General features: G+C 37.8%; 2 protein-coding genes and 2 long non-coding RNA genes across 6 annotated transcripts; 3 read left to right on the forward strand and 1 right to left on the reverse strand.

Moving 5' to 3' along the window:
* Positions 1-58,758: 58,758 nt before the first annotated feature.
* LOC131663214 (26S proteasome complex subunit SEM1) lies at positions 58,759-478,457 on the forward strand. 2 transcript variants are annotated; one of them, XM_058933465.1, is made up of 3 exons: positions 58,759-59,043; positions 165,034-165,130; positions 477,791-478,457. In XM_058933465.1, exons 1-3 carry the CDS (start codon positions 58,962-58,964, stop codon positions 477,834-477,836), a joined length of 225 nt encoding a protein of 74 aa, XP_058789448.1. In that variant the 5' UTR covers positions 58,759-58,961; the 3' UTR covers positions 477,837-478,457. The 2 variants fall into 2 exon arrangements, with proteins under 2 accessions (XP_058789448.1, XP_058789439.1); XM_058933456.1 differs by lacking the exon at positions 477,791-478,457 and adding an exon at positions 263,866-264,010 and having other exon boundaries at positions 58,772-59,043.
* Positions 394,431-901,226, forward strand: LOC131663209 (neuroglobin-like). Its single transcript, XM_058933441.1, has 4 exons — positions 394,431-394,677; positions 394,757-394,966; positions 788,516-788,747; positions 900,917-901,226. The coding sequence occupies exons 1-4, from the start codon at positions 394,610-394,612 to the stop codon at positions 901,082-901,084; spliced, it is 678 nt and encodes a 225-aa protein (XP_058789424.1). The 5' UTR covers positions 394,431-394,609; the 3' UTR covers positions 901,085-901,226.
* LOC131663218 (uncharacterized) lies at positions 763,147-764,572 on the forward strand. Of its 2 annotated transcripts, XR_009301835.1 has the most exons (5): positions 763,147-763,274; positions 763,376-763,611; positions 763,678-763,804; positions 763,886-764,044; positions 764,249-764,572. It is a non-coding gene; the product is annotated as an uncharacterized LOC131663218 (long non-coding RNA). The 2 variants fall into 2 exon arrangements; XR_009301834.1 differs by lacking the exon at positions 763,147-763,274 and having other exon boundaries at positions 763,294-763,611.
* Positions 767,776-768,924, reverse strand: LOC131663223 (uncharacterized). Its single transcript, XR_009301836.1, has 6 exons — positions 768,863-768,924; positions 768,768-768,801; positions 768,431-768,666; positions 768,238-768,364; positions 767,998-768,156; positions 767,776-767,793 (listed from the first exon to the last, which is right to left on the reverse strand). It is a non-coding gene; the product is annotated as an uncharacterized LOC131663223 (long non-coding RNA).
* Positions 901,227-958,024: the final 56,798 nt, after the last annotated feature.

The raw sequence follows: 958,024 nt of genomic DNA on the forward strand, positions 1-958,024 counted from the left end.
TTATTATATTGTTATTATTAGGAGATGTATTATTATGAATTGTTATTGATTTTCTTACGTTCCTCATCGTATTATATACCTATAATCCATGTATTACATTGATGTGCATATGAATATAATATCTTATCACCAAATGAATAATTTTGTATTTTGACAGCATTAATTATATATATAACAATAATAGTAATAAAAGTTTTGCAGACACTTTTTATTGTTATTCTTTTATTGACCACTGCAAATGCGGAAACCGCGATTGATTAATCATATTGATACTAATATGGGAAGCAGTGCCGCAATAGTTAACCACTGGATATTTTTGACAATGTTGTTCGGTTTTTGTTATCTTTATAATATTATTTTATTTTGCTCATAAGGAAAAATATAAAAACACGTTTTATGAAAGGTCGAGTTTAGTTTAAAATTGTACTTGTATCACATAACACCTGTCTATATTCAGTAAGTGCCAATGCATTTAGATATACAATTCATATAAAAGATTGTTCATAAAATTGTTTAAACTACTTGAAAATAATTAGTTTTACTATCATCGAAAATTCTGTGCTCAGAATTTGATTGCCTGACTTTTCAAATCAGACTTTTCACTATTCGTACATATTGGATACTATATATATTTAAAAAATGCCTGTTGATGCAAAAGTTGTAACAACCTTACTTTCAATGACATTTGATCAGAGCAATAATGGCGAACCAAAGTTTTTAATCATTGACGAAGAAATGCAATTGCACAACATACTGGAGAAAATAATAAGACAGGATGCAGAAAATTCTGATGTTGATGTTCAAGAAGAAACGACATTGTATTTTTGCGATGAAAATGAATTTATTTAGAAGCTATTGAGTACATGGAAAACGAAGAATCTGAGGATTTTCTAGAAGAATTAAATAATTCATGTGAGCAAAACAAAATTGACTTTAAATATAAAGAAGAAGCAGTAAAGTTTTGGTTGAGTGGAAAAGGTAAGCCTTATTCATTTAATACTGTAAAGCACAAATACAAACAAGTAACTAGCAAGCGACAATTACGACGATGGAAACAGCAAGTTGAAGCAGGAGGCAGTAGATATGATAAATTATTCAAGATATCAGAATATGTTTTTAATAATTTTAATGAAGCTGTGATATCGAAGATGACTGTACATGATATTGATTTGAAAAGATGGGCTTTACAAAAAAAAAGCTGAAATAGCTATGCCTTTGTTCAAAGCATCGAATTAGTGAATCTGGCAATTTAAAAAAAAACATAATATAGTATCTCGAAAAATCACTAAATTTGTTACAACAGATTTATTGAAAAATATTGATAAAATTGAAAATCAACGTGAAACTTTTAGAGTTGAAATTAAACAATTGCTTACAAGATACGGTGCAAGCAATGTATATAATTCTGATCAGAGCGGATTTAATTTGGAGATTCACAGTGGTAGAACATTAAATTATAGAGGACTGAAAGAAATTCAAAGCATAGCACAATCACTGTCTTCCTTAACACACAGCTACACTATTCAACCTGTTATATCAGCAAAGGGTAATTTACTTTCACCTTTATTTTTAGTATTAAAAGAAGCAAGTGGAGACTTTGGGCCTCGAGTTAGACAGACATTATTTACACCAGAAAATGTATTAATACGAGCTTCTACATCTGGAAAGCTTTCTGAGCAACTGCTTCAGACGTGGATGCAAGAAGTATTTTTAAAAAATACTAGGAATTCATCGGTCTTACTTTTAGACTCTTGGAGTGGGCAATGTAATAATACCGTACAAGAAGTTGTACCGGAACAAGTAAGTTTAATGGTAATGACAATTCCGCCTGGCACTACAGGTAAAATTTAGCCTTTGGATGTTTATGGTTTTCGATTCTGGAAGAATTTTGTAAGAAAGCTATCTGATTTTATTATTTTAATGCAATACAATATCAATTTACACGAAAGAAATTTTATCATAAAAATGCAATCCCTCGTACATAATCAGTTATCTTCTCCGAGGTATCATAATACTTTTAAGTATGCATGGTTCAAAAGTGGTTATATTAATAGACCTCCAAAATTTGATAATCCTGTTGAATTTTGCTTTGCCATAAAAGAAGAATCTGTATGTACCTACGAAGACAACATTGCAATTATAATTTGTAGTTGGTGTAAAAAAAAGTTATGCTTCAATCATTTTGTTACAGAGTTTCATTATTGTAAGAATTATATACTATAATTATATAAAATAATTCTCAAAAATATCAAACATATATACGGGATAAATAGAAAATTGTATTTTATATATGTTAATATGTATATGAATGTAATTATTAAAAAAAAATAAATAAATAATATTTATAATAAACAAAATATATAATAAAATGTGTTTTTATTGCCACTTTGGGACTCAAAATACAAATTTTTTCGATAAAATTTGATATCACGTTTGAACGTGTAATTTCCCCCATAATTCGAATCTGCCATAAGCAACAGTAGTTTCCATTTGAAATTTTCAAGTTGAGCCATATTTGGGCCAATTTTTGGAATTGGACCTAAAAAACTGAGTTTTCCATTTGAAAGAGCGAAAAACATTACAAAAGAAACACTATAAATCTTTTCAAGTGCAAAAAACACGACTTTTACACATAATTGAGGTTATGTAAGATCATAAGATAATTTTTTTCGGTAAAACTAATTAATATATCTTAAAGTATGAGTCTTTCCCTTCAAAATGAATTTTCCATCGTTCAGATATCTTTTTCTTTCCCCGAGGTATGATAATTTGAATTTAGCGTCTCGTCAACTTATGCACTTCAAGCGTATGTAGATAATTATAATTGGCAACCCTGTTTTTGCCACCTAAATTACCGTATGGGCCGCTACAAAAAAATACGTGTCTAATATTTTTCGATACTCTAATCGTATGCAAAGTTTGAAGAAAATCGGTGACGGACACCTCCCTGCCTTCCCTTGTTAGAGAAATAATGCATGGATATAATTCAATAATTAGAAACTATGAGTTGTGCGATACGGCAATCACGGATGCAGAGAAAACGTCTGTATTGATAGAAGCTATTAAAGCTGCATATCTTAGAATTATAGGAATAGACATAGTGACAAATCAAAGTAAAGATTGAGGAATAACATTAGATAAGATGAAAAAATTTATTCAACAGTTAGATCGAGGCAGGCAAGAGAAACTCTGCAGCGTTTGCAAATGTAGCGAGGCCGAGAAAATCGGAACTCATCTTCATCATGAGCAAATATTTCAAATGTAATCGGGTAAATCATAGTCACATGTCTGACACTTCTTCACTCTTATAACCTCTCATTCTGTTACATACGTAGAGATACTGTACACCACACTAGGAGATACTGTCTCAGACATAGTGGTAACAAAGGTTATGTAAAGAAGAATAAAAATAATGATTCAAATAATAGGGGGTTCAATAAGTCTTTACAAAAAGAAGGAAAAAAAAGTTTTGCAAATGTGTTTTTTTTTATTTTTCAACATAATCTCCTTGAAGATCGATACATTTTATTAAACGGCTTTCCGGTTTTTTTAAGCCATCAGAAAAATATGATTTCTGAAAACCCTCAAAATAGGCATTTGTTTCGGCAATGACTTCTTCATTCGACGTGAATCATTGTCCGGCAAGCCATTTTTTGAAGTTAGGAAATAAGAAAAAGTCACTGGGAGCCAAATCAAGCGAATATGGTGGATGATCAATTAATTTGAACTTTAAATTGTTAATTTATGCCATCGAAACTGCACACGTGTGAACTCGAGCATTGTCTTGAAGAAAGAGGCATTTTTTTTATTCAAGTGAGAATGTTTTTCTCTGATTTTTTCTTTTAACTGACCTAATAATGACGCATAATATTGTCCAGTAATCGTCTGGCCCTTTTCCAAGTAGTCGATGTAGATGATTCCATACGCATCCCAGAAAACCGTGGCCATAATCTTGCCAGCTGACTTTACTGTCTTTGCCTTGTTTGGGGCTGGTTTTCCTGCGGTAATCCATTGTTTGAACTATTCTTTAATTTCAGGAGTGTAGTGGTGTATCCATGTTTCGTCTACAGTTACGAATCGACGCCAAAAGTCTTCCGGATTACGAAATATGCGTGCCAAAAGAGCCTCAGAGGTGACCCGCGGGTTCATTTGTTTTCAACAGTAAGCAAACGCGGCACCCATCTTGCTGATATTGTTTTCATCCCCAATTTTTCATGCAAAATTGAAATGATGTACCCTTTGATACCCCTGTGGCCTCAACCCATTTCCCGCAATTTTAATCTTCTATCACTCAACACCATATCGTGGATTGTGTTGACCATTTCGGGCGTATTCACTTCTACGGGACGTTCTGAACGAGGTTCATCTTTTGTTGTTGTACGGCCGCGTTAAAATTCAATTACCCAATTATAAATTTATTTACCCAATTATAAATAGTCTTCAACACAGGGGCAGACTTGCCATGAACGGTATTCAACTCAACTGTGATTTCTTTTGGTGTAAGTCCTTTTAAATGAAAATGTTTTATCACCGCTCGAAACTCTGTTTTTTCCATTTTTCAAATAAACCAATAACTTTTTATTCAACCAACGCTCACAAAAAAACGACTTAATAAATCGAGCTGAAACTTTGTACGATATCTAGTTAGTAGTATTGCTTGCCAAGAACATCATAATTTAAGTGTGACGAGCGCCATCTCTTGGATTTTGTAGACTTATTGACCCCTCCCTCGTAGTTTCGAAAAGAAGAGGTTTTAAGAATAATAAAACCATTAGAGACAATACGAATATTAGAGGAAGAAATAGAGGTAGAGATCAATTTTTATCGAATTTAATTATCTTCAAACATATGCACTCTGAAAAAAAACTATAAAAAAAATGCTTGCTTGTGCATGTGGATTATGTATTTACTAAAAAAATTAAGTTTTGAAAAAAATATTTTAATATATTCTTATACAGGGTGTCCAAAAAGTTCCGGGACACCCCAGTAAGTCCTGAGATATAACTTTTTCCGAGGAGATTAAGGTCATTCTTGTATTAACATTGAACGAGGAATCCAGTGTTGACCTTGGTTTTGACCTTGGGCTCGACCTTCAAGGTCATTTCAGGGTCAACTTTTTTTTCAAATAGGAACACCTATTTTTGATAACGGTAATCGAAAGAGCGGGAAATGTTACGTCCAAAACGGTATTTTAAATTTTTTTTTCATGGCCTTGAGAAGGTCGATTTAAGATCAAATGCTTGAAAAACTGCCTAAAAGCGTTTTTTTAATTTTTAAGATATCGAAAAATGACCTCTACAATTTGTTCAGAACAGAGTGGGCTACCCAATGCACCAAAAACCTTTGACGTTTAACCTCATTTTGAAGGTCATTTCAAGATCGAAGTATTTTCTTAATGAAAACCCCTATTTTTGACCCCAGATTCGCACATAGCGCGAAATTAGAAAGAAATATTCAAAACGCAGTAAGTGGAAAAAACTTATCCGGCAAAAAACTGTACCTATGTCTCTGCTTGCTTCTCATTTAAAACAACTTGACTTTCGGTTTGGATAACCCGTTACTTTATTATTCAAACAATAAAAGGTGACCTTGAAATAACCTTAAAATGATCTTGAAGGTCAAAGATAAGGTCACTGTAACATGCCCCCAGTAGAATTTAATAAATTTACCCCGAAACATTTTGTAAATGTTTCGCGAATAATATTGGATCTAAATTTCACATGACCTTAGCGATGAACGTCGTGGATCAATCGAAACTCAACATAATACCTTATCCAAACGTCGGATGTCGCGCTATGTGCGAATCCGGGGTCAAAAAGAGGGGTTTCCATTACAAAAAACACTTCAACCTTGAAATGACCTTCAAAATGAGGTTAAAGATCAAAGGTTTTTGGTGCATTGGGTGGCACACTCTGTTCTGAACAAATTTAGTAGAGGTCATTTTTCGATATCTTACAAATTAAAAAAACGCTTTTAGGCAGTTTTTCAAGCATTTGACCTTAAATCAACCTTCTCAAGGCCATGAAAAAAAAATTTAAAATACCGTTTTGGACGTAACATTTCCCGCTCTTTCGATTACCGTTATCAAAAATAGGTGTTCCTATTTGAAAAAAAAAGTTGACCCTGAAATGACCTTGAAGGTCGAGCCCAAGGTCAAAACCAAGGTCAACACTGGATTCCTCGTTCAATGTTACTACAAGAATGACCTTAATCTCCTCGGAAAAAGTTATATCTCAGGACTTACTGGGGTGTCCCGGAACTTTTTGGACATCCCCCTATTGAAAAATTCCAGCTGGAAATCCAGGCTAGATTTCCACATGAAAATCCAGCGGGATATCCAGCTGGAATGCTATGGAGTCCATATAGATTTTTTCTGGATTTCCAGGATGGATATCCAGCAAGAATCCAGGATCGATTTCTCAGCAAATCCAGATGGTTTTCTCGGCAAATCCAGATGGATTTCTCGGCCAATCTAGATAGATTTCTCGGCAAATCCAGGTGGATTTCTCGTCTAATCCAGATGGATTTCTCGGCCAATCCAGATGGATTTCTCGTCAAATCCAGGTGGATTTCTCGGCCGATCCAGATGGATTTCTCGGCAATCCATGTGGATTTCTTGGCCAATCCAGATGGATTTCTCGTCAAATCCAGATGGATTTTTCTGAAAATCTAGATGGATTTCTCGTCAAATCCAGATGGATTTTTCGGCAAATCCAGGTGGATTTCTCGGCAAATCCATGTGGATTTCTTGGCCAATCCAGATGGATTTCTCGTCAAATCCAGATGGATTTCTCGTCAAATCCAGGTGGATTCCTCGTGAAGTCCACATGGGTTTTTTTACAGAATCCAGAGGGATTTCTTGAACAATCCATATGGATTTTTAATCAGAATCCAGGTGGATGTTTTGGACAATCCATATGGATTTTCGAACAGATCCCAGGTGGATTTCTTCGTCAACGTACGATTATATAGATTTTCAAATATAGATGAATTTTCATGTTCATTTCCAAAGAGATTCCAGATAGATTTTGGGCTCATTCGTGCATTTATTTTATGGACCGGTAGAATAATTAATCGCTGAAAGAAGGGGAGTTACGTTATTAAAAAATGAATGTTCAGTAAGTCAAGCTATTATTTATTAGATCGATCAATAAATTATTAATAAATATCTATGCATTTTCTTTATGAATACTTTAGAAGTTCTCACAATTATGAATAATATGTTAAAGATACCATTAAATTATAAAATTTTCTAATAAAATAAATTAATAAAGCTTCAGTTATAAGGCAGTCTAAAAAACTCAGTCATAAAAGTATGAATTAAAGTAATACATTAGACTTCAGCATCATGTTCAATCGACTTTGTTTCTTTCAATAATCTTTTCTGGTTCTTGATGCATACATTGATTTCTTCGGTTATGAAGCCATTTTTCTTCGCAAGGATTTTTTTTATATCTTCATCGCTCCATTTACGTATTTTCTTGCCATAATACCTTATACACTCTGTAAATTACTGAAATAAATCATTGTAGTTTTATAAAAGTGCGTAAACTTGACTTCGTAAATTCATTTTCCCTACTTTCTATTGTCATCAGTTCATACTCGTCAAGAGGTTTTCTTTTATTAACACCCCGCGGCGTATACGATACTTTTGATGATAAGCATCTAGTGCTTAGTTGCCTTTCATAACGATTGTTTTCCGAATGAAGTGCTCTCAAAATTCCCTTAGTAAATTTGCTGGCATCTTTCGCCTTCGTAATTATCTTCCAATCGTCATACAACATACGAAATGATTTATTTAACCAAATGTAATGTATCTAAAATTTCATAGATGAAAAATAATAAATTCAATATTTATTAGGGTGACTTTTTGGGAAACGAACTTATAAATGCAAACAAGGAATGCATATCAGAGATGAGCGCACGAAGCGCGCGGGACATCATAGTTATAAGATTTATTGAACTCACTGTGCCACCATCTTCATTAGTGATAGTCTCTTTATCTCCAAAATTTGAGAAATAATCATCCATTTTCTTTTGGCATTCATCACTAATTTCGGTTTTTTGTCCAAATAAATTTCTAATCAAGGTTTCTGTTTCTTTGGCCGATAGCTTTACTTGTGGGGTACGAGGCTGTAAACTACTACTATCATTTGAGGCAAAATCGAAGTCTCCTACCCCGGAATCAGTATTTATTGAAGAACGTGATGGTCGTGATTTTTTAAGTAAATCAGGCGAACATTCAAACGACAGCATCCCTGAAAAGAATTATTGATGTCAATGCAATTAAGTTACTAGGCGTGTGCTGAATCAATGTATTTGTAGTCTTAAAGATATTGAGTGGTTGTTTGTCTTGCGTTTCATGTTAAGGCGATGCCATAACGAAAAATAACCTATAAAATCGTAAAAACCGTTATGCGCAATTATTTTTGAGTTTGTATGGGATATTATAATTGTTCTTGGTTCTTTATATTGTTCCTCAACGCGGATGACTTCAATAATTGATAAAAATTAAATAATGAACGAACGTGAACGATCATAATAAAATTATGCTGCTCGGAGTGACCCCATAAACACGCTATCGTACTTTTCGTTATTCTTCTTTAGTATTCAGTTTTTGGTAATAACGAGGGTTATCCGCAATTCGTCATGAATGAAAGAAGTGCGGATAACTACGATATTTTATGTAAACTGCAAATTATTTCCATATAACGAAAAATACTGAGGTGTAAATTTGTTTTCCCTCATCCCCTTAAGGGGATCCAGTAGCTCTATTTAAACTCCATGTAAAATCCTAACCTTCCTACACTTCTCGAAGAATACAAACTGCTTATTCAGTTTTCAATTTTGTGTAATTATTTAGATCATCCACCATTCAGATTTACTCAAGGAATGCTGGATGATACTTCTATTAACAAAAAAAGGAAAACTGAATGCGCAAAATGTATTCTTCGAATCATAAGTTAGGTTAGGTTAGGTACGGTTCGGCGCTCTGGCTACTACATCCCCTTAAGCAACATCGAAATGGGGTAGGGAACTGGTAGGAGCGTTTAAAGCAACGGAAGGCGGCATCACGATCAAGCAACTAGCAGAAGGCAAAGAAGGAGAGAACCTAATAGAGAGACTAGATAAGATGATCGCGACAAAAACGGAGGAGGAAATACAGTTAAGCTGGAACAAGATCGACAGGTCGGGGTACTGGAAATAGTATAAAAGGTGGAAGACGAAAATCGTCATGGAAGAGTACTGGCAGGAAAAAGGAGTGGAAGGACGTCTCAAGGGACAACGGTCAAGATTGTAATTGTGAAGTGCCCGAGTGTGTATTATAGATATTGTAATGTTTATACTATTAAGTAATGTAGGGGATACAATCTGTAAAAAGGAGGGTAATGTAAAAGGCGATTACGCTGTACATTGTAGAAACAAATAAATAAATATAAACATCTGAGATTTAAACATAAAAAAAATATCAATGAAACAGTTACCTTCGCTCTAACTTCTGTAATTTGCTCTAGTTCTTTCACCCTTTCTTCAAGAAATAAATTTCTTATCTGTAACCTTTCATTATTAATACGATAAGTAACTAATTTTTCTTGGAGTATATCTAGAGAGTTCTTCAACTTGTCTTTGCTAAGACGTAGGTGCTCAATATCATTTTCTAGCTCTTTGATCTTATCATTTCGCTTATCCAGACTTGAATTCATCGTTGTAGAAACTCGTGGTATCTCCATAAAAGGTGATACAATAGTACTGCTTGACTTTTCGTCACATACATTATTATCAATAAAAAGAGTAACGATGACAAAGTGTGAGCCTCTATATAAGGCCTAAATTTTTTTACCGCAGAGAGTACCGCCAAAAACTCGATTTCGCTCACCGTGTAATTTTGCTCGTGCGCGATTAGCATCTGACTGGTGTAACATATGGGATATTAACAATTGTCAAATACTTGGACCAAACACGCATCAACCGCAAAGGAAGAACCATCGCAGTGCAAGTAGAAGGAGCGCGCAAAATCAGGGCGCGCGAGTACTGGGCGCCTCTGTTAACGCACGCTTCAACGTCTCAAATGCAACTTACTGTTTCTCTTTCCATTCAGACGGCTGGTCCTTCCGAATAAGCTTGGTCAATGGGACCTTTATCTCACTCTCGTGTTCGATAAAAGGCGCGTACAAACCTACCACACCTAGGAAACGGCGCAATTGAGCTACGTTGCTCGGCGCGGTGTAATTCACTACTGGCTTTACCTTGTCATCATCCCGACGCAAACCCTCGCTATCTAACCTGTACCCTCAATAAGTTACCTCGGTAAAAAAGAAATCAGACTTTTCTAAGTTGATTTCTAAATCTACGCTTACTAAGCGCTTCAAAACTTTCTCTAACCAGATCAGGTGGCTATCGAAGCTAATTACCAGCAAATCGTCGAGATATCAAAAAATGTGCGGATCGTATTCTGGTTCGAAAAGTGCATCCATAAGATGCGTGAAAGTAGCCGGCGCGTTTACCAAACCAAACTTTATTCACTCGAACTCCCATAAACCAATAGCTGGAACGGCGAACGCCGTATATTATTTGCTATTTTCCGAAAGCGGAATTTGCCAAAACGTCGCTCGCAGATCTATCTTCAATAGGTAGACTGCTCCGCGCAACCTGTCCAAGATAGCATGAATGCTAGGCATCGAATACGCATCTACTTTCGTAACCTTATTTACCGGTCTAAAATCCCCTTATAAAAAAGTGATGGAAGCCATGTTGTTGCCTTTTTATACGCGATCTGATTGGTTGAAACTGTCGTTATCTGTTAGTGAGTGAGTGAGAGAGAAAGAGAGATTAGATTAAATTAGTTCGTTTATTGCGCCAATGAGGTGGAACCCCGTCTGGCAGTTTAGAAAATGTACAATCAAACAATAACAACATTTAAAAATAACAAAAGAAGAGATGCAAGAGATGCAATATTAACGCATTTAACTATTTAAAGAAGATGATTTTAGATGAAATGCGTGAATTGTATATATGGTGAGCAGCGAGTTTACAATAGCAACAACAGTAAGATGACGCAGAATATGTATATAAAAATGAAAAATAATAAAAATAATAAAAACAATAAAAATAATAAAAATTGTAAAAAATAATAAATATAATAAAAGTAATGAAAGCGCGATGGCACCTATTTTACAGAAAACAGACTGAAAGGAGGAAGGTGTAAAAGTGGAGGATGGATAATTTTGGAAGAACGCGACTGGATTGATCTTGTTTGGTATACGAGTGTAATCGGACAGTGCCGGCATTTGCATTAGTTTTTCGCGAATCGCCCTCTCAATCCATGCTCTAGTCTCATAATTTTAAAACAGATCATGTGTCCAGTCCATGAAGTCAGAAATCCGATCGGTGGAGAACAGGGTCACGCTGAATGAGTTAAGTATCCTCCGTGCAACGATCGCAAACGAATGGTTCCAGGACTCAGTCCGAGGGGCCTTGTATTCAAACGCCGACGGTAGATGGCAACCCAAGCTCCGGATAATGACACTATCAAGCAGGACAGACAGGTTTTTAGCCAGGTAGTGCGGCGATTTTCTGGACACAACAGAGTAGGTCAGAACGGCAAGGGCTCTATACCTATTTGGGGTAAGGGATAGCCAGCCCAGGGCTAATCTATGGTGCGTGATGTGGCTGTTTAAGGATAGAGTAGGTATAAAAAGGATCCATCCTATTACGAAGCGTACGCAGGCGTTTTGGGCAATTTGAAGCTTAAACGAGCGCTTTCCAACTAGCTGAATACAGACCACTGAAAGGTAGTCGAAATGTGGGAAAATGAGCTGCTCGACAAGAACTTTTCTTGTGCGGAGTGAAGGCAGAGAGCCGTATGCCCTCCTCGTTACGCTTTTGACATGTTCGGACCAATTTAGCGTGGGAGTCATTATCACGCCCAGGTTATGAGCACTGGTAACATAGTCGAGTGGAACCTCGTTAATGGTGATCTTCGCGATATCGTTCAAGTTAATAGCCCTAACGTACTGTTCGCTGCCTAGTATCATGACCTTAGTCTTGGTGAGGTTGAGAGAGTTACCGTTTTTTAGGGCCCAGTCCGCTATAGCCTGCACATCAAGCTGCATCTTCTCCAAAGCCTCCGCAAGGCTATCGGGATGACAGTGAAGGTAGACCTGCGTGTCGTCGGCATAAAGCATATAATTCATGAAGAAGAAGATAAAGGGCAGATTCGAGATATAAATTGCAAATAGCAATGGTCCCAGAATACTACCCTGCGGCACTCCAGTAGCAGCCCTGAGCCAGTCCGATACCCTGCTGTCCTCCCCCACAATAGCCTGAAAACTGTTAGTCAGATAGCTAAAGAACCATCTCAAAACAGTATCAGACAGGCATAGGTCTCTGAACTTGACCGTCAGACGACCATGGGGGATAACGTCAAAAGCCTTGGAAAAATCCAGCAGGACGAGGATTGTGATTTTACTCTCCTCAATGGCCCTGCGGATGTCATCAAGGACACCCAGGAGTGCAGTCTGAGTGCTGTGAAACCTCACGAAACCGGCTGCCGTGGATCACGCAACTTGCAGCGGTCCAGATAGGACGAAAGTTGTACATGAATGAGTCTCTCAAGCACGTTTGATAGCTCGGATAACCTTCCTATCGGTCTGATATCCGATACAAGATCGGACGAAGGTACTTTGGCAAGAGGGGTGATAAGAGACCGTTTCCAAGAGGTCGGAAAAACGCCGCACAATAATGATTTATTAACAAGATGCGTGAGAGACGAGAGACAAGTAGAAGAGATGAGTTTAAGCATCTTGACAGACAAACTATCGGCACCGAATGTTCTGAATGAGGACGAGTTTAGTGCATCCATAACCTCCTAGCTAGTAACCTCACGAAATTCGAATGGGGAGTGGGTGTGAGGAATATTCGGGGGACTCGTTAAAAGGCTGTCAAAAAAGTCACATGTAATGGTAGGAGACGAGTTAACTATGTTGGCAAAGTGGGTGTTTAGTGCGGCTGGAGGAAAAATCAAAACGGGAATGGAAGAGCGCGTTTTGTTACTCCCAAGTTTCGTAACTCGGTCCATCTGACCTTACTAGTACATGCGGAGGACAGCCTGCTTGAGATGTAGGATTTTTTTGCTGAGTCGAAGGCATTTGAGACGTCATTTCGAAGTCTTCGGTACCCAGCGACGTCACTGACGTAGCGGAAGCGAGAATACTTGGAGTCACCCATGGTTTACGCCTAGAAGACAACTTGATATACCTGAGAGGGACTACCGCGTTGAAAGACTTTATAAGGACTTCAGTAAGAGAGTGCACCGAGTTGTCAAGGGAATGCAGGTCAGCATCTATCAGCGGGTCTGAAGTGCGCTTCAATCGTGCTGGAGATTTATCGACCAGACACGAGAGAAGACTGTTGAGGGTCTCATTTAAGGCCGATTCGTCTACCTAATTTAAACCACGGGACCTAATGACTCTGGTGAAGTGCTTGTTCGTGGTGAAACGATAGGTGAGCGAGATAAAATCATGACCATCAATAAAGGGAGTATCGGATTTTCCAAAGTTCTGGATGGCAATTAGGTGTTTTACTCTGAAGATGTCAAGTGTAGTATGGGAAGGGGGATTTATATCGAGACAGTGATGTGTGGGATCAGTGAATACGATGTGGAGATTGTGTTGGTCGACGAGAGATCTCAAAGCTCAAGCATCAGGCAGAGCTAGAACTCAGATCGGCGTTAAAATCGCCGGTAATAATGACATTTCCGTACAGGAGGAGATCAGTGGCCAATCAATTGAAAAAATGTGTGGGAGAGCCTGCAGAAGGACGTCTGTATACCACCGCCATCAAAAGCTTGGTCTTGTCGAACTTTATTTCGACAAGGATGAATTCAGGTGTGTTATCAAAAACTGGATCTGAAGTAGCTAGAAAACTAAATTTAATATGAGATCTGATGTACAGGCCAACCCCGCCACCCCGCTTTCCAATTCGGTTAAGTCTGAAAAAATTGAAATCGGGGAGGAAGAGGTGTGAGTCAGAGATATCAGGTGAGAGGAAGGTTTCAGTAATGGCTATGACGTCAAAATATGTATAAAGGACTTGTGCTTCGAGAAGAGTAAAGTGACAGGGGAATTTAGTCTATTTATATTGATGTGGCCGACAATGAAGGAAGCAGAGAGCAGGGTATGGTTCTGGATTAGCTGGTATCATGGACCAGAAACTGGAGGAGATGGATCGGGGACAGCTTCAGATAGCTGAGCCGGAAAAACAAACACTGTCGGGCTAAAACAACCGTCGGTTGCGTTAAGTTGCGGAGCAGAATTTTTTGGGATGACGACAGTGGGTCGCTGTTTGACAACCTGGGGCGCGAAGTTGAGGTTGAGCGGCGCATGTCTTCGAGTGCCGATCGGGGTGGTAGCCACTGACATGGCACTAGAGCGCGGAGCAGACGGCACAGGAGGCTGGTCGGGAGGCAAACGCGTACAGCATTCCAGGTCGCTCCCCGACATTATGGAGATAGGGGTGGAACGCGCATGTGGATGACCATACGCGAGACAAAAGGGCGCGCGAAACCCAGCTCGCGACTACGTGCAAGCGCCTTCACGTTTTTAAAAGATTGTGGACCGGCTGGGGCGACAGCTGGTGGATGAAGACGGGATTTCCAGACCGCACTTAAAGACGTCTCTCGCTTTCTTCCCAGCGAGCTTCCCAGAGCGCTCCAAAATAATATCACGCACCACCATTGAGTCGATACGCACAACGAATGCGGACGTAGTAGTATGCGTCTGACCTCGCAGGGCAGTCTCGGTCGGGTTAGGACGTGAGCGAGTGGCAGTCCATTTTCTGGTCACCGCTCTGCGACCCCTAGCGTTTGGGTAGCCAATCGCCTCGAAGAGCATGCCGGCAGTATCCTCCAGCAAACCCTGGAACTCCTGCGGAAGGCCCAGAATAAGGAGCTCGGAGCGACCCTTGGGACCCATTACAGACTTACGGCTCTTCACCTCGTCGGCGACACGATTGACTTTGGTCAGGATGGAAGTCTGAGTGGCTCTAATCTTGTTTCGAAACTCGGTAAATTCATTATTTACGAAACCGGAAAACCATGCTGGCGGTTTGTCGCCCGTTAGGAGCCATGCTATCGAGCAAGAGGATTTGGTCCGTACTGGGAGAAGAAACAGTGGAAAGAACAACCGATCAGGCAGTATTCAAGGAGTCACTCGGGATTCCACCTTCAACGTCTTCGACGGGAAAAGCTCGTAAGGTGATGCTTGTCTCTTTCGGCCTGAGGTTTCGACGAGAGGCAAAATACCAGTTAAAGCAGAGTCGATTTGAGTGGAAGGAAGGGATGGTAAAAACACGCCACCGGTTTGACGAGGGTTACGCGAGACCGCAGACTCAATGCAACAGGTACGGGAAATAAAGTTCGCAAGATCAGGGTTTGAGGTTATATCGGTACAGTGTGGATGGAAAAATCTATCACAGGCCTCGCACTGCGAGATATTGCCACCCTGGTAACTCAGTGCTTCACCACACTCGACACATAAAGACAAGACCATTTGATAACAGTGAGCAGTTTGAAATTTAGAACAAATTATGACAAAAAATAGAAATTCATATATTGTGTCAAAAAGTTACCCATCTTTCCTCCCCGGGTTTCGAAACTTCACAAGAAACTGTAATATAAGAGGTAATTTGAAAGGATAGATTGATACGACAAATTGAAAAATTTGAATTTCGCGCGATAATTTGAGTCACTGACCAGTCATAAACAGGAGCTGAGAAAAGTCAGGGTTTAAAAGATTTGAAAATTGGCGCCACAGTGACATCCATCTGTTAGTTATGGATCAAAATTGGCGGGAGATTCCGGAGTAAAATGATGCCATTCACAAGAGACGGTAAAGAGATTCGCAGATTAACCTAAAAATGACTAAAACGCAAAAAACAAACAAGCAACACATACGCAAAATGAAATGAGGAAAATGATTGATGAAGCGAACGCAGAAAATTACTTTAAAAATTAAATGAATTGTAAAAAAGGAACGCGATATGACACAGTTGATTGAATAAAATTAAAATTAAAATTAAAATTGTCTAGCGTGTAGATAGCGCTAGATGAAAATACAACAATATTAAAATTAAATAAAATTAAAAATTATAATAGCCATCGCGATGATTAAAGGTAAGAACAATTTAAGTTATGAGATGTAATGCAGCAAAGAAATAACACCGGCAGTGAGGAGTCTCTCCGAGTAGATTGAAATATGTGGATTAACGGTAAAATTGTTGATACAGGTACTTAGCAGCAAAAATTTTTAGAAGTGTTGCAATTAGTAAAGTGTATAGTTTGTAGTATGTAGTGTAACGGTCCTGTCTGATTTGTCTCCGATTTTCCTCTGCAAAACGGCAACCCGTCATACTCGAGACAATTAGAGAAAATCGGTAATTGAGCGTAGGCGCTTTTCACACGTATATGCAAATGTGTTAGGGCAACTCTGCGAAAACATTACCATATAAGGGGCGTGACGTCACGACCGTGGGAAAATTTATTGTTTACAACCGAAAATCGTAATTATAAAGTTTTTTAAACGAACAAAAGTATTTCTTAGTTAAATTTGATGCGCTGATCCTGAATTCCATGTTAATTTAACTCTCAAATCGATATTTGTTAGTCAAATCTAATTTACAAGTTAACATTGTTAGTTATTTTGCAATAAACAACGATATTGTTATTTCAAGTACGCGATTACAATCTCGACATATTAAAACAGAAAAGCAAGAATTTGACACTTTGATAACCCATTATTAACTGAGTTATCAATAAATAAACAATTTATAATTTTTTTAAACAATTAAAATGACACGGTTAGATAGAAAATCGATCATAAGTATCTGTAAAATTGATGATTGTGATTGTTACTAATTTGCTGATTTTTAAACCGCTAAAAAAGAAAATTGCAAATCTGTTTTTTAATTATCATTCAAAATTGGAGAGCAACATTAATCATCTTTTATATGGATAATAATCTTCTAACCACAAGCGATTTTTCCATGTAAAAATTTTCCATAATTTTATTGTGAAAATGGCGTAAATTGATTATTAAATTGTATAGCTTATAACTTTAAGATGCGATTTTTCCTAGAGATGCAATTTATACTAAAAAATTCATCTTTTCCAGATTAATTTTTTAAATCGCATAATTGTAAATTCGTTCGAGCCATTTTGCGATAAAAACGAGTATAAAATTTGCATCAAAAACAAAAATAGCGTTGTAGGGGCTACCAAGCGTAGAAAGGAGCCCATTTCGCATGTATAAATTCGCTCGTCGCTGCGGCAAAAGGACTCACTTTCCTACCTTGCTTAGCAGCGCGAGCACTGTTATTGAAATAAAGCCTCAGCTATTTCCTGAGACGAATTTCTTTTCAGTGGTTAGCCTGTTAAACTCCTTCCTTAACGATCTCTAAGAGTTCAACTCATGAGACTATTTCTCTCATGAGAAAAAAGCAGCCTTAGAGATCTTCCCTTCCGAAATACACTTGCTGTTAAGAGATCGGATTGAGCAGTAATTGCGGCGCTGTCGGGCCTTTCCCCGATAGATGCAATTGCTCTCAATCGCATCTCGAAAACAACTCATCAAGTTGGAAAGCCTCGTGGTTTTCCACTCGAAAGATTTCTTTTTTTGATCATTTAGATTGCGCGCGTGTCAAATTCTTGCTTTTTTCGGAAACGTTATTGCGAATTTACTGTAAAGAGTCCGAACTTTTATTAACGCGAGAAATACTCAAACGTTACAGTAGAGTATAGTGGTCCTGGTGTGGAGGCTTTGTTATTGTTCGCGTTATTAACAGAGATGTGTAACTCAAAACTCATCAAAGTTGGAGATTTGATGAAGGTTATGTTGTCACCACGCATGCGAATAATTAATCCACTGGCCAAAAAATTGACTAAAAGCCAAGATTTTTAGCAGGAAGCGCAGTGGCCAACTGGACGAACTCGCAATAATGACCTGCAATAATATGTTGCTCGAGGAAGTGGCAAAAGTAAGAAAATGTTAACAAAAGAAGAGCGCCTCAAAAACCAATATGCCGCTACTAGCCGAGTGAGAGAGAGATAGAAAGAGACGAAACAGTGACACTTAAGATTCGAGTTCAAGGAGGTTGTACGACTAATGACACGAGGGATAGGTAAGTTGATTAATCCATTATTAATCTATCATGATCTGAGTGATTATTAGTTGAACGGAGCTTATATTTATTTAAATATTGTATTTAGAAATCTAGAAAAGTAATTAATCTATAATATTTATGCATAATTTTATAATAAAGAAAAAGATATTCGACAGAATGCTTTGCCGAACTAAAGGTTAGGTTTTGTGTGTATTTCAGTGCATAATTGCTTTGAATTCGTATCAACGTAATTTGAAAATCGTATTAGAAATTTACACGGTGATCAGTGACGAAAGAAAGAAAAACACGTACAACGTTTTTAATCTTGTAATATATTATCTGTCTTTTATATCGCAGCTTTTTGAAATAACGACAGCATTCAATTTAACATGCAGTACAACGACGCTTCAATTTCATACACAACAGACGAAGAGTTTCTAGAAATTTTTTTTTTAATCTTCAGTAGTTTGTTTTAACTTAAATATAATAATAATTATTAATAATATTGAAAAAATAATATTTTTATTACCTGAAAAACATACTATATTATGTATAGTAAAAAATATACTCTATAGTGCATTATTCTGCGTAAGTCTCTTAATAAATTGGTTTCATTGAAGTTGTTGGCTACGTGGAGTCTATAGTTGCTTCAACTGATGTGGGTAGTAGACATAAGAAGTTCAAATTATTCAAGGTAAACTTAAGCAACGGCAGTAGGAAAATTACTCAACTTTTTGGGGTCAAGAGGTAATCGATAAACACCAAGCTGAAATTGATTTGAATCGTGTAAGTGCAATGTTAAAAAAATGAAAATATGAAGCTCTTAAAAATTTAAATAGAACTATATTTTTCAATTTCAGATACTACATGTTGAACGAGCTACCTCCGAGGCTGTGAATCCGAATTATCTCAAGGACGATTCTTTGTCCCCTTCGAACTCATTGTTGAAAACGCAACTAGCATTGAATTCCATGGATACCATGGTCAACGAAATGGTGAAGCAGCAAAGGTGCTTCCAAAAAAATTGGATTTTGTGGGTACGGTTGGTTATACAGGACCGATAAGTACGTACTTAATATTCAAATACTTTTAATTACCTTTATTTTTATAATCAAGCAACTAATTTTATGTGTATGTTTTTCCTATTTTTAGTGATCGAAGGATATTTGAAAACCGAATTTGGTAACAAACGTCAAAAAAACATCCAGTTCGGGAATCTGAGCCATCACTGATGGTGTGTTTAAAATAAATATACAAATTGCGTAATTTGAGGAGTTAACAATTAAGAAAAGGACCAAAATATCTGTTAGTGGTTGCATAAAAGACATTGGTAAGTATATAATCTTTTATTATTTATCTTATTATCTATACAATATTTTACTAATATATTCGATTTTATTTAGAACCACCCACTACAATCCATTGCATGAGCATGGTAGACATCTCTGTCCTTCCTGGAGAAAATCCAATGACATCAAAACAGGTGCACAAAGGTGTGAAATTTCCTTGCCGTCCATTGGCTCTTTTGCAAGAGGATAATACAGATAACTTGCACAATTTATCAAGAAAATCTGCTAAAATGGACTTCGAAAACACCGTTGACCGTACAAAAAAGAACGATTAATGAAGTTCATTATTTATTTATTTATTTCATTTTACTATTTATTTATTTATTTCATTTTACTATTTATTTATTTTTTTCAACATTTTAAAAGTTCTTTTTTTTTAAGATGAAACGTTCTAATATATATTAGAATATAGTTTGCTTCTTAAAAGTTGAGCAGTTGTAACACGTTCGTTTATAATTTCCAAGTTTCGCGTCGGAAATAAGCCCAAACAACGTCACCTCACAAATTATTTTAAAGGGGAAAGCACCGGAAGGCGTAATCGCTTCGTCGGGGAAAATTAATGAGGGCTTCAATCATCCGGCAATATCAATAATCGCGATTTACCGAATTACAAGTGAGAGACAGGTTATATACGAATCATTTTTTTCTGAATGGTCAATAACATTTTATTTCAATTCTCATTATCTACATCCAGCGTTCGACTTCTGCGTCGGCTAAGTCTGGGCTAGTCTGTTCCGTGCGAATTAACGCACAGGAGACAGAGCGTCGCTTTACAATTTTCCCGCGAGTTCCCGTGGATGCGATGCGAATTCTACGCACGCAACCACTCGTCCGCGTCCGGATGCCCAGAGAGAAAGAAATCGAAGCGCGCACCGAGAAAAGAACAAGGGTACCTGATCTTAGGAGGGAGCGCCATAGTGGAAGTCGACGTCCGCTGGTTCGACTACGCTGTCTTCGGAGAAGGTGGATGTGTCGATCACCACGCAGTTGGTCCTCTGTTCTAATGCCTTGTATTCTCGGTAATAATTGGTGATAACGTGTCACGCACTTTCACTCGTCGCGAGGCTAATCCAGCTAAGAATCCGTCGCTGGTCAAAGCCGTACTGCCCTCGCGATCTCACGCTTTCCGCGGCGTCTTCCGCGCCCCTCCCTATAGGTATCTAATCGGCCGAGCGCCACCGTCTACGCACACATGTGCGACTCGCGCCGGCGACACTATTTCTCTCTCTCTTCTTCCTTCTCTTCCCGCTCTCGCTCCGTCCCTCAAGTACCAAACGTTTACGTCAATCATGAATCAGATCTGCAACAAAGCCACATCGTGCGTCGATACTTGATTTTAATCAACCGAGACCGATGTGGCAGTGGCTCAGGGGAAGGTACGCGGAAAAGAGAGAGTGGCGAACAGGGCGAGCGAACTCAACGATCGCTCTGCCCGTCACACAGTATTAACTTTGTTATGCTATTAATCAGTTCCAAATAAAAATTTGTGATGTTAATTGTAGTTGAAAAGATTGATATTATTATTGGAAAAAGATTATTTATAAAATTTTTTTTTAATTTAAGAAAACACCAGATTCAAGCTCAACGTATAACATGATGTTTTTTTCTAAACAGTTGTCGAATAAATTATAAATTTGATGGTTAATTATCTATGTATTTTATTATTTTCAAAATCAAACGATTTAAGATTTCAAAATGTGATTTAAATGATGCTGCATACCAATGAGCAAATGATAATTTAATTATGACTTGTAAAGTATAGTATATGTTAAAAATAGTATGCAAGGATTTGATAATAAGATGTAATAACTAGAATTTAAAACTTCATATGAATCTCGTACCTCATAAATAAAAATATCACCTTTCCCTTCTTTTTTGTTTTAATAAAAAATGAATAACAGAAAATATTGAAAATATTTTTCTAAAAAAAAACATTACGGCTGAGATTTCTATTCCAAAGTTATACTCAAACTTATTGCTTTTTTTAAGAATAATTTTCCATTATTTCATCTAAATTCTTACAGTGAATTCTTTTTTTTTATCGTAACAAGAAAATCTATTAGTAAGTAGGATACGTAAATAAATTTATTCTAATGATCATCAGTTATAACATTTGCGCAGGCGTGTAGTGATCTATATGAGCCAACCTATTGTATATAATATCAACGAATATAGACGTATTCGTCGATAATATAGACTATACAGGGTGTCCCATTTTAAAGGAAACACCCCGAAATTTTCGACGGTTAGCGTTGTACAAAAAAATTGTTCAGACAACAGTTGTTTGGGACAATGGGTGCAACCTTTCTGTGAAATCCGATTTGACCTTGAGATTCATTTTCATGGTCATTTTAAGGTCAAAGTCATTTTTTGAATAGGAACCCATATTTTTGATCCCGGATTCGGAAAGAGCGGAAAATTCTACGTTCAGATAACGTATTATGTGTGGGGTGCGGTTAACCCCCCCCCTCGCCTAAGGTCATGTAGGGGTCAAATTTATGATTTTCTTCATCTATGCACAGGGATGATCGGGTAAGGGTAAGGTTAATTGTAATAACCCATTAACTCCAATACCCAATAACTCGATAACCCTGATAACCCCAATAACCCAATAACCAAGAGATATTTTATATATTACGCTGCCGTACAATAACAAAAGATGAAACTCGTTCAGGACGCCCCGTAGAAGTGAGTATGCCCGAAATGGTCAACAAAATCCGCGATATGGTATTGAGTGATAGAAGATTAAAATTGCGAGAATTAGTTGAGGCCACCGGGGTATCAAAGGATACAATCATTTCAATTTTGCATGAAAAATTCGGGATGAAAAAAAATATCATCAAGATGGGTGCCGCGTTTGCTCACTGTTGAAAACAAACGAACCCGCGTGGTCACCTCTGAGGCTCTTTTGGCAAGTATACATCGTAATCCGGAAGACTTTTGGCGTCGACTCGTAACTGTAGACGAAATATGGGTACACCAGTACACTCCTGAAACCAAAAAACAGTCCAAACAATGGATTACCGCAGGAGAACCAGTCCCAAAGAAGGCAAAGACAGTAAAGTCAGCAGGCGAGATTATGGCCACGGTTTTCTGGGATGCGTTTGAAATCATTTACATCCACTACTTGAAAAAGGGCCAGACGATCACTGGACAATATTATGCGTCATTCTTAGGTCATTATTAGTATAAAACGTCCTCACTTAAACAAAAAAAATGCCTCTTTCTTCAAGACAATGGTCGAGTTCACACGTGTGCAGTTTCGATGGCAAAAATTAACGATTTAAAGTTCGAATTAATTGACCATCCACTATATTCGCCTGATTTGGCTCCCAGTGACTTTTTCTTATTTCCTAACCTCAAGAAATGGCTTGCTAGACAACAATTCGCGTCGAATGAAGAAGTCATCGCCGAAACAAATGCCTATTTTGAGGATTTTCAGATATCATATTTTTCTGATGGCTTAAAAAAACTGGAAGACCTTTAAATAAAATTTATCGACCTTCAAGGAAATTATGTTGAAAAATAAAAAAATTATATACGCAAAACTTTTTTGTCCTTCTTTTTGTAAAGACTTATTGAACCCTCCTCGTACCGTTCATAGATGCCAAACAGTTTGTCATGTACAAAATGATGTCTTTTCCAGTTTTTCAATAATCTGAGACAATCAAGTCAACCGCTGCATACATTGAACCATAGAATGATTACATTGTTGTATCAGAAACTAATAACTCATATTTCTTCATGAGCGAAAGTACTGACTCGATTTATTGGATATTTGACAACTTTTGCCCCGCAGATGGGCTTCTTATAAACGAGTAATCAGAAGCTCCACTGAGCTCCTGCACCTCTCAAGATCGCGTGAGAGAGAGAGAGCGAGAGAGAGAGAGAGAGAGAATTATGTGCAAGATGTTGGCGTAATATATTTATATTAAAATATGATATTAAAACGGTTTTGATCGCTTTGCTATAAATGTATCTCAACAATAGCATGAAATGGTTTACTTGTAAACATTGAAATATCGACAACATGGACGGTTATCAATGAGAGAAATATTAGCTTAGTCAACTTATGGGAATCTAAAACGTCATCAAAGAAAAGTATGGATTATTAAATAATGATCCTACTGATATCAAATTTTTTTAGGTAAATATTCAGATAAATGGTTGATCCTTTTAAATTCATAGTAACAAAAGTAAATCGACTGAAAAATTTCGTGAATGAAAAGAAAAATGTCGAAATCAATTTGGAACCGTTCTGATAATTGGCAAAACGAGAATATTCCACGATTAAAAATTTAAAAATTCAGTAATGCATCCGCGTTATGAAATTATTTATACTGCTTCCAATTATTGTAATGATAAATATGAAACAACTATATGGTGTAATAATGAAGATACTGATACTATTATTACACACCATACTACATAAACGGTACTCCCTGTTAGTATAGTCAAAATGCCCTCCTTCCAGGTTCGGAAAACTAAGTTTATAGGCACGTTTTACACATAAAAACAACACATTTACCGCAAACCCGAGCTTCCTAGACTCCCCCTAAATCTCTATACGGCCTTATAGATCTATATCTCTTAAAAAACTATGTTTTTCAAGAATATTTTTTTCCTCCGAAACGGTGCATGATCGAGGTTCAGAAAAAATCACACATATTCCGTATAATAACGCGAAAACAAGTGATTTTTTTCGAGTCATAAGATTTGGTGCTTCTGCGTCATAAAAAAATTCTGAAAATATTCAAAGTGAAAAATTTTAGGTTTCTGAAAAATCTGCACATTTTTTTTTTTTTTCAAATTGTGTATTTTTTACGAGGAATCCATTGATGTGGTTAAAAAGTTGAATATCGTGGTAGGTGCTTGAAAAAAATCGAAAAAACTGGATTTTTTTTCAATTTTCTGGGTGGTTTCTGGACGCTACCACTTTGTATTCCCTTTCTATACAAAAACTGATAGCACCAATAAATTATATGGAAAAAGATACATGGAAAACGTATATCACAGTTTAATCAAGAATATAGGGTAATCGATGAAATATTCATTAAAAAAAATTATTCAAAGAAAATTGGCAATATTAAAACTGCGGGGCTGGAGATAGGTGCAAAAATAAATAAAAATGTTATAACGGGGTTTCTGCTCAGCTTCGCCTGGACAGGAACAGTTATATAATATCTAAATCGCGGGAAATAAATTAGGTTGCTCTCCAGAGCGGCACGGTGCTCCTGCACCGGGCGTCCTGGGTCCAGCAGCTCAGTTGCCTCCTTTTCGGTCAGAAAGCTTGGCCCGCGGAGAGTGTCGTAGGCTACGCGTGAAGATGCGCGACGGCCAAAGAGAGAGATTCGCGCGTGTACAGTCGCATACACAATCGCAATTCAAGGAACGGGGAGTCGGCGGACAATAAGCACTCGAATATAATTCAAAGTAGAGGCGTATAAATTTTAATCAGCAACAAAGGAATACATAGTATCTAAACGCGTCGATATAAACAATGTTAATTGCAACGCAACAAACTCGCAATAGTTTGACAGTGAAGCGAACGGAACTGCGCACGCACTACGCGGTTAAGGTCGCGCAAGCACTCGCTCTGTTGTGAGCTGTGCACACTGGCGACAGCGAACCGGCGCGCACGGTTCGAACGTGGAAGCGACAGCGCTTAACCTCGTCGAAGCAAGCAACAGCGAAATCGCCTCGTAGGAGCCGGGTGTTCGCGAACGGCAAACCGCACTTATTCGTCTCAGATACGACGAATATACAAAAGCGACAGCACGTTCGCGGAGAGAGAGGAATTGCCGGTACCAACCGTGGCCGCGGCGCAACGTGTACAAAAGAAAAGGCGAGCGTAAACGCGCGGCTTAGTTAACGCAAAAAGGGAGAGAGCGGTATAGAAAGAGAAGCCAGGTACTAGATCTGGTACTTACAGTATAGCCGCTTGTACACCTATTCTAACCCGCAAACCGAGGGCACACGATAGCGGGCTCGCCTCTGCTGCGTATTCGCTTCCGCTGGTCGGCTGACTCGCAATAACGCCTCTCTTCTGGTGTATGCAGCGTACGTAGGCGCGTGTAAGGCTGGATGTTCGCGGTAGGCCTCGGCTCGCCAGAAGGAAGTCGAAAATACTCCTGATGACTCGCGCGAGGAACGTTAACCCGTCGATCGTCAAAAACGGACTATATCAATTTTCGAAACTCTCTCTCTCTCCTCGCAAGGAAGCGTCTCTCCGCGAGGTCCGCGCCGCGAGTCGACATCGATTATCGTACGCAAGTCGCGTCGCTTACCAGTTCGCTGACGTCCGTAATGCTGTAACTATTCAAACAATATGGTAATTTATAATGATTATTAAATATATTAGTTACTGGCTTCTTGGGGAGAGAGAGACATAACGAATATACAAACGATTCGTTATAATGTAACATTACTGGAATCAGACAAATATTTATTGGAGTTTTTAAGTTCGTAGTATTTATATATATATATATATATATATATATATATATATATATATATATATATATATATATATATATATATAGGTAATTCCATCAGCTTTTTTTAAACTGGCTGTGAAAGGGAGGTCAGCCAATCTTCTTGACAACTTTTTCTACGATAGAGTATCTCAGAAGAAGAATTTTGCTATCTTAGATTTTCGTTCAAATATATATTTCATTGTGGGTCATTGGAAAAAAATCGAGAAACTAAGTTTTCTTACTTTTTTTGTGGTTTTTGTTTGCTAATTCTTCATAGACAATTTCAAGAACAAAACAAAAAGTATCATTCGATTCTACAGAAAAAAATAAGGAAAGAAAATAATCAAGACTATTGGAAGTATCTACTCAGAAATTTTACGTTTTATTAGAAAATGAATTGCTAAATAGTTGACCACTCCATATACGCGCACACGCAGATAGAGACAGACAGACACACACACACACGAGTGCATTTTATTATTTTTAACGTACTTCTAACTTTTAGAAAAATAAACAATAATGGTGTCTCATTTATGATTATCTAAGAATAAATTGTGACGGATGAGCAGCCGTTCCTGCTTGGGTAGCTCACGGCTGTCCTTTTTTTATAACACCGTACTTTTCATTGCTCAACGAAAATTTGCGTTTGAACTAATAGTCGCTTTTGTAGTCTAGATGAATATTTTCTTTCCTTGAATGGAATGTCTGAAAATAATAAATGATGAAAATTAATTTTTTTATTAACCCTTAACTGCTATGTGGGGTAGATTTACCCCAGACAATTTTTAACAATTAATAAAATTTATATTTTTTTATTAACAATTTTTTTCAGTGTATGTAACATTAAAAATTGTTAACCTGAATATTTTTTTGTAGTAAAAGGTTTGAAATATACTAGAAAAAATTTTCATAGCAAAATATCTAAAATTCTCTGATTTATTCGATGTTTTTTGGGCTGGGGTAGATTTACCCCACCGAGCAGTTACGTGGCTAAAATGAGGTGTGCAAGTTAAGGATTAAGTATGTATCATGAACAGCAACTCAACCACTTTATCCTAAGCTCTTTCTCCCTTTAATGAACATATAGTCTGGACTTCCAGGAATGAGGAAACAAACAGAGACATATTTTCCACTTTTAAATTTTCAACGGTTTCCGTTTGGAATTAGTGTGTATATGATATACTAATACGAAAAATAGTCTTGGCTTTGAAAGCTGACCGGAACATATTGCAATTTGCTATTAACTGGTAAAAGAAGACTTTTTTCATTCTTCGCTTCTATTTTTTATCATCACTTCTATTGAAAAATAATGCAGAAATTATTTGGTTTTTTAGAAAATTCTAGAAAAAAGGAATATACGAGGTGTGTTCAAAAAGTAAGGTGACTTTTCAAATTTCACGGGCAACGTACTTTCGATTATCGATTTTTTTGTTTTGTTATGTTGGTACACTCTTCCCGAACATCTGTACCAAGTTTCAAGTGTATAGCATTTTTTGTTTGCTTGTGAGAGGCGTAAAGGTTATAAGTGTTTTGAGTGCTCGGTGATTTCTTGCTATCGAAAAATATGGATCAAAGGATTTGCATCAAATTTTGTGTAAATTGAAATGTTGACGGTGGCATACGGTGAAACTGTTCTGAGTAAAAAAAATGTTTACAAGTGGTACAAACTCTTCCAAGATAGCCGGGAAGATGCCAATGACGAGCCTCGCTCTGGACGCCCAAGCACGTCAACAACTGATGAAAACGTTCAAGCAGTGAAGAAAATTGTTCTGGAAAATCGTCGAATCACTATCAGAGAAGTTGCTGAGGATGTTGGTATATCGCTTGGCTCGTACCATGAAATTTTTTCTAACGTTTTGGGCATGAGACGTGTGTCAGCGAAGTTTGTTCCGAAATTGCTAAATTTTGACCAAAAGAACCGTCGCATGAGCATCGCTCAAGAACTGTTGAATGACATCAACGACGACCCAGATTTACTCAAAAGGGTCATAACTGGTGACGAATCATGTGTATATGGTTATGATATCGAAACCAAAGTCCAATCGTCCCAATGGAAGAGCCCAGATGAGCCAAGACCGAAAAAAGCACGCCAAGTTCGATCAAATGTCAATGTTTTGCTCACTGTTTTCTTCGATTACCATGGCGTGGTGCATCAGGAGTTCTTACCATATGGACGTACGGTCAATAAACAGTATTATCTTGAAGTTATGCGCCGTTTGCGAAAAGCAATACGAAGAAAACGCCCAGAATTGTGGAAAAACAATTCATGGCTTTTGCATTACAATAATGCCCCTGCTCACTCATCTTTGCTTGTGAGAGATTTTTTGGCCAAAAACAACACCACAATCATGCCTCAGCCACCATATTCACCGGATTTTGCTCCATGTGGCTTTTTCTTGTTGCCAAAACTAAAGAGACCTATGAAAGGACGGAGATTTGCAACGATTGAAGAGATAAAGAATGCATCGCTGGAAGAGCTCAAGGATATACTGAAAAGTGCTTATGAGAAGTGCTTTGAGGATTGGAAAAACCGTTGGCATAAGTGTATTGTATTTGAGGGGGATTACTTTGAAGGGGACAACATAAATATTGATAAATAAATAAATATTTTTTTTTTTAAATACAAAGTCACCTTACTTTTTGAACATACCTCGTATTTGCAAAATGAAAGATATTTTTTTAGTTGTTGAAATTGAGCTATAAACATTGAAAAAATGAAAATGTTGTAAATTTTTCTTTTCATTGTGGTTTGTAAAATTTATCAACTGTTTCTTTTTAAATAACATGACACATACAGAAATTTTATGTAGAATCATATGCGCAAAGTTAAAATCGTTGAAAATTGAATATCTTGTAAAGTTCTTGCTTATGATGGAGATGCCGATGAATTGATGCCTGTAAGTTTTTAATTTTTGTTATTTATAAATTAAATAACTCTATGAAAATAGTTTCATGGATTTTTTTTTATATAGTGGTGTAGCAAAGCACTGTTTGCTCCACCAAACTTGCATAATCCAATAAAATTAAAAAGAGAAAGAGAAGAGTGAAAACATGTGTATTTCAAATGGACCAGAAAGAATCATATTAAGAATAAAATTGTCCGCGACTCAACTTAAAAATTGATTTGCGCGGGAATTCCAGAAATTACTCCGACTACTTAGCAGCCTGTCAAGCGCGCAAGTTGCGACGTGAGAGAGCCTAGAATAAGAAGAAAAGGTTGACATAGGAATAAAATCACGCTGTCAAATTAATAAATAACAAACTCTAATTATCGATGCAAAATAAAAAAAAAAGATAAATCAGCAACAACGTGCCCGCAATGGCAATCGAACACGGTGGCGTCCTCGGAGAAGGACTTAACTGTTACAGGCCTACACGAATGCTCACTCTCCCAACGGTGAATCTCTCCAATCGCTTTCCAGGACTATGAGTCGCCCAACGGTCGCACTAATGCTCACCGTTGAGCGTTACAGTATAGGCAATCTAGATTCGTACAATGTTACTTTTGAACAAATTTCCAGAGTTAATCTTATTTCATAACACGGTTCCAATATTGATGCTCAACACACTGCCAATTTATCCTCGATCGTAGAGGTGTGAAAATTTGTTTAAATAATGCGTTATCTTTGAAATTTTTTCACAATATCTCGAACGGTTATGAATTTAGATAAGAATCATTCAAACCCTTTTTTTCTACTAAAAATCCACATCGAATGAGAAGTCGCTCGTCAAAATCGGTAAATAATATAATAGGTTATTGACATGTTTTCCAATAATTTTTTTCTTTTGCAATAGAAAAAATAATTATATTCAAATAACTTCATACATTGCGTTCTTGTCAAAGAAGTAAATGTAATTCTTATTCTTTTATTTACGAAATTTCAAATATTGAATAAGCTGTGGCATTGTTTATATGAAAAAAGCTTGATTGCAAATTGACATAACTTTATCGATATACATCGTACAATGCTCATCGACATCTAGTTCGATTCCTTTTGAGTTATAGTTCTGGAATTTTATAAGAAACATTGTCATTTCTATTTTTTTTGTATAGAAAAATTAATGTCAATGAGGCAACAATTTTATGCGAAGTGTTACGTGACGGCCTATTATATTATTATCGAATAATATTTTGCTTTCGGGATTTCCGTTCGGACACAGTATAGCTAGCAGTATTCGTATGCGCGACTCGGCAGGAATGAGCGGCAGAGGCTAATTCACGCTGCGTCAGCATGCTGGGACAGCGTGCTGCAGTCGGCGTGCTTAGCTAGGTAAGACGAGCCGCTACGAGAAGCGTAAACGTCTAAAGCATATGCGCGAGAGAGAGACGGTATGCTCGGGACAAAGGCTATATAATAAACCAGCGAAAGCAGAGCGACAGAATTTAATCAGTCAGGAGTGAGCGCTCGACTAAAAAGCCTGCAATTTTCCTACTAAACTTAAATCCATAATTCAAGAGTTTGAGAATATAAGAGTTAGAGTTATAATTAAATAATCGAAATACCGAGTACCATTATTTCTAACAATTTTGTGTGAACGAAAATCATAGCAGTATTCACTTTATTGCCTATTGGAATATTATTGGATAAAGGAAATATATATTGGACCAGTTAATCTGACCGAATTCAAAAGGAGTGATTACCCACATAACGAACCAAACGATATTTCGGACCAAAACCACAGAGTGAGTACTTCTGGCCTCTATTCTCGATAAAGCGAAATCTCTTCCTTGTATTTTTTTTCTCTCTCTCTACTACTTACCATAATCAAGGTTTCCCTTTCGGTGAATCCACGTGATTGCGTACCGGGACCAGGAGTGTAAGGACGACCGACCGCGCATTTTAGAACATTTATTTAATAAATCGTGTACTAGATAGTAGTGCGATATCATTACTAGACGTGTTATCTTATGTATCAAAATATATATAAACCTATCCTATGTACCCGTGTAAGTTCATTTTAATAAACCAGCGAGCCCCCCCCCCTTTTTTCCCATTACTCTCGCTTACCGCTCGTGTGAACAAATTTCGGATATTATCGGCAAAAACGCGATCCATTCGCTGACACGGTCGGGGTACCGTACTGAAGGTGCAATTCGCCCGAGGCAGGACCACTCGGAGCTAAAAACGGTCTAACACGTGGCCGTTTTGAAAAGACATCAAAACTGTCACTTAACAAATGGTAGCAGAGCATGGTTAGTGCCTTCGATTAGTTGCCGATAAATCATTGTGTCTTCTTTTAATTCTATTGATTTCTTTTTATATATATATATACAGGGTGGTGAAAAAGTATGGAAACACCTGAAAATCTCAGAGGGTTGGTCATAAAAATAAAATTCTTAAGGTCAGGTCCTATATAACTTTCAACGAGGAATCCAGTGATGACCTTGAATTTGACCTTGGACCTCACCTTCAAGGTCATTTCAAGGTCAAATTTCTTTTGTTAAATGGGAACCCACACTTTTGACATCGGCAATTGAAAGAGAGTCAAATTGTACGTTAAAATATGCCTTGAGGTCCACGGTCGACGTGACTTCTGGAGGTCAAATAAAGATTAACAGTATATTTATATCGAAACTCCAAAAATGTGTCTATTTTGATTATTAAACAAGAAAACTAGTTTCTCAATCCAGAATCCTTCTTTTAGCGCTATCCAAGAACAACGACGTGGACGTAGAAGGATTCTGTTCCCTTTGGGGTGCTGGATTATCGTGAGTTCCCCTTGCCTCTCACGTCGGGGTGCTGGATTATCGTGAGTTCCCCTTGCCTCTCACTCAGGGCGTTTTTATGAATTATTATAGTAGATGAGTAAATTTATAACAGATGCTCAAATTGTTCTCCATTTGTTTCTTGACAGTAACCATTCCTGATGTAAAATGACTGAACTGCATGTTGAATCATATCTTTTGTAATGAGAGCAGTTTCCTCAATAATTCTACGTCTTAATTCATCAAGATTTTCTGGATTTGTTCTGTAAACGCGATCTTTTAAATAACCCCATAAGAAAAAATCCAATGGTTTTAAGTCTGGAGATCTTGGAGGCCACTCTATGCTACCTCGTCTACCTATCCATCTTTCGAAGAATGTTTCATTCAAGAATCCTCTAACATTAACTGCAAAATATGGTGCTGCATCGTCTTGCTGGAACCATGTATTTTCGAAATCGTCTCCTTTTACAGCTTGTATTGCTGGAACAATTTGGTTTCGCAATAGCTGTTCATAATTTTGTGCATTTAAATTTCCTTCGATAAAAAAGGGACCTATTATTGTGTCGTCTACAATTCCTGCCCACACATTTAGTTTTTGAGGATATTGAGTGTGAGTTGCGTCCATCCAGTGAGGATTTGTATCAGACCAATATCGAAAGTTATGTCGATTGACATTACCGTTTAACTGAAACGTTGCTTCATCTGAAAAGACAATATTTCCTAAAAATTGTGGATTGTCAGTTATCATTTCCATCATCGTCTCACAAAATTCAGTGCGACGATCAGGATCATCTTCATTTAATTCTTGCACGAGTTTAATTTTGAAGGGATGCAATTTGTTTCTGTTCAAAATTTGAAGAACAGATGTGTGATGGATGTCGTGTTGTAAAGCTGCAGATCGAAGAGTCTCATGAGGATTTTCTACAAAAGACTGTAAAACATGTAAAGATTTTTCTTCGTTTGTTGCTGTCGATGGTCTACCAGCAACAGGACGATTTCGAACAGATCCCGTGTCATCAAAACGTCTTATTGTTTTTGAAACAGTTCCTCTTGATATAGGAGTACCACCGTTTCGAAATGTTGCATTAAACAGATTAGTTACCTGTGTATATGACCTATGCATATCACCCCAACCTCTCATCATCAAAAGTGATATCCTTTCTCTTTCTGACAATCGAAACATTTTGGTTTCAAAATGACTTCTTCGTACAAAACTAATTTACAACAAAAATATTTGGTGATTTTGTCAAATTTTATCTCTTGCAACTACAGAGTGTTATTTATGTAGTAATACCAAAAATGTATTCGTCAAGCGAATTGAAATAAAAATTCATTCATTCATAAATTTATTTTCTATCTAAAGAAAACCTTTTTTTAACAATATCATTTATGTAACTACGCGGACATGAAAAAGCCACACATAATATTGAATTTTCGACTTTTAATGAGACAGCTATTTTGTTAAAGATACATTTCGTCAGTTTGGCGGAATAATCGGACAAGTTGAGTTTTTATTTGTAAAAGCGGACACGTCGGATTTTCATTTGAAAATGTGGATACGTTGGCTTTCTTTCTTTTTTTTCTTTCTTGTAGAAGCGGGCGTAACGAAAATAATTTTTTCTTGTCTAATTTAAACTTAGCAATACTTTTTTAATGTAACGGTTTGAATGGTAAATGAATGTTAATGAAAATAGAAACGAATTTTTGCGGGATCCAACTTCGTTTTCGCTATTTGTTTGAAAGGCTACGATTTAGAAATTTTTTGCAAATGAAACGTTTTACCAAATTTATGCAAATGAATCATTTTAGCAAATTTTCGTAAATGAATAGTTTTTGCAAATTTCTGCAAGTGAATCGTTTTTGCAAATTATAACAAACTACATATCTGATTTTCTAAATTATTTTCTTATTTTAGCCAACTTATTCAGTAGTTTTGGAAATCGCCGTGTTTCCGTGTAGCCGTGTATCAGGTATTCAGGTTCAGGGTATTCAGGTTCAGGGTAGCGTGATCGAGATCAGTGATACTAAAACCTATTCAACAAAGCACCCCAAGTGAAAGGCAAGCGGAACTTACTCTAAAAAAGCCCCCCAAAGGGAACAGAATCCTTCTACGTCCACGTCGTTGTTCCTGGATAGCGCTAAAAGAAGGATTCTGGATTGAGAAACTAGTTTTCTTGTTTAATAATCAAAATAGACACATTTTTGGAGTTTCGATATAAATATACTGTTAATCTTTATTTGACCTCCAGAGGTCACGTCGACCTTGGACCTCAAGGCATATTTTAACGTAAAATATGACTCTCTTTCAATTGCCGATTTCAAAAGTGTGGGTTCCCATTTAACAAAAGAAATTTGACCTTGAAATGACCTTGAAGGTGAGGTCCAAGGTCAAATTCAAGGTCATCACTGGATTCATCGTTGAAAGTTACATAAGACCTGACGTTAACAATTTTATTTTTACGACCAACGCTCAGATTTTCAGGGGTTTCCATTCTTTTTCCGACATTGACCTCTATTTGACCTCCAGAGGTTACTTTAACCTCATACCTAACCACGTATCCGGTCGTAAAATTTCCCGCTCATTTTGATTCCGGCATCAAAAATAGGGGTTCTCATTTGAAAAAATGAGGTTGACCTTGAAATGACCTTGAAGGTAAGGTCCAAGGTCAAATTCAAGGTCATCACTGGATTCCTCGTTGAAAGTTATATAGGACCTGACCTTAAGAATTTTATTTTTATGACCAACCCTATGAGATTTTCAGGTGTTTCCATACTTTTTCACCACCCTGTATATATACATTAACATGTTGGCTCTGGAATTTCTTTTTGGAGCGGCACGTGGAGTTGAAACCCGAAGCGTTTCTTCCGCCGTATAACTTGAGCTCTAGCGAGGAAGAAATTTTCGCTCTTTCTCACGCGTTTGATCTAGCTGAAGTCAACGGGAAATTTGAACGCCCTCGAATTTTCTTTTGCTGACTGAGTTTTTTTTTTTTCTTTCTTTTCTTTTATCCTCTTCGAGTGAATTCCTCGTGTTTTTTTTTTAATTAGCTTGCAAATATTAACAAAATTAAGCTAGAGGTTTTGTGGGCACTTATCTATTGTTCGATTTTAATTGAAATAATTACTTTCGCTAAGTACTTTTGTTTCAATACTTTTATGAAGGCGAAGTTTTTTTTCTTCTATTTTTCTCTTTTTGTTGATGAGTGGTTTGTACTAATTCATTTCACCCTTCTCTTATTTCTTTTAAATGATAAGCATTAGCGAAAAATTTAGATGGGATTAGTAAGACTCCGACACTTTTAACTAATGGGGAGCGACCGATAGAATTTTATTTGCAACTTTAGACCGCTTTATTGTCTTACACTTTGCTAGAAAATTTATATTATTCTCTCCTGTTAGGGAGGTCAGACTTAAAATAACGATTCAAATATGAGTTTACTCCTTTTTTACCTGGTGTAAATTCTATTTGAGTATTATTATCATCATTAATCGAATTTTGTTTTTCCCTTAGCTATAATAATTATTATTTACTCTTATATTATATAATCATTTTAGTTGTAATTTAGTGATCGTGTCTTATATTATTTTTTTTCCTTCCTTTCTCTTTCTTCCCCTTCGTGTATTTTTGTCTCTTACCACCTGACTCCAAGAAACGACAGAAGATGGCGACTGAACAAGCGACCTTAAATCTTCTAACTAGTATGTCAGCAAGTTTTACTTTGTAAAGTATTGTGTAAGGAATCACGGAATTCGATGGGAAAAATGTTGCCCTAAAAGACTTTATTCAGGACATCCGTAACGGAAAGGCACTTATAGCTGATACACAAGAAGCGAATTTTATTCGTTTAATCATAGCGAAATTAAAGGGACCAGCGAGAGATTGCATTTACGGTAAAACCGTAAATACAGCCGGGGGACTAGTTAAAATACTTAAGGAGCGTTTTGCCCCGTGTAAGGACTTCTCTTATTATGATTCAAAGATTCATAGTTTGCGAATGAAAAATGGGGACACGGTCGGAGATTTTCACGACCGTATCAATATCTTACTAAACTGCGCACAGAACGCGCTGAAAGAAGAACTTGGAACTGATTATAGTGATGTCAGCTAGTGTATGTGTTGTTTCACACTTTTCCGTTTTGAGGGTGGTATAGCGTAATCGATACATTTCCACCCCTCTCTCTGGGCGCCAATAAGTTGGCATAGCCCACTGTCTTTCACCTCTTCGCTTTCAAATACATTGGGGATCCGGAAGTCAAGTTTGCTACGACATCCCTGACGCACTCAGCGAGTCGGAACCTTTTTGATCTAAGGCGGTGACCTCCTCGGAAGGAGTACCGATCTTTTCACGGTTCGACGCTCAAGGAGAGCGGAACTAAAGGCTTGACCCACGGTTTGGGCGCGACGGGACTCTAGTTGCCCCGACGTCTGCCACGTTGGAAGCACGCAGCATACAAATCTTACGAGATTTGCATGACCTGGTACCACTACCCCGCAGAGGCCAACCCAAATTGGGATGTCAGAAGAGAGACTCAGTTAGGACAGCCAGAGGAAGATTCCTAAGACGATCAACCAACTAAGTCCCCCCTCCTGGGCTCGCGTTCGAAAAACATCCCACCCTGCGTACCTGTATTAAGGGATTTCTCCCACGACTCACAGGTCCATCGCTTCGACGTACCAAGGTACGTCTTCCCATTGCGTTTCGGTCATCCCCGCTCACGCTGGTGAGTATCCGTCATTCGAAAGGTTGTTGTTACCCAGTTTTGTCCCAAAGTCAGATCTCGCTTTCTAAAGAATGGTTTTTATGACTTGGCTGATACTGATATTTGCTCTTTCGATTTAGTTTTTGACTGTTATGTCAGGGCGGGGTCTCGTCTAGCCGACAAGGCGACTCCCCAGGCAGTTTTCAGTATTCTTGCCTGTCATGCCACGCATTCTGTTCAAAACTCCGTCGTTGGGTTAAATGGGGTTCATCGCGTTCAAGTATTCGAACTTCAGAATTTAGTTCTGAAGTTGATGTTCAAAAATTATCGTTCAAAAATTTCGAGCTTTATAAGCTTGTCTGGGTTCAAAAATTAGATTATTGTATAGTGATGCCATGATGACCCCGATAAAGAATTCCGCGCTTAAAACCTTTATTGACGGGTTCCCGAAAGAAATCGGGGACTTAGTCGATATTAAGCAGCCGAAGTCTCTTGAGGAGGCTTACAAGGAAGCGCTTCGCATAGAAATTAGAAATAAGAACAAGCCGAAAAATGAGGACCTTAATATGAGTAAGTAGCTGTTGATTAACCGTGGATTTAATGTTGGCTATATTCAGGATCAGCAAGTTGAAGCTGAGGAACCATATTAGGAAGAATGGGAAGAGTTACCCGCGGAAATCCAACAATTTTTTATCCAACGACAGAATGGACGATTTTATCAGAATAATCAACGACAGCAATACCAGAATCAGAACCAGGAAAGCCAGCCTCAACAACAGGAAAATCAGTCCCAGGAGCAGAGGCAGCAACAGGCGAAAACTCTGATAACGGAAGTTCGACAGATGCCGGAAGTGGAGAAGCCGGGAGTACCGCCAGCGAAAGTGATGACAATACTGAAAAATTCGGAGACGTTTCTTCCGAGTCAGTCGTCGCAGTTGCCGCAGATCGGGAACCTAGCGCAAGAGATAATAAAATCTATGCGCCTACAAGAGTAAGATTTCGAATACCCGAGACCGATAAACGGTGGACCGTATTTATGGTCGATAATGGATCGGCTGTAAATCTTATAAAATTTAATGCTTTACATTGGACTACGAGGTTCGACCCAAGAGAGTCGACTACGCTGAGTGGCATAACTGCACACACTGTTCCGACGCTAGGCACTGTATTGCTAACAATAAATGGCAAGCCTGCTAAATTTCATATAGTGTGGAATAATTTCCCCATTGAAGAAGATGGCATGCTAGGAAGGGACTATTTAATAGACACGAGTGCAGTTATATCGTATTATAATGGAACTCTAATGGTAAACAGTGATTTGATGAATCCGATACCATTTCTACCTGCTAATGTACCTATGGAGCGCTTACAAGACAATCTTATCAAAGCTATGCGCATAGTACCAGAAGACGATGAAATATCAGAACTTGGAGCTGATTCTGACCTGGATATTGCGATAGAGCAACTTGCAAACGAAGGGATTAGTGACTCTAAGCCCGGTCGAGTGAAGTACGATGTCAGTCACGGTACAGTCAGGTACACAATAGGATCAAGATCTCGTCAAGTTATTCAAATTAACTTGATTGAAACCGAGTTGACAGAAGGCTACCTGCCCAGGATTGACGTGAAGGACGAAAAGGTATTTCTTGGAGAGGGAGTAGTCGCAAATGCAAATAATACCTATAAAATCATGGCGATTAATACACATGATGACGAGGAAGTCACCATTGAAGTGGACCCGAGAGAAATTTTACCATTCGAGCAATTTAAATCGCAGTTTTCCAGCTCTGACGGCGAAGGTGTGTCGGAATCTAAAGTAGCCGGGCAGGTCAATGATTAATATAAGAAGAGGGGAGAGAACCTCTTACAATTGATTAGGACCGGACATCTTAGTCCAAGCGAGCTCCAAAGCGTTAAGCGACTATTAAAAAGGTACCCACACGTATTTCTACTACCCGGAGAACCATTGTCCTGCACGGACTTAATAGAACACGAAATTCATCTTGAAAATAGAATTCCCGTAAATACCAAACAGTATAGGCACTCTCCCGTTCATAGACAATTTATTTCCCAAACATTAAGAAAACGATTGGAAGATGGAATAATAGAAGAATCGAATTCACCATATAACTCGCCACTTTGGATAGTGCCTAAAAGCCCGGCAAGTGATGGAACCCCAAGGTGGAGAATGGTCATCGATTTCCGAGAATTGAATAAAAAAACTGTCGGTGACGCTTACCCTTTACCGAATATAGGGGATATATTAGATCAACTAGGGGGATCCCTTTATTTTTCAACGTTTGACCTTGCGAATGGATTTCAACAAATACCCTTAAGAAAAGAAGACAGGCCCAAGACAGCGTTTTCGTCGTTTGATGGGCATTTCCAATATAAGAGGATGCCGGAAGGATTAATGAACGCACCGGCAACATTCCAGAGAATGATGAATGTATTGCTGCGCGGGCTGCTAAATGTAGAGATGCTAGTGTACCTAGACGACGTAATAGTTTATGCTAAGAACCTTCATAAACATGAAGCGAAGGTTGGTAAACTTTTTGAGAGACTATCGGATGCGGGACTAGTCCTACAGCCCGACAAGGTGAATTTCCTTTGTAGGGAAGTAAAATTCCTTTGGTATATTGTAAGTGGTCGAGGAGTCGAGCCAGACCCAGAACTAGTCGAAGCTGTAATGAAGTTCCCAAGGCCAAAAGGATTGAGGAGCGTTAGGTCTTTTCTAGGACTGTCCGGATACTATAGGCGATTTATTCAAGATTATTCGAAAATTGCCAAACCCCTCAGTGATCTTACCAAAAAAGGACAAGAATAAGATTGGGGACCTGCACAGGAAGAAGCCTTTGAAAAACTAAAAAAACTCCTATGTGTAGCCCCGATCCTAACATTTCCGGACTTCAATAAACCATTTACGCTAACTACAGACGCCTCAGATTACGCGATTGGAGCGGTACTTTCACAAGAAGAAGATGGAGTCGAGAGGCCTGTAGCTTATTTGTCAAGACTGCTAAGTAAACCCGAAAGAAATTATACCACCACTGAGAAAGAGTGTATCTCAGTTTTATACGCGATGAATCAGTTCCGGCCATATCTCTTATGCAACAAATTCACGCTGGTCTGTGACCATGAACCTTTGAACTATATGCATACGCGCAAGGACCCTGGACAACGCCTTATGAGATGGATGTTCAAGTTTACGGATTACCAATACACCTTCAAGTATTAGGCGGGAAAATTGAATTGTAATGCCGATGCACTGTCAAGGAACCCGGTAAATTTACAAGAATACTTGGATGAAAAGGAACAAAAAGAGAAAGAACTGAATGAAAACATACCGAAAATTCAAGTAATGATGCTGAAAAACAAAGTGACTAAAAGGAAAGTCACTAAAGAACAGACCGAAGAAGATCCAGAACAACCGGTAGCGATACGAAGAAGAGCGCATACCATATCCAACGAGCCTAGACCGAAAGGCAGGCCAGTAGGGGCCAAAACGAATAAAGGAAGACTACAGCTGGATCATAGCACCGTAGCAGAAAGAACGAGAAGTAAAAGGCCTGTGCCTACGACCTCGAAATATACTAAGAATGTTCGCCCAAATGCCACCAATACTGAAATACACGAGAAAACCTGGGCGCCAGCCGATAAAGAAAAGATGCGATCGAAAAGAGTCCAAGAGTTAAAGAATTACGAAGCGGAACTTTCCACAGACGACTCAAGTACTATACAGAACCCATCGAGGAGACCCAACAGAGAAAACAACTGACCAACCAAAACTATGAGTCCGTGGCAAATACTTCCGGAATAGAAATAGTTGTAAATAAAAATGCAAATGAGGACGAGAAACGAAAATCGGCTCGTCCTAAATTACATTGGCGCGTGCAAGAAATTTTAAATCGATTGGACCAAGAGAGCCAAAGCTCGATTATGTCAGACTCTGAGCCGGATGTGAGCGAACTACGGCCCGGTTCTTCGAGACGTTCTGTGATATCCTCTACTGATGTAGAGGATAGGGACGCGAAAGAAGCTCATGACAGTACAGACAACCGGCCTCCCATAGAGGACCCGCGATATAGCGGACTAAGAAGAGGTAAAGATACGGAAATAGAAGCAAGTGAGGATCAATAATCCCAAACGAAGGGTCCGAAGATAAATAAGGCTAGCGGTACGACGACTGAGGAAGTTCTATCCGAAACAACCGAAGAGTCAATTGAAATACCGATCACTGGACCCCAAACTAGAGCAAGTTCTGAGAAACCTGAGGACGAAATATCCGAGGAAAACGCAAACAGCGCAGGTCGAGGGGACCACGACGGTTTAGAGAAGGGACCAAGGACCAGTGTGACACCAGACGAAGTCTGGACATCGGCAGAGAAATTCGAAGCCAGTCTACGTCAACATAGGAGCTTGGACAACGTATCGTACTTTTGGGACGATTTGGGTCTAGCCCAAGATAACAAAACCATAGAAATGCCTTCTCATTTTTCAAACGGTGATGAACCGCTTCCAGAAATACTGAAAACACTATGGGAACTCGACCCATAGGACGACGAAAACGAGACTAATGAAGAAATGGCTGGACGAATCAGAAAATTGGTGGAAGAATCTCAAAAGGTCGTTTCCTCTCAAATTGAACAGAGTAGTGATAGCAATGAAGAGTATCCAAGCAAAATCAATAAAGAGAACCGTGACGAGGTGGCGGAAGTGCCGCGTCATAGAGAAATTTCAGTGACTCCGAGCATAGAGGTAGGAGCACCAACTGCCAAAAGTACGCCCATGGTTCAGGGGCGACGCCCTGTAGTGAAATTCAAGGGACTAAACGCTATCACTGAGGAATCGGCTACGAAAGATGAAACGCCGGTAGAATTACACTTTTCACAAGCACCCGTAGAGGATGAATTGTTTCTCATGGTACCCCCACCCTTGGGACCATTAAATCAATATAAAAAACCCGAAAATTATCGAAATCCGACTTCTAGTAGCGAGGGTACTAGCGGTGATCAAAACGTTGGGACCTGCGAATTATATCCTTCAAAATAATGTCAGCACGAGCAACAGTGTTTGACTTATAAGAGGGATAACATTGTTCATTTTATTTCACGGAATTGCGACAATAAGACCTCCGTCTCCAAGCTATTAGAGGAAATCGGAGCGATCGATTTACGGAACATGAAGAATCAAAAGCCTAAAATTGGACAGATTTTAACAACCGAGTACAAAAACAAATACATCTTCTCAATTGTCGTTAAGGACAAGTACCACGACTCCACTAGTATAGAAGCCATTAAAATAGGGTTAATAAACTTAAAAAAATTGCTCCTGCAGAAAAAACTGAGCAGTTTTCGTATAGCTTGGAGAGGAGATTATTCTGATGACTTAGGGCCCGGACTATTCACCGAAATCTTAATAAGAATATTCGAAAACAGTCCTGTAAAGGTTACAATTTGCTATGGTAAATCCATTATACCCCCAGAGGACGAAAGAAAAGAGATTATCCGAACTTTACATGATAGTCTTGTTAGAGGACATAAGGGAGTCAATCAAACTTATCAAAAGATAAGGGCTCGGTATCATTGGACTGGACTACGCAATGATGTGCTGGATTACGTCAGAAGATGTCCAAGATGCCTCGAAAAAAAAATTGACCGGCATAAAACGAAAGAGCCAATGTTAATTACAGATACGCCGATAGAGGCGTTTGATAAAGTATCAATTGATACTGTAGGAAAGCTCCGGACCACTCCTGGTGGAAACTCTCACCTGCTGACGATGCAATGCAATCTGACTAAATACTTAATTGTAGTGCCAATAAAGGACCTTAATGCAACCACTATCGCTGACGCCCTAGCCAGACACTTAATATGCCAATTCGGTGCCCCTAGAGCAATATTGTCAGATCGAGGTATCAGTTTCCTGTCGGAAATTGTAGAATCGCTTCTACACCTATTCAAAATCCATCATTTAACCACTTTCGGTTATAGGCCCCAGACCAATGGGTCACTCGAAAGGAGCCATGCACCCTTGATAGACTTTATACGTATATATTCAGAGCGGTTTGACGATTGGGACCGTTTGACGCCGTTCGCGGTTTTTACATATAATACTAGTATCCATAAAGCGACCGGTTATACCCCGTTCGAATTAGTATATGGACGAATTGCTCGGTTCCCGATGAAAATACCGCGAGAAGAAAAATTACGAACATACAATCAATATTTGAAAGATCTTGTTTTACGTCTTACCGAATTAAAGATAGCGGCCGGCGAAAATCAAATACGTGAGAAGATAAAATCAAAAGAGCGGTATGACAGACATTCTAACACGTTCAATGGGAAGGTAGGAGACTACGCATGGGTCCTAAACGAACCGCGAATAGGGAAGGTCGATAGTTACTACAAACAACCTTTGAAAATGATCGAAATTTTAAATCCAAAAAATATTTTGTTAGAATTTCTGAATGGAAAGAAAGTACGCAAACACGTGGATAAACTGAAATTGAGACATTGACTATATGCTATTTACACTTGATCTTTTAAGGCTATAAATCTACACTTACTGTCTCGTACCTTCTAGGTTCTTCCTTTCCAACATGCGAAACTTTCTCTTTCTTCTCCTATGCTCTTTACTCGCATTATCTGTTACGGACCCCCAAGCTTACACAATAAAGAATTTGAGCCAAAACCCAGGACTATATTATGAAAGATTGAATCCCATGTGAATAAAAAGAGCAGATTAGAAAGTATATATTACAGTTGATACGAAGTACTTCTTGGCCAGGACAACTATTATACATAACTTTCATATATTACTTGGGAATTGCACCAAACACCTAGATGGAATGACGTGTAACAACATGCTAAACAAAGATATTTTGGATGTGAAAGAGCTCACGCTTCAACGACTACAAGCGGAAATTACTGAATCAATCGGAAACATGGGAAATACCCAACCACCTAAGGTTTGGGGGCCCGGAAGCATCAGGACCAAAAGACTAATACCGTTTGGAGGGATAGGAAGCTTAAGCCACAGTTTGTTTGGATTGGTAACTGTGGACGAAACAAATAAAATAGACGCAGACATCGATCAATTATACCAAGACCAGAAATCGTTAATCAATCTCTTTAATAAAAGGACACACATTATTACCACGGGAATAAACCAATTTATCAAAATAATAGATATACAAGGTGACAAAATCTTTCAGCTTGGGACCCAGATGCAGCAGAAATTCGAAATATTAGAAAGTGAAAACGTACGCTTAGAATATATGATTTCTGTACAATCTTTTGGAAGAATGTTGGAATCTAGACTAGATTATTTCATTAAAGGTTCAGAAAGATTTCTAGAAATTCTCCGTGCATTAAAAGAAGGAAAAGTGTACCCAGATTTAATAGACACTTATATGCTGCATCAAATAGCTAATGATATCAAACATACTGTAATGGACCTTGATTTCCCCATTCCAACAGAGTATCTTAGAGCGGAAGAAGTTGTTAGAATTTCAAAAATTGACGCATCGCATCGCGAAGGAAAGACATATATAGTGGTGCACTTACCCCTTGTGGACAGAAATTACTACAATTTATATAGGTTGCATTTTATATTAGTACCACAATTATCGATCTCAAAAAAAAGGTCGGCATACATAAAATATAATTACCCTTACTTAGCCTTGAGCTCGGATCAAAAACAATATATGCAAATGGACCATCAATCTCTATTAGACTGCATTCGAACTCACTACACCTTTGTATGCTCAGTAAAAGGACCCCTTCTAGATGTTAATCTAAATAAGAATTGTGAATTAAGAATGATAATACAACCATCCAACCATGGGCTGTACCATTGTGATATAGTACTGAAAAGTCAACGCACTGGAATTATATTTCGATGGACGGGTCGTGGATTTTCTCTCCTCATCAACTGGACACTATAAGAATCGCTTGTCCGGACCGAATGGACCAGATGATCCACATACAAGGGCTAGGGATACTCAAAATCGCCCCGGGCTGTATTGGATACTCGAGTGACGCGACTCTGCTAACAGAAGCAAAAACGAATGACACGAACATTTATCTATATAAACCAAATTTGAACCTCAACTTAACGATTCTATATCCTACCATACATCTCTTATTCGATTCAGATATAAAATTAGAAAAATGGGTCCCGTAATCTGGAATGTGGACTAGCCAGGAAAAAGCTTTAAATGACATTATGGAGAAGGCAAAAACTATAAGTCAACACAATAAAATTACTACCTATTAATCCTGACTGATCTACGGAGGACTAAGTATCAATATTATTATGATAATGTTACTAATTGCACTTGCGTATAAATGGTGCACTAACTGCACATGGACCTCGCATAACACCAAAACTCACAAATCACCCGACGCTCGTAGACCTAACCGAGACTCTATAGCAAGAACCACATCGATTTTCCAAAGTCTAAAAATGACTAAGACTAGGAAGGATTCTAAACGGACGGATGAACCAAGACAACCTATTGGTCATACGTTAAGCGACGGTTCATTGGACCAAAATGAAACAAAATCAAAAGCATCATCTACACAGAAACCTAACCCCCAAAAGCGACACGATAATACCCTTACACTGCAAACCCAAATCGCTGAATTAATGACTATTAACATATTTATATGACCAACTCACGATCTGTTTCAGAAAAAAAAAGAAGAAAACACGACATGAGTGAAATAATCAGTAATACGGTACAGGATCCTAAAAGTATAAAAATTCTTTACCCTGACCACCTGCTATTAAATGAACTTCTACGCAGATTGGAACAGATCGGACCAGTTCAGGAGTTTCATGCACTGAAAAAAAAGGCCAATAGTTGCATAAAAGTTGTGTTATGTAAATTCGATCAGATCGAACATGCTAGAATAGCTAGGAGGACTAAATCATGGACCCCTGACCTAATAACTAAACATTCATCGCGCATAGAAAGGACCAGAGTCTTTAGAAAATCATCACCAAGACCAACTGATAATACACGCTTATTCTGCAGACTACCGTGGATTATCGAAGAAAATCGAAGAGAAGTGGCCTGTTTCGAGCATTTCGTAGAATTCGGACCCTTGCTATATTATAAAGTATTGAAAGATTCGAGGGGATCATTGGCTCTGGGATATGTCCAATACTACGATGCGGCTGACGCTGACAGGGCAGTAGAAAAGTGTGACCGAATATATGGCGCAGAATTCGCGCAAGTACGGAAACGACGTTGGAATCAGGACCACGAAACCAAACACCACTGGTTATGTGATGAACAAATAGAGCTTACGATTTACAAAGACCATGACAAGACTTGCATGTGGCAGTATCAGAAAAGGATAAGGGAGAAAAAGGCTAACGAACGTTATCCAAAATCAGAAGTTAGAAGACCACCGTCACACCTTATAGTTGTAAGCACAAGCAATACCACAATTGATCCTGAACCCAAGCACGTGAAGTCCAAGGACCAAGCTGATACTCCACCTGAAGATGAAATAAGCACAAACATTGACCAAGAACGAGAATATTTAGAAACTTATGTATAAAATAGGGCAAAAAGGGGGAAAATTGATTACACTAAAGCGCTATCTAAAAAAAAAAAAAAAAAAATTTTATAGCCGACGATTAGATAATACCTTGAATAACTGCATGTTTGTAGATACTACCCGTGAACTAAGATAGAATATACTTCGAATCAGCCGTATAAATTATAAGTCATAGGTTTATTGACCCTTTAAATTGTATTATTACTATGTTATTTAGTGGACCCATAACTTTTGATCTGTGACCTATCTCTTTATTCTTGTCTATGTCTAGTCTTAAATCTATGTACTTTTCTCTTGACCACGCAACTAACCGGACCATATTTTACCTTAGGATGGAAGAAATTAACGGAATTCGCCTCCGATCTGTTGCACCGGTAGACGACTCCCCCACCGCAATCCGGGTCAAATTTGATGACCCGCAACAAGAAGCTGCGGTCATCAAACTATTCAGTACCGTGGGGACCATACGATCCGCTACAACGGTAGCAGGCCCATCCTCCTCACATTATGGAGAAACCATTATTGAATTCCTTCACGAGCATGATTACGTTGCTGCGGTATTACGATTCTTCCCGTGTACCGTAGAGGAATGGTCATCTTACACTCCAGATGAGCACTCTTCGGAGGACGAAGATGAAACAACGAGCCCGATTGGGTTCGCGCCACGATGGACCGCACCAACCTCCGTGAGAGAGGATGATGCCGATCAACGCCTGCATTTCCTCATACCGCATCGAGATGAACGAAATGAACCATGGCCGGAACAACGAATCCACAATGACTTTACGCGGTTTGGACCGGTTGATTACATCAAAACATGGCTAGGCTCTTGCGGGCCTATGGGAGTAATTAAATACATATTCGGTTGGAGTGTCACTGCAGCATTGAGTAACCTAAATAAACGATACAAGGCGAAACATTCGCCACCTCGTCGTTTCACAGCCAAACTCAGGAACAGGTCTATGTATGTCTATCATAGTGCCTGCGGACATTACGTTACTAAAACAGAAGTGGAAGCACATGGGACCATTTGCCGATACCAAAATAGAAATGTGCTGAGAACGCATTGGTTCTGTGGAAGGCCAGTGTACCTTTCCGATTGGGACCAACATTTACAAGAGTGTAATTTGGGGACCTAAGATTACAACGGGTCCCCCTTTGACAATATAAACAAACTGACCTTGTTCCTGCAAACTCCCTCAACCAATCCAAAGGACCAAGACTCGTTACTCCAGGATCCAGCTTCCTGTCTACTAGATTTAGAGGGACTAGATTTAACGGCCGGACACGATAACCGTCAACTTGCGTTGCGCAAGTAACAATTGGACCGAATCACCGAACTTTTGCCTTCCTCCATTAATCATTTTGTTCATATATAAATAAAGAGGACCATTTACATTATCTTATAATCATTTATATCATTTATAATTATTGTGTATATTATTATTTTATTTTTGTACTATCCTAATTGGACCCAAAGCATTACCGAGGACGGCAACGATTCTAAGGGGGGAGGGATGTTACGTGACGGCCTATTATATTACTATCGAATAATATTTTGCTTTCGGGATTTCCGTTCGGACACAGTATAGCTAGCAGTATTCGTATGCGCGACTCGGCAGGAATGAGCGGCAGAGGCGAATTCACGCTGCGTCAGCATGCTGGGACAGCGTGCTGCAGTCGGCGTGCTTAGCTAGGTAAGACGAGCCGCTACGAGAAGCGTAAACGTCTAAAGCATATGCGCGAGAGAGAGACGGTATGCTCGGGACAAAGGCTATATAATAAACCAGCGAAAGCAGAGCGACAGAATTTAATCAGTCAGGAGTGAGCGCTCGACTAAGAAGCCTGCAATTTTCCTACTAAACTTAAATCCATAATTCAAGAGTTTGAGAATATGAGAGTTAGAGTTATAATTAAATAATCGAAATACCGAGTACCATTATTTCTAACAATTTTGTGTGAACGAAAATCATAGCAGTATTCACTTTATTGCCTATTGGAATATTATTGGATAAAGGAAATATATATTGGACCAGTTAATCTGACCGAATTCAAAAGGAGTGATTACCCACATAACGAACCAAACGATATTTCGGACCAAAACAACAGAGTGAGTACTTCTGGCCTCTATACTCGATAAAGCGAAATCTCTTCCTTGTATTTTTTTTTCTCTCTCTCTACTACTTACCATAATCAAGGTTCCCCTTTCGGTGAATCCACGTGATTGCGTACCGGGACCAGGAGTGTAAGGACGACCGACCGCGCATTTTAGAACATTTATTTAATAAATCGTGTACTAGATAGTAGCGCGATATCATTACTAGACGTGTTATCTTATGTATCAAAATATATATAAACCTATCCTATGTACCCGTGTAAGTTCATTTTAATAAACCAGCGAGCCCCCCCCCTTTTTTCCCATTACTCTCGCTTACCGCTCGTGTGGACGAATTTCGGATATTATCGGCAAAAACGCGATCCATTCGCTGACACGGTCGGGGTACCATACTGAAGGTGCAATTCGCCCGAGTCAGGACCACTCGGAGCTAAAAACGGTCTAACACGTGGCCGTTTTGAAAAGACATCAAAACTGTCACATAACACGACGTATAAAACCTCCTATCTACGGCGCATTTTTTCACAGCAATTTGCAATAATATTTTTTCAATTATAGATCATGCATATTATAGTTTAGGCCACAATGAACTCTGTAGCTTTATTAGGAACGAAGTTACGATATATTTTTTTTTTAATTGCAGTGCCTTTAATTATTAAGATTAAGAAACAAAAATACTTTTAGCCTACATTCTCAATGTTAAACTTCATATCCTATACTTGAAACTTATTCATTTGTTTATATATATCGATAAATCATTGCAATACCATGACGCGGCCTCCACGCGGCCTTAACGTGGTGGGGAGAATGCGCTCTAAAGCTGAACGCGCCACTTCGAGTCGGTTGCGCGAAAAAAAATTGCTTTAACGCGGAAAGTTACTATCCGATTTCAACATTTTTTTATGAAGGGGTAGCATACAAAAAAATTAATAATTAGCAAGCTTTTGAGGTGGACTAACGAATGCTTAATTTTTTTATACATTACTATAATTTTTACGAATTTTTTTTTGTAAAAATACGTCAGTGTTACATACTTTTTAATGGATAGTTGGTATAATGTACAAATGTTTACCGAAATTTCAATAAAAATTCGTATTATACCCAACATTATACCTACAATCTCTGCTGCCATGATCTTTCATTTAAAGATTTCAGTATGCTACTGCCTATGACATCAGTGGAAAGTAGTGACAAATTCATCTATTACCATTTAACTTTCTATTATATTTTTTTATCAATTACACATACACCAAAGAAATAAAAATGTTGGAATATTAGGATAGATCGGAACAACAAACACTTTTAATTAGATATATATAAATGAAATTATATAAATGCTTTATTCTAATAATACAACAGTCTCTAATTACAATAAAGTAAGTCTCAACTCAAAAGGTGAAAAAATAGCAAAATGAATAAAAATCTAGTTGTAGAGTTCTGCGTCGTAGCGAGGGTACAGTTGGAATGCAGCACTAGTTAGGGCGGCAGTGCAGCAAAGTGAAGGTGGCGTGGTGAGCGCCCGCGCACATGCGCACAGTATTTCGAACACTCCCTCCACTGTACGCATATGCGCGTGAGCACAAGTAGCTCACTCAGACCCGTTGGTTTCCGCGTCTGCAAATAATCAAAGACATTCTCGAGCATAGTCAGTTATTAATTATATTATCTCTAAGAGCTCTAAAAAAATCGAAAGGAAGAGGTTTTGTAAATATATTTGCTAAATTTTCTTTAGATGGTACCCAAACCAATTTAACTTTTCCTTCAGTTACGCACTGTTTAATGTAATCACCATGTACTTTAGACAATTTATTTTTAGTTCCTGTTTTCTCTCTATTCTCTAAATTAACAATTATTTCTTTAACCGAATCATCAAAATTCTTTAGTTTATGATTTCCTTCTTTTTGTGTGCAGCTGATTGAGGACTTATTATTGCATCTTATAATTATAGGGTATATAGTTTTTCATAAAATGTCAGTAAGAGCCTTATCTAATGAGATCATTTCTTGACATGCTTCGCTCATTGCGTAATATTCAGCATGACAGGTCGAGAGATTGATTACACTTTGTTTGTGGCTTCTCCACATAACGGAGTCTCCGAATAATCGTGCAACCATTCCACTTGTTGAAGATGAATCAGCATTGTCTCTAAAACTTGCATCTGTAAATACTTCTAAGTTTTCAGTAACTCCTCTGTATGTTAGTCCTAGATCAGAACTTCCTCTAAGATATCGCATGATCCTCTTTACATCAATCCAATCCTCTATGGTGGGATTTGATTGTTTTCTAGCTAGTAAGTTTACAGCAAATGCAATGTCAGGTCTTGTGACATTCGCAAGATACATTAAGCTACCTATTGCTTCCCTATAAGGAAATTCTGGTTTTCTCAGTTGTTCCGCTTTCTCCATATTTTTATTGTTTCTAGCTTTGACTTGTCTAGTTATCATCGGTGTGTTTTGTGGTTTGCTTTCATTCATATTGAATCTCTCTAATATCTTTTCCGTATATCTGCTTTGACTTAACATTATTTGTTTAGCTTCTCTGTCTCTAGTGATTTGAATACTTAAGTATTCTTTGGGTTCTCCTAATTCTTTCATTTTAAATACAGAGCTTAAGTGTCTCTTAACTTCATTAATCTTGTTAGAGTTATTTCCTGCTAAAAGTATATCATCTACATATAAAATAAGTAATATCATTACGCCATTCTTTCTGTATGTAAATAAACAGGGTTCATTTATATCTCTCTGTAAACCTAGTTTTTCTACCTCAGTTGAAAACCTTTGATTCCATTTCTTAGGACTTATTTTCAAACCGTATATAGCTTTATGTAATTTACAAACTTTATTTTCTTTCGTGTGTTTATCTAACATTACTCCATCTGGTATTTCCATGTATATTTCTTCCTCTAGTTCGCCGTTTAAGAATGCAGTTTTCACATCCAGTTGACATACTTCAAGATCTAATTTATTGATTATAGCGAATGCAGCTCTGATTATAGACAGCCTAGATACAGGTGCATACGTTTCTCTTAGTTCGTATTCATTGGTATCTTTAAATCCTCTAACTACTAGCCTAGCTTTAAATGTTATTTTTCCTTCTGAATCAATTTTTCTTTTAAGTACCCATCTACTGTCTATTATGTTGGCTTTATTGCCTTTCTGATTCATCGAAGGTCTCTCTACTATACTCCATACATTATTTTCACGCATGGACTCTAATTCATCGTTTATTGCTTTAGACCAGTTCATTTTATCTTTAGTCTCCATAGCTTCTTTATAATTGGTTGGGTCAGAGTTTAGCGTAGCCATCAAACAATAACATTTTTCATCTTCTCCCAATACTTCGATTTCATTATATTGAGTTATAAAGGCAAAACTGTTATCTACTAAATTAGCCTTTCCTTCTGACATGGCTTTGTAGTCTCGTTTTATCTTGCTACTTCTTTTAGGCTGCACTCTATTATGTTTTTCTGATATGTGATCAATTATTCTTTTTCTCTTGTTGGTTTTATTTGTTTCTAATTGTTTTCCTATGGATTCGGTATCGTTTAATTGTTCTATGCTTTCCGAGTTACCCGTATTGAATATATCCATGGTTTCCTCAGGTGTTTCTTTATCATTGTCATTTGGAATAGAGTTTGAATCCTTATTACATTCTCTAGTGATTTCTTCATGTTTATCAATATTTTTATAAGTTAATTTTTCCCGGAATTTCACATGTTTAGTTAGAATTAAATTTCCGGATTGAGGATGCCATAGTATATATTCATTACTGGTTTGTCCTACTAAAATTCCTTTTATAGCCTTTTCGGATAATTTGATTTCAGATAATGGTTTCTTTGCATAAGCTATACATCCAAAACGCCTGATCTTTTCTAAATAATTTTTCTTATTAGGGGATATCGTATTCAAAGGAGTTTTGAATTCTATAGACGAATTTGGAGTTCTATTATATACATCTACAGCTACTTCCAGGGCTAAGTTCCATAAAGATTTTGGTAGTCCTGAATCTATCATTAGGGATCTTAATTTTTCTAATATAGTTCTGTTGAATCTTTCAGCAGTACCATTATGGGGAGGTGTATATGGATTCGAAAAATTTGACTCCAAATTTTCCTTTTTCAGGACTTCTAGAAATTCTCCTCCTGTAAATTCCCTAGCGTTATCTGCTCTTATATAGCAAGCTCTCAAATTCTTACCTATCAGATTCCTCATGGTATTTAAATAGTTTTCTAAGCATTCTCCTGCTTCAGATTTGTTTGTTATTGCATACGTTTTGGCAAATTTCGAAAAGTCATCTATGAAAGCTATTATATATTTCTTTCGACCAGGATAAGTAATTGTTTTAAATGGACCTATTATATCGGTGTGAGTTAGTTGAAGTGGATGATCGGCTCTAGTTCTTATTTCTTTAAAAGGTTGTTTACTCATTTTGGACATAGTGCATACTTCACAGTTCTTAATATTTTCATTAAATTTTACATTGCTAAGTTCTTTATTTATCTTTTGCAATTTTAATAGGTAATCATATGATGGGTGTCCTAGTCTTACATGCCACAACATCCCTTCATCTAACTCCTCTGAATATCTTTTCTCGAGTTCGAAAGACGTGAATAGATTATCCATTGGTTTTTCGTTCTTAAGGTCATCTAGTGAATAATTTTCGAAGTCTCTGTATTGGCTAAGTCTAGGTATAGATTCATTCGTAACTAACTCCCTCCCAACTTCTAAATCTATGTCTTTATTGTTTTCTGTTTCTACATTTTGTGGGTCTTTTGAAATATTTTCTAGCGTTATTAATCGTGCTCTACAATAATATTTATTGTATGTTTGTCTATCCGGGTTCTCTATTTTATTCTTTACTTCCAATTGTATAAGCCAGTTTGGTTTCTTATAGTACCCGGTTAGAAAAGTAGATCCGTCATTTTTATCGAATATTTTTAAATTTTTGTCATCTAGATATATACTAAATCCAGCATCGACAAATTTCCTAAGGGACATTAGATTTTCGAATATATCAGGGGCTGCTATAACATTGGATAGTCTAATGGTATGACCTTCATTATTTAAACTCTTTAGATATAAATCTCCTTTTCCGTCTATCTCGATATCAGCCGATTTGTTTTTGTTCGCACTCTTAATATAAGTTCCTGAACTTTTCTTAAAGTTTCGCAAGATGAACGCTTTATTTGTAATATGTTCCGTGGCTCCGGAATCTAATAAGAAGGTTATTTTATTGTTTATCGTATCAATGTTATTCTTACCTTCAGTAAGTGCTACTGCAGCGTTCGCCAGTTTCTGTTTATTTTTGTCTCCACTTGGGTAGTAGGTTCTGCTTGCGCCACGTTTGCCTACTCTACCGTTATTGCGACCTCTAGGGTTACGATTTTTGTTATCTCTATTATTATCGTAATAACCTTTGCCTCTTTTACTATTACCGTTACCTCTATTATGTTTTCCCCTGTTACCTCTGTAATTAACTCTTCCTTTTGATTCTTTTGGCTCTCTATTGTTATTATTATTATTTGCAACATACTCTCCACCACGGTGCGACCCGTCTCCACGTGGACAGGTTCTGCCCGTGTGATGGGCAAAGTCCCTGCATATATAGCAGAACCACAGCCCGTACTGGATCAGAGGGCAAGAGTCAGAGACGTGATCGACATTGAATCGATCACATCTAAAACACTTGCCCCCGGCGCTGGGACCAGCACCGGCCGTGGCTGCAGCACCCGGTCTGGCTACGTTAGCGGAGGCTCCCTTCGCAACGCCGGAACTTCGTAGATCAGTTTCGAGCTGTCGGGTGAAATTTTTCATTTCTTCAAAGTTCATTCCTCTACCTTTGGTCTGTTTCGTAATTATATCCATTTCTCTGATCCGTGGATATGTATCTTTCACAGCTTTCATAAAGGCAGACGTTTTCTCTGCGTCAGTGAGAGGAATGGCTGTATCGCATAGTTCATATTCTCTAATAATTGAATCAAATTTATCTATGAATACTGAAACTTTATCCTTTTTATTTATTTTAATACTGTACAGCTCCTCTCTCATTTTAGCATCGTCTGTGTTTGCCTCTATTCTTCTGTGTTCTCTGATTTTCGTTAATATTTCTTTAGGGTCATTTATGTTAAGAATTATTTTGTGATAGTTTTCATCTAGATGATTTATTATAATGTCTCTAACTAGTCTGTTTCTTTTATCAACTTCGTCAACATCGAAAATTCTTTTGGGTCTAGTATTCGAATCTATCACATCTAATAATTCTTTTGCCGATAGTTCAGAGTTCAATCGATCCAACCATACATTTATATTAGCCTTGGACGTAAGGGTATAATCCCTTTTAAAAGATGCTTTGGATGTGGAGTTAGTACTCTCTATTGTTTTGGCTAATGCACCAAAGGTCTGGTTTATTTGATTACCAATATCGATAGTAAGGTTGTTTCGGTGGATCTCTGGATACGTTGCATCAGGGTTAGTTACAATGTCTCGATCAGTTAATTCAGTAGCTCTAGTGTTATTATTATTAGATGTTGCATCGATATCAGGGTCTAAAATTCTTTCGATGGAGAACGGATGGTTTCCACCACTTGATAAAGGCGAGAAGGTTATCACGCTAGTATTAGTACGGACGTCTTTATGTTTTGATCCTACCGTCAGATTTTGGATCTCGAGTCGCTTTGACTCGAGTGAGGCGTCCAGTATGATTCTGGCTTCTTTGATGGCCTCGTTGATTTGAGGCCAGGCTTTGGCCTGCAGCTCGGCCACCTTTTCAGCGGAGGCCATTATGGACTCGAGTCGAGTGGCGAGGACAGCGTTGGGATCTTCCCTGGGCGGTGCGCAGGCCGAGCTAGCCCTTTGAGGAGGTCGAAGGGGCACTATCATGCGGAGGTTACGCGCCCTCGCACTGGTTGTTGCGGTGAGTCGTGAGGAGTTAGATGGGACGACGAACTCGGGGCCCCGGTCGTCTGTTGCCGTATCGGAAGCGGATGATGCAAGGCTTGACGACAATGCGTCACTAGTAACTGTTGAGGGTGCTAAGGAACAATATTTCCATTTAAACATTCGGTACTTAACTCTGATTAATCGCGGATCCGCACTCTATTACTCTAGGATTGTTCGATAGCTATCAAAGCTCTAGAAATTATCATATTTGTTAATATTTATGTATATACCTGTCTCATCCGCCCCCGTCTCCTGACCGACGAAGCGGTCCCCCTCCATTGCCTCCCCCATCTCCTGATTAGCCTCGCTGTTCATCTATAAATAAAAATTGACCGAATGTTTCTTCTAACTATTTATAAAAAGGCGGGCTAACAATAGGCTTCTTTCTTATATCTGTCGGGTACATCCGACAAATACAGTTAGAAAGCCAACAATTAATTGTCCAATAAACCGGTACTGCTCCCGTGATCCCTCATTTTCTATTGACCATACATAGCGCAAATTACTGGGGAGGAGCGATCGCTCACGTTTACAATACCAGGCTCATCACGCAATTAACCGTTAAAGTCGCAAGAGGTGTTGACTATACGTAGTGCAACAACCTCGACTTTATCAGGAGATATCACGAAATATATATACAAATTTTTGGCTCTTAATATCTCTAAAACGGTAAACTATTCTTCTAAGAATTTAAACTAATTTTAAAATTATAATTTGCAAGTACATACATAATTTAATATAATTATTATATATATATATATGTATTAGTGTAATATTTATAAATATTAAATGTTGATATTATGTGTATTTAATTTTATTTTATATATGGTATTAGTTTTATTTTGATCTACATTAGCTTAATCGTAGTACATGTCATGTACGCAGGCAGTCCTATACCGGGTCACTGTCTGGTATTTGACAATTCACTCCAAAGTTGCAACAGACCTTAGGTTGTGTCACAAGTACCGTTGTGAACACACCTTAGTAGCGCGCGCGCTCACTACCTCTACTTTTTCCTTTTCCTCTAGCTGTTTGTTGCGCGCGCATTCTCTCTCGTTATACTATTCGTTTAGCGCATGCGCGATGCTACTCTTTTATCGCGCGCTTTCTTGTTGCCTCGTGTTTTAGCCGGGTGTCATGGCGTCAAGCCCTTTGTTCAACTGTCACTCATGATACCGACTTTCAATTGCGTTTAATTCACGAACAAAGCTATGTCACTCGCGAGAAATCTAATGTTACTGTTTCTCTGTATTTACGTTGTTACTTTTAACCTTGATCCGAGCTATGCCTTTACGCCACTGCACGATAAAAAAACGCGACAGAAAAACCGCACTATTCTGCAATTTTATTCATGTCGTAAATTTACTCTAGAATTCCAGCCCTCTCTTATTAATTCGCTCTAATATATTATGCCGTTTCTTTTCTAATGATTACGCGCTCGATATTTTTATTAGTCTACGACTGACTAAGTGATAAATAAAAAATATTTGTTCTTCAAATACTTTGCGTACTCGGAATGCGACACTTTCCGTGTGCTTATTAGCTCACTTTGCTTTTGTTTGTTATTTATCGCGAGCTCGTGTTGCTCAGGTGAATTCTTTTCAGCTCACATTAATAATTTTTAACATACCTCTATGATTTATAATTTTTGCTGCGCAGTGGAAGCGTGGCAGGGCCGATAACCTGTTGGAATATTAGGATAGATCGGAACAACAAACACTTTTAATTAGATATATATAAATGAAATTATATAAATGCTTTATTCTAATAATACAACAGTCTCTAATTACAATAAAGTAAGTCTCAAGTCAAAAGGTGAAAAAATAGCAAAATGAATAAAAATCTAGTTGTAGAGTTCTGCGTCGTAGCGAGGGTACAGTTGGAATGCAGCACTAGTTAGGGCGGCAGTGCAGCAAAGTGAAGGTGGCGTGGTGAGCGCCCGCGCACATGCGCACTGTATTTCGAACAAAAAAAATTGTGAAGACAACTGAATTTAGCACGTATAAATCACATTCTTATAATATTTATAACTATTTCAATGATTAATTGAATAAATATTTCTGTATAGATTCACCTAAATGCATAAAAATAAATTTTTGTGAATTATTATTGAAATGTTGGTAAACATTAGTGGATTATATCAATTGTCCATTGAAAAATACGTTACACTGAGAAAATAAAATTCGTAAAAATTATTAAAAAGTCATTAAATGTATTAAAAAATTAAGCATATGCTAGTTCACCTCAAAAGCATGCTAATTGTTAATTTTTTTGTTTGCTACCCTTCAAAAAAAAAATGTTGAAATTAGATAACTTTCCGAGTTAAAGGAATTTTTTTCCGTGCGACCGACTCGAAGTGGCACGTTTCCTTGTACCTTTGCCTTCTCTTTGTTTCTTCTCTTTGTTTTCTCTCTTTTCTCTCCACGTAATTTCCCTTGTATAGCTCGCCGAATTTTGCGCCGCTCCTCTGTTTCAGTTCCATTAATCCGCACCTCAAACAGTAAATGTGAGCATGAGTGATGCGCTCACGTACATACATATGTCCGGTTTGTTAGAGGTGCGCGCTCAAATCGCGAGAGGCAACGATTGAAGTAGAAATCGCTAATAAAGCAGTTTCCTCCGTAACAATATGTATAATCAAACATCCCATGTAACTATATTCCCGATTAGCACAAAACGTTTTAAAAACGTCTTAAAAACGTTTTCTATTATATTGTATAAATTTTTCTATAATACGTTGTGACACCCGTTTTACAAACGTGTTATTGGGGATTGTGCAGGCACACAAAATTGAATTATTCTCGGGAAGGGAATAGTATATATTTTTTACCACGGATTAGAAAAGAGCGAAAAATTTTACATCAAAATAAGTATCTATAAATGTTTTTTCCTGAACCTATCAAGATCATATAAAGGTCAAAGTGTTACCTGATCTGCAAAGTTGTAATTCTGCATCTAATGAAAAATGAAATTTTTCTACAAATAACCCATTTGATCTTTATTTGACCTTGATCCTGATGAGATAGGAGAGAGTGAGCATTGGAATCACATTCAGCAATCTCAAAATTATGCAAACATAGTATTATCTAACAATGATAACTAATTTTTGCAATCTGACTTTTAATTAATCTCGTCTCTGATGTGATGGGAACAGATCGGCCAATGGATTTGGATTCAGCAATATTTCCTTTTCGGAAACAATTCACATTTTTATTTTATGTGCCTGTGTTATTACAGTTACACTAATTTATAAATGACGAAAACTTAAACTTATTGGCATCAAGCCATCCGCATCACTTTCATGAGCAGGAACATAGCAAAACATAGCATTGTTAGTAATAGTAACAACATTTCTATCTACTGATTGTCTTGATATACAGCATTTAACAACAATGACTCAATGTATTGTTACTGATTGCCATTCACTGTTTTTATAATGTCATGTATATAAGGTGTAGTAAATGTAGATTATAAATAGTCAATGCGCATGCGCAAAATTGCTTCGTCGTTGTAATTGAATAAACTAATTATGTTCTTTCAATTATTTGTAAAAAATATCTTAGCTTTTATGCATAATTTTCTAGAGCAAATTAATTTGAATGGCATGTAATTTTTTTAAATCTTCAGATTTACGAAATAATCATTTTTAAGGAAGCTATTATTATATAAAGTTAATTAAAAATTTTTCCATTTTGATATTTTTTTAATGTGTTATGCAAATGGGATGAATTATTTAAAATATAGAGGTTATCTGAGCAAAATCATCTTAATAAAAAAAAATGTTTATTTCTTAATTGTGAGCATTTTCCCGGGCTGATCTGCGGTGGGGAAAACTTCATGATAGCTGTTGCCATCTCTATAAACAAAAAATATAATAGAAGAAAATATATATTTTTTCATTATTGATCATTTTTCATAACAATTAATATAAAAATAACAAAAAATGACAGAAAAAACTAATAAAACCAAGATTGATTTAGGATTATTGGAAGAAGATGACGAGTTTGAAGAGTTTCCTGCTGAAGGTACTTTAATATTATGCTTGAAATCCTGATATATTAGTTATATGTTTATGCTTTGTGACTAAATAAATTTGTGTTACTAAAAGGATAACTTACTAATCACTAATGTAATAATATTATATTTATAACTATATTTTTGATTACAGTTTTCACAATTTTATTCATAACCATCTTTTTTAACTTATGAGAACTCCAATTTATGATAAATTATATAATCAAATCAGTGAAGTATAACCATAATTAAAATAAAAATTAATTAGTATTGTATTTGTGCTATTTGATGATTCTAAATGTATAGAATGATTAAATGAAGTGATAATTGATAAATTTCAAGGAATAAGATCATTTAAAATTATTTACAAAATAATAGAATGATTAATTAATCAAAATATATTGCATATTTGAGATATTAAATACTTGTTTTCAGTTTGAATTTATATGAAAGTTTTGAAAAATTATTAAACTGTAATATATACCTATCCATTACTGTTTAACGTTTATTTAAGCAGGTTTTCAAAAATTATTAACGTATGTTCATTTATGGTAATTTTAATTCCCTTTTGACATTTAAGTTTTTCAATTTATTTTTTACAGAATAAGAAAATTTTTTTTTACAAATAAATGATAAAATTTGTTTATAGACTTGAAATTTCATATTACTTACCTAGAATAAAATTTCTTTGCACCTGAATATCTTTCATTGAATGTATTACATTATAATATATAATAAATTTTTAATTTTAATTACTAAGTTTAGCATTCATATAAGATACAATTTTCAATTTAATAAACATTAGCTACAAATAGTGTAGGTACAAAATTATCATTATTAAATGTAATATTAAAAAAAAAACTTAATTTTAATGGTGATATATTAATTTTTTTAGTTTTTTTTTACTTTAAATAATGAGGAGCAGTAATAATTTAGTATAAACTCACTATAACAATTAAAATATAATCTGTTAGGTAATATCCAATTTAATAAAATTTGTTTATTTAAAGTAAGAATTATGGTTAATACAAAATATTTTATATAAGATAACTGCTCTTGTCACTAATAGTTTAAGATGTAAGTGTAACACTTAGCAGCAATTTAGGTTATACAAGGATTAGAAAGGTTTTAATAAATAAAAGTAAGATCAAATGATTTAATAAAATATTACGGCAGCATAATTTAGAAAGAATACAGAACTGATTTAATAAAATTTCCTTTATTCATGACTGCTTTATAGCTACAAATTAGTTTTATAAAAAAATACTTGGTCCCTTTTATAAATTATCATATAAATATTTATATAAATTTTTTAATTGCATCAAGTTTATTTATAATCTGTCTTATATGTTAGGATAATAAGTAAAAATTATTGCTATATGAAATATGTACAAAAGGTTCAGAAGAATCTAGCTGTCTTCTTTTTAGAATGTGACAAAACAATTAGGATTTATTCGTGCATTCATTAGTTTAGTTTCTTAAGTTTTGTGTTTTTAATGGTTGTTTTAAGATTTCTGACATGTTTATTTGGGTAGTTTTGTAATCTGGTGGTATATTTTATGTAAATATTTTGAATTTCTTCTATAACTGTTGGAACCTGTAGAATTTTTTGGATTTTGTTTGGAGCAAATCATGTGGCCTATATAATGTTACGTAGGACTTTCAATTAAAATCTTTCCAGGATTTCAATATTTAAGTTTGAAGTCGCGTATACATGAATACCATAAGTTCAAACTAGTTTGAGTACAATTTTGTATTGTGATAATGAGTTTTCAATTAATAGCTCCATTTTTAATTGAATGAGCCAGTACATTTTTCTCTGTATCAGTCCCAGCTGTTTACGTTATGTGGATATATGTTCTTTTGATGTAAGCCTCTAATTTAGGTATATACCTAAATATTTTACGTGATTGTTTTGCAGAATTTATTTGTCATTGGGTCTAATAGGTTGGCATAGACATATAAAGGATAGACTGCTAAAATCAGGTTATGAAATTGTCCACGAGAGTGAGAGAGATAGTAACAAATAGTGGGAAACTTCTGTTTCTTTCTAGTCAACGCTTATTGGCTGTTGCCGTGCATGCGCTTAGGCGCTCTTTGACTAGCGAATTTGAACTAAGATTCATAATGAGAATCAATTAATTTTATCATTATACCAAAAATCAATTTTACTGTTTTCTAAATAAAGGTAAGTGCTATAAATATAAGAAAATCACTTGAATTCTTGTATATTATTTTATTGTTAACATGCTAAGCAATAACAATTACTGTTTTAATTCTTTACATTATCACAGGTGTAATATATGGGGTCCAGGGTGCAACAAAGAGATGATCAACACTTCAAGTTAATCAAGCTTTACCTTTGTTCAAAGAACTAAGGCTAAAGATTACAATGGATACTGGGCTTAACTCCCGCGTGCTCGGAGTCTCAGTAACGTCTGGCGAGACGACGCACTTGCTCACATATCAGTCATTCCAACGCCATCTAACGAACTTTATCTCAAATGCAACAACAGGCAGCCATTTGAATCTTCTGTATAGTTGTGTGACGAAATTGTGATTCAAATCAGATATTGTCAAATTATTCTCGTCCATCATTCTTACAAGAGAATTGTACCTGCTCTTTACATGGCGATTATCTAAATTTTTTTTTAAAAAGTTAAACAGCACTCACATACACACATACACACACACACACACACACAGTTTTACATATAAATTAAATCAGTAATTGTTATTGTTTAGTTGTGAACAATAAAATAATATACAGGAATTCATATGATTTTCTTATATTTATAGCACTTACCTTTATTTGGAAAACAGTAACATTGATTTTTGGTATATTGATAAAATTGATTAATTTTTATTATGAATCTTAGGGGCAATTCTTGGCTATTTCAAACAGTTTCAAACATTAAATCACCAATTTTGTTCAAAGTTGGTAGACTTGTTACCTATACAGAGGTCAACATCTGTGCAGAGTTTTAGATCAAAATATTGATAAGGGAACGACTTATTAACTGTTGAAAAAATATTGGACTTTTTTTTTATTAATTCGATTTGTCGGAGACTAATAAAGTTATGGACATGATTCTTTTTTTAAAAGACGCGGAAAGAGTTTCACTTTTAAAATGTAAATAGTAAAATACCAAATCATTTATTAATGCCATTGTTATAAACAATTTTTTCAAAAAGTCAACGATATCTCAAAAAACGAGATTTTTTTTTTAATTTTTGCACCATCGTGTTTCTTGTCATTTTTTACATAAGAAACCGTTGAGAAAATCAAGTGCCCACTATTAGGATTAAGACAGCACTAAAATGAAACGAACCGCGCGCTAGCCGCTCGGCCGCTCGAGCGTCCGCTACTCGTGCGGTTCCAACGTTGCTTGCTGCAATTCAAAGACTTTTAAAAACTTCTAGAAGCTATTGAAAATTGGTGTTTATATTTTCTACCATATATTTTTGAATATACGTCATTCTCACGCCCGATCAAACGCACAGAATAAATGTTTCATTCAATGTTGTTTCAGATGGTACAAAACAATAGTTCATTTATATTACTTATATTACTTTACTTATATCACTTTATATTACGTTATATTAAGTAAATAAGTCATTAAATTTAATTTAAATTTAATCACTTATTTCATTAACTAATTTATATATTATTTAAATAAATACATATAGATAATAGAATATAAAATTATTTATTCGTTAAAGGCATTTGCCGCAAGCAACGTTGGAACCACACGAGTAGCGGACGCTCGAGCGGCCGAGCGGCTAGCGCGCGGTTCGTTTCATTTTAGTGTTGTCTTAATCCTAATACTTGATTTGGGCACTTGATTTTCTCAACGTTTCCTTATGTAAAAAATGATAATGAACACGATGGTGCAAAAATTAAAAAAAAAAATATCGTTTTTTGAGATATCGTCGACTTTTTGAAAAAATTGTTTATAACAATGGCATAAATAAGTGATTTGGTATTTTACTATATACATTTTAAAAGTGAAACTCTTTCCGCGTCTTTTAAAAAAAGAATCATGTCCATATCTTTATTAGTCTCCGAGAAATCGAATTAATAAAAAAAAGTCCAATATTTTTTTAACAGTTGATAAGTCGGACCCTTACAGTCACGTTACAATTTGACTGTATTGTAACGTGACTGGCTACGAGCTATTCGTTTTGCTGAATATAATTTAAATTAAGTGAATTTCCATCTCTCACTATTTCCCTTCTTTCCATTATTACAAAATTTATCATTTAAGAAAACTATAAGGGAATCAAGACAGTATGTTACGTATTAGAAAGAAATCTACTCCAACCAGGCACGACGGTTATAGTTTAAGAAAAAGAAATCAGGAGTTTGTTAAATACTTTTCAAAAGAAAATGAAATCGTTTATTGTAATGATATTTAAGGTCTAATACATTTTTATGATATAGGTTTTTATAAAGCTGAAAATTGGAGGCTTTTTATCGACTCTTTAACAACCAGCTTGAAAGCTGTACTTTTATACAACGGAATTAAATATGTAGCACTTCCTGTCTATCATTCAACTACACTGAATGAGTTATATGACAGCTTTAAATCACTTTTACTCAAATTGAAATACAATGACCACAATGGGCTTGTGTGTGGTGATTTCAACATAATAAACCTCATTGTTGGTTTAGAAAAAGGATACACTCAACACTCATAGTTATAGTTTTAAGTTTACAACACTGGATAGTTAATAAAGACAATGTTGAACATAAAAGCCTTCTTGATAGGAAAAAGGTGTTATTGCCACCACTACATATTAAGCTTGGGTTGATAAAGCAATTCGTGAAAGCTTCAAATATATAAGGTTTTCATTTCCACATTTGTTCGGTGTAAAAGTTAGAGGTGTTTTTGTAGGGCTTGATATCAGGAAGCTTTAAACGATAAAGCCTTTACTGAAACCATGAAAACTAAACAGAACAATGCTTTGATGAGTTTTAAGATTGTTGTGCAAAAATTTTTAGGTAATAAAAGAGATCCAAATACAAAACGATAGTGTCCAACCTCTTGTAAAGCTATAAAGAATTAGGATGTTTGATGAGATTAAAAATACATTTTCTCAAGTTTCATTTGGACTATTTCCCAGAAAATCTTAGGTCATTTAGCGAAGTAATGGGTGAACAATTCCATCAAGACTTTCGTGAGAAGGAAGGAATTTTGTCAAGATACTTTTTCGAAAAACCCTTTGTGTTACATAAGCAAAAATAGCAATCCGTATTGTGATCTTCTGGTTCACGCTAAATAGTTCATTCGATAATAATGTTCGTCTCCGTACATATTTCATCCCATTTTAATAAAACTTGTTTACAAGAACTACATATCTAGTTTGGAGTCCATGATTTGTTCAAATTGATCATGGAAATTATATAACATTTTAAATATAAAGCTTTAATTGATTTATTGATTGATCTACGATAACTGTCCGTATCGTACTTCCTGCATATACGAGGTGTGTTCAAAAAAACCCCGGAATTATCGTTTTTCCAAAAAAATATTTATTTATTCGTTTACATCAATGTGGTCCCCTTCAAAGTAATCCCCCCCAGATATAATACACTTATGCCAGCGTTTTTTCCAATCTTCGAAGCACTCTTGATATTCACTTTTTGGTATGTCCTTGAGCACTCTCAGCGATTCGGCCTTTATTTCTTCAATCGAGGAAAAACGCCGTCCTTTCATGGATCTCTTCAACTTTGGGAACAGGAAAAAGTCACACGGAGCCATATATGGTGAATATGGAGGTTGGGGCACGACTACGCTATTGTTTTTGGCCAAAAAATTACGAACAAGCAACGACGAGTGAGCAGGTGCGTTATCGTGATGCAAAAGCCATGAATTGTTTTTCCATAAATCGGGGCGTTTTTTTCGGATTGCTTCACGCAAACGTCGCATACTTCAAGGTAATACTCCTTATTAACCGTACGACCTTGTGATAAGAACTCATGATGCACCACGCCCCTGCAGTCAAAGAAAACTGTAAGCAAGACCTTCACATTTGATCGAACTTGACGTGCTTTTTTCGCTCTTGGTGAGGTTGAATGCTTCCAGGTGAACGATTGTGCTTTGGTTTCGACATCATAACCGTACACCCATGTTTCATCACCAGTTATGACCCTTTCAAGCAAACTTGGACCGTCGTTGACGTCGTTTAACAGCTCCTGAGCGATGTTCATGCGATTGTTTTTTTGGTCAAAGTTCAGCAGTTTTGGAATGAATTTTGCTGCCACCCGTTTCATGCCCAAAACATTTGAAAAAATGTTATGACATGAGCCAATTGATATGCCAACTTCATCAGCAACTTCTCTAATTGTGATTCGACGATCATTCAGAACCATTTTTTCCACTTTTTTCACATTTTCATCGATTGTTGACGTGCTGGGTCGACCGGAGCGTTCATCATCTTCAACGTCTTCGCGGCCATCTTGGAAACGCTTATATCACTCGTAAACACTTGTTTTTTTCATAACAGTCTCACCATAGGCTTTTTGTAATATTTTACAGACTTTGTTACACTTTATTTTATTTTCTACGCAAAATTTAATACAAATTCTTTGATCCATTTCTTTTAAAAAACGAAAATCGCCGAGCTCATAAAAACACGTCAAACCTTAACGACTACCGCAGACAAAGTAAACAGTGAATATAGCTGAAAATTTTATCATACTTCAGGGGCATGTCTACTGTGACGTCCGGGTCACTATCTCAGGTAAGTCTGAGGCGGACGTAATCTCAGGTGCTCTATTTGGTTTGCGTGCGTACGCTTAAACCGGGACGAGCAATTGGAGAATCAGAGCTTTTCTATTTCGCGTTTCGCGTTAAAAGAGTGAAAAATAAAATTTGACTGCAAGTCTTCCATCAAACACCAGGGTCCAATGGAATCGGGACTTGGATGTGAAAATCCCAAACCTTGCTAGAATTATCACATAAAAAGTATTTAAATTTTGTTTAACGGCGCGACTGTCTTATAGAAAAGTATCCCAATCGTTGTTGAAATACTTTTCGAAGACTTGCTTTTTTTCGAATTCCGGTCTAACTATTCTTAATAGAAAGGAAGAGGAGAGATAGCAATAAAAAATTTGTTTAAACTTACTTTTTCTTTATTCAATGTAGTTGACTGGTACTTGAAGAGTCCTGACACTTGATCGAACGAGGTAAACTTATGAAGCTTGCGAGGAGCGAGAGAGTGGTCGATTTTCGCTTGCGCACGCCCTTTTAAACCCTGGGGGTGGTTGGGAGGAAAATCCCTCTTTCAGTCCCTCAAAATTTGGGAAGAGTGGAAATGCCAGTAAATTCTAATTGGCTGACTGAGATTTTCCCTCCTTTTCTCTTTCAAATTTCGGGCCCTAATTCAGGGGCGTGGTGAGAATTGGGGGCCCGCGTTCAAGAGTTTGGGCCCTATCTCGTTAGATGGCTCTCCAAGTACCATTTTCATTACAGATTTTCTTATAATTATTAATTTATTTGTTACGTAAAATTGTTACAATTAATTCTTAATAATAACGCAAGTTTCTTAATATTTAACATATTTTACGCGAAAATCTCTAATCCTACATGTTTACAATTAGTAACTTAAATTCTTAACTCAATTCGTTGTTTAAATAATATGGAATGAAAAAGGGGCATTATTTAATTGTGGACTATATAATTGATTTGCTAAAGTTCATTCAGGTAACTGTTTTTCGACTATTTATGTCATTTTCTAATTTATAATTTCAAAACTTTGAGATATTTTCGATGATTGCGCGGTAACTATGTTTCTAATCAAAAAGTGTGTGAGAGGTTTCAAGAAGCTGTGAAATTTTCCTATCATGCTATTATTTTCCCGATTCATTTGTGTAAAATTAATTATTAAAATATTTTCTATATAGCAAAAGTTTTAGCTTCTAAAAGTGGAAAACTTTTGGGTGAAATCGTGTAACAGGATGCAGGCGGAATTTCGCTGCTCCTTTACTCTATATCTAAACCTACTCAAAAAAAACTTTACGATCTTTCGAGGTAAAATTTGGAAAGCGCGCGACAAAGGGACGGCTAATTTCACGTGTCCTCCAGCCGCTTCAGCTGAATGCTCTCCCTTTGCTCATTCACGGAGTTAAAATTTAAGCTACGCAAAAGTACACGAGGAAAAAAATTTATTGATAATAAACGGCCCGACGTTACAATACTAACACAATAAAAAAAAATTTTGACAATCGGACTCTCCAGACCCGCGAAATTTAAAAATTCCGGGTATTTTTTGAACACACCTCGTATAACAGAATGTATCGACCTTTCTAGCACAAAGAAGCCTAGAATTTGTTTTCTTATCTAACTTATTTTGATTAATCATTTTTATGTATCTTAAAATAATAATATAAATGATAATAATGATTTAGCTGATGATGTTGTAATAAAAATAAAAAAAACTCATTTAAATCTTATTTCAAAACTACAACTATAACTATAAAATATTAAGAATGTATGACAAAAAATGTGATTGCAAGAACGAAAGAAATAAAGTGGATATTGATCTTTACCCGTGCATTCAACCATTAGCCCGTTACTTAAGCATGATCTCTAACATGGACGGATTAGTTCAAAAAGATATATTTTGTCAATTGTGCACACATGGATTCATTTTCCACAAAAGCGTATACATGACCGGGAAGTATTTCAAAAAATGTTTAGATTCAATTTCGATCCAGAATAAATATCTTTGACCCTGCATCCAACCATGAGCCTATCACTTAAATATGAACATGGAAGAACATCCTAAAAAAAACGAGATTTTTTCACATGTGTTTACAGTAAACTATTTCTGTTTTTGAAGTAAATACCTAACAGGAAAAATCAGAATAGAACAATTTTCTGTTTTGGTTGCCCAAAAAGTTTCACATATCAAGCGTAGCTCGGACCCTAACAGTGACTAAGACAAATGAAAAGAAGAATGGGAATTTCCTGATCTTGATATTCATTAATTAGCCGGAAATCGAACGTATCCTACGAATCTGACCAGCAGCTGCTTGAACTCTATCTGATGGATTGAGTGTTACTTTATTGTTATAAAATTCTTGGATTATGCTTAACTTATTGAGGTATAATCGTGGTTATACAATACATAAAAAAGTTGGTTGACACTTCACAAGTTACAGACTTCATGGATAAAAAAATATTCTATGTGGAAAGCGTTGAGGGTCTTAAAGGTTGAAATATTTGTGATGTAACACTAGGCGATTGAGGACTTAATAAAAAATGGGATTTACGGATTTTGGGTTATAGTCTCGCAGGTTACAGGGTTTACGGTCACCTTATTTTCAAAATCTGACTTTGTACTCGAGATCAGCGACCCCAAAAAGACGTGTTTACATTTTTTCATATGAATGCGTTGACTTATAAAATTTTAGGTCCACAATATTGAATTGGCCATTTTGAATTTGCACAATCTGACCTTATATTTGTAATCAGCAACCCCGAAAACCCATGTACACATTTTTTCGGTCAAATGCTATCACTTATAAAATTTTAGGTCTGCCATATTGGATCCGCCATTTTAAATTTCCAAAATCTGACCTTATACTTTTAATCAGCAATCTCACGAATACGATCAATTGGGCTTGTAGCCTGATATAGGCTGTTTTAACGTTGTTACGAAACTGCGAAAATATTTAAATTCAATCAATGATATCTCAATGAAAAAAAAAGTTATCTTGAATCTGAAAAATGGATTTTAAAGGGCAAGACCTTTGTGATGCTCTGGCGCGTTTTTGAAAAAAAAATTTATTCAAGATGCTATGTAACCTTAAAAATAGCAAAAAACGGTATTTTTTGCACTTTTAGGTTAGAATATCTCGGAAACGTGACGTATAGAGAAAATTCTGAGTTTGGATTCAAATTCAGCGCATCAAAATCCTTCGGGTACATTACGTCTGACCACTGATTCTGGACTTTAAGAAAATTTTGTCGGCCTGTGTAATTAGCAGAGTTCAGCCCAAGGCCTACAGAGGTTAAGCACTCGCGCATGGGTATGTGTATTGTTTGGTCTGACTTTATTGATATTAGTATTTGCATTTGGCTGTACTGGTTTTGATTAAATGTTTTGTCTCATAATCTAGAAAATAATTTTTGCAGTAACTGTTTACGAATTAGGCATTCTTTATAGCTTGCTTATTGTGTTATTTCCTTCGCACCTTTCATAGATTACTTCTTTATTTTTTCTTTAATTGAATACTCTTTAGTTGTGTTATTTTTTGTATATTTTACACATACAGCATATGATTGTAGTGACCCTATTTTCGATATAAAACATCAATACGATGACCTAAATATATAAAATAACCCTCAATAATCCTCAATAGTCCTCCAAGATATCGTCCATACTAGGTCATATGGCATACTGTAAAGGTAAGTAATACCTTGTGATAAGCACCGTACATATAAATTTACTAGCAGCAAATATTTGAAATATTGAAAAAAAATTTCGATTTCTGTAGCAGTATTAGTAAAGATGTTATAGCCGTATAAGCAATTGAGTCGCGTGTTAGTATGGATTTTTTGTTTGCAAGGGAAAAACTCATTAGCTATGGTGCGCTACAGCTATGCCCCGCGATTTTGGGTCCTATTTTGGTTAAGGAAGCCGACGCTAACTCTCACAAACACAAATTCACCGCAAATGGCTAAGAATTTGAGCCGGTCAATTAAAAAATATTACACATCAATTTCATATAAATATGTATAAACAGCGATCTCTTTATTACGCCTAATAACAACAATTATAAAATTAAATAAATATCTATAGTGTGATGTTAATATCACCAGTTATTTATTATTTTATTCGTACTCTCGTGGTGTCGCGTTAATGAATAAGAATTCGTTTAACTTTGAAAAATATATATGAATATTGAATATGAATTAAAATTATAAATGAAATATCTGTAATTGTTAGGATTGGACTTAAGGAAAGATAGACTTTACCCTATTTTCTTATAGTGCGAAGTGTCCCATAAGCAGAGCATAAGTCTCACTTGAAAAAAGGATGTAATTCAGCCCAAGTTTCTGATAGCGCGAAATGTGCCACGCTCTCAGTCAACAACAGACGCAGTCAAGTGGTGGCCGCTGAAGCCCTTTTAACGTGCATCCACCGTAATTTAGACGACTTTCTGCGTCGATTTATACTTGTAGACGAAACGTGGATACACCACTACACTCCAGAGACGAAGGAACAGTGAAAACAGTGAATTGTGAAAGGTCAACCATCTCCAAAGAAGGCGAAGACAGTGAAATCGGCCGACAAGGTTAAGGCCACAGTTTTTTGGGATTCACGTGGAATTATCTTCATCGACTATTTAGAAAAAGGACAAATAATCACCGGAGAGTAATTATGCGTCGTTGTTGGACCGATTAAGTGAAAAAATAAAGGAAAAACGTCTTCATTTTAACAGAAGAAAATTCTGTTTCACGAAGACAATGCACGAGTGCATACTTACTTAGTTTCAATGGCTAAAATTAAGGAATTGAAGTTCGAATTTGTTGATTTTGAAGTAATTGTGTATGCTGTATATTGTATACAAGCGAGTATGAGTATGAGGATGCGCACGCAGCGACGTATGTAAATGTAAATAGAGCGCGAGCAGTTGAGTCTGCCACATTGCTAGAGCGAGCGCATCTCGTAATGGCTCTTATTTATTTTTACATTACGTAATGAAACGTAACATAACTAAAATATATAAAACTCTGTAGTTACATAATAAATATTATATTGTTTATTACTTAAAGCAAAAATATTAATCAATGAACATTTATTTATCGATCCTGCATAAAAATATTTAATATGGTAGCAGAGCGTGGTTGCCAAAAGTGCTGTTAAGATAACACGTGATTATGAAATAAGTGAAAAGAAATAAAATAGTTACAAATCAAAAAGGACTATAAACAAAAGTGTTATTTAAAATTAAAGATTAAACGATTTTGAAAAAAGGGGAACTTTAAATTAATGAACGATGAAAACGTGGCGATAAAAATTAAAGAGAAAAATCGAACTTCCGAACATATTAAAACAAAAATATTGATGAGAAGATAAACTAAAAAAGGTATAAATAAATTATCCAAAAGAAATTTTTCGATTTGAGCAAAATTGAATGAGATGCGCGAAGATTAAAAGTTGAAAATATAATGTAACAGGCTGCCGCCTAGCCGCAAACCCCGGGTAATAATAATCCTTAATACGGCCAGACGGTGCACTGTTAACTGTGTGCTTCTAGCACACTTGCTCACCTTGTCCCGGTGTGCGCCTGCGCCGAGTTCTCTTACCGATCTAACCTGGGTTCGTGATCTCTCTGCAAGGGGCGCTGCTGCGCTAGCTCACCAGCGCTCCGTCGGCCACTGCTGACAACTCGGTTGGCGGGCAGCTTCTCTTGTTGCTTTCGTGATTCGTGCAGTACTACCGGCGCGTTCGAATCAAACGTAAACAATAACACCGATGTTGAACAAAGGGAAGATAAAATAATGAGAGTGTTTCGTATCGATCTCTAACCAATTTATTTACTCAGCACGTATATAAGGGAGGGATTTGCCGAGAGACTTTCGCACGCTATTCCGACACAGTAATTCGAACGGAGAGAGAGAGAGTGAATCTCGCGATGGTCGTGGACTATTCGCTCGCACGATGTTAATAAATTCGCCGCGCACGCTGCGCGGGATCGCACGCTAATACGATCAAAAAGTGCTGTGCACCTACCGCGAAATCGAAGGGGATATGGTGGCCAACCGTATCCGACTATCTGCTGGACGACGAACTGCCTCTGCGCCTGCTTCTCCGCTGGGGCTGTCTCGTTGCTGTTGAAGCTGATGAGGTTGCTCTCGTAGCTGCCGAGGCCACGCACGTTGAGCAGTGCGCGCACTCGGCACTCCACTCGCAGCTGTTATTACCGGTGTCGGAGCCACACACGTTGTGCAGTGTTCCACCGTACCGATTGTTGTTGATAGTCCACCTCCACACTCACTAACAATGTACTCAACTCACTCAGAAAGAATAGAACACGTCGTTGCCTCTGACTCGTTAACTACGATGTAGCCGGACTGAAGGACACAGTCATACTAGCTAGCTAACTCTCCCCTCCCGGTCATTGCCCCTAACGCGTCCTCTCTCTCTCTCTCTCTCTCACTCAAACCGATCGCGGCTGTTACGCTCAGCCACGCTTAGTAGCTCACGCGAGTCCAAACTATTTTCGGCAATCGTTGCAATAAGTAAAAAAGGAACACGTGTTACGATAACAAAATAAAAATGATCAAATCAGAAGATGTTAAAGTACCGGTGTTTGACGGTCAAGACTACGCCTTATGGAAAAAACGAATTTTATTATATTTAGAGTGGAAAAAATGTAAGGACCAAGCGACGCGTGAGAAAACAGAGAAAGACACTGATGCAGTAGCGTGGAAGAATCGAACATTAAAGCGATGAACTATATATATTCGAGTATATCTAACAAACAATTGGAGTTTGTGGGTGATGAAACCAGTGCGTTTAAAATCATGTAAAAATTTGATAATATGTATTTAAAAACATCAACTGCTTTACAAATTATTGTGAGAAACAAACTTGATAGACTTAAATTGAAAAACTTTGAAAATTCAGAAACCTTTTTCCTAGAGTTTGAAAAATTAATTAATGAACTAAAAGGTGCCGGTGCAACTTTAAATGAATCTGAAAAACTTGATTATTTGCTAAAAACTCTTCCTGACTCTTTAAGTTATCTTGGTGATTTAATTGATACTTTAAAGGATGGAGATAAAACATGTGAATATGTGAAAAACAAAATATTTATGAGTGAAACTAAATATAAAATCTCAAATGACAATAATATAAAATCAAGTGCGTTTAAAACGGAAGCTCGTAACGTAGAGTGCAACAAATGTCACAAGAGAGGACACTATGCAAGAGAGTGTCGTAGTCGAGGAGGTGCAAGAGCACAATGGCCAGGAGGTGGCCAGTACAATCAACAACAACAACAATCTCATCAACAACAACAACAATTCCAACGGCGTCCGTATGACGGAAATTACCAAGCGAGAGGCTTTTTCAATAACGTCGGCCGAGGATACGACAACAATCAACAAAATCAACAAAATTTCAACAGAGGAAGAAGTTATGGTTTCAGAGGTAATGGGTCCAGAGGACGTGGTCGTGGTTGGTATCAACCCAACGCAAAGTATATGTACAGCGATCAAGAAGAAAATCGATGAAGTGAGACTTTCTTTACGCGAATAGAAATGAATAGAGAGAATGAGTTTGAATGTGTGAGTAAAGATAAGAATTGCAATAACGTTTGTGTGAATGGTTTTCAAAAGGTAAATTGGATACTTGACAGTGGCTGTTCAGACCACATTATTAATGATAAATCATATTTTATTGAATGCTCAAAATTAGATAAACCTGTATATGTTAAAGTAGGTGATGGCAGACTCAAAGTTTACAGAGATTGGAAAAGTTTTAATGTACTTAAATGTATATGGTATAGAACATGAAGTAAAAGTATCAAATGTATTTTTTGTTAAAGAAATGGACAAAAATTTACTCAGTTACGCGAAAATAACAGATAATTATAAAATTGTTTCTATCCGAAACCAGTCGTCAATTTATAACAGAGTTGGTAAAATTATTGGAATAGCAAAAAAGACAAATGGTTTATATGTACTAGAGAGTGAAATAAAAATCCAAAATTCATTTTCATATAAAACAAACAAAATGACTGGAAAAAAACAATTCCATAGAATGCTTGGCCATATAAATTTTAATTATTTAAATAAAATGTGTAAAGAGAATTTAGTTGATGGATTACCGAAAAATTTAGAAAATATTCACCTAAAATGTGGAACGTGTTTACAGAATAAAATGCATAATTTGCCATTTAACAATAATCGTAGTAGAGTAGGTAGAATTCTAGAGATAGTACATACAGACTTAAATGGACCACATAGAACTACTGGTTATGATGGCTCAAGTTATTTTTTGACATTTCTCAATGATTATAGCAAATTTTCTATTGTCTATACAATAAAAACAAAAGGTGAAGTTTATACCTGTTTTCTAGATTACATAAATAAAGTTGAAAATCATACAGGTAATAAAATAAAATATCTAAGATGTGATAATGGAAAAGAGTATTTAAATAAAGATATTTTTAACTTGATTAGAGAAAAAGGAATCATAATGGACAATTGTCCACCTTATGTACATGAGTTAAACGGTACAGCGGAACGCTTTAATAGAACGATTATGGATTCGGCTCGTTGTTTAATGTCAGAAGCAAATTTAAATAAACGATATTGGCCTGAAGTAGTTTTAACAGCTAGCTATCTTAAAAATAGAACAATTGCGAACACTATTGAGAATAAAAGTCCTTACGAAATATTTTGTGGTAAAAGGCCAAATATTGAAAATTTAAAATTGTATGAAAGTAAAGTTTTTGTAAGAACGCCCGAAATTAAAAGAGATTCAATATGTATACTTGTTGGTTACGAGAAAGTTGGTTATAGAGTATTAATAGGTAATAGAATAACTGTTGAAAGACATGTAGATTTTGTAAAAGACGATGAAGTTTTAGTTGGTTTTGAAGGAGATAATGAGAGCGAAAATGAAACAGATAACGATGAAGTATTCAAAAGTCCAAGTAAAAATAAAAATTTAAAAGAAAATCTAAGTCCAAAAGTTAAAAAAGATAAAAGTATTGATAATGAATCCGATGAGTATGTTGAGTGTGATGAGCAAATTACACCTCGTAGGTCAACAAGAGTAAAACAAAAACCCGACAGATACGGCGAAAGCCAAACATACTATATTTACGTAAATTATGTTAATGCTAATTGTCCAAAAACATATGAAGAAGCTTTAAGTAGTAATGAATCGGAATTGTGGAAAAATGCTATGCAAAAAGAAATAAATTGTATTAATAAAAATAAAACTTGGAAACTAGTCGAGAAACCTAAAGATAAAAAAGTAATTGATGTAAAATGGATATTTACAAACAAAGCAAATAATATTAAAAAAGCGAGATTAGTTGTAAGAGGTTTTCAACAAAAAGAAATTGTAAATGATATTTATTCACCTGTTGCAAGAATTCAAACGTTAAAACTATTATTAGCCTTCTATGTTCAAAATAAATATTTAATCGAACAAATGGATGTTGAGACCACATTTCTCAATGGAAATATTAAATCCGAAATTTACGTTAAACGGTTCTGATGATAAAACTGGTCGAGTTTATAAATTAATAAAAGCTTTGTATGGTTTGAGAGAGAGAGAGAGAGAGTCCACGAGCGTGGTATGAATGTTTTGATAAATATATAAGAAGTCTAGGTTTTGTAAGAAGTATCAGCGATTACTGTTTATATATTTTCCATGGAAAAGATGGAGAAAAGATTTATTTAATATTCTTTGTTGATGATTTGCTAATATGTGGCAAGAAAATTGAAAAAATAAACGAAATTAAAATTAAATTACAGAATAGATTTGCAATGAAAGACTTAGGTAAACTGAAAACTTATCTTGGCATAAATATTGAATACAATTTTGAAGAAAATAGAATGACATTAGACCAATGTGAATATATTGATTCCTTAACAGAAAATTACAAGATAAAAGATAGTAAATTGTATAACACTCCTATGGAACAAAATTTGAAATAGCACAATCAGCGTCAAATGATATAAAGTATCGTAATTTAATTGGAGCATTATTATATATCAGTACGTGTACAAGATTGGATATTAGTTATAGTGTGAATTATCTGAGTAGATTTCAAAACTGCTACAATGAAACTCATTACAGATATGCTCTGAGAGTATTAAAATATTTATATTTAACAAAAAATTTAAAATTAACATACATGAGGAATTTGAAAGCAGATACTAGAGTGCTATGTTGATGCTGATTGGGCTGGCGATTCGATAAATCGTCGTTCTACATCTGGTTATGTAATAAGTTTTTTTTTGAAATATAATATACTGGAAAACAAAGAAACAAAGTAGCGTCACAAAGTCGTCGACTTCTGCAGAATATGTAGCTCTGTCAGAAGCTGTAAGCGAAATTAAATTTATAAAACTCTTATTAAATGATTTCGTAATTGAAATAAATATACCCATTAAAATTTATGAAGATAATTCAAGTGCAATAGAAATTGCAAAATTTGGAAATTTAACTAAAAAATCAAAATACATAGAAATACGAGTACATTATCACTTCGTCAATGAATGTTATGAGCGCAAAGAAATTGATATAGTAAAAATAGACTCTGAAAATAATTTAGCAGATATATTCACAAAAGCTCACGTAATGAAACGTAACATAACTAAAATATATAAAACTCTGTAGTTATATAATAAATATTATATTGTTTATTACTTAAAGTAAAAATATTAATCAATGAACATTTATTTATCGATCCTGCATAAAAATATTTAACAGAATTAGTAGACCATCCATCGTATTTACCAGATTCGGCTCCTTGTGACTTTTTTTATCCCCAAACCTAAAAAAGTGACTTACCGGATAACGATTCATCTCGACCGAGGAGGTCATAATACAAACAAATGGCTATTTTTAAGAAACTTCCAAAATTATTTTTTCTGATGGCTTAAAAAAATTTGAAGGACGTCTGGAATAGTGTATCGAACTAAAAGGAGATTATGTTGAAAACACAAGCTCACCATCTCTAGAAACAAATGGTTAAATGGTGCAACTGTGACTCATTGAGAAGAACGCTAGAAGATACGTTTTCGGAACTTAGTTTCCTTCGTCCTGGCTACAGGTTTTGATTCTTACTCGATTAAATTTTCTTTTTACAAATAATTACACCTCTTCAATTATCTCAAATATTACAATAAATACTTACAACCTAAGCCTCATATTTAATCTTAAACCCATATGCTTATTTATGAACATATTATATGTAACTTTCATACATTTATGTCTAGTGCATTGATAGCGGATATGGTTAGCACATGCTGTTTTAATTCTTTTTTGCTGGCTCGGGTTCGAGACTTGTTTGGAACAGTTTTTTTTAATGGTCATAATCTAATCAATTTTATGTTAATCTACTCTACATCTACGGGTTATTACTACCTTTTCAATGTAAAATAGTTAGTAAATTTTTATTCAATACTAACCATCATTACGATTTGATATATTGCACAATTATTGTAAAATAACGAAAAAATCTCCATTCTATTCATTTTGTAGATCTTTGTAAAATAAAAGCTATGTATTTTTTCTTTTTCCGATTAATGAAAAATTGACCGAGTTACAAGGTGGCTATGTGGCCGTCTCTATACAGATACTATGCAGTTTATGACATTACGAATAACTTTTCCACCTGTATTTCAGCCAATTTTTTATTAAATAGAAAAAGAAAAAATACGTGTCTTTTAATTTTTTAAGATCTATTAGACGGATACAATCGATTTTTCTTTATTTTTATATGATCGAGCGATATATCAACGTTTTTTATATGGTTAATACGCATGCTACTTCACGTGATTTCTGTTCTGGGTTCTAGATCCATTCACGATAAATATTTTTTTTATTTGTAATCAAACTAATTACAACTTTTGTAGGTTTGAAATGGTATTTATACTTTAACACTTTAGCTAACTTATAATAATATTAAATTAGTAACTGTTGTAATTTCAAATTTTTATTTATCTAGAATTACAATAAATATAATATAATGATACAAACTACTCAAATAAATTCTTGAATCTTATTCTTAAGTTTTAGACACAACAAAATTTGCACGTTTATAATGAAACTCACCTTCTCGGGGGCCGCTACTCTGCTCCCTCAAACCCTCGACATTGGTATGTTCCCTATATTTGAAAAATATATTTTTCTCTAACAATGAGGGGGTGTTCAAGAGAAGGCAGTTTTCCGCGTTCTCTCTCCAACGACTGTTTCAAATATATTTTTGAAATGGGTTTTTCTAAAAATACAAGGTTGTTTGGAAAATATGAATACTGAAAAATGTTTCAAATAAAAGTTGTGTATCTCTGAATTCTCAACAAGATTCGTCTCTTATATTTTTTACGAAAACCCATTATTTTCCAAGATAATCAACAAATGCGATAATAACATTCAAGTATATTTTATAGCTATATACAGGGTGTCCAAAAAGTAACGATACACCTGAGAAATTTTCTAAGCCGGTTATTTTTTCAACCGGGTGAAGGTTGTTCTTGAAGTAACTTTTTACGAGGAATCCGATGGTAACCTTGGATTTGACCTTGAACCTCATTTTCAAGGTTATTTTGAGGTCAACCTTATTTTTTTAAACGGAAACCCCTATTTTTATGGCGGAATCGGAATGAGCGGAAAATTTTACGTCCAGATATGTATTGAGGTATGAGGTTGAGGTAACCCCTAGAGGTCAACTGGAGGTCAAAGTATGAATTCTTAAAAATCTCGCGAATTCAGTGGTTAAACAAAACAAACAAAAGGATAACCCCAGAAAACTTTCAACGGTGCTCTTTAATTTGTCCTTGAATCTCATTTTCAAGGTTATTTTGAGCACAACCTCATTTTTTTAATAGGTACCCCTATTTTTTATGGCGGAATCGAAAAAAGTGAAGACTCTCACGTATGGATGAGTTGAGGTTGGAGGTTAATGTGACCTCTAGGGGTCAGATGAAGGTCGAACTGTGGCTTTGTAATAGTACCGGGATTTTAGTGGTACAAGGAAGCAAATAAATGTCATGGAAACCCCCATTTTCGACAGCGGCAATCGAAAGATCGGAAAATTTCACATCCAAATATCTACTTAGATCATAAGTCAAGGGCGAACTTAAAGTTTAAGGTCAGTCGAAGGTCATCCAAACTTAAAGACGCCCTAAAATTTTTTAAAGTTTTTTTCATAATGGAGAAGGGTATTTATTTAGTAATTGCCCATCGGAGATCCGTGACCTTGAATTTAACCTTCAACCTCATTATCAAGGTTTTTTCAAGATCAATTTTTTTTACTTTTAGCGTTACCCAGGAACAACGACGTGGACGTAGTAAAATCTGTCCCCTTGGGGTGCTTTATTTTCGTGAGTTCCCCTCGCCTCTCACTATCGGGGTGCTTGATTTTCGTGAGTTCCCCTGGCCTCTCACGTATGATTTATCTTACATCAGCACATCTTATTTTAAGTGCTCGAATTGTTCACCGTTCACTTCTTGACAGTAAGCTAATCGGTGGTAAAAAGCATCAACAGCATTTTGGATCATTTCAGTGGGAATGAGAGCTGATTCGTCTATGATCCTTTGACGTAATTCGTCCAAGTTTTGGGGTTTAGTTTTGTATACCCGATCCTTTAGATAACCCCAATAGAAATAATCTAAAGGCGTCAAATCAGGGGACCTAGCTGGCCATTCAATTGTGCCTCTCCTTCCTATCCACCGATTATCAAACACCTCATCTAAGTAAATTCGAACGTCTCGTCCATAGTGAGCTGCAGTACCATCCTGCTGATACTATGTATTTTCGAAGTTGTCTCCGACTATTTGTCTAATTGCTGGAACTATTTGATTACGAAGCACCTCTTCATAATTTTGAGCGTTTAAGTTACCATCAATAAAGAATGGCCCTATGATTCGATTATTCACTATTCCAGCCCAAACATTCAACTTCTGCGGATATTGCGATTTATCTTCTCGCATCCAGTGTGGATTTTCCGCAGCCCAGTACCTGCAATTATGTCGATTTAATGTTCCGTCAAGTTGAAAAGTTGCTTCATCAGAGGAAACTATGTTTGATGGAAGATTTGGATTTTCAATTATGCGTGCCATCATATCTTCACAAAACTCAACACGACGATCGAAATCGTCTTCATTCAACTTTTGAACCAGGTGTACTTTAAACGGATGGAATTTTGCTGTTTTTAAAATGATATGTACGGACGATGTACTTATGTCATGCTCTTGAGCAACTCTGCGGATGGAATTATGTGGATTTTCAGTGAATGATAATAGAACATATAATAAATTCTCTTCATTTGTTGCTGAGCGTGGTCTGCCTGACTTAGGTATATTTCTGACATGGCCAAAATTTACAAACCTTGAAATAGTATTCTGAACAGTAGACACAGCAATTGGAGTTCTATTAACCCGAAATGTCTCATTAAAAAGATTTCTCACTGCCCTGTAAGATCTTTCTACTCCACCCCAGCCTCTCATCATAAGAAGTGATATTCTTTCTCGTTCAGTGAGGCATTCCATTTTAAGTCAGCGAATCGAAATTTACTCAAAAATCAATCAGAATTAAAAACAAAAAGTTTGCAACCCAAATAAATGTTTTCAAAAAATGAAAATTATAATTTGAGTACTTTTACAAAAAAGTTCTACTACAGTCCGACTAATGCACTAATGCTTTATGGAGATTTTCGAATGGTAAAATCTTTTCAAATATGTTGCTTTTTTAAATATTAATTTTTGAAAATGCAATTGTCCCGAAGAATAAGCTCAAAACGATAAAGTTAGGCATAGTACATTTCCTAAGGATAGAACCAAGTGAAATTGTTAGTGGATTTTCAATGAATAGGTATGGGATAGTAACCTTAAAAAGTTTAACCGGCTAATCAAGTTATTAAGAAAATAAGCGTAAAAAATCATTGTTGATAGGCGAGGGGAACTCACGAAAATCAAGCACCCCGATCGTGAGAGGCGAGGGGAACTCACGAAAATAAAGCACCCCAAAGGGACAGATTTTACTACGTCCACGTCGTTGTTCCTGGGTAACGCTAAAAGTAAAAAAAATTGATCTTGAAAAAACCTTGATAATGAGGTTGAAGGTTAAATTCAAGGTCACGGATCTCCGATGGGCAATTACTAAATAAATACCCTTCTCCATTATGAAAAAAACTTTAAAAAATTTTAGGGCGTCTTTAAGTTTGGATGACCTTCGACTGACCTTAAACTTTAAGTTCGCCCTTGACTTATGATCTAAGTAGATATTTGGATATGAAATTTTCTGCTCTTTCGATTGCTGCTGTCGAAAATGGGGGTTTCCATGACCTTTATTTGCTTCCTTGTACCACTAAAATCCCGGTACTATTACAAAGCCACAGTTCGACCTTCATCTGACCCCTAGAGGTCACATTAACCTCCAACCTCAACTCATCCATACGTGAGAGTCTTCACTTTTTTCGATTCCGCCATAAAAAATAGGGGTACCTATTAAAAAAATGAGGTTGACCTCAAAATAACCTTGAAAATGAGATTCAAGGACAAATTAAAGAGCACCGTTGAAAGTTTCCTGGGGTTATCCTTTTGTTTGTTTTGTTTAACCACTGAATTCGCGAGATTTTTAAGAATTCATACTTTGACCTCCAGTTGACCTCTAGGGGTTACCTCAACCTCATACCTCAATACATATCTGGACGTAAAATTTTCTGCTCTTTCCGATTCCGCCATAAAAAATGGGGGTTTCCATTTAAAAAAATGAGGTTGACCTCAAAATAACCTTGAAAATAAGGTTCAAGGTCAAATCCAAAGTTACCATCGCATTCCTCGTAAAAAGTTACTTCAAGAACAACCTTCACCCGGTTAAAAACATAACCGGCTTAAAAAATTTCTCGGGTGTATCGTTACTTTTTGGACACCCTGTATATGTACTGTATAGGTATACCAAGCGTGCTAACATATTTTCTCGATTATCTCAAAAAAATAATGATTGATCGAAAAAATTACAAGAGGAAAAAGTTGTTTGGAATTCAAGAATATACAACTTTGGTTGAAACTTTTTTCCAAAAAATCAATATTTTTCAAGTTGTGGCGAAAAAATTTGTTTATTTGAATTAAAATTCTATATAACAAATAGAAGAAGGAAATTTGCAATTTTGACAATTTTTCATCTCCTATAACATTTTTGTTGAATCGAATGGAAAAGATTGCGATCTTCTATCTCATCGGGAAGAAGTCGAACATTTGGGTCACTCACTCACAAGATCATCCCTCATCCGGGTGTATATGTAATAGATTAAAGTTATAACAATTATATATTTATTTAAATTATTGCAATCACAATATTCTACGTTAAATAATCTATCTTGTTATATTAAAGAAATTTATATAAGGAGAGAATCGGAAAATAACGTTTATCACCTATGCTATAATGTGTTTCAATTATAATAATTATTCAAATGATCGAATTGCAATCCCTATATCTTGCTATTAGTAATGTCATTATTGCTATGAAATAAAAGTTAGAAAAGGAATCGAATCTATGAGATCCTGACAAGAATGCTTTTTCCAAATTAATTATGGTATTTCAGCGTTGTATAACTTGTCATATTGATTAAGAATGAAAGTAAACAAGTAATAAAAAAAGTTATTTATAGCATCCGAACCACGTCTTTGGACAAATTTTACTTCTTTCAAAAACTTTAAAGCAATATTTAATCAAATTCGATACAAATAATTATTTAAAAATTAAGTAACGCAACATTTAACTTAGCAAAAATTTTTTATGCTTTTGAAATTAGATATAACATATTTTAAAGTTAGTATATTGTAACGAGGTGGTTATCCTACAAAAATGTGAAATTTATTAACGATCAAACTGTCACGATGCAGAGCTAACCGCCGCTCCGTTAAGCACGTATAGTTATACGTGTATTCGCCTTTACGTTTGATGATTTCGTTTCAGTGTCTTCTTTCCAACCGTGTTGAACTCACCTTAAGTCACTTGACTTGTGACACTCGATCTATTTTCAGTATGAATGACTTAATGCCTAATCCGCCTTATCCCCTAGACGAAATCGGATTAAAACTTGAGCCTTTATAGATCTATTAAGCTGATAGGAAACGAAATGACGTAAACGGCAAATAAAATTAACAAAGTTTAATTAACAAAAACTACAGTCTTTTATGGGCCGAAAGACTAATCCACGTGAAGAAGATTTACAATTATTAATTATAATTCGGTGAGAGAGAGAGAGAGATAGAGAGAGAGAATTCGAAAATTGCCGCGAAATCTAACGCTCGACGCGAATACAAAAATTACGCTCGCGATTGACAAAATACTTTCGAAAGTATTTTGTCGCGCAATAATAAAGGGAGGTGCACCTACCCTGCGGTGCAATTGCGATGATCAACCGTAATTGTTGTTGAGAAAGAAACGGTCGATGCTCCTAGAATATCAGCTGCGCTGCCTCGCTCAAAATACTGCTGCTGTTTTTGCTGCTGCTGCTGATTATCTTCCTCGCTGCACTTTCACATATCAAACGATATCCAGGAATTTTTCAGTAAAACACGGTGAAACACAGTCAAAATATTCGTCGGTACTTTCTCGAAAGCAGCTGAGGCTTAACTGCTTATTTTCAAACTCTCGCGCGCCATCTCTCTCTCTCTCTCTCTTAGTCGTTCGAACTAACATCACGAGTAAACGAATCGCGAACGGATCGATTAATCGAATCGACGACCGTTGCAATATACGAGGTCTGTCCGGAAAGTATCGGGTCTACCTTTATATTTTCGTGCTAGCGTTATTATTTATCATCTGGTGGGTGGCATCCTTCAAAGTAATCCCCACTTGATTGAATAACACGGTTCCATCGATGTTTCCACTTTTCAAAACAGTCCTGGAATTCACTTTTAGGGATATCCTTAAGTACACTCGTCGCATTGTTTTCAACCGCTGTTTTGTCATCGAATCGGTGCCCTTTGAGTGGTTTTTTTAGTCTTGGAAACAGCCAAAAGTCACAAGGGGCTATGTCGGGACTGTATGGAGGTTTTCGAAGCAATGCGATATTGTGTTTGCTCAAAAACTGCTGGACAAGATTGTATGAATGCGCTGGCGCATTATCGTGATGGAGAAGCCAGTCACCACTTTCCGAAAAGTGCGACCGTTTTCTTCTTACTGCATCACGTAAACGTTTTAAAATTTGAACGTGGTTTTCTTTATTGATTGTCTGACCTGTTGGTGCATATTCGTGATGTACAACACATTCACAATCGAAAAAAACAATCAACATTGACTTAACATTGTTCCGACTTTGATGTGCTTTTTTTGGTCTTGGCGATTCAAAATGCTTCCACTGTGAAGATTGTTGTTTTGTTTCAGGATCATAATCATAAACCCATGATTCATCACCTGTAATAACTTTTCTAAGCACATTATCATCATTATTGACCATTTCCAGACTGTCCAGAGCGATTTCTAAGCGAATGTTCTTCTGCTCTGCTGTGAGCAATTTTCGGATGAATTTCGCACACACGCGTTTCATTTCTAAATTTTCGGTTAAAATTTCTGGAATGATAATTTTTGGTATCCCAAGGTCTTCTTCTAGTTCTCGCACAGTCATACGACGATCTTGTTCGATTGCAAGTCGTACCCGCTCAATATTATCTGCGGTTTTTGTCGTCGAAGGTCGGCCGGAACGAGAATCACTATCGACAGAAGTGCGACCATCCTTGAACCGTTTATCCCACTCTTTTATTTGTGTTTTGCTCATACACTCGCTTTCGAAGACCTTTTGCATTATTTCAATAGTTTCCGAACTCGTTTTTCCGAGTTGAAAGCAAAATTTGATGCAAATTCATTGGTCTTGATTTCAGTCATTTTTGACAATATCAAAATCCGACGAACGCGAAAAAGGCACTGTAAACAAAGACACGCTGCGCATGAACTATACGTCCAGCAGGTGTCAGTAAATAACCAATAGATTTGTGAGGCTTTACTGGTGACGTTTCTGTCCGGTAGAGGTCGCTCGAACACTATGGCGCGAAGATATAAACGTACGCCCGATACTTTCCCGGATAGACCTCGTATATATCAGTTGTGATTGAGATTATTAAAAAATTTATTTAAGTTGTTTTTTAATGTATTTCAGTTATGAATTACATTTATGAATTATTTATACGTGAAACTACAACCTATATCATTCGTATTATAATAAGATAGATTACATTACTTTCAATAAGAATATGTAATCTTATTATTTGAATGTAGAGTAAAATGTCGAATTTAGTTATTACAAGTTTTAAATAATGAGCAATTCAAGAAATATAATTAATTTGTTGGATATTATATTTACAATATTTATGATATGTATGTTGGAAATTTATATGCAATTTATATGGTATTGTTTGAAAACAATAATTTCAGTGCCGTTTTTATATATTGATTCCACTACTTTCAAAAGATTAAAATCTCTATCTAAAGAGAACAGTAAAAACTGAGATTAAGGCACACATTTAACTATAATAAGAGCAACAGTAGTTAAATACAACAACTACATATAAATAAATCATTAATGCAACTTTTTACTTTGTAGAAATTTTTTATGGTATTAAATAAGATTGACAATAAATGAAATAAAAAGAATAAAATAATGTGTTGGAAATGAAAGTATTCATGATAAATTATAACAAAATATTTAGTACATTGGAACGGGGTGGATCAGCTACAGCAAATTGGATTTATTAAAGAACAAACTCCCACGATGAAGAGCTAACCGACGCTCTGTTAATCACGTATGAGGATACGTGTATTCGCCTTTACGTTTGATACTTTCGTTTCAATGTCTCTTTTTCCAACAGAGTTGAACTCACCTTAAATCACTTGACTTGTGACACTTGATTTATCTTAGGTATGAGTGACCTAATGTTTACTCGAATTATGCCCTAGATGAAATCGGTTTAAATAACCGGTGACGGATCCGTTAAACTAAAAGAAGCGAAATAGCATAATGCGGCGAATAAAATCAAGATCGTTTATCTCTAAAAAGCTACAGTCTTCGTTGGGCCGAAAGACTTGCGCACGCGTATAGGATTTACAATTTTACCACGGGGATTTTATGCGGGGAGAGAGAGAGAGAGAGAGAATCACCAATTCCGCCGCGAAAACGAACACTCGGCGCGAATGCACAAACGGTCGCGATTGACAAAGTACTTTGGCAAGTATTTTGTCGCGCAGAAAAAAGGGAGGTGCATATATCCTGCGGTGCAATAACGGTGATCAGCCGTAATTGTTGTTGGCAAACGAATTCTTCCCATGGAAAGGCTGCGCTGATTCTCCTCGCTACCAATTCGGCTGATGCTGCACAATGCTGCTGTTTTACTGCTGTTTCGATAAATTAATTATTATTAATATATATATATATATATATTATAATATATATTATTAATATATATTGCAACGGTAGTCGATTCGACTAATCGATCCGATCGCGATTCGTGCACTCGCGATGTTAGTTCGAACGACTAAGAGAGAGAGAGGGGGCGCGCGAGGGTTTGAAAATTCAGTTAAGCCTCAGCTGCTTTCGCGATGGTATCGCCGTGATTAGTTTTGCACAGTGTTTCGCCGTTATTTTTTATAAATCAAAAGTTTTCCTTGGATTGTTAATTACGTGCGAGTGCAGATAGGAAGTATCACAGCAGCAGCATCTAAAGCAGAAGCAAGCAGCAGCAGTATTTTGAGCGAGGCAGCGCAGCTGATATTTGAGGAGTATCGACTGTTGATTCTTAACAACAATTACGGTTGATTATCGCAATTGCACCGCAGGGTAGGTGCACCTCCCTTTATTATTGCGCGACAAAATACTTTCGAAAGTATTTTGTCAATCGCGAGCGTAATTTTTGTATTCGCGCCGAGCGTTAGATTTTGCGGCAATTTTCGAATTCTCTCTCTCTCTCTCTCTCTCTCTCTCTCACCGAATTATAATTAATAATTGTGAATCTTATTCGCGTGGATTAGTCTTTCGGCCCATAGAAGACTGTAGTTTTTGTTAATTAAACTTTGTTAATTTTATTTGCCGTTTACGTCATTTCGTTTCCTATCAGCTTAATAGATCTATAAAGGCTCAAGTCTTAATCCGACTTTGTCTAGGGGATAAGGCGGATTAGGCATTAAGTCATTCATACTGAAGATAGATCGAGTGTCACAAGTCAAGTGACTTAAGGTGAGTTCAACACGGTTGGAAAGACACTGAAACGAATTCATCAAACGTAAAGGCGAATACACGTATAACTATACGTTATTAACGGAGCGGCGGTTAGCTCTGCATCGTGACAATTTGATCGTTAATAAATTTCACATTTTTATAGGATAACCACACCGTTACAATATACTAACTTTAAAATATGTTATATCTAATTTCAAAAGCATAAAAAATTTTTGCTAAGTTAAATGTTTTTAAATAATTATTTGTATCGAATTTGATTAAATATTGCTTTAAAGTTTTTGAAAGTAGTAAAATTTGTGCAAAGACGTGGTTTAAATGCTATAAATAACTTTTTTTATTACTTGTTTACTTTCATTCTTAATCAATATGACAAGTTATACAACGCTGAAATACCATAATTAATTTGGAAAAAGCATTCTTGTCAGGATCTCATAGATTCGATTCCTTTTCTAACTTTTATTTCATAGCAATAATGACATTACTAATAGCAAGATATAGGGATTGCAATTCGATCATTTGAATAATTATTATAATTGAAACACATTATAGCATAGGTGATAAACGTTATTTTCCGATTCTCTCCTTATATAAATTTCTTTAATATAACAAGATAGATTATTTAACGTAGAATATTGTGATTGCAATAATTTAAATAAATATATAATTGTTATAACTTTAATCTATTACATATACACCCGGATGAGGGATGATCTTGTGAGTGAGTGACCCAAATGTTCGACTTCTTCCCGATGAGATAGAAGATCGCAATCTTTTCCATTCGATTCTTCAAAAATGTTATAGGAGGTGAAAAATTGTCAAAATTGCAAATTTCTTTCTTCTACACTCGGCAACAAAATTATCGCAACAAAGATTTTTCATCGAAAAATTGCCATTTTTCAAATGCTTGTAACTCGGTCAATTTTTATCGTATTGAGATCATTTTTTTTTGTTTTGTAGAAAATTATGTGTACTTTGAGAAACAAATGATATCCACCGTCTGCAAGATAATGTCACATTGCTATGTCTTAATCAGGCATACCAACTTTTTTTTCTTAAAAAATTCAATAGTTTGCACGTATGCCTGGATTACTAAATTTTTTTTTTCGAAAAACTACAGATTTCCTTTCAAAGTGCACTTTTCAACGAGTATTTTAAATCAAAATTCGACACTCCACGATTTTTTTCGACCGAGTTATGCCATTTTAAAGATATTCCAATGTTTTAGCCAAATACCGCCAACATCAGCATTACCCGATGCGTACCGCGAGGAGGTTGTTGGTCGGACTTACGCATCATTGTGGCCCTGAAAAGGGCCGATTGTGTAAACCGTTTTTAACATTAGGGATCCCGCGGCTCGTCACTTCCGCAGTATTTTTTGACTCCAAACCCTATGCGCTTAAAGCCTTTAGTATCGTGTATTGCCACCTCGCTGACGAATTACCTCTCTTAAACGTTTTTGCATATTAATGCATGCTCTCATTGAATCCTGAGGTATCTCGTGCCAAATTTCATTCAGAATTCTCCCAAGCTCTTGGAGGTTAGCAGGAGGTCTCTGTAAGTTACGTATTCGCCTACCCATCGTATCTCACACATGTTCTATAGGATTGAGATCTGGGCTACAAGCAGGATGAGGCAATACCTCTACGTTGTTTTCTGCTAAGTAAGTACAAGTTATCCTTGCAGTATGAGGGCGTGCATTATCCTGCATCAAGATAAAATTACGACCCATTTGCCGACGCATTGGAATTACGTGAGGACGTAAAACTTCGTTTATGTGACGTCCCGCTGTTAGTCCAGGGGTTGGGATAATCACTAAATCTGATATGGTTCATTGATATTTCACCCCAAACCATAATGGATACTCCACCAAACGCACGAGTTGGATCAACGTGATTTGGTGCAAAACGTTGTCGTCGACGACGCCAAATTCGAATCCTAGCATCATTTCCGTACAGACAAAACCGAGATTCATCTGTAAAAAATACATGTCTGCACTCTCTTGGTGTCCAATATCGATAATTTCGGGCGTAATCCCGACGAGCTCGTCGGTGGACTGCTGCTAAATTAGGCACTCTAGCACGAATTCGTGATCTCAAACCTCTGTCATGAAGGCGTCTCCTTATCGTCTGAGCGCTAATTCGTCTGCCTGGTAAAGCATTATTTCCAATTTGTCGCGCAACCTGCCTTGGATTGCGCAGAGCTTCATTAACAATGTTGCGATCCACTCGATTTGTAGTAATCCTATGTCGACCTTGACCAGGTCTCCGGCGATAAGAACCTGTTTCTTCATACCGACTAAGAACACGTGACACCGTTGAACGATGAATCCCCATTCTTCTGGATATTTCGCTTTGATTCAATCCCGCTTCTAGCATGGCAACAATTTGAGCAGATTCGATTTCAGTAAGCCGAGGCATTTCGATTGCGACGGTAATGGTTAATTGTTGTGGACGCTGTATAGTAAAATTAATGTTGAATGATTTTTTGCCTTAACTCTTGGCCAGTATGCCACCTTAAACTGTTATTTTATTTTTTTTAATTGATTTGTCGGTAAGGTTGACTAAAACATTGGAATATCTTTAAAATGGCATAACTCGGTCGAAAAAAATCGTGGAGTGTCGAATTTTGATTTAAAATACTCGTTGAAAAGTGCACTTTGAAAGGAAATCTGTAGTTTTTCGAAAAAAAAATTTTGGTAATCCAGGCATACGTGCAAACTATTGAATTTTTTAAGAAAAAAAAGTTGGTATGCCTGATTAAGACAGCAATATGACATTATCTTGCAGACGGTGGATATCATTTGTTTCTCAAAGTACACATAATTTTCTACAAAACAAAAAAAAATGATCTCAATACGATAAAAATTGACCGAGTTACAAGCATTTGAAAAATGGCAATTTTTCGATGAAAAATCTTTGTTGCGATAATTTTGTTGCCGAGTGTATTTGTTATATAGAATTTTAATTCAAATAAACAAATTTTTTCGCCACAACTTGATAAATATTGATTTTTTGGAAAAAAGTTTGAACCGAAGTTGTATATTCTTGAATTCCAAATAACTTTTTTCTCTTGTAGTTTTTTCGATCAACCATTATTTTTTGAGATTATTGAGAAAATATGTTAGCACGCGTGGTACGAGGTCGTTTCGTTGACACGAACGCACCGATGAGGGAAAGGAATTTTTATAACGGGTCAGGCAATGATTTTATTGCACACATTATTTATTTGTTTCTAAGACCTTCTTTATTGCTCATTATCTACGTATAACTTTTGGGCCTGCGCTGCTACCGCAATTTATTACACGTGGCGTATACGGACACCGCCATCTTATCCGCTGCCGCACATGAGTCACGTTTATTTAATTTCGCTACGTAATACGCATGATCGCCTTTTATCGTCTCGCGATCTCACATGAGATCACTGGCGACTTCGTCTGAACACGTGAATCTAATAATGCAAAGCTAACTAGCTTACCTTATTACCACGGCTCTTATCTACGCCGACGCTTAGATTAGCCTTGCTCATATTCTAGTCTCTCTGGGGAAATTGCCGATATCGATTCGGGCGTCCACCGTATCCATAGCGTGCGTCCTCTCAGTATGCCCTTTTGTTTCTCAGCTATAGTCCCTCGCAAAATATCTGCACACTTTTAAGAAGTGATGAAACGTTCGCACTTCGTAAGGGTCACAATCGTCCGCCGCGAGTGCTGTCCTAGACTCCCTCCTTTTCGCTATCCCTATCTCACTCTTCTCGAACAGAGCGCGCCCTTAACTCGTGTTCGGCAGGTGCTGCCCCTCACGGACAGTTGTCCTGACGAGATGAGAGCGCGAATATAATGTTACAATATATGGGTAATTCTAGGCTATTTCGATTGACTTGTAACCCTTAGGTTACGGATTTTTTTTTAATTTGGCACAATTGTTGTACACATAAAACTGAGATTTTTCCCAAATTTTGGAGACGATACATTAATTATATCAAAAGTTATTAACAATTAAAGAAAAATGATAAAAAATTTTCAAACAGCTATATTTTAAAAACTAATAAAGATATGGAAGTCGGATTTTTTTCAAAATACTTATAATGCCTTAAAATTTCGAAATAATTACAACAATAAACAATAAAAATTTTTTTTCGAAAGTTATTAACTTTTTGTTTAAACAATTGCTAATATCTCAAAAAGTATATTTTTTTTTTGAAAAATTCTTGCTCCTACGTATTCCTGAGGATTTTTGCTATCGAAATCAATCATAAAATTCAAGGGCCCGACATATCGGAAAGCGTAGCCCTAATTAAAAGAAGATGCCTCGGTGTCCGGTCGCTGAGGCGTCTTCTTTTAATTAGGGCTACGCTTTCCGATATGTCGGGCCCTTGAATTTTATGATTGATTTCGATAGCAAAAATCCTCAGGAATACGTAGGAGCAAGAATTTTTCAAAAAAAAAATATACTTTTTGAGATATTAGCAATTGTTTAAACAAAAAGTTAATAACTTTCGAAAAAAAATTTTTATTGTTTATTGTTGTAATTATTTCGAAAGTTCAAGGTATTATAAGTAATTTGGGAAAACTCCGATTCGGTATCTTTATTAGTTTTTTAGATTAAAGCTAAAGTACCTTTCGACCGTGAGTCCGCTGGAGCGCTACCGCAGCCTTACGCCGAGGCGTCTTCTTTTGATTAGGGCTACGCTTTCCGATATGTCAGGCCCTTGAATTTTATGATTGATTTCGATAGCAAAAATCCTCAGGAATACGTAGGAGCAAGAATTTTTCAAAAAAAAAATATACTTTTTGAGATATTAGCAATTGTTTAAACAAAATGTTAATAACTTTCGAAAAAAAATTTTTATTGTTTATTGTTGTAATTATTTCGAAATTTTAAGGCATTATAAGTATTTTGAAAAAAATCCGACTTCGATATCTTTATTAGTTTTTAAAATATAGCTGTTTGAAAATTTTTTATCATTTTTCTTTAATTGTTAATAACTTTTGATATAATTAATGTATCGTCTCCAAAATTTGGGAAAAATCTCAGTTTTATGTGTACAACAATTGTGCCAAATTAAAAAAAAATCCGTAACCTAAGGGTTACAAGTCAATCGAAATAGCCTAGAATTACCCATATATATATATATGGGATGTTCCATGTCAACCGGATCACCGCTACCGCCAAAATTTGGAGCGACGAAAAAAATCATGTCGCGGGTCATTTTGAAGCTTAGGATATCTACTTTCTGATGCTGTGTGCGCCTTTGCAAAATCTAACATGGCGGCTCCAATATGGCGGCTACAAGGGACAAACTAGTAAACAAAAAATTTTATTTTTCAAATTTTTAGTAATAAATGTTAAAAAAATTAATATTTCATATTTTTTTATGAAAATCTAGCTCATTTCCTACAAAAAAGTAACAGAGACCATTTTCGCTAAAATAAAAAATAAAAAAGTTATAATTTTTTGAAAATTTTCAAAAATAAAAAACTTTGCGATTTTTTTACTCAGAAGGAAATGACTTTGGAAAAAAAATTTAAGGAACAAAATTGCTTGAAATTCATCAAAACACAAGTGTGAACTTTTTCGAATTCCTTTCAGCGATTTTTTTGAATTTTTGTAAAAGATCTTGGGAAGTTTTTTAATTTTTCAAACAATCCGATAAATTCAAAAAGCAAAAAATCGCTCAAAGGAATTCGAAAAAGTTCACACTTGTGTTTTGATGAATTTCAAGCAATTTTGTTCCTTAAATTTTTTTTCCAAAGTCATTTCCTTCTGAGTAAAAAAATCGCAAAGTTTTTTATTTTTGAAAATTTTCAAAAAATTATAACTTTTATTTTTTATTTTAGCGAAAATGGTCTCTGTTACTTTTTTGTAGGAAATGAGCCAGATTTTCATAAAAAAATATGAAATATTAATTTTTTTAACATTTATTACTAAAAATTTGAAAAATAAAATTTTTTGTTTACGAGTTTGTCCCTTGTAGCCGCCATATTGGAGCCGCCATGTTGGATTTTGCAAAAGCGCACACAGCATCAAAAAGTAGATATCCTAAGCTTCAAAATGACCCGCGACATGATTTTTTTCGTCGCTCCAAATTTTGGCGGTAGCGGTGAATCGGTTGACGTGGAACATCCCATATATAACTTTAATATCATTGTAACACTTGAGAATCAGATTCAAGAATTTATTTCAGTAGTTATAATCATTATAAGTTATTGTATAATTCTAGACAAAGTTGAATTTGAGATTAGAAAATTTACTAATTAATATTATTACAAGTCAATCAAAATAATAAGGCATACATGCCATTTTAAATCTAGTAACATTTTATGGAGATTCTATTACTTTTCCATAGTATATACGAGGTGTGATCAAAAAGTAAGGTGAATTTTTATTTTTCTCAAAAAATATTTATTTATTCATCAATTTTTATTTTATCTCCTTCAAAGTAATCCCCCTCGGATATAATGCACTTGTGCCAACGCTTTTTCCAATTCTCAAAGCATTTTAAAAAATCATTTTTTGTGATCTTGTTTAGTTCATCCTTCGATGCCGTCTTTATCTCCTCAATCGTGGCAAAACGCCGTCCTTTCATGGGCCTCTTTAGTTTTGGGAACAAGAAGAAGTCGCAGGGGGCCAGATCTGGGGAATACGGTGCCTGTGGCATCGTTACTGTGTTGGTTTTAGCCAAAAATTCGCGCACAAGCAACGATGTGTGAGCAGGGGCGTTATCATGGTGCAAAAGCCAATTTTTATTTTTCCACAAATTCGGACGTTTCTGGCGGATTGCTTCGCGCAAATTGCGCATAACTTGCAGGTAATATTCCTTATTTACTGTTCTTACCACCCTGTGGCAAGAACTCATGATGCACCACGCCCCTGCAGTCAAAGAAAACTGTAAGCAAAACCTTTACATTTGATCGAACTTGGCGTACTTTTTTTGGTCGTGGTGATCCAGAATGCCTCCACTGGGACGATTGAATCTTAGTCTTGACGTCATAACCGTATACCCATGTTTCGTCACCTGTTATAACCCAACCCTGTTGAGTAAATCTAGATCATCGTTGACGTCATTCAGTAGCTCTTGGGCGATGCTCATGCGACGTTTCTTTTGGTCGAAATTGAGCAATTTCGGAACAAACTTTGCTGACACACGTCTCATGTCTAAAACACTCGTCAAAATTGATTGGCACGAACCAAATGAGATGCCAATATCATCAGCAATTTCTCTAATGGTAATTCGACGATTTCCCAACACTATTTTCTTTACTTCTTCAACATTCTCATCAGTTGTTGATATGCTGGGGCGTCCAGAACGAGGTTCGTCGTCGGTGTCTTCTCGGCCTTCTTGGAAGAGTTTATACCACTTGTAAACATTTTTTTGGCTTAAAGTAGACTCACCGTATGCCACTTTCAGCATTTCAAGTATTTTGGAACATTTGATTCCATTTTTCACACAAAATTTAATGCAAACTCTTTGATCCATGTTTTTAGACAGCAGCAAATCGTGGAGCACGCAAAACACTTCTAACCTTGATGCCTCTCACAAACAAACCAAACATACTACAAAGCTGAAATTTGGAACGTATGTTCTAAACGAGTGTACCGACATAACCAAATAAAAAAGTCGAAGATCGAACGGACGTAGCCCGTTAAATTTTAAAATTCACCTTACTTTTTGATCACACCTCGTAGATCGTTTGATTGTTATTAAGTTGAATTTTAGAAAAAATTAAAAAATTGCAAGTATATGATATACGACATTTATAAAAAGTACTTGAAATTGTAGCCATAAGATAACGGGTAGCTTAATTAGGAATGCTTTAAGATTGTGGATGCATCGATTTTGTATGTTGTTTACTGTATTGTAACAAGAGGCACTCGTGAGTATCCTCCGCAACCGTCGTTAAAAGTCGTGCCCAGCCTGTGCTGTCTTATCGTACGAGGTGGCGTTCTGTGCGTGCACCCACGAACGAGAGAGAGAGAGAGAGAGAGAGAGCGAAAGAGCGCGAATAGGTCAAAATCGTCGGCACTTATGTGACATCAATCGACGAAGGTAGATGACTTGGAGACCATTGACTTTGGAAGGGAATCCGAAAGGCAAGGCTAGACGGGGAGAGGTACGAAGAAAAATGATACGAGACGACAAGCGGCGAGATAAGCAAGAGCAGGAGACCCCGTTGTGCAGTCACCAAGAATCCTGATCCCTGACAAAGCAACACCATCGGTACCTTGGTGATAGATATTCTCGCCCGCGAGGGCAACGCCTTTTTCTGTCATCGGCAATTGCAGCAGTACTCGTCCGTTTTGACTCTTCCAAGTAAGTTTGGTGAAATCGTGGTCTAACGCTGTGTTTCCATACCGCACGGTCGCGTTGTGTGGACGGCTGTCGTCCTGCGAGATTATATTAGTTCCGTGACCATCTGCACCGATGATTCTCTCTCTCTCTTTCCTCGGCGTTGGTAATAAATGAGTAGCTCTTGGCAAATGAGTGTTAATCTCGGTGTAAAATTGAAAGCCATAATCGAGTGGAGTAATAAAATTTTACGCATTTGAATTTAATTTTCCCTATCCAACGCTCCTGATCCGTCGACGATACGAGTTTCGAACTCATCGTCCTCTCGTGCACGTATTGCTCGATTCACGCGCAACTGTTAATCCATTCATTCACGCAAGTGCGCTGATTCATTAACGGGGCACAGAGGAGCCAGCAAGGATAGTCGGCGATCCAGGAGCCGACGACGAATGAGAAAGGCGAATCATATCACCTTATTCCTCATTAATCAAATATTACCCCGTTATATTACAATGTTGACAAAGATGGTTTTACAGGCAAAATATTGAAAAAAATCACATATTTTCTCGCAACCGTTAAGTGTAATTTTACATATTATTTTAATGGTTCTGGGATGCCAAATAGTGGAACTATTTGCCTTTTAATTACTCAATAACGGAAGAATTTTGCAAATCAGCACATACTACAAATTACAAAAAACAATATGATAAAAATATGCACTTTTCCTATTTAATTTTTATCTGCTTATTTTTTACGACTTACGCGTAGTTAGATTAGCACATACTCATTTGACACTTTCTTGACATCGAAATTCAAAGGCGAAATAAATTGAAAAATGACACAATACCATGAATTTTTTATTTTAATCCCAAAGTTACACATATTATAATTAAAAGTTATTAAAATACAATAAAACATATTACAATTATAAATAATTTGACTCTAAATAGGTAGATATAACAAAATCGAGCATACAGGTTAGCGACCCGACATTATAAAGATTCACGAATTATATTAATGACACAAAAAAATTATATACTACAAAAACTTATTAAGGTTAATAGGGTTACTGTTTATTTCCAATTAATTTCTAAAATTAAAAATTATAAATTTAAACAAAAAATTAATACATTCATGTTATCTTTTTCTTTTGACACATTTCCAAACCACCTTAGAAGTACTATCAATTTGTGTATTAAGAGATTTATAAGTGTGCCTTTATCTCCTAACACTTGGCGCATTGTATTTTTCTTTTGTTTTACTTTAAAATATTACATAGAAAATTAAAATGAATAATTTAATCAATTGCATCGTATGCTACCATCCTATCTTTAAAAAATAATAAGTCACCGATATCCAGTGTTGTGATTGGTTGGAATTAAGAAAGAGCGTATAAAATTTGCATATACTTTGAAATATTTGTATTTATATTATATTCTACAAAAAAATAGTTCAGACAAAAGTTGTTTGGGACAATGAGGAACACCTTTCCCAAAAATTGGATTTTACTTTGAGATTTATTTTCAAGGTCATTTGAAGGTGAAAGTCATTTTTTTAATAGGAACCTATAATTTTGATCCCGGATTCGGAAAGAGCGAGAAATTCTACGTTCAGATAAGGTATTATGTGTGGGGTGCGGTTAACACCCCCCCCCCCCCTCCAACCCAATAACTAAACGGTAATATCTTGCTGCAGCACGATATCGGCCTTGACCGTCAAAATTACCCAGGGAGGCTTCAGTACCCAAACCACGTGAGAATCCGAATCATTGAACGAAGAGAGAGACGACGACCACGAATAAGCCCCGAGAGATAACAGAATGTCAACAATTAGGACGTTTACACGGCGTCTAAGCTAAAAAATGGAAAATAAGCTTTCGTTAATTAAATGAAATAAAATTGTACGTAATCTTCAATAAATCTTGAACGAATCCTTGAATAAAACCCTGAAAAATGGATAAAAATGGAAAATAAGCTTCCGTTATTATTAACAAGTTTGCCTAACTTGGCTGGCTACCAAGTCGGCTACTCAAAACACCTCATTTTTTATTTCGGATTTGGACAGAAAGTTAAACTGGGTTATTTGAGTTTTTGGGTTATTAAAATTAATCTTACCCTTGCCCGATCATCCTTGTGCATAGATGAAGAAAAAGATAAATTTGACCCCTACATAACCTTACGCGAGGGGGGGGGGGGTTAACCGCACCCTAGACATAATACCTTATCTGAACGTAGAATTTCTCGCTCTTTCCGAATCCGAGATCAAAATTATAGGTTCCTATTCAAAAAATAACTTTCACCTTCAAATGACCATGAAAATAAATCTCAAGGTCAAATCCGATTTCTGGGAAAGGTATTCCTCATTGTCCCAAACAACTTTTGTCTGAACAATTTTTTTGTAGAATGCCAACCGTAGAAGATTTCGGGGTGGTTCCTTTAAAATGGATCCCCCTGTATATCTAGGAGTGTGAAATTTGTATTCCAGCAGTAAATTTAATTTATGAATAATTAATATGGAAAATAATTTGCAACAATGCAAATGTCATTAATAAATCATTTACAAAAATAAGAAATTATCATTTTTAATTAGGCTATGATAATTAGTACGAATCGATAATTTAATTAAATGAGTGTAATTAATAGTATTATCTTCAAAATGTGTTTGAAAGAGAAAACAAGTGAATGGAAAAAATGAAGACAATTAAATTTTATTTTTAACATTTGAAAAGTGCGAGCTATGTGGAAAATCGAAAGTAATTATTAGAACGTTAAATTTGAACAATGTGAGTAGTAAGGGTTCTCAGCCACTTTTACCATGTGAGTTTAAATTCCTTCCATACCAGCAGAGGGTAACGTTAGCAATACCATGTTACAGACCTATGGGTTAGTTTATCGGCAGATTTTTTTTTGACGATTGATTGTTTGATCGGCATTGTAGCCGACCGTTGTGTGTGTGTGTTCCGATATGCAGGTTCCGCCGGCAGTTACCGAGTCTTGTATCAATGTGGATGGATGCCCAAGCCCCATGCCCACAATGATCGATGAATCAGATTGAAAAAATATATGATTAATGCTATCGACGGCGTACTGGCATGCCTAGATGGTATATCTTGTGGAAAGTATCTACCGGAGTACCGGTGTACTCGTGCGCAGCCCCGTACGCATGCCCCGTGAGATAAGGTTATTGGAAAGTCAACAAAACCACCAAATGATGGCCTATGAATAATTTGATCCTTACGTTGTCTTATTTATAATAGTTGACAATTATGTTAATTATACAGGCAAGAGAGTAATCTAGATTCTGTGGTAGATAATTTTCAATCTTGATTTTCAGAGTTTGTAGGACTGTTTATGCAGAACCATTTTCGATATTAGTAAACCGAGTAAACAGGAATAATTTTGACTTTTAAAAGTTTAACTTTGTATTTTGGATCGGAATCACGATGTAGATATAAAACTGTGAATATAAAACGTATATCCATAACCAATTCATTTCGGAGATAATTGTCAATGGTGATGCGAACATAATCAACAACATGTTGTATAAAAACGTTTAGTATGGAATGACTAATATTGATTACTACTTTTGTAGCAAACATATCAGTACTAGAACTAGGAATATCTTATGACAAAGGTCCATTAAATATTTAGATAAGTTGTTTGTTTTCTTATCCTTTGTCATGTACCAGATATCTCTCAATAAAACTATAGAATATTCAATTATTTTGAGATCATTCGTTTATAGGTTGAAAATGTTAGAAAAATATATCAGCTCTGCACCTTCGTCAATGAGTGACTGTACATAATCCATCGCTGTTCGAACCGTAGAATCATCTACATAGTACGGTTTAGTAAGATATTCACGCATGCAAGCTATTGCCCGATTTTGGATGTTGTTACTTAATGATTTCATGTGTCTACTGCTGCTGCAGACGGTAAATAAGCTGCAGCGAATAAATTGCGCTCCTTTTGTAACGGCAACTGAGTCATGGAGAGGGTAAATGGCAACTCTTTCAACTTATGAGTGTCAGAAAAAACTTCTATGATTTTCATATCAAGTTCTTCTCGATGAAGATCGATCAATGTATAAGTTTCTTTCAACTCAACTTTAAATTTTAATATAAAATCTTTAATATTTTGAATCTCTGTTAAAAGAATTTTGTGTGAAGCTTTCAAATTTACTTCGTCAGCTCCTCTAAGCTTGCTCATTGATAAAATGAATTAAAAAAGGAAATTAATGAAAGATAAATAGTAAATTGAAAATGGTTAATTTCTTTAAGTTTTTTTATGTTTATTGAATTATTATCACTTATATAAATTCTAGTAAACTGCCATTAAGGTACTTAAGCTTAATAATTCTTTTTTCAAGTTGACTGATCACAGTATTGTACGATCTCGGGTCCGCAATCAAGTGTTCGTTTAGTTTGTTCGGAAGGAAAACTTCAAACTCAGCCTCCAGTTTGATGACGACTCTTATTCCGAATTTCGTTTTAACTTTTTCGTGCCAGTGACTGTAAAGGATAGAAGGATTCAATTCTTTTCGGTTCTTTGTTGGCAAGTAGGATGGGGTACGAGCTACAGCGTAGCTTCCATGATGAAGATTGATACCTCCGACATGTAAAATTCGAAATATAAAAATTGAAAAAATTCTATGAGTAGAAGTTGACATACAATTTTTGATTAAAAAGAGTATTCAAGCTATATGAAATATCTACTGTAAGCATACACGGGGGAATGAATCTGTACCTTGATACTGTCGCATAGGGTTAAACCCCTCATTTTAGTTGAAGGTGTCGTACCAATTTCCCACCTCTACTTCATCTTCCTCATCGTCTAAATCCAACATTTTTAGTTTGCTGATTACATCTTGGTACATATCATCATCATCATCACTATTCAACTCTGACGTTGAAGAATCAATGAAGAATCAGAGAGGTCGTAAGACTGACTTAATTGTCGACAATAACTGTTTCTCAGCCAGTTTTTAAGAGCCACAACATTTTGAAGCGCACAGTTTTCAGTCCAACCTGGAGGATTATAATTGCAAATTATAGTTTCACAAAATCCATTTTTTGACGTCCCTTTACATAAATAAGGACTTCGTCAGTGTTAAGCGACCTAGGTCTTTCGAGTCTTATGAGAACTTGCACATGTGAACGTAATACGGTCTTAGCCGTGGAGCAGTGAGATGCGTTACACTCTCCCCCCCACAAGTTAGTCATGTTGCGCGTGGCTATGAGCTGTGCTCGCGCTCTTTCTCTCTCTCTGTCGGTGAGTCTGCACGTATATTTTATTTGTCCGCTATTTATTGCGTGGTACTGATATCTCGCTTTGCGAGTTAAGCAACTTTTGATCGCAGGTGGTGCGTTTCATACTGGCCTACGCTTTTGTTAATAATCTGTGCCACCAGGCCTTTTTATTTAAGCCAGTAAAGTCTCAAACACCACCGATAATTTTGTGTATTTTTGCTGAGCTCTGGAGCCATCTTTCTGCAAGAATTTACCGTCATTGGCCTTGTCATCACTTGCCTGCGCCTGTGATTACGTTCTTTTGATGACCACCGACTGATTTGCTCTATTTAAGAAGAGATAAGAAACTCAGTGGTCCAGTGAAATTTACTTTTATATACCTATTTGAGACTAGTGATGGTGTTTGTTTAGTTCATGTATGTATTTTGCGGTTTATCAGTGCTTGTTTATATTATAATCTTACGTTAAATCTATGCGTAAGTCACTCGTTTGTGACTGTTTACGTTGGCGTATTTGGATTCTTGTGCGCGAAATTTGAATATAATTTGCATACCGATTTGTCTAGCGAGAGGGCGCCGCGTCTCGATTACCGATTGTCAAGTGTGGGTGTTCCTTGAATTCATTACAGATGTCATTGCATGCCTTTATGAATGAATGAGTGAGTCTTCCGTTGTTTCTAATGCCTGATATGAATAAGCAGCGTAATAGAACTTTGTGTGCGCGTTGCTCTGGTAATATTGCCGGTGCGCTAAGATATTGTGAGGTTTGCGCTCGTATTTTTCATCCAGGCTGCATAACTTATTATCTTAAGTCGAAATCAGCGGAAGCTTGTTGCGCACTCCATTTGGATCGGACTATCACGAGACAAAAATATTTAGCGCTACTCAACGCTACCAACTCGGCTAGTTTATCTGCTGCGGCCCGTTCTTCCACTTTTGATAGCGTGCGTAGCGTTGTGGAGACCAATATGAATCTGTCATCTGATAGCTCATCCAACATGCACGCAGATAATAATGATCTCCCGCAGAATTGGGGCACACTTTCCCAATTCCGATCAATTGGCTGCGATTTTTCGTAACCAGAATGCTATTGCTGCGCAAACAAGTGCGAAGCTAGATGCGTTTGCTGAACGATTTGAAACGCAGGATAGAATAATAAACAATCTGGTGAATGAAAATATGGTTCTGCGTGGTGAGATCGACCAGCTGAAGGATCTCTACGCTCGAGCTGTGCCTAGTACCCAAATAAGAGTAACTGGTCTGCCATCGTCGTGTGCCGTGCCTCTCGATGACCTTGCTACACGAATTTTAGGAGTTCTTGGTATTAGCCATTTATCTGCGGACAATCATCGAGACAAGGCCCTTCGCGCGTCGTGTGATGCCGCAAGACATTTCAAGCCAGCTGGGTTCAGATGGTGGGGCGACTAACCGGCAGCGAAACACGCCCTCGCGAGTGGAGTCGTTCTTCTTCGTGATTAGGCTAAAGTCCCCCGAGGTGCGCAGATTCCTCCTTGAAGCTAAGCGTAAATTCGGCAGCATTAAGCTGTCTGCTCTTGTCGGTGGCTCGTCCCACAGCGAAATTGGGATTTACGAGTTGGTTCCAATGCCGGTGCATGAGTTACGCATGTTGACAAAATCACGTGCAGAGGCCTTAAATTATAAATATGTGTGGCTGTGACTGTGACTGCGCCGTGTGATTGTGACCAAAGCTGATCTTGATCGTTTGGAATGACGCCAACTACCCACAAGCCCTACCTGCCCAATTAGAGTTTTCTCGAAAGGGTTGCGTATAGCCCACGTCAATGCAAGCTCGCTGGATTGCCATCATGCTGAAATTAGGGCACTTTTAATAGATGAGAATATCGATATCCTTGGTGTTACGGAAACTTGGTTGACACCAAATCATGATGATGTTCCGTATTCCATCGATGGTTACAGCTTTGCTCGTAATGATCGGGGCCTTCGATCGGAGACGGGCAAGCGCGCTTATGTTCAGGGCGGTGGTGTGGCTATATGCGTAAAAGCATGAGTTTCAGTGTGATTGAGTCGTCATCCATCAAGGTTCGAAATGAGACCGAGTACATGATTTTAGATATAATTGTAGCTAATAAGAAAATTTTATTTTGCGTTGCCTACCGTAGACCTGAAGGTCGTGTCTTATTTGGCCTATTCAAGCGGATTCAAGAGCTTTCACATCGGTATACGGGTGTGATCATCGTTGGGGATTTTAATTCAGATGTTTGTGATCGGAACGATAGCTATGGAGTCCATTTGAATAAACTTATCTCGGACTATTCTCTGTTCTTGGTTCCTTTCAATGCGACTCATAGTATACGAGTATATACGAGGTGTGATCAAAAAGTAAGGTGAATTTTGAAATTTAGCGGGCTACGTCCGTTCGATCTTCGACTTTTTTATTTGGTTATGTCGGTTCACTCATCTAGAACATACGTTCCAAATTTCAGCTTTGTAGTATGTTTGGTTTGTTTGTGAGAGGCATCAAGGTTAGAAGTGTTTTGCGTGCTCCACGATTTGCTGCTGTCTAAAAACATGGATCAAAGAGTTTGCATTAAATTTTGTGTGAAAAATGGAATCAAATGTTCCAAAATACTTGAAATGCTGAAAGTGGCATACGGTGAGTCTACTTTAAGCCAAAAAAATGTTTACAAGTGGTATAAACTCTTCCAAGAAGGCCGAGAAGACACCGACGACGAACCTCGTTCTGGACGCCCCAGCATATCAACAACTGATGAGAATGTTGAAGAAGTAAAGAAAATAGTGTTGGGAAATCGTCGAATTACCATTAGAGAAATTGCTGATGATATTGGCATCTCATTTGATTCGTGCCAATCAATTTTGACGAGTGTTTTAGACATGAGACGTGTGTCAGAGAAGTTTGTTCCGAAATTGCTCAATTTCGACCAAAAGAAACGTCGCATGAGCATCGCCCAAGAGCTACTGAATGACGTCAACGATGATCCAGATTTACTCAACAGGGTTATAACAGGTGACGAAACATAGGTATACGGTTATGACGTCGAGACTAAGACTCAATCGTCCCACTGGAGGCATTCTGGATCACCAAGACCAAAAAAAGCACGCCAAGTTCGATCAAATGTAAAGGTTTTGCTTACAGTTTTCTTTGACTGCAGGGGCGTGGTGCATCATGAGTTCTTGCCACAGGGTAGAACAGTAAATAAGGAATATTACCTGCAAGTTATGCGCAATTTGCGCGAAGCAATCCGCCAGAAACGTCCGAATTTGTGGAAAAATAAAAATTGGCTTTTGCACCATGATAACGCCCCTGCTCACACATCGTTGCTTGTGCGCGAATTTTTGGCTAAAACCAACATAGTAACGATGCCACAGGCACCGTATTCCCCAGATCTGGCCCCCTATGACTTCTTCTTGTTCCCAAAACTGAAGAGGCCCATGAAAGGACGGCGTTTTGCCACGATTGAGGAGATAAAGACGGCATCGAAGGATGAACTAAACAAGATCACAAAAAATGATTTTTTGTAATGCTTTGAGGATTGGAAAAAGCGTTGGCACAAGTGCATTATATCCGAGGGGGATTACTTTGAAGGAGATAAAATAAAAATTGATGAATAAATAAATATATTTTGAGAAAAATAAAAATTCACCTTACTTTTTGATCACACCTCGTATACTCATAGTATATTTATATTTTATAGTATATTTCCATCATACGGCCAGCTCAGACAAATTGATTGATATCATCCTGGTTAATTCGCCTGATTGTGTAGCATTTACTAAACAATCACGTGCTCCGTACTATAACGGGCATGACTATTTAATTTGTGATGTCGACCTTAGCATTTGCGTTGATAAATCGAAGAGCTATACTTTTCGTTCATTCAAGCACTTTTCACCAGATCGTTTTGCTCGGACACTTGATGTTGCTTTGACGCCCCTGAATTCATCCCGACCAGATGATGTCGACCAATATTTGAGTTCATTTGAGGAAATACTCTCCTCCGGTCTTGAGGAACATGCGCCCTTCGTGACACGAAGAATCAGGACAAATTCTGCTCCGTGGATGTCGGCGGATCTTAAAGACCTGCGCAAGCATAGAGATCGACTATATAAGCGTGCCAAGCGTTCGCGAAATCGGCTCCATTGATCGTAGTATAAGGAGGTCCGTAGACGGCTTCGCAAAAGCATTGACTTAGCTCGAATAGAATATATCACAAAGTCCCTTGTTAGTGCGTGCAGTAAGTCGGAACTATGGCGTCTTTTAAATAGGTTTGGCATTACGAATGATGTAGCTGGCTCTCCACTCCGACTATTCTCGGCGCGAGATTTGTACTGTCACTTCAGTTCAATGGCTACGAGGCATCCGCTTTGTTCGAGTGACAAATTGCAAGATATCCTAGCTTTGCCATTGGTGAAATTTTTTCATTTGCGCCGATTACCAAGATTGAGGTTTTGAATTCTCTCAAATCCTGTCTTCCGAGGGCGAAGGTCCGTAGCTTTGATGGTTTGTCTCTTATCTACTTCAAGCAAGTTTTTCTTTCGCTAGTCCCCTCGCTAACAAATCTGTTTAACATGTCGCTGGAGACTAGGCAGTATCCCACCAGATGGAAGAGGGCTGCAATCATTCCCCTTAGCAAGGTCCCAAACCCTAAAACTCCGTCAGACACACGTCCGATTGTTAATCTTCCTCATTTTGCCAAGATTTTCGATAAAATTATTGACCAGCGGATCACTGATTTTTTGGAGGGAAACAATCTCTTTTCTGATTTCCAATCGGGCTTTCGCAAGCATTACAGCACGTAGACAGCTCTTTTGAAAATCACTGAGGATATTCGCCTTGGCTTTGATGAGGGTCATGTAACAATCTTGCTCTTATTTGATTTCAAGAAGGCGTTTTACTCTCTCGATCATACTGTGCTTCTTGTGATTCTTAGGGAGTTAAACTTCTCGGATGATGCTGTTATGTTTATCTATTCTTATATAACGGGCCGTTTCCAGGGAGTGCTTGATCTTAACGGTACCATCTCAGAGTTCCGCGTAGCCACTTCAGGGGTTCCACAGGGTTCTGCACCTGGCCCTATCATATTTCTGATATTTATAAATTCTCTTTTACTTGTCCTATTCCATTCTGTTGGTATGCTTTTCGCCGATGACCTCCAAATTTACATTCAGTGCAAACCTAATGAGGTAAACGATGGAATCTTGAAACTAAACCAGGATGAAAATCGCGTAGTAAATTAGTCAATCATGCGTGGAATTGATATCAACTATGCTAAGACGACGGCTATGCTATTTGGATCAGTCCAACAATTACGCTTTCTGGATCTGAGTGCACTATATCCAATCGTCATTGGAGATAACGTCATTCCGCTCGTGCCTACTGTAAGGGACTTAGGGCTCATCATGTCTAATAGTCTTCAGTGGAACTCGCAGGTGGCCCAGGTTTTATCGCGTGTGCACGGTGCGCTGCATAAGTTGCGGAGAAGAGATTCGATTCTGCCGTTAACCCTTCGCAAGGAGTTGGTTGTTGCCCTTGTGTTGCCACACTTCGACTATGCGTGTCTGGTCTATTGCAATCTGCCTGATTATCTCAACATTAAGCTCCAGCGTCTGCTCAATGTTTGCGTTCGCTTCGTTTTCAGACTTAAGAAAGACGCCTGTCTTAAGCCTTTCTACGACAAGTTAGGTTGGCTATCGATCCGAGCGAGAAGAAAGTACTTTATGGCCTCGGTACTGTACCAAGCCTTTACTACTCAAAAGCCGGAGTACTTGTATGCCTTATTCCCGCCGCCAAAAGGTGAAATTCGGCGCTCTGGGTAGTCTTCAATAATCTAGCTTTGCTATTCCTCTGGCTCGTACTGCCGCATATGAAAGTTCATTTACAGTACAAGCCATGATCCTTTGAGACTCATTGCCCGCTTCTTTACGCCTCAGGGAGAACAGTGCAAATCTTAGACTGGGATTGTTGGAGTACCTCAAAGCACGTGATATTTGTTTCACGGAATAGATTTGTTTCACGGAATAGATTGTTAAGATGGTTGCTGGTTGCAGTTGGCGCACAAGTTTGTTTTGGTCTGGCTTTAAATGTCTAGCGTTAACACAAGGGGTATACTGTGCTAATTTGTTATTTGCTGCTGAATTCTCAAACTGTCATGTCTGTCCCGTATTGCTTACGTTTTGCTCCGCGTTGTTATTAATTGTTGTAATTTCTGTCGGCGGCTCTTATTGTTATTACTGTTGTAAATAGTAGTCTGGTTCTACAACCGACTGATCGTTTTTGTTATGCGTTATTTATATTGTATTTTTATTTGTATGTATTACATTATGCAAATTGCCATAAGTCCTATGCCTATGGCATAAATAAATTCTCTATCAATCAATCAATCAATCTCTCTCTCTCTCTTTCTCTCTCTCTCTCTCTCTCATGGATACATACACACACACACACACACACACACACAATTTCCTTCATTCATGAATTGATATACGAGGTGTGTTCAAAAAGTAAGGTGACTTTTCAAATTTCACGGGCAACGTACTTTCGATTATCGATTTGTTTGTTTTGTTATATTGGTACACTCTTCCCGAACATCTGTACCAAGTTTCAAGTGTATAGCATTTTTTGTTTGGTTGTGAGAGGCGTAAAGGTTATAAGTGTTTTGCGTGCTCGGCGATTTTTTGCTATTGAAAAATATGGATCAAAGGATTTGCATCAAATTTTGTGTAAAAAATAAAATAAAGTGCTCCGAAACACTTGAAATGTTGACGGTGGCATACGGTGAAATTGTTCTGAGTAAAAAAAATGTTTACAAGTGGTACAAACTCTTCCAAGATGGCCGGGAAGATGCCAATGACGAGCCTCGCTCTGGACGCCCAAGCCCGTCAACAACTGATGAAAACGTTCAAGCAGTGAAGAAAATTGTTCTGGAAAATCGTCGAATCACTATCAGAGAAGTTGCTGAGGATGTTGGTATATCGCTTGGCTCGTGCCATGAAATTTTTTCTAACGTTTTGGGCATGAGATGTGTGTCAGCGAAGTTTGTTCCGAAATTGCTAAATTTTGATCAAAAGAACCGTCGCATGAGCATCGCTCAAGAACTGTTGAATGACGTCAACGACGACCCAGATTTACTCAAAAGGGTCATAACTGGTGACAAATCATGGGTATATGGTTATGATATCGAAACCAAAGTCCAATCGTCCCAATGGAAGAGCCCAGATGAGCCAAGACCGAAAAAAGCACGCCAAGTTCGATCAAATGTCAAAGTTTTGCTCACTGTTTTCTTCGATTACCATGGCGTGGTGCATCAGGAGTTCTTACCATATGGACGTACGGTCAATAAACAGTATTATCTTGAAGTTATGCGCCGTTTGCGAGAAGCAATACGAAGAAAACGCCCAGAATTGTGGTAAAACAATTCATGGCTTTTGCATCACGATAATACCCCTGCTCACTCATCTTTGCTTGTGAGAGATTTTTTGGCCAAAAACAACACCACAATCATGCCTCAGCCACCATATTCACCGGATTTGGCCCCATGTAACTTTTTCTTGTTCCCAAAACTAAAGAGACCTATGAAAGGACGGAGATTCGCAACGATTGAAGAGATAAAGACTGCATCGCTGGAAGAGCTCAAGGCTATACCGAAAAGTACTTATGAGAAGTGCTTTGAGGATTGGAAAAACCGTTGGCATAAGTGTATTGTATCTGAGGGGGATTACTTTGAAGGGGACAACATAAATATTGATAAATAAATAAATATGTTTTTTTAAAAATACAAAGTCACCTTACTTTTTCAACACACCTCGTAATGTGTGATCATAATGCACACGCGTTAATCGATGATTGAACAGTGTCATGACTGCACATTATCAATTACATAATCAATGCGCTCATTTTAACTTTGAATCATTTTTAAGCATTGCTTGGAACTTATTAATTAGCAGTGCTAATTATAATTGTCAATGCACTACATGTGATGTATTTGCTCTTGAAAATTTTTTTAAGTTAATGAAAAAAAGGTAATTAGAGTGTGATATGAGTTAGGAGTGTGTACGCATGAAAGAGCATAGCCACGTGCGAGAATAAGTGGTCTTAGTTGCGCGCGAGCATAAACACCTTGCACGAAAATTTTCTAAGTCCACAACCGGATGACGTCATTCTCTCGCTGAGAGAACTTAGAGTTAAATGACTGCGTGGAGCTCCCAGCATCCTGAAGTAACCTTTGACTTTCTATGCATTAATTGATCTGTAGGAACTTAGTCGCGCGCGAACATATTAGGACTTATTTTCATTCAAACATATTGTAGACTTATAATAAATTACAAATGTCAATGCTTTGACTTTGACCATTTTGTGAAAATTAAAATTTTTACATTTGTTTCAAAATTGTTTTTCAATCGTTATTTTTTTAGAATTTAAAATACTATTCAACGTTGAAACATAAAAAGAATTTTAAAAATTCAATGCCATACATGTCTATAATAACTAGTGCTCGCGTTTTAAATTACAAGTGTCAATGCCCTTACTTTTATATTTATAATTTATAATTTTTTTAGAGTCCTTGCCACGTATGCCTAAAAAAAATCGATGAGGAAATGAAGGAGAAGAATAATACTTCATATAAGTATTTAAAATGTAAAAACTCACCAAAAAAATATGTACACGTAACTATACCAAAAACAAATGGACAAAAACATAAGACTGATGACAAACCAATAACCAAAAAAGAATTGCCAAAAATAATAAGTGATGTTAAAAGGCATGTTATATGCAACAAACTTACAAATAAGACTAAATCGATACCAACAGACAAAAACGTAGACGAAAATAATAAATCGAGCCCGAAAACCAAACGGTTACTTCTTCCTCGTTTCACAACAAAAGAGTCTCTTCTAAAACGATCTTTAATAGACAAGAATACGGACAATTAGAAATCGAGCGCAACGACTACTACTTGTAAATCGCGACTGAAAATCAGACAGCAGAAACATACTTCTCGTTCAAAATCGATTACCAGTACCACGAGTTCTGATAAATTACCTCCTCTGAAAAAAATAAGTCCCCACCAAAAACATGTTGCGATATGTCCACAGGATAGAAAAAATTTTCTAAGTTCCTTAGCGAAGCATATTTTGCAAATTCGTTCATCGCTAACTTTATCGATATTTGCTTGTGGCGATGATGTTGTGTTTAAATCTGTAATTATTGTCTTACTAGTACACTCATACAACTCTGCAATCGGTCGATACTCAAGCTCATATATAACCTATACATCAAAACTTGGTGGACTTGGTAGAGGTACGGTACTCCAATCAACTCCGATCGGAATATTACCACAAGGCACGTTACGAATGAATCGACAGCGGTCACCCCATTGCTAGTGTTCCGTCTTAGGATCGTCACCCTCTTCCCAACAACAAATCTCTATGTTACACTCGAAGCATCGGATTTTGTCAATTTCATTCACAAAGTGAAATCCGGCAGCTGCTAAATCTTTAGGCTGCACATATGAGCATGGCCAGTTATCAAAGCTTTGCAGCCTAACTTGTTCAGATCTGGAAAAAATGAATTTGTAAAAAAAGAATTGCTAAGAATATTTGAAATAATTACCTATAGTCTGACATGATACTTCAATACGAGTATCATTACATCTAAATTAAAAAAGCACTTGCACACAAACTCAAAGTTGTACTTCCTCTCTTTTTAAATATGCATGTAAATGATGTTTCCTCTGCGAATGTGATCATTCTCTTGTCATCTATCAAGTAATTTCGAAGCTCAAAATGAGTTATCCAAAACACGCTTAACCCATTAACGCCTGAACGGACGCTCGACGGACGCTTTTTTGAGCGACAGGTTTTATCTGTTCATATATATGAAAAAAATTTGGGAAAAACATTTTCTTATGTTAAATTTCATCAGCTTTCCGATCTTGTCATTTGTTTTTCGATTAAACGAAATCTCTAATCGTTATAAACAATTTATTGAAAAAAAACATGAAATTTCGAGTCAAATTTTTTTTTGTGTCGCCTGAAAAACATGGAAATCGTTCGTAACGAACCCCGGAAAGTGAATTTCCAGCGTCCATGATGTTTGAACTAAAAGTTGACATGGTTGTATTTGTTTAAATAATTTTTGGAATATCCAAAATGGCGGCTGGAAAAAAAAATTCTGACTTCAAATTTGACGAATTTTTTTCTCAAAATCTATCGATTAAATCAGAAAATTCTTAGGAACAAAAAAGTCTTAAAAGCCAATGTTCTTCTGCTCTGCTGTGAGCAATTTTCGGATGAATTTCGCACACACGCGTTTCATTTCTAAATTTTCGGTTAAAATTTCTGGAATGATAATTTTTGGTATCCCAAGGTCTTCTTCTAGTTCTCGCACAGTCATACGACGATCTTGTTCGATTGCAAGTCGTACCCGCTCAATATTATCTGCGGTTTTTGTCGTCGAAGGTCGGCCGGAACGAGAATCACTATCGACAGAAGTGCGACCATCCTTGAACCGTTTATACCACTCTTTTATTCATGTTTAGCTCATACACTCGCTTCCGAAGGCCTTTTGTATCATTTCAATAGTTTCAGAACTCGTTTTTCCGAGTTGAAAGCAAAATTTGATGCAAATTCGTTGATCTTGTTTTTCAGTCATTTTTGACAATATGAAAATCCGACGAACGCGAAAAAGGCACTGTAAACAAAGACACGCTGTGCATGAACTATACGTCCGTCAAGTGTCAGTAAGTAACCAATAGATTCGTGAGGCTTTACTGTTAACATTTCTGTCCGGTAGAGGTCGCTCGAACACTATGGCGCGAAGATATAAGCGTGGGCCCGATACTTTCCGGACAGACCTCGTATAAGTTGGTCAGATTAGTAAACGCGGTAAATTAGTTAATTTGTTCCTTGTTCTTTTATTGTAGTATATGTTAAGAACACCGGTGTGTTCAATAGAGTTAAGAGGTGTTTGTAACACCGTTGTATTCATTAGAGGTTAAGGGTTTGTAAAGTTTGTTATGATCATAATTAAACGGTTTGTTCATTTAACGGTATTTGAAGTGTGACTTTGATTTGTTTTAATTTTTATTTTGTTTAATTTAATTTTTTTATCTTCCCCCCATTCTCCCTCCTCCTCGATTGCTATAAGCGTGTGCGCCTCACTTGCCCACCTTTAAAATTGATAATGAGCGAGCTTTCTTTACAGTTTTTACAATCTTAGTGTTTATGACGCTCATTTTATTATTCGTGATATATCCAATCACTTTTCTGGAAATATTGAAATTTTACCTTTGACGAAAGAAAAGTATAATATTGCATTCACAAAGACTGTTGAAGACACTGAAATTAAATTACGATTCATTGATTCATTCAAGTTTATGGCTTCATCACTTGACAAATTGGCTTCTTATTTGGGTAGTTATGAAATTGTGAATTCAAAATTTCAAGATACCGAAGAAGAAAAAATAAATTTTTTGACGCGGAAAGTAGTGCATCCATATGAATACATCGATTGCTGAGAAAAACTTTAAGAAATCAGCTTGCCTGAAAAAAAAAACTTTTACAGTAGTCTCACTGATTCAGAAGTATTGTATGCTGATTACGAGCATGCTCTCCAAGATTGAAAACCATTTAACATAAAAAATTAGGGTAAATATTGTTATTTGTACATGAAAATCGATATTAGTTAGAGAGTTACTCGCAGAAGTTTTTGAATAATTTTGCGAGCAATGTCTAAAGACGTATGGACTAGATCCAGCCCACTATTGCACAACTCCAGGTTTTTCATTGGATGCAATGCTCAAGTTTACAAAGACATCGTTAAGACTTTTGACGGATATAGATATGCATTTATTTATAGAATCAGGTATTCGTGGTGTTTTGAGTCAATGCTCAGGTCGATACGGTGCAGCTAACAACAGATATATGAAAGAAAAATTTGGTAGTAGCGTAGAACAGGAGTACCTTGTTTATCTAGACACTAATAACTTGTATGAATATGCGATGACACAATATTTGCCACGAGATAAAATTGACTGGGAAGAAAATTTTGATAAAATTAACTTTCTACAGGTTGCAGATGATGCTCCAACAAGTTATATTTTAGAAGTCGATTTAAATTATCCGCAATCGATTTACAATGAGTATACACACTACGCGTACTTGGAAAGGCAGTCAATAGCGCACAATATATACTTATAATTTTTATTTTCTCTTTTGTAGTATCATTTCAACAAGATCGATTTGCCATGTCTCGTTAATATCACGAATGTCAAATGATCTTTGTAAATAATTACGACGATCTGGCTTAAGAAGCTCATCTACAACTGTTTTATACTTGTTCTTTATTTTTTTTCAAACGCAACAGTTTTTCTTCAATAGTATCTAATTTTAAATTCAGTGATGAAATATTCTTGTTGATAGTTAACAATTTTTGTTCGATATCAGTGTATAACAACTGATTATTTAAACTTATTTCATCTATTTCTCGCTTCTGAGCATTAAAAATGATGAACATTTTTTCCAACTCGTTACTGATAACTTTTCGCAAAGCTAAGATTGACAGCCTCTTGAATGTTTGCAGTATTAACAACTATGCAGAGTCTCTTATTTTTATATCAAATTGACCATCATCGGTCAATTTGAATCCTAAGCCAGGTGGACTCTGAGGGGTAACTGTGGAAAGTGATTTTAATTGACGTTCAAAGAGATCAATGCTCATGATGATAATAAACTTGAAAGCTAACTAATACTATTAATATATTATTTCAGCTTCTCTTAATTCTTCGATTATAGACTGAAATTCATTCACATGATTTTGATTGTCTGCTGAAGTCCCTGCAATTATTAATACTCTAAGATGTTCTATAAGCTCATTGGGATCATTCCAATATATATAATCAGTAAGATTATTAGGTCGTGCAATTTTCTAAAATAACTTCAAAAAACCCTCTGCCACTTCGTGAATTATAAGGTGTAACTCTGATCAACTGAGATAAAACATCTCGAAATTTTTCACTTGATTGATAGCGTGTTTCCTCGTCAGGTTTGTAATATGTTTTTATATGTATTCGTTTTATTTATAGTACGACCGTAGGTATCCAAATCGTCTTGAGTTACAATGGAGCTCTAAGGCTTTTTTTTGAATAACAGTTCAATCAATCCAGGGCTTTGTTCGTAAGTATCTTTATCTATAATAATTTTATTATTTTCAAAATTCAATGACCTATCACCAATTTTAAGAGTACCATCTTTAATTTGACGTAATCCACAGATAGTATCTAATGTTGTTACTTGATTTTTCCGCAACCTTGATAAACACTTATTAAGTTAATCACCTTCAGGAGTATGAAATACATCATCATTATTTTTCAGTTGTTTATTAGCATTCAATGCTTCTTATAATACATTATCATATAATTTTTCAAATGGTTTTTCTTCTTTTTAAGATAATTCCTGTATGTTATATCTATTTTTTTCTTCTTTTTTAGGTTTCAATAATTTTTTACGTTTGGTTCTTTCTGCTGACTAAGTGTTGTTTCGTCAACCAACTTTTCAAGTGGTTCAATGACAGGTTTGAAAGTCTCTTTGACAAATTTTTCAGTTGCTAATTTGTCAGACTTTAACAAATTATATTTATGTTTTATTGCTTCGCGAGCTTTTTCCACTTGACGAAGAATACAATCTGTTGACCTAACTCAGTCATGTTGTCAATTTGCAATCTTGTTGCCTACTGTCCATTTTATGTTGAGAGATTTGCATTTATGATGAACTTATCAAAACCTTTTCTGAACTTTTTCTATCCTTGTCAATTACAAGAAAGCTGTAATCTTCTTTCCAACACGAAGAACAAATTTCTTTAAGACATTGGTATGACATATTCACATGGTCATTATAGATATGTTTTAAATTCATATCATCTTGGTGGAAAATTTATAAAAAAATTCACATTATCTCTCACTAAGTACTTAGGTACTTGAGCATATGATTGACGTAAGTAAAAACAATCAACATTTCTATGTCTTCCCATACAATAAATAATAATAGTCAACACCTTTGATGGATTCAAGAAGTTGCTCAAGAAATTTGTATTTTGGTTGATTAAGTGACTTAGAATATATGTACATATTCTCAAAGTTTAAACCATTAGGATGGGTTAAAGCTAAGAGCTAAGAGTGCATTCGTTTTACCACAATTAGATGCACCACAGCATACTGCACGTATGCTGTCTGGCAATAGATCTCCATGTCTTCTCTTTTTACTTTTGTCGGTCAACGCATCAAAGTTTATACAGGAAGCTGAAGAACCTGTTCCTCCACATCCATTTCACTACTAAACATTCGACCATGATCGCCCACGAGAGGAAAAAAAGGAAGAGTGTGAAAGGTTTAATAAAGAACTTGATAACTAATCTACCCTTTGAGGCTCACATACCAGGCTATCAATATTGCGGCCCTGGTACAAAACTATATAAGCGGTTAGTTCAAGGAGACCATGGCATTCATCCTCTGGACGCCGCATGTAAAGATCACGATATTGCTTACTTTAAAAATAAGTGTATTCAAGCACGAAACATTGCAGACCAAGTATTGGCTGAAAAAGTTTTGCAACGTGTACATAGTTCTGACGCTAACTCAAGTGAAAGAGCTGCAGCATATGCCGTTACAAACATCATGAAAGCAAAGTCAATGTTCGGAATGGGACTTAGCAGAAAGCGTTCAAAGAAAAGAAAGACTTTATCAAAAAAAAGTTCTAAAAAAATTTCTTTAACAATGAAAAAACTTATCAGCATGACAAAAAAATTTATAACTCCTAGCAATGATTCGAAAATTGTTATTAAGAGTGCTTTAAATGCAGCTTTAAACAAAAAACCATAAAAAATGTTGGTGTAAAGAAAAATATTAATTTACCAAAAATACTTCCAATCCCTGAAGTTAGAAGTTTCCTACTAGTACTCGTTCCTGTTTTCGCTGGACTTAGCGCACTTGGATCTTTGGCAAGTAGTGCAGTAGGGATAGCACAATCTGTAAACCGAGCGAACGCTGCTAAAAAATGTAATGCGGTGCATTACAAGGCCTTTTCAGAGAGTGTTGCGCTATTTGCAACACCTCAGAAAAAGCCATCCCTGTCCCTTGCCGCCCCGTAGCCAGCTGAAAATACTTAATTAAAACGCGCTTAATGCGAAAATCATACATTTTCCCTTACATGTTAACCACAACCGAGTAAATAAGGAAAACAGAGAGCACATGCACACACTCCTGACCACGTGTTGCCGGCGGGCAAGAAAAACGAGAAGACTTGACTGGGAAGTGCAGCGGAAATGCACGTAACGGCACGTGCCGACCCGTTACACTCCCAGACACTGACACTGACACCCGGAGCACGCTGACACTCCTGGGGCGAACAGAAAATCGCCGATGAAGCGGCAGCCGGCAATCAGCTGAGTCAGACTGCTGCGCACCATCGACGACATCCTGAACGCCACACACACACTTGAGATGAACCACTGCCGACACTCACACACAACACTCCGAAACCGCACACGACCGAAAAACGGAGCGCTCCAGGAGGCGCTACGATTACCGGCACCGAGACACGAGGTGCACGCGTTAAAGAGTAGGCGGCCATTTTGGAGCGCTAAGCTAGACAGAACGGAGCGCGGTAGACTAAGCGGGAGTGCGAGCGAGATAGACTAATTGAGGGGAAGAGAGAGAGAGATAGATAGATTATTAAAGGCGCGCCTATAGTTGACTCAAAATTACGATATTTATTTGTACGCGTATGCGAATTAATTGTAAATAAATGTAAGGCGATTTAAAACTTGTTTTAAATTTAGAACTAACTTAAATTAAATGCATTAATTATAGTTGAACCGTATCGTATGGATTAAATAATGTATGTAATTTCGCACGCTCTTATACACTTGAAAGCGATAAGCCGCGCATTTATTGAGATTAATAGCTAGCCGATGAAATTTGAAACTCTGACGAAATTCGCTGATGACGTCACGACCAATAGGCAAATCATTAGGATATTTGATTTCCGTCCTCATCAAAATTCCGACAAGAGTAGGGATAGATCTTTCTCTTAGATTAAATGCTGACCGACCTAGTGGGGGGTGAGAGAGGGTAAAAATTGATGCGTAATAGATAAGACGAGGGCGCTGTTACTTTCTTAATTTACATATTGACCAATAACGACATACTCGGAGGGCGCTACCGATATCCGAATTTGCATATCGGCCAATAATAGTGTTTCTTCTCGGAAAGAGGAGAGAATGAGAGATCTCTGACCGCGGAGAACCGTTTCTCTTCCATTTTGCCACTGGATCTCGCCATGGACAGTTCCGAGCGGAGTAGTGATAGCAAATAGTTCTGTGATTTCTTTTTGTGAAGGATTTATCGCCGCACAGTTTCCAAGTAAGTAGTGGAAGTGTGACTGACCTTCGCGAATAGTTAGGGCATTAGGATACGAGTAGACCGTAATTCGCCGAGGCGCATGGATCCGTCGCGGTCGCGATTGCGAGTTCTGACCGAAGCGCGTTGACCTTCCGCCATTTCAGTGCGCGGTGTATGGCTTTAAGAATAAATGAAGTTAACTTGATATTGCGTCCCGGTAATTTCACCTAAGTCCCAATATTTTCCTCTGCAAATTATTTTCAGCAGCGGACGGAATTTTATAAGTGAAATTTTGAATTAATTTTCTCTTTACGGTAACGAAACGTACGATTCGACGAAACACGACCTGAGACAAAGGAGTGAGAGCTAAGCGGCCGGATATCCTCTGTGATTCTGCTGGAAGCAGGATATTGGACATAAAGGATTGATTTGAACGAGTATATCAGGACGAACATCGTCGGAGCTTTAAGTGATTTTTCAAGTTTCGAACAGTTTTGGAATTTTGAAATTACATTGCCCGCTCTGCGCAGTCGCACGGCGGGCAATTCTACCGACGAATTCGCCGTTGACTCGATTTTCCAACAATCACTGTAGGTAAGGGCGGTGATCTGACACCCTGCTACCAAAGTTAGGAAAATCACGTCCAACGAAAATTGGTATTGGCGATTTTAGCTGGTGAGGCCTACGCCCCCCGAAATCCGCCTTCACAAAAATAATTAAAAAAACAGTCGAGGCACAACAAACGTGTCGAAGATTTAGCTCTTGATAAAGGTTTATATTTGAGACCACATTAAAAAGATTTTGGTTTAGCCTTCAATACAAATAGTAAAGTGAAGAAGACCAAAAATAAAGTTATTAAGAAAAAAAAAATACAAAGACATTAAAAAAAAAGTTTGATTTAAAACTACCACGTTGTGATGTTCGTATCACTTATAAATAAAATAATTCGAATTCTCGTAATCTAGCTAATGAGTAAGAATTTGTTTCCAATGATTTTACTCTAATTGTCAATAAAATAGATACATAAATCAAATGTAATCAATAAGTAAATCAAGTATACATAAATAAGTACAATATTTCGAGGAAAGTCAGACAATGCCCTAGTTTCTTATGGTGCGAATTGTCCCATAAGCAGAGCTAAAGTCTTTCTTTGATAGGATATAATTCGGCCCAAGTTTCTTATAGCGCGAGATGTTCTATAAGTCGAGCTCAAATTATAAGGAAGGGACAGTCTTGCTCAGTTAATCACAATGAGAGAAAGAACTTAGATATAATCCAAGTTTATTCAGACTCATGCGCTCACCTTGCAAGGCTAGAAGTGAATGCTAGCCTGTGCAGAGGTGGGCCTATTTATACACAGATTTTCCCGCTTATTATTGCAGGAGAGATTTCATCGAAAATTCGAGAGACATTCGCTAATTTTGAGAAATGAGTTTTCTTAATTTACAAGTAAATAACCATTAATATTAAGTTTTTAACACATGTAAACTTTACAGAATTTGTTATTTGTTGATTTTATACAATATACAATTATCGCCAATAGTGTCGTCAAAAGTTATTAACTAATAAAGTTAATAAACGCGATATTACATTATTTACAATAGAAAATTATAAAAATTTCATATAACTTTATAGTTGATTAATTTTGGAAGTATTTTCCAAAATTAATTATTTAAATTAATTAATAACATTTGAATTATGACTAATTTTTCATATTTGTAACGGTTTTTTCTAATCTTAATATGCAGTTATTAAATTAATTATATAAGATTTCTAAATTATAAAGTTATCATTATCAAGTATAAACTTAATATTTTCGTTCTATATGTAGCTTATTGTTTAAATAAATTATTAATTGTTTATTTATTAATAACAGTTATTATTTAGCTGTTATTAATGAAACCATTTCTTACTCATATTCTATGTTTGTTCACTGTGCATATTAATTATTTATATTTTTCTAATATTTCATATGTTAATAAATAAATTAACTTTGCATATTGATATTCATTATTATTTCATAGTTGAATGAGATTTTTGTTATAATATTATTAATCTACATGCTAAAATCTATATAATCGATACTTTGTTATATTAAAATTATCTATAATTAACATATTTTTCTTAATCTCATGAATCATTATATCTATGTCTATTATTTTGTGACGTCACGCTGTTTATTTTGATTCGACTCTTATTTGTATACAGTTGCGTAAACAGTGAGGTAGCGCCGCTTAATGTATTGTTTTGACTAAACAGATAGATACGTTAGACTAGTTGCAGTCATTAAGTGATTTAATAAATAGCTCATAAATAGGACCGTTACAACGTCGCCCTTTAACAGATTACGATATAAAAAAGTATGCTTATGAATTACGAATTCCAACCTTTTTTGGTGTTTTTATGAGAAACTCTCTACCCACGCAACCACGCATCATCGAGTGTGCAGTTGTAAACCTTGATAATAATTCTGGACCAGATACACATTGGGTGGCATACCGAAAAAATGGTAAAAATGTCTTCTACTTTGATATCTTTGGTGATTTACTACCACGTCTAGACCTCTTGAAATATTTCAAAGTTGATCAAATCAAGTACAATTATAACAAATATCAAAATTATAATACTTACACCTGTGGCCATTTATGTTTAAAATTTTTATGTAATTTGTTAGAACATCGTGACAATTATCATTTGTATAAATAGTAAGAATTGTAAATGAATTTTTGGATTGTGAATTTGAATTATGAATGAATTTTTGAATTGTGAATTGGAATTGTGAATGAATTGTTGAATTATGAATTTGAATTGTGAATGAATTTAGTTTTGTAAATCACTCAACATGGTTCAATCATTGACCCTCAGTTTGTCTGGTACATCATCTCTAATATAGACATATTATTTTTTACTTATAGAAGTGGATAAGAATAAAACTTATACTCTTGATTTGGTAGAATTACTTACATTTAATTAGATACCAAATATTGATATCGGACTCAATAAGTTCAAAGTTGGTGACATTGAAATTGAAATACCTACAGGTAGTTATGAATTTCGGGACATAGATTGATATTTGAATGAAAAGTTAAAGTCAACAGATATAAAAATTGTAATAAAGCCTAATGACAATACTTTATGCAGTGAAATAATTTGCAATGTACTTGTCGATTTTCGACCAATTAACTGTACGAGGTCTGTTCGGAAAGTATCGGGCCTACGTTTATATCTTCGCGCCATAGTGTTCGAGTGACCTCTACCGGACAGAAACGTCAACAGTAAAGCCTCACGAGTATATTGCTTACTTACTGACACCTGCCGGACATATAGTTCATGTGCAGCGTGTCTTTGTTTACAGTGCCTTTTTCGCGTTCGTCGGATTTTGATATTGTCAAAAATGTCTGAAAAACAAGATCAACGAATTTGCATCAAATTTTGCTTTCAACTCGGAAAAATAAGTTCGGAAACTATTGAAATGATGCAAAAGGCCTTCGGAAGCGAGTGTATGAGCAAAACACGAATAGAAGAATGGTATAAACGGTTCAAGAATGGTCGCACTTCTGTCGATAGTGATTCTCGTTCCGGCCGACCTTCGACGACAAAAACCGCAGATAATATTGAGCGGGTGCGACTTGCAATCGAACAAGATCGTCGTATGACTGTGCGAGAACTAGAAGACCTTTGGATACCAAAAATTATCATTTCAGAAATTTTAACCGAAAATTTAGGAATGAAACGCGTGTGTGCGAAATTCATCCCATAATTGCTTACAGCAGAGCAGAAGAACATTCGCTTAGAAATCGCTCTGGACAATCTGGAAATGGTCAATAATGATGATAATGTGCTTAGAAAAGTTATTACAGGTGATGAATAATGGGTTTATGGTTATGATCCTGAAACAAAACGACAAACTTCACAGTGGAAGCATTCTGAATCGCCAGACCAAAAGAGGCACGTCGAAGTCGGAGCAATGTTAAGTCAATATTGATTGTTTTTTTCGATTGTGAAGGTGTTGTACATCACGAATATGCACCAACAGGTCAGACAATCAATAAAGAATACTACGTTCAAATTTTAAAACGTTTGCGTGATGCAGTAAGAAGAAAACGGCCGCATTTTTGGGAAAGTGGTGACTGGCTTCTCCATCATGATAATGCGCCAGCGCATTCATCCAATCTTGTACAGCAGTTTTTGAGCAAACACAATATCGCATTGCTTCGACAACCACCATACAGTCCCGACATAGCCCCTTGTAACTTTTGGCTGTTTCCAAAACTAAAAAAACCACTCAAAGGACACCGATTCGATGACAAAACAACGGTTGAAAACAATGCGACGAGTGTACTTAAGGCTATCCCTAAAAGTGAGTTCCAGGACTGTTTTGAAAAGTGGAAATATCGATGGAACCGTGTTATTTAATCAAGTGGGGATTACTTTGAAGGATGCCACCCACTAGATGATAAAGAATAACGCTAGCACGAAAATATAAACGTAGGCCCGATACTTTCCGGACAGACCTCGTATAGGACGTTTATTAGGTTCCACTAAACGATTGTTGCCAACCAATATAAATAATGTCTTCGACATGCCTGTAACCATTCTCAAAATAAGCGCTGAATGCAAATGAAATGCCAAGCGCTGAATCAAAATGCGTTAAATGTAACATAATATCTGGAGCTCATATTAATCAAAATAAAGGACATATTAACCCTTAGCTGACACACTGGGGTCGTTCATGACCGGGCTTTATACTTTTCAAATTCCCCCCTCCCCCTCCCCTTAATTTTCGGAAACCGGTTCCGTAGTGCCATCTAGTTTTAGTTGGAGAATTGCTCTTTCACTTAGTATAGTTTTCGGTGAATCAAGTGCGTCAGTCTGTCTGTGACATCCATGTGAATTGGAACGGGGTAGTCAGTAACCCCAATGTGCCAGATGAAATTGAAATTGATTTTTTTTTTCGAATTTTTATTTCATGTGTTTTTGTGCTACAAATCGTCGAATAAGGTGATTACACTATATTTTAAAAATGTGAATTTTTTTTCTTCACAAACTAATAGTATTTTAAATCACGTAAGATAGCCTATAATCTTCGACGTCGCACGATTCAGCAAGAGCTCCTTGATGAGAAGCAAGTAGTTTTTGCTGAGGACGAAGAGGCTCAGGAGAGCGAAGGAAGTGAAAGTGGAGGAGTTTTCGAGCATGATTCCGAATATTCTAATGCTACGGATGCGTCTTCAGAATCGGATGTGGATATGGAAGACGCCACTTTGGACAAGCGTATTTTGGTGTCAAGGGCCCGGGGACGCACAGTGCTCAAAATTAGACAAAAATCGCTGCATGTCGTAATTTTTATCCGATTTAAGTCTTTCGGGTCTCAAACAAAAGTTATTTCTTTTTGGAATAATGTAGGGCTGCCAGGGTAATGATATATAATTCCTGACTAAGTCAAAATTTATAGTTATGTAGATTGAAAAAAAATACCCAAACAAGTCCAATATTTACTCGAACTAAATTTTCTCCACAGATCTTCCTGAAGTAACATTAAACCGGCAATACAATAGTAACCTTGACTTTAACCTTCACAATGATCTTCAAGGTCATTTCACGGTCAGACATTGTTTTTAAGAAAAAATCTCATTTTTAACATCGAAAAAATATTAAGCGATAAATCTTACGTTTAAATCTGTATTGAGCTCATATTTCAATTATTTAGTTCTTTATAATATCACTTAAACCTAAATAAGTTCTAAATATCTTTTCAAGATAAGATATTTTATAGGTCATGGTCATTCTTAAATTAGTTACAACGAAGAATTTTATACTAGTTTCGTCTTTGACCATGATGATGACCTTGAAGGTTATTTCAAGGTCTGATAAGAAATATTTCTGAAAGCACAAGTAAAGCTCTCAATGTACGTATTCAAATAGTCAGTATTCTAATTCAGCAACCTCGATAATATGTGATAATATCATTGAGTTTGAGGCCATTGTAATAAACTAAACCCAGAAATTCTAAAATACTAGAGCTAATTCCATTAACCTTTTTTTCATGAACCTAATGTTAAAAATGTTGATTATATATCATTACCATGGCAGCTCTATATTATTCCAAAAAGGAAGAACTTTTGTTTGAGACCCGAAAGACTTAAATCGGATAAAAATTACGACCTGCAGCGATCATGAATAAATAAATAATTTTTAAAAACATAAAAAATTCGCGATACTTTTTGAACAGATCTCGTATGTTGCCTGCACCATACAACGTGACAATTACTGGGACGCTGAGAAAGAATAAGAGAGAAATTCCAGCTGAAATGAAAGTTGCTTCCAAGTCACCGCCAGACTCCAAGTTCTGTCATGCAGATAATCTAACGCTCGTCAGCTTTACACCAAAAAATAAAATCGTACTGCTAATTTCTTCGTACATGCACGCAACAGAGATTCAAGATCGCAAGCCTAAAATTATCAACCTCTATAATGAAACGAAAGGAGGAACTGACATTTTTGATTAGCTATGCCATTCGTATTCGGTGACGAGAAGAACGAATCGCTGGCCAATAAGAATTTTTTACGGCATGCTTGTCCAGGCTGGCGTAAACTCTCGGATTTTCTTGAAGTGCAAACTCAAAGCTAATAATTCCAAAAATAAGTGTACGGCTATCAATTGCCTTGAAAAACTTTCATCGTACCTTATCAGACCGTATCTACTGAAAAAGTACAACGACACGGTTACTTTACGCCATGACTTAAAAGTCGGCATTGCCGGGATTCTGGGCCTCACCGTTCATAAAGAAGAAGAATATAAGTGGGTAAAATTGCCAAAAAGAATGAGATGTGTAGACTGCTCGCAATAAACAGATGGAAAAACAAATGAGGGTTGCGCAAGTTGTCAGCGCCCTATTTGCGGTGACCACCGTTTGATCTTTTGTAAAATGTGTTCTGGCATGTAATTAATAATATTTTCATCGGCTAAGTCATAATAAAGTTTTTTTTTTCGAATAACTTGACTATTTTTCTTCATTCCTTAATTTATTTTTGTGAATTTTCAGTATACAATGTGCAATTTTGCATGAAAAATTAGAGATAAAAAAAATATCAGCAAAATGGGTGCCGCGTTTGCTCACTGTTGAAAACAAACGAACTCGCGTAGTCACCTCTGAGGCTCTTTTGGCACGCATACGTCGTAATCCGGAAGACTTTTGGCGTAGACTCGTAACTGTAGATGAAAGATGGGTACATCACTACACTCCTGAAACCAAAGAACAGTCCAAGCAATGTATTACCACAGGAAAACCAGCCCCAAAGAAGGCAAAGATAGTAAAGTCAGCTGGCAAGATTATGGCCACGGATTTCTAGGATACGTATGGAATCATCTACGTCGACTACTTGGAAAAGGGCCAAACGATCACTGGACAATATTATGCATCATGATTAGGTTAGCTGAAAGAAAAAATCAGAGAAAAACGTTTTCACTTGAACAAAGAGAAATGCCTTTTTCTTCGAGACAATGCTCGAGTTCATACGTGTGGAGTTTCGTTGGCAAAAATTAACGATTTAAAGTTCGAATTAATTGACCATCTACCGTATTCGCCTGATTTGGCTCCCGGTGATTTTTTCTTATATCCTAACCTCAAAAAATGGCTTGCCGAACAACGACTCACGTCGAATGAAGAAGTCATCGCTGAAACAAATGCCTATTTTGAGGGTGTCAGAAATCATATTTTTCTGATGGCTTAAAAAAAATGGAAGTTCGTTTAATAAAATATATCGACCTTCAAGGAGATTATGTTGAAAAATAAAAAAAAATTACATACGCAAAACTTTTTTTCCTTCTTTTTGTAAAGACTTATTGACCCCCCCCCCCCTCGTATATTATATTAGGTTTTTGAACAAAACGCAAATCTGATCAAACTAAAAATCCCAGCAGATTTGATCATTGCAGTGGAAACAATGTTAAACTTTTTCTCCATTTTCAGCAATATCCGTATGGAAATTTAAATCTTGATATAATTAATAATTAATATTCTATGTTATATCACATGTATGCTAATTTTCAAGTGAACTATTATAACAGAGACTGTATGTTCAATCCACTTTTGTATCACTAAAAAAATTAGTCCTTCTCAGGATAGTTGAAGTGTAATTTTCTTAGTCGACTTAAAAGGAGGGAATATGTTGGATTATTCGAGAAACGAAATTGTTGATATTCTGTTGTCTATCGGTGCATGTCAAGGCCGATATCGTGCTGCGACAAGGTATTACCCGCAGCACCCGGCTAGGTAATCAATACCTTGCCTTCATTGGCTGGGTATTCGATACCTTACCTTCATTGGCTGGGTAATCGATACCTTACCTTCATTGGCTGGGTAACCAATACCTTGCCTTCATTAGCACATTAGCAGGGTAATCAATACCTTATTAACCTCACCCTTGCCCCGGTGGGATTGGGGGGGGGTGAACCGCTCCCCCTAACATAATACTTTATCTAAACGTAGAATTTCCCGCTCTTTATGAATCCGGGATAAAAAATGGGGGTCCTTATTCAAAATATCTCTTGGTTATTAGGTTATTGGGGTTATTGGGATTATCGAGTTATTGGGTATTGGAGTTATTGGGTTATTACAATTAACCTTACCCTTGCCCGATCATCCCTGTGCATAGATGAAGAAAATCATAAATTTGACCCCTACATGACCTTAGGCGGGGGGGGGGGGTTTAACCGCACTCCACACATAATACGTTATCTAAACGTTGAATTTGCCACTCTTTCCGAATCCGGGATCAAAAATATGGGTTCCTATTCAAAAAATGACTTTGACCTTCAAATGACCTTGAAAATAAATCTCAAGGTCAAATCGGATTTCACAGAAATGTTGCCTCCATTGTCCCAAACAACTGTTGTCTGAACAATTTTTTTGTACAACGCCAACCGTCGAAAATTTCGGGGTGGTTCCTTCAAAATGGGACACCCTGTATACATGCATATACAGACAAGTGTGGCACGGATCGTTTTTTTTTAAATTAAATGAGAACCTTTCCTTTTCCTGGAAAAGCCAGGTTGAGTGCCTTTTGTTTCGATCAGTTTTGTAGAGTTTACGTCTCGAAAACTGCAGGCCAGAGCCAAAAATTGGAAGACTTCACTATCTCTATATATAAAAAAACTCTCATAAGAAATGGATGGAGTCGCACTGGAATGCGCTCTCCTTGCCGTGCACTCTCACTGACCGCACGTCTTAGGAGTCGTAAAATACGATTTGCATCCTGCTTATCACATTGTCGCCAACTTTACATTTTTTTCACGGAACAATGCTTAAATGAAAATTTAATAATTGTAACTTTAATATCATCACCTACCACCGGTATGTCTGCGGCATTATAAGGGCAGCAGAGAATGTGGCTGAACAGCAGGGGCTTGCGTCTAATCTAGCTAAATGCGTGGCTACCTCCATTATACAGTGTGGTTGGGACAGAAAGGTTAAGGTATTAACTGTGTCGCAATTCACGCTGTCGGGTGGTATCGAACTTCGTCAGTTGAAACCATTTGACGAATGGCGGTACCTGGATGTTAACCTGAGCCCGGTGGGGTTGAAGATAGCGAACCCGACACTGGAGGTGGAACTACAGCGCATAACGCGAGCCCCCTTAGAAGCCACAGCAGCGACTCAAGATCTTATGCTGCTTTCTTATTACCAAGTATTACCATCTTCTGGTGCTGTTTGGGGCTACACTGAAGGTCTTACGACAGCTGAACCTTTAAGTCAGAGCTGCTGTTCGAAGATGGTTGCGTCACCCTAAGGATGTTCCGTTGGCTTACGTCTATATGGCATGCAGAGACGGTGGATTTGGGATCATTTCCTTCGTAACTACGATTCCTAGCCTGATGCGTAGTCGGCTCGAATACATGAAGGATTTGTCCTTCCGGACCATCAAAAATGTGTTCGAGTCTGATTGGGTCCAAAACAAGATCGCTTGGACCGATAGAGTTTTCAAAGCATGGCAGGGAACTCTATAACTCAGAAAAACGAGCGACGTATTGGGCCAACCGACTCTACGAGTCGGTCGATGGAAGGGAATTAAGAGACAGTTCAAAAGCCACCGCATCGACGATGTGGGTCAATGCGGGCTGTATGGGAGTTCCTGATAGGGACTACGTGTACAATACGCCAAGATAGAGTGCTGTCATGCACTCTATCTTGGCGAGGAGTATGTGAGGTGGAACATCTGCACGAACCCTCAAGATCGAATTGGGCATCCCAGGGCGGCTATTGAAAGGTATCACAACGAGGATATTACAAGGGTCCCACACCAACTAGACCCGATGGAATTAAATGACAGCTATGGTTCCATGTGCGCATCAGGGAGTTGAGTAGGATAGTTCAGCGTTCTCAAGCATCAGGGTAATCTGCGCCCTTCCATCATAATTCGGCAGCAGACAATAAAGCCGTCTCCGGAGACCATTGCCCGGAAAGACAAGGGGTTTTAGTAGGCATACACATTATGTGGAGTCGCACACACCCCGGCTTTTAGGCCGCTAGTGCGTAATTGCATTTCCCCTATTATAAAAAAAATACTGTCCCAAAGTTGAGAGATGTCTCTTCAAGGAAGAACCATTTTCATTCTTGTTTTCATTTATATCTCGTAATTTTTTTAATATACAAAAATGTTTAAATTATCCTTAATAATGCTGCGTCTTAATTTGATTCTAAATATATTTAATAAATAAACTCTAATTCTATGTATTTTTGGCTTATCATTCAATCGTTAAACTTTATCTTTTATTTAATTATTATGATATTGAAAACACAAAATTGTACATTGAAGTAATGATTTTTACTGTAATCATTTACATAGAATTTATTTTGTTTTCGACTTCAATTAGTAACTAGCGAGCTAAAATCATTCATTTTAATTATTGTTCATAAAATGTTTTTTTTTAATCTTTTTACTTAAATAAGTGTTGTACAATAAATTTAAAAAACTCTGAACTTAATTTTCTATCGCGTAATGGGCTTCAATAATCCCATTTACTAGTGTAGGAATATTTCAAACATTTAACATCTATTTCGAACATCTATGTATTCAACTTACTTAGCAAAAATAGTTACAAAACTTCGGAATATATTTATTATTCGTACTGAAACTATACGTCTGATAAAAAATACGCGGGAGGTTTTAGGAAACTATGATTTTTTTCTATCATTCTATAATTTTTTTTATTCATTAACTTAAAAATATAGTAGAATTTTCATACCTATGATAAATTTGTAGATTTCTAAGAAGGTGGAAACCGATAAGAAAATCATGAAGTAGAATAAAGATGAAATTTCACAGCCTCCTTGCGCTATATCTAAACCTACTCAAAAAAAATTTTACGATCATTCTGCGTAAAGTCGGTATGAGAGCGACAAAGAGGCAAGCATTCCTTTTTGTGCCATCTATTTTGGCTCTTGAATTATCAGCCTTTTTCTCTTTTCGGCGCAGAGAGATTTTTCCTATTTTATACATATAAAAACTACAATGCACCCGTAATAAATACGAGAGTGGGTCAATAATTCCTTAGAAAATCCATGAGATGGCGATCAAAGCATCCCAACTTATGTTGCACCAGCAACACTATTAAATATAGTGCTGCCAACGTTTCAGCCAGATCCATTGAGTAGTTCCGTTTTTATCGTCGATCAAAGTGAACTTTTGTTTCTTGTTAGCAATGAAGAAAAATGAATTCTAAGCGGTGATAAAACATTTCTATTTAAAAGGTCTTACACCAAAAGAAATCAAAGTTCATGGTGTATCTGCCCTTGTGTTTGCAACTGTTTACAATTGGGTAAATAAATTTAAACGTGGCCATACATTGACTGCAGATAAACATCGTTCAGGCCGTCCTGTAGACGTGAGCACTCCGGAAATGATCAATAAAATCCACGACATGTTTTTGAGTGAACGAAGAATATAATTGCACGAAATAGTTGAGGCCATAGGGGTTTTAAAAGGTACAGTCATTTCAATATTGCATAAGAAATTAGACATGAGAAAAATTTCGGCAAGATGGGTGCCGTGTTTGCTCTTAGTCGAGAACGGACGCAGTCGAGTGGTGGCCACTGAGTGTGGCGACTTTCTGCGTCGATTCATAACTGTAGATGAAACATGGATACACCACTACCCTAATGAGACGAAGGAACAGTCAAAACAGTGGATTGTGAAAGGTCAGCCAGCTCCAAAAAGGCGAAGACAGTGAAATGTGAAATCGGCCGGCAAGGTTATAACCACTATTTTTTGGGATGCACCTGGAATTATCTTTGTCAACTATTTATAAAAAGGACAAACAATCACCGGAGAGTATTATGCGTCGTTGTTGGATCGATTAAGCGAGAAAATAAAGGAAAAATGTCCTCATTTGAACAAAAAAAAATTCTGTTTCATGAAGATAATGCACTAGTGCACACTTCCTTAGTTTCAATGACTAAAATTAAGAAATTGAAATTTTTAACCAGTAGACTATCCGCCGTATTTACTTTTTTTTATTCCTAAACCTAAAAAAGTGAACGAGGTCATAAAACAAACAAATGGCTATTTTGTGGAACTTCAAAAATTATTTTTTCTGATGGCTTAAAAAAATTTGAAGGACGCCTGGAAAAGTGTATCGAGCTAAAAGGAAGTTATGTTGCAAAATAAAAAACATACTTAAAAAAAATTGTTTTTCTATCTTTTTCTAAAAAATTATTAACCCACCCTTGTAATTACATGATTTTTAGATTTGTTAATACGCTGGCGACATGTATGCATTTAATGGTCGCGCTTTTTGGTCCAGAGTTTGAGCCATTTGTGTTCTGGATATCTGGATGACGTCATAGAGGTGACGTCATAGAGATTTGTGTTTAAATATCTGGTGACGTCATAGGCTGCGAAAATTAGTTGAGACCAGGCTCGAAGAATGTAAAGAAATGGGAATTCGGATGCTCGGAGATGACGTTTCTCAGACATTGGCTGGATAGCCAGGCGCTGCGACTTGACGCAGACCATATCTAGCCACATGGTTGAGTTCTCTCAATCTCGAAAAGTCAAGCAACTGGGACGCTTCTTCGGCATGTACGGGTTGTATGCGTGATTATTGAGCACGAGAACGAGGTGAAGGTATCGCTCACGAAGATCACGCACAAGAACGAACGCTGGAATTGGCGGTCGGAGCAGGTCGAGGCATATGAAAAACTTAAGAAAGCGCTAACTAAGGCGCCGGTTTTGGCGAAATCTAATTCTGCGAAGAATTTATTTGTTCACTGCGATGCGTTGTCATGTGTGTTAGGAGCCTGCTTAATTTAGAAGGATAAGGATGGATTCGAACACCAAATTTGCTACGCATGCAGGATGGCGTAACTACACAGTTTTGGAATTAGAGTGTGCAGCGATTGTAATGGGCATTAACACTTTTTTTGAAAATGATTTAGTTAATCTAATGATATTAGCTCCAAACAAAGAGCTATTTTTTTCGATACAGCCTTATAAACTACATCACGTCGTCACATATTGTACATGTGTCCACCGTATCTAATTCCTCCGACTGTTTCACTTAACATAACATTAATTAAAATTATTTCAACGCCAACTTTCGATGCTATGTTTACTCATATACTACGTTCTTGTACCATTAATTTTCAGTAAATGGTTTGTTCTCCCTTATTTTTATGAAATACTTTGAGTTTTTACGAAGTTTGTATTATAATACTTGAATCTGGTTTATTTTTATTACAAAATATAAACTTGTAGGTGATATCGTGTCCACCAATAATACATATAGCGTACGCTAAAGTAGTATGATTATTGTGACGCACTTATCCGTAAAAACTTAAACATATATCATCTGAGTACGCGACAGTGCTAATTAAATGGTCACGCTCAAGCTTATATCCACTGTTGACGGTATTGCACGCAATATCCTGTCAACAACCAATAAGAAGATAACGGTACTCACTGGATCGCCTTGCCTGACTCCCTTGTTTACAACTATTCGCTCCGACCTCTGAAGGCTTGTGTTCTCGAGCGCCTGCCTCTCTTGGCTGAGCAGCTGTTGATATGCTGCTGTCTTCCTGGCGTATTTAACTCCATTAAAACTTCTTCCTGGGAAGAACTATGCCAGGAAGACATTAATAAACCTGACAGGATTGCCCTGTTTATCGCAGCCATACTTAGAAACATATGTCTCTTCAGCGGCTGCTAACCTGAGTTCCTCTGCCGATAGTCCTTTACGTGTGCGCTCAACGCTGATCTCAGCGTTAACGACATCTAGGTATTCATGCCGTCGATGAACGCTAAGACCAATTTTAGTCATAAACGGTCTGACTGGATTACAATCTGTGCACATAAACCGTCCCGCCGTAGGTGTTGTATCTGCAGGACAGGCAGGAGTAGATGTTGACTCCTGCGCGGCAGATGTTACGCCGCGGTGTGTACGCATATGATTTGCCAACCCGCGACTGGTGGTAATGTATCGCACAGGTTGGCAAATCGAGCAGCATATTGGTTCAGATCTTCCAACTGAGGGCATTAACGCGCCCGGGGATCGGGCATTCAAGACAGTGTTCTCAGTTTCTGGAACGAGACCGGCACTCCGAGGCTGATACCGGCGTGTGGGACATTGCTCCATATTCCTTGTTGTTAGTGATGCTCGTTCCTAAGACGACTTCCGGGTTGCAGGCCCGGAAGTCGCTGGGGTTGGATAACCCCTCTCCCTCCGGCTATTTTTAGGTGTCCCAAACTGTAGTAGCCGGATGGGCATTTGGATGAGCTGCACCCTTGAGACACCTTAGCACCGAAGTACGTAGCCTCCCCCGTTCGCTACCGATTCAAGGACCGGTACCCGGCACTCACCGCGAGGAGGTGGGCGTAGGCACTTGGCAACAAGATGTTAAAAATCCTTCGGGCAAAGGAAGCAACTATGCCTATAAGCAACTCCCCGCCACACGTATTGCTACCAGCAATTGACACACATTACCAAAGTACACGCCCATTGCTTTCAACAATCAGCGCAATCGAGGGTAGCTCAGGCTGGACTCACTGCTCCGACCATAATTTTTACACAAAGTGACCTAGCCAGCCGCGAGGCTGGCCAAATGGTACACAATATGCATCATGTCTTCGCAAAGCAAGCCAAGCAAGAGAGTCATAGTTACTCCTGCCCTTTAGGTACACGCCCTCGGTTTCCTCCATGCTTCCGCACCAATTAGGGTCAAAAAGAGAAAAATGGAAAGATCAAAAGAGGCTAATTAGGAAACTGCTGCCCATTCCACTCTTCTCGATTTTCAGGAGTCGAGAGAGGGATTTTCATCTCAACCACCCTAAGTTTTAAAAGGGCATGCGTGAGCGGAAAAGTCAATCTACCGTTTACTGTAGCCTTAATAAAAAAAATTCAATGAAGTCAATTTTACTTGGAGGAAAGAATATCAGAGTAAGCATTAAGCCATCATTTGTGCGATTAAATAAAAGTCGAACCAAATTAATAGACGTTATCCTTTCTCTCCTTTCCACTACACTTTAGTGAATTTCGCATATGTTCCTCTACGTCTTCGAAGGATACTGCGGCATATTCCGGGATATCTTTCAATAAAACAATCCCGGCATTTTCTCTTGCAAATTATTTTTCTGTGGGTATTTCGGGTAGGTCTGAGATACTCACCTACAAGACTCAATTCCACTGAGACACGGTACTCACTGAAAGTCTTGTAGTAGAGTAAACTTTTTCTTTTAAGATCCGTGTGGTTAGTAGCTCTCTTTTCTATCATTGTTCATCCTGATTAAGGCGCCGAAGCGCAAACCAAATCAAGCACCTGAGAAATTGTCTGCCTGAGACATTCTTGAGAAAGTGATCAGGACGTTATATATAGTAGATTGAAAATTTAATATTCTCCCAAAACATTTCGGTTTTTGAAACCAATTAATAACGATTGTATTATTTTTAATAATTAACGATAAGTCTAAAAAAATAAAACTGTTATTGAGTTGAATTTAATGTGTAAATTATATATGACTATTATAACTGTTGAAAATACCGAAAATTTATTGTACCTGATTTTTGTAGATAGATAAAATTGTGTTATCGACATATCTAAAATAAAAGAATGAAATACAATTATGTTGCTCTCTCAAAATTTTCATACAGTAAGTTTCCAAATCATTCATTACTAGATCAGCAAATAATGAAGATATAGTGAAACTTATGGGTGTACCAAAAATCTATATAAATTTTTCCATCATTTTGATAAAAAGTGTTGTTAAATAGTAATTTTACTGTGTCCACTATTTCTACAAACGGAATTTTAAAAAAAGAGTGAATCTTATCAAAACATTTGTCTAGGCTCTTAATGACTAAATCACACGGAACATTTGTTAACAAAGAACTGACATCCAGCGAAATCAACATGTAACCCTACGGTACACTTATATCATAAAGTTTTTCTATAAGTTCAAAATTATTGTTAATATGTGAATTTAGCCTTAAATTACAATTTTTCATTTCTTTGTCTAATAAAGTAGATAACAAATTAACCTGACCATTCACGGTAGAATTGGTGGCTCTGAGTGGGTATACAATTTTGTGTATTTTGGGAAGGCTATAAGCTCTAGATAACATCGTGTTAGCGTGTGCGAGTGCATATTTGTTGTAATTAAAAAATTTAGATAACCTTTTTTTAGTGAAATCAAGAACAATTCTATAAATGTTTTACTGATACTTGTACTTTCCAAAAATTTAACGTGTTCATTTCTTTTATGATTCTTAGCATTTAGTAAATGTCACAAGTATGAAAGAAGTGTATTAAATTTTGAAAGAAGAAAATCCAGGAATAAAATTTAGTAAATTGAAATTCTACTCTATGTGCCCAAAGTTTGTTCTGATTAATATCCATTCAATGTGTGTGCTTGTGTATTTATTGAGTAAATTTTGAATAGTTCTTGATTGGTTTGAAAAATTTTATCGGCCGCAATGCTGTCAATCTTTTAAATATACGTTCTAAAATTTTATATGCTTCTCACTAACAGAGGCATGTCACTTTCAAGAATCCAATTTATGTCTTGACATTGAGGGTATTACTTTTGAAATACTAGGAATAGATAAACTAGAGCTTAAAGATGATATAACTTTTGCACTTTAGAACAAAAGAAATTTGAAATTTAAAAGTATCTGTTTTTATTTTCAAAAACGAGATTACAAATTACACTGTTAGCTATATACGAGGGGGGGTCAATAAGTCTTTACAAAATCCAAGAGATGATGCTCGTCACTCTTAAATTATGATGTTTTTAGCAAGCAATACTACTAACTAGATATCGTATAAAGTTTCAGCTCGATTCATTAATTCGTTTTTTGTGAGCGTTGGTTGAACAAAAAGTTATTGCTGTATTTGAAAAATGGAAAAAACAGAGTTTCGAGCGGTGATAAAATTTTTTTATTTGAAAGGACTTACACTAAAAGAAATCACAGTTGAGTTGAAAAAGCTGAAAAAGAAAGTATCAAAACAAATTACCAAAATCTATTGTTGCACATCGATTTTGCAGGGAATTGGTCAGTGTGATATTAGAAAATTCAGTACAAGGCAATCATTGGGTAAATAAGCAACTTTCTATTTTTAGTGCGAATAAACTATATAACTAACGTTACGAAAAGTTTTACAGCAGTTAGCAAACATTTGAAGCACGATTATTCTCACGCTTTATTAGCAATGGAAAAATATTTGATGAACTAATTGATCTACTAGATATTGATTATACTTTGATTGATACAGTAAGTTTGATATCTGATGGTGCTGAAAGTCATTTGAAAAACCGCTTCCAATGACATCAATTCCAAAAATCGACTATTCATAAAAGATGGATATTTTTTGCTACTGGTTATTGCAAAGGTGCTGTTGATGGTGTAGGTAGTTCGGTAAAGCATTACGCAATAATGCATAATTTACGCAATTTATACATTGTAATGTTCGTGTCAACATTTATTTATATTATTGTTCGTACTCTCGTGGTCTGTCACGTTAATGAATAAGAATTTGTTTCGATTTTCAAAATGCTTTTAAATATTAACTTGGAAATAAAATAATAAATAATATATATAATTACATGAGAGAGATTTCAGGGAAATATAGACTTTACCCAAGTTTCTCATAGCGCGAAGTGTTCTATGAGTCGAGCACAAAGTACAATAGGAAAGAGAGAATTTACTCCGTTAATCATTTGAGAGAAAGAACTTAGGTATTAGCCAAGTTTATTCAATCTCATGCGCTCACTTTGCAAGGCTAGGAGTGAAAGCTAGCCTCTGCAAAAATCAGCGTATTTATACACAGATTTTCCCACCTATTTTCGCAGGAAAGCTCTCTTCGAGTTGTGTACGTAATTGTGCGAAATAATTTTTTCAAATTTACAAGAGAATAAACATTAATACTGAAATTTCAAAACATGTAAGCTTTACAAAAGTAGTTATTAATCATTTTATTATCGCAAAAAGTATCGTCAAAAGTTATTAATTAATAAAGTTAATTAATGTAATAGCACAACATTTATAATAAAATAATAATAAAATTCTGCATAAATTAATAGTTTATCAATAGTAGAAGTAATTTATAAAAGGAACATTTGAATTATAATAAATTTTTATATTTGTAACGGTTTTTTCTAAAATCTTATAATACAATTACGAGATTAATTAATTAAAATTAATGAATTATAAAGTTGTCATTATTATGTACAAAGTTAACGCTTTCGATCGATATACAACTTTATGTTTAAATAAATTATTAATTATTTATTTATTGATAACAATAATAATTAAACTATTATCAATGAAACCAATTCTTACTCATGTTTCTAAAATATTCATCATGAATTTAGAGTATTCGCATTATTCTAATAATTAATATTTACAATGTAATAAACAAAATAACTTTGCATATTAAAATTCAATATAATTTAATAATTAAACGCAATTAAAATTATTTTAATCTAAATCTATGTCCTAAAATCTATATAAAAAATGTTTTGTTTCATCAAAATTACTCTTAATTAACATATTTTAATAAAATAACAAAAACTATTATAACTATATCTATAAGTAGGTGACATCACGCTCCTTATATGGTCATGAAATTTGAATCTGGTACTAAGACAATCATATAATACACTAGTGGAAAAAATTAAAGGATCAAAAAACAATTCCAATTTTATGACGCTTTTTAACATGCTGTATTTCCCTTGAAAATGGTCGTACTAGAATTTAAAAAAAAGCGTTTTAAAGTTTGAAGTTTCTAGTTTTGAGATCTCATAATATAAAAATTTTTCAAGCAAGATGTTCTGCTCCATCCTCATGAATACCAAAAAATATTTTTTTATGAAATTTTTTCAGTTTTTTTTTTTTAGTCTACGAACTTGGAAAAAATTTTTCCAATTCAGCCACTATATGCATCGGATAACTTATTTCTTTAGCTTCAATTTGCATATTTGAAAAATTGAATACCACCACCTGTTGCTGAGATATCGAACTTTGAATGGAAAAGGATTTTTTTGACTTTAACCATCAATATCTCAGCAACCGCTGATTGCACAAAAAAATTAAGGTAGGTTTTGAAATCTTGAATAAATTTCCCAAAAAACTGAACCTCTGTTTTTGAAAAAAAAATTTTTTTTTTATTCTTTACATTAATTTGAAAAATCAAGAAAAAAGTGTATTTGGTGGCTTTTGGGATAATCAAGCTCTAAGTTGGAACTATCGAGAAAACTAGAAATGTTAAACGTGTCTTTTATAGTTCAATATGCCCATAAAAATCCCACAAAGTTTCAATTCAATCGATTAAGTCGTTTTTTTGTTTTATTCAATCGAATTTTTGAAAAAAATTAAAGGATCACGATTTTGACTTTAAATAATCATAATCTTGAAAAAAAGGCCAAAAAAATTTTTTTTTTATTATGAAACATTTTTTTTAATGACTCCAAAAAATTTTGAACAAAAATTACCGCCGGCATCAACATTACCTGAAACGTACCACATGGAGGTTGCCCGGTCGGATTTACGCTACATGTGTGTGTTTTTTTAGGAGAAATGAGACCCGGAGGCTCGTCAGTTCCTCCGTAGGTAATGACTCCAAACTCATTCTCCTAAGAATGTGTGTGTGTGTCTGCGTGCGTGCGTGCGTGCGTGCGTGCGTGCGTGCGTGCGTGCGTGCGTGTGTGTGTGTGTGTGTTTATAAAATGAGGGAAAAATAAAATGCTCTTTACGCACGTACTCATCCCACACACGAATGAGTACGACATTGGGCTCGGTCTGGCCGCACTAGGTCACCACCGTACAATGGTGGTGAAGGACCACGGATCGCAAGGATGGTGACAACAATCCGGCTAGATAAACAACTAGCAACCCATACCAAGTAAAAAACAACCCTCTTCATCTTGGCCTTTTTTACCCCTCACGGAACCGTCGCGAGGCATTACTTCGTGAGGGAGGCGTCAGCTTTTATAGCTCTTCCTTCTAGTATTTATTGGTTTCATTACCTCTTCTGCAACGGGTAATATCACTCGTCTTTTTCGTTGTTTCTCTTCCGTCAACCTGTCTTCCCTCTTCGTTATCTTGATCTAAGTCGTCCTCTTCTTTCTTCGTTCTTGCTCTTCGCTTCGTAAGTCTTTGAGGATCTCCGTCGCAAAGATTGTCGTTGCTTCCCAAGCTTCTTCTGATGATAGCATTGCCTTAACCAAAGTTTCGGGCCTAATGCTTTCGTTCACGACCGCTTCTAGGTCACGTCGTTGTGTTCCGTACCTGGGGCATGCAAAAAACATATGTTCGGCATCCTCTTCGAATCCACTGCAGACTGGGCATTCCGGGGAGTCTTCGTACTTGTGTTTGTACAGGTAAGCCCGGTAGCACCCGTTTCCGGAGATCATGTGCGTTAGATAGTAGTTCATGCTACCATGTGCCCGGTCGGTCCACTCACCCACATTAGGGATCAGGCGATGTGTCCATCTACCCTTGGAGGAATGATCCCACGTTTTCTGCCATCGGAGCATACTTGCCTGCATCTCTTCAGCCTTAATCTATTCACGATCCGCATTAGGGTCTCGTGTACGACGGTATATTTGTCTTCTTTCTGTAGCCAGTTCCTCGATTGGCATCAGTCCTGCTACAACCTCGGCAGCTTCCTTCGAGACCGTGCGAAATGCACTTGCAACTCGAAGGGCACTGAGCCGATAAATTGTCGTCGGTTTCCGGTGGGTTTCCTCCGTCCTTAATGCTTCAGCCCAGATAGCGATGCCATACGTCATCGCTGAGGTCATCACTGACGTCAGCAGTGCTCTCCTACTTAACTTGGGCCCACCAACGTTTGGCATGAGCCTACAAAGTGCTGCCCTGACCGATGATGCCTTGGCAGCAGCATGCCCTGCTTGCAACTTAAAGTTGAGACGAGCATCGATCATAACCCCCAGGTATCGTATTGACGACTGGGAGGTGATAATGTGCTGTCCAACATGTAGTGTGACTGTCTCAACTGTCTTTCTGCTGGTTATTAGCACAGCTTCTGTTTTGTGCTCTGCCAGCTCCTGTCCTAGGTGTTGGAGACACACCTGGTATCTCTTGTACGAGACGTCGAAGAAATTTTGCAAGTCCTCGATGTGCTTGCCCACAACCACCAAGACAACGTCATCGGCAAATGCCACCGGTGTAACGGCTCTTGGTAGCGGTACCTGGAGTAATTCGTCGTACATCATATTCCACAATAGCGGACCGAGTACGGAGCCTTGTGGGACCCCTTCAGTTACTTTGTACTCCTTAGGCCCATTTTTAGTGTCATACATCAGCACTCTATTGGTGAAGTAACTGGCTACTATTTTGAGCAAATAGCCTATCTTCATCAAGGCTTCCATGATGCGATCCCATCTTGCTGAGTTAAAGGCATTCTTAATGTCTAGCGCAACTATCAGGAAGTACTTTTTTTCTCCACCTTTCCACCTCTGGCCAGAGATAGCTTTTCTGGCAATACTTGTGACTAGGTCAATGGCATCGAGGGTTGAGCGGCCATTCCGAAATCCAAACTGATTGTCTGATATGCTGGTCTCTGTTACCTCCTCTATCCTTCCATGGATAATATGCTAAAATATTTTTCCTGCCGTATACAGCATGCAGAGTGGGCGGTAGGATGATGGTTCATCCGGCGGTTTGTCTCCTTTGGGGAGGAAGACCAATCTCGGGATCTCCCACTCTATAGGGACAATCCCTTCCGTTAGGCATCTGTCATACATCTGGCAAAACATTTCCGGTGCTGCATAGATTCCTTAAGTGCGATATTAGGGATGCCGTCTGGGCCTGGAGCCTTCAGGTTGCCCACTTTCATCGTAGCTTTAAGTAGCTCCTCCGTTGTAACTGGCGGTATCACTGGGTCATTTGTTTGCTTCAGTTTTTTCCCTGTTTCTGCCCTTCAGTACGACCAACACTTCATTTTTCCGTGTCCCCCGTATTCTCATTAATTCGCTTTCTTCTTCCTCTACCTGATTTTCTGAGAAAAACTCTTCCACTTTTTTGCAGAGTCTGGAGTCATTTTCACCAGGATTCCTGGCCCGAACTAGCAAGGCATTTGTTAGTTTTTGAGGGCCTCGTTTTGGTAAAGGGTTTCTCTTCTTTGGCTCTTCTTTCTTCTTCTCCTTCTTCTTTGCCTTCTTCTTTCTTCTCTTTTCTTCCCTGTGCTCTTCCAAATTCTCAGCCTTTCCTTCTTCCTCCCCGGTTTTACCTCGTTCAGTCTGCTTCTCTGCAAATACCGCCGTATTCTGCTGATTCCTCTTATTCCTCTTGATTGTCGCTGTTTCCATACAAGGCGGAGAGCCTGCTTTTCGCTTAGGCGTGCCGTCAGAGGAATTCGGCAGTTGTTTATCAGCCAGCGTCGAGAACAGTTTCTTTCTTATGCCAACGGGGTCTTCGACCCAACGGTGAGCAGGAGCTGGTACCTTGTCAATCTGCTCCTTTGGCATTTCACTTTTGAGGCTCCTGAACGCGTTTTTAACCTTTTTCGCTAGGCTGCGCGTGGTATTATTAACTGTTCTCTGGCTTTTATCGTTAAGCATCTCCAAAAGCTCCTCTATTGCCTCCTCGAGTTGCTGAAGCTTACCAGCAGAGCCATTCTCTACATCAGTTGTAGCATTAGGTACTACAGGGGCCGAGTGACCAACCCCTGCAGCACTGCGCTCATGAGATGACGACGTCAGGGAGCCCGCTTGCTTACTCCCACCAGGCGCCGGTACTAGGGTATCCCTTCCTTGCACCGTAAACGATTTACTTTGAGTTGTACTCGCCATGATTGGCTCATATTCGGAGCTCCTACTCCTAGTCCATGACCCTGGACAGGGTTTGTGTTTGGTCCGCGAGAGGTATTTTATTTCCCTCAAGCCCTTCCGCTATTTGCAAGCCAATAGCAAGCGAGCCTCCCTATTCGCCACCTGGGACGCGCCACGTCGGGGTTGATCTCCCCGTCCACTTAGACTACTAAGTAGGTTCATGGTGTGTGTGTGTGGGTGTTTTGGGTGGGTATGTGTGTGTGTGGGTGGGTGTGTGAGTGTGGGTGGGTGTGGGTGGGTGTGTGTGGGTGTGGGTGGGTGGGTGGTTATGTGATGAGGAAAAAAAATTTTTCGAAAAAAGCATTTCAATTCTCTTAATAACGGGTATTGCCACCCCTGTTCTCAATAACAGCTGCCCCAAGCCTTCAGTCATATTAATGCAGCGGGCAATCTGGGGTTGCGTAATGGTATTCCAAATTTGCAGAAGTGCACGCTTTAATGCGGCTAAGTTGTACAAATTTGGATACTGGACTTGGCTATGTGTGGACGTGCGTTATCTTGCAGTAGAATAAACACCCTCTGATGTTGTCGTCTGCGCAGTACAATCGGTCTCAAAATTTGGTTAATGTAGCGCTGAGCTGTTAGGTTTTCGCGTAAAATCAGCAGAGCTGTTCTCCAATTTCGTGAAACGCCGCACCAGACTATGACTCATCCACCGCCGTAGGCAACAATCGGACGAACAAAATTCTGGTGTAAATGTTCTCCACGACGACGCCAAACAAGGGGACGTCGGTCGCTCCCATGTAAAACGAACCGGGATTCGTCAGTGAATAAAACATTTTCCCATTGTCTTAATGTCCAAGCCCGATGTGCATTAGCATATGCTAAGCGTGCTCGGCGATGTCTCGCTGTCAAAAGGGGTACACGATTAGGATGTCGTGCATTTAACCCAATTTCGCGAAGACGGTTGATTACTGTTCGGGAAGAAATGTTTCGCACTTGATGCCGCTCTCGATGTCTTTGTCGCTGTTGTACCCGATTTGGGAAATTTTTTGCCACGATATTCGCATTGATGAAAGGTTTACATCGAACTTGTCGGACAATCGCCCGATCATCGCGAACAGTCGTGACACAATGGCGACCTTGTCCAAGGCGACGATTGTATTGGTTCGTCTCCCGGTATCGCGCATACGTTCGAGATATGACGGATTGACTAACACCCATCTGGATAGCAACATCACGTTGATTGTAACCTTCATCAATCAGGGTGATCAAACGAGAAACCTCCGGTTCTGATAAATGCCGTCTAACCACGATGGGAAATCAAAATGAATTTTTGATTTTTGCAAATTTATGAATTTTTTTTTGTAATGCAAAAGGAGTGGTTTTGAAAAAAAAAATTTTTTTTTTAGCGTTGTAAGAGTTCACGAAAATTAATGATAAGCAATTTCTGAAAAGCGTGCAGGTTCAGTTCGAACTTCGATTGGGTATATCAAATTTATTTGAAATTTAATTAAAATTTTAATTCAGTTGAAGTTTAAAAATCAGGAAAATCATGAAATGCGAATGACGCGGTGCATTGTCCGGGATGCAGGTCGCTCTTCCATAAGAGTTGTGCGAGTAAGGCCGTAAAGCTTTCTAACGGCTCTTTCAAAAAATGCTGTGGCGGTTTGGATATTCTGACCAGAGCATCAGTGGCATCGGTGTCATCTGTTGACACTATGCTTACCGGATTAGTAGCTAATCCGTCTTCGCCTAAGTCTAAGTCTCTAAATGGCTCTCACAAGTAACCCTACCCAAGTGTCACTCACCAATTTTAACCAAACTTGGCACATCGTTAGAGCACTAAAAAATATTGAACCCGTGTTTTTTTATTTTGGCCGAATCCACTGTTAAGGGGTAGAAACCACCCCTGATAACCCCTAACCAGGCTAACCCACCTAACTCTGGGTAGAGCGAGTTTGATTAATTATTTTTTCGCAAGAAAGTTAACTTCTCAACCCGGATAGGCTAACCCATTTATAACCTGATATAACCAATCCCCACAAATCACTATATCCCTTATAAACCATCCCTATCAACCCCTAAGCAGGCTAACCTACCTGGCCCTGGGTAGAGCGAGTTTCATCAGCTGCTTTTCTGTAAGAAAATTAAGATCATAACTACTGATAGGCCAACACAACCTTAACCTTGATGTACCTCATCCGCATAAATCCGCACAATCCTCATAAACCGCCACTATCAATTTCCAAGTATTAAAATGCTTCTATCTTTCAATACATAAAAAATATAAAAAACTTAATTTAAATTAACCTTTAAGGTGTACTATCCTAAAGCTTCAGTTTGGTACACTGTGGATGTATTTACGGTCTCTTTTACAATTCGTATCTTGATTTAATTTTCTATTTTATTAAATTTAAATATATTTTATATTTTATTAAATATAATATTTTTTAACAAAAGTAAATTTTTCTGGAAATATGACAAACATTTTTTTATTAAAGTATAAATATTATATTTAGAGATTTACAAGATCAAAAGTGAATTTTTCACACATTTTTCAATTTTACATCCGGGTATTTTAGTCCTGTATGTACCTTCAGGGTTAAGTTTACGCGCAATCAGATGATATTAATTGATTCTAAGGAATAATATCGAAACGTCAACCTTAAGCATCATTTAAAATACCTATACCAACTAAAAACAGAACATAATTTAAATTTATCTACTATCGTTTTTTATATCAACTTATAAGAAATAAATTCAAAGAGAAACAGAAGAACCGTGTGGAATAAATAATTTGATAACTTACGAGTATCTTTTTCTTTCTTTTTATTCAATAATAATTCAAATAGCCCACTATGCTGATGAACCCAAAAAATATTTTGAATTTATTGTATTCTGCATTTAATGACCCAGCATATAATATCCAAAGTCAAATAACAGATGAAGAACGATCTTTTGCTTCGTATTTAACAGACCTAATAAAAGTTTCATCGAATACTAAAATTTTTGTTGAAAATTACGAAACTTTATGTTACTATGATGATAGCGTAGAAGCTAATGCTATAAGCGTGGAAGATGAAGTAGAAGAAGATTTCGATGACTATGAAGAAAAAGAAATTTCTGACCAATCAGAGGATGTCGATTTGGATTATAAACAACGAGCAGTTACTTTTTGGCGTAAAAGTAGTACTAAAAAAAGGAGAAGTTTGGATTCAGTAAAGAAAAATTTTAAGATGGTAAAACATGAGAGAATGCTGTACAGATGGGAAAAAGAAATAGAAGAAGGAGGATCCAGATTAGAAAAGTTACGCAATATTTCAAAATACGTTTTACAGCAATTCAATAATACTACTGAAAATCGTTTACCTGTTCATGATATCGATTTAAAAAGATGGGGGTTATTGGCAAAAGAAAGTGTACAATTAGCTTCAAAATATTTTAAAGCGTCGCCAAAATGGGTGCATAATTTTAAAGTGAAACATGGAATAGTTTCAAGAAAAATTAATAAGTTTGTTACTACTGCACAGTTGACAAATCAATACGAATTGAAACAAGCAGCTTCTGAATTTGTAGACGAGGTATGGTCAGAAGTGGAAGCAAGAGGTAAAAAAAATATTTATAATTCTGACCAATCAGGGTTTAATCTAGAGGTTCACGCTGGCCGTACTTTATCAATCATAGGCACCCAAAAAGTAGAATGTCTAGCACAGTCGATAAATTCTTTAACACATAGTTATACAATTTAGCCAACCGTTTCAGCAGATGGAAAACTACACTCACCTTTGTTAATAGTTTTAAAAGAACCTGATGGTAAATTTGGACCATTGGTACAATCTACTATTTATAAAGCAGATAATATTTATGTTTTACCTTCAAAATCAGGAAAACTAACATCTGATATTGTAACTGAATGGTTTAAAAACGTTTTTTTACTTGCAGCTGATACGGATAGTTTGTTAATTTTAGATTCTTGGACTGGACAAAATGAAAAAGTGTTTGAAAAATTGGATACAGGTATGAAAAATATTCAAATTAAAACTATACCTGCTGGAACGACGGGAATGATACAGCCTTTAGATGTCTATGGATTTAGACCTTGGAAAAATTTTGTAAAAAACTTTTCAGATATAGTTATGTTGTACAATTTTAGCATTAACTTACATTTACGTAATAACATTTTAAAATTACAATCTCTTACGCATAACCAGTTTTCTTCACCACGATTTACAAACATGTTCAAATATGGATGGTACAAAAGTGGTTACGTACTTGAAAAACCAAATAGTTGGCAAACCCCTGTTCAGTATTGTTTTCAACATACTGATGTTAAATGCCACTTTTGTATGCTATTTGGGATTGTCACATGTGCATGGTGCACCAAATGTCTTTGTATAAACCACTTTTTTGCTCTTGACAATGTCGATAAACCACACTATTGTAAGCAATACGTTAATTCCACATAAATATTAAAATAATAATAGTAATTTCATTATGAATATTTTATATTTTAAATAATAGTACATTTTTTATTGTTTCGTGTTACTTTTGTCTTCACTAATTTTATGATATTTAAACGAACTCCACTTACTATAAAAAATCTTTTAAAATTCCAAACGGCCCTTTTCATGGCCAAATGATGTGCAAAATCCGATCGATAACCTCCACGCGCTGCACATTGGGTCACGCTAATGTCGACGGTTCTTCAAAAAGTAATTTCAAATCACAGTTACTGTTATTCTCAAAATATTTGAGGTCAAAAGATTTTTTTCAACTTTTTAAACCTTAAAAAAAATACAAAGATAATACAAGAAAAGTATAGTCGTTGTTACAAAAAAAAGCTTGCGAATGAACATTTTATTTGAAGAAGCTTACTTACAACGAGTTGGCTGCGGTTTTATTTATTTCTATGAAATTTACAGGTTTTAACTCATTTTTTATACAAAAGTTTTATTACAAACTAAAATTTTGTTGACCTTTCTCTGGTTATGATTTTTATTTTCCTATAGAAAAGCAGCTGATGAAACTCGCTCTACCTAGGGCTAGGTGAGTTAGCCTGCTTAGGGGTTGATAGGGATGGTGTATAAGGGATGTAGTGATTTGTGGGGATCGGTTATATCAGGTTATAAATGGGTTAGCCTATCCGGGTTGAGAAGTTAACTTTCTTGTGAAAAAATAATTAATCAAACTCGCTCTACCCAGAGTTAGGTGGGTTAGCCTGGTTAGGGGTTATTAGGGGTGGTTTCTACCCCTTAACAGTGGATTCGGCCAAAATAAAAAAACACGGGTTCAATATTTTTTAGTGCTCTAACGATGTGCCAAGTTTGGTTAAAATCGGTGAGTGACACTTGGGTAGGGTTACTTGTCAGTCAAATCAACGTGCTTCGTGTAGCTCTTGGGATGATGTCCGTGATTACTTTGAAGGCAAATTGGAGGGCATGTTTGGTCTGCTCACGGAAAGATGTGATGGTCTGCAGCGTGCTGCTGACAGCTTGATTGCTCGGTCGGATGCCATGGAGGCCCAAATTGTTTTGATGCGGCAGGAGTTATCATCGATCCCTATTCAGACTGCCCGCATTGACGTTATTGAGGATAGAGTCTCTGCGGTGGAAAGTAGACTCGATGACTCTTCTTCCAGGATCGATGACGCCACTCTTGCTGAAATGTATGAGCAGAGAAGAAGAGAGCGTAATTGTATTCTTTACAATTTCCCGGAGAATGTCTCTTCGTCACAGGATACAATGGCTTTGTCTGCGCTTCTTGTTGGCGTGAAGTTTGACACCTCTGGTATGACTACCTTGCGCCTCGGAAAGAAGGTCGATGATAAAATTAGACCTTTAAAGATTGTCCTTCATTCTGCTGCTGACGCCCAATGGATTATGCGGCACTCTCCGGATATTTTTAAATCAGTTCCTGGCGTGAAGTGCGGACCTGATCGTACCATGCACCAGCGACAGCAGTTACGGGAGACACTTGCTGAGATTAATACCAAAACGCGGGCGGGAGAAAATGATCTTAAACTTAAGTTCATTAATGGCATCCCCAGTATTTCATCGTCAAAAAACGCGTAGATGCAGCCAGGATTTCAAAACAACTGTCTATTTACTACCAAAATATCCGCAGCATCAAATCATCAATTACCTGCTTTGTTCATAACGTGATTACTTGTGCACAGAAATTTAACATTATTGCCCTGACCGAATCTTGGTTGGATGACCCTGTGGAGGATGCTTTGCTGAGGATTCCTGGCTATTCGCTCGTGAGACTGGATCGTTGTGGCATTCGGAGTGGCAAGTCGAGAGGAGGTGGAATTCTTGTTTGGCTGGAGGATGCATGCTCTTTTCAATCTCTTCAAGTCGTCAACTTTAATTTGGAGCATGTCATTCTAAAGCTTGATTACAGAGCACCCATAATTTTGTCTGTTGCCTATTTGTCACCTGTTTCTTCTCTCTCAGCTGCGACATTCGAATCATCTATGGACTCTTATTGTTGTTCCTTGGAGGAGTCAGTTGCCAGATTTCCGGGGTCTGCCGTTCTTGTTATTGGTGATTTTAATTTGCCTCGTTGCACGTGGACTGCTGTTGATGGTGTGCTTTCTGCTGATGCTACTGTGAGTGGGGCCATTCGTAATTCAGCATTACGATTACAGGATTGTATGGGCTCTCTTAAGTGTGCTCAGCTCGTCCAGTCTCGGAATAGTTCGGGAAATACTCTTGACTTGACCTTTTGCAGTATTCCGGCGTTTCTTTGTGCATCGGTGGATCCGCTTGCTCCGTCCGACAGATACCATGAGCCTTTGGTCATTGTTATCAACGTCGTTGTAACCACTTCGACTGATTCCTTACCTCATAGTGCTCTTACCTCCTTCAATTTCAAAAGGGCCAACTATAGTGATATTAATTCATCTCTGGTATCTACTGATTGGAATGATCTTTTTGATGGCCACCAGCATGATGTCGACTTGGTGGTTGATGGTTTCTACAGAAAGTTGTCGGAAATTATTGGCTGCAATGTACCTCTAATGGGCTCTTTTGTTGCTAAATTCCCGAATTGGATGTCTGCGGAATTGAGATCTGCAGTCTCTCAGAAGAAGTTGGCCCATCGGACATTTAAGGCTACGGGGGATGGTGGTGCACTGCATGACTTCAGGATCTTAAGGACGGTTTGTAAGCGCCTTGCGTTACGTGATTATGGCCTGTTTATTGAAGACGTTGAAGAGTCGTTGCAGTCTGATCCGGGAGAATTTTGGAAGTTTGCAAATTGTAAGGATGGTCGCTCTGGTTATCCTGATAATATGTATTTTAATGATGTTGCTGCTCATCATGGCCAGGATATTGTTAACTTATTTGCGGATCGATTCTCATCGGCCTTTTCTGCGGCCTCTCTTCGGGATGGCTTTAACGGACTTTCCTTCGACTCACATGCGCTGTCAGAAATTTTGTTCGTGCTCGAAGAAGTGAAGCTTGGTCTTGTAGGCCTTAAACCTTCATCCGCGGCTGGGCTTGATGGAATTCCGTCGTCTTTCTTTATTAATTGTGCTCATAATTTGGCTCAACCGATTCTTTATATTATGAATTTATCTTTACGTACAGGTACCTTTCCATCGGCCTGGAAACAGGCTTATGTTATTCCAGTGTACAAGAAGCGTGGTGACAAAAGAGATATTTGTAGTTACCGTCCGATAGCCAAGCTGAATGTCCTCTCCAAGTTGTTCGATCGTCTGGTGTCCATCAAACTATCACCCTTCCTTCTTCGCTCTATAAATGTCTCTCAGCATGGTTTTGTTCCCCACCGTTCCACAGTCACTAACCTCGCAGAGTTCGTAGAATTTCTTACTGATGCTTTTGATCAGGATCATCAAGTAGATGCTATCTATACTGATCTCACTAGCGCCTTCGATTGTGTCAATCATCAACTATTAGTAGCCAAATTATCATTTTATGGTGTCCATGGTCCTTTCCTCTCCTGGTGTTTCTCTTATTTATCCCATAGATCATACTCCGTAAAACTTCAAAAGTTTGTCTCTTCACCGTACTTGGCTGCTTCTGGGGTGCCACAGGGCTCGCACTTTGGTCCTTTATTTTTTATTATTTTTGTAAATGATGCTTTCTCAGTTATTAAGTCCTCTTATATCTCCTTCTATGCCGACGATGCGAAAATATTTAAAGTTATCTCCTCCTATAAAGATGCTTATGAATTACAGTTGGATCTGGATAGATTTTGTGATTGATGCTCATTAAATGGGCTCTTATTGAATATAGATAAATGTGCAGCTCTGTCGTTCTCTCGTAGTAAAGCGCCATACATTCATAACTATTCTTTCCTTGATGTTGTTATTGGTAGGGTTACTGAGTTCAAGGATCTCGGTGTGTTATTTGATGGTAGTCTTTCCTTCACTTCACATATCACTCAGTCATGTATTCTGGCATCTCGGGCATTATTTCTGTTGTTCAGACAATGTCGTGCATTCAAAAGGCCAAGCTCTCTTATTGTACTCTATAATGCTAATATTCGCTCTCGTCTTACTTATGCGTCTGTCATCTGGGCGCCGCGTTTTGACCATCAATCTAAATCACTTGAAATTGTTCAGCATCGCTTTTTACGTTTTTTAGCTTATAAATTCGGCCCACGTATGGATGCCTTTTCTCATGATTACTCTGTCGTGGCACGCTCATTTCATATTTGCACTATCACTTCGTTTATCAACTATCAATCAGCATTATTTATTTATAAAATTTGTCATAATATTATCAATTTGATGGCCCTTTCTAATCGGATTCTCTATACAGTGCCCCCGCGTATTCTTCGAGCCCGTCATCATACCTTTTTTATACGTCCCCGTAAACGTAATCTTAATTATTTGTCTGTTATCGATCGTTCATGTCATATCATCAATAACTTGTCATCTCCACTGGACGTGCACGCAGTTTGTATTGGCGCATTTAAAAAGATTGTTCGGGAGAACATAGCGGAGTTTCGCTAGTTTGTTTCTTTTGTCACGCGTCTTCTGGTTTTCGTTTGTTCGTTGCATTTTGTTTTTTTATTTTGGCTGCCTTTTTCCTTCTTTTTTTTTATTGTATTTTAATAAATTTTTACTTTAATTATTGTTTTTATTTACTTCTATTTTTCTTATACTGTTTATATTTATTTTGTATTGTATTTTGATTTATTTATATTTATTATTTATTGTATTTTGATTTATTTATATTTATTATGTATTTATTTTGTATGATTATTATTTGTCATGTTTTGATATGGGTTTTTACCCGTTTAATAAATGAAAAGAAAAAAAAAGAAAAGAAATGCAATTACAGAATCACGTTAAAAAGGGCAAAGATTATGATCATTTATGATCGTAAATCCGACCAGGCAACCTCCATGTGGTACGCTTCGGGTAATGCTGATGCCGGCGGTAGTTTTTGTTCAAAATTTTTTGGAATCATTAAAAAAAATGTTTCAAGATTAAAAAAAAATGTTTTTCAAGATTATGATCATTTAAAGTCAAAATTGTGATCCTTTAATTTTTTTCAAAAATTCGATTGAATAAAACAAAAAAACGACTTGATCGATTGAATTGAAACTTTGTGGGGTTTTTGTGGGCATATTGAACTATAAAAGACACGTTTAACATTTCTAGTTTTCTCGATAGTTCCAACTTAGAGCTTGATTATCCCAAAAGCCACCAAATACACTTTTTTCTTGATTTTTCAAATTAATGTAAAGAATAAAAAAAAAATTTTTTTTTCAAAAACAGAAGTTCAGTTTTTTGGTAAATTTATTCAAGATTTCAAAACCTACCTCTATTTTTTGTGCAATCAGCGGTTGCTGAAATATTGATGGTTAAAGACAAAAAGATCCTTTTCCATTCAAAGTTCGATATCTCAGCAACAGGTGGTGGTATTTAACTTTTCAAATATGCAAATTGAAGCTGAATAAATAAGTTATCCGATCCATATAGTGACTGAATTGGAAAAATTTTTTCCAAGTTCGTAGACTAAAAAAAAAAACTGAAAAAATTTCATAAAAAAATATTTTTTGGTATTCATGAGGATGGAGCAGAACATGTTGCTTGAAAAATTTTTATATTATGAGATCTTAAAACTAGAAACTTCAAACTTTAAAACGCTTTTTTTTAAATTCTAGTACGACCATTTTCAAGGGAAATACAGCATGTTAAAAAGCGTCATAAAATTGGAATTGTTTTTTGATCCTTTAATTTTTTCCACTAGTGTATCTAAAATATAAGCCAGCGCATTTAGACGTTTCTTACAGTGATCAATATGAACGCATAAATCCTTTATTTCTATTTTCAAAATTCTTTTATCTTGCATATCACAAATTGAAGTTAAATTTTCAAACATGACTTAGTGTAAAAATGAAAACCTTGAAAACGAATATTTCTTATATATGAAGGTATCAGATCATCTCGTCTGCAATTAATTAAATTAATTAATTAAAAAAATTGTGTTTGATGAAGCCAGATCATATCTAAATGCAGTCTATCTTCTCAAAATATTTTCAGTTTCGTAACAATATTTTCGAAAAATAAATTCAAACAAATTCCTTGTGCTTGGAACCTGATCTTGTTTACATTGGAGATCGTTACTAGATATCCATTTCATGTCACTCGTAATTTTAAATTAATTTTTAAATAAAGCAATTCTATATATCAACCTAAATCAGGTACAATTAGTTTTAGATATTTTCAACAGTTACAATAGTCGTCTAAAATTTACACATGAAATTCAACTCAATACAGTATTAATTTTTTGAACTTATCATTACTTATTAAAAATAATAAAATTGCTACTAATTGGTTTTAAAAACCAACATGTTCTGGCAGAATTTTAAATGTTCAATCCAATCATACATTACAACAAAAAAGAAATATTATGTATAATTTAATTGATAGGGCCGTGTTACTTCCTGACCATTCTTTTCACAATAATAATATCGAAATAGTTAAAAATATTTTGAAAAATAGCTACTATCTGGTAAAATTCATTAAGTCATGTATATTTCGTTGCATTGGAAGACACAATGTGACGGCGGGCCGAATACTCTAATTGAGAAAATATTTTTTATTATTTCTTAGAATGAAAACCAAAAACGGAATGAGAACCTTTGTCTGCGGAAAGGAGGGACTAGGTTGAGCATCGCAGAAAAAATTTTTTTTATAGTTTCCAAATGGCAATAAAATCTATACAGAACTTAGTACTGGCTTAAACACGCGACCCTCTTTTTTATATTCCTTCGCCACTAAGTTACGGATAATAGTGAAAAACAAATTGAAATTAACATAATCTGCTTCATGCTTATGGTAGTCATGGCAAAGAACAACTAAAGAGTTTACGAACTTGTGCCGATAGTAGTATATTTTCGATGTTAATACCTATAAATTAATAAAATAAAATATTCATAAAACCGATTTTCCCATTCAATAGTGCATTTATAATATGTTTCAAATCTTAATTTGAAATTTTTGTAAGTTATCTCTCAATGCGTTAAATTAACAGAAAGTAGCCTGGATACTATACAGCATGCATGATTGTGTAGACAAGATTTGGGAACTCTCAAGGTGGAGTAGCCAGTAACCTATGTTCGTCGCTATTTGAAGTAATTCAGAGTCAGAATTCTAAGCCTAAGTTGTTTTGAACTTGAAGTGCCTAACATCTTTGCAGTATATCTATAGACAGTCTAGAGGGGAGGCTTTCTGCGAAGTGATTGATTCCGCCATATTCAGAAATATTAGCCGCGGTGCGATAGATTGAAAAAGCTTGCTTTTGGCCTTTGTATGTGAATGTTCCATCCACCAAAATGTCCAAATCGTGAATAGCATGAAATTACTTTCCAGAATGTATAACTTAACCTTCGATTTTAATTAAATAAATCTCGATAACAAATAATTTATCTTGCGTATTTCATGAATTATGATATCTTATATAATTACATAATGTAAATCTTTTTAAATTGAATCTTTTTAAATGAATTTAGCAGCAAGTTATGTGCCTTGTGAAGGATATTAATTTGATTGGTCAAACACCTGATTTGGTGCTTTTGAACCGATGAATGGACTGGAAAACAAATTTTTTGTTTTAAATCGAAATGTGGAATTTTTCAAATTGTTATTATCAAAAATTTGAAAATAAATTTCAATATTTGGAAAATGTTATATGTTATGTAAAAACATATAACATATACTACCATAAAAAAAATAAATGAAAAAAATTTAATAGATTTTCTATTAATCTGTTTTGAAAATGGCCGTTTTTGAAAAAAAAAAAAAAAATTGGGTAATTTGGCGCTCTCTATCTTTGGTTATAATCCATTATATAAGATGTACCACTATCCAAATTAAAGGTCTTGACAGACAAAAATAAAGCTGCAAACAGTATTCAAAAATATTAAAAATTGACAAAGTCAAGGGTTTTCAAATACGACTCTCGCGAAATTAACTAAAGTGTGCATCTAGTAGTAGGCAATTTTTGGACATGAACGTTTTTTTATATAAGTACAGCAGTAGACAAATCGAACAGGTCGTCGCATGTCAAAAAATATTGAAAACTCGTTGCGTTACAATTCAAAAACTCACTAAAATATGCCATTTTTCGGACCTTTGAAAAAAATATATACATGCATATATACATTTTTAGAAAAACTGAGATATTTAAGTTTTTTTAAACATATTCTATCGTAGAAAAAACCGCCAACAAATTCGGCTGACTCATCTGCACAGCGAAAATTGAAAAATTGTTGGAATTATCTACATACCCACACCCACACACATACACACACACACACAGTCGATCTAATGGCAAGTCAGAGAGCGGAAAAGTATCGCAAAGAATAAAGTAATACAGAGAACCACAACAAAGAACATACCTACAGCGAACGTTGGTCACAAGAAACAATCTAAGAGTGGCAACAAAAATGGGATTAATCGATTAACAAGTGGATGAGTAGAAACCATGGTCATATTAACAAGTGGACGAACAGTAACCTTTTAATGACACAGGTGCTCACTGGCCATTGCTGCTTCCGCAGTTATCTCTATCTCATTGGCGTATACGAAAGCGCCAAATGTCCAGCCTACCGTGATATTGATGAGGACGTGAAACATGTCTTATATGCTTAACTCACTACAAGGATGGGAGGCGGTAGCGGCCCTTTCTATATCGTTGTGAACAAGCTATCAGTAGTAAAAGCAAAATGAGAGGCGGGTGTTATGTGGTGTTATGTGGTGCGCCAGACTATAAGAATACAAAAGAGCTTGTTATCCATGTCGTCGCTCTCCGGACGATAATAGAGTCAGTAACCATCCGACCACTCTCATTTATTTATTCACCAACTGACCGCAGCATTACTGTGTGCAGCAGCAATGTCACCACCCAGGTAGGCGATAATTACACAGGCCGACAATTTTCAAACCCAACGAACAGATCTAGTGTACCTAAAGGCTGATACGCTGAATCCTAATCTGCGTTCAGATTTGCACCATCACTCTAGATTTTTGAAATATTCTAAGCTAAATGCTTTCTATTACTCTGAGCTGTTCTCTCATAATAAATTTTTATTTTATTGCAATTCCAAACAAATCATTGATAAGAGCAAGTGTTCTACTTTAAAAAGTACTACCAGATTTCTACAAATTGAGATGTTGTGATTTCAAATAGAGAAAATTTGAGTTTTTAATGGTACTGTAATGCACTTTAAAAAAGTTTCTAGATATGTAGTAATAGGTTATATTGCTTCATTTTCGATCAATGAATCAAAATTTAACATGGAATCTTCTCAGACATCACTGCACATGTGAAGCAATCAAAAATTCAAAATAGTCGATATGAATAGCATTAAGTCACTATCCGCAATTGCTGAATTATCGAATAATACGATATAAAGTATGTGTGAAATATAAATGTCCAATATCAGGAATCTTATGGTATGGCTCTGTTAAATAGCTTTCAGGATCTCATCTCAAAAATTGTTTCGAAACATGACAATCATAACCTGATATGTACGACAAACAATAAGAGCATCAATCCTACAACTGGTATACTTTGAAAAACCTGAACTCAGAGACTCTATCATTTCACAAAAAGTTAAGTATGAATTCCAGAACATAAAAATCCTGATTACTGTGGATCTAAAACCTAGGACAGGTTAACATTAAACCTCAAGTTTGCGGGGACTCTACAGCAATCATAAGTTTACCTCGAACCCGAAACTCTAAGAACCCGAACTCTCAGCACCTCAAGCCCGCAATCCCAAGAAGTCTGAGTGCCTTACACCCAGGACAGGTCAATTGAGTATGTATAGTTTCCTTATCAAAAATAACCCGATAATATATATTGTATTCTCCATTTTTACCTGTTAAAAATTACGTTTGAGTTGTGAGATGATGGTTCAGTTCTTTGAGAATTTTTTATATTTCCTTTTATATTACGCATACTTTTATATTCATTAGGAAAAAAATAAGTTCAAGAAATCCCTGTACTCAAAAAATTGATAGGTTTTGTAACATTTATAGAAAATATGAAATAATATCTCAGCGTCAATCAATAAATGATTCGATTACAGATCTCGTGAATCGTTTAATAAATTCGTGACTTTAAATAAAAAAACCCTATTTATTTAAATTATTCCAATTTATTTTTCAACATTGTCCTCTTTCAACTGTATATATTTATTATAGTGGTGCTCAAGCTTTTTTTTATGCCTTCTGAAATGTAATTTTTATCAAACTCCTCCAAATACTCATTTGTCGCAGCAATTACCTCTTTGTAGGACTGAATCATGAAGGCACTAGATATTATTGGTACTTTTAAGTACCTACAAAAGTTAATAGTTACCTACTTTACTGACAAAATCTTGTAATATAATAGACAACGGACCAAAGAAAAGAGTACCACAAGGTTTTGCACTAGACCACCCTTATGGAACATCATGTACTATTGTGTCAGCCTACTCAAACTGAAGATCCCATGTTTCCCTTGTGGTTATAGGTGAATGCCTAGAGGATATCAAGAACCTATTACGAAAACTATTACCTATTACCTCGTAAACACAAAATGAACAAGTACGCTAGTTAGATAAATGAATCAGGATTATAGATTGCTAAAAATAACACAGAAAGACAGAAAAGTCTATAACGCTTGCAGGCACAGTAGAACAACTCCGAAAAGGACAGATGAATCTATTAGTTTATTTTACATATAGCGAAATAGGTCAATCGCAAACACAGAGATCCTAGCTACTACCTCACACAGATGCTCACTAGATACGGATGTTTCCAACAATATTCACACAAGTTAAGCATGATGACTACAGAATACCCAACATGTCATGAAATAGTAGGCATGTAATGTTCATATGTTATTGATTTAATCAACAATGATGGAAGCCTGAAAACACAATCGACATGGCGATTGCCATGTCGATCCTAATCTAAAAGTGCGAAAAACACGGGTATTTGCCATATTTCAGCATCCATAACAACGCCATTTTTTATTATTTTTCAAATCTAACATAATTTTCAGAAAGGGCTAATCTCCAATTTTCCATATCACTATTTATATGTATGATTATCATTTTTTTAACCGGATATATCATCAATTGAAAAGAACTAAATTACAGATTTCATAATGACCGATATATGAACGGCAAAAATGACAGCATACTGAGGTTTGAAACAGCAGAGCCTTACCTGTCATGGGCTTGATGTTATTGTATTTAAGGTTATGGGATTATAGCTTATTAAGGTTTTATAAAGTATTGAGCGCTACCAGCTATTCAAGATTTTTGTTAATATAATTCCTTATTCAATAAAGATTCATCAAAGGAATTTACATGTCTCGTCATTTCTTCTCTTCATATATCGGTCATTGCAAAACCTGTAATTTAGTTCTTTTTAATTGACGATACCTCCGGTTTGAAAAATGATAATCATCCATCTAAAATAGTGATATGGAAAGCTGGAGAGTAACCTTTTCTGATGCTTATATCAGATTTGAAAAATAATAAAAAATAGCGATGTTATGGATGCTCAAATATGGCGAATAACCTTGTTTTTCGCACTTTTAGGTTAGGATTACTCAAAAACCTGATGTGATGGAATAATTTTGAGCCCGGATTTGAATTCTATGCCGAAAACTACTTCGGAAATGACTATCGGCTACTCCATAACTATCACAATCTCATATTTTGCAGACCTGAATTATTAAAATAAAAAATCTTTTTTTTATTAAATTTGATTTTTCTTATATTATCTTCCAGGACGACCATAGTCGGCCTGGAAAAGATATGAGATCCAACTAACTGGTGGCATAAATGTCTAAGCATTAAGACTAAACTATTTTTCGATCGATTTGTTGCTTCGCAGTTTTCAAAATGGCGTCAGAAACGCAAAATTTTTGGTAGTGAATTTATGAAATTTTTTATCGAAAGCTAAAATTTTATAAAAAAAATGGTACAAAATAAAAGTTTTAGAATCATTCAAAAAATACACTTAAATTTTTTCAAAAAGAACTGAGCAACTTATTTGATTTTGCAAATTAACAAGTTTTCGAAATTTGAAAAATGAATCCAAAGTTTTCGAAAAAAATCAAACGAACTCTATGAATAATTTCAATAACTTTTTATTCTTGGACATTTTGAGTATAAATACGCTGTTCTTGAAAAAAAATTGTTGAAGATGAGAATATATTATTTTATTGGTGAGAATAATAAAATAACACAGGCTAATAAAATTTTACAAAATTCAACAACCTAGAACCAGATATACGAGGTGTGATCAAAAAGTAACGATAATTTTTTTTTTTCTGAAAAACTATTTATTTATTCATCAATATCGAATTTGTCCCCTTCAAAGTAATCCCCCCCAGATATAATACATTTTTTCCAACGCTTTATCCAGTCTTCAAAGCACTTTTCAAGCTCACTTTTTGATACAGCTCTTAGCTCCTTCAGCGATTTCTCTTTTATCTCATCAATGGTGTCAAAACGTTGTCCTTTCAATGTTTTTTTTAATCTTGGGAATAAAAAGAAGTCATAGGGAGCCATATCCGGTGAATATGGTGCCTGAGGTAACACAACAGTATTTTTTTTTGCCAAAAATTCACGCACAACTAACGCGTTATGAGCAGGAGCGTTATCGTGATGCAGTTTCCACGAATTGTTTTGCCACAAAATCGGTCGTTTTTGTCGAATCGCTTCACGTAAACGGCGCATAACCTCTAAATAGTATTCCTTATTGACAGTGCGACCTTCTGGTAGGAATTCATGATGTACTATACCGTTCGAATCAAAGAAGACAGTGAGAAGAACCTTCACTTTTGATCGAACTTGGCGATTTTTTTTGGTCTTGGCTCACCAGGTAGCTTCCATTGCGATGATTGCGCCTTGGTTTCAACGTCATACCCATAAACCCATGTTTCGTCACCAGTTATAATGCAATTCATAAATTCTGGATCGTTATTGGCTGCATTCAGACATTCTTTGGAGATTTCTACGCGAGTTTGTTTTTGATCAAAATTTAACAGTTTTGGGACGAATTTGGCTGCTACACGTGTTATGCCTAAAACTTCACTGAAAATTGCTTGACACGATCCAAATGAAATACCAGTATCGTCACTGACTTCTCTGATAGTGATTCGCCGATCTTCTAGAATCATTTGTTTAACCTTTTTGACGTTATCCTCGTTAATTGAAGTGTTAGGGCGGCCAGAACGATCATCATCTTCGACGCTTTCACGACCATCTGAGAATCGTTTATACCACTCATAAATCCTTGGTTTACTCATAGTAGAATCACCATAGGCCTTTATTAACATTTCACAGACTTTGTTGCACTTTATTTCATTTTTTATGCAAAATTTAATACAGGTTCTTTGATCCATTTCTTTAACAAACAAAATTCGCCGAGCTTTCAAAAACACCTCTAACCTTAGTGGCTGCCACGTAAAAAGTAAACAATGAAACCAGCTGAAAATTTTATCATACTTCAGGGGCGTGTGTACCAATATAATAAAAAAAAAATTTGACGATCGGATTTTCCAATCCCGCGAAAAAAAATAATTCTCGTTACTTTTTGATCACACCTCGTAGTATACTTCATAGATTTTCATGCGATGATTTCGAATCTAGACTCAAAATTGCTCTATCACCCTTAATTTTCCAGATATCTTAACCTAAAATCGTAAAAAATACGCTTTTTTGCTATATTTGACCACATTTAACATGACGAAGGATTTTTTCTGTGCAATTCTGACTACAGTTCCTAAAAGAGCAACTTTTGGGCTACAAAAAGCATTATTCAAAATTTATTTTATAATTTTTTCAACGGAAATAGGGTCGTTTGAAAAATCTTTGATCTGAACAGTAATAGTAGCATGAATTTCATTAGTGCCATCGATTCAAAACAAGTATCAATTTTACCTACGACAGCTGGTGTGACGCCACTGAAATCTATGAAAAGATATTCACGAATTGAAAAGAAGAAAACGGAAATTGGATTTCCATTCGCATTTTCTTTGTATAATAAATATATAGCAGAGATTTACATGACTTTTAATGTAAGAAAGCTTTTTCTAGTATTAGTTCAAAAAAATGGACGTTAAACATTTTTTTACGTGTCATGGAAGCGTCAATAACAAATAATGTAATAATTTGGAACAATTGCAACAAAGATGAGAAAACTAGTATGACAATCAAAGATATATGTAAAGAAGTGAGCAGAAAATAATTGTCACCATCGAAATTGTGCAATTTCAAATCTCATGCTCACGACACAAGAACGAGAGCTTCATGTTGTTAAGAAGGATGTAATCTAAGAACTACCAGGTTCTGCATAAATTGCAACAAATATTTTTATATACACTGTTCTACACAGCTGCATTCTGAACAATAAGAGTGCATGATAAGTATTTATTCTCTAAAAAAAATCTGAAACATAAAAGAAAAATTAAAAAATTCTAAAATGATAAAAAAATTGAAAATAAAAAGAATAAATAAAAAAAATAAGACTATTTCAGTCGATCTCTACGTTTGTGATAGTTAGGCAATGTAAAATGTATTTACGACTAATATACAAAAGTTTTGCAGATTCATTCGACTATTATATTATCGTATAAACCGGCACTACTTTAATCTTTTTTTTCGAAAATAGTGGAGTACTTAAAAAAATGTCCAAAAATTAAAAGTCATTGAAATTATTTAAGGAGGTTCAGGAGTGTCATGAAAATGCACAGATTTTCATTAAATTGAAAACTGTGGTAGTATATGACGTAACATTGATGTCTGATTTTCTTCAAAATTTTTGACCGCGTAGTTTTGGAGAAATTAATGCGTATAGTTAGCATTGTTTTAAATAGACTTCTCATGTAAATGAGTAAATTGACTTCATCTTATGGGAATAACTTGATAAAAAAAGCACAGATTTTGAATTTGTAAAGACGGTTTGAAAGAGAATTAATCGATGATTGTTTTTATGTGTTTAAACTCATGGCTTACCGTGATTCCGATTAAATAATAGTAATTTTAGTATAAAAATTTTCTAGCTTAATCCAAGCTCACGGTGCTAACTAATGAAGTGCGGCAACATTGCAAACACTATATTTACCGTAGCCGGTATTGATAGGTGTTTCGATACAATCACAATATAAACAACTGGAGGTTAGGATAGGTACACGCAGCTGCTCTAACCGCCTCGTGTCGTGTCACTCGCCTGCTCTGTGCACGCATGCGTAGTGCAGACAACTTAAGAAAAATAAATTTCGAAGTATGCTATGTTGCCAGATCGTTACCTCCAATTCGTACTTTCATAATTCAAATAAAAACATAAAAATTGACGACTAACACATATTAGGAGTAGATACTTGTGATGAATGTTCAATTCTCATCATTTTTACCAGTTCATACTCATCTAAGTACAACAATACAGAACATTGAATTCAGTTATCTATAGTTTGCGCCACTGATTTCATCCTATGTTAAAGCATAGGCACTTTCCCCTTACCCCAACCCCCCTGGTGACTGTCCCGAACCTCCTTAAAGAGTACGTGTGATTTTATTCGGAAATTTTGGATCAATTTTTCAAATTTTGAAAAATTGTTAATTGGTAAAATCAAAAAAGTTGCTCAGATCTTTTTGAAAAAATTTAGGTATATTTTTTGAATTATTCTAAGACTTCTTTTTCTTTACTATTTTTCTCATAAACTTATAACTTTCGATAAAAAAATGTATTAATTCGCTACCAAAGATTTTGCGTTTTCAACGTCATTTTGAAAATTGCGACGCAAAAAATCGATCAGAAAGCCATTTAGTCTTGATATCTAGACATTTATGTCACCAATTAGTTGAATCTTAGGTCTTTTCCAGGCAGAAAACTATTTGGAATATTGATTTCAAAAAACATTTTTTTTTAAATTGGTGTTTTTTTTCATACTGCATTTTTGCATAGTACAAGTTTTTTTTAAATTTTGATGCCACCATTGGAAAAAGCGCCACTTGAACTATAGAAATATGTTATTTTGAATTTTTTTTGTGTGCGCCGATAGAGTTAGTGATGAGCCGTGAAAGAATGACGTCTGACTAGGGTCGTTCTGAGCCGAAACGGGTTAAAATATATAAGCGCGTGATTTTCGAAAATCACTCCGCCAAACTAAAACATGAATTTTGTTATATAATGTTTTCATGATGTACAAATAAGATATTTTTAAATCCTTTGGCTTAATCAAAATTGTAAGACCTTTTAATTTAATTGTCCCTTTCAAGCATAGTGGTAAGTATACTTACCACCTAAATTCTTTCACTATTTAAATATTCACTTTCTTTACAATGGATCTAAAATGAGGGTTTTGCTTTTATAATGTTAAAGGACATGTAAAAAAATTCCACATATTTTGGACAACAATTTTTTTAGTTTATAAATAATTATATGTAAAAAAAACGTGATTTTTCAGGATAAATTCATTTTGACCACGTTTTTTTTTATTTATCTTTTTGAAAATTCGCACACAAGGATTTTTTAGGTCGCTGAATACAAAACGGGTGACATATTTTAAATCAAAAATCTTTGTGTATTAATTTTCAGCGAATAATTCCTAATACAAAAATGTTTGCTTCAAAAGGTTAAATAAAATATATTTGTCTACGCCGTTAAAAATCTTTCGTTTCTCACTGCAGGACTAGTCGCCACGCCGCTGAAAACGAGCGCAAAAGCACGAAACGAAGCAAGAGAAAAGGTGACAGATTCTTATTGTTAGCAAAAATTGCTAGGATGACAATACTAGCAGACACAAAACGTGATACAAAATGTAGAAAAAAGGGAAATATTTTTTACTTCTTTCAACAATAACAAAAAAAGTTTTGGTAAAAAGCTTTGGACGTAAGGTATTCTACTGACAGCAAGCAGCCGGACTTATTGATTGTCACGGAGAGTGAAACTAATGTAAGAGAGAACGAAAACAAAAACTGAGCACGAATTCTTGGCGAAAATGCGGCGAAAGCTTTCCTAACATAAGGATAGGTTATTTACAAAACACCATGTGCTAGTAAAATTCTCTAGTATTATCCCGAAAAAATACTATATGAACAATTATATATATGCATTTGGTTTTTTCTTTATATAAACACCAAGTTCGTTCTCTATCCAATATAGCACTTAAATATACAATAAGCAAATAAAACCAAAGCATCAAATAGTTATTCATAGTTCAAACATAAGTAATATTAAAAATGAATACGTTGAAAACAACTAAAAATGTAATTCCATGGGCTTCGTTCAGTTGATTACTAACAATTAAAGTATATATTTCTTGATCATTTCATATTCATCCCAAAGCTGAGAAAACTTTACTGTTGATATAAGTTAATTATTCTTCCATGTAATTTGTTTCAAGTCAGACCTACATCGCCAGTACCTAACTGTAAATTTCATTCTACCGTGGAACAGTTTTGTCGATTGAGTTATAAAAAAAATGTATTTCTTTAAAAGAAAAATAAGTGGTAATAAATTTTTTATTTTCTTTGGGGGTCCAAAGTTTCTGTTTATTTAGTATTTTTAATTTAAACACTAATGCATCACCGATTTCAACTCTTACAGTGAAGAGTGTCAAATATTTTAGAAGAAAACGTGTATTTCAGTTACATATAGGGTGTCAATTAAGACCCGGAACGGCTGAATATTTTCTAAAGTACATCATTTCTGAAAAAAGTCAAGATCATTTCTTTAATTATTTTGAACAAGGAATCCAATGGTGACCTTGGATTTGACTTTGAACCTCATTTTCAAAATTATTTCAAGGTCAACCTCATTTTTTTCAAATGGGAATCCCTATTCTTGACACTGGCAATCGATAGAACGGGAAATTTTACGTTCAGATATGTGCTTAGATATTAGAAAAAATTTGACCTTGAAGGTTACTCCAAGGTCATTTACCCCCAACAAGGTATTGAGATTTTTAAATATTTTTCCGATCGATAAAGTTTTTATTTTTGTAGTTTTTAATGAGGAATCTTGTAGCCACCTTCAACTTGACCTCCAATTCGATGTCCACTTGACCTTCAAGGTCATTTCAAGATCAACTGATTTTTTTAATTGAAAATCGCAGATTTAATACCGGAAATCGATAAAGCAGGAAACCTTAAATTGTGACAGTATTTTTTTAAATGATGACATGACTATCATCCGTACTCTTACTTTTAGCATTATCCAGAAACAACTTACGTGGATGTAGTAAGATCTATTTCCTTTGGGGTGCTTGTCCAGTGCAGTCCCCTTACCTCTCGCTTGAAGATTTAAAGTTTAATGGCGATGTCATCTTGGATTTGGATAAATTTAAATTTTGGCGGTATATTCTAAAGGAATAACCTTGACCTTTTTCAGAAATGAGTACTTTAAAAAATATTCAGCCATCTCGGAATTTAATTGATATCCGTTTCGGGGTTTTACTGCTTACGTTTTTCTCAATAAAATATTATTTTTGTAAGCCTTGTTACATCTCACTAATTATGAGACGGGAAAATTTTCTATCCTTTTTGGGTTGTGATTTCTCCCTTTACCCGGGTAAGAAAAGATTGGTGTTGATTATAAATACCTATTTTCCTTGAATCTAAAATCCAGTATTCAAGCGCCTATCTTTTCAGAAGGCTCAATGAATACTTGATAAAAGATTCCACTCAGACCTATAAAGATCCTAATGATCCAAGTTCTGAGCGTTAAACTAATGTATCAAGTCTATTTCGTTTTTCAACGAGAGGACCGAGCTATACGGAATTGTGAAAGGGGAAGAAATGTGAAAAATAAATACCTAAAATTGAATCTAAAAACTGACTTTCCAAAAAATAGAATCCTTGGGGTTCTTGAGAGAGTGAATCCTTCGAGCGTGGCACTTCTTGCTGTGGGTGGTGTAGCAGTGGCAAACAGTTCGCGCCTTACTTAGCACATTCCCTCGGAATGCGCTCTCTTTCAAAATAAGGCCGCAAGGGGCTCTGAAGGATTTGGGCATGAAAACTTCAAAACTAATTGGTGGAAATTTTCCCGCAATAGGGAAGCGTACAGTTTTCTTAAGATAGATGGAGTTACTCATGCCAAATCGCGTATAAAAGTACTATTATTTAAAATTTTACTTTGCAAAGACTTAACATACTTTTATTACTTAATTATTATCTATTATAAGTCATTAAATATATATAAATAACAATCTGAAAGTTATATTTAATTCTCAAATGTTATTTATTTACATCTTTAAATATCTAAAATAAAATGGAACTTAAATGAAACGTAGCTTAAATTGTAAACCGTACGACTTAATTTTATCTAACTGCACAAACTACTCAATAGAATAAAATAATTTTCTAACTTTATTATGACTAAACTAAACAGAAAAATGAAAACTCGGTGGGAAACGCATAAGAGGAGTTTTCTCTTTTTTTTCTGCGTTCCTTATAGGGTTTGGGCGTCGGCAGCCAATGCTGTTAGTGCAAAGACATCCTAATCATATGGACGCACATAACAAAGTCGTAAAATTTTTTATACCTATTTTCTAATCGCAGACTATTTGGTCAGCTTGTCTTTTCTTGGAATTTGAAGAAACCTTGAGAAGAGAAACTTTCCAAAGTATTTTCGTTTCTCGAAATTGTACAGTTTGATGCATTGAAGTCGTAATACAAAAAAATAAAAAAAATGTAATAGAATGGTATTATTAATTATCCGACGTTACAGCCTGAAAAACAATCTGTTTTTTAATAACTAAAAATAATTTTTTTAATATTATGTAAGCTTTGCCTAAAATGATACTTTCTTTCTAATAGAATTATTTACATAATCAAATTATAAAAATTTATATTTGAAACATTTTCTATAAGAATTTTTTTCTGTGTTTTGGTCGCTATTTGGAGGAACAACCATATAGGTTCCTGTATACCTTCAATGGTTGAATTGTGTGAATAATTTTATTAATAAGTTAGATGATGTATATAGTTCCATAATACAATTAATATACTCGTACAGTTTAAAGTCAATAAATCTACAATTTTCTATATGTTTTATATATAGTAGTATATTTATGATGAAAGACTAACAAATTGTAAGTGTTATGCTGGCGTATGATCGTAAAATCTAGAAGTAATAATAACATAATAATAATATAATATAATAATACCATTATTAGTACTTGATAAAAATAAAAATTGTTACTTAACAAACATGATGCATCATTTACTTCAGATTGATCTGATTTATAGTGTGGTATTTATTGTCAGTACGAGTGGAACTATTTGTTCTGTTAATTTGCAATAGCACTAATAGTTTTATTGAAAGATAATTAATAATTTTTTTTTTCAGATTGGACATCTAAAGATGAAGATAATGAAGATATTAGCGTATGGGAAGACAATTGGGATGATGACGATGTAGAAGATGATTTCAATCAACAATTAAGGTGATAATAAATCTCTTTATGACTATTCAAAATGACATTCTTAATGATATTCTTCATTATACATATTTTCTTCCTCTTTCAAATTATTGTACAATAAATCATTAAAAATACTAATAAAACCACAAATTTATATAGATTCCTAAAGAAGTAAGGTCATTGGCTGGTTTTCGGCCCCCTACATTTTTAGCCATAGAAATTTTTTTATTTATTATTATCTTTATTTGATAACTAATCGATTTCACAACAAATGGAACCTCTCCCTCTTGCTCCTAGTAAGAATCAATGTTAATTCAATGTTAAATTTCGTGAAAAAAATCACAAAATTTCGAAGTAAATATTTTGGTTGTTCGACTTAACTGTAATATATTTATAAATTTTTAGGGTCGCTGAATCCGTATACGAGATCATCTTGGCTATGTCAGACCAATTGAAGGTCATTTAAAGATTAAGTAAGAGAAAAACCGAACAATCGAGTTGAAACCCGTATTATATAGGTTTATATATTAGGTCTTTAGAATCTCATTTTAATGCTATTTCAAGATTGAATAGAGGAAAAGTCGAGCAAAAATGTCCATCTATCTTTTATATAACTTTTTAGGGTCTTTGAGTCTGAATATAAGGTCATGTTAAGGAAAAACTTAATTTTTGACCTACAAATGGATAATTCCCCATGATCTTGATCCATTAATGCCGAAGAATGCTGATTTTTACGTAGATCTTTGAGCTCTAAACTTCACAAGAAAAACCGAGTAAATATTTATTAGAATAGCATATCTAACTATTTTCTGGCATGTTCTTTCGAATTCCGGGGTTGGGTTGGGTTGGGTTAAATTTGCATTTCGGAAGCCCTGAAAAAAACAGTGGATTCAAAGAAAAAAATGCGAAAAAACGGAAATTTTTTTTTTCAAAATTTTTCTTCGAGATGAAAGGTTATTGGGATTGAATTCCAAATTTGATCAATCGTGATCATGGTAGTTAAAGTTGGCAAGAAAATTTTTTATCATACCTCAAATCACCATAACCTCTAAAAAATAGCCGAAATGACATAAAATTTTGTGCAATCCGGAGTTTCTTGTATATCTTATAACAAATCAATTATTCATGTGGTTTTTCCTATAAAAATATTATTTGACGATTAGTATTCCGAAAATTGAGATATAGTTTGATTTACATACATGTACATTGCTTTCTCCTATTCTACTCTTAGCATTATACAGAGATAAAGACGTGGACGTGGTAGAAATATGCCTGTCTTCATCGGGGTGCTTTATTTTTGTGAGCCCCCTTGCCTCTCACCTTTCGGGGTGCTTCATTTTCGTGAGTTCCCTTGCCTCTCACTGAGAAACTAAATTTCCTAGTGTTTTGCCTTGAAACACGCATCACGAAATATAAAATTGCATTTCCTGCCAGAAATTCTTGTTCTTATAAAACAATTTTAACTCTTTTTTAATTTACTTACATGAGATTTTTTATGTGGTTTTAGTCGTCTTGACTGACCTCTTTGGATGTAATATGTGGCAATAGAAACTGTAAATTCTTTTATCCCATTTTTTCTTTTTTCACCCTTCGCGGTATTGTACAGGGTGACCTATGTTAAAGGAACAACCCCGAAATTTTCTACGGTCGGCATTCTACAAAACAATTGTTCCGACAAAAGTTGTTTGGGACAATGAGGGACACCATTCCCATAAATCGGATTTGACTTTCAGATTTATTTTCAAGGTCATTTGAGGTCAAAGTCAGTTTTTGAATAGGAACATATAATTTTGATCCCGGATTCGGAAAGAGCGAGAAATTCTACGTTCAGATAACGTATTATGTGTGGGGTGCGGTTAATCCCCCTCCCTCCTAAGGTCATGTAGGGGTTAAATTTATTATTTTTTTCATCTATGCACAGGGATGATTGGGCAAGGGTAAGATTAATTTTAATAACTCAAAAACTCAAATAACCAAATAACCCCAATAACCAAATAACTAAATAACCTTTTTTATCATAGATTCGGAAAGAGCGGGAAATTCTACGTTCAGGTAAGGTATTATATGTGGGGTGCGGTCAACCCCCCCTCCTATCCCACCGGGGCAAGGGTGAGGTTAATAATAATAATAATAATAATAATAATAATAATAATAATAATAATAATAGTAATAATAATGATGATAACCTATTGGGTATTGACCCAAGATAAATAAAAGTTCGATTATCAAGGTCGTTTTTGATTTAATCATTACGTATGTTCGTGCTACATTTAGTAACGTGAACCAATCTAACCAATGTATGCCAAGAGGGAGTGTTCAGTCTATCTAGGCAAGGTGAGAATGCTGAGCCGATCAAGACAAGACGTTGGCTACCCAGCCAATGAAAGCAAGGTATTAATTACCCAACCAATTAAGACAAGGTGGGAATGGCCAGCCAATAAAGACAAGACGATGACTACACATAGAGTTATGGTCAAGGTTGTTACACAAATTTTTATCTCATAAAATGTTCAAAAATACCACCGTTCAAATTTATGCAGTGTTGAATTCTACGTTCGAAATTTTCAACTGTGGACAACAAAACGTGACGCGGAATAGCTCTACAAGCTTGTGTAATGCGTTGCATCATATCTTGGTGTGGGTTATTACAATTAATCTTACCCTTGCCCGATCATCCCTGTACATAGATGAAGAAAATAATAAATTTGACCCCTACATGATCTTACGCGGGGGGGGGGGGGGTTAACCGCACTCCACACATAATACCTTATCTGAACGTAGAATTTCCCGCTCTTTCCGAATCCAGGATCAAAATTATAGGTTCCTATTCAAAAAATTACTTTTACCTTCAAATGACCTTGAAAATTAATCTCAAGGTAAAATCAGATTTCAGGGAAAGGTGTTCCTCATTGTTCCAAACAACTTTTGTCTGAACAATTTTTTTGTAGAACGCCAATCATAGAAAATTTCGGGGTGGTTCCTTTAAAATGGGACACCTTGTATATCACGAACGAGTTCATTATAGATGCCTGTATGAGTCTAATAAGAACCACCCAAGTTCTTTTCGAACGAATGCTTGGGAATACGTTATTACAATGCCCGTCGTGAAGATCGATGCCTCCTATAAATTTGTTATAGAGATGAAAAGCTTGTGGGAAAGACACTTCGATTTTAGGACGTGCCTCCGAATTATATCTTTTTGAAGGTAATAATAGAGTTATTCCGCAGTTGAAACTATTGAAACTGGTTTTGAATACATTATGGTAACGTAATTGATGGCACTGTTTTTATCATACTTCACAACGTGAGTACCTCTTAGAGCTTTCTTCTTAAGTTTATTCTTTTCTTTGGTCCGATTTTCTCTAACATTACCTATACATTTCAAGCCTAGTTTCTACAAATGTAGAATTAAATCTATATTCGTAAAATAGTTGTCAAAGTAAAGGAGAAATTCAGTCATTTTTCTAAAAGAAACCGATTTAAACAATGGTTTCAATAAATTCAATACTACGCGGGAACCCAAAACTTATTTTCCTAATTTATCTGCAATTTTTTAATTTTTCCCATCATATAAATCTAAATTCAGTACGTAGCCGTTAGAAGTACTCGTACATAAACCCCATAATTTGAAACCAAACCATTTTGGTTTTCCTCGAATAAAATGTTTCAAAGTTGTTTTCGCCATCATTTCATCAGCGAACACGCCGTCCCTTATCATTAAGGTCATGATCTCGAGATCTTGAATATTTCAAAATTGACTTGATTTCTTTGAATTTATCTCTAGACATTGTAGACGATACTACTTCACACGATAAAAATGGATCTATTAACCAATAATCTTGTTGGAACTTCCTTTTATTGAACGAACTCAGGATAACAATCCCAAAAAAGTATTCAGGTCCTGCAACTTTAAACTATAATTATTTCCACGACATGCATCGATGATGTATTGTTTCATTTCAGCAGAGAAAATGTTTGGAATAATTTTACAGGCTCGCTCTCTTGTATAGTTTTTTCTCAATTTTTTTTTTTTTTTTAATTTTGTTTAACCACCCTTATTTCAAATAAATACATGATCTTTCTCAAGTTTGTCTTGATTTTCGGAGTGACTTTTTGAAGCTTTTTTATAAAAAACAATGGAAATATTCACATTTTGATCGGAATCTTCATCAGAATTTGAATTATCAGAACCAGAATCATCAGGATTCAGTATTATGAAATTTTCATCAAAATCATCTTCTAATGAATATGCTTCATGTTCTACATAAGATGAATTAGAAGATCTAAATCGTTTTCGTGACATCTCTTTGAAAAAAGATTAGTTCGATTGACAAGTAACTTGCAGTGGAAACGGTTATAATAAAATAGTAGACTATAATTCTTGTAATTCCAGTAATGATTTGGTAAGAAAAACACGTTGCAAAATATAAAGAATGGGAACTGATCCAGAGTCTAATGAAGAAGCTGTGGTAATACTGTTGTCAATTACTTGAAAAAATGATTACTTGGTCGACATACCGCTGATCATGGAAAATGTAGCAAAAAGTTATCAAAGGTACTTTATTACAAATTTCATACATATAACAATAAAATTCTATCTATTCAAAAAATAGGTTCTGCATCCATGTACATTCAAACACATGACCAATAGTGTACCCATACAGTACCTAATGCCTTGACAGTACCGAACTCCAACTTGATCCTAAGTTTTCACGAATCATTTTTTCAAAAGAAAAAATACCAAGCGTAAAAATACCAAAAAATTTTCCAAAAATTTTACGAAGAAAACAAAAAAAATTTTGTTCTTAAACATAATTGCATATAATATTTTATTATTATTTCTTATTAATATTACATACATTCTATTTACACGTTGAATCTTGCCTTTTTTTCTTGGTGTTAGAGATATAATTTCGCTATTATTTATATTTTCAAGAAAAATATTACATACTACAATATCAATGTCACTGTCATCGTCCAGCTCTTTTTCAAATTAAAATAATTCCGCATTTGTACATGAATTTTCATTTCAAAAAACATATAACTTGGAATATTTTAGATCATGTTTACGGTAACTAAATGCACTCTCGCAATCCTTTTGACATTTACATAAAATTTTGTCGGCAATATCGGGTGGCATCTTTTGATCTAAAGAAATTTATTCTTTCCTATTTGGTTATAATAATATTTTTCCATTTTGTCAACCGTAATCAAGTGGTTTTAAGTTATTATTGTGCCAAGCTTGTAGCTGCAGATATATTCATTTACAGTGCTCAGTGGCTTTACCATCTTTCGATGGTAAACTTTCAAGTTTAACTGATGATTTTGTTTGATACCGAAAATGGAAAAATCGTTAGTCAGCACAAGATAACTCCTTGGAATTTTTCTTTTGTAATATTTTATCTATGTTATTTGTATACAATAGTTTAATAATTTTTTTATCATTTTTAATAAAAGTTGTGCTATTAGATAGTGACTCATAAAAACAATTTGCTAAATTCATCAATTTATCGTTTTCTACTTTGTTAAAAATATCATTTTTCCTACTCCATAAAATGCAGATGTAGTGTTGCCACCAGTTAATGCATATAAGTAGTAACTATTGATTTTCATGCAGAAAATTTAAAACTATTGCAATGAAAATATTTGTTTGGTACTCGACCATGTGTTTTTTATGAAAAATTACTTTATAATTCAGATTATTGGCGCATAATTCTGTCTAAGTCTATATCGTTTGTCATAACATTTTGTTCATATTTCGAAATATTTATCGATATTTGTTTTATCTGCATCTTCACTTGCCAGTTGAGTAATATAGTCCTTTGCTTCCAAGCGTCTTTTAAATAATATTTAATTAATTGATGTTTATTTTTATCATTATAGAAAAATTCAGTAAATTTTAGTGGGATCTTTTTATTTTATACAACTTTAATTTCTCAACCAGTATATTTTTGTTTCTGACGAAGACATTCGAAAAATGTAGTGGCATCTTCTTCCTAGCCATCAAAAATTATAAAACTATTTTTTTCAAATGACAGTAAACATATTCTACATATTTCTGCAGTATATCTTCAATATTATTATTTACTAACCAAGATATTTGATGTAATAGAAAACCACCGTCAATCACGTAAATAACACAGGTTGACAAAATTTGACGAAAGTCCAGACCCAAAGACCAAACTTAGTATACCCGAAGGAATTTTATTTGCTGAATCCAAATCTGTCCTCAGAATTGATCCATTTCTTCCAGTTTCTGAGATATCCTAACCTAAAAGTGCAAAAAAGTCTGTTTTTCGCTCTTTTCACATCGCTAATTTCCATTTTAGTGAAAAACTGGAAAGAGCATTCGAAAGGGTAAGTTGTCTACTTTAAAAAGCACTACCTAATTTTTTTAATTAAAATTTTTAAAGTGGAGATATCTATTAATCTATTTTTACGCACATCGAATAATTTTTCATGTAATTTATAGTATCACTGAAAACTCAAATTTCCTCTATTTCAAAGAACGATATGTCAAAAATTTCAATTGAAAAAATTAGATAGTGTTTTTTAAAGTAGACAACTTACTCTTTTGAATGCTCTTTCCAGTTTTTGACTAAAATGGGAAATTAGCGACGTGAGAAGAGTTTAAAAACAGCGAAAAACAATATCTTTTGCACTTGTGGTTAGGATATCACAGAAACTAAGGGTGATAGATTAATTTTGAAGTCAGATTCGGATTCAGTGCATTAAATTCCTTAGGGTAAACTAAGTCTGATCTCTGGGTCTAAAAACTGTCGGCCTGTGCAATGGGAGATTGCAAAGGGCATTCCTCAACATAGTTAAAATTGTCGGCAACAACACTTTTATCCGTTTTTCTCTTGCCGATTTTATTAAATAATGAAAGAGGATGCTGAGCTAATTTATATCGTTTTTTTGTGTTAAATTATGTGAAATGCGTTGAAACATCAGAAGTGGCGAAACTCTGACAATGTTATTATTTACTTTTATCTTATTGTGCATAATGCACAAAGGTATTACTGAGTCTTTCCGTCTGCATGTAATTTCATTAAATAAATTTTTTTTATTAAGAAATTTTCTTTTAACAATAAAATATCAGTTTCATAAACTAAATGACAATTAACTCTAATATATCCAACATGACTGAAAACTATAGATTGAACTAAGTTACAAATAGGAAATGGATCATGTTTATTGTAAAAATCGAATAATAATTTTAAATCGGACACATCTCTCTTAATTCTACCGACACGGGAGTCAAAGTATTTTCCGGTAGTATCATACACATATGAACAGAAATTTTCCATCTATGTGCAGATTTCTATCAAAGTAATTGTACAAGCAATCTACTTTGCTATTGTACTTTCTGTCAGAGCACGTCCGTGCGTCATACCGCCAATACATTTCATGGCACACATGAGGTCTTGCTCTATAAGAATATTAGAGCAAACACCACTCTACATTTTTTTTTGAACGGCGAATAATAAAATACCCCTCATTTGCAAACATATGAATTTCATTCATATTAACCAACCATTGTAATGCAACCATGTCTTGTAAATATAAAAGTGCAGATTTAGCATAGTTATTATTTCCCGTCGCAAAAGATTAGTATCATTTGTTCAGTACAGTTGGAATGTAATTGAAAATTCTCTGACTTTTCAGCCTGATAAAAAATCATTATCAGTGTAATACAATTAAAATATTATAAAAAAAGTTGAGCAGTTGGTTCATTTTCTTTCAATTTAACGAGTTCTTTTTTAAATTTTAAGAATATCCCAGCAAAGATTGCATTATACTTAAATTCGGTTTCATCAAATTAATTTTTTTGATTTGAATTTTCAAGATATTGCAGTTCCTCATTTGTAAAGCTGCACTTTTTATTATTTATCGACTTATAGCAACAAGATTTAAGAGATGGCATCTAATCGATCCAGAAAAAACGTGTCCGGATAGTGCATTTTTAGCAGAAAGTTTAGCAAATAATAACGAAAAAATTTCCTTTATTCCAGAATCTTACATGAAATAATTTATACAATTTAAAACAACATTAAAGTATGAAACCCACCTATTCTGACAGTTACATTAACAATACCATACACATTGTTTCGGGAAGGTGATGAAATGGTGAATGCGATCATCATACCGTGTCTAAATTCCGCATTTCAAGTTCATTTTTTTTTAAAGAGGGAAAATAAGAAAATTCTCAATTGTACAATAAGTAGCTATTGTTTGATATAAATTGATGTCAGCCTCGGGAAGTACTGATTACTTATTTTCAGGTACAATTGGATATGTAGACTAGTAGTAAGAGCAAAAGTCCAAAGAAAGAGGTATTTTATCAAATATACGAGGTCTGTCCGGAAAGTATCGGGCCTACGTTTACATCTTCGCGCCATAGTGTTCGAGCAACCTCTACCGGACAGAAACGTCAACAGTAAAGCCTCACGAGTATATTGCTTACTTACTGACACCTGCCGGACATATAGTTCATGTGCAGCGTGTCTTTGTTTACAGTGCCTTTTTCGCGTTCGTCGGATTTTGATATTGTCAAAAATGTCTGAAAAACAAGATCAACGAATTTGCATCAAATTTTGCTTTCAACTCGGAAAAATAAGTTCGGAAACTATTGAAATGATGCAAAAGGCCTTCGGAAGCGAGTGTATGAGCAAAACACGAATAGAAGAATGGTATAAACGGTTCAAGAATGGTCGCACTTCTGTCGATATTGATTTTCGTTCCGGCCGACCTTCGATGACAAAAACCGCAGATAGTATTAAGCGGGTGCGACTTACAGTCGAACAAGATCGTCGTATGACTGTGCGAGAACTAGAAGAAGACCTTGGAATACCAAAAATTATCATTTCAGAAATTACAACCGAAAATTTAGGAATGAAACGCATGTGTGCGAAATTCATCCCAAAATTGCTCACAGCAGAGCAGAAGAACATTCGCTTAGAAATCGCTCTAGACAATCTGGAAATGGTCAATAATGATGATAATGTACTTAAAAAAGTTATTACAGGTGATGAATCATGGGTTTATAGTTATGATCCTGAAACAAAACAACAATCTTCACAGTGGAAGCATTCTGAATCACCAAAACCAAAAAAAGCACGTCAAAGTCGGAGCAACGTTAAGTCAATGTTGATTGTTTTTTTCGATTGTGAAGGTGTTGTACATCACGAATATGCACCAACAGGTCAGACAATCAGTAAAGAATATTACGTTTAAATTTTGAAACGTTTGCGTGATACAGTAAGAAGAAAACGGACGCACTTTTGGAAAAGTGGTGACTGGCTTCTCCGTCACGATAATGCGCCAGCGCATTCATCCAATCTTGTACAGCAGTTTTTGAGCAAACACAATATCGCATTGCTTCGACAACCTCCATACAGTCCCGACATATCCCCTTGTGACTTTTGGCTGTTTCTAAAACTAAAAAAACCACTCAAAGGACACCGATTCGATTACAAAACAACGGTTGAAAAAAATGCAACGAGTGTACTTAAGGCTATCCCTAAAAATGAGTTCCAGGACTGTTTTGAAAAGTGGAAACATCAATGGAACCGTGTTATTCAATCAAGTGGGGATCACTTTGAAGGATGCCATCCACCAGATGATAAAGAATAACGCTAGCACGAAAATATAAAGGTAGGCCCGATACTTTCCGGACAGACCTCTTACATATCGAATTGTACTTGAAAATATATAATCAGTACTTCCCGAGGTTAACATCAATTTAATATGCTGATGACCATACAATAGCTATATATTGTACAATTGAGAATTTTCTTATTTTCCCTCTTTTAAACAAAACTAATTTAAAACGCGGAATTCGGACACGGTATAATGATGGAACAGCCACAAGTGTACAACAGATCTAGATGCGTTATGAATAGGAGAAAATGAAGTTTGAGATGGGTGACCGAATGCTCATCGCTGCGCGGATGTCTTCTCCCTCCCTTCTCGGTAAAAACGCCCTCTCCCGTCAAATCTACAAAAAATCCCACTACCCTCGTTTCAAAAATGACCTTAAGAAGGTTTGAGCTTTCAGCTAGATCGACCCTCGGCGTTTGGAGTTGGAAGTCGTGTAAGTTTGACAGTAGGCGAACGTATTCTCTGGAAGTGGTTTTGACGATATCAGTGCGAACCTCGTCGTCTAGGCCGAGGTGCATAGCGATGATCCTCCCGACAGGCCAGCGTCCGTCTGGACCAAGCAGGAAGGGATCAGTGATGACGATGAAATCGTCGATCTGCAGATTGAGTTGTGGCTTCTTACATTTGGGTCACTAGATGAGTGTATTATAGTACTCTTGGCTCCAACAGGCCTAGAAATGACCCTGCATGGCCTTGATGAACTCCCAGTAGCTAGCTCGATCCAGTCTCTCGTCGAAAGAAATTGGCTGTGGGTAGGAGGTCGCCCAGATCGCCCGATAGCAGGAGGAGAGGTCGGTTGTTGAGCGTGGCCTCGACCGAAAAGAAGAGTTATAAATTCCTCGCAGGTGAATTGGCGAGGCGTAGTGACCCGTTGAAGGAGCCGTTTCATCGACTCCCTGCTTTTCAGACTCCACCGAAGTATAAGGCCGACGAGAAGATGAATTTTCAGACGATACCTTCCTTTGCGAGAAAACCTTCAACCAGGCACCAGTCGATCTCAGCCTCTCGTAGAAATCGATGTAACTCGAGAGTGACGAACCGTAGAAGTGCGCCGAGGAAAATATCCATGGTGAGGTTTCCGACAAGTTCGAGGTGGACAGCCTTGGTACAGGTGTAGACAAAAAATGCGACGTAGCCCTTTTCCGGGGGGATGCCTCGGCCCTTGTTGCGGCACAAATGGAAAAGCCCAGCATAGTCAACCTCGCACTAGGAGGAAGGCGTCACTGGAGCCGTCGAAAGAGAGGCTTTGCGTGGGGCCGAAGTACGCGCTGAGAGACGGACACAAACGGCTTAACGGTATAGGTACCGCCTGACGCACACCATGGAGCCTGCGATCCAGATCCTTTGCAAGATTCGAGCGTATCTCGCCCGGAAACCACTATGAAGACATCGCCCGTGAGCCCACCCGATGACTAGCTGTACGAGGTGCGACTTTCCAGGTAGTAGGATAGAATGCCGTTCATCGTACGGCAGGGAGGAGCTGTCGAATCGACCGCCTACCCAGATCACTCCGTCGTCGTAGAAGAATGGCTCTAGTGATTTTGTCTTGCTGCAGCCCTTTAGTTGGCCTCCTTGGCTCATCTAGGAGAACATCTCGGCGAAGGCATGACGTTACGTGATTCTAGAGCAAAGGTTGAAAGCTTGTCGGAGCTCGGCCGCGGTGATAGGCGACAGCAAATGTGCGGCCTCTCGTCATCTCAGGAGTCGAACCGCGCGCGCGGTGACTCACAACGGGACGTCCAGAGTAAAAAATCGATTGATGTGTGTCTACACCGGGCATGATAACTCATCTTCAGCCCATAACGCCGCACAAGCGATGATACCGCCCGATTAGCGCATCAAGCGGTCTCACAAAGCCGATCACTTTCTGACCGTACAAGCCAGCCCAGACCACGCCACGAGAATGGGTGCAGAACATGCTTGGCGGTGTAAGTGCCCCAGGATGCTACGTCGACCGAGTTGCAACTCGTTGGTATGTGGCGCGGAACGATGCCAGTGAATAGTTCCTGCACGTGGGATACATAGTTATCGATGATGTCGTGTCCCTTGGGTTTATCTGAGTGTAGCCAGTGGAGAGCAAATGTGAGCTGATCCATCACCGGGTCCCAAGTGATACCAAATTCACAAACTGGCTCGTCGATGGAGAATTAGATCTAATCCAGCCTCAGGCGATCTTCTGTGATGATTTCCTCAAGACGGTCGGGCTCGTTGGTCATCCACTTGCGGAGGTGGAAGCCCTCCGCCCTAAGCAGGTCGATGAGCTGGTCGATGAGCCGATGAGCTCGGAGGCACTTCGCTGTCTCCAGGTCAGGAACGCCGCTGAGGAAGTCGTCCATGTACCATGTAGGTCCCTTAGAACCAGCTCGCGTGCTAGCGAAAACCGATCCCCTTCATTCTCATCGAGTTTCTGCATAGTACGTAAGACGAGGTAAAAAGTGCAGACCGTGCCATAGGTGACAGTCCTGAGAGTGAAGTGCTGAGCGGGCAGGTTAGATGACGGGTTCCAGACGATATGCTGTAGTTTGACGTCCCTTTCATCTATAAATATCTGGCGAAACATCTTCTGGACATCCGCACATTAGCGGTATCTCCGCCAGTGGGTGATGATGGTTGTTATACCGCCTTGTAAGTTTGGGCCCGAGTGGAGCACGTCGTTAAGGCTGAGACCTGTAAAAGTGGCGCGGAACGCATTGAATACGACTCTCAGCTTAATTTCACCATCGCTGCGCTACTAGATTCCAAGTCACCGCAAACTTCTTTGGCAGTCAGTGGTCTCATGTGACCGAGTTGCTCATACGCCACCATGAATTTGTAGTAACTCTCGTGCGAAACCGGGTCTGAGCATATTCGCCACTGCATAGAGGTGAGCGCCGAGCGCGCTTGGGGCAGGTTGACCCCCGGGAGAGCCTTCTTTTCTAGCTTCAGAAGGAGTCAAATCATGTATCGACCATCGCATATCCGTCGGACTCCTGGAGCGAAAATCGCTTCATACTCCCGATCGTCGACAGAGACTCGTCTGACCGATGGGACTTCGCAAGCGCCCAAAAATGCTGTATGGACGAGTGGAGCTGCTTTTGGCTGATGTCATACGGCTGGATTGCTGTAGCGAGGGCTTGGATGTGGGAGTGATCCGTTGACGACTCAGGAAGGGAGTATGTGATAGACATCCGCACCTATGACGACGTCGATTCACTCGGGCTGGTCGAAAGTAGGGTGACCAGCAGTAGCCTGCGATGAATATTCGATACCTCGGGGTGAATTCGATATCTTCATTATTCACTGCTCCTTATCAACTCAACTATCCCACTTGCAGGTAAAACATGGGTATTTGATGTATCCACTTTGTTCGTCCAGAAAAATGGATATGTCTTTAAAATCATCGCATATCTTCCATTTATATTTTTTGTAATCTATTTTTTCAAGAATTAGTTTCATGTTTTCATATTTCTTATCTAAAACTGTTGAATATCCAAATGGAACGGACGCACGCAGATTTCCATTATGAAGGAGAACTGCCTTCAAACTGTGGGTAGAGGAATCTATAAAAAGTCTCCACTCATCTAGATTATAAGTTTTAAGGCCTAAAGAAGCCATTAAACCTGAAGCATCGTTGAAAACAGTTAATGATTCCACCCCTGTAAAATATTGTGGAAATTCTTCCTCGCGATTTTAGTACCAAGTAAAAATTACCTCGGGAAAAAGCGCACCTTTCACTTACAATCTTGAAGCTAACAGCATCAACTCTTTTTCTAAATTCCCTAAATCTTGATTTAAATCGTTCAACTCAGCTTAATTGAACGTACATTGTTTACCAAAAAATGAGCACAGTTCGTTGCTACTTGCAACTTCAAATTCATTTTCATCTTTTTTGATTTTTTAAACAGGAATGGTATTTTTAGGTTTATGAGGAGTAGGTCTTGTAACAGATTGTACGTTTGCATATTTAATAGTGTATTTATCTTTGCTATTGAAGGTACTGATTTGTTTACCGCCGTGGCATAAACACAAAATAGCAATCATCAACGGGATTTTTTGGTTCTTACTATACTGTGGGAGTGCCAAATAACATACACTTTCTTTTTCCATTTTTCCAATGTGTTAAGCCTATTTTGCACGTATCGCAAATCACGTTAGAAACCCAAGTTTTATTGGTCAATTTATTAAAATTTATTGGTCGATTAAAGTAATCTTTGTACAATAATTTGATATGGATTACGATGGTTGTTTGAAAAGTCCGTGCAAAGTCAGAGAGATGGCGCTACAAGTACGTATCAAGGTTATTTTCAGTTAGTGGCATATCTTGGAAGAGCACATACCAAGTTTCAGCCAGATCGGCCAATTACTTTGCGTTTTACATCCGTTTCAATCAAAGAAATCGAGTTGTTGTAAAAAAATGGACGAAAAAGAATTTCGTGTATTGATTAAACATTACTCTTTCAAAGGCAAAACGCCTCAGGAGATTTAACAGAAGCTTGATAAACATTATGGTGATCGTGCACGTTCGATTAGAATGGTTTATAAGTGGTTTCAAAATTTTCGGAGTGGCCATATGAGCACAAAAGACGCTGAACGTTCTGGACGCCTTGTTGAGGTTACCACTTCAGAAATTATTGATAAAATCCATGATATGGTGATGGCTGACAGAAGAGTGAAGGTGCGTGAGATTGCTAGTACTGTAGGCATCTCGAGTGAACGAGTACATAATATTTTGTACCAACATTTGGACATGAAAAAGCTATCCGCTAGATGGGTGCCGCGATTGCTCACGATTGACCAAAAACGAGATCGTGTGAAGTGTTGCAAGAATGGTTTGCAGCTGTTCCAGCAAAATCCGCAAGACTTTAAGCGTCGTTTCATCACTGTAGATGAAACATGGATACATCACTACACTCCTGAGACCAAAGAATAGTCTAAACAATGGGTTACCAAGGGGGAATCTGCTCTGAAAAAGGCGAAGACAATTTCTTCGGCCGGGAAGGTTATGGTGACTGTCTTTTGGGATTCGCAAGGAATAATCTTCATCGACTATCTGGAAAAGGGTAAAACCATTACAGGCGAATTTTATTCATCGTTATTGGATCGTTTGAAAACCGAGTTGCTAGAGAAACGTCCACGATTGGCCCACAAAAAAGTCCTCTTCCACCACGACAATACGCCAGCTCACACCTCAGCAGTTATGACCGCAATACTGATGGAGATAGGGTTCCAACTCGTTTCACATCCCCCCTATTCTCCAGACTTGGCTTCGTCGGACTACTATTTGTTCCCTAATATGAAAAAATGGCTGGCGGGGAAAAGATTTTATTCAAAGGAGGAGGTGCTTGCAGAAACGAATGCCTATTTTACAGACTTCGACAAATCCTATTATTTGGAAGGGATTAACAAACTAGAGCAGCGTTGGATGAAGTGTATAAGCCTAAAAGGAGACTATGTTGAAAAATAAAAAAGATTTATTAAAAAAAATCAAGCAGTTTTTATTTTTGCACGGACTTTTCAAACGACCCTCGTACATTATGGATTTACGTTGTTTAGTTGAGACGAAATCACCACAGACATAACATAACTTCTGCGGATCATTCACACACTGTCATGAAGACATTTTTTATGAAAATTTATTTTTCTGATTTATAATAATATCTAAAATCCTGTTTGATAAGAAGTACTAATAAAATATCTAGATTACGTCAATGTTATCTAAAAATTTTCAGTTTATTATATTGATAAGAACAGAACTACTATTTTCAGTTTTCAAACTAACGTAATATAAACGATGAAGGTCTGCCGTCAACAAAGATACTAGTATTTGATATAACGAAAAAAAAGTAAGAAAGAGAAATACAAAGTAAATAAATAAACGCTTGAAATATACCGTAAAACAAAAAAAAATTGACTTTATCTTTGCAAGGAGTTCTCGATATTTTCAATAGTTATCCGTTAGCCCGCCGTTCAAACATGATCTCTAACACGGATAGTAATATTTATACTAGTAGTATCAAGTCAGAACTATATCATTCGACTGCATCCTTTGAGCCCTCCAGCGAAGTAGAGCAAACTTTGCTATTTTACTAGACGAAGATGGTAGCCACCTATTGGATGAAGGTGAACTTGTTAGAATAGCGCTTGCCTCGAAGTTTCCGGGCTCGTCGGTCAATGAAATTGAGTAGTAAGAGTCTCTTGCATTGCGTTAAGTTAAAGTGTTCATCGTTGAACCGACGTCTGCTCAAATACTTACGGTATCAGTAAACATAGGTTCGGTATTTAAAAATGTCCAGTAATGCTTTGTTCTATAAAAAATACTATTTCAATCATCCATACTAGCTTTATACCTGCAGAAAAAACGTCTCATAGAGGTCCGTAATAGGGTATTCAGAGGTTATGGTGCAGTTTCGATAATCAGTATCAATTCGATGATCTAAATAACGATAAAATACGTTACATCAACTTTTTAAATGACTCACTCTATTTTCAGGCTATTGCTATAGCATAAACTCAGAAATTGCTATAGCAGTAAACTTCAAATAACGATATCTTGGACCGAAAAAAAGATATTCCAAACTTAAAAAATAGTACATTACGTAACTTGTGCGTGAAGTATGTGATCGTCGCACGGGTGTTGTCGCTCGCTTCGCTCGGGCGTAAATGCCACACGAGACAAGAATGTATTTTACCGTACTTGTATCGTAATGTATTATTAAAGGGTAAGAGTGCTCCTTTAAGATGGCGTACTCAGTATTCCAAAAAAAAAAAATTTATTCAAGATATTATCGTACCTTAAAAACAGTGAAAAACAGCATATTTTTTTGGTTAGGATATTTAAAAAACTTAATGTAATAGAGTGATTCTAAGGTCAGACTTCAATTCAGCGACCCGAAATCTACCGGAAATAACAAGTCTCATCTCATGAGCAAGTTTCACGTCGGGCAGTTTTCTTTGTTATAATTTAATCCACATAATAAAAACTTGTCTTCATCTTGTAATACAGTTTTTTCCTCGATTTCTTCACACATACTATTAACGGTATCCATAGTGACATTATGTTTACTACATATACTTCCGCCATCGAAATATTAATTTTCTTACATATAAAACAATTCATTTGAAAGTTAAATGATTTTACAAGTTTGATGTTCACAGAATGATTTTCAACATTCGTTAATTTATTTAGCTGTTTTCTTAATATTAGAAGGGTATATGTACATCGTGTTACAGCTATGATGTAATTGTAATGTAGCGTCACTCTGTATTTCTCTAAATTTGAAATCTTCTTTTCTTACTTGTCATAATAAAGCCATCATTAACTTTTGCACCTGAAGTTCTTGCTCTTATAGGATTCATATAGTATCTTTTAAGTACTCGTATATAAGACACACTTTGGTATATTTTATGCCACGAATATTTTATGACGATTCACCATGTGAGTCCTCATGCATGCTGCTATTGCTTCCATATAGATGTTCATAATTATTTCCTTGCACTTCACTCCACTTCAATTTTTTTGGAAGCACGATTCCAAGAAAGAATATTAGAATGAAATACCTTGATCCAAAATTTTCACAATATTTTTACGTTTGAAAACTAATGTGCATTATACATATTACTTACGATTATTTTGCAGCACAAATAAAACGAATGATTTTAAACTTTTGAAAAGAAATTTGTTGTAGCCCTTTTTTTAATGATAGTTTTCAAATAAACTCTGATTATTTTGCAACACACGCGAATTAAATGATGTTATATAGTCAAAGAGAAATTTGGACGAGAAAAACGATAAAATACGTCGTTACTTTCAAAGAAAGAGACGTTACTGAATCAGCAACAGCGACACATCAGCATCAGCCACACATCTGACAAAGCCAAACTTACTATATTTTGAACCATTCTTTTATTCTTTTATGAGGGATCCCCTCCTACAACATGTGTCAGTCCCAACTTTCTTAACGCTTCTTTACTTAGGTATTTTCTTAGAGAATTCTTATTACTTTTGGTGTTTTACCCTATTTTGTATAACTATTTCATGAAAACATTTGGTGACATGCTACCATTTGCTCGCTGACTGGCCGACCCGAACTTTCTTTTTTTCATTCTTTCTTTACTGGGTTTTTTTCGATCCAGATGAGCCAAATTAGTGGCAGTGTTGACCAACCTTTACCAAACAATTACATTACAAATAAAAATATCAAAACCTTTCTTATGTTCTTTGAAGGAATAATGTAAATAAATAGGATAAAGTTGATTTAAAAAGTAGTTGCACGTTATTCAAACAACACGTTTGATACTGGTATTAATCTTTTCGTTGAAATAATGTCTTGACATTGAAATAAATACATTAAAAATATGTTTACGCTTGCAATTAAAAAAAATAAATTTCCTATCGTTTATTCTTTCCATGAAATAAAATTAAGTTTCTTTCGTAGTTTTTGCCGTACAAGTTTAAGTTTAAAGCCGACTGAAAAAGAAACTATGATTTTCATTGTCGCGAACAAGAGCGGTAAGAACTCATAAATTTTATATAAATAAACTGCAAGTAACCGTAAAATACAAAATCACACCCAGCATCATAATCTAAAGTATACGATATACCACAGCCTCTCACCGTAAGCAGGTCAATAGCGAGTTTCGTTACGTATGAATGATAAATTTTGAATTTCATATATAAAGTACACTATATACTGCAAGTCCTCTATCGTGGATACGTTAAAATAAATGTTATAATTGCGAACTCGGAGAACGTTTCAAATTTTTAATCCGTACGATTAAGACTGCACTTAAAATGTCGTCACTCGTTCTGCAAATCTTTACAAATTCTTATCCCTTATAGTATTTTCTGTTTTTTTAATGTATAATTTCAATACTTGCCACTCACACTGGGTTGCTTGATTTACGTAAGTCCCCCTCCCTCTCGCGATTCTAGTGCTTGATTAATTTATTATCAAGCTGAACTAACTCCGAAGATCCTTATCCTAACTTATGTTAGATTATCGTATTTTGGTATTTCTTTATTTTTTCTTTAGAGTTGTAATTTTTTTTAAACATGCTATGGTGCGCATGCACACAAGCAAGTAAGCCGTCTCCCAAATGATCTTCAATTCCGTAACAATGAGAGAAAAAAATCGATAAGATTTATTAGTAAACAACGGAGTTATGGTTCGCTAAAGTTGATGAACTTACTAAACAGCAGTTTAATAACTTACTAAACTGCTGTTCAACACTTTAGTAAGTTATTGAAAAAAAACGTAGTCTGAATTAGCAAGTCAAGGTGTAGTATTCTACATTTCAGAATATAGTTACAGAGTTACAGGTTAGTCACTTAAAAATATAATTAAGTGTCAGTAGTTCTCTTGTCTTCTCATGATTTTCCGCGTATCGAAGAGGTGAAAGGCCGATAGATTATCAGTTACGCTTGTTCTAAACTTCACAGTGACTTTCAAAACCCGTTGTGCAACTGGAATTGAATTTATCTGTGGAGCTAAATGAAATAAAGACATCATGTATTTTAATTTGACAGTACTTTAAGAAATATATTAATATTTTAAATAGTTCACACAGGCCAACAATTTTAAGAACCTGAAACCAGACATAGTATACTTTATAGATTTTCATGCATTGATTTCGAATCTGAGCTTAAAATTGTTCTATTACCTTGGTTTTCCAGATATCTTAACCTAAAAGCGTCAAAAATACGCTTTTTTGCAATATTTTATCTCCTGTAACATGACAAAGGTAATTTTTTCTGCGCAATTATGACTAGAGTTCCTAAAAAAGCAACTCTTGAGCTACAGAAAGCACTATTCAAACTTAATTTTATAATTTTTTCAACGGAGATATAGTCATTTGAAAAATGTTGGATCTGAACATTCTATTATAGGCTTATAATAATAGGAAATTCAATATTTACTTCTCATGCCTATAAATGCACACGCATAATAGCATTAAAAATACGAGTGTCCGCGTATAGCACAGTGTTCAGTCTGCTGAAATCCCATAACCTCAAACTCGATATTTCCTAAGCCAGTAGGTATTCACATGTCATTTCTTAAGTAATCCTCCAACCAGAACATTTGATGGAATCACATCAAGTTGACGCCCAGTCAGACACTGCTTGTGGAGTTTCGATAGCATAGTAATATAGAGTTTCGTGTTATTATAAGACTATCGTAGAATGTTCAGATTTAACATACTTAAAACGACCAAGGTTAGAAGTGTTTTGCGTGCTCCACGATTTGCTTCTGTCTAAAAACATGGATCAAAGAGTTTGCATTAAATTTTGTGTGAAATTTTGAAAAATGGAATCAAATGTTCCAAAACACTTGAAATGCTGAAAGTGGCATACGGTGAGTCTACTTTAAGCCAAAAAACTGTTTACAAGTGGTATAAACTCTTCCAAGAAGGCCGAGAAGACACCGACGTCGAACCTCGTTCTGGACGCCCCAGCACATCAACAACTGATGAGAATGTTGAAGAAGTGAAGAAAATAGTGTTGGGAAATCGTCGAATTACCATTACAGCAATTGCTGATGATATTGGCATCTCATTTGGTTCGTGCCAATCAATTTTGACGAGTGTTTTAGACATGAGACGTGTGTCAGCGAAGTTTGTTCCGAAATTGCTCAATTTCGACCAACAGAAACGTCGCATGAGCATCGCCCAAGAGCTACTGAATGACGTCAACGATGATCCAGATTTACTCAACAGGGTTATAACAGGTGACGAAACATGGGTATACGGTTATGACGTCGAGACTAAGACTCAATCGTCCCAGTGGAGGCATTCTGGATCACCAAGACCAAAAAAAGCACGCCAAGTTCGATCAAATGTAAAGGTTTTGCTTACAGTTTTCTTTGACTGCAGGGGCGTGGTGCATCATGAGTTCTTGCCACAGGGTAGAACAGTAAATAAGGAATATTACCTGCAAGTTATGCGCAATTTGCGCGAAGCAATCCGCCAGAAACGTCCGAATTTGTGGAAAAATAAAAATTGGCTTTTGCACCATGATAACGCCCCTGCTCACACATCGTTGCTTGTGCGCGAATTTTTGGCTAAAACCAACACAATAACGATGCCACAGGCACCGTATTCCCCAGATCTGGCCCCCTGTGACTTCTTCTTGTTCCCAAAACTGAAGAGGCCCATGAAAGGACGGCGTTTTGCCACGATTGAGGAGATAAAGACGGCATCGAAGGATGAACTAAACAAGATCACAAAAAATGATTTTTTGAAATGCTTTGAGGATTGGAAAAAGCGTTGGCACAAGTGCATTATATCCGAGGGGGATTACTTTGAAGGAGATAAAATAAAAATTGATGAATAAATAAATATTTTTTAAGAAAAATAAAAATTCACCTTACTTTTTGATCACACCTCGTACATTGCTCTGAATTCATGAAATTTGACAGGTGAGTTTCGACATAGATTTCGTCAATTGGCAGCCAATAATCGCAGAAATTCCTACAGCAAGATTAACAGCAATAATCAAAAACAACTAATAGCAGCGGCAACTATTATAGTCAAATTGAATTTTGCGGCACGGTTACAACTGATCACTATAACCAGAACTTTAAAGTAAGTGTCGCCAATTTACGTTGCGATGTGATTGTTACCTGCGTAAGACGGATTTTCATTCTTTCGCTCTGGTTACATTAGGATAATTAAAATACATGTGCGTCAGCCTCTTGGCCAGTGTTCTATTACATATATTTTTTTGGAGAAAATAAATCCCGTTTTATTGACACACGATCACATGGTCAATTAGAATTTAGTAAGTGGGCACTCGACTAAAGTTGGTGCGAGTGCCGAATTACTTGATGAGTTTGCTAAGGAGTTGAATTCAGATAATAGGTCGGCAATTAAGCCCTGCTGCGTGGAACGATTAATCACGGATTAATAAATAACTCCTCGTATCACCCTTCTTCTGAATGCATCGAACGCGAAATTATTCCAAATAAATTTAATGAATCATTTTTTTTATAGAATTATTAAATATATAAACATATTTCATATATAAAATATGCATATTACAAATGAGTACAATTATTGAATTTGATTATTGTAAAAAATGCAATAACTATCAAAAAATAATGTTTATTTACAACAGCGTCTCTTGTAATTTTGATGTTAATTATAATAAGTCTTTCAATAATATCTTTTTTATTTCATATACACTGTATATTTTATTTGTATACTTCTAGCGGCAATACGTTTCACGTGATTATTTTTTAAACAACTAAAATAAATTTATTTCTTGAAGTACTATCAAAATCAGAAAAATGATATCTTCATCTTATTTAATTACTGAGATAAATGCAATTCTAGTTGCACAATGGATTTTAAATGTAAACGTCAATTTTTAAGCAAACGCAACTACTCATCAAAGAATTTTATTTTTTCTAATTTAGATCTAATTATTTCGTTAAAGATAATGTCTAAAAATACTATTTTTAGATTAAAATTTATTGATACGATTTAATTGTTTTTCAGCTAGTTATAATTATATCATTGAATTTTTATTTGTTCGTTCAAGAATATTAAATTCTTTGACTATGTAATAATATTCTTGATCTGCCCTGCCTGTCATATACGAGCTACAATCATGTTTGCTTTTCCTAGTGACAAAACCTTACGTTATAATAAAATTTTATAGGTGTTGACTATTTGTCGAATATTGAAACTATCTTAATTTAAATTATATGATTTTGGAATCAAGGTAGCTGAGACGGCGGGAAATTCCACCGCCTGAATATCCCTAATGGTTCCTCCCCCTAGTGGCTACCACTCCTATTGAATGCTCCTCCAGAAGATGCACCGTACGAGGGATAGTTGAAACGCCAGGACGTAATTAACGATAGGTTTATTACAAAGTTATAGACCAAGGATTGTGAATAACGATGAGTGTCACTAGACTAGACGAGTGCACACGCTATAGCTTGAACGTTGAGAACTCGACTATATTCGATGTGTGTTATTCGTGGTTCGGCTCTCAGCTCCCTCGCCGGCTACAACGGTTAGTAGTCGGGTAGGGGAACGAGCGTTTGTTTGCGCCTGCGTTGATGAACAGCCTTTTGGTTTGTCCTCACATGATGATCTACAAGTACGAATGTTAGACCTTTGATAAAGTTCTTGCATTTTGATAATTTAAGGTTGTGGAAGAGAATAAAATACATAAAAATAGTTTTCATATCGGTTTTAAATTATTAGAAAAAATACATAAATTCATAAGTTGAATAATTTATCTGATCGATATAGATATTACTTTATTTGTAATTTACCTGAGATATTTACAAATTAAAATGTTTTTTGAGAATCTTTCTGAGCTAAAATGTGAATTAACAGAACAAAAATAAAATTTCTTAACAGGTGACGGGTATAACATTGTGTGAAGAATTTTAAACATAATTATTTATGAATAAATTAACAATTGAATATAAGATGTTTTTTTAACGTTTTTTATATACGTTTTATAATTTTTTTATAAATAAAATCAATGCTATCTATTCTAGATAAGTCAAAGCTTGAAGAATTTCCTGAATCACGTATTCTAGTAGTGATACAGAATATTCTGATGGTTTCTCATACGAGGGTGGTCCGATAAGTACTTAGCCTACAAAAGAAAAACGAAAATTTTGGAAAAGTGGCGTTTTATTTTTCAACATAGTCTCCTTTTAGTTTAATATACTTTGCCCAGCGATGCTCCAACTTCTTTAACACGTCTGAAAAATACGTTTCCTCGAGGTCTGAAAAGTAGGCTTCCGTGGCAGCGATTACCTCCTCATTCGACTCAAATTTCTGCTCGACGAGTGACTTTTTCAAGTTTGGAAACAAAAAGAAGTAGCACGGAGCTAAATCTGGAGAATACGGTGGATGGGGCAGCAGTTCGTAGCCTAATTCGACCAATTTGGCCATGGCGACGGCGGAGGTGTGAGCCGGTGCGTTGTCATGGTGGAAGAGCACTTTTTTCTTCGCCAAATGGGGCCGTTTTTTCTGCAATTCGACGTCGAATCGGCCCAATAATTCGGCATAGTACAGCCCTGTGACCGTTTTGCCCCTCTCCAGGTAGTCAATGTAGATCACACCTTGTGAATCCCAGAAAACGGTGGCCATCATCTTTCCGGCCGATGGGGCAGTCTTCACCTTCTTCGGAGCACTTTCGCGCGGATTGCGCTTAAACAGCGTCAGACATTGCTCTGAAGTTGTCTCACGGTTGCGCTTGTTGTCCGGATTTAGCAAACACGGCACCCATCGCGCCGACAGCTTTCTCATGCCCAATTTCATGCAGAACATGACCCACGCGGTATTTTGAGATGCCTACGATCTTAGCTATCTCGCGCACCTTCATCTGCCAATACGAGATCGTGAATTTTTGTCACGTTATCCTCCGTGGTAGCGTTTTCGGAGCACCTGGACGTGGCTCTTCAAAAATCGACGTGCGACCACGTTGAAACTCGTTAAACCAATTTTTGACGGTCGCCATCGAAGGAGAAGAGTCACCGTACACAGCATCCAAGCGCTTTTTGATTTCGCTGCGCGATTTTCCTTCCACAAACAAGAATCGAATCACCGACCGATACTGCTCTTTTTCCATTTTTCAAAAATCAACGGACACACTTGCTTTCACACGCCCTCAAAAATAAACTACAACTCTGATCCGGCTGAAATCTTGACAGTAACCATCGAGAAGGTTGTACTACGTGATAGAATATTTCTTTTGCGAGAGTGGCGCCATCGGGCGGTGAGGCTAAGTACTTATCGGACCACCCTCGTACAAAAACCTATTTTGTTACTTCTTAATAATCAATCGCCAGCAATCCTTTTAAAAATACTATTCTTTTTAGTAGGTACAGGTGCAGCAGTCTCATTATTAACAATATTAAAGAAACTCAATCACGCTATCGTATCTACTTAAGAATTTTTAGAACTTAAAGGAATTACCCAAGAAAGCATATTAACTCTAGGTAAAATAACATTACAACTTTACAACCTTTGCTTAACTTTTCATCTAGTATCTGATAACTTTCCTATTCAAGAAGATAGAATAAACAGAAACGATACACTCAGAATATATAACGTCCAAATTGACTATCCAAAAAATTATATAAGAATAAATAATTGCTTTTTCAATTTTGAAACAAAATTAAATGCCTCACAGCAGCCGTATCACGTTCAAGTTATACCCTCCGTAAAAAAACAATAGTACAACACAACCAGATCGCAATGAAACAAAGAGAAATACCTAACGCCACAAGCACTAGTAATAAAAATTCAAGCTCGGCAATAGCAGAGCCAGAACATGAACAGGGAACACAGCAAGAGATATGAAGCGACGAAATATGTCAAGCGCTTGCGCCACCTCACCCGACACACAGAAAAAACGGTACCCTAAAAGGCCCTTGTCACATGGAAAGCAGTAAAAACTATAAGCTGCTTCGCCTCTTGAATTCAAAACAGCAACATAACGCCTCGAAGTATAGTATTCCCTGATAAAAGTAAAATCTGACCACTATTTTCTGAAGGAAACATTCGTAAATAATTATTCCAAAAACTCGGAACAATCAATGTCTGTTCTTAAAAAATCTGTAGAAACGAGTACTCATTCACCTGAGAAAAACTTACAATCAGAAAAAAATAAGTTAGTTAGTTTATTTATTTACAACTTATATGTTACATTTGGTTTACATTTCTTAAATTTCTATTTGTGTCTCGTATCCAGTTTGTGTAGTTGATTATGTATGTGTTTTGTGTGTGTGTGTGTGTGTGAGTGCGCGCGTGCGTGTGTGTGTTTATGTGTTGTGTAAATATGTGCCTTTGTAGGTGTGTCTGCAACTCTTGTGTCCCTGTCTTCTGCGCCTGCCTGTTCCTCTTTTCTTCTCATTTTTCTTCTGATTAATCTTCGCTTCCTCTTTCTCTCTCCAAGATCTGCCTTTTCCGCTCTTCTGTTTTTTTTTTCAGCTTTTCCTTTATTACTTTCTTTTGCCTTTTCACCTTTGCCTTTCCTTTGCTTTTGCTCTCCTTCTTGCTAATCATTTCATCTATCTTTCTCCTTATTAAGGCTTTGACACCTTTTTCTTGTTTCCTATTGCTCCCTCTGCCTTTCCTTTTCTCAACCTCACTTATTTTTCCTTAGTATCTTATGATTTGCCTTCTAGTTTACCTTTTTCTTCCTCTTCGATTCTTCTTCTTTTCCATTTTGCTCCATCCTCCAATACGTGCTTCCTCTCGCTTGTGTAGTTGCTTTTACTTGTGTCTTGTGTGTGTGTGTGCATGTGTATGTTTATGTTTACGCGTATGTTTGTGTTTTGTGTGTATGTGTGTGTATGTATGTGTGTGTGTAGATGTGTCTGCGAGTCTTGCTTCTCTGTCTTCTGTTTCCGTCTCTCCTTAGGGTCTTGTAGCTTCGTCTTCTTGCTTTTCTTTTTCTTTCTTCTCTTCATTTCTTCTTCTTTTCCATTTTATCTCCATCATCCACGCTAACTTTTCTTTGCTTCCTATTATTATTTTTTCCCATTCTTCCCCTTCCTTTCTAATTTTTTCACATTTTTCTACCATGTGCTTCCAATTTTCTTCCTCTTTCATACACATTTTATCTTTTTCATCTTTTTATCTTTTTCATTTCTTTCCCTTTTCTTTAATTCTCTCCCTGCTTCTTTTCTTATTGAGCCATCTCTTTCTTCTCTTATTTTGTTTTCATACTTCATTGCTCTTTCTAATGCTGTTTCTTTCATTTCTTGTCTTCCTGTTTCCCATCGTATTAGGTAACTTGACGTGTTTCTATCTAATCCTAATACCCACTTTATGTATTTTAGTTGTAGTCTCTCTATTTCCTCATATCTCTTCCATCCCCAGATTTCTGCTCCATACATAATCACGCTTTTCGCCAGAGCATCGAACAGGTTCATCCTTAGCTCCCAGTTTTCTCTAAATAGCTTTTCTCCTAGCCCCCATAACTTTCCGAGTCCCGTATTTATTTACCCTTCTACCTCCTTTATCTGCTTTTTATTTCCGTTATTTCTGCTTATCACATATCCCAAGTAGTTATACTCTTTCATCATCTCTATCTTCTCACCTTCCCATTCGAATTCTTCTTCCTTCCCCCTTCCTCCTACTCTCCTGCATTTCATCATCTTTGATTTTCCTACATTTAACTTTAATCCTCTTTCTTCCAGGTATCTTTTTAATTTTTTCAGCATTGCTTTCATTCCACTTTCACTCTTTGCCATCATCACTATATCATCTGCGTATCCTAATGTCCATATTTTCTTCCTTCCTATCACTACCCCTCCTTCCTGCACCTGCTTGATCTTCACTTCCAGGTCGGCGAAGGCAAGATTAAATAGCGTGGTGCTCAAAGGGCACCCTTGCCGTACGCCTTTGTAAGTCTCAAACTCCCCAATTATTTCTCCTCCAACTTTTACCTTACTCCGTTTTCTTGTATATTTCTTCTATTCTTTTCCTAATTTTTCTATTTATCCCTTTCTCTTTCATTGTTTCCCATATTTTCTTCCTCTTTATTTTATCAAAAGCGGCCTTCATGTCTGCAAAGAATATGAACAGTTTTCCTCCTTTTTCCCTTATTTCCTTCCCTATTATTGTTTTTAATATAAATATCGCGTCCATTGTTCCTCTTTTCTTCCTAAATCCCATCTGCGTATCACTTAGCGTTTCTTCAGCTTCGAGTTCTCTTTCCAGCTTTTTTCTCAGTATTTCCGCATATATTTTATATCCCGTATCCATCAGCGTTATTCCTCTATAGTTTCCTACTTCTTCTTTCCTCCCTTTCTTATATATTGGTACTATTATTCCCTTTCTCCATTCTTCCGGATATCCTTCTCCGTTCCATATTCCATTTAAGCATTTTGTCATATCTTTTATCAAGCCTTCCGTGCCTTCCACCCAAGCTTCATTTGCTATACTATCTTCTCCTGTCGCCTTTTTCTTTTTCATTTTTCTTATTACCTCTTTTACTTCTCTTTCTTTGATTTTTTCACCTTCCTCTCCTTCGCTGTCTTCGGTTTCTTCCCCTTTACTTTCTGCCTATTCTTTCTCTCCCAGTTGTTCCTTGAAGTGCTTTATCCATAATTCTTTTCCTATATTTTCATCTAATCCAATTCTTTTCTTCCTATTGCTATTCACTTTATCCCAGAATTTTCTTCTCGTCTTATCTGTTCTTATTTCTTCTGCCAATCTTTTCCCTTCCTCTTATTTTGCTTTACTTATTTCCTCTCTGTATTCTCTCTTTGCTTCTAAATATTTGGTTCTGTCTCCTTCCCCCTTTCTTACCTTATTTAACTCTGCCATCACCCTATCCCTTTTTGCCTTACATTCTTTTCTCCACCAGCTTTTTTTTGATCCTTTTTTTTCCTTATCTTCTTTTTTACAACTGTGTTCTTCACGCTATTTTTTATATCATTCCATTTATCTGTTCCCTCTATTGCGTCTATCCATCTCTGATACTCCCTTATACCTTCTTCACTCCAGTCGTCTATCATTCTTTCTTCCTCTTCTTTTCTTTCTTCCGCTATTTTGTCTCCCAGTTCCACCTCTATTGGTAAGTGGTCCGACTTTACCCTCTCCTTTATTTAAACCTTTTTTATCGCCTCATCACCTTCCTCGTTACCTACTACATAGTCTATCGTTGACATTCCTCTCGCTCCTATATATGTTATTTCTCCCTCTTCATCTCCTTCTTTTCTCCCATTCGTTATCACTAAGCCCATTTCTCCTAGCCATTTTATCATTTCTTCTCCCTCTGCGTTTAACACTTTATCCTTGGCCTTAATTTCTTCTAGGTTTTCTTCTGTCTCCCATTCCCTTCCTTCGTTTCCTGTTCTTGCGTTGAAGTCTCCTCCTATAATTATTGTTTTTCCTCTGTTCTCCTCTATCTTTTCACTTAGGTATTCATAGTTTTCCTTCTTCTCATATTGCATATACACCGATGCTATCAGGTATTCCCTCCCTCCGATCTTTATTTCTCCTACTATTACCTCACTTGTCCTTTCTTTCTTCCATTCAACCTTATTCATCCCTTTCCTCTCTCTTACAGCCATTATTCCTCCCCCTATTTCTCTCCCCCTTCTTCCTTCTCTTCTTGAGTCCCTCCACTCTATGCTGTACCCTTTCAGTTGTTTCTCCTCGCCAGTTCTTGCCCCTTGCCTCTTCACCCAGGTTTCCCTTAGCCCTATTATGTCAAATTCCCTAACATATTCCCAGTCATCTTCCTCCATGCTCCTCACCCCCGCCACGTTCCAGAATAGTATTTTTACTGCCTTTCTCCCCTCTCTCTCTGGTAAGTCTGCTGTACGCACGCATTTTCGTGCAGCTTCCGCTTTTTCGCCTTTTACTGCCGCCGATGTGCCTTCGGGCTTTTTTGTTTCAGTTGCTTGCATGCAAAATATTGCAAGTCGTTGCAGCAATTAACATCTTGGCTGCATTCGCGACTTGCAAAAAATCCAGGACCATATTAATTTTGGCGAGCAAAAGTGAGGTTGGAAGAATAGCAACTGGACAAATTTAACGCAGTAAAAACAGCGAAAGACGAACCCGGGAGTGAGTATGAGTGACTCGAGGTGTGAAGTGTGCGGGATTGCAGCCTCGCGCAAACTTGGTCGATGCGCGAGGTGTCAAAAACAGTGCCATTCGCAGTGCTCGGACAGGAAGAATCCGCGCCTTTGCAACCTTTGTAAAGGCGATAGCAGACAGGTGACTACTTCGCAGAGTGCGGGGATGCCTAAAAAGGGCACCTCCAGGACCTTGACGGAAGGGAATTCACCGGCGATTCTTCCTGGAAAGGCAAAGTCAACGGCATTTTCCACTCCGGGCGGTAAGGCGAGCAATTCCGCGGCATCAACGCATCGAGAACACGGCTCTACAAGATCCTGTAATCGCTCATCACTAAGCGGATTAGTGATATCGGGAAAATCGGCAGCATCGCTTAGGCGCTCGCCTCTCGCAATCTCGACCGTATCCCTAAGCCTGTCGAGAAAATCGTCGACTACCACCTTGAAAGTCGACGAAAATTCAACTCCAGCTGGGGAGACTGCCGGCTCGCGGGTGTGTACACCGGCTAGCCAAGGCGAGGTGCTGGTGATGCAACATGAGGAGGAGGCAATGACTTTCCAGTCGCCATTGCCCAATGACCATGACGACTGCGCCGCCGCAAACAACAACAAGCAGGCTGGCGTCAGTAATATATCTTCGGACGATGCTGGTGGCGGTCCATTATCAACGGCGCATCCATCCATCTCGCCATCGAATGCTTCTTCAGGCCGAAGAAGTATTTGCGACCACTTTTTAGGGACCGCCGACATACCAGCAGATATGAATGTACTGATTCTAGCGACCACCTTGGATTTGCTGTTCAAGCAGATTTCGATGCTCCAGAGTCGGTGTGATGATCTTAAGTCCCTGGTTAGCCGTGGATTCGGCATGCAGAGCGCCTCCACTAGACCAGAAAATACTGGTTGCGTGGGGTGTAATGATGCAAAGAGTCGAATTGGAGCCCTAGAGGATTTGATGCTCAAACAGAGTACATGCCTGCAAGATCTGCAAGGCAAGTGCGACCTGCTTCTGGATGACAATATGAGCCTCAAGGTCAAATTAGATAATGCATTGGCACAGCTGGAAAGCAGCCAGGTTGGTCGCGGTTTCAGCAAAAATAATATCAATTCTCCGTTACAAGCCGACAATGACCTTGGAAAAGCGGATCCAAGCTCACGTGATGACAACAGTACTGGTTTCGCAGCACTAGCTAGTAATAGCCACCCTCATCGCTCCACAGACACGATATCTTGTCCTCCCTTGGGGGTGGGCGTTGACGGTCGCGGCTTGGAGTGCGGGGGCAGTGTGGAGGACTGTGAACTCTTAATTAATGGCATACTGAAAGAGAACACCAGCGCCACCTCTGGACAGGTGGCTGACATTGCCTTCGCAGCCCTCAAAACACTGGTTCCCGCATTAGAACGTCAGTCCATCGTTGACGTGCGAGTCTTGCGACCTAGACGCAGGCCCGCGAGGCCGGAATGCGGAAAGTCGGGTGCTGGCTTGGGGTCGTGGTCTGCACCTCCTTCTTGCGTGGTTAGGCTGAGGGAGAGGGGGATGGTGTCCAGCGTTATGAGCGCTAAAAGGAGGTCATCGGGCGGGTACCTCACCACCGGGGATATTAATAAAGAGATGCTAGGCCAGGAGCTTGCCGCCCTTATGCCACAAAGAAAAATTTTGATTAATGAAATGTTGCCCCATAACAAATTCCAGCTCTTTAACAATTTGAAGCCCGTTGCACGGGGGCTGGGCTTCAAGTACATCTGGCATAGTGGAGGCAGGTTCCTGGTACGGCGTCGAACTGGCGAACGCGCGCATGTCTTCGATTCTTTATTTGATTTGCAGAACATTGGATCGGCATGCGCCGTTGGCACTCGCGTTGGGTCATTGCGGGCGGGGACCCCGCCGTTGGATTCGTGCGCGATCGAAACTGGGACGGAGGTTGCGGTGTGTAGGAAGGGTCAGCAATCGGCGTGCTGACTCGCATCGTCTCCGCGAGGGAGGGGGGGGGCCTCTGCGCTAAGAGCGGGGTTTCTCAATATAAACTCTATAAGAGCGCGGGTTGAGAGACTCCGTTTATTTCTGGCGGGGAATCCCTCTTACCACGTATTTGGCTTAGCCGAAACTTGGCTGGGACCCATAGTTGACGACCATCTCATAGGGATCGAGGGGTTTACCGTAATCAGGAACGACAGAAATGTGAATGGTGGAGGGGTAGCTCTCTACGTTCGGAACGAACTCAAGGTTAAACGCCTTGAGTCTTCTCTAACCGGCGGGCTCGGGAAGCCTAACACTCCCGAGTATCTGTTCTGTAGCATGGAATGGAGCGGACACCCTCCGGTACTAGTGAGGGTTATATATAGGCCCCCCAAGGTACCAATGCAGAAGAACGACGGGTTCTTTGGTGCCCTTCGAGACTTGTGTTGTGAGTATAGTCACAAAATTATTATGGGAGACCTGAATGCGGATCTTATGACCAATGCTGATGATGCTAACACCATCAGACGTTTGGCAAGTGAGTTATCGCTTCAGGTAGTTCGGCACGGCCCCACACATCGCACCGCAACATCGCGAACGTGGATCGACGTGATCCTTACCGATGAAAACGACTGTTTGTCTGGCTACACTAACGAGTGGCTACCCGGTTTTGGCGGGCATGCAATTATCGATGTCACCATCGATATGTTTCTGCCGAGAGTAGTGGGCCCTGTCTTCTCTTTCAGAGATTACAAGAACATCTGCCCGCACTCTCTGGCCGAGTTGCTGCGGGGCTACAGCTGGGTGGCTGCCGACTCCGTTGAGTCCGATCTGGAGGGTGCGGTGTGCAATTTAAGCACAAATTTAAGAATGGCGGCCGATGCGCTTGCACCGCTTAAAACTATTACTTGCAAGCGCAAGTATGCTCCGTGGTTTGGTTCAGAGCTGAGACTGCTTGTCGATAAGAGGGATGCGGTGCACCGTCGTTATAAACGCACGGGCCGTGCGTCACTCCTCGACGAGTTTATAAGACTCAGCAATGAGGTGGATGCTCGCGTTGAGCTAGATCGGGGCTCGTATCTCCATACCCGGCTCTCGAACGCACTTGATGCTGGGAAGGATGTCTGGGGGGAGATGCGCAGCCTCGGCCTTCTGCCAAAGGGCGGGGGAGGTGACTTGCATGGCTTCTTGGCGGATGAGCTGAACAGCTATTTCGCTGGGGTGTCCATCTCACCTTCAGAGAATATTGGCAATGCTATGGACTCTATTTTAACAGCAAGCGAGGACGGTTTTGTTTTCAAACCGGTAACCTATAAAGAGGTTGTCCAAGCAGTTTCTCATTTTTCCTCGCAAGCGAAGGGAGTGGATGGAGTCCTCCAGGGATTGGTGAAGAAGGCTCTGTCGGTAATAGGTGCTGCTCTTGTCATCATTTTTAACACCTCCTTCGCCGGGGGGTTTTTCCGGAGGCCTGGAAGCAGGCAGAATTAATTGCCCTGAAAAAGAGCGGCACACCATCTAATGCGTCGGATTTTCGTCCGATTGCGCTATTATGCTTCCTATCGAAGGTCCTGGAGAAGCTCGCCCATGACCAGATCACAGGGTTTTTGAACGCGGGAAATTTATATGATCCCCTCCAGACTGGATTCAGAAAGGGGCATAGCACGCAAACAGCCTTGTTGAAGCTTACTAATGACATGCGCATGGCCGTCGACAAAGGGAAGGTGACATTGCTGCTTCTTTTTGACTTCAGCAAGGCTTTCGACACAATATCACCTTCCAAGCTTCTGCGAAAACTTTTGACGATGGGATTCTCACGGTCGGCCCTCCTGTGGATAAAATCTTATCTGCAGGGGCGCACGCAAAGGGTCGCATCCGGGGAAGGTGGCTCTGAATGGTTGGGGACTAACCTGGGTGTTCCATAGGGATCTGTTTTGGGGCCACTTCTGTTTTGCCTGTACATCAACGATATGCGGCATAAACTTGATGGACTAGATGTTAAATACATCTTCTACGCGGACAACCTGCAGGTATACTTGCACACCACCAGGGAGGATCTTGCTGGCGGCATTGACAGGCTGTCCAGGGTGGCACACCTAATAGCGGACTGGGCGGAGGCGTCGGATCAGTGCCTTAATGCCAGCAAGACTAAAGCAATAATTTGTGGTTCCAGAAGGAACATAAACCTGATCGCTGAGTCGGGGCTTGCAGGTGTTGAGGTGCGGAGGGGTGTCTTCGTTCCGTTCAGCGACGAGGTTACCAGCCTTGGTGTCACGCTGGACAGTAAAATGACATGGAATCCGCATATAAATATGATTACCAAGAAGGTAAACAGGGCTCTTTACACCCTTAGATTCATCCGTGCCTATACCTCGGAAGCACTTAGGAAGAGATTGGTGGAATCTTTGATTCAACCACATCTTGACTACTGCGGTGGTGTGCCTGGATGCCTCGCAGGAACAATGTTTAAGACTACAGAGACTTAGCAATTCGTGTGTTAGGTACGTTTATGGTGTCAGGAGGGATGAGCATATCACTCCCTACAGGAGAAGTATGGGCTGGTTACGTGTAAACTCGCGCAGGGAATACTTCACTGCCGTACAATGTACAAAATTCTGAAGACGCGAGAACCAAAGTACCTGGCGGAACACTTCGAGGAAAATCGGCCCAGGTCTACTAGTAGGGGCGTGAGGGAGGAGCTCAAGGTTCCTTCCCAGGGTCAAGACTGAGACCGCCGCGGGGTCGTTCCGGGTGCGGGGTGCTCGTCTGTGGAACTCCCTACCAACCTCTCTTCGTCGCCTGTCAACCTTGGAGTCATTCAAGTTGGCGGTGCGCAAATATTTTTACGACCTCGATCTCTAGCCGCGCTGGAGCGATTGTAGGGGGGATTTTTTCTTCCGCATAGCGCGAGTGGAACTATGCGGAGGACTGATAAGTAGCATTAAGATGACTGCAATGCTCAGTAACTCAACATGTGATTTTTGTGATTTATAGTTTTAAGTTGACTGCAATAAACCTATTGCTAGACTTAACACTTCTCTATATGTTATAATGTTGCTGAAATTGGCCACATCAAGTACCAGTTTCAACATGGACTAAAAATATGTGTATGTGCCTGATGTATATATGTAACTAGGCAAAGTATACTATTTATAGTATACTTGTTGTAAATATGTTTTGCGAATGGCAAATAAACTTCTTCTATTCTATTCTATTCCCTCTCTCTCCCTTCTCTTCTCTCTCTCTCTTTTATCCCTATTGTTTTCGAAACCCTTCCACCCCTTTTCCTACCATTTTCCCTCTCTCTCCTTCTCCCTCTGATCTCACCCCGTTATGCCACATCTTTACCTCTTTACCTTTACTTCTTATTTCTTTCGCTTTCCTTCTTACTTCCTCTCTTATCTTTCTCTGCTTCCACGTCCAGTCCTGATATATGTATATCTTTTTCTGTGCCAGATTCTTTTTCTTCTTCATAATTCCTTCTTTTTGTTCCCATGACGCGTATCTAATTTGCCACATGTTTTTTCGTCTTTCTCTCCGATCATCTCTCTCCGCTGTTCCTCCTATTCTTCTCAGATTCACTATCTCTCCTTTCATTTCTAGTACCTCCCTTAACCAGACCTCTGCCTCTCCCTTCTTTTCCCATCTTAACTCACCCTCTAAGTCTGTTACTATTATATTGTTTATCCTACTTTCTCTATCCATTTTTTCTCTCACATGCTCTAATTCTTCCTTATTGCCTACTTCTGTTCCTCTTTGCTTCTTGTTTCCTCCTTCTATGCTTTCTTTTAGTTTCACGCACTCCTCTTCCAACTGGTTCATCCTCTCTCCCCATTTTTCCTGCAGTTTCTTTTCTCTACGTTCTGCTTTTTCCCTTTCTTCTTTCGTCTCTTTCTTTCTTTCTTCTCTCTTTCTCTCTTGTTCTTTCCTAACTTTTCCTATTTCCTTCTCACACCTTTCTTCTCTTCTTTTCCCCTCTGCCTCCATTCTTTCCATTTTTCCAATTATTTCTTTAAACATTTCTGTCCATTCTTTCCTTTCCTCCTCCCATACCTCTCTTAATTCCCTTATGTCTGTCCGTATCTTTTCCATTATTTCTTATGCACCACTACTTTTTCCCACTTCTCTTATCGTGTTATCCGATCCTTCTCCCCCCTCCCCATCCATCTCGCTTCCCTCGCTCTCACACTTGCATCTCTTTGCCTCTCTCATTTTTCCTCTATTATTCTCCCTCAGCCCCTCCCCGCTCTCTCTCCCCCTCACCACCTTTACTCTTTTCTTCTTTTCCTCCTCTGGGCCTTTCTTATCCAACCTTCCACCTTTATCTCTTAATTTTTCTGTTGTCACAAATCTTTACATCCTATCCCGTATGCCTTAATTCGACTCTATAACTACCCGTGATCCCAGCTTTATTCCCTGTCTTACTTTTTCTGTCTCTGCCTTTACTTCTTACCGCCCCTCCTCTCTGGCTGCCTTTCCCGCTTTCTGATTTTCTCTCTTAACCTCAACTTTTATTTTTTTCTTTATTCCTTTCTCTCTGCTTTTTCCTGCTCTTCTCCAGGCCTCTCTCTCTCTTCTCCACTCCTCCTCCACCTCCACGCTCTTTCCACCTCTATTTCTCTCCTCAAACACTTTTCCTCTTTGACTTTCTCACCAAAACTCGCGCTCACATCCAAGACACGTCCACACTCCCCTCGAGTGAAATCTCCCAGAAAAAAATAATAATAAAATCTCAGATGAATCAGACCTATTAGAAGCTCTGAAAAAATTATCCGAAATAATAAAAAAATCATGCAAATTAGTAAAATCAGAAAAATCAAAAAAATTAAATAAATCAAAAATATCAGAAAAATTAAATAAATTAAATAAATCAGAAATGTTAGAAATATTAGAAAAATCAGATAAATCAGAAATATCAGAAAAATCAGATAACTTAAATATGAGGCATTTCACGTCAAGTCTCCCAGCGCGGCGCACGGGCGCTCAAATACGGCAAATTTCCTATAACTTCAACTCATATTTCCACTACGTAAACTTATCTTTAAAAAATAGTTTATAAGTATTTTCTATGTGTTTTTTCCTCAGCTTTCCGATGGTGCGGTTAGTTTTTCCATATTTTTTCATTTACACCGTTAAATTTATAATTGTTTATAACAAATTGATATATCTCAAAAAGTATATTTTTAATATATTTTTTTATTGTTTCAATCGAAAGCTGAGCATTTTTTTCATAGAAAAACATCTTTTCCAGGAAGTGCTCAAGTTTTATATTTGCGAAATAGAACGTGAAAGAGTAGACGCAACGCCGCGCGATCCGATGCGCCGACTTGGCCCGGTCTGTCTTGTGACCTATTCAACATTCGACTTTTACCTTTTACTCTTAATTTATATTATTTTTATCTATTTTCTTATTTGGTTTTGACTTTCTCTTAGTCGGCGTTGCGTCGACTCTTTCACGTTCTATTTCGCAAATATAAAACTTGAGCACTTCCTGGAAAAGATGTTTTTCTATGTAAAAAATGCTCAGCTTTCGATTGAAACAATAAAAAAAAATATTAAAAATATACTTTTTGAGATATATCAATTTGCTATAAACAATTATAAATTTAACGGTGTAAATTAAAAAATATGGAAAAACTAACCGCACCATCGGAAAGCTGAGGAAAAAATACATAGAAAATGCTTATAAACTATTTTTCAAAGATAAGTTTACGTAGTGGAAATACGAGTTAAAGTTATAGGAAATTTGCCGTATTTGAGCGCCCGCGCGCCGCGCTGGGAGACTTGATGTGAAATGCCTCATATATCAAAAATATCAGAAAATTAGATAAATTAAATAAATCAGAAATATTAGAAAAATCGGATAAATTAGAAACATTAGAATTACAAGAATTAATTAACCAAATCAATCAAAAACTCGTCAACAAAATTAAGAACAGATCAATCATATTTGATCAAGTGAGCTGCTTAATAAAAATCTGCAACAAATTACCGATTCGAAAGAGAGCTTACAGCAAGCACTCGAGGTTAGTAATGCTTTGAACGCTCTAATAACAGCGCGCGCACTCATTAGAGACAAATCGCGAATTTTCCAATGCGCACAAAATCAGCCATTAACAACAAATACTATAAAAAATAAAAACGGAAGATTAGACCAACTATTACCGAGAATAAATAGAGCGACGTTAAACAAAATAAAAAAACAAAAACAGAACAAACTGGCAATGTTAAAAGTGACAAACAGTTAAATGAATATAAGTGAATAATTAAATGTAGCAGTAAATATGGAAGAATATAGACTCATTTATAGACTCACTTTTGCTTATACAGGGTGACCCATTTTAAAGGAACCACCAGTGATGAGAATCCGATGACGCTACGAAAAATTTCATTTTCACGAAATCGTATCACATCTGTATCGTTTATACAGCTATGACCGAGATGCTATGGGAATGCTGGTTGTGAATCTTGATCATAGTTATATAAACAATATAGATACGATACAACTTCATGAAAATAAAAGTTTTTATAGCGTCATCGGATTCTCATCACTGGGAACCACCCCGAAATTTTCTACGGTTGGCATTCTACAAAAAAATTGTTGAGACAAAAGTTGTTTGGGACAATGAGGGACACCTTTCCAAGAAATCAGATATGACCTTGAGATTCATTTTCAATGTCACTTAAAGGTCATAGTCATTTTTTTGAATAGGAACCTATAATTTTGATCCCGGATTCGGAAAGAGCAAAAAGTTCTACGTTCAGATAAGGTATTACGTATGGGGTGCGGTTCAACCCCCCCCCCCCCCCGCGTAAGGCCATGCATGGGCCAAATTTATTATTTTCTTAATCTATGCACAGGGATGATCGGGCAAGGGTAAGATTAATTTTAATAACCCTAAAACTCAAATAACCCAATAACCCCATTAATCAAGTGATTTTTTTAATAAGAACCCCCATTTTTTATCACGGATTCAGAAAGCGCGGGAAATTCTACATTCAGGTAAAGTATTATGTGTGGGGTGCGATCAACCCCCCTCCTATCCTACCGGGGCAAGGGTGAGGTTAATAATAATAATAATAATAATAATAATAATAATAATAATAATAGTAATAATGATAATGATAATAACCCAATACCCAAGATAAATAAAAGTTCGATTATCAAGGTCGTTTTTGATTTAATCATTACATGTGTTCGTGCCACATTTAGTAACGTGAATCAATCTAACCAATGTATGCGAAGAGGGAGTGTCCAGTCTATCTAGGCAAGGTAAGAATGCTAAGCCGATCAAGACAAGACGTTGGCTAAGCAGCCAATCAAGGCAAGGTATTGATTACCCAGCCGATTAAGGCAAGGTGGAAATGCCCAGCCAATGAAGGCGAGGTATTGATTATCCAGCCAATTAAGGCAAGGTGAGAATGCCCAGCCAATGAAGACAAGACGATGACTACAGATAGAGTTATGGTCAAGCTTGTAACACAAACATTTATCTTATAAATGTTCAAAAATACCGCCGTTCAAATTTATGCAGTGTTGAATCCTACGTTCGAAGTTTTCAACTGTGGATAACAAAACGTGACGCAGAATAGCTCTACAAGCTTGTATGATGCATTGCATCATACCTTGCCGTGTTCTTGGTTGCTGTGCATAAACAACACTTTTCAAATAGCCCCATAAAAAGAATTCTGGACTTGTTAGATCTGGTGATCTTGGACACCACTCAGTAATGTCACTACCAAGCCTATCCATCGTCTTCGGTATCGTTGGTTCAAGAAGTGACGAACTATTAGTGAGCGATGACACGGTGCACCGTCCTGTTGAAGCCATAATCGTCGTCTTATTTTCAAGTCCACATTTTCCAATAATTCTGATAATTCATTCTGCAGGAAATGAAGAAATGCTGCACCGTTGACTTTCCCGTCGAAAAAATAAGGATCTATCAGATAACCATTTATTATACCGCACCAAACTACGAGGCTCCATCTATGCTGATTATCAACATCACGTACACAATGTGGGTTCTGGATAGACCAATAATGACTATTATGGCGATTGAGTTGCTCATTATTATGAAATGTAGCTTCGTCCGAAAATATTACGTATCTGAAAAATTCAGGATCTTCACGAATCCTTGCTTGTGCCTAATTACAGAATTCGAGTCTGCAAGAAGATCATCTGGCATTAAAGCTTGAGTCAAAGTTATGTGATACGGATTAAATTTATGAAGCCGCAAAATTTTACCGGCTGTTGTTCTTGGGATTCCAGTACGTCTTTGAATTTGACGCAAAGAGATATGATGATCCAAATCAACCATTGCCAAAATAACGAGAATTCGTGGATCATCGTTGTTCTGTCTCATAATGCGACGACGATTTCTGCGTATTCGTGGTCGACGTCTCTCTCTTCGTTCAATAATTCGGATTCTCACGTGGTTTGGGTACCGAAGCCTCCCTGGGTAATTTTTACGGTAATATCTTGCTGCAGCACGATATCGGCCTTGACATGCCCCGAAAGATAACAGAATGTCAACAACTTTGTTTCTCGAATAATCTGGCATATTTGGTCCTTTTAAGTCGCTAGACACTAAGAAATTTCCACATGAACTATCCTGAGAAGGACTGTTCACGAGTCACCTCATTCGTAAATAATACTAAAAAAGTGTTATTTTCCGATTTAGTTGAAACTCTGTAGGCTTGTTCGGAATCACACCAAAAAAGAAAATAAAAATAATTTGTTTTCCTAGAAAATTATTTTCAAAAATTGATTCTACAGGTAAAAATACGAGGGTGGTCCGATAAGTACTGAGCCTCACCGCCCGATGGCGCCACTCTCGCAAAAGAAATATTCTATCACGTAGTACAACCTTCTCGATGGTTACTGTCAAGATTTCAGCCGGATCGGAGTTGTAGTTTATTTTTGAGAGCGTGTGAAAGCAAGTGTGTCCGTTGATTTTTGAAAAATGGAAAAAGAGCAGTATCAGTCGGTGATTCGATTCTTGTTTTTGGAAGGGAAATCGCGCAGCGAAATCAAAAAGCGCTTGGATGCGGTGCACGGTGACTCTTCTCCTTCGATGGTGACCGTCAAAAATTGGTTTAACGAGTTTCAACGTAGTCTCACGTCGATTTTTTGAAGAGTCACGTCCAGGTGCTCCGAAAACGGCTACCACGGAGGATAACGTGACAAAAATTCACGAACTCGTATTGGCAGATGAAGGTGCGCGAGATAGCTAAGATCGTAGGCATCTCAAAATACCGCGTGGGTCATGTTCTGCATGAAATTTTGGGCATGAGAAAGATGTCGGCGCGATGGGTGCCGCGTTTGCTCAATCCGGACAACAAGCGCAACCGTGAGATAACTTCAGAGCAATGTCTGACGCTGTTTAAGCGCAATCCGAAGGAGTTTCTGCGTCGTTTCGTGACAGTCGACGAAACATGGTATACACCACTGGTATACACCAGAGACCAAGGAACAGTCGAAAGAGTGGACTTTACCCGGCGAAAGTGCTCCGAAGAAGGCGAAGACTGCCCCATCGGCCGGAAAGATGATTGCCACCGTTTTCTGGGATTCACAAGGTGTGATCTACATTGACTACCTGGACAGGGGCAAAACGGTCACAGGGCTGTACTATGCCGAATTATTGGGCCGATTCGACGTCGAATTGCAGAAAAAACGGCCCCATTTGGCGAAGAGAAAAGTGCTCTTCCACCATGACAACGCACCGGCTCACACCTCCGCCGTCGCCATGGCCAAATTGGTCGAATTAGGCTACGAACTGCTGCCCTATCCACCGTATTCTCCAGATGTAGCTCCGTGCTACTTCTTTTTGTTTCCAAACTTGAAAAAGTCACTCGCCGTGCAGAAATTTGAGTCGAATGAGGAGGTAATCGCTGCCACGGAAACCTACTTTTCAGACCTCGAGGAAACGTATTTTTCAGACGGGTTAAAGAAGTTGGAGCATCGCTGGGCAAAGTGTATTGAACTAAAAGGAGACTATGTTGAAAAATAAAACGCCACTTTTCCAAAATTTTCGTTTTTCTTTTGTAGGCTAAGTACTTATCGGACCACCCTCGTATGAAAGAAACGTATGTAACGTTTTTTTGTCAGACTTCAAATGTTGCCTTTCGATAATTTGTTTAAATAACTTTAAATACAATAAATAATTGTGAATCACAAAAAAAACACGGGTATTTTTTTTTCGATTTACCTACGATTGGCATAGTTAGTTTAGCGCTATCTTGCCCAGGTTTGGCAAGGGCCTTGATGGATTAAGACAATGTGGGAATGACCAGTTTAACTTTCTTTCCAAATCTGAAATAAAAAAATGAGGTGTTTTGAGTAGCCGACTTGGTAGCCAGTCAAGTTAGGCAAACTTGTTAATAATAACGGAAGCTTATTTTCCATTTTTTATTCATTTTTCAAGGCTTTATTCAAGGATTCATTCAAGATTTATTGAAAATTACGTAAAATTTTATTTTATTTAATTAACGGAAGCTTATTTTCCCTTTTTTAGCTTAGACGCCGTGTAAACTTCCTTGTTGTTGACATTCTGTTATCTCTCGGGGCATATTCATGGTCGACGTCTCTTCGTTCAGTGATTAGAATTCTCACGTGGTTTGGGTGCCGGAGCCTCCCTGAGTAATTTTAACAGTCAAGGCCGACATTGTGCTGCAGCAAGATATTATCGTCCAGTTATTGGGTTGGGGGGCAAGATATTACCAGTAAGTTATTGGGTTATTACAATTAATCTTACCCTTGCCCGATCATCCCTGTGCATAGATGAAGAAAATAATAATTTGACCCCTACATAACCTTACGCGGTGGGGGGGGGGGATAACCGCACCCCACACGTAATACCTTATCTGAACGTAGAATTTCTCCCTCTTTCCGAATTCGGGATCAAAATTATAGGTTTCTATTCAAAAAATGACTTTGACCTACAAATGACCTTGAAAATAAATCTCAAGGTCAAATCCGATTTCTGGGAAAGATGTCCCTCATTGTCCCAAACTAGTTTTGTCTGAACAATTTTTTTGTAGAACGCCAACTGTAGAAAATTTCGAGGTGGTTCCTTTAAAATCGGACACCCTGTATAAAAAGGATTGAAAATTTTATACTGATGCAGATAAAAAATTAAAACCAATATTTCATAGATATTCAAAAAAATGACTATTATTTATCAGCTTTTGCTAGAAGCCTTCTTGATTTATGTAAGGATTTCCCATATTACGTTGATTAAAATCGCCAATTCATATGAGAGAACTCGTCATTCTCTCCTCGATCTGAAAATATATTTGGTGATCTGAAAAGAGGATTAAAAGATTATGTTGAACGTGTTGATAAATTTTTCATAAGACATTGTAATTTTATTGAAGCAGTTATTAATTTAGCAAGAGCTGCTTTGAAGAATTATAAGAAAAACAATAGCTAATGAAAATCAGTATTAATTAAAAGAAAATCTAACATAAAAAAATATTTCAAAGAATTGAAATCTTGGTATAACAAGAATATTAAAAACACATCTGACCATTTAGTAATTTAATCTTGAAGATACAATAATTGATCTTAATATTAACAACATTGAACAGGATAACTCGAATATAACAGATTATGCAGATAAAACTGATCAATACTTAATAAACACAACAATTCAAATTTTAGTTCTAATTTAAACAAACATTCAAGCTTATTATTGAATAAATTGAATACCTTAATTTATGACGATGCTGTTGTAGATGATACCAATTTTATGTTAATTTTAATAAATCAGACGAGTAGAGATTTCTATATTTTCTCTGATCCATAAATTAAAATAAGATTACAGTTGTTACATGCTAAAAAGAAGACAGATAAGTCTAATATCCAAAATGGCAACAAATTAAAATCTACTAAAATAAAGGGAAAGAAGATAATTTTCTTCAACACTTGCGCTATCGATTCTAACAGACAAATTTCAGCAAGTGCTTGTTGTAACATTCAACTCACTCTCGTTTAAATGCTCATTCAAAATAGACATGCGCCGAAAGCTCTTTGAAAACTAAATCTAAGCCGCATTGGAAATCTTATTTATAAATCTCATAATTAGTGTAAAATTAAAAAGAAACCATTAATATATCAAGTTGAAAACATTTGAAACCAATCATTATAGCTAAAAATAATTACAAAGTGTCAAAATTGCAAAACACACAATGGAATACTGTGTATAACAAAAGAACAAGAGATAGCCCAGAAGTAAATGGAATAAACAAAAAAAGTCAAGCAAACATCAAGGACCACTGGCTAGGAACTTTGAAATATTATAGCTGGTTTGTGATACAGAAAATGACCTATTATTTGTAGATCTGTGTAATCAATCAATTTCACAAGAAGACAAAGCAAAATATCTTGGAATATACCTAGATTGTCGACTGATATAGAGAAACCATATATGAACCAAACGGAAACAGCTTAATCTACAGTAAAAAAATATTATTAGTTTCTTGGAAGAAAATTCAATTTCTCGATTAAAAATAAACTACTTATATATAGATTTATAAGTAAGCCGATATGGACATATGCTGTACAGCTCTGGGGTATAGCCACAAAATCAAATATTGATATAATAGAAAGATTTCGAAATAAAATACGTTCTATTACAGTTGCACCATGGTTTGTCACAAAGAAGAAAAAATCATCCAAATCGCCTAACCAAGCAACTAATGCACACAACACCAACAACTTCAAGATTCAAAAAATATAAATTACCATTTATAAGAAACTAACATAGCATACAGTATTTAACGGACTGGAACGAAATATTGGTGTAGTACCTACATGTAATAATACAATTATTATTGTAATTAATCACTGATTATTGTAATACTATATACTCATTATTCAATAGACAAATTGTTAATAATATTAGAAAAAAAAAACAATAGATAACATTCAAGTATTCGTTAATTTTATTGCATATAGTAAAAATGATATTCTGGTGAGAAAAACTTATATTATGCAACTATGGTGTATAATATAAGTATTGTAGATGATAAAATTGGTATCATCTAACATTAGATATGACTACATCATTGTTTAACGTCTGTTATGCACACTATTTCTATTTGAAAATGATAAACTGTAACGTAAATGTTACTACACTCTTTACGAATTTAATGAAACTTCAACGAACTACACATTATAGCATATGTTATGACTACAATAACAGACTTACCATCCAACCTTTCCGATACCAAACTTAAATATCACCTGGAAACATCAATGTTCAAACCTAGAAGAATTCAATAATTAATTAATGCAAATTTACAAGTACTAACTGCTCATATATATTGGCATATATATTGGGGTCTTACCTGTCTATAGATACTGATGATGCATGCACAGATTCTTCTTATGCAAAAGAAAAAGGAGTCGATGGCAACAAATTTATGTAAAACTTGAAAGACGTATCCGATAATATTTTAATAAAAAATGAAATATACCATTTATGTGGAATTATCAAATACACACCACTACAGTGACACCTACAGGACATTATAAATCGATGATGACTGGAAAGAAAGGAATGATTTGTTGAAAAGTATAATCATCATCTTCATTTTGATCAATCCTCAAAAAGCTATCTTGTATATACGATAGTGCAAGATATACCTGATATGAACCTAATTGTAGGTTCCTTAAATATTGAATTGTAAACACTAGGAAATGTGGGAGATAATGAGCTGTTAAGTTAATGCATCTTGCTCTTTTCCCTCTTAAATTTTCTGTTTGTACCCTTACCTGTACAACATTTACTTCTGCTACTCGTATCAACATTTCATTAGCTAACATTTGCATTTGGTATTCTGATAAGTTCTTTATATTTGTTATATTATCGGGATTATATCAATTGTTGTCGTACAACATTCGAACTAAAAACCAGCGCGCCAGTTTTTTTATCACCGGTAAATATATTAGTAGCTGATCTTAAAAATGTAGTAGCTTTTTTTGACGATATAATCGTCTATTTTAAAGTTTTGGACGAAGATTACAAAACTATAACTGAATTAATTAAACGTTTACGAGAAGCTAATCTCGTATTACAAAAAAAAAATTTAGGATATTGAGACTAGAAATTGAATATCTAGGTGACATTATATCCAAAGACGGCATACGCTCTTGTAATAATAAATTACGCGCCATCAAAGAAAATCTTACACCACATACATCAAAAAACGTTAAACAATGGTTTGATCTAGCAGGTTACTATCGACTTCATCGAAAATTTAGCAAAAATCGCTAAACCATTAACTAAACTACTAAGGAAAGGGCAACCATTTATCTGGGGAGCAGAGCAAAAAAAGGTTTCTGAAACTGACAGAAAAGCTATGTGAACTGCCTGCGCTGAAACACTCGAATTTCGAGAAAACCTTTTTTCTCACAAAAGACGCATCCAAAGCCGATATCGCTGGATTTTTTTCACAGCTTGACGACGATAATCGCGAGCATCCTGTAACATACATATCACGTATCCTGACACCTGCTGACAGCAACTACGCAGTAATATTGCTCGAACTCCTACCAAAAGTATTGAGTATATTATAATTCAGACTATAATTATACGGACGAAAATTCGTTGTAATCACAGAACACAGACCGTTGGTTCACCTAGATTCCCTAAACGACCCAGGCTCTCAAGCCACATATCAACGACTACTATTACATAATTATAACTTCGAAGTCAGATATAGAAAAGGGTATTCAAATATAAACGTTGATGCTTCATCAATAAATTTGGCGCAGGAAATTGATGAGTTAAATGGACAATTACAACTCACCAGACATGACCTTAAATTTCAACGATCCAATCAACGTGTCTCGAAATAAGCCAGAAACACATAAAAATATGCTTGCCATGACTACGCGTAGAACACGAGACGTATCACCGAGTTTAAGATATCAAGAAGCCATTAATCAGACCGCTTCTTGAAAACGAAAAAGTCACACCTAATTAAAATACTGATATATGTACTAAGTAGTTAATGCTAACAGAAAAGGAAACGCACAATAACTCAATCAAGAGAAAAGAGAGAAACAGCACTAATACACAAACGACTATGCCGAAAATGAATAAAAATCCCACCTGCATCACGGAGATAAAAACAAACGTAGTCTCGACAGGAAACACAAAAAATTCAAAACTACTGACCTACAAAACCGATCGACCCTAACTCCGAAAGTATCCCATTAACGCTACAAGAGATATATTTTGTAGAGACGATTTATTTATTCATGAGAAAGGATAACTATTTGACTTCTTCGGAAAACCATTAAGTGAATATCCACTCAATTTGCATAAACAAAACAAGTTACATAGTATCGTAAATAATTTGATAATAGCAGTACCTAAACTAATCAAGGTAAGAAATTAATTTCATATTGTTATACCATTCCGTAATGAAAAAATAGAAACAACAAATAACATTAGAACAACCCTTGTTACGGCTTTCAAATTGCTTGCTGGAATACTGATGCAAAATAACATTAAAATAACATTAAAACATTTAGTATAGCAAAAAATGAAACTCTCGAGCTTGTAAATTTCTTTGATATATTACGCATGATGAAAAACACTCGGATCTTTTCAAGTTAAAATAATTGTTTGTCAAGCTCTAATTAATTTCGCACCTATTGAAAAACACCATCAAATAATGGAAGAAGCTCAGCTAGGCGAACACAACGGCTGCAATTGTAAGTATAAAAGAATAAAAAATAAACACTACTGAACACACCTAAAAGAAGATGTTCAGCAATTTATTCAAAAATGTTTACCAAGCCAATTATGAAAAGTCTACAAGCAAACTACTAAACAAAAATGATAATTACTGATGCACCGCCAATTCCATTTCTTAAAATCAGTATAGACATCGTCAGTGCCCTTGGAAAAACAAATGCATTCAATACCTATATGCTTACATGCATGTGTACTTTCACAAAATACTCGTACGCTATAACCGCACCTATGCCCGATCAACTTGCAACTAATGTGGCAGACAACCTTATTAAAAAGCTTATCTGCATGTTTGGATCATCTAGCGATATTGTTAATGACCGTGGTACAAACTTTTCTTCTAAATTTATGAAACGCATACTAGCCCGCTTTAAAATTAAGCATAGAACTATTACAGCATATCACCTGCAAGCTAATAATGTAGAAAAAATCCATTTGTCACTAATTAAATACTTAAAAATGTTTACTACCAAAACTAAAGAATGTGGCGAATACATAGAGTTAACTACTACGTTTAACTATAATACTAGCTGGCATAGCAGCCACCAGTTCTCTTCTTGGGAATTTTAGTTCACGCGCATGCCACGCCTACCAAGCGTTGACCCACCGATCGTGTAAGATTTATTGTCTACCTACTTAGGGTATATCGAAAAGCTAATAAAACAATTACACGCTCTTCATGAAATAACCAGAGAAAAATTACTAATTTCTAAAGAAAAATCTAAATTATATTGTGGCAAGAAGTCAAATGCAAAAAATTTCAAAATAGATTAATGGATATTTTTAAAGAGCGGACTTAAACTAAATAAACTAACAATCTATCGCTACTCGGGCCTGTACGTGGTCTTGGAAATCGGAGAAAAAGAAAATATTAAAATTAATATAAATGAAAATGAATCGCAAATAGTGCATGCAAACAGCTTACGCCTGTTGTACATAAAAAAATTACAATAAATATTAACAAAAATGCAGGATTAATTTGCTCGCTGCTTCTTCTTCTTCTTCTTTTTCTTCTTCTTCGTCCCCGTGGTTTCGTCCCAGTCCATCTTCTTCTCTAGTTCCTGCTGGATATGTTCCTCCTATTTTTGCTCACTATCAGAGCATATCTTGAACCCGGGGGTCTGGGTTCCGTGTGTGGAGCTTTTTCCCCTGGTGACGCGATTTCAGCAGCTCTTAGTCTGCCGAAGGTGGGAAGGAGCGCTTTTTCCTTTTCTTGGGAGTGTTCTAGAAGAGGCTCCTTCAGAGTCTCCCTCTCAGCGACTGAAATAACTTGTTCTGAACACTGCTGAACTACTGAAGTCTACCCTCAATGAGGGTTTAGCACTGTGTGTGTGTGTGTAAAAAATTAGATGTGTATTATGTACGTCAAATTCTTTGACATCGGCCTGTGAATTATGTTTTAGGTAACGTGGGGTGAATCCAACCTAGTAATTTCTTTCAGCTATAAAACGCTTATCTAACATTGAATCTTAACGTTCCATACGTTAGATTACAGGCAATATAAAGAAGTAACTTTTTTCAAAGTATTTTTTTTATGCTATCAATTGTTTTTAAGATATCCATATTTTCAAAAAAAGTTAATTTTTGCAATTTTCAAAAATGGTAGGGTAAATCCAACTCCCCATTTTTTTGACTAATTTTATAATAATTATAATAATAATTATATAAAATCGGAAAAAATTATATGTAATTATAATAAAGTATTTTTAAATATAACAAAAATTCACTTTATTTACATAAATAAATAATTCCACATCTATAAATGATAAAAAAATATGCCGTCAGATTTACCCCACCATGCCATTTTTCATTGAACACACATAGAAACAATTTATACGAAATTTTCAATAAAAATGATATATATATTGAATAGGTCACTAAATGCACTACAAAAATCACTTACCGTTTTTTGTAATCGTTTTATTGAATAAGGTGAAACTAGTGATGAAATTTGCACAAAAATTAAATTGAAAAAATCGAAAACACACTTATTGTCTTTTGAACATCTCAATGTCAATGCGGCAAAGCTGTCAAGCTGATATCGTTATTTCGAATACTCTATATGGGTAGTTCTACTAATAAGGCACAAATCAGAGTTTCGCTCTACCATGTATTCTGCAGAAATGTTTCCTGTTGTTAACTAACGATAATTATTAATAAGTAATGTTACGTGTTTATTATATGGAAATAATATGTTAACTACATTAATATATGAATAGAAAGTAAATAAGAAATAAAAATTAGAAAATATATGTAAAAAAATTCTTGGGAGATGAAATTTGGTTATATAGTCAAAAATGGGTATAATGGGTATAATAATGGTCCAGAATTTTGCGCAACTCAGGAAACTTCTTTTTAACGATATTAGATGTTATTTATGGAAGAAAAAAAGTGCCAAAGACGTTAATTTATTGTTTAGTAAAAAATTTGGTAACATTGTGCCTTTTCTGTAGAACTACCCATATAGTAACACTAATACGAAATCGCTCCGCTTAGCTATTTCTCACAAATACTGGGAGATTGGATTTATTCATCCGGTTGAATTTATCCTACCATACCCTACTAATATTATGTATAGTATGACACCTTTCTTTCAAACTCCTTTAGTTTTAATATTTCATCTTATGGCTTGTTAACGCCAATGTTGCAAACCTATACGTTACAATAATATTTGTATATTTCTTTTTCTGAATGTACTGTAAATATGCTTATTGTAGATACTTTGGGTAATTAAATTGAATCCTGCAAATTCTTTATATTCTTATTATATGAAGTTACGTTTTTCCGGTGTACGCTTATTCCTTATATTCGTATTATATTATACTTCGTACGTTATTTAGTTTTGATTCAATTAATTTTGTTTCATAATTTATTTAAATAATTGGGTATCGAACCAATTGTTACGTATTGGTTATTAAGTTAATAATAACACAGGGCAACAAAATTTGAAAAGTGAACTGACCTACAACCGTGAGTAGGTACTCCCGAAGGTTTTTGAGTTGCTGAATCCAAATAAAAGTGCAAAAAACACTGTTTTTGGCTAACTTTGAGGTTATGTAAAATTTCTAATGAAAGTATTTTTTTTAAACGACCGACGGCATCTCAAAAAAACTTTTAGTAGAGATTTTACATAACCTTAAAGTTAGCCAAAACAGCGTTTTTTGCATTTTTAGGTTAGAATATCTCGGGAACCTGACGTAATGGATAAAATCTGCCGCCGGATTTAGATTCAGCGACTCAAAAACCTTCGAGAGTACCTAGTCACGGTTCTAGGTCTTTTTGGCTGTTACCCTGTGTAATTAAGACATACTAATAAAAATCTAGTGGATGAGGCTTACTTTATGAAAATATTAGTAACATCTATGGTTTACTTAATTTAGAGACAATATTGTTTCTATCTTGAAAAAATGATTAGTAAACAATAAATTGAAGCGAATAATTATTTAGTACTGTAACTTGAAAGATCAGCAATGGATGTGTCTACAGTTCAAGTCAGGCGTTGTTAGAAGAATTCAATAACACTCTAACACTCTATAATAGATTTAAAATGAGTTATTGAAATTTTATCAAATATTCTTTTTTTACAATGAAATTAAGAATTGAATAAGTAAGTATAATTAACTGTAGAAGTATCGTATAAGCGCCTAATCATCGAATGGGCATGTGCATCTGAGTTCAAAACTACCTGCAAAAGCGTATGCAGGGCTTTATATGGCGTCTGTGTTACAGCATGTCATCTTCATGTTTCGAAAATATTATAATTTTTTAAGTAAAGTGTGTTTGCTACATCGTGTTTCTTTTATAACATAAATTGATGCAATTCTTTGATTTCTGTGAACGCACGCATCAATTAGGTCTCTTCAAGAGTTTAAATTCCAGAATTGTATGTGTCCATTTTAAAATTAAAAACTGTAAAAATACGTTGCAAAACGCAACATTGCGGGGGCTACGATAATCTGTTTAATCCTGTTTGCACGCCAAATGACGAGTTTTGAACTGTTCATTGAGGTATTTTATTCAGTCTTATGATTAATAGATTTAGCATAATGTCCATTAATTAGATTAACTTCATCATACATTTAAATTTATTTGTATTTTGATCGTTGTTATGTTTACTTTGCTCTGTCTGTGTATTTGTTTCTGTTTCTTTGTCTCACTCTGTTAGTTTTATATGGCTATTACTTGGGTATATATTTTGTTTGGTGTGATAGTATTTTATTTATATTTAAATTTGGTTAACCTGTAACAGAAAAAAAGACAAATTTTAAATCTTTACAAGTTCAAATGTGTCTAAACTTCACATTATCAAACTATTTATAAGTATGACGAGCCTCAAAGGGTACGAATGCATGCGAACCGTGAAGATCCCGTTTGGCTACGAAATCATACGCATATTCACGGATAAGAAGTAAAGGAAGCAATAAATTGACGATACTCGAAATTCATTACAGCTATACAATCCGATACTTTATTTTGCGTATGAAATGTTACACACCGTCAAACATCGGCCGAGCACGACAATCAAACTTAATTTATAATAATGGCACACCGAACGGATCTTGATACAGGCGACCAACACAAATTTACAGCCGCAACGTACCAATCTTAATTCGATAAACGAACACCTATAATTATTACAGCTTAGCAACGATTATTACAGGTTAGCAACAGTAATACAGACTAACGCGCACATTCGTAACACCTACGCAAGCATCATATGAGTGAGCGAGAGAAAACATACAATATAGTCCGTTGCCTTGCTGCTTTTAATCAAAATTGAAGACTGTAGCTGACGTATGTACACAATGAGCGGAAACGAAAAAAAAAATTTCGGTGACCTGTTAAACAAAAGTATCCGATTGGTCTCATTTCTAATACTTAGAATACTAAAACAATCGCTCATAGAAAATTGGATTTGCTTGTCTTTAGTTTTTAAAATATAGCCGTTTGAACATTTATTATCATTTTTCTTTAATTGTTAATAACTTTTGATATAATTAATGTATCGACATCAAAATTTGGGAAAAATCTCACTTTCATGTGTACAACAATTGTGCCAAATTAAAAAAAAATCCGTAACTTAGGGGTTATAAGTCAATCGAAATAGCCAAGAATAACCCATATGTTCAACAGTTTCTTCAATACAATTAGTTTCAGATATGTGGAGTTTCTCATGTTACAAGTGCTTTGAAAATAATTCCATAGTTGCATCTTTTAGTTTCTGAGGCTATGAGGAATCAGACATTCAGCTAATTTTACATTTTTCCTAAAATTTCAAAAATTCACGGTGTGCTGCTTCGCCAGCTTGTTCCAACCACAGACCTAAGCCGCGAGATTTATTAAACAATTATAAACATTTTATAGTATATGTCTTAGCAGGATGTGAATTTTTAATGTTCCGAAGTTAATGTTGTTAAATCATTAGATAATTCAACAATAAGATTGTCCATCTCCTCAATGGAGGATATTTCTTTAGAACTAAAGCGAGTATGTACAATTTTATTCTTAGTTTGCAATGCACTAACATAAGATACTAAAGCTAATGGTCCAATATTTTGATGAATGTCTAAATCAATTAGTCTATCGGTTTGTGGTAATAATTTTCTACACGCATTCCTTTCAAATACCACACCATGATAACTTTTCGAAACTAAATATAATTTTTGAGGTCACAACAATGCTTTTTCTCGACCAACTAACGGCACTAACCCATTCCAAAATAAATGATTCATAAATCCCAGTAAAATTATAACGAACGGCATGTAAGTTCGTTATGTCTCTCTCTCCCCAGGAAGCCATCAAATAATAATTATCTATAATAATTAATTATCATGTAAACATGTTTAAATAATTGCAGCGTGGACGTCAGCGAACCGGTAAGTGACGCGATTATAGTTCGATTATCGATATCGACTCGCGGCGCGAACCTCGCGGAGAGGCGAGCCCTTCGAGGAGAGAGAGAGAGTAGGGACAAATAGTAAGTCTGCTTCCGACCGGCAACGAGCAAGTAACCGGCAACGTGAGCTCGCTAATTACTCGAGAGAGCAATCAGGTTTGATAGCCACACACGTGACAACCATCGACGCTGTTCCCGAAAAGCCCAGCGAACACTCGGTGATAGAAGCAGAGAGAAAAAGCGTAAACGCAAGAAGCGATAACGCGATTAACAAATCCTTTGCAAGCGAGCGCGTCGAGAACTACTTGCGAATCTACTGTAGAGCGACTCGTCAGTTCCAGCATTGTAAGTACCAGTCTGTTAACTTGGCTTCTCTCTCTATGGCTCTCTCCTCCTGCGTTGCTTAAATTGCGTATCCTTGTCGATACCTTACCGCATAGTTGCTTATTTCTTTTTTGTTTTCGTTCGGCCTACGAACAGGCTTCCGTTATACGCGTATTGTCGCTTCGTCCGATTTACAACGAGCAAGTGCGGTTGCCGTTTTCGTCTAAGTCGAGCGACCGAGACATTTCGACCGGCTAAAGAGCCGACACGAGTAAGCGATGTAGGTTTCTCGTACGAACGGTGCGCGCCGGCTAGCCGTCGCCATTGTGCCTAACTGCTCTTACAGGGCGTGCGCGGGCAAGTTCCTCGCTGCGTAGCGTGTGCGCGGCTCGTCGGCTGCACTGAAATCTGACGCGAGGCTATCCACGCTGCTATTTGTACTGCGCGCGAACTACGCTATTCTATGCTTGTGTTGTGAATAAATGAATTCAATTCACTCCTTTGCTATGTGTCATTTTCCCTCGATTCCTAGTCGTATATGCGATTATGCGCTTTAGCTTCTCCTTGGCTGTCGCGCCTTGTCATACGAAAGCTTACGACACTCTCCGCGGGCCAAGTTTTCGACTCGAGAAGGAGGCAACTGAGCTGCTGGACCCAGGACGTTCGGTGCAGGAGTGCCGATCTGCTCTGGAGAGCCATTCATCTACTTTTCCGCGGTTACTTTTATATAGCGTGTCCCGCTCGAGCGAAGCTGAGCAGGAACCCCGTTATAAAATATGGAATTCGGGTATTGGAGACTTTTCAAGAACATAGAAATCATAGTTTTTATTAAAAAGAGACTAACTGATCATACTATGGCATAGTTTTGCCGATTTTTTTTCTTTCTTTGGCGAAACAAATTTTTGATAGTCTTTTCTTAACTGTCCATAAATTTTCAAATTAGGATACTTATTTTTATCAACTGGTTTTTCCAATTCTTCAGCTATACTTAAGTAGTAAGAGCTATAAGGGTTCGGGTTCTAAGCCACATTTTCCATATGAGTTTTTATTCCTTCCTTACCAGCAGTCGGTAACATTACCAATCGCATGTTACCGATATATGGGATGTTTTATCGGCAGATTTTTTATCGACAATGGACATTTGTGTCCGGCATTGTAGCCGACCATTGTGCGTGTGTGTACCGATATGCAGGCCCCGCCGGCAGTTGCCGACTCTTGTATCGACGTGGATGGATGCCCCAGCCCTATGCCCACGATGATCGATGAATCAGATTGAAAAAATATATGATTAATGCTATCGACGGCATACTGGTATGCCTAGACGGTATATCTCGTCGAAAGTTCCGGAGTTACCGGCTTACTCGTGCGCAGCCCCGTGCGCATGCCTCGTTGGATAAGGTTTATTGGAAAATCAACAAAATCACCAAATGATGGCTGATGAATGATCTGATCCTTATGTTATCTTATTTATAATAGTTAACAACTATGTTAATTACACAGCCAAGAGAGTTAGTTAATGTAGACGTTGTTCACACTTTTCTGTTTTAAGGGAGGCACAGCGTAATCAAACATTACCACCCCTCTCTCTGGGCGCCAAAGGTTGGCATAGCCCACTGTCTTTCACTCCTTCGATTTCAAATACTTTGGAGATCCAGAAGTCAAGTTTGCTACGACATCCGTGACGTTCACAGTGAGTCGGAGCCTTGTTAATCTAAAACGGCGACCTCCTCGAAAGGAGTACCAATCTTTTCAAAGTTCGACGCTCAAGGAGAGCGGAACTAAAGGCTTAACCGTCGGTTTGGGTGCGACGGGACTCTAGTTGTCCCGACGTCTACCGCGTCGGAAGCGCGCGGCATACAAATCTTACGAGATTTGCTTGACCTGGTACCACTACCCCGCAGAGGCCAACCCAAATTGGGATGTCAGAAGAGAGACCCAGCTAGGACAGCCAGACGAAATTCCTAAGACGATCAACCAGCTAAGCCTCCCCTCCTGGTCTCGTTCAAAACATCCCACCCTGCGTACCTGTATAAAGGGATTGTTCCCACGACTCACAGGTCCATCTCTTCGACGTACCGTGGCACGTCTCCCCATTGCGTATCGGTCATCCCCGCTCACGCTGGTGGGTATCTGTCATTAGAAAAAGTTGTTTCCCGGTTTTCGCCCTGATTTCGGATTTCGCTTTCTATGGAATGGCTATTATGACTCGCTGATACTGATATTTGCTCTTTCGATTTAATATTTTTGACTTTTGGGTCAGGGGCGGGGTCTCGCCTAGCCGACAAGGCGATTCCCCAGGCAGTTTTCAGTATTCGTGCCAGTCATGCTCTTCATTCTAATCGGGTTCCGAAATCAGGCTCAATCGGGTATTCTAACTAGCGTTCGAATTATTGAACTTCAGAATTTTATTCTAAAGTTCAATGTACAAAAATTATCGTTCAAAATTCAAGCTTTATTAGCTATTCAAAATTAAAAATTAGTTTAGTCATTGTGCGAGTTTTGTCCTCTGGTTAGGAACCTTGTAAGAGGCGGCGTCTTTCTACTGTAGTTAGTAACTACTTTTTTGCACTTTCTCTTTGTCATAGGTGTTCCTTCCCTGGGCTCTATGACTTTTCTAGCAAAGTCTTCAAAGACTTTGTAGATTTTCCTGCTAGATACTAGGGCTGTTTCAGGGCAAGGCCATGTGTGACCCTCCTCTTCAACAGCGTCTATTAATGGCTTTATTAGTTCCCTTAATTCTTCGCAGTTAAAGAGAATATGGCTTTTGCTTTCTATTTCTCCACAACTATACAGTTGGTCTTCGCATAATCCTCTTTTATGGAGGTATGACTTAAAAGCACCGTGTCCAGTCATGAACTGTACTGTATAGTGATTGGGATTTAGCCATCTCTTCTTTAATCTATCCTTGATTACTGGGAAATAGTAAGCTAAGAGAGTAATCTAGATTCTGTGTTTGATAATTTTCAATCTTGGTTTTCAGAAGTTGTAGCACTTTTATGCAGAACTATTTTCGATATTAGTAAGCCGAGTAAACAGGATTAATTTTCACTTTTAAAAGTTTAACTTTGAATTTTAAATCGAAATCACGATGTAGATATAAAACTGTGAATATAAAACGTATATCTATAACCAATTCGTTTCGGAGATAATTGTCAATGGTGATGCGAATACATTCAACAACATATCGTATAAAAACGTTTAATATGGAATGACTAATATTGATCACTACTTTTGTAGCAAACCTATCAATACTAGAACTAGGAATATCTTCCTGAATAAATTTATGACGAAGGCCCATTAAATACTCAGATAATTTGTTCGTTTGCTTATCCTTTGTCATGTACCAGATACCTTTGAATAAGGCTATAGAATATTCAATCATTATGAGATCATTTGTTGATAGGTTGAAAATGTTAGAAAAATGTATCAGCTCCGCACATTCGTCAATGAGTGACTGTACATAATCCATCGTTGTTCGAACTGTAGAATCATCTACATTGTACGGTTTAGTAAAATATTCACGCATGCAGGCTATAGCCCGACTTTGAATGTTGTTACTTAATGAATTCATAATGTGTCTGATGCTGCTGCAGACAGTAGATGAGCTGCAGCAAATGAATTGCACTCCTTTTGTAACGGCAACTGAGTCATGGAAAGGGTAAATGACTCATTCAACTTATGAATGTCAGAAAAAACTTCTATGATTTTTATATTAAGTTCTTCTCGATGAAGATCAATCAATGTATAAGTTTCTTTTAACTCAGCTTTCAATTTTAAAATAGAATCTTTAATATTTTCAATCTCTGTTAAAAGAATCTCATGTGAAGTTTTCAAATTTACTTCGTCAACTCCTCTGAGCTTGCGTCCAAACACATCAATGCTCATTGTTAAAATGAATAAAAAAAGGAAATGAATGGATGATAAATAATAAATTAAAAATGGTTAATTTCTTTAAGTTTTTTTTATATTTATTGAATTATTGTCACTTATATAAATTCTAATAAGCTGGCGCCAAGGTACGTAAGCTTAACAATTTTTTTTTCAAGTTGACTGAACAGAGTATTGTACGATCCCGTGTTCGCAATGAAATGTTCGTTTAGTTTGTTCGGTAGGAAAATGTCAAATTCAGTCTGCAGTTCGAAGAAGACTCTTGTTCCGAATTTTGTTTGAACTTTTTTCATACTAGTGACTGTGTAAAGGATTGAAGGATTCAATTTTTTTAGTTTCTTTATTGGCAAGTAGGATGGGGTACGAGTTACAGCGTTAGTAGCTTCCATGATGAAGATTGATACTTGCGACATGTCAAATTCGAAATACAAAAATTGAAAGAATTCTATGAGTAAAAGTTGACATACAATTTTTGATTAAAAAAAGTATTGAAGCTATATGAAGTATCTACTGTGAGCGTATACGAGCGAATAAATCCGAACCTTGATGCTGTCGCATATGTAGGGTTAAACCACTCATTTTAGTTAAAGGTGTCGTACTAATCCTCTACCTCTACTTCATCTTCCTCATCCTCTAAATCTAACATTTTTAGTTTGCTGATCACATCACGGTGCACATCATCATAATCGTCATCATCATCATCATCACTATTCGACTCTGACGTTGAAGAATCACTCTCAGAGAGGTCACAAGTCTGACTTAATTGTCAACAATAACTGTTTTTCAACCAGTTTTTAAGAGCCACAACATTTTGAAGCGCACAGTTTTCTGTCCATCCTGGAGGATGCAAACTCTAGGCTCGCAAAATCCTGGCTGATGTAAGGAAGGGTAACCTAGATCTTCGAGATCGATGACATGATCAAGAAATTTAGTGAGCCATTTCACTTTTTGACGTCCCTTTACATAAATAAGAACTTCGTCAGTGCCAACTGTTAAGCGAGCTAGGTCTTGTATAATAAGCGGATGGCAATCTTATGGTAAGTTTCCCGTATTCTAATCAAGCCCATGGAAGTTAATTGTAAGCCATTTCTTTGTTCACGTTTGTTCACACACAATTCCAATTTTCACGTTTGGAATGACTGGGAAGTTCTTTCCAAGGACATGGTAGCTTGAAAATTCAATGTGCGGGTTCAATATTGCCATTGACATTTATCATTGCAAGTTGTTTAAAAATTAGTTGATCATCGTACTTAAAGGCTTGTCATATCAACGATGATTTCCATGCCAAATTAAATCCATGAAAAACAAAATTAGACAGAAATATAGTTACATCAAAGGTTAGTTCATTGATTAAAATTTTTTCCCATACCTTGTAAAAGGACTACAACGTGCCATGATCGTTGTGTTCGATCGAATGTGATGAAGTATCGATTTTGACGCGTATTTGATACAATTACTTTCTTCAACTTTTGCATACTTTTTGAATATATATAAGTTTCTTTTTCATATATGTACACTGCCCGTCAATCACTTTTGCCATGCTTACCTCAAAATTAGGCAAACTTGAAAGTTTTGTATCTCGGTCGGAAATCATCGTATCACAAAAAACCGCAGGGCATTTTAAAGGTAATTGCAAAAGCTTCAATTTAAGACGTGCAGAGACTTAAAAATGAAAATATGTGTTTTTTACAGTAAAAAAACTGATTAAAAAAATTTCAATTTTTTTAACCTCGACTTAAATCAATGCCAATTTAGAACCAGGCGGTGGAGGGCAAATCGACCGGAGGGGTTCGGAGGGTAATGTCTTTCCCTTTAAAATTAGCCCCCGCGGGGTTCTATCCGATGTTTTTTAACCGGGTTACGGCGTTTTTTGTAAAAAAATAACCTTTTTTTCAATCCTCAATTACTTCGACTTGCGTACGTTTTGGAAAAGAATGCCAAGGAGAAAAAAGTTTCATTTTGTGCCCAACAATACGAAAATAAAGTCAAAATAAAGAAATAGAGAACAAAATTTTCTTTCGGTTTTTTAGCGCATTAAAAAAATAAAGGAATTTAATTTTTTTTTACGCTTGGTTTTAGTTTTTTTGTGATTTACTACGTCCCTAGACATTTTAAAATTTAAACAAAGTTTTAAAAAAACTAAAACTAAGCGTAAAAAAAAATTAAATTCCTTTATTTTTTTAATGCGCTAAAAAACCGAAAGAAAATTTTGTTCTCTATTTCTTTATTTTGACTTTCTTTTCGTATTCTTGGGCACAAAATGAAACTTTTTTCTCCTTGGCATTTTTTTCCAAAACGTACGCAAGTCGAAGTAATTGAGGATTGAAAAAAAAAAGGTTATTTTTTTACAAAAAAACGCTGGGGGCTAATTTTAAAGGGAAAGACATTACCCTTCGAACCCCTCCGGTCGATTTGCCCTCCACCGCCTGGTTCTAAATTGGCATTGATTTAAGTCGAGGTTAAAAAAATTGAAATTTTTTTAATCAGTTTTTTTACTGTAAAAAACACATATTTTCATTTTTAAGTCTCTGCACGTCTTAAATTGAAGCTTTTGCAATTACCTTTAAAATGCCCTGCGGTTTTTTGTGATATGATGATTTCCGACCGAGATACAAAACTTTCAAGTTTGCCTAATTTTGAGGTAAGCATGGCAAAAGTGATTGAGGGGCAGTGTAGTAACAGCGCGACAATCAAAATTTGCTCACACGTCTATGCCCAATCAAGAGTCTTTATGAACTCGGCTAAGTTCTTTTAATATGCTACAAGAACTCTAGCGTCGAGCGAATATAGTTAAGTCCCTTCAAACGAGCTTGTGTGGCACGCGACTATTTACCATCAAGACGCTAGATGACTTATACTATAGCCTTTCTTTCCAATGCGCACAAAGCTAAGTTTCATCTCTCTCTCTCTCTCTCTCTCTCTCTATTATCGACACTTAGTCTCTACAGCATCCAAAACAGAAAAGAACTTAGAGTGTGAATATTACATTTTGAAAATCTCGCTTTTTGTACTTCCGTCATAACATATGTTAGTAACAGCGCGATAATCAAAATTTGCTCACACGTCTATGCCCAATCAAGAGTCTTTATGAACTTGGCTAAGTTCTTTTTATATGCTACACGAACTCTAGCTCCGAGTGTATATAGTTAAGTCCCTTTACACGAGCTTGCGTGGCACGCGACTATTTACCACCAAAATGCTAGATGACTTCTACTATAGCCTTTTTTCCCAATGCGCATAAGGCTAAGTTTCATCTATCTCTATTATCGAAACTTAGTCTCTACAGCATGCAAAACAGAAAAGAACTTAGAATTGTGCGCCTACGAAGTGACATAGCTCCATTAACTATGTCGCACGCTGAGAAAGATAAATTTTTGAGTCATATGAGAACTTAAACGTGTGAATGTAATATGGTCTTAGCCGTGGAGCAGTGCGATGCGTCACACTTCCCTCCCCCCACAAGTTAGCCATGTAGCCCGTGGCTATGAGCTGTGCGCGCGTTCTCTCTCTCTCTTTCATGCACACACACACACACACACACATATATTTCCATCATTCTTGAATTTATATAATGTGTGATCATAATGCATGCGCGTTAATCAACGATTGAATAGCGTCATGACTGCACCTTATAAATTACAGAATCACGCGTTTATTTTAACTTTGAAAAATGTTCAAACATTCATGAGCATTGGAACTTATAAATTAGCAGTCGGATTATACCTTGCTAATTATAGGTGTCATTGCACTAAATGTGATGTTTGCTCTTGAAAATTTTTTGAAGTTGATGAAAAACGTAATTAGTGTTTGATATGAGTTAGAAGCGTGCACGCATGAAAGGACATAGCCACGCGCGAGTGTAAGTGGTCTTAGTCGCGCGCGAACATATTAGGACTTACATTAGTTACATGCAAGCATATTTAAGACTTATGATAAATTACAAGTGTCAATGCCCTCTCTTGGCTGACAATTTTCTGAAAATTAAAATTTTTATATTTGTTTTAAAATTATTTTCAATCATTTTTTCTTACAATTTAAAATACTGTTGAACGTTGAAACTTGAGAAAAATTGAAAAAAATCAATGCCATTCATATGTACAGTAACCAAGGCTCGCGTTTAGCTGATCCATACAAAAAAACATCTACATTATCTCATTTTTAGTGCATAGTTCGATTTGAAAGAAAGAAAAATCTCAGTCAGTGTAAAGCAGTGGTGCTGTTCAAAAGTCTGTGAATTGTTGAAAGTGAAAAAATGTCGCGTTACTCGAGGTGTTATAACGAATTTGACATCAACTCGTTATGTCTCTCTCTCTCTATATACGTATAACCATAATATTAAGAATATCATATATTTGTAAAGTTCCATTATTTGAACTATATTTCTCCTTAGCAGCAGCAGATGACGACTGCGGAGAAGGTAAGAGAGAGCGCCGGCAGAGAGAAACCGCTTTCGCGTGTAGGCTTAGCGACTGGTATGACGAACCGTGCTCCGCGTGCCGCGTAACGAAGGGCCAACAATTAGCCGATAGCTCGCGAGCCGTGCATTCGTTCGTGCGTGCACTTGTATTAGCATTTTTGTTTGAGAAACGCCTCATGGCAACAGAGAGACTTTCGACTGTGATAAGTGAGAGAAATGCAACTGTGCATGCGATACTTCTCCTGCTTCGCGACAAGCGACTGCACTGTTAGGCGAATTCCGCAATCGTGCCAAGCCGTAATAGAGAGGCTTCGATTAATGTAAGTACCGACCGTTCCTTAGATCTCTCTCTCGCTTTGCCTATCTCGCCGCTCTCTCCGAACCGCCCTGTACACTAACACGTACATAAACTTTATATATTCGTACACTATTAAAATTGCATGGCTTTTCTTTCGTACTACCTTTCCTTCCTATCGCTTTCCTTAACTTTCGCGATTTAAGCTGCGTGACCCACGATGCTCTCCACGGGCCAGTTGGCGATCTGACCTACCAGGCCGGTCTTGCGTAGCAGAAAACAAAGTGCCGCGAAGAGCTGCATTTGTGCCACCCACTACTCAATCTTGGTTAATTAATATATTGTAGCGGTCTAAATCCCCGTTAGAGTGTTATTTCATTCATGAAATTTGTTCAAACCAAAATTGTGATCGTGCAAATGAACATTTGCTTGATCCACGACTTCAACAATTAGAGTTATCACCGTTACATATGTGTGTTGTAAGTTTGTTAGTTTTTATGCATTGATACATGTGTTTTTCAAAAGTAGTTTTAACAGTGTAGTGATTGCTTTATTATTTTAGCCACTTCATTTTTATAAACAAAAAACAAAGAAATTGGAACGCAAACAGACGTAGAAGATTGTGAAAAATCTGTGACTTCGAAAGAACGTGTCACTATCGAAGTCATTGTTCCTGATGCTGTAAGTAAAAAAAAATTTTAACGTCGCAATGGAAACTGAAATTTTTAAGTTAAATTAATTTTTTTCTAATGATTTATTATTCTGATTGCAGAATGATTTTCAGAAATCGTGCATTGAAGAAAATAATGAAGAGTTGGCAACTCAATATTATCCCGTGCAACGATTGCCGAAAATCGTTTTGACTCGCGTAGGTTACTGAACGGCTGAGTGTAACAGCCGCGATCGGTTTGAGAGAGAGAGGGCGCGTAGGGCAATGACCGGGAGGGGAGAGTTTGCTAGCCAGTATGACTGTGTCCTTCAGTCCGTCAGCAACATAGTTTTTACGAGCGTGCGAGCAAGAGACAACTGTTTGTGCGATTTTCCCGAGTGAGAACCAGAGTGTGGAGTGCACCGCTAAAAGTGTGCGGCTTCATCAGCGAGTGGAGCAACCTCAGCAGCATTAGCAGTAGCAAGTCATACGATAGCAGAGCAGTAACCACAGGGGAGGTTCATCTGCAGCTAACTAATCGGATACGGTTGGCCACCGTATCCCCATCAAATCCGCGGTAGGTGTCTACTCCGATTAATCATAATTAGTGTGCGATCCCGCGCAGCGTGCGCGGTGAAATTATTTAAAGCGTGCGAGCGTTTAGTCCGCGACGATCGCGAATTTCACTCTCTCTCTCTCCGTTTATATTGTCAGTCGATTTAGCGTGCGTGAGTCTCTCGGCAAATCCCTCCCGTGTAACATATTAAAGTCAATAAAGCGGTCAGTGGTTATTCCTAAAGATCGTATTGTTTTATCTTCCCTTTGTCCGAGGTCCGTGTCATTGTTTACGTCCAATTCGAATAAGCCGGTAAAATAGCACGGTTTACGCAGGCGCAATCCCGGACAAGGTGAGTTAACGTGCTCACGGCACGTAGCTAACACGCCGTCGTTTGACCGAACTAATAGACACGTTTAATAGGTTCAAGGTAAAACGGCGGCCTGTTACACCCGTTTCAATGGTAAATTTTTTTTTTTTAATTTTAACGTCGGAATAGAAACCATGAATTTTATAAAGTTAAATTAATTTTTTTTCTACTTTTAGACACTTGGATGTTGACAATGTCACAGATTATGAAAAGGTACGTAGAAACACTATCTTATTTTATAAAAAAATTATTTATCTAATGACTTATTATTCTGATTGCAGGAGAATTTTGAAAAAATTGTACATGGAAGAAAAAAGCAAAGTGGCTGTAACTGAATATTATACCATATCAATAGTAAATTTGTTTCTCAAAATCATATTTTATTGAAAAAATTATTTGCACTTCGTTTCACAACAAAAAAGTCTCTTCTAAAACGATCTTTCACAGACAAGAATATGGACAATTAGAAATCGAGCGCAACGACTACTTGTTAATCGCAACTGAAAATCATACAGCGAAAACATACTTCTCGTTCAAAATCGATTATCAGTACCACAAGTTCTGATAAATTACCTCCTCTGAAAAAAAATAAATCCCCAGCAAAAACTTCTCCAAAAATATTTGTAATAAGCTCTTCAAGTTCCTCAAGTTCCTCAAGTTCAAGTTCTTCTAATTCTTTTAGTTCTTCTAGCAGCTCTCCTTCCGAAAAATCTCCACATATACAAGACATGAATGACGAACATACGAGGGTGGTCCAATAAGTACTTAGCCTCGACGCCCGATGGCGCCACTCTCGCAAAAGAAATTTTCTATCACGTAGTACAACCTTCTCGATGGTTACTGTCAAGATTTCAGCCGGATCGGAGTTGTAGTTTATTTTTGAGAGCGTGTGAAAGCAAGTGTGTCCGTTGATTTTTGAAAAATGGAAAAAGAGCAGTATCGATCGGTGATTCGATTCATGTTTTTGGAAGAAAAATCGCGCAGCGAAATCCAAAAGCACTTGAATGCTGTGTACGGTGACTTTTCTCCTTCGATGGCGACCGTCAAAAATTGGTTTAACGAGTTTCAACGTGGTCACGTGTCGATTTTTGAAGAATCACATCCAGGTGCTCCGAAAACGGCTACCACAGAGGATAACGTGACAAAAATTCACGATCTCGTATTGGCAGATCGACGATTGAAGGTGCGCGAGATAGCTAAGATCGTAGGCATCTCAAAATACCGCGTGAGTCATGTTCTGCATGAAATTTTGGGCATGAGAAAGATGTCGGCGCGATGGGTGCCGCGTTTGCTCAATCCGGACAACAAGCGCAACCGTGAGACAACTTCAGAGCAAGTCTGACGCTGTTTAAGCGCAATCCGAAAGAGTTTCTGCGTCGTTTCGTGACAGTCGACGAAACATGGATCCACTGGTATACACCAGAGACCAAGGAACAGTCGAAAGAGTGGACTTTACCCGGCAAAAGTGCTCCGAAGAAGGCGAAGACTGCCCCATCGGCCGGAAAGAGAATGGCCACCGTTTTCTCAGATTCACAAGGTGTGATCTACATCGACTACCTGGAGAGGGGCACAACGGTCACAGGGCTGTACTATGCCGAATTATTGGGCGCCGATTCGACGGCGAATTGCAGAAAAAACAGCCCCATTTGGCGAAGAAAAAAGTGCTCTTCCACCATAACAACGCACCGGCTCACACCTCCGCCGTCGCCATGGCCAAATTGGTCGAATTAGGCTACGAACTGCTGCCCCATCCACCGTATTCTCCAGATTTAGCCCCGTGCGACTTCTTTTTGTTTCCAAACTTAAAAAAGTCACTCGCCGGGCAGAAATTTGAGTCGAATGAGGAGGTAATCGCTGCCACGGAAGCCTACTTTTCAGACCTCGAGGAAACGTATTTTTCAGACGGGTTAAAGAAGTTGGAGCATCGCTGGGCTAAGTGTATCGAACTAAAAGGAGACTACGAGGTGTGATCAAAAAGTAAGGTGAATTTTTATTTTTCTCAAAAAATATTTATTTATTCATCAATTTTTATTTTATCTCCTTCAAAGTAATCCCCCTCGGATATAATGCACTTGTGCCAACGCTTTTTCCAATCCTCAAAGCATTTCAAAAAATCATTTTTTGTGATCTTGTTTAGTTCATCCTTCGATGCCGTCTTTATCTCCTCAATCGTAGCAAAACGCCGTCCTTTCATGGGCCTCTTCAGTTTTAGGAAGAAGAAGAAGTCACAGGGGGCCAGATCTGGGGAATACGGTGCCTGTGGCATCGTTATTGTGTTGGTTTTAGCCAAAAATTCGCGCACAAGCAACGATGTGTGAGCAGGGGCGTTATCATGGTGCAAAAGCCAATTTTTATTTTTCCACAAATTCGGACGTTTCTGGCGGATTGCTTCGCGCAAATTGCGCATAACTTGCAGGTAATATTCCTTATTTACTGTTCTACCCTGTGGCAAGAACTCATGATGCACCACGCCCCTGCAGTCAAAGAAAACTGTAAGCAAAACCTTTACATTTGATCGAACTTGGCGTGCTTTTTTTGGTCTTGGTGATACAGAATGCCTCCACTGGGACGATTGAGTCTTAGTCTCGACGTCATAACCGTATACCCATGTTTCGTCACCTGTTATAACCCTGTTGAGTAAATCTGGATTATCGTTGACGTCATTCAGTAGCTCTTGGGCGATGCTCATGCGACGTTTCTTTTGGTCGAAATTGAGCAATTTCGGAACAAACTTCGCTGACACACGTCTCATATCTAAAACACTCTTCAAAATTGATTGGCACGAACCAAATGAGATGCCAATATCATCAGCAATTTCTCTAATGGTAATTCGACGATTTCCCAACACTATTTTCTTCACTTCTTCAACATTCTCATCAGTTGTTGATGTGCTGGGGCGTCCAGAACGAGGTTCGTCGTCGGTGTCTTCTCGGCCTTCTTGGAAGAGTTTCTACCACTTATAAACATTTTTTTGGCTTAAAGTAGACTCACCGTATGTCACTTTCAGCATTTCAAGTGTTTTGGAACATTTGATTCCATTTTTCACACAAAATTTAATGCAAACTCTTTGATCCATGTTTTTAGACAGCAGCAAATCGTGGAGCACGCAAAAAACTTCTAACCTTGATGCCTCTCACAAACAAACCAAACATACTACAAAGCTGAAATTTGGAACGTATGTTCTAGACGAGTGTACCGACATAACCAAATATAAAAGTCGAAGATCGAACGGACGTAGCCCGCTAAATTTCAAATTCACCTTACTTTTTGATCACACCTCGTATGTTGAAAAATAAAACGCGACTTTTCCAAAATTTTCGTTTTTCTTTTGTAGGCTAAGTACTTATCGAACCACCCTCGTACAATATCTTCCGGCTAACATACAAGAAGTTGAAGTGGAATAAAATTTTTTCGAAATTTCGACTTTTTGAGACATGCGCAGAGTGAACTGAGTGGATCGTACAAAAAATCTGTAAACGTTACTTTTGAAGTACTCAGGAAGAGCTTACAAACGAGCTAAGATAAGGTCTTCTACGATGTGTAGTTCCAGAGATATCGAACTTTTAAGATTTCCCTTTTCTTTTCAAGGTGAGCTCAAATTTTCGGACGATAGTGTATATCATATCCAGACACTTTGAATCAAATTGCAAAATTTGAAAAACAAAACAGCATATCAATCAATGTGTTTGGTTTAGAGTTTGGTTTGGTAAAAAAAGCGTTCCTCTTTATCATACAGATGATAAAAAATTAAATCATGTCAACCTTTTATTGATAAATGATGAAATATCAAATAATGATCATTATATTTATTAAAGACCTTGCAAGATTAGGAGGAAGCAGTTTATCGTGCTGCAAAACTAAAAAATTTATTAGTGATCAGTGCTTGCATTGTTTTAACACCTCAGATAAACTCGTTGCACATGAAAGGAACTGTAAACAAATAAATAAGTGTATAAAAATACCATTACCATTACACCATGAAATATTTAGCATAGGCTGCTACTTGAAATGTAGTTATGATGACAATTTATCGAGATATAAATCTTATCGCGGGTCTGAGCCATCTACATGGTTCGCAGACGAGTTAAAAAAAAATTTCTTATTACATAAAAAATATTTATGATGATCCAAAATCTATGAATGATTTTACGCCAGACGAAATCACTCAAGTCGAGGCAACAATGTATGTCATATTTGTGAAAAATTATTTAACGAAAGTTCATGACCATTGTCACTTGACAAAAATTTATCGAGGTGCAGCCCATCAAAGTTACAATCTGAAATATCAAGATTCTCGTATAGTACCTGTAGTTTTTCACAATTTTAGTGGTTATGATGCTTATTTTCTTATTCGTGATATATTCAATCACTTTTCTGAAAATATTAAAATTTTACCTTGGACGAAAGAAAAGTATATTGCATTCACAAAATCTGTTGCAGACACTGGAATCAAATTACGATTCATTGATTCATTCAAGTTTATGGCTTCGTCATTTGACAAATTGGCTTCTTATTTGGGAAGTAATGAAATTGTGAATTTAGAATTTCAAGATACTGAAGAAGAAAAAATAAATTTGTTGACGCGGAAAGGAGTGCTTCTATATGAATACATCGATTGCTGGGAAAAACTTGAAAAAATCAACTTGTCTGAAAAAAAATACTTTTACAGTAGTCTTACTGATTCAGAAGTATTGGATGCTGATTACGAGCATGCCTTCCAAGTTGGGAAAGTATTCAACATAAAAAATTTAGGTGAATATTACGATTTATACATGAAAATCGATATTCTATTACTCGCAGAAGTTTTTGAACAATTTCGCGAGCAATGTTTAACAGCGTATGGTCTAGATCCAGCCCACTATTACGCAACTCCAGGTTTTTCATGGGATACAATGCTCAAGTTTAGAAAGACATCGTTAAGACTTTTGACGGATATAGATATGCATTTATTTATAGTATAACGGGGTTCCTGCTCAGCTTCGCTCGAGCGGGACACGCTATATAAAAGTAACCGCGGAAAAGTAGATAAATGGCTCTCCAGAGCAGATCGGCACTCCTGCACCGAACGTCCTGGGTCCAGCAGCTCAGTTGCCTCCTTCTCGAGTCGAAAATTTGGCCCGCGGAGAGTGTCGTAAGCTTTCGTGTGACAAGGCGCGACAGCCAAGGAGAAGCTAAAGCGCGTAATCGCATATACGACTAGGAATCGAGGGAAAATGACACTTAGCAAAGGAGTGAATTGAACTCATTTATTCATAACACAAGCATAGGATAGCGTAGTTCGCGCGCAGTACAAATAGCAGCGTGGATAGCCTCGTGTCAGATTTTAGTGCAGCCGACGAGCTGCGCACACGCTACGCAGCGAGGACTTGCACGCGCACGCCCTGTTAAGAGCGGCTAGGCACAATGGCGACGGCTAACCGGCGCGCACCATTCGAACGAGAAAGCGACACCGCTTACTCGTGTCGGCTCTTTAGCCGGTCGAAATGTCTCGGTCACTCGACTTAGATGAAAACGGCAACCGCACTTGCTCGTTATAAATTGGACGGAGCGACAATACGCGTATAACGGAAGCCAGTTCGTAGGCCGAACGAAAACAGAAAAGAAATAAGCAACTATGCGGTAAGGTATCAACAAGGATACGCAATTTAAGCAACGCAGGAGGAGAGAGCCATAGAGAGAGAAGCCAAGTTAACAGACTGGTACTTACAATGCTGGAACTGACGAGTCGCTCTACAGTAGATTCGCAAGTAGTTCTCGGCGCGCTCGCTTACAAAGGATTTGTTAATCGCGTTATCGCTTCTTGCGTTTACGCTTTTTCTCTCTGCTTCTAGCACCGAGTGTTCGCTAGGCTTTTCGGGAACAGCGTCGATGGTTGTCACGTGTGTGGCTATTAAACCTAATTGCTCTCTCGAGTAATTAGCGAGCTCGCGTTGCCGGTTGCTTGTTCGTTGCCGGTCGGAAGCAGACTTACTTTTTGTCCCTACTCTCTCTCTCTCTCCTCGAAGGGCTCGCCTCTCCGCGAGGTTCGCGCCGCGAGTCGATATCGATAATCGAACTATAATCGCGTCACTTACCGGTTCGCTGACGTCCACGCTGCAATTATTTAAACATGTTTACATGATAATTAATTATTATAGATAATTATTATTTGATGGCTTCCTGGGGAGAGAGAGACATAACGAACTTACATGCCGTTCGTTATATCCCCCTTCCCCAGACGCTGGTTGCCAGTGGGGTACCAGCTCGAAACCTGGTCTCTCTCTCTACTCATGTAAACTTATATTCAATTGAGGGAAACTAATTAAAGTGCGGGTCATCGCATCAAAAGCGGAATAAGCGCAGTCACAAGGATAGGAAGGGTGAGGGAGTTACAGTGACTCTCTCCTTTACAAAAAGAGGCGTTTATTCGCTGCGATGATACAAAAATAAATATTACATTTTGTTTATCGATTAGGGGCGCAGCCCTCGCATAGCGTTACGCGCATCGCGTAACAATCAGGTACGGAGAGGAACAAAACAAAAGAACATATGTGCGCAAATCGCTATAAGCGTATACGTCGAGCGTAATCGCTTATCGGCCGCTCCTGTGGTCGCGCAGTTCGCTAGCAGTGTAAGCGTAATGCGCTTGCTGCTCGGACAGCCACAACGGGTGGAGAGCGAAGTTCGGGCAGTCCGTGGAGCGCGCGACGCCGGTTAGGCCGCACATGCGGCAGAACCTCACGCCTATGAGGTCGTCGCGTGGCCCTTCCCACTTTCTGCAAGGCTCCGTGCGGAAAGCATTTCGGAGCGCCATGTGGCCAGGTGGCCGTCTGACGCTGCTTCTCGCGAAGCTCTGGGTCGCGCCTCCCGACCATGCCGGAGCTTGGGCAGTCACCATCTCCGAGGCCGGTCCTGTTCGGTCCGTTCGACGGGTCTGGCGATAATCCGCTTGGGACTCCGCGTCCCAAGACCCTACAGCTTGGCGGATCTGGAGCGCTTGACGATGGGGATCCGCTACTGAGCGATCCAGTTGCCTCATCTGGGCGCGGAGGTCGTCCACCTCCCGCAATCTAGCCTCGACGGCCTCAGCGAGCGCACGCTTCTCCTCTTCTACGAGGCGGAGGGCCATCCGTTCTGACCGGATTTCAGCGAGGTGCGCCTTCCAGTCGAGCTCTCGCTCAATCTTAGCGGCGCACTCTCCTGCCGCGCGTCTCGCTTCTGGGCCCACTACTCGGAGGAAGTCCGCCGCCTCCGTGAGGATGGCTGTCTCCTCCAGATTGGCGGCAATTCGGGCAGCGCGGACGTTCCTTACACGCTGGAAGAGGTCCCTCCAGGTCTCCTCCAGGTTTTTCGGACCGAAGGCAGAGCCCTGAGCGTCGTCGCTAGAGTCGATGTCGTTCTGGGCTGGCATCGACATGACATCTGTGGCAGCCTCCGAGCTTCCCTCGGTGTCGGTCTCTTCTCCGGGCGTTTCAGCTTCTTCTCTGGAAGCTACGGCGGCAGGGACCAGCTGGAGAGGCTCGAGCGGTGGCGCAAGCTCTGCTCCCGCGCTGGACGTCTCCTCCTCGGTCGCTTCAAGCGCTTCTACAGAGGGGGCAGCCTCAGCATATAGCGGTTGTTCGCTTCCGTCTATGCTGGGCTCTGCGCTTACAGCGACTTCAGCGACGTCGCTCTCGGTTGGAGTGTCGACTCGCTGGGTCTCTCCCTCCGCATTCTGTTGAGTAGATTCCATCTGAAAAATTCCAAGATTGATGTAGCATCTTTTCTAAGCGGCCAGAGCGGTTCAGCAAGCGAAGGAAGATCGAGCAACAGGAAGCGGTGAAGCGAGGCAGCAAAGCATAGAGCAAACAAGCAGTAAATTAAGCAGAAGCATAAGCAAGCAAAGCAAAGATAATAAAAATAAAACGCAATTAGGTCGCTTAATTACGGCGGGAACGGAGTCGTCTCGGCGACGGCGAGTTTGCATGCAACGCAGGTCTCTTCTTGCCTTTCGGTCGGCCGCGTTTTTTCCGCGGTTCGGCGTTCGCCTCGCTACTTCCCGGTCTATCCAACTTGGATATATCTTCCGCAGGCGCGGGGGAGAACAAATTATTGAGTTCCAACTCTTCTTCGGACTTGGGTTCTTCCTTCTCCTCTTCGTCCGCGTCCGGACATTGGTCCTCGCTGTGACAAGGCCGCAAGTCGCATACAGCAACCTTGCCTATATCTTGGCCCTCTTCATTGCTCAGTTGGTATGAGTTCATACCCAGGCGAGCAGTTACAATGAAAGGTCCCGCAAACTTTGGACTCAGTTTAGCAGCTATTTTCATTGCAGCTGAAGAAAGTAAGCGGTTTTTGGCCCAGACTTTATCTCCCACGCAATACTCTACACTTCTTCGCTTTACGTTGTAATACTTCTCTTGGCGATCTTGCGCGATTCGAGTGTTCTCTCTAGCGACAGCGCGAAAATCATCTAGCTTCTCCATCCTTGTGTGCCAGTGTTCCACGGCGGCGGCTTCAAGGTTACGGACTCGGTCCCTATCCTCCTTCCTTTTCTTGGTATCGGGGAGTTCGGGGTGCCGCCCGTAATTAAGGAAAGCGGGACTAGCGCGCGTCGCTTCATGTATCGCCGTGTTGTAAGCGAAAGCGAATTCCGCTATGTGTGCGTCCCAGGTGGTGTGATTCTCTTGAATGAAGGCACTAATCATGGTTTTGATAGTGCGATTCACTCTTTCAGTCGGGTTGCTCTTAAGTAAATACGGCGCACACGTGCTATGCGTTACACCAAAAGAGTCCAAGAACTCATCCACCAACTTATTTTTAAACGGCGTACCGTTATCCGATAAAAATTTATCGGGCACTCCGAATCGCAAAAAGATTCGTTCCTTCAACTCGCGGCGGATCGCTTTCCCATTAGCCTTGCGTAATGGAATACACTCTATCCAGCGAGTGAAGAGGTCGATGAAGATTAATAGGTGCTCATAGCCCTGCGCTGACTTAGGAAAAGGGCCCATGATGTCACCTGCCACAATCTCCCATGGCCGAGTGATTATGTGCCGTCCCATCAGTCCTGCTGGAGCAACTTGCTCCACTTTAGTCTGTTGGCAAATGAGGCAGTTGCGAACGTAGTGAGCTACGTCCCTGTGTATGCCAGGCCAATAGTACTTAAGCGCGGCTCGCTTTTGCGTCTTATAGCGTCCTTGGTGTCCCGCAGTAAGACTATCATGACACTCTGATAAGACTTGAGCTCTCTGTTCTCGAGGAAGCACAAGCTTCCAAGCATCTTCATCGGTACCCATTATATCGTCCACGATAATATCTGGTTTATAAATATATAACTTGTCTCCTATATACTTCCAATATGGGTGATCGGTAGGGTTTTCTTGAACTTTTTCCACCCATTTCAAGTACCATGGGTCCTTGACTTGCGGAGACGCTTTAAGCGAAGCCAGGCTAGCGATAGCCGTTTCTTCATCCTCTTCGTACATTCGCGATAAAGCGTCCGAGACTACGTTGTGTTTTCCTCTTCTATGCACGATGTCGAAGCTGTAGGACTGTAGAATCAGCGACCACCGTCCTAGCTTGCCATTTGGATGTTTAAGGTTTCGCAACCATTTTAAGCTATAATGGTCGGTTATCACCGTAAAGTGATAGCCTTCTATATAGGGTCTGAACTTTTCAACTGCCCATATTACAGCGAGACACTCTCTTTCTGTGACCGAGAGCCTTCGCTCGGTAACACTGAGTGTTCGACTCGCGAAGCAGAGTACTCTGTCTTCGTCTCCGACGCGCTGCAAGAGTACACTGCCTAGTCCTGTATCGCTGGCATCACATTCTACAATAAATGGAGCCGTAAAGTCTGGCCTAGCCAAGACGGGGGCAGTAGCGATCAGGCCTCTTATGCGCTCGAAGGTGTCTTGTTGCGCTTCGGTCCATTCGTACTTAGTGTCTTTTCGGGTTAGCAAGGTAAGCGGATCCGCTATGCTCGCAAAATCGGGCAAAAACTTCCGATACCATGACGCCATGCCGAGGAATCTGCGCAACTGCTTCAGATTCTTTGGCGGCGGATAGTCCAAAATAGGACGAACCCTTTCAGGATCAGGACGAGTCCCATCCTTGTTGACTAAAACACCTAAGTAGCGAACTTCTGTCATACAAATGCGCGACTTCTTGTAGTTGATGGTTAGGCCCGCCTTTTTGATCCGATTAAGGATACACGAAAGCCATTTCAGATGTTCATCATAGGTCTCGGTGGCTATGATCAAATCATCTATATATGCGACGGCGTAGGGCTCCATCTCAGGCGGTATCAGCATATCTGCCAGCATTTGGAAGGTAGCTGGTCCTCTAGCCACTCCATAGGGCATTCGCACAAACTCGAATAGCCCGAGGCCAGAAACAGTAAATGCTGTAATCGGCGTGGATCGCTCCGTAAGAGGGATCTGGTGAAAGGCCCCTGAGCAGTCAAGAGCGCTAATGTACTTAGCGTGCTGCAGTTTTCGCAGAATCTCGTCCATGAAGGGAAGCGGATATGCGCTAACTTTGGACACTGCGTTAACCTTTCTAAAATCTACGCAAAAGCGATACGAACCGTCTGGTTTTTTAACCATAACGACAGGGCTCGACCATTCGCTTTTCGAACGCCGAATTATCTTCGCCTCAAGCATCTTATATACCTGCGCATGCATCTCCATTTCGATAACATGCGAAACAGGATAGTATTTCTGCTTGATCGGCCGGGCATCTCCAACGTCAATGTCATGGGAAATCCATGAAGTACATCCAATGTGGCCATTCTTTGATTCCGGCAGTATCTCCTCAATTACTCGGTCGATCCCTTTTCGTTGCTCTGGAGTAATCTCTGCAATACCAAGTGCGGACAGAGCGAGCGGACTATCAACGCTCAAAGACGAGAGGGTAAGTGACACGTGTTGATCACACCCTTTTACCCGTAAGGTATTCGTCTCGGGATCAAGACAAGCGGAAAACGCACGAATGAAGTCTCCTCCTAGAGTACATTCAGACTCGGCTTCGCTTAAAATAAGGGCATCTATCATATAAGACGCTCCTGTGACTGAAAATGGTAATTGAACACTGCCAATGATGGGCACATAATGTCCATCGATAGCGCGCGTTCCTGGGCCGTCGTACAATGTGACCGGACGATCCAGAGCCGCAGCTATTTGAAGGCCAATAGGACTTAGTACAGTTCGAGAAGCACCGGTATCATAAAGTGCTCTAAAAGTGAAGTGGCCTACTTGTAATGGTAGCCACCACCGAGGGTATGTTTTAAACAAAGCACACGTCGCAGTACTTTGGTCTGGCAGAAGCGTAATCGCTTGATCGTTCTGTGCCGGCGAACAGACGACTTTTGCTGATTGCTGTGCCTGACGGTCTCCTGAGTCGGCGTTAGTTGATGAGGCCCTCGGAATCAGGGGAGCGATAGGGACCCCATCTACTCGCTCCTGTCTGCGTTTTTTGCAGGCTCATTTTTCGAGCATTCAGGGCAAGTAGCCTTAGTATAACCGGGCCAACTACACTCCCAGCAGAGTAACTTATCTGCGTCTGGTCCAGGAGTTTTATCTTTATTCTTGTCTGAGCGTGGTGTGATAACTCTTGCTCGACCTCCAGGCAGTCGATCACCTCCTCGACCACTTCTAGGGTTCCATCGCCCTCCATTCCTGCCCCCTCTGCCACGAGAATCGGATCCTCTTCGTGGAGAAGTAGGTGACTGTCGTGCTGCAGCTTTCATTGAAGTTGGAGTGGTGTCCACACTGGCAATGGGCAAGTTCTTGGGCGAGGTCATGGTAAACTCCTGGTATTTCTTCGTTAGATAATTATGAAGAGATTTTTCTAAATCAGCGTCTGACAAACTAGCAGTTTCCGCCATTGAAGCGACATTCGCCTTTGGCTTCATTGTCGTCTTAGTCTTTGGCTTATACGCGGCCTCTGGCAGCAAGCTTTGCTCTGGAGACGGCGGCGGCTTCCAAAGTTCGTCAGACTCAGCGATTTCCACTTCTTGCGCTCGGGCAAGGAGCTGTACTAACGATGTGATGGCATGTTGTTGTTTCTTCAGCTCCTTCTTGAGTCTTGGAACCATGTTATCGATTGCCAAGCTGACTTGGTCAGGGATACTCCATGGTCGCTCAAAGCGGCTGAAAATCGTATGTAAGGCTGATAAGTAATCTCTCACGGGTTCATCAGGTCCTTGCGTCCTTAAATGCGCTTCAACTGACAAGTTTCGGTTGTACCGACGTGACTTGCTGTAAGAGGTTAGCGCTGCATCTCGAAACTCTTGGTAAGTGTGCCATGTTGGTCTCAAGAGGCGGTACCAGTGGAGCGCTTGACCTCTGAAAAGAGTAGATAATGAGTCTAGGATTTCATCCTCAGTGATGCGATCCAAACAGCAGTTCTCTTCTACACGCTCTAAGAATTCCTCAATGCTGGTATTTGAGTCATTGGAGAACTGGATTTTCCAGTCTCTGACCGTTTTTCCCAGGTTTCTTGTTTGAATTCGTGTATTATCTGAGCTGTTGGCGCTTGTTCTCCAATTTGGGAGTCCATAACTAGTCGCTTGCCGTGTCGCATTTGTTGGTTGCGATCCCGTCGCATGCGAGAGCGAAAACGCTTCGTCTCTTAGGACCCCCCTTCCCCAGCTCGAAGCTGCGGGGGTAGAAGTCATTTCGCAAGGCCGAAAGTCTTGCGTACTTTTCGCATTAGCTGTGTCGATTGGCATCCCATTCCTTAGTATGCTTGTTCTATCGGTAGCTATTTGCGATCTTCTTGTTGATGAGAACACTGCTGCATCTGGGTTTAGTTTTGGCTTTTCAATTACTGTTAAGTCAAACTCTGGATCTATAAGACTATAGGTTTCTCGAAAATTTACATTTTTGTCCTGTCTTGTTGCTTTCCAGTTACCCATGGTTTCAGACAACGACTTTATCTGTTGTTGCTGTGACTCGATTTTGTTTACGAGTCTAGCGTTCTCGCTTTGCACTCTTGATAAATCGTTCTGTAAATTATCTACCTCTTCTTGAAGCGTAGTCGCATTAATCATAAATCTTTTTAGCTCTCTAGCCGTAGATTCTGGTATGTATTGTGTTTTTCCTGTTGGCAATAAACACCATACCATTCTTTCTGGTGTTTGTGACATTTCGCTTATCGATCGGTTTTCCGATGTTGATGCTTTTGGCCGTGTGTTGACAAAGCTTGTTGTTGTCATTGTCTGCGCCGTGTGTGTGCTCTCTGCGTTCATATTATTTGTTGAAGTCTCTCTTGTTAAAATTTGTGTTGTATTAGATGTCGGCGTTAGCGACATGTCCTCGTGTACGCTATTATCTTCAGTGTTGGTGTTATTTGTATTCTCAAAATCCTCTTCATTATCCAATTCTGCAATAAGCTTAAGGTCATCGCGTAATGACTTCGGTATGACTTCCGATTGCATCAGTGTCACACATAATCTATCGCGTCTTTCTTTCGCTTTTAGCGTTAAATTGTCGATCGTTTCCACGAAGTCATCCGTCGAATAGTCTCCTTGTAGTCGTCTGTAAAGTTTATTCGCGCGCTCGTATATTGAACCGTTATTATCTATTTCAAGGTCGTTTAAAATGTTATTTAACGTGTCACTGGGTAAAGATTTTATCCAATCTTTAATTTTGTTATCAATTTCATCTTTAAATATCGTTAAATCGCTAATATTTTCCATTTTTATTTAATTGGTTGATTATTTATAATTATTTGTTATTTATTATTGTTTTCTTGTTATAATCCTTGATTTGGTTCTTGTTATTCTTCTTTGTTAAATTCTTATTTTAATTTTGAATTATTTATTAAGAATTTTAGCGAAATACATGCGCGTTATAAATATATGATTATATATATACATATAAATTGTTGAGTATTTATGGATAATGTTATTATCGTTAATTGTTGACGATATATAAATTGGGATTGTCATATGTACACGGTACTTTCAAAATATTCGCTTATACATGCGGTGACTATATACGTAATATATAGCGCAAACACTTAAATTGAAAATATTCGGACTGTCGTATTAACATATATATACCTTTGCGTGGCGATTCTCGCTTCGAACGCCTTTATTACAGAGTATATCTGTACGATATAAACACTCTGAACTCCTCGATGTTGTTTATACTGTGAGAAGCCTTTGTGACTGTCCTCTACAATTTGTCGTGTTTACGTTTTTACACGTACGCTTCACTTAAATTTTCCGCGAAGGGTATCGCAGCAAAGTCATACGTAAATCGATGAACACGTTGGGCGCCAAAATATAACGGGGTTCCTGCTCAGCTTCGCTCGAGCGGGACACGCTATATAAAAGTAACCGCGGAAAAGTAGATGAATGGCTCTCCAGAGCAGATCGGCACTCCTGCACCGAACGTCCTGGGTCCAGCAGCTCAGTTGCCTCCTTCTCGAGTCGAAAATTTGGCCCGCGGAGAGTGTCGTAAGCTTTCGTGTGACAAGGCGCGACAGCCAAGGAGAAGCTAAAGCGCGTAATCGCATATACGACTAGGAATCGAGGGAAAATGACACTTAGCAAAGGAGTGAATTGAACTCATTTATTCATAACACAAGCATAGGATAGCGTAGTTCGCGCGCAGTACAAATAGCAGCGTGGATAGCCTCGTGTCAGATTTTAGTGCAGCCGACGAGCTGCGCACACGCTACGCAGCGAGGACTTGCACGCGCACGCCCTGTTAAGAGCGGCTAGGCACAATGGCGACGGCTAACCGGCGCGCACCATTCGAACGAGAAAGCGACACCGCTTACTCGTGTCGGCTCTTTAGCCGGTCGAAATGTCTCGGTCACTCGACTTAGATGAAAACGGCAACCGCACTTGCTCGTTGTAAATTGGACGGAGCGACAATACGCTTATAACGGAAGCCAGTTCGTAGGCCGAACGAAAACAGAAAAGAAATAAGCAACTATGCGGTAAGGTATCAACAAGGATACGCAATTTAAGCAACGCAGGAGGAGAGAGCCATAGAGAGAGAAGCCAAGTTAACAGACTGGTACTTACAATGCTGGAACTGACGAGTCGCTCTACAGTAGATTCGCAAGTAGTTCTCGGCGCGCTCGCTTACAAAGGATTTGTTAATCGCGTTATCGCTTCTTGCGTTTACGCTTTTTCTCTCTGCTTCTATCACCGAGTGTTCGCTAGGCTTTTCGGGAACAGCGTCGATGGTTGTCACGTGTGTGGCTATTAAACCTAATTGCTCTCTCGAGTAATTAGCGAGCTCGCGTTGCCGGTTGCTTGTTCGTTGCCGGTCGGAAGCAGACTTACTTTTTGTCCCTACTCTCTCTCTCTCTCCTCGAAGGGCTCGCCTCTCCGCGAGGTTCGCGCCGCGAGTCGATATCGATAATCGAACTATAATCGCGTCACTTACCGGTTCGCTGACGTCCACGCTGCAATTATTTAAACATGTTTACATGATAATTAATTATTATAGATAATTATTATTTGATGGCTTCCTGGGGAGAGAGAGACATAACGAACTTACATGCCGTTCGTTATAATAGAATCAGGTATTTGTGGTGGTTTGAGTTCATGCTCAGGTCGATACGGTGCAGCTAATAACAGATATATGAAAGAAAAATTTGATAGTAGCGTAGAAGAGAAGTACCTACTTTATCTAGACGCTAATAACTTATATGGATATGTGATGACACAATATTTGCCACGAGATAAAATTGACTGGGAAGAAAATTTTCATAAAATTGACTTTTTACAGGTTGCAGATGATGCTCCAACAGGTTATATCTTAGAAGTCGATTTATATTATTGGCAATCGATTTACAATGAGTATAATGATTTTCCATTTTGCCCAGAGCACATCAAGCTTCATCGTTTTAAGCATGAAAAATTATGTGCTACTATCAGGAATAAGAGAAATTATGTGATACATTATCGAGCTCTCAAACAAGCTATTAAACATGAAATCAAGCTTGTACAAATTTTAATTATTTAAAGCAATCTGCATGGCTAAAACTATACATCGACTTGAATAGTTCGATGAGAGCGAAAGCTAAAAATGAGTTTCAAAAAAATCTTTACAAACTCATGAATAATAGTATATATGTTAAAACTATGGAAAACGTTCGCAAACATGTTGATGTAATACTTTTAACAAAGTGGGATGGACGATATGGTGTGAAAGCTTTCGTTTCAAAACCTAATTTTCATAGTAGAGCTATTTTTGATGAAAACTTGGTACTGTTCAGTTGCGTAAAACTTAGGTATATTTGAATAAACCTATTTATGCCGATCTTACAGACGTATCCAAAACATTAATGTACAGCTTTCATTATGATTACATGAAAAGAATGTATAGAAAAAAGTGTATTCTCTATACGGATACTGATAGTTTCATATACTCCATAATGTGTCAAGACATTTATGCTGATATGAAAGGTAACATAAATTATTTTGACCCTTCTGGCTATCCTGCTGACAACGCATTCGATATGCTAAGGGTAAATAAGAAGGTAGTTGGTTTAATGAAGCACGAGTACAATGGAAATATACTAACAGAATTTATTGATTTGAGGAGTAAAATGTACTGTACTCGTGTCAATGGTATTGATGCTATGAAAAAAATTAAATGTGTGAAAGCTTCCGTTGTCGAGAAAACTATTGAATTTCATAATTATTTGGACTATTTACAAAATTTACATATTCATAAAAGACAGCAATATAGGATCAGATTTAAATTGCACAATGTTGAAACTATTCAACAAAGAAAAATTGCATTGAATCCTTATGATGACAAGAGATATTTATTAGCTAACAGTACTGAGACTCTAGCACATAGACATTATAAAATTAGGTAAGTAAAAAAAAACATTAATATTTTTTTAAATATAATCATGGAACAGATGCGTAATTAGTCTTAATCAGTGTTGTTTAATTTCAGATTGAACAAGAAAAAGAAAGTATCCAAGACTGTACGTTTTCAAGAAAAAATTCCAATACGAGAGATGATTACATGGGTATATGCACATCGAACTACTCGTCATAGAGAATGGATGCAGATGGCTCGTGATAGAGAACGGTTTAAAATGAAAATCAATCGTTTGAGTGAAATTATTACACCTGTACTCATAAAAAAATGTATAGAATTGAAAAAAAATACAAAAAACAGAATATATTTTATCATTTTATTTATTTAATACCCTTTACATGTCATCTTTATAAACATAACTATTATGTGATTCATCAAATTTTAACCATTTTACGTAATAATGATCACCATGTTTTTTTACAACTTTTTCTATCAAATAAATATCCGGATATTTTGACTTGAGTAATTCTTCTTCGTAAAAACCACCACCGATAGGTTTGTCTTAATAATCTTTCAAACGATAAGGAAATTTAACTGTTTTCATAATTTTATGAACTGTGAAAATTTCTGTTGACCAATTCGGTGTATAGCCTTTCTCAAAAATCTGTTTACTTTTGCTTACTCGTATTTTGTCACCAACTTTGAATTTTATACGTTCCGTTAGAGTACAGTAGCGTTCAAAATTATAAGGCACCCCTGATTTCTTTTTTATTTTATTGAGGATTTTTAAATTTTACAAAGCCTTGCAGGTTTGAATTTTCTAGTAGTCATTCCGAATATTTTTTTTAGTCAAAATTGGTGTTTGTCTAAATAAAGAAACGTTAATCTGATGTAGATTCCATCGACTACAAAATTTTAATGCAGATTTGAATTCAAAAAGTAATATTTTTTGAAACAATGAAATACGGTCGATTTCGTTGCACTTAAAAGACTTTACAAATGTTGTATCAGTTGTAACGGGGTCGGTGCTCCGTCTTTTTATTTATGCTCGCGATCGCATCGAAGAGCGCGCGGGATTGTGGAAACGTTCAAACACGTCAACCGGAGAGCAGGAAGGAATGGGAGTCAGTCAACCAAGTTGGTACTAACGAGAAATAATAACAGCGAAATTATAATCAGTATCACATGCGAGTTAGTTTATTTCCCTTTTCTCCACAGTATACTTGGCCCGCGTGTTTATGTTTACAAAGCGCGCGCGCGTCAATAACATGCAGCGTTGGAGCGATCATAGCTCTTTGTTCGCCGGGTTAGCACATGCACGCAACCGTTTCTTACAGAGTACGAGGTATTAGCAATTAATTCCGTGCAATCGTGAGACAAATAAAGCAAAGTCGCGATATAAAGCTAACCAGCTTACCTTTGTATCAGTCGTACTACTCGCAAGGGGGAAGGAGACAAGTTCGTTAATGTTCGTTAATGTCCTTCACCGGGACGGTCTGCTCTTGGTTTCGCCCTCGAAGGCGAAACACTCCACACACCCTCACTCACACACACTCGCCACTACAGCGACGATAACGGTTCTCACGAGCTCGGAGGTGTCACTTCGTCTTGTGTGGAAAATCGGCTCACTCACTCCTTACTTCCCACGGAAACTTTGGGGGTGAAAACTTTGGTTTTATGTTAGGCGGCTAGATGCTCGGATAGCTTATCCTCGACTGGTTCATTTATATTCGCGTGCGTTTCGTCCCGTCTCGTGCCGAATTCCCTCGTTACATTTTTCCCCAACCAGGAGATGCTGCCCTTGCAGGCAGCCGCGTTGTTTGGCTGCTAGTGTTAATGAGACGTTTACCGTCACACAGTATATGACGGCATGACTCTTTTTTTCTCATATTTTTTCAACTTTCTGCTTCAACTGATGAAAATTTCTAATGGCTATGTATAAAATTGTTTAAACCACATAAAAATAACGTTTAATTTTCATATTTGAAAATCGCTAATTTTATTGCATTTAAGGTCAATTTTCAAATACCCCAGTCAATTTTAAATTTACTGCACACAAATTGCAGGAAAATACATTTTCCATTCGTTTTAAACCAATTGGTTCTGAAACAAAAATATTATAGATATTCCAAAATTTTCTTTACGATTTACAGAAGTTAGCAGAGTTTTGGGAGTCGCGACACAAGACTTCAAATTCTTTTCAAGCAAACGCCTGTTGACTGTTTGTCTGGATATTTTAACCTTTAATTCTAGATCTAATTAACTTTTAATACTATTTGCTTTTATAGTACGATGTTGTTTGGCTTTTTGAATAATAATTCTATCAATTCGAGAACTTGTTGCGCGCGGTCTTTCTGTATTTTTCTTATTTCTCACCGTCTTACTTTTGTGGTAAGTAGTAATAGTATTTTGTATACAACATCTATTTACGTTCAATAATTTAGATATTTCAGTCTGGTTTTTATTTGCTTTGAACAAACCAATAATTTGCCATATTTTTGTTTCGGGCACTACTTTCCTCCCCATAATTATTTTTTGAATAAAGCCTACAAATTCATTAGTTGCGTTGACAAAAAAAAACAATAGGGGAACATAGAATAAAATATATCACACTTACCTAAATTTTTTATCGAACGAAATAAACAAGCTATGTAACAATATGAGATAAATTGTTATAAGAATGACCTCACTTTTGCCGAAAGATGAAACACGACGTGATCTACAAGGATCTGAAGGTATCATTCTATGACGTTTCATCTTTAGAATACCCAAGGATTGTAAAAATCTTATAAAAATGTAAAGAAAATTTTGGAATATCTATAATATTTTTGTTTCAAAACCAATTGGTTTAAAAAGAATAGAAAATGTATTTTCCTGCAATTTGTGTGCAGTAAATTAAAAAATGACTGGGGTATTTGAAAAAAATTGGCCTTTAATGCAATACAATTAGCGATTTGTAAATATGAAAATTTGACGTTATTTTTATGTGGTTTGAACAATTTTTTACATAACTATTTGAAATTTTCTTCAGTTGAAGCTGAAAGTTTAAAAAATATGAGGAAAAAAGGATTATACCGTCATATACTGATCCAACATTTGTAAAGTGTTTTAATTGCAACGAAATCAACGATACTTCAGTGTTTTAAAAAATATTACTTTTTAAATTTAGATCTACATGAAAATTTTGTAGTGAATCAAACCTACATAGGAATGACATTTTTTTGTTTAGAAAAACACCAATTTTGATTAAAAAAAATATTGGGAATGGCTACTAGAAAATTCAAACCTCCAAGGCTCTGTAAAGCTTAAAAATCTTAAATAAAATAAAGCGAAATCATTGATGCCTTATAACTTTGAGCACTACTGTAGAGTTTTTTTTCGCAGACAGTCTTTTCAATATTTCTAAAACTCTAGCAACAGTTACTTCGATAGGTTTCATTCCACTTGCTCGATGTTTGGAGTTATTGTATTGTGAAACTATATCAGGTAGTATATCCAACCATTTACGATTCAGTGAGAACTTTTTCCACATCTTATTTTTCAAATTTCTATCAAATCGTTCACAAATCGATGCTTTCAATTTTCTATATGTATAATACATATGTATTTTATATTTGGTCAACTTTCAAAATCTTTGTTATAAAATTCACAACCTCTATCAAGACATATCTTTTTTGGCACACGTCCATTCTCAAGTATAGTTTTCATAGCCTTTGCAACATCTTTACCAGTTTTTTGTTTGACTGCCTCACACCAAGCGTACTTGGAAAGGTAGTCAATAGCTCACAAGATATACTTGTAATTTTTATTTTCTCATTGATATGGTATCATTTCAACAAGATCAATTTGCCATGTCTCGTCAATATCACGAATGTCATATGATCTTCGTAAATAATTACGACGAGCTTGCTGATGAAGCTCATCTACAACTGTTTTATACTTCTTCTTTTTTATTCAAACGCAAATTTTTTCTTCAATAGCAACTATTTTTAAATTCAGTGATGATATATTCTTGTTAATAGTTAACAATTTTTGTTCGATATCAATCTATGTCAACTGATTATTTGAACTTATTTCATCCACTTCTTGCTTCTGAGCATTAATAATGATGAAAATTTTTTCCAACTCGTCACTGACAACTTTTCGCAAAACGTTAAGATTGACAGCGTCTTGAATGTCTGCAGCATCAGCAACTATGCAAAGTCTGTTATTTTCTATATCATCGGTCAATTTGAATCTCAAGCCACGTGGACCCTGAGTGGTAACTGTGGAAAGTGATTTTAATTGACGTCCAAAGAGATCAATGCTCATGATGATAATGAACTTGAAAGCTAACTAATAGTATTAATATATTATTTTAGCTTCTCTTACGTAATTTTTCGATTATAGACTAAATTTCATTCACGTTATTTTAATTGCCTGCTGATGTCTTTGCAATTAATAATAATCTAAGACGTTCTACAACCTCATTGGGATTATTCCAATATATATAATCAGTAAGATTATTAGGTCGTGCAATTTTATAAGGTGACTTCAAAGGAAACCCTCTGCCACTTTGTGAATTATAAGGTGTAACTCTGATCAATGAGATACACCTCAGGGATTGCAATAGTGTAGTTGTAATAAGAATTAGGAACAGTGAAAATTCAATCGATCATTTATAAGAATAATAAAGTAATGCTGCCCCTTAAAGTATTTAAAGAGACTTCAGAAAAGAGAGAAAATATGCGATACTTTTTGTTCAAAGAAAAAGATTTCATGTGGTTTTGAATTCGAACAATCGGATTTGGGTTTTAGAACAAAGGAAGTATAGTTAGGATAGGTAGTGATTGGGGGTTACTATAGTCGGGATTATAGAAGTTTTAGGAATTATTTTTATTTCTCTTAGTTCTGTTTCTTCATAAGTTTTTTGTATGTCTTCCTTTCTAACTGTACGTTTGATTTCATTCTTGTCACCTGATCTTTCAAGGGTAGTGAAAGGTGTCAATGTTTCGATATATTCTAAAGACGATCCAATTTTTGTATTGGGCCATTATTTTTGTTGGTGTAATTCTTTGGTAATTTTATAGTATGTGAGTACATGAATATACAAAGTTACAATTAACCTGAACTCTTTTCTTCTTTGAGATGTGTATTTTGGAAGTAAGAAACCAAGTTTCATTTTCTGAAGAAACTGGGAGTTTGCTGTAACATTCTTTAAGGCACATAATTTTAATTGTCTTTGGTATGTATTTTATGAGGTGTACAACTTTGTCTGCAATCCTGGCGATGTATTCTGACTTTTTCATAATATTGTAAGCAAATTCATCTGGGGAAAGGGTTACCATGTATAGCAAATTTTGAATTACCTTCCTTTTAACAAATTTTTAATTTACCCAAGTGAATCAGTCTAAGTTTACTCTGCCTCTGGCACCAACCAGATCGATATCGAATTAATAAGTGTTAAGGTAGGTAGTTTTCTTGTCAATGAATAATTTTGCATGCTCTGTGTGTTTAAATTCCATATTACTACGTCTTATTTTATCTTTCGCCGTTAAAGCAAATGTTATCTCGCTAGAATTTAATTTGTAAACTACTTCATCACTATTCACTTTATCACTAAAATACTTAGTTGCTATTTCCTTAAATAAAATATCAAATGTATTTTTAAAGTACTCTCCTTGTGGTAAAATTTTCCAAAATGTATATCTCTCTTTCATATCCATACAGAATTTATCTGAAAATTTCTACATAGTCCCTGAACTTAATCTTAACTTATCACTATTTAAATTAACCTTGGCACTCTTCTAAGTCAAAGTGATGTTGATTAACCCATGAACAAATACTTTATTCAGCGAACCAAAACTATTAGCATAGAATGTGTCAGAGCAAGAATTGCCTTCTGCGCTACCCACGAAATCAATATTTTTTATTGTTGTTGCATTTACTTTTGTTTGTTTTTCAATATCCATTTCCAAATTTTTCTAACAATATTTGCTCATTATACAATGTAATGTTCTACTTACCATAGAATGTCCTCTATTTTTGTAATATTCCCAAAATTACTTCGTTTCATTATTGAAACTACTTGTATTAGTTTGAAATTGTTGTACTTTTTTGATTACTCGATAAAACTTTGCCGTGTATCTTGACTCCTCGCATAACTGGTACTTATAATTTTACTAAGCTTTAATCATTTTTCTTTAAGTAACTATAAGTTATTTTTTATTTTATACCTATTCTTTCATATCTACACAGAGCCTGCATTTCATTTATTAATTGATTCTAAACTTTTGAAAGTGAAATCTATCTAAAAAAAAATTTATATAAATTATATGATATAAATTATATGATAATAAATCATTTTTAAATTACACGCTTAGTACATATTATATTTACTTATTTTCTTATTACTACTTTTACTATTACTATTCTTTCTACACGACAATATTTGTATCAATCATATTTAAACATTTTGTCAAAATTGTTTCTCAACTTTTCTTAAAAGTGAAATTCTGTTTACAAAACAACAAATATGCTCTAAATAACCTTTCATAAGGTTTCATAAATTGTCATCATACAACCACACAAAATATATTTTAAAGTACGTAAACTTTCAAAAACACCAGTATTTCTTACAAAAGAACAACATGATCTCTAAAGTGTACCCAGTCATTTTATATATACATTAAAATATTAATTATTATCAATATTTTTATAATTTTTACATAAATTTTAGTCGTGCTGGGCCTGTCAGACATGTCCTTCGTCTGTGACTTAAAGTGACAAACATGTCTAATGTTTGAAAATTCCTGATGGTAAATTAAATGAAATATCAGATTAAGTTATTCCCATGAGATTCACTGTCATAACTATAAATTGAAGATTGATTAGATAGTATTTTTTATCTGCTACGATTTGTTATATAGGATATTGATGTAGCTGAAACTTAATAAATATTTTATATTTCTGAGAGTATAACAAGAATTAATACACATCAGAAATCTTTTGTGACAACTCAACCTCGCGCCGAACTTCTAGCAAACAGATATATTTAATTTAGTTCTCGTCCCCACTAACTGAGGACTGCGCGCCTGTGTCGCACTTGTCTAAGACCCCGCTTGCCACTGTCGCGCTAGAGAAGTAGTCATGTATATCTAATAAGTAATCAATGTACAAAGAATAAAGGCACCACGACAGGGATCCCACCACAAGGACTCGGATACCGACGCCCACCGCCAGCACATGGTTCGCGACCGATGATCAGGTGTATTCGAGACCTTTCCTCGTTTCCTGACTCCCCTGTCATATCCTACCTAACACAACTTCCTCAGACGGGCCCCCCTCGCCGCCCTGGTTAGGTATCGAGGATGGCCGTCCTTCCATAAAACCTAGCATTTGTCCCTCCTCCGCTACCCCTCGGTGGCACCGTCGGTCCGCACGGCAAGGCGTCCGTGTGCACTACGGGTAACCTCGAGGAAAACCCTCTTCCCTTATCAAAGGTAATCCCCGTGACGATCTCGCGTTGTCTGACTCTAACGTGTTGCTCTTTCCTCCTAAGAGAGACCAACCTCACAAATGGCGCCCGAACAGGGACAACGCGTTTGAGGATTGTTTACGGAACGTTCTTTCTCTTGGGGAATGGATTTTTCTCATTAAAATAATAAACAATTTTGCATCTAAATGCATTTCGGTATAATACATTTTTCGCGAGTCATCATAGTTCTAGAAATTGTTTTTCGAAGCTATTATATAAATGCCCAGAACTAAAACGGCGTCTTTCATTTGAGAGAGCGTGTCAGTATAAACCTAAATTAAATCCGCTTCTGAAATACCATCAAAATGAGTTGTAGATCTATAACATTAAGCAATGCATTGCGTGATTTGTCATTTGAAATCGACGCGAACATATATTCAAACAAGCAAAATGAATTGATTAAAGCCTTAACTAACGAAGTTACGGATTTATACAACGCGCAAGTCGAAACTGAAAAGAAAATAGATAAAATTTTTGCGGCAATTTCATCCGATCCCGCAGATTTTACTACAATGCGAAATCATCTTCTTGAAACTCCACGTCGAGACGAAATAGACGCTTTGTCGGAATCTATGAGCAACATTAAGCAAGAAATAATTGCACTCCAACAGGAAGTGCAAGAAACAGATTACGACGGCTTAATCTGTAAAGTAAAATCTGACCTAATAAAGAAAATCGATGAAATTAGCATAGAATTTGAAAATCAAATCACAGCACTAAAAAACAGTTTATCTAGATTCGGCAGTAATGCAAATATTGACACTTCGTCAAAAATTAAAATACAAATCCCTACTTTCAAAGGTACTGATCAGAGAGACCTATAAAATTCTTGAATGAGTTAGACGGATATATTAGTTTAAAAAATATCACGCCGGATCAAAGCATTCAGATCGTCTCTTAAGCTCTTGAGTGTGACGCCAAAGAGTGGTGGTATATCCAGAATACTGAGCAGTTGGATTACCAACAATTCAAGCAATTATTTAAAGAAAGGTTCTGGAATACCACAATTCAACGGCAAACGAAACGCAAAATCGAGTTTGGTCAGTATTTTCCGGGGGGCAAACTCACCCGAGTAAGTTACGCGACGACGATTTGTGGGTACGCAAAAGAATTGGAACTACCGTACGACAAGGCTGAGTTATCAGAAAAAATTTGTGAGTACTTTGAAAAGGTTATTCGGCACGCATTTAACGGCTATCATGTGAAATATTTAGCTAACCTTCTTCAAATCTTGTTCGATTATGATATGGATGACAAGAAAGCTATAGCGCGTAAACAAAAAACGGAACAAAAATCTGCCGAAGACAAAGAAGAAAAACCCAAAGAAGGTGAAAACAAAATTGAAAACAAAAAGCCATGGCAAAAATCTATCAACACTCAACAATTACAATCTAACAAAACCAAAAATCAAAAAGAAATACGGAATCCACCAGTTTCTAATCAACAAATCACGGAATCACATGAGTCAATTGATATTTTAAATATCGACTTAAATCCGAGTAATGTCGCAAAAAACTAGAAACAGTTGCATTTTTAAACTCGGATACTACAGCAGTTCAAAATAGCAATAAATTGGAAAATGCAACTTCATCAAAACTACCTAACAAAATTAAATTGCTATCAGCGGCATTAATAGATATTCACGAAGATTTAGCGCACGACATTAATCCAGTAGGAGAAACAATGATCAATTCGTTATGCCCGGAAATTGATATCGAATTGAATAGTAAAAACGTGAGAGCATTCATAGATACTGGGAGTGAAGTAACTGCTGTCTCGGAAAGATTTTATAATGAAAACTTAGAATTTTTTCAAGATTGCCCAACTCTACCCGTTGACCGGAAAATTCATTAAGGCCGCAACCGGTAGCAAATCAACTCGTTTAAAAATACAAGTGTTAATTCCAACCGCAATTAACGGTTTAAAAAAGAATCTAATCTATATCATAGTACAAAATTAATAAAACATTGTATACTCGGTATCGAGCCGCAAGAAATTTTAAAAATGGTAATTCATATTAAAGCTAAGAGGGTTGAAATTACAGTAAACGATTGCACAATTGAAATGTCATACGGCACTAACTCGGTTACAAATACTTTGGCACTGAGCCTAATAGAACGCAACAAAGGCGATAATGACTATCACATGTTGCCTTCGGAAACGGATTTTCAGTGCCGGGATTATATTGATTCTGAGTTCGATATCTCCAATGCCGAAATTGAGCAAAAAATTGGAATAAGTGATAAACTTTCATTTGAACAAAAAATGCAATTGGGTAATCTCATACTCAAATATAAAGCTGTATTTTTGAAAAAACCTGGTTTGATTAACACTTATATTTACAAACTCCATTTAAAAGACGATAAACCTTTTTTTACTAAACAATACCCTGTACCGATTCATTATAGAAAAAAGGTAGAAGCGGAAATAAATAAAATGCTTCAAATGGGTATAATTCGACCGTCTCAAAGTATGTACATAAATCCAATGATAGTCGTACCAAAGAAAAACGACGAAATAAGATTATGTTTAGACGCGAGAAAATTAAATGAAAAATTGTACGATGATTATGAATCTCCTTCATCTATTGATGAAATTTTAAGTAGATGTACCAAAAAACCTTTCATATCAAGCCTTGATTTAACAAGTAGTTATTGGCAAATCGGTTTAACAGAAGACAGTAGAAAATATACTGCATTTATGATCTTAAATAGACTTTTCGAATTTAACGTATCAGCGTACGGAATAAAAACAAGTTCCGCAGCACTAATTAGAGCACTCGGTGAAGTGATTAATGACCTTCACGATTTTATACTAAATTTTGTTGATGATGTTCATGTAGGATCTAGCACGTTCGAAGAACATTTACAGCATTTGGTATTACTCTTTCAACGAGCACTGAAACACAATATTACCTTTAATTTTGCAAAGTCGAAATTCTGCCATGCAGTCATAGAATTTTTGAGATATCTCTTGACTCCAAATGGGATAATACCGGATCCCGATAAAATCACGTCTATCAAATGTTTCAAGGAATCAAAAAATATTAAAGAATTGCAATCGTTTCTAGGATTCGTAAATTTCTATACGCGTTTTGTAAAGAATTACGCTGAATTAACTTTACCTCTACTGGATTTGCTGAAAAAAGACGCAAAGTTCAAATGGAACGAGCAACATACATTAGCATTTCATAAAATATTGTGCGCGTTTGATATAAACATGATATTAGCCTACGTGAATAAGGATAAACCGTTCATTCTAACAACCGACGCGAGCAACTATGCGATAGCAGCAATTTTGTCTTAATTAAACGATGAAGACGAGGAACAAATAATTTGCTTCGTTAGTCGTACATTGAAGGGAAGTAAAACAAACTACTTTACAACTGAAAAAGAGTTACTGAAAATTAAAGAAAAACTTAAAAACAATGAAAAGAATATAATAAAAAATTATAAAATGCAAAATGATTTAATTTATAAAGTTGCACATTCTATAAACAAAGTAATCATTCCAGATAAAATATTTGTTGACTTTGTTAATGACATACATGAAGCTTATGGCCATGTAGGAGCTTTTAAAACCTACAAAATTATTAGCGAAGCATTTTTCGCACGAAAAATGCATAAAAGAATTAAAAAATTATTACAATCATGCAAAATTTGTCAACGAACAAAACACTTGACAGTTCGCTACGAGGAAATGTTTCAACCAATATTAATAGACAAGCCAAATCAATTATTATCTATAGATTTTTACGGCCCGTTGCCAACCTCAATAGGCGGTGTAAAATATATTTTATGGACAATTGACGTTTTCAGTAAATATGTAGTCTTATACAAATTAAAAAAAGCTAATACTCTAGCGGTAATAAACAAAATATTGAAAGATTACATAATAAAATTCGGAAAACCGGCCGGCATTATCACGGATCACGGCACCAAGTTCACGTCGAGTAAGTGGAAAACTAAGCTCACGGAAAACGACATAAAAGCAACATTCTCTTCAATACGCCACCCTCAATCAAATATTGTCGAGCGTATACATAAAGAGCTTTCAAGATTCTTTAGATATTACACGCAAAACTCGCACAAAGGTTGGGCTCGGTATACAGAAATCATTTCTAAAATAATCAATGAAACTCATCATGACACAACGGGCTTTACTCCGATTGAATTACATTTCAACAAACGACCCACTCGTGTATGGGAAAAGTATATAAAAATTCCAGTTTAGGACGAAATTTCATATGAGAGAAAGCTATTTCTAGCAAAAGAAGGAATGCACAAACGTTTCAAAGATAGAGCGAACAGAAAAAATAAAAATAAAATTCATAAAATCTATACAGTAAACGATAAAGTTATGATCAAAGCCTCCAATGTTTCAAGCGTGGAAAACGATAAAATCCACAAATTTTTTGACGTTTACATAGGTCCCTTCATAATAAAAAAGAAGATCGCCGAGGACACATACATTATCGTCGATGAGAAAAACAACGACAAAGGACAGTTTCACATGCGTGACCTTCGCCCATTCAATGAAAATAATTAAATTTAAAATTTTCATTTTCTAACTCTCTTGCATATAATTGTACTAGCGATTACACAAATATCTTAATTTGTAAAGGCGTAGCTACTCTTACGGAAACTAAAACATAGAAGAAGATTAACCGGAAAATCTCAAAACCAAAATTAAATTCATCAAACTTGACGTGACATTCTGTACATAACGTAATAGTTAAGTAACAGTCAACGCGCGACATACCCATGTAATATACAATTACGTAACCAAAACAATGCGCTTGACTTTGAGAAATAAAAATCGGATTATATACTCAAATGGGAGGGGGATAACATTCAATACCTCTTACACATAAACACAACTACAAATCTATATACCACGAGACCAATACAAAATCGTAGAACGCCACAGTATTCTTCCAACCAGCGCCGGACAACCATCGCGACAATGCCGAAACGCCAGAAAAGTGCGGTAACGTAAAAAAGTGCTGAAGGAGAAAAATACAATGTATCCGTGCAGGTGCGGAATGGCGAGTTGCGAGAACTCGCATCTTCGCCAGTGCCCCTGCAGCAGACTACTTCGCCGGGAACGGAGCGTATCATTTTTGGTCAAAGCCAGCGGTCCCTGAGATGTTGCTTCAACCTGCATGAAGCAAGAACAGCTACCCAGGTCAACATGGCTAAAAATGTGACCACCCAAACTCCGACAGCAGCAGCATGGTCGAGAAGATCAAAACCGACACCGGCGAAACGTGTTCTGGAACCAGCGTCGACAAGTCATCAGCTGGATATGTGGGAATTCCAAAACAAGATGATGAGAGGTATCGAGGCGTGCCGGGACGATATCGACGACCCGACGGCAGACATCGACGAATGGCTCGCCGAAATCGAACATAAATAAACTAAATGATTAAATATAACAAAATTTGATTTTATATGACCTCTACATTGCCCTATAGCGGGAGGCAATGAAAACATGTACTGTATCTGTAAATACACGATAGCTTGCTGAAAATTCGCTCGCTCTGGTCTCCTTTCTGCTTAGCAAACAAAGTTTCAGCACCAGCTTTTAATTTTGTTTGTGGGGGGCGTTGTGACAACTCAACCTCGCGCCGAACTTCTAGCAAACAGATATATTTAATTTAGTTCTCATCTCCACTGACTGAGGACTGCGCGCCTGTGTCGCACTTGTCTAAGACTCCGCTTGCCACTGTCGCACTAGAGAAGTAGTCATGTATATCTAATAAGTAATCAATGTACAAAGAATAAAGGCACCACGACCGGGATCCCACCACAAGGATTCGGATACCGACGCCCACCGCCAGCACATGGTTCGCGACCGGTGATCAGGTGTATTCGAGATCTTTCCTCGTTTCCTGACTCCCCTGTCATATCCTACCTAACACAACTTCCTCAGACGGGCCCCCCTCGCCGCCCTGATTAGGTATCGAGGATGGCCGTCCTTCCATAAAACCTAGCATTTGTCCCTTCTCAGCTACCCCTCGGTGGCACCCTCGGTCCGTACGGCAAGGCGTCCGTGTGCACTACGGGTAACCTCGGGGAAAACCCTCTTCCCTTATCGAAGGTAATCCCCGTGACGATCTCTCGTTGTCTGACTCTGACGTGTTGCTCTTTCCTCCAAAGAGAGACCAACCTCACACTTTTGAAAACTCGATTAATAAAAAGTGAAATATTCCTGCTTTTTTAAACTACATTTAACCCGGATAAACAATTTTTTGCAAAAATTTCGCGGGCATCATCAAAAAAAGTATCTCTTAAACTTATCTAATATAGCCCTTGATTTTTTTATTGCATATAACCTTAGTTATGAGCGCTGAGAGACCGGTATTCCGAGAATAGCATTTTTGGTCGAAATGGGTTAATGCGTTTACTCATAAAACTCGAACATTGATATATTTTTATAATAAAAATCATAAAAAATTGCGATTCCCTGCGAATACAAAATCTAAGTAGCCTAGCGCTACTAAACGAACGAAAAATTACAAAACTGTTTACCTGAACATGCGTAAAAAGAGATTGATGACAATACTGTCGGCGAATTTTCCACCGAACACCCATTACTTTATATCCAGCGGAGCAGGCAAGACTGTCTAGCCACACGCTTCGCGGAATGGCACCCTAACATACAAGAGAGAGAGAACAGATAGATAGATAGATAAGCTTTATTGAGCCTTGGGGTATAACCCCGTAGGCTATGAGGAAAATAAAAAGCAGATACAATAAATTAAAGCGCAGTAATAAGCAGTAAGATTACATAACCAATATTAATTTAAGGTGAACTTAGGTTAAGCGTAATATATAAATAATATGAGAGTAAACATACATAAAAATAGAAATAATACAATATTCGTGTGGGATAAAGAGAATAGAGCTAAATTAAATGAGAAAAGGTAGGGTGTCGAGATGAGGTGAGGTCGCAAATCGTGTCGTACAAAATGAAATGAGGTAAATTTAACTAGATGAGAACAGGCAAACATAATAGAATACAATTTACTCAAGAGAGCAGACCGAGCACTAAGTTAGATCACCGGCCAAGGGGTTATTTAAATCTGGCAAACAAGTTATTATATGTGGTGGTCAGGTAAATTCGATTTAGGAATGAATTCATTCAGCCTGGTGAGAGGCAAAGATGAAAGTGAATATCGACTATGGATCAAAGAGAAAATGGCGAACAATAATGGACCAAGGACACTTCCTTGCGGGACACCTGTCTGCACGTAACCACTAAAAAACGGAATCCTCAAGATCAATAACAGCCTGCACCCTATCGGCTAGGTAGCTAAAAAACCAACGAAGGATGGAATCACCAACATGACAAACTCTGATCTTAGTAACAAGCAGGTCATGAGGTATACGAGGGTCGTTTGAAAAGTCAGTGCAAAAATAAAAACTGCTTGATATTTTTTAATAAATCTTTTTTATTTTTCAACATAGTCTCCTTTTAGGCTTATACACTTCATCCAACACTGTTCTAGTTTGTTAATTCCTTCCAAATAATAGGATTTGTCCAAGTCTGTAAAATAGGCATTCGTTTCTGCAATCACCTCGTTTGAATAAAATCTTTTCCCCGCCAGCCATTTTTTCATATTAGGGAACAAATAGTAGTCCGACGTAGCCAAGTCTGGAGAATAGGGGGGATGTGAAACGAGTTGGAACCCTATCTCCATCAGTATTGCGGTCACAACTGCTGAAGCGTGAGCTGGCGCATTGTCGTGGAGGAAGAGGACTTTTTTGTGGACCAATCGTGGACGTTTCTCTAGCAACTCGGTTTTCAAACGATCCAATAACGATGAATAATATTCGCCTGTAATGGTTTTACCCTTTTCCAGATAGTCGATGAAGATTATTCCTTACGAATCCCAAAAGACAGTCGCCATAACCTTCCCGGCTCAAGGAATTGTCTTCGCCTTTTTCAGAGCAGATTCCCTTTTGGTAACCCATTGTTTAGACTATTCTTTGGTCTCAGGAGTGTAGTGATGTGTCCATGTTTCATCTACAGTGATGAAACGACGCTTAAAGTCTTGCGGATTTTGCTGGAACAGCTGCAAACCATTCTTGCAACACTTCACACGATCTCGTTTTTGGTCAATCGTGAGCAATCGCGGCACCCATCTAGCGGATAGCTTTTTCATGTCCAAATGTTGGTACAAAATATTATGTACCCGTTCACTCGAGATGCCTACAGTACTAGCAATCTCACGCACCTTCACTCTTCTGTCAGCCATCACCATATCATGGATTTTATCAATAATTTCTGAAGTGGTAACCTCAACAAGGCGTCCAGAACGTTCAGCGTCTTTTGTGCTCATATGGCCACTCCGAAAATTTTGAAACCACTTATAAACCATTCTAATCGAAGGTGCATAATCACCATAATGTTTATCAAGCTTCTGTTTAATCTCCTGAGGCGTTTTGCATTTGAAAAAGTAATGTTTAATCAATACATGAAATTCTTTTTCGTCCATTTTTTTACAACCACTCGATTTCTTTGATTGAAACGAATGTAAAACGCAAAGTAATTGGCCGATCTGGCTGAAACTTGGTGTGTGTTCTTTCAAGATATGCCGCTAACTGAAAATAAGCTTGATACACACTAGTAGAGCCATCTCTCTGACTTTGCACGGACTTTTCAAATGACCCTCGTATTATCGAAGGCCTTTGAGAAATCATAGAGGACAAAGACAGTAATTTTTCTCCTATCAATGGCAAACCTTATGTCATCAAGGATACCCACCAAGGCGATCTCCGTAGAGTATCTCTTACGGAAACCGGCCTGTTTAGGGTCTAGAAGATTATTTGCTTCTAGATGGTTAGAGAATTGTCGGTGTAATAGTCGTTCAAAAATTTGAGAGGGTTCAGACAACTGCGCGATGGGCCTAGTATCAGAAGGAAACTGGGGTGATCTGACTTTAGAGAGAGGACGAATGAGAGTACGCTTCCAAGTGACGGGATAAGTGAATATTTCAATAGACTTATTAAAAATTTCGATAAGGTTGCAGGCTAAAGTGTCAAGTTCAAGGAGAATCATCCCTCCCGTGAGTCCATCACAGCCTTTGACTCTAGAACGCATAGCCTTGATCTCAGTCTCAACGTCAGATTGTGTGATTTTTGAGAAAACAAAAGGAGAAAATTTATTATTATCATTATTTTTTATTCATTTTATTAGATCATTTGAAAATTTGGTTCAAAGAAGTTTTTTACCCAAATGTTGGACCTCAATTTGTACTTTTACTCGACTCTTGGAGTGGACATTGCGATAAAGCTGTAAGGGAAACGATGCCGACAAACAAAATTGTTAATATAAAAAAAATTCCCACAGTAACGACAGGGAACATCCAACCACTCGATGTTTATGGATTTCGTATCTGGAAAAACTTCGTTCGACGTTTATCAGATCAAGTAATTTTGATGGACTATGAAATGAATCTACATGTAAGAAATAACATCATAAAAATGCAGTCTCTTGTCCATAACCAGCTTTCTTCACCAAGATATACAAATATTTTTAAATACGCTTTGTATAAAAGCGGCTACATTGCTGAAAAACCAGCTAAAACAGGTAACCCTGTAGATTTTAGTTTTGGAGATTCTTGCAATATACATTGCGAAGTAGAAGCATGTAAAAATGTTGCTATAATACGGTGGGGCTGGTGTAAAAGATCATTATGTTTCAAACACTTTTTCGATGATTATCATTTCTGTAAGGAATTCGTTGAATGATACATTTTAATTTACCAATAAATAAAAAAAAGAAAAAGATGAAAATTATTATGAAAAATCAAAATATATGTAGTATCGCGTACGATGGCTCTTATGTAAATATATTTATGTATCTACATACGAATATAAATATATATGTATAGATCTATAAATGATAATTAGACTTCGTGTTATTCTCGTCTTTATTTTTTAGAGATATTTCTCGCCATTTCATTACTATTAAAATGAAATGTATTAAACATATTTTTATTCGTCATAAATTATGTTTGAGCTACAGATATATTTTATTAAAAAAAAAATGGGATACCCCACGTACGGTGTAGAAATCAATTATTTTAAGAAAAAGCAACTGATAAACTCAATTCTCCCAAAGTTAGGTCTATTAGCCTACATTTGGTTGGGTAAGAGTGGTTCATGGGGGTTTGGTGGGTTAGAGGCAGGTTGGTTAGTTGAGGTAGCTCGCTCATGCATAGGATTAAATTATTTCAAGAAATAACAAACGACTAAACTTGTTTATCCCAGGGTTAGGTGGATTAACCTGCTGATAGTTTGACGGGGGTGGTTTCTAGGGGGTGAAACACCCCTTAAATATATTTTTTGTTAAATCCGGAAACACGTCAATTTAATTTTGGTATTTTCTCATTATCAGTGCGATTTTTAAATCACTCGAGCTGATTTACGATATTACATGTCGTAGAACAGTACAAAAAATAGTGTATTTACCCCTATTAAAAAGGTGGTTGCAACCCTTCGGTATAAATATAATGTCCTGAAAAGCGCCTTGTTATAAGAAATTATTTAACGTTAAGTTTACTGAAAAATATTCATTTGATGCTGAGAACTATTAAAAAAACTGATTTTAGGGATTGATTTTCAGGGTTGATTTCACCCCTTAAAAGCCCTTATGGGCCGATAAAAAAAACACGTATCTAGTTGTTTTTCAAGTACTACAACATATCCCAAAATTATTTAAATCGGTGAGATCGGATTGGGGTGGTTCCCTTGTAAGATTCGGAAAAATCGACCATCCAGAAGGTTGACCATCCAGAAGATTCCCTTATAAGTGCACACTATTCATACTTAATCGTATGTACAATTATCACACTTGATTATATTGATTTTTTTTCGATTCTGTGAAACTTTTGCATAATAATTTAATGATCCAATTTTTATGAATCTAACTTTATAGAGTACTGACAGGATAACTCATCAACACAATTTAATCTGAAAAATCATTCGTAGTCAGTGTAATGATCGAATTATGTCATGAAATCGACTGTATATTAATCGGTTAGCACTTCCATGCTACTATTTTCTGTAGATAGATTATTTAACATTTTCTAATGTCAGCATGATTTGGTTTAATAGATAATATATTATTTTTTTTTTATTTCAGAATGCAGCTAGATAAGCAAAAGAACGACCGGTTGTCTACAAAAGAGATTTAATCCACAAAAAAAAAATGAATTTTGAAGATTTATATATCTCTGTATTATACACACGTATGAATGAATTTTGAAATAAAGAAATATATCATTTTATATACTAGTATCGTTAATATCTCTCTTTTATATTATAATAATATATTAATATTATATTGTTGTTATTATTATCATCATTATCATTATTATTATTTTTACAAGTAGTTGCGGAATCTTTTTTGCAGATTCCCCTTAGTCTTACTAACTAAGGGGTTATGTGGAACTCCCAAAAAAAACAGGTCTACCCACTAAACCTCCACTTCCTTGATGTCTTTCCCCCAGCCAGAGACTATGTTGATATTACTTTTTACTGAAGATTCTTTCCGTGTTCGTATCTCCGTACGTCGTCCTTCGTACCTTCGTATATCGTTACTCTCGCCACCATTCGGATTCATGCAGCATCACCTCTACAATTTTATCGGGGGTGATGCTGCCGACTGTTGCTTCTAGTTCCTGTCTGAGTATTGTTCAGCGGTTACACGCGAAAAACGTGTGTTCCGCGTAGTCTCATTCATGTCCACATACTTACAGTCTGATGTTCGTACTCTGTTCATATTATGAAGGTACCGTCGAAAGTACTCGTGACCCGTCAAGAGCTGGGTGACGTAAAAATTTACATCGCCAAATTTTCTTCCGAGCCACAGTCTCAATCCCGTATCAGTCGTCTCGTCCAGTTACCACCTCGTTCTTGTATCCATCGGCCTTGCTACATGTCAATTGCCCTGTCACGCTCGGCGATTGTCGCGTTCTTTCTTCCTATGTCCGCGCTGCTCCCGTAGATCCTTTTGCATTCAAAGACCAGGAGATCCACGGATATTATGCCAGCTACTACCAAAACAGCCTGCGCAGAGACTGTTCGGTAGGAACAAGCGATTCAAAGTGCGCCCTGTCTCTGTACCATCATCATCGACTTACAGTATTTCTTTGTCTTCAGTGAGTCTGCCTATATTTCCGCGCCGTATAGAAGGATCGAGTGAACTGTCGCCATTAACAGTCACCGTTTCCCCGATCTCGGTCCCGTCGTATTTGCCATCAGGCGACTCACGGATGCTATCCTCTCTGCCGCTTTCCGGGTTGTCTTCTGTATATGAGGCCAGAAGGTCATCTTCGTATATCGAGGGTTACCCTAAGGTACTTGACTTCCCTCTTGGTCTCCATCTCGCATGTCCCCACTCTCATGTGCAGTATCGTTTGTATGCGTCTTCTCGTGAGAAACATCAGTTCCATTTTTTCCGTTGCAAGTTGTAGTCCGTGGTTTGTCATCCATCGTCCGACTCGTCTCATGGTCTGGTTCAACGCCAGCTGCGCCAGCTCGGGGACCTCTCCGTAATCACCGCCGCCACGTCATCAGCATAGGCGACGAGGGTCACTCCGAGTGGCATCCCAAGCCGAAGCAAGCTATGGTATAAGCCATTCCAGAAGTCAGGTCCCAGTATCGACCCCTGTACCACCCCAGCGGTGACCTGTCTCGTTACTTATCCTTCGATCGTCTCGTACGCCATCCGTCTATTTTTTAGGTAATCCTCCACAACCCGAAGCAGGTATGGCTGGATCACGAAGTTGCTTTTCAGCGTCTCCAAGATATCTTTCCACCTGGCCGAATTAAAAGCATTCCTAATGTCGAGTGTCGCCAGCAACACTATAGGTCGCGCTGCGTGGCAGTGTCTGTCTAGTTCCAGGAAAGAGTCGACCACCTTTTGGATCGCTACAATCGTCGATCGACCCCTCCTGAAACCGAACTGCAAGTCTGATAAACCTCCTCCGGTCTGTATCGCATCCATCAGTCTCGGTCTCAGTAGTTGTTCAAAGAGTTTACCAGTCGTGTCAAGTAAACTCAACGGTCGGTAAGCCGATGGCGTGCCAGGATCGCTCCTATCTTTTGGGATAAGAACGAGCCTTGCCACCTTCCACCGGTCGCTGAACGTTCCTGTCGTCAAACACGTGTTGTACAAGTTGAGGAGTATCTCCGGCCATAGACGAGCCACAAGCCGGAGGATCTCGGATGGTACTCCGTCCGGTCCCGGTGCCTTACCCGTCTTCATCGCATTCGTTGCTCTGATGAGCTCCTCAGCGGCAAAGACGGGGGGCATTTGTGCGTCCACTTCATCCATCACGTTTGTCCTAATCGGGTGCGTCGGAAACAATCCATCAACAATTCGTCCTGCTGTTTCGGCATGTTTAAGTTGCGGTGAGATTCGGGCCCCTAGTTTCCCGATCACGTTCTTGTAGCCGGTTCCCCAGGGATCCTCGTTCACCTCCTTGCAGAGCTTCCTCCAGCATCGCGTCTTGCTGTCCCGTATTGCTTTCGTCAGCGTCTTCCGTGCTGTCTTGTATATGGCTTGGAGGTTTTCCCTTTCGGGTCCGCCCCCTGCCCTTGTCACTCGTCACCGATTTGTCAGGCATATCCTGCGTAACTCGGCTATTTCGTTCGTTCACCAATATTGTGGTTGACTTTGTTGTATCTATCGACGTTTCGGCATTGTGCCTCTGCACAAGCTGTCTATTAATTTGGCCGTCTTGTCTGTCAGTCTTTCCGCTCTTTGCCGGCTCGTTAGTTCGGGGGGAATTCTCCCCCCAGAAGCCGGTGAATATTATTATTATTATTATTATTTTTTATTATTATTATTATCATTATTATTTTAAGGTGGTTATATGAATGGCTACCATTGAATGGCTCTGTCCCTTTTTGTACGTATCGTTAATTCGTCTGTTTGTTCAACTGCAGGTCTTTTACATTCTCTCTCTCTTTCTCTTTCTTTCTCTCATGTAGTCGATGTTCTAAGAACCCTTCTCCTATCTTTCCTCTGAGTACAATCTTGATAAAGGTAATTATCAAAGTTTAAATCTTTTCGTTTTGCAGCATCGTCCCTACAATATTCAGGCGAAATGCCGCTTCTAGTAGTATTTTTAGTTTTCCCCTGTTCATGGTCTAACGTAGATATACGAAAAAATATATGTTCCCATCATCTTTGTCATAACTGGCATACGTATTATTCTCAATTTCAAGGGATAACTGCTTTAGTTCTCGTGATCGGTACGGTAAGAGAATAAAATGTTATCTTTTCCGATCTCCTCCCTATGGTCTCTAATCACCATCCCTCTCGTTCATTTTCTTTTCCGTGACAGCTTTATAGACCCGTATCGTGTCCGTGCTTTTTTCATAGATCCGCTTAGGTTCCTTGGCTAGCAGATCTATCGCAATCACCAGCAAGACCTTTTGCGAGACCGTTCAGTACGCGCACGTAATTCGAAGTGCCCCTATCTATTTAATAATCATTTCAGGTATTTCTTAGTCTCAAACACTTCGGCCCTAATCTCCGTCTCATATAATATATTCAAGTGGATCGTTCACATCAAAAGATTCCGTTTTTCCTGTCTTGATCCGTACGTATTAACTGTCAAGCGATTAAACGAATTACTCTTAACTTCAACTTCTCGGTCGTCTTTTGTATGTGGAGCCAGGATGTCACTTCCACATCTAAGATAACCCCTAGTTGCTTTACCATCTCCCTAGTCTCCATTTGTATTGTGCCAAGTCTCATCGATATGATCGTTGTTATTCTCTGTAACATCAGTAACAGTAGTTCCCTGTTGTTTAAAGTGAGTTTCAATGCATATTATTTCATCCATTTGTTTATTCATATCGTCATATTCACTTAACCCATTAATTCACGAAACAGAGAAATCGCAACTGTTTTCAGACCTAAATCTAACACATATTTTACGGACAAATACAAACTAAACAATTTTTTTCTAATGTATCTTTTTGTCTACTTTTCATTTCTGGTCTTAGAATTGCGAATTTCCCATCTAAAAATTTGTGACGAGAGCAGGCCGTGTGCCGGTCTCTCGTCTGCGTTCTCCCTCCTCCACTCGGCAAGGCGTGTTGACCAACGTTAGGCGCATGAAAGTATGTGCCTAACACTTGGTCTTTTTGTTTCAGCGCCAAGGACGAGCCAGCGCAGTTGAGCGCAAGAAAAAGTTGAGGAGCGCGGAGAGAGGAGAGTATTAGGCTCATGCAGGGATTGGCAGGCGCGCAACGCGTGATCGATAAGCGGCGCGTCGAGTGCCGCCTAACTAATAGGTCAAGGTAGGGAGAGGAGCGAGCGCCGCTGAGCGGCTGCAAGACGAGCGCAAGAATTAGTGCGTGAGGGAGTCGAAGCCTAGTCCTACTAGAGAGCAGTAGTCCAAGCCCAGTCCGGCTAGGAGGTAGAGAGTGCAGTTTGGGATAGCTGGAAGGAAGGTCAACCCTACCGGCAACAGCTTTGTCTGCGACCGCAGCCAGCCCACCCCTGCAAGGAGAGTCAACGTCGCCTGTGGATACCTGGTCAGCGATAGCAGCCAGCAGCTAGCAACGATTTGACCAGCGACGACGACCGGTACTTCCTGCGGCAGCACATCGCCCGGGATCCACGACGTTACTAGGAGCGATGAACAAAGGTCAAGCCTTCTTTTCTTCTTTCTCTCTACACTCTCTCTCTCTCTGGTGATACGACGGCCGGTGCGCGTTGAATAGGATAGCCAGGCATCCACGTGCCGGCTATCTAAAGGTCCGCGTTTAAGTTTAATTTGTAGTAGTGTAAGTTGCGACCGGCGAATTGTCCAGGCGCCCACGTGCCGGGCAGTTCATCCGGTATAGGTTCGCGTAATTTAAGTAAGTTTGTAATAGCTTAAGTGCGCGATTGGAGATTACGACGAGATGCGAAATATTCATTTGTGAATACTATGAGTAGTTTATTATTCTATTACGTAGTTGGTTAGTTAGTAATTAGACTATGTTATGCGCGCGTATGTTTAGTTTGAACAATGATTAATAATAATAGGTTGTAAGTGAGATTTGATTTCTGTCTTTCTATAATTCATTTATCAACCTCTCCTCGTTCTTCTCCCTCGATTACCTTGAGCGAAAGTACCTCACTTACTCCGCAAAGAATTGGTAACAAAGGATCGAGTTTTGTTACAAATTTATTATGGCGATATTTATAAAAAAGTACAAAATTTCGATGCCTCTTTTTTTTAATATAATTATTTATTGCCTTAACGTTAAGGACGGAACTTTTGCTTTCAAGTATGGGTGCATAAATTACTTAAACTTGAAAGTCAGTATGAATCTTGAAATTCAATATCACGGCTAGAAAATAGCACCTAAAGCACAAAATTTTAGCCAAATATTTACGAATTTTTTCCTCGGAAATAATGCAATTGATAAAAAAATTAATAAGAATAAAAAATGCTTAGAATCATCCGAAGAATACGTCTACTAAATTTTTCCAGCGAGCTTCGAGCAACTTTTTTACCTTTGCAAATTAACAATTTATGAAAAATTGCAAAAATTCATCGAATCATCTCGAAAAAATTCAGGTGTACTCTGTGGTCAATTCTAAGCAAATTTATTCCGAATTAGTGGCCGAGTATCTGTTACATTCCAGAAAATATGATTTTCTCATTGAAGAATTTTTATTTCTTAGCCGTTGATGTCCAACGTTGCCCGACACTTACCGCGTGGAAGTGATTGAGTCAAAGTGTCTTGTCTTGGTATTTTTTTAAAACTTTTTATTTTATTTTTTTATATCTTTTATTTTATTTTATTTTATTTTTTTATAGTTTCATTATTTTTATTTATCTTTCATTTATAATTTTTTGTAAAACATGATTTACAATAAAAATTATTATATATTTTACAAAATTTATTTGTCCTAATACATGGATTGTAACAGCATTTCTTCTGTTGTTTGAGGAATACAGTTTCATGTATAATATGTTTATCAATCTTAGATCCAGCCAAACAATGTTTCACAATATCAATAAGAAATTCTTTTGGACATTTTTTGAATTTGAATTAGCACAATTAAAAAGTACTACTGCATTGGTGATAGCAGCCTTAAGTAATCTAATGAAATCAACCCTCGTCTATTTTTTAATTCACTTCTTTGGAATACCTTTTCAAAGGTAAGAGTGGTATTACTCCAGATGCTGTAGAAATTATTGAACTCGGTTTAAAATCAATAATAGTAATTAAATTCATTCCGCTGTTTTGATCGTGCTTTGCAGCAAATGTGCCTCTTTTTGATTTTGTATCAATATCCTTTTTTTCCTTCATTCTATTTCATCTAGTAGTACCAGTGCTATGTATACCCAGATTTTTTTAATATATAAAAAGGTCTAAAATCGTGAAATAATTGTCCATGTAAAGATAGTAAAGGCTCACTTTACGAACAATTAGCGTTAAAAAGAAATTCTCTTATAAGTTCATTACTACTCGAGTTCCTAAAGTACATTTGGCTAATTTATCCCTAATAGTTGAATTTTTCCCACGGAAATTTCAGACCGAATCTAATTGGTTTGCCACCAATAAATTGTTTCATACTAGTTCTAGCGTAGCATTTGACTATCATTTCATCTACAGATACCGCGGTTTGAGAGTACCCGAACATTTTATGTTTTTACGGAACAGATTCATGACATGACGAACTCTCCAAACCTTATCATTGCGGTTTTTATTCCCTGGTTTTGAGAATTTTAATTTAGATTTCATATTTTTAAATATAATGCGTCCCACAGCAGATTTCACAACATCACTGGATAAGAAGGGATAATTAGACCAATAATCTCTTTGAGATTTCTTTTTGTTGAATGCTGAAAAAAGTATTATTCCTATAAATGTATCCAACTCTGACATTATTAGATCGTAACTGTTGATCTTAGTTGATTCAATAATATAATTTTTTATTTTTTTGCAAAAAAATTTCTCAAATAGGTTAACTAGACTCATATTCCTAATTTTTTTCTTATGATTATCAGATAAACTTCGTATGAACAATTCTTTTTTCGTCGATCCATTTATAAATATATTTATTTTCCAACTTAGATTGATCATTCGTATAGTTATTAAAAGCTTCTGCATATGTAGTCAGTGATAAGTGATCAATAGATTCATAGTCGGAATCATCACTCTCACCAGAATTGCCCGCATCACCTCGATTGTGTACCAAAATATTATGGTTATCATTATCATCAGAATAATCTTCGTCAGACTCTGACCGAGGTCTTACACTTCTGTGACGTTTCGACGTCATTAAAATTTTAAATTGAAAAGCTAATAGAATATGTAAAATATGAACACTAATACGTAGTACACTAACAGTACAGTAAACAAAGAGTAAAAAAGATATAGATTTCCAAAATAAAATCGATTTATGAACATTCAACAATTTTTAACTATACAAATTCAATTTGAATTTAAATTTGAATACAATTTTGAAATTCAGATGAAAACATTACAAAAGATTTTTTTATATTAGGTAACGTGTAAATCAAAAATAAATTTTATACTCATCCAAATATTAAAATTTTATGTCTCATGGGTATTGTGATATATATGTGATTTTGAATTAGGCCAATTTAATTTTGCAATAAAATTTCTGATTTTTTCAATATAGTGTAAGAAGCAATTGCAAAAACTGCATAATTCAAATTTTTTGAGGTTTTTTTAATTTTTTACTCAAAAACAATGCATATGTTAGAAAAAGTGAAAGAGTAGAAAGCGCTCAGAATTGACAATTTGACTCATTGTCAGTCACCTCACGCGGTAAGTGTCGGGCAACGTTGTACATCAATTGCTAAGAAATGAAAATTCTTCAATGAGAAAATCATATTTTCTGGAATGTGACAGATACTCTGGCACTAATTCGAAGTAAATTTGCTCAGAATTGACCACAGAGTGCACCTGAATTTTTTCAAGACGATTCGATGAATATCGATTTCTCATAAATTATTAATTTGCAAAGGTAAAAAAGTTGCTCAAAGCTCACTGAAAAAATTTAGTAGACGTATTCTTTGGAGAATTCTACGTACTTTTGTATTCTTATTCACATACTTTTCTATTCTTATTCAATATTTTTATTCTTATTAATTTTTTATCAAATGCATTATTTCCGTGGGAAAATTTCGTGAATATTTGGCAAAAATGTTTGTGCTTCAGTCGCCATTTTCTAGCCGCCATATTAAATTTCAAGATTTGGGAATCTACTGACTTTCAAGTTTAATTAATTAATGCACCCATAGTTGAAAGCAAAAGTTCCGTCCTTAACGTTAATGCAATAAAAAATTGTATAAAAAAAAGAGGCATCTAAATTATGCACTTTTTTTATAAATATCGCCATAATAAATTTTTAGGTGAGAAATTCGCAATTCTGAGACCAAAAATGGAAAGTAGAAAAACGGTATATTAGAAAACGATTGTTTGGTTTATATTTGTCCGTGAAATATGTGATAGGTGAAATATGTGATTTAAGTCTGAAAACAGAGTTGCGATTTCTCTATTTCGGGCTTTAATGGGTTAATATCATTCATATCATGTTAAATCTCAGCTGAGACAATTTCGAAGAATGTGCAGCGATTATTACTGTGACATCGTCCGCATAGAAGACAAGAGATGTACTCTCAGACATTCTGTCTCATCCCAAGCTACGTTTTATAAATCCAGTCCTAATATAGATTCTGCGCGACTCCTGTGGTTATTTCCCTATATTCCTGTATGACAACTATGTAAAAATTCGACTAATTCTGGGGAAGCATACTAGTTTTCTAAATAAACTACATGACTTTTTATAATTACCTATCGTCCATAAAGATTTGCCATCCCCTTGCTGAAATCATTAAAATTTTAGAGTTTTATGGCTCAGTTTGTATAAGAGCTAAAAAATCCAGCGGGGTCTCATTTGAAAGGTCTTGCCAAGACCTTTCAAATGTTGTAAAACATGATTGATTTTATTTGTTTTTTGTACAACTTGTGACGTCATAAACAAATTGTTTTTTTTTAATTTTTTCACATCAACTTCGACCCCGATTTATTTATATAACGGATTCTACGATGGAAAAACTGTATAAGCCATTCGATAAAGCTTTCAAAAAGCTACAAGATTCATATCCGGAAAATTTTTTTACCTTTATTTTTTATGAGGTATATGGTGTTTTATACAAAAACAAAAATTTTCAAAAAATGGGCTGTATTTTTTTTATTTTCAATTCTAAAGAAAAAACTCTCAGAAGAAAAAATGTAGTATTTTGCAAGAACTATCAAATGCGCCACTCAGAATTAAAAAAAAAAAATTTTTTTTTCACGTTTTTTGGAATTGAATCTTTTCTAGAAAAAAAACTGAAATTACATATATTTAATAAAATTAGTAAGTAACTAGTATTTATAACTGAATGGGCTTACAAACAATGATAACAAGATACATTTATTGAACCATAATTTATTACTTACTCAGAATAACTTAACATAATTTGGTTACAATTTTTCTACAAAATTTACAACATAACAATAATAATTTCATTTTTTATAATACTAATAACGCTTGTAATTAATATATTATCACAATCTGAATATAAATTTCAGTTGTAAACAAAAACGAAACAATACTAATTATTTAAACGTTTTTTTTATCGAAATGTCCACCTTTGTTTGCTATAACTACTTTACAAATTCGAGGCATTCATGCTACAAGTTTCTCTAAAGTTTCTGCACTTATTTTTCCACTCATTTTCTAAAATATTCCAAAGATCCTTCTGGGAAGTAGGTCCTACCTTCCTTACAGCTCTATCTAGATCATCCCACAACAGTTCGATAGGGTTAAGATCAGGAGAGTACGGTGGCCATTCCATCACAACTAATTTTTTTTTCTTCTCCAATTAAGCAAGATAACTTTTACATAACTTTGAAGTATGCTTTGGGTCGTTATCTTGTTGGAACGTAAATTTGCGACCAATTATTCTTGTTTCGGAAGATACAACATTTTTTTCAAGAATTTTTTTGTAACCTTCTTTTTTCAACTTGCCATCAATTTTAAGAAGGTCACCAACCTTAGAACCACCAAAACAACCCCATACCATTACTAAGCCGCCACCATGTTTAACCGAAGCACACATATTTTTCTCTAAATGCTTTTGCTTATTTTTTCTCCGCACAAAACATCTGCGTTTACTACCAAAAACCTCGAATTTGCTCTCATCAGACCACAAAACTTTTTTCCAATCATCAATGGTCCAAATTTTATGTTTTCTGGCCCAAGGCAATCGTTTCTTTTTATTAATCGGTTTTAGTAAAGGCTTTTTAATTGCTATTCGACCGTATAGTCCATCTTCATAAAGTCGTCTCTTTATCGTAGTAACACTAAGTTTAACATCATACGCTTTTTGAGTTTCAACAGCAAGTTCGGGTGCCGTGAGTCTTGGATTATGTGTACTTGTACTACAAATATGCTTATCAGTAGCGCCTGTAGTTTTCCTAGGCCTTCCTGAAATTTTTTTGTTTTTGATATTTCCTTGAGTTATGAATTTTTTAATTTTATAATCAACTGTTCTTCTTGGAATATTCAAAATTTTGGAAATTTCATTATTACTTTTATTCACTTTATGCAAGGCTACTATCTCAGATCGCTCTTCAATGCTTAAGTTTCTTTTTTTCGTCATTTTTAATGAACAAAAAATACATGCATAATTTACTGACTAGATTGGACACATTGATATTTCACTCATTAAAGCTGATAAGAGACTGAATTTCCATACGTATTCTCTGCTATATGTATACATTCATGAAAGTCAAGTAAATCAAAGCACGTAATCAGTGATTATCACAGTGATTATCGGTGAGCACAATACTGTAGAAAGTCATTAAAAATGAAAACAATGCAAATTCCTCTGTTACAAACGTCGAATACAATAAATGTATCTTGTTATCATTGTTTGTAAACCCATTCAGTTATAAATACTAGTTACTTACTAATTTTATTAAATATATGTAATTTCAGTTTTTTTTCCAGAAAAATTTCAATTCTAAAAAACGTGAAAAAAAAAATTTTTTTTTTTAAATTCTGAGTGGCGCATTTGATAGCTCTTGCAAAATACTACATTTTTTCTTCTGAGAGTTTTTTCTTTAGAGTTGAAAATAAAAAAAATACAGCCCATTTTTTGAAAATTTTTGTTTTTGTATAAAACACCATATAGCTCATAAAAAATAAAGGTAAAAAAATTTTCCGGATATGAATTTTGTAGCTTTTTGAAAGCTTTATCGAATGGCTTATACAGTTTTTCCATCGTAGAATCCGTTATATAAATAAATCGGGGTCGAAGTTGATGTGAAAAAATTAAAAAAAAACAATTGAAAAATTAAAAAACATCTTGGCAAGACCTTTCAAATGAGACCCCGCAGGATTTTCTAGCTCTTATAGAAACTGAGCCATAAAATTCTAAAGTTTTGATGATTTCAGCAAGGGGATGGCAAATCTTTATGGACGGTAGTGTATTTCTTAAGAAATGAGCTACAATGTCACCTGAAACACCTAAATCAAACATCTCATAATATGTATTCGCACCTGAATGAACTACAAAATCGATGAAAACTTCGGTATCACAATCAACTAGCTCAATTATTTTTATGCCAAAACGATTTCGTTTGGATGAAGCCTTCCTTTCCATAAGAATAACACGGTGGGTCTGAGCGACATTTAAATAAAAGCGAAAGCAGGTTCCAATTTTTTTGCATATTTCGGTAAAAATACTAATAATTAGAAGATCCCAGAAAGAATTAAAAAAAATCCCTGAGCCCTTTTTGAAAAAATCGATTTTTAAAAATTTTTATCAAACAAAAAAAATAAAAAAATAATTTTGGTTGTGGTTGATGGTATTAATAAATTAATCAATATTTTTTCGATATTTCCACAGATGCACATTTAATAATAATAAATTCAACACCAGCTTTTGTTATTCTTGACACTCTCCATTTTGTTAAGCAAAATTCTTTTAAATCAATTTTAGAGACAACCCGTTGTGAAAAAAATAATAATCAAACAATCATCTCAGGTTACAACACGTGTGTTTCGTTGGTAAATATCCAACCTCATCAGATCTCAATTCGCAAGTCACAATCAAATTAAATATCACAATAAAGTCAAAAATACACTGTCAAACATAATATTCGCTCAACTACAACACGTGTGTTTCGTTGGTAAATATCCAACCTCATCATTTATTAATAGTATACATACGATAAGGACATAGCAGTATTGTAAACATGTGTGTTTACAGCGCGCACCTGTATCTAAGGAAGTAGTAGCTAGAATAGCGTGCTCAAAAGTTTTCACAGTTGTCCCAGCTTGATTGACCGATCAACAATGAAATCTGCCAGTAATAGTGTTCTCGTGATAAGAAATACAATAAGAATTTTGTTGTAGTTAACGTTCTGTGTTTCTTCAAAATAATTGAATTAGCAACATGAAGCGACGTGCACTAACGCACTCTGAGAATCGTTCGAAAATTTGTTTGGTTGTAACACGTACGTTAATAATTTAAGCCCGAACAACGTTGCGTCACAAATTATTTAAGGGGAAAGGCTCGGAAGGCGCATTCGCTTCGTCGCGAAAATTTAACAAGGGCTATGTCGTCCGGTAATATAGATAATCGCAATTTAATCAATTACAAGAGAGACAGGTTCGAACAGAATAAACTCATCAATTCGAATATTTTACTCTTTATTGCAACAATACTATACATTCGGCTTTTGACGTGTGCGTCGGCCGCGTCCGGGCTAAGTTCGTTCCGTGCGAATTAACGCACAGGAAACAGAACGTCACCTTACAATTTGTCCCGCGAATTCCGCGAGGGCGATGCGAATTCACGCATCTAACCACTCGTCCGCGTCCGGCCTATGATGCTCGGAGAGAGAGAAATCGAGGCGCGCACCGATAAACCAAAAAGGGTACCTGACCTTGAGAGGGAGAGCTGCTGCGGAAGTCCACGTCCTCTGAGTAAGCGATATAGTTCTCGAAAGGCAGGATTCTCGATGCAGCCGGTCTTCCTTCTTGCTGATGGTCGCTATATGGTACTCAACCGCACAAACACTTGTTATGGTCGCGAAGCTTGACTAGCTGGCAATTAATTGCCGGTCAAAACTCTACTGCCCGCGATCTCGCGCCTTCCGCGCTTTCTTACGCGCCCCTCCCTGTAGGTACTCAAAACGGCCGAGCGCCGCCGGCTACGCACACATGTGCGGCTCATACCGGCGACACTATTTCTCTCTCTCCTCCTCTGCTCCCCGCTCACGCCTATCCCTCTAACGCCAGGCATCTCCGCCGATCAGGAATCAGACCTGCAACAAAGCCACATCGTGCGTCGATACTCGGTTTTACTCAACCAAGACCGATGTGGCAGCGGCTCAAGGGAAGGCACGCGGAAGAGAGAGAGAGGCGAACAGGGCGATCGAATCCATCGATCGATTCGCCCGTCACATGGTTTGTCAGAAAAAGAAGGCTAAACTGAAAAAAAATTGTGGAAAGTTAGTTAGAATTTCAACATGTTGTAACTCACTAAATTCTCCAATTTCTCGAGAAACTTTCTCGAGAAATTGGAGAGATAAAAATTAGTCAATAAATAAAAAAAAATTAATTTTCAAAATGCTGGTGTTGAATTTTTTATTATTAAATGTGCATCTGTGGAAATATCGAAAAAATATTGATTTATTTATTAATACCATCAACCACAACCAAAATTATTTTTTTATTTTTTTTGTTTGATAAAAATTTTTAAAAATCGATTTTTTCAAAAAGGGCTTAGGGATTTTTTTTAATTCTTTCTGGGATCTTCTAATTATTAGTATTGTTACCGAAATATGCAAAAAAATTGGAACCTGCTTTCACTTTTATTTAAATGTCGCTCAGACCCACCGTGATAAGCTTTCATCTATACAAAGCTCCTTCCCAGGTGATATACAATACGAAAATTTTCTTCTCAGCTAGTCTGTTACGTGACGGACCGTTTTGTTGTATTTGTGTTGTTATATGTCTGATTAGAATTTCGCTTTCGGGAGTTCCATAGGTTTGTGCGCCTTGGCGGGAGTGAGTGGGAGACGCTGATCCTGCTGCTACAGTATACTGCAACAGCATGCTGCACTCTCTCTGATTGGGACCATCATTTAAAAGTATATAATCTAGGGACCTATGATTACAACGGGTCTCCTTTTGATGATATAAAGCGGTTAACGCTATTTCTGCAAAATCCTTCCACCAAACCTCAGGAGCAGAATTTACTACTAGATCAAACTTCCTGTTTACAAAACCTAGAAGGACTATATTTAACGGCTGAACAAGAAACCTGGCAACTTGCGTTACGCAGACCAACGGCAAAGCCTGGACACTAAACTTTTGTTTTCTATCTCTCCGTTTTTTGTTGTTGTTTATATTCATAAATAAAGAGTATATATAAATAAATATACAGTATTTTCTGTTCTCTTCCTACACTACCCTGATTGGATTGGAGGACGGCAACGATTCTAAGGGGGCGGGGAGGGATGTTACGCGACGGACCGTTTTATTGTATTTGTGTTGTTATATGTCTGATTAGATTTTCGCTCTCGGGAGTTCCACACACACACACACACACACACATTCGTATGTGCACCTTGGCGGAAGTGAGTGTGAGACGCTGAGCGTGCTACTGCAGTATGCTGTGACAGCATTCTGCACTTAGCGTGTTAGGCTAAGTAATATGAATAATAAAATTTTAATTTATTAGAATATTTGAGTTGGATTTATTGAAGTTCGTTTTAAATGAAATTTGTGTTTCTAAAGTATAAAAGTCTAAAATTTACCGAAGATTGATTTAATTGAAAAATATTAGAAAAGTGCTGAGAGCAATTATTTGAGCCTGCAAAAAGTCGAATAAAAACAGAAATTTATATTGGATCGATAAAATTATTTCAAATATCCGTAAGAAGACCATAATTCCGTATTGATAGAGAAAATATTCTAAAGGACCAAATTACCAAAAGTGAGTACCACTCATGTTAATGTACAAAAAAAAATAATAGACTACACGTGGCGAAACGTACGCGTCTAAATCCATCCATACATATATATATATATATATATATATATATATATCCCCCTCGCTCTCTCTCACTCTATCTGCACTTGGTTACTTTATTTTTATTGTAATAATAATTAAAATAAAAATTATAAATACAGATACGACAGTAAGTTTATCCATATGTTTCTCGGTTATAGCTAAACAACTAATTAATTAGTTTACAAACGAGAAAATGAAGCTCGGGATCCAAATACAAGTAAAATTATTATTGACACGCGAACGGGCCGGGGTGCCCGACAGTTTGAGAGCCGCCCGAGTCAAAGACCGCTCGGCTGTTAAAAAGGCCTAAATACGGGGCAAGTTCGCCTCCAGCGAATTATTAGGTGGCAAATAATTGGTAGCAGAGCGTGGTTTCTCAGGCTTCTATCTTCTTTTCTTTTTTTTTCTTCCGCTTAAAAATCTTATGGCCGGCTTTATAATGTAGAATGCATCTTGGCGAGCATAAAGCGGCGTGAGAGCCGACATGCGTGCGCCGCAGACAACTGAAAACGGTGCTTAACTACATTTATATACGTAATGAATTTTGCTTTGCTACAAGTAATTTCATTAAACCCCTTTGTTTTTAGATACTTGAAACCATCGACGTCTATGTTATATTTGTCAAAAATCACCGTAAATTTACAAAGCGTGTATGATCCATTTCGTTCTTTCCGTAATCCATAAATCAAGTCCACCAAATTCAAATCACTTTTATCTAATGCATTCGTGTACTTATCGCCAGCTAAATTCTCATCCTCGCTCGGATCGGATAAACTGTTATCAATCTGGGTAGTATTGTGCGTGACAGTAGTATCGCTATTTTCGCCACTAGATTGAGCGGTGTCATGCTTATCGACGTTATCAGCAGAATAATTAATTTCGCATTTTGATTTTTTTTTGTTTAGAAATTTCGGCTTTTTAACTGTAATAAGAGCTTCGGGGAGATTTTCCTTCTCACTTATTAAATTTTTGATTGGATTTACTTCAATTATTATGGCTTTAAGAGAATTGACTATAGGTTTAAATGTCTTATATATATTATATCTTATATACTTATATACAATAAACTATATTTTTGTCTTATTGCGTCTTGCGCTTTTACGAGTTTAGAAAGCACATGTTTTTCCTGTTGATAATCAGCCATGTTGACGCTACAACTTCAGACACTGTGTACTGCATTGCTATCATGATATATTTATAACAAAACAATTTCGATATCTTCCGCATTTTATAGGTCTTTCTTTGTCGATCACTAAAAACCCATATTTATCATCCAACCAGTATTTTGCACAAAGTTCTTTAAATTGATTGTAAGTCACATCTGAATTTTACATGATCGTCATATATATGTTTCATATTTGCTTCGTCTTGTCGAAAAATTGCCAATAAAGTGACTTTATCTCTCATGAGATTTTTAGGAATACGTGCGTACGTTTGCGAGAGATAAAAACAGTCGACGTTTCTATATCTGCTCATACAAAAGAAAGCACATACGTTGTCCTGTTTTTCACAGGCGATGTCGTCGAATATCATAATTGAATTAAGCAGTACCTGCTCGGGATCGATCACGGATTCATGCTTCTTAAACGGAAAATACTTTACTCCATCTATCGGCTTTAACATCTCTTCCATAATTTATACTTTAACTGATTAAGAGATTTTGAGTATACGTAAACATTTTCGAATCTAACACCTTTGGGATGAGCGATAAGAGCCAAACGACTGTTGGTCTTACCACATATGGACGGACCACAAAAAATAGCTGTGATGCTATTTGGCAATAAATCTCCGTGACGCTTTGGTTGATTATCCTCCCGCACGATGACATCAAAATTTTCTACGAGAAGTTTCATAGTTTGTCCTTTGAAATTCATACTCACAAGACAAAGTTTGAACGATGAATATATTCCTGCTTTTATAGTTTTAAACGTTAGTTGTGTGTTGGACTTGCTCGAGTGATGATCATATGCAAACGTCAATGAGCAAAGAAAGGACGAGGATTGGTCAATGATATCATAAATGAACTTCCATTTGAGCTCCATATTCCAGCCTAACAATATTGCGGTCCAGGAACTAAGTTACAGACACATTTAGCTCGCGGTGATACAAGAATCAATTCTCTCAACGCAGCTTGAAAGCAACACGATATAGCGTACTCGAAAAATCGAGAAAATATACAGGCTAGAAATATTGCAGACAGAATTTTAGCTGAAATAGCATTCAACAGAGTCTTCGATAAGGATTCTAGTTTTGGTGAGAAAGCAGCTGTTACGCTGTACCTAATGTCATGAAATTAAAATCAAAGTTTGGTATATGGATCTCAAGAGGAGAAAAAGGACCAAGCCGAAAGGACGCAAGAAAACTAAAAAGTTAATTAATTTGAAAAGTTTGATCAAAGCTGCCACATTTAAATGATTCAAGGATAAATGTGCGCGAAAAATTCATCGGTTCTGCTTTAAAAAATGCTCGTACAACCGTTAAAAAAGCTGGTGGAAGAGCAAACATCGACGTTCCACGAATTCTGCTAATATCAAATAGGATGGGTGGAGCTCTGCCCTTCCTTATACCACATTTTGCAGGCTTGAGTGCAACTGATGCTCTAGCTGGCGGCACCGCAGGAATCGTAAAAGCTGTGGACGATGCAAAGACTGCAAAACAGCAGTTGGAAGAGAAGAAGAGATACAAGAAAACGATGGAGACCACTACTCTGGGAAAAGGCTTGTATCTCAAATCTTGTAAAAAAGACTATGGACTTTATCTCAAACCTTATCTGGGATCAGGTTTGAAAAAAAAAGTTCGAAATAAATCTACTGAATATAGCCCTCACAAACACTAACCTGATGAAGTATGCAAAAATTTTGAATATACCAAATTTTCGCAGGGTGTTCATGAGAAATGACTTACCGAGTTGTGGACCATATTATCACGAATCAGCTATAGTCAATCTTGATGACGTCGAAGGAACAGGAACGCACTGGGTGGCTTATCGCAAAATCGGAAAAAACGTCACATATTTCGATAACTTTGGAGATCTTAGGCAACCTATTGATTTAATGATATATCTTGGCTATATGGGTAATTCTAGGCTATTTCGATTGACTTGTAACCCTTAGGTTACGGATTTTTTTTTAATTTGGCACAATTGTTGTACACATAAAACTGAGATTTTTCCCAAATTTTGGAGACGATACATTAATTATATCAAAAGTTATTAACAATTAAAGAAAAATGATAAAAAATTTTCAAACAGCTATATTTTAAAAACTAATAAAGATATCGAAGTCGGATTTTTTTCAAAATACTTATAATACCTTGAACTTTCGAAATAATTACAACAATAAACAATAAAAATTTTTTTTCGAAAGTTATTAACTTTTTGTATAAACAATTGCTAATATCTCAAAAAGTATATTTTTTTTTTGAAAAATTCTTGCTCCTGCGTATTCCTGAGGATTTTTGCAATCGAAATCAATCATAAAATTCAAGGGCCCGACATATCGGAAAGTGTAGCCTGAATCAAAAGAAGACGCCTCAGCGTAAGGCTGCGGTAGCGCTCCAGCGGACTCACGGTCGAAAGGTACTTTAGCTTTAATCTAAAAAACTAATAAAGATACCGAATCGGAGTTTTCCCAAATTACTTATAATACCTTGAACTTTCGAAATAATTACAACAATAAACAATAAAAATTTTTTTTCGAAAGTTATTAACTTTTTGTTTAAACATTTGCTAATATCTCAAAAAGTATATTTTTTTTTGAAAAATTCTTGCTCCTACGTATTCCTGAGGATTTTTGCTATCGAAATCAATCATAAAATTCAAGGGCCCGACATATCGGAAAGCGTAGCCCTAATCAAAAGAAGATGCCTCAGTGTACGTCGCAACGACAGCAGGACGTCTTCGTGGTCTTACGCTAATTTGGGAAAACTCCGATTCGGTATCTTTATTAGTTTTTTAGATTAAAGCTAAAGTACCTTTCGACCGTAAGTCCGCTGGAGCGCTACCGCAGCCTTACGCCGAGGCGTCTTCTTTTGATTAGGGCTACGCTTTCCGATATGTCGGGCCCTTGAATTTTATGATTGATTTCGATAGCAAAAATCCTCAGGAATACGTAGGAGCAAGAATTTTTCAAAAAAAAAATATACTTTTTGAGATATTAGCAATTGTTTAAACAAAAAGTTAATAACTTTCGAAAAAAAATTTTTATTGTTTATTGTTGTAATTATTTCGAAATTTTAAGGCATTATAAGTATTTTGAAAAAAATCCGACTTCGATATCTTTATTAGTTTTTAAAATATAGCTGTTTGAAAATTTTTTATCATTTTTCTTTAATTGTTAATAACTTTTGATATAATTAATGTATCGTCTCCAAAATTTGGGAAAAATCTCAGTTTTATGTGTACAACAATTGTGCCAAATTAAAAAAAAATCCGTAACCTAAGGGTTACAAGTCAATCGAAATAGCCTAGAATTACCCATATCGAAATCAAATATAATACGAAAAGATAACAAGATTTCAATTCTCACGTATGTGGTCATCATTGTTTACAGTTTTTGCAAGAGGGTATAAAAGTAAAGGCAACATGAAAATATTCGTAGTAATGTTCGGACAGTTACGGAGGATTCGTTAACTCTGACTATCTCGGGTAATTCTTCACCGTTGGTAACGCACTATTTCCCATCAATTGAACTATCACAGCATAAAAATTACAAGTTGGGCTTAGTCGAGTTCCAAACGTTCAACTCGTCACCTAATATTGACGTACATAATTATAAATTTTACGTCGCAAATCAAATTATCGACATACCTGTCGGGACCTACGGGATCGAAAACATTGATAAATTTCTTCGGAGAGCTGTGCAGCATCTCCGCACTGATAATAATAATATAACATTAAGTTTGAAACCATACAACAACAACTTGCATTGTACAATTTTCGTCGCAGATTTTGGTCCGCAGAATTCTATTGGACTATTGTTGGGGTTTTCACAACGTATATTAGAGGTAAACTCTTCTCACAACTCAGATCTTCCTGTCAGTATTCTTAAAGTAAACGCTGTAAGAGTCCAATGTAACATAACCGCTGCCGTTTACTTGAATGGAAAAAACAGTTCACGATATTCACGAATTTTTTCCAGCGGTACCGCCTGAATATAAAATTATTGAAATTCCCTCTTACGTAATTTATCTTCCAGTTACGAAAAAGTCTTTAGATTATTTACAATTACGCATGGTTGATCAAGACGGAAATTTAATTCATTTTCGTGGTGAAGTCATAACCATCAGATTACACCTCAAAAGCATACGATGGGAATTGTTTACGATTCAAAGAGTGGTAGGGGCTATATAAGCACTGAAAAATGCAAACCCACCATCAGTCATCGACTGAAATTGCAAACGTCAACACGGCGAACTCCAATCATCAATCATCATCGGAAAGCGATAGCATTAACACGTCAAAGCATAAAGTTCCTAAAAAGTCTTGGGTTAAGAGTTGTTCCTGGTGGAAAATAAATTGCCTATTTTTTTTGCTGCTTTCAACGAAACAATTGAGAACATTCTAGAAATACAGTCTTTGATGAATCTTTGGCTCATTACGAGATCCACGTTCATCAACCTTACACCAATTCATCTGTCAAAAACAGTGACAAGATTGGTATATCAATTCAACATCAAGACTTGTCTCTTTTACCATATCGCAGCTCGTTACACATTTGTGGACGATTATTTAACAACAATAACACTTTGTTAACGAATACTAATTTTGTTAAAAATGCCATTTGTCACATGTTTGAAGAAATTAGGTAATTAAAATTAGGTATTAAATTAAAATTAGGTATTAATTTGGTCTCACAACAGTTATGAAGAACTGATTATATCTCACTCCAAGTCAAACTTTGATTTCCGAAAATGCCGGATGGATAAATATAGAACGAGAGGATCATAGAATAACTAATGCGAATGGCCACTTTATATATTGATTCCTCTGAGCTTCATACTCGTACTTGGATTAGCTGAGAACTATCGCAAAGTGCTAGTGAATATGAAATATGAATTAATTCTCATAATATCAAGTACCGATGTAAATACAGTTTATTAAACGATGAAGACCATCAACGACGTTAAGCTTACGAAGAATTCAAGATTGATGTAACACGTCTCGAATGGCTTGTGCCCTATGACTTTCTAAAAAGCGAACAAAGTATTTCAATCAGTTTTCGTAGTTGGGAACTGTACGAATATCCGTCGCTGCCTGCAAACACAAATTACGTTCGGACAGTTCAACGACAAATCAGTTGGAGAAACCACGCTACATTATCTTAGCTTAAATAATTTGTAGAATAACATGTATTTTTTAAGAACATATCTAATAAGATATATTTTTTATCAATAAAAAATTTTTTTCAATTGATACAAAAAAAATATTCTTTTATTTTTTATTAAACCATCCAAAAAAAAGACGAAATTCTTTGCTGGCTCTGATGACAACAGCAGCAGCAGAAGCAGCAGATCATCTTTTTATAATAAATTTTGTATTTTTATCAATAAAAAAAAATTTATACAGCATAGAATTTAGATGAAAAAAAAAATGTTTATTTATTGTAGTTGAGGTGATGTATAATGATAACATGTGTACATATGATTATTAGTCCTTCTTTTCGTTATTGAATTGCTGATAGCCTTTTTGTCCAAGAAAATTATTAGTATTGCTCGAATATTTGGAAATAGTTTATTTCCATGTCGATGTTTGTTTGTTCTTCTTTTCATCCGGGTCTTCTTGTGTAAGACAAGAGTACTTTATTTCAGGGTAGCGATCTATTTTATTGGTTGATGAATGATTCAATAATTCTTAAGCTGTGCAATTTATAGTAGCTAACAACCACGAAGGCTAAAAATAAAAGATAGTAAGCAGGATTTTGTGTTGCATTTTTTTTCATCTTGGTCTTCACAGATACTTGCACTTTTTTTTATTAAACTATCTTCGGTAGATGAGATACATACACACGCACACACACACATACGCGCGCGCGCGCGCGCGTTGCAAAAAGATTCATTTTATACTAATTATTAAATATATTGGGAGTACAAATAGAAAATCGCCGTTTTTTCTAATAATTTGAGGTTTTATTGTAAAAAACTCGTTAAAATCTCATTCTTCAAAATAATTTCCATCCTTAGTCACAACTTTTTCCCATCTTTCTGGCAGCTTCTGAATTCCTCTCCGAAAAAACTGTTCGTCTTTTGACGCGATCCACGAATCGATCCAATTTTTGGTTTCTTCGTAAGAACGAAAGTGCTGTTCGGCCAGGTCATGCGTCATTAATCGGAACAAGTAGAAATCAGAAGGGGCGATGTCAGGAGAGTACGGCGGGTGCGATGGGATGTCCCATTTCAAAGTTTCCAGGTATGTTTTCACGACCTTGGAAATATGTGGCCGAGCGTTGTCATGCAGAAATATGACCTTGTCGTGCCTTTCCGCGTACTTTGGGCGTTTTTCCTTTAACGCTCGACTCAAACGAATCAATTGCGTCCGATAGAGGGCTCCTGTGATGGTTTCGCGTGGTTGCAGGAGTTCATAGTAAATTACGTCAAGCTGGTCCCACCAAATACACAGCATCAGCTTCGAGCCATGAATGTTTGGTTTCACTGTCGAAGTTGATGCATGGCCGGGAAGACCCCACGATTTTCTCCGCTTTAGGTTGTCATAGTATATCCACTTTTCATCGCCGGTCACAATGCGATGCAAAAAACCCTTCCTTTTTTGCCGTTGGAGGAGTTGTTCGCACGTGACAAGACGCCGTTCGATGTCCCTCGGCTTCAGCTCGTACGGCACCCAACATCCCACTTTCTGGATCATTCCTAAGCATTTCAAGCGATGGGAAACGGCTTGCTGAGTTACGCCCAATAAATCCGCAAGTTCCTGTTGCGTTCTTCAAGAATCTTCATCCAGCAAAGCCTCCAATTTCGCATCCTCGAACTTTTTTACGGGTCCGGGATGATCCTTGTCATCTACGTCATACTCGCCATTTCTAAACTTTTGGAACCATTCCCGACACGTTCTTTCACTAATACAGTTGTTACCATAAGTTTCTACAATCATTCGACGCGCCTCAGCTGCATTTTTTCCCGAATGAAATGCAAAAAGCAACACTTCCCGCAAATGTCTCCTGTTCGGCTCGAATTTTGCCATTTTTGCGCACGAACAAAACAAAGCACAGTAAAAATAGACAAGCGAGGTGATGAAGAGTTGTTGACAAATACCTCAGCTGGCTATGTAACGTTCCTGTTAACAATTTTTTACCGACGTGCAATACTGACGCCACCTATGGTACTCCCAATATATATATATATATATATATAACCCAATATATATAACCCAATATATATATAACCCAATAACCCAATATATATATATAAAAGCATTATTAGTTTTATATATTAGCGCTTTTGGGCCCTATACCGATCGTGTAGCTAATATTCACAATAAGAACTGTCTGGGGTACTAGTAGCAGTGGTTCTAACGGTAGAGCATCGGCCTGCGGATCCAGAGGATGCGGGATCCTGTCTGATCGTTTTTTTTCGATAAAAATTTACCTTATTACGTCTAAAAAAATTTAACACATACCTACACACACACGATGAATGGAAAGCATGCGAACACACTGGCATCGGCTCAGAGAGCATATCAGCTCAGTAGGGGAGGGGGCACAATTAGAACGCACGAGCATCAGCTTAGTAAGGGCAGGGAGGTGAGTTGACAGTGCTGAGCTGAAGATGCACGGGCATCAGCTCAGGGAATCAGCTCAGTGAGCTGATACCCCCTGAGCTGAGGGCTCTCTTGTTTACCTACTGATCATTATACGATTACAATTTTAGATAGCGTAATTAGAAATAATAATATATTTGCTCAATCATATGAAATGATGAAGCAAGAAATAGGAAACCAGAGATTAATAAATATTATTTAAAAAGAACCTTAATTACAGCTATTATTTACTTCGAATCCAGGAACTGATAGACAAAAGTAGATAAGCAATGTTTGTTTCAGGACTGATTTGTCCCTAGATTCTAGTGACAATTGCCCTATGCTTAAGAATATATGTATGTTACAGGACAGATTTGTCTCTAGATTTTTGATAGTTGTAATTAATTTATAGATCGATTAATTTCTTTTGATAAGAACTAGAGGTACTATGATATAGGATCTGTCGCTTCGCTATGCTTAAGCATATATGAGGCATTTCACGTCAAGTCTCCCAGCGCGGCGCGCGGGCGCTCATTTCCTATAACTTCAACTCGTATTTCCACTACGTAAACTTATCTTTGAAAAATAGTTTATAAGCATTTTCTATGTATTTTTTCCTTAGCTTTCCGATGGTGTGGTTAGTTTTTCTATATTTTTTCATTTACACCATTAAATTTATAATTATTTATAGCAAATTGATATATCTCAAAAAGTATATTTTTAATATTTTTTTTATTGTTTCAATCGAAAGTTGAGCATTTTTTACATAGAAAAACATCTTTTCCAGGAAGTGCTCAAGTTTGATATTTGCGAAATAGAACGTGAAAGAGTAGACGCAACGCCGTGCGATTCGGTGCGACGGATCTGTCTTGTGACCTATTCAACATTCGACTTTTACCTTTTACTCTTAATTTATATTATTTTTATCTATTTTCTTATTTGGTTTTTACTTTCTCTTAATTGACTCTTTGTTGCTTGACTTGGCTCTTTTTTGCTTTAATTGGCTTTTTTTTCTACTTTACTTTACCGAGTAGTTTTTTTACGTTAGTTCGTTTTTTTTTGGCAAAAAATTCTTTAATCCAATTTTAGAGCCAACCCGTTGTAAAAAAATAATCAAACAGTCATCTCAGGTGGTTACACACGTGTGTTTCGTTGGTAAATATCCAACCTCATCAGATCTTTATTAAAAAACAAAACAAGAAAATAGTTACAGATATAAACCAAAACAAATAAAAATCACGCTAACAAAACATTTACCTCAATTCGCAAGTCACAATCAAATCAAATATCACAATAAAGTCAAAAATACATTGTTAAACTCATCATATAACTTAACATTCGTTCAAATACTCAAAATTAAAATCAGACAACGACTATGAAATAATGCAAATCAAACAGTGTCTACTACCTTTTATACCAAAACAAATCACAGGTAGACACACAATCAAATGTATCCCCTCTCCTATGCCAAGAAAACCGGTACATTAAGCATCATTATACATCAAAACAAAATTTTTTAAAAATTATTATAAATAAATGTGAGATCAGTCAGCTAAAACATCAAATAAACCTTTATATTGTTTACTCAATAAACCAGTGTCCTCTTGTCTATTTATAGTGTTATAAGACAAATTAATATATATCATTTCCGAAATTAATCTCTTACAATAATTAGACTCTCTATCTAAAATTATTGTGTTGTCCCAGTCAAACGAATATGTAGGATAATTTTTCAAATGCATAGGAACAGGAAGAGATTTATCTAAAGGTGTCTTACTATGCTCATCTATGCGTTTTTTTAAACTTCTCTTAGTTTGACCAATATAGTATACAGACGGGCAACTATCACAACAAAATTTGTATACTATATTTGTCTCATTCCACTTATCTGTAACATCTTTACCCAGTTTTATTATATTGTCCAGCTTATGATTAATTAATGGTATACAATGAATATTAAATTTTCTTAAACTATGGTTCATAAGTTGAAAAATCTTTTATGAAAAGGCAACGTTAAAACCATCGATTTAATATTCGTATTTTTTCTATCATCCTGAGCAGCAATACTATTGCAAAATATATGTTTACGAATGCGATCCAATATACATGTATTAACAAATTTTTCCGGTAATCATTATTTTTTAAAATACTCTTAACAATTTCTATATTATTTTCATGAAAGATTGCATCAGATAGTAATAACGATCTATCAATCAGATTATATATAATGTTTCTTTTTTGCTGAGTTGTATGGTTGGAATAAAAATTCAAAATTCTGCCTGAACAAGTCGGTTTTTGGTACCAATTAGTAACAATTTTACTGTTCTTAATTATTAACGAAATATCTAAAAAAGTTATACTATTATTAAATTGGATTTCATGTGTGAAATTTAAATGACTATTATAATTATTAAAAATATCCAAAACCAATTGTAAATTATCCCTTTTTATACATAAAATAGTGTCATCTACATATCTAAAATAAAAAAGTGGTGAACAATTATATTTTTCTCGCAAAACATTTAAACAATCTGTCTCCAAATCATCTATAACTAAATCAGCAAACAACGGCGATATTGGAGAACCCATCGGTGTATCAAAAATCTGTTTGTAAATTATTCCATTAAACTGGAAAAAAGTATTATCAAACAAAAACTTTACCGTATCAACTATTTCAGTAAAAGGTATCTCGGAAACAGAGTGAATCTTATTAAATCGCCTATCGAGACTCTCAATGACTAAATCACACGGAACGTTTGTAAACAAAGAGCTTACATCTAATGAAATTAGAATATAATCTGACGGTACTGTTATGTTCTGAAGTTTTTTTATAAGTTGAAAACTATTATTAATATGTGAAAGTGGACGTAAGTTACATTTTTTTATTTCTTTGTCTAAAACTGTAGATAAAAAATGAACCGGGCTATTAATAGTTGAAATAATAGGTCTAAGTGGATATCCATCTTTGTGAATGTTAGGAAGGCCATAAGCTTTTGAAAGTACCGTGTTAGTTTGCGTGAGAGCGTATTTATTATACTTAAAATGTAAATAACCCTTTTCATTAAAATCGCGAAGAATTTTATAAACCCTCAACTGCAACGATCTCAAAACATTTTTAGTAGTTACAATTTTATATGTATTCACATCATTCAATAATTCAATCATTTTTGATTTATACTCACAAACTTCCAAACAAACCGTTCAATTACCCTTATCAGCTCTTGTAAAAAATATATTGTCATTATCTTTAAGAAATTGCTTAGTGTGATCTATTTTTTGTTTCAATTCCCTCTCAAACTTTGATACATGCAAAGTATTGCTAGCAACTCCCTTCAAATTCTTTATTATAGTATCTCTAATTGTATAGCTATTTGTTATTCCTTTTTTCCGCGAAGTAGTATCATCCACAATATTAACATCACCAACCTCATTAACATGTGATTTATTTCGTAAAAAATACTCGACATTTTTTATTGTCAAAATAATATCTTTTTTTGTAAACTCAGATGTATTAAAATTAGGGCCCATCGATACAACATCTATTACTTCAGTAGGTAGCACAATATTAGTAAGATTTTTAACCCATTTTTCACGATGTTCAACATTACGAATAAAATATTTCTTTCTGTATATCATTTTAAACTTATCACTCAATGTCTTGTTCAATCTTTGAAAAATATTACTACTTTATATTTCAGTAAAGTTTCTAAATGAATTCAAAATATCACGATCCATCCGCAAACCATCCAACACATAAGCCAAAGAATTCGTCGTTGCTTAATATGATTCATATGAACACATAAATCCTTAATCTCCAATTTTAAAATTCTTTTAGACTGTGAATTACAAAATGCTGCAAATTCCGCCTCGCATGACTTACTATAAAAATGAAAACCCTTAGAACGTGGTTTTTTTTTTGCTTTATTTGATACTTTCGCTGTAGAAATTCGTTTTTTTTTCTCTTTTGGAAATATTTGATATTCAGGACTAGAAGATGTATTTTTCAGCATTAATTTAGTTTCATCTATTGGAATAATGGCATGAAATTGTAAAGTTCCTGGTATCATTTTAGCCTGATCTAGTCTTGTTTTCAAGTCCAAGACAGTTTGTTCATAAGTTTCGTTACTGCTATAAAAAACTTTCGTCTTTTTACAATAATTTTTAGCCCAGTTGTAAAGGTCTTCCGGAGTCAAAATTCGACTATTGGAAGAAAGTTGTAGACTTGCCCGTTTTGCACCTCTTTTTATATTCGCACCTATACCATCGCACGCACCTTTACCGTGCGCGGTGGCATAAAAATGCCATTCAGCTGGAATACCAAAATCTCTCTCGTGAAAAAGAAGATTGTAAAAATTCTTTTTATTTTTAAAATGTTGACTTGCTCCATCTGTAAAATAATAAATTTTCTTGACTGCAGAGAAACTAGCTTTAAGATGCGTCATTATAATTTTTTGATACTCATAAACTGAAACAGTAACATGGTTTAAATTATCGAAAATGATAGCAATGCTTACATGCTTAAGCTCATTACTTTCATTGTAATAAATCACCACTGTAAAAATAGTTGCTTGGTTGTTATTCCGATGGAGACTGCGTTGAATTTTGTATCACAAAATAATTTTCTGCGAAATCACAGCAAACAAGAAATTCTCCCTCTAACAGATTTTTCTTCAAATCATTCATGAAAAGTGACTGTTTCTTAGCGAAGTAATCATGAGTTTTTAACTTCATTAATTTATCGCTTAGTGTCTCCATGAATTCATGCACATGAACAATTTTCGAAGCTATTGTACATGGATCAGTTTGGAACCAAGATTCATATTGTATTTCGTAAATATTATTTTTTTCATAACATTCAAACAAATGTTTTCTCAATTTAGACATATTAGGGCAGTCTAAACATTCAGTTAGATAGCATTCTTCATTGGCGTTTCTACACACAAGTGCTTTAATGCAGTCGTGATAGTTTTTCAGAGGAAAAATAGTATTGTTTGTTAAATTCTCTAGATCTAAAGCAGCGAGCATGAGTTTAACATTTTCATGATGTACACATACGCATACGTTATGTGTATCACTACTTCCAGCTAAAACACAATGCAATGATCTTAATTGAGTAAATTTAGGAATTCCTATCTTGACATTTTCATTTTCCTTTTGAAATAAAGCAAAAAGTTCAATGAGATTACCTAACAGTAATCTTTTCGTAACATGTTCTCTTTTGCCATTCTCTTATTTTACAGATATATAATCTTTTATACCCGGCATAATCCGACTAACATCGTCTTTGTCATAAAACTGTTTAACTAAATTCACCGTTTCAGCTGTAAGTGCTTTACCGCTTTTCTTCTCAGGTAATGAAAAAATTCCTTTCTTATCAACTAACTCTTTCGCACTTCGAGCTTCCCACTCACTACAACCAAACTCTCTTATCAAATCCGCGCGTCCCTAAAATTTAGGAGCAAGAGTAAGTAATTGTATTCGGTCCTGTTTAATTGTTGACTATGAAAATTTTTTCTTTATTTGTTCAAGAACTGCCACACCTGCTAAGTGATATTCATTATCACAGTCTACTTTAGCTATTTTAGCATTAGATGGAGATAAATCCGGTTGCGGTCTGTACACTTGCCGTCGATAGTTGGCACAGATTTTTGCTTGCTCTGACACTTGAGGATATTTACATCTTAAAGCGTTTGGAAAATCAAATAAATCTTTGCTTGAGGAATGATTAATTTTATTCAAAGGATTTATGCATTTTAATTTCCACGCTGAATCCATTATAGTTGCTACAATTAGCAGATGAAAAAACAAGTAAATAAGTGCAGATGACTTAAATGTCGAATAGGTATCGAATTGAACTACTACAAAGTTTCTCGCCGTTGAAAGAAATTTGTAAAATTTCCAATATCAATAAGATACATAGTCGTCGTAATTATATGAATTTGCCGTGGAAATTGAAATACAGATAAACAATTTTAACGAATACAGCACCTAGTGACTAAAAAAGAAATCAATAAATAAACAGCCCGGGCGTACCGGATCGCGCGCCGTCGCGGCGTTGCGTCTACTCTTTCACGTTTTATTTCGCAAATATAAAACTTAAGCACTTCCTGGAAAAGATGTTTTTCTATGTAAAAAATGCTCAGCTTTCGATTGAAACAATAAAAAAAAATATTAAAAATATACTTTTTGAAATACGAGGTGTGATCAAAAAGTAAGGTGAATTTTGAAATTTAGCGGGCTACGTCCGTTCGATCTTTGACTTTTTTATTTGGTTATGTTGGTACACTCGTCTAGAACATACGTTCCAAATTTCAGCTTTGTAGTATGTTTGGTTTGTTTGTGAGAGGCATCAAGGTTAGAAGTGTTTTGCGTGCTCCACGATTTGCTGCTGTCTAAAAACATGGATCAAAGAGTTTGCATTAAATTTTGTGTGAAAAATGGAATCAAATGTTCCAAAACACTTGAAATGCTGAAAGTGGCATACGGTGAGTCTACTTTAAGCCAAAAAAATGTTTACAAGTGGTATAAACTCTTCCAAGAAGGCCGAGAAGACACCTACGACGAACCTCGTTCTGGACGCCCCAGCACATCAACAAATGATGAGAATGTTGAAGAAGTGAAGAAAATAGTGTTGGGAAATCGTCGAATTACCATTAGAGAAATTGCTGATGATATTGGCATCTCATTTGGTTCGTGCCAATCAATTTTGACGAGTGTTTTAGACATGAGACGTGTGTCAGCGAAGTTTGTTCCGAAATTGCTCAATTTCGACCAAAAGAAACGTCGCATGAGCATCGCCAAAGAGCTACTGAATGACGTCAACGATGATCCAGATTTACTCAACAGGGTTATAACAGGTGATGAAACATGGGTATACGGTTATGACGTCGAGACTAAGACTCAATCGTCCCAGTGGAGGCATTCTGGATCACCAAGACCAAAAAAAGCACGCCAAGTTCGATCAAATGTAAAGGTTTTTCTTACAGTTTTCTTTGACTGCAGGGGCGTGGTGCATCATGAGTTCTTGCCATAGGGTAGAACAGTAAATAAGGAATATTACCTGCAAGTTATGCGCAATTTTCGCGAAGCAATTCGCCAGAAACGTCCGAATTTGTGGAAAAATAAAAATTGGCTTTTGCACCATGATAACGCCCCTGCTCACACATCGTTGCTTGTGCGCGAATTTTTGGCTAAAACCAACACAGTAACGATGCCACAGGCACCGTATTCCCCAGATCTGGCCCCCTGTGACTTCTTCTTGTTCCCAAAACTGAAGAGGCCCATGAAAGGACGGCGTTTTGCCACGATTGAGGAGATAAAGACGGCATCGAAGGATGAACTAAACAAGATCACAAAAAATGATTTTTTGAAATGCTTTGAGGATTGGAAAAAGCGTTGGCACAAGTGCATTATATCCAAGGGGGATTACTTTGAAGGAGATAAAAAAAAAATTGATGAATAAATAAATATTTTTTGAGAAAAATAAAAATTCACCTTACTTTTTGATCACACCTCGTATATCAATTTGCTATAAACAATTATAAATTTAATGGTGTAAATGAAAAAATATGGAAAAACTAACCGCACCATCGGAAAGCTGAGGAAAAAATACATAGAAAATGCTTATAAACTATTTTTCAAAGATAAGTTTACGTAGTGGAAATACGAGTTGAAGTTATAGGAAATTTGCCGTATTTGAGCGCCCGCGCGCCGCGCTGGGACACTTGACGTGAAATGCCTTATATCTATGTTTCAAGACTGATTTATCACTCGGAACTATGCCCTATGCTTAAGCATGTATGTATGTTTTAGGACACGTTTGTTCTTTGGGACTAGAGACTATAATGCTCTCCTAGACTGGTAGTTTTTGATTAGGCCCGAGCGCCTGCTCTCTCTCTCTCTCTCTCTCTCTCTCTCTCACTCTCTCGTTCTCATTCAGCGTGCGCTGGTGAGAAGCGCATGCTAACTCTAGCTGAGAACTAGAGACTTCCAGCTCAGTTTCTGAATTGCTCCTGTCTTGAGCCGTTGCATTCTTCCTCCTCATCCCAAATCCCGTAATTAAATGGACTACAGCGCTATATATTTAAGCAAGCGCTGTAGTACCTTTATTCGATTTCGGAAGCCTTTCAACTCCGTAGTTAATTTTATTCGAATATTGATTCGTAAAACTCATAGAATTTTCATTCAATTACGAGGGTGAGTCAATAAGTCTTTAAAAAATCTAAGAAATGTCGCTCAAAGTATCCCAACTTATGTTGCACCAGCAAGCGTCACTATTAAATAGAGTGCTGCCGATGTTCCAGCCAGATCCATCGATTAGTTCTGTTTTTATCGTTGAACAAAGTGTACAACTTTTGTTTCTTGTTAGCAATGGAAAAAAGTGAGTTTCGAGCGGCGATAAATATTTCTATTTAAAAGGCCTTTCACCGAAAGAAATCAAGGCTGAGTTAGAAGCAGTTCATTGTGTATCTACCCCTGTGTTTGCAACTGTTTATAATTGGATAAATGAATTCAAATGTGGACGTACATTGACTACAGATGAATATCATTCAAACCGTCTTGTAGACGTGAGCACTCTGGAAATGATCAATAAAATCCACAACATAGTATTGAGTGACCGCAGAATAAAATTGCGTGAAATAGATGAGGCCACAAGGGTTTCGAAAGGTATAGTCATTTCGATTTTATATGAGAAATTGAATATGAATTTCGGCAAGATAGGTGCCGCGTTTGCTCTCAGTCGAGAACAGATGCAGTCGAGTGATGGCCGCTAAGGCTCTCTTGGCGTCCATCCACCGCAAACTTTCTGCGTCGATTCATAGCTGTAAACGAAACATGGATACACCACTGCACTCTTGAGACGAAGGAACGGTCAAAACAGTGGATTGTGAAAGGTCAATCAGTTCCAAAAAAGGCGAAGACAATGAAATCGGCCGGCAAGGTTATTGACACTGTTTTATGGGATGCACGTGAAATTATCTTCGTCGACTATTTAGAAAAAGGATAAACAATCACCGGAGTTTCGCGTCGTTATTGGACAGGTTAAGGAAAAACGTCCTCTTTTGAACAAAAAAAAATTTGGCCCTTGGTGCCTTTTTTTTATTCCCAAACCTAAAAAAGTGGCTTGTCGGACAATGATAAATCTCGAACGAGGAGATCATAACACAAATAAATGGCTATTTTCAGGAACTTCCAAAATTATTTTTTTCTGATAGCTTAAAAAAACTTGAAAAACGCTTGGAAAAATGATCAAGCTAAAAGGAGATTATGTTGAAAAATAAAAAAAAATTGTTTTTCTATCTTCTAAGGACTTATTAACTCACCCTCGTACATTTTTCTTCGCTGCCCTATGAATTTCTTAGATATACTTATACCAAAGAATAATCTGATGTATCAAACTTATAAAAATCTTCTGTCATAATTTGATATATATCAACGTTGTTACGAGGGTGGTCCGATAAGTACTTAGCCTACAAAAAAAAAACGAAAATTTTGGAAAAGTGGCGTTTTATTTTTTAACATAGTCTCCTTTTAGTTCGATACACTTGGCCCAGCGATGCTCCAACTTCTTTAATCCGCCTGAAAAATACGTTTCCTCGAGGTCTAAAAAGTAGGCTTCCGTGGCAGTGATTACCTCCTCATTCAACTCAAATTTCTGCCCGGCGAGTGACTTTTTCAAGTTTGGAAACAAAAAGAAGTCGCACGGGGCTAAATCTGGAGAATACAGTGGATGGGGCAGCAGTTCGTAGCCTAATTCGACCAATTTGGCCATGGCGACGGCGGAGGTGTGAGCCGGTGCGATGTCATGGTGGAAGAGCACTTTTTTCGCCAAATGGGACCGTTTTTTCGGCAATTCGATGTCGAATCGATCCAATAATTCGGCATAGTACAGCCCTGTGACCGTTTTGCCCCTCTCCAGGTAGTCGATGTAGATCACACCTTGTGAATCCCAGAAAACGGTGGCCATCACCTTTCCGGCCGATGGGGCAGTCTTCGCCTTCTTCGGAGCACTTTCGCCGGGTAAAGTCCACTGTTTCGACTGTTCCTTGGTCTCTGGTGTATACCAATGGATCCATGTTTCGTTGACTATCACGAAACGACGCAGAAACTCCTTCGGATTGCGCTGAAACAACGTCAGACATTGCTCTGAAGTTGTCTCACGGTTGCGCTTGTTGTCCGGAGTGAGCAAACGCGGCACCCATCGCGCCGACAGCTTTCTCATGCCCAAAATTTCATGCAGGACATGACCCACGCGGTCTTTTGAGATGTCTACGATCTTAGCTATCTCGCGCACCTTCAATCGTCGATCTGCCAATACGATATCGTGAATTTTTGTTACGTTATCCTTCGTGGTAGCCGTTTTCGGAGCACCTGGACGTGACTCTTCAAAAATCGACGTGCAACCACGTTGAAACTCGTTAAATCAATTTTTGACGGTCGCCATCGAAGGAGAAGAGTCACGGTACACAGCATCCAAGCGCTTTTTGATTTCGCTGCGCGATTTCCCTTCCACAAACAAGAATCGAATCACCGACTGATACTGCTCTTTTTCCATTTTTCAAAAATCAACGGACACACTTGCTTTTACACGCCCTCAAAAATAAACTACAACTCCTATCCGGCTGAAATCTTGACAGTAACCATCGAGAAGGTTGTACTACGTGATAGAATATTTCTTTTGCGAGAGTGGCGCCATCGGGCGGTGAGGCTAGTACTTATCGGACCACCCTCGTAATTTCACATGGAAAGCTATCTGTATCAATGTCTAATAATTTACATTTAGAACCAACTCGATTTAACATATAACCCTAATGAAACTCATACATGAGTGTTTTTGAAAGATTTAGAACACAAAATAAATCGATTTATTTATACTTATCCTTTAATTTAGAAAATTCTCATCAAAAAGAGCTACTATGAAAATTTGGTAGAGCGATACGAGCTTGTGCATCATATCGACCCTCCTTATGATTAATTATTTTCATATCTTTTCTTTTAAGACCATCTACCATTTTCTTGCTGTATACAGAATTCACCATAAGTTTATAGAACAGTTTTTTAAATTTATTTCTAGCTTGTTTTTTTTCTATATTTTGAATCTACATAAGGTTTCAGCCAGGATTGGGTTTTTGATTGAATTTAAGAGCTTGATGAATCCTTTTTAACTTAAGTCCATAATGTAGAGTCTATCCTACTGCTCGATAATGAATTACATAGTGCTCTTTATCTTATAATGTCGTGAAAAGTTGCTTTATATTTGAACCATGTGGTGTTCTCTATTCTACGTATAGAGGCTGTATCATAACCTAGCTATAAAGATGATTAACATCATAATACATTAAAATTATGCTTGGTTTGTCTTCTTTGAAGTCAGCTCCTATATATTTTTTACTAGCCTTTGCATAGCTATAACAACACCGGCTAAAGATTCATTGAATACTATTTGGATTAAATAGCACCATAACAATATCGATCACTAGTTCAAATTCAATTTCTGTATACTTTAACACAGCATCCCGCGTTAGTCCGGGAGTTGTATAATAGTGTGCTGGATCATGTTTATATGATCGTATACACGTTTTACGGAAATTTAAAAAAATATCTGCTAATAATAGTACATCAGTTTTCAAATATAAATTCGAATATAGTTCAAATATAAATTTGAATCTAGATCTGTAATATCAAAAATATTGGACATGCTGATATTCAGCTTCACTGATATTGCTATGTTAATCGATTATGAAATGCTTTCATGACAGGTAATTGAGACTCGATTAATCTAGTGAAACTATTTACATATTCACATATAAATATACCTTTTCTTGTTAATAATTTAATATGTTCTAGAGTATAGCCATCTTTCAGAAATTCTCATGTTATTACATCGAATTCTGTTAAATAGGATGCTAGTTTATTTCGAGACGATGAGATAAAGCGAAATAAATCAATAAATCGAAAGTGAATTCAATTGTCTTTAACTTCTTTTGTAAAAGATATATCTCTCTCTTTATTTTTAGCTAAAACTTTAATATCTTCAAAATTAGGATATGTGTAGTAGTTTTTTTTAATAAAAGGTAGGTCATAGCCACTAAACTTATGTCTAATTGGTAATCAAAGTTATGTATAACTGGTATATGTTGAAGATCTCTATGCTCTAAATTACATTTACTATGAGATATTGCTCCAAAATTTACATATGAAATGGCAATGATCTTTAACTTCTTGGCTCTTCAAATTTTGGTGATCAGATATGAAATTTTATAGCGGATTGAAAAATATTTAATTCGAATTCTGTTAGATTCATTTCTACAGCATGGTATTGTTATAAATGTGCTAATAATATTTTGAATTGCTTTATAAGCCATTGATCCCGATTCTCATCTTCATTTGTTTTTTTTTCTATATGTTATATACCTTCAATCACCATAACTACATTTCAAATACATTCCTATACTAAAAGCTTGACGCTCTTGGAATGCTCGATAATCATCAACAGATTTTAAGATACATTCAAAATCAGCATATACAGGGTGAGTCATTTTAATTTCCCCAGTCTAATAACTTTTGAAACAAGCAAATTACGCAAAAATGTTTCAGATCAAAGTTGTAGGGGTTCAAGGGAGACATCTAGGGGTGACTTTGAAATTGACCTTGAGCTTGACCTTGACGGTTTTCTCAAGGTCATTTCTATTTTTTTAATGGAAACCCCTATTTCTGATCTCAGGATCAGAAAGAGCGGGAAATTTTACGTTCAAGTATCTATTTAGTTTTTTTTCATAAGAACATAAACAATATTTCAGTTTTTACTTAAGAAATTGAAGCCGCTTTCAAACATCAAAAGGTTTAACGAGCATCGAAGACCTTTGTCGTACTTCTATTCTCAATGTGAAGCAAAGGTCAAATTCTTGAAAATTCTCTTATTTTTGTTACATTTCGAGGCGAAGCTTTTATTGCATATGACCGTTGTTAAATAAACTTCCAAAGAATAAGGGACTGGCCATGTACTAACGATGCTGATGTTTAAGATCATAAACTTCCTATCTTTAGCACTACCCAGGAACAACGACGTGGACGTAATAGGATTATGTTCCCTCTGGGGTGCTTTATTAACGTGAGTCCCCTTGCCTCTCACGATTCGGGGTGCTTTATTAACGTGAATCCCCTTGCCTCTCACGATTTGGGGTGCTTTATTAATGTGAGTCCCCTTGCCTCTCACAATTCGTGATGAAACTAGAATAAACTTATTTCCTATCGGTTTTGCTCGAAATTATTACCATTTACGTCGATGCATTGCCTGAGCCTCTGTTCGAAGCTTTCAATAGTGCGCAGTAAGATATCTCTAGAGATTTGTCTACATGCAACTCTAATCCTTTCTATCATATTCTCCCTTGTTGTGGGCGCTTCGACGAACACAGTATTTTTTAAGTATCCCCAAAGGAAGAAATCTGGGGAAGTTAAGTCCGGTGATCGTGCAGGCCAAGCAACTGGACCACCTCTTCCAATCCACCTTTGTTGGAAATTTCTATTTAAAAACTCTCGTACAATTAAAGCGAAATGCGGTCCTGCACCATCCAGTTGTATCCACATTCGACGTCTAGTCTCAAGATCTACGTCTTCAAGTAAAAGTGGGAGATGATCCCTTAAAAGTTCTAAAATAGCATTGCCGTTGACGTTTTCTTCAAAAAAGAATGGCCCGATGAGATGACCATTAACTATTCCACACCATACATTTACACTCCAACGATGTTGATTATCGACTGGTCTGTACCAGTGAGGATTCTGATCAGACCAATAATGACTGTTGTGACGATTCAATTGGCCAGTACTATGAAACGTAGCTTCATCAGAAAAAAGGACATAATTAAAAAAATTCGGATCCTGCAAATTCATCTGTAGAGCCCACCGACAGAAATTTACTCCGTTTCTCATATCATTAGCGTTTAATGCTTGCGTTAAGGTAATATGATACGGATGATATCTATTACTTCTTAAAATTTTAATAACGGTTCTCTGAGGTATTCCTGTTTTTCTCTCTATTTGTCGGCTGCTGATATGAGGATTTAGGTGAACCAATCCTAAGACAACCAAAACCCTAGCATCTCTATCATCATACTCATGTCTTGGTCGACTTCTTCGTAGATGCCCTTGTCGAGCTCTTTCTTCAAGACGATGAATGGTACGGTGATCAGGATGGCGCCTTTGTGGGTATCGAATTCGATACAACCTTGACGCTTCACGGTAATTACCTCTACATTCTCCTAAAATCCAAATCATATCAACTATCTCTGTTGGGGTAAAATCAGCCATATTTAAAAGATTTTTTCAAAAAACCTCAATACAAATCACCAAAGGCAAAGATCATAGAAAGATGATACAAATTAAATATTACTGAAAACAGAGGCAATATTGTCCAAATTAGATTTCATATGATCGATGGCAATAAGAAAGGTCTCTTATTCAAATATGAAGAAATAATGATAGTGATACAATGAACACAAGCATGGTTAAAACAAAAGTAATATTTAAAGCTTTTTCAAAATTGAAATCACGACTGAACGTATTGCGATTACTTTCTAAACGACTTCCAAATGTAATAGATTCTTCATTGAACATGAAATTTATCCTTATGTATTTAACTTTTACTCTTATTTCTTTGCAGAACATCAGATTGATACTGAAATAGTTTCATTAATTTAATAGACTTGTAATAGCAAATTATTAGCAACAACTTCCAATATTTGAAATTTATTAATAATAATCATACAGTCCGGTGAAAAATAAAAAAGGATAGGGAACGGAAACAAGAATAGTCCCGTAAAATTTAAAAAAATTAAATTTAAAAAATTTTAAAATTTTAAAAATTTAAATCCTGTAAATTTTCCTGCTCTTTCCGATTCCGAGGTCAGAAATAAGGGTTCCCAATAAAAAAATAGACTTGACCTTGAGAAAGCCGTCAAGGTCAAGCTCAAGGTCAATTTCAAAGTCACCCCTAGACGTCCCCCTTGAACCCCTACAACTTTGGTCTGAAACATTTTTGCGTAATTTGCTTGTTTCAAAAGTTATTAGACTGGGGAAATTAAAATGACTCACCCTGTATAACAAATGGAACCTTTTCTGCTCTTTTGAAATTTTTGAATTGAAGCATATTATTTTTAGGTAGTTCAATCGCACATGTAATTATTTTCGAACAGTCTAAATCATGACTTTTAAGCTTTTCTTCATATTGAAAATAGTGTAGATAACGATCACAAAAGTATACTGTAAGTGCCTAGTGGTAGGCATACGAGGTGTATTCAAAAATTAAGGTGACTTTGTATTTTTAAGAAAAAATATTTATTTATTTATTAATATTTATGTTGTCCCCTTCAAAGTAATCCCCCTCAGATACAATACACTTATGCCAACGGTTTTTCCAATCCTCAAAGCACTTCTCATAAGCACTTTTCGGTATAGCCTTGAGCTCTTCCAGCGATGCAGTCTTTATCTCTTCAATCGTTGCAAATCTCCGTCCTTTCATAGGTCTCCTTAGTTTTCGGAACAAGAAAAAGTCACATGGGGCCAAATCCGGTAAATATGGTGGCTGAGGCATGATTGTGGTGTTGTTTTTGGCCAAAAAATCTCTCACAAGCAAAGATGAGTGAGCAGGGGCATTATCGTGATGCAAAAGCCATGAATTGTTTTTCCACAATTCTGGGCGTTTTCTTCGTATTGCTTCTCGCAAACGGTGCATAACTTCAAGATAATACTGTTTATTGACCGTACGTCCATATAGTAAGAACTCTTGATGCATCATGCCATGGTAATCGAAGAAAACAGTGAGCAAAACTTTTGACATTTGATCGAACTTGGCGTGCTTTTTTCGGTCTTGGCTCATCTGGGCTCTTCCATTGGGACGATTGGACTTTGGTTTCGATATCATAACCATATACCCATGATTCGTCACCAGTTGAGTAAACCTTTTGAGTAAATCTGGATCGTCGTTGACGTTATTCAACAGTTCTTGAGCAATGCTCATGCGACGGTTCTTTTGGTCAAAAGTTAGCAATTTCGGAACAAACTTCGCTGACACACGTCTCATGCCCAAAACGTTAGAAAAAATTTCATGGCACGAGCCAAGTGATTTACCAACATCCTCAGCAACTTCTCTGATAATGGTTCGACGATTTTCCAGAACAATTTTCTTCACTGCTTGAACGTTTTCATCAGTTGTTGACGTGTTTGGGCGTCCAGAGCGAGGCTTGTCATTGGCTTCTTCCCGGCCATCTTGGAAGAATTTGTACCACTTGTAAACATTTTTTTTACTCAGAACAGTTTCACCGTATGCCACCGTCAACATTTCAAGTGTTTCGTAGCACTTTATTTTATTTTTTACACAAAATTTGATGCAAATCCTTTGATCCATATTTTTCGATAGCAAGAAATCGCCGAGCACGCAAAACACTTATAACCTTTACGCCTCTCACAACCAAACAAAAAATGCTATACACTTGAAACTTGGTACAGATGTTCGGGAAGAGTGTACCAACATAACAAAACAAAAAAATCGATAATCGAAAGTATGTTGCCCGTGAAATTTGAAAAGTCACCTTACTATTTGAACACACCTCGTATATGCTAGACATACACGTCGGGGTGTTTGAGAAGCATGTACAGCTTTCCCCTACTCTATCCGAGACTATACTTTGGGTACGAGCCAGCGGCTCTACGAGCATGCGCCCGGTAAGAGGTCTGTTCGGAGCGAGGAAACTAGACAAAGTTCGGAGTATGTGTGTGAAGGAAGACTCAAAAAAGGTTATCGCGGTGCTACCCATCTCTAATTACTCATCTCTTACAATATACTCTTTTGATTGTTACCTGGATATTTTATTTTATTGCATGCTCCCTTACCCCTACAATTCTAGGTGTGGGGTAGGCAATCGCGATCGAGTCAGATTTCGTGCATTAGAACCGAATTACTTTGTGTTAAAAAACCGAAACGGTTATTTCACGGAAGCTATTGTGCGCGACATAGTGTATCGACGTGAATATTGTTACCACATTTCAGTATTATCATTATTGTTGGATTTTATGGAAGCTATTGTGCGCGACGTAATGCGTTGACGTGAACATCTTAAACGATTTGTGCTAACCCTAAAAAAAAAATTTTTGTTTGTGAGCAAGATGGCTAACCTTGAGCCAACGGATTACACAGTGCTACAACTGAAAGAGGTGCTAAGAAGACACAATTTTCCCAGCAATGGATCGAAAACTGAACTAATCGAGCGATTGGTGCAGCATGATGAAAACATTTGGACAACGCTGAATGAAGAGCGGCGAATTCAAATGGAAGAGGACCAACATCGAAGGAACAATGATGATGATGCAAATAAAATGGACAATATTGAAAATCAAGAGGAAATGGCTCGAGAATTAGAGCTGTTGAGAAGAGAGAGCGATGTGGCTCTTCGCGAGCTTGACTTGTTGCGACGCGAACATGATATTCGTGGAATCAATGTGGCCAGCACTAACGGCTCTCAGAATGGCAAACATTCCACGATGTCAACAACGACGATGAGCATTCGTCAAATCGGAGACCTGCTCAGTAAATTTGAAGGACAAGACTTCCATATTTGGAAAGAACAGCTTTTGTTATTGAACCGAACATACGAATTAGAGGACAACGCAACGCGTGTTTTGATTACCTCAAGTTTGAAGAATCGAGCGATGACATGGTTTCACTCGAAACCAACACATTTGACAATTAGCATAGAAACATTGCTAAGTGAAATGGAGAAAATGTTTGACGATCGTCCCAAAAAGATGAATTTACGTAAGGAATTTGAAACTCGTTCGTGGCAATCGAAAGAATCATTTGCAGACTACTACTACGATAAAATTATTTTAGCTAACCGTGTACCTATCGCCGAAGAGGAAATTGTGGATTATCTAATTGAGGGAATACCAGATGACAACATAAAAAACCAAGGACGCATAATGTGTTTCAAGGAAAAAAGTGATGTTTTCGAAGCATTTAAGAAGATAACATTAAATAAAAAAGATACAAAAAGGGAAACAAAGATGACTTCTAAAAAGGATAGCAACGCACAAGGAAAACCCATCAAATGTTATAATTGTTTGGAAGAGGGGCACCTATCACCAGAATGTGAAAAAGAAAAACGACCCTATGGGGCATGTTTTTAGTGCGATAGCACTGACCATAAAATCAAGGATTGTCCGCTTGCTAGGAAGAAGAAGACGTCCAACACATCAAAGCAGCCGAGGTCAAAAGCGGCATCAGCGCAAGTTGCAACAAGCTCCACGCAGTCGGTAACATTCGTTTCTCCCAGCAACAGCAGCCCAAGCAGCCAGTTAAGCGAGCAGCCGATGCAGACAGCAACACCGGTTAGCGCTCCATATATGGTATCTATTAGTTGCGTGCTTGGCGATGAGAACGAGCAATTTCGAAAAATGTCGCTTAATGCTATTTTAGATTCGGGTTCGCCTATTAGCATAATTAAATCTACTTTTGTACCTAAAAATTTATGGAAACCTTGTATCAATAATTCTTTTTATGGGATGAACCGTTAGGTTCACAATTAAAAATTGTTGGAATTTTTGAAAACTGTTTTGAGATAGAAGGTATTCCTATTATAATCAAATTTTACATTGTACCAGAGGAGACAATGAGTCACGTAGCATTACTTGGTAGAGATTTCTCAACTAATCCAACGATAAAAATAACATTAACAGATAGAATATATATAAAAAAAAAGGTTGAGCAATCTCTACTTTTAATGCAAAAAGCTATTGATGAAATATTAAATATTGATTATTTGAGTAAACCAACGAATATAAAATCAGAATTAAACATAAATCCATATATTGATGTTGAAACAAAATCAAGAGTTGAACAAATATTCAATGATACGTATGTAACATTAAAATCAAAATCAAAAATTGAACATAACTTTGAAATGAAAATTGCTTTAACAAAAGACCAACCAATAAATTATCGAGTGAGAAGATTAGCTTTTAGTGACAAAGAGAAATTGCGTGTTATTTTAGACGATCTGCTTACAAGAAAAATTATTCGTAAAACCATATCACCATACGCAAGTCCAATTGTACTAGTGCGCAAAAAGAATGGTGAAATAAGACTTTGTATTGATTATAGGGAATTGAATAAAATTACAGTGAGAGATAATTTTCCGACTCCATTCATAGAGGACAATATTGATTAATTGAGAGAAAAGAAAATTTTTACTGTACTAGACATAAAGGATTCATTTCACCATGTAAAGATTGCTGAGGATTGTAAAAAGTTTACTGCTTTTATTATACCTTTTGGGTTATTTGAATATGAGACTTGTCCTTTTGGTCTGGTAAATGAAACCAAAATTTTTATTCGCTTCATTTATTTTATATACGGACAGTTAATTGATGACAAGAAGTTGATATCTTTCATTGATGATTTGGTGATTGCCACAGAAACAATTGAAAAAAATTTAAATATTCTTCAATCAGTTCTAAGACTTGCAGCAGAAAACCATCTTGCATTACGTTTAGACAAATGCAAATTTTTACAGACTGAAATGGATTACTTATGTTATCATATCAATGAGATGGCATTAAGCCGACGAATGAAAACATTGAATCTGTAAAAAATTATCCGATACCTCGTAATGCGAAAGAGGTACTGCGATTTGTTATCCTAGCAAGCTACTTTAGAAAATTTATTTATCAATTTGCGCTCATTGCAAAACCTTTGTATCATCTTGTAAAGAAAGAAGTACCATTTCATTTTGGCGAAAGTCAAGTGCATGTTTTTGAGACGTTAAAAAAACATCTGTCAGATTGTCCGATTTTAGCGATTTATTCGCCGCATGCTGAAACTGAATTGCATTGCGATGCGAGTGCGTCTGGATATGGCGCAATTCTCTTACAAAAGCAAAACGATGGCAATTTAAAGCCTATTGCATATTATAGTCAAAGAACAACACTGACTGAGGCAAAATATCATAGTTTTGAATTGGAATGTTTGGCAGTAGTAAATGCGATAAAACGTTTTGATATGTACTTGACTGATGTAAAATTCAAGGTTGTGACTGATTGCGATAGTTTTAGATTAACTCTGTCAAAGAAAAATATTAATCCTCGCATTTCACGTTGGGCCATGTTCTTACAGAGTCACGACTTTGATATAACACATCGCCCAGGTAATAGAATGAGTCATGTAGATGCTTTAACCCGATGCCACAGTGTACTATTAGTTTAAGGTAATACTTTGGAGCAGACTTTATCGATTTGCCAAGATAGGGATGATGAGATTGTAAAGCTACGTTCTGAATTAGAAAAGAAAGATATGTCATTGTTTGAATTACGTGATGGTTTAGTTTATCGAAAAGATAAATTCAAAAATCTATTTTTTTATGTACCTCGTTCAATGGAATCAAATGTAATTAGAACATGTCATGATGATTTAGGTCATATAGGTATAGATAAAGTAATCACAAACATTTCAACGGTTTACTGGTTTCCAAACATGCGTGAAAAAGTAAAAAATCACATAAAAAACTGTTTAAAATGTATTGAACTCACACCTCTCTCAGGTAAACAAGAAGGCTATTTGCACAGTATTCCTAAAAATGATTTACCATTTCATACAATCCATATTGATCACCTAGGACCTTTAGAAAAAACTAGTAAAGGTTTTAAACATTTGTTAGTTATAATTGATGGATTTACCCGATTTGTAAAACTATTTCCTTGCAAATCGACGAAGACTGATGAAACTATCAAACATCTCAATCAATACTTTAGAATGTATAGTAAACCTAGGCGTTTAATTTCGTATAGAGGCACATCTTTTACATCAAATGAATTCGAAAAATTTTTAAAAAAAATACCATTGAACACGTATTCATTGCAGTAGGGATGCCTAGAGCGAATGGGCAAGTAGAACGTTCAAATAGAGAAATTACACCTATAATAGCAAAATTATCCAACGATTTAAAAAAATGGGATCAAACTCTTGAAACAGTAGAATTTGCACTGAACAATACAATGTATCGCTCGAGCAAAAAATACACCTAGTAAATTACTATTTGGCATAAACCAGCTAGGAGAAATAAATGACAATTTGAAATTAATGTTAAATGACAACTTGGAAAATGAGAGAAATTTCGAAATATTCAGAAAAATGCTAGTGAAAGTATTACTAATAGTCAGATCAAAAATGAAAAAAGTTTTAATGCAAAGAGAAAAGATGCAAAAGTTTATGATGTTGGTGACTATATTATCATAAAAAATATTGATACTACTAGTGGAGTAAACAAAAAATTGATTCCAAAAAAGGAAAGACCTTATGTCTTTCAGAAAGTATTAGGGAATGATAGATATGTTGTAACTGACATTGAAGGTTTTCAAGTAACACAAATACCCTACAATGGAATTCACGCGGCAGAAAATATGTGACCTTATGTTTCGATAAATAATTAAACTTGCATAAAAAAAAAAAAAAAAAATTAAAATTAAATAACTTTAACTTTAATGATTTTGTAATAATTTCAACTATTTGCGAAATAAAAACCATTGTATTCTCTGAATATCTTGACGGCCGAGACGACCTTAGGTTAGGATGGCCGAGTTGTAAGTGCATAGTGGTAGGCATATATGCTAGACATACACATCGGAGTATTCAAGAAGCATGTACAGCTTTCCCCTACTCTATCCGAGACTACACCTTGGGTACGAGCCAGCGGCTCTACGAGCATGCGCCCGGCAAGAGGTCTGTTCGGAGAGAGGAAACTAGACAGAGTTCGGAGTGTGTGTGTGAAGAAAGACTCAAAAAAGATTATCGCGGTGCTACCCATCTGTAATTACTCATCTCTTACAATATACTCTTTTGATTGTAACTTGGATATTTTATTTTATTGCATGCTCCCTTACCCCTACAATACTTTGTTATGATTTTTTGTAACTTGATTTTTATTTAACGGAGACAAATTTTTAATTCATACGTAATGAAATTTTAAATTGAATGTTTCATCATTATCATATATTCTATTTTCTTGATTCTGCTTGCTTTCTTCATCAATATAAAAATTTTAAATTAATAAAAGGTTAATATGCTTATCTTGTTTCAACTTTGTTACATAACACAAAGACGTTTCAAATCATTTACTATATTTATTAGTACGTACATATTGATTAATATATTATTCAGTTTCTTAAATTTCTTGATATGTTTTATTTGAACTGGAAAACTTATACCGTCAAACATCAATTCATTTTCATAATTTTTATATTTATTCACATTATATCCATTCTTGTTTGAATGAAGTGCAGATAGGACAATCTATTTAAAACACTCATTATCATAATTTTTAACATTAATACAAGCTTTTTTTATTTATTATATACGATGGTAATAGAATATATGAACATGGTTTGATAGAATTATGCTTATTCATATTGATTGTTGAATCAAATATTGTTTTCAGAGTCCAACCTGAATCTTTTTCTTCAAATTGTTCCATACTATTTAATATTATTTATTTAAAATCATTTACAAACCAAGAATCAAGGTCTGTTGTATTATAGATACAGACATTTTTAGTATTAAAATATTTCATCTAAATCTCCTCTTCATATTGTTTTTTAGCAAGGAATCGAGCTCCCAGTATTTATTTTCAAAAAATCATAGATGAAAAGAAACTTTTTTACTTGTGGTTTTAATAGCTTAAACGCTTCAATTAAAAAAGAATTGATATCTAAATGAATATGATTAACTATGATAGCTGTTTGAATTCGATTCTTGAAAGCAGATTGCATAGATCACCATACAACGCCTTCAATTGCTTCAGATTATTGATGAGAAGTAGAAGACTATGTTACTGATACATTACCATTCACTTTTATTAGACTATTGAATTTGATTTCAAGTAAAATTAAATGTGATGAACAAGTTAGATATCTCTGAGAAATTGCTTTACTTAAATCAGGATTGGTTTGTATATATACCCTAATATTATCTTATGCAACCTTTACTATATATCACCATCGAATTAAATCTTTAATATCAGTAAAATTAAAGATTTCGTTGAAATTATGTTCTCTATAAATTTTTTATGGTATATTCAAAATATTTAATAGACAGCATATTATACTGATATATAAATTCATAAATATATCACAATTAAAGATAAAGCAACAACTTTTAGTTACCGTACTTCAGATCTTTATAAGTATCCAAAATCACCTGTCACATCAAAGCAAGTTTGGAAACAAAGTGTGAAAACGTAAAATCAATTGAAAAAGCCTTGCTTTGTCATCTTAGCCTTTCAGATAAATCGAAAAAATAATATTTGTGTTGATGCTAGTAAATTTGATCACGGTAGTATCAATAATGTAAAACTATTTGTCAATTCTCAATGCTATCCGTATGAAAATCTTAATCTGAATATAGAAGAAAATCAGTACGCAGTACTTTATAAGATGTATACTAATTTTCAAATCACTTACATGGAAAAGAAAATGAGCCATTGCTCAACAAGAATGATTTTATTAATAATATTCCTCTAATAGTTATTGATTGTTAAAAATAAAATGAATCAATCAAGAGTGCACCTGTAGATGTACGCCTTGAATTTGACACAAGAGATGATTTTCCTGACAATACTACTGCCTACTGTTTATTCTTCATGATGGAATGGTACAATACAAACCGATCAGTGGCGATGTGAAAACATTTATATAGTATATACGCTTAGTAAAGAAAAAGAAATAATTATATAATGTAAATGCATATCATATTATTTTTTTTTTAATTTTTCAATAAATATAAATCAAATCTGCAGATACGATTGTCTCTTTTTCTATAACACCCTGTAAACATTGCATATTATTTTATAGCATTTTATATTGTGTTATATTATATTATATTCATTCTCGACTTAAGAGTTGAGAAGAAAGGACGTGTTTTTGGCGCGGGACAAGAAAAGTGTGACAGAAGGTGGACGGTGTGAGAGTGGGGAGTGAGAGTGTGTTGAGGACCGAGACGGAGAGTTTGAAAAAGAGTGCAACACGCTCGTTTCCTTATTCAACTTCGCGCGTCAAATAAAATAGCCCAAATAACTTCACGTCACTAATTATTTATAAAAGGGAGGGTACGGATGGAGCATTCGCTTCGCCACGGAAGGCGTCGATGGGCTCTCGTCGTCTATCCTAAATGCTGCAATTTAAAATTATAAGACAGGCAGAGATACAGAAATTATTGGAAATTAGTTGTCCATTAAAATTCTTTATTTACTCTTTATTAATTACAATGTCTCGATGTGGTTTTGCACATAGGGAGGAAAGACCGTGCAAGCTCGTCTCCGTGCGAGTAAATGCACCGGAGACAAAGAATCACCTCACAGCAAATTGTCTTACCGCCCCGGCATGGCAGATGCGGTGCAATTTTAGCTTACTCGCATCTACTTGTCTTACCGTCCTGGTAGTTTAGTTGAGAGAGAAAAAAACGAAGGGCTCACCGAAATATAACCGGGCACCTGATCTGAGGGAGAGGCGTTGTCGAAGACCTGGCGAGCTACTGCTGCTGATGCTGTTCTGCCACTCGTTGACATCCTTCTAGCTGCCGCTGGTCGTCTGCCTCAGCTTCCCTGCCGCTTTCCGCTCCACAAGAGAAGGCCGATATCTGCTAACTCACTTGACTTCTCGCTTCAATTTTTCACCAATATCTCGCTTGCAATCACTCACGACGCCGGTCCGGCCAGTACAGCACGTGCTTTTCTTTTCTTCGCGGCTTTTCCGCCTCTTCCTTCCCATACATATGCTAAACACGCCCACGTCACTATTACTCTCTCTCTCTTCTCTCCTCTTCTCTCCCATTCTTCCTTCCGCCACTCCGACTACTGACGCTGATCAGAAATAAATCCTGAAATAAAGCCACATGGAGTGTCGATACTTGATTCCAACTACCAAGACATCGATGTGGCAGCGGCGAAGGAGAAAGCACGCGGAAGAGAGAGAGGCGAACATACGATCTCAAAGATTACATGGTCTGTCACAAGAGAAAGATGAAAAGAATGGAAGAAGCAAGAACAAAAAAGGTGAGAAAGGGTGAAAAAAGGAAGGGAAAAGTTGAAGGGCGAGTAATGAAAGAGGTAAAGAAGAGAGAGACAGCAGGAGTAGGGTCGGAGGGGCAGCGGGAGACGGCGAAGGCAGTGGCGTTGAAGATGCTTGTGTCGGGAAGCGAAGAAAATAGAAAAGAGAGAAAAATGAGAGCCGTGAAGAAACAAGGAAAGGGTAAAGAAAAAGAGACAGAAGAGAGAAGAAAAAAGAGGGGAAAGGGAGAACGGGAGAGGAAAGTGTTGGAAGGTTAAAGAGAAGAGGACATAAGTAAAGGTGATAACCAGCCAAAGAAGAAGTGTAGAAATGAAAGTGAAGAGTGGGGTTACAGTGTGGCAGGGTAACCAGATCGAGGGTTGATGAAATTCGGGGTTAAAAGTGTGGGGTTACAGCGTGGCCTGCGTCTCTTTGCCGCCTTGTACATTCTACGTCTGCTTCGTATGCATGTCTTCCTCAGACTACTCAGTTCATCCGACCACCAATGAATTGCCCTCTTGCTGTCCGGGTGCCCGCCTTTCATAGGCATGGTAGCATCGCATATCCTTTCTATCAGGGCCGAGGTCTCCTCTATTAGGAATTCCGCCGCCTGTCTGTCCATTAGACCATCTGGCAGTCTATCTCTAGGTGCCGGTGCCTCCAGAAGCAATTCTGAAAAGCGGTCTCTATCAAGATCCTTCAGGCTCCGCTGTGGGGGTCGCGGAGTAGCCCTTTGATCTTGCTCCGGCCTGTCCTTCACCTCAAAGGTGATATACCGATGGTCACTGGCATTATAGACGTCTATCACCCGCCAACCCTCTACCCGCTGCTGTAACCTCTCCGATACAAACGTCACATCCGGGATCGATTCCCCGTAACCCGGTCGGATGTAAGTCGATCTTTGACCTCTATTGGCAACTGCCAGGTCTAGCCTTGCAGGCATATCCAGCAGCAATCTACCCCTAGTCTCTGTCCTTCCCATCTCCCATTCCCTCGCCCTGGCATTGAAATCCCCCGCTACTACTAGGTAGCCGGGAATTTCTCTCAGCCGGTCCTCTATCCCTTCTAATTTCTTTGCAAAGTCCGCTATGACAAGGTTTGGGGAAAGGTATACGCTAACGTACGTTATATCCCCCACCTTAACCCAATTAAAGTCTTCGCCTGCGCCTGATCCCCTAATCCTTTTCACTTCAGAGCCCCTTATCCAAATTGTGGATGTGCCACAGGTATTTCTGACCCACGTCTTACTCATTGACCAGTCCTTGTGCTGCTCACTCAGTATGAGGATGTCTGTCCTGTTCTCCGTCGCTATCTATGGTAGTAATAGCTGTGCTGCCTCTCGATGTCCTAGATTACCTTGAAGTACCCCCGCCATTGCTTCACAGAGCCGCCCTGCGTTCCTCCAACGCCTCCCTGAAAACCTTGCACTTTCCTAACCCTGGTACGTGCCCCGCGTCCGTGTGACCAATCTCACAGCATAAGTAGCACATCGGATTTGCCTCCGTGCATTTATCGCTTTTGTGGCCATCCTTCCCACATTTCCAACAAGCGTTACTCCTGTCACTACCCGTACAACCAACACGCTTGTGGTTGTAGCCCAGGCAGCGGTAACACCTAGACGTCATCACCCTTTCTTTAATATAGCAGACGAGCCATCCAATTTTGATCCGCCGTTCTTTCAGCAGCTTTTGCGCCGCTTGCTTTTCCACCTCGCATACTACCGTGTACTGCTCCCTGGCATTCGGGCCGAATACGCGCACCTTCGTGTCTCGGGAGTCGCCGGTCGCTTTTTCCAGGGCGGCCTCTACCTCCTCTTTAGAAGCTGTACAATCTAGATCCAAGATCTGCAGGTGTACACTTGCCGTTATATTTCTGACACGAGTGTCCGCTCCCAAATTTTTCACCAGAGCCGCCTGGAAAGACTGTCTACCGATAGAATCGCCTTTCAGGCGGAGCAATACGCATCCGTCCTTAGTCTTCCTATGCCCTGGAATCTGGACTCTGGCCGATGTAGGATCCACACTATTCTTTATCCTTTTCATTATATCGGCGTATGATTTACCCGATTCTGGTCGGATCATAATCGCTCCCGTATCCTGCCCCCTTCCATAACGTTTCATCTTCGCCTTCTTTTTTTATTTCCGTGACCTCGTGGAAGTCCTGTGGTGCACCTGTCCCCAGAGCTGATGGAACCATTTCCTCACCCTTTGCTGCAGCCACCGTCCCGATTATCCCCTTCGTTGACGATTCACTGCTTCTCCTTATGGCCACTCCTCGGCCTATGTTCGTTCGGCTGTTAACCTTAAGGTTCGCCGAACTCTGTTCCGGGCTCTGTCCAGAAGCCTCCCTATTCCTCTTCCTTGCCAATAATTGACTCTTCTCTGCCCCTGATAGTTCTGTGACTCTCGGTAAGTTACGTAGCCTCTGACATTGTAATGCGGCACCCAACGTCGCGCCTCTTATCTTATCGACTTGAGTCCTGATCTCGCGACTAACATTTCCTATTCTGTCTTTGACCTTGTCGTATGCAGCCAGCGCGTCCTGAATCGCCTTGAGCTTTGCGCTAAGTTTCGTGGCGATGTCCATCATCGCCTCTTCTTCAATCCCTTTCTTGACTGTGGGAACTCGATCAACATCCATTCCGCTGTCTTCTCCGCTTCACGGCCCTTTCGCGTTTTCCATCGCACCCTCCGATACAAGCGCCTCCTTCGTCTTCTCACTCCCATCTATTACCCCGTCCATTACCCCCCCCCCCCCACTTGAATTGTTGAATGAAATTTTGATTCCCACGAGAAGCTAGGGAATAAAGGTCAAACCCTCGCAGAGCACCGCTTGCGGGGGGTAAGGCATTTGATACTCGAGAGTGCGCCAGGTGCTCCCGAGGTACCGTCCGCGACACCTATCGTGACCCTGGGTGCCAGAAAAGCCAGTTGGGCACGGTTACCCGCACCACCTGGTTCAGGGAAATGTTTCGTCTGTGTGTGTTTTAGTGTAGTGCTTGTGGTAGTGTGGTGAGGAATCTCCGGAGTAACTCCCCCGGGGTTAGGTGTGTCAGTGTAGTGCAGTATCGTGTGATGCATGTTGATGTGGAGCGTGTATGACTCGGGTACGCCAGGAGTGTCAGGTCCTGTCGGTACGCTTACCTCTAACCGCCCTAACCTAAGAGTTCGGAGTTACAGAGTGGCAAGGTAACCAGCTTGAGAATTGATGAAATTCGGATATAGGATTTCGGTGTTAGAGTGCGGCATGTTAACCAGAGCGAAGGTTCTGGATATTGGGGTTAAGAGTTTGGGGTTATAACGTGGCAGTTTAACCATCTCGAGGGTTGATGAAATTGGAGTGTAGGAGTTACGGTTTACAGCAAAGCAGGGTAACCAACGGGAGGGTTGATAAAATTCGGGTGTATGAATCACGGTTTACAGGGTGGCAGGGTAACCAGATCGAATGTTGATTTAATTGGGTGTAGGAGTTGCGGTTGTTAGCGTGGCAGGGTAACCAGCTCGAGGATTGATGAAATTAGGGTTAAGAGTTTGGGGTTAGAGCGTGACAGAGTAGCCAGCTCTATGGTTAATGAAATTGGGATTCCGGTTTTGGAGTTACAGTGTGGCAGGGTAACCAGCTCGAGGGTAGGGTAAAATTTGGGTTAACATTTTGGGGTTCCAACGTGGCAGGGTTACCAGATCGTAGGTTAGGGAAATTCAGGTGTAGAAGTATGGGGTTACAGGGTGGCAGGGTCACCAGCTCAAGGGTTGAAGAAATTAGGGTGTATGAGTTACGGGTTACAGGGTGGCAGGGTAACCAGCTCGAGGGTTGGGCAAAATTAGGGTTAAGATTATGGTGTTCCAGCGTGCCAGGGTAACCAGATCGTGGGTTAGGGAAATACATTTGTAGGTGTATTGGGTTACTGGGTGGCAGGGTAACCAGCTCGAGGGTTGATGAAATTAGGTTGTAGGAGTCGCGGTTCACAGGGTGTCAGGGTTACCAGCTCGAGGGTTGATGACATTCGGGGTTGAGTGTTTGGGGTAACAGGTGGCAGGGTAACCAGCTTGAGGGTTGGTGAAGTCGGGGTGTAGGTGTTACGGTTTACTGCGTAGCAGGGTAACCAGCTCGAGAGTTAAGGAAATTCGGGTGTAAGAGTTCGGGGTTACATCGTGGCAAGGTAACCAGCTTGAGGATTGATGAAATTCGGGTATAGGAGTTCGGTGTTAGAGTGCGGCAGGTTAACCAGCTCGAAGGTTTAGGAAATTGGTGTTAGGAGTTTGGGATTAGAGCGTGGTATGGTAAGCAGTTCGAGGATTGATTAAATTGGAGTGTAGGAGTTACGGTTTAGATCGTGTCATTGTAACCAGCTCGACGAGTTAGGAAATTAGGGTTAAGAGCTCGAGAATTGATGAAATCCGGGTGTAGGAGTTTGGGGTGTACGAGTTCGGTGTTTGAGCTCAGCAGTGTAAGCAGCTCGAGGGTTCAGGAAATTGCGGTTAAGACTTACGGTTTACAGCGTGGCAGTGTAAGCAGCTCGAGGGGTAGCAGCTGAAGTTATTTTATCTCAAATTTTACGTAGAATACGATGGTATTTTTTATTTTCCGAAAATAGCTATTTTTCAGGTTACGCTTCGCCATATTGGATCCGCTATTTTAAATTTTGATAAGCTAATAATGAATTTAGATCTAATGATTCAGAGAGTTTACTAAACGATCAAAAAAAGAGGATTGGAGACTATACAGTGGCTATAAAAACGTATAAATACGTTATTTCATCTGACTCTTGGTGGCTGCCATCTTGAAAATCATTTGATGCTTGAAAAGCATCAAATGATTTTTGATGCTTGAAAATTTTGCTAATATGCAGTGAGCTAATTTTGCTAATATGCATCCAATCTTTTGACATAAAACTCAGAAAAGTCACTTTGCCTGCTAAAACTTAGATTCGACTTCAAAAGTGCAAATTTCTGTGATTTTGCAATAATTTCGTGCATTCGGGCGCCATTTTGGATCGATTAACAGTCAAAATCGAAGTATCTAAAGATATATTTTTGAAGTACAACCTTCGGGTCCCGTATCCTGATGGGTTAGGATATATTGGAGTACCAAGAACATAGTTGAAAAAATTCCTCAAAAGAAAAAAATTTTGAAAATTTGCATTTTTTTTTGTTTATTGTTAAAAATAAACTGTTTGCGTTCATTTTTCAATAAATTTAACGATGCCATTCGAAAAATGAGATTTTTTTACACAAGAATATGTATCTCAATATTTTTTTCACATGGGTTATAATTGAAAGGTACGAGCTTGAAGTTGACGTTGAAATTTTGGCTATTTGAGCGTTAAAGGGTTAAACCAATTTTTGACAGTCGCCATCGAAGGAGAAGAGTCACCGTATACAGCATCCAAGCACTTTTTGATTTCGCTGCGCGATTTCCCTTCCAAAAACAAGCATCGAATCACCGACCGATACTGCTCTTTTTCCATTTTTCAAAAATCAACGGACACACTTGCTTTCACACACTCTCAAAAATAAACTACAAAAGTCCGATCCGGCTAAAATCTTGACAGTAACCATCGAGAAGGTTGTACTACGTGATAGAATATTCCTTTTGCGAGAGTGGCGCCATTGAGCGGTGAGGCTAAGTACTTATCGTACCACCCTCGTAATTGCTAGATTTCTCCATTTAATACAATCGTCCATATCTAAATCGTCCGAATGATGATAAGTTTTCCACAAATTTTTAATTGTTTCTTCAAAATAGGCGATAAAAGTCATGTTGTTAGTTATCTGGTTTTTATTGTTTTGTAGGGTCACTTGTCTGTAGTTATATAAAGGATTATTATGATGAAAGGTCGGAAAAGGTAGTGAACAGCTCTAAAGTGAACGTTCTTAGTTGGTAATTAATATTGATTTGTATAACAAATCAATAAGTATTTAACTAACTACTGAGGAACTACTTGCAAATGGAGTAAGGTAAGGCAAGCTTAGCTCGCAGGCTGTCTCGAGAGACTGCGCTCTTTTGCTAGGCCGAAGCGGCTTATAAAGGTTAAGTGAGGGCCCTGCTAGCAAAATGAGGGCACTGCAAGCAACACTATTATCTCTGTGGGCAGTATATGGAAGGGATAGCTAAAACGAAAGAGTGGGGGGTGAACCGACTGTAGCACCCTCTAACTTATTAATTTAGTATTAAAGGGTTTATATATAGATCTTCAGAATAAAAATATAGTCATTATTGCTTTGAGATACGATTCAGTTCACATATCACAGAGAATAATTGGATATACTCTAACTATACTTTAGATATTCAGGGCTTTCAGAGTCCTAATAATATTTTTATTTGTAAGGAGCTTGCCTATTGAATATCAAAGTGTTGATAAGTGGTTGGAATTACATCATCATGGTATTTATTTTTTATTATCGTTAATTAAAATTGATTTTATTTGAAATATTTAATATAATTAATTTTATAGGTATATTATGGAGAAATGGTATTTTACCATATAATTTTTTAAATTATACTATATGCAGTTATTTATATAATTGTAGAAATATTTATGTGAAAGTATTACAAAAGAAGCAATGGCTCAAAAAAATTATTCCTGAAAAGTAGGTTCAAATAATATACAATAGTACAAAATTCTAAATTCGAATTTAATTAGTTTCTTTTTTTTAATTACAGAAACATCAGATGTTTCTGTAATTAAATCTATAGATAGTTTTGATATCTACAGATATCAAAACTGAAATGAGGTGTCCGTGATTGGAAGATTTATGTCTTAAATTTAAATTATCATGCATATATCATAGTCAAAATCGTGAGAATATAGTATATGTTGCGGTAAAAACCCAAAAGATTGGATGATGGAAAGACAAAAACAAGCAAAAAGGGATCGATACAGTCGAAAGATTTACAGACGACTATAATTCATATAAAAATTGGACTGAATATTTAAAAATAGCTATATCGGACACTGAACATAAAGATTTATAGACAAAGTGTACTCTACTCAATGTATAATTAAAAAATAATAAATATTAAATAAATAATAAAATGCGAACTTGTTTAAATAATAAAATAATCATTACGATTGCAAGAAAGGGCGAACGGATGGGAATAAGGTTCTCTCCTAGCAGAGATGTTTAGGTGGAACATCTCAAGGAGGTGTCAGTCGAGCGACTGCACTCGTAGTCTCTAGCTTTCTCACGAAAACAGCTATGGTATTAAGTGAATTTCCGTTCATGGAGAAAGCACGCATTACTATAGACAGCATACGTTGAATTCCAACTTATTTTACCAGAACTAATTTCAAGAGCCATCATGAAACATTATGATCTTTATATATTACTTTTAGATTATGTATAAAAATATTGTTTAGAGATTGAATATCATAGTGCTGGTAGATTTTAATTTATTATTTAATGTTAACAAAAATGTATCTTTATTTCAATAAAGTATGTACAATAAATTTATTATAAAATATATTGTGGAGAGGTAAATGAGTCACAGGTGTTTCTACTAAAGCAGGTTTCGACTTGTTCTAATGGACTCACAAGTGATGATGCTCAAATGGATGTACCTCACAGGTGAGAGCGAAAGTTGGGACTCTTACCATTAAAAATGAAACAAAAATTATTTATTATTAATATGATATTTATTTGAATAAAAGTTACTTTACATAAACGTCTTTATTCTTTCATACGTATAAATACGTCTTATCTATCTATGAATTATGCGAGTTGTCGAATCCCAACCATTTAACGTATACTTGATTACCATGTTTCCTTAAAACTTTTTCAATGAGATAAATATCAGGATACATAGCTTTCTGTAGTTCTTGCTCGTGAAAACCTCCAACAATTGGATTGAATAGTAAAAATCTCAGTAGACCAGTTAGGAGTGTACCCTTTTTCGAAAACGTGTTTAGACTAAGTCACACGTACTTTATCGCCTACTTGGAATTTAGGGCTCTTAACGAAAAGACGTCAGACGTAAGAGAATCGTCTCAATACCTGCATTTCATTCTCTTTAGTTACGTCTTTAGGCTTTATATCTATTGTACGGTATTTTCGATTGTTCTAAGATTTCAATAAATCAGCTAGAATGTCCATCCATTTGTAATTTCCTTGTAGACTGAATTTTTTCCACATAATATTTTTTAGTGTGCGATTGAAACGTTCACAAATAAATGCCTTAAGATTGCTATAGGTTGAATATAGATTTATTTTATACTTTGTCTTTAGTCTTTGAAAATTTGAATTGTAGAATTCTTTGCCACGGTCCATATGTAGATTTCTAGGAGTGCGTCCTTATTTAATATAGACTCCATTGCATTAGCAACATCTGTAGCAGTTTTTTGTTTCACAGGAACTGTTCAAGCGTATTTTGAAAATATATCAATTACAATTAATAGATATCGAAAGCCTTTGTTCTCTCTCAAGTAGCTTTGGATCTCTACAAGATCAGCTTACCATGTCTCACCTATTTCACGAAAAATAAACTTTTCTACGGGGATAGTTTCGACGTGCTGGTTTGTGTAACTCATCCACCACTCTTGATGTTTTGTTTTCAATCTATTTGTTAAAATTAATGTAAAAAGTCAAACGGTATAATTTTTATTTCTTTCTCATTATTATTATTATTATTATTATTATTATTATTTTTTTTTTATGGTGGTAAAAAAAACAGGATAAATCCTCATGGACCATAACGGTTGGAGTGTAACGGCAGTTCACCGAAGCTACCCACCTACACTCTCCCACCCGCCGTGTGACGTGACTCGCTGATGATCTTCTCAGACCGGGCTGTTTCAAGCGATCTATCAATCGAACGCAAGGAGCCTCCGGGTCGTCGAAGACCAGCTGACCGCCCAAATCCTGCTTCTCTTCAACCGGAGGGTAAACCGTCCGGGGAAGAGTAGTAAAGTCCACCTACACCATTCTCCAGCGGGGAACCGCGTAAGCATTACTTCCCGCTGGAGAACCGCGTCAAGTCCTCTCGTTGTCCACGGGTCCTGTATCGTTTCGTTACGTCCGTTTATTCACATTCATCCATTTGTTTATACCATTTACTCTCGCATTCTTCTCGTCTAACACTCGACTTCCAGGCAACCGTCCGCCTTTTTCCCTCGTAGGATAGTCTCAACGTACGTTGCCGTTACCGTCCAGTAGTCTTTGTCTTGTAGCATCTTTGCCACAATGTTGTTGGGCGTGATGTTTCCAAGTGTCGTCTCCAGTCTTTGCCTTTCGTCGTTCCAGTGTGAGTATTTGAAAAATGTATGCTCTGCGTCATCACATTTGTGTCCACAGTATTTACAGTCGGCGCTGTTAACTTTGTCTCTGTCAAACAGATATTTCCTGAAGTACCCGTGGCCGGTAAGAAACTGGGTCAGGTAAAAATTCACTTCCCCAAATTGCCTCTCCGTCCACGGTCTCAGGTCGTCGATGAGTCGTCTAGTCCATGCTCCGTTCGTGCTCATCCTCCATTGTTTGTTCTAGTCCGTCATCGTCCTAGTTCTTTCGTCCTGGGCAGCTTCCGTTCTGGTCATGTCACTGTTTCGTTCGTACACGCGTTTCCGCTCTCTGGCGAGCATGTTTATCGGGATAACCCTCGCCACTACCAGGACAACCTCAGCCGAGACTGTCCTGTAGGCGCAGGCTATCCTCAGTGCTCCCTGTCTTTGTACGTTTGTCAGTCGTTTGCAGTATTTCTTGACCCCTAACGCGTCGGCCCACACCTCCGCCCCGTAGAGCATGATCGAGTGGGTCGTTGTCATCAGTAGTCGTCTCTTCCATTGTCTCGGTCCAAATATATTTGCCATAAGACGACTGAGAGCGGAAGTCCTCTCTACCGCCTTCCTCGCTGTCTGTTGTATGTGCGGCCAGAAGGTCATCTTCGTGTCTAGGGTCACCCCTAAATACTCGACCGCCCCACTGGTCCGCAGCGATACCTCTCCGACTGTCATGGGAATCAGGGTATTAATCCTGCTTCCCGTCAGAAGGATGAGTTCTGTCTTGGCCAGGGCAAGGCTAAGTCCGCGTTCAGTCATCCATCTATTGATTCGTAACATCGCGCGGTTCAGAAGCATTTGCGCCAGCTCCGGGGTACGGGCTATTATCACCACAGCCACATCATCGGCGTAGGCAACCAGCTCCACCCCCGGTGGCATCGGTAGTGTTAGTAGTGCGTCGTACAGTATGCTCCAGAAGTCGGGTCCAAGGATTGAACCTTGGGCGACTCCTGCTGTGATTCGTCTGGTCACTGTTCTGTCGGTCGTCTCGTATCGAATCCATCTGTCGTGTAGGTACTCCCTCACCACCCGCATCAGGTATTCGGGAACCCTGAAAGTTTGTAGGGCCTCCAGAATATCCCCCCACCGAGCGGAGTTGAAGGCATTCCTGACATCAAGAGTCGCGAGAAGTACTATTGGCCTCGCTCCGTAGCACACGCGCCCCGTCCGCCGAAAGGCGTCGGTCACTTGTCGAATCGCCCCTATAGTTGAGCAGCCCCGTCTGAATCCGTGCTGGTTTCCTGCAAGTCCTCCGTTTGCAGTTACCGCGTTCGTCAGTCTTGGTTTCAATAACGCTTCGTAAAGTTTACCCGCTGTGTCTAGAAGACTCAGGGGCCTATAGGAAGACGGACTATTCGGCTCTCCTTTTCCTTTATGCAGGAGAACCAGTCTAGCAGTCTTCCATCGTCTGGGAAAGATGCCCGCACGTAAGACCGCGTTATACTTATCCAGGAGGAGTCCTGGACGTACGCCCACGATCTGCTGGAGGATTTCTCCCGGGATACCGTCTGGTCCGGGTGCCTTACCAGGCTTGATCGTGGACACAGCCTTAGTGAGCTCTGCCCCGACAAACTCTGGCACTGTCGTCTCTTGTTCGTTCGTCATTTCTTCCGTCTCTGGTTGGTTTGGGAAAAGTCCATCTACTATTGCTTTCATGGTGTCTTTGTCTTTTGGTTCAGAAGGGCCAAGGGCCGCCAGTTTCTTGGTCACAATCTTGTAGCCAAGTCCCCAAGGGTTCCACTCCACTTCTCTACACAACTGTCTAGCGCATCGGTTTTTACTGTCCTTTATTTTAGTAGTCAGTCTCTTACGTGCCATCTTGTACGCTGTCGATAGTTCGTCCGCGTCTGGTCTGCTCTTTTTCCGTGCGCGGTTCATCCTCCGGCGGCAGGCAATGCATTCCCCACGGAGGAGGCCAATCTCGTCCGTCCACCAGTACATTGCTCGTTTGTACGTTCGGCCCTTGCGTCGAGTCATCGTGGCGTCGCACAGTTCCATTATCAGTTCCATTGTCTTGTCCGTTATCCATTCGGCACGCTCCCGCAGACTAAGCTCTGCCGGGACAGACTCGGCTGGTAACGGTGCCTCCCTTAGCAGTTTGTCAAACAGCTCTCTATCTTGTCGTCGTAAGTTCCAATACGTTGAAGTCCTGTCTCTAGTTTGTTCGTTTCGTACGTTCGTCGATTGATCTGTCACCTCAAAGACGATGTGCTGATGATCGCTGGCTGTATAGTTCTCGGTCACCCGCCATCCTCTTATCCGCGACGAGATCCTGTCTGACGTCATCGTCACATCGGGTATTGAGTATCCGAAGCCCGGTCGTCTATAGGTCGTTGTCGTCCCTTGGTTGACCACTACCAGATCAAGCCTTGCGGCCATCTCCAGAAGCAGCCTTCCTCGTTTGTCCGTCGTTGTCATACCCCACTCGACCGCTCTCGCGTTCATGTCTCCCGCGACGACAAAGTCACCCGGGAGACCTGTGAGGGCGTCTTCCAGCTTACTGACTTTTTCCTCGTACACTGCCATCGTGCAGTTTGGGGTCAAATATACGCTAACGTAGGTGACGGAATCTACCCTCACCCACGCGTAATCTTCCCCCCTGCCAGACGCTTGTATTCTCCTAGCCGGTTTGCCTTTGACCCATATGGCCGACGTACCGAGGGTATTCGAGAACCAGCCGTCCTGCTTTCGTAAGTCCCACAGTTGCTTGCTCAGTATCAGTATATCTACGTTTCGTTCCTTCGCTGTCTGTGATATAAGCAGCTGGGCTGCCTCACACCTACGCAGGTTTCCTTGTAAGATTCCTGTCATTGTCGTGTCTGCTTCCGGCACTCCTCCAGCGCTGCCCGGTAGGCCGCGCACGCTCCCGTTCCCGGGACGTGCGCCCTCTCCGTTGCACGCGCCTCGGAACATAGGAAGCACGTCGGCTGTTTGGTGGGGCAGGCTCTCCCGACATGGCCGATCCCCCCGCACCTCCAACAGCACTGTCCTCTGTCAGGTCCTGTGCAGTCCGTTCGTCTATGTCCGTATCCGAGGCACCGGTAGCACCTCGGGACCGTCAATCTTTCTCTCAGCCGACAGTTGACCCAGCCGATCTTGATTCTGCCCTTCTTGAGCAGTTTATGGGCCGTGTCTCTGTCTGCTTCGAACACTGCCATACAAACGTCGTGTTTATTCGGTCCGAAAATGTGGATCTTAAAGTCCGCATTTTGTCCTGTTTCTCGTTTCAATGCGTTCTGTACATCATTCGTGTCTGTAACACAGTCGAGGTCTAGTATCTCTAGCGTCTGTCCGTGTGTCATGTCTCGTACATTACCCTCATTTCCAAGAGTAACTTGGAGTTTCTCCTGGAACTTCCGTCTTGCGTCTGCGTTACAGCGAATGCGCATGAGGAGTCCTCCGTCCTTAGTCTTTCGATATCCCGAGATACTCACTTTAGAGCCCTCGGGATTGATCTCCGTCTTTAGTCGGCGCAAGGTATCCGCGTACGTTCGTCCGTCGTTTGGCCGTACCAGTATAACGTTGGTCCCCACCTTCCGGCGAGGACCAGCCGCCCTGGGCCGGTTCTTGTCTAGTTCGGACCGTTTGTTCCCGTGGGTAGGCGTCGCCGCTGCGGATGTCGAAGCTAGTGGCCTCTCCCTCCGCGCGCCCAGCGCCACCACAGGGGTGGTCTGTTGCGTCTTCTGTTATTATTATTATTATTATTATTATTATTATCATCATTATTATTATTATTATTATTATTATTATTATTATCTTCTGTTTAATAACTTCTCAATGCATTACTAATTCTGATCTTATTGTATTCAATGATTTTAAAAGAACATTTATCGTACTCGTAAGCGTAGTAACGTTAGCTTCACTAGTTTTTCGCAACGTTCGTAAGTTTATAGCATCGTTACTCTCCTGAGAATCGGCTATATTACAAATTCTTTTGTCATTCGCGTTGTATTGTCCGTCTTTAGTGATTTTATACCCTACACCAGGAGGACCTCGATTACCCTCCTTTTCATTCAATATACGTCCAAATACATCAACACTCATTTTAATACTGAGCAATATTTACGATTCTCTTAATATATAGCCAGCTTCACGTAATTCTTCAATAATTGAATAAATTTCATTAACATGACTAGTATTACCGACGGTTTGTTCGGTAATAAGCAATCTCAATCGATCAACGAGCTCGTTTAGATCATCCCAATATAGATAATCAAATGATGTTTCTTTTCTAGCTATTTTATAGTTAGGAAAAGACCTCTTCCATCAAAAGTCGATTTTCGCTTCTTAGCGCTACTGCTCAAAGATAAATTTGGACCAATATACTTTTTGAATTTATTAACATGCTTATTGCAATATTTTCCATTTGTTTCGTATGTCTTTTTATGAGTGTTAGTGATCTCAAGAATTTTTATATAATTTTCAATATCCGATGAACTGATTAATTTAGAATGAGGTTCTTTACGAAAGAGAAATTCCATTAAATCAAGCGTCTTGCTGTAAGCTTTATCATTCACAGTCACGTTATCGTTTTGGAAGGAAATTGGAGAATTACCTATGATATATGTATTTTCATGTAAGCGAACACCAAATGTCTTGTCTAAATTACTTTTCTGCTGAGGTTCGTGAAATAGTCGAACAAAGTTTCCTATAATCGAATCATCCAATAGCTGTTGTCTCTGTTCTGTAGTTACATTTGAACTACTTTTGTTCAAATTTATAGCAGTTGTATCAAGTGATGATTCATTAGTCTTATGAAATTCATCATCATCATCATCAATAGAAATAGCAGACTCAAATGCAGTATCAAGCGGTTGCAATGTAGAATTTAATTCATTAGCAGTACTATTGAAATATCTAGATTTGTAGGGAGTGTCAGCTGCTACTTCTGACTTGAAAACATTATCGAACGCGATTTTCTTTTTCTTTTTCGTTGGCTGTTCAGCAGTAGTAGTAGTAGTAGTAGTAGTAGTAGCGTTACTTTGATCAGTAGTTACCTCTACAAGTTTCTTCAATGGATCAATCATATGTATAAAAGTTTCATGCAATGTCTTTTCTAAATCAGCTTTACCGCGTTTTATTAGTTGATACTTGTATCTTATGCCATGACGAGCCATGGACAATTGCTCGAGCACCTTCTTTTCTTCTTCAGCCATGTTTACGTTTGTAATTTCTAAAGTTAAATAATCTTCATTCACTCACTCCGCTATATTTATAGCAAAAGAATCAAATCCCTTTCTATATCGTCCATGATTTATTGGTCTGGCTCTGTCGATAACCAAAAATCCATGATTATCGTCTCTCCAACATTTTGAACAAATTACTTTAAACTTCTCAAAAGACATATCGTGATGGGAATCATTCAGTTCCTGAAAAGTCTAGGACTAAAAGTAAAAGAAAATACATCAGCTGGCGCAAAGTATCGTGTATATTAGTGTGTTGCTTACAGCAAAATGGACGAAATTCTAAATATTCATTCAGGTGTCGCTTTCGATGAGTCGATAGCTCATTACGAAGTTCATGCGCATCAACCTTATTCATTATCACATTTCAATAACAATTATGAAATTCGTATCTCAATTCAGCATCAAGATTAATCCATACTTCCATCTCGTAGTATGATTCATGTTTGCGGTAGATTATCTCAGGAAAATGGAAATGTAGCAGTTAAAACTAAGTTAGTTAATAATGCTATGTCATTTGTTCGAAGAGGTACGATACGAGATAAATGCTATTGAAATAGTATAACGGGGTTTCTGCTCAGCTTCGCCTGGACAGGAACAGTTATATAATATCTAAATCGCGGGAAATAAATTAGGTTGCTCTCCAGAGCGGCACAGTGCTCCTGCACCGGGTGTCCTGGGTCCAGCAGCTCAGTTGCCTCCTTTTCGGTCAGAAAGCTTGGCCCGCGGAGAGTGTCGTAGGCTACGCGTGAAGATGCACGACGGCCAAAGAGAGAGATTCGCGCGTGTACAGTCGCATACACAATCGCAATTCAAGGAACGGGGAGTCGGCGGACAATAAGCACTCGAATATAATTAAAAGTAGAGGCGTGTAAATTTTAATCAGCAACAAAGGAATACATAGTATCGAAACGCGTCGATATAAACAATGTTAATCGCAACGCAACAAACTCGCAATAGTTTGACAGTGAAGCGAACGGAACTGCGCACGCGCTACGCGGTTAAGGTCGCGCAAGCACTCGCTCTGTTGTGAGCTGTGCACACTGGCGACAGCGAACCGGCGCGCACCGTTCGAACGTGGAAGCGACAGCGCTTAACCTCGTCGAAGCAAGTAACAGCGAAATCGCCTCGTAGGAGCCGGGTGTTCGCGAACGGCAAACCGCACTTATTCGTCTCAGATACGACGAATATATAAAAGCGACAGCACGTTCGCGGAGAGAGAGGAATTGCCGGTACCAACCGTGGCCGCGGCGCAACGTGTACAAAAGAAAAGGCGAGCGTAAACGCGCGGCTTAGTTAACGCAAAAAGGGAGAGAGCGGTATAGAGAGAGAAGCCAGGTACTAGATCTGGTACTTACAGTATAGCCGCTTGTACGCCTATTCTAACCCGCAAACCGAGGGCACACGATAGCGGGCTCGCTTCTGCTGCGTATTCGCTTCCGCTGGTCGGCTGACTCGCAATAACGCCTCTCTTCTGGTGTATGCAGCATACGTAGGCGCGTGTAAGGCTGGATGTTCGCGGTAGGCCTCGGCTCGCCAGAAGGAAGTCGAAAAATACTCCTGACGACTCGCGCGAGGAACGTTAACCCGTCGATCGTCGAAAACGGACTATCTCCATTTTCGAAACTCTCTCTCTCTCCTCGCAAGGAAGCGTCTCTCCGCGAGGTCCGCGCCGCGAGTCGACATCGATTATCGTACGCAAGTCGCGTCGCTTACCAGTTCGCTGACGTCCGTAATGCTGTAACTATTCAAACAATATGGTAATTTATAATGATTATTAAATATATTAGTTACTGGCTTCTTGGGGGAGAGAGAGACATAACGAATATACAAACGATTCGTTATAATAGATAAAGTAAAAACTGTTGGTTTGACAAGTCTTATGAAGAATTGGCTATCACTCAATCCGAGTCAAAGTTGAATAACTGTAAATGCTGGTTGGACTAGTGAAAAAGAAATATCACTTACATATGACGAAGGTTATTTCGATGTTACTATACCTCCCAGTATGCTGCTTGGATTTCCTGAAGATTATCGCAAAATTGTAGTAAATGTTAAACATGAGCTTATTATTACAATATCGAGAAATACAAATGGAGAGATTACTTATGAAAAAATTAAAATTACTCTGAATAAAATTAAATGGTTAATGCCATGTGTAGTAGCAGCTGATAGAGAAAAAAATCAAATTACTTAATCAAATTAGTCGTGATAGAGCGATCACTATAAGTTATCGCACACCGGAGTTATACGAGTATCTAAAATTACCTCGTACATCTAAACATTTTTGGAGTGTGAAGACATCCAATCAATTGGAAAAACGTCGTTTCGTTATATTAGCCTTTCACACACAACGAAAAAATGAAGTAGCTGTTTCTGCTAGTGACTTTGACCATTGTAACATTTGTGATGTTAAATTATTAACTATCCATATAGAAATCTTAATTTAAACATTAATCAAAACCAGTATGCGGTATTTTATGATATGTACGCTAACTTTCAAAGCGCATATTATGGAAAAGAAAATGAAACATTGCTTAATAAAATAAATTTTATTGAAAAATTACCCTTAATCGTGATAGATTGTCCGAAACAAAATGAATCTATCAAAAGTGCTCCTGTAGACGTCCGCCTAGAGTTTGACATGAGTGAAGATTTTCCTGATAATACTGCAGCCTATTGTTTAATTCTACGCGATCGAATTGTACAGTATAATCTTATCAGCGGCGATGTAAAGAAATTAGTTTAATATAGTTAATATACTCTCTAAATAAAATGTAATTAATACAATTAAATATAAGCTAAACAAATTAAAATGTATAGCATACTATACATTATGTTAAATTTTATGAATAAAAGCATTTAATTTTAAATAAATGTCTTTACTCAATACCTAATCATAACTCTCTCTCTAGCTCTGGCTCAGCGTGAACCATAGTGTGTATACTGTCTATAGTTCTAGCTTGGGGATGCGCTACTATAGTAGTAAACGCATGCTCTTTCTCCCTCTCTTCTTCGCTTGAGTTGACATCTCTAGTATAGTAGTAAACTACTGTGCTACATTTCCTCTCCAAGCTAACTATAGCTACACGCAAGCTCTATAGGGCTCTACACTGTATGCTACGTACTATATACATCGCACGTGTTCTCACAAAAGTAAATTAACGCATTATTTATTTTTTTATTTAGTTTATTTTATTAGTTTTTTATAAATTTTACAAGGTTTTTTTTTAATATCATTGTTTTAATTTTTTTGATCCGGCGACCTTCGAGGGGAGAGTAGGTTCCTCACTGTTCACCAACGGAATATTTCTCTGTAAAAAAAAAAAATTTTTAATTATAATTTTTAATTTATGTTTATTAATCATTTACTTATTTCTATAATTTAAGTACTTACAGTAGTAGTCAAATCGAGTGGCACATCGACTTGCGCTTCTTCCCTTTGATAGCATGTGGATGTTGCTCTTGATGATGACGATGACGTTGCTGTTAACAAATCCATTGCCTCATTCTGTAAAATTTCAAGTGAAGGCATCGATGATGTCGCAGACGTCGTAGACGACGCAGAACTCGCAGACGCAGACGACGTAGCCGACGATGACAACGTCACCGATCCTGGAGATGATGATGTTGATGAGGGCGACGCTGGGGAGGACGATTTTGTTGGAACTAATTGTCTTGATTTTATCCACCAATTTATCCTGCTCCATATTGGACAGCTCTACGTTTTGCTTTCGCTCTAATAGTGAGGACTCCTGTTTCTTCCTCATGATTTGAGCGCGCTACTGGCGACAAATCTGCGCCCTCACTCGACCTTCGACCGTTTTTTCTATTTGATAAGTTAATTACTGCGCAACCAGCCTTTCGATCAATGACTCTTCAATCCACTGAAAAATAAAAAATCTGTATAAGTATATGTACAGAGTTAAAATAATAATAATAAACTTACTTCTCGAGCAACTGCAATCATTTGTGTGAGTTGGGCAACACACTGTGTGTTGCCTGCACACCTGAATAACTGAAAATAAATATTTATTAAAATATTAAATATTAAATAATAAAAAAAAAAAGAACTTACTGCGTTTAACAGCGCGATAAGCAGCCGGTACAGCAGCTCACGCGGGATTGTGTTAGAATTCTATAAATTATAAAAATTATTAAAATTATTATATATATATATAATTATTTTTAATTTAAAAAAAATGATTATTTACCGTTTCAAGAAGTTGATAACTGTTAATTATATTTTTCTTTTTTTTACTAAGATCAATTTTTTTTTTTCACGATAAAAGAAAAACCAATTTCCCAATGAGCTATGACCAGCTCGAAGTTTCCCTTGATACTGACCATCGAAAATCCTACCGAACGCTTGTAATATTAACAGGTAATATTTTTCTACAATATGAGTATAAGATAAGCTGCATACGTTCCTATATTATAAAGAGGGTTGGTAGCAAAACATAGCTGCTCTCTCTTTCTCTCTTCCAGAAAGTAGTGGAGAAGCTTGATTACCCTCAAACCAGCTGTGATCTACATTTGCGATAGACATAGTTAACTTAAAATAAGGGGGTAGGTAGTAAGCATAGCTGCTCATGCGCTCTCCTACTCCTCCGCGCGCTGTGGTCCACGCTGAGTCAGAGCTAGAGAGAGGGAGAGACAGAGCACGCATTTACTACTATAGCATCGCATTCTCAAGTTAGAACAATAGACAGCATGCGCTCCCCTCCTCCGCACGCTCGAGCCCTATACCAAATGTATGTGTGTGTAGCTAATATACACAATATGCATCCTCTAAGGTACATGTGGCATTGGCTCTAGTGGTAGAGCGCTAGCCTGCCAACCCAGAGGACTCCCTTTCGATTTTCCGGTCTGTCTCTTCATTTTATTCAATCTTAGCTATTTTCTATTCGTTTCATTTCACTTCATTCATTTTCAATGTAGTAAGTAAATTGTCAATAATATTTATAACTTTTTCAAAATACATTTAATTAAATTAGACACAAAGCAATAGGTATAGCAATAGGTATAGGTAAGCAATATATAGAAGCCCTAGGAACCTTTCTCAAAAAATTATAAACAATTATTATTATTATCATTAATAATAATTAACATAGAAGGGTTAGGCCAGGGAACCAAAGGATTAAACCAGGGACCCCCACTAATATTGTTAATAATAATTATTAACAATAATAATAATTATTATTAACATGAAAGGGTTAAGCCAGGGGACCAAAGGATTACGGACCACCCGCAGGTGAGATGAAATATACATTGCTATACTACTCAAGTGGTTTGCGAGTGGGGCTAATCAGGGGGTTAATCAGGAAATTGATTAGGGGGTATGCGTATGGAGTTAATCACTGGGTGATTAAGAAATATACCAGAACGCTTTAGGTTTATTCATATTATTTTTCACAAGATCTCGTTTTTTTAATTTTTTATGATCTGTTTTTGAATTCGGACGGAAAAAATATATACTCTAAATACAGTTTCACCCCTGTACAACGTAGGGTTGGCAAATTCCAGTCACAAAACCTGTATGGTTATATTTCTCTTTTATATCGATTTTTTCAAATTTTTTTTTGTCGAAAACTAGTCATAAATAAGGTATTGCTTCGAAATATTGAATAACGAAAAAATTCCAAAGCTAGTCAATATTTTTTTATAATTTTCTAGATGAAAATTTATTTTTTAATTTTTATGGTAATTTCGTGATTTTTTACGCGATAAATCTAATTAAAAAGTTTGTTCTTTTCCTTTACATCCTAGGGGTTGTAACGCTCAAAGACATAACCTATATAGTTATATTCGATTTTTTATAACGAATTTTTCAAATTTTTTGTTATCGAAAAATATTAATATAAACCGAAGATATTGCTGTAATAGTGTTTTAGGGGAAGTTTTTGAGGCCCATTACATTTATTTTCCTACAGACTAACAGTGTCACAATCTTGCCCACTTTTAAACGTCATAGAATATAGAAAAGCAGCAAAATTGGTGATCAGCCAATATTTATATCGTCTTAATAGAGTTGAGGGGTAGTTCACCCTCGAAATACATAAAAATGAAATAACGCCGAAACACGTCATTTTTATTTTATCATTTCCTATATGAAAATTTATTTTTCAATTTTTTTATGATAATTTTGTGATTCTGTACACGAAAACTCCATTCAAAATGTAGTTTTTCCCCTGTACATCGTCGAGGTTGCAATCACCGAGTCTAACTATGCGGTTTTGTTATTTTTTAAGTAAGAAATTTTTTACATTTTGTTTCATCAAAAAAGATTCATTACAACTAAAGTTACTGCTGTTTAACTTATTTCAGGGGTGACTTTTAAGGATTGCTTTCACCCACTAAACAGCTATTTCCGCTGATAAAAAAATATGTGTCTCTTATTTTTTTTACAAAGTATAATATATATATCAATTGCAACAAAATTAAAGGTGGACGGTTGGAAATGTTCCCTTGTAAGTCGAAACTCAGCGGAAAGGACGTATAAGTAATAACTTCTACCTCTCAAAAAAAAAAAAAGGTTTTAAAAGAATAATTAAATTAGGATTAAAAACATGGTTAAAATTAAAAATATATTTTTAATACTTATTCGCTATATACATTTATACATTATTCTAAATTGATATTTAATTCAAAGTTGGACCCTTCTCGATGGTTTAGAAATAATTCGTTCTTCTCTGTGGCCTCGTATAATTTCTGTAGAGTCTCCTCATCTTTTTCTAATGCCAAGCTTACTCATTTCGATAGAAATACCTCAAATTCTTCATCTACAGTTACTGAAATCCGAAGTGAGTGTTCAGCCATTTTAAATTTAGTTACCATATATGTACAGGTCTTATCTGACTGTGACATAGTCTTTCTAGGTAAGAAAGCTGATTGTGCAATCTTATTGATTGATGAAAAATCCATTCTACAAAAAAAATCAATCATTAATTAACTATATACTTTTTATTACAATTAGAGTTAGAGTTAGAGAACTATACAAGAAAGTTACTTTTATTGAATTTACTGGAGATTTAGTGGAGGAAGAGGAGGATTAGGAAGAGACTGCTGTTTCAAGCGAATACTGAACAACTGCGTTAGACTGGAGCATATTCTCCGCTTTATAACCAGTATCCCCTCTCTTAGAGCTCACCATTACCTCTCTTTTCGCCCACTACTCTGTTTTGAGCGACATCTGTACAGTTTTTCTCTCTTCCAATTTTTTTCTTTTTTTAAGAGGTGCTTCTTCTCCACTACTATCTTCTCTCCCACTACTACCTCCTACTAAGCGACATATATTGACTATTGCTGAAGTAGAATTTTTGTGCTGCCCTGTATGATCATTTTCTTCATCTTCCACTTCTTTTCAACCTCTCTTTCGACGTAGCGCTGCAATTCTGTCTTTCAGTTTTGAGATTTCTACCGTTTTGTAATGTCCCCATGAAAGAGCGGGAAATTCTACCCAATTTTTTGTTTAGGCGTCATGTGTACGGTCTATTATGCTCTATTTATTCAAGGTCATAAATGAAGAAGATAAGTGATTAAAGTATTTTGGCTTTATTATTTATTTACCAAAATAACATTTATTACATTTATTTACCTAATTAGTCAATTGTTACAGTAAGTATTCAAAAACATTTCCATCTCCTTGAATGCATAATTCGATTCTCCGATGAAAATTATCTATTGTCCTCAGTAGTACATCCTGCGGTATGCTCTGACATGCGATCCTAATCCTGTCCATCATGTCTTCTCGGGTTGTTGGTTGTTCTTGATAAACGACATTCTTCAAGTATCCCCATAAGTAAAAGTCAAGACATGTCAAATCGGGAGATCGTGGTGGCCATGCAACTGGTCCACCACGACCGATCCATCTACCGTTGAATCTGATGTCCAGGTAAGCTCTAACATTTCTGTGAAAATGCGCAGGAGCTCCATCTAACTGCATCCACATTTTCAGTCTTGTTTGGAGGTCTACTTCTTCCAGTAGTCCATCTAGTTCATTTTGTAAAAATTGAGAAAAGTTTGCCCAAATGACATTGAACATGACCTCCAAGGTTAAAGGTAAGGTCATGGGAATATGGCCCCGTCGAAATTGAGTAACTTTTGTCTAAAATATTTTTCGCTTAATATTACCCTTACCCGGTTATTCAGGTAGAAAAATTAAGAAAAAAAAATAAATTGACATTCACATGACCTTGGGTGGTGAATCGGACCCCGCATGTGTTACATCATCTAAACGTAGAATCATCAATGGTTCTTTGATCGGTCCTTATTTTTTTGAAGAAAACGTTAACGGGAATAGTTATTTACAGCTAATAACAGATCAGTTACCTGCAATGATGGAAGATGTTGATTTACACACGCGACAAAGAATGCGGCTTCAGCAGGACGGTGCAGCACTACATTTCGCTCGAATTGTACGGGCTTTTTTTTGGATGAAAACTATAATGGTAGATGAATCGGACGAGGAGGTCCAGTTAACTGGCCTGCAAGTTCACCTGACCTCACATCCCCAGACTTTTATTTATGGGGCTATTTGAAAAATGTTGTTTTTGAACAGCAGCCGACAACTAGAGAAGACATGCAGGATCGCATTCGCCGAACATGCGCTGCAATACCAAGAGAAACTTTGTTTGACACTGTGCGCCATTTCCAGAGGCGGTTCGATTTATGCCTCCAAGCAAATGGAGGTAACTTCGAACATTTGTCTCGAGGTTAAATGAATGATATTTAGAATATGCTTAATAAATGACTTTGCAAATAGCAGACATAAGTTGTATTTGACCTTGTAATCCTCCGGTACAATAAAATAAACATTACAATTTTACTTTGTTCTAATTTCGAACCCTGACCCCACTCATATTACCTCATCTGAACGTAGAATTTTCCGCTCTTTTCGAATCCGGGGTCAAAAATAGGGGTTCCTATTTAAAAAAACAAAGTTGACCTTCAAATGACCTTGAACATGACCTTGAACATGACCTTAGAGGTCAAAGGCAAGGTCACAGGGATATGTCCCCCTCAAAGTTGGGCAACTTTCATCTGAACTATTTTTCGCTAACCCCCATAGTTTTCGAGAAAATCAACTGGGTCATTTAAAATGGCCCACCCTTTATATCCTATCTCACTATCATCATTAATATTGAAAAAATTTAAATCGCTATTATTTGAAATTCATTCAAATTGCCTATATGGTAAAGGTTATGTTATTGCCCATCCGTATAGATTATTTACATCAAAATACATCAAAATCTTGTTTTGTTCATTCTTATTGAAATCGGTAACCATACACTTATTATTTGCTTTTGAATGTCTGTTAGAATATTAGCTAATATCTTCACGAATGCCTTTCTGAATAAATAAGACCATATCAATATCACTTAACAGTTCGAGTTCAATATTTGTACAATTTAACATAGCATCCCATGTTAATCCTAGAGTTGTGAAATAATGTGCTGGGTCAAGTTCATGCGCATTCATACAGGTTGTATGAAAATCTTCGAAAATATCAGCTAATAGTAAAACGTCTGTTTTTAGATAAAGATCAGAATATTACCTAAATCTTTAATTGAATAGTATTCCAAACGTTTTGTGTGTGGATGTACCATAAATATATCACTACCATAAATATATCACTATCTGTTAATTGACTACGATATCCTTCAATAGAAGGTAACTGATTTTCTGTCAGACTATTTAAACTGTTAACGTATTCGCATGGGAAGACACCTTTTCTTTTAAGTAAATCAATTTGTCTTACAATGAAATCATCTTTCTCAATTTCTTTTTTTACAATATCTAGCTTAGGTAAATATGATGCTAATTTATCTAGAGATAAAGGCATAAAACGAAACGAATCAATGAAACATGAACTAATGACATAACCCTGAACATGTTTTGTAAAAGATATATATCGCTCTTTGTTCTCTGCTAGAACATAAATTTTTCCCTTGAAATCTGGATTAGTAGCAATATCTGTTACGATAAAATGAGTCATAACCTGTAAAATTGTGAAATACTACTGGAATGAAATGTGCCTGTTTTTAAATCAAATTACAATGATTATAAGCAACTCCTCTAAATCTACCGGTTAAATGACAATGATCTCTAACTTTCTTTTCTTTTTCCTTAAAAGTTTTATTACAAATATGACAATTCGTAGCCCATTTAAATGTATACTTATTTATAATGAAAAGATTCATTGCTAAAGCATTTTTATATACTTCTTCTAACTAAGCTAATAATATTTTGAATTGTTTTATAAGTCATTGAGCAGGCGTCTCTTCTTCAATTGTTTGTTTTCTATAAGACTTATACTCTGATTTACTATCATCATATCTATATTTTATATATAATTGAAAGATTATATATTAGCTTCGTGTTCTTAAAAAGCACGACTATTGTCGACTACTTTTAACAAACATTCTAAGTCAGCATATATGACATATGGAACCACTTCTTTACGTTTCGAATGTTTGAATTTTAATATTAAATCTGTGACGGTGTAGGCCCGTCATGGCTACATTGCTGTAGACTTTTATGTGCTTGCCTCCCTCTCCTTCTTAGGCAAAGGCGCACGGCCGGCATCAAGCGCACGTTATTATCACGTGCCTGATGCCTGCCCTTTTATTTTTCAGCAACGCACGAGAGTGGAAGGAGAAGCCGTGGACGCGACGACGCGATCGAGTATTGAGAGTGCGAGAGAGAGAGAGAAAGAGAGAGAAAAACTATAGTCTAAGTTGGGCTTGGCGCGCGGCACTTGTCGCGACCGGCATTGCCGCGTGCCGCCGATTAGGCGAGTGGTAGGGAGAAGGCGTGAGAAGCCGGCTCTCATGCACTCGCGAGAGAGTTACGCGATGCGCGCGACAGTAATCAGTCGTACGAGAGCTGGTGACCATCGCTGCCTGCCCTTTTGTCCGGAAGAAGTCAGCATTCTTCAGCAGATCGGCCGGACGGGACTTCCTCTGCCAGCGACGCGGCAGTTGCCCTGCAAGAAGCCGTCATCGAGGCAGAACCCGACAGCCTTTTCTGCCAGGTCGCCGGCCACGCAGCAGCCAGGGGTTTTCCAGCCTAGCCGCCGGTGGGACACCTTCAAGGCTGCCAGCAACAGCGACGCCCACCAGAATTTGGTCAGGTCACCGATTCCTCTCTCTCTTTGTATCTCTTCCTTTCCTCGGCGATTCTCACGGTTCGCGTTGCTACGCCAGGCTTTTCCGAGCCGGCGTAGCCTTCGGCATTGTGTAATTTAAGTAATTGTTTGAGCCGGTTGACGAGGTGACATGGCGCTAACGTGCCGGTCATCTCGTTTAGATTAAGTTTGCGCGTTATTGTTAATAAGTATTTGTACTTTCGCCGGCACTCGAGGTAGTGCATTTGTAATAAACGGTTTGTCAACGAGTTGTGTGTGTGAAATCATTTGCCCGCTGTTCTTCTTCCTGCTTTGCTTGGAGCGACACACCGCCTCCCTTGCCTTCCCCCTTTATAAATAATTGGTAATAGTAGTGAATATATCGGCGTTGCACGCCGACGCTATTACAAATCATCAGGTAGATTAATTCTGCACTTATTAATTTCTGAACAATCAATATTGTGAGCTATCAATTGATCCTTAGTGATAAAATAGTGGAGACAGCGTTCACAAAGATAGATTTTTTTAGTATGTGAGGTTATTTGACTTCTAACAAGAGCAGACAAATTTTTAATCCAAATATAGTGAAACTCATTGGAAATTGATTCTACATCGTGAATATTTTGGTTTTTATCATTATCATATTTATCAATATACTCTTTTTTAATTAAAAAAAGGTTAACATGTTTGTATTTCTTTGAGCTAGTTACATGACACTTCAAATATTTTTCTGTATTTTTTAAGATTGTGTACATTTATAGATATATCATTCAACTTTTTAAATTTCGGAATACTTTTTATATCTACAGGAAACGTTATATTATCAAATTCCAGTTCTTTTTCAAAGCGTTTATAATTACTATTTTTATAACTATGATTTTTATAACTATCAGTAGGATGAAGACAAGATAGTACAGCCCATTTGAAACATACAGGGCGATTCAAAAACATTAAAGGAAATTGGTATTGCCGGATTCGTCTCCAAAAGTTATTTAAGAATCAATTATTATTTTTTTTTTTGACAATCGAGTAATTAGATAATTAGTGTCAAAGATCGGCCAATCAGCGCGCGGCTTTGGAAGTATAGGCGCTCGGCGGCCAGCGGGGAGCAGTGAGACGGACTGCTATGAGCGCGCCACAGCTAAACAAAAACGGTGCTCAACCTTCATGCGTGGCATAATATTTCGATGCTAACGAATTGAAATACGTTTTCATAATATTAGAAATATGATAATAATGCTAATAGTAATGCCAAATTAATTAATCTATATTTATTTTTTGTCATTGAGAAGCTAGATTTTTTCAAAAAATGCCTCGTTCATAATGTATTTTCCAACATTGAAAACCCCTATGAACAAAAAATGCTATCTTTGTACATTTTTGATATTCACAAACGTGTCAAGTTTACATGGATAAAATAATTGAAATGAAACATCAAAAATGATAAATTTAAATATGATTTTTATATCTTTTTTCTTAAATAACTCGCTCTAGCTTCCTGAAGTATTATTAGAATTGATTCATTATTTTTTTCAAATGCGTATAATGGTTTTGCAAATACGTTAAACATATACAAAAATAATTGTGAAATAATATTATTTATTTGTTTAATTTTAAGTAAACGATTTCGAGTGACATGTTTTTAGTGTACATTCAACGATGATACGTATGCAAAGAAGTTGGAGACTAGAATAACTTTCAGTGAGACATTTATTTAATAATAATCAAGGAAGATTTCTGTAAAGTTTCAGATCGATTCATTGAATAATCACTGAAATAAAGCATTTTTAACACAAACGCGCGATCTTGCTCGCGGCATCGTTGTATGCTGCTGCCACGTAATCATTTCGTTGTTACCGCCAGGGCGCGGATTTGGTATAAAAGCTCTATTTCAGTGATTATTTGTTGAATTGATCTGAAACTTTGCAAAAATCTTCCTTGATTATCAATGAACAAATGTCTCGCTTAAACTATTTTAGTCTAAATTATTCAAGTATGATATTTATAATAAATGACAAAGACGTTATAATCAGTTCATTGCTTTCTTTGCGATAGTGCAAATAATTGAGGTATTTTTTCAAATTTAGAGTCAGTGATATTGGTATTTTGTATTTTCAAGTGACTGTGAAAGCTTAACAGTTGTAATAATGATTTTTGCTTAAAATATACATTGGTTAGAAATTAGATGGTGCACGATAGATTTTAATTATCGATAATATAATTTGTTGGTTTTTGGCAATATTAATGTTACATATTTTGCTGAATAAAATGGAGGTAAGTAGTCGCATTTTTATAATATTTATCAAATTTTGTTTTAATTGGCATACGGTAATTTTTAATATTTATAAAAAGTCTTTTATTATAATTTTTTAATGCATTATATTGTAGCAAAATAAAGTAAGTACAACTTAATATATTTAAGATTATGAAATAATAATGATTATTTAGCTAAAACAAATACTATTGAATTGAATAAAATTTTTCAATAATAATGTTATGATTATTAATGTGTCAAGGACTTCGTATTTCCGTTTAAAATGTTGTTATTATAAAATTATTCAAATTTATTCGGCTTCGAACTGAAATTTCTTAAAGCGCTCTTTTTTTTCGTTATTAATTTTGTTTCAAATGCCGTCAATATCGCTCAATCGTTGTTGTGTTTACATCAACGCGCATCTAAAATGCTTCGTATTAATTATACTGCTGAAGAGTATACAGATATGGTATTGTGTCTTGGTTGGGCTGAAGGAAATCGAGAAGAGGCTGCTCGTGAATATCGTCGCCGTTTTGGACACTTTCGGGAGAACATGCCAACAGCCGAGACTATCGGCAGAACCGAGCAAAGGTTTTTATAAGACAAAATTCAATTAAAAAAGCTACTAGCGAAGCCGTTTTTTAGTTGTATACTTTTATTTTGTTGCTTTATAGATAGAATATTGTCATAGTAATCAGTAGCGACGATGAATTTAACCTCTTTTTGTTGCTATTTATAAAAAGGTTACGGGAGACCGGGAGCGTTATCGTGTCCAACCGTCCTCGGTGGGCGACCGAGGGAGCTTCGAAATCAGATGCATGAACCTATAGTCGAAGCGTTTGAGAGGGACCCGACCACCAGCTTACGTCGAGTCGCTAGAATAATAACGGAAACTACAGGAATCATTTGCACGTACAGTATGGCACAACGGGTAATGAAGGACGATGGACAGCACGCCTATCATTATATTATATTCAAGCACTTCGTAAGTAAAAAATTAAGACTTGCACAAATGAGAGATAGATAGATTGTTCAGGACGGGAATAAAGCAATATATTATTAATAAATTAGTCTAAAATCTATATTGATAGAAATACACTCACTTAATCTCTAAAATACAATGAATATTAAAATTAAATTAATGCTAATTCCAAGTGAATAATAAATGATTAAACTATATAATTTTCTAAATATCGCACGCGATAAACAAAGGTTTGAGTTGCTGCAGTCAACTCGATCTTATAGTTCTTACAAGAAAATAAATCGACTCGCTAGTTCGGCTTACTAATGCGTTCTGAATCATGGGCGGCGAGCGAGTCGAAATCTCAAAATTTTCTTTTATCCCCACTACAGGGTTTTATGTTCTCCTCTCGTTAAAGGAACGTATAGGCATTGCTTTTACAGCATTTCCTATAGTTTTGGGTAGCTTGCCATCCCGCTCCTCGCTAACTATGAGAGTCGTGTTCGGCGTTGTCACATGACACCGCGCGTTAAAAATCTTTTTACGATCTTTTCTCGCTAAATGAGATTGGAATAAATATTCCAATCTGCTTGGCTGTAGCAAAGCATACACCTATTTATCGATGTGCTTGCTAGTTGAGCTTGTGGGATGGCTTCTGGTCTCTATTTGCGATCTATGGATTTTATTTTCGAGGCATTATTCTTCTTGATTTGTTTGTTCTGTGCCCTATTACGTGACAGTAGAGGAACTCTACTTCTCTTTCTGTCACACTCGCTTTACAACATCGCCTCGTATCGGCGCCCATCCTTCAGATTCACATTAGTTTTCTATTAATGTTAGTTAGTCGAGTACAAAACTTATAGCGCGTTTACATAAAATTCTCTTATCGCTCTATTTCTTGTTGATAAAACGAACAAGTCTACGCATGCAAGGAAGCTAGTAGAGCCGAGAACATACGGCGTTCATGACGTGTGCAGGTCAAGTTCCTATCGCAATAGTTTCACTTTTCGGCTACGGCTGATTTCAATAGTCGGCTGAAAAGTCATGAATCACGGATTGCGCGGTCCTGCGACCTTTTCTAGCGAATCCCCTTTCCGAAACAGATCAAATTAAGGTATCGTGTCAAATATGAGTCGAGCGCGCAAACGGCATCCGCGATATTGCCTCCGTCTGTTTATCAACGATTAATTTCTTATTTTAAACCGGCCGCGACATAGATAAATACGTAGATGTCTCATTATTTACTGATTAATAAAATATAACAATACTTTGAAACTACAACATTTAAATATCTCATTTTCGTATTCCGTTTTAGTTGATGTATCAATTAAATATATTAAAACAGTATCACATACAAGCATAATAAGAAGGCACGCACACAAAGCCACTCTCAAACGGCATACACAATGATTTCCTGTTTATTTAAAAAATGTTATCATTTATATTTTTATCTAAAGTCAAAACTGTATAAACTTATAAATTATGACAAATATTAATTAATTTCACTAGATAATAGACTCATGTTTCAGACTATAGTTAAAGACTAATACAATGATACATATAATCAGCAATAATTTTACTTGTTACTGCTTTTTAAAAAGTTTTGTTATCTTTGTACAAAGTTAAATTACGTACACGCGTCTCGATTTCGGCCGGAGGTAGCAGAAATTGCAGCGATGGAGCTTTGATTGTATTAATATCGACACATCCAGACACGACTTAATTTATTAATTAATTTCTACGCTTTTATTAATAATAGAAATACGTATTTTTTACTATTTATGTTTTTTTTCTATTTGGCAATAGTTTGATACTGATCTATCAAATCTCGATACTTCAAGGGTTAAAATAAATGTGTGTAAAATTAAAAAAATTTTGTAATTCAACGTTTTTACTATTCTTATATTGCTTTGCTTATATTTTTTTAATATCTTTATAACTAGAATAAATTTGAAGTAATTTTTCTATTTAAATGAAAAGTAATTCTTTTAGTTATTTATAGTAGTTCAAAAAATACTACTGAGTTTAGTATCTTATTTACTTCAAAGATGGTTTTATTATTACTGCGAGTTTCGAGTTTAATAGTAAAGAGTAGAGTTTCCTTCTTTGAAATTCTGCTATGAATGTTAATGATATTCATAGCTTTATATCCGATATCACCAAGTTCTTTCTTTAGCTCATATCTGTCGATTAAAGAGTAAATACCTCTCAATACCACTTAGTAACACTTACACTACATTTACATTTAGATGATAAATAATATTTAATCTGATTTATGATCGGCGCATAATCCACTTATTTACTCGTGCAACTTTCACTTTCTCTAATCTATTAGTTTTCAATGCTAAAGCGAATACGAATACGTCAGATCAGCATGGACTCGTCAAAAAATTATGAATTAACAAGTTACATATTTTGTGATATATTTATGCGATTATTGTCATTATCACTAGTTAAAAGTTAAGATTCCGGAACAACAAGCTCTTCAAAATCATTTTCTACGTTTGCCAATGACTCCTTATAATCGTCTTAACTCGTCATTTATTTCTTTATTTCTTTTATATTTCATGTTGCTGATATTAATTACAGAATAATTTTGCCAATATGTGGCCAATCCAATAATTAATCGATAAATTTTAAGGTGAAAGACAAAAATAATTAGTCGTTTATTCCTCGTGCTATTACAATCGCTTAACGAATACAATATTATGAATAGAAAAATATGTCAATCGCCTCAACGCTAAGATTACGTTCAGCTCAAACGTTCGGAAATTTATACTCCATGGAATCCTATCACGGAGATAAAATTCGATGATTATAACATGCCCATTTTTCTTAACATAGTTGCCAGATTGCAAATCTGGCTCTACTTCATTCCATAAAAAAAATTTAGATAAACTTACTGCTAGCACTTTATACATGAATAATTGTAGGTATACCGAATAATTTATTAAATATATTGTATTCTAAATTCTCTATTGCAAGATTACGTTGACAAAATTTTTGCAATGGTTAAAAGAGAGACAAAACTTGAATAATCTCATTGTTAAGACTCATACCACCATGGCATGGACTTCACGCTATTAACGATCAACAACAAAACCATGCTATAATAATCTGATTTTTCTCTCCGTGCAAATACCTCTTTTATCTCTAACCAAATAATCAAAATTTTTATTATAAAAAATGTAACAATTTTAAATATAACTCTTAACATTTTTCAAACATTTTTTCACCGATATTTCAGCAAACACCTACATAAACACGCATAAATATACAGCTTTTTGGCTATAAGAAACCGCCAAACAATTCAACAAAAATTAAATTGGAGCTAGATTAATTAAGTTAGGTGATTGTGATACAGATCCCGGAGATGCTGAGAATCGCATGCGGTTCTCTCAGTTTATTTTAGAACAGATTGGAGAAGATCCAGAATACATGGACCGAATTCTGTGGACAGACGAGTCGAGTTATGGTCGGGTAGGGCTGTTCAATCGTCATAACGAACATTATTGGGATTATGAAAATCCCTTCGTTATCCGAGAAGGTGAATGAAATACTAAATAAATGATTTTTCTAAAATTTAAAATATATGGTAATTGTGCTATTGAAAAATATGAAAAATTTCGACACAAACATACATTTTGATAATTTAGGTTATTGGGTTATTTAGATTTCGAGGTCATACGATATTGATGAATATAAATAAATCGACACAATTGCCAATATTTTTAAAATTGTAGTTATAAGATTGAGATGATATCTGTTGTGATCTTTAGGGCAAATTAACGAAAATGGTGTTAATTATTTTCAGATAATTTCCAGCATCGTTTTTCGGCGAATATTTGGACAGGCCTGTACCGCGACAGGATCATTGGGCCTGCATTGGGTTTGCAAAACGATTTGCCAGAAATGTTGGAGGATTACTTAACACGGCAAGAACTGAACGACATGATTTTCATGCACGATGGGGCACCTATACACACTGCCGCGATAGTTAGAAACTATCTAAACGAGGTAATTTTTTATTTATTTAATTTTAACCTTTAACCTTTTAAGGACGGGGATTTTTATGTTAAAATTTGACTTTTTTTTTGCACAATATTTGTGCATAAAATGAAAGAATATGTCACGTGGAGTGCCTGACAAAATTGGTGGTCGATATATCGACTAGTCCCGTCCTTAAAAGGTTAATGGTTAAAAATAATTAAACCATTTCTTAAGTGTCACTTATTAATTAAAAAAAAATTATATATATCAAGGCATATCCTGGTCGTTGGATCGGCAACAATGGGCCAATACAATGGCCAGCAAGATCGCCAGATTTGAATCCGTTGGATTATTATTACTTCGGAGCATCTAAGGAACATGTTTATCATGGCGACGGCCCTCAAGATCTAGATGAGATGCTCCGAAGTATACAAGAATTTGCGGATGATGTACAGCCTGAAGTGATCCATCGGGCTACACATCAAATTGAACGGAGAGCTAGGTTGTGTAGTGAACAGAGGGGAGGGCACTTTGAACAATGTTTGAATGGCGATAATGGTGATGATGAAGCTATCAACGAGGATGGAATGGATGAAGATGATGAAGATGATGAAGAAGATGAAGAAAATAGAGAAGAAGACGAAGAGATGGATGAAGAAGATGACGATGATCCAGACTGGGAGATGTGATTTGTTTGATGTGTGGGTTGTGTAATTATGTTTTTGATTTGTTTGTTGTATGATTGTGTGTATTATATGCGTGTAATTGTGTTTAACAAATTGTAACTTCATCTATGTAAATATTGTTAATTTCGTTTATAATTCTTATAGTTTATATTTGTTTCTCCATTTTGTTTTTGTTGTTTCGTTCTTTTATTTAATTTCATGATTACAATTGTTAATACAAATTTAGTTCACTGAAAATTTCTCTTGTTCATTATCTTTTTTTCCCCTCATAACAGCCATAAAACAATCTTTAAAAAACACATAATAAAACTCGACTGTAATCGAAAAAGTTACCGAAAAAGTAACCGAATAAGTAACCGAAAAAGTAACCGAATGAATAACCGAAAAGGTAACCGAAAAAGTAACTATAAAAGCAGTCTTGAGAGGAAACGGAAAAAGCAATAATAGTAATCTATTTTATAAACGAATAACTATTCCAGAAAGTATCCGTGAGAGTAATCGAAAACAAGACCTGAAAAGTAATAATAACATAGTCAAAAAAGTAACTGAAAAAGTAACCGTTAAAGTAACTTTCGGTTACTTTTTCGGTTACTATTTCGGTTACTTTTACGGTTACTTTTTCGGTTACTTTTTCGGTTACTTTTTCTGTTACTTTTTCGGTTACTTTTTCGGTTACTTTTTCGGTTACTTTTTCGGTTACTTTTTCGGTTACTTTTTCGGTTACTTTTACGGTTACTTTTTCGGTTACTTTTTCGGTTACTTTTTCGGTTACTTTTTCGGTTACTTTTACGGTTACTTTTACGGTTACTTTTTCGGTTACTTTTACGGTTACTTTTTCGGTTACTTTTTCGGTTACTTTTTCGGTTACTTTTTCGGTTACTTTTTCGGTTACTTTTTCGGTTACTTTTTCGGTTACTTTTTCGGTTACTTTTTCGGTTAATTTTGTGGCTTCTTTTTGTAATTTTGCGTTCGTTTTTTCGGCTACATTTATTTTACTTTGTCTAATTTTTTGTTATTTATACAGCTTATTGTCATAATATACGGATACATTTTTTTGTATTTATTTTTTAACTTTTGGAGAACTTTATTTAACTTTTTCGGCTCTGTATAATTTTTTGTACGTCTGTATATTTTTTGGAATAATTGGTGATATAATACTCTATGTTGTTTGTCTAATTAAAAAATATGTTTTCGATAGTCTTAACTCTTATATTTAAATCAAGACACGAAAAGGTTTTTATATTTTCAAGAACTATTTATTAACAATAACTCAATAAAAAGTAACGATATAAATAAAAATATACAAAACTTCGTTATCGGTTCCTCATATGATTCAACATCCTTGTTAATATTATCCTGTACCTTTTTTTAGAAATGTTCTGTTCCTCACTCAGTGCATTATTAACAAATTCTACAACAATAATAAACTCATGTATTTAAATATACGTATATATTTTCCAATTACACATTGTTTTTTTACTTACGTAGTACTCCCTCGAATATCTCCTTTGGAATTTCAGGTGTTTTTCCCTTGCCAGTAGCGGTCATGGCTATGAGTTCCTCTTTTTTAATCAAGGAACTCATTAATTTTGTAACCATTCTAGTACTGTTGGGAGCGTACGTTTCTATGATGCTGTCAAGCTCAACTTTTGAAACGTATAAATCAACATCAGCCACTAAACGTACCTGAAAATATTTTTAAGATTAAGTATGTATGATTTTTAAATGAAACCGATTTATATTTGCTTGCGTTATAGTTTTGGCGAGCTTACGTATGCGTGTGTATAATTTATATACAAACGTTCCGAGGTTACGCGTACACACCCAAGCTCATATTTTATATTTTATAAATGAAAAGATATAATTATACATACGCTTCTGTCATTTGGCACACAACTTGCAAAATCTGTCCTTAAAATTCGGACGAGTTTTGCCATCTGAGCTTCAGCATCTTTACCATCTTCATTCCTTTCATTTTCTCGCTCTTCCCCTGTTACCATTTCTTCAACCTCTCTCACTCGTCCATCTAAAAATATAAGATTCATTTATTTTATTTTATTTTATAATTTGAGAAATTAAAAATGAAATATAATACTATACCTTCTTCCTGATATTGTTCTTCTTCTCTTTCCCCTTCTTCTCTTCTTCCTTCATCTATCTCTCCTTCAGTTGGTCCTCTTTCTTCTTCGAATCCTTCTTCATTTTGTCCTCCTTGATCTTCATTCATCCCTTGCTCCTCTTGTTTTCCTTCTTCCATTTCTTTTTCTTCCATTTTTTCTCCCTCGTCTTCTTCTACTTCTTCCATACCATCACTCTTCTTTTCTCCTTCTCCTGCTCCTCCTCATAAAAATAAAAGGATAATCAATTAATATTATTAGATTTTATAATGCTAGAAATTAGAAGTTTAATATAAAAAATGGGAGTATAATAGAGTGTTAGTAAAGGAATAAATACTAACCTCGATTTTTTGGTAGCACTGTTGCATCCGTAAAAACATCAAAACTCAATAGGTATTCTTTATCATCTATAAAATAATTAATAAAGTGAGTATCTGCATGTGTATGTATGTGGAGTATATGTGTATTATTGGGAAGCCTCGATCGCCGAGAATTGTGTGTTCCAATGGGCTGGTGTAGACTGTCCGCACTCTTATACGGGACGTTGCGAATGCATAAATAAAATTCTATGTTGACAATTCTATTGCGGATATTAAATGGTGAAATACAAGAAAAAAATGCATTATTTTTTGCATTATTGAAAGAATTCCTCGAAACAAACAAACTTGAACTAAATAAACTTAATCTAGAACATAATAGCGATAATATAATAAGTCTGATCCCTTAAGAACTAACTTTCCATCCTTTGCAGAAATTAGGGAGTCTAAAACATTTAAAATAAATTATAAGCCTGCACTAATTATCAAGCAAAAAAATTTATAGCATAAGGATTAAATACTAAAAACGGTAGCGGACAAACTTCTAAATAATATCATAGTACCGACAGATAAATTAGTTGAAACTAAAAACGATAGTCGTTAACTGTACAAACAAAGAGGATATTAATATTGTTGAACATCATTTGAATGTTGAATTTGGTAAGGATTATAATATACTACAGGATAAATTAACGGAACCAAGACTGAAAATTTTAAATGTCAATAACCCAATAACTAGTGTACTTCTGTAAGATGTATATAATTACTTTTATCGAATGTATTTCTAATGGCAAAATAAATACAAAGATTTTTTTGTAATTGTGTGGTTCGAGTTTATAAAGTGTTTATTGTTAAATATAATATTCAAAGAGTTCATAATTAATATTAAAAATACTCACTGCTATTTTTTATAACGTCCGCCGCAAACCACTTTTTCCCAAATTTAACTTTAAATCCCTCTCTCATACGCTTCACATTCGTCGAACGCACCACACTAAACTCCCTCACAACACCCTTCCACAAAACCAAACAGTACTTCTTCATCTTACAGTTGATCACTACTGTAACAGCAACTAACGACTTTTGCAACTTGGTTATAATATGAGAAAAAAAATAGTAGCTGACAGATTTATTTGTTTTATATTTTCGTTCTGAATTCGATAAATGATCAAAATCGAACGATTTTTTAATGCGCGTCACTATCAAACGTGCACATCGAATGTGCAAAAAAGATAATAGGGAATAATATTAATTACAATTTATTTTTAACAATATCGAGTCATATTGGTTCATTAAATTCAATAAAAGAAATATACGAAGAGAAATATTATAGACTGAAATAAGTCCTAGCGAGACATTTGTTCATTGATAATCAAGGAAGATTTTTGCTAAGTTTCAGATCAATTTAACAAATAATCACTGAAATAAAGCTTTTATACCAAATCCGCGCCCTGGCGGTAACAACGAAATGATTACGTGGCAGCAGCATACAACGATGCCGCGAGCAAGATCGCGCGTTTGTGTTAAAAATGCTTTATTTCAGTGATTATTCAATGAATCGATCTGAAACTTTACAGAAATCTTCCTTGATTATTATTAAATAAATGTCTCACTGAAAGTTATTCTAGTCTCCAACTTCTTTGCATACGTATCATCGTCGAATGTACACTAAAAACATGTCACTCGAAATCGTTTACTTAAAATTAAACAAATAAATAATATTATTTCACAATTATTTTTGTATATGTTTAACGTATTTGCAAAACCATTATACGCATTTGAAAAAAATAATGAATCAATTCTAATAATACTTCAGGAAGCTAGAGCGAGTTATTTAAGAAAAAAGATATAAAAATCATATTTAAATTTATCATTTTTGATGTTTCATTTCAATTATTTTATCCTTGTAAACTTGACACGTTGCTGAATATCAAAAATGTACAAAGATAGCATTTTTTGTTCATAGGGGTTTTCAATGTTGGAAAATACATTATGAACGAGGCATTTTTTGAAAAAATCTAGCTTCTCAATGACAAAAAATAAATATAGATTAATTAATTTGGCATTACTATTATCATTATTATCATATTTCTAATATTATGAAAACGTATTTCAATTCGTTAGCATCGAAATATTATGCCACGCATGAAGGTTGAGCACCGTTTTTGTTTAGCTGTGGCGCGCTCATAGCAGTCCGTCTCGCTGCTCCCCGCTGGCCGCCGAGCGCCTATACTTCCAAAGCCGCGCGCTGATTGGCCGATCTTTGACACTAATTATCTAATTACTCGATTGTCAAAAAAAAAAAAATAATAATTGATTCTTAAATAACTTTTGGAGACGAATCCGGCAATACCAATTCCCTTTAATGTTTTTGAATCGCCCTGTATATTGTCGGTATTCCTAACATTAATACAAGCTTTTCTCATTTCTATGATCTTAGGTAATGGATTATACGAGCAAGGTTTGAGTGGGTTGTGTTTATTTATATTAACTGTAAGCCTAACAATTGTCTTTAATGACCAATCAGAGTCTCTTTCTTGGAATGCTTCTATATTCTTAAGTAAAACCTCTTCAATATTTCTTCCAAACCATTTAATTAGATCACTATTTTTATAAATGCATTAATTTTTAGTGTGAAATTATTTAGTTTGAATATTCTCCTCATTATTCTTTTTAATAATAAACTGAGCTGAAAATTATATATTTATCTTCAATGCATTGTGGATAGCTAGAAACTTTGGTATTTGCTTTTGTAAAAATTTGTTTGCTGCATTTGAAAACGACTTTATATCCATATGATGCTGATTTGCTATAACTATAGTATTAATACGATTTTCAAAAGCAGAATCAATAGGTCTCCAAACAACACTATCTGCATAGTTCCATCGACTTTTATAAAATTATTAAATTGTGTTTCTAGGGCAATCAAGTGTGTAGCACAAGTTTGACCTCTTTGTAGTATTACTCGAGAAAAATTACTCAGCTTGAAATATCGATTAAGAACAATGAAAGCAGAAATGGCTACATTTTTCCATCTAAGAAAATCATCTACGTCAACTCCTTTATCAAGAAATTTATAATAGTACGAACATAGATCATTTACAGTTTGTTCAAAATATGAAATTGTAGACATTTTTCTTGAGATACTCAGTAAATTACTTTGTAAATTAATAGTTGTCTTTAAGATACTTATAGAAATTATACATGGTCTCTAAGCTACTTTTTCTAACTACTAGTAGTCTATAGATATTACTGTTAACTACCAACTGTGGCTATAGACGGTCTTAACAGACTGTGTTCTTTCTTAGGGCGGATTAACTTTTAAAAGCAGGCGGTGGCGCTGTTCGGAGCGGTGCTATGGAGAGGATAGCTTCTATCGGAAAAGTGGGGAGGCGATTAAAGCGATACTGAACTAGTGTACGTAGTGTTGTGACCTATGGAAGGAGTAGCTTATACTGAAAAGTGGGGAGGCGATTGCCGATACATCTAACTAAATAAAGTATATATTAAATTTGAACTTTCTCATTTCGAGGTTAGCTATCGTATTGTTCGAATATATCTACGAGGACAAGTGTTCAAAATGGAGGAAAATAACTACTAATAATTACATTGTCTATTTACTACAAATGTATATATCTTAGGGAGGTGGGAGAATGTAGAGTGGGAGAGTGGGTGGGTGAAGAAGCGTAGGAAAAAATTAGTTGGTGAGCTGAGTGCGGGTGAGGCACTGACCTCTGTCTTTCAATGTAAGCTTGATGCAGTCCTAGCAAGCATTCTCCCCTCCATATACATCTCAAGCTAGAGAGAACGAAAGAGTCAGTATCAGCTGATCGGTCGATCGCGTCCTCTTATTGGGAGAGGATTTCCTTGCTTTGCGCGAGATTTGTAGGTGCAAAATTTTTCGTGATTATGCATCATCACAAACATTTTCTTTACTTCAGTGGATGATATCTCAGCTTAGAAACATTGTAATAGCGTCAGCCGTCCTTGGCAGGCAATCCTTTCCCGCTATCACCTAATTCTTTAAGGAGGAGGTAAGGGAGGCGGTATATCGCTCCCAGCAAGGCAGAAGAGGAAAGGCGATCGCAATAAACACTCTAACATTTTACCAACGAAATATATTTATTATAAAATCGATACCTTGTGCGATGACGAACAGAACAATCTATCAAATCTTAACCTAATATACAATAACTTCTTATCAACTAAATGAAGCGGCCGGCACGTGAGCGCCTTGCCATCCCATCACCTACTCGATACAGAATAAAGAAAACTTAACCACTAGTTCAGCCGTGCCGGCCGGAATAGCCAAAAAGGATTGTACCGATTAAGAAAGAGAAACGAGAGGAGAGAGAATGACCTGTGTAATTGACGAAGTCCGCTGGGGTGGCACGTTTATTTATGTTCGCGAGGAAATGACTCAATAGTGCGTGAGAGACTGCTTCTCACGCCCTCCTCACTCACTTGCCTAATCGGCGGCACGCGGCACCTCCAAGCGTGGCCAGTGCCGCGCGCCTAGCACTATAGTTGCACCCTCTCTCTCTCTCTCTCACTTTCGGTGACTGACGAGAGCGTATGTTGTTGCGCGCTCCTGCCCACTTATACTGCTGCTGCTCTCTCTTTCTTTCTTGATGAAGATAAAAACCGATGCTGAAACAAAAGGCTGGCATCAGGCACAAAAAATATACGTGCGCCAGATGCCCGCCATGAGCCCTTGCCGATGTCGGATAGAGAGAAGGGACGGTGTAGGCCATGACCAACCTGCACCATTACAATATATGTCTCCAAAAAAAGTGCAGTAGGTTTAGAATTAAAAGTTTTACCCTGTCTAATAAGTTCGCGATGTGAAAAGAGTTAAAAAATAATGATAACGTTTTCTGCACTTTAATATATAATATCTCAAAAAACTAGGTTGATGGAGCAATTCTAAGCCCAGTTTGGAATTCAGTACATCAAATTATTTCGGGTACACTAGGTCTGGTTTCTGAGTATCGAAATTGTCGGCCTGTGCAATTGGTATAATTCACTAACACGAAAGGCTTGAAAACGGCCTATGATCTTACATTATAACCTTGTTTTAGAGGGCTACTCAAATGTATGATTGCTATAATAAACTAATTTCGAAAATTGGAAATATATATTATAACGGTGAAAAAATTTCTGATTGCTCCGATCTGCACTTAATAAAAATTGGTCATATTAACTAAATAATAAAAGTTGGTAGAATTTAGTAACACGATGGGCACGAACAAGTTAATTTTTACATTTGCATTTTAATGGTATGTGTCATTTATTTTTTGCGCAAAATCATGTAAGATACATAAATAACGTAAACTGTATAAATACAATATAAATCTGATGATCAATTATATACCTAGAATACTCTAATGTGATTAAGTTGAGAAAATAGCTTAAACGGTAGATTATGAGGTTGGATAGCAAGAAATCGTGAGTTCAAGCCAGGTTTCGTTCACTAGTTCTTTTCTTTTTTTTTTTTAATATTAATATTTTGATATATTCAAAAACTATTTCAAACAATAATTTATACTACAGATAACTTTTATAAATAATTTAACAAAAATCCACTTGCATTTGTATTTTGTAGGAAATCTACCTGAAATGATGATGAAAAATTCAATGGAATCCACTTGGAATCCTTTTCAGTCTACATGGATCCAATTGAATTTTCATTTAGAAATCTAGCCTGGATTTTTAGCTGGATTTATCCAATAAGATCGTTGTTGTAGAGATATAAATGAAATTCTTTCTAAAATCGCTTAAATATCAATATCGCGGCATGCTATTGCTTCACTGAGTTGCTGGGCTAATTTTTTCTGATGAATATTGATAGGCGCGGATTCGCTTCACGCAAATTCGCCCCGTAGAATGTAGACCATTTTAGCAGCCAAGCAGTCTCGGACTCGGGCGATCTCCAAGTTTCACGGACACCTCGGCCCGTCCGCGCTTATATTGTCTGATATTTAGTTATAAAAGGACCAGCGAGATTGGGATCCAGATTTACAGGTCTTATTGTTCCCTACTGAAACCCAATAATTGCAAAAGGGAATTCCGTTGAAAAAATGTTTAAAAAAAAAGAACTCGATGTTAATTTAAAAAAAAATTAATCTTATTGAATTTTGCCTTATTATTACATTATTACACCAACGTAACCTTGTGATTACTTATGATTATGTAATTGGCGCTATTTCGTAAGATTAGTAACCAAACTTATAGTAATTTTTTTAACGTATTGTTTATTGAATTCTAAAAGATCAAATATCATATACACAACTGATTAATTAAAATATACGATACCCCCACTGAACATAACTATATATAAATTTTGTACAGACTTATACGAAATTCGTACAAGAATCTATAAAAAAGGCTATAGCGGGTTAACAATGTTAAAATTGCCTAAGAATGAACCGTTATGGGGGATCAGCCATCCGAAAGAGCATATTTTGAGGCTTTCTCACCTAAATTTTCAGACCCCTAGGTGGCAATAGAGTGCCACAATCGTAAAAAACTGGTTTTTGAGAAAATAATTTCTCCTGCTTTACTGTTTGCTCAAAAAATTCTGAAAAAATTCATGGATATTAAATTTTTTACTACAAAATAGTCTGATTTTTTTCAGATGTTTTGGATAAAAATCGGAGTCAGAAAAAATTATTGAAATTTTCAATGATTTTTTAGGTTATGAAGATCATATTTGGCTAACATCTACATAATCATTTTTCATGTATTTTTTCCCGTACTTTCGAATGCATTTATTCAAATTATCATATTTTGACCGGAACATGCTCAAAAACTGAAATAACCGTTATTTTTCGCGTTTTTCCCATGTTTTTCGCACATAACCTCAAAATTAGATACTTCACTAGGTATTAAAATACCTATAAATACTCTAGGACTCTTTGCCTGTATGCAAAAACACCAAAAAGTAGTTTAGAAAAATTTTCCAACTCCTAAAAGTTCATATAGTCAAGTATTACTTCCCTGTAACTGCAAAGAGCAAGACCAATCATTTATGATTGAGACATTTTTGTTGCTTAAAATTAATTCAAACCTTAAAGCTATAAAACATTTTGAATTAAAATAGTTTGAACAATATAAGCTAGACATTTTTTAATGAGCCTCTTATTATATTGACAATCTTGTGATCCACAAGTTATAGTTATCGTACTTAGTCATATGTATTTGGTACAACCCTTTATGCATAGTTTCATTGAATAAAACTTGTGACATTGCATACTTGGATTACACATTAATATAATAACACATTATATTACACATTAATGATTAAAAAAACATTGAATTTACTTCTGTGAGGTTATGAGAACGTTTTAGCACAACAACATCAGTTGTCTTCAGCTACGTCAAATTATCTCGACGACCTACTAAGTCGCCCGAAAAAACGCTCAGTATCACGCGGTGAGCTAACAGGTCGGCCTCAAAAAAAGTACTTTTTGGTTAGTGACCTACCCACTCACTCGATGGCACTACCGGGCTTCCATACTCCTCTCCCTCCCAGAAGAGCCTACGTGAACATACTGCGCATGACAACGAATCGTTGGTCATCTAGTCCAATCATGGCCGACGATTCTGACGGTTCGCTTCTGACTATTAGAATGGAATAAAAATTTACCTCAAATCTGAACGTGGATCCATTTCAAGTTTGTATTTTCATGACATTCAAGGCAAAAATTGAAGAATTCCGTTAGGCGCTTTTCAAAAAAAGTGAAAAAACAAAAATTGAAAAATGTATTATATTTTGATAACATTTCATAAATAAATATCCTTATAGATATTTAAAATCTAAATAAAATGAGATATTCAGTTAAATTACTGAGGATAGATGTTTCATGAATCACGTATGATGGTATAATATAAATTATTATAATTATGATTAATATTACTATTATTATCTAAAGAAATTATGATTATAATATTAAAAATGATTTCAATAAATTACGATATTTGACGGTTTTTTCATGCTGAGTTTTTCTCTGAGGTCCGTACTCGCTCTCTGCGAAAATTCTATGGGTACGTTCGACTATAGACTATAGTCCGACCATTCATCCGCCATCCGTTTGACACGTACGATGACCGTTGAGTGACCGCAGCAGTCGCAGCAGCAAAAGCTACCTCCGCAACAGATTATTCTCGTATTAACACCTTATAACGGGGTTTTGGCTAACCCGCCGTTACAATCGACAGGATGGATTAGTTGACAGCTCGGCTTAATAAATAACTGATGCCACAAGGCTAGTGCACTGGCACATGTGTTGCCATGCCTTTTAACCAGCCACGATATCAAGTAGCCTCGTGGCCCGCGTAGAGCGTCGCAGGTAGCAGTGGCTGAAAAGCTCGAAAAGTAGTGACGAGCGCAGAGAATTCGCCAAGGAGTGAGAATGAGAGTCGGGCGCAAAGTCAAAGAAACGCAGAGAATAAGAAGGATAAGAATAATTTATATAAAGCATCAAAGAGAAAGCGTACAGAGTAATAAATCGGTAAAGAGAGAGAGAAGCGAGCAAGCAAGCAAGAGAGAGCTAATCGAGTCGGTACTTACAATGAGGCGACAATGGCCAGGTCCTCCGCGCAATAAACGCTCGCTCGCTGAACAGCGTTCCCGGACGCCGGTTGCAGTGGTGACGAAGTGTGGGGCTAGAAAAAGAAGGCTAAACTGAAAAAAATTTGTGGAAAGTTTCTCGAGAAATTGGAGAATTTAGTGAGTTACAACATTGAAGATGATTGGTTACCGAATGCTGTGTGTAGTACTAGCCTTCTTTTTCTGACAAACCAAACAAATTTTCGAACGATTTTCAGAGTGCGTTAGTGCACGTCGCTTCATGTTGCTAATTCAATTATTTTGAAGAAACACAGAACGTTAACTACAACAAAATTCTTATTGTATTTCTTATCACGAGAACACTATTACTGGCAGATTTCATTGTTGATCGGTCAATCAAGCTGGGACAACTGTGAAAACTTTTGAGCACGCTATTCTAGCTACTACTTCCTTAGATACAGGTGCGCGCTGTAAACACACATGTTTACAATACTGCTATGTCCTTATCGTATGTATACTATTAATAAACACTGATATTTATATATACATGTGTTTCTTCATTAATATGATTGTGTATGGGAGAATAGAGAGATAAGAAATACAATAAGAATTTTGTTGTAGTTAACGTTCTGTGTTTCTTCAAAATAATTGAATTAGCAACATGAAGCGACGTGCACTAACGCACTCTGAGAATCGTTCGAAAATTTGTTTGGTTTGTCAGAAAAAGAAGGCTAGTACTACACACAGCATTCGGTAACCAATCATCTTCAATGTTGTAACTCACTAAATTCTCCAATTTCTCGAGAAACTTTCCACAAATTTTTTTCAGTTTAGCCTTCTTTTTCTAGCCCCACACTTCGTCACCACTGCAACCGGCGTCCGGGAACGCTGTTCAGCGAGCGAGCGTTTATTGCGCGGAGGACCTGGCCATTGTCGCCTCATTGTAAGTACCGACTCGATTAGCTCTCTCTTGCTTGCTTGCTCGCTTCTCTCTCTCTTTACCGATTTATTACTCTGTACGCTTTCTCTTTGATGCTTTATATAAATTATTCTTATCCTTCTTATTCTCTGCGTTTCTTTGACTTTGCGCCCGACTCTCATTCTCACTCCTTGGCGAATTCTCTGCGCTCGTCACTACTTTTCGAGCTTTTCAGCCACTGCTACCTGCGACGCTCTACGCGGGCCACGAGGCTACTTGATGTCGTGGCTGGTTAAAAGGCATGGCAACACATGTGCCAGTGCACTAGCCTTGTGGCATCAGTTATTTATTAAGCCGAGCTGTCAACTAATCCATCCTGTCGATTGTAACGGCGGGTTAGCCAAAACTCCGTTATAAGATGTTAATACGAGAATAATCTGTTGCGGAGGTAGCTTTTGCTGCTGCGAGTGCTGCGGTCACTCAACGGTCATCGTACGTGTCAAACGGATGGCGGATGAATGGTCGGACTATAGTCTATAGTCGAACGTACCCATAGAATTTTCGCAGAGAGCGAGTACGGACCTCAGAGAAAAACTCAGCATGAAAAAACCGTCAAATATCGTAATTTATTGAAATCATTTTTAATATTATAATCATAATTTCTTTAGATAATAATAGTAATATTAATCATAATTATAATAATTTATATTATACCATCATACGTGATTCATGAAACATCTATCCTCAGTAATTTAACTGAATATCTCATTTTATTTAGATTTTAAATATCTATAAGGATATTTATTTATGAAATGTTATCAAAATATAATACATTTTTCAATTTTTGTTTTTTCACTTTTTTTGAAAAGCGCCTAACGGAATTCTTCAATTTTTGCCTTGAATGTCATGAAAATACAATCTTGAAATGGATCCACGTTCAGATTTGAGGTAAATTTTTATTCCATTCAAATAGTCAGAAGCGAACCGTCAGAATCGTCGGCCATGATTGGACTAGATGACCAACGATTCGTTGTCATGCGCAGTATGTTCACGTAGGCTCTTCTGGGAGGGAGAGGAGTATGGAAGCCCGGTAGTGCCATCGAGTGAGTGGGTAGGTCACTAACCAAAAAGTACTTTTTTTGAGGCCGACCTGTTAGCTCACCGCGTGATACTGAGCGTTTTTTCGGGCGACTTAGTAGGTCGTCGAGATAATTTGACGTAGCTGAAGACAACTGATGTTGTTGTGCTAAAACGTTCTCATAACCTCACAGAAGTAAATTCAATGTTTTTTTAATCATTAATGTGTAATATAATGTGTTATTATATTAATGTGTAATCCAAGTATGCAATGTCACAAGTTTTATTCAATGAAACTATGCATAAAGGGTTGTACCAAATACATATGACTAAGTACGATAACTATAACTTGTGGATCACAAGATTGTCAATATAATAAGAGGCTCATTAAAAAATGTCTAGCTTATATTGTTCAAACTATTTTAATTCAAAATGTTTTATAGCTTTAAGGTTTGAATTAATTTTAAGCAACAAAAATGTCTCAATCATAAATGATTGGTCTTGCTCTTTGCAGTTACAGGGAAGTAATACTTGACTATATGAACTTTTAGGAGTTGGAAAATTTTTCTAAACTACTTTTTGGTGTTTTTGCATACAGGCAAAGAGTCCTAGAGTATTTATAGGTATTTTAATACCTAGTGAAGTATCTAATTTTGAGGTTATGTGCGAAAAACATGGGAAAAACGCGAAAAATAACGGTTATTTCAGTTTTTGAGCATGTTCCGGTCAAAATATGATAATTTGAATAAATGCATTCGAAAGTACGGGAAAAAATACATGAAAAATGATTATGTAGATGTTAGCCAAATATGATCTTCATAACCTAAAAAATCATTGAAAATTTCAATAATTTTTTCTGACTCCGATTTTTATCCAAAACATCTGAAAAAAATCAGACTATTTTGTAGTAAAAAATTTAATATCCATGAATTTTTTCAGAATTTTTTGAGCAAACAGTAAAGCAGGAGAAATTATTTTCTCAAAAACCAGTTTTTTACGATTGTGGCACTCTATTGCCACCTAGGGGTCTGAAAATTTAGGTGAGAAAGCCTCAAAATATGCTCTTTCGGATGGCTGATCCCCCATAACGGTTCATTCTTAGGCAATTTTAACATTGTTAACCCGCTATAGCCTTTTTTATAGATTCTTGTACGAATTTCGTATAAGTCTGTACAAAATTTATATATAGTTATGTTCAGTGGGGGTATCGTATATTTTAATTAATCAGTTGTGTATATGATATTTGATCTTTTAGAATTCAATAAACAATACGTTAAAAAAATTACTATAAGTTTGGTTACTAATCTTTTTTAATTCTTTCTGGGATCTTCTAATTATTAGTATTTTTACCGAAATATGCAAAAAAATTGGAACCTGCTTTCACTTTTATTTAAATGTCGCTCAGACCTACCGTGTAGTATAAGTATAAGAATTATGTATATGCATGTGTGGGAAGAGAGAGACATAACGTGTGACGGGCGAATCGATCATTAGATTCGATCGCCCTGTTCGCCTCTCTCTCTCTTTCGCGTGCCTTCCCCTGAGCCGCTGCCACATCGGTCTTGGTTGAGTAAAACCGAGTATCGACGCACGATGTGGCTTTGTTACAGGTCTGATTCCTGATCGGCGGAGATGCCTGGCGCTGGAGGGATAGGCATAGGCGGAGAGCAGAGGAGGAGAGAGAGAAATAGTGTCGCCGGCATGAGCCGCACATGTGTGCGTAGCCGGCGGCGCTCGGCCGTTGAGTACCTATAGGGAGGGGCGCGTAAGAAAGCGCGGAAGCCGCGAGACCGCGGGCAGTATAGTTCTGACCGGCAATTAATTGCCAGCTATTAGAACTTCGCGACGATAACGGGTTTTTGTGCGGTTAAGTGCTGTTTGGAGACCATCAGCAAGAGGGAAGATCGGCTACATTGAGAATCCTGCCTTGCGAAGACTACATCGCTCGCCCAGAGGACGTGGACTTCCACAACAGCGCTCCCTCTCAAGGTCAGGTACCCTTTTTAGTTTATCGGTGCGCGCCTCGATTTCTCTCTCTCCGAGCATCACATAGGCCGGACGCGGACGAGTGGTTAGATGCGTAAATTCGCATCGCCCTCGCGGAATTCGCGGGACGAATTGTAAGGTGACGTTCTGTTTCCTGTGCGTTCACTCGCACGGAGCGAACGTAACCCGGGCTCGGCCGACGCACACGTCAAGGCCGAATGTATAAAATTGTTGTAATAAAGAGAAAAATATTAGAATTGATGAGTTCATTCTGTTAAACCTGTCTCTCTGTAATTGATTAAATTGCGATTATCGATATTGCCGGACGATATAGCCCTCGTTAAATTTTCGCGACGAAGCGAATGTGCCTTCCGAGCCTTTCCCCCTTAAATAATTTGTGACGCAACGTTGTTCGGGCTTAAAACATTAACGTACGTGTTACATGGCATCCCTTGTGGGGAAATCGCGGAAAGCGGGATTGAGATGATCGCGAGAAAGAGAGACAGGACGCGAAATTCTAAATAGAAAAGTAATTCGCGTAGACAAAAGAATTTGAAAAGGTCGGTTGACGCCGAGAGGGGAGGTGATCGAACGATCGGCCGAGCTGCGTTGAGCCGCGGCTCGAGCGGTGTTTGTTTACATTCCTCATCTCGGGTTCACAGAGAGCGCCGATCGAGAGAGAGATACGAGGCCGAAATTGTAGCATAGTTGTGTTGCCGTCGCTATACTCAGGCACGGGCGAGTGAGTCATCGACCTAACGTGTCGAAGGCCACTATTCATCATACCCACGGTATACGGCCAGTAAAAGAACGGATAGACAAGTCCATTTAAGAAGCGGGTGTTGTTAGCGTAGTTAGATACTTATGCGATATGGCCACTGGGTACTAATCTGTTTTGATCAGCGGATTAGAAAGGTGCGCCCTTGCCTGGGAGCCGCGACGAGAGTGAGAGTAGTTAGTCTTTGTGTTTTTATTTTGAGTTTTATTTTGAAATTAAGGACGCAGAGCAGTGCGTATAATTCGCACTGCCTGAAAGTTTATTTTATATTGTTGATTGAGTAACGGCCGAACGAAAGAAAGCGAATGCGTAGAAGTCGCATTCGCCGTTGATGAGAATTGGCCGGACGATAATTTAGGGCAAGTTAGTGTTGGTCGCTAGTGTTTTTTTTTGTTTGTTTAATTTCATTTTATTATTTGGACAGCTGCGCGACGCGGTCGTCGGTTGTGCCCACATCGCGAGCGTGATATTGGATCGAGCGTTCGGGCGGTGTGAGAAGCAGAGGGGCTTGTAAGGATGCCGCCAAGCGGGACGGCAGGCGCGATTATGCGCGAAATATTAAAAGATAGGTCGGTGCGGGCTCTTAAGCGGCGAATCAACGAAACGCCGCCCGCGGAGTTGCTGAGTCTCCTTAAGAGCTATGGCCTTAGCGTGACGGGTAGCTTCGGGGTACTTCAGGAGCGCATGCTGCGCTACATGATATCGCGTGAGAGGCCGGAGCTTAATCCGCCCCTGAGTCCGAGTGACTTTGAGTCGGGCGTTATGCCGGGCCCGCCGGAGGCTATTCTGCGGGAGGAGTCGCGTGAGGTCAACATGGACCTGCAGCCTGATAGAGGCGAGGTGAGCCGCGGACGTCTGGAGGGCCAGATCGAGCCTGCGTTAATTCGCAGGCGAGAAAGCTTGGCATCCTCAGACGAGCGGCCGCCGCCGGTAGCAGCGCAGAGAAGCGGGCCAGAGCATAGGAGCGAGGACGGGCAGGATAACGCCCGAATTGCGTCACATTATGGGGCGACGGCTCTCGCCGATGCGAGGAAAGAGTTGGCGGCTCACGGAGAGGTGGCGTTCCAGGGTGCCGCGGGAGGGCCGAATGTTTTCGGACAGGCGTGGAACATCGTCGCAAGCCTGCCTGGCTTAGTTATGCGGAGGGAAGTACGTGCAGCATTATCGGAAAGCGCGAATAACTTATATCGCGTAGAAGAGGCCGCGTTGGAGATGCAGGCGGGTAGGCGGGATGCGCCGCGCGCCGAGGACATAGCGACGACTCGGACGCCACATAGACGGGCGCGAGAGGAGCGACGATCTCGCTCGGCGTCGCGCCGGCGGAGGGAAAGTAGCTCGCGGGAGCCGGTTTCGGAAGACGAATTTTTCTCCGAAGTGGAAAGCGACGCCACCGAGGAGAGAGTATTGGGGTCGTTCGACCGGAGAACGAGCACCCCGGCACTGCCACGCGAGGTTGGAGAGGCCATGAAGAATTGGGAGGATTTAGTTAGGAAACTGTTGAAGGACGGCGCGCGAGAAAATTACGCTGTGAAAACCGAGGGAACGTCGCCGCGGGCCAGGCCACGGTTTGCCAACCCAGGGGAATGGGGGGAGAGGTATAGGCCGAGGTGCCCATCGGCAAGCGAATGGGAAGATAGTTGGAGCGAGTCCCCGAGTTCGGATGAGGACGGGCCGGATGGGGCGGGGTTGGTCAGTCGCAGACCGAAGCGCCGGAGTACTTGCAGGCGCTCAGGTCTGCGTCAGCCCCGACGTTATAAACCGGTGGACGCGGTGAAGGCCTTTCGTTCTTGGTCGCTGAAGTTTTCGGGTGACGGGGGAGCGGATGTGGACGGTTTCGTAAGTGATATTAGGAAATGCCAGGATTTTTACAGGTTGAGAAATGAGGAAGTACTCCGGGCGGTAGGCATAATATTAACAGGGAAGGCGGCGCTCTGGTACCGTAACAATGAAAATACTTGGCGAACCCTCGGGGAGTTTCTTACCGATTTAAAGGAGGAATTCGGAAGGCATTATAAGCGGGAGGATTTATATCAGGAGTTACGATTAAGGACGCAGGCAGAGGGAGAGACGCTGGGTGACTACCTAACCGCCTTCCAATGTATCGTTCGCCGTTTTGATAGGCCTCCTTCGGAGAGAAGGCAGGTGGCGATTTGCAAAGAAGGTTTGCATCCCACCTTCGCGAGGTATTTGTACGGGAAGTCGTTTGCTACGCTCAAGGAACTGAAGAGGGTAGGCTGCGAATTCGAGCGTCAGCGGGCAAGGGAGAAGAGGTGGCGGCCACCTCCGGCGGCCGACAGCATGCTGGTTCAGGACGCGGCGTATCGGAGCTCGGCGGGACCAGCGAGAAAGGTGGCAAGGACCGCTGTGTTAGAGGCGGAAAAGGGCGCCGAGGTGACACCAGAGGACGGATCGGGTACGCGACGTTCTAAGAGGCGGTCAAAGGGAAAGAGTGGCGACGCGTCCAAGAGCGAGGTACTCACGGCTGCCGCGCAGCCCGGTGGGGGCGGGGGGCCGACCTCGGGTTCCGGAACCGGCGGGGGAATCAGTGCGAATAATTCCGCAACCTCGGCCGTTCCGGCGGATCCGGGTGCGGCACGGACACAGACCCCGGTTCCGCCAAGTTTAGTTCCCCAGCAGAGGGGCGCGCAGCGAGGCGGTGATGGCGCTGGCGCGAGTTCGCGCGCGTTCGGAGGTAATTGTTTCACGTGTGGAGGCAAGGGACATAGGAGTTCGCAGTGTCCGAATCGCGTTAATCGCGACGGAGGTAGGCCGCCCCCCACTTGTTATCGGTGTAGGCAGGCCGGACACTTTGCTAATGCGTGTCCGGGGGCCGTGGTTAGTTGCCAGGTTTGCGGGACCGCGGGGGCGGTCTTCCAGAACTGCCCCACGTGTGCGGCTGGCCTGGCGCAACAGGGAAACTCGCAGGCGGGGGCCGAAACTCGCTCGTCGACCCCTGCTTGAGTCTGCTCGGGCGAGCGCGGTTGGCGCTTGAGCTGCACCGGAATAGGGTGGCTCGCGCAACCAGAACCGGTAACGGGGAAATCAATGGGGGCGAGAAGGTCGGGCCTGGGGAGGCTGCGTTGTTGTTCGCGGCCGAGGCGCCGGACCAGAATAAGAGTGCCGCGATTGAGGGAACGGCGCGCGGAGTTGGAGGCGTATATCCGGAAATAGCTAAGAGTAGGTCAGAGGAATTCTGGGATAGTCTGTCGCGCCGTTATGAGCGGTTGAACGTGTCGGATCTCGAAGATGTCCAGTTCGGGAAAGCGATAGGAAGCGAAAGAAAGGAAGATTGCACCGTCGGGAAAGGGAAGTTAGGAGTAGTGAGAGAGCGATCCGATCGAGCACAGGATGAGCGCGTGGCTGAAGAGTCACCACGACGCTCCCCGCTGCTCTCGGATGCGCCAAAAATGAGTGAGCGATCCGATCGAGCGCAGGTTGAGCCCGTGGCTGGGGAGTCACCACGACGCTCCCCGCTGCTCTCGGATGCGCTAAAGATGAGTGAGCGATCCGAGCGAGCGCAGGTTGAGCGCGTGGCCGACGAGCCGCCGCGACGCTCCCTGGAGCCCTCGGGTGCGCCTCAGGTAGGAGAGGGGTCCGATGGAGCGCGAGGGGGGCGCGGAGAAGCAGAACCACCGCGAGCCTCGCCAAGGCTCTCGGACACCGGTGAGCGGTACAGTGGAGTGATGCGACAGGGATCGGTGGGCGAGGATCCGGCGAGCCGTGCGAGGGTGGCGGAGACGCCTTCCGTAGTAACGGAGGGAAGAGCCGAGCCAGGCTCGGGTGATCGGTTAGCGAGCCCGCGCGAGGATGATGACGTGGCCCAGGTGGCCGTAGTAGAGAACAGATTTTTTCTAGCTATCAAAATAAATGGGAAAAATTATCTCGCGTTGTTGGATTCGGGTGCGCAGGTTACGGTGGTGGGCCCAGGATTGGCAAATAGGTTTAGGTCACGGTTGAGGCCGCCAACGATATTTGTAAGAGGAGTGTCGGGTGAGGAACCGGACCCGTTGGGCGATCTGAAATTGTACCTCGAGATAGGGGGAAAGAGCGGGACGCTGATCGCGTGTGCCGTGGCGCAGTGCGCGCACGACCTAATCTTGGGCGCGGATTTTTGGAATGCGTGGATGCAGGATATCAGCATCGAGAGACGGGAATGGCGACCGAGGGGCGCGCGAGAATGGATTCCTTTCGTGAATAATGAGGACGGGACGGCGCATGTATTCGCTGAGTGTGCGGGACTCGTGAGTTACGTGAGCGCGCAACGTGAGCGAGTGTTGGCGTTGGTGCACCGCATCGTACCGGAACCCGGAATTGCTCCGGCTGTGACGAATTTGATTAGGCACGTAATAGATGTGGGGGATGCGAGACCGATCAAAACGCCTATACGTCGGATGTCGCCGCCGATCTTAAAGTTTACCCAGGAGGAGACGACAAGAATGTGGCATGCAGGGGTAATCCGGCCGTCAGATAGTCAGTGGAGTAGCGCGCCGGTCGTGGTGAAAAAGGCAGACGGGACGTATCGATTTTGTCTGGACTTCCGTCCGGTAAATAAAGTGACAAAGATCGATGCGTACCCGATGCCCAGTCTCGACTCGATTCTGGATCGATTGCGTGGCGCCGTATTTTTGTCAAAGGTTGATCTTAGGTCGGCGTTTTGGCAGATCCCTTTGGACGAAAACAGTAAACAATTTACGGCATTTGCGGTTCCCGGGTTGGGGCTGTGGGAGTTCGAAAGAATGCCTTTCGGCCTGGTAAACGCGCCCGCGACGTTCATGCGCTTCATGGACGCTCTATTCGGACCGGAGTTCGCGCATAACGTTTTCTGGTATATGGATGACTTATTGGTGGTGAGCGCGAATTTCGAGGACCACATGCAGTGGTTAGAAAGAGTACTGCGGCGTTTAGTTGAGGTAGGGTTGGAGATCAACCTCGAAAAGTCGGACTTCTTTTGTACGCAGGTGACCTATCTTGGCTATAGGTTGGACGGCGAGGGCCTGCGCCCGGACCCGGATCGGATTCAGCCGATTATGGACTACCCGGCGCCTCGTTCAATAGAGCAGCTTCGCAGATTCCTGGGTATGGTGGGTTGGTACGCGCGATTTATCGAAAACGAGAGCGATATAAAGGTACCGCTCACGAAGTTATTGAGGAAAGATCAGTCGTGGGTTTGGGGCGAGGAGCAACAGGAAGCCTTTGAGCGACTGAAAAGAGCGCTCACTGAGGCTCCTGTGCTGGCGAGGCCGGACTTCGAGCGGACGTTTTATCTGCATTGCGATGGTTCGTCATACGCGGTGGGAGCGTGTTTAGTGCAGATTTTTGAGGATGGGGAACACCCGATTTGCTAAGCGAGTCGTATGTTAAACGCGCATGAGAAACGATATACGGTGAGTGAGATTGAATTTTTGGCGGTTCGATTCGCAGTTCAGAAGTTTAGGCCGTATATCGAGGGATTTCACTTCGTAGTAGTGACGGATCATAGCGCGTTGACGAGGCTTTTAAGCAAGCGAGATTTGACCGGCCGACTCGAGCGGTGGGTGCTGGATTTTCAACAGCTCGATTGCGAGATAGTGCATAGGAAGGGTGCCTTGCATCATGTCCCGGATGCACTCTCGCGTGAGTTTGAGGACGAGGCAGAGGTCGGCGAATTTACGGCAATCAAGGACTCTTGGTACCAGCGAAGACGCCAAGAAGTCCAGGAGCGGCCGGAGAAATATAAAAATTGGAAGGTAGAGGACGGCCTGTTGTATCGCTACATGACAGACTATCTGCTTGATCCAGTTATCAATCGCGAGGAGTGCTGGCGAATGGTTGTTCCGCTCGAGTATCGGGAAAGGGTTTTGCAGGACGCCCATTGTGCGCCTTCGGCCGGACATTTTGGACAGGATAAGACGTGCGATCGGGTCATAAGGGAATATTATTGGCCAGGGGTGCGATATGACGTACGGACGTTCGTAAATCAGTGTCAGGTTTGCCAAAAATATAAAGTCGAGCAGAAAGTACCGAAAGGGTTGATGGGAAGGCGGATGATAGAGCGCCCGTGGGTGGTGGTTGCGACGGATGTGATAGAGTTGCCGCGAAGTAAAAATCGATTTCGGTACATGGTAGTATTCCAGGATCTCTTTACTAAATGGGTCGAGCTCAAACCGTTGAGCTCCGCGGACGGAAAGTCGCTCTCGCACGCGTTTGAGGAAATGATCCTGTTCCGATGGGAAACACCCGAGTATTTGGTTAGTGATAACGCGAAAGCTTATCAGAGCAAGGCGTTTCAGGATACGCTCCGAGAATACGGCGTTGAGCATGTGTTCTGTCCCCCGTACCATCAGCAGGGTGACCCAGTAGAGAGAGTTAACCGGACGCTGAAGACGATGATAGCTATGTTCGTGGACAACGATCACCGGACTTGGGACCGCTACCTGCATGAATTCAGGCACGCGATTAACACCGCGACTCAGTCTTCTACGAGGGTTACGCCGGCGTTCCTGAACTTCGGTCGGAATCCTCGGCCGGTGAAAAGTTTAAGGAGGGAAATGGAGCGGCGTTCTCCCGTGATCAGGATCAAACCCGAAATTTGGCAGGACCGATTAGAAAGACTTAATGCTTTGCGAGACTTGGTGGGACGTCATATCGAGAAGGCGCAGGAAAGACAGAAGAGAGAGTATGACAAGAGGCGAAGGGACGTAGTCTTTAGCGTGGGCGATTTAGTTTGGCGGAGGAACTACTCGTTGTCGTGTGCCGCGACGGGCAGGAACGCGAAACTGGACCCCGAATACACCGGACCGTATAAAATAGTGAAGAAAGTCTCGAACCTAATATACGAGTTGGAGACTGACAATAACTATCGGATCCCGATGGTCCACGTGAAGGACTTGAAGCGTTACGTTCCGCCGCGCGGTGTGGGCAACGGACGGCGACCGACCGCCGTCGGGTAACGAAGTAGACGGGTTGGATCGTGTTTTCGTTTTTCTTCTTTTAATTGTTTTTTTTTATTACTGATTTTGACCGAAGAGAGACCAAATAACTAATACGCCTTAAATTTACAGATGGAAGATGAAATTACGACGTTGGCCGCTCTGACAGCCGAAATAGGCGTCAGGAGCGAGCCTTCCCCAGAACCCGAGAAAACGGAGGCAAGCGTGGCCGAGCCCTCGTCATCTTTGGCTCGGCCCGAGCAGTCGCTTGCCGGCTCCGCGGAGGGTGATGGAGAAGAAGAGCTCCCGGATCCGTGCGGCCTGGAAAGCACGACCGAGGAGGCGGCTCCCGGGACTCTTGAAACCCGGGGTACGCGAGTGCTGAGGCGAGCCGTGGCTATGGTCGCGGAGCTTTCGGCCTATCGCGTCCTGAGCGTCGGCCCGGGGTTTCCTGAAGAGAAACCGGGCGCCGAGGGAGGAGAAGCGGCTAGCCTGATAGTGGACAGCAACGCCGCAGAAATGGAGCTGGAGGAGCTCTTGCTAAGGAGTCCTCCGGCGCAGCCGCAGGAGCTAAGGGGCGAGACGCCTGTGCGTGAATTCGCACGTCCGTCGAACCCTGGGGGCTCTGCGGACCTGCCCGGCCTACCATCATCAGCGGCAGCGGACCGACCCCAGGAGTTGGGCTTTACCAACGGGAGGCTGCAGTTAGAGGGGGAGCCGGTTCCGGGAATTGCGGCGGGCTCGGCAGCGGCAACGGCGGTGGTGCGGCCGGAGAGGCACATCCACGAGCCAATGGAGTGGGTGCCTATGCACCAGCAGCAGCTGGACCCAAGATACAGTTTCCGCCGACAGGGACCGCCGTCGAGCATCCCGCCTGCCGGGTACCTGGAGGACGAGCGGAGGAGGACCGCGGAGGAGCAGCGGGGCGGCGGCAAGAAGAAGAAGAAGAAGAACAAGGGCCCGGATTTCTCGGCGAGCAATTGGGTCTCGCCTCTGACCGAGGCCGGCGCGGAGGAACCGGAGCAGCCATCCAGGAGCCGCCGCCGCACCGAGGACGCTGGGCCGGGAAATGAGTGCGTAAATTCGCACCGTTTCCATGGCGAGGCGTCCGCGGAGGCGATAGCATTGGGGAGGCGTCCGCGGAGGCTAGAGATCGGACGAGCCCGTGGGCTGCACTGCCCCCGTCGCTCCAGGGAGGCGCGTGTTTCGCCTCCGCGTTCCGGTGAGACGCCGATGGCGGGTGGCCCTGATGACCGTGATGGGGGAGTCTCCGCGAAGCCTGCCCTGAGGCCTCGCGACTCGGCCGGTCAGGTGTCGGAGGCCGAGCCGCCGCGTCTGGTGCTCCGGGCTGGGCGGTGGATCCGGGAGACGGACGGGGCCCGGCCGGTTTTGGGTTTCTTTCCCCATCACCGCCAACTAGAGTGGGAGATTCCTGACGAGAGGCCGCCTCCGCCGGAGACCCCGCGCTTGTCTGCTGTTGTCCGACCCGAGCCGCGGCGAGGCGAGGAGGACGGGCCGATTGCGTCAAGTGAGGGCTCGCGGCCCCCGTTGCAAGACGCCGTTTCCGCCGAGACGCCAGCAGTGGGAGCCGGGGAGGAGGGCGTCATGATGGGCCGATTGACGGGCACCTTTCTGGCCGGCCTGAACTCGGTGCCGTTCGACCGGTAGTTGGACGTGCGGCCGTTTATATGTTTTAATTGCCGGACCGGAGAACATCGCCGCTCGAGATGCCCGGAGCCGCCGAACCCGCGGGAATGCTGCAGGAATTGTGGGCGCCTGGACGCGACGGTTGCTCATTGCGTGCGATGTGCGGCCGCTTACGCGAAGTATTTACGCGCTCGAGCGGGGGCCGACGCTGTAGCCAGGGCGCCTGAGGAGCAACAGCACAAGGAGGCGGACGGACCTCAACCACCGGGTGAAAGGAATGGAGGGGCTCGTAGCGAGGAGGCCGGGGAAGAGATGGCAACCGAGCCGCGTAAGAAGAAGCAGCGGCGTGGTGGCCGTCTCCGAAGAGAAAGAATGGAGAGGAGACGAGCTCTCGAAGCTGATCGGGCCGGTCCGGACGAGGCAGTTTTAAGGCTGCGAGAGGACGCGCGGCTGGAACACCAGGCTGCAAGTTCTCTTCAGCGAGACGCCGAGGTTGCCCTGCGGCGCACTCCGCCAGGATCCGGCGACGACGCAGAGAGAGCTGATCCTGCCCCTGGTCCCTCTGGGGAGCCTCTTCAGCCCCGAGCGGAGATGGTGGGGTCGACGCCTGAAGAGCCGTGGACGGACGAACAGGCCCAGGAGTTAGGTAGATTGGCTGGGGCGGTTAATCCTAGCCACCCCACCACGGCCGAATACATCAGGATGGTGCGGCTGCGACGCTTCGCGTTGCAAGCCAGCACACCTGATGCCCGGAGTGCCGATTAAGGCAAATGGGTGAGTAGTGGTGAAGGTTATTTAATTGGAATGAATGTTGAGTATGATTGTTGGCGTGTGCGAGTGTTGCCCTGGTATTATTCCGTTTTTGTCCCTCTGAGTTTCCGAGGCCGATGGCGGCGGTGCTAGGGAGGTCGAGGTGGTCGTCCACCGATGATCGGGGGTATCGTTGGACTTGGGAGGGGGTGTGACGGGCGAATCGATCATTAGATTCGATCGCCCAGTTCGCCTCTCTCTCTCTTCCGCGTGCCTTCCCCTGAGCCGCTGCCACATCGGTCTTGGTTGAGTAAAACCGAGTATCGACGCACGATGTGGCTTTGTTACAGGTCTGATTCCTGATCGGCGGAGATGCCCGGCGCTGGAGGGATAGGCATAGGCGGAGAGCAGAGGAGGAGAGAGAGAAATAGTGTCGCCGGCATGAGCCGCACATGTGTGCGTAGCCGGCGGCGCTCGGCCGTTGAGTACCTGTAGGGAGGGGCGCGTAAGAAAGCGCGGAAGCCGCGAGACCGCGGGCAGTATAGTTCTGACCGGCAATTAATTGCCAGCTATTAGAACTTCGCGACGATAACGGGTTTTTGTGCGGTTAAGTGCTGTTTGGAGACCATCAGCAAGAGGGAAGATCGGCTACATTGAGAATCCTGCCTTGCGAAGACTACATCGCTCGCCCAGAGGACGTGGACTTCCACAACAGCGCTCCCTCTCAAGGTCAGGTACCCTTTTTAGTTTATCGGTGCGCGCCTCGATTTCTCTCTCTCCGAGCATCACATAGACCGGACGCGGACGAGTGGTTAAATGCGTAAATTCGCATCGCCCTCGCGGAATTCGCGGGACGAATTGTAAGGTGACGTTCTGTTTCCTGTGCGTTCACTCGCACGGAGCGAACGTAACCCGGGCTCGGCCGACGGACACGTTAAGGCCGAATGTATAAAATTGTTGTAATAAAGAGAAAAATATTAGAATTGATGAGTTCATTCTGTTAAATCTGTCTCTCTGTAATTGATTAAATTGCGATTATCGATATTGCCGGACGATATAGCCCTCGTTAAATTTTCGCGACGAAGCGAATGTGCCTTCCGAGCCTTTCCCCCTTAAATAATTTGTGACGCAACGTTGTTCGGGCTTAAAACATTAACGTACGTGTTACAAACGAATGAATTAAATTCGTTATATGCCCCTCACCCAGACGTTGGCAGCGGGAGCGGTACCAACTCGAAAAGTAGTCTCTCTATTGAGAAAAAGGGGAAACTCCAATTGTGAAGAAAAATAACATTTTATTTTATAAAGGCTATAGAAAAATAAAAAAAATTAGTACATGAATATGTTGCTCTCTCTCTCTCTTTTTACAAGAGCAATTTTAAACTAAGGTATAGTTTATACGCGCAACGGCGCGGGGAAAAACATAAGAGTGCCAAACACAAAAGGAAAGGAACTAAATAGGCACGGCCATAAACAAAAACGAGCGCAGAAGGCGCAATCTTCTTTCTTCCTTCTTGACGACAGAGAGAAGACGGCGGTGGAATGGCCTTAGCGAGGAGCGCCTCGAGGCCCTAGCTCGGCGGAGTAATCGTACTTCTGCTCCAGGTGCTGTTCGAATTTCCAATGTTGAAAGAAATTCGGGCAGTTGTCTGACCTCGACACTGAAGTCAGATTACATCCGGAGCAGAAGCGTACTCCGTATTTTGTGGGAGTTGGGCCTTCGAATTTGCCGCAAGGCTGTTCCTCGAAACTATACAGCATGACGAAGTACTGCGGGACCAGGTTTCCATTGGCCGCGCAGTACGTCCGGCGGTCGTCTTGGGCCGCCCTGGCCGCTTCCAGGCGCTGCTCCTTGGTCCATGGTCCATTGCCCTGAGCAGCTGATCCTGCTGCATTCGGGGCAGTGCCAGAAGGGCGGGCGGTCCTCTGTGAGACCGAGCCGAAAGAGGACCGTCGGTTGCTAGAGGCAGGGTCAATGGAGGGGCGAGCCCTGGTCAAGGCAGTGCCAGAAGGACCAGGGGCGCCTAGTAAGGCCGAGGCCTGTAGGTTGAGGGCCTCGATCCTCTCTTGAAGGGCCAAAAGCTCTTGACGCTTTTGCTCCTGTTCGGCCGCAAGGCGAGCGCTCTCATCTCGGGCCCTTCTTGCCTCTGCCCATCGAGTGGCTGCCTCTGCCAAGAAGGCCTTCTTCTCTAATTCTCTTTCGACCTTCCTGATAAAATCCGAGGAGGCGCAGGCTCTGACGCGTGCGTCAGGATGTTCTGTGAAGTTCAGAACGTCCTGAAATGCCAGGCACTCGGCCTGGTCGGCGGCTAGCCTCGCTCGGCGGGCACTACGGGCAGCAGCCTCCACGGTGGCCCAGCGCTCCGGCCAGCTGATGTTTTCTTCATCCTGGGCTCCCTGGGCCAATGCCTCTGGAGTCGAGGAGGAGGCAGTGCTGCTCATCAGCATACGCCCTTCGACTGGGGCTGCTGCGGGAGTATTATTGTCCGCAGGTTGGTCTTTCCTTTGTGTCCAGCACTGCAGAAGGTCGCTGATGCTGGGAACTTCGGGTGCGGGAGCGTCTTGGGGATCGCCCAACGACAAGAGCTGCTGGGCGACCCAGTTATGGAGCCTCAGCATCGCTTCCATCGGTCCCTCCAAGGTGAGGGTGACTCTCTCCTGGTTCTTCTTGACAGGCAGCATCCTCTGCAAAGCGTTGGAATGGTGGAGCGATATAGGGCATAATAAAAAAAAATAGTGGCAAGGTCAAGCGAGCAGAAGCAGCAGGAAGCATAATCTGTGAGAAGGGTTAAAAGCAGAAGCAAGAGTAGCCGGGAGCGGCTTGAAAAAAAAAACATAGCTTAAGCGTCGCGCTTGTTTCTTGCGCGTAAGCGTCGGGGCGAAGCCACCCTTTTCGAGCCAAGTGGCCGTCCTCGCTTGCGCGGAACGGCTACTATCGGATCTGGCAAGGCCCGGCTCTTATTAAGCTGAATTGAGGTGTCAGCCGACGGAGAAGGTGAAGGGGCCACTACTGATTCATTGGCCTTAGACTGCTCAGCCTGGTCATCCAAGAGCTTTTCGGTTTCACTCTCAGAGGCGTCTCCGCCGTCAAATGTCTCATTTGTAGGGAACTGCTCGTCATCGAAGCAAGGCTTTAAGTCGCATACGGCCACCTTTCCGATATCAACTCCATTTTCCGTTTGGAGTTGATACGAGTTCATGCCGAGGCGAGTCGTTACAACAAAAGGCCCTGAAAGGCCCTGCGTATTTAGGACAAAGCTTAGCAGCTATGGCCTTGGCAGCAGAAGAGAGCACGCGATTTCTCGCCCATACTTTATCGCCCACGCCATAATCGATGTCGCGATGTTTCTGGTTATAGTACTTCTCCTGCCTGGCTTGAGCAGTCTTAGAGTTTTCGAGCGCGTTTGCTCGAAAATCGTCGAGTTTGCTCATGCGGAAGTGCCAGTCGGCTCGAGTGGCAGCCTCGAGCTGTTCGACAGCTGCGCGCTCCTCCGCGCGTCGAGCATTACTTGGCGGCTCTGGGTGCCGCCCGTAGTTAAGAAAAGCCGGGCTAGAGCGTGTAGCTTCATGGATGGCCGTGTTATAAGCAAACGCGTGCTCGTCAATCAGCTCATCCCATCGAGGGTGATTCTCGATGAATGCAGCAATCATGGTTTTGACTGTGTGATTGACCCGTTCTGTCGGGTTTGATTTTGGTGAATACGGAGCGCAGGTCCCATGGACAACTCCATGAGCCCCTAAAAACGAATCAACCATCGTGTTTTTAAAAGGCGTGCCATTGTCAGACAGGAATCGTTCCGGAATCCCGAAACGTAAGAAAATACGATGGTTAATTTCCTTTTTAATTGTCTTGGCATTGGCCTTACGCACCGGGTTGCACTCTATCCACCTAGTGAAAACATCCATGAAAATCAATAGATGTTCATGGCCTTGAGGCGAACGAGGGAAAGGGCCCATCAGATCGCCGCAGACAACCTCCCATGGACGAGTGACAATATGTTTGCCCATAAGTCCAGCGGGTGGCTTTTGCTCAACTTTCATTTGCTGGCAAACTTGACAGTTGCGTACGAAATGTGCAACGTCTTTGTAAAGGGCCGGCCAATAATAGCGGAGCACTGCCCTTTGGTGAGTCTTATAGCGGCCGAGATGCCCGGCCGTAGGATCATCATGGCATTCCGCGAGAACTTGCTCGCGCTGTTCCCGCGGAAGCACTAACATCCACGCTTCCTCATCGTGGCCCATCAAGTCGTCGACGATAGGGTCCGGCCGGTAAACAAACAAGCGGCTGCCGACGATTTTCCAATAGGGATGAGCCCGCGGCTCGTCGGCTACTTGCTTGAACTTGTGCAAATACCACTTATCTTTAGTGGGCTCGTCGGCATTGAGGGAGGCGAGGGAAGTTTCGACGTCCTCGTCGGTCTCGTACATACGAGACAGTGCATCAGGGACGACATTGTCTTTGCCCTTTCGATGCACGATGTCAAAGTCGTAGGCCTGCAGGCGCAACGACCATCGGCCTAGCTTGCCGTTTGGGCTTTTCAAATTTTGCAGCCAGACGAGGCTATGGTGATCGGTCACGACGGTGAAGTGGTAGCCTTCAATATATGGTCGAAATTTTTCTATCGCACAAATAACTGCGAGGCATTCACGTTCCGTCACCGATAGCCTTCGTTCAATGGCTGTGAGGACACCACTAGCAAAACAAAGAAGACGTTCTTCTCCGCCAATTTTCTGGAGAAGAACACTGCCGAGGCCGGTATCGCTGGCGTCGCACTCCACGATGAATGGCGCGTTGAAATCGGGCCTGGCAAAAACGGGTGCCGACGCAAGTAAGGCTTTTACTTGTTCGAAAGCCGCCCAGTGCTCGTCAGTCCACACATAAGTAGAATCTTTTTGGGTAAGTGAAGTAAGAGGCTCAGCCAAGGTCGCAAAATCTTCTAGGAATTTGCGATACCAAGAGGCCATGCTAAGAAAACGACGTAAATGTCGCAAATTCCTCGGCGCAGGGTAGTCTAAAATGGGCTGTACCCTTTCAGGATCAGGGCGACAGCCGTCACGATTAACTAGCACGCCGAGATAGCGAATCTCTGACATGCAAATCTGTGACTTCTTACGATTTATCGTAAGGCCTCTGTGTCGATTTCTTTTAGAATGAGAGCATCGATAATATGAGTCACCCCTCCGATCGTGAAGGGTAACTTTACGCCACCAACAATGGGCACGTAATGACCATCTACCGCTCTTGCCCCAGGGCCCACGTACCGATGTACACGCCTATTTAAGGCTGCAACCATCGAAATGGCACTCGGGTCGAGGACAGTACAGGAAGGTCCGGTATCCCAGAGACCTCTAAACTTATAATCGCCAACATTTACTGTCAGCCACCACCTAGGTGACTTATCGATCAGGGCGCTTGAGACAGTACCTCCATCGCTGGCTGGCTGCACGTCGGAAGGGCTAACCGGGGCTAGCATTGGGTCGCCCACCGTGTTGCACAGCGCCTGCGCTATAGTACTCCTGTCACGCCACTGACTTCAAAGCCTCAGCTTCTTTCCGCCAAGTTCTGTTTAACTCGCGCGCAATGGCCGGGGAGGCATATTCTACTGCACCGTATGGCAAGCCTATTCGTACTGTCTTGCTGTGTTCGGTTGTTGCTGTCGTCGTTGCATGTGTGTAAGTCGACACATATGTCGAAGCCAGCGCGCCTGTCATAAAAATCACTTTTTGCGCGCCGTGTGCTGTTGCGATTTCCGGGTCGGCCGAAACGTTGCCCTCATACAGGCCGATAGTCTGTGGTATCGTTGATTCTTGTTACTGAATTGTATCTGTTACGTTGCGCGTCGCATCCGCGCCTAACGTAAGTGACATATCGTCTTGTGTGCCTGTCGGCGGAACTCGTCTGAATATTCTTTCAAGCGCTATTGCCCGTCTCGAGCTTTGAATTTTCAAAAGACTCGAGCAGTTCATCTGCCTCCATGGCCGCGCGCGAGTCCGCGCGAACTTCTTTTGGCAGGGCCTCTGACTCGAAGAATATACGGGTGAGATCTTCGCGTCTTTCGTACGCCATGTTTTCGTCCTTGTTTTTAATCGCTACAAAATCTTCTGCAGTATAATCGCCGTTCAATCTACGATACAAGCGGTTCGCGCGTTCGAATAGTGTACCGTTCGTGTGTAGTTCCAGCTGAGTTAGCATACAATCCACGTCTGTACTAGAAAGGTCTTTTATCCACTTGCAAATTTTTTCGTCAATTTGTTCTTTAAATATTGTTAATTCGCTCAGCGACCAATTGGAAGCCATTATTATAGAATAGAGCTATGCTATTTGCAACAATAAAACAAAACAGAAGAAGAAAGAAGAAAAAAAAATGAGAGAAGGAACGAAAAAGGCAATGCCAAAATAACGTGGATTCTATAAGACAACTAGACTACACGGTACAGTCAGTGTAACACGAAAAACTAACGCGCAGGAAAATTTTATACTTGAACGCACCCGTAACAACAACAAAAATAGAGAACGAAGGAGAGGAAAAAAAAGAAAATGACAACAAGTTACTTTTAAAAAGAAAAAAAAATTCTAACTGTTGTAAAAGCTGAGCGCTGCAACTTACAAACTATACCTGTTATGTATGTATACGCATATATATATATATACACACACACATAACCGTGCGCACGCCGCATGAATTGACTAGTCGGCGAACGGAATTCGGTAGAGTTGATTATTGTACTCTACTCGTAATTCGGCCAAGCCTTGAGGACGTACAACTGAAATTTTGTTTCTGAATGCCTCAAGACCAAGCTCGGAGCTTATAAGTATAGCGTGACGTACACTTTGCTGCGTATATACTACTTTGCGCGGCCTGACTCTCGCGCGTAAACAAAAGGGGGGAAGGCGCGCACGTTGTTGTTGTCCGCGCCGAGTTTCGTATTCCATAGGCGCTGGAATTCTCGAAAAACGTCCGCGCTCACGAAGATTTCCTCTCGTCGCACTATTTGCCACACAAAGAAAAATTGCCAAATCAGAGGTTGGGCGCCAATATAACGGGGTTTTGGCTAACCCGCCGTTACAATCGAGAGGATGGATTAGTTGACAGCTCGGCTTAATAAATAACTGATGCCACAAGGCTAGTACACTGTCACATGTGTGGCCATGCCTTTTAACCAGCCACGATATCAAGTAGCCTCGTGCCCCGCGTAGAGCGTCGCAGGTAGCAGTGGCTGAAAAGCTTGAAAAGTAGTGACGAGCGCAGAGAATTCGCCAAGGAGTGAGAATGAGAGTCGGGCGCAAAGTCAAAGAAACGCAGAGAATAAGAAGGATAAGAATAATTTATATAAAGCATCAAAGAGAAAGCGTACAGAGTAATAAATCGGTAAAGAGAGAGAGAAGCGAGCAAGCAAGCAAGAGAGAGCTAATCGAGTCGGTACTTACAATGAGGCGACAATGGCCAGGCCCTCCGCGCAATAAACGCTCGCTCGTTGAACAGCATTCCCGGACGCCGGTTGCAGTGGTGACGAAGTGTGGGGCTACCTAGCGTTATGTCCTTGCATGCACACACAGTCTTGTCAAAATGCCACACCACTGCACGCACTCGCGAATAAGTTAAGGCAACGCCAGATCAAAAGTCCGAATACGCAAAAAAAGACGAAGAATCGCTGAACAACGGCAGCGGCCGAAGCAAATAAACAAAAACCTATTCAGCACGCGCTCAAAACACGTGTCGTCCGCGTTACGTCCGCCAGTCAATTCGCCTCCGAGGCGTCCCCACTCTTTCGTCACGCTTTTCGGCAGCGCGACGACACACACATACACGCGAACGCTACTCTCTCTGCCTATAGGCTCGTTAATAGACATAGCGCGCTCTCTCTCTTACCTTATACTTCGGCGTTGTCGGCTGCTGCAGGCTGCTGTATAATATAATATGAATCTGAATATAGTATAAGTATAAGAATTATGTATATGCATGTGTGGGAAGAGAGAGACATAACGAATGAATTAAATTCGTTATAACCTATAAGTACTTGGTGGTAACGATTGCAAGTCAGTAACAGTATATGTATACATTCCGACCTTAATGGATAAAAATTTTGGTTTTGTATTATTATAATCAGTATTATTAGTAACGTTCCAATTGTTACAGAGCATTATATTAATTTAGAAAACGAAGTCATTTTGCAGTATATAAGTAAGTATTTGAATCTATTGAAATTTTTGTAAATTAAAAGTATCTTAAAAACTAAAAATTCGTCGTATGATTCAAGGTTAATTTTTTTCAAATACCACCATTATTTTTAAATGTCGTGTACATAAATTGCAGGAAAATACATTTTCTATTCATTTTACACTAATTTGTTTTGAAAAAAAAGGGATATTCCAAGATTATTTTCAACATTTTCATGATATTTTTACAATCTTTGGGTATCAAGAAGGGCAAACGTCATTTTTGATGACGTTTATTGAAGGAAATATAATATTACACTTGTGGTTATCATTTATAACTATATAATGATATGATAATTTACTTTTTTCGATGGAAGCATGTAGTTTACCATAATATTGATATATTTATCACTATTCATTGTACCTTCTACAAAATGCAAGTCACCTGTTTCTTTTCCCGATAAACAACCCCAAATTATTACAGATCCACCACCTTTCTATACTTTTGCGGACTGACAATTACTCTTGAATTTTTCGCCAAAAGTCTCACTCGTTTGGGTCATAAAAATGTAAAAAAAATCTTGGAATATCCCAAATATTTTTGTTTTAAAAACAAATTAGTTTAAAACTGATAAAAGACGTATTTTTCTGCGATTTATGTATTCAAAAATAATAGAGATATTTGAAAAAATTAACCTTAAATGCAGTAAATGAAAGATTTTCGAATGATAAAAATTAGACGGTATTTGTGTGCGGTTTGAACAATTTTATAGCTATTTGAAATTTTTGTTAATTGAACTTGAAAGTTGAAAAAATATAAGGAAGAAAGAATTATGCAATGATATATTGATACAACATTTGTAGAGTGTTTCTAGTATAACGAAATCGACGATATTACGAGGTTACAAAAAATATTACTTTTTAAATTCAAATCTGCAAAAAAATTCTGTAGTGAATCAAACCTACATCGGATTGAGGTTTTTTTGTTTATAAAGACATTAATTTTGAATAAAAAAAATATTGGGAACGACTTCTTAAAAATTCGAAACTCCAAGGCTCTGTAAAGCTTAAAAATCGTAAATAAAATGAAGCGGAATTGGAGGTGCCTCATAATTTTGAGTAGCTTGTCTGACTACATTAAAATTTTTTTCTTTTTATGTGGTAAATCCACTCGTCCATTTTTTTACAATAACATCTATGTCAATTCTGTGATTTTTTTTGTAGACATAGATCTTATATAAATGCTTAAAATATTTACCAAGGATGACTCTTTAATAGATTTTTTCACCTTTTTCTTTAAAAATTAGCAATGAATTTTTTAATAATATGTATAATCCCTGTTACGTGACACTTCATTGTATTATAATTGTATTTTGTCGAATAATATTTCGGACCCGAGATTTCCGTTCGGACATAGTATAGCTAGCAGTATTCGTGTGCGCGACTCGGTGGGAATGAGCGGCAGAGGCTGATTCACGCTGCGTCCCAGCATGCTGCAGTCAGCGTGCTTAGCTAGGTAAGATGAGCCGCTACGAGAAGCGTAAATGTCTAAAGCATATGCGCGAGAGAGAGACGATATGCAAGGGACAAAGGCTATATAATAAACCGGCGAAAACAACACGAGAGAGGATTAGTCAGTTAGGAGCGAGCGCTCAATTAAGAAGGCCGCATATTTTTCCTACTGAAGTTAAAACCATAAAAGGAGTTTGAGAATATAATTGTTTGAGTTGCGATTAAATATTATTTATATTTAATACAATAGTACAAGTAGTATTTAATACATAGTACAATTGTTTTAATAATTTTGTGTAAACGAAAATCATAGGAATTATTATTTTCTTGCGTGTTGCTACACTATTGGATAAAGAATATATTGGACAAGTTGATCATAGGAATTATCATTTTCTTGCGTGCTGCTACAGTATTGTATAAAAAATATATTGGACCAGTTGATCTGATCAGATTCAAAGAAAAAGTGATTGGCCATATCAGGAAGCGAATAATATTTTGGACCAATTTATATTCACGATATTAATACAAAGTGAGTAATACTTCTTATGTAACCAAAAAAAATAATAGACATCGCGACGCGAAAATTATGCGTCTGAGAATATATATATATATATATATATATATATATATATATATATATATATATATATATATATATATATATATATATATATATATATATCTATTCCGCTTAACTTATTTATGTTGTGAAAGAGACTAGAATAAATATTATAATTATAAACACCTATAAGTATATCCATATGCTTCCCCACTATATTAAAGAAAATCGCTATTACATTTTTGCTTTTAATAAATAAGCGAAAAACGTTATAATCGTTCAATTATTTATTTTACAAAAACGATATCGAGTGTCCAATTATAATTAACAGAGATTTCATTATTGACGCGCGAACGGGCCGGGGTGCCCGAAAGCCTGACTACTGCCCGAGTCTAAGGCCGCTCGGCTGTTAAAAGAGCCTTCGTACGGGACAAACTCAACTCGCGCGAGTTGTCACTTATCAATTGGTAGCAGAGCATGGTTATCAGGCTTGGTCTTTTCTCTTTTCCCTCGCGTTGATAACATTTTCGATAGTTTATCGAATAACCATATAAATTTATTTATATATGTATATTGGGTAGCACGAGTATTAATGTAATAAGTATTAATACACTATATTATTAGTATATATATATATATTATTGATTAGTGTGTAATATATACTATTACATAGTGTTAATATACGTTGATGCGTATTAATTAATATTAATACATATTAATTAATCCGCCGTCTTTATCATATTATTAATATTATTTTTTTTTCCTCTCATATCTCACACCTTAGTCTTGTGTAATATTTACGATTAGAAAAATATAACTTCCTTCCCGTGCTGTACGAAACGCGAGACGGGTGAATAGGACGCTCGTTTTTTAGCAGGCTAAAGTCACGCTGGAGACGTGGAAAAATTGTTTTTCGCACGATCGGGCGCTCAGGAATTCATCGGAGTTTCGTTTTTTCGTCGCGTAAGCGTAATTAGAGCCTTCGCGTCTGAAACCGGGTGCGTCGTTTTTTTTTCTCCGTTCCCACATTTCATGATTAGTCGACGGAATAGCATTGGGAACGTGATCCTTTTGCTTAAAAATATTTGAAAGTCGAAACGCGGCTTAGGAAAATTCCCTTGGGGTATTATTTATGAACGATTGTTTAAAATTTTGATGTGCGCGTTTGGGAAATATTTTATTTCTTTTTTTATTCTGTTGTAATAGGGGACTGACACTTGGTATTATCCCGTACCATTCAGTTATTAAAATTTCCCTTAATTATTTTTACTTTTACTTTTACTACTAAAAGTATTTATTAATATAAGAATAATATATTTATTAAGAATAATATTTTATTAATATAATTTATTTATTGATTAATGGAACAATATAAATTAATTATTAAAATAAAAACTTATAAATATATATATATATAATAAATTATTACTGATTGATAATAATAATTGGTATTTTGTTGATAATAATTATTTGAATAAATTATTATCATTGTATTATCGGCTTTATTCATTTATTATTATTATTAAAAAAAAAAAAAAAAATATATAAGACCTAGGACAATAACGAAATGGAGTCGGCTACTCTACAGTTATTGACTAGTATGTCGGCGAGTTTTACCCTACAGAATATAGTACAAGGGATTACGGAGTTCGATGGGAAAAATGTGCCGCTCAAAGACTTCATCCAAGATATCCGCAATGGAAGAGCATTGATTACAGATTCACAGGAACAGAATTTTGTCCGGGTACTAATTGCTAAACTACGAGGACCCGCACGTGACTGCATTTATGGAAAATCCATTAAGGCAGTCCATGACTTAATCAGGATCTTAAAGGAACGGTTCGTACCTTGTAAAGACTTCGCATACTACGATTCCAAGATCCATAGTCTGCGTATGAAACAAGAGGATACTGTTGGAGATTTTCATGACAGGATAAACATTTTGCTGAACTGTGCATAGAATGCTTTGAAAGAAGAGCTCGGAGGAGACTACACCGAGACGATGATGACCCCAATGCGCAATTCGACTATCAAGATTTCCATAGATGGATTGCCAAAAGAAATTGGAGATTTAGTAGATATTAAACAACCTAGAACCCTGGAAGATGCTTATAAGGAAGCATTACGTATAGAAACCAGAAACAAATCAAGGGCAAGGCATGGGGAGTGGAACCCTAATAAATGGACAAATTTATTGCGCAGTCTCAATGTTAACTTCGTTCAAGATCAACAAAACGACCAAGAGGAACAATTAGAGGATGAGTGGGATGAATTACCCGCAGAAATCCAACAATTATTTGTACAGAGAAATCAAGGACAGCAATCGTATATGAATAATCAAGGACAGCAACAGAGTCGATCTCAAGGGCAGACACCGAACCAAAATAGGAATTGGAAGCCTCGTTACAAAAATTCTCAGGACAGTGGACCACACGCAGGACGGCTATATAACCCAGATACAGACTCTTATCATCATCCGTCTGGAAAACGCTATGGAACGATAGCTTACGACCAGCAGCAAAGAGGCGAGCTTAGGCCTAATCCAAAGTACCAGCAACACAATTATGCAAGTAATTTAAACTCAGATGGGGCTCGCCCAGCGGCAAATAGAACGGGCCCTTGTCAGACGTGCCGCCAGAATCAAGAGAAAGTTCAACCGAATGCGAAGACGATGTTGACCGAAATTCAGGAAGTATCGACGTCCGAAAAACCGGAAGTACCCCCAGCAAAAGTAATGACAATACTAAAGAATCCACAATCGTTAACGAACCAGTCATCGCAGTTGCCTCAAATTGGGGACTTGGCACAGGAAATAATCAGATCTATGCATATCTAACAAGAGTAAGATTTCGTATACCAGAGACCTGTAAAAAGTGGACCGTGTTCATAGTTGATAATGGATCGGTCGTGAACTTAATTAAGTTTAGTGCATTAAATTTGACTACGAGATTTGATCCGAGGGAGGTCACTACCTTGAGCGGTATTACGGCACACACCGTTCCGACCATAGGCACGGCGATATTAACGATTAATGGAAAATCCGCAAAATTTCACATAGTATGGAACAATTTTCCTATTGAAGAGAACGGGATGTTAGGCAGAGATTACTTAATCGATACCGATGCAGTGAATTCGTATTATCATAACAGCCTAATGGTAAATAGCGACGTAATGAACCCGATGTCGTTTTTACCGAATGATGTTCCCATTTACCGATTACAAGATGACCTAATACAAGCTATGAGTATTAGAGCTCGTGAAGATGAGGTATCGGATATTGAAACTACAGCGGACCTAGATCGAGGGATAGAACAACTGGGTTGTAATGAAAACGTGAATAATAAGATTACAAATGGCGAAGAGGGACTGCCGGTTGGCACGGTACGATATACATTAGCACCAACGACTCGCCAAGTTATACAGATTAATTTGCTGAAGAGTACACTCGCGGAAGGGTATTCACCTGTGGGGTATTCAAATGTGGCGGATGATAAAGTGTTTCTTGGGGAAGGTATAGTCATTAACGATCATGAGACCTGTAAGATTATGGCCATCAATACCCACAAGAGAGAAGTAACCATAGAAGTGGACCCAAAGGAAATTATTCCATTTGAATATTACAAGTCGGAATTCTCTAGTGACACGAATTCAGATCAGGAAGGTAGCCTTCAGGGATCGCGGACTATGGATCAACCCGAGAAACGGCGTAATCAATTATTGCAATTGATTAGAACAGGACACCTTAACTCGCATGAGCTCAAGAGTATTAAACGGCTATTGAAGAAATATCCGAATGTGTTTTTACTCCCTGGAGAAGCTTTACCATGTACTAACTTGATAGAACATGAAATACACTTAGAAAACAGAGTACCAGTTAATACCAAACAGTATAGGCATCCTCCTGTGCACCGAGAATTTATATCGGAACAAATAAAAAAACGCTTAAGGGTAGGAATAATCGAAGAATCTAACTCACCTTATAACTCGCCGCTCTAGATTGTTCCTAAAAGCCCGGCAAGTGATGGTACACCAAGGTGGAGGATGGTCATAGACTTTAGAGAATTAAATAAAAGACTAGCTATTGGTGATGCCTACCCTTTACCCAATATTGCTGATATTCTAGATCAGTTGGGAGGTTCGATGTATTTCTCGACGTTTGACTTAATCAGTGGATTTCAACAAATTCCCTTAAGGATTGAGGACAGGGAGAAGACAGCATTTTCAACTTTTGATGGACATTTTCATTATATCAGAATGCCGGGAGGACTAATGAACGCGCCAGCGATGTTTCAACGAATGATGAATGCGTTGCTGCGAGGACTGCTGAATGTAGAAATGTTAGTGTATTTGGATGACGTGATAGTTTACGCTAAGAAATTACACGAACATGAAGTTACGGTAGGGAAGTTGTTTGAGAGACTTACCGACGCAGGATTAGTCTTACAACCGGACAAGGTAAATTTCCTACGTCAAGAAGTAAAATTCTGGGGACACATGGTTAGTGCGCAAGGAGTTCAGCCGGACCCTAAATTGATTGAAGCCGTAAAGAAATTTCTAACGCCCAATGGAGTGAAAAGTGTCAGATCTTTTCTTGGACTCTCCGGATATTACCGTCGATTTATCCAGGACTACTCAAAGATAGCCAAGCCTCACAGTGACTTAACAAAAAAAATCAAGCATATAACTGGGGACCGTCACAGGAAGAGACTTTTGAAAGGCTGAAGCGGATGCTTTGTGAGGCCCCTATCCTAGCTTTTCCTGATTTTGAGAAGACTTTTACCTTAACCACAGATGCTTCGGATTATGCGATAGGAGCGGTTTTATCACAAGAAGTGGATGGTCATGAAAAGCCTGTAGCATATCTTTCTAGGTTGTTAAATAAAGCAGAAAGAAACTATACTACCACGGAAAAGGAGTGTGTTGCAGTTTTATACGCAATGAATCAGTTTAGACCTTATCTCTTATGCAAGAAATTTACCCTGGTAGCTGATCACGAACCTCTAAACTTTATGCATAATCGCAAGGACCCAGGACAAAGGCTTATGAGATGGATGTTTAAATTACAGATTACCAATATACATTCAAGTATAAACCTGGAAAATTAAACTGCAATGCAGACGCACTTTCAAGGAATCCGATTAACTTACAGGAGTATTTGGACGAGAAGGGTCGGAAAGAGAAAGAGCTGAATGAAAATATTCCGAAGATTCAGGTAATGATACTAAAACGTAAGACCGAAGGAAAAGAAATTGACAAACAAGAGACAGGAGAGCCACGGGAATCGATTGGTAAACGTAAGAGGGCTCATACGATTTCAAATGAGCCAAGGACAAGAGGAAGACCTGTTGGGGCCAAGACGAATAAGGAAAAACCAAATTTAGATCATAGTACCATTGCTGAAAGAACCCGAAGCAAGAAGCCTCTGAAAACCACAGAAAAAACTCTCCGATTACCGAATGAGACCAGACCCGGCACTTCTAAACTCAAATTGGGAGTTGAAAAAGGGACTAAATTAGACAAGGATAAACCCTTACCCAAGAGGCTAAAGGCGTTACGGAAAACTACATCGGATGCGGCAATAGATGATCCTGGATTGAAAACCGGTGAATCGGACAAGGAAACCTCGCCTAAAGTTACAGAGCGGGAAGGAGTAACGTCGACTGATGAATCTGCCATCGAAGTTGCCGTGAAGGAGATCGACAGCAGCGAGTTCGTTAAAGATTCGTCTTTTGGACAATATCTGCCGAGTGGACGACACAAACGGGTACAGGATATTTTAGATCGACTGGAGAAGGAAAACATTAGTGCCAGTGTTTCAGACTCCGACAGCGAAATTGGAATTAAACAAACAAGCTCCTCTCAGGGACCCTTGTTATCCTCAACTAGGATGGAGGATAAAGGTCCGAAAAATGTCCAAGACAGTACGGATGACAGACCCCCGATAGAAGATCCGCGGCATAGTGGGCTGAGAAGAGAAACCGAAACGGAAGGGGACGACTCAAGCGATGAAGGTCAGAGTGATAAATCAGAATTCACTGAACGAATAGAGCTAGAAGTTAGTGGACCTCAAACCAGCGGGAACTCTGGAGAAGATGATGAATTATCAGAAAATGAAAGTTCTACTAAAAGATGTGAAGAACGGGCCCCGGCACAGAGGACTAGTTTGTTGGCAAACGAAGTGTGGGAATCGGCAGAAAAATTCGAAGCCAGTTTGCAAAGACATAAAAGTTTAGATAATGAATCGTACTATTCGGACGATATGGGCCTTGCGCGAGACAACTGAACCATAGAAATGCCTTCTCATTTCTCAGATGGAAACGAGCCCCCCCAAGAACTGCAAGAGACACTATGGAGGCTTGACCCATATGATGAAATAAATGATTCTAATGAGGTAATGGCGAATAGAATAACGAAGCTAGTGGAAGATTCGCAAAAATTAATGGAAACTCATCTAGAACATGACAGTGGCTCGGACACAGATCGCCCGGATGAAGGTGAAAATCGACGTCTCTCGGATAGGACTAAGGAAGGAAGTCCCGAGAAAATTGAGAAAGCTGAAGAAACCTTAAGGCAGCCACGATATCGAGAGATATCAGTAACCCGACTATTAAGACAGGAATACCGGGAGCCAGAAGTACTCCTATGGTTAAAGGACCTCGACTCATGGAAAGATTCGGAGGGCTTGAGGGTATACCCGAAGAGTCAGACCCTAGAAACAAGAGCCCTGTGGAGTTACACTTCTCGAAAACACCCGTAGATGATGAATTATTCTTCCCGTTGCCGCCGATAGGACCAATTAACCAATATCGAAGACCGGAAGACTATAAGAACCCGAGTTCAAGCAGTGAAACCGGGAGCGGAAATTCTTCAATAGGACCTGCAAAATATATCTTACAAAATAATGTAAGCACGAGCCAACAATGTCTAACCTATCGACGAGATAACATTGTACATTTTATGTCACGAGACTGTAATAACCAAACTGCTATCTCGAAATTATTAAGTGAAATTGGAGCCATAGACCTACGCAATATGAAATCCTTGAAACCTAAGATCGAACAAATATTAACGACCAAATATAAAAACCATAATATTTTCTCTGTAGTTATAAAGGACAGATATAATGACTCCATTACTATAGAGGCTATGAAAGTTGGACTTACAAATTTGAAGAAGGTACTGATTAAAAGAAATATAGTAAGTTTCCGGATTGCTAGACGAGGGGACTATACTGATGACCTTGGACCTGGATTACTAACGGAAATATTAATAAGAATTTTTGAAAAGAGTCCTATAAAAGTAATTGTTTGCTATGGGAACATGGTTCTCCCACCGGCGAACCAGCGGATGGAAATAATTAAAACATTACATGACAGCCTAGTGGGTGGCCATAAAGGCATTAACCAGACATACCAAAAAATTCAAGCAAGATATTATTGGCCAGGACTACGAAAGGACATATTAAATTACGTACGGAAATGTCCAAGTTGTCTTGAGAAGAAAATTGATCGCCACAAGACTAAGGAACCGATGCTGATTACGGACACACCAATCGAGGCGTTCGACAAGGTATCAATAGACACCGTAGCAAAATTACGAACCACTCCTGGTGGAAACTCTCACCTGCTGACCATGCAATGCAATCTGACCAAATACTTAATTGTAGTGCCGATAAAGGACCTTAGAGCAACCACTATCGCTGATGCGTTAGCCAGACACTTAATATGCTAATTCGGTGCCCCTAGAGCAATATTGTCGGATCGCGGGACAAGCTTTCTTTCAGAAATTGTAGAATCATTATTACACTTATTCAAAATCCATCATTTAACAACTTCCGGATAGAGACCTCAGACCAATGGGTCTCTTAAAAGAAGCCATGCACCATTAATCGATTTCTTATGAATATACTCGGAACGTTTTGACGATTGGTATCGATTAACCCCCTTCGCGGTTTTTACGTATAATACAAGTATACATAATGGAACTGGTTACACCCCCTTTGAACTAGTTTATGGACGAATCGCTCGTTTCCCCATGAAGATATATAGGGAGGAAAAATTAGGGACCTATAACCAATACCTACGCGATCTAGTCTTACGTTTGACAGAACTAAAGATAGCGGCGGGTGATAATCAAATTCGTGAAAAGGAAAAATCTAAAGACCAGTATGATAAACACGCTATACCCTTTAAAGGGAAAGTCGGTGATTACGCCTGGATACTAAACGAACCTCGGGTAGGAAAAGCCCATAGTAATTATAGAAAACCTCTAAAAATCGTTGAAATTTTGAATCATAAGAACGTTTTATCAAAGTTACCCAATGGAAAAACAATACGGAAGCATATGGATAAACTTAAACTTCAGGCGTAGCTATATAAGTACAATTACTCACTTATCTTATCTGTTCTATATCCTTCGTCTATACTATTTATTTTGTTCTGTTCTTTCAGGTACTATTTCTTTTAATATATTTCCTTTCATTTAATATGTGTCTTATCTTACATTCCTTTCTCTCCGTATTCACATTATCTGTTATGGACTCCCAAGCTTATTCTATAGAGAAGTTAGACAACAAGCCAGGAATTTACTACGAAAAAATAGATCCAATGAGAATAAAGAGGGCGGATTGGAAAATATACATATCTATCAACTTCAATTTGTTCTTGGCGAAGACCACTGCTATAATTGACCTACAGTCACTACTGCAAAATTGTACTGGGCATCTCAATGAGGAAACTTGCGGTAATATAATCGGCATGGATCACGTTGATCTGAAGACAATCGCTCTTGAACAAATAGGAATGAAGATTCAAGGAGCTATTGAAAACATGGGACATATTCAGCCACCCGATGTCCAAGGACCTAAAAATATCAGGCCGAAAAGATTGGTACCTTTTGGAGGCATAGGAAGACTGAGTCATAGTTAATTTGGATTAGTGACCATTGACGAAACTGATAAAATAGACGCAAACATCGATCAATTACACCGAAACCTAACCTCCAAAATCGACACGACAATACTCTTGCACTGCAAACCCAAATCGCAGAATTAACTTAATGACTACTAACATACTTATATGACCGACTCACGATCTGTTTCAGAAAAAAAAGAGAAGAAAACACGACATGAGTGAAATAACCAGTAATACGGTACAGGATTCTAAAAGTATAAAAATTCTTTACCCTGACCACCTGCTATTAAATAAACTTCTACGCAGATTGGAACAGATCGGACCAGTTCAGGAGTTTCATGCACTGAAAAAAATGGCCAATAGCAGCGTAAAAATTGTGTTATGTAAATTCGATCAAATCGAACATGCTAGAATAGCTAGGAGGACTAAATCATGGACCCCTGACCCTATAACTAAACATTCATCGCGTATGAAAGAACCAGAGTCTTTAGGAAATCTTCACCAAGACCAACTGATAACGCACGCTTATTCTGCAGACTACCGTGGATTATCGAAGAAAATCAAAGAGAAGTGGCCTTTTTCGAGCATTTCGTAGAATTCGGACCCTTGCAATATCACAAGGTATTGAAAGATTCGAGAGGATCATTGGCCTTGGGATACGTCCAATACTACGATGCAGCTGACGCTAACAGGGCAGTAGAAAGGTGTGATCCAATATATGGCGCAGAATTCGCACAGGTACGGAAACGACGTTGGAATCGGGATCATGAACCCAAACATCACTGGTTATGTGATGAACAAATAGAGCTTACGATTTACGAAGACCATGATAGGACTTGGATATAGGGTTCTTATGCCCGCCTTGAAAGGGAAAAGGCCCAACTTGACAACATCTGAATCAAATGAATCTCGTTATGTTATAAAATTGAGATGGGTAGTAGAGGCCGTTCACGGTATTCTCGGGAAAAAATATAAACTTCTCTACCAGCAGTTGGATAACAAGCTTCTACCAAAAGCTGGCGCATATTGTAGGGTCGCTTGTTTTCTCAACAACCGTTTTGGAAAGCGTTTGAACAGCGATAAAGATGAAGATGGGTTGCAAGACATAATTATTGAAAGAATGTTGAAATGTAATCAAGATGAAAATACTTTGGCATCAGAAGTTGCGACAGCCAGATGGTCTACACGATCTACTACTATGACTAAACTAACGTCAAATGAATATACTATCTCAGTAATGCTAGATATCAATCGAAAATTATTAGACCAGCAAAAATTCTTTTTGATTTGTTTTCCTCCATAGATATTGATCCAGTTATAAATGAAGATAGTGATAAAGATTAAGAATAATATTGTAATTAAAATTGATAATGTTAAAGTTCTTGTAAATTTTAATTGATATGGATTTATCACATTTACGTTGACAATACATTTCATGAACAAATTGAATGCACATATTTATATTTTTTATAAACATTATTCTAATTTCTACTATAATTATATACTTACTTACTCAAGGATATTATTTCATTATAATAATTAATAATTTCAAAATGATACGGAGTTTTTCTGTACTTGAAGTTGGCTGAATAGGCTCTTTGCAGTTCCAGGGAAGTAATATTTGACTTTATGAATTTTTAGGAGTTGGAAAGTTTTTCTAAACTACTTTTTGGTATTCTTGCATACAGAAAAAGAGTCCTGGAGTATTTTTAGGTGTTTTGATACCTAGTGAAGTATCTAATTTTGAGGTTATGTGCTAAAAACATGAGAAAAACGCGGAAAATAACGGTTTTTTTCAGTTTTTGAGCATGTTCCGGTCAAAATATGATAATTTGAATAAATGCATTCGAAAGTACGGGAAAAAATACATAAAAAATGATTATGTAGATGTTAGCCAAATATAACCTTCATAACCTAAAAAATCATTGAAATTTGAATAATTTTTTCTGACTTCGATTTTTATCCAAAAAATCTGAAAAAAATCAGACTATTTTGTAGTGAAAAATTTAATATCCATAAATTTTTTCAGAATGTTTGGAGCAAACAGTAAATCAGGAGAAATTATTTTCACAAAAACCCGTTTTTTACGATTATGGCACTCTATTGCCACCTAGGGGTCTGAAAATTTAGGTGAGAGAGCCTCCACATATGCTCTTTCGAATGACTGATCCCCGATAACGATTCATTCTTTAGGAAATTTTAATATTGTTAACCCGCTAGCCTTTATAAGAATATTGCATAATGTTTTTTAAAACTTTAAACAAAATTTGCATTAAATTTGTTCAAATTTTGTCCTCAATAATGGATTTTTTCCTAAAAATTGAATAAATAAATAATATATGTGTATGATGGATAAAATAATGTGGGCAGCTTTCATACTCGTATAAAATGAACTATAAGCAGAAATGAAAAAAAAAAATAAAAAAATAACCAACCGACATCGTGATTTGAACCCAATACCTTCGTGTTATCAAACTTGATCTTTATCACTGGGCTGCTGATAATTGTTATAGTACTTACTAATTTAAATCTATTTTACAAATGATCTGAAAATTTTTACAATTATTCAATTATATTCAATGAACAATATGTTTGCTGATAATAGCGATGAATTTGATATTAACAATATATACGTAAGTTTCTTTTTGCTCATTTAAATTTTTTTGTTAAATTTAAGTTCAGCAATATTACCAGTAAAAATACAGTTTATTAAATAAGATCAAATAATTCACGATTAATTCTAACAATATTCAGATTACATGTAATATAAAATAAATAATCGTATATATCGTATGTCATAAGTAGCAAAATGGTAAAGTACAAGCCTGCCAACACGAAGATCTCTGGTTTAAGACTAGGTTAGATCGATTATTTTCTTTTACTTTTTTTTATTTTTCCTATATAGTTCATCTTTTATGGAATCTCTATATAGTCCATATGCTCACATCCATAATATACACGTATTTTTTATTCATTCAATTTTTAGGAGCATGTCGATTATAGAGTACAAAATTTGTACTGATTTCGTGCAAATTTTCTATAAAATTTGTACAAACCTTACGGAATATTCGTACCGAATTCGTACAACTTTTGTTTGAATATTGTACAAGATTTGTACAAATTTTGTATATATTCTTCTAAAAATTTCATACATATTCTCTATTATGTAAAAAATTTGTATAGTTATTTTCAGTAGGGACTATCCATACTACTGTAATCATTTACTTCACGTCAATTATGTTGATAAATCAAATAAAGATTATCAATGTTGAAATATTAATTATCCACAGAATGAAGTTTGTTTTAATTTTTATAATAATTGAAGTACATGTTAAAATAATAGTTATTAACTTATACGTATTGATTGAATATAATAATAGAACTGCCGAATAAAAAAACGTTTACATCGAATTGCTGTTCTTATTAAGAAAAAGTTACAAAAGAGAAAAAAATTCAACAAACAATTGCAAGTATCACTCGAAAAATTTTTATTTATTACTGTTATCGAGATATCTAAGAAACTGATAAATACCGTGAAACATTATTTGCATAAATTTCTAATTTCATGTTAAAATAATTTGGTATTAAGCCATTATTAAGTACTAAAATGTATGATAAATAATTTATATAAAAATTTTTAGAATTGGTAGTAAATTTTCTTCGACTATATATAATAATTTTGCAATTGACTCGGAATTAAACTACTTCATTATCGTCAAACTTATAAAAGACCTATAAAATTAAAATCATAATCACGTACAGTAATAATCATGATGATATTGAAAATAATGACCGATTGGAACTTTCTCATTATCACAATAATAATCCTTGGATAAATAATATTTTCAGAGATATATCTATATACATCCACTATTATTTTAGGAATATGTGATGTTAGAAATAATTAACATTATCTATAATGCTTATTAATACTATGTATAAGTAATTGATGTATATTAAATCGCACAAATATGAAAAATGTTAAAGAAACAACGAAAAGGAAATAGGAACAAGCGCATGCGTTAGCTACTACTGAAAGTGTTCCAATTTTTGACGTTTCTCTGAACATGTAGTCTCAACCTAGCTGGGGTAATAGTGTGAAAGTCGACGTTCTGCAAAATTGATAGTTTTATGCAAAATTTACATTTTTAATAAAAATTTGATATAAACTAAAAAAAATATTCAAATGGTCAACTTATATATTGTTAAAAATAATAACAATAACAGCAAGTAATAAATAGATGAGATTAATGATTGCTTCTTCTGAAAGAAAAATTTACGTATGGGGTGGACCTCGAGCAAGTTTCACGTGTGTATTAAATTACATCCAGTCCATAGACAGGACTTACAGTTAAGTAAGAAACAATCTTATCAATTATATATACTAGAAATAGAATGGGTTGTAAGCTGAGTAAGCTTGCTACCTCGGCAATATCACAGGCACAAGCTACTGGAAACTCAAACCGCGACAGTCCACCTCCACCTCCAAAAACAGACCCCAGACTTCCTCTCACTGCAAGACAAAAGTATTTATTAACAGCAAGTTGGAAAGCTATTGTCAAAGCGATGGAGCCGACTGGCATCTACATGTTTGTCAAGTAAGCTTAATAGTTTTTATTTTTATTTTCTTTATGGCGTATTTTAATAAACAGTCTAATAATTTTTAATTGTTTAATTTTGTTCATTCGCAATTATAGTTATACAAAGAGATAATATAGATTACTGTATTGATAATTTAATATCCAGTCTGTTTCGTTAATTTAATTATGTAGCAAATGATAGAATAATAATTAATTATCACTATAATTAACAAAATCCTTAGATTATTACGGCATTTAGCAAATTAATTTATCATGAAACAACGCATACTAAAATATTGTACTGTGATTATATATATAGTGTTTATATTTTAATAGTATAGTTATTATATCACAATAATTATTAATATGAATAATATTAATCATATTAATATAAGTCGAGTAAGGGTAGTAATAGTTATAAATATCGATAAAAAAGAAATTTTCTTGCTCTATTGTATTCGTTTATTTAGCAAGTATTCTGTCTGAAGTTTTTAGTTAGACTATCGAATAATAGTGAAAATATGCAATTTTTATTTATAATAATGAAGCAAAAAATAATTTCTTATTTTGTTTTATCAGTTTCAGTGTAACACTATAAAGTATTCATAACATTTTTATGAATTATAGTATATTTTTTTAATTAGCACATAAATATTCATTTTTCAAATGATACAATCAAAATCATAATATTGACAAAATCAAGTATAGGCGTGTTCAATGTAATAAAATTTTTTTCTAATCTAAATAGTTTGTAGAGCTAAATATTAACATTGAATGTTATCCTATTCAAACGAATTTAATACATGATTTTTTCAGGTACTTTAATTCAACTTAAAAAAAAGCAGAACTATCAGTAATTTAACTGGTTAGAATTCAAGTAACTACACGACGTCCAATATAGGATATATTTAGAAATTTTTTAAACTTGATTATCAATAGTTTATTGTACTTTTTGCTGTAATTATATATATATATATATATATATAACCATAATTTTTTGACTACTTTCTTTTAAAGACAAATGATGAAGAATCGATTACTTAATGCCGTAAAGCTATATTACCATGTTTAATTTACCTAAATTGTCCTATACTGTCCTCAAATTTTATTATTTATATTTTTCTATCTTATAGAAACTAATGTTTCTCTTGTCTGGACGAATACTAATAGAATGAGAGCTAGCGGGTGATTTAAAGATAAATTGATTGTAGGACGGTCGCAAAATTAGTTACACTCTATAAATTATGTATAGGTTGATAAGTCCTACTATCATTTATATATAGAGTGATCAATCCTACAATATATATAGGTTAATCCACGACAAACAGATAATGGCTTTGCCCAAGATTGTAGATCACCAAAAAATCGTGGATGGACTAAAAATTTTCGTCTTACACTCTAGTTTCTTTTACAATGTGGCAATTTTGAAAAATCTATGGTTCCAAAATGGCGGCTCAAACCTGGAGATTTCATAGAAAATTCGAAAAAATCAATTTTAATTCATTTAATTGTGATAAAAATATGAAGCCTCACTATGCTATGTGACGAGTTCAAAACAAACTAAACACATTAACTTAGTCTTAATACAAAATGAATATGTTGATGAATATGAGAATAATAGACCTTGTAGACAAAAAATGATAAAAATTTCACATTGAAATTCCACTAAGTATGGACTAAAAATTTATCTGCTCTTATACGCAGTCAAATTACTTGACATACAGAAAAAAATTATCTTTGTGAACGTTGTCTTCACTATGTTACTAACGAGGAAAATTTGAAATTTCACGAAGTTGACTTTTCGAAAATAAATATATGTCAAATTAATCTATCTGACGATGCCACTTTCAAATTCAAAAATTATAAACGTAAAGAGGAGGTTTCATTTGTCATATACGTAGATATTGAATGTTTGTTGGAACGTGTGGAGATTCGAATAGAAAACATAGTTTTGCGAGATACGCTTTTCAAGATCAGGAAGGCTTTAGTGTACGATTATATGTAAAATGTCGTTATGACAATAGTAAGTCTATGTATAAATCTTATAAAAAAGATTCCAATGAAGGCGAATCGACAGCATTATAGTTTATCAAAAAATTGAAATTTACTAGCTCAATTACCAGAAGTGTGTAACAATGCTGTAGAAATGGATTTGTCGTTTATTAATTAATAAACATGTATTCATAACAGCAAGAAAATGTCATATTTATAATAAACATTTCCAAGAGAAAGAAAATAGAGTTCGCGATCACTGCCATTGAATACGGCAATCTAGAGGTGTACCTCACAGTTGTATCAGTTTGAATTATAAAAATGCTGCTTTTATACCAATAGTATTTCATAACTTAATAGGCTATGATTCATTTTATTATAACAGAAATTGCTACTAATCCAGAATTTAAGGGAAAAATCTCTGTTTTCGCGGAAAACAAGGAGCGCTACATATCTTTCACAAAAGAAGTTACAAACAGTCCGATTAGCTTTCGATTTATGCCTTCATCTCTAATAAGTTGGCGTCTTACTTACCCCAGCTGGATATAATACAGCGAGAATTTGAGAAAGATAATTTTATTATAGAGCAATTTATTTTACTTAAAAAGGAAGGAGTTTTTCCATACGAATATGTTCAAAATTAAAATAGCCTAACTGAGACTGAATTGCCTTCCATTGAAAACTGATAGTTAATTGACAGACAGTGATATTTTCTCTGAAAACTATGAGGATGCATAAAACGTTTGGAATATTTTTGACACCATTTGGAAAAAGATAGATTTAAGACTATATTCTGATATCTATTTGTAGATGGATGTGCTTTTGCTAGCTGCTGTTTATGAAAATTTTCGCACAGACTATAAGAATGCATATGAGTTCAATCCCGCATATTATTACACTACCCCTGAATTAACGTGAGATGCAATGTTAAAATGCACAAATGTTACGCTTTAACTGTTAACAGACGTAGATATGGTATAATTCATTCAAAAAGGTGTTCGCGAAGGTATTAGTCAATGCTGCAATAGACTTTCAAAGCCAATAATAAATAATAGGAGAACAATTCAGTGAGGATCAGTTGTAAAATTTTAATATATTATCACGTGAATAACTTTTACGGTTGGGCTATGACTCAATTTCTATCATATGAGGAATTTTTTCAATGTCACTAATGAGAGTGACGTTGGCTATATTTTAGAAGTAGATCTACAGTATCCGCAAGAGCTATATGATTATCATAAAAATCTTTCTCTATGTTCTGAATATGCTAAATTGCCAAAACAGGAAAAACTTTTTACAACGTTTTATGATAAAGAACGATACATTATTCATTATAGAGCGTTAAAAAGAACTCTTAAATATAAATTCAAACTTGAAAAGAAACGTAGAGCACTAGAAATCAAACAAAAACTATGGTTCAAACCTTACGTAGATTTAAATATAGAGAAAATATGAAAGCTAAGAATAAATTTGAAAAATTATTTTACAAGATTATGATTAATGCAGTATATGGCAAAACGATAGAAGAAAGGAAATAAAAAGATGTCCAACTAGTTAATCAGTGGGATGGTTGATATGGCGATGAAGCATGAATTGTACGGTATAATTTTCATAGTAGTTCCGTCATATTTTATGAAAGTTGAACAGCAGTTTAATTATCGTGGACAACTATCAGTATTAGAAAATACATATACATTGGACTATGAGTACTAAATCTTTTCAAGGTATTCCAGGTACATCCATATAGATTTAACGAAGATCTGTAGATTCAAGACAAAATTCAGGTGGATTTCCAAGTGGATTTCTAGGTGGATTTCCAGGTGAATTTATACTACACAACCAGATGGATTTCGTACGTTCTATTAAACTAAAAATATTTATAAAAACCACATCTTATGTAACATTATTATTTTCAATATATTACTGCTCTCACAATAATGCTAATACAAAAAAAATATTGATCCGAACGTGGCTTAAAACCATGCTTGCTCATTAATCAGATTCTCTACCGCCTAAGCTGTGTTCTCATCTTGGTTTTAAAACCATCTTACATCAACATAGTTTATCGATTGGAGTAATTTGATAACTCTAGAGCATGTCATTATCTCAGATTTACATGAAAGTTGATAGATAAACAATTATAAATATTTTTTTGCTTATTCTCATTCTAATTAACGCGTGTTTATTCCAATAACTAGTTTTATTTTGGCAAGATGACATTAACATCAAACACATTTTCAATGATCACTTCAACTCAGATATGCCTTTCGAACGATTTAAGGAAATTAATTCAAAATATTGAAAAGATGATAATCTTGGATTTTTAGTTATCAACAGAGCTAGATCAAAAAATCATGGAACATATAAAAAAGGATTTGATCCTTTTGCTATAAATATCATAGACTGAGTGAACGAGCGTTATTTCTCTTTCATTAATTCATATGTCAAGAACAACAATAACATGGCTAATTTTGAACAAGAAAGGATAGTACTTCAACGACTAACTGAGGCTTATGGTGTACTCAGACGTAAATATCAGTTATTAAGACGTGGAAAAGAAAATTTAGATAAGACTCTGAATGAAACATTTAAACAAGTTAATGATCCAATGAAGAAACTTTTAGAGACAGTTACTGAAAAAACTGATACTACTACAACTATTATTGAAAAGCTATCGAAAAAGAATAGAATCAACTTTGATAAAATATTCAAGTCAAAAGCAGACAGTTCTAAAATACCTACATACTAGAATAGTACAATCCATGAGTTTGATACTACCGTTCAACAGTTAGATACGACATTTCAATCTGCTACTGATGGTGCTGATGTACTGTTAATGAACTTGATAAGTTGATGATGTTGATGAATCTATAGATACTACTTCATATTTAGATAAAACTTATCTTATCACAGCAGCTCGTTGATTCAATTTTAGGAAACTACGAGGTCTGTTCAAAAAGTATCGCGAATCTTATATGTTTTCAAAAATTATTTATTTAGTCATGAATATCTATTTTATTTCCTTCAAAATAATCCCTCTCGGATATAATGCACTTGCGCCAACGTTTTTTCCAACCCTCGAAGCACTTAAAAAAATAATTTTTTGTGAACTTGTTCAGCTCCTCCTTCGATGCCATCTTTATCTCCTCAATCGTGGCGTAGCGTCGTTTTTTTATAGGCCAGTTTTTAGAACAGGAAAAAGTCATAAGCGGCCAGGTCTGGGAAATACAGTGGCTACGGCACCATTACTGTGTTATTTTTGACCAAATATTCGCGCACAAGCATCGATGTGTGAGCAGGTGTGTTATCATGGTGCAAAAGTCAGTTTTTGTTCTTTCACAAATCCGACGTTTCTGGCGGATTGCTTCGCGCAAATTGCGCATAACATTCATGCAATATTTCTTATTGACCGTACTACCCTGTGACAAGAACTCATGATACACCACGTCCCTGTAATCGAAGAAAACTGTGAGCAAATCCTTCACGTTCAACCGAACTTGGCGCGCTTTTTTCGGTCTTGGCTCATGCAGCAACTTTCAGTGGGATGATTGAGTTTTGGTTTCCACATCATAACCATAAAACTATGATTCATCACCAGTTATGATCCTCAGGAGCATATTCGAGTCGTCACGGACCGAGTCCAACATCTCCTGAGCAATGTCAACGCGATACTGTTTTTGGTCGAAATTGAGTAGTTTTGGCATGAATTTCGCGGCGACCCGACTCATGCACAAATCATTGGTAAAAATCGAATGGCATGAGCTAATCGGTATGTTTAGATCCTCAGAAACTTCTCTAACGGTGATTCGAATTGGCCAACACTATTTTCTTCACTTTATCAATGTTTTCGTCTGTGGTTGACGTGCTTGGGCGTCCGGTACGTTGTTCGTCATTTACATCTTCTCGGCCCTCTGAGAATATTTTATACTATCGATAAACGTTCCTTTGGTCCAAGGTAGCTTCACCATATGCTACAGTCAAGATTTGGAATGCGTCCGCGCACTTTATTTTATTTTCCACACAAAATTTGATACTGATTCTTTGATCCGTTTTTTGCAATGGGCAAAAATCGAAGACGAGCAAAAATACATCCAAGCAAAAGAGCTGTCAAAAATTAACTAAACATTAAAAATGACCGACCTTGTCAGCATAAGTAAGGGACGTGAGTACCAACATAACGCTACAAAAAAATCAAAAATCAAATTTACGTAGCCCGCGGAAATTCAAAATTCGCGATACTTTTTGAACAAACCTGGTACATTCGACTATTACATGAGCCTAATATGAAAAGTAATCTAAATAAAATATTTGGTGTTTATCTAAAAGAAAATAAATATATGACTGGCAATTCGCATGTTTACTTCGAAAGTGAATGATAGTAAATGATGAAAGACATACCAAGACTCTTGGTTCAATGGAACTTCTTTTTCGTAAAGAACCTAATACTAAATTATTTTGCTCATTAAATGAAGAAAATTATATGAAAATTCTTATTAACACTAAGGTTCATCAGAAGCGACTTATCTCAAATGGAGTGTATCAAACTAAGCATTTAAAAATATTCAAAATCTACATTGGTCCTAAGTTACTTTTCAGCAACGGTGGTGCTAAGAAATATAAGTTTATTGGTGGAAATAGTCTTTTAACCTCGCTACAAAGTAGCAAGAAAAGAAACATTGTTTGACTATGTCCACTGGTATGACTCGAATGAGCTCGTTGATCGACTAAGATTACTTAATAAAATTCATTCTATCGTTAAAGAATTAAGTGAATCAGATAATATATATTGAGAGAGAACTCTAACTATCTATCTGTATTAGAATAAGCGTTCACGTGTTTGGTCGTATAATAACCAAAGAAAAAGGCTCTCGCGTTCTTCCTAGTATAGGGTATAAAATCACTGTAGATGGTCACTTGCATGCAGACGGAAAAACGATCTGTATATTGCTCACCCTCTGCAAGCTGAAGACGCAATGAATTTAGACTTCGTATCTCGATTAAATGATGCGGTGGTTAGAAATATTAACGAAAAAGTTGTTCAAGTACAACAGAAATGTGAAAAGGAATTGCAATAGTAAACTGCGTATTAGACCATCTGTTGATAAAATTTAATGTACTTCATAAAAAAATAAAATAATATTTGAATAAAAAATAAAATAATCAACAATCAATAAAACATGAATCATTAAAGAGTCGTTGATGAGCCACACAAACTAGTACGTCGTAACTATCCGCGTCGAAAAATTGATATACGCGGCATAGATGATACGTGGCAAGCTGATCTTGTAGAGTTGTAAGGTTACTCAACCGGTTTATGACCAACGTCTTTTCATCAAGAAACCGAAATTCCGAGTAGGCGATAAAGTACAACTGATCTACTGAGATTTTTACTATTCAACAAGTAGCAAAGACAAAGCCTGTCACTTATCATTTAAGTGATTACAAAGATAATCCAATTGATGGAGGGTTGGGTTATCGAGCAAGAACTACAGAAAGCTATGTATCCTGATGTTTATTTTATTGAATAAGTTCTTAAAATAAAGAAATTTATATAAAATAACTTTTATTCGAATAAATATTATAATTATACATAATTTTTTTTTTAATTGTAAGAGCCCCAACTTTCACTCCCAACTATGAGGTACTTCTATTTGAGCATCGTCTCTTGTGAGTCCATTATAACAAGTAGAAACGTGCTTTACTAGAAACACCCATGACTCATTTACCTCCACAATTTATTATATCGTAAAAGTTATTGTACAACTTTATTGAAATAAAGATACATTTATTACATTAAATAAAAAATTGAAATCTACACTATGATATTCAATCTGTAAATTATATCTTTGTACATTTTTAGTAAGTAGTATATAAAGTTCATAATAATTCATGATAGCTCTCTTGAAATTTAGTCTGGTAAAATAATTCGGAATTCGACTTGGACCTCAAGCATTCTTGAGATTATTCGATTATTATTTTCTTCCTTGAATTCTGTTACTAAATAAAAATGATATTGTTCAAGATAATAATGATTTTTCTCCGGTAGTAGATCAAAACGCTATATAGCAATTTTATTTAACATTTCAAAGTCCATCTTGTTACGGAAATTTAGTTTGAGAATAGAGGAAACGAAGGAGAACATACCGTGGGCGATGATTCTTCTAACAAAATAACGTTTTTCGAGCTCTTTGTTCTTTTAAGAACTTTACCACTCTGCTAGACTTTTCGAACCGCCACAATCACCTGCCTCTCCTTGCTTCTACTTCTTTCTCCAATTAGATTTTTAGTTTATTTGTACATATATTATACAATAATTTTTTGTATACGTTTAAGAATATAATTTATCATTATTATACGTTTTATGAATAGTGCCCGGGATATTATGTTACTTAAAAGGACAGGCTTTTGCCAGTAGAAAATCGATTTTAATAAAAATTTTTGAGTGTAAAAAAAATCTATGTAAAAAAAATATTAAACTCGTCTCTCAGTGTTTTGATCAATGGGCCATTTTAGCCCCAAAAAAAAAAATAATAAAAATTTGAATTTAAAATCCATTATTTACTTATGTGAACTTTTTGCCATTTACGCAAGCTGTTGTAGCTTTTCATCGGAAGCGAATTTTTGACGTGGTACATTTCATTTTAAATCTCTTCTTCGACCTCTTACAATGAATCTTCATACAATAAATTTCATAAAATCTGGTCTGAGTTATTACGTCTCAAAGAGAGTATTTTCCTTTTCGGCGGTCAAAAAATATCACTTTTTCATACGCAATCGGTTATAACTTTCGGCTAAAAGTGAATTTTTGGACGTGTAACAACCCGTTATAAAGCCCTCTTTTTACCCTTCATAACGAGCCCAGATACAATTAATTTGATTAAATTTGGCTTTAGTTATCGCTCTTCAAATCAAATTGCTTTCTACATCCTACAAACACACAAATACCCATTAGCATAAAAAAAATGATGGTCAATTCATACTTTCTATTTAAATTATTTGAATGCTATGTAAATGACCACCTTCAGACTGAAATTATACCTACATATATGGGTTGGGTTGAGTTATTCTTGGTTATTTCGATTGACTTGTAACCCTTAAGTTACGGATTTTTTTTAATTGGGCACAATTGTTGTACATATAAAAGTGAGATTTTTCTCCAATTTTGATGACGATACATTAATTATATCAAAAGTTATTAACAATTAAAGAAAAATGATAAGAAATTTTCAAATGGCTATATATTAAAAACTAATAAAGATGTGACGTCGTGGCAACGGCACATCTCAGGTGTACCTGAGGCTTGGCGCAGTCTCAGGGTTCCATTGTTGCTAGTCTACGATTTCTCGCATAAACTAGCGGGATCACTATTCGAAAATTATTAACACCGAAGGGGGCAGTGCCACTAAACCTGTGCTTCTGCTCTTGGATTCCAATCAATAGTTGTAATCCGAGAGTGGGAAGTACCTTGGATCCTATCAATAGTAGAACTCGGTTTTCCTAATATTAATTGTATTTGGAGCCTATCAAAAGTAGTCTCCAAATTCAACAAAGGGAAATTTTTGGATTGCGAGCTACGCTAAAAGAGAGGAGAGATAGATAAGTAAATAAAAATTAAAAACTTGATTGCTTACTCTTTTTTTATTGAAAACTTGACACTGTTAATTTGTCTTTATTCTGTATTGGTCGATCTTTTTATTTTATTTTATCTGTTCTGCTACTTCGCTGCTTGGCTGCTTGGCTCTTTCGTTCACTTCTTCTTGTCTAGACTCTTGGTTCACGGACTCCCGTGCTTTCTTCAATCTTTTCTTGATTTTCTTGTCTTCTTGGCTGCTTTACTTCTTGGTTGACTTATCCTTGTGCTTCCTTCAGCACTCTCTCACTGGTACTCAATATCTGTTTTGTACTCACACTACGATAACTGACAACTACGGGAACAACTGCAACTGCACCTCCAACTACTTTTCTAGTACTTCTCTAATAAGTTGAACTTTCTCTAATAACCTTTAGGACTTGAAGTTACTCTCTGGGTCTTGTGCAGCCCTTTTTATATTAGGTGGGTGTTTGGGTGATGAGTCCCTCTCTCAGCCTCTCGGTTTTGGGAGAAGTGGAACAGGCAATGATGTGTTAATTGGTCCGTTTGTTTCTTCTGATTTTCCTCGTTGGATTTTCGGACCCTGATTGGAGCGGGGGCGTGGAGAAAATCGAGAGTGCGGACGCAAGGGTACAGGCCTTAGCTCGTAAGATGGCTCTTCAAGTATCATTCGGAGCCAAGATTAATTAAAAATTTTGTAAATATTAATTAATTGAAGTTGGAACAACCATAATCGACCAATACATAACTTATACACTACTTATATTAACAATCAATATTATAATTAAATTCGCCGCAAAATACAGTTATCAATAATTATCTAATAATAAAATATAATAAAAATATAGCGATGCTTGTTATCTTGCACGCTATGTTGTATAAATTCGTAGATTAATTTCTTATAATAAAAGTTCGCTAAATAACAGTGAATTCATTTTATTAAAATTAACATATTTTTTTATTTTTTTCTATTTTCTGCTTAAACTAAGCTCCGGAGCGAAAACTCGTAAAGAGGTTTTGAGAGGCCAAAATTAGTTTTGATATATTGTTGAAATCAAAATATTCAAATTCAAAAAATATTATTTCATAATTTCTAATGTCTAATTTAATTGGAAAGGGAAAAATTCATTAGTTATGATGTGAATAGGATGCAGACGCGATCCCATGGCCCTCTTCTCTCATCGGCATGATAACGCTTCACGATGTATACACGATGATCGTAGGCTCCTGTCAACACATGCGCGTGGGACAAAGCAGGATAGAGCGTCGATTCTGAGGCCGAGTACGCAGGCTCGGGCCACTATCAAAGTTTATATAAACACTTTATTTCGAATGCGTTTTTATCGTGGGAAATCAGGAAGGTTCCCACTCCGTTCGTCATATTTAATAATTAAATTAATATAAAAAAAAACTATCTGGCCGTCACAAAGATGCCTTAAAATTTCGAAATAATTACAACAATAAATAATAAAAATTTTGTTTCGAAAGTTATTAACTTTTTGTTTAAACAATTGCTAATATCCCAAAAAGTATATTTTTTTTAGAAAAATTCTTACTTTTGCGTGTTCCTAAGGATTTTTGCTATCAAAATCAATCATAAAATTCAAGGGCCCGATATATCGGAAGGCGTAGCCCTGATCAAAAGAACATGCCCGGTGTACGGTTACAACGGCAGCGGGACGTCTTCGTAGTCTTACGTTGAGGCGTTTTCTTTTAATTAGGACTACGCCTTACGATATGTCGGGCCTTTGAATTCTATGACTGATTTCGATAGCAAAAATCTTCAGAAATACGCAGGAGCAAGAATTTTTCAACAAAAAAAAAAAATACTTTTTGAGATATTAGCAATTGTGTAAACAAAAAGTTAATAACTTTCGAAAAAAAAATTTATTGGTTATTGTTGTAATTACTTTGAAATTTTAAAGAATTTTAAGTGTTTTGAAAAAAATCCGACTTCGAAATCTTTATTAGTTTTTAAAATATAGCCGTATGAAAATTTTTTATCATTTTTCTCTAATTGTTAATAACTTTTGATATAATTAATGTATCGTCATCAAAATTTAGGAAAAATCTCATTTTGATATGTATAACAATTGTGCCCAATTAAAAAAAATCCGTAACCTAAGGGTTACAAGTCAATCGAAATAGCCAAGAATAACCCGAACCCATATACGAGTATACAGGGTGTCCGACTTTAACTTTCACAGCTAAATATTTCGGAAACAAGCCAGGAAAGCTAAAAAAAGATTCAAATGAAAATTGTTCAGGATCGAAAGGGGCCATGTGTTGATGAACTTGGATTTGACCTTGAACGCGACCCGTCAAGGTCATTTGTTTTTGAATGGGTACCCCTATTTTTGACCACGGATTCGGATTACTCGTGAAATTCTATGTTTAGATCATGTAATATCTGTGGGGTCCTCGGGCCGCCTTTCCTCAATTGCCCCCCCCCCCCCAAGGTTATTTCCAGGTCATTGTTGTTCTTTCAATGGAAACCTCTATTTTTTATCACGGATTTGGGTTTCTTGTCAAAATCTACATTCAGATAAAGCTATATGTGTGATGAATTATGAATCTGTGGTACCCTTATTTTTACATTTTCTAGCATATTTTGGATTGTTTCTTGTTTTCTACTGAACTAAACAAGCATGGGGATTTACTTTTAGAAAAAATTTCTGAAGCATCAACGTATCCGATCCAAGTGCAACTATTTTTTAAATAATAGGAAATTTTTTTTCTTAAAAACTCAAACTAAAAATTTTTAAAATAAACCAAGGTGTGAAAATAAAGAGTGAAAATAAGAGTGCAAGAGATTCACCATTCATTTACGAAATATCATCTGAACCTAGAATTTGACGCAGAATTTGAATCTCTAGTCAAAGATACGGGTTACAATTGAAAATGCAACATTGACCTGGAAATGCCCTGGAGGGGAGGGGATTATTAAGGAGATCATCTGTACCCCACACATATAGCTTTATCTGAACGTAGATTTTGACAAAAAATCCAAATTCGTAATAAAAAATAGAAGTTTCTATTGAAAAAACAACATCGACCTGGAAATAATCTTGGGGGGGGGAATTGAGGGGGGGGGACCCCACAGATATTACATGATCTGAACGTAGAATTTCACGAGGAATCAGAATCCGTGGTCAAAAATAGGGGTACCCATTCAAAAACAACATTAACCTTGAAATGACCTTGACTGGTCGCGTTCAAGGTCAAATCCAAGTTCATCATGGCCCTCTCGATCCTGAACAACTTTCATATGAATCATTTTTTAGCTTTCCCAGCTTGTTTCCGAGATATTCAGCTGTGAAAGTTAAAATGGGACAGGCTGTATATAATATGAATATTTGTGTGTGTGTGCGTGATATATATATATATATATATATATATATATATATATATATGTCATTCTTTCTTAACAAATGATCTCCTACAAGCCAAAAATGATTTTGTTTATCAATTTCCATACTTGGTAAATCGGAAGGTCTTGAAGTCTACTTTTGAAATCCGAGTGGCCTTTTCCTCGAAACTTCATATCTGATCCAATATGGCCGCCAAAACTTTATGTTTAATAAATTGATAATAAAAACAGCATCAAGAAGATGATTGAGTTCTAAAACGTCCCGAATGAAAGTTTTTGAGCTCTACTTTCAAAAATCATATGATAAAAATTTTTCCGAAATAAATTCCGAAATAAACGTTTCCGAGATATTTAAAAAATCAACCATTTTTTATCGTATTCGGTATATAGGGGCTTTTGTGGTTACTGATCATGAATCCAATGATTGATTTGCTGAATCTAAGATGGTGGATTCAATATATCGAAAAAATATTTTTTAAATTACGTATTTTTACCAATTTTGTTATATAGAGTTTTTTTTGGATTGTTGAGTAATAATACAAGCTCCGATTTGCATTCCAACTTTGCGGATCCAAAATAGGCATTATTTTATATATTTTTTTTACATTTTTATGTTAATTTTGCATGTTTTTTGTGATTTGAATTCTTTTTATTTATTTACTGAAATCGAAGATTAAACAATGATATAATTAATATTGAAACTTAGTGAATTTACAGTCAGTCGAATATCTTGTAATCATTAAGGATTCTGTACTAATTATGTACGTCTTCCCGAAAATTAATCCACGAAAGACAATTTTCGAGTACGAATATTGTTATTATAATTATGCTTCGTCGAGGATGTAATGTAATAATGACAATGCTTGAAAATGATTAAATACGAGGTGTGTTCAAAAAGTAAGGTGACTTTTCAAATTTCACGGGCAACGTACTTTCGATTATCGATTTTTTGTTTTGTTATGTTGGTACACTCTTCCCAAACATCTGTACCGAGTTTCAAGTGTACAGCATTTTTTGTTTGGTTGTGAGAGGCGTAAAGGTTATAAGTGTTTTGCGTGCTCGGCGATTTCTTGCTATCGAAAAATATGGATCAAAGGATTTGCATCAAATTTTGTGTAAAAAATAAAATAAAGTGCTCCGAAACACTTGAAATGTTGACGGTGGCATACGGTGAAACTGTTCTGAGTAAAAAAAATGTTTACAATTGGTACAAACTCTTCCAAGATGGCCGGGAAGATGCCAATGACGAGCCTCGCTCTGGACGCCCAAGCACATCAACAACCGATGAAAACGTTAAAGCAATGAAGAAAATTGTTCTGGAAAATCGTTGAATCACTATCAGAGAAATTGCTGAGGATGTTGGTATATCGCTTGGCTCGTGCCATGAAATTTTTTCTAACGTTTTGGGCATGAGACGTGTGTCAGCGAAGTTTGTTCCGAAATTGCTAAATTTTGACCAAGAGAACCGTCGCATGAGCATCGCTCCAGAACTGTTGAATGACGTCAACGACGACCCAGATTTACTCAAAAGGGTCATAACTGGTGACGAATCATGGGTATATGGTTATGATATCGAAACCAAAGTCCAATCGTCCCAATGGAAGAGCCCAGATGAGCCAAGACCGAAAAAAGCACGCCATTTCGATCAAATGTCAAAGTTTTGCTCACTGTTTTCTTCGATTACCATGGCATGATGCTTCAAGAGTTCTTACCATATGGACGTACGGTCAATAAACAGTATTATCTTAAAGTTATGCGCTGTTTGCGAGAAGCAATACGAAGAAAACGCCCAGAATTGTGGAAAAACAATTAATGGCTTTTGCATCACGATAATGCCCCTGCTCACTCATCTTTGCTTGTGAGAGATTTTTTGGCCAAAAACAACACCACAATCATGCCTCAGCCACCATATTCACCGGATTTGGTAGACAAAAGAGACCTATGAAAGGACGGAGATTTGCAACGATTGAAGAGATAAAGACTGCATCGCTGGAAGAGCTCAAGGCTATACCGAAAAGTGCTTATGAGAAGTGCTTTGAGGATTGGAAAAACCATTGGCATAAGTGTATTGTATCTGAGGGGGATTACTTTGAAGGGGACAACATAAATATTGATAAATAAATATTTTTTCTTAAAAATACAAAGTCACTTACTTTTTGAACACACCTCGTATAGTAGCTTTATTTCACTGCTACTATTTGCACAGCTTGTGTTGCTCGTTCAAGAGCTAACATTGAACTGAACCTTTTTTTCTCTACAGCGGTTCTTTCGATCAATTCCCTTGTTTTTGAAACATAAACGGATATATTGCTATCAAGTGTCGACCAGCGCTGTATTCGAGGTGTATGCTAGGAAAACTAGGCTCACGTTGACATTCGAAAAGTCATAAACAGCCATGTGTGGAGTATGACTATGAGTCTGCGAGCGATAACAAAAAAAACTCGGAAAGGAACATGAGGCATTCGAAAGCTTGGTAAATTAAGAAAAACTATATCCAAATTGTACGTTAATCGGGCCATGTCGACTTTTGATACATTTCGCATTCTACTGAAGATTTTTTGACTAAATAAAATATAATAACGTGAAAACTTAACAACAAACGTGAAATTATTGAAAGAGTAATTAATTCTAATACAAAATTATAAAATATTGAAGACATGATTAAATAGGCAACGTACAGATTCATTTTTAATAATTAAGGCATGATTTTTCATGATAGTATTTTACCATATGGTTTTTGAAAGTAGATCTTAAGACCTTTTATTTGGGACGTTTTAGGTGTTTCTGAGACTTGGCGTAATTTTAGGGTTCCGCTGTCACCAGAGCTGCGATTTCTCGCCTAAACTGTTATGGATCACTATCAAAATTTTTTCGAAAACAGAAAGTACCACTATTCCTTATATTTCTAACTTTTGGATTTCAATCGGTCGTAGTAATTCAAAGACGAGACATACCTAGGGCTCTATTAATAGTAGAACCCGGTTTCCCTATAAGTATCGTATCTAAAGCCTATCAATAATAGTCTCTAGATACCATAGAAAAGGATTTTTTTTACAGGTTCTCACGCTAATTGAGAGAAGTAGAAAAGAGACAGAGAGAGAAAGAGAAAGAAACTAAATAGATTTCTTTAGTTTATTACTTTATTTTTTCTTTCTTTTGGGCACGCTCTGGCACTCTAATCGTATCTGGCTCTTTGACTTCTCAGCTCATCACTTGCTTTTTGGCGGCTTCTTGGTTCTCTTGGGTACTTTTTGATGACGATACGAATGCCTTTTTCATTTCATACGGCCCTTTTTATACCCTAGGTGTAGTTGGGAGGCAAGTTCCTCTCTCGTCCCCCCATTTTTGGGAAGAGTGGAGTGGGAAATTTCCTGCTAATTGGCTTGACAAGCTTTTTCGATTTTCCCTCGTTTGGTCTCCGGACCTTAATTGGAGCGGGGGCGTGGGGAAAATTATGGGCGCGGGCATCAGAGTGTGGGCCTTGACTCAAGAGATGACTTGTAGAGTATCCTTTGCGCGCATTAATGACGCTTATTATTTATAAATGTTGGTGCGTAAGACTTTACAGTTTTACTCTTAATCATAACGATATTTATAAGCTATTTTATACTAACATAAAAAATATAACGTAAATTCGCTGTAAAATACAATTAACAAATAATTGTTTGTACTAAAATAAGGGGAAGAATTTGCAAGCTCACAAGCTTCGTTACAAATCTTCACTACAAGTTATTGTTATCTCAAACATGAAATTTAACTATTTATTAATCATATTGTTTTAACTAAATTGAATTTAAACAGAAACTATATTCAAAAATTTGCGCATTTCGATAGAACATTTATAAAATAATTTTTAACCTAATTTCCAAGAATATTAATCGGTTAAATCGCAGAAATCCCTATTAAAATAAAAAATTCCGTTTTTTCATCTTTGTTTTCTGGCTAAACCAAGCCTCGCAGCGAGAATTCGATGAGAGGTTTTGAGGAGCCAAGGTTATTTGCTACATAATGTGTAAGTTAAATATTTTGAATTTAGGCAATTTTTGATTATTACTTTATTCTGATGATAAATTTTTGAGCAGCTTAAAAGAAGAAAAATTCGTTAGGAAAAGTAGAGAACAGGATGTAGTCACAGTTTTATGGCCTTCTCCACTTATCGACATGTGTACGCTTACTAGACACGTGCGCGAAGGCTGTGTTCTTTTTGCATGCGAGCGAAAGAGCGTGACGGGCGAAGGGATTTAAAAAAGGGTGCCTAAGCCAGTACTAAATTTGGTATAGATTCTATTGCCTCTTGGAAACTCTAAAATGGAAAATTTTTGCGGTGACACTCAACTTAGTCCCTCCTTCTCAGAGACAAAGGTTCTCATTTCGTTCTTGGCTTTTTTAAGACATAAAAAAAGGTTTCACAATTAATGTATTCGGTCCGCCATCACAAAGGGGTCATTCGTTGAGGAACAATGACTCATATATATATATATATATATATATATATACACGAGGGGTGTTCAAAAAGTAAGGTGACCATGGTTTTCTGAAAAAATATTTATTTATTGGTCAATATTTATGTTGTCCCCTTCAAAGTAATCCCCGTTAGATATAATATACTTGTACCAGCGCTTTTTCCAATCATCAAAGCACTTTTAATAATCATTTTGAGGTATAGCCTTGAGTTCTTTCAGTGATGCAGTCTGTATCTCTTCAATCGTTGCAAATCTCCGTCCTTTCATAGGTCTCTTTAGTTTTGGGAACAAGAAAAAGTTACATGGGGCCAAATCCGATGAATATGGTGGCTGAGGCATGATTGTGGTGTTGTTTTTAGCCAAAAAATCTCTCACAAGCAAAGATGAGTGAGCAGGGGCATTATCGTGATGCAAAAGCCATGAATTGTTTTTCCAAAGTTCCGGATGTTTTTTGCGTATTGCCTGTTGCAAACGACGCATAACTTCAAGGTAATCCTTCTTATTGATCGTACGATCTTGTGAAAAGAATTTCTGATGAACGACGCCGCTGTAATTAAAGAAGACAGTGAGCAAAACGTTGACAATTGATCGAAATTGGCGTGCTTTTTTGGGTGTTGGCTGTCTGGGATCTTCTATTAGGACGATTGGACTTTCGTTTCGACATCATAACCACGATTCATTACCAGTTATAATCCTTTTGAGAAAATGAGGATCTTCATTGAGTTCATTCAACATCTCCTAAGCGATGGTCATGCGACGGTTCTTTTGAAAAAAATTAAGTAACTTTGGAACGAATTTCGCTGTCACACGTTTCATGCCCAAAACATTCGAAAGAATATCATGGCATAAGCCAATCGATATGCTAACATCTTCTGCAACTTCTCTGATGGTGATTCGACTATTTTTTAACACAGTTTCCTTCACTGCTTCAACATTTTCATCTGTTGTTGATGTGCTGGGACATCTAGGGTGAGATTCGTCTTTGAGTTTCTCTTGGCCTTCTTGAAACAGCTTATACTACTTATACACATTTTTCTTACTCAGAATAGACTCACCGTATGCAATTGTCAACATTTCAAGAGCTTTAGAGCACTGGATTCCATTTTTTACGACAAAATTTAATGTAAGCTCTTTGCTCTTTTCTTTTTGATAGAACAAAATCGCCGAGCACACCAAACACTTCTAACCTCTGACGCCTCTGCCAGAAAAACAACACGTACTGTATAGTCAAAACTGTGAATATATGATTGTAGCAAGTGTATGAACACAACAACAACAAAAATTCAAAACTTAAGTGTACGTAGCCCAGGAAAATTTAAAAGTCACCTTACTTTTTGAACACCCCTCGTATTTATGGGGCATTTTTTGTTAGAAAGGCTATTCAGTCTGTCTAGATATAAGAGGCTCAAAAATTTTAACTTAATTTAATTTAATTTAAATTTAATTTAACTTAATATATTTACTTTCTGTTACTGAGTGGCCTCTTGAAAAAATTCCAAATGGTGGGCTGGTGCAGCTCCAACAATACATTGATATCACTACGGACTAACAATTAAATATTATTAAAACTTGCAAGGGTTCAGAAAATATTAGTGAAAAAGTTTATTTACATGAAATTTTTCCGCTAAATACGAACACACCATTACTTTTGGTCTATGGAACCACCTTTCGTCCATAACCTCAAAAAATAGTCAAAAATGAAGTTATACGTGGGTGAGACTCGAAAAAGTGTACAAAAAAACTCATTATTTTTCGGTGGTTTTTAACAGAGGAATACAATGCTGTTCTCAGTCTTAACCTTGATTGTAAGCTCATTTTCAAGGTCATTTCAAGGACAACTGTTCAAAGACTGGGTCAAATTGTTTAAATTTGTCATTACTCTAGCTACTATTTTGACAGAAATGCTATGTTTATGATCGTATTTCATTCTTCTACAGGAAGCGTTGTAGTGGTAAAATTTTCTATATCATAAAAAACGGGTTATAATCATGTTTTGAGGTTTTGGAGTCCGAATTTCGTGTTTTTATAAAATGTTTGTATGGGCATATGAGTTTTTAATGTTGCAGTTGGATATAGCTCCTTTTCGAAAAATAAAATAAATATTAAAAACAATATTCAGTTAAATACTATGTTTCTAATCCTATTTGTTGAATTGCATCTTTCTCGCAACAGAAAGAGATGTTATTTTTCTTGATTTTATTAGTTTGGAAATAATTAGATTTTTATGTCTCATCCATAACCAATACGAATATATCTTACAGCATGAAATATTGTACATGAAAAGAAAATATGTATTTCCTCTATCTTTTCTTACTTTCATTTTTCAAAAAATCTTTCGAGGATAGTTAAACGATATACTTTTGTAGTGCATAATTGCTGCTTCAAGTAATTGTTTCTTCAACGGCTGTTGTAAGAATAGTTAAAAGTCATTTCTTTTCATTACGTAACAGTCCTATTTAGGATTGTCCACGAGCATTTACATCAGCCAACTCATTGTTTCTTTAACGGTCCTTGTGAGGATATTTAAAGGAAATTTCTTCTCGTTGCGTAACTGCTTGCGTAACGGTCCTTTTCAGAATAGTCGTCGAGCTTTCCTATTATTTCTAGTAATCATCTTTTCATAGTCCTTCTAAGGACACTTCAGGGATGTTCCTTTCCGGTATTACGCAACAACGTCCTTTTTAACGGTAATTTTAACATCATGTAAAAAAAAATCCGTACAGATAGATGGATCAATCCTTCTAACAATGAAGGAATACCTAATCATAAGGGTTCAAATTTAAGAAAAATATCAAAAGCATTAGTACAGGAGAAGCTTACGAGATCTGTCCGGAAATTATCGGGCCTACGTTTATATCTTCGCGCCATAGTGTTTTACCGACCTCTACCGTACAGAAACGTCAACAGTAAAGCCTCACGAATCTATTGGTTACTTACTGACACCTGCCGGACGTATAGTTCATACGCAGTGTGTCTTTGTTTACAGTGCCTTTTTCGCGTTTCGTCGGATTTTGATATTGTCAAAAATAACTGAGAAACAATATCAACGAATTTGCATCAAATTTTGCTTTCAACTCGGAAAAACGAGTTCGGAAACTATTGAAATGATACAACAGGCCTTCTGAAGCGAGTTTATAAGCAAAACACGAATAAAAGAGTGGTATAAACAGTTCAAGGATGGTCGCACTTCTGTCGATAGTGATTCTCGTTCCGGCCGACCTTCAACGACCAAAACCGCAGATAATATCGAGCGGGTGCGACTTGCAATCAAACAAGATCGTCGTATGACAGTGCGAGAACTAGAAAAAGACCTTGGGATACCAAAAACTATCATTTCAGAAATTTTAACGGAAAATTTAGGAATGAAACGCGAGTGTGCGAAATTCATCCCAAAATTGCTCACAGCAGAGCAGAAGAACATTCGCTTAGAAATCGCTCTGGATAATCTTGAAATGGTCAACAATGATAATAATGTGCTTAGAAAAGTTATTACAGGTGATGAATCATGTATTTATGGTTATGATCCTGAAACAAAACAACAATCTTCACAGTGAAAGCATTCTGAATCACCAAGACCAAAAAAATCACGTCAAAGTCGGAGCAATGTTAAGTCAATGTTGATTGTTTTTTTTCGATTGTGAAGGTGTTGTACATCACGAATATGCACCAACAGGTCAGATAATCAATAAAGAATACTACGTTCAAATTTTAAAACGTTTGCGTGATGCAGTAAGAAGAAAACGGCCGCACTTTTGGGAAAGTGGTCACTGGCTTCTCCATCACGATAATGCGTTTTTAAGCAAACACAATATCGCATTGCTTCGACAACCTCCATACAGTCCCAAAATAGTCCCTTGTGACTTTTGGCTGTTTCCAAAACTAAAAAAACACCTCAAAGGACACCGATTCGATGACAAAGCAACGGTTGAAAACAATCCGACGAGTGTACTTAAGGCTATCCCTAAAAGTGAGTTCCAGTCCTGTTTTGAAAAGTGGAACTGTGTTATTCAATCAAGTGGGGATTACGCAAATCTGGTCGACACATGTTGGGAAAAACCCAATGCATAGACCATAAAAAGAGGACCACATGACGCTCAGGTATCTGAGCGCCTGCTCAAACCCGGCGTGAGTATAATTGTATCCACTAATCCTAACTAAGGACGTTATCTAGGGTGAATGAGTGGGGGGGCCTGTGCGAGAAAACGAAGTCCAAATTTGTCACAGAGTTTTCAGTTTTTCGTAAGTCGCGCTCGACTCTCGTGAAAGGTTCACGCTCGATTTATAAAGGGCTCCGCGCGCTATACGATCATAGTTCCGCGCGGCAATTGTTTAATTGTATTCGTGAGGGCGTAGCCTCTGTCAGCTCATATAGGCTACCGGTGTTAACACAAAGGGCTAAGGACAGGGTATCCTGCTGCCTTAGCAGAGGAAGCGCTACCTCCTCTGGGGTATCCTCAGATCTTGCGGCTTTGTGCCCACATTCTTTGGCACATTCTCTGGCGAGAGCGAACACGAGGGCGGTTCCTGTTGGAGCGTCGTTCCTTCGTGACCTGGGGATACTTCCCTCGCTAGGTGTGGTGAGGCGAGAATCCTGACAAGTAAGCAACATGTGTGAATGACTATTCAACTTATAGCGTAACTAGTTTGTTTAATCAAGTATTCGTTTATCTTACTACTAATTATTCAATTTGATTACTTATTAATTGTTACTGTTTCATAACTAAAATCTAAATGGCTTTTCCGCCACTTGAGACTAGGGTTTTTTATACCGGCTATACTTATATTAATGAATAAAATATACTATTTTATTTATTCATGTATCTTTATTTACACAAGCCATATACCTGATCTGTAGTTTGAATTCTAACTTGTCACACTAAATCTATTAGTTGTTTTTTTATACGACAGTTTCATAAAATTAATTACCTAGATCATCGAGTTAGTTTTAGTGCTTCTGCCAAACTCTGACCGCAATATTATATTTTGGCTGGAGCAAGAGAAACTCACTCAATATGTGTATGTACGTTTCACTAGAACTGTAAATTGATGCTTGATGTAATTAAAATTAACAGCTTAACAAAAACCACTGAAAATCCAATTCGTGATTATCAGGATTATTTGAAATCAATTGTGTGCAAAACATCTACGGCCGATTGCTATCAATGTCATAAATGTCCAGATGTTTCATTTTTTTTCCATGATATTACTGGAAATTAAAAATAGTGCATTTATCGATCGGTCATGGCCTACACCGTGCGTTCCTTCTCTCTCACTGACGTCGGTAAGGGCTCATGACAGGCATCTGACGCACGTATGTTTCGTGCCTGATGCCAGTTTTTTGTTTCAGCATCGGTTTCACTCTTCATCAAGAAAGAGAGTAGCAGCAGTATTAGTGGCCAGGAGCGCGCAACAACATGCGCTCTCGCTAGTCACCGAAAGAGAGAGAGAGAAAGAGAGAGAGAGAAAGAGTGCTGCTATAGTGCAACTATAGTACGGCTAGGCGCGAGACACTGGCCACACTTGGCGGTGCCGCGTGCCGCCGATTAGGCAAGTGAGTGGGGAGGGCGTGAGAAGCAGTCTCTCGCGCACTGTTGCGTCGCTTCTCGCGAGCATTAAGGAAGTGACCCCACGAGCGAGAGCATACCAGTTAACGTACGAACAGTATTCTCAAGAGCGGCCCTTTGTCCACCAGTCACGCCATATCCAAGGAAGTCACCAGCCGGCAGAGAGAAGATCAACGTGCCAGCCCAGTGGACTTTGCCAATTAACAGGCCATACTCTCTCCTCTCGTTTCTCTTCCTTAATCGGTTTTAACCCTTTTTGGCTATTTGCGACTTGTGCGCTGTGCCAGGCTGTCGCGGGCCGCAAGCTGAATTAGTGGTTAAATTGTCTTTCTTTATTGTGTATCGAGTCGGTTGTGAGATGGCAAGGCGCTCTCGTGCCGATCATCTAATTTAGTTATAAGAAGTTATTGTGTATTAGGTTAAGGTTTAATAGATTGTTCTATTCGTCATCGCTCAAGGTAGCGATTTTATAATAAATGTATTTGGTTGGTAAAAGGTGAGAATATTTATTGTGATCGCCTTTCCTCTTCTGCCTTGCTGGGAGTGATACACCGCCTCCCTTACCCTCACCCCCCCCCCCCCCCCCCAAAGAATTTGGTGATAGCGGGAAAGGATTATCGGCCACGGACGGCCGACGCTATTACATAATATTAACAGTAATATTAATTTAATTACACAGGTCTGCAAGATTTTGTTATAGAAAAGCCATAGGTCATTTTCGAAGTAATTTTTGGCGTAGAAAACGAATCCGGAGTCCAAATTGCTCCATCACGACAGGATTTTGAGATATCCTAACCTAAAAATGCGAAAATAGTGGTTTTTTGCTATTTTTGAGGCTATGTAGCACCGCGGCATTCTCATTAATCAGAAAAAAACCAACGACACCTTAAAGTATAAGTCTGACACTTTCAAATAGTTGAGTTTGCTCAAATAGCTCATTTCTGCATCAAAATATTCCATCTTGAATTATTCAAGTTTCATGAATTTAGTTGTTTACTTCGTTGGTAAACTCACATAGTTCTGGAGAAAAAGTGTTTGACTAATCGCCTTTCTTTTAAAAAATAAACAACTTAACCTCAGATAGGCTAACATGACTTAACCCTCAAGTATTTTATCCAAATACATCTTATGAACCCTCATAAACCACCCTAGCACATCAAACAGACTAGCCCACCTAACCCTGGGTACACCAACTACTTTTCTTTAAGCAAACCGAATTCTCCATCACTGATGGACTACCCTATTTTAAGCTTTATAGACTTCATTATCACATACCCTTAAAACCCTTGTAACTGCTATACTTATACTTCTATACTCAAATAGGTGAACCCACCTACCCTAGGTAAAACAAGTTGGTGAATTTTTTTTTTTCAAAAAAAAAACCTAATTTTGTTATTTAGCAAATCCGATATTTTTGCAGTTTATCTAGTTGTAGATTTATACTTAAGATGTGATTCTAGTTTTAAATTTTGAATCGACTTTTTTTTTATTCAAAAGTTTTTAAAAGCCAAAATGACTCAAAGTTCAACATCCTAAAATACCTTTGAGTATCCTAAATTAGTGAAATTAGTGATATATTGTTATTCAGTTTATGTGTCTGTGTATTTCTGTAAACTTTTGTATTTTCATTACTAAATCTTCGTTTCCAAATTCTTTCGTAACCGTATTTTCATGGGATTATTAAACAAAATTCGTATTCAAGTTCATACAATTTATGATTAATGTAAATGACGAGTGTTAAGTACTTTATTTTAACCTTTATAAAAACTACAACGTGAACTGCTATAACTAACTTTTTTGATAATACCTATCAAGCTTAAATTCTTAAATGAGAAAAAAAAATTTATGCTGTAATCAATATTGTTATTTTTTTATTTTTATTGATAGAGTCACCTTAACCTGGTGCTAACAACTTGTAAAGCTATATACTTCTATCGTAATTTAATAAATTTTGGTAATAATTTGGTTGCTTGTCCACAAATCAGCCGTTATAACGGCTACTTTATTTACACAATGGGATTTCGTAAGTGTTCTAATGACCCTGATCAATTTTGCTATATTTGTGGCCGTTTTACGTTTGAGAACAAAAAAGTAGGTATCAATGAATCTATTAAAACTCAATATGAAACTTACTTTAATATGCCAATTTCTCATCAAGATAAGCCGTGGGCTCCACATGTTGCATGTAAGTCATGCGTTGCATCTTTAAATCGTTGGAATAATGCTACGAGCACGACGACACCAATGCCTTTCAAAACGCCTATGATTTGGCGAGAACAATCTACTCATGATGAATGTTATTTCTGCTTGACTAAAACTATTGGATTTAACAGTAAAAATGCACATAAAATAGAATACCCCAATGTCTTGAGTGTAACAAAAACCATTTCTTATGATTCTCATGATAAACCTCCGATTCCTCCTCTCTTACAGCAAAAAGTTAAAGATGATGAAATCCTCGATAAAAGTGATTTATATGATGCAGATTTTTGTGACTCTGATCCTATTCTCTTTGATCAAGCTGCACTAAATGATTTAGTTAGAGATTTGGATTTACCTAAAGATAAGTCCGAGCTACTTGGTTCACGACTGAAGGAAAGAAATCTTTTAACTTCTGGAACAACTTTTGCGTGGTATAGACATCGAGAAAAATCTTTAATAGAATTTTTTTCTCAAGGCGATAACTACGTCTATTGCAGTAATATTAAAGGCTTAATGCAAAACTTTAAACTAACTTATAATCCTGAAGATTGGAGATTATTTATTGACTCATCTAAGAGGAGTTTAAAAGCAGTTTTGTTGCATAACACAAATAAATATGCTTCTATACCTATTGCTCATTCCGTATATTTGAAAGAATCTTATGATAATGTAAAAACTATCCTGAATGCAATTGATTACAAACAGCATAAATGGAAGATCTGTGGGGATTTGAAAATCATATCGATGATACTTGGACTTCAATCAGGATATATCAAAATATCCGTGCTTTATTTGTTTATGGGATAGCAGAGATAAGGATCAGCATTATATCCAAAACAGTTGGCCTAGACGTAACTCTCTTAAAGCTGGAGATCCAAACGTTCTTGAAAACCCTTTAGTTGATAGCAAACAAATTTTACTACCCCCCCTTCATATTAAACTAGGACTCATGAAGCAATTCGTGAAGGCTCTTGATAAAGATGGTGCTTGTTTTAAGTATCTTGTACACACATTTCCCGGTTTAAGTGATGCAAAAATAAAAGAAGGTATTTTTGTTGAGCCCCAAATACGTCAACTGATGAAAACAATTGAATTTGAAAATGTGATGACCTCCGTTGAAAAGAATGCTTGGACCAGCTTCAAAAAAGTTGTTAAAGGATTTTTAGGAAATAACAAAAAAAATGATTATGAAAATTTAGTAAAAGACATGCTAGTTAACTATAATAAACTAGGTTGCAACATGAGTATTAAATTACACTTTTTGCATTCTCATTTGAACTGGTTCCCAAAGAATTTAGGTGATGAAAGTGAAGAACAAGGAGAACGTTTTCATCAAGATATAAAAGAAATGGAACGTCGCTATCAGGGAAAATGGTCTCCATCTATGTTGGCAGACTATTGCTGGTGTCTTCAACGTGATGAGCCAAATGCCAAACACAAAAGACGATCCAATACAAGAACACTAGAAGAAAAGAAAAAACGGTTTCACAAAGATGACGACAGCGATCAGCAAAAGGCCACACAAAAATCAAAGATTTCGATTCGTAAGCAACAAAAAGCAAACAAAAATCTAAGATACCAGTTCTCACGTAAATCCAGCACCCCGTAAATCCAGACTCACGTAAATCCAGCACCCTGATTCGTGAGAGGCGAGGGGACTCACGTAAATCCAGCACCCTGATTCGTGAGAGGCGAGGGGACTCACGTAAATCCAGCACCCCGATTCGTGAGAGGCGAGGGGACTCACGTTAATCCTGCATCCCTTTATGAAGACGTTAAACAGTGTTAGTTTACATATGATTGATATTTTAGTTTGCTTAAATGGAAAATGTTGATTGAACTCGCTCTACCCAGGGTTAGGTGGGTTAGTCTGCTAGAGGGTTGGTAGGGGTGGTTTATAGGGGTAGTGAGGGTGTGTTAAGGTATGTGGAGATACGATCCATCAGAATTGAGTCTGCTCATTTTATTTGTGATTGTGGTATCAACTTTTTCAAGGAAACCAGTCGATAAAACTCGCTCTACCCAGGGTTAGGTGGGTTAGCTTGCTTGGGGGTTTGTAGGGGTGGTTTATGAGGGTTCATAAGATGTATTTGGATAAAATACTTGAGGGTTAAGTCATGTTAGCCTATCTGAGGTTAAGTTGTTTATTTTTTAAAAGAAAGGCGATTAGTCAAACACTTTTTCTCCAGAACTATGTGAGTTTACCAACGAAGTAAACAACTAAATTCATGAAACTTGAATAATTCAAGATGGAATATTTTGATGCAGAAATGAGCTATTTGAGCAAACTCTATGGTATTTGAAAGTGTCAGACTTATACTTTAAGGTGTCGTTGGTTTTTTTCTGATTAATGAGAATGCCGCGGTGCTACATAGCCTCAAAAATAGCAAAAAACCACTATTTTCGCATTTTTAGGTTAGGATATCTCAAAATCCTGACGTGATGGAGCAATTTGGACTCCGGATTCGTTTTCTACGCCAAAAATTACTTCGGAAATGACCTATGGCTTTTCTATAACAATCAAAATTCTGATTTTGCAGACCTGTGTTATTTATATGTAGTTCAAGATGCTTCGCAAGCATTTCACTTCAACAGTCAACAATGTATAGTATTTCCAATTAGCTATAACTATAAAGAAAACTAAATTAAAATATATAAGTTCCATCTTCCTCTCAGATAATTTAAAATACGATACACCGGCCGTCTTTACAATTCAAAAGCAATTGATTCTAGGGTTAAAAAGAAATATTGGAAATGTTTAAAAATTGATATACGTCATAGACGGTGCAAAGCAATATTTCAAAAACCGATTCTAGATCGTTAATCTCATCAACCATAAAGAAGATTTTAGAATCGAAACGGAATGGCATTATTGCATAACAATACACGGTAAAAATAGATAAGATTGTTTAGAAGCTATATTTAAAATATATATTATATTATCTTATAAATTTTCTATAAAAACATATCAAATTTGCAAATACAATTGGCTTTTTTTTCTATAACGCCCTGTATACTTTTATTATGTCATAGAATCTTATATGATAGAGCTATAGTTAGTTAGATAGAGCTAGAGTTACTGTGAGCGGTAGTGCTGTAGACTCTTAAACGATCACGTTTTTCTCTGTCGCTATTCGAAATAAATAAATAGATATTATATTTTGTTTAACGATTTTATTTTATTTTTTAAAAATTAGAAAAAAATAGAAAAAATATTTTATTTTTAAATTCTTCTAAATATTTATTATGATTGTTTTATTTTTCTTCGGGTTTTTTTTTCTTTTTCAATGCTACTATTTTGGTAGAGCGAGTTGGATTTCGAATTATAGCTCAGCTGGTATTACGATAATTTTTCGAAGTACTGCCTTGACTTATTTGACTGACGATACCTTCAAAATATTTTCATTTGTTTTTAACAAACAGAAAGTTGAATATTAATTTCAATTTTTGAATTTATAAAAACATTTATGTATTTTCAATACTTACCCCAGCTGACAAATCAAGCGGCATGTCGACTTGTGCCAATGACACCGTTGACATAATGTTGATGACGATATTCAGGCTCGTTGGTGTTTAATTTTATGCAAACTTGAAAACATTCATTTGATCTTCTCGGAAAGGTCAGCCTACTCTGTTTCGGTCAGGTTAGTTTTTTTCCGCTCTAATCGAGCTGATCCTTGATGTTTTCTCATCGCCTTCGCACGTTTATACTGATGTAACTGCACCTTTACTTGATCATTAACTGCCTTGTCCATTTCATATAAAAAGGAAAAAGAGAAAAAGATTAAATTCATAAAAAAAATATAAATTTATATAAGTTTATATAAATCGATAATAAAAATACTTACTTGTTGAACCATAGCTTTCATCTGATGCGATTAAATGGCAGCGGTGTATTGTCGCCTGAGAAACTGAGCAACTGAAAATTGATATATATATATATATATATATATATATTGTAACGGGGTATGAATCCGTATTAATTCCGTTGTCTCACCTAATGCGCAGTCGTACTGGAATGCACGCGACGAGATCGAAATATTCAATTTTGTTATCCAATAGCAAAAGACAAAAGTAAATTAATGTTTCAATCTCACACAGACTAGTTTATTTACTATGTAATCTACAACGCATTTGGCCCGCGCATTTACGCTTATACGATGTGCACGATAATCTTACGCGCCGCCATTTCGTTTACAATCGCTCGTTCGAATTACTCGCCTGCATACTCGCTCGCTACTGATTTCCTTACGTTCACAGACTTGAGGGGGAGAGATACGACAATATGCGCAGACGTTTAATAAAAATCATAACGCGAAGCTGGCTAGCTTACCTTAATTGACTAGTCGCGCTATCAAGGGGAGCAATTCGTCGTCGCTTCTAGACACGTGGCTCAGGTTGCCGCTTTTCCAAATCAAAAACGAGGCTTTCTCTGTCGTCCTGCTGCTTCTGTCGGACCAGCTCGCTACTTTCGTAGCTGACCTACGATGGCGTGTTCGCTGCGTTGACGCAATAGCAGCAACAACAACTACTATTAGCTATGCACGAGTTCGTTTATCCGCACTTTTGATTTCTGGATACAATTCTCGTCTGCACTCGCACTGTTGCCGATTCTAGCGTTAATTCTCGACAACGCGCGCTGTTAACAAAGCTCGAGTTACTACTATCAAAAACTCGCACGCTGTTGACAAAGCCAGCGGTACTCCTCGACTCTAGCTGCTACTCAATCTCGCGTTACTCCTAGACTCCCTCACTTTGTTAGCGGCGTTAAAGGTACTCTCCCACTTGTCCTTTTTTCTTCGCGCCCGTTCTGCCCTATTTCGGACCGAGATCCCGTTTTTTACTTCCCCGGCCGGTAGGTGCTGCCCTCGCAGGCCTTATATATATAATAGGGAAAAAATAATAAAAATAAATGAATGTTTACAGTATTAAATATTGCAATCAGTAACCAATATAAAGGCGTTCATACTGAATTGGTCGGAGTGTGAGCATGCTGCAATTGATTTAATAAAAATTATTATTAAAAATACTAAAACTTAATTTCATTTAGCTTTAAATTATTTTAAAATATTTAAAAAAATTAATGTTTACAATATACTTACATTTTCTGAAAATTGGCAAGCACCTACGATATTTTCCATTTTTTGTCATGTATAACATTTTATGTATAAAATATCTAAAAAAATATATAAAAATATCAAAATACATAAAAATATATAATAATGTAAAAAAATGTATAAAAATATATAAAAATTTAAAGTTGAAATGAGGACACTTCACTATCGATAGCTCGAAGTTTTTCGCGAGAATATCCGTCGAAAATCCTACTGAACTTTCGCAATATTCTCTGGTACGATTTTTCTGCAATATGAATAACGCTATAGATATACGACATTCTTTGAATGAATGAACCTAGTTAACTTAAAATAAGAGGGTAGCTAGTAAGCATAGGTGCACTCTCTCTAACAGATTTTAAGGGTGTTGCCTAGTCGGCGGGGTAAAAAAATTGCTATTTTTTGGAATTTTTTTTTGAGTAGATTATGAAAGATATGGATATAAAAATACATAGGTATAATAAATTAGATCTTAAATTCCAAAAAAAAATTTTTTTTTATTCATTTTTTTCAAGTTTATTGTACGAAATACATAGTTGAATATTGAGCGGTAATTTCAAAACAGCTTAGTCGCAACATGATTTCTCAGCAACGGCTTATCTGAAACAAAAAAATCAAAGTGTTTTAGATTCGGTATGATAATAGCTACAGAATGGACCATAATTATTAAGTTTGGGCTAATTTTGTGGATTTTACTTAATAAAATGTGAAAAGTTGAAAAAAACGGCCTTTTTTTTGGCATTTTTTGGAAAAAAAATAGTAAAAATCAAATTTATAACTTGTAACTGGTCCACTTTGTGGATAATTATGTATAGAATATGTGGTCTAAATTTCAAAAGGATCGGTCCACTGGTTCCGGAGAAACCGTGTTGCAGGTCCGAAAAAACGTTGTTTTGAGAAAAATGCGTTTTTAAAGTTTTTTTAAACAAAAAATATAAAAAATATGATACCAAAATTTAATCTGCAATGCCTGTACCGTATGAAGTACCTTCTGATTGATCGAAACCTTGATTTTCTTCAAATCTAGCCTTTTTTCTCGCTGTTCTAGACTCTTTGGAAGTATTCAAGCTGTGGCGATTTGCTTCTTGAACACGCGTGGAATACGAGCGGTCGGGTAGGGTCGTTTCGGTTGAAAAAAAAATACACTTATACTGCTCCGATCTTTATAAAAATTTAACAGAATATTCTTACATACAGATACATTCGAAAAATGTAAAAAAAAATTGATTTTTTCAAAGTGCCCGACTAGACAACACCTTTAAAGGAGAGAGAGAGAGAGAGAGAGTCGGACAGAGAGAGAGAGAGAGATTAGATTAGATTAGATTAGTTCGTTTATTGCGCCAATGAGGTGGAACCCCGTCTGGCAGTTTGGAAAATGTACATAACAAAATAAAAACAAAATTTAAACATGAAAAAAGAGGAGATGCAAGGATGAAAAGTGACGCATTTGACTATTTGAAGGAGATGAATTACGTGAAACTGTGTGAGTAGTATATACGGTGAGCAGCGAGTTTCCAATGGCGTTAACAGTAAACACTAAGAGTATATATGTAAAAATAAAAATAGAATTAAATATGAAAATATTGTAAAATAAAATATATAAAGAACAATATAAATGAGTTATCAGATAAAACGACAAAGTTAACAATAATAAAAGATCAAAAATAATACTAAGATAATGAAGACAATAAAGGTAATAGAAAACAATAAAAATAGTAACAACAACAAAATGCTAAAAGTAGTAAAAAATAATAAAAAGAGCAAGAGTAGTAAAGACGCGAATGGCACCTGTTTTACAGAAGGAAGGTCTGAAAAGAGGAAAGGTATAAAGGTGGATCGACGTGCGTTCGGCTAGAAGATAACCATTCAATTAGCTATTTCATGAACCATAGGTCGATAGAGGGGTAAGTGTGGGACGATGGATAATTTTGGGAGAACGCGGCTGGATTGACCCTGTTTGGTATGCGAGTATAATCGGACAGTGCCGGTACCGGCATTAACTTCTCGCGAGTCGCCCTCTCAATCCATGCTCTAGCCTCGTAGTTTAGGAATAGATCACGCGTCCAATCCCTGAAGTTAGGGATCCGATCGGTGGAGAACAGGGTCACGCTCAGTGAGTTGAGTATTCTCTGAGCAAGGATAGCAAAGGAATGGTTCCATGCCTCAGTTCGAGGGGCCTTGTATTCAAACGCCGACGGCGGGTGGCGACCCGAGCGCCGGATAATGACACCATCGAGCAGGACAGACAGGTTTTTAACCAGGTAATACGGCGATTTTCTGGACACAACAGAGTAGGCCAGAACGGCAAGGGCTCTATACCTATTTGGGGTGAGGGATAGCCAGCCCAGGGCTAGTCTACGGTGCGTGATGTGGCTGTTTAAGGATAGAGAAGGTATAAAAGGGATCCATCCTATTACGAAGCGTACGCAGGCGTTTTGTGCAACTTGAAGCTTAGACGAGCGCTCTCCATCAAGCTGAATACAAACCACTGAGAGGTAATCGAAATGTGGGAAAACGAGTTGCTCGACAAGAACTTTTCTGAGGGTAGTCGAGAGAGATTTCCTGTGGAAACGAAGTGAAGCCAGACAGCTGTATGCCCTCCTCGTCACGCTTCTCACATGTTCGGACCAGTTTAACGTGGGAGTAAGTGTCACGCCTAGATTACGAACACTGGTAACATAGTCGAGTGGAACCTCGTTGATGGTGATCTTCACAATGTCATTCAAGTTAATAGTCCTAACGTACTGTTCGCTGCCCAGTATCATGACCTTGGTCTTGGTGAAGTTCAGGGAGATACCGTTTCCTAGTGCCCAATCCGCTATAGCCTGCACATCAAGCTGCACCCTCCCCAAAGCCTCCGCAAGGCTGCCGGGATGACAGTGAAGATAGACCTGCGTGTCGTCGGCATATAGCATATAGTTCATGAAGGAGAGAACAGAGGGCAGGTCCGAGATAAAGATTGCAAATAGCAATGGTCCCAGAATACTACCCTGCGGTACTCCAGTAGCGACCCTGAGCCAATCCGACACCCTGCCATCCTCCCCCATAACAGCCTGAAACCTGTCAGTCAGATAGCTAAAAAACCATCCCAGGACAGTGTCAGACAGGCATAGGTCCCTGAGCTTGACCATCAGACGACCATGGGGGATAACGTCGAAAGCCCTGGAGAAATCCAGCAGGACGAGGATTGTAATTTTACGCTCCTCAATAGCCCTGCGGACGTCATCCAGGACACCCAGGAGACCTGTCTGGGTGCTGTGAAACCGCACGAAACCCGTCTGCCGTGGATCACGCAGCTTGTGGCGGTCCAGGTAAGACGAGAGTTGTAAATGAACGAGCCTCTCAAGCACCTTTGATACCTCAGATAACCTTGCTATCGGTCTGATGTCCGATAAAAGAGCGGGCGAAGGTACTTTGGCAAGAGGGGTGATGAGAGACCGTTTCCAGGAAGTAGGGAAGACGCCGCACAGTAATGATTTGTTGACAAGATGCGTGAGAGATGAGAGACAAGAAGAGGAGACGAGTTTAAGCATCTTGACAGACAAACCATCACGACCGAATGTTCTGGATGTGGACGAGTTTAGTGCATCCATGACCTCCTGGCAAGTAACCTCACGAAAATTGAATGGGGAGTGGACGTGAGGAGCGTTTGGGGAACTCGCTAAAAGGGCGTCCAAAAAGTCACGTGTCAATGGAGGGGACGAGTTGACTATGTTGGCAAAGTGGGTGTTTAGTACGGCTGGAGAAAAAAATTGAAACGGCGATGGAAGAGCGCGCCTTGTGACTCCCAAGTTTCGTAACTCTCTCCATCTGGCCTTGCTGGTGGCTGCGGAAGACAGTCTGCCTGAAATGCAGGAATTTTTTGCAGAGTCGAGGGCATTTGAGACATCGTTGCGTAGTCTTCGATACCCAGCGACGTCACTGCCCGAGCGGGTGGAGGATGCCAGTTTATAGGAAGCGTCACGCTTTTTCATAAGCGCAAGAATGCTCGGAGTCACTCAGGGTTTACGCCTAGAAGACAACCTAATGCACCTAAGAGGGGCTACCTCGTCAAAGGATTTTATGAGGACTTCAGTGAGAGAGTGCACCAAGTTGTCAAGGGGATGCACGTCGGCTTCGATCGACGGGTCGAAAGAGTGCTGCAGTCGTGTTGAAAAAATGTCGACTAGATTCGAGAGAAGGCCCCTGAGGGTCCCATTTCAGGCCGCTTCGTCCACCCGATCCAAACTGCGGGACCTAATGACTCTGGTGATATGATTGTTAGTAGCGAAACGATAGGTGAGCGAGATGAAATCATGACCAGCAATAAAAGGAGTATCAGACTTTCCAAATGTCTGGATAGCATTTAGGTCTTTCACTATGAAGAGGTCAAGAGTAGTGTGGGAAGGGGGATTTGTATCAAGACAGTAATGAGTGGGAGCAGTGGATACGAAGTGGAGGTTGTGCAGGTCAACGAGAGATCTCAAAGCTCGAGCATCTGGCAGAGAGCTGGAACCTAGGTCTGCGTTAAAATCACCGGTAATGATGACATTTCCGTACAGAGGGAGGTAAGTGGCCAAGCAGTTGAAAAAGTGTGTGGGAGAGCAAGCAGAGGGACGTCTGTAAACCACCGCCATCAAAAGCTTGGTGTTGTCGGACTTTATTTCACCCAGGATGAATTCAGGCGTGTTATCGAAACCTGGATCTGAAGTAGCTAGGAAACTGAATTTAAAGTGAGATCTGACGTACAGACCAACACCGCCACCCTGCTTTCCAATTCGGTCAAGCCTGAAAAAATTGAAATCAGGCAGAGAGAGGTGTGAGTCAGAGATATCAGGTGAGAGGAAAGTTTCGGTAATGGCTATGACATCAAAATGTGTAGAAATGGCTTGTGCTTCGAGAAGAGCAAAGTGACGGGGGGAATTAAGTCTGTTTATATTGATGTGGCCGACAACGAAGGAAGCAGAGGGCGGGGTATGGTCCCGGATTAGTTGGCATCATGTGCCAGAAACTGCAGGAGATGAAGTTGGGATGGCTTGAGATAGCTGGGCCGGAAAGACAGACACTGTCGGGCTGAAACAACCGTCTGTTTTGCTAAGTTGCGGAGCCGGATTTTTTGGGATGGAGGCAGTAGGTCGCGATTTGACAACCTGGGGCGCAAAGTTAAGGTTGAGTGGAGCATGTCTGCGAGTGCCGATCGGAGTGGCAGCCACTGACATGGCACCAGAGCGCGGAGCGGCCTGGGCAGGAGGCTGACTAGGAGGCACAGGCGCGCAGGGGTCAAGGTCACTCTCCGACGTGATTGGGATAAGAGTGGATCGTGTGTTCTCCCGCATATGGACGACCATGACCCAGACGAAAGGGCGCATGAAACCCAGCTCACGACTGCGCGCGAGTGCCTTTACAAAGAGATTGTGGATGGGCTGCGGTAACAGCTGGCGGATGAAGACGGGATTTCCGTGACCGCACTTAAAAATGTTCCTCGCCGTCTTCCCAGCGAGCTTGCCCGAGTGCTCCAGTATGAGATCACGCACCACCGTTGAGTCGATACGCACGACGAAAGTGGACGTAGTGTCGGTCGGATTTGGACGAGAGCGAGTGGCAGTCCATCTTCTGGTGGCCACTATGCGATCACCAGCGTTTGGACAGCCAATCGCCTCAAAAAACTTCCCGGCGGCATCCTCCAGCGAACCCTGGAACCCCTGCGGTAGGCCCATAATAAGGAGCTCGCAATGATCCTTGAGACCCACCACGGACTTGTGGCTCTTTACCTCGTCGGCAACACGATTGACTTTAGTTAGAATGGAAGTCTGGGTGGCTCTGATCTCGTTCCGAAATTCAGTGAATTCATTATTCACGAAGCCAAAAAACCATGCTGGTGGTTTGTCACCCGTGGTAGATGCCATACTATCCATCAAGTGGGTTTGGTCCTCACTGGAGGGAGAAACAGTGGGAAGGACGGCCGATCGGTCAGCACTACGGAAGTCACTCCGGGATTCCACTCTCGACGTCTTCGATGGGAAAAGCTCGTAAGGAGATGCCTGTCTCTTACGGCCTGAGGTTTCGATAAAAGGCAAAGTACCAGCAGAAGCAGAGTCAAATTGGGTAGAAGAAGGGGATTCCAAAAAAACGCCACCGGACTGACGAGAGTTGGCTAAAACCGCGGACTGAAAAGAGCAGGCACGACAAGTAAAGGTCGCAAGATCAGGATTTGAGGTTAAGTGGAAACAGTGACGATGGAAAGATCTGACACAAGTCTCGCACCGCAAAATATTAGCACCCAGATCACTCAGCGCTTCACCACACTTGGCGCATGAAGACAACACCATTTGATAAAAGTGAAAGGTTTGAAAATTTAAAACTAGTTAAAACAAAAAATAAAAATTCATAGATTGTGTCAAAAAGTTTCCCATATCTCCTCTACGGATCTCAAAACTACGCATGAAACTGTAACAAGTGAGATAGTTTAAAGGACCGATCGACACGACAAATTAAGCAGTTTGAATTTCGCGCGAAAATTTGAGTCACTGACCAGTCATAAACGGTAGTTGTGAAAAGTCTGGATTTCAAAGATTTGAAAATTGGCGCCTCAGTGGCACTAACGCAGTTAGTTAAGGATTAAAATTGGCGGGAGACACGGGAGTAAAATGATGCCATTTACAAGAGACGGTAAGGGAATTCGCAAATTAACCTAGAGATGATTGAAACGCAAAAATAAATGAGTAACTTAGACGCAAGAATGAAATGAGAGAAAATGATTGATGACGCGAACGCAGAAAAATTACATTACAAATTACGTGAAAAAGCAAGAAAGTAAATGCGATTTGACACAGTCGATAGAATAAAATTAAAATTAAGATTAAAAATAAAATTGTCTAGCGTGTAGATAGCGCTAGATGAAAATACAACAGTATTAAACTAAATAAAACAAAACAAGATGTAAAATAAATATAAATTTGTAACACGTACGTTAATGATTTAAGCCCGAACAACGTTGCGTCACAAATTATTTAAGGGGGAAAGGCTCGGAAGGCACATTCGCTTCGTCGCGAAAATTTAACGAGGGCTATGTCGTCCGGCAATATCGGTAATCGCAATTTAATCAATTAGAGAGAGACAGGTTTAACAGAATGAACTCATCAATTCTAATACTTTTCTCTTTATTATAACAATTTTATACATTCGGCCTTGACGTGTGCGTCGGCCGAGCCCGGGCTAAGTTCGCTCCGTGCGAGTAAACGCACAGGAAACAGAACGTCACCTTACAATTCGTCCCGCGAATTCCGCGAGGGCGATGCGAATTTACGCATCTAACCACTCGTCCGCGTCCGGCCTATATGATGCTCGGAGAGAGAGAAATCGAGGCGCGCACCGATAAACTAAAAAGGGTACCTGACCTTGAGAGGGAGCGCTGTTGTGGAAGTCCACGTCCTCTGGGCGAGCGATGTAGTCTTCGCAAGGCAGGACTCTCGATGTAGCTGATCTTCCCTCTTGCTGATGGTCTCCAAAACAGTATTTAACCGCACAAAACACACGTTTTCGTCACGAAGTTCTACTAGCTGGCAATTAATTGCCGGTCAGAACTATACTGCCCGCGATCTCGCGGCCTCCGCGCTTTCTTACGCGCCCCCTCCCTACAGGTACTCAACGGCCGAGCGCCGCCGGCTACGCACACATGTGCGGCTCATGCCGGCGACACTATTTCTCTCTCTCCTCCTCTGCTCTTCGCCTATGCCTATCCCTCCAGCGCCAGGCATCTCCGCCGATCAGGAATCAGACCTGTAACAAAGCCACATCGTGCGTCGATACTCGGTTTTACTCAACCAAGACCGATGTGGCAGCGGCTCAGGGGAAGGCACGCGGAAGAGAGAGAGAGGCGAACAGGGCGATCTAATCTAATGATCGATTCGCCCGTCACACCCCCTCCCAAGTCCAACGATACCCCCGATCATCGGTGGACGACCACCTCGACCTCCCCAGCACCGCCGCCACCGGCCTCGGAAACTCAGAGGGACAAAAACGGAAATAATATAAGGGCAACACTCGCACACGCCAACAATCATACTCAACATTCATTCCAATTAAATAACCTTCACCACTACTCACCCATTTGCCTTAATCGGCACTCCGGGCATCAGGTGTGCTGGCTTGCAACGCGAAGCGTCGCAGCCGCACCATCCTGATGTATTCGGCCGTGGTGGGGTGGCTAGGATTAACCGCCCCAGCCAATCTACCTAACTCCTGGGCCTGTTCGTCCGTCCATGGCTCTTCAGGCGTCGACCCCACCATCTCCGCTCGGGGCTGAAGAGGCTCCCCAGAGGGACCAGGGGCAGGATCAGCCCTCTCTGCGTCGTCGCCGGATCCTGGCGGAGTGCGCCGCAAGGCAACCTCGGCGTCTCGCTGAAGAGAACTTGCAGCCTGGTGTTCCAGCCGCGCGTCCTCTCGCAGCCTTAAAACTGCCTCGTCTGGACCGGCCCGCTCAGCTTCGAGAGCTCGTCTCCTCTCCATTCTTTCTCTTCGGAGACGGCCACCACGCCGCTGCTTCTTCTTACGCGGCTCGGCTGCTATTTCCTCCCCGGCCTCCTCGCTATGAGCCCCCCCACTCCTTTCACTCGGTGGTTGAGGTCCGTCCACCTCCTTGTGCTGTTGCTCCTCAGGCGTCCTGGCTACAGCGTCGGCCCCCGCTCGAGTCCGCAAATATTTCGCGTAAGCGGCCGCGCATCGCACGCAATGAGCAACCGTCGCGTCCAGGCGCCCACAATTCCTGCAGCATTCCCGCGGGTTCGGCGGCTCCGGGCATCTCGAGCGGCGATGTTCTCCAGTCCGGCAATTAAAACAGATAAACGGCCGCACGTCCAACTCCCGGTCGAACGGCACCGAGTTCAGGCCGGCCAGAAAGGTGCCCGTCAATCGGCCCATCATGACGCCCTCCTCCCTGGCTCCTACTACTGGAGTCTCGGCGGGAATGGCGTCCTGCAACGGGGGCCGCGAGCCCTCACTTGAGGCAATCGGCCCGTCCTCTTCACCTCGTCGCGGCTCGGGTCGGACCACAGCCGACAAGCGCGGGGTCTCCGGCGGAGGCGGCCTCTCGTCAGGAATCTCCCACTCCAGTTGGCGGTGATGGGGAAAGAAGCCCAAAACCGGCCGGGCCCCGTCCGTCTCCCGGATCCACCGCCCAGCCCGGAGCACCAGACGCGGCGGCTCGGCCTCCGACACCTGACCGGCCGAGTCGCGAGGCTTCAGGGCAGGCCTCGCGGAGACTCCCCCATCACGGTCATCAGGGCCACCCGCCATCGGCGTCTCACCGGAACGCGGAGGCGAAACACGCGGCTCCCTGGAGCGACGGGGGCAGTGCAGCCCACGGGCTCGTCCTATCTCTAGCCTCCGCGGACGCCTCCCCAATGCTATTGCCTCCGCGGACGCCTCGCCATGGAAACGGTGCGAATTTACGCACTCATTTCCCGGCCCAGCGTCCTCGGTGCGGCGGTGGCTCCTGGACGGCTGCTCCGGTTCCTCCGCTCTGGCCTCGGTCAGGGGCGAGACCCAGTTGCTCGCCGAGAAATCCGGGCCCTTGTTCTTCTTCTTCTTCTTCTTGCCGCCGCCCCGCTGCTCCTCCGCGGTCCTCCTCCGCTCGTCCTCTAGGTACCCGGCAGGCGGGATGCTCGACGGCGGTCCCTGGCGGCGGAAACTGTATCTTGGGTCCAGTTGCTGCTGGTGCATAGGCACCCACTCCATTGGCTCGTGGATGTGCCTCTCCGGCCGCACCACCGCCGTCGTCGCCGCCGAGCCCGCCGCAATTCCCGGAACCGGCTCCCCCTCTAACTGCAGCCTCCCGTTGGTAAAGCCCAACTCCTGGGGTCGGTCCGCTGCCGCTGATGATGGTAGGCCGGGCAGGTCCGCAGAGCCCTCAGGGTTCGACGGACGTGCGAATTCACGCACAGGCGTCTCGCCCCTTAGCTCCTGCGGCTGCGCCGGAGGACTCCTTAGCAAGAGCTCCTCCAGCTCCATTTCTGCGGCGTTGCTGTCCACTATCAGGCCAGCCGCTTCTCCTCCCTCGGCGCCCGGTTTCTCTTCAGGAAACCCCGGGCCGACGCTCAGGACGCGATAGGCCGAAAGCTCCGCGACCATAGCCACGGCTCGCCTCAGCACTCGCGTACCCCGGGTTTCAAGAGTCCCGGGAGCCGCCTCTTCGGTCGTACCTTCCAGGCCGCACGGATCCGGGAGCTCTTCTTCTCCATTACCCTCCGTGGAGCCGGCAAGCGACTGCTCGGGCCGAGCCAAAGATGACGAGGGCTCGGCCACGCTTGCCTCCGTTTTCTCGGGTTCTGGGTCCACCGTCCGGTCTCGTCCTGGGGAAGGCTCGCTCCTGACGCCTATTTCGGCTGTCAGAGCGGCCAACGTCGTAATCTCATCTTCCATCTATAAATTTAAGGCGTATTAGTCATTTGGTCTTTCTTCGGTCAAAATCAGTAAAAAAAAACAATTAAAAGAAGAAAAAAAAAAAAAAAAACGAAAACACGATCCAACCCGTCTCCTTCGTTACCCGACGGCGGTCGGTCGCCGTCCGTTGCCCACACCGCGCGGCGGAACGTAACGCTTCAAGTCCTTCACGTGGACCATCGGGATCCGATAGTTATTATCAGTCTCCAACTCGTATATTAGGTTCGAGACTTTCTTCACTATTTTATACGGTCCGGTGTATTCGGGGTCCAGTTTCGCGTTCCTGCCCGTCGCGGCACACGACAACGAGTAGTTCCTCCGCCAAACTAAATCGCCTACGCTAAAGACTACGTCCCTTCGCCTCTTGTCATACTCTCTCTTCTGTCTCTCCTGCGCCTTCTCGATATGACGTCCCACCAAGTCTCGCAAAGCATTAAGTCTTTCTAATCGGTCCTGCCAAATTTCGGGTTTGATCCTGATCACGGGAGAACGCCGCTCCATTTCCCTCCTTAAACTTTTCACCGGCCGAGGATTCCGACCGAAGTTCAGGAACGCCGGCGTAACCCTCGTAGAAGACTGAGTCGCGGTGTTAATCGCGTGCCTGAATTCGTGCAGGCAGCGGTCCCAAGTCCGATGATCGTTGTCCACGAACATTGCTATCATCGTCTTCAGCGTCCGGTTAACTCTCTCTACTGGGTCACCCTGCTGATGGTACGGGGGACAGAACACATGCTCAACGCCGTATTCTCGGAGCGTATCCTGAAACGCCTTGCTCTGATAAGCTTTCGCGTTGTCACTAACCAAATACTCGGGTGTTTCCCATCGGAACAGGATCATTTCCTCAAACGCGTGCGAGAGCGACTTTCCGTCCGCGGAGCTCAACGGTTTGAGCTCGACCCATTTAGTAAAGAGATCCTGGAATACTACCATGTACCGAAATCGATTTTTGCTTCGCGGCAACTCTATCACGTCCGTCGCAACCACCACCCACGGGCGCTCTATCATCCGCCTTCCCATCAACCCTTTCGGTACTTTCTGCTCGACTTTATATTTTTGGCAAACCTGACACTGATTTACGAACGTCCGTACGTCACATCGCACCCCTGGCCAATAATATTCCCTTATGACCCGATCGCACGTCTTGTCCTGTCCAAAATGTCCGGCCGAAGGCGCACAATGGGCGTCCTGCAAAACCCTCTCCCGATACTCGAGCGGAACAACCATTCGCCAGCACTCCTCACGATTGGTAACTGGATCAAGCAGATAGTCTGTCATGTAGCGATACAACAGGCCGTCCTCTACCTTCCAATTTTTATATTTCTCCGGCCGCTCCTGGACTTCTTGGCGCCTTCGCTGGTACCAAGAGTCCTTGATTGCCGTAAATTCGCCGACCTCTGCCTCGTCCTCAAACTCGCGCGAGAGTGCATCCGGGACATGATGCAAGGCACCCTTCCTATGCACTATCTCGCAATCGAGCTGTTGAAAATCCAGCACCCACCGCTCGAGTCGGCCGGTCAAATCTCGCTTGCTTAAAAGCCTCGTCAACGCGCTATGATCCGTCACTACTACGAAGTGAAATCCCTCGATATACGGCCTAAACTTCTGAACTGCGAATCGAACCGCCAAAAATTCAATCTCACTCACCGTATATCGTTTCTCATGCGCGTTTAACATACGACTCGCATAGCAAATCGGGTGTTCCCCATCCTCAAAAATCTGCACTAAACACGCTCCCACCGCGTATGACGAACCATCGCAATGCAGATAAAACGTCCGCTCGAAGTCCGGCCTCGCCAGCACAGGAGCCTCAGTGAGCGCCCTTTTCAGTCGCTCAAAGGCTTCCTGTTGCTCCTCGCCCCAAACCCACGACTGATCTTTCCTCAATAACTTCGTGAGCGGTACCTTTATATCGCTCTCGTTTTCGATAAATCGCGCGTACCAACCCACCATACCCAGGAATCTACGAAGCTGCTCTATCGAACGAGGCGCCGGGTAGTCCATAATCGGCTGAACCCGATCCGGGTCCGGGCGCAGGCCCTCGCCGTCTAACCTATAGCCAAGATAGGTCACCTGCGTACAAAAGAAGTCCGACTTTTCGAGGTTGATCTCCAACCCTACCTCAACTAAACGCCGCAGTACTCTTTCTAACCACTGCATGTGGTCCTCGAAATTCGCGCTCACCACCAATAAGTCATCCATATACCAGAAAACGTTATGCGCGAACTCCGGTCCGAATAGAGCGTCCATGAAGCGCATGAACGTCGCGGGCGCGTTTACCAGGCCGAAGGGCATTCTTTCGAACTCCCACAGCCCCAACCCGGGAACCGCAAATGCCGTAAATTGTTTACTGTTTTCGTCCAAAGGGATCTGCCAAAACGCCGACCTAAGATCAACCTTTGACAAAAATACGGCGCCACGCAATCGATCCAGAATCGAGTCGAGACTGGGCATCGGGTACGCATCGATCTTTGTCACTTTGTTTACCGGACGGAAGTCCAGACAAAATCGATACGTCCCGTCTGCCTTTTTCACCACGACCGGCGCGCTACTCCACTGACTATCCGACGGCCGGATTACCCCTGCATGCCACATTCTTGTCGTCTCCTCCTGGGTAAACTTTAAGATCGGCGGCGACATCCGGCGTATAGGCGTTTTGATCGGTCTCGCATCCCCCACATCTATTACGTGCCTAATCAAATTCGTCACAGCCGGAGCAATTCCGGGTTCCGGTACGATGCGGTGCACCAACGCCAACACTCGCTCACGTTGCGCGCTCACGTAACTCACGAGTCCCGCACACTCAGCGAATACGTGCGCCGTCCCGTCCTCATTATTCACGAAAGGAATCCATTCTCGCGAGCCCCTCGGTCGCCATTCCCGTCTCTCGATGCTGATATCCTGCATCCACGCATTCCAAAAATCCGCGCCCAAGATTAGGTCGTGCGCGCACTGCGCCACGGCACACGCGATCAGCGTCCCGCTCTTTCCCCCTATCTCGAGGTACAATTTCAGATCGCCCAACGGGTCCGGTTCCTCACCCGACACTCCTCTTACAAATATCGTTGGCGGCCCCAACCGTGACCTAAACCTATTTGCCAATCCTGGGCCCACCACCGTAACCTGCGCACCTGAATCCAACAACGCGAGATAATTTTTCCCATTTATTTTGACAGCTAGAAAAAATCTGTTCTCTACTATGGCCACCTGGGCCACGTCCTCATCCTCGCGCGGGCTCGCTAACCGATCATCCGAGCCTGGCTCGGCTCTTCCCTCCGTTACTACGGAAGGCGTCTCCGCCACCCTCGCACGGCTCGCCGGATCCTCGCCCACCGATCCCTGTCGCATCACTCTACTGTACCGCTCACCGGTGTCCGAGAGCCTTGGCGAGGCTCGCGGTGGTTCCGCTTCTCCGCGCCCCCCTCGCGCTCCATCGGACCCCTCTCCTACCGGAGGCGCACCCGAGGGCTCCAGGGAGCGTCGCGGCGGCTCGTCGGCCACGCGCTCAACCTGCGCTCGCTCGGATCGCTCACTCCACTTTAGCGCATCCGAGAGCAGCGGGGAGCGTCGTGGTGACTCCTCAGCCACGGGCTCAACCTGCGCTCGATCGGATCGCTCACTCATTTTGCGCGCGTCCGAGAGCAGCGGGGAGCGTCGTGGTGACTCTTCAGCCACGCGCTCATCCTGCGCTCGATCGGATCGCTCACTCCACTTTAGCGCATCCGAGAGCAGCGGGGAGCGTCGTGGTGACTCCTCAGCCACGGGCTCAACCTGCGCTCGATCGGATCGCTCACTCATTTTGCGCGCGTCCGAGAGCAGCGGGGAGCGTCGTGGTGACTCTTCAGCCACGCGCTCATCCTGCGCTCGATCGGATCGCTCTCTCACTACTCCTAACTTCCCTTTCCCGACGGTGCAATCTTCCTTTCTTTCGCTTCCTATCGCTTTCCCGAACTGGACATCTTCGAGATCCGACACGTTCAACCGCTCATAACGGCGCGACAGACTATCCCAAAATTTCTCTGAGCTACTCTTAGCCATTTTCGGATATGCGCCTCCAACTCCGCGCGCCGTTCCCTCAATTGCGGCACTCTTATTCTGGTCCGGCGCCTCGGCCGCGAATAACAACGCAGCCTCCCCAGGCCCGACCTTCTCGCCCCCATTGATTTCCCCGTTACCGGTTCTCGTTGCGCGAGCCACCCTGTTCCGGTGCAGCTCAAGCGCCAACCGCGCTCGCCCGAGCAGACTCAAGCAGGGGTCGACGAGCGAGTTTCGGCCCCCGCCTGCGAGTTTCCCTGTTGCGCCAGACCAGCCGCGCATGTGGGGCAGTTCTGGAAGACCGCTCCCGCGGTCCCGCAAACCTGGCAACTAACCACGGCCCCCGGACACGCATTAGCAAAATGTCCGGCCTGCCTACACCGATAACAAGTGGGGGGCGGCCTACCTCCGTCGCGATTAACGCGATTCGGACACTGCGAACTCCTATGTCCCTTACCTCCACACGTAAAACAATTACCTCCGAACGCGCGCGAACTCGCGCCAGCGCCATCACCGCCTCGCTGCGCGCCCCTCTGCTGGGGAACTAAACTTGGCGGAACCGGGGTCTGTGTCCGCGCCGCACCTGGATCCGCCGGAACGGCCGAGGTTGCGGAATTATTCGCACTGATTCCCCCGCCGGTTCCGGAACCCGAGGTCGGCCCCCCGCCCCCGCCGGGCTACGCGGCAGCCGTGAGTACCTCGCTCTTGGACGCGTCGCCACTCTTTCCCTTTGACCGCCTCTTAGAACGTCGCGTGCCCGATCCGTCCTCTGGTGTCACCTCGGTGCCCTTTTCCGCCTCTAACACCGCGGTCCTTGCCACCTTTCTCGCTGGTCCCGCCGAGCTCCGATACGCCGCGTCCTGAACCAGCATGCTGTCGGCCGCCGGAGGTGGCCGCCACCTCTTCTCCCTTGCCCGCTGACGCTCGAATTCGCAGCCTACCCTCTTCAGTTCCTTGAGCGTAGCAAACGACTTCCCGTACAAGTACCTCGCGAAGGTGGGATGCAAACCTTCTTTGCAAATCGCCACCTGCCTTCTCTCCGAAGGAGGCCTATCAAAACGGCGAACGATACATTGGAAGGCGGTTAGGTAGTCACCCAGCGTCTCTCCCTCTGCCTGCGTCCTTAATCGTAACTCCTGATATAAATCCTCCCGCTTATAATGCCTTCCGAATTCCTCCTTTAAATCGGTAAGAAACTCCCCGAGGGTTCGCCAAGTATTTTCATTGTTACGGTACCAGAGCGCCGCCTTCCCTGTTAATATTATGCCTACCGCCCGGAGTACTTCCTCATTTCTTAACCTGTAAAAATCCTGGCATTTCCTAATATCACTTACGAAACCGTCCACATCCGCTCCCCCGTCACCCGAAAACTTCAGCGACCAAGAACGAAAGGCCTTCACCGCGTCCACCGGTTTATAACGTCGGGGCTGACGCAGACCTGAGCGCCTGCAAGTACTCCGGCGCTTCGGTCTGCGACTGACCAACCCCGCCCCATCCGGCCCGTCCTCGTCCGAACTCGGGGACTCGCTCCAACTATCTTCCCATTCGCTTGCCGATGGGCACCTCGGCCTATACCTCTCCCTAAATTCCCCTGGGTTGGCAAACCGTGGCCTGGCCCGCGGCGACGTTCCCTCGGTTTTCACAGCGTAATTTTCTCGCGCGCCGTCCTTCAACAGTTTCCTAACTAAATCCTCCCAATTCTTCATGGCCTCTCCAACCTCGCGTGGCAGTGCCGGGGTACTCGTTCTCCGGTCGAACGACCCCAATACTCTCTCCTCGGTGGCGTCGCTTTCCACTTCGGAGAAAAATTCGTCTTCCGAAACCGGCTCCCGCGAGCTACTTTCCCTCCGCCGGCGCGACGCCGAGCGAGATCGTCGCTCCTCTCGCGCCCGTCTATGTGGTGTCCGAGTCGTCGTTACGTCCTCGGCGCGCGGCGCATCCCGCCTACCCGCCTGCATCTCCAACGCGGCCTCTTCTACGCGATATAAGTTATTCGCGCTTTCCGATAATGCTGCACGTACTTCCCTCCGCATAACCAAGCCAGGCAGGCTTGCGACGATGTTCCATGCCTGTCCAAAAACGTTCGGCCCTCCCGCGGCATCCTGGAACGCCACTTCTCCGCGAGACGCCAACTCTCTCCTGGCATCGGCGAGCGCCGTCGCCCCCTCATGTGATGCAACCCGGGCGTTATCCTGCCCGTCCTCGCTCCTATGCTCTGGCCCGCTTCTCTGCGCTGCTACCGGCGGCGGCCGCTCGTCTGAGGATGCCAAGCTTTCTCGCCTGCGAATTAACGCAGGCTCGATCTGGCCCTCCAGACGTCCGCGGCTCACCTCGCCTCTATCAGGCTGCAGGTCCATGTTGACCTCGCGCGACTCCTCCCGCAGAATAGCCTCCGGCGGGCCCGGCACAACGCCCGACTCAAAGTCACCCGGACTCAGGGGCGGATTAAGCTCCGGCCTTTCACGCGAAATCATGTAGCGCAGCATGCGCTCCTGAAGTACCCCAAAGCTACCCGTCACGCTAAGGCCATAGCTCTTAAGAAGACTCAGCAACTCCGCGGGCGGCGTTTCGTTGATTCGCCGCTTAAGAGCCCGTACCGACCTATCTTTTAATATTTCGCGCATAATCGTGCCTGCCGTCCCGCTTGGCGGCATCCTTACAAGCCCCTCTGCTTCTCACACCGCCCGAACGCTCGATCCAATATCACGCTCGCGATGTGGGCACAACCGACGACCGCGTCGCGCAACTGTCCAAATAATAAAATGAAATTAAAAAAAAAACACCAGCGACCAACACTAACTTGCCCTTAATTATCGTCCGGCCAATTTCATCAACGGCGGATGCGACTTCTACGCATTCGCTTTCTTTCGTTCGGCCGTTATTCAATCAACAATATAAAATCAACTTTCAGGCAGTGCGAATTATACGCACTGCTCTGCGTCCTTAATTTCAAAATAAAACTCAAAATCAAAACACAAATACTAACTACTCTCACTCTCGTCGCGGCTCCCAGGCAAGGGCGCACCTTTCTAATCCGCTGATCTAAACAGATTAGTACCCAATGGCCATCTCGCATACGTATCTAACTACGCTAACAACACCCGCTTCTTAAATGGACTTGTCTATCCGTCCTTTTACTGGCCGTATACCGTGGGTATGATGAGTAGTGGCCTTCGACACGTTAGGTCGATGACTCACTCGCCCGTGCCTGAGTATAGCAACGGCAACACAACTATGCTACAATTTTCGGCCTCGTATCTCTCTCTCGATCGGCGCTCTCTGTGAACCCGAGATGAGGAATGTAAACAAACACCGCTCGAGCCGCGGCTCAACGCAGCTCGGCCGATCGTTCGATCACCTCCCCTCTCGGCGTCAACCGACCTTTTCAAATTCTTTTGTCTACGCGAATTACTTTTCTGTTTTAGAATTTCGCGTCCTGTCTCTCCCTCTCGCGATCATCTCAAACCCGATTTCCGCGATTTCCCCACAAGGGATGCCATGTAACACGTACGTTAATGATTTAAGCCCGAACAACGTTGCGTCACAAATTATTTAAGGGGGAAAGGCTCGGAAGGCACATTCGCTTCGTCGCGAAAATTTAACGAGGGCTATGTCGTCCGGCAATATCGGTAATCGCAATTTAATCAATTAGAGAGAGACAGGTTTAACAGAATGAACTCATCAATTCTAATACTTTTCTCTTTATTATAACAATTTTATACATTCGGCCTTGACGTGTGCGTCGGCCGAGCCCGGGCTAAGTTCGCTCCGTGCGAGTAAACGCACAGGAAACAGAACGTCACCTTACAATTCGTCCCGCGAATTCCGCGAGGGCGATGCGAATTTACGCATCTAACCACTCGTCCGCGTCCGGCCTATATGATGCTCGGAGAGAGAGAAATCGAGGCGCGCACCGATAAACTAAAAAGGGTACCTGACCTTGAGAGGGAGCGCTGTTGTGGAAGTCCACGTCCTCTGGGCGAGCGATGTAGTCTTCGCAAGGCAGGACTCTCGATGTAGCTGATCTTCCCTCTTGCTGATGGTCTCCAAAACAGTATTTAACCGCACAAAACACACGTTTTCGTCACGAAGTTCTACTAGCTGGCAATTAATTGCCGGTCAGAACTATACTGCCCGCGATCTCGCGGCCTCCGCGCTTTCTTACGCGCCCCCTCCCTACAGGTACTCAACGGCCGAGCGCCGCCGGCTACGCACACATGTGCGGCTCATGCCGGCGACACTATTTCTCTCTCTCCTCCTCTGCTCTTCGCCTATGCCTATCCCTCCAGCGCCAGGCATCTCCGCCGATCAGGAATCAGACCTGTAACAAAGCCACATCGTGCGTCGATACTCGGTTTTACTCAACCAAGACCGATGTGGCAGCGGCTCAGGGGAAGGCACGCGGAAGAGAGAGAGAGGCGAACAGGGCGATCTAATCTAATGATCGATTCGCCCGTCACAAATTAAAATACGATGTGTGTTCAAAAAGTAACGAGAATTTTTTAATTTCGCGGGTTTGGAGAGTCCGCTTGTATAAAATTTTTTTTTATTATGTTGGTACACATGCCCCTGAAGTACGATAAAATTTTCAGCAATATTCATTGCTTACTTTTTAAGTGGCAGCCGCTAACGTTAGACGTGTTTTTCGAGCTCGGCGATTTTCGTTTGTGAAAAAAAATGGATCAAAGAATTTGTATTAAATTTTGCGTAAAAAATGAAATAAAGTGTAGTAAAGTTTGTCAAATGTTAACAAAGGCATATAGTGAGTCTGCTATGAGTAAAGCAAGGATTTATGAGTGGTATAAGCGTTTCCAAGATGGCCACGAAAACGTTGAAGATGACGAACGACCCGGACGCCCAAGCACATCAACAACCGATGAAAACGTGAAAAAAGTGAAAGAAATGGTTATGAACGATCGCCGAATCACAATCAGAGAAGTCGCTGATGATGTTGGCATATCAGTTGGCTCATGCCATCAAATTTTTTCGAATGTTTTGGGTATGAAACGTGTGGCAGCAAAATTCGTTCCAAAATTGTTGAATTTCGAACAAAAACAGCGGCGAATGGAAGGCTCAGGAGTCGCTAAATGAAGTCAATAACGATGCAGAACTACTAAAACGTGTTATAACAGGTGACGAAACATGGGTTTACGGATATGATGTCGAAACTAAGGCTCAATCGTCCCAGTGGAGGCATTCTGGATCGCCAAGACCGAAAAAGGCTCGACAAGTGCGGTCGAATGTGAAGGTTATGCTCACTGTGTTCTTCGATTTTAATGGCATAGTGCATTATGAATTCTTGCCACAAGGTCAAACAATCAATAAGCAGTACTACCTACAAGTTCAACGTCGTTTGCGTGAAGCAATCCGAAAAAACGCCCGGATTTGTGGCAAAACAATTCATGGCTTTTGCACCACGATAATGCGCCTGCTCACACTTCATTGCTTGTTCGTGAATTTTTGGCCAAAAACGAAACTGTAACGATGCGTCAGCCTCCATATTCGCCAGATATGGCTCCATGTGACTTTTTTCTATTTCCAAAACTAAAGAGAACATTAAAAGGCCGTCGTTTTACAAGCATAGATGACATTAAAAGCGAATCGCTGAAAGAGCTAAAAGCTATTACAAAGATCGAGTTTCAAAAGTGTTTCGAGGATTGGAAAAAGCGTTGGCATAAGTGTATTGTATCCGAAGGGGACTACTTTGAAGGCGACAACATTAATGTAGATGAATAAATAAATATTTTTTTCATAAAACGAAAATTCTCGTTATTTTTTGAACACACCTCGTAAGCTTAAAATTAAAACAGCCATCGCGATGACTGAGCGCAAGAACAAATTAAGTGAAGAGAAGTGATGCGGCGAAGAAATAGCACCGGCTATGAGGAGTTTCTCCGAGAAGATTCAAATATGTGGATAACGGTAAAAATAGTTAACACTGGTACTTAGCAGCAAAAATGTTGGAAGTGTTGCATTCGGTGAGATGTGTAGTGTGTAGTGTGTAGAGAATAGCGGTCCTGGAGTGGAGGCTGTGTTGTTGTTTGTGTTGTATGCAGAAGTGTATAGATCAAAACTCGTTTAAATTTGGAGAATTGATGAAGGTTATGTTGTAACCAGGCAGGCGGTTTATTCATCCACTGGCCAAAAAATTGACTGAGAGCCAAGAATTTTTAGCAGGAAGCGCAGTGGCCAGCTGGACGAACTCGCCTGCAAAAATATGCCGCTCGAGGAAGTGGCAAAATTGAGAAAATGATTATTAAGGAAGAGAGCCTCAAAGACCAGTGTGTCGCTATTCACCGAGAGAGAGAGAGAGAGAGAGAGAGAGAGAGAGAGAGAGAGAGAATGAGCCCATGAGCCCATGGCACGTTGAGCCAGAGTGTGAGAGGGAGAGAGATCTGTTCCTACCATAGTGCATTCCCAAGCCAGAACTATAGACTACACGCGCTCCCTTCCTCTTCCGTATGCCGCCAACCCACACTAAGCCTTAGCGAGCACGTACTCCCCTCCTCCGAACGCTCGGGCCCTATACCAAATGTGAACCTCATGTACGTAATAACGATTCTTCAACCAACATGTGAGTGTAGCTCTAGTGGTACAGCACTGCCCTGCCAACCTACAGCATGTGGGTTCGACTCCCCGATCTTTCCGTTTTTTCTATTTTCCCTTTCTCTATATTTTCGATTTAATATTTTAATTTATTGATAATATTTTATAACTATTTACATTATCATAAATTACTTCACTATGATCCCTAGAGACTTTCTTCAACCACGTGGCTCTCTTCTAGCTTAGAACATACTCACCTGAAGGCGACTACCCGGAGATTGATTAGCCTGTATGACGGTCGTGGCTGTTTCGATCTCTCAGAAAGCTGTATTTTGTTATCGTACTTTATACGAGTCTACTACATCCTCTAGTTCTGCTGCGTTCTCAATAGAAATGAGCGTGATTCTGCTCCTCGCCAAAATAACTAAAAATTATTAAATTTCGTACATGCTTTATGAAAATTTTCAAAAATATTCACTAGCAATAATAAATAACTTTTCAAATATAAATTAGAGTACATTCTTAGGTCTCTAATATCAAAATTATTCCAAACGTTTTTTGCATGCTGACATTCAAATTCACTGACGTACTGTCTGTTAATTAACTAAGAAATTTTTATATGGTTGGTAATTGAGACTCATTTAGTTTAGTAAAACTATTCACATATTCATATGGAAAAAACGCTTTTTCATCTTAATAATTTAATATTTTCGAAAGTATAATCATCTTTTATCAACTCCCATGTAATTCTTATAAATAAGATACTAGTTTATTAAAAGATGATGGTATAAGCGAAGTTAATCGATAACTCGGAAGCGATTTGGACTATCTTTCACTTCTTTTATGAAATGTATATTTGGTCAATACATTCTATTTTTGATCAATACATTTAACTTCCTTCAAAATGAAGATACATAGCAATTTCTGTTATAATAAGATGCAAATTATATCAGTATACTTATAATATATATAAAAGAAGCATTTCTATAATATTAATTACACTTATTATGAGCAACTCCTTTAAATTTACAAATCAAATCACAATTATTTCTAATATTCTGGGCACAATCTTCAAATTTTTTTAAGCAGAAATATTATTTTCTAGCAGATTAAAAAATACGTTCTTTAAAATTCAATAGATTCATTTCTACAGAATGGTTATTTATCTCTTGTTAATGTGCTGACAATATCTACAGTCGGCAACAAAATTATCGCAACAAAGATTTTTCATCGAAAAATTGCCATTTTTCAAATGCTTGTAACTCGGTCAATTTTTATCGTATTGAGATCATTTTTTTTTGTTTTATAGAAAATTATGTGTACTTTGAGAAACAAATGATATCCACCGTCTGCAAGATAATCTCACATTGCTATGTCTTAATCAGGCATACCAACTTTTTTTTCCTTAAAAAATTCAATAGTTTGCACGTATGCTTGGATTACCAAAATTTTTTTTTCGAAAAACTACAGATTTCCTTTCAAAGTGCACTTTTCAACATTTTAAATCCAAATTCGACACTCCACGATTTTTTCGACCGAGTTATGCCATTTTAAAGATATTCCAATGTTTTAGCCAAATACCGCCAACATCAGCATTACCCGATGCGTACCGCGAGGAGGTTGTTGGTCGGACTTACGCATCATTGTGGCCCTGAAAAGGGCCGATTGTGTAAACCGTTTTTAACATTAGGGATCCCGCGGCTCGTCACTTCCGTAGTATTTTTTGACTCCAAACCCTATGCGCTTAAAGCCTTTAGTATCGTGTATTGACACCTCGCTGACGAATTACCTCTCTTAAACGTTCTTGCATATTAATGCATGCTCTAATTGAATCCTGAGGTATCTCGTGCCAAATTTCATTCAGAATTCTCCCAAGCTCTTGGAGGTTAGCAGGAGGTCTCTGTAAGTTACGTATCCGCCTACCCATCGTATCCCACACATGTTCTATAGGATTGAGATCTGGGCTACAAGCAGGATGAGGCAATACCTCTACGTTGTTTTCTGCTAAGTAATTACGAGTTGTCCTTGCAGTATGAGGGCGTGCATTATCCTGCATCAAGATAAAATTACAACCCATTTGCCGAAGCATTGGAATTACGTGAGGACGTAAAACTTCGTTTATGTAACGTCCCGCTGTTAGTCCAGGGGTTGGGATAATCACTAAATCTGATCGATGGTTCATTGATATTCCACCCCAAACCATAATGGATCCTCCACCAAACGCACGAGTTGGATCAACGTGATTTGGTGCAAAACGTTGTCGTCGACGACGCCAAATTCGAATCCTAGCATCATTTCCGTACAGACAAAACCGAGATTCATCTGTAAAAAATACATGTCTCCACTCTCTTGGTGTCCAATATCGATAATTTCGGGCGTAATTCCGACGAGCTCGTCGGTGGGCTGCTGCTAAATTAGGCACTCTAGCACGAATTCGTGATCTCAAACCTCTGTCATGAAGGCGTCTCCTTATCGTCTGAGCGCTAATTCGTCTGCCTGGTAAAGCATTATTTCCAATTTGTCGCGCAACTTGCCTTGGATTGCGCAGAGCTTCATTAACAATGTTGCGATCCTCTCGATTTGTAGTAATCCTATGTCGACCTTGACCAGGTCTCCGGCGATAAGAACCTGTTTCTTCATACCGACTAAGAACGCGTGACACCGTTGAACGATGAATCCCCATTCTTCTGGATATTTCGCTTTGATTCAATCCCGCTTCTAGCAGGGCAACAATTTCAGTAGATTCGATTTCAGTAGGCCGAGGCATTTCGATTGCGACGGTAATGGTTAATTGTTGTGGACGCTGTATAGTAAAATTAATGTTGAATGATTTTTTACCTTAACTCTTGGCCAGTATGCCACCTTAAACTGTTATTTTATTTTTTTTAATTGATTTGTCGGTAAGGTTGACTAAAACATTGGAATATCTTTAAAATGGCATAACTCGGTCGAAAAAAATCGTGGAGTGTCGAATTTTGATTTAAAATACTCGTTGAAAAGTGCACTTTGAAAGGAAATCTGTAGTTTTTCGAAAAAAAAATTTTGGTAATCCAGGCATACGTGCAAACTATTGAATTTTTTAAGAAAAAAAGTTGGTATGCCTGATTAAGACATAGCAATGTGACATTATCTTGCAGACAGTGGATATCATTTGTTTCTCAAAGTACACATAATTTTCTACAAAACAAAAAAAAATGATCTCAATACGATAAAAATTGACCGAGTTACAAGCATTTGAAAAATGGCAATTTTTCGATGAAAAATCTTTGTTGCGATAATTTTGTTGCCGAGTGTACTATTGCTCTATAATACATTTAGACGGTGTCTCATATTTATCTATTTCTTCTTCTATATTATATACATAGATAGATGTTGAATAATCAAAATTTTATTTCAAATACATTCCTATATTGAATCTTCAATATGCCTTGTCAGAATTATAAGAGTATGAAGCTTTTAGTATACGAATGTATTTGAAATGTATTTTTGATGGTTCAAGATCGATGTATGTAACATAGAAAAAAACAAATGAAGATGAGAATCGGGTTAATGGATTGTAAAGTATTTCAAAATATTATTAGCATATTTAGAAGAAGTGTATTTGTGATTATGCTGTACAAATGAATTTAACAAATTTCGAAAAAATATTTTTCAATCCTCTATAAAATGTCATATCTGCTCACATAAAAATTTTAAGATGGTGCCAAGAAGTTAGAGATTATTGTCATTTCACAGATAAATGACAGTGAGTGTAATTTACAGTATAGAGATCCTCTACTTATACCAGTTATACATAACTTTAGTTACCAATTAGGCATAAGTTTAGTGGTTATGACCTACATTTCATTATAAAAGAAATTGCTAGACATCCTAATTTTAAAGATATTAAAGTGTTAGCTGAAAATAAAGATATATATATCTTTTACAAAAGATGTTAAAGACAGTTGAATTCACTTTCGATTTATTGAATCATTTGGCTTTATCTCATCGTCTCGCAATAAACTAGCATCTTATTTAACAGAATTAGATATAATAACATGAAAATTTCTTAAAGATAACTATACTCGTACTCTAGAACAGATTAAATTATTGTCACAAGAAGGTATATTTCCATATGAATATGTGAATAGTTTCACTAGATTAAACGAGTCTCAATTGCCTGCTATGGAAGCATTTCATAATCGATTAACAGACAACAATGTCAGTGAAGCTGAATATCAGCATTTCCAATATTTTAGATATTACAGATATTGATATTACAGACAGATTTGATCTATTATATCTAGAACTATATTTAAATTTATATTTGAAAACTGATGTACTATTATTAGCAGATATTTTTGAAAATTTCCGTGAAACGTGTATACGATCATATAAACATGATCCAGCACACTATTATACAACTCCCGGACTAACGCGGGATGTTGTGTTAAAGTATACAGAAATTGAATTTGAACTGTTGTCCGATATTGTTGTGGTGCTATTTATTCAATAAGGTATTCAATAAAGCATTAGCCAGTGTTGTTATAGCTATGCAAAGGATAATAAAAATATATAGGAGCTGACTTCAAAGAGGACAAACCAAGGATAATTTTAATGTATTATAATGTTAATCATATTTATAGCTAGGCTATGATACAGCCTCTATGTGTAGAATAGAGAACACCACTTGGTTCAAATATAAAGCAACTTTTAACGACATTATAGGATAAAGAGCACTATGTAATTCATTATCGAGCAGTAAAACAGGCTTTACAATATGGAATTAAATTGAAAAGGATTCATCAAGTTCTTAAATTCAATCAAAAACCCTGGCTCAAACCTTATGTATATTTAAAATACAGAAAAAAACAAGCCAAAAACAAATTAAAAAAATTGTTCTATGAGCTTGTGGTGAATTCTATATATGGCAAGAAAATGGAAGATGATCTTAAAAGAAAAGATGTGAAAATAATTAACCATTTAGAAGGTCGATATAGAGTAGAAGCTTGTATCGTTCTACCCAATTTTCATAGTAGCTCTATTTTTTATGAGAATTTGGTTGCAGTTTAATTATCACAGGAAAGGATAGGCATAAAAAAATCAATTTATGTAGGACTTTGTCTTGTAAATGTATCGAAAACACTCATGTATGAGTTTCGTTATGGTCATATTTTAAATCGAATTGGTTTTAAATGTAAATTATCATACATTGATATAAACAGCTTTGTACATGAAATTAAAGATATTGATATGTGTCAAACTATAAAAAAAGCGATCTCATTTGTTTAATATATCAGATTATCCTAAAAATAATCGACTCGGTATACCTCGTGCCAACAAGAAAGTCTAGGAGTCATGAAAGATGAATGTAATTGAAGCATATTCAAGGAATTCATATGATCGTGAAGCAAAATATATAGGATCCAAATAGAAAATGAACAACCAATTAAAAAAAGAAAATGTATAAAAATCTATGTTGTCAAGAATAGTATTAATTATGAAGATTATAAAAGTTGATTAGAGCAATTAAAGATTATTAAACGCACACAATGTACTGTACGAAACAATCTATCTATAACTCCAACAGTTCAAGAAGAAAAAGTTGCCTTGAATCCTAATGATGACAAACGATGTTTGTTACCTAATGGTACCAATACTCTTCTTGGGATCACTATAGAACATTAGAAATATCTCATTTCAAAGTCTGGCCATCCATCTATTGATTCACATCATTGCACGGTTTAGTAGTGTTTATGCCAGTTCCGTATTTCATGTCGTTATCACTATTGCCACATCGTCAGCATAAGTGACTAGCTTAACCTCTGTCGACATGTTCTGTTTAAGTAGCGTATCATACAGTATGTCTCAAATGTCTGAAACCGAAACGGACCTCTAAACATTTACGGCAGTACTCCGTCTGGTCACCCTTCCGTGTATCGTCTCGTGTCTGAGTCATCTGTCTCGTAATTATTCCTTCATCACCCGCATCAGGTATGAAGAGACTCCGAAGGTTCGGAGCACCTCCAGAATATCTCTCCACCTGGTGTTAAAAGCGTTTCTAATGTCCTGGGCCACCAGATAATTATGGGTCTCGCCTCGTGACATACTTTTGTAGGCGTAGCATATTTATTTATTTATTTACCAGAGTATATATACATTAATTACATAGCCGCAAGAAATATGCATACATTATAAAATTAACAAATTATGTAATCCAGCAGAGGAAATAGTATTCCTTTTTGCCGGTCTGGACGTCATGAAACTTAATACTAATATAAAAGAAAAAGTAATAAAATAAATAATATATTTATATAGTCCGCTTATACATTAACAATCGAAGAATTATCAAGTCAAGCAAGCTATTATAATACTATTTTATGTATTTCACAATATTGCATACTTATCACCAAAATCGAATGAGCATTGTTCTGGCTGTAGTTCTATTGCTGTAAGTTGTTTTTCTATCACTTCCATAGCAGCTTTTCTCTATGTGATAAAGTCTGGCCGGGCATGTAAGTCCTACTGCACATGTGACTCTATAATAGGGAAACATGCTTTGACGTTGTTGAGAAGAGTAGCACTTACTGTTTGATGTAAAGACTGTCATTAACAACTATTGTATCTTTATGCTTAGGTTGGAATATTAGTACGTAAACCGAATTGGTATAAATTTGGGTACTTTGTACTCCTTGCAGAAGTAAAGAATAGCTTGATTATTGCCTAGATAGTTGATGTCAACATAAGTCATTCTAATGCAATTTGGTTGTTCTATTGTCTTGCCTGGGGCTGACTTAACTTTGTTTGTTAATGCTTTAATGTTGTTAACTTCAACCATTTGATCTATTATATCAAAAACCGTTTCTATGGGATTATATTTTGTAATGTTTTCATCAGGTGGTGATTCCGGTTCTGAATGTGATGGTTATCTTATTCTTAGCACTCTCCATTTTTTTAAACAAAAAATTTTTTATATCCAATTTTAGAGCCAACCCGTTGGTTGGCCCCATAACGGGTTGGCTCTAAAATTGGATATAAAAAATTTTTTGTTCTGAATGTGATGCTTTCACTAAAATTATTTGTTTAAAACCCTATATATAGAGCTTATAGAAGTCGTCATTGTTTGTATCTAGTATAGATTTATTGATTTTTGTATTATATTTAATTATGTTGTCTATTTCTTCGGTGGAGTGAGTTTCGATTCATGGAGAGATGTGGACGTGTCTTGGTTGTGAGTGCGAGTTTTGGTGAGAAAGTTAGAGAGGCAAAGTGTTTGAGAGGAGAGATAGAGGTGGAAAGAAGGTGGAGGCGGAAGAGAAGTGGAGTAGAGAGAGAGAGGTTTGGAGAAGAGTAAGAAAGAGCAGAGAGAGAGGGAAAAAGAAAAGAAAAAAGTTGAGGTTAAGAGAGAAAATCAGGAAGCGGGAAAGGCAGGCAGAGAGGAGGGGCGGTAAGAAGTAAAAGCGGAGACAGAAAAGGTAAGATAGGGAAAATAGGTAGGATCACGCGCAGATTTAGAGGCGAATTAAGGCGTACGGGTTAGTGAAGGAAATGTTTGTGACAGCAGGAAAAATGAGAGATAAGGATGGAAGGATGGATAAGGAAGGCATAAAGGAGGAAAAGTAAAAAGAAGTAAAGAGGGTGAGGGGGAGAGAGAGCGTAGAAGGGCTGGGAAGAATATTGGAGGAGAAATGAAAGAAGCAAAAAAATACAAGAGTGAACGTGAGGGGAGCGAAACGGCAAAGGATTGAACAATTTGATAAGAGAAGTGGGAAAAAATAGTGGGGCAGAAAATATAATGGAAAAGATACTGGCGGAGATAAGTAAATTAAGAGAGGCAAGGGAGGAAGAAAGGAGAGAAAGGACAGAAACGTTTAAAGAAATAATAGAGAAAATGGAAAGAATGGAGGCAGAGGGGAAAACAGAAGAGGAAAGATCGGAGAAAGAAGTATGAAAAGTCAGAAGGGAACGAGAGAGGGAGAGAGAAGAAAGGAAAAAAGAGATGGAGGAAGAAAGGGAAAAAGTAGAACTTAGAGAAAAGAAACTGCAGCAAAAATGGGGAGAGAGGATGAATTAGTTGGAAGAAGAGTGCGTGAAACTAAAAGAAAGTATGGAAGGAAGAAACGTGGAGCAAAGAGGAACATAAGTGAATAATAAGGATGAAATAGAGTATATGAGAGAAAAAATGGATAGAGAAAGCAGGATAAACAATATAATTATGACAGACTTGGAGGGGGGTTAAGATGGGAAGGGAAGGGAGAGGCAGAGGATTGGTTAAGGGAGGAACTAGAAATGAAAGGGGAGATAGTGAATCTGAGAAGAATAGGAGGGACAGCGGAGAGGGATGATCGGGGAGAAAGAGGAAAAAAGATGTGACAAATTAGATGTGCATCATGGGAACAAAAAGAAGGAATCGTGAACAGGAAAAAGAAGCTGGGACAGAAAAAATCTACATAGATCAGGACTGGACGTAGAAGCAGAGAAAGATAAGAGAAGAAGTAAGGAAAGCGAGACAAATAAAAAGTAAAGATAAAGAGGTAAAGGTGTAGTATAACGGGGTGAAGTCAAAGGAAGAAGAATGGTGGTGGAGCGAGAGGGAGGGAAAAATGGTTGAAAAAAGGGCGGAAGGGTTTCGAAAACAATAGGGAAAAAAGAGAGAGAGAGGGGTGGGAGAGAGAGGGAGGAGAAGCAGTAAAGATACTATATATCTGGAACGTGGCGGGGATTAGGAGCACGGAGGAAGACGACTGGAAAAATGTTAGGGAATTTGATATAATAGGGCTAACGGAAACTTGGGTGAAGGGGTAAGGGACAAAAACGGGGGTAAAGAAGCAATTGAAAAGGTATAACATAGATTGGAGAGACACAAAAAGAACTAGAAGAGAAGCTAGAAAAGTCGAGATATATAAAGGAGTGGAAAGAACTGAAAGAAGAAATGAAAAAGTATAGATTAAAGGAAATTCAAGGAGAGAGAAGAATAATAAGCCTAAAAATAAGGGAAAGGTTTAGGTTAGGTAATGAAATGAAAGGAAGCAGATATTGAGAAAAAGAAGAAAATAAGAGATGCAGAATGTGTATGAAAGAGGAAGAAAATTGGAAGCACATAGTAGAAAAATGTGAAAAAAGCAAAAAGGAAGGGGAAAAATGGGAAAAAATAATAATAGGAAGCAAAGAAAAATAGCGTGGATGATGGAGCTAAAATGGAAAAGATGAACAAACGAAGAGGAGAAAGAAAAAGAAAAACAAGAAGACGATATTACAAGACCCTAAGGAAAACAAGTGAGGCTGTGGAAAAGAAAGGTAGAGGGAAAAGTGGAAAAGAAGGCAGAGCAGACGGGAATAGACGACAGAGACATAAGACTCACAGACACACCTACATACGCACCCATATACACAAAACACGCACACACACGCAAACATACATACACACACACATAAAACACACGTACTCGCAACTACACAAGCGAGAGGAAGCAGGTCTTGGATGATGGAGCCAAAATGGAAAAGAAGAAGAAGTGAAGAAGAGAAAGAAAAAGGAAAACAAGAAGACAAAATTATAAGACACTAAGGAAAATATGTGAGGCTGAAGAAATGTAAGGCAGAGGGAGCAATAGGAAATGAGAAAAAGGTGTCAAAGCCCTAATAAAGAGAAAAACAGGTGAGATGATTAGCAAGAAAGAGAGCAAAAGCATAAGAAAGGCAAAGGTGAAAAGGCAAGAGAAAGTAGCAAAGGAAGAAGTTGAAAAGAAAATAAGCAAGAAAGGGAGAAACAGAAGAGTGGAAAAGGCAGATCCCGAAGAGAGAGAGAGAGGAAGAGAAGATTAAGCAACTGAAAAATGGGGAGAAAGGCTGAACAGACAGACACAGAAGATAGAGACAAAAGATTTGCAGGCATACCTACATACGGACACATATACATAAAACACGCACACTCACGCACATACACACACAAAACACATACATTAGCAACTACACAAACTGGACACGAGACATAAATAGTGAAGTAGGAAATGTAAAGTAAAATGTAACAAAAGTTGAAATAAAATAATATATATATATATATTTCTTCGGTGGGTCTCTTTAGCATTTTTTTTTATAATTGTAAATGGTCATTCTAGCGTGTGATCTATTAATGTGTAGGTTACAATTACCTTGAGCACATATGTGTGTTCTGATATCTAGTAGTATGTTGTTTGGGAAAATTGTATTCTCATGAGCTTCCAATGTCGGTTACTTAATTCTATTTTGCCATTTTTCCAATGATATGGGTAAATTCTTGAAGTTTTATTTATATTTCATAGTTTTCTTACACGGTGTAACATGTTTTATGGATTCTGTTGTATCCATAATTTGGGATCTGTTTTCCTAGTATGTAAATTGTTTATTGATTTAAGTTTTTTAGGTAGTTTGTTAAATAGTGTAATAGCCCTAATATAATTTGTTTTTCATATTGATATATATGTATTTATATTTATATACTTATATATATGGAATATATATAAACAATTTCCTTATTTATGACATATATTTATATACTTATATATACTGATTTGTCTTAATCTTTTTGGTACTTGTAGGCTGTTGTTTCTTGTTTTCTTTTTTTTATTGTTGAATGTAATAGAAAGTTCATCGTAATAGTATAGTAGTGATTCTAATGAGAAGGTTTTCCTATGTCAAGAGCTTGTTTCTTAATGATGAATTTACTTTTATTAACTATTCTAAGTAATCTCTTTTGTATATTTTGTAGTCCATAAAATGCAATGCTGTGGAATAGGGCGAAATAGATCATCCTGAGCACTTCCGTGCTCATTATTCTCGATAATTTGTAAAAGATAAAAGTTAAATACTTTCTTTCGTATAAATTTTGTAAATGTAGGTCCCATCTCATATTACTATCAAAAATTACACCTAGGTACTTTATGTAGTCTTCTCTGTGAAATGTTTTACCTTGCATAGAGATATTCAAGTTTTTGTGAGTGGTATTACAGTTATTTCCAAATTCAAGATAGGCTGTTTTGTCAATGTTTAGATAATCTATTTGAGGCTAACCAGTCACCTACTTTTTGGAGTTGATTATTCATCTTTCATTCAACTTCTATCCAACTTCTACCAGATGCGATAACTGCTGTATCATCTGCAAACATACGATTGCATTTTCTGACATATTCAAAAGAATATCATTTATGTAGAGTAGGAAAACTAGGGGTCCTAGGATTGTTCCTTATGGTACTCCCATGCATAATGTTTCTGGTTTACTAATGCGGTTATTTATTTTCACAATTTATTTTCTGTTGGTTAGGTAACTTTCAATAAGATTAATGTTTTTTCTCGTATTCTAAAGTGGTATAATTTATTTAGCAGTATGATATGATCTACTGTATCAAATGCTTTTGCTAAGTCAAGGAAGGTGATAATGATAGAATCACTTTGATTGAGTTGCTTGTTTATAATATTCGTTATGTGGTAGAATGCATTTTTTGTAATTTTTCTGGAAACCATATTGTTTGTTAGAAATTAGATTGCAATCATTTACGAAACTAATTATTCTTTTGTGCATTAATTTTTCAAAAACTTTAGCTAAGTTCGATGTAAGTGATATAGGTCTGTAATTTGTTGACAAATGTTTTTCTTTGGCTTTGGGAATGGGAGTTATCTCCGCTTCTTTAAGTGCGTGGCCATTTTTCTTTTTCTATACTAGTATTTACTATGTGGACTAGGGGTGCTGAGATGAATTTTGTTAATGTTTTAAGTACATCTGAGTTTATTTCGTCAGCACCACCTTTTTTGTTTTTCATTTAATGGATTATGTCTTGTATTTCGTATATATTTGTTGTCTTCAAAAATAAAGTTTTGTTGTTCATCTCTGGCATTTCTATGTTTCTGTTGTTAGGTGTATTAATTTTATTACTTAAATCTTTTCGTTAGGCTGGAACGGTTTGGCTTGTCTCTAGCTGGGAACTCCCGTCCACTAGATGTTGTCGGGACGTCGTGGCTCCAATGCCAGGTCGCGGTACTAGACCCGCACGCTTAGGCGCGAAATTGAGGGTTCGACAAGATAGGCGGAAGGACGAATTAGTATAAAGCGTAAAGAACAAACGTGACATTTATTAGCGTCACGCGGATAAATAATAATAAGAAATATACATACGAGAGCGGCGAAGCAAAAGGAGAGAGAGAGAAAGCAAGAAGCTAAATTGAGAGAGAGATGAGGTACGCAACAGTACTTACAAATCGCTGCCCCGTAAAAGTCGGTTCGCAGTAGGTGCTCGGTTCACAGTTAAAGGCCTCAAATAGGCAGACGCCGGTGGCAGAAGGCCGTTACACCACACACTCAGCACTCTCACTCGCTTTCTCAGTTCGTTTTTTCCCCTAACTCTTCTCCCTTGATCCTCGTAGACGAAGGCTTTTTGTGGTATAAGGCAAGGGTATCGAGTTGCTAACCGGGCACGTGCGCTCGGGTCAAAGACTACTCGACGAATCTATCGCGCCAAAAAAACCGAGCGCTTTCCTCGCGGTCCGCGCGTTCGATAATCGAACCGTCTCTCTCTCTCTCTCTCTCTCGGTGAGTAACGACACACTGGTCTTTGAGGCTCTCTTCCTTAATAAACATTTTCTCAATTTTGCCACTTCCTCGAGCGGCATATTTTTGCAGGCGAGTTCGTTCAGCTGGCCACTGCGTTTTCTGCTAAAAATTCTTGGATTTTAGTCAATTTTTTGGCCAGTGGATGAATAAACCGCCTGCCTAGTTACAACATAACCTTCATCAAATCTCCAATTTTAACGAGTTTGATCTATACATTTCTGCAAACAACGCAAACAACAACACAGCCTCCACACCAGGACCGCTACACTCTACACATTACACACTACAAATCTCATCGAATGCAACACTTCCAACATTTTTGCTACTAAGTACCTGTGTCAACAATTTTTACCATTAATCCACATATTTAAATCTTCTCGGAGAGACTCCTCATAGCCGGTGTTATTTCTTCGCCGCATCACTACTCTTAACCTAATTTGTTCTTGCGCTTAGTCATCGCGATGGCTATTTTAATTTTAATTTTATTTTAATTTATAGTTATTTTACTTCATCTTGTTTTGTTTTATTTAATTTAATACTGTTGTATTTTCATCTAGCGCTATCTACACGCTAGACAATTTTAATTTTAATCTTAATTTTAATCTATCGACTGTGTCAAATCGCGTTTACTTTCCTACTTTTTCACGAAATTTGCAATGTAATTTTTCTGCGTTCGCTTCATCAATCATTTTTTCTCATTTCATTTTTGCGTATTAGTTACTTATTTATTTTTGCGTTTCAATCATCTCTAGGTTAATTTGCGAATTCCCTTACCGTCTCTTGTAAATGGCATCATTTTACTCCCGTATCTCCCGCCAATTTTTGATCCTTAACTAACTGAGTTGGTGCCACTGAGGTGCCAATTTTCAAATCTTTTAAATCCAGACTTTTCACAACTACCATTTATGACTAGTCAGTGACTCAAATTTTTGCGCGAAATTCAAACTGTTCAATTTGTCGTGTCAATCGGTCCTTTAAATTATTTCATTTGTTACAGTTTCTTATGAAGTTTTGAGATCCGGAGATTTTTTTGAGATCCAAATCCGACCGATATTACGTCCACTTTCGTCGTGCGTATCGACTCAACGGTGGTGCGCGATGTCATATTGGAGCGCTCGGGCAAGCTCGCTGGGAAGACGGCGAGGGACATTTTTAAGTGCGGTCACGGAAATCCCGTCTTCATCCGCCAGCTGATACCGCAGCCGATCCACAATCTCTTTGTAAAGGCGCTTGCGCGCAATCGTGAGCTGGGTTTCGCGCGCCCTTTCGTCTCGGGTATGGTCGTCCATATGCGGGAGAATACACGCTCCACCCCGATCCCAATCACGTCGGAGAGTGTTCTTGATACCTGCACGACTTTGCCTCCCGGTCAGCCTCCTGCCCCGGCCGCTCCGCGCTCTGGTGCCATGTCAGTGGCTGCCACTCCAATCGGCACTCGCAGACATGCTCCACTCAACCTTGACTTCGCGCCCCAGGTTGTCAAATCGCGACCTACTGCCTCCATCCCAAAAAATCCGGCTCCGCAACTTAGCAAAACAGACGGTTGTTTCAGCCCGACAGTGTCTGTCTTTCCGGCCCAGCTATCTCAAGCCATCCCAACTTCATCTCCTCCAGTTTCTGGCCCATGATGCCAACTAATCCGGGACCATACCCCGCCCTCTGCTTCCTTTGTTGTCGGCCACATCAATATAAACAGACTTAATTCCCCCCGTCACTTTGCTCTTCTCGAAGCACAAGCCATTTCTACACATTTTGATGTCATAGCCATTACCGAAACTTTCCTCTCACCTGATATCTCTGACTCACACCTCTCTCTGCCTGATTTCAATTTTTTCAGGCTTGACCGAATTGGAAAGCAGGGTGGCGGTGTTGGTCTGTACGTCAGATTTCACTTTAAATTCAGTTTCCTAGCTACTTCATATCCAGGTTTCGATAACACGCCTGAATTCATCCTGGGTGAAATAAAGTCCGACAACACCAAGCTTTTGATGGCGGTGGTTTACAGACGTCCCTCTGCTTGCTCTCCCACACACTTTTTCAACTGCTTGGCCACTTACCTCCCTCTGTACGGAAATGTCATCATTACCGGTGATTTTAACGCAGACCTAGGTTCCAGCTCTCTGCCAGATGCTCGAGCTTTGAGATCTCTCGTTGACCTACACAACCTCCACTTCGTATCCACTGCTCCCACACATCACTGTCTTAATACAAATTCCCCTTTCCATACTACTCTTGACCTCTTCATAGTGAAAGACCCAAATGCTATCCAGACATTTGGAAAGTCTGATACTCCTTTTATTGCTGGCCATGATTTCATCTCGCTCACCTATCGTTTCGCTACTAACAAGTATATCACCAGAGTCATTAGGTCCCGCGGTTTGAATCGGATGGACGAGGCGGCCTTAAATGGGACCCTCAGCAGCCTTCTCTCGTGCCTGGTCGACAAATCTTCAGCACAACTGCAGCACTCTTTCGACCCGTCGATCGATGCCGACGTGCATTCCCTTGACAACTTGGTGCACTCTCTCACTGAAGTCCTCATAAAATCCTTTAACGAGGTAGCCTCTCTCAGGTGCATCAAGTTGTCTTCTAGGCGTAAACCCTGGGTGACTCCGAGCATTCTCGCTCTTATGAAAAAGTATGACGCTGCCTATAAACTGGCATCCTCTTCTCGCTCGGGCAGTGACGTCGCTGGGTATCGAAGACTACGCAATGATGTCTCCAATACCCTCGACTCTGCAAAAAATTCTTGCATTTCAAGCAGACTGTCTTCCGCAGGAACCAGCAAGGCCAGATGGAGAGAGTTACCAAAACTTGGGAGTCACAAGGCGCGCTCTTCCATCCCCGTTTCAATTTTTTTCCCCAGCTGTACTAAACACCCACTTTGCCAACATAGTCAACTCGGCCCCTCCATTAATACGTGACTTTTTGGACGCCCTTTTAGCGAGTCCCCCAAACGTTCCTCACGTCCACTCCCCATTCAAATTTCGTGAGGTCACTTGCCAGGAGGTTATGGATGCACTAAACTCGTCCTCATCCAGAACATTCGGTCCTGATGGTTTGTCTGTCAAGATGCTTAAACTCGTCTCCTCTACTTATCTCTCGTCTCTCACGCATTCTGTCAACAAATCATTATTGTGCGGCATCTTTCCGACCTCCTGGAAACGGTCTCTCATCACCTCTCTTGCCAAAGGACCTTCGCCCGCTCTTTTATCGAACCTTAGACCGATAGCAAGGTTATCTGAGGTATCGAAGTTGCTTGAGAGGCTCGTTCATTTACAACTCTCGTCTTATCTGGACCGCCGCAAGCTGCGTGATCCGCGGCAGGCGCGGTTCGTGCGGTTTCACAGCACCCAGACCGCTCTCCTGGGTGTCCTGGATGACGTCCGCAGGGCTATTGAGGAGCGTAAAATTACAATCCTCGTCCTGCTGGATTTCTCCAGGGCTTTTGACCTTATCCCCCATGGTCGTCTGATGGTCAAGCTCAGGGACCTATGCCTGTCTGACACTGTCTTGGAACGGTTCTTCAGCTATCTCACTAACAGGTTTCAGGCTGTTATGGGGGAGGATGGCAGGGTGTCGGATTGGCTCAGGGTTACTACTGGAGTGCCGCAGGGTAGTATTCTAGGACTATTGCTATTTGCAATCTTTATCTCGGACCTGCCCTCTGTTCTCTCCTTCATGAACTACATGCTTTACGCCGACGACACGCAGGTCTATCTTCACTGTCATCCCGGCAGCCTTGCGGAGGCTTTGGGATGGGTGCAGCTTGATGTGCAGGCTATAGCGGATTGGGCACTAGGAAACGGTATCTCCCTTAACCTCACCAAGATCAAGGTCATGATACTAGGTAGCAAACAGTACGTTAGGGCTATCAACCTGAATGACATCGTGAAGATGACCATCAACGAGGTTCCACTCGACTATGTTACCAGTGCTCGTAACCTGGGTGTGACACTTACTCCCACGTTAAATTGGTCCGAACATGTGAGAAGCGTGACGAGGAGGGCATACAGCTGTCTGGCTTCACTTCGTTTCCATAGGAAATCTCTCTCGACTACCCTCAGAAAAGTTCTTGTCGAGCAACTCGTTTTCTCACATTTTGATTACCTCTCAGTGGTTTGTATTCAGCTTGATGGAGAGCGCTCGTCTAAGCTTCAAGTTGCACAAAACGCCTGCGTACGCTTCGTAATGGGATGGATCCCTTTTATACCTACTCTATCCTTAAACAGCCACATCACGCACCATAGATTAGCCCTGGACTGGCTATCCCTTACCCCAAATAGGTATAGAGCCCTTGCCGTTCTGGCCTACTGTGTTGTGTCCAGAAAATCGCCGCACTACCTGGCTAAAAACCTGTCTGTCCTGCTCGATTGTGTCATTATCCGGCGCTCGGGTCGCCACCCTCCGTCGGCGTTTGAATACAAGGCCCCTCGAACTGAGGCCTGGAACCATTCCTTTGCTATCCTTGCTCAGAGAATACTCAATTTACTGAGCGTGACCCTATTCTCCATCGATCGGATCCCTGACTTCAGGGATTGGACTCGTGATCTGTTTTTAAATTATGAGGCTAGAGCATGGATGGAGAGGGCGACTCGCGAAAAATTAATGCCAGTGCCGGCTGTCTGATTATACTGGCATACCAAACAGGGTCATTCCAGTCGCGTTCTCCCAAAATTATCCATCGTCCCACACTTACCCTTCTATCGACCTATGGTTCATGAAATAGCTAATTGAATGGTTGTTTTCTAGCCAAATGCACGTCGATCCACCTTTATACCTTTCCTCTTTTCAGACCGTCCTTCTGTAAAACAGGTGCCATTCATGTCTTTACTACTCTTACTACTTTTATTATTTCTTACTACTTTTAGTATTTTTGTTGTTCTTATTATTTTTATTATTCTTTATTACTTTTATTGTCTTTATTATTTGGTATTATTTTTCATCTTTTATTATTGTTAATTTTGTTGTTTTATCTGTTAACTCATTTATATTATTCTTTATATATTTTATTTTACTATATTTTACATATTTTATTCTATTTTTATTTTTACATATATACTCTTAGTGTTTTACTGTTAATGCCATTGGAAATTCGCTGCTCACCGTATATACTACTCACGCATTTTCACGTAATTCATCTTCTTCAAATGGTTAAATGCGTTACTATTTATCCTTGCATCTCCTCTTTTGTCATGTTTAAATTTTGTTATTATTTTGATTTGTACATTTTCCAAACTTCCAGACAGGGTTTCACCTCATTGGCGCAATAAACGAACTAATCTAATCTAATCTAATCTCTCTCTCTCTGTCCGACTCTCTCTCTCTCACGCCACTAAAACTCAAATGACATATTTTATATACATTTAACTTATACAAGTGTATTATGACATGAGAGAGAGAGAGAGATAACGAGTAGCATTCGCACTCGTTATAAAATAATTGAATGTTTCTTATTAATTTCGTGATAGCTTGGTTAGGATCTGTTATAGTTATTATCTCTGACTAATTTATTGTTTCTGCAAAATTTATTTATTTGTGGTAATTTATTTTTGAACCGTTTTTAATGTACTTTAAATCTTTTTTAATAGATTTTAATGTCATTAAAATTGGATAATGATTATTAAAAGGTATGCTAAGTAGATAGGTATTGTAGTATATATTTTCTAGTTTTATGAAATAATTATCTATACATGAGCCCTTACTATTATCATCAATAGAAGGTTAGGTTATGGAGTTGTATCCTGGACAGTATTCATTTTCTAGTAAAAGTTGTAGAAATTCTTGGTTTAGTTATTCTTGACTTGTGACTTGAGTGTCACATTGAAATCGCCAAATAAAATACAATTTTTCTTATTTTTATGTTAACAAGAGATTTTTTATGCTTTATAGAAATTCTGTTTTGTATATGTCGTGTGATCTCTAGATAGCTAATATTACTAATTCTTTTTTATTTTCAAGCTTGACTGTAGTATTTACAATTTTTAGCTTGTTGATTTAGATAGTATCAAAGGTTTCTGTAATTTCATGGCTTATATAGACTACAAATCCATCTGATTTATTTAATTTACTATTATTGTAGTGCATAATATAACCATTTATATTGAAAAACTGACGATAATCAAGATTCCATGATTCTATACAAGCTATAATATTAGGTTTTTTTCTAAAATATTAATGAAAGTTAATAGTTTATTATCATTAGCGTTTAAGCTTCGTATATTTACGCGAAGTATTACATTTTCTGTTTGTAAAAATTCATTTAACGTAGTTGTGCTGTTGGCATTTGTTTCATTGGTGATAATTACATTGTCGGTCTCCATTATTTGGTTTTGATTATTTTATCGTTATTTTTTGAGCTTGGTATATAAAGAGGTGATTGGCGCACTGCTGTTAGTTCTTAGTCGCATATTCATTACCTCGCGTTGTGAATTATTGCGCTCTACTTTACTAAAGAATCTTTGATAATTAGGCTGTATTGAGTAATCTGTCATTGCTATACATTTTTTTATTTTGTTTTTAAGAATTTCATAATTTCGACTGTCATTTGCACAATAAGCAACATCGTAATTACTTTCAAATTTGATATTGTAAAAAGTGCAATTTTGACATGTGTGTGTCACGATTGCACTTATCTCTTGAGTGTTTACCAGCGCATTTCATACACGTGGCGTCGTTTTTACATTTGTTTGCACTATATCCAAATCTGGAGCATTTATAACATGATATTGTGTTAATGATGTCAAAAACTCTGCAATTCTGACAGCCTATAAAAATTCTATTTTTGTTTTCTTTTATGTGTTTGTATGAGTTGGCTGATAATTCAGGTATTGCTGTACTAGTACTTGTTCTTTCATTTGTGTAAATATGTAAAATTTTATATTTCTCCTCATAATTAGCCAAATTTCTTTGGTTTATATTTATTTCAATATCTTTCTCATTGATTGTGAATGATTTACATATACCTGTGACGTTGACTGTTGGTTTTTTGATTTGTTCTTTTTGTACTTTGCATGATTTTGAGAGTTTTTTAGTTAAAGTATCTTCTAATTTTTTAACATTTTCTTCATTCATACAGTTAATTATTATATTATCTTTGTTTTTTGAAATTACTTTTTTATTTTGTATTGTTTTGTCTTTGATCAGATAACGAGCCATTGTATTTTCTATATTCAAATCATCATCATTATTTATTTTTTTATAACTAGTCTAGGTACTCCTTTATTTTTAGATTTATTTTTTACAAAAATCTCAGCGTATGTATTTTTTAAATTGCTACTCGTTTTATTTTGTCTTCCTTTACTTCTTATCTTGTAATAATTCGTTCTTTCCTTCAGTTTCTTTGTAAAGTTCTTTTAATACGTTCTTTTCAAGTTTTAATGCATATAATTCATGATAATTTTCAAAAGTATTTATTTCCATTAGTTGTCCATCTGTATCTTGTTTTTCATGTCCTATTTCGTTTAGTATATCTTTTCTGATTAATTCTCTACTTACAGTTTTTATTTGTGCTATGAATTTTACTGCTTCATCTGTTAGTGTACCATATGGTAGCTGGGAGTTTAGTACCAGATCTGTATGGTCTTGACATATCACAAAAGAGTTATTTATTATTGTAATTAAGCTGCTAGTATTTATTTTTGCCACTATTTCTGATGTGTGAAAGAAATCTCCAAAGACCATGCAAACTACCGCACCTATTTTTATACTAGGATGACCCTTGTAATGCTTAAGGAGTGAGCCGTCGGACGACTCTATTCCACCAAATGTTACCATCAACTTTGACTCTTAATACGTTTTTCAAGATCATCTGAAGTTCAAAGTGCTTTTTATAATGGGAATCCTTATTTTTGACCCCGGAATCGTGTAGAGCGAGAAAAATTACGTCGAAAATGATATTTAAGTTTGCATTTATGACCCGAGAAGGTCTGTTGAAGGTCAAATTTTCAAAAAACCTCCTAATAACTAGTTTTTTTTAATTTTTTGATAGAATAAATATTGTCAAGATACCTTTTGAAAGTAACTATGTAAAATGACATGCTGTCTTTGAAGCCATTTTGCAAGGTCATTTGAAATTCACAGTGCTTGTTGTAACAGAAAATGTTTTTTATCAAGGATCCGAAAATGGAAAAATATACAATTTGAATATGATAATGTTCTGGACCCTATTATCGATATTCAAGGTCATTTGAATAGCAAATTTTTATTTTACCATTAGCATCACCCTGGAAGAACGACATGGACGTAATAAGATTGTGTTCCCTTTGGGGTACTTGATTAGAATGAGACCCCTTGCCACTCACTTTTCTTTAGAATTCAACGTAGGTTTTTAAAGATACCACCATTTTCTTGAATACATAATTGTTTTCGCTGATGAAATTGTTCTACTGTTCTGAGTAATACAGCCCTTGAGATGTTTTCACAAGCGGTTCGAATTCTTTGCATCATGTCTTCTCTTGTTGTTGGTTCGTGTTCATAAATAATATCTTTTAAATGTCCCCATAAATAAAAATCAGGTGATATTAAATCTGGAGGTCTTGGTGGCAATCGAACACCAGAATCTCCACGCTCGGTGCGTCCAATCCACCTGTCAAGATAATATTGATTGAGATATTGTCTAATTATTCGAGCATAGTGTGTAGGAGCTCCATCTAATTGAATCCACATTCTTAATCTTGTGTACAAATCTACTTCTTAAAGAAGTACTGAAAGATGATCTTTTAGAAACTGTAAAAAATTATGCATATTTGTATTTCCACCGAAAAAGTACGGGCCTATAAGGTATCCATTGACAATTCCACACCATACGCTAAGGCTCCATCGATATTGATTATGTATCTGCCTGTGCCAATGCGAATTAACATCCGACCAATAATGACAATTATGTCGATTAAGCCGATTATGTCGATTAATTGGCCATTGCTTTGAAAGTTTGCTTCGTCTGGAAACACTACGTATCGAAAAAAATTTGGATCCTTGGCAATCATTTGTCGTGCCCATTGGCAAAACTGTAGATGTAATCTCATATCAGCAGATGTGATGGCTTGAGTCAAAGTGATATGATATGGATGATAACGATGATTTCTTAGTATTCTCCAAACAGTAGCAATTGGTATACCAGTTTGCCTTTGAATGTCACGGGTACTGATATTACGATTTAAATGAACCAATAATGCAATAACCCATTGCCAGAACCACTATTACACGAATATCTTCTTCATTGTAATTACGACGTTCTCTAACTCGTGCTAGTTACCCGTGTTGAGCTCTACGGTAAATTTTACGAATTGTTGGATGACTCGGATGTCTCCTGTCGGGATATCGATTTCGATAAAGAGCAGCAGCTTGTCGGTAATTACACCTACATTCACCAAGAACCAATAGAATATCAACCCTTTCAACCGCTAGGTAATCAGCCATAGTGAAAATTTTGATTATAACAAAGTAAAAAAAAACGAGATAATTTTTCTGAGACTATTAAATTTAAGAAGAAAACAATGTTGAAGAATAGAAATTTAATTAGTTGAACTATTCAATAAGTAGTGCTATATTAAATATAAACTATATGTAACAATAAGCAGAGGTCAAAGTCAATATGAAAAATTATTTTTAACTGAAAAAATTATCTACTTGAATAATAAATAGGGGACAAATTCACAATAGAGAATCAGAGAATCAATTAATTTAATTAATAAATTGTTCAGAGACATCCGTATGACAAAAATACAGTTTTTGAGCATTTAACCTTCAACTGACCCTCTCGGGTCATAAATACAAACTTGAAATATCTTTTTGGATGTAATTTTTCCCGCTCTATACGATTCCGGGGTCAAAAATAACGATTCCCATTATAAAAAGCACTTTGACCTTTAGATGACCTTGAAAAACGTATCAAGGGTCAAAGTAGATGGTAGCATTTGGTGGACCCCTCTGTCTCCTGCAACTTTTGTAGAGGTCATTTTTTAATAACGTTTGTTTTTTACTAGGTTATGCGCGTGGTCGGATTACAATGAAACATCCTGTATGGTTCTTCTTTTTTAGAAGGAGTTGCGGAATCCCTTTTGTGGATTCCCCTTAGTCTTGTTGACTAAGGAATTATGTTGGACTCCCCCCCCCCCAAAAAAAAAGAAAAAACAGACCTACCCACCTAACCGCCACCTCCTTGATGTCCTTCTCCCAGCCAGGGACTATATTACTTCTGACTGGAGGTTCTGTCTGTATTCGTCCGTTCGTGTCATTCCTCCGTATCTCATTACGTCACGTCACTCCGTCTGCTCAGTTATCTGTCAAGCAAATGTCCGCGTTATTATGTCTCAGTAGTTTCTGTATTAGGTAGCAACTAAGCGCCACCATTCGGGGTTATGCAGCATCACCTCCACAATGTTATTAGGGTTGTTGCTGCCGACCGTTGTCTCTAGTTCATATCTGAGTCTTGTCCAGTGGTCACTCGCGATAAACGTGTATTTCGCGTCATCCCGTTTCCTTCCGAGAAACAGCCTCAAGTCCCGTATCCGTCGTCTCATCCAATTACCGCCTCGTTCTTCTATCCAACGGCCTAGCCACATGTCAACCGTCCTATCACGCTCAGCGATTGCCGCGTTCTTTCGTCCTATATCCGCGCTACTCTGGTATATCCTTTTGCGTTTAAAGGCCAGGAGATCCACAGGTATTGCGCCAGCCACCATCAAAAGAGCCTGTGCAGAAACTGTTTTGTAGGAACAAGCGATTCGCAGTACCCCCTGTCTCTGTACCATCATCATCATCTTACAGTAATTCTTTGTCTTTAAAGAGTCTGTCTGCATTTTCGCACCGTATAGGAGGATCGAGTGAGCTGTCGCTTTCAACACTCGCTGTTTCCGCGATCTCGATCCCGTCGTATTTGCCATCAGACAACTCAAAGATGCTATCTTCTCTGCCGCTTTTCGGGTTGTCTTCTGTATATGAGGCCAGAAGATAATCATCGTATCGAGGGTTATCCCAAGTTACTTAACTTCCCTCTTGGTCTCCATCTCGTATGTCCCCACCCTCATGTGTATTATCGTCTGTATGTGTCTTATCGTGAGAAACGTCTTTTCCGTTGCGAGTTGCAATCCGTGGTCTGTCATCCATCGTCCAACACGCCTCATAGTCTGGTTCAAAGTCAGCTGCGCCAGCTCGGGGGACCTCTCCTTAATCACCGCTGTCTTATCTGTCTCTTTACCTGTCCTTGATCATCTTGTACATTATCCGTCTGTTTTCAGGTAATCCTCCAGAACCCGGACCAGATATGATGGGATCTCGAAGTTGCTTTTTAGCACCTCCAAGATATCCTCTCACCTGGCCGAGTTGAAAGCATTCCTACTGTCGAGCGTCGCCAGCAACACTATAGGTCGCGCCGTGTGGCAGGGTCTGTCTAGTTCCAGGAAAGAGTCGACCACCTTTTAGATCGCTTCAATTGTCGATCGACCCTTCCTCAAACCGAACTAAAAGTCAGAAAAACCCCCTCTAGCCTGTATTACGTCCAGCAATCTCGGTCTCAGTAATTGTTCAAAGAGTTTACCAGTCATGTCAAGTAAACGCAACGGTCGGTATGTCGAAGGCGTGCCATGATCGCTCCTACCTTTTGGGATAAGAACGAGCCTTGCCACCTTTCACCGGTTGCTGAACGTTTCTGTCGTGAGCACGTGTTCTACAGGTCGAGGAGTATCTTCGATCGTAGAGGAGACATGAGCCGGAGGATCTCGACCAGTACTACCCATAGTCCCGGCGACTTGCCCGTCTTCATCTTATTCGTTGCTCTGGTGCTCAACGGCAAAGGCAGGGAGCATCAGTGCGTCTACGTTGTCTGTTACGTTCATCCTAATCGGGTGCGTCGGAAACAATCCGTCAACAATCCATCCTGCTGTTTCAGCATCTTTACGTTCCGGTGGAACTCGGGCCCCTAGTTTGCCGGCCACGATTTTATGCCCAGTTCCTCAGGAATACTCGTTCACCTCCTCGCAGAGCTTCCTCCAGCATCGTGTCTTGTTGTCCTGTATTGCTTTCGACAGCGTCTTCCGTGCTGTTTTGTATATGGCTTTGTAATAGCGTCGGCCTTCAATGCCGATAAACCCACTACTATTACCAATTTTTAAGGGGAGGGTAAGGGAGGCGGTGTATCGCTCCTAGCAAAGCAGGAAGGAGAAGGTGTAGACTCAATGATTTCACACACTCAACTTCGTTAATTAACCGTTTATTACACTTGCACTTCCCTGAGTACCGACGAGAATACATAACCACTTAACACTAGTAATGCGCAATACTTATACTAAATGAGATGACCGGCACGTTAATCCATGACATCTCATTAACCGACTCAAACGACTAAGTGACGAAGATACGTAGCGCCGGCTTGTGAAAGCCTGGCGCCGCACACAAACCGCGAGACAATGCCGAGGAAAATAGAGAGAGAGAAACGAGAGGAGAGCAAACTAAACCTGACCAAAAGTGATGGCTGCTTGGCAGGTGGGCTGCAGGTGAGGTGGCTATTGCAAGACGTGGCCCAATTCTCTTTTTGTCGTCACGGCTTCACGCTCTTTGTCGTCATGGCTCTCACACCCTCTCTCTGGTTCGAGGTCAAGAAAAGATGGCAATCCTTCCCAGTGCGGTCGATCTCCTTCGCGTGCGACGATCTAGTAGTGCGTTCGAGTCGGCTTCTCACGTCTTCCCCACCACTGTCCTCCTAATCGGCGGCACGCGGCGCTGCCCAGCGTGACAAGTGCCGCGCGCCGAGCCTCACCGCGCTACATATATTTTCTCTCTCTCTCTCTCTCTCTCCTACTCTTGATATTTCCTTCCAATTTCTCTTGCTCGCTGCCTTATCTCTCTCTCTCTCTCTCGCTACAATACTGAAAAAAAAATAAAGGCAGGCATCAGACACGTCAAATAACGTGCGTCCGATGCCAGCCGTGCGCGTATGCCTGAGATGGAGAGGGAAGCAAGCACACGGTGCAGGCCATGACCGGCCTACACCGTCACAGTTTTGAGGTTTTCCCTTTCGGGTCCGCCCCCTGCCTTGTCGCCGATTTGCCAGACGTATCCTGCGTAGCTCGACTAGCTCGTTCGTACACCAGTATTGTGGTTGTCTTTTTAGTATTTGTCGACGTTTTGGCATTGTGCTTCTGCACAAGTTGTCTATTAATTTGGCCGTTTCGTCTGTCATTCTTTCCGTTCTTCGCCGGCCCGTCAGCTCGGGGGGAATTTTCACCCCTGGAGCTGGTGCTGCCATCAACTCCTGCGAAAATTTTCGTCCGTCGAGTTTACGTAGGTTCTACCGCAGGGGTTGGTGGGTTCTCGTCTTGTTTCCGTCCGTTCCACCACTTCAAAGACGATGTACTGGTGATCGCTAGCTGTGTAGTCTTCGATCACCGGCTATCCCCTCAGCCATGGCAGGGTTCTGTCCGACGTCATCGTGACGTCGGGAATGGAGTCTCCGACACCTGGCCGTTTGTATGTCGGCGTATGTCCCATATTTACTACTACTAGGTCGAGCCTTGCGACCATTTCCAACAGTAGTCGTCCGCGCAGATTCGTTTCATTCGTTCCCCACTCGATCCCTCTTGCGTTGAAATCCCCCGCCACGATGACATCCTCGGACAGGCCCCTGATTCCGTCTTCTAGAAGTGCCGCCTTTCTTTCGAACTCCACTACGGTGCAATTGGGTGTCAGGTAGATGCTGAGATAAGTGACCGTCGACTGTAGTCCAGACGTAGTCGTCCTCAACACCACGATTGGAGACTCTAGATTGGGTGTCTCCCCTTATCTAGATAGCAGGCACATTCTAGACTATGACGATCAACTTTTCAGGGGTAGGTTTCGGATTTTCTTGAAACTTGGTCTACATATTGCCTATATGGTAGTGTATTCAAGTATGGATTATTAGATCATTATAACAAATTTTTCATCAAAAATTTTCAATTGTTTATAACTTTTGATATAATTATTATAATGATCTAATAATCCATACTTAAATACACTACCATATAGACAACATGTAGACCAAGTTTCGCGAAAATCCGAAACCTACCCTTGAAAATTGATCGTCATAGTCTGGAATGTGCCAGCAGTGATCTCTATCTCGTTCGTGATGTATGTCTTATACATAATACACAGGATTAGAATGTCCGCGTCATATTCGTCGTTACGAATACTACTACTAATACTACTACCACTACTACTATTATTATTATTGTTATGCCGCTTGTAAGAAATATCAAGAGCACTAGCTTCTCCTACTCTAAACACGTTTGGTTCACGAAGAACGTTCGTATTTACAATCTGCCTGTTAAACACAAGGATTCTAGGAAAAGGATATGGGAGTAGCTGGGACGAAACCATGAGTGCTTTCAACGACGTATTATGGAGCTTAGTAGTATAATATCATGTGTGCTACTCAAGAAACGAATAATCATGATGAATCATATGCTTGGACCTATACTTAAAAAAGATTGTACAATATGCTCTATAAAATGACAATCTAAATAGTTTTAGAAGGGAGAACTTCAGAAGTGTGAGACGACGCATAGTAGTAGGAGAACGATCTTGAAAGAGCGAAGCGCTCAATCCAATCTCATTTGTTAGAAGAATTACTTACGAGTATTTATAGTATCCCAGATCTCTGATCTCAAACTAAATCTCAATATCAAAATGAATTTTAAAATACTGAATACAATTAAAATGAAACCATTCGACCTTCTATAGAAAAGTTACTACGAGTTGAATGAACAAAAGAATTAATTAGTAACTTAATTAAGATAAGAGGATAATAATAAAATCATTCTTGAGCTCCATACTGAATTTAAAATTGTTATACCGGATCGAATTGCGAGAGAGATAAATACACATTATGAATGTTTTATTGAACTCCGTGAATACATACAAAGATACGATTTGTTCGTAAAATATCATGGTGCCAATCGATCTCAATTTAGTCATTAAAATTTAATATGCTTATTCCCATAAAACTTGAATCTATATATCAATAACTTTATTTCTTAATATAAAGGTTCACCTGATAATTTTTTTCTGGGTTTTCATTAAAGCAAGTCTCAACTAGTTTTGATTGATCCATAAGTGATGGATTCAAATGAAAGTACCTCGCCGTTAAGAGCATAGGTTAGAGTTTTCTTCGATAAAAAAAATAATAACTATGTATTGACTAACAGGAAAAGGTTGGTATCGATCCTTTCAAGCAAGGCTGGGCAAGTGGGTGCAGACAGTGATTGAAGTTTTACCCTTTTCATCACTACCTTTATAAGGTCTGCCCCATAGGTCTGCATCCACTTCTTCTTTCAGCTCTTGTCAGCATTGCTCCTTGCTGCTTTTGATTGCCTTAACCAGTTTGCGTCGTGCTGCTTTGTGAGATTCTTCGAGGTGACTTTTTCCTGGTTCGCGTGGCTTTTCTTCTTGCTTGAATGCTTTTCTTTCGATCCTTATTGTCGCTATTCCACCAGTTCATTGGCGGGTGGTCGTTGTTTGAGCGTTTTCGTGCCATCGTGGCATCATATACAACGGCGATTCTGCACATAACTTCTTCTGCCTCCTCTTGCATGCTATTGGTAGAAACAGGTTCAGTGTTGAAAATCTCTTGGAATAGTTCCACGTCAAATTTGTTTGCATTCCATCTTCTGAAGGACGTCCTCTTGAATTGAGGCCCCGCTTTTGCTTTTACGCTCAGCACTGCTCAGCTAATGAATGGATGGTCGCTCGCATTGAGGATGTCGTGCACAGTCTAGTCGTTTCCTCCTCTGGCTATACTAAGATTGACCAGATTTAGATCGATTATTTAGTTTCCTGTGTCCCTCTCGAAGGTGGGTAGGATCCCAGTGTTCGGTAGGGTCATATCCAGGCATAACATTGCCTGTAGTAGCTTGATTCAGTTAGCTTGGTGCAGTGGTAGTGTTTCTTGGCATCCTCGACCAGCCTGTTAAGCAAGTCCGTAAACTCGTTGATATTCAGACTGGGATGAGCCTATGTTGTAGAAAGAACGTCCCTGAGCTTGGCCCTAACAAAGCTTCTCTGTTTGGTGTCCGGCTGATTCTCAAACGGCCGATTGTTGCAGGACCAGATGGCAGCTTTGTCAGTAGCGTCTATCATCCATGCCTGCGTGTTCAGCCTTCTGTACGGATCAGCAATAATAGCCACATCTATCTTCATCTCACGGATCTTTTGGGTCAGCAGGTCGTTTACCGCCCCACAGTAGTTCTGGTTGTGCTGTACTACTCCCATTTTCTTCCAGGGGATTTGCTCTTATCCTTCCCGTGGAAAGCCGCACATTTGTAACTTCTTTCTAGGTAATGGTTATCTTCATCCCATTCACTGCATAAGGGACAGTGCAGGTCGTTGAGACAGTCGACGAATTTATGCCCTGCCTGGCCACACTTGATGCAGAGACTAGATCTGTCGATCTGGCTCGGGCATTTGCTGGCAATGTGCCCCATATTCCAATACTTAAAGCATTTCTACGGTCAAATGACCTCCTTATTTGGGCAGATTGCTAACCCAATCCATTCTGCTCCGTGCTGCCATGAACTTTTGGGCCACTCCTTCTGGCAATTTGATCGAGGCATTCTGCGTGCCCTTGTATGCCGGACGCAGCGCTCTTATGCAGCTGTTCTCTATTTGGATCTCGCTACCCGCTGCTTTCTACAGAGCCACCTTTACTTCTTGTGCCGTGGTAATCTCGTCGAGGTTGTTTATTAAGAGTTCGACCTCGTGAGACTTTTCAGTAACATCCGCATCAATTCCCATTACCTTAGTTACTTTGCTACGGAGGTCTATCATTTTATCGCCGTCACTCTGTTGAGAACTAACAACAGTTTGTCGTTGTTCGTCCTCCTAATTGTGTCGATAGTTCTTCTAGCTCCTCTTCGTTCAAATCGTCTTTGACTTTCTTGAGCACTTCCGCGTACGTTACGCCATCCTTGGCACTGACAAGAAGTGTTTTTGTCAGCATTTTCTTCTTATGCTATCTGGAAGGTTTCTTCTTCTCCTCCTCTTCCTATATTACACATTTCTTCTTCTTTTTCCTTTTTTTAGTTTGCTTCCAATCCATTTCTTAGACTGATAACGACTGCGGGCATTCCTTTTCTTTGTTCTCTAGCTTTTCAAGGGGAGAACTGCATTTCCATATGTGGAGCTTTTGCCGGGGGCGCTTTTTTCGGTGTCCGTGCTTCTTCTGCCGAGTGCGGGGAGATCACTTTCCTCTTCTCAGACCTTTGGTGGTCTGTCTCTCCTGGTGACATAAAGAGCTCTTTTGAACGCCTTTGAGCTGTTGGATTCTCGCAGGCGTTTGGGGTGCCATTAGTGTGGAGGAGAAATTGGTATTGTTCTTTGATGCGGCCTGTTTCAGCTTTCGGTTTTTTCCAAATGACTTCTTAATTTCCTCAGCCTTTTTATGTATATCGTTGTTAATATACCTGTCAGGTACTTTCAGCAGCTCTATGAGTTCTTCTACCAGCTTTTCATGTTTATCTCAAGCGGTAGGTATGTTCAACTTTAATTTAGATTTAGGGAAAGCATTCTCGGGCACCTTCTTTTGCGCCTCATTTTGGGATATTATATGCACGCTTCCATTCGCTAGCGTGCCTGTAGGTTGGTCCATTGCGGTACTCGCCAGGTTTCTTACGAGTGTGCTGGGTTTTTGTTGCTGTTGAAACAGCGTGCTGTTGCCTTTTCCAGATCTCTACGTCTGATGTTACTCCGACACAGGGAGGCGAGCGTCAGCCACCGGGGGTTGCACCTGATCGGAACTGACGGCAGGATTTCATATTTATATACCTGCCTGGATTACTTGTTCCATTATTTGGGAACACTGATCTTGGTTTTTTTATCCTTTTAACCTTTCCATCTTTTTTCTTCTTCATCCTCCGCGGTGCCGGGGTAAGGAAAACTTTCGCGACAGTACCGCCTGGGTGTTTCTTTCATGTAACTTGGTTTTATGCTGTCCGCTCTGCATATTTTATTTTTGCGGTATCCTCCACTGTTGTGGGGAGCATCGCCCTATCCGTAATCAGGGGAGGCGCCAGATGGGAATAAAACCAGAAAAACTTCCCTACTGGTGTGTATGTGTGTATGCGTGTATATGTGTGTATTCATGTGTATGTGTGTATGCTTGTGTGTGTGTCATTCTTGCCCAAATTTAGGCAAAGAAAATCGAATTTTCAAATTTGAATTATTGATAGAAACAATTAGAGGAACGCATCAGTCGTATTATATATATAATACAATTTATATAATATATTATATAAAATATGACTGATGCATTTCTCTAATTGTTTCTAACAATAATTCAACTTCGAAAATTCCATTTTCTTTTACCCAAATTTAACTCCTTCCTGTATCGTAAAGAAAAATCGTAGGAAAATTAAAAAAAAAACTTGTTACTTTTTTCAAGCCCTATCCTAGATATTCATTAGAAGTTTAAATTCCATAAATGTATGGTGTGCAATGTAGTTTTGAACAAAACATGACCATTTTCGTCAATTCAAAAAGTCTCGGTAAATATGAGAGATAGAAAAGTGTTTATTTGAAAAAAAAATGTTCACTAGTCTAAGTAGAATATGGTAAAATTTTTCTAAATTTGTTTACAAATAAATATTTTTAATCTTTGAAAATTTTCTTTAATTAACAAATGAGATATAATCTATGCGAATATTATATTTTCCATGAAGTAAAACAAAATACGGTCGCGTTGTACTTGTTCAAAAAATATAGCTTAATGATATAATTTTTTTACATACTATGGTATAAAAATTTGTTTAAGCATTTACAGTTGACGTTATATTGTCGTAAGTATCAGTATTATATTTATAAAATTGTTATTTATCGAAATTTTGGCAGATAGTCATTTATATTCAACGTTTAGTGATTGATAAGAATTTACACAAGTATTCAATGTATTAAATTAATTTTAAATTAGTATCAAATTACTTATTTCATATCTTGATATTAAAATGCAATTATATATTTCAGAGATTTTTGCTTTGATAATGGCAAAGAAGAAAAATGTATCTATTGACAGACGTGCGATGATTGTGGGCCTTCATAGAGTGGGGAAAACCAATCGTCAAATTGCAAATCACCTGAAAATTTCCAGATATACTATAAGTTAACATGTTAATAAATTTTTAAAGTATAGCACTACAGCTAATAGATTTGAAGGAGGTAAACCAAAAGTAACAACTAAACAAAATGATAAGTATATAGCATAAATCAGTTTACGTAATAGGCAATTAACTACTGCCGAAATCTAGTTTAACGTTCATAAACATCTCAAAATGTCGATAAGTGAAGGAACTATCAGAAGAAGATTTCGAGAACGAGATTTTTTTGTTAAGTAATATGAAGAAACCTGTATTCAGAGAAGTGAACAGAAAATAACGTTTGCTTTGGGCTGGAGAGCACAAAAATTAGATTGCAGCTGATTGGAAAAAAGTTCTATGAAGCGATGAATCTAAATTCAAAATCGTTGGAAGCAAAAGGAAAATTTATGTAGTTGTACGTCAAAGAATGAAAGAAAAATTTTCAGATAATTGTATTATACCGACAGTTAAACGTGGTGGTCGATCGATATAAGTGTGGAGATATTTTTCGGGTTCCCGTATTAATTCTTGTGATCTTATCAAAATAAATCGGATTATAAAAAAGAAAGGTTATTATATCATTATCGTAGGGCATATAGTTTTAACTCATTTTCTTTCTGTCTCTCAACACTTCTATCTTCTTTATTAATATATTGTGTTTATGGATTGTTCTTCCTTTGCATTCATACATGTATTTACAGTGTGGCATCTTATCCGGTTTGCGGAACTTCAGGCGTGCGTCTATGATCGAGTTTGATTCTCCTTGATGCCACCTTCTTGGTCGATGATCTAAATATGATTGCCGTTGTCTCTGTCAGCGTCGACTCCGACAATTTTGCTGTCATTGTCGCGGTTGCTATTTTCTTGATCGAACTGCACATTCCTTTGTTCGATTCGAGTGCCACCACCTCGCCTGCTTAGGTCCAGTGCATCGCTTCCTATACCTGCTCTTACATCTACGAGTTCTCTTTCGCATATTCCTCTTCTCCTCCTTTCCTCGTTCAATTGCTCTTGTAAATTAGTATTTTTGAAATTATTTTTTTTCAGTTTTTCATTGAATTCCGCTAATCATTCATTGATGTTTTTGGAATGCAGCTCTTTGTTTTCCCCATCTTTTTAATCATGTTAGTAATAAATTTCTTTGTCCGTTTATTTTATTCAACCAAGTATTCAATCATATTCAAATACATTCTTCGCAAATTTTTCGGCATATTCGCAGTAGTATTTATTAGATCTGTCTCCTATTAAATCTATCCTCATATTTCTTATGAATGCTTCAAAAGCACCGAATTACCCCTATTATTTTCCGAGTCGTCCACCTTGTTCACCTCGTGCAAACGTTTCTTTAGCATCTACAGTTAACTACTCTATGCCCTCGACGTCAAACGGCTCTACTTCCTTTCCTCCGTATTTACTTTCGATGAAAGTACTTCTTCCTCGTTCTCTCTTTCCTGGATTTTGGATTCTTTTTGTTGCTTCTCATTCTCCTTTTTTTTCGTAAGTAATAAACTGCGTGCCATGTAAGTCCTTGATCTTAGACGGTTTAGCTCAACTATGCCATGAAGTTTTTACTCTATTCTCTGATTCATCGCCAATATTAAAAAATATCATACCGTATGCTCGCATTCGAAATATTATGTTCTCTTCGCAACCTAATATTATCCCTTCATGACTAATAAGTTTTTTCTTTCTTTATCCATTTCCCTTTGTTATTTACACTGCCTTACTTCCTGATAATGTCCATGTAATCGCCAGTCTAATATCATTCACATATATTTTATCGTAGTATTATCTCAGTACATTTGTCCTTCTAATTTCTACCGTGATGAGTGGCTACGCCAATCGAAATCCAGGTGTATTTTCTCAAATCTAGGTGGACTATTTAAAACCTATATTGATGTTTTAAAATTCAGTTATCTTCAACAAAAATTCAACAAAATGCATTAGAATTTGCAATGAAATACCCAATGGAAATACATTTGGAAAAAAAAATACAGCCTATAAAAAAAATTTTTATAGGCCGTTTTTGATTGTTTTCATTTCATACACTTTATTTCTATTGTTTCATGACATTTTTATACTGTATATATAAAATTTGTTGAACAATAATTGGGCCATACGTGATTTATATCTTCTTCTGGTATTTTTACTATTATTTATTCTTTTACGTAATTAGTTCATTTTGTAATTGATAAAAGTCTTTATAACATTCAAGTTGTAGGTCATGAAGTTCAAGGTAACGAATTACTTATCAAAGCATTTTTTCAGGCTCCAATAACTGCATATTTGATAAAATTGGCAAAATATATTTGTTTTTAATTTAATTATACCACTGGTAAACAGAAAACCAATTTAAAGATATGTTCTTAGTATTCCAAGTACAAGACCTGTTCAAAAAGTATCGCGAATTTTGTATTTTTTAAGAAATAATTTATTTATTCATGGATATCTATTTTATCTCCTTCAAAGTAATCCTCCTCGGATATAATACACTTGTGTCAACGTTTTTTCCAAACTCAAAGCACTTAAAAAAATCATTTTTTGTGATCTTATTCAGCTCCTCCTTGGATGCCATCTTTATCTCCTCAATCGTGGCGTAGCGTCGTCCTTTCATAAGCCTCTTCAGTTTTGGAAACAGGAAAAAGTTACAGAGGGCCAGGTCTGGGGAATACGATGTCGGCGGCAAAATTACTGTGTTGTTTTTGGCCAAATATTCGCGCACAAGTAACGATGTGTGAGCAGGGGCGTTATCATGATGCAAAAGTCAGTTTTTGTTCTTCCACAAATCTGGACGATTCTAGCGGATTGCTTCGCGCAAATTGCACATAACTTGTAGGTAATATTACTTACCAACCGTACTACCCTGTGGCAAAAACTCTGTAATGAAAGAAAACTGTGAGCAAAACCTTCACATTCGACCGAACTTGGCGCGCTTTTTCCGGTCTTGGCTTATGCGGCAGCTTCCATTGGGATAATTGAGCTTTGGTTTCCACATCATAACCATAAAACCATGATTCATCACCAGTTATGATCCTCAGGAGTACATTCGGGTCGTCACGGACCGAGTTCAACATCTCCTGAGCAATGTCAACGCGATACTGTTTTTGGTTGAAATTGAGTAGTTTTGGCATGAATTTCGCTAATCGGTATGTTTAGATCCTCAGAAACTTCTCTAACGGTGATTCGACAATTGTCCAATACTATTTTCTTCACTTTATCAATGTTTTCATCTGTTGTTGACGTGCTTGGGCATCCGGCACGTTGTTCATCGTTCACATCTTCTCGGCCCTCTGAGAACATTTTGTACCACCGATAAACGTTGCTTTGGTCTAAGGTAGCTTCACCATATGCCACAGTCAACATTCGGAATGTGTCCGCGCACTTTATTTTGTTTTTCACGCAAAATTTGATACAGATTCTTTGATCCATTTTTTAGAATAGGCAAAAATCGAAGACGAGCCAAAATACATCCAAGCAAAACAGCTATCGAAAATTAACTGAACATTCAAAATGGCCGACCTTGTCAGCATAAGTAAGGGACATGAATACTCACATAACGCTACAAAAAAATCAAAAATTAAATTTACGTAGCTCGCGAAAATTCAAAATTCGCGATACTTTTTGAACAGACCTCGTATTTCCATGGTCAATGATGCAAATATTTATAATTTTTCGAAGAAATATAGAATACATTTTCAATGAATACGCTAACAATTAATGAACGGAGGTATGATTATATCAGGTAAATCACCTTAATATTCATATACTTGATATTAGTATCTTTGACATTTGCATTCAGAAAATGTTTTAAATTCTATGAAATATTTTTAAACATGCATAATATTTGTTAACCGTATGTGTTAATTTAAACAATTTAAATTTATTTTCATTTTCTTTATTTCTTCTTGATTAAATTTCAATTGCCAAATGTATATATCGTATTGTATTAAAATGGAATAGAAGGTCTTCGTGAAAATATTCTGTAATATTATAGAAATGAACTTTAATAACCTTATTATCATATTATTTCGAACGGCCTTTTCCTGTAAATATTTTTCTATAAGTATAAAGGGAAACTGATTCATATTTCATTTTTAATGAAAATGATAATGGATTTTTTAAATCATTTTAGACGTGTTTCTGAAGCATCAAGAGGTATAAAAATTAATGTCACATTTTCATTCATACAGCAAAAATTAATATATAATTTCAGAACGATTTTCAATGTGCCGTTAAGAAAATTCGGTCACTTTAGAAATAGAAATTATCGTAGTTTGTTCCTGATATAGCCGACATATTGATGCTGTTTATTGTAGTATGTCGCCGGTGTCCTCGATAAATTAATGTATTTACATAAAGCAACCCCTATTGCAAATAATGATGTTATGAAATGACGTAATAGATAGACGTTATGAAATGACGTAATTTTATGACATCATTGATCATGTCAGGGACAAAATTGTCGTTATGTTTTTCAAAATTTTGATCGATCTAAAATGAAATCATGTCTTTTTCGATTGATATTAAAGTATTTTTATGAAATGACGTCATGTAGAAACGTTAGAGTTTATTTATTAATATATAACAGAATTATCTGGCTGTTACCAATTTTTAAAAGGGGAAGGCAAGAGAGGCACATTTACTCTTAATAGTCAGGAATATCGAGAGGAAGAGGTCAGACAAATAAATTTAATGTGTTACTTTGTAACGGAGAATTCCGGCCGTACCCGTCTGGGTTGCTCGCGGCCGTCCGCACAAATTATTTATTCGGGGATTCGGGAAGCAAAAGACGTTCCCACGACTGAATATCGCGTCGAGCATAAACACGTTAAGCGCACAGATTCGAAGTCGGGATGAGGAGTGATACGGCGGCGAATAAACACAACAGCGGAATAACACTAATCCTTTAATCGTCAACAATGAGTTACAATACAGCGATCTCGCGCTTATACACTACGAACGGCACAACAATGAATCCGAACGCGAAAGGTGAATCGGCGGCTGATCAGCCTGCCGATTCTCTTTATAAATTAGACCGTTACAATAATGCCCGACAAAATACTTTTCGGTGATAGGCCATTAACGGGTAGCCAGCAGGTCTGCTGTGCTACCAACCACAGACCGACGCCCGAACATGCAAGAGAGAGAGATAAGAGGAAAATACGGCACCGACCTCGACCTTCAGTCTCTCCGACGGCTGGAGCGCTCTGCACTGTGACGTCACTGGTGTGCTCCCGACCGTATCGCTGGTACATTTGTTGTCGTCGCTATCTGTCCTCTGGCTCGCCCTCTTGCTCGCTCCGCAATATTGCTGCCTCGATCTCAACCCGCTCGCTGTTGTAGCACGTCACGTTCCTCGCGCGCTCACCCGCGCACCTCGCCGGTTACCCGCACGCACCGGTGCCGGGTATCTTGTGGGACACGGCTGGGCGCGACCCAGCCTCACGCTCTATCACTCGTCCGCGCACCGGGCGTGTCTCCGGAATGAACAAGACGTCGGCGAGGTCGCGAGGCCAACTCGGAAAAACCGCGACCTTTCGGTTTATCCGCGCGTGCGACTTTCTCCGCTCAATGCCTAGCAGAGACTCCCTGATTTTCCGCGGCGATCAGCAATTCGAGCGCTCTCTCTCTCTCTCTCTCTCTTTCTTTCTTCTTCTGCGCCATCTGCGTCGCTCCAGCAGTCAGCTCAGCCCGTGTTCAGCACCTCGTAAACAAAAGGTCCAAGCATGAGTGTGTGTGCCAAACGTACACACTCTCAGCCTGGCGCGGCGCACGGACATTTGCGAGAGCTAAACGGACGAGATCGGCCTAGCCGAGATTCTCCGTCACAACTTTTAAACCAACTTAACTATTATTTACTGAACCCACAATATTATCTATACTTAAGCTCGCAATACACTTAAACGCGCACTACACTAATGTCCGTACTTAGACTCGTATTTTATGAACTCGGAACTTAACAAGGAAAACTTAAACCTAATTACCTATGCATCAGAAGACGAATTGCCCGGCAACGGAATCGCTTCGACAGTTCGCGCCCCTTCACATTTGATCGGCTCAATCGGTACTCGGAATAGAGGTAGCCAGCAAACGATAGCTTGGCTACCTAATTGTTCGCGTAGCCGTACATCACCGAGAAAGAGAAATCGACCGAGAAAGAGAGATAACCTGACCTTTGTGGATGATCTCCTGGAAGGGGAAAGTGACAGCGGCGAACGAGTCAACCTACATACACGCGAGCTCTCTTTCTCTTTCTAACTCTCTTTCTCTCTCCGTCTAAATCTTTTTCTCTCTTCAGCTACAAATTTCTCTTTCTTTCTCTCTTCAGGCCATCTCGGTCAGGCTCGGCAATCTTCGGCAGCTGAAAAAGTACAAAGGCCATTAGTTAGGCGCAATACTAATATGCGTCTAACGCTGGCCACTCTACCTTGCCGAGAAAAAAGAAAGAGAGAGAGAGAGAGAGAGAGAGAGAGAGAGAGAGACAGAGACAGAGAGCAGATGGGAAGCAAGCACCTGACTTGCTCACGTTAAAAATAAAATAATCCATTTTTATATCTTATTACAATAACTTACAGTCAAGAAATATATAAAATGGTATATAATTATTAAAAAAACAAAAACGAAAAATTGATTTGACATGGGATTGAACCTCAAATCTTCGGATACCTTGACATATAGTTTATCTTTTTGCTACTGATGTTTAATGTGATGACTACGATTTTTATTCTATATTTTATAACTAATGTTATTTAGCGCGCGTTGTGCGCTCTTTCTATTATCTTTTTCGTTATTTATAACAAATTTAACCATTTTATCAGATAATTTGGAGATGCTAATAGCAGAAAATAAATTTAAAATACATTACATCCATCGACTTTTATTGATGAATAAAATTAGAATTTAAATCCATTTTTTACAAAATATGATGAACTTTTACTTATTTCAAAATGTATAGGAAAAATTATCTAAACGATTAAGTAAATCTATTATTAATAAAATGTCTAATGAATGATCACGGAACGCCGATTCGTCCGATGGCTCTTATCATCGTTTGTTTGCTATTTCAGGCTGTGAGTGTGCATGTGTACACCCTCATGCCGATTTTTTTTGTTAGATATGCGGCGAGTGAGATGATTGATGGAACCAGTAGCGTCCAATGACTGCTGTAGACTGAGAGATACGACAATCACGGAATCAAGGAAGGGAGGGAGCGGAGGGCTAAGAGAGAGTTGACGAGAGAAAGAATTGAGGGGCGATTTTAAGCTGGAATGTCAGATCAGGCGCGATGCCGATTTTCCGACGGATTTTAGAGTTTTGTTTTGTGTGCGGACTCATTGGATTTTAAGTATATTCATTTGCGGATACAAATCCGGAGTGTGGGACATATTATTTTGAGTTTTTTTGTTTGCAGTTTGTGGCTGGGTCGTAACCTAGATGTGAGGATCCCGGAGAGATTCCCCGTAGACGACGCGCGTGATCTTCAATCTGGTCGGAAATTGTCAACGGCTAGCAACCGGATACAAGAGGTAAAACTATCGTCTGACAGTAGCAATAGTGGTATTAAAATTAATTTCATTAAATTGAGTGTTATTGTGTTTCACTTAACATAAATTTTTGTCGTATTATTAGTTTCGTGCACGATTCATATATACACTCGGCATATTATTCAGCTGTCAAAGTGTTCGTGTTTTCCGAACCCATCTCTTATTAAATAATTTGTGCGGATAATCCCGGGTAAAACTTTTAGGGTTGTCTCTCGTATTTTTCCACTTACTAAGCTACAAGGCATCTGAATATATTATACAGGGTGTGTGAAAAATTCTAGGAGAGCATAATAACTCATGCTTTTCCTCATTTTCAGAAAAACTATTTCATACAAAAATTATCGGATTTTTTCCTGATTGTTCAATAGTGACTTTGAATTTGATCTTGGTCTTGACTTTCAACATTATTTGAAAGTAAGTTCAGTTTTTAAATGGAAACTCCCAAATTGCAGAAATAAAAATCAGGAAAATTTCCTTTTTAACTGTATAAGATATATGGCGGATCAAACATGATCCAAAGGTTATTTGAAGGTTAAATGTCTTTGGAATCGAAGAATTCCTAAAACAGTGTTATAGTTTGACTGGATTGTGTTTTCGGAAAAAATATTTCATTCAAAAGTAATACGATTTTTCCTTTTTTATTCAGTAATGACTTTGAATTTATCTTTGGGCTTAACTCTTAAGGTAACTTAAAAGTTAAATTGGGTTTTTTGAATAGAACTCCATCTTTATGACCTCGGACAAAAATAGAGCAATTATTCGATGTTAGGAAAATTCTGCATTTTTTCAATTAGACATTCTTAGATCGCATATTACTGAGATAAAACATCTGAAGAAAATAGTCATAACATCAGTTATGGCGAAACTCTTTATAGCTCAGCCAATCAAATCAAGATTCTGCAAAGTCCAGCGAGGAAGGTAAAGATTCTGTATAAACCAGCCAGTCAAGGTTAGACCATCCGTAGCTAAGCCAATCAAGGCAAAACCTTTCTCGATTGAGCTAGTCAAGATAAGATATTTCGTGATCCAACTAATCAAGGCAAGATCTTTAACAGTCCAATCAGTCGAGCCATGACCATTTACAGCGCAGCCAATCAAGACTCTACGCAATTGAATCATGGACGACCACAGCCATTCAAAATTATTTTGAACGATTTGAAAAACCTCAGCGCAGAGAAGCACAGCGACCATCTTCTAAGACTTATCAATAGGGAGGGAATAACCTTGACAAATATGTCAAGGACATTCGCCTGTCTTGATGAGGCCTCGGAGGTTGAAGTCAGTCGCCAAAAAGAGGATGACGTTATCCAAAGAGTTCTCCACACCCAGGAACAGGAGTAGAGGGAGAGAAGACGAAGCAACCCAGATCTGAAGTAGCAAGAGTCCTGAGCCAGGAAGAAGCCCCAAGGAAAACTATCCTTGGGCGAAGCCTTTCCCGGGAAATAGAGCACCTGAAGGAGGGAGTCGACCGTAACCGCAAGTTGGTTGGCCGGATCCTAGAGACCCTTAAGACTCTCCAGAGCATACAGGTGTGTGCGGAGCGAAAGGCACAGGACATGCACCAAAAAATACGGGAGCTGGAGGGTGGAATACATGAAATAACCGATGTAGTCCGTTCATCCCAGCGCGACTCGATTCAACCGCGCCCCAGACGCAATGTGGACTTCCAGGATACATTCACCTGCCACTACGACTCTGAGATTCCGGGAAGCACACCGGGTCCTCTAAGGCCCGTTCCCAGGAGAAAGGACGTTACCCCACCGGAAGTCCTCCAAAGAAGAGGAGGTAAAGAGGATCTAGAAGATTACGAAAGATCCGCCTTACCAGTTCGACGAAGAAGTATAAGCGGATCGTCTGGCACCGTTGCCCAATTATTCTTAGGGCTCTCCACAACCTATGATGTTGGAAAAATTGTCCGCGGATGGAAATTGAAGTTTGCGGGCAGTAGGGCACAAAGCGTGGACACGTTTCTGTCATAGTTGGAAGAGCTGTACGTGGGCGAAGGACTAACCGACGACGAGGTACTTTGATCCGTATCGGATATCCTAGAAGGTAACGCGAGGACCCGGTACGATAACAACAAGCACCAGTGGCTAAGTTACGCCGACATCGTCGCCGACGCCCGAGAATGGTTCAGCAACAGTATGCAACAGCAACAAAGGCTGTTGCAGGAAGCTCACAAACCGGTTCCAGGGCAAAGACGAATTGGTGAGAGACTACGTGTCCAACCTGGTAGCTCTTGTGAATTGATTGGAACCACCAATGTCCTTGGAAAGGTTATTGGACATGCTGCATGCAAACCTCCTTCCGAACATTCAGATACAGCTGCGTCGGAGTGAGTTAACGTCAATACGCGAATTTAATAGGACGGCGACCGAAGTACAAAACACTTTGTCTTACGATTAGCGTCCACGCGTATTCACGGACCCAAGCTCGACTATCTTCCCTCAGCCCGCATACCAGCCGAGCAAAAGAACGGCTAGTAATAAATTCCAATCCGCTGTAGTAGTCAGTGAAGAGAAGAGACGTGCAAAGAAGAAGCAGGGAGAAAGCCCATCATCGTAGCAGCGGCTGAAGGAAAAAAGCCGCTAAAAAGCACGGAAGATGGAAGAGAGTATGCAACTCGTGGTTACGACCCAGAGAATGAGACTAGATGGTGGTTGCGGGTAGACATAGGTGACTTTAAGATTAGAGCACTCTATGATACCGGCGCCTCATTTACGGTAATGGGTCAGTTAGGGCTGAGATTGGCATCGGAGATGAAACTCGGACTGAATGTGACCAGGGCGGGCGATGCAAGGCTCGCCGACGGGCGTCCATGCCCCGTCATTGGTCACGTGATGTTCCCCTTTAAGGTAGGGGGAATCACAAGAAAGATAAGAGTCGCCCTTACGCCACTGCTTACGGATAACTGCTACGTAGGCGCGAATTTTATAAGAGACTTCCGCGCAGTCTTGGATCCCGATGAGGATGAATTATGGTTGAAGGACGCCCAGGTAAAAGTACCTATGGAAGCGGCGGGAATTGATGGTACGGCATTTCTCGCACCGGTAGGACTGTGGGAGGCCACGGAAACACAGCTTGAGGAAATTGAGGATCTCGTCAGAAGATTGATTCCGGACGGAGGAGATGTTTTAGACTGTGCCCTGGGGGTTGATCACGAAATACTACTGTGGGCAAAAAGTAAGGTGAATTTGTTTGTAAAATGAAAAATCTTTATTTATTCTTCTACATCAATGTCATCCCCTTCGAAGTAATCCCCTCCCGATAAAATACACTTATGCCAACGTTTTTTCCAATCCTCGAAACATGCCAAATAGTCCATTTCCGGTATAGCCATCAGCGCCTTCTTCGATTCAGCTCTTATCTCCTCAATCGACTCGAAGCGCGTTCCCCGGAGTGGTCTCTTGAGTTTTGGGAATAGCCAGAAGTCACACGGAGCCAAATCAGGCGAATACGGTGGTTGCGGAACGATATGCGTCGAATTTTTGGCGAAATGGTCACGAAGAACGAGTGCAGTGTGAGATGGTGCATTATCGTGATGCAAAAACCAAGAGTTGTTGGTCCATAATTCTGGTCTTTTTAGACGAATTGCTTCACGCAAATGACGCATAACGGTCAAATAATATTCCTTATTAACAGTTTGGCCGGGTGGAAGGAATTCATAGTGCACCACACCACGAAAATCGAAGAAAACTGTCATCATGACCTTGATTTTTGAACGACTTTGACGTGCTCTTTTCGGTCTGGCCTCGCCTTTAGCACGATATTCGCTTGATTGGTCGGTTGTTTCAGGGTCGTAAGCATAAATCCAAGTCTCATCTCCCGTAATCATGCATTTGAGCTTGTCCTGATAGTCAGAAAGCATTGTTTCACACACATCAACGTGGCGACTTTTTTGCAAGAAATTGAGCGTTTTCGGTACAAACGAGATTTGACTTTTCGTAGGCCCAAATGGTCTTTCAAAATTGTTTTCACAGATCCTTCTGATATTCCGATCATATCAGTAAGGTCTCTAACAGTCAACCGACGATTTTCGAGCACTAATTCCTTCACTTTATTGACGTGTTGGTCATCTGTTGACGTCGATGGTCGTCCGGAGCGCTCCAAGTCATCAACACGTTCTCGACCCTCTTTGAAGTCTTTGTACCACTTATAAACATTTTTCTGCGACATGGTAGAATCACCAAAGGCCTTCCGCAACATCCTCAACGTTTCCGCAGCCGAAATTTCATTCCGCAAACAAAATTTGATGGCACTTCTTTGCTCAATTAAATCAGACATTGTAAAAATCGAAACATGCACTCTTGGTCGTTTGGTAAACACAAGCGTAAATATATTACTGATGATGACATTGACATGAAATTTGTCCCAGATGTCATTCGCAGTCCTACCAACTCAAGAAAAAAAGAACTAGCCCGAAATGTTAAGCCCGCGAAGTTTAAATTGAAAATTCACCTTACTTTTTGCCCACAGTAGTAGATGTTGGAAGTGCTCGATCCATCAAACAGAAGTACTACTCAGTTTCTGAAAGGGTGCCGGAGGAAATGCTCGCGCTGGTCAAGGATATGCTGGAAAAAGATGTAATCGAACCAGTGACCAGCGCGTGATCAAGTCCAGTGGTGATGTTAAAGAAGTCTGATAGAAAATATAGGTTCTGCGTAAATTACCAAAAGGTAAACGCAATAACTAAATCAGATGCTTATCCTTTATCATATATGAGCGACATCCTAAGACAGATAAGGGATGCCAAGTTCATATCCACGCTGGACTTAAGTAGGGCGTACCATCAGATTCTCCTAAAAGAAGAATCGCCTCCATTCATCGGCGTTTACAGTACCAGGATTGAATCATATTCAATTCAAGAGGATGCCCTTCGGACTGTTATACGCGGGAGCGATCTTCCAGAGGTTGATGGATAAGGTGATAGGCCTGGATATGGCTCCATTCGCTTTTGCCTACCTCGACGACGTAATTGTGGTTTCTTCGTCATTTGAGGAGCATAAGGGGCACCTGGAAAAGGTATTGAAGCGAATTCTGGGTGCGGATCTCACCATCAACAAAGCCAGAAACCACTTCTGTAAGATGAAAGTAAGGTACTTGGGAGTTCTCGTTTCGCGATTTGGTAGCACGCACAATGCTAGAGCGAACGTTTAAGAGAGAGAGTTCAAAGTTTCAGTTAAGCCTCAGCTGTTGTAGTTAGAACCGCCAAAAGTTTTGCACAGTGTTTTGCTGAATTTCAATAGAAAGGTTTTTTGATTTTGGATACGTGCGCGAGTGATAGCGAGGAAGCTAAGTAAAAGCAGCAGCATCACAGCAGCAGCAACTAAAGCAGCAGCAAATCAGCACCAGAGGAGCACTTTCAGGTATTTCTCTTCAACAATTACGGCTGATCACCGTAATTGCACCGCTGGGTAGGTGCACCTCCCTTTTTCTGCGTAAAAAATACTGGCGATAGTATTTTGGCAACTGCGACCACTTTTTGTATTCGCGTCGAACGTTAGTTTTCGCGGTCAATTTTTTAATTCTCTCTCTTCTCTCTCCGTATTATTGTTACACATTGTAAATCCTATTCCCGTGTGAAAGTCTTTCGGCCGATCAAAGACTGTAGTTTTCTAGTCATAAACGATTTTGGTTTTATTCGCCGCATTAAGTTATTTCATTTCCTTTTAGTTTAACGGATCTGTCACTAGTTAAATTTTAAACCGATTTCATCTGGGGGATAGTTGAAATAAACATTAGGTCACTCACACCTAAGATAGATAAAGTATCACAAGTCAGGTGACTTAAGGTGAGTTCAACTCGTTTGAAAAGAAGATCTCGGAACGAAAGTATCAAACGTAAAGGCGAATACACGTATACGTATACGTGTTTAATAGAACGGCGGTCAACTCTGCATCGTGGGAGTTTGTTCTTTAATAAACCTATTTTGTGCCAGCTAATCTAACCCCGTTACCATATATATACGAATAGGTTATAGCTCCTGATCCCTTGTAAAAGTAATACTTGTAAAAGTTTATTTACAGGATATAAAATACAGAATAATATAATATAATACAGAATGCAATATTTTTAAAGTAAATTTTATTATATCATTTTAAAACATCGTATACAGGGTATTTTGTTCTACACTCTTGGAGGATCTTTGATAATTATATGACATTGGCTTTGACCTTAAAAATGACACTCAAGACGACTAACTTTTATTTGAAACCTTTTTCTCTCTTTCTCTTATAGTTTTAGACCTCTTGGCGCGTAAGTTAAAATGGAACACTCTGTATATACAATCGAACATATTTTACATATAATTATAAGTTATAACACTTATTGATTTTTGGGTGTCATCAACTGGACATAATGTTATCATATACAGAGTGTCCCAGACCACTCGTCCACCTCTTCTAGTTTTTCAATAACGCATTTTCAGAAAATATGAAACATATAAAATTTGCAGTAAATCAGTCAAGGATTTCAGCGGTGACCTTTAATTTGACCTTAGGAATGATTTTCAAGGGCATCTCAAGGTCAACTTGGTTTTTTTAAATAGGAACCCCTACTTTTGACCTTGAATTCTTAAAGAGCACAACATTTTGAGTCAAAAGTGTTTTTATAATTTTTTTTATTAGGGGCACAGTGTCGGAAGAAAAGTTCATTAACATTTGCAATTAAACTCGTGAAACCGATGGCTTACTATTATCTGAAAGGCTTCACGTGTTAAATTGCAAATAATTTGGTATTACATTAATTAAATCTTACCTGCAGGTATAAAATAAAAATAGGTCAATGACGTTTCAGATACTACACAATTGAAATTTACTCCGTTAATTTCACTCCGTCAATTTATTATTTATTCCGTGACTAATAACCATTGTATGAACCAAGTAATGAAAAGAAATGCAAACTTAAATTAATGAATGTTTTTTTCTTCATTAAGATATCGACTTGAAGCCACGTCATTCGAATGGATATTCAAGTTTCATAGTTTTCGAACAAAAAAGTTCATTAACATTTGTAATTTAAATCGTAAACCGATGACTTGCAATTATCTGAAAGGCTTCACATGTGAAATGGCAAATGTTAATGAATTTTTTCTCGGAAACTGTGCCCCTAATAAAAAAAATTATAAAAACATATTTGACTCAAAATTTCGTGCTCTTTAAGAATTCAAGGTAAAAGTAGGTGTTCCTATTTAAAAAAACCAAGTTGACCTTGAGATGCCCTTGAAAATCATTCCTAAGGTTAAATTAAAGGTCACCGCTGAAGTCCTTGACTGATTTACTGAAATTTTGTATGTTTCATATTTTCTGAAAATGTGTTTTTGAAAAACTAGAAGAGGTGGACGGATGGTCTGGGACACTCTGTATAGAATAACAATTTAGAGTTAGATAAGTGTATCAATTAGTATTATCTAATATATATCATATTCAAAATACAACATTTATGTATTAAATACAGTATTATTTTATAGAATGTACATAAATTATATAGTGTTTTGTGTCGCATTCCTGACATATTGGTGTCATTTTAAACATAGTGGAAATATATGAATTTTATATGTCAAATTAATTGTCATTTACATTAAGTACATCAAAAAATATTATCAAATTTGAAAATGCTAATTGAAATGCTTTTTATAAACTTAAACTGTTCAAATTTGTAATATTTTTTCATAAATTTTTTTAAGAAAAATTTTATAAAGAATTTTACAATGTAGCGAATATTTTATGGAATATTCAACTAATTTGTAAATGTTTCATGTTCATGACATTCAAAATTATTTTCTATTAAGTAAGTATTAATTTACATGAAGTAGTGTTCATTACTGAATTCATGGTTATGATTATCTAAACTTATCAAATAATTTTGATAATCAATATAAAAATATACGTGATTTATGTTTTTCTACGTTTATATATGTATTTTAACTGTTCAAAGTTATTAAAATCGTCTATAGGAACATTTCGACCTACATATGGATTCCACACCAAATTCGTATCGTTATTGTCTCCTCCATTAGCCATTTTTCTAAAATAAATAGTATTATAAATTCCAAAATTAGACCTCTTATGATTTAGTAATTAACATAATTTAAAAACTTAAAAATATTATCAAAGCATAAGTAGTTCATTCCATACAACATTTTTCATATAATCATTGTTATCCAATATATTTAGTAGAAAATATTATTCTGATTTCGACATCTACTTAATGCACATAATAAAAGTAATGTGGAAATAAAGGTTTATAAATGACCGATTCCACCTCAAATCATGCAGGGCATTATTTAAGGTGACCGATAACCAAACAACATAAAACACTTGGTTATTGTTCTAGACTCAAAATAACAAGACCCATATTTTTTCTTTTATCTCCAAGAAGCATAGTTACTCCTATAATGCACTTGAAAGATGCACTTTTAGAAAATGAACTAACAAAAAAATAATATCGTATTCAATTTCAATCGCTTGGCATAGGCATATTTGTCATTGGAGGCGAATGAATATTTGTTGATATCATAGAAAAATACAAAGCTTTCAAATTTCTGTATTAAAATAAATAAATTTCTGGAAAGATTATGTACTTTTTTCCAAAAAATGCATCTCTTAAAAAATTCAATGTATTTCAGAAAACCCATATTTTTTTACGGTCAGAATTTTAATGGTGTATAGCTCCTATTTTGTTACAGAGAAAAAAATTATTTTCAACCACAAAAATTTTTATTCTGATAATTATGCATTCATACTCACAAGCGCATAAATAACATGATACTCGGCGGGTATTGACTTGTTATGAAGTCAGCTTTTCCCTTCAGACTATTACTTATGTAGTCAACTTTAATTAACTAATTTTATAGTGTATCTAACTTTGAAACATGAAATTCCGGGTATAACAGTTAGTAAATCTAAGTTCTATTCCATGCGTCCAAAGCATGTTCTAATCGAACCAATGAATGACGTATGCTTTTGTATTTACGAGGTGTTTTCAAAAAGTAAGAGAAATTTTCAAATTGGGCGGGCTACGTAGATTCGATTATCAATATTTTTTTTTATTATGTTAGTATACATATCCCTCACATATGCTCACAGTTTCAGCTAGTTTGTATGTTTACTTTTTTTTTGCGAGACAGAAACCTTAAACGTGTTTTTTGTGCTCGGCGATTTTCTGCTGTCGAAACCAATGGATCAAAGAGTTTACATAAAATTTTGTGTAAAAAATGGAATTAAGTGCTCCAAAACACTTGAAATGTTGGCAATGGCATACGGTGAGTCTATTTTAAGTCAAAAAAATGTTTACAAGTGGTATCAACTCTTTCAAGACGGTCGAAAAGACACTGATGACGAACTTCGCTTTGGAGGCCACAGCACTTCAGTAACTGATGAAAACATTGAAGAAGTGAAACAAATGTTATTAAAAAATCGTCGAATCACTATTAGAAAAATGGCTGAAGACGTCGGCATCTCTGTTGGCTCGTGCCATGCAATTTTTTCCGAAGTTTTGGTCATGAAACGTATAGCAGCAAGATTTGTTCCGAAACTATTTAATTTTGAACAAAAGGACCGTCGTAGGAGCATCGCTCAACAGCTGTTAAACGACGTTAATGATGATCCTGATATGCTCAAAAGAGTCATAACTGGTGACGAATCATGGGTTTATGGTTATGACGTCGAAACGAAAGCCCAATCATCCCAATGGAAGACTCCAGAAGAGCCAAGACCGAAAGAAGCACGTCGAGTTCGATTAAATATCAAAATTTTGCTCACTGTTTTCTTTGATTATCGTGGCGTAGTACATCAACAGTTCTTACCATAAGGTTGTACGGTCAATAAATAGTATTACTTTGAAGTTGTGTGCCGTTTAAGTGAAGCAATACGAAATAAACGTCAGGAATTGTGGAAAAACAATTCATAGATTTTACATCACGATAATGCACCTGCTCACTCATCGTTGCTTGTGTCGAACTTTTTGGCCAAAAACAAAACCACAATCATGCTTCAGGCACCATGTTCAGCGGGTATGGCCCCTTGCAACTTTTTCCTGTTCCCAAAATTGAAGAAACCCATGAAAGAACGGAGGTTTGGACGGATTGAGGAGATAAAAAAAAATCGCTGGAAGAACTCAAGGCTATACTAGAAAGTGCTTACCAGAAGTGCTTCGAGGATTGGAAAAAACATTGGCACAAGTATATTATATCTGAGGAGGATTACTTTAAAGGGGACAACATAAATATTGATGAATAAATAAATATTTTTTCATAAAAATAAAAATTCACATTTATTTTTAAACACACTTCGTATCGTGCTAACTTTGAAATGTACTTAATTGCTTAGAAAAACTTTATTGGTATAAGTAGTGTTGATCTTTGTAGTTTACATTTCACAGTTTTATCTTCTGTAGTATGTCCAGTACCTCAAGAATGTGTTACCATGAAGAATGCGAGATATGTTCAGGTGCTAATGGTATCACATTTAACATTTTACACGTTGATAAAACAGAGAATGATAATAATATAACGTTTGCGCTGTGGAATAAAGGAAATTCGAAAACCAGAACCGTGTCCGTCACTACGTTCAAGGAGAAATTCACTTAACATATAATCACAGTGACTTCACATTTACGAATCAAGAAAGTACAACGCTTAGCAATTAAAAATGATAAAGAAAAAGTAAAATTAGATTTCCAACATTTGCTAATGCATATAGATATTGGTGAGAATGAGCCAGTGATTTCAAAAAGTCCAGTTCAAGGCAATCACTAGATAAATAAACAAATCTCCATTTTCACTGCTATCTGTTATGTAGGCAATGTCACAAAAGGTTTTGCGGTAATAAGCGATGACTTAAAGCGCGATCATGCCAATGCTTTACTAACGATGTAAAAAATCCTTGAAATTATTAGCAAAATGGAGGAAATTGATGGTGTTTCAATCAATTCTATTAGTATAGTATCTGTCAGTCGTTTAATACGGGGCTGTCTGTCGTTTCAAAAACTGTTTTCAATTGCACGAATTCGAAAATTCAAAAATTTATAAGAAATACACTACCGTCCATAAAGATTTGCCATCCCCTTGCTGAAATCATCAAAATTTTAGAGTTTTATGGCTCAGTTTCTATAAGAGCTAGAAAATCCTGTAGAGTCTCATTTGAGAGGTCTTGCCAAAACCTTTCAAATGTTGTAAAACATAATTGATTTTATTTGTTTTTTGTACAACTTGTGATGTCATAAACAAATTGTTTTTTTTTTATTTTTTCACATTAACTTCGACCCTGATTTATTTATATAACGGATTCTACAATGGAAAAACTGAAGCCATTCGATAGAGCTTTCAAAAAGCTACAAAACCATATCCGGAAAATTTTTTTACCTTTATTTTTTATGATCTATATGGTGTTTTATACAAAAACAAATATTTTCAAAAAATGGGCTGTATTTTTTTTATTTTCAACTCTAAAGAAAAAACTCTCAGAAGAAAAAATGTAGTAGTTTACAAGAGCTATCAAATGAGCCACTCAGAATTTAAAAAAAAAAATTTTTTTTTCATGTTTTTTAGAGTTGAAATTTTTCTAGAAAAAAAACTGAAATTACATATGTTTAATAAAATTAGTAAGTAACTAGTATTTATAACTGAATGGGCTTACAAACAATGATAACAAGATACATTTATTGTATTCGACGTTTGTAACAGAGGAATTTGCATTGTTTTCATTTTTAATGACTTTCTACAGTATTGTGCTCACCGATAATCACTGTGAAAAAAATAAGTGCAGAAACTTTAGAGAAACTTGTAGCACGAATGCCTCGAATTTGTAAAGTAGTTATAGCAAACAAAGGTGGACATTTCGATGAAAAAAACGTTTAAATAATTAGTATTGTTTCGTTTTTGTTTACAACTGAAATTTATATTCAGATTGTATTAATATATTAATTACACGCGTTATTAGTATTATAAAAAATGAAATTATTATTGTTATGTTATTATTGAAACGTTGTAATAAATAAATTTTGTAGAAAAATTGTAACCAAATTATGTTAATCTATTCTGAGTAAGTAATAAATAATGGTTCAATAAATGTATCTTGTTATCATTGTTTGTAAGCCCATTCAGTTATAAATACTAGTTACATACTAATTTTATTAAATATATGTAATTTCAGTTTTTCTTCTAGAAAAATTTCAATTCTAAAAAACGTGAAAAAAAAAATTTTTTTTTTTAAATTCTGAGTGGCGCAATTGATAGCTCTTGCAAAATACTACATTTTTTCTTCTGAGAGTTTTTTCTTTAAAGTTGAAAATAAAAAAAATACAGCCCATTTTTTGAAAATCTTTGTTTTTGTATAAAACACCATATAGCTCATAAAAAATAAAGGTAAAAAAATTTTCCGGATATGGTTTTGTAGCTTTTTGAAAGCTCTATCGAATGGCTTATACAGTTTTTCCATCGTAGAATCCGTTATATAAATAAATCAGGGTCGAAGTTGATGTGAAAAAAGTAAAAAAAAACAATTTGTTTATGACGTCACAAGTTGTACAAAAAACAAATAAAATCAATTATGTTTTACAACATTTGAAAGGTCTTGGCAAGACCTTTCAAATGAGACCCCGCAGGATTTTCTAGCTTTTATAGAAACTGAGCCATAAAACTCTAAAGTTTTGATGATTTCAGCAAGGGGATGGCAAATCTTTATGGACGGTAGTGTATATATTTGCTGCGACTGTACAAGGTAAAGGTGCTATTAATGGTGTAGCAGGTTTGGTGAAGCACTATGCCACAGTACATAATTTATATAGTCGTGAACTTGAAACCATTCCAAATGCAAAATGTTTCGTAAAAAATATTGAAAAGTACACTACGTCGATAAAATTGATTTATATGGATGGATTTGGGGTTTAAAACTTTCGTAATGAGAAAATGGTAGAACGTAAGGTGTCAAAAATATTCGGAGACATTCAAGGATGCCAAATGTGGAAGTCAGTGATATCTGAGGGGAAATAGACCTACATCTTTCATAGCTCGCACACCTGTTCATCCTTGGGTAGAAATAAAAGAAAAAAAAAAATAAAAATATTTAAAGGAAACGCAAAACAAAGAAGGTTTTAGTTAAAGCTAGAAAAATTTCTAAGAAACCCATGAATTTCAAGAATGTTAAAAGAAAAAGAAATGTTAAAAAACACAACACTAACAATAAAAAAAGAAGATATAATCAATAACAACTAAGCATATTACTCAAAAAGTTTTAGTACTTTTTTATTTATGTACTTGTGAGTGTGAATGTATGATTGTCAGAATAAAAATTTTTGTATTTGAAACAAATTTTGAGAGGTTCAACTAAATGAAGGGATCAAGATATACCAAACAAGTAACACCGGAATCTGATTTAAATAGCCATGACGGGGAAATAGAAATAAAGGATTCAGAATTTCAGATACGCAATGAATCAGAAAAAATAAATAATCGTGAATATACAAATTATATTGAAAAATGAATGACCAGTCCTACCCTGGAGACTGTAAGGCTAATGAAGACATAGAGCTTTTAAGTCATTTCCCTGGTGTTAATAATTCAGCAAAGGACATATGAGCTATTTCATGAGATCTAGATCTAAAAGAGAATGACGTTACTGACGTATACGAGGTGTGTTCAAAAAATAACGAGAATTTTCGTTTTATGAAAAAAATATTTATTTATTCATCTACATTAATGTTGTCGCCTTCAAAGTAGTCCCCTTCGGATACAATACACTTATGCCAACGCTTTTTCCAATCCTCGAAACACTTTTGAAACTCGATCTTTGTAATAGCTTTTAGCTCTTTCAGCGATTCGCTTTTAATGTCATCTATGCTTGTAAAACGACGGCCTTTTAATGTTCTCTTTATTTTTGGAAATAGAAAAAAGTCACATGGAGCCATATCTGGCGAATATGGAGGCTGAGGCATCGTTACAGTTTCGTTTTTGGCCAAAAATTCACGAACAAGCAATGAAGTGTGAGCAGGCGCATTATCGTGGTGCAAAAGCCAAGAATTGTTTTGCCACAAATCCGGGCGTTTTTTTTGGATTGCTTCACGCAAACGACGTTGAACTTGTAGGTAGTACTGCTTATTGATTGTTTGACCTTGTGGCAAGAATTCATAATGCACTATGCCATTAAAATCGAAGAACACAGTGAGCATAACCTTCACATTCGACCGCACTTGTCGAGCCTTTTTCGGTCTTGGCGATCCAGAATGCCTCCACTGGGACAATTGAGCCTTAGTTTCGACATCATATCCGTAAACCCATGTTTCGTCACCTGTTATAACACGTTTTAGTAGTTCTGCATCGTTATTGACTTCATTTAGCGACTCCTGAGCAACTTCCATTCGCCGCTGTTTTTGTTAGAAATTCAACAATTTTGGAACGAATTTTGCTGCCACACGTTTCATACCCAAAACATTCGAAAAAATTTGATGGCATGAGCCAACTGATATGCCAACATCATCAGCGACTTCTCTGATTGTGATTCGGCGATCGTTCATAACCATTTCTTTCACTTTTTTCACGTTTTCATCGGTTGTTGATGTGCTTGGGCGTCCGGGTCGTTCGTCATCTTCAACGTTTTCGTGGCCATCTTGGAAACGCTTATACCACTCATAAATCCTTGCTTTACTCATAGCAGACTCACTATATGCCTTTGTTAACATTTGACAAACTTTACTACACTTTATTTCATTTTTTACGCAAAATTTAACACAAATTCTTTGATCCATTTTTTTTCACAAACGAAAATCGCCGAGCTCGAAAAACACGTCTAACGTTAGCGGCTGCCACTTAAAAAGTAAGCAATCAATATTGCTGAAAATTTTATCGTACTTCAGGGGCATGTGTACCAACATAATAAAAAAAAATTTTATACAAGCGGACTCTCCAAACCCGCGAAATTTAAAAATTCTCGTTACTTTTTGAACACACCTCGTAAATGCACGGCCATATCGAGACCTTAGTGAAAAAATTGCAAAACATCATAATATCTGAATGAAAACGAAAGAGGTTCAAAGAACATAGGAACACAAAAGACCTACTATATAATAAAAACATTTTAGCAGAGAAAAGTGACCGAGATAAAGTTTTAGGATCCGGAAAAATAGCAGTAGCCCCAGAAAGAGAAATTTACTTCAACGATGAGTGTCCAGATTCCGAAATAACAAAGCACACGTATGTAAAGGGAACGAAATTCTAAGACTTGAGATACCTGAAGCTGACGGAGAGTCTAAAAATGGATAGGAACTGTCATATGTGGAACGACATTTTTCTCAGGCCATAATTTTCTCAGGATGATAATTTATTTCTCATGCTACCCCCACTATCTGATGCTATCATCTCATGCTACCACCACATAGACAGAAACACATATGACTTATACAAGGTCTGCCCGGAGTGTATCGGGCCTACGTTTTCGCGCCATAGTATTCGAGCGACCTCTACCGGACAGAAACGTCAACAGTAAAGCCTCAGGAATCTATTGGTTACTTACTGACACCTGCCGGACGTATAGTTCATGCGCAGCGTGTCTTTGTTTACAGTGCCTTTTTCACGTTCGTCGGATTTTGATATAGTCAAAAATGACTGAAAAACAAGATCAACGAATTTGCATCAAATTTTGCTTTCAACTCGGAAAAACGAGTTCGGAAACTATTGAAATGATGCAAAAGGCCTTCGGAAGCGAGTGTATGAGCAAAACAGGAATAAAAAGTGGTATAAACGGTTCAAGGATGGTCGCTTTTCTGTCGATAGTGATTCTCGTTCCGGCCAACCTTCGACGACAAAAACCGCAGATAATATTGAGCGGGTGCGACTTGCAATCGAACAAGATCGTCGTATGCCTGTGCGAGAACTAGAGGAAGACCTTGGGATACCAAAAATTATCATTTCAGAAATTTTAACCGAAAAATTAGGAATGAAACGCGTGTGTGCGAAATTCATCCCAAAATTGCTCACAGCAGAGCAGAAGAACATTCGCTTAGAAATCGCTCTGGACAATCTGGAAATGATCAATAATGATGATAATGTGCTTAGAAAAGTTATTACAGGTGATGAATCATGTATTTATGGTTATGATCCTGAAATAAAACAACAATCTTCACAGTGGAAGCATTCTGAATCACCAAGACCAAAAAAATCACGTCAAAGTCGGAGCAATGTTAAGTCAATGTTGATTGTTTTTTTTCGATTGTGAAGGTGTTGTACATCACGAATATGCACCAACAGGTCAGATAATCAATAAAGAATACTACGTTCAAATTTTAAAACGTTTGCGTGATGCAGTAAGAAGAAAACGGCCGCACTTTGGGGAAAGTGGTCACTGGCTTCTCTATCACGATAATGCGCCAGCGCATTCATCCAATCTTGTGCACCAGTTTTTGATCAAACACAATATCGCATTGCTTCCATAACCTCCATACAGTCCCGACATAGCCCCTTGTGACTTTTGGCTGTTTCCAAAACTAAAAAAACCACTCAAAGGACACCGATTCGATGAGAAAACAACGGTTGAAAACAATGCGACGAGTGTACTTAAGGCTATCCCTAAAAGTAAGTTCCAGGACTGTTTTGAAAAGTGGAAACATCGATGGAACCATGTTATTCAATCAAGTAGGGATTACTTTCAAGGATGACACCCACCAGATGATAAAGAATAACGCTAGCACGAAAATATAAAGGTAGGCCTGATACTTTCCGGACAGACCTCGTACAGACTACACTCGATACCAATTTCGCAACCACTAATCAAGGCGAGCAATGTAGCTTATATTTGGTACACTTATCTATATATTGCTATAAACGGTGATTAAAAGCAGAATATCAAATTCAACAAAAATACGCTGACAGATTGTATATGAATACACTATGCGTTCATATACCTTATTCATGTACCACTATTATACGAGGTGTATTCAAAAAGCACCCGGAATTATCGTTTTTCCAAAAAAATATTTATTTATTCGTTTACATCAATGTGGTCCCCTTCCAAGTAATCCCCCCAGATATAATACACTTATACCAGCGTTTTATCCAATCTTCGAAGCACTCTTGATATTCACTTTTTGGTATGTCCTTGAGCACTCTCAGCGATTCGGCCTTTATTTCTTCAATCGAGGAAAAACGCCGTCCTTTCATGGGTCTCTTCAACTTTGGGAACAGGAAAAAGTCACACGGAGCCATATCTGGTGAATATGGAGGTTGGGGCACAACTACGGTATTGTTTTTGGCCAAAAAATTACGAAAAAGTAACGACGAGTGAGCAGGTGCGTTATATCGTGATGCAAAAGCCATGAATTGTTTTTTCATAAATCAGGGCGTTTTTTTCGGATTGCTTCACGCAAACGTCGCATAACTTCAAGGTAATACTCCTTATTAACCGTACGACCTTATGATAAGAACTCATGATGCACCACGGCCCTGCAGTCAAAGAAAACTGTAAGCAAAACCTTCACATTTGATCGAACTTGACGTGCTTTTTTCGCTCTTGGTGACTTGAATGCTTCCAGGTGGACGATTGTACTTTGGTTTCGACATCATAACCGTACACCCATGTTTCATCACCAGTTATGACCCTTTCAAGCAAACTTGGATCGTCGTTGACGTCGTTTAACAGCTCCTGAACGATGTTCATGCGATTGTTTTTTTCGTCAAAGTTCAGCAGTTTTGGAATGAATTTTGCTGCCACCCGTTTCATGCCCAAAACATTTGAAAAAATGTTATGACATGAGCCAATTGATATGCCAACTTCATCAGCAACTTCTGTAATTGTGATTCGGCGATCATTCAGAACCATTTTTTCCACTTTTTTCACATTTTCATCGATGTGTTGACGTGCTGGGTCGACTAGAGCATTCGTCATCGTCAACGTCTTCGCGGCCATCTTGGAAACGCTTATACCACTCGTAAACACTTGTTTTTTTCATAGCAGACTCACCATAGGCTTTTTGTAACATTTCACACTTTATTACACTTTATTTCATTTTTTACGCAAAATTTAATACAAATTCTTTGATCCATTTCTTTTAAAAAACAAAAATCTCCGAGCTGATAAAAACACGTCAAACCTTAGCGACTACCGCAGACAAAGTAAACAGTGAATATAGCTGAAAATTTTAATATAATATATTTTTTTATTATTAAATTATTAATTCTTTCTCGATATCAAGCTATGGAGACTTAAGTATGGGAATCTTAGCTTTAATTATTAGGACAATAATTTTTCGTAAAAGAGAACGGTAGAAATTTTTCCTTTTAGAAATAGCTGCTACAATGATTACTTGTATCTGAGCATTATTATTTGTTCCTAGAACATTGTGAAATAAGCAAAGTACATTAATATAAGTGTATAAAATCTTTATAATCTTCTCCGCACTCGCGAGGAAGCTGATTTAACCTAATAACATAATACTTTAACGAACATAATATAATCTATTTTGTATAATTACTATCAACATAATTGATTCGATATAAATTTAGTTATAACAAAAACTAACTATGTAACAAACAAGCTTCTAAGGACATCTGGATATAATAAACCTCTAGATATAACAATTATCAATTATGGCAAAATTCTGAGGGGCAAGGTTGTTATACGATGATTTGCTTATTCATTTTCTTCCTTTCTCTTTTCACAAGCGTTTTATAAAAAGCAAATACTTCGTATATTCCTTCTTTTTTGTAACGCCTTGCCATTAAGCCAGTATCTAGAATAAAATTCTAAAACTCAGCTCTTTTTCCTTCTTAAACAAGAGTATGAAAGACTATGGAGAAGAGATAGAGAGATAGAGAGATAGAGAGAGAGAGAGAGAGAAAGAGAGAGGGGGGGCGCTCGTAAGCCAATTAGCACTCGATAACTGTTCGGCAATGCGCAGTAACACTAGAAAGAATATATTATGCACTTACGTTTAGGAGTGTGATTGAGAGAGAGCATAATAGGTGTTTTCACACTATATTCTCTTTATCAATACACTTTCGCTCTTTTATTTTGTCGTATCTGCAAAAGAGGTCTAAAGAGCGGTCAATGGGAAAGTTAAATTATATATATATATAGATCATTCCAGTAATTTTTTAACTTTCGCTGTGCAGGTAGGTCAGACAAATTTTCTAGAGATTTTTTCTATGATAGAATATGATAATAGAAAGTTATCTTAGATTTTCCTAAAACTTATGTATATATATATATATATATATATATATATATATACACACACACAGACATTTATTTCTCTGACGAATAACTGAGGTTCTCGAAAAGCCAGGAGAACCCCAGAGGAATAAATAGGGAGACGATAAACGATGAACTGCAAGTGCCAATAGTGGAGACATCGGGAGCTAACACCCTAGCTGATCAGTATCGTCGACTTCTTTGTAACCGGTCCACTCAGCCCTGAGGGCGACGTTTCATTCTACCGTTGATCGCCGTAGCTTCTGGGAGTTCGGTTTTAATTCAATCCTGATTGAAAGCTCAAACCTAAGAAATATACACTCTTTAAACACTATACAGTGAAATTTTGACTATACTCAGTATAAAAATTCTTATTACAGTTTGTGGAATTTCACTTTAGCAGAAAATAAAAACATGGCTTTCGACGTATTTTGACCTGTAAAATCTCAATCTTTACTTAGATTTACGCTATAGATACATATTTTTTGTCAGATTTAAAAGAACCACGAAAAATCCATAAAATAGCATGATTTTAGTGGTTTTTTAGCTTTAAAAAAAAACTAAAAAAAAAAAAAAAATTCAAATTCAGCGATCAAAAATACATAAGGAATAAGTATTCTCTTTGGTAGGACTCAAAATTTTTTTTTTGAGTGCCTGTGTAATTTTTGTCGCTCTAGTATAGACAATTCTACGAGATTAAAAATTCTTTGCTCTTTCAAATATGGTTCTTCACTTTTAGATAAAAACCCTAAACTGCCATCCGATGTAGATGGCGTATCGTTATCTAGTCGTATACTACTTATGCATTGATAGCTTATGAATCCCGTTCACTTTAATTACAAGGGACAGATTTATTTTTAATTACTAAGTTCACTTTGCTTGCTTTTCCAATTTCTTAATTGCTTTTAATTTATATAAAATTTATATTTAATTAATATAGAACAATTTACATTTGTAAAAAAATTTCCTTCGAAGCGGTTTTAATGATAGCTTTATGTTTTTCATAGGGATCGCAGCATTCCTTTTGGTATTTGGGATAGTTTGTTAGAAAATAACGTAGGCATACAAAAAAGAGTGGTCTGAATTAAGAACATATATTCTCTGTATTGTCACACGTTGAATCCAAATCTGCAGTCAGTTTGTCCCCAGTAAGTCAGGTTGGAAAACATTTGAAGATCAAAATCAGGAAAAAGTCGTTTAAAAGAATGTAACTAGTATTCTATGCTTATGAAGGTTGCTATATCTCAATCTGAAGTCTGCTATGCAAATAGTTGAATTTTGACCGCAGATTTAGAAAGTACGAAAAATTTTCCGTTAAAATATAATATTTCGTATTTTTTTGTTATCACGATCTTCAATGTCATTTTAAGGTCCCTAAATATTGATATCTTGAGAATTAGTAGGGAGATTGCAAAAATACTTTCAAATTGATTGCCTTCATGAAACTGTGCAACTAATCTTATACATTTTGAGGGTCGCTGAATTCGAATCCGGGGTTTAGTTAATCCTAGTGAGTTTGGATTAAGGTAAATTTAAAAACAAATCATCCGAAAAGGTATACCCTAGTCCAAAAAATCACTCTCGTACGTTTCAAGGGACACTATAATTCGTGACATTGTTGTTCAGATATGCAATATTTTCATACAAATTATGATACTCTAAGATTACGTTTACAGCGACATTTTAGGATATTACAAGTGGTAAGATATATACTTTTCTTTTTTTCTAACGAACCCTTCTTTCATCAAAATACATGTGCAACGGAATTTTTTTCCTTTTATACGTTTTTGGTTCGTTTCCCCTTATAAATAACTAGCAAAAATCTGCCATCATATTTATATCCCATCTTTCTTGATAAAAACGTTTTATTTTCTTGATATTTTTATAAAACCATTTATCCCGTTATTTACTATAGTCTCCGCAATTTTATAGGTAATAATCAGGGTGAGAATAAACAATGTCTAAATTTTAACTCATTTAACAACCCAACTCTAAAATTTTTGAATAAATCTTCAATCAAAATTTCGTAGTTTTCATTTTTCTAATTTCCTAAGAAATTCTCTGTGGTTTTTTTGAAACTTGACCATGTAGACAACTCTGTAGGAATTATTTTTGTGGCAAAGTCATCATCTCTCATTGAAATTTGAATCAAAAAGATCTTCTTTTAATTTAAAATTTTAAGTTCCGAAAATTTTCTTCTAAGTGTTCGAAACCTTTTCCATTTTTGTTCAAAGCTTTGACCAATTGCTTCATAAGATCAAGTTTGATATGAAGGGGTAGAAGCAAAATTTTTAAAGGATCTATGAAAGGTTCACAAAGGTTGTTTTTTACCCCTGGATTAAAATATATCCTCCTTACCCACTCTTCCTGTACGTAATGATTTTTTCTATCTCTACTATCCTACAGACATAAGAAACAGGGATGTTTTGTAAAATCTGTTTGCTGTTCCAGAATAAAAGTAGAAATTTTAAGATCATCGCAAACTTTCCGTTAATATTTCGCTTAATTAATTTTCTCAAATATTAAATCTTACGAAATTATAAAGCAAACAAATACAAGAGTGACATTCAATAATGAAAAACTATCTTAACCTCATTTATTTTCGACAATCTTTCGTTGGTTTGTATTCCAGCCTCATCAGATCCTTTATTCAAAAAATACATCAATCGGTTGTACAAACATGATGGCAATTTCACGATAAAAATGATATTAAATTCAATAACAAAAAACTTATACCAACTAAAGAATTTTTTAAGATTACATTATCCATTGCAATAAGCTAACACAAAGTTCATCATAAAATTTGTTAAATAAAATAAACATCATAGTCAAGTTACTAGTCATAATATAATACATAGCAATCAGAAAACGCAATACAAACTACGAGCGAAAAAATACACGATGCAAATCATACTGCGAAACAATTAAAAAAAAACGAACAGAATACAAAAATAACTATATTAATATATGGAATTATTTGCAAAGCCTATTTTCAATGAAACAAGGATACATAAATATTTCATGGAACAATAGCTTATGAGATAATACGGTATCTGATAACCAATAACAATAAATCTATTTAAGACGTTTAAAAATACTATTATATTGTTTATTAAGATATTGATATCCTCTTAAATGATAAATTTTGTAATAATGGAAAGAAGGGAAATAGTGAAAGATGAAAATTAACTTAATTTTAATTAATATTCAGCAACGTTTCGTCAGCACATTTGTTGACCTCTTCAGGCTTTATTAACAGAAAAACAACAAATTATTAACAATAAAGTTGCAAATGTAATTTTAAAGGCATATAATTATATGTATATGTATGTACCTGATTTCTCTCGTAGTCAAATTGTTATAGGCTAAAACGAATAGCTCGTAGCCAGTCACGTTACAATACAGTAAGAAATCAAGTATTTAAACACACACAGATATATATATATATATATATATATATATATATATATATATATATATATATATATATATATATATATATATATATATTCTTCATCTATCATCCCTTCCTCATCGATCTTAATAAAGGCTTATAAATATGACTAAGATATTGTATATCCTCTTTTCTATTTAAGGTGTTTTTATGTAAGCCGATGTGCATCATTTAGGATATTCTGCGTTTCTTGTAATTCCTTTCATAATCCAATATCTTAGCTTTGTCCCAGTCAAATTCGTGTGAGAGAGTTCTTCTATGTGTAGCTACTACTACTGTATCTGAGTTAATGTTTTTTTTATGTTCATTTAATCTAATTTTTAAGGATCACTTACTTTCACCTATGTAGACAGCTGAACATTGATTGCAGTTAAAACTGTAGACAATACCAGTATTGTCTAATAAATATGACAAAATTAAAGAATATCTCTCTCGTAAATAGACATTCCAAAAATGAATGTAATACAGTCCTGTTAACTCTTGCATCGAAAATCTTAAAAATTGAATTACAAGATATAAATGGACATATTAAATTCTTGGAAAAACAATTAGACAAAACGACGTCCTTATTAAGGAAATCAAAAATTGACTTTAAAATTTTAGACTATTATTTCTACATGACTGAATTGAACTTCATCAATTTTAGAAAAAACTTGACTTATCACATAAAATGAAATTCCAGAACTTGATGTCAAAGAATCATAACAAGAAACAACATAAATTTACTGATTGCAAAAGTTGAATAAAAAATTTAACATACATTGATTTTCCTAAAGAGGTTTCTCAAATAATTTCACTTGGTCCAAAATTTTGTTACTCCATTGAGCTTTATAAACCACAAATATTAACTACTATAAAAAATGTAGAAGGACTATTAGAAACAGACTATATAAAAACGACTTATGATAAACAAGATATCCGCAGTAAGATAACGAGAATATTAGAAACTGCTAATAAAAACGTAAAACATATATCTATTGAACAAAAAGAATTCAACAAAAAAATTAAATCAACAAAAAATTTTTTGAAAATTTATCCAGATATTATGTTTACAAACGCAGATAAAGGTAATGTCACAGTAGTTATGTCGAAAAAAGAATATTTAGAAAAAATGAATACTTTATTAGATGATAATATCACTTATATCAAAGTTAAATCAAACCCTCTGAAAAAATTATAAGGAGACGTAAAAATAATCTTAAACGATTGGAATGATAAAGGTTTTCTGAATAAATATTGCATAATAATGATTTGACTCAAACCGACACATCTATAGCAAAATGCTATGGATTATGAAAAATACATAAAGAAAATGTGTCACTACGACCAATAATTTCATTAATTAATAGCCCTACTCACAAATAAGCAAAATTCTTATATAATGCTCTTAAAACAGTTATAAATAAACCTAACTCTCACATTTTAAACATTGGACAGTTAAAACAGAAATTAAAAGATATTTTCATTCCAAACGATCACATTTTAATATCATTAGATGTAAGTTCCTTATTCACGAACATATCTTGTGATTTAGTTTTAGAGGGATTGGATAAACGTTATGAACGAATTAAAAATTATGAGATTTCAATGGAAGAGATTCGGAGAGGTATAAAATTTTTATTTAATAACACATATTTTGTGTTCAACAAAATTTATTATAAACAAATATTTGGAAGCCCGATGGGCTCCCCCATCTCTCCTTTATTGGCTGATATTGTAATGAAAGACTTAGAGAAACACTGCCTGAACGTGTCGTGCAATAAATATCAAATGAATCCTGTTTTCTACTATAGATATGTTGATAATACTTTGATGTGCGTTCCGAATGATAAAATTGATTTAGTTGTCGAGACGTTCAATTCTTATCATCATAGACTACAATTTACGTTTGAGATTGAAATGAATAATTTTATTCCATTTCTCGACTTAAAATTGATCAGAAATAATAATAAATTAGAATTTGACTGGTTTAGAAAAACAACACAAACTGACAGAATTTTAAATTTTAACTCAGAACATACAAATTATCAAAAAGTTAATATAGTTTCAAATTTAGTTGACCCAGTGTTTTTACTTGCTGACAAAAAATTTCGTTCACGCAATTTCAAAATAGTTACTAATATCCTGAAAAAGAATAATTATCCATCTCAATTTATCAAAAAACACATACACACACGGATTAACAAACATAAAAAAGGGAAGAATAATTTTAAAACATCAATAAATCAAAAACTACCTACAGTTACTATTCTAAATAGTTGCAATATCATTAAAAAATGTTCTTTTATGATAAAAAAATTCGACATTACTCCAATATCGTTATTACAAAAACCATTACAAGAGTTCATACGTTCAGGAAAAGACAAATTTGATTTATTAGACAATACTGGTATTGTCTACAGTTTTAACTGCAAACAATGTTCAGCTGTCTACATAGGTGAAAGTAAGTGATCCTTAAAAATTAGATTAAATGAACATAAAAAAACATTAACTCAGATACGGTAGTAGTAGCTACACATAGAAGAACTCTCTCACACGAATTTGACTGGGACAAAGCTAAGATATTGGATTATGAAAGGAATTACAAGAAACGCAGAATATCCTAAATATTGCACATCGGCTTACATAAAAACACCTTAAATAGAAAAGAGGATATACAATATCTTAGTCATATTTATAAGCCTTTATTAAGATCGATGAGGAAGGGATGATAGATGAAGAATATATATATGACGCATTTCGCGTCAACTCGACCACCGAGCTTCGACAAAATTGAGAGCGTCCTAAAAAATCGCGCGACGGCTCAAAATGTTCGTCTTGACAAGTACTTTTGAAATAACTCTGGCGATTTTGAAATTTTAAAATGGCGGATCCAATATGGTCGCGGAAAGTAAGTTTCCTCGGGTTAACTTTTTACGTTTTCGGTTACAAAACTTGCAATTTTATTGCTATTTACTTGCAAACGTGTAATAAGGGGTATTTTTGGTCGGTGAATTTGAATTCGTGATCTGAGTTTCGAAATTCAAAATGGCGAATCCAATATGGCGCCGCGGGACCCGGAAACCCGAGCTAAGTCGAGAAAAAATTAACGAAATAGACTTCACATACATATTAGGGGGTTTTGGAGGTCGCTGAACACGAATCCATTGTCATATTTTCGAAATTTAAAATGGCCGATCCAATATAGCGGTTCGAAATTAAAAATAAAATCGAATAAATCGATGAACCTCGTTGAAACTATGTATACAGGGGTTTTCAAGGTCGCTGAACACGAATCCATTGTCATATTTTCGAAATTTAAAATGGCGGATCCAATATGGCGCCGAAGTAATATGAATATCCTGCTAAATTGTTTGAAGTCTATCAAAAGCGATTGGTATTTATGTATAGCAGTATTGAAAGCCATCAAATACAAATTCGGGGACAGATATTCATAATATTATAACGAACGGCATGTAAGTTCGTTATGTCTCTCTCTCCCCAGGAAGCCATCAAATAATAATTATCTATAATAATTAATTATCATGTAAACATGTTTAAATAATTGCAGCGTGGACGTCAGCGAACCGGTAAGCGACGCGATTATAGTTCGATTATCGATATCGACTCGCGGCGCAAACCTCGCGGAGAGGCGAGCCCTTCGAGGAGAGAGAGAGAGTAGGGACAAAAAAAAAAAGTAAGTCTGCTTCCGACCGGCAACGAACAAGCAACCGGCAACGCGAGCTCGCTAATTACTCGAGAGAACAATTAGGTTTAATAGCCACACACGTGACAACCATCGACGCTGCTCCTGAAGAGTCTTGTGAACACTCGGGGATAGCGGCAGAGAGAAAAAGCGTGAACGCAAGAAGCGGTAACGCGACTAACCAATCCTTTGTAAGCGAGCGCGCCGAGGGTTACTCACGAATTAACTATAGAGCGACTCGTCTGTTCCAGCACGGTAAGTACCAGTTTGTTAACTTGGCTTCTCTCTCTATGGCTCTCTCCTCCTGCGTTGCTTAAACTGCGTATCCTTATTGATACTTTGCCGCATAGTTGATTATTTCTTTTCTGTTTTCGCTCGGCCTACGAATAGGCTTCCGTTACACGCGTACTGTCGCTTCGTCCGGTTTACAACGAGCAAGTGCGATTGCCGTCTTCATCTAAGTCAAGTTACCGAGACACTTCGGCCGGCTAAAGAGCCGACACGAGTAAGCGATGTCACTTTCTCGTTCGAACGGTGCGCGCCGGCTAGCCGTCGCCATTGTGCCTAACCGCTCTTACAGGGCGTGCGCGAGCAAGTTCCTCGCTGCGTAGCGTGTGCGCAGCCTGTCGGCTGCACTGAAATTTGACGCGAGACCATCCACGCTGCCCCTTATACTGCGTGCGAATTACGCTACCGTTCGTTTGTTGAATAAATGAATTGAACTCATCCCTTTGCTGTCTATCATTTTCCTCGATTCCTAGTTGTACATGCGATTACGCGCTTTAGCTTCTCTTTGGCTGTCGCGCTTTGTCACGCGAAAGCCTACGACACTCTCCGCGGGCCAAGTTTCCGACTCGGGAAGGAGGCAACTGAGCTGCTGGACCCAGGACGTTCGGTGCAAGAGTGCTGATCTGCTCTGGAGAGCCATTCATCTACTTTTCCGCGGCTACTTTTATATAGCGTGTCCCGCTCGAGCGAAGCTGTGCAGGAACCCCGTTATAATATAAAATAACTTATCCTTATGTATGACATACCAACCAATAATTTCATAATCAAAATATAGTTGGTTCCTCTATGTTCGTCATAAAAAAATTAATTTTATATTTTCATCCTTAAAATAGGGGGGGGGGCCATTGTTCTCTTAAAAATACATAACAGATTTTATTAAGAGTTTCATATAATCATTTTAAAAAAGTGTCATCATTTCTTACCTTCCTATTGTAGATGAGTGAAAAGCTCTCTGCGTTTAACAAGATTGAGACTGTCATCATACTCAGTGCATCAAGCCCGAATTAGTTTTTTTTTTTCTTTTTTTCATAATTTTTGATTATATTTGCTGAGAAATCGATTGTCTCTTTTCAATTTTGGTGTATCACTGTCGCTACAGGTTTGTGATCTCCCGAATATTTAAATACTTTCAAAGTTTTTTCTGGTCCAACAATAAATGTATGTGAACTTTGGATCTGCGGTATTGCTAGAGCTTTTGAAAATCTTTTTGATAACTTTCTTTGTGTTCTATTATGCATTTCTTTACTGTAATAGAATACTTTCAAATTTTCAAACTTCGCTGCTGCCCACTCGTATAGAGCTTTCGAGTTTAGTATGGCTTCTGTTAGTTTTGCCTAGAGACTAGCTCGAACTGCCTCTTTTTTGAATATCGCTCCGACACCATCGCAAGCACCTTTTCCATAAGCCGTTGCATAGTAATGCCATTCTGCTTTTATGCCAAAGTCCTCGTGGTGATGCATGAGGTTGCACATTTGAAACTTATTTTTGTAATGCTGCTTAGCACTATCACTAGCGTAAATTATTTTCTTAACATTAGGACACACTTTCTTTATTTCTGGTATCATGTTCTCTTGAAACATGTATACTGATGCTGCATCATGGGTCGTGCTTTCAGACAACCCTATCAAACTTTGATGTTCAATCGTATCACCATTTCTATAATAAAAAATGCTAACGTAAACTGTGGATTGGTCATTATTAAAATGGAATGCTTGGGCGGCATTTTGAACAGCGTATTTCAAATTTTCAAAAAAGTCAGTACCAGTTAATACTTCTCCTGTTTTCAGCTTCTGTTTCAGTTGAGATAGATAAGCCGATCGATTTTTTGAAATAAAATGGTGAGGCAATAATATCTGTAATTGGGTGCACATTTCAGAGATAAAGTCTTTTGCAGGTAAACATTGCTTTATCAGTGTACACCTATCGGTTGACTGCCACACGCTGAAAATGACTTCCGCAATATTTCTTTCTTCTAGAATTTCCTGCACGTAATCGTAAAAAGATTTAATACCTGGGCAAGCTGTACAATTTCTTAAATAACAATCAACTATCGGTTCTTTGCACATAATAATTGAAAAGCAATCATTATAATTTTTAATTGGGTATCTCAACCCAAGCGTTATCCTTTCGAAATCAGCAGCCTCAATCATATTTTTGAAATTTTCATGAATAGTGCAAACACATACACTATGTGTGCCTTTGGCTCCAGACAGTTCAACGTATTCTGGTCGAAACTCTGAAAATTTGGTTAGTCCGATGGGATTATTCGGATACAATTTCTTAAATTCTCTATGTAAATACGCTATATCATATAATAATACTCGGTTTGTTTCCAATTTTGTAGTTTTATCTTCTGATACTACAAGGACATTTTTCAGATTTGGCATTGACCGGCTATTTAAATCACTTGTATAGAAATCTATCGCCAATTTCTTCGTATCATTTGGTAAAGGTTTTCCTTTCTTTAATGCTGGTTGCGCTAATACTCCTTCTAATTCCCTTAGTTTTTTAGCTTTGATTGCCATATGCCTGTCGTTCCGAATTCTTTAGCTGTTTTACGAGTACTCCATTCCTCGGGAGCAACTGTTAAAATTGATAAACGCAGAGGATCTGTTTTTTCTAGCGAATTGAATTTCTCTTTCAACCCATCTAACATGTGTTCTAGTTCAATTTCTCTTTCCGACTTAGCACTTTTATTATCTACTAAGTTTTCATTTGCAGATGGATGTACGTCTGACCTGGCTGTTACATGTGATTTATGCACCTTTGCCACTTTAGCAGGTGGCTCAGATGATTTTTGACGTGTAGATTCTGACAAATTGTCTCTGCAAGTTCTACAAACTTTTGCTTTATTAGTTATATGTGGGTACTCTTGGAGAACAGCTTTTGATATCTTACGTAAATCGGTCCCAACATGGCCCGTTCGTCCGAGCGGATTAGTACATCTATCTGATCGGATAGTTGACATAGTTTGAGAATCAAATGTTAAAAAAAGTTATTTTATTTTCGGGCAACTATTTCATGATTTTCCTATTATTATGTTAACTATTTCTACCAACGGTGTCATCAATACTCAATTTTTTTATATTTTATTATTTTTTTGTCTTTTATGTGATATTTCCTAAACTTTAATCTGTACTCAAAATAATCTGATAAAAGCTATAACTTAAAACAACGTGATATTGAAATTTCTTATTTAAATCATATTTGAAAATCAATAAATGTTTGGTTGTAAAATAAACTCACTGTTTTATAATTCAATGTTATTATTACTCAATCCAGCAAAAATAATTCCAATTTGCGAGTATTAAAATCATACTCATTCTGTCAATTTTTTTTGATAATATAAACTCTTTCGTTGTGAAAAACAAAATATATTACATAATTTGAAATAATGCAGAACATGTTAACTAAAAATATTAACGAATAATTTATTTTATGTACGAAATAAAATCATTCGCCAACTGATGTCAATACCGGATCTTTTTTAAATCTTCGTTGAATGGTGGAAAAATTTTGAAAATTGTATTCTGTTGGAGTGTATAAAAATCGTTATTTTCTGTAACTCTACTTAATTAATACATTATTTATTGTCTGATCAAACCGTTAAAGTAGATAAGCAATGTATGTTCTGGGACACAAAGGAGCCGACAAAGGATGCCACCAATGTATAAGGATACGTGTATGTTCTGGGACACAAAGGAGCCGCCCGATGAAGGTGTGAAGGTAGTGACACCTTTTAATTAATGGTCAGACCCCATGGTGAGTGCCTAAAAGGGATTTGATGTACCTTTGACACCTTCCGCGTGCCAGTGGGCCCCATGCTGAGTGTTAAGGGGCATTTGATGTTGGTTTGACACCTCGCGCGCGCCGCCAATGTATAAGGATACGTGTATGTTCTGGGACAGAAAGGAGCCGCCCGATGAAGGTGTGAAGGTAGTGACACCTTTTAATCGCGATAAGGTGAGACCCCATGCCGAGTGTTGCATTTGATGTTCGTTCGACACCTCCCGCGTGCCAGTGGGCCCTTCGAGGGGGCCAGTCCCCCCCCCCCCCGATAGTAGGACGCTTCACCCACCCACCCACCCACCCACCCAAAGAGGTTATTAAGGTAGGATGCTGTAGAAGTCGGTAGGGTGTTTGGTAAACTATATGCTTATGCTGGCTGAGTGAAGGACCCTCGGAGAGGGGGTAGCGTCTCTAGCTTGCTAGGCGCGTACGCCGTATAGTGAGGATGCTGTTTTCACTCTCTCTCTCTCTCTGTCTCTCTCTCTATCCCTCTCTCTCTCGCTCTCCTTCGATAGTAGGGCGCTTCACCCACCCGCCCACCCACCCACAGAGGTTGTTAAGGTAGGATGCTGTAGAAGTCGGTAATAGTGCGGATGCTGTTTTCTCTCTCTCTCTCTCGCTCTCCTTCGATAGTAGGGTGCTTATACTAGCTGAGTGTGGACCCTTGGAGAGGGGGTAGCGTCTCTAGCTTGCTAGGCGCGTACGCCGTATAGTGAGGATGCTGTTTTCACTCTCTCTCTCTCTCTCTCTCTATCCCTCTCTCTCACTCTCCTTCGATAGTAGGGCGCTTATGCTGGCTGAGTGTGGGCCCTCGGAGAGGGGGGTAGCGTCTCTAGCTTGCTAGACGCGTACGTCGTATAGTGTGGATGCCGTTCTCTCTCTCTCTCTCTCGCTCTCCTTCGATAGTAGGGCGCTTAGTAAGCTTATGCTAGCTGAGTGTGGGCCCTCGGAGAGGGGGTAGCGTCTCTAGCTTGCTAGGCGCAGCCACCACCCACCCACCCACCTCCTACCTTTTGTCTGACTACTCCCTCTTCAACCTACAGCGCCGAAACCGCTGCTTTCAGCGCCACCATAGTGCTTAAAAGCCGTGCTCGATGGGAAAAGAGCGCAGTCTTTCGAGACAGCCCGCTTCACTAGCTTTCTTAGCAGTGACAAGCAGTAGTAGTAGTAGTAGTAGTAGTAGTAGTACTAGTAGTAGTAGTACTAGTAGTAGTAGTAGTAGTATTACTAGTTGACCTACAGTGCCGGTCAGCCACTTTTACCCCCCCACGGGCAAAATCAGTCTAACTTCAAAGTTTTATATCTCTGGTAGAAATTAACGTACAGAGACGCGCGTGGGTGCGTTTGAAAGGTCTTTCGGAGAGCTTTCAAATGATATGGCTCACGGTTGCCATCGATTGTTTTTTTCAATTTTGCAACAATTATGCAAAATTGAAAATTCTGAAATTTTTTTATTATTTTTGACAATTAGCCAATTTTGGAAAAAAAATCGTACGAAAATTTGAAGTACACCATTTTTTAGCTATTACCAAGTCCTATCTGAATCACTCATCAAAAATTTATTTTCGTCAAATATGACGCGCGCACGGGCATTTTCTCCTGGAAGTGACAGTTTTTTTCAACATTTTTTATCTCCGTCAAATTGTAACAATCGAAAAAAATTTTATAGGAGAAAAAATGTTTGTTTTTTCACGTAGAATACTGCAATAATTTTTTTTTCGGTTTTTCGAAAAATTTTTTTTTTCGGTTTTTTTCAATTTTTTTTCTGATAGTCGGTACGCTAAAAAGATGAGAAACCACAAAAAAAAATTTTTTTCCACCCATTCAACAATACTACATAACAAGTATCGTAAATTACATCAAAAAAAAAATCTCTTTTTTTTCGACCTTGAAAAATAATTTAAACCGAAAAAAAAAATTTTTCGAAAAACCGAAAAAAAAATTATTGCAGTATTCTACGTGAAAAAACAAACATTTTTTCTCCTATAAATTTTTTTCGATTGTTACAATTTGACGGAGATAAAAAATGTTGAAAAAAACTGTCACTCCCAGGAAAAAATGCTCGTGCGCGCGTCATATTTGACGAAAATAAATTTTTGATGAGTGATTCAGATAGGGCTTGGTAATAGCTAAAAAATGGTGTACTTCAAATTTTCGTACGATTTTTTTTCCAAAATTGGCTAATTGTCAAAAATAATAAAAAAATTTCAGAATTTTCAATTTTGCATAATTGTTGCAAAATTTAAAAAAACAATCGATGGCAACCGTGAGTCATATCATTTGAAAGCTCTCCAAAAGACCTTTCAAACGCACCCACGCGCGTCTCTGTACGTTAATTTCTACCAGAGATATAAAACTTTGAAGTTAGACTGATTTTGCCCGTGGGGGGGTAAAAGTGGCTGACCGGCACTGTACGTGCATTTTCATTACAATGGCTTCTATTGCTTATTTTGATAATACAGTACGCGATTTATGGAAAGCCTATTACAACTCACACGCTAATAAGGATGATTTTATTAGATGGAAAAATATAATAATTACCGCTTTGCATTCTCTTGAAGAATATATGTTACAGCCTAACTTAAGTAGAGCAATACGACAGAGATGTCAAACATGCGCTACTCATTTAAATTCAATCGAAATTAATTTAAATAATTCCATAAAAGTCGGAGGAAATGTTAATTCATTACGAGTCATTCCAAACCAAATTGAAGGGGATGGAGTTATTTGGCGTGAAATAAATTCAGCATTTGAAAAACGTATCATTACTGCATTCATAGCCAATCAAGAACATAGAGATATAAAGTCATTCTTAAAAGCAGCAAATAAATTATTACAACTACAAATACCAAAATATCTTTCAATTCATAATGCTCTAAAAATAAATATAGAAATGTCACCTCAATTTACCGTAATAAAAGATAATGTAGAGGGCATTCAAGTAAAGTATTTCAACACCGAAAATGTTTCTATTTATAAAACGACAGATCTTAAATTATGGTTTACAGAAAATATTGAAGATGTTATACTTAAAAATTTAGAAGAATTTCAAGAAAAAGATTCCGGTTGGACATTAAAAACTATCATCGGTATTACTGTTAATATAAATAAATTTAATCCTTTCAAACCTGGCTCATATATTCAACTACCAAAACAAATAGCAGATAAAAAAGCAATTATCAACGTTCAAAATACAGATAATGAATGTTTTAAATGGGCTGTGCTTGCCTGTCTTCATCCAGCTAGATTTCATAGCGAAAGAGTTCAAAATTATATGCCCTTTGCGAATGAATTGAAATTCGATGATATAAACTTTCCTGTTAAGGTAAAGAATATTCCTAAATTTGAAAAATTAAATAGTATTTCAATAAATCTATACATACTAAAAAAATACGGTTTGAAATTCGAAGTCTCACCATATTATATATCAACTTTAAAACAAGATAAGCATGTAAATCTTTTGTTACTACAAAGCGATTATATTGATGAGAATGAAACAGAAAAATCTAATAGATCAAATAACAGTGATAATTTCAAATTAAAATTCCACTATGTATGGATTAAAAACTTATCTGCTCTTGTTAGAAGTCAAGTAACGAAACATACTGCACAAATTTATCTCTGTGAACGCTGTCTCCACTATTTTAATAATAAAGAAAAATTGAATATTCATGAGACTGATTGTTCAAAATTAAATAAATATAGAGTTAATCTACCTAATTTTCCTCTTCTGAAATTTAATCATTATGATCGAAAAGAAATGGTTCCGTTTATTATCTATGCTGATTTAGAGTGCTTATTGAAACCAGTAAATAACGGACGATCCTTCCAAGACCATGAAGCCTTTAGTGTGGGGCTTTATATAAAATGTAGTTATGATGATTCCAAATCAGTCTTTAAGATGTATAGAAAAAAACTGAATGAAGATCAATCACCCGCACAATGGATTATCAAACAATTTCAGATTTTGTTAGATGAAATGAATCAAATATATAAGAATGCAATAGAAATGAATCTTTCATGGCGTAATCAAATGGATTTCAAGATGAGCAAAATGTGTCATATTTGTAGAAAATATTTTCAACCTGATGAAACAAGAGTCAGAGATCATTGTCATTTGACGGGTCGATTTAGAGGTGCTGCTCACGCATCCTGTAATTTAAATTATAAGAATCCTTATTTTATACCAGTTGTCTTCCATAACCTTACTGGATATGATTCTCATTTTATAATAAAAGAAATAGCTACTAGCTCTGATCTTGAGGGAAATGTGACTGTTTTAGCTGAAAACAAGGAAAGATATATAGCTTTCACAAAACATGTGAACGGTAGTACTATAAATTTTCGATTTATTGATTCGTTTCGTTTTATGCCATCATCTCTCGAAAAACTGTCTTCATACTTAACCAAACTAAATATCGTAGAGCATGAATTCAAGATAGATAAATATACAAAAACACAAATAGAATTATTGAAGAGAAAAGGTGTTTTTCCATATGAGTATGTTAACAGTTTTGAAAGAATAAAACAGACTCAATTACCACCTATCGAAGATTTCATAGTTAATTGATAGATAGCAACATCTCTGAAGCTGACTATGAGCATGCTCAAAAAGTGTGGAATGCATTTGACATCATTGATTTAGGACAGTATTCTGATTTATATTTAAAAACTGACGTATTACTCTTGGCCGATATTTTTGAAAATTTTCGTAAAACTTGTATGGACGCCTATCAATTCGATCGAGCACACTATTATACTACTCCTGGATTAACATGGAATGCTATGTTAAAGTGTACAAAAATTGAGCTAGAACTTTTAACCGATATAGACATGGTTTTATTCATCCAAAAAGGCATTCGAGGAGATATTAGTCAATGCTGTAATAGATACTCAAAAGTTAATAATCGATATATGGAGTCAGAATATAATGAAAAAGAACCTATCAAGACTTTGATGTACTTTGACGTTAACAATTTATATGGATGGGCAATGACGCAATCATTACCATATAAAAATTTTAAGTGGGTCTCTAACATCGATGAGCCTCATTTTTTCAATGTTTCCGATAACAATGAGGTTGGATATATTTTAGAAGTTGATCTAGAGTATCCAAAAGAACTACACGACGAACATAAGGACCTTCCACTTTGTCCTGAACACAACACACCACCTGGGTCAAGACAAAAAAAACTTTTAACAACACTGTATGATAAAGAACGATATGTCATTCATTATAGAGCGCTAAAGCAGGCTATTAAATACGGACTCAAAATAAAACAAATACACAGAGCACTTCAGTTTAATCAAAAGCCTTGGCTTAAAACTTATGTAGATTTGAATACAGAAAAAAGAAAACAAGCTAGAAATGAATATGAAAAGTTATTCTATAAACTCATGATTAATGCAGTATACGGAAAGACTATGGAGGATGAAAGGAAACGAAAAGACGTTAAATTAATTAGTACATGGAGTGGTAGATATGGAGTAGAAGCACGGATCGCGCAACCCAACTTTCATAGTAGTTCAATCTTTGTTGAAAATTTAGTAGCAATACAGTTATCATGGACGTCTATTAGTATTAAAAAACCAATATATATTGGACTTTGTGTGCTAGATCTCTCAAAAACATTAGTATATGACTTCCACTATGGCTACATAAAAGAAAGACTACCTCATAAAGCAAAATTACTTTATACTGATACAGATAGCCTCGTATATGAATTTAAAGATGTTGATATATATGAAATAATGAAAGAAGATATCAATAAATTTGATACATCAGATTACTCAGAAAATAATCAGTTTAATATGCCGTTAGTTAATAAAAAGGTTCTCGGTATTATGAAAGATGAATGCAATGGTAATATTATGAGAGAATTCATTGGACTTCGAAGTAAAATGTATAGTATACTAATAGAAAACCATCAAGCAATAAAGAAAGCAAAAGGCGTAAAAACATATACTGTCATAAAAACAATAGATCATGAAGATTTTCGAAACTGTTTATTGGATTTAGAAATTATTAGGCGTGAGCAATGTAATATACGAAGTGTATTACATCAAGTAAGAACAGAAAGAGTGCAGAAAGTAGCACTAAGTCCATATGATGATAAACGATGTATATTCGATAAAAATCCTGATACACTTCCATGGGGTCATTACAAAACTATTGAAACGTCAAAGCTTAAAATCAAGAGTGCGGAAGAACGCAGGAAAAGAAAGATCATAGAAATGGAAGAAAATCCTCAAGAAAGTTGTAAGCTTCCTCTAACCTCCGACAGAAGTCTCTCAGAACAGAGTAGTATGAAAGAAAGTTGTAAGCTTCTTCCAACCTCCGACAGAAGTCGCTCAGAACAGAGTAGTAATAGTGGGGAGGAAGAAGGCTCAGTTAGGAAAAGACTAAGGATAGAATAGTGAGAGAGTGGGGGCAACGGTAGAGTGGGGGACAACGGCAAACATGGCGACTGAAGTCTGAGGAGTATGGGCAATGGAATCATATGAAAAATTACTCAAGTGGGGATAAGGCGAAAAGAGAGGGAAATTACGGCGGCTCGAGTTCTCCGAGAGGGGACGCATGGTACAAAACGGAGAACACACCTCAGTCCGGCGCAGTTATTCAGCAGTAGGTTGAAGCAACAGCAGTAGTCTCTCTTCCTAGTTCTCCTATTAGACTTCTAGATTTTCTCTTAAAAGTAAGTTTCTTGTATACTAGTAGCTCTCTAACTATATATCCTAGTAGTATTAATTATTGATTGATTTTTTTTATTGTAGAATGGATTTTTCATCAATTAACAAAATAGCCAAAGCCGGTATTCTTACCTAGAAAAACAATGTCGCAATTAGAAAATAACTGCACAAATATGATAACGAAATTAGGATGGCTGAATACTCGTTATGGATTCAGTGTTGTAATAACCGTAGACGACGAATTTGAAATTTTTCTACCTAAGTGAGTAAGCTTAGCGTTAGAAAAAGACGAAGATATGTTGAAGAAATTATTCGAGACTATGGATAAAAAGGAGTTGTTTATTTACCATCGAGAATGCTCGAATTTTGAATTTAAAAATTAATCTAGTATAATGTGTAAATGTATACATAGTAAATAAATTTATATTTAAATTTTAATTTTGTCTTTAATCCTAATTTAATTATTCCTTTAAATCCTTTTTTTTTTCGAGAGGTTGAAGTAATTACTTATGCGTTCTTTCTGCTGAGTTTCGACTTAGTGTAAAGGTCTCATAAGCAATGTTAGTAGTGGAAGCACCTCACAGGTGAGAGCGATGGTTGGGGCTCTCACCATTTCCTAATAAAAAATAAGAAAGAGAGGAGAGGGGGGGGATTTCGGCGGCTCGAAAAGCGAAGTAGTGGAGTTATATTCTAAAATATCGATAAGATGTTAATAGGAATACCATTCTGTTCGAAGCATTGGTAAGAAGAAGAAGTAGTAGTAATAGTAGAAGCTTAGCCATGCCAGTTATAAGAGACAACAGGAGATCTCACTCCTCTTCTAAGCATGTATGGTTTGCGAAGAATGTTAAAATACATCATCTTCCATACGAAGAAAAAGACTCTAGAAAAGGTATTTGGGAGCAAATAGCACGAGATCACGAACGTTTCCAAAGACGTATTGCTGAATTGAATAAAGTTATATCACGAGTATTACTCAAGAAACGTATATTGATGATGAATAGAATGCTTGGTCCTATATTAGAAAATCATCACACTATATATATGTTAAATAAAATGGAAATCTAATTTAAAGTAGAGGGAGGCGGTTGTGGCGGCTCGAAAACCAAAGTAGTGGGGAAAGGTTTTAAAAGAGCTGTGAGCCTCGAAGAGCTTCATTCTGCCTCAAGAATCGAGTAGTAGCAGTAGTAGCAGTAGTAGCAGTAGTAGCAGCAGCAGTAGTAGCAGCAGCAGCAGCAGCAGCAGTAGCAGCAGCAGCAGCAGCAGCAGTAACAGTACAAACAGCAGTGAGAGCAGTAGTAGTAGAAGTAGTAGTAGAAGTAGTATTAGAAGAAGAATACGTAACATTCTAGATTTCTTTACCTACAGCAAGATGAATTTTGAAATGTTGAATAACATTGGAATGAAGCTTTTCGATATACTTCCTGAAAAAAGTCATTATGAATTACATGAAGATGAGAATTATCTAATAACATTCATGAGACAAGATGAATCTCGAATTATTCTTGAACTCGATTGTGAGTTCGAAATTGTTCTACCGGACCGAATGTCAAGAGCGATAATTCATCATTTGGATCTTTTTATTTATCTTTCTGATAGAGTACAAAAATATGCATTATTTATTCAATATTATGGATGTGATCGATTTCAATTTAATATTAAGTAAATGTATTTGTATATCTTATTAGTTCTCAATAAAGATTGTATTATATAAATTTATTTTCAGGAGAGGTAAATGAGTCATTAGTGTTTCTATTAAAGCAGGTTTCGACTTGTCTTAATGGACTCACTAGTGTCGAATATAAAAAATGGAAGTACCTCACAGGTAAGAGCGAAGGTTGGGGCTCTTATCCTTAAAATAAAAAAAAAACAATGTAATATTTATAAATGAAAACAATTATTTATTTAAATACAAGCTAGATACATATAAATTTATATTTGTAATTCATTGTTGTATAGTCTCCTTATTTATCCAAGAATTGTGAGTATTATCAAAGCCAAGCCATTTTACATAGACTTCATTACCTCGTCTTCTGAGAATTTTTTCTACAAGATAAATATCAGGATACATAGCTTTCTGTAGTTCTTGCTCATAAAAACCTCCAACAATGGGATTTTCTTGATAATCTAGTAGGTGATATTTTACAGGTTTAGTTCTCGAAATACGATGAATAGTAAAAATTTCTGTAGACCAATTAGGCGTATATTCTTTTTCAAAAACGTGTTTAGACTTGCTTACTCGCACTTTGTCTCCTACCTGGAATTTCGGTTTTTTGAAAAGATGATGTTCGTAAGAGAATTGTGTCAAGACCTGCATTTCATTTTCTTTAGTCACGTCTTTAGGCTTCATATTTATTGTGCGATATTTTCGATTATTATGAGATTCTATTATACTGGGGAGAAAGTCAATCCACATATAATTTTCTATTAAACTGAATTTTTTCCACATAATATTTTTTAGTGTTCGATTGAAACGTTCACAAATTGATGCTTTAAGATTGCTATAAGTAGAATAAAGGTTTATTTTATATTTTTTCATTAAACTTTGAAAATTTGTATTGTAGAACTCTTTGCCTCTATCCACTTGGAGATTTTTAGGAATGCGTCCCTTTTTTAATACAGACTCCATTGCGTTAGTGACATCTGTAGCAGTTTTCTGTTTTACTGGAACTCCCCAAGCATATTTAGAGAACGTATCTATAATAGTTAACAGATAGCGAAAACCTTTATTCTCTCTAGAATAGTTTTGCATCTCAACAAGATCAGCTTGCCACGTCTCATCTATTCCGCGTATATCGACTTTTCGACGAGGATAGTTTCGACGTGCTGGTTTGTGTAACTCATCCACCACTCTTTGATGTTTCATTTTAAAGTTTTTTTTTTTAAATTTCAAACGGTCCAATATTTGTAAAAATGTCTAACGGTCCAATAGTTTTTTCTATCACTTTCTCTTTCTGTTTCTCTTTATGATTACTAATATTATCTTTTTCTAACTTAGCAATAATTACTTGATGCTTTACTAATTCTAATCTTATTGTATCCAATGATTTTGAGAGATCATTTATCATACTCGTAAGCGTAGTAACGTTAGCTATAATAGTTTTTTGTAACGTTCGTAAGTTTACAGCATCGTTACTCTCCTGAGGATCGGCTATATAACAAATTCTTTTGTCATTCGCGTCGTATTGTCCGTCTTTAGTGATATTATACCCTATACCAGGAGGACCTTGATTATCCTCCTTTTTTTTTAATGTACGTCCAAACACATCTACACTCATTTTATTACTGAGGAATATTTAGAATTGTCTTAATATATATAGCCAGCTTCACGTAATTCTTCAATGATTGAATGAATTTCATTAATATGACTAGGATTACCAGCGGTTTGTTCGGCGATAAGCAATCTCAATCGATCAACGAGCTCGTTTGGATCATCCCAATATACATAATCAAATAATGTTCCTTTTCTTGCTATTTTATAGTTAGGAAAAAGACCTCTTCCATCAATAGTCAATTTTCGCTTCTTAGCACTACCACTTAAAGATAAATTTGGACCAATATACTTTTTGAATTTATTTACATGCTTATTGCGATATTCTCCATTTGTTTCATATCTCTTACGATGAGCGTTAGTGATTTCAAGAATTTTTATATAATTTTCAATATCTGATGAACTGATTAATTTAGAATTAGGTTCTTTACGAAAGAGAAGTTCCATTAATCCAGACGTCTTGCTGAATGCTTTATCATTCACAGTCACATTATCGTTTTGGAAAGAAATTGGAGAATTGCCTATGACATATGTATTTTCATGCAAGCGAACGCCAAATGTCTTGTCTAAATTACTTTTCTGTTGCGGTTCATGCAATAGTCGAATATAGTTTCCTACAATCGAGTCATCCAATAGCTGTTTTTGTTGTTTTGAACTAACATTGTCTAAATTTATTGCGGTTCTATCAAGTGTTGATTCACTAGTCTTACTAAATTCATCTTCATCACCATCATCAGTAATAGACATAGCGGATTCAAATGTAGAATCAAGCGGATGTAATGTTGAATTTAAGTCATTAACAGTACTATTGAAATATCGAGATTTATAGGGAGTGTCAGCTGTTGTTTTTGACTTGAAAACTTTATCGAACGTAATTTTCTTCTCCTTGTTCGTTTCCTGTTCAGTATTATCGTTAGTTTTATCAATAGCTACCTCCACAAGTTTCTTCAATGGATCAACCATAGGTTTAAAAGTTTCATTCAATGTATTTTCTAAATCAGCTTTGTCACGTTTTATTAGTTGATACTTACGTCTGATGGCATCACGAGCCTCAGATAATTGCTCGAGCATCTTCTTTTCTTTTTCAAAATTAGCCATGTTAACGCTTGCAGTTTCTGAAGTTAAATAATCTTCATTCGTTCACTCCGTTATATTTATAGCAAAAGAATCGAATCCTTTTCTATACCGTCCATGATTGATTGGTCTATCTCTATCAATAACTATAAATCCATGATTATCGTCTCTCCAACATTTTGAATAAATTGCTTTAAACTTCTCAAAAGTCATATCTGAGTTAACATGATCGTTATAAATATGTTTAATATTCACGTCATCTTGTCGAAACAAAACTAGTAAATTCACATTATCTCGAATGAGATGCTTCGGTATGCGAGCGTATGATTGACAGAGATAGAAACTATCTACCTTTTTATGTCTTCCCATACAGAAGAATGCTCTCACGTTGTCCTGCTTTTCAGTGGCTATATCGTCAAAAATCATGATGGAATTTGGATTAGCTTTATCCGGTGAAACAACTGCCTCATGCTCGCTGAATGCATAATACTGTATACCATCAATCGGTTCCAATAAATCTTTTAAAAACTTATACTTTGGTTGATTGAGAGACTTTGAATAAACATAAATGTTTTCAAATCTAAGTCCATTAGGATGTGTGATTAGTGTTAGCAAACAGTTAGTTTTCCCACAGTTACTAGGACCACAGAAAACTGCTCGTATACTGTCAGGCAGTAGTTCACCATGTCTTTTTTCTCGTTTTTCCGTCTCAACCACATTATCAAAATTTATGACTTGCAACTTAAGTGGTTGCTCTTTGAAGTCCATATTGTTTTCTAATCACCGATCGAAGGACGAATGAGACTACTAACTATAAAAAGACTGTTTATATATTTTTAGTTTCATTAAGACTTTGTCTTCTGATGAGGTATGATCATTTGTTACAAAAGAAAGACTGGTGGTGCTGGCTTAGTGAATAAGATCATTAATAACTTACCATTCGAAGCTCATTTGCCTGGTTATCAGTATTGCGGACCGGGAACTAAATTGAAAAAACGACTTGCTCGTGGTGATCCTAGAAAAAATCCGCTAGACGCTGCTTGTAAAGATCACGATATTGCTTATTCTCAAAATCGAGAGAACATTGAGGCGAGAAACGAAGCCGACAAAATTCTAGCTAAACAAGCCTGGGATAGAGTGCAAGCGAAAGATAGTAGTTTTGGTGAGAAAGTTGCTGCATTTGCTGTAGCCAACATAATGAAAGTTAAAAGTAAACTTGGTATGGGTGTTAAAATTTTAAAACGAGGAAAGAAACGAGGTAAGGGATTAAAAAATCGCCAACAACGACGACAGCGACGAAAGACACATGTAAAAAGGAAAAATCTATCAATTGCATTGAAAAAAATTATTAACGCTGCCTCGAGAAGTGTTGTTCATAGTAATAAATCACTTTTTGTCATTCGTTCGGCTATAAAAGGCGCTAAAGAAGCTGTGAAGAAGGCTGGAGGAAGAAGAAAAATAAATGTTCCTCGTATTCTACCAATTCCTAGTAAAGTGGGTGGAGCTCTTCCTTTTTTAATTCCATTATTTGCCGCTTTGAGCGCCACTGGAGCTTTAGCTGGAGGAGCTGCTTCAATAGCAAAAGCCGTTAACAGTGCTAAGGCCGCTCAAAATGAATTGAAAGAGGCTCATAGACACAATAAAACTATGGAAGCTATTGCTATTGGTAAAGGACTTTATTTGAAACCACATCGTAAAGGTTATGGTCTTCATCTGAAACCATATTCAAGTGGAAAAGGTTTAAAAAAAAAAAGCTCGAAATAACTTTACCTAATCGAGCACTGACAGATCATGATATAAGAAAATATGCTAAAATACTAAAAATTGCAAATTTTCGAGGTGTTTTTATGCGTGATGCTCTACCGACCGATGGGCCTCGATATCAAGAGACAGCTATTGTAAATTTGGATAATAAACGGGGGCCAGGTACTCATTGGGTAGCATATAAAAAGAAAGGCGATGAGGTTATGTATTTTGATAGTTTTGGTAATCTACAGCCGCCTATAGATCTATTGCTTTATTTCAAAGTTAATAGAATCATGTATAATTATATTAGATATCAAGATTTTAATACATATAATTGCGGCCATCTTTGTCTCAAATTTCTTTTAAACAAACTATAGAAAAGACGACTAGTATATAAAATACTCATGCAAAGAATGACTGTCATTTGATTTGAATCTGTCATGGAGAATACACTAACATTGAGTCTCTCGGGAACATCATCCGTACTCGAATCATATTATTTTCCACCGATCGAATTGATAGCAAACAAAAAATTCGTTCTTGGTCTAGTTGAGCTATTGACATTTAATTCAATACCAAACATTGACGTTGGTTGTAATAAATTTTACATTGAAGGTCAAGAAGCTATCACTTTACCGACTGGTAGCTACGAAATAGAAGATATTGAAAACTTTCTCATAGACGAATTAGCACCTAAAGGTATATCGTTTAGCCTAAAACCAAATAATAATACTTTACGTAGTGTCATTCGATGCAGTCAAAAAATACATTTTGAACCAGAAGATTCTATTGGATCAATTTTAGGCTTCACTAAACGCACGCTCGTTGAAAACGAAACACATAGTTCTGACTTACTCGTCACTATACTCAAAGTCAATGCTTTACATGTAGAGTGTAATATTACTACAGGCTCTTACATAAACGATCGCAAAGTACATACTATACATGAATTTTTCCCAGCAGTCCCACCTGGATATAAGATTATAGAAGTTCCCTCTCACGTCATTTACCTTCCAGTCGCTGTGAGGAGCATTGATCATTTTCAAATTCGTATAGTTGATCAAGACGGAAACCTAGTTAACTTTCGAGGAGAAGTCATCACAGTGCGAGTGCATATAAAGACCATATCTTAGTAATGGGTATCATTTACAATATAAAGAGCGGCCGAGGCTATATTAAAAGACAAAAATGTCGAACAGCAATCAGTCAACAGCGAGCTATCAGACCGCTCACACCTCAGAACATTCAATTCCTGAAAAGCTTGAGACTAGAAGTCGTCGAAAATCGTGGAAGAAAATATTGTGCATATTAGTGTGTTGTATAAAACAACAACAACAACAACAATATGGAGGGAATTCTAGACATTCATTCAGCTGTCACTTTCGATGAGTCTATAGCTCATTATGAAGTTCATGCGCATCAGCCTTATTCATTATCATATTTCAATAATAGCGATGAAATTCATATAGCAATTCAACATCAAGATTTATCTCTGCTTCCATCGCGCAGTATGATTCATATTTGTGGTAGGTTAACCAAGCCGGACGGTACTACGCCAGTGGAGAACACTTTATTAGTCAACAACGCCCTCTGTCATTTGTTCGAGGAAATACGATATGAAATAAATGCTATTGAAATTGATAAAGTGAAAAATGTAGGCTTAACAACTCTCATGAAAAATTGGCTTTCACTCAATCCATGTCAGAGCTCTATCGCTGAAAATGCCGGATGGAATGGTGATAACAATGAAGTTTTAATATGTAACGCTCAAGGTTTTTTTGATGTGACTATACCTCTCAGTATGTTGATGGGCTTTGCTGAAGATTATCGGAAAATTGTAGTCAATATCAAGCATGAACTTATTCTCACAAGATCAAGAGATGATTTGAATGCTATTTTGTCTGCTCCAATTGGGAATCCTGCTGCTTCAGAAAAAACAAAAATTACTTTAACTAAGGTTGAATGGCTGATGCCATATGTGATGGTTGCAGACAAAGAAAAAATCAAATTACTCAATCAGATCGGACGAGATCGTGCAATTACAATGAGTTATCGTACTTGGGAAATGTATGAGTATCCAAAATTACCACGTACATCAAAGCATGTTTGGAGTGTTAAGACTTCCAATCAATTGGAAAGGCCTCGCTTTGTTATTTTAGCTTTTCAAACTAAACGTAAAAGTTCAGCAAGTGTTAATTCTAGTAATTTTGATCATTGTAATATTAGTAATGTGAATTTATTCCTCAATTCACAATGCTATCCGTATGGAAATCTCAATTTGAATATCAATCAAAATCAGTATGCTGTTCTCTACCATATGTATACTAATTTTCAAAACTCTTATTATGGTAAAGAAAACGAGCCTTTACTCAATAAAAAAGATTTCATTAATAAAGTACCGCTAATAGTTATAGACTGCTCCAAACAAAATGAAACATTAAAAAGCGCGCCAGTCGATGTTCGCCTAGAATTTGAAACTCGGACTGATTTTCCTGAAGATACTGCAGCCTACTGCTTAATATTACACGATCGTATTGTACAATATAACCCGATTAGTGGTGATGTTAAAAAATTAGTTTGAAATTAACAAGACATTATGTAATCAATGTATACGATGCTTTTCAATAAAAAAGAAAATAAATTATATATATTGTTGGAATTTAATAAAAACTACCTATAACCATACTATATAGTGTCTATGACGCCCTATACTTTCGATTGGTGAGGTATGCTGACTATGGCGCCCTCTACTTTCGAATAGTGAGGTATAGGCTTTATGTAGAACAAACACGTGCCTCTACTCTCATAACGGTTTTGGGAACTAGTAGAGTTCACATTAACTTCAGCATCTTTTAAAATGGATTTCGTAATAGATTTTCAAGGTTTTCAAAGTTTTAACGAGACTTTTGTTTGTAAAGAACTAGCATATCTACCATTAGATATAGATACTGTTCCAACTATGTTTTTCTTCAAACCACCATATTTTTGGTTTCAACTTCCTTTCAAGTGTCGAAAAGTGAATCATTTCTTAGAAACGTATCATCATGGTTTATTATGGAGATCTGACATTATTTCATATGAAAATTTAGCACGTGTACTAAACAATCATTTAAATAATTCTAGAAATATTTATGTAAAAGGATTAACAAAGAAACAATGGTTACAAAAAATTTTACCTGAAAAGTAAGTATTTTTATTTATTTATTTTTTTGTTAGAAATTAAAATCATTATTAATTAAAAATTTTTTCCTTTTATAGAAAAATTTTAGAACTTGAAAGCGAGATGAGATGTCCGCCAATGAGCGCATTACCTTACCCATTAGAAACAATATGTACATATCATTATAATAAACCAGTTAACTTTGTATGTGCCGTTACAAATGCACAAAGATTGTTTTCATGGATAAAAGCTAGACTGAAGCAATCTGAAATGGAAGGTATTGATGAAGTGGACAGTATTACCTATAAAAATTCAATTCAATATTTCAATATAGCGATGTCAACTACTGAAAATAAAGATTATAGACAGACTGTATTATATTCAATGTATAGTTGAATGAACAATAAATTAATAATTAAACGAAAATTCTATAAGTTTTATTAATTAATATTCGAATAAAATAATAATCGAGGTTGAAAGGTTCCCGAAATCTAATGAAAATACTATAGCGCTTGCTTAGAAAAAGAGAAAGAGAGCAGCATATAGCTTACCAAGCTATATGCTACCCTCTCTCCAAGGGCCCAAATACCCTACTATTAAAGGAGAGCGAGAGAGAGAGAGAGAGAGAGAGAGAGAGAGCAGCATCTACACTATACAGCGTATGCGTCTAGCAAGCTAGAGACGCTATCCCCCTCTTCAAGGGCTATACGGAGCACGCTCCTAGCAAGCAGCTAGAGACGCTACCCCCACTCCAAGGGCTATACGGGGTACGCTGCTAGCAAGCAGCTAGAGATGCTACCCCCTCTCCTAGGACATGCATCTAGTCAGCATGTTTACCGTTGAAGGAGAGTGAGAGAGGAAGGGAGAGAGAGAGAGAGATATTTTTTTTAAATTTAAATCAATTTATTTAATTTTATTACATTACACTAAATTTAATTAGATTACAAAAATTTTTTTAATTTTCAATTATTTTTCCTACCACATGGTTTGGTAGGTCGTGTTGGTTTCCTGCTAAAACAGGAAAATACACTAGGGTCCTCGATTATTTTAATACATTTTACCTTTGGCACCACTTTCTGCTTGCTCGTGGTAGGTAAAATTATACTGTTGTTGCTGCTGCTGCTGCTGCTGCTGCTACTGCTGGTAGCGATGACTGCCGGTGGAAGGGCATTTTCAATGCTACTCATGGGACATCTCGATGGTTCATTTCGATCCACAGCATCAGTAGCAACATTCATCTAAAAAATAATATTTATTTTAAAAAAAATTTAGTTATTAAATAAAAAAATGTATTTATCTATAATAAATAATCTTACCTTAAGAAATTTCTTCTTTGGCGGAAGAGATGTAAACGCTGCTAACGGAACAGCGTTTAGACATCTTTTCTTGGCTGCTTTTACGGCTGTCGTTTCGTTCGCAGCCCTCGCAGCCTTTTCGGCTGCAGACTGTGCAGCCCTCGCCGTCTTCTCAGCCGCAGCTTTAGCAGCCCTTTCAGCCCTTTCAGCTGCATACTTTGCAGCCTTTGCTGTTCTTTCAGCCGCGGCCCTTTCAAGCTCAGCGGCCCTCTCGCTTGCGGCCCTTTCAGTTGCAGCTTTTTCGGCTGCAGCTTTTTCGGCTGCAGCTTTTTCGGCTGCAGCTTTTTCGGCTGCAGCTTTTTCGGCTGCAGCTCTTTCGGCTGCAGCTCTTTCGGCCGCAGCTCTTTCAGCCACAGCTCTCTTGACTGCAGCCCTTTCTATTCTCTGAACATCGCTCTGTAACTAAGAAAACAATATATATATATATATATATATATATATATATATATATACTTATTTAAAAATACTTATTTAAATATAATTATTTATATAGATACCTTTATGACTACTGTTAATATCTGTTGAATATGTCGCCTATGCGACGGCTCCGTCACGATTATATTTAGCTGAAAAGCAAAAATAAAAAGATTAAAAATAAATATATTTAATATTATATAAAAAATACTTACCACTCTTAAAATGCCAATAATTAAGCAATAAAATATGCTAGTTGATAAACTAGCTAGCAGCATCGGAGGAGTCTGAAAAAATAAAAAATTTATTATAAAAACTGTCTTAAATAATTAATAGAATATATAGATAAAAATACTTACATTAACCATGAAAATAATCATGGCATTTATTGTACTTATTATTTGTACACTATCCATTTTAATTTTTTATAAAAAGCAAAGAATAGTTACTAAAAATATTAAATGCTTCGTCGATGTATACTTCTTGAGCACTACCGAACGATTGACTCCGGAAAAGATTTTCGGAAAAATCAGGATGATTCCTACTCTCCAAAAGAAACTCTAGTCAAATTGATAAAAATCTTTAAAGGAAGAAGAACATTGATTTCACATTAGACGCTCAGCATGTTGGAGGATGTTAACGCAACTAAACAAGGCTAACTCAAAAACCTTATCTCTAAGGCAAAAAAGCAGTAAAATGACTAACAGACAATTCATCATTAAGATTACTCTATCTCCAATCACCTGCTGCTTACATACTTTCGAACGCATCTTCATTGAAAAAGGAACATCGAATGCGTTTTAACCCTCAGCATGAGGTAAAGCGTTATTGGAGAAAGTGCAAGCTGGTGTGGGTGGTCGAAAGTTTCCTAAATTATATGTGTGGCCCTAAAAAAGGATAGTGCACGCTGCTAGAACGCATCTTCATTTAAAAAATCTTCATTTAAAAAAGGAACATCGGTTATGCTTTAGACTCTTAGCAACGACTTCTACAGCAACCTACCTTAACAACCTCTGTAGGTGGGTGGGAGAGAGGGTGAAGTCAAAGGTACATCAAATGCCTTTTAGACACTCAGCATGGGGTCTCACTCTGTCGAAGGGGCCCCATAGCGCCCTACTATCGAAGGAGAGTGAGAGAGAGGGATAGAGAGAGAGAGAGTGAAAACAGCATCCTCACTATACGGCGTACGCGCCTAGCAAGCTAGAGACGCTACCCCCTCTCCAAGGGTCCACACTCAGCTAGTATAAGCACCCTACTATCGAAGGAGAGCGAGAGAGAGAGGAATAGAGAGAGAGACAGAGAGAGAGAGAGAGAATGAAAACAGCATCCTCACTATACGGCGTACGCGCCTAGCAAGCTAGAGACGCTACCCCCTCTCCGAGGGTCCTTCACTCAGCCAGCATAAGCATATAGTTTACCAAACACCCTACCGACTTCTACAGCATCCTACCTTAACAACCTCTGTGGGTGGGTGGGTGGGTGGGTGAAGCGTCCTACTATCGGGGGGGGGGGGGGGGGGGACTGGCCCCCTCGAAGGGCCCACTGGCACGCGGGAGGTGTCGAACGAACATCAAATGCAACACTCGGCATGGGGTCTCACCTTATCGCGATTAAAAGGTGTCACTACCTTCACACCTTCATCGGGCGGCTCCTTTCTGTCCCAGAACATACACGTATCCTTATACATTGGCGGCGCGCGCGAGGTGTCAAACCAACATCAAATGCCCCTTAACACTCAGCATGGGGCCCACTGGCACGCGGAAGGTGTCAAAGGTACATCAAATCCCTTTTAGGCACTCACCATGGGGTCTGACCATTAATTAAAAGGTGTCACTACCTTCACACCTTCATCGGGCGGCTCCTTTGTGTCCCAGAACATACACGTATCCTTATACATTGGCGGCATCCTTTGTCGGCTCCTTTGTGTCCCAGAACATACATTGCTTATCTACTCGTTAATCACTATTTTTTCAATGCAATACTAATATTTTTATTTTACAAGCACTTCAACCGCATTCAATATTTGTATACCACTAACAGACTTTGCAAATCCACTATGTTACCATGTTAATATTGTCACGTGTGTGTGCTTCCCAACACAGCGACTTTAGTATATAAGCTGACGCAGCATGCGTATGACGAGGTGCAATAAGAAGCTCTGATTAATACAGGTGCACGGTGGCGGCCGTGGTCTAGTGGTTAAGACGTCAGACTTGCAAGTCCGGGGCCGTGAGTTCGAGTCCCCGTCCCGTCACTTTTTAATTTAGTTTTAAGGATTTATATTCACATGTAACAATATGAACAATATAGATTGAACCATATTTTTAAATATCGGGGCAGTTGTACATAAAAGAGTAGATAAAATTATATAGACTGAGAATGCCGAAATGTATAACATATAAGCTCTATTTATGTTTCATAAAAAGAAATTGAAAATTTTGAATAAACGGAAATTTTTTAAATATTATGTTTTTTAGTTCATCATTAATAATATTTTTAAAAATTGTTATACGTAAAATATCATGGAAAGTATGATATACAGTTGCATGTAAAATTATCCGGCCAATCATAATTTTGTAATCAACTGTGGTTGCAATAGTATAAAATAATAACTTTTATATACCGATATAAAGTACATTTATTATGCTACATTATTATACAGTTAGATAATTAATTATAACAATCAATAATTATTCATAACCAAAATGAAAATTTTTGATACTTCATAAATATCTGGCTAAACAGAAATTACTCACTATATGTACAAAAAACTTACAAATAAATAAAAGGATTTACGTTGTTCATCAATATTTAGTAGCCATACCTTTTGCAGCTATCACGGCAGCACATCGGTGAGGCATCGATTCAATCAATTTTATAATTTGTTCTTGAGAGATATTTTGCCATTCTTCTTGAACTTTTTCCCACAAATCAGATTTATTTACACAATTTTCAGTCCCTATTCTTAATTTTAATTCTTACCATAAATGTTCTATAGGATTTAAATCCGGAGATGGACTTGGCTACTCTAAAACTCGGATTTTTTTCTGAGTAAAAACTTGTTGAAGGAGCTGTGATCGATGTTTTGGTTCATTATCCTGCTGAAAGATATGCTCTTGGCATATTTTTACGTATATAAGGCAGCATTACATCTAATATAATGACCCTATACTAGATAGAGTCCATAATGCCGTCAATTTTGAAAATTGGACCAACGCTTTTCCAAGAGAAAGCTCCCCATAGCATGATTTTTCTGTTACCGTGTTTCATATTTGGTGTTTGATATCGTGGATCATTTCTGGTATCTTTAGGTCGTCGAACATATCTTCTCCCATCGTTTCCAAATAAGTTGATTTTAGTTTCATCCAAAAACAGCACTTTTTTCCAGTCTTCAACAATCGAGCTCCGATGTTTTGTAGCAAATTCTAGTTTGGCCTTCCTATTTTTCTTGCTGACCAATGGTTTCTTAACACCAACGCATCCAAAAAGTCCTACTTCGTTTAGTCTTCTAGACACGATACTTTGACTTATGCCAGCTACATTTTCTTCACGTAATTCACGTGCAATAATTGCAGCATTTTTCTTCACATCTGAGACAGCCTTTCTTTTTATCACTTTATCAATACGATAAGTCGTTTTTCTAGGTCGCCCAGGATTGCGTTTAACTTCTACAGTACCAGTAGTCTCAAGTTTTCTGAGTATATCATTAACTATTGATTTTCCTGTAGCCAAAGTTGCCGATATTTCACGTGAAGTTTTACCTTCATTGTGTAGTTTCAAAACCAATTCACGTTTGTCTAATGACGTCCGTTTCGGCATCTTGACGAATGATAACTGATCGGATAATACAGAGTAAATAGCGTACTCAATGTTTACACATCACACGGAGCGAAACATTATTTCCCGATTAGTAAATACTGTTATAAATTTTGGCCGGATATTTATGAAGTATCAAAAATTTTCATTTTGGTTATAAATAATTATTGATTGTAATATTTAATTATCTAACTATGTAGTAATGCAGCACAATAAATGTATTGTGTAATGGTATATGAAAATTATTATTTTATACTATTTCAACCACAGTTAATTATAAAATTATGATTGGCCGGATAATTTTGCATGCAACTGTATATCTACGTTACGGAATACTTCCTTCCAGAGATTCAGTAATAAAATTAATTATTACTGAATCAGATATCAGTAATAAAATTAATTATTGTAACGAATGTGATTTGATTAATTTTCTCTAATTACTATTTTGTACTATTTTATAGGTTAATCGATTTATTCGATTTTTTTTTTAATTTCGAACCGCTATATTGGATCGGCCATTTTAAATTTCGAAAATATGACAATGGATTCGTGTTCAGCGACCTCCAAAACCCCCTAATATGTATGTGAAGTCTATTTCGTTAATTTTTTCTCGACTTAGCTCGGGTTTCCGGGTCCCGCGGCGCCATATTGGATACGCCATTTTGAATTTCGAAACTCAGATCACGGATTCAAATTCACCGACCAAAAATATCCCTTATTACAAGTTTGCAAGTAAATAGCAATAAAATTGCAAGTTTTGTAACCGAAAACGTAAAAAGTTAACCCGAGGAAACTTACTTTCCGCGACCATATTGGATCCGCCATTTTTAAATTTCAAAATCGCCAGAGTTATTTCAAAAGTAATTGTCAAGACGAACATTTTGAGCCGTTGCGCGATTTTTTAGGACGCTCTCAATTTTGTCGAAGCTCGGTGGTCTAGTTGACGCAGAATGCGTCACATATATATATATATATATATATATATATGTTGAAATATTTGATTTCTTACTGTACGAGAGTCGTTTGAAAAGTCCGTACAAAGTCAGAGAGATGGCATTACTAGTGCGTATCAAGGTCATTTTCAGTTAGTGGCATATCTTGCAAGAGCACATACCAAGTTTCAGCCAGATCGGCCAATTACTTTGCGTCTTACATTCGTTTCAATCAAAGAAATCAAGTGGTTGTAAAAAAATGGACGAAAAAGAATTTCGTGTATTGATTAAACATTACTTTTTCAAAGGCAAAACGCCTCAGGAGATTAAACAGAAGCTTGATAAACATTATGGTAATTGTGCACTTTCGATTAGAATGGTTTATAAGTGGTTTCAAAATTTTCGGAGTGGCCTAATGAGCACAAAAGACGCTGAACGTTCTGGACGCCCTGTTGAGGTTACCACTTCAGAAATCATTGATAAAATCCATGATATGGTGATGGCTGACTGAAGAGTGAAGGTGCTAGTACTGTAAGCATTTCGAACGAACGGGTATATAATATTTTGCACCGACATTTGGACATGAAAAAGTTATCCGCTAGATAGGTGCCGCGTTTGCTCACAATTGACCAAAAACGAGATCGTGTGAAGTGTTGCAAGAATGGTTTGCAGCTGTTCCAGCAAAATCCGCAAGACTTTCAGCGTCGTTTCATCACTGTAGATGAAACATGGATACATCACTACACTTCTATGACCAAAGAATAGTCTAAACAATGGGTTACCAAGGGGGAATCTGCTCTGAAAAAGGCGAAGACAATTCCTTCAACCGGGAAGGTTATGGCGACTGTCTTTTGGGTTTCGCAAGGAATAATCTTCATTGACTATCTGGAAAAGGGTAAAACCATTACAGGCGAAAATTATTCATCGTTATTGGATCGTTTGAAAATCGAGTTGCTAGAGAAACGTCCACGATTGGCCCACAAAAAAGTCCTCTTCCACCCCGACAATGCGCCAGCTCACGCCTTAGCAGTTGTGGGGGCAAAACTTATGGAGATAGGGTTCCAACTCGTTTCACATCCCCCTTATTCTCCAGACTTGGCTCCGTCGGACTATTATTTGTTTCTTAATATGAAAAAATGGCTGGCGGGGAAAAGATTTTATTCAAACGAGGAGATGATTGCATAAACGAATGCCTATTTTACAGACATGGACAAATCCTATTATTTGGAAGGTATTAACAAACTAGAGCAGCGTTGGATGAAGTGTATAAACCTAAAAGGAGACTATGTTGAAAAATAAAAAAGATTTATTAAAAAAAATCAAGCAGTTTTTATTTTTGCATGGACTTCTCAAACGACCCTCGTATTGTAACGTGACTGGCTACGAGCTATTCGTTTTAGCTTATAATAATTTGACTACGAGAGAAATCAGGTACACACATATACATATAATTATATTACAATTACATTTACAACTTTATTGTTAATAATTTGTTGTTTTTCTGTTAATAAAGCCTGAAGAGGTCAACAAATGTGCTGATGAATCATTGCTGAATATAATTAAAATTAAGTGAATTTCCATCTCTCACCATTTCCCTTCTTTTCATTATTACAAAATTTATCATTTACTTGTGTTTCCTTTTTGTCTGCCCTAAATAAATAGCCGGACATTCGTTACATTGAATCTTATAAGTAATTCAAATATCTGATTATTTTTCACTTGTATCCTTACCAAGTTTAACAATACTATTTAATTTACAACTCATATGTCGAACATCCCGTACGTTGTACCTTTTTAAGGCAATATTACAATATATAAAAAATTGTTTATGATATGATTATGAAATTGTAAATTTAGAGATAGAACTATTATTTGAAATCGCTGAATTAATAAAGTCACAAGGATAATTATTATCAATTAAAATATTTTTCACTATCTTGATATTTTTTGTATAGAATATTTTATGAGACAAAAGTAATCGATGCTTCAGAATATTGACCTACCTTATTGTATATAGTTCATATCGTACTTGCAATACAGAGAAAAGGCTAAGCATAAATAAGTAAAAATAACTTGTGTGATAGAACTAAAGTTCAAATAGAATCTAAGTGAACGTAAAAATAAGTAAAAATGTGGTTTTTAAAATCTTTGGTCGCTTTCCACCAATTTCCAAAATCTGAAGAAATACACACATGCTTATAAAGTAAAAAAAAAACATAAAATTTCTTTTTCCAGAAATACGCCTCTCTCTGTTTTGAAAATATATTTTTTAATATTTTCAAACCGCTTGATAAATTGAATTTCAAGCGACAATTGTTTTTAATTAAATCAATTTTTAAAATTTAAAAAACCCACAAATTGAAAAAAAAGAAGTCAAAAATTGACGGAGATATGGTTATGTTACTCGGGTGGACCATATTATAGCTAAATGAAAATGGGTGCCTCAAATTCTGTATCTCATGTCATATAATGATGAATCCATACGAACCAGGACAAAACTAAATCAAAGCCAAATTAAAGCCAAATTAAAGTTACCCTACCAAAAAAATGGAAAGAACCAGAAGATGCAAGTGATTGCTACTTTAGTATGTGATAATTCATTGAAAATAATGTTAAACTTGAAAAAGTTCTTATATTGAACATTAAAATTGTTAAATAAATGGCGTATAGGTCGATGTTAACATGTTCTTCAGCGACGTCTTGCCATGAAATTGCTAATAATGTACCCATTGACAGTATACATTTATTTGCTGCTTCTTATTTGCGGCCTTATTATCTTTTAATTTATTATAATTTTCAAACATAAATTACACAAAATTATACACATGACATAAAAATCAATGTAAAAATAATATGAAAAACAAATGTAAAAACACTTACTATAATAACGATTTTCATCTAGAGCCTAATATTTTTATTGAAATTGAATTCCACATCATCACTTATTAAAAATTAACCAATCCAAAATCAGAACACTTATTCTGGAATAGTCTGGAAGTATTCTCACCATAGCTACGAAAGTAAATGAGACTAAGTAAAAGGAAATGGTGGTTTATCAAACATGCAAATTGATTACTGGAGGAAATAAAAAATAAAGTAAGGAGATTCTCTCGATTATAAATTTCATTATTGAGATTATCAAATATGAATAATTAGTAATCCAGTGCATTTTTTTAGCCGAAATAGTTAATATGAAAATTTCTACCATTTAAAAAAAACCGAGTTCCCATATTACTCGTAAAAATGCCGCACAATTAAAAGAAAAATATTAATGGCGCACAATCAAAAGATATAAAAATTCTAGATGACTTTAATTTATTATGGCTGGAATTCACGTCCTTATTTACAAATGCACCATGTAGAATGATTATCAATAAGTTAGACAAAGATTCTACAATTGCACAGGCCAACAATTAGACCAAAAACTAGATATGTTATACTAAATAGTTATTCAAATGCTAATTTCGAATCTGGGCTCAAAATTGCTCTATCACCCTTGGTTTTCCAGATATCTTAACCTAAATGTGTCAAAAACACGCTATTTTGCAATATCCGACCACCTGTAAAAAGACGAACAATTTTTTAAAAGACGAACAGTTCCTAAAAAAGTAACTCTTGGGCTACAAAAAGCACTATTTAAAATTAATTTTATAATTTTTTCAACGGAGATACGGTCTTTTGAAAAATGTTAGATCTGAATATTCTACTATAGGCTTATAACACGAAACTCAGTATTCACTTCTCATGCCTATAAATGCACACGCATCAGAAGTACGAGAGTCCAGTAAGGCACAGTGTTCAGCTTACTGAAATCCCATAACCTCAAACTCGATATTTCCTAAGCCAGTAGGAATTCACATCTTAATTCTTGAGTAATTCTCTAGCCAAAACATTTGATGGAATCACATCAAGCCGATACCCAATCGCGCACTGCTCATTGAGTTTCGAAAGTACGGTAAATATTGAGTTTCGTGTTAATATAAGCCTTGCAACGGTAGTCGAGTTAATTAATCGAACCGTTCGCGATTCTGCTTCTCGCGCGTTAGTTCTAATTAATAAGGCGCGCGATCTTTTGAATAGGCAGTTACGCCTCAGCTGTGAACGCGAATTTACCGCCGATTTGTGTTTCGCACTTATTTTCGCCAAAATAAAACTTCTTTGGGACAATTACGTGCGTGTGTGCAACGATAGTATTGCAGCAGCAAGCAGCGGCACAGAAGCAGCAGATTGCAGCAAATAAAGGCTGATTGATACAGCGCAGCTGATAATCAAGGGGCAGCGGCAGTTGACATTTCTTGCAACAACAATTACGGCTGATCACCGTAATTGCACCGCATGGTAGGTGCACCTTCCGTCATATTAACCCATTAAGGCCCAGGCCAAACCTGGGAAAGATAGTGCCAAACTAACTATGCCAATCGTAGCTAAATCGTAAAAAAAATACCCGTGTTATTTCTTTTGCCATTTTCAATTGTTTATAAAAAATTATTTAAACAAATTATCAAAAAGTTATTATTTTCAAAAAACTGCTAGGGGCAATCGATTCTACGGGAAAAAACATGAAAGAAATGTATATAACGTTTTTTTGTCAGACGTCAATTTGTTAGTGTAAAATGGCTATAGACAATTGCAAGTCTGTCAGGTACCTGTGTATACGCCAAATCCCAAGCAAAATCTATTGCCGATAGCGCCAAACTAACTATGCCAATCGTAGCTAAATCGAAAAAAAAATACCCCTGTTTTTTCTTTTGCCGTTTGCAATTGTTTATAAAAAATTATTTAAACAAATTATCAAAAAGTTATTATTTTCAAAAAAACTGATAGCGGCAATCGATTCTACGGGAAAAAACATGACAGAAATGTATATAACGTTTTTTTGTCAGACGTCAATTTGTTTAAGAAAATAGGACAGAAAGCTTTGAATTTTCACAAATTGTACATTTGGAAATTTGACTATCATAGTAATTGTTGGGTTACGAAGTTGCAAAGAGTTTGCAAAATTTTTTTTCTATTGAAACCGTGTTAGAGATCACGTTTGAGTGGCGGGCTAACGGCTTTATGTAATATTATGGATTCAGTTTTCATTACAAAAGTTTTTAGTATATTTGGACATTTCTAGTACATTTATTTTACAGTTATTTGTTTTTGGAAGAAATTATATACATTTCTTTCATGTTTTTTCCCGTAGAATCGATTGCCGCTATAAGTTTTTTAAAAATAATAACTTTTTGATAATTTGTTTAAATAATTTCTTATAAACAATTGCAAACGGCAAAAGAAAAAACAGGGGTATTTTTTTTTTCGATTTAGCTACGATTGGCATAGTTAGTTTGGCGCTATCCGCAATAGATTTTGCTTGGGATTTGGCGTATACACATGTACCTGACAGACTTGCAATTGTTTATAGCCGTTTTACACTAACAAATTGACGTCTAAAAAAAAAACGTTATATACATTTCTGTCATGTTTTTTCCCGTAGAATCGATTGCCGCTATCAGTTTTTTAAAAATCATAACTTTTTGATAATTTGTTTAAATAATTTCTTATAAACAATTGCAAACGGCAAAAGAAAAAACGGGTATTTTTTTTTTCAATTTAGCTACGATTGGCATAGTTAGTTTGGCGCTATCTTTCCCAGGTTTGGCATGGGCCTTAACCCATTAACGCTCACAGGACGGTTTTTCGAGACCTGAGTTTGAACTATTCTCATGTCATGAATTCTCGTGGAAAAAATTCAGGAACCATTGTTTCTTATGTTTTCGAGTGTCCTCTTTCCAATGATGCTGGTTAAAATTGTCGCTGAAAAACTTTTACAGTCCAAAAATCAAAAATAAATAAAAAAAACATGATTATCTGATTTAATTTTTTTTTTAAATCGACTTTTCGTTCCCTAAGCATTTTTTTTAATGCCTAAAACCCTTATAGATCGCGGCCTCGAGGTTTTAACTACAAGTTACTATGGTTCTCCGGATATGAAAATTTTTCGTATAAACAAAATGGCGGCCGAAGTGAAAATATTTATCTAAAACTTTACAAATTTTTTTCTCGAATACTATAGATTTTCATGAAAATTTTTAAAGAACAAAAATGTCTTAGAATTAGTTATAAAATACTCTCAAATTTTTTCAGAATCATCCGAGAAAATTTTGGGATTTCGGAAAAGTCTCTGAATTGAAAATTTTAAAATTATGTCGGAAAATTTTGAAATAATTTGAGAGCGTTCTTTGTTTGTTTTTAAGATATTTCTATTCTCAGAAAAATGTTCCTAGAGAGTATACTTTTCGAGAAAAAAAATGTTAAAGTTTGCTAAACAAATATTTTGTTTACCAAAAACCATGCACTTTACGAAAGTTTTTCTGAGAATAGAAATGTCTTAAAAACAAACAAAGAACGCTCTCAAATTATTTTAAAATTTTCCGACATAATTTTTAAATTTTCAATTCAGAGACTTTTCCGAAATCCCAAAATTTTTTCGGATGATTCTGAAAAAATTTGAGAGTATTTTATAACTAATTCTAAGACATTTTTGTTCTTTAAAAATTTTCATGAAAATCTATAGTATTCGAGAAAAAAATTTGTAAAGTTTTAGATAAATATTTTCACTTCGGTCGCCATTTTGTTTATACGAAAAATTTTCATATCCGGAGAACCATAGTAACCTGAAGTTAAAACCTCGAGGCCGCGATCTATAAGGGTTTTAGACATTAAAAAAAATGCTTAGGGAACGAAAAGTCGATTTAAAAAAAAATTAAATCAGAAAATCATGTTTTTTTTATTTATTTTTGATTTTTGGACCGTAAAAGTTTTTCAGCGACAATTTTAACCAGCATTATTGGAAAGAGAACACTCGAAAACATAAGAAACAATGGTTCCTGAATTTTTTCCACGAGAATTCATGACATGAGAATAGTTCAAACTCAGGTCTCGAAAAACCGTCCTGTGAGCGTTAATGGGTTAATGGGTTAAGCGATACAAAATACATTCGGTATTTTGTATATTCGTGATAGCGATATTTTTTGTATTCGCGTCGAGCATCAGTTCGCGGTATAATTCGAATCTTCTTTCTCTCTCTTTCTCACCGAATATAACTAATTGTAAAAATTCTATTCGCGTGCGTTAGTCTTTCGGCCCTACAAAGACTGTAGTAATTTTTATTAATTAAAGTCTGTGAAATTTATTCGCCGTTTTCGTAATTTAATTTTCCTAGTAGCTTAAGTAATTGAAAAAGGCTTAGGTTTTAATCCAATTACAACTAAGGGATTAAGAAGAAGAGGAGTAAAGTCGCTCACACTTAAAACTCAACGAGTGTCACAAGACACGTGACTTAAGGTGAGTTCAACTCCGTTTAACAGAAGACAACTAGGATAAATCATCTGATGTTAAGGCGAATACACGTACTATCATACGTGTTTAACGGAGCGGCGGGTTGCTCTGCATCGTGGCAATTAGTTCTTAAATAAATTTTCCATTTTTCAGATAACCTCCCCCGTTACAGCCTATAATAGAATGTTGAGATCCAACAATTTCCAAAAGACCATATCTCCGTTAAAAAAATTGTAAAATTAATTTTGAATAGTGCTTTTTATAGCCTTAGAGTAGCTTTTTTATAAACCGTAGTCAGAATCGCGTAGAAAAAAATCTTTCGTCATGTTAGAGGTGGTAAAATACAGCAAAAAAGCGTGTTTTTGACGCTTTTATGTTAAGATATCTGGAAAACCGAGGATGATAGAGCGATTCTGAGTTCAGATTCGGAATCAGTGCATGAAAATCTGTTAAGTATACTATGTCTGATTTCAGGTTCTTGACTTTTGTAAAATTTTGTTGACCTGTGTTATTGATAAAAATTCAAAAATACCATATACAGGATGATTTAAAAACATTAAAGAAAATTGGTATTGCCGAATTCGTCTTGAAAAGTTATTCGAGATATAATTTTTTTTTTTTCGATAATTAAGTAATTAGATAATTAGCTTCAAATATCGATCAATCAGCACATGGCTTTAGAATAACGTGCGTTCAGCGACAAGCGGGGAGCGTTGAGAAGGGCTAATATGCGTGCGCCAAAAGATAAAAATACAGCTAAACAAAATCGGTCCTTAACCTTCATGCGTGTCATAAAATTTCCATGCCAAGTAATTTAAATGTGAATCTATGTTAATTTCGTTGCGCATCAAAAATAATCTTACCGTATTTGCAAATGTTGAAAATCCAAATACATAAAAAATAAAATTTACTATCATGCTCTGAATCATTGCTATTTTTGTTACAGCTTTTATTTTGTAGCAATTTATCAAATTTACGATAAAGAATCAAAATGGAATTGAAAAATGAAAAATTAAATATGTGAATTTTATACTTTTTTCTCAAATAACTCTCTCTAAATCACCAAACACCATCTAAATCGATAGATTTTTTTTCCAAATGCGTGCAATGATTTGATGTACACGTTGAATAGACAGAAAAATTTTTGTGAAATAATGTTAATTATTTGTTTGATTCCAAGTAAACTATTTCGAGTTATATGCTTTTAGTACACTCAAAGATGAAATGTCTGTAAGGAAGTTAAAGAATGGAATAACTTTCAAAGAATCGTTTGTTCATTAATTACCAAGTAGATTTCTTTTAAGTTTTAGATCGATTCAATAAATAATCACTGTAATAGAACATTTTTACCACGAACGCACAGTCTTGTACGTGGCATCATGGTATGCTGGCAGCCACGCAAGCATTGTTGCAGCTAGTGCGTATACCGGGTGGTTGTATCCCTCGTCGATCTTCTGCATCAAACAGGCTCGAAGTGCATAACAGGACTTATACATTTGTTTATAGTACATTGCATTTAACATTGATAATGGGTTTCATTATATTCTAAGATTACATTTGTTCAAAAACGGTAAGATTATTTTTCATGCTTCAATATCCGGATTCGCTAATATAGATTCTTTGCATTGATGTAGTTGCAGTCTAAGCGTAAACAATTTCTGCAGTAATATTTTTCTTTGGTTGTTGTATAAGTTACATTTCCAAACAACATGATTACTGTTTTCTGTTTCTTCACCGCACTTGCAATTAGGGCTATTTATAATGTTCATCTTATATAGAGATTCGGCTAAGTGATAGTGGTTGGCTTTCGCATGATTAACTGACATTATCAGATCTCTGGGTAATTTTTTCCCAGTAAACCAAAGTTTACTTTTTTCTTTATAATGATAATTGAAGTATTGAATTTCTTTTGTGAGTTCTGATAGTATCATTTATACAGTCTGTTGCGATTTGTCGTAAGCGAGGGAATAAGTCGGTATATATTGACTTTATTGATTTGTTTGAGTTTTTCTTTCTATGGATTATTTGGCAAGATCAACATTTTCATTCACTGGAATTCCTAAATGTGCAGAGATCCAGTAAAATTTCGAAGTAGATGTTGAATATTTTATCTTGAACATTTCATATTTATGTTCGATTAGAAGTGTGTAATAATTTATTTTAAACTTGGTCTTTGTGCTAAACAAAAATTGGAGCACCCTCAGAGAGTCAAAGAATATTAAAATATTAGGCTCACTTGTTTCCAGCGTAATACCCATTGCACAGTTCAATGTTATAGCTTCTGATGTAAAGATTAAGGCATTCTTATTGATACTTCTATTAATCTCAAGTCTCAAGGCGGAAATAAAACAAGCTGATCTTACTCGTACATACGGTCTGTCTGGGTATTAAGTATCTATCGTCTGTAAATATGAAGAAAGCTTGATGTTCATTTAAAAAGCTTTTAAATAGTTGGATCGGGTTCATGGAATTTTTCAGATCATTACCCAACTCAAAGTGGACTGGAATAGTGATAAGGCTCGTATTATAGTTATGTTTGAAAAGGGTAGTTTCGTTTATTGCTGTTGATTCGGCCAGCGCAGCTACGTCCGTTATGCAATCAATATATAAACGTTTGTATTTATTTTTGTTTGGTACGTGAAGTATAAAATTTTTGTACATAGGATTTTGTTTATTGGATAAGTTTTTTAGAATGTATCTGCTATCCAAGAGTTTCGCTCTCTCTAGAATGAATGGGAATTTCGATTCTGCTAATAGGATATTAGTAGGTGTGCTTCGTTTGTAACCAAGTGCCGCTCTGATGGCTTGGTATTCCAGTTTTCAAAACTTAGTGATGAATTTTTTTTGTTTGTTAAGTATATAAAACAGCCATATTCAATTGAAGAGCGGACATAGCTCTTGTATAAAGATATCAAAGTACCCGGGTCTGCACCTCACCAAGTGCCGCTTAGACATTTGATGATATTAATAACAGAGTGACATTTAGCTGAAGTATTGTTCATATACGAGGTCTGTCCGGAAAGTATCGGGCCTACCTTTATATTTTCGTGCTAGCGTTATTCTTTATCATCTGGTGGGTGGCATTCTTCAAAGTAATCCCCACTTGATTGAATAACATGGTTCTATCGATGTTTCCACTTTTCAAAACAGTCCTGGAACTCACTTTTAAGGATAGCCTTAAGTACACTCATCGCATTGTTTTCAACCGTTGTTTTGTCATCGAATCAGTGTCCTTTCAGTGATTTTTTTAGTTTTGGAAACAGCCAAAAGTCACAAAGGGCTATGTCGGGACTGTATGGAGGTTGTCGAAGCAATGCGATATTGTGTTTGCTCAAAAACTGCTGCACAAGATTAGATGAATGCGCTGGCGCTTTATCGTGATGAAGAAGCCAGTCACTACTTTCCCAAAAGTGCGGCCGTTTTCTTCTTACTGCATCACGCAAACGTTTTAAAATTTGAACGTAGTATTCTTTATTGATTGTCTGACCTGTTGGTGCATATTCGTGATATCAAACACCTTCATAATCGAAGAAAACAATCAACATTGACTTAACATTGCTCCGACTTTGACGTGCTTTTTTTGGTCTTGGCGATTCAGAATGCTTTCACTGTTAAGATTGTTGTTTTGTTTCAGAATCATAACCATAAGCACATGATTCATCACCTGTAATAACTTTTCTAAGTACATTATTATCATTATTGACCATTTCCAGATTGTCCAGAGCGATTTCTAAGCGAATGTTCTTCTGCTCTGCTGTGAGCAATTTTGGGATGAATTTCGCACACACGCGTTTCATTCCTAAATTTTCGGTTAAAATTTCTGAAATGATAGTTTTTGATATCTCAAGGTCTTCTTCTAGTTCTCGTACAGTCATACAACGATCTTGTTCGATTGCAAGTCACACCCGCTCAATATTATCTGCGGTTTTTGTCGTCGAAGGTCGGCCGGAACGAGAATCACTATCTACAGAAGTGCGACCATCCTTGAACCGTTTATACCACTCTCTTATTCGTGTTTTGCTCATACACTCGCTTTAAATTTGGTAGAAAATTGTTAAAAGCATTTGATACGTCAAGAAAAGTTGCCATTGTTTCATTGTTACAGGGTATTGCTTCGTCTATTAGATAAATTAAGTGGGCCAGATTATCGTTACATGATCTGTCTTCGGATTTATCGTCATCACAGACCTAGTCGCACATAATCTTCACTCGGTGCCAGCAATAGTCTGACGATCAGGATGAATCATGTACTTCCTAGCAGCTTCATACGGGTTACGTTTAGTAGCGTAAAATTATAATAGTATGTCGGTATATTCTTCGTATATTATCATTATATACCACTTCATCATTATATACCACGATAAGTCATGCTCGTGTTGATCCAACAACAACAACGAACTCGCACGGAGAATGACTGTTGATAGTTGGAAATAAATAAACATTTTGCAGTGACGTAGAAGATCATTGACTTGGTTAATTTCCAATTGTTTTACAAACATCAAACTCTATTAATCTATTAATTGATTCTCCTTCTTCAAAAAATCTTAAATCAGGTAGGACTGCATAAAAATCCTAAATTAGCAGTTCGTGTAATAAAATTGTATTTGGTAAATTTGTGCAACAAGATTCTATCTCAAAAATTTACGCAACGAAATGCTAAGTGAAAAACGTGCACATTAAATTTTTATATGAGTAAATTATACTCGTGTTTAAATATTATATAAGTATGAACTCAAAACGAATAGATGAGGACTAAATTATATTTCACGCAGCATTGCTTAAAAAACTTTCTGACTTAATTTTTCCGAACTAGAAACTCTGCGTTCTTATAATTAAAGGTTCGAATGGAATAAACACTTTCGCGCATGATCTGAGTAAGAAAGTTGTTTGTTATGATGGTTTGTAATATAGTGTTTTTCCCGCTTAAAATCACCACAATACTTGGTTTTGTAAATGGCAATAAATTATTACAGCTATTATAAGAACCAACATCAAAATATCCGAGTCATTTAGAATGTTTAATATGAAGTGTTTCTATACAGTAAAATGTTTATATACAGTGGCTCAAATAGCTACTCAGTTTCTATTTTGAGTGCCAGATACTGTTAAATTTTAATTAATAAATAAGTCCATTCTGGAATCGCAACATTTAGTTGCGAAATTAAATAAATATTGATTTCAAGTTCTGTTATTTGAGGTCAGATCCTCACTAGTTAAGAGAAAATAAATAGAGCATTTATTTATCCATTGGGATTCAAATATGACTTGACTTAGTTACTGTACTATGAAATAAATGGATAAAACAGTCCAAGAGTTATCAGAATTATACATCTTCATCCTATCACTCTCATCAACAAATTCTGGTTTTTTCTCGTCTGTCAATTCACTTTTAGCCATCAACATCAATCAACGAACAGTATCATTTGATTCTACATGATTTAATAATAAATGTCCTTATAACTTAAAAATTGGAACAAATTAAATAAAATAGTATCGGAGCATTATTTTTCAGTAGCAGTAATACTTTATAAAAAAAAACACTTTCGCATGTGAATTAGGAGAAATCGGGGAAAATAATTTTGCTGAGTTTTTCCTTCTACACGGCTATCACCAGCGGTGCAGCCAGCCGGTTTGCGGCTTTACTTTTTGTTGTTGGAGACTAGCTACCGTCTTCGCATTAGAAAGGCGATCAGCGATGCGAAATGGCTGGTGCTAGGTCACTGTAAGCGGAAGGTTGACTGCCTTGTTCAGTTTGAACTGGCCTTATTGGCCACCTGTAAGCGTGGATAAAAGCATGAAAATCCTAATAACTGCGTTTGAACTAACGGCGGTCAGCTAGGTCGTCGGTAGGCAGCTCCGCTTAAAATCAGGTAGTCGGAAAAGGGAGCTCCTCAAGCCTTTATGAACAGTGAACGGTTGCTAAGCTATTCCAGCAATCGAGACGATCGGCACACGAATAAGATCGCATCAGCATGTTGACGTGTGCTGATCTGCCCTTTGTGGTCCGACCGTGATAGTTACCGGGAATGTGTAGGTTGCAGGTTTCGTCAAACAAGAGGCTATTAGAAAAGTCACTATTTATTGTGCCAAACAGAAGGAAACTTAAGCTTCCCATAGTCGGCTTAGGTCAATTACTCCGTCGCTATATGTCGAATTTATTCACTATCACTATCGGTCTGCGCTACTAATCCTCAAATCTTCAGCTAAAATTCGCCTCGCGATCACGCCTGTTCGGTCAACGTATCAGCTAGCCTATGTGCAGTCTGCACAAGCTAATCACGTCAATGCCAGTCTTTATCGCCCAACAAATGAACCACTTTCCTCTACAGGTGCATCGATACGCGATTGCAGCTCATATTTGCGATAACTACAGGTCACGTCGGTCGGTCGATCTAAAAGCACTCCAAAGAACATAGAACAGAGATACTAATTCACGATCGTGCTCAATTCGGGTAGCTCGCGGCCGTTCGTACAAAATTATTCAAAGGTGGGGGTTTGGGAAGCGCGAATGTTCCCATGACCGAATGATCTGTCAAGCTGAACGAATCAAAACGCGCGTTAATAAATTTCCCAGAATGAGGAGTGACAATGCGAAATAATATCACTTGGATTTCTTAATAACAATTTTAAGAGAAAAAAGTAATAAACGTATCTAACAGAAAACAAAGATTAACTTAACTAATAATAACAAATCGAAAACGCAAACCCAACAACAACAACAAAGATCTTATTCGTAACATGATCAACAAAATTCTCCGCGTCCGCGAAGAAGTATGAATCCATGGTAGGACTGTCACGATCCGCCTTCACACTACTATTTCCGCGCTTCTAAACATACTGTAAAATGACGCCCGTAACAAAGAAAATGGAAAACGATCGTGAACAGCGAGGTAGCTAGTAGGTCTGCCGCGCTACCTGCTTAACGAAAACGCCTGGAACATGCAAAATAGAGAGAGAGAGAGAGAGAGAGAGAGAGAGAAAACTCAACACTGACCTTGTCCACCTGCCCTTGTCTCCTTGGCTCCTCCTAACGTTTAATCTGCTTCTCTGTGTGTGTGTGATCCTCGTGTTGCCGGTGTTAGTATTTTTGTCTCTGTTGTTACTATTGCTGCTGTGGCTGTTGTTACTGTTCATGTTGTTACTATTGCTGTTGTGGTTGTTGTTACTGTTGTTGTTGCTGCACCGATCGCCTCCTTTCACTCCAAATTTGCAAAACTTCCACTTCCGACACTAATTGAGCCCTTTTCAGATAACGGCCGCTCACGCGCGCACGCTTGCGTCACCTCGCTGGAAACCTCACTTACACCGGTGTAGGTCTTGGAACGATAAGGGGCTGGGTGCGACTCATTTCACTCAACGAAAAAACTCCCGCACATCGGGTGCATCAAAACTTGAACGTCGGCGAGAATGCGGGAAAACTCAGCGAAAATGGCGGAAATCGATCGTCGAAAAGAAAAATCGTGACCGCGCGTGACGGCCCGTACAAATTTTTAGTATCAACTGTCTCCAAAATCGTCGCGAAGATGCGCGCGCAGCTTTTCCTTTCTTCACTCTTCTGTCTGTCTGTCTGTCTGTCTCTCTCTCTCTCTCTCTCTCTCTCTCTCTCTCTCCGTGGTACGTACAACACCTCCTTTTTTCGCTCTGGTGATACTCTGCCTTACTCATCTTTATTTCCTTCTCCGAGTGAAAACTCACTGTGCAGGGTATTCGCCGACTGCGGCTCTCATGCCTGGGCAATAAATCGCAATTTTTATTGCCTTTTTCGAGCTGCGGAGGCGATTAAATACCCGGCTACACAACATAACCTACAAAGATAAACAACAACGTCTTACACACACACGCTTCTGCACACCTGCACTTCTACACACTACGCTCTCATCTGCGCTACTACACATGACGCTCTCATCTGCGTCCACTGCATCAGCTGCATCTCGTTGCTGTTGCACCTCTTCAACACACTCGGCTTTGCTCCAACTCGCCGTAGTTGTCCTCGCCTGCACTCTATCTACATGTTGGTGAGAGAGAGAGAAAAATCCCAAATCTCGTGCATGCCTATCTGCATCCTCGTATGCGTTGCATAAATTTGCGCTATTGTACTCCCTTGCGTTATCGTGCATTTTCATATAACACGCTTTTATAAATATAGCCGAGTTTCCAAATATTGTGTTTATGTTTACATTTTGTCTGCTCGTTTGTTTACCTATTCAGCTGGGAAAAGTTACTAGCTAGAGTCTGTTTGGCACGCAATCACCCGCGAAATTCAAAATTTGAAATCTGCCCGTGGCGTCTCCGCTCTTTCTTGACTTCGTCAAACTCTCTACGGTCGGACAATTAACTTTTGCCTCTGCCAGCATCTCTCGCTCATGTAGCTTTCCCCTGTCTGTCCACACCGGTCTGCTTCTATGTCCAGTCAATGCGCTAAATGCCTGTTTCCCCTGCGCCGTATCGACAATACTTTGTTATGCACTGAATGCAACGCGCTCCTTCACATCGACTGTGTGTCGCCGTCACTGCGCCCCAGGGGATCTGAACCATTCGTCTGCAGGAGTCATCAACATACAAGTAGCAGCGACTCGTCGTTGGCGTCTGTCGTCGAGACTCTTCCCCAGTCTTCACCAGTAGTTCCACTGGCCTCTGGCGCGTCCCTCTTACCATATCTCTCCAAGAAGCGGCTAGCCTCGCCCACTCTGTCTAGTTTACACGCTCCGAAGCTCCGTTGCCAGGGTCCTCCATTGTTACTCCGCAATTCAACTACTATAAACAGATCTCCGCCTGCATCGTTGGAGAACTCCGCTACTGCCCCTCACCAGACTATACAGGTAGAGCCTACATCTGAGCCTATCATGTCTGAAAAACCACCTACTTGGTTTGTTGGCTTCCTCGAGGAATTCCTAGACCTCAGAAATGATATCAACTCTATTAGCTCCACTCTCCAGCATTTCGTCAAACAAAATGATCTCAACAATAAACTTGCTGCACACATTGATACTCCAGAGGTTATGGTTCGCGGGCTCCCCTAGCAGTTTAATGGCTCGCTGTATGATGCCGCTCGCTACATACTAAGCGCCCTTGGTTTTGGCCATGGCCATGACATGCTTGCTATCGAGGCCACCCGTGAATGGTATCAGCCAAACCGCTACCAAAATGCGCAACAAAATGTTGACGCCCCCGCAGAGTCTTCTAACCCACGCCCCCCTTTTCTCACCTTCTCATTCTACCTCTCATCAACCTCCTCTCGCGATCGTGTTATCGCTGCAACAGCTGGTATTCGTGAGCTCACTGCCTAATCCATTTTTGGGTGCGGTGGAAGCACCCCTGTCTACGTGCGCCCAGTCTACCCCAAAGCCATCTATAATCTCCTCACAAAAGCTAGGGTTGCCTGCACATCGCTTGGCTATCTCCGTCCTTTAGTCCGCAATCTTCGTATCTTCATGCGACCTACATTTAATTCTGAGCTTTTGCCGATTCTCTGCGAGGAGGATTTACACCTTCTCCCCCCCAATCAAAATCAAAATCGCTCAGCTAACCTCTCACTCAACGCTATTACCCCTACTCGTGGCTCTCGACCATTCATTCCACGAAAGTCCCAGCGACTGCAGCACCCACAAAGTAAACAGCAACAATATTCGCATCAGTTACCCTCACTTCTGCAATATCAACAAGCGCAGCAACCACCACAGCAACAGCAGCAGCAACCATCTCAACGACAGCAACAACAGGAACTTCAGCATAGTCAGCAGCTACCACAGCATCAGCCACCCCAATTATCTCAACAGCTCTATCAACAACCCCCGTCCCTGCAGCAACAATATCACTAGCCTCAAACTTTCTATGCCCAACCTCAGCATCAACCACTCCAACCGCCCCAGCTATCGCACTCGCAAGCCACGCACCAACATCATAATCAACCGCTTCCACCAACCTTGCAAAATCTTCAACACCCACTTTTGCCGCTTTTTACAACCGGGCCGCTCACACAGGCAAACGCCCCACAGTGTGTAACTAAACTACCGCAAAACGCACGCCCGCAAACTTCCCAAAAATGCTTGCAGAAAAATCGTGGCCGAAAACAGGCGCAAACCTCTGGTCTGCATCTGCTCCCTCTTCTGCCTGCCCATCCCTCACTCGCTGTTACAGCATCCTCCACTTCTCACACTAGCCAACCCTCACTTCAAAACCATCCGCGCATCAGTCCCGAAGTTGCCCCTTAAATGTCCTCACTTGCAATGGATACGGCGGAGCCATCACTCTCAAGTGGGACAAACTACTGTTCACCTTCCCACGTCGCAGACGATGCATCCCTCCCCGCTGAAAGCACTACGGGCAATCCACTTACCATCGATTGACCCTCAAGATCAACACAGCCCTCAACCGTTGCCCCCCCCCCCTATTCTCTGTGTAGCACATGCAAATGTGAACCGCCTGAACCACGGCGGCCATTTCGCCCTCCTTGAGGACAGAGTATCCCACTCACACTATGACGTTGTTGCCATCACAGAAACGTTCCTAAAGGATACTGTGGCTGACTCTCGCCTCTCACTGCCTGGATTCAACCTATTTCGACACGATCGCTCAGCCATGGAAGGTGGTGGTGTTGCTCTCTACATACGTGACAGTTTCTCCGTTCGCACAATCGCGAAATTTCATCCTGATAACTATAATGCGTCAGAATTTTTGGTGGTGGAATTACGACAACAACATGCAAAACTTCTACTTGCGGTAGTCTATCGTTGCCCGTCTGCGTTGGCTCCACTGAATTTTTTCCAAACCATTGTCCCTCTTCTCCCAAACTATCATGATGTGATAATTTGTGGGGATTTCAACTGCAATCTCTTATCGCACACACTACACTATGTCAATGTGCTCCGAGAACAAATCGAGCGCTACGCCCTAAAAGTCGTCTCCATGCTGCCTACTTGTCATCGATTCCAGGGTGGTCATGCCTCTCACACTCTTCTGGACCTCTTCTTAATTAAAAACGACACAAATATCCACTCCTTTTCAAAAACGCCAGCCCCTTTTATTGACTGTCACAACCTTATCGAGATGTCTATCTATGCCACGGTTCCACCCTCAGCCATGAAAATCTTCCTCACTCGCAAACTCAAAAGCATTGACACAGTGCAGCTAAACTCATTGGTTGCCGAGTGCGTTGCCGCACAGTACCCATCACCGCAGACTACCCTTACTGACCCAACTCAAATGTCCCTGGATTCACTCGAGCGCTCCCTCTCAAACGCCGTGCTGAAAGACTTCGACACCCTCGCCCCGGTTCGCCAGACAAAACTGTCTGCCAAGGCGAAGCCGTGGGTATCAGCTGACATTCGCATCCTCATGCGTGCTCGCACGGCGGCGTACAAGCGAGCAAAAATAACTGCGCTTCCAGGTGACATTCGGATGTACAAAGACCTTCGAAACCGCGTTTTGAACGAGCTTGACACTGCAAAAAATAATCATATCTCGGCTAAACTTGCATCTGCCACAGATCCCAAGACCAAATGGAGAGAGCTTCGCTGTCTCGGCATTGCCCAAAAATCCATGCCGTCTCCACTATCATTTTTCTTACCCACAGCGTTAAACTGTCACTTCGCCAAAATCGTCAACCAGCTTCCACCTATTACTCTTTCTTGCTACGACAATCTGACATCGATGCCACTCTCTCGCTCATTCTCATTTCCTCAATTCAATCTAAACCCGGTGTCGGTCAAGGACGTAGAGGCTGTTCTCGCGGATGCCCACTCAAAGTAAAAAGGAGAGGATGGGATCTCTCTGAGAATGCTCTCGATGGTTTCGCAAACTATTCTTCCGTACTACATCATGCTTTCTAACCACTCAATTGCCAACTCACCTTACCCCACGCTCTGGAAGCGCACGCAAATCGTCCCGCTCTCCAAAGTGAAGTCTCCGACCTCCCTTTCGGACACGCGACCTATCGCTAAGCTATGTGAGCCCTCGAAGCTCTTCGAGCGCCTCGTCCATCGTCAACTGTCAGCCTATTTTCAGCAGCATCACCTACTCGACTCCCGCCAAGCTGGGTTTAGAAAGGGACATTCCACCGAGACCGCGCTCCTTGATCTTCTCGACGATGTTCGGTTCGCTACCGAAAATAGGCTTCTCACCATCCTTGTGCTTTTTGACTTCTCAAAAGCCTTTGATCGTATCTGCCACTTGCGATTGATCACCAAGCTGCGCAACATAAACCTCTCCGACAAAGCCCTCAAGTGGTTTTTCAACTATTTGGCGGATCGCTTACAGGCGGTGGTAGATGAGGGAGGCGTTGTCTCCGAATGGCTCCGCGCTGCTACCGGTGTCCCGCAGGGGAGTGTCCTTGGCCCCCTACTCTTTGCCATCTACATCAACGACCTTCCGATGGTCCTGTTATCTGCCAAGTATATCATCTATGTGGATGACACGCAGATATATGTGCATTGTTCCCCGCGGGATATTGAGCGTGGCATCGCGGAGGCCCAGCGAGATGCACAGGCCGTGGCTGACTGGGCCTTGGGGAATGGCCTTGATCTCAACCTTGCTAAAACGAAGGCTATGATTTTGGGCAGCGAATTGTATGTGACTGCTCTTGACCTCACCACCTTGCCCCGCCGTCAATCATCATATCACCGTCAACGGACATATGATCCCCTTCGTGATGGCGGCAAAGAGCCTTGGGGTCACCCTCTCTTCTACGCTCCAATGGAAGTCACACACCTCAGACGTAGTGAGGAAAGTTTACGGCTCTCTCAGCTCTCTTAAGTTCTATCGCCGGTCTTTGTCGTTCGCTCTCTGCAAGACTCTGGTTGAGTCACTGGTACTCCCACTACTAAACTTCTCGTCCACCGTCTTCATGGATCTTGACAAGACACGTACTCGTGACCTCCAGGTGTCGCAAAACGTCTGTGTCCGATTCATCTCTGGTAACATCCCATTCCTACCAAATAACGACCTCACCTCTCACGTTACATTCTACCGCCTGAAACTACGCTGGCTCACACTCTCATCGACACGTCAACTCGCCCTCGCAAAATTATTTTATAAGATCGTTTTCAACAATGGTCCGTCGTATCTGACTGGCCACTTATCACTACTGAACCAACTTACTATCGCTCGCCGCCCTACCCGCAATATACCCGTGGCCTTCCATTTTCGCGCTCCACGCACTGAGTCCTGGAAGAGATCATTCGCAATTAGAGGTATGGATCTCCTAAACCAGCTTGCAGTGACCACTTTTTCCTTGGAACGACTCACTGAATTCAAATACTGGTTATTTGATCTTCTTTTACTCCTTGAAATCGACAGATTCTCTATTCGGGTTGCCCAGGAGCAAATGACAGGTACAGCTTCCCTCGCTTACCTACCCCATATCTCACGCCCGTATAATGTCTCTGCGTTCGCTCCTAATCCCTCATATCTACTGGTGGGCGGCAGATATTTGCATTATCGATTCCTGACTGATGGACCAAATCTCTCCCTCCAATCAAAACTGTAAATACACCTCCCCCCCTACTGCGTTAAATTAAGTTTATATATTAAGCTCGCGCGCACCTCTCTGAGGTTTTCTTATTTGTAATTCTTAGATTATACAATTAGCTTGAGTCTTTACACGTACATTTGCGCTGCCTTGCACTTCTATGTATCACAAGATTCGACTACTGTCATGCAACAACCGCTTGCTAAACAAAAACATGCCGTTTGTACACTTACAATACTGCTATTGTTACTATCACTATTATATATTATCAACGCTGTATTTCTTCCAACTACACGGGGTTCTACCCCATGGTTTAATAAAGATTAATCAATCAATCAAATCTCTCTTCTCGCTCTTTTCTACCTGTCGCCTGTGCTCTCTTTTTCCGCTGCCCCAGGGCCGCATCTTGAAAAAAGAAGAAGGCTTACATAAGTGTGTACTCTTTTGTCGCTTCCTGGTGCTCGTGAGATCGGTCTGCGCGTGTAAGTGTGTGTCGGAGTTGACTTTCGGGTGCGTTGATTGAACGCTGTTCAGTGCTAGTATGTGAGGTGCTCCCCATTGGCCAGCTATCCGGATCAACTGATATCTACCGCAGCTTTTCGCGTGGTCTAGCATTCTGGGGAGACATCAGTCCGTGTTTCTGAGCGTGGGAAGTAGTGTGCAGGTGTGAAGCTAGTGCGTGTAGATCAGGCAGTGCTTGAGATGCTTTTCACGAAGTCTCGAGGCAATACTAATACAACGTGTAAGCTAAGGTCGTTTATCAGCTGATCGTCCGTTCTCGTCTTCTTCCAGAACTTCTTTTTCGTACTTTTCCGAGATTACATGAATCTTTTTAAGCGCGAGATTTTTCCGTGATAACGCATCATAACACGCGCTACAGCTACAGCTATAATTTCAATTTACTGTAAATCGACAGTTATAAAAAAATAATGATAATCAAATTTATCCAGATAAAAGTAGTTATGATAAAGACATAAAATTTTTAGTACGGAAAAATTATGTAACATACAGTCAATAAATGATAGTTTTTACGTAAATTAAGCAAGCATCATCGTAAGAGAAAAAAAAGCTCAACTTTGATTCTACGATTGCAAAAAAATATAGTGTCTTGGTTCTGTTCAAGAAATTTATTTTCGGGATGTCTGCTAACAAAATCTGCAACTGTACTATGTATTCCACGGTAATCAATCGTTGTAAATACGAACTGTTGAAGAAATAAAGTAATGACTTTATTTCTTTATTACTTCTGATAAAAATGTATCAATCGAGAATTTACAAATGTCGTAGTATCTAAAAAAGTTAATGCCTTGTGATCAGTTATGATTTGAAAATTTTGACAAATTATAATTCGCATAATTTTTTTACACTGTATACTATTGGTAAAAGTTCCAATTCTGTTATCGAAATTGTATGTCGAAATTTAGTGGTTGTTAAACAGCCAAAGAAATTATTTTATACTAGCCTTCATTATTATTTTAATATAAAATTTCTGCAATACCGCTAATATATATGCCTGTATCAGTTGGAACTTTGAATGATACATTTGGAAGATACATTTGGAATGACGTGCTCAAGTAAATTTATTCAACGAAGTTTTGCTTGAATGCGTTAAATACGTTTGTATGCTCCTTGGTCCAAGACCAATCCGCATCGTCTTTTAACCCATTAACGCTCACAGGACGGTTTTTGGAGACCTGAGTTTGAACTATTCTCATGTTATGAATTCTCGTGGAAAAAATTCAGGAACCATTGTTTCTTATGTTTTCGAGTGTCCTCTTTCCAATGATGCTGGTTAAAATTGTCGCTGAAAAACTTTTACGGTCCAAAAATCAAAAATAAATAAAAAAAACATGATTTTCTGATTTAATTTTTTTTTTAAATCGACTTTTCATTCCCTAAGCATTTTTTTTAATGCCTAAAACCCTTATAGATCGCGGCCTCGAGGTTCTAACTATAAGTTACTATGGTTCTCCGGATATGAAAATTTTTCGTATAAACAAAATGGCGGCCGAAGTGAAAATATTTATCTAAAACTTTACAAATTTTTTTCTCGAATACTATAGATTTTCATGAAAATTTTTAAAGAACAAAAATGTCTTAGAATTAGTTATAAAATACTCTCAAATTTTTTCAGAATCATCCGAGAAAATTTTGGGATTTCGGAAAAGTCTCTGAATTGAAAATTTAAAAATTATGACGGAAAATTTTGAAATAATTTGAGAGCGTTCTTTGTTTGTTTTTAAGATATTTCTATTCTCAGAAAAACTTTCGTAAAGTGCATGGTTTTTGGTAAACAAAATATTTGTTTAGCAAACTTTAACATTTTTTTTCTCGAAAAGTATACTCTCTAGGAACATTTTTCTGAGAATAGAAATGTCTTAAAAACAAACAAAGAACGCTCTCAAATTATTTCAAAATTTTCCGACATAATTTTTAAATTTTCAATTCAGAGACTTTTCCGAAATCCCAAAATTTTCTCGGATGATTCTGAAAAAATTTGAGAGTATTTTATAACTAATTCTAAGACATTTTTGTTCTTTAAAAATTTTCATGAAAATCTATAGTATTCGAGAAAAAAATTTGTAAAGTTTTAGATAAATATTTTCACTTCGGCCGCCATTTTGTTTATACGAAAAATTTTCATATCCGGAGAACCATAGTAACTTGTAGTTAAAACCTCGAGGCCGCGATCTATAAGGGTTTTAGGCATTAAAAAAAATGCTTAGGGAATGAAAAGTCGATTTAAAAAAAAAATTAAATCAGAAAATCATGTTTTTTTTATTTATTTTTGATTTTTGGACCGTAAAAGTTTTTCAGCGACAATTTTAACCAGCATCATTGGAAAGAGGACACTCGAAAACATAAGAAACAATGGTTCCTGAATTTTTTCCACAAGAATTCATGACATGAGAATAGTTCAAACTCAGGTCTCAAAAAACCGTCCGTGAGCGTTAATGGGTTAATAACACAGGCCGACAAAAATTCAAAAATGGAAAAACCCAGAAACCAGACAGTACGTTCCCAAACGTTTTTGGTGCGCTGAAACCGAATCTGACCTCAGAATTGCTCCATCACCCTGGGTTTTCGAGAAATCCTAACCTAAAAGTTCAAAAAACACGATTTTTCACTATATTTCGCGTAGTATTACGTCGTAAGCCAATTTTATTTTAAAAAACGAGTAATGCTATCTCAAAGTACTACTCTTACTCTTCAAAATCCTTTTTTCAGATTTAAAAAATCTTTTTTTTCTATTGAGATATCATAGATTGAATTTGAGTGATTTAGCGATTTCGTTACAGCACGAAATAGTGGCGAATTTCCGAATAAGGAGTTATAGTGTAATTATATGTTTTTTGGGTCACTGAATCCAAATTTAACGTCAGAATGACTCTATAATCTCAATTCTCTTAACCCTAGAGTCCCATAACCTGCGACGCTGTAACCCCTGACCAATATACTCCAAAGTCCTTAACTCTCGAGCCCTTTAACCTGCTGCGGTATAACCCCCGACCCTCACACCCCAATTTCCTTAACCCTCGAGCCTTTAACCTGCGAAGCTATAACCCCCGGCCCTATCGAGGGTTAAAGAAATTCGGGTTTGGTGGACGGGGAATACTGCTGGGTCAATGGAACAACGATAGACGTCATTTCTGCGGTAAAAGAAGGTAGAAGAATTTGTGCCTGTGATAGGAAAATTCATATCCAACTTACGTACACAAGTACAATTTACGTTTACATACGAGTGTCTATAACTTGCGAAATCGATCAGCTAGGATTTTTAATCTTACATTTTTCTGGTCTACTAACGATGAAGAAAGTATCTACGTTAGCAGATATCGGATTCACTTAGGGCCTACATTTCCTTACTTGAGGATAACCGTGTATGACATTGCTCAAAAACTATAAATTTTTGTGCTTCGTTCTTCATCCGTGTTAGGGATCGTGTTTGAGCGACAGGCTAACGGATAAGTCACTGGAATTGAATTTTTGGTATTATTTCTCGTACAACACTGCGTGCAGTACTTTCATTGATTTTTATTATAACTTCATTTTTCAGAAATTTTATCATTACCCCATTGCGGTATTAGAATAAGTTTATAATATTATTCGTGTTTTAACACTGCCCGAAAAATCCAAGTTTTTGTGTTCTACTCTTCATCCGTATTAGAGATCGTGTTTGAGCGGCAGGCTAACGGAGAAGTCACTGGAATTAAATACTTTCTATTATTTCTCATATAAACTGCGTGCAATACTTTTACTGATCTTTATTATTACTTTGTCTTCTAGAAATTTAATTATACTCGTATTTACCCATTTCGTTATTAGAATAGGTTTATAATATTACTCGTGATTTCCAATTAACTTATAAGTTATTGAAGATGTCGGCATGTAGAATTCCATGCAAAGGAAAAATCGATTCCTTTTGTAATATTTGCGGTAAATTTGAGGTAGCTCGACTCCGTCGATCAATCACTGATATCATTAAAGATTAGTTTTAAGAATGTGACGAGACACCTATGAAGAATTTAGACAAACCATGGGTTCCTAAATATATTTGTGAAGACTGTCGCCGAAGTTTGAAAAACTGGAATCAAACTAAAACCGAAGTTGTTCTCCAACCAACAATATGGCGTGAACCTAAAAATCATCATGATGACTGTTACTTTTGTAAATGTGATACTTTAGGTTTTAATCATAATAACAAAGCTTCTCTCCTTTATCCGAACGTTTCTAGTGTAACAGCAGCTCAGTATGGAAAAATAGAAAGAAAAAAAAATCTGATTATGAGCCAAAAAAACTTCAACCAATAGAAGTTCCGGTAACAGACAAAAGCAGCAGTAGTGATGAAGAAGATTTTTCTGACTCAGAAAAGCCCAAACTTTTCAACCAAAATTCTTTGGATAATCTGATCCGTGATTTGAATCTTCCGAAAGATTCTTCAGAACTCTTAGCTTCAAGACTGAAAGAAAGAAATCTTTTATTACCTGAGACAAAAGTTTCTATTTACAAGAAGAGAGATATTAAATTTCGGCCATATTTTACTTGCGTGGATAACCTTTTTACTGCAACGATATAAAGCATCTCATAAGTTTATATGGAGTGCAAGGAGGTTATAATCCAGAGAACTGGCGACTCTTCATGGATGCATCTATACAAAGTCTCAAGGCAGTACTTCTGCACAATGGGAATGAGTATGCAGCTATTCCCATTGCTCATTCCACTGTGATGAAAGAGTCTCACGATAACTTTCGATTCCTTCTTGAGAAAATCAAATATAATGAACACAAATGGCTCGTTTGTGGCGATTTCAAGATGATCAATATATTAGTTGGCTTGCAATCTGGAAATACGAAGCACCCCTGTTTTTTGTGTCTCTGGGACAGTCGTGCACGAGAAGAACATTGGGTTCGGAAAGAATGGACGAAAAGAATCGGAATGATTGTTGGATGACACAATGTCGTCCATGAGAACCTTGTTGATACTAAACATATCTTGTTACCTCCACTCCATATAAAACTAGGCTTGATGAAGCAATTCGTCAAGGCACTAGATAAGGAAGGCGAATATTACTAGTATCTTCAGGGCAAATTTCCTAAATTGTCTGAAGCGAAAATTAAGGAAGGCATATTTGTAGGGCCAGACATTCGAGCACTTATTAATGATGATGAATTCCTCTTGACAATGACGATTAATGAGAGAATAGTGATACCGCAGCAGGTTAAAGGGCTCGAGGGTTAAGGAAATTGGGGTATGTCGGTCAGGGGTTACAGCGTCGCAGGTTATGGGGCTCTCGGGTTAAGGGAATTGAGATAATAGAGTCATTCTGACGATAAATTTGGATTCAGTGACCCAAAAAACATATAATTACACTATAACTCCTTATTCGGAAATTCGCCACTATTTCGTGCTGTAACGAAATCGCTAAATCACTCAAATTCAATCTATGATATCTCAATAGAAAAAAAAGATTTTTTAAATCTGAAAAAAGGATTTTGAAGAGTAAGAGTAGTACTTTGAGATAGCATTACTCGTTTTTTAAAATAAAATTGGCTTACGACGTAATACTACGCGAAATATAGTGAAAAATCGTGTTTTTTGAACTTTTAGGTTAGGATTTCTCGAAAACCCAGGGTGATGGAGCAATTCTGAGGTCAGATTCGGTTTCAGCGCACCAAAAACCTTTGGGAACGTACTGTCTGGTTTCTGAGTTTTTTTCCTTGTCGGCTTGTGTCATTTTCGAAATGGAGTCACATAATTATTATGTTGAATCACAAAGCGTCTATAATAATTACATACCCCTAATATATATGTAATTGTTGTTTATTATTCGGATTATTTTGATAATTTCGGAAATTTACTATTATTTTGATACGTTTGGGGTCAGGCGAAATGCCATTTTGTGAAAGTATAAATCCAAGAAAAAATATTTATTTTAACAGAAATTTACACTTTCTCAAATTAATAGTAGAGCTATTTGCTATCAATTTTAAAACAATTGTTTGAATAACTTGAATGTATCTTTTGAACGTAGGAGTTTCAACAGCGCGATTATCAATATACGAGGTCTCTCCGGAAAGTATCGGGCTTACGTTTATATCTTCGCGCTATAGTGTTCGAGCGACCTCTACCGTACAGAAACGTCAAAAGTAAAGCCTCACGAATCTATTGGTTACTTACTGACACCTGCCGGACATATAGTTCATGCGCAGCGTGTCTTTGTTTATAGTGCATTTTTCGCGTTCGTCGGATTTTGATATAGTCAAAAATGACTGAAAAACAAGATCAACGAATTTGCATCAAATTTTGCTTTCAACTCGGTAAAACGAGTTTGGAAACTATTGAAATGATGCAAAAGGCCTTCGGAAGCGAGTGTATGAGCAAAACACGAATAAGAGAGTGGTATAAACGGTTCAAGGATGGTCGCACTTCTGTCGATAGTGATTCTCGTTCAGGCCGACCTTCGACGACAAAAACCGCAGATAATATTGAGCGGGTGTGACTTGCAATCGAACAAGATCGTTGTATGACTGTACGAGAACTAGAAGAAGACCTTGAGATATCAAAAACTATCATTTCAGAAATTTTAACCGAAAATTTAGGAATGAAACGCGTGTGTGCGAAATTCATCCCAAAATTGCTCACAGCAGAGCAGAAGAACATTCGCTTAGAAATCGCTCTGGACAATCTGGAAATGGACAATAATGATGATAATGTGCTTAGAAAAGTTATTACAGGTGATGAATCATGTGCTTATAGTTATGATTCTGAAACAAATCAACAATCTTCACAGTGAAAGCATTCTGAATCGCCAAGACCAAAAAATGTACGTCAAAGTCGGAGCAATGTTAAGTCAATGTTGATTGTTTTTTTCGATTATGAAGGTGTTGTACATCACGAATATGCACCAACAGGTCAGACAATCAATAAAGAATACTACGTTCAAATTTTGAAACGTTTGCGTGATGCAGTAAGAAGAAAACGGCCGCACTTTTGGGAAAGTGGTCACTGGCTTCTCCATCACGATAATGCGCCAGCACATTCATCCAATCTTGTGACTTTTGGCTGTTTCCAAAACCAAGAAAACCACTCAAAGGACACCGATACGATGACAAAACAACGGTTGAAAACAATGCGACGAGTGTACTGAAGGCTATCCCTAAAAGTGAGTTCCAGGACTGTTTTGAAAAGTGGAAACATCGATGGAACCATGTTATTCAATCAAGTGGGGATTACTTTGAGGGATGCCATCCACTAGATGATAAAGAATAACGCTAGCACGAAAATATAAATGTAGGCCCGATACTTTCCGGAGAGACCTCGTATGTAGATGATTCTTTATAAATAATAACCGGTTTTTAGTTTCTATTTTTATTTTCTGTTTCTTCAGAAAATTCTGAATGTATTTTAAATATATCCATTACTTATACTTTACCCATTAAAGCTAGAGTAAATGTTTGAGTGAAAGCGCTACTCTTTATACCAAACGGTACGCGTATAAATTGGTACATGTGGCCTTTAATTAAAAAGGCTGTCAGAGTTAACGGTCGCGATTCATAATCTCGTAAAATTTGTCAGTATCTAATTACTATATTTGTTTTAGAGAAATAGTTACATTTGTAAAAAAAATTGCATTATGTCATTAATAATAACGGGCGGTAATTCATAGTCGTTTTCCAAATGTTTATTAAAATTTATTGCATCTCAACATATTCTAATCATACCATTATTTTTAGGAGCAATTCGTAATGGATTACAGTAAGAGCTCACTGCTGGTTCAATGATTTTATTTTTGAGCATTTTATTTATAGTAACTTCAACCTCGTCACGTAAAGCGTATGGAATGGAGTAAGTTTGCTTGATAATTGGATTGTTTGTTTTTAAACGGAGTATGTGCGTATAATTTATAACATAACCATTTTATTGGAAAAACAAATCTTTGAATTGTTTAATATTGATATAAATATGTGTTTCCTATTTTCATTCAACATTGTTAGATTTTTTGTGAAAGAATTGAATTGCTCAGAAAGGTCCTTGTGAAATACATGTGTTTATTGTATCTCTATCAAATTCATCGAAATATTCGTTTATGTTTAATATATCATTACTCTCTACATATTCTTTATTTGTTTCTTCTAAGACATCTACACTACATGTATTATATCTTATTTCATTTAAATCAATTAAGATGTCAAATTGAGAGTTTTCTAATTCTTTTTCGCTCAAATTTTCATTACATTTACTTATTTTTTCATTTTTAGTTATTTTTTCATTAACTCTAACTATATAAACACATGTCTCGTTATTTTGGCTTTTTAGGATCAATCTCTCCTAACTACTAACTTCAAACAATATTGATGAAGATTTCATTACTTTATTTTTTATTTGTATAATTCTTTTCCAATAATTAACAAGCTTGCTGAATTACTAAAAATTTGCTTATTAATGTAGGTACAAACAAGTGATAATAATTAAAAAATAAGAAAAATAAATTTTTTTAAAATTTTAATGTTAAATAAATATCATTTTATTTGCACGTTAATGGTAGCTTCTTTATATAAGGTCTATCATTACTCGTTGTAAAACGTGATAATAATCTCATAATTAGCGTAAAAATTAATTTTGAAACTAAGCAATTTTTTAGAAAAAATTTCATAAGTCGCAAATGAATTGTTAGTAGTTTTTAAATAGATCCGATAGTACACTCTGCTAAGTATCGATAAAAGAATCAGTGGCACTCTGGATAACGATCCAAAGTATGTACAATAACAATAATTATTACCTAAGATTAATTCACTAGCCAAGAAATGTACTATAAGAAAAACGAATTCTAAAATTTTTCCATCAATGTCAATTTTTAGAAAAGTACTTTTTAATAGATGTTTCTTTTCTACCAATTACAACAGAAATTATCATATTGGATCCGGGTAGTTCTAATAAATTTTATGATCTTTTTAATTCGCTGTAAAAATTTTCAGATATTATGCTGATTTGACTGTCGGTGTCAATTACTGATCATACTTTGTTGTTATATAAATTTCATAGAACATGAAGCGATGGAGGAACTTTTTCTAACAAATTTTCCTTATTTTGGAGATCTTTATAGTTAATGTCTTTACTTAATTCATCGGTAACATCCTCATAATATTGATGCGACGAAGGACCGCAGCCCAACTCATTGTAGTTTAAATGATTTTGCTGTTTGCTACTATCGTTATATATATTTGTGTTACTATTACTAATATCGGGCGGAGAAAATCGAGTATCTGGGATTAATGAAGATACTTATTGTGGATAATTTCTTGTCGCTTTCTTGACTTTTGATTTGCATGATTTCGAAATGATTTACAGCATCCACGACCGCAAGTCCACAGTTCTCAAAAATTATTTCTACGGTGAAAGTTGTCGTAATTTTGTTTTTGTTGCATTTCAAATTAATTGATTTGAACATCTTTCTGGGTATTGTGACAAGAATTGTCATTCATTTTCGATTTTTCATTAATAAGTAGCTAAATTCACAATTGCTTTCATAATATTTTATTGTAATCTAATTTTTCGTGCTTAGATAAGAAACTGTTTAATGATTAAGAAATTCTTTTCATATTGTGTAAGTTTTGGTATCAAGTCATTTGCTTGTTTAAGCTGTTTGTAATAAGTTAACAAGCTTCTCTCCTCTTCACTATTAAACCTTTTGCTAAGCCTATTATCTATGAAATTATCTGTTATAATATTATAATATTATATTATCTATGAAATTAATTTATATAGTAGCATTATAAAATTTATTTTAAAAAGTTGTTTTGAATAGATCAAAGTCAAGAATGTTTTGTTGCAGCTCATACCAATGTCTAGCTTTTCCATGTAATGCAGCATTTGAAACTTTCAGTTTATTATAACCTTCAATATTTTTTTGATTTGCATTCTAGTAATATTTTCTATGATCGCCCAAATTTCCGCGGAATAATCGCGCTACGTATTTGGATTATTGTTCGAATTAATGTGGGCTACCTGTATGCATTGAATTTCTCTCTCTTGTGCAGATATTTGATTTTGAAGCTCCCCGACAGTTTTATGCTATATTTAAATTTATTATATTATGATACAAGCATCTGATTGTAATTATATAATATTTTAATCTATTCAATTATTAAAACAAAAGGAGAGTTTAATGCCAAGTGGCCGTCTAAAGAAATCACTTTTTGTGACACGCAGAGTCGCTCTCTCTCTCACATTCCAACGATATAAAATGAAATTCTTAAATTAGCTTTATAATTTAACTATACATATAGTTATTTACGTTTGAGATTGCTTGCTCAGCAATCCGTTGACTCAATCGCTCGGCCCCGAGTAGACTCACGATGTATGGTGAGTCGCAAGGTCAACTATTGGTCAAGCCGAGGTGATGAATTTTCGTCTTCCATTATACAAATGAGTAGGTAAACTAGAGAGGCCTTAGCTCAGGGGAGTATCAGCTCAGTGAGTTGATGTCGTACCTAAGCTGATGCCCGTGCATTTTTACTTCGGCATTGTCACCTCACCGCCCCCCCTTTACTGAGCTGATGTGCTCCTTGGGTTGACGCCTGTGCGTTCTAGGTTCCACATTTTCAGTTCATTAGGCCCCCTCCACCCGCCCCTACTGAGCTGATGTGCTCCCTGAGTTGATTCCCGTGCATTTTGTGTTCCAAGCTTTCATTTCACTGTGTACTCGTATGTATGTGTGTGTATGCGTGTGTTAAAAATTTAGACGTAATAAAGTAAATTTTATTGAAAGAAATGAACGAACAGGTCAGGAGAACCCGCGTCCTCTGGATCGGCAAGTCGATGCTTTACCGCTAGTGCCACTGCCACTAGTATCACGGATACATTTTATTGTGTATATTGACTACACGATTGGTATAGGGCCCCAAGTGCTAATATATATATAAATAATAATGCTATTTATATATATTTATCATAAATAGTATATAATAAATATTTTTATATTATACACTAATTATAATAAATATTATATATATTTATTATAATTAGTATATGACAAATTTTTTTTTACAGTGTAACGTGTGTATCTGTGTGTGTGTGTGTCATCTACCGAAGATGGTTTAATAAAAAAGTGCAACTACCAATATGAAATAATAAATTTTTTTTTATTTATAAAAATACAAAAATTTATAAAAACCGTAATAAAATTTATTATAATTACTAACTACTGCTGCTGCTGCTGCTGCTGCTGTCGTCGTCAGCGAACAATTTTGCTATTTTATAGCGCGGTCCACCGTCTAGCCAATTACTTACAAATGTTAGCCACTTTTTGCTGGCGATGACGGTGCGTAATGATTGACTGATGATGGTGACGCCAAACGATGTTGAAAGCTGCTCGCTATTCGTCGATGTCGAAGGCTGCTGGCTGTTCATTGATATTGATGTCGACGGCTGCTGGCTATTCGTTTCCGTCGGAAACCTTGATCGGGATCGGAACAGCTGACGCACAAAGTGTCTGACGGGTCCGGTCCTGTCAACGTGTCTCCGACTTCCATACTGTGGAGGTAACTCCACTCATTACGGCCGCCGACTGCAACGATCAGCAGCGCAGTATGCGTACTCCCAGCACTCGAAGACAGGCATGGTGTCGTCGTGATTGTCGACCTGCAACAAAGAAACAAAAGAAACTTATAATAAACTATTCCGACGAACTACGTGTTCGACGCGTAACGATAACCTCGCACACCATCTCCACGTCATCATCGTCAGACTTGTAAAAAAATATATAGGAAAAATTAATTTATATATTGTGACGGTAAACGTCTTATTAGCGCTAACGGCCCAACCATGCGGCTGCCCGCGAGAGCAGCACCTACCGGTTGGGGAAAACGTGACGAGGGAATTCGGCACGCGACGGGACGGAACGCGCGCGTATGAAAATGAGGCAGTCGAGGATCAGCTATCGATATCGCCTGAGAGAGTCGAGGATTTGCTTTCGATACCTCCAGCCGAAATTAACAAGAAAGAGTCTTTCCCGAGTTTTCCGGAGTGCAGAGTCGAAAAGAGAGAAGCTGTGCTATAGCCTGACGGAGTGGAGTGCGTGCTCGTGTGCGAGTGAGCAGTTTCGCTATCGAGGGCGAAACTGAAAACGCGAGATACCTCGCAGCAAAGACTAACTTTTCCGCAACGAGGGTGCCGCTTTCGTGCTACCGTACAACTAATAACAAGGTAAGCTAGCCAGCTTAATTTCGCGAATGCGATTGAGTTGCTAATAATAAATCTCTCGTGCTCCCTAAAAAGCGTGCATGTAATAACTCGGCGAACAATGAGCGGCGAGCGATCCGACACTGCATGTTGTTGTCGTGCGCGCGGCATGTAAACATAAACACGCGGGCCAAATACAGTGTAGTATTAAGAGGCAATAAACGATTCCGTATGTGATGTTAACAGTATTTTCGATGTATTCATTTCACGTTAGTAGATAGTAATTCTTTTAGAAATCTACATTCTAGAGCATTTTTCAAGAATGATTTTAAACTATACCCCACGAATAGCCTATTTATTTTACAACTATCGCAAGTTGGACAGAAATAATTTTCAACCGAACTTATCCATTATCGTAGATTTTTCCACAATTCTTGCACAAATGATGTTTAATAATAATTTTTCTCATTTCAGTAATAGAGTAGCAATAATTTTAAACAAAAAATATTTTGATTTTGGTAAATTATTTGGATGTGGTAAAAATTAATTTATTATTTAGAACGAATCGCAAAGAGCTAATTTTGTTGTAAAATGTTTGAAATAATGATCAAATAAACAATAAACCGCTTGCTCTACCATTTTATCCCTTTGGTTATTTAGATTTTACTTAACTCTCTTTCATCCATCATTTCGTCTTCACCATTAGAAATTCTTTATCCGATAAGCTGCTGTCACCGTTATCGAAGGTGTTGGAGTCGTCGCTCTCAAATTAGCGGAAGACATAAAACTGCCGTCGTCTAAATCATTTTCCACTTCGTCTTCAACCACCGGAAGTATTTAGATTATTTTTCTAAACTGTTGGAAATCACCTGTAAAATTATTGAAAGTGGGTGATTTTCTTTGTAAACAAGAGCAAAATCGTATTTCGAAAAATAACGTGCTGCCTTATTCTATTATTATTATTATTATTATTATTATTATTATTATTATTATTATCAAGTGATTCACTAGACATAAAACACTCGATTAATTGTATTAGTACTGGAGTCGGTCAAGAACAACGAGACGAAACGACTAGCAGGACGTCGATTAAGTACGATGCGTAGGATGCGGTCGGAATAAATGAAGTCCAGCTTAACGTAGACTCTTCTATATCGGACGACGAAGTAGGCTCAGTAAATTCGCGAACAGAGCAGACTACCAGGGTAGAGCCGAACTCACAAACGGATAATGAACCTGCTGGCGCCGTAGTTTTAAGTAAGCATATGGTTGTCTATACCGATGCATCGTCGATTTCTCGGTGAGGAAAGAAACTGAGGGTAGCTCAGATGTATTATTACCAACGACAGAAGAGTCAAATCAATCGGTAGTAGCCGTGGTTGAAGATAGGTTTTTCTTAAAGGCGAAAATAGGCGATGAAGTTAATACTACCCGATTAAACTAGGGTACTCAGGTATCAGTAGTAAGACCGAATCTTGCATAAAAGTACAAGAAACGTTTGAGATTGCCTAGGATATTCGTGCAAGGTATTTCAGGTGAAAGGCTACGAACATTGGGCGAATGAGAGAAGAATCGCTTGGCTGTCGCGACAGCTGTGTCAATTTGTTAACTTGAAAACACGACCTTATTCTAGGCCAGGATTTTTGAAATAAATTAGACATTAACATAAACTTCGGGAATCGTGCTTGGTAGTCAGGTGATCAAAGTAATTAGTGTCAACCGTCTGACAAAAATAGCGAGGCTGTAACGGTCTTATCTATGAGCTCCTAGACTATTTTCTCATTTCCACTGTATTACGCAACCCGCTAAACTTATGAATGTACATCTATCAATTAGTACATTAAACGGCACCACTTCATATATGATATGATTGTATTAGAGCTAGAGTCAAATTTCATGACCATATAAGGAGCGTGACGTCACTCTACTTATAAATATAGATATGATAACTTTTATTGTTCAATTAAAAAGGGTTATTAAGAGTAATTTCAATGAAACAAAGTATTTTTCATATAGATTTTAACATAGATTGAGATTATCATATTTTCAAGTACTTTTAACTATGAATAGTATTGAATTTTAATGTGCAAACTTAATTTGTTTATAAGTTTGTAAATGTTAATTATTGTAATAGACCGGATACTCTGAGCTCAATATGACTATCGTAGAAACATGTGTAAGAATTCGTTTCATTGATAATAACTTCATTATTATTGTTATCAATAAAAAAACAATTAATAATTTATTTAAACAAATAAAAGTATATGAATCGAAAACGTTGATTCTGTACATAATGACAAGATTGTCACAATTTATTAATTTTGATTAACTGATTTTACATTTACATTATAAGATTTTGCAAAAAACGAAAATTAATTATTGCTTAAATATTATTAACCAATTAAAGTAGTTCTTTTTTGGAACTATATCTACAAACGATAAATTATTTTTATATGTGAAAAATTCTTATTATTTTATTATAAATTCTGCGCTATTATATTAACTAACTTCATTAGTTAAGAACTTTCAACTACAATTTTTGCGATATGTGCAAATTATGTTTAAATTATCTGTATTACCTTCTGTATTTCTTACACGATTTAAATTTTCTTTAGCACTGTCTATTTTATTGTAAACAAGAGAAAAGATTTTGCACATTTGTAGAAATGGCGTGAAAAGGGCTATTTTACGTAAATAGGGCTGTAACAATCTTACACATTACTAATTCTTTATAGGTGGGCAAGTGAGGCGCACCCGCTCATAACCATCGGGGAGGGAAAAGAAAGGGTCAAGAAATGATATACAGTCGCGTTTAAGAAATCAAACTAAATATTTTAATAAACTACGTGTACATAAAACCTTAATACTAACAAACATACACAAATCCGCGCTCACAATAGTGGACGCTTATATAAAACGACACTTGGTCAATCCGCGCTCAAACTATAAAAAATAATATTAGAAACGGTATCGCCCGGCGGATGACCGCCTTGGCGATACACTGACTTAACTAAATTCGCGCTAAACGTAATCGCTCAACGAATGATCACCTTGATGATTCGCAAACTTAATCTAATGCGCTGGCCGTGCGATTACCAGAAAGTGACGGATGCGCGAACGCCTTGCTACTTTCCTAAATCTCGCATTTTTGCCATACCGCCTTAGAGAGAGATAAAATACAAAAGAAGTCCTTAACCTTAATTACTGTAGGCCAAACATCAATGAAATCTGGCTGCCGTGCGGGTGATTGTCACTCGGATTGATAGCAAAACAGCTTCCCCCTGGCCGAGGTGATGGCGACAAACTCTGGTGATCGCTTACACTCCCTTTGTTTTGTCTTTCGCCTATCTGCTGTTGTACTCGTATTCGTCACAAATAGGCTGTTGCTCTGCTTTAGCTAAGCTGTCGAACTCCTACTGTGCGCTTGACTGCAATCGGCAGCGACTTTCCACTTTTCCTTTTATTCTACCCCGCTTATCCTACTCATTAGGCGGCTCGCGACTCAAGCGCTAATTGATTACGCGTCGCGCGCCTGCCTAAACCTGCGTGGGGCACGCGCGCCCGTCTCTTTCTCGCTTTCTCTTTTTAACACCTTCTATGGTTCTTCTCTTACGGTGTCGAGCCGGCTCGGTCTTGCTCGGCGATCACAAAGGCCATGCATTAGGCGTATTCTAAATGCGCCCAACGCTGGCTATCGTGCCTTGCCGAGAGAGGGGAAATGGAGAAAAATACTAATGAGAACAAGCGCAACGCTCGCTCTCGTCACAGGTTTCTAAATTTTGTGTATAAATAGGCTTATTTCGCATAGGTGAGATATACTCTCCTAGCCTTGCAAAATGACCGCTCGAGATTCAATAAACTTAGCTTATACCTAAGTCGTTTCTGTCTAGTGGTTAGCTAAACAAGCCTTACCTCTCCTATTGTGATTTACGCCCGACTCATAGAACATTTTACGCTATGAGAAACTTGGGCTGAATCACATCCTCTCAAAGAAAAGATTTAAGCTCTACTTAAGGAACACTTCAGGCCATGTAAAGTCTATTCTTAATTATATTTCAAATCATTATATATGTATTTAGACGTGTTCGGGGGAAATAATGTAGTCGACACTGAGCGGTATAAAATCTATTAAATATTTATTACGCTAACTAACTGTACAGCCGACATTGACGATTATGAAAGGCGAGTCAAATTGATACACGCAAGAGCCTTGGCCGTCCTCTTCTCATACTCCTCTCGCGGGCAGATTCGCGGTGCTAGCTGTTGCTTCCGCCGGTACTGCCGCGATACATCACTTGGTCGCGACTGTCATATCTCCACATATATATTCTATTGTATAATTTTCAAATTCAAACGAATTCTTATGCATTAACGCGATAATCACGCAAGTACGAACTATACAAAATAATAGATTTAACATAAATAATCATATTTGGCAACCCTGGGTAACTCCAAGCATTCTCGCTCTCATGAAAAGGCGTGACGCTGCCTATAAACTGGCATTTTCTTCCCGCTTGGTCAGTGACGTCGCTAGGTATCGAAGACTTCGAAATGACATCTCAAATGCCCTCGACTCAGCAAAAACTCCTATATCTCAAGCAGGTTGTCCTCCGCAAGAAATAGTAAGGCCAGATGGAGCGAGTTACGAAACTTGAGTCACCAAGCGCGCTTTTCCATTCCCGTTTCGATTCTTTCCTCCACCGCATTAAACACCCACTTTGCCAACATAATTCATCTCTTCTCATGACACGGGACTTTTTTGACGCCCTTTTAGCGTGTCCCCCAAATGTTTCTCACGTCTACTTCCCATTCGAATTTCGTGAAGTTAGTAGCCAAGAGGTTATACATGCACTAAACTCGTCCTCATCCAGAACATTTGGTCCTGATGGTTTGCCTGTCAAGATGCTCAAAGTCGTCTCTTCTACATGTCTCTCGTCTCTCACGTATCTTGCCAATAAATCATTATCGTGCGGCGTTTTTTCAACCTCCTGGAAACGGTCTCTCATCATCCCTTTTGCCAAAGTACCTTCGCCCGCTCTTTTATCGGACATCAGACCGATAGCAAGGTTATCCGAGGTATCAAAGGTGCTTGAGAGACTCGTTCATTCACAATTATCGTTCTATCTGATCCGCTGCAAGCTGCGTGATCCACGGTAGGCTGGTTTCGTGAGATTTCACAGCACTCAGACTGCACTCCTGGGCGTCTTTGATGACATCCGCAGGGCCATTGAGGAACGTAAAATCACAATTCTCGTTCTCATGGACTTTTGTAAGGCTTTTGACGTCATCCCCCATGGTCGTCTAATGGTCAAGTTCAGGGACCTGTGCCTGTCTGACGCTGTCTTGAGCTGTTTTTTTAGCTCTTTGATTGACAGGTTTCGGGTCTTTGTGGGGGAGGACGGCAGGGTGTCAGAGTGGCTCCCAGCTGCTACTGGAGTGTCGCAGGGTAGTATTCTGGGATCATTGCTATTTGCAATTTATATCTCGGACCTGCCCCTATCCTTTCCTTCATGAACTACATCCTTTATGCCGACGACACACAGGTCTACCTTCACTGTCATCCCGGCTGGCTTTGCGGAGGCATTGGAGAGGGTGCAGCTTGATGTCCAGGCTATAGCGGACTGGGCTCTAAGAAAAGGGATCTCTCTTTACCTTACCAAGACTAAGGTCATGATTCTAGGCAGCAAACAGTACGTCAGGGCTATAAACTTGAATGACATCGCGAAAATCACCATTAACGAGGTTCCACTCGATTATGTCACCAGCGTTCGCAACCTGAGCGTGATACTGATTCCCACGCTAAATTGGACCGAACATGTCAGAAACGTGACGAGGAGAGCATACGGCTTTCTGGCTTCACTCCGCTTCCACAGGAAATCTCTCTCGACTACCCTTAGAAAAGTACTTGTCGAATAGCTCATTTTTCTACATTTCGACTACCTCTCAGTAGTCTGCATTGAGCTTGATGGAAAGCGCTCGTCTAAGCTCCAAGTAGCCCAAAACGCCTGTGTACGCTTCGTAATAGGATGGATCCCATATATACCTACACTATCCTTAAACAGCCACATCACCCACCATAGATTAGCCCTAGGCTGGCTATCACTTACACCACACAGGTATAGAGCCCTCGCCATTTTGGCCTACTCTGTAGTGTCTAGAAAATCGCCACACTACCTAGTTAAAAACTTTTCTATCCTGCTTGATAGTGTCATTATCCGGCGCTCGAGTCGCCATCCACCATCGGCATTTGAATACAAAGCTCCTCGAACTGAGGCCTGGAACAATTCATTTACGATCCTTGCACAAAGAATACTCAACTCATTGAGCGTGACCCTGTTCTCCACTGATCGGATCTCTGACTTCAGGGATTGGACACGTGACCTGTTTTTAAATTACGAGGCTAGAGCATGGATTAAAAGAGCGACTCGCGAAAATCTAATGCCAGTGTCGACACTGTCCGATTACACTCGCATTCTGAACAAAGTTAATCCAGTCACATTCTCCCAAAATTATCCAACTTCCCACAAATACCTCACTATCGACTTTTGGTTCATCAAATAGCTAATTAAAATTAGCTGTTTTTAGCCAAATGCACGTTGCTCCCCTTTTATATCTTCCTACTTTCAATCTGTTTTATAAAATAGGTGCCATCGCGTTTTTATTTATTTTTTTTTAATTTTAATTTTTTTTTTTTATTTTTATTATTTTTATTATTTTTTATCTTTTATTATTGTTATTATTGTTGTTTATTTGTTATATTTTTATATATTTATTATTTTATTATATTTTATATATTTTATTCTATTTTTATATTTATATACATATTCTGAGTCACCTTATCATTATTGTCATTGTAAACTCGCTGCTCACCGTACATACAATTCAGGCATTTATCTAAACTTATATTCTTTAAATAGTTAAATGCGTTAATATTTATTCTTGCATCTCTTCTTTTGTCATTATATAACTTTTTGTTTTGTTTGATTTGTACATTTCTAAACTGCCAGACGGGGTTCCATCTCATTGGCGCAATAAACGAACCAATCTAATCTAATCTCTCTGCGAAGAACAGGACGTGGACGACAGGGTTTGACGCGTTTGATTCGCACCATACACGCACGATTTCCTGTAAGGCGTAGTCTTCTGTGCATGTATTCGCACGAAGACAAGTACGCTCGATCTTTGCTTGAGGCGTATAGTCGCATCAAGGATATTGTAATATTAGTCGTTATAATAAAGAAAATTTCACGAGAATAGCTGTCATAATTGTCCACTCTTGTTCTCTTTGTCCTTTCGATATTTAATCGTGACTATCGTGGATAGGCGACGAAATCCCCTCGACGCCATACACGCTGGAGCGAATGTGCCTTCTTCACCATCCTCTTTTAAATAATTAGTGGTGCAGAGTTGTTCAAGCTGGTCTTGATACGTAAATCGCGGAATCAATTGACGAATAAAACCAACGAACGTGCTACAGCATATTCACTTAAACGAAAGAAAATATTTGCGTGATAATATTCTTGAAGCACTAAAATATATTAACACGTCTATAGTATTAAATGGTCAAGAGATTTCGATTTTCATGTAAGCACTTTCGGAAGAGATCATTTGCTATGATAGATATAAAGATGAACAGAAATTTTCAGACAATGAATTTAGAGTCATTTCAAGATTATCTAGAGTACAATTTCTTGATCTGTTTTTATTCGTAGTCCTGCATTTGATGGGCGTAGATTTCGATATATTACCAAAAATTATTTTTTATGTTTTCTTTGTAAAATGTGACAAGCACTAAGTAATACATTTCTTTGTTCGCTTTTTCAGTACTTACGCAGACAAGCAACAAGTTTAGTGATTACAACAGTAAGACAATCTCTTGTAAAAAGATTTACTAATAAGAATATTAGTTTTGAAGCAATTACGAGAAGAGAGTATATCCAATGACATGTAACCGACATTGCAAATAATTTGTATAATAGAGATCATAGGAATAGAAGAGCAATAGTTTATACTAACTGCTCTTATTTAAAAACAGAAAAAAGCTCTATCTTTAAACGATTACGTCAAGCATTCATAAACATTAACATGTAGTAAAACTATTGATGTTTATTGCGCCAGATAGTTATATTTTGGATATACAGGGACCATATTTCTCTAATGCGGTAAATAATGATCCTAGAATTCTTATTGGTACTTTGGCTAATTGTAAGACTTTTTGTTCTTATAAATTTTTCCCTCAAAGCCTATAATTTTTGAACAAAATATTAACAAACATTGTGCGAATTCTTTCCAACCGTTTCAACTTTTGGAATTTCACAAAATAAGTTATGGTCTAAATGTATGGCATTTACATTTTCCAAGACTCCAAATAAAGATTTACCTAAGTACCTGTAAAATATCGGGGTCGTTTAATAAGTCCGTGACTTCTCGGAAGATGGTGGTGTTATCGTAACGTATTTTGCACTGCAAGATGGTCCCATCTGGTTGAAGTGCGTATACAAAGTTTCAAGTCAGTACATTGGTTCCGAAATTATTTAGTCATTTGAATTTAGTTTTTCATTGTGCAAACGAAATCATGGACAAAAATGAGTTTCATGTGCTTATTAAATATTATTTCCTACGGGGAAAATCAATCAAAGAAATTGAAGAAAAGTTCAGAAAATATTATGAATTTTCTGAATTTCGTTGTCGTAAGAGCACCAATGATGCTGAGCATTAAAAGAGGTAACTAAGAGCACCTAAAAGAGGTAACTACCCAAGACATGATATGTGAGATTTGTGAGGTTTTTAATATTTCAGTAAGAAACACATGGAACATTTTACATGTATGTTTTGGCATGAGAAAGTTGTTGGCAAGATGGATACTGCACTTGCTCACAGCTGATAACAAGCGAGCTCGTGTGGTTCCGTCAATTATTCCTGAGCAATTATTGAACATGTTTCAATATAATCCAAAGGAGTTTTTGCGACGCTATATTACTGTTGATGAAATATAGATTCATTATCATACGCCAGAAACAATAAAACAGTCGAAAATGTAGACAGGGCCAGATGAATCTGCGTTGAAACAAGCGAAGACCATATGATCAGCTGGAAAAGTCATCTCTACAGTTTTTTGACTCAAGTGATATAATATTAATCGATTACGTAGAAAATGAAACAACTATTACAGAAGAATATTATACTTCATTATTAGACCTATTTGATGCCATACTAAAGGAAAAGGAGCTCCATCTGGCGAAACAAAAAATTCTTTTCTACAATGACAATGCACCAGCTCGCACGAGTTCTATTGCAACGATCAAATTATTTGATTTACGCTATGAAATACTTGCTCATCCACCTTATTCTCCAGATTAAGCCCCTTCAGATTATTTTCTTTTTCTTGACGTGAACATTTAGCTTGAAGATTTTCATCTAACGAAGAGGTCATTGCTGCGACAAATGAGCATTTTGAGTTTGACAAATAAGGAGTTTGATAAAAATTAATTTTCAGAGAGCATAAAAAAGCTTGAGCACTGTTATAATAAATGTATAGAGTTGAAAGGGGACTATTTTGAAAAATAAATTGGAATTATTTAAACAAATAATGTTTTTTTATTTAAAATCACGAACATAGTGAACGACCCTTGTATACCTACTTTCAGTTTATATTTAGATTTTGCACTTAGCGTGATCTAGAGACAATGGCTTGGACATGGTAAAATTACGTCTCCTTCGGGGTGCTTGTTTATTGTGAGTTCCTTTGCTCTCACTGAACGGGGTGCTTATTTATAGTGAGTCTCTTTGCCTCTTACTGTTATTCAGATATTCAAATGTTTTATTTTCATACATAGAACGCGAATAAATACAAATTGCCGTTCTCACATTACATATATGTTCTTATCGGACAAATAGAACACTTCTATTGTTTATCATGTCGCATTGTTTTATGTTGTTTCTGAGTTTCTTTAGCATCATGAATGTAACTTTTAGTTATTGATATTGCAAATTCTTTAATTACAACTTTTTTTCCACTATCATCGGCAGCATTAAATATTACAACTGCATTTATAAATTCTGCTTAGATAAGTTTAATGAAAATTACCCATGTTGATTTTTTTAAACGAATACTTGGTAAAAAGTTATCACCGTGTCTATCATATACATTAACTCCACCCATGGGCTGGAACCGGAATATCGATTTTTTCTTTTTTAATTCAACTGTATCTCTTTGCTGATGATAGTGCAGTGACCCCGGCAACTGTAGATAATATTGACACCGGCTTCAAATCCATTACAAGATATAATTATTCCAAAGTTTCGCTCATACTTTACCTCATATGCTCCAAAAAACAGTGGCCGTAACCTTGCCGGCCGATTTCACTGTCTTCGCCTTTCTTGGAGCTGGTTGACCTTTCACAATCCACTGTTTTGACTGTTCTTTCATCTCAGGAGTGTAGTGGTGTATTCACGTTTCGCTTATAGTTATGAATCGAAACAGAAAGTCGTCTGAATTACGGTGGATGCGCGCCAAGAGGGTCTCAGCGGCCATCACTCGACTGCGTCTGTTCTCGACTGAGAGCAAAGGCGGCACCCATCTTACCGAAATTTTTCTCATGTCCAATTTCTCATGCAAAATCGAAATAGCGATACCTTTTGAAACTCCTGTGGCCTCAACTATTTCGCGTAATTTTGTTCTTCGGTCACTCAAAACCATGTCGTGGATTTTATTGATCATTTCCGGAGTACTCACGTCTATAGGACGACCTGAACGATGTCCATCTGCAGTCAATGTACGGCTACGTTTGAATTCATTTACAGTTGGAAACACAGGAACAGATAGACCATGAACTGCATCTAACTCAGCTTTGATTTTTTTTTGGTGTAAGGCCTTTTGAATAGAAATGTTTTATCACCGCTCGGAACTCACTTTTTTCTATTGTTAACAAGAAACAAAAGTTGTTTACTTTGATCGTTGATAAAAATGAAACTACTCAATGGATCTGGCTGAAACTTCGACAGTACTCTATTTAATAGTGACACTTGCTGGTGTAACATAAGGGATGCTTTGAGCGCCATCTGTTGGATTTTCTAAGGACTTGTTGACCCTCCCTCGTTTGTATCTAAATAATATTTGTATATAATGAAGTAGTAAATTAAAAAAAATGAAATTCTGTTCATGAAGCTTATGTTCAACTACAATATTTTGTACTAACTACAAATTCAAAAAACAGTAAATTGAATGCCAATTTAACCTATATGTAACCAACAATATACTTCTATTCACTCCCAGTTAAGCGAGCTTCAATACCATTTCCGGTTTATTGTCATTCCCTTGCAGTTTCTTTTGGCCATTCCTGTCTTCTCTTGGTTTCCTTGACATTTGTAAAATATGAAACGTAAAAAATTTTGTTTTTACTATACAGTTTTATTCACACTTGATACAGTAATGCTCAAAATTATAAGGCACCCCTGATTTTGTTTTATTTTATTTAGGATTTGTAAGCTTTACAGGGCCTTGAAGGTTTGAATTTTCTAGTAAGTATTCCCAATATTATTTTGAATCAAAATTGGTGTTTTTTTTAACAAAAAAACCTCAATCCGATGTAGGTTTGATCCACTACAAAATTTTCATGCAGAATTAAATTTAAAAAGTAATATTTTTTGAAACAATGAAATATCGTCGTTTTCGTTGCACTTATAACACTCTATAAATGTTGTATCAGTATATAAGGACATGATTCTATTTTCCTCATATTTTTCCAACTTTTAGTTTCAACTGATGAAAAGTTCAAATGGCTATGTAGAAAATTGTTCAAACCACATAAAAATAAAGTCTAATTTTCATATTTGAAAATCGCTAATTTTATTGCATTTAAGGCCAATTTTTTTCAAATACCCTAATAATTCTTTAATTTACTGCACACAAATTGCAGAAAAATAGATATTTTATTCATTTTAAACCAATTGGTTTTGAAACAAAAATATTATAGATATTCTAAAATTTTCTTTACATTTTTATAAAATTTTTGTAATCCTTGGATATTACAAAGAGGATACGTTGTAGAATGCTACTTTCAGAACCTTGTAGATTAGTCGTGCTTCATCTTTCGGCAAAAGTGAGATCATTCTTTTAACAATATATCCTATATTGTTACTTAGCTTGCTTACTTCGTTCGATAAAAAATTGAGGTAAGTGTGACATATTTTATTCTATGTTCGTCTATTGTTTTTTTGTCAACACAACTAATGAATTTGTAGGTTTTATTCAAAAATAATTATGGGGAGGAAAGCAGTGCCCAAAATAAAAAAAATAGCAAATTATTGGTTTGTTCAAAGCAAATAAAAACCAGACTGAAATATCTAAATTATTGAACGTAAGTAGATGTTGTATACAAAATAATATTACTGCTTACCACAAAAGTAAGTCGGTGAGAAATAAGAAAAATACAGTAAGAACGCGCGTAACAAGTTCTAGAATTGATAGAATTACCATTCAAAAAGCCAAACAAAATCGTACTATAACAGCAAATAATATTAACAGTCAATTAGATCTAGAATTAAACGTTATGGTATCCAGACAAATACTCAACAGGCGTTTGCTTGAAAAGAATTTGAAGTCTCGTGTCGCGGCTTCCAAACCTCTACTAACATCTGTAAATCGTAAAGAAAATGTTGGAATATCTATAATATTTCTGTTTCAAAACCAATTGGTTTAAAACGAATAGAAAATGTATTTTCCTGCAATATGTGTGCAGCAAATTTAAAAATGACTGGGATATTTGAAAAAAATTGGCTTTAAATGCAATAAAATTAGCGATTTTCAACTATGAAAATTAGACGTCATTTTTATGTGGTTTGAACAATTTTCTACATAGCCATTTGAACTTTTCATCAGATGAAACTAAAAGTTGGAAAAATATGAGGAAAAAAGATTCATACTGTCATATACTGATACAATAGTTGTAGAGTCTTTTAAGTGCAACGAAATCTACGATATTTCATTTTTTTTAAATATTACTTTTTAAATTCAAATCTGCATGAAAATTTTGTAGTGGATCAAACCTACATCGGATCGAGGTTTTTTTGTTTAGAAAAACACCAATTTTGATTAAAAATTATTGGGAACGACTACTAGAAAATTCAAACCTCCAAGGCTCTGTAAAGCTTAAAAATCCTAAATAAAAGAAAACGAAATCAGGGGTGCCTTATAATTTTTAGCACTACTGTAGGTTAGCTTAGTTTTAATTATGTTGCATATATTCTCGATAATTCAACAATTTCTTCTGATGATAAATAATCTTAAATTATTTAAATAAAGTAAAGTAGGTGAAAGTAATTTATTGAAATTAAAATAAGTTATCCGAATCAACAAAATCAATATAAATTACATTTGGCTGTGATCGTGATGGCTGAAGTTTACGAGTATTGAGTAAATTTCAACGAAAGCGGATTCTACATAACGCTTATTTACAGGTAAGTGATTGCAAAATCGGATTTATAAGTAATAAACTCTTAAATTTTGCCCATACTTAAAAATATATTATCAAATCAAGTTCCATTAAAGAGGTAGCATGATTTTTGCGTATTTTCGTGTGTTACCTGGCTGCTTGTAGCCACGTTAAGAACTACTTATAATCTGCTTTGCGTATTTAATTTCTTCAATCTTCCTTTTACTTCGTACTACTCCCGACTTTCACTTAAATTACTTGAATACTTTATAAATGTGAGAAAGTTAAAGTTCCCAAAGCTTCTCGGTTATACCCTGATGATCACTGTTATCCAATTTGTATATATCACACTTAATCAGTAGTCTATGGAATAAGGAGGTTAGACTTTTAAGTGGTTCACATGAGAAGATAAGTTAGGAAGGCACTAGATCAAGCGGGTTCCAGACGAGGTTTCGTATACCAAACTACATCGGTTAACATACGAGCTCACATCCAATGCTTCCTTATTACATATTTTTGTTATCTTTTATGTTATTTTTGCGATAAATAAGTTTAAATACGAGATCATGCAATGCTTGATGCGCCCTGACGCACATGATCTAGCATCATGATAGGTGCACTGTTCGCATTTCAAATTCTAGAGCTACACTCGGATGATTTATATAAAGATTTATATAAAAATATTATTTTTAAATAATATTTATATGTTATTTAAATAAATAATAGGCTTGAAAATAATCTGTGAATAAATAAGTTATTTAAATAATGTTTGAAAATAACATTTGTTATATAATATTTTTCTATCTTTTATGTTATTTTTGAGTAAAACAGTACTAGGTTTTTCCTATGAAAAATAATGGCTTTTTCGGTTACAACAGTACTTTCTTCATCAGTTTTCTCCGCATAAAATAATGGTGTTTTTTTGTCAACTATTGTTTTCGTATAAAATAATTTTTTTTTCTTAATGATTTTTCCGAAGTAAAAGTTTTCTCACTATCTATCATAATGGTCTTTGTTATCTGAATGGATTTTCTTTCTACCACCACCCACTATCACTAATCTAAGACATTAATTATTATTAGACGACTGGTCTATGAAGTCTATCATTTACTTAAAAATTGCTGAGTATTCAAAGCAATTAGCTTTATAGCTTTTGCATGCGTATCACAGAGCAAACGCTGGATATGTCAGCGCAGAAGACAATTGGTGATAGGTACATTGGTACTGTAAAAAGCAAGTAAGCTTTCTGGCTTTTAAAACTTACACGTATCCAGCAAACAAAACACGAAAACTGCAAACAGCTATGTGCTTGATCGGAACTGTTTTGCATTTGTTCGAAGATTATGTCCCACGTATGACTATGGTTGTTGTTGGTCTCGCACAGACCATTGTCTCAACATCAAATGCACTCGATCATGCAACTACAGATTCATAGTTCATTGGAGTGATATCAGTAGCGCCTTCAAAAATTCAAAAATAAAATCTAGTGAAATAAGTAATCTCTAACATCTAGATTTGTCTACGTTTTTACAACATACTAAGAAAATATTTTATGCTAAAATCAATGAGGTGCTAAAGAAGTATAACTCTATAAAAGTCAACATTGTATTGGAAGCAGAATTTCCGATCACGAAGCATGACGAAAATACGTTAGATGTGAAATATTTTAAAACAAAAATGGCACCATTATATTTGAACACAAACTTCGAAGACTATTTCGGTGATAACGCCGTCAAACGTCTCAATACTGAAATAGAGGAATTTCAGGAGCAGAATTCAAGATGGACTATACTATATTTAGTTGCCAATATCAATAAATATAATTCTATGAAAGCTGACTCTTATATTGAGTTACCCAAATACATAAGGAGGGGAAATCTTTGTTTAAATGTACAGAATAATGACAATTATTGTTTCAAATATATATATATATATATATATATATATATATTGTAACAGGCTGCCGTTTAACCTGTAATTCCTCTTGAATGTATCTACTCGATAGGTTAAACGACGCCTTGTTATCTATGTGCTAGTAGCACATTAACTCACCTCGTCCGGGAGTGCGCCTGCGCAGAGTTCCCTTACCGATTGAAGTTGGGTTCACGAACTTTCCGCTTGGAGGCGCTGGCGCGCTTGCTTAGCAGCGCACCGACGGCCGCTGCTGGTAACTCGGTTGGCAAGTCGCTTCTCACGATACTTACGTGATCCGTGCTATTTAACTGGCGCGTTCGAATCGAACGTAAACAATAACACGACTCGGATAAACGGAAGACAAAACAATACCTCAATTAAGAATAACTGCTGATCACTTTATTGAACTGAATCTAATACACGGGAGGGATTTGCCGAGAGACTCACGCACGCGAATTCGGATGACAATATAAACGGGGAAAGAGAGAGTGAAATTCGCGATCGTCGCGGACTAAACGCTCGCACGCTTTATATAATTTCACCGCACACGCTGCGCGGGATCGCACGCTAATTATGATTAACAAGGTCGTACACCTACCGCGGAGTTGTTGTGGATACGGTGGCCAACCGTATCCGACGCACTGGCTGCGGATTAACCGCCTCTACGCTTGCTGCTCTGCTGCTGTTGCACTCCGCTGCTTTTTGTTGCGTCGCTGTCGAAATAGTCGATGCCCAGTTCGCCGGTGCCGAGGTCGCCCACGTCCGACTATGAGCACACTCGGCACTCCGCTTGCAGTTCTGGTTATAGGTGAAGGTGCCACACACTCTGTACAGTGTGTGCACCCGCCTCACCGCACTAAATATCGTCAGTGGTCGATGCACACGTTGATCAGTGTGCACCTACACTTCCGCACTCTCAAACAATGTACCCTGGCTTCCTGGATTCCACTCAAAACTATACGCTCACGTTGGCAGCTCAAAAACGGTAGCTAAAGTGTAGCCGGACTGAAGGACACAGTCATACTGACTAGCAAACCTTCCCCTCCCGGTCATTGCCCCTACGCGCCCTCTCTCTCTCAAACCGATCGCGGCTGCTACGCTCAGCCGCTTCGTAACCTACGCGAGTCAAATGATTTTCGGCAATCGTTGCAATATATATACATATATATTTAATATTAAATGATGCACACACACACACATATATATATATTAAAAAGGCCCGATAGCAAGGTCAAATTAAAGTTAAAATTCGAAAATCATTAAAAAATTTTTTTTTATGATTTTAGTACGAAAAATGTTAGAAAAGACTTGGGACTAACAACCTTAGATTGAAAAGCTTAATGAATAATGAACATGGTACTAACAAAAATGCTTTGTATTGTTTGAATGTGTTTCAATTTGTAATAATGTAGAAGGTACGAGTACATAACTTAAATTAATTCATTAATCAATAGAAACGAAACAGACTGAAAATAATAATTTAAATAGATGAGGAAACTGTTATCGCAATAGATGTTCGAAAAGCTGCCCATTATTTTCGATTTGCTTCTTTTAAATTTTTGTTGAATTCTACTTTGTCCGTTATTTTTCATATTTTTCTTCTTTTTAATTTTATCAAATTCTTCTTTAATATCTGTAAATAATATGAAATCTTTCTTTTTTCCCTTATCTCTTGATTACTCCATTCACCACGTATATCGCGTATATTTTCCCTTTTTTTCTTTGGAAATCCATATACGTGATATTTAGTGCTTCTTTTTCCTCTATTTCTTTATCCAGTCTTTCTTTTAGATGCTCTGCATATATTTCAAATTTCGGATCCATCAGTGTGATTCCTCTATGGTTCCCTATGTCTTTTTTGCATCCTTTCTCGTACATTAATGTTATGATTCCTTTCCTTTATTGTTTCGGATATTTTTTCATCTCTCAAATTCTGTTTATTCATTTTGTTAAGACTTTTTTTTTACAATTAATTCTCTCTTGCCGTGCTTCGTTTTATATTTGGTCTTCTCATAGTGCCCTTTTGTCTTCATTTTTTTTATTATCTATTCAACTTCTCTTTCTTCCATTTATTGCGCTCTTTTTTCTTTTTCTTCTTCGTTGTTTTTTCCTTTTCACACTCTTTTCCCCCGTTCTTGTATTCAAATCCCCTCCTATTATTACTCTTTTATCCCTGTTGTTTTCTACCACTTCATTTAATAGCTTATAGTTTTCTGTCCTCTTGTGCCTCATATATATTACTGCTATCATCAATTCTATCTTTTTCACTTTTACTTCTGCCACAATCACCTTTTTCGTTTCCTCTTATTTTCTATCCTGTGTTCTCTTTATTACTTTTATTTCCATTTCCCATCTCATATCTCTCTTTTATACTTCTTCTTCTTCCATCTTTTCTGTCATGTGTGCTATCATTTCTCTTACCTCTTTTCTTTCTTTTTTCGTCTTCCTTAATTCATGCATCACTTTTTTAGTATACTTTCAACTCCTTCACTCCCTATCTTCTTCCTATAATTCTTTTCTTTTTCTCTCAGCATCTTCTTAAAGTCGAGCTTGTTACACTAAGTATGGTCATCGAAAGAATACATAGAAAGAATGCTGATTGACTTGAAAAGTATCTGTCGATTCTTGCACATGGTTTAATCGAACGTATCTAGTGAATTTTGCAAACAAACTTTACGGCAATCTCAAAATTAGATGAAAACGTTCGGTAATATTTTGTTTATATCTTAAATTCCGAGATTGTCGGAGAAGAGCTACTGCTGACCTCAGCTGTTCAGCAAGCTGCTGCTGCACATGGTGGTGCTAAAACACTAACCTTAAACATTAACATATGTTACATATGAATTAAACAATAGTCTGAGTTTATAGAAACTGTTAATAGATCTTTTAGAGAAAAACCAAATGATTATTATAATACTCTTTATTAGTGTTGAAAACATCAACAAATACAACAGAATTGAGTTCTGTCTCAGTATCGATCTAAACAGCTTATATAAAGGTTTATAAAGCCAGAGAGAGACTAGAGAGAGAAGAAAGAAAAAGAGAAGATAGAGAGAGAATACAAGGAGAAGAAAAAGAGAAAAGAGAAAGCCCATACCACTGGAGGCAGCGATACCGATAACCGTAGCGAATATTATTGCATTATCGGAAAAGATAATCTATATATAGAATCAGCTGTAACCCTACATGTAAAGTTACCTAGCTACCTGCATGGAGGTGAAGGGAATGCACTTGAAGAAAAAAAAATTAAAGGTTATAAAATTGGAGGCAAATAAAAACATTAATTCTAGAGTTTGCACCTCAATATTCAAATAGAGAAACTAATTTGCTCCAGTTAAACTTTAAAACTGAACAAAATTTAGAGAATAATGTTTTTAGAGTTGAAAATGAAAATCCAAATGAAAACAGTATGTCACAAGTAATTTAAAATGACGTAACTCATGAAACCGGTCAAAATAATGTTACAACTGATATCAGCAATCAATTGAATAAAAAATTTGCAGCTTTAACAAAAACAATATAGTCGAGCAATACAAATTCGAAGGCAACATTTAAAAGAGATCACATGTTGAAAGAAGTGGTTTAGTTATATAATCAATCATTACTGAGATGAAAAATACCATAGAATAATTTTAAATATGAATAATCCGAGAACAGTATTAAACAAAATTAGTGAACATAAAAAACTAGAGATAAATGCAGATGTTGCAAAGGTAAAATACGAGCTGTACTGTAATCTCTCCTATTGATGCAAAGAAAACTTTTGCATTCATGAAAGCCACTAAAACTGCATATCCTAGAATTAGAGAAATGGATATAATAACAAACTAAAATTAAAAAAATGACTTCAGATGAGATGAACAAATATATTCAACAGTTAGAGGCATACCAGAGAAACTGCAGCTTCGGCAAATGTATTGAGGCCGGGGAATGCGGGACACACCTTCACCGTAAACAAATGTTTTAGGAGTGACCGGGTAAATTCTGGTAACATGTCACTTGCCCACTGGTTCCGTACATATGTTGAGATACTGTGCAACATATTGGAAAAAACTGTCCTACGGAGAGTGGCGACAGAGGATATGTAAACAATAATAAAAATAATGGTCCAAATAATAGAATTTCGAAAGAAAAAGGTTTGAGCAATGATAGAGACACTATGAATTTCAGAAAAAGTAATGAAGGTAGAGGTAGTTTTAAAGGTTAAATTAACGGTGGTATAAATAAAAGTGGTCCTGGATGTACATACGTCTCCAGTAACAGAAGAGGAAAGCAGAAACTAGCAAATACGGCTGTTGCACACTTTAAAGCTAAGAGTAATACTAATATTTACATAAATATTTTTATAAGATTCAGATGCTATTGAGCATATGATAAAGAAAGGCTATATATTAGAAAATTCAAAAAAATGTTTTAAAGCTTTTATCAAATGTGCTAATAAAAAGAGATCAACTGTTATAAAAATAGATTGAAAGGGAGATTTGTATTTGAATAAATTACAAAAAAATGGCATTTAAATAAAAATGATAAATATCATAGCTGCTTCTAACGTCACAAACAATTTAATATCACTTGGACATTTTGCAGATATATTTATATGATTCAATACTTAGAATTTTTGGTAAAATGTATAGCTTTGAGCTTATAATAGGATTCTATGAAAAATGCAACTGGTTGATTGAATTAGACGTCAACGATTCTGCAAAAGGTTCAGATACATTCTGTATTGAAAAAGACGTTGAGGTAGGGAATAAATCACTTAATAATTTGAATGTCAACAACTTTATTTACTATATAACCGCAACACGAATTAAATATCGAGTATCGTATGCCTGCGTACGACGATGCGCTCAATGGCTACCACACACTGAGACTCAGAAGGGCGCAACGGCGTCGTTGTTCAATTGAATTAACGGAAGTGGGCCCGAGGTTAGAGGAAGGACCAGCCATGCGCGGAGAGTGTGTGCGGTGACCATCCCGAAAACAAACCCATTCAATTATAATAAATAAGTGCATTTCTAGAGTAAATATGATTACATTAGATGAGCTATCTACTTAATCTCAAATTATAGAAAAAAAACTCAAACAAAAATAGAAATCCAAAGGTTAGGAGGGAGCTTCATTTAAATTAATTTATTTCGAGACTTAGTCAATATAAAGATTTTGAGAGCTATTCATTAGATTAAAAAGAAAATAGTTAACAAATAAATAATTTATTTGCATCATTTGAATTAGAAAAGAGATATGCGAAGCACTTAGGTGATGGTATGCTGTGGTATATTCGATTAGGACATCCGTTATGACATTAATCTCCTGAAATCTTAAAAGATAAACGAGGTTTTAAAGAATGTAAAGTTTAATGAGAATTGCGAAGTATGTATAATGGCAAAAATGAGGAAGAAATATGAAGTAGAGCAGATCATCCAAGACAATTAATATATATATATATATATAGACATAATAGGCCTATTTACAATACTAGATATTCCAGAGAATAAAAGATTTATTGTAGTATTCGTAGATGACTTTTCAAAATTTGCCAAAGCATACGAAATTGTAAATAAATCAGAGTCAGGAGAATGCTTAGAGAAATACTTAACAATAATGCAGAATTAAATAGAAAAGAATATTAGAACATATTATATCAGAGCAAATAACACTAGAGAATTTACGGGAGGCAAATTTGTACCGGTTATGAAACAGAAAAAGTTAGAACCAAATTTTTCGAATCCATACACGCCACCCCACAAATGTTAGAAGTGGATGAAAAGATTTACACGTCAAATGCAGTGTTAAATTTAGATCCTTTAAACTTTAAAGAAGCCATGAGCACAAAGAACAGTGTCAAAAAAAGCAATAAATAAAGGATCAGAATCAATGAAATAGAATGATTTGTACAGTATTATGGACAGATTGACTATTACTTCAAAAGGTTGTAACGGGGATTTAGTCCGCTACAATATTTAATAACCGAGAGATGCGTAATAGATGACGAAGCGGGCTCGTGCAATGGCCTTGCACGACCGACCCCGTAGCACAGACTGCCGATGGACTTGCCGGGTGGTAACGGCCCGCGGAGAGCGTCGTAGGTCGCGTAGCTGAAATCGCGAAGGTGTAGGAAACGAAAGGAATGATAGAAGGCGCAGAGTGAAAGAGGCGATAGGTGTGATAGAAAAATATGTATATTCTACGTGTGTTTGTACAGGGCAGTGCAGAGAGAGAAGCAAAGCGGGTAATGCGAGAGAGACGCAAAGAACAAGTAGTACTTACATCGGCTGCCGTTGTCAGTGAGATTAGCCACGAGGCTCGACAGTAAAAGTTCGGCCTACCGAACGCCAATGCACGCCGCAACCGGTAGCACTCAATCTAGCACTCAATCTATCACTCAATCTAGCCACGAGGCGACGCAAATCACAAAACTAATGTCATCGCCAATGGCACAGCCAAGCTACGAATCCCTCACGCCGTCGCACGCGTGTCACCAGTTCGAGAGGCGTCAGCTAATTGCCTCCCCTTTGTCAAGCAGCACATGTCTTTCACGGCACCCGTGAAATTCGAGTATCTCTCTGCTAGCGTTCTCTCTCTTACCTTAGTTCAGCTGCTGTCGTCCGCTGCGGCTGCTAGTAATATAATATAAAAGTAGATACATGAATATGTACATATATTATTGTTATATAATTAATGTGGAGAGAGACATAACGAGTTGATGACAAACTCGTTATAAGGTCATAGAGCAAATGTATAGTAGATAGTAGATGGGTTTTGCAAAGAAAAAGAAACAGAGAAGGAAAGATTACTTTAAAAGCCAGATAAATTGTTAAAGGACTTAATTAAAAACTCTAACGAATATGATCCTAGAAAAACATATGCACTGGACTTGCAAAAATTAAAGCAGCATTTGCAGGCATAAATAAATTAGATTTAGAAGTATTTTAATTAGATGTGTAAATTGCATTTTTAAATGGAAAATTGGAGGGAGAAATGTATATCGAAATTTCAGAAAAAGTAATGGTAGGTGAATTGACAAGATAAAAGAAAGTTTGTATCTACGAATTAAAAATTAGCTCTGAGAAATGGAATCAAAGATTTTACATAGAAGTAAAAAAATTAAGTTTACAAAGAGATGTAAATGAACCTTGTTTATTTGCGTACATAAAACTTGGTATAGTAATTATATTTATTTTATATGTAGATGATATACTATTAGCTGGAAACCACTTATAAGGGAACGTTCCCAACTCTCCGCTTCGATTTTGCTGCAATTTGGATATGCTATAGCTTATTGAAAAATAAAAGATGCGTATTTTATTTTATCGACTGAAAAAGCTTTCTAAAGGATAAAAGTCATCCTCGAATATTATTCCTTAATTTAAGCATTCTTTTTAAAATGAAATATCATAGTGAACCCTAAATGTACTTTAGCTTACAATTTGTCAGAGATAGAATTAATAAAATAATTGAATTCAAGCAGAGCAGATATATAGAGAAAATATTAGAAAGATTTGATATTAAAATTTTTAATTTACTTTGCGTTAATTTAATTACTTTGCTTTTTACATTCGTTTCAATCAAAGAAATCGAGTGGTTGTAAAAAAATGGACGAAAAAGAATTTCGTGTATTGATTGAACATTACTTTTTCAAAGGCAAAACGCCTCAGGAGATTAAACAGAAGCTTGATAGACATTATGGTGATTGTGCATCTTCGATTAGAATGGTTTATAAGTGGTTTCAAAATTTTCGCAATGGCCATATGAGCACAAAAGACGCTAAAAGTTCTGGACGCCCTGTTGAGGTACCACTTCAGAAATCATTGATAAAATCCATGATATGGTGATGGCTGATAGAAGAGTGAAGGTGCGTGAGATTGCTAGTACTGTAGGTATCTCGAGCGAACGGGTACATAATATTTTGCACCAACATTTGGACATGAAAAAGCTATCCGCTAGATGGGTGCCGCAAATGCTCACGATTAAGTGAAGTGTGAAGTGTTGCAAGAATGGTTTGCAGCTGTTCCAGCAAAATCTGCAAAACTTTAAGCATCGTTTCATCACTGTAGATGAAACATGGATACATCACTACACTCCTGAGACCAAATAATAGTCTAAACAATGGGTTACCAAGGGGGAATCTGCTCCGAAAAAGGCGAAGACAATTCCTTCGGCCGGGAAGGTTATGGCGACTGTCTTTTGGGATTCGCAAGGAATAATCTTCATCGACTATCTGGAAAAGGGTAAAACCATTACAGGCGAATATTATTCATCGTTATTGGATCGTTTGAAAACTGAGTTGCTAGAGAAACGTCCACGATTGGCCCACAAAAAGTCCTCTTCCATCACGACAATGCGCCAGCTCACACCTCAGCAGTTATGGCCGCAAAACTGATGGAGATAGGGTTCCAACACGTTTCACATCCCCCGTATTCTCCAGACTTGGCTCCGTCGGACTACTATTTGTTCCCTAATATGAAAAAATGGCTGGCGGGGAAAAGATTTTATTCAAACGAGGAGGTGATTGCAGAAACGAATGCCTATTTTACAGACTTGGACAAATCCTATTATTTGGAAGAGATTAACAAACTAGAGCAGCGTTGGATGAAGTGTATAAGCCTAAAAGGAGACTATGTTGAAAAATAAAAAAAATTTATTAAAAAAATCAAGCAGTTTTTATTTTTGCACGGACTTTTCAAACGACCTTCGTATACACTTAAATGCGACAATAAGTCTACGATAAACTATGAACAAAAGTAGGACAATCAATAATTGAAAAACTTTAATAATGACTTAGAAACGATTAAAGTAGATTTAGAAAATAGAGAGAAAACTGGAATTAAAAATGAATTAGCAAAAATTCATGGAGATTATATAAAACAGTACGTTATAGAGAAAAAGGTAGAAATTACATGGGTTATAATTAATGAAAATTTAGGGGATATATTTACAGAACCGCTTCTTTTCGATGACTTTAAAACTCTTAGATATAAAGCTTTTAATACAAACCAGCAAGCTAACATTATATATAAATTTGTATCTTAAAAAAGGAAAATAGAATCTTAGAGGACCCTGAAAAGAAATGATCCTTGTTACTTAATCTACTAGCGCTTTCGTTTCTTTTATCTTAAAATTAATTTTATTTATATATAGTTTAAAATATTTACTTCTTTTAAGATATATTTTATATACTGTTTACTTTATAAGATTATTTGTTCAATTTATTATTGGAGTCTTATAAATCAGCAATAAAATACCTAGATTTACAGTAGGTAAAAATACGTGTAGATTTAGAGACAGGTATATAGCCCTTTCGTTGTTAAGACCCTGATTTAAGAGGATTTTCTTTGTTTCTCTAATCTTTATTTCTATTAAAATGATATAAGTGTACGAATTTTTAGTTACTTAAAATATACAATTTAACTCGAATTTTATTAAAATATTTATGATATTTTTATTTAGAGAAGATTAATTTTATAGATATATTAAGTTTTCTAAGTATTAATGTGGTTAGAGTATATATGTACATGAAAGGAAGGAAGTGTAAAAATAGATTGTAAATACATAAGTACTGTAGATCTGAATGTGCGTGTGCGCTGACGTGTGTAATTGCGTATGCGTTCGTGCCTAATACGGCACTTTTAGTTCTCGCGCTCAATTGAGAACATCTTTATATAAATTTATTTTGAGTAAGATCTTAACCTTTATTGTTTTGCTATCACCATGTTCTTATATCTATCACGGTTGAAAAATACCAAAATTGGATATATGAACAATGAAAAAAAGTTCTTTTCACTAATGAGTCAAAATATGAGTTGTTTTCACTAAAGCGCCGCATGTATGTACATTGGCATATACGTGAAAAGATGAGTGCACATAGCATTACCCCAATAGCATGCCTCGATAATGGTTCGGGGATATTTTGCTGGAACTGCAGTAAGCGATTTGCTAAAAATTCATGAAATTATGGATAAAACAGTATATCATAAAATTTTGTGGTACCATGCTATTTCGTCAGATACTCGATATGTTAGGAAAAATTTTGCAATACAGCAAGATAATAATCCAAAGTATACATCAAAGCTCTGTTGTAATTATTTATAATCCAAAGAAAAACAGAAATATCTTCAAGTCATGGAGTGGCCTTCTCAAAGTCCAGACTATAATCCCATCGAATATTTATGAGATTCCTTAGATAGAAATATTAGAGATGAATATGGACAATACAAAAATGATCTGTGAAATACGTTGCAGAAAAAATGGAAGAGCTGTAGGGAAAGTGTTTTGAAGAAGCTGGTCAACCAATGCTGACATTGAGAGTCTGTAAAGTAATAATCAAAGCGCGTGTTGGACGCTTTCATGAACTCGGATTTAAAAACATTTTACATAATAAAAACATAATTATTGTTGCTATGTTACGTATGTTGAATATGTAAATTTTTGCCTGAATATCCGAATCTGGTTTAAGAACTAATTTATCACTTAAGATTCTTAAAATATCTTAACCTAAAAGTGCAAAAATCACAATTATTTGCTATGTTTGAGATTATGTAACACTGTAAATATATTTTTTTTTCAAAACCAGCAAAACTATCAAAAAGCTGCACTCTTGTTCTTGAAGTCCCATTTTTCGATTAGAGATTTTTTTTTCATTAAAATATCATTGATTAATGCTAAGTATTTTAACTGTTTCGCAAGAACATGAAAATTATAGGTTGCAGTAGTAAGTATAGGTCAGGAGTTGAGATCATTGGGGTTCAAGGTATGGGGTTGTGTTAAGGCTAAGACGTTCAAGAATTTAGGGTTTTATGGTCAATGGTTGCAGAGCCAAAAGTTGAAGCAGTTAGAGTTCAAGGATCTGAGTTTATATAATCATAGGTTATGGGGGTTTATGCTGTTTTAATATTGTTGCGGAACTGCTAAAGTACTTGAATTAAATTAAAATATCTCGATGAAAAGAAGAAAGCTCTGACAAAAATAAAGTATTTCAATAAGTGAGACTGTTGCTTTGTTATGATTCTATTTGTTTAAAAAAAAATTTATTCACGGTGTAACATAATCTTGAATATAGCAAAATTTCGTGATTTTCGCAAATATATGTTAGGATTTCGAGAACTTTAGGTGATGGATCAGTTCTGAAGCCAGGTCCCGATTCAGCTCTTCGAAAACTTATGGAAATATAATATCGCGTTTTTAGATTTATTCATTTTCAAATTTTGTCGGCTTATGTTATTTATGATTTATGTTAAAACAAATTTGATATTATAATAAAATAAGAAGTGCAATTATGTTATTGACATTATGTTCATCACTGATTTATACTCTGCAAATTCAAGTAAATTGTATAGGTGTATAGGAAGAAAAATAAATTATTTTTGTTTCTATATTCATCGACTAACGTCTATTTATGCACATGTAACTATTTTAGTTGTCGAACATTTAAAAAAACGACGAGTAAAACATTTCATGAAAATTTTCTTTATGGTTTAAAATATATTTTTTTCTTATTGATTTCATAGAAACCAACATATATTTCCACTAACATATTTTTCTTGTAATAAGATTCCATAGCTTATTAGAAATATTTTTTGTAAAAACCCTTTCGTAAAAAACTCTCTACTGATTCTACGTAGCAACAACTCAGAATATTATAGAAAAAAATACAAGCGACACATTTTTTTTTTATTAACTCCATTTAAATTTACAATCTGTCTCACATAGTGAGACAATAAACAAATGTTTCTACTACTTGACATACACAATTTAAATAACATAACACTCCAGTGAGTATACTGTTTTTGTTTACAGTTTTTGCATAATTAACTTAATCTATTTCGTCGTTCATCAGTTTATGTTTCTTAAGTCTAGTGTTGGTAATCTCTTCCGAGAGCAGTTTGCTAATAAGTTCGTTTGAGTGGTTTTGTAGTCTGGTGTGGTATTTTTTGTAGAAATTGATAATTTCTTCTGTAAGTCTTTTCGAATGATCTCGTTTGGCACGAACCAAGGCGCGTTTGTTATGCTGCGTAGGACTTTCGATTGATACCTTTCCAGTATTTTGATGTTCGAGTTCGAAGCGGCTCCCTATAGTTAAATACCATAAGTCCAGACTGGCTTGAGTACTGCTTTGTATAACAAAAGTTTGTTTTCGATTGTTAGCTCGGATTTTGCTCCAATAAGCCAGTACATTTTTCTCCATTTGAATCCTAATTGTTTTCTTTTTGTAAATATATATTCTTTTCATGTCAGCCTTCTATCCAAGTGAATGCCTAAGTATTTAACATGGTCTTTTTGCGGTATGTATTTGTCATTTAGTGTAATAGATATACATGTTTTTTTACGGAGAGTGAATGTGGTGTGAACTGATTTACTTTCGTTAACTATTATACTCCACGAGTTAAGCCAATTTTTAAGGTGGTTATCTATGTAATTTTGAATTGTTTTCGATGCTGTTGTTGCCTCTGGTTGTACAGATAGAATTGATGTGTCATCTGCATATGTTGCTGTCACGATGTTATTTGATATTGGTAGGTCTGAGGTGTATAGCGTTGGGCCAAGAAGCCTTGTGGTACTCCTGCCTTTATTAGATGACTTTTTGACTTACACTTGTTTATTTTGACTTGAAAAGTTCTATTTTGTAGGTATGACTGAAGTAGCTCGTAGTGCGGCACAGGGAGAAATCTCTTGAGCTTGCATAACAATCCTTCGTGCCACACTCTGTCGAATGCTTGTGCGACAATCAGAAATATTCCATTGCAATACTTTCTGTCCTCTATCGCCTTCCTAGCCACAGCCACTATTCGGTTAACCTGCTCACAATCGTGGAGTGACTATTCCTGAATCCGAATTGATGCTCGGGGATAAGTTTTCTGTTTGCTATTGTTGGAGTGATTCTAGCTATTATTAGTTTTTCAAAAATTTTTGATAGTGAAGGTAGAAGGCTGATCGGTCTATAAGACGTTAACAGTTCTGGTTATTTTCCAGGTTAAGGTATTAATACAATCTCAGCTACTTTCCACTGGGAAGGAAAATAGCAGAGACGCAAGCATGCATTAAAAACAATCGTTAAGTATCTTATCGCAATTTTGGGCATTTTAATCATTTTTCCTGTAATATTATCAAATCCGGGAGCTTTTCTGTTTTTAATATTATTAATAATGAGTAATACTTCCTTCATTTTTATCGATTTGATCGGAGTGCTATCTTGTGAATCAGATACTTTTAGTAAAATTCTTTCTTCCCGTTCGGTAATTATTCTTTGATGTGGCTCGAATACAGTACTAAGGTGGTTTGCGAAGGTTTCAACTTTTTCCTCGCCTGATCTCGCTCAGTCACCATCCGGTTTTCTGATAGGCGGTATATACGAGGTGTGATCAAAAAGTAAGGTGAATTTTTATTTTTCTCAAAAAATATTTATTTATTCATCAATTTTTATTTTATCTCCTTCAAAGTAATCCCCCTCGGATATAATGCACTTGTGCCAACGCTTTTTCCAATCCTCAAAGCACATCAAAAAATCATTTTTTGTGATCTTGTTTAGTTCATCCTTCGATGCCGTCTTTATCTCCTCAATCGTGGCAAAACGCCATCCTTTCATGGGCCTCTTCAGTTTTGGGAACAAGAAGAAGTCACAGGGAACCAGATCTGGGGAATACGGTGCCTGTGGCATCGTTACTGTGTTGGTTTTAGCCAAAAATTCGCGCACAAGCAACGATGTGTGAGCAGGGGCGTTATCATGGTGCAAAAGCCAATTTTTATTTTTCCACAAATTCGGACGTTTCTGGCGGATTGCTTCGCGCAAATTGCGCATAACTTGCAGGTAATATTCCTTATTTACTGTTCTACCCTGTGGCAAGAACTCATGATGCACCACGCCCCTGCAGTCAAAGAAAACTGTAAGCAAAACCTTTACATTTGATCGAACTTGGCGTGCTTTTTTTGGTCTTGGTGATCCAGAATGCCTTCACTGGGACGATTGAGTCTTAGTCTCGACGTCATAACCGTATACCCATGTTTCGTCACCTGTTATAACCCTGTTGAGTAAATCTGGATCATCGTTGACGTCATTCAGTAGCTCTTGGGCGATGCTCATGCAACGTTTCTTTTGGTCGAAATTGAGCAATTTCGGAACAAACTTCGCTGACACACGTCTCATGTCTAAAACACTCGTCAAAATTGATTGGCACGAACCAAATGAGATGCCAATATCATCAGCAATTTCTCTAATGGTAATTTGACGATTTCCCAACACTATTTTCTTCACTTCTTCAACATTCTCATCAGTTGTTGATGTGCTGGGGCGTCCAGAACGAGGTTCGTCGTCGGTGTCTTCTCGGCCTTCTTGGAAGAGTTTATACCACTTGTAAACATTTTTTTGGCTTAAAGTAGACTCACCGTATGCCACTTTCAGCATTTCAAGTGTTTTGGAACATTTGATTCCATTTTTCACACAAAATTTAATGCAAACTCTTTGATCCATGTTTTTAGACAGCAGCAAATCGTGGAGCACGCAAAACACTTCTAACCTTGATGCCTCTCACAAACAAACCAAACATACTACAGAGCTGAAATTTGGAATGTATGTTCTAGACGAGTGTACCGACATAACCAAATAAAAAAGTCGAAGATCGAACGGACGTAGCCCGCTAAATTTCAAAATTCACCTTACTTTTTGATCACACCTCGTATGTTGTTGGTCTTTTAAGTCGTTTTGTGGCTTTCCATAGTGAATAGTCTGTTTCTTCTGTTGGACTCAGTGTTCTAAGATAATTTTATGTTTGGGTATTTTTTTCTTCTTGTATCATTTTCTTTAGGACTTTGCTTTGTTGAGTTTTGATTTATCTTGACTTTATCTGGTTATTTGGTATCTTTTTCTTAGTGATCTTTTTTCTTTGATTTTTTTGGCTGTTCTAGAGGAGTTGATTTGTTGCATATTATTTTTGGTTGTTATTGTAGAGCAGTCATTAATGGTATTAGATAAGAGTACGTTGAGTGAATTTATGCAGCTTTTTATATTGATAATTGTTTTAAGTGGGATATTCCCCGTAATGCGTTCATCTATGGAAAGAGCATATTTTTTCCAGTCCACTTTTATGTGTTTGTTTACATTGTTGTGTACTTGACGGTGAAAAGTAATTATTACCGGAGAATGGTCCGATGTAAGATCTAGGCATGATGCCGCTTCGAAATAAATTTTGCTTATCCCTTTTACTATTGCAAAGTCAATCAAGTCCGGAAGCTTTTTTAAGTCTGTAGGCCAGTATGTTGGCTCACCGGTGGATATCGGGGTGAATTTATTTTTTTGTAGTGCGAGGGTCGTTTGAAAAGTCCGTGAAAAAATAAAAACTGTTTGATTTTTTTCAATAAATCTTTTTTATTTTTCAACATAGTCTCCTTTTAGGCTTATACACTTCATCCAACGCAGCTCTAGTTTGTTAATCCCTTCCAAATAATAGGATTTGTCCAAGTCTGTAAAATAGGCATTCGTTTCTGCAATCACCTCCTCGTTTGAATAAAATCTTTTCCCCGCCAGCCATTTTTTCATATTAGAGAACAAATAGTAGTCCGACGGAGCCAAGTCTGGAGAATAGGGGGTATATGAAACGAGTTGGAACCCTATCTCCATCAGTTTTGCGGCTACAACTGCTGAGGCGTGAGCTGGCGCATTGTCGTGGTGGAAGAGGACTTTTTTGTGGGCCAATCGTGGACGTTTCTCTAGCAACTCGATTTTAAAACGATCCAATAACGATGAATATTTGCCTGTAATGGTTTTACCATTTTCCAGATAGTCGATGCGGATTTTGCTGGAACAGTTGCAAACCATTCTTGCAACACTTCACACGATCTCGTTTTTGGTTACTCGTAAGCAATCACGGCACCCATCTAGCGGATAGCTTTTTCATGTCCAAATGTTGGTGCAAAATATTATGTACCCGTTCGCTCGAGATACCTACAGTACTAGCAATCTCACGCACCTTCACTCTTCTGTCAGCCATCACCATATCATGGATTTTATCAATGATTTCTGAAGTGGTAACCTCAACAGGGCGTCCAGAACGTTCAACGTCTTTTGTGCTCATATGGCCATTGCGAAAATTTTGAAACCACTTATAAACCATTCTAATCGAAGATGCACAATCACCATAATGTCTATCAAGCTTCTGTTTAATCTCCTGAGGCGTTTTGCCTTTGAAAAAGTAATGTTTAATCAATACACGAAATTCTGTTTCGTCCATTTTTTTACAACCACTCGATTTCTTTGATTGAAACGAATGTAAAACGCAAAGTAATTGGTCGATCTGGCTGAAACTTTGTGTGTGTTCTTCCAAGATATGCAACTAACTGAAAATAACCTTGATACGCACTAGTAGCGCCATCTCTCTGACTTTGCACGGACGTTTCAAACGACCCTCGTATTTCATAGAGTACTCTGCCTCTGGGTGTTGGAGTTTCTGATCTAGATCGCCACCAGAGGTGCTTCGCATTATAATCCCCTCCTGCTATAAAACGGTTGCCTAGTGTTTTGAAGAATTCTGTTCATTTTTCCTTTGTGATTGTTTTATTTGGTAAACAGCTGATATTGTAATCGATCCCTTTTTATCTTTGATGATTATACTAGTTGCTTGAAGGAAGATTTCACTAGTATGTTTGTGAACGTGGTGATTTATATTTGTTTTGATTAGAATCGCAGTACCTCCGTGTGCTTTATCGAGTGGATGATTTGTTTTGTGTACTGAGTAGTTTGGTATGTGAAGAAAATTTTTTTCAGAAACAAACATATTATCAATATTTTCGTGAATTAAAAATGCTCTTAATTCGAGGTGTCTTCTCGTAAGACCATTTACATTCCAGATAGCAATTTTTAGATTTGACATGGTTATACTAATTTATTAATAAGTGTGGTTACTAATTCTAACAATATGTCCATTGTTTGCGTCATTTTTTCCATCAACTGTTCAAGTTTATTAATTGACTTTTTATCGTTACTGCAATTGTTTTGTTCTGTGTGTACTGCTGTTTGTTTTGGTGTTTCTGTTTCATTCTGGCCATTATGTTTAGCTATTACCTGTGCGTATGTTGCGTTCGGTATAACTCTATTGTTATTTGGATTTGAATTTGCATTTGTGATTATTTGTGTTTGTATGCTATTTTGTAATGTTCTTTCATGCAACTTGGGAAATAATTTTTGTTGTAATTGCTTACGTACCGGGCAACATTTATAATTTGTTGTATGATTTCCTTTGCAGCTTGCACATATTTTATCTTTAATTTTTTGTTTGATTGGACACTCCTTGGTTTGATGATATTCAGCACATTTAACACACACTGCACTTTTGAAACAGTAATTTTTCGTATGTCCGTACTCTTGGCAGTTTTGACACTCGGAAATTTCTCTTTTTATGTTTGGTGGTTCGAATTTGATTACTGTGTGAAGAAGTTTGGTTACATTGTAAATGTTCTGACTTTTATAATCATGTTTAATTTCAACTGTGAAAAGCGGTAATGGTGCTTTTGTGATGCGATGCCTTATGTTATGAATACTTAATACTTTGTGTCCGTGATTTTCTATGGCAGCTTTTAATTCTTCAGTATCAACTGACGGATGCATGCTTCTTAGAATTATTTTGAAACCTTTTTCTTCTTTACGCTGGTAGGTGTATCATTGTGTCTTTTTTTCTTTCAGCGCATTTATTATCGGGAGATACTTTTCCGATGTTGTTGGTTGAATTGTAATTTTATCTTGCTCTATTAATTTTAGTGTAAAATTATTTTTGGCTATTGTGTTTAATAATTTTTCTAACGGTTGGATATCTTCTATGTTGTAAACAAAGATCGGGGGCGATTTGTTACTTCCTGATTTTTCATCTTCACTATGATTATTTTCTTTATCATCTTGTAGTATTTCGAATCTATTTCTTGTATTACTTAGCCAGAAATCTAATTTTGCTTGTTTGCTAGTTTGAATAATTTGTGTTTCATTGCCTGGACTGCTTCGACTGCTTGGACTTCTTTTATTAGAAGCGATTTTCCATTCTCCAGGTTTATTTTTATTGTTAGATAACGAATCATCACTTACTTTTGTGGTCATTTCAGCCGTCTTGTTTTGTGGTTCTGTTTAAACGTGTTTCACCTTTAACTGTCACTTCACTTGATATGCTATTGCTATAACTATGACTTTTCCGGTAGAGCGCAGTTTTAACACATCTACTCACCTTAAGGTTCAAACGCTAACTGCGACACATTTTGAGCTACGTTATCAGTACTTTCAAATGAACCGATAGCGAATCTTCTACAACCCTTGTTTCTTAAGATATTAAAATTTTAAGGTTTGGTTTTATTGTTGATGAACTTAAAATTTGACCAGTAGTGTATGTAAATTATCGCAACAAAGCTTGAGGATTCAATATACGGGCTGTGCGCCTATGGTCTACGGTAAAGCATCAAATTGCCACATGGTCTATTATACTATACCACGTGCAGCTGGGTGCATCAAGTATTGCGTGATTTGATATACTAGACCAGGTGTAGCAGAGCGCATGAAACGTTGCATGGTCTAATATACTAAACCAAGTACGGCATGGGTTAGCAATCGTCATATATTCTAGTTTATTAGACCTGTTTGACACAAAAATAATATCTAAAATAAAACAATATTGTTTAAAAAATTTGTCTTTTTTAAACATTATCTACATAATTTATTTATTTAAATATTATTTAGACAAATTGTTTACTCAAATATTATTTGAGTAGCTTATTTATTAATATAATGTTAAAGTTTATTATTATTTTAATAAAATTCAAATATTATATAGAAATAATATTTTTATATAAATCAACGGAGTGAAGCTCGAGGATTCAAAAAGAGACGGTGCACCTATGGTTTACGAGGGCAATCAGACTTATTCAACACAAAAATAAAATAAAATACAAAAAATAATATTTAAAAATATATTTATTTAAATATTATTTAGAAAAATTTATTCATCAAAATAACATTTCAATATTAAAAAAAAAAAATATTTCATATGAAGTGCTGGAGGTAGGCCCGTATTGCAAGTCATGTGATCTGGTATATTAAACCTAATCTGAAACCCACCTGATCTAGTGCTTTCTTAACTTATCTACTTACCTGAATTATGAGGTATTATTGTTCGGTAATAACATTTTTCTTTGTTATATTTTCTTGACAATATTATTGCATTCCTTTTTACAGCCTTTAAAAGGGTAATTCATTATAATATTAGAACGTCGGACTCTAATTTATATGAAATATATCAATATTTTTTTTTACTTAAAAGAATCCTAAAAGAGTACGAGTTTATTTGTTTTGTTTTCTATTGAATTTACGTGAATAACTCGAAAGGGAACAAATTAATAATTTCATTTTTTTGATAACTGAATCGTATGAATAACAGACAAATCTACTGTTATGTGAAGGATATCATTTATAAAAAAATATAAAATATTACACTACTTATAAATTATTTTTATTTGTTTCAGGCATAAAAACAACAGAACAAAGAAATGTTAATGAATGAGAACATCAATATTCAACAGATCCAATAATTGCTTAATATTAAAATACTAAAGATAACAGAGAACTACATGATGACAACCCCAAGTATGAAAAAAAGCGCCTCCACCAGAGACGTTGCGGTAGATTAGGAGGTAATAACTCAATTTATTGGTTTTTATATGATGTAACAATCAAGTAGAGATATTGTCAGTTATAATATGAATAGCGGTAAACAGAGATTATACATCTAACAAAGAATTTTTTATTAAAATCAGAACAATATAAAAAGAAAATGAATAATTAAGTCGTATTATTACTCTCCATCATAAATATACATTACGCAGGACCATAAAATGTGAATTGAATATAATAAAAAATGATTCAGATATTTCCATATATTTTGGCATGTTAAATCCGAATCTGGTCTCCGTTTGTTTCCATCACGTCAGATTCAAGGGCATTTGAAGATCTAATTATTAATTTATGAATAATTAAATTTTTTATTCCAAATTCGCAAAGAGCGGAAAATTTTACGTTCAGATATATATTATTTATATTTTTTAGATGAACTTGCAAGGTAATCTGATGGTCCAATCTTATCATTACTGTACAGACAAAACCAAAAAGTTGTTTTTATATATCTTGACAAGCTGAAACCAAATTTATTCTTATTTTGACCTCATTACCTCAAATTCATGTTCATTTGAAGGTCATACAAAACTTTTAAGTAAAGATGTGAAAAAATTTCAAATCCATACATGAGATGAAATTCACACTAGTGAAAATTAAAATCCGCAATTTAATGAATTATTTACTTCCTGTAAAGTAAAAAAAGTTGCTTTACTTTTGATATTGATTTAAAATCTTATAACAATATTATTTGACAATTATACTTTTGTATTTGTATTATATCAAAACAAAACATTATGGTATCCTCGAAGTTATGTAAGAAATTTACGAGATTGTAAACATCTCAAAGTCGTGTAAATAATTCGTTTATTGATAATATTCGATAATTCGGCTTTTGTAGTACGTCAATTGAAGCTCTCCGTCAGTTTAAATTATCCGTCGCTATACTGGTTAACTGTTGTCTAAATAAATCACATGATAAATTGAAATCATAGACCGAATATAATACCATAGATTTTAATTCGACTCTTGAGAAGATTATCTCCGTATATTTTGTTACGATTAAAAATTCACATTTTTTTTACTTCGAAGAATATCTCAGCTTGCAAAAGACCATCTCCAGAAAATTTACAGTTTATTAAAAATTAAAAATCTTACTCATTCTACTAATTTTTAAAAAATGGCAATAAAATGAAAATTTACGATGTGAAGAGAGCTCAAAAATAACAAAAATATGTGTTTTCTGCATTTCAACGTTAGGATATTTAAAAAATCTAGGTTGATCAAGCGATTCTAACAAGAAAGGTATACCAAGTGTAAGTAACTGATTTTGATGAAACTTTGATATGTGGTAGAGGACTGAAAAATAATCGACACGTATTTTTTTATGTGCTAATACGTCGTTTCAAGGGGTGAAAACTGCCCATAAAGTTCTCTTCTTCTAAATAAGATATTCTCTTGGAACCAACGGGATATTCATTGTTACTCAATAACAGTGTCATGTAGCGTATCAAAGCTCCAGAGGGTTGCAACCCTTACTTTTTATAAGGATGGAAGTGATTTTTTTCCTACATTTTTGTCTGTTAATATTGTGAATTTAATTTAATCTTCTTCTACATTTTTTTATTTAGAAGGACATTAAGAATGAAACTTGACGTATTTTTTATTTTTTTCTAATTTAAACTACCCTTAAATAAATTTGTTTATTTTCATTGAAACTAAGCGCTTTAAGTTAACTGTATTAATGAAATTGATGTAACTAACATTGAAAGAAACCATTCAAGGGGTGGAAATTACTCATCACGTTCACCCCCAAGAACTTTTCTTTCAGTATATCTCCTTTTTTATAAAACATTTTTTCTTGAAACCAACTGAAAATTATTTGTTACCATGTCACAATGTTATAAGTTATACTACGGATCCACTGTCCAGAGGCTCTGCATCATGCCACGCCACGTGATAAAACGGTCCATCTGAAACGAACACCTACAGGAATCATTAGAAATATTTAGCCATTAGATGTTTTTGGATTCCCTGTTTGGAAAAATTTTGTCAAGCAATTTTTAGATAGTATTATATATATATAGATCATGATTTAGAATTGCACAAACGAAATAACATTATCAAATTACAGTCACTAGTTCATAACCAGTTTTCATCCCCACGTTATAAGAATCTATTCAGGTATGCGTGGTATAAAAGTGGGTATCTTACAGATAAACCAGAGGCATTTGAAAATCCCGTAGATTTCAGTTTCGGAGATTCATGTGGAACGCATTGTGAAATAGACGGTTGTACAAAAGTGGCTATTGTTCGTTGCGGTTGGTGTAAGAAATTTTTATGTTTCAAGCATTTTTTTGAAGAATATCATTATTCTTCTGCTTATAATCCGTAAATTTATATCGATATTCTCAATGCATTTTGAAAAAATTTTTTTTATTCAAAAAAATTAATAATGTTGATAGGTAAGTTTCCTAACAATAAGAAGTACTATGGAGTATCATCTAGTGTATTATTAAAATTTAATTCTGCTTGCTTATCGTAGCTATCTATTGTAATAAAAATAAGTATTCAACTGGAGAGGATGGATAATAAATAAATTTTCAAATAAATATTTAACTTTTTACCTCTAATATATAATTTGAAAAAAAAAATTCGGAATACATTACTTGTAGTTTTCAATGTCCTTCCGAATAAAAGAAGTTTTATTTACTTTGCAAGAATAAAATTAAAAAAAAATACTTTCACCCTTGTGAAAAATAAGAGATGCAACCCCCTGGATCCGTAGTATAACTTATAACATTGTGACATGGTAACAAATAATTTTCAGTTGGTTTCAAGAAAAAATGTTTTATAAAAAAGGAGATATACTGAAAGAAAAGTTCTTGGGGGTGAACGTGATGAGTAATTTCCACCCCTTGAATGGTTTCTTCGCCTCACGAATGAATACTTCTAGCTTTTTGTTAGTCGTACATAGTATATTGAAAAGATTCAATGTTAGTTACATCAATTTCATTTATACAGTTAACTCAAAGCGCTTAGTTTCAATGAAAATAAAAAAATTTATTTAAGGGTAGTTTAACCTTAAATTAGAACAAAAATAAAAAACAAGTCTACTTTGATTCTTAACGCCCTTCTAAATAAAATAAGTTAGAAGGGGATTGAATTAAATTCACAATTTTGGCAGACAAAAATATAGGAAAAAATTCACTTCCACCCTTATAAAAAGTAAGGGTTGCAACCCTCTGGAGCTTTGATACGCTACATGACACTGTTATTGAGTAACAATGAATATCCAGTTGATTCCAAGAAAATATCTTATTTAGAAGAAGAGATATTAAAAAAAAACGATTTTCGAGGGTGAACTTTATGGGCAGTTTTTACCCCTTTAAACCACGTATTAGCACAAAAAAAACTACGTGTCGACAATTTTTCAATCCTTTACCACATCTCAAAGTTTCATCGAAATCGGTTACTTACACTTGGTGTACCTTCCTTGTAAGAACAGATTTGGATTCCACATATCAAATTCCTTTGGATACACTAAATCTGATCTTTGAATGTAAAAATCGTCGGCCTGTGTAATTGGTGGAATTCAGTAACATGGAAGACTTGAAAACGGCCTGTGATTTTGATATCATAATCTAATTATTTAAGCAAATATTTCAAATCATGATTGTTATAATGAATTAGTTGCGGAAACTAGAAACATATATTTTCATAGAGAAGATATTCGAATTTACTTCCAATTTACCGCAAATAAAAAAAATTAGAAGAATTTACTAACATAAAGAGTGTGAATTATCTAATTTTCACGTTTACATTTATTAGATTATGCCCCTTATTTTCTGTGCAAAATCATGTGTGATACATAAATAATGTAATTAGTATATATAGTATATAACTGTGATTATCAGATACGCTAAATACTATAATGTAATTACATTAAGAAAATAGCTCAGGCACTAGAGTATGAGGTAGGACAACAAGAGATCCTATGTTCCAGCCGTGATCGATTCACTAGTTCTTTTCTTTTTTTGTTAATATTAATATTTTTATATATATTAAAAATCTAATTAAATCAGTAATTTTAAAAAAGATATGATTTTTACAAATAATCTAATGAAAATCTACTTGCATTTTATAAGAAATGTATCTGGATTTATTAAAAACCTATTTGGATCCAGCTGACTTTTCTGATAGAGTTTGGATCGTAAAAACATCACATCAATTCGAAAAACAACGGTTCTTTGTACTAGGTTTTGCAATTAAATACAAGTCTGACAAAATAAAAAACTGTAGCAATTTTGATTACTGTAATGTAATAAATGTAAAACTTTTTTTTAATTGGCAGCAATATCTGTTTGGTAATTTGAATCTTAATTATAATAATAAATATTACATGTTATACAATATGTATGCATAATTTTAATATGTGTAATACAATAAAGATTATATATTTAATCCAATTTTGGATCGAAAACAATAAAAACTGATACACCATTAATAGTGATAGATTGTTCAAAGCAACACGAGGCATTGAAAGAAATTGCCATGGACGTACGTCTAGAATTTGTAATGATAGATAATATTTTAGAGGGAACAAATGTTTATTGTCTGATTTTGTATGATTGTATAATTAAGTACAGTCTCATTTGTGGTAATGTAAAATTTGTATAACTATACTTATTAAAATGATATGTAATAATTTTGTTATTAAAAATAAATAAAAAAGCTTGTTACTGAATACTGTATATCGTCTTTATTATCTTCATCTTAACTATCACCATTAATCTATTCGGACGTAAACTGGGTGGGTCTAAGAGTAATTGTGGTCGACCTAGTATAGGATCAAGGGTCGCGGGAGCGACCTGCAGCATGAATTCCGGAGCCGCGGAAAGCGACATATACGAAATAGTTTTGCTATGGGTTCACAAGTCATACGTTTTTTTAACATATTATGCGTTTTATTATGCGTTTAATCTACAAAACTATTCATAGGTAACCTGTTAACCGAGCGGGACGTATAAATACGTCCAAAGTAAACAATATCGGGTACGGGTAGGACATATGAATACGTCCTCGATATTTATATTGCGCCCTGGAACATACGGGACGTATATTTTACTACTACTATGGTAATACGTCATTCATACACGTCTTACAAGGGAAGGCAGGGAGGTGTCCGTGACCGATTTTCTTCAAACTTTGCATACGATTAGAGTATCAAAAAATATTGGACACGTATTTTTTTGTAGCGGCCCATACGGTAATTTAGGTGGTAAAAACAGGGTTGCCAATTATAATTATCTACATACGCTTGAAGTGCATAAGTTGGCGAGACGCTAAATTCAAATTATCATATCTCGGTGAAAAAAAAAGATATTTGAACGATTAAAAATTCATTTTGAAGGGAAAGACTCATACTTTAAGATATATTAATTAGTTTGACCGAAAAAAAATTATCTTATGATCTTACATAACCTCAAATATGTGTAAAAGTCGTGTTATTTGCACTTGAAAAGATTTATAGTGTTTCTTTTGTAATGTTTTTCGTTCTTTCAAATAGGAAACTCAGTTTTTTGGGTCCAATTCCAAAAATTGGCGCAAATCTGGCTCAACTTGAAAATTCCAAATGGAAACTACTCTTGCTTATGGCAGATTCGAATTATAGGGGAAATTACACGTTCAAACGTGATATCAAATTTTACCGAAAAAATTTGTATTTTAAGTCCCAAAGTGGCAATAAAAAAACATTTTATTATATATTTTGTTTATTATAAATATTATTTATTTATTTTTTTTAATAATTACATTCATATACATATTAACATACAGGGTGTCAATTAAGTCCCGGGACGCCTGAATATTTTCTGAAGTACTTCAGTTCTGAAAAAGGTCAAGGTCATTCCTTTAGTAACTTTCAACGCGGAATCCGATGGTGACCTTGGATTTGACCTTGAGATTGACCTTCAAGGTTATTTCAAGGTCAACTTTGTTTTTTCAAATAGGAACCCCCATTTTTGACCCCGGATTCGGAAAGAGCGGGAAATTTTACGTCCAAAACGGTATTTTTAAATTTTTTTTCATGGCCTTGAGAAGGTCGATTTAAGGTCAAATGTTTGAAAAACTGCCTAAAAGCGTTTTTTTAATTTTTAAGATATCGAAAAATGACCTCTACAAAATTTGTTCAGAACAGAGTGGGCCACCCAATGCACCAAAAACCTTTGACCTTTAACCTCATTTTGAAGGTCATTTCAAGGTCGAAGTGTTTTTTGTAATGGAAACCCCTCTTTTTGACCCCGGATTCGCACATAGCGCTAAACTCAACACAATACCTTATCCAAACGTCGGATTTCGCGCTATGTGCGTATCCGGGGTCAAAAAGAGAGGTTTCCATTACAAAAAACACTTCAACCTTGAAATGACCTTCAAAATGAGGTTAAAGGTCAAAGGTTTTTGGTACATTGGGTGGCCCACTCTGTTCTGAACAAATTTTGTAGAGGTCATTTTTCGATATCTTAAAAATTAAAAAAACGCTTTTAGGCAGTTTTTCAAGCATTTGACCTTAAATCGACCTTCTCAAGGCCATGAAAAAAAATTTTAAAATACCGTTTTGGACGTAAAATTTTCCGCTCTTTCGATTGCCGTTGTCAAAAATAGGGGTTCCCATTTAAAAAAACAAAGTTGACCTTGAAATAACCTTGAAGGTCAATCTTAAAGTCAAATCCAAGGTCACCATCGGATTCCGCGTTGAAAGTTACTAAAGGAATGACCTTGACCTTTTTCAGAACTGAAGTACTTCAGAAAATATTCAGGCGTCCCGGGACTTAATTGACACCCTGTATATAAAATACAACTTTCTATTTATCCCGTACATATGTTTGATATTTTTGAGAATTATTTTATATAATTATAGTATATAATTCTTACAATAATGATACTCTGTAAAAAAATGATTGAAGCATAACTTTTTTTTACACCAACTACAAATTATAATTGCAATGTTATTGTTACGTGACACTTCATTGTGTTATAATTGTATTTTGTCGAATAATATTTCGGACCCGAGATTTCCGTTCGGACATAGTATAGCTAGCAGTATTCGTGTGCGCGACTCGTAGGAATGTGCGTCAGAGGCTGATTCACGCTGCGTCAGCATGCTGTCCCAGCATGCTGCAATTAGCGTGCTTAGCTAGGTAAGACGAGCCGCTACGAGAAGCGTAAACGTCTAAAGCATATGCGCGAGAGAGAGACGGTATGCAAGGGACAAAGGCTATATAATAAACCGGCGAAAACAGACAGGGAGAAATTAGTCAGTTAGGAGCAAGCGCTCAATCAAGAAGCCTGCATTTTTCTTACTGAAGTTAAAACCATAATAAGAGTTTGAGAATATAATTGTTTGAGTTGCGATTAAGTATTAAAAGTGTCGAGTACAATTGTTTTAATAATTTTGTGTAAACGAAAATCATAGGAATTATCATTTTCTTGCGTGTTGCTAAAGTATTGTATAAAAAATATATTGGACCAGTTGATCTGATCAGATTCAAAGAAAAAGTGATTGGCCACATCACGAAGCGAATAATATTTTGGACCAATTTATATTTACAATATTAATACAAAGTGAGTAATACTTTTGATGTAACCAAAAAATAATAGACATCGCGAGGTGAAAATTACGCGTCTGAGAATTTATATATATACAGTGCCGCTTACGCACTTTTACCCCCCCACGGGCAAAATCAGTCTAACTTCAAAGTTTTATATCTCTGGTAGAAATTAACGTACAGAGACGCGCGTGGGTGCGTTTGAAAGGTCTTTCGGAGAGCTTTCAAATGATATGATTCACGGTTGCCATCGATTGTTTTTTTTAATTTTGCAACAATTATGCAAAATTGAAAATTCTGAAATTTTTTTATTATTTTTGACAATTAGCCAATTTTGGAAAAAAAATAGTACGAAAATTTTAAGTACACCATTTTTTAGCTATTACCAAGCCCTATCTGAATCACTCATTTATTTTCGTCAAATATGACGCGCGCACGGGCATTTTTTCCTGGAAGTGACAGTTTTTTTCAACATTTTTTATCTCCATCAAATTGTAACAATCGAAAAAAATTTATAGGAGAAAAAATGTTTGTTTTTTCACGTAAAATACTGCAATAATTTTTTTTTTGGTTTTTCGAAAAATTTTTTTTTCGGTTTTTTTCAATTTTTTTTTCTCACAGTCGGTACGCTAAAAAGATGAGAAACCACAAAAAAAAATTTTTTTCCACCCATTCAATAATACTACATAACAAGTATCGTAAATTACATAAAAAAAAAATCTTTTTTTTTTCGACCTTAATAATTTAAAACGAAAAAAAAAATTTTTCGAAAAACCAAAAAAAAAATTATTGCAGTATTCTACGTGAAACAACAAACATTTTTTCTCCTATAAATTTTTTTCGATTGTTACAATTTGACGGAGATAAAAAATGTTGAAAAAAACTGTCACTTCCAGGAAAAAATGCCCGTGCGCGCGTCATATTTGACGAAAATAAATTTTTGATGAGTGATTCAGATAAGGCTTGGTAATAGCTAAAAAATGGTGTACTTCAAATTTTCGTACGATTTTTTTTTCCAAAATTGGCTAATTGTCAAAAATAATAAAAAAATTTCAGAATTTTCAATTTTGCATAATTGTTGCAAAATTAAAAAAAACAATCGATGGCAACCGTGAATCATATCATTTGAAAGCTCTCCGAAAGACCTTTCAAACGCACCCACGCGCGTCTCTGTACGTTAATTTCTACCAGAGATATAAAACTTTGAAGTTAGACTGATTTTGCCCGTGGGGGGGTAAAAGTGCGTAAGCGGCACTGTATATATATATATCTCTATTCTGCTTAACTTATTTATGTTGTGAAAGAGACTAGAATAAATATTATAATTATAAACGCCTATAAGTGTATCCATATGCTTCCCCACTATATTAAAGAAAATCGCTATTACATTTTTCCTTTTAATAAATAAGCGAAAAACGTTATAAACGTTCAATTATTTATTTTACAAAAACGATATCGATTGTCGAATTATAATTAACAGGGATTTCATTATTGACGCGCGAACGGGTCGGGTGCCCGAAAGCCTGACTGCCGCCCGAGTCTAAGGCCGCTCGGCTGTTAAAAAGGCCTTCGTACGGGACAAACCAATATTAATTAATCCGCTGTCTTTATCATCATTATTAATATTATTTTTTTTTTCCTCTCATATCTCACACCTTAGTCTTGTGTAATATTTACGATTAGAAAAATATAATTTCTTTCCCATGCTGTACGAAACGCGATACGGGTGAATAGGACGCTCGTTTTTGAGCAGGCTAAAGCCACGCCGGAGACGTGGAAAAATTGTTTTTCACATGATCGGGCGCTCAGGAATTTATCGGAGTTTCGTTTTTTGGTCGCGTAAGCGTAATTAGAGTCTTCGCGTCTGAAACCGGGTGCGTCCTTTTTCATTTCATGATTAGTTGACGGAATAGCATTGGTAACGTGATCCTTTTGCTTAAAAGTATTTGAAAGTCGAAACGCGGCTTAGGGAAATTCCCTTGGGGTATTATTTATGAACGGTCGTTTAAAATTTTGATGTGCGCGTTTGCGAAACATTTTATTTCTTTTTTTTATTCTGTTGTAATAGGGGACTGACACTTGGCATTATCCCGTACCATTCTATTATTAAAATTTCCCTTAATTATTTTTTCTTTTACTTTTATTACTAAACGATAGATATACACTAGTTAATGGGATATATATTTATTGGTTAATAAATTAATTTATTGATTAATAATTTATATATTTTATTAATATAATTTATTTATTGACTAATGGAATAATATAAATTAATTATTAAAATAAAAAATTTAATATTATATATATATATAATAAATTGTTGTTGATTGATAATAATAATTAGTATTTTATTGGTTATTATTATTTGAATAAATTATTATATTGTTAGGAATTATTATCATTGTATTATCGGCTTTATTTATTTATTATCTCTATAATATTAAAAAAAAAAAAAAAAAAAAAGACCCTTGGCCACATGAAATCCATAAACTATTGCGAGAAAATTTAGTGCTACCTTATAGGAAAAAGCAAGCAAGATACATAGCAAGATAGCAACGTATATAGGACCATAACGAAATGGAGTCGGCTACTCTACAGTTATTGACTAGTATGTCGGCGAGTTTTACCCTACAGAATATAGTACAAGGGATTACGGAGTTCGATGCGAAAAATGTGCCGCTCAAAGACTTCATCCAAGATATCAGAAATGGAAGAGCATTGATTATAGATTCACAGGAACAGAATTTTGTCCGGTTACTAATTGCTAAACTACGAGAACCCGCACGTGACTGCATTTATGGAAAATCCATTAAGGTAGTCGATGACTTAATCAGGATCTTAAAGGAACGGTTCGCACCTTGTAAAGACTTCGCATACTAAGATTCGAAGATCCATAGTCTGCGTATGAAACAAGGGGATACTGTTGGAGATTTTCATGACAGGATAAATATTTTGCTGAACTGTGGATAGAATGCTTTGAAAGAAGAGCCCGGAGGAGACCACACCGAGACGATGATGACCCCAATGCGCAATTCGACTATCAAGATTTTCATAGATGGATTGCCAAAAGAAATTGGAGATTTAATAGATATTAAACAGCCTAGAACCCTGGAAGATGCTTATAAGGAAGCATTACGTATAGAAACCAGAAACAAATCAAGGGCGAGGCATGGGGAGTTGAACCCTATTAAATGGACGAATTTATTGCGCAGCCTCAATGTTAACTTCGTTCAAGATCAACAAAACGACCAAGAGGAACAATTAGAGGATGAGTGGGATGAATTATCCGCAGAAATCCAACAATTATTTGTACAGAGAAATCAAGGACCGCAACAGAGTCGATCTTAAGGGCAGAAACCGAACCAAAATAGGAATTGGAAGCCTCGTTACAAAAATTCTCAGGACAGTGGACAAAAATTCGCAGGACGGCTATATAACCCAGATACAGACTCTTATCATCATCCGTCTGGAAAACGCTATGGAACGATAGCTTACGACCAGCAGCAAAGAGGTGAGCTTTTAGTTTTTTTGTGATTTACTACGTCCCCAGACATTTTAAAACGAAGCGTAAAAAAAAGTTAAATTCCTTTATTTTTTTAATGCGCTAAAAAACCGAAAAAAAAATTTTTCACTATTTCTTTATTTTGACTTTATTTTCGTATTCTTGGGCACAAAATGAAACTTTTTTCTCCTTGGCATTTTTTCCAAAACGTACGCAAGTTGAAGTAATTGAGGATTGAAAAAAAAGGTTATTTTTTTACAAAAAACGCCGTAACTCGGTTAAAAAACATCGGATAGAACCCCGCGAGGGCTAAGTTTAAAGGAAAAGACATTATCCTCCGAACCCCTCTGGTCGATTTGCTCTCCACCACCTGGTTCTAAATTGGCATTGATTTAAGTCGAGGTTAAAAAAATTGAAATTTTTTTAATCAGTTTTTTTACTGTAAAAAACACAAATTTTCATTTTTAAGTCTCTGTACGTCTTAAATGGAAGCTTTTGCAATTACCTTTAAAATGCCCTGCTGTTTTTTGTGATACGATGATTTCCGACCGAGATACAAAACTTTCAAGTTTGCCTAATTTTGAGGTAAACATGGCAAAAGTGATTGACGGGCAGTGTATATGTTAAATAAAATGGAAAACTAATTTAAAGTAGAGGCAGGCGGTTGTAGCGGCTCGAAAACCAAAGTAGAGAGGTTTTAAAAGAGCTGTGAGCCTCGAAGAGCTTCATTCTGTCATAAAAATCGAGTAGTAGCTATTATAGCAGCAGTAACAGCAACAGCAGCAACAGCAGCAACAGCAGCACCAGCAGCAGCAGCAGTGACAGCAGTAGTAGTAGAAGTAGTAGTAGTAGAAGATAAAGACGTAACATTCTAGATCTATTTACCTACAGCAAGATAAATTTTGAAATGTTTAATAACATTGGAATGAAGCTTTTCGACATACTTCCTGAAAAGAGTCATTATGAATAGCATGAAAATCAGAATTATCTAATAACATACATGAGGCAAGATGAATCGCGAATTATTTTTGAACTCGATTGTGAGTTCGAAATTGTTCTACCGGACTAAATATCAAGAGCGATAATTCATCATTATGATCTTTTTATTGATCTTTCTGACAGAGTTCAAAAATATGCATTATTTATTCAAAATTATGGATGTGATCGATTTCAATTTATTATTTAAATGAACTTGTATATCTTATTATATCTCAATAAAGATTGTATTATATAAATTTATTTTCTGGAGAGGTAAATGAATCATTAGTGTTTCTATTAAAGCAGATTTCAACTTGTCTTAATAGACTCACTAGTGACGAATATAAAAATGGAAGTACCTCACACGTAAGAGCGAAGGTTAGGGCTCTTATCCTTAAAATAAAAAAAAATGTAATATTTATAAATAAAAACAATACTATTTATTTCAATATAAGCTCGATACGTATAAATTTATATTTGTAATTCATTGATTTATAGTCTCCTTATTTATCCCAGAATTGTAAGTACTATCAAAGCCAAGCCATTTTACGAAGACTTCATTACCGCGTCTTCTGAGAATTTTTTTTAGAAGATAGATATCAGGAAGCTATGTAGCTTTCTGTAGTTCTCGCTCGTAAAAACCACCAACAATGGGATTTTCTTGATAATCTAGTAGGTGATATCTTACAGGTTTAGTTCTCGAAATACGATGAATAGTAAAAATTTCTGTAGACCATTTAGGCGTCTATCCTTTTTCAAAAACATGTTTAGACTTGCTCACTCGCACTTTGTCTCCTACCTGGAATTTCGGTTTTTTGAAAAGACGATGTTCGTAAGAGAATTGTGTCAAGACCTGCATTTCATTTTCTTTAGTCACGTCTTTAGGCTTCATATTTATTGTGCGATATTTTCGATTATTATGAGATTCTATTATACTGGGGAGAAAGTCAATCCACATATAATTTTCTATTAAACTGAATTTTTTCCACATAATATTTTTAAGTGTTCGATTGAAACGTTCACTAATTGATGCTTTAAGATTGCTGTAAGTAGAATAAAGGTTTATTTTATATTTTTTTATTAAACTTTGAAAAATTGTATTGTAGAACTCTTTGACACTATCCACTTGTAGATTTTTAGGAATGCGTCCTTTTTTTAAAACAGACTCCATTGTATTAGTGACATCTGTAGCAGTTTTCTGTTTTACTGGAACTCCCCAAGCATATTTAGAGAACATATCTATAATAGTTAATACGAGGGTCGGTAGAAAAGTCCGTGCAAATTAAAAACTGCTTGATTTTTTTTTAATAAATCTTTTTTATTTTTCAACATAGTCTCCTTTTAGGCTTATACACTTCATCCAACGCTGCTCTAGTTTGTTAATCCGTTCCAAATAATAGGATTTGTCCAAGCCTGTAAAATAGGCATTCGTTTCTGCAATCACCTCCTCGTTTGAATAAAATCTTTTCCCCGCCAGCCATTTTTTCATATTAGGGAACAAATAGTAGTCCGACGGAGCCAAGTCTGGAGAATACGGGGGATGTGAAACGTGTTGGAACCCTATCTCCATCAGTTTTGCGGCCATAACTGCTGAGGTGTGAGCTGGCGCATTGTCGTGATGGAAGAGGACTTTTTGTGGGCCAATCGTGGACGTTTCTCTAGCAACTCGATTTTAAAACGATCCAATAACGATGAATAATATTTGCCTGTAATGGTTTTACCATTTTCCAGATAATCGATGCGGATTTTGCTGGAACAGTTACAAACCATTCTTGCAACACTTCACACGATCTCGTTTTTGGTTACTCGTAAGCAATCGCGGCACCCATGTAGTGGATAGCTTTTTCATGTCCAAATGTTGGTGCAAAATATTATGTACCCGTTTGCTCAAGATACCTACAGTACTAGCAATCTCACGCACCTTCACTCTTCTGTCAGCCATTACTATATCATGGATTTTATCAATGATTTCTGAAGTGGTAACCTCAATAGGGCGTCCAGAACGTTCAGCGTCTTTTGTGCTCATATGGCCATTGCGAAAATTTTGAAACCACTTATAAACCATTATAATAGAAGGTGCACAATCATCATAATGTTTATCAAGCTTCTGTTTAATCTTCTGAGGTGTTTTGCCCTTGAAAAAGTAATGTTTAATCAATACACGAAATTCTTTTTCGTCCATTTTTTTACAACCACTCGATTTCTTTGATTGAAACGAAGGTAAAACGTAAAGTAATTGGCCGATCTAGCTGAAACTTGGTGTGTGCTCTTCCAAGATATGCCTCTAACCGAAAATAACCTTGATACGCACTAGTAGCGCCATCTCTCTAACTTTGCACGGACTTTTCAAATGACCCTCGTAGATAGCGAAAACGTTTATTCTCTCTAGAATAGCTTTGCATCTCAACAAGATCAGCTTGCCATGTCTCATCTATTCCACGTATATCGACTTTTCGACGAGGATAGTTTCGATGTGCTGGTTTGTGTAACTCATCCACCACTGTTTGATGTTTCATTTTCAATCTATTTGTTAAAATTGATGTAAAAAGTCAAACGGCATAATTTCTATTTTTTTCTCCTCATTGTTATTATCATTATCATTATTATTTTCTTCTAAATGTTTAATCACTTCTCGATACATTAGTAATTCCGATCTTATTGTATTCAAGATTATTTATGGTAGCCATAAGCGTAGTAACGTTAGCTTCACTAGTTTTTTGCAACGTTCATAAATTTACAGCATTGTTACTCTCCTGAGGATCATCTATATTACAAATTCTTTTGTTATCCACGTCGTATTGTCCGTCTTTAGTGATTTTATACCCTACACCAGGAGGACCTCTATTACCCTCCTTTTTTTTATTCAAAATACGTCCAAACACATGAGCACTTATTTTATTACTGAGTAATATTTAGGATTCTCTTAATATATATAGCCAGCTTCACATAATTCTTCAATAATTAAATGAATTTCATTAACATGACTAGAATTACCGGCGGTTTGTTCGGCGATAAGCAATCTCAATCGATCAACAAGCTCGTTTGGATCATCCCAATATACATAATCAAATAATGTTCCTTTCTTGCTGTTTTATAGTTAGGAAAAAGACCTCTTCAGTAGTATAGCAATGTATATTTTAGCTCACCTGCGGGGGGTCCGTAACCCTTTGGTCCCCTGGCTTAATCCTTTCATATTAATAATAATAATTATTATTGTTAATAATTATTATTAACAATATTTGTGGGGATCCCTGGTTTAACCCTTTGGTTCCCTGGCCTAACCCTTCCATGTTAATTATTATTAATGTTAATAATAATTATTTATAATTTTTTGAGGAAGGTTCCTAAGGTTTCTAGTTCTTATATTGCTACATTGAAAATGAATGAAGTGAAATGAAATGAATACAAAGCGACAATTGAAAAAAATGAAGAGACAGATCGGAGAATTGAATTGACGTCCTCTGGGTTGGCAGGCTAGCGCTCTACCACTAGAGCCAATGCCACATGTACCTTAGAGGATGCTTATCGTATACGAGGTGTGATCAAAAAGTAAGGTGAATTTTTATTTTTCTCAAAAAATATTTATTTATTCATCAATTTTTATTTTATCTCCTTCAAAGTAATCCCCCTCGGATATAATGCACTTGTGCCAACGCTTTTTCCAATCCTCAAAGCATTTCAAAAAATCATTTTTTGTGATCTTGTTTAGTTCATCCTTCGATGCCGTCTTTATCTCCTCAATCGTGGCAAAACGCCGTCCTTTCATGAGCCTCTTCAGTTTTGGGAACAAGAAGAAGTCACAGGGGGCCAGATCTGGGGAATACGGTGCGTGTGGCATCGTTACTGTGTTGGTTTTAGCCAAAAATTCGCGCACAAGCAACGATGTGTGAGCAGGGGCGTTATCATGGTGGAAAAGCCAATTTTTATTTTTCCACAAATTCGGACGTTTCTGGCGGATTGCTTCGCGTAAATTGCGCATAACTTGCAGGTAATATTCCTTATTTACTGTTCTACCCTATGGCAAGAACTCATGATGCACCACGCGCCTGCAGTCAAAGAAAACTCCACCTTTACATTTGATCGAACTTGGCGTGCTTTTTTTGGTCTTGGTGATCCAGAATGCCTCCACTGGGACGATTGAGTCTTAGTCTCGACGTCATAACCGTATACCCATGTTTCATCACCTGTTATAACCCTGTTGAGTAAATCTGGATCATCGTTGACGTCATTCAGTAGCTCTTTGGCGATGCTCATGCGACGTTTCTTTTGGTCGAAATTGAGCAATTTCGGAACAAACTTCGCTGACACACGTCTCATGTCTAAAACACTCGTCAAAATTGATTGGCACGAACCAAATGAGATGCCAATATCATCAGCAATTTCTCTAATGGTAATTCGACGATTTCCCAACACTATTTTCTTCACTTCTTCAACATTCTCATCAGTTGTTGATGTGCTGGGGCGTCCAGAACGAGGTTAGTCGTCGGTGTCTTCTCGGCCTTCTTGGAAGAGTTTATACCACTTGTAAACATTTTTTTGGCTTAAAGTAGACTCACCGTATACCACTTTCAGCATTTCAAGTGTTTTGGAACATTTGATTCCATTTTTCACACAAAATTTAATGCAAACTCTTTGATCCATGTTTTTAGACAGCAGCAAATCGTGGAGCACGCAAAACACTTCTAACCTTGATGTCTCTCACAAACAAACCAAACATACTACAAAGCTGAAATTTGGAAAGTATGTTCTAGACGAGTGTACCGACATAATCAAATAAAAAAGTCGAAGATCGAACGGACGTAGCCCGCTAAATTTCAAAATTCACCTTACTTTTTGATCACACCTCGTATATTAGCTACACGTGCATAGATTTGATATAGGGCCCGAGCGTGCGGAGGAGGGGAGGCGCATGCTGTCTATAGTTCTAACATGAGGATGTGATGCTATAGTAGTAAATGCCTGCTCTCCCTCCCTCTCTCTAGCTCTAGCTCAGCGTGGACCACAGCGCGCGGAGGAGGAGGTGAGCGCATACTGTCTATAGTTCTGGCTTGATGGGGATGCGCTGCTATAGTAGTAGTAAACGTGCTCTCTCTCTCTCTCTTCTACTCTCTAGCTAAGAGTGGATCACGGTGCGCGGAGGGAGCGTATGCTGTCTAGAGTTCTAGCTTGGGATGCGCTGCTATAATAATAAATGTATGCTTTTATTCTCAGTCTCTCTCTTATATTCTCACGCTCTAGGTTAGCGTGGCTTGGGACCATTCTCTCATAGATGAAATGTTTTAGTTCTCTCCATGGAGGAGAGCTATATTTGCTTGAATCCTCGCTAATCCTTGCCTACTATTCTAGTAATTTTCACCTGAATCTATTTAAAGAGAAAGAAAGAGAAGTGAGAGCAGCTATGCTTACTACCTACCCTCTTATCTTAAGTTGACTATGCCTATCATAAATGTAGATCACAGCTGGTTTGAGGGTGATCAAGCTTCTCCACTACTTTTAAAAAACTAGAAAGAGAGAGAATCTATGCTTACTACCTAGCCTCTTATCTTATGTTGTCTATGACTATCACAAATGCAGATCATAGACGGTTTAAGCATGATCAAGAATCTCCACAACTTTCAGGGGTAGCTATAACCTAGGAACGTACGTAGCTTATCTTATTTACAATGGATAGGACTGCTATTACGTTCTACATTATTTGTTTTACTGTAATATATGTAGTTTTAGAGGAAATGCAAACGTCCTATCTCACTCAAAGACTCTGTCTGCGTTTGTCTGTAGCGTTACGCATATTGTAGAAAAAATCGTACCTGATAATAATGCGAGCGTTCGTCGGTAGGATTTTCGATCGTCAGTCTTACGGGAAACTTGAAGCTGTTAATAGTGAAATGGTGTTCTTTATATAATTTAAATTTTTTTATAGTTTTTATACTTTTTTTATACATTTATTTAATAAAAAATAAAAAATGGAAAACGTTATTAGAGCATGTCAATTTTTGGAAAATGTAAGTACAATTTTTAAATAATTTAAAAATAATTTAAATAAATTTTAGAATTTTTTTTTAATAATAATGTTATTCTCAATTTCAGCTTACTAATCTCAACGTCCAGACCGTAGCAAAAGAGCCGTTATATCGGCTATTAATTGTAAGATTAATAATTGTAAGTATTTTTCACATTATATATATTATATATATATATTTATTTATTTATTTTCATTTATTTTTCAGTTACAATGATTTGTAGACGAGAGCAGTCCTCAAGCTCTACAAATACAACAAATAAAGGTAATTGTTCAACGAGTAAGTATTATTATTATTGATTTTTATAAAATTATATTAATTTATATTTTTATTATTATTTAATTGTCTTTTCTCTGTTTTTTTAGTGGATCAAGAAATCCATAGCAGCCAGAATGTTAGCACAGCAAAACGCGTATCAAATTGATAAGGTTGTCAACGATCGCGTGAAAGCGCAGTTACATCAACGTAAACGTGCGGACGCGACGAGGAGGCAGCAAGAATCCGCTCAATTGGAGCGGAAACGCAAAGCAGACTTGGCCAAGACAGAACAAGATGAACTTGCTGCGAAAGTTAAACGAAGGCTTCCAGCATAAATATATCAGCTGGACTATCATCAACCCCCATCATGATGGATTATGATGAACTATCTTCGATGACGTCAACATCATCATCAGCGTCGGTAACATTATCGTCATCGTTGTCATCATTAGCAACGTCAACGTCATCATCACCAACAACGTCATCGTCATCATTAATAGCAACACCCACATGCTGTCAAAGAGAAGAAGCACAAGTCAATGTTTGATTTGACTGCTACTGTAAGTACTTAAATTACATAAATAAGTAAATGATTAATAAATATAAATTAAAAATTATAATTAAAATTTTTTTTTATATAGATATATTCCTACGGTGAAGAATGTCGAGTATGTTCGACGAAAAGTTATCTTGATTCCGGTCCAACCAACAGTAAGCAAACCTTCTCGCCCCTCGAAGGTCGTCAGATCAAAAAAATTAAAAGAATAATATTAAAAAAGAAAAAAAACTATGTAAAATTTGTAAAATTTATAAAATAACATAACAAAATAAACTAAATAAAAAAATAAATCATGCGTTAATTTACTTTTGTAAGAACTCGTGAGATGTATATAGCATATATATATAGTACGTAGCATAGAACATAGAGCCCTATAGAGCTTGCTTGTAGCTATAGTTAGCTTGGAGAGGAAATGGAGAACAATAGTTTACTACTATACTAGATATGTCAACTCAATCGAAGAAGAGAGTGAGAGAGAGCATGCGTTTACTATTATAGTAGCACATCCACAAGCTAGAACTATAGACAGCATGCGCACTATGGTTCACGCTGAGCCAGAGCTAGAGAGATATATACTGTTATGGTAAAGTATTGAGTAAAGACATGCATATATTAAAAATTAAATGCTTTTATTCATAAAATTTAACATGATGTATAGTATGTTATACATTTTAATTTGTTTTGCTTATATTTAATTGTATTAATCACATTCTGATTAGAGAGTATATTAACTATATTAAACTTATTTCTTTACATCGCCGCTGATAGGATTATACTGTGCAATTGGATCGTGTAGAATTAAACAATAGGCTGCAGTATTATCAGGAAAATCTTCACTCATGTCAAACTCTAGGCGGACGTTTACAGGAGCACATTTGATAGATTCATTTTGTTTCGTACAATCTTTCACGATTAACGGTAATTTTTCAATAAAATTTATTTCATTAAGCAACACTTCATTTTCTTTTCCAAAATATGCGCTATGAAAGTTAGCGAACATATTATAAAGTACTGCATACTGGTTTTGATTAATTTTTAAGTTAAGATTTCTATATGGATAGCATTGAGAGTTTAGAAATAATTTAACATCACAAATGTTACAATGGTCAAAATGACTAGCAGAAGCAGCCACTTCATTTTTTCGTTGTGTTTGAAAGGCTAAAATAACAAAACGAGGTTTTTCCAATTCACTTGATGTCTTCAAACTCCAAACATGTTTAGATGTGCGAGGTAATTTTGCATACTCGTATAACTCTTAAGTGCGATAACTCATAGTGATTGCTTTATCACGTCTAATTTGAGTAAATAATTTGATTTTTTCTCTATCAGCTGCTACTACATATGATATTAACCATTCAATTTTATTCAAAGTAATTTAAATTTTTTCATTAGTAATTACTCCATTAGTATCAGAAGGTGTAGTTATTGTAGCGTTCATATCATTTCTCGATATTGTAATAATAAGCTCATGTTTAACATTTACTACAATTTTTCGAAAATCTTCAGCAAATCTAAGCAACATACTGATAGCGAGAGGTATAGTAACATCGAAATAACCTTCGTCATTTGTAAGTGATACTTTTTTGTCACTAGTCCAACCAGCATTTTCAGCTATTAAACTTTGACTCGGATTGAGTGATAGCCAATTCTTTATAAGACTTGTCAAGCCAACAATTTTTAATTTATCTATTTCAATAGCATTTATCTCGTATCGTATCTCCTCGAACAAATGACATGTAGCATTATTAACTAACCTAGTTGTAACTGCTACATTTCCGTTTTCCTGAGTTAGTCTACCGCAAACGTGACTCATATTGCGAGATTGAAGTATGGATAAATCTTGATGCTGAATTGAGATAGGAACTTCATGAATATTATTGAAATGTGATAATAAATAAGGTTGATGCGCATGAACTTCGTAATGAGCTATAGACTCATCGAAAGCGATATCTGAATGAATATTTAGAATTTCGTCCATTTTGTTGTGAGAAATACACTAATATACACGATACTTTGGCCAGCTGATGTATTTTCTTTTACTTTTAGTCCTAGAATTTTCAGGAACTGAATGTTCTGACGTGTGAGCGCTGACGACTGATCGCTGACTGACATTGCAGTCTATTCATATATCCTCGACCATTTACGAGGTGTATTTTAAAAATACCCGGAATTTTTAAATTTCGCTGGTCTGGAGAGTCCGATTGTCAAAATTTTTTTTTATTGTGTTGATATACATGCCCCTGAAGTATGATAAAATTTTCAGCTATATTCACTGTTTACTTTGTCTGCGGTAGTCGCTAAGGTTTGACGTGTTTTTATGAGCTCGGCGATTTTCGTTTTTTAAAAGAAATGGATCAAAGAATTGGTATTAAATTTTGCATAAAAAATGAAATAAAGTGTAACAAAGTTTGTGAAATGTTACAAAAAGCCTATGGAGCCTGTTATGAAAAAAACAAGTGTTTACGAGTGGTATAAGCGTTTCCAAGATGGCCGCAAAGACGTTGAAGATGACGAACGCTCCGGTCGACCCAGCATGTCAACAATCGATGAAAATGTGAAAAAAGTGGAAAAAATGGTTCTGAATGATCGCCGAATCACAATTAGAGAAGTTGCTGATGAAGTTGGCATATCAATTGGCTCATGTCATAACATTTTTTCAAATGTTTTGGGCATGAAACGGGTGGCAGCAAAATACATTCCAAAATTGCTGAACTTTGACCAAAAAAAAAATCGCGTGAACATCGCTCAGGAGCTGTTAAACGACGTCAACGACGATCCAAGTTTGCTTGAAAGGGTCATAACTGGTGATGAAACATGGGTGTACGGTTATGATGTCGAAACCAAAGCACAATCGTCCACCTGGAAGCATTCAACGTCACCAAGAGCGAAAAAAGCACGTCAAGTTCGATCAAATGTGAAGGTTTTGCTTACAGTTTTCTTTGACTGCAGGGGCGTGGTGCATCATGAGTTCTTATCACAAAGTCGTACGGTTAATAAGGAGTATTATCTTGAAGTTATGCGACGTTTGCGTGAAGCAATCCGAAAAAAACGCCCCGATTTATGGAAAAACAATTCATGGCTTTTGCATCGCGATAACGCACCTGCTTACTCGTCGTTGCTTGTTCGTAATTTTTTGGCCAAAAACAATACCGTAGTCGTGCCCCAACCTCCATATTCACCAGATATAGCTCCGTGTGACTTTTTCCTGTTCCCAAAGTTGAAGAGACCTATGAAAGGATGGCGTTTTTCCGCGATTGAAGAAATAAAGGCCGAATCGCTGAGAGTGCTCAAGGACTTACCAAAAAGTGAATATCAAGAGCGCTTCGAAGATTGGAACAAACGCTGGCATAAGTATATTATATCTAGGGGGGATTACTTTGAAGAGGACCACATTGATGTAAACGAATAAATAAATATTTATTGGTAAAACGATAATTCCGGGTACTTTTTGAACACACCTCGCAAATTGTTGTTAAAATGATTCCCATTACGATATTTCTTTGATGTGAACACGTACAGTGATGACGTCTCTTCGAAAATTGACTAGGTTTCCGTCTTTATCAGTTATAAGTATTTCTAAATGATTAATACTTCTCACGGCGACTGGTAAATAAATTATATGTGAAGGTACTTTAACGATTTTATATCCTGGTGATACTGCTGCAAAAATTCATATATAGTATGCACTTTACGTTCGTTTATATAAGAACCTGTAGTAATATTACACTCTACGCGTAAAGCGTTCACTTTGAGTATAGTTACAGGTAAATCAGCTATGAGTTTCGTTTGCAGATAGATCTCGTCTTGTAAAGCCCAAAATTGAACTAATAGAATCTATTGGTTTGAAATTTATTTTATGACTACACTGAATAACACTACGTAGAGTATTATTGTTTGGTTTTGAACTAATTGATATTTGATTAAGCGTTAACGTTTCTTGTAGAAAACTCTCAATATCCTCTATCTCGTAGCTATCTGTCAGTGAGACGATTTCGTGTTCATTAACGTTAAATTTATTATTACCAACGTTAATATTTGGTATTGAATTAAATGTTAATAGCTCCACTAAGCCTAGTACATATTTTTTATTAGGCGATAGCTCTCTTGGTGGAAAATACTTTGCTTCGAGAACTGATGAATTTCCTGACAGACTTATCGTTAGTATATTCTCCATCAGAGTTTTTTATTAAATGACTGTTTTCTCATTCATGACATCTATTTATAGTTTATTCGAAAGAAATTTTAGGCAAATTTTCCGCAGTTATAGGTATAGAAATCTTGATATCTCATATAGTTATATTTGACTCTTTTGACTTTGACATAGAATAATAAATTTAATGGAGGTTGAAGATAACCAAAACTATCAAAGTATATAACTTCATCACTTTTCTTTTTATATGCTACCCAATGCGTACCTGGTCCATTTTTATCATATAAATTGATAACAGCTGGTTCTTGATAGTGAGGTTCGTCAGATGATAAATCGTTACGTATGAAAACACCTCGAAAATTTGCAATTTCGTGTATTTTAGCATATTTTTTTATATCTAAATCAGTCAGAGCGCGTTTAGGCAAAACTATTTCAAAGTTTTTTTTTCTTAAACCTTGTTCGCTCACATGTGGTTTGAGATGCAGATCATAATCTTTACTATGAGGCTTCATAGATTGAAAATAAAACATCAAAGAGTGGTGGATGAGTTACACAAACCAGAACGTCGAAACTATCCTCGGAGAAAAGTTGATGTACGTAGAATAGATGAAATAAATGCAAGCTGATCTTGTAGAGATGCAAGGCTACTCGAGAGAGAACAAAGGCTTTCGCTATCTATTAACTATCTTTGATATATTTTGAAAGTACGCTTGGGCAGTTCCTGTGAAACAAAAAACTGGTGTAGATGTTGCTTATGCAATGGAGTCTATATTAAAAAAAGGACGCACTCCTAGAAATCCACATATGGACCGTGTCACTGAATTCTGCAATTCAAATTTTCAAAGACTAATGACAAAGTGTAAAATAAATCTATATTCATCCTATAGCAATCTTAAGGCATCTATTTGTGACCGTTTCAATCGCACGCTAAAAAATGTCATGTGGAAAAAATTCAGTCTACAAGGAAATTACAAATGGATCGACATTCTAGCTGATTTATTGAAATCTTACAATAATTGAAAACATCGTACAGTAGATATGAAGCCTGAAGACGTAGCTAAAGCTAAATTAAGATGTTGAGACAATTCTCTTACGCCCGACGTCTTTTCGTTAAGAGCCCTAAATTCCAAGTAGGCTATGAAGTACGTGTGAGCAAGTCTAAACACGTTTTCGAAAAAGGATACACTCCTAACCGGTCTACTGAGATTTTTACTATTCAACGAGTTGCGAAGACAAAGCCTACCACTTATCATTTAAGAGATTACAAAGGCAATCCAATTGTTGGAGGTTTTTATGAGCAAGAACTTGTATCCTGATGTTGTATCCTGGTGTTTATCTTATTGAAAAATTTTTAGGAAACGTGGTAATTAAGTATACGTTAAATGGTTGGGATTCGACAACTCGCACAAGTCATGGATAGATAAAACTTTATACGTATGAAAGAATAAAGGAGTTTGTGTAAAGTAACTTTTATTCAAATAAATATTATAATAATAATGAATAATTTTTGTTTTGTTTTTAATGGTAAGAGCCCCAACCTTCGCTCTCACATGTGAGATACTTCCATTTAAGCATCATCACTTGTGAGTCCATTAGAACAAGTCGAAACTTGCTTTAGTAGAAACACCTGTGACTCAATTACCTCTCCATAATATATTTTATAATAAATTTATTGTACATACTTTATTGAAATAAAGACACATTTTTGTTACATTAAATAATAAATTTAAATCTAGCAGCGTTATTATATTCAATCAGTAAACAATATTTTTGTACATGAACTGAAAGTAATATATAAAGATCATAATGTTTCATGATGGCTCTTGAAATTCGTTCTGGTAAAATAAGTTGGAATTCAATATCGAGCTCGAGAATGATTCGATTCTTATCTTCTTCCTTAAAGTTTGTCACTAAATAACAATGATTTTCTTCAAGTTCATAATGATTTTTCTCCGGTAGTGGATCAAAGGACTTCATAGCTATTTTATTTAACATTTCCAAATCCATCTTGCTATTGAAGACTTGAGAATAGTAGAGAAGGAAGTGGATACTACTGGTGATGATTCTTCGAACAGAATGACGTTTTCCGAGCTCTTCTCTCTCTTTTAAGACCTTTACCCCATTATGTACGAGACTTTTTTTTTCTAGCCGCCACGACCGCTTCCCTCCACTTGCTGCTTCTTTTTCCACCTCCCCTTAGACTTTTAGTTTGTTAAGTTTATATACTATACAATGATTTTTTAGTATAGGTTTAATAATATGATTCATGTAATATGATTCACATGTAAACAATAATCAAGCCATTAACGAATGACAACAAGACGGAAGCAATGCCGAGATTAGGGAAAAACGGACTAGTGATGTGTTTAAACACAAATATAAATAAAGCGCGCTGCAACGAAAAACGTATATACAAGAGCGGGCGAGCTTTATTAGGCACTCTTGCTTTGGGTCCCCAACCGATTCGACGCGACGATCTCTACTAGCGAGCGAATCTCGCCACTGAACGGGGGACATTGCACAAGTCGTTCATGCCTACTTTTTTTCCTAACCAGAGCGGAGTTAGATAGGATATAGGTGCTCCGCTAATTTACCGTGATCGGGGAACAAACGAGCCCAGTACAAAACATCATAAGATTAACTTTCCTTTGCCCAATTGATTGAGAAATTTCGAAGGCATTGCGACAAGGCTGTATGCTGGTTTACGGACGCTCAATCAATTGTATATACGTATTTTCTCTCTTGCACGAATATATCAGGTCGAAAATATCTCGACCTACCCGAAAAAGTCATACATGACTTGCTCGTCAACAAACTCAGATCATTTAACCTCACATATAAATCTCTCTAGTAGTTTTATAGTTATTTAACAGAAAGGTTTTAGACCGTTATTGACCAGGATGGATTGATATCCCAATGGCTGCAAATTCAAACCGGAGTCCCGCAGGGCAGTCTTTTTAACCCGCTGATTTTCTCTATTTTTATTAATGATCTTCTAGCTGTCCTGATTTTTTCCAAATATTTGATTTTTGCTGACGACACCCAAATTATCTTCATTGCCGACTTTCAGAGTTGTTCCAGGGACTCAGAAAAAGCTCAACTTGATGCCCGATCAGTTGCAGATTGGGCTCAGGATTACGGTCTTCAACTTAACTTTACCAAAACCAAGGTTATTCTTATTGGTCCCTTGATCCTGTCCTCCCATCCCTGATCCCTTGATTCCCTACTGAAAATTAGGGTAAACAATACTGAAATTCCCTTTTTCTAAGTTATCAAGAGCCTTGGAGTCACTATATCATCATCCCTCCAATGGAAACTCCATATATCATATATCACAAAGAAAGTATATCTTGCATTGATAACTCTTAAATTCCATAAAAAAGCTCTCACCATTGCCGCTAAGAAAAACTTTGTCGAAACACTCGTCTTGCCCCATTTCTCTTATGCTTTAATAGTCTTTTCTTATCTTGACAAAACAAAATTATCAACCTTTCAAATAGCTCATAATGCATAAGTAAGCCACATCCCCTTCATTCCTACAGTAACCATACAAACCTACGTCGCTTTCCATACATTTCGACAAGGCTGGCTCTCTCTTCAATCCCAGAGAAGGATTTCTCTTGCTCTACTTTAAAAAAATAGTATGCCCCAAGTATGCGCGGTACCTTACCACTTGTCTTTACTCCCCAAATCAACAATTCTCCAGACAATCAACCAGAAACCCACCTATGGTCTTCCATTATTCTGCTTCAAGAATTAAAGCTTGGAAACACTCTGCTGTTACAAATAGCATGAACCTCCTCAATCAACTCTCAGTCACTGATTTTAGAGCTGAGAGAATACAAGAACTCAAACGCTGACTTTTTTGCCTCTTCAGATTATTTGAATTTCGACAATTTCATACTCGAATAGAGACAGAGAACCTCACAAACTCCGCTGCCCTTTTCCTCTTGCCAACTGTTCCTCTTCTTTTTAACGTTAGTACTTTTACCAGAATTACAGATTATCTCCTATCTCCAGGCAACTACCTCAAATACAATATTCCCCCATTCTCAAGAAATTAAATTTCTATACTTACGCAGTCCTTTCTTGGGACTTTATCTAATTAAATGTACCTACGATGAAAACAGAATCATTGCAAAATTCATCGATCTACAAGCCATTGTAGGGGTTAGTTTTTAAGTTTTAAGGTTTTAAGCTTTTTAGTTTTAAGTATTCTATGTTAGTTTATAAGGCATGCTCGCAGGCTCTCCTTACTTAGTAACTGTGCCTACACCTAGTTTTCTTGACAATAACTCTATATTGCAAAATGGCATGTATGCTTGATTAAGTTGAGCTTCAATTTATCACTTATCAATTATATTACTTGTTAATCAAATTTAACCCATTTAAGCACTATTTCTTCTATGTTATGTTATTAATTAATTATCTAGCGATTATCAAATTTGTTCTACCAATCTAATTGCCTCTCTAAATGCTATCGTTATTATTATTATTGTATAATAAAATATGTTGTAACATTTGTATATCATGCAGTCTATGGGGCTAAATGAAGATTACTCTACTTTACTCTACTCTACTCTCTCTCTGTAGAGATTGTTAAGGTAGGTTTCTATAGAAGTTGGTAGAGCGCTTGGTAAACTATATGCTAGCTTGGCGTGAACCCTCGCTAGCAGCATGCACTCTTCTTTATTCAGGGTCGCATGGTTTTCCCAATGAATAAGATTTACGAGTACATTTTTTTACAATATACATCACACAAAAATATATCATATGCTGAACGTTTAAAGCGAAACCGATATGTCCTTTCCATTGAAGATTAGTTCATAATTTTTGGTAGAATTTCGAGAGTAAGAAACTTGTAGACGTAATAAAAATCATCCTGATTTTCAGAAAATTTTTCAACCTTACCAATACTCAAAGAGAAGATTTAAACTGACGTTTCTTTTTTTTCTTATAGTATAAAGTAATTTTACTAGTTAACAAGTGTATTTAAAATCGAGTGATTTTGTTTGTTAAACAGTGTATTTAAACTTTGTGTCTATTGAGTAATTTATCGAAAAAAAAATAGACTAAAATATGGATAGAGTAAGAATCATTAAAACAATGAATGCCATGATTATATTCATGATCAGTGTAAGTTATAAATTGATCTTTATCAATTTTTTAACTTCATAATTTTATTTTTATATCATTTTTTTCTTTTTAAACTCCCCCAAACCTATTGGTAGGAATTCCTCCAGCAGTTATTTATAATTTATTACAAGCAATATTGTCTGTTGTAAGTGTTTAAATCATATTTATTTATTCAACTTATTTATTATTATTATACAGGGTGTCCCATTTTAAAGAAACCACCCCGAAATTTTCGACGGTTGGCGTTGTACAAAAAAATTGTTCAGACAACAGTTGTTTGGGACGATGGGGGCAACCTTTCTGTGAAGTCCGATTTGACCTTGAGATTCATTTTCAAGGTCATTTGAAGGTCAAGGTCATTTTCTTAATAGGAACCTATATTTTTGATCCCGTATTCGGAAAGAGCGGAAAATTCTACGTTCAGATAACTTATTATATGTGGGGTGCGGTTAACTCCCCCCCCCCTCACCTAAGGTAATGTAGGAGTCAAATTTATGATTTTCTTCATCTATGAATAGGTATGATCGGGCAAGAGCAAGGTTAATTGTAATAATCCAATAACTCGATAACCCAATAATCCAATAACCCGATAATCCCAATAATTCAATAACCCCAATATCCCAAAAAAATTGTAGGGTCAAACAACAGTGACCTTGAGCTTAAATTTCAGGTTGATTTTCAAAGTCGACTTCATGTATTCAAAGCCCTCATGAGAAGTGTCATTTTCTATTTTGTGGGATAACATGTTATTTCAATCCTTTTTTCTGGTGTGATTCCGGACAAGCCTACAAAGTTTCAACTAAATTGTTTAATAACACTTTTTTAGTATTGTTTATGACAATAGTGATTCGCGAACAGTCCTTCTCAGGATAGTTCAAGTGTAATATTCTTAGTCGACTTAAAAGGAGGGAATATGCCGGATTATTCGAGAAACGAAATTGCTGATATTCTGTTGTCTCTCGGGACATGTCAAGGCCTATATCGTGCTGCGGCAAGGTATTACCGCCAAAATTACCCAGGGAGACTTCACTACCCGAACCACGTGAGAATCCGAATCATCGAGCAGAGAGAGACGTCGACCCCGAATACGTAGAAATCGTCGTCGCATTATGATGCCGAACAACGATGATCCACGAATTCTCGTCGTTTTAGCAATGGTTGATTTGGATCATGATATCTCGTTGCGTGAAATTCAGAGACGTACTGGAATCCCAAGATCAACAGCCGCTAGATTTTTGCGGCTGTACAGATTTCATCCGTATTACATAACCTTGACTCAAGCTTTGATGCCAGATGATCTCCGCCGCAGACTCGAATTCTGCAATTGGACACAAGCAAGGATTCGTGAAGATTCTGAATTTTTAGATACGTCATGTTTTCGGACGAAGCTACATTTCATGGTAATGGGCAACTCAATCGCCATAATAGTCATTATTGGTCTATCCAGAACCCTCATTGGGTACGTCATGTTGATAATCAGCATAGATGGAGCCCCGTAGTTTGGTGGGGTATAATAAATGGTTATCTGATAGGACCTTATTTTTTCGATAGGAATGTCAACGGCGCAGCATATCTTGATTTCCTGCAGAATGAATTACCAGAATTATTGGAAGATGTGGACTTGGAAACCAGAAGACGATTATGGCTTCAATAGGATGGTGCACCGTGTTATCACTCACTAATGGTTCGTCACTTCTTGAATTAACGATACCGAAGACGATGGATGGGCATTGGTAGTAACATTACTGAGTGGTGTCCAAGATCGCCAGATCTAACAAGTCCAGATTTCTTTTTATGGGGCTATTTGAAAAATGTTGTTTCTACATAGCAACCAACAACACGGCAAGATATGATGCAACGCATCATACAAGCTTGCAGAGCTATTCCGCGTCACGTTTTGATGTCCACAGTTGAAAATTTTGAACGTAGAATTCAATACTGCATAAATTTGAACGGGGGTATTTTTGAACATCTTATGAGATAAATGTTTGTGTTATAATCTTGGCCATAACTCTATCTGTAGTCAACGTCTTGTCTTGATCGTCTGAGCATTCCCACCTTGCCTTCATTGGCTGGGTAATCAATACCTTGCCTTCACTGGCTGGGTAATCAATACCTTGCCTTCATTGGCTGGGTAATCAATACCTTGCTTTCACTGGCTGGGTAATCAATACCTTATTAACCTCACCCTTACCCCGGTGGGATGGGGGGGTGAACCGTTCCCCCAACATAATACTTTATCTAAAAGTAGAATTTCCCGCTCTTTTCGAATCCGGGATAAAACATGGGGGTCCTTATTCAAAATATCTCTTGGTTATTGGGTTACTGGGGTTATTGGGGTTATCGAGTTATTGGGTATTGGAGTTATTGGGTTATTACAATTAACCTTACCCTTGATCACACCTGTGCATAGATGAAGAAAATCATAAATTTGACCCCTACATGACCTTAGGCGAGGGGTGGGGGGTTAACTGCACCCCACAAATAATACGTTATCTGAACGTAGAATTTTCCGCTCTTTCCGAATCCGGGATCAAAAATATGGATTCCTATTCAAAAAATGACTTTGACCTTCAAATGACCTTGAAAATAAATCTCAAGGTCAAATAGGATTTCACAGAAAGGTTGCCCCGATTGTCCCAAACAACTGTTGTCTGAACAATTTTTTTGTACAACGCCAACCGTCGAAAATTTCGGGGTGGTTCCTTTAAAATGAGACACCCTGTATAATCTTGTTATATTTTTTTAGCTTCACATGATTATGATTGAGCCGTCCCAAAAGCAGCGCATTAACCACCTACTACAAGTGGTAATACAGGTGTATATCATATTCTTGTTGTATATATATTGTAACGAATATCCCTCGTTTTGCGAATTGAGTCGCGCGGGCAGTATGAGATCGGCTGTGAGGCGAACAAAGCTGCAAGCAAGAGAGCGCAAGGCAGAGAAAGATAGGAGGAAAGCGTGCACATGTACCGGCAGTCTTTTCCTATCCGTTATAATCACCGCATTTAATATCAAAACTAATAAAACGTATCAAAGATTTTGATGTGTTGACTGATAGAGTGGGCAAGAGAAAGCAGATTTAGTGTAATATCTATTTATTTTTGTGTGACGATCTACTGACGAAGCCGCGGTCCACCTCAAGCACCAAAGTGGAACTCCAAGCTTGACGAGCTCGAGATCCGACAACGCGAGGAGGGCGAAGTCTTCGACGAGAGGCACATATACCAGCATCAGTACAGTAACAGCAAGCAGCAAGGGTGAGGCGATAAAGCTTTGTCGGCTGGCTAGCGACAAAGCTAAGGTAGCGTCTAAACTGTATTGTTAACTGAAAGCGTACGCGCGATTTTACCTAGCTTCGCGTATATTTTCTCTCTCTCTTTCGCGTACAGCGGCTTATCAGTTGCGATAATCCGGCCTGACTTTGTCACTCTTGTTAAGGTTTTGTGTAGTGATCGTTCGAAAGGCGATCTATGCCGTCTATCTGTGCGTTAGCCGCGGTCACGAGAGTTTTCGCAATCAATTTCTAGCACTCTTCTTGCTGTTTCTCTTGTGTGATCTTCTCTGCTAATCCCTTCTAACACTCTTGGATCATCCGCTTCTCGACATCTCATGTCGAGAGAGCAATTAACAGTGCAACAGCTACGTCGAACAGCTTCACCCAGATTAAAAGCCTGCCCAGCCATCAGGCGAAAATCCAGCACCCCCCCCCCTCCCCCCACATGTGTGAGAGAACGCAGCGTCCTTTGGGCGTGAGCACACACTTACGGTCACATACTCTGTGATGTTCCTTCGCCCGAATATTCGCCCCGTTACAATATATAAATATATATACATATTTATTTATTTATTTGTTTATCATCAGTTGCAGTGGGATTTAGAATACGCTCAGCATTCAACGAGGAAGCGGGCAGCGGCCGAAAAGGCTACGGCCGAAACGGTAAAAAAAAGAAATGTAAACGTTATGTAATTAGAAGCGTTTGTGAATTTACTGCCGAAAAAAAAAATTTATGAAGGTAAAGTTATTTATTATTATAGTTGCACGCGTATCAATTTTCATTTTATAATTTAACTAAAATTAATATTATTTTCAGATAAGTAGTGCTACTGATGCTAGACAGCCAATGAGCAACATTGAAAATGTCCCTCCTCCAAGGGCAAACACCGTATCTCCTACCACCGCAGCGACCCACGCCACCGTTACGACCTCCAGCACGCTGAAAGTAACGCCAAGAAGAAGAAAATTGAAAAAATAAATGATATCAACATTTATTCGTGCTTCATTCAAAGACCAACACGACCTATGAAACCATGTGGTAGAAGAAAAATGTTTTTTAATCTCGTCAAACCGATGGTCTCATACAATAAATAAAAAAATAAAAATCGAAAAAAATAGTTTTATACTTTTAACCAAATAATAACAATTATATTAACAAAATAAAATGTTTTTATTATTAAAAATTTTTTTTTATATAATTTATGTAGTAGTTGGATACAGAAAATATACATGCTAGTAAGTTTATCAAAAACATGAAATTTGTTATATTTCCGTTTAATTTCATTTTGGCCTCGTAAGAGGCCATTAGGCCTTACAGGAATAAAATTGTGAAAAAACGTTTGGCTCGAAAATTAGTTTATTGATCTTCTATAATAACATGTCGTGATTAATATTATATATATTGAACGGAGAATTCCGGCCGTACCCGTCTGGGTTGCTCGCGACCGTCCGCACAAATTATTTATTCGGGGATTCGGGAAGCAAAAGATGTTCCCACGACTGAATAACGCGTTGAGCATAAACACGTTAAACGCACAGGTTCGAAGTCGGGATGAGGAGTGATACAGCGGCGAATAAACACAAAAGTGGATTAACACACTAGTCATTTAATTGTCAACAATCGATTACAATACGGCGACCTCGGACTTATATACTACGAGCAGTACAATAACAAACGCGAACGCGAAGGTGAATCGTGGCTGGTCAGTCGGCCGACTCCCTTGCGAAAACTAAATACTATAACAAATGCCCGACAAACAATTTCCGCCGATAGTCTACCAACGGGTAGCCAGCAGATCTGCCGTGCTACTAGCCATAAGCTGGCGCCCAAACATGCAAGAGAGAAAGACAAGAGAAAAACCTTGACCTTCAGCCTCTCCGACTGGCTAGAGCGCTCTGCACCGTGACGTCACTGGTGTGCTCCTCGCTGACCGTCTCGTTGGTATTTTCTTTTGTCGTCGCTACCTTCCTCCTTCTCGTCCTCTCGTTCGCTCCACAATACTGCTGTTGTCTTCGCCGCCTCCTTATCATTAGGTACCGCAGCACGTCCAGACTGCTCGCGCGCGCACCTGCGCACCTCGCCGGTTACCCACACGCACCGGTGCCGGGTATACTTCGGGACACGGCTGGGCGCGACCCAGCCTTACGCTCCACTACTCGTCCGCGCACCGGGCGTGTCTCCGAAACGAATCATCGTCGACGAGGTCGCGGGGCCAACTTGGAAAAACCGTAACCGTCGGTTTTATCCGCGCGCGCGACTTCCTCTGCTTATCGCTTAGCAGAGACTCCCCGAATTTTTCGCGGAGATCCGCAATTCAAGCGCTCTCTCTCTCTCTCTTCTTCTGCGCCATCTGCATCGCTCCAGTCGTCAGCTTAGCCCGTGTTCAGCACCTCGTAAACAAAAGGTCCAAGCGTGAGTGTGTGCATCAAACGCACACACTCTCAGCCTGGCGCGGCGCACGGACATTTGCGAGAGCCAAACGGACGAGGTCGGCCTAGCCGAGATTCTCCGTCACAATATATATATATATTTATCGTGAGACCTTATTTCGAAGTTCGAGAGTTCATGTAAAAGACCAATAAACTAATTTTCAAGTCAAAATTTTTTTTCATAATTTTATTCCTCTAATGCCTAGTGGCCTCATATGAGGCCATGTGTGATATATACAAGGAAACCGTGTATTTGGAGAAGTTTTTTAATATAAATTTTCTTTTGGCCGTAAAAAAATTATATCTATGTTGAAAAAAAATTTTTTTTTTTCTATGGATAATAATTCAGCTCAAAAGAGGTTTAATTTGTTAAAAAAATTTTTATAATAAATATTATAGAAATAAATAACTTATAACGTTTTACTAAATGTAAAACCGAATTAGTCCTTTTTAGTTTGTGATTTCTCATTCTACCCGGGGAAGGAGCGATTGGTGTTGGCTAAAAATACAGGAAAGTTTCTATGCATAGCACGGGCGCTTAGCTAGTCCCTGAAACTAAAATTTATGATTCTAGTGCCAATCGTTTCAGAAGGCACAGAGAATTTCAATAATAAATTCCACTCAAACCTATATAGTTCCTAGTGGGGGTTATGTGGGATTCCCAAAAAAAACAAGCCTACCCACTAAACCGCCATCTCCTTGATGTCTTTCCCCCAGCCAAGGACTATGTTGATATTACTTCTGACTGGAGGTTCTGTCTGTGTTCGTCCGTTCGTGTCGTTCCTCCGTATCTCGTTACGTTGCGTTACTTCGTCTGCTGAATCATCTGTTAGGCAGTCGTCTGCGATCTTACGTATCAGTATGGTTTCTGTATAGGTAGCGACTAAGCGCCACTATTCGGATTTATGCAGCATCCACAATGTTATCGGGGATGATATTGCCGACCGTTGTTTCTAATTCCTGTCTGAGGTTTGTCCAACGGTTACACGCAAAAAACGTGTATTCTGCGTCGTCTCGTTCGTATCCACAGTACTTACAGTTGGGTGTTCATACTCTGTTCATATTGTAAAGGTACCTCGAATGACGGATACCCACTAGCGTGAGCGGGGATGACCGAAGTGCAATGGGAAGACGCGCCACGGTACGTCGAAGCGATGGACCTGTGAGTCGTGGGAGTAATCCCTTAATACAGGTACGCAGGGTGGGATGGTTTGAACGAGCCCAGGAGGGGAGGCTTAGCTGGTTGATCGTCTTAGGAATTTCCTATGACTGTCCTAGCTGGATCTCTCTTCTGACATCCTAATTTGGATTGGCCTCTGCGGGGTAGTGGTACCAGGTCAAGCAAATCTTGTAAGATTTGTATACTGCGCGCTTTCGACGCGGTAGACGTCGGGACAACTAGAGTCCCGTCACACCCAAACCGAGGGTCAAGCCTTTAGTTCCGCTCTCCTTGAGCGTCAAACTTTGAAAAGATCGGTACTCCTCTCGAGGAGGTCGCCGTCTTAGATTAACAATACTCCGACTCCCTGTGAGTGTCAGGGATATCGTAGCAAACTTGACTTCCGGATCTCCAAGGTATCTTCGAAAGCGAAACCAAGGAGTGAAAGACAGTGTGCTATGCTAACCTTCGGCGCCCAGGGAGAGGGGTGGTAATGTCTGATGACGCTACACCTCCCCCAAAACGGAAAAGTGCAAAACACAGAGACTACCTGTTCTTCCAGGTTTACCATTCATCTTGATCCTCATACCAGCAGTCGCCGAATTGAAAGAGAGCATGGTATACTAAGAAGAACATTTTAAATATTCTTAGAGCCCTTTACTACCATGCTTATCAAATTACTTTAATTCAAGAGTTGCAAGCTGCACATTTTCAACAACGACTTGTGTTTTACCAATAAGCCTTACATATAATACAGAATGATCAAATTTTGTTCTTTTTTCTGATGAGGCTGAATTTTAACATGACGGAGAAGTTAATAAGCATAATTGCCACTACTGATCGAATGAGAATTCTTATTGGCACAGAACTGTAAATCATGAGAGGCGTTGAGTTTGATGCTTTGGTATGGAATCATCAATGGTTATTGGACCGACCTTTATTTTATTGAGGTAAATGTTAACAGGGATGTCTATTTATAGTTAATAATATTGCAAATTCACTTCGGGTCGACTTGCAGTTATTTACTGCTTGTTGAGGGCAATCGGTGGTGCATTTTTCATACATCTGCTTTCCCCTGTACGGAAGGAGAAGTTTTTGACATTCTCACCCAAAACAATGTATTGTTTGTTTGACACGTCTTACTTTTCCTTTAAGGAGGACGATCATAACCTGCTACCTTGACCAAGATTTTTGCACAAAGTGACCTGGCCAGCCTCGCGGCCAGCAATTTGGTGCACTATGTGCATCATCTATGTTTTTGCTAAGGGGGTCCTAATCGAGCCTCCTGAGAGTATCGTGATTACAACCACCTGATGGCAAAAACAATAAGAATACGTACATTGTTATCGTCAAATTCGTGACACCAGCGTTAATGAACCACATGTCCACCACGAGCTCTCTGAGTTCAGCGACTTATTCCTCTATGACTTGGATGTCGTCAGTGACGAAAGCGTTCAGCGTAAAGTCTTGCTGCAGCACGATAATTATAAGTACTTCCCCTAAAACTATCAACATAATCACAATCTCATTTCGTTAATAGTCATTTTTATAGATTTTAGTCATGTATACAAAATTTAGATCATGCAATTTCGTTTTTTGATTTTCCTGAAAATTGTGCAAAGTATTTTGATTACAGTGGGAACGGCTAATTGTAATTTGTTCATTTGTGATAGTTTATCATGTTTAAATAAGCTGAGTGCACCTTCATCCAGGGGGTACCAAAGGTGTCAGTGAAGTATAAGTAATTGTCTCGCCTCATAAATAGTGCATCCCGACAATAGATAACGTCTTCATTAGGTAACGTAACGAGTTCGGTAGGCGAGTTGACTGAGTCTTTAAGCACCACGTCTTTTAAAAAGGTCATATCCTGTTTTGGTTGTGTATCCTGTTTATTTTTAGAGTCTTCATTATACGTATTATATTGTGTGCCAATTTTATTGCCTTCGGAGCAGTACGTGTTTTCAGTAACTGTAGGATAATTAGTATTCGTGTCTGTCTCCGTTACTGGCGTGTCTACTTCCTGAGGAGGCGGATTCTTTTTCTGATGCGGCAGAAGGGACTTGATGGCTTCCAAGTATTTTGTACTTGGTTGTCGGTCCCTCGCGCGTCGCGTGGTCATGGCGTGCGTATTTCCTGGCATTTTGGTGTCATCATCTAGTTGAGTTGTCAAGACCAGTGTTTGAACCGGATCTTGCCTAGTTGCTTGTAAATGCTTATTGAGCTGTTCAACTTCCTGTATAGGATTTCGAGAGAGTGCATCTACATTGACATTTGACGCGCCTTTTTTATATCTGACTTCGAAATTAAAATTTTGTAACAATAGTCGCTGATGAGTTGCTTGTGAATTTGGGTCGCTTATCGAGTATAAATGTACCAAAGGTCTATGGTCAGTAATGATGATAAATTTTCGGCCGTACAGATAAGGTCTGAATTGTGAAATACTCCATACTATTGCTAATAGTTCGAGTCGGATAGCAGGGTAATTACTTTCAGCAGGTGTGAGGATACGTGAGATATATGCTACAGCGTGTTCATGCTCTTCGTCATCAAATTGAGACAGCGACTCTGCGATTCCGATTTTGGATGCGTAAATGGTAAGAAAAAATTTCCTGTCGAAATCCGGGTATCTGAGCACCGGAGGTTCACATAATTTATCGTGTAGTGTCTTGAAAGTTCTTTGCTACTCTTCCGCCCAAACGAACGGCTGGCGTTTTTTTAATATAATAGTAAGTGGTTTGGCGATTTTATCAAAATTTTCTATGAATCGTCTATAGTATCCTGCCAGGCTGAGCCATTGTTAACATTCTTTGGCATGCGTGGGACCGGGAATTTTTTTACTGCGTGCAGTTTGTCGTTGCACGGGCGTAGTCCGTTTTTTGAGATTATATGTCCGAGATATTCGATTTCCGGAAGTAGAATTTTGCATTTCTTTGGATGAAGGCCCAGATTAGTTTCACGAAGGCGTTTCATTTACTCGATGATGCTTTCGCAGTGTTCGTCGAATGTTTTAGAATATAAGCAAATATCATTGAAAAATGCTATTACATTTTTAAAGTCTCATACTAGTATATTTATTACTGACAGAAAAACTGGTGCGTTAGTTTTCAGTCCAAAGAGCGAGCGACAAAACTGATATAGGCCTGACTCGCGATGGAATGCCTGGAAAAAAGGCTGATGCACAGTATGCGCTAGTTGAATTATCAATAATCCCTCTTTCTAATAATTCCTGCATTTCTTCATTTATAAATTTATTGATCTGCGGGGGGGGGGCCTAAACTGTCTGAGTCTGATTGGTACTTCGGAGGTAGTATAGATCTCGTGCTCGATAATACTCGTGGCTTCGAGCTTGTCGTCCTTAATAAAAAATCTGTCGCTGTAATTTTCGACAATTTCTTCAATTTATGTTCGTTGATTTTGTTTGATATGGTCCAATTTAATCAATTGAAGTAACTGTTTGACTCTTTCGTAACGATTATTAATTTCTGGGTTAACAAGCAGTGCTGCGCGATGAGCTCTAGGTACTTTTCCTCTAATTATCGAGTGGGCTGTTAATAATGCATTTAATATATTACTAACTACATTTGGTTTTTGTAAGTTACTTTGTGATTTAATAATTGGCTCGAGGTATCTATTTAGTATTTCGAGCAAGTATACGCGATCACTATTAATTTCAGATTCTTTATTATTTAAATAACTAATAATACTGTTAGTTAATTCTTGTATTAGCGGATAATCTGATTCTGATTTTTCTGAATTTTTAATCATTTCTGATGCTTTGTTTAAAGCGTAGAATAAATCGGATTCGTTTTTCAGAGTTTGCATGCCCATGCCAGAAGTTACAGATACATAGTTAATTTTTTTTGAGTTCTCGGAAAAGTCGTTAACAGACAGGTTGTACAGATTGTCGGAATCTGATTTTTTTGTGTTTCTCGAATTTTGTTTTCAGACAGCTGAAGTATATACTCTTTAGGAGTCGATGTGTCATTCTGTTTTATGGCATCGTGACCATTTTTTTTACATGGGTTTCGTATACAGGTGCGTTCGTCCTCTGAATTTCGACCGCTAGGTCCGGTAGTTTCCCGCTAGGGCCGTCGACCGAATACGACGAGTTATCGCCAGGCTGTGCTTGCCCTTCGTTTGCGAGAGGTATCTTGCTGGGTGCCTGGTTAATTTTTTTTGCTACGGGAATAGCTCCAATGTAACAGGATTTACTTTCGGTGAGAATTGGGAAAACCAAGTCGTTGATTTTTAAGAGATTCCTGGCGTAATCAATATGCGCTCTGTAATTCTAATGACTCGTTTCCTATTACACCGTCTTCTAATATAGGAAAATTTTCCGATACTAGGTGAAAATCTACAAAATTATGAAAGGTTAATGAAATTTTTCCTAATGGCGAGATACTTTCTTGCGAGATCCCTCGTAGTTCGTATCTGTCTAAAATATTTATGTGGACACCGTCTGGTTTGCTTGAAATTTTAAGTAGCGAGACTGCTGCCTCGGTGTCTACGATGAAGCTAAATTTTTGTTTAGTTGTATTTATTTCAAACTGTACTCGTATTGTGGGTGACTGACTGTTAAGATGTAAAAGGATGATTTTTTGTGCGTGCGACGTTTGAGGCGCTGTATTTACAGGGGCTCCGGGACAGCGCCGAGTGTCTGGGAACCCTTGTCTTTTTCCGCCTGTTGTAATTTTTGATTTCTGTGTTTTCGTTTTTCGCAATCACTCGTCCAATGTCCCGTTTCTTTACAGTAATTGCAAATCGAGGAATGAGTTTGTTGCAATTTTTCTTGCGAATTTAAATTGACTGGGGCGCTTGTTTTTACTTGATTTTGGGCGGCCTAATGTAGCTGATGGTTGGAGCGCGGACTAGTGCTATTGTTAGTTGCCGCGCGAGGCTCCGCCCACGGCTGCTGTTTGGGCTGCTGCCGTTGCTGTTGCGTAGTTGTCCGAGTCTGATTTTGATTCTGCAGTATTCGATACCAACAGTCGTTAGCTGTATGTTTTGGCCTATTGCAAATTTGGCAGGTGTTAGTATCCTCCGCTTTCATTAATCGAACCGGCTCTATTTTAGGTTGAATTAGCGCTTTTACTTTTTCGGTTATTTCCTCGGGTTCCTGTACGTTGAATTCTCGTTCAATTTCTATTGCTTTAGTTGTGGCTAATTCTAAATTTTCGGCTTCCCCCATACGCGCTTTGATGACCCAATATAAATCGCGGATGAAGAATTTTACTTTATTTTTTTCAAGTTGGCTTTTAAATCCAGCATAGTTGCGATTTTCCCTTACTGCTGCTTCAAAAAGTTCGTCAGCTACTATTTTCACTCTATTAGAGAATGTGACTATATTCTCACCACGTTTTTGTTTTAAGATTACTAATTCGCTTGTTAATTGATTACAATTTTTTGCTGATCCGAACAGTAGGTCTAAAAATTTAATAATTTGTTCTACATTATCAAACGTTTTTCCTTTCACACTTTTAAGTGCCTCACCGCTTAGTTTGATTTTAATTAACGTGGTGAGATCATTTTCATTGATTGTCGGGACTATGCTGCGTGCCTCTCGACAACCGTCGATAAATAAGTGTAAAGGTATGTTAAATCCATCGAATTTAGGTACGAAGTTAACAGCGTCTTTCAAGCTAAAATTTTTTATTGGTGATGTTATGTTTTGTGTGGAATTCATTAGTCCTGTTCTGAAAGTCCCCGGCGTATAATATGTAGTAAATGGGCTGCTTTCAAAATTAGTTTTGTTTATTGTTATATCGCGACTACGTAGCCGTGACGTGTGATTTTAGAATATGTATGATCATTAATTAATAATAATTATTAATTATATTAATCAATAATAATTATTATTAATCATTAATAATTATTATTATCGTTAATAATTATTATTGTGACAGGAACTTACATGGGTTTATTATTTCGAGTTAAATTGGCTGCTTAGCTCTATCTCGATGAAGTATATGTAAGGTCGGTCGGTAATGATGCACGAACACTTCAAGTAATTATTTATTTATTCAAAGGACAGAGATGATTTCTCAAAAATAACAATGGATAAATTGTACGTTATTCGGCCGTCGCGCATCGCGAATCAGCTGGTAAGAACTTTAACAATTTTTTTAGTGCTATTGAGTAGTCGCGCGTCGCGAATCAACTGCCGAAAAGTCGAGTCTTTGTTTGGACATTGACTTTTCGGCCCGTATTAATGTATTGAGTAATCAGAAAATCAAAGTGTCGTGCGCCTCCATTTTCGGACTACTCATCTTTTAATTTCGCTGAGTTTATATTTCGTAAAGATGCCGTTCGTCGTTTATACATTATTTCGTTTTTAATCGATTGTTGATGAAATCAAAATGAAGAAATATTTACATCTCAGGACGTAACATTGTAGTGGCAAAATATCGAGTTGGAGTAAAATCAACTTTTTCCGATTTATTATGAGCCATTTCTGGTGATTTGGAAGCGGATGGTGTATTAGTCATAGACACGTTTGTAGTGGGCGCGTTATGCGTGTCTGAATTTTCAATTGCTGTTTCGTAACCTGTTTGATTTTCAATGAGCTCAAGTAATGGAATTTCAGTTTTATCTAATTTTAAGTTTATATCCATAATAGCGTTAAGGAGGAATGCTGAATTTAAATTTTTACTAGTCATTTCAATCAGGATGACGAATATTAGGTCATCTTTACATAGAAAGTCCAATGGGTTTGTATCAATGTAGTCTTGTAAATTATATTTTAATCTTTGTAATTCCTCGACTCGGGTAATTTACTTTGTTTCGGTGGATGAATGTCTTTGATGCAGCTATGCGAGACATTCTGTAAGCGTAGGTTCCCTGTTTGTCGCAAAGTTTGGTTCTATTTCGCTAATTTGTTTAATTAGTATTTTGAGTGTAAGTAGTTTTCGTTCGTAAGGTGTTTCGACATTGTAATTTTTTGGCGATAAGATCCTAATTACCAAGAATGAGGAATGAGGGGCCCCTAATTGTTATGTCTAGGTGAGGAGATGTTACGGCTAGACGTAATAATGTTTAAAATGCTGTCGCGTTGGTAAAAGTTGGATCTTAGTCAGGAGTTAAGCAGAGGTTGGTTAAAGGGATAGCGCCTTTATTATATGTAGCGTGTTTAGGTAGATAACTTAGTTTCTTACCTTGTTAGGATTGGATTCCAGAAAAGGTTTTTACAAACAGTCTCAAGTCTTTGCGCTTGATTTAAGATTTATTGTTTAAAGATAGGTTTATAATGCCTAGCAGAGTATGATTCCGGTTCTGGGTAGCCGGATAGCAAGACTTAGAAATAACTAAATCAGTATAAGTACGAGTACTAGGGTATGATAATATAGGCTAATATAAGCGCTAATGTAAACTGTAATATGAACTGCACGAATTGTGTATTGTGTGAACTGAACTGAACTGCTCTTCGATCCAGCCTTTTTGTACTATAGGCTGATGTGCCCCTTCTTGTGTTTTCGCCGAATTAATATGCGGTGAGTAATATTGTGAATATTATAATAATATATAAATTATTCGCGAAAATATTATGGAGAACGTGCTTAGACTAATCTATCCCGCTAGATAGATTTACAAATGTTCCCGGGTAATCAAAGACCAGTAAATGCGAATCTAGTATCGCATTTACTGGTCTTCGATTACTTTTTATAATGTTTATTTAAGCTCCACTATCTACCAGTACGTTGAAATTAGCGTTTGAAAATGGATTCGGTATTTGTATGAATTGCAATAAATTGTCTAATTTTATAAGGTACTTTAATACTTTACTTTTAAATGTATTTTTGAATTCTACTATTCCTTTACATTCGAAACATAATTTTTCTTCTGTTTTGATTTTAACGTTGTCATGACTTGTTGAGCTAATTATATCAAGTTTGCTTGTGTCGACAGTTTCAACACTTGACGTTGTCGTTATATTGCTTCTCGTTTCTGTAGTGATTGGCTTACTATATCATTCTTCCGTGCACTCGATTTCGGAAGAATCTATTCGTTTCCCGGGCTATTGAGTCTGAAGTATTGTGAACCTGTATGATCTGTTCGTTTACAAATCGTGCAAAATTTTTCTTGGATGTTTTTCACCGATTTTATAATTCGACATGATTCAATTTTATGACCTGATTCTTTGCAATAGGAACATACAATACATTTTTCGCATTTTTTTCGAGTGCTTTTATTTTTAAGCAATTTTCGATTGTGTAGTTTTTCGTGTGACAATAGTCATATTTTGTATCGTTGTTTCTTCCAAAATTACTATATCGTGTAGGTCTGTTGTTGTAATCCTTGTTTTCTTTTCTACGTTTATCGTTATTAAAATTCGGGTTTGTATTAGATCTGTTTTTTTCGTTGTTTCCATTGTTTTTTTTATAAGTATTTAAAAATTTTACTAATTTGCAGTCATTCATTTCATGATTTTCTTCGTTGAAAAATGCACACGCTGCAAATCTGTATCTTCTTACTTCGTCTGAATTTGGGCAAAATTTTACTGAAAGATTGACTTTGTTGCAACGTTTCCATATTACATTTGAGCAATTTAGCAATGTGTGTCTTGTACTGTCGCAAGCTGTACAAGGGTCTGATGTCTTAAGTCATTTCTAGCAGGTGTATGAGCTGTGTTCACTTCCTTTACATTTCCAACATATTTCGTATTCTCTAATGAGTGAGCATTGTGGGACAGAATGGCCCATTATTTGACAGTATTGACAATGATTATCTTTTATTTTGTTAAATTTGCAACCATCTATTGAATGCCTTTTAGCATCCCAAAATTAGCATATGAGATCTATTTTTGTGTTTGCGATTTTGCAATTGTTTGATAGATGATCATCCGATTTGCAGTATACGCATGATCTGTTGTAGCAAAATAAAGACTCGTGATTATAATTTTCACAGATTTGACAATTGTCAATGTTATTGCTATTCGCTGAAGCAGTAGTTGAATCCGGTGTGTTCTAGAGAGTCAGTGATGTCTCCCCTTAATATTTTATGTTTTTGCAATTTTGTCTCAATTTGTATGGCTTCTTGCACAGTAGCACTTATATTATTATGATCTTTCAGTTTTATAATAATTCAACAGATTCGGGTGCAAAATAAAAGTAAGTAAAAAGGATTTTGAAACTACGTGGTTTATTCAACAGTGCCGCAGTACCAAATAGTGCAAAAATCTGATGAAAAATCCTACAGATTTTTTTCACAAAGAACATCCTAAAATATTTAGCACTTCGTCGTGAACAGGGAAATAATATTTTTTTATCATTATCAAGGTACGATTAGTAAACATAAGTCATGCATGTAGCCAGGAATAATAATAATATTGGGTTCAGCCTTTCAACGGAGTTTCAGAGATTAATAGTCGATTTCTCGTCGTATAATGATACTAATAATAAAGGTATGATGTATGTTTCTGATGTATTTTTGAACGTAGAACCCGATGGCGCGATTGGTTTTATCGTAGAATGTAATTGAAAAGTGCTATAGTCAAAAAAATATCGAAAAACTACTGGAAAGCAGCTGCTTTCCACTAGTTTTTCGCTTTTATAGTTTTCGGGATTAGGCCTACCATAAAACCAGTTACACCATTGTGTTTACGTTCAAAAATACGTCGAAAACATGTATCATACTTTCATCGTTAGCTCTACCGCGTAATGAAAAATCGACAATGAAACGTGCGACCTTAGATTTTCCATGTATTACATGTGGGCAGGCTAAGATTGGGAGTTTAGTCGTCGATTTCTTAGGGTGTAATGGGTCTGATGATAAAAGTATTATGCATGTTTTCGACGTATTTTTTAACGTAGAATACGATGGCGCTATTGATTTTATCGTGGAATGAAACCAAAAAGAGCTAGAATCGAAAAACTGGATTTTTTATTCGTTTTTAGTGGTTTTTATTTTTTTTAGGTACCTTCTACCACCTATAAAAATCTGAAAAAATTCACACATATACTCCTATCTATGAGAAACATTCAAGATTTTGTTCGGAGTTGCAAGTATGAATGGACAAAATTGGCGTTAAATTGGAATTTTCGAATGCTTTTAAAAATTTGAATTTCGCGTTAAAAAAAATTTGGTGTTTATAGGTTTGTAGCTCTTCAAAAACCCTACAACTTTTGTATTTACAGTTTTTAGGTATCTTCACAACCAACCGAGCTATTGTCAAAAAACCTAAAACCACAAAATAGTGTCCCATTTTGCCCTATGGGTCAATATGGGTCTGAAAATTTAGCAGAGGGGGTTTCATTATAAGCCGGAACATTGGGCTTTGTCACTTTTTCGAAAGGTCTAAGGGCACTTTTCACATGCTTACCCGGCTGGGCTCTTTACATATCAACACAACAAATGGTTCAAAATATAATACTTAATGTATATTAGTTTCATAAATAATCAATATATTTAAATTTTCTATCGTTAATTTTATAATAACAATTCTTCTATACAAAACAACGCGTAACACACTCGAATTTATGCCACTTCATAGCGATAACTATTTAATAATATAATATTTTGCAACGGTAGTCGATTTAATTAATCGACTCGTTCGCGATTCTGCTTCTCGCACGTTAATTCGAACTATTGAGAGAGAGAGGGGGCGCGCGATCTTTTGAATAAGCAGTTACGCCTCAGCTGTTTACGTGAGTTTACCGCCGATTTGTGTTTTGCACTTTGATTCGTAAAAATAATTAGTTTTCCGAACAAATAAGTGCGTGGGTGCAACAGTGGTATTGCAGCAGCAAGCAGCAGTGCAGAAGCAGCAGATTTGCAGCATATAAAGGAGAATTGAGGCAGTGCAGCTGATTAAGCGAGGTGCAGCGGCAGTTGATAATTTTGTAACAACAATTACGGCTGATCACCGTAATTGCACCGCATGGTAAGTGCACCTTCCGTCATATTAAGTGAAACAAAATACATTCGGTATTTTGTCTATCCGTGATAGCGTTATATTTTTTGTATTCGCGTCGTGCGTTAGTTCGCGGTAGAATTCAAATCTACTCTCTCTCTCTCTCTTTCTCACCGAACATAATTAAATTGTAAAATCCTATTTTCGTGCGTCAGTCTTTCGGCCCAACAAAGACTGTAGTGATTTTTTATTAATTAAAGTCTGTTAAATTTATTCGCCGTTTTCGTCATTTGATTTTCCTGGTAGCTTAAGTATTTGAAACAGGCTTAGGTTTTAATCCAATTACATCTAGGGGATTAAGAAGATTAGGAGTATAGTCGCTCACACTTAAAACTCATCAAGTGTAATAAGACACGTGACTTAAGGTAAGTTCAACTCCGATCGATAGAAGACAACTAGGATAAATCATCTGACGTTAAGGCGAATACACGTATTATTATACGTGTTTAACGGAGCGGCGGTTTGCTCTGCATCGTGGGAGTTTGTTCTTAAATAAATTTCCCATTTTCAGATTTATCTCCCCCGTTACAATTTCTAGAATTAAATATTTATAAGTGGAGGAATGAAAATTCAATAATAGAGACTTTCAATCTTCATGGATACGAACTGCCAGTAATTAAATTAATTCTTCTTTTTTTCCAAAATCGCACAAATTCCCTATGTCCCGACTTTCTAGTTTACTTTGATCATAAGCCTCAGCCTTCCGAAAAATCAATAAATTGTAATCATTCTTGAAGATGTTCCATAAGCACAAGTAACTTTAAAGTTATCGATATGTTTGTCGCAAGTAAAGAATTAGATAGTTCTTTTATTTGAAATCGGTAAACTATATATATAAAGGTTTATTTCTTCCGAAGCTAACATATGCCGCAGCAGGGTGGTGGTCCAGATTAGTTTATAAGACTCGAAAGGCATTGAACTCATCTCAATGCAAAAGCGTTGAAATAGACTACAATGGCGTACAGAGGAGCCTCTCTGGCTGCTATACAGATTATCGCTGCCGCAGGTCCAATCAAATTCGAGCTGGACAGAAAAATCGCCAAATTCTGCGCTAGAAAAGAGAAAAATGTATTGCTGTTCAATCTGAGAATAGAGTTTGATGAGTTAAATCCTGGCAGAATCAACATCAGAAAAGTATAACTCATGATTGATGAAGAAATCAACAGAGTCTGCCAACAGTCATAGAAATAGATTGGATTCTGCGGAGTAGTGGTTAAAGCGCTACTGAATTGACGGCATGAGCTGAAATTTTATCGCTATTATTATGCGGAAGACACCGTTCAGCTAGTTCGTCAACGAGCCGTCACCAAAGATCTGTGCTCTACGTTCGCTCTTCTTGCGTGATTTCTATAATGAGCTTAGTATTTCATTTGGAATGATGGAAGCTGATGCTCTAAGTGAATAGAGTTCATTCTTGGCGTATAATTGAGCACGTTCACGTGTAAGGTCATTGTATTGGGAGGGGAACGTGTGCCAGAAGACGGAAACGTCCCTAGATAAAATGTCTAAAACACATAAACTTACATTGTTAGAATTGACGTTGAGAAAATGAAATAGTTCAGTTCTGTTCAAATACGTAAAATTCAATAAATAATTAATCTACGAAAATTCTATAACAATGGTATCCAAGAACTTCAAAATCTATTTTTTTTTAGCTTTAAAAGTGACTAAGTTACGACGATTTTTGTCAAAAAAATGGTATATTTTAATATCGATTATATTTCCTACAGTAATTAACGCACAACAAAAATCCAAATAGAAAAACTTTTTTTAGGCTAAAGAGCCAATATACATTTTTTCAGAATTTTTTTCAAAAAACTTTTTTTCCGTTTGTGACGTTGAAGTTACTCTCAAAAACGCTTAGAGCAAGCATAGCTCAGGGTTGTTCTGATTTGGCTTGCGCGTACGCATTAGCCGGGACGAGCAATATTGTTGCGCCGAAAAACTCCTAATTTGGGAGACAATAATAACCAAATGTTATGATGAGCACACCAGACTCAAGCTGAATGGATCTCCGGAAAGGAACACTAGTAAATAAAAAAAGATAGATACGAAAGACTGTAACTTACTTTTATTCCAAATCATTTAATAGTGTTACTCTTGCTCTCTCTCTCTCTCTCTCTCTCTCTCTAATCCTCTGGCTGGTTTCACTTTGGCTGGCTTTTTTTGGACTGACTTTTCTTCTTTCTCTTTTCACTTTTACTTCTTTTTGATTTCTCTTGAACTGCCCCCACGGTCTGGTACAGAACTTTTTATGACCAGGGTATGGTTGGGTGAAAATCTCCTTCTTCAGAACCATGGAGTAACAAAGTCAAGGTTTTCCGCATTGTTCGACGAATTTTCTTAACCAAACCATAATATATAATTAGTCGCAGTGCGTGAGTTTTCAAAGAAAGAAGGTCGGTTCTTTCTAAACTTGGGCTCTTTTCTCCAGAGATGGCTCTTAGAGTGTCATTTTTTAGAGCAAAAGAGATGCTATGATTTATAATTAATTATCGCAAATAAATTTTAATCGTGTGATGGAGCCCTGGTCGGGATGGCCGGCCTTGTCTGGCTCGCTCTTTCTCGCGCGACTCGCTCCTTCACTGTGGCCATAGCGAGCGTGATGAAAGTCGAGAACCATTACCGATGCTCGCAACGCTTTATTTCAGGACCAATACCTGTGCTGGGCATCGTCAGTGGGGGCTAGTTGGGAAAGAAGCAGAGGCGAGAGAAGAGAGAGAAGTAGATGCGTCACGTGAGATGAGTAAATAAGCGCGAGCGACCCGCAGCGATCCGCTCAAGAGAGCGAAGCCGCCGGCGTTGCTCGAGCCGGCACGCATGCGATTGAGGAGAGAGGTCGAGTCGAAATTTTGATCAGGGAAGATCGACTGTGACAGCTGAGAGCGTGCGTTAGAATATAGAGCTACCAGATTTATAAATCGCTAGGCAGAGACAAGCAGGATTCGAAACGACGCTGGGCAAACTATGGCGAGGAAAACCTCAGAATGTCGCCTAGGGCATCAGGTAGACGTCTATCTAGCTTACCTTCGACCTGCCAGCCGCCTCAACAAGGGTTCCCGCCAGCAGCCTTCGTCAGGTCAGGTCATCTCTCTCTCTCTCTCTCTTTCTCTCTCTCCTTTCATTCGCTAGTGTGCAACGCGTTGGCGGAGCACACTAGCGTCCGCAATACTACGTCTACATTACTCATCCGCGAGCACGGCTTAGTACATCTCAATCTTATTGTTATACCGTGCCCCCGTGCATCTTTCCGCACGAGCAAAGGCACACGTCCGTAGAACGACATGTTAATCTACGTCGTCTCTCTCTAGTTTTGTATCTGTTAATTAGTAATAAATATAGTTAAAGGTTATTGAGAGTAATTTCTGTGTGCACCCATCAACTCCTTCGTCTCGAGCTATTACTCATCACACCAACTTCGTGACAAGACACAACGACACTGTTTCAGTGGACCGAAAGAGCCTTTCATACCTTCCCCTTAAAAAAAAACATGTCACGACGCTCGGGTACGGGCCCATTGCCCGGCTCGTAGCAATAATCAAATACTATTATTCCCCAAACGCGCATAGTGAGTGTCATAGTCGAGATACTTAATTGTAATTTTACATTATTACTTAATACTAGGGAATCAATAATAAATTGAGATAACGCTATATTAAAGAAATTCTATTAATAATTACACAGACCGATAGTTTTTTAGACCTAGAGACCAGACATAGTGTACTCGAAGGAATTCGATGCGCTAAATCTGAATCTGGTCTCAGAATTGATCCACCGCCCTCAGTTTCTGAGATATCCCAATCTAAATCTAACAGGAGACTGTTTTTCGCTGTTTTTGAACTCTTCTCACGTCGGTAATGTTCATTTTAGTTAACCTTTAACTGCTATGTGGGGTAGATTTACCCCAGACAATTTTTAACAATAAATAAAATTTTTTTTTTTTTTTCAACAATTTTTTTCAGTGTGTGTAACAATAAAAATTGTTAACCTGAATATTTTTTTGTAGTAAAAGATTTGAAGTATACTAGAAAAAATCTTCATAGCAAAATATCTAAAATTCTCTGATTTATTCGATGTTTTTCGGGCTGGGGTAGATTTACCCCACCGAGCAGTCACGTGGCAAAATAAGGTGTGCAAGTTAAGGGTTAAAAACTGGAAAAAGTTTCGAAAGCGTAAGTTGGCAGCTTTAAAAAACACTATGTAATTTTTTCAATTAAAATTTTTGAAGCGAAAATATCGTCTTTTGAAATAGAGAAAATTTGAGTTTTCAATGGTTTTCAATTATAAACTACATGAAAAATGATCTGACTGAAGTTTGTAAAAATTAATTAATAATAATTCATATAAGGTGACCCATTTTAAAGGACCAACCTTAAATTTCCTAGGGTTGGCGTTCTCCAAAAAAATTATTCAGACAAAAGTTGTTTGGGACAATGAGGGACACCTTTCCCAGAAATCGAATTTGACTGAGATTTATTTTCAAGGTCATTTGAAGGTCAAAGTCATTTTTTGAATAGGAACTTATGATTTTGATCCCGGATTCGGAAAGAGCGAGAAATTCTACATTCAGATAAGGTATTATGTGTGGGGTGCGGTTAATCCCCCCCGGCGTAAGGTCATGTAGGGGTCAAATTTATTATTTTCTTCATCTATGCACAGGGATGATCGGGCAAGGGTACAATTAATTTTAATAACCCAAAAACTCAAATAACCCAAGAAACAAATCCCAATAACCAAATAACCCAGTAAATTTTTTTAATAAAAACCCCCATTTTTTATCATAGATTCGGAAAGAGCGGGAAATTCTACATTCAGGTAAGGCATTACATGTAGGGTGCGGTCAACCCCCCCCCCTATCCCACCGGGGCAAGGGTGTGGTTAATAATAATAATAATAATAATAATAATAATAATAATAATAATAATAATAATAATAATAATAATAATAATAATAATAATAATAATAATAATAATAATAATAATAATAATAATAATAATAATAATAATAATAATAATAATAATAATAATAATAATAATAATAATAATAATAATAATAATAATAACAATAATAATAATAATAATAATTCAGTGTGCTCCGAGGCCGGGCACAGGGACGTCGCCCACCTCGCCGGAGGCGGCAGGTGTGCCGTGTTCCGGGCCGCGCTAGAGGAGAGCAGGGGATGGGCCAGAGAACGGACAGAATAATTCAGGGAAACCTGAATCGAAGTAGGACTGCAGACATGCTCATACCTTAGATAACCGACGAATATGACGCGGATATCCTGATTCTAAGTGAACCATACAGGAGAAGGACGACCCAGACATGCATTACAAACGAGACAGAGACCATTACTATCTGGGTACGGGGTGTCACCCAATCTAGTCTCCAATCGCGGTGTCGGGAACGACTACGTCTGGGTCACAGTTGGCGCTGTCACTTATCTCAGCCTCTACCTGACACCCAACTGCACCGCGATGGAATCCGAAAGAAAGGTGGCACTCGTAGAAGACGGGATCAGGGACCTGCCCGGAGATGTCAACGTTGCGGGGGATTTTAACGCGAGGGCGACCGAGTGGGCAATAAACGAAACGAATCGATGCGGACGACTAATGCTGCAAATGGCCGCAAGGCTCGATCTATCAGTGGTAAATACGGGACATACGCCGACGTATAGACGGCCAGGTGTCGGTGACTCTATCCCCGACATCACGACGACATCAGACAGAATTTTGCCACGGCTAAGGGGATGGCGGGTGATCGAAGACTACACAGCCAGCGATCACCAGTACATCGTCTTTGAAGTGGTGGGACGGACGGGAACGAGACGAACGAGAACCCATCAACCCCCGCGGTGGAATCTACGTAAACTCGACGGACGACAATTTTCGGAAGAGCTAATGGCAGCACCAGCTCCAGGGGAGAGAAATCCCCCGAACTAACGGACCGGCAAAGAGCGGAAAGACTGACAGACGAGACGGCCAAATTAATAGACAGCTTGTGCAGAAGCACAATACCAAAACGTCGACAGATACAACAAAGACAATCACAATATTGGTGGACGAACGAAATAGCTGAGTTACGCAAGATATGCTTGACAAATCGGCGACGAGTGACAAGAGCAGGGGGCGGACCCGAAAGGGAAAACCTCCAAGCCATATACAAAACAGCACGGAAGACGCTGACGAAAGCAATACGGGATAGTAAAGCGCGATGCTGGAGGAAGCTCTGCGAGGAGTTGAACGAGGATCCCTGAGGAACTGGCTACAAGATCGTGACCGGGAAACTAGGGGCCCGAGTCTCACCGGAACTTAAAGAAGCCGAAACAGCAGGACGGATTGTTGACGGATTGTTGACGGATTGTTTCCGACGCATCCGATTAGGACAAACGTGATGGATGACGTGGACGCACAAATGCCCCCCTGCCTTTACCGCTGAGGAGCTCATCAGAGCAACGAATGCGATGAAGACGGGTAAGGCACCGGGACCGGTCGGATTACCATTCGAGATCCTCCGGCTTGTGGCTCGTCTACGGCCAGCGATACTCCTCGACCTGTACAACACGTGTTTGACGACAGGAACGTTCAGCGACCGGTGGAAGGTGGCAAGGCTCGTTCTTATCCCAAAAGATAGGAGCGATCCTGGCACGCCTTCGGCTTACCGACCGTTGAGTTTACTTGACACGACTGGTAAACTCTTTGAACAACAACTGAGACCGAGACTGATGGATGCGATACAGACCGGAGGAGGTTTATCAGATTTGAAGTTCCGTTTCAGGAGGGGTCGATCGACGATTGGAGCGATCCAAAAGGTGGTCGACTCTTTCCTGGAAGAGACAGAGAGACAGACACTGCCACGTAGCGCGACCTATAGTGTTGCTGGCGACGCTCGACATTAGGAATGCTTTTAATTCGGCCAGGTGGAAGGATATCTTGGAGGCGCTGAAAAGCAAGTTCGGGATCCAGCCATACCTGCTTTGGGTTGTGGAGGATTACCTAAAAAATAGACGGGTAACGTACGAGACGATCGAAGGACATGTAACGAGACAGGTCACCGCTGGGGTGGCACAGGGGTCGATACTGGGACCTGACTTCTGGAATGGCTTATACGATAGCTTGCTTCGGCTTGGGATGCCGCTCGGAGTGACCCTCGTCGCCTACGCTGATGACATGGAGGCGGTGATTACGGAGAGGTCCCCCCAAGCTGGCGCAGCTGGCGTTGAACCAGACTATAAGACGAGTCGGACGATGGATGACAGACTACGGACTACAAATCGCAATGGAAAAAACGGAACTGATGTTTCTCACGAAAAGACGCATACAGACGATACTGCACATGAGGGTGGGGACATGCGAGATGGAGACCAAGAGGGAAGTCAAGTACCTGGGGGTAACCCTCGATACGAAGATGACCTTCTGGCCTCATATACAGAAAACAACCCGGAAAGCGGCAGAGAGGATAGCATCCATGAGTCGCCTAATGATAAATACGACGGGACTGAGATCGGGAAAACGACGACTGTTGATGGCGACAGCTCACTCGATCCTTCTATACGGTGCGGAAATATGGGCAGATTCCCTGAAGACAAAGAAATACTGTAAGTCGATGATGATGGTACAGAGACAGGGCGCACTACGAATCGCTTGCTCCTACCGAACAGTCTCTGCGCAGGTTGTTTTGGTGATAGCTGGCGTAATACCCGTGGATCTTCTGGCCTTTGAACGCAAAAGGATCTACGGGAGCAGCGCGGACATGGAACGAAAGAACGCGAGAATCGCTGAACGCGACAGGACCATTGACATTTGGCAACGCCGATGGACAGAGGAACGAGGTGGTAACTGGACGCGACGATTCATACGGGACTTGAGGTTATGGCTCGGAAAGAAATTTGGTGATGTAAATTTCTACGTCACCCAGCTCTTGACGAGCCACGGGCACTTCCGACGGTACCTTTACAATATGAACAGACTACGAATACCCGACTGTAAGTACCGTGGACAGGAACGATACGACGCGGAACACACGTTTTTCGCGTGTGACCGCTATACAAGACTCAGACAGGAACTGGAAGAAACGGTCGGCAGCATTACCCCCAATAACATCGTGGCTCTGATGCTACGTGAATCCGAATGGTGGTGCTTAATCGCTACCTATACGGAAACTATATTGAGACGAAAGAACGCGGATGGTTGCCTGACAGATGACTGAGCAGACGAAGTGATGATACGTAACGAGATACGGAGAAACGACACGAACGGACGAACACAGACAGAACCTCCAGTCAGAAGTAATATCAATAAGTCCCTGGCTGGGGGAAGGACACCAAGGAAATGGCGGTTTAGTGGGTAGGCCTATTTTTTTCGGGAGGTCCCACATAATCCCTCAGTCATAAAGACTAAGGGGAATCCGCAAAAAGGATTCCGCAACTCCTTGTAAAAAAAAAATTACCCAATACATAAGATAAATAAAAGTTCGATTATCATGGTCGTTTTTGATTTACTTATTACGTGTGTTCGTGCCACATTTAGTAACGTGAACTAACCTAACCAATGTATGCAAAGAGCGAGTGTCCAGACTATTTAGGCAAGGTGAGAATGCTGAGCCGATCAAGACAAGACTTTGGCTACCCAGCCAATGAAGGCAAGGTATTAATTACCCAGCCAATTAAGGCAAGGTGAGAATGTCTAGCCAATGAAGGCGAGGTATTGATTACCCAACCAATTAAGGCAAGGTGGGAATGCTCAGCCAATGAAGACAAGACGATGACTACAGATAGATTTATGGTCAAGGTTGTAACACAAACATTTATTTCATAAAATGTTCAAAAATACCGCCGTTCAAATTTATGCAGTGTTGAATTCTACGTTCGAAGTTTTCAACTGTGGACAACAAAACGTGAGCCGGAATAGCTCTACAAGTTTATATGATGCGCTGCATCCTATCTTGCCGTGTTGTTGGTTACTGTGCATAAACAACACTTTTTAAATAGCCCCATAAAAAGAAATCTGGACTTGTTAGATCTGGTGATCTTGGACACCACTCAGTAATGTCACTACCAATGCCTATCCATCGTCTTCGGTATCGTTGGTTCAAGAAGTGACGAACTATTGGTGAGCGATGCCACGGTGCACCGTCCTGTTGAAGCCATATCGTCGTCTTGTTTCCAAGTCCACATCTTCCAATTATTCTGGTAATTTATTCTGCAGGAAATTAAGATATGCTACGCCGTTGACATTCCCATTGAAAAAATAATGTCCTATCAGATAATCATTTATTATACCGCATCAAACTAGGAGGATCCATCTATGCTAATTATCAACATGACGTACCCAATGAGGGTTATGGATAGACCAATAATGACTATTATGGCCATTGAACTGCCCATTACTATGAAATGTAGCTTCATCCGAAAACATTACGTATCTGAAAAATTCAGGATCTTCACGAATTCTTGCTTGTGCCGAATTACAGAATTCGAGTCTGCGACGGAGATCATCTGGCATCAAAGCTTGAGTCAAAGTTATGTGATACGGATGAAATCTATCAAGCCGCAAAAATCTACCGGCTGTTGTTCTTAGGATTTCCGTACGTCTCTGAATTTCACGCAAAGAGATATGATGATCCAAATCAACCATTGCCAAAACAACGAAAATTCGTGGATCATCGTTGTTCGGTCTTATAATGCGACGAAGATTTCTGCGTATTCGTGGTCGACGTCTCTCTCTTCGTTCAATGATTCGGATTCTCACGTGGTTTGGGTACCGAAGCCTCCCTGTGTAATTTTGACGGTAATATCTTGCTGCAGCACGATATCGGCCTTGACATGCCCCGAGAAATAACAGAATGTCAACAATTGCGTTTCTCAAATAATCTGGCATATTTAGCCCTTTTAAGTCGCTAGACACTAAGAAATTTCCACGTGAACTATCTGAGAAGGACTGTTCACGAGTGACCTCTTTCATAAATAATACTAAAGAAGTGTTATTTTCCGATTTAGTTTAAACTCTGTAGGCTTGTCCGGAATCACACCAGAAAAGAGAATAAAAATAATTTGTTTTCTTACAAAATTATATTCAAAAATTCATTTTACGGAAAAAAAATATGAAAGAAACGTATGTAACGTTTTTTTGTCAGACTTCAAATGATTACTTTTCGATAATTTGTTTAAATAAGTTCTCAGAAATAATTGTAAATGTCAAAAGAAAAAACATGGGTATTTTTTACGAATTATCTACGATTGGCATAGTTAGTTTGACAAAGAGCGGGAAATTTTACGTTCAGATGACGTAACATACATCGGGTCTGGATCACTTTCTACGGTCCGACGAAGATAAGATAGAACTATTCGCTTTTCAAATAAAAATAATACGACTTGAAAAAAGACATGTTGTGATAGTCTCATTTTATCGGTAACAAGAAAACTTACTTAAAAAGTAACAAACTGATAAAGGTATTGTCCTATCTAATTTTATCCTCTGAATACTAGGACTATAACTCATATTTAAAAAAAACAAAGATGGTATCTAGATTAGGCTTCATTTATTTACCTTTCAATTGTGATTCGTACATAATTCATACTCTCGTATCTAGTTGCGTTAATGAGTAAGAATTCGTTTCTAGTAAATCTATTCTAATTGTCAATAAAACAAATTGATAAATCAAATATATGCGAATATGAATAAGGTTTCAAGGAAAGTCAGACTATGCCCTAGTTTCTTATGGTGCTAATTGTCCCATAAGTAGAGGTAAAGTCTTCCTTGGAGTTTCTTATAGATAGTTTCTTATAGCACGAGATGTTCTATAAGTTGAGCTCGAATTATAGGAAAGGAAAAGTCTTGCTCAGTTAATCACAATGAGAGAAAGAACTTAGGTATTAGCCAAGTTTATTCAGTCTCATGCGCTCACTATGCAAGGCTAGAAGTAAATACCAGCCTTTGCAATAGTGGGCGTATTTATACACAGATTTTACCGCCTATTTTCGCAGGAGAGTTCTTTTCGAGAAGTTTTCGAATATTCGAGAAACATTCGCGAATTTTAAGAAAAAAATTTTCTTAATTTACATGTAAATAAACATCAATACTGAACTTTCAACATATGTGAACTTTACAGAATTAGTTATTGGTCGATTTAGTATAATTTACAATTATCACAAATAGTATCGTCAAAAGTTATTAACTAATAAAGTTAATTAATGTAATATTACAATATTTACAATAGAATAATATTAAATTTTTCATATAACTTTATCGTTTATTAAGTTTAGAAGTAATTTCTAAAACGAAATATTCAAATTAGTTAATAACATTTGAATTATAACATATTTTCATATTTTTGCAACGGTTTTTTCTATAATCTTATAACGTAATTACTAGATTAATTATCTAAGATTTATAAATTACAAAGCTATCATTATTAAGTATAAAATTACCGCTTTCGTTCTATATAGAACTTATTGTTTAAATAAATTATTAATTGTTTATTTATTAATAAGAGTTATTATTAAGCTGTTATTAATGAAACCAATCCTTACTTATGTTCTTTAGTTATTCATTTTGAATATGGACTATTTACATTTTTCTAATAATTCGTATTTTTAGCGTATTAAATAAATTAACTTTGCATATTAAAATTCATTATTATTTAATAATTAAACGCAATTCGTATTACTATATTCTAAATCTACGTACTAAAATCTATATAAGAAATACTTTGTTATATCAAAATTGCAAAGGAGGAGAGGTATTGCACGCACAGTTGCACTTCTCTCACTTATCACAGTCGAAAGTCTCTCTGTTGCCATGAGGCGATTCACAAAGGAAATCTAGTACAGGCGCATGCACGACCGAATGCTTCTGCACGACTCGCGAGCTATCGGCTAATTGCCGGCCCTTCGTCACGCGACGCGCGGCACACGGTTCGTCATACATGTCGCTAAGCCTATACGTGCACGCGGTCTCTCTCTGCCGGCGCTCTCTCTTACCTTGTCCGCAGTCGTCGTCTGCTGCTGCTAAGGAGAAATATAGTTGAAGTAATATAACATTTGTAAATATATGATATTCTTAATATTATGGTTATATATATATAGAGAGAGAGAGAGACATAACGAGTTGATGTCAAACTCGTTATAGCATCAAACTGTACAATTTCGAGAAACGAAAATACGTTGCAAAGTTATTCTTCTCAAGGTTTCTTCAAATTCCAAGAGATGACAAGCTGACCAAACAGTCTGCGATTAGAAAATAGGTATAAAAAAATTGACGACTTTGTTATATGCGTCCATATGCATAGGATGTCCTTGCACTAACAGAATGGGCTGCCGACGCCCAAAACCTATACAGAACGCAGAAAAAAAGAGAAAACTTCTCTTATGAATTTCCCACCGAGTTTTTATTTTTCCTTTTAGTTTAGTCATAATAAAGTTAGAAAATTATTTTATTCTATTGAGTAGTTTGTGTAGTTAGATAAAATTAAGTCTAACGATTTACAATTTAAGCTACGTTTCATTTAAGTTCCATTTTATTTTAGATATTTAAAGATGTAAATAAATAACATTTGAAATTTAAATATAACTCTTAGATTGTTATTTATATATATTAAATGACTAATAATAGATAATAATTAAGTAATAAAAGTATATTAAGTCCTTGCACGCTAAAATTTTACATAATAGTACCTTTATACACGATTTGGTATGAGTGACTCAATCTATCTTAAGAAAATTGTACGCTTCCCTATTGCGGGAAAATTTCCACCAACCAGTTTCGAAGTTTTCTCGTCTAAATCCTTCAGAACCCCTTGCGGCCTTACTTTGACAGAGAGCACATCCCGAGGGAATGTGCTGAGTAAGGCGCGAACTGGTTGCCACTGCTACGCCACCCACAGCAAGAAGTGCCACGCTCGCAGGACTCACTCTCTCTCAGAACCCCAAGGATACTTTTTTGGAAACTTAGTTTTTAGTTTCAATTTTTGTGAGCGTCCAAGGCTCAAGTTTTACAATTAGTATAATTATGTTTTTTCAAAGGACTCCACCTAAAATAAACAGTAAGTTTTATTTCGTCTATATATTTTCACATTTCTTCCCCTCTCTAAATTCATCTTCCCAATTCCGTATCGCTCGGTCCTCTCGTTGAAAAACGAGTTGGATAGACTTGATACATTAGTTTAAAGCTCAGAACTTGGATCATTAGGATCTTTATAGGTCTGAGTGTAATCTTTTATCAAGTATTCACTGAGCCTTCTGAAAGGTTTGGCGCTTGAATACTGGATTTTAGATTCAAAAAAAATAAGTATTTATAATCAACACCAATCTTTCCTTACCCAGGTAAAGTGAGAAATCACAACCCATAAATGATTTTTCCGTCTCACAATTAGTAAGACGTAACAGCAGCATGAAGTTACTAGCCATGTGAATTCAATAAAATTTATTTCATTCTAAAGGCAACCGCCGAGATTGCATATAAATGTTGCATTCGGCGTAATTGAATTTTGCATTTTTCTCATAGAAATCAGCGATGCGCAAAAAAAATTTATAGAACTTTATCTCAATCAAGTAATGTGGAATCGGTTCAGATGATTATTTTAATGGAAAAATAAACAAATTATTTTTTAAAGGCCATATTCCAAAACCTAGAAACTAAGTCTTAGTATTACACAACGTAGAGAATGATATTTCGGACCGTAGTGATGTAGAAGGAAAATTTAATGATTTTTCAATGAATAACAATGAGATTCAAGATTTACAGATGCATATTAGCAAAATAGAAATGATATTAACTATAATGAAATTTTGTAATAAATATCTTATGTCAATAAGTGGAATAATAGATTTATTTAAGTTGCATAATGTTTCTTAATAAGATAGTTTTTCTAGAGAATTATTACCAAATCAATAAGTTATCTGAAAGGAGCTAGAAAATATCGCACTATATGTCCAGAAAATAAATAAAGTTTATCTTGGAAAATCTAGTAAGGTGCAACACAATATTTTGTAAAATGTGCAACCATAACATTAATTTAAGAGATCCTTCTACAGGGATTTTACTATTATTTATGTTATGAACGAAATTCAAAATTTTATCGAAGCTACAAAAATTCCTTTATTGATATTGTGCTAAACGAAATAAGAGCCTAATATTAGTTTTCAAGATATTTAGGTGGTCAAGAATGTAAGGAATTTGTGGAGTCATTGCCTACTTATAAAAAAGAGTCTTATTTTAGCGTTTCTTTTAATAGCGATTGATCACCCACATTTAAAAGTTAAAAATATTCAATATGGCCGATTTAAATAATTGTAATTAAAATTCTACAAAATATTAGTTCTAAGAAAACTATAATTTGTGCACTGCGGTTAGAGTGTAACGAACCAAACATAACATATTTCCTGAAATCATTTGTCAAATATACGAGTATGAATGAACTATCCGAAAATAATATGAAATAAAAAGTTGCAAAATTAATATAAAAATATATATTTATATGGAATGTGCTGTTATGTGGATGTTGTCAGGCAGGCAATTATGTAAGTCATTGTACAATTTAATGCCTATTATGGATACAATTGGTGTTTTTATAGCCAGGTGTACTCGTTTGTTTTGATACTGGATATTCTCTGAAGTATGCTATATTGGATGAATGGCCTATATTTTAATTAAGATTGGTTGAATAGAATACTCTTGTTTTCGGTGTAATATATAACGCAACTCCTTTACTGCTTTAGAATGAGTTTAACATGATTAACTGCTTGGTTCTCTGTCCAATGCATTGTTTTGGTTTAGATGAAGACAAAAAATTTGGTAACAATTAGTTTGCTTTATCTAATAAGTCTTTCTCGGTACTCAAGAGTAAACTATTAGTCCATACTTTAAAAAGTTTCAAAGTACCGATGCAGTTTGTACGACTGTCATGGTCTTTACATGATCGAACATATTAAAAAGTAGCAGTGGTCGGATTTAATACTTTTTTACCGTATTTCAGTATTAAGATTAATATCATATGAAATACTATAGTTGAAAGACTATATACGAGGGTGGTCCGATAAGTACTTAGCCTACAAAAGAAAAACGAAAATTTTGGAAAAGTGGCGTTTTATTTTTCAACATAGTCTCCTTTTAGTTCGATACACTTGGCCCAGCGATGCTCCAACTTCTTTAACCCGTCTGAAAAATACGTTTCCTCGAGGTCTGAAAAGTAGGCATCCGTGGCAGCGATTACCTCCTCATTCGACTCCAATTTCTGCCCGGCGAGTGACTTTTTCAAGTTTGGAAATAAAAGGAAGTCGCACGGGGCTAAATCTGGAGAATACAGTGGATGGGGCAGCAGTTCGTAGCCTAATTCGACCAATTTGGCCATGGCGACGGCAGAGGTGTGAGCCAGTGCGTTGTCATGGTGGAAGAGCACTTTTTTCTTCGCCAAATGGGGCTGTTTTTTCTGCAATTCGATGTCGAATCGGCCCAATAATTCGGCATAGTACAGCCCTGTGACCGTTTTCCCCCTCTCCAGGTAGTCGATGTAGATCGCACCTTGTGAATCCCAGAAAACGGCGGCCATCACCTTTCCGGCCGATGGGGCAGTCTTCCCCTTCTTCGGAGCACTTTCGCCGGGTAAAGTCCACTGTTTCGACTATTCCTTGGTCTCTGGTGTATACCAGTGGATCCATGTTTCGTCGACTGTCACGAAACGACGCAGAAACTCCTTCGAATTGCGCTCATATAACAGCGTCAGACATTGCTCTGAAGTTGTCTCACGGTTGCGCTTGATGTCCGGAGTGAGCAAACGCAGCACCCATCGCGCCGACAGCTTTCTCATGCCCAAAATTTCATGCAGGACATGATCCACGCGGTCTTTTGAGATGACTACGATCTTAGCTATCTCGCGCACCTTCAATCCTTGATCTGCCAATATGAATTTTTGTCACGTTATCCTCCGTGGTAACCATTTTCAGAGCACCTGCACGTGACTCTTCAAAAATCGACGTGCGACCATGTTGAAACTCGTTAAACCAATTTTTGACGGTCGCCATCGAAGGAGAACAATCACCGTACACAGCATCCAAACGCTTTTTGATTTTGCTGCGCGATTTCTCTTCCAAAAACAAGAATCGAATCACCGACCGATACTGCTCTTTTTCCATTTTTCAAAAATCAACGGACACACTTGCTTTCACACGCTCTCAAAAATAAACTACAACTCCGATCTGGCTGAAATCTTGACAGTAACCATCGGAAAGGTTGTACTACGTGATAGAATATTTCTTTTGCGAGAGTGGCGCCATCGGGCGGTGAGGCTAAGTACTTATCGGACCACCCACGTAAATACCAGGCTTTGTTAGTTGGCGGCAGCTATATTTTAAGCCGATTTTTTTTATCGATGATAAGATACCATGAAGAGGCACGCTTAGATTTTCTGGTTGGCTGATACAGTCATTTTTTATAAAAGGTGTTATTGCTATGGTAACCTTTTTATTGAGCGATTTTCGTCTTAAAAAAAAGGAGGTGCTCTTATTTTTTTGAATTAGGATCAAACAGATCAGAAACTGTTGTATAAATTTATCATAAAACGAAATTTATAATAGATCTAATAAAGTAATATTAAATATTTTAACTTTTATCTTTTTTTTTGTAAAAGTTATTGAATAGAACATTAGTAGAAGCATATTATATATTACTAGTATCGTCAAACGCATTGCGCGTGTTCATCTATTATTTGTATTTAGTAACATTCAGTTTCACGTTTGAATCAAATTCAACTCATTATAGACGAAATAATATTATTTAAAAATACACTAGAAAAAATTCCATGCTTTAAAATGCCTACATAGGTCGATATTAATTGATAAACAAAAATCCAATAGAGTTGATATTCGTCGATTTAGTAATTGCGAGGGTGATGCCGCACTGCCCGAAACTCGACCCAAAGAAAATCTTGGCGGTCACCTCTCTATCTCCAACCAGAACAAATTAATGTGAACAGCTATGTCTGCTGAGATTAAACAAGGGATACCACTCGAGAGTCATCAGCCTCCGTGCGCCTTGGGCTAAACTCTACGAAATTATTTATGGGTTCTGTCTCGGTGAAGAAAGCCTTTCACAGGTCAACTGATCGCTCTGGTTGTGAGAAAGCGATATCAAGAAATGTAATAGAGTAAAATTACAATAGACGATCTTTTATTTACGCCTTCGTACGAACAATACTTTAAAAGTTAATTACAGAGATACATTGGCGAGCGTGCTCGCTCAGCTCGAACCGCGACAAAACTCGCCGGAACACCTCAGCAAATTCGCTCAGCATGCATGTTATTTTAAACTTATGTTATTCGCGGTTGTGTAGACAAGTGAGAGCTGGCGCGAGAGAAAAGATAAATGCTCATGAGATCGATCCACCATGTTTTGTTGACTCGCTGGCGGAGAGGCGACGTTGGCGAAAGCGAAGTCCCGCTGGCAGGGGCATCTGCGTGATGACCTACACCGGTACGGGGCTAGCCGCACCGCGGCTCATCATGTTTCTTGGGCGTGGAATGGCTGCGTCCTTCGTCGGCTTTAGTCAGGTCAGGCAGTCTCAAGTGCTAGTGTCGACGATCTAACTATGCATTGAGGTTGCTTCTGCCTTCCATAGCCAATAGGTCAAAGGAACTTTTGTTGACCGTACTTATCTATGAGGCGGCTGTTCTAAATTTCAGCTCTCGCCTCCCTTAATTAGGCGGCCTTCTTAATCCTCAGCTCACGCAACTGCCCTCCTTTTTTCCACACTTTTTCTTTTTATCGCCACACGCCACTCCTCTCCCGACTCTTTTATTCCAAAATCTTTGTCGCTATCACTATCGCTCTCTTTCTCACTCTCTCTCTCGCTCTTCTCGCTCTCGCCTATGGCGCAAGTTTGCCGACCGCAACGTTCGCCTATCCTGGCCCTGCATCAACACGGGCATGTACTCTTTGTCATCATAAATGCTCGGTCGCTTCTTTATCACCAGGAGAGTACCGCGCACAGAGCCAGCGAAAACGCTGTAGCCCTGTCACACAATAATTTTGAATGTCATAACTTAACAGATTTTTAGGTGTGTAACTATACAGGGTGTCCAAAAAGTAACGATACACCTGAGAAATTTTCTAAGCCGGTTATTTTTTTAACCGGGTGAAGGTTGTTCTTGAAGTAACTTTTTACGAGGAATCCGATGGTAACCTTGGATTTGACCTTGAACCTCATTTTCAAAGTTATTTTGAGGTCAACCTCATTTTTTTAAATGGAAACCCCTATTTTTTATGGCGGAATCGGAAAGAGCGGAAAATTTTACGTCCAGATATGTATTGAGGTATGAGGTTGAGGTAACCCCTAGAGGTCAACTGGAGGTCAAAGTATGAATTCTTAAAAATCTCGCGAATTCAGTGGTTAAACAAAACAAACAAAAGGATAACCCCAGGTAACGTTCAACGGTGCTCTTTAATTTGTCTTTGAACCTCATTTTCAAGGTTATTTTGAGGTCAACCTCATTTTTTTTAATGGGTACCCCTATTTTTTATGGCGGAATCGAAAAAAGTGAAGACTCTCACGTATGGGTGAGTTGAGGTTTGAGGTTAATGTGACCTCTAGGGGTCAGATGAAGGTCGAACTGTGGCTTTGTAATAGTACTGGGATTTTAGTGGTACAAGGAAGCAAATCAAGGTCATGGAAACCCCCATTTTCGACAGCGGCAATCGAAAGAGCGGAAAATTTCACATCCAAATATCTACTTAGATCATAAGTCAAGGGCGAACTTAAAGTTTAAGGTCAGTCGAAGGTCATCCAAACTTAAAGACGCCCTAAAATTTTTTCAAGTTTTTTTCATAATGGAGAAGGGTATTTATTTAGTAATTGCCCATCGGAGATCCGTGACCTTGAATTTACCCTTCAACCTCATTATCAAGGTTTTTTCAAGATCAATTTTTTTTACTTTTAGCGTTACCTAGGAACAACGACGTGGACGTAGGTAAAATCTGTCCCTTTGGGGTGCTTTATTTTCGTGAGTTCCCCTTGCCTCTCACGATCGGGGTGCTTGATTTTCGTGAGTTCCCCTCGCCTCTCGCGATCGGGGTGCTTGATTTTCGTGAGTTCCTCTCGCCTCTCGCGATCGGGGTGCTTGATTTTCGTGAGTTCCCCTCGCCTCTCACGATCGGCGTGCTTGATTTTCGTGAGTTCCCTTGGCCTCTCACGTATGATTTATCTTACATCAGCACATCTTATTTTAAGTGCTCGAATTGTTCACCGTTCACTTCTTGACAGTAAGCTAATCGGTGGTAAAAAGCATCAACAGCATTTTGGATCATTTCAGTGGGAATGAGAGCTGATTCGTCTATGATCCTTTGACGTAATTCGTCCAAGTTTTGGGGTTTAGTTTTGTATACCCGATCCTTTAGATAACCCCAATAGAAATAATCTAAAGACGTCAAATCGGGGGACCTAGCTGGCCATTCAATTGTGCCTCTCCTTCCTATCCACCGATTATCAAACACCTCATCTAAGTAAATTCGAACGTCTCGTCCATAGTGAGCTGCAGCACCATCCTGCTAATACCATGTATTTTCGAAGTTGTCTCCGACTATTTCTCTAATTGCTGGAACTATTTGATTACGAAGCATCTCTTCATAATTTTGAGCGTTTAAGTTACCATCAATAAAGAATGGCCCTATGATTCGATTATTCACTATTCCAGCCTAAACATTCAACTTCTGTGGATATTGCGATTTATCTTCTCGCATCCAGTGTGGATTTTCCGCAGCCCAGTACCTGCAATTATGTCGATTTAATGTTCCGTCAAGTTGAAAAGTTGCTTCATCAGAGAAAACTATGTTTGATGGAAGATTTGGATTTTCAATTATGCGTGCCATCATATCTTCACAAAACTCAACACGACGATCGAAATCGTCTTCATTCAACTTGTGAATCAGGTGTACTTTAAACGGATGGAATTTTGCTGTTTTTAAAATGATATGTACGGACGATGTACTTATGTCATGCTCTTGAGCAACTCTGCGGATGGAATTATGTGGATTTTCAGTGAATGATAATAGAACATTTAATAAATTCTCTTCATTTGTTGCTGAGCGTGGTCTGCCTGACTTAGGTAGATTTCTGACATGGCCAAAATTTACAAACCTTGAAATAGTATTCTGAACAATAGACACAGCAATTGGAGTTCTATTAACCCGAAATGTCTCATTAAAAAGATTTCTCACTGCTCTGTAAGATCTTTCTACTCCACCCCAGCCTCTCATCATAAGAAGTGATATTCTTTCTCGTTCAGTAAGGCGTTCCATTTTAAGTCAGCGAATCGAAATTTACTCAAAAATCAATCAGAATTAAAAACAAAAAGTTTGCAACCCAAATAAATGTTTTCAAAAAATGAAAATTATAATTTGAGTACTTTTACAAAAAAGTTCTACTACAGTCCGACTAATGCACTAATGCTTTATGGAGATTTTCGAATGGTAAAATATGTTGCTTTTTTAAATATTAATTTTTGAAAATGCAATTGTCCCGAAGAATAAGCTCAAAACGATAAAGTTAGGCATAGTACATTTCCTAAGGATAGAACCAAGTGAAATTGTTAGTGGATTTTCAATGAATAGGTATGGGATAGTAACCTTAAAAAGTTTGACCGGCTAATTAAGTTATTAAGAAAATAAGCGTAAAAAATCATTGTTGATAGGCAAGGGGAACTCACGAAAATAAAGCACCCCAAAGGGACAGATTTTACCTACGTCCACGTCGTTGTTCCTAGGTAACGCTAAAAGTAAAAAAAATTGATCTTGAAAAAACCTTGATAATGAGGTTGAAGGGTAAATTCAAGGTCACGGATCTCCGATGGGCAATTACTAAATAAATACCCTTCTCCATTATGAAAAAAACTTGAAAAAATTTTAGGGCGTCTTTAAGTTTGGATGACCTTCGACTGACCTTAAACTTTAAGTTCGCCCTTGACTTATGATCTAAGTAGATATTTGGATGTGAAATTTTCCGCTCTTTCGATTGCCGCTGTCGAAAATGGGGGTTTCCATGACCTTGATTTGCTTCCTTGTACCACTAAAATCCCAGTACTATTACAAAGCCACAGTTCGACCTTCATCTGACCCCTAGAGGTCACATTAACCTCAAACCTCAACTCACCCATACGTGAGAGTCTTCACTTTTTTCGATTCCGCCATAAAAAATAGGGGTACCCATTAAAAAAAATGAGGTTGACCTCAAAATAACCTTGAAAATGAGGTTCAAAGACAAATTAAAGAGCACCGTTGAACGTTACCTGGGGTTATCCTTTTGTTTGTTTTGTTTAACCACTGAATTCGCGAGATTTTTAAGAATTCATACTTTGACCTCCAGTTGACCTCTAGGGGTTACCTCAACCTCATACCTCAATACATATCTGGACGTAAAATTTTCCGCTCTTTCCGATTCCGCCATAAAAAATAGGGGTTTCCATTTAAAAAAATGAGGTTGACCTCAAAATAACTTTGAAAATGAGGTTCAAGGTCAAATCCAAGGTTACCATCGGATTCCTCGTAAAAAGTTACTTCAAGAACAACCTTCACCCGGTTAAAAAAATAACCGGCTTAGAAAATTTCTCAGGTGTATCGTTACTTTTTGGACACCCTGTATAGTTACACACCTAAAAATCTGTTAAGTTATGACATTCAAAATTATTGTGTGACAGGGCTACAGCGTTTTCGCTGGCTCTGTGCGCGGTACTCTCCTGGTGATAAAGAAGCGACCGAGCATTTATGATGACAAAGAGTACATGCCCGTGTTGATGCAGGGCCAGGATAGGCGAACGTTGCGGTCGGCAAACTTGCGCCATAGGCGAGAGCGAGAAGAGCGAGAGAGAGAGTGAGAAAGAGAGCGATAGTGATAGCGACAAAGATTTTGGAATAAAAGAGTCGGGAGAGGAGTGGCGTGTGGCGATAAAAAGAAAAAGTGTGGAAAAAAGGAGGGCAGTTGCGTGAGCTGAGGATTAAGAAGGCCGCCTAATTAAGGGAGGCGAGAGCTGAAATTTAGAACAGCCGCTTCATAGATAAGTACGGTCAACAAAAGTTCCTTTGACCTATTGGCTATGGAAGGCAGAAGCCTTCTCAGTAGAAAATTTCTCAGGTGTATCGTTACTTTTTGGACACCCTGTATAGCGGATAGCACACCAAATTAGTTTTTTTTTCTTTTTTAAATCAATAAATCCATCTGCGCTTATCTATTTTATTTTCTTTATTTTCGAATATTAAATAAGATAATTTTCTATGATTGCGAGCTTTTCGTAGAATATCTACATATATAAATGGATGTTATTTTAACTAATTGTTATCTATTTTTTTCAGCAGTTTATCCATGACCATTTGAAAACTTTGTATAAATTTATAAATTATAATTAAATATTATATTAAATTATAATGCAATATTATATTAATTTATAAATTATAGTTAGTTAGTTAGTTTATTTATTTACAACTTATATGTTACATTTGGTTTATATTTCTTAAATTTCTATTTGTGTCTCGTATCCAGTTTGTGTAGTTGATTATGTATGTGTTTTGTGTGTGTGTGTGTGTGAGTGCGCGCGTGCGTGTGTGTGTGTATGTGTTGTGTAAATATGTGCCTTTGTAGATGTGTCTGCAACTCTTGTGTCCCTGTCTTCTGCGCCTGCCTGTTCGTCTTTTCTTCTCATTTTTCTTCTGATTAATCTTCTCTTCCTCTTTCTCTGTCCAAGATCTGCCTTTTCCGCTCTTCTGTTTTCTTTTCAGCTTTTCCTTTATTACTTTCTTTTGCCTTTTCACCTTTGCCTTTCTTTTGCTTTTGCTCTCCTTCTTGCTAATCATTTCATCTATCTTTCTCCTTATTAAGGCTTTGACACCTTTTACTTGTTTCCTATTGCTCCCTCTGCCTTTCCTTTCCTCAACCTCACTTATTTTTCCTTAGTATCTTCTGATTTGCCTTCTAGTTTACCTTTTCTTTCTCTTCTTCGATTCTTCTTCTTTTCCATTTTGCTCCATCCTCCAGTACCTGCTTCCTCTCGCTTGTGTAGTTGCTTTTACTTGTGTCTTGTGTGTGTGTGCATGTGTATGTTTGTGTTTGCGTGTATGTTTGTGTTTTGTGTGTATGTGTGTGTATGTATGTGTGTGTAGATGTGTCTGCGAGTCTTGCTTCTCTGTCTTCTGTTTCCGTCTCTCCTTAGGGTCTTGTAGCTTCGTCTTCTTGCTATTCTTTTTCTTTCTTCTCTTCATTTTTTCTTCTTTTCCATTTTATCTCCATCATCCACGCTATCTTTTCTTTGCTTCCTATTATTATTTTTTCCCATTCTTCCCCTTCCTTTCTGCTTTTTTCACATTTTTCTACCATGTGCTTCCAATTTTCTTCCTCTTTCATACACATTCTGCATCTCCTTTTTGTTTTTCCCAACACCTGCTTCCTCTCGTTTCATTACCTAACCTAAACCTTTCCCTTATTTGCAGGCCTTTTATTCTTCCCTCTCCTTGAATTTCCTTTAACCTATACCTTTTCATTTCTTCTTTCAGCTCTTTCCACTCGTTTATGTATCTTGATTTTTCTAGCTTTTCTTCTAATTATTTTTCATCTTTTTTCTTCAGCTCATCTCTTATATCTTCCCAAAACTCTTCCCTCATTTCATCTCCCTCTTCTCTCTCTCTGTATATTTTACTTTTTTCCAGCCTTTCCTCTCTCTTCTCCTTCTTACCCTTTTTATCTTTTTCATTTCTTTCCCTTTTCTTTAATTCTCTCCATGCTTCTTTTCTTATTGAGCCATCTCTTTCTTCTCTTATTTTGTTTTCATACTTCATTGCTCTTTCTAATGCTGTTTCTTTCATTTCTTGTCTTCCTGTTTCCCATCGTATTAGGTAACTTGGCGCGTTTCTATCTAATCCTAATACCCACTTTATGTATTTTAGTTGTAGTCTCTCTATTTCCTCATATCTCTTCCATCCCCAGATATATGCTCTATACATAATCACGCTTTTCGCCAGAACATCGAACAGGTTCATCCTTAGCTCTCAGTTTTCTCTATATAGCTTTTCTCCTAGCCCCCATAACTTTCCGAGTCCCATATTTATTTTCCCTTCTACCTTCTTTATCTGCTTTTTATTTCCGTTATTTCTGCTTATCACATATCCGAAGTAGTTGTACTCTTTCACCATCTCTATCTTCTCATCTTCCCATTCAAATTCTTCTTCCTTCCCCCTTCCTCCTCCTCTCCTGCATTTCATCATCTTTGATTTTCCTATATTTAACTCTAACCCCCTTTCTTCCAGGTATCTTTTTAATTTTTTCAGCATTGCTTTCATTCCACTTTCACTCTTTGCCATCATCACTATATCATCTGCGTATCCTAATGTCCATATTTTCTTCCTTCCTATTACTACCGCTCCTTCCTGCACCTGCTTGATCTTCACTTCCAGGTCGGCGAAGGCAAGATTAAATAGCGTGGTGCTCAAAGGGCACCCTTGCCTTACGCCTTTGTAAGTCTCAAACTCCCCAATTATTTCTCCTCCAACTTTTACCTTACTCCCTGTTTTCTTATATATTTCTTCTGTTATTTTCCTGATTTTCCCTAGTTCTCTTTCTAGCTTTTTCCTCAGTATTTCCGCGTATATTTTATCAAAAGCGGCCTTCATGTCTGCAAAGAATACGAACAGTTTTCCTCCTTTTTCCCTTATTTCCTTCCGTATTATTGTTTTTAATATAAATATCGCGCCCATTGTTCCTCTTTTCTTCCTAAATCCCATCTGCGTATCACTTAGCGTTTCTTTAGCTTCTAAAGAAGTCTTCTTTAGTTTCTTCCCGTATCCATCAGCGTTATTCCTCTATAGTTTCCTACTACTTCTTTCCTCCCTTTCTTATATATTGGTATATTATTCCCTTCCTCCATTCTTCCGGATATCCTTATCCGTTCCATATTCTATTTAAGGCACTTCCGTGCCTTCCACCCACGCTTCATTTGCTATGCCATCTTCTCCTGTCGCCTTTTTCTTTTTCATTTTTCTTATTACCTCTTTTACTTCTCTTTCTTTGATTTCTTCACCTTCCTCTCCTTCGCTGTCTTCGGTTTCTTCCCCTTTACTTTCTTCCTGTTCTTTTTCTCTCAATTGTTCCTTGAAGTGATTTATCCATTCTTCTTTTCCTATATCTTCGTCTAATCCAATTCTTTTCTTCCTATTGCCATTCACTTTATCCCAGAATTTTCTTCTCGTCTTATCTGTTCTTATTTTTTCTGACACTCTTTTCCCTTCATCTTCTTTTGCTTTTCTTATTTCCTCTCTGTATTCTCTCTGTGCTTCTAGGTATTTGCCTCTGTCTCCTTCCCCTTTTCTTACCTTATTTAACTCTGCCATCACCCTATCCCTTTTTGCCTTACATTCTTTTCTCCACCAGCTTTTTTTTGATCCTTTTTTTTCCTTATCTTCTTTTTTACAACTGCGTTCTTCACTCTATTTTTTATATCTTTCCATTTATCCGTTCCCTCTATTGCGTCTATCCATCTCTGATGCTCCCTTATACCTTCTTCACTCCAGTCGTCTATCATTCTTTCTTCCGCTATTTTGTCTCCCAGTTCCACCTCTATTGGTAAGTGGTCCGACTTTACCCTCTCCTTTATTTAAACCTTTTTTATCGCTTCATCACCTTCCCGTTACCTACTACATAGTCTATCGTTGACATTCCTCTCGCTCCTATATATGTTATTTCTCCCTCTTCATCTCCTTCTTTTCTCACATTCGTTATCACTAAGCCCATTTCTCCTAGCCATTTTATCATTTCTTCTCCCTCTGCGTTTAACACTTTATCCTTGGCCTTAATTTCTTCTAGGTTTTCTTCTGTCTCCCATTCCCTTCCTTCGTTTCCTATTCTTGCGTTGAAGTCTCCTCCTATATATATTGTTTTTCCTCTGTTCTCCTCTATCTCTCCACTTAGGTATTCATAGTTTTCCTTCTTCTCATGTTGCATATACATCGATGCTATCATGTATTCCCTCCCTCCGATTTTTATTTCTTCTACTATTACCTCACTTGTCCTTTCTTTCTTCCATTCAACCTTATTCATCCCTTTCCTCTTTATTACCGCCATTATTCCTCCCCCTATTTCTCTCCCCCTTCTTCCTTCTCTTCTTGAGTCCCTCTACTCTATGCTGTACCCTTTCAGTTGTTTCTCCACACCAGTTCTTGCCCCTTGCCTCTTCACCTAGGTTTCCGTTAGCCCTATTATGTCAAATTCCCTAACATATTCTAGGGATCGGCGATTCTACTCGACTCCTACAAAAGTACTCGATTCTTTTTTTCGAGAATCGATTCTTTTGTCGATTCTTTGAACAATCGATTCCATGACTATCGATTCTTTTCCAACTCGGAATCGAATCGTGTTGTCAAACACGCGGGAAAGTGCGGAAAAGTTTCTGTTGGATAGCTCTATCATTATTCATAACTGTTTTCATTGCGTCTACGTGTAGCACTATATTGTTGAACAATCTGTGATTGTATTTGTGATAATTCGATTAAAATTGAGGTTTAGTGCTACTATTCTAATTAGTTACTGCTCTACAATACTCTACATAGTATCCATGAAACTACAGTGACATTCGTAATGTCTTTTTCAGACTTTGAATCGGGTAAGAATAATTATTGTATTTATAGTTTATAGTACAATCATTTAATATGTGATGCATGTTAATTAGTAATAATTATTTCATAGCGTAAGTTTTCATTGAAGTTTTGGCGTTTGATATTGAGGTTATGTCGGATCATGCGGTGATTCTGCATTGTTATTTACAGTGATTTTTCAATTTTGTTTATATAGGAAGAACAAGGACGCCACCCCCAAACACAACAAGATTTAGTATTTATGTAAAACTAAATGACACTTGCCACCTTTTTCAATTGACGATTTGAATCTACAAGATTACCTTCGTTTAAAACGTGAGTTCGCACGTGTATTATGAAATTCATTAATAAATTCATTTTTTTTACTAATTTTTCAGGCAATGACGCTTTTACTGAAAGTTACATAAGAAAACATTATCTACAAGAAGGGGAAGAATTAACTGCATTATGGAGATCTCTAGATGATCTTGAATAGTATGTAGTAGATTTCTTATTTTATTTGAAATATCGAATATTATTATTTTTCCCTTTTCTGCAGTGGGAGAGTAAAATTATCAACTGACCCTGATGGGGAATACGATAACTCATTTGCAATACCAAAAGGACAAATCATCTACCCTATTACTTCAAATTCAAATAGAGTGAATACTCATATTACTAGTGAACGTAGTGAGTAATATTGCTTTGAGAACTTTTATTATTGATATTACTAGAACATTCCAAGCTATTTTTATTCGATTACATGTACTTTATTTTCATAGGCAAAACGAATAATGATTCTTTTTCTGAACCATTGAAAGCATTGAGTCCATCTACTTCTACTCATACTTCTATTGGAATGATTTCTCATGGTGATGATTTCAATTATCAGTCAGTTGTCAATCAAAATGATGTAGCTAATGTCAATCAAAATGATGTAGCTAGTGTTAGCAATGACTCCCAAACCAAAAACAAAACAAAGTATGTACAATATAAATTTGATTAACATAAATCTAGCTACAATGCACATTAATTTACAAAATATTTCAGCGAAAAAGTTGAAAAACACAAAAGTGGAATTTGGAATCACGCGACAAAAGTCAAGGATAAAGACGGAGAGTACTTGAAATGCTCATATTGTTTTAAAAAATTCAAAGACTGTGGCAATACGTCTAACATGATTAAACATCTGACTAACGTGCATCCACTCCTCTACAATCCCACACAAGGTAAATCACCAAAGAATGTTGTGTCAACTGGAACATCAAATTCATTAAAAAGAAAAGCTACCACTACTATGGTTAATTCAATACAATCTAGTGAGAAACGTTGTACTTCATTCACACCTGTAAGTCGAGAAAAAATTACAGGGTATTACTGTAATATTATTTAATTTCAAATGTATTATCGATTGTCATAAAATACGTTATTTTTAGAATATCTCCATTGCTTTCAAAAAGATCGAGTCATTTCAAGGTAAGATACTGACAGTTGAAAGCACAATTTATAATATATAGTTATAAGAGGTTTATAAAATTTTTTAGGGGGAAAGAAGGCTGAAGATTTGACAAATGCCGTTTTGTTCATGATTTGCAAAGGTATGCGTCCCATTTCCATAGTAGAATGTGAAGGGTTTCGATACTTAATGAGAACGGTAGCACCCTTGTACAAAGTTCCTTCGGCAAAAACCATGACTAGGAGATTGGAAGCTCGATATGCAGTATTACACAAAGCAATGGTAGATAAGCTCAAAGAAATAACATCGTATTCTTTGACAGCTGACATTTGGACTGATCAATCAACGAAAAGTTACTTGGGAGTAACCATTCACTATTTTGACGTTACACAAAATGATAGTGAAATGCAATCTTTTCGTCTAGGATGTGTACCTTTGCATGAACGTCATGCATCAGATCATCTAAAAAAGTGTTTTGAAAAAATATTTGAAGATTTTGAAATAAAATTAAATAAAATCTCAGCTTTATTACTGACGGGGGCGCAAATATTTCGAAAGCAGCTGAAGATCTTGTTGGCAAGGATAAACATATTATTTGTTTAGTTCGCAGGGCTGCTTACATTTTACCTGACTCAATAGACAGTGAGAAACAATTAGATGAAATAATTTGCAAGTTGAAAACTATTATAACAAGTATTAGGAAATGCGGTCCTGCTTCTGACGAGCTGATAAAAGGACAACAAGAAGATATTGACCGTCATAAACAAAGATCAACAGAGGCATCGGGTGATCAAGAAGTAATTCATATCAATGAAACTCCACTAAAAATAATCCAAGACGTGGATACAAGATTTACGTCAACAGTTGACATGATAGAGAGATATCTCCTATTAGAGAATTACATGTATAATGCTTTGAAACAAGTGAAAAATGGTAGGGATCCATTAAATAGAAGGGAAGTTGAGGTGCTTAGCGATGTTCTCAATATTATGATACCTATACGACAGATAATTACGGATTTAAGTACTGAAAAGCACGCTACCTGTAATTTAGCTATTCCTATGGTCAATTGCATGGTGCATGTGCTTGAAGAATATCAGCCATCTACAGCAATCGGTAAGAGTTTCAAGGATAAAGTATTGATGAACGTCCAGAAAAGACTGTCTAACTTAGAGTCGACTCCTATGTTGGCTGCAGCCACTATTTTGGATCCGAGGTTTAAAAAACTCCACTTTCAAAAAATACAATGTGCCTCTGGGACCTTAACTAAAATTAATAAGTTATTGCAAGAAACTGTATCCTCTAACAATGGAGCATCAGTGAAAGCTGTTAGTTCACGTGCTGAACCCTTAACTTCCTCAAGTAACATAAAAAATATTTGGAGTTATCACACATCTTTAATTAACAGTCAACAACAGAAGCAGCAAGACGCACATTTTCATAGGCAGGATGTACAAAAATATCACTGGGAACTTGAACATTATATGCATGCACCTTTAGCCGACAATAAGGAAAATATTTTAATTTATTGGAAAAAGAACAGCGCAGCATATCCAGAGTTAAGCAAAATTGCTTTACAAAAAGTGACGATACTCGCTACATCTATACCCTGCGAAAGATTATTTTCATTAGCTGGAAATATTAAAAATGACTTACGAAACCGATTAACTGGTATGCACTTAAATATGTTAACTTTTTTGAATTCGTTTGGCGTAGCTGATTGGTAGTTTGTTTTGCCTAATCTTGCTTTTATGTCATGCTATTTGGAGTTTTATCATATCATGATAATCATTCATATTTCATATATAGTCAATCGTTCTTAAAATAAATCTTGTGTTTGCATGAATGCGTGCTGTTTTATATATTTAATATTTATACTATTTATTGCGGGGTTGAGTATGATTCATTCATTTCTCATTTCTTTAGGATATTAAAATTTATTAACATTTTAACATAATGAGATTGGGTATCCCTTCATTGCTTTCCTTTCTCATTTTTCATCACTTATTTATGATACATTTCATGTGCATCTATTTTTTGATTAAAAATGCTGATGCTGGATTGTGTTTAATAAAGATAATTAAATTAAAGAATTTCTATGTTTAATTTTTTTCAGTATCAAGTGAGAAACAGTTACCTGCAATTTTGAGGTATATGCATCTATATAGAACGAGAAAATATCTAAAAAAAACACGAGGCCATTGCTGTTAGAGTGGTTGGACATGCGTTTTTCAGTAAAATATTTATTAAATATAACCAAATGAATTTTGTATATTCCTTTTATTTTCTAAAAAATAAATATAAATCAATATTTATTCAAATTCATTTGAAAAGCGGTCATCTTGGAGAGCGGGAAATTTGAATTTCAAATTTTAGAAAAATTTTGATTCCTACTCGATTCCTCGATTCTTTTCGTGGTCAATCGATTCTTCAGTATCGATTCTTTACGGCGCTGTACTGAGAATCGATTCTGAGTACTCGATTCTTTTTGGAGGAATCGCCGATCCCTAACATATTCCCAGTCGTCTTCCTCCATGCTCCTCACCCCCGCCACGTTCCAGAATAGTATTTTTACTGCCTTTCTCCCCTCTCTTTCCCTCCTCTTCTCTCTCTCTTTTATCCCTATTGTTTTCGAAATCCTTCCACCCCCTTTCCTACCATTTTTCCCTCTCTCTCGCTCCACCACCATTCTTCTTCCTCTGATTTCACCCCGTTATGCCACATCTTTACCACTTTACCTTTACTTCTTATTTCTTTCGCTTTCCTTCTTACTTCCTCTCTTATCTTTCTCTGCTTCCACGTCCAGTCATGATCTATGTATATCTTTTTCTGTGCCAGATTCTTTTTCTTCTTCATAATTCCTTCTTTTTGTTCCCATGACGCGCATCTAATTTGCCACATGTTTTTTCTTCTTTCTCTCCGATTATCTCTCTCCGCTGTTCCTCCTATTCTTCTCAGATTCACTATCTCTCCTTTCATTTCTAGTACCTCCCTTAACCAGACCTCTGCCTCTCCCTTCTTTTCCCATCTTAACTCACCCTCTAAGTCTGTTACTATTATATTGTTTATCCTACTTTCTCTATCCATTTTTTCTCTCACATGCTCTAATTCTTCCTTATTGCCTACTTCTGTTCCTCTTTGCTTCTTATTTCCTCCTTCTATGCTTTCTTTTAGTTTCACGCACTCCTCTTCCAACTAGTCCATCCTCTCTCCCCATTTTTCCTGCAGTTTCTTTTCTCTACGTTCTGCTTTTTCCCTATCTTCTTTCGTCTCTTTCTTTCTTTCTTCTCTCTCTCTCTCTCTCTTGTACTTTCCTAACTTTTCCTATTTCCTTCTCCCACCTTTCTTCTCTTCTTTTCCCCTCTGCCTCCATTCTTTCCATTTTTCCCATTATTTCTTTAAACATTTCTGTCCATTCTTTCCTTTGCTCCTCCCATACCTCTCTTAATTCCCTTATGTCTGTCCGTATCTTTTCCATTATTTCTTCTGCACCACTACTTTTTCTCACTTCTCTTATCGTGTTGTCCAATCCTTCTCCCCCTTCCCCATCCATTTCGCTTCCCTCGCTCTCACTCTTGCATCTCTTTGCCTCTCTCATTTCTCCTCTATTATTCTCCCTCAGCCCCTCCCCGCTCTCTCTCCCCCTCACCACCTTTACTCTTTTCTTCTTTTCCTCTTCTGGGCCTTTCTTATCCAACCTTCCACCTTTATCTCTTAATTTTTCTGTTGTCACAATTATTTCCATCCTATCCCGTACGCCTTAATTCGATTCTCTATAGCTACCCGTGATCCCACCTTTATTCCCTGTCTTACCTTTTCTGTCTCTGCCTTTACTTCTTACCGCCCCTCCTCTCTGGCTGCCTTTCCCGCTTTCTGATTTTCTCTCTTAACATCAACTTTTATTTTTTTCTTTATTCCTTTCTCTCTACTTTTTCCTGCTCTACTCCAGGCCTCTCTCTCTCTTCTCCACTCCTCCTCCACCTCCACGCTCTTTTCACCTCTATTTCTCTCCTCAAACACTTTTCCTCTTTGACTTTCTCACCAAAACTCGCGCTCACATCCAAGACACGTCCACACTCCCCTCGAGTGAAATCTAACCAATTTATAAATTATAATTATATATTATATTAAATTCCAAATTTTATAAAAAAAAACTTAACGGTCCCGAATGTACAGAAATCAATTCACAGAATTTCATATGAAATATAGATTTATAATTCTGTTCATTGTTGATAATATTATTCGTAGCTAAGGTTTACAATAAAAATAGTAAATAAATTTATATGTTCTATAAATAAATATAAATCGAGGGCATTAATTACTGTATTATTTTAGGGTTAGGCTGTTGAGAAAATATGTAAATCGTGGTCTTTTCAATGTCTAGCAATTATTTTAATTATTTGTGTTAATAGAACATTAATAGATCTAATATGCCTCCATCTATGATTTAGTGCCGATTTATTCATAACAGTCATCCACGTGACTACAAACAGTCAATCGGATAACGAATAAAATCACTTCACTCACAAGTAACCCTACCCAAGTGTCACTCACCGATTTTAACCAAACTTGGCACATCGTTAGAGCACTAAAAAATATTGAACCCGTGTTTTTTTATTTTGGCCGAATCCACTGTTAAGGGGTAGAAACCACCCCTAATAACCCCTAATAAGGATAACCCACCTAACTCTGGGTAGAGCGAGTTTGATTAATTATTTTTTCACAAGAAAGTTAACTTCTCAACCCAGATAGGCTAACCCATTTATAACCTGATATAACCGATCCCCACAAATCACTATATCCCTTATAAACCATCCCTATCAACCCCTAAGCAGGCTAACTCACCTAGCCCTGGGTAGAGCGAGTTTCATCAGCTGCTTTTCTGTAAAAAAATTATGATCATAACCACTGATAGGCCAACACAACCTGAACCTTGATGTACCTCATCCGCACAAATCCGCACAATCCTCATAAACCGCCACTATCAATTTCCAAGTATTAAAATGCTTCTATCTTTCAATACATAAAAAATATAAAAAACTTAATTTAAATTAACCTTTAAGGTGTACTATCCTAAAGCTTCAGTTTGGTACACTGTGGATGTATTTACGGTCTCTTTTACAATTCGTATCTTGATTTAATTTTCTATTTTATTAAATATAATATTTTTTAACAAAAGTAAATTTTTCTGGAAATATGACAAATATTTTTTTATTAAAGTATAAATATTATATTTAGAGATTTACAAGATCAAAAGTGAATTTTTCACACATTTTTCAATTTTACATCCGGGTATTTTAGTCCTGTATGTACCTTCATGGTTGAGTTTACGCGCAATCAGATGATATTAATTGATTCTAAGGAATAATATCGAAACGTCAACCTTAAGCATCATTTAAAATACCTATACCAACTAAAAACAGAACATAATTTAAATTTATCTACTATCATTTTTTATATCAACTTATAAGAAATAAATTCAAAGAGAAACAGAAGAACCGTGTGGAATAAATAATTTGATAACTTACGAGTATCTTTTTCTTTCTTTTTATTCAATAATAATTCAACTAGCCCACCATGCTGATGAACCCAAAAAATATTTTGAATTTATTGTATTCTGCATTTAATGACCCAGCATATAATATCCAAAGTCAAATAACAGATGAAGAACGATCTTTTGCTTCGTATTTAACAGACCTAATAAAAGTTTCATCGAATACTAAAATTTTTGTTGAAAATTCCGAAACTTTATGTTACTATGATGATAGCGTAGAAGCTAATGCTATAAGCGTGGAAGATGAAGTAGAAGAAGATTTCGATGACTATGAAGAAAAAGAAATTTCTGACCAATCAGAGGATGTCGGTTTGGATTATAAACAACGAGCAGTTACTTTTTGGCGTAAAAGTAGTACTAAAAAAAGGAGAAGTTTGGATTCAGTAAAGAAAAATTTTAAGATGGTAAAACATGAGAGAATGCTGTACAGATGGGAAAAAGAAATAGAAGAAGGAGGATCCAGATTAGAAAAGTTATGCAATATTTCAAAATACGTTTTACAGCAATTCAATAATGCTACTGAAAATCGTTTACCTGTTCATGATATCGATTTAAAAAGATGGGGGTTATTGGCAAAAGAAAGTGTACAATTAGCTTCAAAATATTTTAAAGCGTCGCCAAAATGGGTGCATAATTTTAAAGTGAAACATGAAATAGTTTCAAGAAAAATTAATAAGTTTGTTACTACTGCACAGTTGACAAATCAATACGAATTGAAGCAAGCAGCTTCTGAATTTGCAGACGAGGTATGGTCAGAAGTGGAAGCAAGAGGTAAAAAAAATATTTATAATTCTGACCAATCAGGGTTTAATCTAGAGGTTCACGCTGGCCGTACTTTATCAATCATAGGCACCCAAAAAGTAGAATGTCTAGCACAGTCGATAAATTCTTTAACACATAGTTATACAATTCAGCCAATCGTTTCAGCAGATGGAAAACTACACTCACCTTTGTTAATAGTTTTAAAAGAACCTGATCGTAAATTTGGACCATTGGTACAATCTACTATTTATAAAGCAGATAATATTTATGTTTTACCTTCAAAATCAGGAAAACTAACATCTGATATTGTAACTGAATGGTTTAAAAACGTTTTTTTACTTGCAGCTGATACGGATAGTTTGTTAATTTTAGATTCTTGGACTGGACAAAATGAAAAAGTGTTTGAAAAATTGGATACAGGTATGAAAAATATTCAAATTAAAACTACACCTGCTGGAACGACGGGAATGATACAGCCTTTAGATGTCTATGGATTTAGATCTTGGAAAAATTTTGTAAAAAACTTTTCAGATATAGTTATGTTGTACAATTTTAGCATTAACTTACATTTACGTAATAAGATTTTAAAATTACAATCTCTTATGCATAACCAGTTTTCTTCACCACGATTTACAAACATGTTCAAATATGGATGGTACAAAAGTGGTTACGTACTTGAAAAACCAAATAGTTGGCAAACCCCTGTTCAGTATTGTTTTCAACATACTGATGTTAAATGCCACTTTTGTATGCTATTTGGGATTGTCACATGTGCATGGTGCACCAAATGTCTTTGTATAAACCACTTTTTTGCTCTTGACAATGTCGATAAACAACACTATTGTAAGCAATACGTTAATTCCACATAAATATTAAAATAATAATAGTAATTTCATTATGAATATTTTATATTTTAAATAATAGTACATTTTTTATTGTTTCGTGTTACTTTTGTCTTCACTAATTTTATGATATTTAAACGAACTCCACTTACTATAAAAAATCTTTTAAAATTCCAAACGGCCCTTTTCATGGCCAAATGATGTGCAAAATCCGATCGATAACCTCCACGCGGTGCACATTGGGTCACGCTAATGTCGACGGTTCTTCAAAAAGTAATTTCAAATCACAGTTACTGTTATTCTCAAAATATTTGAGGTCAAAAGATTTTTTTCAACTTTTTAAACCTTAAAAAAAATCCAAAGATAATACAAGAAAAGTATAGTCGTTGTTACAAAAAAAAGCTTGCGAATGAATATTTTATTTGAAGAAGCTTACTTCCAACGAGTTGGCTGCCGTTTTATTTATTTCTATGAAATTTACAGGTTTTAACTCATTTTTTATACAAAAGTTTTATTACAAAGTAAAATTTTGTTGACCTTTCTCTGGTTATGATCTTTATTTTCCTATAGAAAAGCAGCTGATGAAACTCGCTCTACCCAGGGCTAGGTGAGTTAGCCTGCTTAGGGGTTGATAGGGATGGTGTATAAGGGATATAGTGATTTGTGGGGATCGGTTATATCAGGTTATAAATGGGTTAGCCTATCCGGGTTGAGAAGTTAACCTTCTTGTGAAAAGTAACACAGGCCGACAAAAAATTTTACCAAGAACCCGAGTATAGTTTTCCGAAGGTTTTTTGCGCGCTGAATCCGAATCCGAGGTCAGAATTACTCTGGTGGCTCCGGTTTTCGAGATATCCTAACCTTAAAGTGCAAAAAACGCGATTTTTGCCTATATTTGAGGTTATGTAGCAAAGAAAAGAAATTTTTTTTCAAAAAACTGTATACATCAAATTAAAGTATGAGTTTTCTTCTTTCAAATGCCGTTGAGTAAGCTCGGATATCTTTTTTTTTTCACGAAGTTACACAAATTTGAAAATTTCAAATTTTATGAATTTAAAAAGCACCACACCATTCAGCCCAAGCTATCTAATAAGTAACCATATTAAAGAGCCACTCACCAGTTTAAATCAAACTTGGAAATATGACAAAACACTAAAAAATATTGTGAGCATCGTGCTTCTATTTACAAAATGCTCTCTTACGGGTAGAAACCACCCCTGCCAACCCCTAAACAGGCTCACCCATATAACCCTGGGTAGAGCAAGTTTAATTAACTGCTTTTCGATAAAAAAACTCATTTTCCAATCACAGGTATGCGTACTAATCTCGACCTAGATAAGCCTCATCCCCAAATACCTGCTGAACCCTTTAAAACCACCCCTACCAACCCCTAAGCAGGCACACCCACATGACCCTGGGTAGAGCAAGATTAATCAACTGCTTTTCGGTAAAAAAAAACTCATTCTCGGGGGTTTTGGAAACCCTTCAAGTTACTATTTTTCGAGCGAAATATTGATTTCAAAAAAATATCCTCCACCATTTTGAATTCGCTATCTGGCGTTCGCCATCTTGAATTTGAAAAAACGAAATTTTGGTAGTATATTCGAACTCAGCGACCTCGAAAACCCCCGAGTACTAATTTCCAACCAAAAATATGCTAATTCTATGATTTTCATCCACCATCTTGAATCTGCCATCTTGGATTTTCAAAAATGAAAATTCTGACTGTAGATTCGTATTCAGCGACACCGAAAACCCCCTAATAAGAAATTTTAAGCCCGAGCCAACGAAACTCACGCTTACACACCCGGCCCTAAAAGAAAAAACAAGTCACTGATCGATTCTTTGTGTGTATGAATTTCGGGGTGAGTGGATTTGAGATGGTGAATATTTAAGAAAGTTGGCTTAGAGTATTAGATTTTAGGGTGTACACGCTTAGTTTAAGAAATTAATATGGCGGCGATTTGGATGAGAACGTGATTGGTCGGATGAAAGAGGCTGCGCGGTAGCACAACTGATCTCCTTTTCACCATGATACAGGTGAAAAGTGGTAGGGTATCTTGCTTGGGCGTTTAAAGAGGTAGTTTAAGGGTTGTAATGGTGTACGTATAATGATTAGACATATCAAGAATGTAATTAGTAAGCCGATATGTGGTTAAAAATTTACTTTGTTTATCAAAAAGTACTTAATTAAACATGCTCTACCCAAGTTTACGTGGGTTAACCTGCTTAGGAGAAGGTAAAGGTGGTTTTAAGGGTCGAAAATAAAAGTAGGATGAGGCATATCTAGGTAAAGATGTGTGCGCCCATTTTTGATTGAAAAATTAAATTTTTTCATTAAAAAGCACTTGGCTAACTTTCTCTACCCAGCGTCATGTGGGTGTGCCTGCTTAGGGGTTGGGAGGGCTGGTTTTAAAGGGTTGAGGAGGTATTTGGGGATGATGCCTATCTAGATCATATTAGTACGCATACCTGTGATTACAAAAATGAGTTTTTTTTATCAAAAAGCAGTTAATTAAACTTGCTCTACCCAGGGTTATGTGGGTGAGCCTGTTTAGGGGTTGGCAGGGGTGGTTTCTACCCGTAAGAGAGCATTTTGTAAATAGAAGCACGATGCTCACAATATTTTTTAGTGTTTTGTCATATTTCCAAGTTTGGTTTAAATTGGTGAGTGGCTCTTTAATATGGTTACTTGTTAGATAGCTTGGGCTGAATGGTGTGGTGCTTTTTAAATTCATAAAATTTGAAATTTTCAAATTTGTGTAACTTCGTGAAAAAAAAAGATATCCGAGCATACTCAACGGCATTTGAAAGAAGAAAACTCATACTTTAATTTGATGTATACAGTTTTTTGAAAAAAAATTTCTTTTCTTTGCTACATAACCTCAAATATAGGCAAATATCGCGTTTTTTGCACTTTAAGGTTAGGATATCTCGAAAACCGGAGCCACCAGAGTAATTCTGACCTCGGATTCGGATTCAGCGCGTAAAAAACCTTCGGAAAACTATACTCGGGTTCTTGGTAAAATATTTTTGTCAAATTCTGTCGGACTGTGTAATTAATCAAACTCGCTCTACCCAGAGTTAGGTGGGTTAGCCTGGTTAGGGGTTTTTAGGGGTGGTTTCTACCCCTTAACAGTGGATTCGGCCAAAATAAAAAAAACACGGGTTCAATATTTTTTAGTGCTCTAACGATGTGCCAAGTTTGGTTAAAATCGGTGAGTGACACTTGGGTAGGGTTACTTGTCAGTAAGCCATCATTTTTTTATATAGACTAGGATATCACAGTATGCTTCGCGCGCTCAAATTAAAGCAATTACAATAGCAATATACGTGGAATAGTAATTATAAATTAATACCTCAAATTATTGAAACGTTTAGATACATTTTTATATACAATTCTGTGTAAACGTATTTTTATCAATCCAAGTTTGTCTTTGGTTTTTCAGATAAATTTTCAATGAATCTCATGTTCTTACTCTAGATATCGCTACGTGAAATTGACCATGATTAAAAACATCCCTTCTAAGTTCAAAACTAATTTTGTTTAAAGTTTATCCATCAGATTAATTAATAGTTATTGCAAAACCAATCTTTTTAGAACATTCCGTCTTTTAAAAGTAAATAGGAATCAATCTTAGCATTACAATGTAATTTTATTGAGAAATACGGTATTATTACATTGGTTTCCTGTTAATATTTTTACTTTGATAAATCATTAGAAAAATCAAGTATTTGTAATTGTATTCCGTTATATAATCCTTTGCTAAGTTTAATATTTTTGATGGAAATTACTATGAAAAACTTTCTTAAAAGTAATTTATGAGAACAAAAGTCAGGTAGATTTAACGTATTGAGATATTTTTTGAAAAAAATTTCTTTCATATTACCATTGTAACAGTTTTTTGTACTGTCTATGTCTATACGTATATAATCATCGAGTAATTTTCTTAACTATTTCATCAATACTATTATACCTGGCAGATAAAATTGTCTATTCACTAATCTTATACAATTTTTTAGTTTTTTATATTGTGAACAATACATTCATTTACAGGTAGAATATATTACCGTGGAAGCTGTATATTATTATCATGATTATTTAATTTCGTTACCGACATCCAATAAGAATTAAGGAAATTCAAATTCATGCGGTAAGACTCTCATCTTAGTTTTTAAATGAATTATTGAAAAAAGTCGCCACTAGTGAGAATTTTTAATAAACAAATTTAGTATTTCATTACGTATTCCATTGACGTTCTATTTATGACTTTTAAAATACGAGGGTCGTTTGAAAAGTCAAGTCAGAGAGATGGCGCTACTAGTGCGTATCAAGGTTATTTTCAGTTAGTGGCATATCTTGAAAGAGCACACACCAAGTTTCAGCCAGATCGGCCAATTACTTTGAGTTTTACATTCGTTTCAATCAAAGAAATCGAGTGGTTGTAAAATAATGGACGAAAAACAATTTCGTGTATTGATTAAACATTACGTTTTCAAAGACAAAACGCCTCAGGATATTAAACAGAAGCTTGATAAACATTATGGTGATTATGCACCTTCGATTGGAATTGTTTATAAGTGGTTTCAACATTTTCGGAGTGGCCATATGAGCACAAAAGACGCTGAACGTTCTGGACGCCCTGTTGAGGTTACCACTTAAGAAATCATTGATAAAATTCATGATATGGTGATGGCTGACAGAAGAGTGAAGGTGCGTGAGATCGCTAGTACTGTAGGCATCTCGAGCGAACGGGTACTGATAGGTGACAACTCGCGCGAGGCGAGTTTGTCCCGAACGAAGGCCTTTTTAACAGCCGAGCGGCCTTAGACTCGGGCGGAAGTCAGGCTTTCGGGCACCCCGGCCCGTTCGCGCGTCAATAATGAGATCCTTGTTAATTATAATTCGACACTCGATATCGTTTTTGTAAAATAAATAATTGAACGTTTATAACGTTTTTCGCTTATTTATTAAAAGGAAAAGTGTAATAGCGATTTTCTTTAATATAGTGGGAAAGCATATGGATACACTTATAGGCGTTTATAATTATAATATTTATTCTAGTTTCTTTCACAACATAAATAAGTTAAGCAGAATAAAGAGAGATATATATATATAAATTCTCAGACGCGTAATTTTCGCCTCGCAATGTCTATTATTTTTTTGGTTACATAAAAAGTATTACTCACTTTATATTAATATTGTAAATATAAATTGGTCCAAAATATTATTCGCTTCGTGATGTGGCCAATCACTTTTTCTTTGAATCTGATCAGATCAACTGGTCCAATATATTTTTTTATACAATACTTTAGCAACACGCAAGAAAATGATAATTCCTATGATTTTCGTTTACACAAAATTATTAAAACAATTGTACTCGACACTTCTAATGCTTAATCGCAACTCAAATAATTATATTCTCAAACTCTTATTATGGTTTTAACTTCAGTAGGAAAAATGCAGGCTTCTTAATTGAGCGCTCGCTCCTAACTGACTAATCTCTCCCTGTCTGTTTTCGCCGGTTTATTATATAGCCTTTGTCCCTTGCATACCGTCTCTCTCTCGCGCATATGCTTTAGACGTTTATGCTTCTCGTAGCTGCTCGTCTTACCTAGCTAGGCACGCTGACTGCAGCATGCTGTTCCAGCATGCTGACGCAGCGTGAATCAGCCTTTGCCGCATATTCCTACCGAGTCGCGCACACGAATACGAATACATCCCTCCCCCCTTAGAATCGTTGCCGTCCTCGGCAATGTATCATGAGCCACAGGGTCTACAATGGGTCGGTAAGGAATAAATTAGTGACTAAATTAGTAAATATATCGGTCCTTTATTCCTAGTCCATTATTATAATTGATGATAGCGTATAAAGAAGGGGGTGTGTACATATATTTAATAAGGGAATAACCCGGTCCTAGATTGCTATCTGCACTAAATCATCCGTGATAGCCTGCGCCGTGTTGTTGGTCCTTGCCGCTGATTCTGTAGGTCCAGCGAGGTCGATTAATGTTTGTTCTGGTTTTACTCTACTAACATAATCAAAATTCCTAATACTATAGCCCTCCAGGTGCTGGTCCCATTCACTTAATTCTATTGGACCTGCCACAGAAGTAATGCTTTCTTAAATTACCTCCGATCTGCATATCGCAGAGTAACACGTGCTTGCTACGTTCATTAGAGGTGATCCAGTGGCCGCAGAGATCGTGTTTTTCGTAGAGGTCCAACGCGTTTTCGCCGTACCTTACGATCCTGGGGCAAATAAGTCTGGCTTTTAAATACTGGCCAAGCTTATTCGCGACCACCCTTTCTGTGTCGGAGGTATAAATAAATGCGGCGAACCCCATTGATCCTTTCCCATTCCGCATTGGTACGTAATTTATGTAGTCCATAGGGCCAAATTTTAGTAAGGCCTTATTTGCCATTACTTCGGTCCAATTATAGGGTAGTAAGAAGTTAATCCTATTTAAGCGATCGTGTTTAGGACCAAGGTTTTTTGTTTGGGGGACCAGAGCGGCACTACTCAGGCCGGTGTTTTGCCCATCCTCGTCATCAGATGAGTCTGGTACATTGGCGGTTTTCAAGAGGTCGTAGTCGTCAAATATTGCCTTCTCAAGCTGATAATAAGTCGGCAATTCCTCTTCCAGTCCTAGAACTTCCTTGGAAAACGGTTTTCGATCGTTGAATAACTGCTCGATTGCCTCCAGGGCATGAATGGGGTTCACAAAGTAGTAGACCGTGCATCCTAGGCTTTCCCTGAATTTCTCGGGAATCGCAACGTCGATCATCTTCTCTAGAGGTCCATATTGGCAAGCGAGCCACATTGCTTCCGCTTTCCTGTTTAGGTCCATGTATACCAGTGTAAGCCCATAGTTCTCATTAAGCATCGGCTCAACGTCATATCCGAGCCGTGGGTCCATGTTAAAGATCTTCTGTAAATTTTAAGTATGGTCCTTTAGAAAGATGAATGATAAAATATAGATAAATCGGAAGCGAAATGTACTACGAGAAGCCTTAGACGGGGTATTACAATTATTTCACGGGTAGTATCTACAATCATGCAGTTATTTAAGGTATTATCTAATCATCGGCGCGTGTATATAACTAAGATTAACAAAAGTGACAAAGATGATCATACTTAGTTTGAAAGAATTCCCTTTAAGCTATAAAATATTTATTTTTAGATAACGTTTTAGTGTAGTCAACTTTCTCCCTTTTGCCCCATTTTATACATAAGTTTCTAAATATTCTCGCTCTTGGTCAATGTTTGTGCTTATTTCATCTTCAGGTGGAGTATCAGCTTGGTCCATGGACTTCGCGTTTTTCGCGGGCTGCTGAATCAAGGTGGTTAATTGTTTGGTACAGGTTGAAGAGATCGATTGTGTATTTACCTTGGGTTCAGGGTCAATTGTGGTTTTAGTTGTGCTTATGACTATAAGGTGTGACGGTGGTCTTCTAACTTCTGATTTTGGATAACGTTCGTTAGCCTTTTTCTCCCTTATCCGTTTCTGATGCTGCCACATGCAAGTCCTATCATGGTCTTCGTAAATCGTAAGCTCTATTTGTTCATCACATAACCAGTGGTGTTTGGTTTCATGATCCCGATTCCAACGTCGTTTCCGTACCTGTGCGAATTCTGCGCCATATATTGGATCACACCTTTCTACTGCCCTGTTAGCGTTAGCTGCATCGTAGTATTGGACGTATCCCAAGGCCAATGATCATCTCGAATCTTTCAATACTTTGTGATATAGCAAGGGTCCGAATTCTACGAAATGCTCAAAAAAGGCCACTTCTCTTTGATTTTCTTCGATAATCCACGGTAGTCTGCAGAATAAGCGTGTGTTATCAGTTGGTCTTGGTGAAGATTTCCTAAAGACTCTGGTCCTTTCTATACGCGATGAATGTTTAGTTATAGGGTCAGGGGTCCATGATTTAGTCCTCCTAGCTATTCTAGCATGTTCGATTTGATCGAATTTACATAACAAAATTTTTACGCTGCTATTGGCCATTTTTTCCAGTGCATGAAACTCCTGAACTGGTCCGATCTGTTCCAATCTGCGTAGAATTTCATTTAATAGCAGGTGGTCAGTGTAAAGAATTTTTATACTTTTAGGATCCTGTACCGTATTACTGGTTATTTCACTCATGTCGTGTTTTCTTCTCTTTTTTTTCTGAAACAGATCGTGAGTTGGTTATATAAGTATGTTAGTAGTCATTAAGTTAATTCTGCGATTTGGGTTTGCAGTGCAAGAGTATTGTCGTGTCGCTTTTGGGGTTAGGTTTCGGTGTAGATGATGCTTTTGATTTTGTTTCATTTTGGTCCAATGATCCATCGCTTAACGTATGACCAACGGGTTTTCTTGGTTAATCCGTCCGTTTAGAATCCCTCCTAGTCTTACAATTAGTCATTTTTAGACTTTGGAAAATCGATGTGGTTCTTGCAATAGGGTCTCGATTAGATCTACGAACGACGGGTGATTTGTGAGTTTTAGTGCTATGTGAGGTCCATGTGCAGTTAGTGCACCATTTATACGCAAGTGCAATTAGTAATATTATCATAATAATATTGATACTTAGTCCTCCGTAGATTAGTCCGGATTAATAGGTAGTAATTTTATTGTGTTGACTTATAGCTTCTGCCTTCTCCATAATGTCATTTAAAGCCTTTTCCTGGCTAGTCCACATTCCAGATTGCGGGACCCATTTTTCTAATTTTATATCTGAATCGAATAAGAGATGTACGGTAGGATATAGAGTCGTTAAGTTGAGGTTCAAATTTGGTTTATATAGATAAATGTTTGTATCATTCTTTTTTGCTTCTGTTAACAGAGTCGCGTCGCTCGTGTATCCAATACAGCCTGGGGGCGATTTTGAGTATCCCTAGCCCTTGTATGTGGATCATCTGGTCCATTCGGTCCGGACAAGCGATTCGTATAGTGTCCAGTTGATGAGCAGAGAAAATCCACGACCCTTCCATCGAAATATAATTCCAGTGCGTCGTTTCCTGACTTTTCAGTACTATATCACAATGATACAACTCATGGTTGGATGGTTGTATTAGCATTCTTAATTCACAATTCTTATTCGGATTAACATCTAGAAGGGGTCCTTTTACAGAGCATACAAAGGTGTAGTGAGTTCGAATGCAATCTGATAGAGATTGACGGTCCATTTGCATATACTGTTTTTGATCCGAGCTCAAGGCTAAGTAAGGGTAATTATATTTTATATATGCCGACCTTCTTTTAGAGATCGATAATTGTGGTACTAATATAGAATGCAATCTATATAAATTGTAGTAATTTCTGTCCACAAGGGGCAAGTGCACCACTATATATGTCCTTCCTTCGCGATGCGATGCATCAATTTTTGAAATTCTAACAACTTCTTCCGCTCTGAGATCCTCCGTTGGAATGGGAAAATCAAGGTCCATTACAGTATGTTTGATATCATTAACTTTTTGATGTAGCATATCAGTGTCTATTAAATCTGGGTGCACTTTTCCTTCTTTTAATGCGCGGAGAATTTCTAGAAATCTTTCTGAACCTTTAATGAAATAATCTAATCTAGATTCCAACATTCTTCCAAAAGATTGTACAGAAATCATATATTCTAAGCGTGCGTTTTCATTTTCTAATTTTTCGAATTTCTGCTGTAGCTGGGTTCCAAGCTGAAAGATTTTGTCACCATGTATGTCTATCATTTTGAATAATTTGTTTATTCCCGTGGTAATAATGTGTGTCCTTTTATTAAAGATTGATACCAGTTGATTAACGATTTCTGGTCTTGGTATAATTGATCGATGTTTGCGTCTATTTTATTCGTTTCGTCCACAGTTACCAATCCAAACAAACTGTGGCTTAAGCTTCCTATCCCTCCAAATGGTATTAGTCTTTTGTTCCTGATGCTTCCGGGTCCCCGAACCCTGGGTGGTTGGGTGTTTCCCATGTTTCCGATTTATTTAGTAATTTCCGTTTGTAGTTGTTGAAGCGTGAGCTCTTTCACATCCAAAATATCTTTGTTTAACATGTTGTTGCACGTCATTCCATCTAGGTGTTTGGTGCAATTCCCAAGTAATATATGAAGGTCATGTATTATGGTTCTCCTTGCCAAGAAGTACTTCGTATCAACTGTAATGTATACTTTCCAATCCGCTCTTTTTATTCTCATGGGGTCCAATCTTTTATAATATAATCCTGGGTTTTGGCTCTAATTTTCTATCGTGTAAGCTTGGGGGTCCGTAACAGATAATGCGAATACGGAGAGAAAGGAAAGTAAGATTAGATACATATTAAATGAAAGGAAATATATTAAAAGAAATAGTACCTGAAAGAACAGAAGAAAATAAATAGTATAGACGAAGGATATAGAACAGATAAGATAAGTGAGTAATTGTACTTATATAGCTACGCCTGAAGTTTAAGTTTATCCATATGCTTCCGTATTGTTTTTCCATTGGGTAATTTTAATAAAACGTACTTATTATTCAAAATTTCAACGATTTTTAGAGGTTTTTTATAATAACTATCAGCTTTTCCTACCCGAGGTTCGTTTAGTATCCAGGCGTAATCACCGATTTTCCCTTTAAAGGGTCTAGCGTGTTTATCATATCGGTCTTTAGATTTTTCCTTTTCACGAATTTGATTATCACCCGCCGCTATCTTTAGTTCTGTCAAAGGTAAGACTAGATCGCGTAGGTATTGATTATATGTCCCTAATTTTTCCTCCCGATCATTTTGTTGGTTTTGTACGAAGTTAATATTGAGACTGCGCAATAAATTTGTCCATTTGTTAGGGTTCGAGTCCCCATGCCTTGCCCTTGACTTATTTCTTGTTTCTATACGCAACGCTTCTTTATAAACATCCTCCAAGGTTTTAGGCTGTTTAATGTCCACTAAGTCTCCAATTTCTTTTGGCAATCCATCTATGAAAGTCTTAATAGTTGAGTTGCGCATTGGAGTCATCATCGTCTCAGTGTACTCTTGTAGGTTAATCGGATTCCTTGAAAGTGCGTCTGCATTGCAGTTTAATTTTCCAGTTTTATACTTGAATGTATATTGGTAATCTGTGAATTTAAACATCCATCTCATAAGCCTTCGTCCTGGGTCCTTGCGATTATGCATAAAGTTTAGAGGTTCGTGATCAGCAACCAGAGTAAACTTCTTACATAGGAGATAAGGTCTGAACTGATTCATCACGTATAAAACTGCAACACACTCCTTTTCCGTGGTAGTATAGTTTCTTTCCGCTTTATTTAACAACCTAAAAAGATATGCTACAGGCCTTTCATGACCATCCACTTCTTGTGATAAAACCGCTCCTATTGCGTAATCCGAAGCATCAGTGGTTAAGGTAAAGGTCTTCTCAAAATCAGGAAAAGCTAGGATAGGGGCCTCACAAAGCATCCGCTTCAGCCTTTCAAAAGCCTCTTCCTGTGGCGGTCCCCAGTTATATGCTTGATTTTTTTTGTTAAGTCACTGAGAGGCTTGGCTATCTTCGAGTAGTCTTGGATAAATCGACGGTAATATCCGGAGAGTCCAAGAAAAGATCTGACACTTTTCACTCCATTGGGCGTTGGAAATTTCTTTACGGCTTCAATCAATTTAGGGTCCAGCTGAACTCCTTGCGCATTAACAATGTGTCCCAAGAATTTTACTTCTTGACGTAGGAAATTTACCTTGTCCGGTTGTAAGACTAATCCTGCGTCGGTAAGTCTCTCAAACAACTTCCCTACCTTAACTTTATGTTCGTGTAAATTCTTAGCGTAAACTATCACGTTATCCAAATACACTAACATTTCTACATTTAGCAGTCCTCGCAGCAACGCATTCATCATTCGTTGAAACGTCGCTGGCGTGTTCATTAGTCCTTCCGGCATTCTGATATAATGAAAATGTCCATCAAAAGTTGAAAATGCCGTCTTCTCCCTGTCCTCAACTCTTAAGGGAATTTGTTGAAATCCACTGATTAAGTCAAACGTCGAGAAATACATCGAACCTCCCAACTGATCTAGATTATCAGCAATATTGGGTAAAGGGTAGGCATCACCAATAGTCTTTTTATTTAATTCTCTAAAGTCGATGACCATCCTCCACCTTGGTGTGCCATCACTTGCCATTACTTACGAGTTATAAGGTGAGTTAGATTCTTCGATTATTCCTTCCCTTAAGCGTTTTTTTATTTGTTCCGATATAAATTCTCGGTGCACAGGAGGATGCCTATATTGTTTGGTATTAACTGGTACTCTGTTTTCTAAGTGTATTTCATGTTCTATCAAGTTAGTACATGGTAAAGGTTCTCCAGGGAGTAAAAACACATTCGGATATTTCTTCAATAGCCGTTTAATACTCTTGAGCTCGTGCGAGTTAAGGTGTCCTGTTCTAATCAATTGCAAAAATTGATTACGCCGTTTCTCGGGTTGATCATAGTCCGCGATCCCTGAAGGTTACCTTTCTGATCTGAATTCGTGTCACTAGAGAATTCTGACTTGTAATATTCAAATGGAATAATTTCCTTTGGGTCCACTTCTATGGTTACTTCTCTCTCGTGGGTATTGATGGCCATAATCTTACAGGTCTCTGGTATACGAAACCTTACTCTTGTTGGCGCATAGATCTGATTATTTCCTGTGCCAAGTCCCCAATTTGAGGCAACTGCGATGACTGGTTCGTTAACGATTGTGGATTCTTTAGTATTGTCATTACTTTTGCTGGGGGTACTCCCGGTTTTTCGGACGTCGATACTTCCTGAATTTCGGTCAACATCGTCTTCGCATTCGGTTGAACTTTCTCTTGATTATGGCGGCACGTCTGACAGGGGCCCGTTCCATTCGCCGCTGGGCGAGCCCGATCTGAGTTTAAATTACTTGCATAATTGTGTTGCTGGTACTTTGGATTAGGTCTAAGCTCGCCTCTTTTCTGCTGGTCGTAAGCTATCGTTCCATAGCGTTTTCCAGACGAATGATGATAAGAGTCTGTATCTGGGTTATATAGCCGTCCTGCGTGTGGTCCACTGTCCTGAGAATTTTTGTAACGAGGCTTCCAATTCCTATTTTGGTTTGGTTTCTGCCCTTGAGATCGACTCTGTTGCTGTCCTTGATTATTCTGATTATTCATATACGATTGCTGTCCTTGATTTCTCTGTACAAATAATTGTTGGATTTCTGCGGGTAATTCATCCCACTCATCCTCTAATTGTTCCTCTTGGTCGTTTTGTTGGTAGAATTCACCTTATATATTTTTTTTTTATTTTTCCTTCCCTGAGTTTATTTTGGTGCTCCCATTTGCAAGTGGTATCGTGTTCCTCATAGATTGATGCGTCTATCCATTTGTTGCAAAGCCAGTGGTGCCTAGTTTCATCACTGTGGTCCCATCTTCTTTTCCTTATATCAGCATATCTAGCGCCGTAAATAGGGTCGCATTCTTTTAAGGCTGTTGCGGCATCAGCAGCTTTGTAATACTGAGCGTAGCCTATAGCAAGGGCTCCCTTGTTATCTCGTACCACTTTATGATACACTAAGGGTCCGAATTGTACGAAGTGTTGGAAAAACGAGATTTCCCTATAAATCTCTTCAATTGTCCAGGGGAGTCGACAAAATAGTCGGGTTTTCTCTGTGGGCCTAGAGTTGTTTGTTCGTGACGGTTTTGGTTTTCCAATGCGGACACGACTCATCTCGCTTATGTTCCAGTTTTTTATTTTTCTTGCTTCAACTGCATATTTAATTCTAGTGAATTTGTAGAGAATAATTCTTGTACTGTTGTTCGTGAGATTTTGTAATGAATGAAACTCCTCTATGGATCCGATACTCTCTAATCGTGTCAGGAGTTCGCTCAGCGGCTTATGCTTTAAGTACCGTATTTTGATGCAAGTCGGGTCTATTATCGAGTGGTCGGACATATCACTCTTGACGATAGTGGGTATTTAAACAAACGATCAATAATTTTTTTTTTTTTGATAAAAAAAATTCATACAGGCTCTGCTGTCTGGATTTGTAAACCCGAGGAATTTTCAGGTTTTATCAACGGATTAGGTATAGTCACGGGGGGTTTCGGTTACTTCGAAGGTTGAATGCGAAAGGTTTCAATTGGAGCTTGTTTTTTTTTCTTAGATCGTTCTTCAGGCATCCGGGCAGGCAATTCGGACTGTATCTTGTTGGTTGGCTGAGTATATCCACGATCCATCCGTTGATATATAATTCCAACTGGTAATTCGTCGTATTCTTAGAACTATGTCACAATGGTATAGTTTATGCTTGGATGGTTGTAATAGCAGTCCTAGTTCGCATTTGCTATTTAGATTAACATCTAAAACAGCTCCTCCTACCGGACATATAAAGGTATAGTGTGTTAATTCTGTTTCCCATTAGAAGGATCAGTTGCCTCTTAGCCAGGGCCAGCCTCAGCCCATATCTAGACATTTATCTGTTAATTCGTAGCATCGTACGGTTCGGTATCATTTATGCCAACTCTGTGGTGCGTACTGTTATCACTGCTGCGATGTCACCGGCGTAGGCGACCATCTTCACTCCTGACGGCATCTTCAGTCTCAGTAATGCGTGATATACTATATTCCAGAATTTCAGATCCGAGATAGATCCCTGCGTACACATGAGGTATATGGAGAGTCGAGGCTTTCAAGGGCCTCAAGTATATCACTCCATTTGGCTAGGTTAAGGCATCTTGATGTCCACTGTCTCTATTGGTCTCGCCCTGTAGCAAATGCGCTTCGTCTACGAAAAACTATCCGTGATCTGTCGTATTACCCTTATTGTCGAGCATTGCCTTAGAAAACCATGCCGGTTGTTCGCGGTTCTCTGTTGACGTTACCACATCCGTTAGTTTCGGTTTGATCAGCGCTTCGTACAGTTTACCCGCTGTCTCTAGCAGTCTCAGGGGTCTATAGGAAGACGAGGCATTCGGCTTTCCTTTTTTCATATAAGGTCGCAGTAAATTTTTCCGCAGTAGTTTACGGATTATATATGGCCCAGGGTCCTTTTTTATATATATAAATATATTTTTTTTTTTTTTTTTTTTTTTTTTAATATTATAGATAATAAATGAATAAAGCCGATAATACAATGATAATAATTCCTAACAAGATAATAATTTATTCAAATAATAATAACCAATAAAATACTAATTACTATTATCAATCAATAACAATTTATTATATATATACGAGGTGTGATCAAAAAGTAAGGTGAATTTTTATTTTTCTCAAAAAATATTTATTTATTCATCAATTTTTATTTTATCTCCTTCAAAGTAATCCCCCTCGGATATAATGCACTTGTGCCAACGCTTTTTCCAATCCTCAAAGCATTTCAAAAAATCATTTTTTGTGATCTTGTTTAGTTCATCCTTCGATGCCGTCTTTATCTCCTCAATCGTGGCAAAACGCCGTCCTTTCATGGGCCTCTTCAGTTTTGGGAACAAGAAGAAGTCACAGGGGGCCAGATCTGGGGAATACGGTGCGTGTGGCATCGTTACTGTGTTGGTTTTAGCCAAAAATTCTCGCACAAGCAACGATGTGTGAGCAGGGGCGTTATCATGGTGCAAAAGCCAATTTTTATTTTTCCACAAATTCGGACGTTTCTGGAGGATTGCTTCGCGCAAATTGCGCATAACTTGCAGGTAATATTCCTTATTTACTGTTTTACCCTATGGCAAGAACTCATGATGCACCACGCCCCTGCAGTCAAAGAAAACTGTAAGAAAAACCTTTACATTTGATCGAACTTGGCGTGCTTTTTTTGGTCTTGGTGATCCAGAATGCCTCCACTGGGACGATTGAGTCTTAGTCTCGACGTCATAACCGTATACCCATGTTTCATCACCTGTTATAACCCTGTTGAGTAAATCTGGATCATCGTTGACGTCATTCAGTAGCTCTTTGGCGATGCTCATGCGACGTTTCTTTTGGTCGAAATTGAGCAATTTCGGAACAAACTTCGCTGACACACGTCTCATGTCTAAAACACTCGTCAAAATTGATTGGCACGAACCAAATGAGATGCCAATATCATCAGCAATTTCTCTAATGGTAATTCGACGATTTCCCAACACTATTTTCTTCACTTCTTCAACATTCTCATCAGTTGTTGATGTGCTGGGGCGTCCAGAACGAGGTTCGTCGTCGGTGTCTTCTCGGCCTTCTTGGAAGAGTTTATACCACTTGTAAACATTTTTTTGGCTTAAAGTAGACTCACCGTATGACACTTTCAGCATTTCAAGTGTTTTGGACCATTTGATTCCATTTTTCACACAAAATTTAATGCAAACTCTTTGATCCATGTTTTTAGACAGCAGCAAATCGTGGAGCACGTAAAACACTTCTAACCTTGATGTCTCTCACAAACAAACCAAACATACTACAAAGCTGAAATTTGGAACGTATGTTCTAGACGAGTGTACCGACATAACCAAATAAAAAAGTCGAAGATCGAACGGACGTAGCCCGCTAAATTTCAAAATTCACCTTACTTTTTGATCACACCTCGTATATATAATTATAATTTTTTTTATTTTAACAATTAATTTATATTATTCCATTAATCAATAAATAAATTATATTAATAAAATATATAAATTATTAATTAATAAATTAATTTATTAAACAATAAAATATATATTACATTAACTAATGTATATCTATCGTTTAGTAATAAAAGTAAAAGTAAAAATAATTAAGGGAAATTTTAATAACAGAATGGTACGGGATAATGCCAAGTGTCAGTCCCCTATTACAACAGAATAAAAAAAAAGAAATAAATTATTTCGCAAACGCGCACATCAAAATTTTAAACGATCGTTCATAAATAATACTCCAAGGGAATTTTCCTAAGCCGCGTTTCGACTTTCAAATATTTTTAAGCAAAAGGATCACGTTGCCAATGCTATTCCGTCAACTAATCATGAAATATGGGAACGGAAAAAGGACGCACCCGGTTTCAGACGCGAAGACTCTTATTAAGTTTACGCGACCAAAAAACGAAACTCCGATGAATTCCTGAGCGCCCGATCGTGTGAAAAACAATTTTTTTACGTCTCCGGCGTGGCTTTAGCCTGCTCAAAAACGAGCGTCCTATTCACCCGTATCGTGTTTCGTACAGCACGGGAAAGAAATTATATTTTTCTAATCGTAAATATTACATAAGACTAAGGTGTGAGATATGAGAGGAAAAAAAAATAATATTAATAATGATGATAAAGACGGCGGATTAATTAATATGTATTAATATTAATTAATACGCATCAACATATATTAACACTATGTAATACTATATATTACACACCAATCAATAATATATATATACTAATAATATAGTGTATTAATACTTATTATATTAATACTCGTGCTACCCAATATACATACGAGGTGTGATCAAAAAGTAAGGTGAATTTTGAAATTTAGCGGGCTGCGTCCGTTCGATCTTCGACTTTTTTATTTGGTTATGTCGGTACACTCGTCTAGAACATACGTTCCAAATTTCAGCTTTGTAGTATGTTTGGTTTGTTTGTGAGAGTCATCAAGGTTAGAAGTGTTTTGCGTGCTCCACGATTTGCTGCTGTCTAAAAACATGGATTAAATTTTGTGTGAAAAATGGAATCAAATATTCCAAAACACTTGAAATGCTGAAAGTGGCATACGGTGAGTCTACTTTAAGCCAAAAAAATGTTTACAAGTGGTATAAACTCTTCCAAGAAGGCCGAGAAGACACCGACGACGAACCTCGTTCTGGACGCCCCAGCACATCAACAACTGATGAGAATGTTGAAGAAGTGAAGAAAATAGTGTTGGGAAATCGTCGAATTACCATTAGAGAAATTGCTGATGATATTGGCATCTCATTTGGTTCGTGCCAATCAATTTTGACGAGTGTTTTAGACATGAGACGTGTGTCAGCGAAGTTTGTTCCGAAATTGCTCAATTTCGACCATAAGAAACGTCGCATGAGCATCGCCAAAGAGCTACTGAATGACGTCAACGATGATCCAGATTTACTCAACAGGGTTATAACAGGTGATGAATCATGGGTATACGGTTATGACGTCGAGACTAAGACTCAATCGTCCCAGTGGAGGCATTCTGGATCACCAAGACCAAAAAAAGCACGCCAAGTTCGATCAAATGTAAAGGTTTTTCTTACAGTTTTCTTTGACTGCAGGGGCGTGGTGCATCATGAGTTCTTGCCATAGGGTAAAACAGAAAATAAGGAATATTACCTGCAAGTTATGCGCAATTTGCGCGAAGCAATCCGCCAGAAACGTCCGAATTTGTGGAAAAATAAAAATTGGCTTTTCCACCATGATAACGCCCCTGCTCACACATCGTTGCTTGTGCGCGAATTTTTGGCTTAAACCAACACAGTAACGATGCCACACGCACCGTATTCCCCAGATCTGGCCCCCTGTGACTTCTTCTTGTTCCCAAAACTGAAGAGGCCCATGAAAGGACGGCGTTTTGCCACGATTGAGGAGATAAAGACGGCATCGAAGGATGAACTAAACAAGATCACAAAAAATGATTTTTTGAAATGCTTTGAGGATTGGAAAAAGCGTTGGCACAAGTGCATTATATCCGAGGGGGATTACTTTGAAGGAGATAAAATAAAAATTGATGAATAAATAAATATTTTTTGAGAAAAATAAAAATTCACCTTACTTTTCGATCACACCTCGTATATAAATAAATTTATATGGTTATTCAATAAGCTATCGAAAATGTTATCAATGCGAGGGAAAAGCGAAAAGATCAAGCCTGATAACCACGCTCTGCTACCAATTGATAGGTGACAACTCGCGCGAGGCGAGTTTGTCCCGTACGAAGGCCTTTTTAACAGCCGAGCGGTCTTATACTCGGGCGGCAGTCAGGCCTTCGGGCACCCCGGCCCGTTCGCGCATCAATAATGAAATCCCTGTTTATTATAACTCGACACTCGATATCTTTTTTGTAAATTAAATAATTGAACGTTTATAACGTTTTTCGCTTATTTATTAAAAGGAAAAGTGTAATAGCGATTTTCTTTAATATAGTGGGAAAGCATATGGATACACTTATAGGCGTTTATAATTATAATATTTATTCTAGTTTCTTTCACAACATAAATAAGTTAAGCAGAATAGATATATATATATATATATATATAAATTCTCAGACGCGTAATTTTCGCCTCGCGATGTCTATTATTTTTTTGGTTACATAAAAAGTATTACTCACTTTGTATTAATATTCTAAATATAAATTGGTCCAAAATATTATTCGCTTCGTGATGTGGCCAATCACTTTTTCTTTGAATCTGATGAGATCAACTGGTCCAATATATTTTTTTATACAATACTTTAGCAACACGCAAGAAAATTATAATTCCTATGATTTTCGTTTACACAAAATTATTAAAACAATTGTACTCGACACTTCTAATACTTAATCGCAACTCAAACAATTATATTCTCAAACTCTTATTATGGTTTTAACTTCAGTAGGAAAAATGCAGGCTTCTTAATTGAGCGCTCGCTCCTAACTGACTAATCTCTCCCTGTCTGTTTTCGCCGGTTTATTATATAGCCTTTGTCCCTTGCATACCGTCTCTCTCTCGCGCATATGCTTTAGACGTTTACGCTTCTCGTAGCGGCTCGTCTTACCTAGCTAGACACGCTGACTGCAGCATGCTGTCCCAGCATGCTGACGCAGCGTGCATCAGCCTCTGCCGCACATTCCTACCGAGTCGCGCACACGAATACTGCTAGCTATACTATGTCCGAACGGAAATCTCGGGTCCGAAATATTATTCGACAAAATACAATTATAACACAATGAAGTGTCACGTAACAGGTACATAATATTTTGCACCAACATTTGGACATGAAAAAGCTAACTGCTAGATGGGTGCCACGATTGCTTACGATTGACCAAAAACGAGATCGTGTGAAGTGTTGCAAGAATGGTTTGCAGCTGTTCCAGCAAAATCCGCGTGACTTTAAGCGTCGTTTCATCACTGTAGATGAAACATGGATATATCACCACACTCCTGCGACCAAAGAATAGTCTAAACAATGGGTTACCAAGGGGGAATCTGCTCCGAAAAAGGCGAAGACAATTCCTTCGGCCGGGAAGGTTATGTCGACTGTCTTTTGGGATTCGCAAGGAATAATCTTCATCGACTATCTGCAAAAGGGTAAAACCATTACAGGCGAATATTATTCATCGTTATTGGATCGTTTGAAAACCGAGTTGCTAGAGAAATGTCCACGATTGGCCCACAAAAAAGTCCTGTTCCACGACAATGCGCCAGCTCACGCCTCAGCAGTTGTGGCCGCAAAACTGATGGAGATAAGGTTCCAACTCGTTTCACATCCCCCCTATTCTCCAGACTTGGCTCCGTCGGACTACTATTTGTTCCCTAATATGAAAAAATGGCTGGAGGGAAAAGATTTTATTCAAACGAGGAGGTAATTGCAGAAACGAATGCCTATTTTACAGACTTGGACAAATCCTATTATTCGAAAGGGATTAACAAATTAGAGCAGCGTTGGATGAAGTGTATAAGCCTAAAAGGAGACTACGAGTATGTTGAAAAATAAAAAAGATTTATTACAAAAAATCAAGCATTTTTTATTTTTGCATGGACTTTTCAAACGACCCTCGTATATCTAGGTGACATTGGCACTTTATCCTAAATGAATTCTTTAGTATTTTTCTAAATCATACCTTAATCATCTTTAAATTGTATTTTAATATTTTACGAAGAATTATTAAATATCAGAACTGGTAATCCAAAAGTTTTATGATCAGTTTTCCCATTGGACAATAATGTTTCAGCAATGACGGTGTAGGCTATTGTTAAATATTCGATATTATTTGACAATTAAAATATTGTAAATAATAGTAAAAATATAATTTTTTCGAAATTCTTTCTTTCCATCTATATAAAAGCAAGATGAGCCAGTATCATCATCTGATTGTGACGCTGCAATAACGTTATCAACTATTTCTTTTTGTCCATCTCTGACGGGAGCAAGGAAGGTGCTTGCTTCCCGTCTGCTCTCTGACTCTCACTCCTCTTTTTGCTCAGCAAGTCAGAGTGGTCAGCGTTGGGCGCATATTAGTATAGTGCCTAACTAATATGTATTTTTTCAGACGTCGAAGATTACCGGGTGCGGCCGAGATGGCCTGAATAAGGAGTACGAACGCAGTGGTTAAAGAAAAAGAGAAAGAGAGAGTAGTAGAAAGTGAAAGAGAGAGAGCGAGAGAGAGCGCATCGGCACCATAAGGCAGGTGGCAGATGTGTAACGCGTGACCAAAGAGTGTTCTGTTGCACGCCGCCGAATATACTAGGTCAAGTGGGGACAGTAAGAAGGCGTGAGTCAATGACCGTGGGAAGTCGCTTAATTACTCTCTTGGAGAAAAGATGTAATCGCCCAGAGAGTGATATTACTTTTCGACAAAGAAAAGAAGCCCACCTGCGAACTATGAGAAGAATCGGTCTTCACCATCTTTGCCTTTTCTTAGATGGACGACCAATTAAGCCAACCGTCGGATTGCGGAAGAGCTTTCAAATTAAAAAAAAGATTAGGTCATCTTTCTCTTCCGATCATTATTTCTCTCTCTCGGTGATGTGCGGCCACGTAAATGAATAGGTAGCCAAACAATCACTTGCCTATATTCAAATTGTCGATAGCACCGGTTAAATGTCAAAGGACACAGATTGTCAAGGCGATTCCTTCGCTGGGCAATTCGCTTTCTGGCACGTAGGTGGTTGAGTTTAAGTTTTCTTTGTTAAAATGCGAATTTAGGTTAGATGAATGCGAGACAGTATTAGTTTATATTGCGAGTTCCTGCTAATAAATAATAACTGTAAGTGTTTGAAGATAAAATATTAATTTATTTGTTCAACTATCCCCTTTCTTTGATTTTCCTGACTATTAAGAGTGAATGTTCCTCTCTAACCTTCCCCTTTTTAAAGTAGGCAACAACAAGAAAATTTCGTTACACTTCATTTAATTTTTCATATTGTTGAGTGTAATTCGTTATCGACGATGTACATTATCGTTGTCATTACTATTAAGGACGGTAATCATTGATTAATTATTAGAAGATTAGCTATACACGTGCTTTCCTCGATTAAAATATGATTTATTTCACTTTAAAGAATATACTTTCAGCTATAAAATCGCTTAAAGTGAAATAAATCATATTTCACTTTAAGAGATTTCGTAAAATAACCTCTAACATGGGATCTGCAAATGTTTCTCATAATTATTTCGGATAAATAGATTTGCAATAACTTAACAAAACAACAAATAAATATCGTAGGTATTTTTGCATCATTCAGGACACTGCTTCTCTCATTGCTTTGTTCCAATCATCATCGCCTCTGGTGGAAAAATTTTAATGAAAATTAATTTTAAAATCGATGAAACTTTGATGAAAAATTTCTAAGAAAATAATGAATAGTGCCTGATGCCCATAAGATTCGATGATTTACGTTTGAAAATGATGGAAATTTTATGCAAAAATGACCGAGTTGGAATCTTTATGTATCTTTCAAAAAAATATTGATTATGACAAAGTGCAAACGTATTACTCTAGTATACTTGGTACACGTATAATACGAATTGAATTTACTTTTGTTTAGATATGTAACAAAGTTGTCACCTCACCTATGTGCTTTGCCACCAATTCTTTAAAAAAGGGAGATAAGAGAGGCGTTTTCGCTCTCAACGATCAAAAGGGGGAAGAGGAAGGAGGATAGATGAAAAAATGATTTTGCGTATAAACTTTCGAAATTTAACAGAAAGTTATTATTAGCATAAACCACACCAACAAACTAACCCATAAGACTTACTACTAAATCAAACAATCAATAGCACATTAACTCGCATGTTTTTGTGCTAACAAATAATAGCGAGAACGCGTAGACCTTATCATTACTACTGATGACAAATAAAAGATAACAATAAAACAATAACAATAAAATTAAAATGTTAACATCTGGAATGATCCATATTAACGTTAATAATTGTATTATTAATTCAGATAAGATGATACAAAATTGAAGTCAATATAAGTGAAGGCAATTTCTTCCGCAACGACAGTTTTTTGTGTAGAGGTCGATAAACTTCATGTTGAGTTTACCAGACTATGGTAGAATGCTGATGTAGGTATACGAGTTTTAGATGTTGGTGTCTGTTCTGGTGTAAATATTGGTGTAAGTTGTGCTGTAGATGATGGTGTTTGCTTTGGTGTAGATATTTGCGTCTGCTTAGGTATACGAGTAGGTGTTGGTGTTTGCTTTGATGTAGATGTAGGCATCTATTTTAATGTACTTGCTGATGTATTCTGAGGTAAAGATATTGAAGTAGATTGCTATATACTCCTTGAAGTTTGTATATTTGTTGGTGACATTTGTGCAGGTGATGTGCATTCTGGTGACGTGATACTATCAGAAAGATCTGTGGGATTCAGTTTGCCTGTCTGCCTGTCTTTCATATAATTTTTGATTATTTCTTTTGCCTTTTCTGTAGCTATTACTTTTTTCTAATCAAAAAATTAATTTTTTTAATTAAATTAACATAGATGATTGTAATTATTAAATGTTTAAGGTTATAATTATAAGCTTGAGAAACTTATATTTTTCTTCCTATTGTGAAAAGTTTTATTTGGTGCTTCATTTACAGATTTATCAAACGAGTTCATAATTGCGACAAAAAATATGATAGATTCACTAATATTGATTTACCAAACAAAAAATCTAGTAATAAGCATAGAAGAAAACTAATTATTTATTTAATGAAACGGTCATTCAGAACAAATGTCATGCGATAAAAAAAAACTTGTTATGCATAGAATAACGAAAAAAAAAGATAAGGAAATAAATGAAAAAAAATAGTTTCCGTGGCAGTTGAGCTCAGCGAAGGTGGCGTGGTATGCGTGTGCGCACATGCGCACAAGAAGCTTAACACTCCCTCCCTTGTGTACATATGCGCGCAATCACGAGCAATTCAGCTAGACCCATTGGTTTCCGCGTCTGTAAAGAATCAAAAATTATCTCGAGCATATTCAATGGTTAAATATATTATCTCTAAGAGCTCTAAAAGAATCTAAAGGAAGAGGCTTTGTAAATATATCTGCTAAATTTTCTTTAGATCGTACCCAAATCAATTTAACTTTTCTTTCAGTTACGCACTGCTTAATATAATCTCCATGTACTTTAGATAATTTATTTTTAATTCCTGTTTTCTCTCTATTCTCTAAGTTAATATGTAACGGAGGCAGCGCCTTATTCGGCACTGACGTCACTAATTTATTAAGGGGAGAGTAAGAGAGGCATTTTCGCTCTTTAACAATTGGGGAACGAGAGGATAGGTCGAACGAATAAATAATTTTCTTTAATTGGAACATACAACTTAAATCTATTCAGACAAACAAATACAAAATCAGTTACAATAACGCTTACATCACGCGCACATATACAGAACAACTTAAACTAACGCGGGAGGACGAATGGCCCGGCGACTAAATCGCCTTGGCCATTTACCTCCTTACAAAGGAAAGAATACGTCGAAACCTCTCTACCGCATTACGATGAGCGTAGCCGGCAAGTGATCGCCTGGCTACGTATCGTTCCTAAGCGGCCGCGCATCACCATGAGAGAGAGAAATACCGGGAGAGAGAGATAACCTGACCTTTGTCCTTGGCGATGAGCCGGCAACGGGGAGTTGACCTGGCCGCTGGCTGGACGTCTTCCTCGGCGTAGCCCGTGGTGAACCCCCTGGAAGTCATGCCGTGCATGGCGGCGAGGGCGACACTGAATGCCCTGCTGCAGGTGTTGCCGCCACACGTTGCCTCGGCTCGCCCTGGTCTGGTCACTCCTGCACGTGTACTTCTTCTCTCATTGCGCTGCTACTTCCAACTTCTCTCCTTAACTTTCTTCCGGGAACTGCCTCACGCGACTTGACGCATGGTCAGCATTCGCGCTCTCGCCGGGCTCTCCCACCAAGCCCACTCATTAGGCGGCGTGCGACAAAAGCGCTAATTGATCGCGCGTCACACGCCGGCCCAAACCTGCATAGTGCGTGCATAGACACGCACTCCAGCATGCTCGCTAACTTTCTCTCTCTCTCTCTCTCTACCTCATAGTCGCTGCGCTCTTGCTTCTTCGGGCGCTCTCAATCTTGCTCGGCAATCTTCGGCGGCTGGAAAAACATAAAGGCCAGTGGTTAGGCGCAATAAATATATGCGCCGAACGCTGACCACGTCGCCATGCCGAGTGATAAGAGGGAGAGAGAGAAGGAGGGCAGACGAGGAGCAAGCGTACTGCTTGCTCTCGTCACATATTGGGTCTGAGTGGAACTCAGAAATCCCGAAGAAAACGGCAGATAAATCAAATGCAGCGTTAGTCGCAGTAGTAGAGAATAGGTTCTTTATTAAGGTCGACATAGGCGGGCAAGTCTATACAGCGCTGCTAGATTCAGGTGCACAGGTATCAGTGGTAAGGCCGAATCTTGGCTTACGGTTTAAGGACCGGTTAAGGCTGCCTACGATATTCGTACAGGGTATCTCAGGTGAGAAACCGCGAACGTGGGGGGACTTAAAGCTAAGTATGGAAATTGGTGGCAGGACTGATTGGTTGATTGCGACGGTAGTATCTACACTTAGGCACGACTTGATTTTAGGTGCAGATTTTTGGAATAAATGGGATATTAATATCAACTACGGTAATCGCGCTTGGCGGGCAGGTGACCAAGGCGATTGGTTTCAGTTAGCAGAGCAGGATAGTAGAGAAGTAGATGTTTACGCCGAATGCGCGGGTCTGAGTAAATACGAGAAGGCTCAGAAAGAGACAATCATGGCGCTCGTTCGCCGGATTGTCCCGGAACCTGGCGAATCACCAGCGGTCACCAGGGTTATCGAGCACATTATCGACGTAGGCGATGCGCGCCCGTTAAAGACGCCGATGCGCCGAATGTCGCCTCCAATATTAGCATTTACGCAGAAAGAAACCATGCGGCTATGGAAAGCGAAAATAATTAGGCCATCGAATAGTCAATGGTGTAACGCGCCGGTGATCGTGCGTAAACAAGACGGTGATTATAGGTTTTGCCTCGATTTTAAACCTGTAAATAAGGTGACGAAAGTAGACGCGTATCCGATGCCTAGCATTGACGCTATTTTAGATAGGTTGCGCAGAGCAGTCTACCTGTCGAAAATAGATCTGCGAGCGGCGTTTTGGCAAATTCCGCTTTCAGAGAATACCAAACAATATACGGCGCTCGCGGTCCCAGGTCTTGGTTTATGGGAGTTTGAGCGAATGCCGTTTGGTTTGGTAAATGCGCCGGCTGCTTTCACGCGCCTTATGGATGCACTTTTCGGTCCAGAGTATGAGCCGCATGTTTTCTGGTATCTTAATGATCTGTTGGTGGTTAGTGCAGATTTGAGAGCCATATGTTATGGTTAGAAAAGGTTTTGAAGCGATTGGGTACAGGTTAGACTGTGAGGGCTTGCGTCCGGATGGTGATAAGGTAAAGCCGATAGTTAAGTTGGATACAAAAGCATGGGAAGATAGGCTATTACGTTTGAATGCGTTGCGCGACTTAGTAGCCAAGCATATTGACGAAGCACAGGAAAAGTAAAAGAAGTGCTACGGTAAAGGTAGGCGACGAGCTCTTTTCCAAGTGGGCGATTTGGTTTGGCGCGAAGTGCATATGCTTTCGAATGCAGCGGCGGGCAAGAACGCGAAACTTGATCCGAAAAATGACGATCCGTTTAAAATCGTTCTGGTAATCTCGCCCGAGATTTATGAATTGACCACGAAAAATTGTTTGTCTGAATAGATTTAAGTTGTATGTTCCAAGTAAAGAAAATTATTTATTCGTTCGACCTATCCTCTCGTTCCCCGATTGTTAAAGAGCGAAAGTGCCTCTCTTACTCTCCCCTTAATAAATTAGTGACGTCAGTGCCGAATAAGGCGCTGCCCCCGTCACAAATAATAATTTCATCAATAGAATCATCAAAGTTCTTTAATTTATGATTTCCTTCCTTTTGTGTACAGCTGATTGAGGATTTATTATCGCATCTTATAATTATAGGATACATAGTTATTCCTAACATGTCTCTAAGAGCTTTATCTAATGAAATCATTTCCTGACAGGCTTCGCTCATTGCGTAATATTCCGCATAACAGGTCGAGAGGTTGATTACACTTTGTTTGTGGCTTCTCCACATAATGGAGTCTCCGAATAATCGAGCAACCATTCCACTTGTCGAGGATGAGTTTGCATTGTCTCTAAAGCTTGCATCTGTAAATATTTCTAAATTTTCAGTTACACCTCTATATGTTAGTCCTAGATCAGAACTTCCTCTAAGATATCTCATGATCCTTTTTACATCAATCCAATCTTCTATGTGGATTCGATGTGGATTATAGTGGGGTTTTCTGGCTAATAAATTTACAGCAAATGCAATGTCTGGTCTTGTGACATTAGCTACCTATAGCTTCTCTATAAGGAACCTCTGGTTTCCAAGATTTTCCGCTTTCTCTATATTCTTATCATTTCTGACTTTGACTTGTCTAGTTATCATAGGTGTATTTTGTGGTTTACTTTCATTTATTTTAAATCTCTCTAGTATCTTTTCTGTATATTTGCTTTAGCTCAGCATTATTTCTTTAGCTTTTCTAACCCTAGTGATTTAAATACTTAAATATTCTTTAGGTTCTCCTAATTCTTTCATTTTAACCACTAAGCTTAAGTGTCTTTTGATTTCATTAATCTTATCAGAGTTATTTCCAGCTAGAAGTATATCATCTACATATAGAATAAGCAAGATCATTATGCCATTCTTTCTGTATGTAATTAAACAGGGTTCATTAATATCTCTCTGTAAATCTAATTTTTCTACTTCTGTTGAGAACCTTTGATTCCATTTCTTAGGACTTATCTTCAATCCATATATAGCCTTATGTAGTTTACAAACTTTATTTTCTTTCGCGTGTTTATTTATTATTACTCCATCAGGTATTTCTATATATATTTCTTCCTCTAGTTCGCCGTTTAGGAATGCAGTTTTCACATCCAACTAACAGACTTCAAGATCTAATTTATTGATTATAGCAAATGCAGCTCTGATTATAGAAAGTCTAGATACAGGTGCATAAGTTTCTCTAAGTTCGTACTCATTAGTATCTTTAAATCCTCTAACTACTAGTCTAGCTTTGAAGGTTGTTTTTCCGTCTGAATCAATTTTTCTTTTGAGTACCCACTTGCTATCTATTATGTTGGCTTTATTGCCTTTCCGAGTTACCGAAGGTCTATCTACTATACTCCATACGTTGTTTTCGTGCATGGACTCTAATTCATCGTTTATTGCTTTAGTCCAGCTCATTTTATCTTCAGTTTCCATAGCTTCTCTATAATTGGTTGGGTCTGAGTTTAGGGTAGCCATTAAACAAAAACCTTTTTCATTTTCTCCTAAGACTTCTATTTCATAGCATTAAGTTAAGAAGACGAAACTGTTATCCACTAGATCAGCCTTTCCTTCTGCCATAGCTTTGTAGTCACGTTTTATCTTACTATTTCGCTTAGGCTGTACTCTATTCTGATTTTCTGATTTGTTGTCATTTACTAATTTTCTCTTATTAGTTTTAGTTATTTCTCTATGTTTTCTTATGGGTTCTATATCGTGTAATTGATCTAAATTTTTCGAGTTACCGGTATCGAATATGTCTATGGTTCCCTCCGGCGTTTCTTTATCGTTATCATTCGGAATAGAACTTAAATCTTTATTGTAAATTCTCTGGCGTTATCTGCTCTTATATAGCAAGCTCTAAGATTCTTCCCAACTATGTTTCTCATTGTGTTTAAATAGTTTTCTAAACAATCTCCTGCTTCGGATTTGTTGACAATAGCATATGTTTTGGCAAATTTCGAGAAGTCATCCACAAAGACTATTATGTATCTTTTTCTACCAGGATAAGTGATTGTTTTGAAGGGAACTATTATATTAGTATGAGTTAGTTGAAGTGGATGATCGGCTCTAGTTCTAATTTCTTTAAATGTTTGTTTGCTCATTTTGGACATTATACAAATTTCGCAGTTTTTGATGTTTTCATTGAATTTGACATTGCTAAGTTCTTTATTTGTCTTTTGTAACTTTATTAAATAGTCATATGATGGGTGTCCCAATCTTACATGCCACAGAATCCCTTCATCTAACTCCTCTGAGTATCTTTTCTCGAGTTCGAATGATGTAAATAAATCATCCATTGGTTTTTCGTTTTTAAGGTCATCTAGTGAGTAATTTTCAAAGTCTCTGTATTGGCTAAGCTTAGGTATAGATTCATTCGTAATAATCTCCCTCCCAATCTCTGAGTTTATATCTTTACTGTTTTCTGTCTCTGTATTTTGTAAGTCTTTTGAAAAATCTTCTAATGTTATTAATCGTGCTCTACAAGAATATTTATTGTATGTTTGTTTATCCGGGTTCTTGATTCTGTTCTTTACTTCTAATTGTATTAGCCAGTTTGGTTTCTTATAGAACCCGGTTAGAAATATAGATCCATCATTTTTATCGAATATTTTTAAGTTTTTGTCATCTAAGTATATACTAAATCTGGCGTCGACAAATTTCCTAAGAGACATTAGGTTTTCGGATATATCAGGGGCAGCTAGAATGTTAGATAGTCTAATGGTATGACCTTCTTTATTTAAACTTTTAAGGTATAGATCTCCTTTTCCATTTATCTCGATATCAGCCGATTTATTTTTGTTCGCACTCTTAATATAAGTTCCTGTGATAGTTATCTTGTGATATTTCTCATCTAGATGATTGATTATAATATCTCTAACCAGTCTATTTCTTTTATCAATTTCATCAATATCAAAAATTCTTTTAGGTCTAGTGTTTGAATCTATCACATCTAATAATTCTTTTGCTGATAGTTCTGAGTTTAACCGATCTAACCATACATTGACATTAGCTTTTTATGTCAGGGTATAATCCCTTTTGAAGGATGCTTTAGATGTAGAATTAGTGCTCTCTATTGTTTTAGCTAGTGCACCAAAGGTTTGATTTAATTGACTGCTAATGTCGCTGGTAAGATTATTTTGGTTAACCTCAGTATATATGTAATATCAGGGTTAATTTCGTTTTCTCTAGCGGTTATATCAGGGGCACTAGTGTTATTGGAGGTTATGTTGTTTTCAGGGTCTAAAATTCTGTCGATGGAGAATGAATGATTTCCACCGTTTTAAAGTAGCGAAGAGGTTATCACGCTAGTGTTAGTGTTTGCATTTTTATAATTCGACCCTACCTCGAGTCTTCTTATCTCGAGTCGCTTTGACTCGAGAGAAGCATCCAGGATTATCCTGGCTTGTTTGATTGCCTCATTAATTTGGGGCCACGCTTTGGCCTGAAGCTCCGCCACTTTCTTCGCAGACTCCATGATGTGTTCGAGGTGGGTGGTGTAAGTGGTGTTCAGGTCTTCCCTGGATGCTGCGTTCATTGCACTAGTTCTCTGGGGAGGCCTGAGGGGCACTATCATGCGAGTATTTCTTGCCCTCGCATTGTTGGCAGCCGTATGTCGATTGGGGCCTGAAGGCACAACGAATTCGGGGCCCTGGTCGTCCGTAACGGTATCGGGTGCGGATGACGCGACACTGGATATCGTGGTGTCGCTGGTCATAGTTGAATGTGCTAAGGAACAATACCTCCATATGAACATTCGGTGCTTAACTCTGATTTGTTAAGGAAAAACTGTGATTAATCGCGGATCCGCACTCTATTTCTCCATGATTGTTCGATAGCTGTTCTAAAACTCTAAACATATAGTATTTGTTAATTTTTATATACCTGTATCATCCGCCCCTGATTCTTGATCGACGACATGGTCCCCCTCCATTGCCGCCCCCATCTCCCGATTAGCCTCGCTGTTCATCTAAAATAAAATGACCGAATGTTTCGTCTAATTGTTTGTAAAAAGCGGGCTATCAATAGGTTTCTTCCTTATATCTGTCAGGTACATCCAACAGATACAGTCCGAAAGCCGACAATTAGTTATCTGATTGGCTGATACTACTCCCGCGATCCCTCCTTTTCTAGTGGCCATACATGACGCAAATTACTGGGGAGAGGCGATCGCTCACGTTTGCAACATCAAACCAATCATCCAACCCACTGTCAAAGTCACGAGAAGTGTTGACTGTACTTAGCGCAACAACCTCGACTTTATCAGGAGATATTATTAAGTATATATATAATTTTTAGTTTAGACTCTAGGTATCTCTAAAAAATATATCGTTCTGCTAAAAGATTTAACTAGATTCATAATTATAATTATATGTACATATATGTTTATATTATTATTATATGTATTAATGTTATGTTCAGAAGTATAGATATTGAGTTTATATATATTTCATTATTTAGTATCCCTTTTATTTTAATTGTAATGCATGTATGTCATACGTGCAGGCAGTCCTATACCGGGTCAGTACTTGGTGTCTGACAAGTCGCTCCAGAATTGTAAGCCTTAGGTTGTTTACCGTTGTGAACACACTTTAGTAGTGCGCGCTCTCTATATTTTCTCCTTCCCTTTCTCTAACGTTTCGTTGCGCGCGCACTCTCTCTCTCTCTCTCTTTCTATTTAGCGCGTGCGCGGAATGGTATATTTGTCGCGTGCTTTCTTGTTCGCTCACGTTTAGCCGGGTGTCATGGCGTCGAATCCTTTGTTCAACTGTCATACATGACATCGACATTTGATTCACCTATAATTCGCGAAATATGTTATGTCACTCACAGAATGCATCTAATTTTCATTTTTCTAATCTTAGTTAATTGACGTATAATTTTATTCACTTTCTCTATTACTTTATTTCTTAAAAACGAACGCGACAGAAAAACCGCACTTTTCTGTTCATTCTCTAATTAATTTTATTTGTTCTGTAACGCTGACTCACTGTTACTATCTCTATCTCTATCGCGATTCCGGTAACTTTTATTCTTTTTTTCGTTGCAGTGTTAATTCTGTGTTAGTATTTCACTATTGTTTCTCTACTTTGTTTTGTTTGTAGAGCCTCCAGCTACTACACAAAGAAGAATGTTTCGTTGTTCTTTGTCGCGAACTCATGTAGCTTAAGCGAATGATTTTCTTTATTTTGTAACACTTTAATAATTCAATTGACATACCTCTATAAGTTTTATTTGTTGCGTAGTGGAAGCGTGGCAGGGCCGATAACCTGTTCGAATTTTGGATCGAAGTAAATTAAATCAAACATTAGCTTTTAGTTAAAATAGAAAGTACAAAGTTATTTTATTTAAATCTCTTTTACAATAATAATACTCTAATGATACTCTAATAAGTTCAAGAGCTCTAACACCAAAGGCGATCACGGTTGGAATGCCGCGCTAGTTTCCGCGGCAGTTGAGCTCAGCGAAGGTGGCGTGGTATGCGTGCGCGCATATGCGCACAAGAAGCTTAACAATTAGTTGAATAAAAGAAGCAAGTAGTTTCGATAAATCAAGAAATTTTGGCCGTGTTAGAGATCACGCTTGAGTGGCTAACGATCAAAATAGTGTGATCATTGTTTTCACTTTGTGATATATTCCTATTTTATTAGTTGAATAAAAGAGGCAAGTAGTTTCGATAAATCAAGAAATTTTAGCCTTGTTAGAGATTACGTTTGTGTGGCAGGCTAACGGTCAAAATAGTGTGATCCTAGTTTTAACTTTGTATTGAATTTTCTTATTGATTAGTTGAATAAAAAAAAACAAATAAGTTTCAATAAAAAATAAATTATTCTGAAGAAGAATATGAAGGAGATCAAATCCCATCAGACGATGAATCTGTCGATGGAAATGACATAAGCGATGAAGAAGGTTGTGACCTTAACATGGAAAACATTATGAAAATGATTCTCGTAGGTTCGAAAACAGTAAAATTTCATCAGATGAAACTTGGTCAAACCAATCTTTACCTTTCTATAACTACCTTTCACTCAGAACGTTGGGCAATGAATATTCGTGATACTGTCAGAACACCTGGGGATATTTTCTTGATGCTCTTATCGGTAGAAAATATCGAAAACATGGTGCAACAAATAAATCTATATTATCAACAGAATAAAATTAAGAATGACGTTTCCGTGACTGCAGATAAAATAAAGAAATTTATTAGAGTAAATATAATGATGGGTGTCAAACGTTTTCCGTCTTATCGTCATTATTGGTCTCCAAATCCTCAGTTGAATGATGCTTACATAAGCTCGTCAATGCCGGTCAAAAGATTCTCTTTTCTGCTTAGTAATTTGCATTTGAATGATCAAACTAAAGAACCTTAAAAAGGAGAAGCTAATTTCGACAAATTATACAAAATGAGACCATTTATTGACAGAATTTCTGAAACTTATATGCAATATTATGATCCAACCAGAGAGTAATCTATAGATGAGAGCATGGTAAAGTTCAAAGGCAGAAATACTATGAAACAATACATGCCTCAGAAACCCATAAAACGAGGATATAAGATATGGGTAGGATCAGATATGAATGGCTACGTATGTGAATTTCAAATTTACACGGGAAAAATTATTAATGTTAATGAGAAAAATTTAGGAGAAAAAGTTATCATGAGTTTATCTCAAACTCTGAAAAATAAAAATTACCATATCTATTTTGACAATTACTTACAAGTACTAATTTGATGATAACGTTATTGAAAGATGGAATTTCTGCCTGTGGGACAATTCGAAAGGACAGAAAAAGTCTTCCTACAAATCAATAAAAAGATGAAAACATAAAGATGGACGACAGCGAATACCGTACGTCAAATGAGGGTATTAGATATTTGAAATGGGTAGACAAAAAACCAGTTGGTTTTTTATCAAATTTTCATGATCCACCTGATTTGTCTGAGGTAGAGAGAAGACAAAAAGATGGTTCATTGAAGACTATAGTTTGCCCTCAAATGGCGAAGGATTATAATGCTCATATGGGATGTTTTGACAAATCAGATCAGATGAAATCATTCTATGAAGTCACAAGAAAAAGTAGAAAATGGTGGCACCGCTTACTATGGCACTTCATAGATGTCACTCTTGTCAACTCTTTTATAATTTTCAAATTATTCAATCCTGATAAAGATTTGAAATTGAAAGAGTTTCGTTTATTAGTTGTAGATGAGTTGATAGTACTAAATTACCAAAAGAAGCGAGGAAGACCATGTTCAAATAATCCCAAAACTCCTGCTTCAAAAAAAATCAAAACACCTGAAAGTATCAGGATGTCAGTACAGAAACATTTGCCTGGTGTTTATGAAGGACTCTACAAAAATTGTGAGTTTTATAGCACTAAAAACAATCGAGTTCGATCCCAATTCTACTGCACAACATGCAATGTGACTTTATGTATTAATGCGAAGAAAAATTGCTTTGCTGAATATCATAAATAAAAAATTACTGCAGCATGGTACTGAATATCAAATTTATATTGAGCAAAGCTACAGTTAGATTCTGTTGGTAGAATTTTCCAAATATTTATTAACTACTATAGATTCATAATCTTTATTTTGAAAATTCGGGACTACACCCGTGATCAGTTACTTTACATTGCAAAACCAAAAAATAATTACAAACATATATAACTAGTAGAAAAATATCTAGAATGCTCAAATTAGAATTAGCGACTCCTCAGACTCTCATATAAAAAAAATTATTTTCTAATTTCAAATGTTTCACCAGCCATATTGCATCCGTCATTTTCAATTTTGAAAATAGGAGTTCAGTTTCGTAATCAACGACCTCAAAAACCTAACTATACAAATTTTAATTTATATAAGCTAATATTTGAAAATTATGTACGCCATATTGGATCAGCCATTTTAAATTTTGGAAATCAGACTTCAGATTCGTAATCAGCGACCCCGAAAAGCCTTATATACACTTTCATGTATAGGATAAGTACAGCAGAAAAATGTGTCCCAGAAAGGGTTGAATTATGGTGAGAAGTAAGATCACTCATGAAATATTCGAATACAATAACGAGTATTTTTAAAACACCAAAATAGACTAAAATAATAAGTATGTTACATAGTGTAAATCACTAAGCAACTAATTTCGTACGAATCTTTTATAGATGAACTAGTGCAGAGCAACAGCCGTCATTTGCGAGGAGCATCAAATGCTAAGGCTTTAATAAACAGCATAAAAAAAGCGATTCATGCCATTGGAAGTTTTCTTCCTATCGCTCGTCAACTGATCCTTTCAAGTGCACCACCAAGCAATAAAAACAAGTCAGCACGTGACATTTAATAATTTTATCTGCACGAAATATTTGTCCTTGAAACTAAAACGATCTCTGTATCGTTGTCGTTCATGTCAAGTGAGAGCACCGAATGTTAACCAAGAAACATCTGCAAAGAATACTTGAAAAAGAGAACGTTTAATTGTATTTTTTCTTACCTAATAATTTAAGTAAATGTAAATAATTTCACTATAAATTCTAATGTACTATCGTTTTTTGTAGAGTATGTACAAGAATATTGCCAGATAAGTGCGATGATCTAAAAAAATTTAATGTACAATAGTTATAAAAATGAAGAGAGGGTCTTATTTCAAATGTTAGACATTGGATAAAACAACAAAAATTCCAAAAACTACGTCTTATAAAATTAAACAGCAACATATTACACAACTGGTAATGTTTATTATATATTATAACCAATTATTGTATTTTTTTTATTGCTATGCCTTAGTTATAGGCAGTAGTGGCGCTACTTGCGCTATGAAATCTATAAAAAGAGGTATAATTATAATATCGCCGTGACCTTAGTTTTAATATTGTAGTTTTTTTTTTTTTTTTTTTTTTTTATTTAACGTCACTCTATTTATGCTCCATCAGTGCTAATCAGCGACGGAGGCTTGCAATGTATTTGAGAACAAAGCTCATGAAACTTTTTTCAGTGGTGCTTGTATCAATCAGCAGGGACTGGGAATCGAACCCAGGCCTACCGGGTGCGAGTCCGTCGCCCTACCGACCGAGCCATTGCAGGCCTCTTAATATTGTAGTTGCAATTTTTATAATAGCACTATAAGAAAAATTGTAGTTATAACACGTACGAGGGTGGTCCGATAAGTACTTAGCCTCACCGCCCGATGGCGCCACTCTCGCAAAAGAAATTTTCTATCACGTAGTACAATCTTCTCGATGGTTACTGTCAATATTTCAGCCGGATCGGAGTTGTAGTTTATTTTTAAGAGCGTGTGAAAGCAACTGTGTCCGTTGATTTTTGAAAAATGGAAAAAGAGCAGTATCGGTCGGTGATTCGATTCTTGTTTTTGGAAGGGAAATCGCGCAGCGAAATCAAAAAGCGCTTGGATGCTGTGTACGGTGACTCTTCTCCTTCGATGGCGACCGTCAAAAATTGGTTTAACCAGTTTCAACGTGGTCGCATGTCGGTTTTTGAAGAGCCACGTCCACGTGCTCCGAAAACGGCTACCACGGAGGATATCGTGACAAAAATTCACGATTTCGTATTGGCTGATCAACGATTGAAGATGCGCGAGATAGCTAAGATCGTAGGCATCTCAAAAGACCGCGTGGGTCATGTCCTGCATGAAATTTTGGGCATGAGAAAGCTGTCGGCGCGATGGGTGCCGCGTTTGCTCACTCCGGACAACAAGCGCAACCGTGAGACAACTTCAGAGCAATGTCTGACGCTGTTTAAGCGCAATCCGAAAGAGTTTCTGCGTCGTTTCGTGACAGTCGACGAAACATAGATCCACTGGTATACACCAGAGACCAAGGAATAGTCGAAACAGTTGGACTTTACCCGGCGAAAGTGCTCCGAAGAAGGCGAAGACTGCCCCATCGGCCGGAAAGGTGATGGCCACCGTTTTCTGGGATTCACAAGGTGTGATCTACATCGACTACCTGGAGAGGGGCAAAACGGTCACAGGGCTGTACTATACCGAATTATTGGGCCGATTCGACGTCGAATTGCAGAAAAAACGGCCCCATTTGGCGAAGAAAAACGTGCTCTTCCACCATGACAACGCACCGGATCACACCTCCGCCGTCGCCATGGCTAAATTGGTCGAATTAGGCTACGAACTGATGCCCCATCCACCGTATTCTCCAGATTTAGCCCCGTGCGACTTCTTTTAGTTTCCAAACTTGAAAAAGTCACTCGCCGGGCAGAAATTTGAGTCGAATGAGGAGGTAATCACTGCCACGGAAGCCTACTTTTCAGACCTCGAGGAAACGTATTTTTCAGACGGGTTAAAGAAGTTGGAGCATCGCTGGGCCAAGTTTATCGAACTAAAAGGAGACTATGTTGAAAAATAAAACGCCACTTTTCCAAAATTTTCCTTTTTCTTTTGTAGGCTAAGTACTTATCGGACCACCCTCATAAAACTAAACTACAGAATTTTTGTTTATAGCGGGACTACGTGCTTCGTGTATTTAACGCTACACTCGTCTCAACAGAAAAATCCTTTTACTGCAGAAATACTGTTTTCCTGAGTGTACCAATCGAGAAAATCACTCTTGAAATTTTCAAGGCGTTCGTCAGTTGTTGGTACTGTTACTGTTTGATTTTATTTATTTATTTATTTTTGCTTATTTTGATAGTATTTCAATTACTTTATGCAAATATTTGTAGTGCGATTAGACATGAAGTTACATGTTATTTACATTGAAACTACAATTATTTTTTAAATTAGCACGATTACATCTTATTTCATTTGTAGTTGTACTATTTGTAGCACTGGAATTTGCATATCGAAATACGTAGCGATAGCGTAAGTCCGCATTTTTCCGACACTGTAACACTTAGTATAGTAATGTTCTTCAAATTGTAAATTATGATGTAATGATTTGATCTAAACTTATACGCATTTTAGATGCAAGAATTACGTACTAAAGGTTACACGGTTGAACAAAATAAATTTCGTGATACTGCTGATTTCAGTAAATTTACTAAGAATAATGTCATTGTGAAAATTTCACCACAAAATTGCAATGATGTAAGTAAAATAATCCAATAATAATTTTAGAAGATCTTAAATACAATATTCTTGTAACTAAATTATTATTTAAAAAATCTATTTCAATAATAATAAACTATTTAATTTTCATTACTTTAAAACCAAAAAATGCCTGAAAATGAACGTTACATGCGATCATTTCAGGAAGACCAGCTGAGTTCTAGCAATTTTAATAATCTTAATCTATCTACTACACCCTCAAACTTAATGAGATATTTCATCAAACTGAAGTTACTGTGAGTTCTAACATTCTAACATCGATAGTAACAGTTATTCATTATCCAAGTCAACGAGTGATGATGAATATTTCGACGATTTGGCTCCTTTTTTTAAACAATTTTATGAACACGCGCAAAGAAAAAAACTAGAAGAAGTAAGTAATATTAAAAAGAAAATGCATATCAATCAATAGTATAAATGATTCTACAAACTCTTAGAAAGTTTAGTTCGTAAATATTAAGATTCTCTGAGACTATCGTAAGTCGTGAAAAATTTTTAGTGGGTGCACATAATTTTTTTCACTATGATAATTTCAATTTTCCTTGACAAAAGAAAACATATTTATTAAAATTTGTAATATAGATATTTCTGAATCAATCCCCTTAAAAATGTAAAATTACCAAGCTCCATAAAATTTTATTCGAATTTATCAATAATTATCATATTTCATATGCAAAGAACTCTGTACATAGATAATGAAAATTCATAAAAAGTTCAATGTAATACATATAATTCTAGACATTTGACAAGCATTGTTCTTACGAAATATGAACAACTATAAAGCTCTTCCGGTGAAGAATTACGTCGCCTCTCTGGCAAAAATAAATTTAATTAAATACCTTTACGGAGAATCAACCACCTACATGTATTACTCGTACTCTGCGAGGTTTCGATCAAATTGTTGTGATGTGCAAGGTCCTTCTTCCAGGACTACTGTAGCTTCCTCAGTACGCTAGTCAATATCAGCGTGCAAAAGAAGCCAAAGCGGGAAGCTTTAGTCTGTAATTCTCTTTAGAAAAAAAGAGAATTATAATCTTAAATTATATATATATATATATATATATATATATAATTTATATATATATATTGTAACGAGTGTCACTCGTTAAAGGTGAAACCTAAGCGCCTCTATTGCGTGGAGCTACGTAAAAGCCGGCCCGCAAAAATAAACCCGAGAAGGAGAAGCGCCCGCGAGACGAACGAGCGAAAAAACGGGAGAGAGGAGAGGGATTAGGACGCCGACCAGCGCGAGTCAGGTGCGCGTATCGCGGGACACAAGGAATAATGGGAAGGGGAAAGAGAGCGATCAGGCCGCCGGCCGACGTGCGCGCGACAAGGGAGTGAGGAATGCGTAGAGCTAGTCAAGTCCAGACCTGCGGGCAAGATAAACGTAAGTGACAAGTGATTGAGTCAGAAATTCGAGGGGCTTCTCGGCCGATAACACACGATTACCCAGCGGCCCAGAGATCGCTAGAAAATTGCCACTCAGTGAAGGGTCATTCGCTGCCCATTATTGTCAGTTGCCCAGAGCGATCTGAGGCAACAGTCAAGGATCGCGGGCAACTGCAGACTCGGGCAGTAGAAACCCCGACTGAGAGGTCTGTCACCAGGAAGGGTCAGAGGCCAACGCGACCTGTGCACACCGCCGAGGCTACCTGACCAGCAGTGACTCGTCCCCGCAGCGTAAGTCCCCGACTTTAAGTGCGAATGCGTGCGACCGGAAAGTGAAGTTAGATAGTGCGTTTCTTTCTCTCTCTCGTCGCGAGCGCGAGATACCCGACAAAATCTCTCGGCCACAGCGTCACCGTTATAAGATCGAAGCGACGAACGTGAATAAAGACTTCAATTCTCCCGATAACTAGCTGAGAGTTCTTCTTCCGAATCCCTTTTGGTTTTCCTCTCCTAACGCCCACGACAGAACCTGCCCGACCTTGAGTCACTGGGCAACCCGGATCACCGCACGTGCCTCCCACGTGTGGGTTTCCACGGGGTCTGGGGCGAAAGCTCGGAGGATCAAGGCTGTTCCAACGAGCGGATCGAGGCGGCGGTCAGCCTCGCAACGCTGGGAACATCCTTTCTTTAACGGGTGAGACTTTTGTCGACTCCCCGACCGAAATCACCCGTTACAATATATATATATGTGTGTGTGTGTGTGTGCATAAATGTTCACTTATGTGGACACATACTCCTGTCAGAAGTCACTTAGGCTAACCTAAACGGTACTTCTGCAGACGTACGCACAAGTTACTGCGAAAATTTACACATATCGGTAGAGTTATACGGTCAGTCTGCAGAAGTATCATTTCTTGTCCGATGTCACATATACCGACAAGGTTTCATAAGTGCCGTTTCATAATCTCTGTTTTAAAAATATTTAAAATGATTTAGAGAAATATAAAAATTTAAAGAAATTTATTTACATATATGGGGACAATATATGTAGATAGTTTTAGAAAAAGTTAAAGTTTTGTATTTTTTATATATAGTACTCTTTCCAAAAATTTGAATGTGCACCACGTTATATACAAAAGTAGTATGTTATTATTTTACTAAATATCATTATAAATTCTAAAAATTAGTTATATCTAATAACTCTGTTGCCTAGGATTGATTCTCAACCTTAAAAAACAGTGAATAATAATCAGATAAAATGCATTCAATTGTGCAAAGTTTGAAGAATAATATTTATTTGGTGTTGAATTTGTATATTTAAAGGTAAAAAATAGTGATGGTATCTCTTCTTCTAGATTTTATGGTGATGAAAGTGCAACAAAATACAAATTTATTTGTAGCAATGGTAAGTATTTTTTCAAAATTATTTATAAGCTTTATATTTAAAATATTTGTAGTAATCTGTTACCATTTTTCTGTTGGAAAAAATATATTCCTTTTATTACTTCTGCCTTAAAGTATAATTTCACAAAAAATCCAACTTAGAATAACAAAATATAATTTATTTAGAATCAATTCACTACAAAGTATTAACTTTCTTATTGTAAAGTTTGCTTTATTTATTTTATGTATGTAAAGTATTCATTTTTTATAGTTTTATATTATTATACCAAATAACTTTTCCTCATTTTTTATTCAGTAGCTTCATTCTCTGTTCGTATACCAAATCACTTATTCTTCATTCTTCATTGAATATCTTTTCTTTCATACGTATAAAAAATAGCTTTATTCTTTATTTTTCATCAAATACCTTTTTTTTTATATGTCTATAAAATAGCCTTATTCTTCATTCTTCATCAAATATCTTATTGCTTTATTCTTATACACTATATAAAAAAATAAAACTCACAACAATCAAGTTTAATAAATTTATTTTAATATAAGAGCAACTAGAGATTTTAATTAAATCAGAAATAAATTTTAATTTTTAAAGCATTAATTAAGATATAGAAAATTAAAGCAAATTTGTATCGTTAAATAAAAATAATAATTTTCTAAATAAATAAATTTCAATTACGTTAATTTGATTACTGAACAAATTCAAGATTTTTCATATAAATAATTTTAAAAATAGATTTTTTTAATTATTAAATCTATACTCAAATTCTAAATAGCTTCCATTGACAAATTATAAATATTTTATACTCTTATAAATCATAAAACTATTTATATAGCAATAGTAAGTATTTTTTCAAATTTATTTATAAAATTTTTTTTTAATATATTTGTAGTAACCTGTTAATATGTTGCTGCTAAACAAAAATTTATTTATTATAGTTGTTTATCTTATGTATGCCAAATGATACAATAATGTTTGTGTTTTAATAACCACATAGATTTATTATACCAGATAGCTTTTCCTCATTCTTCATTGAATACCTTTTTTTATACGTATACCAAATATCTTTATTTTTCATTCTTCATCAAATACCTTTTCTTTCATACATATATTAAATAGCTTTATTCTTCATTCTTCAACAAATATCTTTTCTTTCATATGTATTGCAACGATTACCGAAAATCGTTCGACTCGCGTAGGTTAATAAGCGGCTGAGCGGAATAGCCGCGATCGGTACGAGAGAGAGAGAGGGCGCGTAGGGGCAATGACCGGGAGGGGAGAGCTCGGTAGCCAGTATGACTGTGTCACTAAGTCCGGCTAGACTCTCTCTACGGTTTCGTGCTACCAAAACATTGAACATGTCACAAGTGAGACCTGGGAAACTAGGATTTTCGTGTGAGAGAGCTGCAGTGGGTGCGCGCATAGATAAGCGTGTGCAGTGACGACAGCCTTGGCGGTTCCAGCATCACCAACAGCAACAGCAATAGCAGCAGCAGTACCAACAACAACAACGGTAACAGCGGCAGTGCAGCGAGCGGCGAAGCAGCTAATCAGCGGCTTGTAAATCGGATACGGTTGGCCACCGTATCCTCTACTATCTCGCGGTAGGTGCACCTTCCCTTATTGTTGTCAGCGATTCCGCGCAGCGTGCGCGAGGAAATTATTTATTGCGTGCGAGCGGTTAGTTCGCGCCGGTCGCGAGGTTTTCTCTCTCTCTCTCCCACCCAGCGTATTGTCAGTTGTGTTTGCGTGCGCAAGACTCTCGGCAAATCCCCCGTGTATCTATTTTATCGAATAAAGCGTTTAACTGAGATTCTTAATCGAGTCATTGTTTCGTCTATCCTTTGTCCGGAGGTCGCGTTTGTTTACATTCGGTTCGAATTAGCCGGTAGTCTGGCACGGACCGCGTGGAGATAGCTAGAGGCGCATTGCAAGTCAAGTTTCAAGCAGCGGCCACAGGAGCGCTGCTAGGCAAGAGCGACAGCGCCGCCAAGTGGCGAGTTGGGGAACCCAACTCGGATTGGCGAGGAGACTCTGCGCAGGCGCGCTCACGGACAAGGTAGGTTGATGTGCTTCGAGCACATAGATAACTAGGCGTCGTTTAGTCATCCAATAGGTACATTCAAGGGAAATTACAGGTTAAACGGCAGCCTGTTACAGTATATCAAATAGCTTTATACTTCATTCCTCATTGAATACCTTTCTTTATATATATACCAATAGCTTTACTCTTCATTCTTCATCAAATATCTTATTTCTTTATTCACATTCACTAAATAGCAAAATAACACACCAAATATAAAGATTAATATACTGATTTTAATGCAAGAGAAACTACAGATTTTAATTAAATCAAACATTTAGTTTTTAAAGCATATTAATAAAATATAGAAAATCAAAGCAAAAAGTTATAGTTATCAATATTTAAGCAGATTTTATATATTGAACTGAAATCAAATGTAAATATTATTCTATTTAAATAAAAACAAATTTATTTCTGAAAACCCTCAAAATAGGCATTTGTTTCGGCGATGACTTCTTCATTCGACGTGAATCGTTGTTCGGCAAGCCATTTTTTGAGGTTAGGAAATAAGAAAAAGTCACTATGAGCCAAATCAGGCGAATATGGTGGATGGTCAATTAATTTGAACTTTAAATCGTTAATTTTTGCCATCAAAACTGCACACGTATGAACTCGAGCATTCTCTTGAAGAAGGAGGCATTTTTTTTGTTCAAGTGAGGACGTTTTTCTCTGATTTTTCCTTTCAGCTAACCTAATAATGAAGTATAATATTGTTCAGTGATCCTCTGGCCCTTTTCCAAGTAGTTGATGTAGATGATTCCATACGCATCCCAGAAAACCGTAGCCATAATCTCGCCTGCTGACTTTACTATCTTTGCCTTCTTTGGAGCTGGTTCTCCTGCGGGAATCCATCGTTAGGACTGTTCTTTGGTTTCAGGAGTGTAGTGGTGTACCCATGTTTCGTCTACAGTTACGAGTCGACGTCAAAAGACTTCCGAATTACGACGTATGCGTGCCAAAAGAGTCTCAGAAGTGACCACGCGGGTTCGTTTGTTTTCAACAGTGAGCAAACGCGGCATCCATCTTGCTGATATTTTTTTCATCCCCAATTTTTCATGCAAAATTGAAATGATTGTACTCTTCGATACCCCTGTGGCCTTAGCTAATTCTCGCAATTTTAATCTTCTAATACTCAACACCAAATTGTGGATTTTGTTGACCATTTCGGGCGTACTCACTTCTACGGGGGGTCCTGAACGAGGTTCATCTTTTGTTGTTGTACGGCCGCGTTTAAATTCATTTACCCAGTCTTAAATACAGGGGTGCACTTGCCATGAACGGCGTTCTACTCAACTGTGATTTCTTTTGGTGTAAGGCCTTTCAAATGAAAATGTTTTATCACCGCTCGAAACTGTTATTTCTATTTTTCAAATAAACCAATAACTTTTTGTTCAACCAACACTTACAAAAAAACGACTTAATGAATCGAGCTGAAACTTTGTATGATATTTAGTTAGTAGTATTGCTTGCCAAAAACATTATAATTGAAGCGTGACGAGCGCCATTTCTTGGATTTTGTAAAGACTTATTGACCCCCCTCATATCTCAAACAACATGATGTACGCTAATATTACTTTATGTCAATACCACAGATTCAAATGCCATGAACCATTATTTCTAGAAACAACAACCATTACTATGCTAATCAACATTCATTTATAAACCTCTGTTTTACAAACAAGTATAGCTTAGTCGTTAATTTTAGCCTGAGTAGCAAGAAAAATAAATGAAAGTTTGCGTAGGACTGAGAAATCTCGTTCATATACCGGTTTTCCACGACAGCTGTTGTTTTCTTTCTGTGCGAGTTCGTATATATCTCAAACCTTATGATGTACGCTAATGTTACTTTATGTCAAAACTACAGATCCAACTGCCATGGTCCATTATTTCTAGAGACAATAACCATTACTATCCTAATCAACATTCATTTATAAAGCTCTATTTTACGAACAAGACAAAAGCTTAGTCGTCAATTTCAGCCTGTGTAGCAAGAAAAATAAATGTAAGTTTAAGAAGAACAGAGAAATTACATTCATATAACGGATTCCAACGACAGCCGTTGTTTTCTTTCTGTGCGAGTTCGTAGATATCTCGAACCTCATGATATACGAACATCTCATTTTATGTCAATACCAAGGCTCCAAATGTCATCGTTGATCATTTCTGGACTAAACTACCATTACTATCGTATTCGAAATCATAGACCGATATATGTCGTCGAAATCAGGACGTCACGTCTATCATTTGAAAAATAATGTACTCATAATCCTCAATAACTCACTTATTAACTAACCGATGATTTTCGGTCAATGTAGAATTTAATCGTTACTTATTGTTTGATGAGCAACATAAATTACTGTTAAATTGATAATGAATACGGGGGATCTTGTTCATAATCACGATTTCCGCGACGGCCATTGATTTGTTTCTGTGGCTGTTCGTAGATAGCTAAAACTTCATAATGTAGGATATTACTACTGTGTGATTGTACCAGAGGTCAGAACGCTCTTAATCAACAGATCTGGAATCATCAACCATAATTATCGTAATCGAAAACACTGGCCGCGATATGTTGCCGAAATCAGATTGTCGCCTCTATCATGGGAAAGATAATTTACCGAAATGCCTGAATATTTTATCTGTCCATAAGCTTATCTTTTACGAACTAGGTAAAACAAATTGTGAAGACAAGGCTGAATAGCAATATAAATAAATGAGTGATTGAGAAGAACTGAGATATTATGTTGATATACCGGATTTCCACGACAGCCTTTGTTTCCTTTCTATGCGAGTTCGTAGTTATCTCTAACCTCATTTTGCACTGTATTTTCACTATATGATAATCCCTAAGCTGAAAATCATGGATGATATATACTGAAGTGATAAACCAATTTTACCATCGGAATAATAATTTACCAACAGCCTGTAATATCCGCATAAGTATTGTCTGGAAGTTATATTTTTGAAAGTACATGTATGGCCGTCCACATAAGTTTGGCATAAGTTTTTTCCGACTTATGAAGACTATCGCATTTTTTTCAGTTTATACAGTCATGTTAGCATAAGTCGCGATGCATGTATAATTTATCAGTTATTTAATTTATTAGTTTCGAAATTATTCAAGATTATACACAACGTAATCAGGTAGTGATGTCTATTATGGTTATAATAATTTACTGTCATTCTGTAATCTACTCATATGTGTGGTTTGGAAGGTACATTTTTCAACGTACTTATGTAGACGTCCGCATATGTTGGTGACATGTCTGCATAAGTACTCGCCGAATGTATTCTGGTATATGGATGATCTATTAGTAGTGAGTACGAGTTTCAAGGATCACATGGCTTGGTTAGGTCGAGTGTTGCGTAGGTTAGTGGTGGTAGGTCTAGAGATAAACTTGGAAAAGTCGGACTTCTTTTGCACCGAAGTCAAAAATCTCGGCTACCGATTAGACTGCGAGGGCCTACGCCCCGACCCGGAAAGGATTAAGCCGATCCTGGATTACCCGGCACCAAGGAACATAGAGCAATTGCGTTGATTTTTGGGTATGGTCGGGTGGTATGCGCGATTCATCGAGAACGAAAGTGATACCAAAGTCCCGCTCACGAAATTGATCAAGAAGAATCAACCGTGGATGTGGGGCGAAGAGCAGCAGGAGACGTTTGAACGGTTAAAACGAGCGCTCACATTTTATCTGCACTGCAATGATTTTTCGTACGCGGTGGGGGCGTGCTTAGTGCAGATATTTGAGGACGGTGAACATCCGATTTGTTATGCGAGTTGCATGCTAAACCCGCATCAGCGTCGATATACGGTTAGCGAGATCGAGTTTTTACCGGTTCGCTTTGCGATTAAGAAGTTTAGACCGTATATCGAGGGGTTTCATTTCGTGGTGGTAACGGACCACAGCGCATCGACTAGATTGTTAAGTAAGCGAGACCTCGTGGGGTGCATTGAGCGATGGGTGCTGGAGTTGGTCTGGGAAAGGTGCTTTGCACCATATCCCAGATGCCCTCTCGCGCGAGTTTGAGGACGCAGCGGAGGTTTGCGAGTTCTCGGCTATCGAGGATACTTGGTACCTGCAAAGGCGCCAGGAGGTTCTCGAACGGAAAGTGGAGGATAATTTACTGTACAGGTACATGACAAACCATCGGCTCGACCCAGTTACCAATCGCGAAGATTGGCGACTCGTAGTTCCGCTGAAGTATAGGGAAAGGGTATTGCGAGATGCGCACTGTGCGCCGTCCTCAGGGCATTTCGGGTAGGAAAAGACTTATGATCGCATGGCTCGCGAGTACTACTGGCGAGGCGTCTGGTATGTCGTGAAGACCTTTGTCGACCAGTGCCAAGAGTTTCAGTGGTACAAGGTCGAGTAACGATCACCCCAAGGGTTTATGGGAAGACGCTTGATTGAACTTCCTTGCGCGATGGTCACGACCGACGTGGTGGAATTACCGAGGAGTAAGAATGGTTACCGATATATCGTAGTCTTTCAGGATTTGTTCACGAAGTGGGTAGAGCTTAAACCGTTGAGTTCGGCGGACGGAAAGTCACTTGCACACGCGTTTGAGGCATTAATATTGCTGCGATGGGAAACACCGGATTACCCGTTAGCGATAACGCGAAAGCGTACCAGAGTAAAGTTTTTCAGGATACCTTAATCGAGTATGGCGTGGAGCACGTGTTCTGTCCTCCCTATCACCAGCAGAGTGATCTAGTAGAGCGAGTGAACCGAGTCCTGAAGACTATGATCACTATTTTTGTCGATAACGATCACAGAGATTGGGATAGATACCTTCATGAACACGCGATAAATACCGCGACTCAGTCCTCTACGAAGGTTTCCCCGGTATTCCTGAACTTCGGACGTAATCCGCGGCCCGCGAAAAGCCTAAGGCGTGAGGTAGAGAGAAAAGTACCCGTGATCAAATTGAGTCCTGAAATTTGGCAAGATCGCTTGCAGCGGTTAAACGCGCTGCGCGATTTAGTGAGTAAGTATATTGAGAGCGCTCAAGAACGACAGAAGAGTGCGTACGATAAGAAGCGCCGGTATGCTGCGTTTAGTGAAGGAGATTTGGTTTGGTGCAAGCTTTATTCGCTGTCGAGTGCAGCGGTAGGCCGAAATGCCAGCCTAGAGCCTGAGTTTGGGGGTCCATATAAGATAGTCAAAAAGATTTCGAACGACGCGTATGAATTGGAAGTAAAGGACAAGCGACAGGTCCCGATGGCGCACGTAAAATATTTAAAAAGATACGTTCTGCCGCGAGTCGTGGGCCGGATCCAGTGATTATCGTGTCTTTTAGAGTGAGATGTAGAGTTGCGTTATGTATTAATGTATGTTGTATTGGTTTCTTCTCTTTCTTTATTGCATATGTAGTGTAATTGTTAGTAACGGTGTTGGTTTTGCCTATACAGATGGAACAGCGAACGAGAGAGTCTGTGTCTCCGACGTCCGAGGTCGCGACCGAGGACGCAAGTCCTATCGGTTTGGCTTCGGGCAGTCAGGTGGATATGCTCGAGCTCGGAGGGGAGGTGAGCGGAGCTGAGACCCGCGGATTCGCTCCCTCCGACCCTAGGGGATAATCCCAATGAGCCATCCTACGAGAGAAGTAATTCGGATAGCCCTGTGACAAGTTCATCGGCTTCCGAGGAAGAGGATGCAAGTTTACCCCTTACAAGGAAACCACCCCAACCCGACTTCACCGATTTGAATGATATTGGGATATGTTGTAGTACTTGAAAAAAAACTAGATACGTGTTTTTTTTTATCGGCCCATAAGGGCTTTTAAGGGGTGAAATCCACCCTGAAAATCAACCCCTAAAATCAGTTTTTTTAATATTTCTCAGCATCAAATGAATATTTTTCAGTAAACTCAACGTTAAAAAATTTCTTATAAAAAGGCGCTTTTAAGGACATAACATTTATACCGAACGGTTGCAACCCCCTCTTTAATAGGGGTAAATACACTATTTTTTGTACTGTTTTTGCGACATGTAATATAGTAAATCAGCTCGAGTGATTTAAAAATCGCACTGATAACGAGAAAATACCAAAATTAAATTAACGTGTTTCCGGATTTTTAATAAAAATATGTTTAAGGGGTGTTTCACCCCCTAGAAACTACTCCCGTCAAACTATCAGCAGGTCAATCCACCTAACCCTGGGATAAACAAGTTTAGTCGTTTGTTATTTCTTAAAATAATTTAATCCTATGCATGAGCGAGCTACCTCAACTAACCAACCTGCCTCTAACCCACCAAACCCTCATAAACCACCCTTACCGAACCACGTGCAGGCTAACCCACCTAATCCTAGGAAAGCAACTTTAGTCGTTTGTTAATTCTTCAAATAATTGAACTTTACACCATAAGCGAGTTATCCTAGCTGAATCACATACCTGTTATCCACCTACTCCTAACCTATCTAACCCCCACCCTTATAAACCACCCTTACCTAACCACATGCGGGCTAACCTTATATAAATAGCGAAAAATAAATGTATTTCTTGAATACATTCATGTTGCATAACAATATGTGCCAAGTATTACAAATTTTATGTAATAATTATTATTTTCTTTTCATTATAAATACAAAAAAGATAAAAAAATTAATAACGGCTCATAAATATAAGATTAGAGACTAAATTAAATTATAAATAATTATTAACTATTTTGTTTTTTTGAAATTAATAATAACAGTTATAGTATCAGTTTTTTTTAAATATTATTTGCATTGTATTACATATAGCTGTGTATAAAAGAGTAATAATAATAGTTATTATTTTTTAAACGTAAAGTTAATTTGTAATAAAGAAAAATAATAAGTAATAACAGTTAAAGATTATTAATTTCAAAAGTGGAAGTTTAATATAGTTATTATTACTTTTTTAATCATTTACAATTTGTCAATGAAAAAAGAAATTATAACAAATAATTTATTATATTAATAGTTATAAATAGTTATTATAGTCTCAATTACTATACTTATAAACTGTTTACTTTTTTCAATTTTCACTTGTGGTTTAGTTTACTTTTTGTTGGTACTTTACTTTGCTGTACACTTTATCTTATTTACAATTTTGTCTTATCTGTTAAGGTTTGGCAAATAAATAAATGGTATTTGTATAAAAGCAGATTTATTAGCACAGTATCTAACTCGACTAATTATACTTCCGGTTCGCTCTGAGACGGTCGACGCACTGAAGACAAGGACTTACACCACATACAGTCGTCAAAACTACGGCACTTACTATATAATATACATGAGTAGTGGGAGCGGTATAACGTGTATATTTTAACACTCCCTCCCGTTATATCGCGTACATTATCAACGATCTATATTATAAGATTATGGTAACATTTGATGACTATTTTAGACAGTATAAAAAAATACAGTTGAATACATTCTATTACGCTGAGGAGTATAAAATAGATTTAAAGCAAGCGAGAAACATTCTCTTTGGCACATCAATATCGTTCAATAAGCTACAGAATAATTATATGCTGTAAGTCGAGTCCGTTAGAATCCAAGTATTAATTAACCTGGAATAATAATAGAGATCAGAATTCAAATATTCATAATACAGTGTATTAAGTAATTGTGGGAGTCGTATGACAGAGCTTTCGTGAAAATATCGGCTATTTAACTTTTGGTGGAAATCCATTGCAGTTCTATCAGTCCTAGTTGAACACATTGCTTTACATAATTGTCTTCTTTTCTTATTATATGCCTAAGCTTATTATCACCTTCCTTCTTCGCACAGGCGATAGCTGCTTGATTGTCACAGAACAGTTGCACAGGATACCAATCTTTCTTGATCATCAGTTTGAGTGAATTGCACATTGACATGAGATCCCTTACGGCTTCACTCATTGCCACGTATTCTGCTTCACACGTAGACCTTGGTACGAATGATTGTTTATGAGTTCTCCATGCAATGCTGTCTCCGAATAATTGCACAACATGGCCACTAATGGTTAAACCACCGTTACAGTCATTCTTGCTTGCATCTGAAAAGCCAGTTAATTCGGATTTGCCACCTTTGAAACTGAGTTTCAAGTTGGATGTACCTATCAAGTACCCAATCAGCCTTTGGAGCATATCCCATTCATTCATGGTAGGGCTTATCTGATGCCTACTTAAGACATTTACGGCATATGAAGTATCTGGGCGAGTTGCATTGGCTACATATATCAGCGAACCAACGCACTCTCTGTATGGATAATGAGCAGGCAAACGATCCTTAGCTGCCAACCCCTCCTTTCTTGAGATTCTATCTTTGTTACGTGCCTTTTCAGTTGTCATTGGTGTACGCTGAGCGTATTTTTTGTCTTTATCACAGAATTTTTCTATGATTTTCTTGATAAACTGTTCTTGATCTAATTGCAATTCATTTGTTTCTCTGTTTCTGGTTATTCTCAGTCCTAAGAACTGATTGGGCTTTCCCAAGTCTTTCATTTCAAAAGCTTCCTCTAAAATATCTTTCACTTCTTGCATTTTCCTTTTATTGTTTCCAGCGAGTAGTATATCATCGATATATAGAAGTAAGTACACAACTGACTCACTATCAAACCAAAAGAATAGACATGGTTCTATAAAGCTTTTCTTTAATCCAGCTTGAAGTATCACTTTAGTGAATTTCTCATTCCACTTTTTCGGACTTATACGTAATCCGTACAGTGCTTTTCTCAATTTGCATACCTTATTCATGGGTTTCATATCACTGTTTATGAACATCCCATCAGGAACTTCCATGTATATTTCTTCTTCAAGTTCGCCATTTAAAAATGCCGTTTTTACATCTAATTGGTATACATCCAAGTTTAGCTTATTTATGATAGAGAATAAAGCTCGTATCAGCGGTAATCGAGAAACTGGAGCATATGTTTCTCTCAAGTCGTATTCGTTGGTGTCTTTGAAACCACGAATCACAAGTCGGGCTTTGAATACTCTCAACCCATTTTCATCTAATTTATTTTTGAAGTTCCATCGAGAGTCAATTATATTTGGTTTGACACCATTAGAGCTTACTGTTGGCCCGTTCACCAAGTTCCAGACATGGTTTGATTCCATTGATTCAAATTCGCTCTTGATGGCGGTAAGCCATCTGTCTCGAACTTTACTATTCATTACTTCTTTCACATTTTTCGGATCTCCATTAATTTCAGCCAATAGAGCAAAATATCGTTCGTCACTTTCTTGTAACTCTTTCTCTCTATCGTTTTCTTCTACATTTAGCATGTAGGTTATAGCTGATTCTGTGTTTTCAGCATCTGCAAGTTTATCTGTTTCAGTTTCTGTTTCTACAATTGCTTGAGTCAAGATTTTCTTAGGCCTTCCTCGACCTCTTTTCTTCACTCCCTCCGTCTTTGAGTTTTCCTCATCTTTTTCGTTATCGAATTCAATGAACCATTTATGTTTTTCTATGGTTTCATCATCGTCAATCCAATCTTTGATACTCTGATTATTGTACTTGTCACCATACACAAGTTTTTCATTAAAATCAGCATTACGGTTTTGATAGAATTTTCCATCTTCTGGCATCAAAAACATATAACCAGTAGGTGTGTAACCTACAAAAATCACTCTTCCCCCAACACCCTTGAATTTAGGCCCAACTTTTCTTTTCACAGTTATATATGCTAGACAACCAAACCTTTTAATTTGACAAGCATCAAACTTGTGATTGGGAGCAAAAACTTTCAATGGTGCAACCATATTGTTTGCAGCATGAGCCGTTCTATTACATGCGTAAGTTGCGGCATACACAGCCAAGTCTCACATGTTGCTAGGCAGTTTGCTGTCGTACATGTACGCTCTTATTTTACCTTGAAGATTTTGATTAAACCTTTCCGAAACGCCATTGTGTTGAGGGGTATCAGGACATGCAAGTCTTATCTCTGCACCAAATTTGTCAAGTACTATACGAGTGTAACCACCTGTGAACTCTGTATCTAAATAGCAAAACTTGTCATCTTCACCACGTAAGTTTCTACAACTTATGATGAAAGATTCTAGACATTGGCCTGTTTCTATCTTTGATTTCATTGGATAAGCCATGGCTAGCCTCAAGTAATTGTCTACAAAAACACTGACATATTTATATCCTTTCGGAAATGTTACTGGTAATATAGGTCCCATTATATCAGCATTAATCACTTGCAGTGGTTTGCAAGCTCGAGCTCTAACACTTTTGAATGGCTTTTTCTTAATTTTTGCGATCTTACATTCTTTGCAATCTTTAACTGTCTCATCAAATTCGCAACTTTTAATGCCTTGCATTTGATGATGAGTTTGTTGAAGACTTTTCAAGTAATTCGTTGACGCATGACCGAAACGCACATGCCAAAGAACAGCCCTTTTGAAGGATTTCTGATTTTTAGCCTCATGCAACAGTTCAATTTCCTTTTCGGTTAATTCCACTTCTGGAATTTGATTAACCTCATGCAATTCTCTGTCTCTAAACGAAACAAGAAAGTCAGGTATAGATTCACGGTCTGGCTTGGCTGGCTCTTTTTGTGAATTTATTACAGACTCTCTTTTGGCTATACCATCAGTAGTCGTTTCAAGGTCTTCAGTTACGTTAATGCTTTTACAGCTTTCATTGTCATGAGTCAAAGCTTTACTTATGGTATTGTAATTGTGAGTTGACGGCTTGACCTGATCAGCCATATTAGAAACTACGGTGTCATTTGTACTTAATTTTGATTGACACAACTGTTCGATTGGCTTCAGTACTTTCAATTCGATTTCCCAAAAAGGTTTGTTATAAATACCATTAAGAAAGACCTGTCTAGTTACAGGATCAATTATGTTAATTACTTTGTTATTCAAATATATACTCAGACCTTGATCTACAAATTTTCTGAGTGATAACAAGTTAACAGACAAATTTTTTGCACAAATGACATTTTTAAGTCTATAAGGTGAATTATCATTTAGGCCAATTTCAACTGTCCCTTCACCAGATACCTGAAGATCAGCGTGCGGGTTATTATTTCCACATTTTATTTTATTAATTTTTGAACTGTCTAGTTCTTTGAAGATTAGACTTGAGTTTGTCAGATGCTCTGTAGCACCTGAGTCTGCGATAAACTTTTCTATTATCCCAAAATCGTATTTGCCATGACTCACACAATTACTCGGTTTTTCATAATAAGCATTTAGAATTTTAATCTCACCTGAGTTTTGAGGTTTGGTGTCAAGGTTGCTTGCATGACTCTGATTTTGCTGCTGCTGGCTTTGGTGATCATGGTAACCTTGACCTTGGTAACCACCGCGACCACCTCGATTTCCTCGAGATCCCCTCGATCCTCGATTACCACGCCATCCTCGTTGGTAGCCACCACGAGATGGGAACGAGGAATTGCCGCCTCTTCCTTAAGAGTTGTTTGTTCTAAAACGCTTGGCGCTTCCGCCGCCTCTGCCATTACCAAAGCGTCCTCTTTTTCCTCGGCCTCCTCGATTATAATCGTTAGAACCACCAGACCGTTGATCACTCACCACGCCTGTAGGGCAATCTTTACCTAGATGCCCAAGGTTTATGCAAGTGCGGTATCTGACTTGCCCAGGATTTGGACAATCTTGTTTTGTATGGCCCTTTGCGAGACAATTACGGCAAGTCACGCCAAATCTAGGCTTTCCGGTAGCTAGCATTGCTGCAGGTTGTGTGCTTGTTTGACTGGCATCACCTTGCCTCTCAGCTTCATCCTGCATTATAAACTCCTTTAGTTCTTCGAAAGTCAATCGTTGGCCTTTCTCCTTTTTATGCAAAAAGTCAAGCTGTTTAACAGATGGAACAGCTTTAGTAATAGCATTATAGAAAGCATCTCTCTGCTCATCACTCGACAGCGCAGGAGTATCTGGCAGGTTTTTAAATTTAGTAATGAGATCTTCGAATTTCTTACAGAATTCCAAAGTCTTTTCTTTATGAGGCATGAACTGAATCGTAAACAGCGATTTTCGAATTGTGCCAGACGTTACATTACTTTCTGCACTCTTCATTTTCTTGAGCTTAGTTAGCGTTTTCTTAGGACACTCATCTTTTGAAATACTCCTATAATACTCAGTATCTATACGATTCATGATGATATCTTTGACTTTATATGCATCCATTTTCTTGGCAACATCACTTCTTTTACAGAAGGGCTGTACTTTTTCATCTATTACGTACAGTAAATCCATCAGTCTAAGTTCTGAACTTAAATAATCAATGAACATTTCAAAGTCAGTTTTCCTAGTCAATCGGTATTCTCTCTTTGTATTCGACATGCTGCTCTGCCAGAGCTTATCTGCAGTAGAGTTTAGTTGCTGAGTACTATTTTCAGCCTCACGCTGTGAAGTACCAACACCATTTTGATTTGCACTTGGTTCACCAGTACTAGTCGACTCTTTCTCCTGATTATGTTCAGTTGATATAGAACTTGTTGATGCTTTGATGGTTGTCAACTCCATCTGAGTTGAATTAAGTTCATCTCTGAGTTTTGTATTATTTTTCTCTGAACATTCGTATTTAGCAAGCAATTTATCGTATTGAATTTTGTTATTTTTCAATTCTTTTTCTTTATCTTTCTTAGCATCTTTTAGCTGATTCAGCAAAACAGCGATGCGATGACCTTTATCATTTATTACTGCATTAGTCGTTGTTTGGTTATTGGTTTATTATTATTTGGTTGACATTTATTGCTAAGGCTCGACATCACTGTCCTCACGTAACAGCTTTCAGCAGGTTCGTGCTCCCTAGCTGGGTCTTGTATTTGGAGCGGATCTACCTCACTTGAGTCATTAGCGTCACCTTCATCGTGATCTTGAGAGTCAAAATCAAAGGATTCATGCTGGTTTTCGTCCAAAACGACTAAAATTCCCTTTTCGTGCACTTTCATTAACTCTAAGATAGCCTTTGCTTCCTCAGCAGTCAGTGCATCAAGATCTACAAACAAATGTATATCTATGTAATTAATGATTGGACAAGCTCAAAAATAAAATTACTGGACACCTGAGTAAATTTATTCTGAGCTGAGAATAGCTCGCTCACTACGGAGACACCAGCGCATGTGAGCTAGCTATCCCTAGTCAGTCATTCACACACGTGTGCACAGCTACATGAGTGTATATAACTAACTCAGCAAGACTTCATGAGATTGGAAAAAGCTCAATTAATTAATTTATTTGTTTTTAAAAGCTTGTGTCGGTTGCATTGTACATACTCATTGCCAATCAGTTTTGTCTAGACATAAATATCATCATGAATCAGTTGTGTTATGTCCTTACCTATACTAAGAAATTCATCATCCACAACTAGCCACAATTCATCGTCAGTTATCTTTATAGTTCCTGATCGTGCTTCTACTCTATTGCAAGCAAGCACTTCCGATACAAGTCCTTTGAGTATTGCATTGTACTCTGTATAGGAACATCATTTGTAATTATTAATAAATTCAAATTATTTTATCTAATTTTTTTTTGATTCAAATACGTCTTTTGTAATTTATTCGATTCGAATCAATACATTTTAATCATATTTATTTGTGTATTATACACTGTTCACAAACACGTGCAATTATCCATGTATCATATATATATACATACACACACACACACACACACACACATATATACATATATATACCGTTCATTGTGCATGTATTATATTGATATAATCGTCATGCATATAATATATACGTACCCTATCATAGTATACTATATACAACACAAAATTAATATATATGTATATATAATCGTTATTCAATGGGTGACGAGAGCAGGCCGTTTGCCCGTCTCTCGTCCGCGTTTCTCCCTCCCCCACTCGGCTAAGCGTGGTGGCTAACGTTGGGCGCATTTAAGTATGCGCCTAACACTTGGTCTTTTGTTTCAGCGCCAAGGACGAGCCAGCGCAGTTGAGCGCAAGAAAAGTTGAAGAGCGCGGAGAGAGAGTGAGAGAAAGAGAGAGAGAGAGAAAGAGAGTATTAGGCCTATGCAGAGATTGGCAGGCGCGCAACGCGTGACCGATAAGCGACGCGTCGCGTGCCGCCTAACTAATAGGTCAAGGTAGGGAGACGAGCGAGCGCCGCAGAGCGACTGCAAGATGCGCGCAAGAATTAGTGCGTGAGAGAGTCGCAGTTGAGCCTTACTAGAGTGAGGGAGTAGAAGCCTAGTCCCACTACAGTGCGGAAGTCCGAGCCCAGCAGAGAGAGCAGTTTGGGATAGCCGGAAGGAAGCACGATCAACCCTACCGGCAACGGCCTTGCCAGCGACAGCAGCCAGCCCACCTGCCAAGAGAGTCAACGTCGCCGACGGAGACCTGGTCAGCGACAGCGGTTAGCGACGATCTGACCAGCGACGACGCCCGGTACGTCCTGCGGCAGCACATCGCCCAGGATTCTCGACGTTGCGAGGAACAAGAAAAAAAGGTCAAGTCTTCCTTTTCTCCTTTCTCTCTACACTCTCTCTCTCTCTGTTGATGCGACGACCGGTGCGCGGTGAAAGAGATAGCCTGGCACTCACGTGCCGGCTATCTGAAGGTTCGCGCTAAGATTAATTTGTAGTAACGTAAGTTGCGACCGGTGAATTGTCCAGGCGCCCACGTGCCGGGCAATTTACCCGGTATTAGTCCGCGTAGTTTTTTTAAGTGAGTTTGTAATAGGTTAAGTATGCGATTTGGTATTAGGATAAAATGCGAAATGTTCATTTGTGATTATCTTAAGTAGTTTATTGTTCTATTTGCAGTTTGTTAGTCTGTAATTTAGATTATGTTATGCGCGCGTTTGTTCAGTGTGATAATTAATAATAATAAGAGGTTGTAAATGAGATTTGATTCTTGTCTGTGCATAATTTATTTATCAACCTCCCCTCGTTCTTCTCTCTCAATTGTCATGAGCGAAAGTGCCTCACTTACCCCGCAAAAGAATTGGTAACAAAGGATTAAGTTTTGTTACAAATGAATTTTATTTCACATCGATAATACGATTTTATTTTATACGAAATGATCGAGAAGACAAAGAGCGATGCAAGCATACATATTGTACAAAGTTTCCAATGGCCAGGCTTCAGCCTACCGATGAACTTGCGCACAGCTTCATCGTTTTAAATTAACTCCTCGCATATATATATATATACGTATAGAGTGAATGAAACACTCATGTTGCTCGTATAGTAGTCATCGATATGCCTCATTGCATCTCTCTCTCTCTCTCTTTCGTTCTTTCTCTTAAGCATGCTCATATTTCCAAAATATAACAAGCCTCGACACGCACAGCACAATGTGTTCACGTGATCGATTTTAATTTGCCGCTAATAGCCGGCTTTTGCAATTTTCATTGTTAAATTACTTCCACATTTATATCGCATAATAAAAACAATGAATTTTATTACCTTTAAAGTATTTACGAAAGAGAGAGATAGTCACTACCGACTTTTCATTATTGCATCACATTGCAATTTACCTTCGTTGAGGTTTTCCTCGTTTTGATTAGCCATGATGATAGCTTTTCTCACACCGGCAGCACGTTGCGGCTTCTCCTTTGTGCACATTGAATCTTGCCCACGCCGAGATTTACACTTGCGATTCTTTTATTACTTTAACAGTTAACAAATTACTTAATTTTCACTTATTTGCGCAGGGAAAGCTAAGCGCGGTCCATAACCTGTTAAGGTTTGGCAAATAAATAAATGGTATTTGTATAAAAGCAGATTTATTAGCACAGTATCTAACTCGACTAACTATACGTCCGGTTCGCTCTGAGACGGTCGACGCACGGAAGACAATGACTTACACCACATACAGTCGTCAAAACTATGGCACTTACTATATAATGTACATGAGTAGTGGGAGCGGTATAACGTGTATATTTTAACATTATCAATGGCTCGAAAAAGATAAGTTATATCAAATCTACGCCCCTTACGATAATAAGACATCCGATACATATTTCATTATTCATAGTAGTTGAAGAAAAGTCAAGTATTTAAAAAGTTAAAGTTTTTTTACAGTGCTGGATTTATAAATAAACTTGTTTCTATATTTACATACAAATTTTCCGAACACGAAAATATAGTACATAACAAGAAGAAAAGTTTTTGTCTACTACGTAAGTATTTATAGTATATAATTTTATTCAAATGTTTTGATTTGTAAACATGTGAAATATAACTGTTAAAAACGTATGATCGAATTCTATCTATAGACTAGGTTTCCTTTTGTCTTTTGTAAAATTATTCAACTGCAAAAAAGAGTATTTATATCTTGATTTTGTTTTAGATTAAAACATGAAGATCAATCCTTTGAACGTAGTCAATTTATTATTAGCATATTTTCAAAGCTTAAAAATACCAGATAGCGAGATTAATTTCACAGAAATTAAATTGTCAGAAAAGTTGAAAGAAATATTAATAGATGCCTTGTGTGAGTTTAATGATATTGATATGATTGTTGAAGAAACATTAGATTTTCATGAAGATTATAAAGATACTGATGGTAAAATAATCGAAGATGAAGTTCAACATCACTTTCCTGATCCTGATTTTGCACCAACAAATCAGTGCACAAATGATGATAAAGAAATCTCATTTGATTTTAAACAAAGAGCCGTAGAAATTTGGAGGAGCGGAAAAAACAAAAACTTAAAACTGGATACTGTACAACATAGATTCAAAAAAGTTTCATCTATAAGTTAACTTAAACGTTGGGCGGAAACAATTAATAAAAATGGAACTTACCGAGAAAAAATTGCGCAAATTTACCAATACACGTTTGATAATTTGAAAGCCGCTATTGCAGCTAGTACAATAGTGCATGATCGAGATATACGGAAATGGGCATTCCAAGCTCAAAAAATTGTTGACCATGAAAATATAAAATTTAAGGCTTCTCAAAATTGGTTACTAAAATTTAAAAAAGCTCATAGAATAGTATCTAGAAAAATAAATAAATTTATCACCAAAAAAACATTAGAAAGTAAAGAAGAACCACAAACTAATGCTGATGCTTTTGTAGCTGATGTTAAATCATATATACCAGAAATCGGCATTGCAAATTTTTATATTTCAGATCAGAGTGGTTTCCAATTAGAAATGCACTCGGGAAGTACATTAGTAGTTGAAGGAGAAAAGCAGGTGCAATGACTGGTATATCGGTTTCATCGACAACGCACAGTTATACAATTCAGCCAACTATAGCAGCAACCGAGAAACTTTTATCACCACTTTTTATAGTATTAAAAAAAAACGTGGTCAATTCGGTCCCATAGCGGAATCTTCATTATTTAGACCAGAAAATATGCATGTGGAAGCATCTAAATCTGGAAAATTAACGACAAGTTAGTATATTTTTGTTTATTATATTAATTATATTATATTAATTGTTTATTATATATAATGCAATGACATTTTTATTATAATGCAATGAAATTTTGACATTTTTTTATTTTAGATCATTTTAAAATTTGGTTGAAAGAAGTTTTTTACCCAAATGTTGGACCTCAATCTGTACTTTTACTCGACTCTTGGAGTGGACATTGCGATAAAGCTATAAGGGAAACGATGCCGACAAACAAAATTGTTAATATAAATAAAATTCACACAGGAACAACAAGGAACATCCAACCACTCGATGTTTATGGATTTCGTATCTGGAAAAACTTCGTTCGACGTTTATCAGATCAAGTAATTTTGATACTATGAAATGAATCTACATTTAAGAAATAACGTCATAAAAATGCAGTCTCTTGTCCATAACCAGCTTTCTTCACCAAGATATACAAATATTTTTAAATACGCTTGGTATAAAAGCGGCTACATTGCTGAATAACCAGCTAAAACAGATAACCCTGTTGATTTTAGTTTTGGAGATTCTTGCAATGTACATTGCGAAGTAGAAGCATGTAAAAATGTTGCTATAATACGGTGTGGTTAGTGTAAAAGATCATTATGTTTCAAACACTTTTTCGATGATTATCATTTTTATAAGGAATTCGTTGAATGATACATTTTAATTTACCAATAAATAAAAAAAAGAAAAAGATGAAAATTATTATGAAAAATCAAAATATATGTAGTATCGCGTACAATGGCTCTTAAGTAAATATATTTATGTATCTACATACGAATATAAATATATATTTATAGATCTATAAATGATAATTAGACCTCGTGTTATTCTCGTGTTTATTTTTAAGACATATTTCTCGCCATTTTGGTACTATTAAAATAAAATGTATTAAATATATTTTTATTTGTCATAAATTATGTTTGAGCTACAGACATATGTTATCAAAAAAAAATGGGATACCCCACGTACGGTGTAGAAATCAATTATTTTAAGAAAAAGCGACTGATAAACTCAATTCTCCGAAAGTTAGGTCTATTAGCCTACATTTGGTTGGGTAAGGGTGGTTTATGGGGGTTTGGTGGGTTAGAGGCAGGTTGGTTAGTTGAGGTAGCTCGCTCAGGCGTAGGATTAAATTATTTCAGGAAATAACAAACGACTTAACTCGTGTTTCCCAGGGTTAGGAGGTTTAGCCTGCTTGTGTTTCAGTAAGGGTGGTTTATAAGGGTGGGGGTTAGACAGATTAGGGGTAGGTGGATAAGAGATATGTTATGCAGCTGGGATAACTCGCTTATGGTGTAAAATTCAATTATTTCAAGAAATAACAAACGACTAAAGTTGATTTTCACAGGATTAGGTGGGTTAGCCTGCATGTGGTTCGGTAAGGGTGGTTTAGGGGTTTGGTGGGTTAGAGGCAGGTTGGTTAGTTGAGGTAGCTCGTTCATGCATAGGATTAAATTATTTCAAGAAATAACAAACGACTAAACTTGTTTATCCCAGGGTTAGGTGGATTGACCTGCTGATAGTTTGACGGGAGTAGTTTCTAGGGGGTGAAACACCCCTTAAATATATTTTTTTTCAAATCCGGAAACACGTCAATTTAATTTTGGTATTTTCTCATTATCAGTGCGAGTTTTAAATCACTCGAGCTGAATTACTATTTTACAAGTCGTAAAACAGTTTAAAAAATAGTGTATTTACCCCTATTAAAAAGGGGATTGCAACCCTTCGGTATAAACGTTATGTCCTTAAAAACGCCTTTTTATAAGAAATTTTTTAACGTTGAATTTAGTGAAAAATATTCATTTGATGCTGAGAAATATTAATAAAACTGATTTTAGGGGTTGATTTTCAGGGTGGATTTAACCCCTTAAAAGCCCTTATGGGCCGATAAAAAAAACACGTATCTAATTTATTCTCAAGTACTACAACATATCCAAAAATCATTCAAATGGGGGAGGTCGGGTTAGGGTGGTTCCCTTGTTAGTCCTATAGTTAGGCGTAAAAACCGCCCATCAAAGGCTAGCTTACGGGTTGCGATCGGCCGTAGTCGTCAGTTGCCGGAGGAACAACAGAAGATAGCTGAAGAGAGACGTCCGGGAAGGCCTGCGCGGGTAATCACAGATGGGAACTCTGGTCGAACTGAGGAAGTTACTGAGAGCGAAAGACAGAAGAGGAGCGGACTGCTGCGCGCAACACTGGACTGGAGCTTGCGCTGCTTGTAGGACGCTGAGTGCGCCCCACTGATGGAGCAATGCCAACATTGGGAATTTTCCTATATCATATCCAGCTCGAATGAAACAATCCACGCGCAATTACTCCACCCCAAGAGCCTGTCCGGCATTCAAGTGAACTGGCTTTGAAACCAGCCCCGGCGAAAATCCGGGAGAGTGAAAGACCTATGGAGGAAACCCCGGCGAGAGATTGAGAGCAGGCCGGGTGCACCTGTGCATGCCGGGCGAGAGGATTTCGCAGAGTTCCATACCCCAATCCTCGTCTCGTATTGTAGTACTGCAGGGGCCGCAGCCGTGGATGGATGGGAAGGGTAACAGGCTGTCAGGCACCTTTCTGCATGGTTTGGCCCCGGTACCGTTTGACGCGGAGAGGGATGTGGTGCCGTATCTCTGTTTTGATTGCAGAGCCGGTTCCCATCCGCGGTTGCAGTGTCCAGAAGTGGCCAACCCACGGATATTCTGCCACAATTGTGGACGATATGATGTGTCCGTGAACAATTATAAGCGATGTGCGATTGCATTCAGAGCGCACATTATGACTAGAGTGCAGGCGGCTCGTAGTTCGGGTATTCTGCCAGTACATTTGCCTGGTATACCCGACGCTTTCCAACCTTGAGCTATCTTAGAGTCCCTGGCGAACACGAAACCGGTGACCTTGACTCAAGGAATGGCTGGAACCGACGCGGCGCCTTAAAGGCGAAAGAAGGTGCGTCGGGGTGGTAAACAGTAACGGGCTCGGATAGAAGCTGCTCGAGCGTTAGTCGCTCGCATTAAGAAGAGACTGAAGGCGACCCTCTTGTGGAGCAAATGAGGAGCGATGATCGAGAAGAGCATCGAGCCTCTAGCTCTAACCGCAGGAATGAGGAGGTGGCTCGCTGCCGTACTCCTCCCGTGTTGGAATCACAGGAGATGGTGGTCGATCGCCCTCCGTCGAGTTGGCCCTGAGCTCTGGTGACCTGGAAGCAGAGCCCTCCCAGGATCAGGTGTAGTTTGATGTTTGTGAGTAGAGTGTAGTTTGCTAGACTTTTATTTATTTCATTGTTTTGATTATTCTCGTCTTGTACGAGTATGCATGTAAGGGTTGAATGGGGATCGAGGTGTGCGTAACTTCGACGCGTGCATATGAGGTGTAGAATCATTCGCTCCTATTATCCTGTCCTTTTTATGAGCGAACGTTAGCTTTGGGCACTTGCGGAGAGGAGCGAGATGATCGTCAGTCGATCGTAGGGAGAGATCGATGATTTGGGGGGGGAGGGGGCTGCGACGGGACCTTGGCTAGAACAGCCGGCCCTGTCTGACTCGCTCTCTCTCTCTCACAGCCTCGCTCTTTCTCTGTTACCCTGGCGAGCGTTTGAAAATTACGAACCAATACCGATGCTCGCATCGTTTTATTTCAGGACCAATATCTTAGCCGGGCATCGTCATTAGGAGCCAATTGGGAGCGACAGCGGCAGCGGCAAGAAGAAGAGAGAGAGAATGACGCGTCGCGAGTAGAGAGTAAGCAAGCGCGAGTGACCCGCGGTGATCCGCTCGCGAGAGCGAAGCTGCCGGCGTTGCCCGAGCCGACGCGCAAACGATTAGGGAAGAGAGTTCGAGCCGAGATTCTGAGTTAGACAGTTCGTTTGACGGCCGAGCGTGCGCACGTGAAAGAGAGCTAAACAGACAAAGAAAGCAGAGGACAACGAGCAGATTGCAGCACGGAAAGGACTTCCAACGACTCTAGCATCGTAGAATTCACATCCGAGCCTGCCACGAGCCTGCCTGCAGTTCCTGAAGTATTTCCTATCTGCAGCGTAATTAGCAGAATTTCCTGCCAGCAACTTCAGCAACAGTTCCTGCCTGCAACATCAGCAGCGATTCCTGCCAGCAGCCTTCACCAGGTCAGGTCGTCTCTCTCTCTTTCTATCTCTATTCGCGAGTGCGTAACGCGTCGGCGGAGTGCTCGTGATCTTCCGCGAGCACGGCGAATTCCACGATTAGAACGAGTCCTTCCTTTGTAAACCTCTCAAATCATTGTACAGTGTCCCCGTCCGATTGTCCGCACGAGCGCAGGCACGCGGTCGTTGAGGACGACGCGTGAACTCGCGTCATAGCTCTTTTATTGTTAAACGTCGAGAATAAATATTGTTAACGGTTATCGTGAGTGATTATTGTGTGCGCCTGTCATTCCTTTCCTCTCAAACCGAAGCCCAAAACGCTTATTTAGTGACGAGGCCCATCGTCACCGTTTAGAGGAGCGAAAGAGCCTCCCTTACCTTTCCCTTTAAAAATAATTTGTGATACCATTTGTGAATTACCATTCCCCAAAACGCGTTATATTTTAATCATCAGTTTCACAAATTAAACGAAAAATTCATTCCGCAAAGTAATCAAGTAAAAAATTTAGGTATTGACCTAGACCGAAGACTTACATGGAGGGAGCATATATTCACCAAATGAAAACAGTTGGGTCTAAAATGGAGGAAAATGTACTTGCTAATCGGAGGATAATTGGAACTATCAATTGAAAACAAACTGCAGTTGTATAAAGTTGTGCTTAAACCAGTCTGGACGTATGATATTCAACTATGGGGAGCTGCTTCAAACTCGAATATTAAAATCTCGGAAAGATTTTAATCGAAAGTGTTACGCATTTTTTTATCATACCATCTTCGGTAGGTGACACACATACACGCGCGCGCGCACACACACACATTGCGCTGCAAAAAAAATTTATCATGTACTAATTATAATAAATATATATAATATTTATTATAATTAGTTTATAATATAAAAAAATTCATTATATACTAACTATAATAAATATATATAAATATCATTCATATTTATATATATATTAGCGCTTGGGACTCTATACCAATCGTATAGCCAATATATACAATAAGAATTGTCCGTGGTACTAGTGGCAGTGGCTCTAGCGGTAAGGCATCGCTATACGGGTCCAGAAGACGAGGATTCAATCCCCCGACCTGTCCGTTCGTTTTTTTTCAATAAAATTTACTTTATTACGTCTAAAAATTTTACACACACATACACACGCAACAAAATAAAAGCGTAGAACATAGAACGCATCAGCTCAGGGAGCACATCAGCTTAGTGGGGAGGGGGGTACAATGAACTGAAAGTGTGGAACATAAAACGTACGGGTATCAGCTCAGGAGAGAGGTGGGAAGTGACTTGACAATGCCGAAGTAAAAATACTGGAGCATCAGCTTAGGAAGGACATCAGCTTACTGAGCTGATACCTCTAGAGCTAAGGCCTTTCTGGTTTACCTACTGATACAAAAACTAGGTTTTCAGTTAATTCATATCCTGCTCAACGGCAGCTACTTTATTGCAAAAAATTTTTGTATCACCAAAAATTGAAATTATTAAAATGAAGATATGAACTGAATGAATAGAGTAAAATAGTATTATTCGTAATATAATGTATTTCCCTATATTAATTATTTGATTCATGTAATGTTCTTGTTGTATAATAAAATTAAATCATCTATAAAAGGTATCTATAGTTAAACTTTACAAAAAATATTTAAAGTGAAAAGGTGCATGGCATATGTTTACGAGGGTGGTCCATTAAGTACTTAGCTTACAAAAGAAAAACAAAAATTTTGGAAAAGTGGCGTTTTATTTTTCAACATAGTCTCCTTTTAGTTCGAACATGACCCACGTAGTCTTTTGAGATGCCTACGATCTTAGCTATCTCGCGCACCTTCAATCGTCGATCTACCAATACGAGATCGTGAATTTTTGTCACGTTATCCTCCGTGGTAGCCGTTTTCGGAGCACCTGGACGTGGCTCTTCAAAAATCGACGTGCGACCACGTTGAAACTCGTTCAACCAATTTTTGACGGTTACCATCGAAGGAGAAGAGTCACCGTATACAGCATCTAAGCGCTTTTTGATTTCGCTGCGCGATTTCTCTTCCAAAAACAAGAATCGAATCACCGACCGATACTGATCTTTTTCCATTTTTCAAAAATCAACGGACACATTTACTTTCACACGCTCTCAAAAATAAACTACAACTCCGATCCGGCTGAAATCTTGACAGTAACCATCGAGAAGGTTATATATATAGTTATATATATAGTTCATTCCACATAGTATTTTAATAATTTACTGTAAATGTGATTTATATTTTTTGCAAGATTGAAAATATAATTGGCAAAATTTTTAATTATTCATATCCTTTCTAAAAAAGAGATTTGAAGCCTGTAATGATTTTGATTGGTCGGTTGAGTGACCATGTGAGGTGATGACGTAGAGTCAACTCAAACGTTCAAAATGTAATTTACTATTCAAAAATTTAACTTTCGATAATTATTTATTATTATTAAACTTTTGATTGTATCATTTTTTATTTTTTTATTTTTATTAATAATAATTTTTTCAATTAATTAATATCATAAATTTTTTATTTTTTTATTTATTTGAATTTTTAAATTTAATTCCATAATTATACAAACCACATTTTCAAGATGTTGTATGTATAGGTTTGATATTGTGTTCTATAAACTTGGACTGGCTAACTGTGGGTGGGGGTAGGTGGAACAATGGACTCGATTTTCGGTTGTTCCGGTCAATTTTGGTTTGACGTCACTCAAGTCAGTTCGCTACACGTTGAGTTCATTAATGCGTTGAATAATTTGTTTATTTGCTAATGAAGAGAATGAATGTGTAGAGACAATATATAGTAAATATCTTTATTAATATGTGATTATGATTTGGCTGTCATAATAACGACTGACTAAAAAATCATGTAGAAACATTGGCGCGTCGAATATAACAAAATCAGCTCTACGACGGCAACTTCACAATCGAATATCGAAAATATGCCGTGCGCGCATCGCCACACTACCCCCCTGCGGAGTGAAAAAGGTCAGGGTTGGAAACGGTCCGGGAAATGCACACGTCTTCCGGAACGAGTTGTCCGCTCTGGCTTTTTTAATAGTGATGCAGGTGGAGGTAGAGGCTTCTCAACTGGTGGTGAAGGTGAGGGCGTAGGCTTCGATGGTGATGAGAAAACTGGTGGTGGTTCATTTAAAATAAACGCTGGTACACATCTGTCAATCGTAACTTGGTTTGGTTTGTTGTTAATTTTTAGAGTCATAGTTTTATCGTTGCGGTCAATAATTTCGAAAGGGCCTCTGTATGGTTGTTGCAGAGATCGTCGTTCTGGCCCTTCACGTAAAAATACGTGCGTGCAGTCTCGAAGTTCCTTGTAAACGAAAACTCCAGGCTTTGAATGTCTTGATGCTGGCGTTGGTCTTAGGCGAGCCATGCGATCACGAAGAGCGGCCAGGAAAGTCGGATGATCTTCAGCGGTCTGAACGTTGGCTGAAATAAACTCGCCTGGGAGACGTAGAGGTTCGCCGTAGACTAATTCAGCCGATGATGAATTAATATCGGCTTTGAAAGCAGAGCGAATACCAAGAAGAACGAGAGGAAGAGCTTCAACCCAGTTTACATCAGAATGAGCCATAATAGCAGCCTTAAGAGGTCGATGAAGACACTCGACGAGGCCATTAGCTGGAGGGTGCCAACTAGTGGTATATTTGTGCTTGATGCTGAAATAATCGTCGAGTACACGAAACAAAAATGAAGTAAATTGAGAACCTCGATCTGTTGTAACGATTTGAGGACAACCAAAACGAGAAATCCAACCGCTGAGGAATGCTTGAGCGACAGATTCTGCAGTGATGTTCTCAAGTGGGAAAACTTCCGGCCAACGAGTGAAACGATCGACAACAGTCAGACAGTACCTAAAAGAGCGAACGGAAGGCAGAGGACCAATGATATCGACGTGAACATGCGAAAAACGATGAGCTGGAAGATCGAAAATGCCAATAGATGATTTCACATGACGTGAAATTTTAGAACGTTGACAATCCAAGCAAGCTCGAGCCCAAATACGGCAATCCTTCCGCATGGAAGGCCAAACAAAACGATCGCTAATAAGTTTCACGGTCGTTTTGACTCCAGGATGACTGAGGCTGTGGAGCTGTTCAAAAACTTGACGACGAAATGGAGCAGAGATAAAAGGTCTTGCCTTACCAGATGAAACGTCACAGTACACTGATCCTTGACATCCAGGAACTTTGATCTTCTTAAGCTGAAGAGATGTATGTTGATTCAGAAAAGTCTTGAGTTCTTCATCGTCTTCTCGAAATCTTGCCAATGACTCGTAGTTCAATGGTTTTGAAATTGCCTCAATGCGGGAAAGAGCGTCTGCAACTACATTATCTGCCCCGCTGATATGTTGAATATCTGTAGTATATTCAGAAATAAATGCAACCTGATTTCTTTGCACAGGAGGTAAATTGTCACGCTTTTGTCCGAAAACATAAATTAAAGGTTTGTGATCGGTGAAAATAGTGAAGTGATGTCCTTCGAGAAAATGACGAAAATGGTGGACTGTCATATATGTACCAAGAAGTTCTCGGTAATATGCCGGTAACTGCGCTTGTTTAGGAGTCAACTTTTTTGAGAAAAATGCGAGCGGCTGCCAAGAACCATTAACAAACTGCTGAAAACTTCCGCCAGCAGCAAAGCCCGAAACGTCAGCGAATATACCGAGAGGTACACCAATTCGTGGATGAACTAAAAGAGTAGCCGAGGAAAGACAATCTTTGCAAGCTTGAAAAGCTTTTTCAAGCTCTTGAGTCCATGGTACCTTTTGCTTACCTTTCAAAGGTGGGTTACTTAGTGCGTCGTGAAGTGGTGCTTCAAACTCAGAAGCGTGCGGAATAAATCGTCGATAGAAATCCATCATACCGAGAAAACGACGTAAGCCCTGCGCAGTTTGAGGCAAAGAAAAATTTTGAATTGCCGTGATACGCTCATGCGGAGCTTGAATACCGCTCGAAGATACCATATATCCAAGAAAATTGAGTTCCGGAACACCGAAAACACATTTTGACGCATTAACTAAGACACCGTATCGAGAAAGACGCTCGAAAACAATTCTGAGGTGCTTTTTATGCTCATCAATAGAACGAGAGAAAATTAATATGTCGTCAATATAAGCGTAGCAAAAATCTAAACCGAACAAAACTTCATCCATAAAGCGTTGGAAAGTTTGACCTGCGTTACGAAGACCGAACGTCATATAAGGAAATTCGAAAAGACCGAATGGTGTAGTAATGGCAGTTTTGCAAATGTCGTCAACGAAAACAGGAATTTGGTTATACGCTTTGACAAGGTCGATTTTTGAAAAGATCGTGCAACCATCTAAATTACTTGTGAAATCGTGGATGTGCCGAACAGGATAACGATCCGGAATAGTACGGCTATTGAGATGACGATAATCACCACAGGGTCTCCAGTCCGACTCGCCTTTTGGAGCTAAATGCAACGGTGACGACCAACAACTTGAAGAAGGGCGGGCTGTGCCAGCCTCGACCATGTCCTTAAATTGTTTCTTGGCGACGTTGAGTTTGTCCGGAGCTAATCGACGAGGAGTACTAGAGACTGGAGGACCTGGAGTAGTGTGAATGTAATGAACAGTATTGTGTTTAATCTCACGATCTTTACCACAAGGATGAGTCAAATCAGGAAATTCAGCGAGAATATGAGAAAATTCGGGCGAAGAAGACATTGCGACGGTTTTCACACTGAGCTGAAAAACTTTTTTTACCTGAGCGTTTGTTCGTAAATTAGTGGTACCATCAACGAGAAGTTTCATATGACAATCAGGTAGCAAATGGAAGTGCGACAGAAAATCCGAACCGATGATTGGGACATCAACGTCAGCGATGACAAACTTCCATTTGAACTCCCTCCGCAAACCAAAATTAAGATTAAGCGGGAGATAGCCGTACGTCTTAATTGCACTGCCGTTCGCTGCAACCAAGTTAAAATTAGTAGGTGAATAACGCTGACGAAGAAAACGACGAGGATAACAACAAATATCAGACCCTGTGTCAACGAGAAAATTTCGCTTGGAGGTCTGATCAATCACGAAGAGACGGCTGCCCGGAGACAAACAGTTCGACGCCGTCCTTACGAACTGCCGTAGTCGTTTCCCGGTTTGTAAGCACACGGCTTGGTGCACTTCGTAGCTTTTTCCTGGAATTTGCGATGGTACCAACACAGACGAGATGAATCAGGACTGAAATCTTGCTTATATTGGCTGCGTTGACGTCCTCGGCTGTTGCTTCGATTTCTACGAAGCTCTGCGACTTCCTTTGACAACGATTCGATGGCACAAATCAACGCGTTGTTTGATACTTCTTGTTCGGTGGACGTTGAAACAGAGGTGGCTCGGACGGATAAAGGCGTTGCTGGAGACACCTCGATGATTTTGTCAGCGATTTCGGACTGATTATCGAGGGTCAAGGTCGGTTGAGCCGTCATTTGCGCAGTGATGATGGCTTGAACGTGAGACGGAAGACGCTGGAGCCAAAACTGACGCAAGAGGTTATCCGGGATGACTGTCGTGCCAATAAGCGTGCGAAGGTGGCGAAGGAACTGCGAGGGTTTGCGATCACCTAGTTCCTCCTCACTAATCAGGCGCCTCACGCGTTGTTCCTCTGAGGCAGACAAACGCTCAATCAGTTTGGTGCGCAAAAAAGTATACGGATTATCGGCGGGCGGATTGACGATGACATCCTCAACTTCGACAGCTATACGAGTATCCAATTGTGAAACGACGTAATGGAATTTTGTTACTTCGTTTGTGATGTTGGAGATAATGAATTGCGAATCCGCCTGCGCGAACCACATGCTAGGCCGGTCCGACCAAAAGGGCAGCAGCTTGACAGCAACACGATGAACTGCCGGTGCAGGGATGGGGTTAACTGGGGCGGGTGCGCCGCCTGCTGCAAGGCCATCATTGTTCTGCTGTCGCTGTTGTTGCAGTTGTTGCTCCTGCTGCTGAGCCAGTTCCCGAGTGAGTCGCTCGTTGTCGAGGCGAAACTGTTCGAGTTGTGCACTGAGCTCTTCTTGCTGGTTGTCTCGGGGTAACACCATTCTTCACTCTCAAAAGTTAACTTTCTTTTTTTTTTTAAATATACTTTAATTCGGGGTCACCAATGAAGAGAATGAATGTGTAGAGACAATATATAGTAAATATCTTTATTAATATGTGATTATGATTTGGCTGTCATAATAACGACTGACTAAAAAATCATGTAGAAACATTGGCGCGTCGAATATAACAAAATCAGCTCTACGACGGCAACTTCACAATCGAATATCGAAAATATGCCGTGCGCGCGTCGCCACACTAATCATTTTATTCTTCATAAAGTTTAGGCGTCGTTTGTTTTTTTGTCTAGCTTATTTTACAACCGCTTTTTGATTTGGTAGGTATTAATTTAATATATAATATTATATATATATATATATACATTTTGCCATTTTCAGGGATGATTTCGACGACAGAATGACACTTTCAGGGATTTTTGCGTGTTTCTGGGACATCCCAGAAAAGTTCTATATGAATTGGTAATTTCCAGGATACCAAAAAAATGCATTCAATTTTTTCTTGGATGCTGAAACTAAGCTCATGCACATTTTCTAGGATCCTTGAATAATTCAAGTAAAGTTTTCAGGATCCTTGTAAAACAGCAAGATTAAAATAATGTGCACATAATTGTTTTAACTTTGAACAACATAACGTGAAAAAAATTTTATTTAAAATCGAGTTGTTTCTAAAATTATTATTGAATTTTGAAATTAATAATTCAATTATGAACATACCAAAAGTATTAATGAAACTTGAGGGAATAATTCTATTACTTTTTGACAGTATAGCCAAAAAGTTAATTTTAGACAGTTATCTTTTCAATTATAGAGTGCTAACTTATAAAACCTGATCTCAGTGTTATTGAAAGCTTAGAGTAATGTTAAATTTAAGAACCCAATAACCCAATAACGCATTTGGATAGACACTTAATGATGGCTCATAAAGATAAAGATATTGTAATAAAATTTCTAAAAGATGATAATGAACTGAAGTATCCAGCTATTAATTTTTTACGTAACCAAGAGCTTGCTCACTACCAGAAATTGACAGAGATTATAATTCTTGTGCAAGCATCAGCAGTTATGCAAAAATTTTATAATATTTATTCGTTATTTATAAATTTTACTATCAATAAATTATAACTTCATTTTTTAAATTACAACTTTCAATTATCAATATTGTTCTTTTGTAACCATGTTTAACTTTATAGTAATATTAATTCCTAAGCTTATATAAAACTACATACAAAAAGCTTCATAAAATCATTTGAATAAATTTATTTATACCTTTAAAATAATAGATTTGATATGTATGTTGTACATAAATAATTTGTCTGTAGTAACAAAAATTTTAAAAGAAGATAGTCAACTAAAGTATCCAGCTTTTAATTTTTTACATAATCAAGGTCTTGCTCATTACCAGCACTTATTAGGAACTATAATTTCAAGTATCAATATTTCAACTCTTGTAACCATATACAACTTTATAGTTCACCTTTTTTTTGACTATTATTTACTACCTTATTTGACTTTTTATATCTATATTAGACAAAATAGTGTACGATGTGCATATTACAGCTTTGTATTTAATTGAATGATGTGATCTTTGAACTTAAGGATATTTTATAATAATAATTAAATCACATTTGTTGTCCTTAACACATAAGTTTTATCTCAAAGTTACATTAATTAAGTATTTATAAGAGTAGAATCTTAAAATTTTTATACAGAGTTTTTGTTAAGATTAAGATTAACAAAGATAAATCGTCATTTTTTAATAGTAGAAACAAAATATAAAATTAAACTAACTATTGAATATAGTCACTTTTTTTTTTGATTTGAAAAAACTTACAAAAATGTGTAAAACATAATTAAACTGTTATAAACAGATAATCATATCTTCTTATTTTCAAGTATTTTCGTTGAAAATTAGAAAATTGCATAACATATATTTATTATTATAAATAGTAGTTGTGTGCGAAGGTAATTGATTGGACATTTAATGGACTACTTAGATGATTTTGTTTCTTTATTTATCTATGATAAACAATAGAAATAAGGTGCACGCCCTTATCGTCGCTGTCAGAGAGCAGGTGCAAAACCATACTGCTCTATCCGGTCCAGAAGTCCCCAGGAAGGGGCGCTCTTCACTTGAGCTACAACCCTCTGTAGACTCCAGGGGCACTATCCGCCAACTTTCTAACCGTCGGTAAACGGGGGAAAAACGGAACGTGGATCTTCGTTCAAACAGTAGTAATCAAAGTTTTACTTTGATACTATATACATAAATAAAGTTAAATAACATTAACAATATCAAATAGATAGCTTTCAATGAATGGAAAATTTTAATGAATGTGAATGAAAATCAAACAACTATCTTACAAACTTTGCCTTCGAATGGCAGTCTCAACCCAATTTTGAATATTCTGAACAGTTACATTTACTTTAGAATGGCCAAGAAATTTTGCACATATCTTGATCGATGGTATCTTATCAGCCTTAATATATTTGGCAAATCCTCCATATATCCATTTTGGTATACTGTTCCTTTCTGGTACATTTCGTTTAGTTTTTTTTCTATTTCTTTGTGTGTGAATCCATAATCTAATCTGTGGTTTGGTTTTTTGACTCACAGTTTTATCTTCTGTTGTTTTTATTAATGTTTCAATTGAAACAGCACTTGATACCTTGGTATCAAGTTCAGGAGTATTCGAAAAATATGCTAACAGGGTGTTGATTTGTTTTTTGGTCCATGGTACTTTTTTTTATCTTTAGAAACTACAATGTTTATATAAAAATACTATTACCCACACAGCATGAATTAATTCTAAAATAATTCAAAATTAATTCATGAAATAATATAATTATTTTAGAATTAATTCAATGAATTAATTCTGTATTAATTTTATGTCCGTTTTTTTTCCTTCAGAAATATAACGAATATTATTACTACATTAATTGACTAAAATAATTTTCAAATATTACATGCATTTTAGAAGAATTATTTTATGAAATATTAACGTAATAGTTTTGAAATTATTACAGTTGGAATATTTTGAATTGTTTAAAAATTAATGTTTAAAATTAATAATGAAGAAATAAACAGCGGACATAAAATTAATACAGAATTGATTCACTGAAATAATTTTCAAATATTACATGCATTTTAGAAAAATTATTTTATGAAATATTATCGTAATAATTTTGAAATCATTACAATAAGAATGTTTTGAATTGTTTCAAAATAAATTTTCAAAATGATATTGAAGAAATAAAAAGCGGACATAAAATTAATACAGCCTTGATTCACTGAAATAATTTCCAAATATTACATGCTGTAACGGTTATGATTTACCTAAATAATAAATCGGTGCTCGTTAACAAAATAAGTCACCGTCACTCCCACGTTGCGAAGCTAACCGCCGCTTCGTTGGAGGAAGACTTACCTCCCGGCTGTGGTGCCGACGGCTTCCTCGGATGCGTGCTCGACGTACTGCTTGCGCGGGGGAGTCGGTGGGTTCGGATAGCTGGGCAGAGGAGATACGTGTGCTTCTGCCCACGTCAGTAAACAAGGCGGCCGATTAATTGCAGACACCTTTTATTCGTCTAGCGGTTTGCTTACATCCCGTAGAGAAAGAGGCCGAGAGCTTTACTCAGTGATGCGTCGCTGCGTCACGCAACGACGACACGCTAGGTTTTACCGCGAGAGAGAGAGAGAGAGAGGTATAAACAGACCGTGGACGGATCCGTCCCCATCCAAATTTTTATAGGCACACGCCATCTTCATAACTTCAAGTTCAGTGGTGAGTTTCAAATTTGATGTGAGAAACGCATCTATACAGTTCTTATATCCGTGATTTACAGCTCCAATTTTATTCAACGTGTAACGTATAAGTTGGTGAGTTCGTCCTCTTTTTCATTATACTGTAATACCGTAAACCGTAATTATAATTAATTATTTATACTTTTTGCCTTATCAAATTGCAAAATACATAATAGGTAGACCAATAGAATTTATATGAACAAATACTATTTGATTTCGGGGAAGGCATATTGCAAGGTGTAGTCAAGTTTGCTGATTTTACAATTGAAAATAATTTTAGAAATACAGGCTAGAATGCAAAAGGCTGTAGATAATACAAAGCCTTCCTTAAGAATACAAAGATTTTATAGGGAAAAACAAGTGTGCGTTGAAAAAAATCATTTATAAAGACGAAAGATTTACAAATTATAACGTATGTTTATTTACAAAATTAGATTTGCATCTTCTATTAAATTTATTTTTGATGAAATTCTTGTAGATGATACATCAGGAAAATTACTTCCGAATAAATTGACTATACATAATTTGACTGATGATTGGCTAAAAGCTATTCAGGTGATTTGGAAAACTACCCACTTAAATGCAGAAAACAATTGTGATATAAAGTAATATTATTTTTATAACTATAAATTCATGATTTTTTATCAGATTGCAATAGCAAAGAATTTTTTTTTCTTTATCTGCAGTAAATCAATGTCGGATTGTTTTCAAGAAAGAGAAGAACTTTGATTGCGTTATCAAGTAGCTGTAATTAGAAATGCTATAAACGAACTTGGATGTAAAAAATTACCTTCTGGATATGACCTTTCAATGGAGGATTCATTTACTGAGCCAACAAAAACAAAGTAAATCAAATTAAAAATAAATTTTTTTCATTCACTATTAGTAATGCTACTGAACTATTATCCATAATAATTAATGTTAAGGAAAACTAAATGAATAATTAATCTCAATGTGCATTTAATAATGATATAAATCAGGATTAGGTTGCTGCAATTAATAATTACAATATTTATATCTTATATCTGATAATTTTTATTGTATTACAGATCAAAATTTACAAGAGGACAACATTTCTAACATTTCTAATAGTTTCTTTGGCTTCAACCCATAAACTTCTGTCTGATAAACAAGCATAATGCCATTGCTGAATCAAATCGTCTAAAGTAATAAGAATAGACATCTGTGAAAATAACAAATTTCTTAACGATGCCCTTAGTGACCTCAGAGGAGCGTTGATTATGTTTAACTGAGCTGGCCACATACTGCGATATAAATCACATCGCGATAAACTCCATCGATTTGTAAATGTATTGTTGGTTATTGGGTTGTCGTCTTCTATTGTTCCAAGAAATCTGCACTTGTAACCTCCAATCACTGTCTTTTTTTGAATGATTTTCTGCAACACTTCTTTATGGCTAATCTCATTATCCAATGTAATTATACCTTCGCTTTCGTTGGAAAACCAAAAAATGAATCTCGAATAATTATTATTGCCCATATGAATTTCAATATTTCTAAACGCCACTGGTACAAAACGACGAAAATCGTTTTGTATAATATATTCAATCGTGAATTTCATCTTCTCGTTCAATCTTTCTTCATGGAATGGTTTGAATTCCATTATATTTTTTATTACTACCGTATTATTCATTATTATAATAACTTTGATCACCAGTTGAAAATTTATTCTTACAGCGACTGTAACTGTAGAATTGTAGGAAATGTAGACGCAAAGAATACTAACGACATGCTTGAACAAAGAAAAACAGAAATGTATATGTACCAATCTTGGCCACATATGGGGCGAAAACTGACACGTATATAACGTAAGCGGTAAAATAGTGGATACGTGTTATATTTTCTAATTTTTATTGATCAGTTTTTATTTTAAAAAGTGAATAACAATTTTTTTATTGTAAAACTTATTTCAATTTCGAAATAAAAGAAATTATTTCTCTAGTACATTTGTATTTTGATGATTCAGAAATATTATTAAATCCTATTTTGATTAAATTCATGAATCTTCTAATTTCTTGATTCTCATTACTCGTGTTCTTATCAAGATTTGCAAGATCATTTTCCAATTTTTTCATGGACTTCGTAGCTGTATCAATGGCATCGTCTAATGTTTCAATGTCATTATCTGATTTTCTTTTCCGACTAAATTTCCTCTTGTCGAATTTGTTTTCACCACTACTTGATGATAATTTCATCAAGGAGTCCATGTTATCAGAACAAATTTGAGGCATATGGCTTAAATACGGTTGTAACCAAAGCATTTCCTTGTACAATTCCCACGTAACTTCCACTTTCATATAAACAGGCAGCAGAACTGAAGCAATAATGTAACATGTTTCACGAATAATTTTGTAAAAAGTAGATTTTCCAACCCTATAATGTATAGAGTGAAGATGAGCGTTTCCTCCTTGTCCTAAGTGACTAAAATTAAATAAAATTTAACATCAAAGTATATATATTTAATAAATAATGTTTAATACTTAAAATACTTACTGCAAAGTTAAAGCAAGTCGTAGATATGGTGCGATTGGCTCTCTTGTATGGTATTGCTTTTGTAATCTATTCCCAATAAGATCGCATAAAGCTTGGAAATTATCAACTGACATCTTGAAATGAATTTGGAATTCTTCATGATTGTTTAATTGAAAGTAATGACATATGACTGTATATGCTCCCACAGTATTTCTGATGCCGGGTAAAAGATGTGGTTTGACCCACCATCTTCTCAATTTCTTCTTTCTTTTGTTAATCAATTTTAAAATTTTTAAAGAAACAAGACAGAACTGTAATAAATTTAAAATCCTGATTGATCTTTCAATATCTTCGATTCTCATATTTATTATCTGTAATAATAAAAATAAGTATTACAAATTAATAGAGTACTAAGAGACATGGATGTGCCACGTTTATAATCAATTTTGATAATGACCTTTATAATACGCTTATTATATAAAAAAGATGGGTTATAATTATAACGTTTAATAAAATAAATTTAATTGTGATTATTTGTTATATTATGCATTCATGGCTTATTCTGAGTATTATGATATTGTTAGGGTTATAAACTTAATAACCACCACGAATGTAAAAACTACATAGATGTTTCTCACATTAAATTTGAAACTCACCACTGAACTTGAAATTATGAAGAATGCATGAGCCTATTCTGTTTTTTTATCAGATATAATCAGATTAAATTCTGTTTGTTTATCAGACAGAAGTTTATGGGTTGAAGCCAAAGAAACTATTAGAAATTATTCGTGAAACATGTTACATTATTGCTTCAGTTCTGCTGCCTGTTTATATGAAAGTGGAAGTTACGTGGGAATTGTACAAGGAAATGCTTTGGTTACAACCGTATTTAAGCCATATGCCTCAAATTTGTTCTGATAACATGGACTCCTTGATGAAATTATCATCAAGTAGTGGTGAAAACAAATTCGACAAGAGGAAATTTAGTCGGAAAAGAAAATCAGATAATGACATTGAAACATTAGACGATGCCATTGATACAGCTACGAAGTCCATGAAAAAATTGGAAAATGATCTTGCAAATCTTGATAAGAACACGAGTAATGAGAATCAAGAAATTAGAAGATTCATGAATTTAATCAAAATAGGATTTAATAATATTTCTGAATCATCAAAATACAAATGTACTAGAGAAATAATTTCTTTTATTTCGAAATTGAAATAAGTTTTACAATAAAAAAATTGTTATTCACTTTTTAAAATAAAAACTGATCAATAAAAATTAGAAAATATAACACGTATCCACTATTTTACCGCTTACGTTATATACGTGTCAGTTTTCGCCCCATATGTGGCCAAGATTGGTACATATACATTTCTGTTTTTCTTTGTTCAAGCATGTCGTTAGTATTCTTTGCGTCTACATTTCCTACAATTCTACAGTTACAGTCGCTGTAAGAATAAATTTTCAACTGGTGATCAAAGTTATTATAATAATGAATAATACGGTAGTAATAAAAAATATAATGGAATTCAAACCATTCCATGAAGAAAGATTGAACGAGAAGATGAAATTCACGATTGAATATATTATACAAAACGATTTTCGTCGTTTTGTACCAGTGGCGTTTAGAAATATTGAAATTCATATGGGCAATAATAATTATTCGAGATTCATTTTTTGGTTTTCCAACGAAAGCGAAGGTATAATTACATTGGATAATGAGATTAGCCATAAAGAAGTGTTGCAGAAAATCATTCAAAAAAAGACAGTGATTGGAGGTTACAAGTGCAGATTTCTTGGAACAATAGAAGACGACAACCCAATAACCAACAATACATTTACAAATCGATGGAGTTTATCGCGATGTGATTTATATCGCAGTATGTGGCCAGCTCAGTTAAACATAATCAACGCTCCTCTGAGGTCACTAAGGGCATCGTTAAGAAATTTGTTATTTTCACAGATGTCTATTCTTATTACTTTAGACGATTTGATTCAGCAATGGCATTATGCTTGTTTATCAGACAGAAGTTTATGGGTTGAAGCCAAAGAAACTATTAGAAATGTTAGAAATGTTATCCTCTTGTAAATTTTGATCTGTAATACAATAAAAATTATCAGATATAAGATATAAATATTGTAATTATTAATTGCAGCAACCTAATCCTGATTTATATCATTATTAAATGCACATTGAGATTAATTATTCATTTAGTTTTCCTTAACATTAATTATTATGGATAATAGTTCAGTAGCATTACTAATAGTGAATGAAAAAAATTTATTTTTAATTTGATTTACTTTGTTTTTGTTGGCTCAGTAAATGAATCCTCCATTGAAAGGTCATATCCAGAAGGTAATTTTTTACATCCAAGTTCGTTTATAGCATTTCTAATTACAGCTACTTGATAACGCAATCAAAGTTCTTCTCTTTCTTGAAAACAATCCGACATTGATTTACTGCAGATAAAGAAAAAAAAATTCTTTGCTATTGCAATCTGATAAAAAATCATGAATTTATAGTTATAAAAATAATATTACTTTATATCACAATTGTTTTCTGCATTTAAGTGGGTAGTTTTCCAAATCACCTGAATAGCTTTTAGCCAATCATCAGTCAAATTATGTATAGTCAATTTATTCGGAAGTAATTTTCCTGATGTATCATCTACAAGAATTTCATCAAAAATAAATTTAATAGAAGATGCAAATCTAATTTTGTAAATAAACATACGTTATAATTTGTAAATCTTTCGTCTTTATAAATGATTTTTTTCAACGCACACTTGTTTTTCCCTATAAAATCTTTGTATTCTTAAGGAAGGCTTTGTATTATCTACAGCCTTTTGCATTCTAGCCTGTATTTCTAAAATTATTTTCAATTGTAAAATCAGCAAACTTGACTACACCTTGCAATATGCCTTCCCCGAAATCAAATAGTATTTGTTCATATAAATTCTATTGGTCTACCTATTATGTATTTTGCAATTTGATAAGGCAAAAAGTATAAATAATTAATTATAATTACGGTTTACGGTATTACAGTATAATGAAAAAGAGGACGAACTCACCAACTTATACGTTACACGTTGAATAAAATTGGAGCTGTAAATCACGGATATAAGAACTGTATAGATGCGTTTCTCACATCAAATTTGAAACTCACCACTGAACTTGAAGTTATGAAGATGGCGTGTGCCTATAAAAATTTGGACGGGGACGGATCCGTCCACGGATCCGAGGACGGATCCCGTGTAGACACTCCCTTAACGAGCCGGCTCGTTACAATGCATTTTAGAAGAATTATTTTATGAAATATTATCATAATAATTGTGAAATCATCACAGTAAGAATGTTTTGAATTGTTTCAAAATTAATTTTCAAAGTGATACTTAAGTAATAAAAAGCTGGCGTAAAATTAATATAGAATTGATTCACTGAAATAATTTTAAAAGATTATATCCATTTCACAAGAATTACTTTATAAAATACTATCTAATTACTTTTAGAATTATTATAGAAAATATTTAAAATTATATAACACAACTAGATATACTATAAATAAATTATTTACTGAATATATAAGTAAAATTTTAAAAATTATTAAAAGTGCTTTATTTTATATAATTATGGAAGAATACGAAATAAAATAATTGATAAACGTACAGTATTTTATTTAATGTTTACTTTAATATTATCTAGTATATGGATATATATTAGATATACATTATAAATATTACATAAAGCAGATTTCTTATCGAATTTTCACATTGAATTTCTTTCAATTTTAACGAATAATAATAAAAAATGGAAGTGCTTAACGCAATGCTAGGGGTTTAAATAATCCTGAATTAAAATTCCCTTAAGGAGATATGAAACGCCCCTGATAACACCTCGAAGAAATTAAGATTTGGTGCTGCTTGACCAAATTTTGAAAGAACCACTCGATAGAATTGTGTGAAATTTGAACTGAGTAATTCTTGGACATATATCTACAACCTAAAAAAGCGTTTTTATTTTTAATCTAACTTTGATTCTGCAATATTTCAAATTCTGTAAATGCCGATAAGGTAGGTGCTTTCATGAACGTTTCATATGCTCAGTAATGCGTACAAAAGCTTTTTTACGAGATTAAAACCTATAATATTTCTTGGATTATTGGTACGTTAATTTGTAAATTAATTAGTGCATTTTTACAAAAATCATATCAAGAATTAATTCAGAAATAATTTTGAATTATTTTCTGAAATAATTCGGGTGAATCGAAATTTTGCATTTTCATTTAATTCAAAAATTAATTCAGAATTAATTCAGAATCATTCCTTCCGTTAATTTCGAAATTAAAACCTATAATATTTCTTTGATTATCGGTACGTTAATTCGTAAATTAATTAGTGTATTTTTACAAAAATCATATCACGAATTAATTCAGAAATAATTTTATATTAATTTCTGAAATAATTCAGGTAAATCAAAATTTTCCATTTTAATATAATGCAAGAATTAATGTATTGTTACGTTTAAACTTAAAGACTTCGACTTTACTTTATTAATTTTAAAAAGTGTTTACAAACAGATAACCAAGTGTTAACTAACTATTCTGTGTTTTCTATCACAAACATAAACAAACAACATATACAAATTAATGTTGCAGCGGATACATATTCAAATAAGAACTATTCGAAAGATGCACTCGTAACAAAATAATTAATTTATAATTATATCTTGCGTTAATTTGTAACTTTAAACCTATAATTTTTCTTGAACTAATTCAACATTAATCCGTGAATTAATGTGTATATTTGTACAAAAATCATATCACGAATTAATCCAGATATAATTTTGAATTATTTTCTGAAATAATTCGGGTGAATCGAAATTTTGCATTTTCATATAATTTAAGAATTAATTTTAAATGAATTCAGAATCATTTGTTGCGTTAGTTTCGAGATTAAAACCTATAATATTTCTTGGATTAATTCAACATTAATGAATGATTTAATTTATGTATTTTTACAAAAATCATATCATGAAATAATTTTGAAATAGTTTTAAATTATTTCAAGATATAATTTTAGTTTTATGTTGTAAATTAATTCATGGTTCCTTTCAAAATCCTTTCTAAATTAATTCATGTATTAATTTGTTTATTTTTACAGGAATCATTACCTGAATTATTTTTAATAGAATTTTAGAATATTTCTTTGTAATATTTCATGTATTAATTAAGAAATAATTTTCTTTTCTTAGAAAATTATTTTTATATTAATTCTTTGCGTTAATTCAAGAATTAATTCAGTGAATTAATTCATGCTCTGTGGGTAGTACCTTAATATTAAAAATTAACATATTATTTATTTCATTATTGATTGAAAATTTTATAGAAATAAAAAAGATACTTACCAATGGATTCTGCTTTAGTTTTTATTTAAATTTGCATCAAATTCGTATGCTGTAAAAATTATTTAGATTATTGTGATATTTATATAATTGATTAAATGGAATGTATTTTATTAAAACATAAATTTATTGAATATTGATTTCCCTAATTCAAGATTATCATTATTTGCCAAATTAAGGGTATTGTTCTCGTTATTTTGATCATCTGTGAATATCATTGTTTCAGTGTTATTCTTCTTACGAACGTTATTAGAAACTGATGCCTTTTTAGATGTTTGAATTTGTGTTACAAGATCAGAGACATTGATATCTCGTTCAATTACGGATTGTCTGTAATTTTGATGGTGAATTCCTAATGTGTAACCCATATAACCAGCAAGCTGCTCTACACCTTGATTGATCAAACCTCTTTTCAGATCCTACGTAGCCGCTTGTTTTCTAAAATTCGTACCTTTCAAGGTCTCTGGATTTTTAGCGCCACATACGAGTAAGTTTGAAAACTTTGTCATCATTGTACATGCTGATTAATCAGTGAAAACTGCTTATATACATCATGAATTCTGGAGAATATAAAAGGATTGTCACGAAAAAGTTTAGCATTCTATCTGTTTTCAATTAATAGGGTTAAATAAATGCATACTCATATTTTGAACACAATAGGAATCGATTTCGTTCTCTTGCCTCGTACTTCTACTCGATATTGATCAGTTGTTAATACTTTTTTGTCAAATTCTTAAATCTTCAATCTTTCGAATTCACCTGCACGTCGGCAATTTGTTATATGTAAATAGGATGAAGTAGCATCTCTAAAGTTTTCATAATATTCATCATTATATTTTAATATTAGCTGAAAATAACTGTCAGACATTTTTTTTCCCAATAACTACGTAGCTTGCTTGTATCTTCTACATCTGGAATCGATTTGTTTCTTGAATATTCAGGCTGCGAATCCGCAATTGTGTTTCCTATGCTCGCATGCCGCTGTTTCCCCAAAGCTTTTAAAAAATTAGGGACTTTCTATCTGATTTTTGGAACCCAATTTGACGTCGTAAACTTCAGCAACACTTTTATTTAAATGATACATAATGCTGGCAGTTGCTGGTGCTTGTAAATAATTAGTATTTAGGTCTGGCTTACCCATACTCTTCACTGCTATGATGAGATCTTCATACATATCCTCATTAAAAATATCACTAAATTTTTAAATCTCACCATTTATACTAATCATAAGTAATTTAAATTTTCCTAATCTTGATAAGCTAGCCCTTTTTTTCTTGTGATGATGTGGTACAGAATAGTTTTAGTACGAGATATTTTAACATGCATTCAACCACGATGATCCAGAACCTTCCATAGCAATTGAATTAGAATACATACTGATGTAAGGTTACGAATCGCAAGGACATGAAATAATTTCCATTCATTACTAGTGGCCTGATAATCCGGTCGGTCGAGAGTTACGGCTAACGAAACGTCAGTAAGGGTTAAGTACGATAAATTTTAAGAAGCATTCAGTGAAGATGATTGTGAATCTTCCGAAGTATCTGAGTTTGCAAGATATAGAGGCGCAACGGTACGAACGATAGGGACATGAAATAATTTCCATTCATGAAAAGTGGCTTGATAGTTCGGCCGGTCGAGAGTTACCTCTATCCGATAGTCAGAATAGTTTGAGTAGGAGATATTTTAACACGAATTAAGTGTCGACGATACTGAACATTCCATAGTTTTTGATTTTAGAATATATACTGGTGCTACATTACGGATCACAGGGACATGAAATAATTTTCATTCATTAATATTGGCTTGATAATCTGGTCGGACGAGGGTAACTAAAATTTTTCTCTAACCGAAAGTCAGAATAGTTTGAGTACAAGATATTTTAACAGGCATTCAGCGTTGATGATACTCAACCTTCCATAGCATTTTACTTTAGAATACATACTAGTTGCAACGTTACGAATCACAGGGACATGGGATAATTTCCATTCATTCCTAGTGGCCTGATAATCCGTTTACTCGAGAGTTACGTCTAAAGGAACTTCTGAATGCGTTAAGTACGATAAATTTTAAGGAGCATTTGGTGAAGATAATTCTGAATCTCCCGAAGCTTCCTTCTGAATCTTCAGGATTTTTTAATCATTCTTTAAAAACTAATATATAATGTGGGTGCTTGTCATCCAGTTATAGAAGCTTACTTGTTTCTAGGATCCCAGAAAATGATGAATCAATTAAAATTTATAATATAAAATTATAAAATTGATGATGGAATCTACCTGTTGATACTATGTGCATTGTTTACTTCCAGCTTCAACGAGTATTATTGAAAATATTTTTGGTAAACTCATCCGTGAAAAAAAATTTAATAAAATTAATAAATGTGCAATCTTGTCTGCTAGAAATATTGACGTAGATGATATTAATATACAAACTACCAATTTATTAGATAAAACGAGTGAACGTTTATATACTGCAGTTGATACTATAGTCCAAAATAATAATGGCGATTTAGATGATATTATAATGCCTGAGTATTTAAACTTTTTAAATCCACCCTTTTTACCACTATATAAATTGAATTAAAAAAAAAATTGTATTCTAATGTTGATAAGAAATATAAGTATCAATGAAGGTTTATGTAATGGTACGCGATTACAAATATTAGATTTATCTAATCATTTATTGAAATGCAAAATTTTAATGGGTGATAAATCTAATAATATCATTTTTTTTAATCGTATCACCTTATATTGTGAAAACAATTACCCTTTTTCATTCAAAAGGAAACAATTCCCAATTAAATTAGCATTTGCCATGACAATCAACAGGACAAACATTTGACAATATTGTGGTTGATCTACGTAGAGATGTTTTTAGTCACGGGCAGTTATATGCTGCGTTGTCTAGGGTTCGGTCATGGGACTATATTAAAATATATCTTGGAATACAAATACATACACAACGAATAAAAAATTACGTTTACAAAGAACTATTCCATGACGATTAACAAAACTTTTTAACGATACAATTAATATATGCTCATTATTTTTATTTTTATTAACTAACGATAAAGTTTAGTATAATACAGAAATTTATATTAATGTTATTATATATATAATTACTTTTATTATCCATAGTATCAATTCATTCTATCTTTCATCATTATTATTGAACATAAAAACTTCAGAGTACCGCGCGCGTAGCGCGCTTCAAACCTCTAGTATTTTTAATATTTACATTCAGATTAAAATGTGTATTAATTTATCAAATTTTCTTAAACTTAAATAACAAAGATTCTGTAACTGATCGTAACAAAATTTTTAATATACTAATAGTCGGACCTTATTATACTATTGTCGAATAAATATATTTGATGTTCTTATGCCACAAAACAAGTTTTAATGGGTCACATAGGTTGGTTTCTATGGATTAGTATCGAATGAATAATTTTTCTCAAATTACAAAAAATCTAATTAAATAAATTAAAAGGAAATAATTACTGTACGGTGGCTGACTATTAGTGCTTTTAGCCTAGAACGTTTTTAAAAAATGTGAATACTCACAATGATTGTAGCGAAAAACAGCAAAAGTTAGGAAAAACTCGATATAATCGAAATTGAAAGCATTTGTTTTAATGACTGAATAAATTAGCCTATTTATTCGAAAAAGGTGATATCTGTCAGCGCGTAGTTTGGTAAACTACGAAAATTAAGACCAACTACTGTTTCCACTTTTCAGAATCTTCCATATGCAAGTTTTTAAGATCTTCAAATTGGTTGTCACTTGTTTTAAAATCCTCACTGTAAAATTAAATATGAGAAATTCAGTCGATTATGAATAAAAAATTATGACACATTTTAAGTTATGTTCATACAATTGCATTCATAAAATGTACACATACCCTCTCTCCATAGAGTCCTATATCTTTAGTCAGAAGAAATGTGTCTTATTTTTTCAATACCCTATCGATATTTATTAAAGTAATTTTGAGATCTGTGTGATCCAAAGCGCGATTAAATACATTTTTCATACGATTTTTTCAACTATTTGTCAAGCATGAGAATCCAGATTCCTCCTATAGTGTTTATACCAAGATTTTGAGCACTCTTTCACATAATAGGTTTGTGTCATACAAAATTATTAACTTATGTTACAGCCGTGAGCCAAAAGTTTCTGTAATGTGAGATTCAATCGAACCCATTGATATCATTCGTAGCATAAATAGTAAGTTTGCGCACAGGAATCTTTCAAAAGTTGTAAGTCCAATGTTGCTTTATTTTAAAGAAAAATCATGACAGTTACTGTATTATTAACAAGTTTATCGTTCAACTCTAAACTCCGAGCAAGTTTTTCAAGATCTATAAAACACATTATAGCTACGTTACCAGTATTTGTGGAACAATTATCTTATAAGACTTTATCAACCCTTACTTCAAAATTCTTGTATAATTGATCTGGATTATTCTGTTATCTAATTGTTATATCTTCTGAAAGTAAAGATTAACAGAAAAGAGACCGTTGTTTTTTATTCTATATTCTTATGTGCATTGAAATAATGTCCGAGAATGCTTTATACGATTAAAAGTCTTCAACCCTGTGGATAAGAAAAGTTTCACTGGTAATATATATTTCAATAACACAGGCCGACAAAATTTCAAAAATGGAAAAACCCAGAAACCAGACAGTACGTTCCTAAACATTTTTGGTGCGCTGAAACCGAATCTGACCTCAGAATTGCTCCATCACCCTGGGTTTTCGAGAAATCCTAACCTAAAAGTTCAAAAAACACGATTTTTCACTATATTTCGCGTAGTATTACGTCGTAAGCCAATTTTATTTTAAAAAACGAGTAATGCTATCTCAAAGTACTACTCTTACCCTTCAAAACCCTTTTTCAGATTTAAAAAATCTTATTTTTCCATCGAGATATCGTAGATTGAATTTGAGTGATTTAGCGATTTCGTTACAGCACGAAATAGTTGCGAATTTCCGAACAAAGAGTTATAGTGTAATTATATGTTTTTTGGGTCACTGAATCCAAATTTAACGTCAGAATGACTCTATAATCTCAATTCCCTTAACCCTAGAGCCCCATAACCTGCGACGCAGTAACCCCTGACCGACATACTCCAAAGTCCTTAACTCTCAAGCCCTTTAACCTGCTGCGGTATAATCTCCGACCCTCACACCCCAATTTCCTTAACCCTCGAGCCTTTAACCTGCGAAGCTATAACTCCCGGCCCTATCGAGGGTTAAAGAAATTCGGGTTTGGTGGACGGGGAATACCGCTGGGTCAATGGAACAACAATAGACGTCATTTCTGCGGTAAAAGAAGGTAGAAGAATTGGTGTTTGTGATAGGAAAATTCATATCCAACTTACGTATACAAGTACAATTTACGTTTACATACAAGTGTCTATAACTTGCGAAATCGATCAGCTAGGATTTTTAATCTTACATTTTTCTGGTCTACTAATGATGAAGAAAGTATCTACATTAGCAGATATCGGATTCACTTAGGGCCTACATTTCCTTACTTGAGGATAACCGTGTATGACATTGCTCAAAAACTACAAATTTTTGTGCTTCGTTTGTGACGAGAGCAGACCGTGTGCCGGTCTCTCGTCCGCGTTCTCCCTCCTCCACTCAGCAAGGCGTGTTGGCCAACTTTAGGCGCATTAAAGTATGTGCCTAACACTTGGTCTTTTTGTTTCAGCGCCAAGGACAAGCCAGCGCAGTTGAGCGCAAGAAAAAGTTGAGGTGCGCAGAGAGAGAGTGAGAAAGAGAGAGAGAGAGAGAGTATTAGGCCCATGCAGGGATTGGCAGGCGCGCAACGCGTGACCGATAAGCGGCGCTTCGCGTGCCGCCTAACTAATAGGTCAAGGTAGGGAGAGGAGCGAGCGCCGCTGAGCGGCTGCAAGACGAGCGCAAGAATGAGTGCGTGAGAGAGTCGAAGCCTAGTCCTGCTAGAGTGAGGGAGTCGAAGCCTAGTCCTACTAGAGTGAGAGAGTCGAAACCCAGTCTTACTACAGTGCAGTAGTCCTGCTAGAGAGTGCAGTTTGTGATAGCCGGAAGGAAGGTCAACTCTACCGGCAACAGCTTTGTCTGCGACCGCAGCCAGCCCACCCCTGCAAGGAGAGTCAACGTCGCCTGTGGATACCTGGTCGGCGATAGCAGCCAGTAGCTAGCAACGATCTGACCAGCGACGACGACCGGTGCTTCCTGCGGCAGCACATCGCCCGGGATCCACGGAGGAGCGGTGAACAAAGGTCAAGCCTTCTTTTCTTCTTTCTCTCTACACTCTCTCTCTGGTGATGCGACGGCCGGTGCGCGTTGAATAGGATAGCCAGGCATCCACGTGCCGGCTATCTAAAGGTCCGCGCTTAAGCTTAATTTGTAGTAACGTAAGTTGTGACCGGCGAATTGTCCAGGCGCCCACGTGCCGGGCAGTTCATCCCGTATAGGTTCGCGTAATTTAAGTAAGTTTGTAATAGGTTAAGTGCGCGATTGGAGATTAAGACGAGATGCGAAATATTCATTTGTGAATACTATGAGTAGTTTATTATTCTATTGTGTAGTTGGTTAGTTAGTAATTAGACTATGTTATGCGCGCGTATGTTTAGTTTGAATAATGATTAATAATAATAGGTTGTAAGTGAGATTTAACTTCTATCTTTCTATAATTCATATATCAGCCTCTCCTCGTTCTTCTCCCTCAATTGCCTTGAGCGAAAGTGCCTCACTTACCCCGCAAAGAATTGGTAACAAAGGATCGAGTTTTTTTACACGTTCTTCATCCGTGTTAGGGATCGTGTTTGAGTGGCAGGCTAACGGATAAGTCACTGGAATTGAATTTTTGGTATTATTTCTCGTACAACACTGCATGCAGTACTTTCATTGTTTTTATTATAACTTCATTTTTCAGAAATTTTATCATTACCCCATTCCGGTATTAGAATAAGTTTATAATATTATTCGTGTTTTAACACTGCTCGAAAACTTCAAGTTTTTGTGTTCTACTCTTCATCCGTGTTAGAGATCGTGTTTGAGCGGCAGGCTAACGGAGAAGTCACTAGAATTAAATACTTTCTATTATTTCTCATCTAAACTGCGTGCAGTACTTTTACTGATCTTTATTATTACTTTGTCTTCTAGAAATTTAATTATATTTACCCATTTCGTTATTAGAATAAGTTTATAATATTACTCGTGATTTCCAATTAACTTATAAGTTATTGAAGATGTCGGCATGTAGAATTCCATGCAAAGGAAGAAATCGATTCCTTTTGTAATATCTGCGGTAAATTTGAGGTAGCTCGACTTCGTCGATCAATCACTGATATCATTAAAGATCAGTTTGAAGAATGTTACGAGACACCTATGAAGAATTTAGACAAACCATGGGTTCCTAAATATATTTGTGAAGACTGTCGCCGAAGTTTGAAAAACTGGAATAAAACTAAAACCGAAGTTGTTCTCCAACCAACAATATGGCGTGAACCTAAAAATCACCATGATGACTGTTACTTTTGTAAATGTGATACTTTAGGTTTTAATCATAATAACAAAGCTTCTCTCCTTTATCCGAACGTTTCTAGTGTAACAGCAGCTAAGTATGGAAAAATAGAAAGAAAAAAAAATTTTGATTCTGAGCCAAAAAAACTTCAACCAATAGAAGTTCCAGTAACAGACAAAAGCAGCAGTAGTGATGAAGAAGATTTTTCTGACTCAGAAAAGCCCAAACTTTTCGACCAAAATTCTTTGGATGATCTGATCCGTGATTTGAATCTTCCGAAAGATTCTTCATAACTCTTAGCTTCAAGACTAAAAGAAAGAAATCTTTTATTACCTGAGACAAAAGTTTCTATTTACAGGAAGAGAGATATTAAATTTCGGCCATATTTTACTTGCGTGGATAACCTTGTTTACTACAACGATATAAAGCATCTCATCAGTTTATATGGAGTGCAAGGAGGTTATAATCGAGAGAACTGGCGACTCTTCATGGTTGCATCTGTACAAAGTCTCAAGGCAGTATTTCTGCACAATGGAAATGAGTATGCAGCTATTCCCATTGCTCATACCACTGTGATGAAAGAATCTCACGATAACTTTCGATTCCTTCTTGAGAAAATCAATTACAATGAACACAAATGGCTCGTTTGTGGTGATTTCAAGATGATCAATATATTAGTTGGCTTGCAATCTGGAAATACGAAGCACCCCTGTTTTTTGTGTCTCTGGGACAGTCGTGCACGAGAAGAACATTGGGTTCGGAAAGAATGGACGAAAAGAATCGGAATGGTTGTTGGATCACACAATGACGTCCATGAGAACCTTGTTGATACTAAACATATCTTGTTACCTCCACTCCATATAAAACTGGGCTTGATGAAGCAATTCGTTAAGACACTAGATAAGGAAGGCGAATGTTACAAGTATCTTCAGGGCAAATTTCCTAAATTGTCTGAAGCGAAAATTAAGGAAGGCATATTTGTAGGGCCAGACATTCGAGCACTTATGAAAGATGATGAATTCCTCTTGACAATGACGACTAATGAGAGAAATGCTCGGATAACTTTCAAAAGTGTCACCGAGAATTTTCTCGGAAACCACCGGGACCCTAAATACAAAACTATTGTGTCGACAATGCTACAAAATTTTAAAAAATTAGGGTGTTTGATGAGCCTGAAAATACACTTTTTGTTTTCACATTTGAAATACTTTCCGGACAATGTTGGGGCGTTCAGTGAAGAAATGGGTGAAAGATTTCATCAAGATTTCAGAAACAAAGAGGAAAATTATCAAGGTAGATGGAATGAGAGCATGATGGCTGACTATTGCTGGGCTCTACACCGACACGATACATTGACAGATCAACAAAGACGCAAATCTCTTAAACGTTTATTTCAAGATAAACGACAGCGTTTTCATAAAAAAAAGAAGTGAAAAACTGTAGGGTTGCAGATATTCAGATGCAACACTCACAAACTGAATAAATGAGATTTAAAACGCGTAATTGAAAGCGGCGTAGAATACAAGGCTTGGATATTGAAGGGATTGAAATGTAGAGACATACGGTTATACGATAGCAGCTTGAAGTGCTGATTGAGGAAATTCTGGCAAAGGAGTCTGAGGTTGCAGACTTGCAGGGCTCGGGGGTTGAATATAATTTGGAGACTTGAGGTATTCTGCGTAGCGAATTTCGGTATGAGGGTTGGGGGTTATAGCGTCGCGGTAATAGGGCTCGAGGGTTGAGGAAATTGGGGTGTGAGGGTCGGGGGTTATACCGCAGCAGATTAAAGGGCTCGAGGGTTAAGGAAATTGGGGTGTGAGGGTCGGGGGTTATACCGCAGCAGGTTAAAGGGCTCTAGGGTTAAGGGAAGTAGGATTATAGAGTCATTCTGACGTTAAATTTGGATTCAGTGACCCAAAAAACATATAATTACACTATAACTCCTTATTCGGAAATTCGCCACTATTTTGTGCTGTAACGAAATCGCTAAATCACTCAAATTCAATATACGATATTTCGATGGAAAAAAAAGATTTTTTAAATCTGAAAGAAGGGTTTTGAAGGGTAAGAGTAGTACTTTGAGATAGCATTACTCGTTTTTTAAAATAAAATTGGCTTACGACGTAATACTACGCGAAATATAGTGAAAAATCGTGTTTTTTGAACTTTTAGGTTAGAATTTCTCGAAAACCTAGGGTGATGGAGCAATTCTGAGGTCAGATTCGGTTTCAGCGCACCAAAAACCTTTGGGAACGTACTGTCTGGTTTCTGGGTTTTTTTCCTTGTCGGCTTGTGTAACTATTAAATGAAATCTTACATAAGTTTTTGATCACAAACTTAAATTTAACTGTGCTTAATATTTTCCATTTTTTGTAGAGTAATTTGCATGATAAATGTAATTTCTGATAGGAATTGTTATGAGTGTAAAACTATAAAATTCTATAGTGACAAGTATTTCAAGATTGAATAAATAAATATATATTACTCCATTCACTTGAGACATCCCTAATCTTTCTATCGTTTTGTTAAGTAGTTTTTATAATTCTACGCGTACTTCAGTTTTTTACCTTTTAATAGTGTTATTTGACAATCAACCATACTAATGTGGAGTACTTTGGAAGAAGGATATATTGAAAAATTTTAGTTCGTTGTATCTTCTGTTATATTATTATATAATCTCATACTCATATACTTAAAATGTATAATACATATACTTACAATGTATGCTTATAATGTATACAACTTACATATTATCCAAAAAAAAGGCAAGAGTAGATTCATGGAAATGTTTTATAGTCTCAGTTGTATCATTTGGAAACTTTCATTAACTGTTGAGTCTGAATCATGATTTGTTCGATTTAATACACTATTTGCAAGTTTCTGGACATCCTTATTACAATCAGCATGATTTATTACTTATGTGCTTTTATATATTTTGTACTTCCAGAAGCATCTTCATTTGCTACTCTTTTACATTCAGCACAGAGCGAAGGCGAGGAATTTTTTTAAGACTATCATGACTTTTTTGCTTTTTTGATTTTTCGCTTTGATCCATCTTATAAGTTATATGCAGAAATTCAGAAACTTTTCAATTTCTTTTCTTGAGTAATTTAACTAAAATAGGCAAAAAATGAAGAGGAATAAAATACACTGTTTTTCATTCAATATTTAAAAAAAAAATTCTTTTGCGTTTCAATTTGATGAATTACTTTTGAAGCAATGTTAAATAATATTATATTGTAACGAAATGAATCATGTATGTTTATTATTTCATGTCAACTTTATAAACTAACAAAGATTTATTAAACATATTTGGAAAAAATGTACAATAAAAAGTTAGAATATTTTGTATGATGACATATTGCTAGTTTGTTATCAAAATTGTTAAAACATTTTCTATAGTAATCCAAAAACCAAAAATTTACAGAAAGGAATATTCCATGGGTTTGGAAAAAATTATATTAGTTAGTTTAGTTTAGTTTATTTATTTACAACTTATATGTTACATTACTTTACATCTCTTATATTACTATTTGTGTCTCGTATCCAGTTTGTGTAGTTGATTATGTATGTGTGTGTGTGTGTGTGTGCGCGCGTGCGTGTGTGTGTGTATATGTTGTGTAAATATGTGCCTTTGTAGGTGTGTCTGCAACTCTTGTGGCCCCGTCTTCTACGCCTGCCTGTTCCTCTTTTCTTCTCATTTTTCTTCTGATTACTCTTCTCTTCCTCTTTCTCTCTCCAAGATCTGCCTTTTCCTCTCTTCTGTTTTTCTCTTTCTTGCATATTTTCTTTTGCCTTTTCACCTTTGCCTTTCCTTTGCTTTTACTCTCATTCTTGGTAATCATTTCCTCTATCTTTCTCCTTATTAAGGCATTGTCACCTTTTTCTTGTTTCCTATTGCTCCCTCTGTCTTTCCTTTCCTCAACCTCACTTATTTTTCCTTAGTATCTTATAATTTGCCTTTTTCTTTCTCTTCTTCGAATCTTCTTCTTTTCCATTTTGCTCCGTCCTCCAATAGGACGGAGCTATTGGAGGACTGCTTTCTCTCGCTTATGTAGTTGCTGTTACTTGTGTCTTGTGTGTGTGTGTGCATGAGTATGTTTATGATTGCGCGTATGTTTGTGTTTTGTGTGTGTGTGTGTATGTGTGTGTGTGTGTAGATGTGTCTGCGAGTCTTGCTTCTCTGTCTTCTGTTTCCGTCTCTCCTTAGGGTCTTGTAGCTTCGTCTTCTTGCTTTTCTTTTTCTTTCTTCTCTTCATTTCTTCTTCTTTTCCATTTCAACTCCATCATCCACGCTATCTTTTCTTTGCTTCCTATTATTATTTTTTCCCATTCTTCCCCTTTCATTCTGCTTTTTTCACATTTTTCTACCATGTGCTTCCAATTTTCTTCCTCTTTCATACATATTCTGCATCTCTTATTTTCTTCTTTTTCCCAATACTTGCTTCCTCTCGTTTCATTACCTAGCCTAAACCTTTCCCTTATTTGCAGGCCTTTTATTCTTCCCTCTCCTTGAATTTCCTTTAACCTATACCTTTTCATTTCTTCTTTCAGCTCTTTCCACTCGTTTATGTATCTTGATTTTTCTAGCTTTTCTTCTAGTTCTTTTTCATCTTTTTTCTTCAGCTCATCTCTTATTTCTTCCCAAAACTCTTCCCTCATTTCATCTCCCTCTTCTCTCTCTCTGTAAATTTTACTTTTTTCCAGCCTTTCCTCTCTCTCCTCCTTCTTACCCTTTTTATCTTTTTCATTTCTTTCCCTTTTCTTTAATTCTCTCCATGCTTCTTTTCTTATAGAGCCATCTATTTCTTCTCTTATTTTGTTTTCATACTTCATTGCTCTTTCTAATGCTGTTTCTTTCATTTGTTGTCTTCCTGTTTCCCGTCGTATTAGGTAACTTGGCGTGTTTCTATCTAATCCTAAAACCCACTTTATATATTTTAGTTGTGGTCTTTCTATTTCTTCATATCTCTTCCATCCCCAGATTTCTGCTCCATACATAATCACGCTTTTCACCAGAGCATGGAACAGGTTCATCCTTAGCTCCCAGTTTTCTCTAAATAGCTTTTCTCCTAGCCCCCATAACTTTCCGAGTCCCATATTTATTTTCCCTTCTATCTTCCTTATCTTCTTTTTGTTTCCGTTATTTCTGCTTATCACATATCCTAAGTAGTTGTACTCTTTCACCATCTCTATCTTCTCATCTTCCCATTCGAATTCTTCTTCCTTCCCCCTTCCTCCTCCTCTCCTGCATTTCATCATCTTTGATTTTCCTACATTTAACTCTAATCCCCTTTCTTCCAGGTATCTTTTTAATTTTTTCAGCATTATTTTCATTCCACTTTCACTCTTTGCCATCATCACTATATCATCTGCGTATCCTAATGTCCATATTTTCTTCCTTCCTATCACTACCCCTCCTTCCTGCACCTGCTTGATCTTCACTTCCAGGTCGGCGAAGGTAGGATTAAATAGCGTGGTGGTCAAAGGGCACCCTTACCTTACGCCTTTGTAAGTCTCAAACTCCCCAATTATTTCTCCTTCAACTTTTACCTTACTCCCTGTTTTCTTGTATATTTCTTCTATTCTTTTCCTAATTTTTCTATTTATCCCTTTCTCTTTCATTGTTTCCCATATTTTCTTCCTCTTTATTTTATCAAAAGCGGCCTTCATGTCTGCAAAGAATACGAACAGTTTTCCTCCTTTTTCCCTCATTTCCTTCCCTATTATTGTTTTTAATATAAATATCGCGACCATTGTTCCTCTTTTCTTCCTAAATCCCATCTGCGTATCACTTAGCGTTTCTTTAGCTTCTAGTTCTCTTTCCAGCTTTTTTCTCAGTATTTCCGCATATATTTTATATCCCGTGTCCATCAGCGTTATTCCTCTATAGTTTCCTACTTCTTCTTTCCTCCCTTTCTTATATATTGGTACTATTATTCCCTTTCTCCATTCTTCCGGATATCCTTCTCCGTTCCATATTCCATTTAAGCATTTTGTCATATCTTTTATCAAGCCTTCCGTGCCTTCCACCCAAGCTTCATTTGCTATACTATCTTCTCCTGTCGCCTTTTTCTTTTTCATTTTTCTTATTACCTCTTTTACTTCTCTTTCTTTGATTTCTTCACCTTCCTCTCCTTCGCTGTCTTCGGTTTCTTCCCCTTTACTTTCTGCCTGTTCTTTCTCTCCCAGTTGTTCCTTGAAGTGCTTTATCCATAATTCTTTTCCTATATTTTCATCTAATCCAATTCTTTTCTTCCTATTGCTATTCACTTTATCCCAGAATTTTCTTCTCGTCTTATCTGTTCTTATTTCTTCTGCCAATCTTTTCCCTTCCTCTTATTTTGCTTTACTTATTTCCTCTCTGTATTCTCTCTTTGCTTCTAAATATTTGGTTCTGTCTCCTTCCCCCTTTCTTACCTTATTTAACTCTGCAATCACCCTATCCGTTTTTCCCTTACATTCTTTTCTCCACCAGCTTTTTTTGATCCTTTTTTTTCCTTATCTTCTTTTTTACAACTGCGTTCTTCACTCTATTTTTTATATCTTTTCATTTATCTGTTCCCTCTATTGCATCTATCCATCTCTGATACTCCCTTATACCTTCTTCACTCCAGTCGTCTATCATTCTTTCTTCCTCTTCTTTTCTTTCTTCCGCTATTTTGTCTCCCAATTCCACCTCTATTGGTAACTGGTCCGACTTTACCCTCTCCTTTATTTGAACCATTTTTATCGCCTCATCACCTTCCTCGTTACCTACTACATAGTCTATCGTTGACATTCCTCTCGCTCCTATATATGTTATTTCTCCCTCTTCATCTCCTTCTTTTCTCCCATTCGTTATCACTAAGCCCATTTCTCCTATTCATTTTATCATTTCTTCTCCCTCTGCGTTTAACACTTTATCCTTGGCCTTAATTTCTTCTAGTTTTTCTTCTGACTCCCATTCCCTTCCTTCGGTTCCTGTTCTTGCGTTGAAGTCTCCTCCTATAATTATTGTTTTTCCTCTGTTCTCTTCTATCTCTTCACTTAGGTACTCATAGTTTTCCTTCTTCTCATGTTGCATATACACCGATGCTATCATGTATTCCTTCCCTCCGATCTTTATTTCTCCTACTATTACCTCACTTTTCCTTTCTTTCTTCCATTCAACCTTATTCATCCCTTTCCTCTCTCTTACCGTCATTATTACTCCCCCTATTTCTCTCCCCCTTCTTCCTTCTCTTCTTGAATCCCTCCACTCTATACCCTTTCAGTTGTTCCCTTCAGCTGTTCTCTATCCCTTTCAGTTGTTTCTCTACACCAGTTCTTGCCCCTTGCCTCTTCACCCAGGTTTCCGTTAGCCCTATTATGTCGAATTCCCTAACATATTCCCAGTCGTCTTCCTTCATGCTCCTCACCCCCGCCACGTTCCAGAATAGTATTTTTACTGCCTTCCGCCCCCCTCTCTCCCTTCTCTTCTCTCTCTCTCCTTTATCCCTATTGCTTTGGAAACCCTTCCACCCCTTTTCCTACCATTTTTCCCTCTCTCTCGCTCCACCACCATTCTTCTTCCTCTTATTTCACCCCGTTATGCCACATCTTTACCTCTTTACCTTTACTTCTTATTTCTTTCGCTTTCCTTCTTACTTCCTCTCTTATTCTTCTCTGCTTCCACGTCCAGTCCTGATCTATGTATATCTTTTTCTGTGCCAAATTATTTTTTTTCTTCATAATTCCTTCTTTTTGTTCCCATGACGCGCATCTAATTTGCCACATGTTTTTTCTTCTTTCTCTCCGCTCATCTCTCTCCGTTGTTCCTCCTATTCTTCTCAGATTCACTATCTCTCCTTTCATTTCTAGTACCTCCCTTAACCAGACCACTACCTCCCCCTTCTTTTCCCATCTTAACTCACCCTCTAGGTCTGTCACTATTATATTGTTTATCCTACTTTCTCTATCCATTTTTTCTCTCATATGCTCTAATTCTTCCTTATTGCCTACTTCTGTTCCTCTTTGCTTCTTGTTTCCTCCTTCTATGCTTTCTTTTAGTTTCACGCATTCCTCTTCCAACTGGTCCATCTTCTCTCCCCATTTTTCCTGCAGTTTCTTTTCTCTACGTTCTGCTTTTTCCCTTTCTTCTTTCATCTCTTTCTTTCTTTCTTCTCTCTCTCTCTCTCTCTCTCTTGTTCTTTCCTAACTTTTCCTATTTCCTTCTCCCACCTTTCTTCTCTTCTTTTCCCCTCTGCCTCCATTCTTTCCACTTTTCCCATTATTTCTTTAAACATTTCTGTCCATTCTTTCCTTTCCTCCTCCCATACCTCTCTTAATTCCCTTATGTCTGTCCGTATCTTTTCCATTATTTCTTCTGCACCACTACTTTTTCCCCCTTCTCTTATCTTGTTGTCCAGTCCTTCTCCCCCCTACCCGTCCATCTCGCTTCCCTCGCTCTCACTCTTGCATCTCTTTGCCTCCCTCATTTCTCCTCTAATATTCTCCCTCAGCCCCTCCCCGCTCTCTCTCCCCCTCGCCACCTTTACTCTTTTCTTCTTTTCCTCCTCTGGGCCTTTCTTATCCAACCTTCCACCTTTATCTCTTAATTTTTCTGTTGTCACAAATCTTTCCATCCTATCTCGTACGCCTTAATTCGATTCTCTATAACTACCCGTGATCCCACCTTTATTCCCTGTCTTACCTTTTCTGTCTCTGCCTTTACTTCTTACCGCCCCTCCTCTCTGCCTGTCTTTCCCGCTTTCTGATTTTCTTTCTTAACCTCAACTTTTATTTTTTTCTTTATTCCTTTCTCTCTGCTTTTTCCTGCTCCTCTCCTAGCCTCTCTCTCTCCTCTCCACTCCTCCTCCACCTCCACGCTCTTTTCACCTCTATTTCTCTCCTCAAACACTTTTCCTGTTTGACTTTCTCGCCAAAACTCGCGCTCACATCCAAGACACGTCCGCACTTCCCTCAAGTGTAATTGGTCTCGCCAACTGAGTCTACGCTTCTTTGCCGAACAGCTGACTCGGAAAAAATTATATTTTAGTCCAGTATTATTTCATGATATAAGATGGAAATTCTTCGAGCACATCAAAAATATTCTTCCATACTATACAATATTTTTTAATATAACGTTTATACGAATAGCTACTAAATCAAGGTCTAGACTCATTATCAATTCCAATTTCAAACTTCAAGGTCACATTTCAAGACCTATAATTTTCAATGCTTATAATTTTTTTCTTTCTTAAGTCGAATCTGCGCTTCCTCTTTGAGAGTTCCAAATTAAACTCATAATGTTTGAAGTCTGATAAAATAAGATACCATTTGTTGTCAGTCAGTCATTTAATTCTCAAAAAAACAAACAACTTGAGCTTGATTTTTTCATGAACTTCAGAGTTCGGGTTCCTTGGACCAAGAACTTTGAGAATACATCTACACATCTCTTTTGTTTAAAAAGAAAGAAAAAAAAATTGTTGAAAATTCAATTTTTGAAGGTTATTATAGAAGTCAAGATCATTTTTTAATCTGGCGAGGATATTTTTTCTAAATTTAACATTATTTTATCTACAAAATTCCTTTTAATTAATTTTGTATCTCTTTTCCATCTTGATATATTATATTTTTAAAGAAAAAAATCTTTTTTTCACACTGTGCGTCGACTGCATCAACTGTATATGATCTTATACCTACATATCCCTGGATTTATATAAAAACAGGTAACGCCGACAGTAGATTCAAAATTAAAAGAATTACTGGTTTCCCTTGAATTATTGAAGACTAAAATGACATCTTTACATATTCATACAATCAAGCTTATGTCTCCTGCAGGCATCGATAGTATAATTGAGATATTTTAGATCTTCTTAAATTTATGTTATATTTAAATCATAACGAGATTTTGTTATTGTGTTGATTTTGTTATTGCAGGTTATTTGAAGAGAATACTGATGTTATAAGCTTTTTCGACAAAATGAAACATTTAAGAACGAAAGAGGAACGATCCTCAAGTACTGAACTAGCTGACCATGCGCAAAAAGTGATGAATGCGCTTGATGAAGGAATTCAATGTCTTGATGATATGGATATATTTCTAACATTTTTACATCAAATTGGTGCTACGCATTCAAGAATACCTGGGTTTAATAGAGAACTATTTTGGGTGAGATTTCTGATTCAATCAAATTAATATGATATATTTGGTATTTTTATTTCTGATTCTTTAATAATTAAATATAGATAATTGTTCCTAAGTTTGAATGACCATTGACAAAAAGTAAGGGTAATTAATGTTTGACAAATAGTAGGAATGAATGTTAGAGTAACGAAGAGAGTGGTCTTAAGCATAGTGTATACAGTGAAAATATCTATTTTATTCTTTACTTGAAATAAGAAAATGAGTATAGTTCAGAATTTAGCACGACTCAGATAGCTGAAAATTAGAGCAAGAGAACATTATTAATTTACTTTCTAAATATGCCTCGTTGAATTTTTTGATTTGATGGATTGTTATTACCTTTATCATAGTTAGATATTCTTTTCATACTCAATTGAATTATTTTTCGACTTACGAGGGAAAACAGAGAGGTAGGGCGGTGTCTGCCACCGATTTTCTTTAAACTTTGCATACGTGTAGAGTATAGAAAAATATTAGACACGTGTTTTTTATTAATGGTCCGTACGGTAATTTACAGAGTTAAAACAGGATTATGAATTATTATACTGTAACTGGACGTATATTCGTGGGAAGGGACATAGCAGCGTACGTGACCGCGAGTGTGCGCTCGCGCCAGAAAGGCGCCGTATTTGCGTACAAGGTCACACATGCAGAGAGGACGCTGGATCTTCGCCCGATGGTTGGGCCAGCTTTACACCTCGGTGAAGCTGTTCGACGTAGCTGCTACCTCGTTAATTACTCTCTCGACGTGAGAAGTCGAGGAGCGGGTGATCGAAGAGTACTAGAAGGGAGAAGGATCGCGAAAACTGTCGCGACCGCGGCCGGTGCATTCGATGCTAGTGGGTTCGTTCGGTAAGAGACTTTAGAAAAATGACCGATAAAAGATAGCTAGTTGGATCGCCTTACGGACGACCGCTATAAAAGTCATAACAACAGTGACAAAGTCAGGCCGGACGCATGCAGCTGATAAACCGCCTTACGCGTGAGAGAGAGATTGTATGCAAAGCTCAGTAAAATCTGGCTTTTGATAAAATAAAATCACGCTCTCACTCGCAAACAATACAAATTAGCCGTTATCTTAGCTTTACCGTCAGCCAGCCGATAAGGATTTATCACCTCGCTCTTACTGCAGCCGCTAACGATCAGGCTGGTACGAGTGCCTCTCGTCGAAGACTTCGCCATCTTCGCGATGTTGTATCTCTAGCTTGTCGAGCTCGGAGAATACTCTTGTACTTGAGGTAGGCCACGATTTCGTCAGCAGATCGTCACACGAAATTATACTCGAGAAAACTTAAAATGTGTGTGAAAAATTTTGTTTTTTGCATTCTTAGTTTAGTACGTAAGGAATTTCGAATATTCAAAATCTTTATAGTGTTTCTTTTGAGATTTCTAAAATAGGACTAAATCAGGTCCAATTCATAAATTTTGAATGTTAACCTTTGTCATTTATCGCAAATTCGAATTCTAGAGGAATTCGTGTATCCGAACGTAATATCTAATTTCAATTAAAAAATTTACATTTTAAGTCCAAAATATTGTTCTGTTTCTGTTCTGTTTCTTTTTATCCAAAACAAAAATAATTTTATTTTTATTTAGAAATTCTTCTGAAGAAAGAGTTGTCACATAGTTGACAGCTTTTTTTGTAGAAGATTGTGAATCATTTTTACAGACTGACTGATGGATTATTGAAATCGGCAGCTATCCTTACCCACTAAACATATATCTCCTTTTACGCCTGACACCAGCTCGGTACCGTTAATCACATTACTTCGGACTGGGTAGCTGTCGTAAACACATCATTTGAATATTCCTTCCTTACTTTCAATTATTCATTTATAGACAACCATCCTCTTTCTTACCTCGCAAGATACTTTCAACGTATGCTATGTCCAAACTTCAAGGTTCGTTATCATCAGTTTCGTGTATTATCTGGCATGATCATCGAATTTAGTACCATTTCGACTTCATAGCTGTCCAGCGGTTATACAAGAAAATCGTATGTTCCACATCGTCTCAGGCATTTTGGTAGGGTAAGATTATACGTACAATATGCAGGGCAATCTCTCATGCTTGCTAGGCTAAATTCTCGCTCTCTTACTTTTAGTGACCCAGAAGTGCATATCTGGTTTTCAAGGCAGCACCCTTTTGAAAGTCATAGTATGTTGCCGGTCAAGGGTCACTGCTGTACCGTAGACCTTTCCCAAAGTGGATTTCAGCGATTCTATGCACACGTGGGAGTGTCTAGTTTATAAAGCCCTCAGTCACCCATACTCCACCAAGGAGTTACCCATTTATAGGTCCCTCTCTAGTATTCATGAACGAAACCTGTTTGTAGGGTTGCTCAAACTAATTTCTGCTTCAATTCCCTCCCGGAACAGTCGCCAGTGCGAGTTCGATTAAATACTGATGAGTGAGTATTCACGTCAGTAGATTACCACTATCTCTGCATCATTCACGAGTTAGAGCTTCTTTTTATCCATTTTCGTTATAGCGCTTATGCGAGGAGCATTGATACGATGAAAAACATTTCTAATGAATAATGCGTGGAACGTGGGAATTGACTCCTTCCAGGAGTAGTGTTACCATACTCGAGGCTGGTCCACCATTATTATTATTATTGTTTTTATTATTATATATTTTTTTAATTTCTGCAGCGAATAAACTGGATTGCTCCAGCCATCTGTGTCAGGAGTCTGGTGGTCCACGTGGACTGTCTAACCCACCATCCGTCGAGCATGCTCCTGAAGGTACTCAGAAGTATGTCCCCCGGATAGGAAATTCCACCTTCTGTCCAACCCTCAGCAGGGGACCACTTTTATATTATTTCGCAGCTGCGAGTTCTGTCCAAACAGCTGTTCGTTTCGTTGGTTTCGTTAAGTCTTTTCGTCCATTTTATTTATTCAGACATCATTCACCAGCGGTATTTTTCATACATTCATCCAAAGTTCAGGCATCCGTTCACGTCCAGTCTCGACAAAGGTAGCGATCGCTGCCCAGCTGTCTTCGTCGTGTAATATTATTATTATAGTAATGTCACAGTATTATCCGGTGTAATTGTACCAGTTTTCCTTTCCAGTTACAATCTGTCTATAATTCATCGTGGGCAATCATATAAAGTGTGCTCTACGTCATTTTTGTTACGTTCACAATATTTATAGTCCGGCGTCTGTACTCCCTTGCATCTAAATAAGTAGTGTCTGAAGTATTCGTGTCTAGTGAGGAATTGGATTAAGTAAAAGTCAAACTTCCCTAACTCTCGTAGCGTCCACGGTTTCAGGCCACTTATCAAGAGTCTTATCTACGTTGCCATCTCGTTTCTTGTCAATCGTTCGTTCCAGTCGTTTAGTGTTCCACAACTGCCGCGTTGGTTCTCCCTACACCAGCGGTTATCTCGTACGTCCGTTTCCGTTCCTTGGCGAGCAGGTTTGCGGGAATAACTTCCGTCACGACCAGGACTGCCTCGGTCAAGGTAGTTTTGAAAGCGCACACTATCTGCAACGCTTCCTGTCTCTGTACGTTTGTTAGTCGTTTGCGGTATTTCTTAACGTCGAGCTTAGATTTCCGCACCGTACATGATCGAGTGGGCCGTCAATATTAGTAGGCATCTCTTTCCTTGTCTCGATTCGTACATGTTTGCCATGAGATGGGAGAGCGAAGAGCCCTTCAATGCCGCCTTATCGGCCGTTTCCTGTATATAAGGCGAAAAAGGTATAAAAAGTCAGTTTCGTACCGAGGGTAATTCCTTAATATTTCACTTTATCCTTGATCTTCATCCATTCCGTCCCCAGTGACATTGGAATGAGGATTTAAATCCTCTTCCGGTCAGTAGGATTAATTTTGTCTTCCCTAAAATCAGTGACAGCCCGTGTTCTGTCATCCATCTGTTTATCCGTGATATAACCCGGCTCAGCGTCAGCTGTGCCAATTTCAGATCTCGCTGAACGATCACCACCACTACATCGTCGGCGTAAGCGACCAGCGCGGCGTTCTCCGGCATATCCAGCCTTAGCAAGCCGTCGTAAATCGCATTCTAGAAATTTGGTCCCAGAATTGACCCCTGTCCAACTTTTGCTAGCCTGTTCTTCAGTCGTCTCGTACGTGATCCATCTCTCTCGTAGGTAATTCCTTGTTACCCGCATGAGGTAGGCGGGAACATCAAAAGCTCGCCAGAATGTCCTCCCATCAGGTGGAGTTGAAAGCATTTCTAACATCTAATGTCGCAAACAAAACCAGTGATCTTGCTCCGTAGCATATTTGGTTTACACGTTGGAAGGTCTTGGTAACTTTCCTTATTGCGCCTATCGTTAAGTGTCCTTTATGAAAGCCGTGTTGATTGTGAGTTAGTCCTCCAGTTTCTGTGATTGCAACCGTTAGTTGTGATCTCAGTAGTGCTTCGTATAGTTTTCCCACGGTGTTTAACAGACTCACGGGTAGGTCAAGACATCCAAGTTTCTGGACTACTATCTTGTCACCTAGTCTTTAGGAATCTCTGTCCACATCCTCACACAGTCTTCTCCAACATCGTTTCTTGCTGTCCTTGATAGCTTAAGTCAGTTTTTTACGTGTCGTCTTGTAGGAGTCCGACAATTCTTCGATGTTAGAGTTTCCCCCTGTTCGCGCCTGATATAATCGTCTATGGCACGAGTAGGTAAACTAGAAAGGCCATAACTCAGAGGGGTATCAGCTCACTGAGTTGAGATGCCTAAGCTGATGCTGTGCATCTTCAGCTCAGCACTGTCAACTCATCTCACCTCCTTCCCCCCCTACTAAGCGGCCCGTACATGGTCGAATCACCTCCCCCCTACTGAGTTATACCGGTGCGTTCTACGCATTCCCCCCTCCTCTATACTATGCTAATGTGCTCTGACGACCGTGTGTTCTCTGCACTTCCTCCGACCCCACTGATCTAATGTGCTCTCGATGCCCGCGCGCGTTCTGTGTTACGCGTTTTGATTTTTATTGTGTGTATGTGTGTGTGTGTGTTAAATTTTTAAATTTATCGAAAAAAAAAACGGACGGATCGGGAGATCGAACGCGCGTTCTCTGGATCTGCAGGCGAATGCTCTACCGCTGGAGCTACTGCCACTGGTACCACGGACGATTCCTATTGTGTATATATTGGCTATACGATTGATATAGGGGGCCCAAGCGCTAATACATACAAATAATAATAATGCTGTTATATATATTATAATGAATTTTATAAATATACTAATTATAATGTATAATTATAATTATAAAATATATATATATACATATATATATATATAGGTAAAAGTGGCAGTTTGGAAAGATATTCATTTTCATAGATAGAACTTTCTATAACATAGTTAGGTGTCGGACGACTTCAATATTAGTGCAAAGTAGATGGCTTTGCCAACTATGGCTTAATAAGCGTATGGTGACTTATGTTTGTTGGTGGCAATTTGGGATGATTTCAATTTTTAGCACTGTACGGTAATTTTAGAAGATTTCAATATTGTTATTGATTAAATACTGTTTATCATTGAGGATCTGGTCATATATGTGCATAGACAGGGTGTCCCATTTTAAATGATAAATCTGAAAATCTCAAAAAGTTGAGACCGTATGAAAAAATTGTCTAGATGAAAGTTGTTCAGGATAGTGGTGGTCATCTACTTATCATGTCAGTGTTAATTTTGAACTTCATTTTCAAGATTATTCGAAGGTTAACTTTATTTTTTTGAATGGGAACCCCTATTTTTTATCCCGGATTTAGAAAGAGCTGGAAATTCTACCCAATTTTTCATTTAGGCGTCATATGTGTGGTCTATTTCGTCCTGTTCATCAATGAAGGCCCAAGGACGTACATTTTTTAATTTAATCCTCTATTTTATAAAATGAAGCTATGATTTCTCGATGTAATTAAAACTTGATCAATTTGGAAAATAAGTTAAAATTTAATGAATTTTTCTTTAATAAAAATCTAATTACGCAAAATTGATAACTATTTTAGCTATTCTTGCTAATCATGTTTAAATTTTTTATAATTTTTTAGAACATTTTTTCTTTAGGTCCCTTAATCACCCAAATTTATCCACATATGCACATGGAGATTACTATGCTCAGGGTTCGGCATCGATCGTTTATATCAAATAAAGGGCTTTTTGGAGCTGACTTCAGTTTGTAGACTCGAAGAACTCTTTCCGATTCATAGAGACTATATAAGGCTCTGGCCACATATGCGCATACGCGTGCGTATAACGGCGTACAAACGCGTTCAAATAACTAAAAATTTTGATAGTGCCAACAACAGAAAGTTACTACTATTTCTCGCATGCCCCAAACGAACACACACTCCCGGAACAAACGTATCATAACGCTATATTATTGAAGGTTATGATACGTTTATTCCGGGAGTAAGTGTGTTCGTTTGGGACAAGCGAAGAATAGTAGTAACCTTCTGTTGTTGGCCGTATCAAAATTTTTAGCTATTTGTATGCGTTTGTACTCACGCGTATGCGCATATGTGGCGAGAGCCTCAAGGAGACGGAACCGTCCTATCCCCTCCGTGTGTATCTCCGAAGAAGACTACTATCTGCCGCGCCTCTCGCGGCGGTTACCCGTAAACTCAAGTTACTGTTACTCAAGTTACTGTTATTCAAGTTAATATTTTCTATCCTCTCTTGTAGCCACGGGCTTTTATCTCGCATGGATTGAATTTTTCGAAAACATTAACTTGAATAACGGTTACTTGAGTTTACGAGTAACCGCCGCGAGAAACACAAAACTTATACTAGCTGCTACATCTCCTATATACAGTCTCCATATTTCAAAACCGTTTATATAAATGAAATATTTTTAATAGTTGAATTAGCATACAAATATGAAAATGCAAGCACAAACCTTGTGTAACCTAGATGATTTAGCTAAATTATTGATTGTTGATTGTGACGGAGAATCACGGCTCGACCGTTGCTCTCCGTCGGGCTCTCACTGTTTCCCCGTGCGTTCTGACGAGCTGGGAGTGTGCACTAGTTGAGCACACTCTAATCGCTCCGTTTCTTTCTGCTTGTTCTATTCTTGAGGTGCGACGGCGACGGCAGCGAATTGGAGAGAGCGAGGGCCGACGTAGAGAGCACAGCGAAAGAGAGAGAGAGAGAGACAGAAGATAAGCGCAAGCCGGCGAAGTGTCGGCAGACCTGCGCGCGCATCTCGCTGGCTTGACGAAGGAACGGGCAGTACCTGCTGAGCTGCCGCACGGCCCACCGTGCGCACACGTTTTTCTACTGAGTTTTGCTCGTGACTTGTAAGTTCTCGCGCCCTCGCCGACGATTTGCGGTTTTTGGAAACATGTGGCCGATGCGCGGAAATTTTATTTTCGAAGATAACTTGTGGAGGCAGCTGAACCGGCACCGGTACACGTGGCGACCGGCGAGGTGACGCGGGAGTGTGCGCGCGTGTGGCCATCTTGGAAGTGGTGAGCGGGAGTTCCGTTGCCGGTCTGCAGCGTGAGGCGAAACGCTGGCGCACACGGATATACGTACACGGACACACGTACACACATACACGTACACAGTCACATCCAAGGGGGCTCACCAACTCACCAACACGTCAACGCATTAACGACAACAATAGTAATAACAATGTGACAGGGCTGATAGCGATGTTCGCTAAGCCTGTGTGCGGCACTCTCCTCGCACGGATGTAGCGGTCGAGCGTGGCTATGGTTGACATAGCATTCACGCACTCGTGTCGTTGCAGGGCCTGGAGAGGGGAGAGCGCGACTGGCGGAGAAGACGGTGCGAGAAGGAGCGAGAGCGCGAAGAGCGTGAGAGAGAGCGAGAGAGGAAGAAGAATGGGCGAGAACGCGGAAAGCGCGGCTCGCGCCGCGAGAATTATGAGAGCGGGAGAGATTGAGGACAGTTGGAAAGTGACCATACGTTAATGAGGTCACGGCGCGAGAGAAGTCAGACGACGCGCCGGGAGAGAGAAACCCCAGGACGAGAGAAGTCTTTGTGTGGCGAGTCTCCGGCTGCTTCCGAGCAGCCTTCCTCGGCGATCATCATCCGACGCCTGAGGAGCCGATCCCGGCCTCCAGCTGCCAACCAGCCGCCGCCGGTGATCCAGCGAGCCCCGCTGCCAGCCGGACTGAGATTCCGCCGTCGCCGGCTCTCCACCAGCAAGCCGCGGGAGGAGCCACCCGGTGGGTTTGTTGCATCTCTATTCCGGCGGTTGCGATCACGACGCTCTCAGGAAGCTCGATTATAATCCGCTTAGCAAAAACATGGATTATGCAAATAGTGCACCATATGGCCAGCCTCGCGGCTGGCCAGGTCACCTTGTGCAAAAATCTTTTGTCAAAGCGGCGGACAGTAGTTGTCTTCCTCAACAGAGAGTGGAGACTTCTCAAACACTTTGTTGTTTTGGCAGAGGATGTTGTAAACTTCTCTTACCTGTACGGGCATGAGCAAATGCAAATGCTGAAATACAAGATGCGTCACCGATTGCCCTTGACAAGCAACTAATGCTAGTCGACCCGAAGTGAATGCAATGTGTATTTGAACGAAGACTTGCAATCACATGTGTGGATGTGTGTACCTTCACGTGGTGGGGCTGAAAACGCTGTTTCTATAAAGAAACAGTAGGTAAAACACACAACGCTCGCCCCTAGGGCAAATGGCCAATAGGCTAAACGACAATAAACAACACGGACCATGACAGAACGTGGTGAGGAGCGGCCCGTAAACGCCCAAACATTCAACGTGGAGTCTACCGCACCCCAAGAGCTCAACTCAAGCCCAGAAAAGCCAAAATCCGGGAATTACTTGAGGGGAAATCTCTTAGGATTGTGGTACCACGCGCCCTCTTAGAGGACGGGAGACCGCTCCGGGAGCTAGTTGCAGAGGATCAATGGTCCCGGCAATCCGAATCTAATTCGGATAGATAAGAAATTACTCCCTATCGACTGGCAATCGGTAGGTGCCACTATTGTGGGTAAAGAGTCACCCAAAGTTCTTTGCCTCGAGCTCCGGGAGTAAGGCCCGACACCTTTGTGTGAGAAAACACAATTTGAATGCTAATCTCGAACGCTAAAACACCTGATTTTAGCCTGGATCTCGGAAATTGATTTGAATGAGTGGCATGACTGGCACGAATATTGAAAACTGCCTGGGGAGTCGCCTTGTCGGCTAGGCGAGACCCCGCCCCTGACCCAAGTCAGAAAATTAATCGAAAGAGCAGAGATCAATATCAGCGAGTCATAAAAGCCTTCCATGGAAAGCGAAATCAGAGACTCGGGCAAAATTAGAACACAACCTTTCGAATGACGGATACCCACCAGCGTGAGCGGGGACGACCGAAACGCAATGGGAAGACATGCCCCGGCACGTCGAAGCGATGGACCTGTGAGTCGTGGGAGAAATCCCTTAATACAGGTACGCAGGGTGGGATGTATTTCGAACGCGAGCCCAGGAGGGGAGGTTTAGCTGTTTGATCGTCTTAGGAATCTTCCTCTGGCTGTCCTGGCTGAGTCTCTCTTCTGACATCCCACTTTTGGGTTGGCCTCTGCGGGGTAGTGGTACCAGGTCAAGCAAATCTCGTAAGATTTGTATACTGCGTGCTTCCGACGCAGTAGACGTTGGGGCAACTAGAGTCCCGTCGCTCCCAAACCGAGGGTCAAGCCTTTAGTTCCGCTCTCCTTGAGCGTCGAACCGTGAAAAGATCGGTACTCCTTTCGAGGAGGTCGCCGCCTTAGATCAAAAAGGTTCCGACTCACTGAGTGCGCCAGGGATGTCGTAGCAAACTTGACTTCCGGATCCCCAATATATTTGAAAGCGAAGGGGAGAAAGACAGTGGGCTATGCCAACTTATTGGCGCCCAGAGAGAGGGATGGAAATGTCTCGATTACGCTATACCACCCTCAAAACGGAAAAGTGTGAAACAACGCATACACTAGCTGCATCTCTATTCCGCGACTCTCTCTCGCGTACCAGCTCTCGCCCGGTACGACGCCGCGAATTAACTTGTCGCGATCACTAGTAGAGCGAATCCGCTCCTAAATATTACGTATTAGTCGCGTATAATAGTTAAGCGATTACGCTCCCAGCCGCCGCCTGCTGTCGCGTTTGGAGGATTGAGCGAACGCACTCACCACTTTCGTATTCATATTCGTAGATGTACTTTCGTTGAAGTAAATAAAAGGGATCGCCTCTTTGTACTTATCCCGAATCTTTCTATTCACCTTTCCCGTCATCGCGGTAGGTTTGCTCCTGTGGAAGTCAGCGCCGGCTTCCTTCACCGGAAAAGGACCGTTTAATAACTCGCAGGGGGCATAGCAGTGGCACACTTAGCTATGTTTCGAGGATAAATCCCCCCCCCCCCTTTGCAACAACAATAACAACGGTAGTGAACACAGTAACGATAACGGGAGCATAACAACAATACCACTAACAACGAGGACGGGAACAACAACAAGAACACTATTAACAACGCCGACCGGAACAACGAGAGCGGCGACAAAAACAAAAGCCTCGCCGAGAGAGTATTCAAGGAGCTGAAGGGGACTTTTCATCTAGCCGTCGCCTTTGTTTTTCTTTTCAGAGTATCTACTTGCGGGATCTGCAGGGACAAGGACGTAACAGACAATCTAAGTCGACTCGGGGCAAGGTTGGTGCGGTGTTTCTCTTTCTCTCTCTCTCTCTCTTATCCGAGGCGCCGAACAGACACCTCGCAGTTCGGCAGCTCTGCCGATTGCAAGGTCGCGCTTATTGTGTTCGGGCGGTCGTTGTTCGTACACAGCGAAGTTTTGTTTATTTTTGTAATTTTCTTTATTCCTGTAAGTTTTCTTTATTTTTGTAATTTTCTTTATTTTGTAATTCTCTTTATTTTGTATTTCCTTATTTTGTATTTCTTTTACCGTTTGTTTATTGTGATTCGCCGATCATTTGATTTTAATTTAAGTTCCTTTTGTTTGATTAGTTTTCCGTGTTTAAGTTTGCTTACTTGATTTTTTTGTTATAATTATTATTAAAGACCTTTTTTCCACTTAGTCTCCGCCTCCGTTATTTACCCACACAGTCACTCCTGTCCCCTGTACAACAGTCCGTGTACAGGCGCGACGAACTCGATCTAAAATTACGGATCCAGGGGGGGAGGAAACGGGGACGAACAGGGAATATTGGCTAGAGCTTGAGGAACGTCTTGAAGGCCGCTGGCAAGTTATGGACGGGGAAAATGGCCAGAACTCGCACAACGGACAAGATGGGTGGCGCCGGCCGAGGGTGGCAGCGCCCCCCGGCGAAACATCGCGGCGGGTTGCCCCCTCGGTCGAGGCGCCGACTGGCATCGACGAATAACCGAACTCTACTGGGTCATCACCTGATGCAGCACCCGTTTCGGTGGGCTGGAACGCGACGAAGGAACTGGAAGCTTCGTCGGTTTCGGCGGGGGCGGTGGTCGTGGAGGTCACGACTGACTGCTCGGCTGCATCCGACGGTGAGGACCCTGTACTAGACGTCGCCGTAGAAAACCGTTCGCTACTCATACTGCTCATTGGCGGTAAACCATACAGCGCCCTGTTCGATACAGGGGCACAAGTATCGGTTGTGGGCCGCCGGATCACGCAAGATTTCCGAACTCAAGTGCAGAGAACCCCTGTCGTGGTGAATGATTTCTCGAACACATCAGTCAGCATGCTCGGGAAGCTGCGGCTGATGATCGAGATCGATACGGTGATCCGGTCAATTGAGGCATATGCGTGCGAGCAGGACTTGCAGTACGATATATTTCTGGGACAGGATTTCATCCGTGCGTTTGGTTTCCGGTTGGATGCCAAAGAGGACACATGGAGTGTCGAAGGCCGAGAGTTGTGGCACCACTTCGCGCAGAGAGTGGGGGACTGTATATACTTTCCCTACCGGCCGAGGAACCTGAGCTTGGTAGCGGAGGTGGGAGGGCTCTCGACATTACGGGAACCCCAACGACTTCAAATTAAGGCGCTGGTGCGACGTGTAGTACCGAAGGAGTCACCCGCGCAGACGGACCTGATTGAACACGTCATCGATGTACAAGGTGCGAGGCCAATCAAGACACCCATGCGCAGATACTCCCCGCAGGTCACCGAGTTCATTCGTCAGGAGGTCGCGGATTGGCACAAAAAGGGGTTGATCCGCCCGTTCCAGAGCGAGTGGTGCAGTGCACCGGTGGTCGTCAAAAAGCACGACGGAAGTTATCGACTGTGCATCGACCTGCGACCGGTGAACAAAACCACTCGCATCGACGCTTATCCGATGCCAGGGGTATATGTGGTACTCGATCGGTTGCGGAGGGCCCGGTACATTTTCAAAATTGACCTAAAGAGCGCTTATCTCCAGGTACCCGTGCACGAAGATAGCAAGAAGTACACGGTTTTCGGAGCACCGGGTTGTGGTCTTTGGGAATGTAACCGGATGATCTTTGGGTTGGTCAATGCCCCGGCAACTTTCATGCGCTTGATGGACGCACTGTTCGGACCAGATTTCGAGCCGCACGTGTTCAAGTACCTCTACGACGTGATCATAGTCACGGAAACGTTCGAGGACCACCTAGTGTGTTTCAAGAAGGCGTTAAGGCGCATGGTCAAGGCGGGACTGGAAATTAACGTCGAGAAGAGCCAGTTCGGCTGCTCTAGTGTGACATTCTTGGGATACCTCCTCGACGAGAATGGGCTGCGGCCAGACCCCGACCGCGTGGGGCCCGTTCTGGATTTTCCAGCCCCACGGAACATCAAACAGCTGCGCCGATTCCTGGAAATGTGTGGATGGTACTCCAGGTTTATCGAGCACGAGTCGCATCTAAAAGTACCCCTAACGAAGCTGCTGCGCAAGAACCAGGTCTGGCACTGAGGCTTCGAACAACAGCAAGCGTTCGATTCGCTGAAGCAAGCGTTGACTGAGGGACCCGTACTGGCACGTCCGGATTTCACCCGGAAGTTCTACGTGCACTGTGACGCGTCGTCCTGTGCGTTAGGAGCCTGCCTGATGCAGAAGGACGACGAGGGGTACGACCACCCGGTGTGTTACGCGAGCCGCACACTGAACGAACACGAGAGGAACTACACCGTGTCAGAGCTCGAATGCCTTGCCCTGCTGTTCGGCATTCACAAGTTCAGACCGTACATCGAGGGCGCGCAGTTCATTGCAGTCACCGACCATACGGCTCTGACTTGGCTGAAAAATAAGAAAGATCCTTCGGGGCGGTTGGCCCGCTGGATCCTTGAGCTACAGCAACGGGACTTCGAGCTGGTATATCGTAAAGGAGTATACCATCACGTTCCGGACGCACTGTCTCGTGGGGTGGGGGCCCAGGAGGACATTGCAGCGTTCGAAACCATCGTCGACCCATGGTACCTCCAACGACTGAGGGACGTGGAGTCAAAACCACAGAAGTTCCGACACTGGAAAATTGAGGCCGGAATGCTGTACAAATATGGTACCAATGAACTCCTGGACCCAGTAACCCATAAAGAGCAGTGTTGGCGGCTCGTCGTACCGGAGGAGCGCCGATCACGGGTTATGCGAGACGCTCATTGCGAGCCGTCTGCGGGACAACTCGGCCGCGAGAAGACGTATGACCGCATCGCTCGCGAGTATTTTTGGCCGGGCATGTGGTACGATGTGCAGAAATTTGTGCAGTCATGCCAACTGTGCCAACGTCATAAGGGTGAGCAAGACGTACCGAAAGGCCTGATGAGCAAGCGGGTGGTCGAGCGCCCGTGGGCAGTCATCGCCACGGACGTAATCGAACTACCCCACAGTAAGAACCGGTACAAATACCTAGCGGTATTTCAGGACCTGTTCACTAAATGGGTGGAGTTCAAACCACTTACAGTTGCTACCGTAAAGACCCTGGGGAGTGCCCTTGAGGAGCTACTCCTCTTCAGATGGGAAATTCCCGACTACCTCGTTAGCGACAGTGGCAAGAACTACTGTGGGGCCGAATTCAGGGCTATCCTCAAGGAGTTCGGGATTGAACATGTGCCTTGCCCACTCTACCACCAACAGGCCGATTTTTGCGAGCGGGCGATCAAGACATTGAAGACCATGATCTCAATCTTCATAGATCACGACCATCGCGACTGGGACAAGCACCTACACGAGTTCCGGCACGCGATGAACACGGCTGTACAGTCGACTACGAGGGTATCGCCCGCGTTCCTGAACTTCGGAAGAGAACCTCGCCCAGCCAAAAGCTTACGCAGCGAGGTGGAGAAGAAGGGACCGTTGGTGCGTCTCTCCCCCGAGGAATAGGTCGATCGGATGAAGCGTCTAAACGCCCTGCGGAGCCTTGTGACCAGACACATCGAGCAGGCACAAAATAACCAGAAGAAGTATTACGATCGTGGTCGTCGATTGGCCCAATTCCGAGAGGGCGACATGGTGTAGCGAAGGTCGCACACCCTCTCTAACGCGCCGAAGGGTAGGAGCGCGAAGTTAGATCCCTTGTACATCGGGCCGTATAAAGTGCTGGAAGTGCTGTCCCCAGAGCTGTATATCCTGACGACGGACAGCAAGAAGCAGGTGAATCGCGTACACGTAAAGGAATTAAAGCGGTATATCCCACCGCGAAGACAAAATTAGAATGTAGGAAGGAAAAGGAGAGGGGGGGCCGCGAGCTAGGAACTTCCGCAGATCACGGCACACGCGTCCATCCTTTTTCCCCTTCGATCCGTGAGATCTATATAGGTCCCACCTGCGTCCACTCCTGCACTAACCTGGCGGGGAACCACTTCAGTGCTACTAACCCAATTTTCAAAGGGGGTACCGAGTGAGGACGTAACTTGTTTTGTCTGCTTACAGGAGGCTCCCGACATGAGTCAGGACGAGGAAGTCGGCCACCTTCAGGCGCTGGTGAACCCGGACCGGGGACAGGATTTGACGACTCCCGCAGAGCCTCTGGAGGGCTCGGGGGTGACCGTGGTTGGCAGCCCTGCCACTACGGACCCGCCAACAACGTACCCTCCCGGGGTGCGGGGGCCCGCCCCCCACCCCGGTCCTGATGGGCAGAGCCCGGATGGGGATCTCGGCTCGACTCCCGAGTCGGACGCGGACGCAACGGGCGAGGTCAGTGGTGGCGCGCCCCTGGCGCCGCCGGCCGCTAGCCCACTCCCGCCGCACCTGGAACAGCAGACTCGGGAGTAGCGGGAGAAGGAGGCCCTCAGGGCCTTCTTCGTTCCGCTGGAGTCGGTCCCTCATCAGGGCCGGGCCGAGTGGGATAACCATCTCAATACCGCCCTAGCCCGTCAGGCGCTCCCGCTCCAGCAGGCGCTGGCCAACTTGGCTTCTCGCAGACCGCGAGACTGCACTGGGATCGAGCGCGCCTACGCTGGGGTCGCCATGGGCCTCCAAACCGCCCGCACCTGGGGTTTACGAACCCATATAAAACCGGGCACCCCGGGTTTGCATTTCGGAGAGGCAAAAAGGGAGGACCGTGGCTCCCCGCCGACGGTCCGGGAGGAACCCCTGGTTCCATCGCGTGCCCCGAGGGGGGATGCAAAAATCCCCCTCGAGGTGCAGTTCCTCCCGGCGTCGGCCGAGCCGGAGGAAAGGCCACGTAGGGTGCTCCCACCGATGCAGCCCGGCGGTCGGGGCCTCTTCCCCCCTGAGAGATATCGAGACGAGGACGCACCCTCGAGGAAAAAGAAGGCTGGGCGGCTTCCCGACTTCTCCATGGACGTAGAGTTCCGCTACGTCGGCGATAGCCCGTCCTCACGGGAAACTTTGACCGCGAGGGTGGAGGCGACGAGTCGGTATGAGACGGACCAAGGCGCGTCCGGAGAGGTCGAACGAACCCAAACCTCGAGGGTGGAGCCGGTTCTCCCTGAAGTGATGAACCCGGACGAGTCCGATCCCGTGGGGGGGTGGAGAGCCCTGGGCTGGTCTCGCCCTCGAGGTCGGGGATGACTAGCGGTGAACCTGCGGTTGAGGGGGAGACGTCGGACCAAACGCGTTTGTGGAGCCCGTTCATCAACGGTGACGGGGTCTTCTGGAAGATATACCCGGATGTCCGTCGCCGCCGAAGGACATGGGCTGGAGCCAAGCGTGTCCTGGCCGAGAAGAGGGCCCTCCTCGCCGCAATCTCGGGTACGTCGGAGACGCCCCCCCGCGTCGACAAATGTACCCGCCGCCCAATGCCCAACACGACACCCAACACCCTCGGCAGCCACGCCGGCATTGACGTCAGTGGCCGCACCACCCTTGGCGCCGCCGGAGCCGTCGGCGCCGTCACCACTTTTTCCCCGTTCGATCGTCCTGGCATACCTTGCCGGACTGTCGATCGGGGACCGGCTACGTCTCGTCGCTGAGGCGAGCGAGCTCTCGCAGCCTCCACCCCGTCGGGAAGACCAGTAAGACGGGCAAGCGACGAGGTAAGTCTTGCGTGGTTTTACCTAGTTCACTCCGGGCGTCCCCCGTCTTTACTTCTACGTCTGCCTCAAACTAATCTTTTTTCTTTGACTATCTCTGCTACCTAGAAACTAAAGGTCGTCCTGTCGACGGCCCGGAAGACGATCTTGTACGGATTTTCAGTGCTCGCTCGTTCATTTTCCGTTCTCCAATTCGATTTGCGGTTTTTGGAAACACGTGGCCGGTGCGCGGGAATTTTATTTTCGAAGATAACTTGTGGAGGCAGCTGAACCGGCACCGGTACACCTGGCGACCGGCGAGGTGACGCGGGAGTGTGCGCACGTGTGGCCATCTTGGAAGTGGTGAGCGGGAGTTCCGTTGCCGGTCTGCAGCGTGAGGCGAAACGCTGGCGCACATGGATATACGCACACGGACACACGTACACACATACACGTACACAGTCACGTCCAAGGGGGCTCACCAACTCACCAACACGTCAACGTATTAACGACAACAATAGTAATAACAACAATAACAACGGTAGTGAACACAGTAACGATAACGGGAGCATAACAACAACACCACTAACAACGAGGACGGGAACAACAACAAGAACACTATTAACAACGCCGACCGGAACAATGAGAGCGACGACAATAACAAAAGCCTCGCCGAGAGAGTATTCAAGGAGCTGAAGGGGACTTTTCATCTAGCCGTCGCCTTTGTTTTTCTTTTCAGAGTATCTACTTGCGGGATCTGCAGGGACAAGGACGTAACAGACAATCTAAGTCGACTCGGGGCAAGGTTGGTGCGGTGTTTCTCTTTCTCTCTCTCTCTCTCTCTTATCCGAGGCGCCGAACAGACACCTCGCAGTTCGGCAGCTCTGGTTGGTTATGAGAGGCGTAAAGGTTATAAGTGTTTTGCGTGCTCGGCAATTTCTTGCTATCGAAAAATATGGATCAAAGGATTTGCATCAAATTTTGTGTAGAAAATAAAATAAAGTGCTCCGAAACACTTGAATTGTTGACGGTGGCATACGGTGAAACTGTTCTGAGTAAAAAAAATGTTTACAAGTGGTACAAACTCTTCCAAGATGGCTGGGAAGATGCCAATGACGAGCCTCGCTCTGGACGCCCAAGCACGTCAACAACTGATGAAAACGTTCAAGCAGTGAAGAAAATTGTTCTGGAAAATCGTCGAATCACTATCAGAGAAGTTGCTGAGGATGTTGATATATCGCTTGGCTCGTGCCATGAAATTTTTTCTAACGTTTTGGGCATGCGACGTGTGTCAGCGAAGTTTGTTCCGAAATTGCTAAATTTTGACCAAAAGAACCGTCGCATGAGCATCGCTCAAGAACTGGTGAATGACGTCAACGACGACCCAGATTTACTCAAAAGGGTCATAACAAGGGTGACGAATCATGGGTATATGGTTATGATATCGAAACCAAAGTCCAATCGTCCCAATGGAAGAGCCCAGATGAGCCAAGACAGAAAAAAGCACGCCAAGTTTGATCAGATGTCAAAGTTTTGCTCACTGTTTTCTTCGATGACCATGGCGTGGTGCATCAGGAGTTCTTACCATATGGACGTACGGTCAATAAACAATATTATCTTGAAGTTATGCGCCGTTTGCGAGAAGCAATACGAAGAAAACGCCCAGAATTGTGGAAAAACAATTCATGGCTTTTGCATCACGATAATGCCCCTGCTCACTCATCTTTGCTTGTGAGAGATTTTTTGGCCAAAAATAACACCACAATCATGCCTCAGCCCCCATATTCACCGGATTTGGCCCCATGCGACTTTTTCATGTTCCCAAAACTAAAGAGACCTATGAAAGGACGGAGATTTGCAACGATTGAAGAGATAAAGACTGCATCGCTGGAAGAGCTCAAGGCTATACCTAAAAGTGCTTATGAGAAGTGCTTTGAGGATTGGAAAAACCGTTGGCATAAGTGTATTGTATCTGAAGGGGATTACTTTGAAGGGGACAAGATAAATATTGATAAATAAATAAATATTTTTTCTTAAAAATACAAAGTCACCTTACTTTTTGAACATACCTCGTACACTTTTGAGGTGTAATCTGATGGTTATGACTTCACCGCGAAAATTAATTAAATTTCCGTCTTGACCGACGATGCGTAATTGTAAATAATCTACAGACTTTTTTGTAACTGGAAGATAAATCACGTGAGAGGGAATTTCAATTATTTTATATCCAGGCGGTACTGCTGGAAAAAAATTCGTGAATATCGCGAACGGTGTTTCCGTTCAAGTAAGCTCCAGCGGTTATATTACACTCGACTCTCACAACGTTTACCCTGAGAATGCTGACGGGCAGATCAGAGTTGTGAGAAACGTTTGCCTCTAATGTACGTTGTGAAAAACCCAACAATCGTCTAATAGAATTCTGCGGACGAAAATCAATAGATTCAGAACACTTGATTGTACAATTCAAGGTGTTGTTGTATGGTTTCAAACTTAATATTATATTATTATTATCAATGCGGAGAGGCTGCACAGCTCTGCGAAGAAATTTATCAATGTCATCGATCTTGTAGGTCCCGACAGGTATGTCGATAATTTGATTTGCAACGTAAAATTTATTATTATGTACGTCATTATTAGGTATCGAGTTGAACGTTAGGAACTCGACTAAGCCCAACTTGTAATGTTTATGCTGTGATAGTTCTATTGGTGGGAAATAGTGCGCTTCCAACAGCGATGAATTACCCGGAAGAGTCAGAGTTAACGAATCCTCCATGACTGTCTGAACATGACTATCAATATTCTCACGTTGCCTTTTCTTTTTTTACCCTCGCACAAAAACTGTAAGCAAAGGTGGCCGCATACGTGAGAATTGAAATCTTGATATCTTTTCGTATTATATTTGATCTCGATTTCACCGAGATACATCATTAAATCAATAGGCGGCCTAAGATCTCCAAAGCTATCGAAATATGTGACGTTTTCTCCGATTTTGCAATAAGCCACCCACTGCGTTCCTGTTCCTTCGACGTCATCAAGATTGACTATACCTGATTCGTGATAATATGGTCGAGAACTCGGAAAGTCATTTCTCATGAAGACTCCGCGAAAATTTGGTATATTCAAAATTTTTGCATACTTTATCAAGTCGGTGTTTGTGAGGACTCTATCCGGTAGATTTATTTCGAACTTTTTTTTCAAATCTGATCCTAGATAAGGTTTGAGATAAAGTCCGTAGCCTTTTTTATAAAGTTTGAGATACAAGCCTTTTCCCAGAGTAGTGGCCTCCATCGTTTTGTTGTGTCTCTTGTTCTCTTTCAATTGCTGTTTTGCAGATTTTGCATCGTTCACGACTTTTGCGATTCCCACGGGGCCACCAGCTAGAGAGCCATTTGCACACTCAAGCCTGCAAAAAGTAGTATGAGACAGGGTAAAGCTCCACCCATCTTAGTTGATATTGGTAAATTCGTGGAACGTTAATGTTTGCTTTTCCACCTGCTTTCTTAACGGTTGTACGAGCTATTTTGAAAGCAGAACCGATGACTTTGCGCGCACATTTACTCCTGGACCATTTGAATGTGGCCGTTTTGATCACGCTTTCCAAATTAACTAACTTTTTCGTTTCCTTGCGTCCGTTCGACTTGGTTTTCTTTCTTCTCTTCGCGAGACCCATACCAAACTTTGATTTTAATTTCATGGCGTTAGATACAGCGTTAACAGCTGCTCTCTCACCAAAACTAGAATCCTTAGCAAAGACTTTGTTGATCACTTTTTCAGCTAAAATTTTGTCTGCGATATTTCTAGCCTGGATATTTTCTCGATTTTTCGAGTACGCTATATCGTGTTGCTTGCAAGCTGCGTCGAGAGGATTGATTCCTGGATCGCCGCGAGCTAAACGTGTCTGTAACTTAGTTCCTGGTCCGCAATATTAATAGTCTGGAATATGGAGTTCAAATGGAAGTTTATTGATGATATCATTGACGAATCCTCGTCCTTTCTTTGCTCTTTGACGTTTACATATGATCATCACTCGATCAAGTTCAACGCACGAATAACGTTTAAAATTATAAAAACAGGTATATACAAAGCCATGTTATTATGTGTATCCTAATAGACACACATGTTGTTAGTGTCTTTCCAGCAAACGAGCGACACTATAACTCGATGTGGTGTATTGCTGCATACATGAGACCCCGCTCACTTAACGCTCGCTAGTTAATTATTAAATATATTTTAATCGTATAAGTATATTTATAAAAAAAAATCAAATAACTGGAATATATATATGTATATAGGGGTTCTTTATAAAGTTCGAATTAAAGTTTACTCGGAAATTTTAGCAGCTTGGAACCGAGCTTGTCGAAATATCATAGAAAATCATACGGTTTATCCTGTACACATGCATATCATGTTATCCGGGGACGTGCTTAATTTCTAAATACTTAGTCAGCGTAGGCTATAACGCTATGTAATTGAGAAGATCGCGTTACTCTGGCGCGACCGGTATTTATGATAATAAACGGAAACAGTCGCGAAAGCAAAATACCGAAGCCAATATAATTAAAAATTTAACGAACGCATACACGTCTACATATATACATATGTATATATATATATATATATGTAGTTATACACAAAATGAATATGCGGAAATTTGCCAAATGGTAATTAATCCAAATATTGTTATTATTATAGAAAAAAAATAGGTAAGAAGAAAATAAGTTTACACTAATGAACCTTGAGTTACTTACTTGTTAGAAGTTTATTTACTATTATTATTAGTAGGTTTGTCCTCGAAATTATATAGTTATAATTGTGTATATTGTCAAAATATTCGTCCAGTAATATATAATCCTTTTATTTTTTTTTTGTTGGTCCTTATAATAACTGTTATCCTTGTACAAGTAATTATGCTGTAATCGATCTGAACGTACGCCGTATACGTATATATATATATATATATATATATATATGTGTGTGTGTGTGTGTATTTTATAATAATGCGTTAATAGCTGATAGCAAGGATATGAATATACTGATTTGATGAGTTTAACAATAAATAAAAAACTGACTGACAAAAAAAATCTGAGATCAAAACTATATGAAAGCAACTGAATAAAAACTGTATGTAAATCTGAACGGAATACGTCTGCTCGTGATTAGCTCTGGCGCTAGACTGCCTTTGTCAGGCGTGGGCGCTACAGTCATCCCACGCGAGAGTGTTACTACCGTCATCGCATTACTACGCGGCCGCCGAACTGCTTACGCGTGCTTAACGTGTACAATTAATACGCGCGGCGCGATTATACATAATACTAGTACATATAAGTTTTACATTACATATATCAGGATGAATTTTTTAAAAGTTCTCACTTAACATCCTCCCCCCCTTAGAATGATTACCGTCCTCGAGAATTATATGTCCAATGAGAATGAGTAAACATGAATGTTTAAGGATGACGAAAAAGGGTAATATATGTACTATTAAAATGGTTACTATTCGTGTTATATCATTATTTATTATTATATATTTTTTTTTTTTTTTATAAAAGTAGGAGAAAAGAAGAGGGAAAAAAAAAGGGTTTCTAAGGATTGGTGAGGTTAAAGGTTGGTAGCGTTTATGGGCATCGCTGCCAACTCGTCCAACATGTCTTCTAGGATGGTGGTGAATACTAAGTTTTGTCCCACGGATTCTTCGGACTGTTCCGGTTCCACCCAGTCCTCATATTGACATTGTCGTAGATGGAGGTGGAAGCTACGTTTTTCGAAGGACTTGTCACATAGCCAGTGTTTCTTCCAATCTTTACCTATTTGCTTGTTGCATAGGTTTTCATGGGCTTCGAAATCTCTCTTCATGACAATGCCTTTGCATTGTGCATGAAAGACATGCTGATTCTTGTTGTGTAGAGACAGGGGTACAATTCTCTCCAGTTCGTTCAATTTGGCCCCATATACCCTATGGTATAGTCGGACAGCCTCAGCAGCAGAACCTTTGGACACAAATCGCACACTGCAAGTCAAATGGAAGTGCGAACCATATGTCGTGATAGGTGTGAAATACATATAGTCCAGAGTCCCACAGAGTGCCAAGTCTTTGAATACTTGTTCCCGCGAACAGTACATCGGGATTCGGAGGAATACCCGATGTCCAAATTCGTTTTCTCTGATCACAACTCTGGAAGAGTTGGGATTTAAGGACTGGATACTATCATTCAGGTAGTTGTTTAAGGCCGAATGATAGTCCGCGTGGGCGCAGTAGCGTATACGTAGGGACTTGTGTCCATCCAGTCGAGACTCTAATTGATGCAGTTGTTCGATAGGCCCATAAGTTAGAAGGTTTTGGACTACATCAGATTCCGCGGTAGTCCAAGGGAAAGTAATCACTAAGGTGTTTTCTTCTTGATGGTAGGGTGCTACTGTGACCCCTTTTATTAAGGCGTTCATCCTATTGGGCGTTGACATGATTATGTCCTGTAAGATTATGTCCATTTATAAGAAAATAATAGTAGGATAAGGATATACAAGGGAGACATTAGTAAGAGTTTTAAAGAGAGTATATGAATGAATGAAGTTGTGAGTGATAAAGACAGTCTGTGAAGTCCGATTATATGATTATTGTCCTTTTACCCATTTTACATACTAAAATTTAAGGTAAAATAATGCAGGTTTTGATAAATGAAGATGTTCGTAACATTACGAAGCTATATAAAATTGCATATATAGAATAGTTCATGTAAGAGAGGAGTAAAAAAAAATAAAAAAATAAAAAAAATATTTTTCTTATGACGCAGCTGTATCTTCTAAGTATTTTTCATCTTCCGAGTTGACCTCAGTCTCGATTTCTCCGTCAGTCATTTCCAAGTCTTGTTCGATGACCGTTCTTTGTGGACGGTCATATTCTGGATTTGGTTTCTTCCTGTATATTTCAGTAACGTCCATTCCATGTCCTATTCGTGATTCGGTTAGTGTATTAGAGGAGCCGGCGGCTCCGGTGTTTGTTATTTGTACTAATAGATTTGGCATGTATCTAGGTTTCTCCGACAGTCGTTCGAGTGAGTTTGATGTACGCCGTTTTTTGCTAACTTCACGTCGTTCGTTGTTAAATGCAGAATTATTTTTGCTCAACCGCAATGTCCTCTGGTATTGCCACTTGCAAGTATAGAAGTGTTCATCTTCTCGTTTTGCATCGATATAATCGTCACATAACCAGCATAATATGGTTCGCTTCGCTTCTTGTTCACGGTCTTTAGCGTATTGCGCACCATACTCAGGATTACTGAGTTGTAAAGCTCTGGTTGCATCCTTCTCATCACGGTATTGTACATACCCCAATGAAAGTCGTCCTCTATGGTCCCTTACTACTCTATGATATAGTAGTCGTCCAAATTCGGCAAAATGTTCGAAAAATTCAATTTCCCTATTTTGTTCTGGGACCGTACAAGGTAGTCTACAAAATAATCTTTTTTTATTAACGGGTGTCTTTGGTTTTATTATTATACTTTTGTATATTCGAGATCTCAAGTCAGCTGAATATACGGCTTCCTTTCGGGAGGTTCCGGTAATGCCTTGCGCCAGCTTTCTAGCCTTTTCAGCCTGTCTGGTGTCTTGGTATCGGCACAGTGCCAATTTCGTATCCGGTCCTGATGTACTTTCTATGGAGTGGAATTCTATAATCGTCCCTACAGATTCCAATTTTATGAGTAAGTCGCTCAATTTTATGTCGGTCGAATACAAGAATCTAATGCCTCTTGGATCTTCAATACTCGAAGCAAGCTGATTATTCATTATGTCCAAGAAGAAAGCTAGGACTAAAAAAAAATATACGGGTCCGTCCATACTGTTTCCATACACGAGATAAAGTCCGGTACTAATGGTCCCAATTGTGTTAGTCAGTAGTTTAGGTTGTTACAGGGCTTTGTTTCGGAAGTCCCGATTTCATCTCTTGGTTGGTTAAGGGAAAGGGAATTTCGGGGTCGGGTAACATATTAGTAAGATTATGTCGAGTGACGTTAGTTGTTTCTGGCGTATTGGTGAAGGTAATCACAGTAGCAGGGTTCTGTTTTGTGTCCAATTCATTAGTTTTCTTAGTATAGTTAGTACACGTTTCCCATTTCTTTGTTTTCCAACATTTATAAGTTAGCAAGAGTGTAGCAGTTAAGAATATAACTCCATTCACTCCCAACCCTCCGTAGATTAGATTCGAATGATAGGATGTAACTCGTTTATGCTCGCCTACTATTTCCATTTTGTCCATTATTTCGGTTAGTGTTCTTTCTTTATTTTTCCAGCCGACCAATTGAGGTGCCCATTTTATCGTTTCTTGTCGTTTAGGTGATGTTATTTGGAGGTTATCGGGGGATTCATTTAGTATAGGGTAAAGGAAGGATACATTGAGGGTAAGGTCCGGTTTGTAGATATATTGCTCTGTAGCACTTCTATCTATTTCGGTCATTAACGTTGCGTCAGTTGTGTGTCCTATACACCCTGGCGCTAATCTAATAATACCAATGCCCTCCATACGGACAGGTTCATCTTTATGACCCGGACAACTGATACGTAAGTTGTCGGGTTTTATCGCTGAAAACAACCAGGATCCGTCAGATTCGATGTAATTCCACTGCGTCGTTCGTTATGTCCTAATTACTAAGTCACAATTATAGATTTCCTTTTGCGACGGTTGTAATAGCATTCGGACTTCACAATCCTGGTTGAGGTTAATGTCCAGTAGCGGCGCCTTGGTCGGGCAAATAAATGCATAATGTGTACTTATACATTTTTTTAGATTGGTATAATCCAAACGCATATATTGTTTTAGGTCATTGTTCAGGGCCAGATATGGGTATTTGTATCTTATATAGGCTGAATTTCCTGTAGGCGTGTATGATTGCGGGACTAATATGGAATGCAACCTGTAAAGGTTATATGAGTTTCTGTCCACTAAGGGCAGATGCAAGACTATGAATGTCCGTCCTGATTTGTGAATTGCATCTACCTTAGAAATTTTTACAATCTCTTCTATTCTTAAATATTCTGAAGGTATCGGGAAATCCAAGTCATGATATGCGTGTTTGATATCAGAGGTTATTTGGTGTAGTACGCGGCGGTAAGCAGGTCTGAGTGTATTCTACCCTCTCTGACATTATGTAATATGTCCAATAGTCTCCTGGATTCATCAATACAATGATCTAAACGCGCCTTTAGTGCTCTTCCGTAAGAATACAAGAGCATAATGTAGTCCCATTGCTTTCGGTCGTCCTCTACTTTATTTAGTACATCCGTAACTTGCGATTCTAGGCGTGTTATAATCTCGCTATGTTTGTCCATCATAGTATATAATTTGTCCATGCCGGTTAATATTACATGAGTTTTCTTTTCTACTAGGTTTGCCATAGTTTTCTGGTCTGCAAATAGCCGATCTATGTTTTTATTTATCTCATTAGTTTCGTCTTCTGTTACTAGTCCAAATAAGCTATGGCTAAGCGTACCAATGCCTCCAAAAGGCGTTAGACGTTTAGTTCTTATACTATGTGGGCTCCTTATTTTGGGCGGAGTAACACCGTCCATTGTTTTAGAAGCATAAATGACGTCTTCGTGCAAACTATTTAAAGTTTTCATTTTTAGGTCCAGTACTTGTTCTCCCAACGTATTGGCACAGGTCGCCATGTGTAGATGAATAACACATTTGTCATAAAATGAGCGGAAATCTACCGATTGTCGCGACTGTGTTACTAAATAAGCTATATCGAGAGCTATATAAACTTTCCAGTCAGCTCTTTTCATTTTAATCTGACTCAATTGTTCATAGTACAGTCCAGGATTATTGTCTAATTTTTCTATTGTATATGTTTCCTGTCCTTTTGTCCATAAGAAAGGTAGAAATAGCAACGACAGTAGATAGAATTGAATACACATATCGGTTAGTGCAAAAGAAGGGAAAAAAAATATAGTAGGATAGTCCTGAAAATATATGTAATCACATGTAAAGAACGAAAACAAAAATACAGATTCGTCATAGAAGGGGAAAAGAAAGAAAAATTAAATAGGAGCAAAAAGAAGAGAAGAAAGGAATTTCAACATGTATAATAGTGCGACTAATATTGATTAATAAATACATAATAAAATTAAAACAAAATATATATGCTATAGTTTTAATTTAAGCTTGTCTACATGCTTTCTAATTCTTTTACCATTTGGCAATTCCAAAATAACATTTTTGTGTCCTAGTATTTCAATAATTTTAAGAGGGTTCTTATAGTAACTATCTGCCTTGCCTACGCGGGGCTCGTTTAAGACCCAGGCATAATCGCCTTTCTTACCCTTAAACATGTTTATTTTACTGTCATATCGTTTTTTAGATCGTACTTTCGCAGTTATTTGGTTCGTACCGGCAGCTAATTTTAGTTCCGATAATCTATTAACGAGGTCTATTAAGTACTGATTATAAGTACGCAGTTTTTCTTCTCGCGGTACCATCATTGGGAATCGAGTTATTCGTCCGTATACAAGTTCATGAGGCGTATAGCCCGTTGCAGCATGAACGCTGGTATTATAAGTAAAGACTGCGAATGGAACCAACCTGTCCCAATCATCGAAGTTTTCTGAATAAGTCCTCATAAAGTCCATAAGAGGGGCATGGCTACGTTCCAATGACCCGTTCGTTTGAGGCCTATATGCGGACGTAGTAAGGTGGTTTACTTTAAAGAGGTGTAACAAAGATTCAACTATATCCGACAAGAAGCTCGTCCCTCGATCTGAGAGAATAGCCCTAGGGGCTCCGAATTGACATATCAGATGTCTAGCGAGCGCGTCGGCTATAGTAGTCGCCTTTAAATCCTTTATGGGTACAATGATTACGTATTTCGTTAGGTGGCATTGCATTGTCAATAAATGACAATTACCACGAGGTGTCGTCCTCAGCTTGCCTACCGTGTCTATTGAGACCTTGTCAAAAGCTTCTATAGGAGTATCGGTGACAATCATCGGTTCATGGGTTTTATGTCTGTCTATTTTCTTTTCTAGACATTTCGGACATTTCCTAACATAGTCCAGTACATCATTTCTCATGCCCTGCCAGTAATATCGGGCCCTTATTTTCTGATAAGTTTGGTTTACTCCCTTATGACCTCCTATTAAACTATCATGTAACGTTTTAATGATATTTGTTCTCTCTTCTTTGGGAGGCAGAGTCGTTTTCCCGTAACATACGGTAACCGTTATCGGACTACCTTCAAAGGCTCCGATCAATAGTTCCATTAACAAACCTGGTCCCAAATCATCTGCGTAATCACCTTTCCTAGATATACGGAAGCTATTAACCTTATCACGAATTAAGAGCTTCTTTAAATTAGCCAATCCGACCTTAATAGTTTCTACGCTCGTTGAGTTATAATATTTGTCCTTTACCACTACGGAGTATATCTTATGTTTTTTATAATTTGTCGTCAAAATTTGTCCAATCTTAGGTTTTTTATTTTTCATATTACGTAGGTCAATAGCGCCTATCTCGCTTAATAATCTGGCTATTGCCGTAGTATTATCACAATCCCGTGAAATTAGATGTACTATGTTGTCTCTCTGGTAAGTTAAGCATTGTTGAGAGTTTCTCACATTATTTTGCAAAACGAAATACCCAGGACCCAAAAGGGTTTCGCTATCTTCTGTATTTGAGGAGCTAGGATTTTTATAATCACTAGATCTTTTATACTGACTTATGGGTCCCTTTGCGTTAGGCAGGATGAAAAAGAAGTCATCATCTATGGGAGCCTTCGAAAAATTCAATTCGACCGGGGATTGTGTAGTCTCGGTATTTACACTTTCCTTTTCTTCCGGTATTTCTTCGAGTCCCTTAAATTTAATACCCGTTTGTCCCTTATTTAATGGGGTACTTCGGCTTTTAGGTTCACCAATTTTCACATTAGGTGTCACCGATAGTTTTCGTCTCTGCAAAGGGATTAGCTCATCCCTTTCGTTAGATTTTTCACGTTCACTGATATGAACAGAGTCGTTGTCTGACGTTATTGTATCGCTCTGAGGTTCAGAATTTCTTTGTTCTATTTCGGATTCCACAGCATGTTGCGACAATTCCACTAATTTTTTTATTCTTCTTTCCATTTCTTCGTCCGAGTTTTCGTCACTGTATGGATCCATTTCTCCTAGCACATTCTGTAATTCAGGATCTACTTCGTCCCCATCAGAGAAGTGGCTAATTTCGTACGGTTCTAAATCTCTATTGTCCCAATAAAACGTCACGTCTTCGGCACTACGATGCCGTCTCAAACTCTCCTCGAACCTAGCACACGATTCTGCAAGTTCATTTTGAGTTAGGTTGGTCACGAATTCCTTTTTGGTAGAATCGTGTTTATTGTCAAAGACGTCGTCGTCATTAGTACTGTCAGTGTTATTACTCGTTTGAGGTCCGTTCACTTCAATATCCAACGATCCATCACTTTCGTCAGATTGCGACGTTTGTTGTGTACTCGATTCAGTATTTTCAACTAATGTTTTGTCCTGTATATTTTGAGCTGAATCTTCTAACCTTTCGGTTTTCTCCTGTTCCCTTAATCCAGTCCGAGTAAAATCTGGGATCGGGGGTTCGCTTTCAGAACTCCCTTGTTTGCGTGTGTTAACGTCTGTTTCGTCTATACCCGTCGACGACATCATAGATCTCTGAAAAAATGTCGGGCTTTTAGTAGCGATCTTATCGGTTTCTACACTAGATTCGTCCGTTAGAGCCTCATAAGATCCTGCGGTGTCAACCTGACTCTGGATTTCTTGGACTCTCGGATGTTTTTTTATTTCAGGCGTCGTTAGAGGCGTATCTTTCCTCACCAGCGGCCTCCGGGAAATGTCAGTCCTAATTCCGCTTTCTCGGTTAGTCGAGGCATTACTCGAATTTTGGCCTTGCGGTATCTTCGGTCTAGTTCCCGAAGCTCGTGTCGTAGGATTCCTTTTATCCGTAGGCAATTTAGTCCCTGCCTTTGACCTTTGACCGGATGTACTAGGCTGTGGGTCGGCGGCAGTCGTCAGTGGAGCAGGATTTTTACTCCTCGTTCTCCCAGCTATCACACTATGTTCCAACTCTGGCTTTTGTTTGTTGGTTTTAGAGCCTAAAGGTCTACCTATCGGTCTAGGTTCGCCAGCAATCGAGTTTGCTCGTTTGCGCATTCTTTTCTTTTCTTCCTCTAACTTTTCTTTAGCGGCCTCTTGTTCTTTTGATTTGTCTTTCCACTTCTTGAACATCATTACCTGTATATTAGGTATATTGTCATTGAGATCCTGTTCGCACTTTTCTTTCTCTTTTAAATACTCGTTCAGGTCCACTGGGTTGCGGGAAAGTGAATCGGCATTGCAGTTCAATTTACCGGGTTTAAATTTGAAGGTGTATTGAAAATCGGTGAACTTGAACATCCACCTCATCAATCTTTGTCCCGGGTCTTTACGGTTGTGCATATAATTCAATGGCTCGTGGTCGGCTATTAGGGTGAATTTCTTGCACATCAGGTATGGGCGGAATTGATTCATGGCATATAAACATGAAATGCATTCCTTTTCTGTCGTCGTATAATTTCTTTCTGATTTGTTTAATAATCTCGATAGATATGCCACCGGGCGCTCCACACCATCTACTTCCTGCGATAGGATAGCCCCTACAGCATAGTCCGAAGCATCGGTAGTCAGAGTGAAAGGTTTCTCGAAATCGGGGAATGTCAGTATGGGAGCTTTACATAGGAGTTCTTTTAGTGTATTGAAAGCTTCTTCTTGTTCGGGCCCCCATTCGTATTCTCTGTCCTTTTTAGTTAGGTCACTCAGTGGTTTCGCTATTTTCGAGTAATCTTTAATAAAACGTCGATAGTAGCCTGATAGTCCCAAAAAGGATCGGATACTTTTTACACCGGTTGGACGTGGAAAGTCCATGACCGCAGAGACCAGTTTTGGGTCCGGTTCCACGCCTCGTTTGCTAATTATATGTCCTAGGAATTTGACTTCTCTACGCAAGAATTCTACTTTGTCCGGCTGTAGGACCAGTCCTGCATTAGACAATCTTTCGAATAGTTTTCTGACCTTTCTCTCGTGATCATCCAAGTCCTTTGCATAAACTATTATATCATCGAGATAAACTAGCATCTCGACGTTTAGCAATCCTCTTAGTAAATGGTCCATCATTCGTTGAAACGTAGTCGGGGCGTTCACCAAACCCTCGGGCATACGTATATACTGAAAATGTCCACGTAAAGTAGAAAATGCAGTTTTAGCTTTGTCCTCGGCTTTCAAAGGAATTTGTTGGAAGCCATTTGCAAGATCGAATGTTGAAAAATAGGTACAGCCTCCTAGCTGGTCTAAAATATCTGCGATGTTAGGGAGAGGATAAGCGTCTCCAATAGTTCTACTGTTCAATTCACGGAAGTCTATCACAATTCGCCAACGTGGTTTGCCATCGCTTCCAGCTTTCTTCGGTACAATCCATAAAGGAGAATTATAAGGGGAATTTGACTCCTCTATAATTCCATCCTTAAGTCGTTTCGTAATTTGTTCTTCTATAAACTGCTTATGAGCCGGTGGGTGTCGATATTGTTTAGTGTTAATGGGTACATTGTTTTCCAGATGAATTTCATGTTCAATAATACTTGTACATGGTAACGGCTCACCTGGCAGTAAAAATACATTTGGGTATTGTTTTATCAAGCGTTTAATACTTCTGTATTCGTTTCGTGCCAAATGTCCTGTTCTCAATAGTTTAAGTAGCCTCTTATATTTTTGTTTGAGTTGTATTTCAGCATTCCGTGGAGTAGTGCATTCGCTTTCACTTTCCGAAGGCGAACTACCCTCGGGATTTATATGCTCGAATGGCAGTATGATCCTCGGGTCCACTTCTATTGTCACGTCTTTATCAAAATGAGTATTAACAGCCATAATTTTACAAGTTCCATTTTGGTTTGTTACTACTCCTTGTCCCATATATACTCGATCGTCTCCTACGTTGATTCGGGGGAGATAACCTTCCACTAGATTTGTCTGTACCAAGTTTATTTGGATAACTTGGCGCGACCTTGCAGGTATCTTATATTTTACCTTGCTATGGTTGATGTTCACATCATTTACATTAATTTCAGAAGAATCGGTCTCCCCTTCATAAGGAGGTATTTTACCTTCTTTCAGCATTTCTTGGTACTTGATGGGGTACATAGCGATAAGATCGTTACGTAGATTGTTTATTGGAACATTCTCTGGCAGGAACGGCACTGGGTTCATCACATCGCTGTTTAACATTAAGGCATCGTTGTGATAAGATATCACAGCCCTTGTAGTTTTCAGAAATGCTCTTCCCAACATTCCGTCTTCTTGTATTGGAAAATTATCCCAAACAATATGAAATTTAGTACTTCGTCCATTTATGCTTAGCATAACAGTCCCCAACGTTGGTACTGTATGAGCTGTAATGCCACTAAGCGAAGTAGCTTCCCTCGGATTAAAAGTCGTTGTCCACCTCAGAGTCTTAAATTTAATTATATTTACTGAAGCGCCATTGTCTACCATAAATACTGTCCATTTTTGATTAGTTTCAGGTATACAGAACCTTACTCTCGTCGGCTCATGGATCTCACAATCTCCATCGCCAGATCCCCGATTCGCGGCAATGCAGACGCCTGGTCCTCCATACTGGTAGCCAGGGGTTTCTGTAATACTGTCATTACAGGTGCCGGTGGCATTCCCTCTTTCTGACTCGGCTGGTCTGCCAGTTGTGCCAGAACTGCCTTGGCTTCCTCGATCATTGTTTGTGTCGGTTTTGCGAGGCTCGTCACCTTGATGTCGGGACGAGCCGTTTGCGAGTTTAAAGGCTCAGCATTCGTCGGTTGGTTATACGGCGGATTCGGTCTTAATTCTCGTTGGTATTGTCCAATTTGTTTCAACTGGCCGTTTTGTCCTTGGGGCGATCCAAGTCTCGGTTGATCATAACTAATCGTGCCATACCGTCTCCCTGTAGGATACAGATAAGTGTCTGTATCCGGATTGTATAGTCTTCCGTTATTTTGTTCATACGAGCGGCCTTGCGAGTTTTGGAATCTCGGGCTCCAATTCCCAGTCCTAGGCTGATATTGCCTCTGTCCTTGAAATCTATTATGTTGAGAGTTACTTCCAGAGTAGCCTCCGTTATTGAAGTACTGATTATTATTGTTTTGATAGTTATTACCGTTCTCTGGATTTTGTTGAAATTGCCTCTGTTGGTACTGGTTCTTTTGGATGTAGAGTTGTTGAAATTCAGCGGGCAATTCTTCGAATTCAATGAGCAATTGTTCTTCTGATTCCAATCCCTGCTCTTGCACGTAAGCAACGTCCAAATTTTTGTTGAAACCAGTCCATTTGTTAGCATCAAATTTAGGTTTCATATTATTTCGAGCCTCAATTCTCAAGGCTTCTTTATAAGCATCGCTCAAACAAGTAGGGCATTTGACATCCACTAAGTCCCCTATTTCTTTAGGTAGACCGTTTACAAATATTTTTACTACGGCTGACTTCAATGGTGTCAACATAATCTCGTTAAATTGTGCTCCCAGTTCGTCTTTTAATGCGTGTTCTGCACAATTCAACAATATATTTATTCGGTCATGGAAATCTCCGACAGTATCGCCCTGTTTCATTCTTAACGCATGTAATCTTGCATCGTAATAAGCAAAATCCTTACACGGTGCAAATCTTTCCTTTAAAGCTTTCGTTAATTCTTCCGCAGTATTAACGGTTTTTCCATACAAACAGTCCCTAGCCGGTCCCCTTAATTTTGCTATAACGGCCTTTACATAATTCGGTCTTTGGGCGACAGGTACTGTGGCAGATCCATTTTTTATATCCTGAATAAAATCTTTTAATGGGAGATTCTTTCCGTCGAACTCCGGGATTCCTAGCAAGGAGTTTTGTAGAGCAAAACTCGCTGATGCCGATTGCAGCATAACTAGAGTTGCTTGTTGCTGTTCTTGCGCCTGCTGTTGCGCTGCTGCTACCGCCGCAGGGTCCATTTCGTTTTATTAAGTAACGCTAATGTGTCAGTCTTATTCCTGACTTCTACGCTAATCGCATAATATTATCTTCTTATTTCGGAGACGGTATAGTGAGTATATAATAAAATTTTAAAATAATAAAATTAAATATTAAAAATTATAGTATAATTAACTTAATCAATTAAATTAGAATAATTAATTTTTAATTAATTAAATCAATTAATAAATAATCTAATCAATTAAAATCAATTTAAATTAATTAAATTATTTAAATATTAAATATAGTATAAATATATTATTATTATAATCATACGCCCTATTTGGTAAATAATATTTTTTTTTTTTATATATATATTTTTTTTATATTAAGTGTTAATAATTAATTAATTAGGAGCGCCAAAACAGCAAAGAAACCACGCTCTGCTACCATTTATTATGTGTATCCTAATAGACACACATGTTGTTAGTGTCTTTCCAGCAAACGAGCGACACTATAACTCGATGTGGTGTATTGCTGCATACATGAGACCCCGCTCACTTAACGCTCGCTAGTTAATTATTAAATATATTTTAATCGTATAAGTATATTTATAAAAAAAAATCAAATAACTGGAATATATATATGTATATAGGGGTTCTTTATAAAGTTCGAATTAAAGTTTACTCGGAAATTTTAGCAGCTTGGAACCGAGCTTGTCGAAATATCATAGAAAATCATACGGTTTATCCTGTACACATGCATATCATGTTATCCGGGGACGTGCTTAATTTCTAAATACTTAGTCAGCGTAGGCTATAACGCTATGTAATTGAGAAGATCGCGTTACTCTGGCGCGACCGGTATTTATGATAATAAACGGAAACAGTCGCGAAAGCAAAATACCGAAGCCAATATAATTAAAAATTTAACGAACGCATACACGTCTACATATATACATATGTATATATATATATACAGGGTGAGTCATTTTAATTTCCCCAGTCTAATAACTTTTGAAACAAGCAAATTACGCAAAAATGTTTCAGACCAAAGTTGTAGGGGTTCAAGGGGGACATCTAGGGGTGACTTTGAAATTGACCTTGAGCTTGACCTTGACGGTTTTCTCAAGGTCATTTCTATTTTTTTAATGGAAACCCCTATTTCTGATCTCAGGATCAGAAAGAGCGGGAAATTTTACGTTCAAGTATCTATTTAGTTTTTTTTCATAAGAACATAAACAATATTTCAGTTTTTACTTAAGAAATTGAAGCCGCTTTCAAACATCAAAAGGTTTAACGAGCATCGAAGACCTTTGTCGTACTTCTATTCTCAATGTGAAGCAAAGGTCAAATTCTTGAAAATTCTCTTATTTTTGTTACATTTCGAGGCGAAGCTTTTATCGCATATGACCGTTGTTAAATAAACTTCCAAAGAATAAGGGACTGGCCATGTACTAACGATGCTGATGTTTAAGATCATAAACTTCCTATCTTTAGCACTACCCAGGAACAACGACGTGGACGTAATAGGATTATGTTCCCTCTGGGGTGCTTTATTAACGTGAATCCCCTTGCCTCTCACGATTCGGGGTGCTTTATTAACGTGAATCCCCTTGCCTCTCACGATTTGGGGTGCTTTATTAATGTGAGTCCCCTTGCCTCTCACAATTCGTGATGAAACTAGAATAAACTTATTTCCTATCGGTTTTGCTCGAAATTATTACCATTTACGTCGATGCATTGCCTGAGCCTCTGTTCGAAGCTTTCAATAGTGCGCAGTAAGATATCTCTAGAGATTTGTCTACATGCAACTCTAATCCTTTCTATCATATTCTCCCTTGTTGTGGGCGCTTCGGCGAACACAGTATTTTTTAAGTATCCCCAAAGGAAGAAATCTGGGGAAGTTAAGTCCGGTGATCGTGCAGGCCAAGCAACTGGACCACCTCTTCCAATCCACCTTTGTTGGAAATTTCTATTTAAAGACTCTCGTACAATTAAAGCGAAATGCGGTCCTGCACCGTCCAGTTGTATCCACATTCGACGTCTAGTCTCAAGATCTACGTCTTCAAGTAAAAGTGGGAGATGATCCCTTAAAAGTTCTAAAATAGCATTGCCGTTGACGTTTTCTTCAAAAAAGAATGGCCCGATGAGATGACCATTAACTATTCCACACCATACATTTACACTCCAACGATGTTGATTATCGACTGGTCTGTACCAGTGAGGATTCTGATCAGACCAATAATGACTGTTGTGACGATTCAATTGGCCAGTACTATGAAACGTAGCTTTATCAGAAAAAAGGACATAATTAAAAAAATTCGGATCCTGCAAAATCATCTGTAGAGCCCACCGACAGAAATTTACTCTGTTTCTCATATCATTAGCGTTTAATGCTTGCGTTAAGGTAATATGATACGGATGATATCTATTACTTCTTAAAATTCTAATAACGGTTCTTTGAGGTATTCCTGTTTCTCTCTCTATTTGTCGGCTGCTGATATGAGGATTTAGGTGAACCAATCCTAAGACAACCAAAACCCTAGCATCTCTATCATCATACTCATGTCTTGGTCGACTTCTTCGTAGATGCCCTCGCCATCACGGGGAAAAAGCGACTGTGCGTTATGGACGACACAGTCGAAGGCGCACCGCGCTATAAAATAGCACAATTTTTTCCCGTTGGTCACAACGACGATGACGACGACGATGACAATAACGAGAACTAAGCGTCAGTTTTTTTTACAAATGTATATGTATAAGTTCTTTTTTATATTTTTGTATTTTTATATAATAAATGATTACACAGTCCGACAAGATTTTTGCACAAGCAAACCATATATGGTTCCATGAAGAATTTTTGGCGCTGAAACCGAATCCGGCCTCAGAGTTTCTCCAATACGTCAGGCTTTTAAGATATCCTAACCTAAAAGTGCGAAAATAACGATTTTTGCCTTTATTGGAGGTTATGTAGCACTACGATATTCTCTATACACAAAAAACTATAAACGACGTCTTAAAGTAGCAGCCTAGCCCTTTCAAATGCCGTTGAGTTTGCTTAAATAGCTTATTATTTCTTTGAGATATTGTATTTTAAAGTTTTTCGATTTCATAAATATTGTTCCTCTCAGAACATACAGCTTTAAAAGTTCCGACGTCGAATTTTATGTCAAACGACTTCAATCAACTACTGTTCTGCAAGAAAATTAAGATATATACCATAGACAGGCTAACCTACCTTTAACCTAGATTATATCATTCCCACAAATCCTTACAACCCTTAAAAACCACCCCTGCCAACCCTCAAACAGGCTAACCTACCTACGATAAATCTGGGTAGAGCGAGTTTAATCGACTGCTTTTCTATGAGGAACCTAAGATCTCAACCACAGATAGGCTTATCTGTTGTCTCCTTGATGTACTCTATCCTCAGAAATCCCTACAACCCTCAGAAACCCCCTCTACCAATCCCCAAGCAAACTAACCTACCTAACCCTTGGTAGAGCGAGTTTAATCAACTGCTTTTCTGTAAAAAAATGAATATCTCATTGACATCGTCTCTGATATACCCCTCCTCAGGTAGGGGTGGTTTATAAGGGCTGTAAGGGTTCGTGGGGATAACGTAATTTAGGTTGAAATTGGGTTAGCCTGTCCATGGTATATATCTTAATTTTGTTGTAGAACAGTAATTGATTAAAGACGCTTGACACAAAATTCGACGTCGAAACGTTCAAAGCTATATGTTCTGAAAGGTACAATATTCATGAAATGAAAAACTTTGAAATTTAATATCTCAAAGAAAAAATAAGCAAACTGAGCAAACTCAACGGCATTTAAAAGAACTAGACTGCTTCTTTAATATGTCGTTTGTAGTTTTTTACGTGTAGATAATGTCGTGGTGCTACATAACCTCAAATATAGGTAAAAATCGCTATTTTCACATTTTTGGATTAAGATATCTCAAAATCCTGACGTGCTGGAGCAATTCTGAGGCCAGATTTAGTTTCAGCGCCAAAAATTCTTTGGGAAAACATATATGGTTTGCTTGTGCAAAAAATTAAGGTATTTTTGTAGTACTGTGTTATTAATAACATCTCTCTTTATTTCAGCGATCATATACACACGTACACACACACACACACACGCACGCACACACGTAGACTTTGAACAGTAAAAAATAATTGGTAATATACCAATTATAATAAATATATGTATAATATTTATTATAATTAGTATCTTTATTAAATTTATTATTATTTGTATATTTACAAATAATAATAAATTTAATAAATTTAAATTTATTAAATTTAAATTTAATAAATTTAATAAATTGCGCTTGCCCCCCCCCCCCCATATCAATAGTGTAGCCAATATACAGGGTGTTCCAGACCACCCGTACACCCCCTCTAGAATCAAAAATAATGGATTAATCAAAAACTGCTTCAGACAAACGTTGCTGGGCTTCGAGGGGGACATATCCGTACGACCTTGGCTTTGACCTTGGAGGTCATGTTCAAGGTCATTTCAAGGTCCACTTTGTTTTTTTAAATAGGAACCCCCATTTTTGACCCCGGATTCGGAAAGAGCGGGAAATTTTACGTCCAAAACGGTATTTTTAAATTTTTTTTCATGGCCTTGAGAAGGTCGATTTAAGGTCAAATGCTTGAAAAACTGCCTAAAAGCGTTTTTTTAATTTTTAAGATATCGAAAAATGACCTCTACAAAATTTGTTCAGAATAGAGTGGGCCACCCAATGCACCAAAAACCTTTGACCTTTAACCTCATTTTGAAGGTCATTTCAAGGTCGAAGTGTTTTTTGTAATGGAAACCCCTCTTTTTGACCCCGGATTCGCACATAGCGCGAAATCCGACGTTTGGATAAGGTATTGTGTTGAGTTTATTACACTTTTACATTTATTACACTTGCGTTGTCAAGCACATTTCACGCCCTTATCTCTTTTGTATTCAGTAACATTTAGTTTCATGCTTGAAAAAAATCAAAAGTATTATAGACGAAATAAAAAAAATCTAAAGTATACTACATAGTACGTAAAACAATTCTATTGTTTGCAATGCTTATCATACATAAATATTAATTAACAAGTAAAAATAAAACTTCATTTATGTTGATTTTCCGCAATTTAATAATATATTCAAATACAATAACGTAATAGATTTCGAAGTGTTAGCTATATTGGTATTGGTGGGCAGCATATCCAGTTAGTTTTTATTATTTCTATTTTACATAATTCAATTGCGCCCGATAATTTAATTTTCATTATTATTTAATATATTTAATATATTTGTTCATAATTTTCGTATGATAAACAGATTTGTTATTTTGACTGTTTTTCAGCGCTTTTGACTGTTCTTTAATTGATAAATTTTGTAATGATGGAAAGAAGGGAAATAGTGATAGATGGAAAATCACTTAATTTTAATTTTATTCAGTAACGTTTCGTTAGCACATGCGAGGTGTGTTCAAAAAATAACGAGAATTTTCGTTTTATGAAAAAAATATTTATTTATTCATCTACATTAATGTTGTCGCCTTCAAAGTAGTCCCCTTCGGATACAATACACTTATGCCAACGCTTTTTCCAATCCTCGAAACACTTTTGAAACTCGATCTTTGTAATAGCTTTTAGCTCTTTCAGCGATTCGCTTTTAATGTCATCTATGCTTGTAAAACGACGGCCTTTTAATGTTTTCTTTATTTTTGGAAATAGAAAAAAGTCACATGGAGCCATATCTGGCGAATATGGAGGCTGAGGCATCGTTACAGTTTCGTTTTTGGCCAAAAATTCAGGAACAAGCAATGAAATGTGAGCAGGCGCATTATCGTGGTGCAAAAGCCATGAATTGTTTTGCCACAAATCCGGGCGTTTTTTTCGGATTGCTTCACGCAAACGACGTTGAACTTGTAGGTAGTACTGCTTATTGATTGTTTGACCTTGTGGCAAGAATTCATAATGCACTATGCCATTAAAATCGAAGAACACATAACCTTCACATTCGACCGTACTTGTCGAGCCTTTTTCAGTCTTGGCGATCCAGAATGCCTCCACTGGGACGATTGAGCCTTAGTTTCGACATCATATCCGTAAACCCATGTTTCGTCACCTGTTATAACACGTTTTAGTAGTTCTGCATCGTTATTGACTTCATTTAGCGACTCCTGAGCAACTTCCATTCGCCGCTGTTTTTGTTCGAAATTCAACAATTTTGGAACGAATTTTGCTGCCACACGTTTCATACCCAAAACATTCGAAAAAATTTGATGGCATGAGCCAACTGCTATGCCAACATCATCAGCGACTTCTCTGATTGTGATTCGGCGATCGTTCATAACCATTTCTTTCACTTTTTTCACGTTTTCATCGGTTGTTGATGTGCTTGGGCGTCCGGGTCGTTCGTCATCTTCAACGTTTTCGTGGCCATCTTGGAAACGCTTATACCACTCATAAATCCTTGCTTTACTCATAGCAGACTCACTATATGCCTTTGTTAACATTTGACAAACTTTACTACACTTTATTTCATTTTTTACGCAAAATTTAATACAAATTCTTTGATCCATTTTTTTTCACAAACGAAAATCGCCGAGCTCGAAAAACACGTCTAACATTAGCGGCTGCCACTTAAAAAGTAAGCAATGAATATTGCTGAAAATTTTATCGTACTTCAGGGGCATGTGTACCAACATAATAAAAAAAAATTTTATACAAGCGGACTCTCCAAACCCGCGAAATTTAAAAATTCTCGTTACTTTTTGAACACACCTCGTAAGCTGACCTCTTCAGGCTGATTTCTCTCCTAGTCAAATTATTATAGGCTAAAACGAATAGATCGTAGCACAGTCAAGTTACAATAAAGTCTGTTCTTTAATGACAATTTTGAGAGTCTATTTATACTTATAAATTCAATTTAAAAAATATTATTCAATGAATGAATGATATTGAATGCACCGGAATCAATTTACAGTATTTTTGTTTATAAATTTTTGGATCAATAAATATTAATATCAACAACATTTCATATAAAATACCAGTTCGTACTTTTAATCATTGTTGATGACATTAATTCAAAGCTAAATTGGACTGTAATGATGTTTAATTAATTTATATGACCTAAAAATAAATGTAACTTGAGTTGTAACAGGCTGCCGCCTAGCCGCAAATCCCGGGTAGTCGTAGTCCTCAATACGGCCAGACGGTGCGATATTAACTGTATGCTTCCAGCACACTTACTCACCTCGATCCGCTGTACGCATGCGCCGTGTCCGCTCAGCGATCTGACTTGGGTGCGCGATCCCTCCGCACAGTGGAGCTGGTGCGCTAGCTTACTAGCGCTCCGTTGGACACCGCAAGCACCTCGGTCGACGAACAGCTTCTACTACGCTCGCACAATCCGTGCTAGATTACCGGCCCATTCGAATCGGATGTCAACAATAACACCGATACCGGACAAAGGGAAGACTAAATAATAAGATCGTTCTCGGGGATCTCTAACCACTTTATTCAATTAACTCTGAACTTGTATAAGGGAGGGATTTGCCGAGAAACTAACGCACGCTGTTTCGATAAAACAATTCGAACGGGGAGAGAGAGTAAATCTCGCGAACGTCGCGGACTATTCGCACGCACGCTACCAGTAAATTCGCCGCGCACGCTGCGCGGGATCGCACGCTAACACGATTGAAAAGTGCTGTGCACCTACCGCTAAATCGCCGGGGATACGGTGGCCAACAGTATCCGACTGTACTGCTGGACGACGAACTGTCTCTGCGACTGCTTCTCCGGTGGGGCTGTCGCGCTGCTGTTGAAGCCGCTGAGGTTGATCTCGTAGCTGCCGAGGCCGCGCACGTTGAGCAGTGCGCGCACTCGGCACTCCACTCACAATTATCTGTACCACTAGGGGTGTACACGTTCCGCAGTGTGCACACTCGCCTCATCACCCGTTAATTATCTATTCTAACTCACGGTATCACTCGGCTGAGAAAGAACACTTTATTTTCCGATGCCAAAAGCTGCGAGGTCGCCTGACTGAAAGACACAGTCATACTGGCTCGCTAACTCTCCCCTCCCGGTCATTGCCCCTAACGCGCCCTCTCTCTCTCTCTAACCCAAACCGATCGCAGCTGTTACGCTCAGCCACGCTTAGTAGCTCACGCGAGTCCAAACGATTTTCGGCAATCGTTGCAGAGTATATTAAGATTACTCTATCGTATTATTATTAATTTGGGTAGATGAGGGGACGTGGACAATAATGTTTTTTCAATGTCTACAAATTGTATTTATTAATAATTTAATGTGATTAATCAGTCTTAATCATCTTTCTATTTGAAATAATGTTAAAGGAAAGAATACTAACGACTATAACATTTTTTTGGCACAATTACTTAGAGGAAGTCAGTCGATTAGTATACATGAAATGAATTGGTAATTAATACTAACAAATCACATATTTTTGAGATATAATAAAGATTGTCACTTAAAAATATATATGTATCTGTAATCAAACTGTCACAAAAAATTAAACGTGCAAACATGCGCATACAAAATTTATATTTTTGAAATTTTAAAAACCAAAATTTTAAAAAATTGAAAATTTAATTCATAATACTTCGTTGTACGAAACTCTTATTTGATCATCTAAAATTTTATACTGAGTTGTGGTCAAATGTGGCAAAACTAACTTGCTTAACTATATGTAGAATATAAGTAGTGTAGAGGTCAAACTGCAATACAAATCTTCTTTGAAAATTACTATACATCGAAAAGTAAAAAAGCTGGTCGTTATACTTCAATTTAAATAATATTTATTATTTCACTCTAATTATTTCATTATGAAAGTAACAGGAATATTATGAAAATTTTTGATAAAGGAGTACGAACTTTGAGATTGCAAGTAGTATGTTTTGATATGAACTCTAAATTTGTAATGAACTTTTAATTATTTTTTAATTATTTCAACAGTTAAAAATTTGAAGCATGTGGCCGTGATTTTTTTTAAAATTGATAATTTACATAATCCATGTCAAACATGAGTATAGTAGAATTTCAACATAGAATTCAAGCAATTTTCATCTCTAATTTCCCCTTATATTTTATAAAAAATTATGGAAAAAATTAAAAAGTTAACCATGAGGTTGAAAAACATTGTTGAAAAATAAAGGACAAGCTTACTCAGCTCTTCGCTTGGGGAACTTGGTTGCCTTGCTTAATTGAGTCAGCGGCATGTTGTCCACGTTATTATTTCGGACAAATCATGACATGTCACTGCAAGTAATAGTAGGTAATCCACCTGAAAAAGCGATTTTGAAATTTTAATGAATAATATAAAATATATATTAATACTGTGCAAACCTTTTTCACTAATTTCCCTAGTGACAGTTATATTTTCTCCCAAATCTAAGTCACTTTCTGCAAAATTGGAAACTACCAAATTAATCTTATATATTCCGTCACATAAGGCACCACTTCCGAAACTCGTGTCTCCGTATCTGCATTTAATAATGCGGAAAGTTTGCTTCAAGTATCCTGTTATAGCTGAAAGAGAATGTTGTTTTATAAAAAAAAATTCTACATAATAATTTATTGTATTGTGACGGTAAACGTCTTGTTAGCGCTACCGTCTCAATCACGCGGCTACCTGCGAGGGCAGCACCTACTGGTTGGGGAAAATAGAAAAAGGGAACTCGGTATGAGACGGAACGGAACGCGCACGAATATGAAAGAACCAGTCGAGGACTAGCAATCCGAGCATCCAGCTGCAGATATTAACGATACAAGTTTTCCCAAGTTTTTCCGAGAGTGCTGAAGCGAGCCAGCTGAATTATCCAGACGTTAACCGAAAGTTGTACTTTCGTCGCTACTGTTACGAGTGTGTGCGAGTGTGTGTGGGTGCAAAGTTTCGCCATCGAGAGCGAAACCGTATGTGAATCGCTTCCTTCAAAAGGACTGATAAACGAACTTGTCTCCTTTCCCCTCTAGTAGTGCGACCGATACAAAGGTAAGCTGGGCAGCTTTATATCGCGACTTTTTACATGTGACTGTGTGGAACTAATTACTAATTCTTCGTACTCGGTAAGAATCGGTAGCATGCATGTGCTAACTCTGCGAACAAAGAGCTGCGAATGCTCCGGCGATGTATGTTATTGTCGCGCGCGCGTTTCGTAAAAATAAACACGCGGGCCAAATATATTGTAGAGTATAGGTAAATAAACTAACTCGCATGTGTTTCAAATTATAATTTCTCTATTGTCATTTCTAGCTAGTAGTAAGTTGGTTGACTGACTCCCGTCCCCTCCTGCTCTCCGATTAATGAATTTGAATATTTCGATATCATTGCGCGCATCTCGATATGATTGCGCGTCGAACGAATTATCCGAATAAAAACGGAGCATTCATCCCGTTACAGTATATAAAAAAAGTATGAACACTTACCAACTAAGACTTTGTTATGATCTTTCGCCATTTTAAAAGTGATAGGGATTGCAACTATAGGAACAACATTTTGTACTCTGCTGTTATGATAACCCAAATACTGTATATCAGTACTCGCCACAATGGTGATTTCAAATGGAACGAATCCTTCGTTCAACTTCATATAATTTGACTTGACACTTTTTGTCAATCCCCCTGTAATATGCAAAACCTGTGAAAAAAGGAAAGATTGTACAATTTAAATTGCATACTACGATTTATCAAATTTCATATTTAAAAATGCTTACATGATTATCTTTAACTTCATTTTCATATTTTGGAATTTCAACATTCTAGACACAGCATGAGATTTTTCTATCTCCATTTGTAAGGACAAACTTGAAGAGCCTGAACTGGTTGCCGCGGCCTACGTCCCTTGGAGCTTCGGTTTCAATAACATAGGCGACGATTTCACTTTTTTTTCGATGAAAATAATAGAAACAAAATTTAAGAGAAATATAAAGAAATTGATTACATAAAAATTAGCCTCTTACGTTGTTTTATCCTTGTCAATCAAATCATCGAAAAGCTCATTGTCAGATAATGCATACTCTACATTATCACCGTCCATCTGTAAATGTATGTGTAGAAAATCAAAAATCAAAAATTAAAAAAAAAGCATGTGGTCGTCATTTTTCAATTTACTCCAGGTTTTTTTAACGACTCAAATATTTATTATTTTACTTTAATAATCTCAGTACGAAAGTAAAGGGTGTAAAGTGAATTGACCTTTTACTTATTTTTAAATTGATTCAACAGTTACAAAATTTGAAGCACGTGGTCGTGATAAGATAACATTTTTAAAATTTTTTTTCTTAAATTGATAACTTTTCTACTACAGAGAAATTTTTATTACTTTTATATTTACCTTATACTAACGACTTATTTACGGATGATGTGATTGTGAATCTCCTTGATGTAAGTAGATTATTATCCTCTTATAATAACCAGGTCTTATGATATGTTGCAATAACGCGGCTGGGAACGAAATTCACAGTGCAATCTTACCACACTAACGTAAAGCATTTCACACAACTACCGACTACCGACTACGCTGTATGACATATCACGTGACTACTTTTTAAGCCAATCAGACCACGAATAAACTGAAATCATTTTTATCGGTTCTCTTTTTTATAAAAGGAATTTCAATATTTGTAATTAGGCGAATGTTCCACGGTTTCATTCCAAACTTTCTTATGAAAAATTATATAATAATTTTATCGAATCTCAACATGCCATGAAGTTTATAAAATTATTAATTTTAATTTATAATATGAAGTCTTGAAGTAAAACAAGAAACAAACATAACGCGACGAGTGAGTTACGAAGAAAACCGGGAGAAGAAAGAAAACTCCACTCAAAATAAATATACGTTTTTTGTACTGAATATATACGAAATTTATACACGAATATATACGAAATCTACACAAGACTCGTATAAAATATGTACACATTAAAAAAAAATGTGTACAAAACTTGTACAAGTTTAGTATAACCCACGTAAAAATCGAAACTATTGGCAATATATAACGGAAGTAATATTAGAGATATATTGCCAATATCCTCCCAATATATATTACAATACTATTGCCAATATTTGTCGAGAGGTCGATTAGCAAGATATTGCCAATAGGTACTAAATTATTTTATTTAGAATTTTGGTTACTATTGTATATGTGCAATTATTTCAATAACCTAATGTTTCCGTAATATGTTGACAATATTTGCCTTGAGTTCAATCTCCAAAATGTAGCCAATAGTTGCAAAATTTTTGAATATTTTACTATCTATTGACAATATATTGGAAATCTGTAAGAATCTACAAATTTTTGGCGACTTGCCAATACTTTGCGAATACTTGTAATTATTCAAATTTTGCAATTTGTTGGTCACATAATGATTCTTAAGATTATTAATGTAAGCAATATGTCCGCAAAATATTCTAAATACAATTCAATATCCCATCTAAAATATTTTCCTGTTTTTAACCAATAAAAAAAATTATACACATGTTATAATTTCATTTTTTATTTACTCTACTATAACTATCTTACATTTAACAATTAAACTAAAAACATATAATATAGTCGTTTATCTCGGATGATGCAAAGATCCTATTAAATAGTTTGCCACGATAGTGAACTCCGTCGGCGATAGAGCGTCAGTACACTTTTTGGCATCAGTACACTGTCTCGGTATCGGTTCTTGATTTCCACCACGCTCGCCAGAGCAATAGAGAAGGAGCGAGCTGCGAGAAAGAGAGAGAGAGAGCGAGCCAGACAGGACCGGCCATTGAGGCCAGGGCCTCGCCACGAAGGTGGTGAGGTGTTATAAGAAAGAACGGCTACCACTTTCCATGCCTTCGAATTAGAGATGCCTATTAACTGGAACTGTTATAGCGCTGCTGCTAGAGCATCCACGCGATAGTCCCGTTGCCCGAGAGGCACCATGTTATAACGGTTTATAAATTTCAAAACGTTATAAAGAGGGAATTTGTATGAATTATTATAAGATATTAGTCTTGGCTATATTATGCTCGATTTGCCACCGAATTTATGCAATAGATCGTACTCGAACGAGCCTGGTTGTCTGCATCAAAACTACCTCATGGCCCGCGTAGAGCGTCGTGGGTAAATGTAAGAGAAATCACAAATACCAAGAGAATTAGCATAGGAAAGGGACAAGACTCAGTCGAGAACAAAAATGCGTAACTAATATAACTATTATTTATATAAATAACATTATAAATGATACAAATGTAGAATTATCACAATGCGGTTTAATGAAACAGTGCAGAGTAAGAGAGAGAAGGCAAGCAAACTGAGAGAGAGACAAAGTATGAGGAGGTACTTACATTTTCCTCGGCCATGCAACAACGACTCGCTATCCTCGCGTTAAACCCGCGTTAATTATACTCTCGGCACACCGCACACCCACACTCTATCTAGCTAGAGGTTATTGGAAGCCGGTATCGATGGCAAGGCCAAAAACGCTATTCTTCTTAATAGAAAAGCCACACAAAATCGACAAGGCCTCAAATGCAACGCGTCAGTCAACACGTGTTTGCGGCGTCGAGTCGAACGGCTAATTGTCGCTCGCGGTGTCCCTTCTCTCACCTCATCTCAGTCGCGCGCGTTCACCCAGGTCAAAACGTTCTCAGCGCGACGTATATATTGGAGCAAATCGCTCTCTTTCTCTTTTTCTCTAACGCAACTCTCTGTTGCTCTCTCTCCTACCTTTTGGCTATGTCGACTACTGCTGCGTTGAATACCTATGTGATTACATATAAAGGATATTGACATAATTTATATAAATGATATGAATGATATGAAGGTAGAGAGAGACGTAAAGAGTTTAGATATAAATTCGTTATATCTGCTAATCCCAGACGTTGGTAACGAGGGTCGTACCAACTTGAAACTTACAAGTAACACTACCCAACCGTTACTCACCAATCAGAATGAAACTTTGCACATCCATAGAACACTAAAAAATATGGAACCCCTATTTTTTCATTTTCTCGGAATTAGCTTTTAAGGGGTAGAAACCACCCTTAGAAAATGATAACGGCGGAAACCTCCACGAACAAAATATAAAAAAATATATATATATATCATACAAACTCATTCTCTCAAACCTACCCACAGAACCCACTCAAACGAAACATCCGCCTTACCCCAAATCTTACCCCTTTTCCAAATCATCCCATCCCCTTACCCGAACATAGAGCGTCCAACTAAACTAATTAAACATTTTCGTCTTGACTATACCACTCTCACGTAAATCAATCATACCTTATTATCGCTTCCACATAAACTAACCCCATCACAACCACCCACCCACCCACCCTGGATAGGCTTTCAAGGGGTAGAATCCAACCCCAGATACTTAAACCCAATTTCCTTGATCCTCGAGCCCTGTTACCTGCGAGGCTATAACCCCAGACCCTTCACCCCAATTTCCTTAACCCCCGAGCCCTATAATCTTCGAGGCTATAACCCCAGACCTTTCACCCCAATTTCCTTAACCCGAGAGCTCTGCATCCTGCGAGGCTATGAATTCAATCTCTTAACCTTAATTTCCTTAACCCCCGAACCCTGTAACCTGCGAGGCTATAACCCCAGACCCTTCACCTCAATTTCCTTAACCCCCGAGCCCTATAATCTTCGAGGCTATAACCCCAGACCCTTAACCCCAATTTTCTTAACCCCCGAGCCGGGTTTGTGGACTTGTCCTATCTTTCCTCCCTTAAATATTCGTTTTAAGTTATGGGAACGAATATTTTAATCTTCGAAAAATTCATGAAATTCGATATTTTGAAAAATGAGTATTTTGGCTGAAAGAAATATTTAAGCAAACTCAACGGTATTTGGAAGAACAGTGAGGGTCTACTTTAAAGTGTTTTTTTTAAAGAAAGAAGTTGCGAAGCTACATAACCTCAAAAATAGGCCAAAACCGCTTGTTTCGTACATTTAGGTTAGGATATCTCGAAAGCCTGAGCCACCAGAGAAATTCTGACCTCGAATTTGGATTCAGCACTTGGCAAAACTTCGGGAAAGTATACTCGTGTTCTGGTAACATATTTTTGCCAAATTTTGTCGACCTGTGTTATAGTTATATTAAATTCCTTGATGTTAATTTGAAAAAGAATTGATATCAGTTTTTTATAATTTTTGATAATTTATGTGTTGTTAAAACATATTAATCTTAAAAACAGTTTGAGAAACATCTGATTAATTAATAAGTATAATGTATTCTCAAAAATTCGAATAAAAATACTTCGAAATGAAAATAAGTATAAAACTGTTCATTCATAATTAGTATAATTTAAATACACAAACTATAAGTTTTTTTTATATTTTCTGGCTTTTCCATAACACAAGTCGGTAAAACATCAAAAAATATACTGCGAAGTTATTACTTTATAAAGAATAAATGATTTTCATAAAAAGTTGCCGGTCTAGATTAATTTCATGCTTTAACACATTTAGAGTAAAATCTCCTCTTTATAAACATTTGTATGTACCTAATAATTTTTGTAGTAAAAGATATTTAATATACCTATTAATCTTTCTTTGTTAATTAGCCTTCATATGTCACGTTTTGATTCTTTTTCTTTCCATATTTAAAATAATAGTTCGATTTTCAAATAGCAATAGTTAAATAATATATTGAAAACTGCTTTTTGTTTGACCAAAAATTTATAAATTCAAACTGCTGATGAATCCAAAAAATATTTTAAATTTGCTGCGTTCTGCTTTCGACGGTGCTGAATATAACATCGAATCTAGAATAACTGATGAAGAACGATCTTTCGCTTCTAACCTGGCAGATCTTATAAGAACAGCATCCGATTGCTCATTATTTATTGACAGTTATGAAAGTTTGTCTTACAATGAAGAAAGCGTAATAGCTGAAGCATTGGAAGTTGATGATTTGCATTTATAAGAATCTGATGATTCAAATGAAGATGATAAACATCTGCCATTAGACGGTAGTGCAGATTTGGAGTATAAGATAAGAGCGGTCACTTACTGGCGTTCAGGTAAGAGAAAAAGAAGAAGTCTTGAATCTGTACAAAGTAAATTTGCAAATGTAAAACATCAAATGATGCTGTACAGATGGGAAATCAAATTGAAAAAGGAGGATCAAAGTCAGAAAAACTACTTACAATTTCAAAGTATGTTTTAGAAAAGTTTAATAGTGCTTCTGATAAATGTTTACCGATTCACGATTCAGATTTGAAAAGGTGGGCGCTCGAAGCTAGAGAAAATGTAAAGTTATCTTCGAAATTATTTAAGGCTTCATCAAAATGGATACATAACTTTAAAGTGAAGCATAGAATAGTCTCTAGAAAAATCAATAAATTTGTTACTACTGCACAATTGTCAAATGCTTCTGAATTATCACAGGCGGCTTCGAAATTCGTAGAAGAGATTCGCAAAGATATTCAATCGAAAGGTGTAGCCAATATTTATAATTCTGATCAATCGGGATTCAATTTAGAAGCTCATGCAGGCCGTACGTTGTCAATCAAGAGATCACTACAAGTATAATGTCTTGCTCAATCAATAAACTCATTAACCCATAGTTACACTATACAACCGATTATTTCAGCTGATGGCTAACTCCATTCTCCCTTATTAATAGTCTTGAAAGAAACTGATGGCGAGTTTGGACCAATTGTACGAAAGAATTTGTGTACAGCAAATAATATTTTTGTTTACCCTTCTAATTCTGGAAAATTGACATCTCAAATTGCCGCAAAATGGTTTGAAAAAGTCTTTCTCTCTTTTGCCGGTCTGGACTCTTCACTATTGTTGGATTCTTGGACAGGGTAAACTGAAAAAGTATTTGAAAAGATAAATAAAGGAAATAAAGTCGTCCAAATTCGTACTATACCTGCTGGAACGACTGGGATGATCCAACCTTTAGATGTCTATGGCTTTAGACCGTGGAAAAATTTCGTTTAATGTTTTTCTGATATGGTAATGTCAAACAATTTTGAAATAAATTTACATTTGAGAAATACCATTTTAAAATTACAGTCATTGACACATTATCAGTTTTCAGCGCCAAGATTCATAAATATGTTTAAATACGGATGGTGGAAAAGTGGCTACGTGACAGATCAACCGAATAAATGTCAAACCCCTGTGCAATACTGCTTTCAGAATGTTGATACAAAATGTGCATTTTGTTGCCAATCTGCAATTATCAAATGTGCTTGGTGTTCTGAAAACTTGTGCATACAGCATTTTTTTTGCGATCAGTGAAGAAAACCCACCTCATTATTGTAACGAACTTGTAAAATAGAGGATATCTCTTGATACAGTAATGTATGTAAGAGGTGAAGTACGTGAGAGGCAAGGGGACTCACGTGAAACAAGCACCCCGATCGTGAGAGGCATGGGGACTCACGTGAAACAATCACCCCGATCGTGAGAGGCAAGGGGACTCACGTGAAACAAGCACCCCGATCGACAGAGGCAAAGGGACTCACGTGAAACAAGCACCCCGATCGTGAGAGGCAAGGGGACTCACGTGAAACAAGCACCCCGATCGAGAGAGGCAAAGGGACTCACGTGAAACAAGCACCCCGATCGAGAGAGGCAAAGGAACTCACGTGAAACAAGCACCCCAAAGGGAACAGAATTTACTACATCCACGTCGTTGTTCCTGACCTTAAAATGACCTTCAAGGTTCAAGTTCCTCGCAGGTTACAGGGCTCGGGGATCAAGGAAATTGGGTTTAAGTATCTGGGGTTGGATTTTACCCCTTGAAAGCCTATCCAGGGTGGATGGGTGGGTGATCGTGTTGGGGTTAGTTTATGTGGAAGCGATAATAAGGTTTGATTGATTTACGTGAGAGTGGTATAGTCAAGACGAAAATGTTTAATTAGTTTAGTTGGACGCTCTATGTTCGGGTAAGGGGATGGGATGATTTGGAAAAGGGGTAAGATTTGGGGTAAGGCGGATATTTCGTTTGAGTGGGTTCTGTGGGTAGGTTTGGAAGAATGAGTTTGTATGATATATATATATATATATATTTTTTAATATTTTGTTCATGGAGGTTTCTGCCTTTATCATTTTCTAGGGGTAGTTTCTGCCCCTTAAAAGCTAATTCCGAGAAAATGAAAAAATAGGGGTTCCATATTTTTTAGTGTTCTATGGATGTGCAAAGTTTCATTCTGATCGGTGAGTAACGGTTGGGTAGTGTTACTTGTTAGTCTCTCTCTCTCTGAAATCAGTGACTGATACATTTTAGAAAGTAAAGTTAACTTTATTATAAAGAACAAAAATAAATAAATATTTAATAGATTTTACTTGCTCTCTCTCTCTCTCTCTCTCTCTTTTAAATAATAATCGGGTACATGTAGGGGTAACGGCGCGATCGCAACAGAGAATAAGCTATAAGGCAAAACAAAATAAAACGACAAAAGGCATGGCCATGTAACGTTGTTCGCAGGGAACTTAAGGCACGGCCAAAGCAAACAAAAGGTTCGTGGGTAGACACATTTTCTCCTCCGCCTATCTTCTTCCTTCACTTTTCTCTTTTCCTTTATCTAATCATCCTTGTAAGAGAGAGGTTGTATATCCTTAGCGGGTGCATCGCGCGGTCCCAGCTCGTTCGAGTAATCGAACTTTTGCTCCAATCCCCTTTCAAACTTCCAAAGCTGGAAGAAATTGGGGCAGTTGTCCGACCTTGAAATGGCCGTCAGGTAGCACCCGCTGCAAAAGCGGATTCCGTACTTCGTCGGGAACGGGCCGTTATACTTGCCGCATGGCCGCTCGTCGTAGCGATGTATCATGGCGAAATACTGCGGGATCAAGTTTCTATTGGCCGCGCAGTACGTGTTAAGGTCATCCTGTACCTGTTTAGCAACCTCGACCCATTGTTGTTTCGACCAGGGCCCCCGGTCTTGTTGTCGCCCGCTACTGGCCTGGCCTTGAGCAGGGCGGTTTACCGTTGAGACATGGCCTGGCCGATGAGAGGGCTTCAGTAAGGTCGACGCTTGGAGATTTAGCTCGTCGATACGGCGTTGGAAGGCAAGGAGCTCTTGGTGTCTTTTTTCTTGTTCCGCAGCAACGCGAACTGGGCTGTTTTCGCCTCCTCCCCGCGAGCTGCTTCTGCTCCTAGCAGCGAAGGAGATAAGCTATGTCAGACCTTACCATAGGTAATACGCAACGTTCCGGGTCTCGTAGAGACTGGAGTTGCTGAGACACCCAGGATGCCTGTCATAATTTCGACTGGTCCTGTCAGAGTCAAGGTGATCCTCTCTGGCTCCTTCGCTCTTTGCACCCTCTGTAATTTAACGTGATAATGAATGCAAATGAAAAGTACAGAAGCGAGAACGCAACTGCAGTAAAGCGGTTAGTTTAAGCATATGGCAAACCAAAGTAAAGAATTATGTATACATATTTAAGCATGTTTAGACATATCAAAATAGCTGGAAGCCAGTAAACCAACCAATTAAATTGAGCTGATGTTGTGTTAAGCTTTAGGTTTTGTCCTAAGGCGTAAGCGTCGAGGCGATGTCACGATCGATGGAGGGATAGCCCTCTTTGAGCCTCGTGATCAGCCTCGCTGGCGCATCGCCACTGTTGACTTTGGCAAGATTTTGCTTCCGTTTAGCCGAGCTGAGGTGTCCAGTGTTGGTGAGGATTATGGAACCAACACTAACTCAGCGACTGTTGTCTGCTCGGCTTGCAGATCAGTCTTGCTTTCGCCTTCGCCATCAGAGGCAGTTTCTCTGTCCAGAGATTCCCTTTCCGGGAATTGCTCAGAGTTATAGCAAGGCTTTAAATCGCAGACAGCGACTTTTTCTATATTAGCCCAATCTTCGTTTTGGAGTTGATATGAGTTCGTACCGAGATAAGCCTTTATGATAAACGGCCTTGCATACTTAGGGCAAAGTTTGGCGGCAGTAGCTTTGACGGCCGAAGAAAGTACATGATTTCTTGCCCATATTTTATCGCCAACGCAATAATGAATATCGCGGTGTTTCTCATTATATTATTTTTTCTGGCGTTTTCGAGCAGTTTTGGAATTCTCGAGCGCAATTGTTTGGAACTTGTCCAGCTTACTCATACGAGCATGCGTCAGCGTGAGCAGTGGCCTCGAGTTGTTCTATCGCGGCGCGCTCTTTTTTTCATCGAGCTTTACGCGGCGGCTCGGGATGTTGCCCATAATTTAGGAATGTCGGGCTAGAGCGGGTGGCTTCATGAATAGCCGTGTTATAGGCGAACGCATGTTCGTCTATAAGCTCGTCCCATTGAGTATATTTCTCAATGAACGCCGCGATCATAGTTTTGACCGTACGATTAACACGCTCTGTAGGGTTTGATTTTGGAGAATAAGGGGCGCAAGTGCCATGAATGACACCGTGAGCTTGCAAAAAGCCGTCAACTATTTTGTTTTTAAAAGGCATCCCATTATCAAACAAGAAGCGATCTGGAATTCCGAAACGCAGGAAAATATGATAATTTATTTCTTTTTTAATAGCTTGGGCCTTCTGTACTGGAATGAATTCGATCCACCTAGTTAAAATATCCATAAAAATTAATAGATATTCATGACCTCGAGGCGAGTGTGGAAAGGGTTCCATCAGATCGCCACAGACTACTTCCCATGGACGAGTAACAATGTGTTTACCCATGAGTCCGGCTGAAGATTTTTGCTCAACTTTTATTTATTGAATCAACTTGGCAGTTGCGCACAAAGTGTGCTACATTTTTGTAGAGACCTGGTCAGTAATACCGAAGGACGGCTCCTTGATGAGTCTTGTAACGGCCAAGATGTCCGGCTATAGGCTAGTCGTGGCACGCGTGAGGATACGCTCACTTGGTTTCTGAGAAGCACTAGCTTCCACGCGTCTTCGTCGTGGCCTATCAGATCATCTATAATGGGGTCTGGCCGATAAATGAATAAACGTCCGTCAACGATTTTCTAATACGGGTGAGCACGCGGCTCCGCAGCCACTTGCTTGTACTTGTGCAAGTACCATTTGTCCATAATGTTGTTATTAGAATCAAGGAAAGCGAGGGAAGCTTCGACTTCCTCGTCAGTCTCATACATACGAGACAATGCATCTGACACAACATTGTCCTTGCCTCTGCGATGCACAAGATCAAAGTCGTAAGCCTGTAAGCGTAACGACCATCGGCCCAGCTTACCATTGGGGTTACGAAGATTTTGCAACCATATCAAACTGTGGTGATCGGTTACGACGGTGAAGTGATATCCTTCTATATATGGTCTGAATTTTTCAATTGACTATATAACACTGAGGCACTCACGTTCCGTCACCGATAGTCGACGTTCCATAATTGTAATTATACGGCTGGCATAGCAAAGGACTCGGTCTTCTCCGTAGATGTGTTGCACAAGAACTCTGCCAAGGCCCGTGTCACTTGCGTCACATTCGATAATAAATGGCACAGAGAAATCAGGCCTGGCCAGAACAGGTGCTGTAGCCAAGAGCGCTTTTATCTGCTCAGATGCGGTCCATTGTGCCTCGGACAACAGATACTTAACGTCCTTACGTGTTAATGCCGTGAGAGGCTCGCAGATTGCATCGAAGTCCTCCAGGAACTTATGGTAGCAAGAGGCCATACCTAAGAATCGACGAGGCTGTCGGAGATTTTGAGGGCCCGGGTACTCTAAAATAGGTCTCATTTGTATTGTCTTATTGTAAGGCCTGTCATTTTAACCCTTTGTTAGATGGAAGTTAGCCATTTTATTGTACATGCCCTTCAAAGGTGTCAGTTGCGATGATTAAATCATCGAGATAGGCAAATGCAAACGGTTTCATTTATGGCGTGATAATCTTGTCAACCAGCATTTGGAACGTGGCAGGGCCACCGGCCAAGTCATATGGTATCCGGACAAACTTGAACATGCCGAGCCCTGGCACAGTAAAGGCCGTAATGGGTATGGACCTCTTCGTAAGAGATATTTGCCAAAAGGCCCCAGAACAATCCAACGCACTTATGTACTTATCGTGTCCAATCTTCCGTAGTATCATATCCATACAGCGGAGCGGATAAGCTGTCACTTTTGTAACGGCGTTGACTTTGCGATAGTCAACGCAAAATCTATATGTGCCATCGGGTTTTGAAACCATTATTGGACTGGACCATTCGCTTTTAGACTTACGTATAACCTTAGCTTGCAGCATCTTATGCAGCTGCTCGTGTTTTTCGTCCTCGAACTTTTTCGATATCGGATAGTATCTTTGCTTGATTGAACAGGGGTCTATCAGATCGACGTCATGTTCGATCCAACTTGTGCAGCCTAACTGTTCACAAGGAACAGCTCCTGCATGAGCTTATCAATTTCAGCGCTTTGCTCAGCAGAGAGATCTCCGATCAACAACGAAGCTAAGGCCGTTGCTTCTTCAGTTTTCTCTAACGAGAGAACTGCTGGCACGCCTTCTTCGCAGCCTTTAAAAGTCAACCTGTTATTTTCCGGATTTAACATGGTCGCAAAGGCGCGCTTTAAGTCAGCACCTAACGTGCACTCGGTGTCCACTTTAATTAAAATAAGCGTATTGATTTTATAGGTTACATCATACATGGTGAACGATAACCTTACGCCGCCCAAAATGAGCATGTAATGGTCATTGACCGCTTTAGCTCCTGGTCCCACATACGGTTGAACGCGTCTGCCTAGGGCAGCAGCAATAGTCAAAGCACTTGGTCCTAAAACTGTGCACGAGGCTCGAGTATCCCAGAGGCCTCGGAACTTGTACTCACTGACATTGACTGTCAGCCGCCTGGGTAACTTCTCAATCAGGGCACTTGCAACAGTACCTCCACATCGCTGCTGACTGTACGTTGGAAAAGCTAACCCTTGCTAGCGTAGGGTCACTTACCGTGTTGCACAATGCTGACGCTACTCCTATCACACCACTGACATCAAAAGTCCGGGTTGTTGTGGGAGTTGTAGGAACCTTATCTACACACTCCCTGTCTCGTTTTTTGTCTTGTCTTCATTCTTAGATACGCAGTCGGGGCAGTTATATTTCGTATATCCTGGCCAACTGCAACTCCAGCAGAGAACTTTGTCGCCGAGAGGACTGACTGCCTGGTTCTTATTCATATCGGACAGCGGGGTTATCGCTCTAGCGCAATTCTGTTCTCCTCTTCCAAAGAAGGAACCTCGACCTTTGCCATAACGACCACAGTCTCTATTATTGTGGAGATCACCTCGCGATTTTCCTCGAGTGCTATCGGTGCTCGCTTTCATTGCTCCAGAAGATTCCGATTTGACCTCCTTCGACCTGTTATTAGAGGCAGGCAGGACGTTAGGTTTAATGAAACCAAGTTCCTTGACTTTCTTCTCCAAGATCTTCATGAGGTCCTTCTGTAAGTCAAGATCTGGGGAAGAAGACGGTTTTTTGAGCCCATGAGGCTAAGCCAACAGGCTTAGGCTTTATTAGCTTGCCGCGAGACTTGTAGACTGTCTCTGGAAAGATACTCTGGTCCACTGACGGAGGTAGCTGCCAGTGATCGTCTTCGTCGTCCTCTACCTCTTGAGCTTTCTCTAAGAGAAGCTGCATCTTTATAGGAATATCCTTAAAGATCTTTAGCTTCTTCTTGAGGTTTGGCAACATGTTGTCAATAACCAAGTTTATTTGTTCTTGTTCACTCCACTGCTGGTCAAATTGTCTCAAAATTGTAAGAAGAGAAATGATATACTCGAGGACGCGCTCATCAGGGCTTTGCGTATGCTGGTATACTTCAACTGTCAAGCTTCTTCTGTCTCTTCTAATTTTCTGTAGACTTTTAAAGCAGCTTACATGAATTCTTGGAAAGTATTCTAACAGGGTTTTAATCCACGAAACCAAAGGAGAGCCGGTGCTTCAAACAGTGGTATCATCAAGTCTAGAAGCTCATCATCAAAAATTCGATCTAGGCAGAACCTCAACCTGTGTCAGAAACTCTTTGATACTAACTCTCGAGTGACCCGAGAGTATAATCTTCTATTCTCGCACCGTCTTGCCTAGGTACTTGGGAGACGAATAGCGAGACGTCGTAGACTTAAACATCTGTCTAGAATTCTGTGTCGATTGTAACGGTGGCCTTTCCTGCAATACAGGCGACTTAACAACAGGGCTAGGTAGCTACCCCCTCCCCCTGCCTAAACTTACAGGTGTGAAAAGGCCGCTAAGTGAAGGCGATGTGCCAGTAGGCATACTAATTAAGACGCTCTGTTGTGCACACATCGTGAGCGCTGTGTTTGTCGACGAAACGTCATGTCTGTTAGATGTTGCTGTTGTTATAATCGGTGTATCTTGCGAAACTATTGGTGTGGGCTTCGTCGTCGAATGAAACATAGGCGCATGAGGGTCGAGTGAAGAAAGAATATTTGGCTGCATTGAATTATTAAAGATTCTAGATAAATCGTAATAATTTAGGTCAAAAGTATCTGCTAACTGTACAGTTTTTGCGCTGCGATTTGTCTTTAGACGTGTCTGTTCTGTATGTATCTATTGTACCTTTGTTGCTGATATTATTTCCAGTTCTAGATCTTTAATTTGTCTTTCTGCCACTCTTTCTTCTTGCAAGTTCTCGATGTTTGCCTTCTATATTTTTTCTGCTCTTTTGTATTGAGATATTTCACTTGTTAATTGTTCAATCACTTTTTGTTGCGAGACATCTTATCGAACTTTTGTTGTTGCATTATATTTGCTTGCATGCTATTCGTAACTCGACTGCCACTGTAAATTGCATGTTTTTTATTTGTCCATCTGGCATAGATATACATACTATGCGCTCTTCCATAACTTCTACTTCCATTGGGCTATCATTTATTAGAGGCCGTGCCGTATTTTTCAATCTGCCAGTTCCCGTCATTTTAGCCGTGGCTTCTTGTACTGGTGTAAATGTTAATAGATCGTGTTTTATTGGTGATTTTATTTTAATATCAATCGTAACGCTTGATCTTGGTAGGAACGCATCTATAGTCGTAATATTGATAGTCTGTGGTATCGCTCCCGTTGTTAAGGATATGTCCACTAGATTTACTGTGTCACGTGGCGAGCTTGTAGGCAAACTGTCTTCTGTTTGTATTACAGAAGCTAGACTTTCTAGCAGATTCTGTTTCATCTCCATTGCAGTGTAGAGATCTCTTTTAATATCTTCCGGTTGATTTTCTTCGAAAAATGATTTTACCAATTCGTCTCTTTTTTCTTCTTACTCTGGTTCATCTACGCTTAGTTTGGTGTTAACAAATTCTTCTGCCGTATAATCACCTTGTAGAGGCATATATAATCTATTGACATGCTCCAATAGATTGCCATCTGTCAGTAATTCTAAATGTGTTAACCCATCGTTAACCTCTAAACTAGATAAATTTTTTATCCAATTTTTCAATCTCTCATCAATTGATTTTTTGAAATGAGTTAGATCATAGATGGACCATTCCGTTGCCATATTGTAGCCGCGAAAATCTTAATTTTATAATAATAAAAGAAAATGAATTTTTTAATTTTGTTTGCGTAAAATTAAATTTTCTACAAAAATTACAACTTTTCTTTATATTTTAATAAATGAAGAAAAGAAAAAAATTTTTATTAGTAATGTAGCAAGAAGAAAAAGAAAAAAAATCTTTCTATAATAATTCCTTCACACTAATCAAAAATACTCTTCACGCACTCAAAATGTGTCGGCGTCGATAATGCCGTTTGTCGACTTTTACGGCCTAAGCTTTAGAGAAGTGAAGATTATTTTCGAAAGAATATTTTTTATAATAATTCGCCGGTAGCATTTGTTCTACAGGTACTCGTGTTACAGTTGTGACTTGTTTATACTTCGTTGCGCGGCCTGACTCTTGTAAGTAAGCAAAGGTCGCGCGCATGCTATAGTTAGCGTCCCGTCTTAAATTCCTTTGTTGGAATTCCTCGAAAGTTCATATGTATTACATAATTTTCCTCTCATTCACGATTCAAGTACAAAAAAATTTGGCAATCCAGTGGTTGAGCGCAAATATAATGGTTTATAAATTTTAATACGTTATAGAGAGGAAATTATTATGAATTATTATAAGATATTAGTCTTGGCTATACTATTGGTTTATGCAATGTCTCGTACTCGGCCAAGCCTGGTTGTCTGCATCAAAACTACCTCATGGCCCGTGTAGAGCGTCGCTGGTAAATGTAAAAGGAATCGCGAATAATAAATACCAAGGGAATTAGCATAGGAAAGGGACAAGAATCAGTCGAGATAAAAAAATGCGTAACTAGTATAACTATTATTTATATAAATAAAATTATAAATGGTACAAATGTAGAATTATCACAATACGGTTTAATGAAGTAGTGCAGGAAAAGAGAGAGAAGGCAAGCAAACTGAGAGATAGATAAAGTACGAGGAGGTACTTACATTTTCCTCGGCCATGCCTTCTTTGAACGCTCGAGCGTCGAAATTCGTCGATACAACAACGACTCGCTATCCTCGCGTTAAACCCGCGTTAATTGTACTCTCGGCACACCGCACACGCACACTCTATCCACCTAGAGGCTATTGGAAGCAGGTATCGATGGCAAGGCCAAAATCGATATCCTTCTTAATAGAAAAGCCATACAAAATCGGCAAGACCTCAAATGCAGCGCGTCAATAGAAACGTGTTCGCAGCGTTCAGTCGAACGGCAAATTGTTGCTTGCGGTGTCCCTTCTCTCATCTCAGTCTCAGTCGCGCGCGTGCTGATCTGTTGAAACGCTGTCAGTGCATCATATATATTAGGGCATATCGCTCTCTTTCTCTTTTTCTCTAACGCGACTCTCTCACCTTTTGGCTGTGCCGGCTACGTCGAATACTTATGTGATTGCATACAAAGGATATCACATAATTTATATAAATGATATGGATGATATGAAGTTAGAGAGAGACGTAACTAGTTTAGAAATAAATTCACTATAATGCGACCGTTGATAGTTAACGTTTGAACTGGCACATCAAGACTTGACCAGAACCCGCCTCTTTTATTATTTTCTTTTTTTTACAAGGAGTTGCGGAATCTTTTTTGCGGATTCCCCTTAGTCTTTCTGACTGAGGGGTTATGTGGGACTTCCCGAAAAAAATAGGCCTACCCACTAAACTGCCATCTCCTTGGTGTCCTTTCTCCAGCCAGGGACTATGTTAACATTACTTGTGACTGGAGGTTCTGTCTGTCTTCGTCCGTTCGTGTCATTCTTCGGTATCTCGTTAGGTCGCGTCACTTCGTCTGCTCAGTCATCTGTCAGGCAGCCGTCTGCGTTCTTACATTTCAGTATAGTTTCCGTATAGGTAGCGACTAGGCGCCACCATTCGGGTTCACGCAGCATCACAGCCACGATGTTATCGGGGATGATGCTGCCGACCGTTTCTTCCAGTTCCTGTCTGAGTCTTGTCCATCGGTGACACGCGAAAAACGTGTCTTCCGCATCGTCTCGTTCGTGTCCACAGTACTTACAGTCGGGTATTCGTAGTCTGTTCATATTGTAAAGGTACCGTCGGAAGTACCCGTAGCCCATCAAGAGCTGGGTGACGTAGAAATTTACATCACCAAATTTCCTTCCGAGCCACAGCCTCAAGTCCCGTATCAATCATCTCGTCCAGTTACCACCTCGTTCCTCTGTCCATCGGCCTTGCCAAATGTCAATTGTCCTGTCGCATTCAGCGATTGTCGCGTTCTTTCGTCCTATGTCCGCGCTGCTCCCGTAGATCCTTTTGCGTTCAAAGACCAGAAGATCCACGGGTATTACGCCAGCCACCACCAAAATAGCCTGCGCAGAAACTGTTCGGTAGGAGCAAGCGATTCGCAGTGCGCCCTGTCTCTGTACCATCAATATCGACTTACAGTATTTCTTTGTCTTTAGAGAGTCTGCCCATATTTCCGTGCCGTATAGATGGATCGAGTGAACTGTCGCCATTAACAGTCGTCGTTTTCCTGATCTCGGTCCCGTCGTATTTGCCATCAGGCGACTCAAGGATGCTATCCTCTCTGCCGCTTTCCGAGTTGTTTTCTGTATATGAGGCCAGAAGGTCATCTTCGTATATCGAGGGTTACCCCAAGGTACTTCACTTCCCTCTTGGTCTCCATCTCGCATGTCCCCCCTCATGTGCAGTATCGTCTGTATGCGTCTTCTCGTGAGAAACATCAGTTTCGTTTTTTCCGTTGCGAGTTGTAGTCCGTGGTCTGTCATCCATCGTCCGACTCGTCTCATGGTCTGGTTCAACGCCAGCTGCGTCAGCTCGGGGGATCTCTCCGTAATCACCGCCTCCACGTCATCAGCATAGGCGACGTGGGTCACTCCGAGCGGCATCCCAAGCCGAAGCAAGCTATCGTATAAGCCATTCCAGAAGTCAGGTCCCAGTATCGACCCCTGTGCCACCCCAGCGGTGACCTGTCTCGTTACTTGTCCTTCGATCGTCTCGTACGTTATCTGTCTGTTTTTGAAAGCATTCCTAATGTCGAGCGTCGCCAGCAACACTATAGGTCACGCTGCGTGGCAGTGTCTGTCTAGTTCCAGGAAAGATTCGACCACCTTTTGGATCGCTCCAATCGTCGATCGACCCTTCCTGAAACCGAACTCCAAATCTGATAAACCTCCTCCGGTCTGTATCGTATCCATCAGTCTCGGGCTCAGTAGTTGTTCAAAGAGTTTACCAGTCGTGTCAAGTAAACTCAACGGTCGGTAAGCTGAAGGCGTTCCAGGATCGCTCCTACCTTTTGGGATAAGAACGAGCCTTGCCATCTTCCACCGGTCGCTGAACGTTCCTGTCGTCAAACACGTGTTGTACAGGTCGATGAGTATCTCCGGCCGTAGATGAGCCACAAGCCGGAGGATCGCGGATGGTACTCCGTCCGGTCCCAGTGCCTTACCCGTCTTCATCGCATTCGTTGCTCTGATGAGCTCCTCAGCGGCATAATCGGGGGGCATTTGTGCGTTCACGTCATCCATCACGTTTGTCCTAATCGGGTGCGTCGGAAACAATCCATCCTGCTGTTTCGGCATCTTTAAGTTCCGGTGAGACACGGGCTCTAGATTCCCGGTCACGATCTTGTAGCCGGTTCCCCAGGAATCCTCGTTCACCTCCTCGCAGAACTTCCTCCAGCATCGCGTCTTGTTGTTTCGTATTGCTTTCGTCAGCGTCTTCCATACTGTTTTGTATATGGCTTAGAGGTTTTCCCTTTCGGGTCCGCCCTCTGCCCTTGTCACTCGTCGCCGATTTGTCAGGCATATCCTGCGTAACTCGGCTATTTCGTTCATCCACCAATATTGTGGTTGTCTTTGTTGTATCTGTCGACGTTTCGGCATTGTGCTTCTGCATAAGCTGTCTATTAATTTGGCCGTCTCGTCTGTCAGTCTTTCCGTTCTTTGCCGGCCCGTTAGTTCGGGGGGAATTCTCTCTCCTGCAGCCGGTGCTGCCATTAGCTCTTCCGAAAATCCGACGCGGAACAGACGTTTTTCGCGTGTGACCGATGGACAAGACTCAGACAGGAACTGGAAGAAACGGTCGGCAGCGTCACTTCCGATAACATCGTGGCTCTGATGCTGCGTGAACCCGAATGGTGGCGCTTAGTCGCTACCTATACGGAAACTATACTGAGACGTAAGAATGCGGACGGCTGCCTGACAGATGATTGAGCAGACGAAGTGACACAACGTAACAAGATACGGAGAAACGACACGAACGGACGAACACAGACACAACCTCCAGTCATAAGTAATATCGATATAGTCCCTGGCTAGAGGAAGGACACCAAGGAGATGGCGGTGGGTAAGCCTATTTTTTTTCGGGGAGTTCCATATAACCCCTCAGTCAGAAAGACAAAGAGGAATCCGCAAAAAGGATTCCGCAACTCCTTGTAAAAAAAAAAAAAATAAAAATATTGCAGACACTTTGTTGCTAATTTTTTTTTATTTATCCGTATAAATGTGGAAAATGCGATTGATTTATCATATTATTACTAATACATGGAAGCAATACTGCAATGGTTGACTATTGCATATTTTTTACAATGTTATTTGATTTTTGTAATCATTATATTTTGCTTATAAGAAAAAATATAAAAAAACGTTTTGTAAAAGGTCGAGTTTGGTTTGAAATTTTACTTGTATTCATATACATTATTATATTTTCAAATAGATTCAATAAGTCAACATACTGAAAATTCTTATGTTGATCTTCAAGAAGAATCGACATTTTATACTTTACGAATATATAGACATTACACTCATCAATTGAAATTGGTCTAAGCATGCGATTTATCATTAGTAAATGCTTTTTGAATAATGCGCGTGAAATAATACGATTCAGCTTAGTAATACGTCTTGGAAATCGCTCACTATCACGGTCCATCGATTGTTTGCGATCTTTTCCCTAATTCCTTTTCTGGAGTCCTGGTCTTCGTAAGGGAGATGGTGTATTTTACTTTCTTTCCAAACCATACGTGCTTAGGAAAAGGAGCAGGATAATACGTATTACCGACTCTTCTAATAGAATGACTCTGGTCAAAGCTTCTTGTCATCGTCCTATAAGAACCGAATCCTACTACTGAGATTTTCAAGCCGCTGAAACTACCTCCCTTTCGTTACATGAAAGAATAGCGATAGCCCTAACCTTTGCTCTCACCTATGAAGTTCTTATATCGTTGCTCATGAAATCTTTATACTCAGTCGAAATTTAGTGGAAAGAAAATTAAGATTAATTAATTGAAATACTATTTGATTTAGTCTAATAATTTTGTATATTTAATATAAAATATCTTACAATACCAGCAATACAAAATTTTATTTCTATGTACGGTTATGTTTAAATTCAAAATTCGAGCCTTCTTGATGATAGAGACTCTATCTTTCAGTTTTAAGATTTCTATTGATTTATAATGTCCCCATGGAAGCGTAACTGGATTACCGTTGAATATGTATCTTTTATCATCAAAAGGACATAAAGTTATCTTCGGCTTCCTTTCAGTTAGTATGCGGTGTAATCTACTTCGTATATTACACTGCTCACAAGTTATGATTTCTAAATATATTAAACAATTACGATAAGCTTTCATGCGTAATAGTTTTCTTAACTGAATGGATTTTAACTCGTTTTACCTTTTTCATTTGACAGTTGATTTTCTACTTCAATACTATATGTTTTAATTTATCGGTTAATGAATTCCTTCATAAAATTTCCATTACATTACCGAGAACTCTTGTGTTAGTTAGAGGTATATCAAATCAATTATCAATTGGATAATCAGATGAATTAAATTTATCGATATTTTTCTCATAATTTCATACATATCAACTTCTTGAATTTTATTTACGAGACTGTCAATATCAATATAAAGTTATTTAAATTTTTCATCGATTCTATGCTTTACGTATACCGAACCTACAGCGAAACTCATAAACAATTATTTTTGCAAAGTCAAGCATAAAACCTATGTAAATTGGTTTATTGTAATTAAATTTTTGTAAAAGATAGAGCTATTATGAAAGTTAGGCTTAGCAATCTGGGCTTTTGCACTATACTGATCAAGCTGTTGGATGACTAATTTAACGTCTTCTCGTTTTCTGTCTTTCTCTATTGTCTTTCCATAAACTACGCTAATCATCAGCTTATAAAATAATTTTTCAAATTCTATATCAAGCTGAGGTAAGTGTGACGCCAATTTATCTAGAGATAAAGGCATGAAATGAAACGAATCAACAAAATGCAAACTAATGGGATAATCCTCGAGGCTTGTTGTAAAAGATAAATAATACTCTTTGTTTTTTTACTAGAAGAACAATTTTTTCCACACAATTTGGATTTGTAGCAATTACTTTCACGATTAAATGAGAGTTATAACCTGTAAAGTTATGTTATATCATCAAAATGAAATAAACTTCATTATAATTACAATTACAATGATTGTAAGCGGCTGCTCTCAGTTTACCAGTTAAATTGTAACCAGAGCAGACAGTAGCCTGCTTCTCGTTAGTCTCTCTTTCTCTCCCCTCTGCCCTCGACCAAGCGCCATAGTCAGTATTGGGCACGCTATTTTTTCATACGCCTAATGCTGTACCTCTTTTTTCAGCCGCCATAGATTTCCGAGTCTAGCCGAGATAACTCGAAGAAAGGGAACACTACAGTAGAAGAAAGAGAAAGAGAGAGAGCGCGCGCGCATAGTCACGCACTAAGCAGATATTGGCAGATCAGTGATGCACGACCAATTAGCGTTTTGTCGCACATCACCTAAAAATTAGGCTAAGTAGGGATAGTCCGCGAGAGTGCGGCCACTAGCCGCGCAGAAGTGTTTTGTTGCGTTACTTAGAATCAGCCAGTTATCTAGGCTCGCCGAATGGAAAATTCGCTTGCCCCTTTAGTTTCCAATCATCTTTGTGGTTTCTGCTACAAGAGATTTTTCCTGTCTGCCATCCTACGCAGCCTGATACCCTGGCCTTTCGTCGTCGCGCGCACCACTTACGCCGACAGCAACATCAACAGTGAGTGTTTGCGTTGGTTCACTTTTTTCCGTTTTGGGGGTAGCATAGCGTATTCAAACATTACCACCCCTCTCTCTGGGCGCCAATAGGTTGGCATAGCTCACTGTCTTTCACTCCTTCGCTTTCAAACACTTTGAAGATCCGGAAGTCAAGTTTGCTACGACATCCCTGACGCACACAGCGACTCGGAGCCTTTTGATCTAAGGCGGCGACCTCCTCGAAAGAAGTACCGATCTTTTCACTGTTCGACGCTCAAGGAGAGTGGAACTAAAGGCTTGATCCTCGGTTTGGGCGTGACGGGACTCTAGTTGCCCCAACGTCTACCGCGTCGGAAGCACGCGGCATACAAATCTTACGAGATTTGCTTGACCTGGTACCACTATCCCGCAGAGGCCAACCCAAATTGGGATGTCAGAAGAGAGACTCAGCTAGGACAGCCAGAGGAAATTCCTAAGACGATCAATCAGCTAAGCCTCCCCTCCTGGGCTCTCGTTCAAAACATCCCACCCTGCGTACCTGTATTAAGGGATTGCTCCCACGACTTACAGGTCCATCGTTTCGACGTGCCATGGCGCGTCTCCCCATTGCGTTTCGGTCATACCCGCTCACGCTGGTGGGTATCCGTTATTCGAGAGGAAAGTTGTACCCCGATTTTCGCCCAAGTCTTGGATTTCGCTTTCTATGGAAGGCTTTTATGACTCGCTGATATTGATCTCTGCTCTTTCGATTGATATTTTCTGACTTGGGTCAGGGGCGGGGTCTCGCCTAGCCGACAAGGCGACTCCCCAGGCAGTTTTCAATATTCGTGCTAGTCATGCCACTCATTCGAATCAATTTCCAATATTAGGCTAAATCGGGTATTCTAATTCGCGTTCAAAACATCGAACTTCGGAGATTAATTCAGATGTTCGATGCTCAAGTAAGGATAAGCGTTGTGTGTTTTGCCTACTGTTTCTTTACAGAAACAGCGTTTTCAGCCCCACCACGTGAAGGTACACACATCCGCACTTGTGATTGCAAGTCTTCGTTCAAATATACATTGCATTCACTTCGGGTCGACTAGCATTAGTTGCTTGTTGAGGGCAATCGGTGACGCATTTTGTACTTCAACATTTGCATTTGCATATGCCCGTACAGAAAAGAGAAGTTTACGACGTCTTCTCCCAAAACAACGAATTGTTTGTTTGAGAAGTCTTCTTTCTCTGTTGAGGAAGACAATTACTCACCGCCGATTTGACAAAAAGATTTTTGCACAAAGTGACCTGGCCAGCCTCGCGGCTGGCCATATGGTGCACCGTGTGCATCATCTATATTTTTGCTAAGCGGATTATAATCGAGCTTCCTGAGAGCGTCGTGATCACAACCGCCAGCAACATCAACAGTGATCGGCCTGTTAGGTCAGGTTATGTCTCTATCCCGGTTTTCCTCTCTCTCGCAGTGATGTGCGGCCGCACGAACAATAGGTAGCCTGGCGATAACTTACTCGCTACCTTGGTTCGATCTTTGACCGTTTTTAATCTATGCGCGGTTAACTGTAGATGCGTTGAAGCCTGGCGATCACTCACCGGTCACTGTGCAAGATTTTCTTCGTCAGAATAAGTCGCATACATTGTTTGTCGAACGTATCGTATTAGTTGATAAATCAGGTTAAGCAATTAGACTAACAAGGGAAGGCAGGGAGGTGTCCGTCACCGATTTTCTTCAAACTTTGCATACGATTAGAGTATCGAAAAATATTCGACACGTATTTTTTTGTAGCGGCCCATACGGTAATTTAGGTGGTAAAAACAGGGTTGCCAATTATAATTATCTACATACGCTTGAAGTGCATAAGTAGGCGAGACGCTAAATTCAAATTATCATATCTCGGTGAAAGAAAAAGATATCTGAACGATTCAAAATTCATTTTGAAGGGAAAGACTCATACTTTGAGATATATTAATTAGTTTGTCCGAAAAAAATTATCTTATGATCTTACATAACCTCAAATATGTGTAAAAGTCGTGTTTTTTGCACTTGAAAAGATTTACAATGTTTCTTTTGTAATGTTTTTCGTTCTTTCAAATGGGAAACTCAGTTTTTTGGGTCCAATTCCAAAAATTGGCCCAAATCTGGCTCAACTTTAAAATTTCAAATGGAAACTACTGTTGCTTATGGCAGATTCGAATTATAGGGGAAATTACACGTTCAAACGTGATATCAAATTTTACCGAAAAAATTTGTATTTTGAGTTCCAAAGTGGCAATAAAAAAACATTTTATTATATATTTTGTTTATTATAAATATTATTTATTTATTTTTTTTCATAATTACATTCATATACATATTAACATATATAAAATATAACTTTCTGTTTATCCCGTACATATGTTTGATATTTTTGAGAATTATTTTATTTAATTATAGTATATAATGTAACGGTAAACGTCAAATTAGCGCTGATAACCTAACTTAATTGCTGCCTGGGAGGGCAGCACCTACCGGGGGGACGAAATACGTAACGAAGGAATTCGGCGCGCGGGCAGACGGAACGCGCGCGATTGAAACCGAACCAGTGAAGCACTGACCATCGTCACGTTCGCCCGCTTTTCCTTTCGCTGTTGTCGATCCGAATGCCGCTTAAGTTAATTATTGGGAGAAGAACACCCAGATCAGTACCAGCTAGCAGTGATCGCTGTCGCCAAGGTGCCATACAATCACCAAGGAGAGAGACCTGAGCCGACGGAGAAACGTCGCCCGTGAGGAGATCGAGAGAGTGTGTGTGAGGTTTCGCCATCGAGGGCGAAACCACGTGTACGCGAACTCGCGATCCGCGACATAAACAATAGAACAATTTTCTCGCTGTGCGACTCGTCTGTGTCACCTTCGTACGCCTGCGATGTTAAGGTAAGCTGGCCAGCTTAATCTCGCGATCGCGGTTGCATGTTCAATAATTAATTTCCGACATTCGAAGCGTGCATGTAACGGCTCCAATAGCGAAGAGCAGCGAGCGTCCCGACAATACGTGTTGTCGATGAGCGAGCGTCGATGTAAACAAACGCGCGGGCCGACCTGATGTAGCATTTGAGCGATAATAAAAGGTTCTGTTCGTGTTACTAACAAGTTTTTTTGACTCGCTTACTTCTTTTTCTTCCACTCACTTTCTTACGGCTTAATAGACTTACTGGTTGACTGACGCCTGTCTCCACGTGCTCTCCGGACTGCATTTTGAGCATAGATGATTACATTCGCCCTTTCAATGAAATCGCGCGAATAAAAATATAATTAAACGGTATTACCCCGTTACAATAATTCTTACAATAATGATACTCTGTAAAAAAATGATTGAAGCATAACTTTTTTTTACACCAACTACAAATTATAATTGCAATGTTATCTTCGTAGGTACATACAGGTTCTTCTTTTATGACAAAGCAAAATTCAACAGGATTATCAAATTTTGGAGGTCTATCAATATAACCATTTTGAACCATTTTGAACCATGCATACTTAAAAGTATTATGATACCTCGGAGAAGATAACTGATTATGTATGAGGGATTGCATTTTTATGATAAAATTTCTTTCTTGTAAATTGATATTATATTGCATTAAAATAATTAAATCAGATAGCTTTCTTACAAAATTCTTCCAGAATCGAAAACCATAAACATCCAAAGACTGAATTTTACCTGTAGTGCCAGGCGGTATTGTCATTACCATTAAACTTACTTATTCCGGTAAATCTTCTTGTACCGTATTATTACATTGCCCACTCCAAGAGTCTCAAAGTAAGACCGAATGAATTCCCAGTATTTTTTAAAAATACTTCTTGCATCCACGTCTGAAGCAGTTGCTTAGAAAGCTTTCCAGATGTAGAAGCTCGTATTAATACATTTTCTGGTGTAAATAATGTCTGTCTAACTCGAGGCCCAAAGTCTCCACTTGCTTCTTACTATAATACTAAAAATAAAAGTGAAAGCTAATTACCCTCTGCTGATATAACAGGTTAAATAGTGTAGCTGTGTGTTAAGGAAGACAGTGATTGTGCTATGCTTTGAATTTCTTTCAGTCCTCTATAATTTAATGTTCTACCATTGTGAATCTCCAAATTAAATCCGCTCTGATCAGAATTATATACATTGCTTGCACCGTATCTTGTAAGCAATGGTTTAATTTCAACTCTAAAAGTTTCACATTGATTTTCAATTTCATTAATATTTTTCAATGAATCTGTTGTAACAAATTTAGTGATTTTTCGAGATACTATATTATGTTTTTTTTTAAATTACCAGATCCACCAATTCAATGCTTTAAACAAAGACATAGCTATTTCAGCTTTTTTTGTAAAGCCCATCTTTTCAAATCAATATCATGTACAGTCTTCTTCGATATCATAGCTTCATTAAAATTATTAAAAACATATTCTGATATCTTGAATAATTTATCATATCTACTGCCTCCTGCTTCCACTTGCTGTTTCCATCGTCGTAATTGTCGCTCGCTAGTTACTTGTTTGTATTTGTGCTTTACAGTATTAAATGAATAAGGCTTACCTTTTCCACTCAACCAAAACTTTACTGCTTCTTCTTTATATTTAAAGTCAATTTTGTCTTGCTCACATGGATTATTTAATTATTCTAGAAAATCCTCAGATTCTTCGTTTTCCATGTACTCAATAGCTTCTGGATAAATTTCATTTTCATCGCAAAAATACAATGTCGTTTCTTCTTGAACATCAACATCAGAATTTTCTGCATGCTGTCTTATTATTTTCTCCAGTATGTTGTGCAATTGCATTTCTTCGTCACTGATTAAAAACTTTGGTTCGCCATTATTGCTCCGATCAAATGTCATTGAAAGTAAGGTTGTTACAACTTTTGCATCAACAGGCATTTTTTAAATATATATAGTATCCAATATGTACGAATAGTGAAAAGTCTGATTTGAAAAGTCACGCAATCAAATTCTGAGCACAGAATTTTCGATGACAGTAAAACTAATTATTTTCAAGTAGTCTTAACAATTTTTTGAACAATCTTTTATATGAATTGTATATCTAAATGCATTGACACTTACTGAATATATACAGGTGTTATGTGATACAAGTACAATCTTAAACTAAACTCGACCTTTCATAAAACGTGTTTTTATATTTTTCCTTATGAGCAAAATAAAATAATATTATAAAGATAACAAAAACCGAACAACATTGTCAAAAATATCCAGTGGTTAACTATTGCGGCACTGCTTCCGCATATTAGTATCAATATGATTAATCAATCGCGGTTTCCGCATTTGCAGTGGTCAATAAAAGAATAACAACAAAGTGTCTGCAATATTTTTATTACTATTATTGTTATATATATAATTAATGCTGTCAAAATACAAAATTATTTATTTGGTGATAAGATTTTATATTCATATGCACATCAATGTAATACATGGATTATAGGTATACAATACGATGAGGAACATAAGAAAATCAATAACAATTCATAATAATACATCTCCTAATAATAACAATATAATAATAATAATAATAACAGAAATCATAATAAACTGTTAACTGGTTGATAATAGTTTTTTCAGAAAAATTTTTAACTAAAATAAAATTATTTTTTGAGCCAGAAAAACTGCGTAAGAATCATTTTTCAACAAAATTTGCATAATATTTATAATAAACAATAGAAAAAAAATAAGAAACAAAAACAAGCGAAGTTTGTGAAATTCAAAAAGTTACAAAAACCACAGGTTTTTATTTTTGGTGTCACTTTGGGACTGAAAATACAAATTTTTTCGGTAAAATTTGATATCACGTTTGAACGTGTAATTTCCCCCATAATTCGAATCTGCCATAAGCAACAGTAGTTTCCATTTAAAATTTTCAAGTTGAGCCAGATTTGGGCCAGTTTTTGGAATTGGACCCAAAAAAATGAGTTTCCCATTTGAAAGAACGAAAAACATTACAAAAGAAACATTGTAAATCTTTTCAAGTGCAAAAAACACGACTTTTACACATATTTGAGGTTATGTAAGATCATAAGATAATTTTTTTCGGACAAACTAATTAATATATCTTAAAGTATGAGTCTTTCCCTTCAAAATGAATTTTGAATCGTTCAGATATCTTTTTCTTTCACCGAGATATGATAATTTGAATTTAGCGTCTCGCCAACTTATGCACTTCAAGCGTATGTAGATAATTATAATTGGCAACCTTGTTTTTACCACCTAAATTACCGTATGGGCTGCTAAAAAAAAATACGTGTCTAATATTTTTTGATACTCTAATCGTATGCAAAGTTTAAAAACACCTTACGAACACCTCCCTGCCTTCCCTTGTAAGCGTTCTTTATTATTTTATTGTAAGAAATAAAAAGTTGTGTCGTTGTGCTAAGTAATTAAGTATAGTTTATTTACTCGCCATCTCTCCCGATTATATCTAGAACGAATGCACCTCTCTTACTTTTCCCTTTTAAAATAGGTAGCAGCGTCGAATCTGTTACGAAATAATCATCATCTCTAACTTTTTTTGTCCTTTGTGACAAGGCTACAACGACTTTTCTGGCCCGATGTGTGGCACTCTCTTCGCGTGAGCGCAGCGACCGAGCATGTATGGTGATAAGATATACATGCTCATGTCGTTGAAAGGCTAGAGGAGACGAGAGTAGTGGCCGGCGGGACGATGTTATTGTTGATGAAACGCGGATTCATTACTATAGGCTAGAAATGAAAAATCAGTAGAAAATATGGACCAGGCCAGGAGAATCTGCGCCAAAAAACGCGAAGACGGTACGATCAGCCAGAAACGTTATGGCTACAACTTTTTAGGACTCAAGTGGTATAATATTAATCGATTACCTACAGAGTAGAAGAACTAATACAGAAGTATATTATACCTCATTATTAGACAGGTTTGAATAGCAGATTGAAGGAAAAGCGGCCTTATCTGACGAAAAAAAAGTTCTTTTCCATCACGAAAATACACCAGCTCACACCAGTTCCATTTCAATTGCCAAATTATTTTATTTACGCCGTGAAATACTTTCTCATCTACTTTATTCTTCAGATTGACCCCTTTCAATCACTTTTTGCTTTCTGACATGAAAATTTGGCGGTTAAAAAATTTTCATGTAACGAAGAGGTAATTGCTGCAACAAATAACCATTTTGATAAGTTTAATAATAATTACTTTTCATAGCGCATAAAAAAACTTGAACATCGTTAGTATAAATACATAGAGTTAAAAGGGAATTATATTGAAAAATAAATTGGAATTATTTAAATAAATAGTGTTTTTTTATCCAAAGTCATGAACTTATTGAACGAACCTCGTACTCTCTCGATCGGCCCAGAAAACTCAGACTGACTGCAGAAGTATGGGGACTTTCGGCACTGCAAAAGCCCCAGCGACTCCAGATCGAGGAGCTTGTGTGGCGAGTGGTGCCGAAGGAGTTACCTGTGCAAACTGACTTGATCGAGCACGTTATTGATGTACAGGGTGCCAAACCAATCAAGTCATCCACAGGTCACGGAGTTCATTCGCCAGAAGATCCAGGATTGGCATAAGAAAGGGCTGATTCGTCCTTCTCAGAGCAAGTGGTGTAGTGCACCAGTGATCATCAAGAAGTTCGATGGAAGCTATCGTCTGTACGTCGATTTTCGACGAGTGAACAAAACCACTCGCATAGATGCTTATCCAATACCGGATGTGGATGTAGTACTCAATGGATTACAAGGAGTGCGGTACATTTCCAAGATTGACCTCAAGAATGCTTATCTTCAGGTTCTCTTGCAAAAGACAACAAAAAGTATACAGCATTTAGAGCGCTGGGCTGTGGTATTCGGAAACATGACCGGATGATTTTTGGTCTAGTCAACGCTTCTGCATTATTAATTACCGGAATTTGAAAGTTGAGAATGGAATGCTAAACAAGTACGATACCAACGAACTCCTCGACCAGGTAACTTATAAGGTGCGGTGCTGACGACTTTTCATACCGGGGTAGTGTCGATCATGTATCATGCAAGATGCTCATTGCAAACCGTTAACCGGAACATCTCGGTCACAATAAAACGTATGATTGCCCTGCGTGCGAGTATTTTTAGTCGGGTATGTGGTACGATGTTCAGAACTTTGTGCAATCATGCCATCTATGACAACAGTATAAGGTTGAAATAACGTACCGAAGAACCTTACGCGAGGTGTGTTCAAAAAGTACCCGGAATTATCGTTTTTCCAAAAAAATATTTATTTATTCGTTTACATCAATTCCCCTTCAAAGTAATTCCCCCCAGATATAATACACTTATGCCAGCGTTTTTTCGAATCTTCGAAGCACTCTTGATATTCACTTTTTGGTATGTCCTTGAGCACTCTCAGCGATTCGGCCTTTATTTCTTCAATCGAGGAAAAACGCCGTCCTTTCATGGGTCTCATCTACTTTCGGAACAGGAAAAAGTCACATGGAGCTATATCTGGTGAATATGGAGGTTGGGGCACGACTTCGGTATTGTTTTTGGCCAAAAAATTACGAACAAGCAACGACGAGTAAGCAGGTGCGTTATCGTGATGCAAAAGCCATGAATTTTTTTTCCATAAATCGGGGCGTTTTTTTCGGATTGCTTCACGCAAACGTCGCATAACTTCAAGGTAATACTCGTTATTAACCGTATGACCTTGTGATAAGAACTCATGATGCACCACGCCCCTGCACTCAAAGAAAACTGTAAGCAAAACCTTCACATTTGATCGAACTTGACGTGCTTTTTTCGCTCTTGGTGACGTTGAATGCTTCCAGGTGGATGATTGTGCTTTGGTTTCGACATCATAACCGTACACCCATGTTTCATCACCAGTTATGACCCTTTCAAGTAAACTTGGATCGTCGTTGATGTCGTTTAACAGCTCCTGAGCGATGTTCATGCGATGTTTTTTTGGTTAAAGTTCAGCAGTTTTGGAATGAATTTTGCTACCACCCGTTTCATGCCCAAAACATTTGAAAAAATGTTATGACATGAGCCAATTAATATGCCAGCTTCATCAGCAACTTCTCTAATTGTGATTCGGCGATCATTCAGAACCATTTTTTCCACTTTTTTCACATTTTCATCGATTGTTGACGTGCTGGGTCGACCGGAGCGTTCGTCATCTTCAACGTCTTCGCGGCCATCTTGGAAACACTTATACCACTCGTAAACACTTGTTTTTTTCATAGCAGACTCACCATAGGCTTTTTGTAACATTTCACATACTTTGTTACACTTTATTTCATTTTTTACGCAAAATTGAATACAAATTCTTTGATCCATTTCTTTTAAAAAACGAAAATCGCCGAGCTCATAAAAACCTTAGCGATTACCGCAGACAAAGTAAACAGTGAATATAGCTGAAAATTTTATCATACTCCAGGGGCATGTATACCAACACAATAAAAAAAAATTTTGACAATCGGACTCTTCAGACCCGCGAAATTTAAAAATTCCGGGTATTTTTTTAACATACCTCGTATAAGCACGCGGGTTATCCACGTCCGTAGACAGTCATTGTCATGGACATTGTCGAATTATCCCGCAATAAGAATTGGTACAGGTAATTGGTAATATTATAGAACCTGTTCACCAAGTGGGTGGAGCTCAAGCCATCGACGATCGCTACCGAAAAGACCTTGGTAAGCACCCTTGAAGAATTAATCTTATTCAGGTCTGAGGTCAATATTTGGTGAGAAAGAGTGATAAGAACTACTGCAGGGTGGTTTCAAGAGTATCCTCAAGGAGTACCGAATCGAACATGTACCTTGCCTATATTGCCTATATTGCCTACCACCAATAGAGCGATTTCTACAAGCGAGTGATCAAAACGTTGAAGACCATGATCTCAATTTTTGTAGATCATGATCATCGCGACAAGGTTAAGTATATGTACGAGTTTCGGCGCTCGATGAACACGGCTTTTCAGGCGAGTACGAGGGTGTCGCTCGCGTTTTTGGTAGGGAGCTGTGTCAAGTGAAGAGCCTGCCTAAAAAGGTTGAAAAGTGAGGATCATTTTTGTGACTCTTTCCTAAGGAATGGGCAGACCATATGAAGCGCCTGAATGGAAAAACAGAAAAGGCATTACGATCGTGGATTTGTCCAATTTCAAGAGGGCGATTTGGTGTGGCACACCGTCTCTAACGCGGCTAAGGGCAGGAATGCAAAGCTAGTTTCCTAATGTATGGAATCATACAAAGTGCTTGAGGTGTTGTTTCTAGAATTATATATGCCGTTGACTGATAGCAAGAAGCAGGTAGATTGTGTGCACGCGATAGAATTGAAGCGATATATCCCGCCACGAGGAAAGTGAACGATGAACTATAAACGATCAGCAACCTTGAAAAGCGTGAACCGGAGGACTCTAAGAGACCACGAACTGCATTTCCCCAATCCGTAGTTATTTTTGTTTTTTTTTTGAGTTATCGCTCCATCGTTTTCCTATATTTTTGATTATTTTTCTTTTCTTCCAGATAGGTTAAGATAAATATGTTTTACTTAATGTAGTATAGAGGTAGTTACATACTCTGGACTCTTGATTAACGCGGTGGAAGGATCTACTATGTATGAAGGCCGCTAACACATCTGGTCCTGTGTAGAAAAGGTATGGCGTAAGACCTAATTATGTTTGAGTTTTACAGGTAGCCATGAGTTTGGCGAAGATCAGGCACCTTTGTGTCTGGAGCAAAGACAAGAGGATGGAACTTCCACGAGGATAGTGGAGAATCTCGGCGCTATTATAGCTGATAGCTATGCCGCTATGCTGATAGCTCGCACCGTGGACCCTTCGGATAAACGGGAGCACAGTCTTCTACTCGAGCCTGGCGGGCAAAGACATGTAGAGGAGATCGGCTCGATTACCGTATTGGCTATAAAACTACCGGAGGAGGAAGGCGGTTTCGCACCTTTAAAGTCAACGGCCGCTGCCCGTCCTCCGCTGCATGTCGAACGGTAGACGTAGGAGCATCAGGTAAGAGAGGTGTTATAATCGCGTCTTATCCCGGTGGAGTTAGTCCCTCCCCAAAACCGAGCTAAGTAAGATAATCATTTCAACTCAGACGCAACTCGTCAGGCCATTTCTTTCCTGTTAACATTCACAAATACGGCATTTTGAAGACTCCGATCCCGTGTCTTAATAGGAATGATTTACTCTGGGGCATTCATACCGTACGTACACAAGGGCTTCAAACCCCAATAGAGCCAGGTATCTCCGAGTTGCGTTTCGAAAAATGAATCAAGGAGGATAACAGTACTCTGCCGATGATCTGGGAGGAATCTGAAGTACTAAAAGACACCTCGCAGTTCCTCCCGGAGTTGGCTCAGCCGAGTAAAACGACACGCAGGCTACTCCCACCGGTGCGGCCCGGTGGTCAGGGCTTTTCCTTCGAGCGAGCTATGAGAATGAGGACGTCCCCCGTCCTCCAAAAAGAAGAAAGCTGGATGCCTCCCCGACTTCTCTAGAGACCTAGAGCTTGGCTGTATCCGCAGATAACAATTGATACGGAGCAAGATCTGGTGCATCAATGTGAATCGGACCGACGTGCGTGCAAAAAGTTGGATAGGTCCAGGACTCGTAGATGGATCAGGTTTCTTCCATACAGGAAAACCAGAGACAGTCCCAGCCCATGGGGATGAAGAGTGCCCGATACCACAGTTCAGGAAAGACATAGCAGCTGGTGAGAAGCCGGTGATAGAAGAGATTCCGAATCCTGCGAGCCGATCGTGCTGTGATGTCAACCAAGGTCTACCCGAATAACCATCAGTGACGAAATGTTCACGCTGCAGTAAAGTGCATGCTAGGATAGAAGAAGGACGCCTTCATTTCCAATCAGGATGTGAAGAACACCTCGTCCGCCGTGATCCAGAAACCCGCAGTCCTACACCCGAAGCCAGAGCCTGAACCCACAGTTTTAGCCGATACAATGAATACAATGATAGGCTCTCAGGTCGGAATCGAATCTGGCAGGATGCTACGGTGGGTCACAAGGCGACAATGAATGGTTGAGCATCATGCTGCGAGGATGGCGGAGAGTGTGCCCCTGTGCACTCAACCGTTTGCGGAGACCTTGATATCGCCAACAACATTAAAGCCTTTACTTAAATCTTGTGTGAATTTGAAAGATGATAAGAAACCAGCTAAAAATGAGTTTAAAAAACTATTTTATAAATTCATGGTTGATTTAGTATATGGAAAAACTATGGAAGATGAAAGAAAACGAAAAGATGTTAAATTAATTATTGAAGTGGTAAATACGGTGCAGAAGTACATTGCTTTCATAAACTAACTTTCATAAAAGCTCTATCTTCAGTAATAGTTTAGTAGCAATACAGTTAAAATGGACGTCTATTAGCATTAAATAATCTATATATACTCCCGCCCAATAAGCTTTGTTTACCCAAAAATAAAACGATTGTAAATTTGAAGCTTCATATCTTGGTTGAAAATGAACCTATAGAGCTTTATGAGAGCTTATTTGAAAGCTCTTTTCAAATTATTATAAACAATGTATAATAAATTATACCATAATATTTTTCTTGCATATAGTAAAGCAAAAATTAAAAAAAATTACTAATGTTACTAATGTTTTTGAGAGATCCAGCAAACAAAGTCTAATATAAACACTCGCCGAATGATCTTTACTCACCCGAGAACAATACGACTATAACTTCGAAACCTCGGCTGAATAGCAACATTGGCGCAAGCTCATTTAAACGATATATTGAAGCTCTTTTAAATCGTGCATATTAAATTTATGCTAACATAATTTTCTTAAATATCGTGAGGCAAAAAACAAAACAAAAATAACGAAATTATTCTCGTAACTTTAACCGCTCACTATTTCGAGAAAAAAAAAGCAGTAGCAGTCTCTTCCTCTATTGTCTTTAGTAGTATTTCTGTAGTAAACATCTTGTAACGGAGAAACATGGCTGATTTGTCTGTTGGCTCTCATCATGCGTTCAACACTTCAAGCAAAGAGTGTGCAATCTTACGCCGATTTCCTCTGTTTAAGATGTACGAGGTCTGTCCGGAAAGTATCGGGCCTACGTTTATATCTTCGCGCCATAGTGTTCGAGTGACCTCTACCGGACAGAAACGTCAACAGTAAAGCCTCACGAATCTATTGGTTACTTACTGACACCTGCCGGACGTAGAGTTCATGCGCAGCGTGTCTTTGCTTACAGTGCCTTTTTCGCGTTCGTCGGATTTTGATATTATCAAAAATGACTGAAAAACAAGATCAACGAATTTGCATCAAATTTTGCTCTCAACTTGGAAAAACGAGTTCGGAAACTATTGAAATGATGCCAAAGGCCTTCGGAAGCGAGTGTATGAATAAAACACGAATAAAAGAGTGGTATAAACGGTTCAAGGATGGTCGTACTTCTGTGGATAATGATTCTCGTTCCGGCCGATCTTCGACGACAAAAACCGCAGATAATATTGAGCGGGTGCGACTTGCAATCGAACAAGATCGTCGTATGACTGTACGAGAACTAGAAGAAGACTTTGGGATACCAAAGACTATCATTTCAGAAATTTTATCCGAAAATTTAGGATTGAAACGCGTGTATGCGAAATTGTGCAGAAGAACAATCGCTTCGAAATCGCTCTGGACAATCTGGAAATGGTCAATAATGATGATAATGTGCTTAGAAAAGTTATTACAGGTGATGAATCATGGGTTTGTGGTTATTATCCTGAAGCAAAACAACAATCTTCACAGTGGAAGCATTCTGAATCGCCAAGACCAAAAAAAGTACGTCAAAGTCGGAGCAATGTTAAGTCAATGTTGATTGTTTTTTTCGATTGTGAAGGTGTTGTACATCAGGAATATGCAGCAACAGGTCAGATAATCAATAAAGAATACTACGTTAAAATTTTAAAACGTTTGCGTGATGCAGTAAGAAGAAAACGGCCGCACTTTTGGCAAAGTGGTGACCGGCTTCACCATCACGATAATACGCCAGTGCATTCATCCAATCTTGTGCAGCAGTTTTTGAGCAAACACAATATCGCATTGCTTCGATAACCTCCATACAGTCCCGACATAGCCCCTTGTGACTTTTGGCTGTTTCCAAAACTAAAAAAACCACTCAAACGATACCGATTCGATGACAAAACAACGGTTGAAAACGATGCGGCGAGTGTACTTAAGGCTATCCGTAAAAGTGAGTTCCAGGACCGTTTTGAAAAGTGGAAACATTGATGGAATCGTGTTATTCTATACAGTGGGGATTACTTTGAAGGATGCCATCCACCAGATGATAAAGAATAACGCTAGCACGAAAATATAAAGGTAGACCCGATACTTTCCGGACAGACCTCGTAGTCAACGAGATGATTGATGAAGACAAAAGTATCCAAAGCCTGTGGATAAAGAGAAACGACGAAAGCGGCATCGAGGGAGGCGAGGAGATAGTTGACGTAATAGAGAGTTTCGAAGAGAGTCAGTACTGGACCATCGGGTCGGTTGCAATCACAACGCTCTCAGGAAGCTCGATTATGATCCGCTTAGCAAAAACATTGATAATGTACATAGTGCACCATATGGCCAGCAGTGAGGCTGGCCAGGTCACTTTGTGCAAAAATCTTTTTGTCAAAGCGGCGGATAATGATTGTCTTCCTCAACAGAGAATGGAAACTTCTCAGACAAACAATTCGTTGTTTTAGGAGAGGATGTCGTAAATTTCTCTTTTCTGTACGGGCATATGCAAATGCAAATGCTGATGTACAAAATGCTTCACCGATTGCCCTCGACAAGCAGCAAATGCTAGTCGACCCTAAGTGAATGCAATGTGTATTTGAACGAAGACTTGCAATCACAAGTGCGGATGTGTGTACCTTCACGTGGTGGTGCTGGTCTCTGTAAAGAAACAGTAGGCAAAACACACAACACTTGCCCCTAGGGCAAAAGGCCAACCGGCCAAACAAACTATAAACAACACGGACCATGACAACACGTGGTGAGGTGCGGCCTGTAAACAACCAAACATTCAACGCGAAGTCTACCACACCCCAAGAGCTCAACTCGAGCCCAGAAAAGCCAAAATTCGGGAGTTACTTGAGGGGAAATCTCTCGGGATTGTGGTAACGCGCGCTCTCTTAGAGGACGGGAGACCGCTCCGGGAGCTAGTTGCAGAGGACCAATGGTCCCGACAATCCGAATTTAATTGGGGTAGATAACAAGTTACTCCCTATCGACTGGCAATCGGTAGGTGCCACTACTGTGGGTAAAGAGGCCGTGGTCATAGCAGCCACCCAAAGTTCTTTGCCTCGAGCTCCTGGAGTAAGGCCCGACACCATTGTGCGAGACAACAGTCCATTGGGCCGAGTAACTCTCGATGATTAGAACGCACTACGGATGCCAAAAACCCTCAGGAAAATTATTTCCACAGAAGGGCAGTATCCTTGTTTAAGGATAAAAAATTTTAACTTTTTTTAACTTTTTTTTTTTTTTTTTACGAATTGTTTAAGCCCTAATAGCTAAAGCAATTTTACAATTGAAAGCGAAATTAGTGGCTCTTTGAAAGCGAAAACCATGCACTATATGCCCATCAAATCCAGTGCTGCTATAAGTGAACACAGGATAAGACGATAGAAAAAGACAAAAACCCGATATGCTCACTCAAGCGCTACTTTGGTTGCAATTCGTCAAAACACCTAACCCTGACCAAGACCAGATTTGATTAATATCGAACCTAGTGTGATAACAAACACGCCGGTAAATTCGTAAGTAGTTTTAAGTTATATATTATAATCAAATTAGTTTGAAGCCGTTAATAATAATTTAAGCAGTAGTATTAATAATAAAAGTTACCAATTAGAAATTTAGAAAGAGATTTATAGATTTAAAAATTAAAAATCAAAAATCAAATCAAATCAAAAATCAAAAATCAAAAATAAAATAAAATAAAATAAATTAACTAACAATAAGTTAGAAAAGCTAGGAAAATAGCTAGCTAGATCAATTGTAAATAATAGAGCCATGGAAAAACCATGAAGAATCTCGATAAGGTAACGAAGCTCAAGTCAACTCGCACAAACACACTCACTCACTGCTCGCACTCGAACGCTACTCGCTTAATTTGAACGCACACGTTAACGCTAAAACTAATAGTCGAACGCCCCACTCCAGAAACGCCACAAGCGATTCCAAGAGGATAAAATATAACTAGACATTGCCTTGTACCTCGAAAGCGTAATGGTCAACCATTCTAGGCGAGGAAACGTAAGCAGGAGGAGACCGTTGAGGAATCAGAGCATTGCTCTAACACTCCGGCGTCAACTCAGTTTCCTTCGCAACCAACCAATTTAGACGAAAACAAAGACGATTGCCCATCAGTTAAGAGGTTTAATTCGAACTCACAACAAAACCCCGAACTGGGCCAGAAAATGAGGATCATACAATTGAACCTCAACAAAAGGCAAGTAGCCAACGATGAGCTCGGAGAGATCATGACAGACAGAAATCTTGACATACGAGTACATGTGGCACTAGTGCAAGAACCATACCACTGGAATAACGCAATTTCAGGTATGGGCAGTAACGCGGCCATTCACGGAGCAGAAAAAGGCGAAACGATTCAAGCTGCGATACTCTACAATCCGCACAAGGTCACAGCTACCAAAATTTCTAATCTGTGTGACTCCCACTGTGTCTGTGCACAGGTAGTCGGAGCCTTTGGTAAAATTTGTTTCATAAGCGTCTATTGCCAGTTCAGCCACTGCAGGAAGACGTATCTTGACAAACTAGCTGAGATTCTGAAGCAATTGAAAGGCAAAAGAGTCTTAGTTGGAATGGATGCAAACGCCAAGTCAAAGATCTGGTCTAATACATAGGATAAGAATGGAATAGTCATTGAAGAATTCATAGACCGATACGAGCTAATAGTGGCCAACAGAAAGGACCAACTTCCAACATGCCGTAGTACGAGGGGAGAGACGGATATCGATCAAGGCCAAGAAATCATTGATATAATGACGGATTGGTGCAAGTCCGACAAAATGAATTTGGCAGTACAAAAGTCAGAACTAATATGGCTAAAAGGCCAACTAAGCGAGAATAGGAGCCCTATAGTCAAAATTGGAAAAGACAACATTAGAACGCACAAAACAGTCAAGTACCTAGGAATCACGATCTCGAAGGGCTTCCAATTGGAAGAACACATTCGAAACGTGGTTCAAGATTGCAACAACACCTATTTCGAGCTAAGTAAAGCGAACTAGGGCTTAAAATTTAATTCTATGAAAAAGATATATAATGGCTTCCTACTATCGAAAGTTATATATGCCGCTGCGGACCGGTGGCAAAGAATAAATATCAAACAGCAATCTGCTTTAAAAAGATTGCAGCGATTAGTTCTTTACAAAACACTTCAAGCCTACAAATCGATCTCTCATGAAGCGGTGCACGTGCTTGCAGCCACCGGACCAATAGCTCTCGAACTCGACGGGAGAGTTGTAAAGTACTGCATCAGGAAAGGGAAATCGATAACACTGCACGGCATCCGAATAAACTCGGAGGAACTTCGATCAGGCAGACTAAAAATCTCGAAAGCTATACAACTCATCAACGATGAAATGGAAAGAGTATGGCAGGAAAGATGGCAGTCAACCACAAATGGCAGGAGAACGTACTGCTATTTCCCAGTAATCAAGGACAGATTAAAGAAGAGATGGCTAAATCCCAATCACTACACAGTACAGTTCATAACTGGACATGGTGCTTGTAAGTCATACCTCCATAAAAGAGGTTTATGCGAAGACAAATGTGTAGTTGTGGAGAAATAGAAAGCGAAAGTCATATTCTCTTTAACTGCGAAGAATTAAGAGAATTAAGAAAGCCATTAATAGAGGCCGTTGAAGAGGAGGGCCTCACATGGCCTTGCCCGGAAACGGCCCTAGTATCTACCAGTAAAATCTACAAAGTCTTTGAAAACTTTGCTAGAAAAGTCATAGAGCCCAGGGAAGTAGCACCTATAACAAAGAGAAAGCGCAGAAAAGTAGTTACTAAGTACAGTAGAAAGTCGCCGCCTCTTACAAGGTCTATAACCAGAGGACAAAAACTCGCACAATGACAAATCTAATTTTTGAATTTTGGAAAGCTAATAAAGCTTGAATTTTAAACGATAATTTTTGTGCATCGAACTTTAGAATTAAATTCTGAAGTTCGATAATTTAAACGCGAGTTAGAATACCCGATTAAGCCTGATTTCGGAACCCGATTAGAATGAAGGGCATGACTGGCACGAATACTGAAAGCTGCCTGGGGAATCGCCTTGTCGGCTAGCCGAGACCCCGTCCCTGACCTAAAAGTCAAAAATATTTAATCGAAAGAGCAAACATGAGTATCAGCAAGTCATAAAAGCCATTCTACAGAAAGCGAAATCCGAAATTAGGGCGAGAAGCGGGGAAACAACTTTTTCGAATAACGGATACCCACCAACGTGAGCGGGAATGACCGAAACGCAATGGGGAGACGTGCCACGGTACGTCGAAGCGATGGACCTGTGAGTCGTGGGAGAAATCCCTTAATACAGTTACGCAGGGTGGGATGTTTTTGAACGAGAGCCCAGGATCGGTGGCTTAGCTAGTTGATCGTCTTAGGAATTTCCTCTGGCTGCCCTAGCTGAGTCTCTCTTCTGACATCCCAGTTTGGGTTAGCCTCTGCGGGGTAGTTACCAGGTCAAGCAAATCTCGTAAGATTTGTATGCTGCGTGCTTCCGACGCGGTAGACGTTGGGGCAACTAGAATCCCGTCGCGCCCAAACCGAGGGTCAAGCCTTTAGTTCCGCTCTCCTTAAGCGTCGAACCTTGAAAAGATCGGTACTCCTTTCGAGGAGGTCGCCGCCTTAGATTAACAAGGCTCCGACTCACTGTGAGCGTCAGGGATGTCGTAGCAAACTTGACTTCCGGATCTTCAAATACTTGAAAGCGAAGGAGTGAAAGACAGTGGGCTATGCCAACCTTAGGCTTAGGGAGAGGGATGGTAATGTTTGATTACGCTATGCCTCCCTCAAAACGGAAAAGTGTGAACAACGCATACACTAACTAGACCATCGGATTAGGGTCGTCGACGATTTTCCGACTGGTTTAGTTATTCAGTTATTAACGAGTTGTTTTCGTGCAAGTTGTCGCCGCGTTTAACTTGTTGAAGATACACATCCAGTTCGGAGTGTGCGTTTGTCAGATATTGGTGTTGGTGGTTGAATCAGACTTAAATCTTGCCCAGTCAATGTTAAATCTCGGTACGTGTGAGAATCCCGTCGAGAAGACGCGTGCGTCCATTTATCTGAGCAGAGAGCAGATACAGTCAGCAACTAGTGCCAATGCTAGTGCTAACAGCTTTAATCATTACAATATTAAAGATGTAAAATTATTTTTCAATTCTCAATACTATACTTACGGCAATATAAATATAAATCAAAATCTAAATTTAAATTACTCCAATCGATATGCCATACTTTATATATATACTAATTTTCAAAGTTCTCGCTATGGAAAGAAAAATCGAGTGAGTAGATAAGCAATGTATGTTCTGGGACACAAAGGAGCCGACAAAGGATGCCGCCAATGTATAAGGATACGTGTATGTTCTGGGACACAAAGGAGCCGCTCGATGAAGGTGTGAAGGTAGTGACACCTTTTAATTTATGGTCAGACCACATGGTGAGTGTCTAAAAGGCATTTGATGTACCTTTGATACCTTCCACGTGCCAGTGGGCCCCATGCTGAGTGTTAAAAGGCATTTGATGTTGGTTTGACACCTCGCGCGCGCCGCCAATGTATAAGGGATATGTGTATGTTCTGGGACACAAAGAGGCCGCCCGATGAAGGTGTCGCAATAGTGACACCTTTTAATCGCGATAAGGTGAGACACCATGCTGAGTGTTGCATTTGATGTTCGTTTGACACCTCCCGCGTGCCAGTGGGCCCCTTCGACAGTGCCCCCCCCCCCAATCGCCCACTCTCCCACCCACCTACAGAGGTTGTTAAGGTAGGTTGCTGTAGAAGTCGTTGCTAAGAGTCTAAAGCATAACCGATATTCCTTTTTAAATGAAGATGCGTCCTAGCAGCGTGCACTATCCTTTTTCAGGGCCACATATATAATTTAGAAAACTTTCGACCACCCACACCAGCTTGCACTTTCTCCAATAACGCTTTACTTCATGCTGAGGGTTAAAACGCATTCGATGTTCCTTTTTCAATGAAGATGCGTTCGAAAGTATGTACGCAGCAGGTGATTGGAGATAGAGTAATCTTAATGACGAATTGTCTGTTAGTCATTTTATTGCTTTTTTTTTGCCTTAGAGATAAGGTTTTTGAGTTAGCCTTGTTTAGTTGCGTTAACATCCCCCAACATGCTGAGCGTCTAAAGCGAAATCAATGTTCTTCTTCCTTTAAAGATTTTTATTAATTTGACTAGAGTTTCTTTTGGAGAGTAGGAATCATCCTGATTTTTCCGAAAATCTTTTCCGGAGTCAATCGTTCGGTAGTGCTCAAGAAGTATACATCGACGAAGCATTTAATATTTTTAGTAACTATTCTTTGCTTTTTATAAAAAAATTAAAATGAACAGTGTACAAATAATAAGTGCAATAAATGCCATGATTATTTTCATGGTTAATGTAAGTATTTTATCTATATATTCTATTAATTATTTAAGATAGTTTTTATAATAAATTTTTTATTCTTTCAGACTCCTCCGATCCTGCTAACTAGTTTACCAACTACCATAATTTATTGTTTAATGATTGCAATTTTAAGAGTGGTAAGTATTTTTTATATAATATCAAATATATTTATTTTTAATCTTTTTATTTTTTCTTTTCAGCTAAATATAATCGTGACGGAGTCGTCGCATAGGCGACATATTCAACATATATTAGAAGTAGTTATAAAGGTATGTATATAAATAATTATATTTAAATAAGTATTTTTAAATAAGTATATATATTGTTTTCTTAGTTACAGAGCGATATTGAGAGAATAGAAACGGCTGCGGCCGAAAGAGCTGCGGCCGAAAGAGCTGCGGTCGAAAGAGCTGCAGCCGAAAGAGCTGCAGCCGAAAAAGCTGCAGCTGAAAGGGCCGCAAGCGAGAGTGCCGCTGAGCTCGAAAGGGCCGCAAGCGAAACGGCCGCTGAGCTCGAAAGGGCCGCGGCTGAAAGGATAGCAAAGGTTGAAAAATATTCAGCTGAAAGGACTGAAAGGGCTGCTAAAGCTGTGGCCGAAAAGACGGCGAGGGCTGCAAAGTCTGCAGCCGAAAAGGCTGCGAGGGCTGCGAGCGAAACAATAGCCGTAAAAGCAGCCAAAAAAATATGTGTAAACGCTGTTCCGTTAGCAGCATTTATATCTCTTCCACCAAAGAAGAAATTTCTTAAGGTAAGATTATTTATTATTATAGATAAATACATTTTTTATTTAATAACTAAATTTTTAAAAATGAATATTATTTTTTAGATGAATGAGTAGCATCGAAAATGCCCTTCCACCGGCAGTCATAGCTATCAGCAGCAGCAGCAACAGCATGATTTTACCAACCACGAGCACGCAGAAAGTGGTACCTAAGGTAAAATGTATTAAAATAATCTAGGACCCTAGTGTATTTTCTTGTTTTAACAGGAAACCTACACGACCTACCAAACCATGTGGTAGGAAAAATAATTAAAAAATTAAAAAATTTTTGTAATTTAATTAAATTTAATGTAATTTAATAAAATTAAATAAATTGATTTAAATTTAAAAAAAAAATATCTCTCTCTCTCTCTCCCTCTTCCTTCCTCTCTCTCTCTCCTTCAACAGTAAACATGCTGACTAGATGCATGTTCTAGGAGAGGGGATAGCATCTCTAGCTGCTTGCTAGCAGCGTACACCGTATAGCCCTTGGAGAGGGGGTAGCGTCTCTAGCTTGCTAGACGCATACGCTGTATAGTGTGGATGCTGCTCTCTCTCTCTCTCTCTCGCTCTCCTTTAATAGTAGGGTATTTGGGCCCTTGGAGAGAGGGTAGCATATAGCGTGGTAAACTATATATGCTGCTCTCTCTCTTTCTCTAAGCAAGCGCTATAGTATTTTCATTAGATTTCGGGAATCTTGCAACCTCATAGTTGATTTTATTCGAATATTAATTAATAAAACTTATAGAATTTTCGTTTAATTATTAATTTATTGTTCATTCAACTATACATTGAATATAATACAGTCTGTCTATAATCTTTATTTTCAGTAGTTGACATCGCTATATTGAAATATTGAGGTGAATTTTTATATGTAATATTGTCAACTTCATCAATACCTTCCATTTCAGATTGCTTCAGTCTAGCTTTTATCCATGAAAACAATCTTCGTGCATTTGTAACGGCACATACAAAGTTAGCTGGTTTATTGTAATGATATGTACATATTGTTTCTTATGGGTAAGGTAATGCGCTCATTGGTGGACATCTCATCTCGCTTTCAAGTTCTAAAAAAGGAAAAAAATTTTTAATTAATAATGATTTTAATTTCTAACAAAAAAATATATTAATAAAAATACTTACTTTTCAGGTAAAATTGTTTGTAACCATTGTTTCTTTTTTAATCCTTTTACATAAATATTTCTAGAATTATTTAAATGATTGTTTAGTACACGTGCTAAATTTTTATATGGAATAAGACTGGATCTCCATAATAAACCATGATGACACGTTTCTAAGAAATGATTCACTTTTCGATACTTGAAAGGAAGTTGAAACCAATGATATGGTGGTTCGAAGAAAAACACAGTTGGAACAGTATCTACAGCTAATGGGAGATATACGAGTTCTTTACAAACAAAAGTCTCGTTTAAACTTTGAAAGCCTTGAAAATCTATTACGAAATCCATTTGAAAAGATGCTGAAGTTAATGTGAACTCTACTAGTTCCCAAAACTGTTATGAGAGTAGAGGCACGTGTTTGTTCTATATAAAGCCTATACCTCACTATTCGAAAGTAGAGGGCGCCATAGTCACCATACCTCACCAATCGAAGGTATAGGGCGTCATAGTCACTATATAGTTTGGTTATAGGTAGTTTTTATTAAATTCCAACAATATATATAATTTATTTTCTTTTTTATTGAAAAGCATTGTATACATTGATTACATAATGTCTTGTTAATTTCAAACTAATTTTTTAACATCACCACTAATCGGGTTATATTGTACAATACGATCGTGTAATATTACGCAGTAGGCTGCAGTATCTTCAGGAAAATCAGTCCGAGTTTCAAATTCTAGGCGAACATCGACTGGCGCGCTTTTTAATGTTTCATTTTGTTTGGAGCAGTCTATAACTATTAGCGGCACTTTATTAATGAAATCTTTTTTATTGAGTAACGGCTCGTTTTCTTTACCATAATAAGCGTTTTGAAAATTAGTATACATATCGTAGAGAACAGCATACTGATTTTGATTGATATTCAAATTGAGATTTCCATACGGATAGCATTGTGAATTGAGGAATAGCTTCACATTACTAATATTACAATGATCAAAATTACTAGAATTAACACTTGCCGAACTTTTACGTTTAGTTTGAAAAGCTAAAATAACAAAGCGAGGCTTTTCCAATTGATTGGAAGTCTTAACACTCCAAACATGCTTTGATGTACGTGGTAATTTTGGATACTCATACATTTCCCAAATACGATAACTCATTGTAATTGCACGATCTTGTCCGATCTGATTGAGTAATTTGATTTTTTCTTTATCTGCAACCATCACATATGGCATCAACCATTCAACCGTAGTTAAAGTAATTTTTGTTTTTTCTGAAGCAGCAGGATTCCCTATTGGAGCACACAAAATAGCATTCAAATCTTTTCTTGATCTTGTGAGAATAAGTTCATGCTTGACATTGACTACAATTTTCCGATAATCTTCAGCAAAGCCCATCAACATACTAAGAGGTATAGTAACATCAAAAAAACCTAGAGCATTACATATTAAAACTTCATTGTTATCACCATTCCAACCGGCATTTTCAGCGATAGAGCTCTGACATGGATTGAGTGAAAGCCAATTTTTCATGAGAGTTGTTAAGCCTACATTTTTCACTTTATCAATTTCAATAGCATTTATTTCATATCGTATTTCCTCGAACAAATGACAGAGGGCGTTGTTGACTAATAAAGTGTTCTCCACTGGCGTAGTACCGTCCGGCTTGGTTAACCTACCACAAATATGAATCATACTGCGCGATGGAAGCAGAGATAAATCTTGATGTCGAATTGCTATATGAATTTCATCGCTGTTCTTGAAATATGATAATGAATAAGGCTGATGCGCATGAACTTCATAATGAGCTATAGACTCATCGAAAGCGACAGCTGAATGAATGTCTAGAATTTCCTCCATATTGTTGTTGTTGTTTTATACAACACACTAATATGCACAATATTTTCTTCCACGATTTTCGACGACTTCTAGTCTCAAGCTTTTCAGGAATTGAATGTTCTGAGGTGTGAGCGGTCTGATAGCTCGCTGTTGACTGGTTGCTGTTCGACATTTTTGTCTTTTAATATAACCTCGGCCGCTCTTTATATTGTAAATGATACCCATTACTAAGATATGGTCTTTATATGTACTCGCACTGTGATGACTTCTCCTCGAAAGTTAACTAGGTTTCCGTCTTGATCAACTATACGAATTTGAAAATGATCAATGCTCCTCACAGCGACTGAAAGGTAAATGACGTCAGAGGGAACTTCTATAATCTTATATCCAGATGGGACTGCTGGGAAAAATTCATGTATAGTATGTACTTTGCGATCGTTTATGTAAGAGCCTGTAGTAATATTACACTCCACACGTAAAGCATTGACTTTGAGTATAGTGACGGGTAAGTCAGAACTATGTGTTTCGTTTTCAACGAGCGTACGTTTAGTGAAGCCTAAAATTGATCCAATAGAATCTTCTGGTTCAAAATGTATTTTTTGACTGCACTGAATGTCACTACGTAAAGTATTATTATTTGGTTTTAGGATAAACGATATACCTGTGGGTGCTAATTCGTCTATGAGAAAGCTTTCAATATCTTCTATTTCGTAGCTACCAGTCGGTAAAGTGATAGCTTCTTGACCTTCAATGTAAAATTTATTATAACCAACGTCAATGTTTGATATTAAATTAAACGTCAATAGCTCAACTAGACCAAGAACGTATTTTTTGTTTGCTATCAATTCGATCGGTGGAAAATAATATGATTCGAGTTTGGATGATGTTCCCGAGAGACTCAATGTTAGTGTATTCTCCATGACAGATTCATATCAAATGACAGTCATTTGTCGAATGAGTATTTTTTATACTAGCTGTCTTTTCTATAGTTTGTTTAAAAGAAATTTGAGACAAAGATGGCCGCAATTATATGTATTAAAATCTTGATATCTAATATAATTATACATGATTCTATTAACTTTGAGATAAAGCAATAGATCTATAGGCGGCTGAAGATTCCCAAAACTATCAAAATACATAACCTCATCGCCTTTCTTTTTATATGCTACCCAATGAGTACCTGGCCCCCGTTTATTATCCAAATTTACAATAGCTATCTCTTGATATCGAGGTACATCGATCGGTAGAGCATCACGCATAAAAACATCTCGAAAATTTGCAATTTTTAGTATTTTAGCATATTTTCTTATATCATGATTTGTCAGTGCTCGATTAGGTAAAGTTATTTCGAGCTTTTTCTTTTAAACCTTTTCCACTTGAATATGGTTTCAGATAAAGACCATAACCTTTACGATGTGGTTTCAAATAAAGTCCTTTACCAATAGCAATAGCTTCCATAGTTTTATTGTGTCTATGAGCTTCTTTCAATTAATTTTGAGCGGCCTTAGCACTGTTAACGGCTTTTGCTATTGAAGCAGCTCTTCCAGCTAAAGCTCCAATAGCGCTCAAAGCGGCAAATAATGGAATTAAAAAAGGAAGAGCTCCACCCACTTTACTAGGAATTGGTAGAATACGAGGAATATTTATTTTTCTTCTTCCTCCAGCCTTTTTCACAGCTTCTTTAGCGCTTTTTATAGCCGAACGAATGACAAAGAGTGATTTATTACGAGGTACAACACTTCTCGAGGCAGCGTTAATAATTCTTTTCAATGCAATTGATAGATTTTTACTTTTTCCATGTGTCTTTCGTCGCTGTCGTTGTTGTTGGCGATTTTTTAATCCCTTACCTCGTTTCTTTCCTCGTTTTAAAATCTTAACACCCATACCAAGTTTACCTTTAACTTTCATTATGTTGGCTACAGCAAACGCAGCAACTTTCTCACCAAAACTACTATCTTTCGCTAGCACTCTATCCCAGGCTTGTTTAGCTAGAATTTTGTCGGCTTCGTTTCTCGCCTCAATGTTCTCTCGATTTTAAGAATAAGCAATATCGTGATCTTTAGAAGCAGCGTCTAGCGGATTTTTTCCAGGATCACCACAAGCAAGTCGTTTTTTCAATTTAGTTCCAGGCCCGCAATACTGATAACCAGGAAAATGAGCTTCGAATGGTAAGTTATTAATGATCTTATTCACTAAGCCGGCACCACCAGTCTTTCTTTTGTAACAAATGATCATACCTTATCAGAAGACATAGTCTTAATGAAACTAAAAATATATAAACAGTCTTTTTATAGTTAGTAGTCTCATTCGCCGTTCGATCGGTGATTAGAAATCAATATGGACTTCAAAGAGCAACCACTTAAGTTACAAGACATAAATTTTGATAATGTGGTTGAGACGGAAAAACGAGAAAAAAGACATGGTGAACTACTGCCTGACAGTATACGAGCAGTTTTCTGTGGCCCTAGTAACTGTGGGAAAACTAACTGTTTGCTAACACTAATCACACATCCTAATGGACTTAGATTTGAAAACATTTATGTTTATTCAATGTCTCTCAATCAACCAAAGTATAAGTTTTTAAAACATTTATTGGAACCGATTGATGGTATACGGTATTATGCATTCAGCGAGCATGAGGCAGTTGTTTCACCGGATAAAGCTAATCCAAATGCCATCATGATTTTTGACGATATAACCACTGAAAAGCAGGACAACGTGAGAGCATTCTTCTGTATGGGAAGACATAAAAAAGTAGATAGTTTCTATCTCTGTCAATCATACGCTTGCATACCGAAGCTTCTCATTCAAGATAATGTGAATTTACTAGTTTTGTTTCGACGAGATGACGTGAATATTAAACATATTTACAACGATCATGTTAACTCAGATATGACTTTTCAGAAGTTTAAAGCAATTTGTTTAAAATGTTGGAGAAACGATAATCATGGATTTATAGTTATTGATAGAGATAGACCAATCAATCATGGACGGTATAGAAAAGGATTCGATTCTTTTGCTATAAATATAACGGAGTGAACGAATGAAGATTATTTAACTTTAGAAATTGCAAGCGTCAACATGGCTAATTTTGAAAAAGAAAAGAAGATGCTCGAGCAATTATCTGAGGCTCGTGATACCATCAGACGTAAGTATCAACTAATAAAACGTGACAAAGCTGATTTAGAAAATACATTGAATGAAACTTTTAAACCTTTGGTTGATCCATTGAAGAAACTTGTGGAGGTAGCTATTGATAAAACTAACGATAATACTGAACAGGAAACGAACAAGGAGAAGAAAATTACGTTCGATAAAGTTTTCAAGTCAAAAACAACAGCTGACACTCCCTATAAATCTCGATATTTCAATAGTACTGTTAATGACTTAAATTCAACATTACATCCGCTTGATTCTACATTTGAATCCGCTATGTCTATTGCTTATGCTACTGATGATGGTGATGAAGACGAATTTAGTAAGACTAGTGAATCAACACTTGACAGAACTGCAATAAATTTAGACAATGTTAGTTCAAAACAACAAAAACAGCTACTGGAATACTCGATTGTAGGAAACTATATTCGACTATTGCATGAACCGCAACAGAAAAGTAATTTAGACAAGACATTTGGCGTTCACTTGCATGAAAATACATATGTCATAGGCAATTCTCCAATTTCTTTCCAAAACGATAATGTGACTGTGAATGATAAAGCATTCAGCAAGACGCCTGGATTAATGGAACTTCTCTTTCGTAAAGAACCTAATTCTAAATTAATCAGTTCATCAGATATTGAAAATTATATAAAAATTCTTGAAATCACTAACGCTCATCGTAAGAGATATGAAACAAATGAAGAATATCGCAATAAGCGTGTAAATAAATTCAAAAAGTATATTGGTCCAAATTTATCTTTAAGTGGTAGTGCTAAGAAGCAAAAATTGACTATTGATGGAAGAGGTCTTTTTCCTAACTATAAAATAGCAAGAAAAGGAACATTATTTGATTATGTACTCGTATATTGGGATGATCCAAACGAGCTCGTTGATCGATTGAGATTGCTTATCGCCGAACAAACCGCTGGTAATCCTAGTCATTAATGAAATTCATTCAATCATTGAAGAATTACGTGAAGCTGGCTATATATATTAAGACAATCCTAAATATTCCTCAGTAATAAAATGAGTCTTGATTTGTTTGGACGTACATTGAAAAAAAAGGAGGGTAATCAAGGTCCTCCTGGTATAGAGTATAATATCATTGAAGACGGACAATATGACGCGAATGACATAAGAATTTGTTATATAGCCGATCCTCAGGAGAGTAACGATGCTGTAAACTTACGAATGTTGCAAAAAACTATTGAAGATAACGTCGCTACGCTTACGACTACAATAAATAATCTTAAAAAATCTATAAATATAATAAGAATACAATTACGATCGTATGGAGAAGCGATTCAATATTTACAAACAAATAATAATAATGATAATAAGGAGAAAGAAATAAGGATTACGCCGTCTGACTTTTCATTCAATTATAACAAATAGATTGAAAAAATGAAACATCAAAGGGTGGTGGATGAGTTACATAAACCGGCACGTCGAAACTATCCTCGTCGAAAAGTCGATATACGCGGAATAGATGAAACGTGGCAAGCTGATCTTGTTGAGATGCAAAGCTATTCTAGAGAGAATAAAGGGAATAAATAATAATAAGTTTTCGCTATATATTAATTATTTTAGATACGTTCTCTAAATATGCTTGGGGAGTTCCAGTAAAACAGAAAACTGCTACAGATGTCACTAACGCAATGGAGTCTGTATTAAACAAGGGACGCATTCCCAAAAATCTCCAAGTGGATAGAGGCAAAGGGTTCTACAATAAAAATTTTCAAAGTTTACTGAAAAAATATAAAATAAACCTTTATTCTACTTATAGCAATTTTAAAGCATAAATTTGTGAACGTTTCAATCGAACACTAAAAAATATTATGTGGAAAAAATTCAGTTTAATAGGAAATTATAAGTGGATTGACTTTCTCCCCAGTTTAATAGAATCTTATAATAATCGAAAACATCGTACAATAAATATGAAGCCTAAAGACGTGACTGAAGAAAATGAAATGCAGGTCTTGACACGATTCTCTTACGATCATCGTCTTTTCAAAAAACCGAAATTCCAGGTAGGAGATAAAGTGCGAGTAAGCAAGTCTAAACACGTTTTTGAAAAAGGATATACGCCTAATTGGTCTACAGAAATTTTTACTATTCATCGTATTTCGAGAACTAAACCTGTAACATATCACCTACTAGATTATCAAGAAAATCCCATTGTTGGTGGTTTTTAAGAGTTACAGAAAGCTATGTATCCTGATACATGTATCCTGATTACAAATATAAGTTTATATGTATCTAGCTTGTATTTAAATAAATAATTGTTTTCATTTATAAATATTACATTGTTTTTTTTTTATTTTAAGGATAAGAGCCCCAACTTTCGCTCTTACCTGTGAGGTACTTCCATTTTTTATATTCGACACTAGTGAGTCCATTAAGACAAGTCGAAACCTGCTTTAATAGAAACACTAATGACTCATTTACCTCTCCAGAAAATAAATTTATATAATACAATCTTTATTGAGATCTAATAACATATACAAATACATTTACTTAATATTAAATTGAAATCGATCACATCCATAATATTGAATAAATAATGCATATTTTTGTACTCTATCAGAAAGATAAATAAAAAGATTCAAATGATAAATTATCGCTCTTGACATTTGGTTCGGTAGAACAATTTCGAACTCACAATCGAGTTCAAGAATAATTCGAGATTCATCTTGTCTCATGAATGTTATTAGATAATTCTCATCTTCATGCAATTCATAATGACTTTTTTCAGGAAGTATATCGAAAAGCTTCATTCCAATGTTATTCAACATTTCAAAATTTATCTTGCTGTAGGTAAAGAGATCTAGAATGTTACGTATTCTTCTTCTAATACTACTTCTACTACTACTACTTCTACTACTGCTCTCACTGCTGTTTGTACTGTTGCTGCTGCTGCTGCTGCTGCTGCTGCTGCTGCTGCTACTACTACTGCTACTACTGCTACTACTGCTACTACTCGATTCTTGAGGCAGAATGAAGCTCTTCGAGGCTCATAGCTCTTTTAAAATCTTTCCCCACTACTTTGGTTTTCGAGCCGCCATAACCACCTCCCTCTACTTTAAATTAGATTTCCATTTTATTTAACATATATATAGTGTGATGATTTTCTAATATAGGACCAAGCATTCTATTCATCATCAATATACGTTTCTTGAGTAATACTCGTGATATAACTTTATTCAATTCAGCAATACGTCTTTGGAAACGTTCGTGATCTCGTGCTATTTGCTCCCAAATACCTTTTCTAGAGTCTTTTTCTTCGTATGGTAGATGATGTATTTTAACATTCTTCGCAAACCACACATGCTTAGAAGAGGAGTGAGATCTCCTGTTGTCTGTTATAGCTGGCATGGCTAAGCTTCTACTACTACTTCTTCTTACAAATGCTTCGAACAGAATGGTATTCCTATTAACATCTTATCGATATTTTAGAATATAACCCCACTACTTCGCTTTTCGAGCCGCCGAAATCCCCCCCCCCCTTCTCTCTTTCTTATTTTTTGTTAGGGAAAGGTGAGAGCCCCAAACATCGCTCTCACCTGTGAGGTGCTTCCACTACTAACATTGCTTATGAGACCTTTACACTAAGTCGAAACTCGGCAGAAAGAACGCATAAGTAATTACTTCAACCTCTCCAAAAAAAAAGGATTTGAAGGAATAATTAAATTAGGATTAAAGAGATGATTATAATTTTAAATATAAATTTACTTACTATTTATACATTTACATATTATGCTAGATTAATTTTTAAATTCAAAATTCGAGCCTTCTCGATGGTAAATAAGCAACTCCTTTTTTTCCATAGTCTCGAATAATTTTTTCAGCATATATTCATCTTTTTCTAACGTTAAGCTTACTCGCTTAGGTAGTAAAATTTCGAATTCGTCGTCTACTGTTATAACAACACTGAATCCATAACGAATATTAAGCCATCTTAATTTCGTTATCATGTAGGTGCAGTTATTTTCTAATTGTGCCGTCGTTTTTCTTGGTAAGAATGCCGATTTGGCTATTTTATTAATTGATGAAAAGTCCATTCTACAATAAAAAAAAATCAATCAATAATTAATACTACTAGGATATATAGTTAGAGAGCTACTAGTATACAAGAAACTTACTTTTAAGAGAAAATCTAGAAGTCTAATAGGAGAACTAGGAAGAGAGACTACTGCTGTTGCTTCAACCTACTGCTGAATAACTGCGACGGACTGAGGTGTGTTCTCCGTTTTATACCATGCGTCCCCTCTCTGAGAACTCGAGCCGCCGTAATTTCCCTCTCTTTTCGCCTTAACCCCACTTGAGTAATTTCTCATATGATTCCATTGCCCATACTCCTCAGACTTCAGTCGCCATGTTTGCCCTTGTCCCCCACTCTACCGTTATCCCCACTCTCTCACTATTCTATCCTTAGCCTTTTCCTAACTAAGCCTTCTTCCTCCCCAGTATTACTACTCTGTTCTGAGCGACTTCTGTCAGAGGTTGGAGGAAGCTTACAACTTACTTGAGGATTTTCTTCCATACTACTCTGTTCTAAGCGACTTCTGTCGGAGGTTGGAGGAAGCTTACAACTTTCTTGAGGATTTTCTTCCATTTCTATGATCTTTCTTTTCCTGCGTTATTCCGCATCTCGATTTTAAGCTTTGACATTTCAATAGTTTTGTAATGACTCCATGGAAGTGTATCAGGATTTTTATCGAATATACATCGTTTATCATCATATAGACTTAGTTCTACTTTCTGCACTCTTTCTGTTCTTACTTGATACAATACACTTCGTATATTACATTGCTCACGCCTAATAATTTCTAAATCCAATAAACAGTTTCGAAAATCTTCATGATCTATTGTTTTTATGACAGTATGTGTTTTTACGCCTTTTGCTTTCTTTATTGCTTGATGGTTTTCTATTAGTATACTATACATTTTACTTCGAAGTCCAATGAATTCTCTCATAATATTACCATTGCATTCATCTTTCATAATACCGAGAACCTTTTTATTAACTAACGGCATATTAAACTGATTATTTTCTGAGTAATCTGATGTATCAAATTTATTGATATCTTCTTTCATTATTTCATATATATCAACATCTTGAAATTCATATGCGAGGCTATCTGTATCAGTATAAAGTAATTTTGCTTAAGGTAGTCTTTCTTTTATGTAGCCATAGTGGAAGTCATATACTAATGTTTTTGAGAGATCTAGCACACAAAGTCAATATATATTAGTTTTTTAATACTAATAGACGTCCATGATAACTATATTGCTACTAAATTTTCATCAAAGTTTGAACTACTATGAAAGTTGGGTTGTGCGATCCGTGCTTCTGCTCCATATCTACCACTCCATGCACTAATTAATTTAACGTCTTTTCGTTTCCTTTCATCCTCCATAGTCTTTCCATAGTCTGCATTAATCATGAGTTTAAAGAATAACTTTTCAAATTCATTTTTAGCTTGTTTTCTTTTTTCTGTATTCAAATCTACATAAGTTTTAAGCCACGGTTTTTGATTAAACTGAAGTGCTCTGTGTATTTGTTTTATTTTGAGTACGTATTTAATAGCCTGCTTTAGCGCTCTATAATGAATGACATACCGTTCTTTATTATACAGTGTTGTTAAAAGTTTTATTTGTCTTGATCCAGGTGGTGTGTTGTGTTCAGGACAAAGTGGAAGGTCCTTATGTTCGTCGTGTAGTTCTTTTGGATACTCTAGATCAACTTCTAAAATATATCCAACCTCATTATTATCGAAAACATTGAAAAAATGAGGCTCATCGATGTTAGAGACCCACTTAAAATTTTTATATGGTACTGATTGCGTCATCGCCCATCCATATAAATTGTTAACGTCAAAGTACATCAAAGTATTGCTAGGTTCTTTTTCATTATATTTTGAGCCCATATATCGATTATTAGCTTTTGAGTATCTATTACAGCATTGACTAATACCTCCTCGAATGCCTTTTTGGATGAATAAAACCATGTCAATATCGGTTAAAAGTTCTAGTTCAATTTTTGTACACTTTAACATAGCATCCCATGTTAATCCAGGAGTAGTATAATAGTGTGCTGGGTCGAGTTGATACGCGTCCATACAAGTTTTTCAAAAATATCGGCCAAGAGTAATACGTCAGTTTGTAAATATAAATCAGAATACTGTCCTAAATCAATGATGTCAAATGCATTCCACACTTTTTGAGCATGCTCATAGTCAGCTCCAGAGATGTTGCTATCTATCAATTAACTATGAAAATCTTCGATAGGTGGTAATTGAGTCTATTTTAATCTTTCAAAACTGTTAACATACTCATATGGAAAAACGCCTTTTCTCTTCAATAATTCTATTTGTGTTTTTGTATATTTATCTATCTTGAATTCATGCTCTACGATATTTAGTTTGGTTAAGTATGAAGACAGTTTTTCGATAGATGATGGCATAAAACGAAACGAATTAATAAATCGAAAATTTATAGTACTACCGTCCACGTGTTTTGTGAAAGCTATATATCTTTCCTTGTTTTCAGCTAAAACAGTCACATTTCCCTCAAGATCAGAGCTAGTAGCTATTTCTTTTATTATAAAATGAGAATCATATCTAGTAAGGTTATGGAAGATGACTGGTATAAAATAAGGATTCTTATAATTTAAATTACAGGATGCGTGAGCAGCACCTCTAAATCGGCCCGTCAAATGACAATGATCTCTAACTCTTGTTTCATCAGGTTAAAAATATTTTCTACAAATATGATACATTTTGCTCATCTTGAAATCCATTTGATTACGCCATGAAAGATTCATTTCTATTGCATTCTTATATATTTGATTGATTTCATTTAACAAAATCTGAAATTGTTTGATAATCCATTGTGCGGGTGATTGTTCTTCATTCAGTTTTTTTCTATACATCTTAAAGACTGATTAGAAATCATCATAACTACATTTTATATAAAGCCCGACACTAAAGGCTTCATGATCTTGGAAGGATCGTCCATTATTTACTGGTTTCAATAAGCACTCTAAATCAGCATAGATAATAAACGGAACCATTTCTTTTCGATCATAATGATTAAATTTCAGAAGAGGAAAATTAGGTAGATTAACTCTATATTTATTTAATTTTGAACAATCTGTCTCATGAATATTCAATTTTTCTTTATTATTAAAATAGTGGAGACAGCGTTCACAGAGATAAATTTGTGCATTATATTTCGTTACTTGACTTCTAACAAGAGCAGATAAGTTTTTAATCCATACATAGTGGAATTTTAATTTGAAATTATCATTGTTATTTGATCTATTAGATTTTTCTGTTTCATTCTCATCAATATAATCGCTTTGTAGTAACAAAAGATTTACATGCTTATCTTGTTTTAAAGTTGATATATAATATGGTGACTTCGAATTTAAAACCGTATTTTTTTAATATGTATAGATTTCCTGAAATACTATTTAATTTTTCAAATTTAGGAATATTCTTTACCTTAACAGGAAAGTTTATATCATCGCATTTCAATTCATTCGCAAAAGGCATATAATTTTGAACTCTTTCGCTATGAAATCTAGCTGGATGAAGACAGGCAAGCACAGCCCATTTAAAACATTCATTATCTGTATTTCGAACGTTGATAATTGCTTTTTTATCTGCTATTTGTTTTGATAGTTGACTATATGAGCCAGGTTTGAAAGGATTAAATTTATTTATATTAACAGTAATACCGATGATAGTTTTTAAATCATCCTTATTAGCGTCTGAGTTGTAATAGGTTTTCCATAAATCGCGTACTGTATTTTGAAAATAAGAAATAGAAGTCATTGTAATAAAAATGCACGTGGGATAACTAGTAATACTACTACTACTACTATTATTACTACTACTACTATTACTATTACTACTACTACTACTACTACTAGTATTACTACTACTACTACTACTACTACTAGTATTACTACTACTACTACTACTACTAGTATTACTACTACTACTACTACTACTAGTATTACTACTACTACTACTACTACTACTAGTATTACTACTACTACTACTACTAGTCCGTGCCTCCCTCTGTGCACCCCGCGGTGGGAGGAGTGGGCACTCACCACCACAACACGGCGCGTCCTCGGGTTGCGGATTGAGGCTAGTCTTTTAGACGCGGACAGCCGGTGGGACAGTACACTACAACACGCACACAGACCTAAATCACGACACTTTCATACTAAGCTTCCTGTGCCCGTCCCGGGCACCCTGTGTGACTCGGGGTGGGCGGATGAAAGCCACATGCATTACACCTACTCCATCCCGAACTCTGGGTTAACCGCCAGGGAGGCCGTCCCGCACAACGGTGTATAATCCCGCTCCTGTATCAGTGCCGGGTGGTGCCCGGATGGGACCCTGCTGCAGGGTGCGGGGGGCTACGCCGAGGCCACTGCCCCGCGGGGGTGAAGGAATACTGCGGGGGTGGACGGCGGGAGCCGAAAGGGCCTCCAGTTTACTGGAGGTTTTCTGACATACATGACACAACACACTATACACGACGTAGGTTTTGGGAGGAAAAAGAAAAAACATGGAAGAGGAAAATAATGAAGAAAACGCACCTAGAGCGCAAGGTGCATTGGGTCTCCCACCCACCCCTGCAGGACAAAAACACCAAGCTCCGCAGGCAACAACAGGTAGGAAAAATCATACCGGGAGTAAGATCAAACCCGGCGTCGAGGAGAGCACGGAGGAAACGGAGCCTAGAGACAGGGAAGAGGAAACTCTGGAGTCCGACTCCCAAGCTGAGCTCGTTGGAAGCTTTCCAACATTCTTGGTGTTCTCACTAAGCTCATTTGTAAGCACGGGAACACCAAGAAGGAGATTAAAGATGGCATAGAGGAGACAAGGGCCATCGTAGAGGTGCTGTCTGCACGACTGCACAGTAGGGCCAACAGGGACGCAGCGCAGATCAAAAGGTGTCGGCAGGAGACGCCGAGTCCGAAGGACAGCGCGGCGCCCTCGGCTAGACCGAAGCCCAAGAAGCAGAGGCAGGAGGAGGCCAGGGTGGCGGCGCGGCGGAACCAAGGCGCAATGCCGTCCGAGGCTGGCACGTCAACGTCAATGGACATGAAGGAGCCACCATCGGACACGGCCTCGCAACAGGAGGACGAGCCGGGCTGGACGACAGTGCCGACAAAGAAGAAGGCGAAAAAGGTAAAGAAGGACGCCCCTCCTAGGAATAACCACCCGAGTAACCGGGCAGCCCCAGGAGGAAAAAACAATAGGAAAAAGAAGAAGAGCGCCTCCGTGAGGATCAAGCCGGACACGGTGCTCGCAGTTCCAGCAACCGGCAAGACCTACACGGAGGTGTTGAAGAGGATGACGGAGGGTGTGGACCTCGACAGGTTGGGCGTGAGAGTCCGCTCCATCAGGCAGTGCTGGTGGAACTTGGGGGCAACTCTGACCCGACTGTCCGCCTCAAATTCCAGGAGGCAGTACAACAAGCTCTGGAAGGAGAGGCGGCGGTAAAGTCGTTGGAGCCGCACCTGACCGTAGAGGTGCTGGAGGTGCTTCCAACCTCCTCTAAGGAGGAAGTGGAGGCGGCAATCAGGAAGGAGTTAGGCGAGGAATCGCCTCGTGGGATGGACATTTGGCTCGCGCCGAATATGCTGAGAGGGAAGCGGACTGTGAGAGTCACGCTGAACTCGCGACTGGCGCGAGCCCTTGTCGCAAAGAAAAAGATTCGTATCGGGTGGATTCATTGCTCGATGCGAATCAGGCAGACACCCATGAGGTGTTTTAAGTGCCTCGGATACGGTCACGGCTCGGCAAATTGCGCGGGGCCAGACCGGTCCAAACTATGTTGGAGATGCGGCAGCCCTGGACACAAGTCCAGTGACTGCCAAGAAGCGCCGAATTGCTGCCTCTGCTTGGCGATGGAGCCGCCACAGGAGGCGTCCCACTTCCGCGGTAGCGCCAAGTGCGTGGCCTACGCGGCGGCGGTACGGAGAAGTACGGCCAAAAAATGATTGCCGTTCTCCAGGCCAACCTGCAGAGGTCGCGGTTGGCCCAGGACCTGCTGGACCAGAATGCCAGGGAGTGTGGCGCGGACCTGTTGTTGCTTTGCGAGCAATACAGGAACGAAAACCACGCCTTCTGGTTTCAAGACCTGACTGGGACAGCGGCCATCAAGATCCAGAGCAGAGGCAAGCTCCTTGTCACCGATAAAGGTGCCGGGGAGGGCTTCGTCTGGATCAAGTGTGGCCAAAGAGCGTGGGTCAGCTGCTACATCTCCCCGAACATCTCGAGGGGAGTCTTCAGAGAGAGACTCGCGTCGCTCGAAGACGCCGTCATCGGGCTTAGCGAAGACATGGTTGTGGCCGGGGACATCAACTCCAAAGCCGTTGACTGGGGTGCCGATGTAACCGACTACAGGGGGAGGGCAGTGATGGAAATGGCCGCAAGGCTTGACTTCATTGTCCTCAATCACGGTAGCGCCCCCACGTTTCGACGAGCGGGCACGCGGGGATCGATCGTCGACGTCACCTTGGCGACACCGACGATTGCCCGTAAGGTCACCGACTGGAGGGTGTCTGAAAGGTATACGGCCGGTGACCACCAGAGCATTATGTTCAGCATCTGCGAGAGACAGGCGTCACAACATGCCAGACATAAAATCATCAAAGGCTGGAACGTCGCGAAGTTGGACGCGGCGGTGCTCCGTGAGGCCCTGACAGCGGCACCGGTCCCGGCCGACTTGAACCTGCTCAGCAGCAGAGAGGAGGTCGAGGAGCTGGTGGAGCGGAATATGGGCCTCATAACGGGGTGGTGCGATGCCTGCATGCCACGGAGGGCCGTCAGGCCCTTTAAGCGGCCAGCGTACTGGTGGACGCCGGAAATCGCTGAGCTCCGGGACGAATGTCACCGTTTTCCCAGAAGGGCCACAAGATCTAGACGCCGTGAAGTGGCCGCGATAGGGCGGTACAAGAGTGCAAGAAAGAGCCTCGTAACCGCCATTCGCGACAGCAAGAAGCGGTGTCTGTCGGAGCTGAGGGAGGATATCAACAGGGATCCGTGGGGGCTGGGATACCAAATCGCTACCAAGCGGCTTGGCAAGACAGCACCGGTGGCACCCATCGGCCCTGAAGATATGCGGAAAATCGTAGACTCTCTCTTCCCCGACGACCCTGAGCGGGGAGCTCGAGAGCTGGTCGTGGATGAGGAGGCCCCCCCTTTCACGAGGAGGGAGCTACTGGCGGCGACGGGGGATCTCGCAAACCGGAAAGCCCCGGGCCCGGACGGGATCCCAAATGAAATATTAAAGATCGTGGCGAGGGAGGAACCGCACATCCTGCTGGACATGTTCAACGCATGTTTGCGCATGGGTATGTTCAGTGGGCGGTGGAAAGTCCAACGCCTTGTCCTTCTGGACAAGGGCAAGGGACCACCCGTCACACCGGCGTCGTTCAGACCCCTGTGCATGACTGATTGCACAGGGAAGATTTTCGAGAGGCTCATCCGCGGCAGGCTTCGGGCTGCCGTGGGCGCTGGCAGGGGCCTGGCGGATAATCAGTACGGTTTCCGCGAGGGCAGGTCCACGGTGATGGCGGTCGACGCGGTCAAGCGGGAGGTACTCGAGGCATGGAGTGCTCCACATAAGAGTCGGGACGCGTGCGCGCTGGTCACGCTGGACGTGCAAAACGCGTTTAACTCGGCGAGATGGAGGGACATAATGGGCTCCCTCCAGCAGCACGAAGTGCCGGAGTACCTGTGTAAAATCCTCGATGACTATCTTCGAGACCGGGTGCTCCGGTACGACACTACAGGGGGCCGCCAGGAGAGGCGTGTCACGTGTGGCGTGGCACAGGGTTCCGCGGTCGGTCCCGACTTGTGGAACATCCTGTACGACGGACTCCTGCGACTGGAGATGCCCCCCGGCACCCGCTTGGTGGGCTACGCCGACGACATTGCGCTCGTGGTGAGAGCCAGGACAAGGGAAGACCTCAAAAGGAGAATCGAGTGGGCCATACGGAGGATCGTGCGGTGGCTCGGGGCGCATGGACTTGCGCTTGCGTACCAAAAGACCGAGGTGGTGGTGCTTACGGGGAGGAGAGATTTTGGCGACCTGCGGGTAAACGTCGAGGGAGTGACGGTCACCAGCGTCCGGTGCACAAAGTACCTCGGCGTCTGGATCGACTCGCGGCTCGGCTTTGGCGAGCATCTCCGGAGGACGCAGGAAAAAGCGTCAAAGCTTCTCGCGGGGCTGACCCGGATGATGCCCAATATGGCCGGACCGAGGGAAGACAAAAGGAGGCTGCTGGTTGGAGTCGCCGATTCGATACTCCTCTATGGCGCGGAGATCTGGGCGCAGGCCCTGCAGAAAAAAAACTGCAGGAGGCACCTCACCTCGGTGCAGCGCATTGGAGCGCTACGGGTGGCCATGGCGTACCGTACGGTCTCGATCGACGCCGTCATCGTCATCGCGGGGGTCATCCCCGCCGTGTGGCTCGCTCGAGAAAGGCAACGGAGGTTCCACGACAGATGCCGAGAGGCCCGGCAAGAAGAGACTCAGTACAGAGCCGAAACTCTGCTGAGCTGGCAGGAGGAGTGGGACCGAGGGGAGAGGGGTCGATGGACACATCGCCTTATTCCCCAAATCCGGCCCTGGCTCGAACGACGGCACGGGCAGCTGTCGTTCTACGTGACGCAGCTCTTGTCGGAGCACGGCGCGTTTGCGGAGTATCTCCACCGTATGGGTAGGGTGGCATCCCCGTGGTGCCAGTACTGCCATGGGCTGATGGACTCCGCGGAGCACACGTTTTTCGCGTGCGACCGCTGGGCGGCGCGTAAACGGGAGATGGAGGATAGTCTTGGCGAACGGATCACACCTGAAAACGTGGTTCCGACAATGCTCCAGGGTCGGGAACAGTGGGTGGTGATCGAATCGTTCGTCAGGAGTGTCCTCAAAACGAAACGACTGGAGCAGCAGCAGGATTAGCAGTACGGCGCTGGTCTGTTCCCGGAGGAAGGGACATGCATGGAAGATTGACGCCCGGGGCGCGCTGTTCGACGTCCAGGACCTGGCCCCGAGACTAAGCTCCAGAGCCCGGACCAGGGAGTGGGCGGTGGCGCGCTCAACCGGGGTGTCCCCGCACAGGTCTGGAGCACGCAGTCGTGGCCGCAGCTGACACACCGCTGCGGCAGGGGGAGAACCGACGTTCGACCACGATGGGATGGGACAGGGAGGGCCTATAAGCCCCCCACCACCGTGGATGTCGGTTAAGTACGAGCGAGCATATGCTCGCAATAAGGCGTAGGTCACCGGACGATAGGACGGTAAGTGACCTAAAAGTGGCCCACCTTGAAGCAATGCTAACGCAGTACCAAGGTGGATTAAACCATGAGCCACGAGGGGAGTTTTAGTTGGTAGTGTGGCGCTCGCCACGAGCCCAACAGTGTTGGCCGTCCCGCCTTCTTGCGTCAATGCATTTCTCCTCTCGCCCCCGAAAAAAAAAAATAAAAAAAAAAAAAAAAAAAAAAAAAAACTACTACTACTACTAGTATTACTACTACTACTACTACCACTAGTATTACTACTACTACTACTACTACTAGTATTACTACTACTACTACTACTAGTATTACTACTACTACTACTACTACTAGTATTACTACTACTACTACTACTACTAGTATAAGAGATCAAGAGAACCTCAGATCAGGAAGTCCCACCACATCTGAGCACGTCTCCCGGCGTAGCGGACCGGGTAACGGCCAATAGTTATTCTGGCTAGTTGCGATATAAGCACCTTCGGCACGAAGATGAGGAATAAGCAATCGTCGCTAGAAATTGGACAAAAAAAAAAAAAAAAGCAAATATGACAGGTTTATTAAATAACGAGGTAAACCAGGCGGTACCCAATCCGTCCGATGCTTCCGATCCGGTGAGAGCCCGGGTGAGCAACGGCAGTGGCCCAACGGTTTCTGGTGGCGCCACAATAAATCTGTCGCCCCCGAAAAAAAAAAAAAAAAAAAAACTACTACTACTACTAGTATTACTACTACTACTACTACTACTAGTATTACTACTACTACTACTACTACTAGTATTACTACTACTACTACTACTACTAGTATTACTACTACTACTACTACTACTACTACTACTACTAGTATTACTACTACTACTACTACTACTACTGCTTGTCACTGCTAAGAAAGCTAGTGAAGCGGGTTGTCTCGAAAGACTGCGCTCTTTTCCAATCGAGCACGTCTTTTAAGCACTATGGTGGCGCTGAATGCAGCGGTTTCGGCGCTGTAGGTTGAAGAGGGAGTAGTCAGACGAAAGGTAGGAGGTGGGTGGGCGGGTGGGTAGGTGGTGGCTGCGCCTAGCAAGTTAGAGACGCTACCCACTCTCCGAGAGTCCACACTCAGCCAGCATAAGCGCCCTACTATCGAAGGAGAGTGAGAGAGAGGGATAGAGAGAGAGAGAGAGAGAGAGAAAACAGCATCCGCACTATACGGTGTACGCGCCTAGCAAGCTAGAGACGCTACCGCCTCTCCGAGGGTCCACACTCAGCCAGCATAAGCGCCCTACTATCGAAGGAGAGCGAGAGAGAGAGAGAGAGAACGGCATCCACACTATACGACGAACGCGTTAGCAAGCTAGAGACGCTACCCCCTCTCCGAGGGCCCACACTCAGCCAGCATAAGCTTTCTAAGGAGAGCAAGAGAGAGAGAGAGAACAGCATCCACACTATACGGCGTACGCGCCTAGCAAGCTAGAGACGCTACCCCCTCTCCGAGAGTCCACACTCAGCCAGCATAAGCGCCCTACTATCGAAGGAGAGTGAGAGAGAGGGATAGAGAGAGAGAGGGATAGAGAGAGAGAGGGATAGAGAGAGAGAGAGAGAGAGAGAGAGAGAGAGAGAGAAAACAGCATCCGCACTATACGGTGTACGCGCCTAGCAAGCTAGAGACGCTACCGCCTCTCCGAGGGTCCACACTCAGCCAGCATAAGCGCCCTACTATCGAAGGAGAGCGAGAGAGAGAGGGATAGAGAGAGAGAGAGAGAGAGAGAGAGAGAGAGAGAGAGAGAGAGAGAGAAAGAGAGAGAGTGAAAACAGCATCCGCACTATACGGCGTACGCGCCTAGTAAGCTAAAGACGCTACCCCCTCTCCGAGGGTCCACACTCAGCCAGCATAAGCATATAGTTTACCAAACACCCTACCGACTTCTACAGCATCCTACCTTAACAACCTCTGTGGGTGGGTAGGTAGGTGAAGCGCCGTACTATCGAAGGAGAGCGAGGGGGGGTGCACTGGCCCCCTCGAAGGGGCCCACTGGTACGCGGGAGGTGTCGAACGAACATCAAATGTAACATTCAGCATGGGGTCTAACCTTATCGCGATTAAAAGGTGTCACTATCGCGACACCTTCATCGGGCGGCCTCTTTGTGTCCCAGAACATACACATATCCCTTATACATTGGCAGCGCGCGCGAGGTGTCAAACGAACATCAAATGCAACACTCAGCATGGGGTCTCACCTTATCGCGATTAAAAGGTGTCACTATCGCGACAACTTCATCAGGCGGCCTCTTTGTGTCCCAGAACATACACATATCCCTTATACATCGGCGGCGCGCGTGAGGTGTCAACCCAACATCAAATGCCCTTTAACACTCAGCATGGGCCCACTGGCACGCGGAAGGTGTCAAAGGTACATCAAATGCCTTTTAGACACTCACCATGGGGTCTGACCATAAATTAAAAGGTGTCACTACCTTCACACCTTCATCAGGCGGCTCCTTTGTGTCCCAGAACATACACGTATCCTTATACATTGGCGGCATCCTTTGTCGGCTCCTTTGTGTCCCGGAACATATATTGCTTATCTACTCGAGTGCTTCATTAAAATGATTTCATTGAAAAATGATTTCTATTTGTTATCGATTTTTTCAAATAGAACGAATATATTAAGAACATGCCAATCGACAAACAACTTGATTTTGAAACAAGAGAAGATTTTTCCATTATTATTACAGTCTACAATCCGATTGTACATTATGCAATTGTACAATAGAACTCAATTAGCGGTGACATTAAAAAGCTTGTTTAATATTATACGATTCCTAAATAAAATGTAAGAAATTACAGATGATTATAAATTAGAATAAGAATTCGGAATTAAAGAAATAGACATTTATTTATCCAAAGACATGTTTATTTATTTCATTTCTCAAAATTAATATTGTATCGTTAGAAAGAGCCAAAGGATGAGATGGTCTAGCGATATACTTTTTAAACGTATCTTTCACACTCGCTGTAGGGCAGTATGTACATGAAAACTATACTCTATCGCATATAGAGCAGCATGTACTATAACGTATAAAAACGCTGTATTTCTTATAATTGAATAATGTTTCGTGACTATGAATTCTAAATAAATAAAGAGAAGATTCGTATTGACAGAAATATTTATTTTCTTAATTCCACTTACGCAAAAGGTCTCAGTGATGCAAATATACAAGAAAAATGATGATGGAAATACAAATAAATGGCATTTTTTGGAGTTAACACGATTGGATCATTCAATTAATAGCAATAGAGGTTACAATATTAACGCTTAACGTTACCGAAATTTGCTTGAATAACTAGAAAAAATAGATCAAGAAGGAAAGACCATGCTACTTAATACAGCTATCTTACGATATAGCAACAATGTTATTAAATATTTGTAGCAGTATCTATTATCTTTTGGAAAAAATATTTGCTGATCAATAAAAGTTTATCGCCATGCTTCAACAGAAACAATATGAATATCTCATTTATTTTGACTTAGACATCAATAGTCATTTATAGTTATTACTCTTGTTAAAAGTATTTCAGTAATTTTTTTTTTCTGCAGCATTTTTCCACAGTTTTTTTATAGAATATAATCGAGATTGTTGGAGAAGATCAACATTAACAACTCCAAACCCAAAAAGGAAAATCTTTACGCAGTAATGCAAGCAGAAAACTTACATGAATATCAACGAGCAAACTCCTTTATTAGCCCTCCAATATTAATAAACTTCCAAATTTAGTAAACTTTGGAGTTATTAAAGGCTTATGTTCTAACAATCAACAGTCAAATCTTATCTCTATAATATATTAACTATATATATTAACTATAGAACATTACCCAATTCTAGTAAATTTTACTTCAATAATTAATGAAGACGTTTCTAGAGAAATACTAAATGATAAACTCATAACCAACGACATTGATAATGCTATAGAAAATTTTAACAATAACATCTATAAAGCTATCAATATTGTAACTCCTAAATACTCAATAAATCAAAAAACTGAAATACTTAGAGAATGCTCTACTACTAACATAGAGATATTATATCTGAACAAAATTTAAACTGTTTAATCTACTGATATAATTTTACTTGATACTAATTAATAAATTCGAACTACTGATTAATAATAAATTATTACAGCCATCATGGGCATATAGAATTTAACTCTGGATACTGCTACAAAATTAAATATTAATATCATTGAAAGATTCCAGAATAAGGCTTTGAGATTCATTACGAATGTACCGTAGTTTATTATAATTGAAATTATCAGAAAGGATAACGAGAAAGGATATCAACTATAAAGGAAGAAATAGAAACTGCTCGTAGAAAGAATATCAACCGATTAAACGAACATCATAATAAACTAGCAAAGAATATAATATATATAACTCCAAGAATATCAAGATTCAAAAAGTATAAAGCACCATATATTGAAATTAAAGTCAATTTTATAATATGAAAGTTATTTCACATTTTTCCTTTTTTGGTACAAATTATTAAAAAAGTATCCTTATGTAATAAATTTAAAAGCACAATGTACTCATCTTATAACACAGTTTGCTTATTGTCGTCAGACAGATTGTCAATATTATAACTTTCATTTTCAGCCGTGGATGGATTTGTAGTGAGGGCTTTATTAAAATTCCGTACGTTAATTAATCATACACTCTATATCAAACGAACCTTTGACCCGAGAAGGAATTGCTATCTTAGCCTTCTGGCATTCCAGCATCGAGAAAAGGAACAGTCGGAAGGATGTGTGGGGACTCGACCGACTGCTCCATCGGCCGCTAGCCGGCAGCACCAGCCTCGCCGGCGGAAACAGGCGCTCGAGTCGCGCATCTGCGCGACGACCGACCGAGGGGCGAAGATAGCGACAGTACGCACGCGGCTGAGTCTGTGCTCCCGTTTGTTCGCGTGTAATTAGCTTTGCCTGTACATATTAAATAAATATTTGTTACTCCACGTCCGGTGTTTTCTCTTCTCCGTTCCCCTCCTCGTATGGAACGCAATAGATGTTAAGTGATCAGTGGACGACATCAGCGGCGGGTTGAGTAAACAAAAAGGCGCAGAAAATCGAATCGAAACACTTTGGCCAATCTGCGCAGTCGAGGGATTCTGAATCGAATCCTCGACGATCATCGATATCCAAACCGGTGGTCTGGCACCTCTTAAAATTTAGTCGGGGAAACGAGTCACCCGAGCCTTGTGGCGGCGAGATTTTGTGCGCGTGACCTAAATCCCCCTCCACACTATATTATGATATTGATTCACATATTTGTGCTTATTACACTCGTTATATTTCTTATTAACCTAAGAGAAAGAGAAAGAGAGAGATATGGTCAGCGGTGAACATATTTTACATGAAAATTATTTTACAATAAATATGTGCTACATTACATAGATATAGTTTACAATTTAAAAAATAAAGAATAAATCACTGCACAAATTTTTTTTAAATGGTGATTTAATTTCAAAAACATATTTGTATTTTTCAGAAAATTGAGTTGCCCTTTTTAGCAGCAATGCAGATGACACTACATGACCGTTTCACAGATAATGTGGAAAATATCTATAAGTTAACAATCAAGTTCATCATTGAAACATTAATAGAAGGATTTGATGAAGCTCAAGCAAAAAACAAATGTACAGGCAATAAACTCTAAGATAAAGATTGATTTTTAGTCTTAAAAAATTGAATTGTTTGAGTAATTATTTAATGACAGTCAAGACTGGTTGTGGGACCTATTATATACTTGAAAATATAAAAGAGGATTTTTTAAACGAATGAATGTTTGCGCATTGATATATAAAAAGTATCAAAATATAAAGAATTTATATTCTATTTTTAAATATTTATTTATCTCATTATCTTTTAATTAAATTTAATTAAATAAAATATTGATAATGATATGAATTACGGTAGATAATGTAACTTACTATTCATATCATTAAAATTATCTAAAATTATAAGTATAGAATGATTTTATACAAATAGAATGAAAGTGTAATACGTGAAATTATTGATTGGTCACTTTTTTCGTTTACAACAGCTATTGTAATATGAAATTTTTATAAAGAAATTCCCTGGTATTCACGATTAATTTAATTTACGCATGTAACGAAATATCGAAATCGCGAATATAATATCGAGAATTTAATCTTGTAGAAAAAACACTTCGTTATATCTCTTAGGAGAGAAATTTGCAAAAATGAGATATAAAAATTTCAGATTTATTGTTCTTTTGAATTTTAATTTATGTAACAGAAGTCGATAAGGTATTTCTATATTGGTTGGCGTTGGATACCACTATAGATCTCTTTATAAAGATATTTGATAAGTTTGCACATGTGCTTTAATTGAAAACTCATCCGTATTGGATCGGGTATGAATGCTTCTTCCAGAACATCGAGAAGCCTAAAACAAAAATTTTGATATATCAGGGTTCTCGGTAGATGCTATTGCATTGAATTAGAATCGTGTTCAAAATATTGTTATAAAAATCCAATCCTATCAAAGAGTTTGAATAAAAATATTTATGAATATTATAAAATAAAACACTGCAGAATTTCTGTATACAGTTTAAATTCATTTGGAGTTGTTTGATTATATACTAAATAATATTCAATACAAATAATTATTTATTTATTCCACAATTCTCTACGCATAAAAAAACTTTTACTCTAAACATTGAATAATTTTTCCACCTAAAGATATTTTGTATATATTTTGAACAATTTCCTACAGTAATTAGAGTGGCTGTAACATTCTGAAAAAGGATAAAAAACTTAAATCATAAGCAATAAAACAATTTTCTTATCGTTTTTAGAGATTTATTTTTTCTCCACTAATCATCAAAAAGCAATCGAGACTAGGAAGCCGCTAGTGCAAGTGTCTGGTCGTTAACTCCAGAACAGTCCGATCTGATCTGTCTTTTTTTTCGCTTTTCACTGCGCAATAGCAACCCGCCACACATCCGAAAACTTAGGAAAAGCGCTATTCAAACTATGGCGCTATCTCACATATACGCTTGAATGTGTTAAAGCACTTGATCAAAATCAAGACCATATAAGAAGTGTGACATCACATGCTTGGGAAATTCATTATTTACCATTGCAAAATCAATAATTGCAAACTTTTCAAATGAATGAAAAAACTTTTTTAGTTAATTTCAATGCGCTAATCTCGAAATTCAGCTTATTATGATCATTCATAACGTATTAGTTAATTTAATTTAATTTGCAAATTAATATCACTAGTAATTTTGCAATAAATAAATATAATGTGAATTTGAATATAAAACAGCGATATTAACACCTTAAAAAAGAGAAGCAAGAATTTGACATTTTAATAACGATTTTTTTGACAGAGTTATTAATAAATAAACGATTTATAATTTATTTAAACATTTAAAATTACGTTGCGAGATAGAAATCCAACTGTATATACATGTAAAATTGATGAAAACGATTGCTATCCGATTGTTGATTTTATAATAGCAAAAAAGATAATTTACGAATTCAGTTAATCATTATTCAAATGCTGTTTGTTCAATTGGTGATTTTGTTCTTGGATAATGTTCTGTATATCATAACTGATTTTTTGGTCTAAAAAATTCTAATAATTTTATTCTAAATTTTATGTTACTCACTTAATTAACTTTAATGGTTTATAGCTTTGAGAGCATATTTTTTCTTAAGAAGCGATTTATCATATGAAAGTCAGCATTTTCAATTTAATTTTTTAAATCAACACTTTTTATCTTCGCGTGCGCGATTTCGCGACAAAGCTTGCTTAAAGCTTGTGCAAGTTGTCGAAAATAGAGTTGTAGGGACTACCAAGCATTAAAAGAAGCCTCTTTCACAAGTATAAATTCGCTCGTCGCTGCGGCAAGGAGGTACGTCGAATCCTATTTTATCTAACAGCGTGAGCACTGTTTATATGGAAATAAAGATTCCGCCATTTTCTGAAATCGATTTTCATTATTCAGTAGTTAGCCTTGCTACTATCCTCTCCTACATTGTCTTAAAGTTCAACTTACAAGACCTTCTCCCTTATGAGAAAAAAGAGCCTTAAACTATCTTCTCTCCTTATCATATTAATATAGTCTAGAGATGTTATGGTGCTATCTGGCCTTTTCCTGATAGATTCAGCGATACTTAGCTGCATTTCAGACAGCACGTCGAAGTAGCGAACTGTATAGATTAATACCATGTTCGCTGCTTGATGATTGACTTTAATAAAGATTCTTGAAATACACAAATAACTATTACTTCTATCATTTCGAGTATCTAATAATATATGTCAACTTCTCGCTTGTTGTTGGAAATGCGATTTGCAAATATATCTTAGAGTCCGAATTCAATTAATTATAACGTAGTATAAGTCAAAACGTAACACAAGCCTTTTACAAAAGTTTTCCCACAATTAATAGCAAAGACAAATGAAATCAGCATATGACGCGAAAAGCGAAATTAACACACGATCATGAGCTAGACGTAAACTGATCCGATTACTCATTAACGTTGGTAAGGGTGGAATATATTTTTTAATCGCTCTTTCTATGGATGAATTGAATATAGATTTTATAGGTTTCTTAATATAGTGTATAATACTTTTTAATGTAGCTATGTTTATGCCATCTACTCCTCCAGCTTTATTTTTCATTTTCATAACGATTTGCTGAACTTCCTCACTATTTGTCTTTTAAATAGATTAATAGATGGCTTATTTCCTTTTGGGAAATGCAACTTTTCATTATTTGGGTTTTTGATTTTGATACTAAGATCTGATTTACTATTACTCTGATTTTCCGTTTTTAAGAGAAATGCGAAAAAAATCGGGCGTTTGGACAGCACGCAATATGCATTGAACATTTTTCTCCTGTTTAAAAAGAAATAATATCGATAGTGGATGATAGCTCCTTATTCCCGCATTAGGAAACAGTTTTCCTTTTGTCGATTTTCTATCCAAAATTGAGGAAAATGTAAAGATTAGTAATATGCGGCAGTTAGTCGACAAAACAGGTCAAACATTTGATAATCACCAGATATCCCTATGAGTTCTACAGTGCGTACAGTGCTAAAATTGTTTTTCACTATAGCTCACGAACAAAAATCGATAAACCGATAAATCAGATCTAGATTATTTATTTTTGCTTAATATTAGATAAAATTACAAAAAATAGACGCTGCCTTACTTGTAAAGATATTGCATTCTGTATAATAATTTAGATGTATACAAAACTAATACAGCCACACTGCTAGACGACACAGATAGTACTGTACGCACTGTAGAACTCATAGGGATATCTGGTGATTAGCAAATGTTTGACCTGTTTTGTCGACTAACTGCCGCGTATTACTCATCTTTACATTTTCCTCAATTTTGGATAGAAAATCGACAAAAGAAAAATTGTTTCGTAATCTGGTAATAAGGAGATATTATCCGCTATCGATATTATTTCTTTTTAAACAGGAGAAAGATGTTCAATGCGCGCTGTCCGAACATCCGATTTTTTTTCGCAATTCTCTTAAAAACGGAAAATCTTGAAATAAAATTTCAAGCGGAGACTTAATCCGAAAATAGGGAGAAAAAGTTTTAGCTCATGAAAACTCAAAAATATTTAAAAAAAAATTTTTTGAGCGTCAGCTTCACAAGTCTTGTTTTTGCACCCTTCTATTTCACAATGCATATTGCAGGAATCTATAAAACCGTAAGTAACAGGACTGTTAACATTTTCTGATTTTTCAGTAATGTAACCACTCCTGAACCAGATGTATTCAAAAAGATTGATATATCTTGGTCAAGATATTTGATTGTGGACTGATGACTGAAGTGTAGACGAAGATGGAAAAAATATGCAATACAAAATTTTGCTTACTTTCTTTTATTTGTAGCCTTCGTGGTTGTAAGGTACTATAAATTGCACAGCGTAAGAATCATCGAATCATTCACGTTAAATGATTTTCATTTTTCGAAAGATGAATAGTACCAATCATTCAAGTCGAAAACTTTGAGACCATATCGTTCTAACTACTATTTTTTCAGGTCTCTGGAAACGAAAATTTTTGTGGTATCTTTGAGTGTATCTGTAATGATTAATTTATGCTCTTCGTAATTAAAATCCCTAGAGGTCGATGTTAAACCATGATAGCAGAGTTCTAATTAGAGATTTTATCTTTTATATTTCTCCGATAGTCTTTGCCATGAGAAGGGAGGTTGGAACAAGCGTACGAGTGGTTTTTCGTTGTAGTTAAGCGAAAGTATCGCTAAATCTTTCACAGTATATGTATTGCCAGATATCATGAAGCCTTGCATATTCACTATGTACTCCATTGTGATAGAAAGCTAATACTGAGCTACTTAAGGAAAAAGTCAATTCTTTAATACCCCTCTCTAGATGTGAAGAAATAAATAAATTTCTTTACATCTCCATTTATCGGATTATACTGAACGACGCAATTGTATAGAATAAGATTATATGCTGTAAATAATAGCTGTAGTCAATCGCTATTAGAGGTATGTAATTTTTATATTCGAGTTTTTTGAGCATCGGTTCGGAATCTTTACCGTAGTATATGTTTTGAAAATTGGCAAATATATCGTATAACATAGTGTATTGGTTTTTACTGAAATCAATGTTGAGATTGCCATATGGATAACACTTAAAGTTGAGGTACAGTTTTACATTTCTGATGTTACAATGATCAAATATACTAGCGATAGAGTTTAGTTAATTTTTTCGATTAATTTAGAAGGCTAAGATGACGTAGCGTGGTTTCTCCAACTGATTTGTCGTTTTAACTGTTAAGACATGATTTGTGTTTGCAGGCAGCGCTGGATATTCAAACAGTTCCCAACTGCGAAAACTCATTGAAATACTTCGTTCGCTTTTTAATAAGTCTAGTAGACGTATTTTCTTTGCATTCGATGCAGGCACACAGGGCATTAACCATTCGAGACGTGTTACATCAATCTTGAATTCTTCGTAAGCTTCAACATCTTTGATAGTTTTCTTCGTTTGATAAACTGTATTTACATCGGTACTCGGTCTTAAGAGAATTAATTCATGTTTTATATTCACTAGCACTTTGCGACAGTCCTCAGGGAATACAAGTATGAAGCTTAGTCCGATAAGTACTTAGCCTTACCGCCCGATGGTGCCACTCTCGACAAAGAAATATTCTATCACGTAGTACAACCTTCTCGATGGTTACTGTTAAGATTTCAGCCGGATTGGAGTTGTAGTTTATTTTTGAGAGCGTGTGAAAGCAAGTGTGTCCGTTGATTTTTGAAAAATGGAAAAGAGCAGTATCGGTCGGTGATTCGATTCTTGTTTTTGGAAGGGAAATCGCGCAGCGAAATCAAAAAGCGCTTGGATGCTGTGTACGGTGACTCTTCTCCTTCGATGGCGACCGTCAAAAATTGATTTAACGAGTTTCAACGTGGTCGCACGTCGATTTTTGAAGAGCCACGTCCAGGTGCTCCGAAAACGGCTACCACAGAGGATAACGTGACAAAATTTCACGTCTCGTATTGGCAGATCGACGATTGAAGGTGCGCGAGATAGCTAAGATCGTAGACATCTCAAAAGACCGCGTGGGTCATGTCCTGCATGAAATTTTGGGCATGAGAAAGCTGTCGACGAGGTGGACAATAAGCGAACCGTGAGACAACTTCAGAGCAATGTCTGACACTGTTTAAGCACAATCCGAAGGAGTTTCTGCATCGTTTCGTGACAGTCGACGAAACATGGATAAACTGGTATACACCAGAGACCAAGCAACAGTCGAAACAGTGTACTTTATCCGGCAAAAGTGCTCCGAAGAAGGCGAAGACTACCCCAACCCATCGGCCGGAAAGGTGATGGCCACCGTTTTCTGGAATTCACAAGGTATGATCTACATCGACTACCTGGAGAGGGGCAAAACGGTCACAGGGCTGTACTATGCCGAATTATTGGGCCGATTCGACGTCGAATTGCAGAAAAAATGGCCCCATTCATTTCTTGTATTAGATCCGTCGTAAGAATAGGTCACGAGTCATTTTTATACTCGTATATTTCTTACGTTTAGATCTTGCATTAGAATATATTCCAACGTAAGAAAGAGGGGTCGAAAACATCCTTCGGGATCTGACCATGTTTCTTATATTAAATATGACGTAAGAATTTTTAGTAGGATATCTTATTGAAATTTAAACGGTCATACGAGTACAACTAATCTTAACCCTGATCTCACTTCATGCTTTTGTAAGATTATTTTGTAACTTTCTTTTTTCAGAATTCCATCAATTTCAATTAGATCGCCTACTTTTGACTCAGCAAAACAATTCCATACCATGACTGAACCATCACCATGCTTTACACTAGTAATAAAATAATTATGAATACATTTTTCGTTAAACCTTATTTTTACATAAACTCTTCTTCTACTGCTATCGGACCGAATGACTTTTTAACAGTCATCATTTTTCCAGTTTCTGTGTTTTTTTTTTTTTTTTTATTAACACATGGTAGTAGTAGTTTTTTAACAGCTATTCGACCAAAAAGTCCTTTTCCTCGGAAATATCTTTTCACTGTAATCATACTTATCAATTTTCAATATGCACTGTATTTTTTAACATTATAAGCGACTGCACATCTATTCATGTTCAACTTTTTTGCAATGACACGATGACTCAAGTCCATGAAATGCAATAATCTTATTACGCTCATTGACACCTAAATTTCTCAATTTCGCCATGGTGCCTTACAGAATGGAATTCGTTATTCATGCTCAATGTTCACTGTCGAATGATATGCTTCTAGTCTCCAGTACAGAAATATATGAAAATGTATACTTGATTTAATAGGGGTAGGGATTTTGTAAACACAGTTTTTGTAAACACGTTCATTATTCTTGAGCGTGTTAGATCTACTCTACTAATTGTAAGTATTTATTTTTTACATTAACTAAACTATCCACACAGTATTATTATTTTTATTAACAAATTAATTTTTTCTCACCTAAAAATTTTTCGCCTAAATTGTAATTTTTTTTACGCAAATTATTCTAAGAGTAAACAAGAACATTTTTATGTCTCAGAGAATATTTGTGACGTTTTTTAGCGTATCAGACGTAATATTTATAAAAATAATTTTTCAATAAGTGATTTCGATACGGTTTAAAAAGCGCTATAAAATGTCATGCTCTAAATTTTCTTATAATTTTTTTCAAAAGCTGGAGAGAGGATCAAAGCTGGACAAGAATTATTAGAATTTTCAGTCTCTAATTATCGTTTGAAAAAAATAGAAAAAATATTTGATTATATTTATGATCTACACTATTTGAAAGGTCTTGAAAAGATCTTTCAAATGTACCATCGTTAGGCTCTGTACGGTAATCTGCATTAATTATGGACAATTTCAAAATTTAAACAATTTTTCCCGGGTGGGGCGGAGTAAAAGAACGTGACCGGAAGTATATATATAAATATGTGTATGTGTGTATAAGTAGATAAAAAGTATATATATCGAATCAATTGTAGGGGGTCCACGCGGTGACTCATGGACAGATGTAGGTATGTTTCAAATCATCTGCGGGGGGTCTACTGCGGTGGTACGTAGTCTGGGAACTCTCCTATCTCTCGTGATTCTTCCCCCTGATCCACGTGTTTAGCGTCCTCCTTGAATAAAATTATTATTTAATTAACCTAGATAAATATTTTTCAATTAAATATACTAATAGAAATTTGATCGCACTATTACTTGTAACGGGGTTGCTTACCGTTTAATTATTTTTATTAAGACGATCGCGCAAATACGCTCGTAATCACCTATATCAAATAAGAAAGTCGGAGAGCAAGAGGGAACGGATGTCAGTCAACCAACAAATCTACAGATCTACAGGAGTGGAATCAATACGGAATAAATACGTCGAAAGTACTTGTTAACACCACGAACGAAAACTCTTTATTATCTTTCAAATGCTACACTAGAATTGGCCCGCGTGTGTATGTTTACATCGACGCTCGCTCGACAACAACATGCAGTGTCGTGGCGCTCGCTGCTCTTTGTCCGTAGAGCTATTACATGCACGCTTCGCATCGAATACGGAAGATTAATTAACATGCATTCAATCGCGGTCGCGAGATTAAGCTGGCGAGCTTACCTTTACTTTGCAGACGCACGAAGACGAAGGGAACAATTCGCACTACGGGAAAGTCTGATTGTTCTTTTTGTCGCGGATCGCGAATTCGCGCGCACGTGGTTTCGCCTTCGATGGCGAAACCTCACACACACACTTCACACGCAATTCGTTCGCGAACCTAGACTTTTCTGGCTTCCGCACCGATAGCTGGTTCTCCACTGGTTCGTTTTCAATCGCGCGCGTTCCGTCTGCTCGTGTGCCGAATTCCGTCGTTACATTTTTCGTCTGCCGGTAAGTGCTGCTCCCGCAGGCAGCTACTAGGTTAGGTAATTAGCGCTAATTTGACGTTTACCGTCACAGCCCCCTTCCAGTCTGGACCTACGGGGTCCTCAACGATAATCATATTAGCGCTGTCCCTTCCGAGGTAGAGAGGAGAATGGATAATAAAGGGCCATAGTCCATGTGGTATTTTGCACAGTTTTTATTTGGTGATATTGGGTGTGTGCGGCCCTGCCCACGGGGGCAGGGAACGATCACCTGGCTGGTCTTGCTGGTTTCTCCCGGCCTTCATCGTCTAACGGAGGACGGCCGTGTGCCTCCCATTCCAGCCTCTCTTGGACCAGGTCGACGTGTTGCCGCACACGTGGGCAGCGGTCTGCGCTAGTCACCCCGGGGTAATGGCAGATGTTGCACCCTTCCCACTGAGCGCGGGAGAGGGTGCCACGCGGGAGGCCTCGTTCTCTGGGGGTCAGTGGCAACCCGTTCCGCCGGTTCGGGGCGGACCACAACGGCCTTTCTACCGTGGGATCCTCACCCGTGGACCCTACCACAAGATTAATGTGGATGGGCCCCGTTGCTTGACCTCCATCGCTGCCGTCTACATTAACCACCAGGTTTACCCCGCACGCTCGCGGACCCTGGTGTGTCGCGGCCTCTGACCTGTCCTCTGGGGCCGTAGGCCTGGCCCTGACGACTGGAGGCTGGGAGAGGCCCATGGGTGCGTCACTCACCGGGCCCTCGAGGGCCTGGCGGTGACGGCGCTGGACCTCCTTTAGTGCCTGCGCGAACTGGCGCCGGCGGGACACCACCTTGCTCCAATGGTCCATATCATCGGGGCGGTGTCCCACAACCGTGTACGCGTCATACTCTGCGTACACGGCTCGTTAGAGGGCGTTGAGGGTCGTCCAGCCTTGCTCGACCTCCCTCAATCCCTCTACTATCTCCTCCCAGGTTGGTTTGCCAGACGAGGACGCTTGGCTTGTGAACCTGGGGCGCCAGGTCGCGTCGACGAAGGTCGGAGGGGCCTTTCGGGGAATGGCCCCCGCGGGTGGTCCGGGTAGTGGCATCGATTCGGCGCGCACGACGCCCTGTACGGTCGAGGGACGCGGGGACTCTTCGTCGCCGATCTCCTCGATGACCACGGATGACGAGCTTGCGTGAGCTCGCATCCGTGACTGCTCCTCCTCTTCCTTTTTCTCGCCGAGGAGATGCAGGGCGGCGTGGACTACTCCCTCGACGGCTGGACCTAGGTCCAGCCTAATGAGAGCGGCCGCTGCCTCTTCGATTTGTTCGAAGGTGATCTTCATCCTCGAGTGTCGAAGGTGGGCGCCTGTTCGGCTGCCCAGGACCTTCATTGCCGGGATTGAAGGTGGGATCCTTCGCGTCGGTCTCCCAGGTCCTTTGTTCGCAGGGCCTCATGCGTCAATGGTCGGTATTCTCGGCGGTCTACCTCTCCACCTTTTCCCGACGATAGGAGGGGGAATCCACGGATTCTGTCGATGTAGTGTAGTGTGCGTATTTAATGCGCACTTGCGATGTCTCCCTCGCGGGCGCTTCACCGCCTTAGTTGAAGGGGTGGTTATTGGGATCTTGACGAGGGGATCGGAAGGGACGTAGCGGAGGAGGCTCGAAGTCGTCGCGTTGTCATTCCGGAGTGTGTCACCTGTAGTGTCGGCGCATCCGTTTCCGCGTATCGTCGCATCGCTCGCATTAGGCGGGACGCTCGTCGCCTCTGTTCCCTCGGTGGTCGAGATCGGTCATCTCGTCGTCGGGTCCCGTCGTGAATAATCAACAAACCAAGGTATGTGGCCTCAGGCTTGCAGAAGACACTCTTCTCTCGATTAATCGAGAGGCCAGCCCTACACAACATATCCAACTCGGTTTTAAGACGTTGTGTGTAATCTCCGAATTTGGACGATACTACGATGATATCGTCCAAACAGGCGAAGGCGAAACCGCCAAGCTCGGGTCCGATCACGCTATCTATCAACCGTTGAAAGGTGGCGTCGGCGTACGAGGGACCGAAGGGTATTCGTGCGAACCGAAGGTGTCCCAGTCCGGGCACTGTAAAGGCAGTGTTATGTCGAGATTCGGTCTTGAATGGTATCGTATTACTGACCCGAATCTCGTGTTCGATGCCTGTTGCACGTCCCAGTCCCACGGGGGCCTGCGATAAGGCCTCGCCGATGGTCTTCTGCAATATCGCCCGTTGAGAGGCTGTTACTTCGGCTAGTCCGATAGTAGCTAATATCGTACCAGCCTCCAAACTAGCTACCTCTAGTTTTATCTTGGTTTGTGATTTCTTGAGCAGTAACGTATCATCGTCCGGATCAAGTACTTCTCTAAATAACATAATAAAGTTCACTCCTAGGATACATTCATAGACGAGGGTAGGGAGGATAGCTACTCTCGTACTCCATGATAGAGCGCACCTTTTCAGGGTCTGGCCTGATCCCCTCGCGGTTGATCAACAGGCCGAGGTATTTGGCTTCAAACTTGCAGAAGACGCTTTTCTCTCGATTGATCGAGAGGCCAGCTTCGCACACCCTGTCCAATACGGTTTTTAGATGTCGTAGGTGATCCTCGAAACTGGACGATACCACTATGATATCGTCCAAATAGGCGAAGGCGAATTCGCCTAATTCGGGACCGATCACACTATCGATCAACCGCTGGAAGGTGGCACCGGCGTACGAGAGACCGAACGGCATTCGTACGAACTGGTAATGTCCCAGTCCGGGTACGGTAAAGGCCGTAATCGGCCGAGATTCGATCTTGAGTGGGATCTGGTGATACGCGCTACTGAGGTCGAGCGTGGATATATAGCGCGCGTTTCGCAAACGCCTTAATATATCTTGCATAAACGGCAAGGGATACGCATTCGGCTCAGTGACTTTGTTGACCTTTCTGAAGTCAATACAAAATCTGTACGAACCGTCCTTCTTGCGTATCATAACCACTGGGCTCGACCAGCCACTGTCTGCTGGTTCGATTACCCCTTGGGTTAACATTTCCCTTACCAGTTTATGCATTTCCTGCTCGACCTTGTGCGATACCGGGTAGTAACGCTGTTTAATTGGCTTCGTATCACCGACCCGAATCTCGTGTTCGATGCCTGTTGCACGTACCAGTCCCACGGGGGCCTGCGATAAGGCCTCGCCGATGGTCTTCTGCAATATCGCCCGTTGAGAGGCTGTTACTTCGGCTAGTCCGATAGTAGCTAATATTGTACCAGCCTCCAAACTAGCTACCTCTAGTTTTATCTTGGTTTGTGATTTCTTGAGCAGTAACGTATCATCGTCCGGATCAAGTACTTCTCTAAATAACATAATAAAGTTTACTCCTAGGATACATTCATAGACGAGGGTAGGGAGGATAGCTACTCTCGTCGGCATCGTCATCTCCCGCACGGTAAACGGCAACATGGCGTGACCAACGATCGTTAACTTACGACCGTCTGATAGTCCTGCTGTTCCCGCGTGGGTGGTGTCCAATTTGACGCCTAGCACAGACGCTATCTGCAGAGCATTACTACCCATGGCTGTGGTGGAAGCTCCCGGATCATAGAGGGCCCGTATCTGGAAGTCCCCTATTTTCACCGGCAGCCACCAACGCGTCTCCTGTTCCGGGGAATATCGGGAAACAGCTTCGACGGCTCCACAGCTTTGCTCTTTATTCCTCATAGCGCTAACCATTGTGCTCTTGCGTGGTCGAGTGACGTTACTTGTCGTCCGAGCCCCTTTGGTTCGAACGATCGGAGTTCCCATGGGGTTCTTCTTTGACGATTTATCTGCCTTAGCCCGTGCCCCCGAGGGCGTGCGCGATCCATACGTCACCGCCTCGGCTGGTCTAGGGTCTCTGGCTTTACTAGCGTCGTCACCCTTCTTCCCCAAGTGCACTCTACCGCCACGCTTATCTTTGGCGTCACTAAGGGAGTTCTCTTTCTCGACGCTCAACACGCTCGCTACTAACGGCGTGGACTGTGTTGGCGGAGGCTGCGAGATCTCTTTGACGGGGTTTGGGTTACTGGATTGAGGAGTGGGATCAACCCCACCTATCCACTCCTTTGCTCGTTTCCCTTATTGCACTGGGGACAGAACTTCCTATAGTAACCCAGTAGGCCGCACTCGGCACATTTGATCGGCCCTGAGAACTCTCTTCCTCGTTTACGGGGAGTCTCCGGCCTTTTAGTTCGGTCCTCGGAAGTCAGGCTTTTGTCGACGCGGTTATTCTTCATTTCCGCCATCATTTCCTTGATGGACAACAGCAATTGGTTAAACACGTCGATGGGTAGAGCCTTTTTCTCGCCATCGACGGATTCCAAACTCGGATTAGGTGTCGCCCCCGAGGGCGTCGGTGTATAGACGACCTGGTGCGTCACCTTTTCGAGTACTTTTTCCATACGGTCCAATCTGTCGCTGACTTCCGGTTTGTCACCGGACATTGATGCCACTTTCCCTTTACGACCCTTGCTCGCGTCGGTGCGGGGGTGATACGCCATCTCAGGATACAAAGTCGACTGAGGGTCCGGTATCGTCCGCTCCATCCTCCGTTGATGCAAGTTATTCTGGGCCGTCGTGGCCAGGTCGTTTAGGGTCCGTACGGAGTCCACTTCTGATCTCCGTATTTGGCTTTGGATTTCCGGCAGGAGGTTGGCATGTAGCAGGTCCAGCTGGCTCTCGTGCGTCATTCTGGGGTTTAGCCGGCTCATTAGGCCCATCAAGTTCGCGATGTATACATTCGCGGGTTCGTCTGGGCCCTGGTATCGGCCTTGGACCTCTTTGGTTAGACGTTGCTGTTGTTGCCTGCTGGTCCCAAACCATGCTCTGGCGTCTGCCTCGAAATCCGCGTAGGAGAACCATTCGTTCCGCATCGCTTCGAACCAGACGAGGGCAGGACCGGCGAGTAGCTCGGATACGGCCGTGAGCATCTCGTCTTCGGTAAGTTCAGCGCTGCTCCTCGAGTTGTCCAACCTTGATAAGAAGGTATCGATACTCGCGTTGCCTTCTCCGGAGAACCTGAGTTTCCATCCCCGGACGATGCGTCCGACGTCCCTTGTTGTCGACAACGGGCTTGACGTCTGTTGGGATGACCACATGCTCGGCGGGTGGTTGTCTACTTCAGCATTAAATCCACTGAGTTGATGTTGTCCACCCTCTCCGAAAGGGAGCGTCCGGCGGGGGGTCCTGCCGGTGGCCCCCGTGGGCCTCAGTCCGGGTCCGGCTGGAGTGCTCTGGGGTAGCCTGGCGTCGTAATGGCATGTAAATGTATCCTGGAATGCGACGCTCCTACGCGTGTTTTCCGGTTGTGGTTCCTCACTGGAACTGATTGACTCATCTTGCCGCATATTCCTGTGTACGGCATCTTCCAGTTCCTTCATCCTGGTTGACAGGTTGTCGATTTGTTCCTGCACCTTGATGTTGGTACTGACGATTTGTTCTACTATATGGGTTAGGTTAGACGCATTTGAATTTCGTGAGTCTTGTACCTCCCATTTCCTCTCATGTTCCCTGGACCGGAAGATCAGGTCTTGTATCATCACCGCGAATGCCGGCGGGAGTTTAAACTGGCTGCCTTCGTCAGTTGTTACAGTAATTTCCTTCTTACTATTTGATTTTTCTCCGCTGTCCAGGGCATTCGCGATGTTTATCGCGGTTTTTTGAACTCGCGATATTACGTTCGCGCTCTGTAATAGTTGGGCTAGCGGGTGTTCTCCTTCCTGCTCGGATGCTGTGTGTTCCTGGCATAGGGACACAATTAGCTCCGAGCGTAGGGCGGCTCTTTTGGCTGGACTGCTGTGTTGGTGTTCGACTTCCGCGAAATCTGCTGCGGAATAGTCGCCGAGTAGCCAGTTGTGCAGTCGTGCAGCTCTCGAGAGCTTGCTCCCGCTAGTTTTGAGCTCCAGCTGGTCGAGGTATTCTTCGATTTCCTCCTCTTGGACCGTCCATACCCAATTTTCTACTTCAGTCTGAGTGCGGTCCATAATTGTCTGTTTGTTCGCTTGCGTTTGCCTTCTTTGTAAAATTTACAGTTATGTTACGCGGATGCGAGTGTTGTATTATAATTCGTACGCCGAATGAAAAAATAATAAAATTTTATTAGCCAACACTGGGCTTGGTCAACGGCGTTTTACGAATTATTTGCCGAAAGATTCTTCGCTCGTTAGTACGCAATATAATTATCCTACCCATCAGACGCACTAACTGTTTGTTAGTACGGCTGTGTGAGTTAGTATTTATAATATTGTAACGAGTGTTGCGCGTAATCACCAATAACCGCAGTTAATAATATTAAAAAAAACACATTTACGTTACGACAATACTATGTCAAATAAAATTATTCAATTAAATTAATTTTGTTTGAAAATTGCCGGTGTTAGTTTTCCCCGGGCCAACGGGTATAATATTATTTGCGGCAACTTTCAAAATTCGTTGGTGTTTACGTTCAAGAATCTTTCGGTCGCACTCGCACGCGTTCACAGCTAATATTTACAATTTTTCGCCGCGGCGGGCCTTCGCAAGCTAGCTAACAGGCTTTGTTTACTAACGTGGCCTTCGGTATCAAGTGCGCACAACAACACTTGATTGCCACCTGGGTCGCTGGTTGACTGGGCGCGAGTTTATTACTGAGAACCGGTGTTTTGCACTATCAAAAACACCGTAGGTTCTTTAACGTTGGGCGCCATGTAACGGGGTATAACCGATTAATTATTTTATGCGCGCGAATACACTAAAAGGACGCGCGTAGTTAATTATGCTCAGTATATAAAATCGGAGAGCATGCAAAGATAGGCACCAGTCAACCAGTAGTTGTCAATAACAATCAATCGGGAGTGAGTGGAAGCTATAAGATATGAGAGAATCAAAGAAAACACTTGTTAGTAATATAAATTGGATCTTTTATTATCCCTCATACTCTACAGAAGGTCGGCTCGCGCGTTTGTTTACGTTCACGCTCGCTCATCGGCAACACGCTTTGCCGGTACGCTCGCTGTTCTTCGTTAATAGAGACGCTATTACATGCACGCTTTGAGAATGATATTTATTCGTCAATTAGATAACTGCGATCGCGAGATTAAGCTGGCCAGCTTACCTTATATTTGCAGGCGATCGGAGAAGTCACAAATACCTCGCACAGAGCGGAACTGTTTTTATTGTTTCTTTCGCGAGTCGCGAGTTCGCGCACGTTGTGGTTTCGCCCTCGATGGCGAAACCTCACACACACTTCCGACAGATCGTGCTCTCCTTCCTCTGCAATCAAGCCAGTGGATGTCTGGCACCTCGGGGTAGCTGTCACGGCTATCTGACACAAGCTGAATATCACTGATCTGGCGTGTAGTCGTCAAGGGCACGTGAATCGGCGATAACAATAGCGAAAGCGGGCGGACACTATGATGGTCTAAGCTTCACTGGTTCAAATTCTATTGCGCGCGTTCCGTCTGCTCGCGTGCAGAATTCCTTCGTTACCTATTTCGTCCCCCCGGCAGGTGCTGCCCTCACAGGCAGCAATTAAGCTAAATGATCAGCGTTAATTTGACGTTTACCGTCACAATATATACATATACAAGAATTGTACGTTTGATAGTAGTCTTGCGATTTTTATAGAATTATATTCCTTCTATAAATAGCTTATAAATATACATGTGCTCGCATTGCTGATAGCACATAGTTCAGTTTCTATCAGTCGTAAATTGTGTACACACGGAGAAGCCTGCATGCTTTCTAGGTGTATATTATATATTAAAGCAAGTGTACATTATAACAAAAATCACTTTAGATCATAACTGAGTGTTTTATTTCTGTGTTTATAATTATGATTCCACATAGTACATATTCAGATAAGAGAGTTAAGTGTTGTGACTTTTTAAAAAGGCATAAATCATGTGTATATAAAACTAAAAACAAGCGATTTAAAAGCCTTGGTGACTTAGCTAATAAATTGAAATTGAAGTTTGGCAGAAAAAAATTTGAACCGTTTGATAATGTGTGTATAACTTGTTACAATCTTTTATGTTTAAAATATGAAAGTAGCAAAACAGGTGATCCTTTTTCAAGCGATGAGCAAGATGATACTGGTAAGATACCCACACAATTAATAATTTATCTTTGTAAAGTAATACATTTTCGTTTTAAAAATATTATATTATGAATAGAGTTTTCAAAAACATATATTTATTAAAATCATATTTTGCAATATCAGCAATGCGAGCATGTGTATATTTATAAGCTATTTATAGAAGAAGGAATGTAATTCTATCAAAATCGCAAGACTACTATCAAACGTACGATTCTTTTATATGTATATATGGATGTATATACTGTAACGGGGTAAGACCGTTTAATTATATTTTATTCGCGCAATTAAATCGAAGGGTCGAATGTAATTATAAATGCTCAAAATGTAGTCCGGAGAGCATGCGAAGACAGGCGTCAGTCAACCAGTAATTCTTATTAACCTATAATAAATTGAGTGGAAGCTATGAGGTATAAGCGAGTCGAAAACACTTGTTAGTAATACGAGCTAAACCTTTTATTATTCCTCAAATACTACATAAGTTCGGCCCGCGCGTTTGTTTACATCGACGCTCGCTCATCGACAACACGTAATGTCAGGAGGCTCGCCGCTCTTTGTTAATAGAACCGCTACAAGCATGCTTCGGAAACGATAATTTATTCGTTAATCATGCAACCGCGATCGCGAGATTAAGCTGGCCAGCTTACCTTATTATTGCAGGCGTACGGAGAAAACGACAGTCACACACTGCGCGGAATTGTTTTTGTTCGTCTTTTGCCGGTCGCGATTGCGCGCACACACGGTTTCGCCCTCGATGGCGAAACCACACACACTCTGCCGATCTCCTGGAGGCCTGTGCTTCCTCGCTGGCTCGGGTCTTTCCCTTAGGCTGCTGAAGGTCACCTTGACGACGGCAGTCGCAGCTAATCGGCACTTATCTGTACGTCCTTCTCTCGATATGTTGGCGTCAACGGCACGTAGATTGTCGATAGCGAAAAGAAAGCGGGCGGACTCAATTATAGTCAATGCTTCACTAGTTCGGTTTCAATCGCGCGCGTTCCGTCTGCTCGCGTGCCGAATTCCTTCGTTACGTATTTCGTCCCCCCGGCAGGTGCTGCCCTCACAGGCAGCAATTATGTTAGATTATCAACGCTAATTTGACGTTTACCGTCACAATATATATATATATATATATATATATATATATATATATATATAAACACGTTTCACATGTTAAAACTATAATTATCAATGTTTTGGGCAAAAAAAAAACGAAAAATCGATATTTTATCACTAAAACGTAAAAGTACGCGAACACTCCTATACTAATTTAAAGGCCTTGTAATGCTTAATCTATCATAAAAATTTGAAAAAAAAAAAAAACGATGGCTTTTTTGAGAAAATTGAGTTTGAAATTTTTTCGAAAAATTGAGTTTTTCCCGTCAATTTTCAATATTTTTTTATTCTGCATGGCGCATTCGAAAGAGTATAAGAAATACAGTAAAATAAGTTATAAATAACATATTAAGTAAAAAAATTAGAAAATATAGAGCATTTTTTTAAATTTTAATATTTGATTTTTAGAAAATTTATTTTTTAACCACTTTTTTAAAATACTCGTAAAAAATGATGTAGAGGTCTAATCGAAAAAAAAAAAAAATACGTGTCGGCTTATTTTTGAAGTAGAATAACATATAGTACTCCACAGCCGAGTCAATCGGAGATATCATTGCCGTAGGCCTGCCCGATCTGAAATGGATCCGGTCGTATATACATATATTACATATTAAAAGTAATCCAGCAGATAAAGTTTATTCCTGTTCGCTGGTCTGGTGTGAACTTGAAACTAAAATTTAAGACTGAAACAATACATAACTTGAATTGCATAATATTCTCCTGTCTGCTTATGCTGCCATAGAATTGTACTATGATAGTAAGCAAATTGCGAATTATTGCGTTCGTTGTTTATATATTATCGGACTCTGTTTAATATTTATTTCGTCATTGTATAGTATTCTGTGGTACCTTTTCTATTTTTTCTTTGTGTAATTTTTTCATTTTTTCAAAATTGCTGGACATGTAAGTCTGGAATGTGAGAACATTCTTTCGTGTTGTATGATTGTTGTACATTTACGAGGTGATCTGAAATAATGTCATCAACCACACCATCATAATAATTTGGTTGGGCTTGTAATGATGATGTTGAGTATACGAAAATTTGTATTTCTTGTGTACATCTATCGAAGTATAGTAGGGTTTTGTTATTTCCCAAGTAGTTGACACCCCATAAGTCGTTCTAAAATAGTTTGAATTCTACAGATTTCTTCGAGGCTGGTATTGATTTCTTCATTGTAATTGTTTTTTTCTGCTATTTTATTGAAAATTTTTTTTTTAATAGAGGTTTTGTTGTTTAGTATAGCTTCAAATCTGGGAGTGTACCTTTTATAAATTATATACTATTAATATTCTTGCTGCATAGTTTTGTATTTAGATGTTTAAGAAAATCGTTTGTAACTTGATTATTCTATTTTTGTCCTCTGTACATTTTTATGTAATGGAATTACATTAGTCTTGTGAGAAATCTTTTGTACTATAAATTGCAGTTTTTATTACTATGTTCTTATGTCTAGTAGTAATTTTGTGTGGTTATTCGCATCCACATGCACTTCCAGTGTAGGAACTGAATTTCTATAGAAATTGATTAGTTGTTGCATAATATGATTATATTTTATTTTATTGTACATCATTTATGGGTTTTTATTTATTTATTTTCTGATTTTAGTTTTCCTATTATTCAAACTATTAATAGTCTTTGGTTTATTTGGTAATCTGTCGAAGAGAATTATAGCTCTTATGTAGCTATTTTTCTTTTGCTATAAATGTAGCTGAGTGAGTGGATGAAGAATATTAATTTTAGAAATTACGAGCGTCAACATAACTGACTTTGAAAGAGGAAAGAAGATGTTCGAGCTTATCATCTGAGGCTCATGATGCCGTCAGACGTAAATATCAACTAATAAAACGCGACAAAGCTGATTTAGAAAATACATTGAATGAACCTTTTAGTTCATTGAAAATACATTGAATGAACCTATAGTTGATCCATCGAAAAAACTTATGGAGGCAGCTATTGATAAAACTAACGCTACTACTAAACAGGAAACGATCAAGGAGAAAAAAATTACGTTCGAGAAAGTTTTCAAGTCAAAAACACCAGCTGACACTCCCTATAAATCTTGATATTTCAATAGTACTGTTAATGAATTAAATTCTATATTTCAACCGCTTGATACTACATTTGAATCTGCTATTTTTATTAATAATGATAATAAGACATTTGATAAGACTGCTAGATCATCTCTTGTTACAACTGCTATAAATTTGATCAAAATTGGTTAAAATATAACTAAAGAACAAAGACAACCGCTATTGGATGATTCGATTGTAGCAAACTATGTCTGACTATTGCATGAACCTTAGCAGAAAAGTAATTTAGACAAGATATTTGGTGTTCGCTTGCATAAAAATACATTGTAAAACGATAACGTGACTGTGAATGATAAAGCATACAGTGTAACAAAACTCATTCCTTTGTTACCAATTCTTTTGCGGGGTAAGTGAGGCACTTTCGCTCATGACAATTGAGGGAGAAGAACGAGGGGAGGTTGATAAATAAATTATACACAGACAAGAATCAAATCTCACTTACAATCTATTATTATTAATAATCATTCACACTGAACATACGCGCGCATAACATAATCTAAATTACCGACCAACAAACTACAAATAGAACAATAAACCACTTAAGATAATCACAAATGAACATTTCGCATTTCACTAATACTTAATCGCGTACTTAACCTATTACAAACTTACTTAAAAACTACGCGGACTAATACCGTGTAAATTGCCCGGTACGTGGGCGCCTGGACAATTCACCGGTCGCAACTTACATCACTACAAATTAATCTTAGCGCGAACCTTCAGATAGCCGGCACGTGAGTGCCAGGCTATCTATTTCCACGCGCACCGGTCGTCGCATCAACAGAGAGAGAGAGTGTAGAAAGAAAGAAGAAAAGGAAGGCTTAACCTTTTATCTCCTGTTCCTCACAACGTCGAGAATCCTGAGCGATGTGCTGCCGCAGGAAGTACCGGGTGTCGTCGCTGGTCAGATCGTCGCTAACCGCTGTCGCTGACCAGGTATCCGTAGGCGACGTTGACTCTCCTAGCAGATGGGCTGGCTACAGTTGCTGGCAAAGCCGTTGCCGGTAGGGTTGATCTTCCTTCCTTCCGTCTATCCCAAACTGCTCTCTCTGCTGGGCTCGGACTTCCGCACTCTAGCAGGACTAGGCTTAGGCTCCCTCACTCTAGTAAGACTCGGCTGCGACTGCTCACGCACTAATTCTTGCGCGCATCTTGCAGTCGCTCAGCGGCGCTCGCTCCTCTCCCTACCTTGACCTATTAGTTAGGCGGCACGCGACGCGTCGCTTATCGGTCACGCGTTGCGCGCCTGCCAATCCCTGCATGGGCCTAATACTCTCTCTCTCTCTCTCTCTCTTTCTCACTCTCTCTCCGCGCTCTTCAACTTTTCTTTGCGCTGAACTGCGCTGGCTCGTCCTTGGCGCTGAAACAAAAGACCAAGTGTTAGGCGCATACTTAAATGCGCCCAACGTTGGCCACCACGCCTAGCCGAGTGGGGGAGGGAGAAACGCGGACGAGAGACCGGCACACGGCCTGCTCTCGTCACAACAGTAAGACGCCTGGTTTAATGGAACTTCTCTTTCGTAAAGAATCTGATTCCAAATTAATCAGCTCATCAGATATTAAAAATTATATAAAAATTCTTGAAATCAGTAACGCTCATCGTAAGAGATATGAAGAAAATGAAGAATAACGCAATAAGCACATAAAAAAATTCAAAAAGTACATTAGTCTAAATTTATTTTTGAGTGATAGTGTTAAGAAAAGTAAATGACTATTGATGGAAAAGGTCTTTTACCTAACTATAAAATAGCAAGAAAAGGAACCATATTTGATTATTTATATTGGGTTGGGATGATGCAAACGAGCTTGTTCGACTAAGATTACGTACTTATAGTCGAACAGGCAGCTAGTAATCTTAGTCATACTAATGAAATTCACTCAATCATTGAAGATTTACATGAAGCAAGATATACATATTAGGAGAACTTAAACGATCTTTTAGTATTAACATGAGCGTTGAAGTGTTCGGACGTATATTGAACAAAGAAATGGGTTCTCGCGGTCCTGATATAAGGTTTAAAATCACTGTTGATGGTCACTTGGATGCAGACGGAAAAAGGATCTGTAATATTGCTCAGCCTCTGCAAGCTGAAGACGCAATAAATTTAGACTTCGTATCTTGATTAATTGAAGCGGAGATTAGAAATATTAACGAAAAAGTTACTCAAGTACAACAGAAATTTGAGTTGGAGATTGCAATAGTAAACCGTATATTAGATCATCTATTGAAACAATGTAATGAACTTCACAAAAAAATAAATAATAATATCTGAATAAATAAAATAAAATAATTAACAATCAATAAAATATGAAACATCAAAAAGTCGTTGATGAGCTATACAAACAAGTACCTCGTAACTATCCGCATCAAAAAGTTAAGATACAAGCCAAAGACGTGGCAAACTGATCTTGTAGAGATGCAAGGCTACTAGAGACAGAACAAAGGCTTTCAAAAACTACTAACTGTCATTAATATATTTTCAAAGTACGCTTGGGCAGTTCTTGTGAAACAAAAAACTGGTGCAGATGTTGCTAGTGCAATGGAGTCTATATAAAAAAAAGGACGCACTTCTGGAAATCACCATTTGAACCGTGGCAAAGAGTTCCACAATTCAAGTTTTCAAAATTTAATGACGAAACATAAAACAAACCTATATTAGATCTTTAGCAATCTTAAGGCATTTTCCCAAGGTCAAGTTCATATCTGAACGTAAAATTATTCGATCTTTCCATTTCTGAAATAAAAACTAGAAGTTCCCATTTAAAAAAAAAGTTGACCTTGAAATAACCTTGAAAGTCAAGCTCAAGATCAAATCCAAGGTCACCATTGAATTTCTCGTTGAATTTTACTACAAAAGTGACCTTCAGTATTTATAAAAATATTGTAAGCTGGAAAATTTTTTGGGTGTATCGTTACTTTTGTTACACCGAGTATAGTGTATACACATGAAAGAATAAAGATGTTTATGTAAAGTACCTTTTATTCAAATAAATATCACAATAATAATATATAACCAAGGAAAAATATATATCTTTTACCATGTACGTGGAAGGTACCAATATCAATCTTCGGCAATCTTAAGGCATCTATTTGTGAACATTTTAATCACACACTAAAAAATGCATCGACATTCTAGCTTATTTATTGAAATCTTACAGTAATCGAAAACATTATACAATAGATATGAAGCCTAAAGACGTGACTGAAGGGAGTGAAATGCAAATGTTGAGACGATTCTCTTATGACCAACGTCTTTTCATTAAGAGCCCTAAATTCCAAGTAGGCGATAAAGTACGTGTGAGCAAGTCTAAACACGTTTTCGAAAAAGGATACACTCCTAACTGGTCTACTGAGATTTTTACTATTCAACAAGTTGCGAAGACAAAGCCTGTCACTTACAAGCAAGAACTACAGAAAGCTATGTATTCTGATGTTTACCTTATTGAAAAAGTGCTAAGGAAACGCGGTAATCAAGTTACATTAAATGGTTGGGGTTCGACAACTCGCACAATTCGTGGATAAATAAGACTTTATACAGGGTGTAACAAAAGTAACGATACACCCAAAAAAATTTTCCAGTTTACAATATTTTTATAAATACTGAAGGTCACTCTTGTAGTAAAATTCAACGAGGAATTCAATGGTGACCTTGGATGTGATCTTGAGCTTGATCTTCAAAGTCATTCCAATTTTTCAAATGGGAACTCCTATTTTTGACAACGGTAATCGAAAGAGCGGGAAATTTTACGTCCAAACATGTGCTAGGTTATAGATCAAGGATGACCTTGAAGTTCATTGCAAGGTCATTTAAGTTTCATGACGGTCTGATGTTGTGTATGGTTTTCATCATTTTAGAGGAGATCGTTTCATTAGTCACTTTCGACGAGGAATCCAATGGTGACCTCGGATTTAACCTTGAGCTTGACCTTCAAAGTCATTTTAGGGCCAATTTTTTTTTCAAATGGGAACTCCTAGGTTTTATTTCAGAAATGGAAAGAGCGAATAATTTTATTTTCAAATATGAACTTGACCTTGGATCAAAGTAACCCCTGAGGGTCATTTCAAGGTCATATTTGATTTTAATGACGAATTAAATTAATGGAAGAAAGATATTAAAAATTAAAAAAAAGAATATTCTACATTTAAACAACAAGTTGTAAGAAACAATAAATATTTTATGGCACGTAATTTAAATGAAAATAATAATGTCTTATGCTAAAACTAAGGATGAAATAAATAAAAATTTAGTAACATCATTATTTTCACAATTTTATTCTTCAAAAGCGTTAGTAGATACAATAGATGAGTACAAATAGATGAATAGCGAAATATTTCATTATTTCAATAATAATAATTTCATACTTTGACCCAAGGTCAAGTTCATATCTGAACGTAAAATTATTCGCTCTTTCCATTTCTGAAATCAAAACTAGAAGTTCCCATTTAAAGAAAAAAGTTGACCTTGAAATAACCTTGAAGGTCAAGCTCAAGATCAAATCCAAGGTCACCATTGAATTTCTCGTTGAATTTTACTACAAGAGTGACCTTCAGTATTTATAAATATATTGTAAGCTGGAAAATTTTTTGGGTGTATCGTTACTTTTGTTACACCGAGTATACTGTATACACATGAAAGAATAAAGACGTTTATGTAAAGTACCTTTTATTCAAATAAATATCACAATAATAATATATAACCAAGGAAAAATATATATCTTTTACCATGTACGTGGAAGGTACCAATATAAATCTTCGTTTCGTTAATTCGTTTCGATTTATAGCGTCTTCTCTTGGGCCAAATGTCGAACGGCATATCGTTAGGATCCAGCCCACTCCTATACAATGCCCGGATTGAATTGGGATGCCATTTACAAATATACAGAAGTAAGGTTGGAGCTTTTGATGGATATCGATATGCTCATGTTTATCGAGCACGGCATTTGTGCTGGAATCAACCAGTGTTGCAACAGGTATGCTGCTGCAAACACTCCATACATGTGGAACGACAGAAAGATGACAAATATTTGATGAATTTCGACGTCAATAACCTTTACGAGTGAAGTATGACTGAGCATCTTCCACATAGTGATTTTAAATGGTGCGACATTGACTCAAATTTTTCTTTTAATATTCCCGATGATTCACCTTTTCGATACATACTTGAGGTGGATTTGGAGTATCCAAAAGAAATTCGCGATGCGCACAAAGATATACCATTTTATCCGGAGCAAAAAACTGCTCCGGAATCCAAACAGAAAAAAGCTTATGACAATTCTAGATGATAAGGAGCGTTACGTAATCCACTATATAGCTCTGAAACAAGCAATAAAGCGTGGCTTGTACTCGCGAAGATACATCGAGTTTCAAAATTTAATCAGAACCCATGGCTCAAGACATACATTGATTTGACTAGTAAGATGCGTAAAGAAGCGAAAAACGAATTTGAAAAAATGCTAAACAAACTGTTTAACAATACTGTGTACGGCAAGACTATGGAAAATAAAAAGAAACGCATTGATGTTAAGTTGTTAAATAAGTGGGAGGAGCGATACGGTGCCGAAGCTCTGATAGCTCGGCCAAATTTCCATAGTAGTGACATTATCGACGACGAACTGGTGACGATTCAACTATTGCGGTCGGAAATCACAGTGAGAAAACCCAAACCATTTACATAGGTCTTGCTATTCTCGACATGTCCAAGACGCTCGTGTATCGATTCCACTACGACTACATGCGCGGTGCCGTTGGCGAGGAGCGTTGCAAGCTTCTGTACACCGACACGGACAGTCTCGTGTACGAGATCACCAATGTAGACATGTACGAGGTCATGCGTCGTGATATTCGCGAATTCGATACGTTAGAATTTCTAGAACCAAATCAGTTTAATATTTCAAGAGCTAATAAGAAAGTGATTGTAAAGATGAAAGAAGAGAACGCTGGAAAGTTCATCATCGAGTTTGTTGGACTCAGAAGCAAAATATACAGCGACAGTGTTCAGAATAAAAATCCAATAAAGAAGGCAAAAAGGATAAAGAATTCTATGTTGAATGCTACGACTACATTCGAGGACTACGTCAAACTTGCTCCAAGGAAAAGAAATTTACTGGAAACTCGTTTCGTCGATAAAATTAAAAAAAAAGTTCCGTGATTGAAATTACTCGTGGTAATTGAGATTTGGTGAATTTTTTTTTGTAATTAAATTTGCCAATACGTTTAAGTCAACTGAGCTTAAACATCACTTTTCTACAGATGCATCTTGCGCAGCTGAATAAATATAGTAATCAATTCAAACCCACTAAGAAGCTTCGTGAACTGGAGACAGAATAGAAGTACATGATCACCAGACTGAAACGAGTTGAAACACGATTCGGTACAAAAGTCGTAGTTGAAGTGAATGACGAGTTTCAGATATTTATACCAAACAAGGTATTAATCGTGAACGAAAAGCTGCTGAACGATATGGCAGATTACACTAATAAACTTAAATTATTTCTTACCTTGCCATGCGAGAGGGGTCAGCCACCATACGCCTTGGACTCTCGCTTAACAAGAATCTAAATATCCGAGAATGATCGTTGCGATTCTCGCAACTTTCAAGTTCACAAACACAAAATTCAAACGTGCCAATTTCAAACATAGCCAAAACTCCCGGCTCGAGCAATCGCAATCTGCGCAATAACAGCACACTCAAATTTACAGCGTAATCGCTTAATCTCAACACCGCGATCCTCGCCTCAGCCCGTTTCACTAGCTCCGGTCTTCCGTGTAACGCGAGCCAAATGTGTTGACGACACAATAATGACGAAAAATCAAAATGTTACATATAGCTAAAATTTCCCATTTCCCAATTATTTCTACGGCTCTCGCTCGCCACTGCGCGAATTCGCCGAAAAGCACTGATCGGCCGAGACACCGCACTGCTCGAAACTTAACACAAAAGGAATTCTCGCGATCACCTCTTTCCAACCAGGACAAAGCGATACGAACAACGAAACCCGCCGAGATTAAACAAGGGATGCCATGCGAGAGAGGTCAGCCATCGTGCGCCTTGGGCTGAGCTCTGCTAATTTTTACTGGGTTCTATCGCGGTAAAGAAAGCCGGCGCTGACTTTCACGGGCCGACGTTCGCTCTGGTTGGGGAGGATGATTCAAATAATCGAACACTTTGATAAATATGTATTATATATGGCGATCTCATTTATTAACGCCCTTTCACAAATAATCGCTACAAGATTTACTTCGCCGTAGCGAGCGTGCTCGCTCAGCGTGCGCGATAAAGTACGCTTAATAAACTGAAATCTGTAAACGAGCGAGAGCTGGCGCGAGAGAGAATAATTTGGCGTTAGACCCACCGGGTGCCGACGGTCCGTCGGTAGAGATGCGACTTCGACGAAAGCGTAAACCCGCTGGAAACGGTGCCCTGGCGACGATGGAGGTTGCCGCAGGAAGGGCCGCAGCACGGCCTTTACTTTTTGGTCGACGAATTGTCACTGCGGGAACTAGCTCAACTTCCAAACAACTTTTCCTCTCTGGCAAACGTGGCTGTCGCATTGGTGTCAATGGTTCCTCTGCAGCCAGAACCTTGTCCAGAACAGACTTCTCTAAGCGGCCCTAATTACTTGAGAGCTCGCGCCTAACTGTCCTTGTTCTCTCTTAATTTTCTAAGCCTCGCGCCGCCGCGCCCCCACTTCTCTCGCCGTCAAAAATCAGCCGAAATCGCTCTCTCTCTCTCGCTCTTCTCGCTCTCACTCGTACGCACGGCGACACCTCGCCGATCGTCGCACTCCTTTCTACAGATCCTGCAACGACACAAGTATGTAATCGTTATATAGCGTATACTTCGTCGCTGCGTTCATGCGAGCAGAGTGCCGCACACAGAGCTAATGAACACTGCTATAACCCTGTCACAACCTATATAGGTTATGGCTGTATAGAATTTACTACTGCATATATATATATATACAAGGGGTGTTTAAAAATTAATGTGACTTTATGTTTTTCTCAAAAAATATTTAGTTATTGGTCAATATTTATGTTATCCCCTTCAAAGTAATCTCCGTTAGATATAAAACACTTGTGCCAGCGTATTTTCCAATCATCGCAGCACTTTTGATAATCATTTTGAGGTATATGTGGAGAAGGTTGATTCGTACGCTAAGAAATGATTTGACTCCTTGATTTAGTTAGTTTAAGATAGAACTTTATTTCACTTGATTACAGTAAATTGATGTAATCTTTATTTACACTGTCTACTTGTTGTTTTGATTCACTGAGCTAGCGGAATTCAAATGTGAATTTCGTTGAGGTTCTCTCCTAGCGCTACAGCAACTGAGTCGTTGCCAACGAGGAGCTGGCAAGGCGTTACCAACTGCCTCGCACGCCAGTGAGAGAAGGACTGGCGCTACTGGAATTCGCTGCGGGGAACGAGCGCTTGCTTGCGCCGCCTTGTTGCCGACGACTGCGGAGTGCTGACCTCTTGTGGCCGCTGTTGTAAGCTTGGCGCGACCGCCACATATAGCCTTGAGTTCTTTCAGCAATGCAGTTTTTATCTCCTCAATCGTTGAAAATCGATGTCCTTTCATAGGTTTCTTAAGTTTTAGGAAAAGAAAAAAGTCACTAAGAGCCAAATCCGATGAATATAGAGGTTAAGGCAAGATTGTGGTGTTGGTTTTGGCCAAAAAATCTCACACAAGCAACGATGAATGAGCCGGTGCATTATCATGATGCAAAATCCACGAGTTGTTTTTACAAAGTTCTGTATGTTTTTTGCGTATTGCCTCTTACAAATAACGCATCACTTCAAAGTAATACTCCTTATTGATCGTACGACCTTGTGATAAAAATTTCTGATGCACTACGCCATGGTAATCATAGAAGACAGTAAGCAAAACCTTGACATTTGATCGAACTTAGCGTGCTTTTTTGAGTGTTGGCTCTTCTGGGGTTGGGTTTTCCATTGGGACGATTGAACTTTAGTTTCGATATCATAACCATATACCCACGATTTATCACCTGTTATAACCCTTTTGAGAAAATTAGGATCTTCATTGACTTCATTCAACATCTCCTGAGCCACGGTCATGCGTTGGTTTTTTTGATCAAAATAAAGCAATTTTAGAACGAATTTCGCAGACACACGTCTCATACCCAAAACATCCGAAAGAATATCATGGCATGAGCCAACCGATATGCTAACATCTTTTGTAACTTCTCTGATGGTGATTCGATAATTTTTTAACACAATTTCTTTTACTGTTTCAATGTTTTCATCTGTTGTTGATGTGCTGGGACGTTCAGGGCAAAGTTTGTCTTGGACATTCTCTCCGCTTTCTTGAAACAATTTATACCACTTATACCTATTCTTTCTCAGAGTATACTCACCATATGCAATTGTCAACATTTAAAAAGCTTTAGAACATTGGATTCCATTTTTCACAATTCTTAATACTTAATAAATTAATATAATATAATAAATAAATATAATATAAAATTAATATAATATACAATACTTAATATAATCAAAAAATTTAATGCAAACTCTTTGCTTCATTCTTCTCAATAGAAGAAAATCGCCAAGCACACCAAACACTTCTTACTTCTGACGCCTTTGCTAAAAAAACAACATGTACTATATATTCAAAACTATGAATATATGATTGTGGCAAGTGTACCAACACAACAACAACAACAATTCAAAACTTGAATGTACGTAGCCTTCGAAAATTGAAAAGTCAACTAACATTTCGAACATCCCTCATATATATATATAGGAGGTTAGATTTCACTCGAGGGGAGTGTGGACGTATCTTGGATGTGAGCGCGAGTTTTGGTGATAAAGTCAAAGAGGAAAAGTGTTTGAGGAGAGAAATAGAGGTGAAAAGAGCGTGGAGGTGGAGGAGGAGTGGAGAAGAGAGAGAGAGAGGCCTGGAGAAGAGCAGGAAAAAGCAGAGAGAAAGGAATAAAGAAAAAAATAAAAGTTGAGGTTAAGAAAGAAAATCAGAAAGCGGGAAAGGCAGGCAGAGAGGAGGGGCGGTAAGAAGTAAAGGCAGAGACAGAAAAGGTAAGACAGGGAATAAAGGTGGGATCACGGGTAGTTATAGAGAGTCGAATTAAGGCGTACGGGATAGGATGGAAAGATTGGTGACAACAGAAAAATTAAGAGATAAAGGTGAATGGTTGGATAAGAAAGGCCCAGAGGAGGAAAAGAAGAAAAGAGTAAAGGTGGTGAGGGGGAGAGAAAGCGGGGAGGGGCTGAGGGAGAATAATAGAGGAGAAATGAGAGAGGCAAAGAGATGCAAGAGTGAGAGCGAGGGAAGCGAGATGGATGGGGAGGGGGGAGAAAGATTGGACAACACGTTAAGAGAAGCGGGAAAAAGTATTGGTGCAGAAGAAATAATGGAAAAGATACGGACAGACATAAGGGAATTAAGAGAGGTATGGGAGGAGGAAAGGAAAGAATGGACAGAAATGTTTAAAGAAATAATGAGAAAAATGGAAAGAATGGAGGCAGAGGGGAAAAGAAGAGAAGAAAGGTGGGAGAAGGAAATAGGAAAAGTGAGGAAAGAACAAGAGAGAGAGAGAGAAGAAAGAAGGAAAGAGACGAGAGAAGAAAGGGAAAAAGCGCAACGTAGAGAAAAGAAACTGCAGGAAAAATGGGGAGAAAGGATGGACCAGTTGGAAGAGGAGTGCGTGAAACTAAAAGAAAGCATAGAAGGAGGAAACAAGAAGCAAAGAGGAACAGAAGTAGGCAATAAGGAAGAATTAGAGCACATGAGAGAAAAAATGGATAGGGAAAGTAGGATAAACAATATAATAGTAACAGACTTAGAGGGTGAGTTAAGATGGGAAAAGAAGGGAGAGGCAGAGGTCTGGTTAAGGGAGGTAATAGAAATGAAAGGAGAGATAGTGAATCTGAGAAGAATAGGAGGAACAGCGGAGAGAGATAATCGGAGAGAAAGAAGAAAAAACATGTGGCAAATTAGATGCGCGTCATGGGAACAAAAAGAAGGAATTATGAAGAAGAAAAAGAATCTGGCACAGAAAAAGATATACATATATCATGACTGGACGTGGAAGCAGAGAAAGATAAGAGAGGAAGTAAGAAGGAAAGCGAAAGAAATAAGAAGTAAAGGTAAAGAGGTAAAGATGTGGCATAACGGGGTGAAATAAGAGGAAGAAGAATGGTGGTGGAGCGAGAGAGAGGGAAAAATGGTAGGAAAGGGGGTGGAAGGGTTTCGAAAACAATAGGGATAAAAGAGAGAGAGAGAAGAGAAGGGAGAGAGAGGGGAGAAAGGCAGTAAAAATACTATTCTGGAACGTGGCAGGGGTGAGGAGCATGGAGGAAGACGACTGGGAATATGTTAGGGAATTCGACATAATAGGGCTAACGGAAACCTGGGTGAAAAGGCAAGGGGCAAGAACTGGTGTGGAGAAACAACTGAAAGGGTACAGCATAGAGTGGAGGGACTCAAGAAGAGAAGGAAGAAGGGGGTGAGAAATAGGGGGAGGAATAATGGCGGTAAGAGAGAGGAAAGGGATGAATAAGGTAGAATGGAAGAAAGAAAGGACAAGTGAGGTAATAGTAGGAGAAATAAAGATCGGAGGGAGGGAATACATGATAGCATCGGTGTATATGCAACATGAGAAGAAGGAAAACTATGAATACTTAAGTGAAGAGATAGAGGAGAATAGAGGAAAAACAATAATTATAGGAGGAGACTTCAACGCAAGAAGAGGAAACGAAGGAAGGGAATGGGAGACAGAAGAAAACCTAGAAGAAATTAAGACCAAGGATAAAGTGGTAAACGCAGAGGGAGAAGAAATGATAAAATGGCTAGGAGAAATGGGCTTAGTGATAACGAATGGGAGAAAAGAAGGAGATGAAGAGGGAGAAATAACATATATAGGAGCGAGAGGAATGTCAACGATAGACTATGTAGTAGGTAACGAGGAAGGTGATGAGGCGATAAAAAAGGTTCAAATAAAGGAGAGGGTAAAGTCGGACCACTTACCAATAGAGGTGGAACTGGGAGACAAAATAGCGGAAGAAAGAAAAGAAGAGGAAGAAAGAATGATAGACGACTGGAGTGAAGAAGGTATAAGGGAGTATCAGAGATGGTTAGACGCAATAGAGGGAATAGATAAATGGAAAGATATAAAAAATAGAGTGAAGAACGCAGTTGTAAAAAAGAAGATAAGGAAAAAAAAAGGATCAAAAAAAGCTGGTGGAGAAAAGAATGTAAGGCAAAAAGGGATAGGGTGATGGCAGAGTTAAATAAGGTAAGAAAAGGGGAAGGAGACAGAGGCAAATACCTAGAAGCACAGAGAGAATACAGAGAGGAAATAAGAAAAGCAAAAGAAGATGAAGGGAAAAGAGTGTCAGAAAAAATAAGAACAGATAAGACGAGAAGAAAATTCTGGGATAAAGTGAATGGCAATAGGAAGAAAAGAATTGGATTAGACGAAAATATAGGAAAAGAAGAATGGATAAATCACTTCAAGGAGCAATTGAGAGAAAAAGAACAGGAAGAAAGTAAAGGGGAAGAAACCGAAGACAGCGAAGGAGAGGAAGGTGAAGATATCAAAGAAAGAGAAGTAAAAGAGGTAATAAGAAAAATGAAAAAGAAAAAGGCGACAGGAGAAGATGGCATAGCAAATGAAGCGTGGGTGGAAGGCACGGAAGGATTGATAAAAGATATGACAAAATGCTTAAATGGACTATGGAACGGAGAAGGATATCCGGAAGAATGGAGGAAGGGAATAATAGTACCAATATATAAGAAAGGGAGGAAAGAAGAAGTAGCAAACTATAGAGGAATAACGCTGATGGATACGGGATATAAAATATATGCGGAAATACTGAGAAAAAAGCTGGAAAGAAAACTCGAAACTAAACAAACGCTAAGTGATACGCCGATGGGATTTAGGAAGAAAAGAGGAACAATGGACGCGATATTTATATTAAAAACAATAAAAGGGAAGGAACAAGGGAAAAAGGAGGAAAACTGTTCGTATTCTCTGCAGACATGAAGGCCGCTTTTGATAAAATAAAGAGGAAGAAAATATGGGAAACAATGAAAGAGAAAGGGATAAATAGAAAAATTAGGAAAAGAATAGAAGAAATATACAAGAAAACAAGGAGTAAGGTAAAAGTTGGAGGAGAAATAATTGGGGAGTTTGAGACTTACAAAGGCGTAAGGCAAGGGTGCCCTTTGAGCACCACGCTATTTAATCTTGCCTTCGCCGACCTGGAAGTGAAGATCAAGCAGGTGCAGGAAGGAGGGGTAGTGATAGGAAGGAAGAAAATATGGACATTAGGATACGCAGATGATATAGTGATGATGGCAAAGAGTGAAAGTGGAATGAAAGCAATGCTGAAAAAATTAAAAAGATACCTGGAAGAAAGGGGGCTAGAATGTAGGAAAATCAAAGATGATGAAATGCAGGAGAGGAGGAGGAAGGGAGAAGGAAGAAGAATTCGAATGGGAAGATGAGAAGATAGAGACGGTAAAAGAGTACAACTACTTAGGATATGTGATAAGCAGAAATAACGGAAATAAAAAGCAGATAAAGATGGTAGAAGGGAAAATAAATATGGGACTCGGAAGACTATGGGGGCTAGGAGAAAAGTTATTTAGAGAAAACTGGGAGCTAAGGATGAACCTGTTCGATGCTCTGGCGAAAAGCGTGATTATGTATGGAGCAGAAATCTGGGGATGGAAGAGATATAAGGAAATAGAGAGACTACAACTAAAATACATAAAATGGGTATTAGGATTAGATAGAAACACGCCAAGTTACCTAATACGATGGGAAACAGGAAGACAAGAAATGAAAGAAACAGCATTAGGAAGAGCAATGAAGTATGAAAACAAAATAAGAGAAGAAAGAGATGGCTCAATAAGAAAAGAAGCATGGAGAGAATTAAAGAAAAGGGAAAGAAATGAAAAAGATAAAAAGGGTAAGAAGGAGGAGAGAGAGAAAAGGCTGGAAAAAAGTAAAATATACAGAGAGAGAGAAGAGGGAGATGAAATGAGGGAAGAGTTTTGGGAAGAAATAAGAGATGAGCTGAAGAAAAAAGATGAAAAAGAATTACATGAAAAGCTAGAAAAATCAAGATACATAAACGAGTGGAAAGAGCTGAAAGAAGAAATGAAAAGGTATAGGTTAAAGGTAATTCAAGGAGAGGGAAGAATATAAGGCCTGCAAATAAGGGAAAGGTTTAGGTTAGGTAATGAAACGAGAGGAAGCAGGTATTGGGAAAAAGAAGAAAATAAGAGATGCAGCATGTGTATGAAAGAGGAAGAAAATTGGAAGCACATGGTAGAAAAATGTGAAAAAATTAGAAAGGACGGGGAAGAATGGGAAAAAATAATAATAGGAAGCAAAGAAAAGATAGCGTGGATGATGGAGATAAAATGGAAAAGAAGAAGAAATGAAGAGAAGAAAGAAAAAGAAAAGCAAGAAGACGAAGCTACAAGACCCTAAGGAGAGACGGAAACAGAAGACAGAGAAGCAAGACTCGCAGACACATCTACACACACATACATACACACACATACACACAAAACACAAACATACGCGCAAACATAAACATACACATGCACACACACACACAAGACACAAGTAAAAGCAACTACACAAGCCAGAGGAAGCAGGTATTGGAGGATGGAGCAAAATGGAAAAGAAGAAGAATCGAAGAAGAGAAAGAAAAAGGTAAACTAGAAGGCAAATCATAAGATACTAAGGAAAAATAAGTGAGGTTGAGGAAAGGAAAGGCAGAGGGAGCAATAGGAAACAAGAAAAAGGTGTCAAAGCCTTAACAAGAAGAAAGATAGATGAAATGATTAGCAAGAAGGAGAGCAAAAGCAAAGGAAAGGCAAAGGTGAAAAGGCAAAAGAAAGTAATAAAGGAAAAGCTGAAAAGAAAACAGAAGACCGGAAAAGGCACATCTTGGAGAGAGAAAGAGGAAGAGATGATTAATCAGAAGAAAAATGAGAAAAAAAGAGGAACAGGCAGGCGCAGAAGACAGGGACACAAGAGTTGCAGACACACCTGTCATACAAAGGCTCATATTTACACAACACATACATACACACACACGCACGCGCGCACTCACACACACACACACACACAAAACACATACATAATCAACTACACAAACTGGATACGAGGCACAAATAGAAATTTAAGAAATGTAAACCAAATGTAACATATAAGTTGTAAATAAATAAACTAACTAAACTATATATATATATATATATATGTGTGTGTGTATTAATGTACGTATAAAAAAAGAAATACATTATTTTTATATTTCTCAAATCAAATCCGTGTTTATTAATTCTTCAATCTACATTGCTTCTATTTTACAATTGGGTTCTACTTAGCCAACTATTATGCGAATCAACTTTGAACTTATTGTTAGACTTTTTTTTCTTCTTCTTCTTCTTTCAATATCTTGTATAAAATTTTTTAATACTTGAGATTGATTCATCGCTGTAACTTTGATATATTTCATACCAATAGTTCTGTGTTTGCGATTATTGTAAGCAACTGTGAGCTCTGGTAGTATGTCCAATCATTTGTAGCTCCTACGGAGACTAAATTTTTTCCACATCGTGTTCTTCAACGTGCAATTAAATAGTTCACATATCGAAGCTTTGAGTGAACTATAGGTAGTGTATAGACTGATATTATATATTTTCACGAGAGCTTTAAAACTGCATTGTAGAAATTCTTGCTTCTATCCGCATGGAAATTCATTGGCAGTCTAGCTTTCGCTAAAATAGATTTCATGGCAGCTGTCACAACGCTACTGGTTTTCCTTTTCATTGGAACAGTCCACGCGTACTTGGAAAAATTATCAATTATCGTGAGAAGCCAATTGTAGGTCTGCATATCGACGAGATCGGCTTGCCACGTCTTGGATAATTGCGTCTCATTGGTTTGTGCAACCTCTTCATCACCACCGCATCCAGCTAATCGACTGTTTTCTAAATTTTGAACAATCAACTTTATTCCTGGTAATACTTATATATTTATACGTCGTAAGCTCAACGAGTTCATTCGAATCATCCCAGCATACGTAATCCATATAAGTATTGTTTCGTACAACCTTGTAGATAGGTAAAGTTGTACCATTTTGTAGCTCCAGCCCTCTTTTTATCTTTTCAGTCAAACTGAACAATGGACCAATTATGTTATTGAATTTTTTTACTATTATGCCCTCGCATAGCCTCGTTTAGATTTTTTTTTCTATGAATTCTAGATAACTCCAAGATTTCTTTGTAGCTCTTGAGATCATTCGAACTGATTAAACTTTGATTAGGTTGCTTTTCTATCAGTAACTCCATTAAAGTATGTGTTTTTGGATACGTGAAACCTTTAACGTCTCCGTTATTTTTGTCAAAATTTACCGTAAATTTACCAAGCGTGTATAATCCATTTCGTTCTTTAAATACTCCATAAATCAATTCCTCAAAATTCGAATCACTTTTATCTAATGCATTCGCCTACTTGTAGCCAGCTAAATGCTCATTTTCGCTCGGCTGGGATAAACGGTTATAAATATGTGTAGTATTGTACATATCAGTAGCATCGCTATTTTCGTCACTAGACTGAGCGGTGTCATACTTATCAACGTTATTAACAAAATAATTGATTTCATATTTTAATTTCATTTTGTTTAAAAATTTCGGCTTTTTAACTGTAATATAGCCTTGAAAAGGTTTTCCTTATCACTTATTAAATTTTTGATTCAATCCACTCGGCTTATTATGGCTTTAAGAGACTCGACTATGTGACTGAATGTCTTATTCAAAACTTCGTCCGTATAATGTTGGGTATGCTACAATAAACTATATTTTTGTTTTATTGCGTCTTGCGCTTTTACGAGTTAAGAAAGTACATTTTTTCCCGTTGAATATCAGCCATGTTGACGCTTCAATGATTGTCGAAAGACTGTATACTGCATTACTATCATGATATATTTATAACAAAATACTGAAAACCCTTTCGATATCTTTTACAGTTTATATCTCTACCTTTGTCAATCACTAAAAATCCATATTTATCATCCAATCAGCATTTTGCACAAAGTTCTTTAAATTGATTGTAAATCATATCAGAATTCACATGATCATCATATATATGTTTTATATTTGCTTCGTCTTGTCGAAATACTGCCAACTAATTGTCGTTATCTCTCATCAAATGTTTAGAAATACGTGCATACGTTTGCGAGAGATAAAACCAGTGGGTGATTCTATGTCCGCCTATACAAAATAAAGCACGCACGTTTTCCTGTTTCTCAGAATCGAAATCGGTAGTGCATGCTCGGGATCGATCACGAATTCGTGCACCTTGAACCGAAATTACTTTATTCCATCTATGGGCTTAAACGTTTCTTCGAATAATTTATATTTTTGCTGATTGAAAGATTTCGAGTACACGTAAACATTTTTGAATCTAACACCATTGGGATGAGCGATAAGAGCCAAAAGACTGTTGGTCTTACCACAGTTGGATGGACCACAAAAAATAGCTCTGATGCTATTTGGCCGTAAATCTCTGTGACGCTGTGGTTGCTTATCTTCCCGCACGATGACCTCAAAATTTTCTACGGGAAGTTTCACAGTTTATTCTTTGAAATTCTTACTCACCAGACAAAGTTGGAATGATAAATGGCCACATGGCTATATATATATATATATATATATATATATATATATATATATATACCTACTTTTATAGTTTCAAATGTTAGTCCTGTGTTGGACTTGATCGAATGATGACCATATGTAAACGACAAAGAGTAAAGAAAAGAGGAGAATTGCTCAATGATATTATCAATAAACTCCTATTTGAGCTCCGAATCCTAAGTTATCAATATTTCGGATCAGGAATTAAGTTACAGATACGTTTAGCTCGCGGTTATCCAGGAATCAATCCTCTCGAGGCAGCTTGCAAGCAATACGAAATAGCGTACTTGAAAAATCGAGAAAATATACGAGCTAGAAATATTGCAGATAAAGATTTAGCTAAAAAATCGTTCAATAGAGTCTTGGCTAAGGATTCTGCTTTTTTGATGAGAAAGAAGCTGCTTACGCTGTATCTAACACCATGAAATTAAAATCAAAGTTTGGTATATGGGTCTCAAGAAGAGAAAAAAGACCAAGCCGAAAGGACGCAAGAAAACTAAAAAGTTAGTTAATCTAAAAAGGGTGATCAAACCTTCTACATTCAAATGTTCCAAGGATAAATGTGCGTGCAAAGTTATCGTTCTGCTTTGAAGAAAATTCGTAGAACAGTTAAAAAAGCTAGTGGAAAAGCAAACATCAACGTTACACGATTTCAGTTAACATCAACTAAGGAGGGTGGAGCTATGCCCTTCCTCATACCACTTTTTGCAGGCTTGAGTGCAACTGGTGCTCTAGCTGGCGGCACCGCAGGAATCGCAAAAGTCCGAAAAACAGCAATTGGAAGAGAACAAGAGGCACAACAAAACGATGGAGGCCATTAGTCTGGGAAAAGGCTTGTATCTCAAATGTTATAAAAAAAGTTATGAAGTTTATCTCGAACCTTAGCTGGGATCAAGTTAAAAAAAAAAGTTTCAAATAAATCTACTGGATAGAGCCCTCAAAAACACTGACTTGATGAGGAATACAAAAATTTTGAATATACCAAATTTTTGCGAGTCTTCATGAGAAATGACTTACCGAGTTCTGGACCATATTATCACGAATTAGCTATAGTCCATCTTAATGATGTCGAAGGAATAGGCACGCACTGGGCGCCTTATCGGAAAAAACATCACATATTTTTATAGCTTTGGAGATCTTAGGCCATCTATTGATTTGATGATGTATCTTGGTGATATCGACATCAAATATAATTCGAAAAGATATCAAGATTTCAATTCTCACGTATGTGGTCATCTTTGTTTACAGTTTTTGTGCGAGGGTGTAAAAGTAAAGGCAGCATGAAAATATTGGTAGTCATGTTCGGACAGTCATGGAGGATTCGTTAACTCAGACTCTCGGGTAATTCTTCACTGTTAGAAGTGCACTTTTTCCTACCAATTAAACTATCACGGCAAAAACATTATAAGTTGGATTTAGTCGAGTTACTAACGTTCAACTCGATACCTAATATTAGCGTAAATAATAATAGATTTTATGTCGCAAATCAAATTATCGATATACTTGTTGGGACCTATGAGATCGTCGACATTGAAACATTTCTTCGCAGAGCTGTGCAGCGTCTCGGTACTGATAATAATAAAACATTAAGTTTGAAACCAAACAACAACACTTTGCATTGTACGTAAAAGCATGTGTTGTGAATCTGTTGTTTTTTGTCCGTAGAATTCTATTGAACGATTATTGGGTTTTTCATAATGTATATTAGAGGGAAATGTTTCTTACAACTCTTATCTTCCCGTCAGTATTTTGATAGTGAACGCTATGAGAGTCCAGTGTAACATAACCGCCATGAATGGAAACACTGTTCACGATATTCACGAATTTTTTCGAACAGTACCGCCTGGATATAAGATTATTGAAATTCCCTCTCACGTGATTTATCTTCAAGTTACGAAAAAGTCTGTAGATTATACCTCAAAAGCATATGATGGGAATTATTTATAATTCAAAGAGTTGTAGGGGCATTGAAAAATGTAAACCCACCACCAGTTGTCGAATGAAATTGAAAACGTCAATATGGTGAACTCCGGTCATCAATCGTCATCGGAAAGTAAAAGCTTTAATACGTCAAAGCATAAAGTTTATAAAAAGTCTTGGGTTAAGAGTAGTTCCCCATGGAATATAAACTGCTTAATTTTCTTGGCTACTTTCAACGAAATAATGTCGAACTTTCTAGAAATACAGCTAACTGTCGTCTTTGATGAATCTTTGACTTATTTCGAGATCCACGATCGTCAACCTTATACCAATTCATCGTTCAAAAATTGTGACGAGATTCATATATCAATTCAACATCAAGACTTATGCTTTTTACCACCTCGCAGCTCGTTACACATATGCGGACGATTATGTAGCAAAAATAACATGTTGTTGACGAATACTAATTTTGTTAATAATACCATTTGTCACATGTTTGAAGAAATTCCGTATGAGTTGAACGCTATATAAATAGATAAATTTGAAAACGTTGGTCTCACAACAGTTATGAAGAACTGATTATCTCTCACTTCAAGTCAAACTTTGATTGCCAAAAATACCGAATGGATAAATATAGAACAAGAAGACCGTAAAATAAATAATACGAATGGTGACTTTGATATTTCAATTCCCCTGAGTTTCATACTTGGATTCGCTGAGGACTATCGCAATGTGCTAGTGAATATCAAACATGAATTAATTCTCATAAGATCGAGTACCAATGTAAATACAGTTTTTCAAATGAAGAAGACCGTCAACGACGTTGAAGCTTACGAAGAATTCTAGACTGATATAGCACATCTCGAAGGGCTTATGTCTTATGTGACTGCATCGAATGCAAAGAAAATACGTCTACTCGACTTTCTTAAAAGCGAACCAAGTATTGCAATGAGTTTTCGTAGTTAGAAACTGTACGAATATTCAGCGATGCCTTTAAATACAAATCACGTCTGGACAGTTAAAATGGCAAATCAGTTGCAGTAACATGACCCACGCGGTCTTTTGAGATGTCTACGATCTTAGCTATCTCGCGCACCTTCAATCGTCGATCTGCCAATACGAGACGTGAATTTTTGTCACGTTATCCTGCGTGGTAGCCGTTTTTGGAGCACCTGGACGTGGCTCTTCAAAACTCGACGTGGCTCTTCAAAAATCGACGTGCGACCACGTTGAAACTCGTTAAACTAATTTTTGACGGTCGCCATCGAAGGAGAAGAGTCACCGTACACAGCATCCAAGCGCTTTTTGATTTCTCTGCGCGATTACCCTTCCAAAAACAAGAATCGAATCACCAACCGTTACTGCTCTTTTCCATTTTTCAAAAATCAACGGACACACTTGCTTTCACACGCTCTCAAAAATAAACTACAACTCCAATCCGGCTGAAATCTTAACAGTAACCATCGAGAAGGTTGTACTACGTGATAGAATATTTCTTTGTCGAGAGTGGCACCATCGGGCGGTGAGGCTAAGTACTTATCGGACCACCCTCGTAGAAATAGATAAATGAAAGAACGTTGGTCTCACAACAGTTAAGAACTGGTTATTTCTCACTCCAAATCAAACTTTAATTGTAGAAAATACCGCATGGATAAATAAAGAACGCAAAGTCCGTAAAATAATTATTGCGCATGGCGACTTTGATATTTTATTGCCTCTAAGCTTCATACTTGCATTCGCTGAGGACTGTCGGAAAGTGCTAGTGAATATAAAACATGAATTAATTCTCTTAAGACCGAGTACCGATGTAAATACAGTTTATGAAACGAAGAAAACTATCAACGATGTTGAAGCTTACGAAGAATTCAAGATTGATGTAACACGTCTCGAATGGTTAATGCCCTATGTGCCTGCATCGAATGCAAAGAAAATATGTCTACTAGACTTATTAAAAAGCGAATGAAGTATTTCAATGAATTTTCGCAGTTGGGAACTGTTTGAATATCCAGCGCTGCCTGCAAATACAAATCATGTCTTAACAGTTAAAACGACAAATCAGTTGGAGAAACCACGCTACGTCATCTTAGCCTTCTAAATCAATCGAAAAAATGAACCAAACTCTAACGCTAGTATATTTGATCATTGTAACATCAGAAATGTAAAACTGTACTTCAACTCTCAGTGCTATCCTCATGGTAATCTCAACATTGATTTCACTAAAAACCAGTATGCAATGTTGTAGGATATGTATGCCAATTTTCAAAACGTATACTAAGGTAAACATGTCGAACCGATGCTCAAAAAACTCGAATATAAAAATTACATGCCACTCGTAGTGATTGACTGTTCGAAACAAAACGAATTATTAAAGACTGCTCCAGTAGATGTGCGCTTGAAGTTTGAAACCAGAGAAAATATTTACGAAGAAACTACAGCGTAATGTCTTATTCTATACAATCGCATCGTTCAGTATATTCCGATAAATGGAGATGTGAAGAATCTTATTTAGGAGGGAAGAGAGGTATTAAAGAATTGACTCTTTCCTTAAGCAGCTCATTAGTAGCTTTCTATTATAATGGAGTACGTAGTGGATATGCAAGGCTTCATGATGCCTGGAAAAACTTATGTTGTGAAAGAGTAAGCTATACTTCCACTTAACTACAACGAAGAACCATTCTTACACTTGTTCAAGCCTCTCTTTCCATGACGAAGACTAACGAAGAAATTTAAGCGAAAAAATCTCTGGTTAGAACTGTACTATCATGGATTAACATGGAACTCTGGCAATTTTAAATATGAAGAGCATAAATTCATCATCACAGATACACTTAAAGATGCCACAAAAATTTTCGTTTCCAGAGATTTGAAAAAAGAGTCGTTAGAACGATATGGCCTCAAAGTTTTCGACTTGAATGATTGAGGTTATTCATCTTTCGAAAAATCAAAATCAGTTACCGTGCCCTAATCGTAGCGTCATAACGACGTGTGAACATCAAAACGTTAAAAAATAAATGAAAAAGTTTTAGATCGATGGTTGTAGCACGAATTGGGAAGAGAGCGATGAAGTCGTTGAAGAATTTCTATTATCAGTTATGATTCTTTTGAGTATATCACGATCATCGTTCACGCCGTTTAACAGCCCTTGAGCAATGCTTCTTCGACTGTCCTTTTATTCAAAATTAAGCAGTTTCGGAACAAATTTTGCTGCTACACGTTTCATATCCAAAACTTCGGAAAAAATTGCATGGCACGAGCCAACAGAGATGTTTTTAGCCACTTCTCTAATAGTGATTCGAAGATTTTTTAACACCATTTGTTTCACTTCTTCAACACTTTCATTAGTTATTGAAGTGCGGGGCGTCCAGAGCGAGGTTCGTCATCAGTGTCTTCTCAGCTATCTTGAACGAGTTTATACCACTTGTAAATATTTTTTTGACTTTAAATGGACTCACCGTATGCCACTGTCAATATTTCAAGTGTTTTGGAGTACTTAATTCCATTTTTTACACAAAATATTATGCAATCTCTTTGATCCATTGTTTTCGACAGCAGAAAATCGTCGAGCACAAAAAAAAAGGCTAACGATAAATTTTGTAATGATGGAAAGAAGGGAAATAGTGAGAGATGGAAATTTACTTAATTATAATTATATTCAGCAACGTTTCATCAGCACATTTGCTGACCTCTTCATGCTTTATTAATAGAAAAACAACAAATCATTAACAATAGAGTTGCAAAAGTAATTTTAATGGATTTAATTATATTGTAATAGCGTCAGCTTTCAATGCCTACAATTCGCTGCTATTACCGAATTATTTAAGGGGAGGGTAAGGGAGGCGGTGTGTTGCTCCTAGCAAAGCAGGAAGGAGAAGGTGTAGACTCAATGATTTCACACACTCAGCTTCGTCAATTAATCGTTTATTACATTTGCACTTCGCTGAGTGCCAACGAGAATAAAAAACCACTTATCACTAATAATGCACAAAACTTACACTAAATGAGATGACCGGCACGTTAGCGCCATGACATTTCATTAACCGGCTCAAACTAAAACTAAGTGACGAAGATACGTTGCGCCAGCTCGTGAAAGCCTGGCGCCGCACACAAAACGGCAAGACAATGCCGAGGAAAATAGAGAGAGAGAAACGAAAGGAGAGAAAACTAAACATGACCAAAAAGTGATGGCTGCTTGGCAGGTGGGCTGCAGGTGAGGCGGCTAACGCAAGACGTGGCCCAGTTTTCTTTTGTCGTCACGGCTTCACACTCTTTGTCGTCACGGCTCTCACACTCTCTCTCTGGTTCGAGGCAAAGAAAAGATGGCAATCCTCCCAGTGCGGCCGATCTCCTTCGCGTACGACGATCTAGTAGTGCGTGCGAGTCGGCTTCTCACGCCTTCCCCACCACTGTCCTCCTAATCGGCGGCACGCGGCACTGCCCAGCGCGACAAGTGCCGCGCGCCGAGCCTCACCACGCTACATATATTTTCTCTCTCTCTCTCTCTCTCCTACTCTTGATATTTCCTTCCCAATTATCTTGCTCGCTGCCCTCTCTCTCTCTCTCTCTAGCTACAATACTGAAAAAAGATAAAGGCAGGCATCAGACACGTAAAATAACGTGCGTCCGATGCCAGCCGTGCGCCTTTGCCTAGGATGGAGAGGGAGACAAGCACACGGTGCAGGCCATGACCAGCCTACACCGTCACAATATGTATATGTGTATACCTGATTTCTCTCGTAGTCAAATTATTATAGGCTGAAACGAATAGCTCGTAGCACAGTCAAGTTACAATAAAGTTAGAAATCAAGTATTTCAACCCATATACATACTCTTCATCTATTATCCTTTCCTCATCGATCTTAATAACGGCTTATAAATATAACTAAGGTATTATATATCCTCTTTTTTATTTAACGTGTTGTTACGTAAGCCAATGTGTAACATTTCGGATATTCTTCGTTTCTTATAATTCTTTTCATAATCCAATATCTTAGCTTTTTTCCTGTCAAATTCGTGTGAGAACGTTCTTCTATGTGTAGCTACTACTGTATCTGAATCAATGTTTTTTTTGTATTCGTTTAATCTCATTTTTAATTTTATATAGACCGCTGAACATTGTTTGCAGTTAAAACTGTATACAATACCAGTGTTTTCTAATAAATCAGATTTGTCTTTTCCTAAACGGATAAACTCTTGTAATGGTTTTTGTAATAAAGGTATAGGCATTTTTTGACGATGTTGCAATTATTAGGAATAATTCTAATTTTTTAGAATTATTATTCCCTTTTTTGTATTTATTACTACGTTTTTGTATATGTTTTTTGATAAATAAAGATGGATAATTATTCTTTTTCAGGATATTAGTAATTATTTTTAAATTGTTGGAATAAAATTTTTTGTCAGCAAGTAAAAATACTCGGTCAACTAAATTTGAAACTATATTAACTTTTTCATGAATTGTATGTTCTGAGTTAAAATTCAAAATTCTGTCAGTTTGTGTTGTTTTCCTAAACCAGTTAAATTCTAATTTATTATTATTTCTAATGAATTTTAAGTCAAGAAATGGAATAAAATTATTCATTTCAATTTCAAACGTAAATTATAGTCTATTATGATAAGAATTGAATATCTCGATAACTAAATCAATTTTATCTTTCGGAACGCACATCAAAGTATCATCAACATATCTGTAATAGAAAACAGGATTAATTTGATATTCATGCCGCAACACGCTCAGGTAATGTTTCTCTAAGTCTTCCATAACAATATCAGCCAATAAAGGAGGGATAGGTGAGTCCATCGGGCTTCCAAATATTTATTTATAATAAATTTTGTTGAACACAAAATATGTGTTCTTATATAAAAATTTTCTACCTTTCCAAATCTTTTCTATTGGAAACTCACAATTTTTAATTTGTTCATAACGTTTATCCACTCCCTCTAACAAGGGAACAACCGCCACCCTCCATCTCCGATGTTTCTGCAATTAAGATATGTTATAGGTCGTAAAAAAATAAATGATCCGAATTTTTTTATCGGCGGAAAAAGCTATCTAAGAGATGAAACCCATCCCAAAAAAACAGCCCCAAAAGCAGTTCTATAGCAATATTTTTAGTTTTAATGAATATTTTTTTATGAAACAAAAAAACACAAGATACTTATAAAAAAAGTAACAGACACACATCAATTCGGTCTCCGGGGGTTGCAACCCCTACGTTGTATAGAGGAAATACTGTATTTTTAAGTGTATTTTTACCTTACAAAATCAAAAAATTATGTTAAAAAAATTTAAAAAATGATATTCTAGTAGAAAATGATAAAACAAAATTGACGTGTTTCAGGGTTTTCCTATTATCTATTATTTCGGGGGTGAACTACCCCTTAATGTTATTAATACAATATAAGCAGTTGTTAATCGCAGATTATGCTGGTCAATTCATGTTCTATGACACTCAAAAAAGCCAAATACATGTATACTTTTGTTCTGCCGAATAAACTACTTAGCCAATAACAGCTACCCCCGAAAGTTATCCCTCAACACCATTTTATAGCGAAATTTTCGTATTTTATGCACAGTTTTCAACGAAACAAACTCTAAAAAATTCTTTTAAAAATTTCAGCTCAATATATGGATTTCGTCTACAGGGGTTGCAACCCCCTAAGTCGCCTGAAAGAAAAGCTGTTTTCAAATATTTTCTTGCAAAATTTTTTCAGAAGAAATGAAGTTTGTGAAATTCCGTTTAAAATCTAACACAAAAGTATACAGTATCCGTCACCAGGAGCTGCTACCCCTTCATTGGAGAGTGAACAGAGCATTCATTTGTTACCCTGATCTCCTACCACCCCGAGTCCAATTTCTCTAAACCTCGAGCTAGTTACCCTGACACGCTTTAACCCGTAACTCCTACACCCCAATTTCATCAACCCTCGAGCTGGTTACCCTGCCACGCTGTAACCCCAAACTCTTAACCACAATTTCCTTAACCCTCGAGCTGGTTACCCTGTCACGCTCTAACCCTGAACTCCTACACCCGAATTTCATCAACCCTCGAGCTGGTTATTCTGCTCTTTCCAATTTTCTAGTCCGAAACCCGGTTCTCTGTTATTGATAATCCCATTTGTGATATATTTGTAATATCTCTGAAGAAAAGGACATAGGCAAAATAATTGTAGAAGATAACGTTAAATTTATTTTATTTTTATGTTATGTTTACGTTTTATTAATTCGTTCATTTCACCTGATATTGAGATTACATTTTTTGAATATAAAAAGACGATCCGCGCTCATTATTACTGTACATATTGTGAACAATATTGATAATCTATAAATAAATGATGTAGACATATTAGTTTCTTGCACCATGCACATTTTATAATTGCTATTTTCTCACAAATCTCGCAGATAGGCTGTTCTGAAATTTCGAAGCAATATTCAACAGGATTGTCGAACGAATCAGGTTTTTTACGAAGCATATTTAAATACGCTTTTGAATCTAGGTGAAAATAATTGATTATGTGTGATAGACTGTAATTTTATAATATTATTCCTCTCACGTAAACTGATGTCTGATCCGAATAAAATAATGGCATCAGATATTTTTCTTACAAAGTTTTTCCAAAATCGAAAACCGAATACATCCAGTGGTTGAATTGTGCCTGTCGTACCCTTAGGAATTGTCATCAATCAAAAATTTGTATCTGCTGGTGTCACTTCTCTTACAGTTCGTTTACACTGTCCACTCCATGAGTCTAGTAATAAAACTGCTGTTTTCCAACAGTTAGGAAAAAATACATGTTGCATCCATGTTTGAAGTAATTCACTCCAACAACTTTCCTGATGCACTTGCTCGCAAAAATATATTAGGTGCATTGAATAGTTTTTTTGAAACAATGGGTCCAAACTCTCCATCTGTTTCTTTTAATATCATAAAAAGGGGTGATAGCAATGTACCTTCTACAGATATTGTTAGTTGAATCGTATAACTATACGTAGACGATGATACTGATTGTACTACTGATTCGACTGTCTTCTTACCTTTTTCTCTCAATGTTCTGCTAGTATGCATTTCTAAATTGAATCCACTTTGATCGGATTTATATACTTTACTTGCACTTTTGCTTAATAATTCTGTTTTTATGAGGTTGATAAAATTTTGACAATCTAACTTTAATCTAGCCTCATTTTCAACAGATACTTTAGTCACATATTTAGTTATTTTACGCGATACTATTTTATGCTTTTTTTTGAATAGTAATATCCCATTGGGTGAAGCTTTAAACCAAGGCATATCTAACTCATACTTTTTTTGTAAAGCCCATCTTTTAAGATCTAAATCATGCACTGTTAACTTTCGATCTAAAGCATCTTTGAGTTGTTATAAGTATGTTCTGAAACTTTAAACAGATTCTCTCTTTTGGTCCCGCCTGTCAAAATTTGCTGTTTCCATTTTCTCAACTGACGTTCTCACGAAACTTGTTTATATTTACTCTGGACGGAACTTAAAGACAGTTTCTTTTTCTTACCACTTTCCCAGTATTCAACAGCTTTTCTTTTATATCCATCGTCGAGTACCGTATTTATTACCGTACAAGTAGGTACCTCGGCATAGTCTACACCATGTATTTCTTCAAATTGATCATCAATTACTTCTGGATTAATATCTAAATCATCATCCAGGAAACATAAGTTCTCACTTGTCTCACATTCGATACCGGAATTCGTTTCAATGTTTTTTCTCAATATATCTTCAACATAATCGTGTAGCTGCTTCTCTGCATCGTTTAATATAGGTATGCTTTCTACAACCGCACTTATGTGGAATGTTTTCAGTAATTTTTGAATGACATTGTGAATTTCAATTGTCATTCTAACACAATTTTGATATTCAAAAACGTAGATGTAAAGCAAAGTTCTATTACTAATTTACTGAAGTATGCTGATCGAATATGATTATATATACTGTAAGTGAAAAAAACATGTTTTGAAGTTGGTATCACACAAACCGATATCAAATCAAGGTGCCCGAGGTTCCTCCACTGTTAGATCTTGGCTTATCACATACGTCAACGATTGCAATTTCTATCAAGGAAAAAAACAGTTGCAGTTCCAATCTTACTATTTAAATCACATTAACCGTATTCGTTGATTGTGGTTTCTATTAAGGAAAAAAAACAGTTGTAGTTCCAATCTTGCTATTTGAACCACATGAACCGCATTCGTTGATTGTGGTTTCCACGTCATGCCACAGTTTGATTTTGTTTAGCCACGCACATACTCGAGTGTGTTTAAGCTGGAAAATACGAGTAACATTATCTCATGTTAGTATTTTTATATTGGCTAAAACCGCCTCCCGAAATACGTACATATACCTATTAGTATGGTAAAATCAGTTTGTCTAATGAATTTTTTCGTAATAACATAATAATCGAATTTCCTCAGGGATAGTAGTAATATTTGTTCAACATAATGATTTAAAAATTAAATTCCCCGTAGCTATTTCGAACTTCAAAAATTTGCATGATTTCGTAGTTGCATTTGCTATTTCCTACCTACACATAAATATACGTAATTAATTAAACGTTATCTTCTACAAAAAATGTGCATATGTCCTTTTATTTAAAGATACTATAAATATTTCCAAATCGGGATTATGAATGACAGGGAGCTGGGTTCCGGATTTCAGAAAATTAGAATGCAGGAGTTCGGAGTTACAGCGTGGCAGGGTAACCAGCTCGAGGGTTGATGATATTGGGATGCAGGAGTTACGGGTTACGTCATGGCAGGTTAACCAGCTCTAGGGTTGATTTTTATATTCAAAAAATGTAATCTCAATATCAGATGAAATGAACGAATTAATATAACGTAAACATAACATAAAAATAAAATAAATTTAAAGTTATCTTCTACAATCATTTCGCCTATGTCCTTTTCTTCAGAGATATTACAAATATGTCGAAATTGGGATTATGAATAACAGAGAACCGGGTTTCAGACTAGAAAATTGGAAAGAGCAGAATAACCAGCTCGAGGGTTGATGAAATTCGGGTGTAGGAGTTTGGGGTTAGAGCGTGACAGGGTAACCAGCTCGAGTGTTAAGGAAATTGTGGTTTAGAGTTCGGGGTTACAGCGTGGCAGGGTAACCAGCTCGAGGGTTGATGAAATTGGGGTGTAGGAGTTACGGGTTAGAGCGTGGCAGGGTAACTGGCTCGAGGTTTAAGGAAATTGGGTTCGGGGTGGTAGAGGATCAGGGTAACAAATGAATGCTCTGTTCACTCTCCATGAAGAGGTAGCAGTCCTGGTGACGGATACTGTATACTTTTGTGTTAGATTTTAAACGGAATTTCGTAAACTTCATTTCTTCTGAAAAAGTTTTGCAAGAAAATATTTGAAAACATAGCTTTTCTTTCAGGCGACTTAGGGGGTTGCAACCCCTCTAGACGAAATCCATATATTGAGCTGAAATTTTTTAAAAGAACTTTTTAGAGTTTGTTTCGTCGAAAACTGTGCATAAAATACGAAAATTTCGATATAAAATGGTGTTGATGGGTGTTCGGGGGTAGCTGTTACCCTCTAAATAGTTTATTCGGCAGAACAAAAGTACACATGTATTTGGCTTTTTTGAGCGTCATAGAACATGAAATGACCAGCATAATCTGCGATTAACAACTGCTTATATTGTATTAATAACATTAAGGGGTAGTTTACCTCTGAAAGAATAGATAATAGGAAAACCCTGAAACACGTCAATTTTGTTTTATCATTTTCTACTAGAATATCATTTTTTAAATTTTTTTAACATAATTTTTTGATTTTGTAAGGTAAAAATACACTTAAAAATACAGTATTTCCTCTATACAACGTAGGGGTTGCAACCCCCGGAGACCAAATTGATGTGTGTCTGTTACTTTTTTTATAAGTATCTTGTGTTTTTTTGTTTTATAAAAAAATATTCATTAAAACTAAAAATATTGCTATAGAACTGCTTTTGGGGCTGTTTTTTTGGGATGGGTTTCATCTCTTAGATAGCTTTTTCTGCCGATAAAAAAAATTCGGGTCTTTTATTTTTTTACGAACTATAACATATCTCAATTGCAGAAAAATCGGAGGCGGAGGGTTGGGGTGGTTCCTGTGTAAGACTAAATCACACGATATGTTTGTGAATAAGGATCTTACATCCAATGATATTAAAACATGATCGTTTGGAATAAAAATATCTTTCAATTTCTGTTTTAACTGTCCACTGTTTAAAATGTGAGATCTAGGTTTCTTTATAACTGTTTTAAATGCACTATATAAGAATTTTGCTAATTTGTGAGTAGGACTATTAATTGATGAAATTATTGGACGTAGTGGTAACGTTTTCTTTATGAATTTTTGGTAATCCATAGCATTTTATTATAGTTGTGTCCGTTTGAGTCAAATCATTATTATTCCAATTTTTTTTTAGAAAACCATTGTTATTCCAGTCTTTTAAAATTGTTTTTACGTCTCCTTGTAATTTTTTCAGAGGGTTTGATTTAACTTTGATATAAGTGATACTGTCTTCTAATAAAGTATTAATTTTTTCTAAATATTCTTCTTTTGACATGACTACTGGACATTACTTTTGTCTGCGTTTGTAAACATAATGTCTGGATACATTTTCAAAAATTGTTTTCTTGATTTTATTTTTTTGTTAAATTCTTTTTGTTCAATAGATATATGTTTTTGATTTTTATTAGCTGTTTCTAATATTCTCGTTATTTTACTTGTTTTTCATAAATCGTTTTTATATAGTCTGTTTCTAATAGACCTTCCACATTTTTTATAGTAGTTAAATTTTGGAACCAAAAATTTTGGACCAAGTAAAATTATTTGAACCACTTCTTTAGGAAGATCAATGTCAGTTAAATTTTTTATCCAACTTTGGCAACAAGTGAATTTATGTTGTTTCTTGTTATGATTCTTTGACGTCAATTTTTGAAATTTCATTTTGTGTGAAAAGTCAAGCTTTTTTCTAAATTTGTTCATGTTTAATTCAGTCATGTAGAAATAAATAACTAAAATTTTATTGTCAATTTTTGATTTCCTTAATAAGGACGTCGTTTTGTCTAATTATTTTTCCAAAAATTTAATATGTCTGTTTATATCTTGTATTTAAATTTTTAAGATTTTAGTTGCTAGAGTTAACAGAACTTTATTAAATTCATTTTTGGAATGTCTATTTACGAGAGAGATATTCTTTAATTTTGTCATATGTTGAAAAATGTGTGACGGTAGATTGTGATTGCTTTTGCATCTTAATAAAAAATAGCGTTTGGACAAGGAAACTATTAATTGTTTCTTGGTCAACTTCCATTGTTTAAGATTTCTTGTAGATTGCCGTCCGAAATTAGATCGTATGAATTCAAAGAATCTAGGAGTTCTGTTTTCTTTGCAGTCGTTATCTAATCCAAGGTTGTTTTCTGAGCGTAACATACTGTCTTGATTCCCTTACGATTTTTTACATGATATACTATTAAAATTACTCGTGCAAACTCTATTGTTAATAATTTGTGGTTTTTCTATTAATAAAGCCTGAAGAGGTCAGCGAATGTGCTGAAGAAACGTTGCTGAATATAATTAAAATTAAGTGATTTTCCATCTATCACTATTTCCCTTCTTTCCAACATTACAAAATTGATCATTTAAATAATCATAAGGGAATCAAGACAGTATGTTACGTTTATAAAACACGTCTAACGCTTCTGTCTCGCAAAAAAAAAGTAAACATACAAACTGGATGAAACTATGAGCATATGTGAGGGACATATATACCAACACTATAAAAGAAAAATATCGATGATTGAATCTACGTAGCTCGCCCAATTTAAAAATTCATCTTACTTTTTTAACACACCTCGTATATATACGTATTTGGCACTTAGGAAAAAATAACAATATCTACGTTGTTTTATTTTAAAGAACTTTATTAAAATGTCTCTTATAAGTAATGCATAATATTATTAAAAATTATGATAGCGTAACTTCAATAAACCTCTCAAATAGAGGTAACTATGAATACTTTGTAACTATTTTCATTATTACTTGAAAGACGATATTCTGTTACAATTACGAAATTCTGGTATTACTTTCGATTTCAATGACCCCAAAAATGTCTTTAAACGAAATTTGTTTATACAAATGTCTATACAGGGTGTCCAAAAAGTAACGATACACCTGAGAAATTTTCTAAACCGGTTATTTTTTTAACCGGGTGAAGGTTGTTCTTGAAGTAACTTTTTACGAGGAATCCGATGGTAACCTTGGATTTGACCTTGAACCTCATTTTCAAGGTTATTTTGAGGTCAAACTCATTTTTTTAAAATGGAAACCCCTATTTTTTATGGCGGAATCGGAAAGAGCGGAAAATTTTACGTCCAGATATGTATTGAGGTATGAGGTTGAGGTAACCCCTAGAGGTCAACTGGAGGTCAAAGTATGAATTCTTAAAAATCTCGCGAATTCAGTGGTTAAACAAAACAAACAAAAGGATAACCCCAGATAACTTTCAACGGTGCTCTTTAATTTGTCCTTGAACCTCATTTTCAAGGTTATTTTGAGGTCAACCTCATTTTTTTTAATGGGTACCCCTATTTTTTATGGCGGAATCGAAAAAAGTGAAGACTCTCACGTATGGATGAGTTGAGGTTTGAGGTTAATGTGACCTCTAGGGGTCAGATGAAGGTCGAACTGTGGCTTTGTAATAGTACCGGGATTTTAGTGGTACAAGGAAGCAAATAAAGGTCATGGAAACCCCCATTTTCGACAGCGGCAATCGAAAGAGTGGAAAATTCCACATCCAAATATCTACTTAGATCATAAGTCAAGAGCGAACTTAAAGTTTAAGGTCAGTCGAAGGTCATCCAAACTTAAAGACGCCCTAAAATTTTTTAAAGTTTTTTTCATAATGGAGAAGGGTATTTATTTAGTAATTGCCCATCGGAGATCCGTGACCTTGAATTTAACCTTCAACCTCATTATCAAGGTTTTTTCAAGATCAATTTTTTTTACTTTTAGCGTTACCCAGGAACAACGACGTGGACGTAGTAAAATCTGTCCCCTTGGGGTGCTTTATTTTCGTGAGTTCCCCTCGCCTCTCACGATCGGGGTGCTTGATTTTCGTGAGTTTTCCCCTCGCCTATCAACAATGATTTTTTACGCTTATTTTCTTAATCACTTGATTAGCCGGTTAAACTTTTTAAGGTTACTATTCCATACCTAATCATTGAAAATCCACTAACAATTTCACTTGGTTCTATCCTTAGGAATAGTACTATTCCTAACTTTATCGTTTTGAGCTTATTCTTCGGGATAATTGCATTTTCAAAAATTATATTTAAAAAAGCAACATATTTGAAAATATTTTACCATTCGAAAATCTCCATAAAGCATTAGTGCATTAGTCGGACTGTAGTAGAACTTTTTTGTAAAAGTACTCAAATTATAATTTTCATTTTTTGAAAACATTTATTTGGGTTGCAAACTTTTTGTTTTTAATTCTGATTGATTTTTGAGTAAATTTCGATTCGCTGACTTAAAATGGAACGCCTCACTGAATGAGAAAGAATATTACTTCTTATGATGAGAGGCTGGAGTGGAGTAGAAAGATCTTGCAGGGCAGTGAGAAATCTTTTTAATGAGACATTTCGGGTTAATAGAACTCCAATTGCTGTGTCTACTGTTCAGAATACTATTTCAAGGTTTGTAAATTTTGGCCATGTCAGAAATCTACCTAAGTCAGGCAGACCACGCTCAGCAACAAATGAAGAGAATTTATTAAATGTTCTATTATCATTCACTGAAAATCCACATAATTCCATCCGCAGAGTTGCTCAAGAGCATGACATAAGTACATCGTCCGTACATATCATTTTAAAAACAGCAAAATTCCATCCGTTTAAAGTACACCTGGTTCACAAGTTGAATGAAGACGATTTCGATCGTCGTGTTGAGTTTTGTGAAGATATGATGGCACGCATAATTGAAAATCCAAATCTTCTATCAAACATAGTTTTCTCTGATGAAACAACTTTTCAACTTGACGGAACATTAAATCGACATAATTGCAGGTACTGGGCTGCGGAAAGTCCACACTGAATGCGAGAAGATAAATCGCAATATCCGCAGAAGTTGAATGTTTGGGCTGGAATAGTGAATAATCGAATCATAGGGCCATTCTTTATTTATGGTAACTTAAACGCTCAAAATTATGAAGAGATGCTTCGTAATCAAATAGTTCCAGCAATTAGAGAAATAGTCGGATTCCTCGTAAAAAGTTACTTCAAGAACAACCTTCACCCGGTTAAAAAAATAAACGGCTTAGAAAATTTCTCAGGTGTATCGTTACTTTTTGGACACCTTGTATAAGTTTTTGGCCAGGCTATACTAAAATTATCAAAAATTCAAAGTTTTGTAGCTCGCTAGAAAATAGTCGTAGGTTAACCCGCGGAGGTTCAATTTAAAGGGTAAAACAATACTTTCATATTTTGCTGGATTTTTTTTAAAGAATAGGAAATAGCATTTTTTACAGTGAAAAACATTTTTTATCGTAAAATTCAAGTCATGACTTGATAAAAAAAATGAAAAAAATCTTGTTTCTTTCAAAATGGAATTTTAATAATAGATAGTTTTTTTGCTTCAAAAAATAAACACTTTTTCTCTAAGAAGTTTTTTTCTACGGTGTACACATTCGAAGATAGACGAACTTGAAAAAAGAGTGATTTAAAAAATAAAATCAGCGTAATATTAGTTCGGCTCGATAAAAAGGAATTTTGTTACACTCATTTTAAAGAGGAAGCAAAGACGTATCCATTCCATATTATTTTTCAAAAATCTGCTGACTCCTTTAAAAGTTATAAAGTGTTTTTTGCGGTTTGAAAAAAATGTGATCCAGTTTTTTTAGTGTAAAAAACGCTATTTTCAATCGTTTAAAATAAACTAGCAGAGTATGAAAGGTATTATTTTGTCTTTTAAAATAAGCCCCCGTGGATTCACCTACGACTATTTCCGAAATAGTTACAAAAATTTTAATTTTCGATAATTTCAATATAGGGTGGTCAAAAACTTATACATACGAGGTGTGATCAAAAAGTAAGGTGAATTTTGAAATTTAGCGGGCTACGTCCGTTCGATCTTCGACTTTTTTATTTGGTTATGTCGGTACACTCGTCTAGAACATACGTTCCAAATTTCAGCTTTGTAGTATGTTTGGTTTGTTTGTGAGAGGCATCAAGGTTAGAAGTGTTTTGCGTGCTCCACGATTTGCTACTGTCTAAAAACATGGATCAAAGAGTTTTCATTAAATTTTGTGTGAAAAATGGAATCAAATGTTCCAAAACACTTGAAATGCTGAAAGTAGCATACGGTGAGTCTACTTTAAGCCAAAAAAATGTTTACAAGTGGTATAAACACTTCCAAGAAGGCCGAGAAGACACCGACGACGAACCTCGTTCTGGACGCCCCAGCACATCAACAACTGATGAGAATGTTGAAGAAGTGAAGAAAATAGTGTTGGGAAATCGTCGAATTACCATTAGAGAAATTGCTGATGATATTGGCATCTCATTTGGTTCGTGCCAATCAATTTTGACGAGTGTTTTAGACATGAGACGTGTGTCAGCGAAGTTTGTTCCGAAATTGCTCAATTTCGACCAAAAGAAACGTCGCATGAGCATCGCCCAAGAGCTACTGAATGACGTCAACGATGATCCAGATTTACTCAACAGGGTTATAACAGGTGACGAAACATGGGTATACGGTTATGACGTCGAGACTAAGACTCAATCGTCCCAGTGGAGGCATTCTGGATCACCAAGACCAAAAAAAGCACGCCAAGTTCGATCAAATGTAAAGGTTTTGCTTACAGTTTTCTTTGACTGCAGGGGCGTGGTGCATCATGAGTTCTTGCCACAGGGTAGAACAGTAAATAAGGAATATTACCTGCAAGTTATGCGCAATTTGCGCGAAGCAATCCGCCAGAAACGTCCGAATTTGTGGAAAAATAAAAATTGGCTTTTGCACCATGATAACGCCCCTGCTCACACATCGTTGCTTGTGCGCGAATTTTTGGCTAAAACCAACACAGTAACGATGCCACAGGCACCGTATTCCCCAGATCTGGCCCCCTGTGACTTCTTCTTGTTCCCAAAACTGAAGAGGCCCATGAAAGGACGGCGTTTTGCCACGATTGAGGAGATAAAGACGGCATCGAAGGATGAACTAAACAAGATCACAAAAAATGATTTTTTGAAATGCTTTGAGGATTGGAAAAAGC

Source organism: Phymastichus coffea, unplaced genomic scaffold (assembly GCF_024137745.1).
Source record: "Phymastichus coffea isolate CEN01 unplaced genomic scaffold, Cenicafe_Pcof_1.1 PCOF00002, whole genome shotgun sequence".
Lineage (NCBI taxonomy): Eukaryota > Metazoa > Arthropoda > Insecta > Hymenoptera > Eulophidae > Phymastichus > Phymastichus coffea.

Bases quoted from the DNA above. Each gene is read 5' to 3' on its own strand.
- LOC131663209 (XM_058933441.1), top strand. From the start codon at position 394,610: ATGAGATTAATGATTGCTTCTTCTGAAAGAAAAATTTACGTATGGGGT. The intron at 394,967-788,515 runs GTAAGCTTAATA...TTGTTATTGCAG, and splicing joins GGCATCTACATGTTTGTCAA to GTTATTTGAAGAGAATACTG. The intron at 788,748-900,916 runs GTGAGATTTCTG...TGTATTTTTCAG, and splicing joins TTAATAGAGAACTATTTTGG to AAAATTGAGTTGCCCTTTTT.
- LOC131663214 (XM_058933456.1), top strand. From the start codon at position 58,962: ATGACAGAAAAAACTAATAAAACCAAGATTGATTTAGGATTATTGGAA. The intron at 59,044-165,033 runs GTACTTTAATAT...TTTTTTTTTCAG, and splicing joins TGAAGAGTTTCCTGCTGAAG to ATTGGACATCTAAAGATGAA. The intron at 165,131-263,865 runs GTGATAATAAAT...TTTTTATTTCAG, and splicing joins GATTTCAATCAACAATTAAG to AATGCAGCTAGATAAGCAAA.